The 1,153,433-nt window shown below is 47.0% G+C and overlaps 2 protein-coding genes and 1 pseudogene across 2 annotated transcripts in view; 1 reads left to right on the forward strand and 2 right to left on the reverse strand.

Annotated features, from left to right (window-relative positions):
• The first annotated feature begins 1,292 nt into the window (after positions 1 to 1,292).
• TEK (TEK receptor tyrosine kinase) lies at positions 1,293 to 571,629 on the forward strand. The gene is made up of 23 exons (XM_086962126.1): positions 1,293 to 1,551; positions 144,593 to 144,898; positions 169,703 to 169,813; positions 170,199 to 170,351; positions 182,505 to 182,636; positions 189,193 to 189,333; positions 192,707 to 192,835; positions 206,500 to 206,654; positions 233,905 to 234,049; positions 247,068 to 247,229; positions 307,677 to 307,817; positions 360,250 to 360,537; positions 384,946 to 385,242; positions 417,423 to 417,580; positions 458,791 to 458,995; positions 464,684 to 464,794; positions 474,188 to 474,378; positions 487,084 to 487,197; positions 507,154 to 507,224; positions 538,267 to 538,307; positions 548,874 to 548,970; positions 557,995 to 558,094; positions 571,219 to 571,629. The coding sequence occupies exons 1-23, from the start codon at positions 1,500 to 1,502 to the stop codon at positions 571,291 to 571,293; spliced, it is 3,375 nt and encodes a 1,124-aa protein (XP_086818252.1). The 5' UTR covers positions 1,293 to 1,499; the 3' UTR covers positions 571,294 to 571,629.
• Positions 571,630 to 646,261: 74,632 nt separating this feature from the next.
• The window catches only part of LOC147728286 (uncharacterized), a 1,395,946-nt gene continuing 888,774 nt past the window's right edge, over positions 646,262 to 1,153,433 (reverse strand). Inside the window, exons 12-16 of the mRNA XM_086963769.1 lie at positions 1,046,860 to 1,046,970; positions 969,077 to 969,192; positions 899,915 to 900,053; positions 802,230 to 802,350; positions 646,262 to 647,884 (exon numbers count right to left, since the gene is read on the reverse strand). Coding sequence (XP_086819895.1) covers positions 647,793 to 647,884; positions 802,230 to 802,350; positions 899,915 to 900,053; positions 969,077 to 969,192; positions 1,046,860 to 1,046,970 — 579 coding nt within the window. The 3' untranslated portion in view covers positions 646,262 to 647,792. The remainder of the gene's footprint in view (positions 647,885 to 802,229; positions 802,351 to 899,914; positions 900,054 to 969,076; positions 969,193 to 1,046,859; positions 1,046,971 to 1,153,433) is intronic.
• LOC147728287 (selenoprotein W-like) lies at positions 809,337 to 809,635 on the reverse strand (annotated as a pseudogene).

The following is a 1,153,433-nucleotide window of genomic DNA, read 5'->3' on the forward strand; positions in this document are numbered from 1 at the left end:
ACAGAAGCAGCAATATCGTTGTGGTGTCACCAGAGCTTTGAGTGGAAGCTTTTTCAGTATTATATACAAGCCATAGCTGCTGCTTATTTTTCTTATGCAACTAACAATCAGTGACAAAACCAATAGTCCTGACTTGTAGTAGTGATGATGTTACTTGTTGTATCATATATCTGGATGCAATGATAGAAAGAGCAACATAGAAGTTGGGCAGCACACTATACTAAGCACGGATTTTTAGCTTAGATGTTTTAAGCCATGCTCTTAATTATACTGGCCACGCTCCTTTGAGAGCCCCCCCCCCCCCCCCTAGTTTTTTCATCCCACTTAGAGCCCTGATTCACCCCTTGGAGCTGAATAACAAATGCATATTTTCCCAACTCGATGGTACTCGTTTTATGAACCCTGTAAGTATGAACGCCCACTTGGATTTGACCCTAAGAGCATGAGGTCAAACCTGACTATTGGAGAGGATGCATGACTCTATTGAGCCACGAGACCTGGCCATAAGCGATGTATTGAAGACGTTGCATACACAGGTTTGTGATAGCATGATTTCTACAATTGATTAAAAGTGAATTTCATCTTGCTTGGGTTAGTTAGCACTGCTAAGTGTGCTTTTCACTGCTGCCTGTGATATATCAATAAATAACACTTTGCACTACAAATTAAAATATTGTTGCCGACTACTACGTCCAAAAATGGAAATACTGCTGACACAAACCTGCTCCTGTGATATAGGAAATACAAGTGACAAATTCACTTACCGCAAAACTCATTCTACGATAAAGCCCCTAAGATTTACAGCGGGTAATCATGATAAAATGGTCGTACAATGTTGTGATTTTTAGACTGCTGCCTCCTCTGCTTCTTTCGGAGCACCGTTTTGCTTTAGTATATACAAATGTATGGTTTTATTTACTTACCTAAGATTTATTTACTTACCTAAGAGTTTACAGAGCACTACGCCTCTCCAAAGGCACCGTAAAGGTATGTAATAGTCCTAGAAAGAAAGAAGTACATAACATGTGTGAATATCATGGGCTCATTACTGGAGCCTTTCACTACTGTTGTCAGCATCCCCGAGCCTCATCGAATGTACACCCTCTTATATTCTCTCACTCTGACAGGCAAGACAGCTGCTCGGATGTAGCGCTGCTGTGATGAGACAGGCACTGTAATGCGTCTACCAGCGCCGTCAAAATGCCTTTAAAACCGTGTTTTGGCCAGGCTTATCCACAGAGGAAACAGGAAAAGGAACTTGAAACTCCCTGTGCTGGGACAGCCGAGAGAGCGCGTGCTCCCTTCCACTCCTGTGTCGCAGTTGGAAAGAGGACGTCACAGCGCCGGAGCTCCTCGCGCTTCACTCGACTATCAGCAGTCAACAGTGATTGGCAGTTGGACTTTGCAGGTGTCCCGTGCATTGAGACAAGCACCCCATGTCAAGGAGACCATAAGCCCATGAGCTGCCGTGGAAACTGGATGGATGTATTTTGGAAAGCATGGATTTTTTAGCACATTTTGTGTTTTGCACCGTCAGCCTTCTCATTTCAGGTGAGTTTTTTGCTGCTTTTACACGCATCATATATGTTAAACATGAAATTTACAAGGTGGCCAGGCTTTTTTAAATACAGCTTTGAATGTAAATTGCGTGATTGTGTTATAAATAACCCTTCAGCAAAATGCGTGGCAGAGATTCAATCAAATATGGCTATGCTTAGCTGTGCTGGTTTGCAATTTTAAAAGGAAAGTGGCGTTTTGAAGTGGGGAAAATAATTTCCCCACGATATGATGGCTACCTAACCTAGCGGTTGCTTCACCACAAAGTCACCATTTTTAGAATGCCTGGGCGATTTACCCAGCACAGAGCCAACATTTCTGGAATTCCTTAGTCTAGTGGTTCTTAAACTTTTGACTGCTGCGGAACCTTCACCTAATAATTATTGGAATACGGGGGCCCCGGCCTAAGCAATTTCGAAAAGTTGAACTGCAAAATAATACACAAAAATATGGAAACAAGCGCTCATCATACACACACATTATGAAATATTTTAATAAATTCCCAAACAAATATTTTAAAAATCAAAATGTTTTATTTGAATGTTGAGCTTATCTGAATTCAATTGAGGCCACCCATAGTCCATACTATATTTTGTTTGATTCATTTGCACAGCTCCCACGATTCAATCTGAGTATACCAACTTAATTTTTTTGCCTCAAATTTCAAATTCCTTCACATTTACAGAACATTTTACAATTTTCAATTTTACGGTTTGCTTCTTTATTTATACACACCTTATTAATCTGTTATTATTTAATTTTCTAAGCAGTTGCGGACCCCATGAATAGGTGTTGTGAACCCCCAGGGGTCCCTGAACTACATATTAAGGACCACTGCCTTAGTCAGTGATCCTGCAAACAGTCACCATTTGGAGAATAATCATTTGTAGACTCCCTCAGCACATTTTCCACCACAAAGCCATGGGCATATTATCACCACTTTAGCGGCTGGAAACTGCTGCTAAAGCTGCGATAATGGGCTTGATAGTATGCCCTTGAGAATTCCAATAGAAGCCAATGTTCACACCAGAACGCCATTATCGCCCATTATCGCCGCTTTAACGGCAGTTTCCTGCCGCTAAAGCGGCGATAATTTTAACGCTGTTTCTTGAAAATATGCCCCCACCTTTTTTAGAGTCCATCGGTAGATTACTTATTATACAACTAAGATTTTTTTTAATCTTTTGAGACATTACCGACTTTTTTGAGAATCCTTTAGCATCCAACCCACAACACAGTCATCAGTTTTAGAATCCCTCAGCACTATACCCACAACACAACCTCTATTTTCAGAATCCCTCAGCATGTTACCAACAGCAGGTTACCCACAACATTGCCACCATTATGAGAATCCCTCAACATATGACCAACTACATGTCCACCCTTTTCAAATTCCTCCACATCTTACCCCCAACACAGACATGATTTTTAGAATCCCTTAGCACATTATGCTCAACTCAGCTGCCATTTTTAGAATCTCTCATCAGGTTACCGTCAACACGGCCACCGTTTATAGCATCCCTCGAAATGGTATCTACCAATCTCTAGTGAGAGCTAATGGTATGTTTTTCTGACAAGTGTTCAGTTACTTCATTTAGCAAAAAAATATTTTATTGATTCTTAAAAAAATAAACAATGGCAACAGTTTCATTACATGAACAGGGCATATTTTTACTTCATCACTCAGCATATCATTATGCGGTACTGAATTATTTCGGTGTACATCTTGAAGTCAATGTAAATCATATATATAAATATATATATATGTATATTTATATAATACATTTGTATCTAAAACTACTCCCAAGAACACAACTTTTCCAGTCCCTGGTCGGAGAATAATTCCAATGGGCAATTTGAAATTTCTAAAGGCAATTTTAAAGTGTGATAGTTCTGATCAATATTATTTTTTTCTGTATTTTGCAGGTTCGATTTTCCTTTGGTATTTTTGACTGATCATGTCCTGTTAACAGATCAGGCTATTTGTTACCCATTTTTATCATGGGGAAGTGGCTGTTCTTGTGCTGCAGATTGTCTTGGTTTTCCCATGTATTTGTAAATTCTCCAATAGAAGTTCTGTGCACTGTTGTCTGCCTGTTTTAGACGTCGATCCACCGTATTCCCACCTCCTCTATTGAGTTGGTCTGGCGTTAAGCTCTTACAATGGCTCACACTGAAAGAACATTGAATAGACACTCCGTGTAACCTTGGTTGGCTCTAGAATGGGGCTTCTACGCTGATGAGAAAACATTGGAATACCGGGCTCGAGTACAGAGATGGTTTACTATAGAGTCCTCAAAATGCACATTTATCTATGCACCATTGTATGAAAATCTTTGTATTTCACGAAGTGAAGAAGTTTTATCATTACCCCATATTTGTGTGAAAATTGTCTCTTTGTGACAATTTATATTGGAAAAGGCAAACTTGCAGGGAAATATTTTGCATACATTTTACGCCCTGGCTTGGTTTGATTAGAGTAAAAAATGTCTCGCAATGATTTTGTAATCCGCAAAAAATCTTGCATGGGAGGCAAATTAAACTGAGGTACTTCACAAACGATGTAATTCGAGAACTTTACATAACTTTGCCAGAGTTAAAAAAATTCTCACACCCATATGCAATACACCACATACCTCTTTCTCGTGTTCAGGGACGAGCTTAATTCACCTTTCAGATTTTTCCATTTCACATAGAATGGAACAAAACATGCCAGTGTCCCGTGAGCTCACAGCAAAGTGTGCCATGGAGGGTATACCTACTTCTGAAGCGTGGCTAGAGGCTGTGAGGGATTCACCCAGCTCAATGTGTGGATGAGGACGGTGTTGTGACTGCGCCCACTCTCTCTGTTTTACTCTCTCTATCTTTCTTCATCTCCCTTTCTCTTAATCTCTCCTCCACCTCATCTGCTTGTGGTGTTAGGGTTTGCACCACATATTTCAAGTGGATTGGTGCTGCTGTGGGTGGCAGTGGTGTTAAAGATGACTTCATTTCACTGGGGCACCTTGTTCACTGGAACCTTGAGGTAACAAATGTATGCATTATGGGAGCTGTAGTCATGACTCAATTCAGTAGAACAAATTGGATTGACGCACCTGGAAAGGACGGCACTGAGGCTGATTCGACCCGCCATCCTAAAACAGAGAGTAGAGAAATTAGTGTAATTGAAAAGAACAGCAGAAAATAGCTTTGAGTTGGGAGAAGGGTATGGGCTCTGAAGGGGAACCAAGATCTCCTTCCGAGAGTATGACCTTTTGTGCACATTCCTCTAAAAAACAAAGTTCTTCTAATTTCAGGTTTTCATTGTGCCATAGGGAAACAAGTCCGAGTATCGCATTTTTCTTGGTTAGTCTGTTGTCGATTTTGCGTAGGGCCTGTACTGTGTTTGAGAGAAAATTTGCAGAATGAACCGTTTTAATTTTCTTAATAGTTATAAGGGATTCAAGGAATAGTGGTTTGGCGAGTTCTTTTCGAGGGTGAGCCAAGAGTGGGTGGTATTAACGGGATGAAAAAAACATTGTCTTTCCTGTTTTGCCAGGAAAGCTTGTTGGTATCTCCTGAAGTCATACCCTTCTCCCAACTCAAAGCTAATTTTGATCTCAATGATCTAGACTTCTTCTATTTCCTAACATTTAAATCACTTATAGCTAGACATACATCAAGCCCTCTCGATCTACCTAGCATTCTAAAATAGTACACCAAAGGCAGACACCTGGCACCAAACTATGCTCTCTCCTCTCTCCCACATAATCCTCGCTAACCAAACCAATCCAAGATAAATGGGAAACTTATTTTCCGAATGAAACTACACCCAGAAAGACATGCCAAACTGGCCGTCCATATGGGAGAACCTTTTTCTAACAAAATAAACCCATCTCTTGCACAATGTCAATACTGGATTGCTAATATCCCCACTGGACCCCAACCAAACTTTGTAAATAGATCTTCGACCCTCTGACACCTGCTGGAGTTGCGACATGGAAGCAGGAGACTTGAGGCACATGCTAATGGATTGTACCCTCACTAAGTAGTTCTGTCTGAATATCAGCAGTACCATTTCACAAATCTTTCACATAAATTAGACTCCTACCCTAGCGGCCTTTACACTGGGAATCCTTCCCCTGACATTAAACATGCATTGAGCAAAGACAAGCAAATACTATTGGACATTTTGTTAGAACCAGCCTCAAAGTCATCCTTTATGAATGGAAAGACTCCTTCAAACTCTTCTCCCATACCTGGGTTCAGTTTACCAGAGGTGCTATTAACTCATTAAACACACACATTAAGACACCGTTATTTAAAAGTGCTAAAATGTGGATCAAATTAGATAGCTTTATGTCAAATATGTCCCTACAGCAGCACTAGTGACCATTCACATCCACTTCCCCAGCCTAACCCACCTCTGCGTCCCCTTCTACCCCTTACCCAGCTGCTCCTCTTGACACACTCCCTCCCTCAACTATAACTGCCACTGATCTCTCCTGACCTCTTCACTCTTCTCTCTCCCTCTCTCTCTCTCTCTCTCTCTCTCTCTCTCTCTTGCGCTCTACACACATCTGAAAAAAAATGAAAGGCAGAAAATAATTAGTGTAGATCGAGATTAGAGTCATGAAGTGAATGTTGAGTTTTCTGCCGTTTCTCAAATTTAGAAAACAATATCTGTTATTGTCCACTATTGATTCTCCAACAGCGAACTTCACAAAATGTGCTCTTCTTACAATTGCTTAAAACAGCCTTCTCCAACAAGTACCTTGTAAGCTACTGGTAGCTCTCCAGCCACCTGTAAGTAGCTCTACTGTGTGTAGCCCACAGCTGGGGTCCATGCAGGTAACAACGGTGGGGCAGTGGGGCCGGGTGTGGGGGGATTCCGATGGACGATGCAGCGGGAAAATTAATTATTTATTTAAATTTCCCTGGGCATCGTCCCTCGAAATCCCGCCTCAGGGCGCTCTACATGAGCACCAGTTGCGTTATAGAGGGACACATTCATTTTGTTATTCACGGGGAGATTACGCAATTTGCCTAAAATCACAGGATGTTGAGCGTCCCTGCTGAGACTCGAACCCGCTTCCACAGCTTCAAGGTCCACCGCTCCAGCCATTATGCCACATCCTCTCTACAACAGCCATTTTCAAAAAATTTACTTTAAACCAACATCAGGGTAGAAAAGTGGGCCTTGAAGCATTATTTGCATATTCTCGCCTTTGGGACCTTATAAGTGTTTAGCCATGCAACAGTTGATGTTGTTGCAGGAAGGATATTGTGCTGCATAACTAAATACTTATAAGGCCCATAAAGAGAGCCCTATTGGCTATGCCAGCCAGTGCTTGTTGACTTCAGTCTTTGTATCCATTTGGTGCTCTTTCACCCGTTAGCATGCTCAGTCATACTCACGCTTCTGCAGCTGGGCAGGCAATACCAGCATCACTCTAAATGTCTCCATGCCTTGCCTTGCACGTGGATGAGTAAAAGGGATTTATGTTTTCAAAAGGCTTCAGACTGCTGGTAAAAGTCTATATTCATAAGCAGTTATCTCCCGGGACCCGACAGCAAAGTTTACATGCACGTGTTCGTGAAAATAATAAATGCTGTTTAGTTAAATTCATGGCACACTCGGTGTAGTGATCACAAACAGAGATCATGCGACCCGCTTCTGGTTTATAAAAAAGTATACGGGAGCCCAGTATAAGTAAAACGATAGATCCTTTAATTAAAAGGACCCACGAACGATTCAACCACCGATCAGTTCCAAGAACAGCAGGCAACTGACTAACGACTCATGTTCTAGAACTTGTAGTAATGGAGCCACCCGGCCCGCACATGTACGCACACACGCACGCATACGCCTCAGGGGCGGGGTAGCCCCTGAGTATAAATAAACGGCCGGAAGACCGCTCGGGGTCTTTGGCCCTAACTGTCAGTCAGTGTTGCGTGGTTTGTTTCAGTCATAGTTAGGCCCCACTTCGCGGCCTAGGCATCCCTTGCCCCCGTGTCTCCGGACACCACACTGGCGACGAGGCGGTCTTAGTTACCCGCGCCTCGCCACGCAGCTGTGCCGATCATCCCTGCTTGGCCGAGCCCCGCGGTGGTGCTGCCGCGTGTGACGTGTGCACCAGGCCGTGGTGCGTCAGGTGAGCTCGCGCCTCTTCGAGGCCACAACCGGCGACCCGCCACCCTGCCCGCTCTTCGGCGGTCACGCGGCACTCACGCCCACGCTCACCTTCTCGCCGCTTTAGTGTGCGCTCCTCCGCCTGCCGCCGGCGCATCGGAGGGTGATCCTCGGCCCTCGCGCCCGTACCTCAGCGGCCGCGCTTGGAGCCGCGGGCTCGCGCATGCGCACACTGCACCAGGTTGCGTAAGCCCTGATTCCGATCGCGCATCAGGCTGCCGACCGGTGTGAAGGGCCCTGCGTATCCACACGCATTGGGCGGACGCTGCAATTGACTCGAAGGGCGTGTTCGGCCCTCATTCAGGCGGCAATACCGGCCCCCATCTGGTCACGCATGCTGTTTCGTCTACGAAAATAATAAAGAAAAAAAAAGAGCGCCCCCTGGCTGTCCTGAGCTGTTCAAGCCTACTTCTGCACGCCTCACCCGGACTGGAAGCCTAGTTACCCGGCGCCGCATCCTCTGCCACGCAGGACCTGCTCATCTCTGTGCCGGCCCGTCCGGACCAGTCTCAACCTCTCAAGTCGTGTTTTTACACGTGCTCCTGTTACCACGACCATGAGCAAACTGCAGGCCGAGGGTGGTGCTACTGCCGCGGCCCCTGCTTAGAACCCAGCTCCTGCTCCTACAGGTCCTCCAGCCACGGTGCCGCCCCTCGTTGTTCCGGGTCCAGCTCCTGGTGCCGCGGCAGCCACTGCTGCAGCCCCCCCCGGGCATGGCCTCGCAGCGCCGCTTCCCCCGTTCAGCGAACTGGCGGATCCACCCACGGCTGCGGCGAGGTGGCGTCTGTGGATTGGAAGGTTGGAGCACTATTTTATCGGCGTCCGTGAGACTGATGGCAAAGTCAAGCGCTCTTTGCTCATGTGTTATGGCGGAGACGAGCTATATGAACTCTTTGAGACATTACCAGATCGGGGTGGAGAACAAGACTACGACGCCGCAGTACGTGCATTGAACCTCTACTTCGATCCCAGGGTGAACCCTGACTATGAATGGTTTAAGCTACGCCAAGCCAGGCAAGGAGAGACGGAACCCATTGACTCCTTCTATGCCCGGTTACGGAAACTGGCAATTGCCTGCGAACTTCCGGACCAACGCCTAGAGATTCGTGCACAACTAATCCAAGGGTGCCGATCGGTACAACTCAGACGCCTCATCCTTAGGCAACCACGTATCTCCCTCGACGAGATCCTCGTCCTTGCGCGCTCGCATGAGCTCTCCAACGCCAGAGCTGACGGAATGCAAGCTGCTCTCGACCGACCCGGTGCACCCGTAAAGACCCCTCACATCAAGGAGGAACAAGTAGATGCCATCAGGCGCCGGCCACAAACTCAAAGGGGAGCCTCACAAGCCGCTTCCCGGAACCCCTGTGGGAACTGCGGCATGGAACACCCCGCTGGAGGAAGGTGCTTCGCGAGGGGAAAAGTATGCTCCAACTGCGGAAAGGTGAATCACTTTGCAAAAGTGTGTCGCAGTAGCGGAAACCGCCGTTTTAGCTCGAGCGGAAAAGGCCCTACACAGGCGGTGCGGCAACTCTCTTTGGATGATCCAGGCCCGTGCAGCGATACCGCAAGATCAGCATTCCGCGTCGATGATGATGATGATAACGTTTTCTTCGTCTCCTTCGTGGGGAGAGAAGGCTCCAGAAGACGCCCACCCCCGATGTGTGAGATCTCCATCGCTGGCTCTCCCGTGCAAGCCCTCATTGATACCGGGGCATCAGTAAATGTGATGGACAGCACGCAATACGAGCTACTGTCTCCACGCCCACCACTGTCACCTTCAAACGCCAAAATATATACTTACGACAGTGACGACCCGCTTCCCCTGAGGGGAGTAATCGAGGTGACAGCTGCTTGCAACGATCAACAAGTCAAAACCAAGTTCCATGTTACCGGAGGCCGGCGCGGCACGCTCCTGAGCTGCCACACGGCGGAAGATTTGCAGCTTGTATTCTTCGCGCGACAAGTGCATGAACTGCACGCGGAAGCCATCTTGCGAGATTTCCCAACCCTATTCAAAGGACTCGGCTGCCTAAAAGGTAAAAAGTTCAGACTACACGTTGACCCAACGGTCCGACCCACTGCCCTCAGACACAGACGAGTACCATTTCACCTGCGGAAGCAAGTGGAGGAAGAACTGCGCAAACTTGAAGAATTGGGGGTGATCGAAAAGGTGTCGGGCCCGACACCCTGGGTATCGCCGCTCGTGATCGCCCCTAAGCCGAAGCAGCCAGGCGCTATACGCCTGTGTGTGGACATGCGCCTTCCGAACAAAGCAGTGAAAAGAGAGAGGCATCTGACACCAACTATGGACGACATCGTGGCAGATCTCAACGGCGCTCGCTGGTTCTCCAAGTTGGACCTCAACGCCGGATATCACCAGCTTGAGCTTCACCCGGACAGTCGAAACATCACGACATTCTCCACACATGTCGGACTCCGGAGGTACAAACGGCTGAGCTTTGGAGTGTCATCGGCGGCCGAAGTTTTCCAAAACGCCATCAGGGAGACTCTCTCAGGCTTAACAGGAGTCATAAACCTAAGCGATGACATCCTTGTATTCTCCAAAACCTTGGAAGAGCACCACGTTCACCTCCGAGCCACGTTGCAACGCCTTGCCGATCACGGCCTCACCCTCCATAGGGAAAAGTGTTCCTTCTACAAGGAATCAGTGGACTTCTTCGGATATATTTTCTCCAGGGAGGGACTTAAGGTCGATCCGAAGAAAGCGGACGCCATCCGGGCTGCTCCTAAGCCTACGACAGCCACTGAGGTCAGCAGCTTCTTGGGGATGGCCACGTACTGTGGCCGTTTCATCCCTGGATTGGCATCCCTCTCCGAGCCACTACGCGCCCTCACCAAATCGGGCCAACCATGGGCGTGGACCACCAAGGAAGATGAGGCCTTTGCGGCAATCAAGGCTGCGCTAATTGACGACAAGGTCATGGCCTACTTCAGACCACACCGGCGTACGGAAGTCGTTGTGGACGCAAGTCCCGTTGGGCTTGGGGCCGTCCTCATGCAGGAGACAGAAGCACACGAATGGGTGCCGACAGCCTACGCTAGCAGAGCACTGACCGCAACGGAGATGCGGTATGCCCAAATTGAACGTGAAGCACTGGCCATCAAATGGGCATGCCAGCATTTTCACCTCTACCTGTTCGGACACGAGTTCAAAGTAGTGTCTGACCACAAGCCCCTTGTGCCTCTGTTTGCAGGAACAGCTAGACTCGCCCCACCCAGGATTGAGAGATGGGCCGTACAACTCCAAACATACCGTTTCGAAGTCATCTATCGGCCTGGAGCCGACAATCCCGCGGACTTCCTATCAAGGCACCCCGGCACCTCCGATGCGGTCCAAATTACGAGCGATGTGGAAGACGTTGAGGAATACGTCCGAATGATCTCTCAAGAAGCCTGCCCAGTGGTCCTGACACTGGAAGACATCGGGAAGGCCACGGATGAAGACGAGTGCCTCCTCAAAGTGAAAGCAACATTGGAAAATAGGAGCTGGAAAAACTTCCTGGATGGAGTCAGCGCCCTCACGCCCCAGGAACAGCTGGCAAGACAACAACTTTGGAGGGCTCAGAGTGAACTGAGTGTCGGACCCCATGGGGTGATCCTCCGAGGGACAGCGATCGTGGTACCCGCAAGGCTACAGGGGGAAGTCGTGGTTGGCAACTGCCATTCGTGCACCATCACCGGCCGTGAACCTGCTCCCCACCCTGTGGTCACCGAAGACCCCTGTAAAGAGCCATGGTCGAAAGTGAGCGTAGACTTCGGATCATTCCCGGATGGACGGCACACCCTCGTCCTAATTGACTCCTACTCTCGTTTTCCCATCGTGGAGATCGTACCCACCACAGCGTTCCACCACGTAAAGAAAGCCCTGGAGAGAGTATTCGCCATGGTAGGCCTGCCAGAAGAAGTAAGGTCGGACAATGGCCCTCCTTTTCAGGGGAAAGACTTCCAAGCATACCTAGCCGCTCGGGGCATCCACCACAGAAAAATCACTCCGCAGTGGCCCCAGGCAAACGGGGAAGTCGAGAGATTTATGCGGACATTAAACCGCGCGCTGCAAATTGGCGTGGAAAGGAAGGAAGATGCCGAAGAGTGCCTGTCACAGTTCCTCAGCGCATATCGACAAACACCCCACTCGACCACCCGCTGCGCTCCGGCGCACCTGGTATTCAAGAAGGTGCCAAGAGACTGCGTGCCAGCTACACCTGCCTGGTGCCCTCCAGAGATAAACCACGAAGCCACCCAAGAACGACGGAAGCGCACAAACGACAAAGCCAGCCAGGCCAGGAAGGCCCAAGCCAGGTCATTAGTAGTTGGTGATAAAGTGATCCTCAAAAACAGACACCGCCATTCAAAATACGACCCAGCCTTTGAACCGGAAGTGTGGGAGATCGTGAATGTGCACGGCACCATGGTGTCCGCATCCAGGGGCACACGAGCTGTGACGCGGAACGTGTCATGGTTCAAACGTGTCTCTCGCGAAGGTGGACATGCCGGCTCTGCATCTGAGGAGGCGGAGGACGGAGACCAGGAGCCAGCACGCGAGGAGTCATCCACGGCCCCACGAGAAGAGGAAGGACCGATTTCACCGAGACTCGAGCCAGCCCACAACATCAGCCCCGAAAACTCCTCGAACAATGATCAACATCGTCCTGAGCAACCAGCGGAGATGGGAGGTCTGGAAAGTCGTCAAAGCCAAAGATATCACCTGCGACCCAATCCGACCCCCAACCAAAGGTTGAAAGACTATGCATGGAATATGAACTGATCAAAGACATCTCATGGCCGGGACTATTGATCTGTGAGTTTGGAGGGATGTAGTAATGGAGCCACCCGGCCCGCACACGTACGCACACACGCACGCATACGCCTCAGGGGCGGGGTAGCCCCTGAGTATAAATAAACGGCCGGAAGACCGCTCGGGGTCTTTGGCCCTAACTGTCAGTCAGTGTTGCGTGGTTTGTTTCAGTCATAGTTAGGCCCCACTTCGCGGCCTAGGCATCCCTTGCCCCCGTGTCTCCGGACACCACAGAACTAAACCAGCACTTTGTCATTGGGGTTTCACAGAGTAACGCAAATGACAAAGCATAATAAATGTAAACAGTACATAAGCAAAGCAAAATGAAGGTGAACAAGACATTACAAATGCCACACTAGGCTCCGCCCTATGTGTATCGTTGCTACTGTTTATAGCAGTGCATTGATGTACTTTGCAGTCTCCAAATGGGCAGACGATGAAAGGAAACTCTGACCATTGCCCTGTGCCAGGCCTTTTGTGCACTATTGAGTATGCACATCGTGTTACTCTATGAAGATTGCTTCCAGAATATGGACTTCTGCAGTTGTTTTTATTTATGTACCTTTTATTGCATGTGAGCATTTTTATAGTACTTCCCTGCCTCTTATTGTGGCCACTTGTATGCTCCGTACAGTCAGGTGAATAAATAATACTATTGTAGTTGATAGATTGGATAAGGGTATGGGTTGGAGTGCATTTATTAATGTTGGATTTTGGTATTTTGCAGAGGCTGATGAATATGCTCCAGCCCTGGCACAGCAGCGTGCACATAATTCATATGCATGTGATTGTAGATGTAAGAAATATGCGCATAGGCTCGCTAACTACGTATATGTGCCTGACAGGATTGTGGCTTATGTCAGCCTGGTGCTGATGTTGGGAAAGTCCACATTTTTATTTTTGGTTTGATTTTGCAATAGTTGTTCATACTTATACTCACTTGTTCGGTGTATATTCTAAAGCTTGCATGTTTGTACTGAGAAGGAGCTTCCACCTGCTAGGATCTTTTTTTCTTTGCAATATATTTTGGAAAGAGGAAATTGTCAGGTGTGGCACTATTCACAATCTGAGGTTTCACCTTCGATTGTTTGACCTGAATTTCTACAGAAGTTTGGTCTTCCATTTAGTGGGATCTCTCATCAGCAGGTGTCATCTTGCTGATCACTGGTGGCAGCTGCACCCAGTTGGGGTATGAGGGTTCTTTTCTCAGTGGAGCTGGCCCTTGGTAGACTTTTTTTCAACCTCTGAAAACAATGTTTGCCCAGTGTTTTGCATTCTGGAATTGACCTTATGAAGGTCTCTAGGAAACTTTCTGCTTTCAGTGAAACATTGGCCTCCTGTATGCCTTCTCACCAGTGATCCCATGAGTGCTGCAGAAAGTCGAGATGAGACTGAGCATAGCCCTGGGATGTGTTCCAAGGGTATGGTACTCCAAACTCCTGATTCTGAGCATATGCTCACTTCTTCAGCAGCTTTTTGGGAGGGGCTGCTGTTCCAGAAGCAGAGCAGAGTTTTAACATCGAAACATCTACAACCTACACCCTAATATCTGGAAATTGGAGCAGAACCAAGTTGTATCTTTTGCTCTTCCATCAGAAGTGGTGGGTGTAATTTTGGCTGGCCCGCCGCTAAGTCTGTTTATTCAAGTCATTGAGTGACATTTCTCGCCTGGGTTAAAGAGAATAAAGTCAACCACATATACGTGAAACTGATGTTCTTTTATTCGTATTGTGTTTGGCCCAGTAAGGCTCTGATGTGGACACAGTTAAGGATTAGTTACCAGCCCTTTCGTTCTTTCTTCGGTTGCCTCATCATACCTTGCTATTAAAGTCATCCGTTGTGATGCGTTTCTTAATAGGGCTTTCACATGAAGTCCCTTCTGCTTCATTCATTTTGCAACTGTGTTACCTCAATTTTGTCTTAACTTTCTAGATGCAGGCTCTCTTCAAACCTCTTCACAGCTTTAGTCCCAGGCTCTTGCCCTTGGAAACTTTGTTTCTGATTACTTTCACTTCTGCCTGTTTCATCAAACTGCAGCCCTTGTCATTTGACAGTCTTCAGATGCCACCTTTCCATGTGGAACTAAGAAGTAGTGTTGATGATCAACTGTTTGAGTTCACCGGTGGGAAAATCAGAAAGTGACCTAGAAACATACCTTATTACGAATTATTGTTCTATGCTCCAAAATGCATTACACAATGACCCTGGTAGGCCCCAGGGCCCATTCCAGCAGAGTGAAAGCTGCAAGAGCTGCTCCAGCACAAGGTGTTCCTGTCTTTGACATATTCTAGGCAGCCAAGTAGGTATCTGTCTATACTTTCCCTTGGCAATACTGCGTTGATTCTTAAGTATGCCGCGGAGGGTCATTTTTCTGCTTGCTTCTGCAGGATATCAGGTATAAATCCAATTTGCAGACCCACCTCCTTGCGGGGGAGGGTGTGTGCCTTTGTTACTATTTCAAATTGTGAGGAATCTGTGGTTTGATATAGCGTTTTTCATCACTGACAGCTGCTTCATTTGAATGCAAGGTACTAGTCTCTTTAAAAACAATGCCTGTGCTTTTGTTCAGCTTGGTGGTTCTCTGCTCAGTGTTTATAAACCTCTGTAGCCTGTGCGTAAGAATGGAAACGTTTGCACGGAGTTAAACCCTGTCCTTGTGCTTCTGTTGTTAGTCAGTTCAAACAGGCCAAAGTGAAGCGGCATGATGCTATCCGGATGGAGTGAGTCACTTTGAGAGAGTCAGTGGTTAACTACGTTCACTTGCAACTGAAAAACCTCAGCCTGTTTAATAAACAGCACACTCAAACTTGTCAGAAAGAAAGCAAGGTGCAGGATGTGGCCGAAGGGTCATTGTTTCCAGTATATGACCCCAGCACACCGGCTACCTCTGTCAGTAATGCCTTTGTAGGGTGTAACAGACTTCATTTTGAGATCTCGGCCCTTTGACCATCTGCTTTTCTAAGACACTGGGCAAACGCAGTGTGCGATGGCCATCCTTGCCTGGGGGTTGCTGCCTCGCCTACTACAGGCATTCTTCCTGGAAAAGGAAAGAGGGAGTTTGTCAGCCTTCCTTCCCCCTGTCCTTCGTCACGCTGCACAGATGGAGCTGCTTCTTCAAACGTATCATTGCTATCTTATCGCGCACTCTTTCCTCTTTGAAGCTTTAACTGAAAAAAGGTGGGTCAGCCTTCTGGCCCTAAAGAATCGCACCTGACATCTGTATGTGAGTTACTGCCATACTGAAACAAGCGTGCGTGCCTCGTGCTCAAAGTAAACAAGTTTGACGAGAGGCAGCAGGGGGAGGGGAGAGAGGAGGGGGCCTGCGCCTGTTTCCCTTGCGGGAGCGAGCAGGCACCATCTGTTAATTACAAACAGATGGTTTGAAAGATCGCTCCCGCAAAGGAATCGCCAAACATGAACGCATTGCCATTCAAAGCAATGAAATGTGTGCATGTTTTGACTGAAAAACTGAATCGATTTCTAAAGGTCTTTTTCCTAAGCAGCGCCTGCGCGCTGCATAGGCAAGACCTAAAAAGCATCCAGAGAAGATTTGGCAAGCTCTCTTGACTTTTCTATTTAGCTTCAAATCAACTCCTAAAAGATTCACAAATGCTATGATAAATGTTGTGTACATCTCAGAGTTCAGACGGTGCAGGACTGCTGAATGTGGTTGACTGGCAACTGTGGGGACAATTTCAGCAGGAGATGACCCGCGCAGCTTTTCTTAGTGTGTTGCTCAGATGTAGGCTTCCAATAACCTCCTACAGCTGGGGGGCGTACAAAATTGTGCATTCTTGCAAGGCACTGCTATGCACCTCTTTTGTACGATCGCTCTTTCTGAAACGCATTTGGGATTTCTCTGCCTTAGTGCATGCGCTGCTAACAGCACAGCTCGCAGGGATTGCCTCTCTTTGTTTCCGAGCATTTCGGTCTGCACCACATACATTAACGTGGAGAAATTCCGAGTTAAATGCATGTGCTTTAGAAAGTGCAGTCGCATACATATAGGCGCATAGTGGCACTGCATGAATAAACACTTTCATGTGAACTCTTTCATGTGGGCAGAGCATACTTGTTAATTCCCTCCTTCTGAAGGAGTTTCCGTCATCCTGGTTGATGACAGTTTGTTACTTGCGTTGTGAAAGAGGCACCAAGGGATCTCTCGCCACAGAACCCAGTTTGTTCGAAACTATTGTTGAGTTTTATAATTAGGCAGAGCCTATCCCTGCTGATCTAGAGAGAATCCTGGTCAATCCACTTGAGAGTCGTGACTGTGGTGACGCAACATAGAGCTTCAGTCTAGGCCTCTCTCAGCACGTTATATTAATATTACTGTCCAAGTGATGATTCCTGGGCTGAGGCTCAGGCAGTGGGTGTGGAAAGAAGTATTTAATTGTGGACAGTTTGCCACTGGCCTCCGTCTCCTTTGAGCACTGCTAGATATTCAAAATAATGGAATATATCACTGTATAATTAATAACATAATGATAGCTGTCTCTATGTATTGTTCTTCGATTTACAAGAACTCCTGCTCTCTGATATAGACCCTCCCAATGCCCTGTGAGTGGAATCTCCTGAGCAGAGGTGAGGCAGTCTCTCGTGGCATGAGGTACTGAGCCAGTTCACCTTATTCGAAGATTACTCTCTTTGGACAGACCGATGCTGTACGAGGGAGCAATCAAGGGTTCACATGGAAGATGTGACAGCTGTCTGTCTGCTCTCTGCAGTGGACTAGCAAGAGTGCCATAGGCCCGAATTCAAGCATGGAAATGGCCTCCCTATTCCCATGCTGAGTAGTAAATCACAAATCAACAATTGGTGACGCCTCAAGGCTGTGGGTCACTGTGCCCCTGCACCTGCTGTACCACTGATACCTACGCCCCTGACTCCATTGAAACGTATGGGCTTTATGAAAGTCAGTGAGGACCTGAGCCCTGGTCGAGTCCCACATCTCCCCTTTCAAAAGGCCTGTCTACTTGAGGCCATAATCCCTCCCCCCTCTCCAAAGCAGGTCTATGAGACACATTGAGATGAGTCACTCTTGTGTATGTGAGTCTGCTACAATGGCATGTGACTCTTCTCTCTTCACCACATCTCAGTGAGCCTGCATGGCCCATACCTCGTTGTATTGTTTAAGCCTCAAATGGAAAGGATGCCCCTCCCTCAAGCATCTCTTCTAGTTTTTGTCCAGCTTCCAGACATCTTCAGGTCCCCTTCATTTCCACTTCCGTAGACTCCACCATCCACTGCCACTTAGCGCATGGGATCTCACCCTCTTCAGAGGGGAAGTACCAGAGAAAGGGGGTACCTCCTTTTGCAACGAAAGATGGAAATGGGGCACTTCAGGAGACATTGATCACATTTTATTGTCACTCTCGAGCAGAGAGCAGTTTCTCAAGAAAAAGCCTATGAAATAAATTAGTGCATTATACAGCAATATTTTAACTAAACCTTCGTATGTGTCGAGCAGTCAACCATCGATTTCTCCTAGTGAAGTCTTGGAACATTTGTCTTGTGTAAGAAATGTTACTTCAGCTTGGCTTATTTGCAAGCTTACTCACACTTGGAAAATGTGTTTCTTGTACCCTGGATGGAAGCACTCCCACACTAATATTTCCCAACTGCAAGTACCTCATTTTCCCAAGGACTGTCTCAAAACTTTCTCAAGGCTGAGCAAGTGTTGATTATGCTAAAGAACCCAACTCCAGTTCAGCAAGACCTAGTATGTTATGGCCCATTACAAACAACCATCCCATTCCTGGGCAATTTCCTTGAAGTCTGTGCATGCAGCATGTCAGTCGAATAGGCTCACCACTGAGCACTACCTTCGCTTTTCTTACTTATATTGTGTTCGCCTTCTACGGGGCATCAAGGCTGCTGCTTTTCATGTGATGGGTAGAGCCACGAAGATGCTGAATCAAAGAAGTGCCAGTGTCCTTCTTCGACTTTTGGCATGGAAAGGACCGCCCTTTAGGTGCAAGATAATGCAATGAAAATGTTGAATCAAAGGGTTGTCTGTGTCCTCATTCGCCTTGATCTCGACTTTAGGCATGGTCAAATAGGAGGCATTGTTATTACTCTGTCCATATGCATGGGGTCGTTGGTTTGGTCCTGGAGAGGATGTGACCGAGAGGTCCACCCTTCAGGTGCAGGATAAAGCAATACAAATGTTGAATCAAGGGGTTGCCTGTGTCCTCGTTCACCTGGATCTTGACATTTTGAATGGTCTTCCAGGGGACTCTATTATTTACTCTATCGACAAACACGGAGATCGGGAGGTTGTTTGATATAGGGATGCATGGCTAAACCACGCATGCCTCTACCATGCAGCCCAAACCAAAAATGCGTCTTAACCACACATTTCTTTACCACTCATGCCTTTACCACACAATTTCATGTTAAAGGCATGAATGTTAAGGCGGTATGTGTGACTAAGATCGCCATATCCCTGCCCCCAGCTCTTAAAACTACCCCTACCCGGCTGCCCATTCCCCTCCCCTGCAGTGAGACCTAAAACCCTGTCACTTTAAAATTACCCAAAACCCCAGCCCTGAAATCTCTCCCCCCCCACCCCCCCGCATGCCCACTTACCCCACTGTGTCTCTCCTGGCATCTTCTTGCTTCTGCCTTCACAACAGCAGTAGCCAGCAGCTAGACTGCGCACTTTCTTTAACCACGCATATGCCTGGTTAAGGCATATGCATGGTTAAAGCAAGCATGGTTGCGCTTGCTTTGTTGGGACACGCGTAGCTGCGGTGTTCCGACTGTTTCCCAGATTGGGGGCGTCTCCTGGAGAGTTCACAACAGATATATGTGGGTTGGCCATAAATAGAGAATATTTCAGCAGTTGTAACAATACTAAATTTGATTAGCTACCTCTCCCTGTCGATTTAGTCCAAATTATAACTAATTCACATTGCTTAATTTAATCAATGTAGTCAAATCAATGTTTTGTATTTATTGATTTATCATAATATGTAAACATTTATTTCATACAACACCATCCAAAATTAAATGAGACAAAACACATTTCATACACAATTTAAAATATTTCTAGATGTCCTCGGAAAGTGTAAATAGAAAGAGAGGCTTTTTCTACTAATAGGTATTGAACTCATTCACTCATTAAATAGATAAACGCAGCTACAATTAGATTTTTAGAACCATATTGAATATTTTTCAATTTATCAATCTGATAATCCTGCCATGTAGTTGGGAGTGATTCTGGTTCCCATCGTATTTCACCTATACATGGAGCGGCTGGTAGGCATGTGGAAACCTGGACACCTCTGTGTATCAACATGCTGAAAACCCGAAGGGGCATATTTACAAGCCCCTAGCGCCACCGGAGCATCACTTTTTTTGGTGCTCCAGTAGCGCTCTATGCAAGTCTATATTTACAATGGCGCACTAAGCATCTTTAAATGTGCCCATCTGCAACACAGTTTTCTGCGGCAAAGGGGTGTGCAATCGGTGTTGCTGTTGGTGTTCCCAGCAACACCCGTAGCTTTTTGACACAGCTCCAGATTTACAAGGTTCTGTAAATATGAAGCAGCGCCAAAAAGTAACACCTTTGAAAGGAGGCATTATGTGTGCTGCATTCTGCAGCACACATAGATGGAGCAAAACACAATTAATGATTGTTTTGTGCAGGAAGGTGTCCCTTCCTGAACAAACACAATCATATCTGCAATGCAGGCTCCTTGCACCTGCGTTGGCGCTAGGCAGCATTTTTAGGGTAGGGGTGAGCACAGGGATGTGCATTATTCTTTTTAATACAGTGCATCCCTGCATTTTGAAAATGACGCAGCTCGGCGCAGCAAACTTGCTTGCACTATTTTCATGTAAATATGCCCCTTAGTTTGATCTATAATTGTATTGTTTTCAAACAAATGCACAGTGCCTATTCAGTTTTTCCCCTGGGACTAAATTAGCCATCATACTAGGGGCCTCATTTACAAGAGGAGTGCGTAGCTGGAGTGTCACTTTTTTGATGCTCTGGTGGAGCAGGCCTCTCAATCATATCAACGAGGGTGCGCGAAGCCACCCAGCATAGCTTTGCATGGCCTCATAGATATGGAGTTCAAGTTCAAGTTCAAGTTCATGAATTTGTATAGCGCACTACTCACCCAGAGGGTCTCAAGGCGCTTGTGGGAGGGGGTGCGTTATTTATCGAATAGCCAGGTTTTAAGTTCCTTTCTGAAGGAAATGTGGTTCTGTGTGAGGCGGAGGTGAGTGGGGAGAGAATTCCAGGTCTTGTCCGCCAGGTAGGAGAAGGATCTTCCTCCCATGGTGGATCTGTGGATGCGCGGAACTGCGGCGAGGGCTTGATTGGAGGATCTTAGTTGGCGGGTGGGTGTTTAGAAGGACAGTTGTATGTTGAAGCATTCTGGTCCTAGTTTGTAGAGGGCCTTGTGTGCGTGGGTGAGGAGACGGAACGTTATTCTCTTGTTGACGGGGAGCCAGTGGAGGTCTTTCAGGTGGCCGGTAATGTGAGCTTGGCGAGGGATGTCCAATATGAGTCTGGCTGATGCATTTTGGATGCGTTGGAGTTTTTTCTGTAATTTGGCTGTGGTTCCGGCGTAGAGTAAGGCAAGGCAGCACAAAGCGCTGCCTTTCCTTACTCTGCGTCAAGGAGGCGTTCCATGGGTGTTCCCATGCAACACCCGTGATTTTAACGCGGCCCCAGATTTACAAAATCACTTGAACGTGAGGCAGCGCCAAAACCTTGCGCCTCCACAGATCAGGCATAGCGAGGAGAAATGTTTTCATTTCTCTTTGTTATTTCCCCTTTTCACATGTGCTGCATTCACACACATAGAATGAGAAAAATGCCTCCCATGATTGTTTTTGTGCAGGAAGGTGCCCCTTCCATCACAAAAACAATCATGCCAGCAACACAGACACCATTGAACTTTGGTGCAAGGGAGCCTGTGTTGGTGCTCAGCTTCAAATTGCGTGCCGGCACTGGTTGAAAGGACATGAATGCACTGTATCTTTTAAATACAGTACACTCCTTTCATTGCAATAAGACTTGCAGCGCTGCCCTACACCAATTTTTTGTACATGAGACCCAAGGATCTCAGGCTCCAAAGGTTATGAGGTGAATACAGCATGTGCTGTGCCCTCAACAGCACACTGAAGGAGGCATACATGTGCTCTTTAAGACATTCAACACTAAATCGGATGATGCTGGTTGAGCAATTGAATTGCTGTAGTGTATTCTAATTGCATTTATTTAGCACTTACTACACCTGTCGGGTTGAAGCAATTTACGGCGAGTAGGTCACTTCAGCAGAAACCAAGGTTTGTGGTTAATTCCGTAGTTATTGGTTATTGGTGGTTATCTGGGTTAATCTTGTAGTCTTGTGGTAACAATTCCATTCATTTATTCCCATATCTTTGTGGTAAATTAAATTAATAGGAGTTAGGTGTGATCCTTAGCATGGGCATTATGAGTCCATGGAAATGATTGGCAGGATGTACAGAGAGGCTAGACGAGATTAGATATTGTTAGGCATATGGTTTTAAAGTAGGCGAGGTTGTGGTCTATGAAATAAGGCATGGGCAATTTGCAGAAATACAATAAATGAGATTAGAGTAGACATGTATGTAATTTAAAGTGTGCTACACTGAGAGAGCCGTGAATGCAACGCAAGGGGAGGGTCAGTCTAAAGTTTCAAGTTAAGGTCACTGTGGGCCTCATCCTTCTCAGGATCCTGGTTGACTGCAGTCAAGTATGCAGTCGGAGTGAACGTTTCACACACAGTTCTTTTCATTCTATGTCAAACACTCAGGCGCTAATACATCACAGCTATGCGAGATTGGTTTTATTGTGCATTTAGTACCTGGCAACAGTTTAAGGACAGTATTTCTTAACTAGTCACCTCTTTTTGCCCCCTCCCCCACCTGAATGGTTCCTATTGTAGTGACACTGAGCTCCTAGCAAATCATGTTTCATACAGTTAGTGTTAATATTCAAGCCTGAATTTCCTTCAGATGAACCAGTGTAAATTTGATCCCCGTGATGCGTATGACTTACTGCTTTGCTCATGGACTCCCTCACTTCCAATACAGGGAGGCAAAGAGGCCCTTCTTGCGCATCTCTCATAATGGGCTAGGCTTCCCAATTTAATCATAGCCGCTTGTCTGATTGACTGCCTGGAACTCTTCTTCGAGTCAACTAAACTGGTAGCGTGGGGGGCTCATGAGGAGAAACTCATCAGGTCAGGGTTGATTTGATTGGCTTATATTCCTCCCATTCCTCCTAGTAGACTTGGTCATAATCTTCCTACCACTCCTAAACCTGCAGCAAAACCCTTGAAATGCACAGATGTTTGTCTTGTCACTTTGAGCGACCAACGCTGTAGCCAGAACAGTTGCTGAGGCATGAGCTTTCTTGGAGACCACGGTGATGGGTAAAGGTCTCCTAGTGTATGAGGAGACTGTACGTGGAGGGTAGCTCATGTGAGAGCGTCCTAGAGTTAGACAAGATATGAAGGACCCAATAGCATGACCACAACTCCTATTTGGAAATGGCTGAATTGGAATTCCTACATAACTAGCATTTGATATGTGGGTGAATATGCAGAATTTCTAATGACATGAGTATTGGCCTTAGTCCAGGATTTTTGCTGCCCTATACACCCGAGGCAATACACCCCTACCAAAGTAATCATGACAGATGCTGACCTTGTGCACGCTTCTCTGGTTTATCAGCTCTTCTGGAATGCTCGGAAAGAAAAACACTGCTTGGCTCTGATTGTTGCTAGGAAGGAAGAGGCAGGGAGGCTGCAGGAAGAAGAAACCAGCCCCGGCCTGCCTTCACTCCTCCAACACTGTGTTACATCCGCCAAGAGTCTGTCGCGTTCTGTATGGCAGATCCAAGAAATATTTATTTTCCGTAGAGCCTTTTCTGGTGTACACCCTCTGAAACTAATGGCTGTAAACAAACTTGTTCCCTCTTAGATGATACATTGTGCTCAGAGTGTGGGCGGAACTCTATTGTAGGCTGTTTGCTCTCAGGATTAACGAAACACCGTGTTAAATGAATAATTGGGGAGAGTGAAATATTCCAGATGAGGGTTCGATGGCCTTGTCTCACTAGGGGAGGTTGATTAGGAACACTCTGTAAAGTGTGCACTCTAAAACTAAATCCATAGGAAAACAAGCATTGACAAAGCAAATAGGTCTGGGCTTTTTTTAGGTGGATGTGCTCATTGTTCCAAAGCACTTTGGATGAAAGAACGTTTGCTATACATAGCTATACAATTTAGAGGAGCCACTGGAAAACCTCTCTTGTGAATGTAGTGAGCAACAAATAAATAGAATGTCAAAAGTTTATTAGTCACAACAAACATTATAATGGCAAATGACAAGAGAAACAGAGCGACTTCGGGGCATATTTACTATTATTTCAATCAATGCAGCGCAGCTCAGCAAGGGAATTTGCAGCGCTGCATTGCCTGAAAGGGAGAGAACAGAAATAATCCCCATTTTCAAAGATATAGAGCATTTCTGCTCTCTCCTTGGGCTGGCACACTGTGTGCTGCTTACCACTAATAGAGGCACCCTTGCACCATAGTACGAGTGTACCTGTGTTACGGGCAGGATTGTTTTTTTTATGCAGGAAAAAATTCCTTCCTGCACAAAAAAATCCTTAGAGGTTTAATTTCCTTCACATTTGCGCTGCAAAGTACAGCACAAATGAAAAGAGAAAATAACTAGGAGAAATAAAGATATTTGTCCACATTACGCCTCCCTGTGGTAGGCGCACCATTTTGGCACAGCCGCAGGTTTACTGCCTTTAGTAGATGGGATTGTGTCAAATTCCATGAGTGGATGCACCGGAACGCTAATTGTTTAACCGCGGAAAGTCTACCACAATGAAAGGTAACACAATGCAGCGCATGCTGCTGCATTGTGTTCCATTTATTTACAAAGTAACACGGCTTTCTAAATCCCAGTTAAGGACTTGTGTTACCTTACGATGACTTGTATTGTGCAAGGACAAAGCAAGTTTTAGTAAATCTGTCTCTGAATGTGGTTATCTATCACCAGATTACAACTATCTCCAGTGTCCACTTTTTTATAAATTGCTTTTTAAAGCAGAAACTGATTAATTTTTCAATCCTCTGTTTTATAGAGCTTTATTTTTCACATCTTCCTTTTGTAAAGTGATTTAAATAGCAGGTGATAATTCCAACTACATAGCACTAATGTTAACATTATCAGAGGTACGAAAAGCTGAACTGAAATTGTCTGACTGTGATTTTATCACATAGTTTACACCAGGTGCAAGAATGATCTTACTGAGCTCTCTTTCCTGCTTTCACAGAGACTCCTCACATGCATTTTTAACCACTCAACGCCTCTCTGTGTGCATGTCACATGTTTCTATAAACCATATCAGTGTTTAGAAATGTCATGGAACCACTAAACAAAACATGATTTAATATGAAACCTACCTCTAGTTTAGTCTTGTAAAGTCTTCAACTGCACTAATAATACAGCCATTCCACATAAAGATACTTATAAGACAAAGGACTTGCAGCATGCCTGCAACCCTGCAACCAGTAACCACCTGCACCTTGTTTTGCATTGTATTATCCTTTATATCAAACATTCGTACCATTTGCTGTGTTGAAAGTGCTTTCCAGATAGTTGAGTCCCCAGTTACTCCATTCTGGAAGCATGGTTGATAGAGTTTTATAAGCTTGAGTGATGTTTCTGGGAAGAAATTTGCTGTGGTGCATGAGGCTTGGAGCTATACTTCAATAATTTACATGGTGTAGGAAGATGGAGTATAATGTGGTGTGGGGGTTAGACCTCACCTTGTACTACTATCATGATACTCCAAATATGGTCCTTGAATTCACACTAATAAATCCTTAGCTCAGTCCTGGTAGTGTGGAAAGAGCAGTCAGTTTACTGGAAGAACATATTTTAAGCATTTCAGAGAACCAACATGTATGATAAGTAATTTACATGATTAGAAAGAAATCCAACACCAATTTTATAAAAATAGAATGTATTTTTATCTTAATTTAGACACCAAAATTAACGTGATGGCATGCATATATCCAGGTTTGTAGATTTCTGAAGCAATATTAAATCAGTGGAAAATAATACAATGAAACTTTATCATTGCGGTCAATGAGAAACACCGCTAGTGACAATTGGTCACTTGCAGGTCAAGTTGCGTGATATCTTTGCAGGGTAAAGGTGATGGAGGTCCCAGAACTACGGCACAACAGCCAGTTCATTTTTACCTGGCCTGTGGAGCCGGACTGCAGAGTCTGTCCTTGGTGCTCAACTGAACCCGCAGGAGAGCTGCCTTTACCGCTAAAATGGTGCTGCTGGGGAACAGGGTGCAAAATGTTGACAACCATGTTGCTGCTGAAGCCGGATAGTGCATATATGGAGTGTCCTTGATGTGCAGCATCGAGTAAAGGGGTCAGTTGCTGAGCTGGCAACCAACGAGCCTTGGTAGCGGTAAGCGCAGCGGGGAACTTCTTCGATGTCCTGAGGTACGGAGGAACACAGTAGCAGCCTGAGACTTTGTGGGAGGCAGCACTACAGGTCACACAATGCACTGGACCATCTGCTTTTGGGTTATCCCACGGAGGTCCTAATGGCCAGTGATTCTTTGGATTTGGAGCGCTTATTTACCTGCAGTTTGCTGGGGACTAGTCCAACAAATCCAAGGGAGTAAGAGGTTGCTTCTGGCTCTCATAGTGGTCCTTTTGTCTGGGGAACCAACCGTTAGCCTAGGACGAATCTCATTCATGCAGTTCCAGAAGAGTTGCCACAGGTACAGAGTAGCCCTCTTTTGCTCTGTGCAAAGTCTTGTTGTGACAAAATGGAGGGACGGCTAGGGCTTTAGTAGGTCCAACGTACATGCCCCACACGTACTATACAAAAGAAGGGTACGAAGTTCCTAGGTGATCCAATAATCACTTGCAAAAAGCATTAGCTTCTTATATAAAACTCAAGTGTACTACAGACCAAAAGGAGGGGAATTTTTCCTATCGGAACTAGGGCTCTCACACACCCAGCAAGCTAGGTGTCATGCTTCATCATATGACCCTGCTCCTCGTCGGGCCGGTACTGCAATGCCCGACAGCACCCTTAAAGGGGCTCTTTATCGGATATCTTTTGTTCCTTGCCATAAGGGTGCCGTGGGTGTGAGGGACCCTTCCTGATTAAAATGAAAAAGAGGGAGGGGTGACAGAATAAAATTACATCATAGAGGACTCCCTTACCTATTTTAAATCACCACTCCTTACATCTACACTCACCTAGGCCCCACACACCCACGTCACTCTTACGGCAAGGAACAAAAGATCTCCGATAAAGAGCCTCATTAAGGGTGCCCGTCGGGCATTTCAGCGCCGGCCGGAGGAGGAGCAGGCTCATATGATGAAGCATGACACCTAGCTTGCTGGGTGTGTGAGAGCCCTAGTTCCGAAAGGAGGAATTCCCCTCCTTTTTGCCTGTAGTACACTTGAGTTTTATATAAGCTCACGCTTTTTGCAAGATTTTATTAGATCACCTAGGAACTTCGTACCCTTCTTTTGTATAGCAAAGTCTTGTTGTCACAGACACAGGTCCCTTCTTTGTCCTCTTTGATGCAAGTTGGATCATAACTAATGTTCTGGTGTGATGGGTGTCCCTTAAATTCTAGATTTAGCGGAGTTAGGGGTGTGGGAACACATAGTCAATGGGCTGCTAGTTTCTTCAACTAGTCTGCCCCATATGTGACCACATCCTGGGGTTTGGGTCACCTTTTCTACCCAGAACCTTCTATTCTGCCACTTCTAAAAATGGCAGAAATCTTATTTTAGTGTACAGACCAGGCTGCCCACCCTGAAGGTCTGTTTAACCTTTTGGGGGTGTACACCTTCTTGACTAACTAATTTCCTATCGGCCTGGGAGCAAATGTGCCTGGGGCAGGGCTGTTTCCTCCTCAGGTAGTCAGCCTTGATGCATATCAGAGGCGTTGTTGCCTTTGAAGCTCACCACCTTGGTGGGCCACTCCACTAGCCTGCTTTGGAGGAGGGAGGTGTGACCTCCATCCTGCCCAAGCCCTTATTCCTGACTCCTGGAAGTGATCACACTGCCTGGCAGGAGGTCAGAATCCTATCTTGGTGGCAGCAAATGCAGGAAACGTGGGCTTGCTAGCCAGAGCACAGACGTGAGCAACCTCTAAGGTAAGCCACCTGGGTGGATGCCACATTGCCCTCAACGCGAGATTCATGTCAGGTGTGAGAAGGCATGTTGTTTGATACCAAACATTATATATTTAGGCAGTACCATAATGGAGCTGCCAGCCTCAGGTTTGCCCGGGCGCCAGCCCATATTATCCTATGGACTGTCTATCACTTGTACTGTCCTTTAATGGTAAAGGGCACCATAGGGACATACAAGCTTGCACTTATGTGTCCACACCTTTAATATACTGCACACTGCCTCCTGGGCTATAGGGGGCCTTCCTTGGGGGTGAATGGCATATATCAAAGATAGTGCATTGACTTTGGCACACATGTTGTGGGCTAAGTCGAGTTCAAGCAGTTTAGTCTGCTGATGAAGTCTGCAATGCAAGGCCTGATATCAGTAGTTTATTTGGGCCACCTAGGGTGGCACAAACAGTGCTGCAAACCCTGTAGACCCCTTTACCACCCATGCCCTGAGTAGCACTAGTACCGTAAACTAGGGACTTATAAGGGGTGGGTGAAAGTCCTTGCAAATTTGGGTTACCAATTCACACATATCAGTTTTGGTGAAAGAGCACTGGCACTGGAACCTGGCTAGCAGACACCAGTGCACTGTCAGAATCGAAAACCAGCATCTAGTAATCCAACTGTAAGCAAAAAGTGGGGGGCATCTTAAAAAGGGCCTGTTTTCTTACACATTAGAACAGAGGTGAGTACATCCATGGTCTAGAATGTCTTGAAGAAGCTCTCCATGGTATATTGGTTATTCCACTAGATCCTCCTTTAACTCCAGAGTACTAAATAAACTAGTAAGTAAATGTTTTTTACAGTGTTCGAATGCCAAGGGGTCTTGGCACTAGGGGCGTATAAGGTAAGCTGCTCAGGTCTGTCGTAAAGCTTATATGGGTGGAAACAGTCTGGTTTTAATCATTTTCCTGAAACACAGCCTATTTGGTTGTAGCCTAATGATGCCCAGCACCTTTTTCCACAATTTAGCAAAACAGTGGGATAGACTCCTGCCTCCCCATCTTGCCCTGCGAATTTTGGGAATCTGAACCAGACCAGTGTTAGATGATCTAAGATTCCATGTGGGGGAGTACCAGAGAAACAGTTTCTGTATATCCAGGGCACCCCCATACAATGCCTTGTGAACCAGACACAGTGTCTTGAATTCCACCCGTTGCTCTGTTTGAAGCTAATGAAGTAGCCTAATACTGGCGGAGGTGGAATGACATTTAGGAATGTTAAGTAGTAGTCGCGCTGCAGCATTTTGTAGGGATTGTAGTTTGCCCATCTACGCCTTGTCAATGCTCAGAAATAGAGGACTGCAATAATCTATCTTTGGGAGGATCAGTGCTACTATGACTGTTTTCCTAAGTACTTGTGGAATAAAAGGCATGATCTTACGTAAAGTCTTTAGTAAGAAAGGTTGGCCACCATGCTTGGTTCCACAGGGTCGGACTCTTTCCGACCTCCATAACCTCAGTTTTATCAGTATTGAGCTTAAGAAAATGTTGGTTCATCCAGCTTATGATGTTCGTCAAGCAGTTATGAAAACTGACAGCTGTGACTAACTAAGTAAACAAAAGCTGTCAATATATATGGTTTCTCTATAGATACCAACAACTAATAATAATTTTTGGAACCTTAGCTAGAGCCATTACAGGTACTTGGTTCTATTACTGTAAACGTCTGTGTTTAAGTTTTTCGGAGAAACCTTTGAACATGCTACAAAGCTCTGATGGCAAGATGTTAGCCCCACCTCTGGACCCAATCATATGACACCTACATTACCCTAACTGTACTGGCTCCCTCTTGATCAGTGGGTTTAGTTTCAAGCCAGAAGTGCGATTGATTAATCCGTTTTGTTTACTGTCAACATGCTTATAGAAACATTCAACCGAAATTGAGCATGCTATATCACAATGTTCAATTTCAATATGAATGTATGAATTGTGAAACTTTAACTAAGATGTAGGAAGTAGTAGACTGCTGGCAGGACAGAATGAAAGCTGTACAATGGCCTAACAACTGAATTTTAAATGCAATACATATTATGGTTTTCTATCATCACGGTTAGAATGGTGTATTAGGATATTATTACAGCTGAGCACCTGAACACTTTTTAAAGAATTTAAAGTTATATAGCTACAGTACAAATATGCCAAAATTGACCAAAGCAGTGAAACAAACACTCTAGAAAATACAATGGGCATCCTATAACTAAATTTAAGATTAATCTTGGCAAATAAATGATAGAGATAAATGATATTAAGTACAAATTATATATCCGTCCGAAATCATCCAAATTGTGTGCTTTCAAGAGAGCATGGCCAATGAACATTAAACAGGATGACATACCAAAGACATGCTGCTATACGTATCTCTGTAGAGTAAAGTGTGCTAAAAGTTCAAGGTCTTCTGTTTTCTCGAAGGGAACAGATTTTGATATGTCCAGCGTACAAGCACCACCTTCAGCATGTTAGCTCAGTCCTCCCAATCCCCTCTGCTGGTATGTTTCATCAGAAGGAGTACCCATCAGAACCTCAATAGCAATGGCTTCCATTGGCATCTCATACACATACATTAAACAGCTTGAGGATGCATCCAAAAGAAGTCGTTTCACCCTCTCATGGCAACGGATCTGAAGCCACCTTTGTACAGAGCTTCCGAGTTGCATTTTCCTTCAAATGCAGGCCCGGGCATTCTATGAGCAGTAACGTTTTTATCAGTGCTTTCACTTCAGTGCAGCAGTTGGTATCAATGATATAGGGTATCCCAAAACTCATCGAGAGCAAAGCTTATTTTGTTAAAGCAACTGACAGCAAAGGCGATAAACATTTGATGATGGAACACTTTACAAGACACCATATATTGCCCAAATCTAACCATAGGTATATATTATGGAAATACCTTGAGGTTGCAGACCTTGGCCACACCTTTCCGGGTCACAATGTAGCACGAGCAGACAGATGTTTCCTTATTTATCACATATATCTGTGTTCCCAGAATCCTTTTGGACAGCAGCAAATTCTTTCATCTGGCTTGCAAACAAAAGCATCAGTAGTGGTATAGTGAAGGCACCATTGGGCTGCATGTAAAATGAGTCCCTAAATCCTGGTCTGATTGTGAAGACTGCACCATTGATAGCTACACCCCTGAGCAGGGTCCATTATGAACAAGATCTTTGCTATGATCCTTTCCTGCTTACTACCTGCCAGGGCTGTACTGGCCGTAGCAGGCATTAGGCGTTTTCCTGGGAGGCTGGAAGAGTGGGGGGCAATTCTGTAGCATTGGGGGCTGTTTTTTTGTTACTAGGGGCCGTTTTTGCAGCGTTACCCAAACACTTGTGACCCCCCCCCCCCCCGGGCTGGATCTACAAAATTACCATGGCTGCTTTGGTTCCCAGTCCAGCCCTGCTCACAGGTGCAAGTCCTATGCACAAAAGTACAAACAGAATCAGCTATAAGTGAAAACAAAAATACTGTGGGCCCAATTCACAAAGGGCTTCTGGACTTATGACAGAGACCCTTAAGGCGTGCGGGGGGCCGCACTCGTGGCAGGACCTCTTCACTTCAGTTACTCGTTGCAGAGCGCCCGCCACGAGTGCGGTCTCCCCGACACGACTGCATGCCTCCGCCACGAGTGCAGATGCCCTTTGTGAACCGGGCCTTCTATTTGTACATCTTACAAAATGTCACCAGTAGCAGAATGAGACCCCAAACCAGCTCATTTGCTTTGGAGTTAGAGGAATGAATTTGGTATGTGAAAGATCCAAGGTGCCACTAATGGATGACTTTAAAGTTAATATAAGGAAGCAATAGAGCTACCTACCTGACAATTAATGTAAAGAGAATTTTAGTCAAACAGAACAAGTTTTAATATTTAGGTTTGGGTCCTGCTTTCATTACAGCTTCATAACCTTGATTAGTTATTCATAAATGTGATAATGTACAGGAACAGTCCTGCATTAAAAGTGTCCTCCTGTGTTATGCGTGAAGTGCATTGTATACTCGAATATTCATGTCTGTAATCTGCAATGGCACAACCCGTGTGAGTCTTGTTTTTGTCATTTATGTATTATGGCAATAGGCTTGTCTCAATCAAGGTAAACAATCAACTACCTATAAATGCCTTCAAGCACGTCACGGTATACATATGTCACTGCCTGTTACATAACCTCTTAAAACATTTACTTCAAATGTTCTAATTTTTCCAACTAAATATGAGCAGTTTTCTAAATGCACAATAAAAAACTCGGATTCACACCCTTTATGGACCAACTTTCCATCTCTAAATATACCTAATACAAATAAGCTCCCTGGGACAACTTAAGGCCCCGGTTCAGCCCTCAGTTTCCAACAACATTCATCTGAAGAGTAATGTTAGTTTTACATTATAGAGCACATGCTCTTACGGTAGAATTATTGTTATTCATATCCCCAGAAGAAATAGCTCAATGTGACGATCACAAACAGTTAAACATTATTGGGCTATTCACAAAAGCAACTTACACTTGTGAGAAATATAATTGTGAAATGTATTATTGCACTTTTGAGCAAATGTAATACTTTTGACTCTACACAACCCCCTGAAAAAGGTGCTGGAGACAAATTTATGAGTTTCTGCCACAGAAGAAACGGAAGTAAATCCAGCACCACACATAGCCAACCACTGGTACTCCAACACCTTTCCGTTGAAAATAATGGAGGTAGGAACTTAAAATAAAACCCCAAAAGAAAGTTAAAAATGGAAATACACATAATTTAAAGTTAAAGCAAATCTAGAAATTGTACAGATGTATTTATTATTTAATTATAAAATATTTTGAGGGCTTTTCTAATTTAATTACTTTTAAACAACTCTATATATCACTTTAATAGTTTGTGAATAGCATTCTATGTGAGAGTTTTGCAGTATCCGTAGTTGGCAAGGGTGACAAGCTCACTACAGCTGGAGTAATGTACTACTGCTTTGGGTTCCTTTTGGCTGCAGGAACGTTAGAATTGCAGCTTGTGACTAGCAATGGGCCTGCTCTTTAGTGGGTGGAAGTATTTCCCACCCTAAACTTCTTCCTACCCTCCTTGAACCCTGGCCTACTCCTTTTTAAACCCCTCCCATTTAGAAGTAAGTATGCCACTTTTTCCAGCCACTCTCCCTGTTCCCCCCCACATTTACTGCTAAGTAATAAGCTTAAATGTGTGAGAACTTTCTCATATAAAGGTTGGGGAGGCAAAAGTGGAGATTTATGCTTGTAGGTTTGTGAATAGCATTTTGTAGTATTTTTTGTTTTAGTTTTATATATCGTGAACTCGACATGAAGGTATCAGAACGCGTTACATTCATTTTGCTAGGCACGAGGAGATTACGTGATTTGCCCAGAATCACAGGATGTTTATGGCCCCAGCCAAGATTCGAACTCGGTACCTCAGCTTTGAGGCCAACCCTCTATTGTAGAACTAGTATACGTAGAACAGAATGAGGCCTGCAGTACGTTCACTTAAAAATGGATCTTTCTGAGGTTCATCAAACGAGTGCCAGCAGGCTGGATAACCTTCTTCCAGATTATATTACAATCATTGACAACAGAGTATTTGATAATGTGGCCGATGAAAGAGAGATAATAGTGTGGGTGCAAAAAGGACATAGCAGTGCGTGTTCCATGTTAGCAACTATGTCTCAAGGCAATTTGAAGAAGGCGGGATGAAGGCACTGTGTGTTGGTCTCTTTAATCATTGCAGTGGGCAGTCAACATTAAATGCTATGGTTGTAGTTGCCTGGGCGTTCCGCCCCGGACAAGCACGGTCTGCTTATTTGTTTACACAAATGCCAAAGCAGACAAAGGTGATTTTAGAGAAGGTGATTGCAGGATGGCTAAAGGCACTATACAGGCACTAGTAGGTTAGCACTGCCAGCACTTACATCCATGACACATTACACAAAATACAATCACAGAAAACACTTGTTTCGAACGAGTGGTTTTAACAGTACTCACTGCTTCTCTTTACTCTCTTGGAAGACAGGCTGTAATATCAGAGCAGCCAGAATGGCTATCAGTAAGGAAGTGCACCAAATGTTCTGCTCCATTGCCAAGCATCATAAATTATGTTGCTGCAGTAACCCTTCCAGCATTGTCACAATGCTGCTTCCAGCCTCACTTTACATACGCAATGTAGAAGCTCCTTAGGGTTCATTATGCATAGCATGCCGGTGGTGCCATGAGAGGAGCTCCTTTTCTTTCTCTGCATCTTGGTGCAACTTCCTGGTGTGGAATAATACAGTAAATGGGTGAAAATGGCATCACTCAAAATGACAGACATCTCGATTATCAAATGGGTGGCATATGGGTTGAACCGAATGTCAATGATACTGTCACCAACGCAATCAGTGAAGAGGGCTTACCAGTTGCTTAACCAAAGTATGCTGTGATGTGGACTGATCCAAAATGTGACTGACAGCTCCAGTGAGCAATGGCAGAATTGGGCTGAGCCAAAGCAGGTAACCTTCGCTCTACTACCAGTTATTTTACCTACTACCAATCCTTGTCGCTGGTACCTGTAAACCTATTGGATCAGGGTGTTAGAATAATAGGAAAATAACATTTGCACTCACATAATAACCACAAACTCAGGAAAGGTTTAAACTCTTTTATCTAAAATGTTTTAAATGATCATGATCCAAAGATTAAACGCCAAAAGACTCTCAATAATGAATATCTGAATCAGAATGTAACAATGCAAAAGATGTGTTAAACAGTTTTCAAACATTTAGTAATAAGGGAGGATAAGAAAAAAGGGCATGATATTGCGATCAAAATAAATTTTGAGCAATTGACAAAAGGGAGGGTAAGGAAATGGAACATATATAATCAAAGCTTCAACAATAAGAAGAGTTAAGAGAAAGGAAAACAATACAGCGATGAACCCACACAAATTTATATTTACCTAGAATACTATGAAGACCAACCCTGGCCACTGGTCAGTTAAAGGTCAGAAACCCCCCAAAAGTTGCAGTCGCCAGTAGGCCAGCAGGTGCAGATTCAGAATCAGGACAGGTAAAGCCAATTTGGATCAGGACAGGACCACCAAAGTTTAAGACCGGCAGCCGCAGTTCAGTTGCAACGCGTGCGCTACTCCCTCTCTGCAGCTTACAGCCAGAACCCCGATTGGGTTATTGAATTCACTGACAAAGTGCTTCGCCAGCACCTCAGCTCCCAGACCCCGATTGGGTCAGCGAATCTTGTGACAGAGTGCTTCGCAGCACCTCTGCTCACGATTACCTTTGGAGTGCGTTGGGTCAGTGACAGGTCAGCTATTCGGACAAGTCGGACAAAATAACTAGCTAAGCCTACCCTGGTTATACTATTTTCCAGGTCAGTGTACCACCCCCCAATGTTGCAAGTGTAAGGTTCCCCAAATTTGATTGGACAAGGAATGAGGAGAGGTCATCACACTATACAAAAACTTTTCAAGATGAATATTAATGTTTGCGTACCCGCCCATCATTTTATTTTCTCATGCACTTTTATTCCACCCGGCAGTGAATGTATCAATAATTATTACAATGTAGTCCATATATTAGTTTAGCTTCCTTCACAGGGGTCAGAAGTTGACTTTCCCAGGAACATCTTCTAGCAAGTCATGACTTGGCCGGGTTTCAATGCCAGTGCTTCAGGGTTTGTGTTTCTTCTGCGCAGACGCAGTTTCTCCAAGATGGAGTTCAGCGGTAGGCGTCAGACCCAAAATGAGTTACATGTAAGAATAGAAAAGAAATAGTTTGAGAACACAGAATAAATGAATGCACTGTATACCACTTATCTCTACTCTATTCCCATTACTTTATATTTATCTACTAGCAGCCCATCCCGACGTTGTCCGGGTATGAATTGCTGCCGGCCAGTAGTATATGGTTTTGTAGGATTTCGTTTTGATAGCATTTCTTATCTGTGACAGGACTGTGAAACGCTCCGATTCACAGTGCACTGCCGATGCACTTAAGAGTGCGCGTTCAGTAGTGTGTGAACTCGAGTTTCCCTACTTTATTTTTCCTTGCAATATTATATAGCGCAAACTCGACAACATGGCATGAGCACAATTTACATTACAGAAGAACACGTTCATTTGTGTAAGGCAATGGGAGACAGAGCGATTTGCCTGGAATCAGAAGATGTTGAGCTGATGTCGAGATTTGAACGTAGCTCCCCGGCTCTAAAGTTCGCAATTCTAGAACTTGTGGCGGGAAGTGTGTCTAAAAGTGTATGTCGGTGCTGGCCATCAATGAGAGAGACCTGTGCATTTTTCAAATGGGTGGTGAAAAAATATGAGTATGTTGCTGGAGATGTGGGCCGCCGTGCCACCAATGTACTTACCGGGGGAGGGTAAACACCCATTTCCGCATACCATCACTCTGCATACTTTCATTAAGAAAGTACCATGACTCCACAATGCCATTATAACGCATGGAATTACATTTTATATGCTTTTACCATGCATACATTTACAACGAAATTCGTTGTAAATGCATGAATGGTAAAAGCATGTTTTTTTTTAATGTTTGGAAAAGGTAAGTATGGGTATAGGGGTATATGTTTTGGGGTACTGAGGTATATGTTTTGGGGTGTTTGGGTATTTTAAGGGTTCAGATATAGTTTTGGTTTATGGGGTACAGGGGTAGTTTTAGGGTTTAGGGATAGGTATGGGTTTTGGGGTACAGGGGTACTTTTATGGTTCAGGGCTAGGTTTGGGTTTTGGGGTATAGGGGTATTTTTAGGGTTCAGGGGTAGGTTTGGGTTTTGGGGTACAGGGGTATTTTAAGGGTTCAGGGCTAGGTTTGTGTTTTGGGGTACAGGGGTATTTTTAGGGTTCAGTGCTAGGTTTGGGTTTTGGGGTACAGGGGTATTTTAGGGTTCAGGGGTAGGTTTGGGTTTTGGGGTACAGGGTTATTTTTAGGGTTCAGGGCTAGGTTTCGGGGTACAGGGGTACTTTTAGTGTTCAGGGGTAGGTTTGGGTTTTGGGGTACAGGGGTATTTTAAGGGTTCAGGGCTAGGTTTGGGTTTTGGGGTACAGGGGTATTTTAGGGTTCAGGGGTAGGTTTGGGCTTTGGGGTACAGTGGTATTTTTAGGGTTCAGGGCTAGTTTTGGGTTTTGGGGTAAAGGGGTATTTTTAGGGTTCAGGGGTAGGTTTGGGTTTTGAGGTACAGGGGTATTTATAGGGTTCAGGGCTAGGTTTGGGTTTTGGGGTACAGGGGTATTTTTAGGGTTTAGGGATAGGTTTGGGTTTTGGGGTACAGGGTATAGTGTTTAAGGGTGTTGGGGTATTTTAAGGAGTAAGGGTGGGTTATGATTATGGGGTGCAGGGGTATTTAAAGGGAGCAGGGTGGGATTAGCACACGATATGAGACATGGCATGAAGGGCGGAACGTACCACACGCCCCCAGCATTTGTCACGCCCCCAGCACACGCCCACAGCACAACGCAGACACGCCCACAAGGGACTACTTTGCTGGCACGGTTTTTTTACCTTTTAAATGTATATGGTGGGCATCTGCATAGCCTATGTCCTTCTGCTGCAACTGCCCTTTCCAACGCTGTATTGGGTGTTGTGATTGGTGCTGTGGTTCCTGAGATTACCCGCCTCAAAGGTTTGGGCTCTCTCTTTATTAGATTAGTATAGATTGCGTTAATGTTAAGCAGAACGAACAGCTTAGCAAAAGCAGCTGAGCAAGCTTCATGCATGCAGTAACACAGAGCAGTCATCTTAATTCTAGTGCGCAGAAGCGAAAGTTTCCCTCTAAGCGAAAGATACGTCATGTCACGTGAGTATGACAGACGCATGCACAGTTAGAAATCCCGCGTAGCAGCCATATTATTGCAAGCGAATTATCATTAGTAGAGACACATATGTAAACTTCTACTAGATACCCAATGTTTATGTGAAATGCAATATTAATAAAACAAACATGTTGATTAGTATATTAACGTTATGTCGAGAGGACTGATTACAAGCAAGTTGCGTTACGTGCGAATCCTTGCTCCATCACTTCTCATAATGTATATATTATGTAATATTTACAAGAGGCCAATGAGAGACAGCTAAAGCTGTCTCTAGCCCACGCATAAAAAAGGATGTAGTTGCACCAATCTTGCTTCCAATTAGAGAGACCGCCAGTGGAATTTGAATCAGAGGGGACTATTTACTGATGTTTTGCACATTTGCCATTATATCGAGTTACTTACCATTAAAAAGACATGAGGGAATCGTGCAGAAATGTCCAATTCCACAAGAGTACATGTGCAACCCTTAGTAAATCTATGCCAGTGGCTGCGGCAGAAACCACTTAGAAGGGCAGCCATGTGGATCAATTGCTACTCCTGGCTTTCCCTTTTGGACCACTGGCACTGCCCTTGCTTACCTTGGGTCCGGGGAGCATGACAACAGCATTAGAAACAAAAAGAAAACAGGACTTTCCACGCCTTATTTACATTTTGATGTTTTCACTTTATTTCCTTCCCCTGCCTCCAATCAGGAAGCAGGAAGCCATAGAGAGCCTGAAGGTGTGACAAGGCTTCAACCCTCTGATGCCATCGGGAATTAGATGGTGTGTGATGTCACTTCTACAACCCTTGACATTATGCTGATTAGATGTTTATGATGGTAGTCAACAAAATGCTCATGAAAAAAAGACTGTGGTACTATTCTGCCACAATCCACCTCAAATTCACTGCATATTGATTGTTCGGCTTTCCTGATTTTCTTCAGGACACACTGGGTATTTCACACAGTTGCATGGACTGTAAAGCAGTGTTATTTCATGTTCTCCATCAACAAACCAAACCCTTAAACAAACATTGCGGTTTTGATAGGGCCTAAACCAGCGAAGCACTCCTTAAGCTATGGCCTCATTGCAGGGCTTTCCATAGTTGCCAGATCTTCAGCATTTATAAGTGTGACATTTCGATACTTGCAGCGTGCCTCTGTTTGGCGTTTCAATACCTCTTGTGTGACACTTTTAGTGACACTATATCACACGCAGTTGAACATGAAAACTACAAATATCTTGGCGAAGTTTTATTCTTGAAGGCAGGGACTCGTTATTCCGTGTGCTAATGAAAATAGCAATAGACAAAGTAATATTGGTTCTGTCGGACAGAAATACACAATGCTTTAGTATTTCAATGCTTCTTTTTGCGTACCTCGATCCTAACCAGTATACAGATATAAATGTACTTATACACATGCAAACAAACACACTGACCACAAAGTAAAAAAAGAAGAAAGCGAATTTTTACTCATACACTTTCAAATGTGAAAAAACAAATTATTTCAAATGCTGTCCCTAAAGCATATTTAAAACACACATGGCACGTAAATTTCGTGCTACAAAATATTACACACTAAAAACAGCACATAAAATTGTTACTTCGTATACTTTTTGAAGTTGACAACTATATATACACAATAATCCTGTAGGTACATCAATTCAATCTTGGATCCTACACGGTTTTGAATAGTTTGTTCATGTCAAAAAAAGAGATTGCGCCGACGTTTCGACCCTGGGGGGCGATGCAGTGATTTCACGCATCAAGGGCGGGTCTTCATCAGGACTGTATATATATGTAGGACAGCCTCAAGTGGACCTAGCTCCGCCTGGAGTCCTGGTCTCTTTCTGAAGCGTTATCTCGGTCCGTTTACTCAGGCCGGATAGATGTTCAATGGACCTCTGTATTGATTAGTATATACAGGGGGTTGTAGAGTTGCTCCTTAGTATTTCTACCTCGCGTTGTTCGCTTCCTTATCCTTCCGTTTGTAATCATTACCAAGATAACGCTTCAGAAAGAGACCAGGACTCCAAGCGGAGCTAGGTCCACTTGAGGCTGTCCTACATATATGTACAGTCCTGATGAAGACCCGCTCTTGATGCGTGAAATCACCGCATCGCCCCCCAGGGTCGAAACTTCAACGCAATCCCTTTTTTTGACATGAACAAACTATTCAAAACCGTGTAGGATCCAAGATTGAATTGATGTACCTACAGGACTATTGTGTATATATAGTTGTCAACTTCAAAAAGAAGAAACAAGCGAATAAAAGAGAGAAAAGAGAAGACCCCCCCAAAGAGATAGAAGAAAAGAATGAAACAGATACTAGCAGAGGAGTACTAAAATCTTCAAGTATGCTGAAACATGTGTCATAAAAAAGGCCACAAATTGACTGATGGAGGAGACCTAAAGCCCACCCCTGCAAAACCAGCATTCATCAAAGTTTGCCACCATAATCAATAATCAGTAGTACAGAGTCAGGTGAAAAAACCCCATAACACCCGGATGCTAGTTTGGTCAGATATTCTTTGGCCTTAATTTCAGATGTGAATGTTTGTGTTTTGCCTTGAAAATGAATCCACTAGGGGCGGTGAATTAATCAGAAATGCTTCTCCACCTAAAGCCTGAAACAGTTTAATGAGCTGCCTCAGCCTGCATCTCCACTCAACCGTGACATGGGAAAAATCTGGCTGTACAAAAGTACAAAAGAGACTGACCATTAAAATTACGTCTGGCATCGGGCGGGCCATCCCAAAAATGTTTTGCCTTAGTAAAAAGCTCCCAAAGTACACAAGAAAAGCTCTAGGTCAATTGGCACTGTCTTTTTTTGGATGGCCCTGTTTCCTGAGCAATTGCAGAAAATTGTTTACCCTTTGAACCTCCAAGTCCCAATTCCAGGAGGTCAACTCAGAAAAGGCACCTGTGAGAAGGCCCAACATGTAAGCCTTAATGTCATTGCCTTTTCCCCTTTCAGCCAGCCCAAGAAACCTCAAATTATTCTGCCTTTCTCGGTTCTTAAAGTCCTTGATTTTCCACAGTATGTCAGTGATTTGAGACTCATGAGATTCTGCCTGGCCCTTGAGTACCTCAAGACCAGTTTACACCAATGCTGCCCACTCTTCATCTGAGGATATCCTTTCTCCAATTTCTACACCGGTCTTGCTACCTTTCCTTATTGCCCCTTGTAATTTCTTGGTTGCAAGCAGAGCCCTACAACTATCATTGTTTGTCTCGTCTTGATGTTGCTTTATAGAGCTGTATATAAGACTCAGCGTAGGCTCTTCTGTTTCTTCTGCAGAAGACACATTGTCTCTTTTCCAGGAGGGATAAAACCACTTCGGGACCATGAAGTTTAGGAATATACCTGTTGTGTTGCAGAATAATCCCAATTTTAAACTGACGCCTCCTGTGATCTACTTTCTTCTTCAGCTGTTTTACTCCTCTGACTGTGGACCTTGGCTCTTCAGTAGACTGCTTGCACTGGCCCCTGGGGTGAATAAGCAAAAACCATCTTCAGAGTCATTGAAGCTAGGACTGGTGCTAGAAAATCATGAACTGTCAGTGATTGAAAAAATTTATCTCCCACGTCATGGGACTTGTCTGCGCTCTTATACAGTCGTATGCCATCCACAAAGGACTTAACATTAGCATTGTTATTGTTGCTGGAGACAGATGCTTCAGAATCACTGATGCCACCTATGATTTCTTTAGACTTAGCCCCTCCAGCCTCAACTGAGCGAGCAACAGATTCCATTGTTATCTCCTGTAATTGAGCCCCAATTAGTCCCTCACGTTGGGCCTCTAAAACACTGGAGGTCTCTGACAGACTCTGTTCAGACATGGACTAATGATCAAGAGAACACATCTCAATCGTCCCTTGCTTATCACTGACCTGTAAAATTCTCAATGCCTCCTGGCTACTGAGGCCCATGGTCTGGGATTTATTCTGAAGGCCAGATGATTTCCCAGCCAGTAGAGTCAATGCAGGGTTAGTGGTGGGGCCCAGTCAACACTGATTAGCCACAAGCTTGTCCTTCTGAATGAAATCAGCCTCAGTCCCGTTTGTGGTGTTGTCCGCTACCTCTACTGAGGCCAAATTACTACTCAATACTGGGGCTGTAGTAAAAAATTCAGCGATTGAGGATTTCAGCTACAAACCTGCCTCTCGTTGCCCGCATATGTGAATATCTTGGCCAGAATGTTTCTTTCTGCCAACTTCAACTGGTAGTGAATATTTAGATACAATCACTTAATGCACGCATTGTCAATCAAGCAGTATATCTGGGGGTTATGGAAGTGGACCAGATAGTGAAATCTAATCTTGCTCCAGTCATTCGAAATGCAAAATGCCACTTGTGGAGGATGAATGTTTTACATGTGTCAATCATTGGCAGTTGCAATGTGATAAAAGCATTTTTTTTTTACCAAAGACCTTATAATTTCTTATGGCCATTCTTTCGAATTTGGGAACTATTGGTTCAAAATAATGGATGGAGATGGGTTCAAGATTCATATGGTCACATGCAAAAACTAGAAAAGTACTTAAATAAATGACACTTCCCAGCGATAGAGGGGTTTGGGCTGTTCCAAGCTTCAAATTATATAAATGGCTGCTGTACTACAATATATTCGCTCTCTTATTGGTTGACACATAGACAGCTATGGTGCCGGAGGTAATATCCCCTTCAAATACAAGCTGCTAATGGGAGAAGATGCCAAATCTGATTTTTAAGGTTTACTCAACCCAGTTACTATAAAAGATCCTCGGTGCTGCGTTGAAGATTTGGGGAATATGGAGGAAAAAAGTGGGGGTAGGCAGATTACATTTTTATACCCCACAACAGAAGAATCGTGTACTTCCAGGACTTTTTCAGGATGCCTATGTGCTTAGATTGAAGGGGCGGGGCTTACGAGACTAGTTTTTTTTCAGGGACAGAACAAAGTTTTGTTATTAGAGCTGCTGGCCGATTTTGATATCGACCAGAAAGGATTTTTTAAACATGTACAGGTCTGTGATTTTCTGTTTAAAAATGTGGAGGTCCAATCGGGTTTTCCAGAGTAGCTCGGATGGAGCTGTGAGTGGGAAGAAACAAGTGTACCATTTGCTGAATTTATGGTGTTTTCTGTTGTTCCCTGCTGGACGACCTTGAGAAGCAGAATGTGAAATGGCAGAAAAGGTTTGATTCCTCAGATCTTTGCTTTTATGAGTCTCTGGAGTTAGGGCGAACTCTGCTGTACTCAGCTTTCATACAGTCAAAGCATTTTAACCCCTTCGCTGCTCATGACGAGCTCAGCTCGTCATGAGGCACGGTTGAGCTGTGCTGATGATGAGCTGAGCTCGTCATGAACAATGGTAAATCTGCAAATGCAGCACCGGGGGGGAAAACCTCTAGCAGCCAAGGTGTTAAAACAAGATCTATATAATCTCCATCCAAAATTGCCAAATGTGGGGGCTCTGTAGGTACCACCTACCCCTGATGTCATAGTCAAGAAGCGGACCTGGTTCACGTTTAGTAGATGCCTGACCCTAGATTCACTCCAGACCGAAATTTCCAAATTTATTGGGAATATGTTAAAGTTCGAATTTACTCTGACCCCCTTTCTGCTGCTGCTAGGTGTTGGTGGTTCGTATATGTATTGCATCTGCTTTTGCCAGATCCACATCCTCTCACATTTCTTTAATGGTTTGATTTGATTTACCAAAAGTTTTGTTAAGTATTGATTGAATATTTTTTTTAAAACAGAGTTGTGATGATGATAGGCATTCCTGTATGTTCTGGATGAAGCCACCCTAACATTATAAGCTAATACCAACCACTTGTATGTATAAATAAGCACAGTTCTTCAGTTCAGGAAATTTAGTAGGTAGCTTTTGCTGCAGGTACTTGCAAGCAATAAAGACAGCAAACGGAACCTGAGGTATTAAAAGTGAGAACATATAACATGGAGAATTTAGGAAGTGGGCGGAATAGCAGAGAGAGGAAAAGCGGGAATTGAAAGTGAGAGAGCTGAACCTAGGGACCAAGGAGGTAATAGCCCTGATAGGAGAGGCTATAGATGTGTGTAGGACTGCTTCTTGATGTCTTGATGTTCCCTCACCCAAAAATAGCCCATCCAAACAATGGCAAACCATTAAACACACATCAGAGCCAAAACCCACTCACTCTGTACTGCTGTACTGCTTCTTGTATATTATATATATATATATATAATATATATATATATATATATATTCCTTTACTCTCTTCCACCAACCGCCGAAACGCGTTTGTTAAACCCTCCTTTGATAAAACTGCAAATGCTGACGTCAGTGCACCCCACCGACTTCCAGTAAACTGTCAGAAATGGATTGTGATGCCCTTAAAGCCCTCTAAAGCTACAGATATGGAAAGGAATACTGGAGAGCACAGCGAGGGCAAGGAGGACAGAGGGGAGGGGCTCACTCTGCAAGAGGAGCAAAAAGGCCAGAAAACACAAACAGGGGGCAGCATATAACGCCACTTTTAATAAGGAAAAAGGGGATGAGGTAGGCGAGCTTCTACAGGGAGAGACATTGACCGAACAAGAGCGCGAAAATGCAGAAATTGAATTGGCACCTGCCCAACATACACCTGCCCAACATACAACTAACAGACATAAAGGTCCTGAAACCAGAGGAATTAGAGCAAAGGAGAAAGACCTGGCAAAAGACCCGGTAAAAGGCCCGGCAAGAAATGAGGTTCAAGAAAAAGAAAAAGGAAAAGTTAAAGATAAAAACATGGAAAAAAAGCTGGAAAAAGAAAGAGAAAAAATCAAACGAAAGGAGAAAGAGAAAGAGAAAGAAAAGGAGAAAGAGGCTGGCAATAAGAAGGAGAAGTGGGTCGAAATGGAGGAAGATGCCAAATTGGAATTAATGGCCAAAAAAGCGCAGAGATTGCAGACTATAAAAAATTTAAAGGCAACTGCAAAAAATACCAGTATAATTGAGTCATCCCAACCAAGAATATCTAATATTTTTAGCCCTCTGCATAAGGATTGCCAGAGTGATGTAACAAATAATGGGGAAAAAATACAGATCCAAATGCAGAACAAGAACACTGAGGAGTGGAATGGAAGCTGTAAGGATGTTCAATGTATACCCCCAACCAACTTGGAGGAAAGTGGAGTTATAGGTACTGGCGATGGAACTTGGAATGCAGATTCAAAAGTGACCCACCAAGAGGCAAGGGCATCTATAGAGATAGACGCACTAACATCAAATCAGGGAGTGCAAATGGAGCAACTTGATAAAAAAAAAGTGAACCAGGAAACGAAGGACCTGATCCCTTTTCCTAATGCTCCCAATTCGCAAGATCTTCTAGTAGGGAAAGAAGCACATTCAGCTAATCACTCTCTCTCGGATGAAGAATCTGAATCCGAGGTATATGAAACAGGAATGTCTATCTCTAGTGACTCAAGCCAACGGAGCAATTCAAGAGAATCAAGTCCTAGCACTCGAAGGGGCGCCGTATCTCTGGAGATCTCTGGCTCCAATGATTCAAGATTATCTAGCGAATTCAACATCAGGAAAAAAAGGAGTGGGGGGAAAAAAAGGTCAAAATACAAAAGAGAACGAAACGTGTTGAATGCAGAAACCACAGACCCTGGAAATAACACAGACTATGGCAAAAGTAGACCTAATCCCCCCCGAAGAAGCCCAAGGACTAAATCATCAGGAGAAACACCACGCCAAACCCTGAGCACACAAGCAAACAAAGATAGACACCAAAAAACTACGGAGCCCTCGTTGAGCCAGGTGCTCAGCTCAATAAAAAACTTCCATGAGGATGTGAAAAAAGACAGCCAAAAGAACCGCATGGCCATTGAAAAACTACAAGGAGCAGTGAAGAAAGTGGGCAGTATCTGCTCCGAGATCTCTGAAAGAATGGTCATGGTCGAAACCCGCACTGAGAATCTTGAAACGGATGTTGCGACGCTTCAAAAAAAGGAAACAGAACAAGACGGAATAATAAGGGATCTTATGGCCAAAGTGGAAGATCATGAAAACAGATCCAGAAGGAATAATCTAAGGTTTCTTGGAATTCCGGAGAATTTTGAGGGAAGCGATGCTAGAGGGGCAATGGTCAACATGCTCAAAACAGCTTTTCCGGAATTGGAAGCCTGGGATATGGAAATGGAAGTTCAGCGGGCCCATCGTTTTCCTCTAATGCTGTCAAAAAACTCTAACAAGCAAAATCAATATCCCAGGGCAATGCTGGTCTGCTTTGAGAATTTTCTCCTCCGTGAAAAAATCTACGACCTTGCAAGACCTACCACCCAGAGAGAGCATGAGGGGTTCAAATTTTTCGTCAGACCGGACTTCGCTCACGCCACCGTGGAGCGAAGATGGAAAATGCGTCAGCTATTTGGACCCTTTGAAAAAGTAGGAGCAAAAGTATTCTTGCAAAATCCGGCACGCTTGAAAATTATATTTAAAGGTGCAACTAGGAGCTTCAACAGCGAAATACAGGCGGAGGACTATCTTCGATAAATCTCAGAGACAGTCTCTCAAAATTCCGGGAAATAATCTAAATCAGATTTAAAGACTTGTAGACTTAAAGACTTGTAGTAAAAGGAATATATAAGATGAATTAACTATAGCAATGTGTATCAAGTAGAAGGTATATATTGGGAAAGCGTGGACTTTTTGCAGAATGGCGGAATGATCTGGGGAAATTAAGTCTGAAAAATTATTAGAAAATTTAGGCTAAGGGTCAACTATAAAAAAGAAGCATGAAACTTATACTAACAAACTAGCCTAGTTCGCAGAGCACGCTTGCGCAGACGTCGCACCCCTGGTCCAGACAGGCCCAGGTAATCTTCAAAGGTGGTGGTGGGTGGGGGGGGAAAGGGAAGGGGGGAAGGCCGGACAGGTTAGACATACAGGGAAGTAGCCTCAAGATATGGCGGGGAGTTGTGGGGGGGGGGTTTAGCAGTAGGGGGGGGTGGATATACAGGTATGAAAGAAAGAAAAAATCGACTAGAAGACAGGACAGATTCATTAGGTAATAATGGTTAAGTTGAAAATTTTGACCATTAATATATGCGGGTTAAATGATACACATAAAAGACAAAGGTTTGCAATTGGTTTGAAATCTATTGGAGCAGATATAGTTTGTCTACAAGAAACCCATGTTGAGGGGTCTCAGCTTCATTTATTAAAAACATTAGGATATAGAGTTATTACCGCCACCACCCAACAGAATAAAACCAAAGGGGTAGCTATTATGGCAAAAGGTGGTGGAGCCCAGTTTGCGAGACGGGCAGCAGACACATTTGGCCGATGGGCCATCGTGGAATGCAACTATGATAAGGGGAACAAATTTACGATCTGTTCTGTGTATGGCTGTGTTTCTGACGATCCCGATCTTTTGAACTTTTTATCAAACGAATTATCACATTGGCCTGTTCCGCTGATTGTTTGCGGGGACATTAATCTAAATCTCCCGCCTAAGTGGATATCTACTCATAACTTTAGCTATCAGGGAAGGAAGCCAAAAACATTTAGAGCACTCAATGATCTTTGTAACACCCATGCGATATCTGACTGTTGGGAGATGCAACACCCAACCGACCCTGGGTATACTTTTTTTTCACATCCCCATTCCAAATTTGCTAGATTAGATTATTTTCTTGTGTCTGATGTAATTATCTCTCACTGTTCGATAGCCAGATTACCAAGAGTCTTTTCCGACCACAACCCTTTAATTATTAATATGGATTTGGGGGATCTGCATAGACCCCGCAGCAATTGGACATTTGAAAGGGCTCTTCTGGCCAACGTAAATTACTGTAACCTTATGGAAAAATGGATCCCTGACTTCTTAAAATATAACCTAGGGAGTGCTCCCCTAGAGGTGGTCTGGGACACATTAAAGGCCGGTGTAAGGGGAGAAACTCTTAGATTTTCCATCAAACACAACCAGGAAGCAAAACAAGAACTAAACGAATTAAATAATATTCTTACTAGCAAAGAGGAAGACCTGATGAAAGCTGTCCAGGGTAATGGTAATGTAGAAGGTGCAGCAAGAAAAGTTGCGATAGCAAGAAATCAAATAACAGAGACATTCACCGCAAAAGCAATAACCAATGCCATCGTGAACAGGGAGAAAATATATGAGCTTAATGAGCAGGTAGGACACCAACTAGCTGTCCGCTTAAGACAACAGATCAGCGACAACACAATCACTAAAATTAGAGACCCAATTAAAGGCCTGACCTGTGATTCTAAAGAGATAAGGGAAGCGTTCCATAGATACTATGAAGATCTGTACACCGAGACAGGGAAAAATCAATACAAAATAGATACATATTTGGATCTTGGTACAGGTTGTCTACTACCCGAAACCGACAAAGACAAACTTGCAGAAACTCCACAATGGCTCAAAATTCTCCTGTCGATAAATAGTCTCCCAACCGGAAAAGCAATGGGCCTAGACGGAATTCCAGTCGAATTCTATGTTAAATTCAACAAACAACTAAAAGAAACCCTAACCAATTTGGTAATTCAGGTATTTAAGGGAGGGCGAGCACCCGAATCATGGAATCAGGCTAAAATCATAGTTTTTCCTAAAAAAAATAAAGATCCAAAGGAACTAGGGGCTTATCGCCCCATTACCCTGATAAATAACGACGCAAAAATATATTCTAAATTACTCGCTAGTCGATTGGCCCCGGTAATCCACAAAATTATTTCCGTAAGACAGCATGGATTCGTTCCCGGTAGATCTACTACTGATCACATTCAGAGGGTGATCACGCTCTTCGACATAGCGGACGTAACAGGAGACCCTATGGCACTTATCCTTTTAGATGCTGAAAAAGCCTTTGATAGGGTCTCCTGGAAATATCTATGGACCGCTATGTCGAGGAGTGGGATTGGGGAGACATTTATCAATGCTATTCGCAAGATGTACTCTAATCCAGAAGCTGTGGTCTCGATAAATGGAGAAAACACAGCCACAATTAAAGTATCAAGAGGTACAAGACAGGGGTGCCCTTGTTCACCTCTCCTATTTGCCATATTCATCGACCCTTTCATCCACAGATTGGAAATGAATACTTCAATAATGCCAATAAGGACTATCAATGGCGAAACAAAGTCTTTAGCATATGCCGATGACATTGCCATAGTTACAGCTGATCCTAAAAAATCAGTAGAGGCAATGGAACTAGAGGCAAACAAATTTGGCGAAATCTCGGGGTATAAATTAAACCAGACTAAAACTCAAATCTTAATCAACAGCAATAGCAATATTGTCGATGAAAGGGTAACGGATATGGCAATGTATCTCGGTGTCAACCTTACCGCTAATTTAAACAATCTGGTTAAACTTAACATGGCTCCTCTAATGAAACAAACGGAAAAATGCCTAAAAAAAATGCACAATCTACACCTTACAATCATAGGAAGGTGCAATCTAATCAAAATGGTATATCTTCCTAGATTTTTATATTTTTTCAGATCCATTTGCTTGAATTTTGAACCACTTTTATTTAAGGAAATCGATAACATTTTTTCTCGCTTCATATGGAGCTATGGGAAAATACGAAGATCCAATAGATTTATTACCCTACCAAAAGAACGAGGAGGTTTGGCACTCCCAAACCTTAAAACCTAATGGTGGGCGGCAATACTTAAGTATAGTAGCCAGCTGCTCAGGAATAATCAGGACGATCGCTTAGAAAGATCTGTTCCCAACCCTCAGGAACTTATTCTTGGCAATCAAGCAAGCGCACACTTGTGGCGACTGACTTATGACTGCCATTTTAAGAAAGTACGCTTCAAAACTTTAAAGGGTATCTACGCTGCCTGGAATGACATCCGTAAACATTTAGGGCTAGGCCGGTACTCATACTATACTACTTTTATAGGTAACAACAACCTCCCGGATATCTTTTCTGACATGTGTATGATACGGTGGACCAGACTTGGTATAATCCAAGTCGGTTCTCTTTATGAGTCAGCTGGTCTGGCCTCATTCGAGTCTCTAAAACACAAATATGGCCTAGAAAATAGGGACTTCTTCAAATATTTACAGGTCAGGGACTATATCATGAAAAAGGGGGGGGTACGGTAGCTCTTCAGAAAAACGAGCTAATAGAATCTATTGTTCATTGTAGCAAAGTAAAAATTGGGGCAATATACACCAAGTTAACCACTGGATTCCCGGATGATATGGACAAACACATAGATAATTGGCAGAATAAACTCAGAATCTCAATTATACCCATCCAGAACGCATTCCAGCTATCCCAATCAATACTAATGTCTTCAAAACTGCAAGCACAATTCTACAAAACTTTTTTTCTTCTATACCATACCCCCTATATGCTAGCTAAATGGAGTACAGGTAAAGGGACATTTTGTCCGAGATGCATGATGCCTGAAGTAGATCTAATACATATGTTTGCTACTTGCGGGGCACTATGTACCATCAGACGTGAGATATCCACCTTTTTCTCTGAAATATTTGAATCAGAAATTGTCATTACAACACCGGAAATAATATTGGGGTATGACAGTGCGAACCACCCAGATAACATGAAGGGACTTCTATTTGTCTCCATGGCGGTGCTTCGAATCTGTCTTGCCTCTTCTTGGCTGGATAATGTCCCCCCATCTTTCCAACAATGGCAGGCCAGATTACTCTCAGCCTATAGCTTGGAAAAAGCAATATACAGCAGGAAGGGTGTCAAAAAGAAAAAGAAGGGTTTAGAAATTTGGTACCCACTTACACAATGGATCGAAGGTCTTGGATAGTAATTTAACTCCATTTATTTATTTTTTTTTTTATTTATTTATTTTTTTTTATTCATTATTTAAATGCAAATGTTTATAGTCTTGTCTTAAGGGTATAGTTACTCGTCATGTTTAGTTAGTCGATGTTAGGCGATATGATCAATAATATCGTGCAATCATGCCTGTATTTGAGTGGGTGGAGGGTGGGGGGGGGCTCCTAAATGTTTTGAAAAAATGTTGTGTAATAAAAATTGTTTTAAAAAAAAAACTGCAAATGCTATGAATAAAATATGGCATGTGAACTGCGCTACATGGCTTGAGTGCTCTTCTTTGGGAGGCGATCCGAGGATTGGGATCGAGTGCTGTTGAAAATATATATATATATATATATACTGTCCATATGAATTTTTTAATGGTAACATGAGAACTCTAAAACACAAAAAAGGTGACTGAATACATTCCATGCCCCAGACTATTTTCTTCTATATTGCTTAGATATATTGGTTTGTAGCAGTAAAAAATATTAAGTTTCACGGCGTAGCACATCCCGGTATATTCTTTTTCAAAATGCATAATTCAAAGAATTAAACTTGTGCATGTCTGTTGTGAAGAGCTTCACAGTGCGCCTAATTATCCTAACCTGTACTGAAACCAGTCTTCTCAGTTTTGAAGAGAGGACCCGATTAGCATGTACGCTATTGTATGTTTGCTAGTAATCACCAACCCCTTCCTCTTTATTGAGGTTTTCTGAGGTAAGGAAGTAGACAGAAAAATAAATAAAAAACCCAGCTCTGTACCAGATGGCACTAAGTGAATGTAGCATAGGTTGCCAAATCTTTATAGAAAGGTCTGGTTTTATTCCTTCCAATGTTATTTCCATCCTGTTTCTTTTTTGTCCCATCTCTCTTTCCTTCTTTGCATTATTTTTCCCTCATTAGTTAACGCTTTCATTCCAGTTGCTTCTCACTTTTTCTTTCTTTGTAATGTTTATCATGTCTCATTGTCTAATCATGCTTGGTTCCACCACTTGCACCCCTTACAACCCACCCCAAAGCTGTGTCTGTCTTGTGATCTGCTAGTCACAGATTTAAAGTTAATAAGGACCATTAACAACTATTTAATCTGCCTCATGGCACCACTGCTGACGCCAGGGTAGCAGGCGATTTACTACTCCCTTGGTCTGAGAAGAAGCCTCGCAGGCTCAAAGAAAATAAGGACCAGTGGCAGTGAACATACCTACATGTGTTAACCCAGGATGGATACGTCTTTGCCGAAAGCTGAGTTTTGTTGGACAGTTTTTGACTCCAGCATCTCTCCTCTAGTCTCACTGTGGCCTCTCTGATCAGTTATTTTGCCATGCCCTCCTTGGTTCTTGTGATCTTGTGTTCTGATCAACAGGCGTATTTCCCATTGTTCCTCTCATCACCCCGTTTTCCTTTTCTCTCCCTTAGGTGAACTCATTCATCTTCTTTGTCATTTCAGCAGCCACTTTGCCACTGTTCGCTGCCACAATGGGTTGCCTATGTGATTTGCCCCTTGAGTCTCTGTCCGACTTTGTGACTTCTTTGCCTTTGAGCTCCTTATTCCCTGATCTTCCCTGCTACATCATATTCTCTCTTGAGTCCCTTCTGAGTATGACCCCCTACCCAGGCCTCCATTGCTTGTCTGACTCGTGCATACAATGTTCGGTGTGTCTTCTACTCTAGGGCACTTCCTTTGCTTAGGCGTATCCTAAACAACCATTGCCCCCTCACTGCCTCAATGAGCATTCCCCTCCACACCTGCTTCCCCCATTAGCTTCCTACGAATACTGCAATCTTTTCTTACTCTTAGGCAATCTATCACCTGTCACTCACACATTCTCCATGTTAATTTCCATAGGAATTTTTGGAACAGGCTACAGCCCGAACTACTGAATGGAAATACACAACATTTGGCAAAAAGGTATCTCTTGGTTCAGAAAACACCCTTTTTTTAAATGGTGTAAATCCGTTCAGTAGTTCCTGAGAAATTCAAAAAATAAAAATATCGACATCTGATCACCGAGGAGGATTAGCGAATCCTCCCAACCACAAGCTTCATTCTCATTGGCTGTCAACACTCCAAACCAGGAAGTGTTGGCAGCCATTGAGTCACAAGAAATCAGTAGAAAAAAAGGTGAAAAATAAGAAAAGGGTGCAGGGTAAAAAAAACCTCAGGGGGTCTTACAAGGACCCCCAGGGCCAAAAATGCATTTTTTTAAAATAATTTCTCCGGAATTTGCGCTAGGTGCGTGAATCCGGATGAAAAATTATACAAAAAAAAGGAAGCGCAGGCTCCTGTGCTTGATTTGTTTCAAGCCCACGGGTGGGCCAGGTCCCGGGGGCAATTCATAATTATGGTGTGGGAGCCTGTGGGGGCCCCACAGCCCTGGGGACTGCCACCTCCCTGGGGCTTTGTTTATCATATGCGGGGAGCATGCAGCCCCCTGCAGCACCGGGGACCGCCAAGTCCATGGGGCTTAAAAATGCAGGGGGGGGCTCCTGCCCACCCAAACTGCCCTGGGGACCGCCACCACCTCCCCAGGGCATTCGTAATTATGTGCGGGAGCCTCACGGGTCTCCTAAAGCCCCGTGGACCGCCACCTACCGGGGCTTAAATTAATATAGATAAGTGTGGAGGGGGGCTCCTGCCCCTCCCAACATTGCCCCGGGGACCACCATCTCCCCGGGGAAATTTTAAATAAAGGGCGAGGGTCCTTTGCGGCCCCGGGGACCACCACCTCCCCAAAGCTTTAAAAATGCTGGGAGGGGGCCCACTCCTCCTGGAGCCCTTGATGGCCCTAGGAACCACCACCCCCCAGGACCGGCCCCTACAATGTCCCAGGGTGCCCACCCCCGGGACATTGCCATCTGCTATGGCAGGGCAGGAGTACGGCTCCCGCCCTACCATAGCAAACGCTGCTTTGCTTCATGGAAGCGAGAGCAGGAAACCTGCTCTGGCTTCCATGAAGCGAAGCAGAATTGCTTTTGGACAAGGGGAGCTGCATGTTAGCAGCTCCTCATGCCCAAAAGCAATGCCAGCTCCCACAGGAGGCAGGGAGCCGGCAGGGACCGTGGGGGCATTGGGGCTACCCTCACGGTCCCCATCAAAGAGGCCAGGCCCCAGGGGATGGGGTCCCCGGGGCCAGTAGTGGTCCGGGAGGGGGGCGATGCGGCCCCCCCTCCTTTTAATGAAACCGTGCCCTGGGAGATGGGATCCTTGAGCCCGAAATTCACTGCCCCCTCCTTATATAAAATAATGTTAAAATGGTCAAGCCCCATCCCGTACAATTGAAAAAAAAATATTTTTTAATGAGGCCAGGCCCCGTGGATGGGGCCCCCATGGCCAAAAGTGGCCAAGTGAGGGGGACCGCACAGCCCCCTTCCCTTTTTTTAATTTGAAAGAAAATGGGGCAGCCCCTAAGGGATGGTGTCCTCAGGGCCCCAAAAATATTAAAATAAGTGGGGCAACACATTCCCCCTTCTTGCAAAAAAAAAAAAAGAGCATCTCGCCAGAGGCCCCGCACCCTCCCTGCACCACTCTGCAAACGAGCCCCCTGGCACATTCTAACTTGGGGAATTAAGTCCTCTTGAATCCTGAGGGTCCCTAGGGGCCAACTAGGCTACCAGGTACCTCCAGTTATCCCCACACAGTGGTTTTGCTGAGAGGTCCGAGGCCATGCCCCTTTTTACACCACTCTGCAAACGCGCCTCTTGGCGCACTGCTGGTGTGGCGATGAGGTCCTCTTGTGTCGTGAGGACCTCAGGACTAAAGTGAACTTCATCCCGAGCAGCAGTGCGCCAGGAGGCACGTTTGCAGAGTGGTGTAAAAAGGGGGTGTGACCTCCAACCACTCTCAGCAATCCAGCTGTGTGGGGCTTACTGAAGGTTCCTGGTGGACTAGTTGGCCCCCAAGGACCCTCAGGATTTAAGGGGACTTAATCTCCCAACCCAGAACACGCCAAGAGGTGCATGTGGAGAGTGGTGGAAAAGGGGGCGTGGCATGCTACCACCTCTTAGCAATCCCACTGTCTGGGGCTCACTGGAGGTAACAGGTAGGCTAGATGGCCCCTAAGGACCCCCCAGCAGCAAAGGGGTCTTCAATCCCCATCCCAGAGCACGCTAGGGAGTGCATTTGCAGAGTGGTGGGGAAAGGAGGAGTGGCCTGCTATGAGAATTTAGCAATCCTGCTGTGTGGGACTTACTGGAGGTAATAGGAGGGATTGCTGGCTCCCAAGGATTGTCTTGGGGGCCAACTATCCCCCCTATTATCTCCAGTAGGTCCCACACAGTGGGATTGCTAAGAGGTCTTTGGAGGCCACGCCCCCCTTTCGCCACCACTCTGCAAACACGCCCCATGGCACACTACTGGTTGGGGGATGAAGTCCACTTTACTCCTGAGAGACTTTGGGGGCCAAGAATCCCTCCTGGTACCTCTTGTAAGTCCTACGCAGCTGAATTCTTAAGCGCTGGTCGGAGGCCCAGCCCCCTTTCTCCACCACTCTGCAAATGCGACTACTAGTTAAAGACGCATTTGCAATGCAATGGGTCTTGAATTTGCGAGAGTTAGAGCTATTGGCATTGTAAATGTAAAAGTTTTTTGCTAATGTTTTCTGGAATGAAGTGGATGTACGTTGTGTGTAGTGAAATTATGTGGTATATTGTGCAATGAAATTATGTGGATAGAGAGTATGTGGTATTTAGTGTATAGCTATTATATAGAGTGGGATTATGTGATATGGAGAGCAATTATGTGGCATGGTAGTCTGTGTTGTGGAGGGGTAACCTCAGGTTTAGTGTTCCTTGTTTCCATAGATGCTAAACTATAAACTTTATGAGACAAAAAAAAGAAGGAAGCACTGAGGAGCACTTCTGGCCCCACTCAGAGGTATGAGCAGGACCACTGGAATTATGTGACTGTTCAGCTGCATCGGTTTTCGCATAATTATACATTTTCTGCATTTGACACATAATCCATCATCTGCTGCATAATCCTTAGATTTGAACAAAAAGAACCTTGTTTCTAGCTCAAACAGCTCAAACATTACCAAAAATGCAGAGACAAGTGTACAGCGTGGTGGAAGGCCCTGTGCAAACCTGGAATGGTCACCTGTTACTTATTGCTAAATGTGGGTGTTAAATTGGTACTAGTGGTGTGCAAACCACTCTTGCTTCTTTCTGCGCACCTCTTGCCTCTTTCTGTATTTCTGTTGCTTCTTTCTGCACCTTTCTTCCTTTTTCTGTACTTCTTTTGCCTCTTTCTGCTCATCTCTTCCACTTTCTGCTCATCTCTTTCCTCTTTCTGCACCTCTGTTGTGTCTTTCTGCACCTCACTTGCTTCTTTCTGTATCCCTCTTACCTCTTTCTGCACCCTTCCCTCTATTCGTACCTCTTTTGCCTCTTTCTGTACCCCTGTTCCCTCTTTCTGAACCTCTCTTGTCTGTTTCTGAAAATCTCTTGCTTCTTTCTGCACCCTTCTTGCCTCTTTCTGCACCTCTGTTGCTTCTTTCTGCATCTCTGTTTCTTCTTTCTGCACCCTCTTGCATCTTTCTGTACCTTTCTTGCTTCTTTCTGCACTTCTCTTGCTTGTTTTGCACCTCTGTTGCTTCTTTCTGCACCCCTCTTGCATCTTTCTGCACCCTTCTTCCCTCTTTGTGCAATTCTCTTGCCTCTTTCTTCACCTCTCTTCCCTCTTTCTGAACCCTCTTGCACTTCTGGTGGTTCTTTTGCACTGCTCTTGCTTCTTTCTGCATCTCTCTTCCCTCTTTCTGTACCTCATTTGCCTGTTTCTATAACTTTCTTGCCTCTTTCTGAAATTCTCTTGCCTCCTTCTGCACCTCTGTTGCTTCTTTCTGCACTCGTCTTCCCTCTTTCGGAACCTCTCTTGCTTCTTTCTGCACTTTTCTTGATTCTTTCTGCACCCCTCTTGCATCTTTCTGCACCTTTCTTCCCTCTTTCTGCAACCCTCTTCCCTCTTTCTGTACCTATGTTTCTTCTTTCTGCACTTCTTTTGCCTCTTTCTGCACCTCTCTTGCCTCTATCTACAACTCTCTTGATTCTTTCTGCAACACAGGGCTACTTTTAAACTGACCTTAGGCTCAGCAGTGCAGAAATGCAAGTGCAAAAAAGGGCTGCTGGCCTCTAAACTGCCATGCCCTATTATATGCAAGGGACTTACAGGTAGTTTTAATCACCCTGCCCCATTATGTACCAGGGCCTTACACAGGAGGTCATGCCAATCACAGGGGTATCCCAACCCATAGTGTACCCTAGTGTATGTAGGTGTTTTCACTGTATTCTAAGTGTCTTTCAGCATAGCACTGGCTCTGGGCATGGTTAGACAGAGCCCAGGGTCAGTCATAGTCAGTTACCACCAGTACCAGTCAGCAGAAAGTTGGAGGGTGCCCAGGGCACAGGATGACTTTGCAACAATGCCTCTTTATGCACCTCTGCTGGTCTTTCTACATATCTCTTGCTTCTTTCTGCACCTTTCTTCCTCTTTCTGGACTTCTGGTGACTCTTGCGGCATTTCTCTTGCTTCTTTCTGCGCCTTTCTTCCTCTTTCTGCACACGTCCTACCTCTGTAGGCATAGTTTGAAATTAGCATTTTTAAAACTTTTGAAATTCAAAGAAAAAAAACATAGATTTCAGGGACGTTATAGTTAAAAATTAGCATTTAAAAAACCTTTGAAATTCACTGAAAAAAACAGGTTTCAGGGACGTTATAGTTAGAAATTAGCATTTAAAAAACCTTAGAAATTCACTGAAAAAAACACAGGTTTCAGGGACGTTATAGTTAGTTGGACATTTCACTCGTACAAAACCAGAGAAATTCGGCCGTTATAGTTAGTTGAGCTTACTATAACTCGTGCCCCGCAATGCACTGCTGATGTCACTCATGACATCACTCATGACTTCACTGTTGACATCATCCATGTTATCATCTGATGCACCTCCTCACACCCTAATATAACCTTTGATACACCCACTCTAAAAGACAGAATGCCATTCTCGAAACCATAGACACACCAATACCAGTTAGTACATACCCACTCACTAATTCCTAGATCTTCACATACATCTACTCTCTCATCAATACAGACACTGTCATATGCAGTCATATATCCATACAGACACTCACATACTGCCACTCACCCATAGAGTTACTCACACACCTAGCCAGGCATGCAAAGAATCAATTACATATACTCACCTATACAGTTATACACACACCACCTCACGAATTCATACAGATACTAACACATACTTGCTCTCTTATACAATCACTGACACAAGCACACACTCATATATACAGCCACTCTCACAATCACTCACTCTCATATATAGTTAGTGACATACTCCAACACTCACATATACTGCCTTTCACATATGTAGTTACTCACACATAAATCACTAAGACATACATTCACTCACCAACACAGTCATTGCACACTCACTCACACGTACAGCCCCTCACAGACACACACACTCATGAAACCATACACCCACTAAATCACCCACTCACACATCCATGCAGGGAGTCACCCCCCCCGCCCACCCACCCACACAGATACTCAAGCATCCATACAGGTACTCAGACAAACAATCAATAACTCATATAGACACTCATGTAGCTTGTCACCAGCCCATGCAGCCACTTACACACCAACTGACAGACGGATACAGACATTCACACCGATTAGTCATTCACCCATGCATTCACTAAGACACGTTTAATCATTCACTTATACAGTCAGACATGCACCCACAAAATCATCCATACAGACACTCATAAACCCACTCATTCTTCAAATACACCTTGGCATATATATATATATAGATAACATTCTTAAACTTTTCAGGGTCAATGCATGATATCATCACTGATGTCTTTTGAGATGTCATCAGTGATGTCATCAGTGATGTCACTGACCATGTCATGAGTGAGGTAATATGTGACGTCAACAGCAGTGCATTGCGGGGGCGTGAATTATAGTTAGCTCAATTAACTATAACGGATTAATTTCTCTGGTTTTGTATGAGTGAAATGTCCAACTAACTATAACGTCCCTGAAACCTGTGGTTGTTTTAGTGAATATATATACATACATATATATAAATATATGTGTTGTGCAATGTTGTTTTTTTTAGACGGATCGCTCGTCAGCGGATGCAGGGTCAAACCAAGACCAAGTTCAATTTTGTCACAAATTGCGCCGCACACAGGAACTTCGTTTGTTTCAGTTTATTGGCACAGATCCTAAGTCTATCACACCAACACGTTTCAGCCTTGCGGCCTTTCTCACGGTAAGAAAGGTCGCAAGGCCGAAACGCGTTGGTGTGATAGACTTAGGATCTGTGCCAATAAACTGAAACAAACAAAGTTCCTGTGTGCTGCGCAATTTGTGACAAAAATAAATATATGTGTATATATATTTATATGTGTGCGTGTCTGTGTTGCTGTCACATATATCTTCAGTTAGTTCCTTTAGTCCATCTTCCTCTCTTGACAGTCTCCTGCAGTGACCCCACCTGAAAGAGATTAATAATACAAAATAACAGGTGGTACAAAGCCAAGCACAAGATGTTAGGCGCTAGCATCAGGGAGGAGATGTGCTGATTGCACATCCCTAAACATCACTGTTTTTATATAGCAACATTCATATTTATTTCACTTTCCTACTGGACAGACACATAATTCACTATAACTAACCCTCTACCCCCAACTTCAGGGTAGGTGACAATTTTACCAGAATTTAGCGTGCCAGGAGAGTGATACGTCCACATAGTGTGCCAAGAGGCCCCCCCAACTCCATGGCTCAGTAGTCTGCTGGTATAAGCCAAATGGAACATGCCGTACTGAGCATAACAGAAATGTATGAACATGCTGATGACATTTCATTGTAATGTGATTAAACATGCTGGTGCTATTTTTGAAGTTCATAACAGAACAGCCCACCATATCCATCACGGCTTAGGAAAAAGAATGAGGCTGGTTGATGCCGGGTCTGCTAGTTGCTCCCACTGTGACCGCCTTGGTTGCGTTCCCACTTTTGTTAGAGTGTGATATCACGTTTCCTGGAGATTATGATTTGAGACAATGCCAGCCAGCATTCCTGCAGATACAGCCTCCGGAGGCCAGGAAAGCAGCAGTGACATTTCTAGTGAGTGGGTAGCCATGACCCAGCATGTATCAGGCGGCAAGCCCTGCTGACGTTCACTGGAGCTTCTGATGCCCGGATGGGTGTGCACCGGTGACATTCAGGCAACCAGCCAGGCCTAATCTTGTCAGTGAGCACATCTCTGTAATCTTAGAGGCATATGTATCATGGTTTTGCGCCGTCTGTGTGCTGTGCAAGGGGGTGCAAGGGCGAGGCAAAGCCTAGAATGACATTTACCAAGTCATGCAAAGCCACCTTGTGTGGCCCTGCATGGTTTGGTAAAGGTGGAGTAATGCAAGGCAGTGCACGGGATGCGTTCCATGGTTGGAGCATTGGTGTTTCCACACATCCATCTTTGGATTTTGGCGCATTCCCAGATTTACCATTAGTGGTAGACCTGGGGATGCCTCAAAATTCGACGCCTCCCCAGGGGATGCCTAACGAGGAGAAATATGCCTATTTCTCCTCGTTTTTTCCTCTTTCTACATGTGCTTCATTCTACAGCACACAAAGAAAGAGGAAAACGCCTCAGAGGAGTTTTTCTGCAAGAAGGTGTCTCTCCCTGCACAAAAACAATCCTGTCTACAAAGCAGGCACAAAGGCTGCATGCATTGGCGCTCGGCAACAGGTATGCACTGTATAGTGTTAAATACAGCACATTCTTGCACTCTCCCTCTCATGAAGCGCAGCAAGCTGCATTGCTGCGTTGCGTGCATATTTGATAAAATGCCACTGCATCTTTTTAATAAGACTATGAAAAGGAAATGAGCAGCCATTCTTCGATACAGTGAACAATCAGACAACAACATTATGAATTCGATTTTTCTTACATATCTTCAGTTGTTGAACGCCTAATTGAACGATAAAACTGTAAAATGTTTAGATAGTATTCACTGACACTCAATGACTTTTGCACTAATTTTCTGACATACGTGAACACTTTTGAGAGCATTTGGAGAGTTGTATGTGGATATTAAAACTAAATGAGTGGAAATGCGGCATAAGGTGCATTGATTGCTCTAAATATGTATGATTTCAAGGACGTCGCAGGAGGTGTGGCAGACTAAAGCTGAGGTGCTTTGAAAGAGTTGTATGTTGGCATCCATACTGGAATTGCTGTCTGTTGGTTTGGAGTGAGGTGCTTTGATAGTCTAATGTGAATGGCTGCAAGAAAATGGTTGGCAGTGTTGCAGGTCTGGCTTGAGGTGCATTGATCATGCTGTATGTGAGTACCAGTACCGGGAGAGCAGAAGAGTCTGTTATTTTGGAGTGAGCTGCATTGGTAGAGCTAGGTGTGGACACCTCAGAGGAAACAGCTTGAAGTGCTGTGAGTCAGCATTGAGGTGCCCTGGGATGACGATTCCACTGAGTATTTTAATAGCATAGTGTTATGTTGGTCTATAATGAAGTGACTTGACAGAGCTGTGCCCAAGCCCTGGTGTTGGAATAGCAAGGGAGCTGCAGGCATCTGCAGGTCAGAAATGGGGTGGATTGAGGAACAGAAGCTGTAACTGTATGTAGTAGTAGTTTGTGGTTCTTGTACTTCTATTCTTACACAAATCCTTCTCTAAGCAGTTATCATTCTAAACTCAACAAAGGTCACCTTTCTGTGTCCTCTCTACCCTGCCAGGCTGAGGAGGGAGAAGGGAGTGGAGAGGCTTACCACTTTGCTCTTTCTCACCCTTTTTGTGTACTTGCCGCCCGCCCTCAGTGTTGCTTCTGTTCCCTACCTTTCATGTTGCATCTGCTCCCCTTTGCCCCCATGTTGCTTCCCCCACTCACTTTTATTTATTTACCTATATAACTGGGAACAGTAAATAAAATGATGAAAATTGTGCATCTGTGTCATTTTGTGGGCATGGGCGTGGGCATGGGTGGTGTGCGTGCCTACAAAAGGACACAGCTGCTGTTGTGCAAACTGAGTCTCTGGCTCAGCTCTACAAGGTTTGTTTTCACATCCATGGGTGACACGAGTGAACTTGCACCAGCGCTGAATGTGGAAAACAACTTTTTATAGCCCAGCAGAACCCCACCCAATAAATAAATGAGGTGGTGTCTCATTAATGATTTACACACTTAAGATCAATAGTAACATAATATGTATTTCAACATATTTATTTTAAAATAGTTATTTTAAAATATGGAGATCTAGTACCCATAATATTGGTAACATCACAGAAGATAATAAAAATAAGCTAAGCTTTTCAATAACAATGAAAGCAGGGAAAGATAGTAACACCTCAATGTATAGCCCTTACACCCTCTCTGTGCTAGTTCTAGCAGGTGAATAAATAATAAAACTGAGTTTCGGAGGTGGTGCGCATACATGGACAACAAGGTGTTTTGTCTGTTTGGATTAGCTTGTCAGCTATTTTGGGCACAAGGCCAAGAGCAAGGAGATTGTATCTATGAGACAACACAATCTTGGCACCAGTTTGTGAAGGCTGAGTGGAATGCTTCACAGAGCCTCTGGAATTTGGTAATGTGCTCATCTGCGATCTACGTCGGCGACCTGACTGAAGTTTCTCTTCTGACTAAGTGGTCAAGTGACAATCCTCATATATTAAATCTTATCAGAGATCGGTATTTCTGACATAAGTTGAGGAATATTTGACTTAGATTATGTGCATCAAGGAGTGAATCCCAACATTTCCTTATGGACATATAAGGTGAGAGGACATCAGTTCAGACTACACTATTTTGGCTATGGATGTTATATGACCTTGTAAAAGGCATCTGCCCCAGACTGGTGTCCACTGGGTGTTCTGTTGATGTCTATATATGAATAACTTGACACTTTCACAGTTCTTGGAAAAATAGGCACAGACGGCATCTTCGTCAAAGGCAGACATGTTGACGATTCTGCATAATTTGATGGAAAATGGCAGCCTCCATAACTCAGGATGGATTCGGGCCAAAGGTACAGGCTAACTAATATTGGAACTGTAGCCATAATGGAACCTGTCCTGCATATGTTTCAGAACCTAAAGCTAAAAGAAATAAGTCTAAAAGCAAGTGATTCAAACAATAGAATTATGGAGGGAAACAGTCATAAGATTTATGACATTGCTGGAATAATTCCTAAGCTAAATAGTTACTAAATTATCACTGAATGTGTTTTTGATTGATCTTGCTTATCAGAGATGTTCATTATAGATTTACAGAATAAAAAGCAAATGCCCAAAAGATACATTTGATAATATAGCAATTCCTCACTTGGTAAATGTTCAATGACACTTCTTCAATCTGAAATGAGAATGGGGTCTCTGCGCTGAAAGACATAATCCTTACAACATAGCACCTTTTTTTTGCTTCCTCTTTAGCCATGCTTCAGAGCATAAGGGATGCTGTACTGCACCATAGAAAAACATGTGCAAAGCCTATAGGTCCAAAACGTGAGATCAATTGGCTTTGCTAGCGCTCGGATATAAAGTACACATTTTTCTTGCTGTGTTACCGGGAACCTCCATATTAATTTTTCTCAATTGTTAATGGATGAGCACTTAGGTAGCATTTGTATGCATACCGTAGAAGTATCCAGAAGCTTTAAGTATAACTTGATGCAATACAATTACTTGCCCAGGAAAAACTTAAGGCGCGTGCTGCTATGTAGGATGTACGAGCGATCATGAGTGGATACGAGGCATATTGTCCAGATGCTAGACAGATGATGCAGACTCTAGACAGATTGAAAAGGATTGCAGCGTAGTACAGAGATTCTGTAGTTTGCTACCAGAGTAGATCACAGTGCTGATGGAACAAATGGATGTGAATGCTGAAAAATATATGGCAGGTAGGCCTTAGTGCTACAAATGTAACATATGTACATAGAGTTGTCAAAGCAAATGATGGCCATGTATACCTCCAGATGGGTGTCCACATTGCGGTGTAATTCTAATTCTGACATAATTATTTGATTTGCAAACCTGATGTTTGTATTTGTATGTTTTCTATGTGGTTCATAAAAATCATGTTGTTTAGGGATAGCGTTAGCCAAGACCTTTTGGTTTTACTAAGATATGCATAATATACATAAATAAATACAGGGGGTTTCAGCCTCTTCTTTTCTCCCATTAGTCTTTTGTTGTGTCTATCACATTTTGCTTCCACCTACTACAGCTTGTAGCACGGGGCAGTTGGTCAGTCTAGTTAAGCCACTGGTTAGTTTAACTTTGAGTGACTGCATTTTGCTGTCTTACAAGAAGCACATCCTCACACAAGCTAGTTCCCTTTAATGCCATTTTTTTAATTTTAACTTTACAATTACTTTAAAGGTGCCTTTGTATTTAGGACCTGAAGTGATAGCAGGATGCTTCTGATGCATATTTCATCTTTATCAGACTTCATCTCCTGCCAATGCTATATTACAGCATACCAGAGTGTGTCCATTTGATACTGTTCTGTATTAAGTTATCCTGTATTTTATTTTCTTTCTTTCTTTCTTTCTTTCTTTCTTTCTTTCTTTCTTTCTCTTTCCTTATGTCTTTCTTTTGTTCTTTTTTTCTTTTTTTCTTTCCTTCTCTCCATCTTTCCTGATTTCTTTTGTCCTTTCACGTTCTCTTCCCTTCTTTCCATCACCATTTCTTTCTTTCTTTCTTTCTTTCTTTCTTTCTTTCTAGAGGTTGCACCCAATACCAGACTGATTGACTGTTTAAGTAATTTATTTCAGTGCAAGTAAGTACTATGGTAATATGTGTTTTTTTTAGACCAAAACAATTTTTTTGCCTGTAGAAAATTATTGTTTTTTTAGATTGATGAAGGTCGGTCATATTTCCAAACAATAAAGTTTTGGAAAAACTATGGCAAAACAAAACAAGAATTGTCAGTAGGCTGGCAGGCAACACTAGAACTATTGGCTTTGCAAATGCTTATTTTTAAATGAAGAGTATTAACAAGTTTGGAGGGGAAGTCAGTGTTTACATTCTAAAACGTATTTTGACACATTCTGATTCTCAATGTCCCGTATCCGTCTAACAGTGCATCTTAGGCACAGACATAGTTTCAGCTCAACCTTTGGCATGTTTTCCTTTTTGGAATCATTATATGGGCAACTGGATTCATTGGGTACTTCCTGACCCAAACACTCTTCCGTACTTTCCTATCTCCTGCTGGAAGTTTTACAACTCACACAGCAGTTGATATCTAGATTTCAGTGTTGAACTGCCACATTTCTTTTCCACAAACACCAGTTACAGTATTGCAAAATCCTCCATACCCTTTGGCTCATTACTGGCAGCACTAGGTGTTCTTAGTCCTCACTCTTGGCATCTGCCCACAGGTTGAATCATTTCAGTTTGTTTATGGATCACGGCCCACCACCAATGCACTTATCAAATGGAAATTAGAGTGCCACCTGAATCCAAAAACATGTTCCTGTTTCAATCGCACTTTGAGGAATGACAAACTGAGATTGCACTCTCTCAGTACAAGAATGGACCTTGTGGGTGAATGCTGACTGCACACCCTGCTGGTCTAAAATAAGCAATGGCTATTTACCATTGCTATTTCCCTCTGAGGCAGAAGCCGGAGGTTTACTGTGCTCTCTTGCACCTTTTGCGCTAAAAACGAGTGATTTTCTAATTGTTTTATAATACTTTTAAACACTGTACCATATTTTACTGGGAGCGTTTTTAAATATCCCTGACACCCCCTGCAGTGAGACTACTCCGTTGAGGCACCCCCTTCCCACAGCGTCGCTCTAGAGAGGAGCAGGGAAGCATTGAACTCCTCTTTGGCAGCCATTTTAGATTGGGCAGGCTCGCCGGAGAGCTCGGCGCCCCTCCCGCCCTCCCTGGGTATTTAACAGGACTAATTTCGGGCTCGTGTGATTAACCATTGCTATTTCCCCCTGAGGCGGAAGCCGGAGGTTTACTGTGCTCTCTTGCACCTTTTGCGCTAAAAACGAGTGATTTTCTAATTGTTTTATAATACTTTTAAACACTGTACCATATTTTACTGGGAGCGTTTTTAAATATCCCTGACACCCCCTGCAGTGAGACTACTCCGTTGAGGCACCCCCTTCCCACAGCGTCGCTCTAGAGAGGAGCAGGGAAGCTTTGAACTCCTCTTTGGCAGCCATTTTAGATTGGGCAGGCTCGCCGGAGAGCTCGGCGCCCCTCCTGCCCTCCCTGGGTATTTAACAGGACTAATTTCGGGCTCGTGTGATTAACCATTGCTATTTCCCTCTGAGGCGGAAGCCGGAGGTTTACTGTGCTCTCTTGCACCTTTTGCGCTAAAAACAAGTGATTTTCTAATTGTTTTATAATACTTTTAAACACTGTACCATATTTTACTGGGAGCGTTTTTAAATATCCCTGACACCCCCTGCAGTGAGACTACTCCGTTGAGGCACCCCCTTCCCACAGCGTCGCTCTAGAGAGGAGCAGGGAAGCTTTGAACTCCTCTTTGGCAGCCATTTTAGATTGGGCAGGCTCGCCGGAGAGCTCGGCGCCCCTCCCACCCTCCTCCCGCCCCGCCTAAAGTATGTATAAAAACAACAACATTGTCCGTCCGCGCAGAGGGCGGGCGCAGCGGGCGCGCCGGCGGCGCGCCGGAGGCAAGCCCGTCTGCGCCCGTCCGCGCCAAGGACGGGCTGGACGGGGGGACCTATAGGTTGAATACTGTGGGCCATGGAATATTGAAATATTCCTTATGGGATATGCTACGTCTGCGACCCAAAACGGCTCCTTGCTTTCACTGCCTCACTCCAGAAGACCTCATCGTGTCTAAGGAATGCGGGTGCTTCTTGACAGACTCGGTCGATATGATTCCCGCCCTATCCGTCACTCCTCGGAAGTCCTGCACACCGGTCCCTCCTAGTGAACTGGGTATAGAATGCCTGCTCCTTAATGCGCGCTCACTTATTAAAAATAATATCATTTTTAAGGAGCTGATCTTGGAGAAGAATCCGATCTGGGCTTTTATTACGGAAACATGGGCTAAGGACTCCTCTGGTCCGGACCTCATTGAAGCAGTCCCTGATGGGTACTGTCTGACTCGGCAGGATAGAGTCGGCCGGGTCGGTGGCGGCCTAGCCATCCTGCCTAGGGACAACTTTCAATGTCATACCACACTGTTATCTGACCCCAAGGATGCTACTCAGGTGGTCTACTTCTCATTACATGAGTCCCATGTCTCCCCATTTAACGGGATTTTGGTCTATCGTCCGCCCGGATCTAGAGCGGACTTTAGTCTAAAATTGCTTCAACTCCTGGAACCCTACTTTGGTCGGGAGAATCTGACTATTTTGGGTGATTTTAATTTTCATTTGGAACTATTGGAATCACATGACACCTCCGTGCTGCTGGAAGCTCTGACAGCATGTGGATTCACTCAACTGGTGAAAGGACCCACCCATCGAGCTGGTCATACGCTCGATGGCATTTTCTCTAATGACCTGAGACTTTCAGTTATGGTTCCTTTCTCCCTCTCTTGGTCAGACCACTTGGCTGTGCCTTTCAAAGTGGCCCTCCCTAGTCAGGAAAGTGTCAGGAAAGTCCCAAGTACTTTTGAAGTACGTAGGAACTTGAAAAAGATCGTTGAACACTCTTTTGACCCTTGGATTTCTAGTCTGTCTTCTATTCGGGAGATGGATCCTTCCTCAGCAGTGCCACAGTATGATAACATTCTGAAAGAGGCCTTGGACGAACTGGCGCCGGCTCGGTCCTGCTATTCAGCAAGGAAAAGACCATCAGCTCCTTGGTTCTCTGAACAACTCAGACTCCTTAGGCAGGAAGTAAGGAAACAGGAGCGTCGATGGCATGCCAGTTGGGATCTCAAAGACAGGGAAGCTCACAAAACCCTGCTCAAAAGATATAAATCGGAAGTTATCAGGACCAAGCAAGATTATTTTGTGGCCCTGACTTCCTCCCTTTCATCTCCCAAAGAGCTCTTCAGGATCGTGGACTCTATCACATCTCTTCAGGTCCCCGATCCTGTTGTTCCATCTCAGGAGCTCTGTAATGACATCGCTCGCTTCTTCCAGTCCAAAATAGCGGACATTTACACTGCCCTGGAGTCTCAGAGGCTTTCTACGGCAGAGCCATCAGCTACCGTAGTCCCTGATGTCCCATCGGCAGAGTCTCCCGTGGCCGGTCATCTGGAATCCTTCCCCCCGCTCTCCCTACAAGATCTCGACAAGCGGCTTGATAAAACCAAGTCAGGGTCTCCACTAGATGCTTGCCCTCTTAAGATCTTGAAGCAGTGTAGGGGATCTCTTCTACCCCCTCTACTTGAGATCATGAATGGGGCCATGAGGGAGGGTGTCTTTCCGCAGCAGTGGAAAAATGCTGTGGTTAAACCCCTTCTTAAGAAACCCTCCCTCGATCCTGGGGTCTTAAAAAACTTCCGCCCCATCTCACTGCTTCCGGCCCCTGCAAAGATGCTCGAGTCCCATCTTAACGAGCATCTAGCGGCCTTTGTGGAGAACTCAGGCTGCCTTGACCCTTCCCAGCATGGCTTCAGGAGGGAACATAGCACCGAGTCCGCCCTCACCCTGGTTCTCGATTCCATCCGCATGAGTGTGGATGAGGGTCGGACATCCCTCCTGATCCTTCTGGACCTCACAGCTGCCTTCAATACCCTATCTCCCCAGGTCTTAACATCTCGACTGGGCGAGATTGGGGTTCGGGGGGCAGCCCTGAGTCTGCTCTCTTCCTTTCTCGATCATAGGGAGCAGAGGGTAATGTTGGGAACATTCCTATCTCCATCCCTGTCTGTGCAATGCGGGGTCCCTCAAGGGTCGGCGCTTAGTCCCACCCTTTTTAACATCTATGTGACCCCCCTTGCCAGACTCATTAGATCTTTTGGGATGGAGGTAGTCTCCTACGCGGACGACACACAGATCCTCGTGTCTCTCTCCCAGTCAATTGAGCTGACCGCCTCCAGATTTGGATCCTGTATGGAGGCCGTCGGCCAGTGGATGATATACAATTCACTCAAATTGAATGGGGAAAAGACCGAGGTGATGGTGTTCGGTGGAAGGGAAGATATCTGGTCCATGGAGTGGTGGCCCGACTCGCTTGGTCTGTGCCCCAAACCTACTTCTTCAGCCAAAAACCTTGGGGTGATGATTGACCCTACCCTGGACATGCGCCAGCAAGTCAACAGGACGGTATCGACCTGTTGGGGCATAATTCATGTTCTCAGGAAAATAAGGAACTATCTTTCCCAGCCGGCAAGAAGACAACTCGCTGTCGCCCTTTTGGGATCGCGCCTGGACTACTGCAATGCGCTGTATGCTGGACTGAATAAGAGTCAGATGCAGCGCTTGCAGGTAGTACAGAATGCGGCAGCTAGATTTGTCCTTGATCTTCCCCGTTGCTCTTCGGCTACGCTGGCCAGGAAGCAGTTGCATTGGCTTCCGATCAAGGAGCGGATTGTCTTCAAGTCCATGTGTATGGTCTATAAAGCCTTGGTCAAAAGCAGCCCCACAGGGATCAGAGCCATCCTGACATACTACAACCCTGGCAGGAGCCTTCGCTCCTCCAATCACTCTTTCCTCCACATCCCCCGTACTCGGAAAGCCAGATGGGGTGGTAAGGCTTTCTCCCTCCTGGCCCCTAAATGGTGGAACGATCTTCCATTAGAACTTAGGTCCCTCCCCTCCCTTCAAACTTTCAGAGCAGCCCTTAAAACTCGCCTCTTTGTTCAAGCGTACATGTAAGTGCATTACTGCCCGCTTTTTGATCTTTTTTTTTGCTAGGCGCCTTGACACCTTCGGGTTTTAGTTTGCGCGGTATAAGTTGCAAAATAAATAAAATAAATAAATAAAATGGCTAGTGTTGTCCTCAAGCACATGCTTCGAAAGAAGGTGCCAACAGTATTGCCTACCACTTCATATCACAACAATGAGGAAGGCATTCTCATCATGCAGCCTAAAGTCTTCATACCTACCTCAAATCATAACACCATAGCCGCTCGCCAATACCAGGATCTGAGCTGTGGGCCATGCTAAGTTGGCAGAGTGCTCTTTCCTACTCACTTAGGTGTGAAACAACTGAATTGAACAAGTTGAAGTTTATATGAGAAGATGCAGTTTTGTAAATGCAAGTCTTTTCTAGGAGATGTGTGAACAAAGGCTATGTAAATGTAAATGTATTTGAGCTTATATAGCGTACAGCTACCCGCAGTGGGTTTCCCGGCGCTTGCTTAGGGGAACCCGTTCTGGTATTCCCCGGTGAGATAACCCCAGCAGGGTATCCACAAGGTGAAAGCCAGGCATCCCGCCGCGAGGGGCCGTTGTGGAGATTAAGCAAGCTATTGCCCAGAGTCGCAGAGTGTGAACCTGTGAGTCGAGAAGGCACCGGAGCGAGAATTATTGAGTCCGTGGAATTTTTGAGCCCAAGACCCGCCGAGGCGGGGAATTGAACCCTGGTCCAGGGCCGATCCCAGCTTCCAGGTCAGCCGCCTCTAACCCCTGAGCCACACTTCTCCATGTAAGGAGTGCGTGCTGTCTGTGTTTTCCCCAAACATTTGCTCGTCAGAGGAGATTTTTCAAGTGTTTAGGTTTACCCCAGTGTGGTTTTTCATAGGTGCCTAGAGGGTTTGTGGGTTAACAAACTGCCCTACGACATCAAAGCTCCTGGGTGGCACTATGCCAAGTGGGTCCCTGTCTTCCATCCTTGATCCAATCCACTCCCGTGCATTTGCCTCGCCCACACATTTATGCATGTAGGTGGATTTGTTTGTCAGAAACCTCACCACATCACACCGCATCACTTGTTCTGGGGTTAGGAGGGGGGTTCCTCCTTATTCCTGTGAATGTCAAATCTATCTTTTATGTTTACCTGCAACCCCCTTAAATCTAGCAGTCTAAGGCTGCTTAGAACCTACTTAAGCTACAACTGGGTCAGGACGCTTTAAAGATACAAGCTATGTTCCTATGTAAGAGAGACCTAAACTCCGTGTAAACTGTTTGGTACACCCCAGGTCCTTGTCCCAAAGTAAATACTGGTTACTTACTGGTAACCTTCATTAGTCCGAGTTCTACTCTCCCCCGTCATAGTCCTTACATTTTGAGTGCTAGCTTATCCCACCAGATGAATCACCCAGTGTTAAAAAACGATAACACTTCTCATCCCTCAAACAGGGCCCCCAGCATACATTCTGCTACATGGTTTAAAAGCTTAGGAACCCACCTCACATCCTGTAACAATATGCAACTTGAAACTGAAACTGAAACTCATTCAACAGGGATGAGGAGGGATGGGAAACGTGGTATGTGACAGGGAAGAGTATAACTCAGAGTAATGAAGATTTCCAGTAAGAAACAGGCCATTATCTCCTTGTCCCTCTTCCCCGTTGCAGTCATTACATACGGAGAAGATACCATAACAGTCAAGCGGCTTCACCACAAAAAAATGCTCCTCACAGTAAACATTTATTTAGGGCTTATGCAAAAAAGCAAATACCGATACAGTTGGTCATTTCAGTCATGATCTACCATTGATCTTAACTCTGAAGTTCCAAACGCAGCTGAATCACTGCCTCTTGATATTAATCTATAATGCTTTATACAAGTGTTAGGGGAGGCCCAAGTGGCTGTATTACAAATCTCAATCATTGTAGCTCCTTTTAATGCTGTACAGGAGGCCGCCATACCTCTGGTAGACCTACCCTTAACCACACCTGGAATGTTTTCACCTCTTGCCTCATATGGTGAAACTATAACCAGTTTAAGCCATCTACTTGAAGGAGCGGTACATGATTTCAAACCTTGACTGGCCAAACCAAAGGTTAACTCCTTCGCTGCGGCGGTAATTCCGCCGCAGAGCTAGGGGGGAGGGGGTGGCCGCACGGCGCTCCCATGCCCGTGACGGAACCGCTCCATCACGAGCCTTGGGCGCGCTGTGCTTGAGACGGAACGGTTCCGTCACGGCCCCGCCCGCTTAATAGAACGCGCCGCACAGGCGCAAAATCACTGCCGCGCAGGCGCGCCGGGCGGGCCATGGCGGAACCGTTCCGTCACCAGCACAGCGCGTCCGAGGCTGGTGACGGAGCGTTTCCGTCACCAGCATGGAACCGGTTAAACATAATGTCTGTCTTTCTGAATAACCTTGTTCTTTCTAGGTAAATCGTCATTTCTCTTCCTCATCTGGCTGTGGAGAAGAACCCAAAACTGGAAGAATTAAATCTTCAGAGCAATGGAAAGATGAAACCACCTTCGGTACAAATTGGACGCAGAAGCACTCTGTCCGAAAATAACTTTAAAAAGGGTTCTGATGATAACAACACCCTCAGTTCTCCCAAACTTCTAGTAATTACAATTGCTACAGACAAAACACTGTACACGTCTAAAACGTAAGCTCTGCCTGCTCGAATGGTTCAAAAGGATTGCTTTGTAAAACTTGTTGCACTAAAGGCAAATCCCAAGCTAGAAAGGGACTACGGAATAGTGACCTCTTAAGAAATCAAGCATTTGCAATGCAATAGGTCTCACATTTACGTGAGTTTGAGCTATTGGCATTGTAAATGACAATGCCTTTTTCTGAGTTTTGGTTTTTAAAACATACATAAAAGACATTGTCATTACTGGGAACTACTGGCCCATCTCTCTCCTCCCTTTCGCAGCCAAAGTCACTGAAAGACTTGTGAACGCCCAGCTGACCACCTTCATTGAAGATAACGGCATTCTAGACGCTTCCCAGTCTGGCTTCCACAGCAACCACAGCACAGAAACTGCCCTCCTTGCAGCCACCAACGACATCCGCGTGCTGCTAGACCAGGGACACCCCGCGGCCCTCATTCTCCTAGACCTCTCCGCAGCTTTCGACACGTCTCACATCGCACGCTAACCGCTAGCCTCCAAAACGCAGGAGTACAGAGATCCTCCCTCGACTGGATCCAATCCTTCTTCTCCGGCATGACCCAAAGGATCAGACTCCCCCTTTCCTCTCCAACCACACTGATATCATCTGCGAAGTACCCCAAGGATCTTCACCGAGCCCGACGCTTTTCAACATCTACATGGCCCCCATCGCCGCCATCATCAGACACCACGGACTTAGCATTGTATCCTTCGCCGACGACACTCAACTCATCCTCTCCCTCACAAAAAACCTAGAAATTCCCAGACTCAGCTTCCAAGAAGGAATGAGAAACGTAGCTGCCTGGATGAAGGACAGCTGTTTTGAAGCTCAACTCAGAGAAGACCATGGTCCTCATCCTCGGGCCCTGGACCTCCACCTGGGACAACACCAGGGGGCCCTCCGCACTCGGGAGCCCGCCCACCCCAACTGACCACGATCTGACCCTCAGCATCATCCTCGACTCCTCCCTCTCCATGAATCACCAGATCAATGTCGTTGCCTCAACCAGTTTCAACTGTCGCCACATCCTCCGGAAGACCTTCAAATAGATCCCCCCTGACTGCAGAAAGACAGTCACCCATGCACTCATCACCAGCAGACCGAACTACGGCAACGCCCTCTATGCCGGAATCAACAAAACTCTCCTGCGCAAGCTCCAAACCATCCAAAACGCTGCAGCCAGGCTCGTCCTGAGAACACCGCGCCACAAACATATGACCTAACACCTACAAAGCCTTCACTGGCTTCCCGTTGAGAAGAGGGTCACCTTCAAACTCCTCACCCACGCCTACAAATCCCTCAACAACATCGGACCCAAATACCTCAACGACTGAGTATGATTCCATATTCACAAGAGAAACTTCCGCTCCTTCGACCTCGCCCTGGCAGAGGTACCATGCATCCCCAGAAGCAGAGCCGGCCAGAGAACTTTCTCCTACATTGCAGCGAAAACCTGGACCGAGTTCCCGATAGGTATCAGACGCTCCCCAACCCTCCACGTGTTCAGCAAGGACCTCAAGACCGGGCTCTTCTATTTCCCCCCCCAGTGCCTTGAGACCCTCACGGGTGAGTAGCACGCTCTATAAACCACTGATTGATTGATTGATTGATTGATTGGGATCACTGGAGGGAAAATAAAGAGTAAGACAGATACAAAACTACAGGTCAGAACAGCATACTTTTCCCAAGCCATGTAGAGAACCTTTACCATAACATTTTCATTTGTCACCTAAACAGAAAGATGCACATTAGAATTGTGGGGAACCCTGCAGTGATAAAGTACACTCCTTTCATCCGCTTTCTTGAGCATTAAAAGTAAACATGAAATTCACCCAAGTTCCTCAACTGGGTAATTTATAATGGCATATTTACAGAATCTTTATTAATGCCAATGCACATATTGATTTTTGAAAATTAGTTGGTAGTAATGCCTGACTTTTTCCAGGTTGCACCCACAAGAGGAAGCTATCTGATTCGTCCCAGGTAATTCATATACCTGAATATCACTTTACTTAACTGAGTCTTTTGGTGTTGCAGCAAGGTCTATCTCCAAGTTTTCACACTTCTTCCACCTTGTAGTAGGGGAATGTCTCGCTTATCTAATTTACATTTCAACATTTCATATTCAGAAGATTATGGGCCTAAGATCTACTGCACACAACAACAGTTTAAAAAATGACAACCCTGTGGAGAAACTTTATTTATGCATAACTTTCTTTAGGACGAGCCAGGCCCCAAGAGAACCTTTGCAGAGTGCTTTGCGATGTCAATAGGCAATATAGGATTAATTACAAAATGTCTCTTACTTACAGGGTAGATCATACATATAAAACTCACAACATATCAGAGACTAAACACACAGCGGTGCAGTGGGGGCTCTTGCTGGGCGGTTCTGATCCATAGTGTTCCAGTAAATGAAAGTGTTCCGTAGACAGGGAAGCCCGCAATAATAAGAGTTCACACCACCAGTTTCTGAGTTGGGAAAAGAAAGAGGAAAAATAAATTAACGAAGGCCTCACAACCCTAATCGAAGAGTGGTTCCTTCCCACCAGTGGATTCTCTTTCTTCGCTCTGTTTAATTAGGGTCACTTTTGTTAATGTGGGGTGATGGCCTTAGAGTATACCTTTTCCATCTACAGTTTAACATGGGGGGAGAGTTAAGGTCAGGATTTTGAAAGTAATGAACAGTTAGCAAGACCATCTGAGAGAGTTAGGGATGTGTATAGGCAGACCTATTTTGTTATGTCTGTGAGCTACCCACCCTTGTGAACCGCTCCTACAATGTACTGCTGGTTAGATACCTAAAGCCAGCTTTTACCTCTCCTGGACTCACATCACTCTCAGGCTGTATTAACTCTTCTCAGAGGCTTTAGCAGCTGGTTATTAGTATACCCGGTAAATTGGCTCTAGTTACAGACGTTTCAGGTTTATGGCCGATTGCCCTACTGATGAATACAGTATGTTTCAAAGTGCCCAGAGGCCACCACGAGGTTATTTGTAACGCTTTCCAAAAACCCTAAATTAAAGTCAGGAACTTGTACCAAAGGCGCCCACCTTAATGTGACCAGAAGAAAGCAGTTGTGAGTTTTTTAATGGATCTGTGGACTGCAATAATTCTTAATTTGCATTGAGGGATACCTTCATTTGCATACAGCGAGAATAATACGGAGACAACTGAACACACAGAAAAGTGTACTTGTGTAAAATGTCTTTGCAGTTCTCGACACTGCAGATTTAAAGAAAACACCACTACAATTGCTTTATAAAAGCATTTTAAACACTGCAGAAGTTTACAAATGCCACAGTAAATCAAAAATAAATTAGCCTGGTTAGACTTCAAATCACCCGAGGTTAATAGTATAAATTAGGAAAAAACAAACAAAACTATACTTATGCTGTGTATGAAAGTGGTAATTATTGTCAAAAAATTCTGGGGTCCCCTGGACTAAAAGGCCTGTCCGCCCCGGTTATTAAAACCTCCTGCGAGGAGGAGGAGTTTCTGGACATGTTATTGTGCTTTGGTTGAGATGCAGGTTCCTGAAAACCGGACCCCCGCCAGTGTGTAAAAGAGCTTCCCGCCCTCTCCAGCAGTGTGAAAGGCTTCACAGCGTAAAGCTGTCAGGAGCACGCATCTGCCAAGGTGCCGTTTCACTCCAAACGCCACGATCATAATTAACTGTCACACGGCTAAACTCACTTCCTCTCTAGTATTCCGACAGGCGTCTCTGACTTGAAAGTTAAAGAAACAGACAAACTGTGCCATCCGTCTAAATCTTTACTGTCAGAACCCCATTCTCCTCTTTCAGTGGGGAGGGCGGATAAATACATGTTTCTCTGTAATCGCATAATCCAGCGCTATAAAGGGGCGTCACGTTACGTGTGACACCTTCAGCCCGTCACAGGTTTTATGACAAGGAGTCTTTTATTTGAGGCCATTGTTCACAGGCGGAAAACCGAAGCTGCAAGCACCGGAATGCAGAGCTCTGACGGATGACAACCTCTTAATAAATCATTATCCAGCTTAAGAGCGCTAGCACGTTCTTTAGAAGCAGATGTGCCTGTTACAGCGGTGACGGACTGGTGGCTGTGATTATTAGCGTGGAAACATGATCCGTAATGGCTGAGCCTCTGTTAGCAGCGTGAACTGCTTATGGGAAAGGGAGTGATCCGCTTGAGCGTTCGATGCTCGCAGAGCGTAGCTGCAAGTGAAGCGGGCTACATGTTAGCAAAAAAAACCGACCGCCTTTCGGAAACATGACCTGTGACTACACGCCTCCTAAGATAAGAAAGATTTCACAACAGTCGTCAACCAAGCTATCCAGTCCGTAGTGGCCGTCCCAAAAGGAGAAAGGGCGGTAACAAAGAAGCCTTATTTTCAATCGGAGGCCACCGTTTACCATAAACGATGACGCCATCCAAAGAAAATGAGGAGCTGGGCTTCGAGCCCCCTTCTGAAATGTCCTCTCTAACAATATGTCTCGCCGAGTGATCAGCGCATGTGCTGCAACTCTAGGCAAGACCTAAAAACAGCTCAACATTCTAGCAACCAAAGACGCACTCAACTTTCTCAAACTTTGTTTTTCGGAAAGCTCTTACTGATGCCCATTGAGCTTCTAAGGTAGAGACTGCCAAATCCATGTCAAACCCTTCTTTTAAACACTCACGTATCAGTACTGATTTTACCACCAACCCTGAAGACTGTCTGTTAACACACCATTTGTGAAAGGACTGACAGTGTTGTGAATACGATTTTAGAGTAGATTGTCATCTAAACTGTTGGATTAATCATACTGTCTCTGGCGAACAGCCCATTGCTTCAACACTCAGCCTTTCAACAACCTGGCCCACTATGAGTCTCCGCAGAGTTGGGAAGGGTAGCTGTAGAGCCTTCAATGGGTACAGATCTAGCAGTATGACCCAGAGGAGGACTGACAGCAAGCTGTAGAACTATCAAAAGAATCCTCGTCTGGTGCCCAACCAGGACTCTTCAAAAAGCAGGTTAGTTTTTCCTGTAAACTGTTGCCTGGAGAGGCAGTCAATCAGCACTCTCTCTGAAAGGATGTACGCTCACTTCCTGTTTTCATCTCCTGGCAACAAGGCAACCAATCACAGTGCGTACATTCCAGAGCTCACTAGTAGGAGAAAAGGAACGCCTGCCACCTTCTCACACATTACTGACTCATGAGCACCACTGTGCCTCTCGCCGCTCCCTGCAACAAAGGTATACTTAAGCAGCCCCATAAACAACAAGCATTAGCAAAGCCAATAGGTCTTGCCTATGCAAGACCTATTGGCTTTGCAAATGTGTTTTCCATGTTGTACACCAGTGTGGCTGTTGTTCAGCAAGGCTAAAAGTTAGTTCCATAGAGGAGAGTGTTGTGTAGTGGAGTGTCGTAGAGTGGCATAGCATATGTAATGTACAACCTCATGAAGTTGATGGGGTAGTTGATGCAAGGACACCCAGGTATATGCAGTAACTATGCATGGGTCCCATTTTACCTAGAGACTCTGATAAATAAACCAGCGGTAGGGCCTGAGACCATAAGCTACTGTATGGCGTCCCCAACTCTTTTATGTTTACCTGCAGCCCCCCTCAAATCTAGCAGTCTAAGGCTGCTTAGAACCTACTTAGGCCACAACTGGGTCAGAACACTTTGAAGTTAAAAGCTATGTTCCTATGTGTGAGAGACCTAAACTCTGTATGAACTGTCTGGTACACCCCAGGTCCTTGTCCCAAAGTAATGATTGGTTATTTACTGGTAACCTTCATTAGTCCGTGTTCTACTCTCCCCATCATAGTCCTTACATATGGAGCTCTAGCTCCTCCCACCAGATGAATCACCAAGTGTTAAAAAAGGATTTTTAGGTCTATGCTCATCTACTAGTGCGTACTCTAATAGTAGGGCCAACTCTACACTGGAGACAAGGTGGGCCACTGACCCCTCTGCACACCAGGCCACCTGCCAATCGCACACCAGAGCAAGAATGTGGGATAGAAAGCCACTGGAAACACTGCTGACCTACTTGCGGCAGACACATGCTTCAACGGCCCGACACTAGTAAAAGCTGTTGCAGTAAGGGCACACTGCCTGCTAGGGTCTTGCCACATATCCAGCAAGGTACTTCAGACCTACCACCACATGCCCGATGTGCCACATGATCAGCTGGAGTGGCAAGGCCTCTTTGCTCTTCACAGCTTCATCCCCTGCATCACGCCCTGCCACCCAAGCCACGTGGTGGCAGGGGCATTCTGAGCAGGACCGTGCCCTCTCTCCACCAACCTGCCTGTGCAACTTTCTGAGCCTACCCCGATCCTCTCGGCCTGTGCTACTGTCACTGTGCTGTGGAAGTGCCTGGCCCACATGTTATCAGTGAGGGTATGCTGGCAGTATTTTACACATTGCTCATAGGGGATTCAAGACTCACATCTTGTCTCACCATGGAGTCTGATTCAACTGGGAAGTGCAGACTACATACAACCTCCAACTGCAGAGGCCTGCTTCAGGCATTGCCTCGAGCTGGCTCTATAGCCCATGCCTGGTCAGCTTTGCCTCTCATCTCTCTGCGGGGGATAGCCACACTACATACCTGTTTCCTTGGCCTGGCAGGTGGCCCTACACCCTCAGGGGAGTGACAGTGATTGTGCCGCTAGGTGCCCAAGGAGGGAAAAACTTCACTCCTTGTCCACCATATTGTCTATCCCGGCAACTGGTACACCATGGTCATAAAGGCATAATGAAGAGAGGGCCAACTCTGCACCAAAGTCTGGTTCCCAGGGATGGACGAAATAGTGGAATGAGCCATCAAGTCGTGCCACTGGTGTCAAGTAGTGGGTGCTCCAGAATAGCCATCTCTGGTAATTAACAAACAGGACCTAAAGCCTTGACTTTGGCCATGTACTTGATGGGTGGCATGCTTTGGTCATCATTGATGACTATACAAAATTCCCAGAAGTGGAGATAGGAGGATCCTAGACTGCTTCGGAAGTCATCGAAAAAGTGGAGAAAGTCATTGCCACTCACGGAATATTGAAGATTGTGAAGACAGATAATGGTCCTCCGTTTCATGGCCAAAAAATTGCAGATTACCTGAAGTCATGGGGCATACACCACCACAAAGTGACACAGAGATGGTCCCATTGGAGAAGTGAATAGGTTTATGCAGACTCTCAACAAGATAGTCCGCATAGCCCATGTTGACTGCCAACTGGTAGTGAAGGCCATTTATGGGTTCCTGCGTGAATACAGATAGACCCCCCATGTGACAACAAGTAAGCTCCTAGATATGCCTGCATGATGTGTGTAGTCAGAGATACCATCCCCCATAACCCCAAATGGTTACCTGACCCCATAAATGACGTTGAAGTTTTTAACAGGAGAAGGATCACCAATGAAAGATCCAGTGACCGATGAAAGGCCAGCCAATCAGAAATCCAATGAGGTGACTCTGTATACCTCAAGGACCACTACCCTTGGCAGCAAGTTCGGTTTACCCTTTGAATAACATCTGTGGGTAGTGGTACATCACAAGGGCACGATGGTCGCCACCCATCAAGGGGAAGAAGAAATCACACAAAATATTGTATTCTTCAAGAAGGTTCAGAATAAGGACGCTTGTTCCAGCTAACATTTTTGTTTTGAATGTGCTGACAACCTTACAGTGTCCCCACTCAGCTCTGCAGAACGTTTCACTAGACTGTTACCAACAAAGTAGTGAGGTGCAGCCGACATCTGGTCCAATCCAGCAGTGGCCTCCAGTGAACAGAGAAAATGGACTCCGCTTCCTGATCATTTCCAGCACCAGTGACTACTCCCAGTATCGCCTGAGAGGTAACCCTGCACCGTTATGTTGTTTGGCTGACTTCCTGGTGTGCGCTGGACACTGCCAGAGGGTTGAGGACGGTGGCTAGTTAACTTTGTATCATATTCATTTCTACTCTATTGTAAGTTCAATTTGTTTAAAATTTTAAATTTGGGGAGGAATGTAATGCAACACCTCATCAAATAAGTGGGATGGCTGAGGCAAAGACACCCGCGTACGTGCGGACAATGGATGGGTCCCGTGTGACGTAGGGACTCTGATAAATAAACCAGGGGTGGGGCTGCCCAACAGTCACATAATAGACCCTGGGACCATCAGCTTTGTGGCGGTCACTATTATTTCCAGGCCTATGCTCACCCTACTAGTGCTTACTCTAATAGTAGATGTTATAGAGAACAGTGGTCCCTATTCAGGGAGAATACAGTGTGATAGATAACCATACACTAGAATAGAATGTATGTCTTTTGTCCAGCCGGACAAGAATTTATTTTCATAATATTTTTCAAAAGTAGTATCAAATAAAACATTAAGATGACAAGTGGGCACAGCCGTGACCCACAGAACACAAGACAGAACAACGAACACAGAATTGGCCAAAAGGCAAGCCAAAATGGGTCTGTACACTTTACTCAGTATAGACAGACACAAATTAATCATTTAACACCGTTGCACAATGTGTTATAGCTTGAGTCTGGTGCATAGGGTGTATGTGTTTTTCGACACCCAAATACCCTATGCACCAGACTTCATGAAAGTGACGCATCGTTACGAGAAAACAGCAATGCATCACTTTTCATTGCGCCCTCCTTGCGACACCAATGATGCATCATATTTACAGTATGACTAATCATGGCGCAAGGAGTTACAGATACGTCAGCATTTCTGACGTATCTGTAGGCCCAAAAATGACGCATTGCTGGAGTGTATCACAAAAGTGACGCAACGCTAGCAATAGGTTATTACACATGGGCAAGTCCCATGTTAAATGTGTCTATGAGAAATATCTCTACGGCAAGGTTGATAACTATATTTTTCTATTAAATCATATTGGTTCAGCACATTTTATCATTGAACTCGTCACCCTTTCATATTACTAAGAATGTTGACCTAAGGTCAGTAAAATGAAAAAAAGAAAACTGCATTCAGAAGCATTTCTCACTTAACATGCCTTGCTATGGAAGCCTAGTGCTCAAATTTACCATTTAAATTGTGGCTTTTCGTTTTAGGTGTACACGTTATTTCTAAATGTTAATTGCATTAATTTGCATTTATTAAAAACGCTCTATCAGGTCCTACTAACATGAAACCAGGCTTCAGTATGTGGAAATGGAATAATGAGAGGCTTAGACTAAAAATTTGATTTATCTACAGAACTAACGAATTATGGGGTAAATGTACCAAAGTTTTGTATGGGCGCTTATATCGTGCAACACAAACCAGAACATACCTCTGATTTGCCATACATTATAAACGAAAGTGAGCACAGAGCAAAAATGCGTTGCCCTGCACAAGCACCATGAAATGCTACTCACGACCAAGCGCTATGTTGTGACTGGTATGTGCTGCAGCAGTCAGATTTATGAACTGGCCCACACTTTTAGAGGGGGGTAGATTTACGTGTTGACCTACACCACGAGTGTTAGCCACAGAAGAAGGCATCATGGTTGGTGCACGTGTAGTAGTGAGCGCCACAGCCATTAATTGTGCTTTTGACTCAATGGAATGCATGAATGTCATAGATTAAGCCAAGGGTCTCCTAGTCCTAGCTGCCACTAAGATGAGCAGGATCTGGGTTGCTGCAACTATTTCACCAAGCTCCCCATAGCATTAGTCTGAGTGGCTTGCATCTCATGCGGTGGGGGATGTGTGCGGACAGAATCTGCTGCTAGGCTGCCTGATGGAGCTGCTGCGGCAGAGTCTGCACTGGCTGAGGGTAGGAAAGCTGGTGATGCACTGGTGGCACATCCCCTATAATGAAACCACCAATCGGTTTTTTGGGAGATGATAAGCTAGATTACCTATGTAACTGAGTCCTGCGGGTGCACTGGTACAGGCTGCTCTAGGAATTCACGGTTCTGGGGCCTGCACCATTGCCTCTACTCTCTATGTAGTAGCTGAGGGTGCTCCTAAGGAAGTGCTGGTGCTCTCCTATTTTTCGAACGTCTGAGTTATGCTCTCTAGCACCTTGTGAGGCACCTCAAAAATGTGCTTTTGCTAGTAGTGCTCGGTTCATGTCCAGTGGACCTTGCAGGAGGGCTCAACACTCAAGCACAGCTGCAGCGCCAAAGATGATATGCGGCAGAGTTGACTGTGGTCACAGGCGGATGGAGCTGAAACTGCAGTCCTGCTGCTGAGCACAGTGAATGCCTCTTCTGCCACCTCCTGCTCATTGGAGCAACGGGAAGCTAGGGGGGGATGGTGAAGTGCACCCATCTGGGAAATTGTTCATCATGTTTATGTTCATGTCACTTAGGTTCCAGGAGGTCAGTGGCAGTGGGCTACACTGGCTCGGAGTACTCCACAATGTTAGTGATAGCAGTAGGAGGGTCTGCAGGGGAGGCCGTATGAGAAATCTCTTGTTGTTTGGGGACAGTGCCCTGGCTGTGTCGGTCTCCTGCAAGTGAATAGTGGTCTTCTTGGATGAGCTGTGTCTGGGTGCATCTAGGTCAGTGACAAAGTTGAGAGAGTTGTCCAGGATCTCAGAGGAGGGCTCAGGTAATCATAGCTCGCAGTGTCCTAAACAATACTGTTGTGAGAGTAAGGGTATGTGAATGGAGCATAGGACGGGTGACACCTGGCCCTCAAATTCCCCACAGATAGTGTTGCAGAGTCAGTCCAGCCACCATCCATCGAGGGCCAATGACAGTGTCTCTGGTTTCACAGCCTGGCCCTCACAGCGCAGCCTCTCAACGGTTGGCTGGTTTGTGGTTGGCCTTGGTGGTGTCTCTATAGACAGACTGTTGCCAAGCTGTACATGCCCATCATACCCACAGTCAAATACCTGCTTCACCAATGACATGTTCATTTGATGCGATGCTAAAGAGGAAAAAGACGGATACATTACGACTGACAGTTACAATCAACCAATGGCTGAATGGCTCATAAATATGTGCTGATCAGTATGTGAATGACACAGCAAGCAAGCATGAACACAATTTTATCAGTTTAACTTTTAAACGATAGTGCACATGCTCACTCAACCCTTTCACTCTACAATCGGGGTGTGCTGCACGGAAAAGTGTTGGGTGAGGCAAATCACCAAAAACTGGGACTTCTCGGGATATGTTGTCTTCCTGTAAAGAATGCTGCAAGGGCCTCACTAGATGTACGCAATTATTTAAAGCATGTAAAAAGAGAAGCACTTTTTCAACCCTGGTTAGCTCTTTCAGTGGGCTTGCAGCTCCAGGAGCGTTTGGCAACAGTGCTCCTTTGCTAGTTAGGCTTTGCTGGCACAAAGGACAGCTCATAGAAAGATCCTGTGTCAGCAGGTTCTGCAGTTACTGTGGCTTTTATGTAACCTCGAAATCTTTACGTAGATCTCAAGTGGCCCCTCGTAATGGAGGAGACATTTGCTAGTCTTGTGTCAGAAGACAAAGCACTAAGGATGCCGGAAATTGTAGTCAGTCCTAGGAAAAGAGTAACCTCAGATCAAAAATGATTGAAACCAACTCGGAGATAAAAGCTTGAAAGAAAAGCTCCCCACAAAGGCACAAGCAACTTATGATCTTTATCAAAAGGAAAGAATCGACATTGGGATTTCCTGAACTGCCACTCAGTTGTCTCCTGGTTGGAAATTTGGATTTCATCACTCTGTCCAGTTTTACTTCGCAAGTCTGGAAAACTCAGGTATGAGATGCACGTTTGCCCTGGCAACTGTCCAATTTACTATATACAAATTCCAGAGAAAAAAGACAGGGAAGATCTGACATGGATGTATAAAATAGCCAAACCTTGGAAACGGAAGCTCTGCAACACATATTGTGCTATTGTCTTTGGATCTACATGGAGAGAAATCCAATGCTAAAAGGAATAATGAAACCATCTCAGATAAAGAGACGGGACGAGATCACAAGATACCTACCAGGGAATCATATTCCCCATCTACCATGGAAACTGACATCTTACCTCACTAAAGGTACCAAAAGTCAGAAACGGGAACTTGCTTGGTGTAACCAAACAGATGTGCGTGTGACAATGAGAACAAACTGAAACTGCTGACAAGAGTCATAACCTTTCTGCCCTGGACTGATGGCACCACAGGGAGCCCTTGAAGGGAGCCACTGTAAGGATCAGATTCTCTACTGCGCTATCACAATGTCCACAGTGGATCCCTTACTTAACACCTACATTGGGTTTGATAAGCCACAAATTCTTTCTCGGCCTCTGGACAACTCAGATTTACAGGGCTAATAAAAATGATTCTCTTTGTTCAGACACACACCCAGGCAGCTTTTCTTTTTTTCTTTCGAAGGCATACTTTCTTCTTTTCCCCACTACTCTTTGACCCTTCATCATTCCTTTCCTCTCTTTTCCTCTATGCATCTATACATAAATCATTTTAGATTTTGCATGCTAAGGTAAAAAAAACGAAAATAAAATCAAATTGATTGATTAATGTAGCAGGGTGTTCTGTTGTAAAATTAAAACTGATTGAAAATCCTTCCTCATGGGGTCAGTCGACAGCCATCTTTTAAGAGATTTTAACAAGAATGTTTCTGTATTTCTGGCCTTCATCTTGGAAGAAGACAGAGAATGAGAAGACACAAAGGGGATTAAGGAGATCAGAAGATCATTATAAAGGATGTGAAAGAAAGCAACAGAAACAGAGAGCAACCCATATGTTGAAAAGGGATTCTAAAAAGAAAATTTAACACAGGGTTGGTCAGGGATCAAGTAGTAAAATGGGGATCTTTTTCTGCCAAAAAATAGATTGATTCCTTGCTATATTCTAATTCTGAACCTTTTACACAGGTGTGTTTTAAGGCATGGACAAAGTGTGCCATTGACCAGAGAGACCCCACCTTGTAAGGGGCCCGCTCAGAAAGTGAAATTTCTCTCTATGTGACCTCTGTCTATTCTGTTTCTCTATATAAATCTCTCCTTTCCTCCCTACATATCTGACTCTGTTTCTCTGCCCAGTGTCTATTCCAAGGCATATTTCAACAGTTTTTATTTACCCTGTTAAAGTTTGGCATATAATGTAGTATTGTTTAGCACCATACAGGCTTGAATTAGCAGAAATGGGTCATAAAATTCTAGTTTATTCCATAAAAGGGCCCCAAAATTATCTTGCCCAGGGTCCCCACAATCCTAAAGTTGACACTGCCTTTATGGATGAACCCTCTGCCAAATGGTTACAGGCGACTGTGTTAAATGTGGAGCACAATATCTGTCTAAACCATTGGATATCTTCATTTATTTACACAAGGTAATTGAGAAGACGTTCGGGGTCGAGGTCAAGTTTAAGGAAATCTCCTACTATGTGGATATTTTAAATGTTGAATAGTCCAATCATCAAAAGTGCCAGGACTTGGGCCAAAAACAATGGAAGAAATCCGTTCTGCTGTGTCTGCCGACCTGAGCTCTGCTCTGCCGGAAGCTTCTGTCACTGGGGTCGCTGAACAGGAAGTGAGAGCTGAAAGTAATGGTAGGCCGGGGAGTTAGCTGAAGATTCTTGAGGCAAATGCTGGAACATTGAAGGCTACTTCCTGTTTCTGGAGACTGCAATAAGTTCTCGGAGACTTGGCCTGGGATATTTTATATAAGTATTTTAGAATGCTCTGTCTACTTCCTTGCCACTTGACTGTGTGCTTCTTGTTTTGGGAGAGCCTGTATCAGTCAATGTTTCCTTACTGACAGTGTGTTTTAATTCAGCAGCCAAAGCAGTTTTTTGTGGGAGCTTTGAAACTCCAGCAAGCTTTAAATGTGACTGCTCTTCAGTGTCTTCTCACATTACTCACCACAGGAAATGCGAATTCCGTCTACAGTAGAGTTCTTGCTGATGATGTGAGGAGAAATAATGGCTCTCGAGACAGGAAGAGCCTTTTTGTTTGGTCTTCACATAAACAATTGTGAGGAAGAGATTAGTGGGGCAACGTGATTTACAATGACAGGGGCATATATTATAATAGATTTCACTTTTCCCCGCAGAATGAAGATTAGCTCTTAAAGCGCCACAATAAACAGGGCAATGGGAGCCTAATGTAAGTCGCACTTCAACAAGTCTATGGGCCAAATTACTCGTAAATGCAATTTGTGAATATCGAAAGTCGTAAAGTTAGACTTTTGTCTCAGTTTACCTTTGTGAATTGGGTCCAGACTTAGAAAGAAAAAACATTTTCATCTTTAAGTGTATCACTTCCCATACCATTCACGTTAAATAAAATATTGGTGAGGCCAAGGTCATATGAACAGTCCTATGAGGAGACAAGATGATGACAGTGTCCCACAGGATACTGTTACTCACATGCACAATGGTCCAGGGGCCAAGCCCTAATACAATTAGGAAAGGGAAAATTAGCACAGGCAATGTGCATTAATGTCACTTCCTCAAAGGAAAGACCAGGGCACAATTCCTAAAAAAGAAGTATGGGGACGCTGACGTCACAACAGGAAGTGATGTCACGAAAGGTGGCTTGCACCATCAGACTCATTGCCTCCCCTCGCTCAGCCCTTTGATGCGATTGCATCAGAGAAGCCAGCGCGTGAGCAGCGTTCTGAATGAGCTCCAATCTCGCCCCAGAGAGGCCAAAGAGTGAAGGTGTGGCTCCATTTGCTCCAGTAATCGAGCCCCTGGTAAAATAAGTGGGGGGGCACTGTCCACCCGCGTGGTACCGCGACGCGAGCCCTGGGAAAGACTATCACAACCTTATTGTGGACTCCTTTACTGTCTTAGTTGAGGTAAAATCTTAGCAATGCGTATTGAACTGCCTGTTAATAAACAACCTAAAGTTCATATTTTTCATATATCAAAGAGGTTTTTGATCATGTTTTGTTTTTATCGATGCCCTGAAAAGATATCCAGAGTGTTTGAAAACGTAAAAATTAATTAGACACTATTCCAAATGGAAAGTGAAATCAACATTAATCTTATTTTACTACTGTAATCACATGTATATGTTTCAAAGACTGAAGAGCTGGCCTGAGGAATGAATGAAAATTACATTTTATACCACGGGGTACACTTGCTTGATACACCTAAAATGGCAGATTTCCACCAAGTAAAATAATTGTTCTGCCTTGAATTACCATTATTGTGTGCCAAAGGCCTGAGAAATAAAGTTAGACTTTTGTCTCAGTCTGCCTTTGTGAATTGGGTCCAGCAATAGGCTAAAAGCAACACTGGACTAGGCCCTAAAATACTAAATACAATAATAAAAACACTGTCATTGGTGCCAGTAGAGAACAATTTTTGAGCTTTTCAATTAATTTTTGAATTTAGCATAAAATATTCAAGAGTTTTATTGCCAGGTCAAATAATTATCACTAAGAAACTTATTAACTGAGTATCACTTTCTTTAAAGCAAAGTCTTACTGTTTCCTTGCATGTTCTCAGCGCGTGTTAACAACTAGGGGCCTCATTTATGAGGAAGTCACACAGTGCAGTGTAGCAAGTCACCTTGCTACGCTGCAATGTGTGACAGGGAAAGGGCAGGAATGTGCCTTACAAACAAAGTAGCTTTGCGTGACTTAAAAAATCTGACTTTGAGGTTTTCATCATGCATGTAGCACATTGCATAGTGCAAATGTGACACAACCCTCTCATAAATATGCTCCTGGTTTCAGTAGTCATTTACAAATTTCACCCGGTCGACACTACGACCGGGTGGAAAACCAGCGTACGGAATATGTCGGCCGCCCAACATACTAATGGGGCCCATAGTCTCTCCCCGTAAGAAAGTGAGTTATGAGTTGTTAAGGATGTGAATCCTTCACAAGTAATAAGTCCACAACTTACTCTTTACTAGGAACCAAACACTCCATTGTAGCACTTGACTCTCTCAGTTTAGTGAAGCAGAGAGCTCCAAGGCCTACTCAGGGGAGGTGGTGTGGGCTAGTACCCAGTTTACTGGTATGCAGCAACAACAACAACACTCAATAAACAATTGGCCAATCAGTGATTTTCGTATAAGATGGAATAGCTCTTTATTATGCACAATCTCCAAAATATTACACATACATTTACAAATACGTACAATTAGATGATGGAAATAACGTTGGTGACATTCTCAGATGCGTTCACACCACCAACAAGCACTGAACCCGATATTAATGATCCCCCCACATATATTACAAACAACATAACCAGGGGCATGGCTTGGTCAGTATTATTGGGTGGTGAGCTTCAGATTTTCCAACAATGGCACTGGCATATAATGTTAAAATACATTATATGACAAACAGGGTGCATGAGAGGTTCTAAATGGGCATTGGAAAGGGAGGCAAATGTGCATTGGTAGGGGTACTAATGAGAGAAAACACATTAGTTTGTTAAACAATCAACATTGTAGAAGACTTTCAAAATGGAGATGGAAAATTGTGTATGCATTTTTGTCAGTGTGTATGTAAAAATTCCTGTTGAAATCCGACAGATACCTCACCATGCCCGACTGGACTTTCCTGCACCCAAATATTTAGCAGAACATAATTTTATTAAGGGTTGTAATACTGCAAACTTCCCTCTTGAAGCCACGACCCTGAATATAACAGGATGCCTTTATCAAAAAGGCAAGTCTACGGGCTTTGTTAGGGTGTCTCCACATTGATAACTGTACAAACAGTTTGTAATCAACCATTGCAACACCATTTAAATCAATGTCGGTGGTACCATCTTTCAATAACATATATTAGAACAGAATCACTGACAGAATATCAACGTCGAAAATATTGACATCAAAAATATCGGAAGCGGAATATCGACATCAAAAATATCGAAGTCCTATCTACATTAAGGTAAGTACAAAAATATAGAGAAAAAAATATCGTAAAAAATATTGTAGTAAAAAATATTGTTTTTTTAAAAACGTTTACAAATAAATAATACATATAAATAAAATAAACATAGTTAAAATATATTTAAAATTATAAGTAATACATATAATGTGAAATAAAATTAAATTTATACATATAAAATATAATATATATACAGACTTTATAATATTTACAATTAATTACTCTAATAACTTATACATTGTTAACAACATTTTATAAATTATAAATACATATATACACATACAAGAATAATATAAATAAAAATATAAAAACTTTATATAACAAATAAAAACATTTTTTTTTAATAAATTAGACACTACATTAACTAGAACAGTAAATATTGGATAGCGTAGGGGTAAAAATTACTGGTCCAACTCCAGAGAGTGGAACAGTAGGGAAAGTAATGGATAGCGTAGGGGTAAAAATGACTATTCCAACTCCAGAGGGTGCAACATTAGGGAAAGTGTTGGATAGTCTAGGGGTAAAAATTACTATTCCTACTCCAGAGGGTGCAACAGTAGGAAAAGTGTTGGAAAGCGTAGGGGTAAAAATTACTATTCCAACTCCAGAGGGGGCAACAGTAGGGAAAGTAAAAAATAATTTAATTATTAAATTAAAACAAATTAATTGACAATACCAATACATAATTATTTAAAAATAATTACCAATGAATAATTAATTAACAATTAAAATAAAAACAATTAAATAATAATTATTAAAAGGTATTAACAAATAATACTAAAATAAACAATTTAAAACATCAATACCAAAAAACAAAAATTATTAAAAAAACATTTAGCAATAGATAATTAATGAACAATACATTATTGATAAATATCAATAAAATATCAAAATCGAATTTAATTACAAATTAATAATTAATGAACAATTATTGAAACATGTTTTATTAATAATTTATTACCAATTCATAATTGATTAACAATAATTTAATTATCATTACTCAACACAAAAAAAATAGCTTTCATTGTTTTACCTGGAGCAGTTGCGTGTTTGTTTTCCTGCAGCCACCGCCGCCGGAGTCACTGGGGTGAAGCGCTGGTCTCTCTGGTCTCGCGAAGAGGATGGCAGAGACCAGAGACCACAACTCCCACAACACCAGGCGGCGCACACACCACCCACGTCAGCAAGCAGCACCAGGGAGGCGCTTTAAGAAGGAACAGGGCCCCCGCAGAGCGGGACGCCCATTTCATTGTTTTACCTGGAGCAGTTGCATGTTTGTTTTTCTGCCGCCACCACCACCGGAGTTACTTGGGGTGAAGCGCTGGTCTCTCTGGTCTCGCGAAGAGGAGGGCAGAGACCAGAGACCACAGCTTCCACAACCCCAGGCGGCGCGCACACCACCCACGTCAGCAAGCAGCGCCCGGGAGGCGCTTTAAGGAGGAACAGGGCCCCCACAGTGCGGGACGCACGCAGGCATGCCCTTGTCATGCCCAGGCAAAGCCCGGGCCAAGGGCGGGCCCCTCTGTGCCCGTCCGAAACTGGTAGAGTCTGGGCTGGGACATACCACCTGGCTGCAGGTTACTGGTTCGACATATAACTTATCTGTTGCCACCCTGATATCCAGTTTTCAAGTCACTGTGTTCGTGGATGTAGGTAGGCTTGTTCCCACAACTAACATGTAACCTCCACTTGGACATACATCATAAGCTCTGGTAATAGCAGGTTGCGACAGGGCGGTGGTCTTTCTGGACTAGTATTGATCACATATCATGAACAATTGCACATAAGGTGTTTTTGCGGTGTTTGTGTTTACCGTCTACTGTTTACATTCACTTATTACTTCATTTGTATCTTGCATTGTAATCATCTTAAGTCATCACCATAAGTTAATGGCATGCGTAAGATCCAGACGGGGCTAACTGGGGCCAAGGCAGAGCCCAGCTCCACCACCACAGTTGTGACTATGGATTCTTTTTTGCAGAGGGCAGCTGCTGTTATTGATATGGAGATTGAACTAGTGAACATACCTTTCTCTCGATCACCCCCTAATAGCTCACATCCACCCTTAGCAGGCCTCAGTGTACCGCTAGCTGGCGTTCTAGTCGAGTCCCTGCCTTCACCTTCACCTACCCGTCTAGGCTCTTGTCAGGGGTCACCTGTGGGTTCTCTTATTATCGAAGGGTCTCCATCTGTGCACGAAGCACATTTCCCGGCTCATTCCCTGGCCCCGCATAGGTCCCTTTCTCCAACAATTACAATTGAAAGAAGACAAAGTATTGTTCGCCCGCAAGGGAAGGATAGTACCAATATACATAATCAGTCGGTTACCCACCCGCTCTTCCACAGGGAGACTACCCAACCCCCTGATTTGGGGAGTCTCAACCCTGGGGGGAGCACCAAACTCAAACTCCAAAGTAAAGGGGGCAAAGCAGAAAAACTTAAACCTACCCTGGCACCCAAATCAACCACCAAGATATTGGTACCTAAGCCGGCAGTTACAAACATAGACTCATCGTTCATCACGGCCTTTAAGGATATACTGTCCACCCTCTTGGAAGCTAAATTGAGCCGATCTTAGACAAGCTGACAGCGATCGAGAAGGGCCTAGTAGGGGAGACTCAGCCAGCAGCCGCGGCCGGCAGTGGGAGTACCTGCAGGGTGGTGACGTGGGGAGGGGCAGGGTGGGTCGTAGTAATGTATGGATTACGGAGCTTCCCAGGTAAGTAAACATTTAAATAAATAAAACGAATTTTGTTGAGTGCACTGCATCGCATTTGGGGATGCCCCTCCCCCTCCCCACGTCACCTCCCTGCAGGCACTCCCACTGCAGGCCGGGGCTGACAGCCAGACGTACTTGTAACCCGCGGGGTCACAAGCGAAATTGTAAACCCAAGTATTGCTACTTTTTCAGGCTTAGCCATAATTTCTAGCAACACGTATAGGGACCAGCGGTGTATACAAAGTCATACGCCGTACTTAGGAAAGGGAGGGGAGACAGTCCAAGGGGAGGGCAGACTTTTAGTAGGTCTCTGGCTGCCTCGCCCTTTAGGCGAGAAATACAACCCCCTTCAGGCCGGTTGGATGACCCTGCGGTGCAACAAGCGGATCTAAGTCAGCGTTTGCCCAGTTTCCATCTTCCCCCAGAATCTACACCTTATGTAGTGTTTCTCGGGAACGCGCCACTTCTTCCCCCTGGCACAAAAGAGGATTTTAGCCAGCTAAAAAACAAGGTACATCACTGGCTATCAAACAATACACTTGTGGGCCTTGGCGTGGAACGTAACATCATCATAGTACGTCGAGTGGAATGGATAGGCAGCTCGCGGAAACCGGGAGGAGGTGACTGTGTAATCGTACATTTTAACAGGACCTCCCCAGCGGAAATAATTCTGACTGGGGACTTTCATGTAGGTTTGTTAATTCATGGCTCCACAATTCAAGTACTACCATTTTTTTTTTCACAGAGCTGCTTTCCGAGTGGATAAAACAGGGCATAACGCTATGGAAACACCCCGAGCTAGGCAGTATCCAAAAACTTTCGTGACTAATGACCAATGGTATTCACAAGCACCATACATGACGCGTTCAAGAGCGCATTACCAAGTCCCTACCTTGCCTCCTCCCCCAGCAGTAACAAACAGATTTTTTATGCTATCGGGGATAAAGGAATGGGATTGACTGCTTACTCCTACTGAGCCTGTAGTAGAGCCCAAGCTTCAGCAGTGGGTTTATCCCTCAATGGTAGCTGAGATAGAGTTACAGCAGATGGCTCAGCTCCCACTTACACAGAAAGAGGTTATACCCCATATCACGGATAGCAAAGTCATATCCTGGAATATACCAGGCTTGGCTGACAAGTTTCGGGACCCCACACGGCAGCAGTTTGTTAGGCAATTTTCTGTCATCTGCCTCCAGGAAACATGGCTGGTGGATTGTAAATTATTTCTGGAGGGATTTAAAGCTTTTTTTGTCCCTGCCTCTCCATCGCCTAGTGGCAGAGCTAAGGGCGGTTTGGTTACGTATATCTCCCTATCAGTCGATTGTCAGGTACGGATCCACCCCTTTTTTAGCCAGGCCCTTCAAGCTATCACTCTCAAGAAGGGAAACAATATATTGGGCCTGTTTAATTTTAATAACTCACCAAATAGTAAGCAGGGGGATTGTAATATAACCCAGTTGGGCCACCACTTAAGGAAGGTTTGTGGACACACTTTGCACTCAATAATGGTGCTAGGAGATTTTAACACTCATCCATGTTGCGACCCAATGCTTACAACAATGTCTGACCTGGGATGCCACATAATTGGAGGGGGGTCTATTTTGAGCATTCTATTCAGGGGGACGAATTGAATAAGCTAACTAACAAATTTGATTTATTGACATTAATGTCCCTTGCGGCCCCTAACAGTAAAGCAACGATTCCCACTTTTAAAGGGAGAGGCAGTGGGTCTTTTATTGATTATAATTTAATTACTTCCACCATTCAGTCTGCATTCTAAGGGTTCGTTATTAGGGACAGTGCCTATAGTGACCACAATCCCCTTTGTGTCAACCTAAGTGGTCTATTTTTACCCAGTGGGCAGCAGGAATATCAAGACCTACGGACGGTGGGCGTTGTCTCAAATGGTCTCAGATTGACCCAGATGCTTTTTATAGAAAAGTGAGAGATTCATGTCTGACTGAATTTGCTAACTGTGTCCTGCCGGATAGCTTACCAAGGGATGTCCTTAGTGCCTTCAATGTCATCTCTTTGAAGGCAGGGGAACTTTTAAGTGCACCCGCACATACAGTATCAAATTCAAACCCAAGATGGTTTGATTCTTCCTGCACCCAGGCGGCACGAAGGCTGAAAGAGGCTCTGAAAGCTGTACCAAGAAACCAACAACTCATACGCTCATGTTGCCTAGCATATAAACAGGTGTTAGCTACTCGCAAGGGATCTCTCAAGGAGGAGACATGGAAGGAGCTGCTAGAGTCTAGCACTTTACGGAACAGTTCAAGATTCAGGGGCATCGTCAGCAGGCCCCTGTTTGCTATAGATACAGGCAGTAATATAGCCTCCCACATTTTCAGTCTGTTTCCACCATTGTGCCAGTGTTCAAAAAGGGGGATCGCAATAGCACGTTTTGTTATCGGCCGATCTCCTTCATCGATTCAACAGTAAAGGTGGTGGGAGGTGTGTTATTGCATAGATTATCCTCTTGCGCCAAGGATCATAACATAATCTCCGACATCCAATTTGGGTTTCACCCGGGACGGTCGATGGTGGCCCAATGTTTAAACCTCTACTTGATCCTTGGTAAGTACACGATGGCCCGCCCAGGTACAATCTACATGGCCTTTATGGACCTTTCGTCTGAGTTTGACTGTGTTAACCGGGTCAAACTAAGGCAGTCCATGAGGGCCATGGGGTTGGAGGCCACTATCATGGATTTCCTAATGGATCTGTGTAGGGAAACAAAGGCGAATGTTAGATTTGCCCAGGATCTTCGGGTTTCCAGGGACTTTAAAATCGGAAGGGGGGTACGCCAGGACTGCATTTTGGCCCCCTTTCTGTTCAATCTGTATATAAACGACCTTGAAGCTGCCTTGGCCGCAACGGGGGCTGATTATCCACATATAGGGCTACGGGGTCTCCCAGTCCTGCTATATGCGGATGATGCGGTCCTTATAGCCAGAACAGCCAGGGGACTCCAATCCTTCTTGGATTCCTTTCTGACCTTCATATGGTCCTGAGATCTGGCAATTAACGCCAAATCTTATATCTTGCAGGTAGGTTGCTCGGCCCACCAAAAAGTAATCCTTTGTTGTGGGCCCTGAGAAGGTTCCCCTGACAACAGTGTTTCAATACTTGGGGGTTTTGTTGGATGACCGCTTAAAGTGGGGGCCCCTTATAAAGATGAAAAAAGGGGAGTTCACCCGCATATTGATTTAATTTGATTGAAAATTTATAAAGCGCGTGATTGACCAAGGGCTTCTTAGCGCTGGGTCCGAAGCACGGCGGATTCCTGGACATAATAATGTGTTGCCTTAGCAGGTGAAAAGCCAGGTTTTTACGGCTTTTCTAAACATCAAGAGTTAAGAACTGCTTTTTATTGCAAACAGGAGGAGATTCCAGTTTTTGGCAGTCCGCAGCAGGAAACTTCTCCTTCCCCACCTCACCTGCTTAAACTTAGGGACTTGTAGAAGTTCTGTATGTGCCGATCTCAGGCTTCTGGTCGGCACATACCATTTCAAGTGTGATCTCAAGAACTGTGGTCCAGTCCCATGCAAGGCCTTAAAGAACAGGCACAGAGATTTGAACATAATCCTTTTTTTCATGGGTAGCCAGTGAAGGGCCCTCAATCTATGGCCAATTGGCTCATGTCTGGGAAGATCCGCCGCTATTTTCAATTTTGCTGCTAAGATGGGCAGGTGCCCAATTGCAGCCATGCCCAATTTATCAGGCCAAAGGGGTAGCAACTGCCTGGTACGGCAGCGAGATTTGGGGATATACCACCACAGACGCACTGCAGGTAGTTGAGAATAACTTCTTAAAACGCCTGCAGGGAGTGCCGAAAAGCCGATCAAACTAGGGAGTCCATAAGGAATTGGGGGTTCCATTCTTACGTGATACACTAGCACTGCGTCCTCTGGTGTTTTGACTTAAGTGTTGGTTAACTAAGGAACTAGAGTTCACCCACAGATTATAACTGACTGTATGAGCCTTGACCACATGTTGTGGAATTTTAATTTGCGATCTGAACATCATCTGCGCCAGCTTGTCACCTATGTACTACGTGCACGGCAGCTATTCTAGGTCACCTATGTACTACGTGCACGGCAGCCATTTTAGGTATCATGGTCTCCCTGTCCACGATCGATCGCCAGCACGTCCCTCTGACCCAGCAAGCATCCTCCGCGCACCCTGGCTCCCCCTCCCTCCTCCTCCTTACCAGCATGACCCTTCTGCATGACCCTGTCCTTGGGAGTCACGCCAACGCCTGACCAACACCTCCTCTCCTCCCATGAATGCCCCTCTGTTGATAAACCTCCCTCCTGCGCTGGATTGTCCACGCAGCATGAATACCATTCCATTGATGGCCCCTCACCCCGTGTCTGACTGTCCACACAGGTCCGAGGCCATTGCCTAAGCCGGGAGATCCCATTTACTGCCCTTTATTGTATGAGGTCGCTCTCCTTCAAAGGACCCACTATTGATCCAGGCCTCCCCACCCCCTGTGACATGATCAGGCGCACACATCCTAAGACTCGACGGAACACTCAGCTGCGTGATGACCCCCTCCTCTTATCAGCAGGTCGAGGACCTCTATTGTGAAGGTATATGGGGGTGGGATTGACACTAGGATTACGGGGATGTCTTTTTCTTGCCTTACAAAGATCTGATTGTATTAAAGGAAGGTCACATGCCATAAACCAGTGTATAAGAGGCCAGGCCTCCGAGAGGCTGTTAGAGTACCTCGAGACGATACCTTGTTGTCTGATCTGATGTGTTCTGCTCCGTCGGAATAAAACTTCTGTTTCCTGCCTTCTGGTCTCCGGCGCCTGCCTCATTGCTTGGTAAATTTGAATGGTACAAGGGCGGTTAGCGCCGGGCAAATCTTGAGAAAGGTCCTAGCCCTACCTTTTTCTACAATGTCTCGAATCCCATGGTTGAAATACATTGGTGGTTGTCTTGCTGAGCTGGGCCGTCCTGATCTCTTTTTAAAACCTTCTAATATAGTAAAAAAGGATGTGGAACTGGTTAAGAAAGCTTTTATTTGCATCAGGAAGCTTGAAAATGTGAAAGATCCTGGAGAAAGGACTTTGACCCTCTACTTAAAGCGCACTATCGGGACGCAGTAAGGACCTACCACAGGGCAATTCATACTGAACGTGCAGCTTTTTATGCTTTAAAAATCAGGAATAGTACCAATCCCGCGAAGAGTATCTTCTCTATTGTGTCAGATTTTAAAAATCAGAAGGAGACGGCTGGCCCATTAATTTCCTCGAGTCAGCAATGTGAGGAACTTATTCTTTTTTTAAAAGATAGAAGATATCTACAAAGGCTTCCCCATGACTGTTCTGGACTGCCCTGAAATACTTAGTAATGGGACGCTAAACACCTTAGAGGTTTTTCCTCAGATTGAGCAGGATCAGTTACTTGCCCTTTGTGCAAAAATCAAATCAGGCTCATCGGCCGATCCTTTGAAACCTGACCAGTTTAGGAGAATTTTACCTACTATCTCTCCCTTCCTTGGCCAAGTGATTAACAAATCACTTAGTCGAGCGATCATTCCTACAGCATGGAAACAGGCCAGAGTACTGCCATTGCTCAAAAAACCTTCCCTGGATGCCAAAAAACCGGAGAACTTCAGGCCAATTTCACTGCTCCCCTGGACGGGAAACATCCTTTACAACAAAACTTTTACAACGCAGTGCTTTTACAACGCAGGTTTTACAATGAAAACCATTACAACGCATTGCACCGGGGGGCACTCTAGGATAGGGAATAGTTTTAATTTACTATCCAACACCTTCCCTACTATCCACGGGGACTGGAGTTGGAATAGTAAATTAAACTATTCACTATCCAGCACCCCAAAGTGCTATGCGTTGTAACAGCATGCGTTGTAAAAACTGAGTTGTACCAGCATGCGTGGTAAAAGCATGCGTTGTAATGTCATACATCCCCCCTGGACTGCTAAAATTGTGGAAGGATATATTAATTCCATTCTTTCGGACCACCTGACCAGCAGTAATATACTCCACCCCTCGCAAAATGGATTTCGCACTGGCCATGGTACAGAGTCAGCGCTTTTGACGGTACAGGGACATCTCTGGGCAGCAATGGACACAGGACAGACGTCTGCACTGATCCTTCTGGATCTCAGTGCCGCGTTCGATACGGTGTCCCATGCCATCTTGCTGCGTCGGTTGAAAGTGGCAGGCATCTGTAGCCTTACTTTGAAGTGGCTAGCGTCATTTCTTTCAGACAGGTCTTACCAGGTGACTGCTCCCCCTTTTTTTTCATCAACCTTTCCCATTAAGCACGGAGTACCACAGGGTTAATCTTTGAGTCCTCTGCTCTTTAACTTGTATGTACAACCTTTGGCTGTTTTTGCCAAGAGCAGAGGACTGACGGTGGTCACCTACGCCGATGACACACAGCTGGTGGTGGCACTTTCTGGTAACTCTAGGGACAACGCCGCCAAGTTACAAGGTGATCTTGCGACAGTTGCCGGCTGGATGACAGCCAATTGCCTCCAGCTGAACGCTAGTAAGTCGGAGGTATTGCTGGTGAGAAGAGACCATGGGTTATGGCATGAGCACTGGTGGCCCAGGAATTTAGGTACCCCTCCCTCTCCTAAACAGGTGGTACAGAACTTGGGGGTCTGGATGGATTCATCGCTTAGTCTCCAGACCCAAACAAAGAAGGTAGCGGGTACCTGTTTCAGCCTCCTCTGTGGGCTGAGACCTATCCTGGGCTTCTTTGATGCACCGTCCAGACAGCTCATTATTCAAGCACTAATTATCTCTAGGCTTGATTATGTGAACTCTCTGTACCTAGGGGTAAACAAAGCAGAAGTACTAAGGTTACAGAGAGTTCAGAATGCCGCAATGAGAGCTCTTTTGGGCTTGCGTAGAGTCTGCTCAGTGTCTGGCAGTCTTCGCCACCTTCATTGGCTGCCCGTGGCTCAAAGGATCGAGTTTAAAGCCCTCTGTATAGCTTTTGAAACTCTGAAGCTCAGATCCCCTAGCTCACTGACAGATTTGCTTTCTTTCTATGTTCCCCCCAGCTTCACTCTATGGGCCAACATTTGCTGCGGGTTATAGAGCAGCGATTCTCTGGAATTCTTTACCCCCCATATTCGTGGCCTTGACATCTCACTCATTTTAGGAAAGCTATTAAAACTTTTCTTTTTCCTACTGTGTAGACCGTCATCCGTATCTCTGCTGCTGCTTTGCTTCTAGCGCCGGGACGCCCCTTGGCTGGGGTAGTTGTCGCGCTCTATAAATGTTTTAAATAGAAATAGAAATAGAAATTGAAAGAGATGAGCTGGAACCACGAAAACTCAGTGTTCGCAGATTTCTGGCCCTTAAAACCAACCCATCAACTGAGCCATATCTCTTGGGAATATTGGCTGATTGCCTAGGAATACCCATGCACCATCAATGCAATGCTCCAATGAAGTAAAGTCATGCAAAGCATCACAAAGCACTGGTTTGCATCACTTTTAGGCAACTTTCCAGTGGAAAATACAGGATGTATGACGTTACAACGCATACTTTTACTCCGCATACCATTACAACGCGGTATTCACAACGCATACCGTTACAACGCATAGCGCTTTGGGGTGCTGGACAGTGGTAAGTATAATTTACTATTCTAACTCCAGTCCCCGTGGACCCTAGGGAAGGTGTTGGATAGTAAATTAAACTTACCTCTTATCCTAGAGCGCCCCCCAGCGCAATGCGTTGTAATGGTATGCGTTGTAATGCCTGCGTTGTAGTGGTAGTGCGTTGTAAAAATTGCGTTGTAACAGGTGAATACCGAAAATACATATTGCACTGGAATGTAAATAGCAAATCAACACTTTGAGCCAGTTTGTGTCACCTTTAGTGACTTTACACTGCCGCAAGGTGTTGATAAATCTGGCTTTTGGTGGTCATTGTTCGACGTCAGTCTCAAAAGAGAGACATAGTGGCCAACACCTACCAGAAATAGCTGTTTAGTAATCTCATACCTTCATTGTCATGTCAGACCCCCTGCTATGAAGGGCAACATGCACACCCCTTACATGTAACATATACAGCAGCACATACAATCCTCAGTCTACTCATCACTCAATATAAGTGCAAGATGCATCATATTTCCCAAACTGAACAAACAGCATCAAGTAATAACAAATTCATGTGAAGCAATACTTTTTACATTAAAGTAGTAAATAAAAATGAAAATGAATTTTAACAAAATGGATGTTTATACTATGTACAGATACAGGTTCCATATTACCATTGAAAAAACAAATGTTGTCCTTAAGTCTACCTTCATTTTACACCTCCACTGAGGATTGAGGTCTGATTGCTATGCCTTGCTCTCATGTGCTTCTGTGTACTGGTAAATGACCTGTTAGTATACAGGACTGTGGTTTTCATGCTGCTTGCCCATGGTGAGGTTACAGTATTCTTTACACCCTGCCTCACCTTATAATTAATTAATCTTTTGCAAAATGCGGAGGACCTGCCATTTAAAAAAACACATAATGGGATGAGGCAGATTATGGGGGTACTGCCTTACAAATATAAGGAAATTGATCTGAAACAAGGAGTCAGGCTATAATTTGAAGACAGGCCTTGGAAGCCCAAAACAGCAAGGTTTCTGAGATGCATCCTACCCACCAGAATGCATAGCCATCATCAGTCATCCTGACCACATTGCCACTATACCCTGAAGTAACAGAAGAGTTCTCTGGAGGGGACGCATTGAAAAAAAGAACAGGGGATGTGGGAAACACCACTGTATTTTCTTTTCTACAAAACACTTAGGGGGTGATTTCACTGCTGGGATGTCATGGGCATACTGAGTGCATATGTGAACTTCTCACAGTGAAAAGTTCTAGATGTTGATATGTACACATGCATACCATTTTTATTCTATTGTAAATAGATTTTTCTATGTGTATGAATGAATACTTTATTGTTTGGTTACTGAAAATCATTACATTAAAAACAGAATACAAAATTACAAAGTTACAAAAATTAAAACCAAGGGAGTTTGTGCCGCCCTGGGGGCTGGGGTTACGATGAGTAGGGTTCGTATTGAGGCATGGGTCTGCAAAGTCTCTATAAGGGCAGGCTCTCCGGGGCAATCAACAAGGATCGTGTCTGGTGAATAAACTTTCCGAAGGAGGCCATGTGCTTTACCGTTGTCAAGGTGTAAAGATGGATGGTCACCTCCTTTGCGGTGCGGGATCCTGATTGTCTTAGAATTGGCCTGAGATAGAGATTGCCGGCCATGCGCAGGGCCGGGCAGCAGAATAGGAGATGGGCCAATGACTCACGTTTGTACCTACAGAGCCTACATTCCCGGACTCCTGAGCCAACCGTGCCGGAGGCGTATAGTTCTTTGAGAGGCAGCGGATGTAGTCTGTAGGCTAGGATCTTATGAAGGGCTACGCGGCCCACGGCCTGCTTAAGGTGGTGTTTGGGATTGTGCAGGATGTGCGGTAAGCACAAGGACTCATGAAGGTCTTTTTTTGCCAGCGACTCCAGATCCAGTTCCCGTGACCGCACGCGCCTTTGTTTTTTGATGGAGTGTTTAATAGCGGTGTAGCTGACATATTCGGGATTGAGAGTGGCCGACAAGGGGTTCCCTGGTTCTCTGAAGATACAATTCAGGGCTGCCTTAAGTGTGTTCTCCTTAGCCGTCGTTGTTAGGAAGTAGTATTTACTTAGGGTGGCCATCTCTTCCAAGTATTGCTGGTTGAGTGAGAACTCCAGGCGGACAAGGGTGTTTCTGGTGCACCTCGGAAGATGAAATAGTCTCTTGTAGGCTCTGCAGTGAAATTTTTCTAGTTCTTTATTCAGTTTGCCCGGAAATGCCTGTAGAGCGTAGTTGAGGGCCAGCATTAATTTGGCTTTGAGTACTCATTGGATGGCCGTTGTGGACGGGCTATATAAGGAGGCGTGCAGCTTGCAAATGACGTAGGTTATAATTTTGCCTTTGCCTTGGATGATCTTTAGGTGCGCGCTTGAGAGCCCCGACTCCTGGAAGCAAATACCCAAGTAAGTGTACCGCTGAGTACTTTCCAGCAAAAGGTGGCCGAGCCTCCATTTTAATGATTTTTTCTTTGGGTACTTTCCGAAGATGATGACTTTGGACTTGGATGGGTTTGCTATGAGCTTATTTTTGTCGTTATATACGGCAAGTGCCGTCAGCGCCTTTTGTAGCCCAATTCTCGTGTGGTCCAAGAGCACCAGATCGTCGGCGTATTGCATGAAGTGAATTTATGTCCCGCTGATCTTAGGGATGACCAACGCTGCCCCAGTCAAGGCTCTCTCCATGTCCGCTGTGTATAAGTTAAATAACAGTGGAGCTAGCACGCACCCTTGTTTTAGACCTCGGTCCGTATTGATCTTTGGGGATGCATGGTCCCTCGAGAGTTTGATTCTCACCCACGTTTTGTGGTACAGGGATTGGATCGCCCTCAACAGGGATGGATTAATATTCCATTGGGCCAGCTTTCTCCACAGGATTGCAAGATCTACCCCGTCGAACGCCGCCGAATAGTCAATAAAGCAGGCGAATAAGGGAGGGCTTTTGCGTGTCAGCGCATGGTGGACCAGATAAGAAAGTGCAGTGATGTTATCGACTGTGGCGGACCCTGGTCTAAATCCGGTTTGGCAGAATGGGAGGAGGCCTTCTGCGTTTGTCCAGTCTGTAAGGTCCCTCAAGATGACACTGGCGTAAGCTTTTCCCTCGATGTCCAGAAGGGCGATCAGGCGATAATTTGATGGTTCAGATTTGGGGCCCTTTTTGTGGATTAGCTGTAAGAGCGAACCTCTCCGGGGGCCTCATTTATGAGGCCTTGCGTCAGTTTTGCGCTGCGGATGCGTCACTTTTTGTGACGCATCGGCAGCGTAAAACATGCGCCTTGTTGTGCCATATTTAAAAAGTGACGCATCTAGGTAGATGCGTCACTTTTTAAACCCCTGCGCCACATTATACCTGCGTCAGGTATAATGTATGCAGAGGGGGCGTTCCCCCGCAAAAAGCCTCGTAATAGTGACGCAGTGAAATCTATGAGATTTCACTGCGTCACTTTTAGGATGCGGTTGCGTCAAAATCTTGCGCCTGCCTCACAGCAGGCGTAAGACTGACGCAAGCCCTTTCACATGGGGCTTTCCCCATGTGAAAGGACGCATTGCACTTTTGTGACACACTCCAGCAATGCGTCACTTTTGCGCTTAGAGATGCGTCAGAAAAACTGACGCATCTGTAAGTCCTTGCGACATGATGCGCCATACATTAAATATGACGCATCATTGGTGTCGCAAGGAGTGCGCAGTGAAAAGTGACGCATCGCTGTTTTCACGCAGCGATGCGTCACTTTTCATAAATGAGGCCCCATGAATCTGGGACATCCCCCAGGAGCCAGCATTCAGTGTACAGGTGGGTCAGGGTTTTGGACCAGAAGTCATTGTTTGCCTTGAATAAGTGTCCAAGAAGGCTGTTGGGGCCCGGGGCACCATTTTGTCTGATATTTTTTAGAATTTTGGACACTAACAATTTTCCCAGCGGGGCAGTCATCTCGGTGGTTGGGTCTATGTCAGCTCCAACGATAGATGTTTCATTTTGCTTGGTAACAGGGCCGTTTTCGATGTAAAGGGCTTTTACGTGGGCGGCTCAGATGGGAGCCTCGAGGGAGTATTCTCTGTGGTTTGTGCCTCGTCCCAGGGTGCTTAAGTAGTGCCAAAACTCCTGCGATTTTCCTGGGCTCAGCATATCAAAGATTTTCAGCCATTGTGCTTCGCAGTAGTCTCGTTTTGCCTCCCAAACCTTCTTAGAGTGACTTTTGCTGGCCTCTTGAAGTTGTTTCTTCATTGGGCTTGTGCCATTTTTGCGGAAAAGTTTGCGTTTCTTGTTCAGTTGTTTGGCGCTGATTTTGATTTCCGCCTTATGTCTATATGTAGGTGGGGAGTCCCTATTAGATGTGCTGTTTGAGGTTCCGCGAAGGATCGCAGCCAGGGTCCCTGTGATGGCATTCCAGGTAGCTATTGCACCCTTTTTCTGTTCACTCAGTGGCCAGCCTGGCCACTGGTTTGCCCAATTATTAAAAGTTGTGATTGAGGTCTGTACCCATTTGATTCTTCTGAGCAACTTTGTCAGTTCTTCGCCGTTAGATGCTCCGATGTATTCGAGCCTATGGCGAGTGTCCGCTATGAGATTCAATGTGATGGTTAAGGCAGCATGGTCGCTATCGCTGCACGGATGAACTGTAAAGTTTGACATAAGAGGTTGCAGTTTTTCACTTAGGATGATGTAGTCAATCGTTGTTTGGTTGTTGTATGTAGGACCGACGAAGGACCCTGGGCTGTTCTTTAGGAGGACCGAGTGCGCTGTCGCCAGCTTATAAGTTTTTAATAGATCATTCAGAGAAATGGTGCCCCCGGCAGATGTTGTTGTGTGGTTAATATCCCTATGTTATGGATATTGAAGTTGCCAAGAATGATGCATTCCAAGGCCGGGAATTGGAGCATTAAGGACTCTAGGTTGGTTGTCAGCATGGCCAAGTTGGATATGGGCCCATGTGGATTGTAGTGAAGGTTGATTAATAAAAACGCAAAGTTTCCATTTGTCAGGCGGCGGCCTTTCAGGATGCCCGCCTGGAGGTTGTCCGGGAGATTGGGAATTACTGCGAATTCCAGGTTGAGTGAATGCTTTATGTAGACACATATCCCCCCCGACGGTCTTCCGAATATGTTAAGCTTTTTTGCAGGTTTTCCATATTCTGCGTATCCTCTTAATGAAAGCGGGTGGAGCTGCCAGGATTCTTGTATGCAGATGATATCTGCCTCCTCCATGAATGTCACAGCGTTTTTATTAATAAGCAGCCTCCTGAGCCCTGCGACATTCCAAGTCATGATTTTCAGGCGATCCGGGTGCGGTCCCTGTCTGGAGGCTTTTGTTGGGCGATGGTCGTGCTGCAGTGGGGTTGGCCCGAGACATCGTGGCTGTGTTAGGATCTCGAGTTTAGTACTAGCGCCAGCCAGGACCAGTCTTTGCTCGCGCATCCCAGAGGTGCGCATGTGTGTGTGCCCTGATTCAGATTAGTTGTTATTTTAATTGGGGTGCTGATGGTTGCAGTGTTTGTGGCACCTTTGGACCCGTGGAGGATGGGGCGCCCCGTGTGGCGCGTCAGTGGGGTAGGCATGCGGGCGTGAGTTTCCTCCAATTCGCTGATCAGTGTTTCCCATCTGGAGATGCGCGGTGTGAGTTTTTAAGATGAGGGGGTATTTTTGTGCACGCTTAGGTTTTATTATTATGCCCCAGCTTTCCAATAACTTATGCTGGCTTTTCAGAGCCTCGGTCATGTGCGGGCTCACGAAGGTTAGCTCTGTGGGTTCGCTTTTCTCCTACACATCTGGTTGGAGGAAGGAGATGGTTTCAATGTCTGTAGTTTTTATTCCCATTTGGAAATTAGGAACATAGGTATCATATGGACATGAACTGACATCAGACATTAATGACTATATATTGACAATGTGCATAGTACAAAAAGTAGATTTATTTTATTTGGTGATAATCTTAAAAATGTTTTTTTCTTGTTTTATATGGTATATAATCTATAAATACATAGTATTGTACACATTTGTTATTTAGGTTCAGCTGTAAATTTCTTGCTGTGCAATTTATAATTTTTTTCTTTTAAGTCACAGTACATTACAATTCATTGTACAATATAAAATTAATCAAAAAAGGTGCAAAAATACAACAGGATAGCTTAATCTTGGTCTGAGAACATGGCTAAAGATTATTGGTAATTGCTACGCGCGTTTCGGCTATTAGCCTTCATCAGGAAGCCATGATGTATTTTCCAATAGTACCTATGCAACCAAAAAAGTACATAAAAGATCCATGTCAGTGTCAGTGTAGCGTCCTAATCATAAGAATTACAAAAACATGTAGTGCTTCAATATTTACAAGAACGTGATTAAAAACAAGGGGAGAAATTTGGAAATACAAAAAATATTCCAACTATATACATAATTACATACACTAGCATAAACTGTTAGCGCATATCGTCACATTTTGTATCATTTTGATAAGATTCTGTCATCTTAGCCTAATATGAAATCTTATTCACCCCTATGAGCTGGTGAATCTGCATTGAATTGATATTCTGGCTGATTATATCCTGCTTTATACATTTGGTAGTTTAAGGGGCATTCCCCACCACCTGGGTAGGGTCTCGGGGAAAACAAGGGTGGCGGTTTTGTGAATGTCAAAAAACACATGGTGGATGTGATGTTGAAACCACAGAGGAAGAAAAGGGTGGTGGGTGGAAGGGGTGTGGGGAAGGGTGCGAGGGGATTTCTGGGAGGTGATGTATGGCTAAAAGGATGGCCAGGATATTAAAACACTGATTAGACAGGTAGAATGTATTCTTACCAAAAAACGGCGGCTACAGTGTACACTAGTCTACAACTGGAGTTAATACTACAGGTCTTCTATAGAGGCATGAAGAGGGCTCTTCACTCTGATGAGAACATAATGTGGGCAAGCAATTAATGTCTGTTTTATATAATCAAAAAACAAGCCAATGGTAGAGTAGTTCTGATAAGAGGGTACCTGTCTTAAGATTTGATGGTTATGGACGAATGGCGAGGTTGTCAAAATGATTGTCAGCAATATAAGGAGCTGTAGAGAACACAAAACACGAGGATGAGTGCTAAGTTCAAGGGAGCAGAGATGAGCATGTCTACTACGAGTGACGGGACGAAGAGGCAGTGAAGGGGGGTTTTTGTTTTTTGGTCACCGTCACTGTAATCGAGCTAAGGAAAGGGTTAAAGATACCTCAAAAGCGGAGCACTGGATTCAATTAGGAATGATGCCAGGAAAGTTAACGATTGCTGTGCCCCAGTGCAGCGAGAGCTACGAAGAAAAACAACAATGGGGTAGAAATGAGGACTATGATCAACTGCGGCCAAGGAATGATACAAATTCCGACAGAATGGTATTCATAACATTTGCAAGGGACAGGTTACCTTGTTATTGTTGATTAAATGCATCGAGGGCCGTCAGTATTGGTGATCCATGGGGAAGGGATGTGAGTTGTCTGTGGGTAAAGATAAAAATGCGGGGGAAGGTTTAAATGAATTGTATTGGTGGGGCATAGTTACATGGCTCTAGGGTAGGTACCTAAATAGAGCGGGAAAGAGTCTGTACCTGTTTCAGGGGTTCATCGCATCCTCCGATAATGGGGTCTGTTCGTCTGGCGTTTTGGTCTGTAGTCAAATAGAAGTGGGAGCCCCGGGGAGCTGTTAGTATTTTTGTATATAGTTATCTGTGGATAGAGATAAGAATGCGGGGGAAGGTTTAGAGAAATTGTATCGGATGGGCATAGTTGCACGGCTCTATGCTAGATGCCTAAAGGGAGCGAGAAAGGGTCTGTACCTGTTTCAGGGGTCCATCGCGTCCTCCGATAATGGGGTCTATTCGTCTGGCGTTTCGGTCGGTTGCCAAGTAGAAGTGAGAGCCTTGGGGAGCTGTTGGTATTTTAGTACCCAAGACGCGCGCGCAATCAGGCATAGTTTGAAGCCGGAACCGATGGTCGTCTGACCCGGAAGTATAACGGAGATGGTTAGGATTCACTGACGAGTCTCGGCGTGTATGGCAACCATCTTAGAATGGGTTTGAAACGTGACATAAAAAGGGATAGTGATCCTTTTTTTGGTAGTCTGTGTGTACCAGAGCCAATACCAAGCCGATCCGGTGAATATATAGTTCTCGGAGAGGGTACAATGTAATACGAAATTATCTGGGGGTATGTCGGATTAAGGTCTGTGATGACATAAATGATTTATTTTAGACGGAATTTGATTAGGAGGTCAGGGCATTGATTTTAGGTGCCCTCCAAGGGGCCAGGGGTGATGGCATTAGATCTTAGAGTGAGAGGAACAGAGATTTCTGTTCTCAAGGTGTATGAATATATAGTCCTTATATTACAGACTTGAAGGGAAAAAGGAGTTTTGTAGTATGAGGCTAAAGAATGTGGTAAGAACTAATTTTTGCCTTATACTTAACCATGATTGTATCTAAAGACCTTGTCTCAGGGTAAGCGCCTGGGAGAATGCAGTACAAACGGTACATTAATCAGTTAACCATGATTGTACTTGAGAACCTGATCCCAGGGTATTTCGTTGTTCAGCCCTTTGATATAAGTGTCCAAAGTAAAAATCCAGTATTCTTCTCTGCATTTTCGTACCTGGGTACTTAATGTACCTGATGATTTTCGGATTTTTTCAAGGATGAACCAACGTATGTCATTGGAGTTATGCTTGGCCTCCAGATCGTGTTTATCTAGTGGGGCTTGAGTTTTCCCTGTTCGGATGGCGGACCTATGTTCAGACAGACGTGTCGACATCATTTCGTGCGGTTTCACCTACATACCCTAGGTTACAAGGGCATAACAGTAGGTAGACCACATTTGTGGTTTTACAGTTCGTCAGAGTTTGAGATAGTATAGGTATGTTATTAAAGGTCCACTTTTTGGTCTCAATAGCAAATTCACAGGCAGTACAAGAAAGGCATTTGAAATTGCCTACGACTGGGATCATGTCAGTCAGAGATCTTTGTGTAAGATCAGTGTTTTTCGTTTGCATTCTAGACCGTACGACTAGGTCTTTTAGGTTTTTATTTTTTCTGTAGGCAAAGACAGGTTTGGGTATCATTTTGGAGTTTGGTTCTTTGGTTTGTGGTGTTAATAAGTGTTGCCTATCAAAGAACCTCGCTCTTTTGTAGGAATCACAAACTAGACGTTTGGGATAGCCTCGGGATATAAATTTGGTTTTCATCTCTTGAGCTCTTATGTCGAAGTCTGCTAGTGAGGAACAATTCCTTCACACTCGCAGGAATTGGCCAAATGGAATACTGGATTTTTGGGCCTTCGGATGGTAACTTGTATAATGTAGAAGTGTGTTGCGAGCTGTTGGTTTAACATACAAGTCTACATTTAGGTGGTAGTCTTTACTGAATATGTTGATGTCTAAAAATTCTACCTGTGCTTGGCTGGATGTTGCAGTAAAATGGATGTTCTGATCACATAGGTTCAGCCAAGATACAAAGGTGGAAAGAGTATCTGTCTCTGAAGTCCAAATAAAGAAAACATCATCTATGAAGCGAGACCAAGATGTAACAGACTCACTCAAAGGGGCAACGTCATTATAGATGAATTTTGATTCATATTCGGACATGTATATTTTAGCCACTGTGGGCGCACATGAAGCCCCCATACTCACACCTTTCGTCTGCTGATAGAGTGAGCCATTGAAATCAAAAGTATTTTCCGATAAGACTATTTTGAGACAGTCTAAAATAAATAATTTGGGACAGTCTATCTCATAAGTGTCTATGAACCAGGAGACTGCTGTAATGGCTCCAGATTGGGGTATATTTGAATATAGAGCCTCTATATCTATGTAGTTTTTATTCCCTCCAACCCTGGGATGTTTGCAATAAGTGTTAGAAGATTACTGCGGTTGAGAATGTCCCACGTCCCCTGGGAGACATAGTCGGGGTACAACGTTATTTTCCGATCCTGGGGTTGGGGGTGGTTTATTCGGCAGACTGAGTCCGCCACCTGGCCGCATGTTTGTGGTAACTGTGCTGTGTCAGGTGGATGGTCCCAATGACCGCCGGTAGACTTCCGTCTGTGACAAGCTGGGAACGCTGATGGTACGTGGGGGTGTTCAATTTCCCTGAGGTCTGTGGCAATCAAAGGCGCTTGAGACGCGCGGCCCGTGGTAAGCGTTGATAAAGCGGCGACCTGAGGGTCGTGTCTGTTTGAGTTTGATTGAATTGCTTCCGCGGAGCTTTGTCCGTGTGGGTCCATTGCTTGATTTGTGTGTGATGCTGTTAAAATTGGCTGGGGGGTTGCGAGTAAGGTTATTGCTGTGTTGGTAGAGTGAGTAACTTCGACGTTTGGCTCGATTGTTTCTGGTGTTTTGACGGTTGCTCCCAATTTGGTCGTTTCCTGGTTCACGATGTGGGCGGGCGTCTCATTCTCAGGCCTAGCCATTCCCGGATGGATCTGGGAGCGATGTGTTTTGTTTTTATTCGCCTTGTTGAGTTTTTTTTAATTCTTTCTTATTTTTCCTGGATAGGCTATGGAGGTCTAGGCTGGTTGGTGTGGTAATGTGCTGGGGCTCGTGGTTTTTTGTTTTGATTGTGATGGCGTCTGACCTGCTCGTGCTGAGCATGGATGGTGGAGCCTCCCAGGCGGTTTTATCTTCTTTATTAGTTTGTATAGAATGGTTTGGCGAGTTTCTTAAACCTTCTATTTTTGGAGGGTGGGGGGCTGGGGCCTGTGAGATCGAATCCTTGGTCTTGCCGGCTTCTTTCTTGAGGTCCTCAATTAGTGTGGTCATGATGTGTGGGAGTTTTCCTAAATTGTTCAAGATTGGACTGCAACCACATGACACAGGCTTGAAGTGTGTTCTGTCCTGTGCTCTGCGGATCAGGGAATTCAGATGGTCCAGTTTACAGTCTATTCCAGAAATTAAGTTTGCAACTGTTTGTAGTATGTTTATCTGGGCATCGAGCTTTTTGGCGTGCATTATTGCCGCACCTGTCATAGAAATGAGTGTCTCGTTGATCAGTGTTAAATGATCTGTAATCACTGGGGGGCTCTCCCCCCTATCCGAGCTTCTACTCATTGACAATGGTAGCAGGGCCGTTTTGTCTTGTTCCCGGAGGCTCTGGTACGTCAAATTCGAAGGTGGGGGGTGCCGGGACAGTATTTCTGTGGTTCCTCCTCCTTCATAAATTTCGTGTGTGTGACTAGATGCGTCAAGCATGTGCTCCTCTGTTGCCGGGGTTTCGCTGCGTGTGCTGATCAATATGTCAGCCGTGAGGGCCCCATTTAGGATCGAGTTCGAATGAGGATCTTCCTGTGAGTGGTGAATAGGAGTTGTTGGTCTAGTGGAATCGGATCTGGATGCGACCCTGTCCGGAGCCTCTGGCTTGAGGGATATTCCGCCCTGTAGCATGGTTATTATTGGTGATAGGGGTAATCCTGGAGCCCGTGTGGCGGTGGGACTGGGGGATAGGCCGTCCTCTGGGGCTTTATTGGGCAGTGTGCAGCTTGAAGGTCTAGTTGGTACAGCTGAGCTTGTTGCCAGGGGGTATAAGAAGCTTCTTATGTCTCTGTTTCGTAGAGAGACGTTTGCCCCGGGACGGGGAGTTAAGTTAACTGGATTATAACACCTCCCATCTTGCCCTACTTGCGACGATGTCAGTGCTGGGAACGCAGTTGGTAAACCTGGGGACGTTGGCGTTACACCGGTAGCACCAGGTGATCCCGGGACTCCCCCCTCCGATAGCCCAGGCCCGGGGTAGAAGCCACCTGCACCCGGCTGGGTAGAAAAGTTTTGCCTTCCGTCTCCTGGCTGTTCTGTGGGGACGAGGTTTTTCCTGTGCCTACAGTAAGGACGAATTTCTAGTCCTCATTATTTTTCCCTGTTTTCACTGTTGCTTTTTTCCTGTTGTAAAGTGGTCGCTGCGATGGTGCGAAGTTTCGCTGGAGTCGCTGCGATGGTGTGGAGCGGGGAGGGGGGGTGTGGGCGGCCGAGGATGGCGTGATCTTCAATAAGGGAGGAAACCCCATGTGGGGCGGGTGAAGTACCCCCTACCACTGCTTCACTATCCCTGACTCTAACCCGTTAGGGCTAGCCAAGTGTTGGAAGTTTTTCTTTGCTTGCACTGCGTGTGCTCTACGCCCCCCCCCCCCCCGGTCTGCAGCTGAGGCTTGTTGCCCTACTAGCTTGCTGCTTTTGCTGCCTTGTGGCCTTGGTGTAGGTGCAATGGTGCCCAAGCCTGCTTATCTCTTGCCCTCCGGTTCCTGCACCAGCACCTGCTCCTTGCTCCCCCTGAAGATGAGGCCGGGGCTCGGTTCTGCAATTCGTTCTGCAATTCGCCAGGCTTGGTGCTTAGGCTCCTAGTTACCAAGGTACTCGGAGGACCAGCGAAGTTAGCTAAGGCGGTGTTGTGGCGGTGTTGTTGTCACAGCGCTCGGGGCTCGGAGTGCAGCGCTCACACCTGCCAGCAACATGTCAGCGGAGGGGGCGGTGAGGGGGGCCAAAGTGTCCGAGGTGCCGGGTGACGGGCTTTTGGCAATGGCGGTGTTGTTATCTCAGCGCTTGTGGGGACTTGTAGCAGCTCTTACACCGCCATACAGCACCTTGCTCCTTGCTTTTCGCTTTGCTTTGCTTTTTGCTCCTTTTTTTCGTATGCAGGGGGCGGTAGCTTTGGAAATAGCGGAGCTGGTGTATAGACCTGCATTCCTAGACCTGCACGCCTGCTCTCATGCCCACCCGCCCGCCCGCCTGCCCGCCAGGCCCTGCACCTACCTGCTCGCAGGTTGCTGTCCCTGAGCCGGCAACGTTGGGCGTTTGCTTTGGTCCAATCGCGGGCGGACGGACCGGCAGACAGGCAGGTTGGGGCGAAATCAGACTGACGACCCCTCACGCTCCGGCAAGTCCGCAAAACCGCAAATCCGCGGTGCCGAGTTCCCGTAGCTCCAAGCTCTTGATGGGCGTCGTGGGTGGGGTGCGGATAGGGCGCGTGTGGTGTGGCAGGCAGGAATGGCAGCGGCGGCCACAGCGTCCGTCTCGCTCTCGGTGGTGAAGGCGCTCTGGCGTTTCCCGTCGTGACTCGTGTGCTCGAGTGCTCCCTGGAACATGTAGGCCTCCCTTTCAGAGGCGCAGAACCACACAAGACGTCAGCCCTCGGTGAACCGCACCGGTCCGGGCCCACAGGCGTAGCTGAAATTAGACTCAAGACGTTTGTGAGTTTTTCTATGTGTAGGCAGCATTTCCTATCATGCGCTGTGCGGCTTTTGAAGTAGCTAATAAGATTGGGCTGGGCCTGCCAACACATGGGATGAATTTAGGTCTACAGGTAATTGCATCAAATAATGTTTGACCACTTGACACGCTCCCCTTCCTCCCCCCTCCTTACAATTCAGCCCCTCACTCCCCCCAGTGCTTAGCCATGTTTTTGGATGTTTGGGCTAGTTTGTGCTTAAAACTTCATAGCTACTTTTCCACAAAAGTTACCCATGCCAAATGTGCGTCCATTCTTTCCTACATCTGGTGATTCTAATGTTATCCAGAGTTTGCAGACTTCCCTAGATGCACAGAGAAAATAGTAAAAATGACCTGACTTTTTGTTTGGAGAGTATACTATTTTTCTAAAATGCTATGAAAGAAAGTGTTGCTTTACTAGGATCACTATCTTCTCAGCTGTCAGAATCAAGCAGAGTTGTATCAAAAACTGTTTCTTTTAACCAAAGTTTTTCAGTTTTCTAAGACAAAGTAGGTTTTTCCTTATTTTGGGGGTTTATATCTTCTTCCAGTTTGTGGTGGAAAAAGGTTGGAAACCCATGGGTGATCCTAAAAACCTATACATTTCTGAAAGCTAGACAAAATCTGAGAGAAACATAACCGGGTTTGGGGATGTAGCAACTGTGGATTTTGGACCCTGGCTCACCAGCCATCCAGGCAAAACTACCAAACACAGACATTTCTGAAAACTAGACATCCAGGCATCGAGTTCAGGATGGTGTGACTTGCATGGTTCCCACTATGTTTTTTTTTAAGCCAGAAGGCATTGCTAACCTCAAACTTAGGCTAAAAACTACCGTTCTCATTTCCTGGCTGTGAGGGAAGGCGATAATCTGTTTCACCTGACTGCAACAGTTCCTCTATAGTGCATATTTATTTGGGAAGTATCTTTGATAAGTGACTTCTAACTAGGATTGTCAAAGTGTGCACTCAGAATGGACATGCCATTGCTCTCTTGGGAACCAACTGACCCAAAATCGGTGGGGCATACTGTTCCCCATCTGAATAGAACTTTGCTCACGCGGTCAAACTCACAAGCCCTGTAAAACAGCGTGTCTTACTTTTGCCAAGGTCTCATAGATGTTCCTCCTTTCCCCATTGGTTCTCATAAATAGGTATCATAGCAATTGGCCTCACTGACTTTAACTGGAAATGGTCCAAGCTACTGTATTTGATTTTTATGAACTTGGTTTGCACCTTAGATTGTTTATTCTTGCTTTGCATTTTGAACTCTTGATAGTTGCAGCCACAGCACTTTCCTGTCTTAAACCTGCAAAAAACAAGATACTTGACGGAGGCCTTTTGTGGCTGGTTAGTTGCAGCGCCTATAAAAGTACAGTATTTGGATCATCTCCCTGTCACTCTGCCAAGGAGATTTCTTACATAAACCATTTGGCTTTGTTTATATTATTTTATATCCGCTGTTTTCACTGGCACCAAATGGTTGTTTAGCTACTGTTTGTAGCAACTTGGCCACAAACACCACCCTGCATTGTCAAATGTACATTACTTTTTACAATCATTCATTAGCACACTGACCTAAACTACAAATACCATAGCAATGCAAGCTTTTGATGCCAACTTTGACTGTGTGTCTTGGCTTCTTCATGCGAGGTGCAAGAAAAAGTCACATTAATGTTAATATAGTTATACCTCTGGGGCATATGCATTGCAAGATGTTATTTTCAAAGTTGACAATATGTGTGGGTGTGTGCCATCTCTCCTGTGCATATTTTACTTTGTACTCAAACTCATTTTTAGAAATTATTTCCCTGTGTGTGTGTGTGTGTGTGTGTGTGTGTGTGTGTGTGAGAGAGTGTGTGCGTGCGTGTGTGTGTGTGTGTTCCATCTCTCCTGTGCATATTTTACTTTGTAGTCAAACCCATTTTTAGAAAATATTTCCCTGTGTGTGAGTGTGTGTGTGTGTGTGTGTGTGCGTGTGCGTGTGTGTGCGTGTGTGTGTGTTCCATCTCTCCTGTGAATATTTTACTTTGTAGTCAAACCCATTTTTAGAAAATATTTCCCTGTGTGTGAGTGTGTGAGTGTGTTCCATCTCTCCTGTGCATCTTTTACTTTGTAGTCAAACCCATTTTTAGACAATACTTTCCTGTGTCAAGGTACGGCTACCTGCCGAAGGGGAGGGGCCAGTGTACATATGCCAGTCCCTCATGCATGCTTGTCCAGCTCTCCATGTAATTGCTGCCCGTAGGATCTGGAGCTCTCAGTGTGCAGAGCTCTTTTTTTTTTCTTTTTGCAGATTTATATAGCGCGAACTCGACCCAAAGGTGTTGGAGCGCTTTACATGAGCACAGTATTACACCCCACACATCTCTCTCAGTATTTTGGAATTTGCTCACTTATAAAACCTAAGTAACATTGAATTTTTTAAACGTACTAATATTGATTGCTATTTAAATTATTGATTTTGGAAAAATACGAATATCGCGAACTGAATGTTGGGCTTATTAATAGTGGTTTCTGGACAGTTCATAATGTATATGAGTTTTCTATTAGAAAGTGTTTTTTTTCAAATGCGATTTCAACTACGGTTAGGACTGCCTATTGTGTCTTTTCTACCGGAAGTCACTTTTTGTTAGCTGGAACATTGACTATGCTTGGGTCAGACTGTCCTAACATCCTCTACTTGGGTCACCACCAACAGGTACAGACAGCTGCTGCGAGAATCTCGACACACTCCAATTGATGGGTCCATTGACCATCTGTGTGCATCCCTGCGTTAGGTTGAAAGCCATATATATAGTTCACAAAGAGTTCACAAAGTACACCATGTAATAGACCCGTACTTCCTGATGAATGTATTTCATCCTTTACTCTTACATGACACATCTGACCAGCCAGTAATTACTTGCTTCAAGTCCACCCTGTCCCCAGGGACCAGAAAAGAGGCTGATTTTCGCTGTCTAAGCTTCCAGGATTGGAAGTTCCTCCCCAACCATCTCCAGACCTAGAACAATCATTCGACATTCAGTAAATACTGCTTAGTAGCTTAATCTTTCTGGAATATTATGCCTGGTATCTAAAGATGTTTACATTCTAGAAGCACCATCAAACCCCAGGCAATATACATGTGATGACCATATATATACCATATGTGTAATCATTATGCCCCGTCAGCTCTCTCTGACATTCACCTAAAAGGGGACGTGTTGAATAATGGAAAGGCTGAGTGAGAATGATTCAGTTCAGTACAGTCCAGGTAAAGGTCAGTACAGGTACAGTCCAGGTAAAACAAAGCAGAATGAGTCAGTACAATACTTGTAAGCAACGGGAAAGACACACGTTGGGCAGCGATAAGAGGCAATGACCCCTTTGTCAGCTATCTTTCCTCCTCAGCAGCCAGGGCAATCCCATTTGGCATTCATGGACATGCATAGCTCATTAAGGTCAGGTCCTTTTTGTGCACCACGTGCGATTCTCACGATCTAATTGTGCTGGGTCGAAAGCACTCACGAGTCTCATGACCAATGCCTCCTACAAGGAAATTAGATCTGCATTAAAAAATGATGATCTGACTACAAAAGAAAAAGAAAACATTTAGACAGCAATCTCACACCATTACACGATGCTTCCTGGTGAGTGGAATACACTGATAACAACCTTATCTTGCGTATGCATATTATCATAGGAGCCTTTTTAAGTGATTCAGCTACCATTATCATTATTTAGTGGAGCTTGCTGTTTTAACAGCTGATGCAGCGATTGATAGCACAATAGCACCCATACAAGTCAAGAATGGTAGCACTCTGAAACATGCTGGTCCTGGCATTTTCATATTTTTCCCAATGGTTGGCAGTCATCTGTTAATGTTCATGCAGTTCTTTAGTACTAAGGAGTAATCATCGTCCCATTCAGGATGCACTCAAGTTATCGCTTTGGGTTTGGCTAGAGAAATCTGAAGCAGTCTGGATGATCTCATGCCACCAATTCTTCAAAAAGGTACAATAAGAAAAGCCTTTGTGTTGGCTTCAGCTTTTAACTTCCATGTGTTTTTCTTGATTTACCATTACTTGTGTGTTCTGTTTATTTAGGCTAAGGCATTTCGTGGATGGCTACATTGTTCCAATTTGTGTTTCAATTGGGTTTTGTGATGAGGGATCAAGCAGTCATTCTGTTACACTGTGCATTCGTCGTAGTATGTAGGTTGTAATTATCAGACAGCTTGTGTATTTTGATGTACTTACTTTGCTGAAGCTATGACATTTTAATTTCAGATTTATAACTTTTTTTGTTTAGGAAGCCTCAAAGGTGCAATGACAATATTGGATTATGCAATATTTTCCTGTACATGCTTTTTAAATTCACTGCTTATGATGAACATTATGGGGCCGATTATGATGGCGGACGGAATGAGTCCACATCCTCTATTTTTAACATTGCGGCGGGTGCAGCTTGAAGATGCACCCGCCGCAATGTTAAAATGCATGCACGGCATTTGCGTGCACAAAGCGTCCGGCACCGCGCGGTGCCTGCCGCTTTGTTCACGCAAATGCAGGGGGGTACCATAGGTACCCCCCACCCCCCTTCACCCAACGGGCCCCCGAAATGGAGGACCGTATGCTTTTCCACAGCAGAAAAGCCGCAGTGGAAAAGCATACTTTCTACTCCATCATAATATGGCTGGCGGTGTCTGATAGACACCGCCAGCCATGTTAGTGCTTTTCCGCCGCGGTCGGCGGAAAAGCGTCGGACAGATTCCAAGACCCACCAGCCATCCTAATTTGGCGGTGGGTCTTTCAAGCATCCGCAACGGTTTTCCCGCATCCTCCGGGCCGGCGGTGGCTTCCGCCGGCCCGGAGGATGCGGGAAATCCGCCATCGTAATAGGCCCCTTAATTCGGACTCCTTTTCATAACACTCTACTTTAAGAGTAACAGCATAACTCTTTTCCTGATGTCTGTTTAGCAAAGGGGCCCTACCGTCAGGTAGCACATTTTAGAGGTTTTATCTTCCTTGATGTGGGTGGGGAAGGCTCTCTCCTAAGTTGTTACAGCTAAATGTGGCACGGGCTATTAAAATAAAATCTTCCCAGACAATGAAGCAGTGTTTTCCGCCAAGGCTATTCAACTAACCCTTGTATGGTCCTGACTACACTTATAGAAACATATTCATGGGTCTGGCCCAGTTCTACCAAACTGTGACTTTGGACATATATTATGGTGTTATCAAGGTAAATAGTATTTACTACCGACAGTGGTCCCTCAGATGGAATTCAAACAGTCTATAAGCATCCTCTGAAGTCATTAGATGTAGCTCGAAAAGAGGTATGACAAATTCATTAGTAACAGATTGAACGGCTGTTCTCTTTGGCTCCAACATAATTTGTCTTAAACACGGCAGATTTCAACAACAATAAGATGCTCAGGTGAATGCATGATCCCAGAACTTACAAATTATTACAATATGCAGGTGATAAAGTTTTGCTAGACTGTAAGCGGAGGAGCATGCAAAATAGGCTTCCTGCAGCAAGAAAATATGTTGCGTGGCATTAAGACCTGCTTTTTACGAAACAAATTTGGTACTTTTATGAGGAGAGAAGGTGAGACTCAAATGAGATCCAGATAAAGCAGAGATACAAACTGATGAGGGGCCTATGTAGTTTTCAGAACATTGGATATGAAGTATACAATTTCATATAATGACTAACCAGTCTAAAGGGCGCATAGGAGGCATACAATTTTGATGTGTCCATGAAGGGCAAGCAATTTTCATTCATAGACTGTTTAAGCAATCAAATGTGACAGTGAAGCGTGGAGACATGGAATATCTACAGTGACGAGTTCTATGTGAAATTACAGGTTAAGGATAATTTTAGATTCCCCAAGATGTGCACCCACATGCAGCATGCAAAAGTGACTGGCAAAGCTCGAATCTAAAACTGGAAGGTAAAATTAATGATGACGACCTCAATGCATTGCTTGGATTTGACTAAATAAGCATGCGGTCTGTTAGTTTTTAAGGTTAAATGCCCCTATTCATTATTGTTCATGCAAAATTGCAGCACTATGTTTTACGAATGTAGAGTAACTGTGTCACGCTAACCATTTTTCCATTTCAAATCTTTATTTCTGTCACAAGACCATAAAAGATATACACATAATATTACATCAGTAAAACCATATTACAATCATGTTTTTTTAAATCAATTCAAATTTCAAATTTCGAGAGAGATTTTTATTTTTTTTATTTTTAAAAAAGCAGTGATAATTTCTAGGGAGGGACTCTATTACCATTATTCCCTGGCCGCTTTTAACAGCTTGTGCGTGTGAACCACATTGCAGTTAAAAATGTTGAAATTGCAAAGACAATTGTCGGAGATAGATCAGTTTTTAAGACTCTATATGCCGGTTGAAGCTGTCTAAAACCCAGGTTTTTGAGCAGAGGAACGATCCAATACTTTCTACTGTTCCGATATGCTCTACAGAAGAACACAACATGCACATCATTCTCCTGTAAATTATCACATGCGGGGCATGCCGATGTATTAGGTTGTCTCGTCCACCCTTTTGTAAAGGACCTCCAAGGTAGAGTCCCATACCTCCACTGCAAGAACAGTTTTCTTGTTAGAGGGGGCATGATGTTGTTCAGGACACATTCCATGTTAAAAGTGTCTTTAATTTGGATGAAATGAGAAGTTAGTGTTCCCGCATGGACGTTCACAAGTGCTCGAGCCAGCATAAAATCATAATAGGTTTTTGAGAGCAATTTCCTTGAAATGCTAGTGCTGGCTCTTTCCGGGTCTGTCCATAGTCCTGGCATTCCAAGGGACTCACACATGGTCTTTATGTATCTTAGCCAAGGTATGTTACTGGCTTTTGGGGTTAGTAGCAAGTCCTGGAGCTCCGCTCTTTAGATTATCAGATCTTGGCTACTCCACAGACCGCGCCAGAAAGTCAATGGTTTGAGGCCAAGTTCCTCAGTTATTGGCCTCACGCCCAAGTCCAGTCTTAAGGGGAGCAGAGGTGTGCTTTCGGGGAGGGTTGTTAACTGCCTAAGGAACTTATTTTCGGCAGTAAGGAGGCTTTGAGAAGGTATATGGCCCCAGAGCTCTCCTCCGTATACAACTGCCCCACGGGCCTGCTCTTTGTAGATTTGTATTGCAGGGCCAAGCGGGCGATAAGATGATTTACTAGCAATTCTTAGAATGCCACCCGCCCTCTGAGTTAATTTCATAGTGGATTTAACTTGGTGAGCCCCCCAAGTCAGATTTTGGTTCAGGGTTATCCCCAGGTACTCAAACGTCTTCACCCTTTCCAGGCTTACATCTCCTAGCCTCTGGTTAGGTCTATTAGTCGGCATTGGGTTTAAGATCATAAATTTTGTTTTCTGCGGGTTGACTTCGAGTCCTCTCTCCCCGCAGAATTCCAGGAACCCATCTAACACCCGCTGGATGCCCATAGGGGATTTGGACAGCAGCAGGGTATCATCCGCAAACATTATTGCTGGGACCCCGCTGCCGCACACTTCCGGGGCATCAATGTTAGGAATCCTAGCCAGGTGCTCTATTACCCCGTTCACAAAGAGGCAAAACAGGGTCGGTGCGAGCACGCAGCCCTGCCTCACACCTCTGCGAATGGGGAATCTTTTAGTTAGTATACCACTTTTTCCGCACCTGACTTGCGCAAAGTTGTTTTGATGCAATTTAATGAGGATTGCTAATATGTCTTTTGGGATGCCCATGTCGTCCATGACCTTCCATAGCTTGGATCTAGGCACCAGATCGAAGGCGGCACACAGATCCACGAATACCGTGTACAGGGTGCCACCCTCAATCAGCGCTGTCCTCCAATATATGAGATTTAGCCTGAGTATTTGGTCAACCGTTGAGACCCCCCTCCTAAATCCCGCCTGGTATGGGCTCAGCGTGTTGGTTTCCTCTAGCCAATTCTGTAGCCTATCTAGCATCAGCCTCCCAAAAAGCTTCTGAGAAACATCAATCAAGCTGATTGGGCGGTAATTGGCCGGCAGCAGAGGGGATCCATTTTTGAATATAGGGACCACCTCTGCTCCCAGCCAAGTATTCGGAACCCCCATTCCTCCAAGGACCGCATTGAATATTAGCGTCAGGTATGGGGCCCATATCCCCGGCTCCTGTTTGTAGAGGTCTCCGGGTACCCCGTCAAGGCCAGGGGCTTTGGCCACCGAGAGCCCTACAATGGCTGCCCGGACCTCTTTTACCGTGAATGGTTCGCCTTCTAGTGGAGTCTCAAGGGTACATGGGGTGTGCGTCGAGTCGTCTTCCTCTAGAGCATAAAGGGACTGGAAATGAGTCTCCCACAAGCTCGGGGCAATGTTGGGCTCAATAGCTGTGGGAAGATCTTCCGAACCGTGATTCACAATTCTCCAGAATTTACGGGAGTCCCTATTCCCTAGAGCCCTCGTGAGTTTCTCCCAGTGGGCTTCATCCCACTCCAGCCTTGCATTTGACAGAAGATTTTTGTGTGTCCTTTTTCTCAGTCGTATTTCCTCCCTGCTGCGGCCTGCTTTGACAGCTAGCAGGAGGTCGCGTTTGGACTTACGGCACGTGGAGTTGTACCAGGTCTTTTTACATGTCCTGCCGCACCTATCGTTCCCCTTAGTAAAAAGGTCTGCCTCCATTACATTAATGAGATCTTCGTGCGTTTGCCACAGGAGAGCCCTAGTAACTTCATTAAAGGGTTTGTCCCCTATAGCAGCTGCCTTTTCCAGAACTGGGATAATTTTGTCATAGAGTCTGGGCAGCTAATCATCGCATGAAGCAAGTTTCTCCCACCTCACTCTCCTTCTATTGCTTTCCAGGGCCAGTCCTGGCTTTGGCCCTAGATTTATCGATCCCTCATCCGCAATCCCTGGCATGGCGTATTCAAGTTCTAGGGCATTGTGGTCGCTGTCCCATCTATCAATTATCTTGAAATCGATTATATGTGACCAAGATGACAATTGGACTAGCACATAGTCCAATCTCGATTCGATTCCAGTCTTGTTATAGGTGAATTTGCTTGGGACGTCAGATTTCGTGCGGCCGTTGCATGCCCTAAGGCCATGGTTGAGTGTGAGAGCTGTTACCTTGAGGGCAAGAGGGGTCCACGCCCTTGCGGGAGGGGCCATGGTAGCCGGCACCAGCCACCTTGAATCCTCCTCTAGGGAGGGTCCATCAAGGAGGCCTGGTAGTGGCTCGAAATGTACATTTAGGTCACCTCCCACCAAGTAAGGAAGCTCCCTGGGTATTTGACTCAAAAACACGGAGAGTTCTTCAATCGTATTCGACTCTCTTGATGCGGGCACAGGTCTTGAATAAACATTAACTATTACAAGTTTATGAGAATTAGGCCATTCTATCTGGACCGCTAGGATGTCATCTGAGTCTACGTTTAGGGTTTTGGCATTGCAACCCAGGTGGGTGGCCACCCAGGTCGCCAGCCCTCCTGATGGTCTACCCCGACCCCCCCACTTAGCAGGTTTTGTGAAAACTGCAAAGCCCTGTCGAGTGTGCTCCTCTCTTGCCCAGGTTTCTTGGAATAGACATACGCTTCTAGAATTGGTAAAGGAGGCCCATTCCTCGGATTCCAGCTTGCTGCCCAAGCCCGCCACATTCCACGAGATCAAATTCAGTGACAGGGGTCGTGTTGTTTCTTGGGGCTCAGTTTCGGCCAGCTGTATTGTTGGGGGTCCTAGTATGTCCTCGCCAATTGTTCCCTCGTTTGAGGCTATGACGGTAGTCTCTGCCATCAACTGATTAGAGTTTTGACAGGGTACCTGGGCCTGAGGGGTGGCTGTATTTTCCCTTGGCAGGAGGGTGAGTCCCCTAGGGGTAGATCTATCCAGTTGTCAATCGCACTCATCAAGGTAGGAGAAAACGTTAAATCTATTGGAAATTTCAAGCGGGGTGAATGGAATCAAATGATCCATTCTCCTATTCCCCTGTGAATGATCCTGCCTCCCCGGAAGCGTGCCATAGTTCCTAGCGTGAGCCGTGTTCCACCCCAAGTCATTCCCAATGGGCATGGGCCTAGGAGCATACCCCGTATAGCAGTTATTAGATGGAATGAACATGTTGCCCAAGCCCGCCACATTCCACGAGATCAAATTCAGTGACAGGGGTCGTGTTGTTTCTTGGGGCTCAGTTTCGGCCAGCTGTATTGTTGGGGGTCCTAGTATGTCCTCGCCAATTGTTCCCTCGTTTGAGGCTATGACGGTAGTCTCTGCCATCAACTGATTAGAGTTTTGACAGGGTACCTGGGCCTGAGGGGCGGCTGTATTTTCCCTTGGCAGGAGGGTGAGTCCCCTAGGGGTAGATCTATCCAGTTGTCAATCGCACTCATCAAGGTAGGAGAAAACGTTAAATCTATTGGAAATTTCAAGCGGGGTGAATGGAATCAAATGATCCATTCTCCTATTCCCCTGTGAATGATCCTGCCTCCCCGGAAGCGTGCCATAGTTCCTAGCGTGAGCCGTGTTCCACCCCAAGTCATTCCCAATGGGCATGGGCCTAGGAGCATACCCCGTATAGCAGTTATTAGATGGAATGAACATGTTGCGCTGTGGAGGAGCTTGTGCTCCAGGGTAGAATGGGCGGTTCACCAAGGATCTTGGGTAGAAATATGTTTGGTCGTATGGGACTATGGCGTTAGTCCTACTACCCTCAGACCCATTCAGTATGTAGCCAACAGCCTCAGGGTCCCTGAAGTTTATTACAATAAGGTCACTATTCAGATTTTTTTTCCCTGTTGCCCAGCCAGGGGAGACACCTGACATGGATAATCTCTCCATTAATATGATATGGGAGTGGTCTATTTTGTCCTAGCCAGTGCATAGTTTTATTTTTTAGCTGTGAGTACCCCTCCCTTTTCCCAGCCTCTAGGGGGGGACTCCTGTGAGTACGACCACGAAGGGCACTGCATCGGGTGGTAATTCGACATGAGAACCCAGTATTTTGTTGTTCATCGAACAATTCTGACTACCCCTCCCTGAGTGCCAGTTGTGAGTCTTGGAATTATGCCCTCCCCTCTGGGGTTCACTAGCAGCTTGGGCGACTGATTTTTCTGCAGGTGGCTGGTGAACCTGTGGTTGTGCTCGCTGTGGTGCCAGCGCTCTCAGTTGGGTAGTAGCTAGATGATTATTTGCTTTATTATTGCTTTTGTTATTAATGTTTTTATTAGGACCCTTAGGGGCAACCGTGGTGGGGACAGGGAGAATTGGGGAAATTGGGAGAGTTGGGGAGTGGGCTGTGGCCGTCAGTGGGGGAACTGGCTTAGCCGGATTCATGAGAGTCCCGGGGCCCAGGTTGTTGACAAACGCAGACTCTATGTTCCCAAGCCGATGTTCCACCCTTTTCAGAATGTCCAGTTTTGGGAGCATAAAGGACCTAAGTAGATTTTCCATGGGATCCCAAGAAGTACCGGGCAACAATGCCTCTTCTAATGGGGGTGTTGCTGACCTTCCTTCTCTTAATAAGTCAGAAACAGGAGTTGCGATGTTAGAGTCTGGGACCACCGGTGTCAATGGCACTAGAGCAGGTGTTACTGTGGCTTCAGTTAAGGGAACGGCTGAGAGATTAGCTTTAAGGGATTTACCGAACTCTAAATAACTGAGCTTGTGCCTCTGGGGTGGCCTCCCTCCTTCTCCTTTTCGATGGAGGCGGGCCAGGAACTTTCGGTATGTGGAGCGTCTTGCCCTTCCTTTTTGTTAAGTCCCTAGGTGGAAGGGAGTGAGCTTTAGTGGCAGCAGGTCCTGTATTAGAAATGCCTGAAGCCAACACATCAGATAAAAGTGCAATATTTACAATGTCAGAATGGGGCAGTGAATCTCTAAGAAGCATGGGGAACTTATCTAAGGACAGAGGATCCTCGCTTATAGAATCTGGAACAGTATCAGGCAAGGTGAGTACAGGGACTGTGTCCAGCAAGGGTCTGTTCTTCAAGCATTCAATAGAACGGCGGCGCTCAATTCTACGCTCCGCCATCACATTCTCCTTCTCTGTGTCCATGGCAGCCCTGGTAAAATAGTTCTCTAGGGTAACTTTGGTGCCCCCTGCAGGCGCTGTCATATCAGCGACAGTTGACATGGAGGGATACTCCTACCTTCCAGGTGCCTTGCAGCCTTCGACGGATGAAAGAGGGGTGGCCCGTCCCGTCCTCCCCCGTCCCCGGACGGCCACAGACGGTCCCGCCCTTGTCCCGGGCTTCTCCCGGGCTTCTCCCGGTCGCGCTCCCGCGCAGCGGGTACACAATGGTCTTTAGTAACGTGGGACGTGATTGGCGGGGGGCGGGGCCGGCAGGGAGAGCAGCCCAGCTGGTGTAATTCAGGCACGCAGGGACTCCTGGTCCACGGAGTCCCTGCCTTCTGCTCGCAGCCCTGCCGGTCAGCTGGAAACAAGCCCCTCCTAATACAGCAGTTCCTGCGGTTAACACTTCTCTGCCGTCGGCCCCGGTGATTAGGAACGTGAATGTAGCAGCAGCAGGCGAGTGAGTATGCTGACAGAAATCCCGGTGCAAATGTCCCAATAGCAGTTTTTCAGAGCCCCTGTTTAACTCCGTGGGCGGGGGGGCGGGCCGGCAGGGAGAGCAGCCCAGCTGGTGTAATTCAGGCACGCAGGGACTCCTGGTCCACGGAGTCTCTGCCTTCTGCTTGCAGCCCTGCCGGTCAGCTGGAAACAAGCCCCTCCTAATACAGCAGTTCCTGCGGTTAGCACTTCTCTGCCGTCGGCCCCGGTGATTAGGAACGTGAATGTAGCAGCAGCAGGCGAGTGAGTATGCTGACAGAAATCCTGGTGCAAATGTCCCAATAGCAGTTTCTCAGAGCCCCTGTTTAACTCCGTGGGCGGGGGGGGGGGCGGGCCGGCAGGGAGAGCAGCCCAGAGTTATTGGGAAAACCCCAAGCTACAACCCCCTGACGACTAGAAAGTAGGCCATGCAAAGGCTTAACATGCACCGCTAAATACTGCTCACAAGACATGAAAGCCTTAGCTGGAGTTGGTGACTGCCGCGCTCACCGTATGGTATCCCGCTCTGTGCCCCCCCAACGCAGCCCCCGCAAGCTGCTCACAAGACCCTCGGACTAACACTCACCGCAAAACCCGACGAGGGAATGCCCGACGCTAGACCCGCAAGGCCGGCAGGCGCACGACGGACACACACGGAACAACAAACAGCGCAGAGCAGCCCACGGCACCGACGCGGCAGGAAAGACCGAGCAACGTGCTGGGCCTGCTATAACAAACCCCCGGGCACGCCCCCCCCGCCTAGGAGCGCCCTCCCATTGGCTGTTAGTGAGGAGGGGGGGGTTGGTGCGCTGTAGGCTCCTCTCGCGCGTCGTGTGGTACTAAGGCGCTGTCTCGTCCATGCTCCCCTCTGTGTCGCGTGGCCAGCGGCAGAGCCCCTGTTTAACTCCGTGGGCGGGCCGGCAGGGAGAGCAGCCCAGCTGGTGTAATTCAGGCACGCAGAGACTCCTGGTCCACGGAGTCCCTGCCTTCTGCTCGCAGCCCTGCCGGTCAGCTGGAAACAAGCCCCTCCTAATACAGCAGTTCCTGCGGTTAGCACTTCTCTGCCGTCGGCGCCGGTGATTAGGAACGTGAATGTAGCAGCAGCAGGCGAGTGAGTATGCTGGCAGAAATCCCGGTGCAAATGTCCCCGCTAACCCTGCAAGGAGCTGCACAGCAATGTTGCCATCTTCAGCGTTGTGCACAAAAGGTGAATTTAATACAATCTTCACCATTGCACTATGGTATGAAGGTGAGGCAGCAGTGTTTTGCATGAAATTTGTATTCGAGGTACACTCACCCTCGAGTGGAAATTTATACGCTAAGGTAACTGATAAAAATTAGAAAGTGGAAATAAAGAACAATAGTAAAAGTAGAAGTTCCCTGCTGGATTATGGATTCCAAGCGGGGTTAGATGGGTACTTCATTAGAGATGCCTAAATCAATGGAATAATTCGAAGTCTCATAATGAATGTAACTCGGGTGCAAAGTGTGTTCGCATCCAATTTCTCAATCCCACGTTGGGGAAATTCCAATAGGAGTGTTCCCAGTGCAAATCCATCAAGGTATTATCAAGAGGAGTTTTTTTGGGCGAAACAGTTGCAGAAGAGAAATCACAGGTGTGTTTACTAGTCAATAAATCTGTAACCACACGTTAACTCCCATTTCAAACTGGGAAACTTGGAATTGGCTGGTAAAACTGCCACGGTAATAGCAACAACTGTGTAATAAGTATCTTTCCCCAGGTGGTATTACTAACAGGTTCTCCCTGCTGCACTTGGAAGGTGGTCACCAGATTGAAATCTTAAGGTGGATTTTGTGAAGTATGTAGGTGATAGACGAGACCGCTTTTATATGAGCCTTAGGAGGAACAACATCATGCTCTGCACACTTGTAGTGGATGGAGGTCTATTTTTAGTAAGATGCTCAGGCTGGAGGGCCCAATTCACAGAATGAACTTAAGACTCAATCCTAAACTTACTACTATTTTGGTATTCACAGAATGCACTTACTACTTTTAGCATTCACAGAATGCACTTACTACTTTTGGTATTCACAGAATGAACTTACTACTTTTGGTATTCACAGAAGTTAGGATTTTGTCTTAAGTTTGTCTTAAGTCTGTCTTAAGTCAGTCTTAAGTTTGTCTTAGGACAAACTTAAGACAAAATCCTAACTTCTGTGAATACCAAAAGTAGTACATTCATTCTGTGAATGCCAAAAGTAGTAAGTGCATTCTGTGAATACCAAAATAGTAGTAAGTTTAGGATTGAGTCTTAAGTTCATTCTGTGAATCGGGCCCGGAGTGTTTTGAGGGGCGTGTGTAATGTAGGCAATTTCTAAGTAGGAAGAATAGAGGCACAGGGATGGATACAACATAGGAGTGGTGCTAGTGTTAGGCATTATTACCGGGAAGGAAACTCACAAGACGAGGCAGGAGTGCACAGCGATACTTAGTTTGGATTGGCCATTGATAGAAGTAGTCCGTAGGGATTGGCTGGCGATGTGGCTTCCGGGTTGGAGTCACAGAGTATGTTGTGGGGTAAGTAGGGGGTACAACCCTTTTCATGTAATCATTGTCTTGCAAGGAGCGTCCCCTCTGTTGTGCATTTTCAGAATAGCATTAGAAATTGCTATTAATGTCCAATGGCTATGGGATCAATGAGGGTGTATGCTGTAGGTGGATAACAACTACATTTAGTTCTGGGGTGGGGTTGGACAGGATAAATTGGTGCTCATTGTCTTGATGGGCGAGAACACGTAGAGGATCCTTAATAAGCCAAACAGTGATATACATATGACCAACTTTATGATCAGCTTACTTGCAGAGGAAACAGGCCATTTGTGAATTTGTGATTACAATATTTAAAGTTGCAAGTGGATATGCAGAAAGAGGTCTGATTTCAGATCTGTCTTCAGCAAGATTCCCAGGATAAGAGTCACACGTGGATACCACCATGCTCAGTTGGCATGTGGAGAGGATCCCCGCTCCGTGGACCTCAGAGGTACCTACATTGCATTATTATATATTGTGTTGCTGAATTTAGGTAGCACTTCATAACCCTCTTGTGGCTGTGGAGTGCTTTTCTGGTGTCTGGGTAATTGAGAAGCCCTATTGATAAGCGTAGATGGAATGGTGAGGATTTGTAACGTAGCCTTTGTGGGACACAATGGATGATGTACGTGCTTCTGCTATCTTGTAGTGGGCTGTGGCTAAACCTAACGAAAGAGGTAGAACAGAAAGGTTTTAGAACAGATACTGTCATGGTAGTAGGTATGTACCACTCTTACAATAAATCATTAGAGTCACCTGTTTCAAATGTGTTTTAAAAGGGGTAATAGCCATGATTTTAACTGTCCCCAGTATTGGAGATGGTTATCGATTATTCGTATTCATGCGTGAGCTTGGCTGTCTGAACATTGAAAAAGCTCCTGTCAGCGCAAGGCTTTCTCAAGGAATAGATGGCTAAGAGTGGGGGCAATCCGTGGCCTGGAGAAGAGGTCTGTGGGTCAGAGAAATGTTTTTCATTTTTAAAAACATGGCAAAGAACACTGGACGTTCTGAACACGTGTATGTATATTATACTTAAGATGGCAGGACCTTCCTTGGTCAGTTACAGGCTGCAAAACATGTAAAATTGGAAAAGTCACACTTTAACAACCTTATCCCTTTTTAGGTCGAGGTATATCCGGTTTGCCGAAGGCAAAACCGGATGTACAGAGATCTTATGTTGTATAGTAGGGCAGTTTAGACCCGCCTCTCAGCTCCGTTCGCTTCCATTGGCTGGCTTCCTAAACAGAGGCCAGCCATTGGAAGAGAAGGGAGTCACTCAAAACAATCCCCGTCTTTTTCGGATTTGGGGGCGTAAGTTTTGCTGTTCTTTAGATAGTGACGTTGTCTGTCACTCAAAACAGCAAAACCACGCCCCAATCCGAAAAAATTCAGAAGCTTGAGGCGGCCATTTTGTTTCCTTCGCACTGAAGGTGAGCCGTTCCTCGCTGTCCTCTTGAGTCACCGAACAATAGTGCCTGTTTAAACGATTATTCATAGGTATGTAAACTAGTTTTAACTGCTTTCTTTCACTCAAGAGGTCCTCCCGTCAGCCTGGAGCACAACCATGCACCGTGGAGTTCGTAGTGGCAGCTGCTGATAAAATCCCTCAGGTAGGCCTGAGCGGCCGTGGTAGGAAGCCGAGCCGTGCCTCGGGTTGCTGAGTCGTGGGAGGGCTGGCAGCCCTGAAACAAATGCAGGTAATACGTATATTTTAATAACAACCTTTACTCCTGTACCATCGAGGATTACGTGCTCAGCCCTCGGCTCCCCTCTCTTCGGGAGCAACGGCCGCCCCCGCCATTACCTGCCCCGGCCCGACTCCCTCCCACTCCGCACTCGCCTGAGGCCCAGCACGGAAAGTGCAGCCCGACCCAGGGGCCTCTAATATCTGCGACCGGACACACCCTGCGCCTCCTCCCGCACCTACCCCTGACCCCGCGGGGCGCTGGTAGCGGACATGACACAGTCCGGAGCGACGCGGCACCCGGCAGACAGCGAGCACAGCTTTGAATGTGATTGTTTTTTTAAATGAATTCCGGTGTTGTGTTTCTGGCATTATGGAAGGAGTGATGTACTTTTCCAATACTAAGAGCGGCCTCGACTTTCCGTATGTTCGCATTTATTGCGACACGCGCTGCTCGGAATTTCACAAAATAAAGAGGCAAAACGTAATTTACGATCAGTAAGGAGACTGCTGTTTGGTGTCTTTAAAACTATAACCCCCACAGACGGTGCAAAGGACGTCCATTCAGGGTCATCTTGACGTGCCTGGGCAGCTTCAACAGCTGCTAGAGCGGCAGTGTCCAACTTTAACCAGACAGAGGTCCTTCAAATGAGCATTGCATATGACCTTTTAGACGGAACAGTGTTTTTTTTTAAGAGCGCGTTGGCTTCATAGACCCGGTATTTTTTTAAAATAGGACGCCCCCGCAACCCCCCGCCAGCAGCCAGTCACTGACTTTGTCCTTCATTGTGCTACGGGGCTCGGCTTCTCTGAGCACACTCATGAGAGACTGAGGCATCGTCCTTGCTTCGTCCTGGACCTCACCCGCTGCCCAGCAGCCTGGCCCGTGTAGGGGAGTGAGTCATCAGGGGGGACTGCAGCTTGTATTGTGAAAGTAACAGGTGAGCTGTTGAAGAGGCCTGATAATCATCACCGCAAGCTTAGCTTGCTAAGTCTGACTAGGGCGGCGGCCCGGCCGTAAAGCAGCCCGGGCACGCCTGTGTGGGTTAAATAAACAAATCACGCCTGTAATGCTTTTTCCTGTGCAGCCCAGTCACTTGCAGAGCCTTCTAGACTGTGTTTACTGCTAGTCGCTGAGAAAGTGCTGTGCGGCGCACCCCAGGACCATCAAGTCTTTAACTGCCCTCTACTGTTTGTTCCCCTTTCGCCATTATTTCAGTGCTGAGTGCTTCTCATTTAGTTCGTTTGCCTTCTTCTCGACTCGTTTTAAATAGTGTGCGTGGCAACATTTGTATTATTCAATATCTCCAGAAAAGCCTTGTTCTCCTATAAGGTTCTTCCAACAACTAACATAGCAGAGGAACAGTTAACAGCTATGAAGAAACCACCATCAGAACGTAACATGTGTTACACAGCACCTACTCTACAATGAGCATAGTCATTTTGTGAGCTACTGCTACTTTGCAGTTTGGTAGTTCCAGTTTTTTCTTACATAATGTATGCACTAGTGTAGTTTCTTCCCCTGAACTAAATAATATGACCTTGCAAGAGCTACATGGTGTCGGAAAGGAATGTGTCCTTTTCTCGTCAGTTAACTTTAACTTTGTAAACACCTCAACTTTTAAACCCAGTGGAAAATGGTAAATATTTTCTTCAAGCCACTTGAAAAGGGGCACAAAAGTCTTGACTTTAAAAACTTCACAAACTATGGGTTGCAATCATACTATTTGGAAGAATTGCAGGAAAGGTACGAGAGACAAGCTTGGTTGTCAATCATGGCTGCTTCGGAGACTTCAGAAACCAGGGCCGTCTTCTCAGACCATGTAACCAACATCCATGTGAGGACGAGGCAGTGCGATCCTACCGTTGGGGCTGCATAGGGCTCTCCTGGGCCTGGGAACGAGCCTAATTCCTCTTCTTAGTGTTTCCTCTTCTCTTTCATTTACTGCTGATTTCTCTTTTCTTTGAATGTCCCTGCTTTTCCATCTCTCAAATTCAGTCTTTTGTGACTCTCTTCCCTTTACTTCCTCCGCAGCCCCCCAATCAAGGTTTATTTAGCCGAATTTTGTTCAGTTTTTGACTCAACATCAGTCATGTGACAGTTACACTGCACTGGCCCCAGGGTCACCATGAGGCCCAGGTGACTGCGAGCGGATACTCAAAGGGCTACTCAGTGCTGCTTACCTGAGGACTCAGAGCTGTGCAGCCCCCATGACACACAGGCAGCAGCCCATCTTTGCTGATACAGCCCAAAGGTTGAATACAGTAGCCATAATGGAGCACTGATACGTAATATCTGAGGCCAGTCCTGAAAGGTCAGACCGGCCTCTCTCTTGCAATAATCAGCAAAGAAACGCAGTTGGCCCCTAGCCCCATCTCAACCTGGCCCAAGTCTTGCCTGGCAAGGGTGAGCTGAACACTGCGGATGTAAATGGGGTTAAGATGGGCTGGGAAGGGGCAGGTTGGTTCTGGTGGATATAAATGGAGTTAGTTCTAGTGACTTTGTAGTGTTTAAATGCACTTATTGAGGAAGGTTGTTTCATATTGGGAATAGCGTTCTGGTGTACAGGATAGAGCCAGGCGAATTTTGTTCACAAGAAAGTGTCACTCATAGTCCTTGAAATGTCACTCATAATTAGATTGAAATTAAAAAATGTTCCACATGCCTATCTGAAACCTTGGCAGCTATGGCACAGCAGTGTTTACAATCCGAGTTGTGTCTTAATATAGTGCCTGCACCCTACTTTTTTATGGTAATTAGGAAAGCGCCAATGCAGACAAAAGGCCAAAACGTGCACTAGTCGCAGCTAGAGTTTTCGTTAACGTTTTTGGATACCACTCTTCAAATATATTCCTATTCCTATTAGCCTCTTACGGTACCGTCCCTTCACTGATGCACTCTCCTCAGCCTTTCACTGCACCATCCCTTCACACTCTCCTCAGCTCCACTATACCGTCTCTTCACTGTTGCACTCTCCTCAGTCTCTCACTGCACCATCCTTTTACTGCTGCACTCTCTCAGGCTCTCCCTGCACCGTCCCTTCACTGCTGCACTCTCTGCTCAGCCTCTCCCTGCACCGTCCCTTCACTGATGCACTCTCTGCTCAGCCTCTCCCTGCACTGTCCCTTCACTGATGCACTCTCTCCTCAGCCTCTCCCTGCACTGTCCCTTCACTGATGCACTCTCCTCAGCCTCTCCTTGCACCGTCCCTTCACTGATGCACTCTCTCCTCAGCCTCTCCCTGCACTGTCCCTTCACTGATGCACTCTCCTCAGTCTCTCCTTGCACCGTCCCTTCACTGATGCACTCTCTCCTCAGCCTCTCCCTGCACTGTCCCTTCACTGATGCACTCCCCTCAGCCTCTCCCTGCACCGTCCCTTCACTGCTGCACTCTCTGCTCAGCCTCAGCCTCTCCCTGCACTGTCCCTTCACTGATGCACTCTCTTCTCAGCCTCTCCCTGCACTGTCCCTTCACTGATGCACTCTACTCAGCCTCTCCTTGCACCGTCCCTTTACTGATGCACTCTCTGCTCAGCCCCCCATTGCATCGTCCCTTCATTGCTGCACTCTCCTCAGCCTCTCCCTGCACCATCCCTTCACTGACGCACTCTCTGCTCAGCCTCTCACTGCACCATCCCTTCACTGCTGCACTCTCCTCAGCCTCACCCTGCACTATCCCTTCACTGATGCACTCTCTGCTCAGCCTCTCACTGCACCATCCCTTCACTGCTGCACTCTCCTCAACCTCTCACTGCACCATCCCTTCAATGCAGCACTCTCTCCTCAGCTTCTCCCTGTGCCATCGCTTCACTGCTGCACTCTCTGCTCAGCCCCCCCATCCAGGCTGTAGCCCTCACTCCTCCACTGCACCATCACTCACTGCTGCACTCTCTCTCTCAGCCTCTCACTGTACTATCCCTTTACTGACGCACTCTCTGCTCAGCCCCCCATTGCATCGTCCCTTCATTGCTGCACTCTCTGCTCAGCCCCGCCCCCCATCCATGCTGCAGCCCTCACTCCTACACTGCACCATCACTCACTGCTGCACTCTCTCCTTAGCCTCTTACGGTACCGTCCCTTCACTGATGCACTCTCCTCAGCCTCTCACTGCACCATCCCTTCACACTCTCCTCAGCTCCACTATTCCGTCCCTTCGAACTCTCTCTCTCACTACCTCACTCTCTCTCACTACCTCACTCTCTCTCACTAACTCACTATCTCTCTCACTACCTCACTATCTCTCACACTACTAAACTATCTCTCATTCACTCTCTCTCTACCTCAATCTCTTCCTCACTACTCAACTCTCTCTTTCTCACAGCATCACAATATCACTACCACAGTAACTATCTCTCTAACACACAACTTCACTCTCTCTATCTCACTACCTCACTCTCTCTACATCACTACCTCACTCGATCTATTACTATCTCACATCTCTGCTCAGCCCCCCATTGCATCGTCCCTTCACTGGTGCACTCTCCTCAGCCTCTTCCTGCACCGTCCCTTCACTGCTGCACTCTGCTCAGCCTCTCCCTGCACTTTCCCTTCACTGATGCACTCTCTCCTCAGCCTCTCCCTGCACTGTCCCTTCACTGATGCACTCTCTGCTCAGCCCACCATTGCATCGTCCCTTCACTGCTGCACTCTCCTCAGCCTCTCCCTGCACCATCCCTTTACTGACGCACTCTCTGCTCAGCCCCCCATTGCATCGTACCTTCATTGCTGCACTCTCTGCTCAGCCCCCCCATCCAGGCTGCAGCCCTCACTCCTCCACTGCACCATCACTCACTGCTGCACTCTCTCCTCAGCCTCTTACGGTACCGTCCCTACACTGATGCACTCTGCTCAGCCTCCCTGCACCATACCTTCACTCTCTCCTCAGCTCCACTATACCGTCCCTTCGAACTCTCTCTCACTACCTCACTCTCTCTCTCACTACCTCACTCTTTCACTAACTCACTATCTCTCTCACTACCTCACACACTACTACACTATCTCTCATTCACTCTCTCTCTACCTCAATCTCTACCTCACTACTCAACTCTCTCTTTCTCACAGCATCACAATATCACTACCACAGTAACTATCTCTCTAACACACTACTTCACAACTTCACTCTCTCTATCTCACTACCTCACTCTCTCTACATCACTACCTCACTCTATCTATTACTATCTCACTATCTCACTCTCACTGCCTCACTATATCACGACACACTCTCTCAAATTCACTACAACACTCTCTCACTACCTCACAACTTCACTCTCTCTCTCTAACTTACTGCTTCACTCTCTATCTCACTACCTCACACTCTCTCTATATACTACCTCACTCTGTTTCTATCCCACTATCTCTCACTATATCACGACACACTCTCTCTAAAGTTCACTACATCACTCTCTCACTACCCCACAACTTCACTCTCTCTCTAACTCACTACTTCCCTCTCTCTCTCTCACTACCACACTCTCTCTCTCTCTCAAATACACTAACTCACTTTCACTCTCTCATACACTACCTCACTCTCTCTCTAGCTCACTACTTCACAACATCGCTCTGTTTCTATCTCAATACAGCACAACAACTCTCACTCTCACTACCTCATTCTTTCACTACCTCACTCTCTCTATCTCTCACTACCTCACTCTATATCTACTTCACTCTCCCACAAAACAAAAATAACTACATCACTACTCAAATTATATCTATAAAACTATCTCACTCTCTCTCTCACTAACTCTCTCCATAACATCACTCTATTTCGATATCACTCTCACTACCTAACTATAACACAAGTCACTCACTCAAAAAATAACTACAACACTCTCTCGCTGACTCACTCTCTATCTCACTAGCTCACAAGTTCACTCTATCTCTCCAACTCACTACGTCACTCTCTATCTCACTAACTCTCTCTTTCTATCTCACTAAGTCACTTTAACTCTCTCTTACACTACCTCAATCCTTCTCTATCTCACTACGTCACAACATCACTCATTGTTTCTATCTCCCTACCACCAAAAATCACTCTCCATCACTAACTCACTCTCTCACTACCTCACTCTCTCTCTTTCTATCTCACTAAGTCACTTTCACTCTCTTTCACTACCTCACTTTCTCTCTATCTCACTACCTCACAAACTCACTCACCGTTTCTATCTCACTACCTCAGAACATCCCTCTACCTCACTCTTTCACTACCTCACTTTCTCTGTCTCTCACTACCTCACTCTCTATCTACCTATCTCTCACTACATAACTCTCTACCTCACTACTCCACTCTATCTCACTACCTCACTATATCACAACTTCTCTCTCTCAAAACATCACTACCTCACTCTCTAGCTCACAACCTCACAACATCACTCTTTCTCTAACTCACTACCTCAATCACTCTCTATCTCACTACCTCACTCTTTCTATCTCACTAACTCACTTTCACTCTCTTTCAATACCTCTTTCTCTATCTCACTACATCACAACATCACTCTATGCTTATATCTCACTACCTCACAACATCCCTCTTCCTCACTACCTCACTCTTTACTACCTCACTCTCTATCTCACTACCTCACTCTCTATCTACCTCACTCTCTCTCACTACCTCACTCTCTCTCTATTTCAATACCTCACTCGCGCTCTCTATCTCACTACCTCACTCTCTCTCTGCTAATGCAATAGGTATCACATATGCAAAAAACAAAGCTAATGCCAATACAAATGACAATGCCATTTATTTAGGGATACAAAAAAGATACAAAAATAATGAGCAATTCCAATAGCTCTACCTATAATATTGCCGAGACCATTGCATTGTAAATGCTTGTTATAGCAATGAACCCTAGGTATTACAAAGCAAAACGCAATGTGAAAATGATACATTTTAAATCTTTTTTTTGTAAAACACTTCCTGCCATCATCTTGTGGAGTCATAGTGTTGCAAGCAGAAAGAGTTACTTAATAAAGTTTAAATCTGATACCCTACATTTGTTCAAAGATTTTCAGGACCGGATGCATTAATTTGAGAAGATCTTATATTCCCTGTACTTAGAACTCAGAAAGGGACAGATTTAACGAGCATTTACAAATGCTTCTTTTTGTTTTTTAGTTTACCGTTCCAACATGGCTGTTGACCTTATTAGAAAGGTAAAGAAAAAAAAAGTCAGCTTGCCACCACACTTCACGGCTTATGACTGCAGATGTGTTGTGATGCATGTCCACGTTTGTGCGCACACTCAATGAATTTTGAAATGCCATACCACAATGGACCCGGTATGTGCACATAGTTCACAACACATGCTCAGATATGCCTCATGACGCATGCACACTAGTATATTGAGACACTATATTTTGGCTTTTTTAGGTCTCAGCCTGATGTCAGCAGCGCATGCGCTGCTCTCGTCATACGAGACTTCTTGGAATCAATACGATTCCAGAAGCCTCGTCCCAGCTCTGCCTTCCAGCTTTCATTTGTGCACATTGTTTGGCGTCACTAATTATGCCTAAAGCAGTGCAATGATTGCACTGAAGGCATGCCAATCATTCCTTGTTACCACCCTTTCTCTTTTTAGGCACGCCCACAGGGATTGGATCATTCACGGGCGGATTTACACTCTTTCCTTTAAAGGACTCGAAGCACTTTTTTTTCTAATTTGCAGCGCAGTCCACACGCTTGTAATGACCGCTGACAGCCTCTCCTGCTTCAGCCCCCCACACTCGCAAAATGTGGAATTCTGCTGCATCATCAACGCACCTTATCTCTCTGGTGTTTAGCTTTTAAAAGCAATCTATTCATGCATTCATTTGCGCATTATGATGAGCTGACGAAGATATTTTGTGTGAGGCAGGGTTGGACTACAGAGGTATGTTTGAATTGTCAGAGCCTTTAGAGCCAGAGAACTAGGTCAGCAGAGCTGCTTTAGAGCCAGAGAACCAGGTCAGCAGAGCCGTTGTAGAGCCAAAGAACCAGTTCAGCAGATCTGCTCTAGAGTCTAAGAACCAGGTCAGAAGAGCTGCTCTAGAGCCAGAGAACCAGGTCAGCAGAGCTGCTCTCGAGCCAGAGAACCAGGTCAGCAGAGCTGCTCTAGAGCCAGAGAACCAGGTCAGCGGAGCTGCTTTAGATGGAGAGAACCAGGTCAGCAGAGCTGCTTTAGAGCCATAGAACCAGATCAGCAGAGCTGCTTTAGAGCCGGAGAAACCAGGTCAGCGGAGCTGCTTTAGAGCCAGAGAACGAGGTCAGCAGAGCCGTTGTAGAGCCAGAGAACCAGGTCAGCAGAGCTGCTTTAAAGCCAGAGAAACCAGGTCAGCAGAGCTGCTTTAGAGCCAGAGAAGCAGGTCAGCAGGGCCATTGTAGAGCCAGAGAACCAGGTCAGCAGAGCTGCTCTAGAGGCAGAGAAACCAGGTCAGCGGAGCTGCTTTAGAGGGAGAGAACTAGGTCAGCAGAGCTGCTAAAGAGCCAGAGAATGAGGTCAGCAGTGCCGTTGTAGAGCCAGAGAACCAGGTCAGCAGAGCTGCTTTAAAGCCAGAGAAACCAGGTTAGCAGAGCTGCTTTAAAGCCAGAGAAACCAGGTCAGCAGAGCTGCTTTAGAGCCAGAGAACCAGGTCAGCAGAGCTGCTTTAGAGCCAGAGAACCAGGTCAGCAGAGCTGCTTTAGAGGGAGAGAACCAGGCCAGCAGAGCTGCTTTAGAGCCAGAGAACTAGGTCAGCAGAGCTGCTTTAGAGCCAGAGAACCAGGTCAGAAGAGCTACTCTAGAGCCAGAGAACCGGGTCATCAGAACTGCTTTAGAGCCATAGAACCGGGTCAGCAGATCTGCTCTAGAGCCAGAGAACCAGGTCAGCAGAGCTGTTGTAGAGCCAGAGAACTGGGTCAGCAGAGCTGCTATAGAGCCAGAGAAACCAGGTCAGCAGAGCTGCTCTAGAGCCAGAGAACCAGGTCAGTAGAACTGCTTTAGAGCCAAAGAACCGGGTCAGCAGTGCTGCTTTAGAGGGAGAGAACCATGTCAGCAGAGCTGCTTTAGAGGGATAGAACCAGTTCAGCAGAGCTGCTATAGACCCAGAGAGCCAGGTCAGCAGAGCTGCTTTAGAGCCAGAGAGCCAGGTCAGCAGAGCTGTTCTAGAGCGAAAGAACCAGGTCAGCAGTCTGCTTTAGAGCCATAGAACCTGGTCAGCAGAGCTGCTTTAGAGCCTAAGAACCAGGTCAGCAGAGCTGTTGTGAAGCAGAGAACTAGGTCAGCATAGCTGCTCTAGAGCCTAAGAACTAGGTGAGCAGAGCTGCTCTAGAGCCAGAGAACCAGGTCAGCAGACCTGCTGTAGAGCCAGAGAAACCAGGTCAGCAGAGCTGCTTTAGAGGGAGAGAACCAAGTCAACATAACTGCTTTATTGCCAGAGAACCAGGTCAGCAGACACTGACTGACTAACTGACGCTGACTGACTGACACTCACTGACACTGACTGACTGACACTCACTGGTTGACACTGACTGACTGACTGACACTGATACTGACTGACTGACACTGACTGACAGCGGCTGACTAACACTGACTGACTGACACTGACTGACACTGACTGACTCTGACTGACACTGACAGACTGACTGACACTGACTGACACTCATAGTCTGACACTGACTGACACTGACTGACACTGACTGACTGACACTGACTGGATCTGGCTGACTGACACTGACTGACACTGGCTGACTGACTCTGACTGACACTAACTGACTGACAATGACTGACTAACACTGACTGACTGACACTAACTGACTGACACTGAGTGACACTGACAATGACTGACTATCACTGACTGACACTAACTGACTGACACTGAGTGACACAGACAGACTGACTGACTGACACTGACTGACTGACTGACACTGACTGACACTGACTGACTGACAATGACTGACTAACACTGACTGGTTGACACTGACTGACTCTGACTGACACTGACTGACTGACTCTGACTAACACTGACTGACATGACTGACACTGACTGACTGACACTGACTGACTGACACTGACTGACTGACACTGACTGACATGACTGACACTGACTGACTCTGACTGACTGACACTGACTTACTGACAATGACTGACTGACACTGACTAACTGACTGACACTGACTTACTGACACTGACTGACACTGACTGACTCTGACTGATTGACACTGACTAAAACTGACTGACTGACACCGACTGACTGACACTGACTGACTGACACTGACTAACATGACTGACACTGACTGATTGACTCTGACTGACACTGACTGACTGACACTGACTCTGACTGACTGACAATGACTGACTAACTATGACTGACTGACACTGGCTGACTTACTGACACTGACTGACTGACACTGACTGACTGACACTGGCTGACTGACACTGACTGACTGACACTGACTGACTGACACTGACTAACATTTAGTCTCACCTTTCATTAAGTTAAAGCCATTTTCTTTGCTATACAATGCCATTCAAAGGCGAGACCTAGTGCATTTTCAATGCTTGTTTTATTTTACTGTCCCAACGTAGCTGATTGTCATGGCAGAAATGTAACTTCAAAATAAAATATAAAGTGCAGGGAGCACTTAAAAGTAAGCAGACCTGCTTTAGAGCCAGAGAAACCAGGTCAGCAGAGCTGCTTTAGAGGGAGAGAACCAAGTCAACATAACTGCTTTATTGCCAGAGAACCAGGTCAGCAGACACTGACTGACTAACTGACGCTGACTGACTGACACTCACTGACACTGACTGACTGACACTCACTGATTGACACTGACTGACACTGACTGACTGACTGACATTGATACTGACTGACTGACACTGACTGACACAGGCTGACTAACACTGACTGACTGACACTGACTGACTCTGACTGACACTGACAGACTGACTGACACTCACAGTCTGAAACTGACTGACACTGACTGGATCTGGCTGACTGACACTGACTGACACTGGCTGACTGACTCTGACTGACACTAACTGACTGACAATGACTGACTAACACTGACTGACTGACACTAACTGACTAACACTGAGTGACACTGACAGACTGACTGACTGACACTGACTGACTGACTCACACTGACTGACACTGACTGACTGACAATGACTGACTAACACTGACTCTGACTGACTGACTGACTGACACTGACTGACTGACACTGACTAACACTGACTGACACTGACTGACTGACACTGACTGCCTGACTGACTCTGACTAACTGACACTGACTAAAACTGACTGACTGACACCGACTGACTGACACTGACTGACTGACACTGACTAACATGACTGACACTGACTGATTGACTCTGACTGACACTGACTGACTGACACTGACTCTGACTGACTGACAATGACTGACTAACTATGACTGACTGACACTGACTGACTTACTGACACTGACTGACTGACACTGACTGACTGACACTGGCTGACTGACACTGACTGACTGACACTGACTGACTGACACTGACAAACATTTAGTCTCACCTTTCATTAAGTTAAGGCCATTTTCTTTGCAATACAATGCCATTCAAAGGCGAGACCTATTGCATTTTCAATGCTTGTTTTATTTTACTGTCCCAACGTAGCTGATTGTCATGGCAGAAATGTAACTTCAAAATAAAATATAAAGTGCAGGGAGCACTTAAAAGTAAGCAGACCTGCTTTAGAGCCAGAGAAACCAGGTCAGCAGAGCTGCTTTAGAGGGAGAGAACCAAGTCAACATAACTGCTTTATTGCCAGAGAACCAGGTCAGCAGACACTGACTGACTAACTGACGCTGACTGACTGACACTCACTGACACTGACTGACTGACACTCACTGATTGACACTGACTGACACTGACTGACTGACTGACATTGATACTGACTGACTGACACTGACTGACACAGGCTGACTAACACTGACTGACTGACACTGACTGACACTGACTGACTCTGACTGACACTGACAGACTGACTGACACTCACAGTCTGAAACTGACTGACACTGACTGACTGACACTGACTGGATCTGGCTGTCTGACACTGACTGACACTGGCTGACTGACTCTGACTGACACTAACTGACTAACAATGACTGACTAACACTGACTGACTGACACTAACTGACTGACACTGAGTGACACTGACAGACTGACTGACTGACACTGACTGACTGACTCACACTGACTGACACTGACTGACTGACAATGACTGACTAACACTGACTGACTGACACTGACTGACTCTGACTGACTCTGACTGACTGACTGACTGACACTGACTGACTGACACTGACTAACACTGACTGACATGACTGACATTGACTGACTGACACTGACTGCCTGACTGACTCTGACTAACTGACACTGACTAAAACTGACTGACTGACACCGACTGACTGACACTGACTGACTGACACTGACTAACATGACTGACACTGACTGATTGACTCTGACTGACACTGACTGACTGACACTGACTCTGACTGACTGACAATGACTGACTAACTATGACTGACTGACACTGACTGACTTACTGACACTGACTGACTGACACTGACTGACTGACACTGGCTGACTGACACTGACTGACTGACACTGACTGACTGATACTGACTAACATTTAGTCTCACCTTTCATTAAGTTAAAGCCATTTTCTTTGCTATACAATGCCATTCAAAGGCGAGACCTATTGCATTTTCAATGCTTGTTTTATTTTACTGTCCCAACGTAGCTGATTGTCATGGCAGAAATGTAACTTCAAAATAAAATATAAAGTGCAGGGAGCACTTAAAAGTAAGCAGACCTGCTTTAGAGCCAGAGACACCAGGTCAGCAGAGCTGCTTTAGAGGGAGAGAACCAAGTCAACATAACTGCTTTATTGCCAGAGAACCAGGTCAGCAGACACTGACTGACTAACTGACGCTGACTGACTGACACTCACTGACACTGACTGACTGACACTCACTGATTGACACTGACTGACACTGACTGACTAACACTGACTGACTGACACTGACTGACTCTGACTGACACTGACAGACTGACTGACACTCACAGTCTGAAACTGACTGACACTGACTGACTGACACTGACTGGATCTGGCTGACTGACACTGACTGACACTGGCTGACTGACTCTGACTGTCACTAACTGACTGACAATGACTGACTAACACTGACTGACTGACACTAACTGACTGACACTGAGTGACACTGACAGACTGACTGACTCACACTGACTGACTGACTCACACTGACTGACAATGACTGACTAACACTGACTGACTGACACTGACTGACTCTGACTGACTCTGACTGACTGACTGACTGACACTGACTGACTGACACTGACTAACACTGACTGACATGACTGACACTGACTGACTGACACTGACTGCCTGACTGACTCTGACTAACTGACACTGACTTACTGATAATGACTGACTGACACTGACTAACTGACTGACACTGACTTACTGACACTGACTGACTCTGACTGACTGACACTGACTAAAACTGACTGACTGACACCGACTGACTGACACCGACTGACTGACACTGACTGACTGACACTGACTGACTGACACTGACTGACACTGACTGACTCTGATTGACTGACACTGACTAAAACTGACTGACTGACACTGACTAACATGACGGACACTGACTGATTCACTCTGACTGACACTGACTGACTGACACTGACTGACACTGACACTGACACTGACACTGACTGACTGACAATGACTGACTAACTATGACTGACTGACACTGACTGACTTACTGACACTGACTGACTGACTGACACTGACTGACTGACACTGACTGACTGACACTGACTAACATTTAGTCTCACCTTTCATTAAGTTAAAGCCATTTTCTTTGCTATATATACAATGCCATTCAAAGGCGAGACCTATTGCATTTTCAATGCTTGTTTTATTTTACTGTCCCAACGTAGCTGATTGTCATGGCAGAAATGTAACTTCAAAATAAAATATAAAGTGCAGGGAGCACTTAAAAGTAAGCAAGCATCCCCTTAACACTTTCGAGTTCATGGACCCTTGAAAAAAAATCATTCAAATAAAGCGGAGCAGGACCTGGTTGTGCAGGGAGCAACAGAAGAAATGGACAAGTGGACAGTGGGGAGTTGAAGGATGGAGGAAGGAGTTTAAGCACATATATATTAAAAGTGATGCACTGGCGGCGCAAGGGTGCTTGTGAATAAGCCCCAGAACGTGCATGGGATCTCCCAGTTTAAAAAATGAAAAACAAAATGAGCACCGAGCAGGACTAAGGTGGGTGAGGAATACAACATGAAATAAAAGAGATGGCCTGGGCGGAGGAGGGGGGGGGGTTTAGCGCACAGTGGGGCGATGGGGGCCCTCCAAATGAAAAACAAATAAAGCAGAAGTAAAAATAACGATGTTGATGCCAATGTGTGTATGGGCAACTTGTTCAGCATCTGCACACCAGGGAAATAAATGCTTTTGGCAGACTCAATTGAGGCGGCCTATCAGCCAATGCCTAAAACCAGCTGAACAACAGTAGCCAATGACAGAAAGGGGCTACAGTAGCTGTTGCTGTGTGTATGTTTTGTGTTGTGTGGTGTTTCATAGTGTGTGATGTATGATCTATGGTGTGTGTTTTGTGATGACATGAGCTCTCGTTAGACGGCTAAATGTGTCTGTACACAAGACCTAAAAACATGAGAACAATTCATACATTTCATTGGAATACTTTCCACTTTATATTACACTGTATCAGCAGTATGTTGCATTTCTTCTATTGCATGGCGATAATTGCAAATACATTGATGTATGCAATAAGTATAAGTATAGTTAAGACTTGTAATGATATACTTATCTTGCAATGCAGTGGTAGGCGATGGAGCGGATATAGTGTTGAACATCCTATGTAATGTATTATTTGTTTCAGAATTATTAATAGCATAACAAGACCATTCAGAGTTGTACATTAACATATGAGAAAACACAATTCCAATACACAGTTTATCCACCACCAACACTACTAACTCCAGTTAATGCACTCCCATAACAACATGGTGGGCAATGGATGAGCCAATTAACCTTAATTGCAATTGAAACACTTTTAGCAGTAGCTCTGACCACACCCATTGAAATGCATAATCCATTGATCTATCTATTAATTAGTAGGACACACCTACTGAAACAACAGAAGCACCAATATACTAATTCAATCAAACTTTAATCAAGCTAGACCAGTTTGTCAGAATCATGAAGATCAGGCCTTATGGCAGAATCTACACCAAATAAATACCTCAAACATGAGATAAAATACAATTAATTTCCGGTAAATACCCAGCTGGTCCAATTGCAATTTCTCATACTTTATTTGGTTTTCACAAGTCTGTTTAGCTGTCTTTTCCGAATCAAGGAAGGCCAGTGATTAAAGCTTCTCTTGTAATGGTGCTTCTTGGTGTATTGGTCCCAACACTGTTATTTGAAGATGCTCTTACAGTACCTGGAGTATCAACTCAAATGTATGACTTACATGCTGCAGAACAATGGAGAAAAAGATCTGCCAATGGCACTAGGTCAGCTATCACGTGGCGATGGATTTTGGAGTCTACAAAGCATAATATATTAGCTGCTGTGAGACTCTCTCTTTTGCTTCTTTTTTAGGTGACGTGGACGCTGCAGTGGATCTGATGCTCATCAATGTCCTTCCTTTGGTGTCCAACTCAGAGACATCTCTCATCTGCATTGGCCCCAGTTGGAGCCGCTATGACTCTATCAACATTGGACGAGATGTAGACCCCCAGAAGAACAAATACCCTTTTCAAGCTGTGCAAGACAAGAGGTGGGCATCAGCCAAACAGGTGCTGTGGACAAGAGAGAAAGCAAGTGAGTCCATTGGGGACTACTATTGTGAAGGAAAGATCAAACAGGAAGTGACGAGAATCCATACCATGAAGATGGCAGAGCAAGGTACCATAAACAGTTACTTTCTACTCGAATATATCTTATCCAAACACCACTATGTAGAAAGGCATAGGGTCAGATTAGCCTTTGACAAGCCTTTTGATACTTAATTGCCCTTTTAGCAGTGTGATGTTCACAGTTTCGGGAAATTAAAAGCCTGACTTTTACTGTAAGCAAGAGGATAGTTGACTTTCAATGTAGTAACGTGTCTTTTGTCTTACAAATAAGGAAGCACATTTTTAAATACATACACCCTCTTCTTCGACTGCTAGAAAACAAGTCACTCTGCTGTTAAAGCTTATCCTAGTGATTTTGAAGTACACTAAACTCTCATCTATAACACTAGATATATTTAGATTGCAGCAAAAACCGCAGGTATCTATTTGTTTCTATAGAACTTTAGGACTGGAGAGATCGATGGCTTGTGATAAATGGGGAGACAAGATGAACAGAAGGCGAATTAAGAGATCATAGCCAATATGTCTGGAAAAAATAGCATTTCTTACGCACCGAATCACTATTTCAGGGCGTTAAAAATGCAAAAGTGCCTTTCGGTATGTAAGAAAGACATATGTGGCATTGCAAAATGCAATTCCTACCCAGTAGAAATTGAATTTTGCAATCCACAAAATAGGAAATCGCAAATAGGGATTGCCTATTTGCGATTCGGAAACCACATGTATGTGGCATTTCCAAATTGCGACTGTTGTGCTAGATGTATCTACCTACCTTTCTCTTTCTCACTCTATCCCTATTCCTTATCTCACTCTCCTCTAACCTATCACTATCCTTCCCTTCTTTGACGTATCCTCTTTTTCACCCCTCTATCAATATGGTGTAATGGAATGTTTAGGATTCCATACTGAGAGACGCTTCTGGTCAGTGGCAAGCTTCCCACCTGCGTGTGGGCCTTATAGCTATGAACTTGTGAAATAAATATTATTTTATACTTGATTGGACTCCGTGTCTCAACAAATTGGCGATGAGGATGGGATAGAGTGAGAAAGAGAAAGGTAGGTAGATACATCTAGCACAACAGCGACTAGTCACAAAATTGCCATTTAGGAAATGCTATTATTATGGATTTGGATCTGATGGTAACCAGGTGCGAACTTTAAACAGGCACCCAAATGCCCTAGGATCATTCCCAATAATGACTTCATATATTCTGGCAAGGAGGATGAGGATTTTAGTGGCGAGGCAGCGAAGGAGGGAAAAATCTGAATTGCGGACCACTAGGGTTAAAGTGAGGTGTGTGTGGCGTAAACCTCTTGTTAAGTTAAGCGATCCCAGGTATCGTAGTGGGCAGCCACTAAGCTAATTCTTCTGTGAGTCATTGCACCTAATTAGTTCTATTTAAACACACAAGTGTGTGTTTAAACTAGTGGATTGAGCAGTGCAGGTGAAAGGACCAGTGTCGTGAGACTGTACATTCAACAGTGCTTGCAGCACAGAACAGATGGTATTTGTATTGCTCCATATTGGATGTGAGTGGCGCGGGGTCCTGTATGAAGTGCCATGCACTGTGATGAGGGGCTCGGTGGTGCTCTTACCTTACTCACTTTCCCTCCCTCCCTCCTGCACAGACCATCTCCAAGCCGAGGGAGCCAGCTTCATCCCCTGACACTCAGGCCTGATGAACCTCAGGTGGTGAGACATCACTGCCAGGATCTATGCTATCAGAGCAGATAGCACAACCCAGGTAGTAATCCACAAAAGTTTAGCACAGGCCAACAGTGGCTAAGGCACAGCAGACAGCATTGAGCACATCCTTTCTTACCAATCACACATATCAAATTTTCTCTTCTGCTGCTAACTCCAAACCTCACCTTTCCACCTATGGGGTCCCTCAGGGCTCTATTCTTAGCCCGCTGCTTTTTAATATCTACGTCAATCCACTGGCGACCATTGCAGAGGAGGCCGGGTTGTCCCTTTTTTCATACGCGGACGACACCTAGATTATCTTCTCCCTTTTATACTGAGAAGGCTTCTGGTCCACCAGTTCTTCAGGACGGCCTAAGACATATCGCAGCATGGATGCAAATTAATATGCTCAAAGACTGAGGTTCTCATTTTGGGGAAAAATGAAGATCTATGGGGTCCCCAGCATTGGTCTACCGAAATGGTAGCCCCACCTCTACCCACCGTAATTTGGCATTCATTATTGATGATCAGCTGTCTATGAGACAGCAAGCGGTAAAGGTTGTGGCTACCTGCTTTACTGTATTGAAATGGCTTAAAAAAATTGTCTGGATGCTTCCTTACTCCACCCGAAGAACTCTGGTCCAGGCTCTTGTGACCTCAAGAATAGACTATGGTAACATCCTCTATCCAGGGGCTAACAAGGATGTATTACGGAGGCTACAGATGGTACAGAATGCTGCGGCTAGATTACTATCTGGAATTCCCAAAGCTACTTCCATCTGTAGCTATCTACGCGATCTTTACTGGCTGAAAGTGGAAAGCCTAGTCAAGTTCAAAACCTGGAGCTTTCTATTTAAGATCAAGTTCGGCATTGCTCTCCAATATCTGCAAGCCTTAGCCCAGCCCTACCAACCTTCATGCCTGTTACGTTCCACAACCCAGGAATACAGTTTGGTTCCCATGGTTAGACTTTCACGGATGGGCAGCCGCTTGTTTGCCTTTCTCGGCCCTACTCTGTGGAACACTCTTCCCGCGTCCCTTCGTCACGAAAAAAGCTTTGCAAACTTTCGCAAAGGTTTAAAGACATGGTTGTTCAACCAATAATACCATCACATTCTTTTTCACTCTTCAGGCTGGCGCTGGGAAACCCTTTTTGGGTAGCTGTGCGGCCTACAAAAATAATTTAACATAACATAACATAACATGCTCTAACAATTTTTTTCCAAATGGAAATTCCCAGGAAGCAATGCAGACACAAGTTAAATGCTTGAGTGTGTTTCTACTGTGTAGCACCGAGCATGGTGCTGGCAGAGCCAAAAAGCATTAAGGATAGCACCATCCCAAAGCACAGCCCATTCACATAGTGGAGAACACTACATGCATAGTGATACGTCTGAGGGGCTGTAATTTACTTAGCCTCCAGCACCAAGCACATGTATCCTGAGTTGCTCGGTGTATCGGTCTGCTGGAATGTTACAGTTGTGCAAAGATGGGCTTTGAGGGAACTGAGGTGTATGCCATTGGCACCTTTGCTATTGACTCTGCTTCAGCCCATCGGGAACCCACAGTGAAATCTGATAGAGTTCACTGCTCTACTTCTACAAGGCTTTTTTGCATTGGAACACCCATCCAGCATACATTATACCTGACACAGGTATAATGTGGGGCAGGTCTTTACAAGGTGATGCATCTGCCTAGATGCGTTGCCTTGTAAATATGGCACAACGTGGCGCATTGTTTATGCCACCTCAGCGTAAAAGTGTTGCAAGGGTCCTCTTAAATAAGCCCCACAGTGCCCAGTAGCATTTAGTGATTTCATTAAATATATTTTCATTTTTTTCTTTTGCTTTCATCTCTTAGCTCACACTAATTAACAACCATTGTCAAACCCAACAGGTCTTGGTCTATTGGCTTTGTCAATGCTTCCAAGATGCATGTACAAGCATGGCTGGTAATCTTCCAATGGGGTTTGTGCTAATGCAAACCCATTCCAAGAAGACCACTATTATGTATGTGTGTGTTGTAATTCATGCACACTCCTGAGTGTGAGCATGCATATGCATGCATTGTGACACATGCCCTGTAACACACAGAGGCCATTGTTATTTACTGTTCTAACATGTCAGGCTGCTATGTTACAACAGTAAATAAATTGAAATAAATGAAAGCTGCCTGTAGCCAAGAGCTAAAAAGCTGCAGGTCAAAGTGCAGTGGGTGTAGAATTTTATGCAGGTCTTGAAGTTGAGTCTTATGTGTACCTTTACCCAGAGTGGATTGACCAGTGGACCATATGTGATGCATCGTTTTGACTCCCATAATTAAAGTGGATCCTGCAAGTGGGGGTAACATTTAACATTACCAGTGGGGCATTTGGGTATAGCAGTCAGAGAGGGATTCCCTAAGTTAAGGGGATGTAATACTAGGTCCCAATGGTTCAATTTAGAGCCCAGACTGAATCGTAGTGTAGTGTATTTCCATTTGGTCTTAATATTGGCTTGAATCCAAAGGTGTTTGTCATTGGACCCATTTTGGGATAATAATGGGTAGTGTCCTGTACAAAAGAGCACAAAGTCACTCTACGCTGGGTAAAATTGCAATTAGAACCATACCATCTAGATTATGTAGAGCATGTTTCACCTGTGCAACAACATCAGAAGTCATCAACTTCAAGTAAGCTGGGTGTCAAATTACTCTATCCTTTTAAGGTATTAGCAATCCTAGCAGCTTCATGCAGATGTTAGGCATGATAGGGGATAATGACCAAATTCAGGCACTTCCCGTGACGGTGTTAGTTAAGGTGATTGGTTTGAGGGTGATAGGCTGTGGAGAACTGGTAGGGTAGACTATACTCATCCCACATGGACTTCATTTAGTATGACATGAAGTTTGTGCCATCAGACAACCCTTCTGTGGGGAACCCCACTCAGGTGAAAATCTCTATCAGGGCCCTAACCACTGCAAGTGTGGTCACATACCTCAGGGGGATGGCTTCAGGGTATCTAGTGCCACAGACCACCAAAACCAGGATGAACCTGTTGCCTATGGCAGTTTTGACGTCTAAGGGTCCAACAATGTCAATGCCCACCTTTTTAAAGGGGGTGCCAATGACAGGTAAGGGATTAGGGATGCCAATGACAGGTAAGCTATTAGGGAATGTCTGGACAAGGGCGGCAGAGCAGCTCTGATTTAATTGGACCTCTATGCCGCCTTTGATACGGTTCCCCACCAACTCCTCCTGGCGCGCCTTACATACATCGGCCTCACCGGGTCAGGGCGGTCCTGGCTGGAATCTTTTCTAGACTCCTGCTCCCAGCAAGTTTGGATGCCCCGTACTTCTCCTCAGCCAGGGAAGTTCAGACGGGGGTCCCACAGGGCTCAACATTGAGCCCGCTCCTCTTTAACATCTATATGACCCCGCTGATCTTCCTTGCTGAGGAGCTGGGTGCCAAAATTATGGCCTACGCCGATGACACCCAGCTCCTGTTCACCTGGGGCAACTCGATGGTGGAAACGGACGCGGCACAAAAATGCCTTGCTGCCGTATCCACATGGCTGGCTCAGGCCAAACTAAAATGCAATGAAGGAAAATCCGAAATAATATTATATGGGCAATTCCCTGCCCTGTTCACAGAATCAATATGGCCAACTGATTTCCTACGTCCCCTTTCGGTGGGCGGCCCAGCCAAAAATCTTGGCATCTGGTTTGATGATGATCTGAGGTTCTCTGAGCATATAAAAAGACTTACGGGCGTTTGCTTTGGGACCCCCAAATCACTAGGCAGATTTTTTCCTCTGCTTCCCCAACTGGCGAAAGAGACGGTCGCCCGAGCCCTCATACTGTCCTGCCTGGACTATGCCAACGCTCTCTATCTGGGCTCCCCCTCATTTCTGGTGAATAAGTTGCAACTTATCCAGAACGCGGCTGCGAGACTTCTGTTGGGCATCCCTTAACGCACCAGCATAAGATCTCAATTGGCCACACTCCACTGGCTGCCGGTGGCCCAAAGAGTCCAGTTTAAGGCCCTGGTTCTAACTCATAGAGCCCTGCATGAGACTGGCCCCGCCTACCTAAAGAAAAGAGTGGCCTTTTACCTCCCCAGCCGATCACTTAGGTCGGCCTCCCAGGTGCTGGTGGTAATCCCCCATTTCCGACAAACCAGGCTGGGCGGCCAATCGATTTCGGTGAAAGCAGCCACTCTCTGGAACTCCCTCCCACTAACACTCCGCCACACTCGGGACCTAAGGAGTTTTAAAAAACTCCTCAAAACCCACCTATTTAGTCAGGCCTACTAAAATGCTTCTCTCTCGCTGTCTATGTAGTATTGCTCCGCGCCAGGATACTCAAGAGTAGTTGTGTGCGCTACAAATACCAATATAACATAACATAACATAACATTCAGGGGAGCCTTGAGCTTATATGAGGCTGTCTTCATCTAGGGTCAATACAAATTGGAGACAAGTATTGCAAAGGTCTTTCCTGCCGCAGATGTCCTATCAGGGGTATCTCAGGAGCCAGTCCCAGTAGGAAGGCCCTGTACCACTGGGGAACCACCAATTCTCATGGTACCTTAGGCTCTCTATACAGGTCATTTATGAGATGATCTCTAGAGGTGTCCCATCTGCCTGGGCCTCAGCATATCACCTCTAGCCCTCTAGGGTAGAGCATTCCTTCTGTGCCTTGCAGAATTCATCCCTGGTGGACACACCCTCAACTTACCATCCAGCAAGCTCATGTAGGTCTCCAAGTGAGGCAATGTCATCCCCAGTGCGTCAACCACCTGTACCGTGGGAGTTTTAGGTGCTTGTTTCCCACAACCCCTTCCCCTCCCTTTCTTGGTAGGTACCTGGGCTATTTTTCCAGATTCCAGTCTTCCTTTAATCCCCTCTTGGGCAGCCTTGGACCATGAGGTCATGCATTCCCACTCAGGCAACCTTAACATCTCCAGATGTGATTTGATTTCCACTACCTTCCAGGCAGTGTGCTCTAAGTCATTACCTAATAGTTACCTTAAGAGAACCTGAGACTCCTCACCCCCACTCAAGGGGAATCGGAGCCACTAGGTTGTGACTCTCATAGTTGTGTGCTACTAAAACCTGGTGTAATATATTTGGTGTTACCTACTTTGAGGACATCAGATGATACCTTACCGTACTTATGCAGGCTCCGGTATCCTTCAGAGTCTCCACATATTGATGGGTGACTCACTGCATACACCTATGATATTGGAAGACATGAGGCTATGGGTACCATCTCTTTGTCACCCACGGATACGAGGCTAACCTCAACTGTTCCCCCATACCAACTGGAGCCATCTCTTTCCAAGCGGTACACCAGCGAACCCTTGGGTATGCCCACCAGCAGGGGGCTTGTGCCCTTTGGTGTGCCAACACTTAATTCATAACAATCATACCACTTAGGGACAAACTTACCATTGTTCTTATCTGCAACCCCATTTTTCTTGTGGTCAGATTGGGATGGGTCTCCTTCCCTTGTGAATTATTTTGGGGGCCTTGGGAGAAATCCTTCCTATTTTTATCCCCCCCTTTCTTCTGGTGGGAACCCTAACCACCCTTTTGGGAGTCCCTCATCCCAGATACCTTATTGGACACTGGTATTGACCCAGAGGTACGCCTAGTTAGCAAGCTCCCTGGGGTCAGTGATCTTACTATCAGTCACGTGTTGATGCAGCTCTATAAAACAGGTAATTAGCATGTGCTCCCTTAAAATTATGTTGTACAGCCCAGAAAAGTCATGCACCTTGCTGCCTACACCCAACCACTCAGTACCTTGTTGAAGTAGTACAGATAACACACCCAAGACTGATTTGGAAGTTTCTTGCTGTCCCTGAATTTATTGTGATGCTTCTCAGAAGACAATCCAAACTTGGAGAGAAGAATGGCTTTCATGGGAGTGTACCTCATCTGATCCTCCACCTCTAATGTAAGATAGGTGTCCCTCCCCACTAAGGGCATATCTTTCCACAGGCTAGCTCCCAAATCCCATTAATTTAAATCACCCCCACCACATAACTGGGCACCAGGTTTTGGGGTATACAGACCCTCATCTCTCCATAGGGCACTGGACTGCTGCCATCACGGCTGCTACATTCTGTTGCTTGCTTGGCTTTCAGTTCTAGCTCCTTCATTCACTTCTCATGAGCCAGCCTCTTTTATTCTAGTGCCAGCATCTTCTCCATTTTGAGCTTGACCATTTGTAGTTAGACTGCCCTCTTAGCCTTCCTGTCTGCCACCTCCTCAGGGGACACGTTGCTGGAGGACAAATTGCTCCCTGGCTTGGCATGGGGCTCCCTTCCTGTAGGCAAGTTGTCCTCCTCCTCAGGAAACTCCAGGTCAGGGTACGAAGGCCGACCCTCCTCCTAATCTGAGTCTACTTCCTCCCCCTTAGAATTGTCATCCTCTATCTCCTCCTCCTGTGGACTGCATCGTCTTAATCCCCTCGTAGGCATGAGGCTACCTTGAGGTACACCTTTGGGGCCTTCTTACCCACATTTAGCCCCCTCTCCTTGCAGAGCTTCTGCAGCTCAGCCTTGCCAATGTCATCAACTTTGAGCAGTTCCATCACTATTGTAGGCAAAAAAGAGGTGGGAAGAGCTTACATTTTGAAAAGGAAGGAAAATATCCAATCAAAAATCAAGAAGAATTCTACTCTGGTGTCAAATAATTTACCTGTGATTTTAGTGTTACACTAATCACTATGGTACTGCACAAACACAAGTACTGGATCCCACAACTGAGCACCAATGTGAGAAAGTCTGTTGTTGGTTGAAGGCAGTGAAACCCTACTCAAGCAACAGCCATAATGCGTGTTAGAGTGAACTACAAAAAAGTCACAGTTTGGGAAAATGGCAGTTAGGCCTAACTTAGAGGCAATGTGTAAAGTTTTTATGTAGCACTCAAACAGTAATAAGGTGAAAACACAACACAAGAAAATCCCACACCAATTTAGAAAAATAGGGACATTTTTAATACATCATTTGATACCAAAAGGACAAAAATCCAATCACTAGGATCGGAGTTATGAATTTTTAATGTGAGAAATAACACCTAAATGATCAAAGCGCCAACTGCAGGCATCTAATTGCGGACATCTAGACCTCTCAGTTCTCAGAGCTCTTTTTGGTTGAACATTTTCAAAGTCCAGATTTGGGATTTGGGCTATCTGGTCACCTTTAGCATCTATTCCAAGGATCCAGGACTGGACAGCACCACTTGTAGGTCAGAACTCACTCAGGCTGGGTCCAGGTGTGGTTACAAGATGGTTGGAGCCTTTTCTGAACCTGAGGGTCTAAACAGGAGGCCAGACAACTAGTACTTGGAGTCACTCTGGAAGTCCTGGGTTTAAGTAAAAGAGCAGGGCTCAAGCAGTAGGGCAGACTTCTAGGGGCTCAGAGCAGGCTTCAGGCAACAAGGCAATTTTTCATAGTGTAGTAAAGCAGTCTTCTGAAGTACACAGTAGGCCACAGGCAGCAGGCATTCCTCAGAGAGTCCTTCCACCGGACCAGGAGTAAACTAAAGAGTGAGTCTAATGGTCCTATTTTTAGGTCTCGCTGAGCCAGCGCATGCGCTGCAAAACATTTAGTGTGTGGCTCCAGAAAATGCCACCACACACTTTTCCTTGTGGTAGCCTAGAGCTTGCGATCACGCGCACAAGCGCACGCGCGCACGCGCGCCTCTTTCCGCCTCTCCAATGCTGTCTATGCCTCTCCTTCTTCCTTTTTTCTTAAGGGTACAACGCAAAGAGGCTCGAATATTTCTGAGGGGCGCAACATGTGTGAGCATGGTTGCTTTTGTGGACGATCGGGGACGGGCAGAGAAGGAAAAGGACTCTGTCTCTTCCTTACTGCCCAGAGAAGACACGGACAATGTCCTCTTCTTTTCTGTGTTGGCAGCTGACACCCCCCTCTTCCTCATATTCCCTCTCTTTTTGTCTTGCTCGTCACTTACTGAAACCCGTGCCTTGAAGAAACAGTTCACAACCTCTCTTTCTTTCTTTCTTTCATTTAGTTGCTTCTCTGTGAAATGGATCCCAAAAACAAAAAACACTCTTGCAGGAAATGCCCTTTTTCTGACATTTTTCTATTCCAAAGTGCAGCCTCGGGATAGAGAGAAATAAAAGGTTTTAAATATAAAAAATAAATACAAAAACAAATAAACCAAGACAGAGTGGTTGCAATGTGGCCAGATTGGTTTTATTCACATCCAAACACATCAGCCTCACTTTACAGACTTTGCAGTGAAGTGCTACTTTTCTTTTCTTGTCTTTCTTTGAACAGCATTGTTGTCCCCAGGTGGAGAAGTGCACCATTCCTGGATGTATTGCAATACCTGGTTCATGGGTGGATTGGAAAACAAAATGTGTACCTCTGTGTTTATGGATGTGGTCTTTTTAAACCATACTGTTTATGTTTATTAAGGATATAAGCAATGAACATTGAAACGGTTCCCTTCAGGGCCCTGTAGTCATGTCCTTAACTTTTCAGGTAAAACCACTCGCTGATTTCTGAATAGTGAGTGAGAGATCGTTAAGGTAACCATGTTGTTTCTGCTTACATTTCACATGCTTTACTTAATTTTGGCCTCCCTATGAGTGTTTGCATTTACTTTTTTTTTCAGGCAGCATATTACTCTTATCAAATGTATAATTTGAAATAAGTCGCATCCCAGTGTTTATAGTGGGCACAATTGGGTTGTAGCTGAAGGCAGTGTGAGTTTTTCTCAATGGGGTAGTATGGTGTTCAGTGGGGGAGAGGATGTGGCACTATGGCCAGAGCTGTCAAATTTGAAACCGGGGAGCCGGGTTCAGCCTTCATGACCAGTCCCCAGACCACTCTCCTCAGGGAGCACATTCCCATGCTAGACCTTAGAAAGCCCCACTAGACCTAAGACGGACAGGTGTCTTAGCACCAGCAGGTGGACCTTTGCAGTAGCAAGCGTGTGTTAACCTTGAAGGCCTGTCCACCACAATCCATACTGATGTTCACCTCCAGCCTTGCGGGCAGGCCTACGAAGCAGCACACCCTAGAGCAACAGTGATCCAGTCACTCTGTCACTGAGATCACATGAACCTTGAGCAGGTTAGGGCGGTGCCAACAGTGTGACCGCATTGGGTACCTATTTCAGGTGGGCGCATAGTGTTTGCAAGTATATTATGGTTTTTAAAAAAACTTGCTGCCTCCTTCCTGGCCTCCAGCAACTTTCAGCAACAATAAAAATGTCATGATTACTTCGGTGAATAATGTTCTTCCTACAGAGAGATTGAAGTTTTGTCTAGTGGAAGGGTTGACTCCTGGAAAGGTGGCACTGAGGGTTAATGTGCCTGCTGCAAAGAACATGTACCACGCAGATCACAAAGTGCACATAATGTTAATTAGGTTAGTAGGTTACTGCTTGTGTCAGAGAGATCCTTTTGTTACTTGCACTTTATAAGTTAAAATCCTAACATAGAACAGTGAGCTATTAAACTATACTGCCTACTAGTATGGTTGTCATGTGGCTTCTACACCTTATAGTCCTTTGTCTTATGTAACATTTCCTATACAGTGATTTACACACGTATAAATGATTGTCTCTGTTTAGTGTCTGAGGTGTAGGTGATCTTTGGGGGCACCAATAAACATTGTTGGTTACGGTGCCACCAGCACTAAAGCCGGCCCTGCCATCGAGGCCAGTCTGCATCACCCATTGTTACCTCCATTGGCCTTGTTTCAGCAGTAGTAGCTGCAACTCACCAAGGATCGGCAATGCAGGTTTTTGCACACACACCAAACTTAGTTTGCAAACTTCATACTCTCTGCTTCATACACAAGCACTTTTAATATGTGCTACCTGCTCTGGAGCCACTGGAATTATGCAGCAATGGGGGACAAAATGATGCCACAGCGTTGACTAAAATATGCAACAAAAAAAAGGCTACAGCATCTGTGGCATTGTCTGTCTAAAACACACACACTAATCTGTCTCCGTTTACCTGTTTCCTCCACCCACCCCGAAACTCTTGCCTTTTCTTCCCTATCAAGTACTGTTTGAACGACGCAAGAAAAATATGATATCTTTATTTAAGGTGTTAAGAATATCGTAACATTTACATCCAGCAAATCAGATTAGAATTATTTTTTCCTTTAAGGGAAATAAAAAGTTTTATTTACATCTATATCCCTAGAAAACATTATAATTTCTAATACTGAAAAGTCTTTTCTCCTAATGGAAATTAACTGTTAATGTTTCTGATCAAAGCATGTATTTTCAACACGCGCTTTTTAATCGATGTGTGTAATTTTTAGCTCCATTTAGCTTCAGAGCCTTGTGGGTGCAATACAGATTCCATATGCTTTTCTCATCTGTTTCTGGCAGCCTGCTGTAAATTGTGTAGACAACTTGTCCCCAAATGGAGCTAATCACCCGGGACACCAACTCTTATTCCTTACAAACTTGTCACAGACAGTCTCAAAGCGCTCCCTGCAATGCCCCTTGACCTGCCTTGATGTTCTGCTCGCTCGGTAAAAAGACAACAATTCGAACAGCTAAACATGTCAAGGCTGACTCGGGTACAACGGGGCATGTGTTTGCCAAGGACAACTGTCTGGCTTCTCAGGAGAATAGCAGTAACTCATTTGCCTGGCCAGTTTTGCATGATTTTCTTGTCTTGGCAAGTGGGACTGTGCACACCTCTGTCCCCCATCCTGCCTGAGATGGCCCACCAAGCACACCTAGTTCCTCTATAGTGTGGCTGTCTGGAAGGACTATACAAAAGAAAACTGCCAATCCGTATGCCTACCCTTGTCATATTCTTGTATTTTGTAAAATGCTAAACATACGATAAATAAAGGTTGCAACAAAAAAAAGCCAACTACACCAAGTCATGTCACCCAGAAACAGACTGCAGGCAAATGGCTAGGACAGGGAAATGTTAACTTTATAAAAGTGGCATTGTCAAAATTGTGACTTAAAATCCGACTTTACCATTAAATAAGATTTTAAATTACAATTCCTCAGACACCAAATGTGCCCTTCCTAACTCCTCCCAATCAAAAGTAGTTTATTATTAAATGTAATAAGGTAACCCAGTGTTATCCAATGAGAGAGACAGGCCTCACGGTATTAAAAATGAATTTTGAAGTTTTTTACTATCAGGATATATAAAAATTAAAAGTACTTGCCTAACTTTTTAATTACAATACACCCTGCCTTATGGGCTGTCTAGGACCTACTTTATGTGTGATTTAGATGTAATAAAAAGGGATTTTAAGGCTTGGCAAGGAGATTTTTTTTTAAGGGGATACTTAAGTAGGTGCTGCAGGATCAATAGTTGCATTTATTTTACCAACCCTGGTTATCTGGTATGCCACTTTCCAAGGGACTTATAAGCAAATTATATGCCAATCAGGTGTATGCCAATTTTACCACGTTTTTGGTCAACACATTAGAACTGGTTAACAGTAGTGAAGTGCACAGATTCCTATGGCTAACAAAATTAATTCAGAAAAACAGGAGGGGGCGGCATAATGATTGGGGGAAGACAACGCTAAGGCTGACAGCTCTAAACGATATACATTGCATTCTTGTTTTTCCTGTACTTAATATCTGAATCAGAGGATGGCAGGTATAACAGATACACATTGCATTGTTTTACTGGACTTAACATCTGAATCAGAAGGAAAAACACCCTCTATTCAGATCCTCAGCAATGTAAATAACTCTGGAATCACCAGCTTACCCTGGGCAGGACCCACAGGAACAAGCAGGAACCCAACAAGACCAGAGGCCAGACCAAAAGATCATCAAGAAGGACCCAGGGAAAAAAAACAGAGACTGACCAGTGAAACAAATCCGAGTCTGCCACTCTTTGTCTTTTTATAATCTTCTACCTCTCCCCAGATAGGTCAGGGGATATACTGAATTAAAGCTTTATTTGGATATTTAGTTTGTCTAGGTTTAAAATGCAACAAAACAGAAGGACCTCTTCACTTCTTTAAAGGTATTAATTTGAAGGGAGCACTTGCACCATCTGACTGTATAAGCGAAACTTTGCTTGGTCTTTCGGCATTTATCCTTCAGTGCCTGAACACAGAAAATATTGGCAGCAACAGTGATACCATAAAAACAGGAGGTTTAGTCACCACTGTAGTTTAGTCTCATGCAATTCATACTTTCCCAAACAATAAGTACGATGATTCATTTTACTTAATTTCAGAGGTCCAGGATGTGAATAGACAGTTCGTTCATGTCACAGTGCCATTCTAGTCTAAGTTCAAACATATCCCCAGACAGCCTCACTGGGTGTATCAACAGTGTACCTTAGCAAAGCCCTGGTCACTTCAGCAAGACTTGTAAAACGTGGAGCACTGCCAGCTCTGGTTCACTTGCAGTGAACAGTGTTTGATGCCGCAAAGCAGTTAATACTAATTAAATGTCCTAATTAAAAAATACGCACTCCTTCCCTTACATGAACATATGAAGTAATTTCTATATCTACGTCATATATTGATCATCAATACAACACACAATCTATGCATGGTCAAGACCAAAAGACACCCATCTTGATTTCTTGTCGCCAGGCCTGTAAAAGAAATACAAGTTGCTGGAAGACTAGGACCTGCGCTGAACACCAACTAACTTACTCACAATTATTATCACTTTTACAGCATAGTGAACATTTAAAATCCATTACAGTGTGAACACCAACTAACTTACTCACAATTATTATCACTTTTACAGCATAGTGAACATTTCAAATCCATTACAGTGTGTACACCAACTAACTTACTCACAATTATTATCACTTTTATAGCATGGTGAACATTTAAAATCCATTACAGTTTGCTGTTGATTTAACAGCAAATGGATTACGATTTCGATATGGGAGGCCCTATCAGAGACCTGCACCTTTCACCATATTAGCAGTGCAGTCATTGCTATACTGTTTAAGTATAAAACCTAGATGCTCATCTTGGTTGAATTCTTTGGCTCTGGCACTTCCTCTGCTACTAGTTCCCCTGGAGTCTAGAACACAAGAGGAGTTGATAGCCTCTCGTGTTCTAGAGGCCCCACACCCTAAAAACCAAGAACCCCTTTTAGCACTTGGGACCAGATTTATCATAGGATTGCGTTGCCCTCGTGTCATGCAAGGTGACACAAGGTCAATGCAATCCTTAAGCCAGATTTACCAAGCCACACAAGGCCACCTTGCATGGTCCTGCGTTGCTTAGGAAACCTGGGGAAAAGTAAGGCAGCACAAGTTGCTGTTTTGCATTACTCTGCGCTGGGAAGGTATTGCATGTGTGGAGAGTGGGTGTTCCCACACATCCATCCACGTGTTTTGGTGCCATCCCAGATTTGCCAAGACAGGTAAACCTTGCAATGTGTCAAAATACTATGCCTTAAAGATAGAGGCGCACAATGAGAAATATCTATATTTCTCCTCATTTTTTCATCTTTCTTAAGTTTGATGCATTTTGTGGCACACTTAGAAAGAGGAAAACAACTCTAAGGATCCTTTTTGTGCAGGAAGGTGCTCCTTCCTGCACACAAAAAAATCTGACTGCAACGCAGGCATCCTTGCACAATAACACAAGGGTGTCTGCATTGGTGCTAGGCTGCATGGAGTGCACCAGCGCAGAGAGAGCCTATGTTAGTAAATATGGTACATTCCTGGTCTCTTCATTTGATATAGTGCTGTGCAGCAAGTTGTCTTGCTGCATTGCACTGCATCAGATAATGGTAAATCTGGCATTGATTCTTAGGGTCATGATGCACACCAGTCCAAGGTTGACTCAGGTAAGAATTCTGGGCTAGAAACTCAGAAATAAGCAGTGCACACGGCATGGGGTCTTGCTCCTCTCCCTAACTAAACCTGACAGGGATCAACTGCTCTACATTCTTACCGACCCTTGGTCTCGGTCAACACCAAATATAAAATACTGGGAAAAGTCCTCACAGACCGCCTGGCACCCTTGGTCCTGTCTCTCGTACACTCTGATCAGAACAGGCTCCGGCCTGTAATATCTTGTTAAATTTGTAACACTTCTTCTAGGTCTCAACATATTCCTCACTTCGATTGGCCACACTCTGGGTGTTTGGTACTCGACCTCGAGAAGGCCCTTGATTCCCTGGAATGGGATTTTCTGTTTGCCACCTTGACCCGCTACAGTGTTGGGTGCTGTTTCTTCCGCCTGATCCGGCTATTGTACACAGCGCTGATGGCTAGAGTGAAGACGGGGGCCTACGTATCAGATCCAATCCCTATCTGCAGAGGTACCCGTAAAAGATGCCTGCTATCCCTGTTACTCCTCTCCTTAGCCACAGAACCACTTGCCTTGGTTATCCGGGCACACAGTGCATTCCGCTGGGAGACTAAACCCACACGTTCTCTCTATATGCTGACAACCTTCTCCGGTACATCCAGGACATGCCCTCCTATCCTGACATACTGGCCCGAATGTTCAACAACTTTGCTGCCTTCTCTAGTCTGTGTGTGAACAGGGCCGAATCGGGTTTGCTTCCATTTACCCCTACATGCCCTGAACCTAACTTTGTCCTTAGTGGTCTTCCCATATTATGGTAACCAAATGCGTTTTGTTACCTAGGTGTCAGAGTATATCATCAGTCAGCTGACCTGTTAGAGGGTAACCTTGGAAAGCCATCAGATCCCAGATGTCCTTCTGGTGCACACACCAGCTGTCTGTCATGGGTCGCATAGCTCTTCTCAAAATGTTGGTCCTACCTCGGATACTCTATTATTTCACCAACTTGTCAGTATATTTTGCACCTCCCTTCTTCCACTCTTTTGAAGGTACCATGAGAGAGTTCATCGGAAACAACTCACACTGGCAAGGTGGCACTATCTAAACTTTATTTACCTAGAGACCAAGGCGGGCTTCCAGTACCAAATATGGAACAAAATTATCTTGCCTTCCAGCTCCAATAGGTGGCCAAATGGATGGCGGGAGGCGGCTCTCTGACACTGCCATGCTGTCACCGTCCTGGACATTCTCGGCAATACTCTGACTATTTCATCCCTGCACTTGCGGAAAGCCGCCGGAGTCACTGCTTCTCGGAGTCGCATATCAGGGTTACCATGGTGCCTGTACCTCACACGTTCCATGGTCCAACATGCACTGGCGCTAGCCCTGCTCAGCATGCCTAAAGGTTGTACCACCACCACCACGTCTGCGGTGATCTGCACCTGGCTGGCAGCTGGTCTGGACACCGAGGGGACCTCTACCGGGACGGTGCCCTAATACCTTATGACATGCTAGGTAAGAAGAAGTTCTTCTTCTGGGCCAATTTCTGCTGCATACTTCACTAATTGAGGCACAGGGCGGCAAATGGGCAGACATGTTAAGGGAGCGCCTGACACACCTTACAATCCAATATCTACATGTTATGGGGTCAGGCAGGCCTCTCATGAGATGGTTTGCGGCCTCACTGCACCAACACAGGGCAGTAGCCCCGCTCTTATCTCTGAGGCTGCACAGGGAAGAAGATCTGGCCCATCCCTGAACGGATAAAGAGCCGATGCCATACTAGAAAGCTCAATCAGGGTCCCTCAGAATGCTAGATTTCACCTCATACAGTACTACATTGTCCAGAGGGCTTACCTCACCACCACTAAGAAAAAACAATACTTTCACGATATTGACGCCAACTGCCCCAGTTGTCACATGCCAGACGCTGATTCCATCACATGTTATGGACTTGTCTACTTTTTAACACTTACTGGCAAGGCGTTACCACCCAATTGTTAGGTTGTTCGGGCACACTGTAACACACACATGAGAAACGTGCATCTTGGGTCTCTTTCGCAAAAGTAAGAGACAGAGGGTCACTTCCAGCTTTCTTGATCTGGGTATGCTGGTAGCCTAGCTTTTAATCCCGAGACCCTAGAAGTTACTTGAACCCCCCCTCCGGCGGTCTTGAGACAGTCGCTTGTTGTGTGGGCCCAAGCCGAGAACATTGCGTTACATGAAGAGGAAACTCTAGGGCTACGTAAGATCCCTATAGTTGCCTACTGGGACACTATATTACGACTTTCAAAACAAACCCCGTCCAGAATTGGATCACCTGGACGCTACAACGAATGTAGCGGCAGTAGGTGTGGAGATTCACCCTCCCAAATCGTGCAAGACGATAATCAACATCTTTATGCTCACCTCACATCTAAATTAACCACTTGTGTGCTCAGGACAGCCCCCAGCCGTCCTACGTCACGCTGGGCGTGTGCTCAGGACGGCCGGGGGCTGTCCGAACGCCGCCGATTCCCCAGCGCAGTACGAATTCCGTGCCTGCGCTGGATAATTAATTAGTGGGTGGAGTTCGGACGGCCCCAGGCCGTCCTGCGCACACGCACAGCGTGACGTAGGATGGCTGGGGTCCGTCCTGAGCACTCAAGGGGTACGCCCTCTAATTAAATCCCCGCACGTGGCGAAATTCGCGCCGCAGTGAAGGGGTTAATGTTTGCTGGGTTCATTGTTTGGAAATGTGTGTATTGTTGATACATTCGACGGATCAGGGGGATGAGGGAGGGCTGGGGAGACCTAAGTTGGTCCAGTGTGTCCCTTTATTTTTTTTCTTCGCACACCCCCGTTATGTTTTTTCCTTTCCTTGATGCCTTCCATTATTGTTGAATCTGAAAAGGAATTGCACTTTACCAACACTGCATGCCATTGGCCTTGCAGTAGGACTTCAATGAGCGCTCAGTAGCGACCCCCATGCACCGAGATAGTCATGCTCACTGTCCTTTATATAAGGCAAATGCCTGTTTATTGTTACATGTTCAAATTCTGTTTACTACACAGTTTGTGCTATAATAATGCTCCCATGTGTTTTACATGTGATGTTGATGTAAGCTTGGCAATGTAACTTGTCCTGACATGTTAACTCCTAAACCCTGTTTATACTTGAATAATAATAAACCAGTTCAAACAAAGAGGGATATAACAAATGAAACACTTGCATATAGGCTTTAAAGTAGAGTATTAACAGACAAACAATAACAGCTGTTTTCTTTTTCACAAAAATTAAATAAAGGCATACTGCCTTTGGCACACCATAAGGTCTCTCATTGGAGAATCCAACCATTCCCACCCGACATGCAGTCTCACATTTTATAACAATGAGCTTCTGACTGAATAAGCCAAATACCCTACTGACCACACCTAAATTCAATACCATGATGTATTTTCCATGAAAGACCAGAGCAAAGTCCAGCCAGACTCAAACTGTATATCATAAAGTCTCTTACTAGCGAGACATGGTAAACTCAGACTCAATGTTATTACTATTGCCTGGAAACCCAGATGTTCAGTGCTCGCATCTCAGAGTAACTACGTGCACTCGGGTCTGTATAGCTGCTATACCCTGTGCGTTTCTTTTGGGCCCACACTTAAATTGTTGCCCAATGTAATGGTGGACATAGAAAAAGCCCACTTCTCGCCCCTTAGCAGCTGTGCATTCTCCTCATACATACAAGAGATTTTCAAAGGCGCGTATCATGGCAAGAGTGTTTTAAAGCCCAAAACTTTAAATGCCCATAATGCAACAGCAATTTCATACGTATGGTTTTTATCACTGTCACACAACTCTGGTGGGCTACTCACAGAGCCAGGGGGAATATGACTTGGTAAACTAAGGCTCCAGCAAAGCTGGAATTCAATCTTGGATATCAATAGCATCATTGGGCACATTTTAACAGGCATTTTTAATGGGGTTTGGAGTGTTTTGCTAAAGGCAACCGTGGCTCCTCCCAGAGAAGCTGTCTCAGGCACACCTGGATAGGGCAAAGGGGACTTACAACAACCAAGGCAAGTGCTACTCTTTCCCCTCACACCCATATACTTAGAGGAGGATTTTGTCCTTGCACAGACTGGGTCTCTGCTTCCACCTCCTGGAAAACAACAGTTCCTCTAGTAGGGCTTTTGACTACCTTCCTGCCCAGCCCTACTGTTCTCCCAACCTGAGGCAACACAAGCTCCACAGCATCTTCCCACAAGTCTTCAACAGCAGATAGTTCTAACAATCTCCAGCCGTTCAGGTCCAACCCCTTTGCTTTGGTGGTACTGGTCAGGAGTCAGCCAAGCACTACTACCCAATGGCAATTGACACTGGACAACCAGCAGAACTGGTCCTTTGCCTTTCTTTGATGTCTCCACAATTCATCATGCTTGTGCAGGAGGTTATAAAGTGAGGTAAATCATTCTGTCAATTTTGGGTTCTTCACCCAATCCTATGTCACCACATAATCTGTCCACCTATAATTCACATTGTCAAGAGTCAGTCCACCAACTTTTCAACTCCTACAGAGGATACTGGAAGAAATCCAAGATGGCGGAAGTCTCCAACACAAAGTCAGATCAACTCTGCTGTGTTTCTCCCCACCCCTCCAGTTCCCCATACCTCTCAAATTTTAAAGGGATGGATTGTGGCATGAGTCGCCCATCTCTCCTTTGTCCCAGCTGATAACAGCAACTGATCTAACAGGAGGAGGATGCAGTAAGCCTATGATGTTCCCAACACCACCCCATCACTCCAGAAACAGGAATTAATCCCTTTTTAGATGGGGTTTATTGTCTAAAGGGCCTTTGATTTGCCAGGCCTAGGCATAGTAATTTACTCTGCCTATCTCGGCAGATCAAGAGCAAATCGCAATAACCGTGAACTCAAAGAAATATAACTCATACGCATACATGTGAAGGGACTCATAAGGAGTAAATCTGATACTAAATATGGACCTGTCAAAAAATGTATTTTAAAAAGTTGCTGGCCTCTGTACCATGTGCCAATAAAATGGTAGGATTTCACATGTTTTAGATAAAAAAGTGTGCACTGTAAAATCCTGCTGCCTAAAAGTAATAGCTACAGTTCAGCATTACTGTCGAGTATCCCTCATGAAATGTTATCTTGTGTCCCATCTGCCAATAGGTCCGCTTGTTCCAAGATGGCAGGGTGAGTGAGACAATAGTTTTCTTCACTCAGCTTTCGTGTGTACATGTCCAAGTTACGCACAACCTATATATAGCTCCTTACCGTAGCTGTCCACAGGTGTCTGACTTTACAGTCAAAGGTCGACACTGGAGGTTGCAGTTCAGATACAAATTTCCATTAAGTTTTACAGTAAATGAGACTCAATTCGGAATTCTCGCACCAAGATGTAAACCAACAGAGGTGCAAAAAGGAAAACAAAATGGATTTTATGGGTCGAACCCACATCACTACAGAGTGTGTTGACAAATGTTCCAAGGAAAGTTCTGATCTAGGCGGAGTTCACGGCAGTCAACATTATGACAGGGTAAGAGAATTCTAGTTCCCCCAAATGTAATGTTTTTTAAATACATTTTTTCCAAATTTAATGTTTTTCAATTTTATTTTTATCACATTAAAAAAGAAGGAATCAAACTATTTTGAGAACAATATAAATAACTGTAAATACTAAATTAAAGCGAAATGTAGTGGAAAATCAGGAAAATAATGAGATATTACAAAACACAATAGAGAGCATAATATATACTGCATAGGTAGTCGTTCACAATCAGGATTGTGAGAAATCTATATCTTATGCTTCATCTACATTAAGTCTTAATATATTTCAGTCCCCAGTCATGTTCTGCGCTCTTGGCATTCTTCAAGACAAGATCTTTAGGGCCAGGTATTGCCTTGGCAGGCAGGCCGCCATCCTGTCAAGTCAATGGAGGGATGTCTTCTGCTCCACTGGTAAAAGACTGGGGGCATATTACCAACGATTAGCGATATTTATCGCTAACTAGGCTTAGCAACACATTTTTGATAGTTAAGTATCGCCGGAAATTATCGCTGAGATAACTTGCTATTAGCAAGGTTTATCTCAAAAGCAATAAAAATCAGGCGAAATGCGGGAATATCGCTGAGAATACAGCGATATTCACACATTAGCGACAAAATGCTCTTAGCCATGTTATCCACCTCTCATTGGATAACATGGCTAAGAACTGGTCTGAGCAGGCGTTAGTTTTTGGCGATAGTGGGAATATTTCCATCGCTATGCCCGCCTTGCTAATAGGCGATAGCGACGTTAGCGACTGCTTTCAGTCGCTAACAGGTTGGGTACGCCCACTTTGCATGTCATTAGCGATGAATATCGCTGCCATGTAAAGCGGGCCCCAAACCGCTCGCTATCGCCTAAAGCTGTCGCTAACTGCTGTTCACGACAGCTTGCTAATAGAGCAGCCGAAAACGGCTGCTAAACCGGCGATAATTGCCTATCGCCCTGCTTGGTAATATGCTCCTGCCTGTCTTATTTAAAGATCCTCGTCTGCTTGGCAAGAAGCTCTGTGCCTTCAGTGGAGCCGCTTCTGTGATGGCGTCGCGGAATGGACTGAAACTTTGCCAAGTGGATTCCATGTTAAAAGTGCCTCCTTGGAAAGTAGGAGTCTTCTTCTTGAAAACAAGAAAACAAAAGGGCAGCGTGCACGGAGTTTTAAACTTGCATATGAAGGCCAGTCTGCATTTTCTTTTTCCCTTATCTGCTATACATCGCCTGGTAGACATGGGCAGGGAAGATGACTGATGGGTATCTTGTCCATATGAGGGAGGAACAACCATGAATGTGAACTGATGGCCCCTTGCTGGAGGTTCTGTCAGGTTAGAAGTTTACACTGGTGGAACCAGCAGAGGCTCTGCCGGTGTATACTTGGCGCTTCCTCCAAGTCTATATAGAGCAGGGGGACCTTAACTTCAGTGGAGCAGGTGTCACTGCCAATTGACAGAGGTGCTCCCGCTGAGCCAGACTCTAATTTAGGCCCTTAGGTTTCACAAAAAAGGTAAACACAGGCTAAAAGCTGCCATAAAAATGAATTTAGAGCTTCCATAACAAAATGATTCAACTCATGTTCTATCATGCAGAATTCTAATCTGAAAGTCATTTGAAGTAGATTAGAGATCTTTCACAACCATTAGATTCTTCTAAGAAGAGTAATACAATAAAAACCTAAATCTGTCTGATAAAAACCACATGGGCAAATATTACTAAGTCCTTCTGTATCATACATTTCAGGATTCTGCTTGAATTGGATGATTAATTAAAATACAACTTCTGATTTGTGGCTGATAGACACAAAGTTATCCAGAGCCAATTCTTGCCCATAAAGACATATGTAACAGTGCTGGGAAGGATGACAACATATGAGATCATTTAGATCCTGGTGGGTGGCTGCCAGTCTGACAGGGTGGCAAAAATCAATGCATCCGTTTCAGAGATCCTAGACTTTAGGTTGGTGATCCCTGTGCTATAAAGGGAACCACCATCACGGTATGTATGATGTTACAAAGCATGAATTTACCATGCATGCCTCTAGGATCCCCCCTCCAGAAGAGATGGGGGCAGGGTATCCTTACCTTGCCCTCTTATATCTTTCTTTACTCATTTTCAAAACAGTGTACTAAGTCCCCAGAGTCCAGTTATCATCACTGAAACATTTATGTTCATGCTGGCCAGCCAATCAGAGCAGTTGCTCCTGCAGGACCTTCACTTTGCGGAAGCAAGATGGGCCAAGGGAAAGATAGGCCCTAGGCCAATCCGAACACTCGATTGTTTTTGATGAATTGCTTGTGGGACTGTCATGAGAGTCCCTCAAACCCAACCGTCCCGGCCAGACATACACATATTTTTTAATCTTAATTTCTCAAAACCTATTGAACAGATTTTCATCATATCAACAAAGCACAGTTTCTATTCCAAGATCTAGCTTCCTGTCAAATTTAGTGTAATTCTGTTCAGCAGTTTTGGCTCTACCACTGTTCAAAAATCGCTATGGAATCTGCATGGGTAGTTAGCATTTTGGGACTCCTCCTTTTTTCTCAGCCCCTGCTTGATGAGCACCATTCTATGACAAAACTAAGCAAAGAAGAGCACTCTTTTGGAATGTTTTGTGAAGATTCATAAAACGATGCCATAGTTATTAGCAAACAAAAAAAGGTACTTCTTATGGAAATTCAGACCTAACTATAACTACCTAGTGGCATTAGATAGATTCCATGTTTTGTTAATATACCCTTAAAAGCGTTGCACGCTGCTTGGCAAAGATCTGACTAATTATCCAAAGTGAGGAATACATGCTCAATATTCTAATGTCAATATTATTTAATCTATTTTCATTTTATAGCTTGTTTGCAGATTTTTTTTTAAATGTTTCTTAACAAAATCTTTTAACCTTTTTTGTTTACCTTTTTTAACAGTATCCGTATTACATGCACATAACCAGCTAATCTTGCTTGGTTTGAGGTTGATGCTAACAACTTCTCGGGTGTGCATTATTTCCTGTAAAATTTTAAGATTGTTACGGTAGTCAAAGGTTTTATTTATATGACATTGCTGACACGAAGAACATGTCCAATGTTCAGTGGCGGCTGCCTTGGAATGGGGGCGATGAGGCGGAGGAGGAATGGATAAAAAAAACATACTTTCTCTGCCTCCGCCGCACGCCTTTCCTCCGTTTTCATCTCTTTGCGATGGCAGCACCGGAAGGCACTCAGGCTCCCTAACTCTCCCAGCCAATCACAACGCTGCTCATGCAGCATTGTGATTGGTCTGAGCGTTCTGTTTGGCTACTCAGGCAGTGCCTGGGAGCCTGAGCATGTTCTCCACCAGGCTGTGCAACACAGCTAGGTGGAGAACATGCTAAGTGCACATGATGTTTGGCCGGCCAAACAGTCATGCGCACTTAGGGAGTGCAAACCACTCCTCACTCTTCTCTGGCGAGCCCAGCCCCACCCTGCCCCAACCTGGCTCCAGTCCCACACAGAAAAATAAAATTATAATAATGTCTAGTCATTATCATTCTATTTGTATTTTTGCACTGCTCAAATAGAAGTTGGGCGACGCTCCTTCGCCTTAACAGAGGAGCCGCTACTGCCAACGTTTCCTAGCTATGTGAACCAATAGTAATGGACGAATAGCCATTTGCACGAGCACATGAGTCCTATGTCTACAACATGCTAACCTGCTCACCCTATACTTCCTCTCCCTCACACCCTTAACTGCATCCTTTAACCCTTCATCCTCCATTTGCGCCAAATCCCTCTTGAATGTTTTTTGCTGTCACTGCAATGGCGGCGTTAGATCTGAGAGAAGGACAAACTGTTTGTAACATGACTGTTTCTTTCTTTTTTTACACCAAGCATCCTTCGTTCCTGTCTCTTTAACGGTTACTGCGAATAAAGGGGATAATGTCACTCTTTCCTTCTGGAAGAAGAACCCTACCCAGGAAGATGCACTGATCTACAAGAATGGTCAGTGTTATGACAAAGATGCTCTCTGGGTTGGTTGCACATCATTTGTGACAAAAGCATGACAGTAGCGCGTCTCTTCAAGTCTTGTGTGATATAATTTTGTTTGCTTTGTACACAAACATTTTGATGACTGTTGTGCTATGCCACTGATAGGGGACTGAAACCCATCGACGAGTTTACTTGCATTTGCTTCTTATGAACATGCATTGCATTGATGTGTTACCTACTTGTACTTTGTTATGTTAACTGGGGACTGTCAAGTTAGATGGCGCTGTACCTACCCTATGTATCCATGATGTACATAAGGTAAGGCAAAGCAGTTAACATGCAGCTGTATCTCCATAGAGTATTTGATTGTTCCTCTGTGCTTAATGCCTCTCTCCAGGCTCTTTTATCCATTCGGTTCCCAAACATGAAGTGCCCCAGCTGTTGGACGTCGTCACGTACAATGTCCAGCCAAAGGACACAGCCCTGTACACAGCCAAATACATTGGAGGGAACTACTTCAACTCAGCGGTCACCAGGCTGATAGTGAGAAGTAAGTGCTCTGCTAGACATGGCCGCTATACACCAGAACAGCAGCATCAAGATAGCTGCATACCCTGTGCACGAGCCATTAACAAGGATGCAGTGTTTGCTTAGTCTCTTCTGTTGTACTGTTATGATTTATGTACTTACATTTTGCTCTGGTGCAGGCCTGTAGTGGGAGATTCATGGGGAAGCCCCTTGGACAGGAGGAGATAAGGAAAAGAGGTGAGAAAAGGGGGGCTTAGGAAGGACCCTAGGAGTAGGGGTGATGTAGAAGGTGGGGATCCAGAGCTGCATCAAATGAATGCTAGCATTGGTACCTACGCAACTTATTTATGTGCCCATTGTTTTAGAGCCAGTATACACCCATGTGGTTAGATTGATATAGCCATGGGCATGGTGTAGACTATTTCAGCCCCCGAAGTGTGTGGGCCACACACTTTATAAGAGACCCGTACAGGCCAAGGCCACCTTATATCTGTGAGGCATCCAACTTAAGTAAAATGTTAAAATCTGTCATGTTTCCCACAGAAATACTGCTAAACCCTACGCGAGAAGGGAAGGTGGTCACCTGCCTAGGATAAATTATGAGCGCCAAGCGTCTCTAAATTAGAACAAAAAAGTTCCCAAGAAGGGGAACAGAGATTGCCAACAAATCAAAAGTAAATTCTCTCAGTCTCCAAAATTATATCAATAAAGATTAATTGCATTTTACTTGAAAACTTATTTTTATATACGTTTTTTTGAAATAATTTGTTATATACACAATGTAATAAGCAAGGGAACGTAGTCATTGTCAATACAGTAATGGTACTACCCCCTATGGCTAGTAAAAGATCCCAAAAAACATACAAAACATACTGTAAATAACCCGCAGTCAACCATTTCATCAACCATACTTCATTCATACCCATACAACTGGCATAATACAGACACAAACAAGGAAAAATCGTGAACATGGACAGGAACCACAAGAGGGGCAAAGAGTGGCAGCTCAGGGTGAATGTGTTGAGCAACTTAATGTAAAGCAAGTGCCAAACGATTGTTGTGGGCACGTGTAGTCACACTGAGGTGTATCAGTATTAGATGTTTGCAGTTATTACTGCCTTTTAATTTTATAAATGCGATTTTCCTCTTGTACCTGAACACTTGTCTTCTTTCATTGGATTGAGTTTATATCTGTATAACACATCCAACAATTCATTAGCAGTAGGAGCACCACTGAGTAGTTCCTGTCATCGGTTGTGTTTCCCACAGAAGCCTGCCATAATTCTGCTTCACAACACTGTAGCATACATGTAAAGAGGTGTATGGTCAGATACATGGCTTTCAGGACCAGCCCCTGTCCAAATTTGTTTTGATAAATGTTTTTCACACCATAGGCCCTTTTGTTTTAAAAGAGGGAACTGCATTGGTTCTGGTACTTTTCAAAGTACTCAGACACATGACAATGTACATTATTGATTAAGAAGGAACTCTGAAGTTCACTTTCAAATACTATTCTCATCTGTATATCCCTGCTGGAGAAGAATTAGATCACAATTGTGAGGGTGGTTGTTTAGCCGAGAAGCAACACCTGCATTATCCTGTATTCTACACAAAAAGAGAGTCCAGGGAAAGTTCCTCTACCAGATACGGTCATGAGGTTTTGAGGGTTAAAGGCGGGGAGAAGGAATCATATCCAATTTCTTGATGTCTGCACTCATAGCAGGAAGAATTGCCAGTGTTCCAGTCAATACCCTCGATTTTGAACTATGCATATTTTCTGTTGAAATCAGAAACCGTACTAAAAACAGATTCCTGATCAGATGTAGAATATTATTTTCAGAACGAATTCATGTGTTTTCCAAATAACATTAGCTTTTTGCACATTGTTTTTGTCAGGAATGTTTACCTCGAACTATATAAAACATATTTGTGTTTTTTATTAACAGTTGCCAGTAGATGTTTAGATGTTTTGATGCATATTGTTATAATGCTGTTAAATACAGTTAAAGCCCACAATAATACTAAGACATTAATACGCAGCAGTCAGCAGCAAACCCTAACTTATATTTCTTACATTCACATAAGATATATCTGATATGAGGGTTGCCCATCACCAGTACTGTACAACCAAAAAATAGACATCATCAAATGAACAGGCATGGAATGAATAACTGAAGAGTTCTGTCACACTATGCTGGAAAATTTGGAGGACTTTGATTTAGTCCACCACCTAGGTCCCAAATATCAATAGACTCTGACTCTTTATATCTCACGATTAAACTCAGATATGAGATGATAATAACAATGTCTACCCAACAAATCTCTCGACTTCTCTCACCCTCCAACCATGACAGCTCTGGGACCACAACTATACACAAAAGCTCAAATTGGACACCCCAATGCAGTAACCAGCTAAACTGACTATAATCATAAGAAATACCATATCAGGGCCTGCAGAGCTGTTGAAGCTGCTAGCATAGTGAAAACGATAAAACCGAGTGTCTATCTCTCACACTTCATCACCTGCAGAGCTGTTGAAAGCTGCTAGCATAGTGAATACCATAAAACCGAGTGTCTATCTCTCACACTTCTTCATCCACCACACAGCTATGCACTGTTTCATACAATAACCACACCTTTGTGGTCATCATGCACGACATAGAAATACTTCCCACATAGGATCAAAGCAAGGACTTTATCCTTCCAATCACACACCATACATGGTTTAGCGTGCTACCTATATAGGCAAACAAAAAAACAACAATATCTCAACCAGTATTATTGAGAGAATTAATTATCAAGTATGTCCACGACATTACAGGAAAAGAAAGTAGGGAGACTCTTAATTTGCTTTAAATGTGCTCAAGGCATCATATATTTGGATAAGTACAAGAAAATAGTGGATCAGTAAACTACAGTGATTGTTGTATCAGCACTGTAAAACAATTATTGTATAGGCAGCCCAAAAACTTTGTGCACGCAAGTGCTCGTGACACTCAAAGGTGACAAGTGGCAAAAACAGCGAAGGAGCAATGCGAAAAAGTGACTAATATATACAGAATAACTTATGGTTCAAGCAGGATTATTTACAAGGATTTATCATATATTCCAGACATTTTTAGTGAACCATAGTAGAGATAGGCACCGGAGGTAACACTGGTATGTCGACGGTGTTTTGATCCTAGTTACTTGGGATCATTATCAGGACTGGGTTGCCAGTTGAAGGTGCCAAACAGGGGAGGGAAAGGGGAAATTTAGATATGGGAAAGGGGAGGCATGAAGAGACAGCAAGTGTGTGGGAGGGAGAAGCAGGTGTCGAGGCCCACCTGAAGAACGAAGAGGGGATGCGGATAGGTTAGCAAGGCTGGTCCCAACCTATATAGGCAGGCGCTATAGCGGGGTAGTAAGCGCTATATAAATGCTGCAATGCAATACAAATATACAACCAGAATTGGTAACCTCCTGTATATTTTAATGCACTAAAATTAATCTCCTCTACTGAACCAGTTTATTCTTTTGTTGAAGGACTCCTTCATAAAGTACATTGAAAAGAAACAGGCATCTTGATTTTTCTCATAAATTGAGACTATCCCTTTATCATTGACTTATTCTTTGAACACATAATAACAGTACATTAATAGTAAAGTGGTAATAATCAAACTAGGTCCAGCTGTGTGGTGGAGTAGTAGCGCTGTGTGTTATTGGAGTCCAAAGGTGTTGGTTGGTTTCACTTGGTCTAATAATTTAATCTATTGTATTGCCCTTATGTTTTTTCTCATGGGCACATATTATTCAATGTCTAAATCCCTGCATACCATTGGGTATGTCCAACTCCAAAATTTGGTATATAAGTGATTAAAGACACAGGGAATATAATTTAGACAAAGGACATAGTCTCAATGTGGTCTGTGATTGAGCTCTCATAAGACCCAAACAAACTGACCCACACAAATATGTGGTTTCTAATAAACATTTTTGTCTGACCTTTGGTACCTTTGGCCGAGCAAATGTCCTCAGAGAAATTGTAACGTCTAGTCAAATAACAACATAATTGATATATGTATATTTTAAAGTTCCGAATCACGTCAAAAGGGTAAATAATTTGTTTTAACGCAGTCAAGTTACAAAGTAGGGAAAATGGTGTAAAATTAGGTAAAATTAACATCTCAAAAAATATTTAAAAAATCAAGAATAAAATGATCGAAAAATAGTCTAAGTTAATTAAGATTTTGAGTTCAGTTTGAATTCAAATTAGCGTGCAAGCTGCGCCGTCTTACCATCTGAACAGGTGTTGAGTTAAAAGTGCATTAACTAAAAAATGCAGGAGAAGGTGCTGGATTGCTGGCTCGAAGAAGTCAAACTCTTGTTTTGAAAGGATTAGGTCAATAGGTAGGAAAGCTTAAACAAAATGCAGACTGAAGGTACTGGCCACAGGTCAAAGCTGGTTCAGTGGATTTGGCTAGGCTTTAACGGCTGTCTGATGTAGTGGGCATTGAGGTACAAAATTCAAGCACAGAGAAACTGAAAAATTCCATGTTCCAGTTGATGGTTTCTACAGGGCTAGTTTCACTAAATGAAGCCTGTTTGTCAGTGCCCCTGATCAGCCTCCCCTGGAAACAGGCTCATCTCAATCCTCATAACACTGAGGCTCGTCTCAGCAAGTTTTATTCAGCAGGACATAACCTTCCATCAGACAGCCTCTTCTCAGCTCCCCAACTCCCAGGCTTCTTGGAGCATCCAGTGTCTTGGAAGAGGGATGCAAATATACCTGTACATCCCAAGGCAGAAAGAAGTGCTCCTACTTCTGAAAACACGTGTTAGAAATATACCTTGGTGTCAGCAAGGAACTCTAAGTGAAGCTTACAAGTAAGTCTTCTTTTATTCTTCAACTCCAAAAGGTTCTGTCATTTCACTTGCTCTAGTACGTTGTTTTGAAGGTAGTTAGCTGTAGTATCAATAGTAATCTATAAGCTAATCATACTATGAGGTATAACCTCCCATACCTTCCCTCATTTCAGCAAAATGATAAAAGTATTGCTGTAGGATGCCTTTTGGCATCCACTCATTCAAAAACTTCAGTGCACATAATACCTTGCCAATGCAGTTTTTTAAATGATGATACCTTGTTCATTCAGAGTTCTCCTCTATCTCCCAACTATACCTATGCCAATCCGTATACAGTTTCTTGAACTACAAAGACAAACACCTCCTTATTCTAACAGTTGGCCTAGGCCTGCCATGGGGAAAAGGAAACAGCAAATCTTCTTTGACCAGTTTTTTTTAAAAAGAGAAAGGTGTTTACCTTGCAGATATGTCAATGCCAAAGAACCATTGTCATATGCTTTGTGTGCAAGCCTTTTGAAGTGGTGGCTTGAGAGCTGAGAAATTACCAAGTGTGAATGGCTGAATGACAAAGATGATTTCCATTTTAGTTAAAATGGCGTTTTGAACACAAATGTGGCTTATTTAGCATATACTTAGAAAACACACTTCTACACATCATAGAAAACTTGCTTCAAAAGTAATCACATTAAATCAGTTTGTATGTGTGGAGTAATGTGTAAATGCATACTGCATAGCCATCTGAGGGACGCACTCCTTGGCTGAATATAAGATGGAACGTAAGATGATCTAAGACTATAATCACCACTCCAAAAATACTCAGGGCCCAATTCACAAAAGTAATCTGAGACAAAATCCTAACTTTACGACTCTCGGTATTCACAAAGTGCATTTAGGTGTAGTAAAGTTAGGATTTACCAAATTCAAAAAGATACAATTTATGTTCAATGAACTACAAGTTATGTTCACAGAGAAAGAACTTATGCCCACTGAAATGGAAGTTAAGTTTACAGACATACGACTTAAGTTCAAATAGATATAAGTTACGGTCTGATACATACAAGTTCATTTCATAGAGATAGAATTTATGATCACTGAACTACAGGTTAAGTTCACGGAGATGCAAATTAAAGTGTGAATTTATATGTTGGTGGCAGGGATACTCTTTTGCAACAGCGATTGAGTATCCTTACTGCCAAATATAATTGTCTGCCTGCCCAATTTAAATGCAGACGGACCATAGGTTTAGTTATGGTGGTGACTACTCCTTCATCGCCATAGCCAAACCTCTCTAATGGAGTAAGTATTGTCAGAGAAGTGGCTATATGTCTGCCCACCAAATCAGGATGGGCAGATATACAGCTGTTTTTTTCTGTCCGCCACATGTTATGTGCAATTGGAATCAAGTTTAGTTTGCATAGATAAAACCTAAGTTCACTGAGTCATAAGCCAAGTTCACAAAGATAAAATTGACCTTAAATGAAAGAAGTGACGTTCAAAGAGCCTAAGTTTAATGAGCTACTAGAACGTCACTTAGTCAGAGATGCCATTCATTAATATATATGCTAGGATCAAAAAGATACAACTAAATTACAAATTATGTTCACAGAGAAAGAACTTAAACTCACTGAAATTGAGATTGAGGTTACAGAAATACAACTTGAGTAAAATTAGATAAATGTTAGGTTCTCAGATATACATGTCAATTTTATAGAGCTATAACTTACCCTCATTGAATTGCAAGTTAAGTTCACAGAGATACTAATTAAGTTCACAGATAAAGAACTTATGTGTATTGTGATACGTGTTTAATTCACATATATAGAACCTACGTTCACTGAAAAACACAGAACTAAAATTTACACTTAATAAAACAAGTGATGTGCATAGAGCCCAAGTTCAATGAGACAGAAGAAAGTCGCAGGGACACAGAGAGATTACATTTATTGAGATATGTATTTGGTTCATAGCAATACAACGTAGGTTCATGGAGATACAATTTAAGTTCACAGAGATGCATCTAAAGTTCATAGAAATAGAATGTATTTGCTTTGAGATACCAGTTAAACTCCATGAACTCGAACTTAAGTTCACCAAGATACAAGCCAAATTTAGATATACTGCATTTATATTAACCTAATGAAATTCATGTTACGTTAATATAAACTAAACTTGCAAGATACAATTTAGCTTCACTGAAATAAAAGTTATGGTATCAGCGATACAATTCATGATGCAAATTAAACATGTTGCAAGTCAAGCTGCTTTACGTTGACTCCTCTGAAGGAGCAGAGTATGAGACAAGTGTCTGTCTTAAATTGGTTCATCAATCCAGATTTCATTATTAACAAGCATTTGCATTGCAACAGGTCTCGCATCTACGAGAGTTTGAGCTATTGGCATTGTAAATGACAATAGCTGAAATTCTCGCAAATGCGAGACCTATTACATTGCAAATAATTGTTGTTTGCAAGCGCCTCATGCCACGCTTTTAAGTTAATAGAGGCCACGCCCCTTTCTTACGATGGCCTGCATCTAAAGAATGGGGCGCGGCCGCCATTAAAGTGAAAGCACGGTATGGGTTGCTTTTACAAAAAATGCATTTGTTTGTCAAGTTGACAAACAAATGTCATTTTTTGTAAAAGCAGCCCATGCCGCACTTTCACTTTAATAGCGGCCGCAGACCTTTCTTTAGACGCAGCTCGTCTAAAGAAAGGGGCGTGGCCTCTATTAACATGACAGCGCAGCATGGGGCACTTGAAAACAACAAAAAAGTTAATAAATATTTTTAATAAAACACGCAGCCGTGTTCAGTGCAGCAAATAAACCAAAGGTGCAGATGCTACGGTGGTGTACCATGCTATAAAAAATAAATTAAGTGTTAGGAGAGATCGTGTCTAGCCTGCAACAACCGGTAGGTGAAAACAATTTAAGAAAATTGTGCTCGGAGGCTGTAAATAACGCCTCCCGAGTACCAACACACATAAGAGGGCCAGTTCTTATGGGAGGTTACAAGATGAGACAAGGTGGTACTAAGGAGGGACTACTAAGCCTATTGACCAATGAAAAGCCACAGTTTACCGAAGGACAATGACACAAGCCAATGAAAAATATGGGCAGAAATTGAGCGGAGCTTCAAATCCATATCTGACTACAGCATGCCTCACAGAGCAGCACATGCACTGCCCAGGCTTGACCTAAAAATACACACCTTGCAGGCCACTTGCAGGTGAAGCCCAGAGCTCATTGAACTATTGATGTAGATTAGTTCAAGATGTCCTGCTGGAAGAGCTATAAACATGCTTTGAGCATGAAAAATATTCATGGCCACTGGAATTATGAGGTCTTTAGCCGTCTCTTTTCCACATAATGCATTTGCAGCATAATTTGGCAATTTAAACAAAAAGAAGATGCTTCTAACTCAAACAAATCGAAAGTTACTAAAAATAATGACACCTAGTAATAGACAATGGCAAACCATTTGAAAAAGTTAACTGGTCACCGTTTAGTTGCTGAATGCTGCTTCTATGTGCTTAACTAACTGAGCTGAAACGTTTGCCCAGACAGTATTAATTTGTGTTAAAATGACGAAATAGTGAAATAATATTGCCATAGTATTTGCCACATTATGTTGCATCATTTGCCCTTTATTGCTGCATAATTTAGTCAACCATGCCACATAATTTGGTCCTACATTGAAGGATATTTCCAGTGGCCCTTGAGACAGAGCTACTTAAAGGAGATGCTGGCACTCTTCGCCATGTCAACTCGGCTTGCTCATTTTCTGCCCAAGGTGATCAAGCACCTAATTTTGTCACTCTGGAGATTCTGATCATTTTGATGTGACTTGTCATTTTACCCAAAGACAAGTGTACAGTCTGTGTTTCACTTCTGTTACTCTATTTGATGTACGCTGATATTGTTAAAACACAACAAATACATGCAAAGCCACTATGCACTTTTGACCCTGCAAGTATTTTTTATGTTAATCAGCCCATCATGGTCTCATACATCTGAGCTTCCTACATACCATCTGGAAATTAGTAAGAGATCTGGGTGCATAACATGATCTTTTGCGCAAAAGTCCACAGACACAGAAGGGAGATATGTGACAGTTTCTGTATGAAAGTTTACTCACACGGACTAACTTGATGATTGAGCAAGTTGGCACATGCACTGAAACATGCAACAGTGGTTGCCACTCTGTGTGTTTTGAGCACCAAACCGCAGAGGTAGTGAGTTAGAGCATTCAGTGTAGGCAATGGGACTTTATGCAGAAAGTGTCACATAACACCCTTCTCTGTCCTGCACACTGGTGCTCAAGATGTTGGCCCGACCCCCATTCCCTTCAGTGCACTTCCAAACTGAAATGGATGTATGACTGTTTTAAGGAATGTTGGCCACAGGTAAGACCATCGGGTTTTGCGGCTCACAAATTGTGATTTTTAGCAACTTGCATTTTGTTCTCAGACACTATTTGCGATTCCCAAATTGGTCACAAAGGGCCTGCCTCATTAATATTCATGAGGCAGGTCGCAATTTGTAACTCATTGGCAATGGCTGGCACTCACAGAGTTGGTGGACTGCTGGGGTCAGCAGGCCACCATATCTGTGACAGCTTCCAACACTTTGTGGAAAGCCCACAGAAATCGCTGACAGTTTCTGCGGCACTGCCTTATCAAATAACTTTATCATACTAAATAATGCATTGCTAGAAGGTGCCACCACCACTCGGCCTACAAATTCCTCAACTTAAATGCGAGAATTTCTTCTTTTGAACTGTTTTGACTCTAGGATCAAGGGGTTTGGGATCTTTACATGAAACTTCCTACCCTGAAGATGGTCTCATAGATTTACTTCAGAAGAGACCAAAACGTCAACTCCCTAACCCATTTTCCTTTTAGTCTCTGTTAAGATTGAATCTAGGAAATGTTGTTCCTATGTCTAGGACAGTCTCCAAACTGTACACTATTGAAAATGGGTTATTGTGCTTTGAAAACTAGCGAGACCTAACTGTGATGGGTTTTTCAGTTCTGTGATCAATGCCGTTGCAGCACCTTTTTTGATTTGAACCCCTAATAAAACCATCATTCTATGAGTGAAATATAATGAATTAAGAAATGCACCCAGTTGCATTGATTGATTTCTCTTCTTTTAAAAAAAAAATAATACAGACCATTGTGCTTTGAATTGGTTTCTTGATGTCATGATTGGACAGCTTGTGAGTAATTAGAGAATTCTACCTAAATATACCTACAAATACATCCCTTGGAGACATTATTACCTGACACACTCATTCTCCGAAGCCCACAAAAGTATACTGGGTTGCCCATTTCTATATAAATATTTTTTCAATAAAGCTGTTATTTTTTTAAATGCAGACCGTGTTCTTCAAAGGAAAATGGGATGCATTTCAAAAATACAAATGAAAAGTTTTCTCTTCATTTTGCTAGAGTGGGCAGTGGTCTGTGGGACCACTGCCTGCTCAGAAAAAATGGTGGTGCCCCCAATCACAAAGGAGAAGGGGTCCCTAGGGGACCCCTTCCTGTTTGCAAATGGCTTACCACCAATTTGAAAATGGTGGCAATCTGCAAACATTTTGCAAATGTATTCCCGGTAGCAAAATATTTATACATACCAGTGCGACTCGCTATTCGGAAGGGACGCCCTTTACATGGCCCTTCCTAATAGTGACTCGCAAACCCTATTTTGTGAGTCAGTAATAGGTTACTGACTTGCAAAATAAGGTAAACACAGGAAAATGCATTTTACCAGTTGCAAACGGCCTAATGGGCTGTTTGTGACTGGTAAAATGCGTCACACATCTGGCCCACTGTCTCTACAATTCATTCACACCATGGCCTCAATTAACAGGCAACCATCTATCTTTGAATTACTGCTACAGTGCTTTCTAACCTTCCTAATTTCTATATAAGGTATGGGACCCATATTTACATAGAACTCAGCGCTAAGTGAAATATCACAGTGCTGTGTTGCGCAAACGAAGATAATCTGTCCTGCCTACAAAGCGCTACGCACCAATGATGTCACCGGCAGTGGCAGTTCAGCGAGATGCTAAGCTGTGCACTACAGTGTCTTGTATGGAGCTTGTATTCGACGTACAGTCTTGAACACAAGCTCCCATGTGATGACACTCAGCAAAGGGTAAACTGCTTATACTAAGTAATTTTGCATAAATTATACGTTACACGCTGTAGTATCAGCACCTGTTTTGATTTGACATTTGGACTTCATACAAAGCCTATTCATATCGTCTCATTTACTTGATTGGATTTGCATCAAATTCCACTAGTTAATTGTACTGGCTCCTCCTCCTGTTCACCCCTTATCATATATTAGCAGGTGAATTGGTCATACATAATGAAAAGCAATTTGGCACTATGACGCATGAGAATGCAGCACAAAGCAGCTTTTGTGTGCAAAAGTTGATCTCCACTGCCATTTGCAGCACTTTGGTGCTACACTATAGTGAATTTGGGCCTGGGTGTGTTACAGATACAAAACATTGAAGTGAACAACTATGAAGAGACCTGCAAGCCCATATAGAGCCAGATGTAAGAAGCTTTTTACCGGTTACAAACGGCCCAAGCAGTAAAATGCATTTTGCCATGTACAGAAGGCAAAATGTGACTCAGTAACTTGCTGCCAAATCACATTTTGCTTTTGTGATTTGGTATTAGGAAGCGGTGTGTTTACGGCATCCCTTCCTAACACCGAATAGCACTAGTATGTCTGGATGTTTTGCTGCTGGTAATGCGGTTGCAAAACATTCATAGGTACCACCAACTTCAAGTTGATCGTAACCCTTTCCCCTATGTGAATGTGAGTGCAACACTTTTTAAGAGCAGGTAGTGGTCCCACAAATCACTGCCTATTCTTAAAAAATGAAAAGGGAGCTTTTCATTTTTATTCTGGAAATGCATCCCATTTTTCTTTAAGGAAAACAGGCTGCATTACAAAAATAAAATATTGCTTTATTTAAAAAGCAATCACTGACATGGTGGTCTGCTTACACCAGCAGGCCACCGTCCTATTGATTGTAGTCATTCACAATGGGTCGCAACTTGCGACCTTCCACATGAATATTGATGAGGCAGGTCCGTTTGCGAGGCACTGCAAATCACTAATAGTGTCAAACACACTTGTGGTGCATCGCATTTAGCGATTTCCTAATAGCGAATTGCTAAAATTTGCTATTAGGAAATTGCAAACACTCAATTTTGTACATCTGGCCCTTTGGTGCTTATGCATTGCCGATATATCGTTGTTTGCCTGAAGACATCTAATAATTTTGTGCTTTCTTAATTTGAAGGGTGTACAGCTGGAAAGTGGGGTCCCCAGTGCAGCTTCAACTGCTCAGAATGCCGCAACAACGGAATCTGCAACGAAAACAGCGGGGAGTGCATTTGTCCCCCAGGCTTCATGGGAACGACGTGCGAGATGGGTAGGGAAGAAAGCAGTTTCCTTTAGAAAATGCACTTGAGACGCACCAATTTTCAAGCAGCGTTCGTAAGGACAGATTGCACAATTTAGGCAAAGGACCTAATTTGGACGGACTTGTTTATGATCCTTACAATTTTTGGTTTGTTTGATACTTGAAAAATATATTTTCTATATTTTGGTAAAAGCATTACGTGACACATTTGCGATTTCCTGACACTCAGTGCTGTGCAATCTAGCTCTGGATTTCAAATCTCCATTTGAATTGCGATTTATTGTGTTGCACTACTTTCAGAGCACTGACCCTCTTCTTGCTTTACACTTTCGTGCCTACATTGTCTTTTGCTCCCTCCAAGACTCAAAGCCCGAGTAATAGACTGAGACCATGAATTACTGTAAACATCTCCATGCTATCCAAGCACTCATTGACTGCTGCCAAAAATGTCTTAACCACTACAGCATATAGTCTTGTATACGCTTTTGTGTTGCACGTCATACTTATCCTGTCACTAAGCACTCCAAATTGTGACATAGAACTAAGTCACAGGGAGCTATTATGATTTTTACTCAGTTGGCCAAGAATGGGTACTGAAAAATGAACGCTGGTAACCTGGTTCTGTACCATGATAACTCAAACACTAGATTGAGTCTCTTGGGTAGCGAACTGAGTACGGCCATTAAGAGACAGGCCACTGAATCACTGAAAGGCAGACTCAACATCCTTGCCCTAAGTCAAGAATTTCCAGCATTGTTCCTTGAGCACGGCAATCACACCAGATATTTAGGATAAACACCAGCAATGTAAATAAATCTAAACTACTTCCAGAAAGTACTTTAAATGTCAAGGATTTTAAAATGATTCTCCTAAACATGTAAAGTAGCTCCGGCCCTGGCCATTAGTGCAATGCACAAAAACATTGGATGATTTCATTTCTGTTCTGGTCAAAACAAAATAACACCTTGATGTTGTTAGCTCAGATGTAGGTGTAATACAAAATTATCCCAAGACTCACAAACCAAAGTATAGACAACAATCAGGCAAAGTGTCATGTGTGAAGCAGAATAGTGCATTTCTTCATATGTGTTTGGAGAGCCATTTTGAAACGACATGCTTCCAAACTCTTATCGGAATGCCTGGTGTCAGTTTACAGGATTCTAAGCAACTGCCAATGAGATGCTGACTGCGTTCATGCTGAAAATATTTGATTTGTGGTTTCTAGTGTTGAGCGTATCACATCTCTCATTTGAATTAAGGATCCAAAGTAAAGCTACGGGACGTCACTAAAAGTCGAGGAAGGGGGATTCTTGCATTAGCTTCACAAGCCTCCAGTGGACAAAGAATTATAGTTGGGAATCTATTCATTGCCAATAAAGTTATGTGGAAAAAGGCACACAAAAGGTATGCTCCATTAATACCCCATGGATCTCCTGGCAGTGAGCAGCATCACACAAGTGGAGTAATTGTAATTCAAGCAAGCGAAACAAACAATAGAAGAGCAAACCATGAAAGTTTTATCTCGAGGCTCTGTAACCAAATACAAGCTTGACCTTAATATGATGGCCCAACCTCGCTTATCAGTGATCAAGATAGCATTCAAGACTTACCATTTCAAGATGTCTTTTGAAGAGGACAGACAGACCACTCCATTGTACACTTCTATATCAACACACCCCACTCCAGCAAGCCAAAGCCACCTAGCAACTTCAGATGCAACTGGAACAAGATAATAGAGACGGACTGGAGTCACACCCTCAGATCAAACCAGCCTGTCCTCACGAGGACATACAGACACAGAACAACATAACCAACTTCAACTACTGTATATCAGACTGCGCCTATACACTGGCTCCCCTGAGGAAAGTTAGGCATGCAAGAACAAACACCTGCTGGTAAACGGAAGTCCTTAGAAACTCCAAACGGTACTGTAAGCAACTGGAGGGAAGGTTTGAGAACCAGCCGAGAAAGCACCTCAAGAGACACGTAAAAATCCATGCCTAGAAGGTATCACACCCAGATAAAAGAAGCCAGGAATGTGGCCCTCGTACTGAGGCTGGGATCCTGCTCTAAGTGCGTCAAGGAACTCTTCACCATCGTCAGAAAATTCTCCAACCCAACTGCAGCCACCAACATCACCACCCCTTCACAGAACTTCTGAGACAACCTATCTGACTTTTTCCACAATAAAATTCTCAAGATCGACGGTAACTTCGAACCCCAACTCACCTCACAAGACCTCATCTGACAACTGCGCACCATCCCAAAGAACGTCCATCAACTAATGAACTGGAGTCCCTTCACTACAGAAGACACCACCGGGATTATGAAGACCATCCACTTAGGGGTGCCCTCTCATCCCTGCCCTCCCCACATCTCAACTTGGGAGCAGCACTGATCAGCACCAACCTTACCACCATCATCAACACCTCCATCCTTAGCGGAACCATCCCAGATAACTGGAAACAAGCAGAGGTCCCAGCTCTCCAGAAGAAACCTTCAGCAGAACTCAGCAACTACGGACCCATCCTGCTCCTACCATTCCTGTCCAAAGTCATGGAGAAAGAGATTAACAGACAACTCTCCTCCCACTGAAAACAGCACCACCTCCAGGACATCACTCACTAAGATGGATTGCCTCCTTTCTCTCTGACAAAACACAAATGAGCTAGACTCCCCTCATACACTTCCAAACCCAAGAAGCTTGTTGTGGAGTCCCCCAAGGATCTTACCTCTGCATGATCCTTTTCACATGTACATGGCACCCCTTGCCCACAACATTAGAGCCAATGAATGAATGAATGAATTAGGGATTTGTATGGCGCTACTTAACCCGGAGGCATCAAGGCGCATTTGATGGAAACAGCTGAGTGGTCGGAAGCTCCAGAGAGAGGTGAATTACAGGTAGGACTCTCTGAAAAGCCAGGTTTTTAGATTTTTTCAAAAAAGGGCAAGAGATGGCTGGCCCTTAAGGTCAGCTGGAAGCGTGTTCCACAGTTTAGGGGCAAGGGAGAAAAAGTCCCTCCCTCCCCACTTGGCCTTGACGATTCGAGGAATAGTCAGAAGGTTTTTGTGGGCCGGTCGCAGGGCCCTGCCCGGGGTGTAGAAGGACACGAGAGACCCAATGTCCTCAGCGCCCAGGCCGTGTAAGGCACGGTAGGTAAGGACAAGAACCTTAAAATGAATCCTGGCCTGCACAGGTAGCCAGTGGATGTTTTTTCTGATCATCAACATTGTCCACTAAGCCAACAACACACAGCTCATCCTCTCCCTCACTGACAAGAACAACACCACAAGGACCAATTTCACAACCTGCATGACCAATGTGGCCAACCGGATGAAGAAGAACTGCCTAAAACTCAACACAGAAAAAACAGAGATCCTGATTTTCGGAAACAAGTGCTCCCTATAGGACTCCGCCTGGTGGTAAGCATGACTGTGACCCAAACGACTCCAACAGACCACGCCAACAATCCTCAGTATAATCATGGACGACAAATTTATGATGACTAAACAGGTGAACACAGTGACCTCATCCTGCTTCCTCATACACAGTATGCTCCACAAGATTTTCAAATGGCTCCCCATATACACGAGGTGCACTGTCAACCAGGCCCTTATAACCAGCAGACTGGGCTACGGCAACATGCTCTGCGCAGCATCTCCAACGAGCTCACTCAAAGTTCCAGACCATCTAAAACACTGCCACCAGACTCCTCCTAGACATCCTCGTAGACATCTTATTTGCACACTAAATGAACATATTGGCTTTGAATACCGTGAACTGAATCAGTTAAAATGTTGCCTAACCAATCACTCTCAAGTGATCAAAACTGATGACCCCTTTTCTTTCCCACACCCCCTACTTCAAGCCTCTATGCAAGTGCATTAAATGGACATACATTTTTAATGGGAGAGTACAAGTACTCTGATATCTGCCCTTCACACTTGACTTTCAACTCATTTTCCTGAAACATTCCATCACTATAGCCAGAAGGGTCTCATCATGTTCGTAAGATCCATGAAATCAAACCTATTCTCTGCAAATAAGACCTCAGAGATGTAAGCTATGCCCTGATATTGTCGAAAATCAGCTATGCAATGCCATTCTCTCTGGTATCCCAAAAATCCTTTCAAAGTTGCTTTGCATGCTGCAGTTGGTTCAATCTCAGGAATAGGCCAGTCTAGCCACATTACTTCTGTACTATGTCACTTTCCTGTTTACCTTTTGATGACCAATCTAGAATTCCATTATGCCTTCAATTCATACTACTACCTCCCCATCTACTTTTAAATGAGATGTAAAACAATTTTTTTCTGAATCAATACTTCACCTCATACTTTATCTAGCCTATATGCTCTACTCCTTATATTCCATGGATCTTCAATAAGGAATAGGTTGCATTAGGTTGAACTATTTTGTATCACCTATTATTGCAGCTTCTAATAGTGTGACTGCACACAGTTTGCTTATTCCCGGGTTAATATATGGACAATGATATGATCTGTCTTTGGTAGTGATTCGTAGGTAGCTCTGTATATAATTGTTATTAATCTCTACATCTTTCTATCTAAAACGCACATTTACTAAATTACCTGTTGTTTTTACTGTATTATTTACCATGTTACGTACATAAAATTAATTTATATTGCTAATGAAAATAAAAATGTTGGTACTCATTTTTTTTCGAGTTAAATACATTTTTGATATTTTCCCTGTACTTTACCCTAGGGAGACTACACAGGATGGAGATTTTTGTGTGGTAAAGCATAGTGAAAAGTAAAATCAGCCTCTATGCAGTGATGAACAGTCACACACGTTGGTGGAACCTCTCTTGAATTGACTCCAAGGTTTCTGGCTCCTTTCAGACTTCTAAATATTGTTGGTCTGTCTGCGACGCGAAACCTTGCCTGCTCTGGCTTTACTCTGAATACCAAGAAAGATTAGACATCTTGGATGGTGACATTAATTTGGTACCTTGGACCGTACAAATATAGGGGCAGATTTACAAGCCCCCTGCGCCACCAGTATGTCACTTTTTGTGACCTGCTGGTGGCGCATTTCACTGCTCCATATTTACAAGGACAGGAAAAGCCACCCTGCGTGACTTTTCCTGTCTTTGTAAATATGGCCCTTTACATGCAGCACTTTGTGTGGAAGGGGCGTTCCATGGGTGTTGCTGTAGGTGTTCCCACACAACACCCAAGGAACGAGACACTTTCCAGATTTACAAGGAATCGTAAATCTGGAAATGCGTGTGAATGCTACGCCTCCCCAGGGGAGGCGTAGGGAGGCGCAACGAGGAGAAATGTTTTCATTTCTCCTCGTTTTTTCCTCATTCAATGCGTGCTGCCTTCTTCAGCACACATTGAAAGAGGAAAATGCCTGTAGTGATTGCTTTTGTACAGGAAGATGCCCCTTCATGCACAAAAAAAATCTCCCATGACGCAGGCACCCTTGCACCATGGTGCAAGGGTGCCTGTACCATCTCATGGCTGCAGTTTGTGCGCCAGCGCAGGGGGAAGCACAGAGATGTATTGTTGCAAATATGTTGCATCCCTGTGCTCTGAAAGTGACTCAGTGCGGGCAGCCAAATGTCTTGCAGAATGCACTGAGTCACTTTCATTGTAAATCTGCCCCTCAGTGGTGTATTACACAGATGACTAGGTCGTGGGAAGATCCGACAAGCATCTTCAGGTTCAAACGTCGACACAACCCCTCCCTTGGTCGTTATTTAATTTAATTAATGTGGAGTAAAATGTATACAGCTTGATACAGTCTCCTAACTATATTTTTTAATACGTCATCAACCTTGGGACTTGTGCAGCCTGTATTTACACGCTTGTATATTTATGTTTACCTTTTTTTATCACTGCATTGTTAGCATTATTTTTTACTGTACAAGTTGTACCTTATTTGGATCAGATGAATTAGAAAGTGCGATTCGTAGAGAAAACCATCTGTAATTGATGTATTTCTTAGCAGACGTTTGTTTTGAATTCTGTATGGTAAAAATTGCCACACAGTAGGTAATATTCCAAATGCCTCCCACAAGGCATTCATTTTGTTGATTGTGATGACTGTAGTTCCCTTGAGCATATATGGGATGTCCTTGTTTTAATTACATACTCACATACTCTCGGCCAGGGAGGACCCAGTTGAAATGAATGTCCACATTCACTCAATCATTAACTCTAAAATTCACCCATGAGCTTGCTTTCACCCTTACTCCCTGATGCTCCCAAATCACGCATTTGTCCATGGAGCAGTGGAACATTCAATTGTAGTAGAGCACATTATGTTCTGAATATTGGGGGTAGAACGATCTGGCTTTTCTTTTAGCTCGTGCTTTAGCACATGTATAACGTTTCTCGCTGGGGTTTAGCACAAATGTGTTCAACATACCTGGCTTATATGCCAGAACTGTATCTGCTTCTGATTCATTCTATTTACAATGCTAACAAACCTGGTGCAAATCTGAGCCACTTAGGTCTTTTCATAGATAGGACTCATCTGATGAACACTGAAGATGTGAACTCTACCTTTTCTCTTTTGGATCTTCAGCATGCGGGGAGAACAGGTTTGGCAGATCCTGCAATGAAACCTGCAAGGAGAAGGATGGCTGCAAGTCCTACATGTTCTGCCTGCCAGATCCTTATGGCTGTTCCTGCGCCTCGGGCTGGAGGGGACTTCAGTGTGATGAAGGTATTGTGCCATAAGACAAGCCGCCACACTTCAGTTAAAATTGATCCAGCTTCCTAATCGGAGTGACAGCAATGTTTAGGGGTAGGCCCGGACAAAATAATTGCCAGCATGTGCTGCTCTTTCCTTTTTGGGAGAGTTCTTGAGCAAGGGGCCATTTAGCAGATGTTGAGTTATCTACAGGTTGATGGTTCAATCAATGACACCTTGTCGGTTTGTTGGACTGGCGTGGGATTGAGGCAGCCTTACTCTTCATTGTGATGATCTTCCGACGCATTTTTCAGCACTTGTCATAGTGGGTCTCCCGGCAGACTTCAAAACACCAACAAAAAGGGATTCTGGAGCAGTCTCTAATTCATCACCTAACTTCATAATGTACTGATCCATCTCAGACCGGGATGCCAAAGTAGCAAATACTCTAGCCAAACTGTGGGATGAGGTTACAAGGCTGCAGCTAGATGTCACCAGTAGGTATTATTTATATATGCTGGTAGTAGGTTGATGATCCACTGATTTTTATTTATTTCTCAGGCATGCTGAGTAACATACTGATACCACTTCAGAGCTATTTGAAAAAAGCAGCTAAAGTTTATGCTAGACAAGAATCGCTAATAACTATTGCTTTTGCTCTTTCTTTGCCAAAACACCCAAACTAAGGGGCATATTAGCAAGGGCGATATCGCCGCTTTAGCTGGACTTTTTCCCACGAAAGCGGCAATATTTTTATCGCCCTTTTAGCAAGCTGTCGCTGATAGCAGTTAGCGACAGCCTGTAGGCGATAGCTACAGGTTTGGGGCCCACTTTGCATGTCAGCGATATTTATCGCTAATGACATGCAAAGTGGGCGTACCCAACCTGTTAGCGACTGAAAGCAGTCGCTAACACAGTTATCGCCTATTAGCAAGGCAGGCGAAGCAATAAAAAAACTCATGCTAAGCGCGATTAGCGCTAGAATCTAACGCCTGCTCAGACCACTTCTTAACCTTATCCAATGGGAGGTGGATATTCAGATTAAGTCCCCATTAGTGATAATGCCTGAATATCGCTGGATTTCCAGCGGTATTCACGCATTGAGCCGCTATCGCTGGATATTTTATCGCTTTGGAGATAAACGTTGCTATAGCACATTATCTCTGCGATAATATCCGGCGATAAAAAAAATGCGCTAAGCGCATTTAGCGATAATTATCACTATTTGTTGCTAATATGCCCCTAAGTATCCAAATATTTTATTACAGCCTCTTCATTTATTATTTATTGATTGATTTATACAGGTTCATTTAACAAACAAGATGAACCAAAGACAAAACAGCTACAATTTAAAAGATTGCATAGATTGCACCACATAGTTTAAATCATATTTAGCATGCCTGTTACCACAAATCACTGCATAACTGAATAACATGTGTTAGCCATATACAGTTCTCCAATCCAGAATCCCTTTCGGGAGAGGGTACCCCAATCAAAATACTATTGTTTACTGCGCTGTATGGTGGATAAGACAACGGAATGACACGTTTCAGTGACATCACACTCACAAGGGCATAGCTCCTTGCATTGTTATATCACTAACCCCAACTGGTTGAAACTGGTTGAGATGTGTCTGCCAGTGTGCAGCTAGAGACCCACACTTGTTGGTTGAACAATTGTGTTATTAGTGCATGCCATGTTGATGTGCTGTCAGGAAGCGGTTTGTCCCTGATTAGTAGAAGATTATTCATGGTGATACACTGTAGCTGGCTTCTATTTCAAATGTTTGTGAATAAGTGCCCCCGATGAAGTCCCCCAAAACGACAAATGGGGGTGTTCTACAGTTCCTACTAATCAAGAAAGACTGTGTGTTTGGACAACATATGCGTCAAAATATGGGGACTGAGTCCATGCATATAATCAGAATATGTTGGCCAAATTCCTGGCTAGCTCACAGTGCGCCATCTGGAACCCTAAATATTACAGTGTACGGGATGGTGCCCGCAACCTTAAAACATGACCACTCTGAATCCCCCAAGATAATTATGGAAACAGATCTACCCTTCCATGATTACCTTCAGCATGCCCAAAGGGAGACAGAAGTGAATTGGCATTTCAAACATTTATTGAAACAATTGGATTCTTGAGTAAAATACACGAGCTGCAATTATCAGTAGAAGGAAATGAAGCATTGTTACCAGCGTTACAGAATGGTGAAGAAGATGAATAATTCAACCATTATAACATTGCAGTGATTATATGAATATATATCATAATGATAACCCTACCTAACACTGAATCTACTCTAGAGAGTGTAGTAAGAAGTGCATTCTGTAAGATCTCTTGGAGCAGCTTAACTCCTAATTTACCTGTATGTGTGATGTACCCGGAAGCCAGTCTGGTGTTTAAGAGGTAGCTGTCCTTTTAAGGATAGTGATTGAGGTCAGCAGGGCTGGCAATCAATAACAAGCGAATTTCGAGGATAATCCATGGAAGCGCTCCTCTCACGAGTCAAAGCTCAGAAGTAGTTTATATAATTAAAACCGATTAGGTTCTCACTGTGTCTAAGGTCCTTTACAAACATTATTTGTCGTACCGATTCAGACCTGTCACCAAACGGACAATAAAACACATGGGCAGCATGCTCAGTGTACTTTATCCTTGTACAAGATGTACAGTGTTGTGATGAAATTCTTATGAAGAAATGTGTGTTGCAATGAGAACACTTTCTGAGTAGGTTATCATGTACATGCAAAGTATTGTAAAAGTCCTCGTCTAAAAAAAGATGTCAAGTTTAAACGTAAATGTGCAAAATGGAAGCTTTTGTGCACTGACCCTGTTGAAATCCACAACAGGGGCAGTATTTTCATCATAATGGAGAACTGAATTCACAATGTAGGTAAAAAGATAGATTTGTGATAAAAGCATCTGGCTACGTAAGTGGAAATATATTCTTTGAAGAACTCTCACCCACACACGTGTATGACTCTAGCTTTGCACTGGGAGACACAGCTTAACTTTGATTTCAGCCTTATGTAACTTATGAATGCATTTCAAGCTGAAGGCATCACATACTGGTAGCACTCATAGTGTGGAGAATGTAGTTTAAGAATTAAGAGAGTGCAACTTCAGGAGCTCTCATTCATCTTTGGCTACTGTCAAGATGCCCTTGAAAAGAGAACAATATTTTTGTTATATCGATACGTCCAAGAGAGGTGGAGTAGGGTAGGATTCATTCAATACAGTTAATCTAAATGGACATCTCTTACATAGCAACTAGCATTTATCTAACTGTCCTGGGCCCATGTTGTATTCACCTGTCTTATAGAGAAACCATGAAAAATAAACATTCCTTTACCATAATTCAAAATCAATTTAAGGTTAATACTGCATTCTGTTTGTGCAGCTTGCAAACCAGATGAATATGGACCAGACTGTAAGCTCAAGTGTCAGTGCAGCAAAGAGGGAACCTGTGACAGATTCAAGGGGTGTATCTGCTCCCCAGGCTGGCATGGTCTACAATGTGAAAAAGAAGGTAAGCGCAGTAATGTGGTGCCATGTGTCTATAGCTGTAGTAGCTGAAGAGCCCATTAAGACTGATGTTGCACAATGTAAAGATATATATATTTTAAATGTTTATTCATTTTTATCTGAAAATTCCATCATGCATTTCGTCAACTGTAAAAACAACATTAACAATCTTTGGAATGCAGCATATCAGTGCAAGAAAATGTTGTACCGTTTAATCTTATAGTGCCAACTGTTGTTCTCATGTTCCAGGACTTACCATTAATATTCAGATAATATATCATATATCATGTTTCCATTCAATGCTTGTATGTGTATAACTTCTGTCCTCTGTTACTACATGGAAATATATAATTGCCATTTAGAAGATTTTAGTCACCTCCCCAAATACAAGGCATTCCTCTATGCAGACAAGAATTTATCTTATTTTACGACACTGTTGGACTTGGCACTTTTTGCAGGATCATCCCAGAACCTTTTGCCTTCCTCCTGTATTTTTTCTGACCAGTTGTGGGTGGTTTTATGACCCTGGGCATGTTATCACTGCTGTTCAGTGCTAAAGTTCATGTGCTCTCTATGGTAAATTTGGTAAGCTTGGTCTACACCTGTTTGGCATATTTAATTTACCTGTAAGTCCCTTATACAGTGGTATCCCATAAACCCAGGGCCTGTAAATTAAATGCTACTAGTGGGCTTGCAGTGCTGCTTGGGCCACCCACCAAGATAGCCTTTCAAACCTGTCTCAGGCCTTTGCCACTGCAGGGCCTGCACGTGGAGTTTACTGCCACTGTGACGTGGCACATACAATGGTTGCCACATCTGCAACTCCCGTTTTACTACATATAAGTCACCCCAGAGGTAGGCCCTAGCTAGTCCTATGGGCAGGGTGCGGTGTAGGTAAAGGGTAGAACATGTTCCTTAACTGTGTGGCATGTCCTGGTAGTGACAAAGAGCCTATTTTGTTTCTCACTGCTGTGAAGCTGCCCTCTCATAGGAATGCATTGGGGATTCCCTGATGTGTGCTTCAGTGATGAATCCTGATCTGAGAGGGGTAGTATGATCAAGTTTGGTATGTTTGGAATAGTAGTGATAAATCTGTTTAATTGGTAAAATCAGATTTATTATTACTATTTTAGAAATGCCACTTTTAGAACTGGCACAAAAAGGGGTGGTGATGGACGGAGCATCTGAATCAATCAAACACTCACACCCAGTCAAAAGATCTGGGTCTAATCCATCACCGTTCTTTAGCCCACTCTGCCACCCCAGTTCAGACATGGCTATATGCAAATCAGTCTGACCCTGTGCCTCATGGGAACAGTCCAGCCCAAACTGCCAAGCCATGTATTCCCTGGACCGGAAACAAGCTTCCGAGGACCGTTTTCTGGCATTCCAGCCGTCTTCAGCCCGGCTTGCTTGAATCCAGTGGCAAAGTGAGCAAGGGACTCACGTCTGAGCATACCCTGCCACACTTATTGCGGCCAAAAGCGGTACAAAAAGGGGTGGTGATGGACAGAGCATCTGAATCAATCAAACACTCACACCAAGTCAAAAGATCTGGGTCTAATCCATCACCGTTCTTTAGCCCACTCTGCCACCCCAGTTCAGACATGGCTATATGCAAATCAGTCGGACCCTGTGCCTCATGGGAACAGTCCAGCCCGAACTGCCAAGCCATGTCTTCCCTGGACCGGAAACAAGTTTCCGAGGACCGGTTTCTGGCATTCCAGCCGTCTTCAGCCCGGCTTGCTTGAATCCAGTGGCAAAGTGAGCAAGGGACTCACGTCTGAGCATACCCTGCCACATTTATGGCGGCCAAAAGCGGTACAAAAAGGGGTGGTGATGGACCTGACCGATACCATGGATGTCGGGCGGATCGCCACCGAGGGCCTGTCCGACATCCTAATGAAGCCCTAAGTTACCTAAATAACATGATTCTGACATTCTAAATAAATTTATATTTTTCAAATGTGAAATATGTATATATACATAAATAAATAATCATCATATTATTAAACAATTTAAAAATAAACTTTTAAAAATTTAACTTAGGGGGCGTGGCTTGGCGGGCGAAGATGGCGGTCGCAGCCTTGTAGAGCTCCCGCCGGCCCGGACTTAATCCGATCATTTATCCTGACCCCCGAGCCCGCTGCTGGTACCCAGTGATTGCTTTCGATCTGGTGGGATCTCCTGCCTACTTTGGTGTGCCGATCCTGCATCTCTGCCCTGCCTGTGATCGGAGGGGAGCGGCGACGAAGTGCGGCCTGGTGGCCGGCCGGAGGCCGGGGTCCTCGAGTTTCGCGACGCCTGGCGGTGGTAGTGATCTGGCGAGTGCGGGTGGCATCCGCCGCGCCGGCCTTGGCTCGTCTCATTGACTGCAGTCGCCCGAAGGATCGAGACGGTGCCGTCGGATCCTACCCATCGGTTCCTTCCCTGTGTGACCAACGAGCGGAGGCGGCGAGGTGTGGCCCCGCGACGGTCTAGAGGCGGAGATCCCTGAGCCCCGAGGCGGCCGGCGACGACCTGGCGGACGACAGTGGCATCGGATCTGCTCATCCTGGCCTGGCCCATTGCTGCGGCGGCCCACAGACCACGGACCCACAGCTTCTTCATTTGGTACTTTGGACAGCTGCCCGTGGGGACGGGCGCGGGTGCGGCCTATCCCGCCTGGGTGACGCCGGGACCTTGATTTTCGTGACGCCCGATTGCTGTGGCCGGCCCGCGTTTCTCTCTGGGGCCTCATCTGGGCCGTCCCGCTAGGGACTTGTGACAGTATCCGAGGGTTCGGGGTGGTGTCCGCCCTGCCTGGCGTGTGCCAGGACCAGAGACAGAGGAGGTGGCCCGCCTAAACATGGCCCTATCGACAAATTCACTGGGCCGAGTGGTGGCGCCGGGGAGGCCGGTGGCAGCGGTGGCCCTGGGCCGGACAATGCAGCTCTACTGGCGGCCATCACCCAGTCCCGAGACACGCTCGATGCCAAGATTGGGGCGGTTGGGGCGGATGTCACGCTCCTGCGCCAAGACCTCCGCAACGCAGTGGAGCGGATTGCTGGGGCTGAGACCCGTATAACGGAGACCGAGGCGGACATTAGTGGCCTAAAGAAGCGACTGGCGGAGGTGGAGAGCGTTCAAAAGACACTGGCGGCCCGCGTGGAAGATGCGGAAGGGCGCGCGCGGCGCAACAACCTCCGCTTTATCGGTTTTCCTGAACGATGCGAGAAGGACAACATGGAGCGGTTCCTGACCGGGTGGTTGGAGAGCTGGCTCCCCGAAGGGGCACTGTCTACGTGCTTCGTAGTCGAGAGGGCACACAGGGCTCTGACCCAGCGACCACCGGAAGGCGAGCGCCCACGGCCTGTTATCGCTCGGCTGTTGAACTACCATGACCGAGATGTTATCCTCCGGGAGGCAAGGAACAAGGGCTCCCTTGCCTTCGAGAATCACAATATCATGATTTTCCCGGACTACACGAAGATGGTTCAGCAACAGCGGCAATCTTTCATGGACGCTAAGGCCAAGCTTAGGGGCCTCAAGATTCAATACTCGCTTCTGTATCCAGCTCGCCTGCGAGTCATATATCAATCTCGAACCCATTTCTTCGATTCGCCGGAGGAGGTGTTCCGCTGGACAGATGAATCGGTGCGGCTCAGGCCCCATGCCCAGCCGGGGCTGGATCCAGGCAGGTCCCAGGGTTCGTCGCCGGAGCGAACAGATCGCCCGAACAGGAAGGGCCGCCGTCGGAGGTCCCGCTCCAAGAAGAGATCGGCCTCTGCCAGCACGACGCGGCCGGGCGATGCCCGGGACTCGGAGCACTCCGACGCGGGCAGCTGAACATTGCTGGTTCTACACGCACTTTGTATGCTGCATACTGAACTGCCCTGCTTTGGCCGGTGAGACTGCTTCATACTGTCCTTGATGTGCCGGTCAGTTCCCCTGTGAAGACTTCAGTTGTTGTCATGGGGATGCAGTGGGGCTTGGGGGGTACCACTTATGGGCCTCAGACCCTCACGGATGTGAGTGTTGTTGGGGGGGGGGTGTGTGTGTCATTGTGGGGTTGTTGGGATCCATTGGTATGGTGGGTCCTAGGTCCTCTGTTTGGGACCCGGGTCCCTCCATGCCGCGACAGGTACTTCAATGTTTTCTGAGGTATTGGGGTGGTGGGTGTGGGGCGCGGGGGGTGTTTTGGAGTTGTACTTGTTGGGGGGGTTCTGGGTGGGGAAGGGTGCGCTGTGTTTGCGGGTTGGGGGGGGGGGGGTCCACACATGTCTGAGGCCTTGATTTTTGTCGGTTTGCGGGTTGCACCAGGGTGGGAGGGAGGGCCGGATGTTGGGCTAGGTATTGATAATGGCTGACACTGCGCTTATGTCTCCTTTGAAAACACTGCGGGTAGTGACATGGAATGTGCGGGGCATTCTGGATAAGATCAAGCGTGGGGCTGTGCTGCGGTGGGGGAAGAGGGAGATGGTGGATGTACTCCTGCTCCAGGAGACTCATATGCTGGGCTCCAAGGCCCTCAGCCTCCAAAGGTTTGGTTATCAACAGGTTTACCATGCTGGATTTGCGAGGGGTTCACGGGGGGTGGCCATATTGGTGCATCGTAGGGTAACCTATGTTCATGAGAAACAGTGGATCGATCCTCAGGGTAGGTTTGTCTTTATTCAAGGCCTGCTGGGTTCCGAGCCGGTGGTTTTTGGAAGTGTTTACGCCCCTCCCCCCCTGCAGTGGGCACTGTCTGAGCGGTTGTTTGCGCTGTGGGAAGACATTCCCGAGGTCCTGACCATGGTTGGGGGCGACTGGAATGAAGTCATGGATGTGAGCCTGGACCGCCGGCGACGAGTGCATGTGGTGCCTGACCCCCCCCCCCGCGGCTGCTCCCACCCGGTTGTGTGCGACAGTGCGTGGTCTGGGCTGGATTGATGTGTGGCGGCATTTCCACCCCGCGGAGCGGGCCTACACGTATGTATCGGCGGTGCATGGGTCCTTCTCTAGGCTCGACTACTTGTTTGTGCCGGGTGCCTGTCTGAGCCGTGTCAGGGATGCAGCGATCCTCCCCAGGGGCCTCTCGGATCATTCCCCTGTCCTGGCCACCGTGACCCTCCCCTCTAAACGGCAGCCATTTCGATGGCGCATGTCCGCCTGGCAGCTACAGCGGCCGGAATACGTCACGCCAAGCGATCGATCATTTTTGGCGCGAGAACTTGGTGGGGGGTGTCGATGCCATTGTTGTGTGGGAAGCGCTCAAGCCTACGATACGGGGCATCGATATAGCCTGGTGTGCGGCCGCTCGGCGGGAGCGTCGGGAGGCCATTGTGACCGCCGCGGCCCGAGTGGAGGACCTGGAGCAGCGTAGCCGACTCGGGGGCGACGAGGGCGTCGTGCGACGGCTCCTGCAGGCCCAGCAGACGTATGCCTCGGTTCTATACGAGGAGGCCCGGCAGGCGTGGCTCGCCACGCGTAGCAGGGTGTACCAGTGGGGCGACAAGTCCTGCACCATGTTGCATAGGCTCTGTCAGGCGACCTTCCAACCCCTAGAACTGCCCGGCCTTGCGGCGGATGACGGGTCGGTCATGTCCGACCCGGGTTTGCTGGCGGCGAGCTTTGCCCGCTACTACGCGGCACAATATGCTCCTCGGGACCCAGTGGTGGAGAGCGACATAGCCTCATATTTGGATGACCTACTCCCACGGGCAGTCCCGGATGAGACTAGAACGGCCCTGGAGGCCCCTCTCACTTCCGAGGAACTTGGGGAGGCCCTCGGCCAGCTGAACACGGGGAAGGTACCCGGCCCGAGCGGTTATCCTGCCGAATTCTATAAGAAGTTCCACGTTCAACTGGGACCCCATTTCCGCAACGCCCTGGAGGCGGCGAGGTCTCGGGGCGAGCTGCCACCTGACTGGCGCCACGCCGAGATTGTGGTCTTTTTGAAACCGGGCAGGGCGCCGGATCGGCACGACTCTTACAGGCCGATCTCCCTCCTCAACATTGAGGCCAAGGTTTTGGCGAAAGCCCTTGCGAACCGCTTGCTACCCCACATCGCCGACCTGGTCCACCCTGATCAGGCCGGGTTCATGCCACGCAGGGCTACCCGGCATAATATCCGGCGGGCACAGGCAGCGATCGACGCCATGGGAGCCAGGGACGAACAGGCTGCGCTCCTTCTTGCGGACATGGACCGGGCCTTCGACTCGGTGAGTTGGACATATCTGTTCACCCTGCTGGCCCGCCTCAATCTAGGGCCGGTCTTCCTGTCCTATATTCGCCTCCTGTACACCAATGTCACGGCCTCGGTCCGTGTCGCCGGTGCGGTCTCTGGGCGCTTCCGGATTGGCCGTGGTACCCGGCAGGGCTGTCCACTTTCCCCCTACTTGTTTGCCCTGGCCATGGAGCCCCTGGCGGCGCGGGTCCGGATGGATGCCCATCTACGTGGCTTTGTCTGGAACGACCACCTAACTGATAGGATCGCACTCTATGCTGACGACGTCCTCCTGTTCCTTACTGATTTGCGGCGCTCGGGTCCCCGAGTCTTGGAGATCATGCGGGGGTTTGGCGAGGTCTCGGGGCTCCATCTTAATTTGTCTAAATCGACCCTGTGGGTTCTGAGTGGCGGAATGGTCGCCGACCCTTGGGCCGCAGATTTGCGCGTGGCGACAGACGGCCTGAAATACCTGGGCGTCTTCCTCTCGACCTCGCGGGCCGTGGCCTGGACACGTAGCGTCTTACCGGTATGGGACCGGGTCCAGACCGATGTCAAAACATGGTCCAGGATGCCCCTTACAATCTTTGGGAGGTCGGCAATCTTTAAGATGGTGGCGCTGCCGAGACTGCTGTACCAACTCCAGAACTTCCCACACCCTATTGGCATGGAATGGTTCCGTCAGGTGAACTCTGTGCTGAGCCGCTTCCTGTGGGATGGCGGAGCAGCCAGGGTAGCCCTGAGAACGTGCTTTCTGTCCACATACTGTGGGGGCTTGGCCACGTCCGACCTCCTCTCCTACTATCAGGCGTCACACCTCCTTGTCCTCAATGATTGGTGGTATGGAGATAGGAGTGATCCGGCCTATGCCCTGGAGAGACACCTAATGGGAGACCGTGGGTTGCCGTCGGTAACTAAAGTGGTCTTTGCCGTGTGGCGGCAGTCTCTGCGCCGTATGGGTTGGTGGGGCAAACTAACAGCCGAGACACCGCTGTGGCACAATGGCTTACTCCCGGAATTGGCGGCTTTGGCCGGGTTTGAGGGCTGGGAGGCTATTGGAATTACACAACTGGGCCAGGTCGTCTCGGGCACCACCCTCAAGTCCTTTGAGGACCTCCGTGCGGAGTTCCAGATGTCTCACTCCCAGTTCTTCCGCTACCTCCAGCTGAGGCATGCCCTAGCCCCGAGCATCGCCGGCCTCGACTCCCTGCCCGAGTTCAGCCCCATTGAGGCGAAAGTGTTTATGGGAGACTTGGGAGACAAGAAGGTTTCTAGGATCTATCAGTCCCTCGTTACACACTGCTCCTCCACTCTCAGCTCCCTTCGGGAGGCGTGGGAGGTGGATGTGGGCGCCCTGGACGAGGACGATTGGAGGGAGGCACTGGAGTCCCCACGTAGCACTGCTGTTGCGGTTCGGCTCCGCCTGATACAATTCAAATACCTGCATCGTGCCTATTACACACGTGAACGCCTGTGGAAGGCTGGTTTGATTGCGTCCTCGGAGTGCCTGCGTTGTGGGGAGGTGCCTGGCTCCCTGCTGCATACAGTGTGGTCGTGTGGTCGCCTGGCTGGATTCTGGCGGGGAGTATGGAGTTGCCTGGCTGAGGTCCTGGGTTGGGATCTTCCCCGTACCCACCGGTTAGGCCTGCTGCACATTATGGAAGGGGTTGGGGGTAACGTGTATAAGCGCCACCTGTTGCTCCTGGGCCTGGTCGTGGCCAAGCGTGACCTGGCTCGGGCTTGGAAATCTGTACGGGCTCCCCCCCTGTCTGCATGGAAGGCTGGGCTGGACTACTTCATGGGCCTTGAGAAACCAGTCTTTGAGGCGCGGGGTTGCCCGCGCAAACATTTCAAGATTTGGAAGCGGTGGGCCGACTACCGCGGCCTGTCCTTGGAACCCCCAGCGGAACAAGAGGAGGACATTTGATCGCAGTGACATTCCTGGCCCGAATGGCAAAGCCCTGGTTGCATCATACCCGATTCTTATATGTATACCGTCTTTATGTTGCCTCTGTACATGTGTGGTGGGGGGGGGGGTTGGGTAAGGGGGGGGGTAGTTGGGGTTGGGGTGGGCAGTTAGGGCGTCCTTAAAGCTGAGCTTCATCATTTGATTCATGGATTGCCGAGTATATCACTGTTGCATTAATACTGTTGTGGGGATCTTGGTATGTGAAGGTACCACATTCTTGATACTCTTCTGCTCAATAAAATTGGTTATGAAAAAAAAAATTTAACTTAAACATTCAAACTTTAAAAAAATGTTTTAATCATTTGGAATAATTCTATACATGCATGTTGATTAATGTTAATACATGTTAGATTAAAACAAAATGTTACTGTAGGTCGGATTGTTTAAAATTATTCTTAAGAAAATATTATCTAAAAATTGGATGAATATATTGGGATGAATTAATTCTTTAATATACAATCATTGTGCTATAGCATTTTATTTAATTAGTTGAAGGTATAAAATAAATATGTATATTCATTCACATTCCTATTTTATATTTCAATATTTTAAATTAGGCGTTTAAAGAGTAATAAACTCTCCTATTTTTCCCAATGCCTTGCCATGGGAGCGGGGGAGATCTCTGCCACCATGGCTGAAGTCTCCACCTATGTGTAAAAAATTTAGAGTTCTAACCTTCCTGTCATGAATTCAAGTCAACACAGTGGTGAAAGGTATCTATTTCCAACTCGCCATACAGCCATTCCACCATTCCACTTCTACAAATCGATCACTGGGTAAAGCTGCCAAAAGTCATTGTCTTTGGCATCCTAGAAGTCCTACGTCACAATCTATGTTGGTCTCTTTAAGAAAAGCAGCATCACGCTATAAAAGCTACTAAGCCAGGTACCCAAACTGTGCCTAAACCTCTGCAAATGCATGCATGTAAAACACCCTGAAAATTCACCATTTCAGCAGAACCCAAGAACAAATTCAAGATTCTCTGGATAGTTCATAAATCCTTTTCGGGAAGAGGACTTAAATACCTAAAGAAACTGACTGCTTATTACATCGCAACTGGAAGCTTCTGAGCATCATCTACCCAGATGATTCATCAGTGATCATTCAAGAGGCCGGATATTCATGGAAGCACAGGATCCCGGGCAATAGAATGACTTTAAACTCTTGATGAGATTTAAACCCAATCAACCAAGCAACTAAGAAGGGATTAGATTTTGGAAATACAGTAGTGTGATCTTGATTTCTTGTAGGCTTATTGTCAACTTATTTTGAACTTGATTCGTTTGTTTCTTTTTTGAATTGCCTGGATGATTACTGCAAAATCACTTTATATTTAACATTACTCTTAGAAGTACCTAAACCTTTTTCTTTTCTTTGGGAGATACGACTCAGAAGGATTTAGAAAAGCAAAACCTTGTTGACAGACTTTGGTATTTCCATGACCAAATAGTTATTCATTTATTTGTTTTTTTTAGAGAAAATGTCATACACGATCACTGAAAGAACAGATACAGTAGTGGGGCGTCGGAGGTACCTGGACATGGCACAGATAGGGTGTATATTCTCTGAGTGGGGAGATTAATTGATGAACACATCTGTATAATGCAAGATGGAAGAGTGGGTCAAGGAAATCCAAGGATAATTCTAGTGTGAAACATACTTGATATTGTAATTAGTCATTCTTTTTGTAGGTAGAGTGACAACACAGGAAAGATAGCACCAATACTGACAACTTGCTCTTGTGAAGATGTTGAGTAGGCCTGTCTCTCTGCATCTTCTTTGAAAGATTAATGTTATTTTTATCTAATGTGCAGTTTTTTCTTGGTGAAGAGAAACTTTTCTTTTAAGGATAGTGGTGCCAGCGTCCTCTACCATGATATTATCCTTTGAAGCATCTCGGCTGCTGTCTGTTTAGGAAAGATGTAGCGATGCTGGAATTATCGTGATTTTCAGCAGTTCCATGTCACAGCAGGAGCCCTCATTTATCGCCCAAACGCCTCCCTTATTAGGTCTCGGCCTGCCAATGCGCTTGCACATTGCTGGTGGAGATTATAGTAAGGGCAAAAGGACAGTCTACCAACGGCGGATTTGCCACAGTTCATGTGTCTATGCGCGTGCACAAACCAGCTACGTCACAAACCACCATTTGTCTGTGCCTTATCACACTTCAAAGGTTCCGCTCCCCGCCCCCCCCCCGCCTGCACATTGCACTCTCCTACTTCCACTCCCACCTCCCACGGCCGCTCTTCCCATTCATGCGCTAAGCAGGTCACCATTTGCCAGCATGCGGCCGCTAGCGCTTTCATCCCTATCACTCCCCCTCTCCTACTTACCTTCCCACCTCCCAAACCGTATTGAGCTGCGAAGACTTGTTTTGTTTAGCGTGCCCGGGCCCATTTTTTATCCCAATCCAACCCTGGCTACAATAAACTTCATTCTACACGTTCCTGTGCCTCTGCTTCCCTGCGTCATGACAATGGTGCATTCAGTCTGTGTGTTAAAACTCTTTCATAATTTATGTTGGTCAGTAGCTGTTGAAAGGACCGGCAGTACGTTTTTTTAAACTACATTCCACCCTCTATAATTGATCACATTTCTAGCCAGTGAGAGTCATGGAACAAGTAAATATTTCCCTTACTGTCTTCTAAGTTTAGAAGTGTGCAGTAAACTGTTAGTGCTTGTTGTTTTTAAGCAAGCTACCTTGTTCAACAATGACAAACGAATTAAGTAACACCATCACGAAATGAGCTGCATTCAGCCACATAATGTGCCTTTTCTTACCACATAATTGACTCAACCCTGCCACATAATGTGACCCTCTCTTGCTGCATAATTCTAGTGTGCCTGTTAATGAGTTTCCAGAGCCGTCCGTAGAGGGGAAAATGCAAGTAGTAGAAATATTTCGTGCTGTTGCTATAGGGCTGGTTGTTGACTCTCCAGAGCATAAGGCTGAGGGTGACTTCTAGGAGGTCGTAGAAGGCGAGGTATCTACAGACAGGGCAGCTACAGACTTAGCAGCTACAAAATTTCCACTCGCTATACCAACACAGTTCTGGCCTTCTTGGTTAGCAGTTGTTTAACAGCTGTGGCATATCAGAGAGCTCCAGACCCCATACCTCCATATGGCTGTGACTCAACGCTGGGAAAATGAGCATGTTGAGATCTTGATAAGTGGGATCGGAGATCCCCCATTTTAAGGTCAGGCAGGCTTTGCAGGAGGAGGGAAACATCTTCATCTTTCTTGCAGTTTTGCAGTCGCGGTCTTAGCTACAGTGGGTGCAGACCAACATTACTTTATTCCTGTCTGGTAGCCCCGTAATGTGAGAGCTCCGATCTCGCCATGAATTCACTCCACATCCTGAGCCTCCCTCCTCCAAAACCGCAGCCGTAGCTCACCTCATCTCCTTTGGATGTAAGGATGCGGGCGGACCCCTTCTTGCTCGAAGGCAGTCGCAGTGTTAGTTGCGGTGAGTAATTTTTAGTCTTAGGTTTCTTCTTCTGGCAGTCTGGTAGGGATGCTTGGGTGTGTGATCTTCTCCGGTTGTGTGTGCAGGCTTAGCGGGGATTTTAACTAGAAAAGCTATCCGGAGCTCTTTCTTCAAGCTCCTCTACGCCCAGCGGCCATCTTGTATTCAAGAAGTTCCACAAGACTGCATTTTCACCAACCCAGTAACAGGGGCTCATTGAAATGCACTAATGAGCAGCATAATCCAGCGCACCCATGGATCATCCATTTGCTCTTAAGATTAAACATATTATTTGTTTGCTACACTTCCAACTGCTAAGGCTATCTACCCCATCTCGAAAAACTGGATCTCTGTTTATCATTTGTTCCATTAGAGTAGTCTCCATGATAAAGACAGCTGGATTATAGTACGTTCTAGAAATCTAAATTTAGTAATTTTTTCATACTTTTAACCATCTTCGGCTGTACACTACCTTTAGTATAGATAAGGCCACTGGAATTGTGCAATTAGGCAGCGATTTTCACATAATTATAGATTTGCTGCATTTGCAACATAACCCATCATCTGCTGCATAATCTGCAGATTTTAACAACAAAAATTGTTTCTAGATCAAACGGATCAAAAATTACTTAAAGCATGGCGACAGGATTTCACAGAGTAGAAGGCCCAAAAGGTTAACTGATTATCCTACAGCTGCTTATCTCTGTATTTGGTTTTTAAACTGGTACTAATAAGGTGAAATCTTTAGGGGGATAGTGAGTGTGTTAGCAGTAGTTCTTTATATCATTAGGCTGAATCCTTGCTCATATAATTAGAATCAAACAAAAAAGTTGTAGGGATAACTGGGTAGACTTTGGCAGGGAACCTGAACGGGAGACAGCGCGAAGAGACCACCATGATTGCCTGAGCCGGCCCGGGGGACGTGCCCCGCCACCCCCAATGACCACCGCTGAGCGAGGTGGCAGCGAAGAGCTGGACTTCAGGCTTCTCTTCGGGGAGGAGGCTGCACAGGCGCCACAGGGCAGCGCAGATCTTTACTTTGAAAAACCGGATTTTTGGTTGAAAAATAATACAAATTATGATGAAGAACTGAAAAGAACAAATTGTTGTATAAATAGCCTTGAAAAAGCCCTGGCGCGAATCGCCACAGGGGGCGAAACACGTGTCGGCTGTTCATGTCTTTTACCTAAATGAATAAAGAGCATCTTTCTATACAAAATGGACGTTTGATTCTAATTATATGAGCAAGGATTCAGCCTAATGATATAAAGAACTACTGCTAACACACTCACTATCCCCCTAAAGACTTTACTGTTCAAAACTCAAGAGGTCCAGAGTTTTTTTGAGTGTGTTCTCTCCACAAAAACCATGTGAAAACTGATATGGACTTGGATTCTTCCTTGGACCACTCTCCCTTTCTAGAAAACTAATAAGGTGAAACCTTTGCCTAGACAGTATTACCTTGCGTAAAAATGACAAAATAAGTAATACTATCAAAAAATGTGCCACATTAAACCGTATAATTTCCATCCATTTCCACAAAATTTAGTCAACCCTGCCACATAATTTGGTGCTTCCATACTGCATAATTCCAGTGGCCCCGATTATAGACAGCAAAAATGGGTCTCTCGGGAGAGTGTATTGCAAAGTGCAATATGATGTAGCCCAGAGATGGCAAAACCAGCACTATATGATTCCTACCCTTTTTTGTTCATCCATGTTAAATTTAGGGTCAGGAAATATGCCAGAATCCATTAAACGAATTGAATCTTACGGTTTTTACCTTGTACCAATGTTTAAATAAATTAATGATTTGCATTTTAAATACAAACAATAAAAGGACTTTAATCATCAAGAACTGAAAACCATATTTCTCACTGAGATAAATCTATATATGTATTTAAATCTCTGACCTCTATATTTAACAAGATAATCCCTTTAGACAAGCACACCATGGGATAAAGAACTGTGAGTAAATACAAGGATGCATTTCATATGTGTGTGATGGTGATAATCAGAAGAAAAATCTATTTTTTTTTCAGGAGCATCAAATGTACCTCCAGAAATAGTGAACTTGCAAGAGTCTATAGAGTTGAATTCTGGGATAGAATACAAGCCTACATGTGCAGCTACTGGACATCCACTTCCTACTCTTGAAGAATTTAAGCTTGTGAAACAAGATGGAACTGTGCTTCAAGTGAGTGTCAGTCGTTTAGGCCGTAAGCCAAGACACAAAGGATAGAGGCACCTGGTCTAATAGATGCTGATCTTTTTGGGCACTGAATAAATATTTGCTTCCTGTCGTGTGGGTAGCTGTTTGCAATCAGCATATCACTTTTGGCTGCTAATGAATAGTGTTTAGCATAGAGACTGAACCACAATTGCGCTTCCTTTATATATTGGAAAAACCTTGATGTATTCTAATTCGTATTCCCAGGATCATTTTATGCCATTTGAGGCAAGGTGAGAGCCAAGATGGACCACACACTAGTCTTTAGAAGGGTTAGAGACATAGGAATGTAGTCATAGAGCTAGACGTTTCATGCGTATCCAGTTGTGTACTTAGAAGCAGTACATTTTACAGGAAATACAGACTTACCCACTGCACTCCATTTTGCTTCTCCTGACCCAGGCCCTCTGTTTACTACCCCTACCCCTCCTTCCATGTTGCTTTTGTTCCCACCCTTCTTGCTGCTTCTGCCCCTCACCCACTGTGTTGATTTCCCCCATCCAGCTTAGAAACAAAAACATGCTTTTTGGGCTACCGTTTGTAATTCACCAATCCAACTAGGATTGGTAAATAATAAGAAACAAAAAAGTGCCAGCTTCCTTTTGAAGGAGCACATATGCGTGGTGTGCACACGTACAAAATGATACAGCCAGACACGTCATACACCTTTTTTCTATCCTCTTTTGCCATGTTGCACAGCATCGGGGGTGCTGTAACAGAATCGCTAAAAACCATTGTGTAGTGAAGAAGGTCCACTCAGGAAGGTAGTATTTCAATATGATTTGTTCATATAGATAACAGGTAGTAAAGTACAAGACATCAGGTAGTTAAGATGGTATATCAGAGCCCCACCAGGAGCTGCCTGTCATCTGCTCAGCCCATGACTAACTGTCGCTCTGCCTCTCTGAGTCCCAACGTTCCGAGGCATCTTCAGACTCTAACATTCTAATGGGTCAAAGCCAGGCACTGGCAGAGCAGGGCTGGGTAAACACCTTACAATATAATATGCAGGATACTACACATTGGTAAGACCAAAAGTTCCCAAAGGTGCGGCTGATTGTTTTCTGACAATGCTTGTTTTATTTTGTGTTTTTACAGCTTTCCTTTTCTATGATACGTTAAGGTGCCTTGGTATAAAACATGAACAAAAGCAGGAGATTCATTATACAATGCAACCATTATACCAATAGAGGACTTGGGAAGGATAAAATAATGGAAATGTCCTTAAAAATGGGAAAAGACTTTGGCATAGCTGGGAGTTGATAGCAGGGTCAGACTGGCCATAGAGGGCACTGAGCGTTTTTCCAGTGGGCCAGAAGGGTGGGGGATTTGGACTGCTGGGGGCCTTTTTTGTCACTGGGTGTAATAAGTCCAATGGGCTCAGGTGTACTTTTGAGATATTTGCTTTATTGATACATTTCTTAGATATCAGTAAGTATCAAGCATAAGTAGAATAGAGTAGAAAGCCCAAAGGGCGAGCCCCGCCAGGAGCAGCTTCCTTGCTGCTCAGCTCATCCTCTCAACTACCACTCCACACACAGGCATACCAGCATTCCATTCTCTCATCACACATACCAACATTCCAAGATTATTTACACTGGCTGAGCAGCAAGGCAGATAAGTAGGAAAGGTGCAATACTCTAAATACAAGTATACTACACTGGGGGCCAGTTTTGCAGCAGTACTGCAATATCGGCCCCCGTAACAAAAGCGCAGCACCAGTATTTCCCACCAGCATCCTGCACCTGCCCCCCCCCCTTCCACCCCCCCCATTCCCACCCCCGGGAGCCGGTCCAATGTGAAAGCTAGGGCTGGTTTGCCTTCCCAGTCCGGCTCTGGTTGTTAGCGACTAACAACAAAGTGAATGAAGGAGTGCTTGAATTAATAGCAGCCACTGCTGATCGCTCAGGTTGCATTCCAGTCCATTGTTTTTCGCCCAATACATTACTATAGACAGAGACATGACAATTGCAAATTAGTCTGTTTCCTGCTCCAGCAGGAACAGTCATGCCCGAACTGCCAAGCCAGGTACCCTCCTGACAGCAACTGTATGGAACTTCAGCCTGCTTTTGGCCCAAGTATGCCTCATTAGGTTCATTCCGGTTAGATGAATGAAATAATAAATGGGCACAGCAAGGGGATATGGGCATGCCCTTTGGCTGCATAGTAAATGAGGTGCAGTGAGCCCCTCATTCTCCAGTATTAGGGGTGTCTTTCATAGATTCACATGCCTGAATCATTCCCCGTCGTCGGAGTGGGAGTCCCACGGTATATAAAAAAGTAATAAAATGCCATAATACATATAGCAAATATCAGAAATACCCAACCAGGAAGTAAAGTAGCACCAGCTACAGTAGAAAAACCCCTCACACTCGTGACTATCCTAGTCATTATGTCTTAGTCCAAACTGCAGCCAATCAGGCGACAGCACCCACCAGAATGTTCTCCCCAGAGGCTCAGGCTCTCAGATTTTCTACCGCACGTCGTGTGAAGGGAGTCTCCCTGAGCTCAGCTCAGTTTTTTCTTCTACACAGTTAGTTTCTTCAACTTTTCAGATGTCTTCTTCAAAATCCCTTTTCAGGGCCTGTGATTCTTGTGGGAAGCTAAGACTTTTCAAGGAAGATCCCCACAAAAAATGTTTATATTGCCTTTATCCTGACCATAAGGCAAAGGAGTGCAAGATCTGCCGGACCTTCCCCCCTAAGACCATCAGGGATAGAGAAGGACGACTACTATTGTGGCTAAACAGACTCAAGGACAAAGAGGACCCTTTATCTGAGGTAGGAAGCTTGGCCTCTGGGTCTTCATTTATTTCTACTAAGAGGAAGGCAGAAACTGAGGTTTCATCTCCAAGGGCTAAGGTGTCTAAGAAGGCCCAATCCTCTCTGGATGCTCCTGGGCCTAGTACTTCGAGTAAGACTCTCCCACCTGCTAAAGGTGATAGTACGCCCTCTAAGAAGTCTGGGAAATCTTCAGTTCCCAAGAAATCTTCAAAATCTGTGCCTCCTCAGTTGCCACCTTTGACAATTTCAACGTCAAAAAAGGACTGTGTTTCCTCACATGTGGCCACGTCTACCACCTGCACTATGACTTTCTCCTCTCCAAAGCCTACTCTTGTCATGTCTTTGGCTTCATCACCTACTCTGGTGCATGTTCAGATCAGACCTATCTCGTCGTCAACAATGGTCCCGTCGACGACGGCTAAAGTACCGTCGACGAGTTCCTCGTTTACGATTTTGATGTCGACGGTTGGATCCCCATCGACGATCAAGATGCTGCCGTCGACGAAGTCCTCGACGTCGACAGCGTTACCGTCGATGGGTAAACCCTCGTCGACGACGAAGTCCACGTCGACGAAGCCACCGTCGACGGCCTCGACGGCGTCCCCGTCGACGGTGTTACCGTCGACGACCTCGTCGACGAAAAGATCCTCGTCGAGGACGAAGACCATGTCGACGAAGCTACCGTCGACGACCTCGACGACGACCCCGTCGACGACGATACCGTCGACGAGACAACAGTTTCAACAGCAAACTGAGGTACCATCGACGCCGCCTCTGTCAAGCTGCACTGCCTTGCAAGTTTGGTCAGCACATACATCAGGAATTCCTTTGCCATCGCCTGCAACTACAGCTACGCTGTTAAGGAAAAGAGCAACTACTGAGACGATTTCTTCTACGCCAGTAGTGCCAGACAAACTTTTGGATTCCGATGAGGAAGGATCCTATGAGGATGAAAATTTTGGAGCAGCTAGAAGTCCTTCTGACCTCCGAATTAAAGTTCAAGAGGATATAGAGGAAGAGATGGATGAGACTGAGCCTACGTCACATGCAGATAGGCCTGCTCCTGGCATGCAGATGCCTGACGATTTGTTTCGCAATCTGCAGTATATGCTCAGTGACTATTACAGACGATTCCCACCTTCAGAGTCAGGGGAATCTCAGGTATCTACACCAAGACCTAAGACAGCGACTCCGCTGGCTAAACAGTCGCAACCAGTGGTTTCTGTGACGTTGGAGGAAGAACGTCCAACATTATCTGCGGCGCACGTTACAGCTCCTCAAACAGGAGAGGAAGAATTCTCAGAGCATGAGGAACAAGAAGAAGGTGAACTGGACAATGTTTCAGAATCGTCGGAGTATGAGGATTATAATGCAAACACGCCCTCTCCGGCAGAACCTGCTACATCCGAGTCACCACCCGTGGACATTGCCTCATTCCACAAGATCATGGATAGGGCTACAAAGAGATTCATGATAACCATGGAATCAAAGCAAGAAGACTGCTTCTTGTATGATTTCAAGTCTACACCACAGAAACAGAGTTGGACCATTCCGATTACAGAATTCATCTGGAAAGAGGGCCTAAAGATCATGTCAAAGCCAAATTCTTTACCGGCAGTGCGTCCAAGAGTAGATAAGAAATATAGGGCGCCGAATTCTTCTCCAGCGTGCCTTGTCGGACAAGCTAAAGCGGACTCTGTGGTAGCGCAGGCAGCGCAAAAGAGGTCTTCTAATCCGACATCTCAAGTCTCTGTTCCACCAGACAAAGATGGAAGACGCCTGGATTCTATCGGTAAAAAGGTTTCTACTATTGCAGCAACGACCATCAGGGCCGCAAACTCCCTAGCCATATTAGGGAGATACGACAGGCAGATGTGGTCGGACATCTCGCCGTACATGGACAAACTTCCCGAGCCAGATCGAACTGAGGCAAAAAAGATCCTTCAGGAAGGAGAGTGTGTCTCCTCTGAAATAATTGATGCTGCAGTGGACGTTGCTGCAACGGGATTTCGACAGCTAGCGGGTGCAGCTGTTCTCAGAAGGCAGGGATGGTTGAAGGCAACATCCTTTCGGCAAGAGGTCCAAACAAGGATTATAGACATGGCGTTTGATGGAGAGTACTTGTTCGGAAAACATGTTTATGATGCTCTGGAAGCCATCAAAAAAGATACGGAGACAGCACGTTCGCTGGGTACTCTGCAATACAGGAAGTCTTCCTTTCGTGGAGCAAAAGGAAGAGGGAATTTCTCTAATAGAGGAGGTTATAACTAGCAACGTTCCTATTCTTCCGCCCAAGGAAACCAAAGATTCCAGCCATATAGGCAGCAGACATATGGACAAAGGAAAGGAAACTTCTCTCAACCTTGAGGAAAATCTAATTATCGAGGAAGAGACAGTAAGAAATGAGGCACGCATCCTGCCACCACTTTGTACCAACCCGAACCAAATTGGAGGAAAAATATCCCAAAATTACTTGAATTGGTCCACAATTACAACAGACAAATGGGTTCTGGATGTGGTAGCCAGAGGTCACATTTTAGAATTCGTAAAAACTCCCCCAAATTGCCCCCCAAAAGGACCGCCTCCAGCGCACCTCAAGGAGCTTTTCGCCCAAATCAACACCATGATTCGGAAGGGAGAAATAGAAAGAGTACCTCATCATCAGAAAGGAAAAGGCTTCTACTCAAGATTTTTCCTTATTCGCAAGAAGTCGGGGGAATGGCGTCCCATCCTCGACCTGCGTGCCCTAAACAAATTCCTAAAAAACCTGTCCTTCAGGATGCTAACACTTCAAGAAATCCTCCAATTTCTTTCGGCAGGGGAGTAGATGGCAACACTCGACCTTCAGGATGCATACTTCCACGTACCAATTTTTCCCAGGCATCGGAAGTTTCTGAGGTTCAGAGTGGCTGGCAGGGACTTCCAGTTTAAAGTTCTTCCATTTGGACTGTGTTCAGCTCCCAGAGTGTTTACGAAGATACAGGCCCCGGTGGCTGCCCACCTTCGGTTGCAATCGATACAGATATATCCATATCTGGACGATTGCCTTATCAAGGCCAGTTCTTTCGACATGGCGCACGATCACATCCAAACAACTCTGTCACTGTTGCAAAGCCTGGGTTTCTCAGTAAACTTCGAAAAGTCACACCTCACGCCAGCAACAAGAAAGACTTTCTTGGGAGCGACGCTGGACACCAAGCTCGCCCAAGTATTCATCTCAAGAGAAAGACAGGAAAAGATTCAACGGTTAGCTGCGGCACTGTTATTAAAAAGGTGCGTTTCAGTGCGCATGTTCAAATCTTTCATCGGAATGATTTCTTCCTGCATTCTTCTCACCCCCAACTGTCGTCTTCGGATGCGACCCTTGCAAGAGGAGCTCAGTCACCAGTGGATTCAAGTGTCGGGGTCCTTCGAGGATATCATCCAAATTACGCCTCGAATGCGAGAAGCAATCCTATGGTGGACTCAACGATCCAACATGCAAATGGGATGCTCGTTCCTCACGGAAGTGCCCAGGTTCATAGTAACGACGGACGCTTCAATGACGGGCTGGGGCGCTCACCTCCAAGGCATGACGGTCAGCGGGAAATGGAACCAGACCCAAATGAAATGGAACATAAACAGGCTAGAATTGCACGCAATATTTCTGGCCCTGAAGTCCTTTCAAGCAACTCTGGAAGGCGCCACAGTTTTAATTCGAACGGACAACACCACCTGCATGCATTATCTAAACAAGCAGGGTGGCACAATATCAGCCCGGTTGTCACAACAAGCACAAGAGATTTGGAGTTGGGCCCTGACTCACAATATCCATCTGTCAGCGGTCCATGTTCCGGGAATCGCAAATGTGTTAGCGGACTCTCTCAGCAGGTCCACGGGCTGCACTCACGAGTGGGAACTACATCTACCATCTCTAAACCGCATCTTTCAGCTGTGGGGGCATCCGGATTTGGACTTGTTTGCGACATACCAGAACCGGAAATGCCCATACTTTGCAAGCTGGGTTCCCCACAAGGACTTGTGCGGGGATGCCCTTTCGCTGAATTGGAGTCAAATATTCGCATACGCTTTTCCACCGATACCTCTGATTCCGAAGGTCATCAGGAAAATGAAGAAGCAGCCATTCCGGTTGATACTAATTGCTCCACGATGGCCCCGGCAATACTGGTTCACCGAGCTCCTTCTTCTCTCGGAATGCAACCCTATCCAACTTCCACGCATTCCGAATCTTCTCTCCACTCAGCAGGGCAGAGTGTACCATCCGGACCCGAACTCACTGAAATTGTCAGCTTGGCTCCTCAACACATGGAATTTGCACACTTAAATATTCCACAAGACTGTCAGGAGGTACTGGCGAAGGCCAGAGCTCCATCCACGATCAAAACCTACAAGCTTTAGTGGAAGCGTTTCTGTGCATGGTGCCAATCCAATGGTCTACATCCCATTCATGCCAAACCGGAGCAGATTCTTCCTTTCTTTTTGCATTTGGCCAGATTAGGTTTGGCACATTCTACTCTTAAAGTCTTCCTGGCGGCCATTTCTAGATTTCGTCAAGATGGATCAAATTATTTGTTTTCTGTGCCGATCATACAACAATTTTTCAAAGGATTGTTTCGTATGTTTCCGCCTGTACGTAAACCTCCTCCTGCATGGCATCTGAATGTCGTACTAACTCAGCTCAGGTGCCACCCTTTCGAACCGATCCATAAGGTGGACCTGAAATTTTTGACATGGAAAGTATCATTGTTACTAGCCTTAACATCTGCTAGAAGGGTTAGCGATATTCAGGCATTTACATCTAAAGCGCCTTTCCTTCAATTCACCACGGACTCAGTGGTACTACGTACTAATCCAACGTACATGCCAAAAGTACCCTTGGACTTTCATTTGAATGAGCCGGTTGTCCTGAAGACATTCTTTCCAACCCCACAGTCTCCAGCTGAGAGAGCACTACATTCATTAGACATTAGAAGATGTCTTAAGTTTTACCTTTCAAAAACCTCTGCCATCCGCAAAACAGACCAGCTGTTCGTGGCTTATGGGCGGCAGCGCCAGGGATGTGCAGTTTCAAAACAAACCATTGCTAGATGGGTCTCCTCTACTATTGGACTTTGTCATCAGCAGGCCGGTAGACCCTTACAGGCCTTGCCAAGAGCACATTCTACAAGGGCGGTTAGCTCTTCCACTGCCCGTTTTGCTGGTGTGCCTCTTCGACAGATCTGCAGAGCGGCTACTTGGTCTAGCAGACACACCTTTACTAGACACTACTGTCTAGATTCAGCAGACGACGCAGATGCTTCGGTTGGAAGAGCAGTGCTGCGCAATCTATTCAAATAAGGTGAGCCTCTGTTTCCACCTCCTCCTCTATGCTCTTTAGACGTTATTTCAGATGTTGATGATAATTGTTATACATGTACAGTGTATATATATATATATATATATATATATATATATTCAAATCCACCTCCTTTGTAACGCCGGGACACCGTGACAGCGGTGCATTAAGGGGCAAAGGTCCCCCTTTGTTGTATACAAGTCCACAAAACGTAGTAAACTACGTAAATGCACTCTCCTTGAAAGATCCGGAATTAAGAATTTAGCAGAGTGCGCTTTTCCAAAGTTCTTGTTTATTTAGAGTGCAGCATCGTGACAGCTCATGGAAACAAAAAAACCCAACGCGTTTCAGCGAGGAAACTCGCCTTGATCACGGGTAGTTTACAAATCCAATGAACAACATTTAAATAAAGTTTCACCTAGTGAGTGCAACATAAACAAAGGACTCAAAGCTTGTAAATGCGGTGGCCATCTTAGAATGGAGTACACCCATTAGTCACGCAGTTCGAAAACATAAATACATGATTCAAAGGCACCAAATATGCAAATCATATGGCCTAAATGAGCCTATATTGCCACATATATGTCTTTATGGATAAATATATAGAGACAACTGAAAATTATCTGCACTTTTCTTAATTCAGTCAACATATTAACTGTAAATCAACATGTTCTCATAATTGAAATCCACATTATAAGAAGAAATAATAAATAAAGCAATGTCGTCATGATAACGTCATTGATCACGTGTAAACCCCCAGTGAGGTTATATATTAACCCTAATCGGAATTGCTAATCGACCAACATGCATAATAGGTCTCTGTTTGACTATCAATAGCTTCAGTGAATAATTATGCTGTCCAGTTTCACATTTGACTTAGCAGAAAAGTGCCCAATATATACAGTGCCTTGCATACTACATATAGGATCCCAAGTGAGTTAATACGTTTAAGGCAGTCATTCGTGTCAATCCAAGTCGAAAACGGCTTAGATGGATGTCTCTCACTGTGCATCATACCCAGTCAGTACCTATAAAAGAGACACAAAGGGAAGGAGAAGGTGCAAGTCAGAATCTATATCAACTATATCATGCAGTTGCAGAGACTAATAGTTAAAGCTAGGAGTTTTAAACTAAGTGAGTGACGGTGATGAAACAAAATTACATTTACAAAAATGATTAAAATTAGCAGAAGGCACTGACAAAGCTAAGGGCTAAAAACACAATTACACTAATATTCATATACTCAGGCAAAGAGATAGGTAATCAGTACCAGTTAACATATCTCAACAGTCCCCTAGATGCCATTTCATTTCCTCCTCCGAATTTAAACCTCTAGGAATCAGGGTGTCGAGCTCAATGATATACCTATTCTCCATTTGCCTTAATCTGCGGATCTTGTCTCCACCTCTCTTCATGGCAGGGAGCTTGTCAATAACGAAGAACTTGAGCAAATTCCTGTTGCTCTTGTGTTGTTCCTCGAAATGACGTGCGATGGGCGAAGTTTGATCCTTGTTCTCAATGGATCTCATGTGTTCAAGAACACGTTTCTTAGCAGGGAACATTGTGCTCCCTACATATTTTCTGGCACATGGGCATGACAAAACATACACACAGTATTCAGATAGGCATGTTAGATGTTTGCTAATCGGTTTCTCAACCGCCTCTACAGGAAAAAAGACTTTTTTGATGTTTTGACTGTACCTGCAGGCCTTACATTTCATGCAGGTAAAGAAGCCCTTAATGTCACTGGATTTGTTTGTGATCATGCTTACCTCATTTTTGCTCAGTTTGTCCTTCAGGGAATGAGCTTTCCTGTATGTCATGCTGGGATTCTCACCTAGTACTTCAATCAGAGTGGGTTCAGTTCTCAATACACTCCAATGGCGTTTGAAGGTCTTAAATACTTGCCATGACTTGGAATGGTAGGTGGAAATATGCCTAACTATTTCTGTTGTTTTAGTGGTCTCAGGACATCTGTCGGACGTGAGCAGGGATTGGTGGCTGACAACACTGGCCTTCTTGAAAGCAGCATCTATGATTGAGGATTGATATCCCCTTTCAACAAAGCGCTTCCTCATGTTCATGCTTTCACTCATGAAATCCTCATCCGTGCTACAATTCCTCCGAGCCCGGAGGAATTCACCAAATGGGATACTCTTGACCAAGGCTTTGGGATGGCCACTGTCCGCGTGTAACAACGTGTTACCAGCAGTTTCCTTCCGGTATAAAGAGGTCTTAAGTTTACCGTTCAGAACCTTTACCTGTAGATCCAGAAAAACCATTTTCTGGGTGTCCATGTGACCCTCTAGTCTGACATTAAGATCATTATCATTCAAGTCCGCCACAAACTTTTCAGCTTCACTCTGTGTACCATCCCAAATGATGAAAAGATCATCAATGTAGCGTAGCCACATTTTCACATGGCCACGGTACATTGGATGAGTCCTCTCTACTTGCTGCTCCCAGTCTGCCATAAAAAGATTAGCAAAACTGGGAGCAAAACAAGTTCCCATCGCCGTCCCCTGTCGTTGTCTGAAATAGACATCGTTGAAGACGAAAAAGTTGTGTTCCAGACAAAATCTGATCATTTGGATTATCATCTCAGAATGACTCAGATAAGAAATAGACCTGGTGCACAAGAATTTCCAACATGCTCCAATACCATCCTCATGTCTAATAGACGTATACAAACTGCATACGTCCAATGAGACAAGAAGATAGCCATCCTGCCAATCAAAGTTGGTGATTTTGTTGATAAAATCCCTACTATCTTTCAAGTACGAAGGTACATTCTCAACAAAAGGTCTCAGAAAGTGGTCAATGTATCTTGACGTGTTCTCCAATAGGGAACCAATCGAAGATACTATTGGCCTGCCAGGGGGATTTTTTGAGTCTTTGTGTAGTTTAGGCAGTAAATATAAAACTGCCACTTTCGGATGTCTGTTTAACAAAAATGAGTACTCATCCCATTCGATGATACCATTTGTCCGCCAGTTTGTTAACATTTCAAAATATTTGTTATTGCTTATTTCAATCTGTTGTAAAGACGAGATTTCATAACATTCTTTTACATTAAGTTGTCTAGTACCCTCATTAATGTAATCATTAACATTCATTACAACCACATTCCCCCCTTTGTCAGATTGACGAATGACAATGGAGGGGTCCTCTTCCAGAGATCTTATAGCTACTCTTTCTGCTTTACTCAGATTATCTTTGAACCAGCATTTGTTTTTGGCCAAGTTTTTAAGGTCATTAATGACAAGGGTTTCAAAGGTGTCAATACTACAGGCAGGTATAGTTGGATTAAAGGTCGATTTAGATTTGAAATGATTTGGACAATTCAGATCTGTTCTATAACCCAAAGAGGTAGCATTATTGGGGGTGTTTACAGGTGTACCAAACTCCAAGTCCTTCATAGCAATTAGTGACTCTATTTCACCAATAGTTTCACTAGCTGGTTCAATATTTGAAGCAATCATTGTTGTGTTTTTCACTTTGAGTTTGTTCCACTTGTGTAAACGTAGCTTCCTAGTGAATTTAAACAAATCTATTCGTTCCTGCGAATAGTTAAAATTTGCCGAGGGGCAGAAGGATAAGCCAAATTGTAAAACATCATATTCTACTTTAGTTAGGATATGGGATGAAAGGTTTACCACATTGCGTTGATTCATTTTCCTCGTGTTTTCTTTTGACCCCGTGTTTCCACTCCCACTGGGGTTGTTGTTGATCCACTTGTTCCAGCCGCCCCTCCTGGCTGGCCGTTGCTCTTTGTTGTACTTTCTCCAGGTTTGCCTCTTCCTCTGCCTTTTCCTCTGAATCCTCTTCCTTGTCCCCGGCCCCTGTCTATTTGCCAGTTTTGTTGCTGCGTAGTTTGGTTCATCATTTTGAATTCCACCCGAAAATGGGAAGCCTTGTTGATATTATTCGATGCATCTTTGGGTGCCAGTAGTTGACCGTCCTCTGAGACGTCACTCTCCACCACTTCCTCCTCCGAGACTGGTGCCCCAGCCCCAACAGCATCGATGTCGGCTTGTACCCCCTTCCTTTGTAAGTTGTCATATTTACGGCTGAATGTAAATATGCGGCCTTGTTGGTAATCGATTTTATCACGTAAGAATTTCCTTTCTTTTTTTGCCACGATTTCATCCTCGTGTTTGGCCATCTTTTTGTCAATTTCTTCCATTTTCTTCGTGAAGCCTTCCGTTGTATCTTCCTTCATTAGTTCATCCTTGAGATCCGCAATCAACTTCAACAATGACATTCTGTCCTTCCATGCATGTTTAATCAGGATGGATAACATGCGATTAGAACAGTCCATTAGGTTATCAGCCCATTCTTCTGCTAGTTCCATGTCTGGCTCTTCGTGTGATGGAGCTATTAGGATGCGCAATCCTCTTGGAATTCTCTTCTCTTCCTGATACTTTTCCAGAGTAATTGCCTCCCACCAACGAGAAATTTCCTTGCGTATCAGTTTCTCAAGTTTCTGGTATTTGTTAACCAGTCCTTGTCCAGATGGTGCCGGCTCCTTACTAGCAGCGCTATTAGCTGTCTGTACAAACATGGACTGTGCCCTTAATCTTCTCCGTGCCTCCGCCTCGTCTTCCATGATTTGAGTTCACGTGGGGATCCCCCCTCTTGCCTGCATATGTTCTTGTCTGTTCGTATGGAAATGCGCACTGATGTCAACTGCGTTAATTATGATTCCCTTCCAAGGTCCCTCGCCGTTACCCCCAGATTGTAGCTCTACTGGCGGGTTGGCGTGGGGAAGTCGCGTTTTGTTTTAAATGCCAGATCGGAACGTTCCGAAAGTTCGGCGGAGCAAAGCACACCGCCTCCCACAATAATATACAGGCGTGTGCTTCAAATAATCCGCATAGATCGTCTTGATGCTTACAACGAAAACACGAGCGGGAAATGACAGGGAAACTGACTCACCCGTCACGGAGCTGCCGGAGAAATCAGGCACATCCACCTCGCAATTCCCAGGCTCCCGGTGAGTCGTTTCAGCAGATCCCGTTTTCGTGTCCCGTCTTTTAACACGCCAGAATGATCAGCTCCTCCGTTATGGCATCAATATAAACGCGGTCGACCAGCGATTTCACAAATTCAAATCCACCTCCTTTGTAACGCCGGGACACCGTGACAGCGGTGCATTAAGGGGCAAAGGTCCCCCTTTGTTGTATACAAGTCCACAAAACGTAGTAAACTACGTAAATGCACTCTCCTTGAAAGATCCGGAATTAAGAATTTAGCAGAGTGCGCTTTTCCAAAGTTCTTGTTTATTTAGAGTGCAGCATCGTGACAGCTCATGGAAACAAAAAACCCAACGCGTTTCAGCGAGGAAACTCGCCTTGATCACGGGTAGTTTACAAATCCAATGAACAACATTTAAATAAAGTTTCACCTAGTGAGTGCAACATAAACAAAGGACTCAAAGCTTGTAAATGCGGTGGCCATCTTAGAATGGAGTACACCCATTAGTCACGCAGTTCGAAAACATAAATACATGATTCAAAGGCACCAAATATGCAAATCATATGGCCTAAATGAGCCTATATTGCCACATATATGTCTTTATGGATAAATATATAGAGACAACTGAAAATTATCTGCACTTTTCTTAATTCAGTCAACATATTAACTGTAAATCAACATGTTCTCATAATTGAAATCCACATTATAAGAAGAAATAATAAATAAAGCAATGTCGTCATGATAACGTCATTGATCACGTGTAAACCCCCAGTGAGGTTATATATTAACCCTAATCGGAATTGCTAATCGACCAACATGCATAATAGGTCTCTGTTTGACTATCAATAGCTTCAGTGAATAATTATGCTGTCCAGTTTCACATTTGACTTAGCAGAAAAGTGCCCAATATATACAGTGCCTTGCATACTACGTTATCATGACGACATTGCTTTATTTATTATTTCTTCTTATAATGTGGATTTCAATTATGAGAACATGTTGATTTACAGTTAATATGTTGACTGAATTAAGAAAAGTGCAGATAATTTTCAGTTGTCTCTATATATTTATCCATAAAGACATATATGTGGCAATATAGGCTCATTTAGGCCATATGATTTGCATATTTGGTGCCTTTGAATCATGTATTTATGTTTTCGAACTGCGTGACTAATGGGTGTACTCCATTCTAAGATGGCCACCGCATTTACAAGCTTTGAGTCCTTTGTTTATGTTGCACTCACTAGGTGAAACTTTATTTAAATGTTGTTCATTGGATTTGTAAACTACCCGTGATCAAGGCGAGTTTCCTCGCTGAAACGCGTTGGGTTTTTTGTTTCCATGAGCTGTCACGATGCTGCACTCTAAATAAACAAGAACTTTGGAAAAGCGCACTCTGCTAAATTCTTAATTCCGGATCTTTCAAGGAGAGTGCATTTACGTAGTTTACTACGTTTTGTGGACTTGTATATATATATATATATATATATATCGAGATATCTATGTATTTGAGTCTCTGACGTCTACGAGCGTTATGCTAGGAGTACTGCTTACTATTCTGATTCATATATATTTTACAAAAACAAGGGGAACCCAATCAGTACCTAGGGACCTTGGGCAGTCAATTATTATGAAAAACAGTGGTCCATAGGATTAGGTTTTCACAAAAACAGATACAAATATAGACTTCAATCAGTACTATATTGACTCGTGTTTTCAGTACCCAGCCGGGCCTGAAATTTTATTTCAAATATAAACAAATTTAAAAGACCATCAGAGAGGTCTAATGGAAGAGTTGGTAGGGTACAAGCCTATACCTATCCAAAAGTATAATCAGAGAGAATTAAGGGGTAGGGAAAAAGCAAGAAAAAGAGTGTAAAGAATATTAGGCAAAAAGAACATGGGAGCCTACTGTCCCTTGCATCAATAGCATATTCGCACAGCAAGTTCAGACAACCAATTCATGTAACAGTGTCAACACGATGGGAAAGTTACAGAATTTGGAAAAGTGTCGACGGCGTTTCGATCCCCGGCTCCTAGTGAACTGGGATCATCATCAGGACATAAACAATGTATTGCCTGTATGTGCTTTTTAAACCTGTTAGAAATCACATTTTACAAAGTTGGGAGAAAAAGGGGGGGAAAAAAGAATACGTTTAAATATGGCACTAGTTACAATTACATGTTACAGGTACAACGCACATATCGTTCATTTATATCATGCCTTGGTGATGGTGAACTAAATTACACGTTTCCAGTGTTCCAATTTCATGCTTATATGGAGAAGTGAAAACAGTTTAAAACGAGGCCGACTCGATTTTGCCACCGTGAACCTTTAGACGCTAACGTAGTTGTGCTTACTAGAGTCGCTTTCAAGAAAGGCGCCATGGTAATAGCTCATGTGAGAGTCTCATTTATTAAGGCATGCTGCCTAGTGCACTTAAAACGATATAAGACACTAAAGGTCGTGGCACAGGTGTGGTGTATCAACCAATAATTGCCGAGTGTCCATGCTTTTGGGTGAGCGTGCCCGGATTCTATCATACCCTAATGAACTCACAATAATCATGGGTGAGCCAATTGGACTCACAATAATGATAGGTGAAGTGCACACCTATTCAAGGATCTTCATGTTTCTCCAAAAATACGCGGAGAGATGGTATGGCTGGTGCCTAAAGGAGAAGGAATCAATTAAGCGTCATGTTGCGAGTGTTAGGCGTGAGTGATATGAGTACGGGGGACAGGACGTTACCTTGAAGTCCTATTCCGATAGAATTGACGTTGATTGTCAAAAGTGCCTATCCTGTAACTGGTAGTGCCCCGCTGGGTGGGATACAAAATTCGTGGGCCAGTCTATCCTATCCAGACCGCTACCAAGTATGCGCTGTTAGTCACACGGTCTGAAATTAAAAAGGAATAACATGGATACCGAGGGAAGGCACTCAGGGTAACGTGGCCGGGAACAAGGGTGGGGGTCCGGGGGCCCTTACCTTTTACGTGGAGACAGTGCTTCCTCACTCGCGATCCGAGTGAAGGACGGGCGGTATGCTCGATGGCAGTCCGCCGGCTTCCCGAAGATGCGGAAGTAAGCTCAGTTCCAGAGACACGTGAATTAATAAACATCAAGGAGGGAGTGAGAGTGAAAGAGGCGGGGAAAGCGTCTCAGCGGTGGCCATCTTAGAGTGGTGTTGATTAGATAGCCTAGGTGAGTTTGCTCTTTTGCATGCAGTTCGTAAGTGCATCCTAATTTCCTTAATAGAAAGGTAACAATTGGCAAACATTAGAAAAGTTCAGTTTCTGTCCATATTAATATCGGAATCTAAAAACGAGCAAAAACAGGCATGATGTTGGAACAGCTTATACATCTGAACATCAGAGAAAGTTGACTGTTATTACAATCTTGTCATTTTAAGCAGTCTTTGGGTCAGCATCTGACCATTCACAGCAATCCTGCCCAATCCTCGGTCCGATTGAGACCATTCTGTATTGTGTCCAGCAATATAATGCATTTTAGTTCCTCCTTATTCAGAAGTTGAGCCATGCATCCCCCTCTAGATGGTAACTTTAAAGCCTTCAGCACAGTCCACTTTAGGTCATTTTCTGTGTGTCCGGCATTGATGAAGTGTTCCACAAGCGGGGCATTCTGGGTCTGACAGCGAATGCGACTTTTGTGCTGGCAGATCCTTGTTTTCACTTTCTGTGAAGTTTGACCCACATACATTTTTAAACATGGGCATTGAATCAAATAAATCACATTGCAGGTGTTACAGTTTGACAGTGAAGAACTAGTAAAAGTGATGTTATTAAATACTCTGGTTTTTCCTTCAATAGTTATATCACATACACTGCAATTGCCACATTTCATATGTCCTACAACGGGGGACAGACCCCATATAGTTTCAAGTGCGGAGGGCTGACTAGGGCTTGGCAATGCGACGCGGACTAAGTGGTCCTTCAAATTTTTGCTTTTTTTAAAAGCAAATAAGGGACGCTCAATTTCTAGTGCGCCTGCATTAATGACAGACCAGTGGCGGAGTATCATTTTTCTCAATTTGTTCGACACTGGGGAGAAAGTAGTAACACAAGCTATTCTTTCCTGTGGAGTTTTTTGAGTTGGTGTCAACAAAGTGTCTCTAGGTCTGTACCATGCTCTTTTGAGTGCATTTTTGACAATACGCCTAGGATAGCCCCTGTTTTTAAGTTTGTCTGCTAGAATAGCACTTTCTTTAAAGTAGTCTTGCCTACAAGAGCAATTTCTCCTGATTCGCAGGAACTGGGAGAATGGTAGTGAATCCCGTAAGGCTCTGGGGTGGTTGCTGGAATAATCTAATAGAGTATTGCGCTCTGTAGTTTTTCTGAACAGGCGTGTCAGAAGAACTCCATCCTGGTGGAAGATGGAGAGATCCAGGAAGTCAATAGAGATTTTGTTTGAAGTAAGGGTAAAGTGAAGGCCACAACAGTTATTATCCATCCAGTGTTGGAAATGGCGTAGATCACTGACTTCACATTTCCAAATCATGAAGATGTCGTCAATGTATCTACGCCATAGTCCAATTCCTGAGTGGAAGGGATTAGATGGCGAGAGTATCACCTCTTTTTCAATCTCGTTCATGAAAAGTATAGCCAAGTTTGGAGCAAAAATTGCACCCATACTTGTCCCCTTAATCTGCTGATAAAAGAGGCCATTAAAGGTGAAGAAGTTTCTCGTCAGACAGATTTCAAGAAGCTGTAAGATGAATGATGTTGGTATTGCGTGAGGGCGTGGGCGTGTGTCCAGGGTCTTTTGAATCACCTTAAGGGCCGCCATCTGGGGAATATTCGTATAGAGGGACTCCACGTCCATGGTGCAAAGAGTGTCTGTAGCTGGGTTGAAGGGTAAATTCTCAACCAGTGAAATCATGGACATGGAGTCTCTAACATAACAAGGTGTGGAAGGGACAAACTCCTTTATGAAGAAGTCAATGAAGGCTCCCAATGGCTCAAGAATCGAACCACACGCTGAAACGATGGGGCGTCCAGGTGGTGCAGTGAGACTCTTATGAATTTTTGGAAGAGTGTATATCACAGGTGTTCTAGGGCTTTTGATATTTAAGTAGTTATATTCTTTTTTAGATAAGAACCCTTCGGTTAATGCGTCCGTAGTGATTTTCTTTATCAATTCCTGGATTTCCTTTGTAGGATTTGATGCCAGTCTTTGATAATGTTCCTTGTTATCTAACTGTCTTAGTATTTCAGAAGTATAAGAGTCAAGATCTTGGAGAACTATTCCCCCACCCTTATCTGCACTCTTGATAATCAAAGAGTGATTCGTTTTGAGTGTAGTAATGGCCTGTTTTTCTTTTAACGTGATGTTGTATGGGATGAAGGCACGGGTATTTTGTAGTGTAGAAAGATCTTTCAATATCAGTTTCTCAAAGGCGATTATCTCAGGTGGAATCATCCCTGAGGTGGGAGAAAAGGTCGACGGTGGTCTGAAGGGTGTTAGGGCATTACTCTCTTGACTAGGATGTAGTTGAAAGAATGCCTTTAGCCGGATCCGTCTAAAGAACCTCATTAATTCAGTTTGCAGTTCCAAATAGTTGGGAGGGGTAGTAGGCACAAAAGTGAGTCCTTTTCTGAGAAGGGAAAGTTCATCCTCTCCTAAGGAATAATTGGAGATGTTGAAAATTGGGATTGTTTCTGTATTTACAGACGGGGAATCTACCACTGATAGAAATTGTTCCTCGTCCGGCGTTCCCCTGGTGGATTGACCCATCTCTGGGGTTTCTTTACTTTTCCTCTTTGAGGTGTGCCTTGTTGGCCTCTCTGTAAAAAAGGATTTGTACCACCGGTCTGATGTGACCCACCCCGACGGGATGTACTGCTGCCTTCTCCTGCGTCCGAATTATCGGAGGATTCGCCTGAGGTTTCTGAGAAATTTACCAAATTTCTCCGTCTATTGTACCTCCCCCAGGGCCTGTACTGTTGAGGATTAGAGTATGTCCGATTTGTATAGAAGTCCTTTTGTAGATAAGGGTATGTCACTTCTATATTATACGATTTTATATCTTTTTTGATTTTGTTAGATTTTTTATTTTGTTCTATTCTCTGGTATTCAGCAATGGTTTTATCAACTTGTTCTAGGAGTTTCTTACTATCCTCAGTGGTTCCTGAGTCTTGGATTTGTTTCAGAATATCCGCGATCTCAGTTTCAAGTGATTTCAATGTCTCGACAGCGGTATCTATTCCTAGTGCAAGCCAGTGACGTGAACAAGTGGTTCCTATGTAACTAAAACTAGTTATATATTTCGGGTTGTCTGTGAAAATCCCTGGTACATTACGGACTAGTAATCTTACAGGAATTACCTCGGCCTTTAGGTAGTCCGTTAGCATCAATATCATCAGTTGCAAACGGACTTGTTTTTTATGGAGTTTCTCTAATTGTTCCGGGATTGTGGTATTCTCTTGACTGGGGATGTCAGAGTTGTCTGACAGAAGGGATGGACCGGAGCAAAGTTGTTTTAGGTATTCATCTGTATAGAGGGGTGCATGACCTGACATAGTGCAATAGAGTGAAGAAATGGAAAGATCAGGGAGTTACAGGTTTTAAGGAAGGATGGGGTACTAGGGGACCCAAAACCACTAGGGGTTTGGACAATAAAGAGACCTTGCAAACCAGCGTTTGCGCTCAAGTATATTTTACAAAAACAAGGGGAACCCAATCAGTACCTAGGGACCTTGGGCAGTCAATTATTATGAAAAACAGTGGTCCATAGGATTAGGTTTTCACAAAAACAGATACAAATATAGACTCCAATCAGTACTATATTGACTCGTGTTTTCAGTACCCAGCCGGGCCTGAAATTTTATTTCAAATATAAACAAATTTAAAAGACCATCAGAGAGGTCTAATGGAAGAGTTGGTAGGGTACAAGCCTGTACCTATCCAAAAGTATAATCAGAGAGAATTAAGGGGTAGGGAAAAAGCAAGAAAAAGAGTGTAAAGAATATCAGGCAAAAAGAACATGGGAGCCTACTGTCCCTTGCATCAATAGCATATTCGCACAGCAAGTTCAGACAACCAATTCATGTAACAGTGTCAACACGATGGGAAAGTTACAGAATTTGGAAAAGTGTCGACGGCGTTTCGATCCCCGGCTCCTAGTGAACTGGGATCATCATCAGGACATAAACAATGTATTGCCTGTATGTGCTTTTTAAACCTGTTAGAAATCACATTTTACAAGGTTGGGAGAAAAAGGGGGGAAAGAAAGAAGACGTTTAAATATGGCACTAGTTACAATTACATGTTACAGGTACAACGCACACATCGTTCATTTATATCATGCCTTGGTGATGGTGAACCAAATTACACGTTTCCAGTGTTCCAATTTCATGCTTATATGGAGAAGTGAAAACAGTTTAAAACGAGGCCGACTCGATTTTGCCACCGTGAACCTTTAGACGCTAACGTGGTTGTGCTTACTAGAGTCGCTTTCAAGAAAGGCGCCATGGTAATAGCTCATGTGAGAGTCTCATTTATTAAGGCAGGCTGCCTAGTGCACTTAAAACGATATAAGACACTAAAGGTCGTGGCACAGGTGTGGTGTATCAACCTATAATTGCCGAGTGTCCATGCTTTTGGGTGAGCGTGCCCGGATTCTATCATACCCTAATGAACTCACAATAATCATGGGTGAGCCAATTGGACTCACAATAATGATAGGTGAAATGCACACCTATTCAAGGATCTTCATGTTTCTCCAAAAATACGCGGAGAGATGGTATGGTGAAGGGCTGGTGCCTAAAGGAGAAGGAATCAATTAAGCGTCATGTTGCGAGTGTTAGGCGTGAGTGATATGAGTACGGGGGACAGGACGTTACCTTGAAGTCCTATTCCGATAGGATTGACGTTGATTGTCAAAAGTGCCTATCCTGTAACTGGTAGTGCCCCGCTGGGTGGGATACAAAATTCGTGGGCCAGTCTATCCTATCCAGACCGCTACCAAGTATGCGCTGTTAGTCACACGGTCTGAAATTAAAAAGGAATAACATGGATACCGAGGGAAGGCACTCAGGGTAACGTGGCCGGGAACAAGGGTGGGGGTCCGGGGGCCCTTACCTTTTACGTGGAGACAGTGCTTCCTCACTCGCGATCCGAGTGAAGGACGGGCGGTATGCTCGATGGCAGTCCGCCGGCTTCCCGAAGATGCGGAAGTAAGCTCAGTTCCAGAGACACGTGAATTAATAAACATCAAGGAGGGAGTGAGAGTGAAAGGGGCGGGGAAAGCGTCTCAGCGGTGGCCATCTTAGAGTGGTGTTGATTAGATAGCCTAGGTGAGTGTGCTCTTTTGCATGCAGTTCGTAAGTGCATCCTAATTTCCTGAATAGAAAGGTAACAATTGGCAAACATTAGAAAAGTTCAGTTTCTGTCCATATTAATATCGGAATCTAAAAACGAGCAAAAACAGGCATGATGTTGGAACAGCTTATACATCTGAACAGTTGACTGTTATTACAATCTTGTCATTTTAAGCAGTCCTTGGGTCAGCATCTGACCATTCACAGCAATCCTGCCCAATCCTCGGTCCGATTGAGACCATTCTGTATTGTGTCCAGCAATATAATGCATTTTAGTTCCTCCTTATTCAGAAGTTGAGCCATGCATCCCCCTCTAGATGGTAACTTTAAAGCCTTCAGCACAGTCCACTTTAGGTCATTTTCTGTGTGTCCGGCATTGATGAAGTGTTCCACAAGCGGGGCATTCTGGGTCTGACAGCGAATGAGACTTTTGTGCTGGCAGATCCTTGTTTTCACTTTCTGTGAACTTTGACCCACATACATTTTTAAACATGGGCATTGAATCAAATAAATCACATTGCAGGTGTTACAGTTTGACAGTGAAGAACTAGTAAAAGTGATGTTATTAAATACTCTGGTTTTTCCTTCAATAGTTATATCACATACACTGCAATTGCCACATTTCATATGTCCTACAACGGGGGACAGACCCCATATAGTTTCAAGTGTGGAGGGTTGACTAGGGCTTGGCAATGCGGCGCGGACTAAGTGGTCCTTCAAATTTTTGCTTTTTTTAAAAGCAAATAAGGGACGCTCAATTTCTAGTGCGCCTGCATTAATGACAGACCAGTGGCGGAGTATCATTTTTCTCAATTTGTTCGACACTGGGGAGAAAGTAGTAACACAAGCTATTCGTTCCTGTGGGGTTTTTTGAGTTGGTGTCAACAAAGTTTCTCTAGGTCTGTACCATGCTCTTTTGAGTGCATTTTTGACAATACGCCTAGGATAGCCCCTGTTTTTAAGTTTGTCTGCTAGAATAGCACTTTCTTTAAAGTAGTCTTGCCTACAAGAGCAATTTCTCCTGATTCGCAGGAACTGGGAGAATGGTAGTGAATCCCGTAAGGCTCTGGGGTGGTTGCTGGAATAATCTAATAGAGTATTGCGCTCTGTAGTTTTTCTGAACAGGCGTGTCAGAAGAACTCCATCCTGGTGGAAGATGGAGAGATCCAGGAAGTCAATAGAGATTTTGTTTGAAGTAAGGGTAAAGTGAAGGCCACAACAGTTATTATCCATCCAGTGTTGGAAATGGCGTAGATCACTGACTTCACATTTCCAAATCATGAAGATGTCGTCAATGTATCAATGTACACGCCCACGCCCTCACGCAATACCAACATCATTCATCTTACAGCTTCTTGAAATCTGTCTGACGAGAAACTTCTTCACCTTTAATGGCCTCTTTTATCAGCAGATTAAGGGGACAAGTATGGGGGCAATTTTTGCTCCAAACTTGGCTATACTTTTCATGAACGAGATTGAAAAAGAGGTGATACTCTCGCCATCTAATCCCTTCCACTTAGGAATTGGACTATGGCGTAGATACATTGACGACATCTTCATGATTTGGAAATGTGAAGTCAGTGATCTACGCCATTTCCAACACTGGATGGATAATAACTGTTGTGGCCTTCACTTTACCCTTACTTCAAACAAAATCTCTATTGACTTCCTGGATCTCTCCATCTTCCACCAGGATGGAGTTCTTCTGACACGCCTGTTCAGAAAAACTACAGAGCGCAATACTCTATTAGATGATTCCAGCAACCACCCCAGAGCCTTACGGGATTCACTACCATTCTCCCAGTTCCTGCGAATCAGGAGAAATTGCTCTTGTAGGCAAGACTACTTTAAAGAAAGTGCTATTCTAGCAGACAAACTTAAAAACAGGGGCTATCCTAGGTGTATTGTCAAAAATGCACTCAAAAGAGCATGGTACAGACCTAGAGAAACTTTGTTGACACCAACTCAAAAAACCCCACAGGAAAGAATAGCTTGTGTTACTACTTTCTCCCCAGTGTCGAACAAATTGAGAAAAATGATACTCCGCCACTGGTCTGTCATTAATGCAGGCGCACTAGAAATTGAGCGTCCCTTATTTGCTTTTAAAAAAAGCAAAAATTTGAAGGACCACTTAGTCCGCGCCGCATTGCCAAGCCCTAGTCAACCCTCCACACTTGAAACTATATGGGGTCTGTCCCCCGTTGTAAGACATATGAAATGTGGCAATTGCAGTGTATGTGATATAACTATTGAAGGAAAAACCAGAGTATTTAATAACATCACTTTTACTAGTTCTTCACTGTCAAACTGTAACACCTGCAATGTGATTTATTTGATTCAATGCCCATGTTTAAAAATGTATGTGGGTCAAACTTCACAGAAAGTGAAAACAAGGATCTGCCAGCACAAAAGTCGCATTCGCTGTCAGACCCAGAATGCCCCGCTTGTGGAACACTTCATCAATGCCGGACACACAGAAAATGACCTAAAGTGGACTGTGCTGAAGGCTTTAAAGTTACCATCTAGAGGGGGATGCATGGCTCAACTTCTGAATAAGGAGGAACTAAAATGCATTATATTGCTGGACACAATACAGAATGGTCTCAATCGGACCGAGGATTGGGCAGGATTGCTGTGAATGGTCAGATGCTGACCCAAGGACTGCTTAAAATGACAAGATTGTAATAACAGTCAACTTTCTCTGATGTTCAGATGTATAAGCTGTTCCAACATCATGCCTGTTTTTGCTCGTTTTTAGATTCCGATATTAATATGGACAGAAACTGAACTTTTCTAATGTTTGCCAATTGTTACCTTTCTATTAAGGAAATTAGGATGCACTTACGAACTGCATGCAAAAGAGCAAACTCACCTAGGCTATCTAATCAACACCACTCTAAGATGGCCACCGCTGAGACGCTTTCCCCGCCCCTTTCACTCTCACTCCCTCCTAGATGTTTATTAATTCACGTGTCTCTGGAACTGAGCTTACTTCCGCATCTTCGGGAAGCCGGCGGACTGCCATCGAGCATACCGCCCGTCCTTCACTCGGATCGCGAGTGAGGAAGCACTGTCTCCACGTAAAAGGTAAGGGCCCCCGGACCCCCACCCTTGTTCCCGGCCACATTACCCTGAGTGCCTTCCCTCGGTATCCATGTTATTCCTTTTTAATTTCAGACCGTGTGACTAACAGCGCATACTTGGTAGCGGTCTGGATAGGATAGACTGGCCCACGAATTTTGTATCCCACCCAGCGGGGCACTACCAGTTACAGGATAGGCACTTTTGACAATCAACATCAATCCTATCGGAATAGGACTTCAAGGTAACGTCCTGTCCCCCGTACTCATATCACTCACGCCTAACACTCGCAACATGACGCTTAATTGATTCCTTCTCCTTTAGGCACCAGCCCTTCACCATACCATCTCTCCGCGTATTTTTGGAGAAACATGAAGATCCTTGAATAGGTGTGCACTTCACCTATCATTATTGTGAGTCCAATTGGCTCACCCATGATTATTGTGAGTTCATTAGGGTATGATAGAATCCGGGCACGCTCACCCGAAAGCATGGACACTCGGCAATTATAGGTTGATACACCACACCTGTGCCACGACCTTTAGTGTCTTATATCGTTTTAAGTGCACTAGGCAGCATGCCTTAATAAATGAGACTCTCACATGAGCTATTACCATGGCGCCTTTCTTGAAAGCGACTCTAGTAAGCACAACCACGTTAGCGTCTAAAGGTTCACGGTGGCAAAATCGAGTCGGCCTCGTTTTAAACTGTTTTCACTTCTCCATATAAGCATGAAATTGGAACACTGGAAACATGTAATTTAGTTCACCATCACCAAGGCATGATATAAATGAACGATGTGTGCGTTGTACCTGTAACATGTAATTGTAACTAGTGCCATATTTAAACGTATTCTTTTTTTCCCTCCTTTTTCTCCCAACTTTGTAAAATGTGATTTCTAACAGGTTTAAAAAGCGCATACAGGTAATACATTGTTTATGTCCTGATGATGATCCCAGTTCACTAGGAGCCGGGGATCGAAACGCCGTCGACACTTTTCCAAATTCTGTAACTTTCCCATTGTGTTGACACTGTTACATGAATTGGTTGTCTGAACTTGCTGTGCGAATATGCTATTGATGCAAGGGACAGTAGGCTCCCATGTTCTTTTTGCCTGATATTCTTTACACTCTTTTTCTTGCTTTTTCCCTACCCCTTAATTCTCTCTGATTATACTTTTGGATAGGTACAGGCTTGTACCCTACCAACTCTTCCATTAGACCTCTCTGATGGTCTTTTAAATTTGTTTATATTTGAAATAAAATTTCAGGCCCGGCTGGGTACTGAAAACACGAGTCAATATAGTACTGATTGGAGTCTATATTTGTATCTGTTTTTGTGAAAACCTAATCCTATGGACCACTGTTTTACTATTCTGATTCAGGCATGTGAATCTATGAAAGACACCCCAAATACTGGAGAAGAACAATAGTTACTTACCTGTAAACAGGTGGTTCTCCAGTATTGGTGTCTTTCATAGATTCACATGCAACCCGCCCGCCTCCCCCCAGAGACTCACTCAGGCATTATGGAGTCTACTCCGGTGCGAGAAAATCTGAGAGCCTGAGCCTCTGGGGAGAACATTCTGGTGGGTGCTGTCGCCTGATTGGCTGCAGTTTGGACTAAGACATAATGACTAGGATAGTCTTGAGTGTGAGGGTTTTTTCTACTGTAGCTGGTGCTACTTTACTTCCTGGTTGGGTATTTCTGATATTTGCTATATGTATTATGGCATTTTATTACTTTTTTATATACCGTGGGACTCCCACTCCGACGACGGGGAATGATTCAGGCATGTGAATCTATGAAAGACACCAATACTGGAGAACCACCTGTTTACAGGTAAGTAACTATTGTTCCTCTCCTGGGCCTAGATTTACTGAATGTGCTGGTGACGCCCATTGCGACAGTCTTTTTTGTTGCCCCCTCCCCCAATGACCCCCTTCTACATAAATTTCCTCACTATCATTATCAATGCCCCTCACGTCTCCATAGCCCCTCTCTGATATGAATTTCCTAGCGCTATTCATAGTTCATTCACACTCAATTCTGTGATCAGCATGGGGAACAGCCATGACAACGTGGGGATTACCCCGCACTGCCATTACAACGTGGGGATTACAACAAAAGTCATTACGACTTTCGCTGGAGGGCGCTGTTGGATAGGGAATAGTTTAATTTTCTATCCAATACCTTCCCTACTGTCAACGTGGGCTGGAGTTGGAATAGAAAATTAAACTATTCCACTATCCAGCGACCTCCAGCGAAAGTCGTTGCAACGACTTTTGTTGTAATCCCCGCGTTGTAATGGCATGCGGGGTAAAAGCCCGCATTGTAATGCCATACAACCATCAGCATGGTACATGTTCTTAGCAGCAGGCAAATTAACCATATGCGCTACTTTATGATGAGTCAAACTGCCACTAGACTAGACAAAACTCTGATCTCTTTCTAGCAGGAATATTTTTCATTCTTTTTTATTCATAACTTGTTTTAAATTATTTATGATTATTGTGTTAGAATGGCTATTAGATTGTCTTTTAAACTATTCAATAAATAAAGATGTCACCGTACCAGAAATAAGGTGTAACTCATGAATGATGGGTTTTTGTGTTTTGTTTTTTAATTCTTTTGAGAGTTAAGACGCTATTAATGACTACAAAAGTAATTGTTTCTGTGCTTTATTTTAATTTACTCGTAGGCTGAGAAAGTCACAGAAAGAGAGAACCATGTGGTCGCAGAATTCAAGGGGACCACAGTTCTGGCGCGGGATACTGGCATCTGGATCTGCCGAGTGGAAACGGTGGCTGGAATGGCAGAAGGGATACACAGCGTCTATGTTAAAAGTATATTTGTTTGAATGGTTGCTTCCTGTAACTGTTTCTTTCTGTATCCTCCCTTACCCTTCTCTAAACCCCTACCATTTAGTAATAGCTATTCTCTATCTTCCAGCCACTCCACCTGACCCCTCCCAGATTTACTACTAAGTAGTAAACTTACATGTGTGAGGTTCGCCCCATAGTAATATCTATAGGAAAGGTGGAGATTTCACCTGTAGGCTTGTGAACTGCATTTTGTAAAAAATAAGTAGTACTACTTACGAACTACAAAACGCAGTTTAATAATTTGGCCCAATGTGCTTTTTGTTAATTTTTTCAGTTAAATGTTGTGCAAATTCAACATTTGTCTTCCATTATTATCACAGGGCAGCATAAGAGGAGCGATGATAAACGCTCCTGCAGCCCATAATTAAAAGTATGGTGCGATCAGCGTCCAAATGAACACCACAAACAGCAGTAAATAACAATTTTAAACAGTATAAACATGGTATGTAGAACAGTAAGGAAAATGTGTACTTTAACTGCTGGAAGCAGGAAAGAAAGAGGAAGCTATCCAGTGGGCTCCCACCTTTGTGGACATCCTGGACTGTTTATTGATGGAATGTTGTTGACCTTGAAGCAGGGGTGTAGCTTCCATTTGGACAGTAGGTGCAGTCATACTATTGCTGTATTTCACAGTTCAAACAGCGGCCAGGGTGCCCATTTATTTCCTTGCTCTAGAGCAGGGCTCTCCAAAGTTGGTCCTGGAGGGTCACATCCATGCCAGATTTTTAGCATATCCCCATTTAGATAAATGTAGTTATCTAAAAATCTGACGTGGATCAGGCCCTCCAGGACCGACTTTGAAGTACCCGTGCTCTGGAGCCCATGACGCACTAGCTATGCCTCTGGTTTGAAGGTTGGGTGCAGTATGACCTTTACTCTTAGTGGAGTGGTGTGGGTCACTGGTTAGAGGCGGCAGACCCGAAAGCAGAGAACGGCCCGGGACCAGGGTTCACTTACCGACGCGGCAGGGTCGTGGACCAGGGTCAGCGGACTCGATAATTCTCGCCTCAGTGCCTACTCTAACCAGGGATCACACTCGGCAACTCTGGGCATTACCTTGCCTCATCTCTACAACGGCCCCCCACATTCGCCGGGGATGCCTGGTTTCACCTAGGAGATACCCAGTAGGGACCATCTCACAGGGATAGCCAGGACGGGTTCCTCAGCGGTCTACAGCGTCACGACGCCTCAGGGCAGCAGTGCGCTTTACAAGACCACATACATTACAAGACCACATACATTACGCTTTGGAGGAGGGCTGCTATACCTCTATGCATGTTTTAGCACACCCAAGGAAATCCAGTAAGTTACTCTTGTCACCCCTTTCTCCACTGTGCAGGACCCATTCCGTTTCATCAATATATTAATGAGTGGTTTGTGGTATACCAGCCCTTGTTGAGGACGCCATCATGCCTCGTCAATAGCTCAAATGTTTACCACATTCCTGGTAATCAATTGTGCTCTGCTCTTGGATGAGGCAAGATGTTGCCTCTTTAACATTCATTAGTGGACTCTACCACTTACAGTGAGATGCAGGCATGATGCTCTGTGCACATCTTGCCCCTATAGATAGGGTCCATCCTTCCTCGTCAGTATTAATAGTGTACTATTTTCGTGCACTGCACAAGGGGAGCATTTCTCTTTGTTAAATATATTCAGCAGCGCAATGGAATGGCTCCATTATTTACACACTGTGTAGATTCTCTTCTGCATTATTCTCTCCAAAGTCTTGGCATACTAGGGTTTGTTTTGTTGGCTCATTGCTTTAATGTGACAAAACAACCTGCTAACATGAGCTAAGGGGTATTATTAACTAACACTTCTTAAGCGCATAGCTACCCTAAGGCATCCCAGCGCTAGCGGTGGAGCAGAAGAGGGAAGAAAGTTTACAGGTTGGTGGTCTGGAACAACCATGTTTTGAGCTGCTTTCGGAAGGTGAGGTGGTGGGTCTCTGAACGCAGATGCAGGGGAAGGGTATTCCAGAGCCTGGCTATGCTGTATGAAAAGGAGCTACCGTTGTAGAAAAAACAGAGAGGGACCCCTTCAAACCAAAGGAATAGGGTTCAAATTATCAATTAAAAACAAAGCTTCCTTTGGGTTAATTCAAATAGTCCAAACCACTTGAAACCACACAATCATATGTTACTCCTCACTCACCATACACACAAGGGGAATCCTGTAGTAAACCCAGGGTCAAAACACAAGAAAATAGAGAATATATATATTTATTATTAAAATGAAAAACAAATACAAAAAGAACACATATTCAATAAATCATAAAAAACCAATACAATTAGCTTAAAAAAATGTTTTCAAGAGAATTGCAATACATAGATAGATTCACAGGCGGGGCGTGGCTTGGACGCAGATGCAGGCAGCAGTGTGAGCACTGAGCTCCGCTCGCGGACCCTGCTATAATCCTGATAACTGACCCCTAGGGGCCCCTGCAAGCACCACTGGGGGGCGACGCGACAGAGAGGAGCTGGCCCTGGGCGATCTGGACTCACCCGACGGCGCAACCCGACAGTGTTGAGAGGTTTCCAAGGCGGCGTTGGCTGCGATCAGCACACTCAAAATGGCGGCTCCTCGGTGTTGAGAGGAGCATGCGAAGCGCCGTGTGTGTCGTGGACGGTCGCTGAGATCACATCGTGGAGCGCGCTGCTCTTCACGTCAGAGCGGCGCTGCGGACCAAGCAAGGCGGACGGCCTGAGGAGTGACTGCATTGGCTGGGGGTCCCCGAGGCTGAATCGGCCGTGAATCGATGGGCCCGGTAACGAAGGTGTGGAGCGGCCCTGGACGAGGAGCACTGCTGGTGGAGGCTTCTCTTCGGCGGCGCCTATGCGGGGGGCGGCCCGAGCTGACTGGTGGCCGCGACTGGAGCACTGGTGATTGCTCCACACGGGCCGGGAGCGTCCTGGTGGCGGGAGAGTGGGGCCCTGGCCTGCCCTTGCCCTGTGCCGCGTACCGGAGGCCATTGCGAAGGAGACCGAGATCTGGGGCTCACTGAGGTTATAGGGGCTAAACCGGAGAGTGAGGTGAGGGGGCCACTGGGGCTCTGGATGGCAGAGGTGCACACATTTGGCCCTGAGGGGTGGCTAGCGGCTCAGATAAGCGAGGGCAGAGTCTGGCGCCTTGAGACACTGGCTGGTAATGGCGGAGCGCTCGGGCTGATCTGCCCAGGACCCACGGGCGCTGCCTACACGGGGGTGGAACCGCGCAGTGAATAGAAGGGAGGCCCACTGCCCGGGGATACTGGTTGACACTGCACAGCGTGGGCTTGAGGTCGCGGCGGGCCCAACGAAGGAGCGGCCCCACGGAGGGCTGGGAAGAAGCGCTTTACCTGCACAGTACCGGGGGGATTGTGACCGCTGAGACGCATGAGATCTGGCGTGGGCCCGGGCGCTACCATGCATTGAGCTGTGGCGTGACCATCAGGCTCGCGAGCATGTTGGACCACACAATCCTGCTCTGGCTGCCATAACTGGGCCTAACCAGTTGGCGTGAAGCACAGTAGGCACTGGATGGTAGTGCTGATAGAGGCGAACCAGCGGAGGACGAGCTGAGCACCTGCTCAGAGCCCTGGAGGACCCGCAGGACTGAGGCTTGGCCCCCGTACCCACCCGGCGAGCGCGGTGCGTTTGAGATCCACAGGCCCTTCATCTGAATTCTGCCTACTGACACCATGGGCAAGCCCAGATGGAAGAAAGATGAAGACCCCCAGCCCTCTGACGCGGAGTCCCCATCTCAAGCTAAACAAGATGCGCATGACCTGGCGCAGGAGCCTGGGTTGCAGCAACAGTTGGATAAGATACTATCCGCCATTGCGGACTCACATACTGCCCTGCAGCAGGACATTGCACAAGTGGTGACGGGGCTGGGCCTTCTGCGGGCGGACCACTCGAAACTATCAGATTGGGTGAAACATGTGGAAGACGTGATCCAAGAGGTAGCACCTGCACAGACCGCGCTGGCTGTAACGATGACAAGCGCTTTAGACCGGATTGCAGCGCTGGAGAAGCGCGCGGAGGATGTAGAAGGAAGGAATAGGCAGAACAACATTCGCGTGGTGGGCCTGCCAGAGAAAATGGAGGGATCCGACATGGTGCGTTATCTGGACGATTTGTTGCGAACGGAGGTGGCACCTGAGGGCTTGTCTGCCTTCTACACTCTTGAACGGGCGCACCGTGTTCCTGCTAGACCCCCAAAACAGGGACGCCCTCCTCGACCGGTGTGACACGCCTGCTACATTTTAGAGACAGAGATTTGCTTCTTCAAAAGGCACGCACGGATGGACCCTACCAGGTCGGCAATAGCAAAGTAACCCCATTTTGGGATTATTCATTTGAGACTCAGTGGCGCCGAGCGACCTTCCAAGCCGTCAAGAAAGAACTGCGCACAGAGGGAATACAATATTCCCTGTTATTCCCGGCCAAGCTTGGCATAATACTGGATGGGAAAACAAGTTTTTATGATACGTCGGAGGATGCATGGACATGGCTAGAATCCTATTGTGCTGGGAGGGATGGACCGGAACGCGAGGCAAGGGCAATGGCTGAGGAGTTGCTACCCCGAAGATCACAGCGTATAAGACGCAGGCGGAGAGGTCTGCAGAAGCCATCCACCTCACAAACTTAGTTGGAACACAAGGGGGCGTTAGCAGAGGTGTCGGCGATCTCTGGTGAACTGTTGCTGACTTCTCCGAGAGGCTCGGACCTGGAGAACGATAAGGACGCGTCGGAGGCGGACACTTCAGCATCGGACAGTGTGCACTTACCACTGGTCACACCGGGAACGGCGGACGGCCTGATGGATGAGTAGACTGTGTGTATTGTACAGGGAGGGGGGCCTGATGTGATCTGGTGTGGAGAGAAAGTGTGGGGGGGAAGCAAATGCTGTGTGCTTCTTTGGGGTCTTAATGGCACTGAAATGAAGGAGAACCCGGGCTTCGCTCAGGGTGGACAGTACGAACTGCAGCTTAGGTCATTGAGATGTGTGTAATTATGCTTGGGGGTGCTGGGTGGGATGGGTTAGTGGGGGGTTCTAGGGGCGGAGGCTGGGTGTTGCACTGACTAACTACTGGTTGCTTGCTAGGCTCTGTCCAACCCCCACCGGATGGTTCCCATTTAGATGGCCTTGATATCGATTAACGCATTCGTTGGGTTAGTTTGGATGGGATTCACTATGTTAGTGCCTGTTCTTGGGGGGGAGGGTGGTGTTAAGGGTGGAGTGGGATTGTTGGGGGAAGGAATGGCTTGGATGGGGGAGGGTGCCCGCTGGCGCGGCTAAGGGGTAATGTGAGGTTTCTGTGTTTTTTACATCGATACTATGGGTCCTTTACCTGATGTGAAATGTGTGACTTGGAATGTGCGGGGATTGCACTCCATGCAGCGCAGGTATAAAGTCCACTCTTATTTAGTGCGTAGAGGTACGCAGGTAGCCTTTCTGCAAGAGACACACTTGACTAGAACAGAGGGGCTGGCACTGCAGCGCAGATGGCGAGGGCAACTCTATTATACTACTTACTCAGCTTTCGCGCGAGGGGTTCTGATTTGGATTAGGGCTGGGGTCCCCTTCCAAATGGTTGATCACCTGGTAGACCCTGAGGGCCGCTACGCTGTGGTTCGAGGATGCCTTTATGGGCGGGAGATGACACTTTGCAGTATCTATGCCCCTAATGTAGAAGAGACACCCTTCTTAGAGAGCTTATCTGTCGCCCTAGCTGATTATTTTATGAACCCGGTTCTGATGGGTGGGGACTTTAACTCTGTTGTGGAGGTGGCTATGGACAGATCGCACCCTCCGCTGCCCACGGCCCGATTCATAAACTAGCGAAAAGCCGGGCCCAGTGGCAGGATCACTGGGGCTTTGTGGATGTGTGGCGAGCGCAGCACCCGGATGATAGAGATTATTCGTACTTCTTGGCTTTGCATGATTTGCATGTACGACTTGATGCGGTCCTATGCAGCCCCGGATTGGCGACTATGGCGCTTGGTAGCGAATACTTATCGCGCACCCTCCCAGACCATAATCCATTATTGGTGAGCTTCTGCTGGGTTGCGGAGCGCCCTATTGTTCTTTCCTGGAAGCTGCGCCCGGAGTTACTGGAGGACACAGCCTTCCGTACTGAACTGGGGGTTGGTGTTGAGCGGTATTTTGCAGAGAATGAAGGTTCAGCCTCAAGGACTGCCCTGGAATGGGACGCTTTTAAAGTAGTGATCCGCGGGATTTGTATTAATAAATGGGTGGGTGTTCAGAAGCTATTGCTGCAAGAAATTGAAACTGAGGAACAGGCCCTTAGGGATGCTGAAAGAGCCCACTCTGGTGGTACCGAGGACCGGGACACGGTCCAGGCTCGGAGTGAGTCAGTGGCAGTGGTCGTGGAGCGCTTCAGGTGCTTTGACCACGGAGCTTACTTAGCCCGTGCGCATTCTGAAAGGGATAAGGTAGGTACACTATTGGCATGGTTGGCCGATCCGCCCGTAGATGTGTGCCCATATTGGCATTGACTTAATCGTCGGGACGATTGGAATATACGCAACATCCAATAAACGATCGGTTTAGGTCCTTCTATACGGACTTAAATACAAGTTGCTTACAAACAGGGGAGATAGATGTGCAGGCATTTTTGGAGGACCTGGAACTGCCTACCGTCGAGTGGAAGAGGCGGAGTCCCTTGGTCAGGACATCACGATCACTGAAATTCGTTGTGCCATTAAACAATTGGCACGCAACAAAACTCCGGGCAGTGATGGGCTGCCCCTAGAATTCTATTTAACGTATATCGACCTCCTGGACCCCAGACTCTTGACGGTATACAAAGCGGCCAAGCAGCGGGGTGTACTGCCGACCTCCACTAGGGAGGCCATCATCATTCCCCTCCTTAAACCAGGGAAGACCCCGACCGACCCGTCCGCATACCGACCTCTATCTATGCTCACCACTGATTATAAAATTCTGAGTTGTGTACTGGCTACAAGACTCCTTCCCTTTATGACGCGACTGGTGCACTCTGACCAGGCCGGCTTCATCCCGACTCGCAATACTGCTGGCAACATACGCAGACTAATACGAATATTAGATGGGGACCATGGAGCGGAGGGGCAAGCAGTCGTCCTTTCGGTAGACATTGCTAAGGCATTTGACAGCCTGGAATGGCCCTACTTGTTCTCAGTCATGAAAGCCTTCAGGCTTGGTGTGGGATATACACGCTGGACTGAAATATTATATTCGTCGGCAAGCGCCAGAGTGAGGGTTGGTAGAATCATATCCTCTTAATACCCAGTAGGGCGTGACACTAGACAACGTTGCCCACTCTCCCCGTTGCTCTTTGCCCTGGCGATGGAACCGTTGGCACCGAGGGCCAGGATGGGGAGGGAGTTCTGAGGCTTGAGGCTTAGTGGTCAGTCACATTGTATCTCATTATATGCAGACGATCTTCTGCTGTTTTTGAGAGATGCGGGAGGCGCATTGGAGGGAGCGCGTTCCTTGCTCAGCCGATTCAGGGATATCTCTGGCCTGCGAGTCAACTGGGCAAAGACATGTGTGTTTCCAGTGGCTAGAGCAAGTGCCCAACCTGATCTACAGCCTGACTTGGTGTGGGATCCTAGATGCCTTCCCTATTTGGGGACGCACTTTTATCATAAGCAGGGAGATCTTCTCGAAGGTAACATAGGTAGAGCGCTATGGGGGCTTAAGGGCAGCATGCATTTCTGGGGGACTCTACCACTGTCAGTGGCTGGCCGAGTAGCACTGTTGAAAATGGTGGCGCTCCCTCGGCTTTTATATTTCTTCCGGACCTTGCCTACACGAATACCCGTCGCACTATTTCGGCAACTCCGCTCTATGGTGGGGGGCTTTATTGGGAGAGTAGGGAGGCGCTGAGTAGCGTTGGATACTCTGATCCACCCAAGGGCAAAGGGAGGCCTAGCTGTCCCTGATTTTGAACTATATTATTTAGCCGCACAGTTCCAGCACCTCACCCAGGTGGTGGCGCAGGAGTTTCGAGGGCCGGAGCGAGAGACTGAACCGGATGTCCCACAGCACGTCCTATCGTTTGTCGTCCTGCAACAAAGGTTGCGGGCTACCGATTTGTCACCTGCAGAATGTGCCCTGATGCATTGCTGGAAACGTTACCACAACATGGTTGGGGTACAACAACCTTATGCCCCGGAAATACCGTTGGGCATGTGCACGGCCTTACCACATGGTGGGGATTGGTCTGCCCTCGCGGAGTGGGAAAGACTGGGACTTCAGATAGTGGGCGATCTATTTGGGGATGGTGTACTACTGCCTTATGGCGCATTGCAGTAAACCTTTGGACTCCCGCGGGGTCACTTCTTATTGCATGCGGCCATGGTTACCGCCATCCAGAAACACTGGGGCACTGGCCTTTCGGAACCGCCAACAAGGGAGGTGTGTCAATATGTAGTGATGGCAGCGGGCACGTATAAGGCGGTCACTTGTTTGTATAAACGTATGCTGGGAGAGGGACTGGCACCGCTGCAGAGGCTACGTGAGCAGTGGGCGGTGGATATAACCAAATAGATACCTGACGCGGCCTGGTCGCAAATACTTAAAAGGGCATGGAAGGGCACCAGAAATGCTAGATTCCAGCTGATTCAATTTTTTATTTTGCACAGGGCATATCTTACGCCGGCTAAAATCAACCAATACTTCCATGTTAATACGGCACTCTGCCCCCGCTGTAGACTGGGGGGCACGGATCTCTTGCACATGCTGTGGGACTGCCCGCAGTTGGACACATATTGGGAAGAGATAACCACTTTACTCTGTAATGTAACGGGGCGACAGATCACTCCGGATAGGATGACTTGCTTGCTACATTGGTTTCCACACACTAGCAAAACAAAGTTAACTAGCAAATTCATAGACTTAGGATTGGTGCTTGCTAAACGAGAAATTACATCCCACTGGAAAACAGCAGCGGGCCCTAGTTACATAAGGTGGAAGACTGCATTACTTTAGTGGGCAAACAGCAAGAGCTCAGTTCGATTGCAACAAGCCCATAGGTCCCACAATGACAAGGCATTAGAGGCAGCGCAAGCCTGGGAGGCCCTTGTGACAGAGCTGAAAGCGACAGGCCTAGAAACAGACTCAGAGACAAGCGCGTTAACTGCTGCGGAAGACTAGTAGACAAGGTACCTTGATATTGAGGCGCAGGGCGTGAGGCGATTCCCGGCTTCCATAATAGTCAGGATGCTTAATAATATTGTTAAAATGGGGTCACCTGGGGAACTCGTACAATAGCGCCGGCGGGGGGGGGGGTGTTGGGGTGGGAATCTGAGGAAGGAGTGGGGTGTGGCTTTGATGCGAAAGACATTATTCATAGTAGCATGGAGAATTGTAGGTACCTTGACACTGTAGCAATAATTGTAAGGTGGGGAATCTGTGCCTGGGGCTGATTCATGATGCTTGATAACCTTGATTGCGTAACGGTGTCACTGCCTCCATCTTCCTAATTGTCGGGCTCTATGTAGAGGCAATAGCCCATCCTCTTATTTGTTGGGGTGTTTGAAAACAATAAACAGATTTATAAAATAAAACAAAATAGATTCACATGGATTGTTCTAAATACTGACTGAGGCAACACCAACAGTATGTCTATAAACAATTAATTAAATTAACAAAATGGAAACAAGAAAGGTGCATAGAGCAAAATAGACATCACAACCTATAATGGAGAGTCTACACAAAAGACAGTACAATGTGTCATAGTAAAGCACACATCCCTGTGCTTGGCAGATTGAGTTATGTGCGTCCAGAGAAGCAGACTAGCAGCACAATTCTGGACAACTTGAGGTTTCCTTGTGGTAGACATGCGTGCACCCAAGTACATAGAATTACCATAGTCCGGGCGCGAGAGGACCAGGGCCTGGACCATAATTCTCCTAGCCCCATGGGGAGGAGAGGGAGAACTTTCCTCAGCATTCTGAGGATGCCAGAGCAAATACCTGACACTTCTGCTGCTTATTGGTCAAATTTGAGTAAATTGTCTAGCAGCACTCCTAGGCTTTTAATCTTGGCCTTATGAGTGGGTGCGGGTCCCAGACAAATCAACCATTGCAGTTTGAGGCCCACGTTAGGCAAATTGCCTAAAACATTATTTCCGATTTGTCTCCATTAAGCTTGAGACAGGAGTGTTGCATCCAGGTTGCCACCTTCTCCAGGCAGGATTCCAGATTAGAAGGAGAATTATGCGGGTGATTTAGAGATACCACCAGCTGAGTATCGTCCGCATAGGTAACAATTTGAATCCCATAAGGCAGGGCGATATCAGCCAGCGGCATCATATACACGTTGAATAAAGTAGGACTCAGGGAGGATCCCTGAGGTACTCCATAACTGAGGGGTAAGCACCTAGAGGTGGATTCTCCAGCAAAGACTTGGAATGTTCTGCCATTGAGGTATGACTGGATCCAAGAAATTGCTCTCCCTGGCACTCCAGCGCTCCCAAGCCTTTTGAGAAGGATGTCAAAGTTGACCGTGTCGAAGGCGGCACTCGGGTCAAGGAGAATAATGGCTACTGCTCCACCCAGGTCAATTATCTTTTTCGATTCTTCGACTACCGTGATAAGTGCTGGTTCCGTTCCAAGGAGGGGACGGAAGCCAGTCTGAGAATGATGCAGGAGGTCGTGGGTTTCTAAAAAGTCAGAGAGTATAAAATAACGTGTTTTTCCAGTACCTTACAAACCATTTGTAGCAAAGATTTCAGACAGTAGTTACTCAGGACATCAGGATTTAAGCTTGGTTTCTTCAGTAAGGCTTTCATCAAGGCGTGTTTCCAGGAAGGTGGGACAAGGCCCTTGGTGATGGAAAGATTTATAACGTCCCATATTACTAGAAGTACCACCTCTTTAACCATGCCCAACTGGTGGGGAGGGGTCTGGTCACAGGGAAAGCATGACTTTGTTTCAGCAAAGATTTTTTAAAGTGCATCCTGGTCTAGAAGAGGGAGTTCCTCCAAGTGTGCCAAATGGTGTCTAGAGGCCTGTTAATGGCAGGGAGGCCACAGGTCATTGCGGCTGGGACGGGAGGGTCACTGGGACATGGCGTAACAGGGAATGTGTTATATATGTTCACGATTTTTCCCTGGAAGTAGTCTGCAAATTCATTGCAACAATCAGTGGTTATTGCTGTCAGAGGTTCGGGGGAAGGGAGCTCTAGTAGTGTCTTAGCAATGCAGAAGATTTCTCTGGGAGTGTTAGCTGCTTAATTAATGTTTGCATCATAGTAAAGTGCCTGGGCCTTTTTAATTTCCGCTTGGTAGAAATTTATGGACTCTCGGTATTCCATTTTTATGATCTCGCTATGGTCCTTCCTCCATTTCCTTTCCATCCGTTTACAGGCCTGTTTAAGCAGCTTAAACTGGGGCAAGTACCACAGCGTAATTCTCTCTCATCCTGCGGGGGATAGTTTTAACAGGAATCACGTTATCCAATGCGGATTCTATATAGTGGGAGAGTTGTTCCAATGATGAGGTGGGACTAGAGTCTAAAATGGGTTTTGAGCAGTTCAGCACAGTAGACCAGGCCTCTATGGAAAGATGAGAGTGGGACCCAAGTTGAATTGTAGGATAACCAATGACTATGGGCCCGATTCACAGAATGAACTTAAGACTCAATCCTAAACTTACTACTGTTTTGGTATTCACAGATTGCACTTACTACTTTTGGTACTCACAGAATGAACTTACTACTTTTGGCATTCACAGAATGAACTTACTACTTTTGGCATTCACAGAATGCACTTACTACTTTTGGTATTCACAGAATGAACTTACTCATTTCGGTATTCACAGAAGTTAGGACTCCTAACTTTTAGGACTCCTAAATGCCTTCTGTGAATACCGAAAGTCTTAAAATTAGGATTTTTCTCAATTTAGTAGTAGTAAAGTTAGGAGTCCTAACTTTGCTACTACTAAATTGAGAAAAATCCTAATTTTAAGACTTTCGGTATTCACAGAAGGCATTTAGGAGTCCTAAAGTTAGTAGTCCTAACTTTACTACTACTAAATTGAGAAAAATCGTAATTTTAATACTTTCGGTATTCACAGAAGGCATTTAGGAGACCTAAAGTTAGTAGTCCTAACTTTACTACTACTAAATTGAGAAAAATTGTAATTTTAAGACTTTCGGTATTCACAGAAGGCATTTAAGAGTCCTAAAGTTAGTAGTCCTAACTTTACTACTACTAAATTGAGAAAAATTGTAATTTTAGGCATTTCGGTATTCACAGAAGGCATTTAGGAGTCCTAAAGTTAGGAGTCCTAACTTTACTACTACTAAATTGAGAAAAATCCTAATTTTAAGACTTTCGGTATTCACAGAAGGTATTTAGGAGTCCTAAAGTTAGGAGTCCTAACTTCTGTGAATACCGAAATGAGTAAGTTCATTCTGTGAATACCAAAAGTAGTAAGTGCATTCTGTGAATGCCAAAAGTAGTAAGTTCATTCTGTGCATACCAAAAGTAGTAAGTGCAATCTGTGAATACCAAAACAGTAGTAAGTTTAGGATTGAGTCTTAAGTTCATTCTGTGAATCGGGCCCAATGTCAATATTTTCCATTTAAATTGATTGTATGTAGCTATGTGAACATTCGGGACGGATCTAGTCCTGGACTTATGTTGGGCAGTCCTGCTTATACTTGAGAAATACCCTAACAAATATGAAAAGCTGTGATTTGGTTTTTAACCCTGCCAGTGATAAAAAATCATGCATTTTGATTCATGCCTTTATTTATGTGTTGAATTTGAAGATATCACAATATTTAGCAATACAATGACTTACTATTACCTTTGAAAAAATTGGCAAGAAAGGCGCCAAGGTATCCAATAGTGCAATAATATATTTAGCTAAATGCTAGAGTCTCTCACAAGAAACTAAATATTCCATGTGATTGTAAAAAATGTGTCGACGTGTTTCAGGCACTGCGGTTTGAAGCAAGTTTCACCTTTTTTTTAGGTCCTCCGATGCCGCAGGTTCGACCAAATGTCAATGGCAGCGGGCCTTACCATCTTATCATCGATGTCAACGCTGAGCCACACACAGGGGATGGGCCTATTGTATCAGTCAAACTTATTTACAAACCTGCAAAAACTTCACAATCCTGGCTCTACAAGGAAGGTAAGAGCCAAGAATAAATGTGCAGTTCTGACAAGTGAAAGCCTATCATGACTTCTTTTTGCTTAAAACAAGAATGTGAACACAGACCCAGCAGATGAGAAATCTCCTGCGATTGAGCATTAGTCAAGTCCTCCAATGGGCTCTTGTCAGATTTTGCACCACAACAGCTTCTACTAAGAATGCCCTTTCATAAAAACGAATCTGAAGCTAAAATTATTGTAATCACTCAGGTTGAATACTTCAGAGTCCAAACAGTGGAAATATTAAAAACTTCAGGCCTAGATTTGCATTGTTCATGCAAAAGAGCCCTGTGTCAAAATGGGGTTTGGGGATGGGTTGATCCAATGAGAAAGCTATGCCCCCTGGGAGATTTGGGGGAGGTGGTACAGTCCAAAGAGACTGTACTCACCTTGGGGTGGGTTTGGTATCGATGGGTGAAGATAGTTAAGGGACGTTTTTTGGGATGTCGACCACCATTTTGTCATTAGGTGACACAGTGGCTGGCAGCCCAGAAACGAGGGTCAGGGAATTTGATTTTCGGCTCACCCGCCCACCCCTTGTTTTAAGGATGAGAGAGGGGAGGTTTTTGATGAAGCGGGTGCACAGAAGAAATGGGGCTTAGATAGCATGTTGTAGCTGTTGAGCAGGTGCTGGTGTAGTGAACACAGGGCCTTGTTTGCGCACATTGTTATGTTAGCATAAGCTTATTAGAAGTTTAAACAGCATTTTGCCTTTTTGCTTCTTTTGCACATGACACTGCATGTAGCTGTTGTTGTAAGTCTGACTTCGTGAATATCTTCACATGAGAAAGGCTTGTTTTCAACATCCCTAGACTTACATCGCAACCTTAGTCTGCACAGTGAGTTCTGAAGCCTCCAAGGTCATCATAACAATGTTTCGCTGTTATTCGGGCTGATCGGCTCACGCTTAGACACAACATGCATGCAGCTGCAGCTAACTGAAATTCTGACCCCTTTAATATGGCACTGCATACATGATTTTACAAACTTGGAAGAATTCCATTTCCAGAGAGAAAGAGAGCTTTTGCAGATCCTGATGTGATTCACTCCTGCTGATCTTAGAGGTATGGGGTCCCCTATTCAAGCCTAAGAGACCTTCTATATTTTATAAAACATAGTTCCTAGCTAGGGAGTGTGGCATACAAGGGATTATAGGACCTGTTTCCACCATCATTATAATAGGATTTCTCCTTTTGTGTTTTATGGAATTGTAACAATGCTGCTTGTATTATTTTTAATCGTATGCCTGCTTATGATCGCAAAAATACTGCATCTTAGAGCACATCGTTAAAAATAAACATTTTAAACTTTACTGTGTCTCTTTTATACCCATGTTGTGGACTGGTATGAAAATAACCAACAAAAGAGTGTTCTTGATTCCCACCATTCCTGAGAGTAACCTAAGTTGCATGTTCTGGGTTGTCTAATCATTGGTTCCTTTGCTATAGGACGGAGAGCTAATGTGACACTGATGCTAGTCGGTTAGGGGTTCCAGGTACTAAGGTGAGTTTTTGGTCCACCACAATTCACTAAGGTCCTGGGTCTCTGTGCACAGTTCTGTGTCTGAGCAGAATCCCTGCAACACTGGACTGGGAGTTTGCCCATAGGTCTCCAGAGGTTGAATCGGTTATACTGCTGTTTGGGTATGTGAAGCAGTTTTAGGGGTGAATGAGAGTATACTTGCAGAAGGCAGGAAGTTAAAGTTCATAGTTGGATTAAATAGGGTTGGGTCGGCTTGGAGACTATAAATGTAGTGACAGCTAGTCGAGGTGAGAGTAATTGTGGGGAGGGGCCAATTAAGGGTGCAGGGTAGGACATATTAGGTGGGGGTTTATATATAGAGAGGATGTTAGTTTTGTAAGGCAAATTACCCAGGAATGTTTAAGTTGTTGTAGTGCACCTGCTTCATTAAAGCAGCCTTTTTTTTATACTACAAGTGCTTAGTGTCTGTGTTGTGCCCTCTTGCCCAAACTGCAGCTCGTTGTGCGAGTGAGGAAAAACTTTACAGTGCCAAATCTGCAAGGATTCAGGTGGCGAAAATGTAATTTTTAGCATGATGCTAAGCTTAGAGCTGCTTCAGAAAAGGGGGTGGTGATTGACAGAGTTTCAGAATAAAGCAGAATACTCTTACCCAGTCAACAGATCAGGGCTTGATCCATCACCGTTTTGTAGCTCACTGCACCATCCCAGCTCAGAACCTGGCAACATGCAAATTAGTCTGTCCCTGGCCCAGTGCATCATGGGAACAGGGCAGACCATACTACCAAGCCAATTCTTTTACCGGAAAGGAAACAAGCTACCGGGGACCGGTTTCTGGCATTACAGCCGTCTTCGGCCCGGCTTGCTTGAATCCTGATGGTGCAGTGAGCAAGGGACTCATGTCTGAGTATACCCTTCCACGCTAATGGTGGACAAAACGATTCAGAAAAGGGGGTGGTGATGGACAGAGTTTCTGAATAAAGCAGAACACTCTTACCCAGTCAACAGATCAGGGCTTGATCCATCACCGTTTTTTAGCTCACTGCACCATCCCAGCTCAGAACCTGGCTACATGCAAATTAGTCTGTCCCTGGCCCAGTGCATCATGGGAACAGGGCAGACCAAACTACCAAGCCAATTATTTTACCGGAAAGGAAACAAGCTTCCGTGGACCTGTTTCTGGCATTACAGCCGTGTTCGGCCCGGCTTGCTTGAATCCTGATGGTGCAGTGAGCAAGGGACTCATGTCTGAGTATACCCTTCCACGCTTATGGTGGACAAAACGATTCAGAAAAGGGGGGGTGATCCATCACCGTTTTTTAGCTCACTGCACCATCCCAGCTCAGAACCTGGATACATGCAAATTAGTCTGTCCCTGGCCCAGAGCATCAAGCCCTGATCTGTTTACTGGGTACGAGTATTCTGCTTAATTCAGAAACTCTGTCCATCACCACCCCTTTTCTGAATCGTTTTGCCCACCACAAGCGTGGAAGGGTATGCTCAGATGTGAGTCCCTTGCTCACTGCACCATCAGGATTCAAGCAAGCCGGGCCGAAGACAGCTGTAATGCCAGAAACCGGTCCCCGGAAGCTTGTTTCCTTTCCAGTAAAAGAATTGGCTTGGTAGTTTGGTCTGCCCTGTTCCCATGATGCACTGGGCCAGGGACAGACTAATTTGCATGTAGCCAGGTTCTGAGCTGGGATGCTGCAGTGAGCTAAAAAACGGTGATGGATCAAGCCCTGATCTGTTGACTGGGTACGAGTATTCTGCTTAATTTAGAAACTCTGTCCATCACCACCCCCTTTTCTGAATCGTTTTGTCCACCACAAGCGTGGAAGGGTATGCTCAGATGTGAGTCCCTTGCTCACTGCACCATCAGGATTCAAGCAAGCCGGGCCGAAGACGGCTGTAATGCCAGAAACCGGTCCCCGGAAGCTTGTTTCCTTTCCAGTAAAAGAATTGGCTTGGTAGTTTGGTCTGCCCTGTTCCCATGATGCACTGGGCCAGGGACAGACTAATTTGCATGTAGCCAGGTTCTGAGCTGGGATGGTGCAGTGAGCTAAAAAACGGTGATGGATCAAGCCCTGATCTGTTGACTGGGTACAAGTATTCTGCTTAATTCAGAAGCTCTGTCCATCACCACCCCCTTTTCTGAATCGTTTTGTCCACCACAAGCGTGGAAGGGTATGCTCAGATGTGAGTCCCTTGCTCACTGCACCATCAGGATTCAAGCAAGCCGGGCCGAAGACGGCTGTAATGCCAGAAACCGGTCCCCGGAAGCTTGTTTCCTTTCCAGTAAAAGAATTGGCTTGGTAGTTTGGTCTGCCCTGTTCCCATGATGCACTAAGCCAGGGACAGACTAATTTGCATGTAGCCAGGTTCTGAGCTGGGATGGTGCAGTGAGCTAAAAAACGGTGATGGATCAAGCCCTGATCTGTTGACTGGGTACGAGTATTCTGCTTAATTCAGAAACTCTGTCCATCACCACCCCCTTTTCTGAATCGTTTTGTCCACCACAAGCGTGGAAGGGTATGCTCAGATGTGAGTCCCTTGCTCACTGCACCATCAGGATTCAAGCAAGCCGGGCCGAAGACGGCTGTAATGCCAGAAACCGGTCCCCGGAAGCTTGTTTCCTTTCCAGTAAAAGAATTGGCTTGGTAGTTTGGTCTGCCCTGTTCCCATGATGCACTGGGCCAGGGACAGACTAATTTGCATGTAGCCAGGTTCTGAGCTGGGATGGTGCAGTGAGCTAAAAAACGGTGATGGATCAAGCCCTGATCTGTTGACTGGGTACGAGTATTCTGCTTAATTAAGAAACTCTGTCCATCACCACCCCCTTGTCTGAATCGTTTTGTCCACCACAAGCGTGGAAGGGTATGCTCAGATGTGAGTCCCTTGCTCACTACACCATCAGGATTCAAGCAAGCCGGGCCGAAGATGGCTGTAATGCCAGAAACTGGTCCCCGCAAGCTTGTTTCCTTTCCAGTAAAAGAATTGGCTTGGTAGTTTGGTCTGCCCTGTTCCCATGATGCACTGGGCCAGGGACAGACTAATTTGCATGTAGCCAGGTTCTGAGCTGGGATGGTGCAGTGTGTCAGGGTTGTGCTCCGCAGGATTCGATTGATGCAATATGGGTTCCACCTCCAGACCGCACCAACACCCCTAGTATATCACAGGGTGTTCGAGTGATCAGGTAAGGGAAAATATGTACAAAATAACAAACAGGAGGGGAAGGTAGGGAACAGCTGGGAAGGGATAGCTAAACGAGAGAACACACAGGATTACAATTCATTCAATAACCCTACTCTCATTTCATTCTCGCTATCCTATCTGATATATATTCACCTGTACCCTTTGTAGTCACCACTCTTCTCATTTCCTTAGCACCAAGTAATATCAAGTGTTTTCAATTCCCTATACAAACAAATACACAAGTTAGGGCAAGAGGAATATCTCATTTGGCTGATGTATAATATAACCACTCTATTCAGAACGTACCCTCCTGATTTGTTGTAAGTATGTGTAGTGTTTTCCCTTTAAAGATATCCACCTGGAAATAAGTCTTTCTCCATTGGACAAAACAAGTTTCCCATGAACGATTCGTTCCGATTAAATCAAAAGTTTCACCACAGTGTATGTTCCACAAAAGAAATGTTTTCTGGCACGGTATAATGTAGCTTCCCACCACTATTATCCGCGCGATCCTGTGTTCAATGTTATTTCACATCAAATGATATCCAGCCTCCTGACACGGTAGAATGTAGGGAGCTACCCCACTACCCTCCGCTCAGGCAAGGGCTAAGGTTTCCTTTCTTTCCGTTGAGGCTACAAAGTATTTCTCTAACGTTTTGCAAAACAATAACTAGGATCCCGGTAGGGCTCAAATACAGCTTTGAAGCCACCACTTTCTTCAGGCTGAATCACAACATGAAAGATAGTCAAACATTCGGAAGCACGATAGTACAGATGCTTCTCTGTTCTATGAATTATATGTTCGCGCAACAACGCGCTAGTCGGGACCTTCAGAGCATGAAGAAATAACGTTCTTACACAACGAGCCCGCTGCTACTTTAATCCTCCCGCTCTGAAAAGCTAATTGCCGACCTTCGGCTAGACACGCATTGTTGCTTTCAGGATCCCGCCCATGTTTGGTTACTCACGCGGCAGCTTCCGTGCGTCCTGAAGAAACACTGACCCGGTTTCTTCCACCAAGACTAGACGGTCGTGCAGGAGCCTGCGACCTTTCCCTTCCGAGAAACACGAACCAGAATACAAATTACACACACTGTTCCCAAGCCACGCCCCCTCATATATACTCCCAAAACAGCAAAGAATTCTGGGAGTTGTAGTCTGGTGATTTAGGCAGGCGCAACATAGTTATCAAATCCTGACAGTATGTCCCCGTCCCTAGCGCCTCCTAGGACCAGGTTTATTCGGGCATCGTACATGAAAGGATCTCACCGCTCTGGGGGCATGCACATTGGACCAGGGTTCCCAGGAATCATCCTCTTCTGAATATCCCTTCCAAGACACCAGGTACCAGAGCACTCCTCTACGCAACTTGGAATCACGAATACTCCTGACCACATATTCCACCCCTCCATCACAGATCACCGGAGGCGGCACCGCCCTTCTGGAGGACAATGCAGGTTTCAACAATTGTACATGAAACACGGGGTGTATTCGCAGAGATCCGGGCAACTTCAGTTTGTAGGCAACAGGATTGATTTTCTTAACAATAGAATAGGGACCAATGAATCGAGGGTGGAAAACGCTACGCAGTTTGAAATGGATGTTTTTTGTTGACAGCCACACTCTATCACCCACCAGATATTGATGACCCTCCACTCGATGCCTGTCTTCCCATTTCTTGTATGCCTCTTTGGCTTTCACCAAATGTGCCTGCACACCCTTATGCACCCTTCTCAGTAAGTTCACTTGCTCTCTCACAGCAGGCTGATTCTGAACCTCATCTGGGATGTCCACTGGCAAGGTGTGTGCATCATACCCATATGTGGCCTTAAAAGGGGACATACCAGTCGAGCTAGGCCAAGTGTTATTGTACGCCAGCTCCGCCATCCACAACAGCGACACCCAGGATTCATGGGCCTCTTTGGAATAGCATCGCAGATACTTTTTCAAGGTCTGATTAAGTCTCTCAGTCTGTCCATCCGTCTGAGGATGGAAACTTGTAGATAAGGATACATCAATATTCAGCGCATGACACCACATCCGCCAAAAACGGGCTATAAATTGCGGCCCCCTATCGCTGACAATCACTTTTGGTAGTCCATGTAATCTGATGACATGACTGGTCAACAACTGCACCGTCTGACTGGCTGTAGGTAAGTTCTTACAAGGGATGAAATGTCCCATTTTAGTAAGGCTGTCCACAACCACCAAAACAGCATTAAACCCTTGGTCCATAGGAAGACCAGACACAAAATCCAAGCTAATGTTCAACCATGGACGCTTAGGAGTGGGCATCGGAATAAGCTTCCCCTGCTTCTTAGCATTCACCCCCTTTGCACGAGCACAAACATCACATTGCGCTACCCACAACGTAACGTCTTTGACCAGGGTTTCCCACCAGAAATGTCTTTGAACAGTGACTACGGTTTTACGAATGCCCGGGTGACCTGCCATTGGCACTTCATGGCACCACTGAAATGCCTTTCTTTGCAACTGGACATTGGGTAAATACAAACGCTCTTGCTGAAACGGCAATCCCTGCTTCACCCTTCTTACTGGATTACCATCTGCCCAAGCATTCCATCCCCCAGGGTATTGATGTGCTTTCACCTCATCCAGGAAGGTCTCTGCCCTCACCACACACACCACCTTGGCTGCTGGTATTATAGCTTGTTCCTCTTCTTTTTTAGGCACCACAGGTAGAGACTGCCTGGATAACGCATCAGCTTTGCGATTCTCAGAACCAGGCCTGAATGTAACCACAAAATTATATTCCGCAAAAAAGAGCATCCAACGCATCTGTCGTTGCGTCAAGTGCCTCGCAGAAGTCATGTATTGCAGATTACGATGGTCAGTGTATACAGTGATAACATGACGTGCACCCCACAAATACTGTCTCCACTCTTGAAATGCTCTTTTTATGGATAACAATTCTTTTTCAGCTATAGTATAGTTGAGTTCAGCCGAACTCAACTTCTTTGATAAATAGGCCACAGGGTGTAGTTGTCCCGTATGTTTGTCTCTTTGGGACAACACAGCTCCTATAGCTTCATCAGAGGCCTCAGCCTCCACCACAAATGGATGTTCCAGATTCGGATGTGCTAACACAGGAGCTGTGATAAATGCTGACTTCAAACTCTCAAAAGCTTCCCCTGCTTCGCTTGTCCATGCAAATGTGATTCCTTTCCTTACTAATCTAGTAATGGGTACCGCTGTTTGTGAAAACTGCACGATGAATCTACGGTAATAGTTAGTGAAGCCCAGAAAACTCTGGACTTCCCTAACATTCTTGGGAACAGGCCAATCCTGGACTGCTTGCACCTTTCGCTCAGACATCTGTAGCCCCTCAGGACTAAGCATCACTCCCAGGAATTCCACACTGTGCACCCCAAATTCACATTTGCTCAATTTGACGAAAAGACAGTGTTCCCTCAACTTCTCCAAAACCAAACACACATGCTCATTGTGTTTAGATGTTTCCAATGAGTACACCAAAATGTCGTCTATATAGACTACCACAAACAAATCATGTACTCCTTTAAAACATCATTGATGAAAAATTGAAACGCTGCAGGGGCGTTACATAGCCCAAAAGGCATGACCAGGTACTCGTATAACCCATACCGCGTCTTGAACGCTGTCTTCCACTCATCCCCCTCACACACCCTGACCAAGTGGTAAACACCCCGCAAGTCCAATCGGGTGTAGATTCTTGCTTCCCTTACTTGATCGATTAAAACTGTTATGAGGGGGAGAGGATATCGGTTACGTATGGTGTTTCTGTTCAAGACGCGGTAGTCCACACAAGCCCTAAGATCGCCATTTGCCTTTGCTATGAAGAATAGAGGCGAGGCGGCTGGAGATCTAGAAGGTCTAATAAACCCCAGCCTCTCATAATGATCCAAGTACTCTTTCAAGTGTGCGGTTTCAGGGACCAAAAGCGCATATACCCGACAGGTAGGGATAGTAGCCCCATCTACCAGATCGATGCGGCAATCATAATCCCGGTGTGGGGGTAACTTTTCCGCTTGTACTTCACTGAAAACATCCTGGTAAGATAAATATTCAACAGGTAATTTCACATCCTTTTCTGCAGCAGTCGCTATCATAAATAAACTAGCCAATACAGACACATTTTTTTTTAAAATTTGTTTTTATTGCAGAATTAGAAACCATAGCATACAATTGCACAACCAGTCCACACATGGTGTCCCCCCGCATCAATCGTAAGAGCGTATATCATACACAGCCATTCAGCCCGCATCCCGGAGGCCGGGCGGCACTGCGTCCCAATTAGGAGCAAGACATCATGGTGAGCGTCCCTGAGGGACAATGGTCGAGATCTTTTTACGTATCCGCATTTTACCCCCCCAACCATAACCTAACCCCAACATCAGCCATCCTATGCTAACATTCCAGTGCCACCGAGCCGCTACCATCCCGTTCCCCGTACCCTACGAGGCCCTCGTCATGTCCGTCCCGGGTGTCCCTGCCGCCTCCCGCTATCCACCCACACTCCGCAAGCCCAGTCATCAGTCCAACCCAGTAGCGCTACAGTGACCAATCTGCCTCCCGGCTCCTACCCCACCCCTGAACAACCCCTAAACAACCCCTGGTCCCCCCCCAGCAACCGCCAATGGTGTGAGCCCTGTTCCTGATTCTTGCATGGGTCCTGCTACAGATCTAATGACATCCTTATGCTCATAAGCCTCGCGGTGTCCTTGAGTCCTGTCTATTCAGTCTTCTTTCTCCACTAAGGAATCACGTAAGGCCTGCACTATCAATTCCCACGCGCGCACTGATTCTAAAGTCTTCTCGTTATCAAGCTTGGCAGCCTGCCTCATTCGGAGCACACTCTCGCACTCAGACCACCTCAGCAAGTCATTTGTCCACCTCCTCACAGACGGTCCCTCCCTGGACTTCCAGTGCCAGGTGATCTCTCTCTGTGCCAATATCAACCCTAGGTCAATAAACTTACTTGTCACCTTAGTGTGTTTGGTGTGAGGGAACCAGAGCAACAGGCACGCCGCCATATCAAACTCCACCTCCCTGTCGGTCACCGCATTGAGAAGGTCCCCTATCTCCGCCCAGTAGGCCTCTAGTTTCGGACAGCCCCAGAAAAGGTGATCCATATCCGCCTCCGGCGCCAAGCACCTCGGGCACCGTGCGTCCTGCACCTGGAAGTACCGTTTAATCTTCTCCGGAGTCAAGTAGGCCCTGTGCAATACGAAGAAGTGCACCTGCTGGAAGCGCGCATTCCTCGTGCCCTTCCACGTACGCTTAAGTATGTGGCCCCACACCATGTCCGGAATGGGCCTACCTATGCTCGCCTCCCAGGTCGTTTTCAGCCCCAGGAGCGGTGCCAGCCCCTCGTGCAGCATCCTATTATGGAGGCAGGTCACCGCCTTAAACGTGCCAGCGGCCATTACTACGTACTGGCACGCCATGGTCGGGTCTGGTTCGATGAGCCCCCCCTTCCAGTGTTTCTGAATGGCCGCCACCACGGCCGCATGCAAGAGGAAGCCCCCCTCCGGCAGCCCGAACTGTTCCTGTATTACCTCAAAGGTCACCAAGGTCCCGTCAACATATAGGTCCCCTACCACTTGCAGTCCCGACTCCTCCCATTCCAACAGTGGGGACCAATCGCCCCCATGCGGCAAAGCTGTCAACATGCCGATCGGTATCTCCGGTGCATACGGTCGAGTCACCTTCGCCCTCCTCAAACTCCTCTGCCAGCATAACCTGAGCGTCCGCTCCTCCATAGTGAGGCCTCGCAACTCCAGTTTCTGCTGCATAACTATATAGGCCAGCACATGGCGTTGTATCCCCAGCTCTCGGTCGCGCTCCGGCCCCCTGAACACCCTAGCTACGTGCTGTGTGAGAACCTGAAGCTGCGCCGCCAAGTAATACAGCTCAAAGTCGGGGACGGCCATGCCCCCCTCAATCTTAGGGCGTAGCAACGTGTTCAGCGCCACTCTATGGCGGCCATGCCCCCAGAGGAAATCAATGACCATCGTCCGCAAATCCCTAAAGATCCTCTGCGGGATCCAGATGGGCAGCGTCCGGAAATAATACAGGAGTCGAGGAAGCGCCACCATTTTCAGCAGAGCAATCCTATCAAGCACCGTCAGGGGAAGGGATGCCCAAAAGGACATACAGCCTCTCAGCGCCCGTACGCACCGTCCAATATTGCCCTCCAATAGGTCCGCTGCCTCGTGGTAGATACGGACTCCCAAATAAGTAAAGCAAGATAGCTCCCAGACCACCCCCAAGTCACGTGCGGGGCAGGGCGCATCCGCTCGAAGCGGAAAGACACAGGTCTTCGCCCAGTTAACCCTGAGGCCCGACAACCGGCCAAACTCGGACAGCATTTCCATCGCCCCTTCCAACGCCCGTTCCGTGTCCTCCATGTACAGCAGCAGATCGTCCGCGTACAGCGAGATGTGGTGCAGCCGCCCACCGCTTGCGATCCCTGCATATTCGTCTCCCGACCTGGCACTCACCGCCAAGGGTTCCATCGCCAGTGCGAACAAAAGGGGGGAAAGGGAGCACCCCTGTCGCGTTCCCCTACCGACCGGATAAGCCGCGGATACCAAACTGCCCAGGCGTACTCGCGCCGTTGCCGAGGAATACAGCACCTTCGTCCACCTGCGGAACCCCTCACCAATCCCAAACCTCGCTAGCACTTCATCCAGATAGATCCATTCCAAACTATCAAAAGCCTTCTCAATGTCTACAGATAACACCGCCTGGGCACCGTTCGCATCCACTACACCGTCCAGTATCCCTACCAGGCGATGAATATTTAACGCCGTGCTCCTCGTGGGGATAAACCCCACCTGGTCCCTGTGCACCAGGACAGTCATATGTGGGGCCAACCTGGTGGCCAAGATCCGACTCAATATCTTGTAGTCCACCGTCAGCATGGACAATGGTCTATAGGACCGCACATCCGTCGCTTCCCTGCCGGGCTTTAGCAGCGGCACTATCAGTGCTTCCCTCATTGATCCGGGCAGACCCCCCAGCCTGTAAGCCTCAGCATACACCACCAACAATCTGGGCGCCAAACTATCCACGTACTTCTGATAGAACTCTATCGGCAAACCATCCACCCGGGCGTTTTATTCCGCGCCATGCGCTTAATGGCCGTCCTGATCTCGGCCATCGTGATCGGCCCGCCTAAGGTTTTCGCATCGTCATCATCAAGGACCGGAAGCTGCCTCGTCTCCAGATATGCCGCGATTTCGTGGGCCTCTACTCCCAACTGACTCTCGTACAGTTTATTTATTTATTTATTTCTTTCGATTTGTATAGCGCTCTATAACCCAGGGGTCTCTAAGCGCTTGTCCAGTAAGCACCGCAGGAAACCAAAAGAAAGATACTTCCCAGAAATTTATAACCCTCCCCAGGCCTTCTGGAAAAGAACAGTCTTCAACCTCTTCCGAAAGGACAGCAAATTAGGTTCTTTGCGTAAGTCCGCCGGTAGACTATTCCAAGCCCCTGGGAGGGTGTTCGAGATGGCACGACCGCCCACTGTCGCCAATCTGAAACGGGGTTGCATGAGAAGAGTTGCCTCAGCAGATCTTAACACCCTGGCAGGTTTATATGGAATCAGGCGGGTCTTAATGTATCTTGGTGCCTTACCGTAAAGGGATTTATGTGCTATGCATAACCCTTTGAAAAGCACCCTCTGCCTTACTGGGAGCCAATGTAGCTCACGCATAAGTGAGGACACATGCGTGCTCCTAGGTTTCTTATGAATGAGCCTAGCAGCATCATTCATCACCATCTGAAGTTTGTCTAGGAGTTTTTGGGGTAGACCCAAATAGAGCGAGTTGCCGTAATCCAGTCTTGCAAGGATCATAGCGGAAACTGCCCGTCTCAGTGTGGAATAGGACAGTAATGGCGCAATTTTTCTAAGTTGACGAAGCAGGCCAACACAAGTTCCTACCACCGTGGTAACTTGTTTCCGCATGGAGAGCTTGTCATCCACATAGATGCCTAGGCTTTTTACAGCCACTGCCGGCTCCGGAGGCGGTCCAAGTTCCCTCGGCCAGAATCCATCATGCCATGGATTGCCAGCGATGGTAATAGGTAGAACTTCCGTCTTGTCCGGATTAATTTTTAGGGAGTTCAGCGACATCCAATTAGCTGTATGCTTCAAGATGGTTTGCAGATTTGCTGGCGCCCCAGGCGTATTATCCATTTGGATAATGATTTGGGTGTCGTCCGCATAGTTGTATACCTGACAATCCATTTGATTCAGGAGTGCAATCAATGGTTGAAGATATATATTGAATAACAGGGGCGACAAAGCCGACCCCTGTGGCACTCCACAAGAGATTGGTGTTGCAGTAGAGAGCAATTCTCCCAGCTGAACTCTTTGTGTCCTCCCTTGTAGAAAAGAAGCAAACCAGGCGTAGGCTGTGCCCTGGATGCCGAAGTCCCTCATCCGCGACAGGAGTTGTTTGTGACAAACGGTGTCAAACGCCGCGGAGAGGTCTAACAGCACCAGGGCGCCGGGTATCTTCTTGTCTGCCCTATTTCGGAGCTCATCTATGATGGACAGCATGACCAGTTCCGTGCTGTGATTTGCACGGAACCCCGATTGGTTTGGTTCCAACAGACCATTCCTTTCTAGATGGTCAGAAAGGTCGGCCAAAACATGCTGTTCCAGCACTTTGGCCAGGAAAGGGATCTGGGAAATAGGCCTAAAATTTTTTAGGCATTTCACGTCTGCCCCAGGCTTTTTTAGCAAAGGGATCAACCTTGCTTCCTTAAAGGCAGTGGGAACCTTTCCTGATACTAGAGATGAGTTCAAAAGATTCAGCACCTCCTCTTCTATTCCTGGCATAGCCAGTTTGAAGACGTCAGGGGGACAAGGGTCTGCCTGGGAGCCAGACTTGACTCTCCCAATGAGCAGGGACAGTTCCTCTTTCGTAATGGGAGGAAGGAGATCCAGAGGTCTAGCCACCAGCTTTTTAACCGACGTAGTCAGTGGGGGGCAAGCATGTATGGGAGTGCAAGCAATTTCCGAAGTAAGATCTTTGATTTTGCTGGTGAAGAAGTTCTGAAATCTCTGGCAGTCCTCTAAAGTGAACTCCGGCCTTTGTTCTATTACTTTCTTGAGTTCATTTAGGACTCAGAAGATTTCCTTTTGAGGATCTGTAGCTGTGGTGATCCTTTCCTCATAGAAGTCCGCCTTCCTAGCTATTATTGCCCGCTTATAATTCGCTAATTCAAGCATATAGATACTTCTCGCCTTAGTATCATAGGCTTTGCGCCAAGCTCTCTCCGTCTTGCGCAAGGCCCTCTTTTTCTCCCTTAGAGAGTCGTTGTACCAAGGGGACCTCCGACCTCTATTTAGTAGATTGACCCTGCGTGCTGGCGCCACATGGTCGACCGCACTTCGAAGCCTCTCCTCTAGGTTACTACAGAGGGCATCAGGATTGTCAACTAAACGGGTCTGAGAAGAATTCGCTAGAAGATGTGCCACCATCTTTCCTCCATTGATGTCCTTCCATTTCCTCACTCGCCTCTGGCCTTCTGCCGGTTTCGTTTTATGTAAGTTCATCAGGAGGTCTCCCTTCAGTAAGTGATGGTCCGACCAGACACACGGTTGTGAGGTCGTCGGTCCCTGTACCGGCATTGACGTCCATACTAAGTCAAGCGTGTGACCTTTCACATGTGTCGGTCCCCTTACTTGTTGGATTAAACCTAGCGAAGATAATGCCTCGTCAATGTGGCCAGGCTGCCCTTCTCTTGGGGTAAGTTCCCAATGATAATTGAAGTCTCCCAGGATGACCAAATTATCAAACCTCGAGCGCATGTCCTGCACAAGTTTCAAAAATAAATCCGGGAACTCCGGCCTGGCCCAGGGAGGACGGTAAACTACCAGGACAGTTAAACAGTCTGTCCCCAGTCTAAGTTTAACACCTAGAACCTCCGCCCCGCCTATATCCTCGGCCAAGATTGTTTCTCCACGCATACGGTCAGCAAAGAAAAGTGCCACCCCTCCTCCTCTTTTCTCTCCCGCTCTATTGCGATGTAGGACTGAGAAGCTTGCCGGTAGGGCAGCCACCAGATCCGGTAGCGAGGAGTCCTCCAACCATGTCTCCGTGATCCCCAACACGTCGAATTCCCCATCCTCCAGCAGTGAGTACACCTCTCCACTATGTTTCTGGAGAGAGCGGGTGTTTAACAGCCCATAGTGCACAACCCCCGCTTTGTGAGTGAGAGCCCGGCCAAGATTTTTATCTTGAGCCTTCCAGAGTCCTGACTGTCGGAGCGCAGCCTCGCTCCCCTCCTCAAGTGGTGAGTGTCGCAAATTTATTTCCAGAAGCTCACCTCTGCCATATATAATGCGCGAACCAGGGGTTATGGCCCCGGGTCCCGTCTGGTCCTGGATGGGCATAGATGGGCTTGCCTCTGGCGAGCCTCCGGCGTGCCCATGGCGCGCCCGCTGCGCGCATACGCTGCACGCTTGCATAATGGCAGGTTTAAATGGGTTCCTGTGTGCCTATCACGTCACCCAGCAGCTAGACTGCTACCCAAGATGTCTGCCGCAACCGGCACTACCTCACCTAAGATGTCCCCCTCGCAGGAAGAAGCAGCTAAAGGCCCGCTAAAGCAGCGGTGAGTGTTTACAGATTTTAGGTGCTAGCAATGTCCTAACAGTCCCCGTTACCCTCTCAGACAGCGCGGCGATTTAAATTAAAAGTAAAGCGGCTAAGAGCCACGAACATTTAAAATGGGAAAAAGAAAGTTAAAAAGCGCGACCGAGTAGCGCCAATCACGCGTGCAAACAACTTTAAAAACGAACAAGTATCCTTCAGGACTGCAGCGCTTACCTTTCAGGGGGAGCGCCCAAGCCTATCTGTCTTAAATGGGCTCCTGTGTGCCTATCACGTCACCCAGCAGCTAGACTGCTACCCAAGATGTCTGCCGCAACCGGCACTACCTCACCCAAGATGTCCCCCTCGCAGGAAGAAGCAGCTAAAGGCCCGCTAAAGCAGCGGTGAGTGTTTACAGATTTTAGGTGCTAGCAATGTCCTAACAGTCCCCGTTACCCTCTCAGACAGCGCGGCGATTTAAATTAAAAGTAAAGCGGCTAAGAGCCACGAACATTTAAAATGGGAAAAAGAAAGTTAAAAAGCGCGACCGAGTAGCGCCAATCACGCGTGCAAACAACTTTAAAAACGAACAAGTATCCTTCAGGACTGCAGCGCTTACCTTTCAGGGGGAGCGCCCAAGCCTATCTGTCCTAAATGGGCTCCTGTGTGCCTATCACGTCACCCAGCAGCTAGACTGCTACCCAAGATGTCTGCCGCAACCGGCACTACCTCACCCAAGATGTCCCCCTCACAGGAAGAAGCAGCTAAAGGCCCGCTAAAGCAGCGGTGAGTGTTTACAGATTTTAGGTGCTAGCAATGTCCTAACAGTCCCCGTTACCCTCTCAGACAGCGCGGCGATTTAAATTAAAAGTAAAGCGGCTAAGAGCCACGAACATTTAAAATGGGAAAAAGAAAGTTAAAAAGCGCGACCGAGTAGCGCCAATCACGCGTGCAAACAACTTTAAAAACGAACAAGTATCCTTCAGGACTGCAGCGCTTACCTTTCAGGGGGAGCGCCCAAGCCTATCTGTCTTAAATGGGCTCCTGTGTGCCTATCACGTCACCCAGCAGCTAGACTGCTACCCAAGATGTCTGCCGCAACCGGCACTACCTCACCCAAGATGTCCCCCTCGCAGGAAGAAGCAGCTAAAGGCCCGCTAAAGCAGCGGTGAGTGTTTACAGATTTTAGGTGCTAGCAATGTCCTAACAGTCCCCGTTACCCTCTCAGACAGCGCGGCGATTTAAATTAAAAGTAAAGCGGCTAAGAGCCACGAACATTTAAAATGGGAAAAAGAAAGTTAAAAAGCGCGACCGAGTAGCGCCAATCACGCGTGCAAACAACTTTAAAAACGAACAAGTATCCTTCAGGACTGCAGTTCCGCGTAATAAGCCCGAAAGCACTCCAGCACCGCTGATTGGGAGTATACCGTTTCCCCCAGTGCATTGTTGATGCTAAGGACCGGGCAGCCTCGAAGTTCAGGATTAGCAAGCCTGGCCAGTAGCGTTCCCACCTTGTCCCTTTCGGCATGCGCTCTAATGGCGTATTGCCTGTAATCATAACTCCGTAACCGTTCCGTTTCGGTGGCTACTACCTCCTTTGCCTCCAACAACCGGGCCTGCAAGTCCGGGCGGGTCGGCCTGCGCCGCTCCACCTCCCTCAGTTTTTCCTCCGCACTGGTAAGCGCGTTCAGCACTGACAAACAAGCATTCGAAAACCTACCCAGGCACACACCTCTCACCACCACTTTCATCGCATCCCATTCAACGGACCTTCTTGCAGCTGTACCCTCATTCTCACTGAAATACTGATCTACGCCCTGGTGGACTGCCTCACTGAACACTGAATCCTCCAGCGTTTCGGTCCAGAGCCGCCATGTTGGAATCACAGAACGCTCTCGCTGCCATTGGACATGCACCAGCAGAGGATTGTGGTCCGAGATGGTTCTGGCCAGATACTCCGAGTGGGAGACCAGGGGGGCCAGGGACCCGCTACACAGTACCGAATCAATTCTCACATGTAGAGCGTGGAGTGCTGAGAAAAAGGAGTAGTCCCTAGCGTCCCTGTGTTGTTCCCGCCATACATCCAGTAGCCCCCACCTATCCTGCCAATCCTTCCTATGCATGGCTAACTTACGGACCGGGGAATCAACAAGGGGAGGGTGAGATCTATCTAAGGCCACATCCGTGATCGAATTGAAGTCCCCCCCCAGTATCACCGGGCCCGCTAGGAAGGAGGCCAAGGACCCGGATAAACCATCGAAAAAGCGGGCCTGATCAACATTTGGTGCATATACACAGCAGAGGACCACATCCCGACCATACAACCTCCCCTCCACCGCCACATACCTGCCCTCAGGATCCACTAATTGATTCAGCACCTGAAACGGTATCCCCGCTCTCACCCAAATCAGTACCCCTCCAGCAAACGCCGAGTAAGTGGTGCCAAAAACCTGACCCCGCCATCTTTTCTGTAGTGCGGTACATTCCTTTTTTGTCAGATGAGTCTCCTGCAACATGGCAACCTGAACCCCCCTCCGCACCAGATACGCATGTACTTTGTGTCGCTTGACCATAGTTCTCAGCCCTCGGACATTCCACGTCAGGCATTTCAAGTTAGGTAACGTCCCCATGCCAGCATAAAGCAATCCAGTTCAAATGTAGCCAGTCAATGCCCACACCATAGCAGTTGCCCCCCCCAAAACAAACTTTAGAAAGAAAAACACCCCAAACCCCTCTCCCCAGGACAGAGCCCACAAACCCAGTGTCAGCCCCGATCCAAACCTTAAACCAATCACACATCGTACTAACCTGTGGTCGCCACCACAGAAGGCCTTAAGGGCCCAGGGTGAGTTATCGCCGACCCCAGCAAGCGGAGCCCGCGCCCCGCGCTCTCCATCCCGCCATGCCAACGCGGCACCCTACCCAGCGACCCACCCAGCTCCAACAGGATACCTCCCTACCAAAGACCGTATCCAAGTCCCAATGAAGAGTCAGCCATGAAAAATCCCATCAGACGTCTGGGGGGTGACCACCGGCCCCTTCGAGCTCTCCGCCTCCGAAAGTTCCTCTCCGGTCCTGCCGCCGTCGTCGCCAGAGTCCGTCTCTGCCGGTTCACTCTCCGGCTGCGATCTCGTGATGGCCGCCGTCGCAGCAAGCGCCTCTCTCTTGTCTGCCGCCATTTGGGCCTCCCGTTTCTCCCGCTGACGCCTATTGCGGGAGCGGATCCTTTGTGACTGCCGGACCCGAGGCGGTTTAGGCTGATCTCGCCGACTTTTGTGATTCCTGTCCGTGCCAGCACGGTACGATTCCAACCACTGCCATGCTTCATCCGGGGTCTGAAAAAAGTGCGTGGCCCCATCCAGGATTATCCGCAGCTTGGCCGGGAAGAGCAAGGAGTACTGGATGCCATCCTCCCTCAGTTCTTTTTTCACTGCCAGAAACGATGCCCTATTCTTCTGGACCGCCTGAGTGTAGTCCGGGAAGATCGTGACCCTGCTGTTTTCCACCTCATATGGGCCCGAAGTCCGAGCTCTCTGGATTAGGAGGTCCCGGTCCTTATAATGAAGGAGCCTCACCACCATCGGTCGGGGGGGGCGGCCAAGCGCTGGTGGGCGAGCCGGCACCCTGTGAGCTCGTTCCAATGTAACGAAGGAAGTAAGTCCCTCCGGTGCCACCACAGTCCGGAACCATTCCTCCATGTAGGCCACCGCATCCTCTCCCTCAATTCGTTCCGGCAGGCTTACGACCCGCACGTTGCTCCTTCTGTTGCGGCTTTCGGCATCCTCCGCTCGTCGCTTCAACATGTCCAGCCGGGTCAGGATGTCCGTTATCTTGTGTTCCGCGGTCACCACCGCCGGTTTCAGGTCCAATAAGAGCTGGTCATGGTCCTTCACCTTATCCGCCAACTTGGCATGATCCGCTCGTAGGAGCCCCAGCCCCGTAGCGACCTGCGCAATGTCCTGCTGCAATGCCTCCTTGGTCGAGGTGATAGCATCCAGTATGGCATCCAAGCGAACATGTAACCTCTGCTCCTGGTCCATCATCGGCGGGGGGGCCTCGCCAACCTGGGATAGTGCAGCCACATCCTCCCGGCCCTGCTCCATGGAGGTCGCTCCCCCTGCAGCCGCCATCTTAGGTAGCTCCGTCACGGGCAGAGGGCCTCGCCCAGTCCCAACAACCACTGTCCAGTGGGACGTGCGTCTCAGCAATGATCGCGACAGAGTGCCGCCACAATGCCCGCAACTCCAAGGATCAGAGGGACCAGCGCCATCCACCTCACTACTGCCAGGTCCGGGGAGGAGGGGGAGGGGGAGAAGGAGTAGAGACGAGCAGTCGCCCCCAATGCCCGATCAAATGCTGGGCACCAAACTCCCCGTCTTCAGGACCTCATCTACAGCTCCCACAGCTCCGATCTCGCTGTAGCGGGCCACCCCCCCAGTCGATGCCAATTCCGTTCAGTTTCGGTTTCCGAGGCCATCGGCCCGCACCGCCGCCATTTTCTTCACACTCCAGGCAACACCTCGGCCGTCGTCTTACGAGGTCTCCACGGGGCCAGCGAACCCCAATAGCGCTTTCCGCCGCTCCCCAGTGGCTCCCCAACTCTTCGTAAGCCGGTCACACCGACCAGGGGTCGCTCCGGGTGCTGATTTCAGGAGAATTAGCGGGACCCTGCGTGGAGCTGCAGGCTCACGCCGCCATCCCGATCGGCGTCCAAGCCACGCCCCCAGCCAATACAGCCACATGAGAGCATACACAGGGAACAAGATGTTCTAGGCAAATATCAGACAGAAACTGAACCGTTCTGGATTTCCAGTTTATCACCGGGTTATGATAGATCAACCATGGCATACCCAAAATGATTTCATATTGAGGGGCTTCTATTATATTCAATTCTAACATCTCAGAATGTCTCCCCTCCTCCACCTCCTTGGATACCCTCATCTCAGCTGTCTTCTCAGTAATGAGTCCTGACTTAATAGGCTGTCCATCCACTGCTAATACTTCCTCAGGATTTTCCCTGGGAACTCTTGGCAAATCCAAACGTGTAACCAACCCGTTATCTATAAAGTTGCCCGTGGCTCCCGAATCCAACATCACTAGAACGCTGTGCGTTTTGTTCTCGCATTCAATCAACATATTAAGAACCAAATGAGACTCCGTTTCTCCTATTACATTTGTGGACAATGATGTAAGTTTCCACAAAGGGGTTTCTTCTTCTCTCTGAGGTAACAATTCCCTTTCCTCCTGCACCTTTACGGTAGAAGAGGCCACCACTTTCCTGTTCTTATCCCAGGTATTAGCTCCCTGTTTTTTAACTGGACACTCTCTTACATAATGCCCTTTCCGACCACAATACATACACAGACCCTGAACCCTCCTACTCTCCCTTTCCTCTTTGGATAAAGGGGCCCGTATGGCACCTATTTCCATGGGTTCTGGTCCAGGGTCTGAGGCACTCACCGTCTTACGGGGAAACCTGTCATAACTATATCTCCCCTTTTCCCATCGCTTCCTATCCCCACCTCTTTCTGACATCCTACTATCCAGTCTCAAGGCCAGGTTTATCATATCCACACAAGAGGTGGGTTGAGGGTCTATCTGAGCGATGACATCCTTAATCTCATCTCTAAGCCCTTGATAGAAGAGGGACATACGTTTGCCTTCTGGCCACTCAGATTCCGCCACCAGCCGATTGAATGATGTTAGATAGGTGATTAATTCTCCCCTACCTTGTTTCAATTCCATCAATTCTTTATCTGCGCTAAAGGTATTAGCCCTTCTATCAAAAACCTTCTCAAATTCCGCTCTAAAGGCTGACCAATCAGAGAGGATGGCATCATTATTTTTGACCAATGGAACTGCCCAGTTAGCTGCTTCGCCCACCAAATACGAAATGGCGAAAGCCACCCTAGAATGATTACTCGGAAACGCAGCAGGTTTACAAGAGAAGTGTAGTAACACTTGAGTGAGAAACACCTGTATCTTACGGGGATCTCCCGCATACCTTTCAGGGTTAGCCAACGGAATGGGGGGAGGCACAGTAACCTGTATCTGAGAAGGACCAGACGAAAAAGGGTTTTTTGACAGTTGTTCTACCCTATCCTTTAATGCACTGGCCTCAGCCTTGGACGCTGCCAATTCCTGCTGCACTACCACCAGTGCATGTAATACATCATCCAAGGTGGCCATATCTGCAACAACCGAATCAGGCGGCGCGTAATTCTTGGGTGTGTAATTCTGTCAGGGTTGTGCTCCGCAGGATTCGATTGATGCAATATGGGTTCCACCTCCAGACCGCACCAACACCCCTAGTATATCACAGGGTGTTCGAGTGATCAGGTAAGGGAAAATATGTACAAAATAACAAACAGGAGGGGAAGGTAGGGAACAGCTGGGAAGGGATAGCTGAAATGAGAGAACACACAGGATTACAATTCATTCAACAACCCTACTCTCATTTCATTCTCGCTATCCTATCTGATATATATTCACCTGTACCCTTTGTAGTCACCACTCTTCTCATTTCCTTAGCACCAAGTAATATCAAGTGTTTTCAATTCCCTATACAAACAAATACACAAGTTAGGGCAATAGGAATATCTCATTTGGCTGATGTATAATATAACCACTCTATTCAGAACGTACCCTCCTGATTTGTTGTAAGTATGTGTAGTGTTTCCCCTTTAAAGATATCCACCTGGAAATAAGTCTTTCTCCATTGGACAAAACAAGTTTCCCATGAACGATTCGTTCCGATTAAATCAAAAGTTTCACCACAGTGTATGTTCCACAAAAGAAATGTTTTCTGGCACGGTATAATGTAGCTTCCCACCACTATTATCCGCGCGATCCTGTGTTCAATGTTATTTCACATCAAATGATATCCAGCCTCCTGACACGGTAGAATGTAGGGAGCTACCCCACTACCCTCCGCTCAGGCAAGGGCTAAGGTTTCCTTTCTTTCCGTTGAGGCTACAAAGTATTTCTCTAACGTTTTGCAAAACAATAACTAGGATCCCGGTAGAGCTCAAATACAGCTTTGAAGCCACCACTTTCTTCAGGCTGAATCACAACATGAAAGATAGTCAAACATTCGGAAGCACGATAGTACAAATGCTTCTCTGTTCTATGAATTATATGTTCGCGCAACAACGCGCTAGTCGGGACCTTCAGAGCATGAAGAAATAACGTTCTTACACAACGAGCCCGCTGCTACTTTAATCCTCCCGCTCTGAAAAGCTAATCGCTGACCTTCGGCTAGACACGCATTGTTGCTTTCAGGATCCCGCCCGTGTTTGGTTACTCACGCGGCAGCTTCCGTGCGTCCTGAAGAAATACTGACCCGGTTTCTTCCACCAAGACTAGACGGTCGCGCAAGAGCCTGCGACCTTTCCCTTCCGAGAAACACGAACCAGAATACAAATTACACACACTGTTCCCAAGCCACGCCCCCTCATATATACTCCCAAAACAGCAAAGAATTCTGGGAGTTGTAGTCTGGTAATTTAGGCAGGCGCAATATAGTTATCAAATCCTGACACAGTGAGCTAAAAAACGGTGATGGATCAAGCCCTGATCTGTTGACTGGGTACGAGTATTCTGCTTAATTCAGAAACTCTGTCCATCACCACCCCCTTTTCTGAATCGTTTTGTCCACCACAAGCGTGGAAGGGTATGCTCAGATGTGAGTCCCTTGCTCACTGCACCATCAGGATTCAAGCAAGCCGGGCCGAAGACGGCTGTAATGCCAGAAACCGGTCCCCGGAAGCTTGTTTCCTTTCCAGTAAAAGAATTGGCTTGGTAGTTTGGTCTGCCCTGTTCCCATGATGCACTGGGCCATGGTCAGACTAATTTGCATGTAGCCAGGTTCTGAGCTGGGATGGTGCAGTGAGCTAAAAAACGGTGATGGATCAAGCCCTGATCTGTTGACTGGGTACGAGTATTCTGCTTAATTCAGAAACTCTGTCCATCACCACCTCCTTTTCTGAATCGTTTTGTCCACTACAAGCGTGGAAGGGTATGCTCAGATGTGAGTCCCTTGCTCACTGCACCATCAGGATTCAAGCAAGCCGGGCCGAAGACGGCTGTAATGCCAGAAACGGTCCTCGGCAGCTTGTTTCCTTTCCAGTAAAAGAATTGGCTTGGTAGTTTGATCTGCCCTGTTCCCATGATGCACTGGGCCAGGGACAGACCAATTTGCATGTAGCCAGGTTCTGAGCTGGGATGGTGCAGTGAGCTAAAAAACGGTGATGGATCAAGCCCTGATCTGTTGACTGGGTACGAGTATTCTGCTTAATTCAGAAACTCTGTCCATCACCACCCCCTTTTCTGAATCGTTTTGTCCACCACAAGCATGGAAGGGTATGCTCAGATGTGAGTCCCTTGCTCACTGCACCATCAGGATTCAAGCAAGCCGGGCCGAAGACGGCTGTAATGCCAGAAACCGGTCCCCGGAAGCTTGTTTCCTTTCCAGTAAAAGAATTGGCTTGGTAGTTTGGTCTGCCCTGTTCCCATGATGCACTGGGCCAGGGACCGACTAATTTGCATGTAGCCAGGTTCTGAGCTGGGATGGTGCAGTGAGCTAAAAAACGGTGATGGATCAAGCCCTGATTTGTTGACTGGGTACAAGTATTCTGCTTAATTCAGAAACTCTGTCCATCACCACCCCCTTTTCTGAATCGTTTTCTCCACCACAAGCGTGGAAGGGTATGTTCAGATGTGAGTCCCTTGCTCACTGCACCATCAGGATTCAAGCAAGCCGGGCCGAAGACAGCTGTAATGCCTGAAACCGGTCCCCGGAAGCTTGTTTACTTTCCAGTAAAAGAATTGGCTTGGTAGTTTGGTCTGCCCTGTTCCCATGATGCACTGGGCCAGGGACAGACTAATTTGCATGTAGCCAGGTTCTGAGCTGGGATGGTGCAGTGAGCTAAAAAACGGTGATGGATCAAGCCCTGATCTGTTGACTGGGTACGAGTATTCTGCTTAATTCAGAAACTCTGTCCATCACCACCCCCTTTTCTGAATCATTTTGTCCACCACAAGCGTGGAAGGGTATGCTCAGATGTGAGTCCCTTGCTCACTGCACCATCAGGATTCAAGCAAGCCGGGCCGAAGACGGCTGTAATGCCAGAAACCGGTCCCCGGAAGCTTGTTTCCTTTCCAGTAAAAGAATTGGCTTGGTAGTTTGGTCGGCCCTGTTCCCATGATGCACTGGGCCAGGGACAGACTAATTTGCATGTAGCCAGGTTCTGAGCTGGGATGGTGCAGTGAGCTAAAAAACGGTGATGGATCAAGCCCTGATCTGTTGACTGGGTACGAGTATTCTGCTTAATTCAGAAACTCTGTCCATCACCACCCCCTTTTCTGAATCGTTTTGTCCACCACAAGCGTGGAAGGGTATGCTCAGATGTGAGTCCCTTGCTCACTGCACCATCAGGATTCAAGCAAGCCGGGCCGAAGACGGCTGTAATGCCAGAAACCGGTCCCCGGAAGTTTGTTTCCTTTCCTGTAAAAGAATTGGCTTGGTAGTTTGATCTGCCCTGTTCCCATGATGCACTGGGCCAGGGACAGACTAATTTGCATGTAGCCAGGTTCTGAGCTGGGATGGTGCAGTGAGCTAAAAAACAATGATGGATCAAGCCCTGATCTGTTGACTTGGTACGAGTATTCTGCTTAATTCAGAAACTCTGTCCATCACCACCCCCTGTTCTGAATCGTTTTGTCCACCACAAGCGTGGAAGGGTATGCTCAGATGTGAGTCCCTTGCTCACTGCACCATCAGGATTCAAGCAAGCCGGGCCGAAGACGGCTGTAATGCCAGAAACTGGTCCCCGCAAGCTTGTTTCCTTTCCAGTAAAAGAATTGGCTTGGTAGTTTGGTCTGCCCTGTTCCCATGATGCACTGGGCCAGGGACAGACTAATTTGCATGTAGCCAGGTTCTGAGCTGGGATGGTGCAGTGAGCTAAAAAAACGGTGATGGATCAAGCCCTGATCTGTTGACTGGGTACGAGTATTCTGCTTAATTCAGAAACTCTGTCCATCAGCACCCCCTTTTCTGAATCGTTTTGTCCACCACAAGCGTGGAAGGGTACGCTCAGATGTGAGTCCCTTGCTCACTGCACCATCAGGATTCAAGCAAGCCGGGCCGAAGACGGCTGTAATGCCAGAAACCAGTCCCCGGAAGCTTGTTTCCTTTCCAGTAAAAGAATTGGCTTGGTAGTTTGGTCTGCCCTGTTCCCATGATGCACTGGGCCAGGGACAGACTAATTTGCATGTAGCCAGGTTCTGAGCTGGGATGGTGCAGTGAGCTAACAAACGGTGATGGATCAAGCCCTGATCTGTTGAATGGGTACGAGTATTCTGCTTAATTCAGAAACTCTGTCCATCACCACCTCCTTTTCTGAATCGTTTTGTCCACCACAAGCGTGGAAGGGTATGCTCAGATGTGTGTCCCTTGCTCACTGCACCATCAGGATTCAAGCAAGCCGGGCCGAAGACGGCTGTAATGCCAGAAACCGGTCCCCGGAAGCTTGTTTCCTTTCCAGTAAAAGAATTGGCTTGGTAGATTGGTCTGCCCTGTTCCCATGATGCACTGGGCCAGGGACAGACTAATTTGAATGTAGCCAGGTTCTGAGCTGGGATGGTGCAGTGAGCTAAAAAACGGTGATGGATCAAGCCCTGATCTGTTGACTGGGTACGAGTATTCTGCTTAATTCAGAAACTCTGTCCATCACCACCCCCTTTTCTGAATCGTTTTGTCCACCACAAGCGTGGAAGGGTATGCTCAGATGTGAGTCCCTTGCTCACTGCACCATCAGGATTCAAGCAAGCCGGGCCGAAGACGGCTTTAATACCAGAAACCGGTCCCCGGAAACTTGTTTCCTTTCCAGTAAAAGAATTGGCTTGGTAGTTTGGTCTGCCCTGTTCCCATGATGCACTGGGCCAGGGACAGACTAATTTGCATGTAGCCAGGTTCTGAGCTGGGATGGTGCAGTGAGCTAAAAAACGGTGATGGATCAAGCCCTGATCTGTTGACTGGGTACGAGTATTCTGCTTAATTCAGAAACTCTGTCGATCACCACCCCCTTTTCTGAATCGTTTTGTCCACCACAAGCGTGGAAGGGTATGCTCAGATGTGAGTCCCTTGCTCACTGCACCATCAGGATTCAAGCAAGCCGGGCCGAAGACGGCTGTAATGCCAGAAACCAGTCCCCGGAAGCTTGTTTCCTTTCCAGTAAAAGAATTGGCTTGGTAGTTTGGTCTGCCCTGTTCCCATGATGCACTGGGCCAGGGACAGACTAATTTGCATGTAGCCATGTTCTGAGCTGGGATGGTGCAGTGAGCTAAAAAACGGTGATGGATCACGCCCTGATCTGTTGACTGGGTACGAGTATTCTTCTTAATTCAGAAACTCTGTCCATCACCACCCCCTTTTCTGAATCGTTTTGTCCACCACAAGCGTGGAAGGGTATGCTCAGATGTGAGTCCCTTGCTCACTGCACCATCAAGATTCAAGCAAGCCGGGCCGAAGACGGCTGTAATGCCAGAAACCGGTCCCCGGAAGCTTGTTTCCTTTCCAGTAAAATAATTGACTTGGTAGTTTGATCTGCCCTGTTCCCATGATGCACTGGGCCAGGGACGGACTAATTTGCATGTAGCCAGGTTCTGAGCTGGGATGGTGCAGTGAGCTAAAAAACAATGATGGATCAAGCCCTGATCTGTTGACTTGGGATGAGTATTCTGCTTAATTCAGAAACTCTGTCCATCACCACCCCCTGTTCTGAATCGTTTTGTCCACCACAAGCGTGGAAGGGTATGCTCAGATGTGAGTCCCTTGCTCACTGCACCATCAGGATTCAAGCAAGCCGGGCCGAAGACGGCTGTAATGCCAGAAACTGGTCCCCGCAAGCTTGTTTCCTTTCCAGTAAAAGAATTGGCTTGGTAGTTTGGTCTGCCCTGTTCCCATGATGACCTGGGCCAGGGACAGACTAATTTGCATGTAGCCAGGTTCTGAGCTGGGATGGTGCAGTGAGCTAAAAAACGGTGATGGATCAAGCCCTGATCTGTTGACTGGGTACGAGTATTCTGCTTAATTCAGAAACTCTGTCTATCACCACCCCCTTTTCTGAATCGTTTTGTCCACCACAAGCGTGGAAGGGTATGCTCAGATGTGAGTCCCTTGCTCACTGCACCATCAGGATTCAAGCAAGCCGGGCCGAAGACGGCTGTAATGCCAGAAACTGGTCCCCGCAAGCTTGATTCCTTTCCAGTAAAAGAATTGGCTTGGTAGTTTGATCTGCCCTGTTCCCATGATGCACTGGGCCAGGGACAGACTAATTTGCATGTAGCCAGGTTCTGAGCTGGGATGGTGCAGTGAGCTAAAAAACGGTGATGGATCAAGCCCTGATCTGTTGACTGGGTACGAGTATTCTGCTTAATTCAGAAACTCTGTCCATCACCACCCCCTTTTCTGAATCGTTTTGTCCACCACAAGCGTGGAAGGGTATGCTCAGATGTGAGTCCCTTGCTCACTGCACCATCAGGATTCAAGCAAGCCGGGCCGAAGACGGCTGTAATGCCAGAAACCGGTCCCCGGAAGTTTGTTTCCTTTCCTGTAAAAGAATTGGCTTGGTAGTTTGATCTGCCCTGTTCCCATGATGCACTGGGCCAGGGACAGACTAATTTGCATGTAGCCAGGTTCTGAGCTGGGATGGTGCAGTGAGCTAAAAAACAATGATGGATCAAGCCCTGATCTGTTGACTTGGTACGAGTATTCTGCTTAATTCAGAAACTCTGTCCATCACCACCCCCTGTTCTGAATCGTTTTGTCCACCACAAGCGTGGAAGGGTATGCTCAGATGTGAGTCCCTTGCTCACTGCACCATCAGGATTCAAGCAAGCCGGGCCGAAGACGGCTGTAATGCCAGAAACTGGACCCCGCAAGCTTGTTTCCTTTCCAGTAAAAGAATTGGCTTGGTAGTTTGGTCTGCCCTGTTCCCATGATGCACTGGGCCAGGGACAGACTAATTTGCATGTAGCCAGGTTCTGAGCTGGGATGGTGCAGTGAACTAAAAAACGGTGATGGATCAAGCCCTGATCTGTTGACTGGGTACGAGTATTCTGTTTAATTCAGAAACTCTGTCCATCACCACCCCCTTGTCTGAATCGTTTTGTCCACCACAAGCGTGGAAGGGTATGCTCAGATGTGAGTCCCTTGCTCACTGCACCATCAGGATTCAAGCAAGCCGGGCCGAAGACGGCTGTAATGCCAGAAACCGGTCCCCGGAAGCTTGTTTCCTTTCCAGTAAAAGAATTGCCTTGGTAGTTTGGTCTGCCCTGTTCCCATGATGCACTGGGCCAGGGACAGACTAATTTGCATGTAGCCATGTTCTGAGCTGGGATGGTGCAGTGAGCTAAAAAACGGTGATGGATCAAGCCCTGATCTGTTGACTGGGTACGAGTATTCTTCTTAATTCAGAAACTCTGTCCATCACCACCCCCTTTTCTGAATCGTTTTGTCCACCACAAGCGTGGAAGGGTCTGCTCAGATGTGAGTCCCTTGCTCACTGCACCATCAGGATTCAAGCAAGCCGGGCCGAAGACAGCTGTAATGCCAGAAACCGGTCCCCGGAAGTTTGTTTCCTTTCCAGTAAAAGAATTGGCTTGGTAGTTTGATCTGCCCTGTTCCCATGATGCACTGGGCCAAGGACAGACTAATTTGCATGTAGCCAGGTTCTGAGCTGGGATGGTGCAGTGAGCTAAAAAAACGGTGATGGATCAAGCCCTGATCTGTTGACTGGGTACGAGTATTCTGCTTAATTCAGAAACTCTGTCCATCACCACCCCCTTTTCTGAATCGTTTTGTCCACCACAAGCGTGGAAGGGTACGCTCAGATGTGAGTCCCTTGCTCACTGCACCATCAGGATTCAAGCAAACCGGGCCGAAGACGGCTGTAATGCCAGAAACCAGTCCCCGGAAGCTTGTTTCCTTTCCAGTAAAAGAATTGGCTTGGTAGTTTGGTCTGCCCTGTTCCCATGATGCACTGGGCCAGGGACAGACTAATTTGCATGTAGCCAGGTTCTGAGCTGGGATGGTGCAGTGAGCTAACAAACGGTGATGGATCAAGCCCTGATCTGTTGAATGGGTACGAGTATTCTGCTTAATTCAGAAACTCTGTCCATCACCACCTCCTTTTCTGAATCGTTTTGTCCACCACAAGCGTGGAAGGGTATGCTCAGATGTGTGTCCCTTTCTCACTGCACCATCAGGATTCAAGCAAGCCGGGCCGAAGACGGCTGTAATGCCAGAAACCGGTCCCCGGAAGCTTGTTTCCTTTCCAGTAAAAGAATTGGCTTTGTAGTTTGATCTGCCCTGTTCCCATGATGCACTGGGCCAGGGACAGACTAATTTGCATGTAGCCAGGTTCTGAGCTGGGATGGTGCAGTGAGCTAAAAAACGATGATGGATCAAGCCCTGATCTGTTTACTGGGTACAAGTATTCTGCTTAATTCAGAAACTCTGTCCATCACCACCCCCTTTTCTGAATTGTTTTGTCCACCACAAGCGTGGAAGGGTATGCTCAGATGTGAGTCCCTTGCTCACTGCACCATCAGGATTCAAGCAAGCCGGGCCGAAGATGGCTGTAATGCCAGAAACTGGTCCCCGGAACCTTGTTTCCTTTCCAGTAAAAGAATTGGCTTGGTAGTTTGGTCTGCCCTGTTCCCATGATGCACTGGGCCAGGGACAGACTAATTTGCATGTAGCCAGGTTCTGAGCTGGGATGGTGCAGTGAGCTAAAAAACGGTGATGGATCAAGCCCTGATCTGTTGACTGGGTACGAGTATTCTGCTTAATTCAGAAACTCTGTCCATCACCACCCCCTTTTCTGAATCGTTTTGTCCACCACAAGCGTAGAAGGGTATGCTCAGATGTGAGTCCCTTGCTCACTGCACCATCAGGATTCAAACAAGCCGGGCCGAAGACGGCTGTAATGCCAGAAACTGGTCCCGGAAGCTTGTTTCCTTTCCAGTAAAACAATTGGCTTGGTAGTTTGGTCTGCCCTGTTCCCATGATGCACTGGGCCAGGGACAGACTAATTTGCATGTAGCCAGGTTCTGAGCTGGGATGGTGCAGTGAGCTAAAAAACGGTGATGGATAAAGCCCTTGATCTGTTGACTGGGTACAAGTATTCTGCTTAATTCAGAAACTCTGTCCATCACCACCTCCTTTTCTGAATCGTTTTGTCCACCACAAGCGTGGAAGGGTATGCTCAGATGTGAGTCCCTTGCTCACTGCACCATCAGGATTCAAGCAAGCCGGGCCGAAGACTGCTGTAATGCCAGAAACCGGTCCCCGGAAGCTTGTTTCCTTTCCAGTAAAATAATTGGCTTGGTAGTTTGATCTGCCCTGTTCCCATGATGCACTGGGCCAGGGACAGACTAATTTGCATGTAGCCAGGTTCTGAGCTGGGATGGTGCAGTGAGCTAAAAAACAGTGATGGATCAAGCCCTGATCTGTTGACAGGGTACGAGTATTCTGCTTAATTCAGAAACTCTTTCCATCACCACCCCCTTTTCTGAATCGTTTTGTCCACCACAAGCGTGGAAGGGTATGCTCAGATGTGAGTCCCTTGCTCACTGCACCATCAGGATTCAAGCAAGCCGGGCCGAAGACGGCTGTAATGCCTGAAAGCGGTCCCCGGAAGCTTGTTTACTTTCCAGTAAAAGAATTGGCTTGGTAGTTTGGTCTGCCCTGTTCCCATGAGGAACTGGGCCAGGGACAGACTAATTTGCATGTAGCCAGGTTCTGATCTGGGATGGTGCAGTGAGCTAAAAAACGGTGATGGATCAAGCCCTGATCTGTTGACAGGGTACGAGTATTCTGCTTAATTCAGAAACTCTGTCCATCACCACCCCCTTTTCTGAATCATTTTGTCCACCACAAGCGTGGAAGGGTATGCTCAGATGTGAGTCCCTTGCTCACTGCACCATCAGGATTCAAGCAAGCCGGGCCGAAGACGGCTGTAATGCCAGAAACCGGTCCCTGGAAGCTTGTTTCCTTTCCCGTAAAAGAATTGGCTTGGTAGTTTGGTCTGCCCTGTTCCCATGATGCACTGGGCCAGGGACAGACTAATTTGCATGTAGCCAGGTTCTGAGCTGGGATGGTGCAGTGAGCTAAAAAATGGTGATGGATCAAGCCCTGATCTGTTGACTGGGTACGAGTATTCTGCTTAATTCAGAAACTCTGTCCATCACCACCCCCTTTTCTGAATCGTTTTGTCCACCACAAGCGTGGAAGGGTATGCTCAGATGTGAGTCCCTTGCTCACTGCACCATCAGGATTCAAGCAAGCCGGGCCGAAGACAGCTGTAATGCCAGAAACCGGTCCCCGGAAGCTTGTTTCCTTTCCAGTAAAAGAATTGGCTTGGTAGTTTGGTCTGCCCTGTTCCCATGATGCACTGGGCCAGGGACAGACTAATTTGCATGTAGCCATGTTCTGAGCTGGGATGGTGCAGTGAGCTAAAAAACGGTGATGGATCAAGCCCTGATCTGTTGACTGGGTACGAGTATTCTTCTTAATTCAGAAACTCTGTCCATCACCACCCCCTTTTCTGAATCGTTTTGTCCACCACAAGCGTGGAAGGGTATGCTCAGATGTGAGTCCCTTGCTCACTGCACCATCAGGATTCAAGCAAGCCGGGCCGAAGACGGCTGTAATGCCAGAAACCGGTCCCCGGAAGCTTGTTTCCTTTCCAGTAAAAGAATTGGCTTGGTAGTTTGATCTGCCCTGTTCCCATGATGCACTGGGCCAGGGACAGACTAATTTGCATGTAGCCAGGTTCTGAGCTGGGATGGTGCAGTGAGCTAAAAAACAATGATGGATCAAGCCCTGATCTGTTGACTTGGGATGAGTATTCTGCTTAATTCAGAAACTCTGTCCATCACCACCCCCTGTTCTGAATCGTTTTGTCCACCACAAGCGTGGAAGGGTATGCTCAGATGTGAGTCCCTTGCTCACTGCACCATCAGGATTCAAGCAAGCCGGGCCGAAGACGGCTGTAATGCCAGAAACCGGTCCCCGGAAGCTTGTTTCCTTTCCAGTAAAAGAATTGGCTTGGTAGTTTGGTCTGCCCTGTTCCCATGATGCACTGGGCCAGGGACAGACTAATTTGCATGTAGCCAGGTTCTGAGCTGGGATGGTGCAGTGAGCTAAAAAACGGTGATGGATCAAGCCCTGATCTGTTGACTGGGTACGAGTATTCTGCTTAATTCAGAAACTTTGTCCATCACCACCCCCTTTTCTGAATCGTTTTGTCCACCACAAGCGTGGAAGGGTATGCTCAGATGTGAGTCCCTTGCTCACTGCACCATCAGGATTCAAGCAAGCCGGGCCGAAGACGGCTGTAATGCCAGAAACCGGTCCCCGGAAGCTTGTTTCCTTTCCAGTAAAAGAATTGGCTTGGTAGTTTGGTCGGCCCTGTTCCCATGATGCACTGGGCCAGGGACAGACTAATTTGCATGTAGCCAGGTTCTGAGCTGGGATGGTGCAGTGAGCTAAAAAACGGTGATGGATCAAGCCCTGATCTGTTGACTGGGTACGAGTATTCTGCTTAATTCAGAAACTCTGTCCATCACCACCCCCTTTTCTGAATCGTTTTGTCCACCACAAGCGTGGAAGGGTATGCTCAGATGTGAGTCCCTTGCTCACTGCACCATCAGGATTCAAGCAAGCCGGGCCGACGACGGCTGTAATGCCAGAAACCGGTCCCCGGAAGTTTGTTTCCTTTCCAGTAAAAGAATTGGCTTGGTAGTTTGATCTGCCCTGTTCCCATGATGCACTGGGCCAGGGACAGACTAATTTGCATGTAGCCAGGTTCTGAGCTGGGATGGTGCAGTGAGCTAAAAAACAATGATGGATCAAGCCCTGATCTGTTGACTTGGTACGAGTATTCTGCTTAATTCAGAAACTCTGTCCATCACCACCCCCTGTTCTGAATCGTTTTGTCCACCACAAGCGTGGAAGGGTATGCTCAGATGTGAGTCCCTTGCTCACTGCACCATCAGGATTCAAGCAAGCCGGGCCGAAGACGGCTGTAATGCCAGAAACTGGTCCCCGCAAGCTTGTTTCCTTTCCAGTAAAAGAATTGGCTTGGTAGTTTGGTCTGCCCTGTTCCCATGATGCACTGGGCCAGGGACAGACTAATTTGCATGTAGCCAGGTTCTGAGCTGGGATGGTGCAGTGAGCTAAAAAAACGGTGATGGATCAAGCCCTGATCTGTTGACTGGGTACGAGTATTCTGCTTAATTCAGAAACTCTGTCCATCAGCACCCCCTTTTCTGAATCGTTTTGTCCACCACAAGCGTGGAAGGGTATGCTCAGATGTGAGTCCCTTGCTCACTGCACCATCAGGATTCAAGCAAGCCGGGCCGAAGACAGCTGTAATGCCAGAAACCAGTCCCCGGAAGCTTGTTTCCTTTCCAGTAAAAGAATTGGCTTGGTAGTTTGGTCTGCCCTGTTCCCATGATGCACTGGGCCAGGGACAGACTAATTTGCATGTAGCCAGGTTCTGAGCTGGGATGGTGCAGTGAGCTAACAAACGGTGATGGATCAAGTCCTGATCTGTTGAATGGGTACGAGTATTCTGCTTAATTCAGAAACTCTGTCCATCACCACCTCCTTTTCTGAATCGTTTTGTCCACCACAAGCGTGGAAGGGTATGCTCAGATGTGTGTCCCTTGCTCACTGCACCATCAGGATTCAAGCAAGCCGGGCCGAAGACGGCTGTAATGCCAGAAACCGGTCCCCGGAAGCTTGTTTCCTTTCCAGTAAAAGAATTGGCTTGGTAGTTTGATCTGCCCTGTTCCCATGATGCACTGGGCCAGGGACAGACTAATTTGCATGTAGCCAGGTTCTGAGCTGGGATGGTGCAGTGAGCTAAAAAACGATGATGGATCAAGCCCTGATCTGTTTACTGGGTACAAGTATTCTGCTTAATTCAGAAACTCTGTCCATCACCACCCCCTTTTCTGAATCGTTTTGTCCACCACAAGCGTGGAAGGCTATGCTCAGATGTGAGTCCCTTGCTCACTGCACCATCAGGATTCAAGCAAGCCGGGCCGAAGATGGCTGTAATGCCAGAAACTGGTCCCCGGAAGCTTGTTTCCTTTCCAGTAAAAGAATTGGCTTGGTAGTTTGGTCTGCCCTGTTCCCATGATGCACTGGGCCAGGGACAGACTAATTTGCATGTAGCCAGGTTCTGAGCTGGGATGGTGCAGTGAGCTAAAAAACGGTGATGGATCAAGCCCTGATCTGTTGACTGGGTACGAGTATTCTGCTTAATTCAGAAACTCTGTCCATCACCACCCCCTTTTCTGAATCGTTTTGTCCACCACAAGCGTGGAAGGGTATGCTCAGATGTGAGTCCCTTGCTCACTGCACCATCAGGATTCAAGCAAGCCGGGCCGAAGACGGCTGTAATGCCAGAAACCGGTCCCCGGAAGCTTGTTTCCTTTCCAGTAAAACAATTGGCTTGGTAGTTTGGTCTGCCCTGTTCCCATGATGCACTGGGCCAGGGACAGACTAATTTGCATGTAGCCAGGTTCTGAGCTGGGATGGTGCAGTGAGCTAAAAAACGGTGATGGATCAAGCCCTTATCTGTTCACTGCGTACGAATATTCTGCTTAATTCAGAAACTCTGTCCATCACCACCTCCTTTTCTGAATCGTTTTGTCCACCACAAGCGTGGAAGGGTATGCTCAGATGTGTGTCCCTTGCTCACTGCACCATCAGGATTCAAGCAAGCCGGGCCGAAGACGGCTGTAATGCCAGAAACCGGTCCCCGGAAGCTTGCTTCCTTTCCAGTAAAAGAATTGGCTTGGTAGTTTGATCTGCCCTGTTCCCATGATGCACTGGGCCAGGGACAGACTAATTTGCATGTAGCCAGGTTCTGAGCTGGGATGGTGCAGTGAGCTAAAAAACAGTGATGGATCAAGCCCTGATCTGTTGACTGGGTACGAGTATTCTGCTTAATTCAGAAACTCTGTCCATCACCACCCCCTTTTCTGAATCGTTTTGTCCACCACAAGCGTGGAAGGGTATGCTCAGATGTGAGTCCCTTGCTCACTGCACCATCAGGATTCAAGCAAGCCGGGCCGAAGACGGCTGTAATGCCTGAAACCGGTCCCCGGAAGCTTCTTTACTTTCCAGTAAAAGAATTGGCTTGGTAGTTTGGTCTGCCCTGTTCCCATGATGCACTGGGCCACGGACAGACTAATTTGCATGTAGCCAGGTTCTGAGCTGGGATGGTGCAGTGAGCTAAAAAAAGGTGATGGATCAAGCCCTGATCTGTTGACTGGGTACGAGTATTCTGCTTAATTCTGAAACTCTGTCCATCACCACCTGTCATATGGTTATTACGTTTCTATATATTGTGTTAAGTTAGCATGTGCTTATTAAATGTTTAAACGCCATATTTTCTTTCTGCTTCGGTTTGCACACGACACCTACTTGTTATTACAGCTTTTAACCTAGACGAAAGATGTGATTTATTTGAGAATAATATATTATTGTACTGGTATCAGTCGTGCCTGGAACACTTGGTACAACTGTCTGCACACTGAGAACTGCACACTCTAACACAAGGTTGCTGCAGGCCTGATCCTCGCACTACGTTAGTCATAACACAAATAATGTTTGTGCCAACTTTTGGCTTTACGTGAGTTCAAGATACAGTTACAGGGAATGAGAAGTTACACTTGATGCTGGACATGCTGAGAGCTGGTAGCTGTTGATGTGATCTCCTCCTACTGAGAATTTGAGGTATGGGTCCGCCCAGCTAAGAGCCCAGATGAGACCTTCTTAGATATAATATAATATGCTAATTAGGGTGCGCGAAATATAGGTGATACAGAATTCTATAGATTTTTGCATCATAATATGTTATCACAATTTGCTTACTATGGATTAGTGACTATGCTGCTGACTCTGATTATTATAATATGTATGTTGATATTATACAAGATACTGCGTTTGAGAATGCTGCATTGAAAAATAAACATTTCAAACTTGCACGTGTTTTCATTGCCTCCCAGTTTCGGTTTGGAATGATAATATAACGAAAGAGTGTTCATGTTTTCCACGATACCTGAGGTATTCTAAGTTCATGTTCTGGATTGTCTAAGACATTGGGAAGTATATACTACCGATGCGACACTGTAGCTAGCTAGGTAAGGGGATTTCTGAAACATAGGTGAGTTGTGGGTCACCCTGGCTCACCCAGGTTCTAGATCTCTGTGCACAGTTCTGTGAGAGAACGGAAACCCTGCGACATGGCGCCCATACGTTGGTTGGCCTTATAACATGACACTCGAGTAGTATATCATTCAAACCTTAACGCCTACATTCCCGTTTCCGGAAAGCGGCAGTGTCGGAAAAACCTACCTATTTTTGAAATAGGTCCTTTTCAAGCTTGAATCTGACTAAAACGGTTTCTTTGAATTACTACCCAGTTGTACTACAAAGTATAATTTGTTTTTTCTCGTTCCTGTGCTAACATGGCTCAAGCCGTGGACATCCCGCAGCATAGTCGCATTGCGGTGCGTGACCATTTGCGGATGTATGATGTTCCTGTGGAAGGCTTGGCTGTGGTTCTGGTGGTGAGTGCGGAACATGCTTACCCGTACGAATTGTTTTATTCGTGGGTGACATTTCCGCCAGTGGACGCTAATTCTGGTGTGTTCCACACATACACTGCTTCAGATGTACCGGCTGCGTATGCTCCGTACAGAGCACTGGAGGTTCCTATAGACGCTTGGCAGCATGGAGTTTGGTTTGGTGGCGCCCTACCGCACGCTTTAACCGCTCCGAGGTTAGGTCCTTTGTCCATTCCGGGCACTACTTGGCCTGCTTTGGCTGGATTTACTCCTCACCCTCAACGTGCCACTTGTAACGTGGCTGATCTGCGGCGGCTTCATGAAGTCGCGGTGGGAGTGATTAGAGCGCTTGTTCATTACATTGGCCGTAATGTTCAGGACGCGGCCCCTAGAGGCGCACAGCTTCGAGCAGAACATGCTGGTCTGAAAATCAACCCGGTCATGGTTAATTCCGTGATGGGTAAGAAGCCACAGGAAAAGGACGATTTTCCGTTCTGGCTTGCTGAGAAATTCGGCCAGCTGGAAGCTGTGTTTCCCAATACGAGTCCGGGTGATAAACACCGGATTCTTACACTAAGTTTGCCGAAAGATCTGGCTCCTGACCTTGCTGACTGTGAGACCTGGGGAAAAACTTTTGCAGCGGTCTATTCGAGGTGCTATGGCTCCCCGTCTGTGACCAATCTAGGTGGGGTCCTTAAACGTATTCAGGACGAACACGGACCGGAGGCGGCTGTTGAATTGGGCATGCGCCTGTGTGGCTCCTTTGATGTGGTTTGCAATCTGATCCTTGCGAATGTCAAGGGGGATGCAGTGAACTTTCAAGTTGCTAACGCGTTAGCGATGGTTCCCGAGGCCGACCGGCCCCGACAGTTGGCAAAGATTATTGTGACTGCTTACAAAATGGTGGGTCGCAACGCAAAGGGGGTTAAATCTTTTCCTGACAAGGAGAAGAAACAGCCCCAGGGTCAGACATCGGAAACTAGTGGTCAACAAAAGTCCAAAAAACAAAATTGGCCTAAAAAGCAGAATCAGGGTAAGCAACAACAACAACAAATACAGGTTTCTGCTCCTGCGTCTCCATTGCCTGCGCAGTCGGATCGTGTTTATGATTTGCGCGACCGCGCGATGATTAAATCGCCTGAGAGGTTTCAGGCTTCTGACCAACGCTCTCCTCGTTCCTTTCAGGACTCATCGGCTCCGTCAACCGGTGGTGGAGGGGGCGGCAAGGGCCGGGGTGGCCAGCAAGGACGTGGTCAGCCCCGCCCGCGAGCCAGTGGAGATCAGCAGGAAGGCTCTACGCCCAAGAGACCACAGTTTGCCACGAAGAAAGTCGCTGCCCTGACCGCGCATCGTTATGCCCCAGATAGTGAGAACGCGGCTTCGGAATCTGACGTGGGCTCTGACCTTGCTGGACAGCGCAGCAGAGATTACCATAGTGAGAGAGGCCCTCCGTCCACTGTTGAAGGTACAGCGACTGACACTTTTGTTGTGATTGAAACAGCAGATACGCATGTTGCTCCCCCTGAACGACTTTTTGAAATTGTCCTGTTAATTGAAGGTGACATGCAGCGAACTGTAAAAGGGGTATTTTGGGAGAATCTCTCGTCTACGTATGACATTTTGCTTTCGGAGGCTGACTGGCCCCCACCTTTTGTTCTCGCAGCTCCGCGAGGGGAGGAGGTAATCCTGCCCAGCTTCGCGCACACTGTGCCGAGGGTGGAGGCGCTGCATTTTGCAGAAGAGTGGGCTCTGGCGCTTGCGCCGGCTGTGTACCGCAATCAATGTGGCTGGGATAAATTGTCACCAAGCCATGAGATTCCTTTACGGTCGCAGCCACAGCCTCAACCTTAATATCCCATACGGCGTGAAGCGAAAGCTTCAGTCGCAGCTATCCTTGAACAATTGGAATATCAAGGTGTAATTGAAACGTGTGTGTCACCGATGAATAACCCCCTTTTTACTGTGAACAAGCCGGACGGCTCATATCGTTTGGTTTTGGATTATAGGCATTTGAACTCGCATTGCCGTAACTGTGCAGTACAGAATACGCACGGCTCTGCGTTAGTGAATAGTCTTGAGCGTAAACGGTTCAAAACCACGCTTGACATTTCCAATGGTTTTTATGCACATAGATTAGACGGTCTAAGTTCCCAATGGACCAGTTTTACATGCGCCGGTGTGCAAAAAATGTTTAAACGACTCCCAATGGGCTACAAGAACAGTCCTGGAGTTTTTTCCGCACGCATTGTCTCTCTTTTGGAGAGCTTCGACCCAATTGCTTGTTCGTATGTGGATGACATTTATCTCACAGACGACGATCTTTGGGAGCATCTGTGTCGAGTAAATAGCATAATTTGTAACTTTGCTGACATGGGTTACAAGTTTAACTTTGCAAAATCGCACATTGCAGAGTACACTGTGTTGTTTCTTGGTTATGAGCTTAACCATGAAGGGAAGGGTTTAGCACCCCATTTCCTGGAGAAATGTGCACAATTGTGCTCTCCGACAACACTGAAAAAATTACAATCTCTTCTGGGCTTTCTGAATTTCGGGAGGACGTACATTCCGGAATATGCCCAGCGTATCAAGCCTTTGTATGCTTTGATACAACCATCTTTTTCCAAATCATACTGGCTGCCTGAGCATTCGGCCATTCTGCAGTCTTTGCAGGCTGATTTGCTCGCTTCTGAATACTTACAGACTCGTGATAACCAGACCAACCTGGTGATAAGAATTATCCCTGGGGCGGTGGGTTTCACGTACCTGACTTTTAATGAAGGAGATACAGTACCTATTGCTTACAAGTCACACTTGTACACTTCGGCTGAATTGCGTTTTTCCACTGTGGAGAAAGTTTTAACGGCTGTGCAGATGGCAATTCTTAAGGAACGTGCCCTGTCACAAGGAAAGCGCATGTTGGTTGTTACCCCGTGTCCTGCCTTAGAGGCGGTTACGAAAGCCAGTGTACCTAATTCCAAAGCTTTGCACCCTCGGTGGATTCAATGGGCTGCGTCCTTGACGTCCCAGGATGTCACGTTTATTTTTGACGCCACTTTACGGTCACAGGAGTATTTACAGTATGAATTTGTTCATCCTGCTCCATTAGCAATGCGGCCGTTGGAGGATTTCCATTGCATCATTTACACTGATGGTTCGGCGCAGGTTGCGCATGGCTCTAAACATGCCTACGTTTCCGCTTGCGCCATTGTGGTCGGTGCCATGTTGAACGATGAGTTCAAGTCCAGTGTCGTGCACACGCAGACGCTTGGAGACTGCACCGCACAATTAGCAGAGCTTCGTGCTCTGATGCTTGCATTAGAGTACACAGATCCTAATGTGACGACTTTGATAGTAAGTGATTCTTACTACTGTGTCCAGTCTTACAATGAAAACTTGTTCTTTTGGATTCAGAATGATTTCCGTGACTCCAAAGGTAGCACAATAAAACATAAAACTATCTGGGTCCGAGTGGCGGAACTTTAAGAGAAGCTGCCACTCGTTTATGTGATTCATACTCTCGGTCATCAGCGCGTGGGGGTCCACGCTGTTGGCAACTCGCTTGCTGATGAAGCAGCGAAGTCGGCGGTATCAAAATACTTAGTTGCAGCAGTCACGAGGTCCAAAAGCAAAATAGATGATGACATCTTGGCAGCTGTAGCTGCAACGGAGAAGGGAAGTAAATATCCTGCGGGATTCCCTTCTAAATACACATACCACTTAAGTCCTGATAAGGTTCCTTATGTGAAAATCCCTGAAGTTGGCGAGCGTTTAGTTCCCAACTCGGATCGCAGAGCTGCTTTGATTACAGCGGCACATGAAGGTGTGGCGTCTGCGCATGCGGGCGTCTCGGTCACTGTAACTCAGCTACAACAGAGATTCTGGTGGCGGGGACTGTACAAACAGACGCGTGAATATGTTCTTCAATGTGACATTTGCCAGCAGATTAAACCTTCGACTGCTGCGCGTCCGCCTCAGACACAGTTGTACATCTCGAATAAACCACTTGGATGTGTTTATTTGGATCACTGCGGTCCATTTTCTTCTGATACTGCGTATAAGTACATCTTAGTAGCAGTTGATTCATGCACACGCTTTGTGTGGGTATGGCCGCATCGGAGCGCTGATTCACGTACTGTCATTAAGGATTTGCGAGTCTTTGTGGGAATTTTTGCCTGTGGTACCTTCCATTCGGATCAGGGTCCGGCGTTTGCCTCTAAGGCGTATAAGGATGCTATGGTTTCGATGGGGGTCCAAGTCAAATTTTCGAGTCCCTACAGACCCGAGGGTAATAGTGTAGTAGAACGAATGAACCGCGACTTAAAGCAATCTTTGACAGCTTGAGTTATAGGCACTGGCAGTAACTGGTTAGCCCACCTCATAGGCGTGCAGCGTGCGCTTAATAATCTCCCTAGAAGGTCTCTGGGTGGGCGGACCCCATACGAAATGCTCTTTGGTATCAAGATGTATGTACCAGACCTTGATGGGCCGGACTACAAGGCCCAGGCCGGGGCCTTTGACGTAGATGAACATTGCAATGTTTTACAGAATCTACAAAAGACCAGAGACAGTCTTGCAAAGGAACATTTGCCCTCCACATCGGATGATGCGTTGCAGATCCCGGTAGTTGGCTGGCTACCCCAAGTTGGAGAACTGGTTCGAGAGAAGATCGATAACAAGAAAGAGTTTGGTCCCTCATATCGAGCACCAGTTCGAGTCCTTGGAGTGAAGGGCACAAGAACAGTCATTTTACCACCACTTCCAGGTCGTAAGGAAAACAGATTCTATTAATTATGGTGATTTGTTTTGTTTTCAACACTATGGTAATCATTTTTTACATAAGACAAATTCCAGGAGGGTTGCTGTAAATTATACACAATGGGAACATTGCCCTGCTCCATTCAGTGGCAATTCCAATACATTTCTGAAAAAATATACCTATTTTACGGACTTTGATCAGTCTAATCCCGAGTCATTTTATTTTAAAATGACACAAAAGCCCATTTCCAAAGTTAGACTTACCGATACAAAATTGCTGTAATCGAAGTCCTTTTTAGACAGGTTGGCTGTAGATGGCTACGAGTTCTGGAAAGGAGCAATTGACCTTAAATCGGTTTGGGGTACCAAAGATTGGCAGGTACAAGGCACTGAGGCTTTGCACCGTGCATGTCTCATCCCGAATCACATGTTGTTTTTAAATTCGACCATTTTCCAGACAACATGCTTTGGATTGGCTACTTCTAAAAAATTAAATACACCGACCATCCCAGATTTAAATGAATATACAGGTTGGGGTAATTTCACTGGTTCCTCCATTCAGGAGTTGCAAACTCTTTTACATAATTCGTCCTTTAACATTTCCAGTTTGGATTCCAAGGGTTGGCTGGTATGGCAAAAGAGTGTTGATTCTTGCCAGCGCCGTTTTATGGGTTTGGCTGAGGGGTTCACAAAACTCAGGCCCGATCCACGTTTTGAAGAAGACTATACTGTCACGACTTATTCTGTGGGGAAGCTGTGTCAAAATTGGTTACAACATTCCACTTTAGCTGCAGTTAAACTACATCTGTCTCAATTGCATGATAATGTGGATTTGAACGATTTTATAAAAGGCCTGTCTAAAGGTAGATCTAAACGATGGCTGTATGCGATTTACAATGAAATTTGGAAAGTTACCCAGGTTGAGGCTGCTAAACGCCTGAGAGCTATTGATCAAGCTAATTTAGAAAAGGTACTTGCTGTCGTTGACAATAGCATTAACACGCTTTCTTCCCGAATTTACACGCTAAACAATATTGTGTCTTCTGTTGTTGACATTGTACATGATGAAGTGTCTGTGTTATATCATGGTCAAAATCAATTGCGTTCTGGGATGCAATTTGCGTGGACACTACAGACCCTTAAGTCTGGTCGAGTGCCATGGACTTTTATGAACGTCTCATCATTATTTGCCCCGTTCAATCTGACTGAAAAACAGCGCATGCTGTCAATGAGAGATGCAACATTCTCTATGTTACATATTGAAAAATTAGAATCCCTGCCATTTTCGGTGGCTGAAGTGACTGCGGCAACATGGCTTATCCATGGTATTATAACATTACCTTTTGCTTTGTAAAAATTTACAAATTGTATGAAATATATAGCCATTGGGCGATATGAACCATTAGGCAGCTCTTTCCTCCATGAGACATGGTCTTTACCGTACACTTACAGATGCCTTAAGGAGGGAAATGAAGTGAATCTGAATGGTGAAGAATGTACACAGTCGCCTGACCGCTCACTAATATGCAGACACATCCAGCTGCATGGTTCTTGTAATCAGGACAAACCTAATTTGGCCTGTGTTTTGAAAGGGACGCCAGTTCCTGCAATAGTTCCCACATTCACGTTGTTGTCCAACGGTAGTTATTTGCTTTTGAATAACGAGTTTTGTTGTGGGTTAGAGGCTGGTATCGCGTATGTGGTTACCGTGTCAGAAAGGGTGGTTTGCTGCAAGAATGTGTTGTATCCACCCACGCATGGAAATTCAGAAGTTTTAATTTGGCCAAGAATACCAACCTTGAGAGCTGAGTTCAATGGTTTAGGCCGTATAAGAGCCCTTTTGTCTCAAAAACAGGTGGCCCTGAGCTCTGCCCGTGAAACTTATGTCCTTCACATAGCAAACACACGCACAGAAGTACAGGCACTTTTAAGTACTGATTTGCCGTTTCATTTTTGCGAGCTGGTTCATCAGATCTTCAATGCCTCCTCCACAACCAGCCTCGCTCATTTTTTTAAAAATGGTTAGCAGTGGTCTTGTGACTACATTTGAAAAAGTATTTGGTATTATCCCTGCGTTCTTTCATTCTATATTCGCTAGTCTGTTTGGCGGATTTCCTGTTTTGCTGGCTTTGGCTGCAGGCGTTCTGGTGATATTTTATTTCATAAAACATGGATGCCCATCCTGCGCAAGGAAACGCACAGCCCCTACTGATGCAGTTTCGCAACCGGATGCTTGATTATTATGGATCCCTGCCGCTTGCGACCTTAAGCACGGCTTTTGGATTATCCTTCAGATTTTCCTATTTCACCTGTGTCCAGCCTGTGTTTCATTGCCTGAGCTGTGATTTCGACTGGGCCATTGATTTGTGTCTCTGTTTACCGACTTCTCCTGACGTCAACTTTGATCAGCTGATGTCCCCCGTAGTGGCTCATGAGTTGGTCTGTTCTGGCGAAAGGGTTACGGCTGTGGCAGCGATGCATGGACTAATGGGTCAGTGGGACATATTCGCGGCGGCGCATGACTTTCTGGCACAGAGCGTTCTCGAGAACCCACTGAGTTGTCCTCTGATGTTGCTAGAGGATTCGGTGCTGGAGGAGCACGTATGTTCTTTCCCATTGCTTAATTGGATGGCTGAACTGTTTTCGGATGATGACAGTGATTTCATGTTGGAAGCTGTAGCTACCTATTTTGCATATTCATTCAACGAGGAATGACTCTAAATACTTCCATCATTATGGCACGTGACTTTTTAGTAATTCTGAATGGTGCCAATTTCGATACGAACATTCTATTTTTTCACATGTTCTAGGCCTATTAGTTGAAATTAGGCCTCATGATCGTCTTTTATATTTTGTGTGGCCACTATAGGCATTCATACATATAATTTTGTGTTTTTGAATTTTACATACATTTACATACATTTAGCTTGGCTCGATATCATTGAACTCTGCTTTCATGTCTTGCCTCTCATAGAGTATTGGCTTATATTTTTTCTTTTAACCGTCCTCGGATCATTGGGGGGGTGTCATATGGTTATTACATTTCTATATATTGTGTTAAGTTAGCATGTGCTTATTAAATGTTTAAACGCCATATTTTCTTTCTGCTTCGGTTTGCACACGACACCTACTTGTTATTACAGCTTTTAACCTAGACGAAAGATGTGATTTATTTGAGAATAATATATTATTGTACTGGTATCAGTCGTGCCTGGAACACTTGGTACAACTGTCTGCACACTGAGAACTGCACACTCTAACACAAGGTTGCTGCAGGCCTGATCCTCGCACTACGTTAGTCATAACACAAATAATGTTTGTGCCAACTTTTGGCTTTACGTGAGTTCAAGATACAGTTACAGGGAATGAGAAGTTACACTTGATGCTGGACATGCTGAGAGCTGGTAGCTGGTGATGTGATCTCCTCCTACTGAGAATTTGAGGTATGGGTCCGCCCAGCTAAGAGCCCAGATGAGACCTTCTTAGATATAATATAATATGCTAATTAGGGTGCGCGAAATATAGGTGATACAGAATTCTATAGATTTTTGCATCATGATATGTTATCACAATTTGCTTACTATGGATTAGTGACTATGCTGCTGACTCTGATTATTATAATATGTATGTTGATATTATACAAGATACTGCGTTTGAGAATGCTGCATTGAAAAATAAACATTTCAAACTTGCACGTGTTTTCATTGCCTCCCAGTTTCGGTTTGGAATGATAATATAACGAAAGAGTGTTCATGTTTTCCACGATACCTGAGGTATTCTAAGTTCATGTTCTGGATTGTCTAAGACATTGGGAAGTATATACTACCGATGCGACACTGTAGCTAGCTAGGTAAGGGGATTTCTGAAACATAGGTGATTTGTGGGTCACCCTGGCTCACCCAGGTTCTAGATCTCTGTGCACAGTTCTGTGAGAGAACGGAAACCCTGCGACACACCCCCTTTTCTGAATCATTTTGTCCACCACAAGCGTGGAAGGGTATGCTCAGATGTGAGTCCCTTGCTCACTGCACCACCAGGATTCAAGCAAGCCGGGCCGAAGACGGCTGTAATGCCAGAAACTGGTCCCCGGAAGCTTGTTTCCTTTCCAGTAAAAGAATTGGCTTGGTAGTTTGGTCTGCCCTGTTCCCATGATGCACTGGGCCAGGGACAGACTAATTTGCATGTAGCCAGGTTCTGAGCTGGGATGGTGCAGTGAGCTAAAAAACGGTGATGGATCAAGCCCTGATCTGTTGACTGGGTACGAGTATTCTGCTTAATTCAGAAACTCTGTCCATCACCACCCCCTTTTCTGAATCGTTTTGTCCACCACAAGCGTGGAAGGGTATGCTCAGATGTGAGTCCCTTGCTCACTGCACCATCAGGATTCAAGCAAGCCGGGCCGAAGACGGCTGTAATGCCAGAAACCGGTCCCCGGAAGCTTGTTTCCTTTCCAGTAAAAGAATTGGCTTGGTAGTTTGGTCTGCCCTGTTCCCATGATGCACTGGGCCAGGGACAGACTAATTTGCATGTAGCCAGGTTCTGAGCTGGGATGGTGCAGTGAGCTAAAAAACGGTGATGGATCAAGCCCTGATCTGTTGACTGGGTACGAGTATTCTGCTTAATGCAGAAACTCTGTCCATCACCACCCCCTTTTCTGAATCGTTTTGTCCACCACAAGCGTGGAAGGGTATGCTCAGATGTGAGACCCTTGCTCACTGCACCATCAGGATTCAAGCAAGCCGAGCCGAAGACGGCTGTAATGCCTGAAACTGGTCCCCGGAAGCTTGTTTCCTTTCCAGTAAAAGAATTGGCTTGGTAGTTTGGTCTGCCCTGTTCCCATGATGCACTGGGCCAGGGACAGACTAATTTGCATGTTCCCAGGTTCTGAGCTGGGATGGTGCAGTGAGCTAAAAAACGGTGATGGATCAAGCCCTGATCTGTTGACTGGGTACGAGTATTCTGCTTAATTCAGAAACTCTGTCCATCACCACCCCCTTTTCTGAATCATTTTGTCCACCACAAGCGTGGAAGGGTATGCTCAGATGTGAGTCCCTTGCTCACTGCACCATCAGGATTCAAGCAAGCCGGGCCGAAGCCGGCTGTAATGCCAGAAACCGGTCCCCGGAAGCTTGTTTCCTTTCCAGTAAAAGAATTGGCTTGGTAGTTTGGTCTGCCCTGTTCCCATGATGCACTGGGCCAGGGACAGACTAATTTGCATGTAGCCAGGTTCTGAGCTGGGATGGTGCAGTGAGCTAAAAAACGGTGATGGATCAAGCCCTGATCTGTTGACTGGGTACGAGTATTCTGCTTAATTCAGAAACTCTGTCCATCACCACCCCCTTTTCTGAAAAGCTTAGAGCTGCGGCACAAGGGTGAGGCAGCAGTGCCTCGTGTGGAACTTGCACTTGAGGTACACCCAGGAGGACAAATTCCTTTGCAGTGACAACCAGCAAAATGTAATCCACGTAAATGCATACTATCGCAGTAATCACACATCTAACGAACAGAAATGTCACACAGTAATCCACTTGCCCCTTGTTTCTGCCTGATTTCATTTGGTGTTAGGATTTTGCATGAAGCTAGATAAGACCTTTTCAGTTAATTGGCTTTGGGTCAAATCATAGAGATCTTTGCATGTGCCACTCCCTTTTACTCTGTCTTTGCATTCAGTACTGCTATGGATGTAATTTAAGGGCCGCCAGAGGTAGCAGCTGGAGAGATTGCAAAGGCAATGCTAGGAATAGAAAGAAAACGGGGCTCTGTTGAGTGAGTTTTGTTCAGTTGTTCCACACTTTGTCTGCCCTTTAAAAAAAACATTGTTTAGTGCAGGCACACTGTGTAGTTGACTTTCAGGCAAGCTATAAAGCCCCCCTGAGGTGTGGCTGGGGGGCTATTAACCCTCGTGCACTGAGGGTCCATTTTGGGACTTTACTTCAGCAAAAGAGTTTACCCCAGTATTGGAACTTTCATAGATTCCCATGCTTTGTATCATTCCCCGTCGTCGGAATGGGAGCCTCTGTAAATAAAAAATATCAGAACCATAGGTACAAAAGAGAAAATTAGGCCTAGGCCTCATCTCATTTTGTAGCATATCACCCTCTTTGTGTAAAAGAGCCCAAATTTCCACAAGAACCAATCAGAATAGCCTCACCCCATAGAACCTTCCTGAGAGAGCCTCAGAGCCTCAGATTTTCTACCACATGTTGTGCAAGGGAGTCTCCACTGAGCTCTGCTCAGTTTTTTCTTTCTATTCAACTTGATTCTTCAACTTTTTTCTTCAAAATCCAACAATGTCTGATAAGGAGAAGAAGGCTTTATTCAGGGCCTGTGCTACCTGTGCAAAAAATAGACTTTTTGTGGAGGACAAGCATGAGGACTGCATTTATTGCTTGTATCCTGACCACAAGGCCACAGATTGCAAAATCTGTAGGACTTTTTCAACAAAGACTTTGAGAGACAGAGAGGGCCGGTTGTTGACCTGGCTAGAGAAGATGAAGGCCCGCAAGAAAGTACTATCTTCAGATGAGGAGGATTCTACATCTGTGACTTTCTCCAGAAGATCTAAAAAGAGGGGTAGGTCTCCTCCCTCTACTTCATCTGAGCCCCCTGTCAAAACCCACCAAAGGATCTCTGATAGGTCTGGTAGGGTTAGTCCCATAAAATCTCCTCACCGAGGTGAAAAGGAGAGGTAGGGACAGGCTGCTGAGAAGGACTCAGCCAAGAAGGTGAGAAAGGAGGTTTCTGTTCCTTCACAAACATCCCAGAAAGAGAAGGATGGTAAGAAACTCTCGACGGTCACTCAAGAGACACAGCGTCCGTCGACGACGAAAACTGCAGGTATGTCGGCGACTGTCTCTCATAAGGATTTGAGTGTTCCGATGGCTCCGCCGACGGGACCGTCGACGGCGGCTGTGTCGACAACAACATCTTCAATGACTGTGTCGACATTTAAAATGCCTTCCTGTTCGTCGACGATGACTACCTTCTCGACGTCGACGATCATGTCAACGAAGATACTGTCGACGGCCGCTTCGATGACGAGAACTACGTCGACGACATCGACGACGGCGGCTGTGATGTTAATGACGACGAGCTCGTCGGCGATGCCGTCAACGATAAACCCATCGTCGACGATAAATCCATCGATGACGATGATTTTGTCGTTTCTTTCGACGACGACTCTGTCCTCGACGATTCAAAAAATGCAGATTTCTTCACGGAAACGGCAGATAACACCGGAGATGACTTCTCCAAGGCGAGTTACACCTTTGCCTCCTAATATGCTGCTGGATGACGAGTCTGATGAAGAGGGTGACGATATCCATTATGGGGATGCCTACAGTCCTTTGGATTTGAATGTGAAATGTCAAGAGATAGATACTGAGGAGTACTACGAACACCAGTATGTTCATCAGGAACAACCTCCTCGAGGCTTGGGTCAGGACATGGTGGCCATGCCAGCCTCTCTAGTTTCGGATTTGCAATTGATGCCACAAGACTATAGAAATAGATTTCCGACTCAACCAGCAGTACAATCGGAACGCCCTCCTTCTCCAACTGTACCTCCGACATCTGCAATCATCTTGACAACTGTGGTCCCACGGGCTGTGGAAACTGAACCCAGAGAGGAATCCGGAGAAGTTGTGCATGATGTGTCTTCAGATGAAGACGTTCAGGAAGATCATATTAACAACCCTGACTTGGTTTATGATGATAGTGGCCTTCAAAATCCAGATGCCACAGGACAGGACACTGCTACTTCTCCTCCAGCTGACATTGGGGGTTTCCATAACCTCATGGAAAGGGCATCTAAAAGATTTGGTCTGCCAATCACAACAGTGCAGTCAGACTGTTTCCTATATGACTTTAAAGAGCCATACAAAAAGTCAGTCAGATCGATTCCTATAATAGAACACGTATGGTCGGAAGGGATCAAGGTCATGCAGAATCCGGTCACTGTCATTCCTGTTCTTCCCCGGCTGGAGAAGAAATATAAGGCCCCTGATGGCAGTCCGGCGTGCCTACTTGGACAACCTAAGCCGGATTCGGTAATATCACAAGCGACACAGAGCAAATCAAAGAATCCTTCCACACCACTTACTACACCCCCTGACAAGGAAGGGAGGCGCTTGGACAATGTGGGCAAGAGATTCTCCTCTATGGCCAGTCTCCTCATTCGAGCGGCTAATGCTCTGGCCATCTTAGGCAGGTACGATCGCCAGATGTGGTGTGATTTAGCCCTGTTTATAGAACAGCTGCCAGATTCATCAAAAGAGGAAGCCAAAAAGGTTCTCGTGGAGGGAGAAAGATCATCGTCAGAGGTCATAGATTGTGCTATGGACATAGCTTCTACGGCTTTTCGTGCTCTGGCTGGTTCAGCTGTCTTACGACGACAGGGCTGGTTGCGGGCGACCTGGTTTCGCCAAGAAGTCCAAAACAAGATCCTGGACCTTCCATTTGATGGAGAAATGCTTTTTGGTAAGCATGTTGATGAGGCCCTCCAAAGTATTAAAAAGGACACAGACACAGCGAAGTCCTTGGGGTCTTTAAATTACCGTAAGGTCCCATTCAGAGGTGCGAGAGGAAGAGGTTTCTCCTCTTATAGGGGTGGCAACCAACAGAGATATTCTTCACAATCCTCACAATCGTACAAGCCGCAGTGTTCTAACCAACGCCCGGGCCAGTCGGCTTCTTACTCTCGTCAATCTCATAGAGGACGTCAAAATCGTCAAGGACGCGACACTGCCAAGAGGCAATAGCGGCCTCCTGGCTCTTACTACTGCTCCTTCCTCCCCGAGAACATCAGTGGGAGGCAGGATATCTTTTTGTCTAGACAGCTGGAGAATTATAACATCAGACCAGTGGGTCCTGAATATTGTTCAGAGTGGCCATACGTTGGAATTTCAAGATCTTCCTCCAAGCAGAGCTCCAGGCGCCAGTCGATCACAACATCTGGGACTACTACGTCTCGGAGCCCACCAACTTTACATCAAGGGGGCAATAGAACCGGTACCTCTCTCGCAGAGAGGAAACGGTTTTTATTCCAGGTTCTTCCTGGTTCGCAAGACTACAGAGACTTGGCGCCCCATATTAGATCTACAGGAGCTCAACACCTATCTCATCAAACTGTTTTTCACGATGGTCACTCTCCAGGATATTCTTCAACTATTGAATCCAGGGGACTTCATGGCGACTTTGGATTTAGAAGATGCGTACTTCCACGTACCGATCCACCCAGCTCACAGGCAATATTGGCGCTTCACAGTAGGCAAGAGCCATTTCCAATTCAAAGTGCTTCCGTTTGGTCTTCGATCTGCACCAAGAATATTTACAAAGGTGTTTGCCCCGGTGGCAACTTTCCTCAGAAAACAATCTCTGGAAGTTATCCCTTACCTGGACGCCTGGCTAGTCAAAGCTCCTTCTTTCCAGGGAACTTCCAAGGCCATTGCAACTTGCATTCAATTGTTCGATCACCTGGGTCTTCAACTCAACAAGAGCAAGTCAGTTCTGCAGCCGTCCAGGTCACCAAAGTTCCTAGGAGCCATTCTGGACTCAGAACAGTGCAAAGCTTATCCTTCAGATGAGCGTCAGAACAAATTAATGCTCTCGGCTCGCCAAGTGCTAAAGAGAAGATCCCTGGCAGTACGGCTCTACAAGTCTCTGCTCGGAACGATTTCATCTTGTATACCATTAATTCCGCATTGCAGACTGCGAATGCGTCCTCTACAGGAGCAACTCAACAAACAATGGCGCCAAGCAGAAGGCTCTTTCAACAACAACATTTTGGTAACACCAGAGATGAAGGAGGCATGAGAATGGTGGATAGTGAGAAACAACATCGCAGAGGGTCTGACTTTCAGGCTTCCTCCGTCTCCTATGGTCCTAACCACGGATGCCTCGTTAGAAGACTGGGGAGCAGTGCTCCACGAACTGCAAGTCAGTGGCCACTGGGATCCACAGCAACGCCAGTGCCACATCAATCTGTTGGAGCTGACTGCCATCCGATTAGCTCTGAAAGCTTTTCTCCCGAGGATTCGAAATCATCTAGTGCTGGTCCGGACGGACAATACAACGGCCATGCACTATATCAACAAGCAGGGGGGGACAATGTCCCTAACTCTTTCAAAGGAAGCTCAACGAATTTGGGATTGGGCAATTCTTCACAAGATCACTCTGACAGCAGAACACCTGGCAGGTACGCTCAATGTCACAGCGGATGCACTAAGTCGTCAAAAGGCAGCCAATCACGAATGGGAGTTAGATCAGTCCATTCTAGAGGAGGTGTTCTTGGTCTGGGGGACCCCGACCATAGACCTCTTTGCGTCACCGGAGAACACCAAATGCCGGTTCTTCACAAGCAAGAATCACCATCCAGGATCCTTGGGGAACGCACTTTCGATTGCCGGGTACGGCGCATTCTTCTATGCTTTTCCGCCAATACCCCTAATACCGAGGTTACTCAGGAAGATCAAAGCGGAACCGTGCAAAAGGTTTCTGATTGCACCGGCGTGGCCCCGGCAGTTCTGGTACACGGAACTCCTCCTGCTCTCCCAGGATCATCCCATTCGCCTGCGAATAGTTCCGTCTCTGTTATCGTAGTCTCAGGGTCAGGTGCTGCATCCAGATCCAACTTTGCTTCACTTGACGGCGTGGCTCCTGAATACAGGGAATTCCAGCATCTGAATCTCCCCAAGGAGTGTAGGGAGGTTTTGTCTCAGGCTCGAGCACCAAGCACTAACAAAACGTATAAAGTTGGAAGAGATTCTGCCTATGGTGTCAGAGACAACAGCTCCACCCTTACAGGTCAGCTCCACATCAAATTTGACCATATAGCCTATCACTGGCTCAATCTGGATTGGCTCATTCTTCGATAAAAGTTCATCTAGCAGCCATTTCAAGATTCCGGCGGACATCGTCAGGTCCTTCTCATTGGTCTGCTAGAATTGTCAAACAGTTCTTAAAAGGCCTGTTTCGGATGTATCCTCCAGTCCGCCCTCCACCACCAATTTGGCAACTTAATTTGGTGTTGGCTCAGCTAATGAAAGCTCCGTTTGAGCTCATTCACAGAACGGATCTTAAATTCCTTTCTTGGAAGCTAGCCCTCCTTTTAGCACTAACATCTGCTAGGAGAGTTAGTGAACTTCAGGCGCTCTCAATAGTGGAACCTTTTCTACAATTCAAGAAAGATGTCCTCATCCTTCGTACGAATCCAAAGTTCATCCCTAAGGTTCCCTCTGAATTCCATCTGAATGAACCTTTGATTTTGAAATCATTCTTTCCACGGCCTACTACTCCGGCAGAAAGATCATTGCATTCTGTGGATGTTCAGAGGTGTTTGAAATTTTATTTAGAGCGCACGAAATCCTTTCGAAAATCCTCACAACTGTTCGTGTCTTACAGTGCACCACGGAAGGGATTTCCTTTAACTAAAACCAGCATTTCCCGCTGGATCTCCAGTTCTGCCATCAAGGTGCGGGCAAGCCCCTTGAAAGAAAAGCCTGTGCACATTCCACAAGATCAGTGGCATCTTCGGTGGCTCTTTTTTCTAGAGTCCCTATCAAAAGACATCTGCAGGGCAGCAACGTGGAGCAGTACACATACCTTCACAAAGCATTATTGCCTGGAGTCTACAGGACAGGATGACGCTGCTGTTGGACAAGCAGTCCTCAGGAATCTTTTTCAATGAGAGGTGAGCTTTCCCTACAATCCCGCCTTCCTGTGTAGCACATTTTGTATCGGTGATGCTTCTTTTTCTATGAAAACATTTCTTCATTGTTACTTTGAGCATTACTATAGTGTCATGCAATATTATTTATGTAACAAATGTGCTTTGGTGACTTACTGCTAGCTATTCTGATAGAAAGCATGGGAATCTATGAAAGTTCCAATACTGGGGTGAGAAAACAAGTTACTTACCTGTAACTTTGGCTCCCCAGTATTGGTAACTTTCATAGATTCCTATGCGCCCACCCTCCTCCCCTGGGAAAGCTCGGCCTTTTTACTGAGATAGTAGCTGTTGGCACAACGGCTACGAAAATCTGAGGCTCTGAGGCTCTCTCAGGAAGGTTCTATGGGGTGAGGCTATTCTGATTGGTTCTTGCGGAAATTTGGGCTCTTTTACACAAAGAGGGTGATATGCTACAAAATGAGATGAGGGCTAGGCCTAATTTTCTCTTTTGTACCTATGGTTCTGATATTTTTTATTTACAGAGGCTCCCATTCCGACGACGGGGAATGATTCAAAGCATGGGAATCTATGAAAGTTACCAATACTGGGGAACCAAAGTTACAGGTAAGTAACTTGTTTTCTTCCTTCATTTTCTCTATTGCTGATGTTGTTTGCACAATTCTGTTTAGGGGTCTCTACCAGTTCTGGTGACTGACAAAAACAAGCATTGACAAATCCAGTAGGTCTAAAATTTGTGACCTACTGGCCTTGCCAATGGGTTATAGGCACACAGCACAGCATTATTGATGCTGTGCAGCATGCTAAAGTTAAACAAACGAAAAAAACCTTTACATAGCTGTTCATCTCATTTTGTAGTCGCATGCACCACACATGAGCTAACCTACAAATTGATGTGGCTTTTGAAATTGTTTTTATTTACCAATCTTAATCAGTAACTACAAACAAAACAAAAAGCGTAAAAGTGTTATTTTTTTTTTTAAAGTGTGCAGGGTAGGGGAAGTAATGAGGCGAAGCAACAGGGGTTCTTGGAAGCAACACGAGCTAGGGTGGGAGGGACACGTAAGTAACAAGTGCAGTGTGAGAGATGCAGACAGCATAGGGAGGGCAGTGGGATATGAAAGGGGAGGTAGGGTGGAAAACGTAGAAGAAAATTTGCTGGAGGGTGACTTGGAAACAACATGGATGAACACAGGGCAGATGCAATATGGAGAAGCATATGAGTGGGAGCAATCATGGCCTATCTCTTTCCCAAACTACAATGACTTCTGCCAGCTGCTCGTTCTCAGTTTCCTACAGCAGTTTTTCTTTTTTCTAGGCTGTACCAGCCTCGTTCGTAATCCCTGGTGTCCATAAACATGAATTGCAAAGGACAGGTAAAAAAAAAGAAATGGTCTTTGAACTGCAGCTTTTTAGCCTACCGATGGCCAAGATGCCTCTATGTTCAAGTTCTGAGTCTTCCACAGCTGAGCTGAAAATATGCAATTTAAAGATATGTATAGTGTCCCGTTTTTTTAGGTCTCGCCTAAGCAGCACGCATGTGCTGCATAGGAAGGAGACTTGTAGTCATCGATGCGCCTTTTCACGCCAAAACGTGCACGGGTTCCATTGCCTTCAATGGCAATGCGTGCACGTTGGCGATTTTCTTGCAGGAGCGCGCAGGAACCATCTGTTAATAATTACAAACAGATGTTTCCTGCTGGCTCACGCAAGGGAAACCGGCGCAGGCCTCCTCTTCTCTCCCTGCTGCCGCGCCGCGAGTCTCCCTGCTCCCGTGCCGTGAGGCGCGTGCGCACGCTTGTTTACCTTCCATTTGACTCCTACTGTGACAAATCCCCAGCATTATTCCCATGGTGTTCTTTTTGTGGGAAAACCGGTTCAATTTACTGTGCAAGTATCTCTTAATCACCTGCTAGAGACATGCCGTGTTTGGAATTACAGGCTTGAATCGCCGTCTTGACTTTCCATAATGTTTATGATTCTAATTCGAGTTTCCTGCGGGAGGAGGCAGGCAGACATCACAGGCATTGCTAAAGTGTGTTACCAGGGATGGTATGTAATGCTCTGCAATTTTATGCCTCCCCACTGTTTTGGCACTGCTGATGCCCGACTAGTTCTGTTGTACCTTAACTATTTTTAAAAACAACACTCAGATTCGAAAGATTAAGGGAGTACAAAGCGCGCCTGTTTTGAATACATACTTTGGCAATAGTGAATGTTTGTTGCTCTTCAAATGGTCAAGCCCCTTTCCAAATAACTTTACTCAAAGAAGCCTAGAACACAGAAGCATATATTGGGCTACATATTTTTGTCTCTTCTCTTTTCATCTCTTTCCTCTTTTGCGTATCGCCCTTTGATCATATGTTCCTCTCACGAGTCATTCACCTCTCCACCCATCTCCACACTCACCCCCGAGACTAAAGCCCCTCCCAGAATTAAAACATGCCACAGGTCCCCTCAGAGTCCGCCCTTCTACAGAGAAACGGCAGGTGCGCTCCCTGCTTCCTCTTATCTCTGCACGCGCTCATAATTTTTCTGCACGCGCCCTTCATCGGTGCACCCCTCTCTTTTTGCACCCATCACGTAAATAAGGCAGGTCCCCGCAGAGCCTCCCCTTCTGCAGACACACTGCAGGTGCACTCCTGGCCGCCTCTCTCTCATTCATGCGCTCAAAGTCTCTCTCGCATTCCCTCCCTCCACCCTCCATCTTCTCTTCACATAAATCGAGCCAGCTCCTGGCCCCCTCTGCACGCAGACTGCAGGTGCACCGCTAACCGCCTCCACCCCCCCAATAATCTTTCTGCACCCCTTTCATCACTCCCCCATTCTTCCTCCCTCTCCTCCCGGGCAGACTGCAGGTGTACCCCTAGCTGCCTCCCATTCCTTCTCCTCCCCCATCATCTTTCAGCACTTCCCCATTCTTTCTACTCCTGGGCAGACTGTAGGTGCGCTTGCGGGCAGGCTACGTTCCATTCCGCTAGCACACTCTGCGCCGACCCCCAATGTTATTTTCCACATTAGAGGTGAGATTGCTGCAGTAGCGACAGCGGCGGGGAGAAGGGGAGACGAGCAGAATTTCAAATACAAAATGCTTACTAGAAGCCTTCCTGGCACCCGAAGGGCCACCTGGATAATACAGAGAAAGCCGAGAGTAATGGGCTGTATGTGTTCCTTTTGTAGGAATGGGAAAGGCACAATTGTAGGATACTGTTTTGCACACCTCTTCCCCAAAAATATGATCGCTTCTGGGCGGGAACAGGCCCTGAATTCTAATAAGACAGACAAAAGGGGCTATGAAAATCTGCAGTATTATAAAAAAATGCACACAGCTTAGAGTATCCTGCGTGCTCGGAGATTAAAAACAAGCATTGGCATAGCCAAATGGTCTCGCCTTTCAGACCTTATAAGTGTTTAGCCATGCAACACTTGATGTTGTTGCACCAAGGATATTGTGCTGGATAACTAAACACTTATAAGGTCCCAAAGGCGAGACCTATTGGCTATGCCAATGCTTGTTACCTAATAGCCACGTCACTTTTGCACGCAAGGAGGCACTTCCCATGTGCGTGGGAGGGGATGTGCGAGAGAAAGGAAACAGGGTTAGCCAGAAGCACGCATCCTACAATGAAGATTAGATACCAAAATCCTGAATTATATGAATTAACTTTAGACACCTCAAATGCAAATAAATAGGCATTGTGCTTTGTACCCAGCTAGTGCAGCTCATAATGATACTGCCCCTGACATACTGACTTGTTTCTCAGGTGAACAGGGTTTGATTTCTGCTGCGCTGTGCTGGAGACCGGGTCACCCAAAGCTTGTGTCTTTAAACATGGATGCCTGGCAGAGGTATCAGAGTTGTTTAATGCATACACATAGCTGCCATGAAACACAAAAAGACAGTCCTAGCATTCAAGACCTCTTGTATATACTTTAGTATATATACTTTAGACTATACTTTAGTATATACTTATATTTGTATGCACTTTGTGGGTTCTGGAGATCAACCCTAGGACTTGTCTGCTTAGGCTTAGGAACTTTTTTTTCTGTTCAACTGTCTCTATGTAACTGTCTTGATAGAAAACGAACAGCAGAGGTCAGTAAAATACCAGAATCGCTTTCTGCTGAGGGACTCTCTTTTTCCTTTTTAAATTTTTCTGGCAATTGCCTTTATTTAACTATCTTGGTAGACAACGACCAGCAGAGGTCAGCAAAATTCCACAATCACTTAAGCATTCTCTAGATTCCAGTCCATAGAAATTGTCTTCCACGAGCACCTGTAGACAATAATATTTTTTTCAAGTCTTGTATTTTTAGTGAATAGACCACCGAAGGCCCTGCTTTTATATTAAAAACAGAGCTTTGAAATATACCATTTCCCGCTGAAAGGCAATATTTCTCTCTATGTGTTCCCATACCTGGCATATTCAAAGAAGACATTTAGTAGTAGTAAAGTTAGGATTTTGTCTTAAGTTAGGATTGTGTCTTTAGTTGGGATTTTGTCTTAAACTATATGTAAGATTGTCTTAAATTTTGGTTTTGAGACAAAATCCTAACTGAAGACAAAATCCTAACTTCAGACAAAATCCTAACTTTACTACTACTAAATACCGTCTGTGAATACCAAAATTAGTAAGTTTAGGATTTTGTCTCAGATTAGTTCTGTGAATCGCCCCCATTATTTTATATGGTGAGAAGGCAGTCGTCCTTAAAACTACTTCTTTTTTTGTGAGGAAGGGGGATGGGAGTGCCTCTGTGACCCTGAGGCCTCTACAGACCCTAATGTTTGGACCACACAGAACTTTTTGAGTGTCTTTAAAGCATAGGAGACAATTGTCCTGGCAGATGAAGCTGAACCAGTTAATACGTTTCATACACGAGGCAGGAAAAGACTGTGTCCATCCACCACTTCCTAAAGTGTGGATGATGCCTTAGTTCAGCAACATACACACACATGCACACATGCAAGCACGGCACCCGTACACACATGCACACACACACACACACATACACGCATTCCATCCGCAGGTGGACTTTTACAAAGATCAAAGCAAACAACAAATCTGCAACAAATGCACAGAAAATGTAATTTGTAAATTGATTCTACATGTGTTGGTATTTATTGGGTGCCCTGATATTCAGTGATTAATGGTTGAGACAGATTAGAATTCATATTCCTAGGAAGAGTCCTATAACAATTTTCATGCATAGCAATGATTTATGTACTAAATAAATGAATACATAGAAGAGGTTGGTGCCTAGCCGAATACTTTAAGGCCCAACACTACACTTGATGGGCTCAACATGACTTTGCACAATAATGATATGCTAATACCATCAAACATTGGGAACAGAAAAAAAAAGGATTCTCACAGTGCCAAGGCACGGCAGAGCCAGTCAGTTGCCATACATGGGCCCCCTGACTGTGATGTCCATCCTCCCCTGAGGTCGCTCCTTCTCCCACACAGCTGCAGTCCGTGCAGGTAACAGCGGTGGGCGGTGGGGCGGCGTTGGGGGGGATTTCGAGGGACGATGCCGTGGGAAAGTTTATTATTTATTTAATTTTCCCTCATCATCGTCCCTCTAAATCCCTCCCAACGCTGCCCCACCGCCTCACCGCTGTTACCTGCACAGCCTCCCCACGCACCACCATACCATCACCTCACTTCTGGAATTCTGAATGGCCCTGAAGACCTTGCTGTTCGAATAAGACTCCGGTACCTGCAAGCATCTGGATACCCTAACGGGTGATTAGCCGCGCTTAATAAATCCTGATTGACTGATTGATCGATCAATTGAGGTAGTAATGCCAGTCACATATCACAGAATACTGCAGATCAGTTATCATTCATGTAACCTAGGGTCCAAGTCATCACCACATTTGACAGACATTTTGAAGTACACTCTCAGGTTGAAGCATCTGTTTTCGAATAATTATTTTACGAAAATGTCTTTCCCAAATAGTAATTGAGCAAGGGAGGGTAGAATCAAGTCATTGGCTCGTATCTGAGCCCTCTGACTCCACCAGTGACAATAACTACCAGGGATTTCCACCCCCCCCTCCCCAACATTATTCACATCTGTTTAACTTAACTATTTGTCAGCAACGACTTTGCAGTGCCCTCCCACTTGGATATAATTGCTCAAAATACATTCTCAACGAGAAACAGGTTACTGGAATTCCAAGTAAACTTATAGTAGACATGGAATTGCTGACATCACCTTTGCTTTTCGTCACTTCGGTGATAAATTGTACATTAGAGATATGAATGAATGAATAAATACAACTTATCAAGCGCAAATAATTACCCAAAAGGGTGTCCCAGTGCTGAGAATCATTTCGACCTGAAGGTTCCCTACATCCTAATGGTATTTTTTGAATGGCCAATCTACATTTGTTGAACCTAGACAAAGGCACCGCACACACCGAACAAATCTCACTTCGGAAAGAAGGGTTCCTACCCTTAGTTATGCCTCACTCTCCTCCGTCTTGGTGTTGATCCTGACCATATGAGAATCAGGAAATCAGTGGCATAACGCCAAATGCAGACCCCTATAAACAATGTGAAGGGTGGCCCCTGAGACCCCAATATCTCACAGATGTTCACTAGCCTTGGGCTGAATGGGGGCCCCGTGAAGGGCTGAGAGGACCGTAAAGGATTGCCGACCCCCTGCGCCGCAGGGGCTGCAGTGGCCTCAGTTACGCCCACGCAGTAAGTGGCAGATTTACAAGCCCCTTGCACCACTTTTGCGTCACTTTTAACATGGGAAAAATGATGCAAAAGTGGCACAAAGGGCTTATAAATCTGCCCTTAAATGTTTACATTCCTGGCTGTTCTCTTATTAGACTCACTCTTTCTTACGCATTCACGTTTTTCTGGTCATAGTCTTTCTATAGCACCAAGAGGCTTTTCGCAATGGTACCTTTGCGCTTTATAAATACAGTGAAATAAAATAATAATAGACCCTTGCAAAGCGTTTGAGGAATCCTTTCAAGACAACTAAAACGCCATGTGTAAAAATGTCCACTTATCTGTGTTTCCACTTCCAGTCAGAGTCAAAGAAAAAACTGTGAAACTCGAAGGCCTCACGCCAAGTACAGAGTACTCCATCTGTGTACAGCTGAGCCGCACTGGGGATGGAGGGATGGGCCACCCAGGCCCCGAGGCAAGCTTTAAGACGGATGCAATTGGTAAGCATGCATGTTCTGTTTGGACAAATAGACAACTCCTAATGTTGCTGTTGTCAACAGCCCAGAAACTGCTACTGCTAGTGCAACCCAAACTTCTAACCAAATGTTTACTGGTTTTGAAGTACCTGTTTGTTCTTAGAAGTTTAGAAATTATGGGAATGCTCATTATTTAAATATATCATAATTTCTTGCCATGTGAACTTAGACATATATGCATGAAAACAAACATCTATGCATGCCTGAACTCCAATTTGCTTGCATGATGAATTCACAAACTGAGGAATGTAACTTTTTTTTCTCCATGAAAGGTAGGTAATGCAATAGATCATAAGTCTCCAACTCTTTCAGCAATAAGAGCTACTTAGGTTCAATGGAAATTAGCCCAAGCTCGCAGCCGTTCTTCGAATTGCCCAGAGAGACTGTCACACGCAGAAGCCCTTGAAGCCCTTGAAGCAGAATACCCGGGATAGGAAACCAGCACGCCGACAGGGGACGGGACTGCCAGACCCAGGAGGCAACGCGCTTCAACAACCCAGCGCACCTGGTGTCTCTTCCCACCCCCCAGCGCCAGGCTATTTACGGCTCCCGGCCCCCGCTTCGCGGGAGCCGCTCGCAGCTGTTCTTCGAATTGCCCAGAGAGACTGTCACACGCAGAAGCCCTTGAAGCCCTTGAAGCAGAATACCCGGGATTGGAAACCAGCACGCCGGCAGGGGACGGGACTGCGAGACCCAGGAGGCAACGCGCTTCAACAACCCAGCGCACCTGGTGTCTCTTCCTGCCCTCCAGCGCCAGGCTATTTACAGCTCGCGGTCCCCGCTTCGCGGGAGCCGCTCGCAGCCGTTCTTCGAATTGCCCAGAGAGACTGTCACACGCAGAAGCCCTTGAAGCCCTTGAAGCAGAATACCCGGGATTGGAAACCAGCACGCCGGCAGGGGACGGGACTGCGAGACCCAGGAGGCAACGCGCTTCAACAACCCAGCGCACCTGGTGTCTCTTCCTGCCCATTCCCACAACTATATGAATACGCCATAGCACGCGCACGCGGGACGCGCGCGGGACTCAGGCCGGGGCGAAGACCGGGCAAAGAGCGGGCCGTTTGAGGCCGTTAGAGACCGGTGGAGACTGGACTGGGCTATTCCCCTTGGCCTCAACTTTGTTATTGTAAATCCACCTGTTAGCGGCGCTCGCAGAAGATACGGTGCTATGTCCACGCGTGAGTATAGAAGCAGGGCAGCCAAAGGGAAGTTGCAAAATGGGACACTTGATGACTTTATCACCAGGACCAATACCACCATAGATATGGAGATCAATAAAATGCAGCATAGGGTCTCCATTGAACTTGATGCAGCTAGAAGGTTATCCCAGGAGCTGGCCATGGCCACAAAATCCTCTTTAGGTCACTTTGCCCTTGCCAAAACACCTGACCGTCCAATGGGCCCAGCTCCTATTTTGACGCAGGCAGTTATCCATCAGCCAGCAGTCGCATCCTTTCCAGCCCCAGTATCGAAGGTGGGGTCTCCACGTGCATCCCCCCCCATCCTTAGTCCATCATTGGGTGGGGTGGCTGGGGTTGAGGCTAGGGTTGAGGGGGCCCCTTTGGAGACGGTACCGATTGTTAAGCATAAGGTAATGAGCGGGAGGATTTCCCTTACCACCCAAAAGGGTGTCATCCACAAACGAAAGCGTAATAATACTTCTGCCTATTCTAGGAAAAAGGTTAAGGTTGCAAAGGCTCAGTTACCCTCTCAAGCACTATCTCAGGTATCCCAAGCACCCCTTCCCATGGGAAATATTTGCCCCTCAGTATTAGAATTTAGTTCAGCAAAATCGGTGGGGGAATATGATAATCTTGTAATAGAAAGTGAGAATGGTGGGGTACCACTCTGCACGATAGAAGGAAAGGATGTGGAATTTTTAACGATTGTTTGGGAAACGCTAAAAAAACTCCTAACCCCCTTGGAAGTTAGACTTTCGCGAATAGAAACCCAGCTGCTTGAGACAGAAAAAAGCATCCTAAATTTAGCCACCCTGAGCATACCTGATAATAAACCAACTAGTCCACCAGTCGCTACTCATACCCCATCAGTACCTGCTGCTATTTCATCAGTAGCTCCGGTGGTTAAACCCATTCCGAAACCTTGGCATAAGGTCATTACAAGCACTTCCGTTAATAGAGTAGCGGAGGGTGCAAATCAGCTGCCGGCTCAATCTGCACCAGCCCCGAAAGCCATGGCAGTCCCGAGGGCTAAAGATCATAACACTTACCACCCCACTCCACAGAGAATAAAACCTATTAAAAATCACTATAGGGGTTATGTTGATCTTCCCCCAGATGTAAGACCGTATGTAGCTGTGTTAACGGGGGTGCCGGAAATTCCATACCAACAGCAGGAAGACTTTGGATCATTAAAAAACAAGGTAATCCATTGGCTTAATGTAAACAGGCCGTTACCCAATCACCTGAGAAGCGAAATTCTTATGGTGCGACGGGTCCCTTGGATAGGCACCTCGCACAAGTCTATCACAGGTGATTGCGTTATTGTTTCTTTCGAAGACCCCAACACTGGACACCTTATTCATTCATGGAGCAATTATGGAGTAAATTCGTCCATAACATCTAGACCCCTAACTTACTTTTATCCCCAGCGTCTACACTGGGGGTTCCTAAGGGTTTGCTGGAGATGATTATTCGTCTCCATACTGCCAACTTTGCACAGGTGAGGTGTGGCAAGGAGGGGGCGCTGTCGAACAGGTTCCCCATTGACAGGGCTGCGTGCTTGCACCGACCCTGTTCTGCCTCTACGTCAACGGGGTAATCTCCCACCTGAATGGGGTTGTTAACTCTGACGCTCCTAAGCTGGCAGGCAGCAGGGTGCCGGCGATTATGTTCGCTGACGACACCCTGCTGCTTTCAAAGTCTCCGATGGGATCCAGCGCGTTCTTAACGGCTTTGTGGATTTCTGTGGGGAACATGGTTTAGAAATTAACACTCTAAAGACCAAATTTATGGTCTTCAATCCCCCACCAAAACTCCGCTCTAGCCCCAACATCGGGCAAAGTAGACTCGAAAGGGTGCGAACCTTCGAGTACCTTGGAGTTATGTTAAATGAGAAAATGTCCTGGTGCACACACCAAGAGAAAGCACTACTCAAATTGGTTCAGTACTCGAGTGGGATTATGAAGCTCGTGGGAAAAAACAGGTCATCCATCCAACCCGTTGGTGCACCTCTCCAGATCTACAGGGCACAGGCAAGGGGGCTGCCATGTACGGTTGTGAGCTCTGGGGTCATGCAGTTTCTCCAGACCTGGTGAAAGAGGAGAACAAGTTCATCAGGCGGGTGGTAGCACTTCCTCCCAGTACGCCTCTTGTTCCACTAAGGCTAGATCTGGGGATGCGACCTCTTGATGAAGAACTGGCATTGCGTCCCTTGGCTTATTGGCGTAGGTTGTGGGCAGTTCCAGAACTGATTAGTTATAGGCAGGGGCTCCAGGAGGTGCTTGCTATGCCTAACGTAGGGAAAATTAAATGGTTTAAATTCATTAAAGCTGAGTTGGAGGGTCTAGGCCTATCGACTCTCTGGTCTGACCCTTTATCCACTTGCCCATTAATTCCCAAAAAGAGACTGGCAAAGGTTTACTACAACAGTAAAATAGCGGCACTCTGTCGTCGACAAAACCTTGGGACATTCACGGAGTCATTTTTACGTATCAAGGACATCTACAGCTTTGAACCAGCCTTGGACAAATTATATCCTGCCTTACTCAGGAAACTCTATTTAGCTGGAGAGCTACTGGTAGTTCACAAGCTACTCGTTGGAATCACCTGCATTAGATCAATGAAATATATGGGACAGCAGACACATTAATTGTGCACTTAATATCAGTTAGGCAGTACAATTGTGGGTGGCAGTTAACATATGTCTGGTAGTTAGCATGGGACACAAAAGGGGCCATTTAGATTAATAGTGCAAATTACATGAGGGATAACTACATGCTGCATGTGGCCCTCAAACAGGATGTGGAACAAATATATAATTAGCGGGAACCACAACAGGAAGGAGGAGACATTTGAAAAGGAAATCAGAGCATGGCAATAAAAAACAGAGGGCCTTATTTACTACAAAATTATGCAGTGCGGCGCCACAAGCCATTTTCCTAGCACAAGCTATATCATTTCAAAAGCACAGAGATGTGTTGTAGTAACAACAATACAACGCATTTGTGTGCTTTCCCCTGTGCTGTCGCACAATTACCGCCATGTGCCAGCGCAGGCAGCCTTGTGTCATGTTGTAAGGGTGCTAGCGTTGCGGGGATGATTGTTTTTGTGCAGGAAGGGACACCTTCCTACACATAAATAATAATTTATGTCATTTTCATATTTCTATGCATGCTGCAAAATACAGCACACATAGAAAGAGGAAAAAACAAGGAGAAATAAAGGCCCCAATTCTGATATTAAAAGGACAGTGTGTTAAATACAATGAAAGAAGTGTAGCAGGACAATCAATAACCAGCAACTGGCTACTTTCATAAAAATGATATCACTGTCACTGTTGTGTCAAGTGAAAGAGAGTTTCAACCATGAAACCTGCATCATGTATTAGGGATGCCTTAACACAGATTTAAAGCAGAAGTTCTCAGTATGTTTCACATTGGTTTCTAGTTACTGGAGTAGGTTGGAGAAAGTTCAATGCGTAAGACCTCTGGAACGAAAAGTGTAGCCTTTCAGTACAGAATTGAACAATCTAGGTGAAGTGATGTGCAATTAGTGGTTGACTTAAGTGTCCTAGTGAGTGGGTAACGTTTCAGTTTGTGGAGATATACCAGAACCAGGGTCAGACTAAAGAAAAGGGGCCCCCATTAGCAAACCAAACAGTTACAAAAACGTGGCCCAGATTTACAAATCAGGCTAGTTTTGCACTTATAAAGACATGCTGTATGGGTAGTTTACAAGGGATGGACGATTGCTTGCTTTTTTGTTTGCTGCAGGCAAGCCTGTGGTAATATCAGTCAAATTAACAGTAAAAACAGGCCCACCTGGCCATAAAACACACAGCCCACACACGGATTTGTCAGACGAGCCCATCGGGCACGGTCTGATTGCCCTATAGGTCAGTCCGACCCTGGCAAGAACCATAATGAAAGATCAAGATAACATATTAAAGACGGCCCACCCTGTGATTGCCATGCTAAGGTGACCGTGTTTTTTCTCATCTCATTTAGAAGCCAATTACCTATATTGCTGTCAGCTAGTTATAATCCGTGGCAACATGTGATAGTGTCAGGTAGGCCTCAGGAAAAGGCATTATAACAAACAGCATACTACTCATCATATCCTTGCCCATACATTTCAGATGGTATACTTTCAATGGAAATGCCTGATCTAGAAGCATGATTCTTTTTCATTTATCAAATACTCTCCGAATAGATCCTATTTTTGTGTAACTATTGGTGGTGAAGGAAGGGGGCCATGAGGAGGGATAATAGAAACAACTTTGAGTGCAACCATTGTGATGATCACAGAGGGCAGGCCAATGTGATTAAGAAGGTCCTAAATGTTGACCTTATTTACTTCGCAAAAAGATCCACCTCTGGTGAGCACCACTAAAGGTCCTTGCCTCTTACAAGAGGAAACATGAAAAGGCAAGCAGTAATCCCACTAGGAGCTGAGTGGGAAGAATGCCCATGAGAGATAAGAGAATTTTATGTTGCATTAGATTCCCGCTGTTGTAATCAGGCAGACAGTGACATGAGTGCCAACGGCCATCACAATGTGTAGATGAGCTGAGTGTTAGGTGGAATGCCCATTCCGATAAGTCTCAGAAGTCTTCGCATCTGCATGACCACAGATGCCACCTTGATGAAATCCAACTGCCTCAAACTCAGCTCAGACAAGACTGAAGTTGAGATGTTAGAAGGAAGACCTTTGCTTGGTTCTCCAGATTGGCTGCCAGACCTCGGTTTTACACCAACCCTTACCACCACACCAGAAACTTAGGAATCATTCTAGACAACAAGCTCAACATGATAGCCCAGGTAAATGCAGTGACCTCTACTTGTTTCCGCATCCTGAGGATGCTGTGAAAAATATTCAAGTGGCTACCAAAGAACACCAGGAAACAGTTACACAGGCCCTGGGAACCAGCAGACTTGATTAAAGCAGTGCACTCTATGCGGGAATCGCCAAACAGCTGCTGAACAGGATCCAAACCATTACAATGCTGCAGCAAGACTCATCCTTAGCCTACCACACTGCACTTACAGCACTCCACCACACCTTAAGGAGCTTCACTGGCTCCGCATTCACAAATGCAATCAATTCAAACTTCTCAGACAAACACACACAGACACACACACCCAGACACACACACACACACACACACAAAGCAGTAAACACTGTAGGTCCCATTTACCTAAACAGCTGCATACACTTACACCAACCTTCGAAGCACCTCCGATCAGCCATACTCTCATTAGCACATGTACCCCACAGTACAGAGACCTTGCCTTGCAGAGGCCACGCCCACTCCAGCAGCAACCCATCCACTGGAGGGGTGCCGGTTCCGGCCCCACACCTGACAGTAATTACATCCCAGGCGCTGTAAAACCGCGCAACTAAACCCCACGGGAACCCTCTCAACGGTGCCGGGCGTGTGCCATTGTTGGCTCATTGTTGGCTCACGGGTGCATAGCGCGGCGGCGGTTGCATAGCGCGGCGACCTGATCTACAGCCATCATCAACAATGCAGAAAAGAACGAGGAATACCGGCGCTGAGGGGGCAGATGCTTTTCACGCCCTAAATTGCCAATGAGTTGTGCGAGCCTGCACCTCCTTTACTGCAGCGCGGAGGCTTCACGGACCGTATGAACTGCAACCAGGGACCGCTTCTTCTTCATTTATTCACCTGACGCTGCAGGATTGGTCCGGGTACAGCCTCGATAAAGGTGCTTATTTCATTGCAATCACGAATCACGACTTTGCAGTGATTGTTTCAGATCGAGCCTGATTCCAAGATGGCGGCGGTGCTGTGTACGTGGTCATCGGAACACCTTGAACGCTGGTAAGAGGCAGGAAATGTATTTATATGGCCATACTTCGTGGAGGCAGCGCAAGTGTTTTACAGTTAGCACTGTATGGAGGGGCTGTCTCCTTGTTACCTGGGGAATTATCGAATCAAGTGCCTGACCCTAAAATGGAGGTCAGATTGTGACAAAAGGATCTATATGTAAACCCCGGTGGTGCCGAACGATGCAGTTTTGAAGTGGCTGCAGCAGCAACCATTGGAGTAGTGCCCTTTACCAGCAAGAAGATATCCAATGTAGGATCAATGTGAGCTGCCTATATAGTTATATTTGATCTCAAGCAATAATACCTACCTGATGCCCTGGACAATATAAAGTTGTGGAACCCTTCCTATCGATTACAAGGCGATGTAGAGGTATTCTGAAACAAAGTGGTGTTCATTAACATTTGTTTGGTCCTTTTTTAGGTTTTGCCTCGCCGAAGATGCGCTCTGCGCATCTTTTCGGCGCAGGCGAAAACCTGATGATAACTGTAGTGTGGCTTGGTTCGGCCCTCGTCGTTGATTGGCTGGCTCCGTAAACGGAGCCTTGCCATTGGACGAGGGGCCTGTCCGTCAATGCCGGACCAGACACGGGGGCGTTCCCGACATTCTTTGGCTTTTGCCGACGTCACGGGACGCCGGGAACGCCCCCGTGTCTGGTCCGGCATTGCCGGCACTACTGCATCTCTTCTCCCCCGTTTCCCGCCCCGTGACTGGCCGGCCGGCCAATCCTAGCGCGGCCGGCCGGAAGTGCCCGCCCCCCGCAGCCCGGGGGAAGAAGGCTCCTCGCTGCTGGCGAGAAGGATGTCAGCGCCTTCACGCACAGACCTTGGCTCCAGGCGCTTTCCTCTCGGAGGGGCTCCAGTGCTCCTTGAAGGCCTCGAGCGAGTCCTGGAAGCTTGGGCAGCCCCATCTCTCCATATCAACCCCCCCCCGCACCAGTGATGGGAAACACAGAAGGCAAGACTTCTTGACTCCACAACAAAGCAGCACGTGCCCCCGGCTGGCAGAGAACAAGCGCCTCGAGTAGCGCACAACACCTCCCTCTCGCCCGTAGTGCTTCTAAGCACAAACCCCGGCAACGAGGCCCAGCGCCTGGAGTAGAGCACAGCGCCTCCATCTCGCCCGCAGTGCTTCTCAGCACAAACCCCATGCAGCTCTGCCAAGCGCCTGGAGTAGAACACACTGCGCCTCCCTCTCGCCCGCAGTGCTTCCAGTCGGGCACAGCGCCTTCCTCTCGCCCGCAGCGCTTCCAAGCACAAACCCCCGGCAACGCGGCCAAGCGCCCATCTCTCCATATCAAGCCCCCCCCCGCACCAGTGATGGGACACACAGAAGGCAAGACTTCTTGACTCCACAACAAAGCAGCACGTGCCCCCGGCTGGCAGAGAACAAGCGCCTCGAGTAGCGCACAACACCTCCCTCTCGCCCGTAGTGCTTCTAAGCACAAACCCCGGCAACGAGGCCCAGCGCCTGGAGTAGAGCACAGCGCCTCCATCTCGCCCGCAGTGCTTCTCAGCACAAACCCCATGCAGCTCTGCCAAGCGCCTGGAGTAGAACACACTGCGCCTCCCTCTCGCCCGCAGTGCTTCCAGTCGGGCACAGCGCCTTCCTCTCGCCCGCAGCGCTTCCAAGCACAAACCCCCGGCAACGCGGCCAAGCGCCCATCTCTCCATATCAAGCCCCCCCCCCCCCGCACCAGTGATGGGAAACACAGAAGGCAAGACTTCTTGACTCCACAACAAAGCAGCACGTGCCCCCGGCTGGCAGAGAACAAGCGCCTCGAGTAGCGCACAACACCTCCCTCTCGCCCGTAGTGCTTCTAAGCACAAACCCCGGCAACGAGGCCCAGCGCCTGGAGTAGAGCACAGCGCCTCCATCTCGCCCGCAGTGCTTCTCAGCACAAACCCCATGCAGCTCTGCCAAGCGCCTGGAGTAGAACACACTGCGCCTCCCTCTCGCCCGCAGTGCTTCCAGTCGGGCACAGCGCCTTCCTCTCGCCCGCAGCGCTTCCAAGCACAAACCCCCGGCAACGCGGCCAAGCGCCCATCTCTCCATATCAAGCCCCCCCCCCCGCACCAGTGATGGGAAACACAGAAGGCAAGACTTCTTGACTCCACAACAAAGCAGCACGTGCCCCCGGCTGGCAGAGAACAAGCGCCTCGAGTAGCGCACAACACCTCCCTCTCGCCCGTAGTGCTTCTAAGCACAAACCCCGGCAACGAGGCCCAGCGCCTGGAGTATCAACCCCCCCCCCCGCACCAGTGATGGGAAACACAGAAGGCAAGACTTCTTGACTCCACAACAAAGCAGCACGTGCCCCCGGCTGGCAGAGAACAAGCGCCTCGAGTAGCGCACAACACCTCCCTCTCGCCCGTAGTGCTTCTAAGCACAAACCCCGGCAACGAGGCCCAGCGCCTGGAGTAGAGCACAGCGCCTCCATCTCGCCCGCAGTGCTTCTCAGCACAAACCCCATGCAGCTCTGCCAAGCGCCTGGAGTAGAACACACTGCGCCTCCCTCTCGCCCGCAGTGCTTCCAGTCGGGCACAGCGCCTTCCTCTCGCCCGCAGCGCTTCCAAGCACAAACCCCCGGCAACGCGGCCAAGCGCCCATCTCTCCATATCAAGCCCCCCCCCCCCGCACCAGTGATGGGACACACAGAAGGCAAGACTTCTTGACTCCACAGCAAAGCAGCACGTGCCCCCGGCTGGCAGAGAACAAGCGCCTCGAGTAGCGCACAACACCTCCCTCTCGCCCGTAGTGCTTCTAAGCACAAACCCCGGCAACGAGGCCCAGCGCCTGGAGTAGAGCACAGCGCCTCCATCTCGCCCGCAGTGCTTCTCAGCACAAACCCCATGCAGCTCTGCCAAGCGCCTGGAGTAGAACACACTGCGCCTCCCTCTCGCCCGCAGTGCTTCCAGTCGGGCACAGCGCCTTCCTCTCGCCCGCAGCGCTTCCAAGCACAAACCCCCGGCAACGCGGCCAAGCGCCCATCTCTCCATATCAAGCCCCCCCCCGCACCAGTGATGGGAAACACAGAAGGCAAGACTTCTTGACTCCACAACAAAGCAGCACGTGCCCCCGGCTGGCAGAGAACAAGCGCCTCGAGTAGCGCACAACACCTCCCTCTCGCCCGTAGTGCTTCTAAGCACAAACCCCGGCAACGAGGCCCAGCGCCTGGAGTAGAGCACAGCGCCTCCATCTCGCCCGCAGTGCTTCTCAGCACAAACCCCATGCAGCTCTGCCAAGCGCCTGGAGTAGAACACACTGCGCCTCCCTCTCGCCCGCAGTGCTTCCAGTCGGGCAGTAGTGCTTCTAAGCACAAACCCCGGCAACGAGGCCCAGCGCCTGGAGTAGAGCACAGCGCCTCCATCTCGCCCGCAGTGCTTCTCAGCACAAACCCCATGCAGCTCTGCCAAGCGCCTGGAGTAGAACACACTGCGCCTCCCTCTCGCCCGCAGTGCTTCCAGTCGGGCACAGCGCCTTCCTCTCGCCCGCAGCGCTTCCAAGCACAAACCCCCGGCAACGCGGCCAAGCGCCCATCTCTCCATATCAAGCCCCCCCCCCGCACCAGTGATGGGAAACACAGAAGGCAAGACTTCTTGACTCCACAACAAAGCAGCACGTGCCCCCGGCTGGCAGAGAACAAGCGCCTCGAGTAGCGCACAACACCTCCCTCTCGCCCGTAGTGCTTCTAAGCACAAACCCCGGCAACGAGGCCCAGCGCCTGGAGTATCAACCCCCCCCCCCCCCGCACCAGTGATGGGAAACACAGAAGGCAAGACTTCTTGACTCCACAACAAAGCAGCACGTGCCCCCGGCTGGCAGAGAACAAGCGCCTCGAGTAGCGCACAACACCTCCCTCTCGCCCGTAGTGCTTCTAAGCACAAACCCCGGCAACGAGGCCCAGCGCCTGGAGTAGAGCACAGCGCCTCCATCTCGCCCGCAGTGCTTCTCAGCACAAACCCCATGCAGCTCTGCCAAGCGCCTGGAGTAGAACACACTGCGCCTCCCTCTCGCCCGCAGTGCTTCCAGTCGGGCACAGCGCCTTCCTCTCGCCCGCAGCGCTTCCAAGCACAAACCCCCGGCAACGCGGCCAAGCGCCCATCTCTCCATATCAAGCCCCCCCCCCCCCCGCACCAGTGATGGGACACACAGAAGGCAAGACTTCTTGACTCCACAGCAAAGCAGCACGTGCCCCCGGCTGGCAGAGAACAAGCGCCTCGAGTAGCGCACAACACCTCCCTCTCGCCCGTAGTGCTTCTAAGCACAAACCCCGGCAACGAGGCCCAGCGCCTGGAGTAGAGCACAGCGCCTCCATCTCGCCCGCAGTGCTTCTCAGCACAAACCCCATGCAGCTCTGCCAAGCGCCTGGAGTAGAACACACTGCGCCTCCCTCTCGCCCGCAGTGCTTCCAGTCGGGCACAGCGCCTTCCTCTCGCCCGCAGCGCTTCCAAGCACAAACCCCCGGCAACGCGGCCAAGCGCCCATCTCTCCATATCAAGCCCCCCCCCCGCACCAGTGATGGGAAACACAGAAGGCAAGACTTCTTGACTCCACAACAAAGCAGCACGTGCCCCCGGCTGGCAGAGAACAAGCGCCTCGAGTAGCGCACAACACCTCCCTCTCGCCCGTAGTGCTTCTAAGCACAAACCCCGGCAACGAGGCCCAGCGCCTGGAGTAGAGCACAGCGCCTCCATCTCGCCCGCAGTGCTTCTCAGCACAAACCCCATGCAGCTCTGCCAAGCGCCTGGAGTAGAACACACTGCGCCTCCCTCTCGCCCGCAGTGCTTCCAGTCGGGCAGTAGTGCTTCTAAGCACAAACCCCGGCAACGAGGCCCAGCGCCTGGAGTAGAGCACAGCGCCTCCATCTCGCCCGCAGTGCTTCTCAGCACAAACCCCATGCAGCTCTGCCAAGCGCCTGGAGTAGAACACACTGCGCCTCCCTCTCGCCCGCAGTGCTTCCAGTCGGGCACAGTGCCTTCCTCTCGCCCGCAGCGCTTCCAAGCACAAACCCCCGGCAACGCGGCCAAGCGCCCATCTCTCCATATCAAGCCCCCCCCCCCCGCACCAGTGATGGGAAACACAGAAGGCAAGACTTCTTGACTCCACAACAAAGCAGCACGTGCCCCCGGCTGGCAGAGAACAAGCGCCTCGAGTAGCGCACAACACCTCCCTCTCGCCCGTAGTGCTTCTAAGCACAAACCCCGGCAACGAGGCCCAGCGCCTGGAGTATCAACCCCCCCCCCCCGCACCAGTGATGGGAAACACAGAAGGCAAGACTTCTTGACTCCACAACAAAGCAGCACGTGCCCCCGGCTGGCAGAGAACAAGCGCCTCGAGTAGCGCACAACACCTCCCTCTCGCCCGTAGTGCTTCTAAGCACAAACCCCGGCAACGAGGCCCAGCGCCTGGAGTAGAGCACAGCGCCTCCATCTCGCCCGCAGTGCTTCTCAGCACAAACCCCATGCAGCTCTGCCAAGCGCCTGGAGTAGAACACACTGCGCCTCCCTCTCGCCCGCAGTGCTTCCAGTCGGGCACAGCGCCTTCCTCTCGCCCGCAGCGCTTCCAAGCACAAACCCCCGGCAACGCGGCCAAGCGCCCATCTCTCCATATCAAGCCCCCCCCCCCCGCACCAGTGATGGGACACACAGAAGGCAAGACTTCTTGACTCCACAGCAAAGCAGCACGTGCCCCCGGCTGGCAGAGAACAAGCGCCTCGAGTAGCGCACAACACCTCCCTCTCGCCCGTAGTGCTTCTAAGCACAAACCCCGGCAACGAGGCCCAGCGCCTGGAGTATCAACCCCCCCCCCCCGCACCAGTGATGGGAAACACAGAAGGCAAGACTTCTTGACTCCACAACAAAGCAGCACGTGCCCCCGGCTGGCAGAGAACAAGCGCCTCGAGTAGCGCACAACACCTCCCTCTCGCCCGTAGTGCTTCTAAGCACAAACCCCGGCAACGAGGCCCAGCGCCTGGAGTAGAGCACAGCGCCTCCATCTCGCCCGCAGTGCTTCTCAGCACAAACCCCATGCAGCTCTGCCAAGCGCCTGGAGTAGAACACACTGCGCCTCCCTCTCGCCCGCAGTGCTTCCAGTCGGGCACAGCGCCTTCCTCTCGCCCGCAGCGCTTCCAAGCACAAACCCCCGGCAACGCGGCCAAGCGCCCATCTCTCCATATCAAGCCCCCCCCCCCGCACCAGTGATGGGACACACAGAAGGCAAGACTTCTTGACTCCACAACAAAGCAGCACGTGCCCCCGGCTGGCAGAGAACAAGCGCCTCGAGTAGCGCACAACACCTCCCTCTCGCCCGTAGTGCTTCTAAGCACAAACCCCGGCAACGAGGCCCAGCGCCTGGAGTAGAGCACAGCGCCTCCATCTCGCCCGCAGTGCTTCTCAGCACAAACCCCATGCAGCTCTGCCAAGCGCCTGGAGTAGAACACACTGCGCCTCCCTCTCGCCCGCAGTGCTTCCAGTCGGGCACAGCGCCTTCCTCTCGTCCGCAGCGCTTCCAAGCACAAACCCCCGGCAACGCGGCCAAGCGACCATCTCTCCATATCAAGCCCCCCCCCCCCGCACCAGTGATGGGAAACACAGAAGGCAAGACTTCTTGACTCCACAACAAAGCAGCACGTGCCCCCGGCTGGCAGAGAACAAGCGCCTCGAGTAGCGCACAACACCTCCCTCTCGCCCGTAGTGCTTCTAAGCACAAACCCCGGCAACGAGGCCCAGCGCCTGGAGTAGAGCACAGCGCCTCCATCTCGCCCGCAGTGCTTCTCAGCACAAACCCCATGCAGCTCTGCCAAGCGCCTGGAGTAGAACACACTGCGCCTCCCTCTCGCCCGCAGTGCTTCCAGTCGGGCAGTAGTGCTTCTAAGCACAAACCCCGGCAACGAGGCCCAGCGCCTGGAGTAGAGCACAGCGCCTCCATCTCGCCCGCAGTGCTTCTCAGCACAAACCCCATGCAGCTCTGCCAAGCGCCTGGAGTAGAACACACTGCGCCTCCCTCTCGCCCGCAGTGCTTCCAGTCGGGCACAGCGCCTTCCTCTCGCCCGCAGCGCTTCCAAGCACAAACCCCCGGCAACGCGGCCAAGCGCCTCCAGTAGAGCACAGCGCCTCCATCTCGCCCGCAGTGTTTATCAGCACAAACCCCATGCAGCTCTGCCAAGCGCTTGTTTCCATTTCGGGCACGTACGCTTTATTGGTTTCAAATTACACTCTGGGCAAAGATTACAGCCCCGACACTTGTAAAATCCACCAGCCGCCACTGTGTGGCCGCCTTCAAATCTCAAGGAAAACTGGGGGTTTGATCACTGTTCAGCGAGGTCCCAGCGTGACTCGTCTGTTCGGGCGCCTGCCCACCACTTTGTGGGCTAAAAGACTTCTCCCTGCTTTGGGCTGACCCCACAGGGTACACCTGGCCAGCATTTCATTTGATCCCAATGTGCCATGAAGCCTCGTCCCTTCTTCCACAGGAGCTAAGGTTCCCACCGCTCCTGCAGCTTCGTCGCGCCGGCACGCTGGCCCTTTATGTGGTGTGTGATTGTAAATGTATTCATATAGCGCTTAAGGGCCTTGACGAGGCACTGATGCGCTATTCATCGGCTTGAAGTCATTCAGATCTCCGAGTTCAACCTTTGGGGCGCTGGCAGGTGGGAGCTCTTTACACCCACACTTTAGGGACTGACTGCAGCAGTAGATTCAGTTTAAAACCCTTGTCTTTACTCATCGGTGACCTACAGAGAGGCCCCTCCGCGCCTTTTAGAAACGAATTCTACAGACCACTTTCGCGTGTTTGTGTCCTTGGCACGAGCTGATTTTAGTCTTTAGAAATTCCTTCCGACTGTTTCAGAAGCCGATGGAGTTAATTCACTTCTTTTCGGCGGCGGAACCAACCCTATAGATTCCCCTTTAACGGCTCAACTGGAATCCCCTTTAGTATCACAAATCTTTTAAAAAGTTATTTTTTTAACACAGTAAGTCAATGTCGAATTAAGGGGTTCAGGCGCCAGGACTCACTTGTGATTTGTAAATAGCGCTTATGTTTTTGCCGCCTTTTTTGACATTTAGGTCTGTTTGCTTTCAGTTCATTTGGATCTGTTTATCCATGTTCATCTGTGTGCACTGTGAAAAATGAACGACGCTCCCGTATTTGCCTGCTAAATGTGCACTCACTTGTGTCTGCGAACGGTGCTGGTATTGTAAGCATCACAGCTAAAACAAGAAGGCACTCACTCCCCTGAAAACATTAGCATTGTAGTCAAACACATCCGTACTTCAGAAATAGGTATATCCGTTGTGACCCCTTCCCTTCCAAGCGGGCAGCGCTGGCACCATGTGAGCTTGGGGCTCGGAGCCGCACCATGGTGGACCTGGGCGGCTGCCCCAGGAGACACCTCTGCGAGCCCCTGCCGCCCCCGCCCTGCTCTGCTCTGCTGGGCCCTGCTGCTGCTCTGCGCCCCGGAGAGCTCCGCGCTGGCAGACTTCTCAGGTAAGACCCTCTCTGCTTCCCAGCCTGTCCTCTCCCAGCCTGCCCTCTCCCAGCCTGTCCTCTCGCAGCCTGTCCTCTCGCAGCCTGTCCTCTCGCAGCCTGTCCTCTCGCAGCCTGTCCTCTCGCAGCCTGTCCTCTCCCAGCCTGCCCTCTCCCAGCCTGCCGTCTCGCAGCCTGTCCTCTCGCAGCCTGTCCTCTCGCAGCCTGTCCTCTCCCAGCCTGCCCTCTCCCAGCCTGTCCACTTCCAGCCTGTCCACTTCCAGCCTGTCCTCTCGCAGCCTGTCCTCTCGCAGCCTGCCCACTCCCTGCCCTTTCCCAGCCTGTCCTCTTCCAGCCTGCCCTCTCGCAGCCTGTCCTCTCGCAGCCTGTCCTCTCGCAGCCTGTCCTCTCGCGGCCTGTCCTCTCGCGGCCTGTCCTCTCGCGGCCTGTCCTCTCCCGGCCTGCCCACTCGCAGCCTGCCCTCTCCCAGCCTGTCCCCTCCCTGCCCTTTCCCAGCCTGTCCTCTTCCAGCCTGTCCACTTCCAGCCTGCCCTCTCCCAGCCTGTCCCCTCCATGACCTTTACCAGCCTGTCCTCTCCCAGCTTGTCCACTTCCAGCCTGCCATCTCCCAACCTGCCCTCTCCCAGCCTGTCCCCTCCCTGCCCTCTCCCAGCCTGTCCCCTCCCTGCCCTCTCCCAGCCTGTCCTCTCCCTGCCTGTTGTCGTGTCCTGGTGGCAGCAGGCAAGAGCGTGCACTGCGTCCCCGAAGTAACAGCCCTAAAGCAAGCAAGAAGTACGCCCCCCTCCCACCAATCCCTGTTAGGTAGTGGAAACTGTCCAAACTGGGGTCCAGACAGCCCCTCTCACCTTTCGGCCTGGTACCACTGCACCAGCCGCACTACTTCCCTACTGACCGTTCTCCACTTCAGCTCCGTCTAAATTACAATTCCTGCTTGTGACCCTTTTGCCTGCTTGTGCTTGTTTTCGTGACCCTGTTGCCTGCTTGTGCCTCTGTGTGCCCCTGTTGTCTGCTTGTGCCTCCGTTTTCGTGCCCCTGTCGCCTGCTTGTGCCTCCGTTTTCGTGCCCCTGTCGCCTGCTTGTGCCTCCGTGTGCCCCTGTTGCCTGCTTGTGCCTCTGTGTGCCCCTGTTGCCTGCTTGTGCCTCTGTGTGCCCCTGTTGTCTGCTTGTGCCTCCGTTTTCGTGCCCCTGTCGCCTGCTTGTGCCTCCGTTTTCGTGCCCCTGTCGCCTGCTTGTGCCTCCGTTTTCGTGCCCCTGTCGCCTGCTTGTGCCTCCGTGTGCCCCTGTTGCCTGCTTGTGCCTCCGTGTGCCCCTGTTGCCTGCTTGTGCCTCCGTTTTCGTGCCCCTGTTGCCTGCTTGTGCCTCCGTTTTCATGCCCCTGTTGCCTGCTTGTGCTTCCGTGTGCCCCTGTTGCCTGCTTGTGCCTCCGTGTGCCCCTGTTGCCTGCTTGTGCTGTGTGGGTGTCTGTGGAAGGCTCTGTGTGGGTGTGTGGAAGGCTCTGTGTGGGTGTGTGGAAGGCTCTGTGTGGGTGTGTGGAGGGCTCTGTGTGGCTGTGTGTGTGGGGAGCTTTGTGTGGCTGTGTGTGGGGGGGGCTTTGTGTGGCTGTGTGTGTGGGGGGCTCTGTGTGGGTGTGTGTGTGGGGGGGCTCTGTGTGTGTTTGTGTGTGTCATTTGCGAGAGATAAAGCTAGTGGCATTGTAAATGACAATGCCATTTATTTATGTTAAAAAATAAAAATAAAAAAAATAATGTCAAGAGCAATGCCAATAGCTCTAACTTTAACAAAGGCAAAACCATTGCATTGTAAATGCTTGTCTTTGGATTGTGGCGTTTCTGTGATTGTATACCCGGAGCAGACGCTAGCACCCCCAGACCTACCAGCAGAAATGAAGGGTCTCCAACTCCAGTGAGACTGTTTGATTTCTGCAGATACACCTTACCGGTCGTAGAGGCAACGTAGAGGCTTCAGTAGCAACTGTCCGACGTGGGTGCCCTTCGGTGAGGGGACTGACGCCTTCCCCCACCCCCTCCACAACCCTGTGGGGGCCCAACGCCTTCTGCCCTACAAAGCGGTGATTGAGCCTATTAATTACTGAGCGCCACAGGCGGGCGGGAAGGCTCACACTTTCCTCAGCGCAGCAAGAAGTGCCAACTGCACTTTTCAGGCCATTAACAGCTGTGTAGCAGGTAGTGCCAGCTGCATCGTTTAGGTCTTTTACAGCTGCTCAGCAAGTAGTGCCAATGCATCGTTTAGGCCTTTTACAGCTGCGCAGCAAGTAGGGCCAGCTGCACCGTTTAGGCCTTTTACAGCTGCGCAGGAAGTAGTACCAGCTGCACCGTTTAGGCCTTTTACAGCAGTGCAGCAAGTAGTGCCAGCTGCACCGTTTAGGCCTTTTACAGCTGCGCAGCAAGTAGTGCCAGCTGCACCGTTTAGGTCTTTTACAGCTCCGCAGCAAGTAGTGCCAGCTGCTCCATTTAGGACTTTTACAGCTGTGCTGCAAGTAGTGCCAGCTGCACCATTTAGGACACTTTATCCGTGGGGACATTTCTGATTGAGTTAGGACTCTCGCTGCATTGGCAGCAACCTTGACATTATGGTTTCAGGGCATTTGAGTCCCTCTCTGAGATGGCCAGTTGGCCAGGGAGACTGCGAGGTTTGTACAGAGCCAGGCCCTTTTTAAGTATATGTGGTGCTAGGAAATGCTTTTCATGTTGTATGATTTACGCACCCTGTTCTGAGTACCTCTAAAGGTGGCCTTATGAGGACGAGGTTGTCGTGCATATTTTGATTTTGCTAGTCAGATTTTGTTCCACCCTATGCTCTTTGCCCCTAATGTTAGTGATTCTCAGGAGATTAGGGTCCAATAGTAGTCTGTTTAGATTATGGGCGTACAATGCGGTTGGTGCCGAAAGTGCTTCTGTTACAGGCTGATGCTAAGTACAGTGGTCACCAGTGGTCACTGGGTGTTCGTTTATGATCTGTGTTTTTTTTTTTAAAACAGATTTTATTTGTTTGGACGCACACATGTAATTCACTGCTCGGAACACCGGAGACTACTGCAATCAATGACATAGCAAAAATACAATAGGCAGACGTTTGATAGAAAACCTCACCCCAACTCCCCTCCCATCCCTCCCCCCCAAGTGCGCAGCTGTTGAAATAGGAACGACATAATTGTACAGAAAACATACGGAGTCGAAATAGGACACAGCACAATGTTATCAAATGTCTGGGTGTCAAGGTGACAGGAATGCGGCTCCATCAGGCGGAGGGTCCAAATCTAGCCCTCAATAATCAGCCCACCTTTTCCAAATCTCAAAATGTTTGCCTGGGCAACCCCTGGCCAAGAATATAGGCTGCTCCAGTCCCATACAAAAGTCCATACCATTCCTCCAGGCGGTGGCTTGGGCGCCTTCCAGGCTCGGGCAATGTCTTGTTTGGCCAATGTTAGGCCCAGCAGCAACAAGTGACGTTTATACCTATTACCCACAATCCCCTCCATAACATGCAGCAACGCTAACCTGGGATTTCCGAGGAAGCACCCAAGCCAACACCTCTGACAGGCCCCAGAAACCCCCCCCCCAGAACCTCTGCAGCGCTGAACAGCCCCAGACAGTATGTAAGAGTGTGCCAACCTCTGAGCCACACCTAAGGCATTCCGGGGAGCCCACCATTCCTTCCCGCCACAGGCGCTGCCGTGTGAAGTATGTGCGGTGTAAATATTGAAATTGGATCTAGCGCAGGCGAGTGGATACTGCGGCAGTCCGCGGGCTTGCCAGGGCTTCGTTCCAGTCCTCCTCCTCTAGGTCCCCAACGTCCTTCTCCCATGCAGTCTTAAGTTTAGATAAGTCGGATGAGCAGTGGTGGACCAGTGTTTGATAAATGCGCAAGAGTTTCTTGTCTGGTAACTCACCCATACATAGTTTAGCCTCCAGCAGGCTAAAGTCAGGGAGCTGCTCCAGGGCGGCCAAATAGGGCGTCAGGGCGTGGCGAAATGGAAGATATTAAAAAAATTGGGAACGGGGCATCCCGAATCCTCTTGCAAGTCTTGGAACGACTTCAGGGAGCAACCGAACATCACATCCCCCAGCGAGGAGATACCGATGGAGCCCCAGCCCCGGAAGCCCAGGAGTGCAGACAGGTGGGGCAGGCGACCATTATGCCACACAGGGGTTTCCTGGGTAAGCACGTTCCACCAACCCATGCGGCGCAGCGCTTGCCTCCATACATAGAGTACCACCTGTGTGGCAGAGGAAAGGCAGTGCCGGAGTACGGCCGAATACAGCAGCGTATGGACCGAAGCCAAGCCCTTAAGAAATCGTTCAACCGCATATGCAGGGTCTCCCCTGTCCCCGTACCACCAGTCATTCAGGACCAGTAGATGTGCAGCCTGATAATATGAGAGAACGTCAGACGTGGCCAATCCCCCCATGTAGGTAGAGCGGAAGCAGGTCCGTAATGCCACGCGCGTGATCCCACCCTCCCACAAGAACCCACTCAGCGCCGAGTTGACCAATTGGAACCAGCGCGGCGGAATCCAATATGGATGGTTTTGTAGCTGGTACACAATACGAGGGAGAGCCACCATCTTGAAGATGGCCGATCTGCCATAGATGGTTAATGGCACGCGGGACCACACCTTCAAATCCTCACACGCACAATCCCAGACAGGGGTTAGGTTGTGCTCCTGGGAGACCGCAGCCTCCTCCGACAGGTACACCCCCAAGTATTTCACTCCGCCCGACGCAATATGGAGGTCAGAGGCCCACTCCCCGACCCGTCCCCGCCCGCCAAGCACCCACAGCGTTGACTTTGCAGGATTCATATAGAGACCTATAGTTTCACCAAAAATTTGCAGAATGCCCAGCAGCCGCGGCCCCGAGCGATCTAAGTCGGTAAGAAAAAACAACACATCATCTGCGTAGAGCGCTATTTTGTCCCCAGGGCCCACTGACCATCGGAATCCCTTGAGTTGGGCATCTATGCGCACCCACGCCGCTAGAGGCTCCATAGCGGGCGCGAATAAGTAGGGGGACGGGAGGCAGCCCTGACGCGTCCCCGTTGAACTGCGAAGGGGCGGGACTTCGCTCCCCCGACACGCACTGAGGCCGTAAGGTCTGTGTAGAGAAGCTTCACATATGCCAAAAAGCGCGGACCTAGGTTGAGGCGTTGCTATTGGGCAAACAGGTAGACCCAGCCGAGGGAGTCAAAGGCGCGGTCCATATCTGCAAGGAATAGCGCAGCCGGCTCCCCCAGGCTCCTCCACGCAGAGACCGCAACATGAGCGCGCCGGATATTATGGCAGGTAGCCCTCTGGGGCATGAAGCCCGCCTGATCCGAGTGGACTAGCTTCGTGATGTGAGGCTAAAGTTGATTGGCTAGGACCTTGGCTAGAACCTTAGCTTCGGTGTTTAACAACGATATCGGACGGTAGGACGCATGACTCTCCGGGGGCCGGCCCGGCTTCAAAAAGATCACTACCTCCGCATGACGCCCATCCGCTGGGAGCGCCCCCCCCCTCACGCGCCTCCTCTATTACCAGCCAGTGCCGTGGGCCCAACTGGACGAAAAACCTCTGAAAAAACTTGCAAGGGAAGCCATTTGATCCCGGCACCTTACCGGGATTCAGCCAACCCAGCGCCGTACCTATCTCATCATCGGTCAGCGGTCAATCCAGCAGATCCCGCACTTCGCCAGACACCGCCAGTGGGGGGAGGTCGTCAAATAAATCGCTGAATCGTATCAGCCGGCAAGCACTCACGTGGCACGTACAGCTCCTCGTAGTAGAGGGCGAAGCTCTCCGCAATAGCCGGGGGTTCGAGTATAGGCCCGCCCCCAGGGTCCACTATTCGAGGCAGTGGTTGGGCGTGCAGTGTGCCATGACAAAGGTGGTGTAGCCTTTTACTGTACACCTGACTACGAGTGGCCAGCCAAGCCTGTCACGCCTCGTCCATCAGCATTGCAGCATATTGTTGCTGGGCTAGGAGCAACTGTCGCCTGTTAGGGCCCCCATCCGTTTCACGACAACCGCGCTATAGGCCCTCCAGCTTCGCCTCTCGCCGCACAAGTTCTTTCCGCCGCTCCCTGCCGGCAGCCGCACACCAGGAAATATCCACGGCCCGCATAGTGGGTTTTAAAGGCCTCCCAAATGCTAGTCTGAGAGTCGGCAAAGCCTACATTTGACTCTAGGTAGCGATTCAATTCCAGGGCCATGTGAGCCCTATAGTTTTCTTGCATCAGATGCCATCCCGATAAACGCCATCTAAACGGCTGCCTGGCCGGACCTATATTAAATGTGAGAGCTACTGGTGAGTGATCAGACAAGGCTCTCGGCAGAATGTCCACCGACAGAATTCTATAGGTCAGTCCCCGCGGAACAAATATGTAATCGAGACTAGAGAACGAGTCATGTACAGCAGAGAAATATGTGTACTCCCTCCCCGAGCCATGCATGTATCGCCATGTATCTGTCCAATCCAGTCCTGTTGCCAAGGCATGTAGTTCGGTGGTGGATACTCCTGCGACACCCCTCCCAGCAGCCGCCCCACTACGCCATCTATCACTGCTCAAGACCATAACATCATTCCAGTCCTCGCCCACAATTGAGAGGGTATCGGGCATATCGCCCCAGAGGGACATGAGCTTCTCAACTAGGGTCCACTGTAAAGGCGGCTGGGCGTCGACGCTACCCAGTGTCACCATGTCACCCACTATCCTACCCTGCACGAAAACATACTTGCCCTGTGTGTCCGTCCAAAGTCGCCCATGTATGTATGAAACCCAGCTGTGAATCAGGATGGCAGCTCCCCTAGAGCCCCTTGTGAAGCCTGAATGGTATACCTGCGTGAACCCAAACCGTTGGAGGCACAGTATCTTCGTGCCCAGCAAGTGTGTTTCCTGAAGGAGTAGGACGTCCACCCAGCCCTCTTAGCATATTGGAGAACAGCTCCCCTCTTCACCTTGTCCAACAACCCCTGCACATTCCAGCTCATTCTACGCTAGGAGCCAAGGCCTACCCATCCCTCCCTTCCCGGCGCAGACATAAGACCAAAATATTACATAAATTTCGGGTGTCCTGATGACCCAGCATGTGCCATATACAAACAACAGCATAGCTAGTGCAAGCAAGCCCCTCAACCCCAACCCCCATCTCCCCCGCCCCCCACCCCCTACCCTGCACCTCCCAAACATGGAAGCACCTATCGCGGCCGGACAGCGGCCCTGGCCCCAACTGGTGACCCTGGACCGCCCCTCCAATGGATCCCCGAATGGCAACCCATAATAACGGGGACCCCCCTCCCCCCAACTCCCCCCTCAACAAGGGCAGGTTACCAGCCCACGATACCTGAGCACCTGAGCGTCCATAGTGTCCATCAGCAATGTCCCAGGAGAAATTGCAATCGTTCAAGTCCCCTCTTGCTGCTGTTGATCCAGCGGCTGACTCCCCTGGCACCGTACAGAGGCCGATCTCAAGCTCCGGCCAGAATGCGTTCTCCTGCGGCGGCGCTGCTGATTTCGGAGACCCCCCGGGCCACCCCACTCGATGGTGAATCCGATTCCCCCACTGGAGCCGTGGTGACGCGGAGTTTCACCGTTTCATCTGTCCACTGGAAGACTTCTTCGGGGGAATCGAAGAACAGCGTGCCAGACTTAAAAATGACACGCAGCCGTGCCGGGTACAACAAGGCATACTGGATATTGAGGCCCGAAGGTGGGCCTTGGCGGTGAGGACGGATTGACGCTGCTGCTGCACGAGGCGCGTATAATCTGGGAAATGAGAATGGTGGCATTATCATGCGTAAGAGATTCCTTCGCCCTCGCCTGCCGCAAGATAGTGTCTCGGTCGGCGTAATTTAGGAATCTAGCAATAATGGGCCATGGGCGCGCTCCGGTAGGGGGCTTCTGCACAAGAGCCTGATTGGCCCACTCCACCACAAAACAGTGAGACAGAGCGTCCGAGGGAAGCCAACTTTCCCGCCACAGGGCCAAGAAGTGCTCCGCGTCGTTGCCCTCGCATCCCTTCGGAAATCCCACGAAGCGCAGGTTGTTCCGCCGAGCGCGCCCTTCTGCATCTTCGACCCTCATGGCAAGGCCCTTTTGTGTCTTTTCCATGGCTGCGACTTTCTTCTTGAGCACAGACACATCGTCTTCTACCTCGGATATACGCGTCTCCGTGCCCGTGATCCTCTCCACCGCATTCCTTAAATCTTGACGGAGCAGCATCACATCGGAGCCGACGGCCCCAATCTTGGCATCCAGCATGTCCCTTGATTGTGTTCTGGCCGAAAATAGCGCCGCGCTATCTGGCACAGGAATTTGCGGCCCTCCACCGCTGCCCGCCGCCTGGCCCACCTCCGTAAACTTGTTGAGATTCCCTTGTTTAGTATGGCCACCCGAGTTATCGTGGCCGCGAAGGAGATAGTGGGCGGCTGAGCCCCGCACCCCAACACCAACTAGCACCGGCCAGCCAGGGAGCGGGCGAGCCAATAGGGTTGGCCCCGGACAAGGTCTTCCCCCGCAGCAAATGTCCCACTCATGAAGCAGACTCCGGCCGCCCTTCAGCGTCTACAATGGCGCAGCAAACCGTCCACGGCGCGAAGGAATTGCCGCCGTCCCCCTCGGCAATACTACGGCGTTGTCTGCTCCCCAACGTCGCTACCTCCAATCCGCCAAGACAGGGGCCCACAGCAAAGTTGCACAGGATTGGTAGCGCCGCTCCCCCCGCTCAGCCAGGTCCAACCGGTGTGCTGCCGGAATCAGAGCCAACAGCCCGAGGCACCGAAAATGGCCACCGTCCCTCCAGGGCCGGCTAGCAGCTCGTGCCCCTGCTCACTCGGCGCCTCCTGGCCAGCACAGTCACTCACGGCCACTGCCGCCACCAGGAGGCACATCCGTCCGTCCCGCACTCCCCGCTTTACAGCCTCCCTCCGGTTCGGGAATGTGCAGCTGAGGCGCTCCGCTCGGACCGGCAACCAGATCTCACCCGCCGGTCCGTGGTCCACAGCACCGGCCAGGCCAATCAAGTGAGGCCCGGCTCCGGATTCCTATGAGAGCACAGGCCACTCCCTCGCTACAGGGCGCTCCGCAATGCTCCGGCAGCCCCCGCCGGTCTCCGGGGGCAGCGATCAGTGGCAGCAAGTCCCCACACACTGGGCAGCGAGTATTGAGCGCTCAGGGCAGGATTGGCACAAGGATAATTATCGGGCTGGCCGGAGCGAGCTTAACACACAGCTGCCATCGCTGCCGGCCATGCCACGCCCCGTTTATGATCTGTTTTACTTTGACTAATTGTGCTTTGTGATGGTTTTGACAGTGGTCCAGTTGGTCCTATCATATGTAAACATTTCCCTTGTAAATATTATCTAGTGCCAGTTGGCTTCATGTATACCTAGATGAAGGGCCCAACAAATACCCACCTCTCTTCCCGGACGGCACATTAGTTAAGATTTCCTCACCCGACGTCTGGAATATGTGCCCCCTTTTTGTCCTTATACTTCTCTTCACCACCGCTTTCCTAGTAACACAACATGGCCACCACTCGAGTTAAGGCTCGAATTAACTGCTACAAAATCATTTATCCTCCCGGCCAGACTAAAGCTTCAGTAAAACGATTGAAGCATAACACTATTGAACATTTCCCTGATTCCCTTTTTGTTGATCAATTTTACAATGGTCGTTTTGGGAGGCGCAAAAACGATTTCATTTTCTTCACTCGCGATACCCCCTCTTGGTCCACCAGCTTATATAATTCCCTTAACGTCACCCCCTCCTCCTCTATCCCTCATGGAAAACAACTAAAGATTTCCCCCTCTGCGTATTTCATTGGCTCCCTCACCATCTCAATCTATAACATTTCCTTTCTTCAACTTCCCCTTCTCCCAACCCCCCTCACTCTGCCAGATGCCTGTTCCCTCACAGCCACCTCTCCTAGCCAACAGGACCTCTCCAACCACTTCCCCTCTTTTCCTCTCAAACCTCCTACACTCCTATGACACCTCACAGTCCTCCCCTCTCCTTCTACCCCACCGCCTTGATCCGCACCCATCTCCCCCTAAATATGTCCTTAATTCCTTTCCTTCGTGCAACGCCAACAAAGACAACTCTCCCTTCACCTCTGATACACCAACCCCCGCTCTCAACCTCCACCTTTCCCCACCTATGAATCCTATACTCCAACTCTCCTCCTGTCCCCCCACCTCTCCCTGCCTTCCACCACCAATTTCACCCCCTCCTGTTGAAATCGAGACACCCAACCTTCCGTGCTCTGCCCTACTCTCTCTTGAAAATAAGCTAGGCTCTCTTATCACCTCCATCTCCCAGCTTGTAGCTTCCATTTCACTTTTAAGCTCCAAAATTTCCACTTTCCCATTCACCTCAACTCTTTTGGAAAACCCTCACCTTCCCACGAGATGCACCTCACCCCCTCATCCCATCATAGCCAAGCATAACCTGTCATCTGCAAACATCGTTCACTCACACAAGCCCTTGAACGCCATCCTTCTTCAACTTGCATCTCCGAGTAACCCAACTATCTACACTATTCCGACCATCTCTTCTGTCAGAACCAAACATCCACTGTCGCATGGATTCTGCTCCTACACAGAACTGTGCATAGAGACTTGGAACCTCAGTGAATTAGGGTGTGCCAAAACTCCCCTTAGTAGCCAAAATCCCCTACCAGACTAGCAATCAGCGTCTCATCGGTTTTTCCATACCCCCAATGATTATACAACCCAGAACATGAACTTAGAACACCTCAGGTAACATGGAACACATGAACACTCTTTCGGTATACTATCATACTAGTCCAAAACGAGGAAAAAATGAAGACACGTGCAAGTTTGAAATATTTATTTCTAATGCCGTGTTCTCAGGCGCAGTATCTTAGCTAATACAAGCAAACATATTATAAGCAACAAGGTTATCAGCATAGTTACTATTCCATAAAATACAAAGGGAGAAAGCATGTTGAAATGCTAAAGGGAAGAAGGCTAAATTACACCTCAGTCTTACCCTCCCTTGTTAGTATATTATATTATATCTACAGAAGGTCTCTTTGGGTTTTAGAAGGGGGGCCCCATACCTCTGGTTTTAGTAGAAAGGGATTACATCATCTTCTACACCAGTTCTCTGCATGCAAATGCTCATCAAGTGTGTGTTCATGCTCTGCGCAGTGCATTATTAAACACGCCAAAAGCCAGAGTTGGCCATAGCTGCATATGTGTTATGTCTAGGACGTGTGCTGATCAGACCGAACAACAACCACTGTGTTGAAATAACCTCGAAGGCCTCGGCACTCACTGTTCAGACATAGCTTACCAAGCAAAGCTGATACTATAGGAAAACCTATTATTCTCGTGTAAAGCAAAAGATTCTACTAGAGTCCAAGCATTAATAACAATATGTGCTGTGTGCAGAAGCAGCAGAAAGGTAAAATGGCGTTTAAACTTCTAATAAGCTCATGCTAACTTAACACAGGTTGAAGGCAAAGCATATCTCCATGACACCCTCCCTTGATCCGAGCAGGGATAAGATAAGATAAGATAAGGAGCAAATTTTGGAATGCAGAGTTCAAGAACAATAGTCCGAACACAAGTTTCCAATTTGTTCCTAGAAGGATAGAGAGAAAGAAGGATAGAGAGAAAAAAGTTTTGAAGAAAAAACTTCATAGTTTGTCAACAGTTAAAATGTATTAAAAAAAATGTGGCCTTTTTGACATAGTGAAGTCAATAGGTCTGGGCCAAAAAATTGATGAAAAAGTTTTAAAAATATCCGATGTCCAATAAGTGGCGTCGGTCATGGAAGAGAGACAGAAGATATATCTCATCCTAATAATGAATATGCAAAATATGCAGCAACAGCCTCCAACGGGAAGTCACTGTTCTCATCCGAAAATAATTCGGCCATCTAATTTAATAAAGGGAAAGAACATACATGTTCCTTAATTACCGGAGCCTCTAGCACCATCAGAGGACAACTCGGTGGGTTTTCAATGAAGCTGCGTGCCAAGAAATCTTGCGCCGCTGCGAACACATTCCAACGACCCAGTATTCCATGCATCGCTGCAAGAGCCATAATCCCTCCATCAGAACAAAGCAATTCATGAGCAACTAAGGAGCTCATAAATTGATTATAATCCGCATCGGGAGACACCGTATTGCAGAGACACAAATCCAGGGCCCATTCGAAGTCGCAACTCAGGCAATGAAAGACAGGCTGGACGCATGTAAAGTAGGAAAATCTAAACGATAATCCATAAGCTCCACTCAATGTAGCAAGAGGCAGCGCTCCATGGTACTCAAGCATTCGGGCGCAAAGCAGCCCCAGCCGAGACAGCTCGTCTTGTAACACAGGATGTGCATGCATTTTGAAACAAGCAAAACAGCAAAAGCACAATAGTAGCCAGAGCCAGCAGTAAGGGGAATCCACCAAACAGGCTGGAAAAAATAGAATGGAAGAATGCTGGAAACACACCAAATATAGTTTGAAAAGAAGTCATAAGGCCACTGCTTACAACTTTACAAAAGTGAGCCAGCCCAGTTGTGGAGGATGCATTGAAGATAGTGTGAATTAACTCACCGAAATGCAAGGGCAAATCAGAATTCAATAAAGCATGCACTTCTGTGCGGGTGTTAGCCACGTGAAGGACGAATGTTTCACGAACAGATGTGAGGGCAACTTCCTTTTGGGACAATAGAGCTCTTATGCGACTCATCTTATTGAACTCTGCTTTCAAGGTCGGAATTTTGGGCCAGATGGAAACATCAAGTCTCCCATGCGGAGGAGGATACATTACATTTTTACAGCAAACCATCCTTTCACTGACTGTAACAACATAAGCAATTCCCGCTACTATCCCACAACAATCTTCATTATTTAAAAGTAAATAACTCCCGTTTGCCAGTAATGTAAATGTGGGTGAGATAGCAGGCACAGGTGTACCTTTCAAAATACAGGCCAAATTCGGCTCATTCTGATTACAGGAGCCGTGTAATTGGATATGTCTACACATCAACGAGTGATCCGGTGTTTCAGTGCAATCTTCACCGTTCAAATAAACTTCCTTTCCTCCCTAAGGCATCTATAGGTAAATGGAAGCAACCAAGCTTCATGGAGATAAGCACTACCAAGAGGCTCATATCTACCAATGGCAAAGTACTTCATACATCCCTCGAACTTGAATAAAGGGAACGGGAGAGTTATTAAACCGTGGATAAGCCACGTTGCAGAATCGGCTTCTGCCACAGAAAATGGTAAAGGTTCCAACCTTTCAATGTGTAACATAGAAAAAGATGCATCTTTCATCGACAGTAAACGTTGCTTTTCAGTTAAATTAAACGGGGCAGACAAGGACGACATATTCATGCAATGCCAGGGCACTTTTCCTGCCTTCAGGGTCTGCAGTGTCCATGCAAACTGCATAATAGAAAGCAATTGATTTTGACCATGGTACAGAACAGACACTTCCTCTTGCACAATATCAACAACATATGATACAATATTGTCTAATGTGTAAATGCGGGAAGAGAGCGTGTTTATGCTATTATCCACAACCACTATAGCCCTAATGCGGGTAGCTGCCTCAATCTGGGATTTTTTCCAGACTTCGTTATAAATAGCATATATCCATCTTTTAGATCTTCCGTTAGCCGGGCCCTTAATAAAATCATTTAGATCAACATCGTCAGTCAGTTTAGACAAATGTAGTTTAACTGACGCCAAGGTAGAATGTTTGAGCCAATTCTGACATAATTTGCCTACAGAATAGGTAGTCACAGAATGGCCACTTTCAAAACGGGGATCCACCCTGACCTGTGTAAAGCCTTCTGCTAAACCCAGAAAACGTTGCTGGCAAGAGTCAGCACTTTTGTGCCAGAGCAACCAGCCTTTGGGATCCAAACTGGAAATGTTAAAAGAAGAATTTAACAACAGAGTTTGTAACTCTCTCATTAAAAATTTTGTGGAATTATTCCAACCGGAATATTCTTCCAATTCAGGAAAAGAAGGAGCATTTAATTTTTTAGTAGTAGCCAATCCAAAGCAAGTTGTCTGTGAAATCAAAGAATTCAAAAACAACATGTGGTTCGGGATGAGGCATGCACGGTGCAAAGCCTCAGTGCCTTGCACTTGTCAGATTTCAGAACCCCAAACTGATTTAAGGTCAATGGTATCCTTCCACAACTCGTAGCCCCCAACAGCTAACTGGTCTAGAAAGGACTTTGAATACAATAATTTAGTATTGGTAAGTCTAACCTTGGATGAGGACTTTTCAGTCATTTTGAAATAAAATGCATTGGGATTCGACTGATTAAAATCAGTAAAGTAAGTGAACCTTTTCAAAAAGGAATGCGAACTGCCTTGTATAGGAGCTGGACAATGTTCCCATTGTGTATAATTCACAGTGTTCCTCCTGGTATTAGCTTTATGGAGGTAATAATTGCCAAAATGTTGGTAACAATACAAATCACCGTAATTAGCATATTCTAAAATACAAATCTTCAGCATCAAAGGCAGTATAATATTTCAAATCAGAAAACAAAGCTTCTGCGGCTTGAACATCCCAATCATCAGAACGTATATTTTGTTTAATTACATCCCCCATAGAAACTCTAAGCACATTAGGGACATTTATAACCTCAGTGGGCCCATGGATTTGAAATCGAACAGCACCCCATACAATGCCATCTAAGACTAGCCAAGCAGTGATGTTAACAAAGGCCAAGTCTCTCTTCAATCTGTGTGATGAGGAATGGGGAACCAATGTTCCAATCATATGTCGAATGCATGTTCTCTCCTCGACATAGTGTCCATTCACGAGTCGGAAAAAATGCACCACAAAGCCTATTGACATAAAAAGGTAAATTGAAAAAAGCACCAGCCAAATGTAGGTCCAAGGGGGAATCGAAAAATGTTTTTTAAACAGTCTTGCCAAAATAGAAATTCTTGAAAGTTTCCCCGATGTGTGTGAATCAGTATCAAATGAAAATCTGGATTCAGTAGCCAAACGAGTTTGCAAATCAGGCATCGATAAGTCAGTTGGGTAAGTGTAGTCTGTTTCATTAAGTTGAGTAGGAGGCAGTGTACTCAATAAAGGACTAGAAATTGCAGGATCTTGAGGGCAACATCAGGCACAAGATTAGAAGTCGGGGCCAAAACAGAATTTCTCAAAATCTAGGGACATGAGACTGCCGGTGTCATACTAAGAAGAATCAGCCACTCTGTGCATCTTGACATTGTCAATGGAGATGTACCTGTTGTCCTTACAACCTGGAAGTGGTTGTAAAATGACTGTTCTGGTGCCCTTCACACCAAGCACTGGAACCGGAGCTCGATAAGAGGGACCAAATTCTTTCTTGTTTTCGATCTTCTCTCGAACCAGTTCTCCAACTTGGGGTAGCCAGCCAACTACCGGGATCTGCAACGGATCATCCGAGGTGGAGGGCAAATGTTCCTTTGCAAGACTGTCTCTTGTCTCTTGTAGATTCTGTAAAACATTGCAATGTTCATCTACGTCAAAGGAGGCAGCAACAGCCGTCTGGTTTAGACCGTCAAGGTCCGGTACAAACATCTTGATACCAAAGAGCATTTTGTATGGGGTCCGCCCACCCAGAGACCTTCTAAGGAGATTATTAAGAGCACACTGCACGCTATCCAGGTGGGCCAGCCAGTTCCTGCCAGTGCCTATAACTCTAGCTGTCAAAGACTGCTTTAAATCTCGGTTCATTCGTTACACAACACTATTAGCCTCAGGGCTGTATGGAGACGAAAACTTGACTTGGACCCCCAACGAAGTCATGGCATCCTTATACGCCTTAGAGACGAAAGCCGGACCCTGATCCGAATGGAAGGTACCACAGGCAAAAATCCCTACAAAGACACGCTAGTCTCTTATGACAGTTCGTGAATCGGCGCTGCAGTGAGGCCACACCCACACAAAGCGTGTGCATGAATCAACTGCTACTAAGATGTACTTATACGCAGTATCAGAAGAAAAAGGACCGCAGTGATCTAAATAAACACATCAAGTGGTTTATTAGAAATGTTCAACTGTGTCTGGGGCGGACGCGTAGCAGTCGAAGGCTTAATCTGCTGGCAAATGTCACATTGAAGGACATAATCACGCGTCTGTTTGTACAGCCCCCACCACCAGAAACGTTGTTGTAACTGAGCTACAGTAGCCGAAACGCCCGCATGCGCAGACGCAACACCTTCATGGGCTGCAGTAATCCGTTTGGGCCTGCGGTCTGCGTTGGGAATTAACCTTTCACCAACGACAGGTATTTTCACATAAGGAACTTTATCAGGACTTAAGTGGTATGAATACTTTGAAGGGAATCCCTTAGGATATTTACTTCCCCTCTCAGTTGCAGCAACAGCTGCCAAGATATCATCATCGATCTTACTTTTGGAACGTGTAACTGCTGCAACCAATTATGTTGATACTGCTGATTTTGCGGCCTCATCAGCCAACGAATTGCCAACAGTGTGGACTCCTACGCGCTGATGACCGAGAGTGTGAATTACAAACACGAGTGGCAACTGTTCTTTTAGCTCGGACCCAGATAATTTTATGTTTTATTGTGCTACCCTTGGAATCACAAAAATCATTCTGAATCCAAAAGAACAGGTTTTCATTGTAAGACTGGACACAATAATAAGAATCACTCACAATAAGAGTTGTCACACTAGGATCAGCGTACTCCAAAGCAAGCATCAGAGCACGAAGCTCTGCCAATTGTGCGGTGCAGTCCCCTAAAGTCTGCGTGTGCACCACTCGGGACTTGAACTCATCATTCACCATGGCACCTACCACAATGGCGCAAGCGGAAACGTATGCGTGCTTAGACCCATGCGCAACTTGCGCTGAACCAGCAGTGTATATGATGCAATGGAAATCCTCCAAAGGCCGCATAGCCAAAGGCGCAGGTTGAACAAATTCATACTGCAAAAACTCCTGCGACTGTAATGAGGCATCAAAAAGAGACGTGACATCCTGAGACGTCAATGACGCTGCCAATTGTATCCACCGTGGGTGCAAAGCTTTAGAATTCGGTACACTGGCCTTTGTCACTGCCTCTAGTGCAGGATACGGGATAACAACCAATATGCGTTTTCCCTGCGACAGTGCACGTTCCTTAAGAATCGCCATTTTTACTGCTGTCAAAACTTTTTCCACAGAGGAAAACCGCATTTCAGCTGAAGTGTACAAGTGTGACTTGTAAGCAATAGATACTGTGTCTCCTTCGTTAAAAGTAAGGTACGTGACACCCACCGCCCCAGGGATTATTCTTATCACCAGGTTGCTACGGTTGTCACGAGTCAGGAAGAATTTAGATTCAAGAAGATCAGCCTGCAAAGATCGCAAAATAGCTGAATGTTCTGGCAACTAGCAAGTTTTGGTAAAAGTAGGTTGTATCAAAGCATACAAAGGCTTGATACGCTGGGAATATTCGGGTATGTAGGTACGTCCGAAGTTCAAAAATCCCAGCAAGGACTGTAACTTTTTCAGAGTTGTAGGAGCTCGCAGTTGTGCGCATTTCTCCAAGAAGTGAGGAGCCAATCCTCGACCTTCATTGTTGAGCTCGTAGCCCAGGAACAACACTGTATACTCTTCAATGTGCGACTTTGCAAAGTTGAATTTGTAACCAAAGTCCGCAAAGTTACAAATGATGCTGTTAATTCAACACAGATGTGCCCAAAGCTCATCGTCTGTGAGATATATGTCATCCACATACAAACACGCATCTGTGTCTAATCTCTCCAAGAGAGAGACAATACGGGCAGCAAACACGCCTGGACTATTCTTATAACCCACCGCTAGGCGTTTAAATTGGCGCTGTTTGCCGCCACAGGTAAAACTGGTCCACTGGGAACTTAGACCATCCAAATTGTGGGCAAAATAAACATTGGATATGTCAAGTGTGGTTTTGAAACGTTTACGAACAAGAACATCCACTAAAGCAGAGCCGTGGGTATTCTGTACTGCACAGGTACGGCAATGCGAGTTTAAATGCCGGTAATCCAATACCAAACGGTACAAGCCGTCTGGCTTGGTTACAGTAAAAAGAGGGTTATTCATCGGTGACACACAAGTTTCAATCACACCTTGATATTCCAATTGTTCAAGGATTTCCGCAACAGAAGCCTTAGCTTCACGTCGGATGGGATATTGAGGTTGAGGCTGTGGCATAGACCGTAAAGGAATCTCGTGGTGTGGGGAAAATTTATTCCACCCACAATGTGTACGGTACAAAGCCGGCGCAAGAGCCTTAGCCCACTCTTCTGCAAAATGCAGCGCATGCTCTTTAGAGACTGTGTGTGCGAAACTAGGGAGGATTACCTCCTCCCCTCTCTGAGCCGTGAGCACAAAAGATGGGGGCCAGTCATCTTCCGCTAACAAAATGTCATAGGTAATTTTAAGATTTTCCCAAAATACCCTTTTAATGGTACGTTGTATGTCACCTTCAATTAAAGGGACTATTTCATAAAGTCTATCAGGGGGAGCTACTCTAGTGTAAGCTGTCTCCACAACAACATATTGGTCAGTCGCTGTCACCTTCAGTAGTGGACGCAGAGACTCTTGTACTATGGTAATCTCTGCTGCGCTGTCCAACAATGTCAGCGCCCATGTCAGAATCCGAAGCCGCATTCTCACTATCTGTGGCATATCTCGCTGTTAAAGCGGCAACTTTCTTTTTTTGAAACTGGGGTCTTTTCGGTGTCGAATCGTCCTGCTTGCCTTTACTGTCTTTTGGTCAGGGCTGGTCGCGTCCCTGCTGGCCACCCTGACCTCTGCCGCCTCCTCCACCACCGGTCGATGAGGCTGACGAGTCCTGAAAAGAACAAGGAGAGCGTTGTTCAGAAACCTGAAAACGATCATGTGTTTTTATCATCGAGCGATAGCGCAAGTCATAAACATGTTCTGTAGACGCAGGCACTGGAGATGCAGGAGGTGACTCCTGTTTCTGCTGTTGTTGTTTACCCTGTTTTTTATTCTTTGACCAATTTTGCTTTTTAGCCTTGGGCAGACGCAGGCACTGGAGATGCAGGAGGTGACTCCTGTTTCTGCTGTTGTTGTTTACCCTGTTTTTTATTCTTTGACCAATTTTGCTTTTTAGCCTTGGGCTGATCGTCTGTTTCTGACTTTGGCCTTCGGGGTTGCTTTTTCTCCTTAACAGAGAAAGGCTTGACACCTAAACTATTGCGGCCCACGGTTTTATAAGCCGCCACAATAATTCTTGGTAACTGTTGGGGTTTATCAGCATAGGGAACAGCCTGCAAAGCATTGGACACCTGAAAGCTTACCGCATCTCCCTTGACATTCGCAAGTACGAGATCAGAAACTACGTCAAAACTGCTGCATAGCCGCATACCCAATTCAACCGCTGCCTCAGGTCCGTGCTCATCATGAACACGCTTAATGACCGAGGGAAGGACAGTCATTGACGGAGTGCCGAAGCACATCATATACACTGCCGCAAAAATCTTACCCCAAGACTCACAGTCACCAGCCTCTGGTATCAAGTCTTTCGGCAAACTAATTGTCAGAATCCTGTGTTTCTCAACAGCAGTCGTGTTAGGAAATACCGCTTCCAACTGGTCAAACTTCTCGACAAGCCAGAAAGGAAAGTCATCCTTATTCTGGGGGCAATTGCCCATCACTGCGTTTACCATCACAGGGCTAAGCTTCATTTTGCCCTATCCGGTCGGAAGAGCTGCAACACCTGGGGCCCCGCCCGGGAGATTGTGGGTAATGTACTGTACTAACGACCTAATAACGCTAACTGCGACTGTATGTAGTCGTCCTATATCTGCAAGGGGACACGCTCCTGCTTGAGGATGCGGTGTAAATCCAGCCAAAACAGGCTAAGTATCGCCTAGAATGGACAAAGGACCTAATCTCGGAGTCAATAAAGTTTGGGGTAGGGCGCCATTAAACCAAACTCGGTGCTGCCAAGCATTAATCGGAACTTCCTGTGTCCTATACAGAACATATTCCTGTGGCACAGCAGTGGGAGTATACGCGTCAAACAAATTAGTATTTGCGTTCACCGCTGGGAAGGTCACCCATGAGTAGAAAATCTCAAAAGGGTAAGCCACTTCTGCAGTCACAACCAAGATAACTGCCATGCCATCCACGGGGACGTTATAAGTCTGCAAATGATTGCGCACCGCAATGAGACTATGTTACGGTATGTCAACGCCAGCCATAACGACACAGAAAGAAAGCGGTACAATAAGAACCTACGTAGCACAACTGGGTAGTAATTCAAAAGGAAACCGTTTGAATAGACTCAAGCTTGAAAAGACCTATGTAACTATAGGTAGGTTTATCCGACACCACTGTCTTCCGGAAACAATAGTGAAGGGGGTTCAGGACTGATATAAGCACTACTCAAGTGTTATGTAATAAGACCACCAACGTTTGGGCGCCATGTCGCAGGGATTCTGCTCCTACACAGAACTCTACATAGAGACTTGGAACCTCAGTGAATTAGGGTGTGCCAAAACTCACCTTAGTAGCCAAAATCCCCTACCAGACTAGCAATCAGTGTCTCATTGGTTCTTCCATACCCCCAATGATTAGACAACCCAGAACATGACCTTAGAACACCTCAGGTAACGTGGAACACATGAACACTCTTTCGTTATACTATCATACTAGTCCAAAACGAGGAGTAAATGAAGACACGTGGAAGTTTGAAAAATTTATTTCTAATGCCGTGTTCTCAGGCGCAGTATCTTAGCTAATACAAGCAAACATATTATAAGCAACAAGGTTATCAGCATAGTTACTATTCCATAAAATACAAAGGGAGAAAGCATGTTAAAAGGCTAAAGGGAAGAAGGCTAAATTACACCTCAGTCTTACCCTCCCTTGCTAGTATATTATATTATATCTACAGAAGGTCTCTTTGGGTTTTAGAAGGGCGGCCCCATACCTCTGGTTTTAGTAGAAAGGGATCACATCATCTTCTACACCAGTTCTCTGCATGCGAATGCTCATCAAGTGTGTGTGCATGCTCTGCGCAGTGCATTATTAAACGCGCTAAAAGCCAGAGTTGGCCACAGCTACATATGTGTTATGTCTAGGACGTGCGCTGATCAGACCGAACAACAACCACTGTGTTGAAATAACCTTGAAGGCCTCAGCACTCACTGTTCAGACATAGCTTACCAAGCAAAGCTGATACTATAGGAAAACATATTATTCTCGTGTGAAGCAAAAGATTCTATTAGGCTCAAAGCATTAATAACAATATGTGCCGTGTGCAGAAGCAGCAGAAAGGTAAAATGGTGTTTAAACTTCTAATAAGCTCATGCTAACTTAACACAGTGTGAAGGCAAAGCCTATCTCCATGACACCACCTAAACCCTCCCGTGCACCCCGTATAAGTACAATATCCCTATCACCCTTCTTAGCCCAAGTGCCCCCGTCACCAAAACAGTCTCGACAGAGCTGCACTGTGTGCTCCACAACTGCAGATCTGCAATAAAACACAAACTCAAAATCTCTGATACCATCACCCTTCACAATATTGACATGTTCTTCTTAACGGAGACCTGGTTCAACAATACCTCTCACTCTATGTTTGATCTCCTATTACCCACAGGCTATTCTATTTTTAGGAATGACAGACCTATCAAAGTTGGGGGAGGTGTTGCAGGCATCTTTAGAAACTCCCTTCAACTTAAGGCTTCTCCCATCAGCGTCTTCCGCACTTGTGAATGTCTATCTCTTGAGCTTCAACTACACCACCGCTCACCCCTCAGATTCCATGCCATTTACCGCCCACCTGGCAGCGGCCCTACGTTTATGGAGGAACTCACTGACTTCATCAGTGACCAATACTCGCAAAGTGACAATGAGACCTTCGTGGGTGACTTCAATCTCCACTGGGGCTCTTTGCAAGACTCTTCCGCGAACTTGCTGGCCACCTTCCTCTCTACAAACAATCTTATCCAATACTGTACAGAATCAACACACTCTAAGGGCTCAATCCTTGACCTTGTTATTTCTAAAGCAGGCATGCTTTCTATCGCTACCCCTCTTCAGGTAGTCTGGTCTGACCACCTCCTCATCCCATTCTCTCTTCACCCAGCACAATCTATAACTCTTGGCCAACCTAAGAGGGCTACCTCCTGGTTCTGTGACACTAAAAATATTGACACCGTTTCCCTCTGTGAATTAGCTTTGCTGTCACTTCCAAGGCTAGAACCGAACCTAGATGTTGACAATCTTACCTCCCAATGCCTCTCAGTCCTTGCGGTCGAAATCAATAACGTCGCTCCTCTCCAAAGCAAAAAGAAAAGGCCCATTCCCTCAGCACCTTGGTTCAACAAATCCCTCCATATGAAGAAAGGAAGCACCTAAGACTCCTGGAGAAACAATGGAGGCAAGCGCCCTCCACCGATAATTTGGCCATGCTTCGTTCAGCAAGATCCAAGTACCACAAGTACATCTTCCTTGAGAAAGCATCGCACTTCAGAACCCTCCTTGACTCAGCCAAAAATAGACCCAATAAACTATTTGATCTCATCAAGAATACTAACTGCTCTTCCCCAACCTCCAAGTTGGAGGATTCTACAAAGAAAGCAGAGGATTTTGCTGTATTCTTTGACGAAAAAAGTGAAATCACTTGTGGATGTGGTCCCTCATCCTACCCCTCCAGAGAAGCGCAAATCACTAGCCATTTCGCAGAACTTCGACCCAATCTCTGAAGATGTCCTCCTCAAGTGCATCCTCGAAACAAAGCCCTCCAACCATTCTCTTGACCCTATCCCTAGTGCCATTGCCATTGACTTCTATACCCATTCTCTTCCCTATTAGACCACTCTGGTCAACCTCTCCCTCTGTCAAGTCTCCCTTCCTGTTCCCTTCAAAACTGGGCAGGTCACCCCTCTGCTTAAAAAACCCACTGCTGATGCGAATGACCTCAACAACTTCCGCCCCATCACTAACTTACCCTTTCTTGCGAAGATCACAGAAAGAGTGTTGCGAAACAATCTCTCGTCATATCAAGGACAATAATCTTCTTGACAAGCTTCATCCAAAACTGCAGCACTGAAACAGCCCTGCTGCAAGTGATTGATGACGCACTGCGGATACTCGATTCGGGGGGGTCTTGTCTTCTAATTCTCCTTGACCTTTCTGCAGCCTTTGACACTGTCAATCACAACACCCTCCTCAACACTCTTCAACAGACAATAGGCAGGAAGGGCACTGTGCTTAAATGGTTTGCTTCCTTCCTCTCTGATAGATCCCAAATGATCAAAATAGCGGACAGTCTTTCATCTCCTTTGGTGGTGGTGGGTCAAGGTGTTCCTCAAGGCTCTATACTTGCACCCACATTGTTCAATCTCTATTTGGAACCACTGGGAAATCTCCTAAGTAAATCCGGGGTCCACTATAATCTCTACGCAGACGACACTCAAATCTACCTCAAGGTTGCCTCCACTCAAGATCTCTCCGTCCTAAGCTCTACTCTGGACTCCATTCAAAACTGGATGTCAACACATTAACTGATTCTGAATCCCTCCAAAACTGAATTCCTCCTCCTCTCCTCCTCACTTTCTCCACTCCCGGTTCAATAATGGGTGAACCAGATGAATCTACTGAACAATAAACCCATCTTTGTCGACAGCGCAAAATCCCTTGGTGTCATACTTGACACAAAACTCAATCTACTCTCCCACATTAATTCAACTGCAAAGTCTTCTCGATACCAACTGCGCCTTCTTTGGGGGATTTGTCGCTTCTTCCCGGAGCATGACCTTAAAACCCTGGTCCAATCTCTGGTCCTCTCCAGACTGGACTACTGCAATTCTCTAATTACTGGCCTCCCCAAATCCCACCTGTCCCCCCCTTAAGTCTATTCTCCATTCAGTAGCTCGTTTCATTTATGGGGCCAAAAGACGCAACCACATCACACCCATGTTATCCAACCTCCGCTGGCTTCCCATCAAGGCAAGATCTACAAGACTGCCTGCATCACCCACAAAGCCTTGCACTCCTCCTCTCCTCGCTACCTGGCGAATAAATTGAAACTCTCTGGAAGCTCTAGACCATCACAAAATGCGGAAAATCTACTGCTTGAACCTCCCACTTTCAAGAAGGAAAGATCTATGGCACAATCCTTTTCAGGCAACGCAGTGAGAATCTGGAACTCACTTCCACTCCAGCTCCGGACCACCTCCTCCTCCCAGGCCTTCAAAACTGACCTCAAAGTTCTCCTCCTTGAAAGACACTTCCGAATTTAATTCATGCCCTCTCTATTATCTGAAGGAAGACCTTTTATTATAGAAAATGTCTATTCTCCATGACTATAGAAGTGCCTTCCCAGTGTGTTCTTGTGGTTTGAGAGTCTGCCATTTATTGCAGTATTACCCTTTTACCTGTGTTTGGTACTCTTTTGTAACACTATTCTCTTGTAACACACTGTTTTCTACCTCTTACATTTTGTTTGCTTTCTATACTTGCACAAGTGCCACCATTGCCTACGTAACGTTTGTTCTTGTGTTTGAGTGTCCTCCATTTATTGCAGTATTATACCTCTACTTGTACTTTGTACTCTTTTGTAACCTGCACACATGTCACTTTTTCCTCCTGTAATGCACCAATTGCTACCTCTTGTATTTTGTTTGCTCACGATTGTCACTTTTGCCTCATGTAATGTAACATTTGCTTTCGTAATTTGTTCATTTGTAATGTTCTCATGTATCAGTTCCTGGCCCCCGCCGGAGCCAGGGAACTCGACTAAGATACGACTCCTCCGCCCTCAACGCACTCAACACCGGACGTCAACCCGCCTGCTACAGAGCGACCCCGAAACGAACCCAGGGACCCTTCACCTGCCAAGCCTGCAAATTTACCTGCCTCCGAACCTGCAAACCACCCACTGGACCTAACATCAACAACAACCACCTCAAGTGCATCCTCCTCAACACACGCTCCGTTCACAAACACGCCGTCGAACTCTGGGACCTCCTCGACACAACACCACAAGACATCGCCTTCCACACAGAAACATGGATGAACGCTTCCTCGGCCCCTGACATCGCCATAGCCATCCCGGACGGCTACAAGATCACCCGGAAGGACCGCACCAACCAAACCGGAGGAGGAATCGCCATCATCTACAGGGACACCATCAACATCACAACCAACGCCGGAGACACACTCTCCACCGCCGAACACCTACACTTCCACATTCACACCGACCCCAAGACTACCCTCAGAGGAACGCTCATCTACAGACCCCCGGGCCCACGCACACAATTCAGCAAAACCATCGCCGACTTCATAAGCCCACACGCCCTGGCCTGACTAGAATACATCCTCGTAGGGGACCTGAACTTCCACCTGGAGAAAGACAACGACAACAACACCACCACCCTGCTCAACAACCTCGCCAACCTCGGACTCAAACAACTGGTGAACACCCCCACCCACCTCGCTGGCCAAACTCTCGACCCCATCTTCTCCGCCAGCAACCACGTCTCCTTCAGCCACTCCACCGGACTACACTGGACAGACCACAGATGCATCCACTTCACCTTCAAAAAGAATACATCACACCACCGCACGCAACAAATCCCCCGTAGATGCTGGAGCAAAATCACCCCAGACCAGCTCCTCGCATCACTTGGCCAGAACCCGCCAGCCGACACCGCTGACACCAATGACGCAGCCCACAACCTCGCACAATGGATCACCAACTCCGCCAACGACCTCGCCCCACTGAAGAACCCCCCAGGCAAGACCGGCAACAGGAAAACCTCATGGTCACAGACGCCCTCAAAGACTCCGCCCTCCTGACGAACCTTCGAAAAAACCTGGCGCCACAAACGGACAACAGAAAACCTGACAGCCCTCAAGAACGCTACCCGCGAACACCACCAGCTGATCCGCACCACCAAAAGGGCATCGTTCAAAGAGCGGCTAGACAACAACACCCACAACAGCAAGGAACTCTTCAGCATCGTCAAATACCTCTTCAACCCCAGCGCCAGCAACAACAACATCACCCCATCGCAAGACCTCTGCAACTCCCTCGCCACGTTCTTCCACCGCAAGATCGCAGATATACACGACAGCTTCGGACCCCAGACCCCGCCTCCAGCCACCGAAGCATCAACCCCCACCACCACCCTCAGCGACTGGACCCCCATCAGCACGGAAGACACCACCCACGTCATGAACTCCATCCACTCTGGCTTGCCCCCTGACCCTTGCCCCATCATATCTTCTCTAATAAAAGAGAGAGGGACCCCAAAACCAAAGGGATAGGGTTCCACAATTGACGTTAGTCTGAAAGAAATTCCCCTTGGGTAAAATAGCAACAGTACATAAGTACTCACAAGCATACAGACAACAATTTACAGGGAAGCAATGTAGATAAATAGGATTTAACCAATATATGTGAAAACACTCTCAAAACATTTCAAATTATAAAAACAATTTATTAAAGATACATTACATTAGATAAAAACAGAAATTTGGGAAACATATAAGGACGGTGCAATAATCAATAAAATGAATGTTGTTTTTATTGATAGGGGAATTTCTTTCAGACTAACGCCCATCATATCTTCAACAAAGCCGACATCATCATCACACCCCACCTCCGGAACATCATAAACAACTCCCTCACGTCAGCCACCTTCCTGGAGAGCTGGAAGCATGCAGAAATCAGCACTCTTCTGAAGAAACCCACAGCGGACCCCAAAGACCTCAAGAACTTCCGCCCCATCACTCTCCTTCCCTTCCCGGCTAAAGTCATCGAGAAGACTGTCAACAAACAGCTGACTGCTTTCCTCGAGGCTAACAACTCGCTCGACCTGTCCCAGTCTGGATTTCGAGCCAACCACAGCACCGAGACCGCCCTCATCGCAGCGACCGACAACATCAGGACCCTGATGGACAACGGAGAAACAACCGCCCTCACCCTTCTAGACCTCTCGGCAGCTTTTGACAATGTATGCCACCGCACCCTAACAGTCAGCCTCCCTCCCTTCCGCTCAGCAGCCACCGAGATCATCTGCGGAGTACCCCAAGGCTCCTCGCTCAGCCCTACCCTCTTCAATGTCTACATGAGCCCACTCGCCGCCATCGCACGCAAGCACAACATTAACATCATCTCCTACGCCGACAACACCCAACTGATACTCTCCCTCACCAAAGACCCAGACACCGCCAAAACCAACCTCCAGGAAGGAATGAAAGACGTCGCAGAATGGATGAAGCTCAGTCGCCTAAAACTGAACTGAGACAAAACGGAGGTCCTCATCGTCGGACAATCCCCATCCGCCTGGGACGACTCCTAGTGGCCCACAGCACTGGGCTCCGCGTCAACACCCACGGACCACGCACGCAACCTGGGATTCATCCTGGGCTCCTCACTCACGATGACTAAGCATGTCAACGTCGTCTTGTCATCGTGCTTCAACACCCTGCGCATGCTCCGAAAAATCTTCTGTTGGCTCCCCACCGAAACAAGAAAAACATTCACCCAGGCACTCATCACCAGCCGACTGGTTTACGGAACGCCCTATACGCATGAATCACGGCCAAACTTCAGACTCGACTCCAACGCATACAGAACGCCTCCGCACGACTCATTCTCAACATCCCTTGCCACAGCCACATATCGGCCCACCTGAGAACCCTGCACTAGCTCCTCGTCTGCAAGAGGATCACGTTCAGGCTCCTCACCCACCCACACAAAGCGCTACACGACAAGGGCCCGAATACCTCAACAACCGCCTCTCGTTCTACATCCCCACACGCCAGCTCCGCTCCGCCAGCCTCGTCCTCGCCACCGTCCCACGAATTTGCAGAACCACCACTGGAGGAAGATCCTTCTCCTACCTGGCAGCCAAGACATGGAACTCCCTCCCCGCGCACCTGCGACAGACCCATCTCACCTTCAGAAAACACCTCAAGACCTGGCTGTTCGAGCAGTAGCGACTCCCCCCCCTCCCTCCAGCGCCTTGAGACCCTCACGGGTGAGTAGCGCGCTCTATAAATGTGATTGATTGATTCTGTTCCTATTGTGAAGCGCTCTGACACCTTCGGGTAAAGTCCGCGCTATATAAAAACGCATAAATAAATAAATAACACAAAACAGAGCAGGAGGCCACGCTTTCTCCTACATCTCTCCCAAATCATGAAACAACCTCGCACAGAATATCAGAGATTCCTCATTGCTTCTTGAATTCCATGAAAAGCGAAAGACCTGGCTTTTCAAATAAATGTCCTAAAGAGACCTGCGAAGCACCTGGATACCCTCATAGGTGATTAACGCGCTATACAAATTTGCATAGTATAGCATAGCAGAAATCATGAGGGAACTTGAGGTAGAAGAATTTACCTCATGCTTTCGAAACCTTCTGTGAAATAAAATATCATATTATGTGCAGGTCTAATGAAAGGGAACCAGAAACCAGGGATAATGATACAAATAACAATGTACATCTGTCTAGGGAGTACAGCCCCCCAGCGTAGGTTGCATTTGATATGTGACTGTAGCTTGTTGGTTGGCACTGTAGGCCCCAAACAAGTCTTAAACCCCAAGTTGTTTAAAGCCGCACTCCCTAGCTATACAACAAGTCAGAAATATGATTAAAGGTCAGAATTGCCCACCTCCTAAGTCCACTGCCAACAAACCACACAGTCATAGCACATTAGAGAAAGCACAGAGAGGCAACATAAATATTTCAAAATGCACATTAAATGAATCAGTTCGGACTCTTCAGTGATGTTAGATATGATCCTTTAATGGATTCTTGAACCACTTATGCCATAAGAAGATGGAACAATACAGCCAAAATGCAGCCAACGCATTTCGCCCTGAATACGGCTTCCTCAGGGCAGTAATCAAAAAACTCCAATCCCCAATGATCACTGAAGCCCCAGGATCATTATATCAAACTCTTGAGCTTGGTATTCAATCATGCCAATAATGCAAATAGCACCAAGGAAAGAACTTTCAGTTTGTCTCCCACTTCAGCAAAGATCCACAGTTACTCAAAACACGACGTACAGTTCTTCAAAATGTGTGGTTCATTCTAAGTTCTAAATTCTTTTGTTCACTATGATAGATGTAACTCCTAGGGTTGAAAAGGTAGTCCAAATTAGTCACTTCATTTCAGGCCCCCGTACAGCGCCATGTCTCTCGACCCGCCGTTCGAGGCAAGGCACTGTACTGTAATGGCTGTGTCGGGGCACTCCTTGGAGTATGCGTACACTTTATAAATGCCTTTTTGTTCATTCATCAAAAAAAAACAGAAGTATCCAGTTTCCTCTGTACAGAGTAGACAGGGTAAATCCCAAGAAAAAATGCAGAATGGTTTAGTGTCTGATATGGTGAACTACTATCCAGCAACAGAACTTCCCTTAAAGCTGGCCAGAAGAATCATAGGTAGTCATTTACCGGGAAGAGAGAAATGGAAGATGCAATACACCATGCGCTTGCGTAATTATCAGCCTCGAGTGGCATAAAAAAGGAAACAAAATAATCAGAGGACCATTCCTCAAGCGTGGCAGTGAAAATGTGACCATAGTAGTGTATTATCATGTCACAGGCATGCCAAGTATTAAAATGAGGGGGTGAAGGAAGGGGGTAAAGAGGAAGCATGATTATGACTTAGCAAAAGATGAAGGCATACAACAGTGTTTGTTTTACTTTAAGAATACTTTGTGGGTGGTTCATATCTTTGATTTATGCTGGAACATCTGACACATTTGGGCTCAAGAATACATTTGGGTGAGGGGTGTGGCCAGCAACATGGCAGACTAGCTGCAAAACTCAGAGCTCCGACTCCCCACATTTTGATCTGTCCCGTAATCCTGCATCTTCCGCACTTCAAACGCACCATATCACTCTTTCACGAGTGCCGTGCAGTGCGGATTTGCCGGAGAAAGGGTGGCGCTGATGTTTCGCTGAGAGCGCGGCTGGTGACTATGGCGCCTGCCTCCGAGCACTTTCCGGGAGCGTGCTGACGTGAGGTGCTCCGACTCCTCGGCAAAGTCGGACTCGGCACAGGAGAAGACACTCCGGAGGCTTTCTGCAGGCAGTTGAGGCCACCTGCACTGGTAGAGGCACCACAGACACACGGATTCGGCCCTGAGTGGACGGTGCTCCTGGAGGGCTTCAGTACGAGAGGCACAGCCCTGTCGCGAACAGCCCAGTGATCACAGGCGGGACAGGTCGAGTTTGTTGCCGGCAGTGTACACTCAGAGATCAAATACGGCATGGCAGCCTGAAGGGGGACATTGGTGTGGAGTGACGCTGGCTGGGGCTGACAAGCCTAGGCCCCGGCGGTGTGCTGGTGACGTGGCAGAGGTGGGCCCGCTGGAGGGAGGATAAGTGTAATACAGCAGGATGCCTGGAGGTGCAGGCAAGATGCCAAAGTGAGCACAAAGGGATATCCTGACTGTCAGGGAACTAGGCAGTGGAGCCTTGCTATGCTGAGCATTTGTCCAGTACCCAGACGGGGGCGCCTGAGTAGGGAAGGCAGAGGCTCCCCCCTTCCCCCCCCCCCCCCCCACCCGGAGGGGAAAAGTGAGAACTGGAGTCACTTGCAGAGGGAGTGTCTAGCCTCCTCTGGACTAAACATAGTCAGTTGTCTCTCCAACCCTGTGAGAAGCCATTTACATTACAGCCAATGTAGAAGATCAGCTGAGGTAGGCTTTGGACATTGGTGGAAATGGTTGGTGGTCCTACACTGCGGTCAGGTCCCCAGCTGGAGACAATTTAGATGAGGGATACCTTGGCGGTGCCGTGGAGGTGGTGACAAAAGACTGATAGCACCAGTGGTTTGAGATAGGACAGCGGGCGGTGAGAGCGAGGGTCCTCACTGATGCTGCCTTGAGGGGTCCCATTCTGCCTACAACTCTTGGCCAGCCTTTAGTGGGAACAGGCAGGAGGCAATTAGCAATTGTACCATAGGTGTGGGAGAGGCATCTTTCCGGTGACGGAGCCCAAGCCCCAGCGACAAGGGAAATTGGACACATTCACTAAGGCAGTTGACACCTCCCCCCGAAACGATGGCGGACACTGCCTCAGCTCCAGACAATGCAGCGATCCTCTGAGTCTAAAGAGAAGCGTTGGAGGGCAGGATAGCAGAAGTGCGTACCGATGTTACCCTGTTAAGGCAAGGTCTCCGCAATGTAGCCAAAAAGGTGACGCAGGCCAGGCAGTGGATCTCAGAAAAAGAAGCCCTAACAACTAACCTAAAGGGGGGTGTCACTAAACTGACAGCGGCCCTGAAATAGACAATGTGGAAGGTAGACGATGCAGAAAACAGGGCGAGGCCGAACAACCTCCGATTTATTAGACATGAGAGGGTACCTCGTCAAATAACTGACAGACACTCTCACGAATGCCTCGTTCTGCTCTTGTTTCTTGATAGAGCGAACGCACACAATGCCCACCTCCAAGCCACAGCCAGGGGCGCCGCCCAGGGCGGTAATTGCCCAGTTCCTCAACTACCAAGACAGGGACCTAAGTATCCGAGAGATGCAACGCCTGGGAGAAGTCCGGAAGCGAAACACGAAAATAAGGATGTTCACCGACTATTCTAGATAGGCATAGAAGCAGAGGAGAACCTTCAACTCTGTAAAAAGAAACTGAGAAACATCTGCATTCAATACATGCTCCTCTTTCGGGCCAAGCTTAAAGTCATATTCCAGGGCAAAACCTATTTTTTCCAGACTCCTGAGGAGGCATGGTTATGGGTAGAGGAGAGGCCCATCATAGCGCCAACCACGGAGCGGAGTTGCTCAAAGAGTCAGATGCCAGAAACGGTGGTGAGACGCAAAACCATGAGAGCCAAACAATGATTACGACTGGTCAGACTCCCACAGCAGCGCCCCCAGGCGGCGCAAAGTGATGACGGAAAGATCAAGGCGAGAACGTCACTCAGAAGAAGACTCAAATCAAAAGACACAGGACCGACCGCAATCTGGAGATAGACTTCGGAGGCAGGCTACACCGGAACTCCAAGAAACGGAACACTCAGAGGAACCAGACAGTGACCATCCGTTCCTAAAAGAACATTAACCTACTAGAAGAATCCGTGTCGCTGAAGAAAATGAAAGAGACACTGCGACCAACTTCGCCAGATGAAAGTGAGGAAGAATGAAGATCCAGGGCATGTCGGATACTGAAGGGACAGTAAGAGAGAGCTAGTTGCGTACCGAGACCTAACTTAGCCCAGATGGGCTTATAGCGGTTCCCAGACCTGGTGCGCTATGGGCCTTAAGCTCTCATTAGTTAAGCTGGTCTCTCAGTTGGGATATGGGGGATATACAGACCTCGCAAACTGTACCTGCTACACCGTTGTCATGTTGACACATTGGGGAACGTGTGGGGGAAGTGGGAGAGAGTGAGGTGGGGGTTTTGGGGGGGACATTAAGGTTGGCTTCTGGAATACCATGAAAGGCTTTGAGGAACACGAGCTTACACAACAGGACACAGGCCGCATGCTAAGATTCTGCATCTCGGGTAGACAGGGCAGAGATAATTTCAGGAGATATGGCTGACAAGGGTTACACGGTTATGACCTGGAACGTAAATGGGCTGGGACACCAGTTTAAGAGGGGCATGGTAACTAAATACCTCCAAAGTCTGAAACCTGACATAGTGCTCCTCCAGGAGACACACCTTCGGGGGTTGTGCTGCACTTTTCTGGGATGAGGCATGTATACCACTGTGACTCACGTGGGATTGAACTCTGGGTCTCGGGGGTGGCGCTACTGGCCCGGAAGGCCATACCCTTTCGTGTTTACAAGACATGGTCTGACCCTAGTGGCACCTACGTGGCAGTACAGGGAGTTTGGGGACACAGGGAGATAGATCATGTAGTTAGTGTTTACGCACCCCCTCGATTACACTGGCAGTCTCTTGAAACAGTAGCAGAGGTCCTGTTGGAGGCAGATTCCCATATACATTTGGTGGGCGGGGACTTCAATGACGTGATTGATCCTGCCATTGACAGGTAAGCGCAGGCAGGTAATGTGAGGGGAAATACAAAGTTGGCTGACTTTGCCCACACCCTCAGGCTGCAAGATGTCTGGCACCGGCATCACCCCACTGACCAGACGTACTCATATTTATCGGCAGCGCACAAGTGTTCTCTAGACTTGATTATTTCTTAGCCTCAGCAGGAGAATTAGATGCAGTCACATCGGTGGATTACCTAGCGAAAGGGTCGTCGGATCACTCCCCCCTTTGGCTCAAGGTAGGAGGGGGATCCGGGGCAGAACGGCAGAATGGAGGCTAAACTCCGGGGATCTTAAGGATCCTGGGATAACGAAGGAGCTAAGGGTGGAATCAGAGCTGTATTTCCAAGGCAATAAGGGGACAGTAGCTTCTGCCGTGGTCCTTTGGGAAGCCTTTAAGGCAGTGCTGCTCGGCATAGCCCAATATGCTATCGCACACAAGAATAAGAAAGAGATGCAAAAGATGGTGCAGCTGGAGGGTAAACTCCTGGATCTGGAGCAAAAAGTGGTAGAGGGCCCCAGTCCATCCATCCTCCGACAAATAGCAGTCATCCGTGCGGAATACCAATCGCTCGCATGACAGGAGGTGAAACAGCAATACCTGGCTCTTAGGTGTCGCCTATATGAAATTGGAGGCAGGGCAGGGAAACTCTTAGCGTGGTTGAGCAAGAAGGAGATAGTATCCAGATGGGTAGGAGTCATTCACTGTGATGGAAGGGACCTTATTAGGGCACAAGACATAGCGAATGCCTTCGCGAACTATTACTCTGCCTTATACAAAGAACAGACCACTGTGGGAGATGCACAGATTCAGGATTATCTCGAGAGAATAAACTTCCTGGCCCTGTCCTCGGAGTACTGAGGTGCTTTAGAAGAAGAGATGATGTTGGAGGAGGTGACGGGGCCTTGAATAGACAAAAGTCTGGGAAGTCCCCAGGCTCTAATGGCCTGCGGGATTTTTTAAGGCTAACACCACATTATTGGGACCGCACCTGTTAGACATGTTGGGAGCAGCTAGGGAGGAGGGTACATTACCACCTGATTTGCGGAGGGCCACAGAAGTGGTGATCCACAAGCCTGGGAAGCCGTCAACAGATTGTGGGTCATACCGACCAATTTCTCTCCTTAACGTGGAGGTTAAGGTGCTAGCTTCTATTCTGGCAAACAGATTGGCTGTAGTGATTACCTCCTTAATACGCGCTGACCAATCAGGATTCATGCCAGGGAGAGTGACATGATTTAATATGAGATGACTAGCGAACTGGATGAGTACGATCCAAGGTAGAGCAGAGCCACATATGCTGATCTCACTGGATGCGGAAAAGGCCTTTGATGCGGTCCACGGGCATTTTATGTGGCGGACACTAAGGAAATTCGGATTTGGCTCCAAATGTATAGAATGGATTCAGCTGCTTTACAGGTCTGAGACAGCCAGGGTGAGGGTGAACGGGGCAACGTCAGAGGAATTTGAGATAGAAAGAGGTACAAAACAAGGGTACCCGTTGTCTCCGATGCTTTTCGCATTGACTCTGGAGCCGCTAGCCTGTCTTTTTAGAGCGCACCCCCAGGTAAGGGGGTTCAGGGCTGGCAGAAGGGAAGAACGCATCTCGCTATATGCGGATGACATCCTCTTGTATGTCACGGATCCCCCATCCATAATTCCGACTCTTTTTCAAGAACTGGATATATTTGAAAAACATGCAGGTTACAAGATTGATTGGGGTAAATCAATCCTTCACCCAGTCGGTGGGCCACTTGATACGCAGGATCTCCCCCGAGAACTCCATGTTATACCGGACATTTTTTTATTCCCTGGGGATATATTTAACCATGGACAGCTCACACAGCCACTTGCAAAACTTTCGGAGGGTATTGACGGATTTTCAGGCCGCCGTGGAGAGATGGAGAAGGTTGCCCCTCACACTGTTGGGAAGAGCGGCAATGTACAAAATGGTTACACTCCCTAAGCTATTGTATAGCCTGCAAAACACGTATCATAAGATTCCGGAAGACACCTTTAAGGCGATAGATGGGAGGTGCGCACTCTCTTGTGGGACGGGGCAGCCACGGATTTCGCTCAACACGCTGCAACGTAATCAGTACAACAGAGGGATAGCCCTCCTGGACATCAGGTCATACTATAAAGTGGGGCACTTGATAGCAGTAAACGGGTTGGGGCATATGTCAAGATTCCATCCAACTTACGCACTAGAACGGGACCAGTTTGTAGTGCAATCCCACCTGCATTACATATATGGGGGAAAAGGGTCAAGCACTTGCTGCTGGCGACCCAAAGGGCTCTGGAAGCTTGGAAGGGAGCTGAGAAACAAGTGGGTTGGCACAATAAAGTCACGGGGCAAACCCCATTATGGGAGGGCAGGCGACTACCCAAATTGGGGAAATTGAAGGACTTCAGGGATTGGGACCTGATAGGAATCTCCACGATAGGGATCTAATAAAAGATGGCTCCTTGATCTCATTTGCAGCCCTGCAACAGGAATACCAGATGGGTGAGAGACAAAGATATAAGTATATACAATTGCAACACACATGGGCGGCTGGGGGACTAGAAGTGCTGGAATTCCTGAATTCGTGCCATTGGAGGGAAGACTCCTGCAAGATAAGATACCAGAGAAAGCAATAAATTGAACCTATAAGACTTTCATCAATAATGTCCCAGACAACTTAGTGGCCTTGAGAGGGGTTTGGAAAAGAGGGCCTGGAAGAGCTGGAAGACATAGACTGGGAGGCGGCCCTGATGCACTCAAGAGAGTTGGATATTAAACTGAGGCTGTGGTTAATTCAACTTAAAATACTCCACAGAACGTATATAACCTGGTCCGCCTCCACAATATGGGAATTGCGGAATACCCAATGTGTCTCTGTTGTCTGACTGCGAGAGGCACGTTTATACACACATTATGGGAGTGCACACATATACAAAGATACTGGACTATAATAGTGAAGGAACTAAGTGAAGTGCTAGGGGCTCAGCTCCCAATGGATCCTAAATAGGCATTGCTGGGGATACCTTCCGACATAGACCTACCCAGACAGAGCCTTAGCTTGTGTAATCTTGTAATGATAGTGGCCAAAAGGGTCATAGCCAAGAAATGGGGAGCGCCAGAGATTGCGACCCTTAGTGAATGGAAAGCTGGGATAGACATGTACATGGGGGTGTAAGAGGTGACTTATAGAATGAGAGGGTGTACGCAAAATTCTTTAATATTTGACACCCCTGGCTCTGGTACTACTTGCTTGCACCTCAAGACACACAGGAGGGGGCAAATAACGTAGCAACGCTCTTTGAGGGGTGAGGTCCCGACAAACAGTCACCCCGAGACGGGAGGGCAGTAGACCCTAGTGGTAGCCAATGCCATGTCCATAAGTAGTACTATGTCGAGCCAACGAGAAAGAAGCATTTACTGTACCTATATGAGAAACGTGTGGTGCCTGTTGACCATATTTGTGACATATGTGAAATTGATGTGTCTTGCTAATCATGGAAAAGTTTCAATAAAAAGAGTTATAACAAAAAAAAGAGTACATTTGGGCAACAGAGTTTTTGTCCCAACCTCTCCATTCGTCTTTTAATTACTGTCCAGACTTTTTTGCAGGAATGTCAAATATTTTGATAGTCCTCAACTGCTTATGTTTAGGGCTGCAATAGAAAATTAAAGAAAATTAAATGTATGCTGTCATAGTTAATTTTCAGCACATTATTTACAATACATATCTAAGGTTTGTGATCAGTTTGAAAAGCAAATAACACCATGATTTTCTATATGCTAGAACCCCAGCTGCTATTTTGCCTAACCCTCAAAGATAATGACATTTACTTTATATCGTTTTCTCTTATCATTCTTCAAGGTTTTCCCCCACCAGAAGGTCTCATCTTGATTCCAAAAAGCCAGTCATCCCTGAACTTGACATGGTTTCCATCAATGCAGATACAAGAGCAGCATGTATATGAAGTTGAATACAGGAAAGTTAACTGCATTGATGAGCCTGCATCTATTATCATAGTGAATCAGACCAAAAATGGAGTTATCCTTGAGAATCTACAGCCTAAGCAGCTGTACCAGTGTAGAGTCCGAGTCAGCACTAAGACCCCAGGACAATGGAGTGAAGCGCTGTCTACATGGACGTACAGCAACAGTAAGTTCTCTGAATTTATCCCATGAATTTTCAAAACTCATTGTTTCATTCCCATATAATCAATTGTCCTTTTCAGATTATTAGCATACAGCTAATGAACAAGTTACTTACCTTCAGTAGCGCATTATCTGGTAGAGACGGGATCTGGCTGCAGATTCTTTATTTTAAACTCCTCCCCCAGGCTCGAGACTGGATCCAGAATTTTTTCCGTAGCACGGTCGTGCATCAGATGAGGGCATCGTACGATTCCTTATCGATGTCATGCCGACGCGCCAATGTAAGTGTCATCCGTGGCTATTTTCAGAGCTCTAATCACGGAGCCACATATTGAAACTGCCTATTGAAACAGTGTGCGAAAATAAAAGACAAGCTTGTGTCAAATAATCACTTAATTCTTAATTCCATATGTGAAGTTCTATAACGAAATCAATGAGATAAAAGAGGACTCAGTTCCCAGAGCGGGGAGGATGGGAGGGTTGTTAAGGAATCTGCAGCTAGATCCTGTCTCAAAGATAGGTAACTTGTTCATCAGATAGAGACATCTAGCCGCAGATTCCTTACTTTAGAGTAAAAAACCAAAGCATAACATCCCCCGAGGAGGGTCTGTGAACTGAGACCATTAACATTTCTCTAACTAGAACAAAACCGGCCTAGAACCAGAGAAAAAGGCTGGACATTCATAATACTGTAGGTTAGCAATAACATGCTCTACAAATGAAAAACCTGTGGAAAGAACCACAGATAAGTAAAGTCACAGGACATAAAAAAACATAGGAATATCATTATCCATGTTAGCATGACAAACTGTGGTATAAACTAAAAAAAGCAGGTGGGGGGGTCAAAGGGGAAAATTTAACGACCACAGTAACTCAAACCCCTTAGTCAAATTGAGAAACAAACAAGAGTTACCTGGTCCAGTCATTTGCCTACGTGTTGTGTCATGCCCAAAGGACCGCTAAACCAACATGTCGTCACAGTGATAATACTGGGTTCGAAAAATTCCCATCAGCCCACCATTATTGGCGGAGTGTCGTCATGTGGGATGCAGACCATAAACCTTGATCTCTCCCAATGCACCTGATGATGATGCGGAGATAGGTTTCGGAAGGTACTATTCTGAACCACAGTATTTCAAAGGTAGGACCGATGGAGTGCAGTGCTCGTGAAAAAGAAAAAGTGTGAGTAAAATTGGCTCCTGTGACAAAAAATATGTCTATTAAGTATTGTCCAGGGTCAAGAGTAAAAACAACGCCTTATAGTCTTAAGGATTAACTATATCATGGCGTAGTGCATGGAGGTCGACATGTTTCAGCTTGTGAGGACCACTAGTCCAAGCATTCTTCAGGACCAATAGATGTTATGCATCTGCACTATGTGAAAAAATTAAAGTAAATTTAACATATTGGATTAATCCTACCAGAACTTTGAGCCCAAAATATTCTCTGGTGTTTATCCAACTGGCCGTGAATTTCCTAAGGAGGAAAGACAACTGAGTGTAAGAGACATATGTGATATAATGGTGATTCAAAACACAACACAACAAAAGTAGACACGGTGGCAGAAGACTGTTCTCCGCCTCTCAGAAGTTACAAAAATCTCCTGATTTGAAATTTGCTGAATTACAGAATGTTAGTTTATCAATTTTCTACTCACCCAGCATTCTGTGGGAGAACACCTCACCTCACCCGGCACCCACTCGGGAAGAAGGAGGCCCCGCTCTGTTAGAGATGGAAAAGTATAAAGACCTCAAAGAATTATATTGAGGTACAGAGTAAACATACTCTACTAATCCATACATGTATACTAACGAATACCAGTTAATTTAAAAGAGACTCAACCCTATGAGAGGACATGGTTATGACCAAGCATGGAGGTGACACTGATTATTGAAATGGCTCTACATGTTGAATGGTAACAAGAGGAGGTTCTGGCTATGCCTGGCCAGAACAGTGTCTTGAGAGCATAATATGTGTGAGGCCACAAGAATTTTTTAGTGCATGAAGGCCAACAGAATATTCAGTTAAAAAAGAATATTCAGTTAAAAAAGAAGGAGAAAAACAGGACTTTCAATAGTATCCCTTATTGCTAGATCTTAAGTTTCCAGGGAGCCATACCAGTCCAATCAAATCATGGAGGTGACACTGGTTATTAAAATGGCTCTGCAAGTTAAGTGGTAACAAGAAAAGGGTCTTGCTATGCCTAGCCAGAACAGTATCTTGAAAGCATAATATAGATGAGGCCAAAAGAATTAATTAGTGCATAAAGGCCAACAGAATATTTAGTTAAGGAGAAAAACAGAACTTTAAATAGTATCCCTTATGGCTTGATCTTAAGTCTCCAGAGAGCCATACCTGTCTGTCGGTACCTCAATGGCCAGCGTCCGAGCGGGAGTGGAGGTGGTTTGAGCTGTGTGTACATCCTCCTTAAATACCTGCTCTGATTGGATAATTAGCGACAGCTGACGAAAAACGCGCGAAAAATGGCACTTGATTATAAGGTGAGCGCTGCCTGACTCTCATATGTATTGGCGGCGGCTCGAATACTGAATGCGCATGTGCAAGTGAGCTTCACGATATCTGCGCGTTAACACTGTAGCGCGTTGTGTGCTGAGCCTCCGAGCAGTGTTAGAGCGATGGCGCATGCGCACAGCGAGCCGCGGTGCGCATGCGCGAAGCACAGACATCGCTCGCGTGTGTTTACATAATATCAGCGGTCCTCGTGTTGCCGTATTTGCGTAGTTGGATGTTTTGCCCTCAGTTTTGCCCTCAGTTGAATGTGGCGAGCTTGAAAGCGGGTAATTCAAAAAAGGACCTGATATAATTAGATGATTTGATTGGACTGGTATGGCTCCCTGGAAACTTAAGATCTAGCAATAAGGGATACTATTGAAAGTCCTGTTTTTCTCCTTCTTTTTTAACTGAATATTCTTTTTTAACTGAATATTCTGTTGGCCTTCATGCACTAAAAAATTCTTGTGGCCTCACACATATTATGCTCTCAAGACACTGTTCTGGCCAGGCATAGCCAGAACCTCCTCTTGTTACCATTCAACATGTAGAGCCATTTCAATAATCAGTGTCACCTCCATGCTTGGTCATAACCATGTCCTCTCATAGGGTTGAGTCTCTTTTAAATTAACTGGTATTCGTTAGTATACATGTATGGATTAGTAGAGTATGTTTACTCTGTACCTCAATATAATTCTTTGAGGTCTTTATACTTTTCCATCTCTAACAGAGCGGGGCCTCCTTCTTCCCGAGTGGGTGCCGGGTGAGGTGAGGTGTTCTCCCACAGAATGCTGGGTGAGTAGAAAATTGATAAACTAACATTCTGTAATTCAGCAAATTTCAAATCAGGAGATTTTTGTAACTTCTGAGAGGCGGAGAACAGTCTTCTGCCGCCGTGTCTACTTTCGTTGTGTTGTGTTTCGAATCACCATTATATCACATATGTCTCTTACACTCAGTTGTCTTTCCTCCTTAGGAAATTCACGACCAGTTGGATAAACACCAGAGAATATTTTGGGCTCAAAGTTCTGGTAGGATTAATCCAATATGTTAAATTTACTTTAATTTTTTCACATAGTGCAGATGCATAACATCTATTGGTCCTGAAGAATGCTTGGACTAGTGGTCCTCACAAGCTGAAACATGTCGACCTCCATGCACTACGCCATGATATAGTTAATCCTTAAGACTATAAGGCGTTGTTTTTACTCTTGACCCTGGACAATACTTAATAAACATATTTTTTGTCACAGGAGCCAATTTTACTCACACTTTTTCTTTTTCACGAGCACTGCACTCCATCGGTCCTACCTTTGAAATACTGTGGTTCAGAATAGTACCTTCCGAAACCTATCTCCACATCATCATCAGGTGCATTGGGAGAGATCAAGGTTTATGGTCTGCATCCCACATGACGACACTCCGCCAATAATGGTGGGCTGATGGGAATTTTTCGAACCCAGTATTATCACTGTGACGACATGTTGGTTTAGCGGTCCTTTGGGCATGACACAACACGTAGGCAAATGACTGGACCAGGTAACTCTTGTTTGTTTCTCAAACTGTGGTAGAAGCCAACTAACAATATGAATAGAAAACTATTTGCACCCTTAATGGGATCTGAACCCATGCATGCTCACTACATAAGCACTGTGGAAAGGACCACAGAAAAAAGTCATAAAGAGATTGAAGGCATGGGGATAACATAACCCATGACAGTAGGAACATTTTTGCCAAATTACCCTATAAATATAAAGCTACTTACTATCATATCCAGACTCAAACGGCTTGTTCGATACTTGTGAAACACAGATCAGCAGATCATGCCATTGAGCAATATCTTTTGCCATATAGAGTTCGATCCGAGCCAGACCTGCTCTGTAAACACAGATAAAGATCCATCACCCAAGGGAAAGCATAATGAATGCTCTATTAGAACATTGGAATGTTTTGGGAGCTCCATTGAAGACAATGGAGTGCTCCCTGCTTCTACGGGCCGGTAAAGGCCCGCAGAGCAACATTCCAATGTTTTACAAAGGCCTCTCTGAGCTCGAGGGGATTTAAATCCCCTCGAGCTTCGAGAAGCCTTTGTTTTATTTGTTAGAACATTCTGCCCTCTAATGGCAGAATGTTCTAATATCCTTATAGCCCTTCGTAGCAGGGCGATACCGGCTATTAAAGTCCTGTCCCTTGTTAAAGTCCCTCTCCTTCGGCTCCGGTCTTTAACTCTGGAGCAGGCCTTTAATAGCCGGTATAGCCCGATACGGCGGGCTATAAGGCTATATTAAAAAGAGTCAAAGACAACAATAGCAACTATTGGTATACAACAAGTCTTATCCCCAGGAAAATCAACTTGAGTTAATACTAATACCTTTAGAATATAGGCAAGACATATACTGACATAGGAATAAATAATAATCGGCTATGTATTAACAAGAGAAAAAGTATAACACTTGGATATAAAATAAAGCAGAGTAATCAGTCAGATAATACTCACATAACAGCATGGAGACCATTGTGGGGATCATACCACATAGGAAAGCAACAGCCATCCAAAACGTCAGCATAATGCAAATTGCCTGAGACACAACCATCAAGCAATAATATTATAAAGTTGAATAAGATAGTAAGTATCAAAAAAACCCTTGATAGTCTAGCAAAAACCAAGGCTAGTACGTGATCCTACTATATGAATAAAGACCCATGAACTGATGATCCAGAAAGCATCTCCCATACTTAAACTGGAAAACTTAAAGGATTCTATATGAAAAAGAAGCCAACTGATTTTCTATATCCCATCTAAAGATAATACTCTGCAAAGTGTGAACCCAAACTGCATACAATTAGAGTCAGTTGAATGATGAAAAATAGTTGTCACCTAGAAGTCCAAAGATCCTTTATTATAGTAATAAAAGTCACCTTAAAGACATTGGGATATGGGACGAAGGTCTTGATCAGCATTTGATTATGGCTAGACAAACATCGTGGATAGGGCCTACTAGGAAAGACTGGAACGGTGATTTTGTAGTCGTTAATTTTAACAATGTACATATAACAAGGTTTTTGTTGGAGAATTTGGGAGGGGTGTCGGGAGGACATACCGATAGAGTGTGCATCTTACCACTAGGGTACTTCTATAAACCGGGTTCCCGGCCTCTAATGTGTTGAAACAGTAAGGGATAGAAAATTGGTTACCTCTGGAGCGGCACAAACATTAGTAGAGGTCTCTTTGTCTAACAGATTTGCCCCACTATCTAATCTAGACCTATGTGATTGACTACCTTTATGCACCTTGAATCTGGAGGAGCACCATGATAGTTGTGTAATACCACCCCATTGCGCCAAAAGGAACTCCCATCAAATGGAGGATAAGTATCCGGTTAATTTAGGGCCCTCAACATCTACTACAATTATCCAGGGTATACAATCCACACAGATTTCCCTGGTATCTTGGAATATCGCCGGCGTAATGACTAAGACACTGTCTCACGAATGGTCTCGTTTTATTGAAGGATATGATGTTATTGCCTTCCAGGAGACCTGGTCGGTGGATATGATCTACAGCCCAGGATACCTGGCTTTTGGCAAAGCTGCAATTGCAAATCCCAGGGGGAGACCTAGTGAGGGACTGCTAATATGGGTCAAGCAACAGTCATCAATCCATATTGAGGAATTGCTAATAGGCAGCCCAGACGATCTTGCTATCAAGATCAGTTTAGAGGGTGAGCCAGATTTAATATTTCCTAATGTGTATGCGAGAGGGATTGCGGGTGGGAAAGCCTCACCAACTATTGCACTCCTGGACACATTTAAAAAATGACCTGGCTAGTTTAAACCTCTTGGTTGTTGCAGGCAATTTGAACTGTACATTCAAGCCCTTAGGCTTAGATGATCATAGCCTTAGCATGGAGGAGGATTTGAACTGGGGGATACTGTCTCTATCGCTGCCCCCTATTAATAAGTGGTCTGAGGCAGCGTTGCAGCTGAAAAGTTTATCCTTGGGGAGGGGGCTAAGGGCAACCAATGGGAGATCTCCCTCAGATATGGAAGGCACTAACACCTTCTCTAATGGGATTAGAAGTAGTAGAATTGATTACATGCTACTTAGTCTGGAGCTATGGCCCAGATTTGTGGATATGCGGGTTTACCACAGACTGGACAGTCACCATGACCCTCTCTTATTAACCTTGGTTAGGAAGGGCATAGATTGCCCTAATTTTGCTTTGGTAAGCGATATAGGAGATGTAATTATGACCCAAGATTCCCGTCGGCTGAAGTGGGCAGCAGTCTCTGAAGATGAAGGTGCACTAAAGCAGATTAAGTCGATAATCAAACAAACTTTAACAAGGCTTGGTTCTGGAGATACCCAAGATAAGTTTCCCCCAGACCTTATGAAGGTTCACAAGGACTTATTTGCTAAATTAAAGTCCCTTTTCATAAAAAGTAGAACACCGCTTAGGCATATTATAAAGGAAAAATCGGCCAAATGGTACGATGAGGCATGTGGAGCTACATTCAAGCATCTCTCAAATACAATTAAAATAGGAGCTCAACATGAGGCTAAAATAGCAAAGGCAAAATATAAGAAAGCACAAGCGCAGGAAAGAAGAATTTTGACGAGCATAGATGGGTGAGCCTATCCAATGCTAGTAAGGGGAAGAACTGGACTAAGTTTTGGCAAATAGTAAAGTGGGGTAGTGGTGTGACTGACTTTGTACCTGTTAATAATGTACCCCCAGAACTTTGGATTAGGCATTATCAAGGCCAATTTGCCTCCCCAAATAGCAATGTAAAAGCTTACCCTGAGGTTATTAGTGAGGTTGTCCTCACATTCACCAAAAGAGAGATCGAAAGCGTATTGGAGAGGGTCCCAGCGGGGAAGGCCCCCGGCCCGGATTGTATCCCGGCTGATGTTTATAAACTGGACAGGAAGAACTGGACAGATTATATTTTTATCTTCATAAATGTTATTGCGAGATGTGCACCAATCCCAGATACATGGCGTGGGGCTGAAATTGTCCCCATATATAAAAAAGGAGACCATACTAGCCCAAGCAATTACAGGCCAATAAGCCTAATTGATACTCTCCAGAAAATTGTGGCTAGACTTGTGCTAGGTAGGGTTAATTAATGGGTAAAAGATCAGAATATATTATGTACCTACCAAGCGGGTTTCAGACCCCACGTTAGCACCATAGATCAAGTTTTCAGATTTGTGATGATATATTGGAATACAGTGATTCTTGCAGGCGGGACTCTTTGAGCATCCTTTGTTGATTTAAAATTAATCTTTCGATTTAGTGCCACGCCATAAGTTATGGGCCACATTAAAGGAGGCTGAGATTCCTCTTAAACTTTTGTCGTTCATTGTTAAATTCCATGAGACGAATTATGCCCAGGTAAGGTGGGGACAGCAGGGCGAACTGACAGATCGTTTCCATGTCAATAAGGGAGTGCGGCAAGGGTGTGTCCTTGCCCCTACCCTATTCTCCCTATTTATATATAAGGTAGTCGGTTATTACAACAATTTTCCAACTGATGTACCAACTCTAGCCGGTTCAAGGGCTCCTTTATTCATGTTTTTGCAGATGATACATTAATTTTATCTAAAACTCAATCGGGTCTGCAACATGACCTCAACAGATTTAGTGATTTTTGCAACGACCATGATCTAATAGTTAATGTTGACAAAACAAAGTTCATGGTGTTGCATAAACATAAATCTGTTAAAGGCAGAGTAGAATTGAATAGTGCATCCCTGGAACAAACCAACACCTTCACCTATTTAGGTGTGACTATGGGCAGGAGGATGAACTGGTCACCCCAGATAGATGTTATGGTCTTAAGGCATAACCAGTTAGCCGGTGCCTTATTAAAAGAACACAGACTCTCAATTACAAAACCTGTGGAGCCAGCTATATCAATTTACAATGGGAAAATCAGAGCTTCCATATTATATATTGCCAAACTTTGGGGGTTCGAAGATTCATCACCCCAAGTTAGGGCGCAAAACAAGTTTCTGAGAACACTTACCGCCCTCCCATAATCTACCCCTACCAGGCCTTTGCTATTAGATTTAGGCTGTACCTCCTTTGATGAGGTGGCGGGATTGAGACCATTACCTTACTGGAGGAGGCTGTGGACCATTCCAGAATTGGTAACATGCAAAGGCTCTAATGTAGATTACGAACGCTGATCCATCTTCAAAAATCAAATGGCTCGGGAGGAGCCAAGATGGCGACCGGAGCGGACGTGTAGTCGCCCGGCTCCGCCGACCCTTGAGCTCCGCTAAGAAATCCTGTTGTCCTTCCTGATCGAATCCGGCGGCGGATTGTGTATGGAAACGAGCTGAGCGTGTGGACCCGTTTTTGACTTCCTGGCGTGCCCGGGTGCTGGAGAAACTCGAAGTGCGGCTCCCCGCCCCGGACCTTCGCCTGTATTGCCGCTCGTCGTCGGCCCCTGGGAATCTGATGCGATCCGCTCAGCTGGGGCAGAGGGCTCCGTGGCGGGGCCTCCACGTGTGAGGCAGTCGCCGCCGCACTACAGCTGACGTCCAATGCGGACTGCACCTGGACTGGAACAGCCGAGCTGGGAGGCCCGTGGACGGTGGTTCCCTTTGTTGTCACTCCGGGTGGAAGGTGAGCGGCGCATGGTGTCCGGCGAACCAGCACAGCCACGTCTATTGACTTATCCCACTGCCCAGCCTGCGGGGAACGGCGGATGGGAGGTGTGATCGTTTTACCCTTGGTGCTGGCGGTGTTGAGGTCTCCTGGGGATACTCGCCTATGAGGCGACCCCCCCCCCCCGGCTCCATTATCGAATGCCCGACGCCATGGTTCCCTTTGTTCTCCCGCGGCCGGAGAAAGTTTGTACGCTCCTGCCTGTCGACTGCCTTGCCAGACCGGCGCGGGACACCGCTTTGTTAACACCGGTGCAGGAACTCGCCTCCAGGGAACCTCGACCCGCAATATCCTATGGAACTATCCTTGCCGCCCTCCGTGAACTCCGCTCGGAGATGTACGATGGCTTCAAAGCACTGCATGCTCAACTGGACACCATGTTGACCTCCGTGAATCGCGAACGCAGCGCCTGCCCCCAGCCGAGTGAAAATCTGCCTTTGCCACTACATGCTGCTACAATGTCTCGCCATGCCTGTGCTGACGCTACACTTGCGGCTGCCTCTACCGAAGCCTACGGCTTGCAGCCCTGCAGCCCCGTGACCGCTACATTGTTTCCCCTTCCCTCCGGGCGTGACTTTTTGCCGCCTGCACCACCGAGTTTATTTGGGGACTATGTGTCGACTTCTGACTGGTGGTCCTCACCCTTCTCCCAGTGGATTCTCTACTCCTCAGTGGCCTTTACAGACTTACACATGGAGGACAAAGGAACTTATGTAGATGGTTGGTGGCCATTTTGGGATCCTGCTTCATCTTCTTCTTTCAGGCGGCCATATTGCCCTGATGTCCACGGGGGGAGGGGCTCTCCCGGGGAAGTCTGTGAGAAGTTACATCCACGTTCGGGACAGGGCTGAGCTGCCTTCTCACTGCCGATTGCTTTGGCTGGCTGAAGGGGAGGGGGTTGAAACTGGCTAAAGTGTTCGTGTACTCCTGGTGTATTTATGGAACGTTCTGCTGCACTCGACAGACTCCCTGATTTCTCATCGTGGCCATTTTGTGCTCCCTTATTGTTGTCCTCTGCCCTCTCGCCATTTTGCTCCTTTGTTCTGTGGTGGGCGGGCCTCTCTTGGGCAACGCGTCTGAGTGAATACCCACGATCGGGTCAGGGCTAGGCCGCTTTTCCTGTTGTTGGCTGCTGGGATGGTGGTCCGGGATTTGGGGATGTACCTTGTGTCCAGAATACTTGATCGCTGTAGATTAAAGCTTCGCTCCTATATTGCCCTAATGCTTACCGTTTATCCTGAACTTGGGGTGGAAGCTTCTTATATTGTCGGTTAATGGGCTGGTGAGACCGGGATTGGAAGTGTTACACTCTGATTAAGTCGCACACGTTAAAATGTCCTTCCCTACCTGCTTGTGTATTAATATCTGGTTCTCAATAATCGCTAATTGTGTGGGGATTGTGTCTCTGACTGGGGAACTGGGAATGTTTGGATTGGCTCCTCCTCCCGCTTCATTTGTAGTTTTTGAGAGTCGTAGATTAGGATGGCCTTTTCTCACTCTCTATATTTCATAGTAACATTTTTATTATTTTTCTTCCTTTTTCCTTTCTTCTTCCTTTACTTGAACTACATTTCGGGTTCTTTATGGGGCGACAGGCACATTGTCGGGGGGGGTAGGCCGTAGCCTCCGCGTTGGTGCAGGGTGGGGGGGTAGATTTTAATTTTCTTATTTAGTTTCTATGGGCCTTTTCTCTTCTTTTCCTGCGCTTTCTCATACTGTTTTCCTTTCTGGGTCTGTGATAGAGGATGGTTGGGAGTGGGTGGCGCTGGGAGTGGTACGAGCGTGGTTCCTGTTGTCCGCTTTGTTTTTATACTGTATTGCCGCTTTGACGAAGAGCTTCACGTAATTGTTGTTATTTCTCCTGTTGCCTACTCATGGGGACCTAATGTACGGACTCGGATCTCCTTTACACCTATCCTTCATTGACTTTTATTTCTTCAAAAAACTTTAAAATTTAACCTTTACTGATCCTTCTCCCTGGCGGCATGTCCTTTCCAGCGTAACTGTTATCAATTGTTGTTGTATCACCTGATGCCGTCGGAGGACTGTATTGCTGGCACCTGTGCGCATAAGTATTGCGGCCGGCCGGATGGTTGTAGGCCCGTATTTGTTTTCCTGCAACATGCACAATAAAGGTTATCAAAAATTTAAAAAAAAAAAAAAAAATCAAATGGCTCCAGAAGCTTAAGCGTCAATTGTATGATATGGGGCTTAGACACCTGTGGGATGACCCGATAGGGAATTCTTTTGCTTGTAAAAATTAATATCAACCGTATTATTGGGATATGATTACTAAGCAGACCCTATCGGTGGTGGATAGTAATTCGCTCACAGGTATCTTTATGGAACATAAGTTTGTTGTGGAAGCAGAAGCCTACTGGAATCTGATTACGAAACCTTGTGAGAGGAAACTATATCACCAACTCAGAGTGGGCACTCTCCCATTAGGAATTTTTACTGCAAACTGGAACAATCCTCCAGATATTAACTGTCCACCATGCTTATCACAGGAAGAGTCCATTAGTCACGTATTTTTTGTGTACCCTGCCTACAGTAGCCCTCGTTGCAAGTGGCTTAAGCCGCTTTGCGCTAACTTGGGTACGAGATCGGGTATGGTAACACTGTGTATTTTGGTAACAAACACCAGCTCTGATATTGTTATAGCTGTTGCGAAATTCCTTAGCTGGGCATGGGCACTGTGAAGGAAAAATCTTCCTTCTCCATGAATTATTATTTATTTTATAGCGGTTCCTACCTTTTTTTTTTTCTTCAAATTTCTGAAGGAATGTTTATACGTATTGTTTTTAAGACTTACCTCAATGAAATATTGTCAGGGTCTTTCGATAATGATATATTAACCTTTTTAAGACTATGTTTTTAGGGTATAATCTTTTTAATGACATTTTTATGATGTATTGTGTCTTTTATGATTGGAAAATTATCGAATAAAGACTGATTGAATTTAATAAAAAGTAATAAAAGTCCTCTACAAAAGGAGAAGTTATGAGGCAAACACCTATTCTCCTCATGTATAAACGTATAGGAACATCTTCATAGAGAAGGAAAGGTACACATTTAGAGGGAAATTTCCATTAGAATAGAAGAAAATGTTAAGTAATAACGCAAACTCATATAGAATCGACCTAGAGGCTGATGCAGCGTTCAGGGATCGATACATTTTCACTAACAAGGGCCCATATACACTACTCAACTGATTCCTTCACACTGGGTGTCAGTGTGATGCAAGTTTATATCCAACTTCCCAATTACAATATAGAAAACTGCATTTCTCCTTACAATATGTATATATTTGTGGACATAGACCTCAGGGAGTTGAATAGTTGATAGCAATAATATGTACCTATCAATAACTACTAAATAATCAACAGACTCAGTGTGAATTTTATAATATTTATCGTAAAATATTGCGAAATAAATGCTCATCAAGTACTGTCATACAATGCAAAAACATAGATTATCAAAGAGAAAAAACATTAGCAATGTACAGATTCAAACTCATGTAAAAATAGACAAATGCATTGAAGGAGTGGATAGGCGACAAGCGAAAAGTTTCAGAGACAAATACATTTGCAAATGATTATGCAAATTCAGAATAATATCTAAACTAACCTAAGTAAAGATCGGGGGAAACTACTCTTTGGCCAAAAGGGCAGCAAGGCCCTCGAGAAGGGTTGAGTGGCAAAGATTGAAGGCATGAATCATGACAGGAAACAGGTGGGCCTCTATCTGAAAACTGCAAACCAACGAGCGACTATATCTCTTCTTATTTTAAAAAGAGCCTCTTTAGTAATCTTTTTATTTCAACCAAATATTAACCCCAAACTGGAATGCAGGAAAGTAGGCCTATGCTTGCTTTTTCTACAGAAAACAAACACATAACATTATTATATTCATGAATTGTAATTTCATTGCACACCATCCCAGCATTGCACTAACCCATGCACAACCCATTATTATTCCTAGCAATATATTATTAATGTGCACAAAAGCAGCATTAGTCTTTTTATTTTATTTTTAAAGCCAAAACAAAATGCGGCCTAGTTTCATGCATTAGTACACGCATTAGTTCACGCATTAGTTTCATGCATGCGCAATAGCATTTCCCCTTTGTTTAATGTTTATTAATTATTTTTTCATGGCACACTGTTAATGAATGTTATTGAGAGTGTAATCTGAGCAGGTTTTATTTTCGCAGAACACTGCTCCATCAAGGCTACAACTTCCTGGAGACCTAAATAAGCATGACATAATCACAGTAAAATGAAACAATAATGTTCAAAGAACATTTAGGAATAAAACAAGTGCTACAAGAATGTGTAGAATAGCCACCAAATTGTAATGGCTATAAGACAGAACCTTAAAAGCAAAAAGATATAAGGCCTCATTATGATGTCGGGCATAAAGCCATCCGACAGCTCGTCGGAAGCTTTCCGCCTGACATTAGAGGTTTCCGCCTGACTGCCGTTGCCATACAGCCGGTCAGAGGGAAACACGCAAGGAAATTGCGCTCTGCTTCCGACGGGCTCACGGAGCCCGTCCAGGTGGCGGTCATTAAAGTAATCCCTAAATGTCAGCAGAGCCAGCCTTGGCTCTGCCGTTGGGATTACAATGTCGCTTTCCACCTGCCCTTTCATAGCAGTCCGACCGCCACGAACATGCAGGCAGAAAGTGAGTCTGGGGCCATTCTCCCCTGGCCCTCCGCTATGAGGCCCGCGGCGCCCCCTAAACATCCCTGCATTGTGCGGCAAGGATGTTTAAAAAGTGCATATTTCCTATTGTGACTTGTTTTGCAGCATGCAGCACAAGCCGCATGATCAAATATCCACTTTTTGACCGCAGTGAAGGCGGTCGCATCCTAATTAACACCTTGACTGCGGTGCAAATTCCGCTGCGGTGCTGGGGTATTAATGACACTGGGACATCGGACGGCTGGGGTCGTCCAACGCACCCAAAGGGTTAAGGAGGCAGGACCACCGACTCCTTCTCAGCGGTCACGTTTCCGACATGATGCAAGTGGGACGCTCGTCTGACCGGCATCGTAATGGGTCCCATAGTCTCTTATGGCTCAGAACATGCTAACGTCTTGGGCCCACCTACTTAATTCAGCAGAAATAAAGAACTTTTACTATCATCAATAAGGAAAATCACCTATTGCTTAGATGTAAAGCAAATATCAGAGGTAGAAATAGAACCCACATATACTGTAGGCTTCAAACTACCTTTCGTGAGTACACAATAAGTACATTTTTTTGTTTGTTTTTTAGACAGACACTCTCAGTGCTCTACAAACCCATCAATGGAACATCATTCCATTAGATTAGAGGGCAGCAAAAGTAACCCAGACATAAAGTGTAAGGTTGCACAAATACTATATATATATATATATATATATATATATATATATATATATATATATATATATATATATATATATATATATATATATATATATATGTATATATATATATATATATATATATACTTAAAAACCATAGGTTTCAGGCACGTTATAGTTAGAAATTAGCAATTAAAAAACCTTAGAAATTCACTGAAAAAAAACATAGGTTTCAGGGGCGCTATAGTTAGTTGGACATTTCACTCCTACAAAACTATAGAAATTCCCCCGTTATAGTTAGTTCAGTTAACTATAACTCGCGTGCTCGCAATGCACTGCTGATGACGTCACATATTACATCACTCATGACATGGTCAGTGACATCACTCATGACGTCACTGACGGCATCTCAAATGACATCACTCATGATATCACTGGTTTTCTCAGTGAATTTCAAAGTTTTTTTAAGTGCTAATATATAAGTATAACGCGCCTGAAACCTATGTTTTTTTCAGTGAATTTCAAAGGTTTTTTAAATGCTAGTTTCTAACTATAACGTGCCTGAAACCTACGGCTTTTTAAGTGAACTTCTAAGGATTTTTAAATGCTAGTTTCTAACTATGCCCACAGAGGTAGGACATGTGAAGAAAGAAGAAAAATGGCAACGCACAGAAAGAAGAAAAAGAAATGCAGAAAGAAGCAACAGAAGTCCTCAAAGACAAAGAAAAGTGCAGGGAGAAGGAAGACGTGCAGTAGAACAAACAGAGGCACAGAAAGAGGCCTTGTTGCAGAATCATAATGTACCCTCAACTTTTTCAGATGGGTACTGGTGGTAACTGACTCTGACTAACCAGTCCAAGAGCCAGTACTATGCTAAAAGACACTTAGAATACAGTGAAAATACCTACATACACTAGGGAACACTTTGCGTTGGGGTACCCCTGTGATTACCATGGCCTCCTCTGTAAGACCCTAGTACATAATAGGGCAGGGGGATTAAAACAACCTCTTAAAACGTGCCACAGGGTACATTTGCACACTGGTGAGGGGTGGGGCCTGAGGTGACATGTGTGCAAACACGCCCTGTGGCCATTTTAATTTGGGGGATGAAGTCCCCTTGAATCCTGAGTGTCCTTGGGTCTAACTAGCCCACCAGCTAACTCCAGTTAGCGCCACAGAGCTGTGTTGCAAAGAGGTGTAAAAAGCGGCACGGCCTAGACCACCTCTCTTCAACACAGCGCAGTGGCGCTTACTGGAAGCACCTGGTGGGCTAGTTGGCCCCCAGGGACCCTCAGGATTCAAGGGGAATTATTTCCCCAATTTAAAAAGTACCACAGGGGGGCGTGGCCAAGATGGCGGAGTGAGAGGACGCTTCTTCTCGCAGCTCCCCGATCCGACTAGGCCCAAGCCCTAAAATATAGCTTTTTCTCCCCCGCCAGAGCTCAGCGGCGCAGGGAGAGGTGGCGTAACCAGACGTGAAGACCCTGGTCTGGAACTGGTCTTAAATTGGCCTCAGGACAGCCCGTCGGACGGCGTTGGAGGTCCGGACCGGGAGTCGGAGGAGAGAGAGGCCGGCCCCCGAAGCCCATCGGGAGGCGACGGAACGACCACACGCCGCGCCCACCACCGATCAGCATGCGCCACCAGAGGAGGTATTGCTCCACAGCGCCCGAACGGCCCTGAATACTAGCGGAGACCGGCGGGCCTGCTCCACCGGAGCAGCCGCGGGCGGCGCTCGGGGTCGACGCTTCGGCCTGCTCGATTGAGCGCCCGCTGGGAGAGAACTGGAGCAGAAAGGGCGCGGGCCCGGGGCTCCACGTCGAGTCTTGCATGCTCGGCCCCCCCTGGAGCCCCCTACGGCTTGGTAGGCGAACAGAAGACGCAACGGAGAACCCGGTTGACTTGGAGGTCCCGGAGCTTGCATTGACCACACTGGGCTTACAGAAACATTCTCTAAAGTGTCCACATATTGGTATTACACACCACAGAGACTGCATGAGATGAATCGCAACATCGAGAACACTTGTTGGCGGGCCTGCGGGCAGATAGGCACCCTCACTCATGTTTTATGGGACTGCCCTCTACTGTGCCCCCACTGGAAGGAAGTCCTGGATGAGATTGACTCAAACTTCAACATCGAACTGCCTCGCTTCCCTGCATACGTATTGTTGGGCTTACCCAATGGGCTAATGTATCCTCTGAGGTCTCGAAGAGGGAGGCAAATTGCGATAGCACTGGGCTCTGCCGTTCAAAATATGCTTATTCACTGGCGCACCACCACACTCCCCTCCACAACAGGTTGGTTGCATAGATTATGGCATGTCCTGGGAATGGAAAAGTTGTCGCTTATGGTGGCGGGGAGGTGGAGCAGTGTAATGACCTGTGGCAGCCGTTTCACTCACTGCTTGTTAAGGAATTTACAGAACTTACATTCCCCCGATATCTCAGATTGTTGAGATTGACTTCACAAGCGGATTCAGATGACCAACGCGCCTAGAATTGTGGGCAGCTGGGAGGGAGGAGCGGCTTGGGGGGGGTTGATGCGGGAGGGAGACCGCAGCACTGGATGGGAGAGGAGAGGGGGGGTTCGAGGGGTTGGGAAGGGGAGGGGGAGTTTGGGGGGGTTTGTTTACTTTTGAAGTTCTTTGTTGCAGCATACACGCCAAGCATCACATTTGGATGGACGTTACGTTTGCAGAGCCCTTACGCGTTGGTGCGCTACTATATGGTTGTACCATAAGCACTGCTTCTTTGTGACAACTGTTCCTTTTTATTTGTGAATGTCTCAATAAAATGCTTTAAACCTAAAAAGTACCACAGGGCATGTTTGCACAAGTCACCTCAGGCACGTCCCCTCCCTTCCCCACTGTGTTTAAGTTGGAAGATTAAGTCCCCTTGAATCCTGAAGGTCCCTAGGGTCAAACTAGCCCACTAGGTACCTCCAGTAAGCGCCATTGCAGAGAGGTGTAAAAAGGGGTATGGCCTGGACCACCTCTCAGCAACGCAGCGCAGTGGCACTTACTGGAAGCACCTGGTGTGCTAGTTGGCCCCTAGGGGCCCTCAGGAATGAAAGGGAATTATTTCCCCAACTTAAAAAGCGCCACAGGGCATTTTTCCACACGTCACCTCAGCCCCATCCCCTCCCTTCACCACTGTGTAAACACGCCTTGTGGCCATTTTAAGTTGGGAGATTAAGTCCCATTGAATCCTGATGGCCCCTAGGGTCCAACTAGCCCACTAGGTACCTCCAGTAAGTGCCACAGAGCTGCATTGCAGAGAGGTGTAAAAAGGGGCGTGGCCTCTGAACAACTCTCTGCAACACAGCTCCCTGACGCATACTGGAGGTACCTGGTGGGCTAGTTGCCCCCCAAGAACCCTCAGTATTGAAGGGGAATAAATTCACCAACTTACAACTCGCCAGGGGGCGCGTTTGCACAGTGGTGAAGGAAGGGGGTGGGGCATAAGCTGACATGTGTGAAAACACGCCCTGTGGCGCGTTTCAAGTTGGGGAATTAATTACTCTTCATTCCTATGGGTCCCAGGGGGCTAACTAGCCCACCAGGTACCTCCAGTATGCGCCAAGAAGCTGCGTTGCAGAGAGGTGTTCAGAGGCCATGCCCCTTTTTACAACACTCTGCAACGCAGCTCTTATTGAAGGTGGTGTGTTTTAAGTTGGGGGATTAAGTTCCCTTGAAACCTGAGGGTCCGTGGGGTGCAACTAGCCCACCAGGTACCTCTATTAAGCGCCACAAACCTGTGTTGCAGAGAGGTGTAAAAAGGGGTGTGGCCTCTGAACACCTCTCTACAACGCAGCTCCCTGGCACATACTGGAGGTTCCTGGTGGGCTAGTTGGCCCTCAGGGACCCCCAGTATTCAAGGGGAATCAGTGCCCCATCTTACAATGCGCCAGGGGGCTCGTTTGCAGAGTGCTGCAGGGAGGGAGCGGGCCGGTCTTCTTTATTTATTTTTTTAATAAGGGGGGCTGTGTGCCCATCCTTCTTTTCCTTTTTTATCGGCCCTGGGCCCCCATCCCCCAGGGCCTGACCCCTTATTTTTTTTATTAAAAAATTGAAAGGGGGCTGTGTGGCCCCCCTACAGAGGCCATAATCGCCCCGGGGACCCCATCCCCTGGCGCATGACCAATTTTTTAAAATGTAATTTAATTATTGGAGGGGGGCTCAGGTGAGGAGAGTGCATAGTGAATTTATAAGTGCTTGTGTTTTGGCAGAAAGATTGCATAACTACACACATGTCACATCAGACCCCACCCCCTCCCTTCACCACTGTACAAACGTGCCCCCTAGTGAGTTTGAAGTTGGGCGATTTATTCCCTTTGAATCCTGAGGGTCCCTGGGGGACAACTAGCCCACCAGGTACCTCCAGTTTGCACCACAGAGCTGCTTTGCAGAGAGCTCACGCCCCTTTTTACACCTCTCTGCAACACAACTCTGTGGCACTTAATGGACGTGCCTGGTGGGCTAGTTGCCCCCAGGGACCCTCAGGATTCAAGGGGACTTAATCCCCCACATAAAACGCACCACAGGGCTTGTTTACACACTTTTCACATCAGGCCACGCCCCCTCCCTGCACCACGGTGCAAACGCACCCCCTGGAGCGTTGTAAATTGGAAGATTAAGTCCACTTGAGTCAGAGGGTCCCTGGGGGCCAACTAGCCCACCATCTACCTCCAGTAAACACCACAGAGCTGCGTTGCAGAGTGGTAAAAATGGGACATGGCCTTGGACCACCTCTCTGCAATGCAGCTATCTGGCGCTTACTGGAGGTACCTGGTGGGCTAGTTGGCACCCCGGGACCCTCAGGATTCAAGGGGAATTAATCCCCCAACTTAAAACGTGCCACGGAGCGCATTTGCACAGTGGTGCAGGGAGGGGGTGGGCCTGATTTATACCTGCAACTCATAAATGAAGCCCCGCGGAGGTGGGGGTCCCTGGGGCAGCATGGGGGGGGATTGGGACCCCCCAAGCTTTTTTTCAGTGCTCCCGGGACCTGAAAGAAGCACGGCAGCCTGCACTTCATTTTTCTTTATTTTCTTGGCTGGATTCGCGACCCCTGCATGAATTCGGCTGATTTTTTTATTTTACAAAATGCTTTTTTGGGCCCTGGGAGGCCTTGTGGGACCCCTTGAGCAGGCCTAGGGGGTCAGGGTGTTTCCACCCTGTCCCCTTTTCTTGTTTTTTTCACAGTTTTTCACTGTTTTCTTGTGACTGGCTGCCAACACTTCCTGGTTTGAAGTGTTGGCAGTCAATCACAGTGAAGCTCGTGCTCGGGAGGGTTCGTGAACCCACCGCTGCCCTAGATATTGAAACTTTTTCGTTTTCTAATTTCTCAGAAACTACTGAATAGATTTATACCATTTAACAAAAAGGGCTACCCTTTTGCCAAATTTGGTGTAATCCGTTCAGGAGTTCGGTCTGTATATTTGTCTAAAGATTCCTATGGAAAATAACATGAAAAAAATGCATTTTGGGACTCCCATTTCTTTCAGACCCCCTTGATAAATCACCCCACAACTTTTAAGACAGGAGCTGACCAGAGACCCCCCTCTAGTTTTGAAAATTTCGCGAAGATTCATCAACCGGTGCCAAAGTTATTGGGAAAACAAAAAATGCTTTGCTATGGAAACTAGGTCCTAACTATAACTACCTACTGGCGACTGCATGGTGGAAGGCCTTTTGCAAAGCTGGAATGGTCATGTGTTACTTATTTCTAAAAGTGGGTGTTACATTGGTATTCTTTATGCACCCCATTTGCCTGTTTCTGAACCTCTCTTGCCTCTTTCTGTACCTCGCTTACTTCTTTCTGCGCTTCTCTTGCTCTTTCTGCACCCTTCACACCTCTTTCAGCACCTTCGTTGGTTTTTTCTGCACTGCTCTTGCTTCTTTATACACCTCTGTTCCCTCTTTCTATACCTCTCTTTCCTCTTTCTGCACTTCTCTTGCCTCTCCCTGTACCCTTCTATCCGCTTTCAGCACCTCTGTTGCTTCTTTCTGCGATTCTTTTCCTTCTTTCTGCACCCCTCGTGCCTCCTTCTGCACCTCTGTTGCTTCTTTCTGCACTTTTCTTGGTTCTTTCTGCACTACTCCTGCCGATTTCAGTATCCCTCTTGTGTCTTTGAGCACCTCTTTTGCTTCTTTCTGCACTTCACTCTCCTCTTTATGCACCCCTCTTGCCTCTTTCTGCACATCTGTTGCTTCTTTCTGTACTTCTATTGCTTCTTTCCGCACCTCTCTTGCTTCTTTCTGCATCTCACTTGTCTCTTTCAGCACCTCTGATACATTCTTTCTGCAGATCTCTTGCCTCTTTCGGCACTTTACTTGCATCTTTCAGCACGTCTGTTACTTTTTTCTGCAGATCTCTTGCCCCTTTCTAGAACCCTCTTTTCTCTTTCTGCACCTCTCAATCCCTTTTCTGTACCCCTGTCCCCTGTTTCTATACCTTTCCTGCCTGTTTCTGCAAATCTCTTGCCTCTTTCTGTACCTCTCTTGCCTCTTTGTGCACCCCTCCTACCTTTTTCTGCACCCATCTTGCCTCTTTTTGCACCTCTGTTGGTTCTTTCTGAAATGCTCTTGCTTCTTTCTGCACCTCACTTGACCCTTTCTGCACTTCTCTTGCTTCTTTCCACACCTCTGTTTCTTCTTTCAGCAATTCTCTTGCCTCTTTCTGCACTTGTCTTCCTTCTTGTTGCACCCCTCCTGCCTCTCTCTGCCTCTTTCTGTACCTCTGTTGGTTCATTCTTTACTGCTCGTGCTTCTTCCTGTGCCTCACTAGCCTCTTTCTGCACTTCTCTTGCTTGTTTCTGTACCTCTTTTGCACATTTCTATATCCCTCTTGCCTCTTTCTGCACCCTATTGCCCCTTTCTGCACCCTCCTCCCTATTTTTCCACCTTTTTGCTTCTTTCTACAATTCTCTTGCCTCTTTCTGCACTTCTCTTCTTTCTTTCAACACCCCTGGGGCCACTTTCTGTACCTCTCTTGTCTCTTTGTGCACCTCTCCTACCTTTTTCTGAACCCCTCTTGCCTCTTTTTGCACATCTTTTGGTTCTTTCTGCATTGCTCATCCTTCTTTCTGTAACTCACTTGTCTCTTTCTGTACTTCTCTTGCTTCTTTCTGCATCTCACTTGTCTCTTTCAGCACCTATGATACTTTTTTTCTGCAGATCTCTTGCCTCTTTCGGCACTTTACTTGCATCTTTCAGCACATCTGTTACTTTTTTCTGCAGATCTCTTGCCCTTTCTAGAACCCTCTTTTCTCTTTCTGCACCTCTCAATCCTTTTTCTGCACCCCTGTCCCCTGTTTCTATACCTTTCCTGTCTATTTCTGCAAATCTCTTGCCTCTTTCTGTACCTCTCTTGCCTCTTTGTGCACCCCTCCTACCTTTTTCTGCACCCATCTTGCCTCTTTTTGCACCTCTGTTGGTTCTTTCTGCAATGCTCTTGCTTCTTTCTGCACCTCACTTGTCCCTTTCTGCACTTCTCTTGCTTCTTTCCACACCTCTGTTTGTTCTTTCAGCAATTCTCTTGCCTCTTTCTGCACTTGTCTTCCTTCTTGTTGCACCCCACCTGCCTCTTTCTGCCTCTTTCTGTACCTCTGTTGGTTCATTCTTTACTGCTCGTGCTTCTTCCTGCGCCTCACTGGCCTCTTTCTGCACTTCTCTTGCTTGTTTCTGCACCTCTTTTGCACATTTCTATATCCCTCTTGCCTCTTTCTGCACCCTATTGCCCCTTTCTGCACCCTCTTCCCTATTTCCACACCTTTTTTGCTTCTTTCTACAATTCTCTTACCTCTTTCTGCACTTCTCTTCTTTCTTTCAACACCCCTGGGGCCACTTTCTGTACCTCTCTTGTCTCTTTGTGCACCTCTCCTACCTTTTTCTGCACCCCTCTTGCCTCTTTTTGCACCTCTTTTGGTTCTTTCTGCATTGCTCATCCTTCTTTCTGCAACTCACTTGTCTCTTTCTGTACTTCTCTTGCTTCTTTCTACACCTCTTTTGCTTCTTTCAGCAATTCTATTGCCTCTTTCTGCACTTCTTTCTTTTTGTACCCCTCTTGCCTCTTTTTGCACTTCTGTTGGTTCATTCTGCACTGCGATTGCTTCTTTCTGCACCTCACTTGCCTCTTTCTGTACTTCTCTTGCTTCTTTCTACACCGCTGTTGCTTCTTTCAGCAATTCTCTTGCCTCTTTCTCTACTTCTCTTGCTTGTTTCTGCACCCTCTTCCCTATTTCTCCACCTCTTTTGCTTCTTTCAGCAATTCTCTGGTTTCTTTCTGCACGTTTCTTGCTTCTTTCTGTACCTCTGTTGCAAATTTATATATCGCTCTTGCCTCTTTCTGTACCCCTGTTCCCTCTTTCTTCACCTATCTTGCCTGTTTCTGCACCTCTCTTGCCTCTTTTGGCACCTCTGTTGCTTCTTTCTGCATATCTCTTGCTTCTTTCTGCACTTTTCTTCGTCTTTCTGGACTTCTGTTGCCTCTTTCTGCATTTCTATTGCTTCTTTCTGTGCGTTTCTTCCTCTTTCTGCACATGTCCTCCCTCTGTAGGAATAGTTAGAAATTAGCATTTAAAAAACCTTAGAAATTTACAGAAAAAACATAGGTTTCAATGGCGTTATAGTTAGAATTTATCATTTAAAAAACCTTTGAAATTCACGGAAAAAAACATAGGTTTCAGGGATGGGTATAGTTAGAAATTAGCATTTAAAAAACCTTGGAAATTCACTGAAAAAAACAGGTTGCAGGGACGTTATAGTTAGTTGGACTGCTGATCACATATTACATCATTCATGACATGGTCAGTGACATCACTGATGACATCACTGTTGACATCTCAAATGACATCAATAATTACATCATCCACGTGATAATCCGATGCACCTCCTCACACCCTAATATAACCTTTGATACACCCCCTCTAAAATACAGACTACCATTTTCGAAACCATAGACACACCAATACTAGTTACTACATACCCACTCACTGATTCCTAGGTCTACACACACATCTACTCATTTACCCATACAGTCACTCGTACATGCAATCACTCAGCAATACAGCACTATCATATGCACTCATAAACCTATACAGACACTCACACACTGCCAAGTGTTCATAGAGTTTCTCACACATCTAGTCAGTCATTGAAAGAATCAATCACACTCCCATTTACTCAGCTATATAGTCATACACACACAACCTCACTTTTTCATACAGATACTAACACATACTTGCTCTCTTATGCAATCTCTGATGCAAGCATACACTCATCCATACAGCCGCTTTCACAACCACTCACTCTTACATGTAGTTATTGTTAGATTTGGGGGTCTCTAGTTGTCACAAGTAGGAGCGTTACACCTTTTGGCACTATTTTTACCAAAAAAAATTCAAATTGAATATTTACAGTTCTACTGATTACATTTTGGTCATTTTGGTCTTGTTTTATTTATTAAAAATTATTCTATTTTTCTAAACCTGTTGTGGGCTCCTTTTGTGGTGTGTTTTCACTATGTTACTGTTTGAAATGTTGCACAAATACTTTACACATTGCCTCTGAGGTAAGCCTAACTGTTCTGTGCAAAGCTACCTGAGGGCTGAGTACAGGTTACTTTAGGGTTTGCTTGTGACTTCACCCTGAGAAGAATTGTGGTTGCTGCTTGAGAAGGGTTTTAACCACCTCAAACAGTAACTCATTTCTTACAAGACCTATGGTAAAAGGAAATTGGAGATTGGTTTTGCAACAGTGCCATATAAAAAAATGACAAGCTAAATCTATATGCCAATATACCTGAATACATACTGGAGGTTTAGAATTAATGCAAACATATTGTATGCTTTTGTTTTTCACAGCTCTTCCTCCTGCACCTATAAACATTACAAAGCTGAACATCACAGATTCAGCGGCTATCATCTCTTGGTCCATAGAAGAGGGTCATTCAATCTCATCAATCCTTATCCGTTATAAGATGCAGGGCAACACCGACTACAACCATGATGTGAACATTAGAAACAGCTCTGTTACGCAATACCAGCTGAAAGGCCTGGAGTCCAATACTATGTATTCAGTTGAAATTTGTGCAGAGAACAACATTGGGCAAGCCTGTACACAAAATGAGCTGAAACTGCTGACGAGTTTGGAAATCAAAGGTGAGCCACTACAGCTACTTTACCATAAGTAAAACAGAATTGGCAGGAGGTTTCACAAGATACGTTTTACTGTAACCTAAAAATATATTCCTGGAATAACGTAATCTTTGGGTCATGTATTACTGCATGTTGTGATATTGCTATTTACCATTTGTAGAGCACACAATCTATCCATTTGTATAGGATGCATAACTATTTGGAAGCCCAGTGGTGATTTTGTATGTCATTCTGAGGTTTATGCCAAATGAGGATAAGGCCTGACATTCACAGCTTGGATAGAGTGTTTGCGCCTTGGTGGACATCAGTAGCATAACATAAGTTGTTTTTGTCCCCATGCGACATATTAAAACAAATGGCATTGATGAAAAAAAGGATGCTTCGAATTGCTAATATTTTCATTTGAGTACTTTGGAATTGTACTATTACAACGAATCTAGAACAGAGATTACCTTTACAAATAAGACTCCACAATGAAAATAAATTACTAAGACATGTCCAGGTTTTTTTTACATGTATTTAAGTTTTATTTTTAGCACTGAGTTCAATTGGTGATTTTGGTTCTAAGAAAGACGAAGAGTTTTATTATGGTTTGGATTAAAGTTAGGGCTTGTGTCAGGGTAAGATTTAATGTTAGGGTTTGAATTATATTTCGCTTTGAAATTACAGTAAATAATAAAAACTAAGGTATGTTAAAGCGAGACAGTTAATGTTCTCTGTCATTGTTGATCTTCACCATAAAATGTAAAGACACCATCATTCCTTCCACCAGACTACTCAAGGAACATAGCTTTGCGACATTTGGTTCAAATATTAAAATAAAGCAGATTATCAATTGTAGCTTCTGATTGAACCAGACGTTTTTCTGCACAAAATACTCATATCTAGAGTTTTGCTCGGGAAGAAAAACACACTGTTGGACATGGCCCTGCTGGCAGGGTCATCCCAAATGTTTTCGCCTTTCCCCTAGCCTTTTTGCTGTTGTGGGATGGGTGGTTGTAGGACGTTGGACACTTTAGCGCTGGTTAGCAGTGCCAAGTGTGTGTGCTTCCTGACTTGCATAGGTATATTAGGACCCCCCCCCCTTAGGGGTCATCTCCCCCATGGTAGGAAATGTATATGCCATGTGTGGTGTGAGAACAAAATAATAAATGGTGTGCAATGGTGTACGCACCTTTCTTTTCACCATTGCAGAAATTTCACTTTTACAATGGACGCCATTGCTGTGTACTTTGTGCCGCCTGCCTGGAGAGGGTTGGCGGTCTAGTGTTCGGAGTGACAGGGTGCCCCACACCTCCCCCACAGTGACTGCTGGGACTGGGAATGCCAGGAGCCTTCTAGAAGATTCTAGCCCTTTCTAGTAGGTGGGGTGAGGGGAGTATATACAGGGGGGCTGTGCCTCCATGTGCTCAGAGTATGCGTGGACTTTGCTTGAGAGGGGACACCCTGCCAGGAGGTACGGCCGCAAGGGCCTGTGTGCTGGCCTCTCTGCCCATCTGTACCCCCCTACTGTCCACATGGCCAGTGAGAGCCCTTTACTGGAGGGAAGACTGCTGTGCCACGTTACGGGGGTTCAGAAAACGGGGTGGTGATGGACAGAGTATTCTGAATTAAGCAGAACACTCCTACCCAGTCCAAAGATCAGGGCTTGATAAATCACCGTTTTTTAGCTCACTGCACCATCCCAGCTCAGAACCTGGCTACATGCAAATTAGTCTGTCCCTGGCCCAGTGTATCATGGGAACAGGGCAGACCAAACTACCAAGCCAATTCTTTCACTGGAAAGGAAACAAGCTTCCGGGGACCGGTTTCTGGCATTTCAGCCGTCTTCGGCCTGGCTTGCTTGAATCCTGATGGTGCAGTGAGCAAGGGACTCACATCTGAGTATACCCTTCCACGCTTATGGTGGACAAAATGATTCAGAAAAGGGGGTGGTGATGGACAGAGTATTCTGAATTAAGCAGAACACTTCTACCCAGTCCAAAGATCAGGGCTTGATCCATCACCGTTTTTTAGCTCACTGCACCATCTCAGCTCAGAACCTGGCTACATGCAAATTAGTCTGTCCCTGGCCCAGTGTATCATAGGAACAGGGCAGACCAAACTACCAAGCCAATTCTTTCACTGGAAAGGAAACAAGCTTCCAGGGACCGGTTTCTAGCATTTCAGCCGTCTTCGGCCCGGCTTGCTTGAATCCTGATGGTGCAGTGAGCAAGGGACTCACATCTGAGTATACCCTTCCACGCTTATGGTGGACAAAACGATTCAGAAAAGGGGGTGGTGATGGACAGAGTATTCTGAATTAAGCAGAACACTCCTACCCAGTCCAAAGATCAGGGCTTGATCCATCACCGTTTTTTAGCTCACTGCACCATCCCAGCTCAGAACCTGGCTACATGCAAATTAGTCTGTCCCTGGCCCAGTGTATCATGGGAACAGGGCAGACCAAACTACCAAGCCAATTCTTTTACTGGAAAGGAAACAAGCTTCCGGGGACCGGTTTCTGGCATTTCAGCCGTCTTCGGCCCGGCTTGCTTGAATCCTGATGGTGCAGTGAGCAAGGGACTCACATCTGAGTATACCCTTCCACGCTTATGGTGGATAAAACGATTCAGAAAAGGGGGTGGTGATGGACAGAGTATTCTGAATTAAGCAGAACACTCCTACCCAGTCCAAAGATCAGGGCTTGATCCATCACCGTTTTTTAGCTCACTGCACCATCCCAGCTCAGAACCTGGCTACATGCAAATTAATCTGTCCCTGGCCCAGTGTATCATGGGAACAGGGCAGACCAAACTACCAAGCCAATTCTTTCAATGAAAAGGAAACAAGCTTCCGGGGACCGGTTTCTGGCATTTCAGCCGTCTTCGGCCCGGCTTGCTTGAATCCTGATGGTGCAGTGAGCAAGGGACTCACATCTGAGTATACCCTTACACGCTTATGGTGGACAAAACGATGCAGAAAAGGGGGTGGTGATGGACAGAGTTTTCTGAATTAAGCAGAACACTCCTACCCAGTCCAAAGATCAGGGCTTGATCCATCACCGTTTTTTAGCTCACTGCACCATCCCAGCTCAGAACCTGGCTACATGCAAATTAGTCTGTCCCTGGCCCAGTGTATCATGGGAACAGGGCAGACCAAACTACCAAGCCAATTCTTTCACTGGATAGGAAACAAGCTTCCGGGGACCGGTTTCTGGCATTTCAGCCGTCTTCGGCCCGGCTTGCTTGAATCCTGATGGTGCAGTGAGCAAGGGACTCACATCTGAGTATACCCTTCCACGCTTATGGTGAACAAAACGATTCAGAAAAGGGGGTGGTGATGGACAGAGTATTCTGAATTAAGCAGAACACTCCTACCCAGTCCAAAGATCAGGGCTTGATCCATCACCGTTTTTTAGCTCACTGCACCATCCCAGCTCAGAACCTGGCTACATGCAAATTAATCTGTCCCTGGCCCAGTGTATCATGGGAACAGGGCAGACCAAACTACCAAGCCAATTCATTCACTGGAAAGGAAACAAGCTTCCGGGGACCGGTTTCTGGCATTTCAGCCGTCTTCGGCCCGGCTTGCTTGAATCCTGATGGTGCAGTGAGCAAGGCACTCACATCTGAGTATACCCTTCCACGCTTATGGTGGACAAAACGATTCAGAAAAGGGGGTGGTGATGGAAAGAGTATTCTGAATTAAGCAGAACACTCCTACCCAGTCCAAACATCAGGGCTTGATCCATCACCGTTTTTTAGCTCACTGCACCATCCCAGCTCAGAACCTGGCTACATGCAAATTAGTCTGTCCCTGGCCCAGTGTATCATGGGAACAGGGCAGACCAAACTACCAAGCCAATTCTTTCACTGGAAAGGAAACAAGCTTCCGGGGACCGGTTTCTGGCATTTCAGCCGTCTTCGGCCCGGCTTGCTTGAATCCTGATGGTGCAGTGAGCAAGGGACTCACATCTGAGTATACTCTTCCACGCTTATGGTGGACAAAACGATTCAGAAAAGGGGGTGGTGATGGACCGAGTATTCTGAAATAAGCAGAACACTCCTACCCAGTCCAAAGATCAGGGCTTGATCCATCACTGTTTTGTAGCTCACTGCACCATCCCTGCTCAGAACCTGGCTACATGCAAATTAGTCCGTCCCTGGCCTAGTGTATCATGGGAACAGGGCAGGCCAAACTACCAAGCCAATTCTTTCACTGGAAAGGAAACAAGCTTCCGGGGACCGGTTTCTGGCATTTCAGCCGTCTTCGGCCCGGCTTGCTTGAATCCTGATGGTGCAGTGAGCAAGGGACTCACATCTGAGTATACCCTTCCCCGCTTATGGTGGACAAAACGATTCAGAAAAGGGGGTGGTGATGGACAGAGTATTCTGAATTAAGCAGAACACTCCTACCCAGTCCAAAGATCAGGGCTTGATCCATCACCGTTTTTTAGCTCACTGCACCACCCCTGCTCAGAACCTGGCTACATGCAAATTAGTCTGTCCCTGGCCCAGTGTATCATGGGAACAGTGCAGACCAAGCTACCAAGCCAATTCTTTCACTGGAAAGGAAACAAGCTTCCGGGGACTGGTTTCTGGCATTTCAGCCGTCTTCGGCCCGGCTTGCTTGAATCGTGATAGTGCAGTGAGCAAGGGACTAACATCTGAGTATACCCTTCCACGCTTATGGTGGACAAAACGGATCACTGACATAATATAGAATGACAAAATATAGACTTACCAAAATTTAGTCACCAAAATATAGAATGCCAAAATATCGAATTCCTATCTACAAACAGGTAAGTACAAAAATATTGAATCCAAAATATAGTCTGTAAAAAATATAGTCAGTCAAAATATCGAATTTTTTTAAATGTCTTAAAAGTAATTTAAAAGTAATGAAATAATAAATATAATTAACTAAAACATACTTAAAAATACTCAAATAACCTTAAAATTAAGATATAATTAATTTAAGTTATTAATAAAAAATGTACAATATTTTACCGTAGGATAGCAGGAGGGTAACATTTATTGTTACCACTCCAGTGAGTGCAACAGTAGGGAAAGCGTTGGATAGCGTAGGGGTAAAAAATACTATTCCCACTCCAGTGAGTGCAACAGTAGGGAAAGCGTTGGATAGCATAAGGGTAAAAATTACTATTCCCATTCCAGGGAGTGCAATAGTAGGGAAAGCGTTGGATAGGGGGAGGGTAAAAAATACTATTCCCACTCCTGTGAGTGCAACAGTAGGGAAAGCGTTGGATAGCGTAGGGGTAAAAAATACTATTCCCACTCCATAGAGTGCAACAGTAGAGAAAGCGTTGGATAGCGTAGGGGTAAAAATTACTATTCCCACTCCAGAGAGTGCAACAGTAGGGAAAGCGTTGGATAGCATAAGGGTAAAAATTACTATTCCCACTCCAGAGAGTGCAACAGTAGGGAAAGCGTTGGATAGCGGGAGGGTAAAAATTACTATTCCAACTCCAGAGCGTGCAACAGTAGGGAAAGCGTTGGATAGCGTAGGGGTAAGAATTACTATTCCCACTCCAGAGAGTGCAACAGTAGGAAAAGCGTTGGATATTGGAAGGGTAAAAATTACTATTTCCACTCCAGAGAGTACAACAGTAGGGAAAGCACTGGATAGCATAGGGGTAAAAATTACTATTCCCACTCCAGAGAGTGCAACAGTAGGGAAAGCGTTGGATAGCGTAGGGGTAAAAAATACTATTCCCAGTCCAGAGAGTGCAACATTAGGGAAAAAGTTGGATAGCGGGAGTTTGAAAATTAGTATTCCCACTCCAGATAGTGCAACAGTAGGGAAAGCTTTGGATAGCGTAGGGATGAAAATTACTATTCCCACTCCAGTGAGTTTGACAGTAGGGAAAGTAATGATTTAATATATTATTAAAAATAAATTAAATATCAATACCAATAAAACATTAATTGAAATTAATAACCAATTTAATATTATGTAATAATTAATTAGAAATACAACTACATATTAGTTATTAAAAATTAACAACCTTTTCATAATTATTTAACAACTAATTAATTTTCGATAACAAAAACTAATTAATAATAAAAATTAATACCAATTAAAAATTAACAGTAAATTAATTATCAATACACAAAAAGTGTTTTTAATATGTAATTATTTACAATTACATTACTTCCCACCCTATTCCCCTATAAACCCACATCTCACTACAGAAAATACATTAATACAATTACCATAATTATCAAATATTTAATTAATACAAAATAATTACCAATTATTAAAAATTAATTGGCAATTAATATAAATTAATTACCCATTAAAAATTAATTGACAATAAATTTAAAATCAATACCAATAAATGAAAAAAAGTTTACTTAATTACCATTAAATTACTTCCCACCCTATTCCCCTATAAACCCACAACCCGCTACAGAAAATAAATTTAGAAAATTAACATAATTAACAATTAATCAATTAATACAAATGAATTGGCAATTAATCAATTAATAAAAATTAATTACCAATTAAAAAATAACAATAAATTCAAAATGAATACCAATAAATAAATAAAAATATTTAATTAATTACAATTAAATTACTTCCCACCCTATTCCCCTATAAACCCACAACCCGCTACAGAATTAAATTACGCAAAAATTAAATAACATAAAATTAATTACTTAAAATACATTAAACATACATTACAAAAATTAATATACACTTTTCACACATATACTAACATACAAAACACTTTAAAAAAATGTATATTATTAATAAATCGATATATTAAATGCCTATATTGTATACTTCGATATTTTGACTTCGATATTTTGAAAATTGATATTACTTACCTTAAATTCGATATTTTTAACCACTATATTGTGTCCATTCGATATTTTGTCCATTCTATATTTTTACTTCGATATTATGTCCATTCTATATTTTGGAATCGATATTATGACTGTTTACCAGACAAAACGATTCAGAAAAGGGGGTGGTGATGGACAGAGTATTCTGAATTAAGCAGAACACTCCTACCCAGTCCAAAGAACAGGGCTTGATCCATCACCGTTTTTTAGCTCACTGCACCATCCCAGCTCAGAACCTGGCTACATGCAAATTAGTCTGTCCCTGGCCCAGTGTATCATGGGAACAGGGCAGACCAAACTACCAAGCCAATTTTTTCACTGGAAAGGAAACAAGCTTCCGGGGACCGGTTTCTGGCATTTCAGCCATCTTCGGCCCGACTTGCTTGAATCTTCAATCAATCAATCAGGAGTTTGTTAAAGCGCGACTACTCACCCGTAAGGGTCTCAAGGCGCTAGGGGTGGGGGGGTTGGGGGGGTGCAGGTTCCATTCCATCAAGGAGGGGGTCTGTCGAAGAGCCAGGTTTTGAGGTTTCTTGCGAAGATGGGGAGCGATGTTGTCTGTCTGAGGTGAGGCGGAAGGGCGTTCCATGCTTTGGCCGCGAGGAAGGAGAAGGAGCGGCCTCCCGATCTGGTCTTTCTGGTGCGGGGGACCACGGCGTAGGAAAGCTGGGCTGATCGTAGGGTCCTTTGGGGTGCGTGGAATTTGAGTCGGCTGTTCAGGTATGCTGGTCCGGTGCCGTGGAGGGCCTTGTGTGCGTGGGTGAGCATCGTAAAGGTGATTCTCGCCTCGACGGGGAGCCAGTGGAGTGTGCGCAGGTGCTGGGAGATGTGGCAGTGTTTTGGCAGGTTGAGGACCAGTCTTGCGGCGGCGTTCTGGATGTTCTGTAGCTTGCGGATGAGGTTTTTGTTTATTCTGGCGTAGAGTGCGTTGCCGTAGTCGAGTCTGCTGGTGACCAGGGCGTGAGTGACTGTCTTTCGGTGTTCGAGGGGGATCCATTTGAAGGTCTTACGAAGGAGGCGGAGGGTGTGGAAGCAGGAAGATGAGACAGAGTTGATTTGGCGGTCCATTTTGAGCTCGGAGTCCAGGATGATTCCCAGGTTGCGTGCGTGGTCTGTGGGGGTTGGCGGGTTTCCGAGGGCGGTGGGCCACCAGGTGTCGCTCCAGGCATCGGGGTTTGGGCCCATGATGAGTACTTCTGTTTTGTTGGTGTTTAGTTGAAGGCAGCTGTTTTTCATCCATTTGGCGACGGCTTCCATGCCTTCTCGAAAGTTGCGTCTGGCGGTGTTGGGCTCGTTGTATAGGGAGAGGATGAGCTGGGTGTCGTCTGCATATGACACGATGTTGAGTCCGTAGGTTCTGACGATGGGGGCAAGTGGAGCCATGTAGACGTTGAAGAGCGTCGGGCTGAGGGAGGAGCCCTGGGGGACTCTGCAGGTGATCGGTGTGGGGTCCGAGAGGAAAGGGGGGAGTCTGACCCGCTGCGTCCTGCCGCAGAGGAAGGAGCAGATCCAGTCGAGGGCCTTGTCCTGGATTCCTGCATCGTAGAGTCTGCGTATTAGGGTGTGGTGGGAGACTGTGTCGAACGCCGCTGATAGGTCGAGGAGGATGAGGGCTACTGTTTCTCCTTTGTCCAGTAAGGTGCGTATGTCGTCTGTTGCGGCGAGGAGGGCGGTTTCCGTACTGTGGTTTTTTCTGAAGCCGGACTGGGAGGAGTCGAGGATGTTGTGTTCTTCAATGAATGTGGCGAGTTGGCTGTTGATGGCTTTCTCGATGACTTTCGCTGGGAACGGGAGCAGGGAGATGGGTCTGTAGTTTTTGAGGTCGGTGGGGTCCGCTGAGGGTTTCTTTAGGAGGGGGTTGACCTCGGCGTGTTTCCAGTCGTCGGGGAACGAGGCGGTCGCCAGGGAGCGGTTGATGGTTTGGCGGAGCATGGGTGCGATGGTGTTGGCGGCTCTGTTGAAGATGTGGTGGGGGCAGGGGGAATCTTGATGGTGCAGTGAGCAAGGGACTCACATCTGAGTATACCCTTCCACGCTTATGGTGGGCAAAACGATTCAGAAAAGGGGGTGGTGATGAACAGAGTATTCTGAATTAAGCAGAACACTCCTACCCAGTCCAAAGGTCAGGGCTTGATCCATCACCGTTTTTTAGCTCACTGCACCATCCCAGCTCAGAACCTGGCTACATGCAAATTAGTCTGTCCCTGGCCCAGTGTATCATGGGAACAGGGCAGACCAAACTACCAAGCCAATTCTTTCACTGGAAAGGAAACAAGCTTCCGGGGACCGGTTTCTGGCATTTCAGCCGTCTTCGGCCCGGCTTGCTTGAATCCTGATGGTGCAGTGAGCAAGGGACTCACATCTGAGTATACCCTTCCACGCTTATGGTGGACAAAACGATTCAGAAAAGGGGGTGGTGATGGACAGAGTATTCTGAATTAAGCAGAACACTCCTACCCATTCCAAAGATCAGGGCTTGATCCATCACCGTTTTTTAGCTCACTTCACCATCCCAGCTCAGAACCTGGCTACATGCAAATTAGTCTGTCCCTGGCCCAGTGTATCATGGCAACAGGGCAGACCAAACTACCAAGCCAATTCTTTCACTGGAAAGGAAACAAGCTTCCGGGGACCGGTTTCTGGCATTTCAGCCGTCTTCGGGGGTTGACTGTTCCTAGGAACTGCTGTCCTGTCTTGATGAGTGCCCACTGCCTGAGGATCTTACCCAGTATTGCCTGCCTGCTCTCCTGCCTTCCTAAGCCCAGTACCTGGGGAGTGCTATACCTTACTTCCAGCTACCTGCTGTCGAGCGCCCTGTGGACACGTGGTCTGCCCAGGAGAAGAGAGGAGCTGCCGCCTACAGTGCTGTGCTGCCAGAGCGCTACCTTTAATATGCCAGGAGAAGAGGAACACTATTTCTTGTCCCTGAAGCTTTTAGTGCCCTCCAACGCCTCGTGAGCGCTTTAAGTTAATGGCCTGGACTCTGAGGAAGAAGGAGCGTTGATCCTGCTACACTTTGCCGAGTTTGAGGCTTATTTGAAACAGCAGGAGCCCACCCCGCGTTTTGCCTATTTTTAGCATGTGTCCACCCCACTTTATTGGGCACTTTGGCTTCTTTGTATTAGGCGGGAGGCCAACCCGCATTTTGCCACTCTTGCCTGCCTTTCAATACTGCGGTAGCCTACCCCGCCCTTCACTGACCTCGGCGGGTGCCCACCCCGTGGGTGACTCTACTTTGTTTTAAAACGAAGGCGGGAGCCCACCCCGCGCTTCGTAGCCAGGGAGAGAGCGCGGAGAAGTAGAAGACAGAAGACAGGCACCCGTGCCTCCCTGTAGGCGGGGCCTGCCGAGTCGGAGCCTCACAGTCTCCATTTCCACCTGCCACGGCCTGAAGGGAAGAAGGAAAAAAGAGACAATTCCCAACTGGTCTTAATGAAAGTCAATTAAATGCAGTATGCAGTTAGCATTACAAAGAACAGGACAGAACCAAGGAGTCTCAAGAACGTTTTTTAAGAAAAAGCTTATTATTTAGCAGGTTTTTAGGGGTCTTTCACATGGCTAAATATAGTTAAACAGCACTGTGTCGAGCAAATCATGTGACAACCAGAACGGACACTTGGTGAATGGTGATATTTACAATAAGTGAAAGTGCAAGTGCTGGAGTGAGCAGCATAAACGGCGCATAGTGACAAAAATTATGTACAGTGATGGCTCCACAGTTTCAAGTTGTAATTACTTTAAAGTAAACTTCAATGAATTATTCGGAGCACAAAACGTAAAATGCGTCAACAAATAATGCTGCAATGTCGACGGCGTTTCGATCCCCGTTAGTCGGGATCGTCTTCAGGACAAGGTTGTCGATGAGGGCAGTGCTGTAAGAAGAAAGGGCGGGTAAGTACTAGGCTGGGCGGTCATGGGTGGGGGGAGGGAAAGGGGACTGACTAAGGGTGGGACATATCCAAGGTGGGGGGGGGCTATATCGGGTGGTGAGCAGGCACGTATCACTAGGTGCACATGATAGTTCCGTGAGTCCCAAAGGAGTTATGGGCGTGTAATTAGTCACCCGGTTTATAATCCATGCTCTAGGTGATGGCTGGTATCAGGGCTGTCGTGTGTGAATAAATGCTGTGTGCCCTTGGAGAGTCTCATGGGGTAGTGACTAAAGAAGGTTAGTTACAAGTGAGCTGGGGTGAAAAAGTCATGTACAAGTACATACCCGCACACGCGTGTAAAATTTGCGTGAGAAGGCTCCTTCGGTCTGAGTTAGCGAAGGGGCGGGCTGGAGGAAGGAAAGGGCATATTAGAAATTGCATTGTACATGTTTCAAAGGTGAAGCCAACGGGTAAACGATTACCTGATCGTTGCTTCTGGGAGTCAACAGCGGGAAGCCTGCGGGCAGAGAGGAAGGGTATTAGCGCGCCGATCTAGCAGAGTGCGAAAGGGTGAGCGAGGTAAACGGGGAAACCGTTGTTTACCGTACCTGTATTAATTCAGGGCTGGAACGGGCGATGAGTGCTCTCCCGGCGTGGTGGGCTCGCAATGGATGCAGGAGCGACAAGGTGCAGGCGGGCTACGAGCAGTAAATGAACCGGCTCGTGGGAGGAGGAGTGGACGGGGCGTGGCCGGATGGTCAGGGGAGTGGCCGGGGGAGGGGGCGGGACGTGTCGTCAGGTTGCCATGTCAACCGAGAGTAAACAGGAAGGGGACGTTTCAGAGGTTATCACAGCTCGGAAAGCATACGAGGACAGACAAACTCTCGTAATAGGTAGAAAATTAAACATTTGAAGTATATTTATACATGCCTAATAATCACATTAGTAATATCCCTGGGAGGACGGGTTACACGTACAACTGGGGACTGGTGGATCAAGCAACTAATTAACATCAATATAAAGTTCCATGGACGCCTTGTTGTGTTGGCAATACAGGAAGCTGGTGTCCAAGAACATCTATGGTGTGAAACCAGAGGATTAATATACATGCTTCAGTTAGAGGAAGGACTGGGCGGGGCTGGGTGGTAGGAGTGTGGAGGAAGGAAGGGAAGGGGGGAAAAAACAAGAAAAAGGAAAGAAGAAAAGAGAAAAAAAAAGAAGAAGAGAGAGGGGGAGGGGATGGGGAAGAGAAGGTAGAAATGAGGAGGGGGAGAACAGGAAAGGGGAGAGAAAAGAGGTGGACAGGGAGTTACGTGGAATGCGAATTGACATTATTATACTGTAATGGTGCTATTCCACTCATCAAGGGTGTTTAGGCCTCGGTTGACGGAATCAACGCGTGAGATCCATTTGCATTCAGCTCTGTTTAAGAGGAGTGTCATGTTCCCCCCTCTAACTGGTAATGTTGGTTTTTCAATGACCATCCACCACAAGTCTGATTCAGTATGTTGTTTCTCAAGGTAGTGAGTGACTAGTGGAGCAGTTAGGACTTTACAGTTAATTCTGCTCTTGTGTTGTATAATCCTTTGTTTGACCATTTGAGTCGTTTGGCCAATGTAGAGGAGGTCACATGGGCAGCGGATGGCGTAGATTACATTTTGAGTCTTGCAGTTGGAGTGGTGGTTCAGTTTGTGTGATACTCCATTGTAATTGAATATTTTGGTGTTGCATGTTAGATCACACACGCTGCAGGATTGACATTTGTAGTGGCCCAGCACCGGGTCCAAGCCCCATGATGCCGTGATGGTGTGTTTGTCCTGACGTTGGGTGGGCCAGGTAATGGCGTGTACAAGGTGTTTTGCGATGTTGTTTCCTCTTTGATATGAAAACAATGGTAGTTCTTGAAATTGGTCTTGGCGGCGTAGGATAGGCCAGTTCTTCTTGATTATTTTAGCAACTATATTGCTGTCAGGGCTGAACACGGAGACAAAGGGAATTCTGGTTGTTGTTTTCTTATCGTTGTTGGGTGTCAGCAGGTCCTCCCGGTGGTTGTACCAAGCCCTTTTCTTGGCTCTTGATACTAGACGACGTGGATAGCCTCTGTTGATAAGTTTAGCCGCTAGTATATCGGCTTCTCTAAAATAGTCTTTTCGCCATTTACAGTTTCGTCGAATCCGTAAGAATTGGCCATATGGCAGGCCATCCCGTAGGCTTCTGGGGTGGTGACTAGAGTATAGCAAAAGTGTATTTCGTTCCGTAGATTTACGGAAGAGCGAAGTACCCAGGATTCCGTCTTCGGCATGGATGTTCACGTCAAGGAATGGTAAGTCATTTGATTTGTATTCATAGGTGAATCTAAGGTGTTCCTGTGCGGCGTTGAGCCAATTGACAAAGGGTAGTAGAGTGTCCGGGGGTCCATTCCAAATCAGGAAGATATCATCTATGTATCGTCTCCATAGATGAATCTGGGGACGATATGGATTGACTGGGTTGAGAATTAGCGATTTTTCCATTTCGTGGACGTAGAGGATGGCAAAGTTTGGGGCAAAACAAGCACCCATAGAAACTCCTTTCACTTGTAAGTAGTAGGTGGTCTTGTAGAGGAAATAGTTATTTTGAAGGGCAATCCGGAGGAGATCCATGATGAACTCAGTCGGGATTTTGGTGGGTTGAGGTCTTGCGAGTAGGAGATTTTTTATCACTTGGAGTCCCTCATGGTGAGGAATGTTTGTATATAGTGACTCAATGTCCATACTTGCCAGTAGTTGAGTGTTTGCATCAAAGGGTTTGTCCTCTATGGTGTTGATTAGATCCATAGTGTCCCGTATGTAGGTATCTGTAATTGGTACGAACTCCTTAATAATTGAGTCCAAGTATTTTCCCACAGGTTCTAGAATTGACCCGCATCCGGACACAATGGGACGGCCTGGGGGATTCCTGGCGTCCTTATGGATCTTGGGGAGAATATAGAGGACAGGTGTCCTAGGGTGTGAGTTGTTTAGATATTCAAATTCCTTTTTAGTGATTATATCAAGATCCCTCGCTGTTGTGGTGGATAGACGGATTTTTTCTCTAATGTCAGGTAGGGGATCCTTTGAAAGAGGACGGTAATGTTCGGTATTAGAGAGTTGGCGTGTAATCTCTAGATCGTATTGGGTGTTGTCTAGTATCACAATGCCGCCCCCCTTATCGGCTGGTTTGATGACAATTTCAGCATTGCTTTGAAGAGAAGTGAGTGCTTGTTTTTCCATGAGGGGGAGATTGTAGGGGATGAAGCGGGGTGTAGCCTTCAGGTCCATGACTTCCCTCATGACTAGTCGTTCAAAGGCCAGTATTTCCGGGGTCATGTGATGGGAGAGGGGGTTAAAGGTGGACGGCAGCCTGAAAGGAGAGATTTGAATGGGCATAGAGTCAGTTTTGTCCGCAAAGAAATGTTTGAGGCGAATTCTACGGAAGAATTTCAGTAAGTTGGATTGTAGCTCTAAAAAATTAGTTCTGACAGTCGGAACAAAGGTTAGACCTCGGGATAGGGGCATGGTCTCTTCTCTTGTAAGTCTATGGTTAGACAAGTTGTATATGGGAATAGTCAAATCAGTTCCGTTAGGAGTTATTTCATCAATTACTGGGGTGGGCCCCATTGGTAGTAGCGATTGCGTGTTTGGCGATTGCCTGGTACTTGAGGTTAATATTGTCTCGCCCTGGATGGACGATTTTGTGGTGGTGGTTGGTCTCGACCTCTGCCCCGGCCTAAAAAACCGGGTGGTAGAAGTGGTTGTGGTCCAGAGGAAGAAGTGGAAGCAGAGGCGTCTCTGTCTTCAGCGGAACTGTTAGATGAGACTGAGAAGGTGACCCGTTGGTTGTTCCTGAATCGTCCCCAGTTACGTGTGTTTTGGGGGTTTTGTTGAGTGTTAAAGAACCTGAAGGGAAGCTGCCTGGAGCCGCGCGGGCTCCCTGTTAAAGTCCCGGGTCCCAGGAGGGGGGCCCGGGTGAAGCCGAGTGAGTTGCGGCCACACCAGGAGGGCGGGAGCCTACCCTGCGTCCACAAGCTGCTGTACTGGTCCGGAGGGGCTCCCATGCTCATGGGAGAGCCCCACGACATCTGACGAGGTGCCCGGAGTCAGGACAGGTCTGTAGTGGGCAGAGAGTCCCAGAAGAGCCGCCAGGAAGGTGCTCCTGCTGGTGGGGCTGCCGTGCTGGAGAGGACAGCCCTGCATGTCCCGAGCAGCGGTGGAGCAGAATCCCGGTGAGTGAGGGCTCTGGGAAACCTTGTGGGTGCCGGGAGGGGCACCAGAAGTGCCAGTGTTGGACCACCTACCCAGCGGCACCGCCGTTGTGGGCCGCTGCCACGAGTGGCATTTTTGATTTAGTAGCCCTGGAGGGGGGCTTCGATCTACGGACTGGGCTGCTCGTTTTTTTAGTAAAATCACAGCTGCCCCGCCGAACAGTGGGCAGCTGCAACCTGGGCACATTTTGGTACTTCCAGAGCCCCAGAGGAGGGGGCTCCAACACGTCAGTTTGGGCCCCTGGGGGTCTAGTTGCACAACGGCACCGCGGCTGTGGGCCGCTGCCACGTTGGCAAGTCCTGTTGAGCATTTTCTACACCCCAGGTCATGTTATGCAGTGCTAAGGTTATGCCTGCGTTAAGGTGTTATGCATAATGTGATTCATGCTTTTTGGAAGTAGGGCCTCTATGCTAAATGTGTGTCTTTGCCCTATGTTCACATGTTTTATTCCCCAGGCTCAGGATGTGTGCTAATGTTACGTAGGAGCTGTTTTATACTTCATGCCTTCAGCATTCATGCTAATGATATTGCATTTACACCTCAGATTCATGCCTACCGAGGCCTAATACTAGTGTGCTGATACCTGATAAGGTGGCTAATGCCGAGCTACTATGAGTAGGCCTCATGTGATGCAGAAGAGATTGCTATGTTACGTCTAATGGGTTCATGCCAACAAGATGCACAGGCTAATGTGTTTATATGCATAAAGGTACTGTTGATGCCCTAATGTGCCTAATGTGCTTTTATGCTTAATGCCATGTGAGCAGGCTTTATGGTCCTACCTAATGCTAATGAAAATGTTCTCCCCCGCAGGCTTACATCGTTAGAGTTCTTCCTAATGTTGCATCTATGCTTATGATAATGCCAATGCTAATATGCATGTTCAATGTGACGTTCACAGGTCTAGGCCTACAGTTCGTGAGAGAAAGCACTTCACTGGGAACATTATATGACCCGTTAACTACGTACATCATATGGTGTATATACCTCTAAAATGCATGTGCCACTGTTCATTTGTAATTTGGCAGATTTCAAATATAGTTAACGATTTATAGTAAATGTTGCTTTTATAGAGCATCTTATCTTATCTTATCTTATCAAAGTCTTATAAAGCGCTCGCACACCCAAAGGTTTCATGGCGCTGACCAGCAGGGGAACTAACTTACAAGAGGCCGTTAGCACTAGGCCGCAACCTGGGTGAACAGCCATGTTTTTAAGAGCTTCCTAAATGGAAGAAGGGCAGTGCATGAGCGAAGCTCCAGGGGGAGGGAGTTCCATAGCATCAGTAGAACAATGTATTATGCTTGAAATAAATATTTGAATGTTGGTTTAATTACAGTGGAAAAGTAGGAGCAGAGCTTTGTCAACAGCCTAATAGTCTTGTGGTCAAGAACACCACAATTCGTCTGTACTTCTGATTATTCAGTTCTTCCACACCACCATGTTGGTCAAGCAGCTTAGCCCAGGATTTTCATGTTTGACAAACACTATTCTGAGTTTTAAGTGTTTGTTTTTCTTCTCACTGGATTTCAGTGATTTGAATGCTATGTGCTGATTGTGTTAGCAAAATACTTGATGCATGATTCTGCATGTGTGACAAATACTGTCCCGAGGTTTTGAGTAATTATATTTTACAATGTATTTCAGCTATTTGCACTCCTTGTGCAAGCTGCTACTCAACTGATCAGCAATCCACACGCTTGTCCACTAGTTACAGCAAGAGTCACACAGCAATCCCCACGCTTTGTGCTAATCGCTTCTCTAGTGAACAGTATTATTCACATTTTGGGACCCATATGTTATTGTCCCTCTGTTCAGTTACAATAAGTTCATTGCTAATTTTAGATTTCTGCATTCATTATTAGGTCTCGCATACGCAACGCGAATGTGTTGCATAGGAGACGTTTAGCCGTCATACAGCTTTTTTTCCAAGCACATACTCGTGCTTGTGGCAGCATACAGCTGTGCGCAGCGGTGTGCCACAAGCACAAGTGTGTGATTTGAAAAAGAGCAGACAGCGCGCGCGCACACACGCACGCACGCGCGCGGCCGATGCTTGCTGGTTTCCTATGCGAGGCACGCCAACCTTTTGTAAGCAGACTGGCATGCCTCGTTTGATCTTGAGCAATGGCATCCATGCGCCTTTCTTAAAGCGGGGCTTGTTCTTCGTGCTTGCCTCTCTTCCTTCTTGCTGGCCTCTCTTCCTCACCCTTCCACGTCTCTCACTTCCCTCCTTTCGCCTTCCTTCTTCCTTTCGTCTCGCTCTCCTACGCCACTTCCGTCCTCCCCCCTTATTCTCCCCCTCATCTCTACCTATAGTACTACAGTGGTCACCCGAAGTGCAATGGTTCGAATCAGGACATCCAGACACTAACAAAAGCATTCTGATATTAAAAGAAAAAAAAACTGTCCGTTTCTTTATCCTCGGCTTTACAAACTATATAGGCAAGCTCATAATTTGTGATTGCTATATCCCCCCAAGAACAAATCCACCATCTCTTGTTGACCCCTAAACCCCACTTAGGTCTTTTAACCATGCAGTCCTGTTCTTTTCCCCTGACCTCAGGATGACATGTCGGCCTCGAAGTCAATGGCTCAAACACTGATGTGAGTTCTCACATGGTCACATTTATTATAAAATATAAAACAAACCTTATCCAATGTCAAAGCATTAAGAAGGAATTCAGATATCAGTTAAAACACCTTGATATGCTGACAATGTAAAGAGTCCTGAACCAATCACACAGCTCACAGTACTATATACATTATGATCAGGCCCACAAGGACAGGGCAGCCCTTGGGCACACAGGGTCTATTTAAACGCCATCCACGTACAAGCAGCCGAAACTCCCTGCATCTTGGGGAGCGATCCCTGGCCGCTGCCCAATCCGACGTATGCCCTGGACCTGTCTCCCTCCTCCTAAGACACCCTACCCCCCCCCCCCCCACACCATCCATCAGGTTGAGGGTCTTAGCCCTCGAAGCAGCCCCATGCTCTACACCACTACCCAGTGTCTCAAATGCACCCTGATGAGGATTCACACAGAATAAAATGTATACTGGCAACCTCAGTGTTGTCCTTTGTTGATTTCAAAATAATAGTGTCTGTGCACTGATTGTGTATATCTTCTGCATTATTCCCCCACAACGACGACCAGAGCTTTACCATCCTTCGTCCTCCGCACCAACCAGGAAAGATGATGAAAATGGACACATGGTATCAATGAGAAGACTAGTGATGTGCACAGAGTACCCGGCTTTGATGAAAGCTGCCTAGACCTCTGCTCTGCTTGGGAGGGGTATGCATCAAGTGGCAGGCCCCTGTGCATAACTTAGTGAGTTCCACCATTAGGTGCTTGCAGGGCTTTAAGTGGGATGAAAAAACTGGGGGGTCTCTCAAAGGGGCATGGTCAGTGTAATTAAGGGTGTGGCTCAAAAAAACATAAGCAAAAAATCTGTGCTCAGCATAGTGTGCCGCCCAACTTGTATTTTGCTGTTTCTGTCATTGAATCAAGATATATGACACAGGTAACATCATACCTACAACAAGTCAGGACTATTGGCGTTGTCAATGGTTGTTAGTTGCATAATATAAATGAGCAGCAACCGCGGCTTGAATATAATATTGAAAAAGCTTCCACTTAAAGCCCTGGTGACACCTCAACAATGTTGCTGCTCCTGAGTTTCAAAAAGAGAAGGTAAATCCAGAGTCTCTTTAAAGGATTTCCCTTTCCCTACAATGCTCACCTGGCATGACGACATGCAGTAACGACTTCAGTAGTGAGAAATGAGCAGTGTGAGCACGCGCACGTCGATGTGCCTGCTGTCATCGCAGTTCAGAAAAAACTGACCACCTATGCCAGGGCACAAAACAGAGCCTGATTGAGACGCATTTCGAGGCCTCCTTCAAACAAGCAGTGCGCACAGCCTATAGGTTTCGCCTTTGGGACCTTATAAGTATTTATTTATGCAGCACAATAGCCTTACTGCAACAACATTAACTGTTGCATGGCTAAACACTTATAAGGTCCCAAAGGCGAGACCTATTGGCAATGCCAATGCTTGTTGTATTAGTGTGCTCAAGCTTTTTTGTTGCTGTGAATCTCAGCATGCCCTCTTTTACTCCGCCGGCTCCATTCTTTCAAGATACAGGTTACCCTCCCCGAAAGTGGCGGTATTGGATTAAAAAATGTAACCAATACCTGTGGGCTATTGATGGTCACAGATATAGAACCAAAGAAAGAGGAACTCACTGTACTACTATTTAGGGATAGAAGGTCAAAATATATTTGAACATTTTCCAAACTACAGCTCCCCACAAGGTGAAAGCTTAGGTGAATTCCAAATTTAGTCAAACAAATGGAAACTTATTTTGAAGGTAAAAAGAATTTAGTTGTGCTTTGATATGCATGTTTAACCAAAGCTCTAGAATCTAATGAATTCATTGATACTTACATGCAAGCACTGAAAGTATTAGCTGCAGACTGTGATTTCGATGGATTTGCATCACAATTGATTTGTGATTAGCTAGTATCTAAATGCAACTGTAAAAAAAGAAAAACGACTACTTACTTGCAAGAACCTATTAGTAGACAAAGCTTTATATATTGCAAAGAGCTTTGAGAATAGTCAGAAAGATGGCACATAAGTTGAAGAGGCTTCTGTTAAACTTAATGCATCTGGGGGCGTAGCCTGGGCAGCATGGAGTCGGCTGCGTGATTGCAGAGCTTCGGCTCCTATGTCAACATCCTGACATCCTGAGGTCCCTGATGAGCTTGAGTGGTGGTGAAGGCCCCCAGGGACACAAATGGAAGACCAAACTGCTGAAGGGGTCCACTGTGACACCAGACTGATGGAGAGCGACGGTCCTGACCGGCAGCAGTACAACCCCCACCATCTTGCCACGGCGTGAGTGAAGATGGCTGACCTGTAGGAGGTGTGCAAAGAGCACCGCATGGCAGCTGTGCTTTGGTTGCAGGGGCACCGGAAACCTTCCAAGCATAGTGGGGGACATGTGGCAGCCCAAAACAGGCAAGGAGGTGGCACCCAAGAGTGGGGAGAGAACCCGCCTTCTTGATGTTAGAAGAGCCACCTGAACTGGCCAGCTCGTAAGAGCAGGAAGTACTGTGTGACAGGGGCAACAGGTGGGGGGCCCCGTAGGAGGACCTGCCAGTAATAACTGGAATGCCAGAAGAGACCCCTTTGCAGCAGAGAGAGCGGCATCCTGGGACAGGAGCTGGCCAGGTCTTTTAGACTACCAATACCAGTCATACTAAGAGGTAACTGTAACAGCGCCCCAAAGAAGTAGTCTTAGGCCAACCCTAAGGAACTACCACAAACCTAACGGCACCTGTGCTCAAAGGGGATACTCTTAAAGAGGTAGCCCCAGACCAGAGAGGCCAGCAACCTTACCACTCTGCTGTGTTACAGACTGACAGAGGAAACCTGCCCCCCAAACTGCCAAGGCAGATTTGATGAAGAAGCTCACTCCCCTGCCAGAGAGACCCGAGAAGTGCAGCATCAAGGAATCAAAAGAGTGCTACAGAGGACACCCAAGAAGGTACTGGGGAGTGGCTGAGGTGCACATGCCCAGGATGGAATGGTTGGAAGACCCGGGAGCCCCTGACAAGGCCAGAACCCAAGGGTTATCTGGCGGCTGGCCCTTCATAGTGGACGTGGAGGGTGCCTCCCCATGGGATGGACATGGCATTCACTGGTGATTGCCTGAATACCCAGGAAGGACCATACTGACAAACAAAGAAGGCAGGCAAGATAGGACTGCATCAAATGGTGAATCCCCTATGAAGGAGGGGAGAATGCATGGACTACAGACTGCAGTGGCACAGTAATGGTCCACCCAAAGTCTGCCAAACGTTTCTCAATAGAAAGCCACACCAGAACGGAAAGTGACAGGAATGACTGAATGGCTGCAACAATGAAACAAGGATTGGAGACACAAATGATGACCATATTGGCAGTTATAAAAGAAACAAAAGCAACCTTAGAGACCAAAATCAATACTGTGGCACAGAAAGTGAACCTATTACAAACTGTCATCAAATAATGAGAGAGGGAGGGATTTTTTGTATAGGAGGAGCACTCTTGGTCCCCCTGAGGAAATAGTCAAAACAACAAAAGAGTGTGCCTTAAAAGAGAAGAGCGAGCAAAAAGAATCAAATTTGATTCTTTAGAAAGCCCTCACTCACCAACCTTGTTGTTTTTACAAGTGCATAGTGCAAGTAAAGGTGGAGTGAATTTAAAAGTGTCTGTGGGTGACCACCCACAGTGAGACATAGATCACCCACAGTGAGACATAGCCGAGACATCTATCCAGTATCAAAATCGCTCACTCCATCTTTTAACCGTGCCTGGTTGGCCGACAAATGAAATAATTTTTGGACACAACCCAGACACTTTTAAATTCACTCCACCTTCACTTGCACTTGTAAAAACATACAACAACGAACCAGCTCTGCAGTAATTCTGGCGTTGAACCACACCTAGGAGGTACTCGACCTTCCTGGTAGGGCCCGATGATGAAGCATGTCATCAACGAGGTTGGTGAGTGAGGGCTTTCAAAAGAATCAAATTTGATTCTTTTTGCTCGCTCTTCTCTTAAGAAGGCACACTCATTTGTTGTTTTGCCTATTACGAACTGACCACAGGAAGCTAGTGGATAAGAGTATTGATGCAAATTCTACTCTAGTGAAGATCAGACTCATGGTGGCAGAGGGTGACACTCAAATACGAGAATTGGATAAGATGGTGGCCAGCCTATCCCAAAAAATTGATAGACGCTGTGGATGATCCTGCTTCAATAACATCCGTGAAGTTGGGATCCCGGAAACAGCAGAAAGTTCCTGCAGGGAGCTCTTCTTCGAGGACTGGCTGTCTTCAGTGGTGTTGGGGGGGTAAAACCTCAAAATGGTTCACAATGGAACGGGCCCACAGACTACCCGGGAGACCACCAGCCTCCAGCGCTCCACCAAGGGCCATTGTGGCCAGGCTGTTGAACTTCCAAGTTAGGGACACTATTTTTCAAGCGACACAGTCACCGGGACCCTGAGAAATAGGAGGGATGCCTGTCAATATCTATCCATACTATACTACAACTTAGTGCAGTGCCAAAGAGAAGCCTTCCTGAGAGTTAAAAAAACACCTGCTAACTTCCGATACACAAATTTCTTCCCTGCCAAACTTTGGAAAATAGCCCATGGTTGGGACACTTTTTTGCAACAACGGAGGAAGTATGTGGCTGAATCGAAAGACACAATTTCACAATTCCTGACAATAGGGAGCTGACACAAACAAAGGGATGTCAAAAATGCAGGGAGCGCAACAATATACGATAATGGCCACAAGTGGCCTGACAAAAGATTAAGCGGAGACGAAAAAAGCCAAAGTGGTAGTTGACATCCAGCAACAGCAAGCCCTGGAAACCACTAACAAGTGGAAAGCAATGGCAGAGGAGATGGAAGGATCCTGCAAGGACAACTCTGAACGGGCGATGTGGATGACATAACCTCCCAGTGGTCACTCAGATGTTGTCAGAGGACATAGCCCAAAACCTGCCCATCGGACAGTACAAAGAACGAGGGCCAGGTACCCTGGCGAGCGCCACCGGAGGGATTGTTAACAAGTTTTAATCACCACTCTGAGCAATGCTTCCTGCAATATCAGCAGAGTCAATATACTTCACTAATGTTGTTATTTCACAAAATTAAAAATGTTGGGCGCTGGACACCCCATGCTTTGAGGTGGTGGCCTGTTCAAAGACTGCTGCATGGTAATGTGGGGTGGAGAGGGAGTTTGGATAGCGTTAAAACAGTCAGCAGCAGCACAAGGGCATATGGGACAGGGGAGTCGGATACACCACTTGGGAAGGAAGGGTACACATAATGGAAGTACCAGATATGGCAAATACAAGTATGCCTGGGCTTAAATTATTAGTCTGGAATTTCCATGGACTTGCAAGCCAAATTAAGTGTTGCCTATTAACTAAAGCCCGGACAAGATATTCAGCAGATGTGATGTTTCTGCAAGAAACACATCATAAGTGCTCCAACTGCAGACTACTGGGAAGAGGGAAGTAGGCGGTAGCTAGCTTCACTGGTCACACCATAGGTTCCAGAGGGGTCACGATCCTAGTGAAGAAAACGGTAACATTCCATGTAACACAGGTCAGATCAGACGGTCTGGGGCTATACACGGCGGTCCTGGGATGCTCAGAGGGAGAAACCCCAACATAAGTTATTGTGTATTCCCCAGCCCGGCTGCAGGCTGACACCCCGCAGCACCTGGGATACTTACTCACGGATCTGCCACAACAAACAACTAAATTAGGTGGCGTTTTCAATATGACAATGCATCCACAAATGGACCAATCTAAAACATCGCAGCCACATAGCCCACTGACCAGGTAACTGAAAAGCTTTACACAAGCACTGAACTGTGAGACTTCTGAGAGAACACTGCATAAGACATGTAAAGTCTATATTCCAACTACTTGGGAGCACATAATACCTCCTACAGGATAGACTACTTCTCCGCCCCATCAGTAATGCTCCACAGATTCATAAAGGCTGACTATAGAGCAAGGGGAATCTCAGGCCACTCACCATTAAGTGTCATCTTTGATACAATGCAAAAAGGGGGATGGTGGAACTGAGAATGGCAGCCTGGAGACTGATGAAAAAAGATGATGTCAAGCACCTCGACAAGGCCATCGAACACTACTTTAAAGAGAATACTACCATGAACACAGCTAAAATATGATAAGAGGCCTATAAAGCCACAATGCAGGGACTAACTATATAGCACTAAATATGAAATGCACCACAAATAACCCAGCAATGCCTTGGGCTTTAAAGGATACAATTGACCATGAGAATGCCCATAACCTGCAAACTTCAGAAGAAACATGGACCAAACCGAGGAGTACAGTACCGTACCCACGGACTTAGTCAAAACAACATACATAGCTAAGCAGAAACAACTACACAAAACGGGGGCTAGGCGGGGAAGCGCCTGGAATGGCTCAGCAATAAAGAATTCGACAGGAACCATATCAGGGATATTGTCGCCCCAGATGACTCAAAAACTATGGGTAGTGAAGAAGTAGTGACTGTAATTGCTGACAACATGCAGTGATTCTATGCTGAACACTCTACACCCCTCAGCCAGGAACTACGGACCTTCGTCTGTGACTTTGCCCCTGCAGGCATTTGGATAGAGGCAAAACCCTAGAATTAGAAGAGGACCTGATAGTGAAGAAATAACCCCAGCCCTTACACAGATCCACTCTGGGAAAACTCCGGGCCTGAATGTGCCAGGGGCAGAAATTTTCAAAAGGGTGTCAGGGAAGATTGTAGACCCTCTGCTCGAGATGAACCTGGAGATGTACCACGGAGGGGAGCTCAACTAGGGATTCATATACTGCAACAATTATCCTTATCCATAACATGACTAAACCCAAATGCAGGTGGGCCTCATGCCGACCAATATCGCTTGTAAATGCAGACCTCAAAATACTGGCCGTAGCATTAGCAAATATGCTTTGGGGTGTAATTCCTGACCCGGTCCAGGCATGTCAGAATGGATTCATACCACAGAGATCAGCTAGGCTGAATCTGCGACGTCTTTATAATACTACCACAGCAGCTGTGAAGCTTAGGTTGCAATTAGCAGTGGCATCGTTAGATAGTAGCAAGGCATTCGACTCAGTAGACTGGCCCTTCATGTTCGCCATCATGGAGAAAAAGGGAATTGGCCAAATTCTGGAAATGGATCAGGCTCCTATACATGAATCCCAGAGCCAAACTTGCAGTAAATGGGATCATCTCTAGAGAGTTCTCCATCTGGAGGTTCACAGGACAAGGATGCCCCCCGTCATAAACGCTATTCACCTTGGCAATAGAAGCCTTGGCTGAATGGATTGGGGTTGATGGCAGAGGGTGTTGACTCTACTGGGGACCAATAGGAAGAAAGCATTTCACTATATGCTGATGATATTTTGCTATATCTGGCAGAAACCGAAGACCTTACTTGTATGCCTGCCAGAGTGTTATGGTATATGGAGTCTGGCCTGGCCATAAACTTGTAGAAATCCCTGAGCTTCCTGATGGGCAATTGGGAACCGAAAGGAGTCATGCCTTTACCACTAAAAGTGGCCACACAGCATTCTAGATTTCTGGGATGTGGGTCTCCAGTGATTAATGCACATACTATGAAGATTACTAAGCCCCACTACTATATAGGATGGAAAATGATATAAAAGAGTGGAGCACCCAGCCACTTTAAATTATGGGCAGTGTGGCAATATTTTAATTGATCACACTACCCCACTTCAGCTATATATTGCACAACAATCTGTTCAGCATCCCCGGAACATTCTTCTAGATGGTAAATAGGTTAATACGATCCCTTTTATGAAGGGGCAGAGATCGATGTTCGAGGGAGGAATAGCACTACTGAACATTCGTAAATAATGTTAGGCGGCCCAGGTTAGTGTAGTTAAGGAATGGACGTATGCTACTTTGGAAGATCCAGCGTTTAGGTTGGACCAGTAAAGATTAGGAAAGAGGGGCTACCTTCATACACTATATGGAGGGAAGATGCCAAAGGACACTCCTCTAAAACAGTAACGGTCTCAAATATATGGCACGAACGGAATAGGGAAATGGGGTGGGAGAAGAGACTGACAGAGCGCTGGTACTTACACCTCAGTCGCTTAGCAAAGTCGGGATTTTTTCCCATTGGTTGCATTGACTTTTGCTGGTTGACTTGAAGCACTATAAGGGAGAATACATCAACAATACATTTCTAGCTTATGTAGCAAATGTGACTCCACAACAAGGACCAGAAATCACTGAATGTGGAATTTAATTTTGGATAACTCATCAACCCAGTATAAAGCAAAATAAAAATATGTTCAAAAGATACAGTAATACAGCAGATACGTTGACATATCTCAGTAGGTAGAATCATATTAAAATTAGAAATAGAATAGAAACAGCCATGACAATAAAGAAATATATTAAAGAAAAGAGGTGCTTCATAAAAAAACTTCCCTTTTCTCTTCTAAACTTAAGCTACAGGGGTATCTATCTAGGGGGCATATTATCAAGGGGGTTTATCTCCGCTTTTTTGGCTTTAAAAGCCAAGAAAGCGGAGATAAAATTATCTCCCTATTACCTAGCTGTCGCTAACATCAGTTAGCGACAGCTAGTAGGAGATAGCGACCATCTTGGGCCCCACTTTGCATGTCAGTGATATTTATCACTAATGAGATGCAAAGTGGGCGTGCCAAGATGTTAGCGACTGGAAACAGTCGCAAACATCGCTATCTCCTATTACCAAAAGCTAACACCTGCCCTGAGCAGTTCTTCGCCATGTTATCCAATGGGAGGTGGATAACATGGCTAAGAGCATTAGCTCGGTAATGCATGAATATCGCTGACTTTTCAGCGATATTCATGCATTGCGGCCGATTTTTATCGCATTTGCGATAAACCTTGGTAATACCAAGGTTTATCTGCGATAAAAGTCGCCGCAGCTCAGCGGTAAATTTTTGTCTCTAACCAAGCAATAGCGATAATTATCGCTATTGCTTGGTAATATGCCCCTAGGTTCTTTATTTAGGGAGCATAGAAGGTTTCAGCATGATGTAGTCTTCAAAAAATGTCTAGAAAAAGGAAATAGGTGTTTAGCTTAAAGTCTCACATTCTCTATGTCTACAGGGAATCTCCCTCCTCTTAACTGTGAGAACACCAATTAAAAGAAACGGGAGATTCAGAAACATCCATATCTCCTTTCCAACCAAATCATTACTCGAGAGAGCATCTGCAACAAACCATTCAGTTTCCCATTGCATCAAAATTTGGACTGCAAGTCTCAACCTTGAACATCTCTCCATCCTGGTACATGTTCAACAGAAGGCCTCTTTCCACCATTAATTATCCACATTCACTGCAAGGTTCTTCCCTCTAGGCCTCACAATAATCAATCTAATACAAACAACAAGCCTTACTCTAGCTAATGAGACTCATGATAATGCACCTGCAAAGAAAGGAAGAATGTGCTGGCAGGACTAAATACATTTAAATGAAGGCCTGTAGTCAGGCTAATTCAACTGAGCATTTAATATAAACTTTGAATACATTGTTATACATACACACGTATAAATTCAAGTATAACTATAAACATAAGTAAAAGAGTACATGATCACATATTCCAAATGAGCATTAGTGTACATCAGTAGTGTCTCGTTTCAGGGAAATGAGGCGGGCGGGAGGTGGGGAATGACAGAGACAAATAAAAATAAATAAAAAGACAAAGCAGACACAGGTTCCCAGACTGCCCTGCGACCAATCCTGAAGCTGCTCTCATGCATGAGAGCAGCTTCAGGATTGGCCTGAGCACTGTGTATTTGCACTCCCAGACAGACTGGGAACCTGTTTTTGTTCCCTCCAACCCAGCAACGCATCTTGGGGATGAAGAAAGCTTCAGTGCCCATGACGGTCTGGCCAAAATGTCATGCACACTGACAAGAGTGCCCACCACTCCACCACCATTACTGTCACACCCTTGGCCACAACCCAAAGACTCGGCACAAGAAAATTAAACCTGTTTTATTTTTCATGTTTTTTAAGGTGCTGGCAGGCGGGGCAATGCTCCGCCACCATAGCGGAGAAGCTGCCACTGGTGTACATGTGTATAAATCTCTAATCACGGGGGCGGAGCTAGCTTGCGGCAAAGATGGCCGCCTAAGAGCGAAGCTCCATGTAACCATCACTAGATCCGTTCAAATCCGTCCATAGAAGCATGCAGAGAGCAGGGTCGGAGCAGCCTTGAACTCCAGCAACGCTCCGGTGCAGTCTGAATCGACTCCGGTCTTTTAGCTGTCTGAACGACGCGCCTGGAGCCCTCGACCTCGCCGAAGCTGAGCGAGGCCGCGATCCCCAGACTCTGGTGCGAGGCGGAGGCGGTCCGACACGTTGCGGCGCTTCAGAGGCCGCCCCCACTGAGTCTGTGTTCATCGAGCTGCAGACGGCCTACAATGGAGTGAACTATGCCTGAGACTCTCCCCACATACTGTGTGTCGATGGCTGCCGGACACTACGAACGCTGATACACCGAGCGCCCGCTACGACCAGGGGGTAAAGAAAAATGACCCAAAATGTGGCGCACCTGCTGTGGGCTATGGTGGGAGCAATATGACCTCAGGGTGGCAAATATTCACATCTAATATAGCACGAGGTGAGAGTGGAGCAAAACTGGGATTGTGCTGCGATCTGTGCTGCTGATACTCTGGTTGCCCTGAACATTGATAGAGCGGCGGCGCAGCTGCGCAGCGGCCCACCATTTTGTGCGCGGCAGGGTCGGCCCTCACTGCCACATATTCATGCTCAACAACTGCGTACCTGCAACCTGGCTGCTCTTGTACGCACGGGTCGTGAGACTCTTGTAGAAGACCCCTGCGCCTATCCACTTGATAGGGTCTGGACGCACGCTGACTGCATAACGTCCTGGCAAAATAGTAGTGGCAAAGACCTCGACTGAAGAGCTAGTGAAATGCCCCGTGCTACCATTAAGACCCTGATCCCCCCATTGGGCTGAGGCAGAACCAGCGCTTCTACTACAGGCTACACGAGTTCCAGGGGGATATGTGCCTGGTTATAGAGGACTCCAACTCACACCTATATCTTCCTGAGTGTGGGGATTGATTTCTAAGACTTACATACTGGCGCAGAAACCATGGCGCTGTCCCTAGTACTACCCTCGCTGTCGCCTATTGGCTATTTGATCTAAATCAAGTGCTGCTACTGCGGGGTCTACTCTTGCCTGGAGTCTGGGGCCCTGAACTTTATTGTTGTTGATCTGCTTCACCAGTACCCCTCTGGAAGGTTGGAATTGTTCAAGTGATTGGTGGCTTCAATATTGGTGGTGCATACCTAACCTAGTTGGGTTGTTCCATCTGGTTCAGTGTAACCCCTAGGGCAGCGATGAGTAAAGTTGACAGGACACAGCCAGAAATATAATTTGACCAATGGAAACCTGGGAGTCGTGACGCCACTACAGAGGAAGGAGAACACGCACCGGACCCTCCCCAAGAAGACGCTGACTGCGATATCGGCACCTTGCTTGCTGCAATGGAAAAGGGTTTGCAGGGTAGTCTCCCAGTCCTGGGGTCCAAAATAGATTCCCTCTCCTATTGTATGGACAGGATGTCAGAAAGGCTAGACAAACATGCGGAGTGGCTGGATATGTCTGAAGGCTGTGTCACTGAAGTAGAGGAGGCCCAGACAGCGCTGGAGAGACTTCCTATTCTTAGTGAACGGGAATTTAAATAATCATGAACTATGGAATAATTCACCCCTTGTTGACCATTGGGCAAAAGAGAAACACACCCTGGATGAACTGAAATGTTGTGGCATTGAAATCGTGAGTTTTAATATTAGCACAACAGCCGCCGGCAAGTAATACGGTCTACAGCCATAGATAGGGACGAGGGACATCCCATTTATAATTATTTAAATTCCCGTTCACTAAGGATACAGAGTTTTTATTGATAATAATAGTATTCCTGATTTATAATGAACAAAAGATATATATACTTACATCTCAATAGGAGATAATCAGTACCTAACTTATATAATTGTAAAGGCGATGTCCTACTGGATCACCGCCGCGTACCAACCAGTACTAAGGATAGTGGCCCTATACATAGTCAATTGAGGCTTAACAGGACCACACATACATACATACATACCCTGAGAACTGAGGTAATCTTTCCAACGCACTATGGCTGCTGTTAGGTCTCCATTTTGAGTGGCATTGAACCACGTAGGAGGTATTGAGAAGGATGGCAGACTCCATCTCTCTGTTTAACATACCCCTTTTGGCAGCTATGGATTGAATCTCACACGCGATTCCAACTATAACACACAGAAAATTTTCTGCAGGCAGGTGCTGTTGGATAGACCAGAATAATATCCTAGAAGAGGCGCAAGCAGGGCTTAGACCAAAGATCAGCACACTGGACCAGGTCCTCTGCTTCAAGGTGATAACTTGGAAATAAGTCACCTTGATGCATGACCATCTATATGTCGCTTTCATCGATCTGAGGGCGGCCTATGACCTGGTCCCAAGGGAAACCCTTTGGGATGTTCTGGATGGGTATGGCATACCCTCAGAACTGTTAAGGCTACTGAAAGTCCTACATGCAAATACGTATGCAAAGGTCAGCTGGAATAATGCATGGGACTTGACTGAAAGGATTGAGATCAAGCAATGGGTAAGACAAGGGTGCATCCTTGCCCCTACCCTTTTTAGACTATACATTAATGGAGCAGAAAGCAGACTAATGGAATGTAAATATGATACCCCCAAAATAGCAGGTGTGTTTACTCTTACTTTGATGTTTGATGTTTGCGGACAATACCCTACTAATCTCACAAACAGCAGTGGGGTTGCAAGCAGAACTAAATGCCTTTGTCTCCTTCTGTGAAGAAAGAGGTCTATAATTAAACTCCACCAAGTCCAAAGTTATGACCATTAATCCTCACAGACCATATAAAGGAAATGTGTCCACAGAAGAGGGTCCCCCTTGAGAAAGTCTCGTACTTTGATTACCTGGGAGTCAGGTTAAGTGACAGCCAGACTTGGGGCCCTCAGGGAAGAAAAAGTAAAGCTATCCTCCAAATGAAAACCTCAGCTATAGGGAGAAAATACAGGGCTGCCTCGGGAGGTGCTCAGTCACCCGTCATTACCGTGTATAGAGCATCAGCTGTAGCATCTGCGATTTATGGAGCTGAGATTTAGAGTTAGGCCTCAGCTGAGACACTGACAAAGATGGTATAATAAGTTTATAAGGGGCCTTTTTAAACTTCCCCCATGTTCCTCTATTACCCAATTGAGACTTGACCTAGCCCTTAATCCAATACACCTAATGACTCTAGTCGAACCTTTGTTGTACTGGATTAGACTTTGGTCCACCAATGAATTAGTAACTTATAGGGACTGTGTAAAAGAGCATTTGGCTCTTGACAGGGACCAGAGTACACCCTGGCTGAAGGCTCTATAACACACATCACACAGAATAGGTATGGTTAATTTATGGACCACCCCGGAGCTGATCTTTAAAAGTGATACAAAGGATGTAAAAAAATCAGTTCTGGGAGACAAGTTTGCTGCAAACATGGGATAATCAGAATAATAGTCAACTGGCCAGTTCCCCAACCACAAATGTGTACCCACCCTCAAGCCTTATATGGACAGAATGCACCCCGACCATTCCAAATGTTTATATGTGCAATTTAGGTGTGGTGGGCTGCCTTTGAGTACCCATACCGCAAAATGGGATAAGGCACTTTTAAAATCCAAGTTTTGCCTAAATTGCACCAAAAAAATTGTGGAATCGGTAGAGCACTTTATTCTTTTCTGTCCCCAATACAGAAATGTGCATGAGAAATGGTTGCTAGCGGCACTCATATCTATGGGAGTGAGACACTGTAGGGAAGCAGTAAGGCTTCTCAAGAGCAACACCAGGGAATTATTAGCCTTGGCAGTCTTGCGCTACTTGCTCTGTGCCTGGAACCAGAGAAAGAAGGTTTTAGATCATTTTCACTCTGATAGAAAGCCTATAGAAAAAGTCTCAGAAGGCCCATTAAGTGTCTTACTTTCTCCCCTCTTTTTATACTCGTATTATAGATATTGGGAATAATGCTATTTTTATGTTTCATCTATGAAATCTCATACTTACATATTAATTTTTTTCTCTATGATGGATTCTTGCATAATAGGACAATTTAGTTCGTTTTAGGAAAAGTATATATTACGTATAGCAGTGGCAAGAACTGTATTATTTAATAATTATCAATTTTAATGTATTACAGTTTTTTAATCTACTGTGAAAAGGAAACCTGCATGATGTTTTTATTGATATCGAATTTTATGTTTGTACCTTTTAATGGTTGTCAGCGAAATAAAAGATTGGATTGATTGATTGATTGATACAGGAGAGTCTGTATCCTGAATGATTCCACCATGAATATTTTACATTTGATTAATAACATAGTGAAATGATTGAGTGCGCACAACAACATTTACGTATAAAACTTGGTGCCAAAACTGATCACTGCTTTACACACGTGTCTTCTCCTCTCCCTTTCCAGCTGTGAATGAAGTGGGCGAAAATAACCTGCTGCTCATCGCCATATTGGGTTCTGCGGGCATGACATGCTTAACGGTACTCTTTGCATTTTTCATCATGCTGCAGTTGAAACGTGCAAACTTTCAACACAGGATGGCTCAGGCTTTCCAGAATGGAGTGGTAGGTTTACATCTTTATTTATGTACCACTGAAAAGTTTGCTTTTCCACACTTTACCTACAGTGGATCTTTTCTCTTAACTCCTACAGTCTGCTAGCAGACCAAGCTAAAGGAAAACACCACAATGGGAGATGGAGGATGCTGGATGGCTTATTTTGGCTTATCAGTAAAAAGCTCTGGAGTTGTTCTATCACAGGCCACACTTTACATTATAGAAGTAGTGCATGTTACTTTTCTTGCATGCTGGTTATAGTCCTGTTGTAAAATGAGGCTGTACACAACATCAGCTAATTGCAATATAACAGTGTTATACCAGAAGGTAGGCCACAGTATTGCATTAAGACCAGATAAAGCCATCACGGGCATACTACGGATGTGCAGATGCAGTGCTGCTCTGGAACTGACGTCATAGCCCCTCATTTTGGAAGTCTGAATGCCGCCAATACACATGATAAGCAGCTCTGTATTCCCTTCTTCTGCCTACCCACTATCCCGTTTGCCCTTTATCAGCACCTCCCACCAGCCCCCTTGGGCTATCTATCCTGCCCATCCAGCCTCCACCCCATTCCCTATCTCATGTTCTGACAACTCCTTATGTCTGCTAGCCTCCCCTTATGCTATCCAAGTAACTCTCGCTGTTCCTTTCCCGTGTCCCTCCTGCATTTTCTCTCCTCTTCCTTCTTTTACTATCAGGACCCAAAAAGGCTTATTTCCCAGGATGTTAAGACAATGATCGCGAGTGGGAGCGAGGCTGTCCCATGGTAAGAGAGCAGTGCCTGCATCGTGTGTATTGCTAGTAGATATTCTGTACAGAAAAGCACAGTCCATAATTTATGGGATGTCCATGCACTCATTTTGTAACGTGAACTAGAGAAATAGGAACCGCTAATCCCCAAAAAACACATACACTCTTTAATTCGTGCAGCCACATCTTTGTCATAACATATTTTTAGGTCTCGCCTGTCGATGCGCATGCGCATCGAGCAAGCGAGAGTATTGGGACTTATCCACTCTTTCCCCAACTTGCAAGGAATCGTGGCGATTCCTTGCAGTGCCCGTGACTTTTAAGCTCAATGCGCATGCGCATTGAGCTTAAAAGCGCGTGCACGTCCGTCTTGGTTTACCCGCTCCGCCCCCTCCCCTTCCCGCCGTGTCGCATTTCTCCTCCCCCCTCCCCTCTCCTCCGTCCGTCTTGTTTGTTTAATTTAACCCGCTCCGCCCCCTCCCCTTCCCGCCGTGTCGCATTTCTCCTCCCCCCTCCCCTCTCTTCCCTCCGTGCCGCACTCATTCCTTGCGATCTGGAGCAATGAGTGAATTTTAGAAGAACTTGTTTTAACGTTTCCTTCTAAATAGCGCTGAATATGTAGGCTCCTTTCACGGTGCTCTTAACGTGGTGTGCTCCAGCGTCTCACACGTCCGGTGACATCTCATCCGACGGTGTTCAAATCACACACACAGCAGAGTGTTCTCGTCTCGCGCTTCACGCGCCTCTCCTCGCGCTGTCTTTATACGCTTCCTACAGGATTCCAGTCACGTACAGCACATTGTTTCCAGCTTGTGCCTCACACGCCTCTGTTCGCGCTGCCTTTACACGCGCACAATAGAATGTCACGTACGACACATTGTTTCAAGCTTGAGCCTCTCGCGCCTCTGTCCACGTTGCTTCCACACGCGCACAATAGGATTTTTAAAAGATGCTACCAGCGAAACACTAAACAAACAACAGTAAGCACTTCTCACAAACACTTTTACCTTGCTAAAATAAGGTAAATAAATGTTGCTATACTGTTAACTTCAGCCGGAATTCAGCTACACAGTCAATAAATATTTGAAGGAATCCTAAAAGTCACAAAGTACACTGACCCACTTCCAATCCATGTAAGTTATCCAAAATGACTTCCTGCACGTCGGATTCTTTTCCGATGGGCGTCCTGCATCGCCAGTAATAAAACGAAGATCCTGTTCAAGTGAATTAAAGTAGCTTTATTCACAACCATCGGAGAGGCATGTGGCCACAGTCAAACGGCAGCTTCAACTGGTCATAGCTTCCCACACACACATTCTCAATCATGACAGAATAACATTCTTAACAGAGAATGTTAGAATTAAAGGCAAAGATACAACAACATGCATTTTTAAAGTCAACTTCATTTAATGCAGTGTTCTAATTTAGCTCTTGTAAGATACCCCAGGTGGCAATTATTTTGAAGTGTAAACTGGAGCGAGGCGACATTGGCCAGTGAAAGGAAATCTGGGCTCGAGTCCTGGCTTCCCCACCTGACTAATTTTTGGTGAACCTTCCCAAATTATTTTGCTTTATTGTTACTCATTTTACCTGAATTCCAAATGTGGGACTACCAAGGAGTAAATCCTAACATGTGTATATTTCAAAAGGCCTTCACAGATAATAACAGCATTTACCATTATTGCAGTACTCACCCTCAACCCCTCACTCACCCTCAACCCCTCACTCACCCTCACTCTCACTCATCCTCACTCACCCTCAACCCCTCACCCTCACTCACCCTCACTCACCCTCAACCCCTCACCCTCACTCACCCTCAACCCCTCACCCTCACCCTCACTCACCCTCAACCCCTCACTCTCAAACCCTCACCCTCACTCACCCACCCTCAACCCCTCACCCTCACTCACTCACCCTCAACCCCTCACTCTCACTCACTCACCCTCACTCACCCTCAACCCCTCCCCCTCGACCCCTCCCCCTCAACCCCTCACTCACCCTCAACCCCTCACTCACCCTCAACCCCTCACTCACCCTCAACCCCTCACCCTCAACCCCTCACTCACCCTCACTCTCACTCATCCTCACTCACCCTCAACCCCTCACCCTCACTCACCCTCACCCTCACTCACCCTCAACCCCTCACCCTCACTCACCCTCAACCCCTCACCTTCAACCCCTCACTCACCCTCACTCTGACTCACCCTCACTCAGCCTCAACTACTCCCCCTCACCCTCACTCACCCAAAACCCCTCACTCACCCTCACCCTCACTCACCCTCAACACCTCACTCACCCTCACCCTCACTCACCCTCACCCTCACTCACCCTCACTCACCCTCACTCACCCACACTCACCCTCACTCACCCTCACTCACCCTCACTCACCCTCACTCACCCTCACTCACCCACACTCACCCTCACTCACCCTCACTCACCCTCACTCACCCTCACTCACCCTCACCCTCAACCCCTCACCCTCACTCACCCTCACTCACCCTCACTCACCCTCACTCACCCTCAACCCCTCACCCTCATTTGAGTTAGAGCTTTTAGAATTGTTTATGGCTTTTTTTATTTGTAATTCTTTAGCATTGGCTACAGGAAACAAAAATGCTAAAGATTTACAAAAAAAACCCATAAACAATTCTAAAAGCACTAACTCTAATGCTGCGAGACCTATTGCATTTCCAATGCTTGTTTTCATAGGTTTTCACTCGATTTTTCAAATAATTTCAAGTATTCATTAGGAAATTCAGTGTTTGCACTGAGTTCAATTCTTAAACCCAATGCATTTCTTTGTGTATGCTTCTTGTTTAAGAAAAGAAACCACAATGAATAAACTTCATTTCACAAGAATTATGGTGCTTATTATCAAGGGGGTTTATCTCCGCTTTTTTGGCTTTGAAAGCCAAGAAAGCGGAGATAAAATTATCTCCCTATTACCTAGCTGTCGCTAACACCAGTTAGCGACAGCTAGTAGGAGATAGGGACCATCTTGGGCCCCGCTTTGCATGTCAGTGATATTTATCACTAATGACATGCAAATTGGGCGTGCCAAGATGTTAGCGACTGGAAACAGTCGCTAACATCGATATCTCCTATTACCAACTTTTGGAGATATTCGCACTAAGCGCAAATATCTCCAAAAGCTAACACCTGCCCCTGAGCAGTTCTTAGCCATATTATCCAATGGTAGGTGGATAACATGGCTAAGAGCATTAGCTCGGTAATGCATGAATATCGCGGACTTTTCAGCGATATTCATGCATTTCGGCCGATTTTTATCGCTTAGGAGATTAACCTTGATAATAGCAAGGTTCCTAAGCGATAAAAATCACCGCAGCTCGGCGATAAAAATATAGCCTCTAAACCAACATAGCGATAATTATCGCTAGTTGTTGGTAATATGCCCCTACATTTTTATCAACAAGTTCTCCTAAGCGAAATTCAAAATCACCACATTTTACATTGAAGTTGAAACCTGCATGTAAATGGAATGTGCATGTATGTCGGAACGTGATATGAATGGATTTTTGGAGAAATGGCCAGTCCCATATAAGAGGTTATGGGCAAGATTTGGTGACCTTGGAGCAGGCCGCCATGCCAGCGTCCCACTCCAAGACAGCCAAACTTGACTGCCAGTCGCCTGCCTGATTATGAGTTACCTAGTGCTCTGGCGGGTGGACCGCTGAGCCTGTAACCAGGCGAGGTCGCCCCCACACACCCCTGCTACTGCCTCCATCAGCTGTGCCCTCGCTGCTGCCTTCGTTTTTATTTCGTTTTTTCTCCCTCTCCTAACCTTTTTTTCCTTTCTTCACAGGGCGACCCAGCCGCCGCTGAGCCGCCCTCTGCCCTCCTTTCCCGCCGCTGCCTCCCTGCGGCCCTGCCCCCCTCCTGCCCATTCGCCGCCCCGCTCCCGCCACCCAGCTGCTCCTCCCTCCCGGGTCCTTCTTAAGGAGACAGCACAGAGGTGCAGGGAGCGACCGCTGAGCCTGTAACCAGGCGAGGTCGCCCCCACACACCCCTGCTACTGCCTCCATCAGCTGTGCCCTTGCTGTGCCCTTTGCTGCCTCGCTGCTGCCTTCATTTTTTTTCTTTGTTTTTGCCTCCATCTGCTGTGCCCTTTGTTGTGCCTTTTGCTGCCTCGCTGCTGCCTTCGTTTTTATTTCGTTTTTTCTCCCTCTCCTAACCTTTTTTTCCTTTCTTCACAGGGCGACCCAGCCACCGCTGAGCCGCCCTCTGCCCTCCTTTCCCGCCGCTGCCTCCCTGCGGCTCCGCCCCCCTCCTGCCCATTTGCCGCCCCGCTCCCGCCACCCAACTACTCCTCCCTCCCGGCTCCTTCTTATGTCGCCCCCACGTACGCGCAGCGATGACTCGCAGTGGGCGCCCCGACTGTGCGCCATCCGCGCCTGGCCCACGCCCAGCGGCAGAATCCCTGGCCCCCGCCAATGCAAGACGACCCGCCAGACCTACGATGCCGCCGCCCTCAACGCACTCAATGCCAGCTGGAATCCCGCCTGCTGCCGGGCCACCCCGAAACGCTTCCACGGACCCTTCACCTGCAAAACCTGCAAGTTCACCTGCCTCCGAACCTGAACCTGCTAAGCCGAGCACCAGCAGAAACCACCTCAAGTGCATCCTGCTCAACACCCGCTCCGTTCACAGACACGCCGTGGAACTCTGGAACCTGCTCGAGAAAACATCACCAGACATCGCCTTCCTCACGGAAACCTGGATTAACGTCTCCTCAGCCCCCGACATAGCCATCGCCATCCCGGACGGGTACAAGATCATCAGGAGGGACCGCGTCAACCACACCGGAGGAGGCATCGCCATCGTCCACAAGAAGACCACCGTATCACGACCGACCACGACAACACCTTCCCCGCCGCCGAGCACCTCCACTTCCAGATACACACCGACCCTAAGATGACGCTCAAAGGCACCCTCGTCTACAGACCCCCGGGACCACGCACACAATTCAGCGAAGACATCGCCGACTTCATCGACCCGCACGCCCTCCCCTCCGCCGACTACATCCTCCTAGGGGTCCTCAACTTCCACCTGGAGAACAAAAAAGACCGCAACACCGCCGCCCTGCTGGACAACCTCACCAACCTCGGACTCAAGCAACTGGTCAACACCCCCACCCACTACGCCGGCCATACGCTTGACCCCGTCTTCTCATCCAGCAAGCACATCACCTTCAGCCACTCCACCGGACTCCATTGGACCGACTACAGCTGCGTCAACTTCAGCTTCAGAAGAACCACGACCCACCACCACCCGCAACAGGCTCCTCACAGGAGCTGGAGCAAGATCACCGCCAACCTGCTCACCACCTCCCTCAGCCAGAACCCACCCGCCAGCACAACGGACCCCAATGAAGCAGCCCGCACCTTCACGCAGTGGTTGACTGCCTGCGCTGACGACCTCGCACCACTGAAGAACCCTCCCAGCAGACCCAGAAGCAAGAAGGCCTCCTGGTTCACCGACGAACTCAAGGACTCCAAGAAGACCTGCCACACCCTCGAGAAAGCCTGGCTCCTCGACCGGACCACTGACAACATGATCGCCCTCAAACACGCCACCCGCAAGCACCACCAGCTTATCCGCACCACCAAGAAGAAATCACTGAAGGAACGACTGGACAACAACGCCCACGACAGCAAGGAACTCTTCAGCATCGTCAAGGAGTTCTCCAACCCCAGCACCGGCACCAACGACATCTCTCCTTCACAAGATCTCTGCAACTCTCTCGCCTCGTTCTTCCACCGCAAGATCACTGACATCCACAACAGCTTCCGCGCACCATCCACGCACCCAACCGGAGAACCAACGCCCCCCACCGCCACCCTCCGCACCTGGACCACGGTGACCACCGAAGACACAGCCCGCACGATGAACACCATCCACTCCGGATCTCCGACCGACCCCTGCTCCCACCACGTCTTCAACAAGGCCGACTCCACCATTGCACCCCAACTCCGGAACATCATCAACACCTCCTTCAACACCGCCACCTTCCCGGAGAGCTGGAAGCAGGCCGCGATCAACGCCCTACTGAAGAAACCAACAGCGGACCCCACCGACCTCAAGAACTTCCGCCCCATCTCGCTCCTCCCTTTTCCTGCCAAAGTCATCGAGAAGATCGTCAACAGACGCCTTCCTCGAGACGAACGGATCCCTCGACCCCTCACAGTCCGGTTTCAGAGCCAACCACAGAGCACCGAGACCGCCCTCATCGCAGCCACCGACGACATCCGAGCCCTGCTCGACATCGGGGAAACAGTGGCACTCATCCTCCTGGACCTCTCTGCAGCGTTCCACACGGCCTGCCACCACACCCTAGTTCAACGCCTCAACAACATCGGCATCCAAGAGAAGGCACTGGAGTGGATCACCTCATTCCTCGCCGGAAGAACACAGAGAGTCCGCCTCCCCCCGTTTCGATCCGAGGCCACCGAAGTCATCTGCGGCGTTCCGCAAGGATCATCACTCAGCCCCACCCTCTTCAACATTTACATGAGACCTCTTGCAACCATCGCATGCCAACACAACCTCAACATCATCACCTACGCCGACGACACCCAGCTGATCCTCTCCCTCACCAGAGACCCCGACACCTCCAGAACCAGCCTACACGAAGGGATGAAAGACGTCACCGAGTGGATGAAGAACAGCCACCTGAGACTTAATTCGGACAAGACGGAAGTCCTCATCCTGGGACCATCGCCCTCCACCTGGGACGACTCCTGGTGGCCCCCCGCCCTGGACAGCGCACCCAAACCAACAGACCACGCACGCAACCTGGGCTTCATCCTGGACTCCTCCCTCACGATGACCAGACAAGTCAATGCCGTCTCCTCATCATGCTTTCTCACCCTTCGCATGCTCCGCAAGATCTTCCGATGGATCCCGACCGAAACCAGGAAGACGGTCACCCAGGCACTCGTCACCAGCCGACTGGACTACGGGAACACCCTCTACGCCGGAACCACAGCCAAGCTGCAGAAAAGACTCCAACGCATCCAGAACGCCTCCGCTCGACTCATCCTGGACATCCCCCGACGCAGCCACATCTCCGGCCACCTGAGGGACCTGCACTAGCTCCCCATCAACAAGAGGATCACGTTCCGGTTCCTCACCCACGCACACAAGTCTCTCCACGACCTGGGCCCCAAGTACCTTAACGACTGCCTGACATTCTACACGCCCACCCGCCAGCTACGATCTACTAGCCTCGCCCTCGCCGCCGTGCCACGCATCCGAAGAGCCACCGCCGGAGGCAGATCCTTCTCCTACATGGCGGCCAAGACCTGGAACTCCCTCCCCATCCACCTTCGGCTGACCCAGGACCATCTCGCCTTCAGGAGACAACTCAAGACCTGGCTGTTCGAGCAGTAACGGACCCCCTCCCCCAAGCGCCTTGAGACCCTGCCGGGTGAGTAGTGTGCTATACAAGTGTTATGATTGATTGATTGATTGGCATTCCTACAGCGGTGCCTACTAAAAAGGCACTTCAATGGGAGTGCCACAGCCCGTTCCTGCATGCCATGCCATGCAGGAAAGGGGGTGACCGCACACAAGGGGGCACAAAACGTGCCCCTCTGCAGGCGCACATTGACGCAGAGGTAACAGGTAATGCTGTAGGGCCCCGTTTGTTTCCTCATTGCCACAGTTTTAATGGCAGCCTCACTGCCATGAAAACTGTGGTGGTGAGGAAACTCCTAATATGCTCTGCAGTGAGGGGAGGAGCCTAGCCTGCAGCCGAGATGGCCGCCTAGCTCCTCGGCTCCGTCGGCCCTGACGCCCTTCGCCGAGATCCTGTTCAAAATCCTGCGCCTCCTAGCATCACGCTTCCCGGCGCTGCACTCCTGACCACGATGCAGTGTCCCCGGTCGGAAACGGATCTGCCACGGCGGAGTTAAGCCTCGGTCATCATTCCGGCCTTCTGCAGAGGGAGCAGCCAGGCCATTGTTGGTGGGGACGGCCGGAGGCGACTACGACAGCGGCGGCCGCTGCGGAGAGGGAGGAGCCGGGGCACCGGACCTGGAGCTCGGCGCTGGTGGATTTCTTACAGTAGCCTTCTCCCTGACAGCAGCCCAGCGCGACTCGCTCGCAACATTGTTTCCGGCTCCTGCTTCATGTATCCCGGCCCAGCAGAAGGGGTCCGGGATTGTTTCTTTGTTGCAGTTTGTAGCAGCGGTCGCCATCTTCTGCAACGGACGCCCTGATCCTGCCGGTGGGTCTCCCTGCGCTACAGTTACTCTTAGCCTTGTAACCTCTTCACGACCGGCTGCCTCCACGTTTCCTGCACCATCGGGGCCTCGCAGAGGTTTCATTATTTGCCTGGTATCGATGGCTGGTGCCGGGGACTTGCTTCCCTGGGCGCTCAATGGCAGTTTACCTAAGATGGCGGACACAGCAGCACCCTCCATCCTCGATCCACCGCTGAGGCTCTGCGACATCCTGGCTGCACTGGGGGACCTGCGATTGGCCTTCCGCGACTTTGCTACCGAATTGGGGGCCCGGCTTGATGGGGCCCTGTTGGCTGGCCGGGATGACTCTCCAGTGCGGCGCGTTAAGCCATATCCTCAGACGACTGTCGGTGGATTACCCGAATTGGGGTGCGGGACGGTGGCGGAGGGACGTGTCCCAGAACCCGCTGCGGTACTCCTCGGTCCTTCTCTGGAGGAGTCTGACGATATTGCTTCCTTGGTACGGACGGGGCTCGGGTCCCCGTCGCCGCCTCGCCCATCCCCTTTGTTCTTGGGTGCCATGTTGCCGAGCGCCCTCCTGGACTTGCTCTCTGTGCACCGGCCGGCTACTATTTTGGAACTTATACACCGTTCTGCTCCCTGTTGCTCTAGCCGTGGCCTGGCAATGGTACGTCCTCTGGTTCCTTACAGTCAAGCAACGTTCCAGTTTGCCTTGTTTCCTGCACCTCAACTTTTACAGTGGTCTCCAGGGTGGTCCATTTCGCCCAAGCTGGCTGCACTGATACTGGTTTCGATTGGACTGCGGATTCGAAGGGGTCAAGGCTGAGGATGGGGACTTTCTTGTTCGCACTCTGGAACATATAAGACACGGGGACAAGGCTGACACTATATATGTTTTAAACGTGGTCGGATGCTACATGGTTGACGGTAAAGTGGAACTGTTGGGATGGTATATGCTATTATGGTGTCCGGACGGGTTCTGAGGAGGGATGGCCGAGGGTGGTTTTATTGACTGTATGTGCTGGAGGGCGCCACGTTCTCCTGTTCTATTGTTATCATCATGGCTGTGTGTTGGATGGACGTTTACGGACGCCCCCCCGCTCTGATGTGGACACTTTGCTCGCTCGCCTCTTCCAAGATGTCTACCATGAGGCTGGACTATGCTGCTGCTTCGCATCGCGGGGGGCGGGGCTGAGGTTGTCTCCTGTTGTGCACGGTCTGTTTCTGCTCGCACTGCTGGGATACTGATGGTCTGCTGGGGATAGTGAATATGTGTATGGTATTGGTCGCGGGGCCCGGGATTGGGCGGCTGGGGATATGCGATGGTGGTCTTGGGAATTTCTACTGGTCCTCGGTGATTTCTTAAGGGTAATGGATGCATTGACGGGTGGGGACTATGATGTGACAGTTCTTTGTCTGATTTATTCGTTTGCTTGAGATGATTCTCCCCACCTGCATTTCTGATTGCTGCTACTCTTAAGCTGATGGTAATTTGCGTGATGGACGTTTATAGGACCGGTGGTGACCGAGATTACGTTGAATCTGGCTCCTCCCTGCCTTCTCTGAGAGTTGGAGGGTGGGATGGCTCTTCTCACTCTATATACTCTCTTTCCCACTTGTGGGTTCTTGGGGCGACAGGCATGCCTATGGGGGGGGGGTGGGCCGTGGCCTTCCGCTGGTATGCAGGGTGAGGGGATGGGATGTGTTCTATGTTTTCTCTTTGTTTCTATGGCCCTCTTTCTTTTTCTTTTCTTCTTCTGTTTCCTCTTTCTGTATCTCTTCGCTTCCTTTGGGGTCGGGGTCCAGTCTTATTAGGGAGTCTATTATATCGTCTCTTCATGTGACATAGTGGTTGATCCTGGTTCCTAGATGGTGGTCATTTGTTTTCTGTCACATGCCTTCCACTATCACGCCTCCTCCCGGATGCTCCCTGAATGATAATAGCTATCCTGGTCTGTGATTGGCTTTGACTCTTTTTGTAGTTTTAGACTCGCACTCGACAAAATTATAAAATTAAACCTTTTTTATATCCTTATGCTATTGTTCTATGTTACATGCAATACTCTTCGCTCATAGACAGCTCTAATGGCGTTCTGTTCCATTGATACTGCTTTATCCTTTTCCTATATGTCATAGCGGCCGGCCCCGAGGGGTTGTAGGCAGACGCTGTGTATTGTGCATTTTACAAATAAAGGTTTTAAAAAAAAAATTTAAAAAAAAAAAAAAAAAAATATGCTCTGCAGTGCTGCAGCGGCACCCCCAGTATCTTAGGGCCTCTCCCCCCCACGCCACCACTGCGGGATCCATGATCCCCAGTGGTTGCGGTGAGCCTGTGGCGGTCCCACCACCATATTCTTAATGCAGTGGGTAGACTGCCAGTCCACCAGAATGGGTTCGGTGGTCTGATGGACCGCCAAACTCGTAATCAAGCCTTAAGTCCTTTTATTTGACTGAAACTGGAGCTAGGCTTAGAGGTAGGCTGAATTCTCCTGAGAAGACGTGATGTTTACATGTCCACGTACTTCCTATAGCAAAGGAGTGCCACAATCTGCAGTATCAGTTACGCAGGAAGCATTATATCCTTGTTTTACCCTACTTTAATTCATTACTTTGCATAGTGTGAACGGAGCCCTTCTCTTTTAAACAATTTACACCCTTCCTAATAATCCAGTGCTGTCATGAGGTTATACCTTCTTTGAGTACATAGGCTGTCTGATTCGATTTCCTTAGTTTTTTTGCTTGATCTGTTTGTTAACCCGTTCGCTGCGCGCGTCAGCCAATGGCCGCTGTGAGCACTACCTCGGAAGTGCTGCGCATGTCCGTTGGCCGACGCAGCCCCGCCCACTCTTTATAACCACCGCACTGCGGTGGAATTCGCACCCCGGTTAAGCGGTTAAAGGATTTAGTTCTTTATAAATATAAACAAACAATATAACAACGTCGATAGCATTATGCAGAGCTAGTAGGTTACCAAAAAGTTAGGATAAAAAATCAATAGTATAGCAGCATAATCACATCAATGAACATAAACAACAACAATAATAGCTGTCAACATAACCCGTCAGCCATAGCATCTGCACCGTCCGTCAATAAAGCTGTACTAACAGATTATGGTGCATCAAAACTGCAATTATGCCCCATGCAACAAAGTACATAATCACATTTCGTGTGGCTTCACTCTACCACATCACATGAATTTGTGTGTAAAAAAGAAAAAAATCAAAACATTTTATGAAAACACCAAACATGGGAAAATCATTCAGGGAAAGGAGTGGAAAGGAAAGCAGGAGTCATGGCAAGGGAGGGAAGGAAACCAAAGTCCCCGACGCCGGAAGACGAAGTCCTATCAACTACCCCATGGGTGCACAACCAGACTACTTAGAGAAATGATCATCCAGTAGAGGGGACAGGGGTCTCAATCCACATATCAACTGATTCGATTTCCTTAGTATTGTACAAAGTTAGGGTTTGTATTGTGGATCTTGCAGTTAAAACTTCAGACGGCCCATGGTTTCTTAATTGTCAAATTCAGTCTAGTTCACCAATTCTAACAAAAAGGATAGGGCTTTTTGTAACCTGTAAGCCCCCTGACTACACAGTTAGGGCAAAAAGCAAATCCAGACATTCCCAGTGGGAAAATCCATTAAATTGTGACTACACCACCAACTTCACCTTCAGAACCTGTAAAAAGTACTTAGTGCTTGAAATACGTCTGTTTTAACCAATTTCCTATTACCAATAATCCTGTGCAAGCAGGCACTCCAATCAATGAAAGCGTGAGGTAATAAATATATATGACACAATTCACTAGGCCATTTGCGCGTGTAAGGTACACTTATATAAGACAGATGGCTTGATTTACAAGTGCAGATTCACTTTTGCAAGTTATAAATGTTAGACCTAGCATCTTTGGCGTGGTTTCCTCTTAACTTTTTGTCTTCAGACCTCCTGTTTTTGCTGACTTTGATTTTGCTGGTCTTAGGACTGAGCATTTTACCACTGCTAACCAGTGCTAAAGAGCGTATGCTCTCTCCCTAAAACATGCTAGATTGGCTTATATCCAATTGGCATATTTAATGTACTTGTAAATCTCTAGTAAAAAGGCACTACCTGTGCTTGGGCCTGTAAATTAAATTCTACTAGTGGACCTGCAGCACTGATTGTGCCACCCACTTAGGTAGCACTTTAAACATGACTCGGGCCTGCCATTACAGCCTGTGTGTGAGCAGTTTTAAACTACCATTTCGACCTTGCAAAGTAAACCTTTTGCCAGGACCAAACTTTTCTTTTTAATACATATGTCACCCCTAGGAAAGCCCAGAGGACAGGGTGCCATTTATTTAAAAAGTAGGACATGTACTTTTATGTTTTACATGTCCTAATAGTGAAAAACGTAATTAATTTGTCACTTATGTAAGGCCTACCTCTTCCATAGGATAACACTGGAATTAGCGTAATACATCTTTAAAGTGCATTTCCAAATGGGAACAGGTAAACAGTTCATGTTTGCTGTCTCTGGGATTGGAATTTAAAATCCTAATTTTTGGTAAAGTCAGATTTTAAATTACAATTTTGAAAATGCCACTTTTAGGAAGTTGGCATTTTCTTGCCTTAGATACTTTGTGCCTGTAAGCTGTCTCTGGGTCACATGACTGGGTGTAGTTGACAGATGGGCTTTGTGTATTCCTCCTAGACAGCCACACACAATGAAGAGCTTGTGTATGACTGGATGAGCCATCACTGGCAGTGTGGGAGTGAAGAGCTTGACCCAGCCCCAATTACACTTGAATAGGCTGTGTCATGTCCACACACAAAGGGTTGCATACCGCCTGCAGTTACTCTGGAGCCAGGGCCAGGAAGGCAGGACACTTGTGCACTTTAAAGGCATACCTCCAGAAGCTTCTCCCCACTTCGAAGGGAGAAATGGGTATAAAATACTGGAACTCAGATGCCACCACTTCAGTACACTTCTGGACCTGTGGACACTCTGCCAGATAGGATTGCTGTGCTGCTGAAAGGACTGCTGCTCTGGAGGACTGATGTCCTGCCGGATCTGCATCTCTTGAACCAGAACCCAGAGTGACTCAAAGGGCTAGTTGACTGGCCTCCTGATATGAAGCTTTAGGGACACAACAGGCTTCCAACAACCTTGCTCCTACACCTCGATTCTGCCATCTGTGAGTCAACCCTGCCAAGTGGTGCCACCCCAGTCGAGGAACCTTGACAGTGGGCTTAAGGTACTCTGCCAGGCTTTGTGTATGCGGCTGAACCAACGCATCTCCTGTGCTGCGCAACCCCAAACAGAACCAACTCATCTCCGCTGCTGCGTGAATTGGACCCGCCACAAAGACCATCATTGCCTCTGCAGCCTTCAGCACTTTCGGAACTGCCATTGTGTGACACATCCTTGGGCTAGGCTCTTCCATCCCTTGTCGAGAGCAGCCTCAACAGCACCAGACTCTGCATCACAGCCTCCTAGCTGATCAGATGCGATGCATCATTCCAACTGTGTTTCCCATTATCAACGCCAGACTTCGCATTGCAAGCCCTGTCGATGGCCTTGGAGCCACACATCACTTCGGCTGCGCGAAGCATCTTCAACGCGGATCTTCACAACACCCCACTAAGCAGGATTTAAGGTACTTTGGTCAGTGGGCTTAACTGGCTACATGTAGCTGGCTCACACTCCACTGTGTTGGCCTGAACATGTGTCTTTGTCCTGGTCAGCCAGAACCAGATATCAATAGTTGGCGCTTTGTGCTTTTTGGCGCTATTTTCACTAAAATCTTTAAAAGTGCATATTTCCGGTTCTACTGATTGGATTGTTGTCTTATTTTACTTATTAAAGAAAATTCTATTATTTTAACCTGGTGTGGGATTTTTTGTGTGTGTTGTTTTTCACTTCATTACTGTATGAAGTGTTGCATAAATACTTTACACATTGCCTCTAAGTTAAGCCTGACTGCTCTGTGCCAAGCGACCAGAGGGTTTAGCATAGGTTAATTTAGGGTTGGTTTGTGCCCCACCCTGACAAGGATTGTGGGTACTGCTTGACCAGGGCTCACATCCCAGTCGACCAACAGCCCGATTTCTCACAATAAATCTTCATAAATTGATTTTCTCGAGGGCATGGGCAAACATCATGGCCGAACGAACGTGAATCCATTCGGCTCCGCTCCAGCACCCAGGGAATTGGACAAATTCCATGCTTGATCTGCAGCGCTCTCGAGCCTAGGGCTGGAGGATTCCATGAGCGGCTGCGAGGGACGACTGCAGCGCATCTTTGCTGCCCAGGGACCGCCGACGAAGTCCTACAAAGAAGACCCCTGGCAGGATGGTGGAAACAGCAAAGATGGCGGCCCCCATGGAGCAATGAGCCTGGGAACGAAGTCGGGGCTTGGAAGCGGGCTGAGGGTCCAAAAAGTGTGGTTCTGAGGCTTGCGCAACAGAAGTCCTCCATTCTTTGCTACAGGGGGAGCGGAGGGGGTTAATACCTGACCGCAACCTGATGGATTGGGTGCGGTGGAGAGTCCCTGCCCCCACCCAGGCGGCACAATTGTAAAACAGAGGAGGCAGGCGACGCACTCAGTGAGGGAGGGAAGCTGACAAGTGCGGGGGCCAGCAGACACACAGTGAAGAGGGCCCAATACACAAGGGAGAAGTTTGGGTTTGGCCGATTTGATGGCAGGACCTCCACTGATTGTTGTCTGACTTCAAGATGGCGGTGGCTAGGCAACTCGTGGAAGCCTCTTGTGAGGGCCTAGTATGCTGAATGGGGATACATGCTAAAGGACATCTTCAGGAGTGTGCTTGGAGGCAGGGCAGGAAGTGAGAACCCTACCTCTTTAGACGGTCCAGAAGAAATCCTCACCTCTGGTACCTCTGCCCCCAGTCACAACACCTTGGACCCATTGCTGAAGGGCAGAGACCGGATCCTGGGTCCGCTCGCCCGGGGGCCTGGCCCTGACCGCATGTTCAGCTCCATATGCCACCCAAAAAGTCCCAGTCATCCAAAGTCTCCAGCTACTTCACCCCGACAGGGGTGGGGGCAGACAGGGAGGGGAGGACACAGCCTCAAGGAGACATGGCGCTAACGAAGGAGGACCTGATGACGTTGTGCGAGACTTCAGGAAGGAGCTCTGGGAGGGCATTAAGGCGGACATTGGGGTCTCCCTCGACGCATTCAAAGCGGAAATGGGGGGCAAAATGTTGGCTCTTCAAGCAGACGTGGACTCTGTGGGGGCTCGTACGTTAGATCTGGAGGCCAAATGTCAGGAACTGGCTGACTGAATCAAACCCCTTGAGGTGATATCTGCTGATCTATACACCCAACGGCAAGTCGCGGCACTCAAGTGCCAGGACCTTGAAAACCACTCTCAGAGGGACAATATCAAGGTTAGGGGCCTGGAGGAGGGCTGCGAGGGACCCGACCTGGAGTCGATTATGGTGGGGCTCTTCTCCACGATCCTAGGAAATAGAAGCCCGGAGGTTCAACTGGAAATGGTTCACTGAGTAGGACCACGGCTCCCAGGAGAGAACAGGAGATCCAGAGACATTTTAGCGAAATTCAGCTCCTTCAAAGTCAAAGAACAAGTCCTACAGAAAGCAGGAGGTCACAACAAAATCACAATTCAGAACACGACCTGGGCACTGTTCCAAGATGTTGCACAAGCCACCCTCGTCAGCCGGCAACAGTTTAGACTGGTCACGGAGGCCCTAAGAGAGTGCCAAACAAAGTACCATTGGACCTACCCATTCGGTCTAGCCTTCACAAAAGACAACAAGCACCTTCACTGTACGGACCTGGAAGAGGTGACAGACCTGTTAGGTATCAAGATTTTGCCCCCGAACCAGCGGCAGCCACAGTGGACGACAGAGAGGAACACCAAGGGGAGCAGCGAACTGGGGACCCTGGCAAACGCAGAGGCGAGGAGGCAAGAAATCTACAGGTTGACCAGCAGGGGGACAATGGACTCCGAGCATTGAGCTACCTGGGTCAGGCAAACTGGCAGTGAGTTTCAAACACACAAAACTATTATGATGTTGGCCCCACTCGGAGGCCCAGAGGTCAAATTTCCAGAAGATGAAAGACCCTGGGGTGGTGGGCTGTGAAGGGGTGAAGTCCCTACTCGAGGTAGGAGATAATATTTTGGAAGCAGTCAAGCGTTAGAACGATTAGGTTAAGGGGGCGCTGGGAGCAGAAATGGAATTGCCCTAGATATTCTTAGAAAGTAGCTCTCCTCTGAGATAGAGAGTCACAGAGCTCTAAGTTTTCACTTATATTTGTTAATCTGTTTTGCATCAGGCAGGGTGTTCACTTACTTGTTTGCTTATGCGCAGTTGGTGGGGGGAGGAGGCGGGTGGTGAAATGTGTTCTCTCGGTGTAAGGGAGGGCCGGGTGCTACGAAATGGGGGAATTGGTCGCAATTTGATTAATGGTGGTTAACTGTCTGTCCTGGAAAGTTAGTGGACTCAATTCCCCTAATATGAGGCATAGCCTATGGACATTTTTAGTTGACCACCAAGTTATAATAGCAGCCCTGCAGGAAACCCACTTACTAAAAGTGATGAGTTACATTTGAAACACAGACTTTATCCACAGATCCTTCGCTCCTTGTCCCTCACGAAACAGAACGGGGTGGCCTTTCTCTTTCACTCTTTAGTCCCCTCCAGTCTTCATTCTACTAAAACAGACAAGGCAGGGCGTTTCTTGATAGCTCGGGGAGACTAAGAGGAAGATTTTGAACCATTGCCACAGTTTATGCTCCCAATACCAGTCAACATGACTTCTTGGAGACATTTTTATCAATGCTGGAGGGGTTTGCCATGGGAGATATAATCCTACTGGGAAACTTTAATCTAATATGGGACCCGGCATTAGACACGACGCACCCGCGCAAGACAACAGGAGGGTATTTAACAAGACTCTCAAAACTTCCCTCCAGCGCATAGGTCTGCTAGATCCTTGGAGGGGTTTACACCCTGCAACAAGGGATTACTCCTTCTTCTCCCATTCCCATAGAACATACTCTAGAATCGACCATACCTTCATCAGTCAATCTCTTTTTTACACAGTTTTGGGAGCCAGGTTCCACCTGATTTGCCTCTCGGATCATGCCCCCATTGAGATGATATTTGACTGGCCGGCCCGCGCTCAAAACATGCGCGGTGGTACTTCCCCCTATTTTCTAAGCTGAAAGAGACTCGTTAGGGGTGAATTAACAAAAGCGATCACAGACTATTTCAATACCAACGACCCAGCACTCACGTCCTACGCGAATAATTGGGATGCCTTTGAGCCAGTCATAAGGGGCAAATGCATCGAGTTAGCCACCACACTCAAAAACCAACAGAGGAGGGAGAGACTCCTGTTAGAGGAGGAACTGCAAAAAGCAGAAAAAGCACACAAGGTTACCCCTTCAACCCAGACACTTAGGAGGACCACTTCATTGAGGGGAAAGTTAAAAGCCATATCCACCAATAGAGCAGAGAAAACTATTCTGTGCCTCCAAGCCCGAGGCTACGAAGGGAGAGACAAAATAGGTACCTTACTGGCACAACAGCTTAGGGTGAAGCAGGAGGAAGAGTATGTCAAACAAATTGTGCAAGGCGTGGGCGTCTTCCACTTAAGCGAGGAGGGAAAAGCTAATGCTTTTGGGAAATTCTACTGCACCATATATACTGTGGACCTGTTGGACGCCCAAAATCAAGAGAGATATCTCGGGTCCCTTAACCTTCCACAGGTTTTGGCTGCTACGAATGAAGAACTAAGCCCCCTCATCTCGGGACACGAGGTTCAGAGGGCGATTGACGCACTCAAGCTGCAAAAATCCCCTGGCCCGGACGGGCTAAGTGTGCAATTCTACCGTACATTCACGCCTGAGCTCACTCCTCACTTGGTGACACTTTTTAACAACATTGTAACCTCTCGGAGGGTAACAGATTCCATGGGAGAAGCTCTTGTTAGCGTATTACCTAAACCAGGGAAGGATCCCAAACCCTGTGCTTTATATCGGCCCATTGAACTATTGAATCTCGAAGCAAAGCTATACTCTAAAATACTGGCCAGTCACCTTGAAAATGTTCTGCCATCATTAATAGATGCGGACCAATCGGAATTTATCAAAGGTTGTCAGACTGACGACAACCTATGAAGAATAGTGCACATCATAGAAAAAGGGGGGTAAAAAGACATCCTGGCGGCCCTTCTTTTACTAGACGCCGAAAAGGCCTTCGACCGGGTTTATTGGTCTTTCTTGCTTCTAAGGCTGAGACGTTTTGGGTTTAGTGAAGCCTTTATTGGCATGGTAGGGGAAATTATTACTCGCCCAGGTCCCAAATCCTGATAAATGGGGTAGCTTCGGACTCTTTCAAGCTTTTGCAGGGAACGAGGCAGGGTTGCCTGCTTTCCCCCCTGCTTTTTTCCCTAAGCATAGAGCCTCTGGCGGAATGGATCAGGGCTAACCCAAATATTAGGGGGGTGACATTTGGCTCAGACCAGCACAAGATTTCCCTCTTTGCGTATTATGTCCTGCTACCCGTCACTGATCCGCTGAACTCGCTGCCGGCCATTCAGGCAGAGCTCAATTGGTTTGAAACAATCTCAGGCTTCAAAGTGAACCTTTCTAAATCTTTCCTGCTCAACCTGACTCTGTCTCGAGAGGTGATGGGGGTGCTGGGGGAGACCTCCCCTTTCTGCTGCTACGGAAACACCCTCTACGCGGGTACTACCGCAAAACTCCAGAAGAAACTCCAACGAATCCAAAACGCCTCAGCCAGGCTCATATTAGACATCCCACGCAACGAACACATCTCTGGTCACCTTAAAGACCTCCACTGGCTACCCGTCAATAAGAGGATCACTTTCCGACTGCTTACCCACGCACACAAATCACTCTACGACATCGGACCAGATTGCCTCAACTCTCGACTGTCCTTCTACACCCCCTCCCGCCAACTACGTTCTTCTAGCCAAGCCCTCGCCACTGTACCTCGCATCAACAAGACCACCATGGGAGGCAGATCCTTTTCATACCTGGCTGCTAAAACATGGAACTCACTCCCCGCTTACCTTCGCCTCACCCAGAACCACCTAGCGTTCAGAAAGCAGCTTAAAACGTGGATATTTGACAAATAATCCTCCTCCCCTTCCTAAGCGCCTTGAAACCCTCTGGGTATGTAGTGCGCTATACAAATTTTATGACTTGACTTGACTTGACCGCAAAGAAATCACATATTTGGGGGTGAAACTTACCCCTAATGTAACTGATCTAAGGCCAATTACTCCCCCTTGCTGCAACAGGTTAAAGCTGCCCTGATTAGTTGGGGGTCTGCCTTCACCTCATGGATAGGGAGAATCTACATCCTTAAGATGAATGTCCTCCCTCGTTGCTATATCTATTCCAAGAGTTACCCATCCCGGTAGGTAGGGAACTCTTTGTGGAACTGAAAAAGTTACCTACCAAATTCATCTGGGAGGGACAGAGAGCCCGTTTATCACATCGAGTACTAACTAGACGGCGTGGAGAGGGGGGTTTGACCCTTCTGGACTAGTACTACAGAGCGTCCCAACTCCGGGTGATAACAGAATGGTCTGACAGGGAATCTGAGAAACACTGGCTCCACATGGTTCGACAGATCACAGGCAGGACTATCTGGGATCTCTTATGGAAGAAGAAACAACACAGGCCCCTAAATGGTTACATCAGCACCCCCACAGCTACCACTCTCCAGGTATGGGATGCACTCACATGGGAACTGGCTTTGACAACCTTTGCATCCCCTTATTCCCCCATTCACTTCAATCCGGACTTCCCCCCAGCGCAACAGGAGGGGTCATTTAGGGAGTGAAGGGCTGGGGGCTGATTCATGATATCCGACTTATACAAAAATGGGGAACTCCTAACTTTCGAGGAATGTGATAAAGCTTTCCAGCTGTATCTTGCAGAAGTATACTATTTCCTACAGCTTAAAAACTTAGTGCAGCAAGCCCAGGTGCAGCTCGCCGCAACCAGGGACCTGCTCCCAATTGAAATATTTGCACAATCAGGGACTTCTACCAAGGGAACCATCTCCTTCTTGTATTCCCTCATCCGGGCATTGAGCCCACAGGCGACCCGAGACCCTGAAAATTCTGGGACTCTGTCCTCGCCACTCCCCTGGGGGAGAAACAATGGGGTTCCCTATACAAAGACATTGCCAAACACAATCTCTCTATGTATCTGAGAGAGGCCTACTATAAAATTATGTACGACTGGTACCTATACCCCCAGAAACTAAATAAAATATTTTCCAACACCACGGACAGATGCTGAAGGGATTGCGGGCTCTTGAGAGACTTCCGCCACATCTTGTGGGATTGCCCCTCTATTCAGCCCTTCTGGAAGAAGATTCTATCTCAAATTAAACTGATACTAGGCTACCCGATTCCAGATACCATAGAACACACCCTTCTGGGGATCCGGGATACCAACCTGAAACGTCAAACATATGGGGACGTTCCATTATGTGGCTGTGCTTGGGCACCGCCAAAATGGCAATAGCTGCCGCCTGGAAGAAGGCGGAGGCCCTATCCCTCACACAATGGCATACCAAGCACTAGCAATGGAGCAAATGACTGACACAGAGGATGATGCAAGGAGGGGGTTCAAATATATTTGGTCCCCACTGGTGGAATACTTGTCAGAGAGTCTTCCCCTATTCACATGTGGCCCCAGATTAAGAGCTCTTTATCTATTTCATATTTAAGAGATTGGGGGGCTCTCACAAAGAATGCTGTGGGGAAGGGAGACTAGAGCCCCGTCCCATCCACTAAACCTCACCACCAATCGACCAGAGACACTATGTATCCACCATGATGCTTATGTTTTGATAATATGTTGTTGTTTTTTTCTTTTTCTTTCTTGTGTTTTTTCCTTCTTTCTCCGTATTACCTTCTTATAGTTCAGTGTTTGGGCAAGAAGCACAAGTGTCCATCAACTACTGTTCCATGTCAGGGCACACCTGAGATATATTATAAGTGAACGTTTGGATGAACCAGATAGGGACACCAATGTAAGATGTTTAGTGCGGTTAAGACCTTGGAAACAAGATGTGTGAAATTTCATCAAAATCTAGGGAGATGCGTCATGTTGTAAAGCCCTGGGGGGGGGGGGGGGCGTTCCGGCGCAGTCACGCCTTGGAAAAGTGGCTGAGTGAAATCTACAAGATTTCACCTAGTCACTTTTACGGCCATGCTGCGTCAAAACCCTGCGCCTGCTTGAAGCAGGCGTAAGGATTGACACTGCATGTTAGGCATAGGGGCACCCCGAGCCTTGCTGGAGCTGCGTCGACTCGAGCAATGCGCCGCCTTTCCGCCGGGGAATGTGACACGCATCTGCCCATCCTTGCGCCACGGTGCTCCGCATTGTAAATGCGGCGCATCAGTGGTGGCGCACGGCTGGTTTGGCGTGTCGCAACTGTTCTGGCGCAGCCCTGCTGATTTGCAGAGATGCGCCAGAAATTGTAAATCTGCCTCTCAGTTGTAGATTATGGTCTTGTTAAGTATCGAATATTCATTATTCGCAGTGCAGTACAATATACTGAGTCACATTCTGGGAACTGGAGTCTATTTACCATACAATGAGTTTCCTTTCAAAGTACAAATAAAAGAAGGGATTAGAGTGTGTTGCCTGCTATGCACCTCCTCGGTACCAGGCGGTGGTGATGTCCTTAGATTTGGAGCGCTTGCAGAATTTGAAAGAGGGAAATCTAAGAATGAGAAAGAGAATGGTGAATGTGTAACCACGCTTGTATTTGTGCCTGGCACAATGAGAGGGTGTCATTGTATTGAGTTCATTTGACTGTCCGAATTTCCAAGAAGTGTTAAGTTCTTGAAAGAATTGTAGCTGACTACAGTTGCATAGACTAAACAGCGATGACTGGCGCCGCACGCGGCCCTTACAGGTAGGGTGTCTTGAATGTGTGATACCTGTAGCACACACCTTTCGCGAGAAATCAGGAAGAGATCACACTTACAAAAATTACTGGACACTACAGAAGCGTGGTGTGTTCTATCTGTTGGAAACGGTGCCAGAATTGCTGACAGCTGATTGATTACTTTCGCTGTTGGACTTACTGACCACACAGACTGGATGTACTGATTCTAATGACTATTGATGGGTACACTAACGATTATTTATCTTGAAGAAAACACTTCTTACTGAGTTCCTTTGGCGCATATCTCTTGCCCTGATGAAGCCTTGTTAGGTGAAATGCGTTGGCTGCGCTCCTTTGTACAGTACAAAATAAAGCTCAAGATCTATTTCGAACAATGAAGAACTACGAGTATTATTGTAATGTGAAATATTTACCACTGAATGTGTTGCATATGAAATATTTGTGTTGCCTCTCAAAAGTCTTTTGTATAAAAAGAATTGTAGCTGATGGAAGTTGTGGGATAATGCAATTTGGACATGGTGGGGCAGATTTATCAAGGCTTTGCATCCATTCAAAGTCACAAAACGTGACGCAAACCGATTCTAAGCTTTGATGAACTATTTGCAATCCAGAGCAAAACTTGTTTTGTGCTGGAAACTTCTAAAAAATTAGCACAAATAGGGCTCTGCAATACTTTGTGTTATTTGGATCAAAGGGGCCTTCCACGGGGAGTAAATGAGTATTTTCTTGCAACCATACATGGACTTTGAAGCAAAGCCCCATCTACTAACAATGGCAGGCAGGGCTTTGCACCAAAAACATAATGCCTCCTCGAGGCAGGCATTAAGACAGAGAAATTCTTTTTCCCAACTGTTCAAATGTTGCATGTCAGCTGGATTGTGCAGCACACATCTAATGTGAGAAACTTTTAAAGTTAGTCTAAGCATAGGATAGCGTACTGGAAGGGTATCCTTCCAGAATAAAAACTGTGAAAGACATGACCCACACTCCCTTGTACCATGTGTAGCGCACATTAGGCTCAAAGAGTGTCAGTGCAAGGGGAGAAACAGCACCATATCTTTGTAGATATGGTGCTGTCCTCTCTTTTACATTGATTGCTACTTTGCATTGTGTGACATATCTGTAATCTCTCCCTGTGTACGCTATTTTGTGGCGCATGAGGCTGAAGACGTATTTGATATTGAAGCTTGAGTGGAGATCCATGGATACCAAAATAGGAAATCAGTCCGTACTACAAAATGGAGATGGACCAAGTTAATGGAGCTCTCAGCAATGGGAGCTCCGTGGTGGATTGAATTGCATCATTTTGGTACCACGCTCCTTTTGTAGATCTGTGCATCCTCGCTGCAAGGCGTCAACAAAATTCAAGCTTGAAATGTGGGCCAGCCCTACTTAGTAGGTCATTATATTCTCCTTTGGATCTGGAACTTTCCGCAAAAATCTGATAATCTTCTGTTTTTTGTGAGCTTCAAATCAAGCATCAGTCTTTGAAGTTACCTAAAGGAAGAAATCATACCTCCCCTTCAACTGAGATGTATTTGCTGTAAATCATTGTACCGTCTGTATTTAGACAATTCATTGTTGGGTCTGTGCATGAATAAAAAATAGGTAGGCTTTTCAGATAACATAAAATGGAGACATGGTCCCAAAACTTTAGATTAACAGTTAACTTGGTAACTTTATTTTGAATTAACTAATTAAGTTTCATCATCTATCCATGCACAATGGCCATATGACCTATTTTCGGTCCCCCCAGATCCAGCTAAGCAGCTTGCATCCGACACTGGGCAAGCCTTTACTCCCTCTTTACTCTCACCACAACCATCCAACACTGGACAGGGCTTTAATCCCTCTGCACACCTACCACCCCACCCACTAAGTGCAATCAGCATACATACACATTTCATACAATTTAATAAAAATGAAAGTCATGAAGATATATGCCTTAAGTGACAATGACAACTATTAAGCAGGAGGGTAATGACCAGCTGTACTTCTCAATCACGATTTATTTCAAAGAGAGTAACATCTTAATTTACCACAAAAAAGTATTTTCTTTGTTATGTTGATCCTAGAAGTGTGCAGCATGCCAGCATGCATCCTAATGAATGATTCAGGGCATAGGGTGTAAGGTGAACAAACGAATGTCACCAGGTATTTTCAGCACAATAAGATATTAGGAACGTTCCTAGGTGTATTGTATTGTATTGCATTATATTGTATTTATATAGCACTTTCCGCTCCAGATGAGACATCAAAGCATTTTTTTCCAAATAGCACGCTACTCTGGAACCCAAAAAGGATCACTAAGAGTTCTTTAGAACAGGTCAGTTTGAAGGGCTTGCAGGAATTGTATATGATTCACTTATTTTGACAAGTCTCTCGAAGCCCATCCCATAGGCTAGCATCCTACTAAACTGAAGGAGATTGGAATTTGTGGGTGCGCCTTTCAATGGTTTAGGAGCTTCCTTACTCACCGCATGCAGGTCATCAACTTAGGCTCCTTCTGGTACTGTGTTATGGGACTTTTCTAAAGGTGTTCCTCAGGGCTCTTGTTTAAGATCTACGCTGTTCAACATAAATGTGGCCCTCCTTGCAAAGATTGTCAGAGAATTTAGTTTCATCCCCATTTCTTATGCGGATGACACCCAACTGCTCTTATCTTTTAATAAAAGTTCCTCAACCACAAAATCTCGTATCTCTGAGAGCATGAAAACAATCTCTTTATTGATGATGGATAACTACGTCCAGCAAAATGCTGGAAAACTGAGATCATGCTCTTTGGTAATGCTAATACTCTTTGGTCCGCAGATTAGTGGCTGGCAGGTTTAGGCACTGCCCCCAGCCCCAAGATGGTGGTTAAAAACATAGGTGTATATTTAGATCAGTCCCTGTCTATACAGGATCAAGTTGGGGCTACCTCTGGGACCTGCTGTTATATGATGGTCCTTTCGCACAGAGTGTTCCCCCTCTTTCCACTAGCTGTACGTAAAACCTTGGTTCGGACACTGCAGTAGTCCAGCTGCCTGGACTACTCCAACGCTCTTTTGGTCGCTGCCAATGAATAATTGTTGAATAGACTACAGGTAGTATAGAACACGGTGGCGCAGCTTTTTACTAATATGCCTCCTAGAACGGCTTCCCTCCCTCTCCTGCAACAACTGCATTGACTGCCCATTCGCCAGAGAATTACATTCAAAGTTTGCTGCATTGTTCATAAATCCTCAAATGGAAAAGGATCCAGTTACTTATCTGAGAAACGCATTCCCTACCAGCCAGGGAGGGTTTTACGCTCTGGTAAGAAATGTCTCCTTACTATTCCTCGTTTCAAGAAATCTCCAACAGGAGGCAAAGCCTTTTCTTATATGGCCCCATGGTTATGGAATCAATTGCCCCTCTCACTTCGAAGATGTGATGATATTTTGATCTTCGTGAAACTCCTGAAAACTGAAATTTAGGCTGTTTAACTGTCTGCTGGCTCAGTTCTTTTGCTGCCTTAGTGCGGAGATACCACTTCAGGGTGATTCATGCACTTTATAAGCTATCCATTAAAATTACATTTAGTTAAAAATAATGTAGCACAGCAGCTATCTTTTACTCCCTCCAGTCTTGGTACTAGCAGATGGCTAGTAGTGCTAGATCTTCTGCCTTGAGTAGATATTGCAGATGTTCACCTGTTAACTGAATACAGTTGGCCACCCACAGTCAATGTATCTTATCCCAGTGGAGCGGGTGATGCAAATAGAAGATGGCTCTCACTGTCTTTCGTGCATGTGGTGCAGTCTATTGATTATGTAGCTCTGCAGATAAATTGAACTGTTAGATTACCGCAGCAAGGAAATGATGATCACTCTGATTAGTTCCATGTGATGTCTTGTTTTGCCTTTACAAAGAACTATAAAGTCCATGCCTTCTTCACTGAGAGTGCAGTGGAAGGGTGGACTCAACAACTTGGGCAGTTTAATGAAAGTGGCTAGTTGGCTGCTGCTTCAACTGGCACAATGTCAGATCCTCTTAAAATCACTTTGTCTTCTTTCAACCAGGTGTACATCCTTCAGAAAGCCATGCTTTCCTTTGAATCTCTTGCTTTAAAATGCACTTCCAGGTGCTGCTAGTGGTCCCATGCAGGCTACGCATGTAGGAATCAGGAGGTTGACCCCTATGGAACGCCACAGTCCTTTGACTATGGTTTAATGTGACACTGGTTGAATTGGACATGTGCATTTCTGTCTGACAAGTCTTTAGGTATTAAAGCCCACAGGTTGCCCCATATATTTGTAACTGGCTTGTTAGGGCTGATAAAACCTCCATTGAATTAGTGTCTCTTTCACATTTTTATCCAAATGCTTGTAACCCAGCTGTGGGGAGGGAACAGGGCTGGACTAGAGTGGGCTTTGCAGTGGATGGCTCACGATACAGGCCCAAGTACAGTGTATTCCCCACTCACGGTAATTGTATCCACCCGAACAGATTTTCCTGCCTTGATCAGGTGGATTGACCACAAAAGGGTGATATTCAACAACCCCCAGAAAGATCTGTTATCGGGGTGGTAGGCAGGGGGGAAGTGAGAGATGTTCATGTGACTAATAACAGGGCGCAGGATCTCGCTAAAGAGGGAAGGGCTCCTCCTAGAAGCATCAGGGGCCAAGCACAGTTACCACTTAATACCCCGATTGGCATAAATTCGACACCAGTAGATGTGGCTGTACCGCCTCCTACTCTGGCTACCACAATTGTCCCGGGAGATCCTGACCCTCCCTTAGCCACCGCATCAACTCCATCTAGCGGGGCAGGTCCACCACCACAAGGTCCAGGGTTGAGAATTCTCTCCTGGAATGTGACGGGGATCACGAATAAGGTAGATACACCAGACTGGGATCTCCTGATAAACGGCAGTGATATCTTCCTTTTTCAGGAGACATGGGCGAGGGAACCCCAGAGTAGAAGGGGGTTTGAAATTTTTGAAATCCCAGCAAAGTGGAATGGGAGGGGGAGGCCCTCGGGTGGCTTGGCGATTTGGGTAGCGAGTCACATTGGGTGCCAGGCGGAAAAGATGGACACACTTTCGCAGGATATCCAGTGTGTGCTGCTTAGATGGCCTGGTAGAACACCTTGGGCCATTGCCAACGTTTACTCGCGCCCAGTCGCTGCGTCCAATGAATCCCCCACTTTAGATGAATTGTCATCCTTTCTAGGTCAACTGTCAGGCGACCACAAGATAGTGATGGGAGGGGACTTCAACTGTCATTTCGAACCCCTAGAAGGACTAAAGGAGGGTTCTCTCACCGCTGAGGATGACTATTGGGGAGTCCCACCCTCGTCTTCACCCCACCCTAAAGCCTGGTCCCCGCTGGCAGTACAGCTTATGTCCCTTACCTTGAACTTCGCAATGAGGGCTTGTAATGGGCGTACTCCGTCGGATACCCCCTCATTGTGTACTTTCAATAGAAAGGACCAGGAGTCAAGGCTGGATTATATATTATTAGATATTACCATGTGGCCTAAAGTTCACGACTTTAGGGTGCTACCAAGGACAGATAGCGACCACAATGCCCTTCAACTGGAGATTCAGCATCCTGTACCTCTAGAAGGGTCGCCCACTACTCCTTGCAGCGATGACCAGGGGGACTTGCTTCTCTCCACAAACAGGCGCCGCGTTAAATGGGGAAAGTTGCTTAACCCCTTAACTGCTGCCGACGGCCAACGGTCATCACAAGCACTACCTCCCCAGTGCTGCGCACGACCGTTGGCCGTCGGGCCAGCATTCGTTCTTCGAACGTTCAGCACTGGCCGCTGAACGTTCGAAGCTCTGATGAGGTTAACACAGAAGATGCTATAAACAAGTTATATGGTTTAGCACTCCCCAGGTTTAAGGAAGTGGATGATCTCATAAACCAACCGAGACCCACTGATTACAATGAGAGACTAGCTAACATTCATGAGGAACTAGTGAGGGCCCTTGCCGAGGTTTTCCATCCGGTGGTACCGTCACGTAGGAAAAAGACTCGTACCCCGACCTGGTACAACTCCTCCTGTAGGAAAATCAAGTCCGAGTTAATTGCTACCAATAAAGAGGGCTCTAACAAGGCCAAGGTTGCAGATCTTAGGAGGGAGTATAAAGTAGCAATGGCCAACGCAAGGGCGGACTGGGATTGGAACCATTGGCATGATCTGTCTGAAGCCTTAAATGCTAAAGACTCTAGGAAATTTTGGGCCCTGGTAAATACTGGGACGAGGGAACTCAAATCCGCAGTGGAGCCTAACATCACCTCCTCTGTCTGGGAGACCCATTTTGGGACGCTTTACCAAGATACTATCCTATTACCCGATGGAGTGGCGGTTGAGCCCCCCGTCTCCCCGGAAGTGGGCCTGGAATTTTCTCTAGGTGAGGTAGTGATTGCAATGGAGCGCTTAGCGCTGGGAAAGGCTCCGGGGTTGGATAAGTTACCGGGGGACCTCTTTAGACATCACCCTGAAATCTGGGGCCCATACCTTCTTATTCTTTTTAATGCCATCTTAGGAGGTATGGCGGTCCCCTGCTCTTGGCTGGGGGCAGAGATCGTGCCGATATACAAGAAGGGGTCTCCTCTGCTCCCGGACAATTACAGGCCGATTAGCCTTATAGATGTCCCCCAAAAGCTTTTCGCGCGCCTCATCCTGAACCACCTGTTAGACTGGATGGAGGCCAATGATATCATGAGCCCCCTACAGGCTGGCTTCAGAAAAAACACGTCGACCATGGACCAGATTTTCCACCTCGTCCTCCTTTATTGGAAGACGGTGAGGTTAGAGGGGGGAAGGCTGTACATGGTCTTCGTGGATCTGAGGTCAGCCTTTGACCTAGTCCCGCGCAAGAAACTCTGGGAGGTCCTGGAAAAGTTAGGAGTACCCCCCCAGATACTCAGTATCATAACTAGGCTGCACGAGAATAATTATGCGCAGGTTAGGTGTGGGAGGGATGGCAAACTCTCGTCCAGGTTCCCTGTCCGTAGAGGGGTGAGGCAGGGTTGTGTCCTGGCACCGACCCTGTTCTGTCTCTTCATCAACAACGTTATATCCCATCTAGAAAACGTTAAGGACAATGATGCCCCATATTTGGCAGGCAGGAGGGTTCCGGCAATCATGTTTGCCGATGACACCCTCCTGCTTTCCAAATCCCCCATGGGGATCCAGAGGATTCTGGATGGATTTGGTCTTTTCTGTAGTCAACATGGTCTAGAGGTAAATACGGAAAAGACCAAATTCATGATATTCAATCCACCAAATAAAGCCAGGCCCAATCCCACCCTGGGTACTGCCAACCTTGAGAGGGTTACTACCTTTACATACTTGGGTGTAACACTACAGGAAAATCTATCATGGGACCGACAGAGAGCAAGATCAAGGCTTAAATTGTCCCAGTTGTCGGGCGCAATCTTGAAGGTGGCCAACACTTCCACTTTTAAGCCTATAAGCCCGGCTCTCGAAACTTATCGGACTCAAGCCAAGGCAGCGGCTATGTATGGGAGTGAGCTATGGGGGTTCAAAGCGGGCCAAGATTTGGCGAGAGTGGAAAATAACTTTCTTAGATGCCTATTAGCTCTTCCACGAGGCACACCACTCCTCCCACTGAGATTAGACATGGGTCTCCCCCCTATTGCTGAGGATCTTGTGTCAAAGCCAGTGAAGTATTGGCACAGGCTTTGGTCCACAAACGAATTACATCATTATAGGCAGGACCTTATCCATGTTATGAGCCTGAACCGAAGTAGTAAAATCCCCTGGCTCGCTTTCGTAAAAAATGAACTGCTCGATATGAACTTATCTGAGCTATGGGAGGATCCCGTGCAAGGCTGCCAAAGGGTCTCACGCAAAGGCCTGACCCAAATCTACAAAGACAAGAGTCTCTCACTTTTGATGAATGCTCAAAATAGCGGCACCCTTACTGTGCGATTTCTGGAATCCAAAAATTCTTATGTATTTGAACCTTTTATGGATTTTATTTTCCCCATCCTTGCGAGGAAATTGTTTGTACAATGGAGGTTAGGCACACTCCCCATTAAAAAATTTACCCACAAATGGACCCAGGGGGGTGATAAAATGTGTCCATGTTGTAACACCCACGAGGAAGACGACCTCCATATTATGTTTGTGTGCCCTGCCTATCACAGACCTAGAAAATACTGGATAGCGCAGCTCTGCAGGAACTTGGGGTTTAGAAACTACTCACAGGCATATAGAGTAATGAAAACCAGTACTCTGGGCCACATTGTGTTCGCCATATCCAAATTTCTAATGGCAGTATGGCTAATCAGGAAGAAAAAAGCCCCTTAAACTGTGGACACTGTTATGATACTCTTTTTATTTTCCTCGCTGGACAAGAAGGGAACTTTTTATATACTGTACTGTATTTCTAATATGTATTTTAAAATGTATGTTATTGTGTTTTGTATTGTATCTTTAATGGTCTATATGGCCGAAATAAAGAATTTTTGGACTTGGACTTGGACTTTAGGTATTAGATCTTTTTCGATTTTTCATAAAAAAGCAAATGGATAACTGCATCATAGATGTTTGACAGGTCTAATATAATGAGGACAGATAGCCCCTCTGTATAATATGCTCAGAGCAGTTTTCACTCACATCTGTTCAGATGGTTTCTTTGGCATGGAGTGTGTAGAATCCATAATAACTGACTGTCAGAGAAATCCTCTAGTTCCATATGAGTCTGCAGTGGAAGGAGTAACATGTTAAGGTGTCCTTATTATGGGAGGTTGAAGATGGGGCAGAGGTTTCATGCGGTTCTCTAGGGAAATATAGGCTTTAAAAACAAATAAACGACTACTGCAATTTTAAAGATTGTACAGCATATTTTCATTCACAGACAATAACCAGGGAAAACTCAGAGAGAACAGCCTTCATCACGAGGATAAGACAAGGATCCAGGAGAAAGGGGGTGCTCTCTAATATAATTCTCTTGGTAGTTTCTTGTTAAGTGGCATGTCTAAAGTAGGGTAGGCTTTTGTGGAGGAACCCTCTGTATTCATGGCTAGAGGGCTTGGTCCAGAAAGTCATCCATCTTAGCTCTGCTCAACTTCTATATATCTTCCAGGCTGCACTCAGTGCCAATAGCTTGGCCAATGCGAAACTAAAAGGAATGTTCTTCACTTACCACAGGTTCATATATGGTCCTTTATGTGTGCACTATTTGATACAATGCCTATGTATGTTCCCTATTTGACTCATGTACTGATCTGCTACCTTCATTTCCCTCAAACTGTAAAGCGCTCTGATATCCTTCGGGATCAAGTATGCGCTATATAAAACTTTATAAATAAATAAATAAATAAAATGTTGCCGGACATGTGCTTCAAAATCTCAGTGTAATTACGGGGCGCGATCCTGTCAGTGAAGTGATCCAGGTCAACAAAAGTTTGACTCAGGCCTGTAATTGACCAGCACACATGAGCTAAGGTTACATCCCTTTACATCAATGTGAAGGGGGATAGAACAGATACAAGTCAGTTAAAATTAGATTGAATATTTATATAACAATAGGGTCACATAAACTATAATATAATATAATATAATATAATATAATATAATATAATATAGTAATATAATATAATATAATATATCATGTCATGTCATATATTACAATACAATATAATATAATATCATGCCATGCCATGTCATGTAATATATTACAATACAATATATAATATATTAAAATATACTATGATATGATATGGTATGATATAATAAAATATGATACAATATAATACAATGTAACATAATGGAATATAATATAGATGAGACACTGTGCTTTTAGACCTGAACTAGCCCTCTGGAATTTTCTACGTTACTGTTTCTATGTAAACTACCTGATTGGTGGTGATAATTGCTCCTTTTTAAAGTTCCCTGACACCCACTTCGGTCATGTTTGTGGTATATAAACCTACATAATATTTAAATAAATACTTGGAGTAACTAGGCCAGGTTATTCCAGAGTCAACCTCAAACTAATCCCTTTATTCAAACATGCATCAAACATTCTACCGTTCACATTTTACAACATCGCAGCCACTCAACATCCCATCCATCACAACAAGACCACAATCCTTTAAGAAGTATTATGAAGGCATACTTAAGGGTTGAAAAAACCCTTCCAAGAGTGAGGTGTTGATACTCCCTTTTAATAGCGGAAATATGGATTGATAACCGAGCTTGATAGTCTTAGCAAAACAATTGAGTTATATTAAGGTAATATATTAAACAATCTTCACCCTATATAGACTTTATCAGCAGGGCAAAATGAAAAACGTTTATTTAGTTGATTTATGTATTTATTCAATTAATTATAACTTGTGTGCAGTGTAGTACACCACAGGGGTGTCACTGTGAATATTCACTACATCTAAACTGGTTGGTGTTAGACCTGGCATCCTTGGCGTGGTTTCCCCTGACTTTTTGGCTTCTGTTTTGCTGACTTCATTTTTGCTGGCTTTATGACTCTGGGCACTCTACCATTGCTAGCCAGTGCTACAGTGCATGTGCCCTTCCCCTAAAACATGGTAACATTGGCTTATCCATAAGTGGCATATTCAATTTACTTATAGGTCACTCGTAAAGTGCACTATATGTACCCAGGGCCTGTAAATGTAATGCTACAAGTGGGCCAGCAGCACTGATTGTGCCTCCCACTTAAGTAATTCAAAAAAGGGGGTGTGGTGGACAGAGTATCTGAATTAAACAGAACACTCGTACCCAGTCAACAGATCAGGGCTTGATCCATCACCGTTTTTTAACTCACTGCACCATCCCAGCTCAGAACCTGGCTACATGCAAATTAGTCTGTCCCTGGCCCAGTGCATCATGGGAACAACCGGTTTCTGGCATTACCTGTTGACTGGGTACGAGTGTTCTGCTTAATTCAGATACTCTGTCCATCACCACCCCCTTTTCTGAATTGTTTTGTCCACCATAAGCGTGGAAGGGTATGCTCAGACATGAGTCCCTTTCTCACTGCACCATCAGGATTGAAGCAAGCCGGGTCGAAGACGGCTGTAATGCCAGAAACCGGTCCCCGGAAGCTTATTTCCTTTCCAGTAAAAGAATTGGCTTGGTAGTTTGGTCTGCCCTGTTCCCATGATGCACTGGGCCAGGGACAGACTAATTTGCATGTAGCCAGGTTCTGAGCTGGGATGGTGCAGTGAGCTAAAAAACGGTGATGGATCAAGCCCTGATCTGTTGACTGGGTACGAGTGTTCTGCTTAATTCAGATACTCTGTCCATCACCACCCCTTTTCTGAATCGTTTTGTCCACCATAAGCGTGGAAGGGTATGCTCAGACATGAGTCCCTTGCTCACTGCACCATCAGGATTCAAGCAAGCGGGCCGAAGACGGCTGTAATGCCAGAAACCGGTCCCCGGAAGCTTGTTTCCTTTCCAGTAAAAGAATTGGCTTGGTAGTTTGGTCTGCCCTGTTTCCATGATGCACCGGGCCAGGGACAGACTAATTTGCATGTAGCCAGGTTCTGAGCTGGGATGGTGCAGTGAGCTAAAAAACGGTGATGGATCAAGCCCTGATCTGTTGACTGGGTACGAGTGTTCTGCTTAATTCAGATACTCTGTCCATCACCACCCCCTTTTCTGAATCGTTTTGTCCACCATAAGCGTGGAAGGGTATGCTCAGACATGAGTCCCTTGCTCACTGCACCATCAGGATTCAAGCAAGCCGGGCCGAAGACGGCTGTAATGCCAGAAACCGGTCCCCGGAAGCTTGTTTCCTTTCCAGTAAAAGAATTGGCTTGGTAGTTTGGTCTGCCCTGTTCCCATGATGCACTGGGCCAGGGACAGACTAATTTGCATGTAGCCAGGTTCTGAGCTGGGATGGTGCAGTGAGCTAAAAAACGGTGATGGATCAAGCCCTGATCTGTTGACTGGGTACGAGTGTTCTGCTTAATTCAGATACTCTGTCCATCACCACCCCCTTTTCTGAATCCCACTTAAGTAGCCCTATAAACATGTCTCAGGCTTGCTACCACAGAGTTGTGTGTGCAGTTTTAACTGCCATGTCAAGTTAACCCTCTTGCCAGGCCCAAACCTTTTTTTTAATACATATAAACCATCCCTAAGGTAGGCCCAGGAAAGCCCCAAGGGCGGGGTGCAGTGTAGAAGGCTTCTGTATTTTTCTTGAAGGGGACTATTTATTTCTCTAGTTCATGTTCTATTTTTAAATACACAGCAGTTGGCATTTTCTTACATAAACCATTCTGTACCTTCTGCCGATCTCTGAATACACGTCTGTTGTGGGTGGCAGCTGGACTTTGTGCATTCCCTCCAGACATCCACACACAAAGGGAGCTTAGGTTTGACTGATGGTCCATCAACATCCTGCGGGGTCATACTGGGCAGGATGGGAGGGAGGAGCTGACCTTTGCACCTGAATGGGCTGTGCCTGTCCCACACAAAGAGATGCATACCCTCCTGTAATGAGTCTTGAGCCATGACAGGAAGGGGAAAGACTGTGTGCACTTCAAAGGTCTCTCTTTGAAGTCTCCCCCACTTCAAAGGCACCACTCGGTATAAGTACTAGACCTCAGATACCACCATTTCAGTACACTTCTGTACTTGAGGACATTCTGCCAGGAAGGACTGTTGTGCTGCTTAAAGGACTATCACTCTGATAGACTTAGCTGGACTCCTGCTTTTCTGTGCCTGTTTTCCTCCTTGCCTGGGAGTGAGATGGACTGGAGCTGCATCTCTACATCCCCAGAACTAAAGTGACCAGGGCTGGACTGGGAACCCAAAGCAGCCCAGACAAATTTGTCGGACAGGACCCCATGCCCAGTTCAACAAAACCACGCCCCAGCCCTGCTGCTTTTGTTACTGGGGCCGATATCACAGCATCGCTGCAAAACCGGCCCCAGTAACAAAACCTGCCCCTACCACTCCAAAACTGGCCCCCAGTCTGCCATGAAAATGCCTGAAGCTCGCTACGGCCAGTCCAGCCTTGAACATGAATCCAATGGCTTTCTGGCTTGCCTCCTGTTCTGAAGCCGCAGGAACATCAAAGACTTCCAACAACTCTGCTACAGCCTCTGAACTTTGCCAACTGCAATCCCTGCCCTGCGTAGTGGTGCCAATCCAGTCCTGGGACCTTGGAAGTGGGTTTTTCTGTGCTGTACCTGCAAAATCAATGCATCGCTTTCATTGTGCCAGTCAGAACCAACGCATTACCTACTTCGAGGAGATCGCATCGCCAAGCGCCTGCCTCAATGACATTGCATCGTCTACTTCAAGGGCATCGCATTGCCGGCTGCGCGGCTCAACGACAACACATCATCTACATCTCAGGCTGCTCAACAACAATGCATCTCTGAGTGTGTGGTTTGGCAAGGACGCATCCCCTATGGATCCTAAGGATCAGGACAAACGCATCGCCTCCCTGCTCCACACATCTCACCCTCTGCGTCTAGGCATCCTCCAACAAGATCCTTTTTCAGCGGAACAAGATTGGTCCCTGTATATGACCCACGCTAGTTGTACAAAATATTGTTTATATATATAAAATAATACATATTAAATATATTCAATAATAAAATTAATTTAAAAAATAGATTCAATATACGTTTAAACAAATAAACGTAACAAAAAAAGTTAAACACATATATAATAATTAATATATATATATTTACTTTAAAACAATTATTCAACTTATAATATAAATTTATTTTACAATTTTTAAATTATATAAAAATTAATTTAACAAATATGAATATATATATATATATATATATATATATATATATATATATATATATATATATATATATATATATATATATATATATATATATATATATTCTCAAAAAAGAGGTTGCCACTCAGGTGGTTGCACTCACTGGATGTCTGGCCCCAAGCAGGGTGGCTCCTTCAAAGCTTCTCCCCACACTCACGCCGCCTACGCGTTTTAGGATGTCTCCCCCTTCTTTGGGCAGCTTACACACACAATGAGGAACACCAGCAGTTTTACAAGGAAATACCACCTTCATTTTCAAAAGTAACCCTGATAGCAATCAGGTGGGTGATGTAGCAAAGCATGATGGGATTTAAAGTCCTTTTGTATTTTACATATCCATGTGGACGCCAGCGTCTCCATAGTGGAAAAAATAAAAACGTGGGACAAAACAATGTTCAAAGCGCTTCCCTAAAATGAAATCGGCCCCTCCAGCTCCCCAATGTCTTGGTAATTCCATAGCTGCAGACCCACTGGGGTCTCGTGGAGGTTTAAACCGTGGCCTGGGCTTGGCCACACATATTAAAAAAAGAGGTTGCCACTCCAGTGGTTGCACTCGCTGGAAGTTTGGCCCCAAGCAGGGCGGCTCCTTCAAAGCATCTCCCTACACTCACGCCGCCTATGCGTTTCAGGATGTCTCCCTTCTTCTTGGCGGCTTACACACACAATGAGGAACACCAGCAGTTTTACAAGGAAATCCCACCTTTATTTTCAAAAGTAACCCTGATAGCAATCAGGTGGGTGGCATAGCAATGCATGATGGGATTTAAAGTCCTTTTGTATTTTACATATCCATGTGGACGCCAGCGTCTCCATAGTGGAAAAAATAAAAACGTGGGACAAACAATGTTTGAAGCGCTTCCCTGAAATGAAAAAGGGCCCTCCAGCTCCACAATGCCTTGGTACTTCCATAGCTGAAGACCTACTGGGGTCTCGTGGGGGTGCAAACAGTGGCCTGGGCTTGGCCACACATATCCAAAAAAGAGGTTGCCACTCCGGTGGTTCCACTCGCTGGAAGTCTGGCCACAAGCAGGGCTGCTCCTTCAAAGCATCTCCCCACACTAACGCAGCCAAAGCGTTTCAGGATGTCTCCCTTCCTCTGGGCAGCTTACACACACAATGAGGAACACCAGCAGTTTTTCAAGGAAATCCAACCTTTATTTTCAAAAGTTACCCTGATAGTAATCAGGTGGGTGATGTAGCAAAGCAGGTTGGGATTTAAAGTCCTTTTGTATTTTACATATCCATGTGGAAGCCAGCGTCTCCAAGGTGGAAAAAAGAAAAACGTGGGACTAACAATGTTCGAAGCGCTTCCCTGAAATGAAAACGGCCCCTCCAGCTCTGCAATGCCTTGGTAATTCCATAGCTGTGGACCCACTGGGGTCTTGCGGGGGTGCAAACCGTGGCCTGGGCTTGGCCACACATATTCAAAAAAGATATATATATATAAACTGATAACACAAATCTATTTAAAACAAACATACTATTACAAATTAAAACATTAAACTGTTTAAAAATCTTTAAACTTAACCTTAAATTTCCCACTCCACTCAGTGCAACAGTAGGAAAAGTGTTGGATAGCAGAGCACTAAAAATTACTATTCCCACTCCAATGAGTGTAACAGTAGGGAAAGTGTTGGATAGTGGAGGGATCAAATTTACTATTACCACTCCAGTCAGTGCAACAGTAGGGAAAGTGTTAGATTGTGGAGGGGTAAAAATTAGTATCCCCACTCCAGTCAGTTCAAAATTAAAAACAAACCAAATATCAACAGCAAAAAATAATAATTAAAAAATGAAATACTTGAAAAATATATAAATATGTCAAAAATTTATATAAGATATATATAATATATTTGATATTAATAAAAAAATAATTGTTTATGGTAAATACATATGACAAATACCTACTAATATTATAATAAATCAAATAAAAAAGTACTTTTTAAACAAATAAGTTTCAATTTTAAATTATTTAGAGAAAAAACATTCATTATGACAGAATTTTTTTTAAATTTCCTTTTATTTTCTTCTGTTTAACACCACACAATTTATATTCCAAAATCTACATTTTTCAAAAAAATGTACTTCCATTGTTAACATAATTATCAATTAAATAAATATTATTTACTAAAAAAACAAATGAAACATAAAATGAATTAACTTCCGACCCTTTACCCCTATAATGCCCACAGCCCACAGCTAAAATAAAGTGAAAAAATTACACACAATTAAAATGTATTTTAAATTAAAAAACTAATAGTAATAGTAACAACTAAGTAAAATTAATTTACTCCACACCCTTTACCCCAATAAAACCAAAGCCCACATACAAAAAATAAACAATTACCCTAATTATCAATTAATTAATTAATATTAAAGATCAACTATTAAATAAACATAAATTACTTCCCACCCCTTACCCCTATAAACCCCACAACCCACACCTAAAATTAATTACACAATTTCCATATTAAAATATTTTCAATTAATTATTAATTAATTAAACAAAATTAGTTCCCACCCTTTACACCTTTAAACCTCACAACCCGCACCTAACGTTAATTACACAATTTCCGTATTTAATTTTCAATTAATTAATGAATATTAGTTAACAGCTAATTATTAATTAATTAAAAATAAATTACTTCCCACCCTTTACCCCTATAAACCCCACAACCCGCCCCTACGTTTTTTACACAATTACCAAAATGAATTACCAATTAATTTATTAATATTAATTAACATACAATTAATAATAAATTACTTCCCACAATTAACACAATAAAATCGCAATTCAATCAATATTAATAAATAAAAAATAATAATTAATTTATTATAATTAAATTACTTCCCATGCTATTCCCCTATAAACCCACAACCTGCTACAGAATTAAGAAACCCAAAATGTAATTAAAATAAAATTGGTAACTACTAAAAATCTAACACATAATAAAAAACATAAACAATACTAATACAAAAAAATATAGACATACATTTAAAATATATACTAAAATACATACCACTAATTAAAAAAATCGATATTTTAAACAACTATATTTTTGCAAACGATATTGACCTCTATATTTTTAAAAACGATGAGGCATATTAGCAAGGGCAGTATTGCCTCTTTAGCGGCAATTTTTCGCCGCTAAAACAGCAATATTACTTTCACCCTATCAGCAAGCTGTCGCTAACAGCAGTTAGCGACAGCTTTCAGGCGATTGTGACCTGTTTGGGGCCCGCTTTGCATGTCAGCGATATTTATCGCTAATGACATGCAAAGTGGGCGTACCCAAACTGTTAGCGACTGAAAGCAGTCGCGAACACAGCTATCGCCTATTAGCAACGCAGGCGAAGCGATAAAAAAAGTCACGCTAAGCGCGATTATCGCTAGTAATTAACACCTGCTTGAAACCTTACTTACCTGTATTCCCCAATGGGAGGTGGATTATCAGGCTAAGTCCACCATGGCGTTATTGCGTGAATATTGCTGGATTTTCAGCGATATTTAGGCATTTTGCTGCTGTCGCTGGATATTTTAGCACAGTGGAGATAAACGTTGCTAATAGCATGTTTTCTCCGCTAAAATATCCAGCGATAGGCAACAATAAAAATTAACGCGCTAAGCGCGTTTTGCAATAAATATCGCAACTCCTTGCTAATATGCCCCGATATTTCTTACCTTAATATCGATATTCTTGACCAAGATATTCTTGCTGTCAATATTTCTGTGTCACAATATTTACAACTCGATATTTGTGTAAGTCAACATTTCTTACTCGATATTTTGTCTAAATACCATTTCATATAATGGCCATAAAGAGCAAAGTTTGCATTTATTATTTATCTGAAGCTATAACAATGCAACATAAATTAATCTCTGCTCATGTCTTCTTATTTGGGGAGGCTGCTATTGCACAAGAAGTCATGTGGAGCTAGAAGTACACAGTGGCAGTACTTTACACCCCAAAGAAGTAATATTGCGTTAAATATCTGTAGTTTGCTTCAAGATATCCAGTTTTAAGCCTCGTTCTTCAAAATGATCAACTAAAAACATATGAAGCTTCTAGTGGCGGCTCGGCGCTCGCCGAGGGAGTGCGGTGAGGCGGGGTGGGGCTCTGGCAGGGGCAGGGTGGAGGGGGGGAGTAGTGGAGTCCAACATACGACGGACAGGAGTAAGGTAAGTAATTAAATAAATAAAAAACCTTACTTTTACCTTGTGCACGCTGCAGCACCGAGTTGGTGATTCGGGCGCGCAAGTAAATTGTTTCATTTATTTAATGACATACCTTACTCCTGTCCTTTGTATGTCGGACTCCACTACGCCCTACCCTGCCCCTCCCCTCCCCACAGCACTCCCTTGGTGAGCCGCCACTGGAAGCTTCCATGCTGCCAGCTCCTTGTGTAGAATGTGGCGTTGACATTTTTTGTAGTTCTATGTTTTGTAGGCCTGCTACACCTTTGTAACATGGGTCGATGTTTATACAAACGCATCAAATCTAATATCTCTGTTTTTGCAGCGGGAAGAGCCAGCGGTGCAGTATAACTCCGGCAGCCATCTCCGGAAGGCCAAAAACGGTCAAGACCCTAAAGTCTACCCTGTCCTGGAGTGGAACGACATCAAGTTTCAAGATGTGATAGGGGAGGGCAACTTTGGGCAAGTTCTTAAAGCGCGAATTAAAAAGGACGGCCTGAGGATGGATGCAGCAATCAAAAGAATGAAAGGTTGGTCTCATTAGTTAAAAATGGACCCCAGCATGCTCGGAAAATATGTGTTTTGTAAGACGATCATCAGCTTAAATACCAGTTGATGCAATTGGCATTTTAATGATGGGTGGGAGGGAGAGTAGAACTCCAATTTACCAATCTGTTTAACAGACAAATGTGTCACATCAGCATACTATCGCATCAACACCATATAATGTATAACTTTGCCTCCACATGTAACCTTGATGATGCCCTTTAAAGTAACCTGAAAGGACATCCTGTCTACCCTGTCTACCCAAGCCATGAACTTATACAAATGAAGTTCGCTGAAATATAACACATTAAATTGAAATAAATGATAAAAATGGTAACTATTGCACTCTAACCCTTATAGTAACTAGTTCTGCACCTAAGTCAAATTTTACATTACAATACATCACATATTAAATTAAAATAAATATTCAGACATTAGCAGCCATAACCCAAACTCCTCTGAAATAGATTAGCTAAATATTTAAGCTGTTTTAAAAAAGTGAAAACCTTTTTTTAATAAATCCTCTGCTCGTATAAACAGTTTTAACTGTAGCACACAATTAAGTAATTTCAATGTGATCAGCAAAAAAAGAGTTATCAGGCTCCTACTGATAGAGGGACTTAAGCTCCATTCACATGTTGGTTCCCCAAGACAGTAAATGATTGGGCCAAAGTTGTGTGCTTCTACTAAAAAGTTTATATTGCATATTCTTAGCTGGTGGCAATGCTTCTACTCAGTAGTGCAGGACTGAATTGGTTATGGTGGAAGTCAATGATCGTGGCTTTAGAACTTTTCTGTTTATTATGAAATGTTAGTAGGCCTGGCGTATTAATGGTGAAAAGCAAATGTTAACATCAATTCATTTAAGGATGGGTTGTTATTACTCTATAAAAAAGAAAGGTTAGTATTTTGGTACATGGAATGTCACAGATTACTTTAAAATGCACAGGTTTTGGTGGTGTTTTGGTGTATTTACCTCCTGTGAAAAAACATGGGGGCATATTATCAAGGACCTGTGTTAAAATTATCGCTGTTTTTTCGTCATGAAACTGCCGATAAAATGACGATAATGGGCTTGATAATACGCCCTTGTTAATTCCCATAGAAAGCCCATGTTCTGATGTTAACATGGGCTTCTATGGGAATTAACACGGGCGTACTATCAAGCCCATTATCGCTGTTTTATCGGCAGTTTCATGACGATAAAACAGCGATAATTTTAACACCGGTCCTTGATAATATGCCCCATGGTTATAGAAGATTTATTCTGTGAGGATCTTTGTTATGATCTCATAGGAGTCTGCTTTTCCAACTGTAATTTTGTAAACTTCTGTAATGCTATGACAGTATGCCTGATGCTTTTACTTATGGAAAAGCTTAAACTCAATACAGTGGTCCTGAGTTGAATATAGTGACAAGCCAATAGGTGTATCGGCCTGAAGTCACAGGTCCGATATGTTTGATATGAAAAATTACAACAAAGGAAGCAAGCCTGATGTATTTACTAAGTTACACATATGTTTCAGCCTATCCATACCCAACAGCTAGTATTTTAGTCGGTTTCACAGTTCCCATCTAATCTCATCAATGTTAAATCATTCCAAACGTGTATTTTTGAAGAAAAAAATCCCATTTCAAATCCACAAAACACTCGTAAGGGATCCGCCAGCACTTCAATATTTATTCAAAACCTTCTAATAAATCCATTGCTTCCTTTAAAAACAGTGCATCAGCCCCGCCAATGTATTTCGTCCTGCACAAGGGCTTCCTCAGGGCTTCTTGTTCCTCCAGATGCACAAAATAGGTTGCATAGTTATTCTTCACCGTTTTGTGTATCCACCATATAGTGCCCTTGGGAAGACTTGCAGCTAGGTTATCGGAGTGCAACTATTCAGGGTTATAGGGCCTAGAACACAATGAGAAATTGATGATGTGTGACCAATAGAGAGAGAAACACCTACTGGCCTATAACTTGAAGTGCACTGTTTGGTAGAAATGAGATGAAGCCTTACCAAATCCAGAGCCTCCACCATGTATGCATTGCTCTGTGGCACATTAGAGACCCAGACCCTCATTTATGAAAAGTGATGCATCGCTGCGTGAAAACAGCGAAGCGTCACTTTTCATTGCGCCCTCCTTGCGACACCAATGATGCGTCATATTTACAGTATGACCCATTATTGCGCAAGGAGTTACAGATACGTCAGTATTTTTGACGTATCTGTATGGCGCAAAAGTGACGCATTGCTGGAGTGTGTCACAAAAGTTACGCAACTCCAGCAATGTGTACTTTCACATGGGGCAAACGCCATGTGAAAGAGCCTGCGTCAGTCTTACGACTGCTGTGAAGCAGGCGTAAGAAATTGACGCATTTGCGTCCTAGAAGTGACACAGTGAAATCTTATAGATTTCACTGCGTCACTTCAAAGACCTTTTCTTGCGTCAGAACGCCCACCTGCGTACATTATACCTGGCGCAGGTATAATGTAGCGCAGGGGTTTACAAAGTGACGCATCTACCTAGATGAGTCATCTTTTAAATATGGTGCAACAAGGCACATTTTTTATGATGCTGGTGCGTCACAAAAAGTGACGCACCGGCGGCGTAAAAGTGACGAACTACTTTCAATTCGTAACCGTAGTTGCAAATCACCTCACAAGTCCTTTGTCATCTCCACAGCTGATGCCCACAAATTATAGCCCCAAACATGGGAATTTTTAATTGATTGAGGAGGGAATGATTGAAGAGGTCCGTCAATTCACTACAAGTCTTTTTCTGGATTATAAAATAAAAAAAGAGAAGCATGCAACTTAATCCACTAATTGCCTTATTAATGGTTTGGTGGCCATCCCACTCTCCTGCCAGAGTGGCATCATTAATGAGCTCTACTATTCTGGTGAATGACTTACCATCATATTTAGAGATCTCCACCTGCCTGGCAGAGATCTCTATACCATCAGAAGAATCGCCCCATGCCCTTCTACCCACAACACTTGCAGTCTCCCTGTATTTAGAGAGGGAGGAAGAATTAAGTTTACACTAGTGTAGCCTCCAGTAGCTTTGTGTAAACCAGTAAAAAAAATTCTGACTTGACGCCCCATCCGCCAAGGAGCCAACAGATCACAATGATGGTCATGCTGCCTTAACGGGGATGGGGCGACAACTGCTATTTTCCAGCTCATGTCTGCAATGCTTCACCCTTTGCTGTTTGACATTTACATGACACCCATTGCACTAGATCATCTCCCTATACCAATTATAACTCCTGAAAACTGGCAAAATCACAACGCCTAGGGGCAGATTTACAAGCCCCCTGCACCACCAGTTTGTCACTTTATGTGACATACTAGTGGATCAGGGGGCTCCTCCATATTTACAAGGACAGAAAAAGCCACCCTGCTTGACTTTTTTCTCTCCTTGTAAATACGGCCTCTTCACACACAGCACTTTGCGTTGAAGGGGCGTTCCATGGGTGTTGCTGTGGGTGTTCCCACGCAACACCCATGGAACAAGACACATCTCCAGATTCAAGAGAATTCATAAATCTGGAGATGCGTCTGAATGCTACACCACCCAAGAGGTAGTGAGGCGCAACGAGGAGAAATGTTTTCATTTCTCCTCGTTTTTTCCTCTTTAAATGCGTGCTTCATTCTACAGCACGCATTGAAAGAGGAAAATGCCTGTAGTGGTTCTTTTTGTTCAGGAAGGTGCCCCTTCCTGCACAAAAACAATCTCCCCACGACGCAGGCATCCTTGCACCATGGTACAAGGGTGCCTGCGCAAGCGCATGGCTGCAGTTTGTGCGCCAGCGCAGGGGGAAGCACAGCGATGCAATATATTCTTGTAAATATGTCGCATCCCTGTGCTTCGGAAGTGCCGCAGCGTAGCACAGCCATAGGGCTTGCGGTGCCACGCTACGGCACTTCCTTGTAGATCTGCCCCCTAGTCTCTTGCTCGAATGTATGTATATGGTATTTCTTTAGCACAAACCTAGCGAAAAGGCAGCAGAGCGCTGTACATGGTTAAAGGCAAGCATAAAGTAATAAAGTAAGAGGAGAGAAATCTGGGTTGTTGATGGTTAATGCATTGTAATATAGAGTTCTTTAATGTGTGCTAAAAGAGTGGCCAAGAGAACTTGGGGGCATATTATCAAGAACGGGGATAAAATTATCGCCGCTTTAGCAGGAGGAAACTGCCGCTAAAGCGGCGATAATGGGTTTGATAATATGCCCTTGAGAATTCTCATAGCAGCCCAGGTTAACACCAGAACTAGGCTGCTATGGGAATTAACAAGGACATATTATCAAGCCCATTATCGTCGCTTTAGCGGCAGTTTCCTGCCGCTAAAGCGTCAATAATTTTATCGCTTTTCTTGATAATATGCCCCTAAGTGAGGCCCTAACTCCAGTTCAGTCAGCGAGAAACCTCTGGATTTGGTTTGATATCGACCTTCCCCTCAATGTCAGATAGAAGAAATGGTCTAAAGCACCAAGCACCACCTAATATTTACTAGAAGGGTCTTCCTACATCTCCAGTGTAGACACTAGATTGAACTGGATTACCAGGGCACTAATCTTATTTTAACTTCACTTCTGCAATGCAGTCTACATATGAGCACGTCAAAGGTGCCTACAAAATTGTCACAGGGTACAAAATGAAGTAACCATAATCTGCATCAGTCTAAAGAAATCAGAGGTCTTGCTCTAAAATATCTATATTGACTTTCAGTGGGAATTCCAGAGTACTTAGGGGATCATTACTATGGTGGGCAGACAGGGTCGGCCCGCCACCGTAACGATATACGGGACCGCCCGCCAGGGGTGCGATGGTGTCGCCGTGCAAATTAGGATGCGACCGCCACCCTGGCGGTCGCATCCTGCATATAATGCATTGTGGCGGGCGGTGCTGTCAGCAGTACCCGCCGCAATGCACAATATGCATGTTGTGCATTTGCATGCACAACGTGGAAGGCACTGCGCGGTGCCTGCCACCTTGTGCATGCAAATGGAGGGGGGTAACCCCTGGGGTCCCGCAACGGACCCCCAACAGTTAACTCCACCTGTCTTTCCATGGCAGAGTCTCCGCCATGGAAAGCCCTGCACCGCTGGGCATCGTAATATGGATGGCAGTGTCTTGCAGACGCTGCCACCATATTGTAGCCCTTTTCCGCCCGGTCGCATATCCGACCCCCGGAAAACCGGCGGATGGTCTTTCCGTCCACCGGGACCCCCTACGTCATCGTAATATGGCGGGGGGAAATGGTAGGCGGGCGGTGGATAATGGCGAGCGGATCGCCACCGCCATACGGGCAGTGGCGATCCGCCCTCCATATTAACAACCCCCTTAGTGTGACATTTCTTTTTGTTTAGTAAAATTACAATTACATCAGTATTCTTAAACATATTTGGGCTGTGATGGCGTAGGATAAAAACATCCATTCATATGTACAAATTGTATTTTAAAATATCGAGTTGCACCTTGTGGCCATACCTCAACTGAATAAGACAAGTATGTCAACAATACTACTCAAATAAATAGGTATAAACATGCTGTCACGAAAAGTCTAATACTGATTAATGTAGTTGCTGAGTATTAAATCGGTATAAACATTTAGTTATGATAAGTCTAATACTCATCAAATTAATTGCCAACATCTCTATTTATTTTTTTAGAATATGCATCAAAAGATGATCACAGGGATTTTGCTGGTGAGCTCGAAGTTCTGTACAAACTTGGACATCATCCGAATATCATTAATTTGCTAGGAGCATGTGAACACCGTGGTAAGATAATCTGAAACATTTATTTCATTAATTAATTTGCAATGTGCTCACAGATCGCTGGCGCCACTTTGAGCGATTCAACAGGAAAGAAAGGAGGGTAACAGATGAAAATTTAAGTATTCACTTTGACGGAGGGCAGGGAGGAGAAAAAATGTTTCATGCAGATAGATGGGGGAAAACAACGAGAACAAAATCTCAGGTGTCTTAAGGGGCCTGCGCTCTTCTGTAAAAAAAAAAGCAAAGTGAGAAGTGGCAATGGGGATTGAATTTAAGTTAAATGTCCCTTTGAAAAGGTAAGTTTTCAAGCCTCTTTGAAAGATGCTGTGATGACTACTGCTCTCAGATGAAGATCCAGCGAATTCTAGAGATTAATTCAATTTGCTCTGTATTGAGGTGAACAATTCCGAATTCGTTGCTGAACCTGAGATTTTGGCACAGGCTGCAGAGGAGTCACAACTTTTTTTGCAACACTAATACCTCTGATACCATAGATAACAATAACTTTTTGCCTCAACAATCCATTTTATTGATCTTGGACTATCAAACACTTGTTTTTAGAATTTTGTTTGACTTTTTTTTATATATACTTATTGGTATTCACCTTCATTATCAGTTCAACACTCCTTGTTATAAATCTTATAGCATTCAAGACAAAAATCATTCAACATTTAAGTACACATTACATTGACTATACACCATATATACATAAAACTTATAAATCATTTGCTCAATTGTTAAATAAATCGAAGGGTGATATTTGTCTCAACCTTGTCCTACTTCGACTATCAAACTAATCTGACTGGGGTTTGAAAACCTCTTAGCCCCTCAGTCACGTCTGTTTTTCAAGTCCTATATAGGGTCGGAATTTTTACTCAGTACAATTATGCTCTGTTGGGGAATTAGTCCTTATCGCTCTTAGTTTCCAGTAGAGAAATCTATAGTGCATAAAGTCTTCCAAGCCTCTATCTTTTGCCTTGCCAACGCGTTTCGACCGCCTTGTGTTAGGACCAGATGTGTTTTCTTATGCAGTCTTCCTCAGGGCGGAGTGCTTTGTCTGTAGGACTTCTTTTTACACCTGTAAGATGTGCTAGGGTGTTTTAGTGTGTATGTTAACTAAGAGCCCTACATTTTTTGTGTGAATCATTGTTATCACGTACCCGAAATTTGTCTCCTTCAGATGTGGAATGATCGGTTCTCTCAGCGTGGAAATTTTTCAATCTGTCGGTTTTGCTGGATCTGTTTCCTATAGTGGTGAAAGGAGGGGAGGACACCGTAAGTGTAGTTCTATTCATCCCATTGTGTCTATCGTGTCCTATTCTGTGTGTGTTTTGCTGCTTGGATTGCGGCATGGAGAGATTGTTCACTGGTTTCGTGGTGAAACTGTGGCGGCAATCAGTTTCCAAGCTGTCTATGGTGTTTAATTTGGTTGGCCTTCACACGGGGGTTTGAGTTCCTAATAAGTTTTTTATGGGCTCCTTTGAATGCGACATTAGAGAAAAAAGAGAAAGACCGCACAATGTGCCATCAGATTTTTTGCTCAAACTAGCAGAGATATGTTTGAAATATAATTTTTTCACTTTCAACAACGTCCAGTACCTGCAAGTAATGGGAACCGCGATGGGTTGTCCCTTCGCGCCGGAGATGGCCATTATGTATATGGCACTATACGAGGAACAGTGGATTTTCAACAACAACCCCTACGGCGGCCATATTAAAATATGGCGTTGTTATAAAGACGATGTTTTTATGATTTGGCGAGGGAGCGAAGAAGATCTAAATGATTTTGCAAGATGGCTGAACAATAGGAATCCTAATATCAAATTCACATTATCCTCAAACAAAAAAGAAATACATTTCTTGGATTTAATGGTGAAACATGAAAACGGACAGATTCACACATCTCTGTACACAAAAGATACAGACAGAAATACGTTACTACATTTTTCAAGTTTCCACCAACGGAACCTTAAAGAAAATCTACCCTTGAGTCAATTCTTCAGAATAAGGAGAAATTGCTCCAAAAAAGAGGATTACTTCTCCAACGCTAAAGAACTTTTAAGAAAACTAATGGAGAGGAACTATCCCAAGAAGTTACTAAAAAGGGCAATGAAAAGAGCGTGGTTCACCCCTCGTGAGTCCCTCCTAATACCCAGAGACAAGAAAGAAGACATGCCATTGGTGTGTGTCACCACGTTCTCTGGAGCCACAAGCGACATCCAGAAAATCATTCGAAAGAACTGGAATACAGTAAAATGTTTGAAACCCCTTGAAAAGATACCCATCTTTGCCTTAAAAAAGAATGGAAATATAAAGAACAAACTGGTGAGAGCAGATACTTCAACACCAAGACAAGACATGTCCCTAAGGTCGATGCTGAGTTTACCCCCAATTCAGGGACATAGAAAATGTGGAAACTGTATATCGTGCTCCAGCACCATAGAAGGCAGCAAGTTCTCATATGGTAACAAGTACATAAGACATGAAGAATTTACAAACTGTAATACACATAATGTCATATACTGCATCATATGTCCATGCGCAAAGGCATATATTGGGAAAACAAGCCAACCCGTGAAAACACGCATTTCCCAACATCGCTCAAGAATCCGGTGCAAAACTCCCAATGCACCTATGGTGGCACACTGCACAGAGAAAGGCCATAAACCAGAAGACCTAAAATGGACTGTGTTAAAACACATCAAAGGAAGAAACATTGAAAACACTTTGTCCAGATTAGAAGCGAGAACTATTCTATATCTGGAAACAATGGAAAACGGACTAAATGAACTGTCGGAGTTAACGAATTATGCATAACAAAAATCCCTGCATAAAACACAGAAAGGAGTATTCACAAATTTACTCAACAACAATAGCGGTAATTGATCCAAAATAACAACAAAAGTGGTCCGTAAACACACAATTGCGATGCCTAGCAACCACCCAACGACACAACCAATGGGAAGTCACGCAATCGCAAAGAAAGACGCTGCCGGAAGAAAGCTAACCACCCGGAACAGACTTTTGCGGAACCAACTAGAGGAAAGCGAGCGGACTACAAAGAGTTCAGGTATGGAGAACTATTCGGCATAAAAACGTACAGAGAGAGGCAGTGTCAAAGCAGCACAAAAACGCGCGTAGACACCGTGAGCACCGAAGCGCCGCTTTTATGCCCGCGAGAACGGAAACCACTCCAAATGACAAAATCGTTTACACTTAAATGCGGCATTAGCGATAATTTGCAACTTAATGTCGCATTCAAAGGAGCCCATAAAAAACTTATTAGGAACTCAAACCCCCGTGTGAAGGCCAACCAAATTAAACACCATAGACAGCTTGGAAACTGATTGCCGCCACAGTTTCACCACGAAACCAGTGAACAATCTCTCCATGCCGCAATCCAAACAGCAAAACACACACAGAATAGGACATGATAGACACAATGGGATGAATAGAACTGCACTTACGGTGTCCTCCTTTCACCACTATAGGAAACAGATCCAGCAAAACTGACAGATTGAAAAATTTCCACGCTGAGAGAACCGATCAGTCCAGATCAAAAAAATTTAAGGCTCTTAGTTAGCATACACACTAAAACACCCTAGCACATCTTACAGGTGTAAAAATAAGTCCTACAGACAAAGCACTCAGCCCTGAGGAAGACTGCATAAGAAAACACATCTGGTCCTAACACAAGGCGGTCGAAACGCGTTGGCAAGGCAAAAGATAGAGGCTTGGAAGACTTTATGCAATGTAGATTTCTCTACTGGAAACTAAGAGCGATAAGGACTAATTCCCCAACAGAGCAGAATTGTACTGAGTAAAAATTCCGACCCTATATAGGACTTGAAAAACAGACGTGACTGAGGGGCTAAGAGGTTTTCAAACCCCAGTCAGATTAGTTTGATAGTAGAAGTAGGACAAGGTTGAGACAAATATCACCCTTCGATTTATTTAACAATTGAGCAAATGATTTATAAGTTTTATGTATATATGGTGTATAGTCAATGTAATGTGTACTTAAATGTTGAATGTTTTTTGTCTTGAATGCTATAAGATTTATAACAAGGAGTGTTGAACTGATAATGAAGGTGAATACCAATATGTATATATAAAAAAAAGTCAAAAATAATTCTAAAAACAAGTGTTTGATAGCCCAAAATCAATAAAATGGATTGTTGTGGCAAAAAGTTATTGTTATCTATGGTATCAGAGGTATTAGTGTTGCAAAAAAAGTATTTTAGATTCCAGCCTCTGAGGTCCTTAACCGAATCAACCCCTTTCATTATATGCAGAGGAGTCACAAGGCTTGGAGGAACATGAGACCAACTGCCCGAACAAATTTGAAAATTAGACTGAGAACTTTGAGTTGTATTCTTAGTTCCATCATCATCCAGAGGAGTTCTTTAGGTGCTGAAGGGATGTGGTCAGGTTTGTTCACATTGAGCCAGACTACTACTGCAGATGGTTCTGTGTTATTTGGATTTTCAGAATTTTCTTCTTCAAGCCGCAGATGTAAATTATATTGCAATAGTCCAGCAGACGGACCACGGTTCTTGTGAACTCAATCTCCAATTCTACTTTATATATTTTTATGTTATATATATTTGTACAACATCAGATTCTGACATGTTTTTCTTGTTGGAACTCACTCCCAACTGACTTATTCTTATCTTCTTTTTCTATATATTTAAGGTTGATCTAAAAACATACCTTCTTAAGCAAAGGAAACACTGAGTAATTCTTCCTTTGAATCCCATTTTGCAACCCCATCCCCTTTGCCAGGTCCCAAGTCAACTATGAGCTCATGTAAATATAAATTTTGCTAGAATTATTAATTTGTGCAATACCTTGTAACGTATGAAATGTCTTGCAGCAGTAACCCTGTTTATGTTATGTACTTCACTTTTTATTTTATTTTTGGATAGGTAATCACAAAATGGAAAGTAGTCACAAATGTCAGTCTGCTACTTGTTATATGGAAACAAGGAAGCAATAACAAAAGTTGCGATCTTAATGCTATAATATAAAATGCGTACAGAACATATGGCCATATTATCAAGAACAGGCGATAAAATTATCGCCGCTTTATCGGAAGGAAACTGTTGCTAAAGCGGCGATAATGGCCTTGATAATATGTCCTTGTAAATTCCCATAGCAGCCCAGGTTCTGGTGTTAACCTAGGCTGCTATGGGAATTCACAAGGGCATATTATCAAGCCCATTATCGCCGCTTTAGCGGCAGTTTCCTGCCGATACAGCGGCGATAAATTTATCGCCTGCTCTTGATCATATGCCCAATAGAGCTTTGTCAAGGTAAGAAGCAAGTCTTTGGAACCCACCACCTAAACCCCTATGAAAATAGGGTATCAATGTGCTATTTTATGGACTACTGAAAACCTGAATGTTTAAAGTCCTTACTTTCTGAGAATTTATTGAGGCAGGGCTACAAAGCAATATTGAAATTTCTTTTACATAACATGTACATCATTTAGGAAATCACTAATTTTAGATATGAACTGTATTTATATTTGTATATTTCAATGTTGGTAGGTGGTTCATTAGTAGGTGCAGGTAGGTACCTACAGGTAGTAATAATACCACAAACACAAATAAGGTCCAGTCAAGTCTTGATAAATTAATCCTTGCACAACCCTTGGTAGCTTGGCTGACGAGTAGTCATGCTTAATTTAGGGGACAGGTGTGTAAAGCATTTAATATCACCAAAACAATAAATAAGTATAACACAAAACACAATAAAATTCCAACATCAGATTTATAACAAAAGAGAATATTTGTATTTTTAAACACCAAAACAACAAAAATTCAATGTAGGGTACCTGAGATATGAATTTTTAAAGTTTATAATAAAAAGTGAGCTTCCTAGCACCTACCCCAGAAAAGCACCAACTGCAGCTATCAGGTCACACTGGACCGGGACACAGTCAAAGTTTCAGGCTGACCTCTATGGATCACAGGTCAGATCCGATGAGCAGTAGGGCCCGGGTCAGGTTTTTACCTTCTGACTTAGTCACTTCTTTTGAGCTTCTTCTCTCGATGTCGAGCGAACGGGTCCTTGAATCCGGATTTTGGTTGGAGGACACCAGTCTGTTGCAGCATGATGCCTCAATGAGTCCTGGAGATCTTTCTCTTCGTCATTGACGGTGAGGAGCTCCAGAACTTTAAGCGGGGCAAACCTGCATGGTCAGGCCGAGTCGAGGACTCAACACCGCCGGCTTGACTCTCGTCGTCGGTGCCGGGCTTCTCATGGAGCTTTTACACAAAACTTTGACAAAAGTTCCCAAACTTTGAAAAAAAATTCTCAGAAGGTTTTTTGATAAAGGAAAAGGGTCACAGCACCAACCCAGGGTTCAGAAGCTGTGGTTTGCCTCTTGAAGTTTGGGACTGCAACTCCCACAATGCACCTCGTCAATTCAAGTAAAATCCATCTGAAGCTTGCCAGATGGAGTTGTCCTTGTAGTTGATGATGCAGGTACCTTCTTACAGCACTTTTCTACCTGCTCCTTATCAGGGAGTCCACTCTTTATCCTTTTAAGACAGGCAAAGTTCTTTTGTTGTGAAGCCTTGAGTGTGCATCAGGTGCAGTCCTTATGAGTGCAGTCCTCTCTTGTGCAGTCCAAGGTCCAGCAGGGCAGAACTTCTTCTCCAGATGCTTCCAGGCAGATATCTGAGGTGCATTGCAGATCTCCCGTTTTTTTTCGATATTCTGGGCCGGCAAGGGGGGGATTTAAGTTCACACCCTCTGTATGACCATTTCCTGGGAAGTGTAACATATTTCTGTCCTAGAATTCAAAATGCCAAAATCAAAACTCAAGTTCAAGTCTGGATAACCTAACCCACAGGTGTGGCTAACTTTTCCCTACACTCCCCATTGAGCCCCTCTCCGAATCTTATTAGTGGGGTTTCTATCTGGCTGCGGATCAAGGAAGTGGGGGTAGGCCTGGTTCTGGTACTACCTGGGCTTCGCTCTTTGAGGACCATTTTATCTCCCAAGCCCCCTTCCTGTCATGACACCTGCAGGCAACAGATATCCTCTCACTAGTGGCCGCATTGTTTCAGCCCCAGTCCTCTTCACACCTACACCGAATCAGGGAGCAGCTTGGATCAGGCTATCAAAGGCTGGCTGATCAGAAGAGGCTACTACAGGGCTGTTTTTGGTAACTTCAGGAAAGCAAGTTCTAAAACGACTTTCCTGCAAAAGTTATATGAAGTAAACCTTGGCAAGTTTTTGGATTTATTGTAACTATGGTTATTTTGTTAGCGGACTCCTGCCAAAAGTTAGACTTTAATAAAGTTTAATAAAGCCTTCCTATGTTCGTTTCTGGAGCTAGCAGCACTACAATGGGGGAAAAACAAACGTGTTAGACTTTATTAAAGTGTAATAAAGCCTTCATATGATAGTCTAAGGAGCTAGCAGCACTACAATGGGAAAAAACGACTTTGGCTGTTTTTCCCTCACCTGGTCATAGAAAAGGGGCATATAAAACATATTTTATAATGTCCCTGCTTTTAATTACAAGTCACCCCATCCTTGGGGCACCTAGGGCAGACATTGGGGGTGATAAAAAGCTTGTTCTGCTATTTGGAAGTACTTTTAATTCCAAAGTCGAATTTGGATACAGTTCTATTTTAAAACCAGCCTGTAAAGGAGGGCTGGCTTTACAATGACACCAGAAGCCAAAGCAGTGCACACTTAAATGTATTAAATTCATTGGGGTCTCTAAACCTACATGACTTCCTGTATATCAGTGACTTACAGGTAGGTTGTCTGAACCAATTGTAATTACACCAATTACCATTTACCTTTTAAACAGAGGACTGGCCCAGAGCCCAGTGGTGGCTCCTACGCTAAGGTGGAGGAGCATTGCCCCACTGCTTTTGCTGCAAGCTGCATACAAAAATAAAATGATAATAATGTTTGTTATTATCATTATGCTTTTTGTATTCAGCTTACAGCTGAAGCCAGTGGGCGGGCTGGGCTCCCTGTGTCAAAGGGGGAGGAGTGGTGGCTGGAACTAAAGTGCGCATGACACTTTGGTTGGCCGTCTCGGCTAGCCAAAGTGTGATGCACTCTCTGCATGATCTCCACACAGGCTGTGTTAGAGCCTGGGTGCAGAACATGCACAGCCGGCCAGCCCCTATCTGAGTGCTGAATCACAGTGCTCAGGCCAATAACAACACTGCTAAGGCAGTGCTGTGATTGGTCAGGGGATTCTGGGAGGCTGTGTGCTTCCTGCCGAGAGGAGGATGGAGAATGAAGAGGCGGTGGCCAGCAGTCAAGAGGTAAGTGCTATTTTTTTATTATTCCCCCTTCCCTCGTTTCCCTCAAACCCTAACCACGGCCACCACCCTTTGACGGAAGCAGCCGCTACTGCAGAAGCCTGGTTAGCAGAGCCCAAGGCACATTCAGAGTCAGTAATCACCGGTACCAGTAAAAGAAAATGGCGGTGATCAGGGCAAAAAGGATGACTTTCCTACAGTCTACATTTACTTTTCAGGTAGAAAATAAACTGTTGCAGAACATGCTCTGTCACACTATGATCCTGATCTAGAGTTTGGAAGATGGTTTAATCTAGGTCAGGTTGCAAGAGTACTTTACTCTTTCGTCCTGACAGACACCACATCCACCATATTTGGGGATGTCTGTTACCCTAGGGACATCTAATATACTTTGCCAGAAACCACCATCACTGCAGTTCCTATCAAAGTTTTAAAAAATTGACAGATAGCTCCGTCAAACGTGACAGCAATTGTAAAACGTTTCCAAAGTTTTACTTTTTTTTTTTAAACAAACACCCAAAGTGGAAGTTTCCTTCTGAAAAGTTGAAAACTAATGGCTCCACCATTGTGTTATTTTTTGATCCAATGGAATGTGAATCATCTTTGTATTTTTTACTGTCCGTCACCTCCGGATTTTACCTGGCGTTGACAAAAATAAAGCCGTCTGACTGCCCACTCTATATTTGTCGGACTCCATTGTGCGTTTGGAGGAGAATGTCAGTGACAGAGCCGGATAGGCTCCATTGTCAATGCACTGTTGGTCTGCCCGGCTCTAAATCTTGCATGCATACAGAACATGTGTCAGAGAGGTTACTCTATTGCAATTGCACGGAGTACCCTCTCTGTCAAACTCTAAATCAGCTCCTAACTCTGCAAATTAGTTTATGGGCTGCACAATGCGTTATATCTCATTAATCTGACTTGTGGAAAAGAAACAAAATATTACCAGATGCTGAGAGACGATGAAAATAGTCACAATAAACATGTACATGTTATAAAACAATTGTCTGTTTCATGGAAAATCCGGGTTTCGTAACATTGAGCTGAGCGTTCTTATTTGATACTACTACTAAAGCAGTGTTCCATTTCTCACTAGGTTATTTGTACCTTGCCATTGAATATGCCCCCCACGGGAATTTGCTGGACTTCCTCCGGAAGAGCCGGGTGCTGGAGACCGATCCAGCCTTCGCCATTGCCAACAGCACGGCCTCCACGTTGTCCTCTCAGCAGCTCCTGCACTTTGCTGCTGATGTCGCCAGAGGGATGGATTATCTGAGCCAAAAACAGGTATGCACAGGTAGGAGCCGGGTTTCAGTCGCCGCCGTCAGAGAGTGCTGCTATGGAGTGTGTGGGGGAATCGGAGCTATCTCTTGGTAACTTTATCCTCTTACTGCTGAGAGAGGGCCCATTTGTGGTCTTTTGCTTCAGAGGGGCTCCTCACTGGGAAGCACCCTGGGAGAGCTGTCGCTAACACCAGTTAGCGACAGCTAGTAGGAGATAGCGACCATCTTGGACCCGACTTTGCATGTCAGTGATATTTATCACTAATGACATGCAAAATGGGCGTGCCAAGATGTTAGCGACTGGAAACAGTCGCTAACATCGCTATCTCCTATTACCAACTTTTGGAGATATTTGCGGTAAGCGCGAATATCTCCAAAAGCTAACACCTGCCCTGAGCAGTTCTCAGCCATGTTATCCAATGGGAGGTGGATAACGTGGCTAAGAGCATTAGCTCGGGGAGGGGCGTGGCTAGGGCGCCAATGGTGGAGGTCGCCTGAGCGCTCGGCTCTGCGATCGAGCCGCCATTAATCCTGTTTCCCAGGCATCAAGGGCTCCCCAACCCTCCGACTACTGAGTGAGGTGGGCGCTGAGCCGGGGGGTGAAATTGGAGAGCCTCAGCGAGGCACGGTTGAGGAGAACGAGGGCCGAACGAGTGCCTCCAGACCGAGCGGCGCCGAGCTCAAAATGGCACCCGCTCCGTCTTGGTGATCCTGAGGCGGCCCGTGGACCTAGGAGGCCGGACAATCCGGCGAAGCCTTCTTTCTCTTTCCCCTTAATGGTGGAGCGACGCAGATGCCAGCTGCCTGAGTGACCAACAGCGCTTGTGAACTCTTTGAGCGGTGCCCGTCGAGACCGCCGCTCGGCTGGACCCTTGGAACACTGCGTTACCCGGAGCTGAGGAAAGAGGGGGGAGCTGGTCAGAACCCCATCAAACTCGAGACGGCATCGGCCTCGGACCTCGAGAACGCTGGCTCGCGTGCCCATTTGGACCACGCTGATAGGGAACCGAGCCCAGTGCAGGGAGCTGGAGGCCGAAAGAGTGGATGGAGAGTGATCGGCCTAGTCTTGGGGCCTACGCGGACCGGTGACGGTGAAGGTGGAGGCCTGCAGTTTGAGACGGAGGTGGAAGTGGCTCGGGAGGATCGCAGCCCCCGACCGCACACTACGAACTGGTGGTGACCCCCCTCCCCATCTTTTTGCTCCGAGGAAGTGTGCTGCCGTCCCCCGCTTGGCCCCCTGATACCGCGCCCTGACAAAGGGACGATTCGAGAGAGCCCTCGCCACGTGGTATCTACAGCGGGCGCCATTGTTGCCTGATCCGAACAACCTCGGCGAATCTGCAACGACCCACCAACAGATATCATTGAACTCTGATATTCACTACAAGCGGAGTGACCAGAGTGGGCGAGCTCCTGGTTCCATGCTCCTGGACCGCGAGCGGTCGTGACCCACTCCGTCGCCACACCGGGGGCTGGCCGTCGGGCCGCGCCGATACAAGAGCTGAGACGGGAGCTGACGGCACCTCAATTGACGCTCCTCATCTGGGCGATCGCCAGATCCACTGCCGGAGACCACGGCCACCATGGTGAAGCCGAAGGGCACTTAAGGTGGTACGCAGGCCACCTCGGACGCGGAGACGCTGGACAAGGGAGACCAGCTGGACCCGGAGACGTCGAGGGACCCACACCTCCAGCACCAACTGGACAAGATTCTGGCGGCGATAACCGATACAAGATCGGCACTCGAACAAGACATTGCCCAGGTCGCGACGAGTCTGGGTTTGCTCAGAGCTGACCATGGCAAGCTCTCGGACAGAGTCAAGGAGGTGGAGAGCTCCGTTGGAACCCTGGAGCCGACGCAAAAAACATTAGCCACTGCCATGAAGGACGCCCTGACTCGGATAGATGCACTGGAGAGGAGGGCGGAGGACGCGGAAGGGCGCAATAGAATGAACAACATCCGCATAGTGGGCCTACTTGAAAAAATTGAAGATGGCGACCTGGTGGCTTACCTAGAGGACTGGCTCAGGACGGTGGTGGCAGCTGAGGGGCTCTCCTCTTTTTACACCCTGGAACGGGCGCAACGGGTACCGTCCAGGTCACCGCAACAAGGCCGACCTCCGCGTCCGGTGGTGGCGCGGTTGCTGCACTTCCGTGATACAGAACTGCTCCTCAATAATGCCAGAATAAATGGACCCTTTCAGGTGGAGAACAGTAAAGTGAATATCTTTCCGGACTATACCTACGAGACCCAGCGCAAGCGAGCCTCCTTCTTAGAGATCAAACGTGAACTGAGAAGTGAGAGTATTCAGTATTCATTGCTATTTCCAGTGAGGCTCCGAGTCATACTAGATGGCACGACTAAATTCTTTGATACCCCGGATGACGCGTGTAGCTGGTTGGAACTATATAGAGCTGGCAAGGATGGCCCTGGGTCTTCTTTCTCGGCTACCTCGGAGGTCGGACTACGGCGGAGGTCTAAGAGGATCCGGAATCGCCGGGGTATGCTTGGCCGGCCCTCAACTGTGGAGACCACGGCGGAACGGCGAGGTGTGTTGGAGATGGTATCCAGTATGTCAGTCTCTCAAGGTGGGCCCATAATCGAGGATTCGGAACCTGGCGGTGGTGAGTGTGAGAAGTTGGCCTGATTTGTAGTGCTCACTATTCTAGTGATCACTGTGTATCATTCCAAACGACCCTTATTGATGATTGGTTGTAAGTCAACCTTATAGACCAGCTATCCTAGTAGCATGGACAAGAGCAGTCTTTAGGCTAAACTGTAGAGGGCGTGTTAAGCCAGCCGTTATACCATCACATATACCCCTTGAACACCAAGTGAAAGGACACCACACAAGTTGTTATGAAAATAAAAGGATATTTATTTATAACAAGTCTACCCTGATCTCTTTATGAGTCAGGGAGCTAAGCACATAACAAAACTCTTAAGAAAATACTTCAAGTTGCACAATTTACACAAATGCCCGAGGGGCACGAAAAACCATATACTACAAAAGTGGAATGCGAATTACTAGCAGGTAAGTAACAGTTCTCAGGGACTTTAGAATCGCTAGGCCTACAATGCTGAACCCTTAGATTAGAAGCAGGAGGCCTAGGGGCGCCGGGTGCAGAGTGGAAACTCTCACGCGCAATGCGGGACAAAGTCTATGGATACTAGTAAATGCAAAGTTAGTGTTATCAGGCGAACCCGACTAGGTAGGTCAAAAACGAAAGTGGATCTAGACACTTAGAGAGTGGTCCTACGCTGGAGCACCGTGGTACTCAGTTTACCTAGCCCAGGGGCTGCGGCTGCATAGGGTTCAAGTGACGTCGGGAATCCTAGTTGAAGAACCAGGAGCCTGAAGTGAAAGTTGCTGGCAGGCAGCCAGTGAAGATGTTCCGGGCTGATCCGAGGATGGATCAGTGAAGAAGGGTACCTGTAAGCAGAGGGGACCGAGTTCTGAATCACTAGCCAGTGATTAGGTGGGCACCAGGATGGCACCGGACGAGGTCACTCAGCCAGGTGAAGAAGTGACACTGGATTCTGCTGCTGCACGGACCAGGGCGCTGGGGTCAACCAGGCTGGAGGTCTGTGAGCTGTCCCACGTCGGATGTCTGCTGCTGGCGATGCTGGATCCGTTGAAGGAGGCAACAAGCCTTGGCTAAGGCAAGCCCACATGGGGACACAAAATGGCGTCTAGAGTGGACTAGGAGAGTCAGAGGAAGTTCCCCTTCAAGAGGAGACAAGGGCCAGTCTAGAGGAGCTAGACCAGCGGTGAAACAAACGTAGGACGTCGTTTTGGAGAGTCACTAGCCAACGGGCAAGTGACCGGACAACGTGGCAAGCGACACAGAAGCAAAAGGGCCCCACGCAGATCTGGTGGATGCTGGGGGGCTGGGCTTTGGTGCTCGTGCTGCTTGGGGTTGGGGCTTCTCTTACCCCAGTGCACCCACTCGAGGGTCCCTCGGCAGTCGTGCTGGATCAGTGTCGTGCAGGTTCTGATGATAGCCGGTTCCTCTGGTCTCGTCGCACCCACAGTTCTCAGCTGTGCTGTAGAGGCAGGCAGAGGCCAGAGATGGCAGGGAGTCCGGGTCTCGTCGTGCTGGTCGGTCTGGTTCCGGAGGAAGGACGTGCAGCAAACCACAAGATACTTAGTTGGTGCCCGCTGATGTTGGGTGACTACTCCTTAATACCAAGGGAGAAATCTTGAGAAGAAGTCGAGAGTTCCTTTCGTGGAAAGTAGTTTCAGGATTCAAAGATGATCTAATTTGGGAAGGGGGCCTGCTCCTATCTTTATTCTCGAAAAAGGGGCAGGCACGCAACTAGGTCCAGCCCATGGGTGGGACCAGGAGGGGGGGGGGTGGTTACACCCCTCTCCTTTGTCCAGTCTTCCCCAGCTCAGGGGCTGGTGTGCCCCTGGAACTGGTTCCAACTGGCAGATGCATAGTGAGCACCGGGGTGCCACTTGCAGTCACCTTCCTTCTCGGCCCTGCCTACCTAGGATACACAAAACCCTGTCTGGGATGGTGCTAGCACCGCCCCTGACAGGAAACCCTTTGTCCAAGCTCCCCTCGCTGGAAGGACTCCCAGCTGCAGGGGGTCAGACTTGTGTCTGTGGTGGCAGCATCCATTTTGTGATGCTGAGGCTCGAGTTAACTTTAACCGGGGTTCACAGTTACATACATGTTGTGTCCCTCTAGAAGGGTGGAATGCTAACCCCGTCGCCAGAATTGGCGGGGGGTTAGTATTCCAATTCGTATGACACCTTACTCGACATGTTTTGATAAAGCGATACCAAAGATAGCAAATAACCTCGAGGATTATGATGCACTTAAGAGTATATGGTACGCGTTATCATAGAACAGCTATTAGGACTTGGTTCCGCAAGCTGCAGACGGGCTCAGCTCATGCCAGCGCACCATCTCACATAATTCCAAGCACTCTGCCTTCAGGATTGTTAAGGCCTGCCATAGGAGTGACTAATAGGAATACATGTGTCTATTTTAGGGTTAGATATAGGAATACTATATCTGCAGCAAAGGGTGATTACACCACCTTGCCCCAGCTGTCGTGCAGCCAGTTGTGTCAGATTTAGATGGCCAGCCAGGGGTGGCATAATATATGCTGCAGCCCCTGGTAGGCCCTGGGTACACCTATGCCCTGGGTACAGGGACTAAAAAGGTGGCCTAGTACCAATTGGTAAATGCACCTAAAGTACACGTGTCAATTTAGAGAGAGAACAGCTAGGTCCACAGCCAGGGAAAGTCGTAAACCAGTGAAGCAAAAAGCAAAAATCTGGGGTGATCATAGGATTGCAGACCCTACTCTCCTACAGTGAGGACCGCACGGACACGGAGGACTCCAAGACTGATAGTGTGCCCCTTCCTGTGATTACCCCAGAGACGGCAGAGGGACTGCTTGATGGACAAGGGTGATTTCGGGTGAGCCGATTCCAACAAAGGAATGGGTGGTGGGAAGGGGGGCGAGCCCTCGCGGGGAATGTTGGATAATTGGATGATGGATGGGTTGGGGATAAGTCCTGTGTTTGCCCTCGATATTTATGGCTCGATCGCAATTAGGTAGCTTGGACGTGGGGAGGCCCCCTGTCGGTGCTCGACCCCCATATTGCCCTTAAGGCACGCCTGCGGTGGCTACCGTCAGGATAGTTTTTGATTTTCTGTGTACAGTTTGGATGGGAACTAGATTGCAATCTTTGAGACCTGTGGGTGGGGGGGGGAGACATGGTTTGGGGTTGAATTGTTGTTGTTGGGGGGTGGGTACGCCATTGGTGCAGAGCGACTACTGTGTTTGATCTTACTTGAGCACGACTGGGGGAGAAATGGCAGGACGCAATAGGACAATGGCTGAACTATCCACTTTGAAATGCATTACCTGGAACGTGCGCGGGCTGCATTCCATGTCCAGGCGCCACAAGATACACGCTTACCTAGTGCGTAGGGGAGTACAGATTGCGCTATTGCAGGAAACGCACCTCACGAAAGCAGAGGGACTAGCCTTACAGACCAGGTGGAGGGGACAGGTATACAACACCACATACTCGGCCTATGCTAGAGGCGCGCTGATTTGGGTACGGGCTGGGGTCCCCCTGCAGGTTACTAAGCATACTGTGGACCCGGAAGGGAGGTTTGTGGCCATAGCGGGTAAATTGGGGGGAAAAGATATAAATATTTGCAGCATTTATGCACCCAACGTGGACCAGCTGGCCTTCTTCGCGGCGCTATCGGGCTCCTTGGCCCACTATCTGACAGGGCCACTCTTGATCGGAGGGGACTTCAACTCGGTGGTGGACATAGATCCTGATAGATCTCACCCTCCCCTGGCGGACTCACCAACATGCCGGGTAGCCAGGGGTAGACAGGAATGGCAGACTAAATGGGGACTGACAGATATCTGGCGGGCCCAACACCCGTATACCCGGGACTACTCTCATTTCTCCGGTATGCATGAACTACATGTGAGGCTGGATGGGTTCTTGGGATCAGCGGAATTGGTATCTTCGGCTGCGAGATCCGAGTATTTAACGAGGACTGTTTCCGATCACAACCCTCTTCTGGCCGAATTCAGATGGTTCCCGGCACCCCCTGTGTCCCAACTTGGAAGTTGTGCCCCGAAATGCTAGAGGATTTATTGTTTCGGAGCGAACTGGAAGACCGAATCAACGCCTACTTCGCGGAGAATGAGGGCACGACTGGGGCAAGGGCCACAGAGTGGGACCGCTTTAAGGTGGTAGTGAGAGGCTATTGCATTACTAAGAAAGTGGGGATGCGATGAATCCTTTTAGAGGACCTCGGAAAGGCAGATCGGAATCTTCGCGAGTTGGAGCTCTTACGGCCCGGCCACCCGGAGCTTCAATAGCAGACCGCAGCGGCGAAAGAAGCTGTAGCTGTTGAAGTTGAAAGACTACGCAGTTTTGATTATAAAACTTACCTGACCAGATCACTAGCGGAGGGTGACAAATCGGGGGTGCTCCTGGCTTGGCTAGCTAACCCCACGAGGCGCACCTCTCCCACGGTGTCTCTGCGGGACGCTGAGGGAGTGGAGGTCCATACCCAGCCCGAAATCCTCAGTTGTTTTATGAACTACTACGAAGACCTGTACCAAAGTAGAATGATAGCGGATACTACCCCTATTGATAACTTCTCACGGGATTTGCCCGTCCCTACTCAGGAACCCGAACAGGCAAAGGGATTGGGGAAAGACATAGAACTAAGGGAGATCCGCAGTGCCATAACACGTATGGCACACAACAAAACTCCGGGATTGGACGGGCTTCCAGTAGAGTTCTATGCCACCTATGTCGACCTCCTGGCCCCGTGGCTGTTGATAGTATACAAGAAGGCGAAACGCCTGGGGCGCCTCCCGGGCTCGATGCGTGAGGCCCTAGTAGTCCCCCTGCTTAAGCCCGACAGGGAGAGTGGCGACCCGGCGTCTTATAGGCCGCTTTCGATGCTCACGGTAGATTATAAAATATTAAGCAGCATCCTTGCATCGAGACTACTGGGACACATGGGCTCCCTGGTACACAAGGACCAGGCGGGGTTCATCCCTAAGCGAAACACTACAATGAACATCCGTCGCCTACTCCGCCTGTTGGAAGAGGGCCACGACGAGGCTCCCCAACCCATGATCCTTTCGATTGACCTGGAGAAGGCTTTCGATAGTCTAGAGTGGGAGTACCTCCGTAGAGTGCTTAGTTGTTATGGGGTAGGAGAGGGATTCTTGCGTTGGACAACAGTGCTCTATGCCTCTGCAATGTCGAGGGTAAGATCAGGACCGCTGATCTCCCAGCAATATCCGGTGGAGCGAAGTACGAGGCACGGCTGCTCGTTATCCCCGCTGCTCTTTGCGCTGGCGGTGGAGCCCCTGGCGTTGTCAATTTGCACCGGGACCCACTACGGAGGACTGAGGACCTTATCGGGGCAACAGTTTATTTCCCTGTACAACGACAACCTGTTGCTTTTCCTGGAGGATGCTGAGAAGGCCTTGGCTGGTGCCGACGCTGTACTCACGTCTTTTGGTGAAATATCGGGCCTCAGGGCGAACTGGTCGAAAACGTGCTTATTTCCAGTTCGCAAAGGGAAATCCCAGCCCGACACACCTAGGGCAATCAGATGGGCACCCAACTGCCTAAAATATTTGGGGGTTTATATTTACCATTGCGCTGCTGACGTTCTGGAGGGCAATATATCCCGGTGCGTTCGAGCACTAAAGGGTAGCATGTCCTTTTGGGCTACCCTGCCGTTGTCGGTGGCGGGACGTATAGCGCTGCTAAAGATGGTGGCGCTTCCTCGGCTACTCTATTACTTCAGGACGCTTCCGATCTGGATCCCGCCTGCCGTATTCCGGAACCTGAGATCGCTAATTGTGGCTTTCCTTTGGGGACCGGGCCGCCGCAGAGTTGCGCTTAAGACCTTGATGAGACCTAAAGCGGAGGGTGGGCTAGCTGTTCCCGATTTTGAAACATATTACTTTGCTGCTCAACTGCAGACATACACTCAGGAGGTAGCACGGGAGTTTCGAGGCCCAGAGGAGGAACGGGGGCTGGGAATACCCAGACACGTTCTTTCTTACAACGCACTGCAGCAGAGGCTAGCAATGAGGGACCTCACGCAGGAGGAACGCACTATCAGATCGCGCTGGAACCGCATGCAGCGCAAGACAGGAATGAACCACCCCTACGCCCCCGAAATCCCATTGGGAATGCTTACAGCGTTACCACATGGTGGGGACTGGTCGCAATTACAAGCTTGGGAGGACGCGGGCATACAAGTTTTCAGCGACCTATATGAAGACGGTGTGCTGTTGCCCTTCCAGGCAATCCTGGACCGCTTCGACGTCCCCAGGGGCGATTTCCTGCTACACACGGTGATCACGAGGGCACTTCAGGCACAATGGCAGAGCGGACTTGAAGAACCACAGACGTCTATGGCATGTCAGTATGTCATGATGGCAGCGGGAACGGTTAAAGCTGCAACGTGTTTATACTACAGGATGGTTAACGAGAGGCTGCCTCCATTGGGGACACTCAAGGCCAAATGGGAGGCCGATATAGGGAGTGACATCCCGGAGACCACCTGGGCCCAGCGGATGCGCCGAGCTTGGAAGAGCACGCGCAACGCTCGGTTCCAATTGGTCCACTTTTATATATTACACCGAGCATACCTGACCCCGGAGAAGATACAAAAGTACTTCGCCTCTGACACTGCGGCCTGTCCTAGATGCCGGACGATTGGAGCAGATCTAAGCCACATGTTATGGTCCTGCCCGCTTTGTCCTCCTACTGGACAATGATAGGGGACACCCTTAACAGGGTTACAGAGCGGACCCTGCAATTCGACATCGCAGTAGGGATCTTACATTGGTTTCCGCATACCCCCAAAACGAAAGTTACCAGCAAATTCATTGACATGGGATTGCTCTTGGCAAAACGGGAAATAACGCGACACTGGAAGGCACGAGTTGGTCCAACGGGCATTAAATGGCGCAACAAGTTCCTTAAATGGGCTGAGGGTGAGAGTACCCTGAGGTATCAACTAGCGAGGCGTCAGAAGAATGAGAGGGCGTTGGAATCAGCGAAAGCATGGGAAGCACTGGTGCAGGCCTTACGCGATCATAGCACGCCTAGCGACAACGGACAGTGATGCCAATGAGCAGCCTATGTCCCCGTAATACGACAGGTATACTGCATTTTCCCCAGACTGCGAAAAGTTTCCTAACATATGCTTTCTGATAATCTAACTATGCACTGATGGCGTGGGGGGAGGAGGGAGGTGGAAAGAGGGAGGAGGGAGCACTTTCAAGCTTCCTAATAAGCTCTTGATAAATCGAACCTGTTGCTCAGCCACTAGACCTCTGGGTGAGTTTTGTTGGGTTGGGTGGAGATTTTTTTTCTTCTTTCTTTTAGAAAAGCAGGTGTGAAATTTTCTTTCATAACTGGTCGTATCTGGTTGACCACAGGACCCACGCTCATCGTTAAGTAAAAAATTGCCGCCCGACCCCCGGGTTGTGGGCTGAATGGCCGTGTAACAGTACTACCTCAACTTCGGTGCTACCATCACCGATTGCATTATGGTTGACCGATGTACAACTGTGAATTTTATCTGCAATAAAAATATATTTACAAAAAAAAAAAGAGCATTAGCTCGGTAATGCATGAATATCGCTGACTTTTCAGCGATATTCATGCATTGCGGCCGTTTTTTATCGCATTTGCGATAAACCTTGGTAATACCAAGGTTTATCTGTGATAAAAATCGCCGCAGCTCAGCAGTAAATTTTTGGCTCTAACCAAGCAATATCTATAATTATCGCTATTGCTTGGTAATATGCCCCGTACAATGCTGACGTCATCACAAACCCATGCTGGCAGTTCTCAGTTTGTGAAAACAATAAGAACCAGGGCCCAATATATTTCTCAGGAGGCCACTCGGAGTCGGACTGCGACATAAAATAGGCCCAGGCAAAATAAAACTGGCCATATTAGAAAATCAAATAGCTAAAATAGTGGCCCATGTTTGCAATTTGGGGCAATTTTGAACTTGTAAAATAGAAGGGGCAGATTTACGAGCCTGTGCGCCACATTTGCACCACTATTGCGTCACTTCTGTGATGCAGTGGCGGCGTAAACCATGCGCCATGTTGCGCCCTATTTACAACGTGAACCATATAGGGAGATGCATCACGTTGTAAAGCCCTGCGCCACATGAAACCTGCGTCAGGTTTCATGTGGGCATTCCGATGCAGGTGAATATGACTGGGTGAAATCTACAAGATTTCACTCCGTCACTTTTCCGACGCCGCTGCATCAAAACCTTGTGCCTGCTTGAAGCAGGTGTAAGGCGTGACGCACCATGTTGAGGATAGACCAGGTTGGAACAGTGCTGGAGTTGCGTCGCGCCCGAGACCCAACTCCAGCACTGTGCCAACCTTACGCCAGCAGATGCGACACACATCTGTTTATTCTTGCAACATTATGCGCCGCATTGTAAATGTGGCGCATCTGTGGTGTCACAAGGGTTAACTTGAGTCACATATCTTTCCTGGCGCAACCCTGCTGATTTGCTGGGATGCGCCAGGAAACGTAAATCTGCCCTGAAGTGTTTTGCAAGGTATGGGAGACTGCATGCATTTGAGCTTGCTGCAGGCAATATTTGTTTTAATATCAGGGAAATCATCAGTAAAACCTCACATGCAGACCATAAAACAGGCCCACCAACACTCGAAAAAGAGAAAACTTCCCACACACTGACATGCCAGGCTGACCTGTCGAGCACAGCTTTATTGCCCTATAGACGGAAGAACACAGAGAGTCCGCCTACCACCGTACAAATCAGAGGCCACCGAAGTCATCTGCGGCGTCCCTCAAGGATCCTCGCTGAGCCCTACTCTCTTCAACGTCTACATGAGCCCCCTCGCGGCCATCGCACGCCAACACAACCTCAACATAATCTCCTACGCCGACGACACCCAGCTGATCCTCTCCCTGACCAACGACCCCGCCGCCGCCAGAGCCAACCTGCACGAAGGGATGAAAGAGGTAGCCGAGTGGATGACGACGAGCCGCCTGAAACTGAACTCAGATAAGACGGAGGTCCTCATCCTGGGCTCCTCGCCCTCCGCCTGGGACGACTCCTGGTGGCCCCCAGCCCTGGGCACCGCACCCAAACCGACGAACCACGCACGCAACCTGGGCTTCATCCTGGACTCCTCCCTCTCCATGACCAGGCAAGTCAACGCCGTCTCCTCGTCGTGCTTCAACATCCTGCGCATGCTTCGGAAGATCTTCTGGTGGATCCCCACGGAGACCAGGAAGACCGTCACCCAGGCCCTCGTCACCAGCCGACTGGACTACGGCAACGCAATCTACGCCGGAACCACCGCCAAGATCCAGAAGAGACTCCAGCGCATCCAGAACGCCTCAGCCAGACTCATCCTCGACGTCCCACGACACAGCCACATCTCCGGACACCTAAGAGACCTGCACTGGCTCCCGGTCAACAAGAGAATCACCTTCCGCCTCCTTACCCACGCTCACAAAGCTCTCCACGATCAAGGCCCGAGCTACCTCAACGACCGCATCAACTTCTACGCTCCCAAACGCCACCTCCGATCTGCCAGCCACGCCCTCGCCGCCGTCCCACGCATCCGTAGAGCCACCACAGGAGGAAGGTCCTTCTCCTACCTGGCCGCCAAGACCTGGAACTCCCTCCCGGCCGACCTGCGCCTGACCCAAGACCACCTCTCCTTCAGGAAGAAGCTCAAGACCTGGCTGTTCGAGCAGTAGCGGCACCCCCCCCCCCCCCAAGCGCCTTGAGACCCTGCGCTCTACAAATGTCTTGATTGATTGATTGATAGACCAGCCTGGCCCTGAAGCCACGGGGGCGTGCATCACCAACTGTCCCTGTCAGCGCTGTCAAATGCTTTAAACAACGCTACATCCTAACCATCACACTTCTATATCTGTGACTATGCAGGCTATTCCAGGTGACCAAAAACTTTTTTAAATGTATGTTATTAAATCGTTAAACATTCTGCTGATGAACTTTGTTTAAAAATAATTAGCGCCACCACATGGTGGACGGTCGTACTTTTTGCCAGAGTTATGCCTTAAATGCCAGAGACAGCACATGTAAACTTCAGGCACAAATTAAGCACTGCATACTAATACATTGTTTTGTTTTTATATCTTAGTTCATTCATCGGGACCTGGCAGCTCGAAACATTTTGGTCGGTGAGAACTATGTTGCGAAAATAGCTGATTTCGGATTGTCGAGAGGGCAGGAAGTTTACGTGAAAAAGACAATGGTAATGACTGTTTTTTGTTGTTCAATGCTATTCTTGAATCTTGAGGTTTTCTAAAAATTCAGCACTAGAGTCCTAGGTTTACCTACATGCAGCCAAAACTGTAACATTTGCTTGTAAAGGTTTAGTTAAAGTTGGACTCACAATACTTTAATATTAACGTTTATGATCCCTTGACAGGGACTAGGAATACATGGAAACAATTCTATGCATTTATATTGGTTCCACTTGCTTGGGATTAAGGGCGGAGGTTTCTGGGAATCCAATGAAAGGACCATTTACTAGGGAGCTATAATGCAGTTTCCAAGTGTTAGTGTAGGAAAATCTTAAGTTTATTAAAGGCACATAAGCAAATATTATTCTTTCGTTGTCTTAAAGCAGTCATTCATAAAGAATACATAGATCATATGCTATAATAAAAAAAATTACAAAACCCAGCAAGCGTTAATGCTGTAATACTAATGTAAGTAACCCAGGCGTCTCATGTGTGTACTATATATTTACCACTGTATGTCATCTTTCTTGATGCTGCAGGTTTAGTTTATTTATCCAGAAATGGAAGCACGAAGAAGAAAATACAGGTGAAGATTAGTAGCAGAATCATGATCCATTCAAGTCGTCTGAATAACCTTCAGGTCGATTGTGGAACTGTTCATTGTGACCCTGAAAAAGTAAAACAACAAGTAATATCCCTAAAAGAGGGAGGTAAAATATATCGATTAGTCAGATAATAAATTTCAAGAGGTGGGATAATACTCGCCTCCATACCTATAATTAAAATAGGACTTTCCTACATTATCATTTGGAGAATCTGCATTTTAAGTCAAGACCGGAGGTCCTATTTTACTTATCTAAAGCGAGTTAATAAGAGCAAAATAAGCATGATTAACTAGTTTGCAATGAAAAGCTTTAAAAGTATATGCTGAGGACCATTCAGCCTCTCTCCCACTGTCTTCCAGACTACCTCTAGTCCAGAAAACCTTTGGAGCCATAGCACCTCTGGCCCAATGATCTGCAAATACAGGAACATCAATTCCTACTTAGGACATGACCCACTTAACCAGCTTGGCTAAGGCTGCGGAAGAAAAAGGAGAATGAGGATTTATAAGTGAAATGAGAAATTGGTCCTAAGGTGATGTGAGAGCGAGTGTTCGAGGCTCATGTGTTTTTTCTAACATATTACCACACAGCGATTAGACTGATCTGGGAAAGGAGGTTACTCCATTGAAAAAGTGAAAGTTGTCATTCTCTTCGTTGGTGAGAAGAAAGCACCAAAGTAGTAAACCACCTGGACAAAAGGTTCAACGCTTTTACCACAGACATCCTGTTAGATCAAGCATGGTGACATTGTCAGTATTGCAGGCAGAGTTTTTTTTTAAGCTAAAGAAGATTTATCAGGTGATGAAACAAACAAACAAATTTAAGATCAAGTTTATATCTCATATAAAAGTACATTTAGGGGTCGGAGTGATACTCAACGTTATACCCCAGAGTAGTTTGCAGACTAGGATGTCGATTAGGATGACGGACGGACTTGCGTCCATGCGCCACCCCCGGGGTGGAGGGACCGTCCGCAGGGGCAGCGGCGTTCCCTCCATTGGAATTAGGATGTGACCGCCACCCTGGCGGTCACATCCTGTATATTTAACATTGCAGCGGGTGCTGCTTTAAGCAGCACCCACCGCAAGGTTAAATATGCATGCTTTGCATTTGCATGCACAAAGCGGGAGGCACCGCGCGGTGCCTGCCGCTTTGTACATGCAAGTGCACCCCCGACATCCTGGGGGCCCGCAAGGGCCCCCCAGAAGCTAATGTCCACATGCTTTTCCACGGCAGAAAATCTGCAGCGGAAAAGCATGTTTACAAACCCATTATAATTTGGCTGGCGGTGTCTTGCAGACACCGCCACCAAATTGCGGCCAACACCCCGCGGATCAGCGGGGGACGGACCTGCCGTCCACCGCTGATCCCACCGCCATCATAATCTGGCAGTGGGTGTTTTGAAGGTCCGCAGCAGTGAATCCGTATACTCCGGGATGGCGGTGGCTTCCACCGGCCCGGAGGATGCAGAATCACCGCAATCATAATCGACCCCCTAGTTTCGGTTCCACAACTGGTTTTCCTGCTATTTATTTATTAAGTAATACAATTGTCGATCTGTGAATAGTTTCTTCTCTATAAGACTTTTCTGAAGGTTCTCCTAGGAAACTGGCAATGAAAGAAATATTTGCCAAAATGAGATTTGAATTTGATACCATGCACCAGCAAGTCCAAGAAAGGCCAAGCTCATTTGTAAACGTGTGAAGTTCCATCTTTTTTGATGAATTCAATGGTGTTTGATGAAAGTTCTGCGATAGACTAGTGATTCCCAAAAGCTTCTAGGCCACGAGCTGAAGATTGTCTGAAAAAGATTGTCTGAAAATAACCAGACGGTGATCTTAACCCAGAGGAGTCTGGATGTGATATAGGAGATTGGGCAACAGGTTCAGAGTTCCTATTTACATTTGAAGCAGATCTGTGAAACCAAATCTGGGACGACCAAAACGGTGCGATTATCACTAGTGAGAATAATTACCTCCTGATTTTGGAGAGATAATTAGGAATGCATGTGAGAGTCCTTAATGCCAAGGATGGAGAGAAGTGTCTGCCACTGCAGCCATTGCTTCTGGTCTCCCAATTTAAAAATATGGAAGCTGGAAGTTGAGTCTGAATGTCAGGAGGGGACCCCAAAGTTTCTGAAAGTAGTGCAATACTGGTACATGCAACTGCCAGTCGCTGAAATCTCTGAGGTTGAAGGAGTATTAATCTGCTAATGAATTTAAATGTCTCAGAGATATTCTGCTCCTACCGAAATATGATGTTGAAGAAGTATTCTCAACATTATTTAGCGAGGGGTTGTAGGATTTTTGACCTCTGCCTCTAGGTGATTGATGCACCTAACTAACTAACATGAGGTTGTTCATTCTGAGAAGAACTAAACAACAAACACACATTTTTGGGAAAACTTTATCACAAAGGAGACTACAAGAAGCTCTACATAGTCTATGTGCATAGAAGACTCCTTCGAAAACCATGAGCTGCTAGTTGAGAACTGGCCACAGCAAGTCCTCCACCATGACAAACTTGCGTTGGATTCTAACAGAAGATCTAGGGTGGTATTGAAAACTGGCCAGCAAGGTACAGCTTGGTTCCAGTGACACAGTGTGCATGGTACCCAAGTCTGAGCATACCCGTCCCAATAAGTATACAAAGCAATGGTGGATGGAATACTTGAATTAATATCAGTCACTTTTTTGTATACTTTAGTATGTTGCCCTAAGTAGGACGTGTATGCCGCCCAGACATCGGTCCCGTGCGCACTGAGTCACTGGAACCAAGCTGTATAAGGCGGAGGAGCCCATAACTAGGGTGAACCGGTCCTGGGTTGGTTGTGTTCCAGTTCAGGGAGGCACTGGCAAGACAGTTTGGGCTGGACTGTTCCGATTGGAGCTGGGTCAAGAATGATTTCATATAGCTGGGTTCAAACTGAGGTGAAACGGTGTGCAAAATAATAGTGGATTGGGATGAGGTCAGAGTAATGACCAGTGGCTGAGCTAACAAGTCTGGTCTTTAACGTCTTTAATGACGAGCTGTCGCGCTATCTTCTTTACCAATGATTATTTCCTTATACTTTAATATTAGCCTATATTTCAGGCAGAGTAGGAAAGAGAGGCTCTGAGCATGGGAAGGAATGGCAAGCTCAGAGAGAAAAAGATGTGAGACGTCAGGAAAGCAAATGCATAAGACTAGGCGTTAGAGCTTTTAATTCAATATGCCAAAGAAAATAATGCCCTTTCTGCTAAAATCTCTGCAGATACTGGCAGGGTGGCTCAAAGAGTAAAGTAACTAGGGGCCCGATGTAGGTATCGAAATACCGGTCGGAAACGGCCGAAAATACCGATTTTCGGCCGTTTCCGACCGGTATTTGGATATTGATATGTAGGGGCAATTCAAAATACAGAATCGGTAATTTTACCGATTCTGTAAAATACAGAATCGGTAAAAATACCGAATCTGTATTTTGGAATGTAGGTAGCACTGAAATCAGTGCTACAGGGGTGTAAGAATTCATAATTTACCACCAACTAGAAGTTGGTGGTAAATAATGAAAACCCTCTAAAAAGCATTTTTTTTTTTGCTTTTTAAACGGTGCCATGTTGCAGACATACATGTCCTTAGGGCATGTATGTCTACAACATGTGCACCTATACATAATTGAGGGTGCAACAGGGTGTCAAAGTGACACCCTGCCACCCTTCAATGTTTCCTTAAATTACCAATCGGTAAATACCGATTCGGTAATTGGCATTCATTCCTATGGGCCTCCAGGCCCATAGGAATGAATGGCAATTACCGAATCGGTATGTACCGATTCGGTAATTACCGAATCATTCCAATTCGGTAAATCATTCGGTAAATTTACCTACATCCCGATTGCCAGTTCCTAAATACGGAATCTGTATGATTCGGTATTTAAGAATCAGTAATCTGGGATTACCTACATCGGGCCCTAGGTGCTGACAATTGCGGTGATCAGCAGGACCAACTTGCCTTCTATTCTTCAGAGGTGCTGCTGAAATGGAACTTGTGGAAGAATGGTCATGAGAGTAGGCAGGTAGTCCATGGAATGGGGACATGTGGAAAAAGAAACTGCTAAACAACACCCTGATGGAGCACCAAGTGTGTAGGGGAGAGAGCTATGTCACCTTTAAAGGGAGAAAACTACCCACCTGTAGAAAAAAGGGTCGTGGGAGGAATAGGAGATGAAAAAAGGAGGGAGTAAGGCACCAGGATATGAATATTTTACAAAATGCAGTCTGGAGTCGGCATACTCAACATTAGTGGAATGTGAGAAAGGATGAAGAGGAGGAAAGGACAGAAAGTGTGAGATTAGAGTGAAAGAAAAGGAGGTGGAGAGGAAATGAGGGGGAGAAGGCAGTAGAGGGAACAAATAAAGAATGACAGAATCAGTCAGAGAGATGTGGGTACACAGAGAGGCAGAGACAGTCAGGGAAACAGACTGAGGCATGAGAACTGAAGAGTGAAAACGCTGTGTGTGAAAGCGTTACCTGGGATTTTTTTGCTGCTCCCTGACACAGCTACCCATACTTGTATTCTCTAAGTCGTAGCCCAAGAAATGTAGAGGAACACGTTACATTACAATACTCTTCAGGTGCCAGACTGGACCCTAAAATGTTTCATAGCAATTGTGCTTCTCTGCCCTTAACTCCACTCCACCCTAGAAGTGACAAACCAAAGCCGCATTTAAGCACCATCCCCAAGCGCTGTCTACTTCTTATAATTTTCTCTTTCTACACCCTGAGACGCGCTGCATAAACAATCATTGGTACCAGTGTGCCGATTACTAACTTGGGGCCTTTTCAGATGTTAAAAAGAGGCCACTCTGCAGAAAGCCGTGGTGAGGAATACACCCTTAGAGTCTCCACGAGAAACAGGGTTATCAAAGGTAAGTAACATCTTCTGATAGATACTTCTAACCACAGAACCTTCACTTTAGAATAGATGCCAAAGCAGTACCTCCCAAGGTGGAGGTTCTGTGGAGTGGGATCAACCTCAAAGGTTTTGCATGGCCAAGTTGGGGAAATTCTTTTTCTGCTGGACATGGCAGTCAAGGCAGGAGTGCTTCATGAACATGTGGGTTGACACCTACATTGCAGCCTGGTAGAAACAGGTATTCTGCTGCCAATCCGGAGGTAGCAGCCTTCTACCTGGTGAATGGGTTTTTAGACCTTAAGAAGGCACCTTAATTGGTCAGTGCATAGCACATCTTAATACCAGTGACTATTCAACTTTGCAGGCTACTCTTCTGCACAGCCTTCCATTTCTTCACACCAGAGAGCCCCACAAAAAGTTTATCATCCACTTGATTGTCCTTGTTATTATCAATATAAAAGCTTTAAACTCTTTTAGGGTCCAACTGATGTAGCCTCTCCTTCTCTTTTAAGGGGTGAGGGTGACCAAACAAAACTGACAGCCTCCAAGCTGCAAGCTCCGCCTCCAGCCTGGAACCTCAGCCTCCGGGCTGTAAGCTCCGCCCCCAAGCCGGAAACTCCGCCTCCAGGCCGGAATTTCCGGCCCGAGTGCGGACGTAAAGTTAGTAGTCTTAAATCTATTCTGTGAATACCGAAATTAGTAAATTCATTCTGTGAATCCCGAAAGTAGTAAGTTCACTTTGTGAATCCCGAAAGTAGTAAGTGCATTCTGTGAATACCAAATAGTAGTACGTTTAGTATTTAGTCTTAAGTTCATTCTGTGAATCGGGCCCACAGCCTTTTATTTTTGTTTTCATTTTTAAAACATTAAAAAAAGGCATTGTCATTTACAATGCCAATAGCTTAAACTCGCGTAAATGCGAGACCTATTGCATTGCAAATGCTTGTTAATTCTCTGCACAGAATAATACCACCATTTTTTGCCTCCTTTTTGCATTAGTCTCCATGTCTTTATACGTGCACCCCACAAAGACAATTTTGCAGGCAAGAGATGAAAACCATTGTGGCTCAACCAACATACTGCGTTTACATTTCCTAAAAACTTCAAAAGAAAGAATTGGGTTGTAAGGCAATGCGTGGTAAATTATGCGCAATAAAGGCATGCGTGGTAAAGACATGCGTTGTTCCGTCGTACATCTGTGACTGGACCCTAACACAAAATACAGCTATGTGATTTCAGGATCCCTACATAGAAATACAGGCCATGCAAGTCGAGAGACACCAAGCACCCTCCACTTCCACAGCAAGATAAACCTGAGCAAGTGACAGCATTTTGAACGCTTCCTTGTTGAAATAAAAGTTCAAAAGCCAGAGGTCTAGAAGCGGAAGAAGTCTGCTGTCTTTCCTGGGAACCAAGAAGTAGAAAATGACACCCCTGCTCGATTTCCCTCACTGGGACCAATTCCACTGCTCCTTTCTGCAACGAACTGCCACCTCCTGCTGCAGGACTTTCAAATGTTCCTCTGACTGAAGGGACTGGGATGGAGGGTTCTGTTGAGGAGCTTGGTGTAATGGTAAGGCATACCCCTTGCAACAATTTGTAAAACCCATTGGTCTGACGTTACGGCCCTCCTGGCCTCTTGCAGTAACGCTCCTTGTACTTGAACAACCTACAGTGGTACAGTCACCAGGGCTCTTGGTTCTTGTTCGTCACTCCGGCATATTTAACCGCAGTGTTTGTGATGACAATTACCTAAAAGGGACATATCCATCTTGATTCCAGATAAGACTTTCATACATGTTTTTTGATAAGGACCCAGTCGCCTGGTCTAAGATCGTGGCACTGTACTAGATGTGGGTTCGCAGTGACAGCTTCAAACTGTCAAGCAACAGAAAGCACCAAATCAGCCAATCCTTTGCAGTAATTGAGTATCATCTCATATGTAATGCTCACAAGTGCATTTGTGAGCATTGTAGGCAATCTTATTGCACGTCCCATGAGGATTTCATGAGGTGATAATGCTGCCCTCCTGTCAGGTGTACTTTGAATACTTATCAATGCCAAAGCATAATTTCATTGAAGTGTAAGCCCTGACTTGCACCAACCAGATTTTTATGATTCCATTGAGCCATTCAATAATTCCAAAAGCCTCTGGACAATAGCTATACTACAGTGTAATCTCTGCTCATCTGTAATTCTGCACAAAGCATTCTAAGGACCTGAAATGACTCTTACTCCAGAGAAACTGGTAATCCATATAAAGGTATCAACTCTCACAACAGCAGTTTCATTACAGTGAGACTGTCATTTCTCTGTGTTGGGTAGGCTTCCACCCATCAAGAACAAATGCACACTATAACCAGTATGTATTTTAGCCCATTACAAACAGGCATCTCGATTAAGTCTATGTGCATTCTGTTGAAGGGATCACCTGATCTTCCTACATGACTTAGTGTTAATGGTGTTCCTTTCCCTCCTCTGCAAGCATCCTACATTTGGGATTAAACCAATGCTGCCTGAAAAACGTCACCATTGCATCTCTCCCTATATGTGTTGGGCCAGGAAAATGTTGTCATGGGAAACAATAAACTGTCTAGCAACACTGGTCTTCCATCTGCTGACATCCAAATGTCATTTGCCTTTTTTTTTACTGATCTAACCTTGCTGTTCTGCTTCTGAAACATTTTCCTTAAAGTCTTGATCTCTTCCCATGTGTCCACTACTGACAACATTGAAAAAGCAGTATCCTCTGCAGATTCATTTGTGTAAGCCCTGTTAAATGTGCAGGCCACAAGTGCACCATATCGTGCAACTGCATACGCAAATCTGCGCGGTACAAGACTACTTTCATGTCATTCATTCATTTCATTTCAAATCTGTGTCCAACTGTGACATATCCATTGCCACTTCTGTGAGCTGCTCAGTTAACCACTGCAACCACTAAGGCATTTGCAATGCGTCTAACAATGTTATTACATGTTCACCATTGCGAATGCGTGTGCCAGATGAAGTCATGTCATGAATCCTCTTTGTGACCATAACTGTCCAAAATCTTGGACTACACAAAATCCGTACTGACTAACTGTAAATATAGTTACCTTCAATTGTGCTGATAAGACTGCAAGAGCAACTAATTCTGCAGCTTGTGCTGAGGTAACACCTAGAATTCAGAAAAGGGGGTGGTGATGAACAGAGTGTCTGAATTAAGCAGACCACTCTTACCCAGTCCAAAGATCAGGGCTTGATCCATCACCGTTTTTTAGCTCACTGCACCATCCCAGCCCAGAACTTGGCTATATGCAAATTAGTCTGACCCTGGCCCAGTGCATCATGGGAACAGGGCAGACCAAACTACCAAGCCAATTCTTATACTGGGAAGGAAACAAGCTACCGGGGACCGGTTTCTGGCATTTCAGCCATCTTCGGCCCCGCTTGCTTGAATCCTGATGGTGCAATGAGCTAGGGACTCACATCTGAGTATACCCTTCCACGCTTATGGTGGACAAAAATGATTCAGAAGAGGGGGTGGTGATGAACAGAGTGTCTGAATTAAGCAGACCACTCTTACCCAGTCCAAAGATCAGGGCTTGATCCATCACCGTTTTTTAGCTCACTGCACCATCCCAGCCCAGAACATGGCTATATGCAAATTAGTCTGACCCTGGCCCAGTGCATCATGGGAACAGGGCAGACCAAACTACCAAGCCAATTCTTATACTGGGAAGGAAACAAGCTACCGGGGACCGGTTTCTGGCATTTCAGCCGTCTTCGGCCCGGCTTGCTTGAATTCTGATGGTGCAATGAGCTAGGGACTCACATCTGAGTATACCCTTCCACGCTTATGGTGGACAAAAATGATTCAGAAAAGGGGGTGGTGATGAACAGAGTGTCTGAATTAAGCAGACCACTCTTACCCAGTCCAAAGATCAGGGCTTGATCCATCACCGTTTTTTAGCTCACTGCACCATCCCAGCCCAGAACTTGGCTATATGCAAATTAGTCTGACCCTGGCCCAGTGCATCATGGGAACAGGGCAGACCAAACTACCAAGCCAATTCTTATACTGGGAAGGAAACAAGCTACCGGGGACCGGTTTCTGGCATTTCAGCCGTCTTCGGCCCGGCTTGCTTGAATCCTGATGGTGCAATGAGCTAGGGACTCACATCTGAGTATACCCTTCCACTCTTATGGTGGACAAAAATGATTCAGAAAAGGGGGTGGTGATGAACAGAGTGTCTGAATTAAGCAGACCACTCTTACCCAGTCCAAAGATCAGGGCTTGATCCATCACCGTTTTTTAGCTCACTGCACCATCCCAGCCCAGAACTTGGCTGTATGCAAATTAGTCTGACCCTGGCCCAGTGCATCATGGGAACAGGGCAGACCAAACTACCAAGCCAATTCTTATACTGGGAAGGAAACAAGCTACCGGGGACCGGTTTCTGGCATTTCAGCCGTCTTCGGCCCGGCTTGCTTGAATCCTGATGGTGCAATGAGCTAGGGACTCACATCTGAGTATACCCTTCCACGCTTATGGTGGACAAAAATGATTCAGTGGCAGGGTATACTCAGACATGAGTCCCTTTCTCACTGCACCATCAGGATTCAAGCAAGCCGGGCCGAAGAAGGCTGAAATGCCAGAAACCGGTCCCCGGTAGCTTGTCTCCTTTCTGGTAAAGAATTGGCTTGGTAGTTTAGTCTGCCCTGTTCCCATGATGCACTGGGCCAGGGACAGACTGATTTGCATATAGCCAGGTTCTGAGCTGGGATGGTGGAGTGAGATAAATAACGGTGATTGATCAAGCCCTGATCTTTGGACTGGGTAAGAGTGGTCTGCTTAATTCAGACACTCTGTTCATCACCACCCCCTTTTCTGATCGTTTTTGGCCACTACAGGTGTGGCAGGGTATACTCAGACATGAGTCCCTTTCTCACTGCACCATCAGGATTCAAGCAAGCCGGGCCGAAGAAGGCTGAAATGCCAGAAACCGGTCCCCGGTAGCTTGTCTCCTTTCTGGTAAAGAATTGGTTTGGTAGTTTAGTCTGCCCTGTTCCCATGATGCACTGGGCCAGGGACAGACTGATTTGCATATAGCCAGGTTCTGAGCTGGGATGGTGCAGTGAGATAAATAACGGTGATGGATCAAGCCCTGATCTTTGGACTGGGTAAGAGTGGTCTGCTTAATTCAGACACTCTGTTCATCACCACCCCCTTTTCTGATCGTAACACCTAGAAGTCATGAAACTTCCACAATGCTCTCAGTGCACCTTCATTATTTCTCAGACATGTGTCGTCCACAAAGATTACATAGTCAATCTCAATCAAAAGTTCATCTTTTATGTCAGGCCTTGGCTTGGTGCATAAATATGTGACATCCAGACAATCGTGTTCAACTTCATTAATATTGGCAGTTTCATTTACGGGTAACAGTGTTGATGGTTCAGGATATGGCACCTTTTCAATACAACATTCTCTGCAGCAAGGATTTGATGCTTGTACCTTGCAAGCCTACTGTTTGTCATATACTGGGCTTTCGCTTGGGGGAGAAAGATATCTACAGAGTAAGGGACCGAGGGACCAAAACAGTTAAAGGATGTCCCTTCACTATATTTGCACACCTCTCAATACTGATACCCACTGCAGTGACTTCTTTAAGGCAGCCTGACAGTCCTGGTGGCTACAAGGTCAAGGAAAATCAAAAAATAAGCTACAGGTCTTCATGAATCTCCATGCATCTGAGTGAACACTGAGGGAGCGCATCCCTCCCTCGCACTGCAAAACAATGTGTACATTTTAATGTAATCAGGCATTCCTAGTGCCAGGGCACGACATAGACTTTCTATCAGCTCTAGGAAAGATTTCAAGCACTTGTCACATGGAAGCAGATCAGGCACATCTTTGTGTATCAGTCTCAGTAAAGGTTTAGCCACTAGGGGGAAGTTTGGTATTCACTGTCAACAGTAGCCAATCATTCCCAAAAACATTCTGAGTTCTCTCAGTCTTCTAGCTGGACTAATCTGAAGGATAGTCCCTCTCTCTGGTGGCACTTTTCTCGCTCCTTTCTCAGTGATATGTCCCAAGTATTGGACTTCTTTTTGACAATATTGCAGTTTACCTGGTGACACTTTATGTCCATTCTCTGCTAGGTGATTAAGCAAAGCATTGGTATCTTGTTTACTTGCTTTTCGAATGCTTGATGCCACAAGTAGGTCATCGATATATTGCACAAGAACTTAATCATAAGACATCTGCAGTGACTAAAGATTCTTTTTCAGGATCTAATTGATTATGAATGGACTCTCTGTATAACCTTATGGAACTCAGCACCATGTCAAAACTTCCTCCCTGAGTACAAAAGAAAACAGGAATTGACTGTCCTCATGCAATGGAATGGAAATGGCTTGGCACAAGTCCATAACGGCAAACCATTCTGCAGTGCATGGAATTTGGAAAAGGATGGTGGCTGGTTTTGGTACCACGGGACAACATGGAATAACAATGTTGTTAATCTTTCGGAGGGCTTGAACAATCTGAAATTTACAATTAGGCTTCTGTAGACCCATGATCATACAACTTTTCTAAGAATTCCTTTCCTCAACACATCTTCGATTATTTGTGTGATTCCTGCCTCTGTCTCTGGGATCAAATTGTATGGTGGTATTCTTGGAAAGATTGCATTGGGCTTCACTGTAATTCGGACTAGTTCTACACTTTTGATTAATCCGATGTCTTTCCTGTTAAAATGAAGACATGAGGGGTAGCCTGCACACCCGAATATAATCCATTGTTAAACCAATGCTCACAGGCAAAATGTTTGGCGTGCTATCCGGAAAAGTGCTTCTTCCCTTTGCACTTCGCTAATATAACATGATGCATTGAATCAAGATAAAGAAAAAATGAATAGGATTAAAATGGATTAAATGGATTACATTGATTTACGTTTGATGACTGACTCATTGTGGTTCTCATGGTTATGCATCCAGATTCTTGTACAAATTATTGCACCAGTTTTGAAATGTTTCCCTATATAATCCCTCACTTCTGGATTCACTGTTTCTGATAAATCAGGATGTAAATCTACTGTCCTCACTAAATACAATTCTGCAGCTGCTTCTTGTCGATCCATTTTAAATGCAACATCTTCATCATGAGTTTGAAATTCGACACCATCTGGTGCACAGTAAATTGTGCAATTTAACTTGGCACAACAAATCCCTTCCTAACAAATTTACAGGACTCAAATCACACAGTGCAAACTGGTGCTTTTCTTCAAATAAACCTGGGCCCAATTCACAAGAGTAATCTGAGACAAAATCCTAACTTTACAACTTTCGGTATTCAGAAAGGGCATGTTGCTTTTTCTTTTAATTTTTCCTTGCCCATTTGCTCACAAATTATTCAAAATCACTCCATTTGCAAATGCATTTTACTAATTCAGTGATATGTAATTTAATTCCTAAAGAATGCATTGTCTCAATAGCTAAATTGTCCAATTGTGCCCTAAACATTTCGGAAATGGTACGCTTTTCAAAGATCAACTTCATATTTTCAAGCTAATTCAGTCTTTTTTTCACGAGTAGTTGTTACACATCTAGTAATTTCTGTTCTCAAATCTATCAGCTCTTGTTCCTGATTCACATGATCAAGATCTAAACATGCTCTGGTTATTTCTTTTAACTCTACTTTTAATCTCGGAACATTTAATCATCTACTCTCCTTCTCTGTCTGTTGTGTAGCAAGAACTCTTTGTCTTTTTATTCTCTACCATTTCTTCAATCCAAGTGAAAAGATCCCACCCTCAAATAGGTTAGTCTCCCCCTGTGTTATTGGTGTCGTAAAGACAATCCTTCCCTCTTCCCTCAATGACTGAACAGTTTGTGGTGGTGTCCAAGCAACAACTTGTGATTTGTGCCATGTCGGGATGAACCCTGTCACCGGTTTTTCTCCAACAGCTCCCTGAACTACAACATTTGAGACAATATTGATCGGAGCAGTTGCTGTGCGAATCTCTAATGGTCGTGCTGTTATAACCCTAGCAACAGGTGCTGGTACACTCACAATAGAAGCAGTAATACCTGGAGCCATCATTGTAGGAACAGTCATAGTTCATGGTGGGACAATATTAGATATAACAGATTGTACAACAGGCTGTGTTACTGTGTAATGGTCTTTCAGTTTGAATGACATTCAGGTCAACAGGGGCTATAGCCACTGTTGCATTGTCAACGTACCCTCAGTATTTGTAGTAGGGGCCACATAAGGTGGTGGGTGTGCAGACAACAATGCATCCAGATTTTCATCCCCTGAATCACTATCAGTGCCTAATTTCTTTGAATCTTTTCCACCTTTATTCCCCTGTACTTAATTCTGTTTCAACTTTCCTGGCTTTTCAGGAGTAATTGCTGAGTATAATCTAGTTCCCTCAACTATATCTTTCCTCCATCTCTGCTGTTCCTCATCCCATCTAGCATCTACATAATTACGCACTGCTTTCTTAGCCTTGTTCTGATATTTTTTCTTTCTTTAGCATGTGGTGCTTTCTCCGAGTTAATGCTTCATACTGTTTAGTTCGTGGTTTGATTTCATAGAGCTTTTCCCTCAACTTGTCAATGATTCTTAATTCAAATGTACCATATCTCCGAAAACTCAAAGGACCTTCATTTTCAGTGTTCTTGCACCAAAAGCCACAAACATTTGTGTAACCTCCTACTGGTTATCATATAATGTGCTGGTGTACCCTCGGGAGGTATTTCTTCACCTTTCAGTTCCAAAATTGTCACATCACTTCTCATATAACCTCTAAAAGCTTTTATACATTTCATGACTTCAGGTTATTTAACACATTTATTGATTCCCAGTGGGTCGCAAACAACATGCCTCATCAATATTTATGAGGCAGGTCACAATTTGCGACCCACTGGGAATGGCTACAGTGACAGTGATGGTGGCCTGCTGGGGTCAGCAGACCACCATGTCTGTGGTTGCTTTTTTAATAAAGCAATATTTTTTTTGTAATTCAGCCTTTTTTCCTCATAGGAAAATGGGGTGTTTAACAAAAATAAAAATGAAAAGTTTTCTTTTCATTGTTTAAGAGTAGGCAATGGTCCGTGGGACCACTCCCTCTTCTTAAGAAATGTTTTCATTCACATCCACAAAGGAGAAGGGGTCCCTTGGGGACCCCTTCCCGTTTGCGAATGGGTTACCACCAACTTGAAGTTGGTGGTAACTGCAAATGTTTTGCGCCCTCATTCCCAGTCGCAAAACATTCCTACATACCGCTGCGATTGGGTATTAGGAAGGGACACCCTAAAACCACCCTGCCTGATATCGAATTGCTGGCGAGGGGTGGCCACGCCCACCCCTCGCCAGTACATAAGCGCGCCCTGATTTCTAGAGACGCATTGTACTTAATCCTCCTGAGGCGGAAGCCGGGAGTTCTGCTTACTTAAAAAACTGAAAACCACTGCTTTTTAAATTGTTTATCTGTATTTTTAAGGCACTCAGCACCCACTCCTCAGCGCTCACCTGGTAACCCTAATCAGCCGATCCAAGCGCTGTCAGGGACAGGAAACGCTCGATCACCGCCATCACTCGCCTCGAGGAGCCACGGGACACACCCACTCCTGTTGGCCACGCCCACCCCTCGCCAGTACATAAGCGCGCCCTGATTTCTAGAGACGCATTGTACTTAATCCTCCTGAGGCGGAAGCCGGGAGTTCTGCTTACTTAAAAAACTGAAAACCACTGCTTTTTAAATTGTTTATCTGTATTTTTAAGGCACTCAGCACCCACTCCTCAGCGCTCACCTGCTAACCCTAATCAGCCGATCCAAGCGCTGTCAGGGACAGGAAACGCTCGATCACCGCCATCACTCGCCTCGAGGAGCCACGGGACACGCCCACTCCTGTTGGCCACGCCCACCCCTCGCCAGTACATAAGCGCGCCCTGATTTCTAGAGACGCATTGCACTTAATCCTCCTGAGGCGGAAGCCGGGAGTTCTGCTTACTTAAAAAACTGAAAACCACTGCTTTTTAAATTGTTTATCTGTATTTTTAAGGCACTCAGCACCCACTCCTCAGCGCTCACCTGGTAACCCTAATCAGCCGATCCAAGCGCTGTCAGGGACAGGAAACGCTCGATCACCGCCATCACTCGCCTCGAGGAGCCACGGGACACGCCCACTCCTGTTGGCCACGCCCACCCCTCGCCAGTACATAAGCGCGCCCTGATTTCTAGAGACGCATTGTACTTAATCCTCCTGAGGCGGAAGCCGGGAGTTCTGCTTACTTAAAAAACTGAAAACCACTGCTTTTTAAATTGTTTATCTGTATTTTTAAGGCACTCAGCACCCACTCCTCAGCGCTCACCTGCTAACCCTAATCAGCCGATCCAAGCGCTGTCAGGGACAGGAAACGCTCAATCACCGCCATCACTCGCCTCGAGGAGCCACGGGACACGCCCACTCCTGTTGGCCACGCCCACCCCTCGCCAGTACATAAGCGCGCCCTGATTTCTAGAGACGCATTGTACTTAATCCTCCTGAGGCGGAAGCCGGGAGTTCTGCTTACTTAAAAAACTGAAAACCACTGCTTTTTAAATTGTTTATCTGTATTTTTAAGGCACTCAGCACCCACTCCTCAGCGCTCACCTGGTAACCCTAATCAGCCGATCCAAGCGCTGTCAGGGACAGGAAACGCTCGATCACCGCCATCACTCGCCTCGAGGAGCCACGGGACACGCCCACTCCTGTTGGCCACGCCACCCCTCGCCAGTACATAAGCGCGCCCTGATTTCTAGAGACGCATTGTACTTAATCCTCCTGAGGCGGAAGCCGGGAGTTCTGCTTACTTAAAAAACTGAAAACCACTGCTTTTTAAATTGTTTATCTGTATTTTTAAGGCACTCAGCACCCACTCCTCAGTGCTCACCTGCTAACCCTAATCAGCCGATCCAAGCGCTGTCAGGGACAGGAAACGCTCGATCACCGCCATCACTCGCCTCGAGGAGCCACGGGACACGCCCACTCCTGTTGGCCACGCCCACCCCTCCAACGCCCACATACCTTCCCATAAAACATGTGTCAGCAGAGGGAGCGCAGCGGACTGGCGCAGCGGGCGCGCCGAAGGCGCGCCAAAGGCAAGCCCGTCTGGGCCCGTCCGGGCCCAGCCGGCCCCAGGCCCAGCCACTCTGCCCCGGTCAGCCCGCAACGACCGAACCTACTCTCGCACAGAGCTACTAGCCTTAAACCCCAACAAACAACCCTCCTGCTCACGCACCCTACACGGAGATACCCAATTCTCCGGCTGTAGCATCTGCGATCCCACAAAGCAGAAGACGTTACCCAAAGGCTTGTACCTTGGTCTACTTAACTGCAGGTCGCTCGTGAAACACTCACACGAAGTGAACCTCCTAATCACAAACAATGCCTTGGACATTCTGTTTTTAACTGAAACCTGGCTCACTCCCAGTAGTGGCCCAGACATTGTCCTAGCACTCCCCCCCGGGTACGCCATGTGCTCACTCAACCGACCAGAGGGGAGGGGAGGCGGACTAGCGATAATTTTTAAAGATACCCTCACATGTAGAACGTCTGATGGTAACATCAAGGGATACGAAAGTTACCACTTCACAATAATAAGCTCCCCAACTACCTCGCTGTCAGGAACGCTGGTATACCTCCCGCCAGGCAATCCAGGAGACTTTCAGAACAAAATCATGGACCAGACCTCCATCAAATGCACGTCTACTACCAACTACCTACTACTAGGAGACTTGAATATACATTTTTTGGACCCAGAGGACAGGCAGGCCACCGAACTACTCCAGGACTTTACCTCAATGGGCCTTGACCTCAAAAACCCACAGGCCACCCATGAAAGAGGACAATTGTTGGATCCTATTCTCTCCAACATCCCCAACCTTAAAACTCTTGACCACATCCCCCTCCCCTGGACAGACCACTTTCTGGTCACCTTAATATGGGACATCATCACTCCGCCCCCCCCACCTCCCAAAACCAAAACGTATGCCAGACGTTGGCAGAAACTAGAACCAGACGTCTGGGAAGCCAAACTCAGGGAAAACGTTCCCCATCCCCCCCATTAAACCTTAGCAGGAGACAAAGATTTTAGCACCTGGATTACTCGATCGCTCGACGCCATTCTGCCAAAAACCCACTCTCTGAAACACATCAAGAGAGTCAACCCCTCACCCTGGTATACCCCGGAACTCAACCTTCTGCGCAAAACCTGCAAAAGGAATGAACGTATCTGGAGGAAGGAAAAAACCGAGGCACATAAAGAATCATTCCGGGCCTCTATAAAATCCTATAAAAAAGAGCTCTGTAACATCAAAACGAGCTACTACGAGAACAAAATCAAAAACGCGGCCTGCTCGGCCCATGAAACTTATTCAGTTCTCAAAGAACTCCTCCACGCCCCGGACCCCCCACTCAAACCCCTCGATCCCAAAGAAGCTGAAATCAAATGTAATAACTTCGCCACCTTCTTTGACGAGAAGATTCAAAAAATTCTTCTCACCTTACCTCCCCCCGAACAGGTCCACACAGAGGATCTCACCACCACCATCTCTAATCCTCCTCTGCCGTCAGATCACCCCCAACCCTTCATGGACACCTTCGGCCCCGTCACAACGGAAGAAGTAGGATTAACGCTGGCCTCAATTAAAAGTGGCTCCCCACTCGACCCGGCCCCCCTCCGCTTCCTAAAAACAGTGCTGAACACCATCACGCCTCCCCTAACGGCCCTGATCAACTCCTCTTTCTCGGAGGGCATAGTCCCCCCCCAGCTGGAAAGCGGCAGTAGTCAAAGGCCTAAAAAAAAAACCCTCCTTACACCCGCAGGATCTTTCCAACTATAGGCCCATATCCCTTCTCCCTGGAAGCAGCAAGGTCGCAGAGAAGCTGGTAAATAAGAAACTATCGCTCTACTTAGAAAACAACAACCTCTTGGCAGCCTCCCAGACAGGGTTCCGTCCTGGTCAGGGCACGGACATCGCCCTCCTGGCAGCGGTGGAGAAGGCCAGAAGCATTCTGGACACAGGAGGATCAGTGGCAGTGATCCTCCTGGATCTCAGTGCGGCCTTCGACACTGTAGACCATCCTACCCTAATCCATCGGCTGGGAGAAATCGGATTAAAGGGCACGGCCTTTAAATGGCTAGAATCATTCTTATCAGAACGCTCCTTCCAGGTGCAAGAAAACGACAGCTGCTTATCCACCATCCCCCTCCGGTGTGGAGTACCGCAGGGCTCTTCCCTGAGCCCTACGTTATTTAACGTGTACATGGCCCCACTGGAGAAGAGGGTCAGCTCGTTCGGCGTCTCCATTATTAACTACGCCGACGACACTCAGCTGGTCGTCACCCTTTCTCACCCCCATCACACCCCCTCCGACCTCCACGGCTGCGTCTCAGAAGTTCACCGATGGATGAATCTCTCCTCACTGAAATTGAACGGGTCTAAGACCGAGATCCTCCTGATGGGCCACAAGGGGCCCTCTCTGCCATCCCACCTCTGGCCCAGCTGCCTAGGTGATCCCCCCGCACCCAAGGAAGAGGTCAAGAGCCTTGGTGTGTGGATCGAGAAGGACATGAGCTTCAAAACCCAGGCCAAAAAAACGGTAGGGACATGTTTCGGATTACTTAGAGCCTGCAGGAAGATCTTCCCCCTGCTCCCTGATACCGCAAGGAGGCTCCTCATTCAGGGTCTAATCCTGGCAAGATTAGACTACTGTAACGCCATCTATCTTGGAGCCCCTGAAGCCACCATGAACTCACTGCAAAAAGTGCAAAACGCCGCCGCCCGCCTACTCACCGGCACACCAGGTCGATCCTCCGCCAGACCGGCGCTAAGATCTCTCCACTGGCTCCCAGTCAGAGAAAGGGTCGTCTTCAAGGCCCTTTGTCTGGCCCATAAAACCCTCAACAACATTGGCCCCCCTCTTCTCAAAGAAATACTAATCCCATACAAAGCGGAGAGAGACCTTCGGTCCAGCACAGAAAACTTCATCGCGGCCCCTAGAGTCAGGAAAGCCAAGACCGGCGGCCGCCGCTTCTCGGTTCACACGGCCAAACATTGGAACCACCTACCACGTAGACTCAGGACAGAACCGAACTATCTCCAGTTTAGAAAAAATCTGAAGACCCTCCTCTTCCCGCAGACATAACCTCAGTAATCGGCAGAAACCTTTGGAGAATCAGGTCAGCGCTGGGATGCTCAGTGAGTTACTACGCGCTTTATAAAATCATTAAATAAATAAATAAAATAAATTTTCCTGAGTCTACACGTTAATTCTGCAAGTTGCTCCGTTATTCTTCTCAACATTGAAAGCGTGTCTGCACAATTTCCTTTGTTTAGTATACACAGCGTCATAATATACTGCACAGTGCTTTTGCTCTTATGTAAATATACCTACATGATATTGAATGTTATTTAACTTTGACAGGGGAGGCTTCCGGTTCGATGGATGGCTATTGAGTCCCTGAATTACAGTGTCTATACTTCAAACAGTGACGTGTAAGTATTGCATTCATGTCTTTCATTCTCTGCTAACATAATGTTGGTACTGCCAAACTTTGCAGTACCATACAGGGGATATTCCATGCTTTCTGTAATTGTTGCCACTGTATTTTACAAGATGTCTATTTACATTTGTGAAATACAGTGAAGTGCAAATCATGGCAAAACATGCCCAATACACTACTGGAACCAAGGACGCTAAAGGTCAGCTTTCTTTGATTTGGTGCCTTTTCACTCAATGTTGTTATGTAACCATATGGTCCCTGTAGGTGACAGACATCACATGGTAAATTATTGTCTTTCCACATTGCATGAAACACAAAGACCTCTGGGCCACCCTATCCGAGCCCATGATCTATGGGCCATATGTATCAAGATATCGTTTTGCGATTTCTAAATAGCGTTTTTTTGCGAATCGCTATTTAGAAATCGCAAAACGGTATGTATGTACAAAATCGCTATTTTTTAGCGATTCCTTATCATTCTTTATTTGCGATTTCGCAATTTGCGAAATCGCAAATAAAGAATGATTTCCAATGCATTCCTATGGGCCAGGAGGCCCATTAGAATGATGGTGCAATAATTCTCAAATTGCGAATTCGCAATTTGCTAATCGCAATTTGAGAATTATTACAAGGGTGCAGGGGTGTCTCAAAGACACCCTGCTGCACCCCTCAAATCTACAAGTGTGTGCATGTGGCACACATACATGCCCTATGGGCATGCAGGTGTGTCACATACCACCCTCACGAATGCCAAATAGGGCATTATTATGAGAAATTGCAAATTACCACCAACTACAAGTTGGTGGTAAACTGCGATTCCTTAACACAAATTCGCACTTCAATAATGTATCATACATACCATTTAAGGAATCGCAAAAATTGCGACTCCTTAAATGCTATGGCAAAATAAGGAGTCGCAAATAATTGCGATTCCTTACATTGCGATTGTATGATACATTGGAAATAATGCAAACAGGCCGTTTGAGAATCGCAAAGGCCGAAATTCTGCAAATTTCGGCCTTTGCGATTCAAAAACGGCCTCATACATATGGCCCTATATCCCTGCCTTACCCTGTGTGTTGTAATTTGTCATCAATTATATAATTTTAGATGTCATCATTGATGTTATTAATGATATCAATTAATTTCAATGATGTCATATTTGAGTCACGAGCTGTGAATGACTGGGGCTCAAGTTATTGTATGTTTCTCTAACCATAACTGGCAAATGTCAGTGTGTTTTTAGGTTTTGTTTTGTAACTATAACTAGTTTTCAAATGATTTTCTTAGTAAATTCCTGAGGGCTTTTATTTTTATAAATGTAAGTTATAATATATTATCTGGGTTCCAGTCACAGCTGCATTTTAACTGTGTTTTTAGGAGAATTTCTATGTTTTTTGTTTGAGTATATGTTGAAGTTTTTTAACCAAAGCTGAACATAACTTTGCTTTCACGTTGTTTTTTTTGTGTGAGTAAAAGTAAATCTATCTATCTATCTATCTACTTATAGCTTTAGGGTCATTTGCCGAATTTGCATTAAATGGGCAGACTTTTGCACACTCTTAGTATTTTCTGATTTGTGTTTATTTGTCAAGGGATCACATTTGACCTTTAGCATATTTCTGATGGTATGTCACGTTTTAGGCAGATTAACAAATCTGCATGAAATATGACAGAGCCCCTTATCCAGGTTCAACTTTATTTCTTCAGTTTCATGCAACTCATTAAATAGGGGAACAGTTAATTGGGGGGGGGGGAGCATACAAATGTTCATTTATTAATAATTGTGTCACTGGTTTATGAATTTGCATTATGTTTGACATGATGTTAGTGAGTTAATCCCAAAGTAAGAATCTCAAATTTCAGAAAGATCTCACAAAGGGGAAAAAGATAAAGGGGGAAAAAGGTAAAAAATATTTGTTTTTCAAATATCTTTGGTTCATGGTATCATGGATCTTTATACAACTCGGCCGATAGTAAGCATGTTTAAATTACTCTAAAGTATTGACAAGCAGGGGCTCAGTTAAAAGGCTAATAAAATTGCCGTTGGTTAATAAGTCTGCATGGTATTTGACAGTTTGTTAGCAAGTTAAGCCACGTACAAGAATCTCAGGTTTCAACCAGCTCTGACATGGGGGATCAAAGGTAAAGGGGTTGGCAAGTTTAAAGGGGCAGTGCACTGTGGGTTTGCCCGTTCCTGTGGGGCACCTCTGACGCAACAGATGTGCGCAGTGGGTGTTGGCCAGGTCCTGTAGGGCCATGCACAATAGAGTCTGGCCTTAGGTCCTGTCCTTAATCCGGGCCCTGTATTTGCCAACTTTAGTGCCATTCTGTTCAGGGGTTTTTCTGTAAGCAAGGAGTTTTTTTTTACCACCAGATCAAGTGATCATCCCCTTCATTGATTTGCATTAAATTTATAACAAAACATCTATCTATCTATCTATCTCTCTATCTATATCTATATATATATATATATATATATATATATATATATATATATATATATATATATATATATATATATATATATATATACATATATATATATATATATGAAGAACTTCGCCACCAAGTATTGCTTTTCCCAGAGCAAAATGATGAGGAGCGGATCCAAGGTTTCTGGTGCCAAATTAAAGTGCTTTTATTGTGCCCAGCAAATCCCCCATAACACGTTTCACTTCCCAACGAAGCTTGATCACATGACGTATTGCGAACAGTAAGGAAGGCATATATATATTTTTTTATTTTTTTTTTCACCCTGGGTTTGTGGTTTTGCTGGTGTGCTTCCTGATTGCCGGTGGTGCAGGGGAGGGGCGATAACACAATGACTCATTAAATTCAAACATATTTCTTCACTTTAAGAGACGGCCCACACTCGAATCCTTAGGGCTTTTTCATTTATTCACAGATAGCATTTGTAAACAGGAACGTGTTTCGGCTGATCACACAGCCTTTAAACCTGAAGTGCACCACTTTCGTGTACATTTAAATGCTCTCCACATGTGTTGCCACTTACATAAACATGAAACAGTTACTTTCGTTCTCGTAATTCTTCAAAAAGTTTAATATTACAATACTATCATTTGGCAACTACGTTTTAGGAAAACAAAATTAAAACCATCTGCTCTTTCTCGACAGTTCTTGCAGTATAAAAACAGCCATTATCACCAATTATTTGTGTTGGTTTTGGGAGCGCTCCGTTTTCCTTAAGAACATCACAGTTCCTTTTATATAGCAACATCAAATAGCTGTCAGCCTTTAAAGATTGATTTTTTTTCAGTGATACGAACGTGCAGGTAAAGTACCCACTCCGTGGTGTTTTAATGCGGCCGCAGTGGAGCGCAAACACTCGGACTGCCACGGGCGGTAAAAGTGCTAGCTATGCAACTGTACCCAAGTATTTGTCATTCAAACTGGCTGCTGCTAGCCATACATATAGGGGCATATTATCAAGCATGGTGTTAACATTATCACTGCTTTAGCGTCAGAAAACTGCAGCTAAAGCGGCGATAAAGTGCTTGATAGTACGCCGTAGAGAATACCCATAGAAGCCCATGTTCACACCAGAACATGGGCTTCTATGGGAATTCACAAGGGCTTATTATCAAGCCCATTATCGTCGCTTTATCAGCAGTTTTCTGACGCTAAAGCGGCAATAATGTTAACGCTGTTTCTTGATAATATGCCCCATAATCTTTAGTCAAGCCGCATTGAAAACATTCTTCACAAAGTTACACACCAGCACTTACCTTATTTCTTCTGTTAAAAGTTGCTAGAACTCTTGGGGGGATATTTACTAAGAAGTGACGGAGCACGGTGTTAGCCTCCTTGGCTTAACGCAGTGCTCTGCCACTTCTGAAATGCAGGGCTGCACCGTATCTACAAGGATAAAGTGCAGCCCTGCGTTTCCCCCTGCGCTAGCACTAATGTAGCCACCTAGCGTCAACGCAGGCACTCCTGCATCATAGTGCAAGGGTGCCTGTGTTGCAGGGCAAGATTGTTTATATATAGGAAGGTGTCCTTTCCTACTCATAAACAATCTGAAATGGCGTTTTGTAACTTCTATGTGTGCTCCTTAATGCAGCACACATAGAAGTTACAAAACGTAATTTTATTTAATGATTGTTTATGTGTAGGAAGGGACACCATCTTGCACATAAACAATCAATGGCTTTTTACTGTTTTCGTGTGTGCTGCACAATGCAGCACACATGGAAACAGCAAAAACGAGGAGGAAACAAGGGGGCATATTACCAAGCAGGACTCGAGTCGGGGTACCACGCGGGTGGACGGCATCCCCCCACTTATTTTACCGGGGGACGCCGTCCACCCTGCCTAACAGCTGGACTTCACTCTTTGGCCTCTCTGGGACGAGATCGGAGCGCACCTTTCGTGACGTCACTTCCCGCCGTGACGTCACTTCCGGTGACAGCGTCCCCCCACTTCTCTTTTTAGGACTCGTGCCCTGTTACCAAGCAATAGCGATAATTATCGCTATTGCTTCGTTAGAGACAAAAATTTACCGCAGAGCTGCGGCGATTTTTACCGCAAATAAACCTTGGTATTACCAAGGTTTATCGCAAATGCGATAAAAATCGCCACAATGCATGAATATCGCTGAAAAGTCAGCGATATTCATGCATTACCGAGCTAATGCTTTGAGCCATGTTATCCACCTCCCATTGGATAACATGGCTAAGAACTGCTCAGGGCAGGTGTTAGCTTTTGGAGATATTTGCGCTTAGCACGAACATCTCCAAAAGTTGGTAATAGGAGATAGCGATGTTAGCGACTGTTTTCAGTCGCTAACATCTTGGCACGCCCACTTTGCATGTCATTAGTGATAAATATCACTGACATGCAAAGTGGGGCCCAAGATGGTCGCTATCTCCTACTAGCTGTCACTAACTGGTGTTAGCGACAGCTAGGTAATAGGGAGATCATTTTATCTCCGCTTTCTTGGCTTTTAAAGCCAAAAAAGCGGAGATAAACCCCCTTGATAATATGCCCCAAGGTTTCTCTAGTCTTAATTTTGGCGCTGCACCATATTTATGCCACCCTTGTAAATATGGGGCAGCATCAAAATCAAAGGGTGTTGCGGTGGAACACCCACTGCAGCACTCATTGCCCACCCCGTTCAAGCTAAGTTATTGTGAAAGTGCCTTGCAAATGAGGCCAAGCCCCTATCGCCCCTAAAGTTGTGGTGGCGATAGCGGCTTGCAAATATGCCCCTCAGTTTAATAAAATAAGCACTAGCAATCAATGTCATGGTCTATTGAACTGACTGCTCCGCTGAAACTGTGATGTTCTTAAGGATTTCACAAGGAAAACACAGCGCTCACAAAACCAACTCAAGAAATTGGTGATAATGGCTGTTTTTATACTGCAAGAACTGTTGAGAAAGAGCAGATGGTTTTAATGTTGCATTCCTAAAACATAATTGCCAAATTATAGTATTGGTCCTACTCTTTAAGTAGAGAAATGTGTTTAATGTAGAGGTCCAGGGTGTATTTATGAAAACTGTGGAGTGCTGGAAGGGGCCTTGACATTCGAGAGGTGAAGTAGTGAGTGGCTCATATCTTCTCTCACCTCCATTACCTACGGTAAGAATTTTTTTTACACTCTGCCTTTCTGCACATATGTTTTTTTTTATGTGTATTTGTTTTGAAAAATGTTATGTAACCTGAGGCAAGGGGTTACATTTCTGTATTAAAGTAAAATGTCATTGAAGAGTTGTTTATCCGTGTAAAGTAATTGTAACATGCAGTCATCCAGGCATTAAGCAGTGTTTTTCTAACATCAGTGTTTCTATATTGTTGCACTAGGCAGAAATTTGACCTTTGCACTGTAGTTCTAAATGTGTGAATGTGTGCTTATTTATACAGTTGTTCCAAATAACATATGTTATTGGTCCGCATTTATTTTCAGCCAGGGCATAAATAAACATGAACATAGATAAATGCAGTACCTCCCTTGCACATTATAAGGATATTGCAAGCCACAGACAGGGCCACTGGAATTTAGCGGCAGGGGAGGGCCAAATTATGCGTCGGGGTTGACTAAATTATGGAGCATGAAAAGACAAATTATGCGGTGTAATGCGGCACATTCTGTGATAGTATTATTTCATTATCTTTACACTTGTTAACACTGTCTGAGCATAGGTGGCACCTCATTAGTACAAGTTTAACACCTAAATAAAGCAATATGCAACAGAAAGTCAACCTTTGTAAAGGGCGTTCCACTGTGTGGAAACACATGTTGCTGCGTTTTTAATACCTTTAGAACCATTTGAGCTAGAAACCAATTTCTTTTTTTTGTTAACATCAGATTATGCAGCAGATGATGGATTATGTGGCAAATGTGGCAGATCAACAAGTATGCAAAAAATGCTGCAGCCCTGTAATCGCATTATTCCAGTGGCCCTGTTCATACAGGAGTTCTGTGACCATATAGAGGAATGAGACTACGTTCCTTTATAAGGCCATGGAACTCGAGGTGATTTGCAATATCTTTTTAACATATACTAGAGTATTTATTTCTTATACTTTAGCACTACACTATTACCCTTTCCCAAACATTTTTAACCACTTGCCTCTTTCCACTTCACATGAAGGAGTATATTTTCAAATATGCAGAAGAAATGTAGTGACAAATGAAACTGACCAATCTATACAAGAAATATTTTTGCAAACACAGATGCAGTTTAACCTATTGACTGCTAGGGCATTCCTCTCCTGGTGCTAAGCCTTTTCTAGGATGTTAGGGGTACCTCAAGTTTAAACCTTTGTAACAATTTTTTTTACCCCACAAGAAGTATCCACACCAAAATTTTATCCATTTTACCCAACATCCTAGGGATTCTAAAGGTACCGAGGGTTTGTAGAGTCCCCTAAAAAGAACCAAGAAAATAGAAGTATAGCTACATTTTGTTTTTTTGTGTGGAAACAACAGGACAAAAGTGCTGTGCATGAAAGTGTCTGTTTCCACAAACATAGACACAATAAAAAGTTTGCTGTGCTAGGATCACCATCTTCCCAGCTTTCAGAAACAGAGTTGCATCAAAAACATTTTACCACAGCTTTTGCATTTTTCTAAGCGTTAGTCCATTTTTCCTAATTTTTGTGGTTTGTGGTGGAAACAGATATGAAACTCATGGGTGTTTCTGGAAAGCTTTACATTTTGGAAAAGTGGATACAATTATGAATTCAGTAAGGTGTCTTTGCGTAGACCCCTCCAAGTTTTCTCTAAGAAACATAGGGCCATATGTGAAGGCCGGACTGGGAACCAAAACCGTCCCTGGCAAAGGCAAAGTGCTAGGCCGCCCCTCCTCCCACCCGGGGTTTGTGGGTGCCGCCCAGCTCTTTGCCAGGGCCAGTTTTCAGCCGATTTTGTTACAGGGCCGATTTTGCAGCTATGCTGCAAAAACAGCCCTTTAACATAAACGGCCCCCAGGGGCCCCAAACTGGCCCCCAGTCTGGGGGGATTGCCCGGTGCCCGCTACCGCCAGTACGGCCCTGCATATGTATGATGAAGTGGTGGAGCTTGTCGTTAGTCTCCTGGGCTTAACGACACGCTCCACCACTTCGGAAACGCAAGGCTGCCCCATATTTACAAGGATGTGGTGCAGCCTTGCGTTTCCCCCTGCAATGGCGCTAAGTTTCAAAACTTAGCGCCAACGCAGGCACCCTTGCACTAGAGTGCAAGGGTGTCTGTGTGCAGGGGAGGATTGGTTATGTGTAGGAAGGTGTCCCTTCCTAGAATGCCATTTTGTAACTTTAATGTGTGTTGCTTCATGCAGCACACATCTAAGTTACAAAATGCCATTTTTAAAAAGATTTGTTTATGTACAGGAAGGGACCCCTCCCTGTACATAAACAAATCATGGCATTTTGCTTTTTCCATAAGTAAAAACAAGGATAAATAATGCATTTCTGCTCGTTTCGCCACCTTAAGACCAGGGTTTTCCTGGTCTTAAATTTTGCGCTGCCTCCTATGTACGCCACCCTTGTACATAGGGGGCAGCATCAAATACAATGGGTATTGTGGTGGAACGCCCACAACCCCCACTGCAAGCCCCTTTCATGCTAAACATAGCGTGAAAGGGTGCCTTATGTACAAGGCAGCGTTAAGTCACATTAAGTCGCTTAATGCTGCCTTGTACATAAGGCAAGCCCCTAACGCCACAGGAACGTCACAAAAAGTGACTTTCCCGTGGTGCTAGGGGCTTATACATATGCCCCTTACTGTTGAAATACAAAACATAATGAAAATGGGGAGGAAAAAACAGGCATTTGGACAACTTTTTCACCTGCAATTTTTTGTCACAATAGCCGATTTACAAAAGCAATAAATCGATACGTCAGTCGCTTCTGGTTGTGGTGATATATAAGATTTGTATGTTCTTCTAAAAAATGCGATACACAGAGCCAACAACTAAGCTGCATCTTACATTGATTTTTCACTGTTTACCGACTAAACAGCAATTCATATGGTAAAGAATGAAAACAAGCATTTACAATGCAACGGTTTCACCTTTGGAAAAGTTAGAGCTATTGGTATTGTAAATGACAATTTTTTTATTTATGTGTTCGTTTTGAAAACCGATAAATAAATGACATTGTCATTTACAATGCCAATAGCTTAATCTCTCGCAAATGCCACACACACCCACACCCACAGAGAGCCCCCCCACACAGAGCCCCTCCACACAGAGCCACCCCAACACACACAGGGCCCCCCCACACACACACCCACACAGAGCCCCCCCCACACACACCCACACAGAGCCCTCACACACACACAGAGCCCTCCACACACCCACACAGAGCCCCCCACACACCCACACCAAGCCCCCCCACACACCCAAACAGAGCCCTCCACACACCCACACAGAGCCCCTCCACACACCCACACAGAGCCCCCCCACACACCCACACAGAGCCCCCCACACACCCACACAGAGCCCCCCACACACCCACACAGAGCCCCCCCACACACCCACACAGAGCCCTCCACACACCCACACAGAGCCCTCCACACACCTACACAGAGCCCCCCACACACCAACACAGAGCCCTCCACACAGTGCGAGCCCCTATGTGCAAGTTATACATTGTTGTTAGAGATTAACAGACCGCATAGGTAACCAACAGGTGTAAAAAGGACTTCAAAGGTGACAGACTGGGGAGAGAGATGATGATGTAGGAGTGAGAGAGAGAGGGATTGTGCAGATAAAAGAGGAGTGTGAAAAGGGTTGTACACAGCAAGAAGTCTGAGAGGTAGTGTGTAGATAATGGGTAGGTTTGGGTGGCAGAAGCTCTTTGTGTAACATCAGGTGTACAAGGTATTGTACAGTCAACAAACAAGTGTGAAAGGGGCTGCAATGATGTACACTGGTGAAAGGGAGTGCTGCAGACAATAGCCCCAAAGTCAGTAGCTCTGACCGTAAAAGCCATAGCCTCTCCATGTTGTGTTCCAGATAGCTACACTTTGACACACTGGTAACTGCAATGGGCATTTGTTCAAGAATATAAACTGCATATTAAGTATAGGGAAGATTACAATTGTAATTTATTGCATGTGCCTAGCTTAAAGTAAAAAAAATAAAAAGCACTGTGACAAAGTCTGGCCACGCCATACTGTTTTCCTTTTGTTTTACTTTAAGCTATGTAGCACAGCAGCTCGTACCGCTGTGCAACATGCAATTTTTTTTGACAAAGCCAATAAATCTTGCATAGGCGAAGCCTTTTGGCTTTGCCAATGCTTGTTTATTGGTATGTCAAAGTAGTTCTTTTAATGAGGATGGTGTAACACAGCAAGAACCAGGACGTGAGGTTGTAGCGAGTGTAGTGGATCGCAGAAACATAGAAGCAGTGGGAGATTTGCAATGACGCCTCAGCACATTCACATTGCAGCCATATAACAGATCAACATTCGTTACATGAAGTTATCTTAGATTGTGGCATCTCACGGCCAGAGGGGTTGGTCTTGAGCTTGTTTTTGAGCAAGGCTAGAGACTAAAGAGGCGATTGAAGCAGCAGAAATTTTTAAATGTGATTTTTTTAAACTACAGTATAACGTTATTCACATTGCAGCCATATAACAGATCAACATTCGTTACATGAAGTTATCTTAGATTGTGGCATCTCACGGCCAGAGGGGTTGGTCTTGAGCTTGTTTTTGAGCAAGGCTAGAGACTAAAGAGGCGATTGAAGCAGCAGAGATTTTTAAATGTGAGTTTTTAAACTACAGTATAACGTTGTTGCCATATTTTGATAAAATGTGGGCCATCTCGTCTAAGCCATTCTTCGCAGTTTACCCAATGTTTCAGAACCGAATCAAAATGTTATATTGACAATGGACAGTCCTGCCGCAGTTCCCTTTGTAATGACGAATGAGCAGAGATAGTGAGAACCCTAATTGTTGAACGGCATCTCCCAATCTAAACTGCTGTCGGGTCGCACTTTGTTTCTCTGCAAAGCCGAGTCCTTAATTGTGAGCACGGAGCACTTAAGAGGTCCCGACAGCTACCCCAGTTCACACTTTCGTTTTACACAGGTACAGTGACTTTGGGAGGCCAACTAATGTGTTGCTGTGCCTCTTTACATGCACCTGCAAGACGACACCTCATAAACATCTGGTGAAACAGCCACAGGAAGCAGAGTTTCCTGGTTCTGTTTTTAAAATGCGCTTTCAAGTCTAATTATTCGCACCAATGTCGGGGCACTCTCCTGTCCTGCGGAGGGCGGTACGAGAGAGGAGGTGACAGTTCCCGTGCACCGGCTACAGTGCTGGCAAGTGGCAAACACTAAGTTTACTTCCTGTTGGACGCCGCAAACCACTTCCTGCGCCGTTGCTCACAACCAATAGAGTGACTCTGAGTTGTCATGGCTACGGGGACATTGCGCACGAGGGCTTCTCAGCCTAGAGTAGAACTGAGTTAATGCAATAGTAAAACTTGAGCGTGAGGGGGGCGGGAGCATTTACAAGTGGTGCGGGAACGGGCACGCGGAGAGCGGGAGGAGGGGCAGGGGCGGGAACGGGCACACGGAGAGCGGGAGGGGGGTCGGGAACGGGATAAAAACAAAATTATAAAAAAATGCTGCTTACCTGATCAGCGGCCTCAGTGCACAGCCCACCCCTGCAAAAGACACAGTGGAAATGAAGAAAACCTGGCGAGACGAAAAAAAAAACATTGCAAACGCCCACCACCGCAATGACGATCGGAAAGGGGTGGAGAGGGAAGAAATCGCGGGAACGCCCACGAATCTGGTCCGGCCATGACGGACAGATCTCGGTTCCAATGGCTAGCCTCCATTTATGGAGCTAGCCAATGGAACAGAGGGGCAGATTCCAAGCCACACTCTTTCTAACATTAGATTTCCCTTGCGCCGAAAAGCTGTGCTGAGAGCAGCCTTCCGTGAGGCGAAACCTAAAAAGGGTATGAAGAAAACCTATGTATTTCTGAAATGTATGCAAGATAGTGTGCTGAGGAACAGTTGTTATTTGTACACTTCTCCATTTGTGAATATCCATACTATCATGTGATACAGAGGGCATTTTGTGAAATCTCTTCTTTATTGCACACTGGCTCGCATTTGGAAGCAGAAAATGCTGAGAAAATACCATTTGTAATAACAAATGTTCTCTCATTCTGTGTTCTCACATTACTTCGGATAAAAATGGCACCCCACTTGTGTGGCTGGGCCTTTCATCTGCAACACAAAACATCCCAAAACACGACCTGGAGACATCACAATCCACCCAGCAAAATCAATGCTTTCTTTTTACGAGGGCAGCTGTGGATTTAGGGGCCTAGCTCATCTGCCACCCAGGAAAACCTACCTACAATACCCAGACATTTGTGAAAATTAGTGTTACTTGTGTGGTTCATTAAATGTTTTGTAACCCAGAAGTAATTTCTGTGAAGGAAAGTTTCAGAATTTGCAAATGCCCTACCGACTGGCATTCTCACACGTCTCTTGCTAAAAATTGTGCTCCACATATGTGCGTGGATCTAGCGTCCTCAATAGGAAAGGACACAAACCACAACATGGACACCTCAAATTTTCGATAAAAAAATTATCCTCTTTTGCCATTTGGACAGCTTTGAATGTTGCACCCTAGTTCAGCTGGCACCTAGGGAAACCTGCCTAAACCCAGCCTTTTCTGAAAACTAGACACCGCCGGGAGACCCAGGTGATGTAACATGCGGGGATCATATTAGGTTTTTTAACCAGAAGCCCTTGCAAACTTCAGACTTTGGTTAACAGCACACTTCACTCACATTGCTTTAAAGGAAAGTTCCAGAATCTGTAGGGATCCACAAATGTTCTACCACCCTGCATTCCCATACCTCTACCGATAAAAATAGTACTCCACTTATGTGGATAGGCCAAGTGACAGTAACACATACGTCCCTAAAACACAATATGAAGAAAACGACAATGGTGAGTGACTCTGGTTTGATCCATTACTGTTGCGGACATCAGGTCCAGCCACAAAAGTGAGGAAGCATTTTAGTGGGACTAGTGGGGAAATGCTGGGTGGTAGGAATTTTCTGGATCCTGCAGATTCTGGAACATTATGTCATAGAATTCGTAGGAAAATGCATGATTTTAGGTGAAGTCTGTGATTTGAAGAGCATTATGAGTAAGAAAAAATGGTAGTATCCACGTAAAGCACACCTCCCTGGACTCCTCCAGGTGTCTAATTGTCAGAAATGTCTGTGTGTGGTAGGTTTCCCTGGGTGGCGGCCAAGCAGGAGCTCAGTTACTGCAACCACCTCCATTTGCCTAATCAGGTCACTTTTTTTGTCAGGAAATGTTGATGTCTCCTCAGTACATTTTGGGTCCTTTCCGGTTGTGTGCGGATGCTAGGCCGACTGACACAAGAACAGGACAAGTAGGGAATGCCAGATGGTAGGAATTTGTGGATTCCTGCATATTCTAGAGGTCTATGTCACTGAAATGCAGGGAAAATGCACAATCTTGAGCTGTATGTTGGGGTGGGAAACAAAAGTATACAAGTATACAAAACAGTGATGGATGGAATGTTTGAATTAATCGCATCCGCTGGTAATTACTCGGGCTGTATCCAAATCCATTGTTAATTTCCACAACATGCCACCTTACTTTGGACCCAGCTATATGCATATCATCTTGACCTGGCTCCAATGGTATTAGCAAAGCCAGGCCTCCCTGAACGGGGACACAAGCAACCCAGGACCAGTTTCGCCCTAGCTAGGGCTCATCAGCCAGGTATAGCTTGGTTCCAGTGGCACAGTGTGCACAGGACACACATCTGGGCACACCCATCCCATTGCACATTGTGCGCTGCCTCCACTTTTAATATTTTTTTTTGGGCACTGGTGTCTAGTGGGTGAATGGGGACAAATGCCCTAATCTGCCCCCCATGTTCCCGGAGGTGGGGACAGGAAGACACTAGTGCCTTTATTTGACCTGGGGGCATGGCTCTGTGCATGGTGGGCTATCCACCTCTCTGTTTTATTTTTCTTTATTTACCCCTGGTATTTAGTAGCCTTTCTGCCCCTAGGTAGATTTTGGGCAAATCCTCCAATCTGCCACTCCAGGCGAGGGGAGGCCAGAAAGATTGTAGTGCTTTTTTTAGACGTGGTGGCATGGCCTTGTGCATGGTGGGCTTCCCACAGCTTTGTTTTATGTTTCTCTATTAATCCCTAGTATCTTTTAGGCAGCCCCACCCCTTAGTTTCCTTTTTTCCATTTCCCTAGTGTACAGTGGGCTTTCTGCCCCCTCTGGGGCAAATTGTGGTAATCACCTCAATGATGGGAGGCAGAAAGACTACTGCTTTTGTGGGGGATGGGGAGACCACAGGCCCTTGCCCAATGGGCCACTCCCCCTGCCAACAATCTCTGGCATCTAAGGTGTGCGCCAGGCGATCTCATCCTACTATAATCACCTTGTGCATTGCAGGAAAAGGGTGTTCTTTGAAAGCTGAGTTTCTCAGCTTTCAAACAACACCTAGCTTTCAGCATAATTCCCTGGAAGCAAAGAGAACTGGGCTGTTTTCAACCCACTCCATGCTCGGGAAAACCAGGAAGTGGTATCCTGGATGGCAACCTACCATTGATGTGATCCTGTCACTGACACAATCGCTTCAGTGCTAGAGGAGTAACTCCCTACTGAGCTGGATCAGGAGGGTCTCAAGTTCCAACCCAAGGAGTGTGACAAGAGAGGGAACACAGGAGCAGTACACAGCCGCTGCTGCTTTTTGACCTGACCTCCAAATCCCTAATGCCATTTGGGAGAGGTGTGGAGGTCATGTACATAGCACCCAAGAGGTAAGTGCAAGTCACTTTCAAAAACAGCTAGAGTTTATAATGTCCGGTAATATACAGAGAGACGTACTTTTGTGTAATGAGCTAGCTGTGCAAACAATAAACATAATGTGATAAATTACACATTTTTGTTAATTACTTAATATCAGAAAAACAGGGCTGAAAAGCTGGATCTTGTTTTCACTGTGAGCATCTGGGTCAATTATTTTTATTATAAGTGACTAGTAATGTCACAACTATGGGCCTTATTACGATGTCGGTGGGCATGCCATCATAGGTGGGCCTACCAACATCCATTGAAGCTGTCCAACTGCCGGATTATGATCCGGCAGTCGGAGGCATTGGTCGTAGGGACTGACCACAGCTTTTCGATGGGCTCAAGGAGCCCAGCGGAGCAGTTGTGGGACTGTAATTTATTTATTTTATTTATTTATATTCTTATATCGCGCCTGAATCAGCCCCGAAGGGGTATCTCCGCGCGTAGCTTCTGTAGGGGTTAAGAAACATACTAGGGCATGACAGTGTAGGAGAGCTGGAGGGAATTAGTCTTGGGTGAAAAGGTATGTTTTTAATTTCTTTCTGAAAGAGAGGAGATTAGGGATTTGTCTCAGCTGTGGAGGCAGAGAGTTCCATAGCATGGGGCCTTTGAGTGAGGGGGCCCGTCCTCCCTGTCTTGCTCTCGTCACTCTGGGCACCTGCATCAACATGGTGTTGCTGGAGCGCAGGGCACGTCCAGGAGAGTAAGGGACAAATATGTCTCTTAGGTATTTGGGGCCAGACCCATAAATACACTTATGCATTATACAGCATAATTTAAAGTTGACGCGTTGTCTCACCGGGAGCCAGTGAAGATGAGAGAGGAGTGGGCGTGAGGGAGTTCGGGGGAGGGCATTCAAGATGAGTCTTGCTGCAGTGTTCTGCACCACCTGCAATCTGCACAGTTGTTCTTGATTGGCAGAGATGAGTAGTCCATTACAGTAATCTATCCGTCCGATGACCAGTGCTTGTACCAGCGTCTTCCTGTGGATGTCGGGCAGGAAGGGGAAAATGCGTCGTAGAAGTCCGATTACTCAGAAACAGGTTCCCGTAACTTGATTGACATGATCTTTTAGTATCAATGCTTGGTCTAGGCGCACTCCCAAATTTTTGATGGTCTGTTTTGGCACGGGGACAGGTCCTAGCTCAAGTGGCCACCAGTCAGGGGACCAAAGCAGGGTGGCCCCTCCAAACAACATGACTTCGGTTTTGGTCACATTGCATTGGAGGAAGTTCTGGGCCATCCAACCTGCCACAGCTCTCATACCATTTTGAAAGGATTGCATGACTGCAGGTGTGATGGTTTGGAAGGGAAACAACAACTGCAATAGGGGTGGTGCCTGCTCAGGCACCACAGTAGGGATTACAATGGCCCTCTTTCCTCTGCCTTTACATGGTGGTCCGACTGCCATGAAAAGTCTGAATGAATTGGAATTTGGGGGCCCCTAGCAGGGCCCTGTCCCCCGTGCGGCTAGGCTCTGGGCCCAGGGGGGCACATGCGGTGCCCCCAAACATCCAAGAACTGTGTGCCAGGCACCACATGATGCATGGATGTGTGAAAACTGCTCTTTTGCTTTGTGGCTTGGGCTGCAGCCAGCCGCAGCCCCTGCAGGTAAGAGCGGTGGGGCCTGATGGGGATGGGATTTCGGCAGACGATGACGAGTTGGAAAAATAATTATTTATTTCATTTTTCCCTGTCATCGTCAGTCGAAACCCCCCCCTCCCCCAAACTGGCCCCACTGCTCTTTCCTGCATGGGCCCCGGCTGGCTGCAGACCTTTTCTAGGGCCGCTGCACATGCCACAATGCAAAAGAGCAGTTTTCCAACCGCCTGCATGGCGGTTTCATTGTAATTGGGCAGGTGTAACCACCAACACGTAGTTGGTCTGACACCTGCCCGATACGATGGCGGGCAGCCGCTCGTCCGACTGCCATCGTAATGAGGCACTACATTTTAATACGAAAATGAGACACATTTTTGTACAGGGGAATGCATTCTCCCATGTATCGTACATATATAATGCACAGAAGCATGTAATCCCAGTATAAAAGTCCTTCTCAAATGTTCATATTAATATTGAGTTAGTGCAACTCTAGTCACCTGAAATAGGAAAACCAGATAGCTGCTCAACTGTAATACTGACCCCCGGTCAGTAGCCTGCTCTCACCCTCGCAGCTCTGCTGGTGTGCCGCTCCTGCTTCGATTGACTCTGACCTGATCTGCAGGGTTTGAGGCCGCTCTCCACCGATCCTCATAGGCATCATTCTCTGACCCCTGCATTGTGCAGTATCTGTGCCTGTGTCCGTTTTTTGTGCCCTTGTACTGTGGATTTGTTTCTTTTCCTGATATTGTGCCTGTGTGTGTTCTTCGAGTCCCTGTACTGTGAATTTATTTCTTTTTGCCTGGTTCTACTGTGCCCCTGTAATTATTCTCTTTCATGCCTACTCCGCTATCCGGTTCCCGCCGCTGCTGCCCGCTCCCCTCCCCCTTGCCTCCTCCCGCTTCCCAGCTGCACTTTCCCTCCTCCCTCCCCTACCTAATGGCGGCTGCTGCAAGAGTAGCGGAGCAAGACCTCTGATCCCCAGTCAGTGGCCTGCTCTCACCCCCGCAGCTCAGCTGGTGTGCCGCTCCTGCTGCGATTGCTCTGCCCTGATCTGCAGGGTTCGAATCCACTTTCCGCCGATCCTCGCAGGTATCGTTCTGGGAGCCCTGCATTGTGATGTATCTGTGCCCTTTTTTTGTGTCCCTGTACTGTGGATTTGTTTCTTGTCCTGATATTGTGCTTGTACTCGTATTTTGTGCCTCTGTACTATGGATTTGTTTCTTTTTGCCTTGTTCTCCTTTGCCCCTGTAATTATTTTCTTCTGTGCCCACTCCGCAACCTGGTTTCCGCTGCTGTTGCACCTGCGGCCCCTCCCCTTGCTTCATTCCGGTCCCGCCTCCCTGCTGCATGTTCCCTCCCCCTCCCCTATTTAATGGCGGCCGCTGGTGTGCGAAAGGCAAGACCGCTTGCTCCCGACCGCGACCAGTGCCAGGACCCCTGGATCTCCCAACATCCACTGCTACGACACAGCCACCCTCCTCACAACAACCCCAGACAAAACAACAACTGCCAGCAGTCCACTCTGAAAACAACCCACAGCCAATTCTCCTGCTGCCACTGCCGGCAAACCTTCACCACCCTCCGCACCACAACGGCCACCGCTTCCAGTTCGGACGCCAACACCGCCGAAGCCCTGAAGTACATCCTCCTGAACGTGGGCTCCTTGCACAGACACGCCACCGAGATCTAGAACCTCCTTAACACCCTCTCACCAGACGTTGCCTTCCTAGCAGAAACCTGGACCAACACCTCCTCCACCCCGACATCGCCATCCCGGACGGATACAAGATCCAGAGGAAGCACCGCCCCAACCACACGGGAGGAGGACTTGCCATCACACACAAAAACTCCCTCCGCCTCTCCACCTCGAGCGACACCTTCTCCGCTGCCTAACAACTGCACTTCCAGGTCCAGACCAGCCCCAACGCCACACTCTGAGGCACCCTCACCTACAGACCTCCGGGCCTGCGCCCCCTTTGCCTCCACCATCACCAACCTCATCATACCCCACACCATCTCCTCCAAGGACTACATACTCATCGGAGACCTTAACTTCCACATCCACAACCCCAGCGACCACTACTCCAACCTTCCTCCTTGACAACCTCTCCAATATCAAACTGAAACAACTCATCACCACGCCCACCCATAAGACAGGACACACCCTCAACCCCATCTTCCCAGGGGGACACAGAGCCCACTTCAGCCACACCGCACAAACCCCATGGACTGGCCACCACTGTGTACACTTCTTCATCAACAAACCCAAGCCGCCCAGACTAGCTACGCATCCCCTAAGAAGAAACTGGAGCAAAGTCACAGAGGAGCAGCTCAACTCCACCCTCAACCACGACAACCCCACTGCCACAACCGGCGCCAACCTCACAGCAAGGGGACTTCACACTTGGATCTCCAAGCTTGCCCTGCTACGCAACTCCGATGGACAACGCCACCGGAAAGCCACCTGGTTCACCACCAACCTCCAAGAACCCAAATGCACTTGCAGACGCCTCGAGAAGAACTGGCGAAACAATAATATGCACGAAAACCACACCACCTACAAAAACGCCATGACAGAATACCACCAACACAACAGAATACCACCAACACATCAGACCCACCAAAAGAACCTTCATCCCCAACAAAATCCTTGCTAACACCAGCAACTCCAAAGAGCTCTTCGGTGTCATCCAGGAATTCACCAAACCCACCAGTGAAACAATAGACATTACCCCCTCCCAGGACCTCTGCGACAAACTCGGAACGTACTTCCACCTGAAAATCAAGAACCTCTATGATAACTTCAACGACAAACAACTGACCCCGCAGCCGCCGCACCCTTCACAGAGGTGTAGCTAGAGCCTGTGGCACCCGGGGCTATCCCTCAGATTGCCACCCCTGGGGTGAGGGCTGCTGGGGAAAAAGGACGGCAAGCACTTGAAAGGGGTCCGAGAGACGCGTAGTATCGCTGCTAATAGTTACCCCGATAATGCAAGTTACATGCACATACATGACACGGTTCAGGGCTACACAGTTGAATACACAAGTGACCGTCAGTACAAAGGAGAACACACACACTGCATGATCTATCTGTGGACTCAGAAAAACTGCATGTGACATCCATCAGAGAGCTGTGTGAACAATTACAACACAAAAGGAGTGCATACCCCATATCAGCCTTACATGAAGTTCGAATTTTTTTAATCCTGTTTTATGCTGCTAAAGTTATGAGAAATTTAAATTTTCATGCTGTCTGAAAAATTTCCCAAGTTAAGTTTGTCTTTGCCTTCCTTACGAGTTTGCATTAAATTCTGCTATGTTCGGTAACTTCTGGAACCACACTTATTGGACTTATGAGTTTTGGAATGAAAACCATGTTCCCTTGATAAATGCTTTCAGGTCAAACCTACTGATATCTATCAGGGGAAAACCGGAAGATGGCATTTAGGTGAAGTAAGCAGCAAGATCTGGACGTTAGTCCACATTACTGGGGGAATAACAACTCGTAATGAAGGGTAAAGCAACAACAAAACAACAAAAAATTCAAAATACTTCCCTTCTATCCCTCCACTATCCTTTTTCAATTCAAATAACAGACTAACATGTCCACTACTCAAATACATTTCCTATTTCACCATACTAATTCACCACTAATCCTTTATGAGTTCCGGAGTAGCATGCTACTCACCGAAAAAGCACCTCAACAGGGGTAGCAGGCGCTATATAAATGCAAACCTTTTTACCTCTTCTATCCCTTCGGTATCCTTCTTAATTCAAATAATTGACTAGCATATCCACCACTCAAATTATTAAAAATGACTTACATATTTCATTATACTAATTCACCACTAACACTGTATGGGTACCAGAGTAGTGTGCAACTCGCCGAAAAACACTTAAACCCCTCCATCAGAGGTAGCAAGTTCTATATAATTGCAAAGGTGTTTTCCCTTCTCCATACCTCCACTATCCTTCTCAATCCACATAATCTGACTAACATATTCACCACTCACCTTACTTTCATATTTTCACTATACTAATTCACCACTATTCCTTTTTGGGTTCCGAAGTAACGTGCCACTCGCCAAAAAAGCGCTTTAACACCCCATCAAGGGAAGCAAGCACTATATAAATTCAGACCATTTCCCCTCTTCTATCCATCCACTATCCTTCTCAATCCAAATAACTGAATAACATATACACCACTCAAATTACTTTCAAAATTTCACCATACTAATTCACCACTAATCATTTATGGGTTCCGGAGTAGCGTGCCACTCGCTGAAAAAGCGCTTCGATGCCTCGTTATGGGTAGTGAGTGCTATATAAATGCAATTGCAATACAATACAAAAAATAATTGCAAAAGTGCCATCAACACCCTCAAGCAACCAGGCAAGGGGAAACCATGCAACCACATTTAAACCCATTCTTCCAAACTCCTGACCTCCACAAAGAACGTTGGTCCATATCAGTGTGTCAAAGGCAATATTGAAGCTACATGAAATAAACCACATGTGGCCGACATTCTGGGTTAAACTAGACGTTAGTGTAGGAAGGTACCTCCTGACTATGGTTGCCCCCAACTTTTTGCCCTGTGTTTTAGCTGGTTTTTGACATAGTCAACCTAGGACCCTGCCAATCAGGACCCCAGGCCTACTGCTCTCCCTGTAAAATGGATTCCATGTACCTTAGGTACATTTCCAATTGGTACTGGGCCACCTTATCAGACCCTGTAACTCAGGGCATAGGTGTACCCAGGGCCTACCAGGGGCTGAAGCATGTATTATGCCACCCCTGGCTGGCCTCCTAAATTTGACACAACTGGCTGCATGACAGCTGGGGCAAAGTCGTGTAATCACCCTTTGCTGTAGATATAGTATACCTATATCTAACCCTAAAAATGGACACACAGATTCCTATCAGTCACTCCTATGGGAGGCCTTAACAATCCTGAAGGCAGAGTGCTTGGAATCGTGTGAGATGGTGCTCTGGCATGAGCTGAGCCTGTCTGCAGCTTGCGGAACCAAGTCCTAATAGCTGTTCCATGATATCGCATACCATATACTCTTAAGTGCATTATGATCCTCGCGGTTAAATGCTATCTTTGGTATTGCTTTATCAAAACATGTCGAGTAAGGTGTCATACGAATTGGAATACTAACCCCTCGCCAATTCTGGTGACGGGGTTAGCATTCCACCCTTCTAGAGGGACACGACATGTATGTAACTGTGAACCCCGGTTAAAGTTAACTAAAGCCTCAGCTCCACAAAATGGATGCTGCCACCACAGACACGAGTCTGACCCCCTGCAGCTGGGAGTCCTTCCAGCGAGGGGAGCCTGGACAAAGGGTTTCCTGTCGAGGGCGGTGCTAGCACCGTCCCAGACAGGGTTTTGTGTATCCTGGGTAGGCAGGGCTTTACAGGAAGGTGACTGCTGAGTGGCACCCCGGTGCTCACTACGCATAGGCCAGTCAGAACCAGTTCCAGGGGCACACCAGCCCCTGGCCTGGGGAAAGTCCGGCATGGGAGAGGGGTGTAACCACCCCCCTCCTAGTCCCACCCATAGGCAGGACCTAGTCACCGGGTCAGCCCCCTTTCTTAGTATAAAGATAGGAGCGGGCCCCCTGTTCAAATTAGATCATCTTTGGAATCAAGACACGACTTTCTGCGAAAGGACATCAAGATTTCTTCTTCAAGATTCTCCCTTGTGACTAAGGAGTAGTCACCCTGCATCAGCGGGCACCATCCTAAGAACACTGCGGTCTGCTGCAAGTCCTTCCTCCGGAATCCGACGACACAGCTCGACGAGACCCGGCTTCCCTGGCACCTCTGACCTCTACTCACCTCTACAGCCAAGCTGAGAACCGTGAGTGCGACGAGACCTCGAGGGACCGACGATCGCCAAGACTGCACAACTTCTTTGCAACAAGCCCACCGAGTCTTCCACTGGTAAATGCTTTGGGGTCCGAGAAGCCCCAACCCTGAGCAGCTCCAGCACCGAAGATCAGCCCTCCAGCATCTCCACGATCTGCGTGGGGCCCTTCTGCTTTTTGCTGCTCACCGCGTTGTTTGGCTACTAGCCGGCTGGCTTGTGGCCTTCCTTGGACGCCCGACGACATCACTGCTGCTGGTCTGGTTGCTCCAGACTGGCCCTTGCTTCCTTCTTCAAGAGAAGCACCCCGGACCCTCCTGGTCCACTCCAGACGCCATTTTGAGTCCACCGCGTGGGCTTGAATTTGCCAAGGCTTTGTTGCCCAATCCTGGGTCCAGCGACGCCGACAGCTTCATCCATCGTGGGACAGCTCGCTCCTCCATCCTGGTCGCCGACAACGCCTCCTGGTCCGTGAGATCTGCAGAGCACAGCGTCACCCACTCACCTGGTCGAGGTGACTACCATCCGGTGCCCTCCTGGTGCCACCTGACTACTGGCTAGTAGTCACGAACTTGGTCCCCTCTGCTTTCAGGTGTCATGCATCTTCAAGATCCAGGCTTGGATCACTTCGAACTCTCTTCACTGGTCGCCTGCCAGCATCCTTCTTCCAGGCTCCTGGTCCGTCTACGAGGATTCCCGACGTCTTTTGAGACATATGCAGCTGCAGCCCCTGGGCTAGGTAACTTCGGCATTTCGGTGCCCCAGCATAGCCTCACTATCCAAGGGTCAGGATCCAATTTCGTTTTCCTCCTACCAGGTCGGGTTCGCCCGAGAACACTAACTTTCTGAAATCTAGCTACCATAGACTTTGTCCCGCATCCCGCGTGAGAGTGCACACTCTGCACCCGAGTCCCCTAGGCCTCCTAGAAGTAATCTGAAGATTCTATAGTCAAGACCTAGCGATTCCAAAGCCTATTAGTACTGTACTTACCTGCTAGTAATTTCGCATTCCACTTTCAGAGTATATGGTTTTCCGTGCCCCTCGGGCATTTGTATATACTGTGCTAACTTTTCGTAAGAGTTTTGTTTTGTGCTTAGTACCCTGTCCTCATAAAGAGTACAGGGCTGTTGTGATTTTAATAAATACACTGTTTATTTTCATAACACTTGTGTGATGTCCTTTCACTGGGTGTTCAAGGGGTACATGTGTGGTATAACAGCTGGCTTAACACGCCCTCTCGAGTCTTTAGCCTTAGACTGCTCGTATCCATGCTACTAGGATAGCTGGTCTATAAGGTTGACTTACAACCAATCATCAATAAGGGTTGTTTGGACTGATACAAAGTGTTCACTAGAATAGTGAACATTATATATCAGGCCAACTTCTCACAGTTAGGTTAAAGTTGTTAGATATATGAGGTCCTGCACCTCAGCCTCCTCTTAGATATGTTGCAGGTTTGTTCCAAACCACAGAGAGCAAATGCTGAGTATGCAAGAAAACACAAGCCAAGGAGTTCACAGGTGGAGCCCGAGAAAATTGAAAGGATATCACAAATAAAAGCAAAAATCCTCATGTGTGCATGGGAAGCAGTTAAAAATACACGGGGAAAATGACTTAAGCCCCATTATTATTCACAGAAGAATATGGACCTCACAGACCTCCCCAGTGCCCAGTTGGCAATGCTCTTCTGTGCTATAGTGTGACATTGTATATCAGGTTGAGGCAGGCTGAACTAAGGTAAGAAGACATGGCAGGAGTAGAGTTTTGGCTTCTCGTGGGGGCTGGGCTTATCAGTAAGACTGAGTGGGGGCCCAATTCGGTTAAAACTGAGTAGAAACCAATGCCCCTATGCCCAGACCTAGCCTAGACCTTTTTTTCCTTGAATTGTTCTTCTTGATATCACTGCAGAGATGCAGGCTTCAAAACGGGTGACGGATCATCCTACTTGCTAGTGGTACAGTTTAAGAGTAACAAAGCAGTATGGGAAAGGAGGGACACAGTACTTCACATCTTCAAGTGACCCTTTGACACCTTCATCAAGTCCTGCTTTTGTGATAAACAGCACTTTGCTTTCTGGTGTTCTAGGATCCACAGAAGCAAAGTGGTCTTGGGTAAAAAGCCAAGATTGATGAAGGCGTCACTTATCACAATGAGCGGTTAACACGCTTACTACTTTCATAGGGTTAGCAGGATAGTGTGCCATCTTACAGATTCTTCAACCGATAGCAGGCACCTGATCATATAAAAAATATCCCGAGACGGAAGCACTGTTTCTGCTCCACTTGCCAACAGACTTAATTAAGATCATTGGAAATGCATGATGTGATTGTGCACCCAGATCAAAGGGTACCTCCCCCCGCCCCCCAGATCTCTTCAAACCGAATACATATGCATGGGCAAGTTCTCTGGCTGGGATTTGTAACTGTTTTTAATCTTGAAATGCGCCATTGGCTTTTCTAACTGGTATATTTTTTTTTGCCGGAAATGCAATGTTGTTCTTACACCGCTTTTTAAATTGTGTAAATATGTTAGATGCACGCTTTTTACATGTTTATGCTTTTAATTAACTAATAAACTATTACTAGTCACTTGAACTGTTCATAGACATGACTGGATAACATGGATGCGCTGTACAGGGGCCCTGGAAGAAAACACACTGAGACACACACGCACACACAGAGACACACACACCACACAGACCCCACGAACAGACACACACCACACATAGACACACACCACACACAGACATGCACAAAACACACACAGAAACACACAGAGGATGGAAGCCCTATTGTGCAGGGTTTCTAATAACTTTGCGCTGCAGTAATGTTATACATGAGTAAGACATCTTAGAAAGATGATTCCGGGTTTCCTGCTGCAATCATTTGAAGGGAGGAGACAGCACAATGCACACCATCCATGAATTGGAGATGTGGGTCACCCCACTCCCCACAGATGCCTCCCCTTTCCAGTCATGAATTGACAGGGCTGCTGTATTTTGTTTGTGTTTGTTAATCACAGGGGACCAGAATCTATAGGCCGCTTCCTTTCCACATGTTGGGGCAGGGGGCGGGGTGAGGGGAGTTTACAGACCGACGACGATGAGGGAAAATAACATTAAAAAGGAAACAACTTACTTTGCGCTTCCCGCATCGCTGAGTGGCACACACAATGGTGAGAGTAGAAAAGACATGCAATGGGGGAGCAGGAATCTGCCCCACTGGTTAATTTGCTGGCTCTTGCCTTGTCTTCTGGTATAAAGGGAACTCCCTGGCCCTGCACCCAGAGGGGCTGCGGAGGGCAGCTATTCCGGGCCGCCTGCGTCAGGCCTGACCTCGCTACCCTGGGCAGCCTGGGTCTCACAGGCCGCCAGTAAGAGGCCTTCCTCACTGTGCCCTCTAACGGGCCACCAGTGCCGCGTGGCCACCGCCCCTAAAATAGTGCCGCCTGGGATGGACCCCCCCCCACTAGCTATGCCACTGACCCTTTAGCAACACCAGCCAGCCCACCATCGCTTCCTGGACACCAGTAACAACCGAAGAGACCGCCTCGACCAAGAAAAGCATCCAGTGTGGGCCCCCCACAGACCCCTGCCCTCTTCACATCTACCACAGAGCCGCCCCCACCATCGCACCAGAATTATGACACACCATTAACACCACCTTCATGACCGGCTCCTTCCCTGACAATTGGAAACGCGCAGACGTGAAATGCCTGCTGTAGAAACCATAAGCAGATCCCAAAAGACCTCAAGAACTACTGGCACATCTCTCTCCTCCCCGTCATGGCAAAAGTGGCTGAGAAGGCTGTCAACGCACAGCTAACAAAGTTCATTGAAGACAACTCCATCCTCGACCCCTCCCAATCTGGATTCCTCAGCAACCACAGCACTGAGACAGCCCTACTCACTGCCACAGACGACATCCGCACCCTCCTCGGCCAAGGCCACACCACAGCCCTGACACTACTCGACCTGTAAGCAGCATTCGATACAGTATCCCACTGCACACTCGCCACCAGACTACACAATGCCGGCATACAAGGAACTTCCCTCAACTGGATCCGCTTGTTCCTCATCGGCAGAAGCAAAAGAATCAGACTACCACCCTTCCTCTCCGAACACACAGTAATCAACTGCGGAGTACCCCAGGGATCATAACTCAGCCCAACCCTCTTCAACATCTACATGGCCCCCCTCGCCACCATCGTCAGACAGCATGGCCTCAGTATAGTATCCTACGCCAATGACACCCAGCTCCAGCAGGAATGCAGGACGTTGCAGCCTAGATGAGTATGAGCTGCCTGAAGCTCAACTCGGAGAAAACAGAAGTCCTCATACTTGGAACCACCCTGTCAGCATGGAACAACACCTGGTGGCCCACCGCACTCGGCAGTCCTCCAACTCCCACGGAGCTAACCAGAAACCTTGGCATCGTACTCGACTCCTCCCTCTTCATGAACAAGCAAGTTAAGGCAGTTACATCCAGCTGCTTCAACACCCTCTGCATCCTCCGAAAGACCTTCATATGGATCCCCCCCGAGTCAAGTAAGAACGTCGCCCACGCACTCATAACCAGCAGATTGGACTACGGAAACGCCCTCTACGCCAGCATCAAGTCTCTAATCTGCAAGCTCAAGACGATACAGAATACCACAGCCAGACTCGTCTTCGTAATCCAGGACGCAAGCACAACAGCCAACTCCTATGGAACCTCTACAGGCTCCCCATCAAGAAGACATTCACCTTCAAGATACTCACCTACACCTACAAACGCATCCACAACACAGGACCCCAATACCCCAGCAAGAGAATCACCTTCCACGTATACAAAAGAAACCTCCACTCCACCAACCTCGCCCTTGCAGAAATCCTGTGCATCTGCAGGGCCAGAACAGGGGAAAGAGCTTTCTCCTACATCGTGGAACGAGCTCCCTATCGACATCAGGCATGCCTCCTGCCTGAACACTTTCAGGAAGACCCTCAAGACCTGACTCTTCGACTGTTCGGAGCTGCGGTTCCCCACCCCCAACGCCTTGAGAACCTCACTGGTTAGCAGTGCGCTTAAAACCCCCTGATTGATAATAAGTTATTACAGTTGAGTTGTGATATCGTAATGCATGCTGCCAGTGCTAGCATCCAGAGTGAAAGCCGGTTCACAGAACACACTTATAGTGGTAGTTAAACAACAAAAAGGAAAACTGGCTTTTCGTATTCCTGATATGTTTAAAAAATAAAAAATAAGTGACAATCAGAAACTAGATATTTACGGCAATATGTTTCTTTTTTTCTACATTTTACCTCATTACAAGAAATATAGAATATTTTCAGGGATCTACACATATAAAACGTGTCCCATTGGGCTCTTGTCTATTCTGCAGCAAACATAGGCAGTATTCTCTGCCCCATGGCATAATTGTGAGAAGTTGGCCTGATAAATGATGCTCACTAGTTCTAGTGATCACCTTGTATCAGTCCAAACAACCCTTATGGTGATTGGTTGTAAGTCAACGTAATAGACCAGCTATCCTAATGGTAGCATGGACAAAGCAGTCTTAGGCTAAACTCTTTTGGCATGTGAAGCCAGCTCTTTTACCACATATAACCCCTTGAATACCAAGTGAAAGGACACCACACAGGTTGTTATGAAAATAAACAATATATTTATTAATAACAAACACCTCTGAACTCTTTATGAGATCAGAGGGCTAAGCACATGACAAGACTCTGAGGAAAAATACGTTTAAGTTGCACGAATTACAATGGTGCCCTAGGGGCACGTCAAACCATATACTAAGTAAGTGGGTTGAGAAAGTCGATAGAAGGAATGGAGCTGTCCAGAGGCTGTAGGATCGCTGGGACTACACTATCCTAACTTTAGGTAAGTAATAGGAGGCCCACGGGAAGCGTCTGCAGAGTGTGAACTCACACGCGAGATGCGTAACAAAGTCAATGGACAGTACAAATTATGAAAAGGTAAGTATTAGACAGTTCCGACTAGCTAGGACTAAAGCGACTGGAAATCTGGACACTAGGAGAGTCAATCTACCCTTGAGCACCGAAATGCTCTTGTTACCTCACCCACGGGCTGCGGGTGCATAGGCGCCAAAGTGTGTCGGGTTTCCGCGTTGAAGTCTATGGAGCCTTGAAGAAAGAAGCTGCAGGCGACCAGGAGGAAGCTGTCCGGAGTGATCCAAGGGTGGATCAAGGAAGATGAAGACCTGAAAGCAGAGGGGACAATGTTCAAAGTCACTAGCCAGTGACTGGAGTGGAACCAGGAAGGAACCAGATGATGTTGTCGCGATCAGGTGAAGAGTGGACGCTTGACTCTGCAGCCACGTGGACCAGGAGGTGTCTTCGACGACCAGGATGGAGGCACGAGCTGTCCCACGCAGGCTCTCGCTGTCGGCGGTGTTGGTTCCGGATTCGGCATCAACAGGCCTTGGCAAAGGCAACCCACGCGGTGAGTGGAAAAGGCGTCTGGTGCGGACCAGGAGGGTCCAGGGTGCTTCTCCTTTGCAGGGAAGCAAGGGCCAATCTGGAGCAACTAGACCAGTGATGTAGATTTCAAAGGATCTTCGTCTAGGAGACCACTAGCCAACCGGCAAGTGACCAGACAACGCGTCGAGCAGCAATCAAGCAAAAGGGCCCCACGCAGATCTCGTGGATGCTGGAGGGCTGATCTTCGGTGCAGGAACTGCTCGGGGCTGGGGCTTCTCAATGCCTAAAGCACTTCGTCGAGGATGCCTCTGAAGTCGTGCTGGAAGTGAAGTGCAGTTTCTTCAAGATGGCCGGTCCCACGTGTCTCGTCGCATCCACGGATCTCAGCTGTGCTGCAGATGTGAGTTGAGGTCAGAGAGGTCTGGAAGTCCGGGTCTCGTCGGGCTCTGAAGTCTGGATCCACTAGGGAAGACGACATAGTAAACCGCTGGAACGCTTGATGGTGCCTGCTTGTGCAGGGTGGTCACTCCTTGGCCACAAGGGAGATTTCTTCAGTCTTCTGTGGAGCAGAACGTCGAAGTCCAGAGTTTCTTCTTGTAAAGTTTCAATTCAGGATAATCTAATCTGGAATGGGACCAGCTCCTACCTTTATTCTCCGAAAGGGGGCTGTACTATCACTAGGTCCCTCCTATGGGTGGGACCAGGAAGGGGGGTGGTTACACCCCCTATCCTTTGTCCAGTTTCACGCCAGAGCTGGGGCTGGAGTGCCCCAGCAACTGGCTTGAGCCGGTATATGCACAGGGCACCTTGTGTGCCCCAGGCATGTCTCATTCCTTTCAGGCCTGTCCTACACAATACACAAAATCCTGTCTGGGGTTGTGCTAGCACCTCCCAAGTCAGGAAACCCTTTGTCCAGGCCTCCCTCGCTGGAAGGACTCCCAGCAGCAGGAGGTCAGACTTGTGTCTGTGGTGGCAGTATCCATTTTGTGATGCTGAGGCTTGAGTTAACTTTAACCGGGGTTCACAGTTACATACATGTCGTGTCCCTCCAAAAGGATGGAATGCTACCCCCGTCGCCAGAACTGGCGAGTGGGTAGTATTCTAATTCGTATGACACTTTACTCGACATGTTTTGATAATGCTATGCCAAAGTTAGCAATAACCGCGAGGATTATAATGCACTTAAGAGTATATGGTATAGCGTTATCATGGAAACAGCTAAAGGACTTGGTTCCGAAAGCTGCAGACAGGCTCAGATCATGCCAGAGCACTATCTCACATAATTCCAAGCACTCTGCCTCCAGGATTGTTAAGGCCTGCCATAGGAGTGACTTATAGGAGTTTATGTGTCCATTTTAGGTTTAGATATAGGTATACTATATCTACAGCAAAGGGTGATTACACCACCTTGCCCCAGCTGTGTTAGCAGCCAGTTGTGTCAGTTTTGGATGGCCAGCCAGGGGTGGCATAATACATGCTGCAGCCCCTGGTAGGCCTTGGGTACACTTATGCCCTGGGTACCTATGGTACACTGTACAAGGACTTACAAGAGTGACCCAATACCAATTAGATATGTACCTAAGGTACATGGAGTCCTTTTTAACAGAGAGAGCAGGAAGCCTGGGGTCCTGGATAGCAGAATCCCAGGCCATCTATGTCGAAAACCAGCAAAACACTGGGCAGAAAGTTGGGGGCAACCATAGTCAGATATCCACCTTCCTACAAAAATAACATATTTCCTAATGCCTACCTTGGTAATCGTAGTCACAATAGACATGGGAAGTAATTTCCAATTTGTCACCAGTGCTGAAAGTGCCACTACCCCTGCTTACTCTGGAACAGTGGAGCCACAAGGAATAATCCCAGCAAAGCCTAGAGGTATTGGGCTGGGATGTGAAATATGTGAAATTAGGTTTAGCAACTGGAGAACATGAACTTAAGTCCCTTTAAACAATGCAGAGAATTTTGAAATCTAATGCGGCAGCGAGTGCAGCGGATTGAAGAGAAGAGAGATGACTGAGGGGACTTTGGGGCATATTATCAACGGCCAGCGATGCTCTTAGTGGTAAAATGTTTAACGTCTGCTAACTATCGCCATGCTAGCGCTGTATTAACAACGCCTAGCACAATGGCGATAATTATCCTAGCAATAGAGATGTTTTCCATGGAACATCGCTGGTTTTCCAGCGATGTTCCATGGAATATAGCGATATCCTTGTTGATAGGTATTGTGGTCTCAGTCACACAATCCACCTCCCATGTTAAGAATGCCTTTTTCTGCAAATTTAACAGACAATAAATTCCAGCGCTAAGTCCCTGTTAGCGATATAAATATCAACGCTAACCCTGACGGGGCGTCATTGTTAATACAGTGTAGCCTCGTTAGCGATCATTTTTGAAGTAGTTTCACAAGGCATGCCTACCTTTCATCTCATTAGCAATGCAGTGCGAGGTGAAGTGGTAATAAACCTGGGCGCTAAGGCAAGGAAACACGCGCTAGCGTGCCCTTGTTAATAAGCCGATAAAAATATCGTCGCTTTACGCCCAAAAACGGACACTAAAGCGGCGATAGTGTTATCGCAGGCCCTTGCTAATATGCCCCTTTGCGTTTTGGACTGTATTTAAAAAGCATAAGTAACTCCAAAGCGGAGGGTGTCTGTAGACCTAATTGACAGGAAGAAAAGAGGAACTGCAAATGTTTCCAGAAATGCATTGATCATTTGTTGCACACTTACCTTAAATCTTTTCTCCATTTTTTGCAGGTGGTCATATGGAGTGTTATTGTGGGAAATTGTAAGCTTAGGTGAGTACATACTGATTGAAATTAAATATCAAACATTTGTGGGATATCTGTAGAAATACCAAATTATCTTAATGTGGGAAACCTATCTGAAAGATACTTAGTGGTAAAGCTGGTCATGTTATGCTCATTTTCCCATGTGGTCCCATAATATTGATGTGAGCAAGCCCACAAACATCTTCAGGCAAGTACTATAATAGGTGAAGAAAGCATACACCCAAGTCCAATATCAACCTTTGATCTTGTTTTACAAAGCAACCTGCTGGAAAAAAAGGGCAACTGTTAAATGTTTTTTTTTTTTTTAAATGATTACTGACCATAAACAACTTATGCCCACATTTCCTAATTTTTCTCGCAGTGCAGCATTCAAAGTTGCTGTTTTTTCACAAGCATAAACACACAGGGTGTGAGAAGTTGGCCTGGTATATGATGTTCACTATTCTAGTGAGCACCTTGCACCAGTCCAAACAACCCTTATGGTGATGGTTGTAAAGTCAACCTTATAGACCAACTATCCTAGTGGTAGCATGGACAAAGCAGTCTTAGGCTAAACTCAAGAGGGCAAGTGAAGCCAGCTGTTTTACCATATGTAACCCCTTTAATACCAAATGAAAGGACACCACACAGGATATATATGAAATATATATGTTATTTATTTCTAGACAATCCCTCTGAACTCTTTATGAGGTCAGAGGCAAAAGCACAATACAAGATATTTCATTAAAATACAATAAGTTGCACAAAATACAGTAGAGCCCTAGGGGCACACTAAACCATATACTAAAATAGTGGTATAAGGACCATCACACGGAAAGTGAATAGGCCTAGGGCCTAGAGAATCGCTGGGGCTACGCTGTACTACCAAGAGTTAGGAAGCAGGAGGCCCACGGGATGTGTGTGCAGTGTCTAAACACACACACAAGTTACCATAGAGAATGAATGGGAACGTAAAATATGGAAACTAGTTCTTTTAGGGCACTTCTGACTGGACTCGATGAAAGTTACTTGAAACCTAGACAGTTGGATAGTCAATACCCACAGGAGCACCGGAGTACTCGCGTTACCTCACCCACAGGAAGCGGGTGCATAGGTGTCAAAGTGTGTCAGGTTTCGTCGCTTAATCCTATGGAGCCTGGCGGAAAGATGCTGCAGGCGACCAGGAGAGAAGTGTCCGGTTGGATCCAAGGGCGGATCGAGGATGAAGGGGACCTGAAAGCAGAGGGTACAGAGTCTGGGTCACTAGCCAGTGACCAGGAAGGAACCAGGAAGGAACTAGGCGATGTCGCGAAGCAATCAGTTGATGTTGTGAAGCTTGTCTCTGCAGCCACGTGGACCAGGAGACGTCGACGACGACCAGGAGTCAGGCACAGACTGTCCCACGAAGGCTCTCGCTGTCGGCAGTGTCGGCTTCTGGATTGGAGTCAACAAGTCTTGGCAAAGGCAACAAGGAAACAAAGTTGGCTTCTCAATCAGACCAGCAAGGTCTGATGGGCTGCTTCTTTTGAGGGAATCAAGGGCCAGTCTGGAGCAACCAGACCAGTGGTGGAAATTGAAGGTTTCGTCGCCAAGATGGCCACTAGCCAACAGGCAAGTGACCGGGCGGACGCGTCAAGCAAGAAAATGCAGAAGGGCCCCACGCAGAACTCGTGGAGGGTGCAGGGCTGATCTTCGGTGCAAATGATGCTCGGTACTGGGGTTTCTCAATCCCCAATGCACAGCTTCGAGGGTGCCTCTGGTGCTGCAGAAAAAGCAAGTCGCAGACTTTTCAAGATGGCTGGTCCTACGTCTCTTGTCGCCTCCACGGGTGTCAGCTTTGCTGGGACTGTGGATCGGGCTGTTGGAAGTCTGGAAGTCCGGTTCTTGTCAGGCTCTGTGCTCGGGCTCCGGCGGGAGCGTCGACAAAGCAAGCCGTTTATCGCTGGATGTTGCCTGCTTGTGCAGGGTGGTAACTCCTTGACCACAAGGGAGATTCTTCAGTCGTCTTCTTGCAAAGTAGATCGTCGAAGGTCCAGAGTTTCATTTCAGAGTTTCAGTCAGGATAAATCTAAAGTCTTGAGACTCAGCTCCTACCTATATACCAAATCTAGGGTCTGGTTTACCTGCTAGGTCCCTCCTATGGGTGGGACCAGGGAAGGGGGTGGTTACACCCCTTTCCCTTTGTCCAGTTTCACGCCTGAGCTGGGGCTGGGTAGCCCCAGCACCAGTTTGAACTGGACTATGCATGGGACACCTTGTGTGCCCCAGGCAGTGTCTCATTTCTTTCAGCCCTCCCTGTCCCAATACACAAGAGCCTGTCTGGGGTGGTGCTAGCACCTCCCAAGGCAGGAAACCAATTGTCCAAGCCTCCCTCGCTGGAAGGACTCCCAGCAGCAGGAGGTCAGACTTGTGTCTGTGGCAGCAGCATCCATTTTGTAATGCTGAGGCTCTGGTTAACTTTAACCGGGATTAGTAGAACAACATGTCGTGGAATGCTACCCCCGTCGCCAGAACTGGCGAGGGGGTAGTGTTCCAAAATGTATGACACCTTACTCGACATGTTTTGATAAAGCCAAACCAGAGTTAGCACTTAACCGCGAGGTTCACAATGCACTTAAGAGTATATGGTATGGCAATATCCTAGAACAGCTATAAGGACATGGTTCCGAAAGCTGCAGACAGGCTCAGCTCATGCTAGAGCACCATCTCACATAAAACCAAGCACTCTGCCTCCAGGATTGTTAAGGCCTGCCACAGGAGTGACTTATAGGTGTATATGTGTCCAGATATGAGGTTAGATATAGGAATACTATATCTAAGCAAGGGGTGATTACACAACCTTGCCCCAGCTGAGTGATCAGCCAGTTGTGTCAATGTGAGTGGCCAGCCATGGGTGGCATAACACATGCTGCAGCCCCTGGTAGGACTTTAATGCAATTATGCCCTGGGTACCTATATTACACTGTACAGGGGTGACCCAGCTGACCCAGTATCCAATTGGTAATGCACCTAAAGTAAATTGTAGTGAATTTATAGAGAGAGCGGCTGGGCTGTGGGTCTGATTAGAAGGCCCACAGCCACATTAAGGCGAAAACCAGTGAAGCAAAAACCAAAAGTGTGGTGCCCACAGGAAAGCAGACCCTACTCGCCCACACAGGGAAGCGCCATATCTACCAAAAGTGGCCTTTGGCTGGTGCCAACCCCTGCGCAGGCTCACAAACGGTCAGCCCTGCGCAACGCACAGCCAAACAGCATGGAGAACAGGTGAGTACGCACTGCCTAGCACAGGATTTGTACTGGAGGCATGTCCTTCCAGTAACATTTCCTTTGCACAGGCAACCTCAGAAAGTTCCCACGCACTGGATGTATGAAGTGCACTGCAGTACGCGTAATTGTTGTGGGAGAAATTAATCCTCTTCATCTCGTTTTCACCAACTTCAAGCAGACATTTGTTTTTGACACAAAACCTGATCTGGCTGTCTTAGCAGATTGGGCTTTGCTTCAAAAGCTTTGGGTGTTTGCCTTTATCTCCCCAAGTGACGCCCTCTTGATGCGAAACAACACAAAGTGGCGCAAACTCTGTTTTTACGTTGTGAAAAGTTCACCATTGCATCCTAATATAACCCTTGTGCTGGATATTAAAAAGCATATGATGCTTGGCGTGGTGCTGGTGCAAAGCCTAAGTAAATCTGGGCCCTATACTTGGAACCAGCGACCAAGGCATCTGAAGTTAAGTTGCACCGCCACGTAAGCCAGAAGAGAAACATGCTATTTAGAAGTGATTCAATAGGCCCTTTGCAGAAACTGGGTCAGAATTAGCCAAAACACCTTCACCGTTTTTCAGCTGAAGCAGTGCCCAGGTGTTCATAATTGGAGTCGAAAAAAATATCTGCTTCATCCTTAAACTTCATTATACGACAGAAGAGGACTGATGCACAAGTTACTTACCTTCGGTAACAATGTATCTGTAAGAAACAGTAGTTAGTATTAGATTCCTTACCTTAGAATATCCCCAGGCATCAGTCTGGATCCGGAAATGTTTGCGTAGCAGTACCCCTGCGCGTCGGTAGGCGTCGTCTGCGGCTCCCCTTCCATCGTTGGCGTCGTTGGTGCCGGGATGACGTTGCCTGAGTACTTAGACGCCGCCCTCGCGTGCTGACGTCAGTTTGATACAAAGCTTTTCCGTGCCAGAAACGCAGAGCCATGAAAAAAACCAAAACTGGTGCCATGAAACTAGGGCCCTGAAAAGGGATGACCTTAACCCTAGATATCGGTTCGCAGAACGGGGAGGATGGGTGGGGCGGTAAGGAATCCAATACTAACTACTGTTTCTTACAGATATATTGTTACCGAAGGTAAGTGACTTGTGCATCTGAAAGAAACAGGTCAGCATCAGATTCCTTACCATAGAATAGATACCCAAGCAATACCAACCCCGGTGGTTGGTCTGCAAACCAATAGTCACACCAGAAAGTCCTGGAGAACGGAACGGCTGAAAAAGCCATCTCTCCGGACTTGGCAGTCCAGGCAGTAGTGTCTTGCGAATGTGTGCAGCGAGGCCCACGTAGCTGCCTGACAGATGTCCTGTAAGGGGACTCTCCGACCCAGGGCAGTAGTAGCCGCCGTGGCCCGAGTGGATTGGGCACGCAGTCCCACAGGAGGCACTTTTTTAGCCAGTGAATAACAAGCCTTGATGCACAAACGACCCATAGAGAAATGGTCCGTTTGTGCACTGCCTGTCCCTTCTTAGCGCCTACGTAACCAACAAAGATTTGGTCATCTACCCGGAACTGGCGTGTGCGATCTAGATAGTATGAGAGCGCACGTTTTGGGTCCAGACGGTGGAGCCTCTCTTCCTCTTTCGAGGGATGCGGAGGCGGAAAGAAGGTGGGCAAGGTGATGGACTGCCCGATGTGGAAGGCTGTGACTACCTAAGGCAGGAAAGAGGGTCGCGTCCGCAACACAACTTTGTCCGGATGGACAGAAAGGATAGGAGGTTGTGAATAAAGAGCCTGGAGCTCACTCACTCTCCTGGCAGAGGTGATGGCAACCAGGAATGCAGTCTTACGAGTGAGGAGACGAAGAGGACAGTTATGAAGTGGCTCAAGGGAGAGCACATCAGATAAGTCAGAACAAGGTTCAAGTCCAACTGAGGCATCACGAAAGGAACAGGGGGAAACATATGAGTGATGCCCTTCGAAAACCTTTTTACAACTGGGAACTTGAAAAGAGAGGGCTGATCAGGAAGCCTTAAGAAGGCGGAAATGGCAGAGAGGTCGCCCTTAAGAGTTCCCAGAGCAGAGCCCTGCTGGGCAAAGGAAAGAAGAAAGAGGAGAACCTCAGAAAGAGGGGCAGAGAGTGCATCCACAGCCTTTGCTGTGCACCATGCCACAAATTTGTTCCACCTGCAGGCGTATACCGATTTTGTGGAGGAACGCCTGGCTGCCAGAATCACATCGCAGACTTCAGGAGGCAAGTCAAATGGCCTCAACTGTCGCTGATCAATCTCCACGCATGGAGGTGAAGGCTGGACAGGTTCGGGTGGAGGACCGTCCCCTGCTGCTGCGACAGAAGGTCCTCCTGAAGAGGCAGACGAATCTGGGGATCGACTGACATGCTGAGTAGCTCGGGATACCAGTATCTTTGTGCCCTGTCCGGAGCCACAAGGATGACTTGGGTCCGGTCGCGCCTGATCTTCTTCAACGCTCTGGGCAGAAGGGGTATAGGCGGAAAGGCGTACAACAGACCACAGCTCCACTCGCGACGAAAAGCGTCTCCGAGTGAGTACTGCCTTGGAAATTCCAACATGCAGAACTGATGACATTGCACGTTCTCTTCTGTGGCGAATAGATCTAACCAAGGCTCTCCCCACTGCTAAAAGAGACCTTGCACCAAGTCCGAGTTCAGACCCCATTCGTGATCCATCATGCACCGACGGCTGAGTTCGTCCGCCCTGGCGTTCAGAGAACCTGCCAGGTGTCGAACCACCAGGGTCACGCCCTGATGTTCCAGCCATGGCCAGAGGCGCAGAGCCTCCTGGCACGGGGTCCACGACCCCACCCTGCCCTGTTTGTTGGAGTACCACATGACGGTGGTGTTGTCTGTGAACACCTGCACTACACACCCCCAGACAGAGGGGAGGAATGCTTTCAGTGCAAGCCGGATCGCCCGTAGCTCCAGAAGGTTGATGTGAAGCCGGGACTCCGACGGAGACCAGAGGCCTCTGATCTCCGCCTCTCCCATGTGGCCCCCCCAGCCCATGAGGGACGCATCCATGACAACTACGTGCTCCGGTTGGTGTAGGGAGAGGGATCTGCCACTGACCCAATCGCGGTCCGTTAGCCACCACTGCAACTGTCTTGCAGGGCGCTCCGAGATCGAGACATGATCGGACAAGTTGCCCTGATGCTGGGCCCACTGAAACTTCAGGTCCCACTTCAGAGCCCGCATACGCCACCTGGCGTGGATCCAGGAGGCCATCAGCCTCAGAAGGTGCAGCGTCAACCTGACCGACAGGATAAAGGCTGAAAGATCGGAATCAGAGCCTGAATATCCCGAAACCGCTGTTCAGGAGGATAAACCCGAAACGGTGCCGAGTCTAGAAACGCTCCGATGAAGAGGAGCTTCTGAGAGGGACACAGGTGTGACTTCGGCAAATGGATGGAGAACCCCAGCAGGTGCAGCAGGTCGGCCGTAGTCTGGAGGTGGCTGACGACTGTCTGGGGCGAACCCTCCTTCAACAACCAGTCGTCGAGATAGGGGAAGACTGACACCCCTAATTTGCGCAGATGAGCTGCGACCACCGCCATCACTTTCGTGAACACCCGAGGGGCACTGGTAAGGCCCCACGGGGAGCACGGTAAACTGAAAGTGCTCGTGGCCTACCATGAACCGCAGGTAGCGCTGGCAGGACGGGGATGTGAAAATAAGCGTCCTGCAAGTCCAACGCTACCATCCAGTCTCCCGGGTCTAGGGCAGCTAAGACCTGAGCCAAAGTCAGCATCTGGAACTTCTCCTTCCGGAGGAAGCCGTTGACGTTCTGCAGATCCAAGATAGGGCGTAGGCCCCCTTTGCCCTTCTTGGGAACCAGAAAGTAGTGGGAGTAACAACCACACCCTACTTCTGGCCCAGGAATGTGCTCGATGGCCCCCTTGGCCAAGAGAGCCATAACTTCCTCTTTCAGAAGCTTCAAGTGATTCCCCGACACGCGGTGGCACTGCGGTGGCATGGCTGGAGGGGTCACCTCGAAGGGGAGGGAGTAACCCATTCGGACGATTTGCAGCACCCACCTGTCCGATGTGATGTTGCGCCAGTGGAGGAGGTGATGGCGAACCCTGCCCCCCACTGGCGTGAAATGGGCCTGAAAGCTCAGACTTTGAGGCGGATGCTGTGGTGTTGGATGTGAACTGGCCTCGCCGTTGTCCCCTGGCACCGCCACAGTGGTTACCACGTCCGCCGCCGCGCTGGATGTTAGTCTGCGGCCCGTGGCTGGCAGAACATGTGGGGGTGCCCCTTCCTTGGCCACGAAAGGAGCGAAAGGCAGCAGTTTGCTGGCGCGGGCCGACAGGCCCAAGGACTTGGCCGTAGCCATGGAGTCCTTAAAGCGCTCAAGCGCACTGTCTGCCTTGTCGCCAAAGAGGCGACGGCCATCAAACGGCATGTCTATAAGGGTGTTCTGGACATCAGCCCAAAAATTGGCGGACCTCAGCCAGGCGTGGCGGTGAACCGCCACCATCGTTGCAATCGCCCTGCCCAGCGAGTCCGTCGTATCCAGCCCACATCAACTGGAATACCGTGCCGCATCTCGCCCCACCGCAAGGGCTTGGGTGAGTTTAACCCGGGCCTTCTCCGGGGATTGTGGCAGCCCGTCCGCGACCGTGTCCCACAGGGAGTGGGTATAATGGCCCAAAAGGCAAGCGGTGTTGACCGACCGCAACCCCAAACTAAGGGGCCGATTATGATCGCGGACGGACTTGCGTCCGTCCGCGATCATTGAGGAGGAGGGGACGTCCGCATGGGATGCGTAGTCCCCTCCTGTGCGATTAGGATGTGACCGCCAGGGTGGCGGTCACATCCTCTATTTTTAACATTGCGGCGGGTGCGGCTTCAAGCTGCACCCGCGGCAATGTTAAAAATTCACGCATTGCATTTGCATGCAGAAAGAGGCAGGCACCGCGCGGTGCCTGCCGCTTTCTGCATGCAAATGCAGGGGGGTACCATAGGTACCCCCCATGTGCACCCCCCACCCCCCCTTCACCTAGGGGACCCGCAACGGGCCCCCTAGGTGAAGATCCGTATGCTTTTCCACGGCGGAAAACCCGCCGCGGAAAAGCACTTTTAAAAGCCCATCCTGATATGGCGGACGGTGTCTGAGAGACACCGTCACCATATCAGAGCTTTTCCGCCGCGGTTGTAAGCCGACCGCGGCGGAAAAGCTGCGGACGGAAACCAGGACCCACCAGCCATCCTAATGTGGCGGTGGGTCCTTGGTCAGTCCGCTGCGGTTTTTCCGCATCCTCGGGGCCGGCGGTGGCTTCCGCCGGCCCCGAGGATGCGGAAATACCGCAATCATAATCAGCCCCTTAGTGAGGAAAACATCTTTTTCCCGTACAGTTCATACCTTTTGAATTCCCGATCAGGGGGAGCTGTCGGGAATGCGGTCTGGGAGTTAGAGGCCTGGATAACCAGGCTCTCGGGGTGGGGTGGGTTGACAGGAAGCAAGTGTCGCCTGGGGCCGGGCGGTGGCGTCTGGCCACGTTCCTATCTACAGGGGGACCTGTAGCGGGCCTGGACCAAGTGCCCAACAGAACGTCAGTTAAGGCTTCATTGAACGGCAGTAGAGGCTCCGAAGAGCTTGCCTGCGGTTTGAGGACCTCAATGAGGAGGTTTATCCTTACGACCGCGACGGGGAGCTCAAGAGCCAAGGCCTTGGCTGCCCTCGTCAACACCACACTGTTGGCAGCCCCCTCCTCCGTAGCCACGGTAGGAGGGGAGACAAATCCAGTGTCAGGCAAAGTGTCCAAGCAACAGGCCTCCCCTAGCTCACCTCCCCAGTCTTGAAAAGACTGGCACTCCCGTACCAGAGGGTCCTCAGACCCCTCCCAATCCGCCTCACCCTCCATCTCCTGGTACTCCAGTTCAAATGATTGGGCCGGATCATAGAAGTATTGCACTTCTCTCGACATCGAATGGGGCGTCGATCGACGCCGTTCCGACATCGGAACCAGATTGAGGGGGGTATCAGGGACGACGTCGTCTGGGGGCGGCGTCGGGGGCGACACTCTAGGAGTCGACGCGAGCGGAGGGGTCGTTAGGTCGACGAGCGGCTACCCAGATCCCGGGGGGGGGCCTGCGGCGTCAGGACCGTAGTCGCCGACGGCGCGGGGCCGAAGCACCCCGCGGGGCAGAAGCACCCACGGCGCCAGGTCCAAAGCACCCGAACCGCTCGGGAAAGCGGGGCCGACTGCCGGAGCTTTCGACGTCAAGTCCCGGTAGTCGGGGCACGACTTGTCATCGTGGTTGGCCCCTAAGCAATACAGGCACCAGCGATGGGGGTCGGTAACGAACATCAGTCAGCTGCAGTCGGCACAGGGTTTGAACCCGGGCATACCTACTGGCACCGATGGAGTCGTTCGATTGGAAAAACAGATCAAAAGGATCGAAAAAGTTTAGTCAAAAAATGACTAAAGGGTATCACTTTTTGCGGATCGGCGCTTGCTGGCGTGGAAAAAAGAAGAACTGACGTCCGCGCGCGAGGGCGGCGTCTAAGTACTCCAGGGACGTCATACCAGCGCCAACGACGCCGACAACGGACGCGGAGCTGCAGACGACGCCTACTGACGTGCAGGGGTACTGCTACGCAAAAAATTCCGGATCCAGAGTGACGCCTGGGGATATTCTAAGATACGAATCTAATACTAACCTGTTTCTTTCAGATCATAAACGTTTGTAATGTTGCTTTACAAGTATATAGCAGCACTGCTGAGAATGTGTTGGTACTGTCCCCCAAAAAGAATGGCAGAACTTTTGGGAGTGCTGGCACTTCTCCGTTTTGTCCCACTAGTATCACACCCGTTTTGTAAAGTGCTTGTATTTATTGATGGGATAGAAGCAGATCCTTTGGGAAGTGCTAGTGTTCATTACTGGTACACCAGCGCTACTGCAAAGTCCTGGTCCGTTAAAGATCTTGCAGACCTCTTGAGAAGTGACAGCACTGATGTTGTTAACTTGTGACAGGATGAATTTTTCGAAGGCAGCCAGGTAACTACCTGCTTTTTTGACCAAACTGCACTCCCCCTAGACTCCCCTATCACAAAAGCTTCAGACCTATTTTTTTTTCTATTTTCAGCACAGTAAAACATGTATAACTCGATGCATATTGCAGATGTGCACTTCCAAACCTTTAAATGGGCTCCAAAACATTTAGAACGTCTCATTGTCCCACCAACGCTCCATTTGTAATTGTAAGCACTGCTAATTATGTTTTTTTCTGGTATTAAGCTGTGTATGTGGTCGTAGAAAACGTATCAATGTAAGGGTTAATGAGAAAGACTGAAAAAACTGTGATATTGAGTGATTGCAGTTTTATTTCAGGTGGAACGCCATACTGTGGAATGACGTGTGCAGAACTCTACGAAAAGCTGCCCCAAAAGTACAGACTGGAAAAGCCATTAAACTGTGATGATGAAGTGTAAGTAGCAAGATTTTACTATGAGCCTTTTAGTCACATTTTCGAGTTCTTATCCTACGTTTACAATTCACTAGATGCACCTTTCCCATGGAACTAACTGCAACATCTAACACTTTGCGATCGCAAGAATAGGTAAGAGCAGCAATTCAAGAAACACAAGGGCCTATTTTACAGCTATACATTTTTTCCAACGTTTTTTTTAATTTGCTGTTATGTGTTAAAAGCAAAATTACTTTTGCAAATCACAGACAATGCAGTGTTTCTAATCATGCAAACATATACAGTACTATATATCTTATTTAATCAGTTGCTTATAGTGTATATCTCGCTTTTTACTCTCACTAGAGTTGAATCGTATGTCTCTAGTGTGAGCCTTCGTTAGGAGTATCCTTCTACGCGGCACATTCATGCCATCAGGCCTCTCATGACTCTCCACAGACATCAAACCATCTAAATTTTTTAGGGCACCCTCTGGTTTCGTATATGACCTTTTCAGCTAACATGCACCAGTGCAAGTTCTTCTTTACCCATTTTGTGATTGTAGATGGTCTGCCACTTCCCCATCTACGAGTGATATCGCGCCTTGTTACCATCAAGGCAACTAGGCTGGTGATTCAAATTCTACGCAGTTGTCCTATTAATGTGACCCTTCTCCATTTTCCCTAATGTTTACATTTGGGGGCGTTCTCACCTGCATATGCAGGAAGGTGCCTCGCACTGGCATCCACGGAAGCATCAACTAGCTGCAACTAGGCCAAACTTTACAGGCTGTACACACATGTAGTATGTATGATGCATTATACTAACCTAAATCTTGCCCTCATTGCTAATTCTCATGGGTACATACAGGTTGCATCTCAATCCCCCTCGCCTATCACTCGAATGTCTCTTTTCCATTTCGCTTTTAGTGTTGTAAGCAGAGTCTCTATGTTGGTGAGTGGCCGAAACATTAGGGATATTTCGTACTTATCTAATGGTGCTGCCAAAATTCTAAACTCCAATGGGGAATCTTTTTTAACGCCTAATAGCTGTTTCAAATCTTTAAATAGCAGATGCTAAACTTGGAGGTACCTATAATACTGCAAGTTTGAGCATTCATATTCCAGTCTATAAATGATATCAGACCAAAAGGTCCCCAGATAGTCCCAAATTGTGAGATTAATAATATCCCATGTACACTGTCCTTCCAGGGTCTGCAGGTCCTCCATTATGTCAGAATCCCACAGGGATATTACCATCATCGATACCTCCCCCAATCCACCCATGAGTTAGCCCCACTGCTGCTGCAAGTCGAGGACACAGTCCCGTTTCTGCTCTCAAGGCCATTCCCACAACACACTTTCTTCAGGGTCGAAGTCGTGTGGTAAGCTAAAGTCCAACTTGAAAGAGAAGCATAAGAAGCTGAAGCGGGACTGAACCCAATCCCTCCAATTTGTGTCCAAAGAGAAGTCAGGATACCTCGAGGTGCCAAGTAATCTCAACCGAATCCCCGATTGAAGTGCTGATTCTGCAACTGGTCCCACTACGCCTCAAATTTCCTAGACCAGTGGTGATGCTGCTGCAGGTCGATGCCTCTAAGGGGGCTACTCTGTGTATCTTTGGGGGGTCTTCTGGTTCCCACTAGTGTGGATTCGGGCCCCAAGAATCCGCAGGGGCATTCAGTCAGGTTTCCAGTGGTAGATCCATCCTGTGCTTCGGGTTCTGCATCGACTCCAGTGCTGACTTACATTCTGGCTCCAAGATCTGCACTGGTCCCTTCTTTATCAACGCTGGCCGAGCTTCTGCCTACTCCAGTGTCCGACTCCAATCCAGGGCCGGACTGGCTACCGGGTGTTTTGGCATGCTGCTGAGCTGGGGGCTGTTGTCACTGCCGTGGGGCTAATTTCGTTGATGAAGACCCTTGTGTGCTTTGAAATAAACAAAGCAAAACAAATTTCGTTCAGCACACGCAGGTCCCCATCAACGAAATCAGCCCCCAGCTCGGCAGCATGCCAAAACGCCCGGTAGCCAGTCTGTCCCTGCTCCAATCCAAATCCTGGCTGAAGTTACACATTTACCGAACTCTAGAGCATCCAGTTCCCGTACAATCTGATTCAGGAAAACCACTCCTCTTCCATGGAACACTCCTCAGAGACTTTTTGGCTCACACTCTGACCAGAGATGACACCCCCTGATAATGAGTTAACACCACATTACAATGATGGCAGTATACATATGGACTTGCCTGAGGCCAGTGGGCTTGCCATAGTGATAAGATGTCTAGCTGAGGTTCTGGAACTACAGCTGCCCTCTGTTGAAATCAAGACAAACGTCCTTACTGAGGTTTTGCACTCTGGACCAGCCTTGTCTGTACAGTTATTTCCACTTAATGAAGCCCTGACTAACATTTTTATAGGTACTTTGGTTAAGCTTTGACCTTTGCCACCAATGAACAGGCAGGTGGCAAGTTGCCACATGCCTTATGCCACTTTCTTATGCAGCATCCTACTCCAGAGAGTTTGGTGGTCCAGAATTCCACCAGAAAACTGAATTCTAAAGCATTCTCCATGATTCCTCTTGACAGGGAGTCGGAAAGGACTACGGTTTTCAGGAACCAAATCTTCTCTTCAGCCAACTTGATATTGAGGTTTGTCAGTACGGTCTGGCTTTTAGGCTGTTATATAAAAGCCCTCTGTTAAATGGCCAGCGAGATCCCAACAGTAGTTCAGAATGACCAGGATGTAGCCAAATATGTAACTAGGGCTGGCCAGGATAATACTGATTGCTTGGGGCAAACGGTGAGCAGTAGTCTGGTGCTCTGTCCCATGTGTGGATGCAATCCCCTAGCTTTTCTGGAGACGTGCAAGCCAGCCACGGCCCGTGGAGGGAGTTTCGGTGGGGCGGAGAGGCGGGCGGGGGAGGGGCAGGGTGGGGGTTGCTACAAACTGGAGTATGGATAATTGAAGGTAAGTAAACAATTTAATTAATAAAACGAATTTCGTAGCGCGCCCTGCACCGCAAAATGCGATGCAGGGTGCGCTACGAAATTCGTGGGAGGTGGGAGATGACAGCCGAGGGTGAGCCCGCCTTCAACAGCAAGTCGTCAAGATAGGGGAAGACTGGACCCCTGATCTGCGCAGATGAGCTGCGCTTACCCCTATCACTTTCGTGAACACCCGGGGGCGCTGGTAAGGACAAAGGGGAGCATGGTAAACTAAAAATGCTCGTGGCCTACCGTGAACCGTAGGTAATGTTGGTGGGCCGGCAAGACAGGGATGTGAAAATAAGCGTCCTGCAAGTCCAACGCTACCATCCAGTCTCCAGGATAGAGGGCAGACAAGACCTAAGCCAAGGTAAACATTTTGAACTTCTACTTCCGGAGGAAGAGGTTGATGTCCCTGAGGTCTAAGATAGGACGCAGGCCTTTGTCCTCCTTTCGAACCAGGAAGTAGTGTGAGTAGCAACATCCGCCTACTTCTAGCACAGGGAATCATTCAATAGCTCCCGTGGCCAAGAGAGCCGTAACTTCCTGGGGGAGAAGGGCCAAGTGATCCTCCAACATGTGATGGAGTGTTGGTGGCATGGAGGGAGTGGCAGTCTCGATGGGGAGGGAGTAATCCTTTCGGACAATTTGTAAAACCCACCTGTCCGATGTGATGTTGCGCCAGTGGGGGAGGTGATGGCGAATCCTGCCGCCCACTGGCAACTGGTGGCCCTGGAAGGTATAGAAGCTGCTGCAGGGGGGCATTGGTGGACTGGCCCGCCGGCAGCCCCCCAGACCCACAACGCTGGGTCCCACGTTCCCGACCGTGCAGTGGCGGGGTAGCTTGAGCAGGCCTGTGGCTCTGGGTGGAAGTTGGTGGGGCACCCCTTTGGCAGCCACGAAAGGGGTGAAAGGCAGACTGCATGGGTCAAGAGGCGGTAGCAAGGGCCAAGGATCTGTCCGTAGCCCTAGAGTCCTTGAAATGCTCAAGTGCTTTGTTTGCCTTGACGCTAAACAGGTGACGGACATCATAGGACATGTGCAAAAGAGTCGATTGGACATTCCCGGAGAAGCCAGTGGACCTCAGCCAGGCTTAGCGCCTCAAGGCTACCGACGTTGAAATCGTCCTACCCAGCGAGTCAGCCCACACGGGATGGTGAACTTTTCTGCATCTCTACCCTCTGCGACTGCACGGGTGAACACGGCCCGGGCCTCCTCTGGGCACTGTGGCAGCACTTGCACAACCATGTCCCACACAGAGTGTGTGTAACGGCCCAAGAGACATGCAGTGTTCACCGACCGCAGTCCTAAGTTGGCGGAAGAAAACATCTTCTTCCCAAGATGGTTCATCTTCTTGCATTCTCTATCTGGGGAGCAGTAGGGAACGTGCCTTTGGATGTTGAGGCTTGGACCACCAAGCTCTCATGGGTTGGGTGGTGGGAGAGGAAAAGTGGTCTGCCCGGGGCCGGGTGCTGGTGTCGGGCAATTATCCTATCCACAGGAGCCCCTGTGCTGGGCTTCGACAAAGTGCCCAGAAGGATGTCAGTGAGGGTCTCATTAAAAGGCAGCAGGAGCTCCGAAGAGGCGGCTGCCGGCTGAAGAACCTTAGTCAGGAGGTTAGTCCTGATGGCCACCATAGGAAGCTCAAGGCCCGAGGCCTCAGACACCCTAGGCAACACTACACCGTAGGTGGCTCCCTCCTCCGTGGCCATGGTTGGGGGAGAAGGCATACCAGACCCAGACCAGTGGCATCACCCAACACCTCTCGCTAGTCCGGCTCCTCAAGTTGGTCAGCTAGAGGGTCATCAGACCCCTCCCAGTCCTCCTCACCCTCCTCTAGCTGCCAGTCAGGGCAGTAGGGATCGCCAGGGAAGAACAGCGGTACAAATATACCGGCCGGCGTCGGTCGACGTAGGTCCAGTGCCGTGTCCAAGTCGGGGGTGAGGCTGGGTTCCAGGCCGGCTGGAGGCACAGCCGGCGTCGGGGCATCGCCACTGGGATCGGTGCTGGGGAAGGTACCGTGAAGTCGACTGGCACAGATCCGGATCCAGGCCTGGATCCATGGGGCCCTGTGGCACCGGAGCCCACCGCATCGAAGGCCTAGAGCCCACAGCCGAGTCCGTGGGCCCTGTAGGCGTGCCGGCGGAGTCGGGCTGCTTAAGATGGAATGGAGGGCTTTGTAAAAGGCACAAAGCTGGGCAGCAGATGTTCCAACTCCCATAAAGGGAGGGAAGAATAGAGCTGTCCCAGCGGGCTCCGAAACCAGAGCCGGGGAGCGGTGACGCTCCGGGTCCTGTGTCACACCAGCGGATGGACTGGGAGCATGCGAAGAGCAACGATGCTTCTTTGCATTCTTCTTGTTCTTTGACTTACCCGATGAGTGCGAAGTCTTCGACGACAAATGGTGATGGCTCGGTGACCTTCCCCTCTACCGGGTCCGCGAGCGACGCAGAGCTGACTCCCGGGCCTCTAAAAGCTTTCAGGACTGCTCCCGCAAAGACTTTGGGTTTAGGGCCGGACAGTCAGAGCACGACTTCGGGTCGGGGTCGTGGTTGTGCTCTAGGCACCAAAGGAACACAAGGTGCGGATCGGTTACTGACATCAACTTGTAACAGGAGTCACAGGGCTGGAAACCTGGCCGACAGCTGGACATCTCTCGTGCATCAGGAGTTGTGTAGACTCAAAAGTCGAAAAAGAGTTCGTAAAAAAGTGACTACGGGCACGCTCTCTCCGGATCTGCGCTGGGTGGCACGGAAAAGGAAGAACTGACGTCAGCACGTAGGGACGGCATCTAAGTAGACACTGCAACATCATTTTGGCAACCACAATACCGACGACGGACGTGGATTTGACCTACGCCACCTACCAACTCGCAAGGGTACTGCTACGAAAAAAATTCTCCAGATCCAGTCTGATGCCTGGGGGTAATTCTAAGGTAAGGAATCTATAACTAATAGTTTCTTTCAGCTAGGCTGAATTTAGGAGGGGCTGAACCTGTTCAATAAAGGTAATTGCACTCATTAGCAAACCAAAGTTCTAGGAGAGTCCATCTAGCTATACATGACACAAGTGGAGCAGGGAGCTCAGCTGGCAGAATACTTTCACACACAGACCATACAACGTGGGCTGTGTTTTGTTAATCTGGGATCATCCGTTCAGCTGGCCTGACAAGCAAGACCTCGCAGAGTACTGTGAAAGTGCTTGGAGAGGCTGCAACTTTGGTATCATAGCCTCAATATCCTGGACTCGCCTTTCGGGAGGATGGGGCCGAAACTGCACAGTGTCCAGAACTGCTCTGATGAACGAGCATCTAAGAGGGAGTCAGGTGCCACTTCAGTACATTGATAATGAAACCCAGCAAGTGCAGGAGGTCTGCCGTAGTCTGGAGGTGGGAGACAACAACCAGTCATCAAGATAAGGGAAGACTGGCGGCCCTGATCTCCGCAGATGAGCTGCAACCACGGACATCACCTTGGTGAACACCCAGGGGGCACTGGTGAGGCCAAAGGGGAGCATGGCAAACTGAAAGTGCTAGTGGCCCACCGTCAACTGCAGGTAATGCCTGTGGGCAGGCAGGACGGGAAAATGGAAACATGTGTCCTGTAAGTCAAACAGTACCATCCAGTCTGCTGGGGCCAGAGCAGATAGGACCAGAGTATTTTGAACTTCTCCTTCTGGAGGAAGAAGTTGAGAGAGCGCAGGTCTAGGTTAGGACAAAGGTATCCGTCCTCTCTGGGTATAGAAAGTAGAAGGAATAACAACCACAACCCACTCCTGAAATCATCACAGTCTCTATGGCTCCTTTGGCCAAAAGAGTCATCAATTCTTGTACAAGAGATAGGCGGTCCTCCGTAAGCCAGTCATTTGTAGTTGGGATGGAGGGAGGGGTAATTTAGAAGGGGAGGGAGAAGCCCCTTCAGACAATCTGTAAAACTCACCTGTCCAATGTTATGGACTGCCAGAGGGTCAGGTGATGGCGGATCCTGCCGCTCACTGGGTGCCAACGATGGTTAATGGGCGGACTAGGAAGGTTTGCAGGCTGCTGCTGCTAGGGGGTGGTGGACTGACCCGACTGCTAGTCACCCACCACAATGCCAGTAGGACCCACGTCCACACAGACGCAGGTAAGCTTGCATGCTGCAGTGCCTGTGCAGGTAAGGAGATTGCTCAACGCCCTTTCAGTAGCCATGAAAGGCAGATTGAGGGTAACAAGGGGCCATGGAAAGGCCCAAGGACTTAACTGTAGGCCTACTGTCCTTAAAGCACTTCAGCACCGAATCTGCCTAGTCTTCGAAGCGGCAGGAGGCGTCAAAGGGAATGTCCATTAGTGATGTGTGGGCATTCCTTATAAAAACCAGTAGTCTTCAACTAGGTGTGTAGTCATAGGGCAACTGTAGATTAAACCAATCTGCCTAGTGCGTCGGTGGTGTCTAGTCCACATCAAATGGTGAACTTCACTGATCCCTCCCACTGGCAATAGCCTGGGAGAGCACAGCCTGAGCCTTCCTCTGGACCATTGGCAGCACCTGTGTAACTGTATAATGATTAGTCTTGACTGTCACGGAGGGCGAACCACGGTTCAGGACCTCAGCCACCATTGCGAATGAAGCTCCCTCATTCCCAGAACCATGGTAGGGAGAGAATTCATGCCAGTATCTGGAAAACTGTCCAGTCCACTGGCTTCACCAAGATCCTCACACCAGTCCACTTGTTTTTCATAAGGCTGGTATTCTTCAGGGTCCAGCAACCCCTACGATTCCTTCCCGAGTCCTAGCCCATATGAATACGGCTGAGGTTCTGGCTTGGACTGCATGGCTTCAGTAGGCACTGCAGACGGCATCGGACGACACCCCTCCGGCTTCGTGTTGGTGTCAGTGATGAGGATGGGAATGGCACTATCGGGTGTGTCGGCCTCATGATTGGCTACAGGGAAGGTCGAGGTGGCACAACCGGCACCAATCCAGGATCCATCAGTCGATCCCTGGAGCACGACTGGTGCTGGAGCTACTGGTGTGGATCATGTTGGCCACCCCAACCCGTGGGGCTCGAATGCGCACCGGAGGGAACAGGCCAACCAAATAAGAGGTGCTTGGCTTCATAAAATTATTTTAATTGGGTGGGGTCGCTCCGGCGTCTGAAATTCGGGGAGGCACAGAGTCGGCCCAGATGCTGGTTCGACTGTGGAGCCAGGCCTCAAGAGGTGACACTCCCTCATCTCATTGGCTGACGGACGAAGTAAAATCAAAGCACGCTTCAACTTCTTTCTTCTTTTGGGAGTGGGACTTACCCGAGTGGCTCGATGAGTTGGAAGGCGACGACTACCTTGGACACTGCAACCACTGCCCCGACCTTCGTCTCACCCTGTACCTCGATCCTCGCAGCATCACGCATCAAGCCGCTATAAGCTTGAGGGAGTGCTCTGGCAAGGCCTTCAGGTGCATGGTGCAGCAGTCTGAACAGGCCTTTGCATTATGGTCCCATGCGAGGCACTAGATACAAACAAGCTGTGGTTCCATCACTGGTATCTGTCAATGACCTGTGCTGCACGGCATGCAGACGGTTTTTTTGGATGACATTTCTGTCACACCAGGAAGTAAGACTTCGACAAAACATCAAAAAAAGTTTAGTCAAAAATTACTAAGGGGTAGCTCTTCCCGAATCTGTGCTGACTGGGGCGAAAAGAAAGGAATTGATGTCAGTGGGCCTGGGTTGCACATATATAGGCATGGCAAACGTCACTTTTGGCATGGACTATGGCAATGATGCCACCAACCTGCACGCAGGGGTACTGCTGAAGAAACAAATTCTGTGTCCAGTGCGATGCCTGGGGTAATTTAAAGGTAAGGAATATGCGACCAGAAGCCTGTATCAGGTAGATTTTTTCATATGAGAATTTAACAGGTGAAAAGCTACTAATCCATAATTGATGAACGCATCAGCATTTTGATATTCTAGTAAAAAACTTTATTTCAAATCGAATTCTCAATAATATTGTAGATGCTTCAAAAGTGTTTGGATGGCAACTTAACAGAATTTCACCAGAAAGTTTTGTTTTTCTAAAGGTATGACTTGATGAGACAGTGCTGGCGAGAAAAACCTTATGAAAGACCTTCGTTTGCACAGATCCTGGTGTCATTAAATAGGATGTTAGAAGAAAGAAAGGTAAGACGGAACACACTAGAATTTGTAATGTCATCAAAAGAAGTAAACACATTTTGCAAAATAAAGTGTCTCATTTACAATCTAGAAAAACTGCTAAAACCATCACAAATGACAATGGCACACATTTTAGAACGAGCGCTGATTTATAGCTCACTGCAAATTTCTATTTGAATGTGTTACTAACCTGCTACAACTATGTAAGTAAGTAAACACTGTTGACGAACACTGTTAGACCAGTCCTTATAAACATTCTTGCATTTAGTATGCGTAAATAGGAAGCAAAGGAATAGCCAGGAATATAAAATACTCCTCTTGATCAACTCTCCAATTCCACCAAGCGAATAAATCCATCTGAACCTTTAGAGAAGAGTCCTTTTCAACCTTCCATCCATCCTCCTGGCCTACCAGCCATCCATGCTTTCCTCCATCCATCCATCCTTTCATCATTCCATATATCCATTTTTTCTCTATCCCATTCATCCATCTTTTTACGATTCCATTCTTACATCCACTTTCACCCACCCATACTTTCAACTATCTATCTGTTCATCCATCCATCTTTTAACCATTCTACCCTTCTTGCAATTTACCCATGTATATCTTACAACTATAAATGAATTCCATTCAGCCCTCTTTCCATGTTTGTCCTTTCATCTGTTAACCATTCTAACCTTCCTTCCATTAAACTATCCATACTTTTACCATTATATCCACCAATTCTTCGATTCATCAATCCTTTCACCTATTCAAGCATCCATCAGTCCACACATCCATGCAACCTTCCAACAATCCATCTATCCTTTAATCAAGCTTTCGCTCATCCATTGAACTATTCACCCATCATCCCTTTCACCCATCTCATTATCTAGCCACCCCCTCCTTCAGCTTCCATCCATACTTTCAGACTTCAGTTTATCATTTCACCCATCCATGTATCCTGCCACCTGAACCTTTCAACAATCCATCTGTTTATTCTTTCACTCATTTAATTGTTCACCATTTTGTACTTCATTCTCTCCCCATCAATCAAGTCAACACTGCATACATTATTTCGCTGTTGCATCTGCCCTTCTATACTTTTATCGTTCATTCCTTTCACCCTCCCTTGAGTCCTTTCAACCTTCTGTGCTTCATCTCACCATTCATTCCATTTGTTTTCCACCTACTATTTTTCACCATTCCTTTCTACTTTAATTTTTCCACTCTCTTCCTATTTTTCCCTTCCTTACTTTTTCTTTTCCCTTTTCTAGTTGCTTCTATTTCTTCTTTTTCCTCACATCTTCATACTTTCTTCTTTTGATCTCATACACCATGTTGCATGTATCAGGCAGCTCTCACTCACACCCTCCGCTCTTGCCATGGTTTTCCCTTAAATTATTATTTATTTGCATCTGTCTGTAGATTTGTAGGCAGAAGAAGCCTGCACAAATCCAAGCGTTGGAAATGCTAAATGCCTTGCTTATACATTAAGAGTACCTCTACATTCATTGGTGGGTTTAGGCACTCAACGTGTAATTATGCATGCACTCACCTTTGCACTTGTGCATCTATTCATCCCTTAGTGACTCATTCTTGCATTCACCGATTTACACAACCACTATAAATCATACAAATTCAACAACATGTGCATGAAAAATAAAAACGAAACGTAGCAGTAAATGGCCATCTTGCAATTTTTTTTACATAGTATATCAATCTTTTAAAGTTCCATCAGGCCGTCACGTTTAGAACTATAAGCTAGCCATACTGAATGATAATACAATGATACACTGTGGTAGCATTCCATGATGGCTTCCTGATTTGGAGACACTGGCCACGTGGGGTAACTGCACTGCACATGAAATGAGAAGCAAGCAAGAGGCCTATAAATACCATATGGGGAGCTGTGGCAATAAAAAGAGAAGGAAGGAAATGAAAGGGGACCTATTAATAAGAGTGAATACTCATTTTCATGCAATTTGCACTTGTAATCAGACAAAATCTGTCACTCAATGGGCAAGAAATCAAATGGCTGACCAATCGCCTCATGCAGTCATGGATGGAAGCAGAATGTAAATTACTTTGGCAAACCAACGGAAAAAGAGGGTTGAACTAATGCCCGTCTATGTATTGATATGTGTGTACATATGAATATACACACACACATCTATATATACATATCTATATATTCACTTAAAAAACCATAGGTTTCAGGCCTTATATAGTTAGTAACTATATTTAGCGCACCCGCAATCCACTGCTGATGATGTCACATATTACATCATTCATGACATGGTCAGTGGCATCACTGATGACATCTCAAATGACATCACTGATGACATCATCCAATGACTGTGTGTTTCTGTAAAGTTTAAATATGTTTTACATATTGAAGAATGAGTGGATGTATAAGTGTCTAGATGAAGGATATAATAGGTGCGTGACTGACTGTATGAGTGAGTGATTAAATGTGTCTTCCTAAATGCATGGGTTAGTGACTAAACTGTCTGAATTTGTGCATCAGTATGTCTGTTGTTGTGTAGGCTGCTGCATGTGTTGATCAGTGGCTATATGAGTGGCTATAAGGGTTATTGATTGGTTGCCCAAGTATTTGAATGGGAGACTAAGTGTGTGTGTGGGTGGCTGGGAGGTGTGTGACTCTGTGCATGGATGTGTGAGCAGTTGATTCACTAGGTGTATAAATTCAAGAGTGCATGTGGAAACAGCTATATGGGCGGTTGACTGTGTGCATGGGTGTGTTGGAGAGTGAATGGATATCTCAGTGTTAATTGTGCAAGTAAGTACATATGTAAAACACAGTGCATGTGAGAATTGGCATATATAAATGACTATACATGAGAGCCAGTGAATGTGCGAGTGGCTATATGGATCATTGTGTACTTGTATCAGTGATTGTATAAGAGAGTAAGTATGTGTTAGTATATGTTTGAGTAAGTAAGCTGTTGTGTGTATAACTGTATAGTTGAGGAAATGGAAGTGTGATTGAATCTTTGCATGACTGACTAGGTTTGTGAGTAACTCCATGGATGAGTGGCAGTGTGTGAGTGTCTGTATAGGTGTATGAGGGCATATGAGAGTGTTGTATTGATGAGTGACTGTATGTATGAGTGATTCTATGGGTGAATGAGTGAATGTATGTGTAGACCTAGGAATCAGTGAGTGCGTATGCAGTAACTGGTATTGGTGTGTCAATGGTTTCAAGAATGGTAGCCTGTATTTAACACTGGGTGCATCAAAGGTTATGTTAGAGTGTGAGGAGGTGCATTGTATTATCACATGAATGATATCATCAGTGATGTGATCAGTGATGTGATCAGTTATGTCATCAGTGATGTCACTGACCATGTCATGAATTATGTAATATGTGACATCATCAGCAGTGGATTGCGGGTGCACGAAATATAGTTAGTACAACTAACTATATAGGAGCAATTTCAATGGTTTTTTAAATGCTAATTCCTAACTATATAAGTCCTGAAACCTATGGTTTTTAAGTGAATTTGCAAGGTTTTTTAAATGCTAATTCCTAACTATATCAGGCGTGAACCTATATTTTTTTTTTCAGAACAAAATTTTATTGCAGTACCGACAAAATACCAAGGGGGACACCGTCCCGCATTACATCGCAGGACTAGCGAGCATATTTATGAAAGAAGATGTGTAGTCAGTACAAGCAATAATAAATTATACACCGCCCCAACTCCCAACTCCCTACCATCCCCCCCAGGTCCCACCCATTCCCCTACACAGTGTCTGCAAAGTTTCAAGGCATAAAGCAAGAATACTAAAAGTGCGTGCTCCCTGCCGCCCAGGGTCCAATAGTTAAAGTTCTTCTCCAGCCTCCTGGGGCACCGGTGGCTCCAGCCACAACCCTCTATAGTCCGCCCATCTTTTCCATATGTTAAAATGTTTCCGGGGGCAGCCCCTGGCCTCAAAGACAGGACGCTCCAGCCCCATGCAAAAGTCCAATCCCCGTCTCCAAACTTCCAGCAAGGGGGCCCTGGGGTCCTTCCAGGCCCGGGCTATATCTTGTTTGGCCACAGTGAGGCCCAAAACCAGTAAGTGACGTTTGTATATGTTGCCCCCCACCTGTTCCATTACATGCAGCAGGCCGAGCTTGGTGATCGGGGAAGGTCCCATCCCAAAACCTCAGACAAGCAGTCCCATACACCCATCCAGTACCTCGCCAGTTTTGCACATGACCACACAGTGTGGATAAACGTCCCAACCGCCCGTTTGCACCTCAAGCACTCAGGGGAGGCAATCAAACCTGCTTTCCACAGTCGTTCTCTGGTAAAGTAGGCTCTATGTAAGTATTTAAATTGAATAAAGCGTAGACACATCGCAATGGCCGCCCCCCTCGGGGCCTCCAGGGCCTCCCTCCAGTCCTCCTCTTCGAGAGCTCCCACATCACCCTCCCACACAGAGCATAGCTTATCAAGGGAGGAGGAGCAGTGTGTTACTAGGGTCTGATATATGTGAGAAATTTTCTTTTCCTCCAATTCCCCCATAAACACCTTAGCTTCTAGGGGGCTGAACTCGGGCAGGGACTCTAAGCCCACCAGAGAGGGGGACAATGCATGTCTCAGTTGCAAGTATTTAAAGAATTGGGTTTTGGGCATAGCATATTCCTCACTCAAGGTCTGGAAAGACTTAAGGGCAGTGCCCTTCATGACGTGGCCTAGCGTTGAGACGCCTATATCGTCCCAGCCCCTGAATCCCTGTAGGGATGCCAGTGCCGGCAGTCGTCCGTTCTGCCACAGCGGGGTCTCCCTCGTCAACTTATTCCACCACCCCATGCGGCGCAGAGCCGCACGCCACACTCGGAAGACCACCTGGGTAACTATGGGGAGCCTCTTCCTGATAGTCGCCGAGTACAGAATGGTATGCACTGTGTCTGGATCCATCAAATACCGTTCAAGGGCGTAGGTCGGGTCACTCCGGTTCCCGTACCACCAGTCATTAAGCACCAATAAGTGTGACGCCTGATTGTATGATAAAATGTCTGAGGTGGCCAGGCCCCCGCAGTACGTGGATAGGAAGCAAGTGCGAAGAGCCACCCTCACCACTCCCCCGGCCCCGAAGAAACTGACTCAGCGCAGCGTTCACCTGACGAAACCACTGCGGCGCTATAGGGCATGGGTGGTTTTGCAGTTGGTATAGGAGGCGCGGGAGGGCCATAATTTTAAAGATCGCCGATCGGCCGTAGATATTCGGGGGCATTCTGGACCAGGTTTTCATGTCCGACCGTACTCTAACCCAAACGGGCACCACATTGCGTTCCCATGCCACATTTGGAACGTCCGTAATAAAGACGCCCAGGTATTTGAGTCCACCTGCCGCCGTCTGCAGCATCGACGCCCATGGACCCAGACCCTCACTACCCCCCAGCACCCACAGCTTAGACTTTCGCACGTTTAAGTGCAAGCCCGAAACTTCCCCGAAGATTCGCATTATCTCCAGGACTCTGGGCCCGCCGTAAGGAAGAAGAGGACGTCATCGGCGTACAATGCAATGCGATCGGACGGACCCATCTCCCACTCTAGCCCCCGTAGCTGCGCGTCCATCCGCACCCATGCCGCCAGGGGTTCCATAGCCAATGCGAATAAATAGGGTGAGAGAGGGCAACCCTGTCTGGTACCCCGTCCGATGGGAAAGGGTTTTGACACCGCCCCCGCCACTCTCACAGGTGAACCTATATTTTTTTTCAATAAATTTCAAAGGTTTTGTAAATGCCGGGCCGCGGTGGTGCTTGAATAGGTATTCGGCGGGGAGGGAGTCGCCTGCACAAATATATGCGGCGTGAAGATAACCCCTCACCGCGTTCGCCCATGAGGACAGACTTTGACGTTCCTCCCGTACCTGACTCCAGCAAAATTGCTGTGTTGGTCTTGAACGGCTTTTAGCCGTAAGTATAATAAATACTAAACAAAAAAGACAAAAAAATTCATTTTCTTTTCACACGAATTCCTCACGGCAGGGTGCACCTTAGGGCGTGTACACCACCGGAGGATCACATTATATGGTCCTGATGAAAGCTGGACGACTTGGGCTCCAAAAAGCAGAAACATGTTGACCAATCTTATTCACTATGGACTAGGGGTCTTTAATAACTGAGACCAACCCTATGGGTCCATTTATATCTGTTTTTAACCAGTGCAAACCGGACTATTAATAAATTAGTTGAAAGTCACGAATTTGCACTTTTTATAATAATTCTTTTTCACTTTTTTGCACTCACCTAGCTTAATTTGGCTGAAATACACCCTCAACACACACAAGAACCTGCTCCGCTGTAAACAGGCGTTGAAGCACACTGGAAAGACATTAGGTCTTTCCAGTGGGAACCCAGTGATGAAGCATGTCAACACTAGGTTGGTGAGTGAGGGTTCTTAAATAATCCTGTTTTGTCTTATCCCTCTGTTCTCCCTTCCACCTCACATATTATTTTGAGGTTGTTCGTTTTTTCTTCACTCTTCTGTTGTTTATTGTTTGTAAATGCTAATTCTATTAGCGGATAACGTTTATATATGTTATTATCCTTCTGGGACCACCTGAGCAGCCATCTTGTTTCTCAGGAGAAGTGAGGCACAAGAGAGCACAAAACAAGAGTGGAAAACACGAAAAGGGGGCAGGGTTGAGACCCCCTGCCCCCTCCCAGAAGGACCACCAAGTGCAAAAAAAGTTTTGTTTTTTTAAATCGCGGGGTACGCACACGGTACGCGTACCCTACGAGTACGGTGCGTGTACCCCGCAATTTTTATTTTATTTTGCCCTTGGGGGTTCTTTTGGGACCCCCTGAGAAGGGCTAGAGGGTTGGGGGGTCTCTACCCAGCCCCCTTTACGTGTTTTCCACTCTTGTTTTGGGCTCTCTTGTGCCTCTGTTCTCCTGAAAAACAAGATGGTGGCCAACACTTCCTGGTTTGGACAGTTTGGAATGTTAAAAGTCGACTGCCAGCCAATCAGAAACTCGCTCGCGCACGTAAGGGTACGCGCACGTGCGCGTACGGTGAGTGCATATAGATATATCATTTCTCAACAACTACTGGAGGGATTTTCACCAAATATAGAAAAGGCACTACTGCATACCTGTCCCTACCATTTTGCCAAGTTTGGTGTAATTCCGTTCAGCCGTTTGGGCTGTAGCCGTGTCTAAAGGTCCCGTAGAAAATGCCATTTGAAAAATTTCAAATTTCTCAAGAACTACTGGAGGGATTTTCACCAAACATAGCAAAGGCACATCTGCATACCAGGCCCTACCATTTTGCCAAGTTTGGTGTAATTCCATTCAGCCGTTCGGGCTGTACCCGTGTTTAAAGATCCCTATGGAAATTAACATGGGGAAACATGTTTTGGGACCCCCCTTTCGGCCCCTGCTTGACGAATCCCCCCCAAAACTTTCAGGGAAGGAGCGGAGCGGAGCTGGCCAAAATTCTGGAAAATTACACACAGATTCCTCAATCGGCGCCAAAGTTATTTCCAATAGAATGTTGAGCGCATATAGATATATAATTTGCTCAAATTCATTTTCTCAACAACTACTGGAGGGATTTTCACCAAATATAGAAAAGGCACTACTGCATATCTGTCCCTACCATTTTGCAAAGTTTGGTGTAATTCCGTTCAGCTGTTCGGGCTGTAGCCGTGTCTAAAGGTCCCATAGAAAATGCCTTTTGAAAATTTTCAAATTAAATTTTCTCAAGAACTACTGGAGGGATTTACACCAAACATACAAAAGGCACTGCTGCATACCAGTCCCTACCATTTTGCCAAATCTGGTATAATTCCGTTCAGCCGTCCAAGCTGTAGCCTTGTCAGAATGTCCCTATGGAAATTAACACGGGGAAAACACGTTTTGGGACCCCCCTTTTTTCTCGGCCCCGGCTTGACGAATCCCCCCGAAACTTTCAGGGAAGGAGCGGAGCGCAGCGAGGCAAATTTAAGGAAAATTACAGGCAGATCCCTCAATCGGCGCCAAAGTTATTCCCAATAGAATGTTCGGAATTTCCTATGGTAACTAGGTCCTAACTATATATACCTACTGGCGACCGCCAGTAGGTAATACATATCTATATAAATGTATATAAACACATATGTACACACACATTTATACATACATGAACATACATATATACTTATATACACATACGTATATATGTACATACATACACACATACATACATGTATATACACATATGTATACATACACACACACACACACACACATATATATATATATATATATATATATATATATATATATGCACACATATTTTGAAACATCAGATAGATCTTAGCACTTTATTTATCAAGCACTGGCACTATTTGTTATAATAATAATCCATATTTGTAAAACTCGAACATCTCACCCCTGAAGGTTTCAAGGTGCTGAGGCCGTAGGAGAGATTAATGAGCTATTGCCCAGTGTCACAGGATGCTTAGCTGAACTGAGCTGCAGCCAGCGATCGAACCGTGAGCTCCTCGCTCTGGAGTCAGCCGCTCTGGCCACTGTCCTCCATTGAAAAGTTAGGAGCCTGGATGGATAATACTCTGTCTTTTGAGGCTCAAGCTAAAACTGTTTCCAGAAGTTGCTTCAAGTTCTTGAGATCACTTAAACCCATCCTGGGCCTTTTTGATTTCTCCACTTGACAAACTATAATTCAAGCGCTGATTATGTCCTGATTGGATTATTGCAATGATTTGTATTTGGGAGCCAATAAATCAGGCACCATAAGACTTCAGTTAGCTGAAAATGCCACGGCCAAGCTGTTAATCTCGCTCCCCAAATTCTCTTCTATTTCCGATCTTCTTTGTAGATTGCATTGGCTCCCTGAGGACAAACGCATCCACTTCAAGGCACTCTGCATTGCTCACAAGACCCTGCACTCCCTGGCGGCCCCCATCTTGTCCAATCTCAGGGCACCTTACCGGCCCACTAGACCATTACGCTCTGCTGAGCACAACTTAGCTATCATCCCTCATTTTAGGAGAGTAAGAGAGGGTGGGCCTTGGCCCCATCTTTCTGGAATTCTTTCTCCCTCTTTCTTAGGAAAATCCAGAATAATCTTGGCTTCAGAATATCTCTCAAGACCTGGCTCGTCTCCATCCAGCCCTCTTCCTTCTTTATTTTCTGTAGGCGGTCACTGCTTATATGTTGGTGGGGTCTAGCCCTGTTAAGCCACGTTCCTGGGCAGTTATGCACTTTACAAAACCTTTAACATAAGATATACACATAAACATACATTGCCTACTGGCGCTTGCAAGTTGGTATACTTAAATTTGCTTTACCATAGAAGGAGAATTTTTGGTTTGCTAATAACTTAAGCCCGTTTCACGAGTCTCCACAAAACGTTCCACAAAAGAAGTTAATCCACCTCAGCTCCTTCCTGGAAAGATTAGGGGTGATCTGTCAAACAGGGCTGAAGAAAAAAGGGGGGTTCCAAAACGTAAAATCTCCATGCATTTTCCATAGACTACTTTAAGAAAGGTTATAGCAAAAACTGCTGAACGGAATTACACCAAATTTGTCAGGAAGCTAGGTCTTAATTGTACAATTTGGTAATTGGGCTCAAGAGAGTCCCATGGGCGTCTTGCGAGAACGCAAATTCAAAATTGGAGCCCTGTGATTGATAAAGAGGCCTGTTTTCCCTTGAGCCTTTCCGCACGTATGAGCGCTCTGATTGGCTGGTTGTTGGAATTTTAGAAATGAAATGGCCACCATTATTTTTTACGGTGAAAAACTGGAGGTGTTGTGGAAATTAAGTAGAAAAAGCTATAAAAGGGGGCAGCAGAAAGGCATGCTATCCCCCTAGATTTACGAAGGACATGTCTAAGGAATAACTACTGTGAAGATAATAAATATATATTGTTTTTAACTATTTTTTACTATCTTGTGGGATCACAAATAGTAAAAAGTGGTAGATGAGTTCTCAATACACTTCACTATGCACTTCAGTAATGCATATTGTGGTACTTCTTTTCGCGAGAAAATGGGTAAGTACTGTGATGAGTAGATGGGTAAATCTTTTTTTAAAAAATATTATGATCGTGCAAAACTCTTGCAGGATCCTGAAAAGTAGGAAGGAGTAGGTGATGTTTGAATACACTCTTCTATGCATACTTGTCACTGCATGAAGGAGTCTTACTGGAGGTGGTGTTGATCAGACTCTATTTATGTTCATTGATTTGAGAAGAGTTGAATAGAGTCAAGGCTCATCCAAACACCCTACTATGCACATCCATCATCTGAGATAGAGGTCTGAATGTTGAGCCCCGTCCCTCCCCTCACCATCCCTTCCAAATACCGAATCCTAATGGTATAAATGAATGTTTTGTGACCAAGAATGCGGTTGCAAAACATTCACATATTAGCACCTACTTCAAGTAGGTGGTAACTCATTCTCAAATGGGAATGGGTCCCCTAGGGACCCCTTCCACTTTGTGAATGTTTGTAATAGCATTTTTAAGAGCGGACAGTGGTCCCACAGGCCACTGCCTGGTCTCAAAGAACAAGCATTGGCATAGCCAATCGGTCTCGCCTTTGGGGCCTTATAGGTATTTCGTTATGCAGCACAATATCCTCCCTGCAACAACATCAACTGTTGCATGGCTAAACACTTATAAGGTCCCAAAGGCGAGACCTATTGGCTATGCCAATGCTTGTTATTACTTGTTAACCAAATAACATTAAATCCACACAGGGAAGACGAGGGAGTAACAACGTCTGGTGTTAATCAACCCTAAAAGAACAAAAACAACAGTTGTTTCTTGCACCTACCATCATAACCTCAGCTGGAGCTGCCAATCATATGTCCCATATGTCTTTGAATAAGCAGTTTCCTGTTTCAGTTTCTGAGTGGAGGCATTGCTCGAGTGCGAGAGCGGCGCCCAGAGCAGGACAAATCGAGCCGGTAATTCAAAGTATATCCGTAGTCCTATGAGGGGCATCGGCGTTGACATCAGCTCAGAGTGGCTGGAGGCTAGCCCTGGAGCATTTGGTAGGTGGAGATGCTTGAGGCTATCAGCGGCGACTCTCCATTGACCTGAGTGTGTGCAGCCAGAGGTCAGCAGTCACAGGGTGAGCCCTTGGGGTTCCAGCGGAAGAGGCCTGGTTTGGCCAGGTGCAGCTTGTGGACAACCTGGCGCGTCATGCTAACACTAGCACCCTGCAGAAGCAGCGTGCATTAGCAGCTTGAATCTGCCATAGAAGCAGACCATCAACCCTCAGTGCGCTGGCTTACCTGCCCAGCCCTCAGCGTCCCAAGTGCCCCCAAGTGTTCCCAATGCTCCCCAAGCATACATTCACACCAGTGAGAGGGCAAAGGTGGGGGCTTTGTGTTGCGACCAGCAAGAGTTCGCTGAAGATGGCGCTCCATGTCTGGGCCATGACAGGTAAGTCTTTAGTGCAATCATTTACGTTACCGCATACTGTGGAACAGTAGGACTGGAATTGGGGTGCCGTGATCCAGTAGACACTGATTGTTCCAACCTCGATATCATAAGGTTTATTGAAATCTCTGTTTGCCAATTCTCCCATTATCAACTACAACCCAGCAGATCTGGTACAGCAGTATCGTCCGTTTTGAACTTTTCTTACGCAACACCCCCTTTTTGTTAATGGCGTGCGCCAGTCCATCCCCTTAAGCTGTAAACACCAATGATACCAGAGGGATGAACAGTCGTAAAGGACTCAGTATCACTGCAGTGGTCTGACCCTAAACCCAAGTGGCAACGCAAAAGAAGTCAGCCAAGGTCCCCTCTATGCGTAGTAGGATGCGGGTGGCGTCAGATGGACGCGGCTTACCTCACTGGTGAATTGTCCTTCCATAGGAAATAAGCAACAACAAGCACAAGCGCGCGCGGCAGCAGGGGGAGGGGAGAGAGGAGGCCTGCTCGATTCTCTTGCGGGAGCGAGCAGCAAGGCACGTTAATTAATAACATAAGGCGCCAGCTGTTCGCTCCCGCAAGGAAATCACCAAACGTGCACGCATTGCCATTGAAGGCAATGGAACGCGTGCACGTTTTGGGGCGAAAAAGGGAACCGATGGCTAAAGGTCTCTTTAATATTAATGGGGTAGAGCGATTTGCAACCCCCTAGAAATCGCTATCTGAAGCTCTTTGGGTTTCATGCATTGTAAATTTTGATAACCTAATTGCAATTTTCAGGAATTCGCAATTAGGTATTCACAATTTTTAATTTCGATGCAGGTAGACCTAAATCTCTCCGGGTGATAAATTGTTACATATATATGCTGCAATAGTAAAAGGCAGAACTTTATGAAAATATAGTTCCACCAAAGCAAATGTTAACAGCATTTTGCGGCGGGAAACTGATGAGAGAAGTGGACAAGCATCGGTAAATGCAGGAAAATATGCTACAGCCAATAGAAATGGGGGAAAGGTAAGTGTCATGCACAGGCACTAATTAGAAGCCAGGAAAGAGAAGAGGTGGGAAGTAAGTCTCTTTTAAGTTCATATTAAAAACAATACATTTCTCAAGCACATCGCAAGCGCTGTGGAGGCGAAACCTACAAAGGACTCAAAGACATGTTTATGGTTTGTCTAAAAAAATGTTTTTATGAAAATATTGTATGTTAATCACTATTATTAAACATTGCACTGTATGCATTTATAAAAGATACACTTTATTAAAGGTATTGATGACTTTTTGACAAAGTTAAAATGTCTGCTTTATTTATGTCCTTGTGCCTACGCCTTCATAAATCTAATAGACCTGCTTTTTATATTTGGTGATAATGATCCTTTGACCAAGTCAGTAGGCCTGCCTTACTTAAAATGACACCCTTTATATTGTTACATGGCACAGTCAGTCATGTAAAGTGGCGAGGGAGTGGGTGCAGAGCCAGGCACGGAGCTGAAGACCTCGCTCTTCAATAAACAACCAACCCTAGACAGAGCTAGGCACACACACCTGCTCAGCACCAGGATACCCTTGCAGGGTATGGTGGGCTTTACAAATACACTTAACAAATAATGTAAAGGGGACATTCTGTTTTTTTGTTCATGTCAATAAACTTGTAGTGTCCAAATAAATGTGTTCTCTTTATTTGTGAAATGCAAACTACACCACCTAAAAGTAACATTATTTTTTCTCCTTTTTCTAGACATATGTGAACACCACTCTGTATGAAAAGTTTACATATGCTGGCATTGACTGCTCAGCAGAGGAAGCGGGCTAAGTGCAATGGTATCACCTTATGAATAAAAGCCATCCAATGATAACACCGTGCAGTAAAGCACAATGCATTCTCATGTTCTGCCTGAGCCTCTGCATACACCTGTCTGTATATTAGTGTTTTACAATAAATTCATATTTGTGTACTGTCACTTTCAATATAATGCTCTTTTAGTCATGTAAATACGTTTCGCACGGACTTTTGGTAAACAGTATATTTTTGTACAGTTGATCGCTTACATATTTGTAGAAGATGAAATGAAAAAAAACAGGAAAAAAGAAATAGCCTAAAAAATTTTAAAATAAAGATGTTGGTGAAAAAATTGTGCAAGAACAAAAAGTGTCTCTGTTAGTGCGGATAAAGGAAAAGGGGAGGCTGCTTGTATAGAAGACATTAATTCACTCAACATAATTTTTAGTTTTTGTGGAGGCAGTCTGGTAACCGAATATGTAGGCAGATGCATTCATAGAACCATGAGGTTACTTTGAGCTACTGGATTAAAGCACTTTGGGGCATATTATCAAGAACAATGTTTTAATGGAGTGGGAACCCAATCTACCCTTGCAGGTATGGGCAATTAAGTTTTCAAAAATAAGGGGTTTACCTACAAGGGATTTTGTTTATCTGAGGATTCAACAACTTTTTGTGACAATTTTTATCTCACCCTAAACCGTGGTGAAAAATAGAATAAATCAAAAATAGAAATACAAAATAATCACAATTTATCTAATGAATCATAAATCATACACGGGGCAACAAAATATATTTCAAACAAACATTTATATATTTAATATATATGTATTTAAAAATTTGAAAGGGAAAAGCAACAAAACAGTCTGTAAGGTGACGTCAGAAAACCTATACAAAAAACTATGTTAACACCTTCTCTATGTCATTAAAACACTCAATGTGATGCAGGGATAGATGTTGGAGTCGACGTTTCGGTCTGTCAAAGGAATTAAACCATCAGACCATCTTCTTGGAGCTTTCGGTCTGCCAGACTTGTTGGGGGCAGTAGATGTGGGACATCTGCAGATGAGGCTCCTCCATTAGGGTGAAGGAGTGTCGCCCCGCTAGATACAAATGCCCCAGAAATGAAAAATAAAATGTAAATTAAGTTAATTTATTACCATTTTATTTTCACAAGTCCGTTCCGAGTCGAATGTTGGGGCGGGCCATTGCTGCTAGGTGGCAGCAACAGGGAGTGGTGGTGGGCTGGGCACTTAAGCCAGTAATGCACACTTTAAACCGCTCTAACCTAGCTGTTTTAGACAGCTGGGTGCAGAGCAAGGACAGGCCTCCAGTGCCTTTGTGAGTGCTGAGAATGCTCCATCCAATCCTAGCAGTTCTCTAATGCAGACTAACAGCATGCGAGTAGCGTCTGGACTCGTTAAGGGAGTTAGGTGGGGGCCCGCACTGGATGAGAGACCAGAGCGAATACATGCAGCACAGTGAGTTTAAATGTACTTTCAGGCCTCGTCTGGCATTAGCAGCGCGCATGCGCTGCTCTCGCCATGCGAGCGCTTCTTGGAATCAATACGGTTTCAGAAGTCGTGTCTCTGCTCCACCTGCAATTTTCATTCGTGCTCGTCGTTTAGCGTCATGGATTATGCAAAACACAGTGTAATGATTGCACTGGAGGCATTTTAATCCCTCCTGTTTGCCAACCTGTCCGCTTTTGGCTCCACCCACTGGGATTGGATTTTTTACTTGCAGCGGGAGACAGGGTCTCTTAATTAGCCGCTAAGCACTTTTTTTTGCTATTACTGCGTTTATCTTTAACAATGGCTGACGCGCCTTTCATTTCTTTGGCGTGGTTTGTTTTTCTTTGGCTTTCACGTTCACGCTTACTGAAGCTTCCTCATCCATCCACTGGTGAAACACTCCTCCGGACACCGTGCTTCATCCTTTTTCACGGCTCGTGTGCACATCTGTTCTAGTGTCCTGTTATACAATCTGTGCACAAGGACGATGCTGAGGTATCTGTTGGGTGACTCTCTAAAAGACCTCCTGCAGCACTTCCATAACCCAGCTGCCTTATGCAGCTGCCGGTCTGTGCATCTGATCCTTTCCAACTTCCTGTCATACCACCCATGCACAAGGGCGATGCTGAGGTGCCTGTTGAACGAGCCAATATGTTTCCCGCCACTTCCCAGACAGGACTTAGTGCATTGGACTGGGGGTGCTGGCCAGTGCCACCAGACTACTTTGAAGGGCACATTTGGTGTCCTCCTTGCATATTCCAGTTTCAGCCAGTTAAGGAAGCCCGTGGCTCCTGCTTTGGCATGAAACTGTATATACGACATGGAAGTATCCTCTCCTCTTTCCAGCTCCTCCTCTGGGAAGGACCCTCAAATTGTTCCAACCCTTTCTTTAGGATACCAAAGGGCTTACCTGTGGATGGGTTCTCAGATTCTTCAAGGGACAAAACTCAAGCCTGAAATTGGGTTGTTCTTCGACCATATGGAAACTTTGACTTTGTTGGACTACGACTGGAACTGAGACTGCTCCAAGGAAAGGCTCCTGCTGCTCCTGGTGCTGCTGCTTTTCAAGTCTTCTTCATTGTCGGGGTCTCTTCCAGGTTCTTCAACAGACATGTGGGCATCAAGGACACTCAAAGAAATCTCCCTTGGAGTGAAGGAGTCACTCCCATGCATCTGCAAGCACTGCAACTAAGCTGACCGGTCTGCTGCTCCTGTTGTCCCACAGACTTCCTGAAGCTCAGTTACACTGGTGGTGGTGGTTCTGCAACTCCCTTGAGGCCTGACCTGTCCTCCTGCAATTTAAGGCAAGTGTCTCTGTTTGGAACCACTGGGCTACAGGACCGACTCACGGCCTTCTGAGAAAGTAGCCTGGATGGTGCAAAGCTCGACACTGAGGACATGATGCGCTAATCTTTTCCATGCAGTCGGGTTGCTGTGTCGATATTCGCTGCAATGAATCCAATGCATAATCATCGAGTTATACCAAGCGTTGTTGTGTGGCTATGCAGGCTGTGGAACTAGTGCCGAACAGCCTCTGTGGAGGGTAATGTATCGGGTCCAATCTGTGCAATGGTGACGATGTATCGGTTTTGCAGCAAAACAGCTGCACAACTCACTTCTGAGGTCCAGAACTTGGAGAGGGCACCTCAAGCAAGGGTAGAACTCAGCCGGCAGAGTCCTGCAGCACCAACAGAGTTATAGGAAGCCTTTTGTGTCCCTTAGACTTTAGAAAGCAGGAGGCAAGCCCTTGGAGATCACTTGGAGGGAAGGCTGCGACCAACTCTCCTTCAGCAGAGTCTGGGAGAAGCAGGCAGCAGGGCAACTAGCAGAAAAGTAGTCCAGTTGAGACCTTTATGCAGCACAGCAATCCTTATGACAAAGGTTCAGCTAAAGATCCAGAAGTGCCTGATTTATATGGGTCAGAGACCCAGTACTTATACCCAAAAAGTGCCTTTGAAGTAGGGAGTGACTTCAAAGCAACTCTGCAATGTACAAGGATCCCTTTCAACTAAATCCTGCCTGCCTATCTGTTGGGGGTAAATCAGTGCTTTGTGTGTGGACAGGACACTACCTATTGAAGTGTAATGGTTAGCCCTTCCCATTCCTCCCTGCCCAAGAAGACCCATCATAATGTAGATTAACGCAGCTGAGTGCTCTGAATGCAGATCATCCTCACATTTCTGTGTTTGTGGCTGTCTAGACGGAATGTACAAATTGCAGCTGTCACCCAACCCAGACGTGTACGGGAGACAGGCTTTCAAGCACAAAGAACATTAGTACAGAGAAATATCCACTCACTAAAAGTGGCATTTCTAAAACAGTAATGTTAAATCCAACTTCACGAGTAAAACGATGTATTATTACTCCACATACATGAAACATAAAAGAGCTACTCCTTTCTAATCAGGAATTACAGCTTAACGCCTTAACCTCGGCCGTTTAGGGAAAATAAAATAGGTGGTGTCACTACCAGTACATGCAAAACATACAAGTACAAGTCCTACCTTTTAATTACATGGTACCATGCCCTCGGATTACTTAGGGCTTACCTTAGGGGTGACTTATATGTAATAAAAGGGACTTTAAGGCTTGGCAAGTAACTTTACATGCCACGTCAAAGTGGTAGTTAACTGCACACATAGGCACTGCAGTGGCAGGCCTGAGACAGGTTTGACTGGCTACTTCTGTGTATATGGGATACCACTTTACAAGGGACTTATTAGTACAACAAACATGACCATCAGGTATACACCAATATCATCATGTTTAGGGAAATAGCGCATGCACTTTAGCACTGGTTAGCAGTTGTAAAGTGCTCAGAGTTGTAAGGCCAACAAAAAGAATCAGCAAAATGAGGAGGCAAAAAGTCCAGAGGAAGATAACCCTGGAATTGAAAATGTCTTCAGGATCCACCATACCTTAAGATGCTTTATCTGGTTGACCTACTCCATCAGATTGTGGTCACTTCAGTTTTGAACCTGGCCTACAAGGCCACCCAGCCATGGTATTCATCATCTGAGCCCCTTGAGAGTTCTCTCTGTTAGAGCCTTAGTCCCCCCCACCCCACAGGTCTGAGACCCAATAGAGTTTGTACAGTTGTTGCAAAATGGGTTTCGCCCATTTACTCCACCAGATTTATTGCTTTTTTAGCACCCGGTTTTACAGCCTTTACTGTAGGTCAGTCTCCGTACCTGATTCTCACCCACAGTAATTTCCCGATGATTAGACTTAACATGTTTATCACCTGTGTTCACCTTTTAAGATAAGGCTGTAGCGGCACAGCTGGTATAAAAGCAATGGGCTGATAACACATGAAAATGTGTGTAGACATGTGGGCAGGCTGTGCATGTGAGACTGCAGTTGTGGGAACCCCAATAACTGAGTACAGGTGCTGACCGGGGGTAACCCTTATAATATTAGTGGGCCTTCATCCAGGGGGTTTACTGGAAAATCTGCAGTGCTCAACTGTATAATATACAGTGAAATCTACCTTGAAGTGTAGTTTTGCTCTATTTAGGCCTACACAGTCCAGTGAGGTGTCAAACTGGGATCACTGACAGAACATCGACAGTCAAAATATCGAGAGGATCAATATCGACTGCAAGAATATCGACTTCCTATCTTCAAACAGGTAAGTACAAAAATATCGACTCCAAAATATCGAGTGTAAAGAATATAGACTGTCAAAATATCGAATTTTTAAATGTCTTAAAAGTAAATAAAAGTAATATAATAATAAATTAAATTAATTTAAACATTTAAAATACTTAAATAAAAGTAAAATTGAGAAATAATCAATGTAACGAAAAAAAATATATATTTTAAATACATATATATATATTCCTTTTACTGACGCCGTGATCTCTACAGAGCACCTCTGACCCAGCCAGCTGTAAGCCGCCACGCCTCGCCGGACCCGCTTCGCGGGTCCCGCTTCGCGGTCTTGCAGCGGCTGTTGAACTCAAGGGGCCCCACCTGTTGACCGGCAGGGCTGCGAGGATAGAGCGGTGGACTCCACGGACCAGGAGTCCCCGCGCGCCCGTTTCCAGCTGGGCTCCTCTCCCTGCCGGCCCCGCCCCCACCACCGCAAGGCTTAAGCGGCTTCCAGGAGCACCTTCGGCGGATTCCTTTTACTGACGCCGTGATCTCTACAGAGCACCTCTGACCCAGCCAGCTGTAAGCCGCCACGCCTCGCCGGACCCGCTTCGCGGGCCCCGCCTCGCGGTCTTGCAGCGGCTGTTGAACTCAAGGGGCCCCACCTGTTGACCGGCAGGGCTGCGAGGATAGAGCGGTGGACTCCACGGACCAGGAGTCCCCGCGCGCCCGTTTCCAGCTGGGCTCCTCTCCCTGCCGGCCCCGCCCCCACCACCGCAAGGCTTAAGCGGCTTCCAGGAGCACCTTCGGCGGATTCCTTTTACTGACGCCGTGATCTCTACAGAGCACCTCTGACCCAGCCAGCTGTAAGCCGCCACGCCACGCCGGACCCGCTTCGCGGTCTTGCAGCGGCTGTTGAACTCAAGGGGCCCCACCTGTTGACCGGCAGGGCTGCGAGGATAGAGCGGTGGACTCCACGGACCAGGAGTACCCCGCGCCCGTTTCCAGCTGGGCTCCTCTCCCTGCCGGCCCCGCCCCCACCACCGCAAAGCTTAAGCGGCTTCCAGGAGCACCTTCGGCGGATTCCTTTTACTGACGCCGTGATCTCTACAGAGCACCTCTGACCCAGCCAGCTGTAAGCCGCCACGCCTCGCCGGACCCGCTTCGCGGGTCCCGCTTCGCGGTCTTGCAGCGGCTGTTGAACTCAAGGGGCCCCACCTGTTGACCGGCAGGGCTGCGAGGATAGAGCGGTGGACTCCACGGACCAGGAGTCCCCGCGTGCCCGTTTCCAGCTGGGCTCCTCTCCCTGCCGGCCCGCCCCCTCGGTGACCTTTGTAAAGCTACAAAGAGGAAGTAACATCCCTGCTGCGCGGGAGCGCGCAGGAGGGCGCCGGGAGAAGCCCGGGACAAGGGCGGGACCGTCTGTGGCCGTCCGGGGCCGCAGGAGGCCGGGCTGGGCCAGGTATTTTCCAACTTGATCGTTGTAAGCTGTGTCTTTGTATCCCCGCACTGTGTATAGCTAGTAGTGTATCTTTAGTTGTTCCACCAAGTGCCAATAGTCTAAACAACCCTCCTTTGACATGAGTCACTCTGCCCCGCCCGGTGTGAGTGTCTCTGTTCTTGGCCCCTTAGATAAATTCTTTAAGAAATCTATCAAGGAGGTAGATATGGACTTACTCCTTGCAGAAAGAAGAGCTGAGCGCCGACGCTCAATTGCGCAGCTAAAGAAAAACCCACTGCCAGTTTCAAATAATACACAAGAACTAGCCGCCCAAGGTTTGAGCTCTATTGAGGGCGATGCCACTGATCTTAACCTTACCCCTAGTATATTTAGATTTCCAGCTATCTCCCCGCCCTGTAGCAGTGCCACCAACGGAGGTCACCTTGTTTGTCCCCCTATTGATCACTCAAGCTTCGTCGAAATAAACATCCCCGAAACCCTTATTAGGGAAGTAGAACCAAGCCCCATGCTGCCCAACCTGTCACTGGTTTGTATCGACCCAGGCGAAAATATACCAGAAACGAGTGCATGCAAATCTAGATCCACGTCCGATAAGGCTAAGAGGGTTGTTCATTCTCCACCAAGGAAAAAAAGGAGAAAGGGCGGGGTAAAAAGGAAAGGGCGTAGCTGCCAGACTCCACCACCACCCCTACCCAAACCAATTATTGAGTCAGGGCCCTCACACATAGTAGAGCCTTTACACTCAGACACATATGATCAGGTATCCCCAGAGTTAGCATCCGTAGGGATAAATGAGGTGTCCCTTGGTATTATAGAGAAGCTCATTAAATCATATATGCTACCCCTGCTAGAGCGTGTGAGGACTATGGGTGAAAAACTGGATCGCCTATTGGCGACCATTGAGCCTATACATTCCTCTAGCCTGGATAAGAACAAGGGCTCATCCAAAAAACCCGCCGGATCTTCCCTTGTTGCTGGTAAAATAACTAGTACTACCAGTCAACATACTATTAATGCTACCAAAGCAGTTACTAGTTCAAATAAAGCACTGTCTGTGGTTGCTAAATCTTCTACAACAAACCCTTCTGTTAAAGCAAACCCTAGTGTGGTAGTCAGCAAACCACTTGTTTAGGGAGTAGCACCGTAGTCAAAGAAAGGGATGGGTAAACCTGCTGGTTCCAATGGTAAAACCAACAAACCTTTACCATTGAAGAAAAATGTAGACCTGCCCCCAGACTCTCTAAATTTTGTTATTGTTATGACAGGTGTGCCACCTGTTGCGGAAGGGGATAGAGAAAATAACGAAAGCTTAAAAAACAAAGTCATCTTTTGGCTGAAAACAAATAGACCCCTTCCTCCTAATCTTAATGGGGATATTGTTACGGTCAGAAGATGTCAGTGGGTTGGGGTGCGCCCTAAGGATATAGAGGGGGACATAGTGATCATTAACTTCAGGGACCATAGAGTTGTATCTCACCTTACAGATTGGTATGTGGGAAACAATGAGGGAGGGATCTCTACAAGGAACCTAAGTTATTTCTATCCTGAGACCCTGATCAATCCAACAGATCAACCCCCCGGTAGAAATAAAAAAAATACCAAAAGCCTCCTAAAATGGTCCAATTTTACACCAAGTTTTCATGGACCCCAGTTTAACCCCGAGGCGCAGTATCGCTCCTACATTCAATCTAGTTACAACTGCCCAGTACAAACGCCGGGCTGGGCTAAGTCTTACACCCAGCCCTTAGGTCCCCTAGCCTTATTGGATCTGCCATTCTTAAACAAGCCCCCGTATCCTATGGCTCCTACAACACCAGCCTTCATACAGTTACAGCAGCCCCCAAGCTTCTATCCAGCAAATCTCTATTCCAATAGGCCTACCCATCTTAAAGAGCTATGGAACATACCCTTGAGGAACTTATACGACCCACTATCAGGGTTGTCGACTAATGACTGACCAGCACTGGAGAAAAGTGATGACGACCCTTACATTCCGAGTGTGGGAGATGACTCGAGTATCCTTCTATGTAATGTTGGAAGTTCTAAAGTCACACCCCAGTGTGGTGAGGAGGGATGTTTAGTTTATTCAAGAGAGCTTGACATATCAGCACTGTTACCCGCCTCACTGCAATCCATGGATGTTTCTTTCACGGGCATACATCCCGAGCAAACTACTCAGGCTGGGTCAATATGCTTGACAAGGGAAGGGCTGATTACAGATGTACCCCTGCCTGTAGAATCCTCTTTTCAACCCAGTGAACCCCTCCCAATAGGCGCAACAGTACCGTGTGACCAAGTTTGTGATAAGGGCACTATCATGGGATGCTGGAATGTGGCTGGCATTGAATCTTGTATATGTATACCTGACTGGGCTGATTTCATCCGACAAGGTGATGTTTGGTCTTTTCAGGAGACATGGTCAACCCTTCCAGTGTATCTTCCAGGCTTCCTGAGCTTTAACAAACCTGCAGTTAGAGGCCAAAGAGGCAGGGCCATGGGGGGCCTTACTACTTGGGTTCGTCAAGTTGCAGGGGTTTCTGTGAAGGAAATTCATATCGACTGCCCTGATATTTTGATAATCAGCATGAAATTTAATAGTGGGCTGGACATTCTGTTGTTCAATGTATATGCTAGAGGAATTCCGGGTGGTCGAGTCTCAACCACCCTAACATGTTTAGACGAGTTCCTAGGCTCTACCCAATTAACTGGTCATGTGGTTGTAATGGGTGATTTCAATACTTGTTTTGAACCCCTGAGCAGCGAGGATGGGATATTAACTGAGGCAGAGGACATGATGTGGGGGATTCCACAACTTGAGCTACCCCCGATCCCTAAGTGGTCTCAAGCCGCCACATACATCAAAGGTCTATGCCTGAACTGGGGGTTGCGTGCCCTAAATGGTCGCGTAAGATCGGATAGGTTGGGCAACCCCACATTCTTCAATGGCAGACATAGCAGTCGCATTGATTATATCCTAGTAGACATAAATCTGTGGCCCACAGTATTGGATATGATAGTTAAACCACGACCAGAAAGTGATCACGAACCACTCATAGCAGAACTGAAGGACTCTAGTTTTGCCGGGCCGATTGTGCGACAACTCAATCCCGTTCAAGAGGCCATGGTATTAACTAATGATATGAGGCGGGTTCGTTGGCCAAAGGTATCTGTAGATGTGAATGCACGCATTAAGATCAGAACTCTGGTTTCTAACTCTTTATGGGAAATTGATAAGTGTGATAACCTGGATCGGACAATCTCTAAAATTTCTGATATTCATGCCAGCCTGTTTTTGTCCCTAAAGTCACTATTTGTTAAATATGTAGTTAACAAGGGTATAGGGAAGGCGAGGAAACCTGCTAATTGGTACAACGAAGATTGCCGCGAGTCCCATTCACTTTTGTTTAAGGCTTTAAAATCTAAGAACCCAGCCCTAATCAAAACCAGCAGGAAGGCATATAATGAAGTTAAACGGCGGGCTAAAGCCGCATGGGATGATGAGCGCTGGACTCTTTTAGCTGAGGCCTGTGGCTCCAGGAACCTCCAGCAGTTTTGGCATCTCCTCAGGTGGGGACCGTCTCAGGATGACCGCCCAAGCCCCGCATCTGTTGATCAACTGAAATGGGTGTCCCATTTTGAGGAACAGTTTAGATGTCATAGTGCCAGGGAAGTTCCCATTAGTTGGCCATTAACTTTTGACACTCTTGTGTTTTCAGCCAAAGAGGTGGAAACAGTCCTGAATGCCATCCCTAGGGGTAAAGCGCCCGGTCCGGACTGTATCCCTGCAGATATTTTCCAGCAGGACCAAGACTTATGGGTACCGTATCTATTGCAATTGGTAAATGCGTTGGCCAGGGGCGCCAAGGTACCTGATTCATGGGCTGGTGCTGAGATCTTGCCCATCTTTAAGAAGGGTGACCGGTCGGTTCCATCGAACTACCGGCCGATCAGTCTTATTGACGCGGTACAGAAGATCATAACCCGTCTTGTTCTATCAAGGGTTCAGGCCTGGATAGAGGATTACAACGTTCTTACCCCCCTTCAAGCAGGGTTTAGACCTCATGTAAGCACCCTGGACCAGGCTTTTCGCTTTATGCTCTTGCACTGGAAGACGGTTACCTTGGGTAAAGGAAACTTATTCGCGGCTTTCGTAGACCTTAGGTCTGCGTTTGACCTTGTCCCGAGGGCCGGGCTTTGGAATAGCCTACTAGAAATGGGCATGCCTCCTATTTTGGTCCGCCTTATAGTGAACCTCCATGCAGAGACATATGCATTTGTAAGATGGGGCAAACCCGGTGAGGTGACAGAGAACTTTCCAGTGGCGAAAGGTGTCAGACAAGGATGTGTTTTGCCACCCACCTTGTTTTCTCTATATATCAATAGAGTTAACAAGTACTTTGACAACTTTCCCACGGATGCTCCTAGTTTGGCTGGCATGAAAATCCCCCTGCTCATGTTCGCTGACGATACTCTCTTGATTTTACGAACCAGACAGGGTCTACAGAACGCACTGTCAAGGTTCGAGAGTTTCTGCAGCGAACATGAGTTGGAGGTGAACGTGTCCAAAACCAAGTTTATGGTTCTTAGGGGGCACAAACAGGTTAAGGCTAGGGTCACCATGGGGGATACCCCCCTGGAACAGACAAAGTACTTCACCTACCTGGGAGTTACCTTTAGTGACACCTTGAGTTGGACCCACCAGATCGAGCTCATGACCATGAAACACCAACAGTTGGGCGGGGCTCTGATCAAGGAACACAAAGGGTCATTCACGAGGCCCATGTCGCCGCTCATCAAGATCTATGGAGGAAAGGTTTTATCAGCAGTCCTATATGGCGCAGAGCTCTGGGGTGGAAGTAATCTGGACTCGCTAAAACATGCCCAAAACAAGTTTTTAAGGATGGCAACAGGTTTGCCTCAGTCAACACCATTAATCCCCCTTTTATACGACCTGGGGTGCCACACGGTGGTTGATCAAGCAAGACTTCGCCCATTAACATTTTGGCGCCGTCTGTGGACGACGCCAGAACTCCATCATTATGCAGAAGCTTGCCTGGAGGTAAAAAATAGTCCTGGTGCCGCTAAAATTGGATGGTTTAGAGATCTTAAGGCCACCTTACTTTCCTTGGGCTTTGGCGAGTTGTGGTCCTCGCCCGAGTCAGCCAATTTCCCATCAAAAAATGAACTTAAAAAATGTTACTGGGAATGGGTGACGCACAACATCTACTTAAAAACGAGCTCGAGCAGTCTCTCTGGACTGTTTATTGTACATAAAGACATTCCCATGCTAGAAGGGTACTGGGACGCTATTACAAAACCACTGGACCGCAAACTTTATTTTCAATTTAGATGTGGCTCACTTCCCATAGGGGACTTCACCAAAAAGTGGGGAACAGATAGATCGGGGTTTTGTCCTAAGTGTCATGGCATTGGGGAAAGTCTGAATCATTTTTTGTATGTGTGCCCACTATACTCAGCCCCCAGAGCCAAATGGCTTAAACCGGTATGTAGACAACTAGGCACTAGATCGGCTGTGGAAGCTATGAGACTGTTAAAAACTAACCTGGATCCGCCTATTGTTGTGGGGGTTGCTAAGTTTCTCGGGTGGGCCTGGGTGCTCAGATGTAGGTTTATTAAAAATAACTCAGTGGTGATTGTCTAAATATAGTGTATACTGTGGAAGTATGGTCGTGCTCTACACCTTTTTAAACTTTTGTATAGTACTATAAGAAGTTGATTTGATGCCAATGATTTAATACTTGTTTTAAATGTTTTATGTGTATATTGTATTTTATGTCTTTTATGATGAACTAATCGAATAAAGACTTCTTGAAATGTAAATATATATATATATAATTTACAAAACATATACAATATTTTTACCGTAGGATAGCGAAAGGGTTAAATTTACTGTAAACACTCCAGTGAGTGCAACAGTAGGGAAAGCATTGGATAGCGTAGGGGTAAAAATTACAATTCCCACTCCAGAGAGTGCAACAGTAGGGAAAGCGTTGGATAGCGTAGGGGTAAAAATTACTATTCCCACTTCAGAGAGTGCAACAGTAGGTAAAGTGTTGGATAGCGTAGGTGTAAAAATTACTATTCCCACTCCAGAGAGTGCAACAGTAGGGAAAGCGTTGGAAAGCGTAGGGGTAAAAATTACTATTCCTACTCCGAAGAGTGCAACAGTAGGGAAAGTGTTGGATAGCGTAGGGGTTTAAATTACTATTCCAACTCCAGTGAGTGTAACAGTAGGGTAAGCGTTGGATAGCGTAGGGGTAAAAATTACTATTCCCACTCCAGTGAGTGCAACAGTAGGGAAAGCGTTGGATAGTGTAGGGGTAAAAATTACTATTCCAACTCCAGTGAGTGCAACAGTAGGGAAAGTAAATACTTCTTATTTAAATATAAATAATATAAATAGTAACACCAATTACAAATTAATTAAAATATGTTACAATTGTGTTAAATATATTAAATAATCAATTTAAAATACAAATACAAATTATTTAATAATAAAAATTACCTACTAATACTAATTATTTACCTATTAATAATAAAACAATTAACAATTTAAAAGTATTTTGAAAAATTAACTCAATACATTTTTTATTCAAAAATGTAATTACTTACAATTAAATTACTTCACAAGCTATTCCCCTAACAACACTACAGAAATTAATTTAATAAAAGTAACAATGATCAATTAATCAATTACAATAAATTACAAAATATATTTTAATTAATTACAAATTAATAATTAATTTACAATTAATTCTAAATAAATACCAATAATTAAAATAACATATTTAAATAATTATAATGAAATTACTTCCCACCCTATTACCCTATAAACCCACAACCCGCTACAGAAAATAAATTACTAAAATCAACTTATTTATCAATTAAGCAATTATAATTAATTACCAATTATGTTTTAATTAAGTGCCCATTTTTAATCATTTAACAAATAATTCTAAATAAATACCAATAACTAAAATAACATATTTAATTTATTATAATTAAATTACTCCCCACCCTATTCCCCTATAAACCCACAACCCGCTACAAAAAATAAATTACTAAAAATAAAATATTTAGCAATTAATCAATTAAAATTAATTAGCAGTTAGATTTTAATTAATTACCAATTAATAATAAATTAACAATTAATTCTAAATACATACCAATAAATGAAATAACATATTTAATTAATTATAATTAAATTACTTCCCACCCTATCCCCCTATAAACCCACAACCCGCTACAGAATTATATTACACAAAAATTAAATATTAATATTAACTTATCTTAAATTCGATATTTTTTCTGTCTATATTCTGTCTAGTCGATATTATGTCCATTCTATATTTTTGATTCAATATTATTGCTATTCTAGTCGATATTAATTTTTTCTAGACGATATTTTTGTAGTCTATATTATATCTAGTCGATATTATGTCTATTCTATATTTTTAACTCAATATTGTGTCTAGTCGAAATTAAAAACTCAATATTTTGACTAGTTACCGTCAAACTGGGATGAAACATGCATGCAAAGTTTGAATATGCAGGTCCCAATAACGTGTGCATCTAACGGATCTGCACAGAGGTGCTGAAAGGAAGTATCCACAAGCAGGGAGGTACACAATGTGAAGGGGTAGACAGGCACAGGGAGCCAGTAAAACCAGCTCCCCACAAAATGAGACATTTAGAGGCCAGGAGACCTGCTGAAAATGCCACTTAAGTAGCCGTTGTAAATGTGTCTCAGGCCTGCCACTGCAACCTGTGTGCAGTTTAAAACTGCCATTTCGACCTGGCAAAATAAACCCTTTGCCACGCCTAAACCTTCCATTTTTAATACATAAAGGTTATCCCTAGGGTAGGCCTTACACAGATCAGAGGGCAGGATGCACTGTATTTAAAAAGATGGACATGTACTTTTAAGTTTTACATGTCCAGGTAGTGAAAAACTCTTAAATTCATTTTCCACTACTGTGAGGCCTACCCATCTCCTAGGATAATATTTGGTTGCCTTATTACATTTAATAAGTGCTAACATTTGATGGTGAACAGGTAAACATTTCATGTTTGGGGTCTCAGAAATTGTAATAAAAAAATTCTCTTTAATGGTAAAGTAGGATTTTAAGTTACAATTTTGAAGATGGCATGAGATTGGATTCCTGACCAGCCAGGTGCACAGCATGACCATCAGGACCTCGGGGGCACTGACAGCCATCAGATCAAAGTAGTAGTGGTTGGCGGTGTTGCAACCAATCAGGTTAAAATGGGCAGACTTTGTGAGGGCAACGGCACAGCCCCTGAAGACAAAAGCGTGCGAGGTGGATATGGAGAAGAAACGTACAGATGACGTAGGAAGTTTACGCTGGAGCCTGACTAGGCCACACCTAGGACATTGGCAGCAGACTGGGAGGAGATGCAGGAGGAGTCCCCGGGGAGAGGCGCTTGGGACGTTGCCACAGCTCTAGAACAGAGTTGTGGTCTCAAGCAAGTGGCTGATAGTGGGTTGGAAAATATCAGGTGGTGTGAGTAACAAGGGACTTTCTCTTTGGTCTTTAACTACACAAAAAACCTGTCTGGGCAAGGTGGTTGATAAATTGGGATTTTGCACGTTTTCTAAACTTCACAGAGCACCTTACAACCAAGTAGCATTACTCCTTAAATTGAAAGGACACAAGCTAGTCACATTGTGGTGTGGTGGTTGAACTAGTACTGGCCTGAGAACATGCCAGACTAAGCCCTATGTTCCTTTCTCCCTGGGGCACCACAGTGCTCACAACCAAGGAGCTGAACTCAGGAGTCAATGCCAGTGGACCTAAAAAGAAACCCAGACTTACAACAGTTCGCCCCTATGAGAGACCTGTACAACAATTTCCTAATAAAAGGCTGCTTACTCAAACCACTGCTGTAGTTGAGTACTGTCTCCTGTTACAGTGATGTCAGAAATAAGTTGGATGATCAGGTTGTCCCATCAGGAGATGGATACTACACAGCCCATCCAGTATGACTTGCAGGTAAGGGTGGGTGAGGTTTAATAAAAAAAAAATATTAGCTTGCCTTTGCCGGCCCATCCCGTGTTGTCGGTCTGTGTCGTCCTCTCTACAACAGGCAGCAACCACAGGCAGCCTCCCTCCACTCCCCTAATAATAGTAAAAGATATTTGTAGAGAGCCCACCTACCCCGGATGGGGTGTCCTGGCGCTAGCACAAACAACTACAATGCAGTGGGGGGTGGGAATCTAGTCATTACGACTAAATATCCAAGTTTTTATGGCCTTTCTTAATCCCTGTTCAGAATGCATCATATGTAATTGAATAGGTACGTTGAAGGATTTAGTGGTACCCACCTCAAATGTCCTACCCCCATTCTTGCCTTCGCAAAGCGGGGGATGGTGAGGTAGTGTTTATGATTGGACTGTAGTGATCTATCCTGCTTGTAGGGGTGAAGTCACTTCCTCAGGTAGTTGGGTCCTCTGCCCTGATATGCCCGAAAGGCAAACGCAAGGGCCTTGAATTCGATACGCTTGGCTACCGGGAGCCAAAGGAGTTGTCTACGATGAGGAGAAATATGCTGACGGAGAGGCACCTTGCAGACCAGTCTAGCCGCTGCATTTTCTATTATCTGGAGCCTACGGGTCAGGCCAATAGGTAGACCCCTGTAGAGTCCATTAACAATCAAAATGGGAGGTGATTAACTAATGGACTACAGTTTTGCGTGCTGTCTCTGGCAAGAAATCAATACATTTTCTGGTGGTTTTCATCGCGCCAAAGCAGGCCGCAGATAGAAGTTGAACAAGGGTAGCGAGGGACAAGTCATTGTTCCACCTGACTCTCAAATTCTTGACCGAGTCCTTAGGAGTAGGGGCAGATCCCAGTTCTGCTTGCCACCACAGGGTTGTTGGGGGTGGTCTTATCGGCATTGAGCTTTAAACAATTGCTGTTCATCCAGGCAGAAATGCTTTTAAGGCAGTCTTTGAAGGAGTCAAAGATAAATGGCGAGACCCAGCTGAAGCTAAACATCAGTTGGGTATCATTGGCATAGGATATCACCTTGATCCCAGTCTTAGCAATGAGCTCTGCCAGTGGTGTCAAATTGATATTAAAGAGTAGCGGGCTCAGGGCCGAGCCCTGAGGCACCCCCCCCCCATCTCAATGGTTTAGCGGAGGAAGTAAAGGGGTGGAGAGAGACCTGTTCTCGGCCATGAAGGTAGGTCGCGACCCAGTACAATGCCGTCCTCTGGATGCCAACCCGTTGAAGGTGATCCAGTAAGATGGGGTGGGCCACTCTGTCAAGCGCCGCTGACAGGTCGAGGAACACCAGCATGGCAGCGGATCCTCCATCCACTGCCCAGTGAATGGAGTCAGCCACCTCAATCAACACGGATTCAGTATTGAAGCCAGGGCGAAAGCCGGACTGGGAGTCATGCAATAGCCCATTGGACTCAATAAAAGCCGGAAGCTGCTGGTACGCTAATTTCTCTAAGACTTTAGTGGGGCCGGGAGCAGAGAAAGGGGCCTGAAGTTGCTGGTGACTTCAGGGTCAGTGTTTGATTTTTCAATATCGGGAGCATAAACTAGTGTTTCCAGGCCGATGGGAAAACCCCCTGTCTGAGTGAGGAATTCTAGATGGCGTTAAGGGATAGATTAAGCCACTCAACCAGTAAACTGTATTGTTTCGCTGGCGAGGGATCACCAGGTGAACCGGATTTACAGTTTTGGAGTTCAGCCAGGAATGCCTCCATGGAGATCTTTTCAAATTCCGAACACTGGCTGGTTGTGATAGAGGCTACCAGATGTGTCCACCCCGATGGGGTGGGGTTCCGCCGTGAATGACAGGATGGCAATGGCAGCGTTGTAATTGGCCGGGACATCGATTCCACAAGCGTCTATGGGGAGGCAATTTTCCCTATGTAGAGAAAATGCAGAGTGCGTATGACTGGTTTGGTCGGCCCACAAAAGTGGGCCAGCCACTCCTCCCCAGCCCTCGAGCAGAACCGCCCAGCCGCAACCAAAGCCTGCCTTCTCGCAGTGTGAGAAGCAGAAACATAATATGGGATTTAAAATACCATTTTCTGTTTCTGTTTCTCACATTGCGAGAAAGCAGTGAGGCGACGCTCCTCCGCCCACATGGAGGAGCCTTCCCTGAGCCGATCACTGTGGAAGATATGATAAAGAAACCATGCCACCTGCAGTTAGAGGTGGAACAATAGACCCAAGCTGCACAACAGAAAAGAGTAGAACTACATAGGGCCCTTAAAAACCAACCTAATGTTATAGCAAATAATCAATTGGTTCAGGATACCGCAATTCAATGATTCACTGAGACTATTGCCAGTACAAAGGTACACCCAAAAGTACCCAGTACAGTATTGTAAAAATATTAACCAGGGAAGGATCCTGTTTTTTCTTCCGCACATTGTGAGAGAGTCGCCACCTCTACTAACTGGCCACCGAAACGATGGAGTCAGTATGTTGCACCTCTATTATCTGGAAAGCTACAGACAGCATACCAGGTGGCCAACCCATCAAGTACCATGGCGTATTCTGAAGTAAAAAAGGGCTAATCTGAAATGACAATTTTTTGATACAGGGCCAAATTCTGTAAAGATAAATAGAATCTGCAAGACAACTCCGAGGCGCTTTTTTGTCGTATTCAGGTATGTTGGCTCAAACCAGAGGGGGCCACCCTTGAAGATGTCATCGATAAAATATTGTTGGAACAGTTCCTTGAACCTCTACCAAGAACCAGCAAAGCCTGGATAAAACAACATTTAACATTCAAATCCGACTGTCAGCTTGGCTATAAACTAAGTATGTGCTTTTCATTGGTCTCCTGACTTTGGGGTTGCCCATCCAAGAATAGGACCCTCTACAAGCCACAATTGGAAGGGTTCCACAACCAGACCACTTTCCCAACCCCTCCCTGAGACCAAGGTACCTGTGAGACCCCAGGGAAGAGACCTAAATCAGGGTCCACATTGTTTTCAATGCGCAGAATGGGGACAATAACACGTAATTGTCCTCAGAAAATACCCCAGGTGGAACACATGGAAATTGGGTATGTGCGAGGACGTGTTCTTTACACAGTGGGTAGTACCAGTAGGTATCGGAAACACATAACAGTGAATGGGGGCAATCAACAGTGTTGGTATATTCAGGATGCTGGCATTCCACCATAAGGAAGGAAAAGGCTAAGTCCAAACAATGGACACAAGGAGAAACTGTCATCATCACATGTGTTCATGGGGATAGTAAACCCTACCCTGTAGCTATTGTCACCATTAACTAGAGGGGTTTGCAGGAAAACCTGAAAGTTATGTTATGTTCTTGAAAGTTTGTAGACCGCACGTTCACCAACAGGTCTCTTGGCGCTGTTTTTTTTCTTCTTTGGAGGCACCGATTTAGAGAAGTCCATGTCTGGCTGTAAGTTTAGGTAAAAAGCCAGGTCTTCAGCTTTTTCCTGAAGCACATATGGTCTGTTTCTAGTCTCAACGATTAGGGCAGTGAGTTCCAAAATTGTGATCCCTGTGTTGAGAACTGTGACCATCCTGTCCGTTAGCGTCTGAATCTAGGCACCACCAATGAATTCATATGCATAGATCTTAGAGTGCGTTGTGGAGAGTATCTGTGAATTCTTGATAATATATTCTTAGGGCCAGTACCATTTATAGCTTTGAACTGTATACATCCTGTTTTAAACATGGAACGATGTTCCGCTGGAAGCCAGTGGAGTTCATTCAGCAGCGGCTTGACATGACATTGTCTGCCTTGTTGAGCAAATTCTGGCTGCTTTATTTTCTATCAGTTGCAGATGGTGTTTCTAGTTGCACTGGAGGCCAAAATAAATTGCATTTGTGTAATCAATTTTGGATAAGATCAAGGCAATGAGGATTTGGATGAAGCCCTCTTTGCTGAAGTGCCTTCTGATTTTCCACAGTTTACAAAGTTGGAAAAAACAGGCTGACGTGACTGAACCAATCTGAGAGTTCATGGAGAGGTCTGAGTCAATTTGAATGCCTGGATTCTTAATCGAGTTCTTAGGAGTAGGTGCAGGGTCTAGCTCTGGGGGCCAGTAGGCAGGAGTACTGTGAGATAACTTGTTTGGGATGATGATTTCATTTTTTTCGGAGTTTATTTTTAATTGGTTTTTGTTTATCCAATTTTTGATGAACAACATGGTGTTGCTAAGAAACTCCTTGGAGATTGTGGAATCATAGATGGAGAACATCAACTGCATCTAATGAGCATAGTTGTATATCTTCATCCCCATCTGGCAAAGCGTGAATATGAGGGGGCAAATATATACATTGAAGAGGTGCGGAGACAAAGTGGAGCCTTGCAGTACTCCGCAGTTCATGCTGACAATGCTGGATTTGTATGGGGAAAGCCACACTGATTGTTTCCGGCCCTCTAAAAAGGATTTAAACCAATTTAGGGAAGCACCTCTGACTCCTGCTTGCTGCCATACGTTCCATTAGGATGTCATGGTTAATGGTATCGAAGGCTGCAGACAGGTCCAGGAGAATCAAGGCCTGAGTGCAGTCCTCATCAGTCTTTCCTTTTAGGTCCTCAATGACTGATAGAATAATAGATTTGGTGGAATGGGATGAGCGAAAGCCCACCTGGTGGGAATCTAAGAAATGAGTGCCTTCTATGAAGGTGCTAAAAAGTTTGGCGACATGTATCTCTAGTAGTTTGGCCGGAAAGGGAAGAATGGATATAGGCCTATAATTGTCCACCTTGTGTTTTTTTAGGCGGAATGATCACTGCTTCTTTAAAAGCGGACGGTACAGTCCATTGGGGTAAGGAAAGATTCAGTAGGTAAAGGATAACCTCCGGAAATGCTGAGAAAATTTCTTTTTGTATATGGGGTGGGAGGGGGAAAGGCGTCTTTAGGGGAGCCTGATTTTACTTCGTTTAAGAGTTCCATGAGCTGTTCTTTGTCTAGACATGAAAAGGTAGCCATAAGAACGGAGTTGGAGTTTCCTGACACTACTTCCACATCATTATTTCGAATCAATAGATTCTTGAATTTTATCTATAAAGGAGTTTACATCATTACATAGTTTCTGTGTGGCAGTGATTGGAGGGGTCACACGATCAGGCTTGGATAGTTCCCTTACTGTGTTAAAGATGTCTTTAGTCCTATTCTTTGAGTTCAAAACTTTATTAGTAAAAAATTACATTTTGTGCCTCCAAAATGGCTTTTTTGTAGGCTGTTTAATTCAAATGATATTGTTCTCTGGATTCTATCTATCAAATAGGTTTTTTGCCATTTCCTTTCTGCCTGACGTGTTCTGAGTTTGGCTGTTTTTAGGTCAGCCGTAAACCATTTAGAAGCTTCATGCCGCCTAATCTGAGAGGTTTGAGTATGTACAGGAGCATGAATGTTGATGGCATTAAGTTGCCAGTTGGCAATTTCTCTCTCAAACTTATCTATATTGTCCAGGCTTGAGGGTAGCTCAAGGTTCAGGGTGTCACATAGAGAATCCATATTTCTGTGAGTCCAATTCCTGGATGAGCCCTTTTGATGGGGCAAAGTTTTAGGCAAAGTAATATCACATTAAGTGAAACTTATTGTATAATGTTTTGACCATACACAAGGCTGGATTACTAACTTTTGAAGATCACACGTAGAGTGTATAACCTTTGATGTGCGTAGGTACATGGATGTGTTGCGTGACATTCAAACTTTGCAGGGACTTCTTTCGCGCCCTTACCCCCTTCCACCTCATTAGCCCAATAGTTCATATCGCCAATGACCAGGACTTTAGCATAGTCTACGGTCAGGGACGCAATGCAATTTGCCAATGCTATGGGAAAATCTGGCATCTATGTCTGTACAGGTGTGCGCATACCATTGTACTTTGAGAGGAGTCCTGTTTGACTATTAGACTGTCACCTAGTGTTCTCTAGCATCGAAATGGCTGTAAAAGACAGTCCTTTTATTTATAACAACTGCCACCCACCCCCTTTTTTCCTGTAGATCTATTAGACTGTAAGAGGTAATAATTATCTGGGAGTGTAGCTAGGATATCTGGGGTGGATTCACTTGTCATTCATGTTTGCTGCCAGAAACAGCATGTCGGGCGAATCGTAATCTAGAAGGTTAAACAATTCCAGTTGGTGTTTGACCGCGGAGCGAGTGTTCAAATACATTAAGATTAGTTCTTTTGCAGAGGTGGGCGGAGTAATTTGACTCGAGGCCTGAGAAGCGCCCCTGTACTTACAAAAGTTGAGCGCCTGACCTGGATGAGAGGCCAAGCTCGTCTAAATTGTGTTGAATAGGCAGGTCCTGTAGTTAGTTGCCTGTCTTGCGGAGCCAAGTCTTTGAGCTCTGCTTGCGTGTAGGTGGATTTTGGGCATAATGGCTGGCCCCTGGCTGCGGTCGTGTGCAGACGGGGTTGCATTTGGCATACCCACTGCGCGCGTCCGCGCTGCGGGCATCAATTTCAATCTTTCGGAGTACCACTGACTCCACCCCCTCCCCAACTGATTGGCTGAGATTCCGCTGCCCAATCACAATACGGGCTGGTACAATGTGGCTGCACGGCGAAGGAGCAGGGAGAATGTAGGTTACATACAAATTCAAAACAGTCTTTGAATGTGGCGCAATTTAAAAACAGAAATGCTAAAACTGCTATCCCACAGATGGTGGAAGAAATGATAATAGGGACCGACTATACCGACTTTACGTTACTAAATTCTGTGGAAGAAATGGAAAGTGAGTCTGTATGGTGGAGGGAGGCCCCTTTCTAGGAGCAGAAGACAGAAGAGGGTAAGAGTCGTAGGATGCCTACACTCCGTGAGAAGATAAACAAGTTATTTACGTTCAGTAACTATGTATCTGGTAGAGACAGGATCTAGCCGCAGATTGCTTACTTTAGAATCGTCCCCAGGCGCGAGACTGGGGACGGAAACTTTTTACTCTTCAGTACATCCGCACGCCAGTAGAGGGCGTCGAGGGACTCCGCATCAACGTTGTTCCAAATGTGACATCGGCAGAGTCCATATAGCCCATCCGCTGACGCACTTATATCAGTTTCTTTGTGATTATAGTTCATGCTCAAAACGTGGAGTCATATACAGAAACTGTGGAACAGTGTGCCAAGACATTAGGCACCAGTGTCACATGGTGAATGCAAAAGATAGAAGGAAGTAGTCAAGGATGCAAGAGATCCAATAAGACTCAGGACAGAAAACAGAAACAACGTTTTTCTGACCCTCCAAACGATAAACATAACCACCAAAGGTACTACTGTACTGAATAGAGGAGTATGCAGAAATAAAGCAGGAATGGACGAACCTGCAACACACCCATCTTTTACCCAGGGTTTTCTGTGGTGGTGAATAGATTGAGCCAGTGATCTCTCCATTGTTGAAGATACCATGTGCCACTTCTCAGTGAAACTGCCATGCGGGGTCAGTTATTCAACAGACACTGACTTTGTTTGCCCAAGCAAGATTCTGGTCAATCAGGGAAATTATTTGAATGCTCAGCTACTTCCAGAGATGTACAGCCTCCTAGCAAAGGACCCATGACCACACTCCAGCCTGTTTTTTGCACCACTACATGGCGGTCATGGTATCTGTGAGCACCTGTACCAGTTCTCCTTTGATAGTTCGGAGGAACGCCATACTGAAAAGGAATCACTTGCAACTCCACCAGGTTGATGTGAATGTAAGTTTCCACCAGAGTCCTCTTATCTTAACCTCTCAGATAACGCCCCAAACTCAGCAGTGATGCATCAGTCACCAGTGTCAGTTCTGTGTTGGGTAGCGTGAGGGGATGGCCTTCCAGTCTAAATGCAGTCAAGCAGCGACCACTGCTCGAAAGACCACAGATCTTTTGTAATCTTCATCAACACCTGGATAGACTCTAAAAGGTCACTCCGGTGCTGAGCCCACTGAGACTTCATATCCCACTGCAAAACCATCAGGTGCCACTCTTATGTGGCCCATGAGCTGGATGCAGTAGAAAAAAAAGCCCAGAAGCATCAGAGCTGCTCTTACTGAGACCCTGTTTTACAGAAACAAGGGAACCCTCTAGGTAATTGAGGACCAGGGGAGATAATTCTTTAAAGACAACAGTGGTCCTTAACTTATCGAACAAGTTACTTACCTTCGGTAACGATATATCTGTAAGAAACATTAGTTAGTATTAGATTCCTTACCTTAGAATATCCCCAGGCGTCAGACTGGATCCGGAAATTTTTGCGTAGCAATACCCCTGCGCGTCGTTAGGCGTCGTCTCCGGCTCCGCGCTCGTCGTCGGCGCCGGGATGACGTTGTCGGAGTACTTAGACGCCGCCTATGCGCGCTGACGTCAGTTCTTAGCCACAGCTTTTCCGCGCCAGATACGCAGAGCCATGGTAGAACCAACACTGGTGCCAAGAAACTAGGGCCCTGAAAGGGGGAAGACCCTTAACCCTAGGTATCAGTTCGCAGAACGGGGAGGATGGGTGGGGCGGTAAGGAATCTAATACTAACTAATGTTTCTTACAGATATATCGTTACCGAAGGTAAGTAACTTGTTCATCTGAAAGAAACACGTTAGTATTAGATTCCTTACCTTAGAATAGATACCCCAGCAATACCAACCCCGGTGGTGGGTCTGCGAAGCAATACTCACACCAGGAAGTCCTGGAGGACGGAACGGCCAAAGAAGCCATCCCTCCGGACTTGACTATCCAGGCAGTAGTGCCTCGCAAAGGTGTGCAGCGAGGCCCACGTCGCCGCCTGGCAAATGTCCTGCAGGGGTACTCCCCGACCCAGGGCAGTAGTAGCCGCCGTGGCCCGAGTGGAATGGGCCCTCAGCCAGACTGGAGGCTCCTTTCTAGCCAAGGAGTAGCACGCCTTAATGCATAAGACAACCCACCGAGAGATGGTCCGCTTATGCACCGCCCGTCTCTTCTTCGCACCCACGTAGCCAACAAAGAGTTGGTCGTCCACCCGGAATTGGCGTGTGCGCGCCACATAGAATGAAAGTGCACGTTTTGGGTCCAGACGATGGAGCCGCTCTTCATCCTTTGAGGGATGCGGAGGCGGGAAGAAGGAGGGCAAGGTGATGGACTGCCCGATGTGGAAAGCAGAGACTACCTTGGGCAGGAAAGATGGCTTTGTACGCAGCACCACTTTGTCTGGATGCACAGACAGGAAGGGAGGTTTGCAAGATAGAGCCTGGAGTTCACTCACCCTTCTGGCAGAGGTGATGGCCACCAGGAAAGCCGTCTTTAAGGTGAGAAGACGGAGAGGACAAGAGTGAAGTGGCTCAAAGGGAGCGCACATCAGGAAAGTAAGAACGAGGTTCAAGTCCCACTGGGGCATCACAAAAGGGACAGATGGAAACATGTGCGTGATGCCCTTCAGAAAACGATTCACTATAGGGGACTTGAACAAAGAAGGTTGATCAGGTAGCTTTAAGAAGGCTGAAAGGGGAGAAAGGTAGCCCTTGAGAGTGCACAGAGCAGAACCCTGCTGGGCAAGAGAAAGAAGGAAGAGAAGAACCTCAGAAAGAGGGGCAGAAAGGGGATCCACAGCCTTTGCTGTGCACCATGCCACAAATTTGTTCCACCGGCAGGCGTATACCGACTTAGTGGAGGGACGCCTGGCTGCCAGAATGACATCACAGACTTCAGGAGGCAAGTCAAATGGCCTCAACTGCCGCCGCTCAATCTCCAAGCATGGAGGTGGAGACTGGACAGGTTCGGGTGGAGGACCGTCCCCTGCTGCTGCGACAGAAGGTCCTCCTGAAGAGGCAGACGGATCGGGGGACCGACTGACATGTTGAGTAGCTCGGGATACCAGTACCTTCGAGCCCAGTCCGGAGCCACAAGGATCACCTGGGCCCGGTCGCGCCTGATCTTCTTCAGCACTCTGGGCAGAAGTGGTATAGGCGGAAAGGCGTATAACAGACCGCAACTCCACTTGCGACGAAATGCGTCACCGAGCGAGTGCCGCCTTGGAAATTCCAACGCGCAGAACTGATGACATTGCGCGTTCTCTTCGGTGGCGAATAGATCTAACCAAGGCTCTCCCCAGTGCAGAAAGATGCCTTGCGCCACGTCCGAGTTCAGACGCCATTCGTTATCCATCGAGCACCGTCGGCTGAGTTCGTCCGCCCTGGCGTTCAGAGAACCTGCCAGGTGTTGAACCACCAGGGTCACGCCCTGATGTTCCAGCCACTGCCAGAGCCGCAGAGCCACTTGACAGAGGGTCCAGGACCTCACACCGCCTTGTTTGTTGCAGTACCACATGGTGGTGGTGTTGTCCATGAACACCTGCACTACACTCCCTCGAACAGAGGGGAGGAATGCTTTCAGTGCTAGACGAATCGCCCTCAGCTCCAGAATGTTGATATGGAGCCGGAACTCCGCCGGAGACCAGAGGCCTCTGATCTCCGCCTCTCCCAAGTGGCCTCCCCAGCCCTGGAGGGACGCGTCCGTCACAACCACGTGCTCCGGTTGGGGAAGGGAGAGGGACCTGCTGTTGACCCAATCGCGGTCCGTGAGCCACCACTGCAACTGTCTCGCCGTGCCCTCCGAGATCAGGACATGGTCGGACAGGTTGCCCTGATGCTGGGCCCACTGAAACTCCAGGTCCCACTGCAGAGCCCGCATCCGCCACCGGGCGTGATGCACCAGAAGGATGCAGGAGGCCATCAGCCCGAGGAGCCGCAGCGTCAACCTGACCGAAACCCGGGATAGCGGCTGGAAGATGGGAATCAACGCCTGAATATCCCGGACTCGATGCTCGGGAGGATAAACCCGAAACTGCGCCAAGTCCAGAACAGCTCCGATGAAGAGGGCTTCTGAGAGGGGCACAGGTGTGATTTCGGTACGTTGATGGAAAACCCCAGCTGGTGCAGGAGATCCGCCGTAATCTGTAGGTGGTTGACAACTGTCTGGGGCGAGCCCGCCTTCAATAACCAGTCGTCGAGGTAGGGGAAGACTGAAACCCCCAACCTGCGCAGATGAGCTGCGACCACCGCCATCACTTTGGTGCACACCCGTGGGGCGCTTGTGAGGCCAAAGGGGAGCACGGTGAATTGAAAATGCTCGAGGCCTACCATGAACCGCAGGTAACGTCGGTGGTCCGGCAGGACGGGGATGTGAAAGTAGGCGTCCTGCAAGTCCAACGCCACCATCCAGTCTTGTGGGTCTAGGGCAGTCAAGACTTGAGCTAAAGTCAACATCTTGAACTTCTCCTTCCGGAGGAAGCCGTTGACGTTCCGTAGGTCCAAGATAGGGCGTAGGCCCCCTTTGCCCTTCTTGGGAACCAGAAAGTAGTGGGAGTAGCAACCACACCCTACTTCTGGCCCAGGAACGCGCTCGATGGCCCCCTTGGCCAAGAGGGCCGTAACTTCCTCTTGCAGAAGTTGCAAGTGGTCCCCCGACACGAGGTGGTACTGCGGTGGCATGGATGGAGGGGTCGACTGGAAGGGGAGGGAGTAGCCCCTTCGGGCGATTTGCAGCACCCACCTGTCCGATGTGACTGTGCGCCAGTGGAAGAGGTGATGGCGGACCCTGCCCCCCACTGGCGACACATGGGCCTGAAAACTCGGACTAGGAAGGTTTTGAGGCGGGAGCTGCGGGAGCGGGTGCGGACTGGCCTCGCCTAGGACCCCGACGGCCTCCCCAGCGGTTCCCACGGCCGCCACCGTGCTGGACATTTTGCTGCGGTGTGTGGCTGACGGCCCGTGCGGGGGTGCCCCTTCCTTGGCCACGAAAGGAGCGAAAGGCACCCATTTGCTGGCGCGGGGCCGAGAGGCCCAAGGACTTGGCCGTAGCCCTAGAGTCCTTAAAGCGCTCAAGCGCGTGGTCTGCCTGGTCGCCAAACAGGCGACGGCCATCAAACGGCATGTCCAGAAGCGTGGCCTGGACATCGGCCGAAAAATTGACGCACCGTAGCCAGGCGTGGCGTCTGACCGCCACTGTCGTGGCCATCGCTCTGCCTAGCGTATCGGTGGTATCCAGTCCGCACCGGATAGAGTACCGTGCCGCATCTCGACCCTCCGCCAGGGCTTGGGTGAGTTTAGCCCTGACCTCCTCAGAGCATTGTGGCAGCACGTCCGCAACCGTGTCCCACAGGGTGTGGGTGTAGCGGCCCAAGAGGCATGCGGTGTTGACCGACCGCAGTCCCAGACTAAGGGACGAGAACACTTTCTTGCCAAACTGTTCAAACCTCTTGGATTCCCTGTCGGGAGGAGCCGACGGGAATGCGGTCTGGGAGTTCGAGGCCTGGATAACCAGGCTCTCAGGGGTTGGATGGGTCGACAGGAAACTTGGGTCACCCGGAGCCGGGCGGTAGCGTCTGGCCACGTTCCTGTCCACAGGCTGTCATCACATAAGGCCTCATTGAACGGCAGCAGAGGCTCGACCGAGCTTGACTGCGGTTTGAGGACCTCGGTGAGGAGATTAGTCCTCACGGCCGCTGAGGGGAGCGTAAGGTTTAAGGCCTTAGCCGCCCGCATCAGAACTACGCTATAGATTGCCCCCTCCTCCGTAGCCACGGTAGGAAGGGAGACAAAACCAGTGTCTGGAGAGAGGTCCAGTCCACTGGCTTCCCCAAGCTCCTCTGTCCAGTCCGTTTGGTCCTGACATTCCTTTGTCAGAGGGTCCTCAGACCCCTCCCAGTCCTCTTCATCACCCAATGCCTGGTAGCCAGGATCAACAATTGGGGCCCGGTCATTAAAGTAAAAAGTACCCAAAGCCGTCTCGTACGGCGCCCAACGGGGCCGTGTCGACGGCTGACCGGGATTGACAGAAGAACTGGGGCCGGCGTTGACACCCTTGGGGACGGCGCCGGTGAGGTCGGACGGAGCCAGATCCGGCCGGGGCCTGCGGCGCCGGGACCGAAGTCGCCGGCGGCGCCGAGGCCGAAGCCGTCAGCGGCGTCGGAGCACTCGACCCGCTAGGCCCCGTAGCCGGACCCACTGGGCCCGAAGGCGTCGTGGGGTCCGGTGGAGAAGAGAGCGACCTCATGGCCATGAGGTACCGCTCGATCTCCTCCGGCGTCGCACCCTGTTCAGGGACCCATAGGTATGGGACAGGATGCGGCGCTAGCGACTGCGGAGCCGCGTGGGCGGTGCCACCCAAAACCCCGGCCGCGTCGGGCGAGCGTCGGGGGCGGTCGGAGGAGCGATGACGCCGCTCCGACCTCTCATGCCTCTTACCTGAGGAGGAACCAGAAGACCGATGCCGACTTCCGGAGCTGCGAGGGCTCCGTCCCCGCGACCGATCCCTCGACCTCCCATGGGACCGGGACCCCGAATGGCGCGGGCCAACTGTCGGAGCTCGAGTCGCTTGCGGGACCGCTCCCGTCAAGCCTTCGACGTCAGAGCTCGACAGTCGGAGCAGGAACGGTCGTCGTGGTCGAGGCCTAGGCACTGCAGACACCGGCGATGGGGGTCGGTACTCGACATCAGTCGACTACACCTCGAGCAGGGCTTGAACCCGGGCATCCCTACCGGCACCTGAAGAGTCGAGCGACTCGAAGAAGATCAAAAATGATCAAAAAGTTTTAGTCAAAAAGTGACTAAGGGGTAGAGCTTCTCCGGATCTGCGCTAGCTGGCGCGGAAAAAAGAAGAACTGACGTCAGCGCGCATAGGCGGCGTCTAAGTACTCCGACGACGTCATCCCAGCGCAGACGACGCCGATGACGAGCGCGGAGCCGGAGACGACGCCTAACGACGCGCAGGGGTATTGCTACGCAAAAATTTCCGGATCCAGTCTGACGCCTGGGGATATTCTAAAGTAAGGAATCTAATACTAACGTGTTTCTTTCAGATGTTATCGTTATAGCAAACAAAATGATTATAGACAAAAATGTGCCCTATAAGAAAACAAGTAACCAGCCGTGCACTAATTTAATCAATAAGAAGAAATTCAAGGGAATATAGGTGCAGAAATATACAGTGGGATACAGTCCTGTATCCAGTACATATCAAACATATAAGAAATGTACAAGGGAAATGAGTGAGGGGTCGAGTATTTGCAGGCAAAATATTGAGGAGGGGACGCTGGTAACAAGGATAGAAAATAACCTAGCTGTCCTTGAGTAGTAAACACAATTTAGTAACACAATGGAAAGCTAGTGCATAACTGCATAGACTGTCGACGGCGTTTCGATCCTTAACATTAAAATACAAGGATCATCATCAGGACTAGAGATACATTGCCCGAGTATAAAATATGCAAGCCTTTGAAAAAATGAGGAAGGGGAGGCAAGAGACAGAAAACAATCGTTACAATTAAAATTTCTGCGAGCTTAACCTTGATTCAATGCGGACCATGCTTAAATGTGGAGACCTTTCGACCGTGCGTGGTTCTGTGAATTCAGTGTCAGGCAACCCACAAGACTGGATAGTGAGCTAGCCGTGACATGTTCCTGGCGTTTGACTAAAGTGCCGGAGAATTATTGTGCCTATCGGGTGAGTAATAGACTGTTAACTAATGGAACTTCTGGGGTAGTAAGTACAAGGGCAGGGGTGACGGTCTCACCTTGGTTGTGGGGGGCCGTTCGGTGTGCCGCTGGGAAGCAGGTCTGAATCCTTGGTGAATGGAAGAGATTAACGGAAGAATCTAAGGGGAAAGGTCACAGTTATACCAATGCATGAAGCCTAAGACCAGACTAAGTTAATCGGAGCCGGTTGGTATACCTGAAGCGATTCAGCGCAGAGAATATGTCCGCGGTACAGTGGCATGGTGAGGACCTGATCAAACAAGGTGTTGGAGTCCTTGGTGAATTGAAGAGATTGACAGAAGAATCTAAGGGAAAAGGTCACAGTTAGACCAATGCATGAAGTCTAAGGCCAGATTGGGTCAATCAGAGCCGATTGGTATACCTGAAGCGATTCAACGCGGAGAATACGTCTGCGGTACAGTGGCAGGGTGTGGACCTGTTCAATCGAGGTGTTGCGGTCCAATGGTAGCCTAAGAATTTGGAAGAAGTGCATTGTGAGGAGCTGTGTTTAATATGTGAAGAAAAATATAAACGCACATGTAGCCTACTTAAAGGGGGAGAGTGAAGGAACTTGTAGAATTGGATGAGGTGCGCCGTAGATAAGGCACGCACTACCTCGCTGCCGGTGGATTTCCGTTTGCGAGTCCACGGAGGGGGGGGATTGCATATAATTGAAAAGGGATTATTGCAGGGATAAGCACAGTCTGTGCAATTCTAGCGGGTAATCGTACAACGAGCTCCGTGTAGGGAGGCTTATCTCAGTGTGGCGTGGACGAATCTCCAATGGCTCCTGAGCGCGATGGCTCGTAATGGAAAGAAATGATGGGCTTCCTGGGTTGTATTTGTAGCCTGCAAGTGAGTGCGGCCATATTGAGTGAGGGGGGAAGGAATAGGCGTGGTGGAAGCCTTGCAATGCGTACAACCAATACGTTAAAGGCATGTAGGCTAAAATAATTGAATTAATCTATCTTATCTCAAATGTCCTGGACACTTTGAAGCAGAAGGAACGCTTGGAAGAGCACAAAATCCAGGATTACTCCAATGAATTGGAGCAGTTCTGAAGGAGTCAGGTGTGACACTTTGATGGAGAATCCCAATCATGTCAACAGGTTGGCCTTTGTCTAGAGGGCGATTTCAAATGCCTAAGGGGGGCCCACTTTCAGTATCCAGATGTCTAGGTATATTTGAAAACAATGGCATTCCCATGCTCCGCAGATGAACCAGCATCTTTGTGAACACCAGGGGTGCTCTGCTAAGGGCAAAGGGAAGCACATACAGTTAAATGTGCTCCTGGCCTACCTGAAACAACAGGTAGCAACCATGGGACAATAGGACGGGAATGTGGAAATAAGCTTTCTACAAATCTAATGTCACCTTCCAGTTTCATGGATCCATGCCAGATTAAACTTGCGCCAGGGTGAGCATTTTGAACTTGCCTTTAAAGAGGGGGAAGTTCAGAGAGCGGAGGTATAGTCTAGTTAAGGTAATATAGACATATATAAATACCTCTCATATACATATGTAAAATTTAGGGTAGGGGGTGGGTCAGGTATAGGGTGGTAAGGGTATTTAAGTTTTATGCAACACTATTTAACAAAGAAATAGGTAATTCTGAAGTCACTAAAGCAAGGAAGAGACCCAAAATAGTAGTACATTTCTTCAACTCAGATCAGAAGTAAGTCAAGCACCACACATGACCACCTACAGGTACAGCAACAATATCCCACAGAAATCAATGGTGGTGGGGTATGTTAAAATATAAATAAATATAGTTTAATTAAAAACAAAAATAAAATATCCTGAAATATTTTTTTTAATTCTATACACAACTTTTAATAATTAGGTGGGAATTTATTTTTTAATTTACATTTCAAACATGCTTTGGATATAATATTTTAAAATCAATTTACCTTTTAATGCAGCAGCACTAATAACTACATTTTGAATTAAAAATTAAATAAATTAACTTTTTTCTTAAGCTTATATAAAAAATAATTTGTGACCTAAGAAAAAAACATTACGATTACACACTCATTACTAAAAGTGGTGTAGAACTAATTAAAAGCAATTTCATATTTTAGTAAACTTTAATCTTACATTATTTGTAAATCCTCAAAAATTAGGATTTTATAATTAGATAATGATCATGTTCTATATACATTAACTTATATGTATTTCTATTTTTTTGTTTCCAAATCTGTTTAGTATTTCTATTTTTAACTATTTTAAAGAATTTAATTTAATATTATTTCCAATTAGGTTTTATTTTAAGTCACTACCTCAATTGACTTTTACTGGAGAGTGCACCAGTATCAGTGGCTGCCCATGTGTGTTGTTGGAGAACTTTACACTGATTTTGTGAAGAGCCAAAAGTAGTAATGCTACTTAAAAGTGTAAGTGTAAAGTTACACGTCACTTATTCACAAGTTTAACTTACCTTTATGAACAGCTCTGTGAGGGTGCCTTTAGGAGTCTGGAATTACCAGGGGAACCAGTATTTTGGTTACCCATTTCCTTCTCACTATTTCACCCTTTCTTCTCACTATTTCACCCAAAGGCTTTCAGCAGGCAGAGGCCCTGAGAAAACATTAAGGGGTAGCAAGGAGTTTGTAGCTATTGGTAGGGAAGTTTTATGTGGTAATCAGGGTTATAGTTTTCAGGGATGGGCAGCAGTAAAAGATTGTAAAAGGTTTGTAGGTTTCAAGGAAGGGTAGTGTTCATGGGTTTGCAAAGTTAAGGAAAGGTTAGCATTAAGGGGCAGAAATGTGTTTTTAGAGTTCAGTGAAGTGTATTGTTAAAGTGTACTAAGGGTTTTTTAGGGTTGAGGGATGGGTAGCTCATGGGAGGGTAGTTAAGCTGTTAAGGAATATTTAGGGGCTTTACAGGTTCAGAGAAAGATTTTAGGGCTCAGGAAAGGGTAAGTTAAACATTCAGTAGATTAAATAATTGATAGGAATTGAAATATTTGATGTGAATTAAATATTAGTATTGTAGTTTGAGAAATAAAATTAACAATGAAATGAACTTTTCTGAAAAATACTACTTACAGTCTTACCTCCAAAGTAAAAGCACTGCAGATGTAAAAAAAAAAAAAGAAAAAAAAAACTCTATAAAGGTGTTCCTGGTGCGCTTACCTTGATGTAATGAATCCCTATGTAAATGTTGAGGATATAATGACTGACATGAACATGGGCATGAACAGCTTGATTTGATAAAAGCTCTGGCTTTCATAGCTTGATGAACCAGTTAATAACCTTCAGAACACCTTCTGGTGGACTGTCTAACAGCAGATTCTTCACCTTTAGAATATTGCGCAGGCACCAGACTGGATCTGAATTTTTATTTTTAGCATAACACCTGTGCACCTGTAGGTGGATTCGTGCAGCTCTACATCGACTCTGCTCAGCCCTGGAAGTGATAGTTGGAGCCACATACATGACACCCAGCATCCTGACGTCCGTTTCTTTCTGGACATGGTCTGTGCCTTCTGACGCGGAGCCCAAAAAATGTGCAAGTGTGCCGGTCTCTAATTTTTGACCTTTTTAGATGGAATAGAGTATATTCCACAGAAAGAAGAGACAGAAGGACGGTGAGGATTATGCAGTTAGATAAAGTACCCACCAGAAACAGCATTACCAAAGTTAACGTGTTCTTCAGATGGATTCTTCTAACCACAGATTTCTCACCTGCAGCACATATTTATCAAAGTAGTACCTTCCAAACAATTGAGTCTCTCCTCTTTAGAGGGGTGAGGTGGAACAAAGAAACACTGTAGAGGGATGGACTACCCAACGTACAAGGACACCACAACTTTCAGCAGAAAGGCCGCTCTAGTACTCAGCACCTGTTCATTCACAAAAAAGATTTTGGAGAGACTGGACGGATGGAGCTTGAAGCTCAGTCATGCAAAGAACAAAAGCGATCATGATGGGAAAGACAGTCTTCAGGGACAGGTGACCTAGGGAACAGCTGTGCAACAGTTAAAAAGAGGTGCACATACAAATAGTAAGGCCCCAAATAAGGTACCACTGTAGCACCACGAAAGATTGGGGAGGCAATGTGTACCGAATGTGTGAGAAAAACATCACAATAGGCAATTTGAACAAAGATTGTAGACCTGGTAAAAGAAAAAAAGAAAGAAAAAAAAGGAATGACATAGCATTTAACAGTGCCCAATGGAAATCCTTGCAGAGCAAGGCAGAACAAATAGCCAACAGGCAGGAGCTGCACCAAGCCACAAACTTGCCCTAGTGTCTGGAGTACAGATTTTGTAGAAGGATGCCACAATGACATCCACTCCTTCAGGAGGTAGATCAGTCATCTACCACTGCTCAATCCCTATGCATGGAGGTGTAGATTACAGAGGCCCCGCTGCGAGACCCTGCCCTGCTGCTGTGAAAGAAGATCGCCCAGAAGCAGGTAAATAGATGCACATTCCAAGAATTTCCAGGTACCATACTCTCCTGGTCCAATCTGGAGCCAATAAGATGACTTGGGCCTAGTTGTTCTTGATCTTTTTCAGAATTCAGGGAAGGAGAGGCTGTGGCGGGATACATACAGGAGTTCTACGCTCCACTCTAGGAGAAATGAGTGTTTGAGAGACAGCCTTCTTAGGAACTCCAACGTGCAAAATTGCTCATACTTCGTTTTCAGAGGTGGTGAAAATGTTGAGCCAGGGATCTCCCCATAGCTGGAAAATGCCCAGTGCGACTTCTCGGTGTAGCAGCACGTTCGTGATCAGGCATTGTCGGCCGAGTTCGTCCACCCAAGTGTTTAAAGATTCCCCTTCCAGGTGGTGTACGATCAGGGAGGTGTCCCGATGGTTCAGCAAGGTTCAAAGGCGCAAAGCGTCCTGGCATAGAGTCCTACTTGTTGCAATACCACAAGGCAGTGGTATAGCCGATGAAGATCTGTACCAGCCTCCCCTCGATTGATGGCAGGAAGACTTTCTACAGCAAGCAAATGGCCTGCCACTCCAGTAGGTTGATATGGAGGCAGGTCTCTGCTAGAGGTGACCTCCTCATCCAAGTAGCTGCACGTACTTCACCACTATCACTTATAGAGGGATAGGGAGAAAAGGCTGGTGCTGGTCCAACTGTAGTCAATCAGCCCCCACTGAAGGTGTTTTGGAGTCTCTGCTAAAACCTGGAGGGAACCCAACAGGTTTCCTTGGTGCTTGGCCTACTAAGACTTAAAACTAGGAACATTGGCTGGAACATCGGGATCACAGCTGGAATATCCTAGACGCATTGTTCCAGAGGGAAAGCCTGAAAAGAGCACCATGTCCAGGATGGCTCAATTGAAAGGGAGCCTATGAGTTGTCGGTGTGACTGGCACATTAATTGTGAACCTCAGCGAGGTCAGGAGTGGTGCCATTGTCTGGAGGAGGCCTACAACGGACCGCACCGAGTCAGCCTTCAACAGCCAGTCATTGAGTTAGAGAATGACCGTTATCGCCCACCTCTGAAGGTATGCTGCAACTGTTAAACTGTGCTTTGCATGTAATGTTTGTAACCAGGCCTCTTCTTCCCATATGCCAATAACTAATTAGTGTGCCTTACTCCCAGAGATGCAGTTTGTAAATAGCCCCTGGGACCATAGCCCCATTACCGTTTGAAAGCCCTCTCTTAGTCCCAGTGTGCCCTTAATTCTTCTTTCTCTTTCTTTGAAAGATAGCATTTCCCATATTTAAAAACAAAACGACACACCACAACTCTCATGGGATTTCGGGTAATCCCGAGACAAAGCGCAACCATGACGCACAAAAATGGTTTACTGAAGACCTTAAAGCTCAAAAATTTGAGCTTAGGCAGGCTGAGCGTCAATGGCGGCGAGGGTATGCCGCTGACACGAAGTCGCGGTATAGGTCCCTGCACAAAGAATATAAAACTGCGATTTTATCGGCTAAGACCTCCTATTTTTCACCAAAAATAGTGAACTCTGCGACTAAAACGAAAGATGTCTTCTCCATAGTGGAGGAGCTATCACACACGGACAGGATCACCATCAAACCCCTCCCCTCCCAAGCGCTCTGTGACTCCCTGAATCAGTTTTTCGTGGATAAGATTGACAACATTAAAAAGAGTATCTCTCTCGCCGGTTCCCCTCTTCTTGTTGGGCCCGTTCCCCCTCTGTCCTCCCCTAATCTGCAGCATCTCACTCAGATCCCTCCTATCTCAGAGGATGAGTTTTCCACCTTGTTAAGCAAGGTCACCTCTGGATCCCCGACTGACTGCTGTCCTCCTCTGATTTTGCGTGAGGCCTTTACAGCCTGTCCGCTTCCTCCCTTGAGACTACTGAATTTGTCCCTGTCTTCTGGCTTAGTTCCCAGTTCCTTTAAGGTGGCTGAGGTCGTGCCCATTTTAAAAAAAACCTACGTCAGACCCGACAATTATGAGCAATTTTCGCCCCATTTCCCTCCTTCCTTACCTCAGCAAAGTGCTGGAGTCTCATGTTACCAACACTCTGAGCTCCTTCATTGAGCACTCCCAATATCTCGATTCCCAACAGGCTGGTTTTAGACCCGCCCATTCTACAGAGTCAGTTATACTCTCAGTTATGGAAGAACTGCGGAGAGGAGCGGACTCTAACATCAGCCAGGTTCTGGTGCTCCTGGATCTATCGGCCGCCTTTGAAACGGTCGACCATAATATTTTGGTCGACCGTGTCGAGGAGGCCGGCATCCGGGGCACCGCTCTGGGCTGGGCCGCTCCTTATTGTCCAACCGCCATCAGGCGGTCCGGCTCTCCCAGTTTACCGCTGACAGGGTAGGTCTAACCTGTGGCGTCCCGCAGGGTTCCTCTTTATCCCCCTTCTTTTTAATTTATATTTGACCCCTCTTATCCAGTCTCTACGAGGCAGTCATGTCACCGCGTTCAATTACGCGGATGATATTCAGCTGATTTTTAACATTGATGGCTCCACCCTCTGCCACATCAGTGACTGGATGGGGGCTAACCATCTGACGCTTAACCCCGACAAGACTGAACTGGTTCTTGTCCGGGGTGCCGCCAACCCATGGAAATCCACCTTCTGGCCGGTGTGCCTTGGCTCTCCCCCCAATCCAGTAAGCTCAGCAAAAAGTCTGGGTGTGATCACCAGCAACGATCTTACGATGAAGCCCCAGATTAATGCTGTAGTCTCCTCCAGTTTTTTCAGCTCCGAAAGATAGCCCCCTTCTTGACCACTGAAGCACTTACCTTAGTTCTGCTGGCATTAGTCATCTCAAGAATTGGCTATGCCAATTCACTCTATGTAGGCATTCCATCCTACTTGATGAAGAGGCTGCAGCTTATTCAGAACCAAGCTGCACGCCTCATCCATCATCAGCCCAGGCACTGCCACGTCAGTCCCTTGTTAAAGTCCCTTCACTGGCTCCCCGTGTCTGAGCGGTGCAAATTCAAGCTTGGCTGTATTACTTTCAAATCCCTTGCCGGCTTGAGTCCTTCCTTTATCTCTTCACTGCTGCACGCTTATGTTCCTGTCCGTAATCTTCGTTCCTCCCATCTTGCTTTACTTAAGGTCCCTGTTTTTAAACACAAGAAACATGGAGGTTCAAGATTCTCTTTTCTTGCCCCTTCTTTCTGGAACTCACTTCCTCTGAATATCAGAGTTGTTTCTCCCTATGCACGTTTCAGATCTCTTCTTAAAACCTATTTGTTCTGTAATGCCTTCTGCTAATACCCATGCGTTGCTAATGGTTTCCCCCCTGTTTGCTCGAGCGCCAAGAAACCGCTAGGTGTTAGCCGCGCTTTAAAAGTAATTTGTACATTACATTACATTAACCATCTAGGGCATGGCTTTATAAATCTCTCTCCCAAGACCAAAGTCAATTGTTTGTCTTCCAGTCGAAGCGTCCTTGCATGTTCTCTCCCAAACATGCTTACTGAGACCACATCGCCAGCCGAAATCCAGATGAATGTGTTGCTCCAGCAACTTGAAATCTTCTAGCGCTGCTGTACAGCAAATCTCGCCAGAAGAACCTGAATCTGTAAAAGGAAAAGCAAAGCAAAAGGTCTGTGATGCTGTTTAAAAAACACTTACCTGCGATATGTAAAACAATTCTAAAGGGAGTAAGTCCCCCCAAGACTCAAGCATAATTTATCGAAAAGGAAAGACAATGAACCAATGGAGCACGTACTCCATACATAAACAGGCTACCCTGTCTGAAACAATGACAAAGACTAAAAGGGGGATACAACCCACTGAATTCAAGAATTATTGAATCCAGAACAGTTGGATGACATATCCCCACGAAAGTTACAAGTATTACTCTCCTCGAATATTTTTGAGACATTAACAAAAAAATATTCTTCTTTTAAAGAGAAAATAGCCTTGCCCAATAAGGGGTTCAATAAGAACTGAGAACGCCAATGAGAAGAACAATCATTGTCAAGCAAGTACATTTTTGATCATCACGTCATTATAATAGTAATGAAGGTGCTTTTTAATTAAGTGCAGTGAAAGTAAAAAGTAGGCGTTTAGGACAGTACTATCCAACAGGAATAGTAGTATACGTATTTGCTTATATTTATGATAAGGTTATATTTCTGTGTATTACGTTAAACCACATCGATAATATTCCTGAGATTTCCCAAAATCCAGAGATGAGAGGACTCAGGAACCCGGTTGATACATTCCCATCGAAGACAATGGATGAGCCCTCTCTCTATCCCAACAACTCTACTACCCCCTGGGGAAGTAGTTAGTGAACACCCTCTTAGCTTGAGTTGAGGGTTGTTTTCTAGGGAAGTTGGAGGAAGCATGTCGCTCCTGCCGAACGCCTAGATTTAAGGTGAGTGGTGCCCGACAGCTTGACATCAACCACCACTTTCACGAATATTTGAGGGCACTGGTGAAGCTGAAAGTAAGAATACAAACGTAAAATGCTCATGGCCCCACCCTGAATTGCAGGTACTTCCTGTGGGCCTGCAGGCCGGGGATAGGGAAATAGGCACAGAACTGCATGTCCAATGCAGCGATTCAATCTTCTGGATCAACAGCAGGGAAAACCTGGATCAGTGTGAGCATCTTGAAGTTGTCCTTCCAAAGGAAGTAATTGAAAGGTAACAGATCTAAAATAGGGCAAAGGCCTTTACTCTTTTTCGGCACTAGGAAATAACTGAAGTCATACCCAGTCCTGATCTCGGAGGCTGGGATCCTATCAGTCGATCCTTTCTAAAAACAACTTGAACATCCTGGAGCAAAATAGACAAATGGTACTCCAAAAGCCACTCTAATGTAGTGGAAGGGGTGGGATGGAAAGGAATGGCAGGACATAGCCCCACTGCATTTAGCCCCACTGAATATCTTCAGGAGCCACCTGTTGGATGTTAAGACCCGTAACCTGTGGAAAAAAGAATTGGTTCTGCCTCTCTCAGTGAGCTGGTGTGCCACTAAGGGCAGACTGAAGCTGCTGTCAGACGCGTTGGGGACTGAGAGGCTTGTTGTCCCTGTGGGTCAGGACAATGGATACTGCAATCATTACCCAGAAAGGACAGGGGTGCTTGCTGTTGGTGTGACCTGTTTGCAAAACCCTTGGTTATGCTTACAAAGTGGAGGAACTGTGGAGGCTACTGCCTTGAAGTTGTGAAGAGACCAAGGGAGCACGCAGTGGCTCTACTCTCTTTGAAGTGCTCCAGGGATGTCTGCCTTCTCATCAAAGACACAAGTAAAAAGAAATATCTGTGATTGACAAAAGAACATCGCACAGGAATCCCATGGAACTCATCAACACATGGCACCAGGGAAGCACGCTAGTATAAACGGCTCTGCCTAAACAGTTAATTGTGTTCAAGTTTGACTAGATGATGCACTTGGACGCATACTGTCCATTTTGAATGGTCTGTACAAAATAGGCGCAAACTTCTTCTGAGAGTTTAGTGAGATTTCGGCAATGGAGTCCCATAATGCATGGGAGTACCTCCGCAACAAACAGCTGGCATCGACTGATTTTAGTGGAAGACAACATCCTCATCTCAAAACTTTCCAACTCCCAGTTCAGGGCGGGGGGTGGAGGGATGGGTAGTTGGAAAAGAATTGCAGCTAACCATGCTACTGAAGTTGTGATCTACAAGGCTCTATCTAAGGAGTACTGCGCTCCGTTAGGAAGGTAGGGCCATCGAGAGCGGTCTGTGATCATGTGCCGCCTGCCTGTCAACAGGTGGGTAACAGCAGATTTGGGCTTAACAGCCTATAAGGATGTCAGGGCCTCTTGGATGACAGTAGCGGATCAGATGAGGATTGTCCAGATTGTAACTCTTCTGTGAGAACGTTGTTTTTTACCTCAACGAAGGCAACTGCAAATCAAAGATTTCAGCCTCCTGCCTAATGACCATGGTGAATAAAGTAGACTCTTCCGGAAAAAGGTCAGGAAGGAGAAAACAGCTCTGCATCATAAGAAGGGTCCTGTTCACTGTTTTATTGTAAGTCTATACAAAATTATCATTTGATGGAAAGAATTTGTCCCTACCATCTAGACGGGTCAAAGTCCAATCTAAACATTTGTTGGACCATTCGTGGGTGGCTTGTAGCCAAATTCACTGTCATACCAAAGAGTGAATAGGGGCTGGGCACAGAGGACAGAGCTCAAGCATAGCTTCGACTGAGGTCAAGATTGACTTAGCTTGGAGTCAGAAAGAACAATAGGATCCATCCTGCTACAGCGTTGAAATCGCAGTAACCATCATGGATGGTGGTGCTGGGCAGAGTTGGCTCCGCAGTTGAAGTTTAAACTGAAGAGGTTTCAGGTATCACAGATGCTGCCAAGGTCTGAACCACCTGTGGTAACCCAAAAGGATGCCTTCATGGATCCTGAAGGTGCATCGTAGAGAGCCAGTAGGGTGGCAAAGTTGAAGTGCATGGCTTCCTTAAACCCTAAATCTGTTGTGACTTTGCAGATGGAAGTGGTTATTTGGTGTGCATTAGAATCAGCTGGGGAAACGACTACACTTAGGGGACTGGGATTGAGACCACGAGCCACCTTGACATCCTTGTGGCTTCAGACGGAGAATGGCTAGGGTGGGAGCAGGATGCTTGGATTTCTTATGTTTCTTTTTGTTTTTTGGCTTGCCCGAAGACTTGTTTCACAACACTGGCCTGTTGGGAGACGGGACCAGAGAAAGGGAACAAGTCTGTGCCCTTGACCTTGAGCTGCCATTGTGTAACTTTCTGATGCTCTGCGACTTTCAGATTGAGTTGCGCTGCAAGGTCGCCTTCAGGTGCATCAGGGCACTCTTTGCAAAACTTGCAGTCATACCTCAACCCCGAACACGAGAGACAAGACTGGTGGGGATCTGTAAGAAAAGTGTGTGCAACAGCTCCTACAAGACTTGAAACGCTGTAGCTTTTTGAAGAGGCATGTTCTCTTGCATACTGGAATGAAATCTGAATAGAAAAAAGCTAGTCAACGTACTAGAAAAAGTAGGAGCTAGTTCAGGATCGCAAAGAAAGCTACTGACATCAGTGCGCTTGGGTGGCATCTACATGCTTCTCCAGTCGTACCTTCCAAGGTGGAGTGGAGTAGACACGCAGCTGCATTACATCTCCTACCGATGCACAAGGGAATTGCTATAAAAATTCTCCAGCTCTAGTCTTGTGCCAGGGGATGAGGAATCTATGGTTAGAAGTATGCCTCAGAAAAACATCTTCACAGCTGCTTGGAGGATAAGCAGTCTTTCTACAGAAGCACAGCTTTTGCCAATTCAAAAGGTGTGCTCAGATGAACCACACCTCAGACCCTCTTTACAGTACTCCTAAAACCTTTTATTTTTAATCACCTCAGGACTCATGACAGCTGTGCTGTCAACCCAGACCTAAAATGGCACATTATAATTGCTCGCTTCTAATTCTGTACAGCATTTTATAATGTTTTATGTTTCCTAGAATTTTCAGCAATTAAGGAGGGGAAAAGTATTGAAATAAAGACCAAACAGTGCAAGCATTTCAGATTATTTTTTTTAAACAGTCCTGCATAGGGTTGCGACCTTTGCCAGGCGATCACACTAACCCTTTGTTTACATTTTAAAATTCTGCAAAGCCCAGAACATGATACGTATTTAGAACGTTACAGAAAATTGGCAGTATTTATTTTTAACATGGACTTGTTGTATATTTCAGCTGACGGGAATCTCAGCTCTAGAACACATTTTACGATGCTTTCTTATAGTTGTGTGTTAGAGTATGACAGCAATAACGGTGATTTATAATTACGTTTAGGGAAAATTAAAAGTAGGAGAACATGATAGTAGTATTCATCTTTGCTTAGGTTTATGATAATGTGATGATATCCACTGTGTGCCCCTTGGTGTGCATTATGTGAAACCACCTCGATAATGCTCCTGAGATTCCACAAACTCCAGAGACGAGTGGACTCAAGAACACAGTTGAGTTTTCCATCGAAAGCGAAGCTCAAGTCAGAGTCCTCTCTCTATACTGCCTCCCCTTCCCCAGAGAAGCAACCTTCCCAATCTCAGAGAGTGTCATGATCATTATCATCACTTTAATTCTATAATAAAAGATCATAAAAGTACACAGCACATGCATTAAAGAATAAAAGAGTCGAATAGGTAAACGTAGATAAGATCATTTCATATAAAAGTTTGTAAAAAAACACGTAAAATTAATGGGAGATTTCATCATAAGGTGCTTACTGTGTAATTGATCTACAGTACATATCGATTTTTAGATAGGCCGAGGCCCATCATAAAGTGCATTTAGTTAGTTTTATCCACAGAGCATGCCAATATGTGGACAAACCAAAGGCCACAACTCTACATGTATCCGTGCTCAAGATTCTTAGCACCTCTACATAGTGGCTGGGTCCATCTAATTTACAAAGTGGTATTATCCATTTTTCCCTCAGAGATTTGTAGTTACGGCAGAAAAATAGCAAATGCATGATGGATTCAGGGCTTGCATTACAAGCAGGACAGAGCTAATCAGTGAGAACATCCTTGCTCCATTTTTTACAAAAAAGCTTCTTAGGCATAGTCTTGTACCGAAACTGAAAAAATAGGTTGCGGGCCAAAGGAGGGACAATTTCAACCAGTGTGTCCTCAAAACAGGGTATACATTTAAAATTAAGAAATTCAATAGACAAGTGGCCCTCTGCTTTTGTTAGTACTTGCAATGATATTGCTTCCCAAAACCTTTCCTTCAGCATCAATGTGGATACAGTTGCCATGCTATCTGGGTCGAATGTATGACATTACAACGCATGCTTTTACCACGCATGCCTTTACAACGCATAGTGCTTTGGGGCGCTGGATAGTGAATAGTTTAATTTACTATTCCAACTCCAGTCCCCGTGGATAGTAGGGAAGGTGTTGGATAGTAAATTAAACATATTCCCTATCCTAGAGCGCCACCAAGCGCAATGCGTTGTAATGGTTTGCATTGTAAAAGTTGCGTCGTAAAGGCACTGCGTGGTAAAAGTTGCGTTGTAAAGGATGTTTACCATCTGGGTCAGACCAGAACCCCTCCCTCCTGAGCCTCCCCAGTAGCTCTTTTAGTACTCGAAACTAGGGAATCAAGGTGATCGAATAGCTCTGAGAGGGCTCCCGGTATGGCAAGAGTTTATGAACATTCCACATCCTGTGCCAAAACATCAGGAGTTTATAGCTTACTTTATGTACCAGCAGCCTTTGCGCCAGATTCAAGTATAGAGGCACCAGCTGGGTGCTAACAGGTGGATTGAGGACACACAATTTGTCAAATCTGTGCCCAACAGTTCGGCCCAATAGAGGGCACCACCTAATAATTTTGTGTGATAAATTTCCAGAGCGGGTGCCAGCTGTCTTGATAATGTTTTCCTGTTTATTTGCTAATATTAGCGGTCTAATGTACAAGTTGCATCTTCACCTTTTCAATCTGTGCCACCCAATTTATTGTTGGAGTCAGGTGGAAGCCCAAATAATCAAAAGCATGGTCACGTTCCAGATTAATGTTACAAACTAACACAGGTCTTTTGTTGGGCTTAGACACTCCCTTTCTAAAAATCATCGATTTGTTTTTGATTCATTTAACACCAACCCTCGCTCATTACAATACTTGATAAAATCATTTAAAAGCTGCTGTAGTCCCTGCGGCGATTTTGAGATTAAAAGTGTATCATCTGCAAAAAGGAGGGCAGGCACTCTTTTTCTGTCAATTTTAGGGGCAGCGCACCCATCTCCATCTAAAAAGTTAACATCGTTAATAAAACGTGCGGGGGCAAAGACACAGCCCTGCCTTACTCCACACTGAACCGGGAAGGGATCTGTAAGTTAGTTACACTTCCCCCAACTCACCTGTGCTGTGTTTGATGAACGTAATCTAATTAAAACATCTAAAAGGTTTATTGGTATGCCGTGCCTATTTAGGACCCTCCAGAGGTTTGCAAAAGGGACTAGGTCAAAGGTAGACCGTAAATCTATGAAGACCACATAGAGCTTTCCTCTATTAACTTGCACTTCCTTCCAGTAAATGCACAGCAAAAAGGTTTGCTCCAGGGTCCTCGTTTTGGCTCGAAAACCTGCTTGAAGGTCACTCAGGAAATTTGACTCTTTAATCCAGCCCTGTATCCGGGCAAAAATTTGCTTGTAAAAGATCTTCTGGAGAAAGTCGATAAGGGTCATTGGCCTATAGCTGGATGGTCTCGCTCGGTCTCCCATTTTATAGATTGGGACGACCTCAGCATTTTTCCACCTCTGAGAATTGAGTTCGTTAGTAGACTTATATAGGACCCCCAGAGTGCTACATCCTCCTTGTAGAGATGTATTTATTTTATTTTGAGATCATTGGGGATTCTATCTGGTCCGAGCACATGGGCTGAAATATAAGACAGAATTGCTACTTGCATTTCTTCTATAGAAAATGAGAGGCCTTCACTCTTATTTCCCTCCTTACTGAGGCCTTCAGCTGACCCCTGGGGTTCTTACTCAACTGTAGTATCCCTTGACTCATAAAGAGCCGAAATATGCTTCCCACTCCTCTGGCTGCACTGTGAATTTTAGGGTTCTCCCATTCCCCTTAAGCCAGTATGCTGCTTGGCTCCAGAAGCTCTTTGAATCTTTGACTGACAGTGCATTCCGTAGAGCAGACCAGAGGGAGCCCTAGCACTCCTTCTTTGCAGATTCAATTGCCCGCTTATACTTCGCTCTGCAGATCATTATCTCAATGCAGGATTTTTGCTTTACAGCATTTAGAAGCACCTACTTGCTGAGCCTACAATCCTGATTGTACCATGCCCCCTGCTGAACTGGTCTCTGATGTATGCTGTTACTTTCCTTCAATTAAAGATTTCCTGGGCGGCCTAGCGATTCCCTTATCTGTTTATATAAAAGCTCAAGGCTGGAGCCAAATACCTTCACGATATTCTGAGTAGTGGAGGTAGCAGATTCCTCAAGCAGCAGGCAAATCTTCCTCTTGACTACACCTTGTGCCCCCAGGTGAACCTCCACCCAGTCCCAGGCTCGTTGGACTACAGACTGACCAAACAGCAAGATGTCAGACAACTTTATAGCCAATTGCTGTATGTTACTGGGAGGAACATCAGACAACAAACTTCTCCCAGCATTCTGTGTATACCATTTTGGGATATGGACGCCTGACTGCCAAGATGACATCTACCACTTCAGTAAGAAGATCAAAAGCCATCAACTATCAAAACTCAATCAGTTTGCGCAGTCTCAGAAAAAGGAACCAGCCCTGCTGCTGTAACAGCAGATCTCCCCGAAGGGGCAACTGGATCAGAGGACAAATGCTCATGGCTAGAACTTACAGGGAATGCCCTTTCCTTGAAAATGTAAGTGTCTAAGCTGAGATGGGGCCAGTCTTTCTTGAAGTTTCAGCATTCTGGGTAGGGGAGGTGGGCCCAGCTGAAAGAGAACGAGTTTGAGGGAAAAAGCCTATGGCAACGCACAAAAGGTTTGACCCTGCAACTTTTCTGCATTAGCGAATAGAGTGAGCAAGGGTTCTACCCACTGCTGGAAGATGCACAGAATCACCTCAGAGTGCAACTGCCATTCATGACCCACTAGGCAACAGCAGCTGAATTAGTCATGGCATTTAAAAAATCCTGTCACGTACTGGACACTCAAGGAAGTGCCTTGAGTGTCAGTCTTCCAGAGAGCATCCTGGCACTGGACCCAAGACCCCACTTTACCCTGCTTATTGCAATACCACATATCAGTTGTGTTGACGTGGGCAGACAGAAGTTAGGCCAGGATAATCATTTTGAATAGAGGGTGAAGAGTCAACATGGTATGCAGTACTCCATACTTGTACAGCACCAGAAAATAACGGGAGTAAAAACCAGCCTCGATCTCTACAGCTGGCACATCTTTCTTTGGTGCCGGTGGCCTAGGGAGCTTGAACTTGTCCTCATAGTAAGGACAAGTGGTCTTCCGGGAGGTGTTGTGGGCAGCAGTGACCAGAAGGGTAGGGAGTAGCCATGTTCCAGTGTCTAGAGCACCAGTGAGTCAGATTGTGATGCTCCTCCACTCAGTGAGTTAAAAAGGTAAGGCAGCCTCCCACCAGACGACTGTGTGCTGCAGAGGGTGACAATGTGGTTTTGCCGCAATTTGGGGGGGGGGTTTTGAGTAGCACACAGCCATGAGGACCTGGACGCTGTTAGCTTGATCCTCATCCTCTACAGCGAAAGGACTGGAAAGGCTGTTGCTGCATGTAATGATGTTGCCTCTTCTGGCACACCATGCCAAAGGTTTGCAATAGGCAAGTTTGCTCGGGGTGAGGTTCCGTGACAATTAAAGTGGTGTTTTCGACTCGCTCGAATACGGACGAGTTTGGTATCTATGAACCGCAAATGACGAGTTCAGTAGGTGTACGTGTTTTCGCTACGCTAACCTGAACCATTCATCTTGTTCGTGGGTTTCTTCATCTGAGCCCACGGGTTTCATTTTAGATACAGCATCCATTTTGTCTCTTGCCTTCAAGTAGCCAGCGAACGGACACTGTCCGCTTCGTGACCCTGGGATTCCCAAGCTCTTGCGGAAGATACGTGTTCCTTTGAGGGTGTCTTTATGACGAGGGGGATGACACTGCAAAGGCAGATGGCCTCGCTCAAGGCTCATCTTGCCGCGCCGGTCTATTGTTTCAGCCGTGCATTCATTAGGCACGTCTTCTTTGATCCTGCAATCGTGTTTCCGATATCACCCCCTTCCACACTTTTCAATCTGTTGACTATCTTTGTCTTCCCTTGCACCTGTTTCTGTCTTCTTTAACTCGTTTACAGCCGGAATGGAATTTACTCATGGTGGGATAATGTACTTTTACAGTTGGGAACCGGTGATGCCACTGTAATTATGTTCCGGGACTCTGAATACATGAAAGCGACCCTTTTTGACTTTACTGTGGGAACTGAGTCGTAACCTTTTGTTTGCCATGTTGTTCTATGACGAAAAACTGTATAAAAGGAGCGATCCACAGTTGCAATTTGAAGCAGTCTCCTAGAACCTAGACACGTTGTACTTCTTGTGACTTCTGTGTTCCCTGCAGTAAATAAACCTCGATCTTTGACGCCGAAGGAAGTGTCCCGTGTCTCTGTCATTTGTAAGCCGGAACAGGTAACCCACGAAGGTTTCAGGTGTTGTCCCCTGGCACCGCTGGGCCATAGAAAAGCCCAGTCCTTCAGTTGGCGCCCAAAGTGGGGCGACATCAGCGGTACCGGTCCAAAGCCCGACGATCGTGAGGAACTTCGTGTGAAATCTCCGAGGGAAGGTGCACCCCGCTTCATCGATCCTGTTGTCAAAACAAGTGGCCCGAAGACTTTTCCCGCAAAGATCCCCCGCCTCCTGGCGGCTGCGACGGACTGATGCCCTGACTGTCGACCTGTTTTGGCGCCTGGCGTAGACCTTTGTACAGCGAGACGATTGACGGGCCTTCCTGGTGACGCCATTGTTCTTTCAGTTAAGTATTTGTGGGTCGTTCCCGAAGTCCTTAGTTGTTGTTGGTGCTTAGTTGTTGCATGGTTCCATTGCATTTGTGGTTCTTCGTACTTTGTTCTTAGTTGTTCCATTTGACGACTGCAATCGCCAAAGACCAAGGGTCTTGCATTTTTGTGAGGATATCGTAAATCGATAACCCTTGAAGTTTATGAAACTCGGTTAGTGTGCACGATGCCTGGCCGTAGTACTTTGTTTAGTTGCTTTAAAGGTTGTGGTGCGGATTCCCGATTGGAGGACTCATGTCCGATACCTCCAGTTGGAACTCCGGTCTATGAGTTATATAGTCGCCATGGTGTGGGTCCTATCGCATATATAATGATATAATGAGTGCTGGGTCCGCTACACTAAAGATGACGGTGTCCTTAGTTGGCCACCTCATGGTAGTTTCGAAACAGCAATTTTGGATAACCTAGAAGCAAAATTGTTTAAAAGGAAAGCAAGGCCGGCCATGTTCGATTCCTTTCGGTTATGGCGTAAAGAAGCCAAGCAGAAAGAAATCAAACAGCATAAACGTAATAAGACGGAAGGTATCGTTGCGACGATGAGAAATGCAGGGCAGTTTCAGCGAGACAAAGACGAGAAGTGAGGTGCCGGGTTTTTAGGAACCCGGTGGTGCCAGGGGTAACACCCGGGGACCTCTGAGTTCTCCCTGTTCCGGACCACAGAAACACAGAGTCTTCTAGGTGAAGTCAGAGACCAAGTTTTATTGGCTGCAACCAAGTAACATGTGTCCTAGAAGTACGACAGCACGGGCCGTAAGTTCTCAGGAGACTGTTCGTTTTTACAGAACCAGCCTTCTCCTTATATACATAAATAACAGCTGCGGGCAAGAATTCTTGGGTTTATGATATGGTTATACACATATTTCTACAATAATACAAAGAGCGAAGTCATGCTGGTCAGCACATATTTTAGATGTCCAGTTTGTTATGGATTACCCAGCCAGGCCCAGAATTCCCATCAGATATCGATGAAACACCAATAAGGTCGGGCACCCTCCCATCATAAAACTGGTCATAAACAAGAATCATGGACAGGTGTATGTGTATGGAAAACATGGTCTGTATGTAGTGAATGGTTTATGGCATGTTGTGCCTTGATGATATCTTACTCGGCCACTGGGCGAGGAGTTGCCCAAACAGGTTTGGCTGGAGGCAGTGGAGTCAGCTCGGCCAGGTTATGGAGAAGTCAGCTACGGTGGACGTGTCCTTTCAGATCAAACTTGGTCTTAATCAATTGACTATATGAGGGCAAGTCATAAGATGGATGCCGTTTACCAAATGGAGTCTGAGGGTTCGGAACGGAAACCACGATTTAAGGGTGTTAGCATCACTCAATCATGACGCAAATGCATAGGGATAATGTCCTAATCATTACCGGTCCGTAGATACCAACTTTGTCATGGTATGACGATATTTTGCGATACGAGTGTTGGGCCTCGATACCGGTGGAACAGCAGGGTCCGGATTTTCAGTACCACAGAAGGAAAAGGAAGTCTTGGATAGATTACAACGTATGGCGGTGGATAAGTGTTATTCCGCTCTACCATCGAGTACTGATAAGAAGGGAGAGGAAGCAGTAGAGGACCCTTTGTTGTCCTACCTACTGAAGTCGCCACCTCCATTTGCACAGGATACTACAGCGCCTGTGGTTCCCCCTGTTCCTCAACCTGTCGTTCCGGCAGCTGCTGGTCAGCCTGTCGCTGGTCCTGTTCTTACGAATCCTCTTGTCCCTGTTCCTCTACCTGCTCCTGTCCCTACTGCTCCACTGCCTATACCTACTCAACTTGCTGTTCCCGCTACTTCTGCTCTTGTGGCTACTCCTACCGCTCCTACATTTAGTCCTCATATTGTTGCCTCTGTACTTTTCTCCTCTTCTCCGTCTGTTCGAAGACGCATTCCTAATGCTGTTGCTAATCTTTATTCTCCTTTTGGACCGCTTCTTGGGTCCGATGTTTCTGATGTTCCCCAACGCCGAAGCCAGGTTCCTGGTGGTAAGGAACGTGAGACGTTAATCCGGATGGCGCATAATTGGATTAGGTATCCCCTTAAAAACACCCCGCGCATAATTTGAGACCTTTTCTCAATTCAATGAGCCCACACAGAGATTTGTGTTTGACGAAATGTGCAAATTTTTATGTGAAGCGATATCAAATGATGAAGTAAACAAAGTACTGATCGATGTAACTGAACTTCAGCTTCAGTTTTCGAGTGGTATGATTGTGGGTAGCAATGTTCGACGTGCTATAGAACATCTTCTATCTTTTCGTCCTACTGTGATACCTCGAGCATTGTTTAAAGATGAATCTGAGGAGTGGATGGCAACGCCTGGTCAGTATCCCATGCGTGAAGTTCCCCCAGTGTGGATGCCAGGTGATGCGACTGTCAATCCTGCTATTTTGCCACACTTCCAGAGAGTGTGGATACACCTCCCATGGAAGCGATCGGAAGTCTTGCAGGTTAAGCAATCTTTGCCTGACCCCCGCAAAAATCCTGCAGGATATTATAAAGAGTTGTCCCAATTAGTGGATGCTACGATCATGAATCTTGCCGATATCGACATGTTGTTCGGCAACGTAGTACCTCAACCGGTTTGGGCGAAAATACGTCAAGAAGATACCAACTTTGTCATGGTATGACGATATTTTGCGATACGAGTGTTGGGCCTCGATACCGGTGGAACAGCAGGGTCCGGATTTTCAGTACCACAGACCCTCCTTTTGCCCTCATATTAGGCAATAACTCATGCTAATCTGAGTCCAAATCTGAGTTGATGAATTCATGGAGATGCTGCTGTAGCATCATTCTGTTGCTCAATTCGTCCCTTGATACAGGCTTCCTTACACATGAGGTAGCGCAGAGGCCACATATTGCAGGAGCGCACTGTACAAACAGGCAGAACATAAACAGAACGGCTAAGATCATCCCAATGAAGATCAGAGTTTTCCATCCCCAGGCAGATATCAGTTCCCAGAACCACCCAAGCAAGGACCAATCCCCTTTTTCCACGTGAAGGGAATCAGAGATTTTGTGTAATTTGGAGATAGCCTGGTACACTGTCGGAGCGTTATCGGGGATGAAAATGCAGCAACTAGATTGGATCACTCTACATACACCACCACGGTCTGCAAGTATGACATCTAGGGCAACCCTGTTCTGAAGGGTCATAAGTCGATCCGACTGAAGCTCAGCTGTCAGGTTGCTAAGGGCACCGGCCGTTTCAGTCACGGCGGACTCAACTATCCTCGTCAATTGTCGAATGTTCCTGCTGTTCACCATAGGCCCCCAAAATGGCAGAAAACCCTTTGCGAAGTCTCCAAACTCTTGACCCGCAGTGTCGTCTTGACTCACGACACCCCTAACTGTCCTTGTCCGATGGTAATCTGCCCCGGCCGTGTAGGTGGGTGGCAGCAGAAACGAGATGAAGCATGTGCCCGAGAAGTCAGGGGGCAACCATGTATAGGCTTTGTCATGGCAGACGAAATAGGTGCCTTTAGCTGCCAAGAATGGAGGGGAAGTTCGGGAAGCAAACACATATGTTTCCGTGCATGTGCTCTTTCCCAACTGTGCTTTGGGATCCCTGCCAATACCTTGCAGACACAAGTGACCTCGGTGGGGCACTATCCAGACTGGGGAGGATTTCTTCGTTTTCTGGCTTTTATTCAAAGAGATCCCATATTTGGTTACATTCCAACGGCTGTAGGGAGTGAGTTCATCTTTAGGAATCGTTTGATACGTGTCAACATCCCTACTCATATTTCTTATTCCTACCACTAGTGCCTGGTTGCTGGAATCGCTCTCTGTGGAACGGGGCGGGTATGGTTCTAGGGCGAACAGGAACATGGTCTGGAAAGCCCACAGAGAACCATAATAACTGAATGGCAGGATGAAGTATGGAATTCCCTTATCTGTCGTGTGCGGCATGAGTCCACAGATCCAACAATTCGATGTGTTCATTATAGACTGGTGCTGGTGTAGGAGCTGGATGAAGGAGTTATTTACAAACTCTAGTCTTCTGGCAGACTCGTGTTCAGGAAGAGGGTGAAAGGAGTGTAAAGAAACAGTTGGAGGAGGTGTGGGCTGAGTGTTGTTTACAAAGGTGACTTGAAACGTGGATAAAGTATAACCAATCAAGAACATCATTGTGCTACATATCATCAAAATACATAGTATCAAGAATTTCCTTGTTGCCATCACAGTGCATATTTTAGTTTTAAAGTTCATGTGTCTAGCAGGTCTCTCTACCCTCGGAAACTCCATCCTCTGGTTGCTGCCCGCAGTGGGAGGTTGCTTCTGCCAAGATGTGCACTCTGTCCAGTCCGGGGTAATTTCCTCAGACCGACCAGAACCGTTGACCTAGGCGTCTCCGGCAGCACTCCTCAGACTTCAACCGCGGCCTTAGCAGCAGAACCGGATGGCGGTTTGAAAATCAAAAATGAGCTAGTTCCCTGGGCGAGAGAGCTGTGAAATCAAAAATATTTCATGGGGAAAAAGGGAAAATCGCACTAATTTGATTATGTCAGTTCCTTGGTCTTGACCTCAGATTATATCGTTCTTTCCCAGGCACGGTGTGATCTTTAAACAATATTTCAGGCTCCGTAGTGTCCAACTGCATTGACGGTGGCACAGATCCTTGCAAAATGCAATCGCTCCCTTTGTCGGTACCAGTTCCTTTTAATCGTGCATCGCTGAAGGGGACAAAACGAGGTATGAGCTCTGTCTCGGAGTCAGCGACTCCTTGCTGGACCCACCGGTCATATGGAAGGGGCAGCTGGACCCTTTTGCAATGGGCTCCGTGCATCCAGTGTTTTTTCCCGTGGACACGTACTGCAGAGCGGGTGGACAGCAAAACCTGGAAAGGTCCGGTCCAGCGAGGCTCCTCGTTCTTTGTTCGCCTGAAGTTCCGAATTAGGACCCAGGAGCCAGGTTCGATGGCGTGGCCTGGATCGTCAGACGCCGGTGGAGAGGAGCTGTGGACCTGTTGATGTAAAGCATGCAGTTTAGCTGTCAATTCGTGCAAATAGTCAAACAGTGCAGGGTACTCTATCTAACTGAGCTTTCTAGGCCTCGGTACTCCCCATATGTTTGCTGGGCGCCCGAACACGATCTCGTGTGGGCTAAGTCCCAGTCTAGAATGGACAATCATCCTGGTAGACAGGAGTGCTAAAGGCAGGGCGTCTGGCCACTTGAGACCTGTGCTGGCTTGGATCTTGGCCAGTTTCAATTTTAACGTGCCATTATAGCACTCTACCAATCCTGCCGATTGGGGATGATTTGCAGCATGGAATTTCTGGTGGATGCCTAGACACTCACATACTCTCTTCATCACTCGTCCCACAAATTCACTTCCATTATCACTCCAGACAATCCTAGGCATGCCAAATCTAGGGAAGAATTCTTTGACAAGGGCTTTGGCAGTTGACAATGCAGTGTTGTCCTTCAGGGGGTACGCTTCTACCCACCTGGAGAAGGCGCAAACGACAACAAGCACATATTTCAGGTTATTGCACCTCTCCATGTGAATGAAATCGAGCTGCAAGACCTCGAACGGATACGTTGGAGGTGCAAAATGACCAGCTGGGGTTGGGGTTCCCCTACCGGGATTGTGCTTCAAACACACCATACAGTTTCTGACCAGATTCTCTGCACATTTTGGGATACCACTATTCTGCCATACTGGGGCCAACAGCTTACATATTCCTTTCACACTGATGTGTGCCATTCCATGGGTCATCGTCACCACTGTGAGCACATAGGCGTTAGGTAACATCCATCGCTGATGTTCTGACAGTTCGACCCAACAACCATTCGCATCTAATCTACCCTTGCTTTCTCTCCATTCATTCACCTCTTTCTCAGTAGCATCAGCTTGTATAGATTTCACGCTTTCGATGGTGTCCTCACACATACCCACGTCAGGGGTCCATCTAGCAGGACCTACAACATACATCCGACTCATTGTGTTCCTTGCAGTCTCTTTCGCAACCTCCTCGGCAAATGCATTCCCTCGACCAACATCATCCGTAACCTTCCTGTGTGCACTGCATTTCACAATTGCAACTTGTAGGGGCAAGGTCAGTGACTCGAGAAGGTCGTGTACTAGCTGGCCGTGTTGAATTCTCGCACCGTGTGATGTCAGGAACCCACGTTCACGCCACAATCTTCCAAAACTATGGGCTACGCCAAAGGCGTACTGACTATCAGTATACACATTCACTCGTTTTCCTTTCGCCAACACACACGCTTTTGTGAGTGCGACTAACTCTGCTGCTTGCGCGGAATTGTGGGGGATGCGAGCTGTCTCTACAATCGTGTGTAATGTTGTCGCGGCATATGCTGCAGTCGTATCACCATTTGGCAACTTGAAACATGAACCATCAACACATAAATTATCATTACATTCAGGGAGGGGAGTGTCCTGCAAGTCTAATCTCCCTTTTGTCTCTTCTTCTGTCCTAAAGCAGCAATCATGTTTTTCAACCTCATCTGTTTCTGCTGGAATGGGTAATAACGTAGCAGGGTTGAGTGTATCACACCTCTTTATGTGAATGTGACTTGCTAACAGTGTCAGTTCATAGCTGGACAGTCGAGCGCTAGTTAGATGTTGTGTTTTCGTCCTGTTTAGTAGGATATCTACTGCATGTGGGACCATAACAATCAAGGTATTATTCATGACTAGCCCAGCAGACTGTCGAATACAGACAGCTGCTGCAGCAGTGGCCCTCAAGCAACTTGGTAATGCCTTAGCTACAGGATCTAGAGTCGCGGAGAAATACGCACATGGGCGTTGTTTGTCCCCAAAGCGTTGCGTCAAGACTGATAATGGGCAACCTTCCTTCTCATGGACATATAGTGTAAAAGGCTTGCTGTAGTCGGGGTTGCCCAACACAGGAGCCGAACATAATGCCTCACGCAACTCATGGAAACTCGCCTGACAATCTTCAGACCAAGGCAAAGGATTGGGTGTGTCTTTACGCATTAATACCAGCAAAGGTTTGGCCAACAGTGAGAAGTTCTGTATCCATTGTCTACAGTACGATGTAATGCCCAAGAAGGCACGCACTTCTCTTTGTGTCCTTGGGACACTCAGTTCTGCAATTGCCTGTATTCTTTCTGGGGTCAGTCTCCTTCCCTCCTTCGATAAGATGTGACCTAAGGAGGTTACTTCTTGTCGACAAAATTGTAATTTGGAAAGCGAGACTTTGTGCTTCATGTCACATAAATGATGTAACACTGACAATGTCGCATGTTTGCAAACTTCTTCGGTGTCTGCAGTGATCAGCAGATCGTCCACATACTGAATTAAAGTTGCACCATCCTGCAGAACAATCGTATCTAGTTGTGTTTTCAGGGCATGACTGAATATTGATGGACTTTCACAGTAGCCCTGAGGAGCACGTTTAAAGCGGAAGCTTCGTCCTCCTAAATTGAAGCCAAAGATATCTCTGCTCTCCTCGGCAATCGGGATGCTGAAGAAAGCGTTCTTCAGGTCAATCACTGAAAACCAATTGGCTGAGGCTGGAACCATTGTCAATAAGGCAGTAATGTCGGGGACGACTGGAAACTGTGGTACAACGATCTTATTCACTTCCCTTAGATCGATCACAAATCGGTACACAGGGGGCTGTGAAGGATCGGTACGCTTTAAGACAGGCAAAATAGGACTGTTACAAATGTTGCCTGTTGTCTCCTCGATGACATCTTTCTTGATCAGATCGTTAATGATCGCTAACAAAGCCTTTTCACATTCGTTTGATATTCTATATTGGGGAATGCGTGGTAACCTAACATTAGCTTTCAATGTTATGACATATGGCGCTATTTCCAAACGACCTACATCATTAGAACCATTCGCCCAAAGTTCATCCGGAAGAGATGACAGTTCTGTTGGAATATTCTCCTTTGCCAAATACATTGGAGAAATTACTTTTCTTCTTACCGTAAGTTGTACTCCCGAGGGGGAGCAGTACAAAGTTGCATTTATTTCTCGTAAAATAATTCTAAACCTAACAAGTTTTCGCCACAACCTGTTGTAAGAATGAGGGGTGCTTCTAATTCGCATGGGCCAACCGAAAGGGGCATGGGACTGGAGATCGGGTTTCTAACAGGGGCGCCAGAAAAACCTACTGAAACATTCATTTCGCCAGACAAAAGTGCGCCAGGAAGTTTTGAGTGCATAATAGAACTTTTTGTAGCACCAGTATCCAGCAGAAATGGCTCCGACACTCCGGAGGTAATCACCTCGACATAAGGTCCATTCTGATCTACTGGAACTGAAACAACTCCCTCTCTTTGTCCATGGCTGTCCTAGCAATTTTTACCCTCATTCTCGTTCTCTGCGTAATAGTCATCTGCATAGTACTGAGCTGACCTGGAAGACTTATTATTCTGTTGGTCAAAGCTGTTCATGGAATTTTGAGGCGGAAAAGAATTGGTATTCTGGGGGAAATTTCCACGGCCCCTACCTCTAGGAGCCTGTTGAACACCTCTACCTCTTGTACCGGAAACACCATTTAAGCGTCGCGCAAGAGCTGGACAATTACTTTTGAAATGACCCTCTTCTTTGCAATATGCACATTGATTCGGGCCATACGGAGAACGCTGATGGGAGAACTCGTTTCCTTGCGCGTTTCTCGAATACTGCTTTGGTTGCTGATAATTGGGCTGACTAGGAGTGCGAGGCGGATAGGCTTGCTGGAGAAGAACTTTAGTTTTTAACTCCTTAGTCTTTTTGTCTGCCTTATCTAGCTCGTCTTAGCGCAGATTTTAGCCACTGCCCAGTACTACAAAAATAGGCGCAGACGTTGAAACAGCCCAAGCACTCTCTGAATCTTTCAATTTATTGCAGAGTTCAGGAAGCAAATTATGTACAAATTTGTCTACAAACAATCTTTGGCCACCCTCGGTAGCCATATCCTCACCACTATGATCGGTGAAAGTCTCCTCAAATCTCGTGAAAAAGTCAGACACATTCTCATCTTTCTCCTGTTTGCATGCAGATAGCTTGTCCCAATTTACGCGCAATTCAGGCATCAATGTTTTCATGTACGTGATAATCCTACCGGGAAGTTCCGCTATTAAAGGCTCGGGTTTAGAACCACCAACTTGTCTAGCATCAGTAGCAGTAATGTTAGCCCATGAGTCACCTAGTTCTTGATCATGATCTGCATGACGTATTTTACTCCATAAAGGATGCGGAACAACATTCCCAAACAACATGTCTACATCTGCTAAATTCATGATACATGAGCTGGCAGTCTGTGATAACTCCTTATAATACCCAGCTGGGTTTTTACGTGGATCAGGTAGTGTCTGTTTGAGTGCTAGAACTTCAGATCTTTTTCAGGGGACATGAACCCACACACGCTGAAAATGCGGTGGAACAGGTGGTTGTGCATTCGCATCACCTTCCCTCCAAACTGGAGGAACTTCTCTCATAGGGTATTGTCGCGCCTTTTTCCTATCTGACACGTCATCTTCATACAATGATCTAGAGACATTTCCGTTACTCCTATAGGATAACAATAAATCTATTGCTTTTTCAACATCGGCACCTACAATCATACCTTCATAGAACTTAAAACACATGCGGAATAATTCCTGCATTTTGCGCTTGGGATCGTTTGTCTCCAAATCTTCACAAAGATATACACACAGCTCTTCAAATACGTATCTCTGAGTGGGCGCATCCCACTGACGGAAAACTTCCAGAACGGACTGAACATCATATTTAGCAGTGTCAGTAACCCATTTGCGTGCTAACTCATTTAGCACTTCTCTTTCCTCGTAGTCGGGTAGTTGACTACGCAACTGTCTACGTCCCGTTTTAGGAGTCGTTTTAGGCGACCCAAAGAAGGGTGAGAATAGACCAGTGACAGTACTTGCCACTCTCTGTCTGACAGAAGGAGAAGCTTGCGGCGAGGCAGATACGCCAGAAAAGACAGGCTGATGTAAAGAGGAAGTCGAAGCAATAGCAGAGGAAGTGGAAGTAGTAGCAGAAGTAATACATAGTGAACAGTTGGTGCAGTAGGCAAAGTTGTAGAAGTAGATGGAGTATGTAGCAAAGGCGGCGGCCCTTGAGAAGGCTGCGCCGGAGAAGTAGGAACCAGCTGAAGAGGAGCTGGTGCTTGTGCAAGAGCTGCATTTCGTGCGCCAGGGCGCGGTATAACAATGCGCTTCGGGGGTCCAACAATACTCAATGTGTATGGGGGTGGTGAATTCAATAAATGGGACATTAATGGATCTTTCTCGGGTGTATCCTTTGAATCTTGTCCTTCATGGGGCAACATCGGGTAGCATTTATCTATTGCTAGTTTCCTGCTCCTAAGCATTCGTTCACTTTCTTGTTCTTCCTCATTATCCCTGTATGCAACGGCGGCTTGCACCATTGACATACCTCTTTTGTTTTTCTTTGCTAATTTTATTTCTTTCTGTTTGGCTTCTTTGCGCCATAAGCGAAAAGAGTCAAACATCGCCGGCCGGGCTTTCTTCTTGAACAATTTGACCTCGAGGTTGTCTAATACTTCTGAGTCAAAACTACCATATTGGGGCCATTTTAAAACACCATCCTTGCGGGTGTATTTTATCCACACTTCATTATACGTGAAAGGACCTACTCCGTGCTTTATATATAACTCATATGTAGGAGTTCCAATCGGAGGAACCGGACACGAATCCTCTAATCGGGAGTCCCTACTACAACCAAGACAAAACAAGTTTCCAAGTCTGCTAAGACCAGGCATCTTCGCTCACTAGTCTAGCTTCAAACTTCAAGGGATTATCCGATTATGATAAGGTCGTGAATACACGAACTCCTCGGTTTTGGTGCTTGCAAGAACCAATACAAACCGTATCTCTGGAATACCAAAACTAAGAACCAAACTAAGGACTGGGAGACGCTCCACTTATACTTAACTGAATATTGAAGATCGGTGACGTCACTAGATGACTCGTCTATCGTTTCGCTCTACCAAGGATCACTGGGTCCAAAACAGGGCGATAGTCAGGGCAGCAGTCCTTCGCAGCCGTCGGGACGCGGGGGACCTCGCAGAAAAGACCTTCGGAACCACGTCGACATACAGGGGTCGCTGAAGTGGCTGGCAGTCCTCCGGAATTTTCACACGAAGCTCCTCACGAACATCTGGCTTGGACCGTCACCGCTCGATATCGCCCCGAGTTGGGCGCCAACTGAGGTGCCGGGTTTTTAGGAACCCGGTGGTGCCAGGGGTAACACCCGGGGACCTCTGAGTTCTCCCTGTTCCGGACCACAGAAACACAGAGTCTTCTAGGTGAAGTCAGAGACCAAGTTTTATTGGCTGCAACCAAGTAACATGTGTCCTAGAAGTACGACAGCACGGGCCGTAAGTTCTCAGGAGACTGTTCGTTTTTACAGAACCAGCCTTCTCCTTATATACATAAATAACAGCTGCGGGCAAGAATTCTTGGGTTTATGATATGGTTATACACATATTTCTACAATAATACAAAGAGCGAAGTCATGCTGGTCAGCACATATTTTAGATGTCCAGTTTGTGATGGATTACCCAGCCAGGCCCAGAATTCCCATCAGATATCGATGAAACACCAATAAGGTCGGGCACCCTCCCATCATAAAACTGGTCATAAACAAGAATCATGGACAGGTGTATGTGTATGGAAAACATTGTCTGTATGTAGTGAATGGTTTATGGCATGTTGTGCCTTGATGATATCTTACTCGGCCACTGGGCGAGGAGCTGCCCAAACAGGTTTGGCTGGAGGCAGTGGAGTCAGCTCGGCCAGGTCATGGAGAAGTTAGCTACGGTGGACGTGTCCTTTCAGATCAAACTTGGTCTTAATCAATTGACTATATGAGGGCAAGTCATAAGATGGATGCCGTTTACAAAATGGAGTCTGAGGGTTCGGAACGGAAACCACGATTTAAGGGTGTTAGCATCACTCAATCATGACGCAAATGCATAGGGATAATGTCCTAATCATTACCGGTCCGTAGATACCAACTTTGTCATGGTATGACGATATTTTGCGATACGAGTGTTGGGCCTCGATACCGGTGGAACAGCAGGGTCCGGATTTTCAGTACCACAGAAGGAAAAGGAAGTCTTGGATAGATTACAACGTATGGCGGTGGATAAGTGTTATTCCGCTCTACCATCGAGTACTGATAAGAAGGGAGAGGAAGCAGTAGAGGACCCTTTGTTGTCCTACCTACTGAAGTCGCCACCTCCATTTGCACAGGATACTACAGCGCCTGTGGTTCCCCCTGTTCCTCAACCTGTCGTTCCGGCAGCTGCTGGTCAGCCTGTCGCTGGTCCTGTTCTTACGAATCCTCTTGTCCCTGTTCCTCTACCTGCTCCTGTCCCTACTGCTCCACTGCCTATACCTACTCAACTTGCTGTTCCCGCTACTTCTGCTCTTGTGGCTACTCCTACCGCTCCTACATTTAGTCCTCATATTGTTGCCTCTGTACTTTTCTCCTCTTCTCCGTCTGTTCGAAGACGCATTCCTAATGCTGTTGCTAATCTTTATTCTCCTTTTGGACCGCTTCTTGGGTCCGATGTTTCTGATGTTCCCCAACGCCGAAGCCAGGTTCCTGGTGGTAAGGAACGTGAGACGTTAATCCGGATGGCGCATAATTGGATTAGGTATCCCCTTAAAAACACCCCGCGCATAATTTGAGACCTTTTCTCAATTCAATGAGCCCACACAGAGATTTGTGTTTGACGAAATGTGCAAATTTTTATGTGAAGCGATATCAAATGATGAAGTAAACAAAGTACTGATCGATGTAACTGAACTTCAGCTTCAGTTTTCGAGTGGTATGATTGTGGGTAGCAATGTTCGACGTGCTATAGAACATCTTCTATCTTTTCGTCCTACTGTGATACCTCGAGCATTGTTTAAAGATGAATCTGAGGAGTGGATGGCAACGCCTGGTCAGTATCCCATGCGTGAAGTTCCCCCAGTGTGGATGCCAGGTGATGCGACTGTCAATCCTGCTATTTTGCCACACTTCCAGAGAGTGTGGATACACCTCCCATGGAAGCGATCGGAAGTCTTGCAGGTTAAGCAATCTTTGCCTGACCCCCGCAAAAATCCTGCAGGATATTATAAAGAGTTGTCCCAATTAGTGGATGCTACGATCATGAATCTTGCCGATATCGACATGTTGTTCGGCAACGTAGTACCTCAACCGGTTTGGGCGAAAATACGTCAAGAAGATCACGCAGCTGAGTTAGGCGGTGATTGGGCTGCACTTACAGCGGCTGACGGATTGCAGGTTGGTGGGGCTAAGCCTGAGCAGTTAATTACGGCTTTGCCTCAAAGAATAATTACCCTAATGAAGACACTTATGCCAGCTATGAAAGTCAATTGGGATAAACTGTCTGCGTGTAAGCAAAAGAAAGACGAGAATGTCTCCGATTTCTTTACGAGATTTGAGGAGTCATTCATTGATCACAGTGGTCAGGATATGAGCACTGAGAGAGGTCAGAGGTTGTTCGTAGATACATTTGTAGCGAATTTGCTGCCTGACCTTAGCAACAAATTGAAAAATTCTGAGAGTTCATGGGCTGTTTCTACCTCCGCTCAGATATTGGCCACGGCTCAGTATTACGAAAATAGGGAGAAGGAGGAAAATGATCATGCGGATAAAAAGACGAAAGATCTCAAAACGAAAGTTCTGTTACAACAAGCGTATCCTCCGCGCTCAAATCAGAATGATTCTCAGCAGCGGAATAGATCGCAATCCGCTAGGTCACAGTCGCGGAATGACTCTTCTACGCCGAGATCTATGCTCGGATACAATCAATGCGCATATTGTAGAGGTGAGGGTCATTTGAAGTTTGATTGTCCGGTTTTGCGCGACCGAAATAATGGTGGTTCATCTAGAGGAGGTCGTAGTGGTCCTGAGCAGGCTTCACGAGGTAGAGGTCGTGGTGTTACTCAGAATCAAAATGAACGTTCTAATAATTCGTCTGATTCCAATAATTGCTTTGATCAGCGTGGTTCATCGTCAGGAAGATCTGCACAGTATCATGTGGACGATTTTTATATCGAGCGTGATATTGATGACGGTAACTACTAGGACAGCCACAGACAAAGAGAGGGAGTAGTATCAGTTCCGGTTGATCAGAGAGGGCCTTACGTCGCAGTTGCCACATCGGGCGTAGTTGAGCCTTTTCTGTTGGACACTGGTGCAGCGAAAAGTTCCATCATGCATTCAAAACATTATTAAAAATAGAACACTTCGGTAAGACTATCATGACATGATGGGCATTTTTTTCTTCCAGGCTTAGCAACAAAAAGGAAGGAGGTGCCTGGCTTAACCAATGTTTCCGTTGGATTCACTGGCACCCCTGTTAGCAATCCTGTTTCTAGCCCTTTGCCCCTTACAATTGGACCTTGTGAGCTGAAAGCTCCTTTGACTTTGACTACTGGTTGTGGTGAAAATCTTTTGGGCCTGGATTTGCTGAAACGGTTATATGCGACTTTGTACTGTTCTCCTGCGGGAGTGGAGCTTACTTTGGGTCAGAGAGTGATCTCTACCATGTACTTGTCATCTGATAAGCTCCCACCGGAATGGAGTTCTCTTCCTGCATCTTTGTGGGCAACAGGTCCCAATGACGTGGAGCCTGCTTGACATCTCTCCTTATGTTGTTCAACTGAAATCGAATGTGCGATTGCCACGTATTCCCCAGTATCGTATCTCCCTTGATGGTGAGCGAGCGTTGTTAGCGATCATCTATGACTTGATCGAGAAAGATGTTATCGAGGAGACTCGGGGAAACGTGTGTAATAGTCCTGTGTTACCTATCTTAAAACGCACTGATCCATCCAAGCCTCCTGTTTATCGTTTTGTTATTGATTTACGGGAGGTGAACAAAATTGTGATTCCACAATTTCCTGTGGTGCCTGACATTACGGCTTTAGTGACTCTGATTCCAGCCTCTGCTTCTTGGTTCTCAGTGATCGATCTGAAGAATGCTTTCTTTAGCATTCCGATTGCTGAGGAAAGCAGAGACCTATTCGGCTTCTCATTAGGAGGTCGCAGCTTTAGGTTTAAACGCGCCCCTCAGGGCTACTGTGAGAGTCCATCGATATACAGCCAAGCCCTGAAGAGTCCACTCGACGCATTTGTGTTACCGGCTGGTGCGGTTTTGATCCAATATGTGGATGACTTGCTGGTGGCTGCTGATACAAAAGACATTTGCAAACTTGCTACGGTGTCACTGTTACAGCATCTCTGTGACTTACATCACAAGGTGTCACCTTCTAAACTGCAATATTGTTGTCAAGAAGTAACCTATCTAGGTCACTTATTGTCAAAGGAGGGAAGAAGGTTGACCCCAGAGAGAATTGCAGCGATCGCTCGAATGACTGTGCTAACAACTCAGAGAGATGTGCGTGCCTTTTTAGGTATCACGTCATACTGCAGGCAATGGATTCCAAATTTTTCATTGCTAGCGAAACCATTGGTAGCCCTCACGTGCAAGGATGTTCCAACTCCTTTGCCATGGACGGAAGAGTGTCAGAAAAGTTTTTCTGAATTGCGTGATGCGTTGTGTTCGGCTCCTGTGTTAGGTACTCCTGACTACAGTAAGCCGTTTACACTATACGTTCACGAGAGAGAGGGTTGTGCGTTAAGTGTTTTGACGCAGCAATTTGGCGGCAAACAGCGTCCATGTGCATATTTTTCCTCGACCTTGGACCCAGTAGCTAGAGCGTTGCCGAGTTGTCTAAGAGCGACAGCGGCGGCTGCGGTGTCCATTCGACAATCTGCCGGATTGGTCATGGATAATATGCTTACGGTGATGGTTCCGCATGCAGTTGACACTCTCTTAAATCGTACAAAAACTCAACACTTGACGAGCGCAAGGTTGTCCGGTTATGAGTTGACGCTTTTGGCAAGTCATATTCAAATAAAGCGCTGTAATGTCCTAAATCCGGTGACGTTGTTGCCAACTAATATGGAATCAGATCAAGTACCACCACATGATTGCTATTTGCGAACTGAGGAAGAAACGAAGGGTCGTGTTGACCTAAAAAACACTCCATTGGCAGACCCCGATGGTACCTTGTATGTTGATGGTTCGTGTTTTAAGTTGCCGAATGGTGATGTGACGACTGCGTATGCTGTGGTAACATTGAGTACAGTTGTGGAAACTGCGAGGTTGAATCAGAATTCTGCGCAGGCGGCAGAGTTGATTGCGTTGACGAGAGCGTGTGTTTTGTCGAAGGGAAAGCGAGTGAATGTGTTTACTGATAGTCAATATGCTTTTGGCGATGCACATAGCTTTGGTCGATTGTGGCGAGAGAGAGGCTTTATGACTTCGCATGGCACAAAGATCCAACACGGACAGCTCGTGAACGATCTTTTGGACGCACTTAGATTGCCCAAGCAGGTGGCGATTATTAAATGTAGTGCGCACAGTAAGGTGACGGATGATGTTGGTCGTGGTAACGCGTTTGCGGATGAGATCGCTAAAGAGACAGCTAGAAATCTTGCAACTAGAATGTATGTGACGAGTTCAGTGAGGTGGCCTACAGAGACTGGTATGTGTGAGGACACTGTTGAGAGTGTGAAAGCGATTCAGAATGAGGCCACCGAAACTGAAAAGACTAAGTGGAAGGAGAGCACAGGAAAGTCGGATGCGCACGGATGTTGGATTGATTTGTGGGAAAATCAGAGATGGATGTTGCCAGATGCATATGTGCTAGCTGTTGTGACTATGGCACACGGCTTGTCACATATTAGCGCGAAAGGTATATGTAAGTTGCTGTCCCGTGTATGGAAGAATGATGGTATTGCTAAGTGTACTGAGAGAGTGGTTAAGAATTGTATGGTATGCATGATGTACAATCCCGGCAAGGGCACCCCTACACCACCTGGCCATTTCGCTCCTTCTACATGTCCCTTTGAGGTTATCCAACTAGACTTCATCCATATGGAGAGATGAAATAACCTGAAGTACGTTTTAGTTGTGGTTTGCGCATTCTCCAGATGGATCGAAGCCTATCCTCTCAAAGATAATACTGCCCTGTCCACAGCGAAAGTCCTACTGAAGGAATACCTTCCTCGGTATGGAATGCCACGGATTGTATGGTCAGATAACGGACGTGAGTTTGTGGGGAGTGTGATGAAGAGTGTGTGTAAGGGCCTTGGAATTACACAAAAATTCCATAGCGCCAATCATCCCCAGTCAGCGGGTTTGGTTAAAGGGTACAATGGTACTCTAAAATTGAAACTTGCAAAGATTCAGGCTACGACTGGTTTGTCATGGCCTGATGCCTTGCCTCTGGCTCTCTTGTCGACCAGGGCGACTGTACACTCTCGAGTAGGGCTTAGCCCATATGAGATTGTGTTCGGCCGTCCTGCAAACATTTGGGGGGTCCCTAGACCTAGGTCTTTCGACAGTCTTGAGTACCCAATGTTAATTGATTATCTTCATGATCTGACTGCTAAACTGAGGTTAATTCATCAACAGGTCTTTGAAGCACTGCCGGCACAGACAGAGGGTCCTGGACATCGGCTCCAACCGGGTGACTGGGTTGTCGCCAGAAATTTTGTCCGGAAGCGGAATTTGGAGCCGGGATCCGTGGGACCCTATCAGGTTCTACTCGCCACGAGAACTGCAGTTCGTCTGGAGGGCCGCAAAAACTGGGTGCACGCCACCCACACAAAGAGGTGCCAATACCTTTACCAGCGGATTCGTGGATGAGAGCCGGTATCGCCGCATCAGAAACAGAAACTCTGGTGAAATTTGTGCCGTTCAGTGATGCTCAGCCTGTAGGAGATACTTCAGTGCAATCAGATAACTTTGTTGAACCTTCATCATTGGGAAACTCAAAACTTGAACTATCATCTGACCGACAGGACTCTGTTCCGCAACCTGAACAATTATTTGAAGAACAGACTCGCCCTGGAAGAAGCAGATATTTTCTTCGTTCTCATACCAAAGACTAATAAATATCTCTTTGCTTTTTTCCCCTTGTTGAAATTCACGTTACCCCCCTCAGTACCATCTTGAACATTATGAACAATTGCAGCCTCTAATAATTCTTGAGTTCTTTTCCACGTGTGTGTTTTTCCACAGCTAGGCAGGTTCGTGACACTAGGTCGGTACTTTTGTCGATTCCTAGGAACTCCTGGGAATTGATAATCGCTACTCAGAACGAAGTGCGCAAGAACGTTGAGGACGGTTTTTAGAGGATGGAATTCTCAAAGTTGTCGGAAGTGGAGAAGACTCTAGCGCAAAGATCAGTACTACACAGGGTTGTAAAAACTAAATGCTTTCTGTTTCAGGTGTTCCTGCTGTTCTTGACTGTTTCCATGCTATTGGTGGGTGGAGTATATTATGGAATACAATCGTTATTGCCTTCTGCTTCACCTACTTCTTCTTCTGAACTAAAATCTGTTCCCACTGTTTCTCCTCATTCCTTTCACCCTCTACCTCAACACGAAAAGGTTAGACGTGCGGAATTCATGAACAACTCCTTTGTCCAGCTTCATCAACATCAGTTGGTGATGAATACTACCAACTGTTGGGTGTGTGGTTTAATGCCACATACCATGGATAGGGGAATTCCGTACTTGGGCTTCCTTATAGTTCCCAGGGGTCAGCTCGAGCAGTCCAAACTATGTTTCGTAGCGCACTAGATTCCTACCCCCATCGAGAGCCACGCACTGCAGATCATGGTCCTGGCCCGTACCACAAGCCTTTGGCAAGAACGATTGCCGATAGAGATATTTTTGACGCATTGCTTATCCCAGAGGAAGAGGTGCGAGCATACAGAGATCTGAGTGAGGCTGAGTATAGCATGTCAGTGGATGATCGGCAGCTTAAAAGCTCGTCTCCGATCTGGATCGTACCCCATCTCGGTAACTTCTGTTTGAAAGGCCTTGGCCGAAGCCCGCGAGCCCAGCTCGGGAGGAGTGCCTGTACTGAAACGTATGTTTTACCAACGGCCTCTTCCCCTGTTCTTTTGACTGCCAAGGGTACATACTTTGTGTGTTACGATCGCGCATATACATGGTTGCCTCGTGACTTCCCAGGCACCTGTTATATAGCGAATCTGTTGCCACCGACTTTCACCGTCGGATCAGACTATCACAAGACTAGAGTTGTGAGAGGTGTTATTAGCGAAGAAGACACTGCCGGTCAAGAAGCAGGAGACTTCTTTAAGGGTTTCTTGCCGTTTTGGGGACCTATGATCAATAGTAGGAACCTGAGACAGTTGACTCGAGTGGTGGAATCAACTGCTAATATCACTGCAAGTGCCCTTGGTAATATAACAGCAGAGCTTCAGGCGGACAGGCTTATGACGTTGCAAAACCGTATGGTTTTAGACGTTGTTCTTGCAGATAGAGGTGGTGTATGTAAGGTGATCCATTCGAGTTGCTGCATTTTCATTCCTGATAACGCTCCAACTGTCTATCAAGCCATCTCGAAGTTGCATAAGATCTCCGAGTCCATGCACGTGGACGTAGGTGATTGGACGCTACTAGGATGGTTTTGGGGCCTGATGTCGACGTGGGGTTGGAAGATTCTGATGATCATTGGGGTTGTTGTAGCATTTCTGTTCACGTGTTGTCTTTGTGTACAGTGTGGTCCTGCCTTATGTGGCCTCTGTGCTACGACGTGTATAAGACGGCAACCTGTTACCAAGGAAGCATTGATGGATAAAATGATGTTGCAGCAACATCTGGATGGTCTGATGAATGTCGAGATCGATTCTGATATCGACTAGTGCTTGCCTACATGAAGGCAAAAGGAGCGTCTGAGGTTCCGTGACAATTAAAGTGGTGTTTTCGACTCGCTCGAATATGGACGAGTTTGGTATCTATGAACCGCAAATGACGAGTTCAGTAGGTGTACGCGTTTTCGCTACGCTAACCTGAACCGTTCATCTTGTTCGTGGGTTTCTTCATCTGAGCCCACGGGTTCCATTTTAGATACGGGTTCCATTTTAGATACAGCATCCATTTTGTCTCTTGCCCTCAAGTAGTCAGCGAACGGATCTGTCCGCTTCGTGACCCTGGGATTCCCAAGCTCTTGCGGAAGATACGTGTTCCTTTGAGGGTGTCTTTATGACGAGGGGGATGACACTGCAAAGGCAGATGGCCTCGCTCAAGGCTCATCGTGAAGCGCCGGTCTATTGTTTCAGCCGTGCATTCATTAGGCACGTCTCCTTTGATCCTGCAATCGTGTTTCCGATATCACCCCCTTCCACACTTTTCAATCTGTTGACTATCTTTGTCTTCCCTTGCACCTGTTTCGGTCTTCTTCTTTAACTCGTTTACAGCCGGAATGGAATGTACTCATGGTGGGATAATGTACTTTTACAGTTGGGAACCGGCGATGCCACTGTAATTATGTTCCGGGACTCTGAATACATGAAAGCGACCCTTTTTGACTTTACTGTGGGAACTGAGTCGTAACCTTTTGTTTGCCATGTTGTTCTATGACAAAAAACTGTTTAAAAGGAGCGATGCACAGTTGCAATTTGAAGCAGTCTCCTAGAACCTACACACGTTTTACTTCTTGTGACTTCTGTGTTCCCTGCAGTAAATAAACCTCGATCTTTGATGCCGAAGGAAGTGTCCCGTGTCTCTGTCATTTGTACGCCGGAACAGGTAACCCACGAAGGTTTCAGGTGTTGTCCCCTGGCACCGCTGGGCCATAGAAAAGCCCAATCCTTCAGGGGAACAGCCGAACAAGCAGAGCTAGTCCTAGAGAACTAGAGACTTTGTTCTCCTTAAATCTTTCTAAAGCCACATCGGTCTTTGCACTAAATATCCTAGAGCTGTTGTCGAAGGGCACGTCTACCAAATATTGTTGTACACTGGAAGAGAAGCCAGTGCTACAAATCCAGGCATGGTGCCTGAACGCCATGCTGGTCCCAACTGGCCTACCCAGATAGTCCATCTTATCCAAGCCCGAGCAAATGGAGTGCATTGCTGCTTTCTGTGTGATGAAATGGTGCATGGTTGGAGTATGTCATACGGGACAGGTGATAATATGTCCAGCACTCTGTCCCACAACACAAGCAAGTACCTGCCCTGGAGGCAAGTAATATTGACAGACCTAGGGCAAGACGTCAGGAGGAAAACATACACTTTATACATGTCTCCATGCTTTCTCTATCAGTCAGGAAGGGCTTTACGAAAAGCATTAGGGTTAAAGCGACAAACATCTGCACCATCAAAATCTCTGGAGTGGGGAGTAGAAGTGGAAAATCTAGATCCCTGGGAGCAGGTTTATGCTACCTTGCCATTTGTCCATTACCTGGAGGACAAGATCCTGGCTACACCCTGGCTCCCACCACAACATCTGTAATGACTTTTTTGAAGGGAAGCAAAGATCTTGGCTTGCTTGGCCTAGGTTGAGCATCTCAGTTAAAACATTTGTCTTGACCTCTGTTGTGGGTAGGTTGAGATCGAAACATATTGCTACCCTCCTACTCACTGATGTGAAGGGGGCAGACTCAAATGTTGTCATTATTGAGTATGAGGAGATAACTCAAATGTCTGGGGCGATGTCCAGGCCACTGATATCCTATCAATCCAGAAAGAGGCTTTTGTCATAAGAAATATCATCGTCCGCATGAGGTTGGGAGGGTTCTGGGTCAGAGTAGAAGTACTAGCAAGTTATATGGAATCTCAGTGATGGTGGAAAGTGAGTCTCAGAGCCCAATAAAACTATCTGTTCTGCTTCCGATGTTGGCGTCGTTGGGCTGGTGCAAAGACTCTGGGTTGCGGCATCTGACGTTGGCCAGAGCTGGAGCCAGCAGAGCCTGGCTTGGAGATGTGGTTAGCCTCAAGGTGAAGTAAAATGGCGTTAGTGGATGCCACCGTAGATACTTAGGACCTACAGGTGCTCCAGAGGAATATGGTGCGGTACCAAACATTTTTGTCCAAGGCCAGTTTAAACTCATGGATGTAAGTCAAGGTGCACCACGATCAACTGCAGAATAGATTCAGAGTTGGGGTATGGGGGGCAACAACTTTGTGACTCGGAGGTACCTAGGGCATCGCAAGAGTCCGAACGATCGGAGTGGAGGGATGAAGAAGAATTTTCTTTGACATTTTGTGCAATTTGGACTTCCTGGACTTACCCAAAGTCCTGGATTGCAAAATTGGCTCTATGAGAGAATACATCCAGGTCTTTGACCTCAACAGGGCCTTCTTAAACATCCTCCGAAGTTCTCCTCCAACAGGTTTGGCATCATGGATGGCCTCCTTTTTCATCTTCGAGCAGCATATGCACAGTGTGGAGTTGTACCTGGAGCCAAGGCTCTAAAAAAAAGAGGGTGTCTGTTACAGACACCTGATGGTTCAAGTCCTTCTAGGGTTTAAACCCTGTGACTTTTGGACGGGACATGCACAACAGTGGATGTCAAAAATGACATGTGGAGGGACAGATATATCCAGCAGAGATATACAGAACCATGACTACCAGAAGATACATGTATGTGGATGACAGGGATACAGATAAGCAGACAGTGTGGACCGTGAGAACTACCCCCAAACATATGCAAAATCCCAATGAAATGAAGCATAAACAGCACATATGGGTCGGCAGAAAGAGGCGGGCGCACCAACAAGCAGTCAACCGGACAGCCATACCCGAGGTAGAACGGTTAATGGATACTAGCCACGTCGGGGAGGGGGGGGGGGGGGGGGGTCATATTGAAAAAGGAGGGATTAAGGAAAAACCTTGTATGCTTGCCTGCTCGCTGTGTGAATATCCCATGACACAGACATATATGTATATATGAAAATATACTTATTGGAAAACAAGGCAAACTCGAAGAGCATGCCCTACTAACATAGGAGGCAGCACAATTGGTACCAACAGCACCGATGTGAACCAGAACTGGGTATAACACATGTCAAAACACTTAAAAGGCAACATCAGCAGGCCAATCGAGGAAGGAACCTTGGTCTCCTGCGTGACAGGCAGAGAGATTGACCACCACACTAACTACGAAAAGTTAGTAATACACATACATAGAAGTCAGGAAAATGTATATATAGAGACTGCAGATATGGCAATCAGTATCCTGAAGAAGAATAATCCCACCGATAACATCGGCCGGGGCCTGGAACAGGAGTACCGGAGCCCTCATGCGGCAAGAAGAGGGACTAGAGCCTCTGCCTGGGAAGTGCATAGGGAAAAAGCGCACAAGGCAACGTACAGCAGTGAAGTATCTGACATGATTTCCACTGCCCATAATCGAAAACTGGACAGGGGCTGAGCCGCACAAGAAGATTAAAGCACTTCCCAACACAGCAAATGAAGATTAGACATTATCACAAGAAGAGAACGCAGCCAAGACAGAGGCCCACGCCCTACCACTGGAACTCCGTGACTGTGAACATACCCAGTGCATACTCTCATAGCACGAGAGTATAGATTATAGAAAAAAACGCTATGGAGCGGAACATGACAGCGTGCCCACAAGGGACAATTGCTTACGTATAGGACAGCCTGCGTAGGTAAAAAGAGCACATCAAAAGGGTGAATAAAACGACTGGGTGAGCCAGGTGTGGCAAAAAATAACTAAAATCTAAAATACTCTGGAGCAGTCTGCCTCCATAAAGGTAGAAGAGTGCTTCAGAACAACCGTAGACCACAACTCAGAAGCTCCAGGAGAGAGCCACACCAATCTCCTAGGTCTCACCAGAGGTGACATCCTACAACAGCAGGAAGAGCAATGACGGAAGTAGCATACAGTATGACTCATAGCCCCCCAGAGGGCAAGAAAAAACCCTCCTAAGAAGACTCTGCGGGTGCCTTTAAAGCTTCCTGTGGAAGGAAGAGTAGCTATACAATAGTCAACCAATACCACACATAGTGTATGTATTATCCTCATAAAAAGCCTGGGGCACCTCCTAAGACTAGCTCATAGACAGCGGACTCCAAAAGAAATGTAGAAACAGCTGGTTAGCTGTGCCAAATAAGGACAAAAATGGTTAATGAGCCTTACAGTTTGACTGGACAATAACATCTTGACCGCATAGACAGTTATCAGAAAAAACAGTGCCATTACTGCAACCAAAGTAAAAGTCTGCAACAAAGACTAAAAACCACAGGAGTTGAGGAAACCCAGACATGAGAAGTTGGACCGCTGAGTCAGCATGTCGGTCAAAAAGGGAGACCACCCCCATCAAAGGGAAAATCCTGAGGAAGCTCCTGAACATTCGCAAGAAAACAGCCATCGCGCAGCCAGGCATGGAGGCGCTGAGCAACTGACCTATCCATAGCCCGACCAAAAGAATCAGTGGTGTCCATGGCCGACCAAATAGAAAACTGAGCCGATTCCTGGCCACCATGAAGCAGCCGATCCAAGTCAGCCGAAGAGCCCTCTGGAACAGATGGAAGGAGACACTCGACCGAGTCCCGAAGGGAAAAAGTAGCCCATGTAAACACGCACATGGCGGCCACATGCCTCCAACCACCAAGACTCCCTAGTGGGAGGAAGTACCGGAGGAGGGGAGGAAGGTAGCGAGACAGAGGCTGCCTGGACTACCAGCCTTTGAGGCAGAGCTTGGAGGTATAAACAGATAGGGTCATCTGGAGCCGAGCAATGACGATGCACAATAGCACGACCCACAGGGTCTCCCGATGAGGGTCTCGGCCAAGTCCCAAGAATAATGTCATACAATGACCCGCCAAAAGGCAACAAGGGCTTCACCTCCACATCACCCTGTTATAGTAGATCCAACAAGGGATCAGAAGATAGGGAGACTGAGGGAGGCTGTATCTGTAAGCTATCCGCAGCTTTGAGAACCGCTCTTGCAAACGCTGCACTAGCCTCCAAGGCCATTCTAGGTGGCGACAATAAGCCATCTGTAGGGGATGGCTGTAGACTAACCCGGCCACCAAAGTGCAGAGTCTCTGCAGCCCGAGGGCGGCCAAATGGGGATCTGCTCCGAGGAGCATCGAAACAACCCGGGGGTGGTGGACCCTAAGGGGCATCATCCTCCTCCACCAACAGAGGAACAGCAGGGGATGGCACAGGCATCGACAGACGCCGAGACGGCATTGCATCGATGGGGATGACCACTGATGAGGACTCGGCTGCCTGGCGTCGACGTCCACCGAGATGGGGAAACTGCGGTGAAGAACGACATCGACTCTGATTCGAGCTCCCTGCTGCAGCCGCATCCAGCACCAGAGCAAGGAGCCTCACAGGGCTGTGCGGTGGCTCCACATGAGAGCTGTACGTCTGACTGGGATGCCCCTCTGGGTAGTGTCCTGACATTGCAGCAACACCGGAACCAGAGTCAGGGAACTCTGACAGCGCCAAGAGCCCCTACCCCATTCATGGGGCCCGAAGGCACACCAGGAACAGATGGTGACCCAAAGATGGCCTGTAAAGCCCTAGAATAGGTTTCCATCTGAGATCTAGATACCCCAGAAAATGGAAGGTAGGTGGGGGTCGACTCCCATGGGCTCGTGTCCAGTGAAGACCGGAGCAGCGGGCCTCTGCGTCATATTTATGGGAGGTCGACGACCTCCGTGACTTCTTCCTGTGCTTACCTGCATCAGGCGAGCGACGTCCATCAGAACGACTCTTTGACCTGTCCCGAACAGAAACCCCAGCTCGAGATGGAGACCGGCAATGCAAGGACTCCCAACGGGACATCCGTGCAGACAAACCTCATCCGACATTCCTGGAGGGACTTCGGCTTCAGGACGTTCAGGATGGACTGTTCCTTTTGAACAGGTCAGTTATTGATTGACATTTGACTAGTCGATATATGCAGTAGCACAGATGTGTAAAAAAAAAAGATGTAAAGTAGTGCTCTCACCGTAATCTCTGGCAGTTGAGACCAATAACAGCATTTTCAAACATAGGTTTAGTGTAGTTTAAATTGACCCAAGGTTGACTGCTTGAGAAATGGCATGAAAGCAACCAATTACAAATCACTGGGTTAAGTGACAGTGAAAAACAATGCAGAAATGATCAAAGGCTTGTCTATTAACTTTCAGGTTAAATGAGTCCAAGCCAGAAAGTGAACACTGGCAATTTCTTCACATTTAGAGAGGATACAATTCCTCTAATGACTCAAAGACGATTGTGGGTTACCCCTTTTTTCTCTACTTTGTGTGCTGGTTAAAAAGTGTCTAGTTTTTAACCATGAGAGAAAAGATGGGATGAACTGTTAATGCAAGTTAGTCTCTCAAATGCCTGAAGTCATTCTGATGGACTAAGAAGAGATGAGAATATACTTTGGATGTAATCACTATGAGAAACATTACAGCCCTTAATCTGACAATAGCTTCCTGCTTTAGTTCAAGTGCAACACTAAGCTTTTCAACTTCGGTGCTCAGGTAGGTTTTAAATGTGTTTGGTCCCATTGAGAACTAGTGACTCTTGCTGTCTGGAGAGTGATTAAGCCTAACAGCCCGAAGGGCCAGATCATCAGAGGCATCATACATTATTTTTGCTCAAGGTACCTATTTTGGTTAAAACAGCAAGCATGAAAGGCTATGTCAACCCTCATTTGTGAGCATCTGGTATCAGTAAAGGAATTACAAATGCAGCAAAGGGTAAAACTGGAGACCATGTACATCTTCATGCTGCTTTTATCATTATTTAAGGAAGTATATTGATAGCAGCAGCTGTGCCCAGTGATCATGTTATGTTTAGATTCTACAGCATCACACACATTGAAAACACTTGGTTGCAGCAGTAGACATTCTTATACGTCAAAATAATGTCCACAAACCAGATAGGATTCAGACCACAATTTGCAGGTTGTGCATGACTGCTTTGGGTCAGTATGCTCAATACATGGCAAATACTTTGATCCGTAAAAAAACGTTTAAAAAACATATGATGACACTTCTAGAACTATAGATAAGTGAACCTAAGTGTGTCCCTATGCACCATAATATATAGAAAGCTACATTATATATAAAATGTGCTACTCAATATAGCAAGTATTTCTTCCCAAAGGAAGATAAAAAAAAAATGCACCCAACAGTTGTTCACATCGAACTTATTTATATATGGACTCTATTGCCAGATCTAGCTTAAGGCTAACGCAAAAGCAACGTGCTATGAAAATGTCTAATATGCATCATAAGAGGAAGACCCAAAGCAAAGAAACGCTGGTCGCATACAAACAGCCATATTGAGGGCATACACATATGTATTACATCTGAAGTCATTATTCGTAATGAAAGTATCAGAATGCTTCAAACAACTGTTAACGTATCAGCTGCTGAAGTCTTTACCACACAAATTCAACTTCAAACGCAATCTCCGAAAATCCAGTAATTCGTTCGCTGCTCTTCTTAAACAACTGAAGAGTGCTACACAAGTATAGTTTTGTAACTGTGTTCAAACAAAAGAAACTGGACCTTAAACACAAATACTTTTCAAGCTTTCAATATTTAAACTAAAAGCAGCTATAAGGAAAAGTACCAGAATGATGTCAAATCAACTGCCCTTTCGAAACCGTACCCTCAAACATGTTCGACTTTAGGAAACTTGGGTTAAATGATCTACATAAGCATCAAAATAAAATCCTTATTTTCTGTAATGAAGCTCTTGTTTATGTCAAGATGAAGCACACATCAATTTAGGGATCTATTATTTTGATTAAACACGCTGTTCTTTGATGACAAAAGAAAAATGTTTCAGCTTTTACATATTTTCCCCACCTTCACCCACTGATGTAAACTCTTGCTTAGGTGATGGCACCTCACCAAGCTCACTGCTGAGGTGATATCATAACAAGGTTTTAAGATCACCATGTGTTTGGGTAAGGGGAGAGAAGCAATTCAAGCCTGCTGGAAAACATAACATTGCTTATGAAAAACACCAAGGTTCAAAAACTACAAAATGACAATTAGGAAAATAACTTCTTGTCAAATTATGTGGCAAAGTTCAAAATAAAGCATATAAATTCAGCGAACAAAAGATGGAAACAACATGTGCATAGACTTAAAGTACACAATCAGAAGTACTCCACTGTGGAAAAAAAGGCAAAGGTTCAACCAGAAGAGTAGGGCAAACATTTGCATGACATTCTACTACAGACATCTTAATGCAAATCACAATCTTTTCTTTAAATTCCATGAAGAAAACAGAACTATGGCAAATAGTTATTATGAAATAGTACGTTGCTGAGGAACACTGAAATATTGATTTCAGCTAATTAAATACTGGGATTCAGACTGTTGAAACATTACAAATACAAAGAAAATAAACAATTTAAGAAACAGCTACATTTTGGAGTCTGCAATAGTGTATTTGTCTGCCCAAAACAATTAAACAAACATAATTTGACTAAGTATAATGTTCAAAACCTTAAAGAACAAACACAAACAGTTAACTCACTTCACAAATGTTTACACAAAAATATTTTAAAGTGAAACTAGAATATGTACAAGAAGTTCCAGTATTCATTTACAATTGTAACATTAACATTATCAAAAATCTACCCCTGACTTTTTTTTTATTAAGTGCACAGTTTAATTTTACAACCACACATTTGTATTCATCCATCTGACAGTCAGCATCGTTTTCCTTTTGTGTCCTCTTTCATTTTCCAAATCAGCAATTCCATACAAGCGGATGCATCTTCACGACTATCATGACCCCCAACTGCAGATTATACAAAAGTAGAAATTACTACAAATTATCCACTGTATGTCGCCACATGACTCGTCACAATGCACAACCACGTTGCAATACATATAAAATATTTTAAAACTAAGATGTTTTTTGTATGGGCTGACGAGCTAGTGGCTTGAGAGATTCAACATTTCTTTACTTTATGGGCCTTTATATTAACAAATACAAAAACATAAGGTAATTTAATTAGCAGTATCAAATGCAAGTAAAACAATGCACATGCCCCTTCTGTTAAGGAATCCAGCCAACACTAAAACGTGTAAATTAAACATTCCTTTGTACGCCCTCACAAATCAGCCGCAAGCTTTTACATTTTAACAACTTTAAATTCAAGTGCGTTGCCACCATTCACTTGATACGGTTTGTGCAGCACACTACTGGGTAGAAGTATGTTTTACACATGATTAGAATTCAGAACTAATTATCGAAGGTTGGTTAATACGATTAAAGGTTTCATGATTTTGCTGTAATACATGTGTATAGGGCAGAGAATAACGTTTGAACGTGTTTCATAAGTGATAACCTCTCACAAATACCAGTACACCAGGATTACAATACATCTAAAATAACATTTGATAGATTTGAATGGGTTCAGACCTAAATGTTCAAGCAAAATCGTCTTAATTTGAGGGAACAATTGTTGGTATACAGTGTACTCATCCCCATTAGGATGCTGAAGCTAGGTAGGTACTGGATAGCAATAAGTCTGAAAATGAAAATAAGCATTTCTTGTGTTCCCATTCTTGCCCTGATTAGAGCCAGTGTTTAGTTTGTCATTGAAGAGTCCTAGCTAAATTGCAGTCATTATCTAGCGTTAATATGTTAACATGTTCTGCTACCTCTGAACTAAGTTACTGCTAAAGAAGAGTCTGTAGTAACTGTTTTCTGGTGGAGAAGTTCTTCCTTCCACAGACTCCTCATCGTTCATAATAAAAGAAAAATAGTTCCAAATGCAGAAGAAATCGAGGACAAAAGCCAGAGTACATAAAATGGCTGCATCTTTACATATGCGAGGTACTGTTATCAGTAGGATTGTGGGAACACATGGTGGTAGGAATCTTTGAATCCACACATTCTGAAACTGTACCTGCATGAACTGAGGAAAATGCATTATTCAGCCCCAGTTATGACATTTGAAAGGCTTTCTAGGTAAGAAAATGTAGTAGATTCTACACAAGTAACGTCACCCCAGACTTCCCTGGATTTCTGTTTTCAGGAATATATGGATTTGGAAGGTTTTCCATGGTGGCTGTCGAACCAGAGACAAAATGAAGTAGCCACCCACAGCGCCAGAATGGACTTATTTTCAAGGCGAAAATTTGAGGTCTCCAAGTTGCATTTCTTGTACCATTTTTATCAAGAGAAGTGTGGGAAAACAGAACAGCTGACCACTTGTTATTACCAAATAAATTCCTCTTAATTTTCGGTTTTCAAATCTAAGCCAGTGTGCAAGAAAGAACACATTTTGCAAAATTCTTCAAGATTCATAGGATAGAATGGGTAACCTCAAATTCAGAATAGTACTCGTCACAATCTTTAAAGTCCGTTTCGAAGGCTTTGATTTTTGCATGTTTTTGACATCCACTACCACTATAATTTCCCAGTGACTGTAAAGGTCTAAAGGACGTACCATTATACTACTTTTGTAGATCTGCCAACAAAATGATAATAACATGGTCACCTATTTCTATTTTTAATTTCAATAATTAGTTTCTATGGGAAACTCATGAACCATCTACACAATACACAAATGACCACTTGCTGGATTTTGAATTGTGTCTACCTTTTAGAAATAGAGAACTTTTAAGGCTCACTCATTGGTTTCACACCTGTTTCCACTACAAACTAGTAGGAAGAAAGAAACAAAATTGGAAAAATCGACTACCACTTGGAAGAAAAAAAGAACTGGTTAAAAAAAATAACAAAAAAACTCTACCAATTTCTGAAAGTTGGGAAAAGGTGAACTTAGCAAAGAGAAGCTTTTCATGATGCCTGGTGGTACAGGAGTGTCCTCTGAATGGTATACTGCAAGTATCTGGTATCCTGTTTTTGGGGGGATTTTGGCTCTAGTGTCACGCTAATCTAGCACCTGTGTGATGCTCTAGGCCTGTTTCTTGATAAGGGTCAGATCCTGTAGGAACACACCAAGTGCACTCTCTATTGCGACAGAGGACTACTGCGAACAGACAGTCACCAACGCACTCATTACCTAAAGACTCTTCTACGGAAATGCACTAAGCCAGTGTCCCCCAGAAACAGCTCAAGAAATTTCAGAACGTTCAAAACGCCACAGCCAGACTGGTCCTCAACATCGCCGCCGCAGCCACATCACGGAACGCCTCTGACAACTTCACTGGAATCATCTTCAAGCTCCTCAATCATGCCTCCAAAGCACTAAACGAGGATGGACCAGCATATCTGAACCACCGCCTTGCATTCCACAAACCAGTCGGACAACTCTGCTCCTCCCAACTCTCCCTTGCCTTCATCCCCCGGATACAAAAGACCAGAACCAGAGGAAGGTCATTCTCCTACCTTGCTGCCAAGACCTGGAACTGCCCGATCACCTCAGGCAATTTGCGTCGCTGACCCAATTCAGGAAGTACCTCAAGACCTGGCTCATCGAATGATCCTCCACCCAGTGAGACCAGCAGCCCCCTTACCCCAGCGCCTTGAGACCCTCACGGGTAAGTAGCCAGGCTATACAAGACCCATATTGATTGATATACAAGACCCTGATTGTCACAGGCTCAAGTCTAGTGGAGTGTTCCAAGCGTGTTTTGCTGTGATCCTACTGCGACCAGACATTTTCTATCTGCATCAGAAGTGTGTTGGCCTACTGACTTACTTAATTAACCCCTTCAGTGCTGGTGACAAAGCCAGCTCGTCATGGACCTTACCTGCGCTGCGCTTGTGACAAGGTCAACTCGTCATGAACTCAGGCATTTTCGATTTTTCAGCGCACAGCGGGAAAACGCGTAGCACCCATGTGGTTAAAGGTACACTGCTATAGGTATACCCATATCCCTGCGCTGATATCTTGAGCACATGCAAGTGGGGTCTGTTCTGAAAGCTCTTGGCCTGTTCACATGCACAGGATGGAGGTAATATTACTTTCAAAGACAGTGAAAGAGTATTGCTGACATCCCTGAGGCTGGAGGGAGGGGTTCGTTATCAGAACTAGGGTAGTTCCTCCTCTGCCAAGTGGATACAAACAGTTGTACCAGATGGCTAAGATACATGTCTCTGGGAGATCTGAAAGTCAGATCTTGGAGCCCTCACACACCTGTAGGGTGTTATGCTTAATCATTGGGTGCTCCTAGTCTGGCCGGCGTTGCAATGACAGACAGGCCTGGGGGCTTCTTTATCGGAGATGTTTTGATCTGGAGATGCCATATAGATGAGTGCAAGTGAGAGAATAAATGGGTTTGTTGAGTGCGTGGTGGCTAAAATAGGCTCTTGTAACCTACATTTTATTTCTATAAGGAAAGGTTAGCAGGACCAAGTAAAAACAGTGGTGATATCATATAGGCTTCAGTTACCAAGAGGCTTCTACTCTGAAGTGGTCACTAGTTTGGTGTCGTCAACATGTTTCGTGGCTTGAAAGCCCAATGGTCGGGCGGCACTTCATCAGGACAAAGAAAAAATTAGTTGGTGCCCCTGTCTGGGGGGCTCCTCTCTATCAAAGGATGGCCTTTTAGTGTTAACCGGTGACCACCTGGATGGTTGCCAGTCCAGTGCTTAATTTGTAAAATATTAGGTCCAGGTGCTCAATTTATTTTAGGAGGCCACACCCATTTCTCCCGGCTCCACCCACTTCCTCCACTGGCACCACCCACTTACTCTATTGGCTTCACTTCACAACCTCATCTGATACTGCTGAAAGCCAGATGTAATACCCAATCTGAATTTCATCAAGAGAGACTTCCTCAGGTAAGGTAGGTCGTCCCACCTTTTTAGTAAGCTAGTATAGAAAGTTACCCCACCTGCTGCACAGTTCAGATTTGTGTATAATCTGCAGTTTTCATATTTGGATCCCTGCAAGGGTAAGTCACCCTTTCCAATTGCAAAGGTCAATAAAACGGAAACCCCACAGATGGAAAATTCCATTTAACATTAATAGCAGCCAATAACAACTCAGTTTGTGGTGCGCACTGTATAGGCTGTGCTCAGTAGTATTATGGGGTACATTCTTGTAGATAAAGGCAATCATCAAATTTTTGGGCCACACACCATTTTACCATGGCAACCTTGAGCTCTGCGCTCGAAGTTTCTGGTGCTTCAAGGGTGTGTAGATCTCGCTGTCAGACATTCTGGAAAGTGCTTCAGATTTTATGCTGGGTATTTTTATGTTGATTGGTGTCACTGGTTTACTCTTTGCTGGTCAGTGCGTCCGTCCTGCTTCCTCCCTTGTGCTTGCCAGGGTCTGCTTTGCATGCTCTGCCTTTCCATAGGAGTGAGAGGAATTGTTCTGAAAATGCGGCTTGAGGTACTGGAAGTTCTGCCCAGATCTGACACAGGTGAGGGTGAGTGAGCGTGGGAGGGCATGGAATGTGTGCCTGTGCACTCCAGATATGCATATCTATGCCACAACTCGGCTGAGGCCTGTGGGTGAATCCGACACACTAGAGGGCCTCACTTCATCACGCCCAGGCCGTTTCTGGCTGTGTGTGCCGTCCGTGTGCCTCATGAGAAGGAGAGAAGCCCCCCGCATCCAAATTTAATTAGATATTTTACAGCACGCACGCTCACTCAAGCAGCACAGATCGAATCCGGGCAGGTATGGATTCACCCCTTACCGTGGCATGCAATATTATCTATTCACTGGAAAGACTGTTATAGTGCATAGACCCGGCCCTAAGAACTAAGTGCCGGTGCTAAGCACCGGAAAGCACAGGCACAAATTAAGCACTGTACCAGTCAATGATTCCACCTCAAGAGAGGAAGGATAGTGCTCCTTAGGCGAAATGGAGGGTCCCAACCACAATGTCGTATACTTGTAAATGTTGTATACTTGTAAAGCGCACAGCTGCCCCAGCAAAGGGGCGTCCCGGCGCTGTATACCACTGGGGAACCCATCCTGGCTTCCCTGTGAGATGGTTCCTCCTGGGCATCTCCAAGGCGAAGACAAGCATCCCCGGCGCTGATGGAGCCGTTAGTAGAGATTAAGCAAGCTATTGCCCAGAGTTGCTGAATGGGACCCATGCTTGGAGTAGGCACCGAGGCGAGAATTATCGAGTCTGCTGACCATGGCCCAAGACGCTGCCGCGTCGGGAATCAAACCCTGGTCCCGGGCCGACCTCTGCTTCCGGGTCTGCCGCCTCTAACCAGTGAGCCACACCACTCCCACAATTAGGGACACTTAGTGGATGATCCAGACACTGTCCACTAAGTGTCCCTCATTGTGGTCAGGACGCTTCATTTCGCCTAAGGAGATCCTGTTCTCAAAATGTGCAGGGTCCTTAAGAAGGAAAATGCTACTTACCAGTATGCATCTGTTTTTAGCATGTAGAGCTGCAGATTCACACACTGTGCATAGATCGCCATGTGGTGTTGGGCCCGGATGGTTGCACTTTGTTGTTGTCCTGGAAAAGTGTTTGGAAGTCACGAGATAGGTGACTCCTCCTTTGGACCATAGTGCGCATTGGCATCAGCTCCTTCTTTAGATAGTTTTTTCGCCAGTTAGGGAAATGATTGAGTTTTGTGAAAAATAGAAAAGATGCCCATGTATGCTGTATCTAAATAAGATAATACTGTAACAGATAAAGGTAGCCGGGGAGGCAGGTGGGCGTGTGTGAATCTGTAGCTCTCCATACCAAGAACAGATGCATACTGGTAAGTAGCATTTTCTGTTTGTGGCTTATGACCTGCAGATCACAAACTGTGCATAGATTATAGAGCAGTACAGCACCTTAGCGGGGACCACCAGTATCTTTTGCAGTTGTTTGAAATAGTGTTTTGAGTACAGCCTGGCCCACACTAGCTTGTTGATTTGCTTGCACATCTACACAATAGTGTTTTGTGAATGTGTGCGGTGTAGACCATGTAGCTGCTTTGTAGATGTCTTCTAAGGGAATGTATCCTAAAAAGCCATTGAAGCCCCTATTTTTCTGGTAGAGTGTGCTTCAGGAGGAATAGATAATGTATGTTTTGCTTTTTGATAGCAAATTTGTATGCACTTGACAATCCACCTTACAATTCCAGCTTTTGATATAGGATTGCCTTTATGTGGTCGTGAGAAGGATACAAAAAGTTGTTGAGTTTTACGAAAAGGTTTTGTTCTGTCAATATAATAAAGGAGTGCTCTTTTTACGTCTAGCGTATGAAGAGCTCTTTCTGCGACTGTTTCTGGTTGCGAGGAGAATATTGGCAACTCAACAGACTGGTTAAGATGAAAAGGAGAAATAACTTTAGGAAGGAATTTTGGCTTTGTCGTGAGAACAACTTTATTATGATGGAGTTGTAAAAATGTTTCTTGATTAGTACGTGCTTGAAGCTCACTGACTCTTCTAAGAGAAGTGATGGCCACTAGGAAAGCGACTTTCCATGTGAGAAACTGCAATTCACATTTGTGTAGGGGTTCGAATAGAGGACCCATTAGTCTTCTGAGCACAATATTTAAGTTCCACACAGGTGAGTGTGGCACTCTGGGTGGAATTATTCTTTTGAGTCCTTCCATAAAGGCTTTGATGGCAGGTACTCTGAATAGTGACAAATGTCCATTTTGTAAATAGGCTGCTATAGCAGCAAGTTGTAACCTAATAGATGTGTATTCTAGGTTAGACCTAAAGGATTGATGTGGTTATTGTTGCAGTATATAACAAACAGTTTCCACTTGGCTGCATAGCAAGCTCTAGTGGTGGGGCGTCTAGCTTCTCTGATAACATTCATGCAATCAGGGGAAAGGTTAAGGTAACCAAACTCCAGGACTTCAGGATCCTGGGTGTTTGATCTCTTCATGGCTCTGGGTTAGGAGGTGTGGAAAGGGGTGTGGTTTTTGGTGCGGGACTACAGATAGTTCCAGTAATGTGGTGTACCACGGTTGTCTGGCCCACGTTGGAGCAACTAGGATGAGAGTCGGTGAGTGTTGCTGCAGTTTGCGCACCACCAGTGGAATGAGTGGGAGAGGCGGAAAAGCATACACAAATCTGCCTGACCAATTCATCCATATTGCATTGCCTTTGGACAATGGGTGTGGATACCTTGGGCATTTGGAGTTTTTGTGTGTGGCGAAGAGGTCTATCTCTGGGTGCCCCCACAATTGGAAGAATGGTTGAAGAACTTGCAGATGAAGTTCCCACTTGTGAGGCTATTGCGTTTGACGACTTAACAGATCGGCTATACTGTTCTGGACTCCTGGAACATGTTGGGCTAGGAAAAAAATGTTTTGAGGAATAGCCCATCTCCATATGCTTTGTGCTAGTTTGGAGCGTTGCAGGGAGTGTGTCCAGCCTTGTTTTTGTATGTACTACATTGCTGTCATATTGTCCGTGTGGACTAGGACAGCTTTGACTAGAATGTGTTTCTGGAATGACTTAAGTGCTAGGAAGATAGCTAGTAACTAAGTGATTGATGTGGAGCAACCTTTGTTGGGGTGTCCACGTGCCCTGTATGGTATGTAAAAGATGAGCTCCCCAGACGGAGAGCGAAGCGTCCGCTGTTAGCACAATCTGTGGAACTGGCTGTTTGAATGGTTGCCCCTTGGAAAGGTTTTTGGTGTTCGACCACTGCAGAGAGCGATGCGTGTGACCATCCACCAACACCAGATATGTCAGCTGACCTTGAGCTTGGTTCCACTGATGTGCTAGACATTCCTGTAGGGGACGCATCTGGAGTCTTGCGTGAGGTACTATGAATATGCAAGATGCCATCATCCCTATTAGTTGCATGAACACTCGAGATGGAAGAGTGTTGCGGTTGAAACTTTGTGACAAGGCTTTGCATGCTTGCTATCCTGGTTGGACTGGGATATTCAAGTGCCTTTGAGGTATTTATTGTTGCCTCAAGATATTGTTGGATGTGGGAGGATTGTAGGTGCGACTTTGGGTGGTTTATGGTGAACGCTAAGTTGTGTAGCAGTTGGGTTGTGGCGTGATCGTGCTGTAGTCACCAGTTGTATGACTTGGCTTTTATGAGCCAGGCGTCTAGGTAGGGTTAGACATGAATATGCTGCCTTCTTAGGTGAGCCACCACTACTGCTAGACACTTGAAGACTCTGGGTGCTGTGGTGACTCCGAATGGGAGAACCTTGAATTGATAATGCTGACCGTCCACTACATACCAGAGATATTTCCTGTGAGAGGTGTGATTGGGAATTTGAAAGTAGGCATCCTTGCGATCTAGAGTGACAAGGAAAGCGCCCTGTGTGAGCAAAGGAAGGACCTTTTGAAGTGTGACCATGTGAAAGTGGTCTGATTGTATGTACAGGTTTAGGGGACTGAGGTCGAGGATGCGGCTCAGAGAGCCATCCTTCTTTGGAATGAGGAAGTAGAGGGAGTAAACCCCTGTGTTTTGCTGATGCAGGAGTACTGGTTCTATTGCATGTTTTTTTCAGGAGGGTGGTATGTTTGGGGGGTGGGGTGGGGTGGGCGGGGTAGAATTGAGTTCTAGACAGTAACCTGTTCGAACGATTTGTCTCACCCACCTATCTGTGGTGATGTTGCTCCAGACAGGAGGGTATTCTCCCCCGACAGGAGTGGAATGGTCAGAGGGAGCGGAGGAAAGTCATTTGGTAGGGCTGGAGGCAGATTGGGTATTGTTGGTCTTGCCTCTACCTTTGTTGCTGTTGCCTCTATAGCCTCCTCTTTGGTAACCTCTGGTGAATGTAGACTGGATGAGAGCCTTGTAAGAGGTGGAAGGGTTGTTAGAGGAGTAGCCTCTGGAGGTGCCACTGTAGAAGGGGTGACAAAAGAACGTGTGGGAGCTTGCGATTGCATGACTCCCATAGATTTGGCTGTGTCTGTCTTTTTTCATCTTCTCAAGTGATGAATCTACATTTGGTCCAAATAAGTGTTCCTGATCGAAAGGCTGGTTTAAAATGGAAGTTTGTACTTCCGGTTTACAACCTGAAATGAGTAGCCAAGCATGTATATGCAGAACTACACTTGTGTTGACGGCTCTGGAGGCGGTATCTGCTGCGTCCAGAGCACAAAGTTGGACGTGTTAGTGATGATCTTTCCCTCCTATATGAGATCATTGGGCCTGTGTTTATATTTATCTGGTAGGTGTTGCAATAGGGTCTCAAGTTTATCGTAATGTGTCCTATCATACCTTACTAACAAAGCTTGAGTGTTGGCAATACGCCATATGTTAGCTGCTTGTGATGCTGTTCTTTTGCCAGAGGCGTCTAATAGTTTGCACTATCTGGGGGTGGAGCATCCCCTGATGTCTGAGAGTTGGCCCTTTTCCTAGCATTGGAAACTACTAGGGAATCTAAAAGGTACTGGGCTTTTAATATAGGCTGGGTCTCTCAGGGCAGATTTATAATTTTTGTTGATACTGGGGTTAATAACTCTGGCCTTCACAGGATCTTCAAACACTTCAGGTGCATGCTTGATGACCCCTTTTAGCGTGGGTAAAATAGAGGTGGACCTTTTTGAGGTATCAAAAGTGTCCATTAGGAAGTCCTCTTCCACCGGGTCTGTGTGTAAGCTAACCCCATAGTATTGGGCAGCTCTGTAAAGCAGCTGATTAAAACCTGTTGTGTCTTTTGGAGGGGTAGGCCTAGAGGGGTAGATGTCTTCCTGTGGAACATTAGGGACATCTGGTGTGTTCTTGCCGTTACAAGGATCAGGGGAAGAAGGTGGACTATGGTCCCATAGTGGATCCTCTTCCGAACCCTCACCTTCATCAGATGTGTCATAATCATTCGCCGGAGGAGGAGATGGTGTAGGAGAATGGTGTGGAGGGGGAGAAAGTGGAGGAGGTGGTGGAGGAGGTAGTGGAGAAGGGACCCTGAGAGGAGATGTGGCAATGTCCCTCTTTTTAGGTGGTGGAGCCGGTGCAGGCGTATCCAATAGTCTCTTTTTTAACTTGTTATTCCTGTGCATTATGGTTCCGGGGTGTGTGACGCTGCTGTGAGAGAGCAAGGGGGCACATCTTCGGTTGCCTGCACTTGTGTGTTTTAAAAAGTGCTTGTCGATTGCCGACAGTCACCTTTTCTGTGCTCTACCACTCCCCGTTCCTCCCAGAGCCGAGCTCGTGGTGTGGAGGGAGGTCTTCCTATCCCTATTCACTTACGGCGGAAGCGGGGGTGTGCGGTCTAGTCTTCCTACCGCCGCCTCCCTACTTAACCGATGTGCTGGGCGACGCGCAGCGGGAGCGACGGTGGCACGCCGGAGTCGTGCCAGAGTCCTGCCCGTCTGCGCCCGTCCGCAGCCCAGGGCCAGTCCTTATGCCCCAACGTACGCTGATTTTAGGCGAACCTACTCTAAAAATACTCTCCTGTCCCTCAGGCCACCCCAATGCACTAATGACACTCCTCTTTCCCCTCAGCATACGCCCCTGACCTGCCCGGATTGTTCGCTGTCTCTCACTGCCCTTCCATCTACACTAGACATTTCGGCATCTAATTTCTTATGTAAATCGATTCCCAAACTCCCCTCACAAACTTGTAACTTTATTAGTCTAAATTGCAGGTCCCTCCCTAAGCACAGTAGAGATGTATTTGATCTTCTCTGTTCCTTCCAACCTGATGCCCTGTTCCTCACGGAGGCTTGGCTGACGGACCACTCTGACCCTGATATTGCAACCGCTCTCCCAGATAATTACACCTTCTTGGGCAGTAACAGAAAGGGCAAGGAGGGGGGGGGGGAATAGCCATTATCTTTAAAAGAACACTCTTGTAAATGGGAGGATATCGCGATTTCTAACTGTGAAGCTGGGTTGTTTAAGTTACTGTTATCCCCCAATCTCACACTTACAGGCGCCTTGATCTACCGCCCTCCTGGCCCTGCCTCTTCCTAGGCTTCATCTCTTTCAGAAAGTTAAGCTCCTTTACTATTGACGTCAACTAATTTCCTTATTGTTGGTGATCTAAACATTCATTTTATCGATACAACATGCCCAATCAGTACAAATTTATTGTCTGACTTAGCGGCCATGAATATTACCCTACACAATTCAGGCCCTACTCACAAGGCGGGCAATTTGCTTGACCCAATTCTATCTAATTTGGATGCAGTATCCTGCAAGATCCCCTTACCTGTCCCGGCGTCTGACCACTTTGTGCTAGAATTCTCTATTTCATTTGATAGATCTATTAACCACCTAGCAACTGCTCCTGAACCTAGAATGACCCGCAATTGGAAAGATTCCAATAAATTCAATTCTGTTTTGTCAGACTCTATGCCCCTTACTGAGATCAGTAGCACTGATCAAGTGGACGTCATCCATCGCTGGCTCACATCTGCTGCAGACATTTGTCTCCCACTTCGAAAGCAGACATTTAATATACATCACCCCCCGGCGCCTTGGTTTAATGACAAACTAAAAAAAGAAAAAAACAGCTGTAAACATCTTGAGCGGAAGTGGCGTTCAGAGTACGACCCACAAGCTAAACTACACTATAAAGCTGCTTTAACTAAATACCATACTCTCTGTAAAGCTGCCAGAATTGAATATGTTAATTCATCTTTCCTTAACGCTCAAAATCGTCCTAAAGCCTTGTTCAAGGTAGTGCAGGAAATCTCTGGTGCCACTAGTCAACCCAAGGCCCCATGTCTAGATAAAGCACAATGTGACTCCTTAGCAGATTTTTTTGTTTCTAAAATCGAGAGTATAGGGGGGGCGTGGCCAACTGCCGAGCATGGCGGCAGCTTGAAGCGGGAGCTCCGACAGGATCACCGGCCTCACCGACTATCCGAACCTTGATCCGTTTCCTCGCCCGCCCGAAGGGGCTGCAGCGGCTCGGGAGCCCAAGCGACGCTGGTTGCTGAAACCCCGGAGCAAAACGGCCGCCGGGAACAGCTCCTGCAGGTGACGCAGTGGCGGGGCCTGCACCAGCCTGAAAGCACCGGCCTCAAGTGGACGAAGGACCCGGGCGGAAGTGCGCCCTCCCCGGCCCGGGCGCCCTGACCCCAGCCGGCGGCTGCTCCGCAAAACAACGGAGATCACGCATCCGCTTTGCCTCCACAGCGCCCACGCCTGAACGCATCGAGGGGTCCGGAGGGGCCAGAGAAGGAGACAGGCATCCCGAGGTGAGAGGGAAAAGCGCCACGGAGGCCAGAGACCGCACCATACCTTGTGGACCCGGGCGCCTGGGGCGCCGATAACGCACCGGGGTGAGGGGGACCGTGTAGAGACCTGCCCACCTCCTTCCACGGCCACCGATCCAGAACCTATCATACCTCCACGGGCAGGCACATAGGGACACCAGCGACCTGCCGCAGAGCCGGCGTGGAGCAAGACTAATTGCAGTTCGATCGGCCCGGCCTGGGCGCTTGTTAGGTGCCGCCGGCCCCCCCGAGGTGGCCATTGTACCAGCGAGTGACGGAGGCTGAAGCACAAACCCGGGAGACATTCTCAGGAACATCGCCGCGCTGAATGGCGCCGCGCTGCCCTTCCCACACAACCCCGCTGTTGACCGCATAACCACCCTCCGAGGAGCGGCGACCTGCCCACCGCCCCGGGCTCTGAGTGCCACTGAGGTGCCCCTTCGCCTCGACAAAACATAGCTTTGTCAGCCGTGCGCCGGCAGGCCGTGCGAGACCCAAAGAACGACAGTGAAACCAGGCGCTAGGTAATACCACCTCCGCCAGCAACGCGACATCATGGCCGGGAAGGGTACGCGGAGTACGTCGACACAAGCGAAACTCGACAAATTCGCATACGGCCAAAGTGGACATTCCCAGAGTGGCGGCCGTCACTCCTCTGGTACTCCTCCGGACGCGGGAGGCAATCCAAAAGTGACCCTTGAAGACGTAATGAAGACACTCAACTAAGTCCGGACAACGGTGGGCTCTATCTCCTCCGAAGTCACACTCCTCCGAGCCGACTTTCACAAAATGGCGGAAAGGGTCTCACAAGTGGAGGTAGTCACGAAGTCTCTTGTCGAAGACACCTCAGACCTGCAGGTGGCCATGGAACGCATGGAAAGAGTCACGAAGCAGTTGCAGGAAAAGCTCGACGATCAGGAAGGGCGCTCAAGACGGAACAACGTCCGCATCCTGGGCCTGCCGGAGTCGGAGGGTAAGGCTGCAATGGACTTATACGTAGAAGAGCTGATCAAGACCCAGCTAAAACCTAAAGGCCTGTCCCACTTCTTTTCTGTTGAGAGGGCGCACCGAGTCCCTGGTGGTGCAGCCAAACTGGGTGCCAACCCACGGCCAGTGCTGGCAAGGCTCTTCAATTTTAGGGACAGAGACGCAATCCTGCAAGCGGCACGGAACTCCCCGCCAGTGAAAATTCAAAACTCAACGCTGGCCTTCTTTCCAGACTACACGGCGGAGGTAGCCAGACGCAGAAAATCCTTCATGGATGTTAAAAAAACACTGCGGGACAGGGGCCTGCCATACTCCATGCTTTTCCCCGCCAAATTGCGCATAGTGGCCGAGGGCAAGGCGTGGTTCTTCGATACACCAGAGGTGGCTCGGGAGTGGCTTGATGGATGGAGGCAGGTGGGGCAACCACAACGCCAGCACAGAGATCGACAACACCATCGCAACGAAGGACAGTCGTCACAATCATCGGGTGCGCCTGCGAACGGAGGGGGTGCAACGACATTGGACTCGGATCTTGAAAGAGACCCATTTGACTCTGGACAACCGGTCAGGAGCTAATCAGACTGTTCAGCATTGGGGGCAGCGTGTTTGTGATCGCTTGGGACCTTGATACTGCTGGAGCCGAGTAGGGCGGGCACCGGCCGGTGCCTGTAGGGGTATCACCAACCCCACGAGCAAGTAAGATGGACGGGGATGGGTTTAAGCACTCTGCCAAGTTGGGGTTGCGGGCGGGTTCTCGTCCGTGGTGCAGGGGAGCAGGGAGGGGGAGGAGGGGGGAAAGTTGTAATGTTTTAATTGTTAATGTTCTTAGTCATCGCTGCTACTACACGAATCATGGCCCCACTGCAAACCATACACTCCTGGTTCTTTGTCGCAGATCTTCCCGCAGGCACTATGCTCCGCCTTCACGCTTTGGTCACACTAGTCATACCTCCACATGGCTCAACGACATAACGACGCACCCGCTGTGGGAGACGCGCACCTCACAGCGGTATCCCCCTTGAAATTGCTCACCTGGAATGTCAGGGGACTGGGGGACAAAATTAAGAGGGGGTTGGTTCTCCAAACTATCAAACGCCATGGGCCAGACTTGGTGATGCTACAAGAGACGCACCTGGCTGGGTCCACCTGCAAAGCTCTTGACAGGCGCGGATATACCATGTTAGCGCATGCAGAGTTCACTACGGGGTCCAGGGGCACTGGGATACTTCTCAAGAAAAACTCCTCCTTCATGGTTCATAGCCACAAAACAGATGACCAGGGCAGATTTGCGGCGCTGCATGGCCAATGGGAGGGGAAGTCCCTCACAGTGGTGTCAGTATACATCCCCCCAGCACTGCACTCCACGGCGCTGCCTGCACTGAGTCAATTTCTCATCGACCTCCCAGAGGGTGACATGATCATTGGAGGGGACTTTAACGCCATAGCAGACCCGCTACTAGACACCTTTCCCTTGCGAGACCGGCAGCGGGGAGCCGCCGTGCTTCCTGGTTTCCTGTCCGCACTGGGCCTGACGGATGTCTGGCGCCACTTGAACCCGACGACTAAACAATACACGCACTATTCATCTGCACATAACAGTCTGTCGCGCATTGACTATCTTTTCTTCTTGGGGGTGGGGCTGGGCTCCGTGGACAAACTGGAAATCCTACCTAGGGGTATATCTGATCACTCTCCTGTGTCCCTCCACATCACATCCAAGGAGCGCAAGCGAGCCAGGCTATATCCAATATACCCCAACTACTTGCAGGTCCCGGGTGTCCGGAAGAAGCTTAAACTGGCCTCCTCGCACTACTTTACAGAGAATACGGGAACGGTCTCTTCACCGTCTATACTTTGGGAGGCCTACAAAGCGGTCCTACGCGGCGCAGCGATAGCGACTATCACAGGGCACAAACGCGACTCCAGAAAAGAGCTCGCTCAATTGGAACTGGCGCTCCACAACGCGAATGTCGCCCACATGTCAAATCCCTCCCCTGACACCGCGCATGCGCTCCATCTCAAACAGCAACAACACATGGCACACCTCACAACAGTGACCAAGGGACATCTGGCGAGCACTGCCAGCAGGATCTACGATGTAGGGGACAAGGCCGGAAAAATGCTGGCGTGGTTGGACAGGCGGGGTGGTAGCGACAGAGGCATTCAGAGGCTGTACAATCGGGAGGGCCAGCTGCTGACGCACCCTGAACAAATCGTACATACCTTAGCACAACACTTTCAGGAAATCTACACACCGACCAGGGCGGTCACTGAGCAGGAAGCGTTAGCCTCACTTGACCACATCACGGTCCCCACGCTTTCCCAAGAAGCGCAACTCGAATTGGACAATGATCTGACCGAAACTGAGATCCAGTTAGCAATACAGTCTTTGCAATCTGGCAAGGCACTTGGTCCGAATGGGATACCCATAGAGTGGTATAAAATGGCAGCCCCCCTATTAAGCAAACCCTTACTGGAGATGTATACAGAAAGTCTGGTTGCGGCCACACTCCCTCTGGATCAGCGCACGGCCACCATAGTGGCTATCCCCAAACCTGACAAACCGCCGACTCTGTGCTCCTCATACCGACCTATCTCCCTGCTCAATGTTGAAGCAAAGATACTTGCGAAGCTCCTGGCTAGCCGCCTAACGGCGCACTTGCACTCCCTGATACATCCAGACCAATCAGGCTTCATGCCGCATAGGAGCACAGCACTGAATTTGCGGAGGGTGCATGGAGTCCTGGCGAGAGTGCATCTCCTCTCCGAACAGGCAGTCATCCTATCCCTGGACGCCAAAATGGCGTTTGATCTTGTGGAGTGGGAGTACTTATTTGCAGTCCTGGCCCGTATGGGCTTCGGACCAAAATACATAGCATGGGTCCGGTTGCTGTACAAGTCACCAATGGCGCAGATAGTCGCGAATGGTCACATCTCACAGCCCATTCCATTAGGCCGCGGGACGAGACAAGGGTGCCCGCTATCGCCCCTGCTCTTTGCGCTGGTGCTTGAGCCGCTGGCCATCCTGCTAAGGGCAACACCACTGTTTCGGGGACTCAAGTGGGCGGATGGGTGGGAAGACAAAGTGTCACTATATGCCGATGACATGCTGATCTATATGACCAACCCCAACGAAGGTATCCCTGCATTACTGGCCATGTGCGACGAGCATGGGAGGGCATCTGGCTACACCCTTAACTGGTCCAAATCTATCATCTACATACTCAAGGGCCCGGAACCGACGCTGCGGGATGACTGCCCCCTACAATTGGCTACAGGCTCATTTAAATACCTAGGCATTATCATCACCGCCAGTGCGAAAGACTTTTATGACGCAAATCTAATGCCGCCTCTAACGCGTCTCCGTGCAGACGTTAAGTACTGGGCCACCCTGCCATTAACCCTCCTTGGAAGAGCAGCCCTATATAAGATGATGGCTCTCCCTAGATTCCTTTACGTGTTGGAGAATACCCCCTATATGGTTGCCCCACGCTACTTCCGACAGGTCGCTGCACTTGTGTCTGCACTCCTATGGAACAATGGCCCAGCTCGTATAGCTCACGATAAACTGGTTAAAAGCTGGTACGAGGGAGGTATTGCGCTACCTAACCTTCAATTGTATTACTGGGCCTCCCAGCTTAAGATAATAAATCAGTGGATACACGCCCCGCGGGAGGATCCCGCATACCAAGCGGACTGGTCGCAGTTAGGAACAGATGGCATGCTCGCAGTACTGTACAATCGCACGAGAGCCCGTAAACTGAGAGGCCCGACACTGCACACGGTATCCCTGTGGCATGCAGCGCAGTCCCGACTGGGATGGCAGGGGAAAATTACGAAAATGACGCCGTTGTGGGACACGAAATCGCTAGGGAATTTAAGAGCCAGTAAGGGGTTCACGCAATGGGACCAAATAGGAATTTCGGTTGTAGGTGACCTTTGGGACAAGGACTCAATGATCACATTCTCACAATTGCGGCAACAGTATTACATGGGGCCCACTGAAACCTACAGGTATGTGCAAATCAGACATGCCCTACTGCACGCAATCCCTCCCGGCACAGTACTACCGGAATCCTCTCCACTGGAGGACAGGCTGCTGACTGACTTCATGGAACAGAAGGCAACCTCCCTTACATACAAAAAACTAATTAATAACCTGCCGGACCCCACCCAGAAACTCCGAGAGCGATGGGCCGGGGAGCTCGGGGACATGGACGACACAGAATGGAACGAGGCGTTGGCCTCCCCGAGGGAGGTGGGCATCTCGGCACGGTTTAGACTGGTACAGCTCAAGATCCTACACCGCACCTATTATACCAGAACACTTTTACACAAGATACAGAAAACGCCACATCCATTCTGTCTCAGGGGCTGCGGGGAGGAAGGGTCCCTACTTCACACACTATGGGATTGTCCGTTGCTTCAGGAGGTATGGAAACAAATTATGCGAACCATCTCCCAGGCCCTTGAAAAATCACTCCTGCCCGAGCCCCGCAAATGCCTGCTAAACGTTTGGGATCCCACTGATTTGAACAAATATGAACGATTATGGGCCACATTAGCTATGACAGTGGCAAAAAGAGACATAGCACAAAAATGGGGGGCCCCGGAATTGCCGACAGTGTCGGGCTGGGTTAGAAATATGGATCTCCTCATGGTAAAGGAACGGGCAGTTTATATGTTGCGGGCATGTCCGCGTAAATGGAACAAAGTGTGGTCACCGTGGAATAAATATAGGGGGGAACCGTGTGACCCGTTGCCGGAGGATGAAGACCTAGAATCAGATGAGGAGGATGAATAGAGGGGCGTACTGAAGTGGGATACCTGAGTTATGTGAGGGGGGGGGAGCAATGGTTATATGCTATGCATCAATGTACGAGCCTTATGCAGTGGAGGACATCGTTCTATGACAGAACACAAATATATGCAGTGATGATGACGTTTGTTATGCTTTTGTTTTTTTTTTGTTTACAAAAAGGGGAAAAATGAACAAAAAAAACACTCTCCTTCCATACGCAAAAATTAATGAACACTAACTGTGGTATACAACAGATGAGCAAAATACGAACTGGAACAAAATCCGGACAGTTGAATTGTATGTCGTTATTATAAAATCTATGTTTCTTTTTCATTATGTGCGTTATGAACACTGAAACTGTACGCCTTTGTATCCTGTCATGTGTATACCACCATGCACGTAGTGAAGCAACATGTATCAGCTATGAGAGATGATATTGTCGAACTTAACCTGTAAGCCAATTTGTCAATAAAGTTTTTCAAAAAAAAAAAAAATCGAGAGTATATATGCTGACTTTGGTCCATCTAACGTTCATTTAGACTCTGAACCTACTGTCTGTACTACCTCAGATTTCCCTCAGTCGGAAGTAGCAGAGATCACGGTCTGGGACCCCTTGACCCCTTCCACACTACATAACTTAGTGAAAAGTATTAAATCTGGTTCCCCTCTGGATCCCTTCCCTCCTCATATTTTGCTCACCCTTGACCCACCTTCTCTAAAGCTCATAGTGGAACTACTGAATACATCTCTAAGGGAGGCTAAGGTCCCCAACTCATGGAAACATGTGATGGTCGTACCATTGTTGAAAAAGGCCGATGCTGATCCAAGTAACCCCGCCAATTTCCGACCAATTTCCCATCTTCCAGTCTACTCTAAGATTCTGGAAAAGCATATAAATAAACAACTTACTAGCCATATTGAATCTCATAATATCTTACACCCTTCACAATCTGGTTTTCATTCTGGTTTTTCTACAGAATCCACTCTGCTGGGAGTCTCTGAAACCATTCGTCATCTGGTGAACAGAGGGGAGACCGTGGCACTTATTCTATTAGAATTAAGTGCCGCATTTGATACGGTCTCCCACCCCATTCTGATTAACATTTTAAAAACATCTGGCATCACTCATTCCGCCCTTGAATGGCTCATCAGTTTCCTGTCCGATCGGACGTTCCAAGTCTTTTCGGCTACCTCGACGTCCAAAATTCACACATCTGCATATGGTGTCCCACAAGGCTCAATCTTGAGCCCCCTCCTTTTTAATTTATATGTCAGACCCTTGGCGGCTATTGCGGAGCAGGCAGGGCTCTCCATATTTTCATATGCAGATGACACACAGATCATCTTTTCTCTCTCCACCAGTCATCTCTCCACTACATCATCCCGCTGTCATGGTCTCAACAATATTGCCTCTTGGATGCATAATAATAAGTTAAAACTGAACGGAGGGAAAACTGAACTCCTCCTATTTGGCAACAATCCTGCCTTATGGGGACCCTCTCACTGGCCTGTTCAAATGGGCACCCCTCCCAACCCTTCGAAAACAGCCCGCAACTTGGGAATAATATTTGATGACCAGCTGTACATGAGACAACATGCCGTGAGAGTCTCCTCCATTTGTATAACCATCCTCAAATGGTTGAGGAAAATTACCTGGATGCTTCCTCTGGAAACCCAGAAAACCGTAGTCCAGGCGTTAACAACATCTCGCCTGGACTATGGTAATGTTCTTTTTCTGAGAGCGGGCAAAGAGGTTATCCGGAAATTACAAACGGTCCAGAACATGGCAGTCCGTCGCCTGTGTAAACTACCTTATAAATCCTCCACATCCCTGCACCGTCGTAGCCTTCACTGGCTATGCATTAACAATCGCTGTAAATTCAAGGCTCTTTGTCTTGTACATAAAATTAACACTGGCAAGGCCCCCAGTATTTGAAATCTCTTATTCATCCGTACCTTCCTTCCCGCACTCTTCGCTCATCCAGTCAACATAAACGTCTGATCCCCAGGACGAAGAAGACCCAGAATGGGAGGTCGATCTTTTGCTTTTCTGGCCCCATCCCTGTGGAACTCTCTCCCTTTGTCTATTCGGACTGAATCCAACTATCTAAAGTTCCGAAGAGATGTTAAAACATGGCTTTTTGATCTATAATCTTTGCAACTGTACACTTTACTCACTGGTTTAGTGCCGGGAAACCTCCGGGTAGCTGTGCGCTCTATACAATTAAATATAAAATAAATAAACTTAGGGTGAGTTGACCAGTTTTAAGATCAGCCTCCATCAGAAGAGCTTTTTACACCAGACCCTCGACAAAAAACTCTTATAAAGAGACTAGGCAGTTTTACGTTCACTCTTTCACCCACTTATTTCGCTGCTCCCTCACTCCTCTACACTGCTCACATTTGGGATTTTAGCATCTAGACCTGCGGTGTATGGAACAACAAAAAAACATCCCAGAGCTCCTACCTCACAGGGAGGTGGTTGTAGCCCTCAGTGGGACTAGGCTTTCCCACTGGGAGGAGAACGCCCAAATGATGAAACATGTCACCTTTGGTGGGTAAGTGCATTCGTCCTAAAAGGGATCGCTCCCCCATTAGGTTTTGCTTGAGAGACACAGATTCACTAATTTCTTCTCTTTTCCTGGCTGGTCTCAAGCTGTATTAGACCCAAGAAGTTAATTGTGTTTTGAATGGAGCTGATTAGAACCTAGAGGAACCTTTGGCACTTCTTGGCAAGATTGTGACAAATGTAAGTGGTGTTTTCGACTCGCCCGAATATGGTCGAGTCTGGTATCTATGAACCGCAAATGAAGAGTTTTGTGGGTGTACGCGTTTTCGCTGTGCTAGCCTAAACCGTTCGTTTGTTTCGTGGGTTTCTTTATTTGAACCCACGGGTTCCATTTTAGATACGGCATCCATTTTGTTTCTAGCCCTCAAGTAGCCAGCGAACGGACGCTGTCCGCTTCGTGACCCTGGGATTCCCAAACTCTTGCGGAAGACACGTGTTCCTTTGAGGGTGTCTTTATGATGAGGGGGGTGACACTGTAAGGCAGATGGCCCCGCTCGAGGCTCATCTTGCCGTGCCGATCTATTGTCTCAGTTGTGCATTCATTAGGCACGTCTCCTTTGATCCCTGCAATCGTGTTTCCTGATACCACCCCTTTTTACACTCTCTTCGATCTGTTCGCTATCCTCGTCTTCCTCTGCACCTGTTTCTGTCTCTTCCTTGATTCGTTTACAGCCGAACGGAATGTACTAATGGTGGGAAGATGTACTTTTACAGTTGGGAACTGCCAAATGCTACTGTAATTATGTTCCAGGCCCTGAATACATGAAAGCGGCCCCCTATGATATTTACTGTGGGAAGCAGGTTGTAACCTTTTGTCTGTCATGTTATCCTATGACGAAAAACTGTATAAAAGGAGCGATCTACAGATACAATTTGAATCAGACTCCGTGAACTAACATGCTATGTACTTCTCGTGACTTCTGTGTTCCCTGCAGTAAATAAACCTCGAATCTTTGACGCCGAAGGAAGTGTCCCGTGTCTCTGTCATTTGTACGCCGGAACAGGTAACCCACGAAGGTTTCAGGTGTTATCCCTGGCACCGCTGGGTCTTAGAAAAACCCAGTCCTTCAGTTGGCGCCCAAGGTGGGGCTGCATCAGTGGTACCGGTCCAAAGCCCGACGATCGTGAGGAACTTCGTGTGAAATCTCCGAGGGAAGGTGCACCCCGCTTCATCGATCCTGTTGTCAAAACAAGTGGCCCGACGACTTTTCCTGCGAAGATCCCCGCCTCCTGACGGCTGCGACGGACTGCTGCCCTGACTGTAGACCTGTTTTGGCGCCTGGCGTAGACCTTGGTACAGCGAGACGATTGACGGGCCTTCCTGGTGACGCCATTGATCTTTGAGTTAAGTATTTGTGGGTCGCTCCCAAAGTCCTTAGTTGTTGTGAGTGCTTAGTCGTTGCATGGTTCCATTGCATTTGTGGTTCTTGGTATTTTGTTCTTCGTTGTTCTATTTGACGTCTGCAGTCGCCAAAAACCGAGGGTTTTTGCACTTTTGCAGGGACATTGTAATCCAATAACCCTTGACGTTTGTGAAACTCTGTTAGTGTGCACGATGCCTGGCCGTAGTACTTTGTTCAGTTGCTTTAGAGGTTGTGGTGCGGATTCCCGGTTGGAGGACTCGTGTCCGATACCTCCGATCGGAACTCCAACTTACGAGTTATATAGTCGACATGGTTTGGGTCCAATCACATTCAACGAGTGTTGGGTTCGTTACACTTAAGATGATGGTGTCCTTAGTTGGCCATCTCATGGTAGTTTTGAGGCCCCGATTTTAGATAATCTTGAAGCCAAATTGTTCCAAAGAAAAGCAAGGCCGGCCATGTTTGATTCCTTCCGAATATGGCGTAAAGACACCAAGCAGAAAGAAATCAAGCAGCTTAAACGTAATAAGAGAGAAGGTATCGTTACCACGATGAAAAATGCAGAGCAGTTTTAGCGAGACAAAGAGGAGAAGGAAAAGGAAATTTTTGATAGATTGCAGCGTATGACAGTGGATAAGTGTTATCCCGCTTTACCGACGGGTACGGAAAAGAAGGGAGAGGAAGCAGTAGAGGACCCTTTGTTGTCCTATCTACTGAAGTCGCCACCTCCATATGCAGAGGATACCACAGCTCCTGTGGTTCCTCCTGTTCCTCAACCTGCTGTTCCGGCAGCTGTTCCTCTACCTGCTCCTGTTCCTACTGCTCCTCCGTCTATACCTTCTCATACTACTGTTCCCGCTACTTCCACTCTTGTGGCTACTCCTGCTACTCTTTCTGTTTCTGGCTCTTCTATTGTTACCCCTTTGCTTCTTTCTTCTACCCCTTCTGTTCGACGTTGTGTTCCTACTGTTGCTGCTAACTTCTACTCTTCTCTTGGACCGATTCTCGGGTCTGCTGGTTCTGATGCTCCCCAAAGACGAAGTCGGCTTCCTGGTGGTAGGGAACGTGACACGCTATATAATATGGCGAAAAATTGGATTAGATATCCCCTTAAGAATCCTCCACGTATAGTTGTTGAGACTTTCTCCCAATTCAATGAGCCAACACAGAGATTCGTGTTCGAAGAAATGTGCAAGCTCTTACGCGATGAGATATCAGTTGATGCGGCTGATGATGTATTGGCTGCTCTAACTGACCTTCAGCTTTCGAGCGGAATGATTGTGGGTAGCAATGTTCGACCTGCTGTCGAGCAGCTACTATCTTTTCGTCCTGCTATAATGCCTCAAGCATTGTTTAAAGACGAAACTGAGGAATGGATAGCAACGCCTGGTCAGTATCCCATGCGCGAAGTTCCACCAGTGTGGATGCCTGGTGATGCACAGGCTGTTCCTATTATTCCGCCACATTTCCAGAGAGTGTGGATACATCTTCCGTGGAAACGATCGGAAGGTTTGCAGGTTAAGCAGACTTTGCCCGACCCTCGCAAAAATCCTGCAGGGTACTATAAAGAATTGTCTCAGTTAGTGGATGCTACGATAATGAATCTTGCCGACATCGATATGCTGTTCGGCAATGGCGTTCCGCAACCGATATGGGCGAAGATTCGTCAGGAAGATCATGCAGCTGAATTAGGTGGTGATTGGGCTGCACTTACAGCCGCGGATGGTTTGCAGGTTGGTGGGGCTAAGCCTGAACAGTTAATTACGGCTTTGCCTCAGAGAATAATCACCCTTATGAAAACGCTTATGCCAGCTATGAAAGTTAACTGGGACAAATTGTCCGCTTGCAAGCAAAAGAAGGACGAAGGTGTCTCTGATTTCTTTACGAGATTTGAAGAGGCATTCATCGATCACAGTGGTCAAGATATGGGCACTGAGGGAGGTCAGAGATTATTTGTGGACAAATTTGTGTCGAATTTGTTGCCGGACCTAAGCAACAAATAAAAAAATTCAGAGAGTGCGTGGGCTGTTTCCACTTCTGCTCAGATATTGGCTACGGCCCAATATTATGAGAATAGAGAGAAAGAGGAAAATGATTGTGCAGACAAAAAGACGAAAGAGCTCAAAACGAAAGTATTGTTGCAACAAGCGTATCCTACGTGCTTGAATCTGAATGATTCGCAGCAGCGGAACCGATCGCAGTCACAGTCGAATAGGTCACAATCGCGGAATGACTCTTCTTCGCAGAGATCTATGCTTGGGTACAATCAGTGTGCCTACTGTAGAGGCGAGGGTCATTTGAAATTTGACTGTCCGGTTTTGCGTGATTGGAATAGTGGTAATTCATCTAGAGGAGGTCGTAGTGGTCCTCAACAGGCCTCACGAGGTAGAGGTCGTGGTGTTACGCAAAATCAAAATGATCGTTCTAATAATTCCTCTGATTCTAATAATTGTTTCGATCAGCGTGGATCATCATCAGGTAGATCCGCACAGTACAATGTGGATGATTATTACGTCGATCAGGGTGCTGACGACGGCAATTACTAGGACAGCCATAGACAAGGAGAGGGAGTAGTATCAGTTCCGGTTGATCAGAGAGGGCCTTACGTCGCAGTTGCCACCTCGGGCGTAGTTGAGCCTTTTCTGTTGGACACTGGTGCAGCGAAAAGTGCCATCATGCATTCGAAACTCCCTGGCGCACCTTTGCCTGGCTTAACAAATGTTTCCGTTGGATTCTCCGGCGCCCCTGTTAGCAATCCGGTTTCACGCCCTTTGCCCCTTACAATTGGGCCTCGTGAGCTGCAAGCTCCTTTGATTTGGACTACTGGTTGTGGTGAAAATCTTTTGGGCCTGGATTTGCTGAAACGTCTGTATGCGACTTTGTATTGTTCTCCTGCGGGAGTAAAACTTACATTGGGTGAGAGAGTAATCTCTCCTATGTACTTGTCCATCGATAAGCTCCCACCGGAATTGAGTTCTCTTCCTGCATCTTTGTGGGCAACAGGTCCCAATGACGTGGGCCTGCTTGACATCTCCTCTTATGTTGTTCAACTGAAATCGAATGTGCGATTACCACGTATTCCCCAGTATCGTATCTCTCTTGATGGTGAGCGAGCGTTGTTAGCGATCATCTATGATTTGATCGAGAAAGATGTTATTGAGGAGACTCGGGGAAACGTGTGAAATAGCCCTGTGCTGCCCATTTTGAAACGCACTGATCCATCTAAGCCTCCTGTTTATCGTTTTGTCATTGATTTACGGGAGGTGAATAAAATTGTGATTCCTCAGTTCCCTGTGGTGCCTGACATTACGGCTTTACTGACTGATTCCAGCATCTGCGTCCTGGTTCTCAGTGATCGATCTGAAGAATGCTTTCTTTAGCATTCCGATTGCTGAGGAGAGTAGGGACCTTTTCGGTTTCTCTCTAGGTGGCCGCAGCTTTAGGTTTAAACGCGCTCCCCAGGGCTACTGTGAGAGTCCATCGATATACAGCCAAGCCCTGAAGAGCCAACTTGATGCGTTTGTATTGCCGGCTGGTGCGGCCTTGATCCAATATGTCGATGACTTATTGGTGGCTGCGGACACACAGGACATTTGCAAAATTGCCACGGTGTCGTTGTTGCAGCATCTCTGTGACTTACATCATAAGGTGTCGCCTTCTAAACTGCAATATTGTTGTCAAGAAGTAACCTATCTAGGTCACTTATTGTCAAAGGAGGGAAGAAGGTTGACCCCAGAGAGAATTGCAGCGATCGCTCGAATGACTGTGCCAACAACTCAGAGATGTGCGTGCCTTTTTAGGTATCACGTCATACTGCAGGCAATGGATTCCAAATTTTTCATTGCTAGCGAAGCCATTGGTAGCTCTTACGTGCAAGGATGTTCCAACTCCTTTGCCATGGACGGAAGAATGTCAGAAAAGTTTTTCTGAATTGCGTGATGCGTTGTGTTCGGCCCCTGTGTTAGGTACTCCTGACTACAGTAAGCCGTTTACACTATACGTTCACGAGAGGGAAGGTTGTGCGTTGAGTGTTTTGACGCAACAATTCGGTGGTAAGCAGCGTCCATGTGCATATTTTTCTTCGACCTTGGACCAGTAGCTAGAGCGTTGCCGAGTTGTTTGAGAGCAACAGCGGCAGCTGCGGTGTCCATCCGACAATCTGCAGAATTGGTCATGGATAATATGCTTACGGTGATGGTTCCGCATGCAGTTGACACTCTTGAATCGTACAAAAACCCAACATCTGACGAGCGCAAGGTTGTCTGGTTATGAGTTGACGCTTCTGGCAAGTCACATTCAAATAAAGCGCTGCAATGTCCTAAACCCGGCGACTTTGTTGCCAACCAATGTGGAATCAGATGAGGTAGCCCCACACGATTGTTACTTACGAACTGAGGAGGAAACAAAGGGTCGTGTTGACCTAAAAAACACTCCATTGGAAGAACCCGATGGTACTTTGTATGTGGATGGTTCGTGTTTTAAGTTGCCGAATGGTGATGCGACGACTGCGTATGCTGTGGTGACGTTGAGAACGGTTGTGGAGACTGCGAGATTGAATCAGAACTCTGCACAGGCGGCGGAGCTAATTGCCTTAACCAGAGCGTGTGTTTTGTCGAAAGGGAAACGGGTGAATGTGTTTACGGATAGTCGGTATGCGTTCGGTGTTGCACATAGCTTTGGACGATTGTGGAGAGAGAGAGGTTTTATGACATCGCATGGTACGAAGATTCAGCATGGACAGCTTGTGAATGATCTTTTGGATGCACTTACATTGCCCAAGCAGGTGGCGATTATTAAATGTAGTGCACACCGTAAGGTGACGGATGATGTTGGTCGTGGCAATGCGTTCGCTGATGAGATTGCTAAGGAGACTGCGCGAAACCTTACAACTAGAATGTATGTGACGAGTTCGGTAAGGTGGCCTGCAGAAGCTGGTATGTGTGAGGATACTATTGAGAGCGTGAAAGCGATTCAGAATGAGGCCACTGAGCCTGAAAAGACCAAGTGGAAAGAGAGTACGGGAAAGCTGGATGCGAATGGCTGTTGGATTGATTTGTCGGAGAATAAAAGGTGGATGTTGCCAGATGCATATGTGCTAGCTGTTGTGACTATGGCACACGGTTTGTCACATATTAGTGCGAAAGGTATTTGTAAGCTGTTGTCCCCTGTATGGAAGAATGATGGCATTGCTAAGTGTGCTGAGAGACTGGTCAAGAATTGCATGATATGTATGATGTACAATCCTGGTAAGGGAACTCCTACACCCCCTGGCCATTTTGCTCCCCCTTCGTGTCCCTTTGAGGTGATTCAGTTGGACTTCATCCATATGGAGCGATGCAATAACCTAAAATATGTTTTGGTTGTGGTTTGCGCATTCTCCCGATGGATCGAGGCCTACCCTCTTAAAGACAATACCGCCCTGTCCACAGCAAAAGTCCTACTGAAGGAATACTTTCCTCGGTATAGAATGCCACGGATTGTATGGTCTGATAACGGAAGTGAGTTTGTGGGGAGTGTGATGAAGAGTGTGTGTAAGGGCCTTGGAATTACACAAAAATTCCACAGCGCCAACCATGCCCAGTCAGCAGGCTTGGTTGAGGGATATAATGGAACTCTCAAACTGAAACTCGCAAAGATTCAGGCTACGACTGGTGTCTCGTGGCCTGCCGCTTTGCCCTTAGCTCTTCTGTCAACTAGGGCGACTGTACACTCTCGAGTAGGGCTCAGCCCATATGAGATTGTGTTCGGCCGTCCTGCCAATGTTTGGGGTGTCCCTAGACCCAGTGTGTTCGCTGATCTTGAGTACCCAATGTTGATTGATTATCTTCATGATCTGACTGCTAAACTGAGGTTAATTCACCAACAGGTATTTGAAGCACTGCCGGCGCAGACGGAGGGTCCAGGCCACCAGCTCCAGCCCGGAGACTGGGTGGTTACGAGGAATTTTGTCCGAAAACGAAATCTTGAGCCTAGATTCATCGGACCCTATCAGGTGCTCCTTGCCACAAGAACTACTGTTCGTTTGGAAGGCCGCAAACACTGGGTGCATGCCACCCACACCAAGAAGGTACCTATACCTTTGCCAGCGGACTCGTGGGTGAGGAAGGGCATCGCCTCGTCTGAAGCTGAGGTTTTGCCGAACTTTGTTCCATTCAGCGACGCTCAGCCTGTGGGAGATACCTCAGTGCAGCCGGACGATACTGTTGAACATTTGTCATTGGAGAACTCAATATCTGAACTATTGTCTGGTCGACAGGATTCTGTTTCATCATCTGACCAACTGTTCGAAGATCAGACTCGTCCTGGGAGAAGCAGATATTTTCTCCGTTCCAACACTAGAGACTAATAAAATATTTTTTGCTTTCTCCCCTGACATCCACGTTACCCCATTATCACTCTTCACTCTGAACATTTTTGAATAACTGTAATTTTCGTAAATTCTAAATCCTTTCCTGGATATGTGTATTTGTTTCCACAGCTAGGAGATTTTGTATATAATGTTTAATTAAAAGTACCTTACATCCGGGTGGACCGTAGGGCCTTGCGGGTACTTCCTTCTGTTTAGTAGGTCCTGACACTAGGTTGGAGACCATCGATTCCTAGGAACTCCTGGGGATTGACTATTGCTACACAGAACGAAGTGCGTCAAGAACGTTGCGGACGGTTTTAGAGGATGGCTTTCTCGAAGCTGTCGGAATTGGAAAAGACTCAATCTCAAAGATTCGAACTGCATAGAATTGCACGTACTAAATGCTTCATGTTTCAGGTGTTCCTTCTGTTCCTAACCGTTTCTTCGTTATTGGTGGGGGGGGGGGGGTGTATTACATGATACAGTCGTTATTGCCTTCTGCCTCACCTACCCCTTCTTCTGAACCTAAACCTATCTCCACTGTTTCTCCTCATTCCTTCCACATTCTACCCCAACACGAGCAGGTTAGACGTGCGGAATTTATGAACAATTCCTTCGTTCAGCTCCTTCATCAGCATCAGTTGGTGATGAACACTACCAATTGTTGGGTGTGTGGGTTAATGCCACATACCACCGATAAGGGAATTCCGTACTTGGTCCTTCCTTACAGTTCCCAGGGTTCAGCTTGAGCATTCCAAACAATGTTTCGTAGCGCACTAGATTCTTACCCCAATCGAGAGCCACGTTCTCCACACTTTGGTCCCGGCCCGTACCATAAGTCTTTGGCAATAGCGATTGCTGATTTAGATAGGGATATGTTTGATCCGTCGCTTATTCCAGAGGAGGAGGTGCGAGCCTATAGGGATCTGAGTGAGGCTGAGTATAGTGTGCTAGTGGGTGATAGCTCAAAAATTCATCTCCAATCTGGATCGTACCCCACCTCGGTAATTTCTGTTTAAAAGGTCGTGGTCGAAGCCCGAGAGCTCACCTTGGGGAGAGTGCTTGCACTGAAACGTATGTTTTACCAATGCTCTCTTCCCCTGTTCTCTTGACTGCCAAGGGTACGTACTTTGTCTGTTACGACCGTGCATATACATGGTTGCCCCTTGACTTCTCGGGCACCTGTTATATTGCAAATTTGCTGCCACCGACTTTTACAGTTGCCTCAGATTATCACAAGACCAGAGTTGTGAGAGGTGTGATTAGCAAAGCGGACACTGCCGGTCAAGAAGCAGGAGACTTCTTTAAGGGTTTCTTGCCGTTTTGGGGACCTATGATCAATAGTAGGAACCTGAGACAGTTGACTCGAGTGGTGGAATCGACTGCTAATATCACTACAAGTGCCCTTGGCAACATCACAGCAGAGCTTCAGGCGGACAGGCTTATGACGTTACAAAATCGTATGGTTTTAGACGTCGTCTTAGCAGATATAGGTGGAGTATGTAAGGTGATCCATTCGAGTTGTTGTATTTTCATTCCTGACAACGCTCCAACTGTCTATCAAGCCATCTCGAAGTTGCATAAGATCTCTGAGTCCATACACGTGGACGTAGGGGATTGGACGCTACTAGGGTGGTTTTGGGGCCTGATGTCGACTTGGGGTTGGAAGATTCTGATGATCATTGGGGTTGTTGTAGCATTTCTGTTCACGTGTTGTCTTTGTGTGCAGTGTGGTCCTGCCTTATGTGGCCTTTGTGCTACGACGTGTATAAGGCGGCCGCCTGTTACCAAGGAAGCGCTGATGGATAGAATAATGTTGCAGCAGCATCTGGATGGTCTGATGAATATCGAAATCTATTCTGATTCCGACTAGTGCTTGCCTACATGAGGGCAAAAGGAGCGTCTGAGGTTCCGTGACAATTGTAAGTGGTGTTTTCGACTCGCCCGAATATGGTCGAGTCTGGTATCTATGAACCGCAAATGACGAGTTTTGTGGGTGTACGCGTTTTCGCTGTGCTAGCCTAAACCGTTCGTTTGTTTCGTGGGTTTCTTTATTTGAACCCACGGGTTCCATTTTAGATACGGCATCCATTTTGTTTCTTGCCCTCAAGTAGCCAGCGAACGGACGCTGTCCGCTTCGTGACCCTGGGATTCCCAAACTCTTGCGGAAGACACGTGTTCCTTTGAGGGTGTCTTTATGATGAGGGGGATGACACTAAGGCAGATGGCCCCGCTCGAGGCTCATCTTGCCGTGCCGATCTATTGTCTCAGTTGTGCACTCATTAGGCACGTCTCCTTTGATCCCTGCAATCGTGTTTCCTGATACCACCCCTTTTTACACTCTCTTCGATCTGTTCGCTATCCTCGTCTTCCTCTGCACCTGTTTCTGTCTCTTCCTTGATTCGTTTACAGCCAAACGGAATGTACTAATGGTGGGAAGATGTACTTTTACAGTTGGGAACTGCCAAATGCTACTGTAATTATGTTCCGGGCCCTGAATACATGAAAGCGACCCCCTATGATATTTACTGTGGGAAGCAGGTTGTAACCTTTTGTCTGTCATGTTATCCTATGACGAAAAACTGTATGAAAGGAGCGATCTACAGATACAATTTGAATCAGACTCCGTGAACTTACATGCTATGTACTTCTCGTGACTTATGTGTTCCCTGCAGTAAATAAACCTCGAATCTTTGACGCCGAAGGAAGTGTCCTGTGTCTCTGTCATTTGTACGCCGGAACAGGTAACCCACGAAGGTTTCAGGTGTTCTCCCTGGCACCGCAGAAGTGTGGCTCACTGGTTAGAGGCGGCAGACCCGAGAGCAGAGGACGGCCCGGGACCAGGGTTCGATTCCCGGCGCGGCAGGTTTCTGGACCAGGGTCAGCGGACTCGATAATTCTCTCGCCTCGGTGCCCACTCTGATCAGCGATCACACTCGGCAACTCTGGGCATTAGCTTGCCTCATCTTCACTAACGGCCCCACCAGACTGCCGGGGATGCCTGGTCTCACCCTGGAGATACCCATTGAGGGACCATCTCTCAGGGAAGCCAGGAAGGGTTTCGCAGCGGTCGAAGCGCCTTGGGACCCTACGGGTAAGTAGTGCGCTATATAAATGCCTATACATACATACATACATACATACATACATACATACATACCGCTGGGTCTTAGAAAAACCCAGTCCTTCACTATGCTAAAGACCACACTTACTTCTTCCCTCGTACTAGACCTAGGTTAGGTACATTGGAGTAGGCCTATTTTGGAAGCACCAGTTGAGTATTTTAGCCTGTGTTATTTATGTATGTATTTTTATATGTCATAGCACCAGACAATGCTATTACAGTATTATTTTATATTACTGTTTATGCTGTAAGCATTATACTTTGCATTCTGTCTAACGATTGTAGCTGTTAACCTCCCTTGCATGAGAAAGACTGTTCAATAAACCCCTTTTATTGAAACGCCCATCTCTCTATTCTCTCTGCAACTCTGTAGAAATGAAGCATTCACGATTGACGGAGTAAAATAGTTATCTATTGTCTCCACGACTCTGAAGATACGTTTTATTCTTTGGGAAACAAAGTTGTCATGTTTATGCAGTTGTCAGAAACTAATTCCTTCTTGAGTATTCGAGAAAGTTTCTAGTGACCTCGGAGTTAGCTGGCACACACAATTAAGTTTAGTATACTCGATCGAGACATACTGACCTCAGTCCTATGTCAAATCTAGAGTGTATATTGTTCCAATGCGCAGAGCCTATTGGGAATATAGGAACTACACTACTGGAAGTGGACAGCCAGAGAAGGGTTTCACCATCTTGGTTCTGGCGAAAATAGAGAATTCTGGGCCAGGGTTATCCCCACTCACCACAGGAAGTGATCAAGTAGGGGGTGATGTCACCCCATTGGTAGGCAGCCCATTTACTACTATATATTCTCTTAAGCACCCCTAAATTGAGTATTTGGCCCCCCGACACAGAGAGATTTTTCTACCTGGAAATAGAAGGACAATGAACAGAACTGAGGACCAACACCCAACCTGGAACCAGCCTGGCTGCTGGAACCTCGACAACTGGAAAGACCTGATTCGTCCTCAAGCTGTGCATCCTTCCAAACCCTTGGAGGACTGTCCAGCAATTTAACCACAACTCAGCATTTCCCTTGGGGTGGAGGAGCCGCCCACCTGCATCTGCAGGCACCGACCACACTGGTCTGGAACATTGTTTGGCTGGCCATTGTGCCCACTGAGGGAGCATCACGCCAGGAAGAGGTTTTTGTGGTTCGAAGTGCCCTTTTTGACATGGTTACCCCCACTTTATGCCCTAGTACTAATGCTTTTGGACTGAAAGTGCACTGGGTCCCTGTGTTCAAGACCCCATGCCAGTGCTCTTTCCCTTCAAACAGGTTAAATGTTCAATTGTAACCCAATAGGCAAGAACTTTAGCACCCTAGAAGGTCCCTAGTAAATGGTACCTATGGCACCTAGGGCATGGGTACTAGCGAGGGTTCCTAAGGGCTGAAGCATATATTATGCCACCTTAAGAGACCCAAACACCTATTGCACACAGACTGCCATTGTAGGCTGCATGAAATGGAGCAAACCAATTTCGAAAACCCGACATGGCCCACTCCCTTAGTGCAATGGCCTAAAGACACTGCATATCCTATATGTTAGTCACCCCTACAGCAGGCCTTCCACTATTAAGGCGGGATGCATTATATTATAAGTGTGGACACACATGCATGAACAGATATGCCCCTGTGATGCCCAGTTCCATTGCTGGATATTGCAAGTGTTCAGGCAACCATTTCTAAACATGTGCTGGTCACTGGTCAACTTGAGTGACCCAGTTACATGATGGATGCACTGAAAGTATGGTGTTTGCTATCAAATACCTTGTCATAACAAATCCACACCGATGCCAGTCTTGGATTTATTACGACATGCACCCAGAAGGCACCTTAGTAATACCCCATGAAACCTACTAGTCTTTTAGTGTACTTGCTGAATGGACTCTTCCAGCCTGCCACCACATACAAGTTTATGACCCCAAAACTCTGAGGTCAGGAACAATGCCTGCTCCGGAAGAAGATGAATCTAAATCCTCCAGCAGGATGGTTAGTGAATAAGCATACCAAGCCTCTGTCTTTGATCTGCGTCTCCGGCTTCCTCCAGACCTGGAGAATGCCACTCCTTGCCCTGGGGCCCATTTCGCTACAGAGAAGGGGGGGGAACATTAGCTAGTCAATAGGCGTGTTGCACTATCAGGCTAGGCACACTCCTAAGGTGGGCCACCTGAAGCGGACACTCACAGAAATGTTTCACATCTTGTTTTGGTGAAACTAGGAACTCTGGGTCGGGTTTATTCCCACTCTACACAGGAAGTGGTCATATAAGGTGTGTGGTCACTCCAGGGGGAGGTAGTCCATTGGCTACTACCTTACACTCCTTTACCGTCCCTAAATTCAGTATATAGGTGGCCCCCCCTGACACCAGGAACTCCGATTCATCTACCTGGGAACAGAGGAAAAACAAAGAAGAGTCAACACAAGAACTGTCGCCCAGCACCAAAATTGGTACCAAACCCTGCCCGATTGCTGCTCCCACCAATTGCAAGAAATTACTTGTCCTGCCACTAACCAGCCTACACAAAAACTTGAGGACTGGCCAGTACTTCACAAAAGAAGCAGCATCTCCCCTGAGGTGGAGGAGCCATCTCCCTGCATCTGCAGACACTGACCGAGTCTGCATGGTTCACTGTTTTGCTACCATTGGGACCACCAAGGGAGAAAGTTCACCAGGGGGAGGTCATGAAGAATCCAGGTCAGCCCCTGTTGCTTCACCAAGTCTTGAGATGCTGAACCTTTCCTGCACCAATACCCGAGTCCTTGCACGCACCAAGGTTTGCTGTGAGTCAAACTCGGACCCTGATGCTAACACCAACCTGCCAGCGAGGGATGTCAGGATCTCCAAAGCTCTCACAGTGTGGCCTTGCAGTCTCGTTTTCTCCCCCTCTCCAGGTCACCAAAATCAAGTGAGAGCCTCTGACTCTAGAGACCCACCGGACAAAACACTTCTACACCCGACCCCCAGCCTGAGTCCACGAAAAGAGACCCTCAAGAGCTGAGCCCGCTTCGGATTCTGCCGACTGGTCCCCAAGCCCCCACTTGCAGCCTTTCTTTTTTGCAGGTACTTCTCCATTGAGTTTACCACGTGGAGCAAGAAACAACCAAGGCGACCAGCACCTCTGCACCCAGACAAACCAGGGCAGGTAAAACAGAACTGCTGGTGGTTTCTTGGACCATGGCCCCCTAAATGCCTTAAGTCCAGGAGAAGAACCCTGAAATCCATTTCCAAGTATTTATATGGGGTGCAGGTTTCTCCCATAGAACATTACAATGTTCAAGGCTCATGCATCAAAAACTGTTATTCGACTACGTTTTCTATTTCTATGAAAATTCCTATCTCCGAAAGTACTTACCTGATCCTGGTGATCTTGAGGTCTAAAACTATATAAAAATCTTCAAAATTAGTCTAGATATGATTGAGTGTGTGTCTCATTTATTTAAATGCTCCACGCTCCCCTCTGATAAGCCTAAGATGCTTGCCCACTCTACCACTAGAAAAGCACTTGGGATTATTCAGGTAAGCCCCTGTAAACCAATAAGGGCAGTCTGGACTATTGGTATTGTATACAGCTCCATTTGGTACACTACACAAATACCCAGCTTCCTACAAGGAACAGTTGCAGCAACCAAGGCTTGTTAAGTGTCCAGCCTGTGCACCACCGCCGTCAAAGTCAATCTGCACGACGAGGAACTTCAGGACCGATAAGGCTCAAACCAAGAGCGGCCCTGCTGTCTGCTTACTTCCCCTCTACAGGTCAAACCGATAACCATGAGAGCCTCTAATGCAAGTGGCCAGCCAGCCAAACACTTCTGCACTCGAGCCCCACAGCCCAGGGTCACGACAAACCAACTGTGCCCACTTGCTCTAGAGATCCTCACAAGCCAAGCCCAATTGGTCTGCCAGACTTGACCCAAAGTCCCATCTTGCAGTTGTTTTGTTAAGTACTAATTGACTTCAACAGAGTAGAGCTCGAGCCTGCCTATGCGTCCAGCACTTCTACACCCGGACAGGTAAACTAAAACTGCTGGTGGTTCTTTAGACCATGGCCCCCTAGCACCTCAAGTTGCAAAGGGCACCCCAAACTTCGACAACAAGTATATGTTTGCAGTTTATGCCTTATCACTTATGGGAAAACATTATCACGTTTGAGACTTATACCTGTTAAAAAAAAAAAAAACATTTGTGTATTTTACTGTTTTCTTGTGATATCCATGACTCCGAAACTACTTACCCGATTCAGATGATCCTGGTATGTAACATTTTATACACATCGGAGTTCTTTTTATAAATTAGTCCCGCATTTCTTCTTGACTGTGTGCACCATTTATTGACGTAGTGTGTAACAAATGCTTAACACTTCCATCTGATAAACCTAAACTTTCAACCACACTACCACAAACAGAGCACTTGGGATTATTAAAGTAAGCCCCTGTAAACCAACAAGTCTGGCTTTTTGCATTGTGGCCCTTACATTGGCTCACTACATAAAAATCCAGCTTTCTACACTGCCTACTAGCCTTCCAAGGCAAAAAGAATGACCAATATAAGGAGACAGACTTTAGCGCCCAACCAACAGCAGTGAATAAGTATGAGGGTGAAGGCAGGGGCACACAACTGAGAATAGACAGAAGAGTCATGTGGCCTTTAAGTGGTTCATTTTGCTTCTTCAGTCTTTTATGTCAACTGTGTAATGCTTCTTAAAAAGACCCACTGATGACAGTATTACTAACAAAGCCTATGAGTCTTTGAACAGTTGGGTCCTGCAAGTCCAAAGTCAAATAGCAGAGAAAGACGTACAATTGCAGAAGAATTCATTTAAAGAGCTAGCGGTCGTACACTTTATTGAGTTACTTTCAATGATAGCCCCAGAGAACTCTCCATCTCTCTCAATACAATTACTAGAATGAAAGTGTTACACTATCATCAGTGGCCAATCAGCGGTCGAAAAATTAGCACCACAGCCATAAGGAGGTGGAAGAACTAGCAGACTTACCAACCACTGAGCATCCTCATCTAAACCGAGGAAAATACTATAGTCAACATAGCCAGCTTTGCGCTAAACGACAGACGCAATTTTATTGGAAGCAACTGACTAAACGCAGCCAGGGAACAGCGCCAAGGATGCCAATTCCAAACCCTTTTTACAAGTCACCAGTCAAAACAATATTTACATTCATGAATTCAGCACTACTTGCAGCTACTAACACATTAATATGGCAAACACACAAACTAGAACTTCAGGTTAACTGCAATCACTGACCAACAGCAAAGCCAACATGGATAATAAAATAATCTAGAACCCAAATTAAATATTCTAACAGTAATAAAGACCACGAACTGTGCATGTACACCTATAGTAAACTGTGTAACCTTCCTGACCTACTAACACTTGGTGCACAATAAAAAGAAAATCAGGGTTTTAAATCAATCTACAACTACTCTGTATCATTCAGCTCCAACAACGATATCGGGCAAACAACCCACCACCCACTATCTCAAATTTAAAAAAAAAACTTTGGGATGTAAAGTCAGTGATTTAAAACCATGGATCTGACAATATCCCAGAATCAAAGTGGAGGGAGAAGGAAGACGTGATCCATTCAGCTTCCTTAGTGTCAGTATTAAAAAATCAAGGGGGAAGGATCACTTGTCCTGCATAACCAGGGTATGCAGGTTACGTTCCGAATAGTCCCAATTAAAAAACCCTCATGCACATGTAGGGGTGGTAATTAGAGCGGTATATCTTGTTTCTCCGCTACTGTAGACACGTGTTTGCATAATCATAGGGTTTAGAAGTTATGCATCCTCCAGCCGGAGGTTTTACCCTTGGTTAAAAACAGTAGTGATCAGTGATGTGAAGATGTGAACTGAAAGGTTAAAATCTCGTACAGCCAGAATGATATCTGACAATATCCCATCACAGAAATACTATTACGGACTCTAAGGAGGCTCAGCAGACTTCGCTTCAACAAACGGTCACAAATTATCCCAAGAAACTATATCAACTGGTAGACCACTTCGAAGACGGAAAAAGAAAAGAATGAAGTCAAATAAAAACAAGCTTAAGAGAATTACAACCTGCCAATTAGTCCTCAAGAGGTGATCCGTAGGAGTTAAATACCAAGACAAACCAGATTATATTCCATATTTAGTGGGGAGAGTGTAAATAATTCACAGGATTTAACATCTGAAGCCTGTACAATCAATGAGGAAGTCACACAGGGAAGCCATCCCCAGTAAGTAAGTAACTTAGTACAATGGTACACACACCACCACAAAAAGGTAATGATGCCAAAATATGGAATTGTCCTTCAACTACAATGGCCACTATTACAGAACAATTTATTCAAACTAGAGGGGAGCACAAGTCACAACAACCTACAACAAATCAACATTTTAGCCAAAGTGAAATAGTCCAATGTCAGTACAAACAAAACTTAACAAGGAGATCAGACAGCGCTTCAACGTTGAACAAATTGAAGCAAGAAGAATGGAAACAACCCTATAACTGTCTGGTTCAACAATCATAACAGGTACCTTGAAGTACACTGCTTACAGCAAGAGAACTAATGGCATAACCCTGTTAGGAGCAACACTTAGAGGATAGTGACAAAGGACAGCCTCAAGAGGTTCAGGACTCATTTAAAAGATCAGATGTTCACAGATACGTTGAACGAAGCAAATTAGGAAAAGTAAAAAAGTCAGGTGAAAATTGCTATGACCACCAAGTACGACAATCTTTGGTTAATGCAAATAAATTATTGGTTGGACAGTTCCACAGGAGTGATTCCACCAATACATATAGTGGTGAAAGTAGTCCCTGAAACTCAAAATATTCCATCACTAAAACATTTACAGTCAGAGAATATCACTAGAGAACAATTCAACCCAAATCCGGAAAATAATTTATATTTACTAAAATAAATTGGAGATGTCAATCACACACTGCACTAGTACTTCTAGAGAAATGTCTATTCACACAGTGGGGCATCACAATTCAAGTTAGAGAGCCAGAGAGATACTGATTCATCCTAATCAGTCCTAAAGGCAGATGCAACACTAAACAGATTATAAAATGCACTCCCAAGAGCACAGACAGTAAAGGTGACCTCTCCAACACACCCACAAAAAGATTCAGATAGAATTTAAATCTAACAGAGGAACTCTGCAATCATTTCTCCAATAACTCCAGTGGCAGTTTCGAATTGGGGTTGGTTGCCTTCCACTCTAACCACAAGTTCTACTATCTAGTCTTACAAGTAGAACTTTGTAGCCAAGACGTAGACAGCTCAGTTATATTTTGAAATGTGGCTCCTCTCATGCAAATTCTCAACTGGCCCAAATCCTCAAAATTTCTAAAAATAGGAGATGACATTTGCCTACAAGAGACAAGGGCCACTAATCTCTACTCAATCAAGGGAGGTTATTTAATACATCAAGCGGGCAATAACCTTTACAAGTTTGGCAGACCAGCAGGAGGGTTATCAAATTACATTTCCACAGCAATGAAGGTAAAAATTACTGTATTAATATTAACCGCATGGCTGCTGCAGTGATTTTTCCCCTGTGCTGCAAATGATCATTTTGCTGCTTTCATGACGAGCTGAGCTCGTCATCAGCAGCGAAAGGGTTAAAACACCCTAATTTAAAGCAATTGATTGGCCAATGTACCATAGTTAGAGCATATTAAATATGTACTAATTATCAACGTATACTTGAATCATCATAGGAGGAATCTGAATCAGATATCACAAGTCTTGTGTCAGGCATTAGATGAATTATTCTGCACACATGTAACCAATTAGATCATACTGACCGAGGTCTTCAATCAGGATAAATTGGGCTATCGACCTGACATCAAGGATTTCACACCATTAGATGGTCAAGATTCGCTTGCCAGAATGGCTACTAATCTCCTTTTAGTCTACAATGTAAGTCTCTTCCAGCTGTCTATAAACATGTGGTCAGATCATCACCTCATTAAATTTGAAGCAATTTGGAGGACCTTCAATGCATTAAGTAATGTATGTCTGAGCACCACTCGAAACTGGAGCAGTGTGAATCTCCAGGAAATGGCTAATACCCTCCGCAAAACCTGTCCAGTCCCCAACCAGTTTGTTGGACAGACTTCTGTGGATTATTTTAACTGCATATAGCACACCTGTGATGAAAATATCCTACAACGTACTTGAATGATGTGCATCCTTCTAAACACTCTTTGTGAATCAATGATGAATTAAAAGCGGCTAAACTGTAGCCAACTTGAAAGACAGTGGTATAATAGCTATGGCACTTCTGAAGGAATTATTTTAGTGAGGGTTTGAGGAAGTATAAAAGCTTGCTCTTCACCAGCACATTCTATTTTTTTGTCTAACCACATTAATTTAACAGCATATAAACAAAAGGAAACTTAAGATTTTAAATGTACTCACTTATCCCAAGTGAATAACCAGGGAGATAGAACCCTCCCAAGTTTGTGCAATGCACTCAGCATTTTTTTCAGTGAGAAATTGAAATTAAGGGTAGCATTCCGGCAACTTCTCAGCCACAAAAACTTGGAGAGATTGTGGAATATGGCACCATTAATTCTCATTCCTTGGTGCTGTTTGCCCAGCTCCAGGATGAGACTATTTCTCTAGCGCTTGGACGCGCTTGGACACCCCTGGGCAGCAAATGCGCTCTATAAATTCACTTTTCAATTCATTTCATGAAATCTGGCTCCCTGCCTCCCAACCACTAGGCAAGATCGGTCTGGTGTAACAGATAACCTTCAGTTAGACCTTTCGTCACTTGCTATGGGCACATATATATTTTTGTTTTTCTTTATTTACCATTTTGGCACATCATTACAATATAAACCTAGTTGTTCACTGTCATTGTCGGTACAACTGTAAACGGCAAAATGGAGCGTAATGCATCAATTCAAAAGTCGACAGGACATGTATCCGATAGAATAATAGACCCAGCAAAGCTTTAGAATACAGTCCCAAAGGCCCATCTCCTTTTCCTGAGTGCAACCATCCGCCATCCAGAAGCAGGTCTACGAGCCCACCCATACCAGACAGTCGCAGGTGACGCCACATAGCCAAAGAGTGACGATCATTGCAGGGCGCAGCAAAGCAATGGAAAGTAAACATTTAAAAATAATTAAACAGGTTACCCCACCTCTGCAGGGACTATGCCCTGTTCCAGTTGGGAGTCCAAGGCTTGTCGAACAGCTCCCACATAAGACATGTATGGACCCCAAATATCCTTGGGCCGGGAGGAGCCAGGCAGTATGCTGGAATATACTTCTCTATTAGTGTTAAAATAAGCCAGACTATTCAGACAACCTTGCAAAGTGGGAACTGTCCTCGGCCCCAGAGAATTGCTATTTCTCTCTTGGCCAGCAGTAAACCAAGGGATACAAATTTCCTAACGCTTCTGGGAAAGTTTACCACATAACCCGCTCAGGGCTTATTTAAAGCTGCAGTAACACTTCCCTTGCTTGCTGAGGATGCTAGGCAACGCTCCTAAGAAGCTGAAAAACGATTGCCCCATTTCACTTTGCCCCTATGCAGTCAATCGTTTAGAAAATGTTACTTGTGAGCTACATAGGTTCCTTTACTTATTTAACTTTCTCCATCCATTGCAGGCTGGTTTCCACATAATCCACAGTACAGATGCAGTGATGCTTTCTACTCTTGCTGATCTATTACAGGAGTTGGATTCAAGACATGTGTCTAAACTAGTTCTCCTAGATCTCTCAGCACTCTTCAATACGGTCAAACATGCGATTCTGCTGAATCGTCCAAAGGCAGCGATCAGGCTCTGAGTTGGATCTCCTTCCTAGTAGGCCACAGTTAGGCCCATTTTCCCTTTCTAAGACCCATGTCATCTGTGGGGACACCCAGGGCTCAGCATGATCTCCTTTTCTCTTTATCGTTCCCATCTGCCCATTGATCTCAGGCCTATATAGTCATGAAGGTAGATTTTCCAACTACACTGATGAATCTCAGATCATCCTCTGCCTTTTAAAAAAAAAAAAAATTAAAAACCTTTATTGTAGGGGAGGAGCTACGACAGCAAGCAAGATGGCCGCATAGCTTCCCGGCTCCGCTGACCCCCGTCTCTCGCTCGAAGATCCTGTCGTATATCCTGGTTTCTCGCCCCATACCCGGGTGCATGAACTACTCCGCGAACTGATGGCGCAATCCCGAGGATTTTCCGACATGGTGGGGTGGAGTTATGTCGAGGTTTAATTTGAGGCCCACCCAGTCTGGAAGCCGGGGTCTCGAGTGTTGGTCTAGCCGGGTCCTAGTTGAACAACAGCGGACCAGAGAGCGGCAGGGTCCGGTCCACGGAACTTCCGACATCTTTATGATTGATTGGCTGCCGATCTGCTGCCTGGAACTGTACCGGAGGTGCGGAGAAGAATAATGCCCGAGGTGTTATGTGTGGGGGTCCGAGATCCGGGGGCCTGGCGTTCGTAGCGCCGGTGCCGTTGGATCGGAGACTTTGTGCGCACTAACGCCTACTGACGATCGGTCCCTCACGGTTCATCCCTGCTCTGCCTAATCTTACCCCGGGGAAGGTGCCCCTCCATGGGGGTCAATATGCTTGATGCTATGTGAAACCCGGCAGAGCGGGTCCAGTGCGGCCCGTCATTGCGGTCAGTGATGGCGGCCCTTGAGGCACTTCAGGCGACTATGAAGACCCAGGCCTGGAATCTGATGTTGGCGGTGGACGGACTTAAGAGGATCGGGACCAGACTCTGACTTGCTGCCCGAGACCCGGTGGCCTGTTCCTTTCCCTATTGCTACCCCAGCAATGCCATTTGACCCGGTGCTTGGAGCTTTCTATGCCCCTACAGAAGTGGAACGATTCGAACATGTGGAGATTGGCGATGCACCTTCAAAGTCGGAATCTTTGGAACTGCAATTGGCGGAACATTTGACTGCTTTTCCCGATTTGGAGACGTTTGCTCGTAATTGTGATCTGTGTAGGACTGTGTCGCACCCCCTTCCCAGCTGGTCCATCAAGATGGCGGATGGGATAGTGCTTGGTCTTAGAGTCGAGAAGGGGCATCGTTGGACTCTAGCTTCTACTTTGGGACTTGCCATCCTTTCTTCGACTAATAAACTATGTCCCGACAACTTCTGTTTGACCTTTGACAATTTTACGGTGGGACGCTCTTTATCGGAGGGGATCAGCGAATTTGATAGACGGGGCCAAGGCTGAGACTGTTGTTTGAGGTTTCACAATATTGACTTATCGGTAACGGGACTGCTTTATTTGGTTACCGGAGTCCGGGGCGGGATTTCTGGTTTCCTCTGATGTACTGTTTTATTGTGGTCCGCTTGATTGTGTTAACATTGCGTGGGATTCTTCGTTAAGACGGGGGGGGGAGAGTCCGGGAATGCGTATGACACAGCCCTCCTCCATTTCTCCTTTTTGGGCAGGGTTTTAGTCCCTTCTTTCTTTCCCTTTTCTTTTTTTTTTCCCCCTTTGTTCTTCTATATTTCGGGTTCATTTACGGGGCGACAGGCACACTGCTAGGGGGGTAGGCCGTAGTCATCTGCAGGGGTGCAGGGTGGGGGGTTGGAGGGGGGGAATTTTGTTTTTACTATTTGTTTCTATGGCCTTTTTTCTTCTTATCTTTCTTCGCCTTTTCTTTTGTTTCTTCTTTTTTGGGTCAGCGTAGTGGGTCTATTCCTTTGTCAATTGTCGACTTTTTATCTGTGCCTATACTTTCACGGTACTTCAGTACCATCGGGCGGGCGCTTCACTGGTGCGGAATTAATTGTATGCTTGCTGATCCTGAATCATATGCCTCAGCGCCACTGTTTTGAATGATATCGACCTAACTGTGGATTTCCTACTGTTTGCCCGCCCTTTATGCACCTTTGTGATATTGTATGGCACCTGATCCTTCTATCTTATATTATAAAATGGAACCTTTATTATCCTGCTATTCGTATAATATGCTATGCTGCAAGTTTTAATTGAAGTCGTGCTGTATTCGCCTCCCGGAAGGCCGAGTCTGGTTCTAATTGCTTGATTGAAATGATATTGATTAGCGGCCAGCCCTGGTGGTTGTAGGCCCATACTTGTAACTGGTTGAAGTATCAATAAAGGTTTTCCAAAAAAAAAAACCTTTATTGTAGCATTCAATAAAAATACAAGCATGGGCCTACAACCGCATGGGCCGGCCGCTAAACAAAATTAAGACCCACTATAATCCCGGTACGACACAGCTCATCAGCCGACAACCCTGAGGTCCGGCAGCGATTCACAATAGAACTTGTATTAGAACGCACAACTAAGTCACAGGATGAGATAGAGGTTTCATTTTACATTATCTAAAGAAAGGAACAGGTGCCATACAATCAAACAGAAGAATACGGGGGACAGGGCAGGAGACAGGATATGCACGTAATAACAGCTATAATGGAACATTGGTGCCAAAGCATATGGATCGGTGTAAACAACAATACAATATACATTTTTATGTTGAGCGCCAGTTCTCAGGGCCTGCCCACCCGGGAATCAGGATAACGTTAAAAGCATGAGCACTAAATACAAGTACACAATAAAAATCCGAATGATTCGCAAGCTATCCTGATCCTGAAAGGAAGAAAAAGGGAAGGAAGAAAAAGGCCATAGAAATAAAAAAATTCAAAATAAAAAACCCCTCCAACCCCCCACCCTGCACCCCTGCAAATGGCTACAGCCTAACCCCACTAGCAGAATGCCTGTCGTCCCTAATAACTAAAACCCTAAAAGTAGGAAAAAATGGAGGAGGGCTTATCCGTATGTGCTCCCAGCCCCTTTATTCCCCCCGGCAGAAACGGACACCCCCTATCGCAAAAAGACCAACGTATGACAACCCTTATAGGAGAAATTAGGGGACACCGTGATACACCGCCCAGCCTCTTAGATCAAACAGTTGCAGGTCGAACACCCGTGAAAGTCACTCCAAACCGTCCCGATCTAATTGATCTCAACCAAGACCCTTCCAAATCAGTACACAAACCCCCCCCAGCGAGACCCAAAGGCACACAAAGGAGTCATAGAGGAGAAGGAAGTCATCAAGAATCAATCCATAGCAACTCTTAGACAGCGAGTTCATAAGTACTTTAGACGCAGAAAAACTCTCTCTCCTAGATGGACAGTCCCAACGTATCTTGCCCTGGAGTCGTAAAGTCACCAAGAAAGGAGATGACGACCACAAAATGAAAGAAAAGTCAATAACAAAAGTCTCCGGGAGGGGAACGCCTTTCGATACCTCCAAAGTCAATAGTGATGGAAGGTTCGGCGGTACACTGACGACCTCGGGAATACCGTCCTCCAGGGCACCATCCGATGGTTTCAATACTTGCTTCCTCACTGGGTGCTCGCACGGAGTCAAAATGGCCGCGGCTTGAAAGGCTACAGATTGCTGTTCCAACAGTGAGGCAGGGTCCGGTTCCACAAGGAGCATCTCAGATAGGCGCGTATCCAATTTGTTCAATAAGACATCCACATGTGAATGAAACGGGCAGATCTCTGCCAATATTGACCTCAGCGACGGCTCAAGCACCGTTCGATCCATAGTCTCACGCCCGACACCAATCACAATCACCTCCCCCGGTGAATCTGGCATCCTTGGGGGGGACAAACAGGATCACGAACGGGCAGATGCGGAGGGTGACCAGTCTTTATTTGCAGCCCCGGTCAACCCGGTTTACGCCGCCGGCCAGAGACCCCAACTCACCGAGCCCCGGCGGGACCCTACACCGGGCCCGTGGGACGGGGACCCCCCACCCACAGTCAACAGCAAGCAAAGTCACTCCTCCATCAATGCTGAGCAAAAGAAACGATTGCCGCCAAATTCGGGCTTAAAAGAAGCCTCCACTCCGATTGACCGGACCCTGCCTGGGTCTCACGGCCGATGTTGTTGTACTGCAGTCTGGCTGTAAAAGTACTCGAGGCCCCGGCTTCCCCACTGGAATAGGCCACAATCTTCAACTCGATGCAACTTCGTCAAACCAGCCGATAAAAGCTTCCGGATTTCGCCATCGGAGTGCAGAACAGTTCATTCACACAGAGGCTAGGCTTAAAATCAGTATAATGTACAGGATCTTGTGGTGGGATACGGAGGTCGGCGGAGCCGGGAGCCTAAGCAGCCATCTTGTTTGCCAGCGTAGCTCCTCCTCATCCTCTGTCTTGAGGGTATTGCGCAATCTCATCTCAATCTATCCTGAGGTTCATTCAGACGCAGATGGGCACTAACTCCCTCAAGCTAAACACAAAGAAGACTGAGCTGGTTATTCTCAATCACAGGATGGACCTCTGGGCCAACACCTATTGCCTCTCTGTGCTTAGTGCCTCTCCTGTCCCTGTGGCCTATGCCAAGAGCCTTAAATTCAAGGTATTTTATTTTATTTATTTATTTTATTTCATTTATAAAATTTCTAGAGCGCACAAATACCTTCCGGTGTCTCGGCGCTAGAGTTCATTAAGATTGCAAAGGGTTCCTACAAAGCTTACTGGTTGAAGAGCCACGTTTTAAGATGTTTCCGAAATATAAGTAAGGAGGAGCTTAATTTAATATGAGGGGGGAGCTTGTTCCACAATTTGAAAGCAGCAACTACGAAGCGTTTGTCGCCCCATGTTGCTTTCATAGTGCGTGGGATGTTAAGCAGCTGAGATGCCGTAGAGCGTAAGGATCGAGTGGGTTTGTAGACACTAATGGATTTTTTTAAGAAGTCCTGTCCAGTATTGTTCAATGTTTTGTAAATAATGCACAAGGCCTTGAACTTTGTGCGGCATCTGATCGGCAACCAGTGTAGTTGGCGAATGATGGAAGATATGGGTGAGAATTTAGATGTGCCGGTTAGGATTCTTGCAGCAGCGTTTTGCACCAGCTGTAGTTTGTTCAGAACTTGCTTCTGTGCATTCAGTAATAAGCCGTTGCAATAATCAACCTTTGACAGGACTAGCGTGGACATTAAAGTTTTACCTGCGTTTGGGGGTAGGAAAGGAAGTAATTTCTTAACCATTCTCAAGGTGTAAAAGGACGCTGAAACCACTGCGTTAGCATGGCTGAGAAAGGTTAGCCTATTGTCAAATAGGACTCCAAGATTCCTGACTTTTGACACTGGTAGGGGAGGATCTCCCAGCTCTGATGGCCACCAGACTGGGGACCAAGACGGGGTCAGTTCACCAAATAGCATGACCTCCGTCTTGTCGGAGTTTAGTTTTAAGCAATTCTGGTCCATCCAGGTGCTGATCGCTCTCATTCCTTCCTGGAAGTTAGCGGCCACTGCTGTTCCGTTTTTATGAATAGCCGGGACTAATTGAGTGTCATCGGCGTATGATGTTAATCCAATGCCAAATGACTTAATCACCCTCGCTAAGTCCGACACATAGACGTTGAAAAGCGTCGGACTTAGCGAGGAGCCCTGAGGAACTCCACAAGGCAAAGTGAAATCAGGCGAGTAATAACTCCCCATTTTCACAGACTGTTCTCTGTCCGATAGAAAGGATGCTAGAAGAGTCTTGGCTTTGCCTTGGATGCCCATGGCATCGACACGGTCGATCAAGATGTTGTGATCGACCGTGTCGAAAGCTGCAGACAGATCTAAAAGTATTAGGATCGCTGTACCGCCTTGGTCCATAATTATTCTGACCTCTTCGGCTGCTTTTATCAAGGCGGTCTCGGTACCGTGACCCTTTCTAAACCCAAATTGGGTATCATCTAGTAGCTCGTTTTTGTCAATAAAGCTTCATAGTTGTAAATTAATTGCCTTCTCGAAAACCTTAGATGGATAGGGGAGCGAGGCGATAGGTCGATAGCTTTTTAACTCTGCTGGATTTAGTGTTGCTTTTTTTTAGAAGGGGCTTCACGATGACTTTCTTCCAGATTTTAGGGTATTCACCTGTCAGGAACATCGCATTGCAGATATTGGTAAGCACCGGGGCTGTCTGATCAGATACTAGTTTAAGGATGCGCGGGGGGCATGGGTCCGTGGGTGATCCTGATTTGACAGAGTTCATAATTTCCTCTATGGAAGCCTGAGAGAGTGAAGGGAACGCTTCCAGAGTTGGTCCGGTGGATATATGGGTAGCAACTCGGCCAGCTGTGGCAGCAGAAGTTTTTTTTGTGAAATTGTTAAAAATATCTGTGACCTTTCCTTTAAATAAATTCCGCAATTTCGTTGTAGAAAGCTTGAGATGGTTCTATGGAGTCGGGAAGCGTAGGGTTAGATACATTTTTTACCACCTGGAATAACTGTTTGCTCGAGTTTTGAGCTGATTCTATTTGTTTGGTGTAGAAATTACATTTTTCCTTAATGATAAGTTTTTTGTAGCTATACAAAGCTGTCTTGTATCTCTCTCTATCGTTATTGTCGTAATTCCTACGACAACCTATTGTCTATAACCACCCTGAACAAGGCGGTAACAGCCAAGCGCTTTGGCCTATTGAAATCCATTAGGAAGATTGGTCCTCTACTACAAATCATTCAAAATACAGCGCAAGGACAATCTGTTAACTGCATAGACATGCACTTATCTCTTCTGCATTAATAACACTTCAATGGCCCACATTAAAGAGGGAACTCTTTTTTAAAACAAGTTGTATTATTTACAAACCCATTAATGTCCAGTCTTTAGCTGTAGTGGCAAGCAAAAATGTGCCTACTCGAGCTCTCAGATCCTCTTGTCAAGCGACAGAACAGGTGGAAGGAGCTTCACTGTCTCCCCTCCCCCCCACCCAAACTTATGGTACTCTCTACTTTCTTCAGTCAGGCTGGAACCTAACTTCCTGGGATTCAGGAGATTTTAAAGACCTGTCTGTTAACCAAGCTTTAGCTTAGTCGGAGCCCTCTCGCCTTCCCTTTTGGCTGTGATAGCACAAAGAAACCCTTGGGTGTAATTCTGGCATGTAGGCACTTATTGGCTCAATGCTGTGAAAGTGGCTACCTGCTGATTATCACATGCTTCCAACTTGAATCCCAAATTGCAGAAGAGCTGAAGGTAGTGGGAAGCTCCGATGGAAGTCATGCTCACTTATAAAAAGGTTAAACTGGCACAAGGTTTCACTGTGCTGTTTGCTCAAATGGCAAAATGTAGCAATGGATATAAATTAACTCTGTTAACCCCTTCGACACTCATGACGATCTGGGCTCGTCATGGTGTAGCCCGCTCGCACACTGATGACGAGCCCAGCTCGTCACGCAAAGTGCGATTTTGAAAAACCCAGCGCGCTAGCGGAATTCCGTTAGCGCGCATGCGGTTAATGAGAGACAAACAACCCATCTCAAATGTGCCCATAGTAACAGACAAACTACATAATCAGCTAAAAATGGATTACAAAATCTAAACAAATGCAAGATCGCACATCAGCCCAAAATCAAATCCATGGTATAATGATGTTAAATAAAAATCTAAACTATAATAAATTGCCAACAAGGGGATTCTTTACAAAACAATTTAAATGATTAGTAAATATTTAGGCATTATGTGACTAGTGGTGCATTGAAGAACAAGTTATATACATTGGTAACGCCTTACCTGGTAGAGACTATCTTGCTGCAGATTCCTTACCTTGGAATTATTCTCAGGCATCAGACTGGATCCTGACTTTTTGTGAACAGTACCGCTGCGTGCAGTAGGTAGAGTCTTTTGGCTCCGCGTGGTGTCCTCTGTTCTGAAAGTGACGTGCCCAGTGCATATATTGGCAGCACCCTAGCATGCGCACATCAGTTTCCTTTTGTGACTTTTCATGCAATGAGTCAAAAACAACACTAATTGGTGTGTAAAACTAGGGCACTGAAAGGGGAAAAACCCTGTGCCTAGAAATCAGTTTGCAGAGCAGGGAAAATGGGTGAGTCGGTAAGTAATCTGCGACTAGATAAAGTCACTACCAGATAAGGCGTTACCGAAGGTAAGTAACTTGTTCATCTGATAGACTTCTAGCTGCAGATTCCTTACCTGTTGAATAAATGACCAAGCAATACATCCTTGGAGGTGGGTCAGCAAAACAATTTCATATCAAAAAGTCCTGCAGGACCAAACGGGGAAAGCACTCATACCAATGGACTTGACTGTCCGGAAAGTAGTGATATGTGAACGTGTGCAGGGAAGCCCAAGTTGCTGCCTGGCAGTTGACTGTGACTTCAAGTGCTAACACAGTGCTCGCAACCTTTGCTCTGGTGGAATAAGCATGCAAATCTTTTGGGGTTGCTTCTTGGTAAATGCGTTGCAGATTTTAACGCAGAACACGATCCATCGAGAGACGGTCTGTTTCTGCACGGCCTTTACTTTATTGGTTCGGACATACTCCATGAAGAGTTAATTATCCACCCAAAGTTGTTTTGTGTGGGCAAGATAGAACAACGTTCTTCTTGGTTCCAGCGGCGGAGTGAAAAAGGTAGGCAGGGTAACGGATTGGCCTATGTGAAAGGGAATGACGACCTTCGAAGGAAGGAAGACCTAGTGCGTTGGACCAGCTTAGATAACAAAACCTGGAGTTCAATAACGCTCCTGGCAGATATTATTGCAACCGGACAGGCCGTGTTGATGGTAAGGAGAATGAGATGATTGTTATGTAGCGGGTCAAAGGGAGTGCACATGAGAAAAGCAAGCACTAAATTTAAGTCCCACTGGGAATATGATAAATAGTGAAGGAGTGAGCATGTGTTGGAGACCTTTCAAAAACTATGTACAATAAGGGATTTGAACAGGGATGGCTGATCTGGCAAATGCAGAAATGCAGAGGTGGCAAAAAGATAACCTTTTAAGCAGGGCCCTACAGGGCAAGAGAAAAAATAAAAAGTGCCACCTGAGAGAGAGGAGCAGAAAAGGGATCATCCTATTTTTCGGCACACCATGCCACAAACTGGCTCCAATAGCAGGTATATGCCGTCTTGGTGGAGGGTCGGCTGGTTGCCAACATAACATTGAAGACTTCGGACAGAAGGTCGAAAGCTGTTTACTGTCGCCGCATAATCTCCACGCCTGAAGGAGTAGTATTGACAGGTTTGGGTGGAGAATCCTTCCTTGTTGCTGCAACAGAAGATCCTCCCTTAGTCGCAGCCTGATCAGAGGACAGATGGCCATGCTCAAAAACTTGAGATACCAAACTCTGACCCCAGTCAGGAGACGACAAGGGTGACTTGGGTCCAGTCGTTCCAGATATTCTTGAGAACTCTGGGCATGAGTGGTATGGGGGGGGAAAGCTGTAGAGGAGGCCTGAGCTCCACTCGAGATGAAGAATCTGAACGAGAACCGTATTGGAAACTATCGCACAAAACTGCTGACACTACGCGTTCTTGGCAGTGGCAAACAGATCCAACCAAGGCTCGTCTCACTGCTGAGAGACCTTGCACCACGTCCAGCTAGAAACAATTTGTGATCCGCTAGGCATCCCTGGCTGAGTTTGTCCGCTCTAGCGTTTATAGAGCCTGCCAGGTGTTTAACCACCAGGTATTTTGCAGCCATAATCAGAGGTGAAGGCCTCTTAAAGCATCCACAACCCACCCTGCCCTACCTGTTACAGCACTACAGGACGGTGGTATTGTCTGACCACCTGCACTAGCCTTCCCTTGACTAAGGGAAATAAGGCTTCCAATGCCAGCCGGATTGTTCGGAGTTCCAACATTTTGATGTGGAGACTGAAATCTGTGGGAAACCAGAGGCTTCTGATCTCCAGCTCTACCAGATGGCCGCTCTACAAGTCAGGAGTGACTTATCTGTCAATATGGTCAGATCTGGTTGGGTAAGTGAGAGGGTTATGCAATCGCTGTTTGTTAACCATCACTGCAGTTCTCTTGCAGCACCCTCCGAGATCTGGACCACGTCGGAGAGATTTCCCTGATGCTGCATCCATCCGGCTACGTGTCGGAGTATGAGAATGGGGGCGGTACAGGGATCATGGACAGTGGGGTAGGGGAAGATGGAGGGGTCTCGATCGGTGCCGGTCCGGATCCATCTGTGAATCCACATGGCTCGACTGACACATAGGGCGAACCGACTGGCAGAAAACCAGTAAGGGCCTCTTCCATCCCTGGCTGAGTTTGTCCGCTCTAGCGTTTATAGAGCCTGCCAGGTGTTTAACCACCAGGTATTTTGCAGCCATAATCAGAGGTGAAGGCCTCTTAAAGCATCCACAACCCACCCTGCCCTACCTGTTACAGCACTACAGGATGGTGGTATTGTCTGACCACCTGCACTAGCCTTCCCTTGACTAAGGGAAATAAGGCTTCCAATGCCAGCCGGATTGTTCGGAGTTCCAACATTTTGATGTGGAGACTGAAATCTGTGGGAAACCAGAGGCTTCGGATCTCCAGCTCTACCAGATGGCCGCTCTACAAGTCAGGAGTGACTTATCTGTTAATATGGTCAGATCTGGTTGGGTAAGTGAGAGGGTTATGCAATCGCTGTTTGTTAACCATCACTGCAGTTCTCTTGCAACACCCTCCGAGATCTGGACCACGTTGGAGAGATTTCCCTGATGCTGCATCCATCCGTTTAAAATCAGGTTTAATTAGTTCGTAGAGAGGTTTAACCCTCTCTGCGTAATTTAGAATGTACGTTTTTCCTAAATTCAGAAAACCTAGTATGGATTGTAAATTCTTCAGCGTTTTTGGAGCTTGGAGTACAGCGCACTTCTCTAAGAAGTTGTCAGCTAGGCTTTTCCCTTCACTTGATAACTCGTACCCTAAGAATAGTACTGTCAGATGGGCAATTCGAGGCTTTTTAAAGTTGAATTTGTAACCTTCTGCTGCGAACCCAAGTATAATGGTGTTCACTCTTTTCAAGTGAGTATCCAAGTCCTCGTCTGTGATATAGATATCATCTACGTAAGATAATGCCTCATCATCATATATTTGTAGTAACTCTGTTACCCTAGCTGAGAATAGTCCTGGGCTGTTCTTGAACCTCTGTGGGAGTCGACAGAATTTTTTCTGCAACCCAAATGTTGAGAAAGCGGTCAAATATCTGCTTTCTGGTGCAATGTTTTGACAAAAGAAACCATTAGATATGTCTAATGTCGTTTTATATTTTTTCCTAACTAGGTTATTCATTAGGGCTGCACTATGCGAGTTTTGTACTGCAAATGTTTTGCAACATGTATTAAGGTGTCTGTAGTCCAAAACTAGACGATATGAATTGTCTGGCTTGGAGACAGGAAACAAAGGATTGTTCATTTGAGAGGTGCATGTTTCAATCACCCCTGGTATTCAAGTTGATCTAAGATCTCCCTGACCTGTTTTTTAGCTTCTTGCTTAATGGGATACTGCCGTTGGGCAGTTGGTTCACTTTTTAATTGGATTTTGTGAGGAGGAGAGTCCTCATCCCATCCTACATGATTTTTATATAATGCCGGTGCCTGGGCTACTGCCCATTTCCTTGCATATGTATATTTTTTGTGAATCGGAATGTGATTCGAGAAGGCAGGCATAATCACTTCTTCGCCACGAGGGCACTCCCTGACAAACTCTGGGGGCCAATCTTTTTCAGCTGACAGAATATCATAGCCTTTTGAGAGTTTATCCCAAAATAGTCCCTTTATTTTCCTAGTCTTATCACCCTCTATACGCAATGTTATTTCGTATATTTTATGGGGCTCGCTAAGTCTGGTGTCGGCAGTTTCAACCTGAATGTATTCATTCGTGTCCACTGTCTCCAGATGACTCATCAAGATCTTGCGCGCTATACTGATTTCTGCTGCACTGTCCAACATTGTCAATGCCCACTCCCCGTTTTTCAACTGTGTCCTCAGTATTCTCGGCATGGTTGATTACTCTAATACTGGCTACCTTCTTTTTTGGAAATTGAGATTTTTTACTCTGAGCAGGTTCCTTGTCTTTGGACTTGGTGTGCTCTCCTGGGTCTGACCGTCCTCTTCTTTCCGATTTCTGCGAAAAAGATCGAGAGGGACATTTATCAATACTTTGATATCTATCAGGTTTCTTCAGATTATCCCTATTTCTAAGGTTATATCTTTTCTCAGAGGGCTCCCTCTGGGGAGACTGGTGTTCTCGAGTCGGAGTTCTTTCCCTCCGTCGAGGAGACCTTCCTCTGGACTGGAAAACTTTTTCCTTTGGAGTGGATTGTTTATTTCCATCCCAGCTCTTTTTAGGAGTGTTTGAATTATTTTTAATAAATAATTTTTCAGGATTTTCGAGCAGTTGGGATTTTACTGGTTTCCCACCCAAGCTGTCTCTACCTAATTCTTCATAGCATTTCTCTATGATTCTGGCAAGCTCAACTGGCTGCTCTGTTATATCTGTTTCCTTCAACTTCTGGCGGATCGCCACAGATGCTGCTTGTAAATGTAAATGTAAATGTATTTGAGCTTATATAGCGCACAGCTACCCACAAAGGGTTTCCCGGCGCTTGCTTAGGGAACCCGTCCTGGTATTCCCCTGTGAGATAACCCCGGCAGGGTATCCACAAGGTGAAAGCCAGGCATACCGCCGCGAGGGGCCGTTGTGGAGATTAAGCAAGCTATTGCCCAGAGTCGCAGAGTGTGAACCCGTGAGTCGAGAAGGCACCGGAGCGAGAATTATCGAGTCCGTGGAATTTTTGAGCCCAAGACCCGCCGAGGCGGGGAATTGAACCCTGGTCCAGGGCCGATCTCAGCTTCTCCTTTTATATTGGCTAATAATATAGCTGAGACCTGCCTAAAGTCTTTCAGTAATTTCATACCAAGATTTAAAGCGGGCTCTGGACCGTATTCATTTTGAATCTGTTTTAGCACTTTTGGTATTACCGCCATAGACGGAACACCATGTGTTTTTGTGTAAATGGAAGCAAAGACTGTACCCGAAGTGTCGCAGTCCTCCATGTGTGGTGCGATTCCCATAGGAAGGCAGATGGTCAAGATTCTGTGTTTCTCTATAGGGGTAGTATCAGGAAATACTGCCTCTATTTGAGTGATTTTCTGTGCTAACCAGAATGGAATTTGTTCCCGTTTTACGGGTGTTTTACCAAGACATGACTGTATGTTCTGTGGTGTAATTTTATTAGTGTTCCCCTGATGAGGGGTCAGCTGTGGTACATTAACAGCTGGTTGGACTGTTGCAGTCCGCATTACATATTGGACTAATTGCCTATGTATTTTAATTAATGTTTTTAGCTGTACTAACAGCTCTTCTTTAGACATTTTTGCAATGTCAGGATGTGGTGTGAAGCCGGCTAGAACCGGCCACTTTGCTCCTGGTCTACCTAGTGGACCGAGCCTGGTAATATGATCATTATGTTTTAGGGCGCCATTAAACCAGAGCAGGTGCTCTTGGAATTTCAGTGGGATTTCAGTCTCCTCGAAAGGAGCGTACTCTTCCGGAGGTTTCTCTATTTTGTAATAGTGAAACTCTTTTGTTCTAGCGTTTGCCGCTGGAAAGTTTATCCATGAATAGAATACCTCTGTCTGCCGATATTCGTGTGCCTCTATCACGAAGATTACTGTACCACCTTGTGGTGTCAGTCCGTTTTCTATAAGTTTTAACGTTATAGATTTTCTTAATTGTGCCGGGATGATTATTGCACCCGGTACCGTATCGTCGGGATCCTGCTGAGTCGCATCTGCTGCGGCCCCAGTGGTTCCGTTTTCTCCTGGCATTGTATAAATGCAGGTTTTGCAGAGTTGGTCTCCATGGAGACAAAGATTAGGTGCACAATATTTTGGAACACTGTATCCTTCAACGTTGAATAAACCAGAGCTTTACATAGGAATCTCTTCCTACTAAGGTCGGGAGGATTTTTACCTTTCACCCACTCCAGACGTCTATTGGAGTATTTACGGGAGAAAGGGGTCTGTGTGAAAAATGCACGACTGAGTTACTCTAACGTCTTGCGTTAGTTTATCGCCTTACCAAACGTTGGGCGCCATGTAGCATAGTTCCTATTTTCCCAATAGGCCCTGCGCATTGGAATAACATAAACAGTAGTATCGACGTAGAAGTGCGGATCTTCCAGGCCTCTACTGACTATGCTAAACTTAATTGGGTTTGTTACCAACTAGCTCAGAGGTCACTGGAAACTTTCTTGACTGAAATAGGAAGTGATCAGCTTCCCTGGCACAGACAAGAAGGGATTCAGTTTTCCAACAACCGTGCAACATGACAACTTTGCTCCTCAGATCAAGAGTCAATCTCTAGGGTCGTGTGAAACAATAGACAGTTATTTTACTCAGTCAGGTTGGTGCAGATTACTTTCACAATATGTAGAGAATAGAGAGACGGGCGTTTGTCAATAAAGGGTTAACATTTATTGAACAGTCTTTCTTCTCGTACAAGAGAAATGAATTGCCACAATTGCAAGACTTGTTATTATAAAAAGTACGTACAGTAAGATAAGTATTGCGAAATAATACTGTAAAAGCATTGATATGGTTTCTTAGCCATACAATAGTTTAAAAGTAATAAAACATATATACATTCATATATACATTAGGCTAAAATACTCAACTGGTGCTTCTAACTACGCCTACCCCAGTGTACCTGACCTAAGCCTAATACGTGGGAGGGGAGTAAGTAAGTAGCTTTAAGTTAAGTTGGTTTTGCCAAGGTTTGCTTCAAGAATTCTCACTAAGGGTTTAGTCAACACCATACCTCTGAATAGAATGATGGAGGTCTGGTATCTCCTTCAGGGAAACTCGGTATCCCAGTCACCCGCAACGGTAGACCAGAAACGCTGGAGCTGGATTTCTCGGCAGGAGAAAGGCAGCGTCTCTCTTCAGCGCGTCGAGGAGGAGGAGGGGGGGCAGCATCCGCGGGCAGCTTGCATCTGCTGGGCTCTTGCAGGGGACGGCTGTTCAGCTCCTAAGTTCACCACACCATCGTTCGCGCTTTAGCAGCGATAATGGTATCAGCAGCTTGCATACAGCAGCTTCAGGCGACGGGCAACAGGACATTGCTTAAGGCAACGTTGGTAATAATTATACCTGAAAGGTGCCTTGTTTGACGTAAATTTGCTGGACATAAGACGTCAATAAGATGTCACTAGGAAGTGATCGTTTATCAGTGCTCATTAGAGTTCTATTACCAATCAAAACACAGCAAGCGGGGATTTCCAGGTTTGCTGAGTTTTTATCTTGTTGAAGAACTCAGAGTGTTAATCTAGGAATCTCAGATAGTGACTTCTGCTCCGTCATTGCACTAATTGGTTGCAAAGGAAGTGGCAGAGAAAGCTATTCTGGAATGTGGCTCTGTTCGTGTGAGGCCAGAGATGAGTTTCTGAATATCGCACTTGGACGGGTATGCCAATATAGGGAATAAATGGATTTATAGCCGAATAGGGGCATAAGGTCACAGTATCGATCAGGATCCTAGATAAGCACTCAACAACTTATCTGTCAATATGGTCAGATCTGGTTGGGTAAGTGAGAGGGTTATGCAATCGCTGTTTGTTAACCATCACTGCAGTTCTCTTGCAGCACCCTCCGAGATCTGGACCACGTCAGAGAGATTTCCCTGATGCTGCATCCATTCGGCTACGTGTCGGAGTATGAGAATGGGGGCGGTACAGGGAGCATGGACAGTGGGGTAGGGGAAGATGGAGGGGTCTCGATCGGTGCCGGTCCGGATCCATCTGTGAATCCACATGGCTCAACTGACACATAGGGCGAAGCGACTGGCAGAAAACCAGTAGAGGCCTCTTCCAAACCGACGGGGCCCAAATGTGCTCCAGCGGGGATGGGCCAGCCAAATAGGAGGTGCATGGCCTCACAAAAACCGCAGAGGTGGGAGGGGGTCACTCTGGCTCCCAGTAGCTCCAAGAGGTGCAGAGATTGCACAGATGCAGGCGCAACCATGAAGCCAGGCCTTGAGAGTGAATGCTCCCTCATTGGAGTTTGACAGATGGGGCAAACTCCTTTTCAACTTCTTCTTTTTGTGGAACTTACAAGAGGGAGACTACTGTGACAAAGATAGATGACTAATCTCACGATCTTCATCTCAACCAGGATAGGGACTGTCGCATTTTCAATAGCAAGAAACTTGGGGAATCGATCCGTAAGGCCTTGTGGTGCATGGCGTGACAATTGACACCGGTCTTGGTGTCGTGGCTGCAGTCAAGAGACCAGAATCAGATCAGGTGCAGGTCAGATAGCTGCAAAATCGACCCTGCAACAAAATCGGCCGAAAACCGGCCCTGGCAAAGAGCTCAGCGATACCCCCAACCCCTGGGAGGGGAGGACGAGCACTTTACCAGGGCCGGATTTGGTTCCCAGTTCGGCCCTGACCCCAGCTTTTAACTATTTGGGGATCAGGCTATCAAACACTGGCAAACCTATTATCCACTTAAATCCCATCAGGAAAAAAACAAGTAATTTGAGGTTTGCCTTATGTAGACTAAACACATCTGTACAGTCCATTGGCAGAAGCAATCATAGGAGTGTCAAAAGCAAAGCTGAAACCAACAATTTCCTATGGAGACAATGCCTTTCCTTCAAACTCAAGTTCTGGACAAACTGTAATGCTCATCGAATGAATTTGTTTGCCACACCATCATTAGTTTTATTCGTGCTTCAATTAAGATCAGGAAAGATATGTGCTAATGGATCCATGATGGATAAGAATTCTTATTCTGTATAGTTTATTTTATTATACCTTGAAAGAATTATGGTATTTTGTAATGTATAGTGTTTGCTCTCTCTGGAAATTACTCTAGTGTGGAGATGCTTTGTGCGTTTCATTTTAATGTACCCTGATAAAATCTGGTTTTAATCACTTAAATTCATTTGTATTGCAACATACTATAATGTGTTTTTATGGACTTCTGCACATTGTTTTGATTTTACTTTTGAAGTCTTGTTATTGTGTACTCTATGTTTTTACTAAAACCGAAATAAAGTCTTATTGGATTTGGTTCAAATTTGAAAGGCATGGTATGCTTTGTACTCATTTTCCAGATCCTCCCCAAAAAGTTTATCTCCTGGAAACTGCATTTTTAGTAAACATCTTCTGCAAAGAGATGTCTTTCAATGTCTATATGATATAGCATTCTCCTTGCAGTTACCATGCCACCTGCAATCATGGTTGATACCATTACATTTTCAAATATGTCCGAGAGTTATTTGGTCTTAGACTCCAGCACATGTTCCTCTTCTTGAATACCTTTAGATACGTTTTGAAAATCCATGACTAAAGACTTGGACGTGTTTGCATACCCTGGGTCAATCCACAATATACCCGCTTCCAAGAGGCCTCAACCCTCTTTTCCACCAAGTCTAAAATATCTACCTCATCTGACAGCAGTTTGGCTGATTGACAGTTTAATTTATTCAATACCAGATCAATCATTAATTTCTGAGCGATCTCAATCGACCCCTTCACCAGCAGATTAAGTATCCCGATAAATATGGGGATAGATGTCTTCGCTGGACCTCTCCATTAACTTTTTAGAAGCCCTTGTACACCAGAATAAAAACAAGCTTGTTGAACTGTCTGAAACAGTCAACGCTGATAGAAAGCTGTTCCTTGCAAAGGCAACTGCTGGGTGCAGGAGATTTAAGACATCAACACCTTTTGTTCATCTTTCTGAACATGCTCTCTCCTTGGAGCTCCTGCTTCAAATTCAGCTGTGTCTTAATGGGGAGATGACCAATATAAAGATAGTGAAGATGGAGGTGTACAGGACATCTGGGAGGAATCGCTTATAAAAAGATAGGGAATTAACTTGAACTTCAGGGTGTTTGTTAAAGACTTCAGTGAAGGACTTTATCATAATTTGAGGATATTACTCAGAAACATTATGAACCTCACCAGAGGTTCCCATTTTTAAATTACTTCTTGCTGTATCTTAAGAACCCCTTCCCATAGGGGGAATAGGAGACTGGAATCTTTGCTTTTCGCTATGCTTCCTGTAGTAAATACTAACACACCCATAACAGCTCAAATGTGCTATACCAACTCAAATGTGTGCCTTAGGGTCCTAAAGGACCCTAAGGCACAAATTGCACCATTCAATTCAATTTAAAAAATATTTTTAAATATTTGCAAACAAATAAAAATTATTTTAAAATCTACTCACTTATTTGAATTAAACAAAGAAAAAGAAAAAAGGAAAGAACATGCATTCAAGATGGAAGCGCTAAGCCATTTTTTTTGGTTTGTTGAGTCATGACTACCATCCGCTTTTTAACGAAAATTTAAGGAAGGACACTTTTGACTCGTTTTGAACCAGATTTCTTTTTTAACTTCTGCAGAAGAGTTAAGTGGAAATCAGGGATTTATTACCTACCATCTTGAAAAATTCACAGCAAATATTTTCAAAATAAATGGCAAATCTTAAATAAAACTCCATCACATCACAACCAACTTCAGTCTCTAAAGTGAAGCTTTATATTGTTTTCTGAAATGTTTGCAGGTAAATAGGCCCATGCGACATTTAAAATGGAGCACTTTGCGCTGCACAACAATTTAAGTGGTGAGAAATTCAAAAGGACAAACTCGTCGCAATCCCCTTGCTAATAACGTGTCTTCCTCCCTGTTGTCAGTCTAATACAATGCAGGCTAACCCCACCGCACAGACAAGCAGGGGAGAAGGCGCTGCTGACAGGAGATGCCACCATTAACATGTCTCCCTATCAACTGTTCACAGATACACAGGTGTTATGAGTCCAATGGGCTCAGGTGTACTTTTTAGATATATGCTTTATTGATACATTTCTTAAATGTCAGTAAGTATCAATCATAATTTGAACTGAGTAAAAAGCCCAAAGGGCGAGCCCCACCAGGAGCAGCTTCCTTGCTGCTCCTGGTTAGAGCCCTAGTGAAAAAGCCCAATCTGGACCCTAATGACCTGAGCAACTATCGCCCCATTTCCCTGCTCCCATGGGTCAGCAAGATTCTGGAGAAATACATAAACAAACAACTAATAACTTTTCTGGAAGATCACCATCTACTGGACCCTACCCAGACGGGCTTTAGACCTAAACATGGGACCGAGACCGCCCTCCTCATGGTCACCGAGGAAGCGAGAAAAATCCTGGATCAAGGAGGATCAGTGGCAGTGATCCTCCTTGATCTCAGTGCGGCCTTTGATACGGTTAGCCATGACACTCTGCTGTACCGTATGTCCCAGGTTGGGATTGGGGACAAAGCCTGGTCTTGGTTCCAGTCCTTCCTTGAAGACAGATCCTTCTGCGTGTTTGAAGGAGAGTCTGTCTCTGCCAGCAGACCTTTGAAATGTGAAGTCCCTCAGGGATCATCTCTAAGCCCTGCACTTTTTAACCTGTACATGAGGCCACTGGCCGATGTCGTCCGCCCGTATGGGATTAAGATCATCTCATACGCGGACGACTCGCAGCTGGTGGTCTCCTTGACACAGGAAGCTAAACCATCTGCACCAGGCGGGCTTAGAGAGTGAAGACCTGGATGTCCCTTTCATCGTTAAAACTGAATGGGGACAAAACTGAGCTGATGCTCCTTGGCCCCCCGGACCTCAGTATCCCCCCCTCCCTCTGGCCGCCCAGTCTGGGTCCCCCACCAACTCCCAAAAACAGCATCAAGAGTCTTGGAGTGTGGCTGGACAGATCCCTGTCCTTTAATATACAATCCACAAAACTCTCGGCCACTTGTTATGGCATCATGAAGATGTTGAAAAGAATCCTCCCCCTCCTTCCTTGGGATGCCAAACAAACTGCCGTACAAGGTTTAATTCAGTCACGACTCGATTTCAACAATGTACTTTACCTTGGCGCCCCCGAATCTACTCTGAGAAGGCTTCAGATAGTCCAGAACTGCGCAGCACGTATTCTACTCGACCTTCCCCGCAGACAGTCAGTGAGAGCCGGCTTGGTTACCCTTCATTGGCTACCGGTGCGACAGAGGGTCCTGTTCAAAGCTATGTGTATAGCACACCAGGCCTTCTGGAACACTGGCCCCAAAATCACTCGAGACTTAATCACTCATTATGCGCCCAACAGAAGCCTCCGCTCCAGTCAGATCTTTCTTGCAAAGGCCCCCAGAATAAAAAGATCTAGATCCGGAGGCAGGACGTTTTCATATAATGGCGCCAAGGCCTGGAACGCCCTTCCGCTGCACCTTAGAGCTAACCCCAACCTCTCAACCTTCCGCAAACAACTGAAGACCTTTCTATTTCATCCAGTTTAGTTAATTTCACTTTTTATCTCTCCTTCTGGGCCGGGTGTGGGGACTCGGTACTCTTAGCGCTTGGACGTCTCCGGGCAGCAATTCGCGCTCTACAAATGCATATCCTAGCCTAGCCTATCCTATCCTATCCTGCTCAGCCCAACCTCTCAAATGCCACTCCACACACAGGCATACCAGCATTCCATTCTCTCAAACATACTAACATTCCAAGATCATTCACACTGGCTGAGCAGCAAAGCAGATAACTAGGAAAGGTGCAATACTCTAAATACAAGTATACTACAACAGGTCCGTCGCACCATGAAGGAGGCAAGAGATGCGATCCAAGTCCTGTAAAGCATAAAATATTAAAAGAAAAAAAAAAAGCTCAGTAGGTCAAACACCATCTATCCAAAAAAATATATATACAAGACCTGTGTTGGGAAGTGAGGCAAAAAAAGAAACAGGATGAATCTATGTTCAGGTCCCCTTTAATTGTTAAAGGGGGTGGGTGTTCTATTTTAAAATAGTAATTGATTGGCAGAGGAGACTATAGTGAGCATAACTCTCATGTCTACATACAGTAAGCAAGAGGATCAGGAATAGGGCGAGGAGGTAATGAAGAGTACCCACAGGTTCTTTCTGAGTCCCTTCAAAAGTTATCAGCCCAGCCAGTAAAAACACTATTAACAATTGCTTGATTTGCATTTTTTCAGTGGATCACCAACAAGAAAAGGAAGAGTATGTAGTCTGTGGCACAGATTGCTGCTGCAAAGAAATGCTGAATTAAGCTGGGGAGGAGAGGTCACTGCTTATATGGCAAGAGTGAAAGGAAAGCAGTTTGAATGTGTGGACACACCTCAAAGAGACATGGAAGGGAACAAGAAAAGTTTAATGAGAGCAGGACAGAAGTTCCACAAGACGTGCTAGTATTAATGGATTTGTTGTAATGTTTTCAAGCAATGATTATGGTCCTGGAAATGTGGGTTGTGCTAGCGCTGGGTGAGAAGTCCAAGAAAAATAGCACCTTAACTACACTGGTGAATGAGGAGGTGGTGATGGGTCCACAATGATGCATCATAAAAACGGTTCTGTTACTGGGCACTTTCGGTGAGGCTCAAATTATAACAAAAGGATGTGTTATCAGGTGAGCGGAGATGTCTTTGAGCACTTTGAGGTCTAAAGAAAGACACTGGTAAATGGTGATGAGTGGGGAAAAGATGTTCCACCTGGAATCAGTGAGAAGGGTTGGTTGCAATGTCACAAATGTCTCATGGAGGACACATTTTGACATAACTGATATGTAGTGATGTATCACCTCAAGGCCTTTACCAAGTACACAACTTTAAACATAGCTGTTGCAAACTACCCTTTTTAACATGCTTCCCCTCGACTTTCCCCTTTGTCCCTCCTGGTTTTCTTCTGATCTGTGTGCTAGCCTTAGGACTTTGAGCGCTGTTGACACTGCCCTTTAGTGCCAAAGAGCTGTGCTTGTCATATACATACTGATGATTAGTGGCCGGTGCGTGCAGGTTACAGTTATTCAGCTTGGCATTTAAAAAGCTACTTGTCAAGGTTCTGCATGTCTCTCGCTACATCAGAGTTTTCCCTTGGGGTAGGGCTTGGTGTTAGGAAGAGGTAGAGAATGTGTGCGCTACATGCACTGGTAGTAAAGGGTTCCGTATGGTAAGCCTGGTATGGTGGGGCCTGCTTCTTGCATTGATTGACATGGCTGTGGAAGGGCTATTGAGCGGAATTTCCTACATGCAGAAGAGTAGCTGTATTGTGTTTGATATCAATGAGTTACTAATGGCAAATCCTCTCCGGTAGTGCAAGTGGATTAGACATTACTAATGTAGAAATATCTCTTTGGGAAAGTGGCCATTTCTGTGCTTTTGGCTCTGTGTGACTGTCAGCCGGTCTCCAATCCTCATCTGGGTGCTGGGGGGACAGCTACATCTGAGCTTTCCTGATAGATGGTAATAAACCTGGGGCTCAAGAGAAAGTGCAGACCTGACACTGAGGGGCCTTACTGGGATGGAAATAAGGGAGTGGAAATGGCACCTGCATTACAAGGGACAGGGTTCAGTCCCCACTAAATATACATCCTGGCCCCACTAAAGATATTGATCAAGCCTCCCAGGGTAGACATTTAGACAGGGCTGTGCATTTCAAAAGGTGGCCTTTTGAACTGATCTGTTATGTTAGCGGGTATTTATTAAGCACACGGCTACTCCAAGGAGTGTCCCAGCCCTAGGGCAAACAAGACCTGCATATACCATGAGACCCAACGCGCTCAGTTTAAGGCTGTTGTTGGAATGCCAGGTTTTAAGTTTCCGTGTGAAGGTGATGAGGTCCTGGGATTTCCTCAGAACGAGGGGCAAGCCATTTCATAGGCGAGAGGCCAGAACTTGGAAAGATCTACCACCCCTGCGGGAAAGCTGAATACAAGGGGTGATGATCAAAGACTGAGATGATGACTGCAAAGTTCGACACGGAATGTAGAGTTGCAGTCTAGCCCAGAGGTAAGGGGCGCCGATTTTATGGAAGGCCTTAAAGATCAGCACCAGTGATTTAAAGGTGATCCCTTTCTTAATCAATAGCCAGTGCAAGGAGGCTAAAAGAGGGGTGGAGTGTGTTCTTGGCACAGACAGGAAGATAGCTCGGGCCACCACATTTTGGACCTCTTAAAGCCGCCCAAGCAAAGATTTCGACAGGCCAAGATACAGAGCATTGGCATAATCCAATCTCGACACCACCAAGGCTTGGACAATTGTCTTTCGATGGGAGACCGGAAGAAGGGGCAAAAAGTTCCTCAACATCCTCAAAAACGCGAAACAGGTCCCTGCCACTGATTGAATTTGGGCCGTCATAGAAAGAGTCATCAAACTGGACTCCCAAATTTTTTACCATCAGGATGGCTGAGGAGGGAGGAGACATGTCCTGCCCCCACCACTGAATCACAGGACCGAGAGCCGAAAAACATTATTTCTGACTTCTCGGGATTGCACTTCAATTTGTTTAACCTGAATCAGAGAAACACCTCAGATATGCAAGTGTTAATTTCATTGCTATTGAATTCTAAGCCCTTCCCGCAGGTGAACAGCAGTTGTGTCTTCAGCATACAACACTATCTTAGCCCCATACTTCTCAGCCAAGTGTGCCAAAGGTGCCATATAAAGATTAAACATAGTTGGGCTAAGAATTGAGCCCTGAGGGACCGCCACATTCATCTTATCTCCAAAGGCCATGGAGGGTATAACTACTAGGGCTCTGCCCTCAGGAGTTAGAGACCCTTTTGGAATAGGGACCATACTAAGCTGGTTCGACGCTGGGACATCGACAAGAGGAACCATTGGGGCAGGATGGACTGCAACTGGATTATCCGCAGACCTGTGGTAGCCTGGGGCTTTTCGTGCTCCAGAAAAGGGATTATAACTTGGTGGATTTTGCCTGGATGCTGCTGGGCTGCAGCTAAATGCCAACTGTTGTGGCCCGGGTCCCTAAGCACTCTCCAAGGGCCGGTTGGCTGGTCTCCTGTCCACAAGATCCCAGGGACAGAAAGGATCTCCCCATTTCCACAAAATCGTAAAAACCACATAGGGTGTGGTGAAAATGGTTGGAAGTGATCATCGATTGGGACACAGACTCTCCTGATGTGCGCAGTAATCCTACTGTGCAGATGAGTGGTTGTAAAGATCAGCGCCCCACCTGAGGTGCAGTAACATCAGGAGTTCAAAAAATGCTGGGGAAGGTTGCCATGTTTGAGGGACTTGAACTTTCAAACCAAAACCTGTGCTAGCTTGCACTCTGTAGTGTGTGGTATCCGAGGGGTGTTGGGGGGAATTTGCCAAATCTGCAGGACGCGAGCTGGAAGCCTAGAATGTCTCTGACCTCCGGATCAGGACGACGACAGTGCCGGACATCGCAGCCTCAGTCGGAGGTAGACAGCTCCCTCTCCCAGGACCCATGCCACATGGTACTCTGTTGTTGGTAACATCAATGCTGGACCCAAGGGGTCTCTTTGTCTGCACCCACTGCTGGCTGCAAGGAGCAAGTGCAGCTCGCATCTCCACCTGGGGGGGGAAATATTTCCTCAGATTAGAATTGTGCCAGCTTCTGGTATCACAGTCTTTTTCGTGTGGGGAGAGGTGGGGGGGGGGGGTGGGGGGGGGGGGGGGGAATGGATAGTGATTCCACACTCATGAAGGTGCCAATGGGGACCTGAAGGCATAATCTGGAAGAAGGAAAACACTTAACTGGTTCCTTCCACTTTAGGTGGTCCCGATCGCTGGCCGGTGTAGTTGGAGCGGCTGAGGGGCTGGGTCACAAGGCATAGTCAAAACAAGAGATTTCTTGACCATTTACAGGATATGCCTATTGGGAATTCTGTGTTTTATGCGAATGTGATAGCAGGAAAGTGGAATACCTCTGTACAACCTGCATATATGTTTTTGATTTTGATGTGGGAGGGATCACTTGGAGCGTGAACACCTTGGGGGAAGTACACACATGCATTTATGTTGATTAAGAGGATGAGGGGGATAATTGGCCAAGTGAATATCTAGGACTAGCAAATATATTAGCAGTTCTGCCGCTAATGGAAGAGTTGGACAACTGCATACAACTGTAAAGCCTATATCCAATGTGTATGTTTTGATTTCAATGTGTGTAATACAAAGACCAGTGTTTTATACATACAGTGTGGAGGCTTTTTGTAGTGTACTTGTGTGTTCTGCGAGGGTGGTGTTGTGCCAACAATTTACATTTTGGCCCCGAGAATAAGACTGACTGCTCTGTGCCACGCTACCCAAGGGCGAGGACAGTTTATCGGACAAGTGTTTCGTACTCATTCTATCTAGGATGGTGGAGCCTGCCTGGCTTTGACGAGTCCCAGCCAGCAACCGCTGGGTCCAACAATGGCTATAACGATTGGTGCCATAACCTCACACTATTAGCCCTAGCTGTACACCACCCTCTGCCCTGCCTGAAGGAGGTAACCAGGAAATAGGTTCAGTCTTCAATTTCCTACTTTGGCCCAAACTATATTTCCAGGGCCTTACTTCCTTTATGTGCACTACCCTACAATTTTGTTTTTTTTAATCCATGTCTGACTCCCAGTCCCTACATTTGTGGCTTTTTAAATATCCTGGTAAGCCACTTAAATTACCTCCCATTAACTTTAATCACAGGCTTCATAGGCCTCCTTTAATACCGGTCTTATTAATAACGGGACCCTACCTTCTGGACCACCTGAAGTATTATTCTTCACCCCAGAAGACCACCATGCTCGTCACCCCGGGTATACCCATGTCCACTAATTACCACCTCAATGCTCTCAGATCACCCTACCCTGTCCCCTAATTACACCTTCCCTTATTTCAGTCTCCAGAATTCCTGTCCTGAAGACACCGTATCTCAAGAGGGTCGAAGAGTTGTCAACTAGTTTAAAGGGAGGGACGGAGAAAAAATATATATACAATTACTATGCTAGAATTGTTAAGAGCTCCCCTCTTTCTACTACCAATAACCAACTCCCCTTGTTTCACTTTTTTTGTACAGCACTGTTAGGTTATGGTCACTTCACTGGGGATCACCAAGTCATGTATAAACTGTTGACTAAATTGTAAATATTCAATACACATCTTTGGTAAGGTGTATGCTTACTATAACTGTAAAATAAACTACACTCATTTCGGCTGGAGTACAGCTAGTGTGGGCTCTCTTAAATCATCCCTAATATTTTTGTTGACTGAATTGAATTGAGGTCTAAATTGTTTAATCATCTTTCTTGCTGATTTATTCAAGCAAGTTATTCTTTCTTGCAGAGTTCTCATCATTATAAATGAGTTCCTTGTGAACATTGTTTCTTTCCTGATTAGCAACATCCAGATCGCAAGGATATATGGGTTGCTCTTGTTTTTTGTAAATACCAATATCACCCCCACCAGATATATCCCACAACTAACAGCTGAGGTTAAAGAGGACCTGGAAGCTCCCCTGTCTCTCAAGGAACTGCGGTCAGCACTGGGCATGCTACCATACTCAGCGGCCCACTGAATTTTAACCAACTTTTCAGGCAGAGGTGATCGCTTGCCTATTAGAAGTTTTTAACGAGGCCAACAAAATGGGGCTCCTCCTACTAACCATTCGGGAAGGCGAAATAGGTATGCTTTTGAAACCGGGAGGAGAGGGATCAAACCCAGCAGCTTATCGCCCAATAACAACTATAAACTTCAACATTAAAATCCACCCTCTGCCCTGCCTGAAGGCGGTAACCAGGAAATCGGTTTAGTCTTACATTTCTTACTTTGGCCCAAACTATATTTCCAAGGCCTTACTTCCTTCATGTGCAGTACCATATAATGTGGATATCAAGGTGTGCAGAGACATCTTGGTAGTTGGGGTATTGCCTCCCAGTGCACCATTCTTGCTGCCTTCGCTCAGACGTTGCCCAAAATGGCAGTGAGGTCACGCAATAAATAGCTTCTGGGATATTAGAACTCACTTGAATGCAAACTGACTGGAGCAGTGTATGAATAAGCATGCAGAAGTGGAGAAGCAATGCTGTAGTGCTTAGTGAAACCGGACACAACTTCAAGCACTCATTCCGGGGCCAGTCTCTTCCTACTAATGAGTTTAACAGAGGCCAAGGATGCAATGCCCCACACAAGCAGGGTCATAGCAGAAGTAGAAGCTGGACTGGTTCTAACAGAGGAGCAGGCAAGTCCCATTTTGTAAACATCGGCTGACCCATGGCTCTCAAACTCTTCCTTTAACCTGTGTGACTAGGGAATTTTGTGGATACTGTTCCAGTCTGAACTTTCATTTGCTTCATAGGCCAATGGTGTAGTTAAGGGCATCAATCTTCAGCTCCTACTCATTTGACAATTCTTACCACTACTCTAAAGAAATCAGATTGGAACTGGCAAATGCCTTGGCTCTGCCACATCTAGATTATAGCAATATCATCTAGAATTGCCAAATCAAGTACTTCATTGCCATGCCACAAAGACAATAAAACTAAGCTGAATGAATCTGTCTAGAATTCTGCAAGTGTGATCACATCAGAACTTACTTGAAATAAATTAATTGGTTCCCATTGTCTGCTCTGCTGCACATTCATAAAGCATACTGGAGCAAAGACTATAACAGAAACTGGCAACTTACTCCATTACAAACAGGACACTTTGGTAAGCATTAATCAAAGAAGGAGAATGGACACTAGTTTCTACAAAACCATTAGTTTTTTATCGAAAACCCTCATAGACTTCCTGGTATTATCGTTGCGGTATATCTTTTTTCCGCCCCATCAGGAGTCACGGCATAGTCATTGGGTGATCGATTAACGTGCTGAATGCCTGCCTCACCCGAGGCTACCTCTGGTGCATGTAGAAGTGTCCAGAGATCAAAAACAGAAAGGATAGACTAAAAAATAGTGTCTAATCAAAAAGTGAAAATTTAATGTAAATAGCTAGGCACTATTATTAAAAGGGGGTTGTGATATGTAGGTAGTCGAGTTATTGAACTACCATATCTTTAAGAAGGTGTGTCGACATGTTTCAGCTCGCAGGGCCCAAAAAGGTCTAAGGAGCTTTTGTCAGGACAAAAGACAAATGAAAAAACAAACAAACAAAATGAATTGAAAGTTCTCACTCACACCATTTGTGTGCGGTTCAAAGTAGCAATCGGAATTCCCATGCTGTGGAAAAAACCAACACAAACTGTTACATAGGTCGGTGTTATTACCGGATGAGACAGCAAACATCTACGAATCTATGAGCATTATTGTGTGTCCAAAATTCCATAATTATGGGCTCGATACAGAGCGGGGAGGAAGTAGGAGAAACATTCATTGTCTGAAGAGGGAAGTTTAAAAAAATATCGCCAAATCGGCCTCTTGTTGTCTAGAACACATAATTACTTGGCGCGGCGATCTTCTATCGTTAAAAAAGAAGAAGAAGGCGGCACACAGCTATACCCCATGCACATTGGTCATATACATCCCGTCTATTCGATGTTTACTGGGCTAGGGCGGGGAATAATGAGATATTACGTTACATAGTTACAGATTTTCTCAAAAACGCGTGCAGTAGAAAGTGCTCATTTCTTAAAAAGATGTATTGGTTTTTGTGACCCATACACAACCAAAAGTTACCTTTTATGTGCAAGCTTCGCACTTCAACAGGAGCCCCAGAGTCGCTTCTGGTATTATACTGTTAGATAAAAGAGGGGGCCACTGGTTAGAACCATTAATCTTCTTACCCGTTTCACTGGAAACTCGGGAGCCACCATTCTTACCCATGCGGTACGGTTTCTCGTCCCTTGTGCTGACTCTGCCCCTGGCTATGGGCGGGACTCTGTTTCTCCGTTCTAAGTATGGGGCCTAAACACAAAGAAGGGACAATTCTTTTGAAAAATATCTACTTTTAAGATGGAGAGTACGCGAATGATCGAGAATATACACTCGCGTACTCTCCATCTTGGCTCGAAAGGAGCGCGCATCAGATAGGTCAGAACAAGGATTAAGTCCCACTGAGGCATCACGAAAGGAACAGGAGGAAACATATGAGTGATGCCCTTCAAAAACCTATTTACAACTGGGGACTTGAACAAAGAGGGCTGATCAGGGAGCCTAAAGAAGGCGGAAATAGCAGAGAGGTAGCCCTTGATAGTGCCCAGAGCAGAGCCCTGCAGGGCAAGAGAAGAAAGAGGAGAACCTCGGAAAGAGGGGCAGAAAGGGGATCCACAGCCTTTGCGGTGCACCATGCCACAAATTTGTTCCACCTGCAGGCGTATAACGTTTTTGTGGAGGGACGCCTGAATGCCAGAATCACATTACAGACTTCAGGAGGCAAGTCAAATGGCCTCAACTGCCGCCGCTCAATCTCCACGCATGTACGTCGAGACTGGACAGGTTTGGGTGGAGGTCCGCCCCCTGCTGCTGCGACAGAAGGTCCTCCTGAAGAGGCAGACGAATCCAGGGATCGACAGGCATGCTAAGTAGCTCGGGATACCAGTATCTTCGTTACCCAGTCCGAGCAACATGGATAACTTGCGCCCGGTCGCGTCTGATCTTCCGCACTCTGGGCAGAAGTGGTATAGGCGGAAAGGCGTCCAACAGACCGCAGATCCACTTGCGCCGAAAAGCCTCTCCGAGCGAGTGCCGCCTTGGAAATTCCAATGTGCAGACCTGATGACATTGCGCGTTCTCTTCTGTGGCGAATAGATCTAACCAAGGCTCTCTCCACTGCTGAAAGAGGCCTAGCGCCACGTCCGAGTTCAGACGCCATTCGTGAGCCATCATGCACCGACGGCTGAGTTCGTCTGCCCTGGCATTCAGGGAATCCGCCAGGTGTTGAACCACCAGGGTCACGCCTTGATGTTTCAGCCACTGCCAGAGGCGCAGAGCTTCCTGGCATAGGGTCCACGACCCCACGCCGCCCTGTTTGTTGCAGTACCACATGGCGGTGGTGTTGTCCGTGAACACCTGCACTACACTCCCCCGGACAGAGGGAAGGAATGCCTTCAGTGCAAGCCGGATCGCCCGCAGCTCCAAAAGGTTGATGTGGAGCCGGAGACCAGAGGCCTCTGATCTCATACTCTCTCATGTGGCCCCCCAGCCCTGGAGGGACGCATCCGTCACAACTACGTGCTCCGGTTGGGCCAGGGAGAAGGATCTGCCGCTGACCCAATCTTGGCCCGTGAGCCACCACTGCAACTGTCTTGCAGTGCCATCCGAGATCAAGACCTGGTCGGACAAGTTGCCCTGATGCTGGGCCCACTGAAACTTCAGGTCCCACTGCAGAGCCCGCATCCACCACCGGGGCATGATGCACCAGAACAGGGGTCTCCAACCAGAAGCTTGTGAGCTAACTCTGAGTAGCTCACCTGTGTGCTGCCCAGACTATTAAATTAAAAAGATTTTGCTTGGTTGAATTAATATACATATAAAGAAATTGAAATTATACTGCACTATTAAAATTAGTAGCTGTTATTGTGTTTTATTGAACATAAGTAGCTCTCAATACAGAAAAGGTTGGAGACCCCTGCACCAGAAGGATGCAGGAGGCCATCAGCCCCAGAAGCCGCAGCGTCAACCTGACCGAGACTCAGGATAACGGCGGAAAGATTGGAAATAGAGCCTGAATATCCCAAACCCGCTGTTCGGGAGGATAATTCTGAAACTGCGCAGAGTCTAGTACCGCTCCAATGAAGAGGATCTTCTGAGAGCGACACAGGTGCGACTTCGGTACATTGATCGAGAACCCCAGCAGGTGCAGGAGGTCGGCCGTAGTCTGGAGGTGGCAGACGACTGTCTGGGGCGAGCCCGCCTTCAACAACCAGTAGTCGAGGTAGGGGAAGGCTGAAACCCCTAAGCTGCGACCACCGCCATCACTTTCGTGAACACCTGTGGGGAGCTGGTAAGGCCGAAGGGGAGCACGGTAAACTGAAAGTGCTCGTGGCCTACCTAGAACTGCAGGTAACGCCGTTGGGTCTGCAGGACGGGGATGTGAAAATAGGCGTCCTGCAAGTCCAACACTACCATCCAGTCTCCCGGGTCCAGGGCAGCTAAGACCTGAGCATCCTGAACTTTTCCTTCCAGAGGAAGCCGTTGACGTTCCGCAGGTCCAAGATAGGGCGTAGGCCCCCTTTGCCCTTCTTGGGAACCAGAAAGTAGTGGGAGTAACAACCACACCCTACTTCTGGCCTAGGAACGCGCTCGATGGCCCCCTTGGCCAAGAGGGCCGTAACTTCCTCTCGCAGAAGACTCAAGTGATACCCCGACACGTGTTGGTACTGGGGTGGCATGGCTGGAGGGGTCGCCTCAAAGGGGAGGGATTAGCCCCTTGGGTCGATTTGCAGCACCCACCTGTCCGATGTGACGGTGCGCCAGTGAAGGAGGTGATGGCAAACCCTGCCCCCCACTGGCGTCATATGGGCCTGAAAGCTCTGACTAGGAGGCGGATGCTGCAGGGGCAGGTGTGGACTGATCTCGTCGTTGTCCCCGACCGCCGCCACGGCGGTTACCACGTCCGCCACCGCGCTGGATATTAGTCTGCGGGCCGTGGCTGGCAGGACGTGTGGGGGCGCCCCTTCCTTGGCCACGAAAGGAGCGAAAGCAAAAGTTTGCTGGCGCGGGGCTGAGAGGCCCAAGGACTTGGCCATAGCCCTGGAGTCCTCAAAGCGCACGGTCTGCCTTGTCGCCAAAGAGGCGACGGCCATCAAACGGCATGTCCATAAGGGTGTTTTGGACATCAGCCGAAAAGTTGGCGGACCTCAACCAGGCGTGGCGACGAATCGCCACCGTATATCGACCCTCCACAAGGGCTTGTGGTGAGTTTAGTCCGGACCCCCTCCGGACATTGTGGCTGGACATCCGCAACCGTGTCCCTCAGAGAGTGGGTGTAACGGCCCAAGAGGCACGCGGTGTTGACTGACCACAACCCCATACTGTTCGTACCTCTTGGATTCCCGATCCGGGGTAGCCGACGGGAATGCAGTCTGGGAGTTAAAGGCCTGGATGACCAGGCTCTCGGGGGTGGGGTGGGTGGACAGGAAGCAAGGGTGGCCCGGAGTCAGGCGGTGACGCCTGGCCACGTTCCTATCTACAGGCGGACCTGTAGCTGGCTTGGACCAAGTGCCCAGAAGAACGTCTGACAAGGCCTTATTAAACGGCAGCAGAGGATCAGCTGAGGTTTAAGCACCTCACCTCAGTGAGGAGATTAGTCCTCACTACGCGACGGGGAGCTCAAGGCCCAAGGCATTGGCAGCCCACATCAGCACCCCTCCTCCGTAGCCACGGTAGGAAGCGAGACAAAACCAGTGTTAGGGGCGAAGTGTCCAGACCACTGGCCTCCACTAGCTCACCTGCGCAGTCCTGAGAAGACTGGCACTGACGTGCCAGAGGGTCTTCGGACCCCTCCCAATCCTCCTCGCCACCCATCTCCTGGTACTCCGGTTCAAAGGATGGGGCCGGGTCGTAGAAGTAGAAATCTCCTAGCAGCGTCGAAGCCGCTCCGACGCCGGACCCGAATCGAGGGTAGGACCGGGGACGGCGTCGTCCTGGGACGGGGCCGGGGGCGACACGCTGGGGGCCGGCGAGGTCGTGAGACCAACCGGAGCGACCCGGAGCCGGATCTAGCGGGGCCCTGCGGCATCAGGCACCCGGGGCCGAAGCACCAGGCCCGCTTGGGGACCCAGTCGGGCCGCGGAACCCGACTGAGGAGTGAGCGACCTCATGGCCATGAGGAAGGCCTCGATCTCCCCCGAGAGACCGGCGGGTATGGAGCAGGCCGTGACGCCTGCGGCTCCGGCGGAGCCGCAGAGGCGTTGTCGCCCGAACCCCCGGTCGCGTCGCACGAGCGTCGGGGGGAGTCAGAAGAGCGATGTCGCCTCTTCCACTTCTTGTGACTCTTGCCTGAGGACTTCGAGCTCGAAGACTGATAACTACCTCGAGCAGCGCGGGGCTAACTGCCGGATCTCGAGTCGCTTGCGGGAACCGCTCCCGTCTAGCTTTGGACGTCAGATCCTGGCAGTCGGAGCAGGACTGGTCGTCGTGGTCGGGGCCCAGAGAGTGAAGGCACCGGCGATGGGGGTCGGTAACCGACATCAGTCGGCTACAATCGATGCAGGATTTGAACCCGGGCATCCCTACCGACACCGTTGGAGTCTAGAGACTCTAAAGATGATCAAAAAGGATCGAAAAAGTTAGTCAAAAATTGACTAAGGGTACAAGTTTTTCCGGATCGGCGCTTGCTGGCGCGGAAAAAAGAAGAACTGACGTCAGCGCGCGAGGGCAGCGGCTAAGTACTCTGGCAACGTCATCCCGGCGCCAACGACGCAGACAACGGATGCGGAGCAGCAGACGATGCCTACCGACGCGCAAGGGTACTGGTACGCAAAAGTTTCTGGATCCAGTCTGACGCCTGGGGATATTCTAAGGTAAGAAATCTAATACTAGCCTGTTTCTTTCAGATGCATGCGATCTGGCTCTAATCTTCCTTCTTGCTTCCGTATCTCAACCGTACAATTACTAATGTTCTAAAGTAACTAAATGGCTACACATGCCTTGTTATAACATTTCCAAATAGATAAGTAATGTTTTTTTCCCCAGAAAATTTATTCATTTTCTTTCTGGATTGTGAAAAGTCTAACTGACATTGATAACAGTATAATCGATTGAAAAGTCAAAAGGTAGACATACATAGATTGCAACCAACAGAATCGATTGTATCTTTTTTGGACCATCCTGGTAGATCATTTCTATGCCTGCAAACTCTAATTAAATTTCTATGTCCTTAAAGCTCTTCGGTTTCCCAGATTTTTCGTTTGCCATTCCAAATTCAAGGATCTGCAAATAGCTGTCACTTTTACGGCACCTCCTCATTATGAAGAATGCTACGCTATTACAACACACATACCTAGTCTTTGTCTTGTCGCAGCTGCATAAGAACTTCCTGAAATGTGCCTTCTGCACACCTTTGCCAACAAACATTCTAAACACAAATATTAAGCAAATGTGTAACGCTATGAATGTTAAGTGGTGTCCAAACTACTACACATTCATGAATCAGGTTTTTTTCCCTGGAAAGAACGGATATAAATGTAAGACATTAGGGGCCCGATGTCGGTGGCAAATACCGGTCGGAAACAGCCGAATTCGGTCGTTTCCGACCAGTATTTGGCATCTTGAGATGTAGGGGGCCAGATTTTACAGATTCTGTAAATTTACCGAATCGGTATTTTTACCGATTTAAGGCCCATAGGAATCAATGGGCAATACCGATTCGGTATTTACAGATTCTGTAAATACCGAATCTTAACGATTCGGTATTTGCAGAATCTGTAATACCTACATCTCCCCCCTTCATATTTACCGACTCTTAAATACAGAATCGGTAAAATTCGGTATTTAAGAGTCGGTAAGGATAAGTTACTTACCTCTAATCCTAGTTCTCTTCCAGGGGTATCCTCATCAAAGTCATAAGCACTGAATATTCCCGCCCATGTGCGGGACCCCGGAAACAATATAAAAATATATATGTATAAGAACACATATCTCGCTCCACATATATGTATGTACATATGTTATTTTTCTCACATCAATGCAGCTCCAAAACTGAGGCTAAAACAATGTAAAACACATATACATGTACTGCAATTAGAAAGGAAGCAAAAAAACACATTAGGTCAAAAAACCCTTGAACTTTGTGTTTTAATGAGTCAAACCACTCATAAGTCCTGAAAATTGCTTATAAATAGACATTGTTAGCCCTCAGGCTGCATTGCAAAACAATATCATAGAAAATGAAACCATTTTCAACAAAAACTGGCACCGTGCCTTTAAGGCAGCCATGACCCCAGGCTTCCCATCATGCCTCAGGGGTGACAGTTAGGTCAGTTGTTCTTTGCATAACCCTGAAGACAGGGCTAAACCACAATACTGAAATAGTACCAAATCTCATTTACCTGGGGAGGAGGGTGGGTTGCTTATGACTTTGATGAGGATACCCCTGGAAGAGAACTAGGATTACAGGTAAGTAACTTATCCTTCTCTTCCAGGGGATCCTCATCAATAGTCATAAGCACTGAATAGAATAGCAAGCCCATCAACCACCTGCAGGTAAATGAGAAGTACATGACCCAACCAGAGCATAACAGCTAAATCTTCAGCTGTTAAACAGATTCCTCAGGGAGGCCTGGCCCACCTGGGTATCTGCTCTCGTGTCAGAATCTAGACAGTAATGTCTGGTAAATGTATGGACAGACCTCCAGGTCGCCGCTTTACAAATCTCAGACATGGGCACATCTTGCAGGTAAGCCGCCGTGGTTGCTCTACCTCTAGTAGAATGCGCTTTAGGAGTACCCCCTAAAGGCTTCTGCGCCAATTGGTAAGCAAGCTTGATACACGAAACGATCCACCTGGAGATAGAACGTTTCGAGGCTGCATGACCAGTTCTGATCGATCCGTAGTTAACAAACAATTGATCAGAATGTCGAATAGACTTGGACCTGTCCAGATAGAACTTTAAAACCCTTTTCAGGTCCAAAGAGTGTAATGCCCTCTCAGCTGGAGTAGAGGGATTAGGAAAGAAAGTGGGTAAAGAGATAGACTGATTGACATGAAAATCTGATACCACTTTCGGCAGGAAAGAAGGATGCGTTCTAAGCACCACTCTGTTCAAATGAAAGACTGTATACGGTTCTTTAGTACATAGGGCCTGAATTTCGCTCACCCTACGGGCTGACGTAATCGCTACCAAAAAAGCCGCTTTCCAGGAAATATGCTGTAAAGTAGCTTTATGAATGGGCTCAAAAGGAGGGCCCATCAATTTTGATAGGACTAGGTTCAGCTCCCAAGGAGGAGCAGGAGGCCGTACAGGAGGGTACACCTTCTTTAGACCCTGCAGGAAATCTTTTACTGTTGGAAGCTGAAAAAAAGAAGTTTGTGAAGGTGATCGCCTATAAGCTGTAATAGCGGCTAAATGCACCTTAATGGAGTTAAACTTCAAACCTGCTTTAGTCAGGTACAACAAGTATGGTAGAACTGCTTCTTCCGGACTCTTTACTGGGTTGTGACCATTCTGCATGCACCATATATAGAATCTCTTCCACTTGCACGCATAAGAATGTCTCGTGGAAGGACGTCGTGCTTCTTTCAGAATAGCCATGCAGTCCTGTGACAGTCCTAGATGTCCGTACTGAATGACCTCAGGAGCCATGCTGCCAAGTTCAGTGACGGAAGGTTGGGATGGTGAATCCTCCCGTTCATCTTCAACAACAGGTCCTGCCTGCATGGAAGCCTCTTGTGAGGAGACACTGATAGGTGAAGTAGGTCTTTGTACCACCATTGTCTCGGCCAGTCGGGGCAATCAGGATCATCGTTGTGCACGAGTGGCTCAGCTTGCTCACCACCTTCGGGATCAGCGGAAGGGGTGGAAAGGCGTACACAAACTGCCCTGACCAGTCGATTAAAAGAGCATTCCCTCTCGTCCTGGTCGATAGAACCTGGAGGCGAAGCTTGGGCATTTGGTGTTTGTCGTCCGCGAAGAGATCTATTGAAGGACGACCCCAAGACTGAAAAATGTCGTCTAGCACTTCGTCGTTGAGAACCCAGTCTTCTTTGTCTTCGAAGTGCCGACTTAGTGCGTCCGCCCTCACGTTCTGCTCTCCTGGGAGGTGGACTGCCTGAACAGACAACTTGCGAGCTAGAAGCCAATGCCAGATGCGCTGAGCTTCCAGAGAGAGAGTCCTTGAGCGTGTTCCTCCCTGCTTGTTTAAATAGTACATTGTGGTGGTGTTGTCCGTCTGTACTAGAACCATTTTCTTTTGAAGCGAGGGAAGGAACGCTTTGAGAGCCAGGTGAACCGCTCTCAATTCCAGCAAGTTGATATGATAGGTGCTTTCCTTGGGAGACCACAGACCCTGCACTTGTAGGGGTCCCATGTGCGCCCCCCATCCTTGTAATGATGCATCCGTGATGATCGTTTGTGTTGGAGGAGGTTGATGGAAGAAAACTCCCACCTGCAAGTTCTGTTTCTTCGTCCACCACTGGAGGGAAGATTGAGCTACCTCCGACAAAGTGATCCGATCGTCCCATCGATCTGAGTGTTGGTCCCATTTGTCCTCCAGATCCTGCTGAAAAGGACGCATCCGAAGTCTGGCGTTCGGGACTAGAAAGATGCAGGAAGCCATCGACCCCAAGAGTGAGGCTATCTTCCGCACTTTCTGGGACCTGTGGAGAAGAACTTGCTGGCACTTGAGGGCTATCGAAAACTGTCTCTCCTCCGAAGGAAACACTTTTCCTACTCCGGAGTCTAGCAGAGCTCCTAGGAAGTGGATCCTCGGAGTGGGCTGTGAGACAGACTTGCTGTAGTTGACATGCAGTCCTAGACGTTGACAAAATTCCATGCATGTCTGGAATTGATTCCTTACATTGTCTGGAGTTGGACCTTTCAGCAGCCAATCGTCTAAGTATGGGTACACGAAAACTCCCCTGCAGCGTAGAGCTGCCGCCACCACTGCGACACACTTCGTGAACACCCTGGGAGCCGACTTCAACCTAAACGGAAGGACTTTGAACTGGTAGTGAGAGGTCCCCACCCGGAAACGAAGGAATCTCCTGTGATCTTGCCGTATTGGTATATGGAAGTACGCATCTTGCAGGTCCACCGAACACATCCAATCCCCCTGCCTGAGATGTGGATATATTTGGTGAAGCCAACATGCGAAACTTTTCTTTTCGGACATGTAGATTGAGTGTTCTTAAGTCCAGAATGGGCCTGTATTCTTCCTTTTGGTCCTTTTTTCTGACCAGAAAATACCTCGAGTACACTCCTTTCCCCCTTTGGGACACCGGAACTCTCTCGATGGCTTCTTTTTCGAGGAGTGTCGCTACTTCTGCCTTTAACCTTTGTATCTGGCGGCTTGATGTCGACATCGGGGTTAACAGGTGGAGGTAGACGATGGAAACGAAGACAGTACCCATTCTGCAGCGTAGACAACACCCATTGATCTTTTGTGATGGCCTGCCACTCTGTCCTGTGATGTGCAATGCTTCCCCCCACTGGAGTGGGTAACGGCGCTGGGGGAAGTGAAGACTCATTGCTTCTGCTGAGATTTATTGAAGTTGTTGCCTTGGCGCTGATTTCCATTTCCCTTGGAATTGCCTTTGCCCTTGTACTGTGACTTTTGTTGTCCCTGCTGGGTCTGGCCTTTCTGCCAGTGAGGGGTTTGAACCCTCTGCTTCGAAGAACCTTTGTTGTTCGAACGAAATTTCTTCTTGAACTCCTTTTTCTTCTCGAGCCCCACCGCTTTGAGGGTGTCCAACTCGTTCTTCATCCGTTGCATCTCCTCATCCGCACTTGCTCCAAAAAGAGAAGTGCCTGAAAAAGGAAGGTTCAGTATTCTGGCTTGAGCCTCTGGTTTTAATGCTGTGAGGCGTAACGAAGATGTTCTCCTTGCTGTAACTCCGTGCACATAGCCATGCGCCGCCAGTGTTGTTCCATCTGCTGCCGCCCCTAAAATCTGATTGGAGACTTGACTGCCCTCCATCAGAACCTCCTCAAAGTCCTTTCTATCTTCCTGAGGAAGTTTTGCGGTAAACCTCTGAAGTGAGTCCCACAGAGACCGGTCATACCTGCCGAGTAGGGCTTCAGCATTTGAGACCTTGAGGAAAGAGGCTGAGGTGTTACACACCCTTCTCCCCCATGAGTCTTGCACCTTGCTTTCCTTATCCGGAGGAACAGTGGATGAGGAAGCCACCGCATTGGATTTTCTTGCCGCCGTGATTATAACTGAGTCTGGCGGGGGGTCAGCTTTGAGGAACAGAGGATCCTCTTCCGGAGGACGATACTTTTTGAGAATCCTCGCTGGAACGGACTTCACCGTAGCCGGAGTGAGGAAGACTTCGTTCACAGGTTCCATTATACCCGGAACCATCGGCAACAATGGTTTGGGTGCTGTTCTGTGTTGCAGGGTTTCAAATATGACAGTCGTCTTGATTTGTGGAGCTGTCATCGGTACTCCCAGCTTCAGGGCTCCCCTGCCCAAGATATCTTGGAACGAGAAAATATCTTCCGTTGGAGATACTCTCGAGCGTGGACTGTTTGTAAGAGTCGGGGAGTACTCCCTGTGAGATCGTGTTCCCGACGAACTTGAAGAGCTACGTGTCCTCCTGGACCTAGATCTCCTGTTTGAGCGCGACTCAGAACGAGACCACTCTCTGTGACGAGAATGCCTTTTACTTGAGTGCCTAGAACGAGACCGTTCTCTGCGGGGAAGAGGCTGGTCTCGATATCGCTTTAGGCGATCTGCCGTCTCCTTGTCCTTTGCCCAGTGGTGAAGAGGTCTATTCCACCTTGGGGAAAGATGAATAGAAGGAGATTTGTGGATGGAGTCCTTCACTGGTGTACGTGACCGTGGAGGTTGATCCGTTCGTTTCTGTTGCAATCTTGCAGGGGATTTGGACCTCCCCCTATTAGATGCGCCGCTTTGTTCATCCGAAGATCTGCCACTCTGAGATGATGAGGAGGATGAGGAAAGACTCACCAGAGATCAAGAGGAAGACCTTGACCGAGATCTTTCTTCTGCAATCCTCCGTCTCTTGGCAGGCGGATCCTGCACTGGAGATTGTTCCACCTCCGCAGCCGATGCTGAACCTGGAGAACCCAACTGTGGCCTTAGGTCGTGAGTCTGGCCCAATGAGTCACTCTCCTTGTCCTGAACCACCTGATTCACAGGCGACCTCTCCTTTGACCTTGTAGGAGTAACGTTCTGTGGATGCGAAGAACTTCGCTCCCTGGATCTTTGCTGATCCATTGACGGAGGTCGTATCGACGCCGAGCAGGAAGGCGTTCCCTCGACGTCGACCGTGATTTCTCCAACGTCGACCTCGGGTGGCGATGACTTTTCTTAGACGTCGACGGTTGTCTGCTCGACGTCGATGGAGGCTGTTTTGACGCCGATCGCCGTTGACTCGACGGCGACTGGGCGTGCCTCGACTCCGAATGCCGCTTCGACGTCGAACGCTCTTGCCCAGGCGTTGACGTTGGCTGCTTCGACGTCGACCGATGATGTGTCGACAGAGGCTCCCTCGACGTCGAATGACCATGACTAGTCGTTGATGGAGAATGCCTCGACGTCACAGCATGACGATGCTGTTTCGACGTCATACGGCTCGCCGTCGAGCTCTTCCGCTTCGACGGTGACCTGTCCCTCGACGCTGACTGAAGCGGAGGTACCTTAGACGTAGACGCTGAAGACATCCTCTTCGTCGCCGTCGACTGCTTCTCCAACGCCGATCCCGACGTCGAATGTGAACCAGTCGGGGCTCCTCTCGACGTCGACCGCGTCTTCAGAAAGCCCATAAACTCTAATCCTCTCCCGATCTTTAAGAGTCCTGGAAGTTAAAACCTGGCAGTGTTCACAGGTTTTAGAGGAATGAGATTCCGGTAGGCACAGGATACAGACTGAATGAGTATCAGACTTGGCCTTCTTCCTTCCACATGAAGGACAGTTGTCAACGAGAGGCATCTTTGACAGAAAAAATTACCTTTTTTAAGCCTAAAAAAGGTTTAAGCAACACTATGTCAAAAAGACGTCGAGTGAAGGCAAAAATTGTAGTTAAAGTTGAATATTTTTTGACAGAAAGCCAAAAAAGAAAGGAGCTGTTTCACCAGGGTCCTGACTGAAGGAGCCGGAAAGAACAACTGACCTAATTGTCACCCCTGAGGCATGATGGGAAGCCTGGAGTCATGGCTGCCTTAAAGGCACGGTGCTAGTTCTTGTTGAAAATGGTTTCATTTTCTATGATATTGTTTTGCAATGCAGCCTGAGGGTTAACAATGTCTATTTATAAGCAATTTTCAGGACTTATGAGTGGTTTGACTCATTAAAACACAAAGTTCAAGGGTTTTTTGACCTAATGTGTTTTTTTGCTTCCTTTCTAATTGCAGTACATGTATATGTGTTTTACATTGTTTTAGCCTCAGTTTTGGAGCTGCATTGATGTGAGAAAAATAATATATGTACATACATATATGTGGAGCGAGATATATGTGTTCTTATACATATATATTTTTATATTGTTTCCGGGGTCCCGCACATGGGCGGGAATATTCAGTGCTTATGACTATTGATGAGGATCCCCTGGAAGAGAAATATGAATTACCTACATCTGGCCCTAGGTTATACATCAGTTTAACACAATTATGGAATTTCTGGAAGAATTAATGATAGAATTATTGGTAGCTGAGACTCATGAAGCAAAAATGTGCAAAATGTGCACAAAATAAATTTTACAGTCCCCAGTATTCAACATTCACATGAAATACCAACAAGGGGACTGGCTCGAGGAAAGAATGTTTCCTGCAAGACACTCCCTTCTACTTTCTGCTCAAGCCAGTCACCCTCAGAACACACCTGGGTCCATACCTCACATAAAAATTCCATGGAGTTATGAATGTCCCTAGCCCGGACTTGATCTCCTTTATACAGTCTTGTGTCTTGCCTATTTCCTCTAATTCTACAGAGTTCTCCAAGCCGGGGTGCAGCACAGAGTTAGCACGAGGAAGACAATCAAACAGTTGAGTGGCTGGAGACTCCCAAGTCACAGTGTGTGTTGTATCACAATAGGTTTGATACCGCACATACAAGGTGTGGGAGTTTGCGACGTTCGTGACCTGCCTGTTATTTTTCAACTTGGCCATGAAACACACTACAATTCCATTTGTTTAGCGGCTATGGAAAGGTAATCTTGTGAAGGCTACATGTAATCTGCCAATTCCTTGAATTCTCATGTACTGAATGGTGGGTTATTATTGGATTTGACAGTTGTGAAAATGCAGAACGTAAAAACTATTTTGATCAGTGCCAGGGCAACCATGTACACCGATGTGTTGGGAACAGATATCAGAGAACCTGGGAAATGTATTTTTGGAGGCAGAGAAGACAACTGCAAAAAAACAGATCACGGTTTCCTGCCAATTGTGCCATTTCTAAACAGAGATCAAATCAGTCTTGCCCTTCCAACTGATGGCAACCAAACAGAATTTCCAGGCCAGGTCCCCCTCCAGATGGGAAAATAGGCAACTCCAGAATAGTTTCAACCTACTTATGTATCATAAGTGAGGTATAGCTCGAGTCCTATGGCACAGTGAACATGTGACTCACATCTTGGAATACCCTTCATACTTAGGGTGTCTACTGCAAAAACAACAAGGTGATGAAGGGAATAATTTAATTAATCTCAGTCAATGGCAGTCATTCGTGGCTGCATTCCAGTCCATTGTTTTTCACCCACCATACCACTCTAGACAAAGGCCCGCCTTATGCAAATCAGTACAGCATATGCTCCTCATGGGAACAGTCTGTCCCAAACTGCCAGGCAAGCCCCCCCAGGAGGGACTACAAGGAACCCCAGATGGGTTTTGACTTGTATAGATCTAATCAGTGAGGAAAACCCATGGCACAGTGGGACCGGGACCTCAGCTGCTAACCTTCCTCAGTGATCTTCATGAGCCAGTTCCACAAAGTGAAATCTCAATGACCCATGAATGACCAAGCGAGCTCCAGAGTGTCAGGCACATTCTTTATAGTGAAAGTCCACCATATACATCCCGAAATTCACGCAGATCATGTTAGCTACAATACTGATGCTATAGTGCTGATGAACTGTCTTGGTCATCTCAACATTTTGCCATTGTTAGTAGTTGATTAGTTCAGCCACTGCAATCTTCCGATGAGGCTTTCACGAAATCATTTGTTGGCTATGGGGAGAGCCTGTTGAAACAAATGCTGGATCTAGTCTTCTCCAGTAGGTAGCATACTATTACAGTTAAACAAAGGAAAAAGTATCACTGAGAGGGCTTTTTGAATGCCAAAAAGGAAGACTAGTGCTGATGTTCATATAAAGGTCTTCCCTTTTACAGTTAAATAGCAGGGTTTACAGGCACAGGTAACTGACAAACTTTCCTTCTCATATTAGAAATGCCTATCTTCTGGAATTGTCAGGACGTGGCAGGCATATGCAATAACTCACTTGGGTTACAGTTACACTGGACTAGCACTACCAATTATCTTTGTGTGTGGGATGAGGTCCAGGTAGTCCATCCCATTGGAAATGCGAGACATGGCATTTCAAAGGTAGTCTGAAAATGTTTGTACCATCCATAAGATTGCTCTTAGTGAAGCTATGCAGTAGTTCACTTATAGCAAAAGCACTCCGAATATATCTGGTGCAATTGCTGGCCACTGCCAGGAATGATCTGACCTGATGGCGTAAGGCCCCTAAGGTCCAACACCATCTTAGATAATGGAGGTTTCCATCTTATCAGTCAGACAACGGAAGTCGCCATTTTTCCTGATTCATGTGGCAGCATTGTCATGTCTTCCATATGATGCAGATGTCGTCTGACCGGATCGTATCTTTCTCTTTGAAAGTGTCAAGTAAGTCAACTAATGACCAGATAAAACACCTGATGTAACATTAGTTTTGGACAATAGTCTACTTTCAACCATGTCAAGGTTAAATAAGCACAAATACAGACATATAGCCGAAATAGTGTAGTCTGAATTGACATTCTTTTAGCTTATATGCTGGAAAGGAAATGTCCACAACGCGCACCTTGATTCACTTAATTCCTAAACTTATGTAAGCAACTCCAATTTCTGAAAGATTTAGTACATAAGGGCTGGCACTTGACGTTGACTTGACGAGAAGTTCTTCATCCAGATTATCGCATGAGATTCGGCCAGAGACGGTTTCTCCAACTGCAGCAAACTTCACAGATGCTAGATCTCATATGCAGCAGAGTCCCAGAGGAAGATCGCTACCACAGAGTGTGTTTGTCCTTCGCAAGTAACACAGTCTTCACGCCTCTGGTGATAAAGACAGCCTGTGCTGTCAACAAGGTATGTAGTGCATCGGTTCTCCCAAAGAAACTATAGACTGCAAGCTGCTCTACCTTCCATGCTCACTTAGTGTAGCACATAGAAGTAGGCATTAGGGTGTTAGGTTTTAGATGGCATTTTAAAAAAGATGCTAGAAATGTTCATTTTATTCTACTTGCATTGAACGTGGCTTCCTGTTTTTATAGTTCTCTGTGTGGTCATTTTGGATGTATTGAGAAACAGATTGTTCCTTTAGTAATAAATACTTTTTACGTAGAAGTGCGGTGGATGTGTGATAATGTGAATAATGAAATAGGTCTGTTACTGTTACCATGGTTCCCCTAATCCCTTCATGGGGATTGTTATTAACCCAAAAGCAATAACTATTTCAATAACACATCAAGTATGAATTGGCCTGCCTGAACTGTCTTCCCTTTAAGGATTTATAGCCACAGATTGCCTCCTTGGAGTTTGTTCTTCCGCATTTATCCCACACATGTGACTGCTTAGTGTGCCCTATCACCGCATAGTTGGAGATGCCTCAAAGTGACATCCAGTAATGTGTCTGGGAACTGACGGCGCAAAATGGCGGATCGCGGACGGAGCCACCATTTTTCTTGTTTCTTGTTCTTTCCCTCTGTCCGTTGGACTTCATCCTGCCGACTCTCAGACATTGCTCCTCGGCAGGACGGCCTTATCTCTTTCTCCCCCCCCAGGCCCCCATCTCTCCTGTCACCTATCTCCTCTCCCTCTCTCTCTACTCCCTTGGATGTCTTATTTCTCCGTTCACTCTGTTGAAAAGTAATATACAATCGTTTTTTGCCTATTCGTTGTGAAAATGGAACTCTGAGTGAATTTACTATTTTGCATAGTTACAACTCTAACCACTAGTGTATGTAGTAGTTCTTTGTACCTAATATCACTATTATGTGATTCTGAGCTTTCCCATTTGCTTCTCTTTCCCGAGTGACTCTATAACGTATAGATTTCCTTTTCTGCTATCCGTACTCTTCAACTTGCTGACTTCCTCCCTTTGTCCTCTCGGACGCTTCCCTTTCGTGGATCCTGTCTTTTTCTGGATCACTAATTTACCCTGGTATTGAATGTGTTATCTTGTGCCCCCTTCACCCCCCTTTCATGCTCTCTCTTTCGCCCTCCCCTACCACTTTCCCTCTTTCTTTCTTTGTCTACTTCCTCTGCCCCATCCCCTCTCCCCCTAATGTCTCTGCTTGCCTGCTACGCTGCCTAGCCCCCTGTCCCTTGTGCCCTTTAACTAAGCACTCCTTCTCCGCTTGTTGGGGAAAGATCCAATTACTTATACTCTGGAGTCTGTGATCCCTCATAGAGTCCACAATGCCATGGGAGCCACTCACAGTTGAGGTATGGTATGGCACCCCTTGCCAAAGCACTCTCTTTCCCTTATTTGGGGAAGGATCCAGTAGGTAGGCCTTGGAGTCCCAGAGACCCCTCTGAGAGAGTCCACAGTGTGAAGGGAGCCTCTAGCAAAGGAGTTAGGGGGATGATACCACTTCCCCTGGGATCAAAGCTTACTGGATTTTGGATGCAGCTGTTACTCGTCTACCGGGTTGTGCCCCCGTCACCCTATCCCTCGTCGTTCATGCTGTGCCTCTCCCCTCCCCCTCCTCCATTCGCTGTCTACTTCCCCTGCTCCTACCCCCTTGTAGGAGAGTAGGGTCTGCAATCCTATGATCACCCAGATTTTTTGCTTTTGTTTCACTGGTTTAAGACTTTCTCTGGCTGTGGGCCTGCCAATCAGACCCACAGCCTGGCTGTTCTCTCTCTAAATTACAACGTGTACCCTAGGTGCATTTACCAATTGGTACTGGGCCACCTTATCAGACCCTGTAACTCAGGGCATAGGTGTACCCAGGGCCTACCAGGGGCTGAAGCATGTATTATGCCACCCCTGGCTGGCCTCCTAAATTTGACACAACTGGCTGCATGACAGCTAGGGCAAAGTCGTGTAATCACCCTTTGCTGTAGATATAGTATACCTATATCTAACCCTAAAATGGACACACAGATTCCTATCAGTCACTCCTATGGCAGGCCTTAACAATCCTGAAGGCAGAGTGCTTGGAATCGTGTGAGATGGCGCTCTGGCATGAGCTGAGCCTGTCTGCAGCTTGCGGAACCAAGTCCTAATAGCTGTTCCATGATATCGCATACCATATACTCTTAAGTGCATTATAATCCTCGCGGTTAAATGCTATCTTTGGTATTGCTTTATCAAAACATGTCGAGTAAGGTGTCATACGAATTGGAATACTAACCCCTCGCCAATTCTGGCGACGGGGTTAGCATTCCACCCTTCTAGAGGGACACGACATGTATGTAACTGTGAACCCCGGTTAAAGTTAACTGAAGCCTCAGCTCCACAAAATGGATGCTGCCACCACAGACACGAGTCTGACCCCCTGCAGCTGGGAGTCCTTCCAGCGAGGGGAGCCTGGACAAAGGGTTTCCTGTCGAGGGCGGTGCTAGCACCGTCCCAGACAGGGTTTTGTGTATCCTGGGTAGGCAGGGCTTTACAGGAAGGTGACTGCTGAGTGGCACCCCGGTGCTCACTACGCATAGGCCGGTCAGAACCAGTTCCAGGGGCACACCAGCCCCTGGCCTGGGGAAAGTCCGGCATGGGAGAGGGGTGTAACCACCCCCCTCCTAGTCCCACCCATAGGCAGGACCTAGTCACCGGGTCAGCCCCCTTTTTTAGTATAAAGATAGGAGCGGGCCCCCTGTTCAACTTAGATCATCTTTGGAATCAAGACACGACTTTCTGCGAAAGGACATCAAGATTTCTTCTTCAAGATTCTCCCTTGTGGCTAAGGAGTAGTCACCCTGCATCAAGCGGGCACCATCCTAAGAACACTGCGGTCTGCTGCAAGTCCTTCCTCCGGAATCCGACGACACAGCTCGACGAGACCCGGCTTCCCTGGCACCTCTGACCTCTACTCACCTCTACAGCAAAGCTGAGAACTGCGAGTGCGACGAGACCTCGAGGGACCGACGATCGCCAAGACTGCACGACTTCTTTGCAACAAGCCCACCGAGTCTTCCACTGGTGAGTGCTTTGGAGTCCGAGAAGCCCCAACCCTGAGCAGCTCCAGCACCGAAGATCAGCCCTCCAGCATCTCCACGATCTGCGTGGGGCCCTTCTGCTTTTTGCTGTTCACCGCGTTGTTTGGCTACTGGCCGGCTGGCTTGTGGCCTTCTTAACGACGCCCGACGACATCACTGTTGCTGGTCTGGTTGCTCCAGACTGGCCCTTGCTTCCTTCCACAAGAGAAGCACCCCGGACCCTCCTGGTCCACTCCAGACGCCATTTTGAGTCCACCGCGTGGGCTTGAATTTGCCAAGGCTTTGTTGCCCAATCCTGGGTCCAGCGACGCCGACAGCTTCATCCATCGTGGGACAGCTCGCTCCTCCATCCTGGTCGCCGACAACGCCTCCTGGTCCGTGAGATCTGCAGAGCACAGCGTCACCCACTCACCTAGTCGAGGTGACTACCATCCGGTGCCACCTGACTACTGGCTAGTAGTCACAAACTTGGTCCCCTCTGCTTTCAGGTGTCATCCATCTTCAAGATCCAGGCTTGGATCACTTCGAACTCTCTTCACTGGTCGCCTGCCAGCATCTTTCTTCCAGGCTCCTGGTCCGTCTACGAGGATTCCCGACGTCTTTTGAGACATATGCAGCTGCAGCCCCTGGGCTAGGTAACTTCGGCATTTCGGTGCCCCAGCATAGCCTCACTATCCAAGGGTCAGGATCCACTTTCGTTTTCCTCCTACCAGGTCGGGTTCGCCCGAGAACACTAACTTTCTGAAATCTAGCTACCATAGACTTTGTCCCGCATCCCGCGTGAGAGTGCACACTCTGCACCCGAGTCCCCTAGGCCTCCTAGAAGTAATCTGAAGATTCTATAGTCAAGACCTAGCGATTCCAAAGCCTATTAGTACTGTACTTACCTGCTAGTAATTTCGCATTCCACTTTCAGAGTATATGGTTTTCCGTGCCCCTCGGGCATTTGTATATACTGTGCTAACTTAAGTATTTTCGTAAGAGTTTTGTTTTGTGCTTAGTACCCTGTCCTCATAAAGAGTACAGGGCTGTTGTGTGGTGTCCTTTCACTGGGTATTCAAGGGGTACATGTGTGGTATAACAGCTGGCTTAACACGCCCTCTTGAGTCTTTAGCCTTAGACTGCTCGTATCCATGCTACTAGGATAGCTGGTCTATAAGGTTGACTTACAACCAATCATCAATAAGGGTTGTTTGGACTGATACAAAGTGCTCACTAGAATAGTGAACATTATATATCAGGCCAACTTCTCACACCCCTCTCCCCTGAATCTCTCCCCTTACCTGCTTTTTCCCTTACGCATATTGTCCTTATTGCTTGTCTCGACCTAACATGTAACTATGTAGCTATGCTTGAACAACTGTGTAACCTTTGTAACGATGTAACCTGCAACTATGGTCTGATACTCATGTAAAGCGCTCTGATACCTCCGGGTCTAGCCAGCGCTATATAAACACCTTTCAAATAAAATAAATAAATAAGTAAGTAGTGTTCTGTGGGGCTGCAATAACCAGTCTTTCACATTCATCATTCGTGCATCGAACCAAGTTCATCTGTGTCAACCATGGGTGGGAAAGGACACCTTGCAGAGCGATGCCAAAGTTGTGGTTTACTCAACACAGACATGTTGTCCAGCGTGGGGACCGAGTTGAGTCCTGTGTCAGCGTCTGGGCAAATGCTGTTCTTCGAAATTGATACAAGAGCTGGCTGCGGGAACATCGGATCTGCCTAATTCTACATCTTATCTGCGCATCAGAGAATGAAGTGTTGAAGGGTTGATCTCAGCATATCAACAGTGACTTGATGTTCAAGTGACACCTTCTGTGAAAACCATTTTTCTAATGTCACATATAGAATTTGTACAAAAAGTTAAATTCTTTCTTGTACTTTTTCATCGCTCGAAAGTGTAAGCAGATCAAATTTAACCATGGATGACAAACTGTGAAAATGCAATAGAGATTCTCGCAATACATTTAAAAAGGCTTCAGATTCCGGGAATTCTAAATATTTAATACTGAAAACATGTTTGATTTCTCATTAGTGTCAAAGAGTCTCATTACCAAAATGTTCCCTACTCCTAATTTGAATTTAGTGAATTTCTGTGGTCCTAGGCAGAGATATCACTTTCACCAACACCTAAACCCCGGGTATGATAACAAAATAGTGACCTAAACACTCACTGGCAAAAATATAGTGCACTAAATATCATTTAAAAAGATTATCACCCAATTTGGAATAAATAACAAAAAATAAATAACAAAAAATCTACAGACTAACTTCCTACTTGACTGGTCGACTCTTTTTGAGGTTAATCGGAGCATGCACATTCTGATGCAAAGCCTGGAAAATTTGTTTCCAAACAAAAACATGTCAAAGGATTAGAGGAGGAAGAATTATTGCAAATATCCAGGAATGATTTGCAGGACTTGATTAATACTGCTGGGCAGGCTCAAGCAAAAAAAAGCAACAGGGGGATAGTGATGATGAAATGGACAATTCCCCAAAGGGCAAATATGTGCAGGAATGTGGCACATATATTTGCAAAGGGCTCAGATTTTAACCCAAACCCTGGTGGATTTTATTTGCAATATAGTGCCTTTGTGGTGGATGAATTGCACTTCAGGCAGATCCTTGCTAGGAAGTGGAAGGATGTGGATAAGCAGGGTATTCCTCCTTTCTTGAGCAACCAGCATCTTCTTGTGCAGGTTGATGAGCAGTTCTCGTAGACCCTAAAGGTTAGTTACATGTTGTCCTCTATGGCCCCTTCATTATCATCTTAGGAGGCGGCCCTTTTGGATCCAATAAGGTGAAGGCTGCTTTGACGCACACTATGCAGCTTCATATTTTGGTATCAGGGCCAGTACATACTCTGCCTATGCCTCACAGGTTATATCAAGGATTTTGAGAGTGACTGCCTTCTGGATCAAGGGGATCAAACACCTGTCCTGGCTCATATGGATGTTTAGTCCAGTTGCTCTGATGTCACATTTGACATCTTGTGGGCTTTTTCCTCCTCTGCGGGCGCAGCAGTGGCTGGTTGCACATCTCTGTGGATGAGACCAAGGTGGCTGGAGACAGTGCAAAAGGCGTTAATTTATAAACTTGTATTTGAAGATGCTAAGCTGTTTGAGGATGATTTGAACATTATGGTGCAACGGCCTGCTGAGGAAAAGAGGTTGTTGAAGCCTTTTCAGTCCATGTAGAAGAAGAAATATTTCTGGCACAAACAGGATTTTTTGGCAGTGTTGTCTCTTCCCAGCCAGTTTGTGGACGAGGTCAGGGATCTGCGTTCACCAATAAGTCCATACCTCAAAGTAAACAGTCCCAGTGTGCCAGTCAGAAATAACTGTGCCAGAGTTGGGGCCAAGCTCCAGGTGTGTGAAGGAGAATTCCCTTGGGTAAATTTCTAAGCAGGGCGGAACCTGTCCTCAAGTACCAATCACCCTAGAGCACTCTGTGATTCATCATTGTCCACACATCTCAATATATTTCATATTACAAAAATTCATGTTTAACAAATTCATAAGAACACACAGCGTTTTATAAAGGCTGCTTGGTTCTGTAGATAGGTCACCCTCTGCTTTTCCTGGAACCGGATAGCATAATACTGTTCTACTAAACACAGGAAAAGCCGAGGGTGACCTATCTACAGAACCAAGCAGCCATTATACAACGCTGTGTGTTCTTATTGAAAGGTTAAATATAAAAAGAAGGTCTAGGCTTTAGTTACAGTTAGAAAACAAAACATGTATGTGGAGGGTCAAGGGGAATATTTAACGACCTCTCTGCTCACTCCCCTACTCTGAGATACAAAATACACAGGAGAGCAGACAAGGTCTGGAAATAAGGTGTACAGTTATGTTGGCGAATGTGCAACAATGGGTGCATGTGTGAACGTATGCTGTTGGAAACACAGGCTGGAAAAAAATCCCATCAGACCACCCTTGATGGTGGATTTCACGTCATGTGGGATGTTTTACTGATCATTCCATCTCACAACTGACCATATAGTGCCGCTGTAGACATGGATGTCGGTATTCTAGCCGTGATGTCCATTGTGAAGTAGTATTTACTAAAGTGCAGTGCAAAAATAACTGGGATAAATAAAATTGACTACACAGGCGCTGTGCAATATTCAAAACGCAATCTATGTGTCAAATGTTAAAACCACGCCGAGTAGTACGACTACCCCATGGCGCTGTGCAGGACGGTCGACATGTTTCAGCCTCAGGGGCTTTTACCCCGGCTTTCTTCAGGACCATAGAACAAAGCTACTGCAACTAAGAATAATGTGTTTGAATGGGATGGACAAATAATGTACTACAAAGGTTACATATCTACCAGGAACGCCCACTGGAAGGAGAGAGGAGCATCTTCTTCCTGGAAAAAATGTTTACAAAGCACTATGTTATACACAAGCAACCACATGTATACACAGACGTCATACCAACAAAACACACACCTGCCTGAATGAAATTTGCATTCAGCATTATAAACAAGCATATTAGCTTACACAGCATGAAGCATTTCTTCACACTGCTACTCACCCAGCTTTGTGTGGGTGAAGACCTCACCTCACCCGGCGACCGCTCGGGAGAATGAGGCCCCGCTCTATGGTGTAGAAAAAAGGAACACTATAAGCGCACAACTCTACAGTGTCCAAGCCAATTGCTCTACACACCAACCCAACAGACGTGTGATAGTCACCCAACTGTTAACCCAGGATCCCACCCTTTAGCCAGACACTAAAATACGTAACGCTATGATGTAAAACATAAAACCTCTAAATGGTTTCTTGATAACACCTAGGCACCTGCCTAGAGCCACAGTGTTGCCTAATAGATAGGGTTCCTACTGAGGAGTTGTACATAGTGAGGGGCTATTAAAGTACCCAAAGATAGCAAGCCATGATGTCGTTACTACGGAGCTCTGGGGGCCATACAAAACTCCTATACTGAATAGCATAGGAAGCTAACTGATAGCGAAGGCTTCATCAAGAGACTTACCTATCCGTCGGTACCCCCAACGGTGACTCGAGCGGAAGTGGAGGTGTTTGGTCAGACCACCCCTGGTAGTTTTATAGCTCCCATCCACTTAGGTGAGGCAAAAAAGGGGCGTTGGAGTACTGTCAATGGAGGGCAAACGCGCGAAGGAAAGCGCGAGTAAAGACGCGAGAAAAAAGAGACACTGCTCTCTAGCGCATGCGCAATAGCCGACATTCCAAGGATGGCTTGTGGACAAACGCGCAAGAGAGACACTGCTCTATAGCGCTTGTGCAATAGCCGGTTTTGCGAAAGATGACATGAAATTGTCATCGCATTATTGTTAGCAACCAAAAACAAAGATTGCATTTTGCCAATTGACGCAGTTGAAATGAGGGGCTTCTTGTAGAAGATTGACTTATTTAGGCACCCATCTTAATTCATGCGCATGGCTAATTAAGGGACACTATGTGTGTGTCTTGCGCCCGGTGTACCTAAATGAATCTCACTGAGAGGGGGCGTGGTAGATTCGTTAGCTGGAGTCTCCCAATTAGGAAACCCTATTTTTCGCCATAAGTCAAAAAAAAAAAACTCGCCTGCACTTGTCACATGGGATGTAAGACGAACAGCTAGTGAGCGTCTGCATTACAAAGATGCCAAAACGTAGTTCATGACAAAAAAGTTCATGACAAAAAATTGGTGCTGATTGTTCATTAAGCATATATATACACAGGGACGATATGGCCAACATACCCCAATTAAAGTGCTTGCCTCTAAAAAGTGGACTGTGCCCCAAACAGAGTAATTCATGCATGGAGAGACGTTCCATGGTGGAGTATGTCATCTAATTAAGGGACCATGAAGAGCTGCTATACGCTGGAGCGTAGTGAGATCCTAATTAATTAGGATCTCCATGGAACGTCTCTCCATGCATGAATTACTCTGTTTGGGGCACAGTCCACTTTTTAGAGGCAAGCACTTTAATTGGGGTATGTTGGCCATATCGTCCCTGTGTATATATATGCTTAATGAACAATCAGCACCAATTTTTTGTCATGAACTTTTTTGTCATGAACTACGTTTTGGCATCTTTGTAATGCAGACGCTCACTAGCTGTTCGTCTTACATTCCATGTGACAAGTGCAGGCGAGTTTTTTTTTTTTGACTTATGGCGAAAAATAGGGTTTCCTAATTGGGAGACTCCAGCTAACGAATCTATCACGCCCCCTCTCAGTGAGATTCATTTAGGTACACCGGGCGCAAGACACACACATAGTGTCCCTTAATTAGCCATGCGCATGAATTAAGATGGGTGCCTAAATAAGTCAATCTTCTACAAGAAGCCCCTCATTTCAACTGCGTCAATTGGCAAAATGCAATCTTTGTTTTTGGTTGCTAACAATAATGCGATGACAATTTCATGTCATCTTTCGCAAAACCGGCTATTGCACAAGCGCTATAGAGCAGTGTCTCTCTTGCGCGTTTGTCCACAAGCCATCCTTGGAATGTCGGCTATTGCGCATGCGCTAGAGAGCAGTGTCTCTTTTTTCTCGCGTCTTTACTCGCGCTTTCCTTCGCGCGTTTGCCCTCCATTGACAGTACTCCAACGCCCCTTTTTTGCCTCACCTAAGTGGATGGGAGCTATAAAACTACCAGGGGTGGTCTGACCAAACACCTCCACTTCCGCTCGAGTCACCGTTGGGGGTACCGACGGATAGGTAAGTCTCTTGATGAAGCCTTCGCTATCAGTTAGCTTCCTATGCTATTCAGTATAGGAGTTTTGTATGGCCCCCAGAGCTCCGTAGTAACGACATCATGGCTTGCTATCTTTGGGTACTTTAATAGCCCCTCACTATGTACAACTCCTCAGTAGGAACCCTATCTATTAGGCAACACTGTGGCTCTAGGCAGGTGCCTAGGTGTTATCAAGAAACCATTTAGAGGTTTTATGTTTTACATCATAGCGTTACGTATTTTAGTGTCTGGCTAAAGGGTGGGATCCTGGGTTAACAGTTGGGTGACTATCACACGTCTGTTGGGTTGGTGTGTAGAGCAATTGGCTTGGACACTGTAGAGTTGTGCGCTTATAGTGTTCCTTTTTTCTACACCATAGAGCGGGGCCTCATTCTCCCGAGCGGTCGCCGGGTGAGGTGAGGTCTTCACCCACACAAAGCTGGGTGAGTAGCAGTGTGAAGAAATGCTTCATGCTGTGTAAGCTAATATGCTTGTTTATAATGCTGAATGCAAATTTCATTCAGGCAGGTGTGTGTTTTGTTGGTATGACGTCTGTGTATACATGTGGTTGCTTGTGTATAACATAGTGCTTTGTAAACATTTTTTCCAGGAAGAAGATGCTCCTCTCTCCTTCCAGTGGGCGTTCCTGGTAGATATGTAACCTTTGTAGTACATTATTTGTCCATCCCATTCAAACACATTATTCTTAGTTGCAGTAGCTTTGTTCTATGGTCCTGAAGAAAGCCGGGGTAAAAGCCCCTGAGGCTGAAACATGTCGACCGTCCTGCACAGCGCCATGGGGTAGTCGTACTACTCGGCGTGGTTTTAACATTTGACACATAGATTGCGTTTTGAATATTGCACAGCGCCTGTGTAGTCAATTTTATTTATCACAGTTATTTTTGCACTGCACTTTAGTAAATACTACTTCACAATGGACATCACGGCTAGAATACCCACATCCATGTCTACAGCGGCACTATATGGTCAGTTGTGAGATGGAATGATCAGTAAAACATCCCACATGACGTGAAATCCACCATCAAGGGTGGTCTGATGGGATTTTTTTCCAGCCTGTGTTTCCAACAGCATACGTTCACACATGCACCCATTGTTGCACATTCGCCAACATAACTGTACACCTTATTTCCAGACCTTGTCTGCTCTCCTGTGTATTTTAGTTACAGTTAGCCTTGAAGTCCTGTATGTTCACAGCAACTTTCGTAACACTAAGCATTACGTTTTTATGAAAGGGCTTCACTACCTGATCCGGGAGTGTATTGACAATTCTACTGAAAAATAGTGATTAAATACTACAATAAGGAGTCTCCATCATTTTCAAGTTCTGCATGAGACTGTTTAACAAAATACAGAGGGCCTCTTTCCATGTCTTGAAAAAGATGGATTTATAAGGGTTTTTTTCCATCGAAACGTGTCGACGCTACACTTTAGATGCACAATCCGCCTATTAGGCATTGGTAAAAGAAAGACAATTGTAGACTGCTTATTTCCATACCTAGAATATGTGATCAAGATGGAGGTGTTTTTTTTTTTTGGTAATCCTCATATATCACGAATGGAACTCTTGATGGAAAGCTGGCACCTCCATGCACCATTGGTCGTTCTGTACCGGCCCTCGTTGTTTACGGCCAAAAGCAGAGTGGTAGGCCTGCATCCTCAAGTAGCCACTACCTTCCCCTCCATACTCCTTTTTTTCGTCGATCTTTGGGCACCCATGCTACTTAGGAGTCCAGGGAACCAGCAGGGCTCCAGACAAATCATTGGAATACCAATCACCGAATTGCCATGCCACCAAGGCCTCCCAAACATTAGTCTCACTCATGGGGTCACATGCCATATCTGATTTACTTGTTATCATGATCTGCCGTAGGCAATTAGCAATGGTAGGGGGAGTTGGGTCCTTCCACGCCCTACAGATCTCTCTCGCCTTGCCAGCAAGATGATGTAAAAAACAAATTTCGTGGGGAGTGTGGGGAGATCATCTACCTGATAAGTCGTGATAAGCCCTGATATTATAGTGCATGTTGAAACTGATAAAGGCATTGAAAGGACATCTTCCAAGAATTCCCTTATCTTACTCCAATATTCCTCTAATTCCGGTCAGGGAACATATGTACATCATCTGCTTTCAGATGACCATACCTCGGGCAGTCGTAATCTATGTTTGAGTATTTAGCCAGTTTTTTAGGTGTTATATAAACCTTATACATTGTAAACAGATGGTTTCTTTTCAGAGCTGCTGGCTTAATTACAGCGTTAAAAACTCTGAAAGAGTCGTGCCAAAGCTCCATAAAGGACCCACAAGCCGGATTTATAGTGTTGCTCCATACTTTGCTAATTTCAGCCTCTGTCACCTCACCCTCTAACAGTGCTGAATACCAAAAAGATATTTGACTCTTCCACTTGCCCCCTCTCGTTACTGCATCAAATTTGGGATTAGCGGGATTATTATCCACGGGTCTCATTGCCCACCACCCTGATAGTTGATATTTAAACCTAGTCAAGGTTCCCCTTGTTAGATTGAAGAGCATGTCCCAGCTTAAAAGCTGTCCATCTTCCTGCAGATCCCTCCAGCATTCCAACCCAGCCTGTTTTAATGGTAGCGATAAAAGGTCATTTAGGTATGCTGGAAGTCCGGGAGAATCCCATATGGGGGCCTGTGGCGCATAATAAGGGATGTTCAGTTTATTCTTCACAAATACCCAATTTTTCAAAGCGGTCTCCAAAATCTTCAACCTTACTTTTTTGAAAAATTTTGGGTCCCCGAACTTATAAAGGAAGAAACTCGATCCCTGGGGGACATCTTTTAACAAGGCAGAAAATAGCAAACCCATCGATGATTGGTCCAATCGATCAGCCATGGTTCTAAAATGCTTGAAGGAGAAAGCTTGACAATACAAAAGTAAATCTGGAAAAGCAAGCCCTCCTGTCTTTAGACCTCTCCTTAATTTTTTCCAAGCTATTCGAGGGCCTTTGGCATTCCAAAAAAAAGGTTCCTAATTTACCTTGTATTTTTTTAATTAAAGGTAACGGAAAAGATAAAGGGATTGCATTAAATAAAAAAGTGATTTTTGGAAGGATTATCATTTTCAAGAGGTTCACTCTTTCATAAATATTTAAAGGGAGCGAGGACCAACGTTGTAGTAAAGCAATTATGTGTTTAGTGACTATCTAAATTAATGTTTGGGATATCTTCTATCTTATTCACTAGATGGACTCCCAGATACCTCATGTTATCTTTTTTCCCTACCGAGCCTGTCTGCTGGTTCCATTCCATTATTTCAGTTTTTTCTACATTGATAGAATACCCAGAGATTTTACCAAACCCTTCGGCGAGATCTAATAATCTGGGAATTGCTTCTTCTGGATTTGACGTATACATCAGCAGGTCATCTGCATACAATGCAAACTTCAATTCCATGTCAGCGATCTTAAAGGGTTTGATTAATGGTTCTGCTCTTAACATACAAACAAAAGGCTCGATATATAAATCAAACAAAAGAGGGGATAAGGGACAGCCCTGACGCGTGCCTCGGGTAATGCATATCTGCTCCGTCAGGGAGCCGTTTATTAAGACTTTTGCTGTTGGGGCTGAATATAGTAGCTTTATGGCTGTTATAAACCTTTCAGGGAAGCCAAATTTTTCCATCGTCATCCAAAGGTAGTCCCAGTGTACCTGGTCAAAGGCCTTGGCGGCGTCGACTGCCACAATGGTCAGGGGCAACTTCTTCTCTTGAGCGACATCCATCGCGGTAACTACTTGAAAGGTCAACTCGTTGAGTTGTCTACCTGGAATAAATCCCCTTTGGTCGCAATGTACCAACGTTTTTACTACCTTTGCTAGTCTAGTTGCCAACACCCCTGCGAATACCTTATAATCTACGTTTAATAAGGAGACAGACCTATAAGCCTCTATCCTACTCGGATCCTTATTAGGCTTCAATAGTAGTGTAACTATAGCCTCAGCCCATGATCTTGGAGCCTGCCCCCCTTGAAGTAAAATTTCGTTAAACAATAAAGTCAAAACACCTATTACCTGCTCTTGTACGATCTTGTACAATTCCACTGGAAGCCCATCTGGACCTGCGGCCTTGCCCTTGACCATCTTTAACAACTGAGTCCTCACTTCTCCTTCTCTTATTTCTGAACTGAGAAAAGACCTGTCTGAATCTGCCAACTCAGGGATCTGTGCATTAGCCAGCCATATTTCTGTCTGCTGCCTACTCAGAGAAGGGTTGGTTCCGTATAGAGACTGCATGTACCTCATTGCCTCTTCCCTAATGAGGTGGTCGTCATTAGTTTTTTTCCCCCGTGCTTGTTAGTAGTAAACTGTCTATTTGATTCCTTGTTCTGTCTGCTCGGGCTTTCCTCGCTAAGAGTCGCCCACACTTCTCGCCGTAAGCGAAATATTGCAAATTGCTTGTATCCCACTTTTCCTTCAGAGTTTTATCCATCACCGCTTGGTATTCAGCCCGCAGACAATCCAACTCCCTCTGAAGAGATAGTCTATTATCGGACTCATTCACTGATGCCCTTTGCAACTCTGATTCTTTAAGTTTGATTCTCGAAATCCTTGCTTCCCTTCTCTCTCTCTCCGATCTGTTCCTCCTTATCATCAGGGTTGTTAAAAGGCCTCGGGAAAAGGCTTTATATGTATCCCAAACAGTTTGTTTACTTTCTGTCCCAATGTTGACCCTAAAGTACTCCTCCGACTGGGTCACTAAGGCTTGTCTGACCCCCTCTTCCAATAACAGCGCCCGATCCATTGTCCATCTCCTTTGCTGCATTTTTTGCTTCAGACTGATCACCACCTCCACTATTGAGTGGTCTGACAGAATTGCTGGAATATATGATATAGAGTAAACTGCTGATGTAAGAGTTTTATCCAATAGAAAAAAGTCTATCCTAGAGTGATGTCTATACCTTCTGCTGTAGAAGGAATAATCTCTTTCCCGGATTTCTGAGCCTCCAAATATCTATAAAGTTAAAATCGCGTATTATGTTCTTCAACTCCAGTCTAGTTTTTTTTTGGGGGGTGTAAATTTCACTCTTGAGGTTCGATCCAGTTCTCTGTCAAAGATTAAATTGAAATCGCCCCCCAGAATTATGGGACCCTCTGTCTCTATTAAACTGATTTTGAGTTTCAACAGAGCCCCAGGGGCATCCAGATTCGGACCATAGTAGACTGCACACATAAAAGGGGTACTCCCAGCAATCAAAAATGTCACCAACCACCTACCTGAATTATCTGTCTCATGTTTAATAAGCCTGATCCCTGTGTCTGCTCTAATAATTATTGCCACCCCTTGCGTACTGCCACCTTGTTCTTAGCAAACAACATCCTGGATCCACCTACATCTACCGAATAATAGATTACACTCTTCCCTCTCTAAATGCATCTCCTCGAGTAGACAGATATGAGCCCCTGAGTTAAACAGAAAATCAGTAATCCTTCTTGCTTTCTTCCTATCCCTTAACCCGGTAACATTCCAGCTTATTAGTTTTATTCTACTTATCATGTTGACCATGTTGCTCTATGCCCACTTTAGGAATTCTAGACCAGCTCCCCACGAGACTACAATTTAATTTCATACATAAATGAGGATTAATTTTTTTCATTTTTTCCCCTACCCCCCACCCTCCTGCCCCCCTCCCCTGAGGACCCCCCCCCCTTGATTCTTCTGGTGAACATGTCGCCAATTGAGAGTTCTCCAGACCCCTGGATGGTGACCCCCTATAGTAGATTAAACTTTGAGAGTACGCCAACTGTTTGAAATTCAGATATATTATAAAAAAAAGAAAAGAAAAGAAAATGTGCAAAAATACCTAGGTGCCCCCTATTTTTTGTGTATTCCCTTTTTTCCCCCTTTTCTCCTTCTCATTCTCTTATTTCCTTTTTTTTCCATTCCTCCCCCCCCAAAAAAAAAATCTGAGAAAATTCTGCTTAATGCTACTTATGCCTCCACTTCCCCACTTATTGTATGTATGTATGTATGTATGTATGTATAAACCATTTTATAACGCGCTCCGTTACTTGAGAGTATCCTGGCGCGGGTGAGGGAAAGGCAGAAACTATAACTATAATAAGAATACTTGTTTTAATTGTTTTTATATGTACAAACTGTATTTTATGTCTTTTATGATGAACTAATCGAATAAAGACTTCTTGAACTGAATCAGAAAGCAGAACATAGAGAAGGCATCTTAGATTACACTCTTGAACAAATGTGTTTTCAGGTTTTTCTTGAATGAAGCCACTGTTGGCATAGAACGCAGATGGAGAGGGAGAGCGTTCCAGGCCCGAGCCACGATCACGGAGATCGATTGGCCTCCGAGTCTGGCTCGTTTAAAACGGGGAAGAGACAATTTGAACAGAGTGGATGATCTGAGGGTGCGTGCGGGGGCATAGCTGGTAAATCTCTTTCTCAGATACAGGGGGCCTTGATCATGGATTGCTCGGAACGCGAGCACCAGAGATTTAAACAGAATGTGCTGCGCAACAGGAAGCCAGTGAAGCGTGCGCATCTCAGCGCGAACGCTCTTCCATCTAGGGATGTTAAGTAATAGACGGACAGCCGCATTCTGAATAATTTGCAGGCGTTTCACCAGGTAGGCCGGAATGCCACTGAACAGTGCATTCGCGTAATCCAGCCTTGCCAGTATGAGCGCCCGAGCAACCGTCTCCTTGGCATACCTAGGGAGCAAAGGAAAAAATTTGCGGAGCATTCTCAGAGTGGCAAAGCAGGTGCCTGTAAGCTTTTTAATATGGTCCTCGAATCTGAGGTCCTCTGCGAACCAGATGCCAAGGTTTTTTGCAGGTCTCCCCATCTCTTTCGGGCTGGGAATGTTAGGGGGCCACAGTGTGTTGTTGAACGAGGGGGGAAAGGAACCATAAAAAAGCACTTCGGATTTGTCCTCGTTGCATTTCAGCTGGGCCTGGGTTAGCCAGCGAAATACAGAGGACAAACACAGATGGACTGCCGACGTATCCAGATTGTCGTCTGGCCAGGTAAATAGCAGTTGGGTATCATCTGCATACCCTATGATCTTAGCCCCATACTGTTCCGCTAGATAAACCAGGGGGGTGATGTAAACATTGAACAGTAAGGGGCTAAGAGTGGACCCCTGAGGGACCCCTGTGAGCAGTGGTTTAGGCTCAGAGGCATGGGGAGGCATCCAGACCTGCTGAGTCCTGTCGGAAAGAAAAGAGGACAGCCAGGCCAGAACGGCCCCCCGATACCGATAGCAGACAGCCTGGCGAGGAGGAGCTCATAGGGGACGGTATCGAACGCGGCAGAGAGGTCCAATAAAATTAGGACCGCTCTGCCGCCTCCGTCTAGACAGTCCTGAATCGCCTCGGTCATCTCCACCAGCGCCGTCTCGGTGCTATATGCAGCCCTGAAGCCTGATTGGGCAGGGTGGAGGGCATTGGAGGTTTCAACAAAGCTCTCCAATTGTTGAAGAACCACCTTCTCACAGATTTTCGTGAGTGCTGGCAAAAGGGAGATGGGACGGTAGTTCCCGGGGACCGTAGCATCCAGTCCCGTTTTTTTCAGAAGCGGCAGAAGTTTGGCTCGTTTCCAAACTAAAGGCACCTCGCCTGAGGCCAGGGAGAGATTCCCTATCTGCGTGATCTCAGCGCAGACCGTTTCCGCCACCTCCGAAAGCACTCGGGCTGGGCACGGATCGGCTGGAGAGCCGGATTTCAAGGACTGGAGGAGAGGGAGAACAGCACACTCAGCAACTTGCGCAAAGTTCGTAAGCTGCTGTCCAGAACATGGACATAGTGAGGGACACAAGTCGGCCGCTGAGCAGTCAGCAGGTAGGGCCGCTAGTAGGTCCTGCTGAATCCTCGCTATTTTGGTAATAAAAAAGGTGGACAGATCCTCGCACCATTGCGCAGAGGACAGGAGGGTAACAGCATCAGCAACAGGTGAAACAAAGCTTTTAACAATAGCGAAGATCTCTCTGCTATTGTTATCTGCTTTTGCGATACGCCCTGCATAGTAGTTCCCCTTAGCTACCTTGATGGCTGCATAATAGTCTTCTTTTTGGGCAAGACGTAGAGCGGATTTAGCCTCAGAGCTATATCCACAACTCCACGCTCGTTCTAGTTTTTTGCAACCAAGTTTCATCTCCCTCAACTCAGGGGAGACCCAGGGTTGGGAGGGAGAGCGTCTGGTTCAGACAGCGTGGTTTGTTTAGTGGAGGCAGTCCACCGCACCCACTCATTGAACTCGCAAACCGCCTCATCCAGAAGAGTCTTAGATTTTGGGCGGGTTCTGGACAGGGCCTGTCTAAACGCGGGCAAGTTGATCTTTTGGGTGTGACATATGGGGGGTGAGAGACCGGGTTCGGCCATTTCCCACGCAAACCTGACCAGATCATGGTCGGACCAGGTTGTTTTTCAACGATCACGGACTGAATGGGGAAGTTGGAGCAAACCAGATCGAGCCAATGACCAACATCATGCGTCGGAGCAGTCACCTATTGCTTGAGCTGTGCAAGGTCGAGAATTTCACCAAGCCTGCGGGCTTCAGGGGAGTCAGGAACATCCACATGAATATTTAGGTCGCCGACCAAAAGAAACTTAGGGAAACCTAAGGCCCGTGGCACTATATATTCTTCTAGGGAGTCCAGAAAGTGATTAGCCTGGCCCGGGGGCCTGTAGATCAGGGACCCACCTAAGGTGAAATGGGGGGAAATTATTATAGAAAAGTGAAGAACCTCGCCCCCTGCACCCGCAACCGGTGGCTCAGAAGCGAAGCTCCACCCATTCCTAAAAACAACTGCTAGTCCGCCCCCTCTACCCAGGGGTCGGTCTACCCTAGCAATCTTAAAACCCCTGGGGACAGCAAGTTCCACGCTGGGAGCGGAAGTGCTGGTCATCCACGTCTCCGTGACGAACAGTACCTCCAACTGGCCGTCCACCAGTAGTTCAAAGACATCAGCGGCATGTCTCACCACAGATCTAGCATTAATCAGTCCCGCCCTAATGTCCCGCCCTAATGGTGGTAACAGTGGCGTTACTGACTGAATGTGGGGGTAGGGAGGGTTGGGGGTGAAAACCACAATTGGGGCACTTAACCAGAACACAGTCTGGGACCGCACGTAAACAAGGCATACCTTTGTCGGGGGGAGCAAGTCTTATAAGATCGTGGCAAGAGTACTTGGGTTTCTCTGAGCTGGCCATCCCCGAAGGTCGCCGAGCAGAGTGGCTGGCCCTGGGCCCGTCCGGGGCACGGACGGGCACAGACGGGCCCTCCTTTGGCGCTCCTTCGGCGCGCAGACGGCGCGCCCGCTGCGCGTCCGATGGGGCATCGCTATTTGAGGCCCAAGCCCCTCCCCGAGCTGGACCGCTAACTCGACACCAGCCGGGGACCGGGACTCACCAAAGATGGCGCCCGACCTGGCCCTCCACAGCAATCGGTAAGCCGCGGTGGAACGGGGCACAGGGAGACCGGGAGGCAGCACGCAGGAAGTATAAAAGGTGCAATTTAAAATACAACACACAACACAATTATCAAATCAATTGGATGTAAAATGAAGTATTAAAAATCACAGTGAACTTATGGGATGAAATCCCGGATGTGCTGACTGTGGTTGGGGGCGATTGGAACGAGGTTATGGATGTGGGCTCGGACCACCAGAGACGGGTGCCTGTTGTTGTGGATCCCTCCCCTGCAGCCGCGCATACTAGACTGCGTGCAACGGTGGATAGCTTGGGCTGGGTCGATGTGTGGCGCCACTTTCATCCTGCTGCGCGTGAATTCACGTATGTGTAGGCGGTGCATGGTTCCTTCTCGAGACTTGACTATCTTTTTATGCCTGATGCCTGTTTGAGCCGTGTGAGGGACGCTGCGATACTACCCAGAGGTGTGTCTGACCACTCCCCAGTTGTGGCTACTATAGACCTCCCCTCGAAGCGACAGCCGTTTCGTTGGCGGATGTCTTCGTGGCATCTACAGCAGCCTGAGTATGTGCATCACTTGCGTGAAGCGATTGATAATTATTGGCGAGATAACCTGGTGGGAGATGTGGATGCAATGGTGGTATGGGAGGCGCTGAAGCCCACCATACGGGGCGTTGATATCGCTTGGTGTGCAGCTGCACGGCGGAAGCATCGGGAGGCCATTACGGCCAACGCCGCTCGCGTCGAGGAGTTGGAACAGCGTGGCCGGGATGGGGGTAGTGAGGACGCGGTACGGCAGCTCTTGCAGGCGCAGCAATCCTACGCCTCGGTCCTATATGACGAGGCCAGGCAGGCGTGGCTCGCCACGCGTAGCAGGATTTATCAATGGGGCGACAAGTCCTGTACGATGCTTCACAGGTTGTGTCAGGCGACCTTCCAGCCTCTCACGTTGCCGGGTCTCACGGCGGAGGATGGTTCGGTAGTGACGGACCCGGCCATACTTGCAGCTAGCTTTGCCCATTATTATGAGACGCAGTACGCCTCCCGGGAATCTCTAGAGACGGAGGAGATTTCCGCCTATCTCGATGACCTGCTGCCGCAGGCCGTCTCCGATGAAACTAGAACTGCGCTAGATGTCTCGCTCACAGCTGAGGAGCTCGGGGAGGCACTGGGACAGCTAAATACAGGGAAGGCACCGGGCCCGAGCGGCTACCCGTGCGAATTCTACAAAAAGATCCACCTCCAGTTGGGGCCTCAGTACAGGCGCGCGCTTGAGGCGGCACGGGCCCAGGGGGAACTGCCGCCCGATTAGCGCCACACTGAGATCGTAGTTTTCCTGAAACCGGGCAGGGCGCCGGACAGGCATGACTCGTACCGGCCCATTTCTCTCTTAAATATCGAGGCCAAAATCCTGGCAAAGGCTTTGGCGAACCGACTGCTGCCCCTTATTACAGACCTGGTCCATCCTGACCAGGCCGGATTCATGCCCCGTAGAGCTACTCGCCATAATATTCGGCGGGCGCAGGCGGCGGTTGACGCCATGGGCGCTCGGGATGAGCAGGCGGCGCTCCTACTGGCGGACATGGACAGGGCCTTCGACTGTGAGTTGGGCATACCTGTTTACACTACTGGCCCGCCTTAACCTTGGCCCGGTGTTCCTGTCGTACTTGCGATTGCTGTACACCAACGTCACGGCCTCAGTCCGAGTGGCCGGGGCCACTTCCAGGCGCTTTCGAATTGGTCGGGGCACTCGGCAGGGTTGCCCATTGTCCCCGTACCTGTTCGCCCTTGCGATGGAGCCCCTGGCGTCCCGGGTGCGGGCTGACGCCCAGTTACGCGGGTTTGTCTGGAATGACGACCTGGTGGATAGGATCGCACTTTATGCGGACGATGTCCTTTTCTTTCTCACCGACCTACCACGCTCGGGTCCCCGGGTTCTGGAGGTCATGCGCGTCTTTGGCGAGATCTCCGGCCTTCGACTCAACCTTCATAAATCGACCCTGTGGGTGCTGGGCGGCGGAGTCGTGACTGACCCCTGGGCTGCGGGGCTGCGGGTGGCGACGGATGGTCTGAAGTACCTTGGCATATTTCTTTCGGAGTCGCGCGTCGTGGCTTGGGATCGTGGCGTCCTGCCAGTGTGGGAACGGGTCCAGGCCGATGTCAAGACTTGGTCCAGAATGCCCCTTACCATTTTTGGAAGATCCGCCATCTTCAAAATGGTGGCGCTTCCGCGTCTGCTATATCAACTTCAGAATTTCCCGTACCCTATCGGCCCGCAGTGGTTTCGCCAGGTCAATTCTGTGCTGGGTCGATTCCTGAGGGCTGGCGGTGCGGCCAGGGTGGCGTTGAAAACGTGCTTCTTGTCTACTTATTGTGGTGGCCTGGCCACCTCTGACCTCCTCTCCTACTACCAGGCTTCCCAACTGCTTATTCTTAATGAATGGTGGTACAGCGATAGGGGGACCCGGCGTATGCCTTAGAGCGGTCGCTTATGGGTGACAATACGCTCCACACCATTCTGTATTCAGCCCGCCTGCGTCGCGTACTGCCGTCGGTTACCAGAGTGGTCTTCGCTGTGTGGAGGCAGGCCCTACGCCGCATGGGCTGGTGGGGCAAGTTACCGGCCGAGACGCCGCTCTGGCACAATGGTCTGCTCCCGGAGCTGGCGGCCCTGGCCGGTTTTGAGGGCTGGGAAACAATAGGTATCACGTTACTGGGCCAGGTCATGTCCGGCACTACCCTTAAATTGTTCGAGGAACTCCGCACAGAGTTCCAAATGCCTCAGTCCCAGTTTTTCCGCTACTTGCAGTTGCGCCATGCCCTCACCCTGAGCATTGCCAACCTAGACTCCTTACCGGAGTTCAGCCCGGTCGAGGCAAAGGTGTTTATGGGGGATCTGGGGGACAGAAAGGTTTCCGGGATATACCAGACGCTGGTCATTCATTGCTCCTCTACCCTACACTCTCTTCGGGCGGCATGGGAAGTGGACGTTGGCCCTCTCGATGAGGACGATTGGAGGGAGGCGCTAGAATCCCCACGTGGAACCGCCATTGCTGTACGGCTCCGACTCATCCAATTTAAATACTTGCATCGGGCCTACTATACCCGTGGACGATTGTGGAGAGCTGGGTTGATTGCATCCTCGGAATGTTTGCGCTGTGGGACGGTGCCTGGGACCCTGATACATACTGTGTGGTTGTGTGGTCGGCTGTCTGGTTTCTGGAGAGGTGTGTGGAGTTGTCTGTCCGAGGTCCTGGGCTGGGACCTTCCCCGCACCCATCGGCTGGGATTATTGCACGTCATGGAGGGCATCGGTGGGAACATATATAAGCGTCATCTGCTGCTTTTGGGGCTTGTTGTCGCCAAGCGGGACCTGGCCCGGGCGTGGAAGGCGGTGAGGGCCCCTCCCCTGTCTGCGTGGAAAGCTGGGCTGGACTACTTCATGGGTCTGGAAAGGCCGATCTTTGAGGCGAGGGGTTGCCCGCGCAAACACTACAAAATTTGGAAGCGATGGGCCGATTACCGGGGTCTGTCACTGGATCCCCCAGCGGAGCGAGAGGAGGACATTTGATGGCATAGACATTGTTGGCCCGAGTCTGCGACGCTCCAGTCGCGCTGCACCTACACCTTTTATTCTGTTGCTATGTGTACACGTGTGGATGGGGGGCGGGGGGGGGGGGGGGGGAGTTGGGGTGTTGGGGGGGTCGGGTTGGGGGGTAGGGTGGGTTGGGGGGGTTTTTCATACTGAGCATATTCTTAAGGCCTGCTTGGACATTTGCTACCTATGTGATTTATTGTACCGATATCGTTGTGGTGATCTCCGGCCTTGGGGGTGCCACGTTTTTATTGCTCATTTGCTCAATAAAATTGGTTGTGAAAAAAAATAAAAAATCACAGTGAACCCAGTGCAGCGCGGAGTAAGTAAGCAGAAGAGAAATTCTCGCAGTCTGCTCGCCTTTCCCAAAACAAACTCTCAAGGTGCTGCCACCACCCTGATTATTCGCGAGGGCCCGCAACTTCTGATCCTATTTGAGGCCCAAGCCCCTCCCCGAGCTGGACCGCTAACTCGACACCAGCCGGGGACCGGGACTCACCAAAGATGGCGCCCGACCTGGCCCTCCACAGCAATCGGCACTGGTAAGCCGCGGTGGAACGGGGCACAGGGAGACCGGGAGGCGGAGGCAAACCACACTCAAAAAAGCTGGGAACTTCATCTGCACCTGCGCCCCCAAGCTCCTCAAGTCCGGCTCCCTAGCTCCCATTGCCTCTGCGCTGTTACTTTCCCCACATCAGATCGTATAAGATAATTCGCTGAACCAAATTGTAGGGATTTTTCTTGCAAGGCTCTGCTCAGGATTAGTTCTTTAACCGTAAAGGTCAGGAAATTTACCAGGATCTTCCTCGGACCTGACCTCCCCGGACGCTGCCTAAAGGGGTCTCTGTGCGCTCTTTGTAGCTCGGCCTCCAGGTTGATATCTGGACTATCCTTAAGGACACCCTCACTAAGAATTTTATATATTAGGCCCTTGACATCCCCATTTTCAACTCCTTCCGGTATTTTCAAGAATTTCAAGTTGTTTCTTCTTGAATGAATTTCAAGTCTTTCCACGTCCATCTGTAGATCTCTGTTCTCCACTCATAGAGTCTCAATGTCTGTCATGTCTTTTTGAGGCCCCTGTTAGTAAACTAACTTCTTCCTCCAACACCTCCGTACGTTTGCTGAAGTCTACCAATTTTTGTTCTAAACTGGCGCACTGCTCGTGAATGATTTTTTGATTGTTATGTTATGTTAAATGACTCTTGTATCGCGCACGGTCACCAAAGGTTTCCTGGCGCTCTTTATAACAGGATGGAAAATGAAGAGTTGAAACTGACCAGGTTAGCCTAGGGAGGGGAAGAGGAATGTCTTAAGCAGTTTTCTGAAGATAGAAAGGGAAGTGCTTGACTTGATGAGAAGAGGGAGGGAATTCCAAAGTCTAGGGGCCAGATGAGAGAAGCGGCGGCCGTCGTACTTCTTGGTTTTAACTTTGGGAGCAACAAGCATGTGAAGGTGAGCAGAACGGAGGTTGCGTGACGGGCGATGTGAAGTAATTAAACATTGCAAAAATGCAGGACTGGTGCAGTGCTGGGCTTTGTAAGTGAGGCAGGCTACCTTAAAGGCTGTCCTTAGTCCCATCGGCAACCAGTGAAGTCGATGCAGCAGGGGTTTTGCCGATTGCCATTTAGGGATTTTATAGATGAGACGGGCCGCCTGGTTCTGAACCACCTGGAGAAGATACAGCAGGGACTGAGGGAGGCCATGGTAGATGGAATTGGAAAAGTCCAGGCGGGAGAGAACCAAAGAGATGACAACCTGAGTTAGAGCAGGAGGTGGTAAGAGATGGCTAACTTTGCGGATCTTTCTCAGCTGATACATACAGGACGAGATGACAGCGCCCACTTGGGCTTTCAAGGAAAGCTCTGCATCAATGATCACGCCCAGACTTTTCACTGATTTGACCGGAGGTGGAAGGGGGCCAAATTCAGTGGGCCAGAACTGTGGACCCCAGTGAGCAGAACTGGAGCCGGGAAGGAGCAGCTCGGTTTTTCCTGGATTCAACTTTAATTGATTCACATTCATCCAGTGTAGGATGTGAATCATAGCGGTGCGAAAGGTGTTGACAGCGTTGAAGGAGTTGAGGGGAAAAATTATCTGCAGATCGTCTGCATAATTATATACAGTGATGTCCCAGTTCTTAAGTGAGTGGATAAGTGGACGGAGGTAAAGATTGAATAGTAATGGCGAGATGGAAGAGCCTTGGGGTACTCCACAAGACGTGGAGGTTTTTGCTGCAGTGTACGGGCCCAGGCGCACAGCCTGAGTACGTCCAGTTAGGAATGACGCGATCCATAGTACGCGATCCATAGTACCCTGGATGCCTGCCTGGCCGACACGGTGGAGAAGGATGTTGTGGTCCACCGTGCCGAATGCGGCAGACAAGTCCAGGAGTACAAGGACTTGAGGGATGCCCGCATCCGCATTTCTCCTCAGTGTATCCAAGACCGCGAGGATAACAGCCTCAGTTGAATGGGCGGGTCTAAAACCGGCCTGGTTGGGCTCCAGGTAGCCAGAAGTCTCAATGAAATTAGAGAGACAACGGGTGACATATGCTTCCGTTAGTTTAGGGAAGGAGAGAAATAGGGCAAAAATTTGAGAGATCGCCGGGATCAGCTCTGGGTTTCTTAAGAAGGGGCACTAAGATGGCATTTTTAAAAGAGTTAGGAACAATGCCGCTCCCAAGAGAGCCATTCAGTAGGGATAGAATGTCATCAGGTAATTTAAGGCAGATATCCCGCAGTACTGATGGCGGACAACAGTCGTTGGGGGCACCCGACTGGACCCGGATAGCAAGGCCCGCTAAGGAAGTAAAATCAAGGGCGGGAAAGGTCGTGAAGGTCAGGGGGTTATCGAAGGAAGGTTCCAAGATGTGTGACTGAGGACGAGAAGGGATAGAGTTTTTTATTTTTATAATCTTTTCAACAAAAAAGTGGTTTAGAGCGTCGCATGTCTCTTGGGAGGGGGTCTGGGCTGGGAGGGTTCTGTCATCCGTGGTAAGTTCATTCATGACCTTGAAGACTTCCTTGGATTTATTGACCGCTGACGAGAGTCTGTTGGAAAAGTGGTCTGACTTAGCTAAGATGATGGCAGCTTTGTATTCTCTCCGCACCAAGATATAGAGCAGCCTAGCTGAATCGGAGTAGGTGCGCCTCCAGATCTGTTCCTGCTGGCGCACTTTCAATTTGAGTTGCTTAAGATCATTCGTGAACCATCTATGAGAGGAAAGATGCCGCGTGCAGGGAAATTTCGTAAGCGGAGCGAATTGATCACTGGCCGACTTTAACCAGGTGCTGATGTCTCTATCCAGTGAGTTAATGTCAGAAGGGTCAGTGAGGTTCGTACGTGGACGGGTATCAGCCAAAGCCGTAAAGAACCCCTGGGAGTCAAGTGCGCTCCACTTCCGGGCGAGCCTACCAGCCATAAGAGGGGCAGGGGGTTGTGCCAGCGACTGTGATGATGGTGTCGACTAGAAAGTGGTCCGACCAGACACAAGGGGAGATGACTGGCTCGGACAGTGTTATGTTGTAGGTCCAGATCTAGTCGAGAATATGACCCTTGATGTGGGTAGGGTGAGATACCTGTTGAATCAGGTTCAAACTGTGGAGTGAATCAAAGAACTCAGTAGCGGAGGAACCGGCCTTAGGGTCGTTGTACCAGTAATTGAAGTCGCCAAAAAGGGCGAAGCTGGCATGATGTGTCAGTAGGGCAGACAAATGTTCACTCAGAAAGGTGGAAAAAGATGTCATAGGGTGTGGTGGACGATAGAGAAGCAGGAGCGTGAGGGCACCCATGTTGGTTTCAAGATTGAGGAGCAGGTTATCCACCTCAGGTATAGGAAGGGAAGATGAAGAAAAAGAGTTAAGACGTTTGGAAATTATAGCAGCTACCCCACCTCCAGGGCGATCTCCCGGGCGGTCAGCGTGGAGGATGTAATAGTCGGGAGGGAGGGTCGCCAAAATGTCTGGGAGAGACTCGGAGGTGAGCCAGGTTTCTGTTAACAGAAGTATATCCGGTTTATTGGTAGACAGAAGAAAAAAAAGCTCATCATGATGCCTTACTAAAGAGCGTGTATTCAGATATGTTACCCTGATGGTCTGGTTGCTCGTAATGGAGGGAGCAGGCACGTTACAAATGCTGAGGTCGGGAGTAGCTGAGTGTTTAAGACCCAGAGAATCTATACGCCTAACGGCAATGGGACATAATGAAAGGGGGGGATATTGTAACTGTCTTAGTGATTGTGGCGTATATGTGGTAAAATGGGCAGCGTGACTGGCCCTTGGGCCCGGTCTAGCGCGGACGGGCGCAGACGGGCTAGTCTTAGGCGCGTCTTTGGCGCGCGCCCGCTGCGCGTGTCCGCTGCGCATCCTGGCGAGTGAAGGCTAAATAGCCTCTAACCCAGAAGTCTGGGAGAGCTAGAGCGCGTCCCCAACCAGCCCTAAGATGGCGGCTGCAGCTGGTGGGCGGCTTGAGTACCCTGTTTCCCTCCGCACTAACGGAACTTCCCGCGGCAGATAGGGAATAGGGGAAAGAGTGAGTGTGAGTGTCAGCAGGTAATAAACATAAAATCACAATTTAGCAATACACTTTAAAAAACGTCTAAGTCACGAGAATGAGACTGAACAAATGTGACAGAGCGTAAATGGTGAGCGCTACAATTTTAAAATAAATGAAGTCCTCTGTGCTGAGCTAACTGGTGCAGATCTTCAGTAAAAGTGTTATTGGCTTCAGATGTATCAAATTTTTTGTCGAGTTTTGTCAAAAGGTCCTCTCTAAGACTGAGAAGAAGAGTCTCGACCTGCGACAGACCCACTTCCGGGCTTGCTGATTCCGTTGCTCCTTTGCCGGCCCTAGCTTCAACTACCAGTGTAGTTACGGGGGTTAAAGAACTAGCTTGGGCTGCATGTGCTAACTTCTGCCTTACAGATATATCCTCTGACCCATCTGTTTCTGTTTGCTCTAGTTCTTCCTCCTGTGCCTGAGCATCCTCTATTTCTGCCAGCACCGTATATCTATTTGTAAGGGGCACCGAGGAGGCCATGTGCGGCATGCTAGGTGATCTATGATTGGATAAGCTAAGAGTACTAGGTGCGTCTGTTACATTAAGGTCGTCCGACAGCAGGGGGCCGGGGGGTCAGAGCTAAGAACACTTGGGGTATTGACCGTGTGTCCCCCCCCAGGCTGTTTCTTGCCCTCCCCCACTTTGGGGTCAACCACCTTTCCCATAATTCTGAAATAAGAATTCAGAGATGGGGTGGGCTTTGGCAATGTCCAACGTACTTTCGGGGGCTTCTGCCTCTGCTTATTCGCCTCCCCTGTCCTGGAAGTGTTGCTCCTCTTGTCCCTCCTCTTTTCCTTAGGGGAAATCGGTATGGTCCCTACCCTTGCAGGGCTCGGGCACTCAACTCCTGTTTTTTGCAGCGCTAGTCTGGATCTTGATACCTATTCCTGACCTGTGGGACTGGGGGCGCGGGAGAAGACTCCCTGTCCTTGCCCTTATCCTTGTTCTTATTTTTACACTCTTCCCCTACCGGGCAACCCTCTGAGGTGTCGGTCGCGTGGGCTTTGACTGATTCCACTCTGCGCTGTGAATGTGAGTGAGAGTGTGGGTGTAAATAATCTATGTCTGGATTCGTTACTGGGTCCATACCCTTGCGCTGTGTAAAACTCTGCGCCACAGGAGCCCTACTCGTGCTTCCCTCCGCTTTCACCCAGCCTGCTTCGCATGTTATCTTCCCGCTTATTTTTCGTCCTGCAGAGCTCACAGAACCGTTTAGCCCCTGGGTCCCCTCTCTCAACAATTGGGGGAGAAAATAGAGGTTGCGAGTCAGAGGCGATCCGAGGCTTACTCTCGCCAATAGCCTCCTAGCATGTCTCCAAAAACTCGCCCGGTCCTTTTGGTGCCCCGCTGAATCACCAGCACTCCTCCTCCTCCTCCCCTTAGAAGAACCAGAACCAGTACCTGCTGCCGCAGCTTGTCCCGCTGCCCCGGCCGCTTCTCCGCCTTCAGTTCCCACCGTGGATCCAGACGGCTGTCTGCTACAGCCCATAGCCTACCGTGCTTGCCTCGCTCACCACTCCCCCGCCTTCCTGTGCCTGAAACTGCCAGGTCCTAGCGCCAGGTATGTATCCGGGTGTTTTGAGACGCCGTTTCTCCTCGTTTCTCCGAAAAGAAGAAAAAGGAAAAGAAAACTCCAATCAAAGGTTGGCTCTTAATATATAAGCAAGATCTCTGCATCATCTCACCGTTTAGGCGTCTCTACTACAGCATTTTCTTCGGGGAAACCACCTCCCGGTCTGGAGCTCCCACGGCAGACGGCAGCCTGCCGCCATGTTCCCCCCATCAAGACGGATGTGTTAATTGTTAAGACTGAGTTATCCTGTCTAGCACTTGTTCTTTCACTCTTCTTAGAAGTTCATGCATATTGTGATATACATTTTTTATGTACTGTGTTTTTATGATTTTTTTTAATATGAAATGTATTGATTGTCAGGATATTCCTGTGTTTTTAACTTTTTGCAATGTGAACAATAAATATATGTGATATATTTTTTTAACTTAAAGTGTGATAGTGGTTTCCCTATTGTATATGGTTTAATCCTGGAGATGTGTGGACAATGATGAATGACAGTTAGAGTGCTCTAGGGTGATTGGTACTCAACAGGTTCCGCGCCCTGCTTTGAAATTTACCCAAAGGAATTCTCCTTCTCTCACGTTGTAAGTGCCCTATTAGTCTTGGTTGCAAGGGGCCCCTCTATTCTTCATATACAGACTCCAGGTGTTCCAGGATCAATAGTTCAGCATAGTTTCTGACCAGTGGGTTTTGTTGATTATCAGTCACTGGTATTGGATTCTCATTGTTGATCTTACCTCTAGTGGGTCACTTTCGGGATACGTGCAAAAAGAACAATTGATGGGCAAAATGAAGAACAATGTCATACATTCACCCCAGTACAGAGATCTCGGCCTAAATCCATCGTTTTTTTGCTCGCCATGCCATTCCAGTTTGGACCCAGCCATATGCAAATCAGTTTTGACTCTGCGCCCAATGGGAACAGTCCAGGCCAAGCTACCAGGCCAGGTCCTCCCTGGACTGGAAACAAGTATCCTAGGACCAGTTTCAGGCGTTCAGCCCTCATCAGCCAGGATAGCTTACTCCAGAGGCACAGAGAGCACGGGACCCACGTCTGAGCATACCCGTCCCACTCGGGGTGACAAATGCAAAAAGAACAATGGATGGACAGAATGCATGACAATGTCATACATTCACCCCGTCACAAGGATCTGGGTTAAATCCATCATTCTTTTGCTCACTCATGCAATCCTGCTAATGCAGAGGCTATTTTTATGAATGGTGACCAGAGCTAAACCAGGCTTCAGGCTGTCCCTCCAAACTTTAAATGAGTCTATCTTTATGTTGTGGAAGATAGCGGTATTTCTACTTGCAAATCAAATTTTCTTAGTCTAAGCTGGTTTATGTTGGAATACAAACATTAAAACGCAATTTACTAGCGTGGAGTGAATTATAATGTATAATATGAAGTAAAATGAGTTCCATAGGTCTCCGATTTATTTCTTCTTACACCAATCACTCACTCAAGCATTTTCTGGCCAGAATGCCTTGCTCAGCATAACTGTCAAACATGGTGCCCATACTACTTTTGGGAACTTGGTCTTTCATAAATATGGTGAAATTGTTGCAATTGATTCAGTAGCTGGCATTGTAAGAGGCTGGAAAATCCACCCAGACTAAAATATCCGCTAATAGGAACAAAGCAAAGTTATCGTTGGCTCCTAAAAGCAACAGCTAAACACCTGTGTTAATTGCGTTTTGTGATGTCTGTAAGCAGTCATCTGGGTTTTCTTAGACTCAAAGAAAATTTAAACCTTCTGTTGGGAGGATTAAACACCTTGGGCCAGATTCACAAAGCTATTTACAAGTGTAGGTTTGTGCTTTATGTGTCCTAAAACACTTACTCACAGTAGGGTATACTTCCTTTGGACTTCTCGGTACCTGCCCTTGTGAGTGTGTGCAAAGCCCAATCCTGGAAAGCAGAGGTGCATGCCTTTCAAGGTTATGCTTGAGGAACAAGTAACTTACCTTCAGTAACGATTTATCTATAAGAGACAGATTAGTTATGGATTCCTCACCTTAGAATTACCCCCAGGCGTCAGACTGGATCCGGTGAATTTTTTCCTCAGCAGTACCTCTGCGCGTCGATAGGTGGTGCCGTGGTCGCCAGCTGAATACTTTGCTGTCCAGGCAGTAGTGTTTGGTTAACATGTGCAGCGAAGCCCACGTAGCTGCCTGGCAGATGTCAAGAAAGGGGACTCCACGTCCCAAAGCAGTAGTGGCTGCTGTCACCCTGTTGGAATGGGCACACAAACCCACTGTAGGTTCCATTTTCGCTCAGAAATAGCAGATTTTGATGCAAAGAACAACCCATTGGAAGATGGTTCGTTTTTGCACGGCCCGATCTTTGTTGGCGCCTACATAACCAACAAAGAGCTGGTCATTCAGCTGGAAAGGTTTTGTGTGATCCAGATAGAACGAAAGAGCACGTTTTAGATCCAGATGGCGGAGCCTCTTCCTCTTTAGAAGGATGCGGAGGTGGGAAGAAGGTGGGCAAAGTGATGGTGTGTCCTATATGGAAAGAGGTAACCACTTTGGGAAGGAAAAAAGTCTAATGCGGAGGACAACCTTGTCTATATGAACAGCCAGGAAATGAGGCTAAGAGGAAAGGGCCTGAAGCTCACTCACCCTGAGAGCGATGGTGATGGCAACCAGAAAGGAAGTTTTGAGGGTTAAGAGTCTGAGAGGACAATTATGTAGCAGCTCGAAAGGACCACACATAAGATAAGAAAGAACCAGGTTCAAGTCCCACTGGGGCATCACAAAAGGAGCTGGGGGAAACAAGTGAGTAATACCCTTAAAAGCAATTTACAATAGGGGACTTGAAAAGAGAGGGCTGGACAGGCAGCCAAAGGAAGGCCGAAAGATAGCCTTTGAGAGTGCCCAGAGCAGAGTCCTGCTGGGCCAAAGAAAGAATGAAGATAACTTCAGAAAGGGGATCCACAGCTTTTGCTGCGCACCATGCCACAAACTTGTTCCATCTACAAGCGTACACAGTTTTAGTGGAGGGACGCCTGGCTGCCAAAATAACATCACAGACTTCAGGAGGTCGAAAGGGGTTAACTGTCGCCGCTCAATCTCCACGCAAGGAGGTGGAGGCTGGTCAGGTTCGGGTGGAGGACCATCGCCTGCTGCTGCGACAGAAGATCCTCTTGAAAAGGAAGTCTGATCGGAGGATCGATGGCCATGCATAAAACCTCGGGATATCAGACTCTTTGTGCCCAATCCGGGGCCACAAGAATGATTTTGGCCCAGTTGCGCTTGATCTTCTTTAGCACTCTTGGCAGAAGTGGTATAGGCGTTAAGGTGTATAGAAGACTGCAGCTCAGCCTAGCGAGTGCCGCCTAGGACATTCTTTTTGGTTGTAAGACCTTTATTGCAGATTCGTGCAAATTAACACAGCGTTGTGCCTACAACCTCGAAGGCCGGCCGCAATACACACAGACACCATACAGTGTTGTACAGGATGATACATTGTGATGGCCGACAACCAGGGGTTCAGAAGCGTTATGAGGATTGCATAGACAGGATGTAATCATTACAGCATAGTTTGTGTCTCACAATTTTTTTAAAAACTTTAAGTTGCATATAGCATGTAACAACAACAACAGAAAAAGGAGGCAAAAAAAATAAAAAAATAAATTAAAGAAAATTACATACACAGTACCACAGCATTCTCCCTCCTATCAACTGTGCTATTATAACAGTAGCCTGGTTATATTACAATCTACAGATCGTCCGTACTTTGCGTATTTCGTTCTAGTGAGTACGTGGCAAGGTAGTCGCGTAAATATGACCAATAATCTTTAGTGCGGGACCTGAGTGGAAGTTCTTCTTCAAATGTCGTCAGTGTATCACGACAATAGACCAGGTCTTTCAGCCAGCGTTGCATCGTTGGGCACCGTCTACTGTTCCAGTGTAACGAGACTCTACGCTTGGCAATCAGAAGAGCAACAACACAAAATTTCCGCTTTTTTGCTCTGATATGTGGCACCAGGCCCAACAAACAAACTTTTAACGTGCAGTCAATTTGTGTCTCTAGCATATCACTTAGTGCGTTAGTCACCTGCGCCCAATAGTCTGTAATTTTCTAGCACTGCCACGCCAAGTGTATGAAATCAGCACCTTCCTGCCTGCAGCGCTTACATCTAGAGTCTGTATTCAGTCCACACTTATATAGCCTATATGGTGTATAATACATTTGATGCAAGTAATTATAATGTATGATCCTCAAGTTGCCATTTGGGGTCAACATGGTAGTCAGCATACATGTGGTTGACCACTCCTCTTCCGTCAAGGGTTCTGACATGGCAGTATTCCATTTGGATCTCATGGTCTCAGTGTTACCTGCAATATCTTCTTGTAATCTGGAGTATAGTCTGGACACTATGTTCGCTGCGGTAGGTGCAGTCAATATGAACTGTAATGATGCCATTTGTTGGGGCTCCGCAGGGTAAGTTTGATAGTGTAGTTTCATTGCTTGCTGCAATCTATAGTACGTGAAGGTGAACAATAGTGTGGGGTTGCTAATGTAGGTAAGGTCCGTTAATTGTACATATGTCCCGTTAACATACAGATCTCCCATTTTATCTATACCCGCTTGTCGGAGTAGATCCATCCCCACTTGTTCTTGGGTAACCCAGAGTGCTGGGTGGTGTGGTAAAGGCAGCGCCGGAGCATATACAGGTAGTTTACCCGCATTCTTACCCATCAGTTGCCAGGCCTCATTGGTTGTATCAAAGGTGTTGATATCGTGTTCGTGCAATCTAGGTCTCTTGTGGGGGAGTATGGCCGTTAACGGAATCGGGAAAGCATCTCCCGTCTCAACAGCAATGTGGGACATGAAGGATATTTCGTGATACCAGTAGTGAGCAAATTGCGCTTGTGCACACAGATAGTAGAGTAGAAAGTCAGGCGCTTTGAATCCCCCCTGGGCCTACGGTAAGGTCATCGTCTGCAAGTTTAATCTAGCTTGTTTGCCCACCCACAGGAGATTAAGGACTAGTTTGTTTATGTTTCGGAACACTTCAGCAGGCGGTTTAATTGATATGTTGTTGAACAGATAGAGTAATTTTGGCAGAAGCACCATTTTGACTATGGCCGATCTGTCTGCCAGCGAGAGTGGAAGTTTATTCCTTCGAGTTACTTTTTCCTCCAGCGCAGTGATGACTCTACCATAGTTTGTGCGGATGACGAGTTCAGGATTTCTGTGGAACCAGACTCCTAGATAACGTGTGGGTTCCTCTTGCCATTCTAGTGGGTAGTCTAACGCAAATGGGAGCGTACTGTCTGTCAGAGAACGGACTTAGTCCAGTTAATGTACAGGCCAGAGTACTGGCCAAATTTTATATATTCCCGCAACAGGGAGTTGAGATGCTGTTCTGGATCTTTAACATATAGCACCATGTCATCCGCATAAAGGGAGATATGGAGAGGAAGAGTCGTAAATTGGAGGGCCGAATGGTGGTGGTGTTGTCTGATTTTACACGCCAGGGGTTCTAAGATCAGGGCAAATAGCATGGGAGATAGGGGGCAACCCTGCCTAGTGCCACGGCGAATCTGGATGGGGTCTGAGACATAGTTATTCACCTTGATGCGAGCCGTTAGGTTAGAGTATAGCAGTGAGATCCACTGCGTGAACAGAACTGGGAAGCCCATGCGCATTAACACAGCATGGAGAAAGGGCCATTCAATTGTGTCGAAAGCTTTAGCGGCGTCTAATAGCACCGCCACTGCCTTGGTCTCTGCTGTCAGATAGTGAGCTAATGCAAACAATGTGCGTGTATTGTGTGTTGTGGATCTTTCTGGGATGAAACCCGATTGATCAGGTCTCAACAATAGGGGCATCAAGGGCTTAAGACGGACTGCAAGCAGACTTGCAATGATTTTAGTGTCAACATTAATAAGCGACAGCGGTCTGTAAGAGTCGCATCGATCTTGTTCTTTACCCGGTTTCAGTAGAGTTATCAGCATAGCTTCTCTTAGTGATGGGGGAGTGTTTGTGCAGCATGTGCTGCGCCGTACAGTCTCACGAGGTGCGGGGTGAGCAGGTCTGCAAATGTTTTATAAAATTCACTCGTGAAGCCTTCCGGGCCAGGCACTTTGCCATTGAGAAGACTTTTAATTACATCAGTGACTTCCTCCACTGTTACAGGACGGGATAAATACTCTCTGTGAGCGTCAGCCAACCACGCTACCTCAATGTCTTCCAAGTATTGTAACATGGCCGCTGTTGACATAGTTAGTTTTGACTCATACAGGCTGCCATATGTGGACATAAATTCATCCAATATGTGTCTTATGTCGTGTTTGGGGGTGCCCTCAGAGTCTCTTATCGTGTCTATATGCTGTGGTGCATGTTCAGCGCAGATTATCTGTGCTAGAGCTCTACCAGGCCTACCTGCCTCGCCGTATGCTCTTGCCACTTTGTGTTTCGAGATGTATCTTAGTTCGTCCGTGGCATATTGCTGGTACTCTGTCAGGACCGTTTGAATTTCCCCCAGTATGCTAGAGTCACGTGTGTGCTCATAATTTTGTTCTAGTGTGCGTAGTCTATACTCTCAATTATATAGTTGTTGTCTGATGTCTTTTAGTATGCCTGCTGTGGTGCTTATATATGTGCCTCTTATCGTTACTTTGAATGCTTCCCATAATAACCCTGGATCGTCAGTAGTGGGAAGGTTATGGTCTTAGTATTCTACAATCGCTTTATGTATAATGTCCGTGTATACTGAGTCTAGTAGGGCCTTGGCGTTAAACCTCCATGTGAACGGAGGTGGGACATAATATGGCAGTTCTAGTGACAGCAAGACAGGGTTGTGATCAGAGAGTGTGTGAGGTAGTTGTTTCATAGAGGTGGTCCATAATGATATGTTATTAGTACCCAGCCAATAGTCAATCCTAGACCAACTGTTGTATGCCGCAGCGACATGCGTGGCTTCAGTGTTAGCAGGGTGGCATACTCTCCAGAGGTCACTGAGATACAGATCCGCCATGGCGTCCAGCAATGCCGACCTTGCCTGTTTGTGTGGCTCAGTAGTGTTAGGTGAACGATCTAACCCATCCCTCAAAGCAATGTTGAAGTCTCCGCCCCACAGAAGGTTTGTGACCTGTAAGTCAGAGATGGTGTGCCATAGCCTGGTGAAGAACTCGGGGTCGTCCGTGTTTGGGCCATAAGTGTTAATCAACGCCATGTGTTAGTTGCGTACATTGCCTACAACAATTATGCTTCAACCTGCTGCGTCTTTTAGGACATTTGTGACCTTAAAGTGCACCCCTTTACGTATTGGAATGCTGACACCACGGGAGTAGGAGGAGTATTGTGAGTGGTGCGCCGTTTGAGCCCATCTGGCCCCCATAGTGGTTACAGCATTAGCCCCTATGTGTGTTTCTTGGAGGAACGCCACATCTACCTTTAACCTGTTGAAATAGGCAAATATTTGACGAATTTTCTTAGGGTTACTCAGGCCCCGCTCATTCCAGGTGATAAAGTTTAGGCAAGTGGATCGGGACATATCAGTGGTCATCAGTGTAGTGGGATAGTAAGGCAGCTGATCGACTCTGCTCTTCCTTGTGATGTAGCGATCAGACATTTTTACAACAGTTATTAGATGGTAATAATTCCAGTGTTATGGAGCTTGCAATTCTTCTCAGGTACAGTGATGTAAAATAAACAGTCCCCAAACCCCCCCTCCTCCCCCCTCCCACTTTAGCATCCCAACTTTGCCAAAGCCATGTCCCTGAAGTAACCAAACATCGGAGAAAACTTCTGTAGGGGAACACCCTTTCGGGGGGTCCACTAGGTGCACACGTCTCCACCCACAGAGTGGACGTGGACGGGTGCCTGACAGTGTACATGTTACATTGAATCAGTGCCTTAGGCTGTGTGGCAACCTATGCAGTTGCCATGTACGAATGTATAGCTGGAGGCAGTTAGGTCTGATAAGTAAAGCATTCACACATGTTGCAAGAGATTAGTATTAAGGATCATTATAAGTGTTGGTTGCGAATAGGAGAAGTTAAACTTAAGTCAACATGTTGCACATGAAAGTGCTGTCCATTAGGCTACAGGTGGGATGGCAGGTGACCAGATGTGCAGAGTGGAAGGCAGATTAGCAACGCCCCGCGCTCGGTGTCGTCCTGTAGCCAATAAGTAACTTCTGCCCTTAATAGATTACAGTTCCCCATAAATGCACTTTGGTGAATGTACGCACAGCAGGCCACAGTAAAAGTCAAGTTCGCGTCCCTGCCAGGTGATCATGAACCTGCATAGTGTAGCTCTGCAGCTCCGTGTGGCTTAAGAAGTAAAAGAGCAATGTTACCTTGGATGAGCTGCCCACTCAGTGTCACTGTGCAAATTTTTGCGCCCACTCGCTCTACGCCTGCGGCCAAATTTCTTGAGATAGTCTTGTGCAGCCTGTGGCGATAACAAAATCGTGGATTTACCTGCATTGGTGACTAAGTTTTGCTGGATAGAGCATGGCATACTCAATACCCAGGTCCCGCAATTTTTTCTTTACTGGGCCGTATTCTTTTCCGGCCATTTGAACTGCCATGGTGTGGTCCGGGTAGAATTCAAGCTTGTTACCTTGGTGGGTGATGTCGCCTTTCTCACGTGCCAACCATAAGATCGTGTCCCGGTCCCTATAGTTGAGCATGTGGGTTATTATAATCCGTGACGGAGCGCCCGGTTTCGGACGGGGTGTAAGGGACCGGTGCGCTCGTTCCACCAGGAACACCAATGACAGATTTTCACCACCGAATAAGTCCTTCATTTATTGTTCCACATATTGCTCCATTTTTCCTGTGTTGGTCGATTCTGGCAGGCCCATTATGCGGACGTTGTTGCGTCTAGATCTGGCTTCCTGGTCCTCGACCTTAGCACGTAGCGAGTCCATTGATTTCTCCATGATCGCGCAGGCCGTAGTCATGGATTTGGATTCGTCCTCGACCGCAGATAGTCTAGTTTCTGCCTCCACAAGCCGCTCGCCGTGTTTGTCTAGTTTGGCGGCCATGTTGTCCCCTCTGAGCGCCAGACTGTCCAATTTGCCATTAATTTCTTGTAGGCTGTGTTGTATCGCCCGGAGGACATCTTCCATTCCGCTTCCCCCTTCTGCGTCGTTGTCGCCCTCAGTGTCCGGGGACGGGCTCGTGTTCTTGGGCTGTTTTCTGGTTTCAAACTGGAGCTTTGTCTGTTGCTTCTCCCGCTTACCCATCGCGGTATCCCGAGGAGTCGAGTATACTGTCAGCAGAACGGTCACCGCTATGCCTTGTAGATCCGCAGCGACGTGTGACGTGTTCCCGCTTCTGCACGCTGCCTTGTAGACATTCACTTAGTGGCGCAGTCTGGGCAGAGGGACAGGGTGTTAGACGAGTGGTAGTGCATTAACATTTAGTGCAGCTACATGCACCGTAGCTTCGCCCTCTACCCAGCGCGGGCCAACGTCAGTGACAGTAGTGGGCGCAGTGTACTGTGTCCAGAATGTGGTAACCGTTGCTAGCAGCGCTGCGATGTGAACTAATTCTGATCAGCAGTGCCGCCTCCAAAGCAGTCAGGGGTTGCAAGTGGTGGTCATGTAGATGCGTGTCAGCAGCACATGTCTCAGCGCCCACAACGTACTGGACAGATAGTGCTCGGGTCTGCTGCCGTTATGCCAGTGAAGGGCTGCCAGAGTCAGCAGACATGGTGTTTGAGGCATTAGCGCGCCATGTGGGGAAGACAGCCGTTATTGCATACATGCGCGCGATGTTCAGTGCATAGTACTCACTCCGTGGTCCATCGCGGCGGTACGTGGTCAGCCGGGACTTTCGCGCCGCTGCAGCCTCGGTGCTCAAGAACAGGCACCAGTGTTGTTTGGGGCAATGTTAGGTGTATCCACGCTCGCATCCGAGCGGTCACAGCAGCCGCAGGCAGCTAAGCTCTGGTCCTCACGCACCGCACCACAGGCAGCGGCTTCGGTCCGTGCGGGTAGCTGCATCGCCGCCATTTTAGATGCCGACCGCACTGTGGGAGACGTGCAGACAACACAGGCTTGAAATGTATGAAACGCAAAGCCTTTCCATACCGCTCTCATCCGCCGCCGATTGCAATAAATTCCCGCTTCTTTGTCAGCAGATTAGGGCTGTCATAAGCTCACAGGCAGGGGTGTAGCGTCTAACGGACTGCGATCCTGGGCGCCGCCATTTTGATTTGCCGGACGTGAATGCTGCTTATCTGCCGATAAGTGGTTGACGAAACCGTTTTCGGGGTCAAAGGTCCGCTCACTGCATCAGGGACACATTCTGATTGTGAAATCTGCCTTCAGATCTTGCCGAGGTCAGCTGGAGCACCGTTTTTCTTTTAATTAACGCACCCGTCCGGCGGAGCTGTCTCAAGAGCCAGCCATCCCGCAGTGCGCCCTCTAGCGCCCCCGCCTTGGACATTCTAATGCGCAGAACTGCTGACATTGCATGTTCTCTTCGGTGGCGAATAGATCGAACCAAGGCTCTCCCCACTGCTGAAAGACCTTGCACCACCTCCGAGTGAAGATGTCATTTGTGATCCATCATGCACATGCGACTGAGTTTGTCCGCCCTGGTGTTCAGAGAACCTGCCAGGTGATGATCCACCAGGTATATGCCCTGATGTTACAGCCATGTTCAAAGGCAGAGAGCCTCTTGACATTGGGTCCACGACCCCAAGCCCTGTTTGCTGCAGTACCACATGACGGTGGTCTTGTCCGTGAACACCTGCACCACTCTTACCCGGACAGAGGGGAGGTATGCCTTTAGTGCAAGGCGAACAACCCAAAGCTCCAGAAGATCGATATGGAGCCCGGACTCCGACAGAGACCAGAAGGCTCTAATATCCGCCTCTCCCCTGTGGCCGTCCCACCCTAACAGTGATGCATCTGTCACCACTGTGAACTCTGGTTGGGGAAGGGATAGGGATAGGGATCTGCTGTTGACTCAATCCCCGTTCGTTAGCCACCACTGCAGTTGGTGTGCAGTGCCGTCCGAGATCTGGACGCAAAGATTCTCCTGATGCTGTGCCCATTGGAACTTCAGGTCCCACTGCAAAGCCCACATATGCCACCTGGCATAGTCCACCAGCATGATGCAGGAGGCCATGAGGCCCAGCAGCCTCAGAGTCATTCTGAACGAAACCCGGGATAGAGGCTGAAAGATCGGAACACTACCAGAATATCCTGGACTCGCTGCTTGGGAGGATAAGCCCAAAACTGCACTGTGTCCATAACTGCTCCGATGAAAAGGAGCTTCTGAGAGGTAATCAGGTGTGACTTCGGCACATTGATGGTGAACCCCAGTGAATGCAGGAGGTCGACAGTAGTCTGGAGGTGGGAGACGACAGTCTGGGGGAAGTCCACCTTCAACAGCCAATTGTCGAGATAGGGGAAGACTGGAACCCCTGGACTGCCGCCATCACTTTCATGAACACTTGAAGGGCGCTGGTAAGGCCAAAGGAAAGCACAGTAAACTTAAAATGCTTGTGGCCTACCGTGAACCGCAAGTAATGCTCTTTGCCAGTAGGATGCAGATGTGAAAATAAGCGTACTGCAAGTCCAACGCTACCATCCAGTCTCCAGGGTTGAGAGCAGACAGGACCTGAGCTAGGGTCAGCCTTTTGAACTTCTCCTTTCAGAGGAAGCGATTAACGTTCTAGAGATCCAAGATAGGACACAGGCCCTTGTCCTTCTTTGGTACCAGAAAGTAGTGGGAATAACAACCACAACCTACTTCTGGGGCAGGAACGCGCTTGATGGCTCCCTTGGCCAAAAGAGCCGTAACTTCCTGTTGGTGAAGGGCCAAGTGATCCTCCAACATGCAATGGGTCTGAGGTGGCATGGATGGAGGGGTAGACTCAAAGGGGAGGGAGTAGCCCCTTCAAACTATCTGCAAAACCCACCTGTCCGACGTCATGATGAGCCAGTGGGGGAGGTGATGGCGAATCCTGCTGCCCAATGGCAAAAGATGGCCCTGAAAGGGCAGACTAGGAGGGCTTGGAGGTTGCTGCAGAGGGGGTGTTGGTGGACTGCCCACCCGCTGGCCCCCAGACCCACAACGGTGGGTCCCAAGTCCCCGGAGAGGCTGTACAGCTTTCGCAGGCCTGTGTTCTGGGCAGAACGTGACTGGGCACCCCTTCCGTAGCCATGAAAGGGGCTAAGGGCAGCCTACGCTGGATAGGAGGTGGATGCCAGACCCAAGGACCTGGCCGTAGCCCTGGAGTACTTAAAACGCTCAAGCGCGTTGTCCACCTTGTCGCCAAACAAGTGATGGCCATCAAAGGGCATGTCCAAAAGGGTAGCTTGGACATCACCAGAGAAGCCAGTGTACCTCAGCCAGGCATAGTCTCTAAGGGCTACCAATGTGGAAATCGTCCTGCCCCGTGAGTCGGCGGTGTCCAGGCCACATCTGATGGCGCACTTCGCTGGGCCTCTCCCCTTCGGCAACTGCACGGGAGAGCACGGCCCGGGTCTCCTCCGGGCACTGTGGCAGCACCTGCGCAACCGTGTCCCACACCAAGCGGGAGTAACAACCCAATAGACATGCAGTGTTCACCGACCGCAGGCCCAAGCTGGAGGAAGAAAACATCTTCCCAAAGGTGGTCCAGCTTCTTGGATTCCCTATCAGGTGGTGCGTTAGGAAATGTGCCCTTGGAATTCGAGGTTTGGACTACCAAGCTCTCAGAGGTGGGGTGGTGGGAGAGGAAAACTGGGTCGCCCGGGGCCTAGTTGTGGCTTCCGACAATTATCCTATCCACAGGAGCCCCTGTGTTGGGCTTGACCCCACTGCCCAAAAGGATGTCTGTAAGGGCTTCATTGAATGGCAGGAAGGTCTCCGAAGCTAGCTGAAGCACTTCAGTGAGCATTTTAGTCCTGACCGTCACCGTAGGAAGCTCGAGGTTTAAGGCCTAAGCCGCCCTACGCAACACCACTGTGTAAGATGCAGCTTAGCCACAGTTGGGGAAGAGAGCATGCCAAGGTCTGGGGAGGTGTCCAGACAACTGGCATCACCAAACTCCTCTCTCCAGTCCGGTTCTTCTAACTGGTCTGCAAGAGGGTCCACATACCCCTCTTCAACCTCTTCTGGCAGCCACTAAGTGCAGTAGGAAATGTCAGGGAAGAACAGGGGTACAAAAGTACCGGCAGGCGCCGGTCCAGATGTCGGAAAAACATCGGTCCGGCTCTGTATCCTCATCAATGGGGAGGCCAGGGCCGAAACCGGCTGGGGACACAACTGGGGTCGGAGGTGGCGGGGGTGTCGTCATTGTATTCGGCACCGGAGGTGTCACAAGGTCGTCCTGCGTCATTCCGGATCCAGGCCTGGATCATTGGGGGCCCTGCGGCGCCGGAGCCTCAGCAACCAGCAACAAAGGCCTACCCCCCCCCCCCCCCCCCCCCAATCGAGTGAACGGGGCCAGAGGGCACGCCGGCAGAGTCAGACTGCCCAAAGATGGAATGAAAGGCTTTGTAATAGTTGGGAAGCTGGGCAGGGGTCGCTTTGGCTCAGAGAATGGGAGTCGACCCAAAAGGCTTCTACGGCGTAGCTGGACGACTACCTTCCACTTTGTGTTGGCCGATGGACAACGCGGACAGCGACGATGCTCCTTTGCCTTCTTCTTGTAGTTCGACTTACTCGAAGACTAAGACTGATGACGAGTGGTAGGGAAGGCTCCTCACCTGTCTCGCAACCTCCCTCTCGACCAGGACCTCGAACGGCACGGAGCGGACTGCCGGACCTCGAGAGGTTTTTGGGACCGCTCCCACAAAGACTTCTGGTTCATGGCCAGCAGCCGGAGCATGACTTCGGGTCGTGGTTGCGCTCCAGGCACCAAAGGCACACCAGGTGCGGGTCCGTGAACTACATCAATTTGTGGCAGAAGTCGCAAGCCTTGAAGCCGGTACGACATTGCATCTCTCCTTGCACCAGGAGTCGATCGACTCAAAGGTGTCGACAAAAGTCGCAAAAACCGAGTAAAAAAGTGACTTGAGGTACCGCTCTCTCCGGATCTGCGCTGGCTGAAGCGGAAAAGGAAAGCATTTGTGTCAGCACACTAGGGCAGCATCGAAGTAGATACCGCAACGTCATTACGGGGACCACAACGCCAACGACGAACGCAGAGTCAACCAACGCCACCTATCGAGCAGAGGTTCTTCTGAGGAAAAAATTCTCCTGATCCTTTCTAACGCCTGGGGGTAATTCTAAGGTGAGGAATCCATAACTAATTGTCTCTTTCAGATATTGAAACAACTCTTTGGAAAAATATATTTCTGGATGAGCAAAAAAAAAGTTAGCAAAAAAGGTTGATTTTCATATGAGAAAATACACACGCATATATCTTAAAATATAATTCATTAAAAAAAATTCGGACGTACTGGGAAAATACAGATGCCCAGGGTGCAGTACTTATTGGTTGTGGCATTGGCATTCCACAAAATTGTGTTCAAAATGTTCTGAGACACAAATATTGCATCTTAAATATCGTCATCTCAAAAATATTTTGAGGCAGAATATTGCAGGTAGGAATATCATTTTTATTGTTTTTTTCAAAATGGTTGTACATAATATCGTGATGTACAGCGTTTTTTATGTGCATTTTTATTAACAAATAATGTTGTACTCTGCGCAATTAATTAACATTTTTGCAAATATAAAAAAGAAACATTTTAATATTGCAAATATTCGAGTAGTAAAAAACAATCTATTAAACCAATCCAGGGTCAAATACAATTTTATTGATTAAAAATGTACCCATAGGTGCAATAGTCTTCTGTTGCAAAAGTTCCTAAGAATAATGGAAAACATCAATTAAATGAACTACAAGATAAATTAATCATTAAAAGTTGACCCTGGGATGAGGAATCCTTCCGTTACCTTGAGATTTTGGTTCACTTTTATCAGGAATGTGGCGAATTGGCAGTTTAGGTATGTCCAGGGAATTAAAGCAGGCTAAAACTGCTTGTCTGGATGCACAAAAGTGGAACAATTCCTCAACACGTACCTCACATAGACGGTAGGATTTTATGGCCTCTTGCCGAAGCCAGGGTAAAACGTGCAGCAGTGTAGGTAGACTGCTAAAGCGGAATCCCATAAATTTGTTATCAAGATGCTGGTCCCACTCTGCGATTAAGTAGCTTTGTGATTTAAGGGTTTTGCGATCGTTTAAAATCATTCTACATGTGATCTTTTTACTAATGACCTTATCCTTTATTTTATGCAATTTTATATAGCGCAAACTTTACCCGAAGGCGTGAGAGCGCTTTACATAAGAACCAGTTGCAAAACATAAGGATTTAGGATTACATGTGTTACATAAAAGATACATACAGAAAAAATTGCAAATGTACAAGATGTAAAGTCACACAAGGAAGAGATACAAATGGATATACTCTAAGAGTCACATAGGAATGGTATAGAGTACAAAGGTCTACTGCATATACTAGTGATTAGAGTTATCTCTCTCTCTCTCTCTCTCTCTCTCTCTCTCTCTCTCTCTCTCTCTCTCTCTCTCTCTCTCTCTCTCTCTCTCTCTCTCTCTCTCTCTCTATATATATATATATATATATATACATACATACATACACACACACACACACACATAGCATAGTAGATTTTCTCAGGTCAAGACACCCCCCCCCCCCCAAAAAAAAACCCCAAAAAAACAGGAGAGCAGAGTTCTATTAAGTGGGGTCGGAGGGGGGACGCAGTCACAGCACCAAGGGAGGGTGGGAGGGATACAATGGTATGGAGAAAAGGCAAAACAGAAAAGGGAAGAAACATGTGAGGATCGTCAAGGGGGAAATTAGGGAAATGAGGGAAAAGGGTAAAGGACGAGGGAATGGACAAGGTGGCGGGTCAGGGTCCAGAGAAAAGCGGCCGAGAACAGCAGCAAAATGGCGGCCAGAACGAAAGAAAAAGTAAAGAGGTCCATGAGAGTCCGTGGCGGGACAAGCCGCTCCGATGAAGTGTTCTCTGGGGGTCTGCGGTGGGTATGTTCCGGAAGGGGCTGCGTGTGCCAAGCAATATAGGTCGGGACTGGAGGGTACACGTCCAAGGTTAAATCGCAGGACCACCATCACTCACTACAGGCACCGGTTTCCAACCATGGATTACACTCTAGCGGTTCCTCGCAGGCTAATCGCCGCAATCATCACTCCTCCCGGTCGGAGGGGGGAGAGCCGCCAGCTCAGACTCCACAGCAGCGAGGCATTTCTGCCGAAACAGCGGCCATGTTGATTAAAAAGCTCTGTGGGCGCTCCCTCCAGAAACTCGGAGGGTGCAAGCAGGCTATCAAGATCATTCCTGGGGTCCGCAATGCGTGGATAAAAGGCGAAATCCTTGAGTAAAAGAAGCCTGAGTAGTGTCACTGATGACTGCGGTCTCAAATAATTTATTGCTTTTTTTTAAAACTGCAGAAGCATTGTTAAGGTCCCACAGTGCTCATGCACGAGTGCGTTAATAGCTAATTCTAGATAAAGCCAAGTGGGGGCACTTTGGGTTCCGGAAAGCGCTAGCCATAAAGTTTTACTTAAAGTATCATCGGGCGATGATCTTAATTTATACCAAGTTTTAGGGTAAGCCCACATCCTTTCAAATGACTGGTTGGTCAGCCCGAACTCTAGACTAATTTGAGCAGGGGAGGTATTAACTGGTAAGTTGACAAGAAGCCAATAGTTTTAGAAATGATTGTCAAGAGTGGCGACATCCCGCCCGTGGAGGGCTCCACTGCCATATGCCATTGTAGGTAACATTTGGCAGCACCCACCTTTAACAAGGGTTTATAGCTAGATGCCTTGCAAGGATTTGTTTGGGTTTGAAAGGCACCTAAGAAGGTGCTACTTTTTCGTTGTAACTCCTGTTTGTCTGAAAGGATGGTTCCTCTATCATCAAATAAAACACCTAGATAGTTTTACTCCTTAGCATATTCCAGCTATTGGTTGTATAGGTACCCATAACAATTGACCCACCTACTGTTTATGTACATTAACTTTTTCTTGCGATTAATTGCCATACTGGTCTCCATTGCGTATCCGGAGAGCTCATTAATAGTACGTTGTAGGCGGACTACTGTTTGACTAACGAGTAGGTCATACGCATATAAAAGATTTGAGAATGATAGGCACCTTAGCTTTGAGCAGGTCGAGTAAAAATAAACAAGGGGTCAAAACACATCTTTGTTTCAACCCCTGAATAGAAGAGTAGTATTGCTTTCAATAATGCAGAAGGAATGCCCCAAGACGATAATTCCACTCAAAGAAGATTAGAACGCAGTCAAATGCTGACTAAGTCAACAAAACAGAGATTACGTGTTTTTTTTAATTCAGTTTCATTTTATTAATTAAAGAAGAAGTGCCAAAATATTTGTTGTGGTTCCCACTCCACTGGTGAAACCAGTTTGATTCTGTGGTATATTTTTTGTCTCGGCCACCTAAGCGGTTAACTCCTTTAAAAAGCAGCCAAACAAAATACTTTGCCTCGTTATCAAGGAGGGCAATTAGTCTGCAAATTTCTGGTTGTATCCTTTCCCCACCTTTGAAGATGGGGTTCTGATCCTCTCCAAGAGTCAGTGAGTGCTTGGAGCTCCATGGCACTTGACAACTGAGGTCACTGCATCAGCCCAAAGAGTGGGGTTAACTTTGTACAGTGCCTACGGGATGCCATTTATACCTGCAGAACTGTCTCCTGAACCAGCCTGTATCTCTTTTAGAACCTGCTCTTCAGAGAAAGATAGCCTGATTTTAAAATGGAAGGCTCTGAAACTTGAGAATTTAGAAGTGTAGAGGATGAAACCCCTGCAATTACATGCCTTCTTGTTGCCAATAGGGAGTTGTCTGTTGTAGGACAGAACACAGTGTTTAACTAATATGTGCCCAGCTTCATTCTGAAATAGTTTAATTGTTTGTCATAGTTGATGCTCTATTTAAGTCATTTACCATTCTCCATAAATTCCTAGAGTTTGTTTTCCTACGGAGGAAAAGAGCTTTGGCCCAAAATGCTGTTCTAAGGAAAAGGTTTCATCCCACAGAGGTTTAATTGCTGCAAATATTCCAGACTAGCTTGATCATTTGATGCTTGCCTCAATATGTGCAGGGCCCTTTTCAGCTTCTTTTTAGCGGCCCTTGTAGTCAAGAAGAGGCAAATAATTATTTTGCAGGCTAGAGGAAAGATTACATTCCTGTGCTGCTTGGTGCGGCTGCCTGATTAATAAAAATCTAGGAGAGTGGTCATGAAAAGTTCTTGGGACTTTATTACAACAATGGCGGTCCATTGGATCGCGTTAGTCGTGGTGGCGGTCCGACCTTCGCCACACTGTGGGACCTCCTGCTGTATTGTAAGTGTGGAGGTCGGACTGCCACTGAACAGCTGTTAACACAACAGATAAGGCATAAAAGGGATGGCTATTTCCTTTTCCATGGTATTGATCAAATTAGAGTTCATCCTCGTGGAGAGGCTTGAGACTTTGGTTTAATACAAGGAGAAACAAGATGCATCAATCGCCTAAACGCTATAGAACTGGGTCTTAAAGACCAAGAATTGCATTACTTTAAATGAGTACTGAATTACTACGGAAGCTGAATCAGTTTGCTCCTTGGATGTAACTACTATATTGATTACTAACTACCTAAATAAGGGTTTAGACCATAAGACAAATTGTTCTAGGCTTTCTATATTATTTGTTAAAATGATATTTTGCATTACTAGGTGCTTTAGGATGACTGAATAATGTGAATCTCTAATTTGTAGTGGTATATGATTTGAGTACCTTTTAGATGCTTACTGTTGGTCCCAACCTTCATGGCAGGGTCAGCCCCAAACCTTTTGCCTTCACCCCTCCTGTTTTTGCTGAAATTATTTTTGTTCGCCTTAGGACTCTACACAATTCACTACTGTCTACCAGTAATAAAGTGCTTGTGCTCTCACCCTAAAACCTGGTAAATTAGCTCAGACCGGATTGAAATATTTAATTTACTTATACATCTGTAGTAAAGTAGTATACCATACATTCATGGTCTGCAATTTAAATGCTACTAGTTGGCCTGAAGCACATTGTGCCACCTATTTAAGTAGCCCCTTAAATCATGCAACAGATCTGTCATTGTTAGGTTGGTCTTGCACCAAACTATTTGCCTGCTTACTTCCTCTTTTTGATGATTCGTTTTTTTGGCCTTAGAACTCAGAGGTCTACCACTGTCGACCAGTGCTAAAGTGCCTGTGCTTCCTTAAACATGGTAACATTGGTGTATAAACAAATGACATTTAGGTTACTTGTAAGTCCCTTGTAAAGTGGTATACCAAATACCCAGGGCATGTAACAAATGGTACAAGTGGGCCTGCAGCACATATTGCGTCACCCAAACGAGTAGCCTTTCAAACCAGTCTCAGGCACTGGGCAGTTTACTGCCACTTCAGCTTGGCATTTACAACTACTTGCCAAGCCTTAAGCTCTCCTTTTAGTACACATAAGTCACCCATAAGGTGGGCTCTGAGTAGCCAACAGGGCAGTGTGCTGTGTAAATTAAAAGTAGGGCATGTACTGTTAAGTATTGCATGTCCTGTTAGTGACTAACACCTAAATTAGTTTTTCACTACTGTGAGGACACGTCATCTCTCAGGTTAGCATTGGGAAATCCTTAATAGACTTTTAAGCTGTAATTCCTGATCAGAAAGGAGAGGCTGCATCTTGTTTTAGATCTTTGGAATGGTAATGATAAAACCTCTTTATTGGTAAAGTTGGATTTAATGTTAGTTTAGAAAGGCCACGTTTAGAAAGTGGGCATTTCTCTGTTCTTGCTGCTCTGTGTGCCTGCAGTCTGTCTCCAATGCACGTCTGTGGTGGATGACAGCTACACTTTGTGCATTCCCTCTAGGTGCAACTGAACTCATCTACATTCCGATAGCTCTTCTTGGGCAGGAAGAGGGGGGGAGCTGACACACCTGAATATAATACAAAAGGGGCTGGTTAACCCCTACTGATAGTCTGGAGCCAGGGCTGGGAAGAAAGGGCCTGTGTGCACTTCAAAGACCCTTTGAAGTCAGTTGACTTCGAAGGCACAACTAGGTGCAAGTACTGGGGTTCTAACCCTACCATGACCCGAGAAGTACTCTGCCAAGATAAAGACTGCTGGGCTATAAGGATTGACACTCTGCTTTATTGCTGCTCTATAAGAACTACTTTTCTGCTTAACTATGCTGCCCTGCTGGTTCTAATCCACCCTGCTGAGGACAAGGATCATCTAAAATCAACCCAGGGTGGTACCAAGGGCTTGCCCCCTGTTCCGAAGTCTTAGGGCCTACAACTCTGCAACAGCACCTAGATCATCTGCGAGTCCTGTCCTGCCAAGTGGTGCCAATTTAGTCCTGAGACCCTTGAAAGTGAGCTTCTGCTGTAAAGAACCATCAAAATCAAAGCAGTTACGATTTTAGGCCGATCAGAACAGACTAATTTTCCTTTGATGAGGAGACTGGAGCATATCGACAACAGCTTTGATGAACTGCACGGCTTGACGACTAACAGCATGGCTTGATGACAAATGGCCTGCTTCGTAAATGGGTCGCTGACTAAGCCTTCATATCTTACGCAGATCGGAATGGAGTCATCAACGCTTACTCCATCCAAGGTACCTATTCAGCAGGACCTACGCGAGTCCTGTAGCCGGGCCCGCCCAGCAACGTTGTCAGCCTAACTTTGGATTTACAGTGGTCCAGCGCGATGTACGGTAACCCCTAAGCAATATTCCCTCTAATTTCTTTCCTCTCGGTGCGGCAAATTAAGGTCTCTGTGCGCTGTAGCCAAGGCAATGTCCGCCAAGAACCAGACTGCACGTGTAGACCAGGGCTTTAAGTGGGATAAAATAAACTTGGGTGCGTGAATGATGCAATTAAGTGCGTGGCTTAAAAGCAATTAAGTAAAAAATCTGTGCTTCGCATAGTGTGATACACGACTGATCTTTTGCTGCTTCTGTCACTGCATCCAGATATATAATACAAGTAACATTACACCTACAAGAAGCCAGGACTATTGGCTTTGCCAATGGTTGCTTGTTGAATAAAGTTGTATATAATATTCAAAAATGCTTCCGCTCTTGTGTTAGAGTTTGTGGCTTAATGCTTGAGCTGCCGGCTTAGGAGTTTGGTTTTGAGTCTCGGGTCAGCTTATCATCCTGTGATTCTGGGCAAATCAATTAATCTTCCCATGCATACCCCAATAAACTAACAACAATTAATCATATAAAGCGCTAAAATACTTTTGGGTTGAGTTTGCACTATATAAAACTGCAAAAGAATAAAAATGATATCAAAAGCAGTGTACTGTTGCAGAGTTAGGATTTCTTTCCCACCCAGCGAAAATGGAGCGCCCGAGAAGGACCAGCCTCAGCACCTGCTTTTTAGAACTGCCGGTGCTAAGCACAAACTGGACCCGGACCACTTAAGGCCCTGTCAGACTCTGCTTCTTGTAACTTATCTCCTGATCACTCCACCCTTCCTAACTTCACCCCCTCTATTTGTGGGCTCCTATTATTTCCAGGACTGGTGACAAACACTAGGTGTGCTTTCAGATCATTCTGAAAGCACACGTTTTAAACTTGCTGCATTTCTTTCCTAAATAGAGTGCTGCTGTGGGCTGATGGTTTGCCTTTTGAAAGTATTTATGTTAAATGCAGCACATGATGGGCGCTGTGATTAACATCACTTCTTTCAAAAAGCCCACAATCAGCCCGCAGCCGTCGTGCTTTTAAACTTGATGCATTTCTTTTCCTACAGCGTTGCTGCAGGGCTGATTGTGGGCCTTTGAGAAAGCATGTATGTTAATCACAGCGCCCGTCATGGGCTGCATTTAACATAAATAATTTCAAAAGGCCCACAATTGGCCCGCAGCTGCGCTCTATTTGGAAAAGAAATGCAGCAAGTGCAGGAGCATTTTAAAACTGGTGGCGTGAGCACTCTCCCGGGATGTGCTGTGTGTGTGCGATTCAACCAAGGCACTGTATACTGCAGGGGGGGGTGGAAGGTGGGGAGAGGGGGACAGAGGTGCGTGCGCGCACCTTACGGGAAACAGTGGTGAGGTGATATGTTGGTTTCTGTAGTAACAAAGGCTGGAGTCCAATAATGGCACTTTTTAAACAAAGAACGGATAAGGAAGGATAATGTACTAAATACAAGTGATATTACAAACATGCAAATTAGCTGTAAGGAATATTTTGGAATGGAAGTTGATTGCCAGAAGGGCTTATTTTTTCAAAACGTTAATTCTTCAATACAGGGTTTAATGCAGTGTGGCATTCAATACTCTTGTTATACTCAATAAGCAGCTACCTACGTCATTATCGTATGAAATCTCTTTATTGGTATCATAACTACAAACATTATTAACCTTGCTTTCGCAAATTTGCTTGCTTTAAAATGCTCCATTTGCCCACTCTTTTTTTTAACACTTCCAGGGGTAAGAACTCTCCTCTCCCCAATCCTCCTTAGAGCGTTTGGGCTCACTTGCTATGCTCGCTCGCCATAAGGCACTCAGCCCAAACTCTTACGCCTAACCACTTTTAGATTCAGAAAAGGGGGTGGTGATGGACAGAGTATCTGAATTAAACACTCATACCCAGTCAACAGATCAGGGCTTGATCCATCACCGTTTTTTAGCTCACTGCACCATCCCAGCTCAGAACCTGGCTACATGCAAATTAGTCTGTCCCTGGCCCAGTGCATCATGGAAACAGGGCAGACCAAACTACCAAGCCAATTCTTATACTGGGAAGGAAACAAGCTTCCAGGGACCGGTTTCTGGCATTACAGCCGTCTTCGGCCCGGCTTGCTTGAATCCTGATGGTGCAATGAGCAAGGGACTCACATCTGAGTATGCCCTTCCACGCTTATGGTGGACAAAACGATTCAGAAAAGGGGGTGGTGATGGACAGAGTATCTGAAATAAACAGAACACTCATACCCAGTCAACAGATCAGGGCTTGATCCATCACCGTTTTTTAGCCGGGCCGAAGACGGCTGAAATGCCAGAAACCGGTCCCTGGTAGCTTGTCTCTTTTCTGGTGAAGAATTGGCTTGGTAGTTTAGTCTGCCCTGTTCCCATGATGCACTGGGCCAGGGACAGACTGATTTGCATATAGCCAGGTTCTGAGCTGGGATGGTGCAGTGAGATAAATAACGGTGATGGATCAAGCCCTGATCTTTGGACTGGGTAAGAGTGGTCTGCTTAATTCAGACACTCTGTTCATCACCACCCCCTTTTCTGAATCGTTTTTGGCCACTATAGGTGTGGCAGGGTATCCTCAGACATGAGTCCCTTTCTCACTGCATCATCAGGATTCAAGCAAGCCGGGCCGAAGACGGCTGAAATGCCAGAAACCGGTCCCCGGTAGCTTGTCTCCTTTCTGGTGAAGAATTGGCTTGGTAGTTTAGTCTGCCCTGTTCCCATGATGCACTGGGCCAGGGACAGACTGATTTGCATATAGCCAGGTTCTGAGCTGGGATGGTGCAGTGAGATAAATAACGGTGATGGATCAAGCCCTGATCTTTGGACTGGGTAAGAGTGGTCTGCTTAATTCAGACACTGTTCATCACCACCCCCTTTTCTGAATCGTAACCACTTTTAGATGTCATCAGCCGCCACTGGTAAAATATGTGATACTTTCAGGCTGACTCCATCTGTTAATATTGTGAAATGAAGGTGGTTTCTAAGATGTGCGTAGAAAACTGTATAGCACACCAAACCTGAACAGTCATCCCTTGGATGCAGACTGCTGCTAGAAAGAAAAGGACATAAGGATGCCCACTGCTTCTCTGTATGAAACACGCTGTTAGCTTTAAGCAAGCTGATAGGCAGACTGATGCATCAAACTGAACAAGGCAAGGGCGTAGCAATCACGCTGGCATATCATGCTAATTATTATATAAGAAGCAGCCTATGAGTGAAAATTGTGAGAGGGTACTTACGAAATTTCATTTTATAATATAATCATGTTTTAAAACCTTCAAATCAAAGACGAAAGTGTGTGTATTTTTGTCGGACTATTTAAAAATCCCAGGCGAAATTTGACAGACACCTTACAAACTGAAAGCTCCTGTACCCAACTATTTATTAAGTTATGCATTTGTTGAGGGGGTGTAACAACTGAAACAACCCTCCTGAAGCTACGCCCCTGGAACAAGGAAGCTGTTTTACACTACTTGCAGCATGCACACGCCCTTTACAGTAGTAGTTACGCTACAGGACCACTCATCCTCAAACTAACAGTTAAACCAACATCCCTCAGTATAAGTCACAGAATAGTAGATTTACTTTCACCCCCTTCACAATAGTGTTAGTCATTGATTGATTTGTGTGCAAACCTTAGCTAGAGTGCTACGTCCTGATAACACAAATTGACTTTAGAACCTTATTGTCAGGCCCCGCCTGTCAATCCAAAAAATGTGTGGTGTCAGAGCATCATTCTCTTCAAATAAAAACACACACATGGTAATTCATTTGTAGATAGGCAAACTATAATTGTGGCTCAAGTCATGAAGACTTTGTCATTCCTTGTTGTAGATAACATTAATCAAGCCATTAATCCCAAATGTACAACCAGGGTCAGAAGGAGTACAACCAGGAAAGCTTATTGCTGCTGAATGGAAAACTAGGATTAGCAACAGAAAGACAAAAGGCCCACAATCAACTGACAGCCGCTGCTTTAAGAAAAGAAATGCAGCAAGTCCACGCACACACGTGCTTTCAGGATGATCTGAAAGCACACGTCGTGGTTTTAAACTTGATGCATTTATTTTCTTACAGTGCAGCTGTCAGGCTGATTGTGAGCCTATTTATGTTAGTCACAGCACCCGTCATGGACTGCATTTAAGACAAATAATTTCAAAAAGCAAAAATCAGCCCCCCAGCCGCACTCTATTTAGAAAATAAATGCATCAAGATTAAAAGCACGAACGTGTGCTTTCAGATGATTCTGAAAGCACACCTTATGTCTGCAGACTTGCTGCATTTCTTTTCTAAATCGAGTGTGGCTACAGGACTGATTGAGGACCTTTCAGAAAGAATTTATGGTAAACACAGCACCTGTTATGGGCTGAATTTAACATAATTACTTTCAAAAGGCCCAGAATCAGCCCAACAGCCGTGCTCTATTAAGTAAAGAAGCGTTTTAAAAGCGGCGGCGCCAATGCTCTCCCGGGATGTGCTGTGCCTGCGTGCTCACACATGGCACTGCGCGCTCGGGGGACATAGGTGCGCGCGCGCATCTTACAGGGAACAGTGCCTTTTTATGTTTGAATCTTTTTATTGACATTTTGCATTACACAGTTACAAACTTACAAGATCAGCACAAGTCTTGGTTTAATTAGCCATCTGATGACGATTGCACATCCATAAATGTGCAGAGTTATACGCAATTGAGAAAGAATTAAGACTAGACAATAGATATACATCTACAATAATCACAGGTAGGTGCGTTTTTGTGCTACGTGCGTCAAGGTTAATCTCTGTGTGGCATGTCATACATTTGAAGAATGGGAGGATGGTTCAACCAAAGCAGGGCAAATTAATATAAGGAAGGGTAGGGGAAACTGCCTGTGACCTGCTGCTGTGAGGATCTTCAATAAGAACTAGTCTGCTTTACTGAGATGCTAGGTATCAATGTGTTGACAAGCTGACCGGATACTGTGATTCCCCAACCCGCATGTATCATCACATATATAAACCCGTGAACCAACTAATCTCCCTCCCTCGCCCCAGAAACTTCAGATGGCGTGATCAAACCCAGCAGATCAGCCACAATAGACCCCCCAACTATCAGCTAGGGGAAACTTGCGAAGCCCCAGGAGGTCTTCCCTATGTAAGGCAACACTTTCAGCCTTAGCCCAATTAAGTAGTGGCACCAGGCCTTTACATTTGGGGCTTCTGACAACTTCCAGTGCTTGGCGATCAGGTGCTTTTGCTGTGACTAAGCCCAGGTCCAGAAAGCGGGACATGACTCTTAGTCCGACCCCATTTGAAGAGATGTAAGATGTAGATCTCCCAATGAAAAGGAATGTTACGCTCCATGCAACGGGTCAAGGTGGCCGCAACTCCAGCCCTGTACTCACCTAGGGCGGGGCACTGCCACAGCATGAGTAGTGGATCAGCGTTGGGTAAATGACACCTAGGGCAGATTGAGTCTGTGTGGTGAAAGTATTTATCAGTCTGGGCCGGAGTGAGGTATGCCCAGTGTAAAAGAAAGAAAGAAAGGAATCTGGCGAAAGCTCCGATTACGAGGAATGGGTGTTGGACCCTCTAGTACCATGGAATATTCTTTGTCTGAGAGAGCCCCCCCAAGATCATCTTCCCAATGTTGTTTTAAGGGATCCAATGAGATCGCCGTATGTTGCTGGAGAGACGATGCAAACCAACGGATCAGGTGTCACCGTCCCCCATTATATGTAAGTATTGGATCATGCAATGAGTGGGAGGTTCTGTAGTAGGGATACCCCATTTTGATGACAGTACAGTTATGAGCACATTATGTAGCAAGAAGCTTCCTGTGTGGAGTCCCTGCTCTGAAATGAGCTCAGTGCACGGTATGAGGGTGCCATCTTGATACAGGTCCCCTCCCTCATGGATTCCTGCTGCATCCAAGTTGCGTAACTCTGATGTCGTGATAGGGGAACATCCTCTAGTTGAACAAAGAAGGGGAATAGTAGGGGCATATGGCGTGATATCGCAGGTGAGAAAGAGGCTTCTCCTGTAGCATCTATATGCTATGGTGAGCAATAAGGAATCCAATAAGGAATCCATGGGTTGAGGCTTTGCACAGGGATGGAATATGTGAAGCAGTGTGTGAAGTGGGGTGAGAGAATGTAGGGTGGTTGTGTCAGATAGATGCTGGGAAGCTAGCCATCTGGCTACCCACTGCAATTGAACAGCTAGGTAATAATGGGCAACAGGAGTCCACCCTGCCCCGCTGGTAGATACAGCTTCTTAATGGAAACCCTATGCCTAGACGTCCCCCAGATGAAGTCCCCGATTACCTTTTCGAATTTACAAACGAAGGAAGGTGAGATGTAGAGGGGCAAAGTAGGGAAATAGTAAAGAAGGCGCAGAAAAATAACCATCTTCGTGAGAGCTACTCTGCCTGAGACTGACAACTGAAGGTCATCTGTGACCGAATAGCGGTTGAGGCTCTGATGATGTTGCCATTGAAGAAGTCAGCTTTGCTCTGATATATACGGACTTCCAAGTAACAAAAAGTGCCAATGCACCTGAACGCCACTCAGTGAGTACATAGGGTCAATGGTGTCAATGGAGAAGGGGAAGAGGAAAGACTTCGCCCCATTGACATGCAATCCTGATGCTGTGGCAAATAATGTAAGCGCTAAATCTAAAGGGGGGGAAATGGAATGAAGGTCTCTCACATAGAGCAGAATATCGTCTGTGTATAATGAGAATGTGCATAAGATCTCCCAGGGGGATGCCCATGTCCACATGTGAACGTATATACGTAGCCAACGGTTCTACTGCTAAGGAGAAGAGGAGGGGTGATAACGGGCAGCCCACTTTGATGGAGTCTGATATATAGGGCCCAGTTTTCACACGAACTGTCGGGTTTTTATATAGCAACTTAACCATGCTAATAAAGAAAGAGCTCAAACCAAACCTGGGTAACACTACGAACAGGTAGTCCCATTCAAGGGAGTTGATGCCCTCTCCAGGTCTAGCACTAGGCAACCTGAGCGGGGTCAGCTCAACGCGGGATACTCTGCCACTCTAGAGTAGCCACAGATGTTGAGAGAAGTGTTGCGGGCAGGGACAAACCCATTCTAGGCAGTGTACCAATGATGGAATGCAAGACGCAAGTCTGTTGGCAAGAATCTTTGCTAGTATTTTTTAGTCAGAATTTAAGACTGGAAGAGGCCTATAGGAGCCTAGGGACATGGGATACCACATTAGCCATGCATACGGAAGGTGGCAGTGCAGAGCTGTTAATCGCCGAGGTGAAGAGCATGTGCAAACGTGGAATGAGGACCTCCGCGTATGTCTTAAAAAACTCGGTAGGAAAACTGTTTGGTCCTGGCGTTTTCCCTGAAACTAAAGACAAGAGTGCCTCCCGGACCTCATCAAGTGTTATTGAGGATTCTAGTGCTAGGTGTTGGTCTAGGGATAGTGTTAGCAGCTCTACAGACTCTAGGAAAGAGGCTATTTGCTGGGAGGCCCCATGTGGGCTAAATGTGTAAAGCACAGAGTAGTGCCTGGTCATGACCGTATGAATGGTTAGTTGTGTGCATGCCATATGCCCCAGCTCGTTTGAGGAATTGAATGGTATGGTGTGGGTGTTCCTGTCTTATTAGATATGCCAGCAGTTTACCCGTTTTATCGGATGCTGCATGGGTGCCTGCAGAGTGTGCCAGATAATTATGGTATTGCAGCTTATCGAGGAGCTCTAGTCAGTCTGTCTGCATGGTATCCATGTTTTTTTGGCCTTCGAGCATTTGATTGACAAGGATTCCCAGTGGAGGAGTTTCCTCTCGATAGCGGCCAAAGAGGCGTCCATTTGCATACGGATGTTCCAGGTGAGGCCTAAGCATTGACCTTGAAGGCCTCCCACTCAGTCAGGGGGGAGTCTGTAGTGTCGGCATTGTGATCGGCATTGTTCTCCCATCTGAGCTGCAGGAACTGTGGGTTGTGGTCTGAATGTGTGCAACCCAGGTATCCAGTGTCGTGAATTATAGGGAGCAGCGCGGATGAGGCCAGCACAGGGAACAGTGCCTTTAAGTGCTATTTGCTTTTAAGCACTACTTTTGAAATATTCTTTAAAAATTCATAACTCTGGTTCAACTTATTTTATTTTTGTCATTTTGGTCTTGTTTTGCTCATAAAACTATATTCTATTTTTCTAAACCTGATTCCAGAGCTGCTCCAACACCTGGTTGATAGCAAGCTTACTGACCGCAGGAAGCTTGCTGAGGGGGACATCAGGGTCAGCACCAGACTGTTCAAGAAGGAATCTGCTGGGGCGGGTTCTTCCAAATGGATGGTCAGTGTTACCAGCAGAAGAAAGAGGAGAGAGATACATAAAGTTCACTAAAGGCCCCCACAATAACTCATAGGGGAAAAGGTCTGGTTCTCATTTCCAATTTGGTCACCCAAAGAAAAACCACCCGACTACTCAGCACCCCGAATCCATCAAGTGCTCTGAGTGCTATGAGTACGGACACTACAAGGGGGCTCCCAAGTGTACAAAATAGAAAATAGCACCACCTCCCACTGGAAGAAATATTGCAGCGGCGGTTAGTGTAGTGCTGGGAAAACAGTTTCTCCCAGTCAAGCGGGGGAAGGGGTGGGAGGGGTTTAGTGGGGTTGCCCTAGTGGCCCTGGGTGACAGGGAGATGGTTTATAAGATACATGTGCCCTCTATTACTACTATGTATAGGCCACAGCTCACCATCAATGGGCAAAATGTTAAGGCTTTGAGGGATATAGCTGCCAGCAGGTCTATGGTAAAGAGTCAGCTGGTATCCCCAGAACAGGTGATTCCCCATGGATTCCAAAAGGTCGTAGTGGCCGACAACAGATGGGGGTCACTATCCAGTGGCCCTTGCTCCTTTTGAGTGTGTGTGTGTGTGTGTGTGGAGATTCAGATCTTCTGAAGGCTGCTGTGAGCCCTGCCATGCTTGTGGACTATTTTGAAAGTGGAGCTCAAGGCTCATGTGGAGATGTTGGAGTTACCAGAGTGGATCTCTGCTACCACACAGTCCATGGCTGCCCAGGATGTGAGCCAAAAAGGGCTGGAGCCTCAAAAAAAATGGACCAACCAGCTGCTAGGAGTGGAAAGGCAGAGGGCTTGGGAAACCAGCTGTGGGTGTCTTCCCAATAAGGTGGATGGGGCACCTGCGTGGGCCCCCTGGAACACGCTGAAGAGGGAATTGCTCCCCTGGTGGCATGCCTTACTTTGCTGGATGGCATGTAGAACAAGGACCCACCAAGGAGGAGTTCTGTAGGGCACACAGACTGTGCCAAACCCTTGTGGGACTGAGGCAACCGGCCGTAGCCCAAGCAGCAGGGGATGCCTCTGGGAGTCATGACATTTACTGTGAGGACAGCCTCCTTTACAGTGAGGCTAAGGCCCCCAGGCATGGCACAACAAAGTCCCTTGTGGTCCCTCAATTCTACAGGGCCTTCCTATTTGAGCAGGCTCATAACATTTTTCTGGCAGGACACCAGGGCCAAGACAAGACATTTGATAGGCTTGACCCTCACTTTTATTGGTCTAGGATTCAAGGCTGCCTCTGATTCATTCTGTAGGACTTGTGTGAACCTGCCAGGCCAGTGGAAAGCCAGAGCATAAGCTTAAAGCCCTCTCTTAATCCCTTGCCCCTCGTTGGCACAGTCTGAGCAGGGAATAGGCATTGTTGTTCGCCACACTGCTTTAGACAATAGGTTTATCCTGATTCTGGTGGATCATGCCACTAGGTACCCAGAGGCAATCCTTCGGAGGACCCCAACTGTACCTGTAGTAGCAAAGGCCTTGAGGGGATTTTTTTTACCCGAGTGGGTTTACTCAAGGAAGTGATGTGTGACAGGGGCACCAACCTCATGTCTGCTTCAATGCAGTCAACGTGGAAGGAATGTGGTGTACATACATGTTTTCCACTCCTTACCAACCCCAAACACATGGGCTTGTTGAGAGAACCCTGAAGGGCATGCTTAGTCGCTTGCCTGAGGCCCTGAAGAATAAGTGAGACACTCTCTTGCCAAGCCGGTTTGCCTACAAGGAGGTACCAGAGGAGGGAGGGAGCTTCAGTCCCCTTTGAAATTCTGTTTGGGCACCCTGTCAGAGGACGTCTGAGTTTGGTGAAGGAGAAGTGGTAACAAGCTCCCAGGAAGATTCCCCAGGAAGTAGTGAGCTACATGCTGGTCTTCAGAATCTAAATGGCAAAGTTGTGGAAGCAAGCTTCTGACAACCTGGAAGCCAGCCAGGATGTCATGAAGCAGTAGTATGACCAAACATCTGCCACTGTGGAACAGACTCCTGGGCAGAAAGTGTGGGTGATGGACCTGGTTGAGCCCAGGGCCATGGAAGACATTTAGACTGAGCCTTATGAGGTGACTGAGAGGAAGGGCGAGGCCACCAACCAGGTGGACTCCAAGACTCCTAGGCAGTCCCATAGGGTGCTCCATATCAATCGCCTCAAACTCCACTTTGAGAGCACATCTTAGCCCCAAGGAGAAGGATGGGCCGGTGAAGGGAGTGAGCCTTTCCCCCAGTCTGACTCTTGAGAAGCAGAGAGACTGCCAGCAAGTGCTGGGACAGTATTCTTTGTTATGTCTTATTCCAGGGACTACCCACTTGTGAGCCCATGCCATAGACACGTGGGACAGCCTCCCCCTAAAGAATAAATCTTACAGGCTGTTGGAAAAGGTGAGGGCTAGTATTAAGAGCAAAGTCTCTAAAATGCTAGAATTGGGGATGATAGTACCCTCCAGTAGCCCCTGGTCCAGTCCTGGAACCATAAGCTGCCCCACCGGGCACAACACCGGAAATAAAGTTGTGTTTGGACTATAGAGGGCTCCACTCAGTTACAAAAACGGATGCTGATCCTATCCCCCTTCCTGATTGACCTTTTAGGGGCTGCCCAGTACTGAAGAAGCTTTGACCTTAGGTCTGGGTAATAGCAGATAGTTTTAACAGAAGGTGCCAAGGAGAGGTCAGCCTTCTCCACTCCAGAGGGCTAATACCAATTTTGTGTGTTGTCTTTTGGACTCAAAAATGCCCATGCCACATTCCAGAGGTTGGTGAACCAGGTCTGTGCTGGTATGGAGCCCAACTCCTCTGCCTACCTGGATGACATAGCTGTCTACAGTAGCTGCTAGAAGGACCACCCTTTTCACCTAGAAAAAATGCTTCAAATGCTGCAACGGGTAGGCCTGACTATGAAGGCCAGTAAGAGCTGGGCAGGGGTCTGTGGTGTACTTGGCACATCTGGTGGGCAGAGGTAAGGTGCAGCCCCTCCAAGCCAAGATAGAGCCTATCGTGGCCTGGGAGCCCCCCTAATCCCTGACTGAGATCAGGGCATTCTTGGGCCTCTTTGGTTACTACAAGTGGTTTGTTCAGGGAAATGGAACAATTGGTGCCCCTTGACAGACTTCTAAGAAGAAGCCCAGAAATGCGATTTGGACAGAGGCATTCTAAAAAACATTTGACTGACTTAAGCATGCCATGTGCACAGCCCCGGTTTCCTAGGCCTCTAACTTCTCACAGCATGAGAGAAAACTACCATGTGTGTTTATTCGCTGGTAGGGGTTTTTGTTAAATTTCCATCATATCTTCTTACCCATAAATCCTTCCTAGAAGTACATTTTTGGTTGAGATTGTAACAAAGTTAAGTTGTCATGTGTTGTCTAATGTATTCACTGGAATTGCAAACTAAAGAGAGGTCAATTGTACAAGGTTACATCCTCCTTAGTTGAATGAGGCTATTTTGAAGAATTGCCTGAATCTAAGAAGGCTGGGATCTCATTGACAGGTCTAAAGCATTTGAAAAGTGGGGTCCTTGAACTGTGACAGAACAGGCTCCATATTTATCAAGTCTGAATCTAAGTTGAGTGATACCCTATGACTTGAATGATGTTTGGACCCTGGTTTGTATACAAGTCAGTTTTTGGAGATATCCTGGGCCTTTATTCCAATATGTGTTATGCATTTTACATGGGATTTTAGGTGTAGTCAGAGGCAGTTGATAGCCACGGAAGGAAGGAATTTCTGAGCAAACACTATATGGACAAGTCTAAGATTGAGGTAATGCCTTGCTGTTTACTTCTGAAATTGTCTAAGTCTTGCGAGAAGCTTTTTTATGATTTGATTATAAGTACAGGCCCATATCTGCACTTTAGCCCGAACCCCGGAGACCAGCCGCACCTGCACTCGGTCCCTGGAGGAGGACGGGTGCTTTAATAGCCGACAGAAGATCCTGCAGTGCGGAAGACCTCAGAGTACCGGCCCATGTCAACACTTTAGCACGGACCCCAGGGACCATCCGCATCTGCACTTTACACCCAGTCCCTGGAGGAGGGCGGGTGCTTTAAAAGCAGACAGAAGGTCCCACAGCGCGTCATAGCCAGGAAGACGCTGGGCTACGCTATTTGATCATTGACATTTCAACTGGAGCAGGTCTTTCCCTCTTCCAGGACAGTCGAAGAGCAAGTTGGTGAGCACGGAACTACACTAATTAACTGTAAAGGACTGTTACTATATTGACTATCTGGCCACTTCAATTACTGTGCTGCCATGTCTCACTGTCGTCCTATTGAAGTTAGTATTTAGTTCCCCTTACTTTTTGTATAGATTGGCAGTACCACGCTGCCTAAAATCCAAGTAGTATGGGAAAGAGTAAAACAACCACAACACGGAAGAATAGTCCGGGAGGTGGGGGGGTCTCACAACAATCATTACTGAATTTACAGACGGATGCAATGGGGGCAATTGAACAACAGATTAGTTTGGTGGAAAAAGCTCTAAACACCGATAAGACAACCCCAAGTGGGGATAGCCAGGATAAACGTTTACTTATGGTGTTTCCAGGTCTAAGTGCTCCCTCTACACCCCAGAAAGTCGCCTCCGCAAACACTGGAATTAGTAATGGTTGTATATTCAACGAGTCCGACCATATTTTTGTAAGCGACCTTGAGAGCATGTCCGAACCCCCAGTTGAGCGCGCAAGAAACTTAGAACCGCCTAAAGTCACAACCGCGCCCCAGATGAAAATGCAGAGGTATTAAAAAAACTACGAAAAAAGTTAAGCCAATACCCCAGCCCACACTCACATATAAGCATAAATATAAACCCCTAGTACGAGCCCAGCGTAATATCTCGGCAGAGCTCGATAAATTAAACAACAGATTTGATGAGTTAGATTCATACCTTAGAGAAACGTTGAATTCCCTAACTAATAGAATGGCATCACTAGAAATAACGCTTCTAAAATGTGTACCTCCCCCTCATTTAGCAACTTCATATCTAACAAGAAGTAGACAAGATTGTGTTGTTAACACGGTCAGACAGTTATCCCTTAGTGAGTCTACTCGTAGAGGTAAACAGTCGGAGAGGCAGGAGATTACCCGTGCAAAAGACCTAGTGACACCATCCATACAGTTAAATCCTGCACCAGCTTCTTTTCCTACTACGACATCAGCCCAACTCGCAGCTAAAGATTCAACTGCCACCATTACCACGTATCTTATCGCCGACAGCGAAAAGCTTAATACAGGTTCCCTTCCACTAAATAGCTTAGATAAGAGAGCTTGGAAGGCACAAAACGTAGGATTCACCCAGAGGGATCAGGGAAGCCTAACAAGATTAGATTTGCCCCCAGCGGTCACACCATATACCGTTGTTTTAGCTAATGTCCCAAGATTATCAACGGGGTGGAGGAAACTGGGACTGCCTTAGAAATAAATCTCTGTATTGGTTAGGCTCAAAAACAGGGCAAACTGAAAGGTTGTTCGCCGAATTCAAAATGGCTAGAAGGATTAGCGGGGTAGGGAGAGGCCCGAAGAAGTTATATGGCGATTGTGTGGTACTGTTCTTTAGTACTCCACACTTTGTACAAACAATCCTTAGTGGAGTAGGAAACCAGAGGATCTAGAGCCAAGACATTAATATAGCCCCTTTGGGATATTTCTATCAACCATTATTTAACCATCAGCCCAACTTGAGGCCCAAGCCCAAAATGTGTTCCATGGCTGTATGTTTAATATCCCAGTGCACAATAGGTTTATTTATTTAGTGATCTAGAACATGTAGACTGACTACAATCAAATTTAAGGAGTCCCCAGATGCAGCGAGTTCCGCAGGGAGGTTCTATAATTGATAACAGTTTTAGATTTTTTATAAATATTTTATGAATTTTTTATGAATTTTTTATGAATAAAGAAAAATATATGCGAACTGGAACGGACACTATGCCCAATGATAATAACAATATAATCAATTTGATTCCCTCAAGGATCCTCTCTGAGCCCCACCCTCTTCAACGTCTACATGAGCCCCCTCGCGGCCATCGCACGCCAGCACAACCTCAACATAATCTCCTACGCCGACGACACCCAGCTGATCCTCTCCCTGACCAACGACCCCGCCGCCGCCAGAGCCAACCTGCACGAAGGGATGAAAGAGGTAGCCGAGTGGATGACGACCAGCCGCCTGAAACTGAACTCGGACAAGACGGAGGTCCTCATCCTGGGCTCCTCACCCTCCGCCTGGGACGATTCCTGGTGGCCTCCCGCCCTGGGCACCGCACCCAAACCGACAGACCATGCACGCAACCTGGGCTTCATCCTGGACTCCTCCCTCTCCATGACCAGGCAAGTCAACAACGTCTCATCGGCATGCTTCAACATCCTTCGCATGCTACGGAAGATCTTCTGGTGGATCCCCACCGAGACCAGGAAGACCGTCACCCAGGCCCTCGTCACCAGCCGACTGGACTACAGCAACGCCCTCTACGCCGGTACCACCGCCAAGCTCCAGAAGAGACTCCAGCGGATCCAGAACGCCTCAGCCAGACTCATCCTCGACATCCCACGAACCAGCCACATCTCCGGACATCTGAGAGACCTTCACTGGCTCCCCGTCAACAAAAGAATCACCTTCCACCTCCTCACCCACGCACACAAAGCCCTACACGACCAAGGCCCGAGCTACCTCAACAGCCGAGTCAACTTCTACGCTCCCAAACGCCACCTCCGATCAGCCAACCACGCCCTCGCCGACGTCCCCCGCATCCGAAGAGCGACTACAGGAGGAAGGTCCTTCTCCTACCTGGCCGCCAAGACCTGGAACTCCCTCCCGACCGACCTGCGCCTGACCCAAGACCACCTCTCCTTCAGGAAGAAGCTGAAGACCTGGCTGTTCGAGCAGTAGCGGCACCCCCCCCCCCCCAGCGCCTTGAGACCCTACGGGTATGTAGCGCGCTCTATAAATGTCATTGATTGATTGATTGATTGATTGATTTCAGTAACCAGGGACCCTTTGTACAATTCTAATAGCGTGAGCATGTTAACACCTCCATCCACTGTAACCACACCAAATACAATTATGGAAGGATTAATTGATGAGCTAGTTGACGATATCAGAAACCATGTTTGAATGAAATGTTATTTAGGAACGTAGCAGGATTAAAAAGCAAGGTTGAAAATCATCTATGGCATGAGTTTGTGAAAAGATTAGATATAATTAGTTTGCAGGAGACATGGTCGATTGAACCTATCCACATCAACAGTTTTAAAACATTCCACACCCCTGCTATAAATTCATCCCATGGTCGCTCAAAGGGGGACTATGTACCTACGTTTCAAATTTCATTGAATTTCAACAGAATAGAGTCGATTAGTGTTAAACAGTTTGTGCAAATTTTGTTATTTGACACAGATAAATTATTATGCACCGCTTTAGTGAATTTATATAATAACATCCCCCCTGACCAGATAGAAGGGGTTTTAAGGTTACTAAGGTATAATTTACTGAATAGTCAGGCCTCTACTTCAAAAGATTTGATTATTGTCTGGGGTGGGGATTTCAACTGTATTTTATGTAATCACGTGGATGGGGGTCCTTGTGGTATTGGATTCAATAAAAAGTCCTATTTTACTCATTTTCTTCATACACATTACAGTGAGATGCTAAATGACAAGGACCATCCATCTCATACTGTTAAAAATATCACCCTGTCTAGCCAAACGGGTTTGCCCTACGTTGGGATTAATTGGTCCCTGAAAATTTTACAAATACGATCATCAAAAACTGTAATCAGGAGATTATGATATGCTTAGATGAAACCGCAAATAACAAAGATGTCTTAGAGAGCTTCTCAGTTATCGCAGGGCACATTAAAAAAGATTTATCAATAAACTCTAATAAAAATCCGGGTCACAAGTGTGGGTTGTTCGATTCAAAATGCACTAAAGCCCACTCCAAATTAAAAAAGTGTCTACATAAAACGATAAAAAAAACGCCTAGAGATTGCAGGGGCATTAAGAGAATATAGTCGCACCCTGAAAGAAAGGAAGGAGGAGTTAAAAAACGACTTGTGGTGTGCTTTGCCTGCAGCCTCAGTATTTAGATAATTCTGCCTTCTGGAAGGTAGTTAATTCACCATTCCTGGTGAGTGAAGATAGGGCCTCTATAGAGATAGCCAATAGCGAGGCAGAGTGGGTGGAGCATTATTCAAAAGTATTCGATAAACCCCACTCTACTTCTACTAACGAAGGAAACCCCATACTAAGCTTAGACCTAGAGCCGTTAACGAATTCCTCTATTTTAAGATTCGATCTAGATAAAGTTATATCGGCCATTTCCCTAAGCAGCAAGGGGAAGGCACCAAGGCCCGATGGCATCCCCATGGACCTTTTTAAATTCAACACAGAATTGTGGGGCCCCATCCTAACCCAGGTTACCAATGTATGTGGCAAGATATGTCATATTCCATCCTGGCTAGAACCTATATTGTTCCCTATTTTTAAAAAAGGGGACAGGTCCAATCCAGCCAATTACAGGCCAATATCACTGCTCAATTCTACAGTTAAAGTAATCGGCAGAGTTTTCCTAACAAGGCTTCAAGATTGAGTGGAGGTGCATTCGATCTTCAGTGATTTCCAATACGGTTTCCGTAAGGGACTAGGGACGGTAGAGCAAGGGCTGAATCTGAACATGCGGATTAGCAAATAAATAATGGCAAAAAGGGGTAGACTTTTCCTGGCCTTCATGGATTTATTCGCTGCGTTTGATTGCGTTATCCATGAAAAGCTTTGGAAAATTCTAGAAAATTTGGGAGTGGATCCACCTAGAATTCTTTTTCTAGTGCAGTTATATCAAGGGACCAACGCAACTGTCAGGTTTGGGTAAGGCGGGAAATGCACCAAACACTTTGATGTGAGAGGAGGAGGGTGGCAAGGCTGCGTCCTCGACCCCTTCTGATTTACCATATATATAAACGACCTGGGAAGGTCTATCATGGAAGAGTGCCAGGATTCATCCCTAATAGGTAACCGCCCAAACCCCGCATTGATGTATGCAGATGATGCAGTGCTAATGGCCCGCACTCCGATAGCCTTACAGAGGGTCATTTGTAGCTTTGCTAAATACATGTATAACTTAGGCCTGAACGTTAACATCCCAAAGACCTATGTGATGAAGTCAGGGACCGGTAGTAGCAAAACCTGGCCTTTTGTTCTAAACTCGAATGAAATCAGAAGTTCATACACATGCACCTATCTTGGAATACTATTTGACAGAAGAGGGACTTGGGTTCAGGCGGTTAAAGCGAGGAAGTTATTTTTTTAAAGCCGTAGCCGCTTTAACAAATTTTTGTAGGAAAATTGGTAAAAGGGCCCCAATAGAATTACTACAAATATATAATGCTAAGTGTATTGCTACTGCTAATTATGGTTCAGGTATATGGGGCTATGAGGACGTAAAAGCCTTGCAGATCATAGAGAATAGGTTCCTGAGATATTTATTGACCCTTCCAGTTAGCACCGCCTCTTTTATTTGCCTTATGGAACTAGGCATTCCTTATCTTACGGATATTATACAAATTCACCCAGCACTGTTGTGGTATAGGATTTGGACCACAGACCAGACCATGTTAAACCGACAAATTCTAACGGACTAGAGGAGGCTAAGACTATAAAATGACTGGAATATATTAGAAAGTTTATGTCCAACATAGGTCATCCTGAGTATGTTATTGCCCAGACTACAATAGGCTCCAAATCATGAAAGGATTTAAAAAATAAGTGTTTGTCTTTTGTGGAAGATCTCAGAAGAGGGGTAGAATTAAAAAAGGCTACAGTTCAAGCTCATTACTCCATTGTAACTACCTTTAAAATCCAGCCCTTCTTAGGGATGACCATAGGAGATTATAGTAGATTCCGGTTAACACTTTTACATTTGGGAACTATCTATAGATCAATTTCATTCCCAGAACAGAATGATTGGTCCCGGGATTTTTGCAAATGCCCATGCGATAACTTATCAAACCAGTCGACCATGCAGGTATTCTTTTTTTGTAAATTTTATCTGCTGGAAAGAAAGAGATGGATTCTGCCTCTTTTAAGGAAAATCAGTGTAAGGCAATGTCGACCCTCTTTCCTGGTTTTACAATCACTGGAAGATGAATTTATAATTTCAACTGTTCTATTGTTTTTAAAGAATGTTTTTAAATGTAGGAAATACATTTTACTGTAAAGTGGATTGTCGGTCTATTGTAAACTACAATACAAATCACTGAAACGATCTCTTAAGAGTGATTGATAACAAGCATGCTATGATTCTTTTATGAGTTTCTTTATTGTGCTTTTATGATTATTACGTGATATAATCGAATAAAGTGTGTTTGATTTGATTATAAAGCACAATTACAATCACCTGGGCCACTAACAATAACCTTCTCAATCTTTTCCGGTGGAATGTTTGGAGCAATGGTAGGATCGTCCCGATCATAGCAAGCTGGAAAATAGTATTTTGACTATTTTGGTTTCAAAGGACAGTTTAAAAATTAAATATATATATTCACTTTAATGGTCAATGTTGACATCACATATGCAATCTTTGCTTTGTGTCCAACACAGGACACATTCCATCATTCAGAAATATATCTGTTTCAGGCAGTTTGTGAACCTGTCCTGACTTTTTGATTTGTCATACAATTGCATGTGCATCTGATCACACTTTTAGATTCGAAGATTGTAGAATTAACCAGGACTATTGGTCACAGGAACATGCTGAAAGAGGTGATTGGTCTGATCCCTGTTGAACACAACATTTTTTGGCTTACTGCCTTGCTCAGACAACTCTGACTTGCTTGTTAAGAAGAAATTACTTGTTCCACTCAAGTGCTGAAACCAACATTTGCAACAGTTCTGTAGGTTTACCAGAATACAACTGCATTGCATGCAGCTGAAAAGTTAGCTGTGTTGCCGGTGTCCTGGGAGGTTAGGATTTTTGCTTTGATGCTAGCTAGTGTTTTCAATCAGCTGTTAATACTTCTTGTCAGGCAAAAGCCAGACTGGTAGCCATGGTACAAATTATCCAGTTCACTGCACTATGAAGATGAACCTAAAAAACAGGGTGACTAATTCAAGTCGAGCCCAGTCATTCAATTATAGGGGTGCACAGAGGCGTAAACTGCACCAGTGGATTCTCCTATTACACAAATTTAAACAAGGATCTTCTGTTTTTACTGAAGGCAGTTTCTATTGCAAACACTTAACATAATTACCTTTTTGTTTCAATAGTTAATAGATGCCCTGTTTGTACTCGCTAATTTCAAGCATTGTGTCTTTAAACTCTCAGTATTAAAAATATTTCGGTTTTTTAGTGATATACATGCTTATTTATCCAATAGGTGAGGTCAACCAAGCAAATGGGTTATTTAAGGCTCATGATCATTGAGATTTCTTTGCACCCGCACATGTGACTTACCATCATCTTGAATTATGCGTCTCAGATAATCAGCCATCAAATTTCTAAGTGCTCTTTTATGTGGCAAGCCTAAACGATGCGGAAATACTACTGAAGTGTCAATCACACGGTCGTGAATGAGCTGTGAAAACAAATTATGCAAGGGAAATTATGTTTTTTATTAAACAATTTTTATAGCAGAGAACAAATCTAGCCAGAGGCAACATTCCACAGTTCAAAGATTATCCCAGAGCTCTAATATGTTGTCCCTATTCAATGTTATGCTTGGTGAAGAAAGGTACAAGCAAAATGAATAGAATAATATGGTTGGGACAACATTGGCAAACTTATGCAGCACAAAGATTGCTACAACAGGTATGGCAAAGAATGATAGGGTCACTTTAGGATTTTAATAACCCAAACCCTGCTACACGAACAGCCGTTTGAATGTGAGAGGTTAATACAAAAATGTTCTCTCTTCAATTCTGTAATTCCACATTTTCCTTAAAAATAGAAGCTATGGACCCAAAGTACCTGCTAATGGACTCTTAACAAGTTGACAATAGGAACCCTAGTGAGTTTTAGGAGAAAGCTAAAGACCTGGCTGTTTCAGGACTAGACGCTAAGCATGCTTACTGTTGTCTCCAGCACCAAGACACCTCCGGGTATTCGTGCGCTTTTACAAATTCCATTAACATTAACAAATGTGAGACCAATGCAGTATGAGTGATGTTTAAATTTACACTTATTCAGTTAAGGCAGTCACATCTTATACAAAACTTACCACTGATTATTGTAATATATTAAAACTTTTAATATTAGTGCATTAGCTGTCCACTACATTCTTCTATTACATTCCTATTAAAGCTCAGGCTCCAAAAATCATATATATATGTATAAATCCACATTTTATAAAAGCTTTAAGATGAATAGCAATATTTTCTTACTTACATGGACACTGCCATGTCACAAAACACTGAAAGATTCACATAAGTCCCAATGACAACCTGTTTAGAGACTCTTACCAAGTTGACTTATCGCACAAGAACTGACTTCCTATTTTTTGGCTTCAGATAGATGTGTGGCTTGAAACTTCTAGGCATAAGTTAAACAAAAATCTTAGGTACATGAGAGACCCAAAACTGAAATCATTCAAAGAGACCTTTATTAACCTCAAAGAGATTTAAGGAAGAAAGTGCACAAGACAACATCACAGCAAAAACATTTCAAGAAAGCTGAAGACTAAAAGACCCTGTCCCATGACAAGTAAATCTTCACACAATGATTTGCTTGGAATGACCTATATTGCACATTGGCACAAAAGCAATAATTGAATAAACAATCAATTCATGAACCACACAGGGAAGAGGAAAAGCCCAGATAAGAAGGAAAGGTTACATTCCAATCCAATCCAATCCAAAAATCCTTTATTTCGGCCATATAGACCATAAAAGATGCAGTAAAAATACAATACATACATTTAAAATACAATGTTAAATACATTATAAAAGAGCCTCTTCTCGTCCAGCGAGGAAAGGGGAGTGCAAAACAATACCATGATTCAGAGGACAGTTTTCTATCTAATGATCCATACTGCCATTAAGAATTTGGATATGGCGAACACAATGTGGCCCAAAGTGCTAGTTTTCATTACTCTGTATGCCTGTGTGTACTTCCTGAACCCCAGGTTTCTACAGAGCGGCGCTATCCAATATTTCCTGGGTCTGTGATAGGCAGGGCATACAAACATGATATGGAGGTCATCTTCCTCATGAGTGTTGCAACATGGACACAATTTGTCACCCCCTTTGGTCCATTTACAAGTAAAAGTTTTGGTAGGGAGTGTGCCAAGCCTCCATTGCACAAACAATTTCCTCGCCAGTATAGGAAAAATAAAATCCATAAAAGGTTCGAAGACATAAGAATTTTTGGATTCCAAGAATCGCGCAGTGAGGGTGCCGCTGTTTTGAACATTCACCATGAGTGAGAGGCTCCTGTCCTTGTAAATTTGGGTCAAGGCTTTGCGTGTGATCCTTTGGCAACCTCGAGCAGGATCGTCCCATAGCTCTGACAAGTTCATACTGAGCAGTTCATTCTTTACAAAAGCGAGCCAGGGGATTTTGCTGTTGCGGTTCAGGCTCATGACATGGATAAGGTCCTGTCTATAGTGGTGTAGTTCGTTAGTGGACCATAGCCGGTGCCAGAACTTCACTGGCTTTGACACAAGCTCTTCAGCAATAGGGGGAAGACCCATGTCTAATCTTAGTGGCAAAAGTGGCGTGCCTTGCGGGAGACCTAGTAGGCGCCTTAAAAAGCTGTTTTCCACTCCTGCCAAGTCTTTGCCTGCTTTGTACCCCCATAGCTCACTGCCGTACATGGCCGCTGCCTTAGCTTGAGTCCTATATGTTTCAAGGGCCGGGCTTAAGGGCTTAAAGGTGGAAGTATTTGCCACCTTCAAAATTGCACCCGACAGCTGGGACAGTTTAACCCTTGATCTGGCTATCTGGCGGTCCCATGATAGGTTTTCCTGGAGTGTTACCCCCAGATATATGAAGGTAGAAACCCTCTCAAGGCTAACAGTACCCAGGGTGGGGTTGGGTCTGGCTTTGTTAGGAGGATTGAAAATCATGAACTTGGTCTTCTCTGTGTTCACCTCAACCCGTGTTGTCGACAGAAGAGACCAAATCCGTTCAGGATCCTCTGAATCCCCATGGGAGATTTGGAAAGCAGGAGGGTGTCATCAGCAAACATGATTGCCGGAACCCTCCTGCCTGCCAAAATTGGGGCGTCATTGTCCTTAACGTTATCTAGGTGTAGTATAACGCTATTAATGAAAAGACAGAACAGGGTCGGTGCCAGGACACAGCCCTGCCTGACCCCTCGTCGGACAGGAAACCTGGACGAAAGCTTACCATCCCTCCCACACCTCACCTGTGCATAGTTGTTCTCATGCAGCCTGGTTATAATGCTGAGTAGCTGATGGGGTACTCCTAACTTTTCCAAGACCTCCCACAGTTTCCTGCACGGGACTAGGTCAAAGGCTGACCTCAGATCCACGAAGACCATGTACAGCCTTCCCCCCTCTAACCTCACCGTCTTCCAGTATAGGAGGACGAGGCGGAAAATCTGATCCATGGTCGACGTGTTTTTCCTAAAGCCAGCCTGCAAGGGGCTCATAATATCGTTGTCCTCCACCCAATCTAGCAGATGGTTGAGAATAAGGCGCGCAAAGAGCTTTTGGGGTACATCTATCAGGCTAATCGGCCTGTAGTTCGCCGGGAGCAGAGGAGACCCCTTCTTATAAATCGGCACAATCTCTGCCCCCAGCCAAGAGCCGGGGACCGCCATACCTCCTAAGATGGCGTTAAAAAGAATAAGGAGGTACGGACACCAGATATCAGGGTGATGCCTAAAGAGATCCCCCGGTAGCTTATCCAGCCCCGGCGCCTTTCCCAGCGCTAAGCGCTCCAGAGCAGACACCACCTCACCTAGGGAGAATTCCAGGGCCGTATCCGAAGTGCTTGTGGGCACTGCCACCACTCCGTCGGGCCATAGAGTAGTATCTTGGTAGAGTGCCCCGAAATGGGCCTCCCAGACAGAGGGGGCAATGTTGGGTTCGACTGCTGGTTTAAGTTCCCCCATCCCATTGTTTACCAGGGCCCAGAATTTCCTAGAATCTTTAGCTTTTAGGGCTTCAGACAGGTCATGCCAGTGATTCCAATCCCACTCTGCCCTTGCATTGGCCATTGCTGCTTTGTACTCCCTCCTGAGGTCACGAACCTTACCCTTATTAGAGCCCTCCTTGATGGTAGCAATTAGCTCGGATTTAATTGCCCTACAGGAGGAGGTGTACCAAGTGGGGGTACGAGTCTTTTTCCTTCGGTTTTGTACCACCGGATGGAATACCTCTGCAAGGTCCCTTACTAGTCCCTGGTGAATGGTGGCTAATCTCTCATTATAGTCCGAGGGTCTTGGTTCATTTATGAGAGCATCCACCTCCTTGAACCTGGGGAGTGCCAGACCGTATAGCTTATTTATGGCATCTTCTGTGCTGAGCAACTTCCCCATTTAACACGACGCCTGTTTGTGGAGAGGAGCATATCCCCCTGATCCTCTCCGCAGGCACTAATGGGCGAGCCCGCTGGGGGCAGGGGATGCTGGATCTCCAGGCGGAGAGCATTATGGTCGCTATCCGACCTTGGTAGCACCCTAAAGTCAAGGACTTTTGGCCACAATGTTATATCTAATAATATATAATCCAGCCTTGACTCATGGCCCTTTCTGTTGAAAGTGAACAATGAGGGGGTATCTGAGGGGGTACGGCCATTGCAAGCCCTCAGTGCAAAGTTCAAGGTAAGGGACACGAGTTGTACTGCCAGCGGGGACCAGGCTTTGGGGTGAGGCGAAGACGAGGGTGGGACCCCCCCAATAATCATCCTCAGCAGTGAGGGCACCCTCCTTTAGTCCTTCTAGGGGTTCGAAGTGACAATTAAAGTCCCCTCCCATCACTATCTTATGGACACCTGATAATTGGCCTAGGAAGGAGGACAGTTCATTTAGGGTGGGGGATTCGTTTGGCGCGGCAACTGGTCGCGAGTAAACATTAACAATGGCCCAAGATGTTTTACCAGGCCATGTGAGCAACACGCACTGGATGTCCTGCGAAAATGTATCCATCCTTTCCGCCCGACACCCAATGTGACTCGCTATCCAGATCGCCAGGCCTCCCGACGGCCTCCCCCTCCCGCTCCATTTTGCTGGAATTTCAAAAATTTCAAACCCCCTTCTGGTCTGTGGTTCCCTCGCCCATGTCTCCTGAAAAAGGAGGATATCGCTACCACTTAACAGGAGATCCCAATCTGGTGTGCCTTCCTTATTTGCGATCCCTGCCACATTCCAGGAGAGAATTCTCAACCCTGGACCTTGTGGTAGTGATCTTGGCCCTCCAGGGGGAAATGGTGCGGTGGCTGTGGGGGGGTCAGTGTCTTGCGGGCCGGTAATAATAGCCGGAGTGGTAGATGATACATCCACCTCCGCTGATAGCGAGCTGTGAACAATCGGGATATTAAGTAATGACCCTTCTTGACCCGGGATGCCTTCCAGGGTAACCCTTCGTTCTTTGGCGGTATCCTGTAGCCTATTGTCAGTTACAGGAACAGCACTCACTTCCCCCCTGCCTAAGACCCCGCACACAGAACTTTCTGGACTCGGTTGAATGACCCCCTTTTGTGGTCAGTCCACCTGATCAAGACAGGAAAATCTATTATGGTGGATAAAGTTGCCAGGAACGGGAAGTGCATGATGCTTGGGCCTGTAACGTGAGCCATCTACAGCGAAGCCCACTCTAGTCCACCCCTGCTCCCTCCCCACCTCAGTATTACAGGCATTTGGGTAGAAGTGTGAGAGAGACACTAGTTCAATGGTGGACTTATCAGGTCTTACAAGCCAGTTACAAATATAGGGAGCGACCTGTGGGCTTTTAAAGCTAACAATGATGCAATCCCCCGCCCTGTTCTTTGGGGTAAAACCAATCCATGGAATCCTCCTGACCATCAAAACCTCGCCTTTTAAGTTCGGAGGGAGGGGCCTGTTGATATTGAGCCAGCTTATTACCTTATTACGTAACGAGTCCTGCGGCTCCCTTGCATCACCGGTGAGCTCAGGCACTCCCACCATGATCGCCGTGTAGGGTACTGCCTCGGGGGGCAAGTTGACCACCCTGCGCCTAGCATTAGGGCTAGTAGTGTGGCCGGTGCGACCGTTGGCAGAGTTCTCATCTCTCGATAGTTGAGAGGATGCAGGTTGCTTGGATCTTCTAGGAGCAGGAACGGGGGGCCTTGACGTTTGGGGTGGCAGTGGGTGCGTTTGTGGGGCAGAAGCGCTGTTGTTGCTATGCTGGGCCCCTGACTGGACTGGTACCACGTTTGAAACCTGGGAAGTCGTTGCAGGAGTCGGAGGTCTGTTCCCAGTAGACTCCCGGGGGGCTCTTTGAGCATTTGGGCCCGGACCAAGACTGTTCCTTTTATGAGTATTTTCTAAGGCCATCAGTCTAGCCTCTATGGCGTCCAGTTTTACAGACAGAGGGTTCAACAAGTTCTTAAGAATGTCCGTAAGTGAACTAATGAGCATGTCTGTGTTATTAGAAGGTGCCCCACCAAATATGAATGGGCCTGAACACCCTGGTAAGGCCGTAGCTGATGGAGGGCCCGAGTGGTCCGACCTAGTCCCTGGGGAGGTGACCTCAGGCGAGGCCGAGATGTCTGTGCTGATATCCAGATTTTGCTTGGTTGTGTCGACTTTGGCCCTCTTTGCCCTTTTTAATTTCCTCGACCTTTTTATTTTCGGTGGTTGTTCCACTCTGTTAGAACAACAGCCTGGCCCACATCCTGCGACTCAGTTCCCGTGCAATCCGCATTAGAGGAGGGATCTACAACCCCAGAGGGGCGTGGTGAATCTCTATCCCTCTGGGGGTTTGACGGGGTCCTTAGTTGTTGTAGGACTGACTCAATAGTCTGGTCGATACTGTCCATGAGTGACAGGTGGGTGGCGTCCAAAAGTAATGGGGTACTAGCATCAATTGAAGAATCCGTGGAGTCCAGTGACAAGTTTTCTGAGCCCATCTCAGGGTGAGTGTCCAGCACTGGATGGCCTTTATTGGCCAGAGCACTGGCCTTAGGGAAAATTTTTTCCAATGTACTAGAACACTGGTGCAGCTTTACTCCTGGAGACCCTGGTTGCCATATTGCAGTAGGACACACAGGGGCCGTGGGGAGCACGGCGTCAGAGGGGTGGCCAGGTCCGGTCTCTACCGGTCTCTACCAGCCTCTAACGGCCTAAAACGGCCAGCCCTTTGCCCGGGCTTAGCCCGGCGGTCGCCCGCACGCGTCCCGCGATGCGCGTGTGTGGGGATGAAGATGTAGTGGGTTGGGGCTAAGAGGCGTGGCCAGCCGGGAAGAGTCCCAGGTGCGGCGTCTCAGCAGCCGCTGGGATACCTGGGACTCGCAGTCCCGCTGTGCCGATGGCAAGCGTCCAAGTCCCTCTTCTGGGCACACGAAATCCCCACTGGAGCCTCCTGGTCAAGCAAGTAATCCGCTGACGATCCAAGCCTTCGAGCAGCAAAACACTTTGTTTAAAAGTCAGGCCTTCTATGGCCAGACTTTACATCTTCAGGGCTCGTTCAATAGCTGCTGTGATCTTCTGCATCTTTGAATCCCTGTCGACATATCCATCGCCATTCTTTTTGGAATGTACCAGTTGACCTTCAACTGTGACCTCCAACCACCCTGTCGATGTTGGAGTACCCTCTCCAGTTATCGCCAGCTTGCCTGGGAACATTTCTTCCAGTTCCGCCTTGAGCCGTTGATACTTGGGGCGGTACCCTCAGGCTCCACAGTAGAGAACGTGTACTTTCACCGGCATGGCTACACTTCAATTATCTCTTTCTGGTGGATGAACAAGGTACTTGCCTTCAGTAACGCCTTATCTGGTAGAGACTATCCAGCCGCAGATTCCTTACCTTAGAATTATCCCAATGCATCAGACTGGATCCAGATTTTTTTTCGTTTGCAGTACACCTGCACGCCAGTAGGTGGTGTTGAACGGCTCCGCATGGTGCTGTCTGCTCCTGGTGACATGCGCAGTGCCAATATAGGCGTCACCTCAGCGTGCCACCATCCATTTCTTTTTGTGAATTTCCCCACCAGGAGTGCGGAGCCACATATAAAACCGACCACTGGTGTGAAAAATTAGGGCTCTGAAAGGGGAGCAGCCTTGTACCTAGAAATCCAATCGCAGAGCGTAGAGGAGAGGATGGGTGGGCCAGTAAGAAATCTGCGGCTAGATAGTCTCTTTACCAGATGAGGCATTACCGAAGGTAAGTAACTTGTTCATCTAATAGAGACTTCAAGCCGCATATTCCGTAACTTAGCATAGATATTCAAACAATACCTCTCCAGTGGTGGGGCTGAGACACTGATTACACTAGAAAGTCCTCTAGGACCAAACAGGCAAAATGCCAATTTCGATGAACCAGGACTGTCAAGGCAGAAGTGCTTTGTAAACATGTGCAAGGAAGCCCAATTTGCTGCCTGACAGTTATCCCCAGGAAGGGTGCTCCGCATGCTAATGCAGTGGTTACAGCTTTGGCCCTATAATTAGCTTGCCTACATTCAGGAGGTTGCTTTTTGGCCAATGCGTAACAGATTTTGATGCAGAGTGCTATCCATCGTGAGATGGTCCGTTTCTGCACCGACTTTCCTGTTTTTCGTTCCGACGTACCCAACAAGCAATTGATCAGTCAATCAGAACTCTTTTGTGAGATCAAAGTAGAACAACACTTTTTGGGTCCAGTCGGAGAAGTTGCTTCTCATTATTAGAGGGATGTGGTGGAGCATAAAAAGTTGGCAAAGTTGGCCTACATGAAAGGGAGTGACAACTTTCGGTAAAAAGGAAGCTATAGTTCATAGAATAAGTTTGTATGGGTAGATATTCGGGTATGGAGACTTGGATGACAAATCTTGAAGCTCACTGACCCTCCAGGCTGATGTTCTTGCCACCAGGAAGGCCGTCTTGATGGTAACCATGTAGTGTGGTTCCTATATTCCCAATATGCTCTGCGTATTGGAATAATATATACTGTGCTTTAGACGTAGGATTGAAGTCTACTAGGTCCCTACCGAATAAATTAAACTTAATAGTGAGTGCCAGCTAGCTCAGAGGTCACTAGAAACTTTCTCGAATTCACAAGAAGGGATTAGTTTCTGACAACCGCATAAACATGACAACTTTGTTTCCCAAGAATAAGAAACCAAATCTCTAGAGTTGCGGAAATAATAGATAACTATTTTACTCAGTCAATCGGGCATGCTTCGTTTCACCAGAGGTGCTGAGAAATAGAGAGACGGGCGTTTTCAATAAAAGGTATTTATTGAACAGTCTTATTTCTCAAGCATTGGAAATAAACTGCTACAATCGTAATACTGGTTATAAAGTACAAGGCATATAATACGAACAGTATTATAAAGTAGTACTGTAAAAGCATGATATGGTTTCCAAGCCATAAAGTGCATAAAATGTATAAAATACATATAGTGATAAAATGATGACTAAAAGTACTCAACTGGTGCTTCTAAAATACGCCTACCCTGGTGTACCTAACCTAAGTCTAGTACAAGGGAAGAAGTAATTGAGGAGTAGCTTAAGTTTAGTAGTTCTCTGCCAGGAATCTATTCCAAGAATTCTCTCAAAGGTCTAATCGGCTCCGTACCTTGGTTTTAGAATGAAGGAGGTCTTGTATCTCTCTCTCAGGACTCTATTTTCCAGATACCCGCAAGGGTAAGCCGGAAACACTGGAGCTGGATTTCTCGGCAAGAGAAAAAACAGCGTCTCTCTCAGTGCGTCAGTTGGAGGGTCGGCTTCCTTTGGCACTTGCTGCTGTAGGGCGTCGGGCAAGTAGGCATATTTATACTTTAAGGTGCCGAGTTTGACGCATGTTTGGACCTAATAACGTGACTCAAAGGCTAAATTCTTGGAAAACGCCAGGAGTTCTCGGAGAACTTAATATTCAAGCAAGGGGAAGTCCCTAGCTGCTGAAGGCAGGGTTTTCCAAGAAATTGTTGTGTATTCTCGGAACTTAGTGGAAGTAGCCATGCCGTATTTGGGCTGGGCTTGGGCCAAATATGGTAGTGATTTCTTTGCCTATATAAGGATATGATAATGTATACATACATAAGTGCATGAATCGGGAAAATTACACTAGGGTCCTAGATTAATTTACAACACCCACTCCATGATCTTAAGTTCAATAAAGCTAACCTAATAAGCACTGAACTTATCTAAAGCTAGTGTTTACAATCCCACCCCAAAATACATAAAAATGCACTTGAAATGGTTGTACATGAGGGAAAAAAACAAAAGTATTCCGCATTTCCACAGTTCGCATTTTAAGGAAGTGATGACATTCTAAGCATATAGTATGGTATCTAAATATGCAAACCGAATGAACCAAGAATTTATTTTTATGAAAATGGCTCTTAAATACAGAAAGAAAGGTTGAGACCATTTCATAACATTACATATTATGGCAATTGCTATATGAGGACAAGGCCAAATATTTACTCTAGGGTATTCAAAAAGAAAAATAATTTCTTGTTCTCTAAGAATAGTTCTACTTTAAGCAGATTATTCTGTGCCAAAAGTTCAAATGTTTTGGAGAGAAAAAATCCAACTGGTTGTGAAAAAATAGAGTTCCAAAGTTAGAAGTCTTTGTTTTCAAAATTTGAAGGCCGAATTTCAGAGTTCAGGGAACGCTGTGTGCATGAATCAAAAGCTATTCTCGGTGTCAGGAGAAAACATCAGATCGTCTAGGCTGGCAAAGAAATCGTCTACCACAATAGGTGAGAGTGGAACTACTTATTCAAGCAGATCAAATGTGCACAGATGCGAAGCATTGCAGTCAGCGCCAGGTGCCACATTAGCGGTGTTCATATCAGATAGTACCTGTGTGCCTGTTGATCCTCGTATCTCACCCTCAGTTAGACTTACTGGTGAGACCTCAATGAATGCAGTCATCAGGATTCGTAGCCGTTGGATACAACACAATGCATAAGTCGTTACTGGACCTAGCAAGGCGTCGACATTCGATGGAAGGACTGATGGAAGTGTAAGACAAATGTCCAACACTCATTCCTCTCCGCAAAGCAGGCATCGTAGAATAGGTAAGATGCAATCTTGCCAGATTGGTCTGAACAAAAGAAACCAGGTTGTGTTCAGATCTCTTAAACGAGCCAAGCCAAGAATCTGTGTAATTCTCTCACGATACCTCATGGCAAGGAGGGTCCCTTCCATGGTGGTCTGGGTATCGTTGGTTACCGGACTTGCCATATCGGAGCAGAAGGAATAAAAATAGAAATCCTGCTACTAGTCCCAGGATGAGAGGCAGGCCGCCGAACACAGAGTGCACGAAATTGGGAAAAATGTCAAGGACTGCTTCAAATGGTGTTAACAGTCCCGAAAAAATCGTCTTAAATACATGTGAGATGCCACTGGTATCAGACATATTTAAGATTTGACTTAACATTTCTGCGAAATGTACTCGGCAGTTTGTTGATAATAATGCATGTATCTCTGCAGATGTCCTCGCAAATTGCAGATCATACGTTTCTCTAGAAGAGGTCAGTGGCACAGATTTTTGCAAAAGAATGGCTTTTATTCTGCTTAAAGTATCAATTTGTATAAAAGAGATATTCAGTGAAGGCCATAATGCCGTCCCACTGTTTGTTTTGTGTGTTGGGTACAATACTTGCATACAACAAGTCACCATGGACGTCACACTAACGAGATAAAGTTTTCCTGTCATCATGCCACAGCAGCTGTGATCATTCAACATAACGTAACTGCCATTGGATAGCTGCCTGAAAATGGGTTCTATCACAGTGGAGGGAGTACCGTGCAGGTGGCAATAGAGGTTATTTGCAGAGCCGTTGCAGGCTCCGTGTAAATTAATACCTTTGCACAGAAGTGTTCCACTTAGTGAGTTTTTACAATTTTTTCCACTAAGGAATACCTCTTTTCCCTTGTTCCAACATTTGTGTGTGTAAGATAAAGTCCATGTCGACTTAATGTATTCTTTACCCAACCTTTCATACAGGCCCGCTGGCATATGCTGTAAACGATGGGTACTCATAGTACGGCCCGCGGGCCGCCGGCGGCCCGGCCTACCTTCATTGGCGGCCCGCGGACCTTGTCTTGCCATATGCCTGTTCCTTCCTGGAAGTACGCAGCATACGTAGTGAAAACTTTACCATTCCGAGGGCGCAGCCCGTCGTGCATACGCAGTTTGTCTGTCCGCCTCCCGTGTTTGACTTTCAGAAGCTCAGATTTCAAACCCTTTGGTGCTCTGGGGCGATGCTGTCCATTGGCAGGAAGTGAGCGTGCTTTTCTGTGCCCCCCAGCGCGGCTGATTAAGCTGACTTGCACACATCCATCAATTGATCCTGGCGCAAGAGGCATAGCTGTCTTTAGTGCTGCGTCACAGGGGCTCAGGTAGCACAATATCCCTTCCCAGATAGCGAGGGTCCTCTTTCATCCCAATAGGATTGTCTTTTCAAACCCAAAATGGATATGGGGCGGTGGGAAGAGAGGAGGCATTTCCTTGTTTACATCACGTTTGCTATGCCCCTGCTCCTCAAATGCAACCCATGAGGGTTTTCATTTGTTGCCTATTGTGTTGAATCTCTGGTCTCCATAATATTCCGTAAAGCTTTTTGCTCAGGCAATTGTGTGAAGCACTTAGCGCTCACATCTGCATGTGACCAGCAACGACCACAGGTTTGAACCGCTGTGGCAGAACCTACTTGGCCTTTCATCACTGTGATCTTCATTCACTACGCACCGTTCACTGGGCTGATCTGCAATATTAGGAGATCGCAGTTACAAACCCTGTGTATGCATTTGTTGTGTCTGCAAACAACATGAGCGACCTGTGCCAGTTTTTCATTTGCGGAGGAGTCTATGCAGTAACATTTTATGTATCTTTGTTTTAACGAACAAGGTTCCCGAACTGAAACCTTTATGTGTTGTAGACGGAGCGAAGAGTGTGGGGGTTAATGCTGGAGTGGCATAAATACCCAAAACTAGAGGCAGTCTGTTTGTTCTGGTTATTGGGTGGGTGGGGGTGGGGGGCAGGCCAATTAGGGATCGCTTGACTTACAATTGCGACAATTTGAATACTTTATCTCTGGTGTCTCAAAGCCATCTTACCATTGGATTCAAAACCGAGCTCAAAGTATAAACCCCTTTAGTCCTTGACCCTCACGGTAGCAAAGCTGAGCAGTCCAAGGCTCACCCAGGGAGGTGGTGTGGCCAACGAAGCTGCAACTCAGTAAAATACTGGATTACATGAAATCAAGGTTTTCTTAAAAAGTACTTTCAGATGCACACCGCTAAATTTTGTGCACAAAAATGAAAATATACAAAATAAAAGAATATCCAGATGCCTCTGGTGCTCCTTTTAGACGGCTCAGGGGTGAACACAGTGCATCAGTCCCTGGCTACAGCACAAACGTTTCACAAAATAACCCCACCTACAGAATCAGCACATGATCAATGAGGACCTCTTTCATACTGGACCAGCCAGGCTTCCTTAGAGTGTTGCACAGGAGATGAGAGTTTGCGCACATTACCTTAAGCAGCCTATGACTAGCTCATTACTAGCCAAGTTTTGGACTGCCCCCGGTGCCTCCTTAGATCCAGAACAGATTCTCCAGGCCCAGGCCTATTCCAAAAGACAAAAAGATCCAGACCAAGATATTGTCTAAGTAGCTGAAAGGGCACACTACCACACCAAATTAGGGAGGCATATGGGAGTCCAATGGAGGATTACAGCTGACTGCATAGCATGGATAGTATGGGACCTGGTACAGGTAAGGAAATTAGTCCCCTTTACCACTTTTGGGTTAGAAAAATTCAGCAATTGTCTGATCTCAGCTCCATCATCACATCTACCTCCATCTCCACAACCAGCTTGATTTCCATCGCCCTGCAACACCAGCTCCACCCGCAGGTTGATCTTCACACCCGATAGGTAAGCACGGGATCCTATTTAAGTATGCAATGTGATGGTCTCATCTGTTTCTCCTTTTGACTCTTCCTTACTTTCCCCATGTGTGACTCTTTCACCCAGTGCCTTTTCTCAAGACTCATCATCTCTCTTTCTTCCCACCTGTCTCACAATGTCCCCCACCCCCCTCTCTCTGGGTGTCTGCCATGTTTATCTCTCTCCATCTTTATTTATTAATTGTACAGTAACTGCATGGGATCAAAAAACTGCAATGAATAATAATTGCTATTGTCTGATAATAAAAACATTCTAAAAATGTGCTCCTTGTAGTTACATCTGCTTTGGAAATACAGCATTGTCTAGTAATGTTATGAAACAGTAGTGAAGTTTTCCCCTATAGCCCCGCCCCCCACTGACACCGCCCCCACCGGTGCAGCCCTCGGCCACAAACCACACTGTAAAGTTGGCCCCCGAGAGAAAGTTTGCGAGTACCCATGCTGTAGACAATACTTAAATTGGAAAATCGTCACTGGTATCATGATGGTGCCATGAATTATCCATTCAATGACAGGTTTCTCAGACTGTCAATGGTAATCTTTCTAGTTTTTTCATGCTCAGCACCGCATAGTCTGCTCCTATTTGTGCCAAAGAGATTTGTTTATCTGTAAGGTTAAATACAGAAAACAATGACGTTGTGTTGATTAGACGCCATGGCACGTAGCACGAAGATTTTGCAACGTCCAGCCTAACTGCATTATAGAACTTAATTAAGACTGGCCATGTTGTAACATTAGCAAGTCCTGTTCCATTATATCAATTGCAGAGGATACAATGTTGTTCAATGAATATATTCTGGAGGACAGAGTTGTTAACCATTGTCCACTACAGAGAGAGCTTTCTCTAAATTATTACGATCAATTTCTCATATTCTTTCTGCAGTTTCCAATTGCGTTATTTTCCAAGCTTCGTTGTACGCAGCGTATATACCGGCGTATATGAAATGTTTTTGCCGTGGTTTGCGAGGCCCCATTAAGAAATCTCGCAAATCATTGCTTTCTTTAAGTAAAGACAAGTGTTGTTTGATTTCCGGAAGTGTGGATGTCTTTAGCCACTCAAGGCATAGTTTTCCTACACTGTATGTTGTTACTATCCCTGGATGTTGGCTCTGGGAGTATCTTGGATCTAGCCTGTTCAGTTTTAATCCCTGTGTTTTGTTCAGGAATCTATCATGACAGTTATTGGTGTCTGTGGGCCAGATTAACCATTTTTTCCAATAAGGATTAGTTCTTTTTTGTGTTAAAATATATGGTACGTCTACCTCCTTTTCTATAGTATCATTACTCTCAGAAGTGGGTGTAGGTAAAGACTGTTTATTCAAATCTTTTATCTTAGCCAGGCCAAGACAAGAAGTCTGTTGAACAGTGTCATTTAAAAACATTATTTGTTCTGGTATAAAGCAGGCTCTGAACAAGGCTTCTAAACCTTGTACCTGCCAGTCTTTCGTGCCCCAGACATTTTTGTCTCAATGTTGTCTTTCCAAAAGTCGAAAGTTAATGTAGACCGCTGAGCATAAAAGTTTGCAGAATAAATATGTTTAGTGTTGGTCAACATTGTTTTTATTCCGGTCTTATTTATATTTTTTAAATAAACGTTTCTGGATTTGTAACATTAAACCCTGAGAAGTAGGAAAACTTTTCATGAAATGTTTTTGAGCTGCCTTTTGGTGGCGTGGGACAATGTTCCAATTGATTATATGTAAAAACATTCCTAGGACTTGCAGATTTATGCAAATAATAGTGACCATAGTGATTAAAACAATACATTTGTTCATAATCTGATGACCCTTCTAAATAGTCATGTTCAGTAAATTTTGCAGACATTTCTAAATCGGATATCATATTATTAATAGTCTCAAAGTCCCAATCATCAGAAAATGTGCTGGGTGATGCAAAGTCATAGAGGTCATAATCAGTTCTATCCCATGCTATACCACCTGGTATAGGAACGGCTGTGATGTTTACTGATGACAGGTCTCTTTTCCCGATGGGATGATTTGTGAGGTTTTAGGACCAAGTTGATTTACTGACTTGCTGTGTCCATTGTACTGTATTTTCCATCTATCATTTGTCCCAAACTTAGCCCCATCCCTACTGGGTAAATTCCCCCGCTGTGCTGGGGGGAGGGGGGACGCGCGCAGCGCCCGCATGCTCATGACAAGCTCAGCTCGTCATGAGCTACAGTGCTCCTGTGCTCATGACGATCTGAGCTCGTCACGGTCACTCCTGTTTCTTTAGAACGTTCAGCACAGCAGGGGAATTATCCCAGCGTGCGAGCGTTCTAAAGGCCATGACGAGCTCAGCTCGTCATGAGCACCGGAGCACTGTAGCTCATGACGAGCTGAGCTTGTCATGAGCATGCAAGGGGTTAAAACTAAAATCAGCCATAGCAGGAGAAAAAATACACCTAAACCAATCCAAAATTCAATCCATGGTGAAACCAGATATATTTTCTCAAGTTGATGAGAGTTCTGTTTTTTCTTTGAGAGTTTTATTTACTGGCGTTTCTTCAGGTTCACTGGGATCCTCAGAAAATGTATCAAAGTTGATGAAATATCCAGAGGCAGTTCTATCAATTGTTGGAATTGCATCAGGATTGTTATTAATCTTTGGAGTTGCATCTTCCTTTGTCATATTGGTGTAATCAGAGGCTACATCATTGTAGACCGGTGTTTCTTGACGAACTGTTATTTGGGTCTCAAGAGGCACGAGTTCCATGGCTTTGTTGCATAGTCCTTTTCTTACTGCAGGTTTATCAAACGTGATAAATATTTCAGTTTGAACCCCTTGGATACTAGCAAGATTCGGTCTTCTACTACATCTTGGGAGTCCATTGGGCCTACTACTTATTATTGGACACATGTTGTGGTTTGACCAGGTCAATGGACACAACTCGTTTTTCCTTTTTACTAGCAAGGGGCGGTAGTACTACTGATCTTGTTCCTTGGATTGCTAAGACAGGTACTGCTTTTCTGTAAGAAGGCCCAAATTCCTTCTTCACTGCTATCTTTTCCCTGACTAGATCCCCAATCTTTGGAATCCAGACGGGTCTTGCTGGGACAGGTGGTTTTTCTTCAGTGGCTGTTGGCTTTTGAGTTGTGTTACTCTGACTTCTTCTTGTTTCATTTAAGTCCTGTAAAACAGCCAAACAATCTTTGACATCAAATGGTTTTTGTTCCACCACTGAAGTTTGACAATCGAGATCTTCGATTATCATTCTAGTACCAAACAGTAATTCATAAGGAGTGATCCCCCCCCAGAGAATTTCTTGGCAGATTGTTAAGACTACGTTGGACACTTATTAAATGTTTGACGCACCCATCACCCGAACCTAATACCTTAGCTGTTATGGATTGCTTTATGTCACAGTTTTTTCTTTCCACTACCGCATTACCCTCAGGATGGAAGGGACTAGAATACCGCAATGCAACGCCCAAGCTAACCATAGCTCTCGAGCTCACAAGGAGGCTAACTGCAGGACCCTGGTCAGAATGTAGCATGCGGATTGCGTATGTGCGGATAAAGACTCACAAATCCTTTATAACAGTTCTGGCGTCAGCCGAGCGCTGGGGCCAAAACCAAATAAATCTTGTCCTAGTAGTTGTAAATTGCATCTGGCTGTAGGGACGTCTGCATATAGATAGCCAAATGCTGTCTAATAGTGGTATCTGAACTGGGCTGGCTACACTGTAGTCCGGTATCTGGTGGGTGTCAAAGCTGTGATCTCTGTAGCAGGTATCACAATTTATTCCACATTCGTAAACTTGGACGCTCATTCCTGGCCACCATTACTTCTTTTCTAATTCTATTAGAGATTCTAAGATCCCGTGGTGTCTCAGACCCTCTCCCATATGTGCTTCGTGTACCAAAGCCGCTTTCTGGTTGCTGTTTGGAATTACTCTGTCCCCCACTCCAGGGATTCAAGCAAAAGGACGAGAGTTTGCATCAATTATGTATGTATTACCGAGTGGATAGTTTAGTGGTAACACTTCATGATTGCCTTCCATTGAAGCTTTTACTGCTAATAGCGTTTCACCATCAATTACTCTTTTTGAGCAAGCGATTGTAGCTATGGAAGCCATTTGCACAGCTGCCTTCGCGGCATCATCAGCCAATAAATTCCCTGCAACGTGAACGCCATCACGCTGATGACTCAGTGTATGTATTGCGTGAGTCTTTTGTAGTTCTTTTTGTAAACAAACTACTTGTTCCCGAAGCGTTTTATGCTTAATCGTGCCAACTTTTGAACCAGTTTTTAACCCAGTTCTGAAAATTTTCGTTGTAAGATTCCACGCAGAAATACGAATCGCACACTATTAGTGTGGGGAATTTGCGATCGGTATTTTCAAGCGCCATCTTGAAAGCCTGTAGTTCAGCTCGCTGAGCTGTATAGTCTCCAAGTGATTGAGTTTTTGTGACCATAGGTCTGAATTTGCCTTCGCGCCAGTGACCTTTAACAATCGCGCATGCAGCACAATAGGCTTGCTTACCCCCAATAGAGGGCTGTGCTAAATCCGTCTGTATATATTATACAGCTGTAATGTTCCTGAGGTAGAATTTCGGTCGGCAGAGGACATTCGTGTTCATATTGGAGAAATTCTTGTGTTTTCAAGCAGGGGTCAAAAAAGTATTCAACGTCTGTTGCAGCAAGAGAGTTAACCCATTGTATCTATCTCGGATGTAGAGCTTTAGCATTTGGGATGCTCTCTTTCGTCACAGCCTCTGAGGCAGGTACAGGTGTAACAATCATTATGCGTTTACCCTGCACAAGATCTCTCTCTTTTGCTACTGCAGTTTCAACTGCTGTCAGATTTTTTTCAATAGAAGTGAACTTAATTTCAGCTTGTGTTCAAGTGTGATTTGTATGCTATTGGTACCGTTTCTCCTTCATTAAAGGTCAGGTACGTGAATCCGCATCTCCGTGGGATGATTCGGATCACAAGATTGCGCAATTTTTTGCGTGTCTGTAACTGTGTTTTTGTTAACATGTCTCTTTGGACTGAACACAGAATTTCTGTGTGTGTTTGAGTCCAATTTGTTGGTATGAAATCAGGTTTGATTAGTTTGTAGAGAGGTTTAACCCTTTCTGTGTAATTCAGAACGTATGTTCTTCCAAAATTCAGGAAGCCTAGAATAGACTGCAAGTTTTTCAGCGTTTTTGGAGTTTGGAGCAGCGCACATTTTTCTAGAAAGTTTGCTGCCAGGCTTTTGCCTTCACTTGATAACTCATATCCTCGAAATAGGACGTTGAGGTGGGCAATAATGATTTCTTACAATTGAATTTATACCCTTCAGATGTGAACCCTAGTATTATGGTGTTCACTCTTTTCAAGTGTATGTCTAAGTTGTCATCTGTAAGATAGATGCCATCGACATAAGATAATGCCTCACCATCGTACGTTTGTAGTAACTCTGTTACCCTGGCTCAAAATAATCCTGGACCATTCTTGAATCCCCGGTGAGACGGCAAAATTACCGCTGTGCCCCCATAATTGAGAAAGCGGTCAAATGCCTACTTTCAGGTGCAATGTTTTGACAGAAAAACCCATTTGAAATATCTAATGTGGTTTTATATTTTTTGCGCACAATGTTATTCATCAGTGCTCCACTATGTGCATTTTGTACTGCAAATGTTTTGCAACAGGAGTTCAAATGTCTGTAATCCAATACTAGACGATATGAATTGTCGGGTTTGGACACAGGAAACAAAGGATTCTTCTTTGACGAGGTGCATGTTTCAATCACCCCATGGTATTCAAGTTGATTTAAAATCTCCCTGACTTGTTTTTTAGCTTCTTGCTTAACTGGGTACTGCCTTTGTGCAGCAGGTTGATTTTTTAACTGGATTTTATGGCGAGGAGAATCCTCATCCCATCCTACATGATTTTTATATAATGCTGGAGCTTGAGGCACTGCCCATTTTCTGGCATATGTGTATTTTTTTGCGAATTGGAATATGATTTGAGAAGGCTGGTATAATTATCTCTTCGCCATGTGGGTACTCCCTGAAAAATTCAGGTGGCCAGTATTGTTCAGCTAGAAGAATGGCATAGCCCTTAGAGAGCTTCTCCCAAAAGAGTGCTCTTATTTTTCTACTCATGTCCCCCTCCATCCGGAGTGTTACTTCATATAACTTGTGGGGTACACTAAACCTGGTGTCTGCAGTTTCAACTTGAATGGATTAATTCAAGTCCCCTGTCTCCAGAGGATCCTTCAGGATCCTGCGAACTATGGTGACTTCTGCTGCGCGGTCTAGCAGTGTTTAAGCCCACTCCCTGTTCTTGAGTTGTGTCCTCAAGATCCTCGGCATGTCTGATTTTTATGCTTGCTACCTTCTTAGAAAATTGAGCTTTTTTACTTTGGTGAACGGGCCCTTTGTCTTTGGTCTAGACTCATTCTTCCTTGTGTTCAGACCGTCCTCTTCTTTCCGATTTCTGCGAGGAAGTCTGAAAAGATCGAGAGGGACGTGTATCATTATGTTGATATCTGTCAGGTTTTTTCAAATTATCCCTATTCCTAAGGTTGTACCTTTTTTTAGAGGGCTCCCGTTGGGAAGACCTACCACTCCCCTTTGGAGAGATCTTCCTCTGGACTGAACGTTTCTCTCTAAGAAGAGTCGGTTTAGTCTTTTCCCACTTTGTTTTAGAAGTAGTGAGATTATTTTTAATAAATACCTTTTCAGGATTTTCTGTTAATTCAGGTTTTACTGGTTTCCCACCCAAACTATCTCTTCCTAAATCTTCCTAAGATTTTTCAATAATTCTAGCAAGCTGGGGGGGGGGGGGGGGGGGGGGGGCGGAGCTAGCCAGCGAAGAAGATGACCGCTTAACCCGACGGCTCTTCCCCGTGAAAATCTATCCTGCAATCTATCCTGCCTTGCCGGTGCCTAAACGCTACCCAGCGACGTCAGAGCGCTGGGAGAACCAGACCTGAGCCCTACGTCTGCGGCCGGTGTTTGAGGCTGCCGTTGTGCACCGGACTGCGCTCCCGATCAGGGCCGGCGTCTACGCAACTCCCCGGATTCAGCGCTGCAGCGAGGGCCTGTACAGAGAAGCGCTGCGGCTGATGTTACCTGTGGCTATCGGAGACCAGAGTGTGCTGCCCCGGACCTGCTTTGGGAGAGATCGGGACCTCAGGTAGGGAGCGGCGGGCTGGAGACGTGAGACAGCCGAACTCCTAGCATCTAGTGGCCGGACGCGGGGAGGCGATCTAATTGAGGCCCCGGCTTTGGTTGGGCCTACAGAGCACCTGTAGTCGGCGGGCGGGGCTCATAGTACCTCCGGGACCTCCTACTGCTGACGGAGAGCATTGCGGCCTGCAGGACACTTGGTGCCTAAGCCTGGGGGGCACTAACTATACCAATAAATAGCGCAGGAGCGCAGAGATAGTCTTTGGGGCAGGGGAGGCCTTGTGAGCCTCGCACTCCGTAGCCTCCTACTGCTGACGGAGAGCATTGCGGCCTGCAGGACGCTTGGTGCCTGAGCCTGGGGGTCACTAACAATACCAATAAATAGCGCAGGAGCACAGAGATCGTCTTTGGGGCAGAGGAGGCCTCGTGAGTCTCGCACTGGAAGCACACTACAAACACGAGTGCTGCTGGTGTAAAGACGCTCCACTGTGGTCTAGTGTCCTGCCCTGGGGCCCCATATCACGCGGGCTGGCGCAGCCTGGCAGTATCCCTAGGGGAGGCTCGCAATTGTAGGCCCCTAATTGTTAAGAGCCTGGCATTCCCCTCACATGCTGATGTATGAGTTGAGCCTCATAAGGGCATAATCTCACGGTCCACTGCACCGAGGGGGCATTAGAGACTTTTGGCGCGCTCTGAATGTGGCTGCTGGGATGAAAGCGAAACAACACCTGGCTTGCCTCTTGTACTACCCTACCTACCATGCTACCATTGTGGACCGGACTTACTTCTACGAAGGGAGTCTAGTAGGTGGACAGCGCTGTGGCTAAAGCGCAAGTAGACATGCAGGACACAACGGCGGCAGTGAAAGCTGACCGTGGGGAGCACAGGCTGATTGGATGTCGGGACACAACTTTACCCCTGCATATATCCCCAAGTGAGGTCATACCACACAGGCGCACTATAGGAGAGGCTCACATCAGCTGGAACCCCGAATTACGACCACAGTAGACCACGTTTACACTACCTACACTAGACTGTTGCAACCGTAAGAACGGCAGGAGTGCCGAGGGGCTCGACGCCCGGGAAATCGAAAGCAGATATGGGACGCCCGGATCGCACGCAACCTAAGCTGTCGTTTGATACCAACAACAACAAAAAATCCAAACCCTCGGACCCACCGTCCAGCGACACAGTCGAGGGAACTGGGAGGCCGGGCGCAGATGATGTCACCGAGCCTGATCTTCGCTGTATCCTCATGGCTATGGAAAAGAACCTGCAGGGTGGAATTGCCTCTCTGGGCACAAAAATGGACGCCCTCACGTACCCTATGGATCGGTTGGCGGAACGGCTGGACAAGCACGCAGAGCGCTTTGACATGTCAGAACGCTGCATAGGGGAGGTAGAGAAGGTGCAGACGACACTAGACTTGGCCTCAAATTAGAAGGAGAAACCCTTTTTGAAAAGGGAAGGGTATTATGCAAACAAAAGTAAGAGTTCCCTTTTCATGTAATCAAAGAAAAAGACTTAAGTCTCTAGGGGGTTCAGGGCAAGGAGCATGGGGTCGGCCAACACACGTATTTAAAGTTGCAGTTTATAGTCGACTGTATAGAGATTATTTTAACAAATAATATTTTCCAGTTTAAAGAAGACCTTTTTAAACAAATAAAGGGCACAAGCATGGGCGCAACCTGCGCACCGAGCCTAGCATGCCTCTATGTATCAACTTTCGAGGAGAAACACGTATTCAATGAAATGTCCCCTTTTTTTGAAAACATTAGAATGTGGCATCGTTTCATTGATGATGTGTTCTTCATCTGGTCAGGGAGCGGAGATGAATTGAAAGAATTCATCGAATGGATCAATCTTGGAGATAAAAATTTAAAATTTACCTCCACATATAGCAACCAAACTGTAACTTCCTTGACCTAAAAATAAAACATACAGAGGGTCTCCTGAAGGTAGAACTCTTTAGCAAGCCCACTGACCGTAACACGATGTTACATTATGGCAGTTACCATCCATCCACACAAAAAAATAATATACCTTTCGGTCAGTTCTTAAGAGTGAAAAGAAATTGTACAGATAAAAAAGAATTTGAAAAACATGCCTTAACCCTAACCAACAAATTTTTGTAAAGAGGTTACCCGAAAAAAATGATAAAGAAAGCATACAAAAGAGCTAAATATTTTAACAGAGACAGCATATTTGAGCCCAAAACAGAATCCCTAACAAAAGATCAACAGCTAGTGTGTGTCACAAATTTCTCTAATATAAGTAACAAAATTAAAAACCTTATAAACAGAAATTGGAACCTACTTCAAAATCAGAATAGTGCACCTCTTCCCAAACCTATTTATGCATTTCGCAGGAACAAAACAATCAAAAATTGTCTGGTACATACATATCCTGACGATAATAGAAGAAATAAGTTCAGAACTATAGATGGGAAGACTCCAGCAGGCAACTTTCCCTGTGGTTCTTGTAAAAACTGCAGCCAGATCCTAAAGGGGCCTAAAATTACGTATAATGGAGTTACTCATCAACAAAATGAACTAGTAAACTGTAGGACCCAAAACGTAATATATATGATACAGTGCCCCTGCCAAAAAGCATACATAGGGGAAACCTCAAGAGAAATAAGACTGCGGCTCAATGAGCACAAATCTGCCATCCGGTCCAAACGAGCCAATGCTCCTTTGGCCGAACACTGGGACCTACTGAAACATAATGTTGAGGATCTCAGATGGTGTATCATTGAAGTAGTTAAATTAAACAACAGAGGAGGTGATCTGGAAATGAAAAGAAGAAAGAGGGAACAGTATTACATGTCCAAATTTAATACTTTCAAAAATGGACTGATAAGTAAAGAAGAATGGGACAGGATACTTTAATACTTTAATACCCCCAATAAGGGATTAAAACACCTTTTATGCATAACCTTTAGAATAGGGGAATAGGACCCTGAAAAAACCATTGGATGCTTAGAACAAACCACGGCTTCCATCGTGTTTATATATATATATATATATAAAAAAAACATTTTTTTCGTGGAAGAATAAGACAATCGCTCTATGTTACCTTCCCCAGTAATATCCCCACACCGATTTCTCCACTAAACTACCCAAGGCATATAGGGTAAACCTAAATGATATGCCCCTACTAGAGTCGATGCCATACCGACCCTGGTATAAAAGATACTTCAAAAACTAGATGTATGATTAAACGATTACTTGCCATTTAAGCAAACAAATGACAAAAAAATGTTTAATAAAATTAAATAAATTGCGCACCGAAAACCCAGATTTTAAGGAATAGACACAAATAACGATCAGCACGAAAATTAAATAAAATTAAAACAGGTGCAGCTAGTACATAAAAATTCAGTATAAATGCAAAATAAAATAAAGTATATGCGTACGAAGAAATCTAGATCTAAGAATATCAAATCAATATGGATGTGGCGGGTCACAAACATCTTTTAAGATGGCCGCCACATTTACGTTATGGAATATCCATGTCTGCCAGAGAGCCACACATGAATGTTTCCACGGTAAATACGGGAATTCATCGTGGTAGACTACATGTACTCCGACTAAATAACAAAAACGCTTCACCCTTTTTTTAATAAATATGAAGAGTATAAATAAACCCATAGCGAAATACTAACAGAGTATACAACGTAGAAACGGTGCCTAAAAGAAAAACACAAAGTTAAGATGGCCGCCACGCTAAACCAGAGAACAAAACGCGACCTACGGACAAACTCCAGGTGGAACGGATTAAGCGCAATTAAGCAATGTAGAGGCCTATAAAAGCCCGAGGCATGTCAGTGGACAGAAACCACTGCATGGAAGACGGTCAAGGTAGACGCCCGAAAATTCAAAGTAAGTTCGTATCCGACCTGAGTCCAAAACTTAAAATAGTAAAACCCTAAACCTTTTAACCTTAACTAAGAAACTAAGCAGGATTGAGCTTAACTAGATGCAAAAAATCTCCCCCTTTTTTTCTAGATGAAATAAGAATCCTTCTTGTGTTTTTAAGAAAAGCATCGCCACAAAAGCGAGAGCGTGCTATTAAATGATATGGTCTCAGGTAAGAGCGACTGACTTTCAAGCAGGGAACTAAAGACAGACAGTTATGATTTAATTTTTAACTAAATCCCCACCCTTGTTTGTCTTCAAGATCAGAAATAAAAACCTGAACTAAACAGCGGGCAAAGAAAAGGAAGACCGTCTTTTCCATAGGATTCGCTTATAATGCATTCCAGGTACTCGTGACCCTACCTAAAAGCTAACAATAGAATAGGAAAATAACCACTAAAAAGGTATGCTTAACAATGGATGAAGGTCAAGACAATGACTAACAAGTACAATTTCCTGACAGGAATTATGATAACAGACACTAAGGGAGTAGCAGAAGACTAATAACCCACTCCATTTATGAAGAATATCAGCTGAAGAAAGGTAATACTGTAATCAGCAAGGTGTATTGAGATAAAGCGGAACAATACCTTGAGGTGATCTAATGACCCCCTTTTTCCTATATATATATATATATATATATATATATATATATATATATATATATATATATATATATATATATATATATATATATATATATATATATATAATATATATATATATATTTTAGAAATCAAGATAACCCCCACATGGTCAAATATCACCAATTTTTTAAAAAAAGCGACCGACCGATCAACAGCTCAATTTGAGGTATGTATAACACTAATACACCCCAGAGTCGAGTAAAAGCTGAAACGGTTAAATAGTATTATAATAACCGAATACCATGGCGACAGAGAGGCGACAACATAAGTGAGATAGGTGAAAGAAAATCTATCTCCAACCAGGCAATATAGAAGAAAGGCGTGAAGGGATGCAATTGAAAGGGTGTGACCAAACTAAAGTTGCGGGATTCACAAATACTGCATAGGCTTGTCTCCAGAATAGAGTACCCCTATAGCTTTACAACCATCCTAATCATTCTAACCATACGAAGTATGAGCAATTGTGCCTTAGACAGTTTAATGAATACGAATGTTTTGCTACATAGGATGTATCTGAAAGATAATAATCAAATGATTATTGTACGATGTAGATGACTACAGTTAATTTCTGTTCTGCCAAAGAATCACCACATCTTATGATGGAGAAATGATAACATGTTATCCTTTTTGTTTTAAATTTATAGTGATTTTAACTTACACACTGTCCTGAAGAAGGTGACGACATAATATCACCGAAACGCCGCTTCGACATTTTTTTGTTGTGTGATAAAATTGTTGTATTGGGAAAACTTTTTTTAACTGCATTATTATTTTGTGTGATAAAATGTTATATCAAATGTTTTAATATATAATGAATACATGTATTTACTTGTGTCAAATGATGGTATGAACAGACAATATCTAAAAATAAAAAATCTTTTTTAAAGAAATATTTATATCTAGTGTATACATACTTATCATTGTACGTTTTGCTCTGATATGTAAATTGATGTTTATTAAGGCCCATTACAACTGATTGTGAATTTGTCAATCCACTCGCAACTTTAAATACGTGTGTTGGCCGACCCCATGCTCCTTGCCCTGAACCCCCTAGAGACTTAAGTCTTTTTCTTTGATTACATGAAAAGGGAACTCTTACTTTTGTTGACACTAGACTTGGACCACAAGCAACTGTGAAAGGTGATCCAGCTTCTGCAAGATAAAGCCGAAGATTTAGAGGCAAGGTCACGCAGATGCAACATCCGCATCACAGGCCTACCGGAGACCACTCAAACGAGAAGCGTGGAGGTGCTGCTCCAAAAATTGCTTGGTGATACTGTTTTTTCAGGCATGTTTGTCGTAGAGCGCGCACACCGCACGCTTGGCCCAAGACCGATGCCTGGAGCCCCACCTCGGCCTATAGTGGCTAAATTACTTAACTACAGGGACCGTGACACCGCACTGCGATTTGTAGTGTAGTTCCTAGTTTCCCACTAGGCCCTGCGCATTGGAATAACATAAACAGTAGTATCGACGTGGAACTGCGTATATTCCAGGCCTCCACTGACTATGCTAAACTTAATTGGGTGTGTTACCAACTAGCTCAGAGGTCACTGGAAACTTTCTTCTCTGCATGGGAATTGATCAGCTTCCCTGGCACAGGCAAGAAGGGATTCAGCTTTCCAACAACCGTGCAACATGACAACTTTGCTCCTCAGATCAAGAGTCAATCTCTAGGGTCGTGTGAAACAATAGACATGTATTTCACTCAGTCAGTTTAGTGCAGTTTACTTTCACGAGATGTAGAGAATAGAGAGACGGGCGTTTGTCAATAAAGGGTTAACATTTATTGAACAGTCTTTCTTCTCGTACAAGAGAAATGTTTTGCCACAATTGCAAGACTTGTTATTATGAAAAGTACGTTCAGTAAGATAAGGATTGCGAAATAGAACTGTAAAAGCATTGATATGGTTTCTTAGCCATACAATGGTTTAAAAGTCATAAAACATATATACATTCATATATACATTAGGCTAACATACTCAACTGGTGCTTCTAACTACGCCTACCCCAGTGTGCCTGACCTGAGCCTAACACGTGGAAGGGGAGTAAGTAAGTAGCTTTAAGTTAAGTTGGTTTTGCCAAGGTTTGCTTCAAGAATTCTCGTCTAAGGGTTTAGTCAACACCATACCTCTGAATAGAATGATGGAAGTCTGGTATTTCCTTCAGGGGGCACTCGGTATCCCAGTCACCCGCGAGGGCAGACCGGAAACACTGGAGCTGGATTTCTCTGCAGGAGAAAGGCAGCGGCTCTCTTCAGCGCGTCGAGGAAGGAGGTGGGACAGCGTCCGCGGGCAGCTTGGCATCTGCTGGGCTCTTCGCAGAGGGACGGCTGTTCAGCTCCTAAGCGTACTGCACCATCGTTCGCGCTTTAGCAGCGATAATGGTATCAGTAGCTTCACCACCAAGGGGACAGCAGGCTGCAGCGACAGGGTGCTAGCTTCACCAACACGGGGTCTTGCAGACAGCTAACAACAGGCAACGAGCTATTGCTTAAGGCAACGTTGGTAATATTTATACCTGACAGGTGCCGGGTTTGACGCAAGTTTGCTGGACATAAGACGTCAATTAAAGATGTCACTAGGAAGTGATAGCTATCAGTTGCTCATTAGAGTTCCATTACTAATCAAAACACAGCAAGCGGGGATTTCCAGGTTTGCTGAGTTTTTATCTTGTTGAAGAACTCGGAGTGTTAATCTAGGAATCTCAGATAGTGACTCCTGCTCTGTCATTGCACTAATTGGTCGCAAAGGAAGTGGCAGAGAGCTATGCTGGAATGTGGCTCTGTTCGTGTGAGGCCAGAGATGACTTTCTGAAAATCGCACTTGAACGGTTATGCCAATATAGGGAATAAATGGATTTATAGCCGAATAGGGGCATAAGGTCACAGTATCGATCAGGAACCTAGATAAACACGCAACACCCACTCCACGTTTTCATGTCCATTAAATTACTAAAACTAGAGCAATTAGATGCATGTGTAACATTGCCCACCCCAAAATACATAAATGCATTCGAAATAGGCGTATTTGTAATACGTGAAATTTAGGTACTGTACGTTTTTTGAAGCATAGGAATCATTCAAAAATTATTGCATATGGAATCAATGAACGATTATGCAAAAAGAATTACACATGAAGTATCTCTGACAGAAGAAGGGCGAGATAAATCATCACATATAAATGCATTGCAATAACATGTGCTAGAGGCTGATGTAATGTTGTTATGTCTCTAGATGTGTTTAGAAATAGAAGTTTGAAGCTTCTGTTCTCTAAGAATAGTTTTTACGTTAAGCAAAGAATTGTTCGTGCCAAAAAAAGGGTGAATATTAAAAATGTTCAATTCAATAAAATTAATGCTTGAACGGGGAAAAATAGAGTTCCAAAGCTTTTTGCAGTTTTTGTTGATCAAAACTGAAGGCCGAATTCAGAGTTCATGAGAACGCTGTGAGTCGGAAAGCTTCTCCAAAGTTATTGTTTCTGTACGGGTGAGAACATCGTATCAGACAGGCTCTCAAAGAATTGGTCTACAAAATCAGGTGACAGTTCAACCAAATTAGATAGCGCTGTAACTTGGCAGGTGTGAGAATGATTGCTGTCATCGTAGTCAGGAGCAGCAATGCTCACAGAAGGCCGTACCTGGGTGATGCTGCTTTTGTCACTCACTCCACTGTTACCACCTAGTCGTAGTACAGGAGTCTCAACGAATGCTGTCATCAGGATTGGTAGCCGCTGGGGACAACACAATGCGTGAGCCGTTATTGGACTGAGCAAAGTATCGACGTCCATTGGTACTGCTGATGGAAGTGAAAGACAGATGTCCAACACGCATTCATCTCCGCATAGCATACATCTTAGTACCGGTAAGATACAGTTCTGCCATATAGGTCTGAATGAAAGGAACCAGGTCATGTTTAGATCTCTCAGCCTGGCCAATCCAAGGACGTTAGTTATCCTGTCCCGGTATCGCATTGCTAGGATTGTCTCTTCCATTCCCATGGGAGCTATGTCTGAGTTTCGGCTTGCCATAACGAAGCAGGAGGGTCAAAAATAGAATCCCTGCGACGAGTCCCAAAAATAATGGTATGCCGCCAAAAACAGAGTGTACAAAATTAGGAACGATTCCCAAAATTGCCTGGAAGGGTGTTAGCAGTCCCGTAAAGCTGTCTTAAATATGCCTGGGATGCTTGTGGCACTAGACATGTTAAGGAGTTGGCTCAACATTTCTACGAAATGCACGGGGCAATTTGTTGATAAAAGGTCATGAACTTCAGTAGCTGTCCTTGCAACTAGAAGATCATACGTCTCTTTTGATGACGTTATAGGCACTGTTGTCTGTAAAAGCACAGATTTCATTTTGCTTAATGTATCAATTCGTATAGAATAGAGATTCAGACGAGGCCAGATGGGAGTCACTGTGTCTGCAGGCCCACTCGGGAACAATGCTTGCATACAGCATTTGACCATGGATGTTACACTCACTAGATAACTTTTCCCTGGCACTAGGCCACAACATCTGTGATCCGTTCTAAGAATGTAACTCCCGTTTGAAAGTTGCATAAAGAAGGGCTCTATCTGAGTTGCAGGTGTGACTAGCTGGTGGCATGAAAGGTTGTTAGAATTTCCATCACATGCGCCGTGTAAATTAATACCCTGACACAAAAGTATACAGCTTAGTGAATGTTTACAGTTCTCACCACTAAGAAATAAATTTTTGTCGCTGTCACTATAGCAAGAATGAGTGTATGGTAATTTCCATTCAGATTTTACATATCCTTTACCCAATTGTTCATACTGGCCAGCAGGTATGTACTCAAGGCACTTTTTAAATCGGAAAGTTGTTATCGGAATGGTGATAATTCCGTGTATTATCCATTCAATGACAGGACTCTCTGACATTGTCAATGGTAATCTCTCGAGTTTTTTGATGCTCAGGATTGTATAGTCTGCTCCTTTCTGTGCCAAACTGATCTGTTTATCAGTAAGGTTAAAAATGGAAAATAATGACGTTGTGTTGATTAAACGCCAAGGCACATAGCCTGAACGAAGATTTTACAGCGTCCAGCCTAATTCTATAATAGAGCGTAATTGAGATTGGCCATGTTGTAACATTAGCAAGTCTCTATCTATCACATCAAAGGCAGAGGATACAATATTGTCCAACGAATATATTCTGGAAGACAGTCATTAACCCATTGTCTACTACAGAAAGCGATTTCTCCAAATTAATACGATCAATTTCTCGTATTTTTTCAGCAGTTTCAATTTGTTTGACTTTCCAAGCCTCGTTGTACGCAGCATAGATACTGGTCGCTATGAAACGCTTCTGACGCTGTTTGCGTGGTCCAAGAATGAAATCGCGCAAATCAGCACCATCTTTTAGTAAAGACAAGTGTTGCTTAATTTCAGCCAGTGTGGATGATGTTAGCCATTCAAGGCAGAGTTTCCCTACACTGTATGTTGTTATTATCCCTGGATGTTGTCTCTGGGAGTATCTCGAGTCTAATCTGGTCAACTTTAACCCCTGTGTTTTATTCAGGAATCTATCTTGACAGCTGTTTGTGTCAGTAGGCCAGATTAACCACTTTTTCCAATCAGGATTTGTTCTGTTAAAATGTCAAATTTGTGACACGTCTAACTCAATATCTGTAGTTGCATTTTCAGGTATTGGCTTTGGTATAGACGGTTTTTTAAGCTCTTTTATCTTAGCTAGGCCAAGGCAAGATGTTTGGTGTATTGTGTCATTTAAAAACAACATTTGTTCTGGTATCATGCAGGTTCTAAATAGTGCTTCAATGCCTTGCACCTGCCAATCTTTTGTACCCCAAATTGTTTTCGTTTCAATATTATTTTTCCAATAATCAAAACCAAATGTCATCATTTTGTCATAAAATGCTTCTGAATATATCAATTTAGAATTTGTCAGCATTGTTTTCATTCCTGTTTTATCTAAAAGTTTGTAATAAAACGTTTCTGCATTGCTGGTGTTAAACCCTGAGAAGTATTTGAATTTCTCCCAAAATGCTTTAGAACTGCTTTTAGGTGGTGTAGCACAATGTTCCCATTGATTATACATAAAAAAAATTCTAGGCTGTGCAGATTTATGCAAGTAATGATCACCATAGTGTGTGTAACAGAATAACTGCTCATAACTAGATGAACCTTGTAAATAATCATGATCTGTGAATCTAGCTGACATTACTAAATCAGACATCATGTCATTAATACTGTTAAAGTCCCAATCATCAGAGAATGTACTAGGTGTTACAAAGTCACTTAAGGAAACCTTCAGTTGATGAGGATACTTCAGGATTTCGACCGGACCATATATCTCATAGTCTGTTTTCTCCCATACTACCCCACCAGGTATTGGAATGGCTGTGACGTTTACTGTAGACAGTTCTCTTTTCTTCACGTGGGATGATCTGTGTGGTTTCAGGACTAGTTTGATGTTCTGACTTGCTGTGTCCATTGTAATATATTTTCCCTCAATGAATTTTTCCAAACACAGTACCATGATAGCCAAAGCAGGAGGAAAAATACACCTAGACCGAACCAGAACTCTAGCCAAGGGGAAATAAGGTAGATTTCCTTTAGTTGATGAAAGAGTTCCGTTGCTTTTCTTTAAAAGTCTTTTTTGTTTCTGGCATCACTTCGGGCTCGTTTTGATCTTCAGAGAAGTTGTCGAAGTTGATGAAATAACCAGAGGCAGTTCTGTCAATTGATGGGATTGTTCTTTCAATCTGTCTCTCAGTAGCACTTTCTGATGCCACATTAGTGTAGACTGGTGTTGTTTCTTGACGAACTGTTTCAATCTGTGTCTCAAGAGGCACGAGTTCCATGGCATTATTGCATAGTCCTTCATTGTGCACTGCAGGCTGATCGAATGTGATTAGTCTTTCAGTTTGAACCTCTTGGATTGTTGCAAGTTTGGGTATTCTGTTGTTTCTTGGGAGTCCACCGGGCCTACTGTTGATTATAGGCCACATGATTGTGGTTTTACCAGGTCGATGGACACGACTCTGTTCTCCTTTTTACCAGCAAGGGGCGGTAGCACAACTGATCTTGTTCCGGTGACTGCCAAGACAGGTACTGCTTTTCTGTAAGAAGGCCCAAATTCCTTCTTCACCGCGATCTTTTCTCTGACTAGATCCCCAATCTTTGGAATCCAGACAGGCCTTGCTGGGGCTGTTGCTGGTGGTGCCTCGTCAGTGGTACTTGGCTGTTGCTTTAACTTTATGTTGCTTAAGGATTTTCTTGTTTCATTCAGTTCCTGTAAAACAGCCAAACGATCTTTGATGTCAAAGTTTGTTGTTTTTTCTTGTACCACTGACATCTGACTATCGAGGTCCTGAATACGCATTCTAATTCCGAACAATAGTTCGTATGGGCTGAAACCTTTTAGAGAATTTCTTGGCATGTTGTTAAGACTAGTCTGGACACTTATTAAATGTTTGACCCACCCAGCGCCTGAACCTAATACCTTCGCTGTTATAGATTGCTTTATGTCCCGGTTTTTTCTTTCTACCACACTGTTCCCTTTGGGGTGCGACGGACAAGAATACCGCAACCCAATTCCCATGCTAGCCATGGCCTCCTTATAGGCTCGAGAGCTGAAAGCAGGACCCTGGTCAGAATGGAACGTGGTCATTGCGTATGTGCCGATAAAGACTCGCACATCTTTTATAACCGTTCTAGCGTCAGCCGAGCGCTGGAGGCCACATCCATATGAACCTCGTACAGGAATCCACTGCTACCATGATATATCTATAGTTGCCGTCCCTTTGTAGGGGACCACAGTGGTCCAGGTAAACACATGCAAATGGTTTATCCGAGATAAGAAGGGGTGTCTGCGCTGGTCGTTTTACTGTTGATACTTTTATCCTTTGGCATATGTCGCATTCTAATACATACGTTTTAGTTTGTATTCCCAAGCGAGGCCACCAATATCTCTGTTTTAATAGTGATATTGTTGCGGAAACGCCAGCCCTTCGTGTGCCGCTTTGATTAGTCCTAATCTGTGTTCCCTGTTTGGAATTACTCTATCCCCCACTCCAGGGATTCGAGCAAAAGGAACATTATTCGTATCCGTCAAGTATAAGTACTTTTCTGGAAAACCTTTTGGGAGTGTTTTCTTATCATTTTTTACTGACGCACTGACAGCTTGTAGAATATCGCTGTCTATTTTTGTTTGTGACCGAGTTATCGCAGCTACGGAAGCCGTTTGCACAGCTGCCTTCGCGGCTTCATCAGCCAATGAATTCCCTGCAACGTGAACGCCATCACGTTGATGACTCAGTGTATGTATCACGTGAGTCTTTTGTAGTTCTTTTTGCAAAAGAACTACCTGTTCCCAAAGCATTTTATGCTTTATTGTGCCACCTTTTGCATCTTTGAAACCATTTTCCACCCAATTCTGCAAGTATTCATTATAAGATTGTACGCAATAAAAAGAATCGCACACTATTAGTGTGGGGAATTCGCGATCAGTATTTTCTAGCGCCATCTTAAATGCTACTAATTCAGCTCGTTGAGCCGAGCAATCTCCTAGAGATTGTGTTTTGGTGACCATTGGTCTAAATTTACCTTTGTGCCAGCGACCTTTAACAATCGCGCACGCAGCACTGTAAGCTTGCTTACCCCCAACTGCGGGTTGTGCTGATCCGTCAGTATATATAATACTTCCGTATTCTTCGAGAGGCAGGATTTCAATTGGCAGAGGACATTCATATTCATATTGTAAAAATTCCTGTGTTTTTAAGTTAGGATCAAATTCGTAAACTACGTCTGTTGCAGCAAGAGAATTAACCCACTGGATCCATCTCGGATGCAAAGCCTTAGCATTAGGAATGCTTGCTTTAGTTACCGCTTCTAAAGCCGGTATAGGTGTTACGATTATTATTCGTTTACCTTGTGCTAGGGGCCTTTCTTTCGCTACAGCAGTCTGAACCGCAGTTAGAATTTTCTCAGTTGAACTGAATTTTATTTCAGCCTTTGTGTACAAATGTGATTTGTAAGCTATTGGAACCTTTTCTCCCTCATTAGAGGTTAGGTATGTAAATCCGCATCTTCCTGGGATGACTCGGATTACAAGATCACGTGTGTTGTCACGTGTATCTAACTTTGTTTTTGCTAACATGTCTGTTTGCAGTGATCTCAAAATTTCTGTGTGTTTTTGAGTCCAATTGATTTGTTTAAAATCAGGTTTAATTAGTTCGTAGAGAGGTTTAACCCTCTATGCGTAATTTAGGATGTAAGTTCTTCCGAAATTCAGAAAACCTAGAATGGATTGTAAATTCTTCAGCGTTTTTTGGAGCTTGGAGTACAGCGCACTTCTCTAAGAAGTTGTCCGCTAGGATTTTTCCTTCACTTGATAATTCGTACCCTAAGAAAAGTACCGTCAGATGGGCAATTCGAGACTTTTTAAAGTTGAATTTGTAACCCTCTGCTGCGAACCCAAGTATAATGGTGTTCACTCTTTTCAAGTGAGTATCCAAGTCATCGTCTGTGAGATAGATATCATCTACGTAAGATAATGCCTCATCATCATAGATTTGTAGTAACTCTGTTACCCTAGCTGAGAATAGTCCTGGGCTGTTCTTGAACCCCTGTGGGAGTCAACAGAATTTTTTCTGCGACCCAAATGCGGAGAAAGTGGTCAAATATCTGCTTTCCGGTGCAATGTTTTGACAAAAGAAACCATTAGATATGTCTAATGTCGTTTTATATTTTTTCCTAACTATGTTATTCATTAGGGCTGCACTATGCGAGTTTTGTACTGCAAAAGTTTTACAACATGTATTAAGATGTCTGTAGTCCAAAACTAGACGATATGAATTGTCTGGCTTGGAGACAGGAAACAAAGGATTGTTCATTTGAGAGGTGCATGTTTCAATCACCCCCTGGTATTCAAGTTGATCTAAGATCTCCCTGACCTGTTTTTTAGCTTCTTGCTTAATGGGATACTGCCGTTGGGCAGTTGGTTCACTTTTTAATTGGATTTTGTAAGGAGGAGAATCCTCATCCCATCCTACATGATTTTTATACAATGCCGGAGCCTGGGCTACTGCCCATTTCCTTGCATATGTATATTTTTTGTGAATCGGAATGTGATTCGAGAAGGCAGGCATAATCACTTCTTCGCCACGAGGGCACTCCCTGACAAACTCCGGGGGCCAATCTTTTTCAGCTAACAGAATATCGTAGCCTTTTGAGAGCTTATCCCAAAATAGACCCCTAATTTTCCTAGTCTTATCACCCTCCATACGCAATGTTATTTCGTATATTTTATGGGGCTCGCTAAGTCTGGTGTCGGCAGTTTCAACCTGAATGTATTCATTCGTGTCCACTGTCTCCAGATGACTCATCAAGATCTTGCGCGCTATACTGATTTCTGCTGCACTGTCCAACATTGTCAATGCCCACTCCCCGTTTTTCAACTGTGTCCTCAGTATTCTCGGCATGGTTGATTACTCTAATACTGGCTACCTTCTTTTTCTGAAATTGAGATTTTTTACTCTGAGCAGGTTCCTTGTCTTTGGACTTGGTGTGCTCTCCTGGGTCTGACCGTCCTCTTCTTTCCGAATTCTGTGGAAAAGATCGAGAGGGACGTGTATCAATACTTTGATATCTATCAGGTTTTTTTCAGATTATCCCTATTTCTAAGGTTATATCTTTTCTCAGAGGGCTCCCTCTGGGGAGACTGGCGTTCTCGAGTCGGAGTTCTTTCCCTCCGTCGAGGAGACCTTCCTCTGGTCTGGAAAACTTTTTCCTTGGGAGTGGATTGTTTATTTCCATCCCAGTTCTTTTTAGGAGTGTTTAAATTATTTTTAATAAATAATTTTTCAGGATTTTCGAGCAGTTGGGGCTTTACCGGTTTCCCACCCAAGCTGTCTCTACCTAATTCTTCATAGCATTTTTCTATGATTTTTGCAAGCTCAACAGGATCTTTTATATCTGTTTCCCTCAACTTCTGGCGGATCGCCACAGATGCTGCTTCCCCTTTTATGTTGGCTAATAATATAGCCGAGACCTGCTTGAAGTCTTTCAGTAATTTCATACCTAGATTTAAAGCGGGCTCTGGACCGTATTCATTTTGAATCTGTTTTAGCACTTCTGGTATTACCGCCATAGACGGAACACCGTGTGTTTTTGTGTAAATGGAAGCAAAGACTGTACCCCAAGTGTCACAGTCCTCCACGTGTGGTGCGATTCCCATAGGAAGGCAGATGGTCAAGATTCTGTGTTTCTCCATAGGGGTAGTATCAGGAAATACTGCCTCTATTTGAGTGATTTTCTGTGCTAAACAGAAGGGAATTTGTTCCCGTTTAACGGGTGTTTTACCAAGACATGACTGTATGTTCTGTGGTGTAATTTTATTAGTGTTCCCCTGATGAGGGGTCAGCTGTGGTACATTAATAGCTGGCTGGACTGTTGCAGTCCGCATTACATATTGGACTAATTGCCTATGTATTTTTATTAATGTGTTTAGCTGTACTAACAGCTCTTCTCTTGACATTTTTACAATGTCAGGATGTGGTGTGTAGCTGGCTAGAACCGGCCACGTGGCTCCTGGTCTACCTAGTGGACCGAGCCTAGTTATGTGATCAGTATGTTTTAGGGCGCCATTAAACCAGAGCAGGTGCTCTTGAAATTTAAGTGGAATTTCAATCTCCTCGAAAGGAGCGTACTCTTCCGGAGGTTTCTCTATTTTGTAATAGTGAAACTCTCTTGTTATAGCGTTTACCGCTGGAAAGTTTATCCATGAATAGAATACCTCTGTCTGCCGATATTCGTGAGCCTCTATCACGAAAATTACTGTACCACCTTGTGGTGTCAGTCCGTTTTCTATAAGTTTTAAAGTTATAGATTTTCTTAAATGTGCCGGGATGATTATTGCACCCGGTACCATATCGTCGGAATCCTGCTGAGTTGCATTTACTGCGGCCCCAGTGGTTCCGTTATTTTCTCCTGGCATTGTTAAAATGCAAGGTTTGCAGGGTAGGTCTCCAAGGAGACAAAGATTAGGTGCACAATATTTTGGAACACTGTATCCTTCAACGTTGAATAAACCAGAGCTTTACATAGGAATCTCTTCCTACTAAGGTCGGGCGGATTTTAACCTTTCACCCACTCCAGACGTCTATTGGAGTATTTAGGGGAGAAAGGGGTCTGTGTGAAATATGCACGACTGAGTTACTCTAACGTCTTGCGTTAGTTTATCGCCTTACCAAACGTTTGGGCGCCATGTAGTGTAGTTCCTAGTTTCCCACTAGGCCCTGCGCATTGGAATAACAATCAGTAGTATCGACGTGGAACTGCGTATATTCCAGGCCTCCACTGACTATGCTAAACTTAATTGGGTGTGTTACCAACTAGCTCAGAGGTCACTGGAAACTTTCTTCTCTGCATGGGAAGTGATCAGCTTCCCTGGCACAGACAAGAAGATTCAGCTTTCCAACAACCGTGCAACATGACAACTTTGCTCCTCAGATCAAGAGTCAATCTCTAGGGTCGTGTGAAACAATAGACATGTATTTCACTCAGTCAGTTTAGTGCAGTTTACTTTCACGAGATGTAGAGAATAGAGAAACGGGCGTTTGTCAATAAAGGGTTAACATTTATTGAACAGTCTTTCTTCTCGTACAAGAGAAATGTATTGCCACAATTGCAAGACTTGTTATTATGAAAAGTACGTACGGTAAGATAAGGATTGCGAAATAGAACTGTAAAAGCATTGATATGGTTTCTTAGCCATACAATGGTTTAAAAGTCATAAAACATATATACATTCAAATATACATTAGGCTAACATACTCAACTGGTGCTTCTAACTACGCCTACCCCAGTGTGCCTGACCTGAGCCTAACACGTGGAAGGGGAGTAAGTAAGTAGCTTTAAGTTAAGTTGGTTTTGCCAAGGTTTGCTTCAAGAATTCTCGTCTAAGGGTTTAGTCAACACCATACCTCTGAATAGAATGATGGAAGTCTGGTATTTCCTTCAGGGGGCACTCGGTATCCCAGTCACCCGCGAGGGCAGACCGAAAACGCTGGAGCTGGATTTCTCTACAGGAGAAAGGCAGCGGCTCTCTTCAGCGCGTCGAGGAACGAGGGGGGACAGCATCCGCGGGCAGCTTGGCATCTGCTGGGCTCTTCGCAGAGGGACGGCTGTTCAGCTCCTAAGCGTACTGCACCATCGTTCGCGCTTTAGCAGCGATAATGGTATCAGTAGCTTCACCACCAAGGGGACAGCAGGCTGCAGCGACAGGGTGCTAGCTTCACCAACACGGGGTCTTGCAGACAGCTAACAACAGGCAACGAGCTATTGCTTAAGGCAACGTTGGTAATATTTATACCTCACAGGTGCCGGGTTTGACGCAAGTTTGCTGGACATAAGACGTCAATTAAAGATGTCACTAGGAAGTGATAGCTATCAGTTGCTCATTAGAGTTCCATTACTAATCAAAACACAGCAAGCGGGGATTTCCAGGTTTGCTGAGTTTTTATCTTGTTGAAGAACTCGGAGTGTTAATCTAGGAATCTCAGATAGTGACTCCTGCTCTGTCATTGCACTAATTGGTCGCAAAGGAAGTGGCAGAGAGCTATGCTGGAATGTGGCTCTGTTCGTGTGAGGCCAGAGATGACTTTCTGAAAATCGCACTTGAACGGTTATGCCAATATAGGGAATAAATGGATTTATAGCCGAATAGGGGCATAAGGTCACAGTATCGATCAGGAACCTAGATAAACACACAACAGATTGGCACGTGAAAAACAACCGCTCACTTACGAGTGAAGTACGTTATCCCTGTTCCCAGACTTTACCGCTAAAGTACAGGAAGCGAGACGCCAGTTCGTCCCCATGAAGCGACAACTACAGGACCTTGGGGTCGATTACGCGATGCTGTACCCTGCCAAACTGCGGGTCAACAGACAGGGTAGGTCCACTATTTTCACAGACCCGAAGCTTCTCCAGAAGGCTATGAGGGGATGGCACAGGGAAACTAATGAAGCTGCTGGGGGGTCCATAGAAAAACAGAACTAAGACAGATCTACATAAAAATGTAAGGTATTTGAACATTGCAATCAGCGCAGATGGAAGAGACTGTACTACTCTGTTGGCAATGCCAGCTTAGCTAGAAGTAAGGATTGTACAGGGACTGTGTTACACTGTGAATACTTGCTAGGAGGGGGGAGACATTAATCATGTCTGTAGGAGACATTAGTTAGTGATAGATTCCTTACTTTAGAATATCCCCAGGCGTCAGACTGGATCCGGAAATTTTTGTGTAGCAGTACCCTTGCGCGTCGGTAGGCGTCGTCTGCGGCTCCACGTCAGTCGTCGGCGTCGTGGGCGCCGTGATGACGTCGTCGGGGTACTTGGACGCCGCCTCCGCGTGCTGACGTCAGTTCTTAGACACAGCTTTTTCGCTCCAGAAACGCAGAGCTATGCTAAAAACCAACACTGGTGCCTTGAAACTAGGGCCCTGAAAGGGGATGACCTTAACCCTAGATATCGGTTCGCAGAAAGGGGAGGATGGGTGGGTCGATAAGGAATCTATCACTAACTAATGTCTCTTACAGATATATCGTTACACAAGTAGTAACTTGTGCCTCTGAAAGAAACAGGTTAGTATTAAATTCCTTACCTTAGAATAGATACCCCAGCAATACCATCCCCGGTGGTGGGTCTGCGAACCAATAATCACACCAGAAAGTCCTGGAGGACGGAACAGCCAAAGAAGCCATCTCTCCGGACTTGGCTGTCCAGGCAATAATGTCTTGCAAACTTGTGCAGCGAGGCCCACGTAGCTGCCTGGCAAATGTCATGCAACGGCACTCCTCGGCCCAAGGCAGTAGTAGTAGCCGTGGCTCGAGTGGAATGAGCCCTCAGCCCAACAGGGGGTTCCTTCTTAGCCAAGGAGTAGCACGCCTGGATACACAAGATTATCCACCGCGAGATGGTCCGCTTGTGTACCGCCTTTCCCTTCTTGGCGCCCAAGTAACCAACAAAGAGTTGGTCATCCACCCGGAACTGGCGTGTGCGATCCAGATAGTAAAAGAGCTCACGTTTTGGGTCCAGACAGTGGAGCCTCTCTTCCGCTCTTGAGGGATGCGGAGGCGGAAAGAAGGTGGGCAAGGTGATGGATTGCCCGAAGTGGAAGGCTGTGACTACCTTGGGCAGGAAAGAGGGCCTTGTCCGCAACACAACTTGTCCGGATGGACCGAAAGGAAAGGAGGTTTACAGGATAGAGCCTGTAGCTCACTCACTCTCCTGGCAGAGGTGATGGCTACCAGGAAGGCAGTCTTCAAAGTAAGAAGGCGGAGACGACAGTTGTGAAGTGGCTCGAAGGGAGTGCATATCAGAAAAGTAAGAACCAAGTTCAAGTCCCACTGAGGCATCACAAAGGGAACAGGAGGGAACGTATGTGTGATGCCTTTCAAGAATCGATTAACAATAGGGGACTTGAACAAAGAAGGTTGATCAGGCAGCCTCAAAAAGGCTGAAAGAGCAGAAAGGTAGCCCTTGATAGTGCCCAGAGCAGAGCCCTGCTGGGCAAGAGAAAGAAGAAAGAGAAGAACCTCAGAAAGAGGGGCAGAGAGAGGACCCACAGCCTTTGCTGTGCAACATGCCACAAATCTGTTCCACCTGCAGGCATACACCGACTTTGTGGAGGGACGCCTGGCTGCCAGAATGATGTTACAGACTTCAGGAGGCAAGTTAAATGGCCTCAACTGTCGCCGCTCAATCTCAAAGCATGGAAGTGGAGACTGGACAGGTTCGGGTGGAGGACCGTCCCCTGCTGCTGCGACAGAAGGTCCTCCTGAAGAGGCAGACGAACCAGGGGATCGTATGACATACTGAGTAGCTCGGGATACCAGTACCTTTGTGCCCAGTCCGGAGCCACAAGGATGACTTGTGCCCGGTCGCGCCTGATCTTCTTCAGCACACTGGGCGTAAGTGGTATAGGCGGAAAGGCGTACAACAGACCGCAACTCCACTCGCGACGAAAAGCGTCTCCAAGCGAGTCCTGCCTTGGAAATTCCAATGCGCAGAACTGATGACATAGCGCGTTCTCTTCGGTGGCGAATAGATCTAACCAAGGCTCTCCCCACTGCAGAAAGAGACCTTGTGCCAGGTCCGAGTTCAGATGCCATTCGTGATCCATCATGCACTGGCGGCTGAGGTCGTCCCCCCTGGCGTTCAGAGAACCTGCCAGGTGTTGAATCACCAGGGTCACGCCCTGATGTTCCAGCCATTGCCAGAGGCGCAGAGCCTCCTGGCAGAGGGTCCACGACCCCACCCGCCCTGTTTGTTGCAGTACCAGATGGCAGTGGTGTTGTCCGTGAACACCTGCACTGCACTCCCTCGGACAGAGGGGAGGAATGCCTATAGTGCTAGACGAATCGCCCGCAGCTCCAAAAGGTGGATATGGAGCCGGGACTCCGCCGGAGACCAGAGGCCTCTGATCTCCGCCGCTCCCATGTGGCCTCCCCAACCCTGGAGGGACGTGTACGTCACAACTACGTGCTCCGGTTGGGGAAGGGAGAGGGATCTGCCGTTGACCCAATCGCAGTCCGTGAGTAACCACTGCAGCTGGCTCGCAGTGCCCTCCGAGATCAGGACATGGTCGGACAGGTTGCCTGAGGCTGGGCCCACTGAAACTTCAGGTCCCACTGCAGAGCCCGCATCCGCCAATGGGCATGATGCACCAGAAGGATGCAGGAAGCCATCAGCCGCAGAAGCCACAGCGTCAACCTGACCGAAACTCGGGATGAAGGCTGAAAGATTTAAATCAGAGCCTGTATATCCCGTACCCGCTGTTCGGGTGGGTAAACCCAAACCTGCGCCGAGTCAAGAACCGCTCCGCTGAAAAGGAGCTTCTGAGAGGGGCACAGGTGTGACTTCGGCACATTGATGGAGAACCCCAGCTGGTGCAAGAGGTCTGCCGTCGTCTGGAGGTGGCTGACGACTGTCTGGGGCAAGCCCGTCTTCAACAACCCCTAACCTGCACAGATGAGCTGTGACCACCGCCATCACCTTCATGAACACCCGTGGGGCGCTGGTAAGGCCGAAGGGGAGCACGGTAAACTGAAAGTGCTCGTGGCTTACTGTGAACCGCAGGTAACACTGGTGGGCCGGCAGGACGGGGATGTGGAAATAAGCGTCCTGCAAGTCCAACGCTACCATCCAGTCTCCTGGGTCCAGGGAAGCTAAGACCGGAGCCAGAGTCAGCATCCTGAACTTCTCCTTCCGGAGGAAGCCGTTGACGTTCCGTAGGTCCAAGATAGGGCGTAGGCCCCCTTTGCCCTTCTTGGGAACCAGAAAGTAGTGGGAGTAGCAACCACATCTTACTTTTGGCCCTGGAACGCGCTCAATGGCCCCCTTGGCCAAGAGGGCCGAAACCTCCTCCTGCAGAAGCCGCAAATGATCCCCCGATACGCAGTGGTGTTGCGGTGGCCTGGCTTGGGGGGTCGTCTCGAAGGGGAGGGAGTAGCCCCTTCGGACGATCTGCAGCACCCACCTGTCCGAAGTGACAGTGCGCCAGTGAGAGTGGTGATGGCGAACCCTGCCCCCCACTGGCGTCACTTGGGCCGAGAAGCACGGACTAGGAGGGTTTCGAGGCGGATGCTGCGGGGGAGGGTGCAGACTGGCCTCGCCGTTGCCCCTGACGCCTCCACGGCGATTACCACGCCCGCCACTGTGCTGGATGTTAGTCTGCGGCGTGTGGCTGGCGGCACGTGTGGGGGCGCCCCTTCCTTGGCCACGAAAGGAGCGAAAGGCACCCGTTTGCTGGCACGGGCCGAGAGGTCCACGGACTTGGCCGTAGCCCTGGAGTCCTTTAAGCGCTCAGCGCATGATCTGCCTTGTCGCCAAAAAGGCGACGGCCATCAAACGGCATGTCCATCAGTGTGTTTTGGACATCGGCCGAAAAGTTGGCGGACCTCAACCAGGCGTGGCGTCTAATCGCCACCATCGTTGCCATCGCTCTACCTAGTGAGTCGGTGGTATCCAGCCCACACCGGATAGAATATTTGGCTGCATCCCAGCCCTCCACAAGGGCTTGGCAGAGTTTGGCCCGTACCTCCAACGGACACTCTGGCAGCACTTCTGCAACCGTATCCCACAGAGAGTGGGTGTAGCGGCCCAAGAGGCATGCGGTGTTGGAAGACGTAATACCAGACTAAGGGAGGAGAAGATCTTTTTACCGTACTGCTCGTACCTCTTGGATTCCCTGTCCGGCGGAGCCGACGGGAATGCGGCCTGGGAAGTGGATGCCTGGATGACCAGGCTCTCGGGGGTGGGGTGGGTGGACAGGAAAAGTGGGTCGCCCGGGGCCGGGCGGTGGCGTCTGGCCACGTTCCTATCTACGGGTGAACCCGTAGCAGGCCTGGACCAAGTGCCCAAAAGAACGTCGGACAAGGCCTCATTAAATGGCTGCAGAGGCTCTGTCGGGCATGACTGCAGTTTAAGGACCTCAGTGAGGAGGTTAGTCCACACGGCCGCGACGGGGAGCTCAAGGCCCAAGGCCTTGGCAGCCCTCATCTGGTGTGGGGTCCAGACCACTGGCATCCCCAAGTCCACCTGTCCAGTCTTCTTGAGACTGACACTCTCTGGTCAGAGGGTCCTCAGACCCCTCCCAATACTCCTCGTCACCCATCCCCTGATAGTCAGGGTCATCAAACGATGAGGCCGGTTCATAGAAGCTAAACTCCCCAAGCGGCATCGAAAGCGGCGCCCAGCGGTGCCGTTCCAACGCCGGAAGCGGAGCGAGGGAGGCATGGGGACGGTGCCGCCCGAGGACGGCGCCAGAGGTGACACCTGACGGACCGACGCCGGGGGGGGTCGTAAGGTCCACCGGCGACAACCTGGATGCCGAGGCGGGTCCAGAGGGGTCCTGCGGCGCCGGGCCCGAAGGCGCCGGCGGCGTCGGGACCGTGGAGGCCTGTGGCGCGGGGCCAGAAGGTGCCGGGACCGTGGGGCCCTGCGGCGCTGGCGCGTCGAAGCGCTGACGGCGTCTGGGCCAAAGCCCCCGACCCGCTAGGGGTCTCAGACGGGTCCGCTGGGCCCGAAGGCCCCGCGGAGCCCGTCGGAGGAGAGAGGGACCTCATGGCCATGAGGAAGCGCTCGATCTCCTCCGGCGTCGCATCTCGCCCAGGGACCGGAGGGTGTGGAGCTGGACGCCGCGCCCGCAACTCCGACGGAGCCGCGTGGTGCCACCTGAACCCCCAGCCGCGTCACGCGAGCGTCGGTGGGAGTCAGAAGAGCGATGACGCCTCTTCGACTTCTTGTGTTTCTTACCTGACGACGACTTCGACCAGGAGGAGTGGTGCCGACTCTCAGGGCCGTGGTGGCTCTGACCCCGCGACCTGTCCCTCGACCTCCCGTGGGACCGGGACCTCTCACGGCGCGGGGCCGACTGCCGGAGTTAGAGTCGCCAGCGGGACCGCTCCCGCCTGGCTTTCGAAGACAGGGCTCGGCAGTCGGGGCAGGTCTTGTCGTCGTGGTCGACGCCGAGACAGAGTAGACACCGACGGTGAGGATTCGTGACCGACATCGTGCGGTCGCAATCCTCGCAGTGCTTAAACCCAGGCATGCCTATGGCACAGATCGGAGTCGTTCGACTTCGAAAAGATGATCAAAATGATCCAAAAAGTTAGTCAAAAAGTGACTAGAAGTACTCCTTTTTCCAGATCTGCGCTTGCTGGGTCGGAAAAAAGAATAACTGACGTCAGCACGCGGAGGCAGCGTCTAAGTACTCAGACGACGTCATCACGGCGCGCACGATGCCAAAGACAGACGCGGAGCTGCAGACGACGCCTACCGACGGGCAAGGGTACTGCTAAGCAAAAATTTCCGGATCCAGTCTGACGCCTAGGGATATTCTAAGGTAAGGAATTCTATCACTAACGTGTCTCTTTCAGATCCCACACTACATCTCACACTGAACTTGTTTTTGCACTATGGTTGCATGTGACGCCCTGGTTCCAGTGATATTATAGATACATAACATAGGCCTTGTGTAGGAGAGTAGGGTCTGCAATCCTATAGTCACCCCAGATTTTTTTCTTTTTGCTTCACTGGTTTACGACTTTCCCTGGCTGTGGGCCTGCTAATCAGACCCACAGCCTAGCTGTTCCCTCTCTAAATTGACATCCATGTACTTTAGGTGCATTTACCAATTGGTATTGGGTCACTCTTGTAAGTCCTTGTACAGTGTACCATAGGTACCCAGGGCATAAGTGAACCCAAGGCCTAACAGGGGCTGCAGCATGTATTATGCCACCCCTGGCTGGCAATCCAAATCTGACACAACTGGCTGATCAATCAGCTGGGGCAAGTTGGTGTAATCACACTTTGCTTTAGATATAGTATACCTATATCTAAACCTAAAATGGACACATATACTCCTATAAGTCACTCCTATGGCAGGCCTTAACAATTCTGGAGCCAGAGTGCTTGGAATTATGTGAGATAGTGCTCTGGCATGAGCTGAGCCTGTCTGCAGCTTTCGGAACCAAGTCCTTTAGGTGTTTCCATGATAACGCAATACCATATATTCTTAAGTGCATTATAATCCTCGCAGTTATTGCTAACTTTGGCATAGCATTATCAAAACATGTCTAGTAAGGTGTCATACGAATTGGAATACTAACCCCTCGCCAATTCTGGCGACAGGGGTAGCATTCCACCCTTTTAGAGGGACACAACATGTATGTAACTGTGAACCCTGGTTAAAGTTAACTCGAGCCTCAGCATCACAAAATGGATGCTGCCACCACAGACACAAGACTGACCTCCTGCTGCTGGGAGTCCTTCCAGCGAGGGAGGCCTAGACAAAGGGTTTCCTGCCTTGGGAGGTGCTAGCACCACCTTAGGCAGGATTTTGTGTATTGGGTAGGACAGGCCTGAAAGGAATGAGACATGCCTGGGGCACACAAGGTGCCCTGTGCATACACCGGCTCAAACCAGTTGCTGGGGCACTCCAGCCCCAGCTCTGGAGCGAAACTGGACTAAGGATAGAGGGTGTAACCACCACCCTTCCTGGTCCCACCCATAGGAGGGACTTAGTGATAGCACAGCCCCCTTTAGGAGAATAAAGGTAGGAGCTGGTCCCATTCCAAATAAGATTATCCTGAATTGAAACTTTACAAGAAGAAACTCTGGACTTCGACGTTCTGCTCCACAGAAGACTGAAGAAATCTCCCTTGTGGCCAAGGAGTGACCACCCTGCACAAGCAGGCACCATCAAGCGTTCCAGCGGTTCACTTTGTCTTCTTCCCGAGTGGATCCAGACTTCAGAGCCCGACGAGACCGGGACTTCCAGACCTCTCCGACCTCAACTCACATCTGTAGCACAGCTGAGATCCGAGGGTGCGACGAGACACGTGGGACCGGCCATCTTGAAGAAACTGCACTTCGCTTCCAGCACAACTTCAGAGGCATCCCCGACGAAGTGCTTTGGGGATTGAGAAGCCCCAGCCCCGAGCAGCTCCTGCACAAAACATCAGCCCTCCAGCATCGACGAGATCTGCGTGGGGCCCTTTTGCTGGATTGCTGCTCGACGTGTTGTTTGGTCACTTGCCGGCTGGCTAGTGGCCTCCTAGACGACGATCCTTGAAATCTACACAGCTGGTCTGGTTGCTCCAGAATGGCTCTTGCTTCCCTGCAAAGGAGAAGCACCCCAGACCCTCCTGGTCCGCACCAGACGCCTTTTCCACTCACCGCGTGGGTTGCCTTTGCAAGGCCTGTTGACGCCGAATCCAGAACCAACACCGCCGACAGCGAGAGCCTGTGTGGGACAGCTCGTGCCTCCATCCTGGCCGTCGAAGACACCCCCTGGTCCACGTGGCTGCAGAGTCAAGCGTCCACTCTTCACCTGATCGCGACTACAGCATCTGGTTCCTTCCTGGTTCCACTCCAGTCACTGGCTAGTGACTGAACATTGTCCCCTCTGCTTTCAGGTCTTCATCTTCCTTGATCCGCCCTTGGATCACTCCGGACAGCTTCCTCCTGGTCACCTGCAGCATCTTTCTTCAAGGCTCCATAGTCTTCAACGCAGAAACCCGACACACTTTGACACCTATGCACCCGCAGCCCGTGGGTGAGGTAACAAGAGCATTTCGGTGCTCAAGGGTAGATTGACTCTCCTAGTGTCCAGATTTCCAGTTGTTTTAGTCCTAACTAGTCAGAACTGTCTGTACTCACCTTTTTCATAAATTGTACTGTCCATTGACTTTGTTACACATCTCACGTGTGAGTTCACACTCTGCACACGCGTTCCGTGGGCCTCCTATTACTTATCTAAGGTTAGCATAGTGTAGTCCCAGGGATCCTACAGCCTCTGGACAGCTCCATTCCTTCTATCGACTTTCTCAACCCACTTACTTAGTATATGGTTTGACGTGCCCCTAGGGCACCATTGTAATTCGTGAAACTTAAACGTATTTTTCATAAGAGTCTTGTCATGTGCTTAGCCCTCTGATCTCAAAGAGTTCAGAGGTATTTGTTATTAATAAATATATTGTTTATTTTCATAACATCCTGTGTGGTGTCCTTTCACTTGGTATTCAAGGGGTTATATGTGGTAAAATAGCCATCTTCACATGCCAAAAGAGTTTAGCCTAATACTGCTTTGTCCATGCTACCATTAGGATAGCTGGTCTATAAGGTTGACTTACAACCAATCACCATAAGGGTTGTTTGGACTGATACAAGGTGATCACTAGAACTAGTGAGCATCATATATCAGGCCAACTTCTAACACCTTGTATATGCTATTGCATTATATTTGTGTTGGCCAATAGCAGGTATATCATAGTTGATGTGTGACTGGGAAGGGAAGGTGTAGAGATGAGGCCACCTAGAGCCAGATATTAATGTTGCATATGGCCAAAATCCACTTTTTTTCCTTGTTTTTTACGTTTCGCAGTGGGCACTGGCAAAGGCTTACTTTCTCCTGTATGAAAGTGGAGGGGCAGGGCGCGGTGGCTGATACATTGGACTAACACTGGTATAGACTCACTATGAGCGAGCTACCTGCGCCCCTGTGTGCGTACCACATTTCCTTAAGGAGAAGTGACTTAAGTTATTTGATGATGATATTGTATTGGATGATTGGGATGCTGGGGGGGGAGGGTGGGGGGGGTGTGTCTGCGGGGTATTCAGTGCACAGTTGGGATGGGAGGTGGGGAGGGGGACCGGTCAGGGACAGTTGGTGGTTCTTTGGGGGAATGGGGGAGGGGCAGGAAGGGTGGGGATGCGGGTCGCGGCCAGGTTGAGGTTAGGCATGCATGGGTGGGGGGTTGGGCACAGCAACAGGGTTCCTTTTCACAGTTGTTTATGCAAATGGTTGTTTGTATTTTTGTGATTGATGTGATGGAGAGTTTTATTGGCAGAGACGCTGACAGGTACACGCGTTGTTTTTCTACAGAGGGCGAGGAGCTTATTTACATATTACTACATTGCCCCAGAAATGGCTCGGCACAGGGGCAGCGATGAGGATAACCCTCCATGCCCCCCGTCCCCTACCATGACACAACAACCACCAGACACTGACTCCATTACTTTAATGACCTGGAATGTCAGGGGTCTAAACGACCACAGAAAGGTTCAGCGGGTACTTCAATACATTTTGAGACACACGGTCAACATTGCATTATTGCAAGAGACCCATTTGCGCACCGACAGTCAGACACTACGCTATAGGGGGCTACACAATCACATTCACGCTGCTGGTTTCATATCCAGTGCACGGGGAGTGCTTACTTGGATAAACCAGAGGTCCTCTTTGACATTTACACCTATGGACACGGATTCCGAAAGACGCTATGTGATCACGAAGCGCACTGGTAAGGGTATGACATTCCACGTTGTCAACACGTATGGCCCCAACTTTGATTGCCCCTCATTTTATATGTCGCTTGCCAGTAAAATTAGAAATTTGGGAGAAGGTCAGATCGTGTGGGGTGGTGACCTGAACTTGACGAGACACCCGGCTCTGGACCGCTCAGACGGGCCTAGTAGTCGACCTTCTGCCTCCTCCCGCGCCCTAGATACAGAAATGACCCGACTGGGATTGCAGGACGTCTGGAAGACCAAACACCCATCACAAGGGGGATATACACACACTATTCGTCACAATATGACATCCACACTCTTATTGATTATTGGCTACTCTCTGAGCATCTCCTTTCCAGGGTGCAAGCGTGTGTGACGCTGCGACGTACCTACTCAGATCACTCCCCAGTGCTGATTACCCATTGCGCTCCAGCGCGCCGGCCTCCTCCCTTTACATGGCGATTACCTCCATACTCGCTGTTGGATGACGCTTTCCATGAGGAACTGGCTATTGCCATTGACTAATTCTTTAACTGGAATGAGGGCACGGTAGACTCCTTCCTTACGGTATGGGTGTCCTTTAAAGCGTACATACGTGGAGTCAATATCTCCAAGCACGCTGGTGTCCTCAAGTTAATTCGGGGCAATTTGACGCTATTGGAGAACAGGCTGAAAGACATCGAGGCGCGTTGTTTGCGTGCTCCAAATGAATATCTGACGCAGGAACTAGTGCAGACGATTAGAGAGTATCATGACGAAGCAGACGCTGAGGTGAAGCATCTTGGGAAGTATGCCATAGCCAGGTCGTATGGAGAGGGTGAACGTCCGGGTTCGGTCCTGGCCAAGATGGCCAAACAACCTAGGCAAAAACTGATACTGCCTTGCTCTTAGGTCTCCAACCACGGGGGACGAATTAGACGAATTTCAGATAGCGGCCAGTTTATTATGCTAACCTATATGCCTCTTAAGGGCCAATATCGGAAGAACGTATAATGGAATATTTAACTCATATCCAATTACCTTGGCTCACTAACACTCACCATGAGTTTTTAGCGCGTCCAGTTGAGCGGGAAGAAATTGTCTGGGCGTTGTCATCTATGAGGGCAGGCAGCGCACGGGGTAGCGATTGATTCCCGGCCTCTTTCTACAATACGTTTCCAGACCTGCTTATTTATAAGTTACTGAGACTTGTAGAGCAGATTGCGGAAGACGGGCAGATGCCTCCAACAATGCGAGAGGATGTCATCATAGCGCTCCTTAAACCTGGCAAGCCTCCGGAGGACTGTGCCTCCTACCGACCGTTATCGCTTATCAATGTTGACGCAAAGATCTTCACAAAAATCATGGCTAATCGCATCAGCCCTCTGATACCGACACTAGTGGCCCCTGAGCAGGCGGGATTCGTCCCCAACCGCACTTTGACCTATAAGTTACGCACAGTGTTTGCAGCATTCCAGCACACACGACAGGAAGTATCGGCGGTAGCGGTCTTCCTGGATATGGAAAAGGCGTTTGATTCGGTTGAATGGCCTTTTCTACGTGCGGTGTTACTACGCATGGGTGTTGGGGAACTTTTTCTACAATTGCTAAACAGGCTCTATACTTCTCCAACGGCACGAGTCCGCATCTGTGCGTTCACGACGGAACCCTTCAGTATTGGACGTGGAACTAGACAGGGATGCCCCCTTTCTCCCCTACTTTACACCTTGGTCGCGGAGCCCCTTGCGTGTGCCCTACGCGAGTATCACGGACACTGCGGTATACGCTTCCCAGGGTATAATTTGATAGTGTCCACGTACGCTGACGACACGTTGCTCTACGTGCGAGACCCGGAGACTAACCTCTCGCAGGTGCTGAGAGAGATGGTCTTGTTTGGTTCGCTCTCTGGAATTGGAGTGAACTGGAACAAAACTGCGATGTTAGTACTCACCCCAGCCACGAGCAGGGTGGACTCGGACTACCCTATACAATGGACCAATGACTCGGTCAGATACATGGGCATGCGGCTCCACACGGATGCAGAGGTGGTCCTACGAGAAAACTATGGCCTGGCCATTTCCAAACTTGATGATATAGAAAAATGGATTACCCTTCCTCTCTCAGTGATGGGTCGCATATCACTGCTAAAAATGATCGTACTCCCCCATTTTCTGTTTCTATTTAGCAACATTCCCATGGTATTGTCTAGTGCGTTTTTCAGACAGTTACACACCATGGTGTTGCGACTGGTTTGGGCTAGTAAGCAACCAAGAGTGGCGTGGAATATCCTTATACGTCCTTACGAGGACGGGGGCCTGCAGGCACCGGACATGGAATTCTATCATCGCGCCGGTTAGGGCGCTTACGCGTATGGATGGATGCACGGTCCTGCCAACGCCCATCATATGCTTATTGAGGGAATAGTCGCTGACCCTACACCGTTGCCAGCACTCATGGCTCAGCCCCGTGATAGACGTACAGGTTTATTAGACTCGTTGAATGCTGTGACACACGCCTGGCACTATCTTAAGGATGCACAGGCTTGCTCGCTGCTGTATGCAGCGGGGGCCAGACTGGTGTGGTGCTCGTGGCTGGGACCTTGCAAAGACAAGGGTGTCGTGTCATCACTTGCGAAGTTAAACATAACCACCATGGGCGATCGGTTTCTTAATGGCGCGGCTCGCAAGTGGGAAGAAGTGGTCGTGGGAGATGGACTGAGCGCCCCGCCACTGGCTAAATTCCAGTTCTACCGGGTGAGACTAGCTCTCAGAGCCTTGCTAGGGGAAGACATGGAGGAACTGCCAACAATACTGTCATATGAATATGTAGCCACGGCTAAGACTCCAGCTCATCTAATATTTCGACTATTGTGTCACGCTATGGGAGAAAACAACGCATTATGCAAAACCCAGATTAGCGTGGCAGACAGATATAAGGACTGATCTTCCGGAGGACAAATGGAAATATTGCTGCGCTAACGTCAAAAGAGTCTCCCTTAACGGCCGACATCGGCTGTTGCATTTTAAATTTCTTAATAGGGTGTATTATACACCTGTGCGTCTGTTCCGATATGGACTACGAGATGCTCCCAACTGCGAAAGGTGCTCAGAACAAACTGCAAACTTTTTACACCTGCTTGGCTGTGCCCGAAGATTGCGGATTTCTGGCGCGCGTCTACACGGAGGTGAAAAAGGTTCACTGATTTATCGCTGTCCCCATCACTGTTGCTTGCACTAATAGGTTACTCTAAAGATGTTGCCCCAGAGTTTTGCAGACTGGTGGATATAGCTTTCCTAGTGGCTAGGCGCTGCATAGCGATCACCTGGATGAAAGGGCCTACCCCGACACTGGCCAGATGGTCCAGTGACATGCTATATTGTTTTACACCAACGGGATTGTATAGTGAGTTATTACCCCCTCGTAACCGTCCAAAGAACTACTGGGCATTATACCTGGAGAAGAGGTCTTTGGCGGACAAAGGTGATTCTGGGGACAAGTGTTCAGACCTGGGGATGGGCGACGCGCGGGAACACACAATGCAACGCAATGGTGCTATGACGGAATAGATATAATAGACGGACTGACAGCAGTGATGAATGTGAGTATTTGTATATCGATAAAAATTGTAGTCTAATGTAATGTCAATGAACTGTAGGGTGGGGGGGGAGGGTGGCAATGATGGAGGGAAGTAAACTGATGACTATTATGGTGCCTTTATTGTGGGGTTTCGACATGCGAGGGATTGAAATATGTGCCAGACGACCGCTGTTGACCTTGTTGAGAACGATGCGCATATGCCAAACTGTAACATTACTATTCTTCTGATATAATGTCAGCATTTCTGCCAATTGTATGTAAATGTTTTGAAATGCCAAATAAAAAAAATAATAATAAATCTAGCAAGCTCATATGGTTGGTCTTATCTGTTTCTTTTAACTTTTGGCCGATTGCCACTGATGCTGCTTCACCTCTAATGTTAACTAATAATATAGCCGAGACTTATAATCTTTTAGTAATTTCAAACCTAGATTTAAGGCCGGTTCTGGACCGTATTAATTTTGAATCTGCCTCAGAACATCTGGTATCACTGCCATGGACGGTACACCATGTGTTTTTGTGTAGATTGAAGAAAAGACTGTACGCTAAGTGTCACAGTCCTCCACATGTGGTGCTATTCCCATTGGTAAACAGATTGTCAGAATTCTGTGTTTCTCATGAGGTGTACTATCAGGAAATGCTGCCTCTATTTGAGTAATTTTTTGAGCTAACCTGAAGGGAATTTGTTCCCTCTTTGCGGGTAATTTACCAATGGCTGATTATATAGTTTGTGTTCCCCTGGTGAGGGGTGTGCTGAGGAATTTTTATATCTGGTTGGACCGCTAAAGTCTGCATGACATATTGAACCAATTGTCTGTGTATTTCAACTGAGCTAACAGTTCTGGACCTGTCATTACGTTAATGCCAGGATGTGATGTGTAGCTGGCTAGTACCGGCCATGTTGCTCCTGGTCTACCTAGTGGACGGAGCCTGGTAATGCGATTTTGATGTTGTAGGGCGCCTTTAAACTAGAGCTGATGCTCCTGGTAAGTTAATGGAATTTCAACGTCCTCGAAAGGAACGTATTCCGCTGGAGGTTCCTCTAATTTGTAGTAGTGGAACTCGTGTGTTACTGCATTTACTACAGGAAATAGAATCCATGAATAGAATAACTGTCTGCCGATATTCATGTGCCTCTATAACAAAGATTACCTTACCACTTCTTGATGATACCCCATTTTCTATAAGTTTTATAGTTATGGTTTTTCTTACATTTGCCGGGATGATTATTGCATCCGGGTCATTTTGTTGGAGATTTGTGTCATCTAAGACTGCCTGAGCTGCTGCTGCTGCAGCTCTATTCCTTTCATCGTCACTTTCCGACATTTTGTCGACTGAAAGTTTTTGCAGAGCAAAGTTTCAAGGAAACAAAGATTAGGTGCACACTGTATCCTTCAACGTTGAACAAACCAAAAACTGATACATAGGATTTTCGTCCTACTTAGTTCTGGCGGATTTTATCCGTTTACCCACTCCAGACGTCTATTGGAGTATTTTACGGGAAAAAATGGGTCTGTGGGAAAAGCACGACTGAGTTACTCTAGTATCTAGCGTTAAATTATCGCCTTAACAAACGTTGGGTGCCATTTTGTGTAGTTCCTATATTACCAATAGGCTCTGCGCATTGGAATAATATATACTGTAGTTTAGACGTAGGACTGAAGTCGACTAGGTCTATACCGAATATATTAAGCTTAATAGTGAGTGCCAGCTAGCTCAGAGGTCACTAGAAACGTTCTCGAATTCACAAGAAGGGATTAGTTTTTGACAACCGCATAAACATGACAACTTTGTTTCCCAAGAGTAAGAAATCAAATCTCTAGAGTCGCGGAAACAATAGATAACTATTTTACTCCGTCAATCGTGCATCCTTCGTTTCACCAGAGGGGCTGAGAAATAGAGAGACGGGAGTTTTCAATAAAAGGTATTTATTGAACAGTCTTATTTCTCAAGCATTGGAAATGAACTGCTGCAATCGTAATACTGGTTATAAAGTACAAGGCATATAACACGAACAGTATTATAAAGTAGCACTGTAAAAGCATGATATGGTTTCTAAGCCATAAAGTGCATAAAATGTATAAAATAGATACTGTGATAAAATGATGAGAAAGTACTCAACTGGTGCTTCAAAAATACGCCTACCCCGGTGTACCTAACCTAAGTCTAGTACAAGGGAAGAAGTAATTGAGGAGTAGCTTAAGTTTAGTAGTTCTCTGCCAGGAATCTATTCCAAGAATTCCCTAAGAGGTCTAATCCGCTCCGTACCTTGGTTTTAGAAAGAAGGAGGTCTTGTATCTCTCTCTCAGGACTCAATTTCCCAGATACCTGCACGGGTAAGCCGAAAAAACTGGAGCTGGATTTCTCGGCAAGAGAAAAGACAGCGTCTCTCTCAGTGCGTCAGTTGGAGGGTCGGCTTCCTTCGGCACTTGCTGCTGCAGGGTGTCAGGCAAGTAGATAGTCGATCTGCTCCAAACCACTGTGTGTTTGTCTGGGCAAACCTAGGCATATTTATACTTTGAAGGTGCAGAGTTTGACGCATGTTTGGACTTAATAACGCCAATCAAAGGCTAAATTCTTGGAAAACGCCAGGAGTTCTCGGAGAACTTAATATTCAAGCAGGGGGAAGTCCATAGCTGCTGAAGGCAGGTTTTTCCAAGAAATTGTTGTGTATTCTCGGAACTTAGTGGAAGTAGCCATGCCCTATTTGGGCTGTATGGCGTGGGCCAAATATGGTAGTGATTTCTATGCCTATATAAGGATATGATAAAGTTTATCTATATAAGGGCATGAATCGGGAAAATTACACTAGGGTCCTAGATTCATTTACAACAACCAGCCTGAGAGGACAGTTGTGCAAGGGCTCGAAGGTTGCGCACATCAGAAAAGTTAGGACTAGGTTAAGGTCCCACTAAGGCACGATTAAGGGCTGAGGTGGGAACATGTGTCCCAAACCTTTCAAGAACACAGAAGAGGAAGAAGGATGGCTGATCTGGCAACCACAGAAAGGTTGACATAGCCAAAAGACAGCCCTGTAGGGTGCCTAGAGCACAGCTCTGCTGGGCAAGAGAAAGAATAAAGAGAAAGACCTGAGAGAGGGTAGTATAAAGAGGGTCAACCTATTTCTCTGCACACCATGCCACAAACTTGACCCAGTGGCAGATATATACAGACATGGTAGAGGGAATCCAAATTGCCAAGATAACATCACAAACTTTGGGTGGAAGTTCAAAAGCATTCAACTGGTGCTGCTCAATCTTCATGCATTAAGGAAGAGCGGGGACAGCTTTAGGTGGAGAACCCTCCTCTGCTGCTGCAATAGTAGATAATACTGAAGGGGCAGCCTCATCAGAGTACCGATGGTCATGCTCAATACCAAACTCCGAGCCCAGTCAGAAGCCACAAGGATGACTTGGGCCCGGTTGTTCCTGATATTCTTGAGGACTCTTTGCAGGAGTGGTATTGGCGAACAGGCATACAGGGGCCTGAGCTCCACTCGAAATGATAAGCGTTTCCAAGTGAGAGCCGCCATAAAAACTGCTACGCAAACAAATGATGGACGGAATGCTGAATAAATCATACTTTCACTCCCAGTCAAGAGACCTGCGTTAAATCCATCTTTCTTTTGCTCACCATGTCAGCCCAGTTTAGACCGAGCCATTTGCAAATCAGTCTTGACCCTGTGTCTCATGGGAACAGTAGAGACCGAACTGCCAAGCCAGGTCCTCCCAGAGCCGGAAACATGCATACTGGGACCGGTTCCTGGAAATTACCCTTCATCAGCCAGGCTAGCTTGAATCCAGTGGCACTGAGCAAGGGACCCACGTCTGGGCATACCCATCCCACATAGCGAGAAAAGTGCTACGCAAACAAATGGACAGAATGCTTAATAAATCATACATTCACCCCAGTCAAGAGATCTGGGTTAAATCCATTGTTCTTTTGCTCACTATGCCACTCCAGTTTAGACCGAGCCATATGCAATTCAGTCTTGACCTTTTGCCTCATGGGAACAGTCCAGACCAACCTGCCAAGCCAGGTCCTCTCTGGACCAGAAAGAAGCATCCTGGGACCGGTTTCTGGTTATTACCCTTCATCAGCCATGCTAGCTTGAATCCAGTGGCACAGTGAGCAAGGGACCAACGTCTGGGTTTACCCATCCCACTTAGGGTGAAAAGTGCTACACAAACAAATGACGGACTCAAGCACACAAAACATCTGACATTGCCTGTTCCCCCAGGTATTGAACCAAAAGCGATGTTCTTTGATGTTCCAGCCATGCCCAGAGATGCCCGGCCTCTCAGCAAGGGACCACAATCACACCTGCTTTGTGAAATACAACATGGGGTAGGTGTTGCCCATGAACAACTGCAATAGCCCTCTTTTGATGGAAGGTAAAAAGACGTTCAATGCCTGCTGGATTGCCCGGAGCTCCAGTAGGTTGAGTTGGGAGTCCAGATCCCGCCGAAGACCAGAGGCCTCTGATCTCCACATCTCCCAGATGGCCACCCCACCCCAGGAGTGATTAATCTGTCACCACTCACAGATCTGCTAGGGGAACGGAGAGGGATCTGCTGGTCACCCTATCTCAGTTCATTAGCCACCACTGCACATCTTCTGCAGTTCCCTCCAAGAACTGGACCATGTCAGAAAGATTCCCCTGATGCTGTGCCCACTGGAGATTCGGGTCCCACTTGAGAGCCCACATATGCGAGTGGACATGTGTCACAAGCAGGATGCAGGAGACCATGATGCCTAGCAGCCTCCGAGTCATTCTCACTAAAATCCAGGATAGAGGCCATAGTCACATAAAAGAATCTAGCAAAGGGGAGCAGATATGAGATCAACCTGTTTTTCAGAACACGATAACACAAATTTACTCCAACTGCCGGTGTATCCGTCTTGGTGGAGGGATGCCGAGCTGCCAAGGTATCGCAGACTCCGGGAGGATGTGTTAAAGCTGTCAACTGAGGTCTTTCAAACACCACGCATGAAGGCAGAGGGTTGTCAGGTTTGAGTGGCGAACACTCCCTTGTTGGAGTCAGAAGATCCTCGCGAAGATACAGCCTTATTTGGAGGATCAATGGCCATGCACAACAGCTCAGGATACCAAACTCTCAGAGATCAGTCCGGAGTTACAAGGATAACTTGGGCTCAGTGGTTCCTGATCATCTTGAGGACTCTGGGTGGGAGCGGTATAGGTGGAATGGTATACAGGAGGCCTTAGCTCCACTCGAGATGAAGTGCCTCCAAGCGAGGACTGTCTTGGAAATTCCAGCACATACAAATGCTGATATTGCGCATTCTTGGCAGAGCCGAACAGATCTAACCAAGGCTTTCCCCACTGCTGAAAGACCTTGCGCCACCGCTGGAAGGAGACGCCATTCGTGATCCGCTTGGCATCGACGACTGAGCTTGCCCACCCTGGTGTGCAGAGGGATATGCCCTGCTGTTCCAACCATGTCCAGAGGTGCAGGGCCTCTGGACAAAGGGTCCATGACCCACCCTGTTTGTTGCAGTACCACATGGCTGTGATGTTGTCTGTGAACACTTGACCCAGCTATTCCTCGATTGAAGGATCATGAAACATATGCGAAACAAATCGCTCAGTGCTCCAGCAAGTTGATGTGGAGTTTGGATTTCAGCCTGAGACCAGATTCCTCTGATCTCCACCTCTCCCAAATGGCCACCTCACCCCAGGAGTGATGCGTCTGTCACTACTGTATGATCTGGTTGGGGAAAGGAAAGGGGTCCGCCTCTGACCCAATCGCAGTTGATTAAGCACCACTGCAGGTCCTGTGCAGTTCCCTGTGAGATCTGAACCATGAGGAATAGGTTCCCCTGATGCTGTGCCCACTGAAACTTCTGGTCCCACTGAACAGCTCGCATATGCCATCTGGCATGAGTCACAAGCAAGATGCAGGAGGCCATGAGGCCCAGCAGCCTCAGTCATTCTCACAGTACTCGAGGATAGAGGCTGAAACATCGGTATCATTGGCTGAATATCCTGGACTCGCGTTCGGGAGGATGAACCCAAAACTACACTGTGTCCAGAACAGTTGTGATGAAAGGGAGCATCAGAGGGAGTCAGGTGTGACTTCAGCACATTGAAACTGAACCCCAGTGAATGCAGTAGGTGTGCCATAGTCTGCTGGTGGGAGACAACAACCTGGTGCAAGCCCGCCTTCAAAAGCCAGTTTTCGAGATAGGGTAAGACATTACCCCTGATCTGCGAGATGGCCAGCAACTGCCGTTAACACCTTGGTGAACACCTGAGGGGTGATGGTAAGGCTAATGGGGAGCACTGTGAAGTGAAAGTGCGCATGGTCTACCATAAACCTCAGATTGCGCAGGTGGGCGGGCAGGATGGGAATGTGAAAATAAGTGTCCAGCAACCCCAACGCTACCATACAGTCTCCTGGGTCTAGAGAAGACAAGACGGGAGCCAGAGAGAGCATCTTGAACTTATCCTTTCTGAGTAAATAGTTGAGGGCTTGCAGATCTAGGATCGAGTGTAAGCCTTCTTCCTTTTGCAGAAACCACAAAGTAGTAGTAATAAAACCACAGCCTACTTCTGGTGCCAGAACACTCTGTGGCTCCCTCGACCAAGAGAGCCATGAAATCCTCCTGAAGTTAAGTCAAGTGATTCTCGTTAGCCAGTTGCAAGCAGGTTGGAGGCATGGAGGGAGGTTTAGTCTCAAAGGGGAGAGAGTATCCACTTTGGACTATCGGAAGCAACCATCTGTCCGACGTGATGTTCTGCCTGTGGTGGAGGTGATGGGTGACCCTGCCACCAACTGGATGCCCATGACCTTGAAGGGTTGGACTAGGAGGATTTGGAGGCTGAGGGGGTGGGGATGAACTGACTTGACTTCTGGCTGCCCGACCACGGGGTCAGAACGAGCCGCGCCCCCAAGTCACACAGAGGTTGCTGAACTGGACTAGCCTGGAGGCTGGCAAGGCTGAAAACCCATTTTCATAGCCACAAAAGGGGTGAAAAGCAGATGGGGGACGTGTGGCCACTGAAAGGCTCAAGTATTTGGCCATAGCATATGAGTCCTTAGAGATCCAGGGCCATGTCTGCTTTGTCTCCGGAGAGACGGCTGCCCTCAAAGGGCATGTCCATAAGGGAAGCCTGGACATCCCCAGAAATTCAGAAGTTCACAGACAGGTATGAAGTCAAACTGCCACCGTAGATTACTTCACTCTACCCAGCAAGTAGATTGTGTCGAGCCCACAACGAATGGCGAAATTTGCTGCATCTCTCCTGTCTGATACCACTTAAGGAGGATGGCCCAGGTCTCCTCCGGAACCTGCGGCTACACTTATGCAACCATTTCCCTCAGGGAGTGGATATGAAGGCCCAATAGGCAGACAGTGTCCACCAATTGCAATGCAAGTCTGGCAGTAGAAAATATTTTCTTACTCAACTAGCCAGCCTCTTGGATTACCTATCCAGGGGTGCGGAAGGGAATGCGCCTTGTGAGGCAGAGGCTATTACCACCAATCTCTCCGGGGTAGGGTGGTCCGTCAGGAAATTTAGATTCCCATTGCATGGAGATGGGCAATTGCCCAATTCACAGAACCCCCTGTGCTGGGCTTGGATCAGGTTCCCAGAAAGACATTAGTCAAGGCCTCATTGAATGGCAGGAGGGGTTCTGAGGAGGAGACACCTGGCTGCAAGACCTCCGTCAAGATGTTAGTCTTGACTTCCACTGAAAGGAGCTTAAGGTCAGGACCTCAGCAGACCTCTCCACCATAGCATATAAAGCTCCTTCCTTCATAGCAATGGTAGGGAGAAAGCAGGTCAGACTCTGGAGATGTATCCAGTCCACTGGACTCACCCAATTCCTTATACCAGTCCATTTCGTCTTCAGGCTGGTACGGTGAAGGGTCCAGCGACCCTCCCAATCTTTCTCCATTCTTAGCACATCACAATAAGGCTGAGGAACCAACCTAACTCCCCGGGGTGCTGCTGGCAACGGAATTGGCATTGGTAGGTGCCGATCCGGCTTCTCGGGGAGAAGTATGAGGCTGGAGCCGGCAGTGTAAGGAGTCTTGGTGTCTGGGCCAGTGCCAGGGAGGTTCTCAGTGGCACGGCCGGTGTCAGTCTGGATCCATTACCGGATCTGCAAAGGGGATGTGTGGGTGGTTTGGGATTGGCACCAGAGGCCAATAGAGACCTCTTCTGAGCCTGTGGGGCCCAAAGGTGTGCGTGTGTGGCTCAATGATTAGAGCGGCAGACCCTGATGCAGAGGTCTAGCCCGGGACCAAGGTTCATTTCCCCGCCTCGGCGGGTCCTGGGCTCAAAATTCCACGGACCTGATCATTCTCGCCTCGGTGCCTATTCCAATCATGGAATCCCACTCTGCAACTCTGGGCAATAGCTTGCTTAATCTCCACAACGGCCCCCACAACGCTAAGGATGCCTGGCCTCCACCTTGGGGGTGCCCAGGAGTGGACGCCTCACAGGGAAAGCCAGGATGGGTTCCAGAGCGGTATTCGTACAAGCGCCTTGAGACCCTTGCGGGTGAGTAGTGTGCTATACAAGTATCAATTTACAATTTACATTTACAGGGTCAGGCCACGCAAATATGAGGCACATAGCGTCCTAGAATTCCTTGAGTTGGGCAGGGTTGCTCTGGCCCCCGGAGCCGACCCAGGAACAGGTTCAGATGTACGAGGCCTAAAACACAGACTCCACAACCGTGTCAGCCTACTGACCGGGATAAGTCAAAGCACACTTCGACTTCTTGTGCTTCTTCCCTGACTGGCTTGAAGACTTTGAGTGGGAGGACGAAGACTTATGTCCCCCGAAGTGGTGCCGGGAGCTTTCTCTCAACTGGGACCAAGAACGATACTTCCGGGGTGAACAACACAGTACTGAGCGTCGGGCTGCAAGGAACTTTAGGGACGGCTCCCTTAAAGCTTTCTGAACCATGGCCCGACAGTTGAAGCAAAACACAGAATTGTGATTGCGCTACAGGCACCAAAGGCACACCTGGTGTGAATCCGTTACCAACATGGCAGGGTGAAAAGTGCCATACGGCTTGAATCCAGAAGACTTCTTGGACATTCTATACACCAAAAAGTCGAAAAAGGCCTGTCAAAAATTGAGAGGGTAGCTCTCATCATGAATCTGCACTAACTGGCACAGAAATTAAAGATCTGACGTCAGTTAGCTGAGCTGGCGCCTATATATAGGTCACAATGGCGGAGCAGACAGATGCCATCTCCGGTGCACAAGGGTATTGCTTATAGAAAAATATTCTGGATCCCGCCTGATGCCTGGAAAACTCAAAGGTAAGAAATCTGCGGCTAGATCGCTCTATCAGATATTAGGAGGCTCAGCGAGAAGCTATGCATCGGTTCTAAGGGGGTACCATTAAGAAACGCCAAAATCAAGTTAAGGTCTTACCATGGTATCAAAAATGGTTTGGGAGGGAATTTGTGTGCAAAACCTTTATTAAATCTCATCCCAACATGTGATTCAAACCAAGACAGTTGGTCAAGAAAAACGTAGAAAGGCCAAAAGGGAAGACAAATAACCTTTGTTAGTGTTCACTGCAAGATCTTTCTGGTCCAAAGAGAACACAAATAAAAGGACATCTGGCAGCTTTGCTTGTAATGAGTCAGTCTTGCAAATGTCACACCAGGTCACAAGTCTGTTCCAGAGCAAAGATTGATCCTGGCAGATCAAACACAGTAGATTAGTACTGCTTAATCTCCACGCTGTAGACTGCACAGATTCAGGTGGAGAACCATGTGTTGCGGAGACGGGGGTAGTCGTGACGTGGCAGCCTGGGATACAACACTTCCCAGGACCAATCAGTAGTGACTAGAATGACTTGGGCCCGGTCACTCCTTTTCAGAACTCAGGCTGGAGGGGTAGAGGACAGGAAAGCATGCATGCATGCAGGAATCTCATGTTCCATCCAACCAGAATACATCTACCATTGTGTTCTTGCGAAAACTCAAATGGGCAAACTTTTGACAATGTGCGTTCTTGATGGTGGTGGTGTAAAGATCTAGCCAGATGTGTCCCCACTGTTGGAAAATGACCTGTGCCACCTTGGGTGGGGACGGTCTTGGATTTAACAGAAGACCTAGCAGAAAGTGTTATGTTATAAACCGTTTTGTAGCGCGCTCTGCTACTTGTGAGTATCCTGGCGCGGGGGACCAGTGACCAGGACTAGCCAGGATCTAATCCAGGCCTGTGACTTAGAGCGGGACAAACATGAAGGCTGAGACTTTTACTGGACTATAATATACAGCTTTGGTTAGTTATCACAAGACTTAGAGTTGTGTCTTGACAGCAGGTACCAAAGACAGACCTCTGGCAATCCTGCAGTAAGACTTGAATCCTGTTGTTTCCGGTGGGAGCATTGTTCTTTAGCACACTCTTAGAAATTTAGAAATCGGCTTGACACCGACAAATTCAGAAGCATAGCTCCAGATCCACACAGAAAGACCGGGAAAAAAAGGAATGGACAGCAGCACACAGCAGTTGTGGCTCCAATCGGTCACTGTTGTGGCGATATGGAGTCAACGCAGAGCCACAAGGCACCAACTAGCAGTGTGCTGGAGCGTTGCTATGAAAAATCTCCAGATCCAGTCTGATGACTGGAAGAATATTCCAAAGTGAGGAATATGCAGTTCGACGTACCCATCAGAACTCCACTGCTTTCAAAATTGTCTACTAAAACAGCACATGGCCTCTAGAAACCTTGTTTCGGAGGCCAGAAGACTCATTTCATAACAAAAAATTCTGTTCTAGTTTTCCCGTATTTCACTCACAGATTTGTTGTGAAAAATCTGAATTGACTAAATTATTACACCGTCACTGCCAGACTCTTTACAGTCTGGAAAAATGCTCTTGTTGCATATCCACAAAATGAAAAGATATGCATGTTTTTCGAAGTTTGGAATGAAATCTTTGGAATAGGATGTTAATGGTACTAAGAAGGATTGGAAAACAACTAGACTTAAAAGAATTCTAGAAGGTATGTTCAGTTAACTTTGATAATGTCTATTTTCTGTTTCTGGATCTAGTCTTGTTGCTCAGAGCCATGAAGCCTTTTAGGTAACATTTCACCTGATATGCATTAGCAAGTGTGTGGGGAATGCATATTTGCTGATTCCACTTACATTCTGTGATATTGAACTAGGGATATGGGATTGCTGCACTAAATCCTGAATGTGTGCTGCTCATATGACAAACTATAACAGCTGCTGTGAATATTGTTGGTGTGTGTCACTTTGACTCATGCTATCAAGGTTGTGTGAATTGTGAGCAAGGTTTGCACCTTTTCTTTGCCATTTTATATAGTGTAGGCTCAACCTAAAGGTATGGTGCACTTCACATGAGCAGCAGTTACATTACACAAGGTTACATTAATTTGTTAGGCACAGGGAGATTAAGTGAATTGCCCAGAATCACAGGCTATTAAGCAGAAACTGAAACCTGGTTCCCCCTGATCGAAAAAGAACAATGCTGCCAATGCTGAACTAGCGAGTCTTTGCGAAAGAGGATAGCCCTCCGGCAGTCATTAATGTAGCACTAATGTGGTTTGACGAGGGAAGTCTGCACAGCCGCTATCTATGTGGCATCTCTGGATTTGTGGTACTACTCAGCAACTAGAATCTCATACTATTCCTTCGAATACACATACGTTTCTTGCCATCAACAGCATCACAGGGCTTGGTTTGTGCAGTTCACATTGCTAATGTGAACTCTGTACATATTAGAAGCATAAGATATGGCTGCATTTGTTAATTGACTGTCAGTCCAACAGAAACATATACTGCTTCAGTCTCTTATTGTATCATAGAATTTCTACAATGCTTTCCTACTTCCTGTTGAGGACCCAAAGCGATTTGTGGATCATGGTCAATGGTTGCGATTCTGAGGTACAAGGATGACAGAATGAACGGCGTTAATGGTGATATCCTCTATCAGTGTTGAGTACTGGTATCATAAATGACACTATGAGAGTGGGCTCAAAACTTGATGCAACAGTGAGTGTGTATTTTATGCATGTGATGGAAAGTAATGGAATTTGAGGATAAGGTCGCAAATACAAATCAGTCAAGATATTGGCCTTTGAGGTATTAGAGTCTAGGTTATAGGAAAAGCTAAGATTTGATGGCTCAGATTTTATAGTGCCTGCTCTGTGTGTAAGGAAGTTTACGCTACAGCTGTGCCTGTTCAGTATGTGAGGAGAAACATGAATTGCTGCTGTGAGTGCTGTGTCTGACGAAATTTACCAGTGCAGCCTTCTGTACTTATTCTATGTCAATTTGTACTGGAACACAATTAATTATGCTGGTTGTGTGTTTGAGCTGAGATTGCACTTGTGTGGAGCTTGAACTGTGACTAAGAGACGTTTACTTAAACTGCTGTAACTACTGTTGTTGCATTCTAGGTCCTCAGAATCTGCACAGACTATTTACAAAAAGGAATCAAATCTGCACTCAGAGAAGTACTATTTTAGAGCATACTACTGAGTGAGTCACATGATGTTAAAGAACGAGTTACTTACCTTCGGTAACAATGTATCTAGTAGAGACAGTCTTGTCATATGGTTTGGTTTTACCTTTGCACTGTGTTGTGTTAGCATGAGCTTATTAGAAGTTTAAACGCTATTTTCCTTTTCTGCAGCCTCTGCACACGACACATTTTGTAATTAAACTTTTCGCCTACTTGAATATTTTGCTTCACACAAGAATAATACGTTTGCTTATAATATCAGCCTTGCTTGGTAAGCTATGTCTGTACAGTGAGTGGTGAGGTCTTCAAGGGTATTTCAACACAGCGCTTGTTCAGTTTGATCAGCGCACTGGCTAGACCTAATATATATGCAGCTGTGGCCAACTTTGGGTTTTAGGCGTGATTAATATTGCACTGCACAGAGCATGAGTTACATACTTGATGAATATTCGCATGCAGAGAGTTGGTGCAGAAGATGATGTGATCCATTTCTGCTGAGACCTGAGGTATGGGCCCGCGCTTCTAAACCCAAAGAGACCTTTTGTAGATATAATATAATATACTAGCAAGTGAGGGTAAACTGAGGTTCTATTTAGACCTTTTCCCTTTAGCATTTTAACATGCTTTCTCCCTTTGTATTTTATGGAATAGTAACTATGCTGCTAACCTTGTTCCTTATAATATGTTTGCTTGTATTAGCCAAAGCTTGAGAACACTGCATTAGAAATAAACATTCCAAACTTGCACGTGTCCTCATTTACTCCTCGTTCTGGATTGGTATGTTAGTATAACGAAAGAGTGTTCATGTGTTCCACGTTACCTGAGGTGTTCTAAAAGTCCATATTCTGGGTTGTCTAAATCATTGCAGGTGTGTAAGAACCAATGAGACACTGATCGCTAGTCTGGTAGGGGATTTTGGATACTAATGTGAGTTTTGGCACACCCTAATTCACTGCGGTTCCAAGTCTCTATGCACAGTTCTGTGTAGGAGCAGAATCAACACCGAAAAGACCTCCATTTCTGAAAAAGAAAGTTGCTACTTTAACAGCGAGATATGCCACAGATAGTGAGACCTCTGACCTTGCTGGACAGCGCGGCAGAGATTACAATAGTGCAAGAGGCCCTGCGTCCGCTACTGAAGGTGACAGCGACTGACCAATATGTTGTTGTGGAGACAGCTGATAATAGAGTAGCTCTCCCTGATAGACTTTTTAACATTGTCCTTTTAATTGAGTGTGATATCAAAACGTACCATCAAAGGGGTATTTTGGGAGAATCTTACGACTACCTATGATATTTTGTTAGCGGAGGCTGACTGACCCCCACCTTTTGTTCTAACAGCTCCGAGAGGGGAGGAGGTAAGCCTCCCTAGTTTCGCGGACACGGTCTCGAAAGAGCATGCGCTGAATTTTGCAGAAGAGTGGGCTAAGGCCCTTGCGCCGGCTCTGTACTGTACACAATGTGGATGGGATATTTTTTCCCCCACCACGAGATACCCTTACGGTCTATGCCAAAGCCTCAACATCCCATCCAGCGTGAAGCTAAGGCTTCCGTTGCGGAAATCCTTGACCAATTGGAATATCAAGGTGTAATTAAAACTAGTGTGTCACCGATTAATAACCCTCTTTTTACTGTGACCAAGCCGGACGGCTCATACAGTTTGGTATTGGATTACTGGCATTTAAACTCGCGTTGCCGTACCTGTGCAGTACAGAATACGCACAGCTCTGCTTTAGATGGTCTCGTGCAGAAACTATATAAAACCACATTTCCAACAGTTTTTTTGCCCACAATTTGGACGGACTGAGTTCCCAGTGGACCAGTTTTACCTGTGGCGGCAAATAACGCCAGTATAAAAGCTTACCTATGGGCTATAAGAATAGATACAGATACGTGTTCGTATGTGGATGACATGTATCTCACAGACGACTAGCTTTGGGAGCATCTGTGTCGCGTTGACCGTATAATTTGTAACTTTGCGGACTTCGGTTACAAATTCAACTTTGCAAAGTCACACATTGCAGAGTACACAGTGTTGTTCCTGGGCTATGAGCTCAACAATGAAGGTCGAGAATTGGCTCTTCACTTCTTGTAGAAATGCGCACAACTGCGCGCTCCTATAACTCTGAAAAAATTACAGTCCTTGCTGGGATTTTTGAATTTCGGGCATACATATATTCCTGAATATGCCCAGCGTATCAAGCCTTTGTATGCTTTGATACAACCAACTTTTACCAAATCTTGCTGGCTGCCAGAACATTCAGCTATTTTGCAATCTTTGCAGGCTGATCTTCTAGAATCTAAATTCTTACTGACTCATGACAACCACACCAACCTAGTGATTAGAATCATCCCTGGGGCGGTGGGTTTCACGTACCTTACTTTTAACGAAGGGGACACAGTACCTATTGCTTACAAGTCACACTTGTACACTTCGGCTGAAATGTGGTTTTCCTCTATGGAAAAAGTTTTGACAGCAGTGCAAATGGCGATTCTTAAGGAACGTGCACTGTCGCAGGGAAAACGCATGTTGGTTGTTACCCCGTTTCCTGCATTAGAGGCAGTGACGAAAGCCAGTGTACCCAATTCTAAAGCTTTGCACTCATGGTGGATACAATGGACAGCATCATTGACATCTCCGGATGTCATGTTTATTTTTGATGCCTCACAGTCACAGGAGTTTTTGCAGTATGAGTTTGTTCATCCAGCGCCTTTGGCTATGCGGCCTTTGGAGGATTTCCATTGCATCATATACACTGATGGTTCAGCGCAGGTTGTACATGGGTCGAAGCACGCATACGTTTCCGCTTGCGCTATTGTGGTAGGTGCAATATTGAATGAGGAGTTCAAGTCCAGGGTTGTGCGCACACAGACTCTAGGGGACTGCACCGCACAATTGGCAGAGCTTCGTGCTCTGAAGCTTGCATTGGAGTACGCTGATCCTGGTGTGACTACTCTTATTGTGAGTGATTCTTACTACTGTGTCCAGTCTTACAATGAAAACCTGTTCTTTTAGATTCAGAATGATTTTCGTGATTCCAAGGGTAGCACAATAAAACATAAAATGATCGGCGTCCGAGTGGCTGAGCTTAAAGAGCAGTTGAGCCTTGTTTTTGTGATTCACACTCTTGGTCATCAGCGCGTAGGTGTCCACGCTGTTGGCAATTCGCTTGCCAATGAGGCAGCAAAATCAGCAGTATCGACATATTTGGTTGCAGCAGTTACACGTTCCAAAAGTAAGATCGATGATAACATCTTGGCAGCTGTAACTGAGAAGGGAGGTAAATATCCAAAGGGATTCCCTTTGAAGTATACATACCACTTAAGTCCTGATAAAGTTCCTTATGTGAAAATTCCTGACATTGGAGAGCGGTTAATTCCCAACGTGGATCGCAGGCACACATTGCTCACAGCGGCCCATGAAGGAGACGCGTCTGCACAAGCGGGCGTTTCGGCTACTGTGGCTCAGTTACAACAACGTTTCTGGTGGAGGGCCTGTACAAACAGACACGTGATTATGTCCTCCAATGTGACATTTGCCAGCAGATTAAGCCTTCAACTGCTGCGCGTCCTCCCCAGACACAGTTGTACATTTCTAATAAACCACTGGGTTGTGTTTATTTAGATCACTGCGGTCCTTTTTCTTCTGATACTGCGTATAAGTACATCTTAGTAGCAGTTGATTCATGCACACGCATTGTGTGGGTCTGGCCCCACCGCAGCGCTGATTCACGGACTGTCATAAGAGGCTTGCGTATCTTTGAAGGGATTTTTGCCTTTGGTATCACGATGCATGTCCCGGACCTTGACGGTCTAGACTCGGTGGCTCTTGCTGCCTCTTGACGTAGATGAACATTGCAATGTTTTACAGGATCTACAAAAGACAAGAGACAGTCTTGCAAAGGAACATTTGCCTTCCACCTCGGATGATGCGTTGCAGATCCCAGTAGTTGGCTGGCTTCTCCAAGTTGGATAACTGGTTCGTGAGAAGATCAAAACAAGAAAGAATTTGGTCCCTCTTATCGAGCTACGGTTCTTGGTGTGAAGGGCACAAGAACAGTCATTTTTCCTCCACTTCCAGGTCGTAAGGAGAACAGGTATATCTCCATTGACAATGTCAAGATACACAGAGTGGCCGATTCTTCTTAGTATGGCACCGGCAGTCTCATGTCCTTCGAGTTTGAGAAATTCTATTTTGGCCCCAGTTTCCAATCCTGTGCCTGATGTTGCTCTCGAGATGCCTGCTATTTCCAGTCCTTTATTTAGTACACTTCCTGGTGCTCAACATTATGAAACTGACTACACTTACCCAACTGACATATCGATGCCTGATGTGCAAACTCGCTTAGCTACAGAATCTAGATTTTCATTTGACACGGATTCCCACACATCAAAAAAGCCTTCAAAGATTTCTGTTCTGGCAAGATTGTTTAAAAAACATTTTTTGATTCCCCCTTGGACCTATATTTGGATGGTGCTTTTTTCGCTTTACCTTTTTATGTCAATTGGTTTTGTGTTTTATTTTTTCTATCTCGTCAATGGACAATATGTCGAGGAGAGTACATGCATTCGACATATCAATGGAACATTAGCTCCCCATTCATCATCACACATATTGAGGAGAGAATTGGCTTTTGTTAATATCACTGCTTGGCCTGTCTTAGATGGGATTGTATGTGATGCTGTTCGATTTCAAATCCATGGGCCCACAGAGGTTATAAATGTCCCTAATGTGCTTAGAGTGTCTATGGGGGATGTAGTTAAAATATAGGTTCTGATGATAGGGATGTTCAGGACGTAGAATCATTGTTTTCAGATTTGAAATATTATGCTGCCTTTGATGCTGAAGATTTATACTTGGAGTCTGCTAATTACGGTGATTTGTATTGTTATCAACATTTTGGCAATTACTTCCTACATAAAGCTAATACCAGGAGGCTCACTGTAAATTACACCCAGAGGGAACACTTTCCAGCTCCTATACAAGGCAGTTCTGCTACCTTTTTGAAAATGTTCACTTACTTTACAGATTTTAATCAGTCTAATCCCAATGCATTTTATTTTAAAAGGACTGAAAAGTCCACATCCAAAGTTAGACTTACCGATACTAAATTATTGTATTCGAAGTCCTTTCTAGTCCAGTTAGCTGTTGGGGCTTACGAGTTGTGGAAGGATACCATTGACCTTTAATCAGTTTGGGGTTCTAAAAGCGCAAGGCACTGAGGCTTTGCACCGTGCATGCCTCATCCCGAACCATATGTTGTTTTTGAATTCTACAATTTCACAGACAACATGCTTTGGATTGGCTACTCCCAAAAGATTAAATGCTCCTTCTTTTCCATACTTAGAGGAATTTTCCGGTTGGAGTAATACTACTAAATTTTCCATGAGAGAGTTACAAACTCTTATTGAATTCCCCCTTTAACATATCCAGTTTGGATCCCGAAGGCTGGTTGCTCATGGCACAGAAGTGCTGACTCATGTCAGCTTTGTTTCTGGGTTTGGCTCATGGCTTTACACATGTCAGGGTAGATCCTCGTTTTGAAAGTGGCCATTCTGTGACTGCCTATTCTGTAGGCAAATTATGTCAGAATTGGCTCAGACATTCTACCTTGGCGTCAGTTAAACTGCATTTTTCTAAGCTGACTGACTATGTTGATCTGAATGATTTTATAAAAGGCCCGGCTAAAGGTAGATCTAAAAGATGGATATATGCTGTTTATAACGAATTCTGGAAAACATCCCAGATTGAGGCAGCTACAGGCCTTAGAGCTATAGATCAAGCTAATTTAGAAAAAGTGCTAGCAGTTGTAGATGATAGCATAAACACGCTCTCTTCCAGCATTTACATGTTAGATAATATTGTGTCATCTGTTGTAGATATTGTGCAAGATGAAGTGTCTGTTTTGTACCACGGTCAGAATCAATTGCGTTCTATTATGCAGTTTGCATGGACATTGCAGACCCTTAAGGCAGGAATAGTGCCTTGGCATTACATGAATACATCATCATTGTTTGCCCCGTTTAATTTGACTGACAAGCAGCGCTTACTGCTGTCGATGAAAGATGCTTCTCTTTCGATGTTACACATTGAGAGGTTGGAGCCTTTACCGTTTTCTGTGGCAGAGGCCAATACTGCAACGTGGCTTATTCACGGTTTAATAACTCTCCTGTTTCCTTTGTTCGAGTTTAAGAACTGTATGAAGTACTTTGCCATTGGTAGATACGAGCCTCTTGGAAGTTCTTATCTCCACGAAGCTTGGTCGCTTCCTTTTACATATAGATGCCTTAGGGAGGGAAAGGAAGTTTATTTAAATGGTGAAGAATGCACTGAAACACCGGATCATTCATTAATGTGTAGACATATCCAATTACATGGCTCCTGCAATCAAAACGAGCCAAATTTAGCCTGTATTTTGAAAGGTACCTCCGTGCCTGCAATCTTTCCCACATTCACATTACTGGCAAATGGGAGTTATTTACTTTTAAACAATGAAGATTGCTGTGGGTTAATAAAAGGGATTGCTTATGTCGTTACAGTCAGTGAGCGTGTGGTTTGTTGCAAAAATGTAATATATCCACCCCCGCATGGGAAACTTGATTTTTCCATCTGGCCTAAGATTCAGACCTTGAAAGCAGAGTTCAATAAGATGAGTCGCATAAGAGCTCTATTGTCCCAAAAAGAAGTTGCCCTCACATCTGCTCGTAAAACATTTGTTCTTCACGTGGCTAACACCCGCAGAGAGGTGCACGCCTTAATAAACACTGATTTGCCCTTGCACTTTGGTGAATTAATTCACACAATCTTTAATGCATCCTCCACATCGGGGCTGGCTCACTTTTTTAAAGTTGTAAGCAGTGGCCTGGTGTCTTCCTTTCAAACGATTTTTGGAGTCTTTCCAGCTTTCTTCCATTCTATTTTTTCCAGCCTGTTCGGTGGATTTCCCTTACTACTGGCTCTTGCTGCTGGCGTGCTATTGATGTTTTGTTTATTTCAAAAAGGATGCACATCTTGTGTTACAAGGTGAGCTGTCTCGGCTAGGGCTGCTTCGCGCCCGGATGCTTGAGTACTATGGAGCCCTGCCTCTTGCTATATTGAGTGCAGCTTATGGATTATCGTTCTGATTTTCCTACTTTACATGCGTCCAGCCTGTCTTTCATTGCCTGAGTTGCGACTTCGAATGGGTTCTAGATTTGTGTCTCCTCAATACGGTGTCTCCCAATGCGGATTATAATCAATTTATGAGTCCCTTAGTTGCTCATGAATTGCTTTGTTCTGATGGAGGGATTATGGCCTATGCAGAGATGCATGGAATACTGGGTCGTTGGAATGTGTTCGCAGCACGCAAGATTTCTTGGCTTGCAGCTTCCTAGAAAACTCACCGAGTTGTCCTATGATGGTGCAAGAGGCTCCGGTAATTGATGTACATGTATGTTCTTTCCCTTTGTTAAATTGGATGGCGGAATTGTTTTCGGATGACAACAGTAACTTCCTGTTGGAGGCTGTTGCTGCATATTTTGCGTATTCATTATTAGGATGAACTGTGTTTGCAGTCTCGCTTCCTTGACCGACACTTTTCATTGGATAGTTGGATTTATTTTTCGCACAATTTGTTTTTGAGCCCTAACCTATTGACTTTATCAATGTCCAAATGCTAGATTTTTTTCCCCTCTCTCTTAACAATTATGTTTATTTTATCCCTGCTACATGGCTACATGGCTCTTGAGGTACCAAAGAACAAGTTACTTACCTGCGGTAACGATATATCTGTAAGAAACAGTAGTTGGTATTAGATTCCTAACCTTAGAATATCCCAGGCGTCAGTCTGGATCCGGAAACTTTTGCGTAGCAGTACCCCTGCGCGTCGGTAGGCGTCGTCTGCAGGCGTCCCCTTCGGCTCCGCGTCCGTCGTTGGCGCCGTGCGCCGTGATGACGTCGCTGGAGTATATATACGCCGCCTCCGCGCGCTGACGTCAGTTCTTTGCACACAGCTTTTCTGCGCCAGAACACGCAGAGCCATGTGAGAACCAACACTGCTGCCATTTGAAACTAGGGCCCTGAAAGGGATGTCCTTAACCCTAGGTATCAGTTCGCAGAACGGGGAGGATGGGTGGGGCGGTAAGGAATCTAATACTAACTACTGTTTCTTACAGATATATTGTTACCGAAGGTAAGTAACTTGTTCATCTGAAAGAAACAGGTTAGTATTAGATTCCTTACCTTAGAATAGATACCCCAGCAATACCAACCCAGGTGGTGGGTCTGCGAACCAATACAATCCTACAACAGAAAGTCCTGGAGGACAGAACGGCCAAAGAAGCCATCCCTCCGGACTGGACTGTCCAGGCAGTAGTGCCTCGCAAAAGTGTGCAGCGAGGCCCACGTAGCCGCCTGGCAAATGTCCTGCAAGGAGACTCCCCGGCCCAGGGCAGTAGTAGCCGCCGTGGCCCGAGTGGAATGGGCCCTCAGCCCAACAGGAGGCTCTTTCCGAGCCAATGAGTAGCACGCTTTGATGCACAGAACCACCCACCAAGAGATGGGCCATTTATGCACCGCCCGTCCCTTCTTCGCACCCACGTAGCCAACAAACAGTTGGTCATCCACCCGGAACTGGCGTGTGCGATCCATATAAAATGAAAGCGCACGTTTTGGGTCCAGACGATGGAGCCGCTCTTCATCCTTTGAAGGATGCGGAGGCGGGAAAAAGGAGGGTAAGGTGATGGACTGCCCGATGTGAAAAGCAGAGACTACTTTGGGCAGGAAAGAAGGTCTAGTTCTCAAAACCACCTTGTCTGGATGAATGGACATGAAAGGAGGTTTGACAGAAAGAGCCTGGAGCTCACTCACTCTCCTGGCAGAGGTGATGGCAACCAGGAAGGCCGTCTTTAAATTCAGGAGACGGAGAGGACAGGAATGAAGTGGCTCAAAGGGAGCACACATCAATAAAGTTAGAACCAGGTTCAAGTCCCACTGAGGCATCACAAACGGAACAGGTGGATACATGTGTGTGATGCCCTTCAAGAACTTTGTTACAATAGGGGACTTGAACAAAGAAGGTTGATCAGGCAGCCTCAGAACGGCCGAAAGGGCAGAAAGGTAGCCCTTAATAGTGCCCAGAGCAGAGCCCTGCTGGGCAACAGAGAGAAGAAAGAGGAGAACCTCGGAAAGAGGGGCAGAAAGAGGGTCCACAGCCTTTGCTGTGCACCATGCCACAAATTTGTTCCACCGGCAGGCGTATACCGACTTTGTGGAGGAACGCCTGGCTGCCAGAATCACATCACAGACTTCAGGAGGCAAGTCAAATGGCCTCAACTGTCGCCGCTCAATCTCCACGCACGGAGGTGGAGGCTGGACAGGTTTGGGTGGAGGACCGTCCCCTGCTGTTGCGACAGAAGCTCCTCCTGAAGGGGTAGGCGGATCGGGGGACCGACTGACATGTTGAGTAGCTCGGGATACCAGTACCTTCGAGCCCAGTCCGGAGCCACAAGGATCACCTGGGCCCGGTCGCGCCTGATCTTCTTCAGCACTCTGGGCAGAAGTGGTATAGGCGGAAAGGCGTATAACAGACCGCAACTGAAAGGCGTCGCCGTGCGAGTGCCATCTTGGAAACTCCAACGCGCAGAATTGATGACATTGCACTTTCTCTTCTGTGGCGAATAGATCTAACCAAGGCTCTCCCCATCGCAGAAAGAGGCCTTGCACCATGTCCGAGTTCAGACGCCATTCGTGATCCATTGAGCACCGACGGCTGAGTTCGTCCGCCCTGGCATTCAGAGATCCCGCCAGGTGTTGAACTACCAGGGTCACTCCCTGATGTTCCAGCCACTGCCAGAGACGCAGAGCCTCCTGGCAAAGGGTCCACGACCCCACCCCGCCCTGTTTGTTGCAGTACCACATGGCGGTGGTGTTGTCCGTGAACACCTGCACTACACTCCCGCTGACAAAGGGGAGGAATGCCTTCAGTGCCAGACGAATCGCCCGTAGCTCCAACAAATTTATATGGAGCCGGGACTCCGCCGGAGACCAGATGCCTCTGATCTCCGCCTCTCCCAGGTGGCCTCCCCAGCCCTGGAGGGACACGTCCGTCACAACAACGTGCTCCGGTTGGGCAAGGGAGAGGGATCAGCCTCTGACCCAATCGCGGTCCGTAAGCCACCACTGCAGTTGTCTCGCAGTGCCCTCTGAGATCAAGACATGGTCGGACAAGTTGCCCTGATGCTGGGCCCACTGAAACTTCAGGTCCCACTGCAGAGCCCGCATTTGCCACCGGGCGTGATGCACCAGAAGGATGCAGGAAGCCATCAGCCCTAGCAGCCGCAGCGTCAACCTGACCGAAACCCGGGATAACGGCTGGAAGATGGGAATCAAAGCCTGTATATCCTGGACTCGCCGTTCCGGAGGATAAACCCGAAACTGCGCCGAGTCGAGAACCGCTCCGATGAAAAGGAGCTTTTGAGAGGGACACAGGTGTGATTTCGGCACATTGATGGAAATCCCCAGCTCGTGCAGGAGGTCTGCCGTCATCTGAAGGTGGTGGACGACTGTCTGGGGCGAGCTCGCCTTCAACAACCAGTCGTCTAGGTAGGGGAAGACTGAAACCCCTAACCTGCGCAGATGGGCTGCGACCACCGCCATCACCTTTGTGAACACCCGTGGGGCGCTGGTAAGGCCGAAGGGGAGCACGATAAACTGAAAGTGCTCTTGGCCTACCGTGAACCGCAGGTAACGCCGGTGGGCCGGCAGGACTGAGGTAATTGGAATTTTTATGGTCAGGTATGTCCCCTAACGAGTACCCCATCGTCTCCATGTACGAGTTAAAGTGCATGTAACTTCCCTCCGCAACCGAATTTGATGACGCAAATACATTTGCGTCCAACGTTAACATGTCCTCTATCAGATCCACCATAAATGGATTGATAATTTAGTTCCTAAGTATGCCGTGCCACCGTCTTTACATGGTGCACTTTCACGTTTTCCTGGCTCTGCCAAGTTAGGCCCTGATTCCTGCCATTGAACCACTTTCCGTCTCTGTCTCCGAAAGCTGCAACGTGGGGATGAAATGCATCCCTGACCTCTGCCTTACTTCCTGCCAAGCGAGCGGTGCCCGGCTCGGCCTGGTCTGCCTGCCAAAAACAGTATTTCGCCTTCAAGTTATCAGCGTAGCCAGCTCAGCCTCCTCGAAAACACATTCCTGTCTAGTGGAATAAGTAAACAGTTCCCCGACTGCAGAGTAAAGGGCCAAGCCTTCCTGTCCTCCTCATGTAATTCATTGCTCCCGTTACCATGGTAGGCCCTGGCTCCGCGCATTTGCACCTAGATACGCATACATTTAGTATAGAATAGCCTCTGCCCGAAAGACCTTTTACTCCAGATTAAATTAAATTAAACATCCTCCTAACACAAGATATCAGACATGTTATAGGAACAGGTCGATCTGACATGCCAGACTTATGTCTCTTCTACTAGTGTTAAAAGTCAGACTCTTAGCTTCCTCCAGATGCACGTCAATCACACGTCATATTAGCTGCGCGCGCATTCAGGTCACAGGTTTCAGCTGACTCTGCAAGAATTCACTAAGCATCCACCCACTTATGACTCTTTTCTGTGACGTTTCTAGTTCACGCCTCTGTGCACACCCATGTTCACGCCTTTTTGCTACGCACATGTGTTCTTATCATATACATTTCACTTGTCACGCCTACTGTAATGCAATGCTATTGTGTCATTTTACTATATATGTCATGTACTGTGAATGAATCGTTGACATCTTTCCTGACATCATCCCTTGCATATCCGAACCCTTGTATTGATGGAATAGATCTCCATTGACTCGAGTCATTTCTGAATTAAAGCCCTTTAAGACTCAGACACCCCGGACTCTGCCTTTCATTTTATTGAGCTATTCTTTTACTTGAAATTATATGGAAAACTTGTACGGTAAAATATTTACCACAGGACGGGGATGTGAAAATATGCATCCTGCAAGTCCAACGCTACCATCCAGTCTTGCGGGTCGAGAGCAGCCAAGACCTGAGCCAATGTCAACATCTTGAACGTTGACGTTCCTTAGGTCCAAGATAGGACGTAGGCCCCCTTTGTCTTTCTTGGGTACCAGAAAGTAGTGGGAATAGCAACCACGCCCTACTTCTGGCCCAGGGACGCGCTCGATGGCCCCCTTGGCCAAGAGGGCCGTAACGTCCTCCTTCAGAAGTGTCAAGTGGTCCCCCGACACACGGTGGTTCTGCGATGGCATGGATGGAGGAGTGGTCTCGAAGGGAGGGAGTAGCCCCTTCGGACGATCTGCAGCACCCACCTGTCCGAGGTGATGGTGCGCCAGTGGGAGTGGTGATGGCGAACCCTGACACCCACAGGCGTCACATGGGCCTGATAGCACGGACTAGGAGGATTTTGTGGTGGATGCTGCGGGGGGAGGTGTGGTCTGACCTCGCCGTTGTCCCCGACCGCCTCCACTGCGGTTCCCACGGCCGCCACCGCGTTGATAAGTTTGTTGCGGCGCGTGGCTGGCAGCATGTGTGGGACCGCCCCTTCCTCGGCCACGAAAGGAGCGAAACGAACCCGTTTGCTGGCGCTGGGTCGAAAGACCTAAGGACTTGGCCGTGACCATGGAGTCCTTGAAGAGCTCCAGCGCGTGGTCCGCTTTGTCAAACAGGCGACTGCCATCAAACGGCATGTCCATCAAAGCATTCTGGACATCTGCCGAAAAGTTGGCGGATCTCAGCCAGGCGTGGCGACGAATCGCCACCGTCGTGGACATCGCTCTGCCCAGCGAGTCGGTCGTATCAAGACCACACCTGATGGAGTATTTTGCTGCGTCTCGGCCTTCAATCATAGCCTTGCCGAGCTTTGCCCGTACCTCCGGTGGGAATTCCGGCAGCAATCCCGTGACCGTGTCCCACAGAGAGTGGGTGTAGCGGCCCAAGAGGCATGCGGTGTTGCAAGACCGCAGTCCCATACTCAGGGACGAGAAGACCTTTTTTCCATACTTGTCGTACCTCTTTGATTCCCTGTCGGGCGGGGCCGACAGGAATGCGGTCTGGGAAGTCGAGGCCTGGATCACCAGACTCTCAGGGGTGGGATGGGTGGACAGAAACTTGGGGTCATCCGTACACGGACGGTGGCGTCTGGCCACGTTCCTATCAACAGGCGAACCTGAAGCTGGCCTGGACCACGTAGTGAGAAGTTGGCCTGATATGCAGTGCTCACTATTCTAGTGATCACTATGTATCAGTCCAAACAACCCTTATTGATGATTGGTTGTAAGTCAACCGTAGACCAGCTATCCTAGTAGCGTGGACAAGAGCAGTCTTTAGGCTAAACTCTAGAGGGAGTGTTAAGCCAGCTGTTATACCATCACTTATACCCCTTGAACACCAAGTGAAAGGACACCACACAAGTTGTTATGAAAATAAAGTATATTTATTTAGAACACAACAGCCCTGGACTCTTTTTGTGAGGACAGGGCGCTAAGCACAATACAAAGCTCTTAAAGAAATACTGAAAGTCGCACAATTTACACAAATGCCCGAGGGGCACGAAAAACCATATACTCTAAAAGTGGAATGCGAAATTACTAGCAGGTAAGTACTACTCTAATAGGCTTTAGGATCGATAGGACTGGACTACTGAACCTTCAGATTACGAGCAGGAGGCCTAGGGAGATCGGGTGCAGAGTGTGCACTCTCACGCTGGATGCGGGACAAAGTCTATGGATGCTAGAATTCGTAAAGTTAGTGTTAACGGACGAATCCGACTAAGTAGAGCTGAAACGAAAAAGGATCTGGACCCTTGGATAGTTAGGCTATGCTGGAGCACCGAAATGCTGAGGTTACCTAGCCCAGGGGCTGCGGCTGCATAGGTCTGGAAAGAGGTTGGGAATCCTCGTTGCAGTCTATGGAGCCTGAAAGAAGAAGTTGCTGGCAGGCGACCAGTGTTGAAGTTCGATGGGATCCAAGCCTGTATCCGTGATGGAGGATACCTGTAAGCAGAGGGGACCAAGTTCTGAATCACTAGCCAGCGATTAGATGGGCACCAAGATGGCACCGGATGGAGTCCTCAACCAGGTGAGTGGCCGACACTGGGCTCTGCAGTCTCTCGGACCAGGAGGCGTTGTCGGCGACCAGGATGGAGGTGCGAGCTGTCCCACGAAGATATCTGCTGTCGACGTCGCTGGACCCAGGATTGGGGCAACAAGTCTTGGCAAATGCAAGCCCACGCGGTGGACTTAAAATGGCGTCTGGAGTGGACCAGGAGGGTCCGGGGTGCTCCTCTTTTGGAGGGGAGCAAGGGCCAGTCTGGAGCAACCAGACCAGCGATGGAAGTGTCGTGGTTCGTCGTCAGGAGGGCTACAAGCCAGCAGGCAAGTGGCCGGACAACGCGGTGAGCAGCAGAGAGCAGAAGGGCCCCACGCAGATCTCGTGGATGCTGGGGGGCTGCACTTCGGTCCTGGAGCTGCTCAGGGTTAGGGCTTCTCAAACCCCAAAGCATTCACTCGAGGATCCCTCGGCGGTCGTGCTGGATAAGCGTCGTGCAGTCTTGAAGATGGCCGGTCCCTTCAGGTCTCGTCACACCCACGAATCTCAGCTGGCCTGATGATGTAGGTAGAGGTCAGAGGTGCCAGGGAATCCGGGTCTCGTCGAGCTGGGCAGTCTTGATCCGGAGGATGGACTTGCAGCAAACCGCATGCGCTTAGATGGTGCCCGCTGGTGCAGGGTGGCTACTCCTTAGCCACAAGGGAGAGTCTTCAGAAATGTTCAAGAGTTCTTTTGTGGAAAGTAGTCAAGATTCAGAATAATCTAATTTGGGAAGGGGGCCCGCTCCTACCGTTATACTAAAGAAAGGGGCTGGCACGTGACTAGGTCCTGCCCATGGGTGGGACCGGGAAGGGGGGTGGTTACACCCCTCTCCCCTGTCCGGGCTTTCCCCAGCTCAGGAGCTGGTGTGCCCCTGGAACTGGTTCAAGCCGGAATATGCACAGTGAGCACCGGGGTGCACTTGCAGTCACCTTCCTCTCAGCCCTGCCTACCTGGGATACACAAAACCCTGTCTGGGATGGTGCTACCATCCATTTTGTGATGCTGAGGCTCGAGTTAGCTTTAACCGGGGTTCTCAGTTACATACATGTCGTGTCCCTCTAGAAGGGTGGAATGCTAACCCCGTTGCCAGAATTGGCGAGGGGTTAGTATTCCAATTCGTATGACACCTTACTCGACATGTTTTGATAAAGCGATACCAAAGTTGGCAAATAACCGCGAGGATTATAATGCACTTAAGAGTATATGTTACGCGTTATCATGGAACAGCTATTAGGACTTGGTTCCGCAAACTGCAAACGGGCTCAGCTCATGCCAGAGCACCATCTCACATAATTCCAAGCACTCTGCCTTCAGGATTGATAAGGCCCGCCATAGGAGTGACTGAAAGGAATACATGTGTCCATTTTAGGGTTAGATATAGGAATACTATATCTAAAGCAAAGGGTGATTACACCTCCTTGCCCCAGCTGTCGTGCAGCCAGTTGTGTCAGATTTAGATGGCCAGCCAGGGGTACATAATACATGCTGCAGCCCCTGGTAGGCCCTGGGTACACCTATGCCCTGGATACAGGGACTGATAAGGTGGCCCAGTACCAATTGGTAAATGCACCTAAGGTACACGTGTCAATTTAGAGAGAGAACAGCTAGGCTGTGGGTCTGATTAGCAGGCCCACAGCCAGGGAAAGTCGTAAACCAGTGAAGCAAAAAGCAAAAATCTGGGGTGATCATAGGATTGCAGACCCTACTCTCCTACAACTCCCCCTACTGGCGTACTCAGATATTACTCACCAAACATTTCGGGATCCAGTCTGACACCTGGGGAATATTCTAAAGTAAGGAATCTGCAGCTATTAGTCTATCAGATACAGTGACCACATTTAACCGATTTAAATGCTTCCCACTCCACCAGTCTAGAGGACGCTGTGCCTGTGTTTCCCTAAAATAATTAGTGATCACGTCCCCCCATGGTCATCCTGAAGATTTGGTGGTTGAGGGTCATTACATTAAGCTTCCAGTTTGGAATGCAGGATCTGTCCGCAGTCCAGTCACAGGTCAATAGCAATGGGTTATGGTCAGAATACGTCTGCGCTAGGTATTCAATTACCCTGGCTCTCACATGGATGTCTGTGGTGCAGAGAAATGTGTCCAGTGAAATGACATCTCATGCATACCTGAGTAACAGGATTAAGTACCACCCCATACATTTTGGGCCCTTCGGGTATCAATCAGTCCCCTGCTTCCCTCCATAGACAGAACAATCAAGCCGTTTTAGGAGTGGAAGACATGGGTAGGAGGTGTGTGACCTAGCCAAGTCAGGACCTACCACACAGTCAAAGTAGCAGGTAATGTTGGAGCACTGCAATGAGAGGGTTAAGGGAGAAGAGGAATGGCAGTGGTCCCATGTTAGGAGCAAATAGGATCACTAATGCTACATCCTTGCGATCTAATCACCCTAACAGAAATACATATTAAGCAGTATGGTCTATGAGCTCCATCTGCGGTAGGAATGGGGTCTTAGGGAGGCTCCATCAGTACCCCTCTGGAGAATGCCTTATACTCTGTAGCACACATCTTCCCCTCCAGCACTTCTGCAGGGCGATCCCCTCCCCTTTTGTTAAATGAGTCTTCTGAAGGAAGGTTATGTGGGCTTGCCCCCGCTAAAGATACATTTGGACCGTCTGTCTCTTGGAGAGGGGGGGGGGGGGGGGGGGGGGTTAAACCCCCTAACATTCCAAGTGATTAGCACCAAAACTGAGTTGGTACTAGCCCTTTAAATGACTGCAATTAGGTATGCTCGCAACCCACGCCACCCACCCTATGTCCTCCACCAGTGTCAACTCTAAACGTAGAAAAATGCAGTTCAGCCCTGTGTAAATTTAATGCAGAGCAGAAACAAACATTTCCTCACAATGGAGGCATATCAACAATAACATACTGACACAGAATTCACATTTAGATAGGAGACCTTACCACCCAGTTCGGTGGAGAATCGTGAAAAAGAGTAGGCAGTAGGAGCAATCACCCAATGCGGAAGAAATAGGAAGATCGTGCCCGACAGGATTGACCACAGATTGAGGTGTTATCTTGGGTAGGAGGGTGCTGGAGTTGGAGCCAGGGAGGCCATCGACCCCAGAGTCAATACTGTTGCCAGATGGGGGAAGCATCTCTTCATTACACTAAGACTTGCCCCATCCGAGCAGCAGCGGCATTAGCCTGGTCCTTGCCGCCTCAGCCTGACGTTGAAATTGCTGCAGGGCATGTTGTCACTTGATGCTGGGGCGCTTGCAAGGCTGGGGCGCAGGCAGATCATCTCTGTGAGCCAACTGACCCACTGAATCATAGTCATCGAGCCATTCCCACGCCGGCACAGTGAGCTCACTCCAGTGCATACAACTTAAATTAGCCCTCCAAGTAACCACCTACGGTAGCCAGTACTCTAGGAAGGAAATCATGCCTGGGCTCCAGTTCTGGCCTCCAATGTCCACTAGGTAGGCCAAAACTCATTCAATCACAGGCAGGAGCATAGGGATGACACTACCAGTGAATCTAGTGGCAACTGTCCTTTAATGTATGCAGGATCAGAAGGAGCTGCTTTATATTTTTTCTCCAGTCTGGGGATAATTACTCTGGCCCTGACTGGGTCTTTTAAATATTTCTGGTGCGTGGCTTACCACTCCATTCAGTATTGGCAGTGTGGTAGTGGTTCTATGTTCTGTTAACAGTGTATCCATAAGAAAATCATCTTGTATTGGATCAGTATGCAGGTCTACTCCATGGACAGTAGCTGCTCTATGAATGAGCTGTGTGAACCCAATGGTATCATCTGGTGGAGATGGCCCAGATGGGTATGCCTCATCCTGTGGTAGATCTGGTGCATCTGGTGCATTGTAATCTTCTCATGGGTCACCTGATGACCCAGCCATATTATCTGGGTCATTAATGTCATCTATTTGCTGATAACTGTGTTGAAAGTATGTATCCCCATAGTCGTCCTCCTGTGGTATCATACTATGTGTAGTAGCTGGTGAGTTTGCAGGAGAAATATCTAGTAGTATTTTTACTTGTGGTGAAGGAGGTCTTGTGGGGGAAGTCTGAACATGCTTCTTTGAGGGAATAGGAGATGGCTTAGGACAGTCCATTTTCCTCTTTTCAGGCACTGTATATATTTGTCTAGTTTGTAGGTGAATTTTCAGAGCCTTTTGCCTTACATCAGGCTGGAAAAGCTCTTGTACCGATAAATCCTTCTTCGGCGCCGATTTATGTGGTTTGGAGCCGTCAGATTTAGCTTTTACAGTGTATTATTTTTGGAACGGTTCTTTTTTTCTGTTCCGAAGATTTATCTTGTTTCTTGTTTGGATCAGCGCTTTTTGGATCTGAAGTTTTGGGTGCAGAGTGTTTAGACTCGTCCGTTCTTGGTGCTGAAGTGTGTTTCGGCATGGAAACAGATTTTGGGTCTGCTTTTTTAGGTACCGTAGTTTTCGGTGCCGAACTTGGTCTAGGAACGTCCTTTGGTGCCAAACTTGGTTTCGGTAACCCTTGGTATTTAAGGGTGTGTCTTCGGTTTAAGCACTTTCTGCTTTTCGGGACAGACGGTCTGACTCGAGCCAGAGTCAACCGGAGGCTTTTTAATAGTCTCCACTGCCGAGCCCGAAGGCGGGGCTTCGGAGGTTTTTGATCGGTGTGCACCCGGACCCGAAGATGGGGGTGGAACCGAAGCCTGTCCCGGTAAGGGGTGGTGAACAGGGTTGACACTCTTACTTACGACCTGTTGACCAGCTGGAAGCAGATTGTCATCTTCGGATCGTTCCTCTGCTCCGGAAGCTGAGTCCTCTGCCTCGGAAGCGACGTCTTCTTGCTGTTCTTCGACATCTACCGCGATCAGCGCCTCGTCTGTGATGAGGTCTGGTGTCGACGACGATGATTGCTCCATAGCTCTTCGAGCTCGACGGTCCCTGATTGTCTTCTTGGACCGGAACGAAGCGCATGCCTCACAGTCTCGACTCTCGAGCCCTGGAGAAAAGCACAGGTTGCAAAATTCATGCAGGTCGGTGCGGGGAAACTTGTGTCCGCACTTAGGGCACTTCTTGAACGGTGTTCTTTCCATGAGCCAAAGGTTAAATGGCTCAGTTGGGCCCAATGGCCCAGACGAGCGCTGGAATGGAGAAGTGGATCCTCTCTTCGACGCGGGCGACCGGAATCAGTGTCTAAGACGCTATTGTAGATTAATTTATGGGTTTGAAAAGAGATCGGTAACGGGACCGAACGATTAACACATCCGAGCCCGATTGCGGAAAAAATTAATCTGAGGATGGAGTCAATGCCCATGCGCACTACGGTCCAAGGGAGGAGTCACCCAGCAGACTCTTCCAAGACAACAACAAAGTGTAATCATCCGGGCCCACCACCAGATGGTGATCTAATACAACAGTGTGTGGTGTGCAGCCCATATGCCTCGAACATATCGTTACCGAAGGTAGGTAACTTGTGCCTCTGAAAGAAACAGGTTAGTATTAGATTCCTTACCTTAGAATAGATACCCCAGCAATACCAACCCCGGTGGTGGGTCTGCAAACCAATAATCACACCAGAAAATCCTGGAGGACGGAACGGCCAAAGAAGCCATCCCTCCGGACTTGGCTGTCCAGGCAGTAGTGTCTTGCGAACGTGTGCAGCGAGGCCTTACGTAGCTGCCTGACATATGTCCTGCAAGAAGACTTCCCGGCCCAGGGCAGTAGTAGCCGCCGTGGCCCGAGTGGAATGGGCCCTCAGCCCAACAGGAGGCTCCTTCTTAGCCAAAGAGTAGCATGCCTTGATGCACAAGACGACCCACCAAGAGATGGTTGGTTTGTGCACCGCCCGTCCCTTCTTAGCGCCCACATAACCAACAAAGATTGGTCATCCACCCGGAACTGGCGTGTGCGGTCCAGATAGTATGAGAGCACACGTTTTGGGTCCAGACGGTGGAGCCACTCTTCCTCTTTAGAGGGATGCAGAGGCGGGAAGAAGGTGGACAAGGTGATAGACTGCCCGATGTGGAAGGCTGTGACTACCTTGGGCAGGAAAGAGGGTCTTGTCCGCAACACAACCTTGTCCGGATGGACAGATAGAAAAGGAGGCTTAGAGGAAAGAGCCTGGAGCTCACTCACTCTCCTGGCAGAGGTGATGGCAACCAGGAAAGCAGTCCTAAGGGTAAGAAGACGGAGAGGACAGTTATGAAGCGGCTCAAAAGGAGCGCACATCAGATAAGTCAGAACCAGGTTCAAGTCCCACTGGTGCATCACGAAAGGAACAGGGGGGAACATATGAGTGATGCCCTTCAAGAACCTATTAACAATCGGGGACTTGAACAAAGAAGGCTGATCAGGTAGCCTTAAGAAGGCGGAAAGGGCAGAAAGGTAGCCCTTGATAGTGCCCAAAGCAGAGCCCTGCTGGGCAAGAGAAAGAAGTAAGAGGAGAACCTCAGAAAGGGGTCAGAGAGTGGATCCACAGCCTTTGCTGTGCACCATGCCACAAATCTGTTCCACCTGCAGGCGTATACCGACTTTGTGGAGGGACGCCTGGCTGCCAGAATCACATTACAAACTTCAGGAGGCAAATCAAATGGCCTCAACTGTCGCTGCTCAATCTCCAAGCATGGAAGTGGAGACTGAACAGGTTCGGGTGGAAGACCGTCCCCTGCTGCTGCGACAGAAGGCCCTCCTGAAGAGGAAGACTAATCGGGGATCGACGGACATGCTGAGTATCTCGGGATACCAGTACCTTCGCTCCAGTCCGGAGCCACAAGGATGAATTGGGCCCGGACGCGCTTGATCTTCTTCAGCACTCTGGGCAGAAGTGGTATAGGCGGAAAAGCGTACAACAGACCGCAACTCCACTCGTGACGAAAAGCATCTCCGAGCGAGTGCCGCCTTGGAAATTCCAAAGCGCAGAACTGATGACATTGCGTGTTCTCTTCAGTGGCGAATAGATCTAACCATGGCTCTCCCCACTGCAGAAAGACGCCTTGCGCCACGTCAGAGTTCAGACGCCATTTGTGATCCATCATGCACCGTCGGCTGAGTTTGTCCGCCCTGGTGTTCAGAGAACCTGCCAGGTGTTGAACCACCAGGGTCACGCCCTGATGTTCCAGCCAATGCCAGAGGCGCAGAGCATCCTGGCAGAGGGTCCACAACCCCACCCCGCCTTGTTTGTTGGAGCACCACATGGCGGTGGTGTTGTCCTTGAACCAAGACATGGTCGGACAAGTTACCCTGATGATGGGCCCACTGAAACTTCAGGTCCCACTGCAGAGCACGCATCCGCCACTGGGCGTGATGCACCAGAAGGATGCAGGAGGCCACCAGTCCCAGAACCCGCAGCGTCAACCTGACCGAGACTCGGGATGAAGGCTGAAAGATAAGAATCAGAGCCTGAATATCAGAAACCCGCTGTTCAGGAGGATAAACCGGAAACTGCGCCGAGTCGAGAACCGCTCCAATGAAGAGGAGCTTCTGAGAGGGACAAATGTGTGACTTCGGCTCATTGATGGAAAACCCCAGCTGGTGCAGGAGGTCGGCTGTAGTCTGGAGGTGGCTGACTACTGTCTGGGGCAGCCCGCCTTCAACAACCAGTCGTCGAGGTAGGGGAAGACTGAAACCCCTAACCTGCGCAGATGAGCTGCTACCACCGCCATCACCTTTGTGAACACCCGTGGGGCGCTGGTAAGAGGGCCGTAACTTCCTCCTTTAGCAGTTTCAAGTGATCCCCCGACACTGCGGTGGCATGGCTGGAGGGGTCGCCTCTAAGGGGAGGGAGTAGCCCCTTCGGACGATTTGCAGCACCCACCTGTCCGATGTGACAGTGCACCAGTGGAGGTGGTGATGGCGAACCCTGCCCCCACTGGCATCACATGGGCCTGAAAGCTCGGACTAGGAGTGTTTTGAGGCGGATGCTGCAGGGGTAGGTGGGGACTGACTTTGCCATTGTCCTCGACCACCGCCACGGCAGTTTCCACGTCCACCTCACGCTGGAAGTTAGTCTGCGGGCCGTGGCTGGCCGGACATGTGGTGGCGCCCCTTCCTTGGCCACGAAAGGAGCGAAAGGCAGCAGGTTACTGGCGCGCGGCCGAGAGGCCCAAGGACTTGGCCCTAGCCCTGTAGTCCTTAAAGCTCTCAAGCGTACTTCCAAAGAGGCAAAAGCCATCAAACGGCATGTCCATAAGGGTGTTTTGGACATCTTCCAAAAAGTTGGCGGACCTCAGCTAGGCGTGGCGACGAATCGCCACCGTCATTGCTCTACCTAGCGAGTCCTAGGTATCGAGCCCACACCGGATGGAATACCGTGCCGCATCTTGACCCTCGGCAAGGGCTTGGGTGAGTTTAGTCCGGGCCCCTTCCGGACACTGTGGCAGCACTTCTGCAACCGTGTCCCACAGAGAGTGGGTGTAACGGCCCAAGAGGCACGCGGTGTTGACTGACCACAAACCCAAACTAATGGAGAACAACATCTTTTTACCAAACTGTTCATACCTCTTGGATTCCCAATCAGGGGGAGCCGTCGGGAACGCTGTCTGGGAGTTAGAGGCCTGGATGACCAGGCTCTCGGGGTGAGGTGGGTGGACAGGAAGCAAGGGTCGCCCAGAGCCGGGCGGTGGCTCCTGGCCACGTTCCTATCTACAGGCGGACCTGTAGCGGGCTTGGACCAAGTGCCCAGAAGAACGTCCAACAAGGCCTCATTAAACGGCAGCAGAGGCTCAGCTGAGCTTGCCTTCGGTCTAAGGACCTCAGTGAGGAGTTTAGTCCTCACGGCCGCGACGGGGAGCTCAAGGCCCAAGGCCTTGGCAGCCCGCGTCAGCACCACACTATAGGCAGCCCCCTCCTCCGTAGCCACTGTAGGAGGGGAGACAAAACCAGTGTCTGGCAAGGTGTCCAGACCACTGGCCTCCCCTAGCTCACCTGTCCAGTCCTGAGAAGACTGGCACTTATGTGCCAGAGGTTCCTCAGACCCCTCCCAATCCTCCTCGCCACCCATCTCCTGATACTCTGGGTCAAAGGATGGGGCCGGGTCATATAAATAGAAATCTCAAATTAGCATCGAGAGCAGCTTCGAGCAACGCCGTTCCGGCACCGGACCCGAATTAAGGGTAGGACCAGGGACGACGTCGTCCTGGGGCAGAGGCGACACCCTGGGGGCCGGCGCCGAAGCACCCGGCCCGCTTGGGGACCAAGTCGGGCCGTTTGGCCCGAAGGTCCCGCAGAAACAGACGGAGGAGTGAGCGACCTCATGGCAATGAGGAAGGCCTCGATCACCTCCGGCGTCGCGTTCTGCCCAGGAACCGACTGGTATGGAACAGGCCACAACGCCTGCGGTTCCGGCGGAGCCGCGGGGCAGTGTCCCCCGAATCCCCGGCCCTGGCGCGCGAGCGTCGGAGGGAGTCAGAAGAGCGATGTAGCCTCTTCGACTTCTTGTGCCTCTTACCTGAGGACTTTGAGCCCGAAGACTGATGAAGACTCACGGAGCTGTGGTGACTCCGGCCCGCGACCTGTCCCTCGACCTCCTTCTGGACCGGGACCTCGAGCGGCGCGGGGAGGACTGCCGGAGCTAGAGTCGCTTGCGGGACCGCTCCAGTCTAGCTTTGGACGTCAGGGCCCGGCAGTCGGAGCAGGACCTTCGTGGTCGGGGCCCAGACAGGTCAGGCACCGGCGATGGGGGTCAGTAACCGACATCATTCGGTTGCAATTGACGCGAGGTTTGAACCCGGGCATCCCTACCGGCAACGTCGGAGTCGAGTGATTTCGAAAGATGATCAAAAAGGATCGAAAAAGTTAGTCAAAAATTGACTAACTGTACCACTTTTTCCGGATAGGCGCTTGCTGGCGCGGAAAAAAGAACAAATGACGTAAGCGCGCGAGGGCGGCGTCTAAGTACTTCGGCAACGTCATCCCGGCGCCAACGACACCGACGCGGAGCCGCAGACGACGCCTACCGACGCACAAGTGTACTGCTACACAAAAGTTTCTGGATCCAGTTTGACGCCTGGGGATATTCTAAGGTAAGTAATCTAATACTAACCTGTTTCTTTCAGGTTCGTTTTTTAGTCCAAGTTTGAGGTTCGCAAGTTATTTTGAGTAAAACAACCTTGTGAGAGCCACCTGAGTCTACCCATCCTGAAATTCCCTAGGTCACAGGTCTTCAAACTGTGTGGGGGGTGGGGGGATGGGTTCACAAGGGCGCGCAAAGGCCTCCTCCGCAAGCACATGTAAATGAAGACGCCTGGAAGTGCGGCGATGTTTATTTGCTGCATTTCCAGGCTGTCTTCATTTACTCCGAAGCCCTCAGAGTGCCATGAGGCCAGAGGTCAATGGGTGTGCTGCTGGGGGCTCGGCTGGGCAGTGTCTGGAGTCTGATTAAGACTCCAGCACGCCCAGTGTTTCACAGGTCTTTAAAGACCATTTGCATTCCTTTGGAAACTGGTTACGGAGGCTTAGGTTTTTTTCTTTTTCCAGTACCCCCTGGGCCCGACTGTCTATTCCCTACATTTGTATTTTAAATTTACTGATGTAGTGTGAAAATGCATTTCATGAAAAGGAATATAAAAAAGGGTTGACAAAAGAAAAAATGCCAGACATGTATATTTAAATAGCCTGCAAAGACCTTGCTTTGACACTAAATAGGGTATTATTATTATTATTATTGGGCATTTATTAAGCGCCTGGTTACGCCACTGGCGTGTCCCCGCGCTATGACAAGTGGAGTGACTGTCCCCCCTCCTCCCAACCAAGCTATCTACTGAAACAGATGCGTTTTAAGTTTTTTTCTAAACTGGATTTCGGAGGGTTCAAGCCGAAGTTCCAGTGGAAGATTATTCCAGCACTTGGGAGCAAGGTATCTGAAGGATCTGCCTCCCATACGAGCTTTAGATATTCTTGGAACTTTTAACAGCCCGGTCTGCGAGGACCGGAGACTGCGTGTAGGCTCGTAATAGGCTACTAGGCTCTGGAGCGGAAGAGGTGCTTTGCCGTTCAGAATACGATGGCAGGTGGCAAGGGCCTTAAACTTCACTCTCCTCTCGATGGGGAGCCAATGGAGCGCCCTCAAGGCTGGCTTGGCGGATGACCTCCTAGGGAGTCTGAGGACCAGCCGCGCTGCCGCGTTTTGAAGAACCTGCAGGCGGCCGATGACCCTGCCTGTGGCCCCCAGATAGAGCAGGTTCCCATAATCGAGTCGGGAGGTGACCAAGGCATGCACCAGTGTCTGACGAGCAGAGATGGGAAGCAGATCTAATACTTTCCTAAGGGCTCTCAGAACACTGAAGCACACCCCCGCCACCCGACCGACATGTGGGCCAAAGGAATCCCTGGAATTCTCTCTTTTGGCCCCCCTCCTTTGGTTCTCCTCCTACCCCTGTTCCCTCTGTTAAGACCCTTGGCATCAAGCTGAATGATAAACTCACTATGCACTCCCAGATTGGTTCGGTGGTTTCTTCTTGCTTTCTCACTCTCCGTACTATCCGCTCTATCTCACGTTTTTTTTCTTTTTCTGCACTTAAACTAATCATGTCCGCACTGGTCCTGTCTCGCCTGGACTACGGGAACATCTTGTTCAATGGCATCCCTCAGTACAGCCTGCGTAAACTGCAACTAGTGCAGAACCAGGCTGCTCGCCTTGCCTTCGGTCTTCCCAAATTTCATCATACCTCCCCCCTCTTGAAAACCCTCCACTGGCTCCCTGTGCGGGAACGCGCCCTGTTCAAATTAGGTTGCATGGCGTTTCAGGCCAGGACTGGCCTGGCCCCCCTCTTTATATCCTCTGCCATCAAGGCCTATGTCCCTGGCAGAGACCTCCGCTCCTCGGCACATCTTCTTTTATCAGTCCCTCGCTACCGGAAAAAAAAACAGGGTGGCTCGAAATTTTCCACTCTTGCCCCCTTGTTTTGGAACTCTCTCCCTTTTCATCTTAGGTCCCTTACCCAGTATTCTAGTTTCCGTAAAGCTCTGAAGACCTTTTTATTTTCTCAGGCCTTTCTTTCGTAAGCCCTGCTTGCCCTTCCAGCCGACGCCTTAGCTACTGCTCTTGCCCAGTTGGCTGCCTGCTACTTCAGCGCCAAGAAACCGCTCAGGTGTACGTTGCGCTTAACAAATATTTTAAACTTAAAGGTGAGGTCCTTATCAAGCCACACGCCCAGGTTCCTGGCCTCACGGCAGGGAGCGGGGACTTCCCCCAGACAGGGTGGCCACCACGCCGACGACCACGCCGACGGTGCACCCCCCACCACGAGCACCTCGGTCTTGCTCCCGTTCAACTTTAAACAGTTGGCAGACATCCAGGCAGCAAGGTCTTTCATGCAGTTCCTGAAGATGTCCGCCGCAAGACCGGGCGCGCGCGATAGGGAGATGACCAACTGCGTGTCATCGGCGTAGGACACCAGGCGGAGACCATATCCCTCCACGATGGCCGCCAGGGGGGAGACGTAGATATTGAATAGAGTTGGGCTCAGGGACGAACCCTGAGGTACGCCCTGGCCCAGCTCAATCTCCCTGGAATAGCACTCACCCAGTCTGACTTGAAAGCACCTCTCAGAGAGGAAGGACTTGATCCAACCAAGCGCAGCTCCTGTCACCCCTCCTCCATTCAGACACTGTAGCAAGGTGGAATGTGCTACAGTGTCGAATGCTGCGCTTAAGTCTAGAAGGATCAGTGCCATCGTCTGGCCCTCGTCTACTCCCTGTCTGAGTGCTTCTACCGCCACGAGGAGAGCAGACTCCGTCGAGTGACGGGGACGGAAGCCAAATTGCGAGTCGTGGAGTAGCGAAGCCGTCTCCACGAACTGCATGAGCTGTATGTTGGCTATTTTTTCCGCCACCTTCGCCATGTAGGGAAGGAGGGAAATAGGACGGAGGTTATCCAGCTTTTCAAAGCTAACGTTGGCCTTTTTTTGCAGGGGAAGTACCACAGCCTGTTTCCAGGCCTTCGGGACCACCTGAGACTCAAAGGAGATGTCCAGCAGCTGACGCACATAGGGCTCTAGTACTGGCAAGCTATCCTTCAGCCGACTGGGGGTGGTCGGATCTCTGGGGGAACCGGATTTGATGGATCCACAAATGCAGAGAAGCTCCGTAGTGGAAGGGGTGACGAACATGGTTAGCCGATATTCCCCTTCCATTCTTGGGAGTTCCAAGGGGGCAAGGCTGCTGTCTGTTCTCTGGGGGAAGGAATTGTATATGTTGGAGACCTTGGTTGCAAAGTACTCCGCAATACGATTGCAGCCCTCCGTGGTGCAAAGTTTCTTCGGTGCTGCGGCGGATTTTCCTATTGCAATGGATTTGTAAATAGAGAAAAGCTCCTTGGTGGACTGCTTAGCTTCCTCAATTTTATTGCAATAGAACGATGATTTGGCCTTCCTAATCAACATGTGATAGGCACGTCTGCAATCAGTGTAAACTGATTTGGCCTGCACGGAGTATGCAATCCTCCATTGCCTTTCGGCGCGTTTACATGCAGCTTTGGCCGTTCGCAGATCCTCATTGTACCAAGGCGCCGACCGTTGTATTCGGCCGCCTGATTTCGCCATACCCAGAGGTGCCACCTGATTCAGGGCTTCCAGGATACGCTGGTCCAGGTTGGAATTGATTTCATCAGCCCCATCGCCCCCAGGATGACCTTTCTCGGTGAGTGCCAGGTTGAATTTGGCCTGGGAGAACGCTGTCCATCTGCGCCTCGGATGTTTATCAGCAGGAGGGTCATTGGGGCGAAGTCCCTGTATTTCGATGGTAAAAGGGACGAGGAAATGATCGGACCATGCGATGGGAATCGGGGCTTGGGCGTCCACTTGACTCCAGTTGGCAAAAACTGGGTCCAGAAGGTGACCCAACTTATGGGTGGGTTGCGATACTTTCTGCTCAAATTGTAAGCTAGCCATCGTGTGGTATAGCTCGCTCGCCACCCTGTCCGAGGGGGTATCTAGATGTAAGTTAAGATCCCCTAGGACCAGATATTTGTCTGAGCGTAGAGCGGCTTCTGTGACGCCTTCCACTAACTTTTCAACAAAAGCTGTAGAAGAGCCTGGAGGACGGTAAATTAACAAGCCTTTCAGGGTGAAGTAGCCATTAATAGAAATGGAGAAGGCGCCAGCCTCACTGTCGTCAATCACAGTGCGATCCAGCTGACATTGATAATCTTGCCGCACAACAATGGCTATGCCGCCCCCTCTCCCACGAGGTCTGTCTAGCCCTTGCAGGCAGTAGCCTTCAGGGATGGCCTCAATGATCTCCGGCATGGAATCTTGGTCAAGCCAGGTTTCCGTGAGGAAAAACAGATCCCACTGTTTCCCCATGAGAAGGTCATGAATATCGAGGGAGTGTTTCCGTAGGGAGCGAACGTTTAGTAGACCACATACCAAAGTATGTTGGCCTGCGGTTAGCGCCTTACCTGTGTTGAAGGTGTACTCACAGTGGCTGCAGCCCGCATTAGTCCCTGCATCAATGCTGTGGGGGTATAGCCTGCATAGCTCTCTGCGGAGGAGAAGTAAATCATCTCGACTCCAGGAGACTTGGCAAGAGGGAGAGGCAGGGGTTATGGCCCTGGGCCGCGGTCGGCCGCGGACGGGTGCAGACGGGCTTAACTCTGGCGCAACTCCGGCGCGCCTTCGTCGCGCCCGCTGCGCTCGCCCGCTGCGCTGTCGACAGCACATCCGCCTTATATCCCCCCCAGCTTTCCAACAACTAGAGCGCTGCTGTTCCCTACCGGAAGTGCCTGGCTCGGACCCTCCACGCCCTCTGCTCAAACGGCGCTAATCACCGGCGTCAGACCGAGGCGGGAGGGAGGGGCGAGTCCAGTCCTCCGTGATCCGTCTAACAGAGCTCAGCCGAGCTAAAAACAAGGGGCACACACAACACGCTGCCAACACGCTGTGCTTCCCAGCCAGGTGAGGAGAAATTATGTGCAGAGTTTAAAATAGCATAAAATGCTCACGCGCCGCAAAGCAGGCGAGCTACACGCAAATGCGCTTTAGTTTTAAAAGCGGTAGGGACGCTGCCACAGTCCACTTACCACACAAGGCTCCTGAATCCAGTGCCTTATATCCCCCCCAGCTTCCAACAACTAGAGCGCTGCTGTTCCCTACCGGAAGTGCCTGGCTCGGACCCTCCACGCCCTCTGCTCAAACGGCGCTAATCACCGGCCGTCAGACCGAGGCGGGAGGGAGGGGCGAGTCCAGTCCTCCGTGATCCGTCTAACAGAGCTCAGCCGAGCTAAAAACAAGGGGCACACACAACACGCTGCCAACACGCTGTGCTTCCCAGCCAGGTGAGGAGAAATTATGTGCAGAGTTTAAATTAGCATAAAATGCTCACGCGCCGCAAAGCAGGCGAGCTACACGCAAATGCGCTTTAGTTTTAAAAGCGGTAGGGACGCTGCCACAGTCCACTTATGCATTCATTTGTAATTTGACTTTGTCTGTTCCTTTTATTTTCAGTCATGAAAGATTCAGGCAGCCATAGAACACATTTAAAAGTGCTTTATATTTGCTTTACGAAGTACGCACCGATAAGCGTTGAAAGTAGGGCATTAGGTGTTTATTTTTGTAACATCTGCAACATCAAAATAATGAGCTGGCAACACTAATCATTAAACTGGAAGTTTGTTGCAGGATCAGCACATTATTTATACCCTGATTAATTCCATAATAGAAGTTTAACTTATATCTGAAACCCTATGCCCGTCAATAACATGCTGATTAACTTAAAGTGTCTGGGAATTCACCCTGCATTCAGATAACTCACTCCTCATTCTCACCCGTCATTTTAACACTCACCCTGCAATCACAGCGCATAGTTATGGTTTTCCCACATTTGCCACATAATACATCGTCTGCTGCATAATTTTCAGATTAAAAAAATGCAGTAACACGTTACCTCACAGTGGAAGGCCCTTTTTCTAAAGGTTGACTGGTCACCTTTCTGTTGCTTATTGCTATATGTGGGTGTTAAGGTGGTACTTATAAGGGGCAATAAAGGCCAGGACAATGTTAACACGTGTAAAAATAGCAAAATAGTGCAGTAATGCTATCACAAAATATTCAGCATAATTCGCCTTTGCTTGCTACAGAATTTAGTCAACCATGCTGCATAATTTGGCCTTCTCCTGCCGCATAATTTCAATGGTCCTGTTTATAACGCTATGAGGTCCCAGCCTGTGGCAGAAAGCACTGTGAATATGTAAGTCATTATTTTAAAGCAGTATTTACATACTCTAAGCTAGGCTGCTGCAAAAGGATGCAGTGATAGAGATAAAACAAGTTCTTACAAAACATACTAATTAGTAATAAGTATTCAAACTGTATCTAATGCAGACATTTTTGTAAGTGTCTCCACTATTCCCGATCCCAGCTGATAACTCCTTTACATTACATCTTAAAAAGAATAGATATTTGCCACCATAAAGCTTAAAGCAGATCCACTGGAATTATTCAGCAGAAGAGGACAACATTATGAGGCAGGTTTGACTAAATTATGCAGCAAGAAAAGGTAAATGAGGCACAATGTGGCACATTTTGTGGTTAGCATTACTTCATTATTTTGTCATTTTAACTCACAGTAACGCTGTCAAGGGAAATATTTCACCTCATTAGTACCAGTGTAGCACCCAAATACAGCAGTAGGCAACTACAAGATTACCCGTCAATCTTTGCAAAGGGCCTCCCACTGCTCCGGAACACTTGGTAACGCTTTAGGTAACTTTTGTTCCCTTTGAGCTGGAATCAAGTTTTTTTTGTTGCTGCTGCAGAAACTTATAATTCCATTGTTTCTTTTTTAACTTTCTGCACTACCACCACACACTTCGATTTCAGGCAGAGGCATCTCAAAGTCAGTATTACCATTCAGGGGCAGTTTTTTTTGTGAAAGCTAAGTCCATGGGGTGGCAGGTAGAAGGCCAGCAGGGTTGCATTCAGATGCAGATCCCTAATCCTCTCGATCCTTGGGGCCTCACAGTAATGGTCTAGGAGACAGGTTAAAGGAGAGAGATTCATAGATGATGTCCAAGAGAAGGCCCAGAATAGGGAGCACTGTATGCAGACTCATTTTTATGTTTACAAATTGCCAGAGACTGCTTCTTCAGAGAGATACCCCAAAGAAGAGGACAATACGTGTTTTTGTTTTTTTAAAAGGGAAATTCATTAGTGAAGCTGGTACTGCTGCCAACTGTGTAAGTGGCCATTGCTGGTTATCATAAAGGAGCAGATGCAGCAGGAGTGGGGCCCAGGGATTTGGGGGGCCCCACTGCATCACAATTATGACTGTGAACCTTTAAAAAAGGGGCCTCAGAGCCTATTGTCCTTCCAAGCATTTGGACAGAGGTGATGATCCATCATGGTGGGGTAGAGGTAAAAGGCAGAGGAGATAGCCTGCTACTCAAGACTGCAGTTATCATTAGTGCAGCATGTATAGTTGTATTTGGGGTCAAAGTGTGTGAGGGGCTCACAACACCCCAATTATGGGGAGCAGTTTGTTTGGGATATCTGTTTTTGTTTGATGCATTTGCTGTTTTATAAGTCTCATATTTGGTGCAGTTCATAAGCTATAGAAAAAATATTCCTGAAATCATCTAATAAGCCCCGCTCCCTGCACGCAGCCATGTCCCTCCCAATCCTTGCCATAAAATTTTGGAGGGGGGACCGACCTCAAAACATTTTGCTTAGGGGGGGCTCAGAGTAAAAAAGTTTGAAGACCTCTTCCCCAGGTGAATGTAAAGGTTTGCTAAGGTTCCCTACGTGCCAGAGCAACCCAAAATCCACACTTGCCCACTTAGCAAAAAACAGGTACGTTTTGACTGGACAAATGTGTATCCATGTTGTGTTTTGGGCTGTTTCATATTGCCAATAGTAGGCCTACCTACACAACTGAGGTACCAATTTTAATCTAAGACACATGGGAGCATAGAATAGTAGGATATTTGTAATTACTGCCTTTCCAATGCAAGTGTGTAAGAAAGAAGACATTTTGAAAACTACCCTCTAAATCACATGCTCGTACGGGTACCCACACATTCAAAGATGTGCAAATAACTGCACCTAAACTATCACCTGTGCCAATTTCTTAAATACATACGTTAAACCTTTATACCAATTTTGAGGGGAGGGTAGGGAGTGAATGCCCAGCAGTTAATGGGTCAATTGTTTATGTAAGCATATGTCAGCATTTTGTCTTTAAATGGCTGAACTTCTTTGTGCTTATTGCATATGCTTGTAAAAATACATTTTTTAAATTGCAGGCTTGCTAAGGTCAGAAACTGTCAACTTTGCAAATGCTTGTTATCTACATAATTGGTATTTAAAAATCTCTCTGCACAGAGCAAAATCCCTAAAACTGACATTACAACATTAGTAATAAAAGCATGTACACAAATATAAAATATCACCGTCATTTTAATGATAGAACCACCATCAAGATATTTAATTACCTTAAGAGCAAAGAGATCGTTTTCTAAACTGTGTCCAATCAAAATAGTGTCAGAACTTAGCAAGTTCAGCATTATTGCTTGTACATCCCTAATTGTTGTAGTTACATTCTTTAGGTCATCTTCTGTCACCCCAGAAAATCTGCAACAGATTTGAGAAGATGCAAAAAAATGCACAAGTCATTAAAAACAAATCGCTGACAAATTAAACTTCAGAAGCAGTGGATTTTTCCAACGTGACATAGTAGATGTACGTGCTTATGACCATCTATAACACATTTACACTTGATAAAATACGAAAGATTATATCAAATATACACAAGTGCAAGCCTTCATCAATATACAACTAATATTTTTCAGCAATAAGAAAGGGGGTGTGTTCAGCAAGGTGACAAACCGCAGGAAAATCCCCAAGGCGTTTGCCGAACTCTCCACATTTCACCTGTTATTCAGTGAACCAGGCATCATTGTCGACTAAAATTGATGGAGAGCCTACACCACTTGGCTACACAATGATTATACATGTTCGGCTTTATGCGGGGGTGACAAACAGGGCGCCCTAAGCTGCCAGGGAATACTAATGATGTGCTGGCACCTGGGCATGGAGCAATAGCTGGACTGCCTTAGGTCTCAGGATCCATTGTTTATACATCAGACAACTAATAGCTAAGCCGGAGCTCACTTAGAAATCAATATGGCCCTGGAGAGCAGCACAGGAAAGATGGAGCCAGAGTGGGGCGAGTTGTAGCCTCCACCCTGCAGGCAAGACTAGATGGGGTTGCGAGCCACCCGGTAGAGTGACTACCACATGTGTAAAGGTTCCTCTACAGGTAAGTGGCAACATGAGTCTGCCAGACAGCAGTGCAACACAGTGGAAGGTCCCATTGCTGTTGGCCCTCAGAAATCACATTGGAGAACATAGAATTGTGTGGGGGCCTATTGGGAGTGCCCTAGTTATGTGCCTCAAATGCCCTTGCACATAACAGGCATGGCTTATGGCAGCTCAGTGGCTTCCTTTGTTAACCAAAACCAGCATTTGTAAAATCAGAACACTGCTGTTCTGATGAACAGTTCTTTACTATGCCGTGACTGCTCGTCCATAGGGCAGATGTTCCCCGGGTGCCTTGGGATGGTGGCTGTTGAATGGCAGAAGGCTATTGCGGTGAATAGGTTTTCTATACCTCTTGGTGGTAAGGTTACTGTTATCCAGTATGATCAATAAATCCAAGAAAGGAATCTCTTTTGTTAAAGTTGATAATGTGAATTTCAAGGTGGTGTCACTGTGGTTGATCCAGTCATGGAAGTCAGTGCATCGTTCCTCCGTTCCTGTCCAGAATACCAAAATATCATCGATGTAACGTTTCCATTCCTTGATCTCCTTGAAGAAGGGTTGGTCTTTGTTAATATATGTGATGCCTCAAAATGTGCCATATACAAACATGCCAGGCTCAGCGCGAAAGTGCTGCCCATGCATGTTCAGTGGATCTGGTGATAGATCTGGTTCTGAAATTTGAAGAAATTGTTCTTCAATGCCAATTCTGTGCACTCCATGATGAAGTCAACAGGTAAAGGTGTTGTGTATGTGGTTGTCCTAAGGATCTCTTCAATGACCCTAAAGAACTACTCCAGAGGACAATCTCGGAAACCAATTCCCTGTGGAACACTACAATACTGTTATGGAAAGAACAGAGATGGGTTCTCAAATTACGGACAAATATAAAGGGTCTCAACGATAGAACTTCAATGATGCCCTTTGGTTGCAGGGCCATACTCTAGATTCTACCACACTATTGCCTCACATATGACAACTATCAGACTAGATTGACTAGATGGGCCCATTATCTGCGACCAACACACCACTGCGAGACCTGGGTAACCCCGCTTCTAGATGCCAATCGTCATTCCCATGCCCTTTTCAAAAAAATTGCACTGTTCTAGAACGGTGGACATGACCCAGACTATCCTAAGTCTTGGGTTCATAACCATTTTAATGGTTTCCAGCATAGTAGCACCACCTCAATATTGAGGTGACCATATGGTCACATAATTGCCCAACATTTCCACCCATAGGCAATTATAAGACATATACACCCTGAGCATTGGGTTTATTATCCCCTTGAAACGATCCTTTACCAAGTAGAAGTGTTTTCACTTGACCTATTAGCCACACAATCGCCCATCAACACATTCCATGGGCCATTATGGGGGATGGACAATAAGCTATTCACAATGTTATTATGCATTACTATTAATTTTCCTATATACCCTTTCTGCCACCAATAATATCTTATATCGAACCACTGTCCATGATCGGGCTTTTTGCCACTCCAACTTGGCGCCTGCGCATGCGTAGCCGACCTCCAGTCACGTTTACTGATTCTCGAGACGCCTACACGTGACACGGAAGTCAGGAGGACACAGACACGCCCCCACGCCGGTCGCCTCATCGCTGCAAAATGCAACGGCGGACACATAACAGCCTTGACGGAGATGGCATGAGGACGGGTAGGTGAATAGGCCTCTCTAACCTACAAGAAACTTTAAGTAACAAGCTGCTTCTCCACATTGATTTTTCGGTGGCCACTTAGTGGGGCCGCACTTGCTTGGTTTTCCCACGCTACCTTTGCCCAACGCTGTGACTCCTCATAACAGATCTCGAGGATACACACAGCTGCATCTCATTGGGAAACTTTCCCGTTTTATTTGGGTAAGTGTATCACGAGGCGTATTGGCATAATATTTAGACAGTGACCTGAGGTCTGCCATCAATGGTGGTAACTAGAATAGTTTCATATGTTTTTTGCACCATACTCCGCCTATCTACCATGGCGGCCTGATTTTTGACTACTTGGCAATATATGTTTTGTTTGTCCATGTAACAACATTTTGATATTGCGCTATGGGCTTAACATGTTTTTACGCATGCCTAAATGTTTGTTCATCCTGTTTTGTCACTATATTATTATAGACCACTATAAATTCACTTCCTGTACCTTAACAGTAGATAACAACGTACCACTTGCACCTGGTTCACCAATGCGGGACCAGGGAACTTTTTAAAGGCACCTTAACATTAGAGCCCATATGTATTGAGTATGCCTATCTCTGTTTTTGTTGTTCCAGAATACTACTTCCTCATCTTAGTGGCACTAGATTAATTGTTACAGGCCACTAACCTTTTCTTCCACTCACTGCACTTTCTCCGGTCCTGAAGAAGTGCATGGGATCTCCTCCTGAGTCCATCAAATTGTGCGAAACATGTCAACCTCTAAACATGCCCATTTGGGGTATGCTGTATGTTTAGCTACAGAGAGCAATTATCTCCCTCTAAGCAGCATAGCTCTTTGCTTTTTTATCGATGGCAGAGGGACTCTTTCTTCAAGAAACTTATGAGTTACTCCTCCAGTCATCTTTTAAACTTAACGTTAGGACACCACTGCCACTCATACCCCCACACACCCTTACAGCTTTATCTTGAAAAGATCTCCGGTAAAGTGACCCTTCAATGGACCCATAGGGCATTGCAGCACCGACCCGACGAGGAGCATTGCCCAATGATGAAGCATGACATACTTTGGAGAGTGTGAGGGCACCAAGATCAGGGTACACTATACCCAGCAATCATAGTATTAGAACAACTACAATTTCCATCTCTACCTCTCCTTCATAAGAACAGTGAATCTCTTGGGATAATACGGAGGACATTGCTTCTGAACAGGGAATGGGCAGTGACTAAGCTGGACAGCGCTAGTCCCCATAGCTCACCAGAACCTGATGGACTTTCTTGGCATAGTAGAACTGAGTGAGCATATGAAGGTGGAAACACCTGATACAAATGTAAGTGGCCCACATCCTGTATACAATATAACGCTCCAAATGGAAAGGGACATACCCAGTATAGTGAAGGGCCCTTTTGGGAAAATCAAACGGACAAGTTACTTACCTTTGGTAACACTTTATCTGGTAGAGACATGATCTAGCTGCAGATTCTGCAGATTCCTTCCCTTTGAACTTCCAGGCATCAGGCTGGAATGATTAGATTTTTGAAAGCAGTACCCCTGCGCATCAGTAGGTGGCATCGGTCGACTCTGCGTGATATCATAGGTGTTGTGTTAGTCATTGTCATTACTGCCTCATCAATAGAACCACCACTCTGGCGCGCTACCGTCTGTACTTTACATGACTTTCCATACCAGAAGCTCGGAGCCATGAAGTAATTGACTATGTTGTGTTAAAAAAGGCAACTAGGGTCCTGAAGGGAAAAGCCCTTAGCACTAGAACCAATCTGCAGTGCATGGAATATGGGTTGGCCGGTAAAGAAACTGCGACTAGATAATGTCTCTATCAGATAAGGCGTTACTGAAGGTAAGTAATTTGTCCATCTGATAGAGACGTCTAGCCACATACTCCTTACCTTTGAACAGATACCCAAGCAATAACATCCCCGGAGGAGGGACTGCGGAAAGGTTTAGACCAGCAAGTCCTTCAAGACAGAGCAACCAAGCGGGCCTTCTCGGCGAACCTGGGAATCCAAGCAGTAGTGTCTGGCATCCAAGTGCAGAGATTCTCATGTGGCCACTTGGCAGATATCTGAACCGGGTACACCATGCTGGAGAGCTGTGTTAGCTGCTTTTGCCCTGGTGGAATGGGCTCTAATCCCTTCAGAAAGATCCTTCTTTGCTAACGCATTACAGATTTTGATACAGAGGATAACCCAGATGGATATTGTCCTCTTTTGGACAGCACACCCATTCTTAGCACCCATGTACCCTATAAATAGTTGGTCATCCACCCGGAACTCTTCGGTTCCATTGAGGTAAAACAATAATAGTAATTTTGGGTCCAGATTATGGAGACACTCCTCTTCTTTGGAAGAGGAGCGTAGGGTGCATAGAAAGTGGGTAAAGTAACCGCCTGCCCCATTTGAAACGGTATTACCACTTTAGGTAGAAAAGATGCCCTTGTGCAGAGCACCAGTTTCTCCGGGAAGACTATCCGGTAAGGAGGCTGTGATGACAGTGCTAGCAGTTCTCTCACTCTCCTGCAAAAGTTATTGCCACTAAGAAGGCTGTTTCGAGGATGAACAGCTGTAGAGAGCAATTTTGCAGCGGCTCAAACGGTGCACACATCAGGAAGGTGAGTACCAAATTAAGGTCCAACTGTGGCATGATAGAAGTTGAAAAGGGGGGGGGTGGAGGGGGAGAACAAGTGGTTTAACCCCTTCAAGAATCTCTGCACCAAAGGGGTTTGGAGAAGAGAAGAGAGGAAAGGGCCGAAAGATAGCCCTTCAAGACGCCCAGAGCAGAGAGTCCTGCTGGGCCAAAGAAAGTATGAAAAGGAGATGTCAGCTTAAGATGCAGATAGAGGGTCAATAGACCATTCTGTACAATATTTACAAAATCTGGAATTGTCCACAAGAAGGATGCAAGAGGCCATGAGGCCCAACAGCCTCAGAGTCGCTCTCACCTAAATCCAGGATAAAGGCTGAAATATCGGTCTCATAGCCTGAATATCCTGGACTCGCCGCTCAGGAGGATAAGCCCGAAAGTACACCATGTCCTGAACTGCTCCGATGAAGGGGAGCATCAGAGAGTGAGTCAGGTGTGACTTTTAGTCAGTTAGATAGTGGATCCCAGCAAATTCAAGAGGTTTGTCGTTGTCTGGAGATGGGAGACGACTGCTTGGGACGAGCCAGTCTTCAACAACCAGTTATCGAGATAAGGGGAAGACTGTAACCTCAGATCCTAGCAGATGAGCTGGGACCACCGGCATTATCTTGGTGAACACACGTGGGGTACTCGTGAGGCCAAAGAGGAGCACAGCAAACCGAAAGTGCTCCTGCTCCACTGTAAACCTCAGGTAGCGACAATGGGCTGGCAGGGAGAGAATGTGGAAATAGGCATCCTACAAGTCCAATGCTATCATCTAGTCTCCTGGGTCTGGGACAGACAGTATCTGAGCCAGAGTGAGCATCTTGAATTTCTCCTTCTCGAGGAAGTAGTTGAGGGCTCTGAATCGGAGATAGGACGGAGGCCTCCGTCCTTCTTTGGAACCGGGAAATAGCGGGAATAGCAACCACATCCTATTTCCCACCCAGGAACCCTCTCTATAGTTCCCTTGGCCAAGAGAGCCTAGACTTCCGAGCAGGGTAGCGCAAGATGATCCTCCATCAGCCAGTCCTGAGTTGGTGGCATAGAGGGGTGTTAGTCTTAAAGGGGAGGGAATTTCCCCTTCAGAGTATCTGCAACACCCACATGTTGGAGGTGATGTTGTGCCAGTGGTGAAAGTGATTGCATATTCTGCTACCCACTGGACAGTCCACTGAAGTGCCCAAGCGCTGCGTCAGCCTAGTCTCCGAAGAGACGTGAACTATCAAATAGGTATGTCCATGAGGATTTCCTGGCCATCCCCGAAAAGCCAGACGCCCTCAGCCACACATGGCGCTTGATGTCCACTGAAGAAATGACTCTGCCCCTAAACTGCCCCATGGGGGGGAGGACAGATTCTGGAGTAGCCCCCAAACTGCCCACATGGGGGAGCGCAGAAAGCACACTTGACACCAGGGAAGATAGAAAAGTAGATAAAGGAAGACTTTGTTACACAAATCTGGGAATGCATTGCATTCTTTGAGTCTCTGGAAGAGAGGTGGGTGTGCATTACCTGCCTGGAAAAAAACACGTTTAGCCAGCCCTTGCTAGTGTTCCATTGGCTTAAATTGCATGCTTTAGTACGGTTTCATGCCACATATGACCCCTCCGCCCCCTGCATAGTGTATAGTGTCAACAAAGTTTCCTGTAATGGTTGATGATGGGTGTTCGAGATAGAGTTCAACATTTAAATCTTTACATCATCATGCATTCCATGTAAGGTTTTTTTGTATTTTTCAAACTGTGTGTTTAAGTACAGTTTTGTATAACATGGGACCCCTTCAACAGTGGATACTGTGGACAGAGTTGCCTACATAGTAAATAATATGAACAGAGTAGACTGCAGTGGTCAGGTTGTTGCTCAGTATTGACTCTGCGGCTAAATATTTCATGCTTTACGCCACCCCTATCCTGCATTTTATTAATTTTTTTGCTTTTTATGAATGACTTTTTTCAGCACTGCTTTATGTCATTCATGACCTGTATTGTGACCACTGTGAACTATATGTCCTAGGTTCTCATGATGAGGCACAATTTGTGAGCTCTAGAGTAGAGTAAGTTTCTCACTGCGCCTATCACAGTATTACATGTTTTAGGCGAGTTAGTTATCCAATTTTTCAGCCTCTCTGCAGAGATGCAAGAAATTAGAGAGACACTGGAGATGAAATGATGACTCAGACGTCAAGTCTAAATACAAGCTGCTAATCAGAACCTATCATAATGTAATGAAGAGTACCCAAGCTAAATATTAGGAGGATAACATTTCTGGGTCAGCAAATTCACCTAAAGAGCTATTTAACCCTTTCGATGCTGATGACGAGCTCAGCTTGTCATCACCCACGGGTGTCGTGTGCTGATGACGAGCTGAGCTCGTCATGACACCAGCAAAATGGCAATTTGCAGCACAGCGCAAAAATCACCGCAGCAGCGATGCGGTTAAAGAAGTTAAAACTCTGGCTAGCCCGCATGGAAGTGCCAATGCCTTCTCCACATCGGTTGAGAGATGCAACGATATAGCAACCTTTTAAAAAAAAAAAAAAAGTGACAAATATATGATCAGTTCCCGAAAAACAGGGAACTTGATGCAGTTAAAGGAATCAAGATAATATCACCTGTAATATTAGCTCAATTTCTTAGACTGGAGGAAGAGAATGTTCGAAACTTAATTAAAGCAACCAAATCTGTCTCTCCCCTCGATCCAGTGCCCCCGCATATTTTAGGGGAGGCACTAGAGATCGTTTTACCATCTGTAACGGAACTAATTAAATTATCCTTAGGCACTGCTCTGGTCCCTAAATCTTGGAAGCACACAATCATTAGACCATTACAAAAAAAAGGCAATCTCGATCCCAACATATACAATAATTTGCGTCCTATTTCTCTTCTACCTACCCATGGCAAACTTTTGGAGAAGCATGTAAATCACATACCGACCAATTTCTTAGAGACCAATGATATCCTTCATCCGACTCAAATGGGCTTTCAAGCTGCGCATAGCACAGAGTCAGCGTTACTGACGGTCACAGAGGAGCTAAAGGAGAAACTAGATGAGGGTGGGTCAGCTGCTATTCACCTATTGGATCTCAGCGCTGCATTCGACACCGTAGATCACACTATCCTAAAAAGGAGATTAGGAGAAGTTGGAATTCAGGGCAAAGAGATGGATTGGCTTACCTCATTCCTGGATAACAGAAGTGATGGAAAGGGACTGTTTCTCAGATCACCTACCAATCACATGTGGTGTACCTCAGGGCTCATCCCTTAGCCCTACTCCATTTATTGTCTATGTAAGACAGCTTGCCAATGTAGTAAAATAATCTGGCATATCAGTGGTGTCATATGCAGACAACACCCAGTTGGTAGGGCCTCTCAAAAATGGCTCCAACCCATGCAACCATCAGCTGTCCCAGTGTCTTGAGAAAGTGGTAAACTGGATGTCTGACAGCTGTCTGAAGCTGAATGTTGGTAAAACAGAGCTTATGCTACTGGGAAACCACCCGGTCATCCATGCACCCCTGACAAAGAGGCCCAACTGTATGGGAGAACCACCTACCCCCAAAACAAATATAAAAAAACTTGGGAGTATGGCTGGAGGATACACTTACTATTGACTGTCAATCTAGGAAGCTATCAGGAATCTGCTTCTCGCTTCTTAAAATGTTAAAGAAGATTACCGAAGTGATTCCTGAGCACCTGAAGAAAACTGTGATTCAATCTCTTATAATCTCACGCCTGGACTATGGCAACTTGCTATATCTAGACTCGCCCAAGTATGTAACAAAGACTCCACGTGGTACAGAACTAGGCAGCTAGACTCTTACTAAGAATTCCAAACCGCGCATCTACTAAAGAACCACAACAGCTGCATTGGTTGCCCGTCAATGCCAAAGTGAAGTTCAAAACCCTTTGCATGCCACACAGGGCCATCAATAATAAAGGTTTTGTTAAGCTTGGAAAGTTGCTATCTAGGTGTACCCCGGTCGGAAACCTCATCCTCCCACCAACAGCTCCTCAAGACAACGAGAGTTAAAAGGGCTAGATGGGGTGGCAGATCATTTGACCATCTGGTGCCCAAGATGTGGACTGCCCTCCCTCCTAAAATTAGAACCATACCAAACAAAACAAGATTCAGACAAGGCTGTTTCCCTGCTAAGTACATGTAGGCTCTTCACTGCACTAACAGAACCTCTCTAACGATGGGGAGCCTTCTGGCAGACATGCGCTGTACAAATCCCTCACATACAGTTACTGACAGTCATACTGCTCAAATTTTTGTTTGTAACTGCTAATATACATATATAGGTTTTTATGCATGAAATTGTAAATTTGAGAGGTGGTGAAGTTGCATTTTGGTGGGGTGTGGGATATTGGGGTTTAGAATAATTTGCCTCTATTAATATTGTGAGTTTCGGAGGAGCGGCTTTGAGTGTCAAGATGGCGGTGGCACTCGAAGAGTGCCCCGGACCGCTCCGTCAACCACCTGCATCGTAGCAGCCCTATAGGAGCAGATTCAGTAGCACCCATTCATGGGAGAAAAGGGCGTCCTGGTGTGGTTCTATTCGGGCCTGGCACACACACTGTGACCCTGTGCAGACTTTGGCAGCGAGTCCCGGACAGGAGAAGACTAGATGATGGGTGCCTTATGATGCTGTGACCCCCGCTAGGTATAGCGATGTCCGCAGCAAGTGAGAAAAACACAAGCCGGTAATCTAGAGCCCTCCCTGACAGCCCCCGGGAGATGAGTTTAGTGAGACCGAGATCCCTGGCTGGGGTGGCATGCCTAAAAGACCGTGCAATCGGCCTGCGGTATAGCAGGACACCGGCCGGCTGCAACAACATCGGCCACAGCAGGCATCCTGAGGCCTCCTGGGTGGCTCCTGTAACAGGATTGAGCCCGGCAAGAGAATCCGGCAGTGGCCGGGCAAAAGGAGACACTATACAGCCCTCCCCAGGCTGTCAGGCAGGCCCGCAACAGAGGTGAGGCCCGTGAGACCACAAAGGCTTCCGAAATGGCCTGCGTGCCTACATAAAAAGTGGTAGTGCCCAAAGCAAATACCTGGAAGTGTCCTGCCGGAGGGACAGGGCAGCGGCAGAGGCTGCTGTAGGGACCTTGAGGCCCCTCACATGGCCGCATGTCTCAGCACCTAAGGGGTGACATCCAACAGCAGCACTCTGCAACATACTAGTAGAGGGTAAGGTGATCTGAACTCTCCAGGTAATTGAGCAGGCCTGCAGCAGGAACGGGCACATAAATCCCTTAGAGGAGTCGCAGAACCCCACCCACCCCCAATAGAAAGGAGTCTGCAGCACACACTCTGCCTGTAAGTTGGCAAGAGAAAGGCAGTAGAAGCAGCGGTGGACCACCGCGCCACATTGCACCGGTCTTGAGGGGGCGGGGCAATAACCATCAGTGCCTGACTTGAGAGTATGACCTGACCGGTAGAGAGAGAGGGTCTGCGGCACCCAATAGCAAACAAGCAGCCCCAAACTTCTGAAGAAACCGCTACTGCAATCCTGTGAGGACCAGGAATCATCCTCACTTCCCACTGAAGACCTGAGAGCCCGATCAGTAGGAGGGCCGCAAAGGTCATCCGGCGACTGGAGAGGGGCTCAAGACACACCACATTGAGACCTACAGTCCCCATGTAACTCTAGCTACGTTACTTCACTGGCACTTAACTGGGACAGCCAGGTCCGGGGTGAAGGGGGGCCACACCCCTGCCGGTATCACCTTCTGACCGTTTTTTATCTGTCCAGGGCATGTGCTGGAGCTGCAAGATTGGTGTCTAGATTGATTCCCCACGTTTTTTCTCCTTGAAACCCCTGAGGCGCATGGACCTGGGCGACCGAGAAACGCCTATCCCATTCAAGAGTGACCCCCAACAGTCTCCATCTATCCCAATGGTGCGTTTGACAACTAAGGACACTGGGTCCTGTAGAAGACACACTTGTCCCCATAGAGGACGCAAAGCCCGCAGCGTAGTCTCCGCCCCGCCGGCTGACACACCCAAAAGTACAAATGGATCACCGGAATCTGAAGGGGCATCCAATCTCCCATGGCTCATGCACAACGCCAGTGAAGGGGCTACTGGGAAGCTCCTTGCATCTCCAGCAGCAGGATCCGAAGATACGGACCTTTCGCAAAGCTTAAAGATCTGAACTGATTCTGCTCCAGAGGCATCTACATCCTGTAACCTGGAGGGTCCAACACTCTACTCCTGCATTAAGTTTAACAGTTTAAATTTGCATTGAGGTATTATATGGCTGACACATGCTTCCTTGACAGAAGTATAGGGTGGGTGGGGACCGTTATCCCGGTTTTTGTTATTGGGCTTTCCTTTAGTTGCAGCACTAGGCACAATACTCCTGTTACACATGTGTACAGACTTCGACCCAGGGCACGGCGCCCATCGCCATTCCTGGACACAAACCACCCAAATCCAATGGACTGCCTGGTCCGATGCCCCCCGTCCACACACACACACCCAGGAGACATGCCTACGCCCCACTGTGAGCGGGAGGCCCTACGAGTCCTCTCATGGAACATCAACGGACTCCTGGACAAGGTGAAACATACAGTAGTGTCAAAGGGGTGGTGACACTACCAACCTGATGTTGCTCTACGTACTACTGGCGACCCTTGACTCCATCCTCGAATGCCATCTTAGATGTACCGTCCTCTCTTCCCTAGGGACTGACTGTGATCAGTGGGGACTTCAATGCGGTAATGACACCCGCTAAGGATGCCACCAGAACACCCTCATCCCACAGGAACCAAAGTGCCAAAAGGCTTGCAGGAAGGGCTTCCAGACTAGGCCTATGCGATGTATGGCAAACGTGGAAATCCAGGAAGCTCCAAAACACCCATACCTCACCAGCACACCATAGCCACTCCCATATTGATCTGATATTTATGCCTGCCACTGATTGCCGGGAGGTTATCAATATCAAAATCCTAGCTTGTGGCATATCTTATCACTCGCCTCTTCTCCACATAGGATGGCCAACAGGAGCTCCACACCCCATTTGGAGGCTTAATGCCTGGTTCCTCCAAGATCCCGACTATAAACAGGTCCTTGGAAAAAAAACAGTACTTCCACACCAATGAGGGCACAGCCAAATCCCAGAGTATGCTGTAGGCAGCCAGCAACGCCACCTACAGAGGCTAAACCCAAGGCTGCCTCAAACACAAACGCTTGAAACAAGAAAGCCACCTCTCCCAGTTGTAAGCCCAGGCTCTTACCGCAAGAGCAGATGGAGAGGCCGAACGATGGCAGCTTGAAATGCTGCAAGATATAATACACCACGTTTCGCTTGAATCGGCCAAAATGATATGGAAGTCCTCCACGGCCCGAGTCTACGGCTGGAGCAACAAAAACGGCAAGCTACTCCACTGGTTAGCCTCGCGCCCTCTGTCAAACTGGATAATACCGGAGATTCAAGACTATCGGGATGCACACACCATAGCCCTGCAGCTGTTGCACTGGCCTTTGCTAACTACTACACATTGCTTTATGCAGCAGACAACTCTCAGACAAAAGAGTACAGTTCCCGTTCTTACAAAATGTCCCCATCCAAAGGCTGGCAAAACCAGACACAGAGTCTGGACCACCTCATCACAAGAGAGGAAATCAAGTAGGCTAGCTCATTGGTTGCCTCTGGGAAAAACACCAGGACCGCACAGATTCCCGGCGAAATATTATACTGCATTTAGAGAAACCCTGGTGCCCCCATCTCCACACTCTCTATGGCGAGGCAGGTGAAAAGGGCGCCTTCCCCATAGGCATTGATATTTAATTTAATAACGATTTCTAAAGCGCCTGGTGACCCAAGGGCATCCCCGCGCTATAAGAGTTTGTGATCCTGTTGAGGGGGAGGGAGAGAGGAGAGACACTTATTGAGGAACTCTATTTAGGGAATAGGTGTGTCTTTAATTTCTTGCGAAATGCCAGGTAGTTAGGTTCAAGTCTGAGGGAGCGGGGAAGAGCGTTCCATCCAGCAGCTGCTTGAACGGAGAATCGTCGTCCTCCTGTGCGAGTCCTTTTGAATCTAGGAGTGTTGGCCAGGCTCTCATTCTGGGATCGTAGGGATCTGGGTGCTGTGTAGGGGGTGATCATTTTGCTGAGGATCGCCAGACCAGATCCGTTGATCAGCTTATGTGTCGTGCACATGGCTTTGAATTGCACCCTTTGGCGCACAGGGAGCCAGTGCAGAGCTTTGAGGGCTGGCTTGGCGGACATCCTGGAGGGGAGGTTGGTGATCAGGCGTGCCGCAGCGTTCTGTGTCCGCTGGAGCTTCGTCAGGGTGGCCTCAGGGGCTCCCAGGTAGACCAAATTGCTGTAGTCTAGGCGAGATAGTACTAGTCCCTGGATGAGCAGTTTCCTGGAAGTAGGTGGCAGTAAGGGGAGAATCTTGCGGGTCGTGCGCATGAGCCCGAAGCAGGTGCCCTAAGTTTTAGCTGCTTGTGTCTTCATAGAAAGCTCTGGTTCGAGCCACACACCGAGTGTCTTAATTTCACGCTTCGGGGGGGGGGGGGGGGGGGGGGGGGTATTTCCCCGAATACGTCGGGCCAGAGTGCTGGAGGGATGGTCGTCCATTGTTTCCCCAGGAGCATCACCTCCGTCTTTGACCCATTTAGTTTTAATGATGAATTATTCATCCAGTTGTGAATTTCTGTGAGACAATTGGTCAGGTTTTCTGGGTGGTCGATCAGTTGGGACAAGGAGACGACCAGCTGAGTGTCGTCAGCATAGCTTACCATTTTTATGTCAAATGGTGTCACCACGTCCTCAAGGGGGGCCATATATGCATTAACAAGCGTCAGGCTCAGGGAAGAGCCCTGAGGGACACCGCTTGTAAGTGGAAGGGTGGACGAGTGGTGATTGTCGTCCCACACTTGGAACGTGCGCCCTGTAAGGAAGGATTCAATCCAACTGAGTGCCGTCCCGGTAAGTCCTGCATCCACCAGTCTATGTAAAAGGACACGGTGGTTGACTGTGTCGAAGGCTGCGCTCAGATCCAGGAGGATCACTGCCACTGACCCTCCTGAATCCAGTATGCGCCTTGCCTCCTCGATGACGGCAAGGAGGGCGGTGTCTGTTCCATGGCCCGGGCGGAATCCAGTTTGGGATTGCCTAAGTACGTTGTTGGTCTCAAAGAACTGAGATAGTTGTCCGTTGACCAATTTCTCTGCTACGATATGGCACCTTAGTGGTCATCCCTAAAACGAACCCCCCCTCAGCCACCTGCTCGGACTACCGCCCGATGCCCCTCATCAATACAGAAGTAAAAATGTACGCAACAAAACTAGCCACATGCCGAATGTAGATTCATGCTGCATCGTAGCAGGAGACATTGCCTGAGACGCCTGCCTGTTGCACTGGCTCACCGCCACAGTCTTTCCCCATATCTTGCCCTATTGCTGATAGACTTTGAAAAAGCATTTGATACGGTTGATTGACAATACTTAGAGAGCGCTGGAGAGTGTTTGACTCTGCCCACACATTCTAAGGCAGGTACAAGTGCTGTACTTCAACCCATCTGCTAGTTTCCTTACTAGCTGAGCACTCTCCGAGGTCTTCCCTATTATACAAGGAACAAGACAAGGCTGCCCTCTGTCACCCCCCTCCTCTTCGCTCTAGCAATAGAGCAGTTTGCTTGGATCATTCGTGCTGATGCACAAATACATCGATGGTGATGGCAGGGAACCCATGAAGATTGCATTTCTTTATATACAGATGACGTACTACTTTTTCTTGCGGACCCAGCACACTCTGGTCCCCAATGCTTCCATGTTCTCCGGCGATTTGAAGCAGCATTCGGTTTGCGCCTGAATCCAGCCAAGTCAACTCTGGTGCCTCGCCACATGTCAAGGGAATGCTTGGAATGGCAAACAAATAGCCCTATACAGTGTCTCATCTTTAAATACCTGGGCATCTGGGTTGCGCTTCTACCAGAACTTACCTGGTCACTCAGTATTAACCCTTTCACCAAACGAACAAAAGAGGACCTTCGCCGGTGGCAGTTCCTTCCCCTTAACCCCCCTGGGAAAGATTGTCCTGTTCAAGATTATGGTGCTTCCTAGATTTCTATACATAATCCAGAATCTCCCACTCCATCTCACCCGCAGGTGGTTGCGCAAATTAGAAAGAATGATCACAGCATTCCTCTAGGGAAGCTCAAGGCCCCGCATGGCACTCACTCACTGTCAGCGGGCCCCATCTGAAGGTGGAATTGGGATGATAAACCTTTTCCTGTATTATATGGCCATCTGCCTCCTGGTAATACATGACTGGTTTGTGGGAGGATGGTCTGGTCCAGCCTACCAACTGGAACTGGCGAGCCTCTGGTTCTCCCGGATCCAACCTATGCTATATGGATACTCGATCCTGTACACCCTCCCAGCAGTGACTCTGGTCTGGACTGCGCTATACTCGCTGGGAGGCCAAACTAACGCTACAGTGGCATTGAACCTGGCTCAGAGTTGTGGGGACTTTGAGGGAATTTCAGAGGTGTGACCTGATTGGGAACACACACCTGGGAGACATGTGGCACCTGGCAGGGTGACACATGCGCTCCTTCCAGGAACTGTAAAAAAAACTTGCGGCACAACACCCAGTTCAACAAGTACCTCCAGCTCCGACACACCATACCCCCCATTGCGAGCGGGCAACACATGTCCCGAGTTAGGCCCACTAGAAGCCAAAATCCTAATGGGGAATCAGGGAAAGTGAGGGGTGGTTCAGATTTATCGCTCACTGGTCAACAACTCCCCTTCCAACCTAGATCGTATGAGGAAGCTATGGGAACAATAGCTGGGACTCCTGGAGGAGGAGGACTGGAGACGCCATGATGGTCCAATGCATCATCACCATCTCTGCCTGGCTTACCCCAATTCAAATATACAACCTCCATTGTGCCTTCCTTACCCCTGTTCATCTTCATTGAGCAGGCCTTCTTCCTGCCCCTAATTGTCAGAGGTGCGGGGCAGAACCCGCAGATTTTTACCACATGGTTTGGTTCTGTACTGCACTTACCCACTACAGGTCCTATTGTCCTGATACTGAGGGTTCTGGAGGGTCTGGATGGTACTCGAGCTGGAAAAGCACTCCTGGGGGTGGCCACCATGGTAACAAAACTGACACTGCAGCCGCCTCAAAGGATCCCGTGCCTCCGACTATCTAGATGGTGCAGAGGAGTCGACTGGTGTCCCATGTAAGAAAAAACAGTGTATATGACAAGACCATATGTGGAGCAAATGGTTGAGACTTGTAAAATGACGGGACCCTCCTAGAATGGGGATGGACACTGCGACTTGTAAGGCAGATATCCCGGGTCCGAATGTATTGTATTGTTATTGCATTTATAAAGCGCTTACTACCCCTTAAGAGGAGTCAAAGTGCTTTATCGGCGAGTAGCACGCTACACCGGAACCCATAAAGGATATGTGGTGAATTAATATAGTGAAAATATGAAAGTAATTTGAGTGGTGGATATGTTAGTCAGTTATTTGGATTGGGAAGGATAGTGGAGGGCTAGAAGAGGGAAAAAGGTTTTCATTTATGTTTGTTTTTCTTTAAAGTTGTCCCTCTGCTACCCTATTTACCGCTGGGCTTAGAAGAGCAATTGTGACTGCTTATGGCAGTACTTTAGAGGAATTGCTTAAGCGAGGGTCGTTGCAGTTGCATTTCTTTTGAATAGTTAGAATAGTTTGATAGTTTGGATGCTCGTCTACTTGTCCTTTACAGGGAGTTTATAGTGTTAGTCTGCTTGATTCTTCCAGTAAACAGATTTAGATCTAAATCGCAAACTAGGTTTCTTTTGGAACGTGATGTAAGAAACTTTGACACATCTCTGCGGCTTACAAACAGGCTTGTTGCACATCCTGTTTGATGTCAACCTGTAACAGACTTTCACAGACTTTCTCACTCTCTCCCACTGTATCTATCTCTCTCTCCTTCTCTCTGTCTGTGCATTTCAAAATAAATGAAAAGCCAGGACCAAGTAAAATATCAGATCTGGCAGGAGTCCAATTAAGATTTTTGCACACAGTGCCGTGCAACAAGTTCTTTAGCGCTCCACGATCTCTTAAAACGCATCCTACTGCTTTCCACTTTAGAGCACACAAATCATATACATTCAGACCATAAGAAAGATTACCTCACAACAGAAAAAGAGAACATTAAAATTGCTCTCTCTTTTTAGATGACTGCCTTCCAACTGACTTAGTGGCCAGTTGGCAACAGACCTAGGCTTAAAGTGGGCTTTGTGACAGTCTCGTGACTGACTGGCTTTCTTGTCTATTTCTGTTCCCTGCACCTGACTCCATGGCGTTCCTCCCTATTCTTGTCCTTGTCCTTCCCGAAAAGCAGTGCTTAATTTGAACCGGTAGTTGCCAGTTTGGGCCACTGGCACTCATTTTTAGGACTGGCACTTTCACCTGCATCAGACATTTACAAGAGCAAGAGAGGGGAAAACGCACAAAACAGAAAGACAGAGGAGAGAAAGATGAAAAAAATGATAACAAGAGAAATCAGGATTGAGTGAGATGCAGGCACTGGGAGGCTCTAGTAGTGGATTAAAGGGGAATGAAGTAGATTTAGGACTATGCTGCAATGGTATTTGGTGTGTCAACATGCAGTAGCACCGATCGTGGGATTCTGTACAGAGCACCAGGCGCCAGCACTCTCGTTTACAATTACCTATCACATTATTTTGGTTTGATGAGTTGCAGCTTTCCACGACTGATGTCCTACTTTGCATTTCAAAGCATAAGGAATCGGTTATCTCCCTTTCTCGGTCTTATTCTGCTCCCTTCTCTTTCCCAACACATTCTTATTCATTTACGAGCCTCCACAGAATCCACTTTATCTCCCTACAGCCTTGTGTCCTCGTAGTCCACTGTTTCGATAGGAAGCCATCTTGAAATGGTTATTAAACCATTTCAAGATGCCAACGCATGTGTGCGCAATGGTGAGCAAATGCACGGTGGCCACCTCAGAATAATTTTTCGAAAAACAGAGCTACTGTACCTGCATGAGATCCAATCCATTTGGAATGACTTTTCTTTTGATTTAAACAAAAATAACTTCAAGATGGACACGACACATGAGCATTTATGTGTGGAAGCCATACTGGAACTCCTTTTGTCAAAGCAAAATGAAAAACATTTCAAAGTGTCTGCCATCTCTGCATGCTTAATCTCAAAGCATTCAAAAAACATAACTCACACGTCAAGTGGAATGCTCAGGTCCTCGCCAATAAAGTGACCTACTCAATTACCAATATCATAAGCAGTAAGAGTTCGGACAGCGCTTTGCTTTTAAGTGCAATTTTATATTCAGCTGTGTTACTGTGTTCTTTTTTAATCGTGTGCTTTTGGTAAAATTCACAACTCCCCTGCACCACACGTCATTACTGACCTGCCTTGACTGCCGGAGCTGCCTCCCTGCTACACCTCGTGGGGGCCAGCAGACACTTCCGGTCGGACTGCACGAAGAGCGGTTAGCGCTTTGCATTACTTCCTCTGGGCTATTTAGGCTGAGCAGGGACTGTAGCTCGCTGCGGGAAGGAGACAGTGGCAGTGTCCCCGACCCGCTTGGCGAAACTGACCTGGGCAGTAAGAGTTCGGACAGCGCTTTGCTTTTAAGTGCAATTTTATATTCAGCTGTGTTACTGTGTTCTTTTTTAATCGTGTGCTTTTGGTAAAATTCACAACTCCCCTGCACCACACGTCATTACTGACCTGCCTTGACTGCCGGAGCCGCCACCCTGCTACACCTCGTGGGGGCCAGCAGACACTTCCGGTCGGCCTGCACGAAGAGCGGTTAGCGCTCTAGTGCATTACTTCCTCTGGGCTATTTAGCCCTCGCAGTACCACGAGCGTGCAGCGATCGCGCGCAGCCCCGCCGAAGACCCGCCAAAGAGCTGCCCGTCTGCGCCCGTCCGCGCTAAGGCAGCGCCAGACATATTGTTCCCTTTACCTGTAATTTACGCGGTAAGATGTGTTACTCTAAGACAGAGCTGTTGAGTCTTCAACACCCCACTTGTTCATGTACCAGGCGGAACCCAGCCCATATTTCAAATCCCCTGCTACACCCCTCCAAACTCTGCACTACTTCCAAATCTAAACCTAAACCGCCCCAGGCCCTCAGGCTAGGACACCTCAATGTTAGATCCATGCAAAAACATCATCTAGAAATCCATGACCTTTTAATAGATCACTCTCTTGACGCCCTGTTCATGACCGAGACGTGGCTCCATGACGACATGGACTCGGTTAGCCATTTAGCTACTCCAACGGGATACACTACATACACTGTGAATAGGAGCTCAAGAGGGGGCGGGCTAGCGCTCATAGTCAAATCGCACTTTGCCTGCCAACTAACTAAAGTGGACATTAAGGGCAGCGAAAGCGCTCGCTTTTCCATCAAAGCCAACTCACAGTTCTGCGCAACTGCCCTCTTGATCTATAGACCTCCTGGCGCTGACGCCCCCTTCATCAACTCACTCCTACAGTATCTGGGCACTAACATCACTAAAACGGCTAATCTCACGATCATAGGTGACCTCAATTTACATCTAGACAGAGACACAGAGCCCAAAATTGCCACCTTTCTCGCGGATCTCGCTGCCTTTCAGCTTAATCAACTCGTAAGTGGTCCCACCCATAGAGCGGGACACCTTCTTGATCCCATCTTTTCTAATATTACAAGTGGATCTGCATGCCTGCCTATTCCTATGACCTGGACAGGCCATCATCTGGTAATACGGTCAATTTCCTGTAATTCTAACCCTGTGTTGGTGCCCACCCCGCTAGTTCAAAAACGTCCATGGAAAAAACTTTGCCTAGAGGACCTGCATAACCTCTTGGTGTTAAATCCCCCTCCCTCAAGTGAGGACCTTGACGTAGGGTATGACCAGTTTTGCCTCTGGATTACCCAGGCACTAGACACCCTGATCCCTGCTAGATGGATCAAGGCCCGCGCCCATACGGCTAGCCCCTGGTACAATTCTGAACTAGCCATTCTGAAAAAGGAATGTAAAAAGGCGGAGAGAGGTTGGAGAAAAAATTATGACGCTAATCTCAAACAGAAATATGTTCTACTCCAGAAAACCTATCACCGAAAGGTTTGCAGAACAAGAGCGGCATATTATGCCGATGAAATCAACAGTATTTCCAATACCTCTAAATCTGTTTTTAAAATCTTGAAAGACCTTACCGCGAAAAAAACTGCTATCACTGCCACTACCTCCCCTGACATCTGCAACAATATGGCCAATTTTTTTACCAATAAGATTATGAAAATTTATGACACCTTCCCAAACTGTCCGCAGCTTTCGGTTACTCTGGACCCCACCAGACCCTCTCTCTCCTCCCTTCCTACACTTGAGCGAGAGAGTTTTCAAAAAATTTGTAAAAAAATCAAATCTGGTTCCCCGGCGGATCCCTTAAAACCTGAGACTTTCTGTGAAGCCCACAAACTTATCACAGAACATATACGAGACATTATTAATCTGTCTCTCTCTACCGCCAGAATTCCCTCCAAATGGAAGCAGGCATGGGTATCCCCCATCTTACAAAAACCCACATTAGACCCCACGCTTCCGGAAAATTTTAGGCCCATCTCCCTGCTTCCATGGCCAGCCAAAATTATCGAGGCACATGTTAACACCATTCTGACCAACTTCCTCCTAACCAACAACATTCTGGATAACTCCCAACACGGGTTTAGAGCTGGTCACAGCACCGAGACAGCCTTGCTCAGTGTAACAGAGGACCTCCGTACCATCCTTGACACCGGCGGAACGGCAGCACTGGTCCTGTTGGACCTCAGTGCGGCCTTCGACACAGTGTCGCACGAGGTCCTTCTGATGAGACTGGAGGAAATTGGAATCACAGGGACAGCCCTAGGATGGTTTAGAGACTTTCTTTCCAACAGGTCTTTCAAAGTCTTCACCCCCCCCTTACATCTCTAAGGAGCATAACATCGGACAGGGAGTGCCGCAAGGTTCGTCCCTGAGCCCCACCCTGTTCAATGTCTATGTCCGCCCTCTTGCAGAGGTGGCTAGAAGGAGCGGACTAGCATTGGTGTCCTACGCTGACGACACCCAGCTGGTGGTGGCTCTTAATGACAACAGTGGTCTGGAGGCTCTTCACATCAAACAGACACTTACTGACATCACCAACTGGATGACGGCGAATTTCCTCCAACTTAACGCGGGGAAAACAGAGATACTGCTCCTGGGGAAAAACACCGCGTCCTGGGGAAATAGCTAGTGGCCTGACGTCTTGGGCCAACCTCCTAAGCCAAAGGAATGCGTTAAAAATCTGGGAGTCTGGGTGGACTCGGCACTGAAGTTCACTCACCATACTAAAAAGGTGGCTGCCACCTGCTTCGGCATTTTACGCAACCTCAGACCTATTTTGAGGTTCTTCGACTGCCGCACCCGCCAGTTAATTGTCCAGGCGACCATCCTTTCAAGACTGGACTATGCCAGTTCTCTTTTATTGGGGGCTAACCTTGCTGAAACCACCAGACTACAGAGAGTCCAGAATGCGGCTGCCAGGGCGCTGGTAGGCCTCCCTCGCCACTCCTCGGTGGCCGGAGCCTTGAAAAAACTGCACTGGCTCCCGGTGGGCAAAAGCATCCAGTTTAAGGCACTGTGTTTAGCCTTTAAAATCCTTAAAACCGCCTCTCCCCCAATGCTGTGCCCCCTCCTGTCGGAGTACATTCCTAGGAGGTCGCTTCGCTCAGAGGGACAACATCTCGCGATCATCCCTCGTATCAAACTGGCCAGAATAGGCGGACGATCCTTTAGCTTCCTAGCTGCCAAGCTATGGAACAGTCTTCTGGAATCTATCTGTGGCCTGCAGGACCTTTTGGCCTTCAGAAAGGCCATCAAAACTCATCTCTTTCAGTAATTGCTTCTCTCTCTCTGTGCCCCTAACTCTCTGCATTCAGTCTTCTCGCAGCGCCAGGACGCCCCTTGGCTGGGGCAGCCGCGCGCTATATAAATTACTATAACATAACATAACATAACAGTTCACTAAAAATATGTGATTCTGTGGCCTTTTTTTGCACAATCCAAGATGCGGGAACTACCCTGTAATGGTGGACTCAAAAGAAAACGCATTTGCAATGCAATAGGTCTCGCATCAGTGAAAGTCCCAGCCATTGGCGCTGCAGACGACAATGTCCGCCAGATTCATTCTCCATCAAAAAATATCCCAGCAGCAGCACAGCAACATAAGAAAATTCACGAAGTGACACAGGCCACCACAAGGCGCCCCTGTGGAGCCGCAAAAGGACCCCCCACTAGCCACACAAGGCACTGCACCCCCAATGCAACCACAAAGAGAAAAAGTGCAGCCAAGCATACCCCTCCATTTGTCCTAACTGGAAGTGAGTTCCTGGCTAGCTTGAGCCTAAAAAACGCACGATTGTCTATTTAGCCCTGTTTCACAAACAAGGAAACAAACAAAAACGGTGTACCTCCAAAACTGAAGCCAACAAAAACCTAACCTTCAACAACAAATGGAAAGATATGCTCAGCTGCAATCCCTCTATCCACAGTTGCATTAAGGGTGCAGTATCTTATGAGGCCACCAGACATTCCTCACCCCCTTCCCCCCCTCCCAACTCCACAGGGAAACCCAGCAACAGTCCGTGGAACTGCAACTCCCACCTGCTCTATAGAATCTACTTCATTCCTTATGCTACTTCTGGGACATCCCTTAACAAGAAAATAAATCCAACAAACATTCCCACCTGCAACGCCAACAACCAAAACTGTCACTGATACAAGACCAACTGCATTACACATGTTTGTTCTACAGATATGTGCATTCATGCCACAATTCTTCATGCAGGTGCGGTTAGTAAATCTCACATGCAGCCAGAAATCTATTTCTAATTCTTCAGAATATTCCATTGAGGTGTTTTTAAAGCATGATGTCTCCCAGGACCAACGACAAGACGACCTCCTTCCTCAATGATTTTAGTGCAGATTTCTCTGAGGGTACTTAGCGCTGCGAGGCCTCCGGGTGGTTATGCGCTATATAAATGGAATTTTTCATTTCATTTCATTTCATTTCATGTAGCTTAGAGTAGCAAACCGAAATTAGACCCATGCTGTTTCAAGCTCATATTGGTTTGGGTTTGAAGAATGTTATTCCTTGAGCTATAATCAAAATGTACAAATTGTATCACATTAGTAGATCAAGGAAATAAGTATAATATCAGCTAGGAGGATTAACTTTCTATTTGTAGTCAGCCTCCAGGCAGAATTGAAGCCTGAAATTAACATGCAACTAATTTGTGACCAATCCGTAGAAGTAAAGTCTGACTGTACACATCTGATTTTCTCTGTAAGAGATAGAAAGTGCTGGTTAGGTCCATGGCAGCGAAAATGGCTTCCATTTGGCTTTGTTAGTCTATTGGGTGCTGAAGTGTCTCTTACCTAAACTTTGAATATATTAGGTGGTGCAAACAGGTATTTTACAGCCCCATTGTTGAGTTATAACACTTCTATCTGATGACTATTAGGAAGATATTAACCACTTTACCTAGAGCACATTGATCTCAGTGCATTCAACTGACACATGACAATTGATAAACAGTTTACTGTATAAGGGAAATTCTGCGACACAAATATTCGATTACACATTGATGCCAAATGACAGAGAGCTACTAGTTACCAAGCCCAATTGATAATCTCGCCAGCAAAGGTAAACCTCATGATCTAAGCACTCCTGGGGGAGAGATAGAAATAAGGGCTCCCTACAGGCCAACCTTCCCTTAAGGTCAAGCCCAAGCTCACATCAAAAACAGTTTGAAATCCAAATAAGGCGCAGTTCGCCTGTTCTTTTATGGTTGCTCTTCAGCTAAACCACTGAATTGAGAGGGCTACTAGATGAGATATTGCAATGTCAACTCACATGGAGCCACCATGTGATACACCGTTTTATGCTTTATCACATGGACACACAGGGAAGAGGCACAAATACATGGTAATCTGGAACCCATTTGCACAAGGGGTATCCAGCTCAGTGGCAAACTATCTACACAGATGAGCTACAATTAATACCTCTACAGGAAACTGGGAGTGGCGCTGGGTGAGTTCTTTAGGGCTGTGGAGGAGGCTAGCTGTTGCTATTTAACTAGAGAAGGTGTCCAAAGCCCCACCCACCATGGCCCATACTTCACCAGGGCCGCGCCGCCTTCTCCCAGGAAAGTAGTTAGATTGGCAAGTCTGGAACATAGGTATGCAGAGTCGCAGAGATGGAGGAGCCCTGCAGAAAGCACTACTCCCAACCCTCCAGCGCCCTTGCCCTCCACCCGACTCAAAACCCTAAAGGGCGCCCCTTTCAGAGGAATGTTTACACAAGGAGCTCAACTGAGAAGACAAGTCCAATGCTTAAGGCAGAATTGCCCTCCGTCCTTTCAGTATATGCAATGTAAAGAGTGTCTATGATGACACTTGCCAGTGCTTTAAATGGAAATATAGACTGTCAGATACTCTCTATTTAGGGCACCTGTTTGCTCCAGAGAAGTGGCGATACTCTACCATTTAGATGTATTGCAGCAGTGAGAGAAGTGCAGGTGCTCCGTACTGGACAGTACCTTCCGATTGAAAGCACTGCCCTTGGCCCTTTGCGCATAAAGTATTCATATTGGAGTTGATGGAATTTTGTTTACGCCATTCATATTTTAAATGGAAAGAAGACCATTCGAGAAGGATTTCATTTTCTCAGATGCAGTGTGGAATGAGCACACCATTTTCTTTAAACAATTCATTGATGACATTTTTTTCACTGTGGACCGGACCTGAGCCATTGTAAATAGCCAAGATTGAAGAACTTAACACAAGAAATAGTAGGATCCAATTCACACACACAATCAACCATACTGAAATCCCATTTTTGGATGTATTGGTAACCATAAATGACTGCAGATTGCAACGGACCGCAACAATGCTTTTCTGTTCACTAGCTTCCACCCAAGAGCTTTACTACAAAATTTGCCCTACTCTCAGTAGTTGAGAATTAAACTTAATTCATCCACTGGACAAGCATTAACCCACGAATTGGAAAGACAGAGATACAGGTTTCTGGGACGCGGATACCCTTCTAGTATCATACAAACAGCAGAAGCAAGGATACAAGGTGTATCCAGAGAAGAATTGATACAAGTGAAACCTAAGAAAAAACAAGACAGGATGGTATTAGTTTAGAAAGTTTCTACAGAATCACACCAAATAACGAGAATTTTGAATACCCGTTGGGAATTATTACAGCAAGAAGAAGATTTTAAAGCAGACCATTGTTTGCTTACACAAGGAGTAAAAATTTAAAAGAGCTGGTGACCACCATAGATGAGAACAACAGAACCCAAAGAGCCAATCCAGGGATGAAAAGCTGTAAAAATTGCTCTCATTGCCCCAGCTAGGTTGCACATTGTCATGGATGGAAAAGCCCACTTTTATGACTCTCTGGAAGATGCTTGGGACTGGCTGGAGCTGTACTGAGCAGGAAAAGATGACCGAGCGACGAAGACGCAAGAACTGGCGGCGGACTCCCAGCCTCTGAGATCGCAGCGAGTGCGGCGTCGCAGGAGGGGCTTACGGAGACCATCGCTATCCCAGACAGCTATATAGCGCAAAGGAGCCCTGGAAGCGGTATCGGCGATATCTGTTGAGCTGCAGAAGACCACACCGGAAGCATTAGACGTCGGCAGTGGTAAAGGTCAATCGGAAGCGGAGACTTATGTGTAGGACGAGCAGCGGCTGCCGGGGGTCACTCCTGGGACGGCGGATGGAGTGCTGGATGAGTAACTTTGGCTTTACCTATTTGGTTGGAACTCTTGCTCTGAACTGGGGGAATGTTTTGATGGGCTATTGGGGGGGGGGGAGGTTGGGGAGGTGTGCTGTGAATAACGAGGAACTGCAACAGGATGTAGCTCTTGACTGCGTTCTTTGACTTTGTGACTAGATGACGCTGAGGGGCTGGGGTGCCGGGGGCGCTGAAGCGTGGCCTAGCACCGGAATGGGGATGATGGATGTGGAGGATTAGGGGGACCTGGGAGGTGGGGAAGCAGAAGGGGTTCTGGGGCGAGCTCGGATTGTGCTGTAGACTTTTCAGCGAATCACCCATTAGGCCCTATCCCACCCCCCACTAGATGGTAACCTTTACTGTGCCTAAATCTAGCATGGGGCATATCTTTGGGGCAGTTTGGATGGGATTCACTATGTTAGTGCCTGTTCTTGGGGGGGTGGGCTTCATGTTGGGTGGGAAGGGGGAGTTGGGGGTTGGAGCTGGATTTTCTAAGGGGACCTGCCTGCCTCCGAGATTATTTTACGGATTACTGCAATTCAGTGTTGAGTGTACGTCTGAAGTTGTTGTCACCCAGCGGCTGGGGAGGAAGGGCTGCCTGGGGTGGCTACTTTACCATTGTTACGGGTCCGTCACCTGTTGTCAAGTGCATAACCTGGAATGTTCGGGGATTACACTCCATGCAGCGTAGACACAAGATACATTCCTACTTAGTACGCAGAGGTGCACAGATAGCACTCTTACAGGAGACACATTTGGTCCGATAGGAGGGGCTGGCGCAGACAGCTGTTCTATACCACGTACTCCGCGTTTGCGCGAGGAGTCCTAATTTGGGTTAGAGCTGGGGTTCCATCCCAGGTGCTGGACTAACTGGTGGATCCTGAGGGTCGGTACTTTGCGGTCCGGGTCCGCCTTTTCAGGCGCGAGGTGACCCTCTGCAGTATTTACGCTCCCAATATAGACTAAGCGTCCTTTTTAGGGACTCTTTCCTCCGCCCTTGCAAATTATCTCACGACTCCGATGTTGCTGGGAGGAGACTAACTCAGTGGTCGATGTGTCCTTGGATAGGTCTCACCCTCCACTACCCACGGCCCGATTAATAAATTGGCAAGAACACGAGCCCAATGACAGGACAATTGGGGACTCCTATATGTTTGGAGAGAGCAACACCTGGGCGATAGAGATTACTCTTATTACTCCTCGTTACATGACCTACACGTCCGGCTAGACGCCATCTTATGTAGCTCTGCTCTGGCCCCGCTAGCGGCTAGCAGTGAATATTTAGCACAAACCATATCGGATCACAATCCGTTACTAGTAAACTTCTGTTGGAGGGCTAAGCGCCCTATGATTCCTAACTGGAGGCTGCAAGCTGAGATGCTGGAGGATCAGGTATTTAAAACGGAGTTGAGAGGTGGAGTTGAACACTACTTTGCGGCGAATGCTGGCACTGCCACAACGACGGCCCTTGAATGGGACGCATTCAAGGTGGTGGTCCGCGGGTTATGCATCGCCAAATGGGTGGGAGTTAGGAAGCTGCTGCTGCGGGAGGTGGACGAGAATGAACAGGCGTTGCGGGAGGATGAGAGGTCTCACTCGGAAGGCTCGGGGATGCATGAGCTGGTCCTGGCCCAGAAGGAGACTGTGGCTGCGGGGGTGGAGCGCCTACGGTGCTTTGACCACAAGGCTTACTTGGCTCGTGCCCATGCAGAACGAGATAAGGTGGGTACGCTGCTGGCCTGGTTGGCGGACCCCACCCCGCGCTGTGTGTCAATTTTGGCACTGACTTCGGCGACGGGACAGTTGGAATATGAACAACATCGCATAAATGACCGCTTTCGATCTCTCTATGCGGAGCTCTACATGAGCCAGTTGCAGGCTGGTGAAGAAGACACGTGTCTTTTTAGAGGGACTGGAACTACCCACTCTTGAGGAGGATGAGCCTGAAGCGTTCGGCCCGGATATTACACTAGCTGAGATTTACTGCGCTATTAAGCAGTTGGCACGTAATAAAACTCTGGGCAGCGGCGGTTTACCTGTCGAGTTTTATTTAACTTATATCGACATCTTGGCTCCCAGATTGTTGCTGATGTTCCTGGAAGCTGGGAAAACAGGGACATTACGGACTTCAACTAGGGAGGCTATCATTGTTCCACTCCTTAAACCAAATAAACTACCAACTGATCAGGCTTCCTATAGGCCTCTATCCATGCTCACAACTGACTATAAAATATTGAGCCGCGTGCTGGCTACCAGGATCCTCCCTTTCATGACACGGCTGATACACCTAGATCAGGCCGGCTTCTTTCCTACACGCAACACTGCCAGTAACGTGCGCCGCCTGTTGGGACTCTTGGATGGAGGTGGCGGGCGAGGGAGACAGGAACTGGTCCTATCAGTGGATATTGATAAGGCATTTGATAGCCTGGAATGGCCCTATCTTTTTTCAGTTATGGCAAGGTTTGGACTTGGTGCCGGATATGCCTGATGGACTGAAATAATATATTCATCGGCGACTGCCAGGGTCTGTGTGGGCAGGTCTGTCTCCTCATCCTACCCGGTGGGGCGGGGCACTAAGCAGGGCTGCCCCCTGTCCCCGCTGCTATTTGCCCTAGCGATTGAACCACTAGCGGCGTGCGCCCGGAGGGAGGGGAAGCGTACAGCTGCTTACAACTCCGGGGTCAAGCGCACTACATCTCGCTATACGCAGATGATCTTCTCATGTTCTTAGCAGATGCGGGTGACGCATTACATGGGGCGCGCGACCTCCTAAATCGTTTTGGTGACATCTCAGGCCTACGGGTTAACTGGACAAAAACTTGTGTTTTCCCGGTGTCAAGCGCGTGCGCTCCGCCACAGTTGCTACCTAGTTTGACATGGGAGCCGAGATGCCTTCCCTACTTAGGAACACGGATCTACCGTGACCAGGAAGATCTTATGGAAGGAAATATCGAGAGGGCTATGAGGGGCCTGAAGAGTAGTATGGGATTTTGGAGGACACTACCGCCGTCAGTGGCAGACAGGGTTGCGCTCTTAAAAATGGTGGCACTGCCTCGCCTGCTGTACCTCTTCCGAACCTTGCCCATAAAAATACCTGCTGCATTTTTCCGGCGAATGCGATCTGCAATGGGCTGCTTTATTTGGGGTAATGGTCGGCCCAGAGTAGCACTTGCTACCCTGATGAGACCAAGAATTGAAGGCGGCCTAGCCGCTCCTGACCTCTAATTATACTACCTGGCGGCACAGTTCCAGGCCCTGATGCAAGCTGTGGCACTGAAGTTCCGTGGGCCGGAGCGGAGAACGGTCCCGGAGGTTCAGAGACATGTTCTCTCCTTAATAATCCTGCAGCAGAAACTGAGGATTGCGACTTGTCGTTAGTCGAGAGCACCCTGAGGTACTGTTGGAAACGTTTCCACACTAGAATTGGAGTGCAACAACCATATGCTCCCGAAATACCACTGGGCATGTGCACTGCCCTGCCTCATAGTGGCGACTGGTCTGGCCTAGCGGAGTGGGAGGAACTGGGACTGCAGATGGTAGGCGACTTCTATGCGGATGGTGCCCTCTTGCCCTTTGGAACACTACAAGAGACCTTTGGTCTTCCACGCAGCCAAAACTTATTACATGCAGCACTGATAACGGCCATACAAAAAAACTGGGGCGCCGGCCTCTCGGAGCCGCCTCTAACCGCAGCATGTCAGTATGTTGTGATGGCGGCGGGCACATATAAGGCTGTTACCTGCCTATACAAGCGCATGCTGGGAGAAGACGCTAACCCGCTGCAAAAACTGCGGGCGAGCTGGATGGCGGACTTAGGCAAGGATATCCTTGATGCAACCTGGATACAAATACTTAAGAGGGCATGGAAGAGCACTAGGAACGCTAGATTCCAACTCATCCAATACTTTATATTGCATAGGGCATACTTCACGCCAGCAAAAAATCAACCAGTATTTTCGAGTGGACAAAGCATACTGCCCCCGTTGCCGCTTGCAGGGAGCGGATCTATGCCACATGTTATAGGACTGCCCCCAATGCACAAGTTACTACTTGTGTAACGATATATCTGTAAGAGACATTAGTTAGTGATAGATTCCTTACCTCAGAATATCCCGAGGCGTCAGACTGGATCCGGAAATTTTTTGCGCAGCAATCCCCCTGCGCGTCGGTAGGCGTCGCCTGCGGCTCCGCGTCCGTCGTCGGCGTCGTTAGCGCCGGAATGACGTTGGAGTACTTAGACGCCGCCCATGCGCGCTGACGTCAGTTCTGATACACAGCTTTTCCGCGCCAGATACACAGAGCCATGATAGAACCAACACTGGTGCCATGAAACTAGGGCCCTGAAAGGGGATGACCTTAACCCTATATATCGGTTCGCAGAACGGGGAGGATGGGTGGGTCGGTAAGGAATCTATCACTAACTAATGTCTCTTACAGATATATCTTTACACAAGTAGTAACTTGTGCATCTGAAAGAGACACGTTAGTGATAGATTCCTTACCTTAGAATAGATACCCCAGCAATACAAACCCCGGTGGTGGGTCTGCGAACCAATATCACACCAGAAAGTCCTGGAGGACGGAACGGCCAAAGAAGCCATCCCTCCGGACTTGACTGTCCAGGCAGTAGTGTCTCGCGAACATGTGCAGCGAGGCCCACGTCGCTGCCTGGCAAATGTCGTGTACGGGGACGCCCAGGGCAGTTGTCGTTGCCGTGGCACGAGTGGAATGAGCCCGCAATCCAGCAGGGGGCTCCTTTATCGCCATGGAGTAACATGCCAGGATACACAAGATGATCCACCACGAAATGGTCCTCTTGTGTACTGCCTTTCCCTTCTTCGCGCCCACGTAGCCAACAAAGAGTTGGTCATCCACCCGGAATTGGCGTGTGCGATCTACGTAATAGGAGAGCGGACATTTTGGATCCAGCCGGTGGAGCCTCTCTTCCTCTTTCGAGGGATGCGGAGGCGGAAAGAAGGAGGGCAAAGTAATGGACTGCCCGATGTGGAAGGCCGTGACAACCTTGGGCAGAAAGGAAGGTCATGTACGCAGCACCACTTTGTCAGGATGAACAGATAGGAAAGGTGGAGTGGAAGAAAGAGCCTGGAGCTCACTCACCCTCCTGGCAGAGGTGATGGCGACCAGGAAAGCAGTCTTCAATGTGAGAAGACGGAGAGGACAGTTGTGGAGCGGCTCAAAGGGAGCACACATCAGATAAGTGAGAACAAGATTCAAGTCCCACTGGGGCATCACAAAAGGAACAGGAGGGAACATGTGTGTGATGCCCTTCAGAAATCTATTTACAATGGGGAACTTGAATAAAGAGGGCTGATCAGGTAGCCTTAAGAAGGCGGAAAGAGCAGAAAGGTACCCTTTAAGAGTGCCCAGAGCAGAGCCCTGCTGGGCAAGGGAAAGAAGAAAGAGCAACACTTCCGAAAGCGGTGCAGAGAGAGGATCCACAGCCTTTGCTGTGCACCATGCCACAAATCTGTTCCACCTGCAGGCGTATACCAACTTCGTGGAGGGACGCCTGGCTGCCAGAATGATATCACGGACTTCAGGAGGCAAGTCAAATGGCCTCAACTGTCGCCGCTCAATCTCCAAGCTTGTAGGTGAAGACTGGACAGGTTCGGGTGCAGCACTGTCCCCTGCTGCTGCGACAGAAGGTCCTCCCGAAGAGGCAGACGAATCGGAGGATCGACTGACATGCTGAGTAGCTCGGGATACCAGTATCTTCGTGCCCAGTGCGGAGCCACAAGGATAACCTGGGCCCGGTCACGCCTGTTCTTCAGCACTCTGGGCAGAAGTGGTATAGGCGGAAAGGCGTACAACAGACCGCAACTCCACTCGCGACGAAAAGCGTCTCCGAGCGAGTGCCGCCTTGGAAATTCCAACGCGCAGAACTGATGACATTGCGCGTTCTCTTCTGTGGCGAATGGATCTAACCAAGGCTCTCCCCATTGCTGAAAGAGACCTTGCGCCACGTCCGAGGTCAGACGTCATTCGTGATCCATCATGCACCGACGGCTGAGTTCGTCCGCCCTGGCATTCAGAGAGCCTGCCAGGTGTTGAACCACCAGGGTCACGCCCTGATGTTCCAGCCATTTCCATAGGCGCAGAGCCTCCTGGCATAGGGTCCACAACCCCACTCCGCCCTGTTTGTTGCAGTACCACATGATGGTGGTGTTGTCGGTGAACACTTGCACTACACTCCCCCGGATAGAGGGGAGGAATGCCTTCAGTGCTAGACGAATGGCCCGCAGCTCCAACATGTTGATATGGAGCCGGGACTCCGCCGGAGACCAGAGGCCTCTGATCTCCGCCTCTCCCATATGGCCTCCCCAGCCCTGGAGGGACGCGTCCATCACAACCACGTGCTCCGGGTGGGGTAGGGAGAGGGATCTGCCACTGACCCAGTCGCGGTCCGTGAGCCACCACTGCAGTTGTTTCGCAGTGCCCTCCGAGATCAAGACATGATCGGACAGGTTGCCCTGATGCTGGGCCCACTGAAACTTCAGGTCCCACTGCAGAGCCCGCATCCGCCACCTGGCGTGATGCACCAGAAGGATGCAGGAGGCCATCAGCCCCAGCGTCAACCTGACCGAGACTCTGGATAACGGCTGGAAGATGGGAATCAGAGCCTGAATATCCCGAACCCGCTGTTAGGGTGGGTAAACTCGAAACTGCGCCGAGTCGAGAACCGCTCCGATGAAGAGGAGCTTCTGAGAGGGACACAGGTGTGACTTCGGCACATTGATGGAGAACCCCAGCAAGTGCAGGAGATCGGCCGTAGTCTGGAGGTGGGTGACTACTACCTGGGGCGAGCCCGCCTTCAACGACCAGTCATCGAGGTAGGGGAAGACTGATACCCCCTGCCTGCGCAGATGAGCTGCGACCACCGCCATCACCTTCGTGAACACCCGTGGGGCGCTGGTAAGGCCGAAGGGGAGCACGGTAAACTGAAAGTGCTCTTGGCCTACCGTGAACCGCAGGTAACGCCGGTGGGCCGGCAGGACGGGGATGTGGAAATAAGCCTCCTGCAGGTCCAACGCTACCATCCAGTCTCCCGGGCCCAGGGCAGCCAGGACCTGAGCCAAAGTCAGCATCTTGAACTTCTCCTTCCGGAGGAAGCCGTTGACGTTCCGCAGGTCCAAGAAGGGCGTAGGCCCCCTTTGCCCTTCTTGTGCACCAGAAAGTAGTGGGAATAACATCCACACCCTACTTCTGGCCCAGGAACGCGCTCGATGGCCCTCTTGGCCAAGAGGGCTGTGACTTCCTCTTGCAGAAGTTGCAAGTGATCCCCCGACACGCGGTGACATTGCGGTGGCATGGATGGAGGGGATGCCTCGAAGGGGAGGGAGTAGCCCCTTCGGACAATCTGCAGCACCCACCTGTCCGAAGTGACTGTCTGCCAGTGGTAGAGGTGATGGCGAACCCCGCCTCCCACAGGCGTCACATGGGCCTGAAAACACGGACTAGGAAGGTTTGGAGGCAGGTGCTGCTGAGGGAGGTGTGGACTGGCCTGGCATTGGTCCCCGACCGCCGCCACGGCGGTTTCCACGTCCGCCACCGCGCTGTTGGACATTCTGAGGCGCGTGGCTGGCAGTACGTGGGGGGGCGCCCCTTCCGTGCCCACGAAAGGAGCGAAAGGCACCCGATTGCTGGCGTGGGGCCGTGAGGCCCAAGGACTTGGCCGTAGCCCTTGAAACGTTCCAGCGCATGGTCTGCCTTGTCGCCGAAGAGGCGACGGCCATCAAACGGCATGGCATGTCCATGAGCGTGGCCTGGACATCGGCCGAGAAGTTGGCGGACCTCAACCAGGCGTGGCGTCGAACCGCCACTGTCGTTGCCATCGCCCTGCCCAGTGAGTCCGTTGTATCCAGCCCACACCGGATAGAAAAACGTGCTGCATCTCGGCCTTCCGCAAGGGCTTGGCCGAGTTTAGCCTGGACCTCCTCCGGGCATTGTGGCAGCACCTCCGCAACCGTGTCCCACAGAGTGTGGGTGTAGAGGCCCAAAACACAGGCGGTATTCACAGACCGCAGCCCTAAGCTAACAGACGAGAAAACCTTCTTCCCGAACTGTTCGTATCTCTTGGATTCCCTGTCGGGCGGGGCCGACGGGAATACGGTCTGGGAGTTTGAGGCCTGGATGACCAGACTCTCGGGGGTGGGGTGGGTTGACAAAAAGCATGGGTCGCCCGGGGCCGGGCGGTAGCTTCTGGCCACGTTCCTATTCACAGGCGGACCAGTGGCGGGCTTGGACCAAGTGCCCACAAGAACGTCACACAAGGCCTCATTGAACGGCAGCAGGGGCTCACTGGAGCTTGACTGCGGTTTGAGGAACTCTGTGAGGAGGTTAGTCCTCACGGCCGCGACGGGGGGCTTAAGGTTTAAGGCCTTAGCTGCCTTCGTCAACACTACACTATATGTAGAGCCCGCCTCCGAAGCCACAGTAGGGGGTGAGCTAAATCCAGCGTCTGGCGAAGTGTCAAGACCACTGGCCTCCCCAAGCTCATATGTCCAGTCCTGTTGAGACTGGCAATCTAGTGCCAGAGGGTCCTCAGACCCCTCCCAATCTTCCCCGTCACCTGTGTCCTGCAAACCAGGATTAGTAGACAGGGCCTCCTTGTGGAGATAAAAATCCCCAAAGGCCGACGGAATCGGTGCCCCCAAGAAACATTGGGGGCGGCAACCACAGTGGGCGCCGGGGGCGACACCCGTGGGGACAGCGCAGGTGAGGTAAGGTCGACCGGAGACGTCCCGGATCCAGAGCCGGATCCGGCGAGGTCCTGCGGCGCCGAGACCGAAGTCGCCGGCGGCGTCGGGCCTATGCGCCCGACCCGTTAGGACCTCCAGACGGAGTCGTTGGGCCCGAAGGCGCCACGGGAACCGACTGAGGGGGGAGGGCCCTCATGGCCATGAGGTACCTCTCGACCTCCTCCGGAGTCGCGCCGTGCCCAGGGACCTGAAGGTGTGGGGCAGGCGGCGACGCAAGCGACTCCCGCGGAGCCGCGTGGGCGGTGTCGCTCGAGCCCCCGGCCGCATCGTGCGAGGGTCGGGGTGGGTCGGAGGATCGAGGACGTCGCTCCGACCTCTCATGCCTCTTACCTGAGAACTTGGAACCAGACGACCGGTGTCCTCTCCCGGAGCTTCGATGACTCAGACCTCGCGACCTGTACCTGGACCTCCCGTGGGACCGGGACCAGAGAGCGGCGCGGGCCGACTGCCTCAGCTCGAGTCGCTTGCGGGACCGCTCCCGCCTAGCCTTCGACGTCAGAGCCCGGCAGTCGGAGCAGGTTTGATCGTCATGGTCGAGGCCTAAGCACTTCAGGCACCGGCGATGGGGGTCCGTGACCGACATGAGTCGATCGCACTTCGAGCAAGGCTTGAACCCGGGCATCCCTGGCACCGATAGAGTCGAAGACTCGACAAAAAAGAGTGATCAAAAGATCAAAAAGTTCAGTCAAAAATTGACTGGGGGGAGAGCTTCTTCCGGATCTGCGCTAGCTGGCGCGGAAAAAAGAAGAACTGACGTCAGCGCGCTTGGGCGGCGTCTAAGTACTCCGACGACGTCATTCCGGCGCTAACGACGCCGACGACGGACGCGGAGCCGCAGACGACGCCTACCGACGCGCAGGGTATTGCTACGCAAAACATTTCCTGATCCAGTCTGATGCCTGGGGATATTCTAAGGTAAGGAATCTATCACTAACGTGTCTCTTTCAGATTGGGAACATATTGGGAGGAGGTAGTTTCGGCCCTTGGTAGAGTAACTGACTGACAGGTGGAAATGGATAAGGGGGCGTGCCTGCTGCTTTGGTACCTACACACTAGCAAAAATAAAATAACTAGTAAATTTATGGACCTGGGCCTCATTTTGGCTAAAAGGGAAATCACATCGCACTGGAAGGCAGCGAATGGCCTTAGCTATACTAGATGGAAGGCAGGGTTCCTCCTATGGGCGGGCAGCGAGGGCTCGGTTCGCCTGCACAAAGGTCCCATAACGATAGGGCTCTGGAGGCTGCGCGGGCCTGGGAGGCACTAGTGCTGGGACTTAAATTGCTCGACAAAGATACGTAAACGGAATCAGATGAATCGTTAGAGGAGGAGCAAGTACAGGGGTCGGCGTAGGAGGTTCCCCACGACATCAAGGGGCTTGGTGGGAGGATGGATCCCCGGCTCCGGGGCAAACACAGTGATTTTCAATAGGAGGAGCAAAACCAGGAATACATAGATTATGCATTAGAGCAGTACAACACTCACACATCCGATCTAGCTTATGGCCTTGGCAGCGGGGGTGGGGAGTTTTATGGGCATTGGGGGGGGGGGGGGCGGGGAGAGGGCACGCATTGAGCACTGCTCCGAGCCTTGGACTAGGGCTTGGAAACAAAGAGACATTGATCGAGAGGACTGGGCATGTTGGGTAGGACCTGGTATGGAACCCAGAGGTGTTGCTCGGTCGTACAAATAATATGCTTTTCTCTCTCAAGATATGTAACTGGATATTGAATGAATGCTCATGTTGGTCCTCCTTAATGTCTTGTTTGTGTGTTGAAACAATAAAAAGATTTTAATGCGCTCATTGCAATAATGTAATCGTGGGATCTTCCATGCTACAGCCTCAAACTGGTAAAAGCGTGAAATTAAGAGACCAGGTGGATTGAAACTCCTCATATGTAATCTACAGCATTAAATGCCCTTGTAGCAAATTATACATAGGTAAAACTGAGAGGAAAGTAAAAGTGTGTATCACAGCACAAAAGCAGAATCAGAAATAAAGCTACCACCTCATGTCTTGCCACACATTGGGTAGAACTTACCCACACCATTCCCCAATTGTGGGAATTTCATAGGTTTTTTAAATGCTACTTCCTAACTATAACCTGTGTAAAACCTATGTTTTTTTCTGTGAATTTCATTGGTTTTTAAAATGCTAATTCAGAAAAATGTCGTGTATGCAACCTATACTTTTGGCAATAAAGTTCTGGCAATATTTTTTTCGAAAACAAGCCGTTTTCTTCACTGTTCAAGTTGCATAGACACTCCTTGTAAAGCAATACAGAATTCGAAAGTCTGTACCTTGCCTTTTTATAAACACATTAAAATTTGTCTGTAAATAAAAATAGCCTTACTAAACTTTCGTGCGCGACCCGGTGTGCGCACTCTCGGCAACAGTTGTCAATAAAATGGATATCGCATTTCCAGGCTTTCGTGCGCGACCGAGTGCGCGCACCAGCCTATATATTTCGTAAAAACCTTGCGATTTTCACTTATTGAATTTCTTCATACACCCCTCAAAGAACTTATAGTACGTCAAAGAGACTGTACCTAGACTTCTTTTTTATTCTTATGAAACTTTTCAGTAAATGGAGCCGAATGTCTTTTTAAACTTTCGTGCGTTACCGGATGTACACACCTTAGTATTTTTTTTAGAAATATAAAACGTTTCATACTTTAACAACTGTGTGCTTAAATCCAGCTCAGAAGATATACAAAATCAGGATGGTAGTTGGTTCAACCCGGACCGTTTATTAGAGGTAGATCGTCCGACTCCACCGGAGGACACCCCTAATAAAAAGGACATATATATAAAATGCAGACTAGCCGCTGTACCGTGCTAGCAAACTATAACATATAAATCGTTAGAAAAAACAAAAGGAATCGAGCAAAATCAGTAGGCCACTGATGAGATCTTTTTTTGACCTCGCTAAAATAGAAAAATTAGGAACAACCCCTCATGAGAAATATGAAACTAGTGAGAGGAACCGAGCTCGACGCCATGATGGCTGCAAGACAGCTCGGCTCCGCCGCCCACCCCACCCAAAATAACGACAAATATTATAAAGATACACAACACACCAGCAAATTAACAGGGTAAAACGTTTTATTAAATAACTATTTACATGGCAGCCTACTGCAACATGAAAACAACACTTTCAATTGGTTCTTAATACTTTCAATTCTGGAATTTACACGCAGCACTCCACCCACTTCCCTCACTATCTTTTCTACTCTCAAGAGAGAACAACGTCCTACATCTTTCGGAAGACTTTGGTGAAATGGCTACCGTATCTCATTCATCTTCCGAATCTGACCAAAATGACCGACTACCTTTAATAAGAAAAAATAAATCTTTCATCTGGCAATTTTTCACTTATCCTGAAGATCAAAAGAAAGTGAATGCACCAAAAGTAACCTGCACGATATGTGACTTGGTTCTCTCAAGAAGAAATCCAGCAAAAAAATATTCCTTTTCCATACATACCATGGTGCGTCATGTTAAACAAGTGCACCCTCTGCAATTTGCAGAGGCAACGACAAGAGCCCTGGCCACGCTATTACCATTAGAGGTGGCCAGCACATCTTCTGATCGACGACCTGTATCTCCATCGAGTGCAGAGATGGACTTCAGATATTTAACTATATATGGTCTATAACCTATGGTTTTTTCAGTGATTTTCTTTGGTTTTTTAATAGCAAATATCAAAAGCTTTTTTGTGGAAAATGACTAAAATTAGGTATACATAAGCGGCGTTCATTTATGTTCACCACAACCATTGTTAAAAGTAAAGTGAAAGTCGCGAAACAGTAGCCACGCCATCTAGTCCCTTTTAGGCCCCATCATGCACGTAAGTAACAGCCATTTTCTGTGTCATGGCCTCTCTGCCCACTACCAATAGCCTATGATTGTTCGAAATTGGTTCTCTTTGGGTCATTCTCTGTTCACAAATAAGCATAAAGTCGCAATACTCTGTTTAGTTTTTGCAGATAGTGAAGGATAGGTAGTGCACACTTTTGTCCCCTTTGTAACCCATTATGCCTATCTCTGCCCCGTTTGTTGGTAGTTGTTTCAACCCGGACCGTTTATTAGAGGTAGATCGTCCGACTCCACCGGAGGACCCCCCTAATAAAAAGGACATATATATAAAATGCGGACTATCCGCTGTATCGTGCTAGCAAACTATAACATATAAATCGTTAGAAAAAACATGAAACTAGAGAGAGGAACCGAGCTCGACGCCATGATAGCTGCAAGACAGCTCGGCTCCGCCGCCCACCAGCCCCCAAAATAACGACAAACACTATGCAAATATTATATATATATACAACACACCAGCAAAGTAACAGGATAAAACGTTTCATTAAATAACTATTTACATGGCAGCCTACTGCAACATGAAAACAACACTTCTAATTGCTTCTTAGTAGTTTCAATTCTGAAATTGAACACCCAGTACATCCAGAGGTCATGTCTGACAAGTTGTGTGGGGGGATGCCTTGCTAATGCCGCCACCCCCACCACCTTCTGTAGGAAGGACGCTGGATATACTTGGTCCCTGAGAGGCTTCGATGTCCCTGCCTTGCACAAATGTCATAAGTTCTGAATGTTGAGTGCCATACTTCAGGGTCTAAGAAACTCGGAGGGGGCGCTTGGCTCCTGCCCCCTCCCCAAGTCTTGTTCCCCTGGTATGGCCTGAGATCCCCCCGACATAGGCGGCCGGCTCCCGGGGTCAGGCGGAACTTCTTGCCTTTTGATGCCTCTTCCATTCTGGACCTTGTCCCACAATCCGTTTGACCTGAAGACACGTCATGCGGTGCCCTGGTCTGACCATCACATATACCTGCGCCAGGAGACGGCGTGGGGTGCACTGGAAGGGAGAGGCGGCGCGAACGAGCCTCTCCCACCTCACCAGGTGGAGGTTTCTTAGCTACACCCCAGCGCTTCACTCGGCCAGCTGAGTTCCGCCTGCTCCTGCGGCACAGTGCCTCGCTCGGCCAGCTGAATTACGCCTGCTCTTGCTATTACACCGTCTCACCCGCCATCCGGCTGAATTACACCCACTCTTCCGATACAGCGACAGGCGGCTGCCACGGAGCTCAGGAAATGGCGGTCGGCTCCACAGACTTGGGCCTGGCCTGCAAGGATGGCTCTGGGCAACCCTGGAACTCAGACGCTTGACTGCTAGGGCATGAGCCCCATTCCCAAAAGCGTCCCCTCAGCCTTGAAGATTCTACAAGAGTCACCGAGGCCCCCGACTCCTGCAGACTTCCGGTGGGGAGCAACTGCCATGATTGCTCGCGGAATGGCCACGACGTAGCCACGGGGTGCTCTCATGCTGACGCCAGCTTCAGTCTGAAACATCCAGAAACACTGTAGACTACCAATTCGATCAGTTCCGGTGGAGCCCCAACGACGTATCGCGTTGTTGCGTAATCCGTCATATGACGCGCCGCGTTAACGCACCCGGAAGTGCTCCGGTGCGCGAGGCGCGAAGCGCAGCTTCCCGGAAGCAATGCGGAGCGCGTAACGTAAGCATTTACATTTCAGTTGGTTCTCCCTCACAATATTTTCAATGTCACATAAAAGTCACCCATCACCCACTGCCATCTCTGGCTGTTTCCATGGTAACACCTCATTCTGCACCTGGCTGAAGGCACAGGTCAAAAGTTCATATCTCAACGTTCTACAGCAAAGTAACAACACTGTTTTCCCTCCAGAAACACCTGCCAATCCACAGCTCTGTTACATGTCTTTTTTTTTCACACCCAATAGTACTTTTCGTTTAACAAACATTAACATGCAACGTACTGTTCAATCTCCACTTCTTACAATCAACCAATCATTTTTATTTTTTAAACCACACCCAGTCTCTTCCTTTTTCTTTATTTAGAATTTCAACTTCTAACTACCATTCCACTTCCAGAACCGATCGGAGGACATCTACAAATCCCTTGAAAATGAAGGTCTGGCTAATAGGACACAGTTATATTCACTGGAGTGAAAAATATGCAGTAAGCAGACGAATTTGCAACCTCAGCTTACCAAATGTACACATAACATGGATTTCCAAAAGAGGATTGAAATGTCACCAATTGATTCCATTGGTGAAAACTTTTATGCATCTCCCAGAACCAGACCTTATAATTGTGCACTGTGGTGGGAACGATCTAGGCACAATCACTGGGGTAGGTCTGGAAATGCTTCTAAAAGACACCTTTCGACAATTGATGACACTTTTTCCTCGATCTGCCTTGGTATATTCCAATATATGCCAAAGACAGAAATGGAATTGGTCCAATCAACATTGTGCACAATTTGAGAAAGCAAGGAGACATGTAAATAAATCTGTTTCTGCGTTCCTCAGAGATTATAGCATGGGTTCTATTTACCACAACAACTTGCGATACCACATGCAAGACGTCTATAGGAGAGATGGTGTTCATTTCACGAATGAGGGAAACAGAATCTTCCTCTGCAACATCAGGCTCTGCATCGGTACTTACTTATAAATGCAGAAAACACTCAATTAACACAAGGGCTCTTTTCAGAGCCACCTTATATCTAAGCACTCAAACTACTGATTTATCTCCATTTTCACACTCTAGTAAAAAGGTGTGCGCGACCGAGTGCGCGCACCACGCAACTTAAAAAAAATATATATATATATATTTTCGCCTTTAAGGGCCTTACTGCACACCCTGAGAAAACCTACGCAGCAAAACAATCTCTACCTTCTCCCCTTTCCATATTCCAACGCTTTGAAATCAACAATATATTTACTCGCAATGACAAAATGGCGGTCAACACTTCCTGATTTCCTTCGAATCGAACGTTAACAGACGTCACGCAGCAAAATTCCGCTCGCGCGCGCAGCCGTTTGGGTGCGCGCACGTGTGCGCACGTATAGATATATAATTGACTTTAACTTTAATTTCCTCAGCAACTACTGAACGGATTTACACCATTCCAAAAAAAGCGTAATCTGCGAGCCGGACTGTACAGTTTTGCCAAATTTCTTATAAATCCATTCACCCGTTCGACCTGTAGCCGAGTCTAAAGGTCCTATGGAACATAACATGGAGAAAACACGTTTTGGGACCCCCCTTTTATCTCAGCCCCCACTTGACCAATCCCCCCCAAACTTTTAGGGAAGGAGCGCAGCGGACCGAGCCATCTTCTTTGAGAAATTCGCCAAGATTCTTCAACCAGGGCCAACGTTATTCCAAATAGAATGTTGAGGATTTCCTATGGAAACTAGGTCCTAACTATAACTACCTACTGGCGACTGCCAGTAGGTAATATATATATATATATATATATATATATATATATATATATACACACACACACACTGACACACTGAGGGTTGTTATTAATATTTGACAATAGTGACGAATTACCAGTGCCCACTTTGGGCTTCATGAAATTAGATGGTATTTATGATTGTTGTCCAATATATTAATTCAATCTAGTGACTGTGCAATTCGGGAGACTAATCCATTTCTTGTCTGCACTTTGTTGATGGGCCATGTATCAATATATCAGCTACAGAATGAGTTGGAGGAAGGGGTTATTGGAATTGCATTTTTCCACCGTTCCTCTTGTTGATAGTACGATTTGAAAATATGTATTTATTAATTTATCGAGTGAGCCCCACATGGATGTTCCCCTGTTGCTTTAGATTTCTAAACAGTATTTTATTGTACATGGTAATCTTGCGGTATTTTGCACAGAACGCTTTTCATTTTCATGACTCATTGCCATTGAATTTGAAATGGCAATTTCCATTTGTGCACTGTGAATGAATGAATGAATGAATGAAATTTAATTTGTAATGCGCGAACTTAGCCCAGCGGGCATCAAGGCGCAGTGGGTACTTATACATATACATTCATACAAAACCAAGATGCTTTAATGATAAGCCTGAGAAAAGAGCCAGGTCTTCAAAAGTTTCCGAAAGATGGCCAGATAGGGTTGGTTAGAGAGTTCAGGAGGGAGACTGTTCCACAGTTTGGGAGCTAGGGTGGAGAAGGCTCGTCCACCCCATCTAGCCTTTTTGAATCTGGGAATGACAAGCAGATTTCGGGAGGATGACCGTAGGGATCTGTTAGGGGAGTGAAGGCTGACAAGAGTCTTTATACCTTCAGGGAGAGATCCAAACACAGCCCTGTTTGTTAGACAAATAAGCTTGAAGGAAATCCTGGCATGCATGGGAAGCCAATGGAGGTCGCTTCTGACTTGTGTTGCAGATGTAAGCCTGGGCAGCATTAGGGCCATCCTGGCAGCGGAGTTTTGGACTACCTGGAGGCGATGTAGGGATTTCTTATTTATGCCCCCATATAACGCATTACAGTAGTCGAGCCTGGAAGATACCAGGGCGACTGTGGCCTGCTTACGAGCGTCAGGTGACAAAAAGGGGGCAATTTTTTTCAGCATGCGGATGGTATTGCAGCAGGTGGATACAGTTCTATTGACCTGTAGGTCAAAAGAGAGGGCTGAGTCTATGTGGACACCAAGGTTTCTGGCCGAGTTAGAAGGTTTAGGGCAGTCACCAAGAGAGGGGGGCCACCAGTCTTCAGACCAGATGTCGTGGTTACCTCCAAAGACTAGGACCTCCATTTTCTCTCCATTGAGCTTTAGGTAGTTATGCACCATCCACTGCGACACTGCCTTCATACAAGATCGAAATTTGGAGGCAGCCGCTGAGGCCTGTGAGGTGGTGGAAATGATAATCTGGGTATCATCTGCATAAGACAGAATTTGATACCCGAAAGATCTTATTACCTAGGCAAGTGGGGTTACGTAGATGTTGAATAACAGGGGACTCAAGGAGGAGCCCTGAGGAACCCCACATTGCACGGCCTGGGAGGGGGAAAGGAAGCTACCAAGCTGGACTACCTGTTGTCTCTGAGATAAAAAAAAGATGACAGGAGGCTCAGAGCAGTTCCCCCCTACTCCTATCCCCTTCGAGCGATCTACCAGAATGGAAGGGAATAGGGTATCAAATTCTGCTGTAAGGTCGAGTAGCACCAGTAATGCGGTCTGCACTCTGTCCACTTCGGAGCGGATGATGTTAGCTACGACAATGAGGACAGACTCTGTGCTATGAGCAGCACGAAACCCGTGCTGGGAGATGTCAAGGAGGCCCATCGTCTCCAGGTAGATAGTGAGATGGAAATTGAGGTGGGCCTCGAGAATCTTTGCTGGGGCGGAAAGCAGAGATATAGGGCAGACATTTTTAAGGATTTCAGTGTTTAGGGAGGGTTTCTTCAAACGGGGCTTGACAACCGCTGATTTCCAAGGGGTAGGAAAGGACCCCTCATCTGTAGTCATGTTCATAACTTGCAGAAGAGAAGGGAGAATTGTCTCTCTACAGGACTTCATTACCTTCAGAGGAAATGGATCAAGAGGAGACGATGATTTGGTAGAATCAAGGAGGCGGTTTAGATCATCAAGTGTCAAACAAGGAAAATTAGAAAAATTGGACGGGGGGTCCAATTCGGGGATTTGATTGTGTGAAAGAGGAGAGGGAAGGGGCAGGAGTGCACTATTAGCATCTAGTTCAGAATTAAGAGAAGTTAAAGAGACATGAATATCGGAAATTTTAGTGAGAAAGAAGCTTGCGATGTTATTACAAAGCTCCTGGGACTCATTAACAGATTCAATGGCTTTAGGTACTGAAAGAGAATCAATAACTTTAAAAAGCTCTCTGGATGAATTAAGGGAGGTAGTGACCTGGCTGTAGTATATATTTTTTTCATCGGCTATGGCCTTTTTATATCTCAGGGCAGATTTATGCAGGTTTTTCCCTGGAAGGTCAGGACGTGCACACCAGGCTCTTTCCTTCTGTCTACATTTCTGCCGTAGTGATCTGAGATGTTCGAGAACCAGGGTGACGATGGGCATTTTCGAGCGGAGTAGTATTTTTTACAGGGTGCTAGCAAGTCAGCAGCGTTGGAGAGAGCAGCCGACAGGCCTAGGGCAGCTTCATTAGAATCGGGTGAAGAAAGGGGATGAAAATCAGTCAGGAGGGGGGAAGAGTGTAGAGTTTGAGATTTTATTATACTTTCGTCTGTACTCCCATACTTTTTTGTAGACTTGTTCAGGACCAGAGGGGGTCAGTTTAAAGAAAAAAGGAACTGCTTTATGGTCCGACCAGGAGAGTGGAATAGGAGATCCAGTCGTCAGTCTCAGATCACTTGAAAAAATGCCATCCAAGGTATGTCCAGCGGGATGGGTAGAGCCTCCGACGAGTTGGTTTAGCCCACAAGAGGCGAGTCCCTCAAGGAGAGCTTTGGAGTCATTATCCTCAAGAGATTCCAAATAAAAGTTGAAGTCACTGAGGAGGGTAAAATTAGAACTACTGATAAACGGTTCTAATAGTGTAAGTAAATTATGACAAAAGTTGGTTCTAGGGTCAGGGGGCCTATAACAAAGAATACCAGCGAAGGAGGCTGAGGGATTTAGCTGTATAATAAAGTGCAGAGCCTCATAGTTCTCCGTGGAGGATGGGAGAGGATCGATCCGGCAAGTAAAGCCATCCCTACACAGGATTCCAAGTCCACCACCCCTACACCTTGTACGGTCCATTCTGGTCAGGGCATATCCATCCGGAATAGCCTCGACCAGATCAGGGCCAGATGAAACCGATCCCCAGGTCTCTTATGAAAACCCAGGAAGGCTGCCTCTGCGTGACAAAGTCATTGAACGCTGTTTTGTTTTTGATCAGCGATCTGGCGTTGATGAGAAAGCCAGTAAAGGATGCAGGTTGGGTGGGCCTGTCCTTAGTCTGGCGCTTCCTGGAGGACCGGAGGTGTACAGGAGGGGGGGAACAATAACCACATTTGTGGAGAGGAAAGGCCTTTGGCGGGATGGTATGGTGACATGGCATAGGGGGAGGTCGATGTGCAAGCAGGATGGTATATGTATCAGACGCCTGAGTAATGACTGGCCGGAGTGTACCGTCCAACAGCCCGTCCTCAGCGCGGACTGGCGTAGACGGGCTGGACTCTGGCGTGACTCCGGCCGTGATCCGGCATAGCCGCAATGTGCGTCCGCTGCGCGGAGGCATTGCCGTTTCTTTTAAGGGCTCGGCGACTAGAACTACCACAATAAAAGCCAGCCTCAACACCGGTATCCCCACCACAAGAGAAAATTAGAGCGGCTCATGCGCTCTGAACAGTCTAAGTGGTGGGAGCACTGGTCTTTGTCAAGATATCTGCAAGTTGGACGAGTGCCAAGGGGGCTGCGTATCACCCTAGCCCCCAGGTATGACAACCCGGATCCCGCTATGTTGGCAGAGTGGGCGGAGTCCAACTTAGAGTCTTCAAGCAAACTTATGAATATATTGGTGAAATACGCCGAAAGCGATCGGACCAAACTACAAGTGGAAATTTATGCCTTGGAATGTGAAATTTCAAAATTGGAAATAACTGATCAAATAAAGAAGATGAGGGACGAAATGATGGTCCGATTAAACAAGGATGAAGAAGCCATCAAGAAAAGGAAGGCTTTTAAATTTGAGAGAGACAGAGATGATTATCAGAATGGGCACGTTTTCACATTCACTCGCCGATATGAGGCAGTTATAGCGAAGGCAGAGTGAGTAGACCAGCTCTGTGACCATCCAGTGAAACTACGGTTACATGAATATCAGCTTCTGACTTGAGTTCAGCAGCCGAAAGTGATCGCGAGGGGGACACGATCAGGGATTCAAGTTTGGGGTTTATCAAGCTCTCACTGGCCCAAGAAGTCAACTGTTTGTGCCAGGACCGCCGAGAGACACTGAGGTGATGAAAACCTATTGGCACAAAAGGCAAAGAGCAAACCTCAAGCGGAGCCAGCGACGCAAGTGCCATGCCCGCAAACAAGTACGAGGCCAGCAGGGAAAGCGGGGTCGCTGGAACAGATTCCAGAAACAGAATGGGGAACAGAAACTCCAAAATCAGTAATCAATCTAACTGATTTAAAACTGACTGCGGGAGAAATATCGGTCTTAGGTTTAGGACTGTCGTACTGTCCTCCTTGCAATTTTAACTATGCAGATACTAGAATGGACATCTACAGATTCACCGGCAAATTGAAGCTCAGTAAGTTTTTCCGGCTGCAACCAAGAAAGAAAATCTAATCAGAGACCATCCACAGTCCCTCAATACTATCAGTTGAAGACCGTGAGTCTTTTGAGGAGATTTGGGAACTCCAAAATGAGCAACGGGAGCCCATTACAACAGTTGTACCTACTGCAGATGAGTTTCTTGGCCAATGCAACACTCTTTTTAAACCGAAATCCATTTTTCAACCAACAATGATTCCTTATAACTTGGATATTTATCAGGAGATTGTTGTACAGGACTTGAAAAAACTGTATACTGCCACAAACAAGAAAATGTTTAGTATTAGTAAACAAAATTAGTGCTATAACCAACTAATCAGCAAATTGGAGTCTAACCATGATATCATAGTCAGGCAAGCTGATAAGGGCGGAAACATTGTCCTGTGGCCTCGACAAATGTATCTGGATGAGGCTGAGGTCCTTCTGGGAGACTCATCTTGCTACAGAAGAAGCAATATCCAAGTGCTGAAATCTGCCTGGTCAGATCAGTATTTGAAACTCTAGTCTTGGAGAAGTGGGGGGCTGTTGTCAGAGGACGAATTTCGTTTTTTGAAGAAGGAACACCCAGTCATCCCCACTTTCTACTTGATCCCCAAAGTGCACAAGGGGGCAGATAGACCCCCAGGGCGACCGATCATATCGGCCATTGGTAGTTCCACAGAAAATGTGTCTAAGTACATTGACTATTTCTTACAGGACTGGGTCAAGTCATTGGATTCATATGTCAAAAACTCCTTTGATTTTTTAGGAAAAATGGAGCAGATTTCTTGGGGTCCCAATTTACTTTTAATGACTTTGGATGTCTCCGCCTTATACACATCAATAAGACATTGTGACGGACTTAAAGCTATTGAACTCTTTTTGAATAGGCGTCCTATGAATTTTGCTAACCATAACAGGATGTTATGGAGTATGACACGGATGTGTCTGGAGCAGAATTTTTTCATGTTTAACGCCATTTATCAGCAGATCAGGGGAGTGGCGATTGGGGCCTGCTTCTCCCCCAGCTACGAGTGCTTGCACATAGGGCTGTGGGAGGAGCAGGTCCTGCATGGGCAACACCATGCCATTGCCCAGAACAACATTCTCCTGTATCTGCGATACATAGACGACCTGTTCTTTATTTGGAAGGGTTCTTTATCCAGCGCTACAGCATTTGTGGAGGAGCTTAACAACAACTTAAACTTCACATCTAACATTAGTACAAGTTCACTTTGTTTTTTGGATGTAGAGATATATGTGGATAACAACACCCTAGCTACCAAATTATATAGGAAACCCACTGCCGGTAACACATTTTTACATGCTGCCAGTCATCATCCGGCTCATCTGATCGGCAGCATCCCGTATGGGGAGATGCTGCGGATCAGAAGGATTTGCAGCTCTGACTCTAAATGTGCAGCCACACAAGAGGATAGTCGGAGAAGTTTCCTAGCTAGGGGCTACTCCCACCAGACTATCACCAATGCCATTAAACGCACTCAAGGCATAACCAGGCAGGAAGCCATGATTCCAAGAAAGAAAGAAAACAAAGTCAGAGATCGTGACTCCAACATGCCATCTCGAATAATCCTTACGTACAACCGACAACATGGGGAACTTAGAAAGAGCCTTTACAAAAACTGGAATTTATTGAAGAGTGACCCTGTTATTTGACATGAAGTAGCTAATAAACCACTACTTACTTTTAGGAGGTCTCCATCCATGGCTAAGGATTTAGTCAGGAATACCTTGGAACCCCTATTGTCTAATACTTGGTTGTCTCTAGGTAAAGGTTTCAAAACATATCCCCAGTGTAAGGCCTGCTGCTTTGGCATTAACAAGACACATTACACTAGCCCCTTCAAAATGGAGCCGATTGCTATACCCAAAATGTTGTCTGTAAGACCGATTATGCAGTTTATGTGCTGGAGTGTCCGTGTGGTTGCGGTATGTTGGTAGCACCAGGTTACCCGGCCACAAACGGATACTCCAGCACATACGTGTATTATGTTATAGATTCAGTTTTACCATCCAAAAGAGGAGGAGTCCGTGAGGCCAAATTCCGTCTCCTTGAGACGAGATATATATTGGAGCTAGACAGTAAGAACACTAATGGATTGAATGATAGGGAAGATCTATATACCTGCATTTAATGCCTGTGTACTATTATGTCTAGAATTTGCCTGTCCGGATATTGTGATGTTAATGAATATTATGAGGTTTAGCTCTATTTTGATATCTGAAATTTCTAAGAGATGTTATACAAATCCAATGGTAGTATTAACTAAGTACGCGCCTCTGCTAGGATTACTTAAAGATGAAATGAAATATGTGTATATAAGTTGAGGAAAACCATGTTTTTATGCTTTTTTTACACATATGCACTATCAGCGATTTTTGCACATTTGTCTGTACTTTTTTGCACCTTAGTATTTACTATACAGAAGGTTTTTTTTTTAATGAATTTTGTAATACATAAGTGATGCTTTGTTAATGCCTTCTTTGGGCTTTATGAAAACTGAGGGTTTTAATTATTAATTGACAATGGTGACGAATTACCAGTGCCCACTTTGGGCTTCATGAAATCAGATGGTATTTATGATGGTTGTCCAATATATTAATTCAATCTAGCGACTGTGCAATTCGGAGACTAATCCATTTCTTGTCTGCACTTTGGTGATAGGCCATGTATCAATATATCAGCTACAGAATGAGTTGGAGGAAGGGGTTATTAGGATTGCATTTCTCCACCTCTCCTCTTGTTGACATTATAATTTGAAAATATTTATTTATTAACTTATCGAGTGAGCCCCACATGGATGTTCCCCTGTTGCTTTAGATTTCTAAACAGTATTTTATTGTACATAGTAATCTTGCGGTATTTTGCACAGAACGCTTTTCATTTTCATGCCTCTCATTGTCATTGTATTTGAAACGTCAATTTCCATTTGTGCACTGTCACTTTAAAAGCCCATCTGTAATGCATGTAGTATGTCATGTGATCAAGCTTTGTGAGGAAGCGAAACGCGTCATGGCGGACGCGCTGGGCACATTAAAACTACTTTAAACTTTGCATCAGCAAATTCTGGGTCTACTCCTCCTCATTCCTGCCAGCTAAGGGCGTGTGTGTGTTGGTGACGATATATATATATATATATATATATATATATATAAACAAAACCCTTTCAGGCATAGAGTGATGCAACAATTACGCAAAAAAAAGAGAGAACTCTGGGTAGTTCTTAAGTTTAGGTGGAAAGCAGCTCCTGTTAGAGCACTCTCAACACCAGCGACACTCTAGACATGCTCACCTCAAAGTCTGTTTTTCTATGAAAGTCTTTAAGCATAGGATTAGCACAGTGCTATCCACGCAGAGATAGAAAAGGACAAAGTATTTTGCCATTTCTAAAGCAAAGTCTTTAAGCATAGGACTAGCACAGTGCTGTCCTTGCCGAGCAGTAAAATGACAAAGGCCATTTATCACTCCAGGCACAGTATTAAGGTTTGAATTGGTAAAATACCAATTCAAGCCAACCTGAAATGAGTAAACCCTGACACAGTGTTTCGCTCTAATTAGAGCTCTTCAGAGAGGTATAGCTTTGTCCAGACACAAGGGAGCAACCCGTATAAGTAAAAAAAAAAAACTTTCAGGCATAGAGTAACGCATAAATTATGCAAAAAAGAAGGAGAGAACTCTGGGTAGTTCTCCAGTTTCGGTGGAAAGCAGCTCCTGTTAGACCACTCTCAACACCTAGAGTGTCGCTGGTGTTGAGTGCTCTAACAGGAGCCGCTTTCCACCTAAACTTGAGAACTACCCAGAGTTCTCTCCTTTTTTGTGTCTGTGTGTATATATCACTTCTTCGTTTGGAGAATTTTTTTTGCATATTGTAGCGCGGTTACCAGAGACGCGCCTGTGATGTCCCCGCAGCACTAAGCCGGCCTTGGTATACCCTGGTTCCCGTCTCAACGGATTGTTTGCTTCCAAGTAATTGGAATTGCCATGGCCCACCTGCAGGCTTGGGAGAAATGAAGGCGGTGCAGAAATCATCTGATTTCACATTGGGCAAGGAGGATTTTCCACTGAGTCCCTGCCGAAAATTAACCCGGAGGTTTGGGGGTTGCTGCGGTCAGGGGACGCGAGGAGACCGCTTGAACTCGGCAGGATGCATACCTTCACTTGGGGACTCATAATCTTGCTGACACTTGACCCACTCCCGCCATATCCAACCAGCCAGAAATACTGAATTCTGGGACTTGCAGGCATTGTTCCACAGGCAGCCAGCATGAACGAAAGTGATTGACACTTACCTTGGGGGTGGAGCCTGTTATCCAGCCATAGGATCAGGCAGGACATTTAAACCGCATTAGGTGCCTGAGCCCTGAACATACCCCTGGCGCTGAGGAAGGCGATAGACGCCGAAATGCATTCGCCACTAATGAGGGTTCTTCTCTGCTGAAATAAAGGTGTCTCCATCAGTTTCCCTGCTTGTGGCCTCACTTCTTCGTTTGGAGATTTTTTTGTGTATATCTATATCTATATCTATATCTATATCTATATATATATATATATATATATATATATATATGAAAAATAGTTCCCCAATCGGTTCAGATTAAGAAACAAGCACACTTCATCGTGGGGGTTCTCTCGTTTATTGTGCAAGTTTCATCAGACCCATGGACATAACAGGGACGCGTTTCGGCAGACAAGCTGCCTTCATCAACCTTAAAATGTGCCATATTGGTGCTCATATTTAAAAGAAACATTCATTGACATTGAAGATGCACTACACTTTGCTATGTTTGGGTGAAAACAGAAACATTTGGGCTGATAATCACGCAAACACTCGGCAGAATCACGATTGTTTAACACATTGCAACAGTGTAAATCCTTCAGTTTTGAAACCGCTTATAAAGTAATTCACATTCTGTGCTGCTCCGTGTCACTGCCCTCTAGTTTATTGGATTTTAGAAACGTTTCCATCATGCCACATTCCGATTTCCATAAAACCCGGACTGCTGCTTATCGGAATTGGTTTCACTGGACCCAAGGAGTTGAAACTTTGAGCAGTTACCACTGAGTCTCCTTTTAACTTTGGAACAATGATACGAAATTAAGGAATCTTTCTTTCAAAAATGAACAGATTGCCCTCGGAAACGAGTGCTTCTTTCAATGACACTTTTAATAAAAGTCGGTAACAATGCTTGAAGTAAAACTGCATGAATTTGAAATAATGCATATTTGGAATTTTAAACAGACATTTTGCAGATGCTTTGGTACACAGTTAAGGACATGATGAAATCCAGTCCGGGTTTTATGGCAGCACACCAGCATTTACCGCACACTGGATATCGATCGATATATATATATATATATATATATATATATACTCCAAACAACACCACTTCCGAATCAGACGGGAGTCAGATCGGCAAGGCAACAGAGGAGACGGACCACCAAATGCGCTTCACAGGTTCTTTCTTTATTGCAAAATTGTCGGTAGGCAAGAGGGCACTGCGCGTTTCGGGCTTGAAAAGCCCTTGTTCACATGCAAGTGAGCCAGTTTGAATTTTTTGATTTTATAATGCAGTGCACACCCAATCAGCCTGCCAAGTCACATGATGTCAAAGTGTCATGAAAATGAAAGACATACTACTCCTATCTGTAGGAGTACAGAGCAAAATACTGGATTTTTAAATTAACAAATAGTGTGTATATCAACTAAAAATCATTCTTCAAGGCAACATGCAGCTAAATATAACACTATGCAATAATTCTACAATATAGACCTACAAATATTATTTGCAAGTTTTCCATATACTCAATTCCGGGATAAATCCATTGATAAAAAAACGTAAATTTCACACATAATATAATTGGAGTGACTGGAGGATCCTAGGCTGATCCATAAGTGCAAATATATACAGATTTGACTGGTTCCAAGCCTGCGTCAAGTGGAGTATATTAATGTGCATGAGGGAAATGAGGGGAATGGGGATAAAGTACTAAACCTACATATTGCAAAGTACCCTGTGTATTCAATGCATGGATGCAATCTTAACAGTTAGAGATAGGACAATGTCCTTCTATATATCTCTTAAAAAACTGTAAAAACATTTGATACTAACATAAAACTACAATATGTAAAATTCCTTATAGCTTAAAAACACACAGTGTAAAAAAGTGCTAATAAATATCATACAAAATTTAATAAAAGGTGTTTGCTAGATGTTAAATAACAATCAGTGTATATTTACAAAATTTGAGAAGGTAAGGAGCTAAGTCTAATGGTGGAAGAGTGGCCAACAAGGAACTTGACTGGCCAAGCAACTGGCTGACTGGATATGTACTATCTCTGGTCACCTAGGAGAGAATATTTGGCCTGCTAGATAACAGGGAACCTGACTATCTAGAGGGATTTGCTCCTAGATTCAATAAGTGTGCTGAAAACTCAGTGTTCAAAGAAGGTTAGCATATCACAAGAAATGGCGAAGATCCTCTGTAATGTTAAGCCCATTCGGCCATTTACTGCCATATTCGAGGATCATTCGTGACTCTAGTTGACGTAGTTTGAGCTCGCGATTGCCACCTCGCCTTGGTTTGGGAACTGAGGCCACTACATAATATGTTAGGCAATTGATATCTTTGTTGTGTGAGCTCAAAAAATGGCGTGCCACCGGATATGCAGGATCTGAATGTAAAATGGCGCAAATGTGTTGTAGAGTGAGGTAGTGTGGCTCACTGGTTAGAGGCGGCAGACCCGAGAGCAGAGAACGGCCCGGGACCAGGGTTCGATTCCCGGCGCGGCAGGTTTCTGGACCAGGGTCAGCGGACTCGATAATTCTCTCGCCTCGGTGCCCACTCTGATCAGCGATCACACTCGGCAACTCTGGGCATTAGCTTGCCTCATCCTCACTAACGGCCCCACCAGACCGCCGGGGATGCCTGGTCTCACCCTGGAGATACCCATTAAGGGACCATCTCTCAGGGAAGCCAGGAAGGGTTTCGCAGCGGTCGAAGTGCCTTGGGACCCTCCGGGTAAGTAGTGCGCTATATAAATGCCTATACATACATACATACAGAATCCTGACATGTACTGGCTGTTTAGTGCTGCCTACATAATTGAGGCCACAGGAACATGTCAGTACGTATACTGCATATTCCGTTTTGCATGTATGCTGACCTTTAATTGGAATCTCAATATCACTGAAAGGGGTTTTTATAGTGTGTCTTATTGATTCCGAAATTACATGCTCTACAAGTAGAGCATTTCCGGAATCTCTCCTTGATTAGCCAATTTGGTTTAAGTTTGAGCTCAGGACTACTATGGTCGAGCACTGCACCCATACTGAGTGCCCGACGAAAGGTGACCAGGGATTTATCAGGAAGCATACAACCTAGTACACTGTCGGTTAGTACAGTGGGCCAATGGTGGTTGATTATTTGCCTTATCTTGTTTTGTTGGCTACTGTAATCAGTGATAAATCTGGGACATTCCTGTTTGGTGACATCTGATGTCTCATCAGGCAATTCGGTATTCTCAGAAGCTTGACTTAATAGACTGGCCCGTGTTCTGCCCTGGGATTTCACTAGCGCTTGGTTAAAAAAAAATTCTGTGTACCCTCGGGCTTTCATGCGGCTGCGCAGGTCATTAACACATATCTCAAAGTCAGTAGCAGCACTACATATTCTTTTCAACCTGAGGATTTCTCCATAGGAAATACTTTCGATCGTGTGCCTGGGGTGTAAACTAGAGGCATGGAGGGTAGTGTTACCCGCAGTACTTTTGCGATGGAGAGTTGTCTGCACCCTGCTATGATCGTCAATATAAACAATGACATCCAAAAATTCCGCTTGTTTAGTGCTAATCCTAGAAGTGAATCTAAGGTTAAATGGATTGTCATTGATTGCATCAATAAAAGCACAGGCTTCTGTTTCATCACCTTGCCAAACTATAAAAATATCATCGATATAGCGAAGGTATCGAACAATTTTTTCTCGCACCCACACTGTATGCGTAACGTTGAGGACCCGCTCCTCCCACCAGCCAACGTGCAAGCACGCATAGCTGGGGGAGAAGCAGGCCCCCATCGCCACGCCCCTCAGTTGCCTCCAAATTTCTTTGCCAAATAAAAAGTAGTTATTGTATAGACACTATTCAATCAGGCCCAGAATCACTTTGTTGTGCTAATAAAAGTCAATCGGCCGACGGCCCAGAAAATGAGAAACTGCATTCATTCCATCAGTGTGAGAAATGCTAGTGTATAGCTCTTCAACATCCAAAGTGATAAGCAGCATGTCATTCTGCCATTCTAGATCCTCTATTTTAGCCAGAAAATCTCCAGTGTCACGTACAAAGCTAGGCAGGCTGCTTACCCATTTTTGCAAGAAAAAATCCACATATTGGCCTACTCTTTCTCCACAGCTGTTTATAGCAGGGATGATCGGCCTGCCTGGCACCGGTGACTGTCCTTTGTGTACTTTAGGAATTAAATAAAGAATTGGCAAAGTAGGATGTTTATTAAGTATAAATTTGTATTCCTCCTCCGAGATTAGGCCTTCTCTGCGATGTTTCTGTAGGAGTTTGCTTAAGCTTTCATTAGCCTTAGTATATTCTTTGTTTGTTGATTTTTTATAACAAGCTGGATCCGATAGCTGTCTTCTGGCTTCCAGAAAGTACGCTGCTTTCGGCCAAATAACGATGTTTCCACCCTTTTCCGCCGTTTTGATTACGAAGTCTGGATTGTTCTTTAATTTCTTCATCAGTGCATGATATTGCGCCTGTTTCACATCATTTTTTTTTTCTTTTTTTATGGATGTTACTTGTTTTGTGCACTTTTTTCATTTCTGTAATGACACAGTCCTGTACAAAATCAACTGCTTCAAGAGTCATGATTGGTACAAATGCAAATTTTCTCTTAAATGAGGTTATGCCCGCTCCTAGTTTGGATATGTTAATTCTTTCGAGTCGGTTTTGTGTGCTCACCGCTCCACTTTCATTAATTGTCCCGCTGCTGTCTACATCAGCTAAATCATGGATGGCAAGAAGCGCTGATGCATCTGAAACTGACAAAAGCTGTTCCGTGTCAGTGACATCCAGAATAGCAGAATTGTTGGTGCCGGCGGTAGCTTTGAGACGCTGCAAGGCGGAGAATTTGCGTAGCTTTAATTTGCGGATGTAACAATAAACATCCACTCTGGTGGAAGCATAGTTAAAGTTTTGGTCAGGGCAGTAGTTTAAACCTAAAGCAAGAAGTTGTTGCTCCGCTTTTGTGAGGACCACATCAGATAGGTTGATGATAGATCCATCCATTATGGTTTCTTTTTCCTCCACTGTTGATTGTTTTTCTGTTTCTTGGCCCCTTTGTTTGCGTCTTCTCCACCTTTCCCGGCGTTTTTGGTTGCGGCAGGATCTATTGCCGGCCTTTGGCGTGGGCGAAGTGTGCGTAGTCTTTCTGCCACTAAAAAACCCAGCTCCTCATCAATATCCAAAACGGGCAAAGTTTGATTAGTGGCATTTAAATCCGTGCTTGAACCGCTTGACCCACTGTAGCTCGACATTGTGTCAGTGCTAGCACCAGCTGAGGCTTCGTCACAGGCTTCATTTTCAACTGCAGCAGGTTGTGCATTGGGTGTGGTGTTTAATGCGCCTCTGAATTGTTGTCTTTTTGTTGCGTTTTATTTTCGGGCGAAAGTGAATATTTGTTATTTGCATAATCTAAAGCATCCCGGGCGAATTTGCTGATTTTCCTCGCCTTTATTTTCTCAGCATGCTTTTTTAAGCGGTCATCCATTCCTTCTTTCAATTGTTTGACCCCTTCCACTTCACCCGATGCATTTATTTGTTCCTCCAGCTGAGCAATGATTTTCAAAATAGCGTCTGTCAATGGCGGCATATTTGATTAGAATATGAACTAAATTCTTTGAAGCCGCGAGGTTATTTTGTGGTGGAGAAGTGTGGCTCAGGGGTTAGAGGCGGCAGACCCGGAATCTGAGATCGGCCCTGGACCAGGGTTCAATTCCCCGCCTCGGCGGGTCTTGGGCTCAAAAATTCCACGGACTCGATAATTCTCGCTCCGGTGCCTTCTCGACTCACGGGTTCACACTCTGCGACTCTGGACAATAGCTTGCTTAATCTCCACAACGGCCCCTCGCGGCGGGATGCCTGGCTTTCACCTTGTGGATACCCTGCCGGGGTTATCTCACAGGGGAATACCAGGAAGGGTTCCCTAAGCAAGCGCCGGGAAACCCACTGCGGGTAGCTGTGCGCTATATAAGCTCAAATACATTTACATTTATTTTGACCCCACTCTATATATATATATATATATATATTTTTTTTTAAAGCGCACTGTGAACCACCATGGTCACTGAAGAAGAAGTAACTATTTAGGTGTATTTGAAAAATGTACGCAGACTTTATACAATCGCCTCAAGTGTAGTGAGCTGATGGGAAAAGCGAGCTGTCCAACTGACCTCTTCTGCATGCTTTGGTGAGTGGAAGCAAAATGTGAATGACAATTTAACTGACCAATACGTGAAGCCTAAACAAAGGCTTCTCTGTATGTACATTATTAATTGTTGAAAAATATTTCTCTCGCAAAAGACAGCTAAAGTGGTTTGAAAAGCTCAGACCTATAAAGAGCCTTGCCAAAACATAGCCAACAATTCTAGGGTTGAGGGAGCGCGAGTCGTCTCCTTTAGTACTTTTTTGAGAATGTAGATTAACTGTTTCAGATTGACAAAGCCTGCTGCTACAGAATTATATTCTCCTTTGTGCCACACCCTCCTTACTCAATGAAGGAGAATGGCCCACTCAGAAGGGTCACACCAAACTTTTTTCCTTCCTCAGTTTTTCCGGACCATCCTTTCTTGGCTTCAGGACTCTGGGAATTTTACCACTGCTGACCAGTGCTAAAGTGCATGTGTGGTCTCACCTCTAAACGAACAAGTTACTTACCTTCGGTAACGATATATCTGAAAGAAACACGTTAGTATTAGATTCCTTACCTTAGAATAGATACCCCTTCTTTTTTCCGCGCCAGCTAGCGCAGATCCGGAGAAGCTCTACCCCTTAGTCACTTTTTGACTAAAACTTTTTGATCTTCTTCGAGTCCCTCGACTCTTCAGGTGCCGGTAGGGATGCCCGGGTTCAAACCCTGCTTGAGGTGTAGTCGACTGATGTCGAGTACGGACCCCCATCGCCGTTGTCTGCAGTGCCTAGGCCTCGACCACGACGACCGTTCCTGGCCCGACTGTCGAGCTCTGACGTCGAAGGCTAGGCGGGAGCGGTCCCGCAAGCGCCTCGAGCTCCGGCAGTTGGCCCCGCGCCAATCGAGGTCCCGGTCCCATGGGAGGTCGAAGGATCGGTCGCGGGGACGGAGCCCTCGAAGCTCCAGAATAGGCATCGGTCTTCAGGTTCCTCCTAAGGTAAGAGGCATGAGAGGTCGGAGCGGCGTCATCGCTCCTCTGACCGCCCCCGACGCTCGCCTGACGCGGCCGGGGTTTTGGGTGGCACTGCCCACGCGGCTCCGCATCCTGCCCCATACCTTCGGGTCCCTGAACAGGGTGCGACGCCGGAGATCGAGCGGTACCTCATGGCCATGAGGTCGCTCTCTTCTCCACCGGACCCCAGCGGGTCGAGTGCTCCGGCACCGACGCCGCAGATGGCTTCGGCCTCGGCGCCACCGGCGACTTCCGTCCCGGCGCCGCAGGCCCCGGCCGGATCCGGCTCCGGGTCGACGCCGGTCGACCTCACGACCTCGCCGTCCCCAAGGGTGTCACCACTTCGGTTGACGCCGGCCCCAGTTCTTCTGTCAATCCCGTTCAGCCGTCGACACGGCCCCATTGGGCGCCGTACGAGACGGCTTTGGGTACATTCTACTTTAATGAACGGGCCCCAATTGTTGACCCTGGCTACCAGGCATTGGGTGAAGAAGAGGACTGGGAGGGGTCTGAGGACCCTCTGACAAAGGAATGTCAGGACCAAACGGACTGGACAGAGGAGCTTGGGGAAGCCAGCGGCCTGGACCTTCCTCCAGACACTGGTTTGGTCTCCCCTCCAACCGTGGCTACGGAGGAGGGGGCAGCCTATAGCGTAGTTCTGATGCAGGCAGCTAAGGCCTTAAACCTTACGCTCCCCTCAGCGGCCGTGAGGACTAACCTCCTCACCGAGGTCATCAAACCGCAGTCAAGCTCGGTCGAGCGTCTGCTGCCGTTCAATGAGGCCTTATGTGACGACAGCCTGTGGACAGGAACGTGGCCAGACGCTACCGCCCGGCTTCGGGTACCCAAGTTTCCTGTCGACCCATCCAACCCCTGAGAGCCTGGTTATCCAGGCCTCTAACTCCCAGACCGCATTCCCGTCGGCACCTCCCGACAGGGAATCCAAGAGGATCGAACAGTTAGGCAAGAAGGTGTTCTCGTCCCTTAGCCTTGGACTGCCGTCAGTCTACACCACATGCCTCTTGGGCCGCTACACCCACACCCTGTGGGACACGGTTGCGGACGTGCTGCCACAATGCTCTGAGGAGGTCAGGGCTAAACTCGCCCAAGTGCTAGCGGAGGGTCGAGATGCGGCACGGTACTCTATCCGGTGCGGACTGGATACCACCGATACGCTAGGCAGAGCGATGGCCACGACAGTGGCGGTCAGACGCCACGCCTGGCTACGGTGCGCCAATTTTTCGGCCGATGTCAAGGCCACGCTTCTGGACATGCCGTTTGATGGCCGTCGCCTGTTTGGCGACCAGGCAGACCACGCGCTTGAGCGCTTTAAGGACTCTAGGGCTACGGCCAAGTCCTTGGGCCTCTCGGCACCACGCCAGCAAATGCGTGCCTTTCGCTCCTTTCGTGGCCAAGGAAGGGGCGCCCCCACACGGGCCGTCAGCCACACACCGCAGCAGAATGTCCAGCGCGGTGGCAGCCGTGGGAACCGCCGGGGAGGCGGTCGGGGTCCCAGGCGAGGCCAGTCCGCACCCGCTCCCGCAGCTCCCGCCTCAAAACCTTCCGAGTTTTCAGGCCCATGTGACGCCAGTGGGGGGCAGGGTCCGCCATCACCTCTTCCACTGGCGCACAGTCACATCGGACAGGTGGGTGCTGCAAATCGTCTGAGTCGACTCCTCCAGCCATGCCACCGCAGTACCACCGCGTGTCGGGGGACCACTTGCAACTTCTGCAAGAGGAAGTTACGGCCCTCTTGGCCAAGAGGGCCATCGAGCGCGTTCCTAGGCCAGAAGTAGGGTGTGGTTGCTACTCCCACTACTTTCTGGTCCCCAAGAAGGGCAAAGGGGGCGTACGCCCTATCTTGGACCTACGGAGCGTCAACGGCTTCCTCCGGAAGGAGAAGTTCAAGATGTTGACTTTAGCTCAAGTCTTGACTGCCCTAGACCCGCAAGACTGGATGGTGGCGTTGGACTTGCAGGACGCCTACTTTCACATCCCCGTCATGCCAGCCCACCGACGTTACCTGCGGTTCACGGTAGGTCTCGAGCATTTTCAGTTCACCGTGCTCCCCTTAGGCCTCACCAGCGCCCCACGGGTTTTCACGAAAGTGATGGCGGTGGTCGCAGCTCATCTGCACAGGTTGGGGGTTTCAGTCTTCCCCTACCTAGACGACTGGGTGTTGAAGGTGGGCTCGCCCCAGACAGTCGTCCACCACCTCCAGATTACGGCGGATCTCCTGCACCAGCTGGGGTTTTCCATCAACGTGCCGAAATCACCTGTGCCCCTCTCAGAAGCTCCTCTTCATCGGAGCTGTTCTGGACTCGGCGCAGTTTCGGGTTTATCCTCCCGAACAGCGAGTCCGGTATATTCAGGAGTTGATTCCCATCTTCCAGCCGCTATCCCGGGTTTCGGTCAGGTTGACGCTGCGGCTCCTGGGGCGGATTGCTTCCTGCATCCTTCTGGTGCATCACGCCCGGTGGCGGATGCGGGCTCTGCAGTGGGACCTGAAGTTTCAGTGGGCCCAGCATCAGGGCAACCTGTCCGACCATGTCCTGATCTCGGAGGGTACTGCAAGATAGTTGCAGTGGTGGCTCACGGACCGCGATTGGGTCGACGGCAGATCCCTCTCCCTTCCCCAACCGGAGCACGTGGTTGTGTGGGACGCTTCCCTTCAGGCCACTTGGGAGAGGTGGAGATCAGAGGCCTCTGGTCTCCGGCGGAGTCCCAACTCCACATCAACCTTCTGGAGCGGAGGGCGATTCGTCTAGCACTGAAAGCATTCCTCCCCTCTGTTCGGGGGAGTGTAGTGCAGGTGTTCACGGACAACACCACCGCCATGTGGTACTGCAACAAACAGGGCGGTGTGGGGTCCTGGACCCTCTGTCAAGAGGCTCTGCGGCTCTGGCAGGGGCTGGAACATCAGGGCGTGACCCTGATGGTTCAACACCTGGCAGGTTCTCTGAACGCCAGGGCGGACAAACTCAGACGACGGTGCTCGATGGATCACGAATGGCGTCTGAACTCGGACGTGGCGCAAGGCATCTTTCTGCACTGGGGAGAGCCTTGGTTAGATCTATTCACCACCGAAGAGAACGCGCAATGTCATCAGTTCTGCGCGTTGGAATTTCCAAGGTGGCACTCGCTCGGAGACGCATTTCGTCGCGAGTGGAGTTGCGGTCTGTTATACGCCTTTCCGCCAATACCACTTCTGCCCAGAGTGCTGAAGAAGATCAGGCGCGACCGGGCCCAGGTAATCCTTGTGGCTCCGGACTGGGCTCGAAGGTACTGGTATCCCGAGCTACTCAACATGTCAGTCGGTCCCCTGATCCACCTGCCTCTTCAGGAGGACCTTCTGTCGCAGCAGCAGGGGACGGTCCTCCACCCGAACCTGTACAGTCTCCACCTCCATGCTTGGAGATTGAGCGGCGGCAGTTGAGGCCCTTTGACTTGCCTCCTGAAGTTTGTGATGTTATTCTGGCAGCCAGACGTCCCTCCACTAAGTCGGTATACGCCTGCCGGTGGAACAAATTTGTGGCATGGTGCACAGCAAAGGCTGTGGATCCCCTTTCTGAAGTTCTTCTCTTCCTTCTTTCTCTTGCCCAGCAGGGCTCTGCTCTGGGCACTCAAGGGCTACCTTTCTGCCTTCCTAAGGCTCCCTGATAAGCCTTCTTTGTTCAGGTCCCCTATAGTAACTAGTTTTCTGAAAGGCATCACACACATGTTTCCACCGGTCTCTTTTGTGATGCCTCAGTGGGACTTGAACCTCGTTCTTACTTTCCTGATGTGCGCTCCCTTTGAGCCACTTCACTCTTGTCCTCTCCGTCTTCTCACCTTAAAGACGGCTTTCGTGGTTGCCATCACCTCTGCCAGAAGGGTGAGTGAGCTCCAGGCTCTATCTTGCAAACCTCCCTTTCTGTCTGTGAATCCGGACAAAGTGGTATTGCGTACAAAACCATCTTTCCTGCCCAAAGTAGTCTCTGCTTTCCACATCGGGCAGTCCATCACCTTACCCTCCTTCTTCCCGCCTCCGCATCCCTCAAAGGATGAAAAGCGATCCATCGTCTGGACCCAAAACGTGCGCTTTTATTCTATGTGGATCGCACACGACAGTTCCGGGTGGACGACCAGCTCTTTGTTGGCTACGTGGGTGCGAAGAAGGGACGGGCGGTGCATAAGCGGACCATCTCTCGGCGGGTTGTCTTATGCATCAAGGCGTGCTACTCCTTGGCTAGAAAGGAGCCTCCAGTTGGGCTGAGGGCCCATTCCACTCGGGCCACGGTGGCTACTACTGCCCTGGGTCGGTGAGTCCCCCTGCAGGACATTTGCCAGGCGGCAACGTGGGCCTCGCTGCACACCTTTGCGAAGCACTACTGCCTGGACAGTCAAGTCCGGAGGGATGGCTTCTTTGGCCGTTCCGTCCTCCAGGACTTCCTGGTGTGAGTATTGGTTCGCAGACCCACCACCGGGGTAGGTATTCCTGGGGTATCTATTCCAAGGTAAGGAATCTAATACTAACGTGTTTCTTTCAGATGAACAAGTTACTTACCTTCGGTAACGATATATCTGTAGGAAACATTAGTTAGTATTAGATTCCTTACCGCCCCGCCCATCCTCCCCGTTCTGCGAACTGATACCTAGGGTTAAGGTTCTTCCCCTTTGCCCTAGTTTCTTGGCACCAGTGTTGGTTCTACCATGGCTCTGCGTATCTGGCGCGGAAAAGCTGTGGCTAAGAACTGACGTCAGCGTGCATAGGCGGCGTCTAAGTACTCCGACGACGTCATCCCGGCGCAGACGACGCCGACGGACGCGGAGCCGGAGACAACGCTGCGCAGGGGTATTGCTACGCAAAAATTTCTGGATCCAGTCTGACGCCTGGGGATATTCTAAGGTAAGGAATCTAATACTAACGTGTTTCTTACAGATATGGAATAATTGGTTTACACCTGTTTGGCATATTTAATGTCCCTTGTAAAGTGGTATAACATGTACCCAGGGCCTGTACGTTAAATGCTACAAGTGGGCCTGCACCACTGATTGTGCCACCCACATAAGTAGTATTTCAAAACGGTCTCAGCTCTGCCACTGAAGTGGCCTGCGAGTGCAGTTTACTGCCACTTCGACTTGGCATTTAAAACTACTTGCCAAGCTTGAAACTCCTGTTTTATTACACATACGTCATCTCCAAGGTAGGCCCTAGGAAGCTCTAAGGGCAGGGTTCTATGTAAATGAAAGGTAATACATGTACTGGTATGTTTTGCATGTACTGGTATGTTGTGCATGTCCTGGTATGTTTTGCACTTCCTGGTAGTGACAAACAGCCTGTTTTGTTTTTCACCACAGAGGCCTACTCCTCTCATATGTTAGCATTTGGAATTCCCTAATACTTTTTAAAGATGTAGTTCCTTTTCAGAGGAGAGTAGCTTTTTCATGTTTCATATGTTTGGAATGTTAACTCCTCCTTACTGGTAAACTGTGATTTAGCATTACTATTTTAAAACTGCCACTTTTAGAAAACTGGCATTTCTCATTACTTATAACTCTGTGTGCTTTGTAGCCTGTCTCCAATACACGTCTGGGCTGGATGACAGCTACATGTAGTAAAGGAAGATGCACAGTCCACTGTGTAGGTTAAGATCCTTTATTGTAAGTTCCTTCCAAGATAATAAGTACAGAAGTAAAACCCCACCAGGAGCCAGATGTTAGCAGCTCAGCCTGAGATGACCAACTGCCACAGTAAGTTAGAGAGGCACTGTCAGCCGAAGGGACACCCAGGCATTCTATGATGTCACAGATATCATAGTACAGTCTATCCAGAGAAGAACAGTGGAGAGGACATTTACTACACATCCTATTACCTTATGGAGTAAGAACAGAATAAAGAAACAATCGGCAAAATACCTTAAAAGCAACAAGTACTGCATGAGAAATCATTAGCATGAACAGAAATACAATAACATGCTAGATTTTAAATGAACAAAAAAAACAACTAAATGCTACTATATGCCACATCCCCTTCCCTTAGGGTAAAAGCATGGTTTAGATGAATGAGGACCAAAGTAGCAAAGAAAGGTGGTCACGCTCACAAATAGGTACACCAGAGGATAAACACCCAGATAAACAAAGGCGAGCGTAGACACAGACCCTTTACGAGCTCCCCTGACAAAAACATGCTGACAGAGAAAAATATGATAAAACTCCTCAGACAAAGTCCCACCGACATGAAACCCTTGTCCACGAATCTCAGGCAGGTAGACTTTGACAGAAGCAGAGTGTGAAAAAGAGACTGTTTAACAATCTCCACCAAAAAGAGAGAACAACACAGGGTACTGACCCATAAAAATCACAACCTCCCCTAAGTAGGGTACACCACAGGATAGTCAACCTGGGAACAGAAACGGTGCATTGACTACCCAGAAAAAAAAACCCTTCCCCTAAGTAGGGTACACCGCAGGATAGTGAACCTGGGAACTGAAATGGGCATAGACGGGGCATTGACTACCCACAAATCCACAACCTCCCCCAAGTAGGGTACACCGCAGGATAGTAAACCTGGAAACTGAAATGGGTCATTGACTACCCACAAATACACCACACCCCTAATACACAACTTCCCCTAAGTAGGGTACACCGCAGGATAGTAAACCTGGGAACTGAAATGGGGCATTGACTACCCACAAATACACCACCTCCCCTAAGTAGGGTACACCGCAGGATAGTAAACCTGGGAACTGAAATGGGGCATTGACTACCCACAAATACACAACCTCACCCAACAAGAGTACAACTTAGGATACTCACCCTTGAAACTCAAAACAACAACATCCCCTAGATAGGGTACACCATAAGATTCTACATGACCCTAGGACACAAACATGGGCATTGACTACCCACATGCAGACAACCTACCCTAAATAGGGTACACCAGGGCAACAATGACCTAAGAATACTGACCCTTAAAACAACACCTAGTCTAAAGACAAATTCAGAGTACTGTTACACTAACCGCCCTCACAAGTGTCAACAACAAACACCGAGTGCCCCCACCCCTAACTCACAAACGAAATGAAAGCAGGCATTGTAATAACAGTGAAATTGTAAAGCTCCTTTCAAACTTTCTCTCAATGGGTGCCCCCACCCCTTACACACAAAACGAAATGAAAGTAGGCATTACACACAGAAATAAACTGTATGGTCCAACACGAACCAATGCATTGCCACACTCCAAACATACAGCAAGGTGTTGACTAATACAAAACATGCAGCGAGATATGAACTATAACAGTAAATAACAGATAACATCAGCTCCGGTGAGCGATCTCTCACCCGAGGTCTCGAGTGCAAAAGGTACTTGATTTCAGGAACCATTCACTTGTGCGTACCTTATCCTTGTCCCTAATGCAGTCCTGCAAGCAATACTGGAATAGTGATCACTTTCGCAAAATTGTTCATGGTGCTGGTCTTGGAAATTCTTTACTCGTGTCCAACCATTGATCAGCCCGGTGCACAAAGGCTTTTACACAAGAGAGTTACCACCGTTACACCAGAGGCGGAACTCCACATGAATGCTTCTGTCATAAAATCGCAATCCGCAGCATCAAACACACTCGTAGACATAACCCGGAACAGAACTGAAACGAACCAAGATGGCGGCACGCTGTTACGCCTCCGCCGGATGGTTCACGGCAAAAACGTCTAGAGCAAAGTGTGTACCAGGCAGAGACAGCGTGATGCCGCGCTTAACGTGTCTTCGTAGGAAAGCGTCACCAGAGGGAAGAATTAGGACATGCAGATCGTCGCTAACTCCCAAGAAGATTCCAAAGACGTCATCATTCAGACAGTAGCAGAGGAACATAGAAGATCACTGCGGACCAACCGTCGGCCAACCGTCAACAGCGTTCAGTGAGGTGAGAAAAGAAAGTTAACAAAGCACGCCGAAACTGCGCTGTATTTACACGTTGCTAATCACTTTCAAAAGTTTAGGACTGAAGTAGCCAAGCAGAACTAGAACCAATCTGCCAGGAAGAAGCAAGTTCTGCCGTAGATAATAAATAAAAGGTGCGAAAACTCACCAGTGATGGTGTTGCACAATGCAGAAACACCAAACAATGTCACAGTAGTCATGCCAAAATAACAGGAGCTGCGATGCTGTTTTGTGCTTTCCAGAAACACTAGCACATGTCACACAGGCAGGGAGAATCAAACATGCCACACTGTCCAGACGGTGGGAGAAACATACTTCGTTCAGAGTAGATGTAGACAACAACTGTCAAGCCAGTGAAGCAGATGTGACGCCTATCACTAGACCGATGCCTTCTTGTAATGTGTAGAGCACAACAGTGATGCTCAGTCCAGAAACCGCCAACTTCTACACACATGGCAGACAAAGGCAGAGTAGGCAATTCCCACACACAGGTAGAAGTAAGTTACTCCCTTAGAAAATCTACCAGATGATAGCAGACATCAAAATAAAGAGGCACACCCAGGGTGCAGGCTGTCCAGGTGGAACAGGACACTGGTGGGGTTAGCTGGGCATTACTTTTTAGTTTCAACTTGAATTTTTCCACAATTCTTGATGTCTTCGGTTCTTTTCCTTGTGATTGCTTAGTTTCTTGTTCTTAACTGCACGCGTAGGTTAATCCAGTTCAAATCGTCGCCAAACTGTAGTAAAGGAAGATGCACAGTCCACTGTGTAGGTTAAGATCCTTTATTGTAAGTTCCTTCCAAGATAATAAGTACAGAAGTAAAACCCCACCAGGAGCCAGCTGTTAGCAGCTCAGCCTGAGATGACCAACTGCCACAGTAAGTTAGAGAGAGGCACTGTGAGCCAGAGGGACACTCAGGCATTCTATGGTGTCACAGATATCATAGTACAGTCTATCCAGATAAGAACAGTGGAGAGGACATTTACTACACTACACTTTGTGCATTCCCTCCACAACACAGGAAGGATAGGTGTGTACAAGTACCCATCTATATACATTTGCATTCTGATGGCCTGGCCAGGATGGAAGGGAGAGACTAACACTTCAGTTGAATAGGCTGTGTCCTGTCATACACAAAGGACTGATCACCCCCTCAGACAGGACTCTGTTTAAAGGGATACCTGGGGACTTCGAAAGCTGCTTCGAAGTCATCCCCCACATCAAAGGCAGTTTTGGGAATATGTACTGGGTCTCTGACCCCCTAAAATCAGCCACTTCTGGATATTGAACTGGAACTACGTCAGAAGGACTGCTTTGCTGCTTAAAGGACTCATATTTGGACTGCAGACTTGAAAGGCCTGTTTTTCTTTTGTGCTGCCCTGCTGCCTACTGCTTCCTGACTGACCTGAAGGAGAGCTGGAATCTGCTTACCTCCAAGTGATCTCCAAGGGCTTACCTCCTATTTTCTGAAGTCTCAGGGACACAAAAGACTTCTTGCAATTCTGCTAGTGCTGCTGGACTGGCCATCTGTGATGCCTATCCTTGCCTGAGATGCCCTCTCTAGTTTTGGGACTCAGATGTGGGTTCTGCAGCTGTGTTGCTACAAAATCAATGCACAGTCCCCACTACTTCAATCGCAACCAAAGCAGTACCCTTTGACGCGAGTTGATCTGGAGACAGCCCTGCGCGGGTTGACGACAACCCAGAACCATACTACAAGGTTCGACTACGACGCAGCGCCGTTTAAAAGTTCAGACTGCGAGGCTCGACTTGGGTGCGTGAATATGAACAGACGCATTGCCTTCACTGCATGGAGAACACATACTCGCTTTGTTGCTTGCGACCAAGCAAGTTACTTTGTTCATTGGGGCCTGTGTGGGTCCTGTAGCTGGCCTGCGATTCCACAAGGTCAGCCCGAAATTTGACTTTGTCCCACTCCAGCACGACCTAAAGTAAACTTTTTTGCGCTACTTGCTTCTAAGCGCTTTACTGCGTTTATTTAAAATACAATATCTCTACTTCATACATTGGATTTTTGTCAATTTTGGTCTTGTTTAGTTTATAATATAGTAACCTTTTTCTTATATACCTTTGTGGAGTCTTTGTTGTGTATTCATTGCGTTACTGTATGTATGAGTATAATACACATTGCCTCTTTGGATAAGCTTGACTTCTTGGTGCCAAGCTACCACAGTGAGCAAAGGTTATCTGTTAGTGTGTACAGCTTGCCCTGGCCAGAGTGGTGGTTCCTGCCTGGCCTGGGTGCATACCTCAGTCAACAGGGAATGCCATTTCTAACACTCATGGACTGGAAGTGTAGCTAAGTCGATCGTCAAACCACACTTTCACAGCAGGATTTAATGTATCTGGCGTTTCCCCATCTTATCTTGCATGTCTGGACTATAGGAAAATTGCCTACTTGCTAGATCATTGCTATCTTACAGTTTTTATAGTAGGCACAACCATGACTGTAAAGTGGAAACATACCAGTATCTTTGAAATAAAAATAAAAAATGCCTAACTTGGCCTTAAAGAAGAACATACTAAAACGTCTAACAATCAACAAAAGTAATCAGAAATTACGCAGACAGAGTTGTATGGTTGAATATGAAAACTAAGAACTGGAAAAAAGAAAATCTATATCTTTCATCATCCTAGATGAGAAAGAGAAAGGAAAGTAAACTTAAGAGCTAAGAGAACCGATTTCTAAATATGACGGGGCTTGCACAGATTGGCAGACACGGACTTCAACCTAAGCAAGCACTGACATTTTTTGCACTGTACATAGAATTAAAGTCTACATGTGATTAATCATTTCACATTATTCCACAGGTATATGTTAAAATAACTAAACAAAATAACACCAGGCCAAAGATGTTAAACCAACTGTATATGACCGTCACCAGTGCATGAAGAGTTATACATGAGAATTCACATACCTGGTGTTATAGTCTATCACTTCATTATCTGGTTTAACAAATGTATCGTAAATAACTTGCAGGCTACAATCTACCACAGTTACTCTGGTAAGGTTCAGGCCTTGAGATGTATAGCACTAGGAGAAAAAGGAAACCTGATTAGACATTCGTTTTGACAATTTACAAATTAAACTTTTAAGAACAGGATCCTCCTCGTATCAGGTACTCTATCAGCATAGTAAGCCATTACCTTTTCATAAAAGGTTGAGTAGAAAAAACAGACTATTGCATGCCTTGTGAGTTTTGGTCATGACACTCGTTCATCAAAATCAAACTGAAAATCGTCGCCCATGTGCGAAATCACTAAAGTTATTACATCAATGATAAAAACAATTTCAAACACTAATGAAACATTACTTCTTAACATTTCTTGACGTTTTTGCTCACGCCATAGCGTTTAGGGAAAAAACAAAAGATTAATGTATTCCGTATTCACCTGACGAGTTCCAGGTAAAACAAAGACACTTGAAAACAGTCTTCCATGTTTACCGCCTTTCCAAGCTCTATCCATCAATCTACTGTTTTCTTCGTCTGTTATATTTCAGAGCTTGCTTCTTGTTCTTTGACATGTAAAGCACTCATCTTGTTTGTTAAGTAGTAAAATTTAAACACACAAAATAAATATAAAAGGACAAATGAACTATACACACTATTAAAAAGCCATTTAAAAGATTTCCAAGGGGAAAACATCTTGCAGAAAACGTAGTAAGCAGGCAGCAGGCAGCAGCCTCTTTAAATAGAATTTATTCGGCCATTTCAAGAACCATGTTGCAGAGCAGGGACAGTTTATTCTATCAGATGATTTCGATATGCACCATTTCATTTTATAAATGCCAACTTACAGCGGAGGAGAGTTTTTTTTATACATTTAATTAACTACAAAGACATGGTAAATGAATAAACAAAAAAAACAAAACCATACTGATTGCATGTAGGGGCGTAGCTTCCAGTGGTGCAACATGTGCAGGGGCACTGGGGCTATAAGGCCCGAGGGGCTCACTGAACCCCAATTATTCTCTATTACACTGTTCAAATCATGGTCAGGGGCACATTTCATTCCAGAAAGCACTTAATTGCTTGTCCTAGTGACCATGACACACTGACTATGCCACTGATTGCAGACTTAGGTGGGTGATAGAAAGATGTAGGCCGTAAACTAGGAAGCACTCTAATTCACCAGAGAGGACCGGACTGTTTCAAGGTCCATTCCTAAAGTGAAAAGTCAATGACCAAGCCCTAATAATTTAAGTGACGACAGAATACACATGTTTACAACCGATAGCTGCTAAGCAAGTCTAGCAACACAAACCGAAATAAGAAAAGCAGGAAAATAAACGCAATGGCAAAGTAACAGCCCTGGCTTATTACAGGGTCGTGTTATTTGCTGGAAGTGCTGCTGCTTACCTAGCCTGGTGAAAGATCGGATATATTAACGAGCCTAGTAAAGGGTGGCCCCTCACAGTGCATTGACCACTTAAACTATTAAGAAGCATCAGTAGCTCCACAATGCACAGGGATCCTACATGATGGGACATAGTAATGGTCGTAAGTGCAATAATCAATGGGCCTAAAAATTGTCATCAATGGCTTCACAGAAAGCATGCATAGAAAAGAGGGGTCAGTCACCCCACAAAGTGCATGTATAAACTGACAACCTGCCAGGGGCGTCAGTTACCCTGCACCAAGCAAACATCAATAGACCGAGTAACGGTGTTCTAGAGCATGTGACCAGCAGCTTAGAACAAAAACAACAACGCCCCCAAAGAGGGCAGGATGCAAAAGGATGGATTAAAAACAGGAGCTCAATAATTAAGCCCAACATTCTAATTATGATTCTCAAATCGTGTATAAAAGAGCAATGTAAGCCCACTGACAAACTAGCACATCACTAAATGAACACACAAACTAGTGACAAAACCACTACAACATCATTAACAAAATAACTCACTAAATAGGCTATTGGCCTTACAGTGGCTTTTTCTCTTAGAATCCAATTATAGACAAACGACCGATCATATACCTTTACATAAATCTGGACAGACCATGGCTTGATATTGGTTGAATTGTCAAGAAAGCTCCCCATCACTCATTTATTCGAAAGGTAACCTACCCACATAGATCTGAGGCAGGCTTTAAAAAGAACCGTAAGGCCCTCATATTAGATTAGAATCTAGTACTAACATAATACACGTGATTCTGTAATTCCTGAATAAATGCCAGACTGTTATTTCTTTATATTGGGCAATTTGTGACACACCCAGTCGCCGATTATAAAGAAAAGACGTAAAAACTCGACTATTATAAATGATTACAGTCAACTTCAGACATCACAATCCCTGCTGCTAGCAGCCGAGATTAAAGGCAGGTCAGGCCACGGAGCAAACTTAAACAGCTGTTTAAAGCAACGATAGAGAAAAACTGGAATCTTTCTGCAAGTTTCCACACATTCCATGCTACTGCAGCTTAAGTTTTTGTTTTTACACGGACTTGTATTGATTTGTTTATAATGTCTGTTTGCAAAAAATATCAAACAGGTTTTTGTAGTGCTTAATTTTACACCTATTTTTATTCTTCATGTGAGCAAACATGCTTGCTCTAGGTTTTAAGGGTTGAAGTTGTTTTGGGAAAGATGATGGAGTGACACATCTTGGAGTACACAAGGATATTGCATGTCACCTCGGAGTTTAATAATAATAATAATAATAATAATAATAATAATAATAATAATAATAATAATCTCTGCCGTCTGCCTCGTTCCTCTATATGGTTATGGAACTCCTGGGTGACTTGCAACACTCTTATAATGTACAGAATGATGTACTTTATCCAAAATATTAACACTACTACCACTAGGGATAATAGTTCACAGAACGACTTAGGGTCAAACTTATTCAGCCGTTGTTTACTTGTGTCATTAACATTCTGGTTTTAACAATCCGATTCTGCCCACAGGATGGTGGCCAATGGCCTCCTTTGCCCATTACGTTTGTTGCCAATTACATTTATTTTTAGGATCGATTCACTGGACTGTCACTGGGTGTTTGGAGTACTAGACATTTTTAAGGACTGTATTTTGCCAGTTTACGTCGGAGTTCAAGAGTCAAAGACATCCACCTCAGAAACTGATGAACCAATCATTGCCAAAGCCAGTAAGTCTGGCAATGAAAGCCAACCTTTTGGCACTTCATGTTCTGCCATAGTTGTGGCAAAACCTGGTTTAGGTAGCTGGCAAGCCTTCACCAATTTTAAAAAAGAAAAGATTAATGACAAAACTTTTTTGTTTAAAAAACACAAACATTTCCATTGTACTGCATGACCCTGAAGCGAACTACTTTATGTATAAGTGTGCTCCCTGTGAAGGGCAGCAAGCCATAACACTGAAGTCAGCCAATGGTTGAAGTGGACTGGTGCATTGCCCCTTGATGTATGCTCGAGTGGATAGACGAAAAATGTGAATGATCACCACAGACGAATGGATGAAGTGTGGATAAAATCCCCCATAAGTAACTGTCACTCACAAGTTTAGCAATATCAAAAGGGCTTGGCTAATACAGACCTACAAATGCCAACTGTTCTGCTATTGGATGCCACCTTCTTGTCTTATAAAGGAAGAAATTATGAAACAAAGGAGGGGTAAGAAATAAAACAAGCATTGGAAACGCAATAGGGCTCGCATTAGGAAAGTTTGAGCTATTGGTCTTATAAATGAAATTTTTATTATTTATGTGTTATTTTTTAAAATAGCTAAATTAATAGCTTTGTCATTTACAATGCCAATAGTTATAACTTTTGCAAATGTGACACCTATTGCATTGGTAATGCAACATATTTTATATTTACGGGACTTAGATGTATTGATATTGCAAATAACAATGGCTTATTTTTTAAAAATAATTAATACTTAAATAATGTGTTTAATTTGTAATGGCAATAGCTTAAACTTTTGTAAATAACTTTTGGGAAGATTATGTTAAGTGTTTTTTATTGTGACGAAAATCCAAGAACATAAGTGAAATATTAACATCTTTTTGTGATTTGTAATAAAGCTTGAAAGCAGCTTGAAACATTGAAAGAACATATTTGAACCAGTGATGCTGTGGTGGTGCTGAGTCATGCTGTGGTTGCGCCGAGCGATGCTGTGGTTGCGCCGAGCGATGCTGTGGTTGCGCCGATCGATGCTGTGGTTGCGCCGAGCGATGCTGTGGTTGCGCCGAGCGATGCTGTGGTTGCGCCGAGCGATGCTGTGGTTGCGCCGAGCGATGCTGTGGTTGCGCCGAGCGATGCTGTGGTTGCGCCGAGCGATGCTGTGGTTGCGCCGAGCGATGCTGTGGTTGCGCCGAGCGATGCTGTGGTTGCGCCGAGCGATGCTGTGGTTGCGCCGAGCGATGCTGTGGTTGCGCTGATCGATGCTGGGGTGGCGCTGATCGATGCTGGGGTGGCGCTGAGTGATGCTGGGGTGGCGCTGAGTGATGCTGGCGTAGCGATGATGAGGTGATGCTGAGTGGTGCTGTGGTGGTGCTGAGTGGTGCTGGGGTGATGGTGAGTGAGGATGTGGTGATGGTGAGTGGTGCTGATTGATGCTGGGGTGGTGCTGAGTGATGCTGGGGTGGTGCTGAGTGATGCTGGGGTGGTGCTGAGTGATGCTGGGGTGGTGCTGAGTGATGCTGTGGTGGTGCTGTGGTGGTGCTGAGTGGGAGATGGGGAGAGGGAAAAAAGGAGAGCAGGGAGAGGGTAAAGAGATGGATAGAGGGGAGAAAGGAGAGGGAGAGAGGGAGAGAGACGGAGACGGGGAGAGAGGAGAGGGAAGAGAGGGAAAGGGAGAGAGGGAAGAGAGGAAAAGGGAGAGAGGGAAGTGAGGGAAAGGGAGAGAGGGAAAAGGAGAGAGGGTAGAGGGAGAGAGGGAGGGGAAGAATGGCCAGAGCTCGGGGTATGGTGGGTTGAGTCTGCACGGGCACACCATGCCGAGCAGCTGCAGCCCTGGCAGCGCTCTGAGGCAGCATCTTCTGCGCTGGAGAGACGGCCAGGTGAAATAAGAAATAGAACAAGACGGACATGCGGACTGTCTGAACTCCCGTCAGCCTTTGATGTAAAACACATTAAGAGGCATTCGCTGTCCTCATCTGCTTGGAGCTCTGGAATAAGACAAGAGGGTGGGTGCGAGCAGTTCACGGTCTGCTGCTAACATTGCCAAGCAAAGGCACAATGAAAGGAAAACAAGGAATGCGAATGCGCGTGTGAAAATGTGCTAAATCTAAAAAAAGAAATGTTACTAAATTCGACTAAATCAAGACTCTTGGGGGCGAACGCCAGCCTTTGATGTAAAACACATTAAGAGACATTTGCTGTCCTCATCTGCTTGTAGCTCTGGAATAAGACAAGAGGGTGGGTGCGAGCAGTTCACGATCTGCTGCTAACATTGCCAAGCACAGGCACAATGAAAGGAAAACAAGGAATGCGCGTATGAAAATGCGCTGAACCTAAAAAAAAAAGTTATTAAATTCGACTAAATCAAGACTCTTGGGGCGAACTGGCGAAGCCCTTGTGAGTAGACTTGGACATTTCAAACTCTCTATTCATGTTAAGGTTTGGATATTTTTGATGGGAGCATGAAAGTACGGCCGGCGCTGGGAGGAGAAATGCAGAGCGCACGCTGAGAAGCTTGTGGGAGGGAGGCTGGGCTGCCTTTGATGTGGTAATGCGAGGCAGGCAGACAGACAGACAGGCGGCTGGTGGCACTGTGCACGCGCTTTTTAGGGCTTGCGCTTGCGCAATGACCTAAGAAGCACATGCACTGCATGGAATCGCCAGTGGTTAAACTCTGGATAAGCCACCATAGAGCTTCGCCAGCTATGCGCAAGCGCATCAGCAGGCGAGCCCTAAAAAGTAAGAAAAAAATTAAATGAAGAAACGGAAAGGCAAGAAAAACATATTGCAAAGAAAGAATGAAAAGAAAAGGAATGAAAGGGAAGTAAAGAATGTAAGATAAAGAAAACAAGAAAAAATGAAAGGAAAAAAATGAAAGAAAAAAAAAGTGCTGCAAATTTAACACCATAAATGCCAGCTTTTTATTAAAGCTTTTGGTTTGTGTATAGTAGATAAAAAAAGGATAATTTAATACAGAACAGTTTCAAAAAGACTACAATCTGTTAACCTGTAAAATATCAGCAGTGAGATAATTAAAGACCACTCCAAAACGAATTTGCAACTGCATCGACAGGAAATTATAAAACTGGAATGTGCCCTGCACTCACATTTGGTAGAAAGAATCCTTTTACTACACCAGGCTCTAAACATAAAAGCAACACTAAAGGAATTATAAAGTAAAAGCAAACATTGGTACTGAAGGGAAATACCTTGCATGTGGACATGGGCTCCTAGTGAAATCACAAAAAGCTGTCAGTCAAAGTCAAGTTAACCAGTGGTTGAAGTCGGATGACCCATTACCCAATGCTGTTTGCTGTAGTGGGCGGAAGCAAAATGTAAATGTTAACTACAGATCAAGGGAACAACTAATCTGATGAAAATCCCCTTTAAGTATACTATATATAGAATTTTAGTAAAATCAAAAGGTCTTGCCTTATGACCTAAAAACATGCAAGAGCTACAGTGCCACCATCAAGCAATGTTTCACTATAATAAACAAGCATTTACAATGCAACGGTCTCGCCTTTGCAAAAGTTAGAGCTATTGGCATTGTAAATGACAATTTTTTCTTTGTGTTGGTTTTGAAAACAGATAAATAAATGGCATTGTCATTTACAATGCCAATAGCTTGATCTCTTGCAAATGCGAGACCTATTGCATTTGCACCCACACACACACAGAGCCACACACACACACACACACACACACACACACACACACATAGAGCGACACACACAGAGCCACACACACATAGAGCCACACACACAGAGCCACACACACAGAGACACACACACAGAGCCACACACACACAGACACACACACACACAGACACACACACACAGACACACACACACACACAGAGCCACAACCACACACACACAGCCACAACCACAGAGCCACAACCACACACACACAGAGCCACAACCACACACACACAGAGCCACAACCACACACACACAGAGCCACACGCACAGAGCCACACACACACACACAGCCACACACACAGAGCCACATGCACAGCCACACACACACACAGAGCCACACACACACACACATAGAGCCACACATAGAGCCACACACACATAGAGCCACACACACACATAGAGCCACACACACACACACACATAGAGCCACACACACACACATAGAGCCACACACACACACACACAGAGCCACACACACACACACACACAGAGCCACACACACACACATAGAGCCACACACACACACATAGAGCCACACACATAGAGCCACACAGACACACATAGAGCCACACACACACAGATGTGGTGGATGAGGTGGTGGTGGATGAGGTGGTGGTGGTGGATGTTATGTTAAAGATGTTAAAGAGTTTATATCGCGCACGTACACCAAGATGGTTTTTTGGCGCTCATAACAGACATATCGAGCCAGGGCAGAAGGTTTTACTCAAAGGCCGCTTTGAAAAGGAAGGTTTTTAAAGTTTTTCGGAACAGCTCATAAGAGGGGCAGAGGTGGTGGTGGTGGTGGTGGATGAGGTGGTGGTGGTGGTGGTGGATGAGGTGGTGGTGGTGGATGAGGTGGTGGTGGTGGTGGCGGATGAGGTGGAGGTGGCGGATGAGGTGGTGGTGGCGGATGAGGTGGTGGTGGCGGATGTGGCTGTGTTGGCGCCGGATGTGGTGGTGGTGCCTGTTCACTCACTTATAATCAATTTTACTTTCATTCACTCATTCTCACTCACTTTGACGCATTCATTCTCACTCAGTTACGTTAAAGTGGTACAGAAACGCTGCTTAGAGCTAAATATTGTTCTGCAAAACTTCTTTGACTATGCTGCAATATCCTGGAGGGCCTGCTTCATGTTAAAAAGGCAATCCAAGATAAACAACCAGCGTCCACTGGGAACTTAAGAGGCGTCTGTTAAAGCAGATACTCTATTTGGCCCCAGCTCAGGCAGTTAAAATACTACTGATATGATCCTAAATCGACTTGCCTGCTCACCTTAGTTCAGTTGGTGACTAGGCTGAGTGGGAAAGACGGCGTGGTATGAAGTGGGAAACCATTCAATAACACGGTCACAGGTGACACAACCTGCTTGCAGGACAGTACAAGCTGGGTTACGAATAGTTGGTGGAACTGGACACTGACCCATTATACATTTTTTCTCACCCTCTGATTCCACACATTCACATTCCAACTGTTCAAATACCCAACACAGCCTTTGTCTAACATGGTGAAGAAACAGTTAACAGATCACGTGAAAACCTGTACGCCCACTTAGTCACAGGTCTAAGCCAACAGTTTGTCTACTATGGTTACATCTCTAGAGAAAGATCTTGCTTTCGAAGTTCCCTCAGTTCTACCATCTTATCTGCCTCATTGGCCTTCACAAACCAGAGGGAGGTAGGACACTATGGGTAGCCCTCAGTAGCCAAACAATTCCTACCTAATCAAGCAAACGCAGATCTGCTAAGACAGACAAGTGAAATAGAATTGCAGGACTTGCTGATGCAGTACTCAGCCATCAGCATAGCTGAGTTTAAGGAGGGAAGGCACAAAGCGTGGAGGCAGAAGGAACACTAGGTATCACTTTTTAGGCAAAAGCTCCTGTCATCACACAACACACACTACGCCCAACATGCATGCATTCTAACAATTGACTAATAAATCGGACACCTTACGCAAGACAAAATCCCCAGACTGGCTACAGAAACGTCACCAGTATACATATTACACCCGACTATTTCCTATACTATAAGACATGCAAATTAGGCAAAAGTGATTTTTTACAGCAAGAAATAAATTCTCTGGGACACTGGACAAGACCCCCAAATTACAAAGACCCCAAGTTATAAAATAAGTACAAAAACTTGAAATATAAACAAACGCCAACACAATCAACATCGATCAGCACCCTGCTGTCAACCACATAACATTCAATCTCAAAACCGGTCATCCACGTTTTCCAACAACCCCAGACATCATACCAGTCGTCCAATCTATAACACAACCAATATCGCCTAACAAGCACAAACAAACATGCAATTTAAGACTACATATTGAATTATTTATCTAGCAGCAAATGTATTCTACATCACAAGAGCTATGCAGTTTTAAATTCCCTTTGTTGGTATGTCCGTGTGCTACATACAGCACCTGATTTCACTAGTGTGCTAGAATCTTTAGGGTAAAATACACTAAATCTAATCACCCTACATATGGGGTGCCAAATAGCACAGCTGAATGCCTTGCACCAATATATATTTTTAAAGGATACAGCGCCGAGCTCCATTTCTCGTGCTGACAAACGAAAACGTGTGCACATTTACTGATGGTGCCATCTACCACCACGTTATGATGGCTACTTTCAGCCAGTCCCGTCTTTTCAAACAATTCATTTAAGCACGTTGGGAATTACAAACTTATACGTATATTGAGAAAGGTTTAACCAAATATTCCCGACTGACACTGGGAAACATGGCGACCGCAGGCTAGGTGCGGATCGCACGCCCAGAGCTGAATCCTGAGCCCTCGCTGCAGCCTTGAACGGATATGCGGTAAATTAAGTTGTCACGAACGGTACCTGAAACGGAGCCTTCTTTGGAGAAAGCTGAAGTCTTCTCGCTCCAATATTTGGGGTAAAAACCTGTAAAAAAACGGCTTTGAATGTGCCTGCAGTTCAGCTCTCCCGCTGCCGCCACCAACTCTCTCCTCTGCTGGGGGCGGGCAGCCGTGGAGATTAGACGCGGCCGTGCGGCCGCTGCAAGAAGCATACACACTGCAGCTGTAGTTGGAAGTGGAAAAGGGGGAGAGGCGTTGAGAACCACCACTTCGATCGTTTTGGGAGCAGTGGATTCAAATGACACGACGGAAGCTGCAGAGGCTGGTTTGTGTTCTTCCAAAGGTCCAGGCGTCTCTGCGCAAGAATCAAGTAAGATCTATTGCTTGTTTGGGGAGGCTCCCAGTACAGCCTGTGAATTAAATAAAGGAGTACAAGATTTGCAAATAAGGATTACGAGAAGTAAAACAAAGGGCAGGAACAGAGGGATAGAATTGGGGGAAAAAGGACTTCAACTCCCAGAGTGCACCTTGGAGGGAGCACAAAAAGAGGTCAAGCTCAAAAAAAAAAAAAATCAACCAGAGCCAGAGCCAATTAAAGATAGTAAAGATAGTAAAGATAGTAAACGTTCTATGTTAAAACAACCTAAAAACAAGAGCAGAAATAAAAAATTAAAGGCTCCAGGGGACATAACCCCATCCTTGCGTTCATACTTTAGAGCTCTGCCACAAGTTTTACAGATCACACAAGATATGGCGACAGCCATGAAAAATCAAAGTTTACAGCTGGGTAAACAATCTGAACAAACCGAGCATGGTGTGTCTACTCTGAAATCGGACTTATCAAAGGCTATATTATCAGTGGGGGGGCCAACAGTAGTCTCTGCGGAAACCACTCAGCCTACTTTGTCTGAATTAGAAACACACACAGAGAGCGTTTTAGTTGGTTCAGCAGATGCCCAATCAAATGAAACCTCAGAAAGCATAGATCCAGTGCTTGGCAGTGCATTAGAAGCAATAGTCTCCTCAATCTCAGAGATGAGAGAGGAGATAAGACAAGACTTTGCAATTTCTAAAAATAATCAAGTAGAAATAAGAGCTACTTGTGAAGAGCTGGGACAGAAAGTTGAAGGTCTCTGCGAGAGGACGGAAGTATTGGAAAGTTCGGTAGGTTTATTGAACAAAAATCTGGAGGCGGCTAGATCAAAAATTTATAATCTCCAAAAAGATGGTGATGACATGAGAGAGAGAATTGAAGTTTTAGAGAATTACTCCAGACGTAATAATATTCGACTCCTGAAAATACCTGAGGGAAAAGAAGGTGGAGACCTAAAGGACTTCATTGTACATCTAATAAAAGACACACTCAACTTGGAAGAGACAGTAGAAGAACTAAGTAAAGACATCCAGCGAATACACAGGGATCCGTTTCGCATGAACCCGGCAAGAACTAAGCCAAGGAAAGTACTAATCAACTTCTTGACATATGCTTTAAAAGAAAAAATTCTAAACCTAGCATTAAAAGCAGGCTCAATAAAATGTCTTGATTTCAGCTTTGAGATACGTTCAGACCTCTCAAAGACTACATTGGAGAGGCAATGGGAGCTGGGGCAACGTATGGACAAATTTAGATCATTTGGGGCAACGGTACAGATGCGATTTCCTGCGTTCCTCCGAATTATGTATAACAATAAGATGCATAATGTCCGTTCTATTCACGATGCTGACGAATTACTGGACTCCATTAGAGATCACGCCCAAGCTCAAGCACATAAATCAAATTAGCTAGAGGGGGGAAAAAAAAAAAAAAAAAAAAAAAAAAAAGATACACATGCACATATACACAGGAGGAGAAATATAGATATAAAGATTAAATAAAAAAAAATATATATATATATATATATATAGTAAAAAAAAAAAAATAAAAAAAAAAATAAAAACACGGATAATCACTTAGGATTAGAAACTCTTTTGCACCTAAACTTAATATTTCAAATTCCCCTCCTGTGTTATATAATGGTGGCTCCTTACATTAAATGGCTCAGACGTGGCTATTTCTTTTTCCTTGTTCTAGATGTAAAAAAGGCAGCAGTGGGGAGGCAAAGGATAGGCTCCTGATGGGCGGAAATCTGGCCCAACACCAAGCCAGAATAAGTAAGGGGGGGTTTCCTAGGGGGTGGGTGAAGGGGTGGGGGGGCAAGAAAGAAAAAAAACCTCATTTGTCAGCTCAATTTAAGACCTTAAAAATCAATCTCTTTCAAGTCTCAAAGTCTAGCATGCTAAACATCAGAAAATCATCAAGTTTTGGAAAAAAAAAAAAAAAAATAAGAGTGATGGTGGGGACGGAAGTTAAAAATTATGACAGATATTAATTATATGTCCTGGAACGTCAATGGTCTGCGAGTACGAGGAAGAAGAGATCGGATCTTACAATACCTGAGAGACTCGCAGGCGCAGATCATTGTGTTGCAGGAAACTCACTTGCTTAAATCAGAGGCTACTAATGTATTAAAGAAACAAAGGTGGATAGATAAATTCTGTTCAACTGACCACAATGCGAATGTAAGAGGGGTAGTATTTATCTTTAAAAAATCTGTGAGAGCACAAATTTTAGACTGTAAGGAAGACAACACAGGAAGATGGCTGATAGTCAAAGCCTCTCTCATGGGTCAGATCAGGACATTGATTGGTTACTATGGTCCTAACTTAGATGACCCATCACATCTGGATGCTGTAAGGAACCAATTAATTTCGGTTCAGGAGCCAATAATCTGGATGGGAGACTTTAATATTGTTCTTGACCCAAGATTAGATAAGTCAACAAAATCTAGAATCTCTTGCTCCATAAAATCAAGAGAAACCCTCAAATCAATTATGAAACATCTAGGATTGGCAGATTTTTGGAGGGAAAGAGAGGGTAATAAGTTAGGAGTCTCCCTTAGAAATAGTCGTTTCAAACACAAATCTAGAATCGACTATGCTCTTTTTAGTTATTGCCTAAAGGAAACTCTAATATCAATAAACTACCTGCCATCACACCTATCAGATCACTCCGCATTAGAATTTACTTTAAAAACTGACAATTTAGTTAAACATCCATCCTGGTCCTTTGATCGGACACTTTTGCTGGAGGAGGAAGAGGTGAAATACCTTTCAGATGAGACCCTAACCTTTTTTGATATTAATAATAATTCTGCTGCTCCTACAGTAGTCTGGGAGACTTTCAAGGCCTTTTTAAGAGGACAGATTACTAATAGAGCCTCTTACAGGCGGAAAATATACAATGGAAAGATTGGGGCATTAGAAAGGGACATGAAACTTCTAGAACTAAGGATAGATCCGAATGTAGAAAAATCTGCAGAAAAGGAAAAACTGGCCGAACTGAAAAAACAAATAGAAAATACTCTACAAGAAAGAATAAATAAAAGGTGGGAAGTGAGTAAATCCTCTAATTTTGAGTTCGGGGAAGCCGCAGGAAAAATATTGGCATGGAAAATAAAAGCCGATAAAACACTAAATTATATCAGAGAAATTAAGATAGCAGGCGAGACAGAGACAAGATCAACCAATCAAGAAATAGGGAACGCATTTTTTGAATTCTTTGAGGAGATCTACAAAGAAGATCTCCCCAATGATCAACAAGCAAGAGATAGGTGGTTAGATGCTATTACACTCCCTATTTTATCAATGAATCAGAGTAAAATGTTAGAGGAAGAGATCTCTGTAGATGAAGTAATAAAAGCAATTCATCATTCGAAAAAAGGAAAAGCGGCAGGGCCGGACGGTCTCCCTGGAGAAATTTACAGATCCCTTGAACATAGTATAGCTCCAGAGCTTACGGTACTTTTCAATGGTATCTTAATAAAGGGAGATCTGCCACCTAAATCTTGGGGAGAGGCAACAATCGTACTTATTCCTAAACCTGGAAAATCTTCATTAGAGTGTGGGTCATATAGACCAATATCACTTCTTAACAGTGATTATAAAATATTTACAACTATTATTTCTACAAGATTGGCCAGTGTCATGGGAAATATCATCCACCCAGACCAAAAGGGATTTATTAAAGGCAGACAACTAGCGGAGTTAACTCAAGAACTTGTAGGGGCTATAGATATTGCTACTGCCGTCTCTGCACCCCTGGCTACATTGACCTTAGACGCAACAAAAGCGTTTGATAGAGTCAATTGGCTCTATCTAAACGACGTATTAAAAAAATTCAATTGTGGGGAAGGATTCCGCAGAACAATCAAACTATTATATAACAGACCTTCGGCTAGGTTAATGATTAACGGGAGTTTGACTGATGCCTTTAATATATCTAGAGGTACGAGACAGGGCTGCCCGCTTTCCCCTCTCCTTTTTAATTTGTATATTGAACCGTTCGCTCAACTTCTAAGGGACGAGGCTAATATTCCATCTTTTAGTTATGGAGAGTGGGAAAGGCGGGTAGCACTGTATGCAGATGACATTTTGGTTTTTACATCTGACCCAGTTAAAGCATTTCCAGTTATTATTGCATGTGCAAAAGAGTTTGGCAATATATCAGGTTATGATATTAACTCCAGCAAAACGGAGATAATGGTATGGAATCTTCCAAATATACAGTTAGGGATAAATATCTCAACATCTATGCGCTACTTAGGAATAAGAATAACTCAGGAGGTGGGGAACATCGGACAAAACAATCTAGAAAGAATACATTTGGAAAGTAAAAAACTCTTAAAATCTTGGTCACATCTACCGCTCTCCATAATGGGCAGAGTAAACCTAGTTAAAATGTGTATCCTCCCCAAGTTTACTTTTATATTTAATACAATTCCAATCGCATTTGAGCCAAAGCAAATCGAAAAATCTCAAAGAGAATTAAACTCTTTTATATGGAATTATAAAACAACAAGAATAGCATGGAAAAAACTAAGAAGAAGAAGAGAGAAGGGGGGCCTTGCACTTCCAGACTTGCTGTACTACTCATGGGCATTTCAGATGTCACACTCAAGGATGTTATTAAAAACTCCATCCAATCTTACGTCTAATTCAATGTACAAAGCAATATTATTGGGGGCAAATCTAACATCAGAGGGCTTTATGTTTAAATTTGGAAGCCAAAAATTTTTCAAAAAAATCAAACTTAAAATAGCACAATCATGGGCTAAAACTTGGACTAACATAAGGAAAAAAATTGGCCTGTCATATTATTCTACTTATTCCCCAATTTGGGATTCACCCGGCTTACCACCATGTCTGAAAGATAGCCTCTCTAATATCATAAAGCAAGCAGGTGTAATAAGATGGGGCCAACTCTTTACAGACGGGAAATTAATAACTTGGAATGAATTATACGAGCTCGTAGGACTTGGATTGTCTAGATTTAAATACATTCAAGTAGACAGCTGGGCAAGATCACAGAGCCGTATAGATACCAGTATTGGGAAAATTAGTACACTAGAACAAATGCTGGTAGAACGACCAACCGGAGGGAAAGAAGTAGCTACATGGTATTGGCAGATGCTGGAGGAAAGCGATGGCGAGTTTAAACTACCAGATGAGTTATGGAGATCAGAGATCGGCACTCCATGTGAGGATATATGGCAAAAATCTTGCGAATTACTGTATAAAACTGTAAAACCTGCATGGTTGAGACGTAACCATCTCTTTTCAATACATCGTGCCTATATAACACCACTAAAATTGTCTAAATTTCTACCAGACAAAAAATGCAACAAATGTAATATGGCAGGTGCTAGTGACATACACATGTTCATAGAATGTCCGGATATTTCGAATTTTTGGGAAGAGGTTAAGAATACTCTTAATTCTATTCTACATACAACTTTGTCAATAACTTTACCACTTGTTATATTTGGGCTAGAAGAAAACATTAAGGGCAAGGCAAAATCTTTTCTCTTCTATGCGATGCTATTGGCGAGAAGACAAATTTGTATACAGTGGATAGAAAAAACACCTCCACTACATTCTCAGTGGCTTTCATCCCTATACGAAACATCCAAAATGGACCTTAAGAGAACCGCTAGTAAGCGCAATCTGGCCTTCTGGGACCTTCTAATTAATTGGAGGTGAACCCGGGGTTTTTTTTTTTTTTTTTTTTTTTTTCCCCCGGGTCCGATGATTATGCCATCAATGCTCCTGGATCATGGCCAGCCTAGAATCGATTTTGGTCCTACAGGTTGAAAAATACCTAGATGGAGTTAAAAGATACCCTCTTTCCTCTTTGGGATATCTCTGCCACCAAGAAAACAAATCACGTGTCAAAACGTGCTGGGTGGTTGGTATTACCCTTGTTTGGAAGGGAAGGCAAATGAGGACAAAAAAAAACAAAAAAAAAAAAAACCAAATATTCCCACGTCCTCTGTGTAACTGGGGAAAATCTAGGACTGGCTTAAAGTGCCCATTTTTAAAAGGGGGTAGTAACAACTTCGTGTACGCCACCTTAAGAACCGATATACAACATTCATATGCTAAAGTGCCATTGTCAATCAACTTGATACCACAGCGTGTAGCACATTACCATACATTGTGTATGTGGCTTCATCGACCCAAACAAGCCACTGGAAAATGCTAACATTCACGCATGCATTCTGGAGCGCCGGACCCCAATCTTCCACGCCTGAATGGCTCGACTCCATCTCCTAAGCGAGAACTTACTAAAATTGTACCCAACTATAAGGTATTCAGGCGCCCTGCGGTATACCGGTGGTCTCGCATACCCTACCCAACATGATTTTCCAGCCCAGGAATAACTCCAATCTTCCAGTCAGTCTGCTCTTTCAGCAGGAACCCCGATCTAAATACACTATCAGTACTACCCTGAGTGACCGCCACATTTTTCTGAACCCGCTGGCCCTTCCACGGAGGCGGATGGCAACCGATTCCCTAATCCCGGCCAGTCAGCTCCGTATTCCTACCCCGGAGGCCATCTTGGTGAAGCGTTGAAAGGGAGGAGGGAAGGAGTCCTGGCCACGAAGAGAGCTATACAGCAAGCCGTAAAGCGAAAGCATGTGCCGTAAAGCCCTGACATACGCGAGACATAGAAATAAAACTACAATTTGGCGGCGGCTACTGGACAAGGAAGAAGGACTTACCTGACAGCGTTGTGCTCGTTTTTGAGACAAGAAGATGGCTCGGACACCGGAATGTTGTCAGAAATATACATTTGTTCACAAAGTTGTCCCACAAGCCAACGCCACAAAAAACAATGCTAACACCTCAACCTCTTGGTCGTTAATCCCACAACATTCTACACATAACCCCTTCGAATGCATGCCTATAATTCCATGGTACGATGATGTACAATGTTACGAATTTCCATCAGCTGCTCATACTTACCCCATGCAGCACCTCCTTACCCTTGCTAAAAACAAGCGAGCTCCAGCTGGAAAGCGGACCACGCCATGAACGCCACCATGTTTCTCCGAGGTCATGCAGAAATGCCTCGGAGAAACGAAAAGTCATTTTCGGATTCGGCGGCGTGTTTCTTTCTCTCCTCTTCCCATTGGCTGGAATGTAAAATTCCAGCCAATGGGAAGAGGAGAGAAAGAAACTAAATAAACACACCCCTGAATCCCAAAAAGACGGGGCTTAAATGGACTGACGCCCCTCTCCTCCAATGGCTGGCCTCCGTTTTGGAAGCCAGCCAATGGAGAAGAGGGGCGGGTTCAAGCCCCACTCTGAAAAACATAAGATCTCCCCAGCGGGACTGCGCAAGCGCAGCCTAAGCAGGCTGAGACCTAAAAAGGGGCAATTCCTTCAATTCACATATTCCAAGCAGCTGTTCAAAAACAGAAATTCACCCTCTTGTGCATGCAATATGTTTAGCTCACTGCTTAATTTGCCCTGGTGGTTGCAGGTGAGGGAGACTGGCACTGATTTGTCCTCATCAGACATTTCCTGAGAAAAAGGGAAGGAAAGTAGAAAAGAACATCACAATGGGAGAAAGCAGGATCCTGCAGTAGCGAGATAGAGGGAAAGGATGTGTCTGGGAGTGGATTATAGGGGGCTGAAGGGGATTGAAGACTATGCAGTTGGGGATTCTGTGCACTTAACACCTTCACTGCTTGAGATATTTGTCTGCTTTGCTGAAGGTCAATAGAAACAGGTGTGGTCATGACGAGCTGAGCTCGTCATGAGCACACGAGCAGTGTGCCTCAGGTGTTAATAACAGCACAGGCTGCGGACTCCGCATAAGCTTTGGGCATCAGCCCTCATTCGGTTCCAAATTAAGCAACTCGTTCAGCTACAATTTTGTATTGACAGCATGAGCTTCAAGAATGTCAGACCATGGTTACGTTTTGCTGTGCAGCAGTGTTTTGCCTGGGTCCTGTAAGCTAGGAGAACCATTTCTGAAGCACTACTTTTTACTGACTAATCCAGCTACCCTTTTCTTAAAATGTATGTTTCTATCAAGGTTTATCCCCTTATGTGACATTTATGCGTGCAGTAAATGCCCATGTCTGTGAGCGTCTGAGCGATCACTCGGTTCTGCATTAAGAGTATCAATGTGAGCTTCTGCTAGGCACATGACCTTGCAGGAATAGCACTAATCAGAATTACTATACCTCAGGTTATCTAATATATGGTAATGCCTTACTCAAATTGGGTTTCAATTTTGTAGCAGATTAGACTCTATTCTTCTTTGTATTTTGCATCTCTTTCTGATCTTGCCCCTTCTCGCTAGGGGAATTTTCTATTTCAGTTTTAGGTTAAAGGCAAGGCTTACATGGTCAAGCTCCTAAGGTATCGCTTCCAATGATGTATAAACCTGCAACATTATTGCAGGCAATTCCAATCCCCTCTGCTGAGGATTCTACAGCAAGTTTCTGCAAGGCCAAGAAATCGAAAGAACTTTTTATGGGGATGGGGGGTGTCTAGAATAATCATGGAAAGGGCTTCTTAACATCCAATAAGATTCCTAAATGCATGAATGCAATTCTTTCAAAACCTCGGGATAACAGAAACAGATTGGTGCCATGTCTCATCATTTGATTTTTCTTGCGGGCTGTAATGCGCATGCACAGGTTTTAAATTTGCTTGTCCGGCAACCCAGAAAGACACCACTTCATCAGATGCTAGGCTTTGAGTTAGGAGTTGGAGAGTAAACGATGTGGAACATTATCTAGCTTCTTCATGGCAGTCACGGTTCATAGATGGGTACTAACCATTAAATAGTACTTCCGTTTTAGCTTCTGAGTAGAATAGAGGGCACCTTTTCTTACCCAAATGTAAATTAGAAGTGTCTCCTGCCCCAAGTATTATTGATTATCTTGACTTTTTAGATTTATAGGCTTTAAAGAAACAAAGGAGGGAGAATTATTGCTAATGCACCAATACTGTACAAAGCAATCCTACTGATTATTATGACAAGATACTCGAGATAAAATGTAACCACAGCTTATGGAACCGGAAAACAATGCCTCAGTTAACAAGCATTTGCAATGCTATAGTTCTCGCATTAGCTAGAGTTTAACCTATTAGCATTGTAAATGACAATGCCTTTTACTTCTGTTTTCAAAACATAAATAAAAGGCGTTGTCATTTAGAATGGCAATAGCTCAAGCTCTCATAAATTCGAGACCTACTGCATTGTAGGGAACAACTCCCTTCTGAAAAGGGTCAATTTTTCTCTTAAGCGAGAACAGCCTGCGAGGGTGCTTTTAACTCATTCAAGGTTTGCCTCTAGCTGTGGTCGACATTACATTGATTCATACACTTGCAAAAAAGGGGGGGGGGGGTGCAGTCAACGATAGCCCTAGAAAACCAGCAATTTCCACGTATTTTTTAAAGTCTGGTGTTACAATTAAAGCGCTCGTTAGTGGTTAGACTGACCACTAACTTCGGGTTCCCGGGTAGCATTCTACGTGCTGTAAAGCACTTTGACGCCTCACCATGATTAGTTAGCGCTATATAAGTACACTCCTTTAGTAAATTTAAATGTAGTGTTTACTGAGCAATCAGACCAACTTGGTTTAATGAGAAATCTAAGACAGAGAATCGCCGTAGAACGGTTTTATTTTTCTAGTTTTCCTCCGAAATTCAAGCAGCGCGATATTGACCCCCATAATAAACACTTTCGGACAAGTACGCACACCCCAGTCAACAAATAAGACGCGTGACCAACACACAACTCCCTCCAGGGGCGGGACAAATGTAAGATGCGTTACTTGAAGTCCACATACGGGGAGGGTCTAGGGGAGGGCCACTGTCCCTGGGGAGGAAGAGGCTGCAGGAGGAGGGAGTGCCGGAGGAGGCTGGCTGGGATGTGGGAGGAGAGCGCATTCCTCGCCTAGACCGGGGAAGAGCCGGGGTCCTGCCGAGGCCGACAGACTCAACGCAGCAGGCTGGCACACTCAGACCATACCTTGCGCACACGCTGACTCCCACACACACTGACACTCACACATAGCTTGTACATACGCTGACTCCCCACACACAACATGCTGACACACACACACACCATAACTTACGCACACACTGGCACACTCATGCTTCCACACACACACACACACACACCTTGCGCACACATTGGCACACTCATGCTTCCACACACACACACACACGCTGACACACACACCCAGACACACACACACAAACAAACAATAACGTGCACACACTGACTCGTGCTTACACGCACGCTGACACACACAACTTATGGACACACACACAACTTGCACACAGGCGATACTCACACCCACCATTTAATCAAACTCGGACACTCATGCACACACCCATACTTACACAAGTAAACTTATGCTCGCACTCCGTGATGATATTTGACTACTGATCATTATTGGTCTTATTTTGAAGAATTAATAAAGACTTGATACAAAAAAAAGCATCAATGAACACAAAAAAAACAAGCAACAAAATGATGCTGACAAAATCATTCAGGAGTGCCACTACTTTTGTCCCATGTGGTTAATTTCTGCTAGTGGGTCCAAGTGGTGCGTTCCTGCACTCGCTTTTGGGACCAATCATTTTCATTGCAAAACTCAGACCCAGAGCACATGACAAATTAACCAGGTGGGAGATAAAGATAAGAAAAACCAGCGACAAATGGAGAAAGCATGAAAGTGTTTTACCCAAGCTAAACTCAACAGACAGGTTGCCATTATTATATATGTTGGAAGATCGGTAATTGCTGTTCGAACATTTAAACCGTATCACACACCTGAGTCACTTCCTTCCATCAACCTCCACAATGTGCCTAAGCAGTGACCCTAGGAACAACCATCACAGCCGATGTAAATACGTGTCGTTTTACTATTCTACGGCAACCCTGTGGATTGCGTTATCCTGCGTACCTCTTACCTTGCTCGAAAAAGTTACAGCATCTATATGCCTTTCAAAGGAGTGACTTACGGCGCAAATCAAAAGAAGAGGGCTAATGATTGCAACCCAACAAAAACCAGAAAAGTCATAAAAGTGTGTGATATCGTGAACAACCCATTAAGTGGTTAAAAGAACCCTCACTCACCAACCTGGTTGGTGACATGCTTCATCATAGGGTTCCCACTAGGAAGATTGAATGTCTCCCCAGTGTGCTACGACACCTGTAATTACAGTGTAGCTGTTTTTTTTTCCAAATTTTTGAAATGACAGGGATTGTGAGGGTGAAGTTAAAAGGAAGCAAAGTAGATCTCAAATTTAATTTTAATACGGGAACTACAAGCAAACGTTAAAATCATGTGAAGCGGACACAGGCTGGTTATAAATTTGAACCAAATGTATCCTTAGAGAAAAGAAAGGACCGACATGTTTCTGCTCGCGTTTATCAATTTGGCAGAGCTTTCATCAGGACGAAAAGAACAAAAAAGTACCACCCTGGCGGTATACACATGCTAAGGTGTATCCTAACCTAGGGGGTTTGTGTGACTGGGTAAAACTCACGGTTTTACCTGGACGCTCCTGGGATTTCCAAGCGCCCTTACCTATAAAAGGGAGAAAAGACACACATACAAACGTAACATTTAAGTATGCAAAGTACTCCCAATCATAGTACATCTCCACCTACATATATCGGAGATCTCCATGTTCGATGTAGGTGTATATAAACCACACACAACATGCTAAGTGTATACAAACGTGCCCAAAACCATTGGATTTCTTTTACAGCATGAACCTTAAGTCTGCAAGCTTACTTATATCACAAAAGCATGCCAGGTATGAAAGAAAGCCATTTTGCCTTTTTATAAACTTTCACAAACCCTCTTTTTTTAAATGCACAAGTCAATTTGCTCATACCACAAGTCAATTTATCTACTAACTAAAGTGCTCAACCTGGAAGATTAGCGGCATCCGGCATAGCCACAAACCAGTAAACTAATAAAATCTTAAAACCACCACATATATGGAAGAAATTAGGACCAATAAGTATTTACGTGAAGGCAAAGTCTGCTTCACTTCTTGGTCACAGTGGCTGGGGTAATTTTCACGGCTGATTTATCTGGAGTTCAAAGAGAAGGGAAACAACCACAGGGGAGGAGTCGCGTTAGTTAGCAAAAAGCGGTTATGCTCAAAAACTAACTGGCAACCCCCTCAACCTCCAGGTTAAAGGTGAACTCACTTGCAATCCGCCGACTCCCCGCTCGTGACCTGATTGATGCACGTCGGCTGCCCGAATAGTATGGTGCGGACGTTTCAACGGTAATGATGTACGCTGATAGCGATCACATGACTACCACGCCAGACGGCATTGTCACGTGACCGTTCTTTCGCACTAGGAACTGAAAGAAAGGTCGAATAATTAAAGGGCCCGCATCTACAGATACAAGAAATTATGTCAAGCCACATTATTCAGTGCCGTTTTTATATCAAGTGACAGCAGCCTCATTCATCATGAGAAATCTTTCACGCTACTTTGAAAAAAATTTTTATATTTATATAGAGCAGTTAACTGACTTATTTCGTAAAGTAACGCTACCTTGTGCCAGCAGACCGAGATTTTTTTTTTGCCCGCTATTTTAAAAAAAAAATCTTTATTGACAAGCCTGTCAAAACTTTATCATTAGATCGCCCAAACCACCTATCAGATTCAACCTGTTCACCATTATCAGCTACATGCAGCCAGTGTTTAGGTGGAAACCAAAGCTTGCTAATAAGTTTTGATAAACAGGAATTTTTAACTTAGGGATGTTACACCTAGCAAAACTTTATGGATATTAATACAGCTTTCGTAGTGGAAATTATTGGAATAACGAAACACAAATGGGCATAGTAATACTCAAATGAGTCATTAGATAGTGCCGCATCACACTTCCCCATGAGATATTATCGTTGAGTCTGTCTCAAAAAGTGACTCATGCAATCTAACATTGCTTTCTAGCTGCTCAATAATAGTCCACCTGATGTCGTTAGGGGTATGGTTGGCCTGTATGAAGTGTGCAGTTAATTTCGTAGTGTTTCTTTGGCAACTGTTATTACTGCAATGCTCACAGATGCGTTGTTTAATCTTTCTTGTGTCATACCCACGTAGCGGAGTCCACATGGACAAGAAATTAGGTACACAATGTTACACGAATTACAATTAGTGTTTACGTTGGGACCATTGTTTTCCTGGTTCCAGGTCCAGATACTTAGTGGGAGTTGTAAAGTGGCAGATACTGCACCCTCCACATGGATAGTGTCCCGTTACTGGGGGGAGCCCCCACGCATTCAGAACTGTCTTCTCTTCGCCTCGTGTTTTTTGGTCGAGTATGGACTAGATAGTCCTTTAAACTTCTTGCTCATCGGTAGGAGAATAGAGGATTTTCCCAATCACAGTTATTACTTCTCAGAATCCTCCAAGGTTTATTAATAGAACGAGTCCCCGCATTAGAGTGGTGAGGGGACCCCTGCGGCGTGCCAAGAGAGACAAGGAACCTGCACACCGAGCCGGTGAGTGAGAGCTTGGCTGGGTGCATTGTTGGGCTAAAGGACATCCCGAGTTGAGCGCGCATGCGCATAGAGAACAAAAGTGAAATTTGAGGAGGCTTGCGAGGACGGAAGGGGGACAGGAGATGTGCGCGGCGCGTTCACATTTCCAGACCGCCATGCATGCAGCATGCTAATACACAAGCCATCGCCCAAAGAAACACGCATTTACAATGCAATAGGGCTTGCATTTGCGAGAGATTAAGCAATTGGCATTGTAAGTGACAATGCTTTTTATTTAGCAGTTAAAAAGCATGGTCATTTACTAACGCCAATAGTTCAAACTTTCGTAAATGCATTTTGATTCCTGCCTCTCCGCAGCTTGTTCAGCTTTGCAACGCTTGGATCGTAAGTCGAGTGTTGCCAGGGCACTGCCAGTTGACTGTAAGCTACAGCGAAGAAGAGCGGTAGGAAGGAGAGCTATAGCAAGTGAGCAGCGCCGAGCGTGAGTGTGCTGTGCGGACGGAGGGCACTGCAAAGAAACAGGTACTATCAGGTGCCACAATGAGAGTATATGTTACCCTGCCAAGGCAGTTGTATGGACTGTCTAGTCAGGATAGCATTGCGAAGACAATTTACAAAGGAGGTCTTGGATATATTACTGCATCTGTTATCACACCTGGAAGGAGTAGTTTCTGTCCTGTAACTCCAGTTCTGTAGTAGGGGTATCTCTGTTATAGTCATAATCTAGTGAATAGTCCCGCCCATGTGCGCGGACCCCGAAGCAATCAAAACTAATCTCTTAAGCTGTCAAAACATGCAGACCTGCATAGACACTTAAGAGAGAATTTAAAGACAGATAATGCAGCCTATATCCACAGGCTACACTGTCCAATACTTCAACTGGAAATTCCACCAAAAACCACAACAGCACAGCCTGTCCAGGGTTTTCCACAGAGAAAAACCTTGCTTTTAACAGCAAAACCCTCTGGAATGATAGAGAGGAAGGAGTGGACAGACAAGCCCCATAGGCTGCCATTATGTGGCTCAAAACAGGATACTGTGCCTTTAAGAGAACTTTCCAGAAGCCTCACAGTATCCCAGAATGCAGTGCAGGTCCCTTTCACCTTCAGTTCTTTTTGAAGGCGTAACACGCCAGACCTGTAGCATTCCTTACATGAATATCTCTCTCCACCGGGGAGGAGGGCGGGCGCTTATGACTATAACAGAGATACCCCTACTACAGAACTGGAGTTACAGGACAGAAACTACTCCTTCTGTAGTAGGGGATCTCTGTGTATAGTCATAATCTAGTGAATAGAATGGCAAGCCCATCCCCACACCAAAGCGGCGGTGGAGAAACGAGAAATAACACCACTATTGTGCGAACAGATTTCGCAGCGAAGCCTGCCCAACCTGAGCATCTGCCCTGGTACCAGACAGTAATGCTTAGCCAAGGTATGGACCGTCTTTTAAGTGGTGGCCTTGCAGATTTCTGCAATCGGAACATTAAGCAGCAAAGCAGTCGTGGCAGCTTTGCCCCTGGTGGAATGAACCTTAGGTTCACCTCCTAAGGTCGTATTAGTCTGTTGGTAACACAATAGTGTACAGGACACAATCCACCTAGAGATGGACTGTTTTGAGGTAGAAAGACCGGTCCAGACTCATCCCTAATTGACAAACAATTGATCTGAACCACGAATATCTCTGGTTTTAGCCAGATAAAATTCCAACACCCTCCTAACATCCAGGGAATGTAGGAACCTTCCCGCTGGAGATGCCGGATTCTGAACCTACGTAGGCAAAGTTATTGTCTGGTGGACATGAAAACCAGAAATAACCTTAGGAAGACATTTAGGGTGAGTATGCGTAACAACCTCAGCAGCACGGAATACAGTATAAGGTCCTTGGCAACACAACGCCTGAATATCACTCCCCCTGCGGGCCGATGTGAAGGCCACGAGGAACGCCGCCTTCCAGGACAGATGCTGCAACGAAGCCCTATGAATAGGTTCAAAAGGCTCCTACATCAATCTGGACAGTACCACATTCAATTCCCATGAAGGCGAAGGAAGCCAGACAGGAGGGAATGCTTTCTTCCAGCCTTCCAAAAAAATCTTTTATCACGGGGATCTGGAAGAAGGAAGTCTGAAGGGCATTTCCTGTAGGCAATAAGCGCAGCAATATGAACCGTAATGGATTAGACATTAAGGCCCAACTGCGCCAGGCGTAGAAGATACAGAAGGAAGACATCTTCCTTACACGTCGACAGGTCATGGTCCTTGGACTTGCACCAGATGCAAAAACTTCCTCCACTAGTAAGCAGAAGAAGTCCTAGTGGAAGGATGCTTAGCCTCCTTCAGTATGTCCATACAAACTACTGGTAGATTCAAATGGCCATATCACACTATCTCAGGAGCCATGCAGCCAAACTCAAAGACGAGAGGTTGGGGTGCAACGTCTGCCCCCTGAACTTTGCGAGAAGGTCCGGCCTGCCAGGCCTCCGTATGAGAGGACGGAGAGACCAGTGAAGCAGGTCCGTGAACCACCACTGTCTGGGCCATTCCGGGGCAATCAGGATCATCCGCGCCCTGGACTGGGACAGCTTGATGAACACCGCCGGAATCAAGGGAAAGGGTGGAAAAGCGTACAGAAAGCTGTTCGACCAGTTAATCCAGAACGCATTCCCCAGCTTCCCCACAGGCAGTACCTGGAGGCGAAGTCTCGGCATTCGCCGAAGACTTCTCCTAGTACATCGTCGTTTATGACCCATTCGTGGCTTTCCTGAATCAGTCTGCTCAGCACGTCTGCCTGAACATTCTGCACACCTGGCAGATGGGTAGCCGTTAGAGTCAGTCGCCAGATCGCCCGCGCCTCCTGCGACAGAGTGCGCGACCTCGAACCCCCCTGCTTGTTGATGTAATACATTGTGGTCAAAATGTCCATCTGTACAAGCAGAGAGTTGGTCCGGAAGGACAGAAGAAACGCCTTCAATGCCAAGGGAACAGCTCTGAGTTCCCAGAAAATGATGTGACCCGTGGACACCATCTGGGACCACGTTCCTTGTATCTGCAAGTCTCCGGAAAGCGCCCCCCAGCCGTGGGGAGACGCATCCATCACGACAGCCTGTGTGGAAATGTCCTTGTGAAAGGGAACGCCTCTTAGGAGATTCTCCGCTGAACACTACCACCTCAGAGACTGAAGAGCACGCAGAGACAGTCGTATCTTGTCGCCCAAGGATCCTTTCCTCTAATCCCACTGATCCTCCAAGCACTCCTGCAAAGGTCTCATGAGCAGCCGTGCGTGTGGCGTGAGGAATATACAAGAGGCCACCGACCCCAGTAGAGAAGACACCGTCTCCACTGCCGTAGATGGGGCGGTCACAAGAGCCTGAGCCTTCCCAAGTGGAGATAATCGACTCTCCTCCGAAGGAGACACGCTTGCTGACAGCGTATTGACAGAGGCTCCCAAGTACTGTATGCACTGGACCGGAATGGGGACAGACTTGGACATGTTGATGTGCAACCCCAGCTCGTTCCAGAGAACGCACCTCCTCTTGAAGTGCGCCTGAGCTTCCGAGAAGGAGGAGGCCTTGATCAACCAATCGTCCAGGCACGGTTAGAGAAGCCACCTAGTTTTTCCACAGGCGTGCAGCTACCACTGCCATGCACGTCGAGAATAGTCTGGGCGCAGACTTCAGCCCGACTGGCAGTACTGATAATGATGGGCGCCGACTTGGAATCGCAGGAACTTCCTGTGTGCAATGAGCACATGGGAGTATGCATCCTGTAGATCTATGGCACCAAGCCAATCTCCCTATTGCAGCTGAGTATAAACCTGATGCAACGATAGCATGCGAAATTCCTCTACTGCGAATCCACTTGTTTGCTTGTCGCAAATCCAGAACGGGCCTGAACTCGTTCCTGTCCCTCCCGTGAACCAGAAGAACCGGGAGTACAGACCTCTCCCCCTTTGAGACAGAGGTACGTCCTCTATCGCCCCTGTCCTAAACAGGATAACGGCCTCTGCTTAGAGCTCGCACCGCTGAAACCGCGAGCCGACCGGAGGAAGTGCTGGAGGAGGGCCGATGAACTGAAGACTTACTCAGACCCAGCCGGCCTTTGTTCGCCGAGGAGCCACAAGCTCGCTCGCGTATGCGCACAGTATACTTGTAAAGCATTAAATGGTGGCCCGGGACCACCGGCAAATCCTGGGAGGAAAAAACGCCGCTAGAAAGGGCAAAAGGCCTCAGGCCGTTCTCCATGCCCCAAACCTACAGCCGTCCAAAAGTCTCCGATTCAGACTTCATGCGGGCCACTCACTACTCTCATGGCAACCCAAGGGTTTCCCAAAAAACGGGAGAGTAGAAGCACACTGCTGAGCCGCAGACTGCAGAGACGTCAGGCGAAGAAACGTATGGCAACGTAGGACAAACCCACAAAACCTGGGGGTCGGCAGGAGAGAAAAACTTCGCTCCGACACCGATGCCTAGATCCGAAACTATCAGGCCCATTAGACCACCTCTTGTAAGGCTTCCCTCCTGTCTCTCGGCAGAGGAACCACAAATCGGTGAAGAAAACCCCCCACAGAGGGATCTCACAACAACGGCCCAACAACAGCGGGCCACAGCGCGAGGTCTACATGTCGCCACCCCTGCGACCAAGTCAGGAGCACGGTCGGAGCCAGAACCTCCTGCCAGGCGGTAGTGGACGAAAGGTAAGTCCCGCCAAGCAGTAAAGAGTCGGAGAGGGACTCCCCGTACTCATGGCAGACGCATCCCTGGCATCAAGGCACGGAGGTTCGCAGACTGAGGGGCAAAAGGCCCCTGGGGTGGTGGACGGAAGAGGGAACCGAGAGGATTCTGAAACATCCCCGGTGGTCTCACCAGTAGTGGTTGAGCAGGAGGCGACCTAGCAGATGTGCATGCAAGCACTCACAACTAAGCAAAAGGACAAACGTCCCTCGCGTACACGTGGTGAGTAACCACAAACTCCCCATCAAAAGGATTCCTCGACGCTGATCAACTGCTCTGCGTCGTGAGTGGAAGGTGCCGGGAACACAAAGTCCCTTCCTACGACGGGAGGCTCACCAAGGAGCGAGGCCTGGAACCAGACCCAGGCGTCAAGAGCCGGCAGTACTCTGCGGCTGTAACCCATGACGCCGACCGCACTACGACGTCACCATCACTAAGACAGTGACTGTCTCTACGACAACCAACACTCAGACGTCAAAATGTCACTAGGTGTCAAACACGGAGACGCCGAGCCATCCCTAACGGTGACGTCCGGACCCCACGGAAGAGGGCAGAGCCCAAGTGACCAATGCCCCAAAAGGAGCATCACCGCTCCATGACGTCGAGCCTCACCGCTCCATGACGTCGAGCCTCACCGCTCCATGACGTCGAGCCTCACCGCTCCATGACGTCGAGCCGAGGCACTCCATGACGCCGAGGCACTCCATGACGCCGAGGCACTCCATGACGCCGAGGCACTCCATGACGCCGAGGCACTCCATGACGCCGAGGCACTCCATGACGCCGAGGCACTCCATGACGCCGAGGCACTCCATGACGCCGAGGCACTCCATGACGCCGAGGCACTCCATGACGCCGAGGCACTCCATGACGTCGAGGCACTCCATGACGTCGAGGCACTCCATGACGTCGAGGCACTCCATGACGTCGAGGCACTCCATGACGTCGAGGCACTCCACGACGGCCCCAACGCCGACTGGAACCGCGTCATAGCCCAGACGTGCCCTCACTGGGGATAACCCCAGAGATTACAGCATGGGACTCGGTAGAGGACCTACCCTCACCTCACCTAGAGGCCGAAGAGGCCTTCAAACTCCTCTGTTTGAAACCTGGAAGCCGAAGCCCCCTAGAAAAGAAGGTACAGAGAAGACAGGTGTCCAAAGACACAGGCAAGCACAGAGTACAAACCCTGTGAGCTTCAGCTTTGGCCTTCAGTTAAGTCGCAGACAAAGCACATGTCAGACTAGAAATAGTCTAAAGACAAGAAGACTGCAGAAATTCTGCCAAAAAACCACAGCAGAATGCAGATAAAGGCCAAAGACGCCGAGTGAAGCTACAAAAATTCAAAAATATCACAAAAATAGAATAGAAAAAGCTCAGAAAAGAAGAGCTAATGCTCCAGGGTCCTGCTAGCAGGAGCCGGAAAAAAGAACTGAAGGTGAAAGGGACCTGCACTGCATTCTGGGATACTGTGAGGCTTCTGGAAAGTTCTCTTAAAGGCACAGTATCCTGTTTTGAGCCACATAATGGCAGCCTATGGGGCTTGTCTGTCCACTCCTTCCTCTCTATCATTCCAGAGGGTTTTGCTGTTAAAAGCAAGGTTTTTCTCTGTGGAAAACCCTGGACAGGCTGTGCTGTTGTGGTTTTTGGTGGAATTTCCAGTTGAAGTATTGGACAGTGTAGCCTGTGGATATAGGCTGCATTATCTGTCTTTAAATTCTCTCTTAAGTGTCTATGCAGGTCTGCATGTTTTGACAGCTTAAGAGATTATTTTTGATTGCTCCGGGGTCCGCGCACATGGGTGGGACTATTCACTAGATTATGACTATACACAGAGATCCCCTACTACAGAAACTATTTTCCCTGGTGCAAAGATCAAAATAAACAAGCCCTCTGAGTTTAACCATGAATAAAATTCACAAACAATATGCCAAAATTTGATCGTCACACACTAGCTCATGAAGTTAAATTTACAAAACAAATGTATTCGTAAAAATCTTTTAATCTTTTTTTTTCTTTTATTTTCCACAGGGTAGCCAGTCCGTTTTGTCCTTTTATAGGACTTCTTCAGGGCCCAAATAGATGTCTTTCATATGAACCGAAGTGTATGTCCCAAAGTTTCTATTTAAGGCAAGAAGTCTTCTGAGTTGAAAATGGAAAATTCTAATAGGTCCAATTTTTTTGATAAACAAGGTATTATCCTGATCAAGTATTTTTGGCCTATATCGGCCACTGCATCTATTCGAAGGAGTTTAAGGCATCAATCCGCCGTCCTCCGACTCTTCTCTGTCCGTGTTGTCAAACGCAGAGCGTGAGTGTGCTGCGGGGGCACTGCAAAGAAATAGGTCTCATCAGGCGCCGCATTGAGAGTATATGTTACCCTGCCAAGACAGTTGTATGGACTGTCTAGTCAGGCGAGCATTGCAAATACATTACTGCTGATGAAACAGGCTTTTTAGACACGCATATTCTCAAGGGTTGTCAGGCTAAAGACGGGCCTCATAGGCTAGCATTGTTGAGCCAGTGTGACTGAAAGAAACTTACATGGTAAACAGCAAATTTTTAAATGGGCCGTTACTGTCCAGTACGGAGTACCTGCACCTTTTTATTTTGAGAAAGAGAGTACCGGCACTTGTCAAGAGAAGTGCTATACTTTTAATTGGAGAGTACTGGCACTTTTCAGAAACAAGCAGGTACTCGGTTACAGAGTACCTGCACTTATGTTTTTCCATTACAAGCACTGGTAAAGAGGCTGTCACTGGCCAAAAAGATTTCCGGAAAACAGTATAGTTGCTGGTTAGCACCATGTCATCTGTGGCACCGTCTGCTAATCATCTCACAGCACATTACATGCCGGGAAATATATGTCAGTGTTTACATTGAAAAAAATACCACAGAGTCCCAAAGACCAGCATGCATTCAGCTGAAAGGCCAGTATTACTTGGTCTCAAATGACAAGGCACTTAGTAGCAATGTTTTTTCGGAAATATGAGTGCCCATATAAAGTGACAGACCACTGCATGTGGTAACAGCTAGTGATATTGTTTCTTAGAGGCAGATATTAAGACCAAGACTGAGGGTGAGAATACTGCTAAAGTACCGACGGAGCACCGTTGGGGCAAATTGAAATAGCCTTTGTAAAGTAGCTTTACATAAAATGTCTGCGTGAGCGAGAAACAGAACCATGAACAGCCCAGCGTTCTTAAACACCGTGCAGCTTATGTATAATTAACAGCGCAGTGCTCATGACGAGCTCTGTGCTGATTATGTATGCAAGTGGGGCCTTAAAAAGAAAGTTCCCCTCGGACACATTAACCACAAAAGCGGATGAAAACTGTAGTTAGGCGGTGCTGCTTCCGGAATAAACGGAAGTGACTCATCGAATTGACATCCAATAATAAACATTCTAAGAAAAGCGATGCCAGTGTTTACTAATGGCAAGTGGCAGGAGAAATTCCCTGGCAATAGGCGGAGTTTCACCCCTGATAGAGATTACTTGAGGTCTCGGAGAGACAACGCATGTGCATTGCCTAGGCAAGACCTCAAAAGGAGTGTGCACAAATACACGTTAATTATAGAAAACGGAAAGCCACATGTAGCAGGGGCAGTCCGCAGGGAGGATCTAAAAGAACAACACGGGTAAGTAATTCAAAATTATAACCAAACAGAAGCATGCATTTATAGAAAGGCACAAACGGCAACAATAGTAAATAAATTTTAAAAAAGGGGTTTCAAGCCACAGTGTACATTACAGCAGGACTCTCAGAGCAGCCAACGTGCACCCAAATCTAACCTTGTGTGACAAATTAACAGCTTGCAAGGGTACTGAAGATACTAACATTTTTCACTATGAAGGTAAATCCTGGCAGTAAATAACTCTTAACATATGAACCATCACAAAAAAGTTTTTTACTTTGTTAAATGTCAGTGCAAAAGGATTTATGTGGGTGTCGGTGCAAAGTGATCTATGTGGCTAAGACGACTCAACCTTTTAAGAATCATAATGAACAACATGGTACTAGCATTAACAGCAAAACTCTTAATGATTTCTTGAACATTCCTGTTGACTTACTGCAGCAGCTGACAATTTCTATTGTGTGTTCTATAAAATATAAAAATTGAAGAACAGAAGAGACTGATGTTGGTGGAAGATTGACCGTTGTAGAAAACAGATCGATCCAGTCTTTCAATTTTGTGTTCAAGGAACTGAAGTTTGGTAACACTTATAGGGTAAAGACAAGATCTAGACGCAGATACCTTACCTTTGAATTTTCCACTTGATCAGGAAGATTTTTGCTTGAGTAGAACTTGGTGCACTGGTAGGTGGCATCGGATTGGGCAGCACCATCTGCATAGTTTGCACTGGAAGCGAGGTCCGACTCACCTATATAGACGCTATCTCGACGCAGTGACGTAAGTTACTTTCCACAACAGGAGCGCGGAGCCCTGGAATGCATAGACAATGGTATATCCAAACTAAGACCCTGAAAGGGATCAGTTCAGATCGTAAAATCTTGTCAGGAGAGCGGTTAGGATGGGTGGGTCAGTAAGGAATCTGCGCTAGATCATATCTCGAACAGATGATGCGTTATCCAAGGTAAGTAACTTGTTCATCTGATAGAGACATCTAGCGGTAGATTCCTTACCATTGCACAGATACTCAAGCAATAGCTTCCTCGGCAGTGGGCTGCAGACAAATTCTAAACTAAAAAGTCCTACAGGACCGAATGGGTGAAGTGCCCCTACCTGCAGACCACACTGTCCAGGCGGTAATGTTTCGTAAATGTGTGCAGGGATGCCTGCGTTGCTGCCTGGCAGATGCCCAGGACTGAGACTCCATGTGCTAATGCTGTGATAGCAGCTATTGCCCTGGTGGAATGAACAGTTATGCCCCAAGGGCTGCTTCTTCGCCAGTGCGTAGCAGATTTGTATACAGAGAACGACCCAGCGTGAAATGGTTTGTTTGTGCCGCTGAACCCTTCTTCGTGCAGTACCACAGGGCGGTGGGATTGTCTGTAAACACTTGTAGCAGCAGCCTTCCCTTGGAGGGTTGTTGGAGGCTGGCTTAGTATATGGTGCAAACTTATTTAAGGGATGCACCTTGCACTAATCCAGGCAACCCTTATCGTGATTTTAGTGGTCTTTGATAATCATCGAAAGATCTTAAAGTGGTAGCTGTTGAGAGCACCCTTCTGGCTTATCTCGGAGGAGAGTTTATCAGCTTGTTTTACCAGTTTAATCATGTACTGTACGGTAAACGAAAAAGAAGGACAGTGTTTATATAAAAATACTTCTATTTATTACACAACACGCACTAACACATTGGTATACCTCCTACCCAAGCATATCAACGCAAATACACAATACTTCAATGGCAAAAGGATAAGTAGCACAAAATACAGTGGTCTCCAGGAGACACAACCATACATTAAGAAAGTTAGATGCAAACTTCAAAGGAGTACAGGAGTTAGACCAGAAGATCCAGAAGAGCTGGGGACACAAGGAACCACCCAAGGTAACAACCCAGAAACCCCAGGGAGGCTGTGTGAAGAGTGGTACCAGTTATGTGCCCAATTGAGGTCAATGGAGAAGTCGCGGTTTCAGTTTTGCAGAAGGACACTTCCCAGAGGAATTCCCTTGGAAGACAGAAGGTTGATGAGCCACTCCACCCCTGGATGCCCTGGAGACCAGGTTACCTACACCAGGATAGTCAGAGGCATAGGGTGAAAAGATGTCAGAAACCCCTGTAGAAGACAGAGGAAAACTTGGAGAAAAGTGCCTCTAGAGTAGAAGTCTGGTGGCATTCAAGGGTGGATTCTGGAAGTGACGAACGTGCAAGCAGAGGGAAAAGAGTCCATGCCACTCAGAGGTGACCAGGAGGCATGGAAGAGCAATGCCCACAGATGTCAGAAGGTTCAGAAGTGATGACGGTGACCTTGTTGCTGCAGCTGTGAGGACCAGGTGCGTGGAGAAAGACCAGAAGCTGTGCACAAGCTGCACCACGTACGATGTCGATAACCAGGGGGGGGCGGTGTACGGCAGGAATGCCAACAAGCCTTGGTAGCCACAACTGTCGTGGAGACCGAAGAAGGAGCAACGCATGGGACTCACCACAAGCAGGCCCGAGCAAGCAAAGGAACCCACTGAAGCAGGAGATGACTCTCAGGAGGCCGAAGGACTTTGAGCAGCTCACCAAGAAAGAAGGCGCATGGTGCAGAGGACATGCTGAGGAAGCTGTATATAGAGATACTAGAGGCTAGAGCTTATTGTAGCCCAGAAATCTCCAGAGTGCAGAGCCACCAAGCCTTGGCAATGGCAGGAGGTTTGTCCCAGCACTTCTGACGAAGGATACCAGCCTCAAAGTTGCAGAGAAGAACGGTTAGGCGAAAAGGAAGTTGCAGATCCACCACCTGTGTTGATGAGCCTTTCAAAGTCCGTGGGACGTCAGGAGCAGCAGACCGATCAGCTTCCTTGCGGTGCCTGCAGATGCGTGGGAGTGACTCCTTCACTGCAAGGGAGATTACTTTGGGGTCATTGATGCCCCCAGGTCTGGTGAAGATCCTGAAGAAGACCAGGAGCAGCAGGAGTCTTCCTTGGTGCAGTGTTGGTTCCAGTGAAGTCGAAAAGTCCAGACTGTCAAAGTGACATGGTTTCAGGCTTAAGTCTTGTCCCACAACAAATCTAATGAACCATCCACAGGTAAGCCCTTAAGTATCCTAGTGAAAGGGTTGGAACGACTCAGGGGTCCCTTCCTGAGGAGGGTTCGGACAGAGGGGAGGATACTACCATGTCCTTTTTCCCAGTTTCGTGCCAGAGTGGGAGTCAAGAGCTCCCTAAACGGGAGTATGCAAGGAGTACACCAAACGGGCCCTTCAAAGCACGCAGGTGGTGCTGGCAAGTGCCCCCACCACAGCCCAATACACAAACTCCTGTCTGGGAGGTAGTCACATCTGTCTACGACAGGAAACATATTGTTCTACCTTCTATTGATTGAGCTTGGCTCAGCAGCAGGAGGGAAGAATCAGGTCTGTGGTCGGCAGCAGCACTAGGTTGCTGTCAGACCCTGAAATGCTGTTACCGGTAGTACTGGGGGTACCCCAAGTGAGCCCTACAGTACATGGGATCATACTTCCAAAACTGGAATCTGTGTTGGGGTATGATTCGAAGATGTTTGATACCAAACATGCTCAGGTTCGGCACACCCACTATATAGTTGGCCATAGATAATAATGGAGGTCACTATATCAAAATGGCTGACCGCACTTACAAAGATCCGAGAATCGACTCTAAGGTTTGTATAAGTCACCTGCTCATGCTTAGGCACCCACACACTTATAACCCATCACCCTGCCTTCAGGATTGAAAGGCCTGCCTTAGAGGCAACATACGTTTTAAGAGTAGTGACATCAGATATAAGGAAACTTACATCTGTCATAAGTAGTGCTAGCATCAGCTTAAATAGGCTGCAATGGCAGGACTGTTAGTCACAGTTTGAGTGGTCTCTCATGGGTGGCATAATACATGCTGCAGCCCATGGGAGACCCCAGGTGTACCTCTGCCCTGGGTACCTCAGTATCATACTAGGGACTTAGAAGGGTACACCAGTAGCCAGTTAGGAAGGTGCCAAAGTACTTACGATAGTCCTATTTAGGGGGAGAGCACAGCAATTGGGGTCCTGATTAGTAGGATTAACAGTCAAACACAATGTGATTAGCAAAAAAGTGGGGCTAAGCATGAAAGCAGATCCTACTTTCCAACACAGCCCCCCACCCCCAACAAAAGGAGATGAGACTAACCTTGACCAGTTGGGCCTTCATTTTCTAAGTAGAAATATAGAGTGTCCATCTACATTAGCATAGTTACTCCCAGGGCTATGTTCCACCAAAAAGTTGATCCCTGTAGGGAAATGGACCACCTCAAAAGTTTGGAATTTTCACCCTTCATTTGTTTTAGCCATAAGAGGGGCGGATGGTCTGTCTGAACAAATAAGTGCGTTCCAAACAGGTATACCTCAACTTCAAGGCCCAGACCACAGCAAATACCTCCCTCTCAATAGCTGACCAACGCTTCTCCCTGGGGAGTCAACCTTCTGCTTATAAAAACTACTGGTTGGTCCAGGCAATCTGCATTAAGTTGTGATAGAACTGCACCTATCCCTATCGCAGAAGCATCTGTCTGGACAATGAAGGTTTTGGAGTAATCAGGAGTTTGCAGAATGGGAGCAGTGCACATGGCCTGCCTCAGGTCATCAAATGCGTTCTGAAAGCTAACTGTATATTGAATATTTTAGGCATTCTTTTGGAGGTGAGATTAAGGAGAGTCACTATTGACCCATATCCCTCAACAAACCTCTTGTAGTACCCAGTCAGGCGCAATAAAGCTCTGACCCGAGTCTGGGTAGTGGGAGCAACCCACTCATTATGGTCTGGATTTTGCCCTCCAATGGTTGAACCTGGCCTCCACCTAAAAGGTGGCCCAAGTACACAACCTTGCTCTGCCCTACCTGGCACTTTGGGGCCTGGATAGTGAGGCCTGCCTTCTGCAGGGACTCTAGAACATTCCCAAGGTGGGCCAGGTGACAGGTGGAGCTAAAGACAGCAATATTATCTAGATATGCTACACTATAGGCTTCCAGCCCTGTGAGAACTATGTTTACCTATCGCTGAAATGTAGTGCATTCTTTAAGCTAAAAGGCATCACAATAAATGTATAATGCCCACTAGGTGGGGTTGAAAATGCTGTTTTTGGCTTGCATTCCTCAATATCTGATTTGCAACTAACCAGCTGTCAGGTCCAATGTACTGAGATACTTGACTGAGACCAGAGTATCAATCAGCTCATCTGCCCTGGGAATTGGATGGGCATCAGACTTAGTGTCTGCAGTGGGACCTCTGTAGCTCAATTCTCTCTTAACATCTTGGGTGTGAGATTTTGGCAAAGGACTACAGGACTAGCCCAAAGGGTATCCAAAGGCTTAAGGACCCCCACCCCGCAGCCTTCCCCAGCTCCAGCATTTTTTGGACCGCAGTCTTGATGCAGTCTCTGACATGGTCAGGATGTCTGTAGATTTCACTCATGACAGGACGACTGTCACCTGTGTCCACTTCATGGGTACCCGAAGTAGTTTGACTGAGAATTGAAGAAAGCAATCACAGAAAACAGAGAACCCACTGATATTTCTAGCCTCCTCAGCAGCAGCTTGCTGTCTGAGATCTTCAAGAGAGGGGCAGGAGTTCTAATCCAGACTGAGGTCTGCCTTGGAAAAACTCCCTGCCTCCAAGAACTCTCCAGTATCAGACCCAAGTTCCTCTGGGACAGTTCCTTCACAGATGCTAAGAGCATCTCCCTCAGGAGACTTGTCTTCGCTAGGGAGTCTTGGAGGAGGACAATTCCTTACCCTTCCTGCTCCTTCCCTTAGGAGCTAACTGGCCCATTTTTCCAGGATCCAAAGCTTCCTCCTTACTAGTAAAGTTCCATACCACTGTCACAGACAAGGACATCCAGAGTGGGTTTTAGGACTAGGCCAGAACCCAAGGTTAACCCTAATACCTTGGGGGTACCGCTACTACATGCACAGGTGCAAGGGGCGCTCGTTGCTCTAGGGGCAATAGACATAGGTTCTTTATTGTTACCTTTAGAGTAGTTGACATCCCTTGCTCTGTGGCTTTTCTCCTTACACAGGTAACATCAATGTCTCTTGCCAAAGGAAGAGAAGTTTTGGGACCCACCCCCAGAGGAAGATTTTTGGGGACCATGTGCAGACTTTTGTCTTTACCGTTCTCCCCACCCTTTGCTTGGGCCTTAGAAGAATCGTGCTTCTGGTCAGAGACCACCAGGTGCTGGTGCAGCTGCTGATTTGGACAGTTATGGAGGTGCTCCCTCATTATTAAATGTTACAATCCCTCATAGTCGTGCACATTTCTTCCAGAAGCAAGACTTCCAGAGTCTTAATAGCACTGTCTCCAAAGTCAACCCAGTCTTGGGTATGTGCCTTCTGTGTTTCCCTGAATTCAACAGTGTATTGCTCAGTGGTTAAACCAAACCCATCTACGGGAACACTGTTCAAGACTGCATAGTCATCAGCATCTTTCTCTTTGACAGTGAAATGTTCGTCTCTACCTTTACTAGCAAAGGAGAGCCACAGGATGGCTGCCCGCTGCCCTTGAGGGACCAGCCTTACTTTACAGGCTCTCTGCAAGGCTGTGATCCATTTATGGATGTCATCTCCCTTCTGTGACGGAGAGACTATCTCCCTTACCATAGGGGCACTAGTGCTGCCACCATGGGACTCTAGTCCCAAATTCTTACAAGCCCCCTGTACTTCCAAGGTTTCCTTACCAAGGACCAGCTTCTCTTGCTTGATCCTGAACTTGGTTTTCTCAAACTTGAGTAGGTGGCATTCCCTCTTTAAGAGACTTCCCTATGACTAGAGATTGCCGTCCCTATAGAATTGTAAGAGGCATTTGAATTGACAGAGAAGGATCTAGACCTTTCCTGTACTCTATTCACCCTCCCAGGAGGAATAAAGGGTGACCTATCTCTAGGGAATTCTCTTGGGGGATCAGAGTTCACCAGTATGGATTCATCAGACTCTTACCGGTCAGGATCAGGATTAGGGTCACTGGGGTGAGCCACAGCTGACCTTTCTTCTATAGCTACCCCACCCACATTTCCCTGCTCTTCTGGCCTATCAGCTTTCTGGAGGTAAACCAGCAGAAGCAGTTTTAAGAGTTTGATGCTACCAGTCTTTAACCTCACCGATGAAGCAAGGGTCCTAAGTTCCTGGAACTTAAGACCACTGTAATAGAAGATTGGGATCCAATGGCTTCCTCCAACTAAAATCATGGCTTACTAGGTGCAGTGTGGTGTTGCACCTACCTACACTAGTGAAAACTAAACTTCAAAATGATTGTAGAAAGGATTGTGCTAGACCCTCAAATACCAATCCAAAAAGTTCAGTAGAACTTACTACTCATAAAAAGTTTTATATATGCCCAATGCTAGTGATAGGTTTTTATCTAACCACACCTAGAATTGCTGCTAAAACAGTGCAGGCTTAAATCCCGATGGCTGCACGCCAATGAAGGAGGCTGGCTTAGTAAACTTGTTTAAGTGAAGCACCTTGCACTAATCCAAACAACCCATATGGTGATTTTAGTGGTCTTAGACAACCATAGAAAGCTCTCCAAGTGGTAGCTGTGGACAGCAGATTTCAGGCTTATCCAAAAGGAGTGCTACCCTGCTTGTTTTACCATATCTAATCATGTAGTGTAGGTGATATGAAAAAGAATCAAACAGCATATATAAAAATATGACTTAATTACACAACACTCGCTAACACATTAGTATATCTCTTACCCAGAGAGATCAACACAAATGCAGAATACTTCAAATGCAAATAGGTAAGTAAGCACATTATACAGTGGTCTCCAGGGGGATACCAAACCATATACTAAAAAAGTGGAATGCGAACTGCAACAAAAGTCGGGACTTGGACCAGGAGACTCAGAAGAGCTGGGGAAACAAGGAATCACCCATGGGTAAGTACTCAGGAACCCCATGGAGGCTGCGTGCAGAGGGAAAACACAGCCGCGTATTCAATAGAAGTTGGTGGGAAAGTCGCAGGTGCATTTTTTAAGAAGGACCCTTCCAAGTGGACCCTGTAGAAACCCCGTGGAGGACAGAAGGTGGACAGCCACCCCACCACTGGATACCCCAGGAACCAGGCTACAGTCACCATGGAAGCCAGGTGCATAGGTGTGAAATGACATCGGAAACCGCCGTAGACCACAATGGAGGACTTCAGTAAAGATTCCGCTGGCGAAGATTGTGCAAGAATCCGGTGGAGTCCAAGGGTGGATTCTTGAAGAGAAGAACCTGCAAGCAGAGGGGACAGAGTCTATGCCACTCTGAGGTGACCAGGAGACACAAAAGAGCAATGCCACAGATGTTGGAAGATGCATGAATCACTTATGCACTGTGACCTTGCCGCTGCAGCGGTGAGGATCAGGAGACGCTGACGAAGACCAGGAGCCGTGCATGAGCTGTCCCATGTCAAAAGTCGAGAACCAGGGGGTCGATGTCTGGCAGAACACCAACAACCCTTAGCAGCTGCAAAAGGCATAGAAAGCAAAAAAGGAGCAATGTTGGGACCAGTAAGACCCAAAGGATTCACCAAGTGCAGGAAAGTAAGAGCAGGCACCAAGCGAGCAGGGGAACCCACTGAAGCAAGAGAAAACCCTCAAGAGGGCCCATAGGCTGAAGGACAGGAGCCGCGATAGGACCTCGAGCAGCTCACCAACGATGAAGGCTTACGGTGCAGAGGATGTGGTGCGGACAAAGGTCTTGGCAGGAAGAGATGCCCGAGGCTGGAGCTTCTTGTAGTCTGAAGATCTCTGGAGTGCAGAACCAACAAGCCTTGGCAACGGCAAGTCAATGTGGTGCACAGGGGTTCAGTCACAGCGGTTCCAGTTGCTCAGAGGACAGTTCAGGCTTTGAGGGAGTTGCAGAACAGTCACTCGTGGCTCTGCACTTGTGTTGCTGAGCCTTTTAGTCTGTATGACATTAGGAGCCGCAGGCCAGTCAGCTTTGTTGCGTAACCAGCAGATACAGGGAAGTGACTCCTCGACCCAAAGGGAGATTACTTCGGGTGTACTTGATGCCCACAGGTAAATGAAGATCCTGGACGAAGCAGACAACGAAGACGACTTGCAGAACAGTGAGACCAGGAGCAGCAGGAGTCTTCCTTGCAGTCTCGGTTCCAGGCAAAGTCCAGCGAAGTCCAAGTGTCCAGACCAGGCGTGCCCAACGAGTAACTCGTGAGCTACCAGTAGCTCTCCAGCTACCTGTGAGTAGCTCTCCTGTGTTCAGCCCAGACTACTAAATTAGAATCTTTTGATTGGTTGAATTATTTGTATTCCAAAATGAAAAAGCATGTATTTGAGACGAAAATGTGTATATTTTTAGACCTCCGAAGATAATTAGGAAATTTTGGGGGGGGGGGGGGGGGTCGGTGGGGGGAAGACGATTAACCCCTTGTATGCTGGTGACGAACCCCAGCCGTCACGCTCTGCGGTGCTTGTGTGCTGATGACGGCTGGGGTTCGTCATGGCCCGCCCCTGTTCGTTTGTTTACCGCACAGCGGCGGAAACGGGCCAGCAGCGAAAGGGTTAATTCACAGATATGAGTTGGAGAGATTTATTAATCATATTATGATTTTGCTGTTGGGGTCGTTTTAGCTATGGATGTCTTGTATTACACATGCAGATGTATTCAAAATTGATAGTGCCATTTTACTTTATGGCAGGCAACCCTGCCTAATGCACGGATGTGATCGCTGCTTACAGTCTTGGATGGGGTGCTAACTGTTACATCAGTAACATCAGCAACTCTGGAGGATTTTCATTAAACATAAATAGCTCTTATTACAGAAAAGTTGGAGACCCCTGGTCCAGACGGTCAAAGAGTGACGTGGTTTCAGGCTCGACTCTTGTCCCACAACGAATCGAAGGTCCCACCCTCAGGTAAGCCCCAAGTACCTTAAGGAAAGGGTTGGAATGACTCAGGGGCCTCTCCCAGAGGAGCGGCTGGACAAAGGGGATTCCCCTGCTCGAGCTCAGCTCAGCAGTAGGGCAGAATAGTGTCTGTGGTTGGCAGCAGCACTAGCTTGCTGGCAGACCCTGGAAAGCTGTTAACGGGCATACTGGCTGCTTCCAGGAGGACCCCAAATGCATGGAATCATACCTCCAACACAGGTAACAGTGTTGGGGTAAGATTCCAAAATGTTTGATACCAAACATGCCCGTGTTCGGCACAGCCACTATATAGTTAGCCATTGTGTAATGATGGATCGCCACTATATGTATGAAAATGGCCGACTGCACTTACAAAGCCTGGAGAATCGACTCCAGGGTTTTCAGGGGTGACCAACTCATGCAGGGGCACCCATACACTTATAACCCAGCACCCTGTCTTAGGGGCAGCGTACAGGTTTTTAGTGTAGTGACCTCAGATATAAGGAAACTTATATCTGTCATAAGTGGTGCTAGCATCAGCGTACAAAGGCTGCAATGGCAGGCCTGAGTCATAGTTTGAGTGACTCATAGGGGGGACACTGGTAGCCAATTGTGGAAGTATAAACGTACTTGGCATAGTCATATTTAAGGAAGAACCACAGTGACTGGGGTCCTGATTAGCAGGATCCCCGTCAGACTAGTCAAAAAAACAGACACTTGCAAAAAGTTGAGGTACAATGAAAGCCGATCCTACTTTCCTACAGGTGGCCATTATGATCTTAGGAGTAGTTCATCCCCTACTGCCCCCCACTGAGATACTTCAGGGGTTAGAGAACCATGGATGGCCTGGACCCTAGCTCTGGGTGCGGACAGTGGTCAGGCACCTCTGTTTGTTGCTGTTCTCATGGCCAGAGTTTTCCTTAAGTTAGGCTACAAAAGTCCGATGTAAGGGGTGGAATGGGCCACATCACTTTGCTGAACATGGTGGTACTATCTGCCAACTGGGATGCATCTGTGAACAAGTTAAGGCTAGAAGCTGCCCAGATTTAGTCTATAGATGGGGATAACAGTCCCCCCCCCTCCCCCCCGTCCCCCCCCCCCCCACGTTCCAACTGAATTCAGAGGGGCATAGAACTGGCACAGGCCTCTGCAGTAGAGGGCAGTTGTGTGCATGTTCTATCGCCTAAACAGATAAGTCCATAAAGGTATTGATTAGTCTCTCCTGGCTTTAGGGTCATTTTGGACCTGACCCTCTCAGAAGGGTCACCTTCAAACCTTTTGCTTTTTCACCTTTTGCTGAATTCGTTTTTGTTGGCCTTAGGACTACGCACTTAACCACTGCTAACCAATGCTAAGGTGCTTGTGCCGTCTTTTCTAAACAGGATTTGATTGGGTTATTTAACGTACCTGTAAGTCCCTTGTAGAGTGATATACAATGTACTCAGGGCCTGTAAATTAAATGCTACTAGTAGGCCTGCAGCACCAAACGCGACACCCACCTAAGTAGCACTTTAAAAATGTGTCCCAGGCCTGCCATTGCAACCTGAATGCAGTTTTAAACTTCCATGGCGACTTGACATTTAAATCTCCTTGCAAAGCCTTACACTTACAATATATTACATATATATTGCGGCGCATGAGCATTTTATGCTTTTTTAAACTTTTTTAAACTTTGCACATTACTTCTCCTCACCTGGCTGGGAAGCACAGCGTGTTGTCAGCGTGTTGTGTGTGCCCCTTGTATCTAGCTCGGCTGAGCTCTGATAGACGGAATACGGAGGACTGGACTCGCCCCTCCCTCCCGCCTCGGTCTGACGCCGGTGATTAGCGCCGTTTGAGCAGAGGGCGTGGAGGGTCCGAGCCAGGCACTTCCGGTAGGGAACAGCAGCGCTCTAGTTGTTGGAACGCTGGGGGGGATATAAGGCGGATGTGCTGTCGTCAGCGCAGCGGACGAGCGCAGCGGGCGCGCCGAAGGCGCGGCGGAGTTGCGCCAGAGTTAAGCCCGTCTGCGCCCGTCCGCGGCCGATTGCGGCCCAGGGCCATACCCCCTGCCTCTCCCTCCTGTCAAGTCTCCTGGAGTCGAGATGACTTACTTCTCCTCCGCAGAGAGCTGTGTGGGCTCTGCCCCCACAGCATTGATGCAGGGACCAATGCGGGCTGCAGCCACTGTGATTACACCTTCAACACAGGTAAGGCGCTAACCGCAGGCCAACATACCTTGGTATGTGGTCTACTAAACGTTCGCTCCCTACGGAAACTCTCCCTCGACATCCACGACCTTCTCACGGGGAAACAATGGGATCTGTTTTTCCTCACGGAAACTTGGCTTGACCAAGATTCCATGCCGGAGATCATTGAGGCCATCCCTGAAGGCTATTGCCTGCAAAGGCTAGACAGAATACGTGGGAGAGGGGGCGGCATAGCCATTGTTGCTCGGCAAGACTATCAATGTCAGCTAGATCGCACTGTGATTGACGACAGTGAGGCTGGCGCCTTCTCTATTTCTATTAATGGCTGTTTTACCCTGAAAGGCCTGTTAATTTACCGTCCTCCAGGCTCTACCACAGCCTTTGTTGAAAAGTTAGTGGAAGGCGTCACAGAAGCCACTCTACGCTCGGATAAATATCTGGTCCTAGGGGATCTTAACTTACATCTAGATACCCCTACGGACAGGGTGGCGAGCGAGCTATGCCATACGATGGCCAGCTTACAATTTGAGCAGAAGGTATCGCAACCCACCCATAAGTTGGGTCACCTTCTGGACCCAGTTTTTGCTAACTGGAGTCAAGTGGACGCCCAAGCCCCGATTCCCATTGCATGGTCCGATCATCTCCTCGTCCCCTTTACCATCGGAATACAGGGACTTCGCCCCAATGACCCTCCCGCTGATAAACATCCAAGGCGCAGATGGACAGCGTTCTCCCAGGCCAAATTCAACCTGGCACTCACTGAGAAAGGTCACCCTGGGGGCGACGGGGCTGATGAAATTAATTCCAACCTGGACCAGCGCATCCTGGAAGCCCTGAACCAGGTGGCACCTCTGGGTATGCCGAAATCAGGCGGCCGAGTACAACGGTCGGCGCCTTGGTACAATGAGGATTTGCAAACGGCCAAAGCTGCATGTAAACGAGCCGAAAGGCAAAGGAGGATTGCATACTCCATGCAGGCCAAAACAGTTTACATTGATTGCAGACGTGCCTATCACATGTTGATTAGGAAGGCCAAATCATTGTACTATTGCAATAAAATTGAGGAAGCTAAGCAGTCCACCAAGGAGCTTTTCTCTATTTATAAATCTATTGCAATAGGAAAATCCGCTGCAGCACCGAAGAAACTCTGCACCACGGAGGGCTGCAACCGTATTGCGGAGTACTTTGCAACCAAGGTCTCCAACATATACAATTCCTTCCCCCAGAGGATAGACAGCGGTCTTGCCCCCTTGGAACTCCCAAGAATGGAAGGGGAACATCGGCTAACCACGTTTGTCACTCCTTCCACTACGGAGCTTCTTCGTATTTGTGGATCCATCAAATCCGGCTCCCCTAGAGATCCGACCACTCCCAGTCGGCTGAAGGACAGCTTGCCAGTACTAGAGCCCTATGTGCGTCAGCTGCTGGACATCTCCTTTGAGTCTCAGGTGGTCCCGAAGGCCTGGAAACAGGCTGTGGTACTTCCCCTGCAAAAAAAGGCCAACGTTAGCTTTGAAAAGCTGGATAACCTCCGTCCCATTTCCCTCCTTCCCTATATGGCGAAGGTGGCGGAAAAAACAGCCAACATACAGCTCATGCAGTTTGTGGAGACGGCTTCGCTACTCCACAACTCGCAATTTGGCTTCCGCCCCCGTCACTCGACGGAGTCTGCTCTCCTCGTGGCGGTAGAAGCACTCAGACAGGGAGTAGACGAGGGCCAGACGATGGCACTGATCCTTCTTGACCTAAGCGCAGCATTCGACACTGTAGCACACTCCACCTTGCTACAGTGTCTGAATGGAGGAGGGGTGACAAGAGCTGCGAGGTGCTTTCAAGTCAGATTGGGTGAGTGCTATTCCAGGGAGATTGAGCTGGGCCAGGGCGTACCTCAGGGTTCGTCCCTGAGCCCAACTCTATTCAACATCTACGTCTCCCCCCTGGCGGCTATCGTGGAGGGATATGGTCTCCGCCTGGTGTCCTACGCCGATGACACGCAGTTGGTCATCTCCCTATCACGCGCGCCCGGTCTTGCGGCGGACATCTTCAGGAACTGCATGAAAGACCTTGCTGCCTGGATGTCTGCCAACTGTTTAAAGCTGAACGGGAGCAAGACCGAGGTGCTCGTGGTGGGGGGTGCACAGTCGGCGTGGTCGTCGGCGTGGTGGTCACCCCGTCTGGGGGAAGTCCCCGCTCCCTGCCGTGAGGCCAGGAACCTGGGCGTGTGGCTGGATAAGGACCTTACCTTTGGCCCACATGTCGGTCGGGTGGCGGGGGTTTGCTTCAGTGTTCTGAGAGCTCTCAGGAAAGTATTAGATCTGCTTCCCACTTCTGCTCGTCAGACACTGGTGCATGCCTTGGTCACCTCCCGACTTGATTATGGGAACCTGCTCTATCTGGGGGCCACAGGCAGGGTCATCGGCCGCCTGCAGGTTCTTCAAAACGCGGCAGCGCGGCTGGTCCTCAGACTCCCTAGGAGGTCATCCGCCAAACCAGCCTTGCAGGCGCTCCATTGGCTCCCCATTGAGAGGAGAGTGGAGTTTAAGGCCCTTGCCACCTGCCATCGTATCCTGAATGGCAAAGCACCTCTTCCGCTCCAGAGCCTAGTAGCCCATTACGAGCCTGCACGCAGTCTTCGGTCCTCGCAGACCGGGCTGTTAAAAGTTCCAAGAATATTTAAAGCTCGTATGGGAGGCAGATCCTTCAGATACCTTGCTCCCAAGTGCTGGAATAATCTTCCGCTGGAACTTCGGCTTGAACGCTCCGAAATCCAGTTTAGAAAAAAACTTAAAACGCACCTTTTCAGTAGATAGCTTGGTTGGGAGGAGGGGGGACAGTCACTCCACTTGTCATAGCGCGGGGACACGCCAGTGGCGTAACCAGGCGCTTAATAAATGTCCAATAATAATAATAATAATAATAATATAAGTCATACCTACAGTAGACCCTAGGTAGCCCAATGGATAGGGTTCCATGCAATCAGAAGTTTGGACATATACTTTTAAGTTTTGAATTCCCTACTAGTGAAAAACTCTCAGATCCGTTTTTCACAACTGCAAGGCCTGTATCTCTTATAGGATAACATTGAAAGTGCTTTTTACATTTTTTAAGTGTGATTTATAAATGGGACGAGATTACCAGTTCATGTTTGGTGTCAGTGGATCTCTATTTCGAATCCTAAATGATGGTTAAGCTGGATATTAAATTGCAATTCCGAAAATGACACTTTTAGAGAGCTGCATTTTCCTGCTCTTATCCCTTTAGAGAATGCAGCCTGTCTTGAGTCACATAACAGGGTTAGCTGATAGTTAGACTTTGTGAAGTATTCCCAGACACTGACACAATAGGGAGATTAGGTGTGCCTAAATAGGACATCTGTTGGCATGGTGAGGCGGCGAAGCTGATCGCAGCCCCACTTACAACTAAATTGTCAATGATCTGCCTTCACACAAAGGCCCCAACAAGCCTGCATTGTAACTTCAGCCAGCTAGGAGCCAGGGCAGGCGATTCCATGCATTTTTAAAACCACTATCCAGAAGCTTTCCCATCCTTCAGGTCCCGGTCGCCAGAGTATAAAAGTAGAACCTTAGACATCAACTCTTTAGTACACTTCTAGACCTGTGGACATTCTGCCAGGAAGAAAGACTGCTATGCCGCTCCAAGGACTGCCACTCGAATGAACTGCTAACCTACTGACCTTGTACCTGGGGAGAACAGGGCCTGAAAACCTCATCTTGAACTTAGAACCCTAGAGTGACTCAAAGGGCTTGTCTGTTGGCCTCCTGATCTGAATCTTAGGGACATAAAAGGCTCTGTGGCAGCTCCAGGACCAGTCTGCAGCGGCTCCTAAGTATTGCCTCTCAGGTCCTAGACCCTTTTTGAAATCAAGCTTTCAAGCTCTTTGAAACCGGGCCGGTTGAGGACCAAATCCACAAAGTTCTAGCCCACCGGTCCGCAACACCAGGCTTGCTCTTCCCACCACAAAGACTGCCACCTGCGATGTTCTCCTTGCTCCTCCCGACCATCTCCATCGCAAACAAGAGAAGGTATATCTTCAACAGGACTAATCTGGGAGCGTATACGACCCACGCTACATCATGGTCGGCCTGAACTTTTGACTTTGACCTAGTCCACTGCGACCAGATAGCCGAAGTTGGCGCTTTGTTTCAAGGCACCATTTAACAATGTATTCTTTAAATAATTCTAACTCCAGTTCCAGCGATTAAATTGTTTTGGTCTTATTTTATTTATTAAATGAATCTATTTTTCTAACTCAGTGTGGTTTGTTGTGTGGCGTTTTCACAGTTTTACTGCTTGAAGGGTTGAATAAATGGACAATTAACCTACCTTCGGTAACACCTTATCTGGTAGAGACATAATCTAGCCGCAGCTTCCTTACAGTAGAATATCCCAGGTGTCAGGCTGGATCTGGAAACTTTAGCTTGAGCGATTCCCTTGTACGATGGTTGGTGGCTTACAGCGACTCAGGGTGAAAGTGTGTCATCCGTGCCAGAAGAGACACCCACGTCACCTATATTATCACCACCAAGGCATGCTGAAATCAGTTACTTTGCACACCTTTCCACACCAGGAGCATGGAGCCATGAAGTGCACTGACAGTGGTGTATATGGAACAACTAGGGGTGGAGGAGGGACTGATGCAAGGTTAGACTAGAAAGTCTAGAGTACAGAGGAGTCAAAAAGGAAGCCTCTGTGGACTTTACTGTCCAGGGAGTAGTGTTTGGTAAATGTGCGCAGGGATTTCCACGTTGCTGCCTGACAAATGTTGAGGACTGGAACACCACGTTGCAACGCCATGGTATCAGCCTTAGGAGGCTGCTTCTTGGTGGAGCGTAGCAAATTTCGATGTGGAGGACGACCTATAGTGAGATACTCCTCTTCTGCACCGCACAACCTTTCTTTGATCCAAAGTATCCCACAAAGAGTTGGCTGCCCACTTGGAACTCCTTAGTGCAGTCAAGTTAGAATGACAATCCTCTTTTTGGGTCTCGGTGAAGTCACTCCTCTTAAGGGTGCAGAAGATCATAGAAAGTGGGCAAGGTGACAGACTGCTCGACGTGGTAAGAAAGAGGACCTAGTGCGAAGCACCAACTTATCAGGATAGAGGATCAGGTAAGGAGGCTTGGATGACAGAGCCTGCAATCCGCTCACCTTCCTGGCAGAAATTATTGCAACTAGAAAGGCTATTTTGATGGTAAGCAGCCAGAGGGGGTAGTTGTGCAGAGGTTCGAAAATAGCATACATGAGGAAAGTGAGAATCAAATTGAGGTCCCACTGAGGCATTATGAATAAGGTAGGTGGTAACATATGTACAAACCCCTTAAGAAACCTGTTCTTAACAAGGTGATTTAAATAAAGAGGGTTGTTCTGGCAGTCTCAAGAAGGCAGACAAGGCAGAAACCCTTAAGGAGTGCCCAGAGAGAACCCTGCTGGGCAAGAGTCAAAATAAAGGGCTTGAGTCACTAGACCTTACTGTACATTATTTTACAAATTTCTGCCACTGGCAGGCATACACATTCTTGGTAGAAGGCCACCTGGTTGCCAAAATCACATCACAGGCTTTGGGAGGAAAGTCGAATGCTGTCAACTGCCACTGCTAAATCTGCACGCAAGAAGGAGTAGAGCCGACAGGTACAGGTGGAGGACCCTCCCCTGCTGCTGCAACAGAAGGTTCTTTCGAAGGGGCAGCCTGGTCGGAGAATTGATGCTCAGTTGGAGAAGCTCAGGATTCCAGACTGTCCGTGCCCAGTGAGAAGCCACAAGAATGACTTGGGCCCAGTAGCGCCTCATCTTGAGCACTCTGAACAGAAGTGATATTGTCGGAAAAGCGTACAAGAGTACTATGCCCCACTCGAGACAAAGTTGCTGAGCGAGTGCTGCCTTGGAAACATTGTGCGTTCGACGGAAGTGAAGAGATCGAGCCATTGCTTTCCCCACTTCTGAAATCGACCTTATGCCACCTCCGTATGGAGACGCCATTCATGATCTGCTAGGCATCGACGGCTGTGTTTGCCTGACCGGGCATTCAGAAAGCCTGTCAGGTGTTGAACCCCCAGGGAGACATCCATCAGCTCCAGCCATATGTAGAGACGCAAAACTCTTGACAGCTTGTTGCAGTACCTCATGACAGTGTTGTGAACCCACTGCCCCTTGATGGAAGGGAGAAAAGCTCTCAACACCAAACGGATTGCACAGAGCTCCAGCAAATTGATGTGCAGTCCAGATTCCACCGAAGACAAGAGTCCTCTGATCTTCACCACTCCCAGATGGCTGCCCGATCCCAGGAGTGACACATCTGTCACTACTATGTGATCTGGGTGGGCGATGGAGAGGAGTGCCTCTGACCAAATCGCTTTTGGTCATAGGGGCCAGCAGGTCCTGTGGAGGTGCTTCTGTGATCTGAACCATGTCGGAGAAATTCCCTTGATGCTGCGCCCATTGGAACTTTAGGTCGCACTGCAGAGCCAGCATATGCTTTCTGGCATATGGTACTAGCAGGATGCAAGAAGCCATCAGGCCCAGCAGCACCAGAGTCAGTCTCACTGAAAATCCAGGATAGAAGCTGAAACATTAGCATCACAGCCTAAATAGCCTGGACTGGCTGCTCCAGAGTATAGGCCTGAAACCCCATTATGTCCAGAACAGCTCCGATGAGTGGGATTGTCCGAGGAGGGGGTCAGGTGTGACTTCGGCACATTGATAGCGAACCCCAGGGAAAGCAGGAATTTCACTGTAGTCTGGACATGGGAGAAGACAGCCTGGAATGAGCTTGCATTCAACAGCCAGTTGTCGGGATGAAGGAAGACTGTCACACCTGATATGCGCAGTTGAGGTGCGACCGACGCCATCACCTTGTTGAGCACCGTGGGGCACTGGTAAGGTCAAAGGGGAGCAGTTAACTGAAAGTGCTTGTTGCCTACTGTGGACTGCTGAGAACGCTGAATAGTAGGCACGACGGGAAAGTGAAAATAGGCGTCTTGCAAGTACAGAGCTACCATCCTGTCCCAAGGCAGACAAGACCAGAGCCACAGTTAGCATCTTGAACTTTTCCGTTTTGAGGAAGTAGTTGAGGGATCGCAGATCCAGGATAGGACGAAGGCCTTTGGTCTTTTTGAAGATCAGAAAGTAGCGGGAATAGCAACTACAGCCAAACTTCTGGCACCAGAACCCGCTCTATGGCTCCCTTGGCCAAGAGAGCCCCGACTTTCTCCTGAAGCAAACACAGGTGATCATCCGCCAGCTGGTCTTAAGTAGGAGGCATGGAGGGAGGGATAGTGATGAAAGGTTCGGATTATATGAAGAACCAACTTATCTGATGTGTTGTTTTGCCAATTGTGGCAGTGATGACTGATCCTGCCACTAACCGGCCGCCTCTGATCCTGAAAGGCCTGATTAGGAAGCATGAGAGGGGGAGGAGTGGGCTGATTGGATCTCTGGCAAGCTGGTCCACAGGATCGGGAGGCTGCCGGGATACGTCTGGTTGCGCTGAAAGTGTCTTTTGCGGACAAGATAGTGCCGAAAAGCAAATGGGTCATCACAGAGAACCTCATGGACTTGGCTGTGGCCTGCGAGTCCTTAAAGCACTCCAGAGCCTGGTCTCCAAAAAGACAGGTGCCATCAAAGGGCATGTCCATAAGGGAAACCTAGCTATTCTCAGAAATGCCAGAAGTCTGCAGCCAGGCGTGGTGCTGAATAGCCACCGTTGATGAAATTGCTCTGCCCAGCAAGTCAGTGGTGTCAAGCCCACAACAAATGGTGAACTTGGCTGCATCTCGCCTGTCCGAAACCGCTTGGGAGAGAAAGGCCTGGGATTTCCTTCGGAACCTGTGGCAGCACCTGTGGAGTGGAAGAACGCCTTCAGTTTGACTTTAAGGATAAATTATGTTTTGGTTACTTCAGTATATTGAGGATTGAAGTAGTTCGACAAACAGTATCCCAAACTTGTGGACAATTTAAACAGGAGTGGTGTTGAGACCATTAAATGGTAAATGTATGGATGTAATTGGGTCTTCTACCATAATTTGAGCGACTGTCATCATTACTCATAATTCAGAATTAAACTGCATATCCATGCTTTAGGGCCCTATTCAGGGGCCCGACTCATGAAACAATTTTTATTGGGCGTTTTTAACTGTGGACAATAGCAGTTGAACAAGAATGGGTGGAATTCTTATATAAACTGGTCCCAGGATGTTTGTTTCTGATCCAGGGAAGACATGGCTTGGCAGTTGGGGCTGGACTGTTCCCATGAGGCACAGGGTAGAGACTGATTTGCATATAGCTGTGTCTGAACTGGGGTGGCGAAGTGAACTAAAGAACGATGATGGATTTAACCCAGATCTGTGACAGGGGTTTGAAAGGTTTCAGCACTCCGTCCATCATCTCGTGTTTTAATTCTTATATAAACATTAGCAATTGTATCAGTTAGAAAAAACAAGTAGGATTCTTTAGACACATTTCAATTACGGTATATTAAAGACACCAAGGTTCAGCACCTGCACAAACAATAGGCTACAAGTGAATTGCACTGGCTAATACTGATGTAAAATGACAGAACCCTACAGTTACATGCTGCCTTGTAAAAATTTTCTCACTATGCGTTCTAAAAGGATGAGGGGGAACCAATGAATAATAGGGATAGGTTACAAAGCTTAGAAAATGGAACTAAGGGGTGCACAAGTGATAATACTGCAAAACAGAGTTTGGGGGATTCGTGGAGTGGGTGTGAACTCTGATGTACTATGATAGAGAGGGAGAGTAGCCGGGGACCTGAGGCCTATAAATTTACCAGGGTGAGGGATGTTCTCTTCACCAAATTCCTTATACTGTATATGCATAGTGTCTCAGGCAGCAGCAATAGGTGCCAGCGTGTATGACAGGCCTCCTCCCAATGAAGTGCAGAGCTTTATGCTTCCCATCTAAGTAATGCTTTACACCATAGGAAGAGAGACTATGGTGCTGGGCCTTCCAGAGCATGGTTAGTAGCCGCTTGGCCAACATTGGCAGATTGCACCCATACCCTGTTATTTCTCAGTGGAAAAAAAGAATGTAGTAGCCTCCCATGAATTTAATGTGGTGAATTCAGGGCCTGTGCACAATGAAGCATGTACTGCATGCCAAAAACCTGCTATTTTAGGGCAGGACCAGAGCATGTGCCGGAATTCAGCAACCTGGGTGAAACATCCAGGACAAATTAAATTGGCTGTGGGGAGCATATGATTTAGTCAAGAGGGTGTAAGCTAAACCCTGTGAAGAATCATATAGTAGATATTTTTTAAACAAACATTCCTCGAAACAGTCTTAGGGTACTACAGGGCTTTAGATCACTCTGTGTCCTGAAGAGGCCTTGTTTTTTTTTCTTAATTCTTTATTATAACCAATCAGCGATACATATCATTTATGTCAGGAGCAAGAGAGTAGACATCTTTCAAATCTCCGATGAGGGCTGCAGTAAATCAAACGCAATCATACAATATATGACAGTTAGGGGCTTTCGAGAGCCACATCATCGATTAATGTTGCTGGTAGGATACAAATATTTCCTTTACACAAGTTCCAAGGCCCCCATACTCTAACCCACTTCCTGGGATACCCTCTGGTCCCATATACGGAATTTTCCTGGTACATGCACCAGTCCAGATCCTCCTTCAATTTGTCAAGCCTTGGTGGTTGGTGAGCTCCCCAATGTTGTGCTATATTTCTTTTAGCCACCATCAGCGCAAGACTCACCCACTGCTTCGTTTGAAGGGTGAGGTCCGTCGGGTCCCAAATGTTTAGAAGACATCTGCGAGCTTCAGGCTGTACGTCGGCTGTGAGCACTTCCCGGAGTGTTTGGTGTATGGCTCACCAGTACGGTTGTATGTATATGCATTCCCATATTATGTGAATGAAAGTACCAATCTCCGAACAACTAAGTCGGCACTCTTCCCGTATCTCCTCTACCCATCCGTACCAACTCTGGCCTGTTAATATATATTCGGTGTAGAATTTTTAGCTGCACCAACCGCAGGCTTGCTGGGATTGCCTCTTCCCTCGAGGAGGAGAGCGCTGTTTGCCAGTCTTCTCCATCTAATTCAATGCCGTCTTTAACCCATTTGTCCTTAAGGGACTGGAGTGGGTCTTCCATGTTAAACATCAGTTTCTTGAAAATCAGGGAAATAGCCCTCTAGGGAAGATGGCCGTCCAATATCCTACACAAATAATACTATATAGAGAGGGTCAAGGGGATATTTACCGACCTAGCATCCCATTCCCCTACTAAATTACCAAACTACAAAAAAGGGATGCCCGGTCAAGGAGATGTGTGTGTTGTTGTACAGAAAACTAAGGTAAGAGGAAGCAACATACTATGTGTGATGAGTCATATCTGGCTGAGAAATTCCCATCTGACCACCCTTATCTTGGCGGAGTATCGTCATGTGGGAGTTGTGGTTTGATCTCAATATCACCCAGACCATCAAATGACAGTACGGATATGGATCTTCAAGAGACTCTAGCCAAGATAATGGTCAAAGAGTGAAAAAAATGAAGTGCAGTGCTTAAGTGAAAGTGATGATTAAAATTAACTAACTAGACAAAAAATATGTTAATTGGAGATTGTCTAGGTGTCAAAGTTAAAACCACGCCCTGTAGTGGAAATTAATAACTACAAAGTGGCGCTGTGCAGGACGGTCGACAAGTTTCAGCCTATTGGATAGGTTATCCGGCTTTCTTCAGGACCCAATGGTGAAAATAACTACTGCAATAATACACGGTGAAGTGAAAATGTGAATAAACAATGATACTTTACAATACAGGAGTCCCAGAGGACCTTGGAGCCCCAATGTATCCTTGAGATATAAGTATTTCTTTTCCTGTTGATATAAAAGACAATTTACAACAAACATATATAGCCACTCAAAACAAAGAAACTGCACAAACAACACACAGGCGTAAGTTATATTTACTCAGCGCCAGCCAAAGAGTATTAAATCTTTCACAGAGAGGTATTAGCCTCCACTGAGATACTCACCCAGCTCTGTGTGGGAGAAGATCAGTCTTTTTTTATTGCAGGGCCGAGGACGCAGTTATGGCAGGAGGAGAGGGCAACAAAGCGTTCATTGGGAAGCAGAACAGCCTTTTCAGAACACCAGGAGCAGGCGGGTAGCCCAGCAGAAACCGACAACAGAGACAACAGGAACTTAATAGTTAATCTCAGTTCCAGAATGCTAACCACTGATAAACAAGGTGTTTTAAGTAAAGGATTAGGCTTTGTCACTACTAATCAAGGTGACCCTTTTCTAACCAGATGTGAGTTAGAAAAGTTTCAGAAAAGTACGCCTTCACTTCTTTTTTAAATCTAAAGAGAGTGATGTGCTACCAAGAGATGAAAGCTCCATCAATACAGGGTTACGACCAAGAACTACGTTCACGCCATTGACACATCAGGTCCCCTCGAAAGTGAGTACATTTGAACAAGCCGTAACACATGACGTAATGATCCTTTTTGAAAACAACCAAAAAACTTTTCAAAATCTTTCTATCAGAGAAAAATATGCTCTCACCACTCTGTCCTCTGATCCATCTATTATAATTAAGCCGGCAGACAAGGATGGTGTTACGGTGGTCATGGACATGACTGTGAGAAGTTGGCCTGATATGCAGTGCTCACTATTCTAGTGATCACTATGTATCATTCCAAACGACCCTTATTGATGATTGGTTGTAAGTCAACCTTATAGACCAGCTATCCTAGTAGCACGGACAAGAGCAGTCTTTAGGCTAAACTCTAGAGGGCGTGTTAAGCCAGCTGTTATACCATCACATATACCCCTTGAACACCAAGTGAAAGGACACCACACAAGTTGTTATGAAAATAAAAGGATATTTATTTATAACAAGTCTACCCTGATCTCTTTATGAGTCAGGGAGCTAAGCACACAACAAAACTCTCAAGAAAATACTTTAAGTTGCACAATTTACACAAATGCCAGAGGGGCACGAAAAACCATATACTACAAAAGTGGAATGCGAAATACTAGCAGGTAAGTAACTCGATCCAGAGGCTTAAGCATCGCTAGGACTACACTACAGAACCCTAAGGTTAGGAGCTGGAGGCCTAGGGAGATCGGGTGCAGAGTGTGCACTCTCACGCGGGATGTGGGACAAAGTCTATGGATGCTAGATTTCGTAAAGTTAGTGTTATCGGACGAATCGGACTAGATAGGCTGAAAACGAAAAAGGATCTGGACACTTAGATAGTGAACCTACGTTGGAGCACCGAAATGTTCAAGTTACCTAGCCCAGGGGCTGCGGCTGCATAGGGTTCAAAAGACGTCGGGAATCCTCGTTACAGTCTATGGAGCCTGAAAGAAGAAGTTGCTGGTAGGCGACCAGTGATGAAGTTCGATGTGATCCAAGCCTGGATCGATGATGGAGACGACCTGAAAGCAGAGGGGACTCAGTTCCCACCAGGATGGCGCCGGATGAAGTCACCTCGACCAGGTGAGTGGGCGACGCTGGGCTCTGCAGTCTCTCGGACCAGGAGGCGTTGTCGGCGACCAGGATGGAGGTGCGAGCTGTCCCACGAAGGTGTCTGCTGTCGGCGCTGCTGAAACCAGGATTGGAGCAACAAGCCTTGGCAAAGGCAAGCCCACGCGGTGAAGTCAAGATGGCGTCTGGAGTGGACCAGGAGGGTCCGGGGTGCTCCTCTTTTGGAGGGGAGCAAGGGCCAGTCTGGAGCAACCAGACCAGCGATGCAATCGTCGTGGTTCGTCGTCAGGAGGGCTACAAGCCAGCAGGCAAGTGGCCGGACAAAGAGGTGAGCAGCAAAGAGCAGAAGGGCCCTACGCAGATCTTGTGGATGCTGGGGGGCTGGACTTCGGTGCTGGAGCTGCTCAGGGTTAGGGCTTCTCTAACCCCAAAGCACTCACTCGAGGATCCCTCGGCGGTCGTGCTGGATAAGCGTCGTGCAGTCTTGAAGATGGCCGGTCCCTTTAGGTCTCGTCACACCCACGAATCTCAGCTGGGCTGATGATGTAGGTAGAGGTCAGAGGTGTCAGGGAATCCGGGTCTCGTCGAGCTGGGCAGTCTTGATCCGGAGGATGGACTTGCAGCAAACCGCATGCGCTTAGATGGTGCCCGCTGGTGCAGGGTGGCTACTCCTTAGCCACAAGGGCGAGTCTTCAGAAAGGTTCAAGAGTTCTTTCGTGGAAAATCGTCAAGATTCAGAATTATCTAATTTGGGAAGGGGGCCCGCTCCTACCTTTATACTAAAGAAAGGGGCTGGCACGCGACTAGGTCCTGCCCATGGGTGGGACCAGGAAGGGGGGTGGTTACACCCCTCTCCCCTGTCCGGACTTTCCCCAGCTCAGGGGCTGGTGTGCCCCTGGAACTGGTTCAAGCCGGCATATGCACAGTGAGCACGGGGGTGCCACTTGCAGTCACCTTCCTCTCAGCCCTGCCTACCTGGATACACAAAACTCTGTCTGGGATGGTGCTAGCACCGCCCCTGACAGGAAACCCTTTGTCCAAGCTCTCCTCGCTGGAAGGACTCCCAGCAGCAGGAGGTCAGACTTGTGTCTGTGGTGGCAGCATCCATTTTGTGATGCTGAGGCTCGAGTTAACTTTAACCGGGGTTCACAGTTACATACATGTCGTGTCCCTCTAGAAGGGTGGAATGCTAACCCCGTCGCCAGAATTGGCGAGGGGTTAGTATTCCAATTCGTATGACACCTTACTCGACATGTTTTGATAAAGCGATACCAAAGTTGGCAAATAACCGCGAGGATTATAATGCACTTAAGAGTATATGGTACGCGTTATCATGGAACAGCTATTAGGACTTGGTTCAGCAAGCTGCAACCGGGCTCAGCTCATGCCAGAGCACCATCTCACATAATTCCAAGCACTCTGCCTTCAGGATTGTTAAGCCCTGCCATAGGAGTGACTGATAGGAGTACATGTGTCCAGCAAAGGGTGACTACACCACCTTGCCCCAGCTGTCGTGCAGCCAGTTGTGTCAGATTTGGATGGCCAGCCAGGGGTGGCATAATACATGCTGCAGCCCCTGGTAGGCCCTGGGTACACCTATGCCCTGGATACCTAATGTATGCTGTACAGGGACTGATAAGGTGACTCAGTATCCAATTAGATATGTACCTAGAGTACAAGGAATCCATTTTACAGAGAGAGCAGTAGGCCTGGGGCCCTGAATAGCAGGGTCCCAGGTCAACTAAGTCGAAAAACCAGCAAAACACCAGGCAAAAGGTTGGGGGTAACCATAGTCAGATATCCACCTTCCTACAATGACAACCTACCGACAGGAATGCCTGAGACAACTGAATGACCAGAAATCCTACCGGCGCCTATTAAGTGACCCTACCTCCAGGTTACTTACAGAGATCAAAACTCTGGTTGATGAAGGCAATGCGGAAGGGTGGATCACACCCCTAGAAGCACAATTCCTTGTAACCTCCAACCCTGTGATGCCTGGGTTTTATTGCCTACCTAAAATCCATAAGGCAACTAGGCCACTCCCTGGACAACCAATCATTTCGGGAATTGGTTCCCTTTTAGAACCATTATCCACTTTTGTTGACTTCTTTCTCAGGCCAATAGTAAAGGAAATGCCAACATACCTGCAGGATACAGCTGATGTACTCAGGTTGTTACCAGAAGTGCACTTAAACGTTGAGACTGACCTTTTGGTCAGTTTTGACGTTGAGTCACTATACACCTGCATCCCGCAGGAAGAAACCCTAGAGGCTATAAGATCACTTCCAGATGCCCGAGATCTCAATAGTATTACTCCTGTCAACTTCGTTATGGAGTGTGCCAGACTGGCAATGACGGAGAACTAACAACCCTCATTACCATCAGGTGTTGCTATGGAAGAGATACATCGATGATATTTTGGTGATATGGCGTGGCACTCCAGCAGAAATTGAAGTATTCCATACTTGGCTCAATGCGCAGAATCGTTACCTCAAGTTTACTGTAGAGTACAGCAAACAACGGCTGTCATTTCTGGATATTTCAATCTTTTCCAGCGATGGCAAACTTGAGTGAACTTTATAAGAAACCTATGTCAAGAAACTCATTACTTGTATTCAATAGCCATCACCCTCGGTCCCTGCGCGAGAATCTACCTGTGGGACAGTTTCTGCGAGTGTGCAGAAATTGTTCATCTCGACCACTCTTTGAAAAACATGCTGTACAACTGTCCAGACAACTTCAGGAGAGAAAATATCCTAAGCTGCTTGTAAAACAGGCGTGGAAACGAGCCTCCAATAATAATCGTGAAGCTCTCTTGGAGAAAAAATCCGAGAAACCACCACTAGAGAGGCTTACCTTTGTCAGTACCTTCAGTACCCTTTCAAATAAAATCCAGAAAATTGTCAGAAGACACTGGAATATTTTGAATGTGGCACAAACTGCAGTTCCTCCACCTCTTTTCTCGTTCAAAAGAGCCCCTAACCTACGCGACTCCTTGGTACACACAAGGCCGAGATCACAGACCACAGATACTACAAATACACTGTGGAATCTTCCACCTGTGCGAGGGCATTTTCCTTGAGGATCCAGTAACACATGTCCGCAAACTTACAAGACAGACCAAGTTGACATAGGCACTACAAGACCGTGGTTGCTTAAGAAACACACCAACTGCAACACTGAAGGTGTGATATACTTGATAACCTGCCCCTGCTCACTCAAGTTTGTTGGTCACACTACTCGCAAAATGAATGTTCGAATCAGCGAACATAAGAGCACCATTAGACGCCAGAAACAGTCCACGTGCCTTACCAACCACTTCCTTTCCATGAAACATAAGGCTGAGGATTTGCGGTGGGTAATCCTAGAGCATCCGTTTGTTCCACCTCACATCAGCGATGTCTCTAAATATCTATTCTTGAAAGAACAGAAGTGGATTTTTAAGCTTCAGTGTGATACCCGAGGTTTGAACGATGCTATCCCCTGGGTTTCCCTCTAACTTCTATTATTCACACTACTACGCTACACAACGTCAGTCATTGACATATGGTCGAACCTTCTGATTCCCTTGAGTGGCAAACCCACAATCAAATGGTACGTACCTTCTTTGACCATAAATACAACCAAATAACTTTGAGTCTTTGTGAGGATGTGCCAATATGCTCCTCTTCCCCTGCTTTATAGTTGGGTTTTCTTCCCTCCCTCTTCAGGCAGCGATCACCGTGATAATAGCAAGTATGCCTGTTAATATCTTGCTAGCCACTGTCCACATTTCAAGATTTCAGAGGATTATGTTACACCAGTAACCCCTCTCCCTTTTCTTTACTCCTCCGTGATTTATGCACTGTTAAAAAACAGCTTGTGCTTTATACAGAATAGTATATTATCTCACTGCCGCCCATGCGTGTAGTATTTTAGCTCTTAATTCTCTTTTTCTGAGCAAATGTACTGTTTAAATAATACACACTTGTGAGTATAAATTTTCGAGTTTAAGAAATCGCAATTGCCCATGCGCGTATGAGTAGTTTCACTGACAACGCGCATGAGCCAGCGTTTTGAACTACAACAAACGCGAGCGAACACTGCTCATGCGCGTAGTAGTGTAGTCGTGATGATGATCCGTTGCGCAAGTGCGGCGCCTATTGGAAGCGCACTTGGCTGGTGTTGCTTGACACACGCGCACTAACACGAAGAGAGAAGTGTATGCTATATGCTACTGAACACGCATGCGCGAGCGGAAAGGCGCCTAGTTTGACACTAATTGGCCGTTCCAACAGGCGATTAGACCAATTAACGATGGTATAAATACACCTATGACTGTCCAGTCGGTACCTCAACTTCCTCTTGGATGACAGAGAGGTACCGACGGACAGGTGAGTTTTTCAGGGTCTAGGTCAGGCTGTTTTGGGTTATTTACAGAGAAGGAACAGTTCTCTCTCATTTGTCTTAGAACCCTCCAGTATAACGTATTCCTGGTATTTACAAAAAAAAACCCTGCCTATTTTACTATCTTTCACCTTTTGTAAATAGAAATAGCAGAAAAGGAGTGTAACTTTTTATTCTACTAAACAACATTAATAAATGGGACGCTATGCTGGTCCTGTTTTGGTTGGTCATGGTCCTGATGGTGTAGGGTCCAGTACTCTGTGAGCCAGGTTTTTTATGCAGAGCCATTGAGCGGGATACAAAGTCTGATCTAACATGTGTCCTTATTGTTCTTTTGCATGTAAGAGCGGGCCTCAATTTCCCGAGTAGGTTGCCGGGTGAGGTGAGGTCTTCTCCCACACAGAGCTGGGTGAGTATCTCAGTGTAGGCTAATACCTCTCTGTGAAAGAGATTTAATACTCTTTGGCTGGCGCTGAGTAAATATAACTTACGCCTGTGTGTTTGTGCAGTTTCTTTGTTTTGAGTGGCTATATAGGTTTGTTGTAAATTATCTTTTATATCAACAGGAAAAGAAATACTTATATCTCCGATACATTGGGGCTCCAAGGTCCTCTGAGACTCCTGTATTGTAAAGTATCATTGTTATTCACATTTTCACTTCACCGTGTATTATTGCAGTAGTTATTTTCACCATTGGGTCCTGAAGAAAGCCGGATAACCTATCCAATAGGCTGAAACTTGTCGACCGTCCTGCACAGCGCCACTTTGTAGTTATTAATTTCCACTACAGGGCGTGGTTTTAACTTTGACACCTAGACAATCTCCAATAAACATATTTTTTGTGTAGTTAGTTAATTTTACGATTCAGAAAAGGGGGTGGTGATGAACAGAGTGTCTGAATAGAGCAGACCACTCTTACCCAGTCCAAAGATCAGGGCTTGATCCATCACCGTTATTTATCTCACTGCCCCATCCCAGCTCAGAACCTGGCTATATGCAAATCAGTCGGTCCCTGGCCCAGTGCATCATGGGAACAGGGCAGACTAAACTACCAAGCCAATTCTTCACCAGAAAGGAGACAAGCTACCGGGGACCGGTTTCTGGCATTTCAGCCGTCTTCGGCCCGGCTTGCTTGAATCCTGATGGAGCAGTGAGAAAGGGACTCATGTCTGAGTATACCCTGCCACACCTATAGTGGCCAAAAACGATTCAGAAAAGGGGGTGGTGATGAACAGAGTGTCTGAATAGAGCAGACCACTCTTACCCAGTCCAAAGATCAGGGCTTGATCCATCACCGTTATTTATCTCACTGCCCCATCCCAGCTCAGAACCTGGCTATATGCAAATCAGTCGGTCCCTGGCCCAGTGCATCATGGGAACAGGGCAGACTAAACTACCAAGCCAATTCTTCACCAGAAAGGAGACAAGCTACCGGGGACCGGTTTCTGGCATTTCAGCCGTCTTCTGCCCGGCTTGCTTGAATCCTGATGGAGCAGTGAGAAAGGGACTCATGTCTGAGTATACCCTGCCACACCTATAGTGGCCAAAAACGATTCAAAAAAGGGGGTGGTGATGAACAGAGTGTCTGAATAGAGCAGACCACTCTTACCCAGTCCAAAGATCAGGGCTTGATCCATCACCGTTATTTATCTCACTGCCCCATCCCAGCTCAGAACCTGGCTATATGCAAATCAGTCGGTCCCTGGCCCAGTGCATCATGGGAACAGGGCAGACTAAACTACCAAGCCAATTCTTCACCAGAAAGGAGACAAGCTACTGGGGACCGGTTTCTGGCATTTCAGCCGTCTTCGGCCCGGCTTGCTTGAATCCTGATGGAGCAGTGAGAAAGGGACTCATGTCTGAGTATACCCTGCCACACCTATAGTGGCCAAAAACGATTCAGAAAAGGGGGTGGTGATGAACAGAGTGTCTGAATAGAGCAGACCACTCTTACCCAGTCCAAAGATCAGGGCTTGATCTCAGATGTGAGACCCTTGCTCATTGCACCATCAGGATTCAAGCAAACCGGGCCGAAGACGGCTGTAATGCCAGAAACCGGTCCCCGGGAGCTTGTTTCCTTCCCAGTGTAAGAATTGGCGTTTGTAGTTTGGTTTGCCCTGTTCCCATCATGCACTGGGACAGGAACAGACTAATTTGCATACAGCCAGGTTCTGAAACTGGGATGGTGCAGTGAGCTAAAAAACGGTGTTGGATCTAGCCCTGATCTCTTGACGGGGTGAGAGCGTTCTGCTTAATTCAGAGACTCTGTCCCTCACCACCCCTTGTTGTAATTATTTTTGTCCACCCTAAGCGTGGAAGGGTATTCTCAGATGTGAGACCCTTGCTCATTGCACCATCAGGATTCAAGCAAACCGGGCCGAAGACGGCTGTAATGCCAGAAACCGGTCCCCGGGAGCTTGTTTCCTTCCCAGTGTAAGAATTGGCTTTTGTAGTTTGGTTTGCCCTGTTCCCATCATGCACTGGGACAGGAACAGACTAATTTGCATACAGCCAGGTTCTGAAACTGGGATGGTGCAGTGAGCTAAAAAACGGTGTTGGATCTAGCCCTGATCTCTTGACGGGGTGAGAGCGTTCTGCTTAATTCAGAGACTCTGTCCCTCACCACCCCTTGTTGTAATTATTTTTGTCCACCCTAAGCGTGGAAGGGTATTCTCAGATGTGAGACCCTTGCTCATTGCACCATCAGGATTCAAGCAAACCGGGCCGAAGACGGCTGTAATGCCAGAAACCGGTCCCCGGGAGCTTGTTTCCTTCCCAGTGTAAGAATTGGCTTTTGTAGTTTGGTTTGCCCTGTTCCCATCATGCACTGGGACAGGAACAGACTAATTTGCATACAGCCAGGTTCTGAAACTGGGATGGTGCAGTGAGCTAAAAAACAGTGTTGGATCTAGCCCTGATCTCTTGACGGGGTGAGAGCGTTCTGCTTAATTCAGAGACTCTGTCCCTCACCACCCCTTGTTGTAATTATTTTTGTCCACCCTAAGCGTGGAAGGGTATTCTCAGATGTGAGACCCTTGCTCATTGCACCATCAGGATTCAAGCAAACCGGGCCGAAGACGGCTGTAATGCCAGAAACCGGTCCCCGGGAGCTTGTTTCCTTCCCAGTGTAAGAATTGGCTTTTGTAGTTTGGTTTGCCCTGTTCCCATCATGCACTGGGACAGGAACAGCATAATTTGTATACAGCCAGGTTCTGAAACTGGGATGGTGCAGTGAGCTAAAAAACGGTGTTGGATCTAGCCCTGATCTCTTGACGGGGTGAGAGCGTTCTGCTTAATTCAGAGACTCTGTCCCTCACCACCCCTTGTTGTAATTATTTTTGTCCACCCTAAGCGTGGAAGGGTATTCTCAGATGTGAGACCCTTGCTCATTGCACCATCAGGATTCAAGCAAACCGGGCCGAAGACGGCTGTAATGCCAGAAACCGGTCCCCGGGAGCTTGTTTCCTTCCCAGTGTAAGAATTGGCTTTTGTAGTTTGGTTTGCCCTGTTCCCATCATGCACTGGGACAGGAACAGACTAATTTGCATACAGCCAGGTTCTGAAACTGGGATGGTGCAGTGAGCTAAAAAACGGTGTTGGATCTAGCCCTGATCTCTTGACGGGGTGAGAGCGTTCTGCTTAATTTAGAGACTCTGTCCCTCACCACCCCTTGTTGTAATTATTTTTGTCCACCCTAAGCGTGGAAGGGTATTCTCAGATGTGAGACCCTTGCTCATTGCACCATCAGGATTCAAGCAAACCGGGCCGAAGACGGCTGTAATGCCAGAAACCGGTCCCCGGGAGCTTGTTTCCTTCCCAGTGTAAGAATTGGCTTTTGTAGTTTGGTTTGCCCTGTTCCCATCATGCACTGGGACAGGAACAGACTAATTTGCATACAGCCAGGTTCTGAAACTGGGATGGTGCAGTGAGCTAAAAAACGGTGTTGGATCTAGCCCTGATCTCTTGACGGGGTGAGAGCGTTCTGCTTAATTCAGAGACTCTGTCCCTCACCACCCCTTGTTGTAATTATTTTTGTCCACCCTAAGCGTGGAAGGGTATTCTCAGATGTGAGACCCTTGCTCATTGCACCATCAGGATTCAAGCAAACCGGGCCGAAGACGGCTGTAATGCCAGAAACCGGTCCCCGGGAGCTTGTTTCCTTCCCAGTGTAAGAATTGGCTTTTGTAGTTTGGTTTGCCCTGTTCCCATCATGCACTGGGACAGGAACAGACTAATTTGCATACAGCCAGGTTCTGAAACTGGGATGGTGCAGTGAGCTAAAAAACGGTGTTGGATCTAGCCCTGATCTCTTGACGGGGTGAGAGCGTTCTGCTTAATTCAGAGACTCTGTCCCTCACCACCCCTTGTTGTAATTATTTTTGTCCACCCTAAGCGTGGAAGGGTATTCTCAGATGTGAGACCCTTGCTCATTGCACCATCAGGATTCAAGCAAACCGGGCCGAAGACGGCTGTAATGCCAGAAACCGGTCCCCGGGAGCTTGTTTCCTTCCCAGTGTAAGAATTGGCTTTTGTAGTTTGGTTTGCCCTGTTCCCATCATGCACTGGGACAGGAACAGACTAATTTGCATACAGCCAGGTTCTGAAACTGGGATGGTGCAGTGAGCTAAAAAACGGTGTTGGATCTAGCCCTGATCTCTTGACGGGGTGAGAGCGTTCTGCTTAATTCAGAGACTCTGTCCCTCACCACCCCTTGTTGTAATTATTTTTGTCCACCCTAAGCGTGGAAGGGTATTCTCAGATGTGAGACCCTTGCTCATTGCACCATCAGGATTCAAGCAAACCGGGCCGAAGACGGCTGTAATGCCAGAAACCGGTCCCCGGGAGCTTGTTTCCTTCCCAGTGTAAGAATTGGCTTTTGTAGTTTGGTTTGCCCTGTTCCCATCATGCACTGGGACAGGAACAGACTAATTTGCATACAGCCAGGTTCTGAAACTGGGATGGTGCAGTGAGCTAAAAAACGGTGTTGCATCTAGCCCTGATCTCTTGACGGGGTGAGAGCGTTCTGCTTTATTCAGAGACTCTGTCCCTCACCACCCCTTGTTGTAATTATTTTTGTCCACCCTAAGCGTGGAAGGGTATTCTCAGATGTGAGACCCTTGCTCATTGCACCATCAGGATTCAAGCAAACCGGGCCGAAGACGGCTGTAATGCCAGAAACCGGTCCCCGGGAGCTTGTTTCCTTCCCAGTGTAAGAATTGGCTTTTGTAGTTTGGTTTGCCCTGTTCCCATCATGCACTGGGACAGGAACAGACTAATTTGCATACAGCCAGGTTCTGAAACTGGGATGGTGCAGTGAGCTAAAAAACGGTGTTGGATCTAGCCCTGATCTCTTGACGGGGTGAGAGCGTTCTGCTTAATTCAGAGACTCTGTCCCTCACCACCCCTTGTTGTAATTATTTTTGTCCACCCTAAGCGTGGAAGGGTATTCTCAGATGTGAGACCCTTGCTCATTGCACCATCAGGATTCAAGCAAACCGGGCCGAAGACGGCTGTAATGCCAGAAACCGGTCCCCGGGAGCTTGTTTCCTTCCCAGTGTAAGAATTGGCTTTTGTAGTTTGGTTTGCCCTGTTCCCATCATGCACTGGGACAGGAACAGACTAATTTGCATACAGCCAGGTTCTGAAACTGGGATGGTGCAGTGAGCTAAAAAACGGTGTTGGATCTAGCCCTGATCTCTTGACGGGGTCAGAGCGTTCTGCTTAATTCAGAGACTCTGTCCCTCACCACCCCTTGTTGTAATTATTTTTGTCCACCCTAAGCGTGGAAGGGTATTCTCAGATGTGAGACCCTTGCTCATTGCACCATCAGGATTCAAGCAAACCGGGCCGAAGACGGCTGTAATGCCAGAAACCGGTCCCCGGGAGCTTGTTTCCTTCCCAGTGTAAGAATTGGCTTTTGTAGTTTGGTTTGCCCTGTTCCCATCATGCACTGGGACAGGAACAGACTAATTTGCATACAGCCAGGTTCTGAAACTGGGATGGTGCAGTGAGCTAAAAAACGGTGTTGGATCTAGCCCTGATCTCTTGACGGGGTGAGAGCGTTCTGCTTAATTCAGAGACTCTGTCCCTCACCACCCCTTGTTGTAATTATTTTTGTCCACCCTAAGCGTGGAAGGGTATTCTCAGATGTGAGACCCTTGCTCATTGCACCATCAGGATTCAAGCAAACCGGGCCGAAGACGGCTGTAATGCCAGAAACCGGTCCCCGGGAGCTTGTTTCCTTCCCAGTGTAAGAATTGGCTTTTGTAGTTTGGTTTGCCCTGTTCCCATCATGCACTGGGACAGGAACAGACTAATTTGCATACAGCCAGGTTCTGAAACTGGGATGGTGCAGTGAGCTAAAAAACGGTGTTGGATCTAGCCCTGATCTCTTGACGGGGTGAGAGCGTTCTGCTTAATTCAGAGACTCTGTCCCTCACCACCCCTTGTTGTAATTATTTTTGTCCACCCTAAGCGTGGAAGGGTATTCTCAGATGTGAGACCCTTGCTCATTGCACCATCAGGATTCAAGCAAACCGGGCCGAAGACGGCTGTAATGCCAGAAACCGGTCCCCGGGAGCTTGTTTCCTTCCCAGTGTAAGAATTGGCTTTTGTAGTTTGGTTTGCCCTGTTCCCATCATGCACTGGGACAGGAACAGACTAATTTGCATACAGCCAGGTTCTGAAACTGGGATGGTGCAGTGAGCTAAAAAACGGTGTTGGATCTAGCCCTGATCTCTTGACGGGGTCAGAGCGTTCTGCTTAATTCAGAGACTCTGTCCCTCACCACCCCTTGTTGTAGTTAGTTAATTTTAATCATCACTTTCACTTAAGCACTGCACTTCATTTTTTCCACTCTTTGAGCATTATCTTGGCTAGAGTCTCTTGAAGATCCATATCCGTACCGTCATTTGATGGTCTGGGTGATATTGAGATCAAACCACAACTCCCACATGGCGATACTCCGCCAAGATAAGGGTGGTCAGATGGGAATTTCTCAGCCAGATATGACTCATCACACATAGTATGTTGCTTCCTCTTACCTTAGTTTTCTGTACAACAACACACACATCTCCTTGACCGGGCATCCCTATTTTTTGGTTCGTCCAATATCCTATCCTCGGGGGGAAATATGTCAGGAGGGGAGGGTCCACTAGAAAGGTGAGTCTGGAGTGCGGGTTGGATCTGCAAATTTCAATAGTACTCTGTGCCAGACAGTTTGTATTGCTGTTGGAGAGCGGCAAAAGAGAGAATAGTGCCTTTGTCCCAGAGGTCCTTAATCGGGGAGATACCAATAAGATCCCAAAGAGGCCTTGTTAAGTCCTCAGCCCAGAGGCAGCGGATGTGAACCAAAGAGATTTCCACGTTTTCCCTAACATTATGTATGTCATTTCCTGCCCGTGATCAAGGCTACCCGGCCGAAACTAGTTGGGACGACAGGACTTTTGTGACTTTCGTTTGATTAAATGCTTTCTGAAATTTGAAAAGGGCCTCTGCTTTGGTGCTTTACTGTGTGGAATTTCGCCGGGGCTTTCCGTGCCCGGTGTCAGAGGCCGCCCTGAAGGGTCGGGAGCTCCCCAAACGGAGATGTTTTGAGATATATATATATATATATATATACACATCACCTCCAAAGAAAAGAGTAGAAGCCGAATAGGGGAGAACCAGGGAGCCGTTTATTTCTCGTGGGTGCATCAGGCAAATGCATTTCGGCCGCAAGGCCTTCTTCGGTGCCCAGTGATGCGGAAACACATCTATTTCCCATTAACTGATCTCTCTCTCTAAATGCACCATTCTCCTCTTCTTTTAACATCTGAGGACTTACTTACTGGCAAAGCGCGGAGATACCCCTCCGGGGGTCTATTCTTGCGCTATAGAAGAATATAAAATTAAAAAAAAAAAAAAAATGAACAAACCCCTTTCCCTGAGCTGCTATACTAGTCCTGCTCAGTCCTCATTGGCAGTCTCACAAGCCCCCTCCCACTCCGGCCGGAGCGGGATGTCCAACGTGTAGTCCCCGAAAGTTCAACGGACTACACGTCCCAGAGTGCTCAGTTCCAGCAGAAGGGATCCAAGGGTAGGGAAACACCACACTGGATGAAATAACTGGCAGGCGAGTCAAGGAACGGAGCGTGTCACCATTTCTGTAAATTCTGGAGTTAACGGCACTCCCTCGGGTCCCCAACCCGCAACAACCCAAATCGCCCAGGTTTCCTTTCTGCGAGGTTCCGAATGGCAATGCATCGGGTCCAGATTGAGGCCGGATAGCCTCAACATCGCTTCTCCTCTTTCTGGGGTCATGTGGTGGACTCTGGAATTCTGCTACCACAGAAACGCCAAACAGGCAGCCAGAGCCGCCGCTGCCAATGAAACCAGAGTCACTTGTGTTGCGGTGGCTTCTATACCGTGTCACAGGCAAAACACGGTGGATTCATGAGAACACATTTCCTCCAAAGAAAAGAGTAGAAGCCGAATAGGGGAGAACCAGGGAGCCGTTTATTTCTCGTGGGTGCATCAGGCAAATGCATTTCGGCCGCAAGGCCTTCTTCGGTGCCCAGTGATGCGGAAATGAACAAACCCCTTTCCCTGAGCTGCTATACTAGTCCTGCTCAGTCCTCATTGGCAGTCTCACAAGCCCCCTCCCACTCCGGCCGGAGCGGGATGTCCAACGTGTAGTCCCCGAAAGTTCAACGGACTACACATCCCATATATATATATATACATATACACACACACACACACATATATATATATATGTGTACACACACACACACATATATATATACACACACACACATATATATATATATATATATATATATATATATATATATATATATATATATATATATATATATATATATATATACACACATTTGTCTAATATGGAAGGGCAGTGAGGCGAGTGCAGTGGAATTTGCTGAAAAACGAAATGAAAACACTCTGTACTTAAAGTTCACATGCACCACTAGCAAAACATCTATTGTGTTCTTATACTTGGAATTATTTGTTTCCAATGACAATATCCAAACAAGGGCGCATCGAAAACCCACTTCCGGCAAAACTATTTTACATGCCGGGAGTTTTCACCCTCCAAGCCTGATTGCTAGTATCCCCTATGCGGAGTGCCTCAGGATGAAGGGCAATTGTAGTACACAAGACAGTTTTGAGACATCTAAACAACAATTATTTAAAAGATTGCGCACCAGAGGATACTCCGAGGAGACTCAAAACAGCAGAGGTTAAGAGCATGAACAAGAGTAGAGAAAGTCTTCTTTTCAAAGACACTACATTAACAACACCTATCAAAAAAACGGAGACACCACGCATCATCACAGGGTACAATGCCCACCATGCACAAGTACGCAGAATTCTGTACAGGCACTGGCCAGTAGTACGTAGTGACCCCACAATAGGAACATAATGTGCCAAGTTGCCGCAGATAACATACAGAAGGGCCAAGTCGATGAAGCAGGAATTGGTATCTAACATCCCAAGCCAAGTTAGCAATACCAACTGGCTACAAAGTAAAGAGGGATTCTTCAAGTGCACTAAGTGCAAAGCTTGTAAATATGGCACGAACACCAGCAAAGTGCAGCTCCCACTCAGGAAGACACCATTAGAAATAAGGGAAAATTTACATTGTAAAACAGAGCATGCCATTTATGTTTTACAATGCACGTGTAAAAAGCGTTATGTAGGTAGTACATTACATCCAGTGCATGTAAGGATTCTACAGCACTTAAGAGCAATCACCAATGACTATCAGACTTACCCGGTGGCTCGCCACATTAATGCTTATGACGGTGGGAGAATAGAAGACCTGCAATATCTTGTCATCGACAGTGTTAACAAAAATATAAGAGGTGGCAATAGACTCTTAGCACTCAGAAGGCTGGAGTCGAGATATATCATCATGCCTCCAAATGGCCTAAATTCAGATGAAGCCTTGAGTGTACATTTGTAATGTAACACAAAAGAAGGTCCTATATCCGCAATCTTAAGAAATGTATTGCTCCTTTTGATGCTCCTAAACCCACTCCTCTGAAAACTTCGTAACAAATGTGCTTGTATAATTAGAACCAACAAACTGATGAGGTGTTACCTCAAAACCGGTCCGGTCCTCGGATGCTTGATTCCGTTCTGGGAAGGACATGGCTTTTGTAGTTCGGACTGGACTGTTCCCATGGGGCACAGGGTCAGAGCTGATTTGCATATCCCCATTGTCTAAGCCAGGGTGGTGTGGAGTGCAAAAAACGATGGATTTGGGCCCAGATCTTTGGACTGGGGTGAGTGTGTGACATTGATCCACATTCGGTCCATCACCTGTTGTGTTTGTATAATTAGAACAGCACTAATATTTTTAATCTATCACATTTAAGAACATCACCTTTCGGAGCTTGTAGGTAAATTGGCACCATTATAAACTTACACACATAATTATATAGGCTGCAGCACTGAGACATACAACATTATGTATATAGGGCCAATAGATGGGACAATGTATTATTAAACAGGAATAAGAGGACAACAGTAGTCCATTGTCGGTTTATGATTCGTCCACATGACAACCAAAGCCCACTGGGGCAAAATACACGAACCATGGTTATTGAATGTGGTCTAGTGAAGGCGATCCATCTTTGCGGTGTAAAGTGCACAGTCTAATTCAGTACTGCTTTGTTTTTCACATTTCATTTGTTTTGCACAATTCATGAGTTTTTATTATGGTTTACCACTCGTCGCCTCTCCTGAAGAGAACAGGCAGATTTGCAAAGAATATATTTGCAATAGCATCATTTCAAATGCAAATGTTTAAAAAGATCTTTCATAATATGTTTTAAATTGTGAAATGAACTGCATACTTATGTGTCACATACATTCTTTTTCAAATGTCGTACTCAATTTGGAAGAAAGACTATATGTAATGCAATAGACTATACACTGAATCCAACATACCTTTTCTATGACTGTTAAAGGGAGGAGATTCACCATAGTAACCGAACCACGTCACAAACAGGCTCCCAAACTATGTATATATTACACGTAGCACCCAGTGTTAAGATGTTGTGAACAAGGCGGGTTCCCCGCCGAAACGCATCAAGCCATTTCGTTTAAAGAATAAAATAACTCCTCTTTGATAAGATTCCCACGGTGTCAGCGCCTTATTTCGAACCAAGAGATCAAGGATTGGACGATATATATATATATATATATATATATATATATATATATATATATCGAACAAGTGCAACCTCCCAGGCTCCGACCACAGCGACCCAGGAAATCACGCGGATCCAGTAATTATTTAAAGCACAGATTTTATTTATAAGCTGAACCAAGCAATCTGACGCGTTTCGGGCATCCGCCCTTGCTCACAGACAATCAGAGTTGGAAATGCTTACGTTTTAAATACTAACTGCTAAACAGTGAAAAAGTGCATTTTTTTCTTTTTTTCGTCATACACCTCGTGGTAATAGAAAGCGAGGACAAACTACTTGAAATGCATGGCGTAGACTGTTTTCCAAACATATTGAAATAACAACAGTCAGAAATTAAGTTCATTAACTGGTTTAAATCCATATTTTCAATTGACAATATTGAAAACCCATGATATAAAAGTTAAAAATGTAAGAAAAGCTTTTAAGCTGCTTAAAATGCATATACCAAAAAATTGTATATAAAATATACAAGGCCCTCGCCTGCATTGAGTATTGATAGTGCAAAATTGCATAATAAAGTGCAAAGTGCATCGTATAAAAAGTTGTTAATGTTGTAATAGATGCAATAAAAAATCAGCAGTGATACTATTGATTTTGTGCAAAATAAGCTTAAATGTAAACATTATAATGTTGCATCTATATCTATCAAAGTGCAAATCAGCGCAATATGTAAACATACGACTGTAGCAGCATAGTTATAAGGCCAGGGCTATTTGGTATAAAAATCAAGGGGATATCATTGTCATTAATCAGACTGTTGAGAAAGCATATTAATCAGGAAATACAGAAAAAGCATATTGTCTATGTCCTCAAATAATAAGTGTACCCAAAAATTGATATAAGTACATCCATAGTGAATCACCGTGAAACCATATGTACAAATGATACGTGCAAAAACCCAACAAGGAGACATAATATTAATCACATGGGGGAGGGCGGCAGCCAAACAAATCCTACTACCCCAAGTAATACAGAACGAAGTGGACAAAGCAAGGCTTGATTTACAAGAACACATGTAGATCCTCCGTGTTATTCAGGCCATTGGGAGATCTACTATCTATAGATATTATATATCAAGCTCCGTACGCGGAGCGAAACGCGTCAGGGAGAGCACTTGCTCCATGATTTGCACAATACATTTTTCCATTGCTACAACTTTCAACGTTGTGATGGCGTTTTATTGAAAACAAGATTCGTTGTGGGGGAGAGAGGTCAGCACCTTTCCAAATCCGCAGTCATAGCGGACAGGTCTTTTTGATATATATATATATAGATGTAACAAGTGATCAGCATAGAGCGACAGTGTGTGTGGATCCGTCAAGAGGGATACCCCACTGTTCGGCTGACTCATGAAGTAGTGCTGCTCAGATAAAATCACAGATAGGATTATAACCAAGGCAAAGCACTCTGGTAAGTACACAAACATAGGATGGAAGGTGCACACAATTAGAGTCCAAAAGAAAAATGGTATATTGTATATCTTCTTCTTTATTTAACAGTATTCGTCAGATACAGGCACAGCCAACGCGTTTCGTTCCATTTGCCTTTCGGAATTTCGTCAGGGCTGTAAAGAGCGACAAACATATATATACATAAATATACATTAAAAATTAACACATACAAATTGATCACAATAGACTACAAAGGACCATGGCCCAAAACACACATATTTACAATGTTTATATTTAAGAAAAGCGAACAGACTAAAGACAATATGTATTCATAAACAATCCTAATTATTAAAAAAAAATATATATACAGCCATTGTAGTGACTGTATTGAAGTTCTTTTGCATATGCTAAAAAAGTGTGTAGACACTTGTACAAAAAACCACCTATATCACAAAATTTATTTACACATATCACAAAAGGAGGGCTAAAGTGAATTACTATTTAGTAATGATACCATATCAATTCTTGGAAAAATGGATCCAGTAAAAACATAGTGAACGCAAAACATTTTTTGTTTATGTTGACAAAGGTGTGTGACCACTAGTACAAAGACACCCATATTTGCTGTTGCTAGCCTCCCATTCTTAGCCAAAGTGGTCGAAAAGGCTATGAATTCCCAACTATCTGACTTTTTAGAAAGACACCGACTGCTCGATGACTCCCAATTCGGCTTTCGGAGGTACCACGGGACCGAGACTGCCCTTATCAAGGCAGCTGACGATGTCAGATCCATCCGGGACCAAGGAGGTACCGCTATTCTAGTACTATTGGATCTATCCGCAGCCTCCGACACGGTCGACCATAACAACCTGGTCGACCGTGTCGGAAAGTTGGGCATCCGCCATCATGCCAGAGACCTGCTTGCCTCCTTTCTAGCAGAGAGATCTCAAGCAGTCACCCTTGGACCTTTCCAGTCTGCGCAACTCTCGCTGCCATGCGGGGTCCCCCAAGGCTCATCCCTTAGTCCGACACTATTTAACATATATGTGTCGGACCTTGCCAATGTCATCAGGGCATATGGGATGAGCCTAACGTCTTACGCAGACGATACACAGCTGGTCCTGGCCATCAAGGGTGACGGAGGACAAGTGGCACAAAACTTCAAAGACGGACTACTGGAAATAGGAGAGTGGATGACCACAAATTGCCTTAAGCTTAACTCAGAAAAAACTGAGGTAGTCATCTTTGGACCACTCTTCCCAGCATGGTCATCATGCTGGTGGCCAGCAGCTTTTGGCTCACCCCCCATTCCAACAGCTAAAGTCAGGAATCTGGGAGTCATCTTCGATGATGGGCTCACCTTTCTGGACCATGCAAACAAAGTTGCCACCACCGCCCATTATAAACTGAAAATGATCAGGAAGATTCGCCAATTTCTACCTGAGGCAGCAATTAAAACTCTGGTCAGTGCATTAGTCTTGTCATCATTAGACTATTGTAACGGGCTATTTCTTAATGCCCAGGCCAGGGTTACACAAAAGTTACAGTCCATTCAGAACGCGGCTGCAAGATTGATTTCAGGAATTGCCAAGTTCAGTCCCATTTCAGATACGATCAGGCAGTACCACTGGCTACCGATCCACAAAAGAATAAAGTTCAAGTCCTTGTGTATAGTTTACAAAACACTTAACAACCAAGGACCGCATGCTCTCAAAAGCCAATTAACACCCTACATACCCTGCAGACAGTTACGCTCTTCCACCTTACACCAATTAGTAATTCCTCGAACAAAAACAGTGTCCTGGGGTGACCGCCGCTTTTCAGTGGCCGCACCCAAACTCTGGAATACCCTTCCTCAGTACATCAGGACGAGCCCGTCACTCCACCAATTCCGAAAACTCTTAAAGACATGGCTCTTTAATCAGTGAGGCGGTGACTACACATAGGAGACAGATGACTTTTTAGCGCCGAGACGCCTACGGGTATTTGCTGCGCTCTACAAATGTCAAAATAAATAAATAAATAAATAATTGTATCATATCCATTCTTAGAAAGTGAGTTCAGCAAGAGCACTATTAGAGTAAGGGAATAATCTTAAGAGAGGAAAGACACATTGCCAAGTCTACTTACAGAAGGTATATCAAAAAGAACTGGCTGTGAGCAAAAACTTAATAGCTACTGCGAATCAAACAACCAGTGAATTTAGAAGGTAAGAGGTCAAGGGGTTATTGGTTTATTAAGTTGTCAACTTACCGAATCAATTCAGTTTGAAGTTGTCAACCTATTCGGACAAAACCGTGTGGATCAAACAGCAGATGGCAATTGTTCTTCAAAGGCATATAACCTAAGGTGGAGAGCAGAAGTAGCTTAAATATTTGAAATGCGGGAAAGAGGTTCAAAATAGAAATCCTTCTCCTTATATATTCGAAAGAGGTGGGACATCATTGCTAGCCACTAGTAAGCTAGTAATAAGAAATAGCTAGGATATTTCAAGCGAAGTAATGGAGGTTCGTATGTAATTCATCTCCATATATTTTATTTCTCACTTTTTTCAAGAGGTGTGGCAACATTGTGTGCAAATGGTAAGCTAATTGGGGTTTCTGGATAAGACTATTTTGGGGTTTCTGGATAAGACTATTTTATACCCAAAGGTAACCAAGGTAAGAGTCATATCTGCTAGCATGATAAAACAAGCACAATACCTCATTCCCATTTTCAGTTCTACTTCACAAAAATGGTTGCGTTTTGTATATATACCTTCATATATTAAAAGGTGGTGTTCAACACTGAGGGAGTACTTATTACAGATATATGTCTACTTTTTGAAATAAAATATATGGAGATGAATTACATACGAACCTCCATTACTTCGCTTGAAATATCCTAGCTATTTCTTATTACTAGCTTACTAGTGGCTAGCAATGATGTCCCACCTCTCTCGAATATATATGGAGAAGGATTTCTATTTTGAACCTCTTTCCCGCATTTCAAATATTTAAGCTACTTCTGCTCTCCTCCTTAGGTTATATGCCTTTGAAGAACAATTGCCATCTGCTGTTTGATCCACACGGTTTTGTCCGAATAGGTTGACAACTTCAAACTGAATTGATTCGGTAAGTTGACAACTTAATAAACCAATAACCCCTTGACCTCTTACCTTCTAAATTCACTGGTTGTTTTGATTCGCAGTAGCTATTAAGTTTTTGCTCACAGCCAGTTCTTTTTGATATACCTTCTGTAAGTAGACTTGGCAATGTGTCTTTCCTCTCTTAAGATTATTCCCTTACTCTAATAGTGCTCTTGCTGAACTCACTTTCTAAGAATGGATATGATACAATTATCCAACAGCAAATATGGGTGTCTTTGTACTAGTGGTCACACACCTTTGTCAACATAAACAAAAAATGTTTTGCGTTCACTATGTTTTTACTGGATCCATTTTTCCAAGAATGGATATGGTATCATTACTAAGTAGTAATTCACTTTAGCCCTCCTTTTGTGATATGTGTAAATACATTTTGTGATATAGGTGGTTTTTTGTACAAGTGTCTACACACTTTTTTAGCATATGCAAAAGAACTTCAATACAGTCACTACAATGGCTGTATATATATATATTTTTAATAATTAGGATTGTTTATGAATACATATTGTCTTTAGTCTGTTCGCTTGTCTTAAATATAAACATTGTAAATATGTGTGTTTTGGGCCATGGTCCTTTGTCGTCTATTGTGATCAATTTGTATGTGTTAATTTTTAATGTATATTTATGTATATATATGTTTGTCGCTCTTTACAGCCCTGACGAAGTTCCACAAGGCAAATGGAACGAAACGCGTTGGCTGTGCCTGTATCTGACGAATACTGTTAAATAAAGAAGAAGATATACAATATACCATTTTTCTTTTGGACTCTAATTGTGTGCACCTTTCATCTTATGTTTGTGTATCTCTGATTTATACACCTATTGGTAGCAGGTGTAGGAAGAAGTTTGCACCATCCAGAATTTAGAACGATAGAACTCGTAGTGCTTGACCTGGTCTGCTGCCTTGATCTTTTGGAACTTCACTCTGGTAAGTAAAATGGTGCTCCCACTAAAAATACTCTACCAGCCTAAACAGTAGTTTTTAAAAAAGACCAAACTTTCCTTGATGGATGTTAAACAGGATGGTAAATGTATACATTTTTATAGCACTTGTAATAAAAAAAACAACTAACTCCCATAGCCAGTTAAAATATCAATTACATATTACCATTTCACAATCCACAGCAAATACTCCATAATTTCCATCTGCTGGAGGTGGTTTTTTAAAGGTCATCATAAAGCCATCCAAGTTATCCTTTTGCCCTTCGTGGACATGTAACTGTAGGTGGGAAAGAAAAACACACCATTGTTAAAAATAAAATTTCTAGCAAAGGAGCTGCTAACGGACAGAAATATCATTCACCTTATATAGTCAGTAAGTACAACAATTGATTTTTGCGGTTAGTTATGGACAGATCATACCTCTCAGTGTTACTTAACCTTCGACCCCATCGAAATCACACGAAACATAGCATTTGACCCAAGGACCAGAAAGTGCTATGAAAAACCACTAATTATATGTGGAAGCAAGTGCCCTTCTACGGATACAAATTTTGCAAATATTTAGGTAGACAGTCAAGGTATATGACCTCTAGAGAAAAAAAGTATTACCACATAACAGATAGTTATGAACTTGAGAAACATGTCTGGTCCACATCTTAGTGACTGACGCAACACAATACCAAGGTGAAACAGCAAGCCAAAACATTTACAAAACAATGTATACACTTCCACCAAAGAACAAGTTACTTACCTTCGGTAACGATATATCTGTAAGAAACATGGGCTAGTTATAGATTCCTTACCTTCGAATATCCCCCAGGAGTCAGACTCGATACGGAAAGTTTGTCAGCAGCACCCCTGCACGTCGGTAGGTGGCGTCGGTCGACTCCGCGTCCATTGTCGGCGTCGTTCGCGCTATAGAACACTGGCGAAATAAATAACCAAACAAAATTTCCATAATGTAAGTAGTGCTTTCAGCAGTGTTAAAGCCCCTCTTAACTTCTAACACAAGTGTTATGCTGCAGATGGCCGCAAGATGACGCTGCTGCACTGGCATCTGATTGCATGACATGTACTGGCTTCCGGAGACATTGTCAAGCAACCTGCCACTATTTTGAAGATGCGTTTGACACATGGAAATGCATGGCGTCGAATCTCGCAATGTGATATTTGCAGGCTGCCACGCACCACAATGAGAACCATGTTGTAGCACGTGAGAAGCATGCATCGTCAGAGGGCCTCAGCCACGTTAAGCCTATTGTGCGGCCCGTGGCTGACCAAAGCGGCTTCCTAGATCTGACAGGCTATAGTCGGACATCTTGATTGAGAACGTTTCTGGATTGGCTGGTACAGTTGGGATACTGCTCTTCAGCTACAAGACTAGGCTAACTCTTTTGGCTTCCATGTTCACAAGCCTACCCCGCAGCGTTCCACCTTCCTGTAGACCGGTCATGTTTTCTACAGACCTTTGAGGTCTCCGAATCAACCTTTAGTGGTGTGGGTGGACGGATGCTAAAAAATAAAATGCCTTCTGACACGTGGTCGGAAAATCTCTTCACAAAGTCCTGGCAATCACGACAAACAAACACGCTGCGTGCCATCTACGGAGTAAAATACAGTGCTGAGCAGATCCAATTTTTTGTCCACAGAAATGGAACCATTATTGAAAGCACTTCAATGCCTCGTCAGGGGTAGTAAACTCTATATAAATGAAATTACAATTGCAATAGAGCAAGCCGTCTAGGTGCGTAAAAGGGGTGGTTGTGTGCATGTATTTGTGGTGTGCGGGTGTGTGCGCGCAATTGTTTTGTGCCTATATGTTCTTACGTGCGTGCGGTCTGTCCAGAGCGTGAGTCTCTTCCAAGTGAATGAATGTTGGATTTATAGAGCGCGTGGTTACCCGGAAGCGTCCCAACACTGTACCACTGAGGAACCCGTCCTGGCTTTCCCTGTGAGATGGCCCCTTTACTGGGCATCCCCAAGGTGCAGCCAGGCATCCCCGGCGGTGATGGGGCCGGAGTGGAGATTAAGCAAGCTATTGCCCAGAGTTGCAGCGTGGGACCCCATGGTTAGAGTGGCACCGAGGCGAGATTTATCAGGCCCGCTGACATTGGTCCTGAACCCGGCCCCGTGGAAATTGAACCCCGGTCCCGGGCCGACCACTGCCTCCGGGTCTGCCGCCTCTAACCGCTGAGCCACACTTCTCCACTCCAAGTGAGCCTCTCTTCTGCTACTGGCAGCCGCTCGCCTCTCTTCTTACCCGGGAGCACGATTCAGGAGAGCGCAGAGAAGGAATTTCAGATGAATTAATCTCTGCATGTCTCTGCCTGGGGCGTCTCTCCTGTGCAGAATCGCCGGCTGTTTATGGGTGCATTGCACGTGTGCAGGTATGTAAGCATGTCTGAAGCAGGGCTGCGTACATGCTTTAGATCTTTAGATGTACAATGTTTACATGTCTTTACGTGCGTATGTTTGTACTTGGGTTTTATGTGCATGTCTATTTCTGCTTACTTTATTGTGTAATCAGTTAAAAATGCAATAGGTCTCGCCTTTCATTAAGTTAAAGCCATTTGCTTTGCTATACAATACCATTAGCAAAGCAAATGGCTTTAACTTAATCAAAGGTGCGACCTATTGCATTTTCAATGCTTGTTTGGTTAACAATTGTTTTCACAAAGGCTCTTTAAAGTGTCTGCAGATCTCAGCACAATTGTGTTGTGGAGTTGGTCACTGCAAGAGGGTGCAAACGACACTGGGCATTACATGCACAGGGGACCGGAGCAATGGCCCGACGATTGAGAGGCATATCACCGAGACATACCATGGGTTTAAGCACAAAAAGTCTTACTCCACAATATCATTAAATGACATTGTACGTGCAATGCATGGCTACTCCTCCGTAATGATAACAGAGCCATTCTTACCTTAAATGCCATCACACTGCTACAATATACGCAACTAACCCGTACAGAAATCCACAAGGTTCATGCTAAGTGGAGGAAACATGTGTATGGCATCTTTGCTGCATTTGCATGTGGGGCAACTCTTTGGGTCGCTCCGGGGTCCTATCTAGAAGACACCCAAAGAGTCTATGGCAGAGGGTGATATGTATTACCAGAATTGCAGCTCCACTGACCTCGGTGAGGGTATGTGTGCATAACACTAATCAGGTTTCCTTTGAACACTCACCCCCATGCTCTTCCAGGACCCACCCTCTCCAAGAATATGGAGCGGGGATTTCAACTGCGTCCTGGATGTGAACTGCGGCCTCTCTTCCCCCGCGCAATACCGCATGTATCCAGTGGCACAAAACTTCCAAAATTGGATAGCCCAAATGACAGCTGCACAATGTGCGTTGAATGAGGCATTCGATGGATCGTATGTTTTACTTCTCTGTCCAGGACATTCACACCAGACTGATCTCATCATATGCACTGAGCGACTTAGCACACAAGTTACCTAACCGGAGTACCTATCACGTATCCTTCCGAACCACTGTCCTCTGCAATTAGCTGTGCAGTGGGGCAGACCGCGTCTGAGGATACCCACCTGGCAGCTGCAAACCGAGGTGCTATTAGACCCTCCATTTAGGGAAGACCTGTCAAAGTGTATCACTTGATACTTAAATCATAACAAAAGATCCACCCAGTCCAGAGAGGCTCCTGCAGCTGCAGAAACAGCATAGAGATGTGGAATTACGCTGGGGAAAGGGCAGGAGAACAAGCGCCAGCTGACCATGTTGCAAGCCATGGGGAACCAGTCTGGGAGGATGCTGCCATGGCTGACCAAGAAGACTACCATTGAGCCAGCCTCATGTCTGATGGCTCCTATGGGGGCGCGCTGTTAGTCACGCAGGCAGCCATTAAAGCCGTCTTTCAGGATAACAATCAAACTCGGTACAGGGCTGAGAACAGTCCACCCCTGGATCGAACATGCAGGTTCCTACGGGAGCTACCGTTATGTTTTCCCACCTGTCCCCGCTCCAGTGGGCTGATCTGGACGGGCCACTCCAGCTTGAGAAAATATGAGCAGCCATTGCCCAGACTAAGACGCCAGGCACAGAAGGGCTGCTGATCTAATATTGTACCACATTCTTGGCCCATCTCCTTGACTCGCTTTGCGAGGCATTGATCAGGGTTCTCCTCAATGCCGGAAAGGACCCTCTCGAAGTTCACTCCTATCACTAGTGTAGAACAATGCAAGTCATATTGTACCATATGGTTTGGGAGTGCCCGGTGTTTGTTGACTTGGACTGAGATCACGGTTATTACAGCGCAACTGGAAGGAGACACCTGCAGAACAAGTTACTTACCTTCGGTAACGATATATCTGTAAGAAACATTAGTTAGTGTTAGATTCCTTACCTTAGAATATCCCCAGGCGTCAGTCTGGATCCGGAAACTTTTGCGTAGCAGTACCCTTGCGCGTCGGTAGGCGTCGTCTGCAGGCGTCTCCTGCGGCTCCGCGTCCGTCGTTGGCATCGTGCGCCGTGATGACGTCGCTGGAGTATATAGACGCCGCCTCCGCGCGCTGACGTCAGTTCTTTGCACACAGCTTTTCCGCGCCAGAAGACGCAGAGCCATGAGAGAACCAACACTGGTGCCTTTTGAAACTAGGGCCCTGAAAGGGATGTCCTTAACCCTAGGTATCAGTTCGCAGAACGGGGAGGATGGGTGGGTTCGGTAAGGAATCTAACACTAACTAATGTTTCTTACAGATATATCGTTACCGAAGGTAAGTAACTTGTTCATCTGAAAGAAACACGTTAGTGTTAGATTCCTTACCTTAGAATAGATACCCCAGCAATACCAACCCCGGTGGTGGGTCTGCGAACCAATACATTACTACACCAGAAAGTCCTGGAGGACAGAACGGCCAAAGAAGCCATCCCTCCGGACTTGACTGTCCAGGCAGTAGTGCCTCGCAAATGTGTGCAGCGAGGCCCACGTAGCCGCTTGGCAAATGTCCTGCAAGGGGACTCCCCGGCCCAGGGCAGTAGTAGCCGCCGTGGCCCGAGTGGAATGGGCCCTCAGCCCAACAGGAGGCTCCTTCCGAGCCAAAGAGTAGCACGCTTTGATGCAGAGAACGACCCACCGAGAGATGGTCCGTTTGTGTACCGCCCGTCCCTTCTTCGCACCCACGTAGCCAACAAACAGTTGGTCATCCACCCGGAACTGGCGTGTGCGATCCATGTAAAATGAAAGCGCACGTTTTGGGTCCAGACGGTGGAGCCGCTCTTCATCCTTTGAAGGATGCGGAGGCGGGAAGAAGGAAGGGAGGGTGATGGACTGCCCGATGTGAAAAGCAGAAACTACTTTGGGCAGGAAAGAAGGTCTAGTCCTCAGAACCACCTTGTCAGGATGGATGGACAAGAAAGGAGGTTTGACAGAAAGAGCCTGGAGCTCACTCACCCTCCTGGCAGAGGTGATGGCAACCAGGAAAGCCGTCTTTAAAGTCAGGAGACGGAGAGGGCAAGAATGAAGGGGCTCAAAGGGAGCACACATCAAAAAGGTTAGAACCAGGTTCAAGTCCCACTGAGGCATCACAAACTGAACAGGTGGATACATGTGTGTGATGCCCTTCAAGAATCTCGTTACAATTGGGGACTTGAACAAAGAAGGCTGATCAGGAAGCCTAAGAAAGGCTGAAAGGGCAGAAAGGTAGCCCTTGATAGTGCCCAGAGCAGAGCCCTGCTGGGCAAGAGAGAGAAGGAACAGAAGAACCTCGGAGAGAGGGGCAGAAAGGGGATCCACAGTCTTTGCTGTGCACCATGCCACAAACTTGTTCCACCGACAGTCGTATACCGATTTCGTGGAGGGACGCCTGGCTGCCAGAATTACATTACAGACTTCAGGAGGCAAGTCAAATGGCCTCAACTGCCGCCGCTCAATCTCCAAGCATGGAGGTGGAGACTGGACAGGTTCGGGTGGAGGACCGTCCCCTGTTGCTGCGACAGAAGGTCCTCCTGAAGGGGCAGGCGGATCGGGGGACCGACTGACATGCTGAGTAGCTCGGGATACCAGTACCTTCGAGCCCAGTCCGGAGCCACAAGGATAACTTGGGCCCGGTCGCGCCTGATCTTCTTCAGCACTCTGGGCAGAAGTGGTATAGGCGGAAAGGCGTATAACAGACCGCAACTCCACTCGCGCCGAAAGGCGTCGGCGTGCGAGTGCCGTCTTGGAAACTCCAACGCGCAGAACTGATGACATTGCGCGTTCTCTTCTGTGGCGAATAGATCTAACCAAGGCTCTCCCCATTGCCGAAAGAGACCTTGCGCCACGTCCGAGTTCAGACGCCATTCGTGATCTATCGAGCACCGACGGCTGAGTTCGTCCGCCCTGGCGTTCAGAGAACCTGCCAGGTGTTGAACCGTCAGAGTCACGCCCTGACGTTCCAGCCACTGCCAGAGGCGCAGAGCCTCCTGGCAAAGGGTCCACGACCCCACCCCGCCTTGTTTGTTGCAGTACCACATGGCGGTGGTGTTGTCCGTGAACACCTGCACCACACTCCCGTTGACAAAGGGGAGGAATGCCTTCAGTGCCAGACGAATCGCCCGCAGCTCCAACAGGTTTATATGGAGCCGGGACTCCGCCGGAGACCAGATGCCTCTGATCTCCGCCTCTCCCAAGTGGCCTCCCCAGCCCTGGAGGGACGCGTCCGTCACGACAACGTGCTCCGGTTGGGGTAGGGAGAGGGACTTGCCCCTGACCCAATCGCGGTCCGTAAGCCACCACTGCAGTTGTCTCGCAGTGCCCTCCGAGATCAAGACGTGGTCGGACAAGTTGCCCTGATGCTGGGCCCACTGAAACTTCAGGTCCCACTCCAGAGCCCGCATCCGCCACCGGGCGTGATGCACCAGAAGGATGCAGGAAGCCATCAGCCCCAGCAGCCGCAGCGTCAACCTGACCGAAACCCGGGATAGCGGCTGAAAGATGGGAATCAACGCCTGAATATCCCGGATCCGCCGTTCCGGAGGATAGACCCGAAACTGCGCCGAGTCCAGAACCGCTCCGATGAAAAGGAGCTTTTGAGAGGGACACAGGTGTGATTTCGGCACATTGATGGAGAACCCCAGGCCGTGCAAGAGGTCTGCCGTCATCTGGAGGTGGTGGATGACTGTCTGGGGCGAGCCCGCCTTCAACAACCAGTCGTCTAGGTAGGGGAAGACTGAAACCCCTAACCTGCGCAGATGGGCCGCGACCACCGCCAACACCTTTGTGAACACCCGTGGGGCGCTGGTAAGGCCGAAGGGGAGCACGATAAACTGAAAGTGCTCCTGGCCTACCGTGAACCGCAGGTAACGCCGGTGGGCCGGCATGACGGGGATGTGAAAATACGCATCCTGCAAGTCCAACGCTACCATCCAGTCTTGTGGGTCTAGGGCAGCCAAGACCTGAGCCAAAGTCAACATCTTGAACTTCTCCTTCCGGAGGAAGCCGTTGACGTTCCTCAGATCCAAGATAGGACGTAGGCCCCCTTTGTCCTTCTTGGGTACCAGAAAATAGTGGGAATAGCAACCACGACCTACTTCTGGCCCAGGAACGCGCTCGATGGCCCCCTTGGCCAAGAGGGCCGTAACTTCCTCCTGCAGAAGTTGCAAGTGGTCCCCCGACACACTGTGGTTCTGCGGTGGCATGGCTGGAGGAGTTGTCTCGAAGGGGAGGGAGTAGCCCCTTCGGACGATTTGCAGCACCCACCTGTCCGATGTGATCGTGCACCAGCGGGCGTGGTGATGGCGAACCCTGCCACCCACTGGCATCACGTGGGCTTGAAAGCACGGACTAGGAGGATTTTGAGGCAGATGCTGCGGGGGGGATGTGGCCTGACCCCGCCTTTGACCCCGACCGCCTCCACGGCGGTTTCCACGGCCGCCACCGCGTTGATAAGATTGTTGCGGCGCGTGGCTGGCAGCACGTGTGGGGACGCCCCTTCCTTGGCCACGAAAAGGAGCGAAACGAACCAGTTTGCTGGCGCTGGGTCGAGAGACCCAAGGACTTGGCCGTGACCCTGGAGTCCTTGAAGCGTTCCAGCGCGTGGTCCGCCTTGTCACCAAACAGATGACAGCCATCGAACGGCATGTCCATCAAAGTATTCTGGACATCTGCCGAGAAGTTGGCGGATCTCAACCAGGCGTGGCGACGAATCGCCACCGTCGTGGACATCGCTCTGCCTAGCGAGTCGGTCGTATCAAGACCACATCGAATAGAATACCTAGCTGCATCTCGGCCCTCAGCTACAGCTTTGCCGAGCTGTGCCCGCACCTCCGGCGTCGAGCCCGGCGTCGGGCGACGCCGGTCCGACTCCGCGTCCGGATTCGGTGAGGGTATGGGGACGGCGCCGCCCGGAGCCGGAGCCCCGGTGCCGCCCAAAGCCGGCACCGAGGGGGCGGCGCCGGGGGTAACCCCGATGGAATCGGCGCCGGATTGGATGGACGTCCATCCGGCGCCGATCCCGAAGGCCCTAGCGGCGCCGGAGTCGGCGCCGGTGTCGGATCATCCGACGGCGTCGAGGTAGGGTCAGCTGAACCGCTAGGGCCTCCGGACGGGTTCACTGGGCCCGTAGGCGCCGTGGAACCCGCCGGAGAAGAGAGGGCCCTCATGGCCATGAGGAACGCCTCTATCTCCTCAGGCGTCGCACCTTGCCCAGGGACCTGAGGGTATGGGGCAGGCCGCGCCGGCGACTCTCGCAGAGCCGCGGGGTTGGGGTCACCCGAACCCCCGGCCGCATCGCGCGAGCGTCGGGGGGAGTCGGGGGTACGATGACAACGCCCCGACTTCTTGTGTCTCTTACCTGACGAACCCGACGAGTGATGTCGACTTCCGGAGCGTCCGGCGCGGCTCCGCGACCGCTCCCTTGAACGCTCCCTGGACCTCCGGCCGGACCGAGACCGCTCTCGACGCGGGTCGACACCCGGAGCTCGAGCAGCTTGCGGGACCGCTCCCGCCTAGCTTTGCTAGTCAGAGCCCGGCAATCGACGCAGGCGTCGACATCGTGGTCGGGGCCCAGGCACCGGAGACAGAGTCGGTGATGGTCCGTGACCGACATCGTGCGGTCACAACCGTCACAATTCTTGAAACCCAGCATCCTTACCAGGCACAAAGAAAGAAAATACTAGTAATAACTTGGTCAAAAGACCGGGTACCGCTCTTCAGATCTGCGTCCACTGGCGCGGAAAAAAGAAGAACTGACGTCAGCGCGCGGAGGCGGCGTCTATATACTCCAGCGACGTCATCACGGCGCACGACGCCAACGACGGACGCGGAGCCGCAGGAGACGCCTGCAGACGACGCCTACCGACGCGCAAGGGTACTGCTACGCAAAAGTTTCCGGATCCAGACTGACGCCTGGGGATATTCTAAGGTAAGGAATCTAACACTAACGTGTTTCTTTCAGATTAGATTTATAGACCTCACGTTTGTACAATTTCAGTGGCAAATTGCAACGTCATGGAAGGCACCCACTGCTCTGGACATACAGTGATCCACCTTATTGAAGTGGGCGCACGCGCAAGCAGATGCACTCAAGCTGGTGTGCACAAGGGGGGGGGGGGGGCGATAGGACTGGAGGGGGGCGTTGGGAGACCTGCAACACAAACATGGAGGTCAAGAATGACACCAGCCCACCCTGAAACACATGCTGTTCCCAGCTGCGAGGGACATGCCTCCGCAACCTAGCAGGCGACACACCTGAAAGTGACTACAGGGCAAGTCAGAGACTCACTCGCCGGGGGGAAGTTGCACCGGCCTGAAACCCTCCCATAGGCATGGGGGTGGGACGTTTCCAGACGAAACCACTGGAAAGCCCAGGGAGTGTGACAGTCACAAGCTCCATGCCTTTGCCCAGCCACTGGAATTCACCACACCTCCCTGAAGAAGCATGCAGCCCGACTCACCATCGCGGCCACAGACCAACTGTTAACAACAAATTCTTATGTATTTATGTCCAGACCTCCGATCACCTTTCCTGCTTAGGCGGCATCACACAGACTGCACCATCCTTATCGGACTCCACCGTTACAACTGCCTTTTGTTTGTTTAATTTTCTCTCTTTTGCCTTTGTTTGAAGATGTTGTTCAAAATACAGAATTTCAAATGTGCCAAATAGGTTTCGGTTTCTCCTAATTGAGACTTGTCAATGTCTCATTGGTTGCAGAAAATCAAATACATTTGTGAAAAAAAACGTGGTATGAAGAGAGCATTGAAAACCATGTTATCTTCCTTGTGGGCTATCAACCTGATACACTGTGCAAGTCACAAGGACGAAGGGTATCAGACTGAGCCAAAAGAAGAAAGATGTCAGGAAAATGGAACAAGTTTGAAGAACAAGTTACTTTTGTTCGGTAAAATACTTTCTGGTGGATACTCTAACCACAGATTCCTTACCTTGATAATATCCCCAGGTGCAAGTCTAGATCCAGAAGATTTAACAGTGCTTCCACACACACTATTTGGCATTGTGTCTCTCTGCAGTGCAGTACTGCCCCAGAAGTAACAGAGAAGAGCCAATTTCTTACTTGACTCTCTGTACATGCAATCGAAAGCAAAGCCCAACAATTCTCAAAGGTACCAATGTGTAGGATCCTACATTCAGAACTTTTTAGATAGAAAAAGGTCATTCCTCAGACCAAAGAGGTGATACGGCGTTGAGGAATTGGTGATTAATACTAGAAAGACCATTAACCAAAAGTAAGTACCTTGTTCTTCTGATGGATGCTTCAACTTTAGAATGCTCACCCTGTTAGGCCTGGTTGTTAAGGCAGTAGTGCTTTGGGAACGCATGTACCAACACCCACACTGCAGGCAGACTGCTATTCAGAACAGACACTCTTCATGCCAACACAGCAGCAGAAGCTTTGGCTCTGGTGGAATGGGCCCTCAGCCCTTCTGGGGTTGCTTCTTGGCCAATGAATAGCAGATTTTAATGCAGAGACTACCTACCTTGACTCACTGCACAGCCTTGCCTTTCTATGCCCCAGAGAACCCCACAAAAAGAAGATTGTCCACCAGATAATCTTTGGTGTGATTGATGCAAAATCTCTTCTGCAGTCCAACGGTTGGAGAATCTCATCCACTTTCAAAGGGTGAGGCGGAGCAGAGAATGTTGGGCGAGTGATAACTTGCCCAACATGAAAAGAAGTCATGACTTTTGGTAAAAAGGCTGCCGTGGTCTTCAACATCACTTCTTGGGGGGGGGGGGGGGGGGGGGGGGGGGGAATGTGGTGCAAGGCGGCTGCACTGATGGAACTTGTTCACTCACCTGATGAGCCAAAGTTACTGCAACCTGGAACACAGTTTTCAGAGTCAGAAGGCATAGTAGACCGCTGTGCAATGGTTCAAATGGCATGCACAAGAAGAAAATGAAGACGAAATTAAAAACCCATTGTGGCATCACAAAAGGTTTAGGAGGAAATAATAGAGTCAAACCTATTACACTCATCACAAGAGGCAATCTGAATAAGAACAGCTGGTCCACTAAACATAACTAGGCTACAAGGGGTGACCAGTAAAATTCAACAGTGCTCACTGCAAGTCTTTGCTGTACCAGGTATAAAATACACAAGACATTCAATAGTTTGTTCGGCACAATGTGGGCAAGACTTTGTAGAAGGACACATGGCTGCATGAATGACATCCACAACTTTGAGAGTATTGAGCACAGTCAACTGCAGCTGTGCTTTCTACACACATGGGGTGCAGATTGCTTAGGTTTGGGTAAAGGACAATGCCCAGCAGCTGTGATGGGAGTTCTGTCTTGAAGTGGGAAACTTATTGGAGATCAAATGTTTATGCCAGAAGTTCTGGTTACTACACTCTTCTTGCCTAATCCAGATCCACTAGGATGGCTTGGGTCCTGCTCTTCCTGAACTTCAGAACTCAGTGTAAATGAGGTGTCCGCAAGTCCCATGCTCCATTCTATTTGGAATGATTCTCAGAAACAGCGCATTCTTGGAAACTCCAGCACACAAAAACTTTGATATTGAGTTTTCCCAGCAGTGGCTTGAAGATCTATCTTGGGATGTCCCCATTGCTGGACGATACCCTGTGCAATCCTGGGGTGTAACTACCGTTCATGATTTGCAGGGCACCTCTGGCTAAGTTAATCTGCCCTGGCATTAAAAGATACTGCAAGGAAAATTACCTGGCACTACAGCCATCTCCGGAGACAAAGTGCTGCATAGAACAGACTCAGGTTTTAATTTCACCCTGCTTGTTGCAGTACCACATAGTCCGTGAGAACCTGATGCAGCCTTTCTTTGATGGACAGTTGGAAGGCTTCCAGCATCAGGAGAATCGCCTGCAACTGCAACAGGTGGATGTGGTGATGGGTCTTCACTGGGGACTTCGGGTCTCCACCTATCCCAGATGACCTACCGATCACCAAAGTAGTGATGCATCTATTTCAGCCATGAGCCCCAGGTGGGGCAAGGAGGGGATAGGTCACCAGTCAAAGTTGAGTCACCACTGCAGGCCTTTTGCAGACTCCTCCTTCCACTGCAGAGCCTGCATTTGCCACCTGCCATAATTTAGGAGTAGGATGCAACATTTCAAGAGACCCAGAAGCCTCAGAACTACAGTGTCCGAGACCCAGGACAAATGCTGAAACATCAGGATCACAACCCGAACGTCCGACTCACTGCAGAGGACCTAAGGCCCCAAACAGCACTGTATCTAAAATGGCTCGAATTAAAGGGATCATCTGAGAAAGTCAGGTATAACTTCTGAAAGTTGATGGAGAACCCAACATGATCAGCGGTTTGCAGTCGTCTTTAGGTAGTATACCATGGACTCCTGCAAACCCATCAACATCCAGTCTTTACAGAAGGGTAAAACTTGAATCTACAACTTAGGTGTGCTGAGACCACTTCATTCACCTTTGTGAACACCTGAGGGGCACTGGTGAGGCCAAAGTGGGGCAAGGCAATTTGAAAAGGCTCTTGATCCAACTTGCACCGCAAACAGCATTTGTGAAACTGAATGAAGGGCACATGAAAGTAGGTGTCCTGCAGGTCCAAAGGCCGGTCTGGTTTTCTTTAGAGTGTTCCAATGCTGAATCAGACTACTCTTCAAACAGGCGAGATCCTTCAAATGGCATGTAGATCATAGAGGCTTCCACATCCTCAGAGAAACCCATGCACCTCATCAAAGTGTGCCTCTCAAGCAACACACTAGTCCCAATTGCTCTACCCAAATCGTCTGTAGTGTGCAGTCCAGAATATACAATGCATTTTGTGGCATGGAAAGTTAGAACCAGGTTGGCCCAATATTCCTCAGGGACAGCCAGCAAGATCTTGCCAACCATACAAAATAACCAACAGGTTTTGCTATTATTTAAAGCCAGGTAGGAGAGCATTATGCCTCCTTTGAGTACAGTTTTTTTCGCATATACAGAGCAGTAGGCAGAGAGGTACCCAAGCCCCTGATGAAAGCAGAGTGACCCATGAGGGAAATAGTGTCTTTTTCCAGCTGAAACATGCTGGCAATATAGGATGTTGAATCTATAATGCTTTCATTTAACATCGGGTCTTTTTTATCACCTGTGATATGGTTTTTCGCTAAATAAAAGGAAATATCCAGGGTACACAATTTTTACTATTACTGGATCAATGCATTTGTCTAGAACAAAAACTTGTACAAATTCCCACTTTTTGATTGAGTTCATTTTGATAGTATTCACCTACCCGGATGAGAGGAGACACTGCCAGCATTTTGTGGTTAAGGTGTTTCTTATTAAAATAATCCTGTAGGTGATTTAAGTAGAACCATAGGTAGGAGCTAATGTCCATAAGCACTCACACCTTGTGGCGTAGAATGAGATGTTAACATTTGCCACCCTTGGAGGAAATATCTAATCCTGCCTCCCACATGTGGACGTTTACCACTAAGGGTAAATAAAGTTGTATGAAGGATTTTGCCATACGGGCAGGAGATTGGGAAGTGTGTTGCTCCTGGAGACCAGGACATTTTCCGCTTGTTAAAGCAAACACAAGGAGAAGATGGATGGAGTGTGGAAACTTTTCAGACACTCACCCCCAGTCACAGATCTGGGTTGTATCTATCATCATTCTTTAGCTCACTCCCCCACCTCAGTTCAGACCCAACTATATGCAAATCAGTATTGACCCTGTGCCTCGTGGGAACAGTCCAGCCCAAACTGCCAAGCCAGGTCTTCCCTGAACCGGAAACAAGCATCTTGGGACCAGTTTCTGGGTAACACCCTTAATCAGCCAGGCTAGCTTGAATCCAGTGGCAAACTGAGCAAGGGAACCATGTCTGGGGTGTGCTGACGTCCATTTTCTTCGGACAAACTTTTCCGCATCACGTGGAGCCACCAACAAAAACTGTGAAAGTATGGGAACAGTGTGCTAAGGATCTGTGAATAAAGAAGGAGTATGGTGCAAAACAACAACGTAAAAGACAGAATTAGACGCTGCCTACATAGAAGTGAAAAAGCTGTGAGAAAGAGCCCCGCAAGCAATGTGAAGACCCTTCCTCAAGTGCAACAAGGGAAGAGTATCTCAACAGACAGAAATAGACTGTCATTACCATGTCGAACTGTGCCGTCCAGCAAGAACAGAGCACAGAAGGAACAGTCCGCTGCAGGAAGGTATGAAAAGACTGGCACTTTCCCCATAGTAATGGAGGTCTGAAACAGAGCTCAACAGATCCCCAAAGAAGACTACTATAGAGGAGACAAGAACCCTGAGTCACTAGAGAAGGCGGGAGGGAGGGAAGGCAGCAGGATAAGAAAAGACAACATATCTCCTGATGAAGGTGAATCAGAAGGCATCATTTTACAGGAAAGAAACCACTTAGAAGGAGTCAGCTGTATATGACCATACTCAAAGGGGCGCAATAATTTGAGTACCCGTGAGAGAAAAACCAATGGCAACTGAAAGTGGCAAGTGGAGAACCCCACTTGGCAAGGTCCTCGCAGATTAGGGAGGATGGGTGGGTGTAAAGGAATCTGCGGCTAGACAAAGGCTCTACCAGATACATCGTTACCGAAGGTAAGTAACTCTTACTTCTGATAGAGACATCTAGCTGCAGATTCCTTATCTTAGAATTGATACCACAGCCATATCCCAAGGGAGGGGTGGGTCTGCAAAATAACAGAAAGTGCCATGCACTTGAGCCAGCAACAGAGTGACAGACAATGGGGGAGGCTGTGGCGAAACAGCCAGACAGCAACCCAATTAGCTCGGAAGAGCAAAAGATAATGGGACAAGACATCCCAAAAAATGCCAGAATGGTGCTACACCGTACCCATATAAGCTTGAGTTAGAAAACTGCACCAGCTATATACCAGAACAAAAGAGCAAGAGAGTAAGAAGGACCACTCTCAGCTCAATGGCGCACGATGTGGACACCAACCAAAGGTTGAGAAAAACATGAAGAGATGCCAACATAGACTACTAGGCTAGCCCACGGAAGGAAGGCCGGAGAGGCTACAGCCAGGAACCAAAGGGCAAGAGGTAGAAACAACAATGTTTTTAGAAGTGCATGCAGGAACAAGAAACATGCCAAGTGCACACCGAGTCCCCAAAGGGGGGACAGGGGCGAAAAGTAACAATCTGATGCGGACCACCACTGAAACATGCACAGAGCAGACAGCCACAGAGACAACAAGGTGGCGTAGCTAAAATAAGCATAGGACTGCCCAACCAGGCAGCTTGACGACTAAGGTGAGAACGAACTCACGAAATACAGATATGGAGGGTGTAAACCCAAATGAAAGGGGGCACATCCTAAGTAAGAAAACAAGTTACTTACCTGTAACTTTGGTTCCCCAGTATTGGTAACTTTCATAGATTCCCATGCTTTGTATCATTCCCCGTCGTCGGAATGGGAGCCTTGGTAGTATAAAAACCATAGAAACAAAAGAAACACAGGCCTAGGCCTCATCTCATTTTGTATCCTATCACTTTCTTTGTGTAAAAGACCAAACTTTTGCTAGGACCAATCAGAGCAGCCTCACCCTCTAGAACCTTCCTGAGAGAGCTCAGAGCCTCAGATTTTCGTAGCCGTTGTGCAAACCGCCACTATCTCATGTGAAAAGGCTGAGCTTTCCCAGGGGAGGAGGGTGGGCGCATGGGAATCTATGAAAGTTTCCAATACTGGGGAACCAAAGGTACAGGTAAGTAACTTGTTTTCTTGCCCCAGTATTGGAACTTTCATAGATTCCCATGCTTTGTATCAGAGTAGCTAGCAGTAATAACCAAGACACATTTTGTAGATACATGGCCTCAGATAACCATAAAGTATACACACTTATAGTATAGCAAACAAGAAACAAAATGTGCTCACAAGGATGGAGGGTTCGTAGGGAAAGCTCACCTCTCAATGGAAGAGATTCCGCAGAACTGCTTGACCAACAGCCGCGTCGTCTCTTCCTGCAGATTCTAGGCAGTGATGTTTCGTGAAGGTATGAGTACTGCTCCACCTTGCTGCCCTGCATATATCCTTAATGGTGACTCCAGAGAAAAGAGCCACAGATGATGCCACAGACCTTGTAGAATGGGCACAAACCTTATTGTTCAAAGGCTTACCCGCCTCCTGATGGCAAAATTGAATGGCACTGGAGATCCAGCGGGAAATGCCATTCTTTGCTAAAGGAAATCCCTTCCGTGGTGCGCTGTAGGAGACGAACAACTCAGAACATTTCCTAAAGGGCCTTGTACGTTCCAGGTAGAATTTTAAGCATCTCTGAACGTCCAAAGAATGTAGGGTGTGTTCCGCAGGTGTAGAAGGACGCAGAAAGAAAGACTTTAAAATCAAGGGTTCATTCAAGTGAAACTCAGATGGTAATTTCGGAATGAACTTTGGGTTGGTGCGAAGAATAAGAACATCCTTTTTGAATTGAAGGAATGGATGGACTATGGAGAGGGCTTGAAGTTCACTAACTCTTCTTGCTGAAGTAAGAGCTAGAAGGAGAGCAAGTTTCCAAGAGAGGAACTTCAAATCCGCCTTGTGCACCGGCTCAAACGGAGGTTTCATGAGTTGAGCCAGGACAAGATTGAGCTGCCAAACTGGAGGAGGAGGTCGAACTGGAGGGAACATCCGGAACAGAGCCTTCAAGAACTGCTTAACAATCCGAGAGGACCATAAGGAAGGGCCTGAAGAAGTACGCCGAAACCTTGAAATGGCAGCAAGATGGACTTTCAAAGACGAATGTGCCAACCCAGATTTAGCCAATGATAAAATATATGGCAAGAGTTGGTGAGGCAGAGATTTATAAGGATGGAGACCTTGTCTTTGACACCATAGGCAGAACCTTCTCCATTTTGCCTTGTAAGTCTTATTTGTGCACGGTGCTTGAGCCTGTGACAAAACGTCTCAACATTCTTGGGAAAGATTTAGATGACGGAACTCTCTGTGTTCAGGAGCCACGCTGTCAAGTGGAGCGATTTCGGATCTGGATGGTAAACCTGCCCCTGATTGCTGGACAACAGGGATGGAATGGACTGTAAGCGGATCCGAGGAGCCTGGGAGAGCCGCAGGAGCTCCGTGTACCAAAATTGCCGGGGCCACGCAGGTTCAATGAGAATCATTTTGCACGGTTCCGCCTTCATCTTCTTGAGTACTCGAGGAATGAGGGGAATTGGAGGAAAAGCGTAAAAGAATGCGCTGTACCAGGCCATCGAAAGGGCATTCCCCAGGGACCCCTGATGGTGAACCCTGCTTGCGTAAAACCGGCATTTGGCGTTCACTGGGTAGGCAAACAGGTCGATGGTAGGTGCTCCCCAAACCGAGAACACTCTCTCCAGAATGGACTGATTCAATTCCCATTTGTGTGTCACCTCCGTCTGCTGACTCAGGGCCTCTAGCTTGACATTGAGTGAGCCTGCCAGGTGTTCGGCTCTCAGACTGATGTTGTGAAGGATGGCATAATCCCAGAGTTTCTGAGCTTCTGTGGACAGAGTCTGTGATCTCGTTCCCCCTTGCTTGTTTACATAGTGCATGACCGTCGTATTGTCTGTCCGGACTAGCACTGAACGGTTGCGAACCTTGGGAAGGAAAGCCTGTAAGGCTAACCGAATGGCCGTCAGCTCCAACAAATTGATATGGCACTGGCGCTGATCCACGCTCCAGTGTCCGCTGACTTGAAGTTCGCGGAGCACCGCTCCCCAGCCTTCCAAAGAGGCATCCGTGGTTATGATGAGGGGGGATGGCGAAATTCTGAACGACAGACCTTGTGCGATATTGTCATGTACCAGCCACCATTCGCATGCCTTTCTCATTGCTGAAGTTACCAACACCTTGTCGTTGAATGATCCGTCTGCCTGGCGCCATTGCCTGTCTAGTTCTTCCTGCAAAGGGCGCATTTGCAGCCTGCAATGAGGTATTAATGGTATGCAGGATGACATCGACCCTAGAAGGGACTTGTATTGACGGACTGACAAGCATTTCTTCTGGAATAGTAGGCGAGCTGAGATCATCAACTTCTGTTGACGGTCCTCGGAAGGACGAGCCGTGCACTGTGTGGTGTCCAATATCGCCCCCAGAAACCGTGCGGTCTTGGAGGGAAGTAGAACTGACTTGCTTCTGTTTAATTGAAGGCCTAGGTGTCTGAATAACTGAATGCAAGTCTAAACAGCCTGAGAGGTTTCCTCGAAAGATGGAGCCTTGACTAGCCAGTCGTCCAAGTAAGGGAACACCTCCAGGGAATGAGTCTGCCACCGGTGCTAACACCTTGGTGAACACCCGAGGTGCAGACCGCAGGCCAAACGGAAGCACCTTGAATTGGAAATGGCTCTTGCCCACTGTGAACCGTAGATATTGTCTGTGAGCTGGGTGTATCGGAATGTGGAAATACGCATCTTCCAAATCCAGGGAAGCAAAGTAGTCGCCTGGGTTTAAAAGAGGAAGGATTTCCTGGAGAGTGACCATCCTGAAAGAGTTTGATGAGATAAGTGTAGAGCTCTCGTAGGTCTAGAATGGGGCGCCAAGTCTCTGTCGTCTTCCGCACCAGGAATAACCTGGAATAAAAACCTCTGCCCCTCTGAGAAAGAGGTACCGGTTCTATTGCCCCTTTGAGGAACAATTGATGGGCTTCTAGATGGAGTAGACCCAGATGTTTCGTGCGGATGGCCCCCGGAGCTCGTGTTGGAGGAAGGGAGCTCGTGTTGGAGGAAGATCTTGGAATTCCAACGTATGGCCACTCTGTACAATATTCAGGACCCACTGGTCCGATGTTATACACCTCCAGCTGTTCAGACAAAAAGAAATCCTGCCCCCCACTGATGTGACTGGGAGGGAAGGAACAGCAGGTAGAGCCAGGAGGCCACTATTGATGCTTGCTGCCGTCACGTCCTTGACGGCTCTGACGTCCTCGTGGTGTCTGGCGAGAGTAAGATGCCGACTGTCCCTGCCGCTGATTAGAGTACTGGGTCTTGTAAGATTGGGACGGTTGTGATGAATATCTCTGCTGGGCGTTGCCTCTATACGAAGAGAAACCCCTGCCTCGAACGCCCTTAAATGGGACCTTGCGATAGTTGAGAGATCCCAGCGACTTTGTAGTGTCGGTATCTTTCTTTATGTTCTGCAGGGCACCATCCACATGCTTTCCGAAAAGCATTTCGCCATCAAATGGGAGGTCCAGGATCCTATTTTGGACCTCCTGACGAAACCAGGTGGCTCTTAACCAGCCCTGGCGACATAGCACCGCTGAACTCGCTAAGGCCCGAAAAGCCGTGGAGGCGATGTCCATCGCACAGTCGATGACCTCGGAAGATGATTTTTCCCCTTCCATCAGCACTCTCTTGGCTTCCTCTCTTGCTACGTCTGGCAATTGTTCCACAAACGTTGCCATGTCACACCACATCTGGCGATCGTATCTGCCCAGAATGGCGAGAGAATTGGCTGCTCTAACCAGCAAGCTGGCCATGGTGGACAACCTCTTCCCCACATTATCCAGACGTCTACCATCTTTGTCTGGAGGCGTAGTCAAAGGAGTCGTCGGATTCTTCGACTTGCTGAATCAGGCTTCGGTTGACCAAGAAGACAAGCTGGACTGCCTTCCGGAGCTTTGTACTTCTTTTCCAGTCTGGGGAGAACTGGAATCACCGTGGCTGGATTCTGCATCTTTATGCCTTCCTCCCACACATGTTCGATGATCGAAATGGACTTGACGGATCTTCTGTATTGCTCCTTGAAATCGTAGAGGAAGCATTCAGACTCCTCTCTTGTAATCAGCAGTCCAAACCTTTTCGCCGCTCTCTCCATCAGGTGATGGAACCCTCCTATGTCCACAGGAGGGGATATAGATGTATCACGACCAGTGGCGTCCGGGTCTTGTAGGCTACTGTCACCCTGATCCAGATCTGGGTCCTGTAATGGATCAGATAAGGGATCCACTTGAACCTCCTCCTCGTCCGAAGAGGTATCCAGATTGACAGGATCGGTTGGTTCCGGATCCGGTGTTCGAGGTCGGACCAGAGGATCCGGTGTGCGAGGTCGGACCAGAGGTATAACCTGAACTGGGAGGTGGGTCACCACCTGCAAAGGAGGCGGAGTAGCAACTGCTTGTGGCAATCCCTGAGGAGGAGGCTGTGTAGACTGCGTAGAAGGTTCCGACGGGAACCTGTTTCTATAATCCTGTAACATCAGTTGAAGATCAGAGAGCAGAGAGACAGGCATGGCCACCATTTCCTGTCCTAAACCAGTAGGACGTCGCTCCTCTGAAACATAGTGCACCTGTTGTTCACATGCATGTTCGAAATAGTCCTCCGTGTCAGTGTCCTGCATCTTTACATTCAAGTCTGAGGGACTGTAGGCATCTCCATAATGACCAAACTCCTCTTCTTCATCCTCCGATTCCTCCTCTAGGAGCATATTCGGTGGATGCGACGACACTCGTCGTGGAGATGTCATTTCCGGTGTGATTGTCATCTTTTTCAGAGGAAAATGCAGTTTTTGACCCGTCGACGGTACTGTCGTCGACGTCGATGGAGCAGCAGTCGTCGACGGTGTAACCATCTTCGTTGACGGAGCAGCAGTAGTCAACGGTATATTCACCTTCGTCGACGGAGTCTTGGTCGTCGACAGGACCATCGTCGACGGAGCAGCCGTCGTCGTCGACGTAGCCTTGGTGGTCGACGGAATGATCGTCAACGTCTTCGTAGACGAACTCGTCGTCACAACCATCGCTGTAGACGTAGAAGTAATCGTGGTCGTCGATGTGGTCTTCGTCGTCGACGAGCCCGTCGACAGCACCTTACCGGAGCTCATCGTCATCGATGTGGAAACAGAAATCGTCGACGAACCTATAATCTTGAAAGACGAAGACGTCGACGACGTGGAGAATGCTACCGCCGATGAGCCAGTCGACGGAGCTATAGAAACAGCGGGAACTTTAGCAGAAGCAACCGTCGTCGACGTACCTGACGTTTTCGTCGTCGACAAACGCTGTTTTTTCTCCGGACCGGATCCAGAAGTGACAGAAGAGTGTTTGTCACTGGCCTTCTTTTTTTTGGACGGAGGAGAAATAATGGAAACCTCCTTTTTGTCCTTTGAAGTAATAGCCAATCCAGAAGCCTGTCCCTGCCTCTCCTTTTTACTTCCGTGAGGAGATTGAAGGGGACCAGCCCTCTCAGACCTATCAGAGATCTTGTGAGGGGCCTTAAGAGGGGGCTCCATTGAAGAAGAAGAACCAAGGGGAGACCTACCCCTCTTCCTGGACTTATGAGAGGATGCCATAGATGTTGAATCCTCATCTGAAGAAACCAGCTCCTTCTGAGTCTTCATCTTTTGAAGCCAGGTCAAAAGTTGACCCTTTCTGTCACGGAGAATCTTGGTAGAGAATGTTCTACAGATCTTGCAGTCGGTGGCCTTGTGGTCTGGGTATAAGCAGTAAATACAGTTGTCATGCTTATCCTCAACAAAAAGTCGTTTTTTCCCCACAAGAGGCACAGGACATGAACAGGGCCTTCTTCTCCTTGTCAGACATCTTTTAAAGTAGTAATAATCCAAATAATCCAATAAATCCAATAAATTGTAGAAGAAAACTGAGCAGAGCTCAGTGGAGACTCCCTAGCACAACGTGCGGTAGAAAATCTGAGGCTCGGAGCTCTCTCAGGAAGGTTCTAGAGGGTGAGGCTGCTCTGATTGGTCCTAGCAAAAGTTTGGTCTCTTTTACACAAAGAGAGTGATAGGATACAAAATGAGATGAGGCCTAGGCCTGTGTTTCTCTTTGGTTTCTATGGTTTTTATACTACCGAGGCTCCCATTCCGACGACGGGGAATGATACAAAGCATGGGAATCTATGAAAGTTCCAATACTGGGGCAAGTGGCAGCAGAGGCACCAAGTACCAAGGCGTAGAAACGGAGGAAGAATCTCAGAAGTCTAGACCACACCCTCCGACTGGGAGTAAAGAAACTTGTCCAGAAAGAGAGATATTGTTTAGTATCTGGACACCAAGAAGGGAGCAGTGTAAAGCTAGGGAACCACCCCAGGAAGCGGAATGCAAAAGGGACCCCATTGGCAATCCCGCATGCATCACTGAAAAGCTCCCGGACACATGGAGACATTGGACCAGCCCTCGCAGCCGCAAAGAGAGTTGAAGGCGTAGGAAGAAGAGTAACGATAGATAGATAGATAGATAGATAGATAGATAGATAGATAGATAGATAGATAGATAGATAGATCGATAGATATAGCAAAACGGGTAAACGAGCCACGACCATGCAACATGGTTGTTATAGGAGCACACCCAGGGCATTAATCGCAGGTGGTAGCCGCATTTTAAGCATGATAAACACCATGAAAACCTCCCAACGAGGAGAATGAGGTAGAAGCAAGACGACCCATGACTTATAGAAGATGGTGCCAAAGGACAACATTGAGTACCGTACAATGGAAGATAAGAGCCCAAGGGATCTCAAGGCCCAGTTGACAAAGCAGAACTATATAATAGCATACAAGTTCCCCACTTTGAGTATGGCACACCCCAAACAACTAGGAACACCTCTTAGGGCAAACCACAGTTAGAGGACCAGACACAACAATCTGTGGAACAGTGCCACAGTAGGCTAACTGCCACCTCAAAATGCATAATGCGTCCAAAGGATGCTAAATGAAAGGGTAACTACCCCAGAACATGCGAAAATACGACCAGAGGCTCACTGCCTGCTTAAAACACATCACGCATCTAAAGGATGCTAAATAAAAAGGTGCCACCCTAGAACAGACGCGTGAGGAATACAGGCCTAAGGGGGAGGGCAAAAGCCCGCAAGGAGGCGCTGAACAGTCGATTTGTCGTGAGCATCAAACAATAAAACCCCATCAAAGTGTAGATCAAGAAGTCGCTCCCAGATATTCTCCAGGAAGAAGCTATCCCGAAATCAATCATGGCGCCGCAAGGCAACCGAACCATCCATAGTCCGGCCTAAGGAATCAGCAGTATCCAAGGCCGAGCATAAATTCAGCAAGGTCACAGCCATCCCAGAGAAGATGAAGGAGGTCAACACGAGTGCCTTCAGAGGTGGCGGAAAGCAGAGACTCTGCAGAGTCCCACAGGGAAGAGGTAGCCCGAGCCAGGACACACAGTATTTAGTTACCGTAGGGCAGCACTAGTGGAGGCAAAGATGTTACGACCCCACGACTCAAGCCATCTGGACTCCCCGGAGGGGGGAAGCATTAACTAAGGCAAGGAAGGGCAGTCTGGAAAACAAACCCCTGCACGTCAGGGTAGACACATAAGCAAACTGGATCATGTGGAGCAGGACGGTGGTGGTGCAAGACTGAACGAGCCACCGTAAGCTGGCCGAGCCCAGGTGCCCAAAAGGGCATCATAAAGAGATGCTTCAAAGGGCAGAAGCAGCTCCACATTCCTGTCCCATGGTGAGAGAAATCAAGCAGAGGGTGCACAGACAAGGGTAAAGAAGGGGGCTGCATGTTCAAAATACAAGTGGCCAAGGAGACTACTCTCAGAAAAGCTGCACAGCCCCTGTAGCCCTCCGTGGAGGGGACAGCAGCTCATCTGTAGGTGAGGGCTGTAAACTAAGTCTTCCAAGACACTGAGGGTGTGACCAATACCCAATGGAAGGGAGCCCCATTGACGAATGGGGGCCCTGATGGGGCTTTTGAGGAGGCGGGGAGCCTGCCTGGTCCAGGGGCTCCTGAGGAGGCGGGGATCCTGACGGGTCCACAAATTCTAAGGGGGGCACAGGCAACAATACATCTTGCGTTGCAGGCATGAGGGTGATGCCAAACTCTCTCCAGAAGCTTCCAGGGAAGAGTTAACAACCCGGCGTCGTTGCGGCACCAAACCGACCTTAGTTGGCGCCGATCGTGCCTCGTCTGGCGCCAACTTGACTCTATCCGGCGCCCAGTCTGCCCTGTCCAGCGTAGAATGCACGACAAGCTCTGCTTACGAAGGAGATGGCGCCGGAGCCAGGCCTCCGGTGCCGCACCGGAGCCAACTCAGCCTTAACTACAACAGGCTCAGACTCCGAAGAAAGAAGTGGAGTCAGGGAGGCGAGTTTACAGTGTCAGAACTGCACTAACTCCGGCTCCAGACAGGCAGACACCTGCCCAGGAGGCCGAGGTTTGCTAGCAGCAAGGCTTCGAGCATCAGCAACCACCTGCGATGCCACAGGGAGCCCCACGGGACTATGCGGCGCGCCAGCGGTGGTATGGGTCGTAGAGGGGGACCCAGCCAGGCCACACTTAAAGACCCCATATGGATCGTAGAGGGGCACCCAGCTGGGCCGCACCCCGACTACACCATATTTCCGATGTCCCTGGAGGGCAAAGGATCATTTGGTGCTAGGGGCGAACCCACAGGCGAGTCCGTCGGGGACCCTGTAAGTAGCAGAGGCCCGAGGACGCCCCAGGGACAAGAGAGGACCCAAGGGAGGCCTGCAGAGCTGCGGCATAGGCCTCCATATAGGTCCAAGTCGCCCAGTGCCCGGATAGAGCAGATATAAAGGGGGGGAGGGGGTGACTATCTGGGGCACACGTCCTGAGGGTTTGGGGAACCGGTGCCCCCTACAACAGATGGAAGTGAGGTTGAGGACCTCGGCGACATGCGACGTGGCTTAACAATAAGGGGCGAACGACGTCCCTGGGCCCGAGAGGGCGATCGACGGCACAACTGGAAACCAGATGGGCCTGCCGGCGATGAAGAGGCCGGGGGACAAGACGACTCTGACCACGACAGGCGAGCCGAAAGAAACTTCATCTGGCGCTCCCGCCGGGACTTCGGCTTGAGGTGTTGGCAGGCGACGCAGTCCGTCAAGTCGTGGTGTTCGCCCACACACCACATACAGATAAGATGTGTGTCCGTCGCAGACATTTTCTGCGAACAGGAAGTACAAGTTTTAAAGGCCGAAGGCATCGCACACTGTTCTAGACGCGAAGCGTCAAAAGGGGCCTGAAAACAAGCCAGAGGAACCGCTTACTCCGGATCCACGAAGGAAACTGACGTAGGCGAGCAGGCAGGGAGTTATATGACCTCGCTGACCTCACATACGTGGACGTCAGGGCGGGGTTGTGTGGCACCGTTACACAGCGCACAGATGTGCTGCTGCAAACATTTTTCCGGATCCAGTCTGACGCCAGAGGATATTCTAAGTTAAGGAATCTGCGGCTAGATGTCTCTATCAGATAGACAGATTATCCTCAGCCAGACAGTTGTGAGATGTTGGTACAGAGGGAGGGGTAGTCTCGAAGGGGAGTAAGTAGCCCCTTCAGACAATTTGCAAAACCCTGAAGACAAGGATGTAAGCAGCCTCCAAAGTGTGGCAAGGTCACGTTTTATAGTATAGAATTAAACCAGACAGAAGCAAATATGAGCAACCTGGTGTGTTCAGATTCAGGGCAGGTTACAGTCCGAAAGAATTATAGACGTATGAATTCAATAAGTAACCTTTACTCAAGGTAAAGTTAAGCTATCGGCCAGGATAACAGTAGTTCAGCTTAAATAAGTAAATAGCGGGACATATATAACCCCAGACAGCGCTTTGTAAATCCGCCCGTCTATGTATGTCCCCCCTGGTCCCGCATCAGAGATTACTCAAAGGCTCGAGACGGTTGCCTTTGCTTACATTTGCTTTGTGATCGCTCTATGGGACTTTCAAGATATTAATAAGCCGTGATGAAGTTCCGCAAGGAACGAAACGCGTTGGCTGAGGCCTTTTAAAGATTAAATGAATAAAGGAAAATGTTTTCACAAAACTGCAAAGCTCTGGACTCATATCTTGTGCACCATCCTTATCTATAAGATCCGGTATCTGTTTCTACAGTGGAGCGTTTGTGTGGCAAGCTCTGGATGTTCTGTGCACAAACTTTTGACTGATTATCCTACTTTGAAATTGATGTGCTTAGCTGTGGTCAGCCGCACACTTTGTTTCTTTTAACAATTTGCAAAACCCACCTGTCTGATCTTATGGACTGCCAGTGGGGCAGGTGAAGGCGAATCCTGCCGCTAACTGGATGCTCATTGTGGTAAAGGGACAGATTAGGAAGGTTTGGTTGCTGCAGCTGCCAGGAATGGGGGTAGATGGACCAGACCGCTGGCTACCTGACCCATGAGCTCTGTGGGTACTACGCCCGTGTCAATCCAAGGCTGGAAACATGCACTGCAGCTGGGAGGCAATTGTCGCGGCTGGAAGCCCCTTCCGTAGCCACAAAAGGCAGACTGGGGTGGCGTGGAGCAATAGAAAGGCCCCAGGACTTGGCCATAGCTCGACTGTTCTTGAAGCGCTAGAATGCTGAATCCACCTAGTCTCCAAAGAGACCGGTGCAATCGAAAAGGATTTTCATATGGGCAGGCAGGACATCACCCAAAAAAGCCAGCCGTCCTCAACCAGGTTTGGAGCCTTAGGGCTACAGTCTATGAAACTGCTCTGCCTAGCAAGTCTGTCGTGTTAGGTCCTCATTATATTGTGACTATTGCTGCATCACTCCAGTCGGCAACAGCCTGAGAGAACATGGCCCCGGCCTCCTCTACGACCTGAGGGAGCACTTGGGCATCCTTGTCCCACAGAGTACTGGAGTGTTAGAAATGGGGTTTCGGATTGACTAGAGTTTGCACCTAAGCCATCCAGAACCCACCACTCTAGTCAGGGCAAGGCAGTTACACAACAAAGATAACCTGTGCTCACCCATTGGTAGCTTGGCGCAGTGCTGTGTAAAGCATTTGTACAACAAACTCTCACAACACAGTGAATACACCACAATAGAGATTCCACACAGGATTATGTAAAAATAGATTTCTATAATATACATCAAACAAGACCACAAATGACATGAATCATATAATGCAATTATCCAGGTAGCACTTGTTATCCTGATCAAAGCAAGACCAAAACCAAATGCATCATACACATGTTGCAGGTTTTTCAGAGAAAAACACAAATTACCATGAAAACATACACAGTGTACCTGTGCTCATATTACACTTTATACAATAATTGTAGTGAACCTGATTTAAGTAATCGCAGTGAAAAACCACAGGTTAGGCAGAAGGACACCTGCGTGCCTACTAAATGTTATATGAGCTTGAGGCCAGAAGCAGTCCTCTACGAACAGCCCTGCACCATTCTCTGGTTCTTCTCTAGAGGTTTCCGTCCACTAACTAAAGCAGAAAAAATGCTCTCCAGGTCTGTCCCAAAAGGAGAAGAAGCACAAACTCTAATTACCGCGAGAGGAACCTCATCTGGTCCCTTGCTATCCGCTCCCAAAAGCATCTGCCAGCAAGAATGCGTTCCAGCTACTAAAGCACAATAGCGCAACCGCGCTGCTCAGCTGGGCTGGAGGTGCTGCATAGTAGTCAGCGGAGGCGACACCCGGCGTTTTTAAGCAACGGCACAGCAGCTTCTCTGAGGAGGGGCTTCAGGGGAGGTTCCTTATGGCGGCGGCGAGGATGCCTGCAGAGCGGGTCCCTTGGCCCTGCACGTTTCTCAGAACTACTGCACATTGCAGTTTCCCTTGCAGGATGGGCCGCACTGTGGGCAAACGCAAGCCACAACCTGTTAAGTCATTAGTGCTCGACACGTGCTATCTGCTGTCATAAGGAGCACTCAACAAGTGCTACGTGTAAGCAAGGAGCCCTCAGTTTCAGTTTGTGGGTAAAACATAGTACTGCTGGACTCACAAGTGACAGAGTCCCACAGCAGAGGTGTTCTGGTGCAATCATAACGGTCCTGAGACTGCAAAGAACAGGGGGGAAGCCAATAAAACATGGAACAACATTTAGGGGCACAAAGGTAGGCGGCAAGCAGCAGGCCAACAAATAAAGTCAGGTTGCAAAGTGGCTGTCCCTCCTACAGCCCAGCAGTTCAGTCCAATAAAACAGGTAGTTCATCTGCTGTGTCGTACTGGCAGCACAGCAGTCCTCCAGGCAATGTGTAGATTATAGAGCCAGCAGCATCTGGTTACAAGTCTCAGGCAGTGTCTAAAAGAACAAGTTACTTACCTTTGGTAACTATGTATCTGATAGAGACATATGTTAGTTGTAGATTCTTTACCTTAGAATTTTCCCCAGGCATCAGTCTGGATCTGGAGATTTTTCTTTAGCAATACCCCTGCATGTCTGTAGGTGGTGTCGGTTGACACTGTGTCCGTTGTCTTCAATTGTGGTTGCCGGGATGACGTTGCAGTGCCTCTTTAGATGCCGCCCCGGAGTGCTGACGTCGAATCTGACAACTTTCCACGCTAAAAGCGGAGAGCCAAGACAGACACTGACCACTGTGAGCCACATCTAGGGCCTAGAAAGGGAGTCCCTATCCCTAGAAATCAGTTCACAGAATCAGGGAGGATGGGTGAGGCGGTAAGAAATCTACAACTAACACATGTTTCCCCCAGATACATTGTTACCCAAGGTAAATAACTTGTTCTTTTGATAGAGTCTGTTAGTTGTAGATTCCTTACCTTAGAATAAAAACCCCATCAATATCATCTCCGGAGGAGGGTCTGTATACCAAGTTCACACAAGAAAGTCCCGGAGGACCGAACGGGCAAAATAACCGTCCCTCCGGACTTGACTGTCCAGGCAATAGTGTCTGGTGAACATGTGCAGACATACCAATGTTGCCATTTGGCAGATATCAAGGAGCGCACTCGGCATGCCAATGCAGCGCTTACTGCCGTAGCCCTAGTGGAGTGATCACGCAACCCTTCAGGAGGATCCTTCTTCACTAAAGCATAAGATCTTAATTCAAAGGATAACCCATCGAGAGATGGTATGTTTTTGGACAGCCCACCTTTCTTGGCACCCACATAGCCAAAGAGTTGATCCTCCACCCGTAGTCTTTTGTGTGGTCAAGATAGAACAGCGCACGTTTAGGGTTCAGACAGTGAAGTCTCTCCTCCTCCTTGGAAGGGTGTGGAGGTGAGAAAAAGCTGGGCAAGGGGATAGATTGTCCTACATGACATGATGTAACCACTTTCGAAAGGAACAAAGGCCTTGTTCTAAGCACCACTTTGTCCGGATGCACAGATGAAGATAGGGGGCTTGGAAGATAGAGCCTGAAGCTCACTCACCCTGCGAGCAGAGGTGACGGCAACAAGGAAGGATGTCATGAGAGTGAGCAGCCTGAGAGGACAGTTATGAAGAGGCTTGAAGGGAGCACACAAGAAATGTGAGAACAAGATTCAAGTCTTCCTGAGTCACTATGAAGGGAGATGGAGGAAACCGATGAGTAATGCCCTTAAAGAATCTGTTAATAGGAGACTTTAACAAAGATGGCTGATCTGGCAGGTGAAGAAAAGCAGAGATAGTGGCATGCTAACATTTCAGAGTGCCCAGAGCAGAGCACTGCTGGGCCAAAGAAAGTCTAGATAAAAGGACCTCTGAAAGAGGGGCAGAAAGGGGATCCACAGCCTCTGCTGTGCACCATGCTACAAACTTGTTCCATCGACAGGCGTACACCGTCTTAGTGGAGGGACGCCTGGCTGCCAAGATGACATTACAGACTTCGGGTGGAAGGTTAAAAGTGGTCAACTGGCACCGCTCAATCTTCATGCAAGGAGGTGGAGACTGGACAGATTCAGGTGAATAACCGTCCCCTGCTACTGAGACAGAAGATCCTACCGAAGGAGCAGTTTGATCGATGGATCGATGGCCATGCTCAGAAGCTCGGGGTACCAGACTCTTCGTGCCCAGCTCAGAGTCACAAGGATAACATGGGCCCAGTCACTCTTGATGTTCTTGAGCACTCTGGGCAGAAGTGGTACCAGTAGAAAGGCGTAGAGGAGACCGCAGTTCCACTCACAGCGAAAAGTGAGTGCCCCCTTGGAAACTCCAACACGCAATACTGCTGATATTGCACGTTCTCTTTGGTGGCAAACAGATCTAACCAAGGCTCTCCCCACCACTTAAAGAGATCTTGCACCACCTCCAAATTAAAACGCCATTCTTGATCGACCAAGCACCAGCGTCTGAGTTGGTCTGCCCTGGCATTCAGAGAACCAGTCAGGTGTTGAACCACCAGGGTTATGCCCTGATGTTCCAGCCATGACCAGAGGTGGAGAGCCTCCTCTCGAGGGTCCACGACACCCCCACCTGGTTTCTTGCAGTACCACATGGCGGTGGTGTTGTCTGAACACCTGCACCAATTTCTCTTTGAGAGATGGAAGGAATGCCTTCAATTTTAGTCTGATTGCCTGGAGCTCCAGCAGGATGATATGGAGCCCAGACTCTGCCGGAGACCAGATGCCTCTGATCTCTGCCTCCCCCAGATGGCTACCCGATCCCAGAAGTGATGCATCTGTCACTACCATTAGATCTGCTTGGACAATGGAAAGGGATCTGCCTCTGACCCAATCTTGGTTCGTTAACCACCACTGAAATTATGTCACCGTTCCCTCTGAGATCTGGACATAATCAGAAATATTCCTCTGATGCTGTGCCCACTGGAACTTTAGATCCCATTGCAGAACCTGCCAATGCTACTTGGCATGATCCACCAGCAGGATGCAGGAGACCATGAGGCCCAGCAGCCTCGGGGTCCTTCTCACTGAAATCCGGGATAGTGGGGGCTTGCTGTTCGGGAGGATAGGCTCGATACTGTACTGTGTCCAAAACAGCCCTGATAAAAGGGAGCGTTTGACAGGGAGTCAGGTGTGACATCGGCACATTTATAGTGAAGCCCAGCAAATGCAAGAGGTCTACTGAAGTCTGGAGGTGGGAGACGACTGGGAGGAGCCCGCCTTCAGCCAGCCGTCTTGATAGGGGAAGACTAGAACCCTTGATCTGCGCAGATGAGCTGCGACCACCGCCACTTTCATGAACACCCAAGGGGCACTGGTAAGGCCAAAGGGGAGCACAGTAAACCAAGTTCCCCTGAACCGTAGATAGCATCTGTGGGCTGGCTGTAAAGGAATGTGGAATGAGTGTCCTGCAAGTCCAACGTCACCATACAGTCTCCGGGGTCGAGGGCAGACAGGTCGTGAGCCAACATAAGCATCTTGAACTTCTCCTTCTGGAGAAAGCTTTTGCGGGTTTGTAGGTTTAGAATAAGACACAGGCCTTTGTCCTTCTTGGCACCTGAAAGTAGGAGGAACAGCAACCACAACTTCCTTCTTGTGCATGGACCCTCTCTACAGGCCAAAAGAGCTGAGACTTCCTGGCGGAGAAGTGTCACATGATCCTCCGACAAGCGATCGTAAGACGGTGGCAAGGAGGGAGGGGAGGAGTCTCTAAGGGGAGGAGTAGCCCTTCAGACGATTTGCAGGACCCACCTGTCCAATGTGATGGATTGCCAGTGGAGGAGGTGATGGCGAATCCTGCCTCCAAATGGCTGAAGATGGGCTTTGAACATCGGACTAGGAGGATTTGGAGGCAGTGCCAGGGGGGTAGATGGTGGACTGGCCTGCCCGCTGGCTCCCAGACCCAAGAGGACACTGGATCCCATGTTCACAGCCACTCAGACTAGGTAGTTTGCGTGAACTGGTGCCTAGGCTGGACCGGCCGTGGTTTGGCACCCATTCCGTAGCCACGAAAGGGACTAAAAGCAAATCTGGCCATAGCTTGAGTGTCTTTAAAGCACTCAAGTGATTAATCTGCTTTGTTGCCAAACAGACGGCCATCAAAGGGCATCTCCATCAAGGTTGACTGGACATTGCCCGAAAAGCCAGATGTCCAGAACCACGCTTAGCGCCTAAGGGCTACCGATGTGGCAATCATTCTGGTAAGTGAGTTGTGGTATTTAGTCCACACAGAACGGCGAAACTGGATGCATCTCTCCCATCCGCAACTGCCTGGGAGATAACAGACCGGGCCTCCTGGGGGCACTGAGGCAGCACCTGCCTGACTATCCCAGATGGTATGAGAGTAGCGGCCAAGAGGCACGCAGTATTCACCGACCACAGTGCCAAGCTGGAGGAAGAGAACATTTGCTTCCAAATAAGGCATAGCTTCTTGGATTCTCCATCTGGAGTAGCAGAAGGGAATGCACCCTTAGAAGAAGAGGCTTGGACCACCAAGCTCTAAGGGGAAGGGTGTTGGGTCAGGAATATTGGGTCGCCCGAGGCCTGGCGGTGGCGGCAGGTAATTGTCCACTAGACAGAAGCCCCTGTGCTGGGCTTGGACCAAGTGCACAGGTGTACATCAGTAAGGCTTCAGTGAATGTCAATAGAGGTTGAGAGGAAGAAGCCGCAGGCTGGAGCACCTCTGTCACGAGGTTAGTCCTGACTGCCACCGAAGAGAGCTCAAGGCCCAGGATCTCGACTGCACTTTTCACCACCACAGCATAGAACGCACCCTCCTTCGTAGCCACGGTAGAGAGAGAAAGCAACCCAGACCACTGGCATCACCCAGGTCCTCTCTTCAGTCAAGTTCTTCCAGCTGGTCAATTAAAGGGTCCAGTGACCCATCCCAGTCCTAATCACCACCCTCTGGTGGATAGGGAACACCAGGGATGAACCGGGGAACAAAAGTACCCTCCGGTGTCAGTTCTGACATCGGTTCGGCTCCAACTCAGGGATGAGAATGGGGACGGCGCCAACAGGGACACCACCGGTGTCAGGGGCGTTGTCATCAAGATCGGTGCTGGGGAAGGTCAAGTGAGATCAACCAGCATCAGTCAGGATCCAGGCCTGCATCTGAGGAGCCCTCCAGTGCCGGAGCTGCCAGTATCGAAGGCCCAGGACCCGACCTGCTTCGCAGGGCCCGAAGGCTCGCCAGCAGAGTCAGGCCGCCCAAAGACAAAGTGTAAAGCCTTGCAAAAAAGTTGGGGAGGGGACGCTCCAGATCCCGGAAAGGGTGGGAGGCGTGGAGCCGACCTTGAAGCAGGCACCTGAGATGGAGCCTTCGAGCGACAAGGCTCCAAGTCCCACGTTGCATCAGCCGACAGAAGGGGAGAAGGTGAAGAACACTTGTGCTTCTTCACCTTCTTCTTTAGCCTCAACTTACTAGAGGACCTCGAGAAGACTGAGTGCGACAGAGTGGGGGCTACGCGAACAGCCTTGTAACCATCCTCTTGAAAGAGACAGGGAACGCTGTGGAGCCGAATGCCGGGCCTCCAACAACTTTAGGGACCCCTCCCGCATAGTCTTTCGGTGCATGGACCGGCAGTCGGAGCACGACTTCAGGTCGTGGTCGCGCTCCAGACATCACAAGCACACAAGGTGCGGATCCGTCACAGACATCCTGTGGCAGGAACCGCAAGGTTTGAAGCCGGTCTGACGTTGGGACATCCCTCGCGCACCCGGAGTCCAAGACTTAAAAGGGATGTTGACAAAAAATCTAGCTAAAAACCGGCTCACGGGTAGCTCTCTCCGGATCTGCGCTAGGCTGGCACAGACAAAGAAATAACTGGTGTCAGCACGTAGAAGCGGCATCTAAGTAGGCAACGCAACATCATCCGGGGGACCATGATGCCGAACGCGGAGTCGACCGACGCTAGCTACTGACCTGCAGGGGTATTGCTAAAGAAAAATCTTCGGATCCAGACCGACGCCTGGGGGTAAATTCTAAGGTAAGGAATCTACAACTAACATAGGACTCTACCAGTTGCATCATTACCCGAAGGTAATTACGTGTTCTTTTAGACACTGCATGGGACTTGTAACCAGAACAAATGATGGATGGGATGCTGAACAAATTAAACATTCAGCCCCAGTCACTGATCTGGGTTCAATCCATCGTTTTTTGCTCACAGCCCCACCCCAGTTTGGATCCAGCCATATGCAAATCAGTCTTGACCCTGCTCCTCTTGGGAACAGTCCAGCCCAAACTGCCAGGCACGGTCCTCCCTGAACCAGAAAAAAAGCATACTGGGAACGGTTTGGGGGTATAACCCCTCGTCAGCCAGGCTAGCTTGAATCCAGTGGTACAGTGGCACAGGACCCAGGTATGGGCATATCATTTCCACTTAGGGCTACAAAAGCAAAAAGAACAAATGGTAGATGGGATGCCAAACATTCAACCAAAGTCAAGGATCTGGGTTAAATCCATCGTTTTTTTTGCGGGTGCCTTTACACCTTTTTCTTTTTCTGGCTGATGCCCCGAAACCGGTTCCAGGATGCTTGTTTCTGGTCATGGGAAAACCCAGCCTGGCAGTTCAGGCTGGACTGTTCCCATGGGGAGTAAGGTCAAGACTGATTTGCATATGGCTCGCTCCAAACAGGAATTACATGGCTTGCAAAAACAATATGGATTTAGGCCCATATCTCAGTACTGGGGGTGTAGGTTTGATATTCTTCAGCATTTCGATCATTAATTGTTCTTTTTGCAGTTTCTAAAAGTAGCATTTCCAAAACTAGTAATGTGAAATCCAGCTACACCAGTAAGTAGGATTGATCACCACTAATCTAAATCTAAACATACCAAATATGGCAACACCACTCCTTTATGATCAGGAATTACCACTTAAAAGTATAAAATGGGGGGCGTGGCCAAGATGGCGGAGTGAGGAGACGCTTTCTCCCGGAGCTCCCGACCCGGCCCGGGCCCTGAGCCTTTAATATAGCCTGTTCTCCCCCCCATCGGTGAGACACCGGGTGGGGAAAGGTGCCGGAACGGTTCGGGCTGCACCAGAGTCGTGCTCTAGCCCCGGAGTGCTCAGGAATCGGCCCGGAACACTGAATGACGCAGAGGCCGGAGGCGAGGGAGAAATGGCGTCCTGGCTGCGGCTGTCCTGAGCTCCTTCCCTGAAGCACGTAGACGCCGGCGGTGGTACGGCGGAGGGCGCCAAACTGAGCGCCGTGATGAGACCTGCGACCTGGAAAGGGGACGAGCGGATGACGGAGACGACGCGCCCCTAGCTGCTGATCCCCATCAAATTGAGGCCGCGGCTTCGGCCTAGCTGATCGGAGGCCCACGAGCCGGAAGGGCGGGGTCGCTGGACGCACAAGCAGCGGCGGTGCTGCAGCGACGAGATGGGAATTGGGACCCTCTTGCTGTTGTGAAGGAGTCCGCATTTGGCCGGCTAGTGACTGACTGAGACGGGCTGGGTGACGCTTATAGCTGATACCCTCGCTGGAGGGGGAACAATGGCCTACAAGATCACTCGGAGGCGCCATTTTGGCTCTCGGTGATGATAAAGCTCCGGGCGGCGTAGAGTTGAGCCTGTGAGACCTACGTTGGGGATGATCGCTTCACCATAGCTCACTGGGCAGTGCCCGAAGAAGAAACGGGTCAGAAGACCCGGTTTGCACGGCTGGGACCGACCTTTTGCCCCTGGTTGTAGCGAAACTGGAAGCGACTGCGCCCAGCCGTTGTAGTCGCCCCTTAGACGAGGAGGGTCCCGGAGAGACGACACGAGGCGGAGCTCTTCTAGCTGGACGAACCGAACGGAATCGCTGCCCCTGAGCCCCGGTGCCCAGCCGACGAGGTGCCAGTTCTTGGCAAGGTGGCCTGGACGACAGAATGACGAGTCAGAAGGGCAATAAACGAGGCGACCGCACGCTCCCCGAGATGCTTGGAAGGTCTCAAACCAGGGGCGACCGAAGCCAACCGTCCCCGAATGCAGCGAGCGGCTCCAATGCTACAGGCGGCAGTGAACCCCCAGTCACTCGGTCCTTTCTGGAGTCGCTTTTCGGGACACTGAGAGACGACTTTCAGGGGTTGAAGCAAGAGGTGGCCGGGGAGGTTCGCGAGATCCGGAGAGAAGTTGACGGCCTTGGCGAGAGAGTGGCCTCGGTGGAAGGCACTGCTCAGAGGCAGGACGAGGAGATCACACAACTACAACAGGAGGTGCTGCGTTTGAGGGACCAACAGTTGGACCTCCAGGCCCACAACGAAGACTTGGAGAACCGTTCTAGACGGAATAACATCAGGGTCCGGGGAGTGCCGTCCACGGAAGAGGGGACAGATGTGGCGGAATATCTACGGGAACTCTTCAGAGACATTTTGGGCGAAGCAGCGGACTTTCCAGTGCGGATTGACAGAGCTCATCGAGTGGGGCCTCGTAGGCGTGCTTCGGGCCCACCGCCGGATATCCTTGCGTTTCTCCCCGACTTTCCCCTGAAAGAAAGAATCATGGCGGAGGCCAGGAAAAAACCCTTGTTGACGTTTAGAGGACACCCTGTAGCCTTGTATCAAGATCTGTCCATCATCACCGTCCAGAAGAGGAAAGCGTTTAAAATTGCAACGGACTGCTTGAAACAACATGAAACGCCGTACTCCTGGGGTCACCCTTTCAGGCTTATTTTCCGTTGGAACGGTGTGCTACATCAATTGAGGTCCCTGTAGGACACATGCGAGGTGCTGGGGATCACCGCGGAAGAGGAGGCCTCCGCCACACCCCGCAGCAGACGCACCTCTGGGGACGGCTGGCACAGGGTTTCGAGACGCAGAACATCAGCGGCATCCCAACGTCCGAGTTCGCCTACCATCATGGTCGAAATGGCGAGTGCGATTCAAGAAGCTTCCAGAGACACAGTGGTGCATGATGGAGTCGCACTAACAGCGTAAGACTGCTCCGGGGGGAGAACGACTTTGCATTTCTGTTTTTGCCGGCTTAGTGCCATGATGGGTTGTGGGGGGGGGGCAGAGGGAGGAAGGTTGTGGCTGGGCGTCCACTACGATAGATTTCCACGGACTTGTCCGGACAGGACATGGCTGGGACAATTTGTTTGAAGAAGTTGGGGAGTTTGGGGAGTTTCGAGGGCTGGGGGAGGGAAGGGAGGAGAGGGAGTTGGGGGTCCGAACAGGGTACGGGGGAAGGGGAGTTGGGGAGTTGAGGGAACGGCGGGTTGGGCAGGGGAGGGGGGGGGGGGGGGAGTGCAATCCGTACAGTGTTCTTGATCTTTTCACAATGGTCTACTGAGGAGACACAGGTGGTTGAAGCTCATGGGTTCCCCCCTACACTCAGGACCTACTGCATGTCACATTCTGTCTTGATTCTAGATGGCAACTCTTAAGGTGGTCACCCTTAATGTTAAGGGACTTAATAACCCTGTTAAAAGGAGGGCGATTCTATCCCTGCTAGAGAACACACAAGCGGACATTTGTCTTCTACAGGAGACTCATTTGCTTGCGCAAGATTGCCACAGGTTGAGATCCCGCAAATTTCCCACACAGCTTTTCTCTTCGTCTAACACTAAGACGGCGGGGTGGCGATACTAGTGTTGAGCTCCTTTAGAGGGGAGGTCCTCCACAAGTTTGCGGAACATAAAGGGAGACTATTAGCGCACAGGTTTAAGTTGGGGGCCTTGACATTTACCATTGGTTCAGTTTACAGCCCGAATGAGCATCAGGATAGCTTTTTTCAATTGGCCTTGGTGGACATAACAGCATCTCCAGACAGGCACATCATCTTGGGTGGGGATTTAAATATGGTGGCAGACTCCACTATAGATAGGTCGGCACAGTGCTCTCCACAGACATGAGAAATGTCACAAGCAATTAAATCCCAACTTGTGGACCTAGATCTTCACGATCTTTGGCGCCACCTGCATCCTGCAGACCGAGATTACTCCTTTTACTCATGCACACAAAACCTACGCGAGGCTGGATCACCTCATAGTTACCGGTCCTGTACGTGATTTAGCTACGGCATCAGAGGTGGGGGTCTTATCTCTATCGGATCACGCACCGGTCTCAGGGAGCTTCTCTTTGCCGGTCGACCGGGGCCCCCGGGGGGTCTGGCGCCTTCGAGACGCTCTGTTACATAGGAAGTCAGTGGTGGAAAGGATTACGGAGATGATCAGGGATTTCCAGACGCATAATGATAACGCAGATACATCGGCGGCGACGCAATGGGCCGCTCTTAAAGCAGTGGTCAGAGGGGAATGTATTGCGATCTCCTCAGCGGAAAACAGGGGCCGGAGGCAGAAGCGGGACGAGCTCACTCGAAAGGTAAAGGAATTGGAGGACGTGCACCGCCGTACGGGGGCCCCTAGGATTTGGAAACAGCTTAAGGCGGAGAGAAAGCTCTTGTCGTCCTTAGACATGGACAGAGCTGAATACGCTGCACTTCGACTGAAACACGCGCATTACACGGGGGGAGACAGGTGTGGTCGCCTATTGGCGAATAAGCTCAGGGTGGCCAATGAACGTCATCGGGTAAAGGAAATTGCGACTGAGACTGGCGGACTAGTCACAGGGGACGAACAGATTGCTAAGGCCTTCCGCCGCTTTTATGCGGATCTGTACGCCGTGGCGGATCTGCGGGATCAGGAGTCGGAGGCCTACCTGGACTCGGTCACACTTCCATCCCTAGAACCGTCGCAGACGGACTATCTCGAAAGGGAGATACGGGTCGAGGAAGTGGTCGCTGCCATATCCAGGCTTAAACATGGGAAGGCCCCAGGCCCGGACGGCTATACGGCGCTCTTCTACAGGACGTTCAGTGACAAGTTGGCCCCCATACTAACTAAATTGTTTAATTCATTCTCTGAGCCGGGGGCAATCCCTCCGGACCTCCTACAGGCCTCGATCTCGGTTATCCCTAAGCCAGGGAAGGATCGGACTCAATCTCCCTCTTGAACGTGGACTTGAAACTATACACGGGTATCCTGGTGGCGTGCTTGGCTCCCCACTTGCCGGGCCTGGTGGAACCGGATCAAGCTGGCTTTGTCCCCGGAAGGCAGACTGTGGATCACACCAAGAGAGTGGTACACATTCTGGAGAAGGCCTCCCGGATTCCGGGAGAAAGGATGCTCCTTTCGGTGGATGCCGAAAAGGCGTTTGACCTTGTGCACTGGCCTTATCTGGAACGGATTATGACGAGAATGGGGATAGGTGAAAAATTTCGGACCCTGGTCTTTAATTGTTACAGGTTCCCGTCGGCAGTGGTGCGGGTGAATGGCTATGGCTCTCGGAGGTTTGGCATAGAGCGTGGTACTAGACAGGGCTGCCTCCTGTCCCCGCTCCTTTTCGCCTTATATATGGAGCCACTCGCTCAGAGGCTCCGACAGAACGCGGACGCTATCGGAGTGAAGATGGGGGGATATGTCCACACAGTTAGCCTCTATGCGGATGATGTGATCTTGACCTTGGAGGAACCGAGACGCGCATTGCCCGCATGTATCGGTGAGTTGGAGGCTTTCTCGCGGGTGGCCGGATTCAAGATGAACATGGGCAAATCAAAATCACTGGATATCTCCTTGACTCCCGCAACACGGCGAGAGCTGCAGGACCTTTTCCCCATGCATTGGTCAGCACACCAGGTCCAGTACTTGGGCATATTGTTGGCACCCACGTTGCAGGCCATGGTAACAGCCAATTATACAGCCTTGACTAGGAAGATTAAGGAGGAATTGGGGAGATGGGGTAAAGCGTTGATGTGAGAAGTTGGCCCGATATGCAGTGTTCACTATTCTAGCGACCACTATGCATCGGTCCAAACGACCCTCATGGTGATTGGTTGTAAGTCAACCTTAGACCAGATATCCTAGTAGCGTGGATACGAGCAGTCTTCGGGCTAAACTCTAGAGGGCGTGTTAAGCCAGCTGTTATACCATCACATACCCCTTGAACACCAAGTGAAAGGACACCACACAAGTGTTATGAAAATAAACAGTGTATTTATTAGAATCACAACAGCCCTGTACTCTTTATGAGGACAGGGTACTAAGCACACAACGAAACTCTTAAGAAAATACTTCAAGTGCACAATCAATGCAAGTGCCCGAGGGCACGGAAAGTTTAGTGGTCTCGGGTGGACCCGATAAGGCAAGTCGGAAGCGAGGGACTCGGGACCCTTAAATAAGGAGGCTATGCGGGCACTGAAATGGCGAAGTTACCTAGCCACAAGGGCTGCGGCTGCACAAGTCTTTACAGACGTCGGGAGTCTTCGCTGACGAGCCAGGAGCCGGAAGGAAGGAGTTGCTGGCCGGCGACCAGTGGAAAATAGTTCGTAGAGATCAAAGCCTGGACCAGAGATGGATGACACCTGAAAGCAGAGGGGACCAAGTTCGTACTACTAGCCAGTAGTCAGAGGGTACCAGGAGGGCACTGGATGATCGTCACCTCGACTAGGTGAGTGGGCGACGCTAGGCTCTGCAGTCTCACGGACCAGGAGGCGTTGTCGGCGACCAGGATGGAGGTGCGAGCTGTCCCACGAAGGTTGATGCTGTCGGCGTCGCTGGGCCCAGGATTGGGGCAACAAGCCTTGGCAAATTTCAGGGCCACGTGGTGGGCCTAAAATGGCGTCTTGAGTGGACCAGGAGGGTCCGGGGTGCTCCTCTCACAGAAGGGAGCGAAGACCAGTCTGGAGCAACCAGACTAGCAGCGTTGGTTGTCGGGTGTCGTCAAAAAGAGTCACAAGCCAGCGGCTAGTGATCGGACGTCGTGCTGAACAGCGAAGCAGAAGGGCCCCACGCAGATCGTGGAGATGCTGGGAGGCTGCACTTCGGTGCTGGAGCTGCTCAGGGTCGGGGCTTCTCGGACCCCAGAGCACTCACCAGAGGATCCCTTCAGTGGTCGTGCTGATTTAAGAAAGCGTGCAGGTTTTGATGATGGCCGGTCCCTCGAGGTCTCGTCGCACCCACAGATCTCAGCTGAGCTGGCGATGTGGGTAGAGGTCAGAGGTGCCAGGGAAGCCGGTTCTCGTCGAGCTGGGCAGTCGGATTCCTGAGGAAGGACTTGCAGCAAACCGCAGAGTTCTTAGATGGTGCCTGCGGATGCAGGGTGACTACTCCTTAGCCACAAGGGAGAAATCTTGAGAAGAAGTCGAGAGTTCCTTTCGTAGAAAGTATTCTTGATTCAAAGATGATCTAATTTGGAAGGGTCCCCGCTCCGGCCTTTATCCTAAAGAAAGGGGTGGGTACATGACTAGGTCCTGCCCTAGGGGTGGGACCAGGAAGGGGGGTAGTTACACCCCTCTTCCCTGCCGGACTTTCCCCAGGTCAGGGGCTGCGCGCCCCTGGAACTGGTTCTAACCAGCAGATGCGTAGTGAGCACCGGGGTGCCACTCCGCAGTCACCTTCTTGTAAAGCCCTGCCTACCCAGGATACACAAAACCCTGTCAGGGATGGTGCGAACACCGCTCCGGACAGGAAACCCTTTGTCCAAGCTCTCCTCGCTGGAAGGACTCCCAGCAGCAGGAGGTCAGACTCGTGTCTGTGGTGGCAGCATCCATTTTGTGGAGCTGAGGCTTCAGTTAACTTTAACCGGGGTTCACAGTTACGTACATGTCGTGTCCCTCTAGAAGGGCGGAATGCCAACCTCGTCGCCAGTACTGGTGAGGGGTCATCATCCCGATTCGTACGACACCTTACTCGACATGTCTGGATAACGCGATAACGAAGTTACCAATGTGGTACGCGTTATCATGGAACAGCCATTGGGTCTTGGCTCCGCAAGCTGCAACCGGGCTCGGCTCGTGCCAGAGCCCAATTCACACGATCCCACGCACTCTGCCTTCAGGATTGTCAAGGCCTGCCATAGAAGTGACTGATAGGAACTCGGGTGTCCATTTTAGGGTTAGATATAGGGATACTATACCTAAAGCAACGGGCGAGTACGCCACTTCGCCCCAGCTGTCGCGCAGCCAGTTGTGTCAGATTTAGATGGCCATCCAGGGGTGGCATAATACATGCTTCAGCCCCTGGTAGGCCCTGGGTACACCGATGCCCTGAGTTACAGGGTCTGACAAGGTGGCCCAGTCCCAATTGGAAATGTACCTAAGGTACATGGAATCCATTTTAGAGAGAGAGCAGTAGGCCTGGGGTCCTGATTGGCAGGGCCCCAGGTCAGCTAAGTCGGAAAACCAGCAAAACACCAGACAAAAAGTCGGGGGTAACCATAGTCAGGTATCTACCTTCCTACACAACCCCCCTCCCCAAACGAAAGGAGATAAGGCTATCCTTGACCAGGTAAGCCTATATTGCCTGAGTGGCCATATGAGGTGTTACATGCACTGGCATGGTTACCCCCTGTATCATGGTCCACTAAGCAACCCCTCACCCTAAGGGTATCTGAGGGTCTCCACCATAGGGAATCACTACCTGTGGCGTGCTTTGGCAAAGTAAAAGGCTGGTGTGGGAATGGAGTACTGAAGGGAGACTCCACTACTGTTGGGCTCAACATCCTCCAATCACTATCCACCATATGTGCCTTTCTTTCCCATACTGAGTTGCTATGAGCTCTCAGGGTCAACCTCTGGCTACCTAAAGCTGGAGGCTGAGTCCCTCTGTTTGGCTTACTGGAGGGACAGGTCAGGTTTGGGGTTTTTAGGCCCCATGTTTGGCTGTGTCCAACAGTGTCCAGCTGTGGGAGTTCCCTAACTAAGTTTAAGGGGGATCCCTCAGGAGTTTGTTTTATTTTCACTTGGCTAGGGCTACTAGCTTCAGTGATCCTAATCTACTGATTGGGGATTTTTGGACAGGGGGCCCTTTGGGGTCCACCACTGGCCTCCCTGACCTCTACGGCCCAGGGCTGACTGAGGCAGGGTAGAGAGGGGCAGGTTACCTGCTCCAGACTGGGTCCCACCTGGGAAGGTTCCACTGTCATCAGGGGCTCTGCCAGGCTAGGCCTGACTACCTCTGGGGCAGTTCCTTCACCAGGGGTAGAGTCAGTTCCCTGAGGAGGCTGGCTCTCACCTAGTGTCTGGGAGGGGGAAGACTTTTCTTCCTCCTCAATGCTCTCTGTCTGAGTGGAGTGATCCATAGTTTCAGGCTTCACAACACTGTTATCTGTCTGAGTTTGAGCTGTGGCCATCACAACTCCACCAACCTTTTCAGGAAGGGACTCAGTTTGGGTTTGGGCTGTGGCCATCACAGCCTTGCAACCTGTTCAGGAAAGGCATCTTTCTGGGATAGGGCTGTGACTGACACAGCCCTCCTGACCTGTTCAGGGAGGACATCTTGGACTGGGGCTGTGGCTACCACTGCCCCACTACCCTTACCATGGAGGTTTACCATTTTAAAATGGGTTTCTTGTTCTACCTCAGCCCAGGCTGAGGTCTCTAAATCATTCCCCAGTAGGCAATCTACAGGCAAGTTTGGGGACACTGCCACTCTCTTGTGACCAGTGACACCTCCCCAGCTGAGATTTACCACTGCTATGGGATGATTTCTCTGCACTCCATCAATGTTCACTACCTGGTATGTGGCACCAGGCATAAGTTGCCTTGAGGGGACTAGGCTCTCAGCCACCATGGTGATGCTAGCCCCTGTGTCTCGGTAGGCCTCAACTTTTGAACCATTGATGAGGGGCTCCTGTCTGTACCTGCCCAAAGTCTTGGGACAGGCGGTGAAGTTGGCAAACCCCATGCCAGTCTCACAGACAAGAGTATCTAAGTCCGGGGACCTAGTTAGGCCAGAGTCCCCAGGCGCTCCCAAAGAAAATGCACCCAGATTCTTGGGGGCACTCCCACCACCTGGGGGATTACTACTAGTAGTAACAGGAGGCTGGGAAGCTTTATTTGGGGGTATGTTCTCCTTATTGTTGTTGGCCTTGGGACAACTGCTGTCAGTTTTGTAATGGCCCACCTGTTTGCAGGTGTGACAATAAGGTTTCTTTTGGGTTTTGGGAGAAGTTGGGGACCCACCCTTTTCAGAGGAATTTTGGGGCCCTGTGGTTTGATCAGAAGATTTATTCCCACCCTTCTCTTGAGGCTTGGTTGATTCCTTCTTTTGGTCACCACCCTGGTTCTTCGGCCTGACCCTGGTTCTGACCCATTTGTCTGCCCTCTTACCCAATTCTTGTGGAGAGGTCAGATCAGAGTCTACCAGGTGTTGGTGTAATAACTGGTTCTGACAATTACTTAAGATTTGCTCTCTCATAATTAGATTATACAATCCTTTAAAATCAGTAACCTTACTTCCCAGTAGCCAGCCTTCAAAAGCCTTAGTGGCACAATCGACGAAATCAGACCAGTCCTGAGACTGAGTTTTCTGGGTATCCCTGAACAGCAACGTGTACTGCTCAGTGGTTAGGCCGAACCCATCAATCAGTGTGTTCTTCAGGACCTGGTAATTGTTAGCATCCTCAACTCTAGTAGTGAGGAGCTTATCTCTACCTTTACCTTCAAAGGAGAGCCACAAGATAGCTGCCCACTGACTCTAGGGGACGCACTGTACAGTGCAGGCCCTCCCAAAGCAGTAATCCATTTGTGGATGTCGTCCCCTTGCTTAAAGGGGGGCACTATCTTACTCAGGTGTCTAGTGTCTAAACTCCTGTTTTCCCGTGGGGGAATGCTGCCACCAGTGGGATTTGTCCCACTCAAATCTTGATCTCTAGCGAAGGCGAGTCTTTCTTTGGCTAGGGCAAGTTCTTCCCTTTCGATCCGCAGATTGACTTCCCGCTCCTTAGCTTCGTACACTCTCCTCTGAGGGGATGTCATCCCTCTTCGAGCAGAGCCTCGAGAGCCATTGGTTCGAGCGGATCTGTTAGAGCCTCTCGACAGAGACCTAACTCGTCCACTCTCAATGTTAAGCTGGCCTGAGAGGGGCCCCAGGGGTCTCCTAGTACCATTCTCGTGCCGGCTTAAGTTGTCCTTAGTTAGCTGGCTAACCACTACTGGACCTTTGTCTGCCTCGTCCTCAGATGTCTCTGGCTCCTCATCCTCCTCTTCGCCTTCTGCGGAGAGATGGATAAGGTCAGGGTCACCTGCGGTTCCCTCGAGGGGGGGCATACTCCCTTCTGGATGTGAAGGGTCGGTGTTACCCGCCCTCCTAGCATCATAAGTCTCCAAGAGACCAATCAGAAACGGAGTTGTAGGGTTTGCACCATGTTTTAACTTCCGAGACGTACAGAGTTGTCGCATCTCTTGGAAGCTAAGTGCAGCATATCTGGACATGACCTGTGGAGGGTCGACTGACACAAGGGGAGACTCAGAGTTTCCTCCTTTGTCGGACATGCTGCTTCTAGTGTGGTGTAAGTGATGCACCTACCTACACTATATGTTTACCTACTGATCCCTTGCTAAGAGTTGTAGCCAAGGTGTGCTAAGCCTTGAGGAGCTACAACAGCTGGTTCAGTAGAACTCAGAGTATTCTAAGCTAAGTTATATGTACCTGGAGTACTTATGCGATCTTTCACAAGATATTCTTAGGATACGCGTGGTAAAACAACAGCAAGCTCAAATCCCAACCGCTGCTCACCAATGTGAGAAGTTGGCCCCATATGCAGTGTTCACTATTCTAGCGACCACTATGCATCGGTCCAAACGACCCTTATGGTGATTGGTTGTAAGTCAACCTTAGACCAGCTATCCTAGTAGCGTGGATACGAGCAGTCTTCGGGCTAAACTCTAGAGGGCGTGTTAAGCCAGCTGTTATACAATCACATACCCCTTGAACACCAAGTGAAAGGACACCACACAAGTGTTATGAAAATAAACAGTGTATTTATTAGAATCACAACAGCCCTGTACTCTTTATGAGGACAGGGTACTAAGCACACAACAAAACTTAAGAAAATACTTCAAGTGCACAATCAATACAAGTGCCCGAGGGCACGGAAAGTTTAGTGGTCTCGGGCGGACCCGATAAGGCAAGTCGGAAGCGAGGGACTCGGGACCCTTAAATAAGGAGGCTATGCGGGCACCGAAATGCCGAAGTTACCTAGCCACAAGGGCAGCGGCTGCACAAGTCTTTACAGACGTCGGGAGTCTTCGCTGACGAGCCAGGAGCCGGAAGGAAGGAGTTGCTGGCCGGCGACCAGTGGAAAATAGTTCGTAGAGATCCAAGCCTGGATCAGAGATGGATGACACCTGAAAGCAGAGGGGACCAAGTTCGTACTACTAGCCAGTAGTCAGAGGGTACCAGGAGGGCACCGGATGATCGTCACCTCGACTAGGTGAGTGGGCAACACTAGGCTCTGCAGTCTCACGGACCAGGAGGCGTTGTCGGCGACCAGGATGGAGGTGCGAGCTGTCCCACGAAGGTTGATGCTGTCGGCGTCGCTGGGCCCAGGATTGGGGCAACAAGCCTTGGCAAATTTCAGGGCCACGTGGTGGGCCTAAAATGGCGTCTTGAGTGGACCAGGAGGGTCCGGGGTGCTCCTCTTGCAGAAGGGAGCGAAGACCAGTCTGGAGCAACCAGACTAGCAGCGTTGGTTGTCGGGTGTCGTCAAAAAGAGTCACAAGCCAGCGACTAGTGATCGGACGACGTGCTGAACAGCGAAGCAGAAGGGCCCCACGCAGATCGTGGAGATGCTGGGAGGCTGCACTTCGGTGCTGGAGCTGCTCAGGGTCGGGGCTTCTCGGACCCCAGAGCACTCACCAGAGGATCCCTTCGGTGGTCGTGCTGATTTAAGAAAGCGTGCAGGTTTTGATGATGGCCGGTCCCTCGAGGTCTTGTCGCACCCACAGATCTCAGCTGAGCTGACGATGTGGGTAGAGGTCAGAGGTGCCAGGGAAGCCAGTTCTCGTTGAGCTGGACAGTCGGATTCCTGAGGAAGGACTTGCAGCAAACCGCAGAGTTCTTAGATGGTGCCTGCGGATGCAGGGCGACTACTCCTTAGCCACAAGGGAGAAATCTTGAGAAGAAGTCGAGAGTTCCTTTCGTAGAAAGTATTCTTGATTCGAAGATGATCTAATTTGGAAGGGTCCCCGCTCCGGCCTTTATCCTAAAGAAAGGGGTGGGTACATGACTAGGTCCTGCCCCAGGTGTGGGACCAGGAAGGGGGATAGTTACACCCCTCTTCCCTGCCGGACTTTCCCCAGGTCAGGGGCTGCGCGCCCCTGGAACTGGTTCTAACCAGCAGATGCGTAGTGAGCACCGGGGTGCCACTCTGCAGTCACCTTCTTGTAAAGCCCTGCCTACCCAGGATACACAAAACCCTGTCTGGGATGGTGCGAACACCGCCCCGGACAGGAAACCCTTTGTCCAAGCTCTCCTCGCTGGAAGGACTCCCAGCAGCAGGAGGTCAGACTCGTGTCTGTGGTGGCAGCATCCATTTTGTGGAGCTGAGGCTTCAGTTAACTTTAACCGGGGTTCACAGTTACGTACATGTCGTGTCCCTCTAGAAGGGCGGAATGCCAACCTCGTCGCCAGTACTGGTGAGAGGTCATCATCCCGATTCGTATGACACCTTACTCGACATGTCTGGATAACGCGATACCGAAGTTACCAATGTGGTACGCGTTATCATGGAACAGACATTGGGTCTTGGTTCCGCAAGCTGCAACCGGGCTCGGCTCGTGCCAGAGCCCAATTCACACGATTCCACGCACTCTGCCTTCAGGATTGTCAAGGCCTGCCATAGGAGTGACTGATAGGAACTCGGGTGTCCATTTTAGTGTTAGATATAGGGATACTATACCTAAAGCAACGGGCGAGTACGCCACGTCGCCCCAGCTTTCGCGCAGCCAGTTGTGTCAGATTTAGATGGCCATCCAGGGGTGGCATAATACATGCTTCAGCCCCTGGTAGGCCCTGGGTACACCGATGCCCTGAGTTACAGGGTCTGACAAGGTGGCCAGTCCCAATTGGAAATGTACCCAAGGTACATGGAATCCATTTTAGAGAGAGAGCAGTAGGCCTGGGGTCCTCATTGGCAGGGCCCCAGGTCAGCTAAGTCGGAAAACCAGCAAAACACCAGGCAAAAAGTCGGGGGTAACCATAGTCCGGTATCTACCTTCCTACAGTTGATATCGTGGCTAGGGAGAGTGGCGGCGGTGAAAATGACTGCCCTTCCTCAGATACTGTACTTATTCCGGGCCCTGCCGCTCCATCCACCTAAGGGCTGGTTTCAACAGACACAGTCGATCTTATCCCGTTTTATTTGGCAAGGCCGCAAGCCACGGATGAGACGAGTTCTCTCCATGTTGGCACCGGAGTCTGGGGGGCTGGGAATCCCGGACCTGCGCAAGTATTTTCAGGCAGCGCAGCTTCGATATCTGGTTGAATGGAGCCGATGGGAGTCGGACAAGCACTGGTTATTTCAAGATCAGGCAGTAGCGGGTCGCCCTTTACAGGAGGTGCCCTTTTTGCGCAGGGCTCATCGCCCTCCGAATCTTTATGCGTCTTTTGTAACAAGGGTCACGCTGAGGGTGTGGGACGCTACCAGCACGGCGTACGAGCTTACCACATTCCCTTCCCCGTTTACTCCTATTGCGGACAACCCGGACTTTACACCAGGGGTTGCTCAGGGAGCTTTCGCGCACTGGCGGGCTGCTGGATGTAGGGCACTTTTCCACATGTACGGGCCGGATGGTGTTCTCCCTTTCCAAGCGCTTAAGGAGGAGTATGGTTTGGCTGAGACAGACAGGATGCGTTACTGGCAGGTGCGACACTGGGCTTTGCAGCCGCAGGTACGCGAGCTGGCAGATAGTAAATTATTGCCGTACGAGAGGTGGCTAGTGACGCGTGCTTCAGATGCTAAGCTCATCACAGATCTATATAAATTACTGCAGACCTCCCCCTTACACTTTCATAATCCAGGTAGGGAACGCTGGAACAGAGAGCTGGGTAGAACGTTGAGCCACAAAGAATGGGACCAGATCTCGTATCGCGCGCGGCATTCTGCATATCATGTAGGGCTCACTGAAACTTTCACTAAAGTGTCTACATACTGGTACTACACCCCAGAACGATTGCACGAGATGGACAGGCATATTGATAATACATGCTGGCAAGGATGTGGGCACCCGGGAACATTGACACACGTCCTGTGGGAGTGCCCAGTACTGAGCCTTTATTGGAAGGAGGTGCTAGATGAGGTTGACGCTCGGTTTGAAATAGAGTTACCCCGCTTCCCGGTATGGAAAAACTGTCACTGATGATGGCCGGGTAGGTGGAGCAATTTGGGGAGTTGTGGCAGCCCTTTCACGCATTGTTGGCTACCGAATTCAGGGAACTGACCTGTCCGAGGTACTTGAGGCTCTTGAGATTGACACCACCGCTAGAGTTCACTACACAATAATTGTGGGTTGGATAAGGTTCAGGGGTAGTAGGGGGCCTAAAAGCCATGGGTTTGGCTAAAGGCGGGACACTGGACGGGGGTGCTGGGAGGGTGTTGGGGAACGAGAAGGGGGTGGGGGGAGTTGGGGGGGAATTGTTTCTTCTCAAAAGGGAGGGCACGGACACTTTTTTTCTACCTCAGGGTGTTACTGTATGTAATGTTGATGGGAGAGGAGCCCACATAGCCGATACTGCTCTTGCGGGACATGTAGCATTTACTTGAAGATGGGCTCCCGGGACTGCAGCACACTGCCATTGCTTGAATGTTATTCCTTTTGTTCTGTGTACCCTTTCAATAAAATACTTAAAACATAAAAGTATAAAATGGAATTCCCAATGCTAGCCTATGAGAGGAGTACGCCTAACAGTAGTGAAAAACGAAATAGGCTGTTTGTCACTACCACATAAAAGCACATACCCTACCTTTTACTTACACAGCACCCTGCCCATAGTGCTACCTAGGGCCTATATTAGAGGTGACTTATGTGTAATAAAAGGGAACTTTAACCCCTTGCGTGCGGCGGGAATTCCCCGCCCATGCTGACTCCGCCTTGCGCGGGCGGAGTCATGACGGAACGGTTCTGTCATCAGCACAGCTCACCCGTAGCGGATGACGGAACCGCTCCGTCATCAGCATGCAAGGGGTTAAGGCTTGTGAAGTAGTTTTAAATGCTAGGTCGAAGTGGCAGGAAACTGCCAACACAGGCCATGTGTTGTCAGGACGGAGACAGGTTTGAAAGGCTACTTCTGTGGGTGGCACAATCAATGCTACAGGCCCACTAGTAGCATGTGTTGTATATGCCCTAGGTATATGGGAAACCACTATACAAGGGACGGACACAATTTAAAAATGCCAAATAAGTGTTAATCGATCATACCATGTTCAAGGGAGAGAGTACATGTGCTTTAGCAATGATTAGCAGAGGTAAAGTGACCAGAGCTCTAAAGCCAACAAAAAGATAAGAAGGCGGGAGGTGGCAAAACGTTTGGGATTAACCCTATACAAAGGGCCAGGTCCAACAGGGAGTAATGGCCCAATAGGCATGCAGTGTTCACAGACTGCAATGCCAGGATCGGAAGAAAACATCTTCATCAAGGAGTTCAGCCACTTGGATTCCCTATTCGGTTGAGTGAGATGTTGAGGTCTGGACCATGAGGCTCTCTGGGGCAGGGTGTTAAGAGAGGAAGTTTGGGTTCCCGGGAGCAGGGTGGTGCCGGCGGGCAGTCTTCCTATTCACAGGTGCCTGTGCTTGATTTGAATCAGGTCCCCAAAGGGACATTGAAAGTGCCACTTTTTGACATGGTCCCCCTCACCTTTTGCACTTTTGGACTGATGTAGATTGATAGTCGTAGCAACAAGAGAGAGAGTGAGGGATTCTTCACCGTAGTGAGCGGAAGGTACTCCTTGTCCCCAGGACTGAGATATTTGGTTAGATATGGCATTGAAAGTTGTGACACAAGTCAATGGTATAGTATTGTCATTGCTACTCACTTTTTCTTTTAGTAGAGCTTCCCTTGGTTGATTTCTGGCTCGTTTTTGGCATTTTGTGATGATCTTTTTGGGATACCCTCTGGCTGTGAGTTTCTCAGTCAATTCAGCCGCTTTGTTGAGATACTCTGTAGCAATACCTCTGACTATCGCAACCAAGCGGCTGAATTGACTGAGAAACTCACAGCCAGAGTAGCAATGACAATACTATACCATTGACTTGTGTCACACCTTTCAATGCCATATCTAACCAAATGAGCAGATGCGTGAACATTGGTCTATATTGAACACTGGCAACTTGCATGGGAAAAAAACCCTATTCTCTTCTTAAAAAATCACGCAGCCTGAAGGATATGTTGGTAAACACCAGACCCAAAGTAGCCATTAATAACGTTGAACAATCAATCACCAGAGCTTGGGGTCTCCCTACGGTCACTCGACATTTCCGTTGCGGAAATTGTAGCGTGTCATCTTACCGATAACACAAAAACCCTAAACCTAGAAGGCAAAATCTGTAAGCAACAATCGCATACCAACTGCAACAGTACTAATGTGGTTTACCTTATCACTTGTACAAGCGAGAAAACATACATAGGAATGACAACTAGAAAGGTCAAACAAAGGATCTGCGAGCACCGCAGCACTATCAGCAGCAAGAAGAATGCAACTAGACTAAAAGACCATTTCCTGGAAGCTAACCGCACCCCTAACAACATGAGATGGTCAGTGATTGAACATGTGAAGGCTGGGCCAAATTTACAAAAAAGACTATTTGAAAAGGAACAGCGATGGATTTATAGAATATCCACACATATCACCGGATTGAATGATAATATTCCCTGGGGCTCTGTCCTTCAAAGATGAACCATCTGTGCAGAACTTTCGTTCTTGCCACCTACAGTTACCCATTTCAGAGCACCAGTAGTCTTAACTCGGTTTATGTTCCTCCATTGAACTGCATTTGTGGCATTTATTCCACACCCCATTGTATTACCTGGGGCTCTGTCCTTCTAAGATGATCCACTGTGCAGAACCTTTCTATCTTGCCACCTATGGTTAACCTTTTTAGAGCACCAGTAGTCTTTCCTCTAGTTACGGTCCCGCATTGAACTAAATTTGTGACATTTATTCAACACCTCGTTGTATTGCTCCTCTGAGCAGGTCTAATACCCCACTTTATTCCTGGTTGAATAGACAGGTCCATTGACTGGTTTGTTTATTTAGATTTTCAGCAGTGCTTTAGCCCACTTAGCCGCACCTGTGACTTTGCTCTCTAGTTAACTAGTCCTAGAAATATCAGGTCCTACTTTTCCGGTAGTTTGGCACCGCTCGGGCACCGTACTGGGTTGCTGAGCGGTTGCCTAGCAACGAGACTCGCGCGCCTACTCACTTGGGCGCTCCCCCTCAGTCAACCTGTCCTCGTAATACCAGGTCGTATGACCCTTTATTTTTCCAGTAATTTGGCACTGCTCGACCACCGTACTGGGGTGCCGAACGGTTGCCTAGCAACGGCGCTACTCACGCGCCCCACGTAATCCCGCACAACCCGGAAGCTGCCTCCTGATAATCCCCCCGCCGGCAATGCCACCTCGCAACGGGGACAACGAAGAGGCGTGTAGGTATTCCGGACCCTTGGATTTCAACAAAACTAAGTTTTCAGAAAGCTAGACGCTGCCACAACACTGCTATGCGGCAGCGGCATCCATGGGCCCTTTGGAGCCTTTCTAACCCTCCGTTTTATTTACGGCATTTTTCCATTCTTTCAACCTCAGATTTGGTTTCCTCTTGAAAAAGCCTCCCTCTGCCCCCTGGAGCAATTGAGACCCTTGAATATATTAAGATCCCCCCATGACAGTTGTCTTAAGACTTGGATACATTGATTTATATATGCATGCATGTTAATTTTAACTCACCGATGTCTGAGTGAGTTGAAGTAGTCACGCTACGAATAATTTTTTGTGTGCAAGTGACACATCTAATACTATTTCCCAGCCACCATGCACACATTTATTGATCTGTGTGAATGAGTGAGCATGGATTGATGGTTACTGTAGGAGAGTAGGGTCTGCAATCCTACGATCACCCGGATTTTTTGCTTTTGTTTCACTGGTTTACGACTTTCTCGGGCTGTGGGCCTGCTAATCAGACCCACAGCCTAGCTGTTCTCTCGCTAAATTGATGTGTGTACCTTAGGTGCATTACCCAATTGGAACTGGGCCACCCTGTCAGACCATGTAACTCAGGGCATCGGTGTACCCAGGGCCTACCAGGGGCTGAAGCATGTATTATGCCACCCCTTGGTGGCCATCTAAATCTGACACAACTGGCTGCGCGACAGCTGGGGCAACGTGGCGTACTGGCCCGTTGCTTTAGGTATAGTATCCTTATATCCAACCCTAAAATGGACACCCGAGTTCCTATCAGTCACTCCTATGGCAGGCCTTAACAATCCTGAAGGCAGAGTGCATGGAACCGTGTGAATTGGGCTCTGGCACGAGCCGAGCCCGGTTGCAGCTTGCGGAACCAAGACCAAATGGCTGTTCCGTGATAACGCGTACCATATCGGTAACTTCGGTATCGCGTTATCAAGACATGTCGAGTAAGGTGTCATACGAATCGGGATGCTGCCCCCTCACCAATGCTGGCGACGAGGTTAGCATTCGGCCCTCCTAGAGGGACACGACATGTACGTAACCGTGAACCCCGGTTAAAGTTAACTGAAGCCTCAGCTCCACAAAATGGATGCTGCCACCACAGACACGAGTCTGACCTCCTGCTGCTGGGAGTCCTTCCAGCGAGGAGAGCTCGGACAAAGGGTTTCCTGTCCAGGGCGGTGTTCGCACCATCCCAGACAGGGTTTTGTGTGTCCTGGGTAGGCAGGGCTTTACACGAAGGTGACTGCGGAGTGGCACCCCGGTGCTCACTACGCATCTGCCGGTTAGAACCAGTTCCAGGGGCGCGCAGCCCCTGACCTGGGGAAAGTCTGGCAGGGGAGAGGGGTGTAACTACCCCCCTTCCTGGTCCCACCCCTAGGGCAGGACATAGTCATGTACCCACCCCTTTCTTTAGAATAAAGGCCGGAGCGGGGACCCTTCCAAATTAGATCATCTTTGAATCAAGAATACTTTCTACGAAAGGACTTCGAGACTCTTCTTAAGATTTCTCCCTTGTGGCTAAGGAGTAGTCACCCTGCGTCCGCAGGCACCACCTAAGAACTCTACGGTTTGCTGCAAGTCCTTCCTCAGGAATCCGACTGCCCAGCTCGACGAGAACCGGCTTCCCTGGCACCTCTGACCTCTACCCACATCGTCAGCTCAGCTGAGATCTGTGGGTGTGACGAGACCTCGAGGGACCGGCCATCATCAAAACCTGCACGCTTTCTTAATCAGCACGACCACCTAAGGTATCCTCTGGTGAGTGCTCTGGGGTCCGAGAAGCCCCGACCCTGAGCAGCTCCAGCACCAAAGTGCAGCCTCCCAGCATCTCCACGATCTGCATGGGCCCCTTCTGCTTTGCTGTTCAGCCCGTTGTCCGATCACTAGCCGCTGGCTTGTGACTCTTTGACGACGAACGACAACCAACGTTGCTGGTCTGGTTGCTCCAGACTGGCCTTTGCTCCCTTCTGCGAAAGGAGCACCCCGGACCCCCCTGGTCCACTCCAGACGCCATTTTAGGCCCACCACGTGGCCCTGAAATCTGCCAAGGCTTGTTGCCCCAATCCTATGCCCAGCGACGCCGACAGCATTAACCTTCGTGGGACAGCTCGCACCTCCATCCTGGTCGCCGACAATGCCTCCTGGTCCGTGAGACTGCAGAGCCTAGCGTCGCCCACTCACCTGGTCGAGGTGACGATCATCCGGTGCCCTCCTGGTACCCTCTGACTACTGGCTAGTAGTACGAACTTGGTCCCCTCTGCTTTCAGGTGTCATCGATCTCTGATCCAGGCTTGGATCTCTAGGAACTATCTCCACTGGTCGCCGGACAGCAACTCCTTCCTTCCGGCTCCTGGCTCGTCAGCGAAGACCCCCGACGCCTGTAAGACTTGTGCAGCCGCAGCCCTCGTAGCTAGGTAACTTCGGCATTTCGGTGCCTGCATAGCCTCCTTACTTAAGGGTCCCGAGTCCCTCGCTTCCGACTTGCCTTATCGGGTCCGACTGAGACCAGTAAACTTTCCGTGCCCTCGGGCACTTGTATTGATTGTGCACTTGAAGTATTTTCTTAAGAGTTTTGTTGTGTGCTTAGTACCCTGTCCTCACAAAGAGTACAGGGCTGTTGTGATTCTAATAAATACACTGTTTATTTTCATAACACTTGTGTGGTGTCCTTTCACTTGGTGTTCAAGGGGTATGTGATGGTATAACAGCTGGCTTAACACGCCCTCTAGAGTTTAGCCCGAAGACTGCTCGTATCCACGCTACTAGGATAGCTGGTCTAAGGTTGACTTACAACCAATCACCATAAGGGTCGTTTGGACCGATGCATAGTGGTCGCTAGAATAGTGAACACTGCATATGGGGACAACTTCTCACATTGGTGAGCAGCGGTTGGGATTTGAGCTTGCTGTTGTTTTACCACGCGTATCCTAAGAATATCTTGTGAAAGATCGCATAAGTACTCCAGGTACATATAACTTAGCTTAGAATACTCTGAGTTCTACTGAACCAGCTGTTGTAGCTCCTCAAGGCTTAGCACACCTTGGCTACAACTCTTAGCAAGGGGTCAGTAGGTAAACATATAGTGTAGGTAGGTGCATCACTTACACCACACTAGAAGCAGCATGTCCGACAAAGGAGGAAACTCTGAGTCCCTTGTGTCAGTCGACCCTCCACAGGTCACGTCCAGATATGCTGCACTTAGCTTCCAAGAGATGCGACAGCTCTGTACATCTCGGAAGTTAAAACAGGGTTCAAACCCTACAATTCCATTTCTGATTGGTCTCTTGGAGACTTATGATGCTAGGAGGGCGGGTAACACCGACCCTTCTCATCCAGAATAGAGTATGCCCCCCCTCGAGGGAACCGCAGGTGACCCTGACCTTATCCATCTCTCCGCAGACGGTGAAGAGGAGGATGAGGATCTAGGAACATCTGGGGACGAGGCAGACAAAGGTCCAGTAGTGGTTAGCCAGCTAACTAGGGACAACTTAAGCCGGCACAAGAATGGTACTAGGAGACCCCTGGGGCCCCTCTCAGGCCAGCTTAACATTGGGAGTGGACGAGTTAGGTCTCTGTCGAGAGGCTCTAACAGATCCGCTCGAACCAATGGCTCTCGAGGCTCTGCTCGAAGAGGGAGGACATCCCCTCAGAGGAGAGTGTACGAAGCTAAAGAGCGGGAAGTCAATCTGCGGATCGAAAGGGAAGAACTTGCCCTATCCAAAGAACGACTCGCCTTCGCTAGAGAGCAAGAATTGAGTGGGAAAATTCCCACTGGTGGCAGCATTCCCCCAAGGGAAAACAGGAGTTTAGACACTAGACACCTGAGTAAGATAGTGCCCCCCTTTAAGCAAGGGGACGACATCCACAAATGGATTACTGCTATGGAGCGGGCCTGCACTGTCCAGTGCGTCCCCCAGAGTCAGTGGGCAGCTATCTTGTGGCTCTCCTTTGAGGGTAAAGGTAGAGACAAGCTCCTCACTACCAGAGACGAGGACGCTAACAATTACCAGGTCCTGAAGAACACACTGATTGATGGGTTCGGCCTAACCACTGAGCAGTACAGGTTGCTGTTCAGGGATACCCAGAAAACTCAGTCTCAGGACTGGTCTGATTTCGTTGATTGTGCCACTAAGGCTTTGGAGGGCTGGTTGCTGGGCAGTAAGGTTACTGATTACACAGGATTGTATAATTTGATCATGCGAGAACAAATTTTAAACAATTGTCAGAACCAGTTGTTGCATCAGCACCTTGTCGACTCGGATCTGACCTCTCCCCAAGAATTGGGAAAGAAGGCAGACAGATGGGTCAGAACAAGGGTTAAGCAAAACCAGGGCTAGAACCAGGGTGGTCAGAAGAAAGCAGACCAGAAGGGTAAAGATTCGAAAGGGGAACAAAATGACCAGAAGTCTTCGACAGGTCCCCAACAACCCAAAGAGGGGGGGGGGGGGGGGGGGGGGGGTCAGGCTTCCCAGAAAAAGAAGAATCAAGAAGGCCAATCGAAAAGGTGGTGCCAATACTGTAAAAGTAAAACTCACTGGTTTAGTGAGTGCACCAAGAAAGGAGGGCAGACTCCTGCTACTGCAGCCCCTAAGGTACCTGTGCCCCCTAGTACAGCCAGCAGTAGTAGTGCGCCTCCCAAGGGACTAGTTGGGTTAACCTTGGGTTCTGAGGGGTGTGACAACCTAGTTGGTACACTCACTCAGGCTGTCCTTGTCTGTACAGGGGATGTGGATATATCCCCTGACGTCAGTCCCAATACTTTGGGCAAATACCGACAGACGCCTTTAATTAATGGAAGAATGGCTCAGGCCTATAGGGACATTTGTGCCAGTGTCACCATGGTGACGCCTAACTTTGTGGACCCTAGACAGATCATGCCAGGTACAGATTTCCTGGTGACCAATGCCAGCAACATCACTACCAGTCATAGTATGGCGATTGTTGCTTTCTCCTGGGGAGGGGTAAATGGCCAGAAGGTTGTTGTTAGTTCAGACCTCCCAGTGGATTGTTTGTTGGGCAATGATTTGGAGTCATCGCAATGGTCAGAAGTGGAGCACCGGACTCACATGGAGATGTTAGGCTTGCCAGCACATGTGCTTGCTGTGACTAGGTCACAGGTCAGACGATGCCCCACTGAACAGGTGCTGGATCCTGGAACAACGGACCAGACACCTCCCAAGAAGAAGAGCAGTCGGGTTAAGGCAGCGCCTTCCCCCTTGCCCCAGGTCGAGGATCAGGTCTCAGAGGAGGCTGACCTCCAGGAATTGCGGGAAACTGAACCTAAAGAACTCAAACTTGATCAAGTTGAGTTTCTGGGCTCAGGGGGACCCACACGAGAAGACCTGGGGAAGGACCAGTTAGACTGCCCTTCCCTTGAACCCCTCAGACAGCAGGCTGCTGCTGAGGCTGCTGAGAGCGCCACAGGTACCCACAAGGTATACTGGGAGGATGGACTCCTGTACACTGAGGCAAGAGACCCCAAGCCTGGCATGACCAGGAGGCTGGTTATCCCCTTGTCTCAGCGTGGTTTCCTTCTTACCTTGGCCCACGAGATTCCCTTAGCAGGACACTTAGGCCAGACGAAGACGTGGGACAGGCTTGTCTCGCACTTTCACTGGCCTCACATGAACGAAGATACCAAGGAGTTTTGTCGCTCCTGTGTCACTTGCCAAGCCAGTGGTAAGTCAGGGGGCACGACAAAGGCCCCCCTTATACCAATGCCTGTGGTGGGGGTGCCCTTTGAACGTGTGGGGATTGACATTGTCGGTCCAATGGAACCCCCAACAGCATCAGGGCACAAGTTTATACTGGTGGTAGTGGATCATGCCACCAGGTATCCTGAAGCTATTCCCCTTAGGACCACTACAGCCCCTGTGGTGGCAAGAGCCCTAGTTAGAGTATTCTCCAGAGTGGGCTTCCCTAAGGAGGTCGTCTCTGACAGAGGTGCAAACTTCATGTCGAGCTACTTGACGGCTATGTGGAAGGAATGTGGTGTCAACTACAAGTTCACTACACCCTATCATCCACAATGCAATGGGCTTGTTGAGCGGTTTAACAGGACCCTGAAAGGGATGATTCATGGACTACCTGAAAAGCTCCAGCGTCGATGGGACGTCCTGATTCCCTGCCTTTTGTTCGCTTATAGAGAAGTCCCACAGAAGGGGGTTGGCTACAGCCCTTTTGAACTTTTGTACGGACATCCGGTAAGAGGACCCCTGTGTTTGGTGAAGAAAGGATGGGAGAGACCTCTCAAAAAGCCTGCAACCAGCATAGTGGACTATGTGCTTGGCCTCCGCTCCCGGATGGCTGAGTACATGGAGAAGGCATCCGAAAACCTTAAGGCCAGCCAAGAACTCCAAAAAGCTTGGCATGACCAAAAGGCTGTCTTGACTGTTTATCAGCCCGGACAGAAGGTGTGGGTGCTAGAGCCAGTGGCCCCAGCAGCACTCAAGGACAAATGGTCCGGGCCCTACACCATCCTGGAGAAAAAGGGAGTGGTCACCTACCTGGTGGACCTTGGAACTCCCAGGAGCCCCCATCGGGTGCTCCATGTCAACAGGCTCAAGGCATATGTCGACAGGAAGGACATGAGCTTGCTCATGGCCATAGATGAGGGACAGGAGGAAGAGAGTGACCCTCTCCCAGACCTGCTCACTCAGAATCCTGACGATGGATCGGTAGATGGTGGTGTCTTTTGTGGCAGCCTCTCCGAACATCAACAGGAGGATTGTAAACAGGTTCTTCAATCCTTCCGGCATATGTTCTCTCTAACACCCAGTCAGACCAATTGGTGTACCCATGAGGTTGACACTGGTGACAGCTTGCCCGTCAAGAGTAAAATCTACAGGCAGCCCGATCACGTTAGAGACTGCATCAAGACTGAAGTGCAGAAAATGTTGGAGTTGGGAGTCATTGAACCCTCGGATAGCCCTTGGGCTAGTCCCGTAGTTCTAGTGCCGAAGCCTCACACGCCGGGTGGTAAGAAAGAGATGAGGTTCTGCGTACACTACAGGGGTCTCAATGCAGTCACTAAGACTGATGCCCACCCAATACCAAGGGCAGACGAGCTTATCGATAGATTGTCTTTGGCCAACTACTTAAGTACGTTTGACCTGACAGCTGGGTATTGGCAAATCAGGTTAGCTGAGGACGCCAAGCCTAAAACAGCATTTTCTACCCCTGGTGGGCACTATCAATTTGTGGTAATGACCTTTGGTTTGAAAAATGCACCTGCCACCTTCCAACGGTTGGTGAATCATGTTCTCACTGGGCTGGATGACTTCTGTGCGGCGTATCTTGACGATATTGCTGTCTTTAGCTCCACCTGGGAGGATCACCTGGTCCACCTGCGGAAAGTGTTAGAGGCTCTGCAAGCAGCAGGTCTCACTATCAAGGCTACCAAGTGCCAGATAGGGCAGACACAGGTTGTATACTTGGGCCACCTTGTCGGTGGAGGCCAAGTTCAACCACTGGAGAGCAAGATACAGTCAATCAGGGGCTGGGCTCCTCCAACCACCCAGACTCAGGTTCGAGCTTTCTTGGGCCTGACTGGTTACTACCGAAAGTTTGTCAGAAATTACGGATCGATTGTGACTCCGCTTAATGAACTGACAAGTAAGAAAATGCCAAAAAAGGTTCAGTGGACAGCGAGCTGTCAAAAAGCATTCGATGACCTAAAACAGGCCATGTGCACGGCGCCTATCCTCAAGAGTCCAGACTACTCCAAACCATTCAATTGTCCAAACAGATGCTTCTGAGTTGGGTGTGGGAGCTGTTCTATCTCAACTGAATTTTGATGGTAATGACCAGCCCATTGCTTTTATAAGCAGACGGCAAACCCCCAGAGAGAAAAATTGGTCAGCTATAGAGAGGGAGGCCTTCGCTGTGGTGTGGGCCCTGAAGAAACTGAGGCCATACTTGTTTGGAACTCATTTCAAGATTCAGACCGACCATAAGCCCCTCCTATGGCTAAATCAGATGAAGGGTGAAAACCCCAAACTGCTTAGGTGGTCCATTTCCCTACAGGGGATGGACTTCACAGTGGAGCATAGACCTGGCACTGATCATGGCAATGCAGATGGGCTCTCCAGGTACTTCCACTTAGAACAAGAAGACTCCCCTGGTCAAGGTTAGTTTATTGTCCCAACGTTTATGGGGGGGGGGGGTCATGTAGGAGAGTAGGGTCTGCAATCCTATGATCACCCGGACTTTTTGCTTTTGTTTCACTGGTTTACGACTTTCTCGGGCTGTGGGCCTGCTAATCAGACCCACAGCCTAGCTGTTCTCTTGCTAAATTGATGTGTGTACCTTAGGTGCATTACCCAATTGGAACGGGGCCACCCTGTCAGACCCTGTAACTCAGGGCATCCGTGTACCCAGGGTCTACCAGGGGCTGAAGCATGTATTATGCCACCCCTGGGTGGCCATCTAAATCGGACACAACTGGCTGCGCGACAGCTGGGGCAACGTGGCGTACTCGCCCGTTGCTTTAGGTATAGTATCCCTATTTCTAACCCTAAAATGGACACCCGAGTTCCTATCAGTCACTCCTATGGCAGGCCTTAACAATCCTGAAGGCAGAGTGCGTGGAACCGTGTGAATTGGGCTCTGGCACGAGCCGAGCCCGGTTGCAGCTTGCGGAACCAAGACCCAATGGCTGTTCCATGATAACGCGTACCAGATCGGTAACTTCGGTATCGCGTTATCAAGACATGTCGAGTAAGGTGTCATACGAATCGGGATGCTGCCCCCTCACCAATGCTGGCGACGAGGTTAGCATTCCGCCCTCCTAGAGGGACACGACATGTACGTAACCGTGAACCCCGGTTAAAGTTAACTGAAGCCTGAGCTCCACAAAATGGATGCTGCCACCACAGACACGAGTCTGACCTCCTGCTGCTGGGAGTCCTTCCAGCGAGGAGAGCTCGGACAAAGGGTTTCCTGTCCAGGGCGGTGTTCGCACCATCCCAGACAGGGTTTTGTGTATCCTGGGTAGGCAGGGCTTTACACGAAGGTGACTGCGGAGTGGCACCCCGGTGCTCACTACACATCTGCCGGTTAGAACCAGTTCCAGGGGCGCGCAGCCCCTGACCTGGGGAAAGTCCAGCAGGGGAGAGGGGTGTAACTACCCCCCTTCCTGGTCCCACCCCTAGGGCAGGACCTAGTCATGTACCCACCCCTTTCTTTAGGATAAAGGCCGGAGCGGGGACCCTTCCAAATTAGATCATCTTTGAATCAAGAATACTTTCTACGAAAGGACTTCGAGACTCTTCTTAAGATTTCTCCCTTGTGGCTAAGGAGTAGTCACCCTGCGTCCGCAGGCACCACCTAAGAACTCTGCGGTTTGCTGCAAGTCCTTCCTCAGGAACCCGACTGCCCAGCTCGACCAGAACCGGCTTCCCTGGCACCTCTGACCTCTACCCACATCGTCAGCTCAGCTGAGATCTGTGGGTGTGACGAGACCTCGAGGGACTGGCCATCATCAAAACCTGCACGCTTTCTTAACCAGCACGACCACCGAAGGTATCCTCTGGTGAGTGCTCTGGGGTCCGAGAAGCCCCGACCCTGAGCAGCTCCAGCACCAAAGTGCAGCCTCCCAGCATCTCCACGATCTGCGTGGGGCCCTTCTGCTTCGCTGTTCAGCCCGTTGTCCGATCACTAGCCGCTGGCTTGTGACTCTTTGACGACGAACGACAACCAACGTTGCTGGTCTGGTTGCTCCAGACTGGCCTTTGCTCCCTTCTGCAAAAGGAGCACCCCGGACCCCCCCTGGTCCACTCCAGACGCCATTTTAGGCCCAACACGTGGCCCTGAAATCTGCCAAGGCTTGTGGCCCCAATCCTGGGCCCAGCGACGCCGACAGCATCAACCTTCGTTGGACAGCTCGCACCTCCATCCTGGTAGCCGACAACGCCTCCTGGTCCGTGAGACTGCAGAGCCTAGCGTCGCCCACTCACCTGGCCGAGGTGACGATCATCCGGTGCCCTCCTGGTACCCTCTGACTATTGGCTAGTAGTATGAACTTGGTCCCCTCTGCTTTCAGGTGTCATGGATCTCTGATCCAGGCTTGGATCTCTACGAACTATCTCCACTGGTCGCCGGCCAGCAACTCCTTCCTTCCGGCTCCTGGCTCGTCAGCGAAGACCCCCGACGCCTGTAAGACTTGTGCAGCCGCAGCCCTCGTGGCTAGGTAACTTCGGCATTTCGGGGCCTGAATAGCCTCCTTACTTAAGGGTCCCGAGTCCCTCGCTTCCGACTTGCCTTATCGGGTCCGCCCGAGACCACTAAACTTTCCGTGCCCTCGGGCACTTGTATTGATTGTGCACTTGAAGTATTTTCCTAAGAGTTTTGTACTGTGCTTAGTACCCTGTCCTCATAAAGAGTCCAGGGCTGTTGTGATTCTAATAAATACACTGTTTATTTTCATAACACTTGTGTGGTGTCCTTTCACTTGGTGTTCAAGGGGTATGTGATGGTATAACAGCTGGCTTAACACGCCCTCTAGAGTTTAGCCCGAAGACTGCTCGTATCCACGCTACTAGGATAGCTGGTCTAAGGTTGACTTACAACCAATCACCATAAGGGTCGTTTGGACCGATGCATAGTGGTCACTAGAATAGTGAACACTGCATATCGGGCCAACTTCTCACAGTTACTATTTAGTACCACCCACTACTATGATATAGCCAGTATACGCACCTGATTCCAGCTATTACCCACGCCAGTAGCCACGTCCCTGGCAAACTATTGATTATTATTCCATTGACAAATGGGATTCGCATGAAGCATGCAGAATTATGAGAACCTACACTACGTTACAGGCATGTATACTATTTATTTGTGATTGTTTTCATTTTCCTTCAACAGGGTTCTCTAATTTTTCCTCACCCACTCGGGTTTTGAGGCAGCCTGCTGCACAATTTTGCAGCAAGTTTTTAGGAATTTAGGTCTGGGTACACGTTAGTGTGTGTACACCTACCATTTTCCTATTTTGGTCGTGACGAAAACCTGAGATTACCATTTACAGGTTGAAACATGTAGACCCTTTTTTTTTACACACACATAGATACTACTGGTCATTATCACTTATCAGTATCTACACTTTGTTTTCATCATTGTCCAGTAGCTTTCGAATAAAGTTTTTTCTATAAGTCATATCAGGACAATTTTTAACATCACTTTTGCTTGCACTACACACCCAAAACCAGCTCCACTGTAGTCAGGTTTTCAGCACTCGGCCATCTGGGTGGACCCCGCTGATGAAGCATGTCACCAACCAGGTTGGTGAGTGAGGGGTTTCTAAACAAAAGGTCAATACCCTTTTGCTTCCTTTCTTGACATCCCATTCAGAACCTCCCTAGGTTCTTCTTTGGTGATACTCCTCTTTTGTTTATACCGTAGATTGGTAGTCCACTGTTTCGATGCTTATCAGGTTCCAGTGTCAGTGCTCTTTTCCTAAAAAAACAGACAAATGTTCACTTGTAACCCAACTGGCAAGGACTCTGGGACCCCTGTAAGTCCCTAGTAAAGGGTACCCAGGGCATGGGTGCTAAGGAAGGTTCCTAAGGGCTGCAGAATGCATTATGCCACCCAAAGGGACCCACACACAAACAGCATGGATGTGTGAAATGTTGCAAACCATTCTGAAAGCATGACATGGCACACTCACTGTGTGCCATGTCCCTGTACACTGCATATACTATATGTAAGTCACCCTTAGAGTATTAAGGTAGAGTGGAATATATTACATGTGAGGGCACATGTGCATGAGCAGATGTGTCCCTGCACTGCAATGCCTAGTTCCATTGCTAAGCATTGCAAGTGATCAGGAATCATCTTAAGGTATGTACTGGGCACTAGTCATTACGAGTTGACCAACTACATAATGGCTTTAATGAAAACACTAATGTTTGGTATCAAACATTTTATCTTAATGCCAGTACCGGATTTATGATGACATGGACCCAGAGGGCACCTTAGAGGAGCCCCTGAAACCTACTGGTTATGGTGTGTGCTGGCTGACTAGTATCTTCCAGCCTGCCACAAGAGATTAGTTTCTGACCCTCTGCAGGTCCGAGCTCTCGAAAGCCAGGAACAATGCCTTGCCTTTAGAAGGTGATCACACCTCCTCCAGCAAAATGGCTAGAGGATTAGCATCTTAAGGTCTGAGGCTTCAAAGCCTCTACTGCCTTTGAAATGAGACCATGGCTCCGCCCAGACCTGGGGAACACCACCACCAGCCCTCAGGCCCATTAGACACCAGAGACAGTGGGAAATTAGATATTCAGAAGGCGTGTCACACTTACAGGCTACCCACACCCCTAAGGTGGGCCACCTGAAGTGGACAGTTGAATGGTTTCACCGACTACAACCTAGGGGTAGGCTGCGCATTGCCCCTAAAATCATAAGTTAGGGTCAAACTTTTGCACCTGCTCCCCCCAAGGGGACGAAAAATTAGAGCTGGCACTCCAAGAACAGAGGACCTGCTCCAAAATTGGCGTCAAACCCTGTCTGGCTGCTGGTAACCTCCACAATTGCTGGACCAACTCGTTCAGAAGCTGAACATCCTCCCCAATCCCTCAGAGGTCTGTCCAGCACTTTAACAACCATTTAAAGGAGGAGCCACCCCTCTGCATCAGCAATCACCCGTACATCGTTTTGCTGGCCATCGGGCCAACCTAGGGAGAATCTCACAAGGGAGGAGGTCACTGTGGTTCCAAGAAATCAGCCCTGTGTCTGCAATGAGCTTTGAGATGCTAGTCCCCCCTGCACCAAAGCCCTGGGTACTGGAGCATTTGTAGCAACCAAGTCTTATTGAGTGTCCAGTCCATACACTACAGCCACAAAAACGGACCTGCCTACAAGGGAACGTCAGGACTGACAAAGGTCACACCAAGTGGCCCTGCTGTCGCTTTTCTTCCCCTCTGCTGGTCAAGCCCGAGAACCGTAAGAGGCACCAACTTAAGTGGCCAGCCGACCAAACACCTCTGCACCCGAGCCTAAAAGCCCTGGTTCACAAAAACCGACTGCATCCCCTTGCCCCAGAGACCATTACGAGCCAAGCCCCTGCTCTGGGTACTGCTGGATATAAACAAAAGTAAAGATGCACCACTTATTAATGCTCAACAAAAACAAATATAAAGTCTTTCTTCAACAGCTGTGTTTTTCCAAAAAAGTTATTTCCTTTATTCCAATATCAAAAGATTCTGTTATAAAAACAAGGTCATGAGCATCACTTGTTCACAACGGCCCAGCCGGCGCGTTTCTTCCTTGAAGCGGACTTCTTCAGGGCATTAGTTATTCCCCATTCCGTGTAGGAGTAACTGAATACTTTACTTTAAACTTTAAACAAACTTAAACACACGCAACACAGCTTCCTCCAAAGATTTAAAGAGGCAAGATGATGTCAATGCATGCGCAAAAACGTATCAATCCAAACATCATGATCATAAGAAACAAGAGTGTGCACCAGGTCCTTATTCAGGCGTGATCCATAATAAGATCTCCTAATATGAACAGAGCCTGTAGCTAATATGCACTTCCTTTCAGCAGCTTGAGTCAATCCTGAAAGTTGGCACCCATCAGTCAAAGAGTGTCCCCATATATTTACAGCATCAGGCGCGAGTCATGAGTCACTATTGACCAAACACCTCACACGTTTCAAAGATAGTTATGTCAACAATTTGGCCATGCAGCCGGTATTAGGCTTCCAAGCATGCCGCCGGGGGGTCCACAAGGTGCCGAGCGTCTCCGCCAACAAAACAGGAACAGGAAGCAAACTTGACTTGTCCCCACTTGTAGCTTGGTTGTTACAGGTACTTTGGACTTAATCGTGTAGCGCTCAAGGTTACAGATGCAACCAGCACATCTGCACCTGGACTACACCAGAGAAAGGTAAACTTGAACTGCTGGTGGTGGTTCTTTGGACCTTGGGCCCCATGCCCCTTAAGTCCTAAAGGGCACCCTCTACAACCGCTTTCAAGTATATGTATGCAGTACAGGTCTTTACTCCCACAGGATAACATTACCGCAATTGAGGCTCATACCTCCAAAACTGTTACTTAAGCATTTTATTGTTTTCTGTAAAATTCATCACTCTGAAAGGACTTGCCTGATTCAGTGGATGGTGGGGTCTAAAATCATATATAAATACATGTTATTTTTATAAATTTGTCTAAAATTTCTTCTGAAGTGTGAGTATCATTTATTGACAGTGTGCGGGGCGCTAGAGGGCGCACTGCGGGATGGCTGACTGAAGCGCCAGCTCCGTCGGACGGACGCTGAACAGCGGGAATTGCATCTACATCAGCGACCTAACACACCAACAAACAACATGTGGTGCAATCGGAACATGTCGTGCTGCTGAGGGTGACTCTTAAACAGCGGAATTGTGGAGCGGAGTCCTGTAATCTCCCATGAATGAACCGCGACTGACTGCGCTAGAGGGGTAAGATGGCGCCCGCTCCCAAGATGTTGCTGCAATCTCGGCTCTCAGACATTTACACTTCAGGCCACTGCCTCATACCCTCACAATAGACCACCTAATGCGGATAAGACACTTATATGGCTGTGTAATGACAGGAGAAGACTAAAAACGGAGTAAAGCGCGCGCACATTTGCCGAGCCGATCGAGACAAAATGGCAGCCCCCACAGAGCTCGATAGTGAGGCCAACAGACCACCGTACGCATTCCCATGGTACTGTCTGTCCATTAAACGGAACTAATGCATAGCTGGTAGCACGTGCGGTGATCTGCTTGAAGAATAACGCTGCCCGGAGCTCTTCGGACCGCGATGCCAAACTTGCACTAAACACTAAACACCGGGCTGTTGTTGTGGCGAACCACTCTAGTGTCACTGTAGAGACGGAAGCTGTATTTGAGTATCCGCGCCCCCTATTGCACACTGGTGTACACCCAACCCTGCTAACATCGTATGCGACATGGGGATTTAATGAACATTGCCTGGTGTAATTGAGAAGTGCATCGACCATCCATACACGCCGCACTACTTTATGAAGCTCCGGTTCTGGCAATAAGACACACCAGATTACTAGAGTACCGGTACCGCATCGCTAACAGCATAAATATATTAGCTGCACGCCGCACATAATGGGAGTGAATCTCGAGGGAGACATGGAATTAATTGGCTGCCGAATCCAGCAAATCCGCCCAAGTGACATCTAGCCAAACCGAGGGATAACGGCTCTTCGCGCCAGGCGGCCATTTAGGCGTGGTCGTCGGGTGGTGTAGGACGCGGAGATCAGGCCTGGATAACAATGCCGAGGTGCATTTTTGGACACCAGCGCACGCATTTTCTCCTGTGCACACTGTCTGGGCGTACAGCCCTAACACAGCGAAGTGGACCCACTTGCACAAATGAAATTGATATCGGGGGTTGATGTGCACACTTATGGATAGCAGCATCTCCACCGACGATAACAGGTCACGTTCAACTTGCCGCTAATAGGTACATATCAGAGATAACGTCTTGCTATCATTATAGTGCTGTGTAGTTCTGTGCCTGACTGTGGGGCCGCAGCAAAGGTCCCTGTTCCAGGATGGGGAAACCGGACAAGCAGCAACCAAAGCTCAACTTTGAGCAGCGCAGGACAACACGGGCGCCTGCATCACATTCGGACACAGATGGACGTAGAGGGTGGCGCAACGCAGGGGATGGAGTCTATTCTGAAAGCCATCCAATCCAGTCTCCAGGACATAAACGGTAAACTGGACCACCTCACCTGCCGTGTAGATAATATGGCGGCGAAGATGGACAAGCATGGTGAAAGGCTGGATGAGGCTGAAACCAGAATATCGGCGGTGGAGGATGAAGCACGCACAAGCACGTCTAAATGCACTGGTTTTGAAAAGATACTGGAAGTCATAAGGTCCAGGGCGGAGGATTTGGAAGCCAGATCGCGTGGCAACAATGTACGCATCGCAGGTGTGCCAGAATCTACAAACACGGGCAAGATGGAGACGTATGTGGAGCAACTCTGCCTGGCGCTTTTTGGCAAAGACGCACTATTGCCGGTATTTATTGTGGAGAGGGCTCATCACACCCTGGCACCGCGTCCCCCACCGGGAGCACCACTCAGGCCAATAGTGGCACGCATCTTTAATTATCGGGACTGGGAGGCTATATTGAGGATGGCACGAGAGCACAAAGACCTCACCTTCCAAAACAACCGACTGGAGTTCCATCCTGATTTCACAATGGCGGTGCAGCAGGCCCGCAAAGAATTTAACACAGCGAAAGCCAGACTGTGTGACCTGAAGATAGAATACGCCATGTTGTACCCGGCGCGTCTGAAGGTGATCTGGAATGGCAAATCGACGATGCTCTCCACACCCAAGGTAGCGAACGACTTCATCAAAACCATTGTGGCCGCTCGGAAGAACAGAGGAGGTCAAGAACAAGAACAGGACGAGGAATGACACTTTGCTGTGAAATGGTCACTGTCGATGGCGCTGATGGTCACGGATGACCCCAGACGACCTGGTAAGAACTGCCCTGGCTGATATAACCATTGAACTGAATCGCGATGAGCACCCCCACCAGCGGTAAGTCCACATTCTGAACTACTGCCCTTCACTGGTACACACGACTGGTACACACGACTTTACAAGCATGAATGGGTATAAACTATCTCAATATACCATGGTTGCTGTATTACCTGGAGGGTGCAGAGACTGAGCTTCTGAGTCACGGCGCGATGTATGCCTTCACGTATGTCTCCGCTTGATCCCATCCCTGGTTTTCATTACGCTCTGGGCAAAGGTGACATCTGCTACAACATACTGGTACTGTAAGCTCTCTGTTCAATTTCTATAAAGGTGGTTGATCTATGCCACGTGTCCCTGCACTTACATTGGGTTGGAGGGAACGGTATGGATACGGCGCTGCCACTTGGTTATGATGTGGCTATGGCTGCCCCCTATGCAAATGTGCTTGCACATCGGACTTCTTTGCACAGGAACTCAGGTATCCATGGCATTGGATGGAGGGGTGTGGTAAGGTGCCACAAGGTGTAGAGGTGAACTTGGAATATATGCAGCACGCATCTGGATCGCTCTGCACATCTGTATGGCGGACTCTACCAGGGCCTACTTGTTCTGTTTACTATGCTATCTATTTGTCTTTGTTATACCATGGCTCACCCTGCCACCACTGTAACTGGCACAGCATTTACTCCATCGCAGATTAACATTGCTTGTATACTGTTCTAATGTGATGTGCCATGCGCGTTGGAATGTGCTACGCGCCTTGCAAGCTGCTGTGCTATATATGGGCTCTATGCATTGCACTGATAATTGCTACTAAGGTCTATTATGGTCTAGTACTAAGGTTGCTATTCGATAGCGTAGTCCGGCCACATCCAATAGATCGGATGGAGACGTGCAGTCCAGGCGGACCCCCCCAATGGGTGATCCCAACGAAAGTTCTATGCAATTGGGATGTTTAATTGGGGTATGGCATCAGCAGGATTGGCTGCTGTTGTGGTAGGGGGATGGGGCTCTGGGGTCACTGTTTTAGTTCATGGCTCAGACTGCTTAAGATGTACTGCCTACAACCAACCGAAAAATGTCTGCTGTTTTCAAGGTGGTGCCTGCATGCAGTATATGTTATCTTTCACACGGAGATCTTATCTAGATCAGACAGAGAACGTTCACAATTCACACTGTCAGGCCCCATGGCTGAGGCTACGTTAGTTGCACAGACATTAAACTTACTCACTTGGAATATAAGAGGGTATACCAACCCCAAAAAGATAAGTCAGATATTCACATGCCTGGACAGGTGGCACATTGATATTGTTCTTTTCCAGGAGACACACGAAGCTCCACACTCGCATGCACAGGTGGGAAGGAGGTGGGCAGAATCTATTCACTGCTCAAAATACTCATCGTACTCTAGAGGGGTCTCCATCCTGGTGAAGAAAGGTACAAATTTCAGAATTGACAATGGTACTGGACACGTATGGCCGCTACATTATAATCAAAGGTAGGATACGGGGTCGGCGACTGACACTGGTTAACACATACGGCCCAAACACTGATACACCTGATTTTTATCATGAGATTTGGCAGCAGCTACATTCTGAGGATGATCAGACTTTGCTTTGGGGTGGTGACCTAAATATCGCTCTAGATGATAGTTTGGACAGATCGGGCAACACGACGGAACACCACACACAGGCCCGTGCCAAACTACACGATGTCCTGTTAGATTTACATATCACAGACATCTGGAGGGCGCGTAACCCAGGAGTTAGAGAAGCGACACATGCGTCGGCAGTACATTGCAGCTGGTCGCGCATAGATTACTGGCTGGGTTCAGATCTACTATTGTGGACCAGGGCGATCGCACATATGCCCAAAACTCTTACAGACCACAACCCCATCAAGTTGTCCCTACAAATTCCTAACTACACACCGCCACCGTATAGCTGGAGGTTCAATGCTGTAGCGCTTACTGACTCAATCTATGCAGATACCATAGAAAAGGCAATTAGGGAATACTTTCATATGAATGACAAATCCACTGACGACGCGGGCCTATTATGGGAGGCGTTTAAAGCCACAATACGTGGTGTCTGTATAAGTACAACGGCGGGGATATTGCGAGACATCAGAACACAACTGACCCGTTGCAAATCCAAACTTAGTATGTTAGAACATCAGTATGAAGAGGCGCCACAACCTTCTATACTTCGTGAAATCAGAAACATGAACATCGAGCATTGGCAGCGGACGAGATCAAATATCTGAGTAAAAGACACATAGCCAGAGCGTACGGAGAGGGTGGGCGTCCCTGGCAAATACTAGCGTCTAAAATCTGTGCCAGCCGCAAAACCCACACTGTAACGCAGATTAGAGGGGATGATGATGATAGAATACACACAGATCAAATGAGTATACTGCAGTGCTTTGTCCAAAACTATAGTGACTTATATCAATCACGACCGGTAGCTACACAGCATGAAACGCTCCACTATCTGGAGGACATTGCCATTGCATGGCTTTCCGACTCGCAGAGGCAATATTTCTCTCTGCCAATCACTGTTGAGGAAGTGGCTGAGGTGATCCAATCGCTACCGAATGGCAAGGCTCCAGGCCCTGACGGATTCACCTGTGAAATCTACAAAACGTACAAAGATACCCTAGCGTCTCGGCTCGTGGCTATGTTTGGGGCTGCACATGACGTCCAGATACTACCATCCACGCTGCGGGAAGCACTGATCATAGCGCTTCTTAAACCAGACAAAGATCCTGATAGATGTAACTCAGATCGTCCGCTGTCTTTGCTGAATGTGGACTCGAAAATTCTCGCAAAGGCTCTCGCCACCCGATTACAACCACTCATGGAGAATTTGGTCCTCCCAGACCAGTCTGGTTTTATACCCTCCTCGAACACTGCAAACAACACTAGGACACTCTTTGCGGTCTCACACTACCTGACCCCGACTACGAAAGCTGTAGCGGTTATGCTAGACACCGCAAAGGCATGTGATTCTATTGAATGGTCCTATCTAATTACAATACTTCGCGGGGTGGGTTTCCCCTTAATATTTATTCAATGGATCCAACTGTTATACACAAGACCTACAGCCAGTTAAAATCAATGGCTATGTCTCGGAGGCTTTTAATATAGGAAGGGGGACCAGACAGGGCTGCCCACTATCCCCCCTACTATTTCCCCCCGCCCTGGAACCTTTGGCCTGCATAGTTCGGCAGAAGAATCATCATCTGGCGCTCCAATTCCCAAGTAGACCCCTGCATATATCCCTTTACGTGGACGACATGCTACTGTATGTTCGCGATTCCACAAGAAATCTGGGCCCTCTCTCACGTACATACATTAAATTTGGGGTAATTTCGGGACTACAGATAAATTGGGAAACATCCTTGACATTCCCGCTAACGGATACTACCCTACCGCATGCGATAGAATACCCATTGGAGTGGCAAACAGATCCCATAAGCTACCTGGGAATTTGGTTCCACAGAGACCTAGAAATAGTCATTAGGACAAATTACGGCAGAGCAATAGACACCCTAGCGGACAAAATTAAGAGGTGGATCCAGCTCCCGCTATCGCTAGCTGACCGCATAGCGATAGTAAAGATGGATTAGTTACTTACCTGTAATCCTAGTTCTCTTCCAGGGGTATACTCATTAAAGTCATAAGCACTGAATTATCTCTGCCCATGAGCGGGGACCCGGAACACAAACAATATACATATATATGTGTAAATATAACCAAAAGTACATATGTTGTATATATGCTGTATATAAATGCAATAAACAGGCATGAGCCTAAAATGCATTTCATAGCCATGAAAAACTTTATTTTCATCAAAGAACCTGTTGTAAACAGTTATAAGCCTAAAAAGGCTGCATATGAAAAAATGTCTGTGTACAGAAAATCAGACTGGCACCCTGCCTTTAAGGCCCCAGAGAATCTGCACACTTTGCCTTTAAGGCCGCCTGGAGAACTCTGTTCCCATCATGCCCCACAGGTGACAGTTAGGTCAGTTCTTTTGTACGGTATAGTAAACTTTAGCAGGAATCTGCACTTAAAACCTTCATAACACATATTGAAAACGATAAACCTCAATGCTACTGCTCGCCCGGGGAGGCGGGAGGGTGCTTATGACTTTAATGAGTATACCCCTGGAAGTGAACTAGGATTACAGGTAAGTAACTAATCCTTCTCTTCGAGGGGATACTCATTAATAGTCATAAGCACTGAATAGAGTAGCAAGCTCATACCCACCAGAAGCGGGCGAACAGATAAAAGCTTAGCCATACTTTAAAATCACAGTGTTTAACTAGAATTAGGAAACAGATTTCTGAGTAATGCTTGTCCCACTTGTGCATCAGCCTGCGCATCAGAATCCAAACAGTAATGGCGTGTAAACGTATGCACTGAACGTCAAATAGCTGCTTTACATATCTGACATAGCCACATTCCTAAGGAGAGCTGTGGTAGAAGCTTTTCCCCTCGTAGAATGAGCCCTAGGTCTACCTGATAAAGACTTGTGGGCTTGCTGATAAGCCAGTAAGATACATGACACTATCCACCTAGAAATGGATCTCTTGGATGCTGCCAAACCAGTATTCGTAGGACCATAGTTCACAAACAGACGGTCCGTCTGTCTCAAAGACTTTGTTTTATCTAAGTAAAATTTCAAAACCCTTTTTATATCTAATGAATGTAAAGTCCGTTCTGCCGGACTCGAAGGGTTCGGAAAGAAAGTAGGCAATGTTATGGATTGGTTAATATGAAAATCCGACACCACCTTAGGTAGGAAAGCAGGATGAGTCCGGAGCACCACTCTGTTTCCATGAAAAACCGTGTACGGTTCATTGCAACACAAAGCCTGGATTTCGCTCACCCTACGAGCAGAAGTGATGGCCACCAGGAACGCTACTTTCCAAGACAGGTGTTGCAAAGACGCTTTATGTATAGGCTCAAATGGGGGACCCATTAACGTAGTCAACACCACATTAAGCTCCCAAGGTGGAGAAGGAGACCTGACTGGAGGATACACCTTCCTTAACCCTTCCAGAAAATCCTTCACCACAGGCATCCGAAAGAAAGATATCTATGTTGGCGATCTTCTATAAGCAGTTATTGCAGCAAGATGGACTTTGATGGAATTAAACTGCAAACCAGATTCAACAAGGTAAAGAAGATAAGGCAAGATCACCTTTTCTTGAGCATGAATAGGCTCAAGACCCTTACTCTGACACCAAAGTTAAAGCGTTTCCACTTAAATCCGTAGGATTGTGTCGTAGAAGGCCGCTTTGCGTCCTTAAGGATGTTCATACACTCCGGATTCAGCTTTAAGTGCCCGTACTGGATGACTTCAGGAGCCATGCTGCCTAGCGCAGGGAGGGCAGATTGGGATGAAGCATTCGCCCCTTCTGCTTGGACAGAAGATCCGGGCGACACGGCAATCTCCTGTGCGGTGTTATTGACAACTGGAGGAGATCTGGGAACCACCACTGGCGTGGCCATTCTGGGCAAATCAGTATCATTCTGGAGTGAGTCTTGTACAGCCGATTGATCACTGCTGATATCAACAGTGTCGGTGGAAAGGCGTACAGCCAATTTGGACACCAATCTATCAAAAGGGCATTCCCTTGAGACCCTTTCTGGTAGAACCTGGACGCGAAGACGGGGCATTTTGCGTTTGCCGCGTCTGAAAAACAGATCTATGTCTGGTGTTCCCCAATCCTGGAAAATGCTGTGCGCGACATCTTCGTTGAGGACCCAGTCGTGCGCTTCGACGAAGTCTCTGCTGAGGTCGTCCGCCTGTCTGTTGAGACTCCCCGGTAGGTGAATTGCTGTTATGGACAGATCTCGTGCAAGTAACCAATGCCAGATGGTCTGGCCTTCTATGGAAAGAGTCCTGGATCTGGTACCCCCTTCTTGTTTAAGTAATACATTGTCGTTCTATTGTCTGTTTGTACCAGGAGGGACAGAGTTTGAAGCGATGGCGCCAGGGACTTGAGAGCAAGATGGACCGCTCTGAGTTCGAGTAGATTGATGTGATACCCTTTCTCGAAGTCTGACCATAGCCTTGTACCTGCAGAGGGCCCATATGCGCCCCCCAGCCTTGGAGAGAAGCATCTGTTATCAGAGTCTGCATTGGTGGGTCCTGATGAAAAGGGACTCCCTTCATCACGTGCACCTTCTTCATCCACCACCGGATGGAATCTCTTGCAGACTGTTGGAAATTAATCCGGTCCTATCAGCATCCCGTCCTCTGTTTCCACTGATCTTCCAGACACGGTTGCAGAGGACGCATCTGCAAACGTGCATTTGGCACGATAAAAATGCACGACGCCATGGACCCCAGGAGAGAGGACACTTGCCGAACTGTCGGACGTGCAGTTTGAAGGAGAGGTAAACACTTTGCCTTGATGGATGACCACCTCTCCTCTGAAGGGGACACGTTTTCTTCTTCTGTGTCCAACTGAGCACCCAGGTAGTGGATCTTCTGGGTGGGGTTCATTATGGACTTCTTGTAGTTGACTTGCAAACCCAACTTGTACATGAGTTGGAGACATATCGACAGATGTTCTTCTAGAAGCGATGGGGATGAACTCTTCAGAAGCCAGTCGTCTAAGTACGGATATATGAAAATCCGCCTCTTTCGTAGACAAGCCGCCACTACCGACATACATTTTGAAAATGTTCCGGGAGCTGATCTCAGGCCAAAAGGGAGCACTGCGCACTGATAATGACGAGCCGCTACTTGAAACCTGAGAAATTTGGGATGTTTTCTGGATACCGGAATATGAAAATAAGCGTCCTTTAGATCGATGGAGCACATCTAATCCCCCTGGTGTAATTGAGGGAAGATCTGGTGAAGAGCCAGCATTCGAAACCTTTCCTTCCGAATGAATTTGTTCAGTCGTCTCAAATCCAGAATGGGTCTGAACTCTGTAACTGGACCTTTTTTCTTTACAAGGAAAGAATCGAGAGTACAGGCCCTAACCTCTCTGCTGGAAAGGAACTGGTTCTATGGGCTTCTTCTTCAAAACAACGTTCGCCTCCTGTTGTAAGCGCTTTATATTCCACTGTACCATCTTTAGAGGACGCATGACAGGGGGTGGATTCTTGAATCTCAAAAGATACCCGCAGTGAATGACACCCAGCACCCATCTGTCCTTCGTGATCTGTTTCCACTCGTCCAGATAACGCACAATACTTCCTCCAACCGGAGTGGGACACGGTTGTAGAGGAAGCATCCGTTCATTGTTTCTGAGGCTGCTTGGCAGCAGATGATTGCTGCCTATTTCCATTGCCTCTGCCTCGTCCAGGCCGCCGCTGCTGGAATTGCGACACCTTTGTTGATTCTGGCCTTGATTTTGCGAAGACCAATTGGTCTGTTGTATCCTTTGCTGAAAAGATCTCTTGTCATAGGGACGAAAAGTACCCAGACGTTTAAATTCTTTTTTCTTCTCGAGGCCTACGGCCTTAAGAGTGTCCACCTCCACCTTCATTTTAGACATCTCGTCGTCTGCGTGAGATCCAAACAGAGTCGAACCATTAAACGGTAAATTTACCATTTTCCTCTGTGCCTCCGGGTTTAGCCCCGTAAGGCGAAGCCAAGCTGTACGTCTTGCGCAAACACCGTGTGCATAACCATGAGCAGACAAGTCCACCGCATCAGCAGCCGCGCTAATGCTCTGGTTAGCCACCAATCCTCCTTCCTCCACTATTTCCAGGAAGTCTTTCTGATCCTCCTTAGGGAGTTTATCTGCAAAACGAGCCACTGAGTCCCAGAGCGACGGTCATAGCGGCCCAATAGAGCAGCCGCACTGGCCAGTCGCATGACCGACCCTGAGGTATTGCACATTCTTCGCCCCAAGGAATCCATACTCTTACTATCCTTTTCAGGTGGAGCAGAAGAGGTAGATGCTGCAGAATGCGCCTTTCTGACTGCTGCTACAATCAGGGAGTCTGGTTGTGGGTCAGACCGCAAAAACATTGGATCTCCTTCTGGAGCCTTGTACTTCTTCGCAATCCTAGAAGGACCTGAACCCACCGTGGCCGGAGTTAGGAATGTTCTCATTGCTGGTTCTATCAACCCGGGCACTAACGCCAGAAGAGGCCTGCCAGTCTTGTGATGCAGGGTTTCGAAGATGACTGACGTTGCTACTTGGGGAACTGCCATATTGATGCTGAATTTACTCGCTCAACGACATAATACATCATTAAATGTGCTTAAATCGTCCACTGGAGACACTCTGGAAGGAGGAGTAGAAGATATAGTTGGAGAATAGTCTCCATACGAAGATCTTGAAGAAGACGAAGACGATGTAGAAGATGGAGTAGGAGTTTTACGTCTTCTCTGAGGAGTTGCTGATCGCTGCCTCCTACGCTCCCTTGAACGAGATTTCTCTCTCACTAAGGATCTTGAGCGTGATCTTTATGCAGCTCCGTCCGAGGGACCGGAGCGCTCTCCCCCATTATCGGACGCATCTTCCAATGCCTTAAACTTTCCAACTACCTCGGTGACAAGTTAACAGGCCGTTCTGTATACTCAGGTGAAGCTTCAGGTGACACCTGCACAATATTCAGCCCTGCTGAAGACTTGGAAGCTCTAGATGCTGCACTGTGTTCAGAGACCAATGAACCAGACGGAGTCCGTTGTCTGGGCACCAACTGTCTGTCATCTGACACCTGCCTAGAGGTTGAGCCTGAATGAGCCACCACAGAAGAGTCCTGGTGCACTATCTCTTGCCCCACTGCAGATCTGTTGTCTTGCTGATCATGTGGGGAAGTCTCCGCTATAGGTTCGGGACTTATTTCTGACCTCGACAAAGACCTAATTGAGGTCCGAGAGGCTGGTCTTGATAGTCTCGACGCCGACCCATGTTCAGGTGGGGGAGATCTAGACACTCCATGCTTCGAGCCCGAAGCAAGCTTCGACGTCGACCTACGTCGCAATGGAGACCTTGACCTTCTTTTTAGGTCTCGACGTCGAATCCTTCGACACCATTCTTCCACTCGACCTCGACCTTTTCCTCGACGACGACGTATGTCTCTCTCTCGACCTCGGTCTATCCTTCGACGTCGACCGATGACTCTCTCGACGTCGACACTTTACCCTTCGACGTAGACACATGATCCTTCGACGTCAGACGTCTCTCTTCCCTAGACGTCGACCTCTCACGATCCTTCGACGTTGAACGTTGCACTCCCGACGTCGTCCTTACTGCAATTGACACCAATTGCCTCGACGTTGAAAAGGATTTTGACGGCGACTGTCGAGACGCTGAACCTTGCCTCACCGGCGAAGTCCTCGACGTCGACTGAGCCCTCTTCGACGTCGATCTGGTTCTCTACGTCGAGCGCACCTTTTTGGACGGCGACGCTCCCTGGAGTCGAAGTTTCTTAGTTCTACCTTCTGGAGACGCTGATCTTCGACGTTTAGGCTGAGAAGATGTCTTAGCAGATGATAATAAGACTTTAGAACTCTTCTCACCATGGTTTTCTCTCTCCAGAAGGCCCAGCAACCTAATTTTCTCCCTTTCTTTTAAAGTTCTATTTGAAAGGTTGAGGCAGTGATAACACTCTTCCACCTTATGAGAAGCTGGAAGACATCACACAAACAGAGCGTGGGTCAGTTTTCGACATCTTCCCACAGGAAGGGCATTTGTAAAATAAAGGTGGCATTCTGACTAAAAAACACCAACAGTTTAGTCAGAAAAGGTTAACAAACCACCACCATAGCTATATTTTGTCAAAAAATGACAAGAAAACCAAGTTCTGACAGAAAATACTACAAATGAGCAGAGCTCAAGTTCCAGGTTCCTCACAGAACAAGCCGGAAAAAAGAACTGACCTAACTGTCACATGTGGGGCATGATGGGAACAGAGTTCTCCAGGAGGCCTTAAAGGCAAAGTGTGCAGATTCTCTGGGGCCTTAAAGGCAGGGTGCCAGTCTGATTTTCTGTACACAGACATTTTTTCATATGCAGCCTTTTTAGGCTAATAACTGTTTACAACAGGTTCTTTGATGAAAATAAGAAGTTTTTCATGGCTATGAAATGCATTTTAGGCTCATGCCTGTTTATTGCATTTATATACAGCATATTTTCATGCTTCAGAACGTGTGTAAGGTTCGGTTTGATTAGCCTATGTATTAATGTTAGGCTGCATATTATGGTTATTATACATGTATATGTGTATAATTACTTAGTACTATGTACTTTTGGGTATATTAACACATATATATGTATATTGTTTATGTGTTCCGGGTCCCCGCTCATGGGCGGAGATAATTCAGTGCTGATGACTATTAAGGAGTATCCTTTGGAAGAGAAGGTAGTACTTCCTAAACTCCTTTACCTCTTCAATAATATCCCCATTCAACCGCCAAGGGAAGTTTTCAAGCGTATAACCACGATGGTGTTGAAACTGATCTGGGCGGGTAAGCAAGCACGCGTCACTCTAGCTATATTAACGTTACCACACTCCAAAGGGGGATGGGGAGTACCAGATTTCTTATTATATTACTTATGTGCCCAGGAACACTATGCCACCTTTTGGCACCATAAAATTCCAAATCTGACTCACGTAGCTATCGAGGAGGGAGACGCTAAGCCTGTCCCACTGGACGCCATCATCACACATGATAGACCACCACTCCACAACAAGGACATTAATACAATTTACAATACAAACGCACCATGGAGGAGGTTAGGTCGTCTAGCACACAAACTGCCACTCTACGCTCCTGCTTTACCACTCCACCATCATCTCAATCTGTCGGTGACGGCTGAAACTGTGGGTATGGGTCTACTAAATCAAGTGGGTATAGTCTCAATGGGAGACTTGTATAAGGATGGAGTATTCCTCATGGGACATGATTTGGCCTATATACAAAACCCAACGCTATTATTTCAATTCACATTTCACAGGCTGAAAGGTGCGATCAGACAACTTTACCCTACCTTTCCTGATGAACCGCCTACTTTGGATACATTACAACTTGTCCTGACGTCCCCCAACACCAAAGACTTAGTATCTCGACTATACGCAATGGCACAGACAGAAATAGGCTATAGGGCTAACAGAGCTCAGGAACGTTGTAAACTGGTGCTGGAGGACCCCCTCATAGAAAAGGACTGGGAGACTGCTTGCAAACTGACTAAACTGCTTACACCTAATGACAATGTGCGGATGATACATTTTAAGAACCTACATGAGGCATATTACACCCCGGTTCAATTGCATGGATATGGTTTACGTGACGAAGCACAATGCAAAAGATGTAACTACCACCAGGCTGACTTTATCCATTTAGCATGGCATTGTGCAAGGATACAGAACTACTGGACGGAAGTCGTAACTATATTGTCTGCAGTATCAACGGTATAACGGCACCACAAGTCAATTTACGCTGTACTGTCGATTGGGTGGGGAGTGCGGTAGTGGAAGGATCCAGTTTGGTTTATGTTTGTTCTGCATTGGAAAGAGTAAAACCCCGAGACCAAAGATTACTGTTGACGCGGCTTTTCCCCGCTTTTACTGACCACAGCAATAAATATCAATTTTTTCTTTAACTTCCCTGGAATTTTCCCCCCAGACCCAAGCATGTTCCCAGGAACCCTCAACATTTGATTTAACAGTATTTACATTTATAGACTACCGCCACCGTCTCGCTATTTGACATTACCACACACAGAGAGTCTTTCGTCAGTTACAACACACCTCGCACCATGTGACCGGAATAGACTTTAAATCAGCAACCGCAATGGCGAACACTCTCAGGAGTGGCATCCATATGCTGCAGACGCACACACCCAGAAGCTGCCGCGAGGCCGCTCAAACAGTCACATAAGGTTAGTAAACAATGCAACAACCTGAAAAGCTGTGTTACTAACTGGCTAAATATGCGAACCCACGAGAGCTAATCTTCCCGTTTTTTACGTTCTTTTCAGCATATAATATCCATGATCAAGAGCAGGCATGTGAGTTTCAAACACTTTCATTACTTTTTTCACGAGGGACATTAGCTGGTAAAAATATTATAACATTTGTACAAAATCACTGCGTGAATTAGACAGAATCACAATGTGACACAATTATAACTATGTCTTGTTTCAAACATTTTTTATTACTTTTGTATTACTTTTCCCACGAGGGATATCAGCTGGTGAATATAATGACATCTGTATAAAACCTTGGCATGTATCAGACAGAATCACAATGTGACACAATGACCAAACATCAGTGCATTGCTATTGTAATTAAGTTTTGTAGCTTTTTTTATTGACAGTATCATTCCCTGATGAAGGGCATCACAAATGGCCGAAATGCATTGGATATGAAGTTAAATTGATAATGCCTCATTTGTTGAAAATTTAATTAATCAAATGACTATCTTTGAAAATACAAAAGGAATAAACATTTGAAATCTCTTTTTGAAAACGACAAAACTGTGTGGGAATCCTCTTGTGAACAGAGAAGAGAATTGAGTGTTCCCTCAGGGATGGTTCCAGTGAACCACTGGAATCACTTGTATGACTGTAGGTCAGTCAACGCAAGGCACTTAGAAGAACTAGATGATCAAGAGGTATATCTTTACAGACCAGCCAGAAGAGCATCCCTTGAAGCTAAAATCCTGGCTAAAGAAAGAGAGGGCTCAGATGGGTCTAGCACCTATGGATGAACGCTGCAAAGGAAGTAGGGAGAAGAAACGTTTGACCCTAAAATTGCCAAAGGGATTATCCCCAAAAATGCTGAGGGTGAGGACATCACAAAGTGGTTTACATCCTTTTTTGAGGGCTTGGAAAATGAGGATGTTACACCAGCGACACTGGAGCTCTTCAGTTTAGGTGTTATTCTCAGGAAAGTGCAGGGATAGGCTCCTGACACTTAAAGTGGAAGATGCAGAGTTTTATGACCTCATGAAGGATATCCTGATTGAGGGCTTTGAACTCACCACTGAAGAGTATAGGATCAAGTTCAGGAAGACTCTTAAAACCTCAAGTCAATCCCGGGTAGATTTTCTCGACTTCTCAGTAACCCCCCACCCCTCCAAGAGGAGAGATGTGGGACAAAGAGGAAAACCCAAAGATACTTCTAAAGGCCCCAACAGTTTGTTCAGGAGGGTGGGCCCAAGACTCTTCCCAATCCAGGGATGGGTACCAGGGTAAAAACTGGAATTCGAAAAATGCATGGTGCCATCTCTGTAAGTAGAATGGTCACCAAACTGGGGGCTCTTCATGCCTCAAAAGGGTTACCACTAGTTCATTACCCACAACAGTTACTCATCTCCAGATGAGATCCTTGGTGTGCCCTGACCCGGTCTGAGAGCACACTGAAGCTATTTTACTCTCATAGGGTGTGGTGGACATGGCTACCCTAGCTGTCTGGCCCATTAGTCTGGAGAGATTCCGCCAGAACCCACTCATTAATGGGATTGAGGTGGAAGCTCTGAGGGATACAGGTGCAAATGTATGTCACCATTGTGACTGAAAAACTGATATCCCCAGAACAGTACTTAACTGGACAAACCTATCCAGCTATCAATGCTGATAACATTACCAAGGTGCATCCCATGACTTTTAGGTCCTTGGAGTGGGGAGAGGTCACTGGCCAAGAGAAGGTAGCTGTGTCCTCTGCCATCCCAGTGGAATGTCTGCTGGGGAATGATCTGGGTTGAGGTAGACATGAGAACCTATGCAACTATGCTAAGAATACCTGAATGGGTGTGTGCTAAAACAAGAGAGCAAATCCCAGGGTGAAAAGAAGAATTTGGAGCCTGGAATAATAGCCTAAACCTCCAAGAGAAAAAATACCAATAACAAAGAACACAGCAGTGTAGGCTGCCTGATGGTTGCACTAGTATCTGTTTGTAGTAATAAAACAGCAAAAGTAAATGCTCAATTGTTCATAAACCCACTGCTAGGGATTCATTTTAAAAACAAGTTTTGAAACCGAATGAAACCGAAACACCTGTATGCAAAATATATCAATCCTGACAAGGTTATTCCAAAAAGCAATATGGATGGTGTATCCTTCTATGATTACCAATTCAATATAGATCTCATAGAAATATCATTACCGCTATTGAATTGTTATTGATAGGAGGATACAACATACATTTTGCTCTTCGTAAGACCCTTAAGTCAGGATTGATACATTTTGGATACAAGCACTTCAGGTTCAATATGTTGCAGAAGAAAAGGCAAGTAGGCTGGGAAACCAACTTTTGAAAAGACAAGCTCAGGTTCCCCTCCCATAAGGGAGAAGACCCGTCAGCTCTTGAGTGACATGAGACTCAGGAACTTGGTCCATGCACAGAAGAGCTCATAGTACCTCAAGGGAAGATCTGTGCCAGTGATAAAGAACCTGTCCCACTCTTAAGAGCCTGAGACAGCAAGCTGACATACAGGAAAGTAGGGATGTCAGTGGTTACAATAGGACCTATTGGGAGGACGGACATCTTTATACGGAGGCCAGAGGTCCCAAACCTGGTCCCACTAGAAGAGTGGTAGTGACTCAAATATAAAGGGAGTTCTTACTCACTTCGGCCCATGACATCCCCCTAGATGGGCATCTAGGCCACACAAAAATATGGAGTAGATTGTTTGCCTACTCCTACTGGCCAAACATCCCAGAAAGTGAAGGAGTTCTATAACTCCTGTGTTACCTATCAAGCCAGTGACAAGACGGGTAGCTAGCCAAAGGCCCCCCTCATCTCACTACCAGCGGTTTGGGTTCCCTTTGAAAAGGTTTGGGGTTGACATGGTTGGCTTTCTGGACCCTCAAACAGCTTCAGTCAACAGGTTGACTCTGGCGGTAGTGGATCATGCCACCAGATATCCTGAGGCTATTCCTCTTAGGACTGTCCCTATTCCTACAGGGACCTCAGGTATTTTCTGCTAGAGTGGGTTTCCCTAAGGAGGTGGTTTCAGACAGAGTAGTAACTTCATGTCTGCTTACCTGAAAACAATGTGGGCTGAGAGCAGGGTGACATAAGTTCACCACCACATATCACCCACAAATAAATAGCCTTGTTGAGAGGTTTAACAAGACCATGAAACGTATGATAACAGGACTCTCTTACAAATTCAAAAGGAGATGGAATTTCATATTGGCATGGCTGCTCTTTGCCTACAGAGAGGTGCCACAGAAAGTAGTGGGCTTTAGTCCTTTTGAGGTTCTGTTTGGCCATCCTATTAGAGTTCCAGTGAATTTGGTAAGGGAAGGCTGGGACAAGCCTCTAAAAAGCGTAAACTGGCAAAACCCTAATCAACACTTTGGTCTTCGCCAAAACAGACTACTTCAATGCCCTTCTTCTGAACGCCCAGGAAAAAGTTCTTAACAGGCTGCAGCTAGTTCAGAATGCTTCAGCCAGAATCCTACTGGACATCCCTTAGTTCTCATCGATCTCCCCTTATATTCAACAACTGCACTGGCTCCCAGTCAGGAGGCGTACAAAATTTAAGGCACTATGCATCGCCTACAAATCCATCAACAATTTAGGCCGACAGTTTCTTAAAGACGCCCTCTGCCCGCTTGACAATTCAAGAACGCTTCGCTCTTCCTCTGCCCATCTACTCAAAGTCCCACGAACTAAAAGAGCCAACTGGGGTGACAGATGTTTCACGATTTCTACCAGCTAAACTTTGGAACACACTCCCCCTTCACATCAAAACGGCCCCTACACTCATGAGCTTTAGGAAGAAACTAAAAACCTGGCTTTTCTCACGCTAAATTTTTGCCATAGCTATCGTTCTGTATACTGAGCGCCGAGACACCTCCGGGTAGTTGTGCGATATAAAAATCGCAAAAAACAAGCAAACATACCAGACTATGTGCTAAGCATTTGCTCTAGGAAAGCGGAGTACATTGAAAAAGCCAATCACAACCTTGTGGCAAGCCAAGAGCTCTGGAAGCAATGGATTGACCAAAACGCTGCACTGTTTGAGTTTCAGCCAGGGCAGAAGGTATAAGTATTGGAGCCTGTGGCACCCAGGGTCCTCCAGGACAAATGGAGTAGACCCTATCCTTGAGAGAAAAGGGGAGATCACCTACTTGGTAGACCATGACACACTCCGGATTCTCCGAGTGTCATCCATGTGAATCGCCTTAAACCCTTTTATGGCCAGGCTTATGTGACCATGCTCATTGTCACCAATGAGGATCAGGAAGAAGAGAATGAATCTCTCCCTGACCTCTCTAACAACCCAAAAGATGGGTCTGTTGAAGGAGTCAGCGTGTCAGACACCCTCACTGTCCAAAAGCAAACGGACTACAGGCAAGTCCTGGGGCAGTATGCCGAGCTCTTTTTCCCTAACCCCTGCTCACACAACTGGGTTCCCACATGTGGAGACTGGGGACAGCCATCCTGTAAAAAACAAAATTTACAAGCCGGTGGACCTTGTTAAGAAAAGCATCAGCGCTGAGGTCAGCAAGGAGTTAGGGGGTGATAAAACCCTGAGAGTCCATGGGCCAGCCCAGTGGTCTTAGTCCCAAAACCTCATTCCAAGGGAGGTAAACCAGAGAAGAGGTTTTGTGTGGACTACTGTGGATCCCAATTGTAGGAGAGTGGGGTCTGCAATCCTATAGTCACCCCCGATTTTTGCTTTTTGCTTCACTGGTTTACGACTTTCCCTGGCTGTGGGCCTGCTAATCAGATCCACAGCCTAGCTGTTCTCTCTCTAAATTGACACACATGTACCTTAGGCGCATTTACCAATTGGTACTGGGCCACCTTATCAGTCCCTGTACAGCATACCTTAGGTATCCAGGGCCTAGGTGTACCCAGGGCCTACCAGGGGCTGCAGCATGTATTATGCCACCCCTGGCTCGCCATCCAAATCTGACACAACTGGCTGCACGACAGCTGGGGCAGGGTGGTGTAAACACCCTTTGCTTTAGATATAGTATTCCTATATCTAACCCTAAAATGGACACATGTATTCCTATCAGTCACTCCTATGGCAGGCCTTATCAATCCTGAAGGCAGAGTGCTTGGAATTATGTGAGATGGTGCTCTGGCATGAGCTGAGCCCGTTTGCAGCTTGCGGAACCAAGTCCTAATAGCTGTTCCATGATAACGCTATACCATATACTCTTAAGTGCATTATGTACCTGGCGGTCAAATGCTAACTTTGGCATAGCATTATCAAAACATGTCGAGTAAGGTGTCATACGAATTGGAATACTAACCCCTCGCCAATTCTGGCGACGGGGTTAGCATTCCACCCTTCTAGAGGGACACGACAAGTATGTAACTGTGAACTCCGGTTAAAGTTAACTCGAGCCTCAGCATCACAAAATGGATGCTGCCACCACAGACAAAAGTCTGACCTCCTGCTGCTGGGAGTCCTTCCAGCGAGGAGAGCTTGGACAAAGGGTTTCCTGTCAGGGGCGGTGCTAGCACCATCCCAGACAGGGTTTTGTGTATCCCAGGTAGGCAGGGCTGAGAGGAAGGTGACTGCAAGTGGCACCCCGGTGCTCACTGTGCATATGCCGGCTCAAACCAGTTCCAGGGGCACCCCAGCCCCTGAGCTGGGGAAAGTCCGGGCAAGGGAGAGGGGTGTAAACACCCCCCCTCCTGGTCCCACCCATGGGCAGGACCTAGTCGCGTGCCAGCCCCTTTTCTTAGAATAAAGGTAGGAGCAGGCCCCCTTCCCAAATTGGATAATCTTGAATATTGAACGACTTTCTACGAAAGGAACTCTTGCCATTCTCTGAAGACTCTCCCTTGTGGCTAAGGAGTAGCCACCCTGCACCCGCAGGCACCACCTAAGCATCGCGGTTTGCTGCACGTCCATCCTCCGGATCAAGACTGACCAGCTCGACGAGACCCGGATTCCCTGGCATCTCTGACCTCTACCTGCATCATCAGCCCAGCTGAGATTCGTGGGTGTGACGAGACCTGAGGGACCGGCCATCTTCAAAACCTGCACGACGCTTAACCAGCACGACCGCCGAGGGATCCTCAGGTGAGTGCACTGGGGTTTGAGAAGCCCCAACCCAGAGCAGCTCCAGCACCTAAGTCCAGCCCCCCAGCATCCACGAGATCTGCGTGGGGCCCTTCTGCCCTTCTGCTGCTTGCCACGTTGTCCGGTCACTTGCCCGTTGGCTAGTGGCCCTCCTGACGACGTACCACGACGTTTCCACCGCTGGTCTGGTTGCTCCAGACTGGCCCATGCTCCCTTCCAAGAGAGGAGCACCCCGGACCCTCTTGGTCCACTCCAGACGCCATCTTGACTCCACCTCGTGGGCTTGCCTTTGCCAAGGCTTGTTGCTCCATTCCTGGTTCCAGCATCGCCGACAGCAGACACCCTCGTGGGACAGCTCGCACCTCCAGCCTGGTCGCCGACAACGCCTCCTTGCCCGTGTGACTGCAGAGTCCAGCGTCGCCCACTCACCTGATCGCGGTGACCTCATCCGGTGCCATCCTGGTGCCCACACAATCACTGGCTAGTGATTAAGAACTGAGTCCCCTCTGCTTTCAGGTCATCCATCACCGATCCAGGCTTGGATCACACCGAACATCTTCACTGGTCGCCTCCCAGCAACTTCTTCTTTCAGGCTCCATAGACTACAACGAGGATTCCAGACGTCTTTTGAACCCTATGCAGCCGCAGCCCCTGGGCTAGGTAACCCGAGCATTTCGGTGCTCCAACGCAGGTTCACTATCCAAGTGTCCAGATCCTTTTTCGTTTTAAGTCTACCTAGTCAGATTCGTCCGGAAACAGTAACTTTAGAAACACTAGCCTCCATAGACTTTGTCCCGCATCCCGAGTGAGAGTGCACACTCTGCACCCGATCTCCCTAGGCCTCCTGCTCCTAACCTTAGGGTCCAGTAGTGTAGTCCTAGCGATCCTGAAGCCTCTGGATCTTGTTACATACCTGCTAGTATTTTGCATTCCACTTTTAGTGTATATGGTTTTTCGTGCCCCTCGGGCATTTGCGTAAATTGTGCAACTTGAAGTATTTTCGTAAGAGTTTTGTATTGTGCTTAGCTCCCTGACTCAAAGAGTTCAGGGTAGACTTGTTATTAATAAATATCCTTTATCTTGTGTGGTGTCCTTTCACATGGTGTTCAAGGGGTATATGTGATGGTAAAACAGCTGGCTTAACACGCCCTCTAGAGTTTAGCCTAAAGACTGCTTTTGTTCACGCTACTAGGATAGCTGGTCTATAAGGTTGACTTACAACCAATCATCAATAAGGGTCGTTTGGTATGATACACAGTGATCACTAGAATAGTGAGCACCATATATCAGGCCAACTTCTCACACCAATGCAGTCACAAAGACTGATGCTCACCAAACCCTAATAGCTGCTCAACTAATGGGCAGGTTGGGTGCAGCAAGTGTCTCAGTACTTTTGACTTACCTCAGGGTACTGGTAGATTGGTCTCCCCCTAGGACCCAAAGAGAAATCAGCATTCTCGAACCCTGATGGGCATTACCAGTTTACTGTGATGTCTTTTGGTCTAAAGAATGCCTCTGCAACCTTCAAGAGTCTAGTAAACAAAGTCTTGGCTGGACTGGAGTCTTAGTGCAGCATATCTTGATACTACTGTCCACAGCTCTTTTGGCAGGATCTCTTCATCCACCTTGGAAAGGTACTTGAGGCCCTGCGCAAGGCAGGAATCACTATCAAGGAAAACAAGTGCCAGGACAGGGAATCAGTTGTATACTTAGGCCACCTGGTAGGTGGAGGTCAAGTTCAACCCTTACAGCCCAAGATCCAGACTATTTTGGACTGGGAGGCTCCAACAACCCAGACTCATGTCCGGGCATTCCTTGGCTTGACTGGCTACTATAGGGGATTTGTGAAGGGGTGTGGTACTATTGGGGCACCCCTCATAAATCAGACCTCCAAAAAGCAATTAAAGAAAGTAAACTGGACAGTGGGCTGTCAAAATACTTTTGACACTGAAGGAAGCAACGTCCTGAGCACCCATACTAAAAGCTCCAGATTATTCAAAGCAGTTCATTGTGCAGACTGATGCCTATGTACATGGGATAGGTACAGTTCTATCTCACACCAATGATGGCTAGGACCAGTCTGTTGCTTTAATTAGAAGGTTACTGCCCAGAGAACAGCCTTGGAGTGCCACAGAGAGGGAAGCTTTTCTTGTGGTTTGGTCCCTGAAGAAGCTGAGCCCAAACCAGTTTGGTTCTCACTTCCTTGTTCAACCAACCACAGACTTCTTGGAAGGGGAAAATGCCAAGCTGCTTCGGTGGTCCATCTCCCTACAGGGCAGGGACTTTACAGTGGAACACAGACCTGGGACAGACCATGCCAATGCAGATGGCCTTTTCAGGTTCTTTTTCTACTTAGACAATTAACACTCTCTTGGGAAAGGTTAGTATCCTTCTCTTTCATTATTGGGGAGGGGGCTTGTGAATGAAAGTGTCACTTTTGGCACTGTCACCCCCACTTCTTGCTCACGGATACTGATTGATGATGCACTGGGTCCCTGCTAACCAGGACCCAGTGTCAGTACTCTTTGCCTAAAAACAAGACAAACGTTCAATTGTAACCCAATTAGCAAGGATTTTGGGCCCCCTGAAAGTTCCTTGTAAATGGTACCCTTGGTATCCAGGGCATGGGGAGTAAAGAGGGTCCCTAAGGGCTGCAGCATGTATTATGTCACCCTTAGGACCCACACACAAACAGCATGCAGACTGCAACTGCAGATGCATGAAATACTGCAAACCATTCTGAAAACACAGCATGGCACACTCACTGTGTGCCATGCCTCTGTACACTGCATGTACTAAATGAAAGTCACCCTTAGAGCCCTAAGGCAGGGTGTATTATATTACATGTGAGTTCACATCTGCATTAGCAGATGTGTCCCTGAAATGCCTAGTTCCATTGCTAAGTGATCAGGAACCCATCTTAAGGTATGTACTGGGGACTGGTAATTACAAGCTACCCAGCTACATATTGGCTTCACTGAAAATACTGATGTTTTGTATCACACATCTTATCTTAATAAATCTGTACTGATGCCAGTACTGAATTTATGACATGCAACCAGATGGTACCTCAGAAGTGCCCCCTTAAATCCTACTAGTCACAGAGTGCACTGGCTGACCGGCATCTTCCAGCCTGCCACTACAGACTTGTTTCTGACCCCCTGCAGGTGAGAGCATGCGCTCTCCGAGGCCAGAAACAATGGCTAGCAGATTAGCATCTCAAGGCTTTAGGCTTCAAAGCCTCTCCCGCCTTTGAAATGAGACCATGGCTCCCCCGCAGAACTGGGGAATACCACCCCCTGCCCTCAGGCCTATTGGCACCAGAAAAGGTGGGTAATTAGATAGTCAGAAGGCGTGTCAAACTTACAGACTAGTCTTAATGCAACAAATGATGGACGGAATGCTGATTGATTCAAACATTCTCACCCAGTCAAGAGATCTGCGTTAAATCCATCGTTCTTTTGCCCACTACATCACCCCAGTTTGGACCCAGCCATATGCAAATCAGTCTTGACCCTGTGCCTCATGGGAACAGTCCAGACCAAACTGCCAAGCCAGGTACTCCCTGGATCGGAAACAAGCATCCTGGGACCAGTTTCCGGGTATGACACCCTTCATCAGCCAGGCTAGCTTGAATCCAGTGGCACAGTTAGCAAGTGACCCACGTCTGGGCATACCCATCACACTTCGGGAGTAAAGTGTAACTGCAAGAAACGGACGGAATGCTGAATGATTCGAAAATTCTCCCAATAGGTACAGGGTCAAGACTGATTTGCATATAGTTGGGTCTGAACTAAGGTGGCAACGTGAGCCAAAGAACAATTATGGATTCAACCCAGATATGTGACAGAGTGAATGTCTAAAAAAGTTTCAGCGCTCAGTCCATCATCTCATTGTGTTTGCTGTATTCACACATACAGACTAGGCACACCCCTAAGGTGGGCCACCTGAAGTGGACAGTCAAAGAAGGGTTTAACCATCTTGTTTTTGGTGGAACTAGGAACATGATTTTGCCCATTCCTTGAAGGAAGTGGTCATGTAGGGTGTGTAGACACTTCAGGGGTAGGTAGCCTATTGGATACTGCCATACACTCCCCAAAATTCAGAATTTAGATATCCCCACCCCCTCAGACACCAGAGCTGCAGATTAGTCTATAGTCTATCTGGGAATAGAAGGACAAAGAAAAACGGACACCGCAAGACCAGAGTACCTGAACCTAAATTGTCGCTAAACCCTGCCTGGCTGCTGGTAAGCTTGTCAACTGCTGGACCACCTTGTCAAGGAGCTGAACGTCCTCCCCAAACCCTTGGATGTCTGTCCAGTACTTCAACAACCACTTAGCATCTCCCTGGCAGTGGAGGAGCCATCCTTCTGCATCTGCATGCACCGACTTTTACTTAATTTTCCTGGCAATCGGTCCCACCAAGGGAGCATCTCGCCAGAAGAAGGTCACGTGGTTCCAAGAGGGCAGCCCTGTCTCCCCAGCCAGTTTCGAATTGGTAGACCGCTCATCGCTGCAGACAAAAAGGAAGAGGTAGCCATGCTCTGGAGGGTCAGATCTGTCTATCCACACAGTGTGAAGACACCAGGACCAACCAGAGTCAAGCAGCACCAATACTTGGGGTACCACACACCCTGCACGAAACACTAACAGCAAGAGTCCAATACGTATTCTCCCTGCACCACAACAGAGCAGCCGTCAAGGGAATTCAGCATCACTGAGACCCATTTCATGAGTGGCCCATCTGTCCTGATTTTACCCCTGCCAGTTGTTTGTCCCAAACCACGAGGATCAAATTTGCAACCCTGGACCAGCTGACCTAACCACTCGGCACATGAGCCACCAGGGGTACCAAAGAACCGACTCAGCCTCCTTGCTCCAAGACGCCTTCCAAATCAAGCTCCCATTCGGCAGTCTTCTGACTTGTCCCCAAGATGACATTTTCCTAACACACCAGGAAGAAAAACTCAAAGAAAACACTTGTCAAAACGTCGAAAAAATCCAGTGACTGAGGGTAGCTCTTCTCTGAATCAGCGCTGGCTGATGAGGAAAAAAAACAAACTGATGTTAGCGCACCTACATAGGTACCACAACGTCACTTCCAGCGCGGGCGACGCATGCGGAGTCAACGGATGCCACCTACCAGCGCACAGGGGGATGGCTCGCAAAAAAAAACCATCTGAATCCACTCTGAAGCCTGGGAAATTCAAAGGTAGAATTCTGCAGCTAGAAGTGAGATTGCAGAGGCACTAATTGTTGGGTTCTGCAACAGGTATTTGTTTACAACAGTCCCTACAAGACAAACCCTAGAGTTTTAGGAGATGAGACAGTTCCATGTGAACTCTGAACTTAGAAGTACCCATCAGAAAGGCTAGGAAACATACTCAACCAACATATTTACCACCCTCACACCACAGAAAAGGCAATATGAAGAACATCACCATTACCACTGGCCACAATCAAGGAGCTGTGTGGCAAGGTGTTCTTTGTTGAAGATTGCGGACACTTTAGGACAACCACAAGGACTTCAGAGACACTTGATACTGAAAATATCTTCAAGATGGAGACATAATAAAATATAGCATTTAACACTGGAGCCATGAATGCTGAGACACTACACAAACTACTGAGTCTGAAAACTCAGATGAATAATCACAACAGAGTAAGGCTCTGCAAGCCCTTTGATCTCTTCTCCCAGATATCAATCCCATCCTAGGAGTGACGCACCTGTCACTAATGTGAGATCTGGTTGGGGAAGGGAGAATGGTCTGCCTCTGACCCAATCACGATTCATTAGCCACCATTGGAAATCCTTCGTAGTTCCCTCCGAGAGAGTACTTAACTAGGTCTTTTGCCGCCCATGGCGCTCCCAGCCTTTGCCGCCCCACAAAGCCACAGGTAAGGGTGGGGGAGGCTGCTGCCCCCAGAACTCATGCTGTCTGGGGCGAACCACCCTGCACTCCCTTGTTACACTACTGCTACGAGATTAGGGCCATGACCGAGATATTCCCCTGATTCTGTGCCAATTGGAACTACAAGTCCCACTGCAAAGCCCGCATATGCCATCGGGCATGAGTTACCAACAGAATGCAGGATGCCTGGAGTCCTAACAGCCTCAAGGTCAGTCTCATCGAAATCCAGGAAAGAGGATGAAGCATCATAGCCTGAATAACCTGGACTAGTTGCTCAGGAGAAAAAGCAGGCCAAAAGGGAGCACAGTGAACTGAAAATGCTTGTGGCCTACTGTGAACCACAGGGCACACCAGTGGCCAGGCAGGACAGAAGTGCGGCAAGTTCAACACTACATCCAGTCTTCTGGGTCCGGAGAAGAAAGGACTTGAGCTAATGTGAGCATTCTGAACTTCTTTTTGAGGAAGGCATTGAGGGGCCATAGGTCTAGGATAGGACGAAGACCTTCATCTTTTTTGGGCACCAGAAAGTAGTGGGAATAACAACCACAACCCACTTTTGGCGTCTGCACAATCTCTATGGCACCCTTGGCACAGAAAGCTGTGAGGTCTGAAGGAGAAGGCACAGATGATCTTCCGCCAGCCGTTCTGGAGATGGTGGCATGGAGGGACGGGCTGTCATGAAGGGAAGTTAGTAGCCGCTTCGTACAATGTGCAAAACCCACCTGTCTGATGTTATGGACTGCCATTGGGGCAGGGGGTGTGGCGAGGAGATGGCAAATCCTGCTGCCAACTCGGTACCCATGTTAAGAAGGTAGATTAGGAGGGTTTGGAGGCTGCAGCTGCCAGGGGGTGGTGGTGGTTGACTGATCAGACCACTGGCAGCCTGACATGAGTGTAGGAGAGTGGGGTCTGCAATCCTATGGTCACTCCCGATGTTTGCTTTTTGCTTCACTGTTTTACGACTTTCCCTGGCTGTGGGCCTGCTAATCAGACCCACAGCCTAGCTGTTCTCTCTCTAAATTGACACACATGTACCTTAGGTGCATTTACCAATTGGTACTGGGCCACCTTATCAGTCCCTGTACAGCATACCTTAGGTATCCAGGGCATAGGTGTACCCAGGGCCTACCAGGGGCTGCAGCATGTATTATGCCACCCCTGGCTGGCCACTCAAATCTGACACAACTGGTTGCACGACAGCTGGGGCAAGGTGGTGTAATCACCCCTTGCTTTAGATATAGTATCCCTATATTTAACCCTAAAATGGACACATGTATTCCTATCAGTCACTCCTATGGCAGGCCTTATCAATCCTAAAGGCAGAGTGCTTGAAATTATGTGAGATGGTGCTCTGGCATGAGCTGAGCCCGTTTGCAGCTTGCGGAACCAAGTCCTAATAGCTGTTCCATGATAACGCGTACCATATACTCTTAAGTGCATTATAATCCTCGCGGTTATATGCCAACTCTGGTATCGCTTTTTCAAAACATGTCGAGTAAGGTGTCATACGAATTGGAATACTAACCCCTCGCCAATTCTGGCGACGGGGTTAGCATTCCACCCTTCTAGAGGGACACGACATGTATAACTGTGAACCCCGGTTAAAGCTAACTCGAGCCTCAGCATCACAAAATGGATGCTGCCACCACAGACAAAAGTCTGACCTCCTGCTGCTGGGAGTCCTTCCAGTGAGGAGAGTTTGGACAAAGGGTTTCCTGTCAGGGGCGGTGCTAGCACCATCCCAGACAGGGTTTTGTGTATCCCAGGTAGGCAGGGCTGAGAGGAAGGTGACTGCAAGTGGCACCCCGGTGCTTACTGTGCATATGCCGGATCAAACTAGTTCCAGGGGCACCCCAGCCCCTGGCTGGGGAAAGTCCGGACAAGGCATATGGGTGGAATCACCCCCTCCTGGTCCCACCCATGGGCAGGACCTAGTCGCGTGCCAGCCCCTTTTCTTAGAATAAAGGTAGGAGCGGGCCCCCTTCCCAAATTAGATAATCTTGAACGAATTTCCACGAAAGGAACTCTTGACTTTCTTTGAAGACCCTCCCTTGTGGCTGAGTAGCCACCCTGCACCCGAAGGCACCACCTAAGCATCGCGGTTTGCTGCACGTCCATCCTCCGGATCAAGACTGACCAGCTCGACGAGACCCGGATTCCCTGGCATCTCTGACCTCTACCTGCATCATCAGCCCAGCTGAGATTCGTGGGTGTGACGAGACCGGAGGGACCGGCCATCTTCTAAACCAGTCCGACGCTTAACCAGCACGACCGCCAAGGGATCCTCGAGTGAGTACACTGGGGTTTGAGAAGCCCCAACCCAGAGCAGCACCAGCACTTAAGTCCAGCCCCCCAGCATCCACGAGATCTGCGTGGGGCCCTTCTGCTCTTTGCTGCTTGCCACGTTGTCCGGTCACTTGCCCGTTGCCTAGTGGCCCTCCTGACGATGTACCACGACGTTTTCACCGCTGGTCTTGTTGCTCCAGACTGGCCCTTGCTCCCTTCAAAAAGAGGAGTACCCGGACCCTCCTGGTCCACTCCAGACGCCATCTTGACTCCACCGCGTGGGCTTGCCTTTGCCAAGGCTTGTTGCTCCAATCATGGTTCCAGCATCGCCGACAGCAGACACCCTCGTGGGACAGCTGGCACCTCCAGCCTGGTCGCAGACAACGCCTCCTTGCTCGTGTGACTGCCGAGTCCAGCGTCGACACTCACCTGATCGCGGTGACCTCATCCGGTGCCATCCTGGTGCCCACACAATCACTGGCTAGTGATTAAGAACTGAGTCCCCTCTGCTTTCAGGTCGTCTCCATCACCGATCCAGGTTTGGATCACACCGAACATCTTTACTGGTCGCCTGCCAGCAACTTCTTCTTTCAGGCTCCATAGACTACAATGAGGATTCCCGACGTCTTTTGAACCCTATGCAACCGCAGCCCCTGGGATAGGTAACCCGAACATTCCGGTGCTCCAACGCAGGTTCACTATCTAAGTGTCCAGATCCTTTTTCGTTTTAAGTCTACCTAGTCGGATTTGTCCGAAAACAGTGACTTTAGAAATACTCGCCTCCATAGACTTTGTCCCGCATCCCGCGTGAGTGCACACTCTGCACCCGATCTCCCTAGGCCTCCTTCTCCCAACCTTAGGGTTCAGTAGTGTACTCCTCGCGACCCTGAAGCCTCTGGATCTTGTTACTTACCTGCTAGTATTTCGCATTCCACTTTTAGTGTATATGGTTTTTCGTGCCCCTCGGGCATTTGTGTAAATTGTGCAACTCTAAGTATTTTCGTAAGAGTTCTGAATTGTGCTTAGCTCCCTGACTCATAAAGAGTTCAGGGTAGACTTGTTATAAATAAATATGCTTTATTTTTCATAACAACTTGTGTGGTGTCCTTTCACTTGGTGTTCAAGGGGTATATGTGATGGTAAAAAAGCTGGCTTAACACGCCCTCTAGAGTTTAGCCTAAAGACTGCTTTTGTCCACGTTACTAGGATAGCTGGTCTATAAGGTTGACTTACAACCAATCATCAATAAGGGTCGTTTGGTATGATACAGAGTGATCACTAGAATAGTGAGCACTATATATCAGGCCAACTTCTCACAATGAGGTCTGTGGGTACTGCACAAGTAGCCACGCATAGGCTGCGGAGTATGAACAGAGCAGTGACTGGGAGGATATTGGCATGGCTTGAAACTCGTTCAGTAGCCACGAAAGGCAGATTAAGGGTGACTTGAGGCCACAGAAAAGCAGATGGACTTGGCCACAGCCTGACTGTACTCTAGGGCCGAATTTGTCCTCTCTCCGAAGAGACTGGTGCCTTCAAAGGACATGTCCATAAGAGACGAATGAACATCCCACAAAGGCCAGCCATCATCAACAAAGCATGGCTCCTCAAGGTCGCCGTCACCGTCAATGACACTCTCTTCCCAGTGAGCTGGTCAAGTCAAGTCCACAACGAACAGTGAACTTCGCTGCATTTCTCCAATCAACAACAGCTTGAGAGTGCAAGATCCAGGCCTTCTCTGGGACCGGTGGCAGCACCTGCACAACCGTGTACCACAGAGCATGGGAGTAGTGTCCCAAAAGGCATGCTGTGGTTCATTAACTGCAATGCCAGGCTGGTGGAAGAAAAAATCTTTTCCCTCCAAAGAGTCAAGCCTCTTTGATTCCCCATCCAGGGAATGCAGCACAATTTACATGGGACACTGAGACTTGAACCACCAAGCTCTCCAGGGTAGGGTGCTGGGTGGAGAAATGTGGGTTCCCTGGAGCGGGTGATGGAAGCAGGCAATCGTCCTAGTTGTAGGAGAGTAGGGTCTGCAATCCTATGATCACCCCAGATTTTTGCTTTTTTGCTTCACTGGTTTACGACTTCCCTGGCTGTGGGCCTGCTAATCAGACCCACAGCCTAGCTGTTCTCTCTCTAAATTGACACGTGTACCTTAGGTGCATCTACCAATTGGTACTGGGCCACCTTATCTGTCCCTGTACCCAGGGCATAAGTGTACCCAGGGCCTACCAGGGGCTGCAGCATGTATTATGCCACCCCTGGCTGGCCATCTAAATCTGTCACAACTGGCAGCACGACAGCTGGGGCAAGGTGGTGTAATCACCCTTTGCTTTAGATATAGTATACCTATATCTAACCCTAAAATGGACACATGTATTCCTATCAGTCACTCCTATGGCAGGCCTTAACAATCCTGAAGGCAGAGTGCTTGGAATTATGGGAGATGGTGCTCTGGCATGAGCTGAGCCCGTTTGCAGCTTGCGGAACCAAGTCCTAATAGCTGTTCCATGATAACGCATACCATATACTCTTAAGTGCATTATAATCCTCGCGGTTATTTGCCAACTTTGGTATCGCTTTTTCAAAACATGCCGAGTAAGGTGTCATACGAATTGGAATACTAACCCCTCGCCAATTCTGGCGACGGGGTTAGCATTCCACCCTGCTAGAGGGACACGACATGTATAACTGTGTACCCCGGTTAAAGCCAACTCGAGCCTCAGCATCACAAAATGGATGCTGCCACCACAGACAAAAGTCTGACCTCCTGCTGCTGGGAGTCCTTCCAGCGAGGAGAGCTTGGACAAAGGGTTTCCTGTCAGGGGCGGTGCTAGCACCATCCCAGACAGGGTTTTGTGTATCCCAGGTAGGCAGGGCTGAGAGGAAGGTGACGGCAAGTGACACCCCGGTGCTCACTGTGCATATGCCGGCTTGAACCAGTTCCAGGGGCACACCAGCCCCTGAGCTGGGGAAAGTCCGGACAAGGGAGAGGGGTGTAACCACCCCCCTTCCTGGTCCCACCCATGGGCAGGACCTAGTTGCGTGCCAGCCCCTTTCTTTAGTATAAAGGTAGGAGCGGGCCACCTTCCCAAATTGGATAATTCTGAATCTTGACTACTTTCCACGAAAGGACTCTTGACTATTTCTGAAGACTCTCCCTTGTGGCCAAGGAGTAGCCACCCTGCACCCGCAGGCACCATCTAAGCATCGCGGTTTGCTGTAAGTCCATCCTCCGGATCAAGACTGCCCAGCTCGACGAGACCCGGATTCCCTGGCATCTCTGACCTCTACCTGCATCATCAGCCCAGCTGAGATTCGTGGGGGTGACGAGACCTGAAGGGACCGGCCATCTTCAAAACTGCACGACGCTTATCCAGCACGACCACCGAGGGAACCTCGAGTGAGTGCTTTGGGGTTTGGGAAGCCCTAACCCTGAGCAGCTCCAGCACCGAAGTCCAGCCCCCCAGCATCCACGAGATCTGCGTGGGTCCCTTCTGCTCTTTGCTGCTCACCGCGTTGTCCGGTCACTTGCCTGCTGGCCAGTGGCCCTCCTGACGACGATCCACGACGATTACATCGCTGGTCTGGTTGCTCCAGACTGGCCCTTGCTCCCTTCCAAAAGAGGAGCACCCCGGACTCTCCTGGTCCACTCCAGACGCCATCTTGACTCCACCGCGTGGGCTTGCCTTTGCCAAGGCTTGTTGCTCCAATCCTGGTTTCAGCAGCGCCGACAGCAGACACCTCGCTCGCATCTCCATCCTGGTCGCCGACACTGCCTCCTGGTCCGAGAGACAACAGAGTCCAGCGTCGCCCACTCACCTGGTCAAGATGACTTCATCCGGTGCCATCCTGGTGCCCACCTAATCACTGGCTAGTGATTAAGAACTGAGTCCCCTCTGCTTTCAGGTCATCTCCATCATCGATCCAGGCTTGGATCACATCGAACTTCATCACTGGTCGCCTGCCAGCAACTTCTTCTTTCAGGCTCCATAGACTGTAACGAGGATCCCGACGTCTTTTGAACCCTATGCAGCCGCAGCCCCTGGGGTAGGTAACCCGAGCATTTCGGTGCTCCAACGTAGGTTCACTATCTAAGTGTCCAGATCCTTTTTCGCTTTCAGCCTATCTAGTCGGATTCGTCCGATAACTGCAACTTTACGAAATACTAGTATCCATAGACTTTGTCCCGCATCCCGCGTGAGAGTGCACACTCTGCACCCGATCTCCCTAGGCCTCCTGCTCCTAACCTTAGGGTTCAGTAGTGTAGTCCTAGCGATCCTGAAGCCTCTGGATCTTGTTACTTACCTGCTAGTATTTCGCATTCCACTTTTGTAGTATATGGTTTTTCGTGCCCCTCGGGCATTTGTGTAAATTGTGCAACTTAAAGTATTTTCTTGAGAGTTTTGTTGTGTGCTTAGCTCCCTGACTCAAAGAGATCAGGGTAGACTTGTTATGAATAAATATCCTTTTATTTTCATAACAACTTGTGTGGTGTCCTTTCACTTGGTGTTCAAGGGGTATATGTGATGGTATAACAGCTGGCTTAACACGCCCTCTAGAGTTTAGCCTAAAGACTGCTCTTGTCCATGCTACTAGGATAGCTGGTCTATAAGGTTTACTTACAACCAAACATCAATAAGGGTCGTTTGGTATGATATATAGTGCTCACTATTCTAGTGATCACTGTGCATCAGGCCAACTTCTCACACTAGTCACAAGAGCCACTGTGTTGGTTTGGACTAAGTCCCCGAAAAGATGTCACTGAGGGCTTTGTTGAACAGGAGTAGCGGTTCTGAGGGGTCGGCTCAGGATTGCAACACCTCTGTCAAGACGCAAGTCTTGGCTGCCACTGACCCCAACTGAAGGTCTAAGACCTCAGCTGCCTACTGCACTACCATTGCTCAAGAGGCCCTCTCCTCCATAGCCATGGTCCTGGAGAAAGCATTTTAGTATCTGGATAAGTTCCACACACCAGTCCATATTGGGGTTCTCTTCGTATGGTTGGTATACTTCAGGGTCCAGCAAACCCTCCTAGTGGTCCCAGAGTCCTAATTCAGGAGAATAGGGCTAAGGCTCCAATCTAGGAGGCAAGGTTCCAGTCGGCACCGGATATGGTGAAGGACGACACTTGCCGGCTCCGTATCAGAGTCAGGGATCAAAATGGGGATGGCGCCGCTGGTGGATGCATTGAATAAGGTTGAACTGGTAGAACCGTGCCAGTCCCAATTCAGGAATGGATCCTTGGGGCCTGACTATACCCAGAGCAGCCGGCACGGAATCAGATGGGGAACCTGCCAACCTCTCGGGCCTGAAAGCGTGCCAGAGGGGTCGGGCTGCCCAAATAGGAGGTGCATGGCCTCCTAAAACTTTGTCAGTTGGCCGGGGGTCACTCCATCTCACAAAAAATCAGGGAGGTGGCAGAGTCAGCCCACGTGCGCGCTTTACTGCTGAACTAGGCCATAAATGTTGATGCTCCCTTGTCAGCCAACGAACAATGAGAATTCTACGACCTCTGACTACTGGTACGGACTTTCCAGAGTGCCCCGATGACTTGAAGTGCAACAAGGATCTCCGGCTAGGCCACCGCACCTGGGACCTTTACCGCAACCAGAATCTCGAATGTCGGAGTATCAGTTGCCGATATGCTATGAGCTTAAGGGATCACTAAAACAAGGCCTTGGAATCCATGGACTGTCAGGAGGAGCATGACTTTGGGTCTTGGTCGTGCTGAAGACACCACAGGAACACAAGATGGGGATACGTCACCGGCAGATGCCAGCTGTTGCATGGCTTAAAGCAGACCTTCTTGTAGAAGATCCGTGTCACATGAGTATGAAAAATCCTCTAAAGAGTCAAAATACTTTGAAAAAACTCCAGTCAAAAAGTGACTCTGGGGATAGATCTTGTATGGATCAGCAATTGCTAGCACAGAAAGAAAAGGGGTCAGCGCACCTGGGTGGCATCTATGTAGGTGACGCAGATGTCATATCCTGTATGGATTACGCAAGCAGAGCATATCGCCACCTCCCAGCGTGCAAGGGTACTGCTTGCAAAAATTCTTCTAGATCCAGTCTGACACCTGGGGAAATACCTAAAGTAAGGAATCTGTGGCTGGAAGTGTATCAAATAAAGATATCTAGGACTGAGAACACGGATTACATTGCAGACAATACCTACACAAGAAGTACCTCCTTTAAACTATGAGTGGGCGATCAATTCCGCTACACCTGCAAAGTTTTGGTCACCTTGCGTTACACATGTAATCCGGTGTTCCAACCAAATTCTGCCAACCCCCACAAGGGGGAGTTTTTTCTTGCGCACGGCTGGCCAAAGGCAGGTTGGCGAGTGAGATTTTTTTGTCCCCTAGAATAATTCTCAGTTGATAGGAGAGCACCCAGTGAGATTTCGCCTAATGCAGACGTTCGCAACCATTCGTGGTCTGAAAGCTGCAGTTAGAGTACAAAATATACTCTAGTAGCACAGCAAAATCAACTCTATAAGCAGCACCATCTGGCACCCTGCGTGGTGCAGTTTGCAACGATTTTCAGCTCGGAACAAGCCCCTGTTGCTAAAAAATCAGTGCAGCGTGCCAAACTCTGTCAGTTTACAGAACTCTGCGGAATCTCATTACGTTTTCATTTAACTCCACAGAAACCCGTAGAGTGAAACTCCGCTAGTTCGGGCCCTCTCATACCATTCTCTTTACAGTTCGCCATGACAGTCATTTGTGAGACCATTCAATTAAGATTTCCAGTTAAACCATTTCTATCACTAGTCCTAAGGCTCACCAAACAGGTAGAGGAAAACATCCTTAAGTCTATTACTAGCAAAGCAGTTACACATATGTTCATAAAGTGCAAGTAAACTGAATAGTAATATAAATTATGGTAGTAGATATTTTCCAGATGAGGTTATGAAGCTGCTGTGTATAAACAGAATTATCCCACCCCATTAACAAAAGTCTCACATAGTTGAAGGGCAGGGGTAGGAAAGATGCAAGTATGTAGTATATCTACAGTGGGAATAGAGCCAAAAGGCAGCAGAGCACTGTACTGTGTCAAAGACGAGCATGAAATCAAACAGTGATAGGGAAGATAGCTGGTTAGGTGATGGTTAATGCACTGTGATGTAGTGTTCTTTACAGAGGCATGTCTTTAACTCTTTCCTAAATTGGACCATTTTGAATGGGTTTCAGATCCTGGGTGCATAGAGGGGAAATGCCACCTGCTGCACTGTTTTGTTTTATTATTTTTTACACTTTTTAGACAGCAATGTGATACGATCAACTTGTCTGCAAGAAAAGCAGGGTGCTGGTCGCGGCCACTTTGTATTCGCAGATGTAGATCTGCAGAAGGTTTTACAATGGTGCTGTCTGGCAAGGGGAGTCCGTGAAATTCTACCAGGATGGGAGTGAGATGATCATATTTCTTAAAGCCCTGGATGACATGTGCGGTTGTATGTTGGAAGTACAATGTGGTGTCTAGTAAAGTATGTGGGCCATCAGCCACAGTCATAGTAGCTGATATTGCCACTGCATTGTTGTGATGTTACAATAAAGCCCTTTGGGAGGCTAAGCAAAAGTTTGTTGATGGCCTACAGTCAATCAATCAAGTTTCTTGTAAAGCGCGACTACTAAGCCGCTAGAGTATCAAGACGCTGAAGGAGGGGTTGGTCTGTGGTTCAGTTGGAAAGCCAGGTCTTGAGGGCCTTCCTGAATTGCGAGGACGATTGCCTGAGGTGCAGGGGCAAGGAGTTTGAGGTTTCCGCAACGTGGTAGAAGGATCTTCCTCTAGCCGTGGTCTTGCGGATTCGTGGGATGGTGGCCAGGGACAGCTGGGCGGAGCAGAGAGGTCTAGTGGGAGTGTAGAAGGAGAGGTGGTGGTTGAGGTATGCAGGTCCAGTGTTGTGGAGGGCTTTGTAGGCTTGTGTGAGGAGCTTAAAGGTAAAAATTATTTGATCGGAAGCAAGTGAAGGTTTCTTACATGGCCGGTGATGTGGCTGCGGCATGTGATGTTCAGGATGAGTTTGATGGAGGCATTCTGGATGTTCTGCAGTTACTTTAGGAGTTTCTGGGTTGTGCCGGTGTCGAGTCTGCAGCTGACAAACGCATAAGTGACCGATTGCCTGGACTTAGTGGGGATCCACTTAAAGATCTTACAAAGCAGGCGGAGCATGTGGAAGCAGGAGGATGAGACCGCGTTGATTTGGCAGTTCATTGAGAGCGAGGAGTCCAGGGTGTTCCTGAGGTTTCGGGTGTGATCCGTGGGGAGGGGGGCATTAGAGCGTTGCGCGCCACCAGGAGTCATCACAGGCGGGAGGGGTCGAGCCCAAGATGAGCCCTTCAGTCTTGTCTTAGTTGAGCTTGAGGCAGCTGTGCTTCAGCCAGGTTGCAACTGCCTTCATCCCGTTGTGGAAGTTGCTCTTGGTGACTGTGGATTAATCTGTGAAGAAGAGAATCAGCTGGGTGTAGTCCAAGTAGGAGACTATGTTGAGTCTGTGGCTTCTCACAATGGCTGCGAGCGGGCCATGTAGATGTTAAAGAGGGTAGGGCTCAAGGAGGTTTCTTGTGGCACTCTGCGGGATCTGATTTGGCCAGTGGAGTCTGTGTATGGCCGGTGAGAAAGGAGCAGCTCTATTCTAGGGCCTTTTTGCGGATGCCGACATTGTGGAGTCTTGCACAGAGGATGTTGTGGGAGACTGTGTCAAAGGCGAATAAGAGGTCAAGGAGGATGGGGGCAACCGTCTCACCTCTATTGAGGTGGGTGCGGATGTAGTCTGTAGTGGCAAGGAAAGCAGTCTCGGTGCTGTGTTTCTACTTAGATAGATAGATAGAAAGAAAACAAGTTACTTACCTATAACTACAGTTATCCGGTATTGGTTTCTTTCATAGATTCACATGCCTGAATCCTTCCCCGTCGCTGAGGTGCGAGTCCCACGGTAACAATATATACGATAGCAGTGCCTAGAAATTTTGTTTGGAGTAGGCTGAAAAGTCTATAGGACCAATTAGGCCCAAAACATAGCAGCCTATCTACCTCATTATGTAAAAAGAACTGAAACAGGAGTTCCAACGAATCAGCTGCCCGCACCCTCTATGAACCTTCCCAGTTGAGGCAGTTCTCCTCAGATTTTCCCAGCACAAGTGAGAAGTATGTATCCTAAAGAAAGAAGTCCCTTGCCGGGGAGGACGGTGGGTGCTTGTGAATCTATGAAAGATACCAATACTGAATAACTGTAGTTACAGGTAAGTAACTGGTTATCTTATCCAGTATTGGGGTATCTTACATAGATTCACATGCCTGAATCAGAATAGCAAGCAGTAAAGCCATATCTGCCGTTAGCGGAAGGTGGGAGACAACCCGTAATTGTACATATCCCCCACAACCGGAAGGTTATAGAGCACTAAAATGTAAATATACATATACGCAGAAAAACCTTCATTAATATTGTTTATTATAAAGACAGCATTTTGATAAGCAGAACATTACAGTAAATCATACATATTTTTATAACATCAATATAATGTGAGAGACCTAAAAAGTCTAACCTTAGAGAAGAAGATGCTGCAGCACCGCTTCTCCCACTGCTGTATCATCATGTGATGCCGACTGCAAGCAGTAGTGCTTTGTAAAAGTATAGACACTTTTCCATGTAGCAGTTCGGCAAATGTTCTCCAGCGTGACCCCAGTAAATAAGGCTGTCGACGCCGACATCATTCTGGTGGAATGTGCTTTAACTTTTCTGATTAAAGGTCTGTTAGCCTTCTCGTGACAGAATTGTATTACAGAGGATAACCATCTAGCTATAGTTGCTTTCCTCACTGCTTGTCCTAGCGTGACCTATCCATAAGCAAGAAATAGCTGGTTAGATTTTCTTATGTACACAACAAAATTTTTAAAGAGGGCCCAAGGGCAAGTTTAACGACTAACCAGGTACATGCCCCAGAAAACAATGTCTAAACACCCAGTGGTACCTAGTAGTCAAGAGAGTTAATCGTCTGGAATCTCAACGTAAGTGCAGTACAGATAACACCCAAGGGAACACACCGTGCACGATTTTCAAAATATAGAATTGGCCAAGTCAAGGCTCAAGGACATTTAGAAAAATTCCCATCAGAAGCCATACTGTACTGCCCTCTTTTGCATCATTTGGGATCTCCTTGCCCAGGAGACAAAACAAAACGGCCGGTCGGATGTTACCGTTGCCGAGATGGAGATGTGAGAGGAGAGTATCACATGATTTGGTGGTGACTGAAAAAAGCAGTGTAAAGTGGAAAGGGTGAAAGATAAGTGATTATAAAATTAGGTGAACTGGGTAGAAAATAAAGGATTTATTAGTGTCTCCCAGTCCCTAAGGTTAAAAGACAAGTGCAAATGCGGTTTTAGAAATAATATCCGCGCTCAGTAGTGGTCGACATGTTTCTGCATTAAGTGAAAAAGATTTTTCATGCATTCCTCAGGACCAGATATTTCAAGACTACTGCTTCTAGTGAAAAGTAATTATTAAAAGATATCACCTGCAAAGACCAGGTTGTGTGCTCAACCAAGTACCGTAGATGATAGTTGAGGAGCTTCACCCCACCTGGCTGCGGCTCAGGTATGAGGAGCCCCCCCAGACAGCTCGGATGACTGTCGGGAGACACCGAAGGATAGAGCGGTGCTCCTCATACCTGAGCCGCAGCCAGGTGGGGTGAAGCTCCTCAACCATCATCTACGGTACTTGGTTGAGCACACAACCTGGTCTTTGCAGGTGATATCTTTTAATAATTACTTTTCACTAAAAGCAGTAGTCTTGAAATATCTGGTCCTGAGGAATGCATGAAAAATCTTTTTCACTTAATGCAGAAACATGTCGACCACTACTGAGTGCGGATATTATTTCTAAAACCGCATTTGCACTTGTCTTTTAACCTTAGGGACTGGGAGACACTAATGAATCCTTTATTTTCTACCCAGTTCACCTAATTTTATAATCACTTATCTTTCACACTTTCCACTGCTTTTTTCAGTCGCCACCAAATCATGTGATACTCTCCTCTCACATCTCCATCTCGGCAACGGTAACGTCTGACCGGCCGTTTTGTTTTGTCTCCTGGGCAAGGAGATCCCAAATGATGCAAAAGAGGGCAGTACAGTATGGCTTCTGATGGGAATTTTTCCAAATGTCCTTGAGCCTTGACTTGGCCAATTCTATATTTTGAAAATCGTGCACGGTGTGTTCCCTTGGGTGTTATCTGTACTGCACTTACGTTGAGATTCCAGACGATTAACTCTCTTGACTACTAGGTACCACTGGGTGTTTAGATTTTCTTATGTCCTTAGTTTTTTGTAGATAGAACTTTAGACACCGTTTCACATCAAGTGAGTGCAGGGCCCTTTCTGCCGGTGTGACCGGATCCGGGAATAAAGTTTTTAGCTTTACCGGCTGATTAATATGAAATTGAGATGGTACCTTAGGAATGAACTTTGGATTGGTTCTCAGGGTTACATATGTGAGAAGTTGGCCTGATATGCAGTGCTCACTATTCTAGTGATCACTATGTATAACATAGTCCTTAGAGAAATGTAGGAAAGGCTCTGCAATCGTGAAAGCTTGTATTTCGCTGACTCTCCGGGCTGAAGTGAGAGCTAGTAAAATAGCTACTTTCCAGGTTAG

This window comes from Lissotriton vulgaris, chromosome 3_1, assembly GCF_964263255.1.
Source record: "Lissotriton vulgaris chromosome 3_1, aLisVul1.2, whole genome shotgun sequence".
NCBI classification, from domain to species: Eukaryota; Metazoa; Chordata; class Amphibia; order Caudata; family Salamandridae; genus Lissotriton; species Lissotriton vulgaris.

Excerpts from the sequence above, each read along its gene's own strand:
- TEK (XM_086962126.1), top strand. The coding sequence starts at position 1,500 with ATGGATTTTTTAGCACATTTTGTGTTTTGCACCGTCAGCCTTCTCATT. Across the intron at positions 234,050-247,067 it reads ACACAGCGTCTATGTTAAAA|GTCCTCCGATGCCGCAGGTT; the intron begins GTATATTTGTTT and ends CCTTTTTTTTAG. Across the intron at positions 464,795-474,187 it reads AGGAGCATGTGAACACCGTG|GTTATTTGTACCTTGCCATT; the intron begins GTAAGATAATCT and ends ATTTCTCACTAG.